Here is a 1110741-nt window from a genome sequence, read left to right on the forward strand (position 1 = left end):
TATTGATGGTTTTGCGTGGCTTAGATTTTATTAAAACAATTACTCAAATTAAAATAATAAATTACTGTTTCATTTATATTTAGTTAATATTATTTCAAGTATTTAAAAAAAAAATCTTAATCTTTCCTTAATAATAATGTTTGTGCTGCCATCTATGGAACAATGAACAAGTTAAAAAATATTGATCCAATCCTGCGACCTGCGGGGATTCCCCAATATTCGGTAATTTCTGTTTTGTTTTTATTGAGGTTATTGTTATTACACTTATTTTTTACTGCTACAAGATAAGGTTTTCTTGGAGTGCGACCGACTTAAATTTATTTTAAAATGAGTAAAAGGGGAAGTCATCATATGTTTGGGAGTATTTTTTGAAAAGTTCCAGTGGAAGTGGCGTTGTTAAATGCAAACTGTGTTTAAAAGAATATAAATCTTCCGCAAATACATCTAATTTAATGGACCACTTAAAAAGAAATCATTCGAGTGAAATTTTGAAGCATTCTGATGGTGACGGTGAGCAAGCAAAAAGACAAAAATTGAACAATATTTTGGTTCTAGAAAGAAGAAAGAAAATGTGCTATATTACGTAAGACAACAAATTCTTGTGTACAAGCATCCTAAAAACTAAAAAATTCCAAATTCACTTTAAATTTCAAATTTCAAACAAACATAACATCTAAAACACTTTACCATAAAATTTACACACATTACCAAAATTAATCATAACAAAACAGATTGAGAAAAAAAAAAGCATCTTTTTGATAAATTTCATTAAAAAATAAGTAAAGCTGTCAATAAAACAGAATTTAGAAGAAGTAAATTAAATTATTTAACGGGAAACAAAACTAAAACACTAAAATGATGTCAGAGCACAGGTTAAAAGGTATCATTAAAAAAATCGTCAAGGCTATAATATGCCCTGGATAATAAAAGTGATTTTAATTCCTTTTTGAATCTCTTAACTTCTAAAATTTGTCTGATACATAGAGGAACATGGTTGTAAATTTTTTTGCTAAGGTATATAAGTGAGTTCTTGGTGAGGGAGGATGTAGGGATTGGTAAGGGAAAATCGTTAACCTGGCGAGTCATATGACCAGTGTTAGAGGGAGGTTTAGGACATTTATGAATAAGAGTATCTGTTTCTAAGATAAAAAGAGTTAGGATTTTTTGAGATATAAAGAGAGGTTTACAAGAATCTCTTAACCCAGCGGAACATAGGTATCTAACTGCCTTTTTTTGAATTACAAAAATTATGTTTAATAATCCCATGTTGCTTAAACCCCAAAAAGGCAAGCCATAACGAAGGTGGGACTCAATCAGAGAAAAGTACACTGAACGTGCAACTACCCCTCCCAGCTCATGCCCCGCCATTCTTACTGCAGAGCATCCAGAGGATAATTTTGATGCAAGATTTAGGATATGATCTTCGAAGCGAAGGCGACCATCAATGGTAATACCAAGGAACTTACAGCTTTCTTTGTTTTGCAAGGGGGAGTTTTCACTAAACATAAGGCCCTGAACGTCACACTTAAATCCCATAATAAAGGTTTTTCCCACATTAAATACAAGCCTGTTTGCAGCACACCACTCCGATAAAATCTTAAGATCCTTAAAAACCTGGGCTCTAACATTATCAGAATCTCTATGATTCCATAAAATGGTGGTATCATCAGCAAACTGAACCACTTTGCCCTGCAGTTTTAATGAACCCAAATCATTTACAAAGAGCAAAAATAATAGTGGTCCTAACACTGAACCCTGAGGTACTCCAGTTTTAAGGGATCTGGAATCGGATAAACATCCAGATACTGTAACTCTTTGGGTACGATTAGATAGATAGGATTCCAGCCATTGCAATGCCACACCTCTAAAGCCATAATTATTGAGCTTAGACAGCAGTATTCCATGATCTACACATTAAAATGCCTTGGATAAATCGCAAAACACTGCCGCCGCGGACTCTCCAGAATTTAAGGACACATAGACACTCTCCAAAAAGCCGAAAACAGCGTCATGAATCCCTTTTCCCGTTTGAAATCCAAACTGATTTGCAGATAAAATGCAATTATGTTGCAAAAAAGATAAAATTCTGATTTTTGCAAGTTTTTCAACTATCTTGGAGAGGGTAGATAATATAGAAATTGGACGCAAATTACAAGGCTCACTCACATCTCCACCCTTATAAAGAGGGATAACCACTGCCTCCTTCAAACATGCTGGAAAGATGCCATTATGAAAGGAATTGTTTATGGCAGAAGCTAAGGCATTCAAGGCTGAGTCAGGCAAAAGGAGTAGTAATTTTGATGATATTCCATCAGCTCCAGCTGATTTATGGTTTTTTAAGCTTTTAATTGCATCTCTAACATCAGTAAGGCTAACAGGATAAAAGAAAAAAGAATTTTGAACTGACACTTGTTGAATATAATGCAAAGGATCAATATTAGTATTCACATCCCTGAGCAATAAATGAGGAATATTACAGTAATAATCATTTAAACTATTTGGTCTTACCAAATATTTCTTGTGAGAATGCCTGAAGTCATTTATAATTGACCAACATTCTCTCTGCCTATTTGAGGACATATTCAAGCGGTCACTATAATATTTAACCTTAGCTGCTTTTATCGTCTTTCTATATAGACTACGATATTTCTAATGATAAGCATAATGTTTGCATTAGTTGTAAACTTGCACAGCGTAGCCAAAAAACGGAGGTTTTTAGCTGAAGTTCTGAGGCCTGCTGTGACACATGGTTTTCTATTTTTCATTTTAAGCCTCTCTTTAGGAAAACACTGATTGATCTTGTCACATAGCACATGAAATAACAAAGTAAACGGGTCAGGAGCGATTTCAACTGCAATCCAATTAACCAAAGCTGCAGTAGAAGAAAAAGCATTAAAATTTGCTCTGCTGAAAATTCTTCCTATATAATGAGATGAAGGAAATACAGTGTTGCATGGAATCCTAGCGAGAATGGCTTCATGGTCAGAAATACCAGATGAGAGTACTCTACATGACACATCATTTAAATTTGTACACAAATAATCAATAGTAGTTGCAGATGAGGATGTTATACGTGTGGGTGAAAAAACATGCATCTTCAAGTCATAAGATTCCAATATACTTAAAAGGGATGTATGATATGATGGCAAGCTTACATCAGTGAAGTTAATATTAAAGTCACCAGCCAATATAACTATGGAGTGTAGAGACAATTGGGATAATAGAGAATCAAGTTTGTCCAGGAACATACCAATATCTCCTGTGGGTGGTCTATAAACACAAAGAACATATAAATTAAATCGCTTACAAAAACAAAGGGAGAATTCAAAAACCTTCTCCAACAGAAAGCTATCATACTTATTAATTTTACAGAAAAAAGCTTCAATTGTTTGTTTAACTAAAATAGCTGTTCCTCCATGTATGGAGTGTTGCCGACAAAAAATTGATATAGGAATATAATCAGATATTAAGAAACATTCGTTAGGATTTAACCAGTGCTCAGTTAGTAATACAATATCAGGAAAATCACATGAATCAAGTAAAAGATGAAGCTCGTCCATTTTATTTCTTAGAGACTGTATATTTAAAATAAAACTACTGAAACTTTTCGCATGCTTATTTTCAATGTTATTTATAGAATGTGAGTGAGCTTCATCTTCTGTGTATTTATCTATAAAAAAGAATCCCTATCACAGTCAGTATCTAGAAGTCCAGAGTTCCAAAGTTGCTGGCATGATTAGACTCTAAAATTCTATTTAGATTAATATTATTTGCGTGAAATATTCTATAGAGAGCCTTATTGCTATTATAAATTACATTATGGTTTGGATACATATAAGGGTTTGTCATCACTAAACTATTGCTGTGTAAATGTTTAATTTTTTTTTAAATATCGAATGATGAGCAAATACCATTTAACATTAAAATCAACATATCATTTTCTGTAAATTCCTTAACCATAGATGATGCAGTATAAATCAGTTCATTGTTTGTACTTCCTGGCTTCAGGAAACACGGGACTTTGTAGATAGCTTCAAACTTCAGACGCAATTTCTTCAGGAACAATCTACTACAGTTTCCACCCACAAAAAGAAGCCTAGGTCGATTATCAACGGGTGAATTTGGCCTACATGGCAACTGTGTTGGATAATTTATATTAACGAATTTAGATATGTTTTGCTGTTCCTTTAATGCACAAATATCGGAATAGCAAGTATCTTTTTTAACTTCCAACACCTTTATCGACTGGATCATATTCTTATTCATCTTAGTTAAATCATTAACTTCCATTTGTAATATATTTATTTGCGTCTTATAGGTTGCAGATTCATTTTCTAATGTTCTAAAATTTCTATTTAATTGTAACAGAAAAGAAAGAAAACTTTTATGAGTGTGACAGTGCGAGGTGTAAAAAATGAGAAATGAGCTATGTTTATAGCTATGGATAGCCAACCATTTTCCGTAGTTGAAGATAAAGGATTTAAACAGCTAATAAATGAATTAGATCCTAGATACAAAATTCCAAGTGCCAAAAAAGTATGTAAAACCCTCATGCCTAGTTTATATCAACAAGCACAGAAACTAAGAAGCATGCTTTCTGATGAAAAAGTAGAATATGTAGCTTTAACTACAGACTGTTGGTCTTCTATTAATGTCCAAGGGTTTTTAACTGTTACGTGCCATTTTGTGTCCGAATTTAAGCTCATATCTGCTGTTTTACAAACCGTTCTTTTAACTGAAAGTCACACAGCTCTTTATCTTAGTGAAAAAATTAAAACAATAATAGATGATTGGCAGCTTATGCTTAATAGAAAAGTGTCTGCGATCGTAACTGATAATGCCAGTACTAGGGTTAATGCTTGTGGTCTGCTAAAAATTCGTCATATGCCGTGTATAGCCCACACTAATTTATTAGTGCAAGATGCTATAAATTCTAACTCTAATGAGGAGTTAAAATTAATTATTAAAAATTGCAAAAGCATTGTAAATTATTTTAAAAACACCCCAAAAGCATATGAAAAAATGCGTTCTATCCAACAGGATCAAAATAAACCCATCCTTAAGGTGATTCAAGAAGTAGCCACTCGTTAGAATAGTTTATATCTAATGGTGCAAAGGCTGCTTCTTATTAACGATCAGATAACATTGGCTTTATAGTCTATCTCAAGCAAAACAGCACCCCAGCCACTCAAGCCTGATGAAATTGCAATCATGGGGGATATGGTCGCGGGACTATCCCCATTTTTGGAGGCTACCGAAAAATTTTCAGGGGATACATATTTTACAATTTCACTAGTAATACCGATAATCCATGAACTTCATAATGAGCTAAAATCAGTTAACTGCAAAACCGAATGTGGTGATAAATTGGTCAAAGATTTGCAAGCAGGGCTAATCAAAAGGTTACTCGCTTATGAAACTCTTACGCTAACAGGATTAGCAACACTTCTCGATCCTAGATTTAAAAGGGCAGCATTTAGACTCGATGATAATTATAAAAATGCTGTTCATAAATTAACCAATGAGTTGACCAACGTTTTAGTTCAAATGAAGAATGAAACTAAAATACAAGCAGAAACTGCCGGTACGTCTCAATCAGAGTGGACCTTGTCAAAAATGTAGACACGTCAAAGGAATTTAAAAAATCGAGATTATTGAGTTTTTTGGAATCCAGATTTAATCGAGAAGAAAGCTCTACACCAAGAACTGATGCTATAATAACCGTAAGACAATATTTGGAATGTCCTGTTATAACAATGAATAAAGATCCTCTAAGCTATTGGCACAGCATAAAGAAACCAGCAGTCTCACTCCGCTCGAAAATGTAAGCGAACTAATAGCATCCTTAGCCATGCCGCAGCCATGTTCTCCGGATGCCGAGCTCACTGTTTATCGAACTGTGTTCATAGGTGTATCGCCTAGTTCAGCGCCGTACTTAGTGACTATTTTGATAGCGTTTTTACAAAGCGTAGCGTTTTTTATAAAAACTTTTGTATTAAAAGAGGGGTATGTCAAAAATTATTAATGAAGCAAAATAATTGACTTTGCCAAAGTTTTTAATAGCTGCAAATTTGGCTGTATGGCTTAAATAACATAATTAAGCATCAGTTAAAGTTGCAGCAATGTTATATTTTTTTTTTTTGGATTTTTAAGGACATTATTTATATTTCTGCCATTTTAACAGTATTGCCATATTTAAAAGAGTTGCAAAATTGTATACTTTTACTTTAGTTGGTACTTAATAATATAACAAAAATTCGCAGATGTTAGAATTGTTTTGAATTTTTGCCAACTATTTGTCTTTATTTATTGGCCTAAGAGTTTCTATTTGTTTTGAAATATTACTTTATTTGTATAATTAGTTATCCTTAAACTACTATGTAGTCAGATGTTAATCTAAAAGCGTTACTATACAGGGTGTTAATTAAGTATGTACCATAAATTATTTAACAGGCTAATTTACCCCTAACATGATTAAATTTATTAGGTTCAGTGTAATCTCGTACGGGACCTGAAGAAATATTTGTGGCAAAAAAATTGGGGCACCTGAATTTTGTGCCATTTTTAATATCTTATTTGATTTACTCAAATACAAATACAACTTTTTCGTATCTCGCTTATTTTTCGAGAAAAAAAGTCCACTTAATTGCATATCCCTGGATCACACAAGGAATTTGGGGAAAAGTTTCATTTGGAATTTATTATTAACTAAGCAAGATACGAAAAAAATTTAAGAGACAGAAAAGTTTTATTTGTATAATCCACAGAACATAATAAAAATTGCACAAAAGTCAGTGGCATATATTTTAGTTGTTGTTAAATTTTAACACCCTGTATATTGAGAACGAAGAATTTCTGGACATATGTTTATATGAACCTTTTGTTTTAAAATTACTCAAAGAATGGTCTCTTAAAGTTATGGGTTCATACCTAATTAACTTCCTGCACGTATTCTTCTATATCGTCGTTGTTAGATGTAGAAATCCGATGTTTATTTTTGTTTAAATATTTTGTTAATGTATGAACTTTATTTATATTAAAAAATCAATATTTGTACTATGTAGGTATTTTTATTTTACAAGATAATAACATCTAAAAAAATGTTTAAGTCCGGCTCTAGCCAAGGCAAAAGCCGCGTGGACCGTAGCGAGTGTCAGCGGCATCCCTACTACAAGCAAAAATGCCTCGCCTGCGTTAGTACACATGCACCGAACTCGCTTATTCAAGCCAATGTATTTTTATTGAAGTGCGACTGCTGGTTTCTTTATGCTGTGCTATTGGCAAACAAATGAAGGGGCTTATGAAGGGTTGCCAACTTTAGTAAGAAAATATGGATGCATTCCAGCTACCTCGGTTCCATCGGAACGAGTTTTTTCTACGGCAGGGAAGATTTTATGTGAAAAAAGAAACCGTTTAAAACCTAAAAATTTAGACATGCTTATTTTTTTGCAACAAAATAAAAACCTGTTCTCGTTTTTTTTAAATAAAATAAGTTCTTGTTTGTTTCTTTTTTTAACTGATGTAATGCGACATTTATTTTCTGTTAAGAATTTTTCCTTATTTTATTTTGTATTTTGTTTCATTAGATACACTTAAAATAATAATTTAAGTTTTTTCTGGTTTCTGCATTTATTTTTTATTTATTTTGAACCATTAAGCTTATAAAATTATGATGTTATTTATAAAAACATAGAATACCATAGATTTACCGCATTTATCCAGTTTCGATAGTACTATCGATGGGAACTGTGTGAATATCGAAAAATATCGATAGCACTTACTATCGATAGTATCCGACCACTAATTACAGGCGTCGTGTTTGACAAGTTGTCAAAAGATTCAGCTGACTGCTGACTTTCACTGTAAGCTTTTTACTACGTAGCAACCGGTGTAGGAAGGCGCTTTTATAGGTTATCTCAATCGTTAAAATACCACAAAATAGAATAAAATTGTAAAGGATTTTCTCGATTCAGTGAACGTGAAATTTATTAAGCATTAAAAACATCGTTTTGATTTATTGATTACGGGCGTCATATGTTTAATACACTTTCGAAGAGATTAGAGCCATATTTTTGCGAGTAAGCCTCTTACTCGGTTGCCTTACAATGTCTAAGCGTTACGTCATCATATGGTTGCGCTCGAATGACGTCATGTCTAACAGCTGTCAGAGTCTAAATATTAGTAAATATTAGAGATGGTCAAAACTCTTATTTTAACAGTTGCAACTGTTCTTGTTATTTTTTCACAACAGTTTAAAATAACAGGTTTCTGTTATTATTGTTATTTTGACATTTACTTGTTATGTATACAATACTTTTTGAATATAATGCCCCATAATTTTGTTTTAATATCTCTTTTAGTTAAGAAAATTACATTTAGAACTTACAAAGTTTAAAAGTTCTAATTTTCAATAAAAAACCTCCATTTTAATAGCGTTATTTAGCAATAAAATCTAAAATCATTGTTTTCGCACATAACCTCTTCAATGGGTCCCACCGCGGTAATTCCCCGGCAAACGTCAAACTAGTCAAAACAAAACACGAATTGTGTATATGGGCTGTGAGATCTAAAGCTAAAAGCTAGTTAAATTTCGTAATAGTAAATTTTTTGAGTGTTAGTGTGAGTGTAGTAAATGATTTGTTTGAACCAATTATTAAAAACTTGTCCAATTTAAGAACAATTAGATATCTCACCTGTAATAAATGGAAAGGTAAGAGTATAAGAAAATTTATGTTTTCTAATAATTAACGTCTGTACCAGAGAAATTAAAAACAAATGTTTAAAAGACTTTTTAATTTCCCTGAATTCGACCATGGAATATAGAACATAGAAGGGCAATTTTTTTCCGCTATTTATTAACGATTCTGTGGCCTGTAGGAAAATGATTTGCAATGATTGCAAGAATTCTAGAAACTAGTTCATTTATTTTTGTAGACAAAATTCAAAATTAGGTTTTTGTCTTTCAGGTCAAGTGAGGCAAAAAACCTTTTAAAGGGGAAAAAATTAATCATCTGGAATTTTTTTACACCAAAGGATGAAATTGTTGCCAGATGTAACTATTGTCGTCAAGTGTTATCTTACAAATCATCTATAAGTAATTTGAGGCAACATCTTCAAAGAAAACATCCGTCAATAAAGTTAGTGGAAAATCGTTCTACAACAATTTCAAATAATTCTCCTTCATATTGATCCAGTAGTAATTTACAATCAACGGTATCTACCGCTTTTGCCTCGATTCCATCCACGTCATCAGCACCCGTTCATTCACCCACCGCATCAACTACTTCAACACGCCCTGATTCACCTGCCTCATCTATTTTATCTGTTGCATCATCAGTCATAAATGAAAAGCATACAAAAAAGTTTCGACAAGCTGTGCTTTCCGTCCCAAAAAAAAAAGGTTTTTCGCAAAAAAAAAGCATTGATGATATACTCCTAAAATTAATAATCAAGGACTTTCAACCTTTTTCGATAGTTGAAGATGCAGGTTTTAAAGAGTTTTGTAATGCCCTAAACCCATCGTATTGTCTTCCCGGTAGAAAAACTCTATCGAATACATTACTTCCAGCGAAGTTCGAAGAAGTGTTAATTAAGGCACAAGAAAAACTTAAAACAGCCCAGGCAGTAACAATTACCACCGATTGTTGGACGTCCTCTAATAATGATGGCTTTATAGCCGTAACATCACATTTTATTGTTTTTGAAGGTGGTAGACAATGGTACAGTGAAAACATCTTGTCGGACTTGCATTGTCTTATTTATTTATTGTAACACGACGTTTCGGTTGGTAAGTATCTCCAACCGTTATCAAGTGTAAACTGACAGCAAACTACTATTCTATAGGCTTATATACTAGATGTGTGCAGCGATGTGGAAGGGGGGGGAAGGGAGGGAAAGTCATCCGTGAAAAAGAGTTGGAGGGGGGGAAGGACACGCGTCTCTCTAGACCCTACACTGTCCTGAGAGTAGAGGCTTCCAGATGTTGGGTATATCGACGCTTGGCTGGCTGAATCAGAATCAGAGGATCTTCAGCCAGCCAAGCGTCGATATACCCAACATCTGGAAGCCTCTACTCTCAGGAGAGTGTAGGATCTAGAGAGACGCGTGTGCTTTCCCCCCCTCCAACTCTTTTTCACGGATGACTTTCCCTCCCTTCCCCCCCCTTCCACATCGCTGCACACATCTAGTATATAAGCCTATAGAATAGTAGTTTGCTGTCAGTTTACACTTGATAACGGTTGGAGATACTTACCAACCGAAACGTCGTGTTACAATAAATAAATAAGACAATGCAAGTCCGACAAGATGTTTTCATCACATTTTATTGATGCAAATTTTGAAGTAAAGTCAGTATTATTAGAGGTTGGGCCTTGTAGTGAGAGCCATACAAGCAAAAATCTCGCGACGGACCTCAAACGGATCGATAATGAATGGGAAATCGAAAGTAAAATTTTACTAGTCATATCGGATAACGCGGCCAGTATTAAAAAGGCAATAAGTGATGAATTGAAATGGAAACATTTAGGTTGTTTAGCACATACAATAAACTTAATTGTTCAGGATGCATTAAAACTTGTCGATCCGCTTGTTGCTAAAGTTTCTAATATTGTTTCACACTTCAAAAGAAGTGCAGTTGCGAAGTGTAAGTTGGATGCCTATCAAAAACAAAATGGCAAAACTCCGAAAAAGTTGATCTAATCTGTAGTGACTCGTTGGAATTCTGTATTTTATAAGCTTCAACGATTCCTGGAACTTAAAGAAGAAGTGAGAACTACATTAGCTGCTTGAGGAAAAGAAAACTGGCCAATGCTCACAAATCAGGAGTTCGAGTATATTGATGAACTCATTCAAATACTTTCTGTTAAGTACGTTTTTGGATCCGAGATATAATAATATTGGATTCAGTAGCGAGTCAATTGGAGACCAAGCAAAAAAGATCGCAACAAATGCAATTACTGCATTAATAGAGCAAAAAAATCAAGAAAAAAACATCACTTTGGAAGAAAAAAGGCAACAGGTTTCGGAAACACCACAACCGTTTTCAATTTAGAATTCATTTGACAAGAAAGCTGCAAATATAAATCCGAGTCATTCGTCACAAGCATCATGCCATTATTGAAATTGAAAGATATTTGGAGGAGCCATTATTAGAACGTACCGAAAATCCATTAAAGTGGTGGAAAAACAATAGTTATAACTACCCCTTCCTAAGTGAACTAATAAAATTAAAATTTGGTACAGTAGCCACATCTGTACCTTGTGAAAGAATGTTTTCTCAAAAGGGGCAAATTATAGGCGATCGCCGAAATAGAATATCAAGTACAAAGGTAAAAAAGATTATGTTCATTAATCAAAATGATGATAAGTGTAATCCTGACTGATTAATACGAATTTATACCGATTATTTTTATATTTTTAGTTCAAGTTTCTATATTTTTTGTTAGATATTATTTTTTCTTATATGTAAAATGTTTTTTGAGTTTATGTTTTTTATTTTGTGTAACCAATTGCTCCTAATTTTACAGGTTATTAAAGTTGGTTACAATTTTTTACAACTATGCTTTTTATTTCAATTTTAATAACTTTAAGTTCACCATCGGATTTAAAAATTATCGAGAAAATTATTAAAAAGTTTAGGGATTGAACCCGGGTCGGCTGCATGCGCAGAACGTAATTTCATTACGAACTGCATGTACTCCCATTCAGTTTTTGCTATGCTACAACAATGTTTACAAGGTTAAAACCGGTTGCATATCTCAACTTCTATAGTTATTTTATACCTGTTATTTTAGACGAGCGACAACAGTTGCGTAATGTTGTTGAGGAATAACAGTTAAAAAATAACAGATCATTAAATAACAACCCATCTCTAGTAAATATTAGCTATACCTTTCATTGGTATTGCATTCGCTTTGGAGACTGACCTAAACCATGAAAACACCCATTTGTCTAAGTTTTCAAAACGTTTTGAGTCCAAATCCGATCTCATACATTTTAAGGATCAGATCAAGAGGAAATACTATAAACAAAAAAGTTACTGGCAGTATTAGCGGTCTCGGGAGACCGCTACACACACTTAACACTTAAAGCGCCTTAGAGCCAAACTACACGAGCGGAATAATCGCGGCTTATTTCACGCGGCGGGACGTGGCAATTTGCACATCGTAATCAAAACCGTGCTATCAAACGAGCGCAACTAGACGAACGGAAAATCCGTCGCGTTGTGTTCATCTCCGTCGGCGATGAGCGTATAGAACGCTCTTGATTGCGTTCATATCGTCGCCGCCGCAACGCAACACGTTGTTCAGTACGAAGTAAACTAGACGAGGTGACGGTGCGTGCGACGGATTCGTTGAGAGTACAAGCGAAGACGTTTGACATGGAAATGTTTATTTGCGAAATTGAAAAACGGCCTGGAATTTACGATATGAAAAGCAAAGACTATAGCAATAGGGATGTTAAGGCGAAAATGTGGGAAGAAGTGGCCATGGTTATGTACGAAAACTGGAACGAGTTACCGGTTCAGGAAATAAATAATTTAGGTAGATACAAACTAGGTATAGTTTATTCTTTTTTTTTGCATAATTTATACATTACGGTAAAAACAGTAATTACACTTTGTCATACTGATACAAAAGTTCTCCCTCTCGACTTACAAAATAATCTTTAAATTTTTCTCTAATCGCAATCCCCACAAACGGTCCTCCTGTGCCAATGGCTGGAATGTTTTCCATCAAGCAACTCGATTCGTTATTTGAATCAACTCCATCTCTTCTTTGTACAAAATTGTGTAACACACAAGCAGCTTTTGTAACGTCAGTGGCAAAATCTTCAGAAACCAGTATGTTGGTATGAAAAACCGTCCACTTATTGGACGGAGTATACCAAAAGTGCATTCAACATATCGGCGAGCCCGAGTTAATCGATAATTAAAAACTCTCTTTTCAATTGACAGATTATTTCGTGCATAAGGTCTCATCACGTTTCCACCCAAACCAAATGCTTCATCAGCTACAAAAACATGAGGGGTTGAAATATTTGGGGCGTTTGGAAGCGGTCTGTTTCCTGGTAGTTCAAGATTCTGTTGTGCCAACCTTCGACCGAAAACAGAAGATTTTAAAATATTCTTATCTGCTTCTCTGCCGTAAGCTCCCACGTCAATTGCGGTAAAGCATTAATCTGTATTAAAACAATAGAGAAATATTTTTTGTAGTTAAAATATTGCGTCCCTGTATTCGGAGGGCAAACAAGTCTGATGTGCTTGCCGTCGATGGCTCCCACACAATTGGGAAAATTACTTTTTCTGTAAAATTCTTCGGCTATTTTCGTCCACAATTCAGTATTGGGCTGTGGCATTTCCAACGGCTGTAGTTTATTCCATATTGCCACACAAGTTTGCCGAACAATCAATCTGATTGCACTTTTCGAAACTTAGAATACATATTCCAAAGCTGCAAAATCTGCTCCCGTTGCAATATACCTAAAACAATAGAAACAAATTTAAAACAATTCTTGTTTTTATTAAGTAATGTAAAATATTATTTGCTAATAAGTACAGGGTGGCCCAACAAAAATGTGGCACCATTATTTGTAATTTTCCTAGAATATTTTGAAAAAAAAATTGGGCCACACTGCATAATAGATATAGATTTTAACAATAAATAAAACGGATTCTCTATTGTTATAGGAAAAGAGCTGCAAACTCGATGGAAATCGTTACGAGATCAATTTCGAAAAGAGGTAAGAGCGATGAAACTAAAGAAAAAGAAGAAATATGTTTATTTTGATAACCTCCTTTTTCTATTGCCTACATTAGATATAAAAGAAACTGCATCTAACTTCCGCGATGATACAAGTAGCAATAAAATAGTAACAACAGTGCAAAGGGATGATACTGAGCTGGCTATTCCAGATGAGACACCACCATTGCATTCATCTCCTGTTCAGACACCTACAGCCGCAACTATTGTGTGACAATTTTGCACTTCAAAGTAAGAACGACCAGAAAGATACGTTTGGCAACAAAGCATTTTTAATGTCACTTGTGCCATTCTTAGATGCGATGTCAGAAGACAATATGTTCGAGTGCAGGGTGTCTTTTATGGACACTATTCGATTATACCGGTCTCTGCGTCTCATCTCTATGTCTCTATGCGCTCTCTCTATGTCTCAAGACTCTACACCATTTGATTTGTATCCAAACTCACAAAACTATGAAAATGAATAAATAAAACATACTTACCTTAATGTAATTACAAGTCTTTCCATTGGACCAATTTGCAACCCGCATGTTGGTATTATTTTTCTGTAAGTCTTCGCGTAGAAGGCCATAAAGTTCATGAAAGCTTTTTATGGACATTCGATAATATGAGTAAAATTTTTCTGGATACGTTCTGTGCTGATGAAACGTTTGCTGGAAATATCCTGTTGATAATCTCTCTCTTAATATTGGATGGACCCACCAACGTCGCTTCTTTTTTCTTTTTTTTAAATATAAACTTGCACATTCAACAGCAGCGCAACCTAACACATTAGGGTCCATTTTTTAACTGTGAATGTACCTACCCGATGCCGCGACGGAGAAAACGCTTTCTGTTTGCTGCCAATTCCAACGGAAATCCCGCCGCGTGAAATACGCCGCGATTATTCCGCTCGTGTAGTTTGGCTCGCATACGGTGACGTCATGACTTGATCGCTCGAATGAGATGTCTTAAAGACGCTTATAGCGGCTTACTCGCTAAAATATGGCTCGCTGAGTTTGACATTTATGGCTTTTACTATGTACCAACCATCTGTGGGAGTTTCAGGATATCCAACTTGCTAAACAAAAAAAAACACACGAAGTCGTCTATAGTAAAAAACAACAAAATTTAAACCGATTCCAAGCGGTCTATCGGTAATTACCGTTCCTAAATGGTATTAACCAAACACGTCCAAGCGGTTAGTTATAACCGCTTGAGATACGTGACGTCACCAATTAGCCCTTTATACGTCATCAATTTGGAACAGTAATTACCCACGTCCGGAGCTGTTTTCTAAACGTCAAATGTCAAAGATATTGAAATAAGTGCGGGAAAAAATAAATACAAACAACAAATTATTTCCTTTTTAAAAATGACAAAATTTATTATGTCTAATAAGTGTTCTTTTTTGATATTTATGTTTAAGAACTAATTACATATAATATTACTGGCGTCTGGGGTATTATTTAAAAACAAACAAAATTATGATAGTGACAGCTGACAAATTACGAAGTTACTTCAACCAAACACGTCCAAGCGGACACGATTGGTTATGTTATAAAGGGACTGTTCAAGGTGAACCAAGGGGTTAACCGCGGTTAAAACCGATAGATCACTTGAAATCGGTTATAGTTCCTAAAGGATTTTCACCATTACGCGGAAGTTATTATTATTTCCTTTTATTCGAAACAAAAAAGTTTTTATTAAAAAAGCAAACTAAAAGTTTTTTTTGTTCGAACGTTATGTTTTGGATTTACTATGACAAGCATGTTTGACGGAAGTGGTCATCCTTCTTGAACAATTATAGGTTTCGCTACGTAGCAACGTCTATTGGAATCGTAGGTTGCTAATGGATATTTGAATCGTTAAAACACCACAAAATATATTTAAAATGTAAAGAATTTTCGTCTTGGAGTAAATATTACAGTTTTTATGAATGTTGTTTTGATATTTCGATTTCAGACGTCAGGTATTCGGTTAAGGGATGAGCTAACTTTGAGGTTTGTACAAGTTATTCAAATTGCTTAAAAAAAACACTCTTACATAAGTAGTCTGTAAAAATATCAAAATCTAATTAAAATGTGAATCTACCTCTGCGTGGACCGATTACCAAAACGAATAACGGAATGTGATAGATGTGGCTTCTGATATGTAGCAACTTCTGTAAGTTATTCAAGGTTGCTGCAGGTTATTTGAATAAACTGCCAGTAGATGACTAATAAAAATACTTTCATTTAAAAGGATTTATGAAAAACTTCATGCAAATTAAAATCAATAATTTATTAAAATAAATATATTATTTACAACCTTTTGTACATTAAACTTTTCTTAAAACAATAATGACAACTATTATTATACCGCAATAAACTGATATCATTAAAACAAATAGATATATACAAATCAATACTTACAAAAAATACTATAGTACAATATTTACAAAGTCAAAAAAAACCCAGGGTAATCATGAAATTGATAATTGACAAATACGAGTTAAAAATGGTATGGCTTTTCACAATTCAAATATCAACTAGACAATAATTTACTAATTAACAAAATCTAATTATATAAACTCTAAACCTTCATATTTAAGATCTGAAACAAATGAATCCTCCAAAAGTATTTCACCTTTAATAGTAAAGGCAGTAATGTAAGTGGCAGTTTTCCCTTCCAGTTCTTCAGTTTTTAAGGCCACTATAACATAGTCATCTGAAGTGGGTACAAATTTGAAACTCGAAAACCCTTTTGTATTCACATTCTTAAGCTAAAATATAAAATTTTCAAAAATTCACCTTCACTACAATATAAACAATTACCTCAACAACTTGAACATCATACATATTGCTATCGGCAGTCAGCAGTACATTACAGCCCCTTCTTTCATCTAAGGAATCACTATATTGCTCTTTACTACATCTTCTGGGTAAAAAGAACCATCTTCTGTGATAATCTGACCATGCACCACTCTCATGTATCATATATCCAGGCCAAAATATGCCCAAAGACTCCCTTAATCTGTTATATTCCTTTACCCAGTTTATATGAGATACCTAAGGGGAAAAATTATATATTTCTTTTAAAATAAAAACTATCCACTTACAGCTCCTTGAGGACTAACAGTTTTTATATATTGCGGATCATGACTTTGAAAATCACCCTTTTCATTTGTCCATTCCTTTCCCATCGACCCTACATAAAGCATCTCATTTTTAACTGTTGCCCATTCAGACTTAAAACCTTTTCCTGAACTAAAAACACAAGCAGTTGGGTGTCATTTTTAGGGAATCTTTCTCCACTTGAGACATAATTTAGGTTTTCCTCAGTATTTTTTAATTTCCAAGTTATTTTTTGCAATTTCTTTCAGTTAATTCATTACTACTACTTTTCTGGATTAGGCGTTGTTCTGTATTTATTTATTTTTTCTTTTAAAAAATAAACTCAAAATATAAATTATATACAGGGTGTCTGAAAAGTCAACGATAATACTGAAGGGGCTGATGGAGCAACTCATAAGCACCCAGAAAAACATAAAATGACCTTAGTAAAAAATCGATGGTTTTCGAGATATTGGCACTTTAGTGGAAGTCACCAAAATCCTACTCTTAACGAGATTTTCGATTGTCACGCCTTAAAAATAGATATTTTTTAGAATCTCTTTTTAGCTATGCAACACTGAATAGCCATTTTACTGATCAAAGACAAACATTAAACTAAACGGCCAAAAAATTTAATAAGAAATCTATTCTAAAATAAAGTATTACTTATTTTTATTTTTTAAACTTTGAATTTGACCGCTCATACTGGACCGAAAAATTGTACGGCAACCCGGCTAATACCTTAAAAAGTTTATTCATTTAATCTACTTTTTAAAATTGCCTAAATGTTTTTTTAACAGTTTACTATTATTGTGTTATAGTAAAAAATAACCCTAATGCACCTTATGATATCATTGTAAAAAAATTAAACAAATTTTTAAGTTATGTTTAAAATGTTTTTATTTAACTTAAAAAAATCAAGAGCGAGGTAATTCTTATCACCATAGCAATAAACAACAAACATTTTTGGAATTTACTTTGTTTACAGTATTCCGTGAACTAACTACTTTTTTGCTTGTATCCTAACGTTTCTGTTACCTTTTGCTTTGGATTTGTTTTTGAGTTCATTTTCCTGTGGACTGTGTTCTTTGAGCCGTTTGTTTTATTGGTTAATCATTTGTTATGCTCTTGCCGTATACCGCCCAAGAATATGCAAACATGCATCTCATTTATGGGGAATGCAGAGGAAATGCTCTAGCAACATCTAATCTTTATCAAGAAAGATATCCGAATTTGGCCCGATATCCTGACTATCGTGCATTTATTAATGTTCACCGCTCATATTCCGAAGGCAGAATGCCTCATGCTCCTGTTCGAGAGGGAAGACCTCGTATTGATTATGTCGATCAAGTTTTAGAAGAAATTGAAAATGATCCGACTACTTCGGCACGAGCAATCGAAAGAAGAACAGGGATACCGAAATCGGTAGTAAACGACATCACTAGGTGATTTCAATATCACCCTTATCATGTTCAACGAGTGCAAAGCCTACTGCCTCGAGACTACGAACCACGCCTACAATTTTGCCGCAGAATGTTGCAAAAAAATCAAGAGGATCCGAATTTTTTAAATAATATACTGTGGTCGGATGAGAGTACATTCAAAAAGGATGGCTTTATGAACATGCACAATTTGCACACTTTTGCATTGGAAAATCCCCACTCTATTCGAGAAGAAAGGTCACAGTACCGATTTAAAGTAAACTTGTGGACCGGTATCTCGAACGGACGTGTAATTAGCCCATTCAAATTACCAGAAAATTTTAACTGGCAGGCTTATTTAGATTTTTGTCGAAACATCTACCAATTCTTTTAGAAGATGTTCCTTTGGCCAGTCGCCGAATAATGTGCTTCCAAAATGATGGTTGCCCGTTACATTATGCCCATGAAGTTCGTCGGTATTTAAACCAAACATACCCAACAGATGGATCAGCCGACTTGGTCCAATTTTATGTATTTATTTTATCTCTAGGCGTAAACCCCCTCGATTTTTTTTACTGGGGTTGCATAAAAGAAAAGGTTTATGCAAGACCAATAAATAATATTGCTGAATTACGGGAGCGAATAAAAGATCTTAACTCTGCCAGGAATGCAAGATGGATCAATAGGTCATTTATTAAAAGATGCCTGCATTCGCGTTGATGGTAGACAGTTCGAACATATTATTTGATTTTTAAATTTTTTTTTAAGTTAAATAAAAATATTTTTTGAACATAACATAATTATAAATTTGTTTTATTTTTTTCATAAGGTAGATTAGGTTTATCTTTCACTCTATCACAATAAGAGTAAAGCTTTTTTTAAACATATTGGGTAATTTGAAAATTAAATTAAATGAGCAAACTTTTTAAGGTATTAGCCGGGTTGCCGTACAATTTTTCGGTCCAGTATGAGCGGTCAAATTCAAAGTTTAAAAAATAAAAATAAGTAATACTTTATTTTAGAATAGATTTCTTATTAAATTTTTTGGCCATTTAGTTTAATGTTTGTCTTTGATCAGTAAAATGGCTATCCAGTGTTGCATAGCTAAAAAGAGATTCTAAAAAATATCTATTTTTAAGGAGTGACAATCGAAAATCTGATCCAAGAGTAGGATTTTGGTGACTTCCACTAAAATACCAATATCTTGAAAACCATTGATTTTTTACTAAGGTCATTTTATGTTTTTCTGGGTGCTTATGAGTTGCTCCATCAGCCCCTTCAGTATTATCATTGACTTTCCGGACACCCTGTATATGTATATAAGGTTAAGACAAGCAATTTGATAATAAATAAACTTAAATAAAATACTTTTAACTTTGACACCACTTTAGTCTTTTTACTAACCTTCCATTTCCATCACCCAGCAATATCCATGGCACCATTTTTTCTTCTTGAACCAATTCGAACACAATTCCAGTCCTGTCATCAAAAGTCAACAGTTTTCCATCAAAAACAACCAACTCTGATAATTCCATCCCTCTGCCTTTTAAAGAGTAGCTGCTTTTCAATGTATTGGGCTCAGAATGGTCCCATGTTACCACTACATTGTGACTAGAAGGGTTGTAACTTAAATAGCCTGTTTTCAAGTATGAGTACCATGTGTCTTTTTCATTTTCACTTTTTGATTTGGTGTCTAAATCTGCTATGATACCTGGGTGGGGCAATAGGTATATTAGTTCTATATGATGAACCAGATTAGTACTTACCTATCCTAAAACTATACAAGGAACCACTTTTAATAGGCTTTGTTAAAGGGTATGTGTGATTGTAGGGAACAGTGGTGCTTACAGGTGAACTCTTTAAGGCACCACCACCGGCCTTTGGGTACATATACAAAATAATCAAAACCACTATACCAGTGAATCCTATAAGGGTAATAAATTGGGTTTGGCCTCTCATCGTTTTATTTACAATCCTAAATGCGGGCTGAGATCTTAAAGCTTTTCGCCACTCTCTGGAAGGAACCGTCTCCTCTTCGTCTAACAGGTTCACCCTTATGTTATCCATTAAACTTAATTGGCTTTTTTTTGTAAATTCAGGTGGTTGGCACTTATCGGAATTCGGTTCCCACGTTGTTTGACGATATCATATTTGCTTTTGGTGGCATTTTTGTAAAAAAAATTATACGTGGATATATTTGTGGAGGTCTCAAGGGTAACAAATTATAACCTCACTTTTTGTTTGGGTATCCGTCATTTGTCACCGCGTCAGCTGATTGTACTTTGACAAGAAAAATTAAACGATTCCAAGCGGTCTATCGGTAATTACCGTTCCTAAATGGTATTAACCAAACACGTCCAAGCGGTTATAGTTATAACCGCTTGAGATACGTGACGTCACCAATTAGCCCTTTATACGTCATCAATTTGGAACAGTAATTACCCACGTCCGGAGCGGTTTTCTAAACGTCAAATGTCAAAGATATTGAAATAAGTGCAGGAAAAAATAAAAACAGACAACAAATTATTTCCTTTTTTAAAAATGACACAAAATTTATTATGGCTAATAAGTTTTCTTTTTTGATTTATGTTTAAGAACTAATTACATATAATATTACTGGCGTCTGGGGTATTATTTAAAAACAAACAAAATTATGATAGTGACAGCTGACAAATTACGAAGTTACTTCAACCAAACACGTCCAAGCGGACACGATTGGTTATGTTATAAAGGGACTGTTCAAGGTGAATTAGGGCTGCCATTCCTCCCGATTTAGGCGGGAGTCTCCCGATTTCTTGTCAACCCTCCCGCCTTTTATTTTAAATTATAAGTCTCCCGCAACCTCCCGCTTTCATAAAATTTTACGCCATTTAAATCGATACGTTAAATATATCGATACGTCTCTCACATTCCTCCATTTCTAAAAGATCGCCCCCTTTCGTAGACAGTTGAAAATACTTATGACATTGATATTGACATTATAAAAACCGGTGATTCCCATAGATGATCGTAGCAGCAGCGAGCTCGGTATTAGTTCTCATTAGTTTTTCGTTCGCCAGAAGTGAGAAAGTTAAGTGAGTTTTTTGAATTTCTTTACGAGATAGACTTTGCAAAATATGACTTTAAGCTCAAGTAGTAGTGAATCGGAAATAGACTGGCTTGGCCTTGATCAAAATGAAGAGATAGAGGACGGGGTAGAAGATTACGGCAATATATCCGATACCGAATCGCTGCCGGGAACAAGTAAAACATCGCAACAAATACGGAAGCATAAGCATACGATCGAGGAAAGCAAAAACACACATCAAGGAGTAAAAAGGAAAAAGTGGGATGTCAAATTTAACAAAGTTTGGAAAGAAAAATATGATTGGATTTTTGAAGGTAATTTAAATACTGAGGCACAATGTCGAGCGTGTCGTTGTCAATTTTCCATTAAACACGGCGGGGAAAACGACATTGTTAAACACTTGAGGACAGAAAAACACACTCAAAATGTTAATGCAACATCAAAAACTAAATCAGTAAATCGGTATTTTTCATCTATGGCTGACAAGGATTCTATAGCATTGGCTGAATGTGGTTTTGTTTTTCATGCGATAAAACATGCTCAAAGCTACGCCTCGGCAGATTGTGCTGGAAAACTATTTCCCCTGATATTCAAAGATTCCAAAACAGCTGAGAAATATTCATGCGGAAGAACAAAGGCGACTAAAATAGTCACCAAAATTTTAGGTCCGGAAAGTAAAAATATTATTAAGAAGGATTTAGCGAATGACAATCCTTTTTCCCTTGCAACAGATGCCTCAAATAAGGGAAATATCAAGACATCACTGCTTACTGCGCTGATAATGCGTCGGTTAATTTTGGAAAAAAACAGAGTGTTATGACAGAGCTACACAAACATAATAAAAATATTTTACCCTTTGGCTGTGTATGCCATATTATTCACAATGCTGGCAAGTATGGACAAAATGTTATAAGGTACGATATTGAAACTATTGTAATCAAATGTTACAATGAATTTAGCAGCAGCTCAAAAAAAATTACAGAGCTTAAAGATTTGTATGTCTTTTGTGAACAAGAATGGTCAGAGCTATTACGTTCTGTTCCTACACGTTGGCTCTCATTAATTCCGGCAGTCGAACGTTTACTAAAACATTTTGTTCCCATCAAATCATATTTTTATCTCGAGAATCGTCACCTTTAATTCTAAGAATGTTTTTTGAAAACGAACTCGCTGAGGCTTATTTAGGTAAGTAGATGTTTTCGTTATCCTTTAATTATTTTACTTCAAACAAAAAACATTTTAGGGCTTATTTTAAACATAGGAACTGCCATGAATGCGGAAATTTCTAAATTGGAATCCGAAAGTGCCTTAGCAGTAGAATTGTTTGGAATCATGGATACTTTAAGACGGTCCTTGGTGATGAAAAGGGAACAGAAGTTTTATGGCTCAATAGCCCTTTCTCTAGTACGAAAATGTGATAATTTAGATATTCTAAATATTTTTAAGAAAGAAGCTGATTCGTTAATTGGGAGAATCGTAGAATATTTAGAAAAATAGTAGGTATATTATATGATCTCAGAAACAAGTTTCTTTTAAGTTATTTGATAATTTTAGGTATGACTTTACTGACAACAACAAATGTAAATACTTGAAAGCAATGGATTTGAGGACTAATCCAAGATTGGAGGATTTTATGAAAATTTTAGAAGAATTTAGTATTGACATAGATGTTGATTTATTGTTTGAAGAATTTGTGAACCTTTCATCTTTTTTAGAAAATCTCCCCGGAAAATTTTCAGATTTTAAAATTGACCAACAATGGGTTTATTATTTTAAAACAAATAAGTCTCTGAATTATTCTAAAATATGTTCTTGTGTTTTTTCTCTTCCCCACTCTAATGCCATGTGTGAAAGAATTTTTAGTTTAATGTTTATAGCGTGGAGAAAAGAAAGAAATTCTCTTTCTATAGAAACCTTAGAGTCAGAATTAATGATTAAGCATAACTTTACCGAAACTTGCCAAGAATTTGTAAAATTTTTAGAAAAAGATGGGAAAAACATTCTTGGTAAAGTAGGGACCAGCTTAAAATATTTTTAATTTAAGGATTTATTCGAGTTATTTTAAGGCGTAACTCTGGCATAATAATTGCCAAAAACGAGGCAAAATAATATATGTTTTTTTTTGTGTTAGGTATGTTTAATTTTTTTTGAAGTGTTTAATATATGTATCTTAATTATGTAATTAATAAGCTAGAGAATATATTTCTTAATGTTATGTTTAGTTTTTTTCAAGCGTTAAAATAAAATACATGTTGTTTTTGTAAACGAGGTCAAAGAATATATTTTTATTTTTTCTTTATGTTTAAAATTTTTAAAGTACACACATATGTTTATAATACCAGCTCTAAAACTAATTCATGGCCCCGAAAAAAAAATTGCCTGCGGCATGACTCGAAACTCGAACATGCCATGCTCCCGATTTCTACTTTTAAAAATATGGCAGCCCTATTCACATCAAAAAATGTAGGTTTCGTTTTATTTATAAACATATTTGGAGGAAATCTGGTAAGGAATACCCATAGTATCAATAAGTATATAGGTAAATCAGCAAACAGAAATACTTCTGGGAGATATAAACATAAATACTCTATCTGAAAATTCAGCTGATACAAATAACTACCTAGCTCTCTTGATGTCTTACGGATTCTACTCCCTTATAACTGGTCCTACACGGGTCACATTAACATCAAGGACCTGTATTGACCACATTTTCCTTAAAAAAAAATTTTTGGAAAACAAAAATAAACATCTTTCTTTTATTTTGGAAACTGACGTCACCGATCACTATCCTGTGTTGCTTAATTTTGCTAGAGACGAGGTTCGGGCAGGTAATGTTTCCAATAATATAAAAATTAAAACTATAAAAATATTAAACAATGAGAAGGCAAAAGATTTACTTATAAAACAAAATTGGGAAAACACTATCTTAAATATTAATGATGTCGAAATTGCAACCAAAATTTTTTATAATGTTGTCGAACATATTATACAAAGCTGTGAAGAGACAAAAATATTAAAACAAAAAATAATTAAAAAAATAAAACCTTGGATAACTGCTGCTATTATATGTTCAATAAAAAATAGGGACAAAATGAAAAGAAAATTAAATAAAAATTATAGTTTGGAAAAAGAACAACAATATAAAACATACAGAAACTCATTGGGTAAAATAATAAATAAATGTAAAAATGACTATTACAAAACAAAAATTGAGGAATCTAAGAATAATATGAGCAAAATGTATAAGGTTATAAATGAGGTTACAAATCAAATTACTACTAAAGGAAATGACATAATAAAAATAAAAAATAATAACAAAGAATTTTCAAATAACAAAGACATGGCAAATTTTGTAATCAGTATTTTATAAACGTAGGAGTAAATATGCAAAACCAAATAAAAAAACCAAAAAAAAAATTCAAAATTAATCATAACAGTGTATCTTCAATGTTTCTAAAACCAACTAATAGGAATGAAATAATTAAACATATTTTTTCGTTAAAAAACAATTCCGCGCCTGGGATAGATACTATTAGCTCAAAATTTATAAAAAAATTTCATATTTACCTTATTGAACCATTGGTTCATATTATCAACCTAATATTTAAAACAGGAACAGTACCTACTCAATTTAAAGTATCAATAATCACTCCAATATATAAATCAGGTGATAAATGTGAAATAGGTAACTATCGTCCTATAAGTGTGATCAATAATTTTTCCAAGCTCTTCGAGAAATGTTTGAAAGATAGACTTATTGACTATTTACAAAAAAATAACATATTAACACAAAATCAGTTTGGTTTCATTGGGGGGCTCAGCGCATCCGATGCTGTCTGCGAATTAACAAAGCGAGTGAATCAGGCTTTTGATGGTGATAGAAAGTGTTTGGCAGTGTTTCTGGACCTAGCAAGGGCCTTTGACACTGTACCGCATGAGCTTTTGCTAGATACTTTAAGATCTTATGGTATTAGAGGTCCAGTGTCAAGGGTCTTTGAAAGTTACTTGGGGGACAGAAAACAGTCTTTAAAAATAAATAATGAGATTAGTGAACCATCTTATATAAAAATTGGAATTCCACAAGGAACAGTTATTGGACCTATACTCTTTATAACTTATATTAACGCTCTTACCAATCTTAAAATTCATGACGGGTCACTGATATCATATGGAGATGACACGGTTGCGGTGTTTCACGGAATTTCTTGGGGAGACACAAAAAAAACTGCAGAACTTGGTCTAGCAACAGTCAAGAACTGGCTGGATTCTTTTAAATTAAGTCTCAATAGTCAAAAAACAAACTATATTGCATTTTCTATAACAGCTGCTAATCGCCCCAGATTTCAACAAATTAAACTTGAATTAATTGATATCAAGGAAGTTTCATTTACTAAATATCTGGGTATCATGGTGGATAAACATTTAAAATGGGACCAACACATTCTAAAATTAACACAAAACATCCGTAAACTTATTTATCGATTTCATATTTTGACAAAATATCTTAAATGAAAAACTACTAATTTTAATTTATAAATCCTTGGTTGAGTCCTTGTTAAGGTATGGGGTGATTGTCTGGGGAGGTCTATACAAGAATTGTTTGAACTTAATGTAGTACAAAACTTTATTTTAAAAGTTATATACAAAAAACAAAAAAGATTTCCTACACAACAATTATATTCTGAAGAAATTTTTAATATACGCTCAATTTACATATTGTCAACATGCATTTATACACATAAATCAGAAAAAATCAAGAATTATGTTAGTCATTCCTACACAACCCGAAATAATATAAACAGACACCTAAAAATACCAAACATAAAAAAAACTATAGGGCAACGATTTTTAGGATACTTGTCCCCGAAATTTTATAACATCTTACCAAACAGCTTAAAAAATATAAATAATATTAAAAACTTTAGTAAGGTCTGTAGAAAATTTATTTATTCAAATATAGATAAATTTAATTTTTTTAAATAGTTTTGGGAAGGGAAATTTTATTGGAGAATTTTTGTTTAGTTGTAGATTATGGTTAGTTATATTTTATATTATTACTAAAATTTTGTGATTTCTCAGGATACACAAACAGATGTTACAACATCTAGGTGTATGTTAAAAACAATGACTGTTAACTATTATTATTGAATATAATTAAGTTAAAAAAAAAAAAAAAAAAAATTGTTATAATATAACCAAAATGATTAATAAAAAAAAAAAAAAAAAAAAAAAAAAAAAAAAAAATCTATTAGCTTTATTTATATATGGGGATTCATTGAAGATTTTTTTTGCCTTTTGAAAAATGCCAAGTCCCTGCTGTGTTCCTGGATGTGAATCTAATTACAAAAGTAGTTTAAATGCAGGGGACGAACAACTTAAAATTAAATAGCTAAAAAACATACCTAGAGATAATTGGACTCCTACTGAATATTCTGTGGTTTGTGCCAAGCATTTTGACCCGATTGATATTATCCGTGAAGATGATTATCTTTTACCTGATGGCACTCACTAAGATTAGAGTTAAGGGAAGATTAGTTTGCTCAGCAGTGCCTTAAATTTCTTAAATTTACCTGCATATTTAACAAAAACGGTGCCTCTTCCTAGAAAAAGTCCAGACGAAAGAAATAGTAAACAACCAAAACATAATAAACCTGCCAATGAAGAAAATTTTTAAGATCTCATGAGTAACTATTCCCAAAAAATTCTAATATCTGACTAAGTAGGTGGTCTCAACTCGAAAATCTATTAACTAGGTATAAGCCTTTTGATTATTGTGAGCTTAATAAACCATAACATTTGTATTCGAGTAATACTTTTAATAGACCAAATAACTTTACTTATTTTAAAGCAAAAATGTTATTGCCCATTAACTATAGTAATGTCTTTTATATTATATATTATATCCCCTTGCACTTAGACTAGAGGTACCTACAGTATCTGTCTTCTAGCTTTGATGTGTCACCAAATTCTGACATAAATAAAACTGAGAAAGTTGTTAATTTATTAATTGATGAAATCTATATAACTAAAAGACTGGACTATAAGGGAAAAAGTCTAATAATGCATTTATATAATTATTAACAGCGCCTATACATATTTTGAAACAATAAATCAATCACATAAATAAAATATTCTCATTTGTAAATGAAGCAAAATCAAAATTGAACGTCCATCTCGGCAGAACCGCACTTTCAAAGAGTAAACAGATCCACCAAAACGGATATGAATCTTCCTCGTGGTGCGCCGTTTCCAACTGTTATTTCGCGGCTTGAGTAAAGTCGGCTGACTTAATCGCTCGAATGAGATGTCTTAAAGACGCTTAAAGCCTAACTAGCTTACTCGCTAAAATATGGCTTAGAAAAGGACAAGACCAAAGGTCAAATAGTAGGATAAACAGACACTCTAGACTCTCCACTCTAGACTTGAAAAAAACATGCTTCTATTTATGTGAAGCTAGGTCCCGATCGATATCCAGCGACCAGGATCGAGAATGCAACATATGTCGTTTGTTAGCAATTTGTTTATAGTCCGCGTTCGCTGTTGTTGATTCGATCTCCTAAAATTCCCTTCTGAATCTCCTAAAATTCCTAAAGGATTTGCATAATTTTTTGTCCAGATATTAACAATGAACAATTAAATCGACTGGTGGTTAAAATTTTTTTGTGAAAATTAATTAAGAAGTTAAATGTTAAAGAAATGAAAAAGGCTCTAACTCCCAAAGGATTTGGATAAAAAAAATTTCTGTAATAGATAACAAATATCTAAACCGATTTCAGATGGTTACAAACGTCCACAAATTACAGTTTTTTGGCAAATAATTATAGAATTGAATTATATTTGTGTTCTATGTCACAGAACACAAAATACATAAGCCATATTTTAGCGACTAAGCGTCTTTAAGTCATGTCATTCGAGCGATAAAGTCATGACGTCATGACGTCACCGTAAAAGGCGCTTGCAATGCAAACTTTTCTTAAACATCTTCCAATGTCCATGTCGTATGTCCTATTCTGTATGTCAAATGTAGATCAATCTGATCCCATCCACTACCCAAGTATCTACAGCAAGGGAAAAGTTATACTCTTTGTAATACTATGTAAAAACAGAATTTTGAAAACTTATTATCATGTTTCTTTTTTAGGAAATAAGTTAATTAAGAAGTGGCGAAATATAAAAGATAGCTATCTTAAAAGTTTAAAGAAAAAAATAATTAATTTTTTAAAAAAAATTTGGATAAGCAGCTGACAACACAAAAACATACATTTATGCTAGGTAGTTGTTTTTTCTTGGATCTAGTGGGGCCACAACTGAAACTCAGTCGAGCTTACCAGAGAGTCATCAGGAAGATGAAGTTCTTAATCAACCTGAAAATGAAACAGCTCAAACAGCAGAATTAGAGGGACCAGAACCAGCGCCGTAGCTACAATGGTTCCACGGGTTCGGTGGAACCAGGCCCGCCACTCTCAAGGGCCCGTAGCCAGCTAATAAACATAATAATAAATAAATAAACAAAGGATGTAAATTTAAACTAAAACTCAATAATATATTGTGAACTTATATAATCTAACAAACCACATAAAAAACATAAAAATTTTCTTTAGCATTTAGCACAGATTTAAATAATGCTAGCGTTATTTAAATCTGTGCCTTTAGCCTTTCCTATTCTTCTCTGTTTACTGTGCGATGATCTAACGACGGCGATAGACTTTCGACGGTCCCGATGCAGACCATACATATATATAATAATTATTATTATCCGACAACAGTGTACCCGTAAAAAAAAGAAATTAAAATCAATGGTTATGCCTATTATGAATGTTATGTGGTATAACAATCATAACATAATCGTTTATTTTAACTTTTTTTTTTAGGTGAAAATATTCCTGAACCTGAAATTGAACTTAGGCAAATACCGAAATTTCCGACCTAACTGAACGCTCAACTAATAAAGATGAACTCGAATCAGAGATACTTATCACTGATAAACCAGATATTAATGTAAGTAGGTGCATAGTCTGACAAATAGATCTGTAACACTAACGTCCCGTAGGTTTTACATAAAATATTTCTGTTTTTATTAAAATCGCATTTTATGATCAGATTGTAAAAAACCTATATTAAAATTAGATCACGAATAAATTATTATTTTTTTTTTGGTAATTTGTATTAAATTTTTTTATTCGCTCGCTGTTCCATATCCATTTGTTCCGTTCCACATCTCTTTATTCTAGAATAGTTTTAGCGTTAGAGCTAAAACTAGGAATAAAAAATAATATTTATAGGTAAATTTTTCTACGGACAAAGCTAATTTTGGCGAAGCTTTATCAACCCAAGAGAAAATATTTATTATTGATAACGAACCTTGTCGTCCACGAGGGCCATTTCCCAAAGATACAAACAATAGAAGTTTTTCTTCATTTTATTATTCAGAAATATGTAAATCTGGCATTAAAACAGAAAGATGGTGGCTATGTTATTCACTGAAACTTAATAAATGTTACTGTCAACCATGTTGGTTATTCTGTAACTTACAAAAACCCGATCAATTGATTTATGGTTTTAGTGACTGGAATCACTTAAACCGTATCATAAAGAGACACGAAGCCAATGATGAGCATAATAATTGTTGTGCTATTTTTGATAAATGAAAAAATAATAAAACAATAGACAAAGCCCAAGAAGATTTATTTCGTCAGGAGATTAATAAATGGAGGCAAATACTAGAGCGAATTATTGATTTAACTCTTACTTTAGCGACAACAAATATGCCAGTTGGAGGTACAAATGAAAACTTAAATTCAAGCAATCCAGGAGTGTTTTTGTCCATTATAAAGTTGCTTTCTAAGTATGATCAAGTTTTAAAAAATTTATTAGAGAATCATTCGAAAATGTCAACCACCTATTTAAGTCCGCAAATACAAAATGAAAAAATAAATATATTAGGAAAAGCTGTTAAAAATGAAATTAAAAAATCTCTAGAGTCGGTTCCTTTTTTTTCAATAATTATAGATACTACCCAGGATATATCTAAAATTGATCAGCTTAGTCTTATTTTTCGATATGTTTCTGTTGAATATGATCAAAATAAGAAGTTAGTAGATATTGTTATTAAAGAGTCATTTATGGGTTTTATTTCAATTGAAAATCAGACATCGGAAAATCTTACCAATGAAATTATAAATGCAATTAATGAAATTAGCAACTTAAAGAAATTGCGTGGTCAAGGTTACGATGGTGCCGCAAATATGAGCGGTATGTATAACGGGGTTCAATCTAGAATTTTAAAAGTGGCGAAAAATGCTCCTTTTGTACACTGTGCTGCGCATAATCTTAATTTGGTTTTGAACGATTCTGTAAATAATGTAGAAAAAATTAGAAATTTTTTTGATTTAGTGCAATGCTTGTATGTTTTTTTTGCCCACAGTATTAAAAGATGGGCGTTGCTTGAGTCATGTAAGAGCGAGTCGAATATAAAGCTTAAAAAAACTATCAGCAACCCGTTGGTCTTCACGAAATGATGCTATAAAAGCCTTAAGATTTAGGTATCTTGATGCTCTTAAGGCCTTGTCAAAAATTATTTTAACATCAAATAATAAAACTGAAATTGACGACTCTAAAGGATATAAAACTACATTGCAAAACTTTGAAACAGTATTTCTAATTATTTTGCAATCTAGAATTTTAAATAGCATAGACGCAGCATCAAAACTTTTACAAAAATGAGCAGCAAGATATACAAAAATCGAGTAAACTCCTAAAAAACGTTACAAATGACATATCTAATCTTTGAAATGAGTTTCTAAATGTAAAAGAAGAAGTTCAAGCCACGGTGAGTAAATGGGGTATAAGTCCAGAGTTTGGCCAAAAACGAATTTCTAAACGTAGACGTTTTTTTGATGAATCTGCAAATGACTTTGTTTTTCAAACTGCGGAAGATATCTTTAGAGTTGAAGTTTTTATAAAACGCTGGACATTATTATTAGTCAGTTTACAACAAATATCTACTAACTTCAATATTTTGGATACAGAAGTTCTATAAAATTCTAGTGACACAGTAATATACCAAATGGCTGAAAATATTCGTGAAATATATCAAGATGATATATCAGATATACTTTCTAATCAATTATTAGCATTTCGAACATGTTTTTCTGAAGAACTTAAAAATATTAGGTCAGTTAGTCTATATTAACTTTGTATTTGTATCCTTTTGTAAATGTTTTTTTATAATTATGTACATATGTTTTTAATATTTTTATATTTTTCCGTAACTACTGTTATTAGTATTTTTGTCTTAATATTAATTTCATAAAAGTTTAGTTAACATGTAATAGCCTTTTAATGTTTTCTTTCCTTAAGCCGTCGATTTAGGGAGAGACGAAGGTTAGTATCTCTTTAGGGGCCCGCGGATATAGTCTCGAACCCAGGCCCGTTATGTTGTTGCTACGGCGCTGACCAGAACGTCCAAAATATGACCAAGGGAAAGCAACGAAACGTAAATGAAACGTGGAGTCTGCATTAATAGACTTCATGACAAAGCCTACGCCTAGTCCAGCGTCGGAACATGATCCCGATAGATCGTTTCTCGAAAGTGTTTTTCCTTCAATTCGCGGCTTTGCTGAAGACAATAACTTCGCATTCCCCTCCCAGTCTACATCCACCAATTACTCGTGCAATAACAATTTATTTCAACCAGCCTCTCATTTTGGACAAACACCTGCCTCTTTTACAGTCTTACCTCCAATGTCTTCCCCTCGATTGAGATAACTTCAGCCAGTTTCTTTCTGTGCTTCACCAAATGTCAGTGAGTTCACCAGTTTAACGTCTCCAAGCGATTCCATATCCTCACGGCATGATCCCGATAAAACATGACAGTTTTGATTTATTTGAGTAAATAATTTGTAAAAAGTAAACCAATAAAACATGAAAATTGCTGTATCACTTATCTCAAAGTTACAGCTAGCATTTCCAATGGTGGAATAGAAAGTCTCATCCAGGTGTTTTGAGATTTAATTCTGTCTATAATTTTTCCTGAAAGCTCATCAAATGATTTAACACTCATTCTGAAGTAATGATAAAACTTATCAGGATTATCTCGTAAATCTATCGCGTTTGCAAATATATTGTTTATACACAAAGTAAGCGAAAATTACACGTTTTTTGCGATGATCCTCCATGATGTGTGTATTTGATTGATGTAGCGTTTGTTAGCAGTCTCCCGAAATCGCTAATAAACTCGATAGTCGATATGTCAGAAGGGAAGATACAAACCATAATAAACAATAAATTAATAACAAATTCTTGATATTTTTTTGAGTCGAAAAGCATTATAAAGTTTATTTGCGTTGAGATGCTCTGAGAATTAGAAATTTGGGATAATTATTAATTACTGCGATTTTTATTTTTCCTAAAAGTAGTTCTTACTAAAAGTTAATTAATTAAGGAGAGTAGGTAAATATCATATTTTGTGTAATTTCCATTTAAAAATCAGTAATTTATATCTCGTTCGGATCTAGATCCGACCTTGAAAATTTATGTGGTTGCTCAAAATATTTTGAAAACTAGACAAATGGGTGTTTTCATGGTTTGGTCCGTTTTCAAACAAATTTAATACCAATGAAAACCCAGCAACTGTGTAGACTCTGACGGCTGTTAGATATGACGTCATTCAACTGAAAAAATATTATGACGTAATGCTTAAGACATCCTACGGCAACCGAGTAGGCGCTTACTCGCTAAAATATCGCTACAGTCAACCGATCGTGACTCTGAACTTTGACAGTTCAGCCTAACCTCACTTTTTATCCCTGTTTTGTTTTTGCACATTGCCTTTACTATTACTTTTAATTTCTTTTGAATACTGATTAAAATACTTTGAAATGGCGAAAATGAGGAAGACACCTGCGCGAAATACCAACGACGAAGCCATCAATAAAAAAAACAAATTAGAAAAACGACAATCGACAGAAACACCTAACAATGACGAGACTCCGCAAAAAAAGCCTAAAAAAGCCCTTGCCGAGGGTGACGCGCGCAAAAAATTCTCAAAAACCGGCCTAAAAGGCGACTCAACGAACCCCAAGCTGGCCAAAGCCAAAAAACTGCCAGTGAAGGCTAAAACTCCCCAGACTGAGAAGGTAGAGGACTGGAACAAATTTAAAAAAGAAAAGAAGGAGCTGCGAATGAAAAGGATCAAAGCGAGGACTAAAGACAACTTTGACCGGATACAAGAGGCAAAAAAAATGGGTGAAAAGGTTCGTTTAAAAACTTTAAAGGAGGATGACAGAAATAAAGTGATAAATCAGCTCCATGGACTTTTAAAGGGCCACTATGCCAAGTTTGTTTTGGCACATGACACTGCCAGGATTGTACAGTGGTTATTGAAATATTCTAGCAAGATTCTAGTACATCAAATATCACTGGAACTGGTACCTGTAACTGTAAGCATGCTCCAATCAAAATATGGAATTTATTGTGTAAAAAGATTACTAAAATATGGAGAGGATGACATTAGGGTACAAGTTATAGACCAAATGAAAGGCCATGCAGTCAAACTGGCCACGCATTCAGTTAGTGCCCCAGTTCTTGAATTTGCTTATTCCACATATGCCACCCCATTACAAAAGCACCTACTAATCCAAGAATTTTATGGCGATCTCTATAAAAACTCTAAGGACCTAAAAGTGAAACATATTAAAGATGTTTATAAAGATAATGAAAACATGAAAATGGCCACATTGGGTGCTTGTAAAAGTAACATAAAAAAGGTTCTGAATAAGTCTCTATTGGATTCTGGTTTGGTACAAAGTGTGCTCAGTCAATATTTGCAGGAATGCTCTGAAAGTGACAGGGCTGAGTTGATCACTGAGCTGGCACCACATATTGTTGTTATAAGTAATAGTAAGGATGGGAGTAAGGCTGCCATGGAGTGTATATGGCATGGAACTAATAAGGAGAAGAAAGTAAGTATTTTAATTACTTTGAGCTATAAAACAATTGGACGTAGTAATGCATAACGCAACCAAGTGCCAGAATAATAATTGTGGGAAAACACAATTAAGTTTCGAATGCCCTTAAAAATCGACAAAATCTTTTTTTTTTTTTCTTTTTTTTATTCATCAAACAGGAAACCCCCATTACAAAAAAAAATAAATTATAAAATACAGTTATGTCAATAATTAATAATCCTTACTTAAACTATTAAGAGTTAAAGTACTTAACTAAAAAAAAAGACTCTAAAGTAAATAAACAAAAAAAAAAAAATATCTTTGTATTAACTAATAGATTAGGAACATAAATTCTCACTTGGTTTACCCATCAAACAACATATTAATTAAAAATATTAATTGAACAATACTAAGTATTCAAAATTTTCATTAAACTATCCTTAAAAGACCCATATAAATTGCCAAAAACATCTAGCCTCTCCTCCCGATCCAAAAAATCTAGAGATCTCAACAAAAAAGAGTTTTTACCATAATTGGTTCTATGGAACCCAATATGAAATAAATTATTTTGTCTAAGTGTTCTCTGAGGAATAGAAAATTTAACCTGGGAAAGTAAATCCGGACAGGATATAATACCATTCAACAACTTATAGATAAAACAGATGTCAAACATTGTTCTTCTTTTATCCAAAGACAAAACTTTAACATAATTCAATATTTGGGAATAATCATGATTAGCAATAAGATCCAAACTAAACATGTAGTTATAATATCTTAAAAATTTGTTCTGCACACTCTCCAGTAATGACTTATAGACATTATACTGGGGAGTCCAGATAATTGAGCCATACTCAAGCTGTGATTTTACCAATCCCACATATACAGATTTGACAGCCTGCAATGATAACCCCTCACAATTTCTAAGCGTAAAACCCAACATTCTATTAGCTTTTACTACTATTTGGTCTACATGATTGCAGAAGTTTAATTTCGTGTCAAACAGTATTTCTAAATCCTTAGCAACATCCTTTGATTGAAGTTTCTGGCCGTTAATTGTGTAAAATGATGGTATCCTACTTTTTTTCCTATGAAATGAAATTTGGAAGCATTTATTAATATTCAAATCCAACAAATTATTTTGGCACCACAGAGAAAGGCCATCAAGATCTTTCTGTAAGAGGCTGATATCAAGTTCATTCATAATAACCAAGAAAAGTTTGAAGTCATCAGCAAACATTAAAAATTCACAATACTCCAAGACATCCCTAAGGTCATTAACAAACAAACTAAATAGCAAAGGAGAGCAGTGTCTGCCTTGTGGCACTCCAGAACAAACTTTAATCACCCTAGATATAAAATTACCAAGTTTAATCACTTGCTTTCTATCACTAAGAAAGCTAAGCAACCATTTTAGCAATCTATCAGAAAACCCTACATTTCTCAATTTTTCAATTAATAACAAATGATTTACTTTGTCAAACGCCTTGGAGAAGTCTGTATATACAGCATCAATTTGATACCCCCTCTCCAAGGCATCTGACAACTTGTTGTGGTATATGAGTAAATTTGTAAGAGTGGACCGATCACCTCGAAAACCATGCTGTTCCTCAACAATAATTTCTCTACATTGCCAATTTAAATGGGCAAACATAAGGCTGTCAAAAACCTTGGGGATGGACGACACTATGGACACACTACGATAATTACTGACATCATCCCTCGACCCTGATTTAAAATAGGAGAAATATAACCTTCCTTCCATATGTCTGGAAATGTTCCAGAAATAAGAGACAAGTTAAAAAGTTTTCATAGTGGCTATGATAGTGCATATCGACAGTTTTTTAAAAGAATATTGGGGATTCCATCTGGACCAATCATTAACTTATTAGGCAAAGCCCCCAGCTTATCAAACACCTCAGCCAGACTTATGACAGGACAGTCAATATTAATCTGGCTAAAAGACTTTTCAGGTGGGGTTGTGTTTGCATTTGAATAGACTGCAGAAAAGTGAGTAGCGAATAAATCAACAATCTGCTGACCATCAGTTGCGACATTATTATCTAAAAACATTTCCCTTGGTACAATGTTAGATGCTCTTTTCCTATTAACGAACTTCCAAAAATTTTTCGGATTACTAGTCAAGTTCTCATTCATAGTAGCCAGATAATTTCTGTAGCACTCTTGACTTAACCTTTTACACTGAGCTCTCAGAACGGTAAATTCATGATAATCTCTTTCATCATGGGATAGTTGGTATTTTTTATGCTTACTTTTTTTGAGAAATACCAATCTTCTTAGTTCAGTAGAAAAATATGGAGGAAAGCTAGATGTCTTATATTTTTTTTGAGGCACAAAACATTGTATACCAAAATTTAAAATGTTATAGAACTCTGAAACCATAATGTTAATATAGCAATCATTAAAAATAGTATCCCAATTTATAAAAAAAAAATAATCATTTAAACCCTGATAGTTCCCATTTTTAAAAATCTAATACAGATCTAATTTTTGCAAGCTATATCCAAGCCACTATTTCAAATTATACCATGTAAGCTTTTAGCAAAAAATAATAAATTTTAGAAGTTATGATAAAAAATGTCACCTAGTCTGATTATGCTTTTTTACTTATTATTAGGTTTTTTATTTTACAAAATTGAACCACACACCAAACTTGTCGCATAGCGCGTTTCTGCAATGCCACATATTTTCTTTTTAGACTGTATATTTCGATTATTTTTCATTCGACTTAAAATTAAAAGTGACTATTTAAAACCCTTACAGATCTTTTAGAAAATCCTGTAAAAGCACTTTTTATTTTAAAGTAAAAAAAAATATTACAGTAAAACTAAACCACTTTATTTACTAACATAATAAGCTAAGCAAATTACAACTGCATAGGTATATCATACCTTGAAATACTTCAAATAAAACTAGAGTTTCTTTGTAACAACTAACGATTACGTAAACAATTCTATTACTGCCCCATTTCATAGTAGCACTAGATAGTTTGGTATCTACTTACCTCTAAATTTATTTCATATGCGCGATTTAGTATAATAGCAGTCCGCTTCAGTTTTTTTTAAAATTTGAATTAAATCTCTCAAAAAACGTCAGTTGATATTTCCTAGCTAAGTTCCGTAAATGCATCTGCGAGAAAAATGATCAAAATTTGACAAATATCACGTGATATATTACCTATTTTTCGGTACCACAACACGTGACCGAACTTAACTGCTATTTGCATTACTAAGCCAAGCTCCCAGTATCATGGCGTTTAATTGACCTATGCAATTTTGTGGCATTTAGACGTTTTATGCAAAATTCAACTAGTGTTATCAACCGTTTGGCGCTTAGTTTAATTTAAAATATATACTTAACTATAGATTTCTAACGCTCGAGATTTTTTTCGTAGATAAACATGGTATTTGGCTGTCAGATGACACAATAATACCAAAAAAACGAATTTGGCGCTTGGTCGCGTTATGCATAACTATGTCCAATTATGAATACCTTTGTTTTAAAGTAGGACCAGCAAATATTTGTTTATGCGCATCTGAAAATAAAATAAGGTACATACTCTAAAAATTGTTCTTTGTAAGTTCAGCATAAAAGTAAATATGTTTACATTTGCCTTAAAGTATTGGTTATATTTTCCCTAACATACTGAAATAACCACCACAAATTAATTACAAAAATATCTATTTGATAATTTTGTTCCCACCCCTGTGGTATCCTTCAATGCACACAGTTTAATTTAAAAAAAAAACATAATTCTCAAAGATAGTGATAGTTTATGTTTTAACAACACATAACAAAATCCACAGTATTACAGTAATTGAATAAAACTTTAGTCAAACAATGAATGGTGTTAAGGATCATAAGACTTGACAATAACATAACAAACACTTCCTAGTATTAATAAATTTATTGTGATAATGTGAATTTTGTGTTCAATTTGTCTTGTCAATTTGATTTGAATTTAAGCATCAAACTTTTAATTCAAACTAAACATGTTTTATTTTTTTAAATATATTATTTACATGAATCCTTTACTGTGCAAATCAAATTTATTAAATCTTAATTACACAATTATAAGTTATTATAATAGTAGAATTTGAATTTTGTAGTTATATTTCCCTAGATGCAAGTGTGAAGAAATATGTAGAAGAATACAATTGCCATTTTTTTGATTAATTTACTTTAAAGAGTTTTTCCTAAATAATTTTAAAAATATTACCAGTGGGGTAATAAAATATTTAACAAGATAAAGGCAACTACAATATTAGATTAGAAAGAGTTAAACTTATTGATTCTTAACAATAAAGTGCTTCCCCATTTTTTCATGAAGCAACAGTTATACAGAATAAAGTTCTTATATTTATATAAGTTTCATTATAAATTTCTTGAGCAAGGTATAAATATGGTTTTTAAGAATTATTTTTAGTATTTTATTCTGCATAATCTGAAGAGGACTTAAGGAGTTGTGAATACATTGTGCCCCAGAGTAATATTCCATATCTTATTATTGATTCTATTATTTGCTATATTGATATACTTCTGTCTAAATTATTTCTAATAGCTTAAACTTTGTAAACTAGGTTAACTAGGAAACTTAGTTTTTTGTCAAATGTGCAGTATTATATTTTAAATTACTATCAATGGTGATTCCCAAATACTTGAGCCTTCATGAATTCTGGTAGATTTTGAATATCTAAATATGATCCTATATAAATTTTATTTTTTTTACGTAGGTTATCATGAAATTCCTAAAAGAACATCTTATAGAGCTCTCAAAGCATGAGTTTGGCTACAGGACAATAATCACCCTCCTAGACTCAGTAGATGACACTGTACTGCTACATAAAATCATCATCTCAGAGCTCTTAACTAGCGCTAAGGATTTGGCAGTAAGTGAATGGGGAAGAAAGGTTTTATTGTGGTTAGTTGCCCCTGGAGAGTCAACAGTTTTCCATCCAAATCTTATAAAAGAGTTAGAAGCAGGCAGGGAAAAGTCAAACAGCAAGAAATCACCAGACATTAGAAGGCAAGAAATTTTGTCTTATTCAATTAACACCTTATTAAGTCTGGTTACGGAAGATGCTGGTTTTTGGCTCTCCACTGGATCTTTGGCTATCGAATTGGTAGCTATTCTGAAGGCTGGCTCTGGCAATAACTTGAAGGAAGCACTTGAAAAAGTAGTGGAAACCATAACAGACACTGAATGGAAAATCAAGGAAAATGCTGAACGTGATAGTGACATTTTGGGGATTGAACATCCAGCAATTCACATGACTTTAAAGAAATTGGCTCAGCATGATAAAGTTGCTTTAGAACAAGGAAAAGCCACTTTTGGGGCATGTTTGGTGGAAGCATTAACTGATAAAGTGGTTAGTTGCACCTATTTATGTTGTAATGTTTCTTTTCCTAAATTATGGTTAAATTGTAGGTTAAACACTGGATACAAATTAACAGGGGCTGCTTTGTGTTGGTCACAGTATTTGAAAATAATGATGAAAGCGTTCAGCAGATCCTTAAGGATAAACTGAAACCCCATTTAAAGCTGTTAAAAAGCCAAGGAACTTCAGGATCTAAGATATTGCTTAAGAAAATGTAGTCTTAAGTTCTAATAAAGGAATATTCGATTTTTTTTAATGTTTTTATTAAAGTAATGATAGTACTTACACTAAAAAATCCTTGTGCAACCAATTTTTTTCTCATTTGGAAGAAGTACATTATCCTTTGAGAAGGATGTTTAGTGCTTTGATCTGTATAAAGTGCAAATAGATGTAAATAACTTAACTGATTAAGCAGTGAAAAATTCCCATTGCTTAACTGTTTACTACATTATCACTTACTACACAAAAAACTATATAACCAATCTCTCCAAAATTTTCTACTATTGTTTTTATAATGTTATACAACAGTTCAGAATTTATCACAGACACAGGAGATATATGATTAACTTCTTCATGGGCTGGTTATCATAAATGCTACTGCAGATGTTGCTAAATTATTATTATTTATTGCTGTTCCTACTGTATTGCCAGCTTTGTAATTTAAATAAAGCTCAATGTCAATTTCATCAAAAAGCCACAGAACATATTTGTCTTTTTCTGTTGTCTCTTTCATCAATATGTGAATTAGTCAAAAATTGATTACAGATAGATTTGATAAAGTCAGGATGTGGTAAAATAATAAAAGCATGATTTCTTAAATATTTGTATAAATGAGGGCTAATATTAAATAAAATGGAGCATAAGACAATTGTTCTGAACCAAATTTTAGAGTATCCGTAAATTCAACTGAGCCTTTCAGATTAAAAAAATATCAGTAACAAATTTTCAATTTTTTTAGTTTTTCAGATTCACATTGATTTGAATCAGGATTGGAAAGGAATGTGTCATTCTTGGTGTCGCCACTAGAACTAGTTGTTGGAAACTCAGTGGCCAGATTATTATGTAAGCTCAAAGGGAATGACATCATTGTATCATTAATATTGTGTTTATGATGCTTTCTAGTTGTTTTACTAGTAATTGTTTTAAGTAGATTTTAAGGAGGTGTTGGCAAAATCCAATGTTATATGTACACTGAGATTAACATGATCAGAAAGATTTAGCAATTACTTCTGTAGTATACCCAATTTTTAGATTTGTCTAAATATCGTATATGGTGTTCTTTTTACTGGTATTTTTTTGTAATTGTTGGTTTAAAGCCAAATGATAGCATTAAATTATAGAAATCAATAAATATTGCGATTAGAGAAAAATCTCACATTAAAATCTAACACAACAATTTTAAACTGACAATAATTTAACTATAATTTACAAACTTAAAAACAATTGAGTTATATTATCAAATAATATATAATAATATAATAAATCTCCTAGAGAAGGAAGATTCTGAAAATGAATAGATTTGTCTTTTAAATAATATTAAGTATTATTACAAAATGTAACTTATTTTTGTTATATTAATTTTTTTAAATTTGTTTATTAACTTAAATTAAATAATATATTTTTTCACAAAAAGTTTAGTTTCTTATTTTTTTTCTATAAATAATATTGTTTGATTCATGAAATCAGTAGTATTATTTGAAAAACACAATCTAAACAATGTAAAGTAGTATGATCATTTGTGGAGCAGACTTTTCATATTTATGCATTTTGTCCTTTTTTTCAAATTTTCAACCAAAGATGTACACTTGCTAACTATATACACTTTGCTACAGTATTATGCCACAAAAGACGTTCCAAATGCACTTTGTCCCATGCAAATTAAATAATGAAAATACCTTGGACGTTCTATATGGTATATGCCTATTACCAGTAGACAAACTAACAGAAGTTTGTCCTTGCACCGTGGACTTATTGCCATTTGTTTGTCGTTACACTTGTTACGGTTAGAAGTGTTTATTTTGAGTATTTTCAGGTTCTTTGTTTTTTACGGAATAAATTTAAAATAATGGATTTCCCTGTGACAGGGGATCATATAGTTGGTGATACGGATCGTGGTAGTAGAAAAAGGAAAAAAAATCTTACGTCTAAAGAGCGTAAAAGTAATGTCAGGTAAGTCTTACCTTTCCGGTACGCGGCCATTCGTATTTGCCAGCGGATCGTGTTTTCGGGCAAATAGAAAAAGTTACAAGATCCTACAGTACAATAAAAACACCTACAAAATATCATGAGATATACACCAAGAAGGGAGACGTTAGACAACTTGGTAAGGACTGGGTTGTTTAAGATATAAAAACTGCGTTAACCTCTTTAAAGAAAATTGAAGGGATCAGTGCGGCCAAACGGATTATTATTAAGAGATCATAAAACAACAGCAATATTTTGCTTAAGACCGAGTTGTTCTACAGAAATGGCGATCCATCCAAGCAATTTCAAACGTTATTAAAACGCGGAAAAAAGCTTTCGACGTTACAGCTACCTGTTGTAATGCTTCAAAATGATCTTAAAACAAAAAAAACGCCAGAGCCTCTCAAAACTTTTGGTGGAACTATCAGGGGCAAATTGGATTAATGATCCTGAGTTAATATGGTTGCAACTTATTCTCTCTAATAACCATGAACAAAATGAGAATCAAGTGATTCAAGATGAAACTGAGGGTGATAATGGTAGCGAAGAAGGTGACATGCTATGTGATTGCAATAATGATGATGACAGGGACCTCTATGACATTTAAAAATATTTTGTATATCAAAAATAAAATACTGATCTTATAAACCTACTTACGTTTTTTCATATCCTTGCTATACTTATTCATGCCACTTTGTATAGACAAACAAAATGCAATTTGTCCAAGGTTGAGAAACTAAATGCAGTATGTCCTACAGTTTTTCAAAGTTTTTTAGGATATAATCAATACCAGATTGTCTGCATAAAAGTACATCATTTGCATAATTTTTGATCAATTTTTTGGGTATATCATATTTTCGATAAATTTCTTGCCAGACATGTAGCAGTTTTTGCTTATTTGCCAAAATTACAAAAAATGGACAAAATGCATCTAGAAAGTCTGCTCCTCATTTATTTAAATGAAAATTTCATATCTATGAAATTTTCATTTAAATAAATTTTCATATCTATGAAATGGGGTAGGTACAGTATATTTATCTAATATTTATTAAAGATATTTTAACTTTAAATGCCATATACACAAATATTGTTTAACAGTAAGAACTATAAATGTAACCAAATAACAAACATATTTTGTCACTTGTATTGGATGGCCACTGAAATAAACAAGTTTTTATATTTAACAATAAGATGGCATAATGCAAAACCTGAATTACTTTTTTTTTCAAAATATAGTAGTTCTGTAATCAGTGTAAATTCTTTTATTTTGGTCAGTGTGATTTTTTTTTCATTTTATCTTTTTAAGAGATACATTTAGTCCATTTGAAATCCATGGTTTTGCTTTTTTATTCTTTCTTTCATTCTAATTTCAGATCTTTTCCCAGCAAAATATATTTAATTGGAATTATAAATAAAATTACATATTTTCTCCTTAAACAAATATATATAAATATGTAACAAATACATATTCATCAAACTTACAACTATTTTACAGTAAATATCCCCAATTATTTCTTCCCTTTTATCTTATTCTTTTTTACTTTATTCTTCTTTTTGCCCTTGTTACCTTTTTTGATCTTGCGAGGGTGTAGCCACACTGGGAAGGCCCCATTTTTATCCCTGTAAGTTTTCGGATCAAACTTCTTTGTCACTTCATCTAACTCCATGGAACCATCGGCCTGAGCGGATTGAGATGCTTGAGCTTGTATTTCAGATGCTGTTTTCACGTTGGCGATCTCCTCGATGTCCTTCAGCGGCTCCTTGGAGTCCAGACTTTTATTCAAAGGGTCGTTTGCCAGAGTTTTCTTGAGACGATCCAGTTCCTTTTCGCCGTAACGTACCCGTTTGACCGCCCTGCATTTTCGTTTCCATTTGCTTCTAATACTTTTTGCCATGGTTCGATTTTCGTAGTTTCCTTCAGTTCAGTCGCCGAATTAAAGGAGGTTTTGTTTTAATGTTTAGGTGGATTATTGTTTACTTTTTGCTTGAAAAACGTGTTCACTCGACGTTAAATGCGACGTTTTGACAGCTGTCACTTGTCAGTCAATTCATTGTTGGATAAACATTTTTGGGGGCAAACCGAAAATAACTTTGTAACCGTTTTTGTTCTGGAACGGAGCAACATTAGGCTTTTCCATATAATTACTCATATTTCATATTTTTCACTTTTTTAAATGATATAAACAAATCAATCACTTAAGAAAATATATAACTCCGCCTAGCCAGCGTAGGGAGCTGCCCTTTCAACTGGCGAAAAATCTCGATGGATGTAGTAGTGCCAGGTGGCACCTGTGGTAGGACTGTTCTGCATCCATCGGAGGGATACAGTTGCGGCTGCCGGATCCTCCTGAAAGGAAAAGTCTTGATCACGTCAACTCGTAGGTGAGCCGATTGTCGGTGCGGCTTTTTTTCCAGTTCCTCATATACATTACCCTAACACAACACTAGCACTAGGTGCAAGACACGACAACACACGTCACCAACCCAAAAGAGTATGAATTTACAGGAAAGAGACATCGGCAAAAAAGAGCCAACAGACAAGACAGATGATCCTACCCCCAAATCCCCCGAAGGCAGGATAGACTTTTCATCCATCCAGGAGGAGCAGCTGCTAAGGTCACCAGCCGCCAGCAACAGAAGCTGAAATAAGCGAAAACTCTTTGACCAGGGCAGAACCAAAAGGTTTTGACCAGGCGGGAGCTAACGCTACTGAAGCCGAAAAGTTGCTGCGACTTAAGGAAAAAAAGAAGCAGGCAAGGAACCGCAACCGCACAAAGAGGCGGAAAGAGGAAAGACAGAGGAAGAAGGAGGAGCGAGAAGCCAACCAGGAGGGATCAACAGTTTCTCCAGGACCGCTTTCGCTTCTATAAATCCTCTTGTAGGAGGCAGCTCTAAGGGCATCACAAATGCCTTGAACAGCGCGCAACACCCGAGGAGTCGCCAGCTAGTAAAAGGGCGTGGACCAAGTAAGGAGGGCGCCCAACAAGTAAGGCGAGAGGCAGATAAGCTGAAGCCAATCATCCTGCCCACGGCACCCGCCGCTGCCAGGGAGGCCCAGGCCGTGACCTCAGGGAAGGTGACAGCCAGCACCGGCTCCTCTAGCAAAAAGAGGCAAATCAAAAAGGACACCCCACCCGACCGCCAGCATAAGAAGCCTAGACAACAGGACAGGTCCATCCCTCAAAAAAATGCGCAGACAGGCGCGTCTCCCCTTCTGAGGAGAGATACCCAGTCAGGGCATCCACGAGGGACAAATGACCAACCCAGTTCATGCTCCTATAGCGGGGCAGTCAACAGGGCAAACCAGGTCGTTTTTAGATCATACAGAGAAGGTGGAAGGGTGACCAAAGAGGAGGTGGACCGCCTAAGGCTTCATCTCATCTTTGAGATGAGGAGGACCAAGGCTGAGCTCCACTCCCGAAACTCCGGACTCACGGAGACGGGCTGGTTTCTGGTCACGGTGGAGGACGAACCCTCAAGAGACTGGCTTTTGAGCTCCTGTCAACCACTGACCGAGGTGGGTCACACCTTCACCGCTGTGAAGTCATCCGACGCCCCATGGCCAGTCGAGATGATAGTCTTCACTCTGAAGACACCGGAGCGGCCAGAAATCAGGGCCTTAAGCGTCCCCAGCTGGCAATACCTGAGGACGGAAGGAGAATCTGGAAGGTTTAACCTTCACTTTATGATGAGCAGGGAGGTTGCTGCTCAACTCGAGGAGGCCAGGTGGACACTCTTCTTCGAACTGGTCACTGTTCGAGCTTTTCGAGTGACCGTTCGGCGAGCGCCCACCAGGCCCAGCACCGCAACCGTAACCTCCAAGCCACCAAAAGGGAAGGCTTAGGCAGGTAAGAGGGCTACCCCTACACCCATGGATGTCCCCCATGGCGCAATTAAGGGTAAGTCAAATCAATTTACAACATAGTTGAGATGCAATTGCCGAATTGGCGAGCATCATGACTGGTAAGGCTGGAGAGACAAATAAGAGGACTAGGGGTCACCGGCTTCAAACTTATTGCCAGTGTTGCAGGAGACCAGAGGCCCAGAACGTGTCTCTTAGCATCCAGGGAGCGTTAACTAACACCTTTACCACAAGTAAGCTCCAAGGACGGAAGAACTAAAAAAGGTTAATAAAATACAGTAGGGATAGTGTTCTTCCATTAATCGCGGGGCGTGACGTAAATGCCCACAACATTGTATGGGGAAGTACGGATACCAACGCGAGGGATACGGCATTGTTAGAATATGTAGTCTGGGAAAACCTTAAGGTAACAAACGTAAATGCGGAACCGACTTTTGTCAATAGAGTTAGACAAGAGGTTATCGATATAACGCTGGTAACACGGTCATTTGCGAATAGAGTTGAAAACTGGAGGGTATCAGAGGACATAACGATGTCCGACCACAGAATGATCCGATTCAAAATCGGTTCAGATAAGGAGAAACAGCCCCTCAAGAGAAACCCGAGGGGTACCGACTGGACCAAATTTAAAGAGGGTCTTGTTCAGTCCATGGGTACTTTAGGTGAAACCATATCCTCCAAAAAGGAACTAGATACAGAGGTAGTACGGGTAAACAGTATACTCATCAGTTCTTACGAGGCCACATGTCCTTCCAGGAGAGTTGGCAAAAAGAGGTTGCCCTGGTGGAATGATACTTTGGACCGTCTGAAAAAAGACGTAAGAACGTCGCACCACCGCGCTCTCAAGGGGGGAACTCAAGAAAACTGGGATTTATACTTAACAACTAGAAAGAAATTCAAAAACGAAGTTCGATGATGTAAAAGAGACTGCTGGCGCAAGTTCTCGTAGAGATGAAGTCTCTCTCAGACACAGCTTGTCTTCTGAAGCTACTGGGCTCTGACAGGAAAATCGAGACAGGATGCCTGAAGCAAGGTGAACCTGGACATCAAACAAAGAAGACACCATCGAGCTTCTCCTTAAAACTCACTTTTCTGGGGAAGGAAACGCTGCACCTTGGGCCTAGGAACCAGATCCGGAGCTGGTCTGGAACCTCTCTAAAAATATAGTATCAAACGAAACCATAGCTTGGGCAGTGGGTGAGTTTAGTCCATATAAGGCTGCGGGACCTGATGGAATCATACCCATGATGTTGCAGGTAGGCCTCGAAATCACACTGCCTTAGTTAAAGAGAGTTTTTGATGGAGGGCGGCAAATGTGGTCTTTAACCCAAAACCGGCCAAGAAAGACTACCGTCAGCCAAAGTCCTTTAGGGCAATAAGCCTGACTTCATTTCTACTGAAGACTATAGAAAGGCTTATAGACAGGTATATAACAGAGGAAATTCTAATAGAATCGCCACTACATAGGAATCAGCATGCCTACATGAAAGGAAAGTCGCCGGTAACGGCACTTCACTCTGTAGTAAGCAAAGCTGAAAAAGCCATAGAGAACAAAGAAATAGCACTTGCTCTTTTCTTTGACGTAGAACGAGCATTTGATAAGGCAAAAACAGATACTATCTGCCAAGCCCTCCTGACCAGAGGCACTCCGCCTCATCTTGTCAGGTGGGTCAAAACGGGCTGGAAGGCCGGAAGATCAGTACTACACTGGGAGACTGTCGTGTCGAGACCAGGGTGAAAGGCGGCTGCCCGCAAGGTAGTTGCCTTTCGCCACACCTTTGGTGCCTGGTGATGGACAGTCTCCTCAGGAAGCTAGAACTTCTATGCACAGGCATACGCGGAGGACGGACTAGTGATGGTCACAGGTAAATTCGTGAACACAGTCTGTGAGCGGATGCAAGTCGCGTGCAGGATAGTGGAACAGTGATGTCGGGAGACAGGGCTGTCGGTCAACCCTGAAAAGACCGAGCTCATTCTCTTTACTAAGAGGCGGAATTTGACAGGCTTTAAACCTCCCATTAAGTATTAGACTCGCCTAACTTTGAGGCAGCAGGTCAAATACTTGGGAGTTATTTTAGACAGCAAGCTCACGTTTAAAACGCACGTAGAGCAGGCAATAAATATAGCAATTACGGTACGAACAATAGGTACAAGATGGGGTCTAAAACCCCAAATTCTGCGGTGGCTTTATACCGCAGTCATACGACCGAGGATCTCGTACGGATCCGTGGTATGGTGGCCAGCCGTACTGAATGTCACCAACGCCCAAAAGCTGACCAGACAGCAAAGACTGGTCTGCTTGGGAATTACTGGAGCTATGAGAACAACACCTGCGACACCACTAAATATTCTTCTGGGACCGGACCTCCCAGTCTGGATTGAGAGGGAGACCATGGCGGCGTATAAGAAAATAAAGGATAGCGGAGGGTGGCGCAATATTCACTTAGGACAAGGCCATCTGACGATTGCTCTCAGGATGTGTAAGAACATACTAATTCTGACATCCAGATGCACTACAGAAAGTGGCAAACTAAGGTTAAAGAAGGGGTTTCAAGTCGAAATCCCGACAAGGGAAGAATGGTCGGCGAACCAAATTAAAGAGCCACCAAGTGGTTTCCAAGAGCCAATGGATCATGGATAAAAAGCACCAATTCAGCCGGAGCCGGAGTGTACAAGATGGAAATAAACAAAGGGGAATCCTTCCCGCTAGGGAAACACACCACAGTTTTCCAAGCAGAGGTGTTTGCTATACTCGAAGTAGCAAACAAACGAGAGGCATTGGAAGGTAACGGGGGGATTTGCATCTACTCCGATAGTCAAGCTGCCCTCAAGAGGATTCAGAAACCCAGGGCCAGCTCGGCGCTAGTCCAGGAATGCAGAGACGCATTGGAAAAGCTTGCAGCACACAAGGAAGTGAGACTGAGGTGAGTCCCAGGACACCAAGGTGTTAAGGGCAATGAGCGGGCCGACGAACTGGCAAGACAAGGTTCCGTTAACCTCTTTGTAGGCCCTGAACCTTGTCTCAGTCTTAGCAAAAAACAAATCTCCCAGGCACTTAATAATTGGACCTGGGAAAAAAAACAAGGAAGAATTGGAGAAGGACAGAAGGATGTAGACAGGCCAAGGAAATGATACCAGACCATGACGGCTTTAAAGCAAGGCGGCTGCTAACAAAGACCCTACAAAGTATCAAAGACTTGGTGGGAATCCTGACCGGGCACAACAGTCTAAACAGGCATCTACACCTTCTTGGTATAAGAGAAAGCCCACTCTGTCCAAATTGCGGTGCAGGGGAGGAAACTTTATACCACATACTAGGTATCTGTGATAGGTGGAGTCGCCTGAGAAGGAAAATTTGGAGCAACGACACTCCAGCGGGAAAATCTTAAAGATCTGGAGTGGGACAACTTGCAAGGCTTTATTAAAAGGACGGGCCGACTCAGTGGAGACCGTGCATTGGGAGTGGAGGCGAAGGGGTGGGTGATTCTGGGGTTGGCGAAAAGGTACTGCTCAGGCCTACTTGCCGAGCTCTAGCTCCCCCACCCTTACTACTGCTAGTACTACTACTACCTGTCAAAGTTGTTAACCAAAAGAGTAACCGCGGTTCTTACCAATTCAACACTGAAAATCGGCTTTATAGCGGTTGAAAGCTGACAAATAAAAAAATTCGAAAACGGATTGTATAAACAAACAAAAACTACTATAATATTATATATATTTGTAAATATGTATAACATATACAAACATGTATTAGGCCTAATATTTTTTAAGAACTGTAAAACCACAAGTGGGCTTTGTTCAAACTCCATCCAAAGCCGATTTTCAGCGTTGAATTGGTAAGAACCGCGGTTACTTTTTTGGTTGACAACTTTGACAGATAAGCGTGACGTATTGTTCCCAGACCACTTAAAATTCTGATTTAGAAACAATCGCTGAAATAAATTGGTTATTAGGAATTAAAGTTTATGTTTTTGTTTTTTCTTTTCTGATTAAAAAATGAAGTCGAATTTTTTCATTTTCCAGAGCTTTAGTCACTCTTATTTCTCGAATAAAAATGTTTTTTATTGGATCTAAAATAAATTATGTATAATGGTCATGTAAATTTGCAAGGGTGAAGCCATAAACACCTAATTGCCGGAATTCATTTTAAATTTTCTCTCATTTAATTTAACTTTTTTTGTAGCGTATTATTACTTGTTCTCCTTGATAATTTAAAACTAATTGCTATTTATTTTTCTTAAGATATAAAGGGCGCACATCATATCGCAATTCTCAATCAATTTTTTACAATCTAAGTATAGCCTTCTTCTGGACTGTATAACCGAAAGTTTAACCCAGAACCGGGTCCGGAAAGTCCAAAACCGGGTAATAATTGGTACATACCAAACGCCAAACAGCTGATCCGTGACGTCACGTTTTCCCCTATTTTGGTTAAAACCACAGAACACAAATATAGGTTAAAACCAGAAGCGCATTGGTAAATACCGACCAAGAACCATTCTACGCTGAAAATCGACTCAAAAGAATAACAAAGTTTGCAGAACAACGTTCATGTACACAATAAAGCGCCACAGAATAAATATACATGTAAACAAATAGCCGCAAAATTAAAACATCCCATCTAAGCGTAAGCAATAGCCTTACCGTGACGTCATTTGACAGTAACCGTTGGTTCTTACTAGGCTAACGCTTGGACAGGCTAGTACTGTTAAGATTGATGTTATTAGAATCAGAGTCGGATCCAGAACTTCACTAAGGGAGGGGGACCTGGTAGTATAAATGCAATTAATGTTGATGAGAATTGTTTAAAATAAACAAAATCTCTCACCACTGAATTGAGATGTCGTTCCATATTGAAATTAATATCAGCATTTTCTCTTTTGGTTTTTAGTAATTTCAAAAGATCAGTGATAAGGTTTCCAGCGGAAACTAGATCCAAGTTTTGTCTTTGAATAAGATTGCTCAATACTATTGTTGTTGAGAATATATCCTTTATGCAATTTAAACCAGTTATAAATGAAGATGTTAGTAAACTATTTAATGAAATGTTATCCTTAGCCTGGCCTTAGGGCTAGAAATATTGTCATTCCAGTTCCTTATATTTTCTTTTTAGTACTTCTATGATAAATACAAAATTATTTTGGAAATATATAGAAATTTCATGCCATTCCACCCATGGAGTATCACAAAGTCTCCCCAATTTGTGAGATGAGTTATAATAGGACTTTTTAGGACATTTTTAGGTATATACCTGCATAAGTTTGTATAGTTGCCACCCCTTTATAATCTCTAGAAAAAATTAAATTTGCACCGATTTTTTATTATTTAATGCCCTCCTATTTTTATGCAAATCAGAGTGCATCAGTTCCAGCATAATATTATATAGTAAATGCAATTTTATTCAAGCATCAAACAGTTTTATTTCAACTCTTTTTTATTTTTTCAACAATTATTTTTCACATCTCAATGTCTCCATTTTTTCTCTCAGCTAACACAGATGTTGCAATTATAGCGTAAATTATATAATTAAATAAACATTAGACAAAACCAAATAAACTTTGAAATCAATTGTAACTTGCGCGTCATTCTCTATCCTAAAAATTGGGTTACCCGTATGTTTGGTGAATAAATAATCAATTTGATTGTTTATCCTTTCCAATTAAAATTCTACATGACTCCTTAGAACAATGAAAATCTTTCAATGTTCTAAGCATAACACTTCATGGAATATAAAATATTCTTTATTATTATAAACACCATATCTCCTCCTTCATATTTCTGAGGCACATAAATTGTCACCTTCAAATCAAACAAAATAAAATGATTCAAAACTCTATATATTATACAGTAAGCCCTAACTTATTTTATAAGAGATATACTATTAAAAATTTTTCGTCATCGTTTTCTGATTAAATAAATCAAGTGTGATCGCACTTAGAAACACCGGAATCGATTTCTGATTATTCAAATGTAGCTCGATCATCGGACCCAATTTGGCCACAAAATCGTTTTCTAGTAAATTCAAATCGCCCTCCTGATTAATCTCGAAACATAAAATGTCATCCTGATTCTCGGCGTACATATTTCTTAACTTGTAAATGCTCGAGTTGGACGGCCGGTCGATTTTGTATCCGAACAGCATGTAAACAACATTACGGAAATCCTGCATCGAAGACTTAAAGTAATCTTTTAACCTTTGGGTCTGTTTTTCGTTGTTTTTAATTTGCTCTTTTAAAGATTGCACTTCTTTGGGGCAAATTGATAAATCACCTGAAAGTTTCACTTATTACTTCAGCATTTCTAAAGCAAATGATCTGTTTTACTTACCAATTTTACTAGTTTCAATACCTTCTTCCATCTTTTTCAGTTTGTTCTTTAACTTAATGTTCTCCTCTTGCATTTGCTCCAGTTTCTGTTGCCTCTGGGCTAGACAATCTGCCAGAGGATTTGCCAAATTGTGAAATACTTTGCCTCCATGTAGTGTATCTTGACCTAAATGATTTCATATTGATTAAAATCTTGAAAAAAAATATATATTTATATAGAATATTTCGGACAAATTTCTTTATGCTTAGACCATTCAAAGAACACTGAGTAGACCAACATGAGCTCCAAAGTTATATATAGCAGTTTATGAGATCATTACCCAATTTTACTCAGTATAAAATTAAAAAGAGAATCTATATGTAGTAAAAATACAAGTGTAAAAAAAATCGACTATGACCAAGTACAACCAAGCTTTGGAGAATGAAACGTGGGAACAAATATTAAATTCCCATGATTCGATAAACGTGCTACTAATTTCGTAACATCAATTAAAATAATTTTCGAAAACGCCAGCAGCAACTCATATATTAAATGTAAAGATCGTAAATTAAAACCATGGATTACTCTCGGTATAATTAAATCTATTAGAACGAGAGACAAATTAAAAAAGAAAAGAGCTATACTTAAGACTAATGAAACTAATAAAACCTTTAAAGACTATCGTAATAACCTGTCAAGATTAATTAACATTACACATAATAATTATTTCTCTAACAAACTCGCGGAAAATAAACATAACATAAAACAGGTCTGGAAGGTGGTTAAAGAAGCAGCAAACGAGAGAACAAGATCGGTCTGCGAATATGCAGCTGTAATTGACAAAAGCTGCGGTGGTGAAATTGTAGGAGATGATAATATCGCAGATGCTTTTAATTCAGCACAATTGGAAAACTGATGGCGGGTAAAAGTTAATAAGCACTCTTAAGACTAATGCAGCATCCCGGGCTGACGAAATACCTGCGCTATTTTTTTTTAAAGTATCATAAACACCTTATTAAACCAATTCTACATCCTGTAAATTTAGTATTTGAGACTGGTGTTTTACCCTTAATTTTCAAACAGGCCAATGTAACCCCGTTGCATAAATCGGGAGATTAAAAAATTAATTAATTAGTAATTATAGACCCATAGCTTTAACCAATAATCTTTCAAAAATCATAGAGAAATGCATGAAACTTAGACTTTTTTTGAAAAAAATTCAATCTCAGAATTTCAATTTGGATTTAAACAAAATAAAAGTACAGAAGATGCGGTCAATTGTGTTACAGAACAGATAGGAAAGTGTTTCTACTGTGACAAGAGGCAATATTTGTCAATATTTTGGCAATATTTCTGGACCTTAGCAAAGCCTTCGAAACTGTGACACATTTATTTATTTATTTAATTACAAGGCTCTCCTACAGATAGACTAGGCAATCCAATAACAGGAAAGCACAAAGTATCTTATGAATTTAAATACAAGTAAGCGCTTTCCCAAACATTACATTTTCACCAAACCTAACAAATACACCAAGCAATATAAACCTAACTAACTTATTTAATAGTATCTCTTATAAACAATAAAAAAGCATATATACCTATGAATAATGATATATGAAAATTATTAAAACTACGGGCGCATCTGAACAATGGAGAGTTAGACAAATAGTTTGAAGAATATCTTGAGATGCTAAAGGTCGATCTATTGCGCAAAATATAAGGATTAACGTTGATATGTAAATTTTCCAGACAGAAAGTGCAGTCTATTAAATTATTAATAATTTTATAAATCAATATTAAATCAAAATTGTTTCTACGACTCTCTAAGGGCTTCATACCATAAAATTTTAGTAAGTAAAAAAATGTCTTTGTCTATTAAAGCGAAAATTTACTATATTTACAAACTTGCGTTGAACTCTTACAATTTGGTCAATATATTTGTGACACATCGGATTCCAAGCCACTGTCGCATATTCTATAGTAGGTTTAACGAATGCATTATATAATAATATTAATGATGATTGATTACTAAAACCCTTTGTAATTCGAGATATAAAACCTAGATTTTTAGAGCTTTCTGAACAATGTTTTCTATATGAACGTCGAAGAGCAGTCTGGAATCCAACGTCACACCTAAATCCTTAATAAACTCCACATACTTCAAGATAGTGCCCCCCAAAATAGACATCATATTTGTTTTATGTCTGAGATAGTTTTCTGCTAAAAAGTATAGAATGACATTTTTCTGGATAAATAAATAATTTATTCTGCTAAAAAAACTGGAAAATATTGGGATTCAAGGGATCCCTTACAACCTGTTTACATTAACCAAAGAACACAAAGCACCAAAATAAATGGATGTGTCAGTTTGCCTAGGTTGGTAGAATATGCTGTGCCACAGGGAACTATTCTTGGACCAGAATTGTTCTATATATATATATATATATATATATATATATATATATATATATATATATATATATATATATATATATATATATATATATATATATATATATATATATATATATATATATTAATGAGTTGTTACCTGATGTCGGCATGGTGTGTTTTGCAGATGATACCGCAATAATAATTAAGGAAGTCTTGGAAGGATGTAAGACTGTTGCGGAGTCTTCCATAAAAAAATCAAAGCTTGGCTTGGTTTAAATTATTTAACACTAAACTCAGAAAAGTCAATCATTTTATGCTTTTCTGTAGATTCAAGAACATCTACCACATTAAAAGAGATCACATTACAGGAAAACGACTGTGGCATAGCTTTCTTGCACCCAGCAAATAAAAAGGCAGACCAAGGTTAAATATTTAGGTGTTATTTTGGATGAAAATCTAAAGTGGTACCACCATGTTGAGTATATATTTCCACTCGAGTTCAGAAACTTATTTATAAATTTCGTCAATTAAGACAATTTATGCAAAAAAAGACCGTTACGACCATTTATAGAGCTCTGGTTGAATCAATGATAAACTATTGCATAACAGCACGGGGCGGAACAAGTAAGACCATCCTGAAACCTCTTATGATTACCCAAAAATATGTTGCTGAAGATAATGTTTAACAAACCAAAATTGTATTTCTCAGATTTTTTATTTAGAGCAGCTGGATTGTTGCAAGTAAATCAAATTTAATTGAATGCAGTGGTTAGGCATCTGTGTAAGAATCCACACTATTTGCATTTCATATTTCCCAGTGAGCATTTTGGAGTTGAATTTTAGTAACGCTTCCGTTATCGTGTCATTTTCGGGTGTCAAAATACACACAATGTTTCGAAACGTCAACCGACATGTGTATGCTATGTGTCGGAAATGGAGCACCATGACACCACACATTTGTGAAACAATTCAGGCATAATGTGTGTTAGCTGCGTCACTTTGGTGTCTTTTTAGATACACAATTCCTACACAAATACTAACACAATACCTCTTATGTGAATAATAATAATCCGGAATTATTTCTTCTCAGATAACACCTCAAAGCTGCCATGACAATAAATGTGTCTAAATTGAAACTTGTTTTTCTTTGTCTAATATATAGAATATGCGTACATGATCTCCTTTTCTATGAAACAGTTTAGACACAATAAAATGAATGATATATAACATATTGGTATATGATTACATTATTTTATGATGTAACAGGTAGCATAAATAAATAATTAATATTTTCAACTTAGGTCCAAGGTTTTATTGCGAAAGAAATTGTATCCTGCAGTTTTTTATCCCACTAAGATTATTAGTTTTAAAACAAATCTATTTACAATTGTGTTTCGTAATATTAATGAAAATCATTATTTTCTTCGTTCAAAAGCAAGTTTTTTTAAATAAATTTAATTAATACTAAATACTTTTTTTTCAATATGTCGCCTATACACCAGATTCCCTGTTTATTACCTTAGATGATGTCTGTTACAAATACTGCAGTTGTGTTAAATTGTTAACTAATATGTTACACGCATTTCCTACATGCTGTCATTCATAAAAGAAGCAGACACATTTTCAACGCAATTCCCACTATGTGTGCAAAGTGAAAACGCGCAACCATTTTCTGAACGCACTTCCGTAATACGTCCTACCTTGTGTCACTGCGTCACAATGCCGGCATTGTGTGAACAGCAGTTGTTCGGGTTATGTCACTTTGTTTCACTAGATTTTTCGCTTTATTTAAGTTTTTAACTTTTCGATAATAAGACGTAGTTGTCTTAAAATTTCTTATTCGTATCGAATTCATCATAAAACTTCACTTTAATTAGATGATATTATAAAAAGTTACTTATTTACATTTTCGGCCATTTTGTTTTACACTGCATTTTTATACACTTTTTGGTTCAATGTAACGTTAAAATTCCTACTATATTTTACACAAAACTGGTTTAAATATTTAATACATTTTTGATTTACATAATTCCCTAAATGCGTCACACATTTACTAGCAGTTTAAATGTACACACTTTTTTGCACTATTCCTACAATTAGTCACGCATTATTTCCCACTATTCCTGATTTGCGTTCAGCTTGCACACAGGCACAGGTAGGGCATTGTTTAAACAAATTTCCTGCTTGGCGTCACACAAAAAAATAATCAAGTCACAGTGTCACAATATGTTACGCAATTTCTATAATAGGTTTATAGTACACGATTCCTTGCTGGAGTCAAGTTATATACATACTAAGGTGCGTGTATTTTCACACAAATTAAGCGAATTGCGACGAAACAGCAACGTCACATGTGCCACAATTCCCTTTAAGGAATAAAATTAAACAATCACAACACTAAATAAGTTTTAAATAAGAATGTAACTACCCCAAAGACCACAAAAACTAAATGTCAAAAAACTTTAACATATACTAAATATCTATAATCAACTTTCTGCAGAACTCAGAAATAAACCCTATAACAAAATTAAACGTACAATCTACGACTAGATATTAGATGATAACGTAACTTGGTTAGTATGATACACATAGTACTGTTTATTCTTCTTCCTGTTTTTTTCCCTTTCTTTCTCCTAATTTCATTTAATTCTATTTTATTTTTTGAATCACTTTTGTTTATATATATTATTTTCTTAAAAATTGTTTTTATTTTAATTAATTAATTTGGATAGACTAAAATATTTTAAAAATACCATTGTGCATTAGGTAGCAGTTAAGTAGTTGTTATTTTGTAATGTTATGTATAAATGTATTATCTGCTGAATATATACAGGGTGTCCCATTAGTGCGATAACGGAGGATAGCTCCTTATACAGTGATACAAAAAAATTTTTTTATACAAAGTTACTGTTATACTGTCTAAGGTGCATAACATAAAAATATTTTTGGATATACAGGGTGATTCATAAATGTGATATGATACACAACTTTTTTAATTTAAATGGAACACCCTATATTTTATAGCATTTTTGGATTGCTTTAAAAATTCTGCATACCTTTTTTCAAGCATCGTCTATACCAAAACTTACCCGTTTGTGAGATATTTAATATTTTATCAAAAAATCGACGTTTGCACGTCTCCACAAAAACAAAAATAATTCACTCATTTGGGATCCTACAAGCCAAATCTTTTGTAGGTTGTTAGTGCATACTTACACTTACTTTGTGGTCCTATAAGAATTTGATAATATTCTATAGGGTGTTCGCAATACTCTATCCAAAACCAAAAAATGTAAACAACCATATCTTATTTTTTTCAAATGGAATGACCCATATTTTTTCATCTTAAAATGTTCACAATGTGATAAGCTTCCTTTTTTGTTAAGCATGTCCTATACCTATCTGTAATAGTTATCGAGTTTTTTAAACTTTTTCCTAATTTCGCCCTTAAAATCCACAATAGTCGCGCTTTAATTTAAAAGAAGTTTGCTTAGTTGGCCATGGAAATAAGAATTGCACAAAAATCAAGCAATTACTTTGACAGAAGATTTAGTGTTGTCAGTTTATCACTAAAGCGAAACATTTTTGCATTAAAAATGAATTTTTCGAAAGAGGATATGGTGAAAATGATTTACTGTTTCAACTGTTTGGATGCAATTGAGGTAACTTTACTGTTTATTGGCAAGTTTAAATGCTTCATAGTAACGCGTCAAAAGTAAAGCACCATTCAAATAATTTGTTCAAAAGAAGGATTTTAGCAAAAGTAAAGGGATAAAATAATTGTGTAAGGTGATTTTTATGTTTTTTGAACATTTCTGTGTAAGATTAATCATGCCGAGAGGAATTCCAATTTCAAAAGACTTGAAGCAAAGAGTTGTCAATGGATTCATGGAAGGTAACAAACAAGCCGATATTTCAAGACAGTTTGAGTTACCCCGGTATACTGTGTCCAAAATAATATCATCGTATAATGATAGGGGACATTTAGAGAAGTTGCCAAAATCGGGAAGGCCAAGGAAAACATCAGTAATGACTGACAGACGCATCAAAAGGATTTCCCAAAATGATCCTTGGAAGTCCGCACCTCGAATTATTGCCGAAATTCCAGAAATTACGGTTGGTATACGAACAGTACAAAGAAGGTTAGTAGACGCAAAGTTATTTAGTAGACGTCCAGCTAAAAAGCCGTTAGTTTCAATAAGAAATAGAGCAGCAAGATTGGCATTTGCACGCCGGCATTTAAACTGGACCGTCAATGACTGGAAAAAAGTTCTATTCAGTGATGAAACGCGCTATAAAATATTCAATTCTGATGGAATGAGGCGACCAATCAATACAAGGTTTAATCCTAAATACATAACACCTACCATTAAGCATGGTAAAGGTAGTGTATTTTTATGGGGTTGTTTTTGATGGAATGGGGTAGGCCCTATGCACTTTATTAATGATACGATGGACGATTTGTTTATAGGGATGTCATGCAGAATGTTATGCTTCCTTATGCAGAATGGGAAATGCCATTGCGTTTTATTTTTCAACAGAACAACGATGCAAAACATACTTCACAATTTGTTCAACAGTGGTTTCGGGAAAATAATGTTCGTGTTTTACAGTGGCCAGCACAATCCCCAGATCTTAACCCCATTGAGAATCTCTGGGAAGAAGTAGAACGTCGTATTCGTACCCAAATGTTTCCAAATAAACAATCCTTAATAAATAAAATTAGTGAAGTTTGGACAAGTCTTGTCGAGCCGAAAATGTCATTTAGAAGTTGAATGCTTCAATGCCGCGCCGTTGTCAGCAAGTAATTAATAATAATGGATATTCTATCAATTATAAATGTATTACTTTCAATTGTTTTTGTTGTTAAATGTGTTAAATATTTTTTGTTGAACTAAAGTAAAATAAAATACTGTTAAATACAATTTATTGCTCTACTTTTGTCGCCCCCATTCTTATCAATTTTTATAATCATTAATATTTACCGTTCTTAAAATGATTAAAAGTACACCAAAATGTACTGAAATATTACTTTCAGTGTAAGGATAGTGTGACATTAAGCTTAGCGAAAAATCACAACGCAATATTTTTTTTTATTCAAACATGAATAAAATTGAACTTTGTTGCTCTACTTTTGTCTGATAGTTTATATCAAACTATAATAATTTTCCATTATTATAGCTTGATTTTATAATAGATTTATGTTTAAATTAACAGTGGGAATTTCTTTAGAAATATTAAAATAGAATATTTAAAAATGCATTTTAAATATTCCTGGAAGAACGTCAAAATGGCCTAAACTGCTTTGTATGGACTAAAAAATTTAATTCAAATATTTAAAAAACCTTGCATAGACTGACTTCAGAATTTTTCTTTTTCCATTTTTATTTTAGCTTAAATATTTTTCATACCTTCAGACAACGCCTCGAGCTGAATTTCAAGCCTGTCTCGTTGCTCTCGCAGTTGCTCATTCTCCCCGCGCATCTTTGCAATTTCATCTTGCAATCTCGTGATTTGTTCTTGTCTTATAGGCACCACTTCTACAACCCATTATTTCCCAATAAAATTCACTCACATTAAATGAATAAACTTCGACAGATCTTACCGGCATGTAAATGGGGTTGAGCCTCTTGCAAATCATTTTCCAGTTTGGCCACCATATCCCTATAACCCTCGACGACTTTTTCCAAGTTTTCAATACGTTCTTTTTGACTGGACATAATATTGGATTCGGAGGTGGTGGTATTGGCCACCATGGTCAAATCCCGTTCGTACGAATCCAATTGGAGCCTGTAACTGTCTCTCTCGCGACTGAGCAGTAAAAGTTTCTTCTGCATACGGTGGATTAGGGTGGATTTTTGTTCGCCGTTAAGTTTTAACTCTTTAAGCAGTTTTTGCGACTTTTCTGCTTCGGTTTTGGCTACTTTTGCCTCCTAAAATGTAATAAAGCAATAACTCCACTATTTAAATAAAAAAATTAAAAAAAATTACATATTCAACAGTTTTCAAACGACTTTCGAAGCTGACTTTTTCGCTTGTTAAGGACAACTCTTGCTGCTGAAGTCTTTCAATAGCCGAACGCAATAACTGCGGAAGGGCGGCGTCTGATGACGTTGTCTCACAGAAACCTCTCGCGAGAGCTTTCCATTCGCTGAGGCTCATTTCCGATTGGTCACATTGGGCCTAAATAGGTGTAACAGTAAATATCTTTAGGAAAAAAAGATGTTTTATATAAATTACCTGTAGTTCAGCAACTTTCTTTTCCAACTCCTTATGTTTTCCAAGTCTGTTTCGTAGGTCATACACCTCCTCTTCAAGCACTATTTTGTTCTTTAAGTTGGCTTTTAGGCGTGCAAAGTCTTCTTTGAGCTGCTCATTTTCCTTCTCTAATTCAATGTAGTTGGCCAGTTTTTGGGTTTGGGACTAAACACCAAATATTATCTTCAGTGGCCAAACATACAGTATATAGAGGAAATCAAGGAAATTATAATTATTTCAGGTTTATTTTAAGCAATCTTGTAAATAGTTATCAAATAAGAAATAGCTGACATATATACAGTAGTGGCCATAATTATAGCAACAAGTACATTTTTCCTTCAAATTATATGATGTGGTAGATTAGAAAAAAAACTGGTATATATTATGATGTATTTTTTACAAAGCTTTTTATTTATGTTTATTTTTTTGTTACTTTATAAAAGAAATAAAAAATGGGAATTTTTTTTAGGAAACGGGTTGGACAAAATTATAGCAACACATTTTAGAAAAATCAATTTATTTATTCTCCAAAGTCAAAATAAGATTACAATACAATAATATTCTTCAGTATTTAGTATAGTACCCTTTAGCCCTTATAACAGCAATGCATCTTTTTGGCATGGATAAAATAAGTTTGTTTATAACATCATGATCGATTGACAACCAAGTATCCTGAAGAGCTTCGAAAAGTTCTCCAGCATTTTTGAAATTCCTGGTTCTACACCTGTTATCCACAATTTCCCAAAGATTTTCTATTGGATTTAAATCCGGAGATTGGGAGGGCCACTTCATAACATTAATTTTTTCATCATGGAGAAACTCTTTTATTAGCCTTGAAGAATGTTTTGGATCATTGTCATGTTGAAATTGATATAACAGAGGCATATTTTCTTCAGAATAGGGTAACATAACATTCTTTAATATATCCTTGTACATAAATCGATCCATAATCCCTTCTATTCTGTGAAGAGGTCCCATACCATACCCCGAAAAACAGCCCCACACTAAAACTGAACCACCACCATGCTTAACTGTAGGAGAAGTGTACCGAGGATTAAATCTTTTGCCTACAGGACGTCGAACGTATGCAGCACCATCACTTTTAAATAAATTGAATTTTGATTCATCGCTAAAAATAACTCTGCGCCACTGATCAATAGTCCAGCCCTGGTGTTCTCGAGCAAATTCAAGTCGGGCTTCACGTTCTTCTTGGAAAGAAGAGCCTTTTTTGCTGGTCTGCGTCCAAACAACTTATTTTCAAATAGACGCCGCCTTATGGATCGTTCACTAAGATCGGAACACCCACTGCCATCCAAAAGCCCTTTAATTTTTGAAGAGGACAAAAATGGGTTTTGCCTGGAAATCCGAACAATCATTTTGTCACTTTTTTTTGAAGTTTTCCGGGGACGTCCCGAATTTTTTTTGGGTACTACCAGCCCTGTGTTATTGTATCTTTTCACTATACGTGATACAACTGATCTGTGAAGAGCAAAATTTTTTGCAATGGATGACTGTTTGATGCCTGACTTATACTGATTAATTATAAGTTGCCTCACTTCAACAGACACGGTTTTACCACGACTCATACTGTTATTTAAATAAGTTAATAACTACCAAGAAATCACAATATGAATTGTTTCAATATTGCACTTCAACAGGTTGAAAGAGCACTAAATTTCAAATGTTGCTATAATTATGACCAGGTGAAATATTTGCAATTACAAATATTTATTGTCAGCAAAAAAACAGGTAGGCTTTTTTTTATTTGAATGAGAAATTTTGTTTAAATATTAAGAGGCCATCTAAACCAATGGCGTACTTTTACGATTAAAACATACATATAATAGTTATTATTAAATATTAGTAAAATTCAGATTTGTTGCTATAATTTTGGCCACTGCTGTATATATATATATCTAAAGATTATATATTTCCTGATTTTCTCAAAATAAATAATGAAAACATGCCTTTGCTTGCTGTTGAAACTCCAAATAATCTTCTTTAGCACTTTCCAATACTGCAAGTCGATTTTTGGCCTTCACCAAAGCTACTTCCTTCATTTCTAGGTCTTTGAGTAGCTCATTTTTTTGCTCAAGTTGCTTTGCTATCGAAAAATAAGGAAAAATTAATGCAATGTGTATTTTTGGTTGGTTTTGTATAAAATCTTAAGGAAATTATTTATGTTATATGGGAATAAATAAAATGAGTGATGACTCCCAGAAAGAGTTGTGGCCTGAAATGCCAGGACTTCCTTGACTAACTAGAAAAAATTTCAACAATCTGGATAAATCAAAGACGATAAACAGGCGTGACGGTGAAAACTAAGGCTAGATATTTATCATAATATACTTGCACATGAATATAAAGTCATCATTTTGACAGAGACCTGGCTAAATGATGGTATGGTCGATGTAGAGCTCTTTGATAAAAGATGTCATGTAATTAGGAGCGATCATGAAAAAACTCAAATATGACTAGTGTGAGATTTTGATATTAAAACCATACTAATAAAAGCCTAATATAAAAAGTCTGTTTTTTTATTTATAATATAGTATATTTTCTTTTGTATTAATCTGTATGGAAATTACTATAATAAAATAGAAGAGATATACCATTTCATGACTCAGATTGAAATTGTAATAAAAATCTATTGTTGCATAGTTTCATTAATTTATAGCAATTCAACAACATCAATGAAATGAAATCAGACTATCAGAATCAGACTTAATATATAAATGTAAATCAAGTACACAGAGCACAGGACCTGGTGAAAGAGGACAGTCATCATCCTTCTTTGTCATTTAATATTTTTCTTTCCATTTTGGGGAATTAAAATGTAAACAGAGAATTGGTAAGTTTTTTATTTATGATTATGCTAGCAGTGAATTTTTACTTGTTCACCAGGTAAGAACTTGCAAGAACTGGTCATAATATTGTGAGAAATTCGGACCTTAACTACTTGGCTATTGAAGTATTTAATAGAATATTATTTGATGAATGTATTGTTCTACCCAATTCCTAAAAAACCTATTCAGGCCAGGGATAGTGTCAATAAGGTTAAATACCCAAATTATTTAATCAAAAATCTTATAAATAAAATAAAACTAAAAAATAAACTCTATAAATTATTTAAAACATTAACAGCAAAAATACTTTTCAGCATATCAAGTTTTTAAATTTAAGAAATGTTAAAATGAAACATGTTATGTGTCAAAGAGAAACTGAACTTGAAATTAATAATAGAGCTAACAAGTGGAGTCACATGAAATCTAAACCAAAGATGAATGGTATTTCTTTAAATATCAGAAGCATTTGCTGATTTTTGTGCATCTGTTTATGAGCCTACGTCTAAAGGTAAGAGGATAGGAATGTCAGGATATTTTTTAGTTTGGTAAAATCACTGAGGAACAAGAGTAGAAATTAAGTAATTAAAACCAAAGAACGGTGGTGGTCAGGACAGTGTTCCTTGCTAAATGTATAATTGCTGTCAATTTTCGACATTTTACTTTGTAACAAAATAAAAACCCATATTATGTGAGGAGCAATATGGTTTTGTTAGTAATAAGTCAACAATCAATTAGGAAAAAATTACCAATTTATGTATGTTTGCAAATCAAATTTCGCAAGCAATTGATAATAAACAACAGTTATAAGCCTTTCCATAATTTTTACAGATTATGCCAAAGGTTTTAATAAGGATAATGGATCTTCTGTTGTAGCTGCAAATTTTTTTTTTTTTTTTGGATCCTCTAACCATGCAAAATTATTGTGACAACATGCAAGTAGTTAAAATTAGAGGCTGCATAGGAATTTCTACAAGCTCCTGTGTTCCACAGTAATTTGTATAGTAAGAAAGTAATTTGGGCCCTGTCTTGTTTATTTCATTAATGATTTACCTAATGTTTAAAAAGCCTGCTTTTAACAGATGATTCCAAGATCGTAAAAATCGTAAAAATCTGTCACTGAAAAAGATGATATATAAAATTGCAGCAAAATATTTCTCAATTTTTTTTTTAAACAAAAGAGGCACTAAATTTTGACAAATGCTGTGTATACATAAAGTACATTCTATTTTGTATGATTATAGTTTGAATGGTAAGATTCTTAAATGTAGTGACAGTGTTGAGGATTTTGGAATACATCTGCAAGTTTAATTTACACTTTACCCATATTATTAATATGGCATATAGCAAATTGAGATTTATTATGATGAGCTCACATTTTTTTAATCTGACACAATTAAAAACTCTGTATAACACTTTAGTAAGACTTCTATAATTTGATTACCTCAAGCAAATTGCCATATATAGTTTATATTGAGAAGGTCCAGAAAAAGTTTTTGCAGCATTTGTATTTGGAGAGAATATAAAAGCTATCCCTACATAACATCTTAAAAAGTTTCAAACACTTGTTCAAAGAAGATTAAAACAGGAGTTATTTATTTACTATATAATTAATAATATTAAATATAATGACTGTCATTTTAATTGAATGGATAAACACAAGAGATTTACTTGTAAGAAGTCAAAATAAATAAATAAAAAAATTCCCCTGGAAAAATACAAATTGCTCTTTACCGCCTGGAAGAAATGAAGTAAATTTTCAAACCCTCCTTTATATGTTGATTATATTCTGCTATCAAGGCATATTCCATCCTTAACCTAATAAAGATAAAACCAAATGTCTTGGTGACTTGGGTATTATTGATTCATAGTGCTTGGTTTGGCCTATAATGTTACATTATTTATAGAGTATGGGATTTTTCTTAATGAGAATGATATAATTTGACCCTTGTCAATATTCAAAACAAAAAAATTGGAAATAGCCTTAACTACCTGGGAGAATTAAATAAAAATCATTTAAAGCCTCAGAAAAATACTTCTGGTTTACATTTGTTAATATTTAAAGATAATCTCTTATTGTTGCACCAGGTAATTAGAGTATAAAGAACTTTTTGTAGTTTAAGATCAATAACATTAAGAAGAACTTGTGAGTTAAGTCTGACACACACATCTTGAATAAAAATATCAAATGAAAATGGGCCAAGCTATCCTTGTTGAGGTACTGCTGTTTTGGATAGGTATTCTCTTGATTCAAAGCTGATGGAAACAAACTGTAATCATTTTGATCAGCCTCAGAAAAATATTTGAAATGGCTTCAACAGCCTGCAAAAATAAAAACTAAACTGTTAAAACTAAAGATTACAGTTTCATTTAGCTGAAATCTACTACTAAAGAGAAAATTACATTTTTAGCTTCAAATAGCCCCTATGATCATAGAATTTTAGTTATGATTTATTCAACATAAGAAATACATGCTTAATACAGGATAGATGTAAACGAAATTAATCTATAGTACCAATACAATAAAGTACACCTAGGTGCAAGGAGGTGTACTTCATAAATAAATGAAAATTAATTAAAATTTCATGAATGATAAAAAATTTCCTGCAGAAATGTGTCCTATCCATTTTCCAGACTTTAGAATAACTGAAGTCAGTTAAATAAAAAAATATGGTTTATTTAATATTTAGAAGAGTCAATTAAGCAAAAACTACCAAAATTTTTCTGCAGAAATGAATGCTTTAGAATAACCTAAATCAGTTACATGAATAGATGTTTTTTTTAAATATAAATATGCTAAAAACACAGCGGAAAGGCATAATTTTTTTCATAAATCATTTGGTTGGATTTTATATAATATTTATTTCCACTCGAATCCAACCCAACTAAACCAAACCAAACTAACCCAACTGACCGAGAAACGTTTGTTTAGCTGAAATCAGTTATTAGCAAAAAAATTATGCAATTCTGCAAAGGGTTTTTAGCATATTTATATTTTAAAAAATATCTAAAAAATAAATCAAAAACATCTATTCATGTAACTGATTTCAGTTATTCTAAAGTTGGAAAATTGTAAATGATCGATGCATCTCTGCTGAAAAATTTTGGTACTTTTTGTTTAATGGACACTTACTAAAACTACCACCGGACCAAATACTAAATAAACCACATTTTATTATATAACTGATTTCAGTTATTCTAAAGTGGGAAAATAAAAAATGCATTTCAACAGAACATTTTTTGTAGATTTTGTTCAAGGGACACCTCCAAATACTAAATAAAGCAAAATTCCTTACATAACTGATTACAGCTAAACAAAAGTTGAGCCAAGAATACTTCTGGGAAAAATTAAAATTGGCTTTAACTATCTGCAAAAATAAACAGAAAAGGTATAGCTTAACAACTTACCTGAAAATTGCACTTAAAATTGTGGGATGGCTTAAAATTTGTGTTATTTTACAAGGAACAATATTCCAATTAGGGAAGAGCAAATTTACAAGTTGAACATTTTTTTTTTTTAAAAGAAAATTTACAAAAGATATATAAAAAAATTGTGTTGACATTTACATGTTTTAATTTCACCTGGAATTAGAAACCCAACCCAACTATAAAAGCATTGGAAAAAAATTTTTTAGAACTAGACCCTATTGCCTGAAAAAAACTGAAGTAAAATATCAAATGTATTGTAGTTTATAACCAGTGAAAAAAGGTAAACTTCTTGGTCAACTAACCCTCTTAAGTTATGTTAGCTATGAAACATTCAAGTATACATAATCCAAAACATCTACTAACCTAACACTTCGGCTAGTTTCTTTTGTGCGTCAGCATCTTCTTGTGCCGCCTGCAATATAGTCTCTAATTCCAAAATTCTTCTTTTAATTTTGGCAGACTCAACACTATCCTCTAACAATGAGGTGGCAGACTGATCTTTCAAGTTTTGGACCTCTCTTATAAGCTCAGAAGTCTTCTCCTCAGTTGTATGCTTCAAGCTGTGGTAGTCCCTCTTTACCTGTGATAACTCTAACTTAAGGCTCTGCTCCCTCTTTCTAATACTCTGAAGTTGTTCCTCAAGATCCTCTATGGATTTCCTGTCATGTTCATGCTGTTTTTTGAGTAAGTCAGTCTCACTATCAAACATAACTTGCATTTCTTTTCGGACGTTGTGCATATGCTGGATTCTGTTTTCCAGATTGAGAATGGTGTTTCTGGCTTCAATGAGTTCAAATCTAAGGCGTCGCACTTCCCTGGGTGAACCCACATAGCTAACGTCCAGGATATTTTCTCTTTTTATTCGTTTTAATGGGGTTTCTGCCTCGAAACTGCTTTCCGAGGTGTTCTCCTCACTTATTGCCCTTTTCAGAGGCGTTTTGTAGTCGTCGGTTTTCTGGTTAAAAGTGCCGGTTGTTTTTAAATTATTAACCATTTTTATTATCGTTTCGTTCACTTTAGGGGTTTGATTCATATTTATTTAGTAATTATTACGTTTCTTTTATTTACTTTTTTTTTATTCACAACAGTTTATTTTCCATTTTGCCGCATAACAAGGAACAAATTACAAAATTGAATGAAAGGAAAGCTTTTCACTTTGACACTTTTGACATGTCTGTCATTTGACATTTCTTCTTCGTCTGAGCTAAATAAATGTATGATAATGACATCTAGTTCTAGCAATGTAGCAACTAACTATAACACATTCACAGAGGGCCAATAAAATTAAAAAAAAAGGGAAAGTGATATTTGTTGTTAAATTACATATAAATTACGAAAACAGTTTACAAAACGGTTTTCTGCTGTTTTAGTACTAACTATAAGAAAATTTCTATACTATATGGGCCTCTTCTAATGTCTTTATAGAACATAAAACTGTCGGCCCTGCTTTAAAAAAGTGTTTTTTTTTTGTTTTTTTTTTATCCTAGAAGCTTTTGGGACCCGGGAGTGAATAGGGGTGCTGGGAGGGGTACATTAACTACAAAAGAGAGCGAAACAGCATCTGTACTACATACCTAAATACAAAAGATGAGATAAGATATTTATTGATGTTAATACTAAATAACAGAGTTTATATAAGTCAATATTAGAGCCTTAAGCGATAAATATTACCCATTAATTCGCAAGATCTATAAAACTATGATTTGGCATTCATTAATACTAAAAAAACTTTTAGACACAAGGTACTGCTCTAATTTTCTTCTAAACTAAATTAAAGGCAACATTATAATGTGAAGTGGCAATTTATTGTAGAACAGTGGCCCATAGTAAGAAGGTCCAGTTTTAATGCGATGTATTCTTTGCAGTGTGTATTTGATGATTGTTATTTCTCGTGAAATGCGTATGTATGTCTTCGAAACTTTCATAGATATTAACGTTTGTTTTAATATACAAGAGACAATGAAATATATATAGGTTAGGAACAGTCAATATGTTAAGCTTCGAGAAATGTACTCTACAGTCTGCCCTATAATTTAAATTAAAAATAATTTTTATTGCCTTTCTTTGAAGAGAGAAAATGCGACTTGCATCGGTTGCATGACCCCAGACAAGAATTCCATATGATGCAAAATAGGCTGACAAAGCACCATTAGTAGATACACTATGGACTTAGTTTGGAAGAACAAACACCAGAAGCCATCTTCGGACATAAGTAATCAAGATGTGCATCCCAGATAAGTTTCGAATCAATTTTAATGCCCAAAAAAAGTAACTGGTTTATTTGCCATATCTTGTAAATTTAAATTTCAAGTAGTCACAAACAATTTTTGATTTTTATTAGTTCATGCTTAATCGATTAGCATAAAACCAATCAGCAACCCTCAACTACAAAAAGCAGCTACAGGGTGTTTTTAAAGGTCAAAAACCCCTAAATGATCAAAATCTGAACTTTTTCAAAACATACAATGCAAACTCCACAACAAATGAAACTTTGTTTTCTTCTTATTCACTGATGTAGGGCGATGTTGCCATATTGACGTACAAATATACAAAATACTGAAAATTATTCTAAGGGTAATTCCAGGATATAGATGCCGCATCAGGAGAGAGGCCGCGGCACGATTAATTTATTATTGCACTTGTAGGGGGCAGCATCGCTTATTTTTCATGGCGCCGTTGGATAGTGTATATATCGGAAATGTTAACTTGTGTTTTTGTGGTATAATAGTGCTGTTTATACTTTTCCTTGGAGCTGAGTCTATACATGAAATGCTGAATTTTCGTGATAAAATTTTCGATAGCCTGCTAATCAATTATTATGCACTTTGTTTGATCAGTTTTTGTTTTGTCGGCAAGTTATAGGTTATGTTTCATATTTAAAAGAAAATTTTACTAAATGCCTTCTAATATTTTAAAAATATCAACTGCTGCGTCTTTCCTTTGAGAAAAGTAGAGAGGCCTTAAGAATTTCGTTAAAATTTATGAAAGAAATGAGACCGTAACCTAAAATGAGACAAAGTTTCAATCAACTTCACGAATCTAAACTTAAACTTGAATCTTATAAATCCTAATACCATGAAAATGATGATCTTCATTTAAATTTTTGCTTGTATTTACTTAACAAATTCAGTTAAAAACACTTTTATTTTCTTTCTATTTTTACTATTACGATTTTACTTTCCTTCCATGTACAGCGTGTTTCCATATTAATAGTGTAGTAGTATAGCGTTTAAGCGATGTAGGAATAAAGCCACAATCTCCCAATAACAATTATATTTTCAAATATCCCAAACAATAACTTTTGAATAAAATAATAATTCTTAATTTATGCAAATCTTATCGCTTCGAGTCGAACGAATATATCTATTCTCCTTTTGTTGTCTCGCCCTGCGAAATATATTAAAGAATGTTCCGATTGCCTGAGTCATTCTAAAAACATCCGATCAGGTGAGTCATGTTGTTGAATACATTACGTTTCAGTGGTGGGTTAGGAAGGGTAGTACGTCAATAGGTACAACCATCTATGAAAATCAAAATATAAATAATTTTTGAGAGTTTGTAATTAGCAAGTGTTTATATAGTAAAAATATATTATTCTATCGTAAGCAACACAGACAGACAATTAACAATAATTCGGTTTTGAGAAACAGTGAACCAAATACCTTTAAATAAAGATGGTGATACATTATTCACGTATTAAATAAGGAGGAAGATACATCGCATGTTCGATATACGCAAGCGTCGTTTGAATTGTCGAAACAGTGGGATGCCAAGGCAGTTGTGCATATAGGTCTCCTGATGGATTCGTCATGTTCCACCGGGGGTTACCAGAGCCCAACGGCCTTAGAGAAACCGATAAGGCTCTCTGGTCTGAAGGACTTAAGTCGCTCGGTACACTGAAAGTGTTACCCAAGTATTTGAACCTGGCGGGCGTGAGTGCTGGGCACTCCCCGACTACATGGTCAACGATTTCAGCCTCCTCAAAGCACCATCGGCATTCCGGGTTGTCCGCAATACTGATAGTATGGAGATGGCTTCTTAAGTGCCAGTAACCGGTTAAAAGATCCGTCACTAGCCGAATTTCGCGTCTTTTTAGGCGTAGTAGATTTTTGGTGAGACAGGCAGGCCCACCTATGCGCGCTTTGGCCTGTCTCATACCAGGGGACTCAGTTCATCTTCGGTGGGTCCACTTGTCCAGCAAAGCCAGCAATGACGCGACCGCAACGCATTTGGCGATACCAACTATGAGTTCCGGCCTCATCGGCAGGGATACCTGCGTGGCCAGGTATCCAGACGAGCTGGATCCTGCATCCAACCTGTACCAGTTTTTTCAGGACTTTTATGCACTCTAGTACAAGCTTGGAGCCTACCTTTGCGGCCGTGATAGCCTTAATGGCAGCTCTGCTGTCCGAGCATATTGATACGACTGTATTGCGGTTTCCGCAGCTTAGAATTTTGTGTCCGCATTTTAATACAGCGAATACTTCGGCCTGGAAGACAGTGGCGTGCTCCCCCAGCGAGTATGCCCTACTGGGCGGCTATTCTGTAATTTTGGAGGAAGTGACACTTCCTTCTGAGAGAAGGGATCTCACATCACGTTCCTCTCCCTAGGTATAAAAATTAGTATTCTGTAATAGCAGTGACCGTGTGGTGAACGATCATCACGATCATGTAATGCTTACAGTGTTGCCAGATTCTCGACCAATAGAATACACGCGCTCATACGTTCGACGCGCCGCTGACCTGACAAGGATTATGACATTTGACGTACCGGATGCCGGGTATTTATTATTTATTTTTTTGTACAACGGATTAAAAGACATTAATAATAATTGTCTGTTAGTGTTACCACTTTAATAAATTAGAAATTAGATAGAAGTAGTATGTCGTATTAAAATGGCAGAGTGTAATCGATCGACCCCCATGACCAATGACCAAAAAAAAATTCTAACTGAGTGGATGAAAAAACACCCCCAACTACAAAGTGGACTGTTTTCAAATAGCTTTACAAAGAAAGACGCCCAAAACTTGTGGGAAAACATCACTGTAACGCTAAATGCATTCCCTGGGGCATCCTGTAAAACTTGGAAGGGTAAATAAAAACAGTTTTGAATATACCTTTCATTTTTAGTCTTGGCAAGATTTAAAGAAAAACATAAAGGCAAAAAATCTATAAATAATCCATAATTAAAAGCAAAATCCATATTATGGTTATTATTATACACAATAATAATAATCGGAGTGATTTTTTTATAATCAGAACCAACAAACCAAACAAAACAACGCTATTTTTTTTTGGATTTTCATCACCTGTCTCGGAAGTTAGGTTAGGATAACCTTCTCCCTCACAATTTAGCAGTAGAAGTGTGATCACGCATTTTTCGCACGATGTGAGCGCTCCCCTGTTTACAGAATAAACTTTTAGTAATTTTCGAGTGAGCTCCGCCCACTTCTCGTATGAATGTTGTTTCACGCGTTTACAGAATAGCCGTCCTGGTATGTGGGATCCCACCACAAAGCCCTGATCCAGCTCTGTTATTCATTCTGGAGCCATCTGTGTACCAGATGGTCCCTCTATTTAGCAATGCAGGTCTGTTGGAATGCTGCCACTCCTTTCTGCCTGCAATGTGCCTCACGAATCCCTCGCAGTCCACAGTCACTGGAGCCATGCAGTCACTGCCCATCAGAAGGAGAGGACATTCCTGTATGGCCTATGGCCAAATTTTTGCGTGACCGGTCTCGCCAGCACGTAGTTCGCCGAAGACGTATAGCCTGTACGCAGTCCGCATTGCCTCGAATTGCACAACGAGGTTCAGAGGCGGAAGGCTCAGCAGAGTCTCAAGCGCTCTAGTTGGCGCCGTCCGCATAGAACCCGTTATGCTGAAACATGCAAGACGTTGGACTCTGTCCAGTTGAGCACGAATTTTCGCTTTCTCCGTACATGGCCACCAAACGATAGCCCCGTATGTGAGAAGAGGTCTCACAATGCGCGAGTAGATCCAGTGGAGGATCTTAGGAGACAGACCCCAGGTATTGCCGAAAGCCCGCCTGCAGGCCCATAGCGCGCAGGTGGCCTTCTTCATGTTAATTCTGGTGTCTGCACGATCTTGCCAGGAGACTTTGGAATCTAACTTGATTCCGAGAAATCAAACTGTCCTGGAGTAATGCAGCTGCACGCCACCTAGAGATATAACAGGGGGCGTGCCAAAGTTACGTCTCTTCGTGAATAGTAGGAGCTCTGCTTTTTTGGGGTTAATCCTGAGACCCTCCGAGAGGCACCATATGTCTACCTTACGCAGGGCTCTCATCATAGGGCCCTGCATTGAAACGGCGTCTTTCCCTGGGCAAAGGATTACCAGATCATCAGCGTAGGCCGGTGTGTATAGGCCAGCATTGTTTAAAAGATTTATTAGGCTGTCGACCACAAGGCACCACAAGGTAGGGGACAATACTCGTCCCTGCGGGCAGCCCCGAGCCGCCAACGTTTCGACAATCTCGTTGTTGAGCTGGGCAGATACATGACGTTTCGAGAGCATGGCCTCTATCCAGCTAACCAAACAGGGTTCTGAGCCGCGGCTCTCGAGTGCTTGGCAGATTAATGCGAAAGGGGTGTTGTCGAACGCCTCTTCAATGTCTAGAAACGCACCCAGACATGCCTTGCCACTACCTAGAGCACCTTCCACCTTCCTAACGAGGTGGTGTAGGGCCAGGTCCGTGGATTTGCCAGCCTGATAGGCGTATTGGTGCACATGCAGTGGTTTGTTGACCAGGATGCTTTCCTTAAGGTACCGATTAATCAGCCTCTCCAGCGCCTTCAGCATAAAGCTGGTAAAGCTGATAGGTCGGTACGGATTTGGGATCTGTAAAATCGCTTTTTCCGGGTTTCGGAATAAAGACAACTTTCACTTGACGCCATAACTTTGGGACGTAGCCCTGAGCAAGGGACGACCTGAATAGTCTGACTATGTGTGGGGTTAGTACTTCTAACCCGTTTTGCAAAAGGCATGGATATAATCCATCCATGCCCGGAGAGTTGAAGGAGGGATTGTCTTGATTGCCCATTTTACCCTCTCGTAAGTAATTATTCTTCTAGCAGTCTCGAACTCTAAGCGAATCGGAGTTCGAGAATAGCTAGGAGGATCGCGAGATGAGCGTCGTTTACAAATCGCCAAAAACTGGGCAATCCGCTATACACACGTCAAACGTCAGCGTCGTCAACTTCATTGCCGGTATTCAATATATTTTTTTTGGCAACACTAAAAATCTTGTGTGACCAACATCAAAAGGACACAACCACTATAAAAATGGCGACCCCCAGGCAGTGGTCATTTTTGGGTATCGTGGCCATATGCACTAGCAGTCCAGGTATATTTATTAAGTTCGTGTAGGTCCACCCACATTTTTTAACATTTATGGAAGAATAAATTTAAATAAGAGCTTTTTTCTTTTTTTTCTGAGCTAAATAACTTTGGGATAAACATACCTAGTAAATACAAGAGAAAAATTCTAGCGATGTCACAACCACAATACACTCAACGATGATCGTGGAAAATGTAACAAAAAAGGAAAAAAGTGCGCACTTTCTACTTTTCGAGCAATGGCAAAAACAAATCTGGTCCAAACAATGTAGCAACCACAATGTCCAAGAAAATAGGAAAGAAGAGGAAAATGACTGTTATAGTTCCTATAATAGCTTTCGTATTCTTCTGTGACAGCAATATTTGTGTTCTGTGTGTGACAGTGTCAGTTCCATTTTGTAAACAAACACTTAACATTTCTGTATTTCTTTACATAATATTAGTGAAACGTGAGAATATGAATAGAGCGAAAAGATCTGATTTTAAAGTGACTTTAGTGCGAAATCCGACCAAATCCCTTAGTAAAAGCCAACTGATGGATGCTCCTTCTAAAATTTCAAGCTCAAGCAAGATTAACATCTCAAGTTGTAGTAACTTGAACAAGGCTTCACATAATAGATCGGAATTTAGCATTCCCGATATGCAAAGCGCTTTAAAATTATCTAAAAAAATTGATGAGGTGGTCACAATTGGCAAAAAACAACCAAGCAATGTCCGAAGACTGCAACAACAAGCAGTTGAAGAAAGGGTAAGTTTTAAACTCTTGATATAACTTTTTATACAACTAACTTATTTTTGTAGGCACTCAAAAATCTGAATATACCCTACAATAAGCCTCTATTTAAAAATCTAATTTCTTTAGAAGTTGACCCAAAAGATTTTGAGATTGATTACAAGGCAAGAATCACCCCCAGGCCAAAAGTCAAACCTCACCGATGTATCAAAGTTGAGGATTCATCAGAAACTGGTACCCCATCTGGACCAAGCACCCCAAAAGTGTTCTTAGATGTACCAAAGGATGTTTTAGGTTATGTGGAGGAAAAAGAACTTTATGATCCAAATAGTAGATTATTTAAAATGTATAAAGTTTTAAAAATTGATGATGCAAATGCTGACACAGTTAGTTTTAATGGAAAAAGTGCTTCAAAATCGAATGTGTACTTGGATCTGCCGAAGGATATTTTAGGTTTTGTGGAGGAAAAAGAACTCTATGATCCATGTAGTAGGTCTTTTAAAACCTATAGAGTATTAAAAATTGACGAGGCATGTGGTTCTGAAAGAGTTACATTTGATGCCAAGAGTGCAGCAGACAGGAAGAGAGCCAAATGTGTTAGTGAGTCCAGTGTTGAGTTAGATACGAATAGATTTTATAGGAATTTAAATTGTTTACCTAGTGAATCTGAGTTTAGATTTGATACTGTGTCCACAAATTCTAGAGAATCACAAATATCACCACCTTTATACAGACAATATTTATGACCATTATAATATTGATTTAAATTAAGAATGAAAATCTGTAAATTATGATAATTGATGATACTTGACTGTTAAATTAAGATTTACATAATAAAATGAAATATCATTCCATCAAATAAGTGAATTGTAATTTATTGATCTGTTTTGTAATATATATGCTGTTTTGTAATATATTTGAATTTGACCTTTAATCTAAAGAATATTATAACAAGTTTCTAGGTTCAACTCTTGGAGTAATATATCACTTTATTGCTGGTTTTAAAGGCATGATCTTCAAACCCAACTGTATTACCCTTGGCTTTATCAATGGAAAAATGAGGTTCGATGCTCGTCTTATAAAACACTGTCTTTGGTGTACTAATTAGTTTCAAATGGCAACTTTCATTAGAAAGAGAACTTCCCCATTAATGCCTAGACTTGATTTGAATCTGTAATTGACCCCACTGTGTTTATAGAAGGACAGTGCCAGGATTTAGTCTTTCAATGTGTACCTTCTACTTCTTATTTTTTTCTTTAATTTTCAACCTCATTTTCATAAAATCAGGTTGAGTTTTTTGTTAAACAAAAATTGGGGTGAACTATATGAATTAGAGGTATTCTTTAAAACTGGGATTCTAATCGTCTGTCTCATTGAGGATTAGTTATCCAAACAGAGATTAGTGTGACTAAATACAGAGCTTTAATCTGATTTCTAAATTTTATAGGCCACAGGGGTGTGAGAGTCCATGAATCAGCAAAGTGTGAGCCTATTGTGTAGACAGTCTTAGATATCGATTTCCATCTGGCAACATGACAGTTTTCTTAGGTTTTGTAACAGCTTAACTATTACTGATGAATAAAGATTAATCATTATCATAGGTGATTTTAATTTAAAGTTTAACCTAGACCGGGGGCAGTCTCGTTGAGTTGTTGACCAAATATTCCCTAATACTCATATGTGGACAGTTTTGGTAATGTCTCTCCAATTCAAGGAGGATGATGCTCCACACATGAGCTATTGTTCTCTAACAGACTTGGGTTTACCTCACTTCTGTAGATCAGTATAGAGACAATCAGTTTGGATCATATATATAGTTCTGATGATGTCAATATCTCCTTGACATTCTTTGTCTTTTGACGTCTGCTTTGGTTCATTTAAGTTAAAATTCAAATCAGGTAACACAGCTAGAATATGAGGGCTATCAAAGTGATTTGACGATTCTTTTAGAGAAATGAGGGATACATTTTTGCTTTTTAAATAAGACAACGTTTTGTATATCAGTGTACTTTTTTTAATTAAAAGCAGCTAAGCGCTTTCGGTCTGTTAGACCAAATATAAAAGAATAACAAAATTACTTGTCAAAGAGTTAACAGACCTAACGATTAGACATAAAAACCAGACATAACAAGGAATGCAATATACATAACAAGGACTGATGTACAAACAATGGAAAACTGGCACACATATTTAACATCAACAATAATTTGTTTTCTTGGCCGTTGACAAAACTTCAATATTCCATTCAAAGGGTGAATTAAGTAGGAACTCTCTCATTTATTTAAGTATTGTGACAAAATATGTTCACGATACGATTGTGTGGTCTCAGGTTTGAATCCGACATGGTTGTTTGTATTTGTCTTTACGAAAAAATTAAAATAAACAAAACTAATCTGGGCGGCAGTTGATAAAAACAACTCGATTTGAACCATAAAACACTGTCTTCGGCGTCCTTAATTAGCTTTCTATGTCAGGTTTCATTATAGACAAGACTTCCTCATTAATGCCTAGACTTGATTTGAATCTGTAATTGATCCCACTATGTTCATAAAAGGAATTTGTCTTTCAATGTGTACCTTCGACTTTTTGTTTTTTTTCCTTAATTTTTAACCTGAGTTTGAAAAAATGAGGTTGAGTTTTTGATGAACAAAAAATTGAGTGAACCCTAACATGTTACGAATGAACCCAGGGATTTGTCCCAATTGTGTATAATTTTTTTTATGGTTCACTACATTTTTATGTTTGTACATGTAATGGTATGGACAATAGATTTTCACTTTTTACCATTCCGAGGATGGCCAAAATTTAGGCCAAAACTTCGGCAATATTAAGAACCTAAGTTTTATTTGACCCCACATCCAATTAACCAACTAGCAAGAAGCATTAAAAAAACTGGGTTTTTTGAGAAAAAAATTTGAAAGCAAAAAACAACAATTCATAATTGTTTTATGTTTATGTTGTGTGTTATTATTAGTTGCAGTGTTAGTTTTTAGCAATTTTACACATATGTATAAATAATTTTAAGTCATAACTTTTCTTGTATTTTCTTTGAGACATATGGGTTTGCACTTTATATTTTTTGACTTGTGTAAGAGTGCTTTGGTTATTGACACGAATAGTTTCATAAATGAGTAAATAGTGACATTTTGGGTGGTCAAAGGTGTTTAGCCTTTGTTGTCAACTCTACTGCCAGGTTGACGTCAACCGTTTTAATAATCCATAAGAATAGTATAATTTTAAAATCATAAATTTAAATAGATATATTTACAAATATAATAATATATTCTTGAACATAATAAATACCCCAAAAAAAATCACTTAGTAGATTATTTAACTCTATTTACCACATGTCAAACTATCGTTCTCCAAGGAGGCTTCAATTTATTTACTTCACTTTCATATCAACTTGGCTGTGGATCTAATGGGGCTTCAATTTCTCTCTTTACTAAAGTTTGGTATCCACTTGGCTCTGTATCTAATGGAGCGTCAATTTCTCTCTTTATTACACTTTGATATCGACTTGAATCTGGATTTAATGAGGCTTCAATTTCTCTCTTTATTACAGTTTGATATTGACTTTGCTCTGGTTCTAATGGCACTTCAATTTCTCTCTTAATCACAGTTTGATATCCACCTGGCTCTGGCTCTAATAGAACTTTAATTTCTCCCTTTACTACAGTGTGAGATCCACTTGGCTCTGGAGTAGAATTGACATAGGTTTCTGTGGAGTGTTTTCGTTTTATCCCAGACTGGTGCATTATGACATTATCCTTGCTTTCATCTGTTTTGTCTGTATTTATTTTAAAACTCACATTTTGCAAAGGTTCTGCGAAGCACAAAAAAATTCATTGAGCAAGTTTTTTTCTTTCATTGCATTTTATTTGCATATTGATACTTACTAGGTAGGTTTAAAGATGGTAAAGCTGATTTTAAAAGCACATCATTAGGACCGAAATTATCTAATTCAAAGTGGTCTGAACATACTCGAGAACTATTATATACTTTCTGAGGAGTTTTATTTAACAAGGCTTGATTGCCTGATAATTGTACCCATTTCTTAAATCTTGAAAATTCTCTTGATGGGTTTGGAAACCGATGTTTTTTTGTTCTCGCTAAGCCACAGTCCTTAATTGAACAGTAGAACCTAGTCATCTTATTCTGAAAAAAGCAGGAGACATTAGCAATATTTATACTTAGAAACAAGATTTAAACATTATTTATTAGATATTTGAACAAATATTTGATTTTTTATTAAATTCCTTAAAATTTTGTTTCCATGCATGTGAATTTTGAAAACATTTTAAGATTAAGTCTAAGCAGGTTCAGTTTTACATCAAATTAAAAGTGGAAAATTATTACTCACCTGTCTTGAAATTAAAGTAAAAAAAATGTTGATTCAATTTTAAAATTGTGTGATAGGGCTAATTTATCTTAATTTACAACTTATATTAAAATTAGCCTTAGCAATTTAAGTCAAAGTGGCTTTAATAATAATTAATAAATTGTTTAGTTACTTTAAACCATAAAATGCTTTTAATCAAAATGCACCTTATATCTACAAAGTTTAAAATGATATAAACGAATTGTAAGAAATTTTCAAAATATATTTCAGCAAGATTTTTGTATTTTTGAGTTTTTTTTTCAATCTGAAATTACTATTCAATAAATTTTTGATAATCATGCACACTATTTTTTCTGGCAACAAATTTTGGAATATTTGTTTGACACTGAAATATATATTTTTTTAATATAATATACACCTAAAGCGTTCGTTGACTAGTGCATAATGTGAGTAAAATTTAAAAAAAAATCTATGAAGATAGAGAGGCAGTCTGTATATTTGCAATAAAGCTGAATGAAATAATCAGTGGCAACTAAATTTCCTAAAGTAAAGGCACATGTCTCTATTGTACATGTCGGTGATTTGCTTAATTCCACAACAAGTTTATTATATTTTTATGACATTTTTTTAAATTAAAAAAAACATTAATAATGGTATAAATAATAGCAAAGGTTTTCAAAATTATCACTTAGCCATAGGTGCTTTTTATTTTTAATTTTATGATAATTGGAAGCAGTCTTTATATTGTTCTGAAGTAGAGTCTTAAAGAGGACTCAACAGCTGCTTGATAAAACCTCTTTAACATAATTTAAGAAACTACTTGTCTCAACTTCTATATTTTATAAATTAAACTTAGTTTTTTACAAAATTAATATGATTTTTTCATATCACACTTTGATTCAAGAATACTCCCAAATATTTTATGTTGTCTTTTCTTTTTATTTCTTGGGTGCAATGACAATTGAGTATTTTACTTTCAATCATGTGTATGTGTATGTAAGTTTGTCCCTACTCAGTAGGATTCTGTTGGTCATACGAAAAGTAATAAAATGAGTTTTCTTAGTATTTAGAGTTACAAAATTAGAGTCCAACCATTGCTTAATTTCAGTGATGTTAACAGTGATCTCCCTCTGAGACTCCCCAAAGGCACCAACTCAGGTTCAATCTTTTATTATTTTGTATATCTAATAGTGCCATGTTATATCAATAAGAAATATGATCAGACCCAACACAGTCCCTTGTGTTGTTATATCCAATTTTTACAACTTGCATTCAATCACCAAAGTAAGATTTAAACAAACTTGGCACTCTAATACCAATTTTCTCAAGTTTTTCAAGAAGTGTGTGGAATTCCACTGTGTAAAATGCCTTGAACAAGTCAAGAAAGACTGCTTATGGTTTATAACACTCATTAAAACTCTTATCCATATATTGAGTTACTTTGGCCAAAGCATCCCCTGTTCCAAGCTTCTCTCTAAATTCACATTAATGTTTTGAAATTAATTTATTACTTTTTAAGAAAGAACTTTATTCTTAGTTTTATACATTTATTGAAAAATTTTTTTTGAGTAGTTTTTATTGCTATCTTTTTTTTCACCAGATTTATGTATTGGAACAATAGTTGTCATCAATTATGAGAGACTTCAGCAAGGCAACAGCAGACCAAGATACACAGAATCTTAATTTGTACATAGTCCCTTTTTCTAAATGTTGGAACATTGATTTTTTTGGCTAACTTGCTTCCTATTTTACTAAAGTACTTATTGAAATCATCTTCAGTCTTCACTATTATATATAATTGACTTAATTTGCCCTTTTTGTTCACTGCAATTCGTTACTTATTTTTCTGTCTAAAATAACTTTTTTTGGATTTTTAGAGTTATCATGACCAAAGGCTCACCTATAGAATTGAATTTTTACATTATTAATTAAGCTTGACAATATAGTCTGTATTCCTAATATTCTTTAATTAGTGAAATGCCATTTGGATTTGATGCTTGTTTCTTTTTTAATTTATCTCAGTACTTATTCAAGGCTTTTAATAGTATAGTACTTGGTATATTATAATACATAATGGTTTAATTAAAATTAAAAATACAATATACATCTACAATCAAAACTACCTAATTATAATTAATCAGTACTAGCTTACCTGCACAAACTTCCAGCGAAACTCCTGTAGAGAATAGTGTATCTATATAAAAAATATATAAAATATATAAAATAGTGAATCTTCAAATCTCCTATTCACAAAATTCAAAATAAGTCCAATGAAAAATAATAAACCACACAAGAGCAAAATAATAAACAGAACTTGCCATAGCTTCAAAATAAACTGTAACTATATTGGCAACATTGCTAATATCAGCTGTTCTTCCGGTTCTTCATCAGCTCTTCAAGGTATATATTATAAGATCTATTTTTTTATTATATATTTTATTTGCAATATTTTCATTTCAAGTCGGATCCTTAGCGCCACTTTTGAAATCGACACTTAGAACACTGAAAGGCATTTCAATGTTCTAAGAATCAACATAAATAGTAGTAACAGTGTTGCTAGATCTACTATAATTATCGATTTCCTACCATAATTTTTGTTATGTTTTTATATATTATTTTTAATATTTGATGTCTCTTTATTATTTTTGCCCTAAAATTGTAACTTGTGGTGTTGTTTTTCTGTCTATTAGTGAATACACAAGTAGATCTGATGATACCTAGTACAGGCGAAACACGTGTAATTCTCTAACTTTATTTCTGAGACCTGTGACTTAGAGTTTAATTTATTACTATTTACGATAATAATAATGAATGTACGATGTAAGATAATAGCTATAAAAAAATGGCATTTTATACGATAATTTTATCATAATATGATTAATGCGAAACATTCTTAAATACCTAGAATTTTACTTCCTATAATTAGTCACTATAATTACTTAATAATTGTAAGTAGTTGCAGAAATAAAATTTTCAGGTTTTTTAACAGAACATAGCCTTTTGGTTTATGCTCATTTCATTTTCTAATTATAAGTCATTTTCACAATCCCAAGATTGCCCCCGGCATGTCACTGGAAAGGTCCAAAGTCACTCAGATTTCAAACAAAGTAATAGTTGCCTATGCTGGACTTCTGCGCCACCTTTCACCCAGTCAACACGTAGTTGTTCTTTGTCCTTTTCTTTCCTTCTATACCACCCCTAGCCGGTGGTTAGCTTATGCTATTCACGCCGCTATCCAGGTCGGATGATGCCGGATGCATCGTGGGAGAACCAGACTACTGTGCCCCGAAACTAAGAACCCCTAACCACATTACACAGTGGGAAGTGGGTGTAATAGATTGAAATAGAATCCCTCGCTCAGTATACATATAATATAGATGGTGAATTTGTTTTGAAGAGCCATAGCTGCTTAGATCATAGTATAACTTAGAGATAAGAGAGATCTCCCAAGGAATTAAAAAAAAAAACCCATATCACAGACGATATAAGAGAGGAAATTAGACATCGTAACCGTCTAAGAAAACTCGCTATGAGATCTGGCGATCCGTTCGTAAAACAACAGTACTATCGTGCAAATCGACGAGTGCAATCACTTCTTGAAGACTTTAACTTCGAGAGGTGGGAGCAAAAACTCGACGATATTGAAAAAAATATTCAATATACTACGAAGCTTTTCCGCCTCGCTAAGAATCTGGTTAAAGGGGGGAGGAAACCCGTCCCGTCCATTAACCACAATAACACCAAGACTGCCGACCCGCAACAAAAGGTTGAGGTCTTCGCAAATTCACTTGAAGGGCAATTTCCCTAGAAACCCCCAAAAAATCCTGCAATGGCTCTCAGCATGTCAAATGCTGTACAAACAGCCATTCAAGCTCCTACCACAGCCCCGGTACCCCAGGTATCCCAAGTCGAAATCAGTGGAATAATTAAAGCCACAAAAAATAAAAAAGCACCCGGCGCAGATCGTATCAACAATCCAGCCTTAAAACATCTTATTGACACTCAGGTTAATGATCTTACCAGAATCATCAATAGTATGTTTCAATTCTCTTATTTTCCCACCCAATGGAAATCCGCTGATGTCATTCTTCTCCCCAAAAAGGGAGAATCAGCAACAAACCCCTCAAGCTACAGGGCAATAAGTCTTCTCTCAACAATGGGAAAAAATTCCGAAAGAGCTATCCTCAACCAGCTCACCATGTTGTGCAACAGGTACGAAATAATACCTGATGGGCAATTTGGTTTTAGAACAAAGCACTCTACCACCCATCAAACGACCGGGCTTGCTTTCCACATTCTCTCAGAAGCAAATCGTGGATTGCAGACCGGGGCTGTTTCCCAGACATAAGCAAGGCCTTCGATAAGATGTGGCACAACGGTTTATTGCATGAACTAGCCGATGCCCATTTTCCCGACTGCCTTGTAAAACTTGTCCACTCCTTTTTGACCAACCGATCTTTTCGTGTTTGACGGTTTTGTTTTTACCTCCCACAAGTGTTCCCCAAGGTCCCCCCTATTCCCCCTCCTGTTTAACTTTTTTATGGGCGATCTACCCCCGTCCCCACACAATACTATACTCCATTACGCTGATGACACCGCAATACTTAACACCTCTCCCAACAAAGAGCATATTAAAATCAGGATCCAGAGACACCTAAACTCACTCCACTCCTGGATGAATCGCTGGAGACTGGAGGTCAACCCCAGGAAGACCCAGCTGGTGTTCTTTTCCAAGAGGAAAAAAGCACCTGCTGGCCATTTGAAATGGGGAACCACTAATCTCGGCTGGCCTGCCCAGGCCCGTTATCTAGGCATAATCTTCGACCGGAAGCTGACCTGGCAAAAACACGCCAAGGCCCAAGCTGGCAAGGCGGAAGATCAGCTATCGTCCCTCTACTCCCTCCTCCACCCCAGGAAAAAATTGTCATGAAAGACCACCATCCTGCGAGATCTCCAAACTCAACCCTGGGTAGATAACCTGACGAAGTTGATGGACAAGTACCTGACCACTGCTCTGGAGCACCGCCACCCCCTGATCCGGATCACTCATTCCACCCGAGCCCCTCCCAACGCTCCGTACCACCTACCCGGTGACACACTAAGACGAGACGAGATTGATCTCATGCTCCGACCAACCCTTCACCTCCATCCAGGTCAGCATAACCCCCCCACACCAGGTCCGCCAGTCCAGGATCCACGACATGCGGCAGCCATAGTATTAGTATTGTGTTTTTGTACATTTTATTAGTATTAGTTTTAGTCCGCCTAGCTTTTAAGACCTATTTTTATATAGAATAAGATACAATTAGTTAGGTAGATATAAAAATGTATATTTTAATCTAGTTTAATAAAAGTGGGTTTCAAAGTCTAACTTAGATCTTAATCTCCTGAGAGGGCCCTTCCTGAACTCATATGATGCACGAAGGAAGAAGAAGAAGAAGATGTGCTATGCTGAAGAAAAAATTGTTTCCTATTTGAAATCCCTAAAATTTAGTTTGATTGTTATCGATAAATCTACAGAAATTCGAGAACACACTTTTTATTGGCAACGCCAAAAACACTAACTCGCCTTGACTGTCATTTAATTGTTTCCAGGGTAAAAACTGACTAAACAATTAAAACTCAATGAAATGTCACGAAGTCTGAATATCACACGTCCTTCTTAAAGCCCGATGGAACATTTTCGAAATATTTAGTTTTTGCCGAAAGAGATCAATAATTTCAGGAGAATACTGACAGTCAAAGCAAGCCAGTATACAAATTCTAGAAAATTAAAACCAAACGTAAGTAGAACACTAAATAAACCAGATCAGATTTTAACTACAAAATATGGATAAAATAGACAAAAACTAGAAGAATAATTTACGTATTTACATTTTGATAAAAATATTATGCATCTGTATTCTGTGTCCGAACTTTTCATACCATAAAAATATGCAAAATTGAATTTTTTTTTTAAAATTTTCTACTCGAAGTGATAAACCGAAAAGTGCTCGTCAAGGTGCTACTCGCCAGAAGTTATATGAGGAAATTATAAAACTCTTACGAACGAATGAATTCAATTATCAACGCGATTAATGCTTTAAAAATGTGCCAGATACATTTAACCATTTTTTTTTTAAATTTGCAAAACGACAGGTAATATTTAAACAATTTCAGGACTTTCAAATTTAAGATATGCTTTATTCTTGTAAACATTTGTGGTTGTGGACAAAGCTGTATTGAGACTAGTAGGAACTATTAGAAACATTAAAAATTTATTATAATGATAATATTCTTCAATATCATAATAGGTTCTTACAACAAACAACTTCCTGGCTTTCCTTTTAATTAGCCTGAGAAATATGTCTTATTTTGCTAAGGAAACGATTCAAAATTTGACGACTATTATAAGCAACAGATGCATCCTACACCAGGGTCGATCTGGGACTGGGCAAACACACCCTATGTGTCTGACTTGTGGAGTAAAAAGACTCATCCTAACACAAACTGCCACCATATTTCTTATGTATTTTAGAGCTACATAAGATTCTTAAACCAGCACAAACTCGTTAGCTTTCAATACTACAAGTTGTTCAGCTTATTCTGATCCTTTTTTTTGCGGAAAATTATTTTTTGCTTTAAGTTATATAGAATATCCTCTTATAGCCAGCTAGGAAATATATATTGCTCTCAATAAACAAGAAATGAATTTATTTAAAATTTTTTTAGAATGGATATTTCTAAAATTTGTGGAGCTAACAAGTATTTTCAAAGCAAAAAGTAATTTCAGATTTATATAATAAGAGGTTATGTGTTACAAGGATTTGTTATCGACTTTTATGGAGCCAATTTACATAAATAGAACGGACATTGACAAAGTTGATATAACTGATAATACACACTTCGTTCCCATTACAAACATATTTGGGTCTTGCAGTCACAAAACGCTGTCGAAATTTTTTAATTACTGCTGGTACAGAAATTAGGAAACGATACAATTTTGATGATCCTATTAATACCAACCCTATAACTTTCCATCTTAAATATAAATAATATAAAAAAGGGTTATTTTTTATCATTATTGAAATCTTTACTACAAGCTTTTGTGACACAACCAATCTGCCAATCTGCTACAAAAAATTACTTTCCAGTAGAGAAAATATTACATTTTCGATGATTTACTAGAATTTAGAATAGAAATACAAACTGATGAAATAGAAATTGATGAGTTTTTTTTATAAACGTCGTCAGATAAAGGATTATAGTGGTGAACTTATATTCCCAGATTTGTGCAATTTTATTTTCAGTGTGTGTTGTGTGTGAAGTGCTAGTTGTAAAACGCAATTCTCAAAAGTCAATTTAATAAAAACTAAGTTAAAAACTCGAATTTTAATTGATACATTAGAAGGACACATGTTATCTTCCATTTAAACAAAAACTGTTACAATTTTAAACCGTGTGATAAAAACGCTAAGAAATATGACGTCAGCCAAACTCTACCAGAACCACACTGAACAGAATCTAAGAGAAAGCGAAAAAATGTGGAATTTCATGACGACATCATTTTTCAAAAATCTTCATATTATTTTTGTATATACTTCTATATTTTATTTAACTATTTATACATTTATAGTGTATCTTTTATTCATAAGATTTTTTCTTCTCGTTACATATTTAGGTTTGTTAAATAAAAAATACACATTGTTTTCGAAAATCTTTCTCTGCTTTATAACTGCAAATTCATGTTTTTTTAATTATGAATATTAAGCTTTCTCGATACATTAAATATCGATATCATACGATAATTTGAAACAGCGCATGCGATCATTTTCCTTATGACCTATAGCAATACTGAGTCGTAAATAAATACAGTGTAAATAAACACTACGTGCTTGATCTTTCCTATCCTTCCTTTCCTATCCTTCGGATTCCTTTCCTAGGCTCTTTCCTAGCCGTTGCTGTTGGTAGCATGTATATTTGTGTTCTGTGGTTGGGAGCTAAACCTATATATAACTCTATATATTTGTGTTCTGTGGTTGGTAGCTAAACCTATTCACTTCGGTAACCAGGCTGGATAAGACCGGATGCATTATGGGAGAGGCGTCAACTTGAATTTAAGAAATAAATTTTGTGAAATGTTTAACTCTAAAGGCGGGACTCCACCAAACTGGCCTAGGACGGTGGGTTGTGCCACCGGCAATATTTTGGTTGCGGGCAAAGGTCGGTAAATATCAAAGGGATTTAAGCCGGCCACGCAGGCAGCTCTGTCTGACCAGGGCGCGCACGTGTTTTTATTCAGTTTTGAATATTTTATCGAACGGTACGTTATTTACAAGTACATTTGTGTTTTGTCTAGGACTTTGAAATGGATACGGATACGGAAAATACTCAAGATGATACCCATATTATTTCCACCGAATGGAGTGACAAAAAAGTCCTATTATTGATAGAATTATTCCGAAATGAAAGCAATTTGTGGAACCCTAGAGAAAATACTTATAAAAATAAAAATAAAAGATCAGATTCATTACTAAACATTTCAAAAGTATTACGTGTTGAAAAAGCTGAGGTAGAAAGAAAAATAAAAAATATAACGAGCCACTTTTATCGAGAAAAAAGGAAGATGGAATCAAAAAAATCAGGTTCAGGAGCTGTTGAGAATTATAAAACCAAATGGTTTGCCTATCCGTATTTGGAGTTTTTGAAGGACAAGAATACACCACGTCTTACCAAAGAGACTGATGAAATTAATACACAGGTAAGTTTAACGAATCTTTTATTGATTTTTTAATGCGGAATACAAAAGATAATTATGCCAACATAAGTACAGGGTAGACCTATAAGAGGGGACCTCGACTTTATCTGATATTAGGATATTAAAAAAAAAGCTATGCGTATCTATCTTGCCAATCCACTTTACCCTCGTTAACGAAATATTCGCAAAATTCATCTCCTATTTTTTGTGGTATATTTGCAGATTTTCGGGGAGTTCTAGCAAGCGGCAACAATGATGTCATTGGTTAAACTGTCCATTCTCCACGATCCTGGTAGAATTGTCCCTGTTTCTGTATCTTCTATGTCGTATATGTGCCTGGTGGGTTATAACGAGATCGAGTCTCTGTGTTGCGTCTCATAAAATTATGTAAATACAAGTATGCCAATGTTACTTCAGTAGCAGTGGTTTCTTGAAGTAACATTGGTTTTCTAAATACTCTAAAAACTGAAGCCAAGACCCCATATACATTTTCTGACATTCTTCTTCCTCTACTTATTCTGTAATTACATATTCTTTCTTTGGAACCATCTGTATGTGTGCCAGGATATGGTTTAATTATATTTTGGGCCAATGGAAAAGCATCATCTGCAAGTATTACGTAAGGAACAGGTTGTACTCGTCCAGGTAGAGCGCGAGGATCAGGTAAATTTAGCTCGTTGCTTTCTAATTTTTGTTTAAAACTACAATTATTGAAACGGGGGAGTTTTCAGATATCCTACCTTGGCTTCCGACATTAGCATATATTATGTTATAATTGGCATCGACAATTGCTAACAAAACAATACTAAAAAAAGATTTGTAGTTAAAAAAATCTGTTCCGCTATGTATTGGTGACTGAAGTGCGACGTGCACGGATGGCAACCATCGCTCCTATGCAATTAGGAACATTCCATTTTATAAAAAATTGATCAGCAATTTTCTGCCAAGCTTCTTTTGTTGCTGGTACCTGCAAAAGAAAACTTATATTAATAATAAATAAAACATAATCAAGAACTAACTCAATTTAATTTGGGGTTTTAAAGTAAAAAAAAAATAATGATTTTTGTTCCAGAATCAATGTGAAGAAAGTTTGGATGAAGAGTCTTTAACTAGCAATATAAATCTGGTAAGAGATGGCACTCAAACTGAAGAACAAATTATTACTCAAGAAGAAATTTCGAATAATAATCCAAATCGAGAAGTAGAGCAAACATTAAAAAAGAAAACCAATATACCAAAAAAAAATGTACAAAGAGAAAGCAAGAAGAATCAGAGGATATGAATGAAGAAACTTTTAAAATGTTTAAAGATATATATGAAAGCCGACAGAACTTTGATGAGTATTCACTGCTAGGCAAAGAAGTCGAATTAAAAATTCGTAAGTTACCTACTCATTTTGCGCGATGTCTGGTTGTACATAAAATTCAAACTACACTTTATGAAGCAAGCTTTGGTATGTATAATAATCCACCAACCCCACAGTACCCAACCGCCCCCGTCTAACAGCAGCCATTAGGTTCTGGACAAGCAGTAACATGGATTCCACTAGGACCTTCTTCAAATCAGTCTGACTCGAGCTTCACGGCTCAGTACCCTACGGCCTTCACCTACCAGCAGCCATCAGGTTCTAGACAAACAGCAACATGGATTTCATCAGGGCCTTCTTCAACTCAATCTAACTGTAACTTAACGTCCTACGACCAGGGTTAGAAATCATCAGAACTGCCTGAAGATACATTATCCCATTTATTGCCACTCTAAGCATATACCTATATCTTAGAAATATTTAAGGTTTATTTTCTTTTTGATTTTTTGCATTTTGATGTTTTTAGTTAAATGATTTGTTTTATGTGTTAAATAAAATGAAATAATAGGTATTTTTTTTTATAAGCCTTTAATAAAAAAATTAAAAAAAATATACTTACTTTTATTTGTTCCTTGAGAGCTTCTTTTATTGGCACACCTCAGGTACAATAACTTTAATTAACTGCTTTGATATCTTAAAAGTGTAGCTTAGGCTAACATATGAATCGCCTGTGCCTAGGAATCGCAATGTTACTGCCAATCGATCCTCAACTGGTATAGCATTTCTGTAATTTGTGTAGCGATTTTTAATCCAATTAAGCAAATTAGTTCCTCAAAATGTGTTGCACTCATTTTAACAAAATTTTGAAAAGAGCTTCTGATAGTATGGCCAGGCACTAAACCACAATCATCACTTCTTAAACCACTTAAAAGTTTATTTTCAGTTTTTTGAAGATTCTTGTTTAAACTAGGCCGTACCCAAAACCTGTGCTTCCTCTTGTTTTTTTTTCTTGGTAATAATTTTTAGGGCCATATACCCTAACAAAAAAATTTCGTGGTCGTCAAACTCTCGGATGAAGAACAAGAACTCTCTACAAGCCGACACATCTGCCCAGTTTGGTGGAGTCGATTTTAAGTCCGCGGCAAAGCCGCAGAAAGCCGCGTCATTTTATGCCGGCGGCAAGGCCGTAAATGCCGCCGGGCTAGTCCATTTTGGTGGAGTCCCGCCTTAAAGGGATCAAACATTCCTGTGCGGCCGTCGCACAGACGCGAGTCCGTAATTGAGGAAGAAGTCATATTCGACTTAACAATCTGAACAGCCATGTGAATCGGAATAAGAAGATTATCAGACATGATAGTTGGTTTTGTTTGGTCACAATGATGACAGGAATACAATAAATGTTTTAGTCTAAACTACTATCTAGGATACAAGTTTCTATATTATTTATTATTCTTCTTAACGATCTCATAGCAAATCACATAATGTTTGGCTGAAGAGCCACATGTCACATGAAAGATATTTTGACATCTGACAGTTGGTTTTCTTTAGTTACAATGATGACAGGAACGCATAACGCATTGAAACTTTTAGTCTAGAGAATATTATGAACAGCTATCTAGGATTTAAGTTTCTAAATTTATGTGGCCTGTAAATGATGCCATAGCAAACATATAATATAATAATAAAAAACATATAATATTTGGTTGCTACATAGTAAGTGTCAATGCACATAATATCCAACTTTGACAGAACATCTGGCAAACGAAGTGAATGGGAAGAAGATGAATTTGACAAATGACAATTCACAATTGGTTTTATTTTTATTGTTTGAAAAATGCAGGCAAGGCATTGAATATTTATATATATTTATTTAAAACAAACATAATTATTATGTTAAAATTATTGCTAATAAACCGGGTAATTAACAAATATGGAAGACCAAAAAGAATATAAGTTTATTGGATACTTCCCAGAAGAGAACCAGGATAACCAGTGAGTTTTGCAATATTTATAATATAATTCTTACTATGTGGGGACCCTTCATTTGGATATTTATCTATATTATACATTTGTATTAGATTAGACGAGCAAGAACCACCAATAAGTTGGTTAGCATGCATAGATCATGCAGAGCTACAGAACATGAAACGAAGCATTCCAAACCAATCAGTTCAAGAGCTGCAACTAGGTGCACCTTTGAAAACTGCTGTTGATAATCCTGCAGAAATTTCCCAATATATTCATATTGGTCAGTAAAATACTTGGGCAACTTGTTTTTTTGTTATAATAGTTCATTTTTTATACTTTGTTTAATCTAATCAAACATCTTCCATTTCAGGCTCCTCAGGAGAAATATGAAGTTATTTTTTACAAAAGTAATTGCATGTTTTTTTTTTCTACTAAAGGAGTAAAATTTACAGTATTTTATTAACAGTAGTTTGTTGCTTAAATTCACTGTAAATTCTTATAAATAAATTAAAGAAGACAGAAGAATCAAGAAAGAAGATGAAGAAAAGAAGAAGATTCCACAGACAGTAATTTATTTTAAATATTTTTCCAAAATTTGATTTTACATTAAGTTTCAATAAAGTTTTAATTTAATTTAAGGTGTCCAATCCAAAAAGTTATTCAATAACAAGATAAGAGTTAATCAAGAGTTTCCTGAATATGTGGGATATTACAGACCATATTGTACATGCTTTATCCCTTCCCCTGAGAGTGTCAACACAGAACATGCTTCAAACAGAAGAATGAAAAAATATGAAGAGAATCATAGAACCAGACTTAAAAGGTGAGATCATTATTATATAAAAAAAAACAATACTGGTAACATCTTGAGAAAAGTAAAGCCAACATAGAGATAAGTATATTAGAGACCCATGTTACTCTATCTCACAGTGTTAATTTGTATAAGTGATATTGAGATATCATATTGACAAGTTTTCCACTGTGAGATAGACTTGCGCTATTTTTACATTATATTTATTTATTTGTTCATCTATTCGTATCAGTAAGTAAAGTACTCTTATACAAGTCAGGAAATATAACAGATAAATACATATAGCTAAAAAATAAAATACAAGGAGCTATTGTTACTGGTATAGTGTGAGAATATCAGCATAGATCATATAAATTTCCCAAGATTCCTCAGGTGGTTTTAACACCTGATGAATCATGTTAATTTAACTGTATCAACCAGATTTCCTTTTATTATTAGCATTATCTAAATAATAAAAAGAGAGCAGGTTCTGATGAAATTCCAAATAGCTTTTTAAAAAAAAAGTGCTGCCATTTGCTTTTCCGTCCATTTTTTCATATTTTCAATCTGTCTCTAACTTCTGAAACTTTTCCAGATCACTGGAAGTTATCTAATGTATGTCCTATTTTTAAATCTGAGAATAAAAGTTTTAGTGATTTTAGTAACCACTCCGCAGTTCCTAATAGCTGTTCAAACAGTGGGTAGAGCTGGTTCTATCATATTTCAGGAAATAATTAGAGATCAACAACATAGATTCATAGAGGCTATGCAGTGGACACGAACTTTTTGTTTTTAGTAACTATATTTTTAAATCTTTTGGATTTTTGATGACTTAATGAAACACTTGCAATATACACAGACTTAGTAAAATATAGTAAGTCATTTGATCATTTGAAGTACAACCATAATATTCTTATCTCTCATATTTCAGATCTTGGCATCATTGGGTAATATTGAGAAATGTGGCTTTATAAAGTTTAGTCATTTAAAAGTCTCCTCTCCTTGTGAATATGTTATTGATGGTATCCCCTTGAAGCAGCTTGCTTTTGACAGACTTTAACAATGTGTTAGCATTAAAAACAGTATATGTATATTCATACTTTTTGAATTCTACAATATATATAATCTGCTCAACTTATTTTATGATTCATATTGAAAGGCTTGAAAATGTTCAAGGAAGAGACAATGTCCTACTTGAGGCATAACCTTCTGACTTATCAAGCAGAGGGCAGTTCTTTGATGTTTGCTTTGGTTTGTAAATATTTTTGACTTTATTTATTTCCTATTTGCTAAAAAGTCTTAACAGAATAGCTTCTACAGTGAATAGATTTGCAAGAGATCTTGATTTTTTTGGTACTTCTTCAAATAAATTTAAGTCTTCTATGACAACTTTTTTTGCATAGTACCCTAGCTCCACTCTTAGATTAAGCTTAGCTGAGTATAGTTTAGTAGTATTACAGTTATTATTTAAAATTACTCCTAAGTATTAATATGTACTTGAAATGTTTTATATATATATATATATATATAGTTATATTATATATGTTGACAAATAAACTAAATAAAAAATCTCAGTTTTTTATTTAGCTTATTTGTCAATTTATTTATTTATTTATTTATTTACGGAAACCATTTACAAAAGTGTTACATAGCATACCCATACAAACATATATATTCAGATACAAAACTATCTATAAATCAATGAAAGGTGTAGATGAGTTAATTAATTAAAGCCCCTATGAAATAATATTCTTTAACTGCCCCTTAAAAGATGTAATCCTAGAGTCAAAAAAGCTTATCTGTCCTGACAGACCATTAGCACTTCGAGACATTCGTGTAATTGGCTCGTTAATACCATAATTGGTACGGTGGAATGGGACTGAAAATATTTCTGATTGTCTATTCAATCTGGAAGGCACCCTAAGTTTAAAAAGAGACAATAACTCAGGACAATCTATAGTAGCACTTAAAACCTTATCCATAAAACATAAGTTGTGTTCTTTGTGACTCTAATGTGGGTAAGTTCAGGTTATCCCTGACCCACTGATAGTAATACTCCTGTCTCCTGTAACCACATCTAAAAGCAGCCACCCTTAAAAATTTATTTTGAGTTTTTTCAATCTGCTCAATGTAGCAGTTATATGACGGGGACCACACAATTGAGCCATACTCCAAGATGGGCCTAACAAGAGAGCAATAAAGTAATTTAAAAGTAAACAAAGACAAATCAGTTGTAGACCGTTAGATAAAACCCAGCATTTTCATTGCCTTACCAGTCACCTGATTGATGTGACTTTTAAAAGACAACCTGGAGTCAATAAATATTCCTAAGTCAGAAACCTCTGTTTTGACACCAATTGCTACATTATTTATTTTATAAAGAAAAGCAATAGGGTTTCTTTGCTTAGAAAAAGTAATCTTATGGCACTTATTGATATTAAGGGACATTCTATTTAAGTGGCACCAATCAAAGAACAAATTAAGGACTTTTTGCAGGAGCACAGCATCAGAAAGGGATGTGATAGGCCTAAATAGCTTCACATCATCAGCAAACATTAGCACACGACAATTTTCAAGTTTCCAAACTAAATCAATCAAAAAGAGGCAAAACAAAACAGGGCCTGAGTGAGAGCCCTGTGGCACCCTAGATGGCACCAAAATTTCAGAGGAACATGTACCTCTAAGATTAACAATCTGGGTTCTACCTCTGATGAATCCCGAGATCCACTGAAGAAGAGGCCCCACAATACCCAAAGCCCTAAGCTTCTGCAAGAGTACCCCATGGTTAAGCCTTGGAAAAATCTGTATATATTGAGTCAACCTGAAGTCCCTTCTCCAAGCTGCGGTAGAGGTAGTTGAAGAAATATAAAATACAGCATTCTCTATAGTCCAGATTAGGAATCACTTTTATTGTATGGCAAATATTTTGAATATATGAACAGAGTAATCCCAATCAAGTAAACAATGCATTTGACGTCGCTTTCTCTCTTTCTTGAATTCAATATTTGCTCACACTGCTTATGGGACGTTATCAGTATTGAGCATATAGGCATAAATATGTGTTTATGTGTTTATTTTAAAAATTGTGTAAACAAAGGCCTTTTTTTGTACCTGAAAAGGTATATTAATGCTAAACAGACAACTTGTAAAGTAGTCTGGAAATATTTTCACAAGTGCTTGCGGAGGCACATGAATAAAAAAAAAAGTAACAAAATATTGTAGTGATTGCATATTAAAATAAATAACGTATTAAAAAAGTAACAGCGAAAGATTACCACTATAAAGAAATATTACATCAGTATTAGGATATAAGGGAGTATTATAATATACACTTCAAGTCATTTATTTTTATAGAAACATGGTCATATCTAATTAATTGAAAAATATGCCGACAACAAATATTTTGGACATGCTAATTTTTTGAGAACAAATCAAGACAGGGATTGACACATTTCTCCCATTTCAACATTAATAATGTGCCTAATTGCATATAAGTAATACCCTTTTAATATACTCCGGTAAAGTTCAAAACACAAACACGCTTCTGTTATGTGATATAAATTTTCTTTAGAAAAGATTCAACTAAAGTTTCTTAGTATTCATCCTTTACAGTTGATAATTTTTACCCTCCGCAGGGCATTCCATAAAAACCTAATTGTTCAAATACCGGCTGGAAAACTTCAATCTTATTATTCCAGGAATTTGAGTAACTAAATATCTATAAATATCTAAAAAACCTTATTTTTCTTATTTCAGGCAGTTGGGAAACCAAATATCTTTAGCTCAAGCCTGGAAAAACCTTAATTTTATTCAAATCGCAGGCTAGAAACACCTAATTTTATTTGTTCCAAGGTATTAAAAAATATAATTCCACTGAAAAAACACCAATTCTACAAATTCTGATCTGAAAATCCCTCATTTCAATTGTTCTAGACAGCTGAAGAATCAAATACTTTCAAGAACCTAGAAGAGCTTCAATTTTACCATCAATCAATTAATGTAATCAATTTAATGTCTATTAAAAATTTTAATACCTGATATTTTCAACGCTATGTCGTCTGTTTCTTGTATTTAAATTATGGCTATTTAAGTTCATTTTTTTTTATATCGCGAAGCAGTATTGTTGACTATCAAAAAATAAACGATCAGACGATCAATTCGGTATAATTTATTTTTACCATAGATGATTTAAAGTTCTTAAATGCGATTCACACACTTTTCCCCAAGTCTCACAAATGTAGCGTCTATTAGTTAGGTTACGGGTTGCGGCTTACGGTGTCATCAGACCTTAAATAAAGATTAACACATGCAGTTATGGTTAGACAAGAATCACAAAAAAATACCTGAGTTTAAGTACAATAATACACATTGTAGAATACTTATGACAACATACTACACGTAAACGTGAACTGGTTTATATGTAGTAATGTAATTAAACTACATCACATTACTTTACATCTTTATAAGGAATAAAAACAAATACAAACATGAAAAATGAAAAAGTTTTTAAAACTGAACATTCCTCCCTAACCTCGTCGCTAAACTGGAGTGAGAGAGGACATTAATTTGTTTGTTATATTTATTATGCGAATTAAATATGATCTTTAAAAAGTAAAATTTATTGGAGATGTTGACACAATTTAAAATTGGACGTCTGTTAGCTTTTGTAATCTCTAGATTTTCTAGAAGATCCAGTTTTTTACGTTTCGCAAATACCTGCAAAACAGTTACATCATCTGACACCGAAAAATTGTGACGAGTTGCCAAGAGATGATTAGCAAACGTTGATTTTGTTTCTACATCAATGTTCCTATAGTTGTTAAAAAAAGCTAAGATGTTCTTTCACTCTAGTGGAAATTCTTCTCCGTGTTTAACCAACATACACAGCTGAGCACTCACCACAATTCAAGGAGTATAACCCAGATTTATGGACCCGCTCCGTTTTTTCTTTTGTGTTTATGAGGTGTTTCCTCAAGGTGTTAACAGTTTTAAAAGCTATTGTATGATTAAGATTATTTTTAAAAAAATTAGCAAGTTGAAGAGACGCTGAACCGAAAAAAGTTAACGATATGAAAATATTGGATTTTATCGAATTTAAATGTAAAATGTGGTAGGAGAAATTATATTTGTTCATGAATTTAAAGAAAAGTTTGTTTATAGTGGAAAGCCGTTATTGACCGCAAGTTGTTTAATTACACTAAATTCTTTATAAAAAGATTCTTTAGATAGTGGAAGGGTGAATAACATATATAATAAGGAGCCAAAAAGAATAAAATTGTATATTATCAATTCTGGATGATTTCCTGTAAATATCAAATTTGACCTTATTATTAAATAACTTTAATAAAAGGTCCAAGAAAGGCAAACTCTTATTTTGATCTGTTTCCATGGCGAACAAAATTTTCTCTTGCAGACTGTTCGTAAAACCCAAGAAATTAGACAATTGGTCTTCATTGCCTCCCCAAACAACACAAATATCATTCACATACTTCCTATAAGCTATTGTGTTAGGCAAAATTGCTTTTCATGATATTTATTATCTAGGTTATTCATAAAAACTCTACTCAAAAAAGGAGAAAGGCATACCATGGCTAAGCCAACTTTCTGTTTATACATTTGACCATTAAATTTGAATATTTTTTTTGGTCTAAAACTGTTTTTAATAGGCAAATTAAGTCTGAAGAGATCAGCTTGGGTATACTAGAATTTGCTAGTAATAATATTAGTTCCCAAAACTCCATTCAACCATAAGGAAAGTCTGCAACAAGGGGAACCCACAAAGGATACCACCAGTCTGATTGGTTGTCCTTTATGAACCTTTGGAAGCCCATAGAGCAGAGGAGTCATAGGTACATGGGAGTCTCGTTTGAACGCCTAGAAGAGCCTCGTTTTGAACATTGAAAAATTTCAATGTCGACGATTTATTGAGACTTTTCATTTTGGTGAAAAGTGATATTGTAAGGTTTCTAGTCAAGCAATGAAAATTATCGGCATCAAGAAAATCCCCAACCTTCACAAACTCTGCGCGTTTCATAACCAGACAAGATCCTTTGTCTGCCTTAGTGACAACGAGATCATGTTGTTCGATTTTAGCTTTTAAATGTTGGCCATTATAATTGAAAGTTTTATCTTTGTCTAGTCTAGAGTTTAGTCTAGAAATAATAAATAATTTTTGCTCTAAGGATGCTGGTGCAGTGCCTTATGCTTTTATCTTAATGGTTTGTTTATGTTAACAGAGAAAGAGGGCATAGAGGTTTTAGATAGTTTTTAAGTTTTGTTTGGTAATTTTAATAAGTATACTCTATTTCCTTTTTGGTGAGAGCACAGTGCCTCATTATTTATGCAGAAGTAGCATAAATATAGGGTGAGTCTTCTATTTTTCTACATGTAACAAAATGATAAACCAGGCTGTTTTTACCAATTTTAAGTGGACAAGTCCTGCATGGTCTCAAATACAATAGGTCGTAAAATTCGGAACAATGGTTTCGAGTTCATTTTTATGACAAACGGGTTGCCAGTGTCGTCCCGACTATGGATATTGATTTTAATTTTTAAGTTAAATAATTATCTGTTATGAAAAATTTATAAATAGTGTTGGATTTTATCTATTATCTATTAGATAAAGATTTTTAGAAAAAGTATGGTTGGTAGGTATAACCTATCTTTATTAAATTAACAAGAAATATTTCTTAAAAGCGGAAAAGCCTCATTATAAAACTATGGCAAATAAAATGAAATATAAAAATTTGATTAATACCGCAATTGGATTGTTTTTTAAATGTTTAAAAAATTGTTGTAAAATTTCATTTTTTTTAATACCAACCAATAAAAAATGCAACTCTCCAAACATATCTTGTCATTGATAAGAAAGGTACATAAATATAAGGATCTTTTAATTTATTAACCATATTTACATATATTACAATAAAAATATTTACGAAATATACAAAAAAAAATCAATTTATAAATCACACATTTCATTACTCTCATCGCTTTTATCCGAATCAGACATTCTCACTGTTATAACTAAGGGTTCGACAGTTTCTTCTAGAAGATTATCGAGGGTCCACATCTTTTCTTCTTTTATAGCATGATTCACAGCATTGCTCCAGTTTTCTTGGGTAACGTTATCCACTGCTGCTTTCAGAAGTTCTCTCACATCTTTCAATTTAAAGGTTTTATTATTTCTAGCCACAAATCCTTTTACTTGAGCCCAAATTAACTCTATAGGATTTAATTCACAATGGTAAGGTGGCAAACGAAGTACAGTTATATTGTGTTGTTTTGCCATTTCGTCAACAACGTGTCTTTTATATTTTGATTTATTTTCTGTAACTATTGTCAGAAGCTCTGCTTTTACCGCGTCATCTCCAAAAGTTATTTCTTTTTCGGTAAGCCAATTCTTTATTTCCTCTTTTCGCCAGCAGGATGATGGTAATTTTTCTATTAATCTTGAATGGTAGCTGGCATTGTCCATAACAATTATTAATCTGTAATTCGTGTAAAATTTTCCATAATTTTTTTCTTCCCATTTGTGGTACATTTTCGTCTTCTTTTATAAGTGTCAAAATTTTGTCTTAAAATAAAATGAATGTACTGTCCTCCTGATGATATGCTTTGCTGTCTCATCAACTGCTATCGGCTTCCTACCGGCAGTTTTCTTTACACTCTTCTTAGACAAGTTCTCACGGTTTTCACTTTTTCTGTCACTAAGAAGTCTGTAAATTGTTGCTTTACTTATGCCTGTCATATTGGCACATGTAGAAACTAGATTTCTAACAGTAGAGGCATATGCCCAAGTGCATCATGTACGTTTAGTACTATAGTCCTTACTTTAAAATCTAAAACACCTTTACACACTACGAGGCTAAGCAACAACAAATTGCGCTACAACAAATGCGCTTATAGGATATATCTACATTATTGACGAAAAACAAAGAAAAACACAAAGTCACGGTCTCACAACATGTAATTAAACGGGCTACACGTGTTTCTCTCTAGTTAGAGCATCATCAGGCCTAAAATAAAAATAATACTTAAACAAAACTAAAAACTTACATAAAACAATAAAAAACCTTTAGAAGCCATCCACACACTTCACAGTACATAAATAAACAATAACTTGAAGGTTATAATTGTACAAAGCAAAAAATAAAAAAGTGGAACGCAACAACATAGACTCAACGAGAATCGAACCCGGTAAAACAAGGTTATAAGTATAAGTGTAAAACCTATCGGCTATACGGACCTAATGCTAAAACAACTTAACACGTTAGCCAATGTAAATTGAAGAAAGTGACTACAAGAAAAATATTAAACGATACTTAGCTAAATTAAATTGTTAAAAATTAAATTAGGTTCAAAAGTAAACACGTCATTCACACACACGAGAACAGGACTCTTTTTAGCTTTTGTAATTTCCATTTTCTCCAGAAGGTCAAGCTCCTTACCTTTAGGGCATTCATGAAGCATTTCAGCTCCCACCCCCGGAGAAAAATTATGAGTAGAGGCCAGCAAATGATTCGCAAACGCTGATTTGGTATCACTGACATTGGTATTTTTAAATTTTCCAAAAAACGCTACGTGTTCTTTAATGCGTGTAGAGATTTTTCTTCCAGACTGGCCAATGTATACTGCGTTGCAATCATCACATTTTAAAGAGTAAACTCCCGATTTAGAAAGGATGCCTGCCTTGTCCACTTTACTGACTAATTGGTTCTTTAAATTATTGACTGTCTTAAACGCGATTTTTACATTTAGGGTTTTAAAGAGTCTTACTAAATTTACGGAGATAGAACCAAAAAAGGTCAATGATCTGAAGGAACTTATTGAGTCGTTATTATGAACAATATTGTAGGTCAATTTATATTTATTTAAAAATTTGTATTAAATTTTGTCTATTAAATGAAGGGAAAATCCGTTGTTGAGAGCAATATGTTTTATAATATTCAATTATTTAGCGAAAGCTTCTTTTGACAAGGGGATATTAAACAATCTATAGAACAATGAATTAAAGGAGGGAAATTTATATGAGTAGGGAGAATTTGAAGAGTACCGAATTACATTATCGGTAGTAGTGGGCTTATCTACATTATATACCAACCATAAAATATAACTACCTGTTTGCATTTAATATTGCACAATTTAGGTACCTATAATACTTATACCTCCATAAGGGTTAAAAAGAACTTGTTCATTAGGTACTTAAGTAATTCAAAGAATTTATGGCTAAAATTGGCCTATTTCTTGCATTATTAAATAAACCCAACAAATGAAAACATTCAGGTCTTAATGTACTTGAAAAATGGGACGCCAATGGTTTACGACCGTTTTATGGCTATCGACCCTTTCGTGTGCTCCTACGGATTAAGAAATGGACTATAGTTTTAGTTCAGTTTTGATTGTCGTGAATAAATATTTAATCCGTTGAACGCCTGGTTTAATTTTCTAGTCTTAACAATATTTTTAGCTTCGACGGCCAAGGTTTCTCTAATTCCTAAATCAATTTTATGCGAAAAATTAAATTTTGAGTTGTGATTCAAAAGATTTTCTTCATTGGTTGAAAAAGGAGCGTCAGACAAATTCAAAAATCTTTTGTGAAAATTGAACTGTGAATCGCAACCCAAATTCCGTCGAGATTCAGGTACATAATCTCGTCTCAATTATTGTGCCAACTTAGTCGATTTAAGAATGGAAAGTTGCGTACTCAATCTGTTACCGTTAAAAAATAACGCAGATGTTAAAGCTAAATAAAGAAACTTAAGCTTAGAATTAACAGTCTCATGATGCCGTAAGGCGAAACGCGTAACTTAACTAATAGACGCTATTTGTAAGACTTTGATTTTAAGTTTATTTTCCTCTTTGTCAGATATTATTAAAGTCTCTTTGAGAAACAATAGATGAATTTTTTGAACATTTTATAATCTTTTTTTCAACTAATTTGTATATTTTTTAGGAGCAGCAGAAATGAATACAGTCCAGACACACGGCCAGATAGATCACCTGAACGCATTCGAACCAATAAAAGACGAAGGTCCTACACTCCAGAAGATACCCGTGCATCACGTCTCCCGAAGGTGTAAATATTAATGTTTTTTGTTCTTATTGTGTTTTATCAAAATGATTGTTTTAAAAAGAAACTATATATACTGTATTCTTGTATGCATGTTTATTATACTTATTTTAATTGTTTTACATTATAAAGTGAAATAAATGTATTTAATAGATTCATTACTTATTATTAGATCCCCAACCCCATAATCCTTTAACGAATCCGGTAATGCCGGCCGCGCCTTGTTTCGGTTTCGATTGCGAATCCAATTTCTCGGACAAATCGGGAAACTCCAATAAATTGTTGGCCAAATCGAAGAACAACGGTTTGGCGGGTACCGGTTCCATCGCGGGCGGTAACGGCACCAAATTCGGGTTTTTCGACATAATTTGCGGCTCCTCTCTGAACTCGTCCAGCCGTTCGATCAGCGGTTTTTTCGATTTATAAACTTTCTGCGGTAACGGAATTACTATTTGCTCCTCGTGTATTTCCAACACAAAGTTGGCTTTCGCGTTCACCACTTCCGTGGCGGCGTTTTCCTTAACGGTTGACAGAAGTGATGCTAGTTCTGTTAGATAATTGGAAATGTTAAGGGTTTTTACGGTTTTATCGGTGGTTTCGAACAAAATGGCGGCCTCGCGCCACCGTTTGGCTCCGGCATGGGTTTTTGCGATGTAGAAGGATCGTAACGTTTTATAGGCCGCGATGTAATTGTCAAAGTGCACTTGGGCCAAATTGTTGTTTTTGAGCAATTCGTTTTGGGAGAGTTCAATGGTTTGTTGGATGTTGATGTCCAGTAGCCTAAAATGTAACTCAAACTTATAATACTACAAAATAAATATAGGATTTTTATAGTCAATGTGTGCACAGTCAACATTATTTCTATAAATAAAAAGTACCATAATATAGATTTAAAGAGAAAATAAATGTTAATCCCAGGCGGTTCCAATATCCGTGCTTACAATCTCCAAACCCTTCCCTCAGAGTCAATATTAACAGAACTAGAGAAAGAGTTAAAACAGACAAAATAGGATATAGTCGGCATAAGTGAAGCACGACGTCGAGGAGAAGAGCAACTGACACTGAGTCTGGAAATATGCTTTATTTCAGAGAAGAAGACGAGTCGTCAGTTGGAGGTATTAGATTTCTGATACACAAAAGGCACATAGTAAGTAACGATCCACAGTGTCTGCCCCAGAGTATAAATTCTGAAACTAAATTCAAGATATACACTTAAAATCATACGCATCAACTGCTGACTGGCTATCCAGATGAGGAAATTGAACAATTTTATGAAGACATCAGAACAGCTATTCAGAATACAAAAACACAATATATGATGCTAATTGGCGACTTCAATGTCAAATTAGGATTCAGTGTAAAACTATCAATACCGGTTTATTTGACCATGAGGCGATAGTGGGGCTTATGAAAGTTGATAGTGGAACTAATGAGATTAAGTTTAGACACAATAGACTTTATACCAGGGCCAATTTTCACAAAATTTCCTTGCTTTGCAATAAATCAAAATGGAATGTTTTGGCCACTGTTTACCCTCATTAACCCTAGCTTTTATCATTTCTTAACTGGTTATAAATAATTTTAACATTAATTAATAATGTTAAAATTATTTAATTAATAATGTATTATTAATATAAAAAAAAAAGAAATAGAAAACCTTGGTATACTAAAGGTCTACGAGTATCTGCAAGAAATATGCGCTCTCTTCACTACATAAAGAATTACCATATGAACAATGTCTCATTTTTAAATTATTTTAATAGATACCGCAGGGTCTACAGAAACTTGATTAACATGGCAAAGTGGACCTACTATCGAAACAGAATAAATAATTCCTCCCATAGAGCAAGAGAATCTTGGAAAATTATAAATGACCTGAGGAGCAAAAATAATGTCTTTGTTCCTCCAAGCACCTTAGATTGAAATGTCCTCAATTCATTCTACTGAAATGTTCCTAGCATGCTTTCAGCAAATATCTAATAGAAAATAAACTCCAGGAGCTATCTAAACAATGTGGTAGTAGCTGAATCTTTCTTTTTTGTTCCAACGAATGTAGATGAGCTTAAAAGCTTATTAAAATAATATAATTAACAAAAGTTCATCAGGCTGGGACAGGCTTTCACTAAGGACATTCTTCGTGTTGCCTTCTGTTGCCTTGCAGGTTCTGGCTGAGGAATTTAACTTTTCATTTGGGTCTGGATTTTCCTGGCTTGCTTAAAGAGAGCAGTGACTATTCCTGTTTACAACACAACTATTCTACTAATATTAGATCCATAGCATTACTGCATACTTTGGCCAAGATTGTGGAATGGCTTGTTAAGATGAGGATGGTTTCGTTCTTAAATAGGCTTGGCCTTAAGATAATAGGCCCTAATTAAGTTTTCAACAATTTGCCTTTCATAAATCTATGAGTAAGGAAGATGCTATCCATAGTTTTCTAGAACACATTTATAACAATCTGACGTGCCAAAGGCATTTGACTGCTTGAGTCACAGAGTGCTGCTGCCGAAATTAGAGTTGTATGGTTTTAGGGAAACTGCCCTTAAATGGTTTCATTATTATCTATTCTCTGTCAGATCGCATTAAGATAGTTACGTTTAATGGCGACACCGCTAAGGAACTGAATATAAATATAGGTGTGCCGAAGGGCTTGGTACTCTGCTTTTCCTCATTTACGTCAAAAATCTTCCACAATTACAGATATCTGGCGAATTTACATTATTTACAGATGATACACTATCCTTTGGAATGACTCAGGCGTTGCTCAAAAGGGAGGCTAATATAAGAACAGATCTGTTGAAAATAAAAGACTGGTGGGACGCAAATTGTTTGATATTCAATGTTTCTAAATCCTTTATTTCCTAATATCCTAATATCCTTTATTTTAAATGTAAACCACTTATCTAAACAATGAACCCCTCACCATGCTACCCTTAAGTAAGTTTTTAGGTCTTTTAATAGACAAATCTCTTATATTTGAAAACCATATTGCAAATGTATGCCGAATGGTTTCGTCTGGATGTTATGCACTTCAAGTTATTGCCATCTATCTTAGCTTTTCCATTGCCAGATGTACATATTTTGCGACTATTGAGTCACATCTTCGATATGGAATCTGCTTTTGGGGTTCAACATGAACTAGAATTAGGTAATCAGTACAAAACTCGACAAAATTACCTGCTGAGGCTAACGATTCCTCACGCTATGTCTGTGAATTATATTTTGTTTTGCCTTTGTCTACAAAAAAACATGTTTGGAGTTTGAAACAGTACTAGGCAGAATCGGCTATGGGAAACTTCATATACGGCGAGAAAGATGACAAGCTTACCGCCTTTTTACATTAGGAAAATCTCTTTATGATGTATTTCTTCTTTAACAAACTTCAGCAAAAATGGTCCGAACAAAACAAAAAAAAATTAAATTGACTTCATATCATACGTTTTCGACAAGAAGTGATCATAGAATAATTCAAACGAATATAAATTTAGGAGAGAAAGAACAAAAATAATAATTCAGGATAAAAACAAAAGATGGAATCCATTAGACAACATAACATTGTTTGAGGAAAATATCAGCAGAAATTTACCTAAAGACGATAATATGGACGAAATACGCATAGATGAATTGAATCACATAATCGTTCATGCATTAAAAGAGGCAGAGAAGAATTGTTTTCTGCGGTTAAGAAGGAAATAGAATCAAATTAAAACAGTTTTATTACCATTTAGAAATACAAAAAATAACACTAGTAATATGCTTTTAAAGATTGCACAATAATTAACCATTATTTATCAAGAATAAATTTACTTTTCTGCGTGTACTGCGATTTTTAAAACCGAATCAGCGCATGTGTCGGAAATGGAGAGAGGAACAAAATTATACCATAAATGAGGAAAAATCTTAAACAGGGAAATTAAAAAGGAGATTTGAAAAGATATAAGGCAATACAATGCAAAAGAAATATCAACATTAATAGAACACTAGACCTTAAAAGTTTGATAGTGCTCAGAGAAAACATGTCTATTAAAACAAAAATCATCTACAAATTAAGAAATAAACAAATTACTGAAAATCAGGAATAATTAACACCATGTAATGCCAACTGAGGTTAAAAACCAGTCCAGGATATTTAAAAATGATAGTTACATCTTGTGAACAAAGCATACTAATAATTACAAACTTAAAATATACAGTCGTAGAGTTTCAAAATTCTGCTATAGATTATAGTAAAAAAAAACTAAAGACCAAAATAAAACATGTATCATAAACAAAGTAAAACTTAATAATATGCTAAAAATATGATAATAGTAGATGAAATAAAGGAACAACGATGAAACATACAAGTTAAAGAGTCAGGGCACCAAATTTCTTAAACTGAGTTCTCTCTTCTTTTACCATTATAGATAGAATTTTGGGTTAAGGCTGATGAGGATATTGGTAAATGTATGTTAAGAGCTGAGCGCGTATTATTCATATTAATTGTATGAATTACCGATGAGAACTTATGTATTAAATAAACAGTTTCGAGAAAGAAAATTGTTGGAAAAGTAAGAATTTGTTCTTTAATAAAATAAGGTTTGAAGGACTCCCTAAATTTAAGTCCACAAATATCTAAGCGCTCGCTTTTGCAAAACGAACAATGAGTCAAGCAAGTAAGTAGGAGTTTTGCCCCCAAAAAGAAATACCATATGTCAGCTGTGAGTCATTAAGTGCATAATAAACCTCTTTGGCTACTGTCATATTTAAATTACTCCCAACTGTTCTCAGCCTGTTTCCAACCTAGAGCATAGCTGTTCAATGTATTGGTGTATCAAACCTTAACCTATTGTCAATAACCAAATCTGAAAAATTTATTAAAACCAGTCACTGTAATATTCTGTATTCTGTAAATTAGCAAACCACTCCACAGAAAATTATCAGCAAAAGTTGTACAGTGGCCGTGCCTTAAGTCATTTACATATACAGGGAGTCTCCTTTTTCATAGGGACAGTATTGCTATCTCCTATACTATAAAAGATACGAGGGCGGTTAAATTAGAAAAAAGTTGCGGCATTTTATTCTGATTAAAAAAGTGTATTTAGATTTTTTATGCGACGTTTCGTTTTTTAGATATCATCATCAATTTTTTTTTTCAATACGGACCTGGATTTTTTATTTTATATTTAAAAAGAATTTTTATTTTCCTTTCCAACAATGTATAACTTAAATGTCTGTCTCGACGTTTCGGTATAAAAATAGCAGTTTTCAAGCTTTTTTCTTTAATACGGACCTGATTAGTATTTACAAAATTAAAATACCTTTTGAAAGCATATTTACCTATTTATCTTCAATATCAAACATAAAATTTTAAAACTACAGTGCCCTTTTTTTTGTGGGTAAGAAAAAGAAATTCGAAAATTTGGTATGGTTCTTTTAATTTACGAGTACTTGCTTTAGATTTAGAAGGGGAACAATAAATGTGTAAATAAAATAGAATTTTACACTTTTAATGAGAAATATTTTATTTACTTTACAAACAAATGACAAACGTGTATTAACCAAAAAAATAACAAAACAATACGATCTAACTAAAGAAACAACATTCTCTTTACATACATTAGGCAAGAAAAGTTGCTGTTTTTCTTGCTTACAAAGCAGTTTTTTAGTTCTGAGAAGAAATTAAGCAGTTTTTTACAAATAACATTTACACTATTTACAAAAAATTTTCGAAGTGACCCCCATTATGTTCAATGCATTTTACGGTCCTTAATTCTAAATTCTTTTGTTATTGATTCGGGCTTTAAATCTCTAAATGCAGCAGTGACCCGATGTGTTAACACCTCCATATTATTTATTCCACTGTTATTGACTTTATTTTTTAAAAATCCCCATAAGAAGTAATCCAGAGGATTAAGGCATGGGGAACGAGGAGGCCACCTTACAGGACCGTTTGTTCCTACCCAGCAATTAGGGAAATTTGTATCGAGAAAATCTCGGGCAACAGCGGAATTGTGAGCGGCACAGCCATCCTGCATAAACCACCGAATACTTCTTAATGTTTCCAATGGAATTTCATCCATACCTTCCGTCAATAGGTTTAACGTACCTTTCACCATTTAAATTTCCATCAATAATTTTGCGCATAGAAGTGCTTATTTTTTCGGTTAAACATGCCACTATTAGTGAATGTAGTTTCGTCGGTCCATAAAATGGTCGTAGAGAACATCGGGTCTGCATTTAACATCTCTTGATACCAACGGCAGAAAACAAGTCTGCATTCTGAATCACCTGGATGCAGTTTCTGAACCGGTTGGAACTTGATACCTATGTTTCTTTAAAATTTTTCCGACCACTGAAGGATGTATCCCACATTCAGAATCTATAATTCTTAATGAAGACTCCAGATAAAGATGAATTTGAGCTAAAACATTAACATCGTTGTGTGTATTCTTGGCACGGTATTTTCCGCGATTCACTGCATCATCAACCTTTCGATAACATCTTATAAAGACATCGTACATGTCCTTTTTTTCACTATCACTATACCGTACCATTTTACAACTTGTATTTATTTTGTTAATATTGAACTAGGAAATTGCTAAGGAAGCAACCAAAGCTTTTAAACTAATTTAAGAAACTAACTTACGGCAACACGTTAAAATATCAAAGTAATATTTTAATAATTTTGTTGTAATTAATAATAATAATAAATGTTGCCGTAGCTACGATATATTTTTGTTGTCATGGCCTACCTAAATAAGTCACAGCCGTAATAAATCTGACATTGTTATAAAGTTTGAACCATTCGGCAAGCACGGTTCCATTTTCATTAAAGGTGGCTCTCCAGGCAGCTTTGAAAATAGAAAATTCGTTATCGAATATTAATATCGAACAAATCACATATCGTAATTTTTTTCCTAACCACATAAAAAAATATCAGCCGCAATTGATGTTAGTGAATAATATTAGCAGCTAGCCCAACTCAACCCAAATCTGCCGTATTTTAATTTTGTAAATACTTATCAGGTCCGTATTAAAGAAAAAAGCTTAAAAACTGCTATTTTTATACCGAAACGTCGAGACAGACATTTAAGTTATACATTGTTGAAAAGGAAAATAAAAATTCTCTTTAAATATAAAATTAAAAATCCAGGTTCGTATTGAAAAAAAAAATTGATAATGATATCTAAAAAACGAAACGTCGCATAAAAAATCTAAATACACTTTTTTAATCAGAATAAAATGCCGCAACTTTTTTCTAATTTAACCGCCCTCGTATCTTTTATAGTATAGGAGATAGCAATACTGTCCCTATGAAAAAGGAGACACCCTGTATAAGAAATAAAAGTGGACCCAGTAACGAGCCCTGTGGCACACCTGCTGCAACGCTCAACTCCTCTGACTCAGAATGAGCAAAACGAACCCTCTGACGACATCTACCTAACAAAAATGAACTCAACCGTTTGAATATTGGGCTCCTGAAGCCATAAAATTGAAGTTTCCGCAGTAGTATTTTGTATGAGACGCAATCAAACGTTTTGCCAGATCACAAAACACCACTGCAGCCTGCTCACTATTGTTAAGGCTCTTAACAGCTCTTAGAGTCTCTCCAGCATATGAAAAGATCATCATCGGTATTTTTTGAAAATTGGAAACCAAACTGCCACCTATTTATTACATTATTAGATTGCAAAAAACTAACCATCCATTTCTTAAGTAGGTTTTCTGTAACTTTAGATAATGAAGGTATCAAAGATGTATGGGATTAGAGTTTGTTGATTTATTAATACCCCTAAGAGAATTCACTAGATATGAAAAACCCACTTACTTCTATAAGCCACAAGATTTGCATTGCAAGGGAAAATCAAACCACCTAAACTTCTATGTCGTATAAGGCTGACTGGGATAGCTTTCGGCAAGAATTATGTTTTCAAATCTTACCTCCCAATGTGCAGGAAGAACTTTAATCAATGTGTATTACCGGGGTAAGTTGACCTACGGCAAGGAAACATTAACCTTGACAACGAGAGCGGTGCAGAGGATCCGAGTGGGTCAAAGGGCGTTAGAACTTGCGATGTTGGGGGGTTTCTTGGAGAGACAGGATCCCAAACTGGGACATAAGATGAAGGTCAACAGTAGCTGATGCTGTTGAGAGAATAGCAACACTGAAATGGAATAGGGCAAGCCACGTTGCTAGAATAACGGATAAAAGATGGACGTGCTGGACACTGGAGTGGGGACTAAGAAATGAAGCATATCAAAACAGAGGCCACCTACTAACATGATGGACTGATGCGAATAAAAAGTGTTGAGCATCTATATTCAGTAGTAGACATGAGAATAACTTTTCTAAATAATTTTACCTCACACAATCCTGTGGTTTTCTAGTCTGCTGAACCAGCAATAAATTCCTTTGGGATGTGCGTTCAATTCTGATTGATAACAAATAAGCCAAAACTAAATTATCTTGTTTGTCGGTGCGCGCACTTTCCCTGGTTAAGGAAATAACGTCACGCAAATCAATAAATAAGTTCTCTAAAATCTTGATTTTTGCTTGATGGCTTTCGGCGTTCTTCAGTGATTCATCAAGACCTGCAAAGGTAAAAAACTAATTTTTGCCTCCATTTTTTAATGATTTGTAAAGCAAATTTTTGAGGCATGCAGATAGATGACTTTCATCATAGATTAAAATGATTGTCTAATATTGTACTTTTTAGTTAATAAATAGTTGTTAAAACAAATTGTTTCAATTTTTTAAATATTAAATGCAAAACTTTATATTACACTCTCATCGGGTATAAGGTAAGCATGGATTCCAAAGTAAAATCCATATACTGATTGGAAAAAATTGTAGAAAGAATAACTCAAATTATAAGAAATTCTTTTAATTTCACATAATTGTATTCACTTAGGTAGTTTTTTGTATTTAGAGTTGCTTTAGTATTTTTTTTCATTAAGAATTATTGTCTTTGAATTATATACAGTATCAGACAAAATTGGAGAGACTGTGCTATTTGTCAATTCCAACTTTCCGCACCGTAAAAATAATATTAATATTTGTTATAAAAGATTTTTTTTACCAACAGTTTATTTTCGTAGCTAAGGCATTTTTTTTCAATGTATTCTTATATTCTTATTTTATTATATATACGACAAAATGAAAGAGACTCGTTTTGTATTTAGCTTCACTGAGGTGCAGTTGGTCATATTGCATATAACAACTCTATTGGACAGGAGAATTAAAAGTTTAAGTCAAAATAATCCGCGGCTGTCTGCAAATCTTATTTTGGATCAGTTGGAGGTTTCAGACGTTAGACGTTAGTCTAGAACTGCTCAGCGGCTATTAGTAAAGGTGACCAGCTAGAAAACCCTATCTATAAAAAAAAAATGTGATCGCTAGAATGATGTTTGCAACATGTCACCGTCACTGGAGTGCTAAGGACTGGCAGTTTGTTTAGTGAAGAGTCTAAGTTTAATATTTTTGGAAGTGATGGAGCAAAGTTGGTGCATCATCCAGTAAATAAAAGACTTGACCCAAAATATTTTTCTGGTATCGATAAGCACGGAGGCCGCAATATAATGGTTTGGGGCTGTTTTCGGGTTATGGAACGGGTGCAATCTACAAACTTAAGGGCGCCATGGATCGATTAAGTATCGTACTATATTGGAAGATGCAATGTTGCCTTACGCCGAATGGGAGATGCCGCTCAGGTTTACGTTCCATCACGATAACGATCCCAAACATACTGTCAAACTAGTGAAGCAATGGCTTGTGCAAACTAAAATTCAAGTTTTAAAATGGTCACTACAATCTCCATACTTAAACCCAATTGGGAATCTTTGGGAGATAATTGAGAAACAAATACGCTCCATCGTATAAAGCAATCGTGCTCAATTATTTAAAGAGATTGAAAATGCCTGGAAATCAATAGATCCGACTGTAATTTCCAATCTCATTGGATCAATGATCAACCTAAATAGATGTCAAAAAGTTATTGAGAATAAAAGGTACTGGATAAAGTATCAGTTTAGTTTCATTAGTATACAATACAAATATACTTTAAGAATAAGTTTCAAATTTTGATGCAAAGAATTGGTTATATTTTAAAAATTTTTCTAATAAATCTTGGGAAACAATGTTTTTAAATTTATTTTAGCGGCAGTTTTAACTATTTATTGACATAAATCATTTAGCTCAATGATAAGCATTCAATACATTTTTGTATTGCATAGAAATCATAATTAGTCCAGTCTCTCTAGTTTTGTTTGATACTGTAACTATAGTTTAAACTCAAACCTCTCTATTCAAATTAATATTTTAAGAAATATTACCTTCAATACTCAGCAAAAATACTCTAACTTTCTCAATCTTAATAGATATCTTAACACCAAACCAGGTGACTTCATGTAATACAGCAGCAGTTTTCTCTTTAGTTTGAGACACTAAAGCATCAAAAGTGTCCAAAACCCCTTGGCTTCTCAATTCTAATAAATCAACTGCCTTATCATCTCCAATATTGTAAGCACAATAACGAAGACTTGGGGCAATTTCATCAACCCTTTGTTTATATGGTGGTTGTTCTTCCTCACTTAGGGCTGTTATAAGTTTTTCATAAATCAGTTGGGCTTTTTGCAAATTTTCGGCTGCTTTCTCCCACAGTTCTAGTTCGAATTGTAAAGACCCATGAATCCATGCCACATAAGCTTGCGCTTCCAACTGGGTCCTTGCATCACATCTATCCAACTGAAAGCAGATTATTATTAAGTAGTAGGTCTAGAGGAATCTAGTTGTAGGTCTTACTTTACACAATTCCCCCAGTTGCAAGGCATAAACGCAAGCTTTTCTAAGCTTTTGCACCAAATGAAACTTTTTTCTAGGTTCAGTGTTGGCTTCTTGTTTAAGTTGCATACCATAAGCCCAACATCTTTCTGCTAACATTAATGGCAAATGAAGTAATCTCTCGTCGGCCCTACAGTCAAAGTAACAAAGATGTAGTAGTAACAAGATTGACAAATCCTGATAAATAATAATTAAAATTATAGCAAAATGAAATTAGAACTTGCAAGAAAATTTCAAGAGTTTGGTACGATCACTAAGGAACAACTAAAAATAGCAATTAAAAGCAAAGAGTATATATAGCAATTAAAGTATTAATAGGAATAAAATTAGAAAATTTCTTTCTACAATGTGGCTCTTAATTGTCGCCCTCCCCTCCTCTTATCTTTTGAATGCATTTATATTAAAAAATTTGAAATTTGGTACACATTAGCAAGCTAAATACTACTTTTTGGTCTTTAGCTGTCTATCCTATAGTTAAAATCACATATGTTCTGTGGCTGCACTTAATATCTTACAATGCAATATTTACTAGTTTTAAGTTTCAAACACTTGTTCAAACAAGATCAAATTAGGCTGTGTTACTCATTTACTACATCATTAATAATATTTGATATAATGACTGGTATTTGATAGAATGGATAAATATAAGAGATCCAAATATCCCTAAGGTTAAGAATGCAGGAAATTTTTGAGACTTGTGCAGTAGTTCTCACTTTACTTTAATATTAAAAACATGTAATACTTTAACACTGCAACATGATTTGGATATTTTTGGCTCTCAACTGTCATCTGTTAAAAAACAATTATCTAACATTGGTTAGGGCTTATATAATTTATAGGTGTTATTTTTTAGATTTTAGTTAGTTGTTATACCTTACATTTAAGTATCTTCAGGTGTTTGATGTTGAATAAATAAATATTTTATATTCTAAAATTAAAGTTTACTACAGTATTGATAAAAGCAAATGCACACACTCATTTTCTCAGCTAATATAATTCTTAACTAAACTATGGTAAAAAGAAATTCTCTAGATATTTTCAGTTGAAAGTTTTTAATCTTATGAATTAAGTTAAAAACTGTGAATGTGAATAATGTTAATACCTTGAACTGCCAATATGGGCTTCAGTAACATCTCTCTTCTTAAAATGTCTTCGGTCTCCTTGTGGAATTTTTAGCACTTTCCGAAGTCTACTGATTCTTCTGGAACAATAGCCCCTGTACCTTTGATAGTCTCCGTGCCTCAGGCCATGCTGCTGCTGAGCGTCCTTAATCAATTTTAGTACTGAAATGATCAATAATCACAAAATAATAGAAACAGCTGTGGCTCATATAGAACATACTTTTCAGGGTGAAAGTTTTTGGAGATTCCACATCTTTTTGAATTGGTCCATCTCCCTCGCTCGATGGAGGATTAGTGGGGTTTTCTACGACCATTGTTAAGTTACAAAAGTTAAGAAAATGGAAATAATTTTAAATTTTTTAGGGAAATAATATTTTGACAGGTCAACGAGACGTGTCAAAAATATGTAATGTAAAATGTAAATAAATAAAAGTAGGGTTAAGATACTAGGGTCACACATATACTTCTAAACTTATATATTGTACGTATAGGAGTTATAAGTAAATGGGGTCACATGACAGGGTGAAGAATGCTTAAAATTTATGAATTTAAATAATTTCTGCACAAATAGAGAATAGTTTAATTGAAAAATTAAAATGGCAAAATTGTTATTTAAAAGTGTTTCCCTTCTACCGCTACTCCCCTTTTAAAAGTATTCAATTTTTTAAATCAGCTGATACGCCACTGACTGTCTATGTCGAATAACGTCAGATGACAACTTTGACGTTTAACGTTTAAGTATTTTCTCTTCTTTTGGCATCCAGCTGTTGGGGTAGTGCCGCTTATATTATCCCTTTCCATTTTTCAACTTAATAAAAAAAAACAAAATGGCATTTGGCGACCTTAAAACCGAAAAGGGTGTAAACGAATTAAACAAGTTCCTCGAAGACAAAAGTTATATTAGCGGGTGAGCACTTAAATAACCTATATATTTAAGGTTAGGTTGCCTAGCCCATGTGGCCCGTTTTAATTAAAACCCTTCATATTTTTCTAGATTCCAACCATCCCAGGCCGATGTAGATGCACTAAATCAGCTAGCCAAGGCCCCATCATCCAACCAACCACACGCCCTCCGTTGGTACAACCACATTAAGTCGTTCAGTGGCGATGATCTAAAGAAATTCGGTGCTTCGCCACTAAAGGCCGGCACCACCACAACAGCTCCCGCAGCCGATGACGATGATGACGTAGATCTCTTTGGTTCAGATGATGAAGAAGATGCAGAAGCAGCGAAAATCCGTGAAGAACGTCTCGCTGCTTATGCTGCCAAAAAATCCAAGAAACCTGAACTGATTGCCAAGTCCAGTGTTGTGTTGGACGTTAAACCTTGGGATGATGAGACTGACATGAAAGAAATGGAGAAGCTAGTGAGGTCAATTGAGATGGACGGTCTTGTTTGGGGAGCATCTAAACTGGTGCCAGTTGGATATGGAATAAATAAATTACAAATTATGTCAGTTGTCGAAGATGCCAAGGTTTCAATTGATGAGCTTACTGAAAAGATTCAGGACTTTGAAGATTTCGTTCAGAGTGTGGATGTGGCTGCTTTTAACAAAATTTAAGTGCCTGTTATTGATGAATTAAGTGAAACATTTTTTTTTGTGTTTAATTATATTGAGTGCAACTGAACAGAGATTTTTTTATTAATCCTGTATTGTAATGCTTAGTGCCACATAATTTTGATACAGAATAGACATACAGGGTGGCCCAGGAGATTGCATTTTGCTTAAAGAGCAAAGAAGTATTTCTTTTATTCTGGGCCTCCTGGTTATTTACTTTTGAGCTCAATAATGTTATGCTTTATTTGTCAACAACATAGTATTTAGAATGGCAAAGTAACATCATGCAAATTTTTGGCACACAATGAAATTTTTATTTTTCTTATTCAAATTCAAAAATCTCTACTGCCATGAACTTAAAAGTTGTTCACAAAGATGTAAAAAGAAAACTACATAAAAATAGAGAAAATATTCTAAAGTCCTATAACATTGTAAAGGTACAAAAGTCTTGAAATAAACATACAAAAACTAGTCAGTGATCAAAATAATTATAATACAAATATATAAAATGAATATCGTCGGCAAATTCACGAAGTGGCGAATATCAGTTTCTTATGTTTTCAAAAAATGGCGTCTAAAGTTTATGGGATTATTCAAATCATTGTATTTTTTACATTACTTCGAATATTAACCTCAAGTTTTAATTGGGGATTGTAGGGGTGGGATTATTTTGCATACCTAGGGGCAAAACGAGACTTTTACAATTGTAACACACAAAAAAACAACATTCGCCTTTTTGAAGTACAAACTTTATTGCCGTATTGACATTCGCCTTACAAAAAATATCATAACAGTATTCTTAAACATGCTAAAACTAAACAACAAAGTAGGTAATTATCGAAAAAAATACCACTCTTAAACAAAAAATAGGAAATATAAACCCTAAACAAAAATTACCAAAACATTATTTTAGTTGGGTATGTAAGAGAAATCTTAATGGGGCAGATTTTTAAAAAAATCCGTATATTCGACGCCACGTATGATAGGATTTTCGCCCTCACATAAGGATAAGGATTTATATTTTTTTTCGGGAATCTTCTGACGACCTTTATTTAGTCTAGCTATATGTAATTTAAATAAGTTGACATTTTGTGGCTATTTTTCAAAAGATATTTGGCTTAGTTCTGACTTGTTCACCATTGTTACAAAAATGTTGGTCCAGTTTATAACAACTTTCCCAAGTGAATCATCAGCTTGAGATCTAAGTATTCGCAAATCCTGAGACAATTTCTTAAAATCAAGAAAGTCATAAAAATTCATTTCGACCACAATGTACGGATGTTTACGCCTTGCTAATTTTATAATTGGTATAATTTGACTTGGTAAAAATAAATCTCCAGCTACTTTTATGGCTCTATTGATGGCACTGTGGGCCGAATCTCCCTCACTTTGGCCGTGGCAAGTTTCAAAAAAATAATGATGAACGCTTTTAATGTTTTTGCTACTTTTTAAAAAATACAAGCACGTTGCTGGTAAAACTGAGTTTTTGTTTTGTCCAAAACACCCATCTGAAAAAAAATCGACTGTTTCAGCTCCTTTATTGTCACAAACTTGTAAAAATCTGTAAATGCATGATGCTATTTCTGATGCACCTCTTTTACTTTGAGTTTCATCCCAGGTATAGCAATAACAGTCTTTTGACGCTAGATCATAAATTGTGAAGTTATAAAAACTTAGGCGTTGCTTGTAAAAGAGTGCACTCTCTTTAGAAATAGGAAGATGTATGACCTGCTGTAGATCAAAAACAGCACTGATATGTTTGTTGTTTTCAATTGCTTTCTGCTTACTATCTTGCTTCATTTCTCTTACTTTCTGCTTTTCACTTTGGTGTTTTTTAAAACTCTCCAATAAGCTCCTCTTTTTTACTTCGTCAGCAGTGTAGTATGTATTACAAATGGTACATTGGTCCTTTTTTGGTCTATGCACTGATAGATTGAGTTTATTGAATACTTTTCGATACGTGAAAATACTAGCAGGATCATCGTCTTTCTGAGCTTCTAAATACATTCCATGCATTTTTGAAACTGAAAGTAGAGGTGACAAATATTCTTGTGAAGAATCTGCGCGACAAAAATGAGATTCTACCATTGGAAACATGTTTATGTGATTTTCAATATCATTTTTAAGTTTACTGTCGCGTTCTTTCATTTTGCATGTTCTTCCACCTCTTCTTTCCTTCTCTATAACACCTGTATTCTTTTTCTTCATTATACAAGTCCTCATAAACTTTTCCGAAATACAAAATGTATGTAGAAATAAAACCTTACAAACCTGAATTTTCTCCCCAAAGAACGGCAAATACCAGTCGTTTCTGTGTCTTTTCCTAGAGTAAATTTTTTGGAACTTAGGAACACCAGTTTCAATTAAACTGCACAAATATTGCCTTTGAAACTCCGTAAATATTTCTTGTCGCTGATCATTCGTAAATAAGTGACATTTTCTTCCAAATCTCTTACAATAATCACTTTTACAGGCTTCTTTAAGCAATTTTGGAGGAGCGATATTCATTGTATTTGGAATTACAAATGGTAGCCCAGTTGTTTTTCTAAATTTGTTTTCTTTTAAATATTTTACTTTACTTCGTTTTCTCTGACGAGGTATTTCAATTGGACTGCCCTCAACTTTAAAATCTGCAGGATTCAGAACAGTCTCTTCGTTAACCTTGCTTTCTTGTCTGCTTTTGTGGTTTATGCAGTCTAAATTTTGGTCAAAATGAGGCCAACAAAGAAAAATATTACACCTATGGCAAGCCGCCCAAACTTCTTCCAGACATCCACAAACTTCGCAGTGTTGTTGAACATTGCCGTTAAAATCAGACTTTGAAAACTCAGCGAATTTAATCTTGCCTTTTTTTTGTTTTGTCGTACTTTATTTGTTTTACTTATTTTGTAAGGCAATTATTGCTGTCAACCACTTCGTGAATTTTACAATCAGTCTTCCCATAATAGTGCTGCATACAAAGGAAGTAACCACAACCGCAAAATTGTGTACCTTGTAAGGTGCACTGTTCAAATTCGCAATTTACGGAATCAAGAATAATGTCATCAGAGCAATCCATCTTTGTATCTTCTACTAGTACACCTGAAAAAAAATAAACAAAAAAGAGGGCGTGAAATAAAAGACTAAACAAGTACCTGTTTTTGGTTCCACAGTGCATATTATTATATCAGAAATTATATTAACTTTTTTTTTGTACGATACCTGAGGATCTTTAACAATTTGAGGGTCTTCCAAAGTTTTACCTAAAATTTCTTTTGACTTTGAAAAAGGAAGATTATTATCCAAAGCAAAATCTCCTAGAAAAGAAAAAGAAAACTGTATATACTTATTATGATAAAATATTAGGATAGTTTTAAAACTTACCTGCTAATATCTCGAGAACAGTACCATGTTCTTCGCTTTTTGGTATTAGGCAAATTTTGGAACCTTCGGATTCGTCATTTAGTTTGGAGATTTTCAAATCTTTAAACAAAAGTTCTTTTACGTTAGATAGTGGAAGATTGTCAGTATCATCCCAACTATTATCAGAAGAAACAGTTTCTTGAAAAGAATGAGAAACAGTATAATAATAGACAAATTATAGTAATATCTTAAACTCATCTGTTGATTCCTCCAAAACACTGCCATGCTCTTCAGTAGCGATAATTTTTCCATAATACCATTTTGCTTTATATTTCATTTTTTACTCTGCAACCGATATCAAGAACACTTTTTGTTTTATCCGCACACTTTAGTTCTTTAAAATCCACCACGTTCTTATCTCCATCATCCCACAACACTAATGCATCCATTTTTTTTTTTGAAAAAGGATGTTTACAGTAAGAAGACACAGAACACACCATAGAGTAATTAAAAGTATGTATAATTTAATATTCATTTCTCTATGGAACACACTAACCTTTTTTGAGGTTAAAACACTCGCCAATTTAGTTCGTAAACTGGCGAATGCCATATTCGCCCACAGCCGGTAACTTAAAAAGTGTTTTCAAAGAGGCGAATATGATATTAGCCTGTTTGAAAAAATGTTATTTGGTATTTTGTTACATACGCCTAAACTTAAATATCGATTAACTTATCAAGGGGACAGAATAAAGATTCGTCACTTTGAGAGATTGTTCGGTGTTCCCACTTCTATCGAATAACGATATAAGCCAAAAATCACTTTTTTTTATATTTGCCACTCTGTGAATTTGCCGACGATATGACTTAGTGTCTGGAGTGAAGTACTCAACATGTAAAAAGCTTCACTTAGCAAAAATGTCTTTTTCTTCTGAACTTTAGGGCACTTTTAGTATTTCTCAAATTAAGAGGGAAATGATTATAAAGCTTCTTGCCACTAATTTATAAAAGAGGCCCTTCTCAGTTCAAGTAGAAAGTGCCAGAGAAAGTATGTGCTTGTTTTTTGTAAAAAATACGTAAAAAAAAGTTGCTTTCAGTAAAAATATGAAGGGTAAGGTTAGGAAGAGATGCCTTAAAAAACGATCTCTGCAAGAAGTGTGAAATGAGGCACACACTCACATATTGCCTTCTTCTGTACTAATAACAACAGATTCTAGGAACAAACGCCCCAGGAGACAATTCCATACCTAAAACGGGATTCAACATAGTAAACATTCTGGACCACAACAAAGTCAAGGGAAGTAGCAATTACTTTAAAAGAATAACAGTTGGAGGACAATGTTTTTTGCAACCATGAGATATAGTCTTCAAATTTTAAAAGCTTATCAATCATCATACCCAAAAATTTGGTTGGGACAGCCAAACTGATATTGTATTGCCTCTAAAATTGAGTTTTAGAAATGTTAAAACCTGATTTGTTGGAATCACACCAAAACCTAACAAGAGTCAGATTCCTGTCAATACCAATTCTCATCCTTTCAGGATCAGTATCAGGCCATCAGTATAGTAGTATCATTAGCAAAAAGTGTAAATTTTCTAGAAACAGGAACCAGAGGCAGATCATGACGTATAACAAGAACAAAATGGGCCACCAAGCACAGAGCCTTGGGGCCACTAGCATCAACGGGCTGCCTACTACGACTTATTGTTACCAAAGAGCTCTCTCCATGTTCTGAAAGGTAGTATTGAAACCAGTTAAGTGCAACTCCCTTGAAACAATAGATCTTGAGTTTCTGTGCCAGAATTCTGTGACTCAACAATCAATCCATCCACAACAACAATCAAAAGCTTTGGATAAGTCACAGAAAACTATCGCTGCACATTCACCAGGCTTTAACTTTAAGTAGAGACTCTCCAAAAGGTTAAAAATAGTATTGTCGCCATTGTCTGTGCCACAAGTTTTAACCAGTCCCTTAATCAATTTGCCAAAAGTTGGAAGAAGAAATGTTCGCCTAAAATTTGATTGACTTTTGTAGTCACCCCCTTGTACAATGGAATAAGATTCTTTAAGGGAGGAAAAGATCCAGATGAAAAAAAAAACATTGATTACAATTGAAGGACCTGAATGTGAGTAAGATAAGGGCCTGGCATCGACATTAGATTGGGGTAAGTTCTCAGAGAGGCACACGGAAATACGTAGATAAAAAGTATCAAGGGACTCAGCTGTTAACGTCTTAGAAACATGATTACACCCTACATCACCTCACATGTTAACAATTTTGCAAGTCTCCTTAGACTTATTGCATGATTATTCAATTCTTATTGAGTAATATAAGTTTTTTGCCATTTTAATAGAGTCTCTAATGCAACGATTTAAGATTTTAACGCGAAATTGTCGCAGTTCTTTAGTGTACCAAGGTTGTCTTTTTTTATTAATTTTTTAGACAAAGTTCTTTAAATTTATGAAAGTTTTTCTTGGAAACAAACTTTCCCTATCTATTCATGTAGAATGCTTGGTGATCTGCAGAAAAAAATACAGAGGCAATCGCGATATACAAACAAAAAGTAATAAAATTTAAAATAAATATTCTAAACTTCTAACATAACTTATGTTATATTAAATTAATAATGATTAGCATTCAATACAAGGCCCGATGGCCATATAATGAGTAGGTCTGGCCTAAAAAACAACGCTTTTGCATTCTAAATATATCTAGAGCTTACTGCTGATCCCCAGAAACAGATACCGCAATGTATGCAGTCTGAAGTAAAATAGGCGCAAAGAGATACCTCAGAACACTCTATCCCTCCACAACACTGCAATATTTTAATTAATCTGCACAAACTAGTTAATCTGGAATAGAGATTTATAATTGGATTGACTGCCCACTGGACCACAAACGGCAATGATTCTGGAAAAATTATAGACCTTTAAATACTGGACCTTAAAGACAACTTACTATGTAGATACTAGGTCCTCATGCGCAGTTGAACGGCTCTGTGAGGGATCTGCCATATATTTCCTAGCTACTATTATTGTCTCGTCGAGAAAATTGACAAACCATATCAAAAGGGAAAAAGAGCACGGAGGCACACCTTTCCTTATAATTTAGGGTGAGAAAATGTTGGTGAGGCAGAGTGTGCCCTCCTGCATCCCCAATGCCATACCGTCTCAGAATGTCCAGCAGTAAAGAATGGTCAATCATGTATAATGCTTTAGATGAATAGAAATATAGCTTAGCTACCTTAGCTGTAGCCTTTTTGCCAAGATTTTCCATGGTCTGAGCCATGTCACGGCAAAGGCCATTACAATAGTTTCTACTAGGTAAATTATGAAGCAATTAAAAAATATCATCTATCTGTTTCTCTTGCCCTTGAACTACATGACAAAAGGGGTTGAAAATCAATAAAAATAAGGGAAAACGGGAACGTCCTGCGCATTAATGACGTTACTGTCGTCGCGATGCCTGCCATTTTTTTGTCCAAATAACCATATTTTTAGTTTACGTTTTTTCTCTACTCAAAATCCAAAGTTTTAGTTTTCCCGATATGCCTATAAACCCCCACACCATCGAATAAAAATGCTTTTAAGGTGCTAATGGCCAACCTCAGTTCGAGTCCAGTTTTGGAAGAAAACGTGGATAATACCGCGAACTGCTCCCAGAAACAAAATGAGGAACCCGAATGGGTTCTGGCAAGACAAGGGATAAATTTACTAATAAATAATAATCAGGCTGAGGCGGAGGCTTTATTTTTAAAATACCCAGACAGTTTGGTTATGTTTGCTGGATATACTTTTACTGTATTTATGGTAGGAGCAATTAAAATAAAGATTGTAAGGGAATAAAAAATAGAAAGATAATAAAGAATGGAACTTTCTAGGATGCCTTAATGAGCTTTGAAGATGATAAGCTCTCAAAAGCAATATTAAGATTAAAGGAAGTAGAAAAACGTTGCTCGATACAGGCTGGATGGATAAAGTCATTGTCGCAAAAAGTTTTTGGCACGCCAAGTACTGACACACAATCTTTAGCGGAACAATTGGAAACTCAAATTATATTAGCAGATTCCCAGGTAAAAAAAACACAAAAAAAAATATATAAAAATGAAATTAAGTTCTGATTAATTTCTAGGTCTGTATAGCCATTTTAACGTTCCTTCAACAAGATTTATCCGGCTACTTCAAAGGGGGATGGGTGTTACGAAAAGCCTGGAAAGTTTACCAAAGAACTTACAAAGAAATCCTGACCCTATACAAGGGACGAGTGGGAGAGTTACAGCTGCCCGATCCAATATTGAGTCCCTTGTCCCCACCTTCCCCTTGCACCCGTCATTCCTCGGATTCCGAAGATGAGGAGACGAGCCCCTGGGACGTCCCGGAGCAGCCGGTCAACGGGTACCTAACTAAACCTAAAATTTCCCACTCCCGTTCTTTAAACTTTTCTGGAAATAACCTTAAAGTTGCCGAGCCGAATAATAAAAAAAAATTGAAAAGGCCCATCAGTTTGGCTTTGAAAAAATCAAATTCGGGTTCGTTCGGTAAAAAGGGCGGGGAGGCGCTATCCGGATCGGCAAACTTAAGTTTTTCTTCCTTTTCCAATGCTATTTCCTTATCCAGTTTGACTACTTCGTTAAAAGATATTTTGCCTGGGCAAGCCTTATTCGGGTAAGCATTTTTCAATAAGTTCTTGTTCATTAGCAGACATTTTTGGGTATAATGTTTGAACTTTTTTTGGCTTACTTTCTTATTCTTAAAAAATAATTATAATATTGTAGCGTTTTAACCGTTCGTTACGGTGTTAATTAAAGTACCCTATATAGCACAATGGGTACGTACGTTTACACCGCGTGGATTTATTTAGGTCTAGTACTAAAATGAGGACCAAATTTAATTGGCGTTTTCTAGTTTACACCAACCAGGTCGAGTACCTTTTTAGGCTCTCATAAGGCCCAGGATTAAAATGATACATATGACGTATGACAGGTCAAGTAGGATATTTTTTATTTTCTTATCCTTAAAAAAGTTCTTTTGTAAACTATATCATAAATGATTTTAACCCAATTAAAGAGTCTTAAAAGTTATTTGTACTGTATACTGTTAAATGATCTTAGTCAATTTTTTTTATATCATTATGGTTGAAAGAAGCGCAATTTTACTAATTAATTTTAAGAAACAGAGATTCAGGTCCAACAGGAATGGTAATTTACCAAGAAACCCTAGACCTTTTAACAGGAGTAATATACAATTGATGTATAGCACAACTGCAGGAATTGTTTAAGAAATGTTTTGTTATATTTCATAATAACATATTATTACAGCTATATTGATTCATCAAATACTAAATTTTTAAATTAATGATCAAATACCAAATTTATAATAAAAAACATGATTTAGACTACATCCGAGACTACATCATCAGCCCTACATGCTAATATTTTTTTTCCACTCTTTAAATTTCATGATGCTAGTTTTAAATAAAGTTAATTATTACAAATAAAAAAAGGTGTATTTACTAACACTAAAAAGGCACAAAATAAATAATTAAAAAAAAATAGCGTTAAATAACTCAAACAAACATAACAACAATCTTAATTCTGCTAAATATCCATAATGGGTAATTATCTAAATCTAATGCACCAACTCTTTTTGGCTTGCTCTCCTGAGATTTTATAGTCATCTTAGCTGTTTTTAGAGCCCATAATAGAGTTTGGCAGAGCCGGCTAAACAGAGGAATAGCCATTTTTCATGAAAGCCTCGTTCTCTTTGTTTATTCTAGTAATAACTTCATCTGTACTCCTGCTCGGCTCATTTGTAAAATTTTGAATTATTTCATTGTAAACAATTTTTTTTTAATGTTGCGTACAAGGTTTTGAATCTTTTAAACCTTATTTTTATTTGCTCATATATATATAAGCTCCTTTTTCTACTAAAAAAAATATTTTAGAGAGCCCTAAAGATATTCACATGTTTGTGACGGCTGGAGTCCTTCAATTTGTTGATTTGCAGATCTGCTATGTTACTTCCAATATAACTTTGGTTCCTTTATCTGTCTAATTTACTCTTTTATCTAATTGGGATTGGGAACTACTATGCGTAATATCTTCCAGCTTATAATTCAAAACAAGAAAAATTATTATTAACCCATTAGCGCCCAGCGATCTATTTATAGATCACAACATCAAACAGGTGTTCAAAATGTGTCTGGTGAATTTTAAGCCGCGCCTACCACCAATATCGTTACTTTGATTGTAAATCGGTCCTATTTAGTGCCTTACTTCATTGTACGACCGAAAGTCTTTATTTTACTGGACCTTCGTTGGAGACATTTTTTTTCAAGTGCATCGACTATTATATTTTGAGATAGCTTTAAAAATTGTTAAGGTAAGTTAAATTATGTATTATATTTCTATTAGGAGGGGTTCAATAAATGTAGCTAAATGGTTATTGTTGCATGTTTCTATTTTTTTTACTTTTTATAACACTGATTTTTATGGTGATCTATAAATAGATCGCTGGGATAAACAGAGATTTTTTAAAAATTTAATTTCTAAAAAATACTTGTAACTTATATTAGATATAAAAAAATGTTTTTCTGTAAGATTTTTTTTTATTTCAGATATAAAAATGAGCAAACCTAATATATTTAAAAATCTAGAAGATGCAGTGCAGTACCTGTATTCAGAGCAAATAGATGCGGACATATAGCGTTGCCACCCAATGTTGATGAGCTAACCGATGAGGAAGTATTTAACGATGAAGAAACTGGAATCCCTATCTTAGAAGATATTGCTGGTTATGTAGAAATACAGACAAATGAAGATGACGAAAGCGAGGAAGAAGATAACTTACCATTGACACGTCTACTCCCTGAGAAAAAAAAGCAAAAATTGAAAAACCACAAAAACTTGAAACTAAATGAATCAAAACTGACCCTAAATATAGGCTGTTATGAATAACACTTGAGTTGAAACTCCAAGTATGTACTCATGAGCATGAGCATGAAGTGCTGGTTTGTTCTCCGTTTTATATGAATAAAAATAATTCGCTGAGAGGAGTATGTGCTCCGAATACATAAAGTAGATACTCGATATTTCCAAACAAGTCTGCACCTGAAAAAATACCAAATAAACAAGTGCCGCGTTTCGCATATTCGTGTATTAGTATAAATTCAAGTATCAGTGTGCAATGAGTGAAAGTGAAGAAGAAACTGAAGTCTGCGAATCCCAAATGGGATTTGTAAACATGCTACGTGATGTTCCCATACTTTTATCCAAGTCACAAACACCAGCTGTCCGAAAGTCAAAAAGCCAAGCAATAGAACTGATTAACAAACAGTGGAAGCTGAATTTCGGGTCACAAATAACGACAAGTCAAATGTGCAAAAAAATTAATAATATGAAATCTAGACTCAAGAAAAAGACTGACATAAACAGGACTGGAAATAAGAAAATTGTGCTGCAGGATTGGGAAAAGATTTTGTTGGAAATCATGGAAGGCAACACAAATCCAGTACTTGCAAAAGTTCCAGGTAAATTAATTAATATCTTCTTCATAAGTAACTTTATTTAAATTACCATATATATTAGTGAACCTATCTAAAGTTTGCTATTATTTATTATTTTATGAAAATTGAATGATTTATTAAGTTATGTTGTTTATAATAATTAATTACTTATTGTTTAACATTTGAAGTATTTTAGACAGACATTTTTGTAGCTTAGAAACAAAAAAAGTTACAATATTATTTACGAAACTTTATCACTTGTCCATTTTTTAATATAGAAACTGTATGAATATTTACTTAATTTTTCATTTTAGGAGCATTATCCGTGGGCATACAACAAACAGAGACGAAAATCGGCCATGAAGATACAATCCCTAGGCAATCAACTTCTGCTCCTGAAACGAGTGCAGCAAATGATGATGCTATTAGTACAGTACAACATGCACCTAAAAAAAAGAAACATAATAAAGGTAGTCCTCTCGAAGAATATGAAACAAACGTTACTAAACAACTCTCGAATAACAAACTACAAAGACTAGTTTTACTGAAACAACTGAGAGTTTTAGAAATGAAAGAGGAAAAACTCAAGAGACAGCTAAACAGAGATGTTGATGAACAATCTAATTCAAGCAATAATAATATCATTCAAGCTGACAATGGACAAGCATATTTCAAATTATAATGTGTCAATACTTTTTAGAATCACTTACGAAATAAAGAATTCTAACATGTGACAAAAACATTTTTCTAAAGTGTTAATAATAAAAATGATAAATAAGTTCTTTCCACGCTTTACTTACTTCAAGCGAGAGCAAGAATGACATCTGCTAACTCAGATCGCCTCCGTTGCCCGCTTCTTCTAATATTATTATTATCCAACTCCTCTTCTGCCGGATACGCAAGTGGGATATCTTCTAATGGGAGCTCCATAGGATCTAGCTCATCTTTTAAATATTTTGCTACATTGTGTAATATACAACAGCATATGACAAATTTTGGAACTTTTTCTATGGATACCCGCACTTTATATTGTAGCATCGGAAATCGTTGTTTTAGTTGACCAAAACATCTTTCAATTATTACACGTTCCTTTGTAAATAAATTATTATGAGCACGTTCTTGTGGTGTATTAGGATTTCTAAAAGGTACCATTAGCCACGGTGCTATACCATATCCTTCATCTCCTAAGAGTAGTGCTTGCGACCTATGAAAATCATTCCTCGCAATATTTGAAATTTTTGAATTGCTCGAAATCCGTGAATCGTGAACAGATCCTGGCCATGAAGCGTCTACACTTGTAAACCACTCATCTGAATTACATGTGGCTTGGACATTAATGCTGTGATATCCTTTGCGATTAATGTATTCGTCGCTATAAATAGGTGGCTTTTTTATTTTTATGTGGGTACAGTCTATCACGCCCAATGCACAAGGAAAAGAATAATTTGATTGCCACTTTTGTTTCGCCTCTATTATGTCGGCAGCAGTGTGAGGAAATTTTATCCACAGACCACATTTTTCTATTAGCTTCTCAGTAACTTCCGTCACTACTTTTGAGACAGAACTTTGATGAACACCAACATCTTCTCCTACCCCTGATTGGAAACCCGGATCACCAACGTATCTCAAAAATATTTTCATTTTATCAATGTTATTTATAGCACCACCTCTTCTTTCTCCAGATTCTGTACCCAAAAAGTGATTTGATATCCACTCTACATGTTCTCTAGTAAATCGATATAACACTTTAAAATCACGATCACAGGTACGCCTTCTAGGTTTGTAATATTTTGTAGAACGCAAATTAAGAATGAACTCAGCCATAGTTCTGCCGTAGACAAACTGAAGTCTGCTATATATCAGACTCCAAAATTGTGGAGTACATTCTCCTTCCGAGGAGCATCAACAAATTTTTATTCATAGGAAAACTGAGAATGAACTCACAGCAAATTATACATAAGAGTACCTACTCAAGTGGAGCATCTGCTCCCTATTTTTATTCATATGACATGGAGTATTTGCTCCAAATTCATGAGTAGATACTAAATGCTCATTTTTATTCATACGACCCATAATCTTCAAACAGCCGAACAGGATTTTTTATAAGCTGAGAATGATATGAAAGGTACATTAAAAGACTCCTCTGCGGTAAACATATTTGGACACTTTTTCGATGATGAAATTTACAGCATGATAAGGGAACAAACTACTAACTATGCTGTTACCCAAAAGAATCGACATGGATTTACAATATCAAAAGATAATATAAGGATTTTTATTGGTTTTTTGATATTTAGTGGCTATCATACTTTACCCTCTGAAAGAGATTACTGGTCCGATGAAGACGATTTGGGCCAATCAATCGTGAAAAATGCTATGAGTAGAAATGCCTACTTGGAAATAAAATCATGTATTCATTTTGTCGACAATACTAAAGCTAAAGACAACACAAATGATAAATATTTTAAAATACGACCATTATTTGAAAAAGTTAATAATAATTTTAAAAAATTCGGAATTTTTCAAGGAAATCTGTCAATTGATGACATGATTGTTAGGTATTATGGTCGGCACTCGTTAAAATAATTCATTAGAGCCAAGCCAATCCGTTTTGGCTATAAACTATGGGCAATGTGTGGCGAAGACGGATATTGATTTTCTTTTTCACTTTATGCTGGAAAAGAAGAAAATCAACAAAAAGAGCCTTTGGGTACCAGGGCAGTTGTAGAAATGCTATCAATTGCGGAAAATCCAAAAAGCTACTCCGTCTACTTTGATAATTTTTTTTGAAGTCATAGGCTATTTCACAAGCTAAAAGAATTTAAATTTAGAGCTACTGGCACGATAAGGGAAAATCGGACTGCCCAGTGCCCATTACAATCAACCAAGGAACTGGAAAAAATGCCTCGTGGATCATATGATTTTAGATTCGACATCAAAAATGAAATACTAATTGTTAAATGGAATGACAATAAGTGTGTTTCAATGGCCACTAATTTTGATCACGTAGAGCCAGTAGCCTCAGTTCCATGCTGGAATAGGAAGGAAAAAGCTCGCATGCCAGTTTCCCAACCTAGACTGATATACAACTACAATAAATATATGGGAGGAGTGGATCACCATGACTGGCTTTTGGAGAAGCATAGCATCGCCATCCGAGGCAAAAAGTGGTACTGGTGTTTATTCACAAGGATGATAGATATGGCAGTAATAAATTCGTTGCAGCTTTACCGAAGAATCAATGGGAAGAAATCAATAAATTTAAAAGATTTTAGGCGCGAGATTGCAGTAACCTACCTCAAGCTTGGTCATGGACAAAGTATTATGAAAGGTAGACCCCTGAGCTTACCATCAACCTCTAAATCACGCGTACCTGATGAAGTTGGACTTGATGAAAAGGGGCATTTTTTGGAAAAGAGAAGCCAATACACCTCTTGTAAGAGTCGCCCACTTACTTACTGCAAAAAATGTAACATTACGCTTTGCACCACTTGTTTTGTAAAATATCACCACAAAAATTAGATATTGTACAATTTTGCAGTAATAAAAAACATATTTTTTTATAAAAAAAATCAATTATTTGCCCAGCGATCTATCTATAGATCATCTTTACTCGATTTATGTATATTGAATGCATGTTATATATACAATCTTCACCAAAAGGAAAATATAAGACTTTTAAACTTTAGAGAAAAGATTATTATGCGCCTTATCAAAGGAAGTAATTTGCAAGTGATGGATAATGAGGCAGATATTAGAGGCAAATTTCACTTTTTGGAGCCAAATCCTCCAACTGAAAAAGAAAAAAACACAATGAGAAGATGTCGCCAGTGTACAGCCGTAAAAGTTTCGAGAAAAACAAGATATTTTTGTCCCGTCTGTCCTGCAAAAAACCAGGCCTTTGTGTGCATCCTTGCTTTAAAGATTGGCATGAGGGCAAATCTACTTAAACTTATATTTACATTTATTAAAATATCATGTGTGTTTTTAAATTTTGATTAAACCACCTGACCAAATTGTTACTGTCTTTTCTTTTGTAAAAAAATATATGTCCAGTTAACTGGACGGCGGGTTATATGGGGGAAACCTTTGCATAGAGCCCAATGTACAGTTTACTGGACAGCTACTAGTGAGCTTAGAAATAGTCAAAGTCAGTTTACGAGACAAAAAATATGTCAGAAACATTTAAAACAATATGTTATGTTAAATGGTTGAAGTTGGTTTCCTAGGGCGGTTTTCCGGAATTCGTCATGGCACTCAACGTATTAAGCCAAATAATATCTATAGCAGAAGGTATTAAACGGATATTTTAACGATAAAGATCATTGGACATAATAACGATATCTTTAATAAGAAATCTTAAAGATGATCTGTTCTATATAGTGCTCGATGCTCAAAAATAGTCTGATGATTTATTTATATACCTACACTACTAAACACTAGAAATATTGTATATATCGGTTTTAAAAGTCGCGCTGATTATACTCCCGGCGGTGCAGGCTCCTTATATACTCGGCAGACCATTGCTCCGGAAAATTCGCTAAACTTCCACGGGCCTCCAGAGATGTCGTGCGGTATGCCCGCTTGCGTCACCGCGATGATTCCAGAACGACTGATATTCGCGGCGTTGCCAATATAGTTACAATATTCTTAAAAGGATTTTGGGCAAAAAATAGCATTTCTTACGCAATGGTTTTGCGTAAGACCAACTCTTGCGCTTCAAAAATTCTCTGTTAAAGGCAATTTTATTCAATACGGTCCTAGAGCTACCAATATTGCAACAATATTCAAACCGCTTACACAAATTATTCATACAATAATTGTTAAGTTCTAGGTGAATAGTCAATTCGGTCAATATCATGGACTATACTTTTAGGTCATCTCAACAAATAGATAAAACAGCCATAATGAGACTTATGGAAGCGATTTCCTTCGGATACGGGCTTTTTCAGTTGGGCGTATCCTTGTTACCGCCATCGCTGGCAAAACTACTAAGTGTCCTGGGATTCGCAGCCAACAGACAAAATGGGATCTCTTGTCTTATGTACGCCAGATTGGGCATGGACATGAGAGCACCCTTAGCAAGGTAAAACTAGACAACTCTTTGACTTTTTCCCTTTGTAAAATTACATACAGTTTAGCACTTCTATGGTATCATACCATAGTTCGTCCGTTTTATGCTATAGACGGTACGAACGTGCAAGCGGGCGTAGAAGCCGCGAACATCCTGATTCAAGAATCGAAACAGGAATTTGGCGACTCTGCGCTATTTCTATTCTTTGCTGGCAGAGCTGCTAGGTTGAATGTAAGGATAATAATCGTGCTTATACGAACCAGTAAAGGGTAAAATCATTTCCCTGTTTTTTAGTCTGACGTTTGCTTGGCACTGTCTTCCTTCCAAAAGGCGCTTGAGAACGCCAGCCATCGCGAAATCAAAATGTTGTGCCTCCACGAAATCGGGTGGTGTCATCTGATCGAACTGGACTACCAGAACGCGAAGACTGGGTTTTTGTATTTGAAAAATTGCAGCAGATGGTCCCGATCGTTTTACTGTTATTTATCGGCCATTTGTTTAGGTAGGACACAATTGTGTAATTTTCATTTCACACAAGGTGTCTCATATAATAGTCATGGTCCAAATTATTTATAAAAATTGGTCTAAAGTTAATCTCTCGGTACCTTATCAGAGGTTTCTAGGAATTCTTTAGATAAACTTTTACTTAAACTAGACTAGTTGATGTCTCATTTCTGCTCTCACTTAATTACCACTCTCACTCTATCAGGTGACTAAGTGAGATGGCCGTATGGTGGATGTGATGGCTTTTGGTAAATATTTTTGCGTCCTCTTAGGTAGCATAAAAGACTATGCAAATTATCAAATATTTAACGAACTTCAAGAAAGTACCGCTACCACCAAAAGTAACCAACTAAACGAATTCCTGTCGCGCAGAATTCGTTTTTGTCCAAAGGACGGCGAGAGCGCCAAACAGTACTCCGTCATCTATTTCAAATTGCTGGTGTTCGAAATGCTTTATTTGTGGAACGCTTTGGCCAGCTGCAGTCTCAAGAAAATCGATTTAATCATTGAAGGTTTGTAAAATCAAAATTGAAAAATTAATAATAAATTCTAGATATTTTTTTTCTTTAGATTGTAGCCGGGTTGAGTTACAACCGAACGGGGAGCCCAGAAATGGATTGGCGTATTTAATTAAGGGCTCCGCATATGGAATACGTAGAAACAACAAAGTGGCCACGGAATGCTTTCGAAAATGCTTGGGGCAGAGAAGTGCCGAGGCAAAGAATGCTGAAGATGCTCATATATCTGCTTTTGCTCAGTATGAACTTGGTCATATTTTAATTCAGGATCCGCAGGTAGGATAGACCTTTTTTGTTTATAGTAAAGGTGAACATAATTTTAAATTTAAATGATTTTACAGCAGCAAAATCCCTATAAAAACGTGTTTATTTATATTTAGGATATGATTTAACATAACAGGGATTATTGTGCCATATATTATCCCCATAATTCGCTGGCATATTCTTTATAAAAATTATAAAATTTTAACAAACATGTTATAAAGTTGCATGTTGGGCGTCCAATTTGGGTCTATAGTCATTGAAAATGACATTAGGACAAGAGGACATTAATGTGCCTTTGAGGTCATTATACTCATTATCATATTCAGAAGGTCAATTTTGACAACTGTGCCTCACAGGAATTGCAAGTTTCGACTGGAGTTTCTTATCTTGGAACCACTACTCTTCCTGTTATATATTAATGACCACCGATAAACGGCAAGGTGGCAATATTTGCTTTTGATGACACCACTATTTTATGGCATGAGAGAAATTCGAAATATTAAGGATCTCGAAATAATTAAGGAGTGGTTTGTTTCAAATAATCTTTTAGTTCCTCAAAAACAAATGTGCTGAGTTTTAAGTGTCTCTATAGATAATGTTGTGTTGAACAATGAGCCTAAGGCAGGTCTGAGGTCTAAGGCACCATTCTAGCAAATTTTTGGGTCTATTAATTAATGATGGGCTTAAATTTCAAGATCATATTACCAAGATATGCAATAAAGTTTCTTCTGGTTGATATGCTTTTAGAGTAATTTATTATAGTTTAGACTTTGACATAGCTAAAAGTGTTTATGCTCTTGTGGAGACTCACCTAAGCAATGTCATATGTTCTTGGGGCTCAATATAGATTTGCTTCACCATTTGTACTTCAAAAAAGAGCAATTAGCTTTCTGTTTAAGGTTCTGTTTAATTCGCTTTCTGTATAGGATATCGTGTGCCGTCCACTATTTATAAAACATAAAATTGTAATACTTTGGTCCTTATTTTTTACTCACCTCTCATTTTTATCCTCAAGAATGCCGTTCTGAACTCCGTGATATTTGTGTTTTATTGGGATTAATTTAGTACCTAGCAAAGCTTTGCCAACAACTCTGTTTGTAATAATAAAGCTAGTTTTTGAATTTGAGTTTGAAATGGGAAATTAAATGTTGGGCGGACATAAATGTAGGAGGATTCTAATAAAAGACTAGGTTGTATAAACCACTGAATTTTTTCAAAATTAGGACCTGATTAGGATAACCTGAAAATAGTAATATTTGATATATAGAATTGGGCGAAGAGAAAAATAATCATTTTTGAACGCAACTGGATAAATGGTAAGGGATTGGGCATATTTCAACACAATTTGAAATAATTTAATGAATAATTCTTATAAATTGGCGAACGTATATGCCAGACATATTTTCAATCGGGTATAATATATTTTATAGGTATATATATTTTATAGGCATCGTTACTAATAGCAAAGTTTAAAGAATATAATATGTACTGTAAATTGGGGTGAATAGAAACTGCTGGGTGAATAGCAACAAAAACGGGAAACTTCTTTAAAAAAAAATCAACATCGGAATTAAACCTCCCAACGCTTCAAATTTGTTCTCAAACGGTCAACAGGTGTCGCCATAACTACTTTAACAGGCCAAAGATGTTTTATGTTGGCAGCCCTGATTGCAGTACCAACCACCCGTCGGAGTGAACACATGTGCTTTTTTCATCACTAGCAAAACTTTATTCACAGTGGTTAGCTAAAAACAGGTAAGACATTGAGTTTTTGGTTAAAGTTGCTGTAAGGTGTCTGGTTTACAGTGCCTATTTAAGAAATTGCTTGTCTTGCTTATTTTTTTGCTATGATGTAATATAATACATAACGTCACTTTTAAGTAATTTTGGGGTGAATGGAAACACGCTGTTTCTATTCACCCGCTGTTTCTATCCACCCCATAATTATTTTTTCTTTTGCAGGAAAATGCCTCGCATTTATAAACCAGACCCTCGAGGTAAAACATATAAGAAAATTAATGAAAAAACTCTAAAAATAGCCCTTGCTTCAATAGACAACGGGATGAGTTATAGAGTAGCTCACGAAACATACAACATTCATTATTCTGTGCTTTATCGGCACCACAAAAACCGAAATCTAAAGCGTCATGGAGGACAAACGGCCCTAACCAAACAAGAAGAAGATATTTTAGTCCATCAACTAATAGTTTGTTCCGATTGGGGGTATCCACTTGACCATTTGGACGTCAGGATGATGATAAAAAATTACCTAGACAGTAGAGGTAAAACAATAACGAAATTTAAAGATAATATCCCTGGCAGAGACTTTGTCTTTTCTTTTTTAAAACGTCACAAAAAGAATATGCCAAAACATCAAGTGCTCAAGAGCTGCTGTTTCTCCCAATACTATCAATGCTTATTTTGACAATTTAGCCACGGAATTGAAAAATGTACCGCCATCAAACATAATAAATTACGACGAAACAAATTTAACTGACGATCCGGGTAGAAAGAAAGTAATCTCGAAAAGGGGCTGTCGCTATCCAGAACGTATTTGCAATACGTCGAAGTCAGCCGTTTCTATTATGTACGCTGCTTCAGCTGATGGAAAATTGTTATACCCACCATACGTGGTTTACAAAGCTAAAAATTTGTATACATCTTGGACGGTTGGAGGACCAAAGGACGTCAGATTTAATAGAAGTCCAGCAGGCTGGTTTGATGCGATTTCCTTCTCAGATTGGTTAGAGAGAACTGTCATACCTGCAGTAAAAGATCTACCGGGAAAGAAGTACTTAATTGGCGACAATCTGAGTTCACATTTTTCTGCAAGTACGGTATCTCTTTGCGAAGAAAAAATATTTCATTTATCTTCCTCCCGGCTAACTCTACTCATCTGACCCAGCCTCTGGACGTGGCATTTTTACGGTCTCTTAAAACAGCTTGGCGGCAGATCCTTGAAAAATGAAAAATGGGGGCTGGTTCAAAGCATTGCACGGTTCCAAATAACAGATTCTCTTTCTTGCTAAATGAATTGTCAAAGGCTATTGAGCCTAATGCTGGAAAAAACATACAATCTGGGTTTAGAAAGTGTGGAATTTTTCCACTAGATAGGGATCAAGTCTTGGGACGCCTTCCGCAGCAAAATCTTGACGAGACAAATGATGAGGATCAGAACATTGAAGATGGACTTAATAACTCTTTGGTAAACCTTCTAAGAACAATGAAATATGGCGATGGTCAAAATGTGAAGACTCGACGTCGTAAAATTCAAGTTCCTGCTGGCAAAAGCGTTACAAGTGCAGATTTTAAAAGCACGTTGGATAAAGACGATCAAGAGGATTATGATTTGGAAACACGTATGGAAACCTTAGATGAAGATTCAGACCCGGAAATGAATTTGCCCCTTAGTAATTTCATGCCAATAATGGCAAAAGCTCAAGATTATTCTTCAAGTGAAGACTCTGAAATGGAAAAAGATCAAGATCATTTTTCAGATGCAGACTCAGAAATGGACACTTCACTACCAAGTTTCACCGATAAGTCCGAGAATAAGTTGGATACAAATAATTCATCAGCATCAGTCTGCTTTGACGGTAAATTGTTCCGATGTGTTTCTCCTATTTCGCTTGATTTAATAAATAAAGGAACTTGGCTTCTGGTGTGTTTTCCAACAAAATATCGAAATAGACAAAGAAATAAATCATTTATCGGACAAGTCATTAATATTACAGAAAATGACATTGAAGCCACTTTCTTAAGAAGTCGCTCCACCAAACACTCGTCAGGATATATTTATGGATTTCCAGAAGTTCCGGATGTTTCCACCTTTTATTTTAGCCAGGTTGTTGGAGAGGTTTGCCCAGTTCATGACGAGATAGAAGCATCTACGTCAAGAAGAGACATTTTAAAATTTAATTTGCATCAAAGTTGTTTAATTTAAATGATATGTTTAAACTTGTTACATTTCTATAGAAATAAATATTTTTTTTTGTAAAATTGGTGTTTTTGTCAGTTTTTTTGTGTATTTATATTTTTTTATCAATTTAAATTTTTTTTAATTGTTCCTATTCGCCCTCGTGTGGGTAGAATAGCAAATTTGACCAATTTAAATGGGTGTTTCTATTCACCCGATTTTACGGTGTATAATATATAATGGTATATATAATAGTATTGACCAGGTCATATTCTTCTTTTTTTCTCACAATTTCCCAAGTGGTTCCCCTGTATATAATGGTAGAGTCATCCGCGAAACATGTTATTTCACCAGATGATTGAAAATAGAATTAATGTATAGGTTAAACAATATGGGCCTAAGGACAGTTCCCTGCGGAATACCGACGTTGACTGGTACTTATAACACCACCAATATCCACACACACTGAAACCTATTTGTTAAGTAGTTTCCTAATAGTCTTAAAATACCTAGTTTTAGGCTTTTTTATTTCCGTTTAAAAAATAAATGCAAATAAATTTCCATTAAACTATCAGCCTCTTGGCTCTTAGATACTTTGAATGAAATAGTTATGACGAGTTAAGTCGTTGTCGTAGAGAAGTCACTTACACATGTGGCTTATCGTGTCTATCAATTGGAGGTCCAAGAGTTGCAGTTGACGCGGTCGAAGTTAAAAGTTACTCACGACTTATCGTTATTACCGATGAGTGTCTCTCTTTCTTCAGTTCTGATAATCTACCGAGAGTCCATGAATTCCCCTATACCTGAAACCCAATTTCGGTCAAACGAGTTCGGTCGTTGTGTGTTGATGCAATATGTTAAAGTACTTAGCAGTTAGTCCATTATTATTAGATAAGTTAGGTTGTTATTTGTTGTAAGGAGTAAGTGACGTCACGTGTTAAGAAAAAGTAAGTGTTAAGGTCTGACATTTTCTAGGATCGCTATATTATGCGTAGCAAATACGTATACAAATTCGTAGCAAATAACACATATAAAAAAGGGCATTGGGTCATTCTCCGAAAAACGATAAATTATTCTTTCGTTTAATTATTAAAATTAAAAAAGCTTGAACTTGATAATAATAATAACTCACCGAGATAAATATCTTATTTTTTTTTGGAAAACCTGTATACAATTAATTTCGTTCATATAAACGAAAAATATTTAATATTTAATTAAATATTTATAAAATATATATTTATATGAATAGCCAATTCGCAGAGAATTACCTATATAAGAATGAGTCCACGTAAACCCTCCTACGAAAAATGTTAAATTTCACTATGAAAACCAAAAACAGCATTATTTTTTTGGTTTCATCGTCAAATTTATCAGACAGAATAAAACTCATCGGTGTTACGCAATGGGATGTTTAGGACTTAAGGAAAACACTTTAGGCACGGTTTAAAGGTTTAGTAACTAAGACCACAGAACACAAATATAACATTAAAGGGTGTCGCCCACTAGAGCGGAGCGCGCCGGAGCGCATGGCAGCGCGGCGGAGCGCATTTTCTTGCCCATACGCACATAGAGCGCGCTTTCTTCAGTTTGTACAATGCTGTCCTCCGATGAGGAAGAGGTATTTATAATTTCTGCTTTGTGCGAAGAAGCAGAAAAAAAAACAAAAAAGGAAAAGAAAATATTGGATACATAATATATGTAAAAAACGTAAGACTGAGGGTGAATTCTATACTTTATTTCTTGATCTAATAGAAGACGAAATTAAATTTCATCAGTATTTCCGAATGACGCATGGACAATTCATGAAACTATTACGTTACCTAAAACCAGAAATAGAAAGACAAAATACGTCATTTCGTCAAGCTATAGGTCCAGAAGAAAGGTTAGCTGTATGCTTAAGGTAAATTACATTAAAAAATAGGTAATTTAAGTGGTTTAATAGAAAAAAAGTAAAATTTTAATTTAACAGATAATTAAGGCAAGTTAAAGGCAACCTTCTAAAATAACTTGTTAAGTGTTCAGGCAACTAGTGTGAATCATCTAAATTATGTAAATTGGTAAGATCCTCGGAAAATTGTGGGGCCTGTGTCTGTTGACATGATGATGATGGTTGAGTGTAGGAATAGGATTGATGGTTTATGTCTGGTGATGTTTGAGGTATTGCCAACAGCACAGAATCTTGAAAGTTATTTGAATGCTGACGAGATGTTCGTGATAAAGATGAGAGTAGATATGGTGGATATTCTATTTGATTGTATATGTTGTCTTTCAGATAAAGCTGCTAATTCAGCTTCATTGACAGCTTTAAAACTTTCGATTTTACTTCTATTTGGAGATGAGCCGGCAAATTTTCAGTTGCCTCCGACATACTAAGGAAAAAACTTCTTATTGAGTTATTATTTTCTACTTTTTTTTTTACTTATGTCTTTAGTTGATAGGAATTTTTGCAGCACATCTGCTACATTATTTGGGGGCATCTGACGGCATTTCTGTATTTTTTTCTTAGGGGCTGATGAGGTCGATCGAGTGGGCGGTGGTGAACTAATATTGGAGTAAGAATCCTCTTCACTTAAATTACCAGTTTCTTCCTCTGTTGTTTGTATGTTTGAGGTCTTTCAGTGATATGTGGAAGAAGGAAAGCCATCTGTTGTTCAAGCGTCCAGGGCCTAATTTTTTTTGCAGTATCCCCACTCTTTGTTTTACGAGCTTTAATGGCTTTGCGAAAATTGTCTCTTAGTTTTTTTCATTTATCTTTACATTTTGAAGCTGAAATATAAAAATTTTCTTTTCAGATTCTTGGCTACAGGAGATTCATTTAGATCAATTGCATTTTCGTATCGCTTAGGAGAAAGCACTGTTAGAGAAATTGTATATTCAACTTGTGACATAATTTGGACTAAAATACGCAATATTGTCATGCCAAACCCAACAAAGGAAACATGGAAAACGGTTGAAAAAGACTTTTACGAACTATGGAATTTCCCCAATTGCATCGGTGCCATCGACGGCAAACATGTTATTATTGAAGCACCTGCCAATAGTGGTTCGCTATATTTTAACTACAAAAAGATGTTTAGTGTCGTTCTACTGGCATTAGTAGATGCCAATTATCGTTTTATATGTGTAGATGTAGCTGCCTATGGAAAGAACAGTGATGGAGGAATATTTGCTTCTTCTAATATGGGAAAAGCACTGTTGCAGAACTCTTTTAATATACCTCCTGATAAAAGTCTTCCAGGAACCAATATTATTGTGCCTCACGTAATTGTAGGCGATGAAGCATTCCCTCTAAACAAGCATTTATTGCGACCGTTTCCTGGTTCACAAATTAAAGACAATATATCAAAAAAAACTTTTAATTATCGCTTGTGCCGAGCCAGAAGGTTATCTGAAAATGTTTTTGAAATTTTGACACAAGTATTTAGGATTTATCAACGGAGATTAAAAATGAGCTCCGAACATGTGGACAAAGTTATTTTAGCGACCTGTTGTTTACATAATTTTTTAAGGCCTTCTTTAATTTCATTGGAATCAGTTGACAATAACCTTAACAATGATAATCTTCAAAATTTACGACGAGTGGGAGGAAATGCAACGATGGAGCCCATATCTGCTAGAGATATATTTGCAAATTATTTTTTTTCCCCCGAGGGTACAGTTCCTTGGCAAAATGCAATGATAAACAGAGGAATAATGGATTAAGAACATACTGATAATAAAATGTGTATTTAGTTATAGTATAAGATCCGAAACTAAGATCGATCTTAATCAATATGTAGGATAGCCTTGACCTGATATCATTTGCCAACCCATCCTCGATTTATTTTTTCATAAAAAAACCTTTCATTATTTCTTCTAATGATGGGTTAAGACCGATCTTAAACTATATAGAGTGAATTTAAGTTTATGCTTTTTTTATCGTTCAAATATTATATTATTCAGTCTCAATCGGACGCCACTGGTAGAAAAAAAAATTATATCAAAATATTTATTTAATATTTAAAAGGAGTGTACTACATTTCACAGAAATATCAGTTGTAGGAAAATTATAATAAAAAAGAAAGAAAAAATCTTATAACTTATAATCTTAAAAAACACCCTGTAGAAATAAACATAAATTGTTACTAGGTGGAAGTCCAGTAGTTGATACTATGTACAATGAGTTTATGTTATAAATTATTGTGTGCTTTTACCTGGCCAATTCATTTGTTCTCCTATATGCTTCCAAATATTGTCTTTTATTTCAGTGTTAGAATAGTTTTTGTTTGACATATCAAACAACAATTCATATTTTGAAACTAAACCCACGAGCTTTTCTTCTTCGTCCGATATTTTGCGCTCGTGTTTCAAAAGACAATACTAAACTAATCTTGAAACATTTACTTGCAAAAAAATGCCTATTTGGGTCGCACATTAGCCAGCGCGCGGCGTAGCACCGCAATCGGCAGCGTACGGCAGCGGAAAAATATACACAATATAGAATTCCGGTCGCTTCGTTGCGCTGCCGATCGGTGCTCTTACTGTGAGTGAGCGGGCTCCCATTTAGAACAATGTATTATAAAAAGTACTTTCCGGCGCACTGCCATACGCTCCGGCGCGCTCCGCTCTAGTGGGCGACACCCTTAATGAACACAAATACTAAGACTGAACGGTATAAAAGACACATGAAACTGTAATGACGCGACAAAATATGTTACTCTAGACGTTGACAGCAAAAGACTACTTCAAAATTAATGTTGACAGTGTTGCCATATTTTCATACCAGACAGTTTTGAACATATAATTAACCGTTAACAGTGAATTATCGATAAGAGTTATATTAATATAACCATCGTAATATATTAATCGTCCAAACGCAGTCATTTCCTAAAAGAAAATTTTATTATGAAAATCAAAAAAAGTATACATTTAAGTAGAAATAAAATTACAAAATAAATAAAAATTAAAAAGTCAGAGTAAAAAAAATGTGTTATTATGTATCTAGCTAGACTATATACATGTGTTTCGACCCCATCAGATCTTAATCTTGTATTTTATCTACATGAAACATGGACTATTTTAGCGAATAATAAAACTCATTAAAAAAAACCTTTTAATATTTTTGTCACTAATGGAATAAAGATACAATTTTTGCTAATTTAAATGGCTCCATTCCCAGAGAATTACCTGTATAAGGGACAGTACAAACAAATCCAATAAACAATCGTCAACGTCGAGGATAATGAGTCTGAATCTGATCTAGATAATGATCTGGAAAACGATATTTTTCAAGATCCGTTTAGATGTGTTTGAGTAAGACACTCACCTAAATATAATTTGGAAAACTAACCCTTTCACAACTAATATTGTGGGACGCTTTCTGAAGTAAGCAATTTGGAGGCATTTCATACAATTTTCATCTTTATTTGTAGACAAAAGAAGAAGGAAAACTCTTATTGCAGCAGGTGAGCCAGTATGACCAGTACGACTTTGAGGGCAGGCTGAACGTGCGAATACACTCGATTTTGAGGCAATTAGATAATTAAATTTCAATACTCACCGTTATTTTTACAAAAGAATTGTTACCACATAGAGCAATAAGCGCCAATTTCCAACATATGGTGATGGTTTTATAATACGTAGTTTACCTTTTTTTTATAAGGTTCAGCAAATTAAATTATTCGTCTTATTTAAAAAAAAAAATGACCGTCCATTGAGTACCGCAAATTAAAGAAATATGTATCCTGGTTACTTTATATAAAATAATTATATTATTATTATAATAAAGATTTATAACATAATTTTCTGTTTAAAAAAATATAAATAATAAAGCACTTATGTAAATAAAATGAATGTAGTTTTATTTAAGTTTGAGCTGATCCATGGCACCGTGCACCCTAAACCTAAAAAAAACCTATACATTAAACTATACAGGGTCTCATATTTGCTATGTGTGACTATTGCTATTTCCAAAACTATAGGAGAAACGAGGGCGGCTGAATTAGAAAAATAGAAACATATCATCCATTTTTCTCGAAATATCTCAAAAGAAATATTACCAAAAAATGTAATTTTTTGGTAATATTTCTTTTCAGCTTGCAAAGTTTTTCAAGTCTTCAAATCTTACAATTGCTTTTAAGACTACAAACAGTTTAAAAAGTCAGCTAGTTAGTACAATAGATAAGGCAGATTTCTTTTCAAAATCAGGGGTATATTCATTAAGATGTAATAACTGTAATGCCATTTACATAGGGCAATCGGGGAGACAAATTTCCACCAGAATAAAGGAACATACAAGTTTGGTGGACAGGTACAGGGATACTGATATGATCGAAACTAAATCGGCGTTTGCAAATCATTTATTGGCCTCCTCACATGGTTTTTCTTTAACTCAGTGAACGGATATTTTGCATGAGTGCTCAAAAGGCAAAAAACTGCACTTGTTAGAAAACATGGAAATAACTAAAGCTAAGAAGAGCCCTGTCCTTTTGTGTGTGAACGATATGTTCACGTTTGAACCTCACCTCATTTATAACAACCTCTCTTAAAAAGTCTTTTCCTTTTCGATCTTAGATATTTGTAGTTTTTATTTATTAAGATTGTTTACTTATATTCACACTTATTAGTATAGTTCGGATTGTTCCCCATGTTTGATCATGTTACTTGGTGGCCTATGGGTTAGACGCGCGCCTGTGAATCTAAAGGTTGCTGGATCGTTCCCCACTGGTGACTTTTTACTTTTTTATTTTTTTAAGCATACATTTTTATCTATGGTGGGAATTGTTAACTTAACTTAGCTTTTCTTTTGTTGTTAGTTGTAATGTGATCTATGTAGGTCTAGGCAATGAGTTTTATAAGCGTTCTTTTTGTGAAAAATATCTTAATGTATTTTTTAGGCCTGATGATGCTCCGATAGAAGCGAAACACGTGTAGCTTTTAAAAAATTATATGGATTTGATGAGACCGTGACTTTGTGGTCTTATCTTTGTTTTGAATTAGAAAAAAATGCGAAATTTGATGCTTATGCTAAATCCTTTTACAACGATGCAAAATGTTTATTTGTTCGTGAATTAAATGGTTATTTATAAAAAACGCCAAATTTTATTTTAATTATTATTTCCAAAACTATTGATTTTAGAAACATACTTTAAATTACAAAGTCTTATAATTATTTGTGCTCTTCAAAACTTCACCTTTAATTTTTTTTTGACGTTTGGTATCCTGACAACGGCTAAGCTAACTTCTTTTTTTAAATACGGACCTGCATTTTTTATAACTCATTTTGAAAGCATTTTTTATTTCCTTTAAAATGATGTATTTCATTCATATGTTTCCAAACGTTTTAACGTATTAATAATCCTCCTAAGGAATTTTTCCTTAGTGCGGATCTGACTTTTTTAATTGCTAAAAACTTAAATACTTTTAAATATTTTTTCTTTTCCTCATGATTTACAATTTAAATAATTAAAAGCTTAAGCTTATTAAACTAGTGGTTGTTTGTGTTAAACCCGATGAACCCTAATCTAAATGTTAAAAAATGTAGTTTTAAATTATGATACTTATTGATATTATCCGTTCAATTTAGACAGCAGTTGAAATCTGCGTTAATGATGTAATAAGAAATTTTAAATGTTTTTAACATGACAGTGCATCTGCACATCGAGATCGGTGTGGTACAAGGTTTCTGAACAATTTTAAACCACAGCGTTGGATTGGTAATAACGGTCCTATAAATTGGCCCGCAAGATCGCCTGATAGAATACCCATGGATTTTTCCATATGGGGTTTTTATAAGGACCAGGTTTTTAACTACCTAATTTAAAAAAAAAAAAGAAGCGTGTAATAAAATTGCTCGGTAATACGCGAAAATGCTTACAAAATAATAGTGGTCATATCGAACATTTAGATTAATAACAATTTATTTGATAATTATATACATATTAATTATGTACATTAAATATATACATATTAAATATTAGCCTTTATTGATTTTAAATATTTTGAATTTATTTAAGTTCATTATTATATGGTTTATTAAAAATAAATTTATTATCAAATTAGTCAGATCATTGTTGTAATAAATTTTTGTTAAATACCTCCTTTTAATATTGATGTTTAACATTTAGTAACAATTATGTTATTCAGCATATTATTATTGAATAAATAAATTTATGACAGTTAACAAATTCTACACTCTTTAAATGTTATTTAAAAAACCAAGTCATAAGTGATTAATTTACAATTTAAAAAAAACCAGGCCCGCATGAAGAAAATTTGTGATGATGGTTATTAATCCGTCGAAACTTTGGAAAACGTATGAATGAGACACACCATTTTAAAGGGAATAAAAAACGCTTTTAAAATAAGTCATAAAAAATGCAGATCCGTATTTAAAAAAAACAAGTTGCTAGCCCTTGTCAAGAAACCAAATGTCATAAGAAAAATTAAAGATGAACTTTTGTAGAGCACAAAAAATTATAAAACTTTGTAATTAAGTTTTTAAAATCAATAGTTTTGGAAAAAAAAATTAAAATAAAATATGGCGTTTTTTATAAATCACTCTGTAATTCACGAAATAACAAACATTTTGCAACGTTGTAAAAGGATTTAGAATAAGCATCAAAATTGGCAATTTTTTTTCTAATATAACCGCCCTCGTATCTCCTATAATTTCGGAAATAACAATAGTCACACATGGCAAATAGGACACCCTATATAACTATAAAAATGGCAATATTTTACCTATAAACACAAGTGAAATCGCTATTTCCATGATTGGACGATACCCTAAGCTCAACAAAATCGAAGGAGTCGTGAGTGGGTTGCTGCAAATTAAAGGTTTGAACCAATGATCCGTCAATGTTATAGGTAAACTGGCCTAAAAGGGCCCCCCGATCTGTCAAGCTTTTGAGGCCCTAAAATACAATTGCTGTTTCTAAATTATTGTTAATATTATTCCACATACCCAAACGGTAAAATCTTTTGGGGCGGTAGTGGAGTCTCCGGATGGAGATATGTTTTTGGATATGTGCTCCATGCTGACCGCGTCGATTTTAATGGGGCCCAAGAGTTTCACGATGACGCCTCCATTTGAACCTTTAAATGCCCAACATTCGCCAGGTGAAGTGCCAGTCTGAAAAATATAAGATTCCCATATAGCATGCGATATCCACTGTATATATACCTATAAAGTTCAGAAAGTGCTAAAAATATTGTGTATGTTCTATGTATATACATCCATTATACATTGAGATGACCTTTATTTATATATGTTCCAGTCTACATATTATATGTATATAGCTTGTGAACATTCCCGTTGCCTGATAATATCTACAGGGTGTCCCAAAAATATACCGACAAACTTAAAGGGGTGTTAGGGGACTTCAAAACAAATATTTTGTGTCCAGTAAACATATGTTCCTAATTAAGCTCTACTACCAATAACTGTTTTTGGTAGTATTATTTTGCTTATTAACTGATTTGCTGTTTGCAGTGCTCGCTTGTATGAAAAGAGATATCCAAATCGTAGGCAACCTCATCATAAAACCTTTTCTTTTATCCATCGTCGTCTTGGACAGACTGGAACATTAAGACGTCGTGGTGGAACTGGTCGCCCAAGACCAGCTAGTACAGTTCTGATTCAAGAAAAAGTATTACACTATGTGAAATGGGTATCTACAAGTGTTCGTGCAATTGCACATCAGATAGGATCATCTATATGAATTCGGTACATTGAGTCCTCTAGGATTACCTTTATATCCTTTTCATTTACAACTCTTACAAGATTTAAATCCTGAAGATTATCCACACCGGTTGGCTTTTTGTTAATGGTTTTTGAATCTTAACGAGCCTGGTTTTGAAAGAATATTATTTTTAGATGACGCATCTTTTACACGTGATGGTTACTTCATTACCAGAAACAGCACGATGTGGCACCTAGAAAACACGAATAACAATTTTCTGTAAACATCTGGGTTGGTATTTTTGAAGAGAGCATAATTGTTTACTTGTTGCCTGAGCGTTTGAATGGAGATATTTACCTCCATTTTTTATAAAATACTTTGCCTCGATTATTGTGAAACATCCTTACAAACCTTATAAACAACATGTTTGGTCTCAACATGACGGGGCACCTCCACGTCACGGTGCAAACGTGCACCGATATTTAGATTTATTTAGAGCGATTTCTCCAACGTTGCCTGGCCTGCGCATTCTCCCGATCTAAGTCCCCTGGATTTTTGGGATTATCTGAAAAGTTTGGTCTACGAAACATCTGTTCCTAATGAGGAAGATCTGCTAGCAAGCATAATGGCCGGCTGTACTCATGTAGAAGCTATTCCCGGAATGTTCCAAAGAATTCACGACTCAATGGCCCAACGGTGCAATCTTTGGCATTTAAAGTAACTATTTAAACAATAATTCATTTATTAATGAACAAATTAATGACTAAACTGCACTGCAAGCAGTGATTCAGTTAATGAGCAATGGTACCAAAAAAAAATAGTTTCTTGCTCTAAAACCCAAATGGCTCATTTGCGGATATATGTTTACTGGACAAAAAATATTTATTTTGGTGTCCCCTATCACCTTTTTTTTGATAAGTTTATTTTTTCTTTTTTTGGCCTTGTGCTTGGCAGATGTCTTAAAGTTTGTCGGTATATTTTTGGGACACCCTGTATACCTTGGATGTATACATCGCACATATACAGCATATCCATGAGTACGATGTACATATAACCAGCTAGCAAGATGACGTTAAGTAACGTCATTTTAGGAACGCCACATTGGTCATTTCAGTGTATTTGTTCATATTCATCATACAGAATGACGTCTGTTTTGCGGTTTTTAAAATTAATGACTTTCTTTTACCGCAGGTAAATGTTTAGAAAGTATTTTTCATCACCTATCTATTAACTATCTGTTAATCTATTTCATTTGTTTTGTAAATCATAAAAAAACAAGTAAAATAAAAAGGAACAGACAATATCGAGAATTGAACCCGGGATCATCTGCACCATTATTTAATATTTTAAGGATTTAAATATCGATAGGCAGTGGCGAAGCGTGAACTTTTCTTTCGGGTAGACAAACAATAAAAATTGTTAATTAGAAAAAAATGTGTATTCAATATTATTCACTTTAATGAAATAGAGAATGAAAGCGCATGAAATATTAACTCATAGAGAAAAATATATAGTGATATAAAAAAGAAAAAAATAATTACTACTAGCATAAAAAGATAGATAGATAAAAATAAATACTACTTACAAAAAAAAAAACAACATAGGAATAATCATAACTTATAAATCCATAATATCCATTATTTTAAAATTAATTAAAGACAAATAAAAACACAACTAAAATACAATTGCCAATATCAAACAATCGTTCATAAATAACCCCTAAAATATCCACTAAAAAAATCTTTTCTATACACCCAAAAATAAAAATACTAATTATTAAAAAATACAAAATTGAAGATGTATTGCGGCCGACCAGATCAAGCGTGTCCATAAACAATAACCCTCAAGAGCATAATAAAACAGCTGGTCGACTTCGATAGACAAAAGCTCAAATGTCTTTCCCCGCGAGTAAATTTTGCATACGTAATAGGCTGAAGACTGATGCGGCTGGACCTCTGTCACCTGCTTCCTGCTTGATGCGTAAATGGTTCGATTAGATGCTTCAAAGTTCGGAAGACAAATATCAATGTGTCTTCCTGGGGCTCGTATACATTAATTGGGTGTCAGCCCTGCATTTTTATTTTAATTGGTGCGTCAGGCGGGGCGCGCCTTAAATATTATAGATAGATAGATATTATAGCCGTTTAGATACTATATAATAATAGTAAGGAGAGCGACTACATTCTGTGTTATTTTTTTTTAAATTTTAATTCAACAATTACATTAAATAATTACGTGATAAATTAATGACAAATAACTGTATAATTTTGGGTAGACAGTGTCTACCTTGTCTACTCGTACGCTTCGCCACTGTCGATAGGAATTAATTTTTTTTAATGGCTGTTTTACTTGCCTCTGCCATGTATTCATGGCCATGGTGTGCGACTATATTGTGTAAGAAAACTAACTTACATTTTATGGCTTCTTCCAGTAGCAGTCTATCTTCATAAGATCCGTTTTTTTAAAGCGAATCATCCTTTTAACGTTTTGTTATTTGGTTTAATTACTCTTTTGACAGTTCGGAATTTTAAGTTAAGAAATAAAATCGTTATTCGAAATAAATTTCTATGAGTACACCTTACGAACAATATTAAATTTTAAAAATCTATTATATAAGTGTATGTAAAAACTACATTGTTTATAAAAAATTTGATATTTACTTCTATTTTTAATGAAAACATCTTCTCAAAAGGTAATGTCCTCCCGAAATATATATCGTTTATCTACAAAAACGTTTTCTTTTAAATAGCATGTCACCTTGACCTGAAGCCCTGACCTTAAATAGTCTTTAAACGGCGTCCTATGTAAATATTTGACGTCTTCCAGAAGCCTTCTTCAATTCCGTTTAAGACGCCCTTAGCCTTTATTTACGAAGTGATTTTGGACGTCACTTTAAGGTCGTAAAGACGTCAAAATGACTAGTCATATGACGTCATTTTGTGCTATCTATACATATAATATAATAGATGTTTATGAGACATGACCCTTGATTATTTTAAATATCTAGTATATACACTGCACATACTAATTGTATATTCCATGTCATAGGAGTGTATTATCCTAGTGTGTCACAAATGTATATTTATTTGATATCCATACCTAACATAAACAGAGCATTAAAAATAGACATAGCATTTACATATAATATACATATGTCTGCTATGTGGGTTTTGGATCAGACATTTCGTTATCGCGGCCCTGTATAATTTATACAATACAGGGCCGCGATTTTATAAACAATATATTTATACATATCTATTTCTTTCGGGCAGGCAATTTTAAAAATGGGGTTAAAATGATTATTTTCGCGCGATCAAAAGGTCAGTGATATATTTCCATAATAAATTAATGAGGTCTCAGAGATCAAATTAAGCCAATTAAGGTTTTAAATAGTTTTTGAAATTTACTTGAATCATGGCCCTAGGTCCGTGCATGCCATCGCATAAGGAGAAACCCAGCAAAGAACTCTTGGGCGGTCCATAATTTTCAGTTCCCGGAGAAAGTTTTACAATGCGACCACCTGAAATGCAGAAATGTTTCAAAGAGTCTTGGAGCCTAAACAAACATTTAAAATACCCGCTGACTCCAGAGCAAAATCGGTCCTGCCAGTCTTATCAGTGTAAATTTTGTCAATTTCTTGTTCGATTATGTTTTGTATGGTCTGCCTATAATTTGCTAAATTTTTGCTTATTATCATCACAATATATGTATAGAGAACAAACAGGCATTCAGAAATTTGGCAAAGCAACAAAAATGCAACATTGCCAAATTCAAATTGCCATTCTCTATATAAGCTGTTGATGTACCTTGATTTTGCCTTAAGTCATGCAGCATGTTGCTAACCTCACTGAGCTTATGCAGGGTATCTAATCTAGCATCTGCAATATCTGCAATTCTACTCTACAATGAAATATCCTAATAGCCACAATACATTCTATGAATGTTCTGAAATATAATTTCGAACTTACGTCTGCCGCTTCAATATTGTGTTTTAAATCGCTTAACTGGATCCGAACGTTATTGATGTACCAACCGACAACGGCTATAAGTAAAATATAATTGAATACATTTTAATAAATTAGCACGTGACGCACCAACGACCAATACAATCCCACCATTTTTGAACCATTTACGTTTACCATTGTTACATGGTGGTCCATCACAGTCCATGGGCCTTTGGTACCTTACTAATTCCTTTTGAAGCTGATTTTCGTAAGTTTCTTTGTTTTCAAGTTCCGTTAAGGTATCTGATAAGCCTCTGAAGCAGTAAGAGCTGGCTATAGAAAATTGATCACTGTGACTTTCTGATTCTTCTAGAACCAACGAGCCATTTTGGGGATCGCCACCAGCTTCTGTGAAAGTTAATGGGGTGTGGTGCAAAGTTGATTGTCTTGCTAGAAAAATAGTTCGGGATGTGGTATTCACATCATCATTTATTGTGGAACTTACCTGATAATCTGGTGTAATAACCGTGATAAGGTGTATAATATTCACTTCCTAAAATTATAGTAAAAATTAATAAAAATTGCGCGGAAGGTAACAAAAACCGAAAATACCGGTTGTTGATTGATTACTGATTGATACTCTTCTGTGATGAACCATGCTGTCAAGATGACGTTGCTTTATATGGCAAAATCGGAAATGTGTTTGACAATTTTCTTAATTGTTTACCATTAGGTAGGTTTTACAGAGTGTCTTAAAAATATCAGTAAAAAGTTGTCACGTATCGAGCGCGAGAGATGTTCTCCTCGGCAATGCTGCATAATCAGGTATTAAGACAGTTTAATTTGGTGACCACTGGCGTAGTAATTTGGGATAGATGTTTTATGTACCTAGAAGCATTTTTTTATATTTAAATAAATTATTATATTTTTGCCAATGGCGTTTGTGAGCAATTTGCTACTAGTTTTTCTTGGGAACAAAATAATTTTAAAGAAAATTTTTATGAATCTCCTGGGATTATAAACAATAATTCATATGTGAAATAGAGATGGGGGCATGTAGAGATTGAGTAATTTACGACCTAACTTGGCGCATCTCTTAACAATGACAATATACCAAAGTTCATCGGGGCAACTTGGTTAAACTATTTTTAAGATAGTGGCTCTATCAACTTTGTTATTGTAGATGGAACACCCTAAATTCTATTACATTTTTGCAATCTCCTTTAGGATCTATTTACTTTTCGTGTCTAATGTCCTAGATTTAAGTCTCGTGGTTTTTGACATATTTAAGTTTTTATATCAAAACTGATGTTTGCAAACTGTATAATAATTATCAATTTTTCTTAGAAGGGTTCTCATTATATTTTGTTAAGGTTTCTTATCAATTTTAATAGATTTTATAGAAAACCTCGATAATTATTATAACAGATTAGCTAAGAATATAAGGGAAATTTAAGAAACTAACTTTTTTCAAATGGAAACTCTATTTTTATAATTTAATCGTATTGTAACGTTTTTGACGTTCGTTAAAGTGTGAATTAAAAAAATCTTTTGTTACACAACTAGACTATTTAAACACTATAACTATTGATTTTCATCGTATTTATTCACTACTATTTATGTCTGATCTAAAATATAACGATATATCACAAATATCACCAATATTCCGAACTGCACAGCACTAAAGTGACAACGGCCTCCCAGCGGCGACACGGCTTCTTATATACTCGGCTCACCATGATTCCGGAAGATTCGATGATCTTCGAGATCTTGCGGTGTACCATACTTGTGTAATTCCGGAATGACGGAGAACCAGCTGGGTTCTGGGCGTTTCCAATATTGTTACCACGGGTGTACTCAGGATTTCAGCTAGGGGTTTTTTTTACCCTGCTTTCTGACAGCAGAGTAAAAAATTTTGCCTTCGTTGAACAGATCAACTACTTCTATGTCCCTTAATTGATCATGTGATAAAGCCTTCTTCACACATAAATTATGCCAAAGGTTCAGTTCTTCGGTGATATCCAGGTTATAAAATTCTTGGAATGATTCTGCGTTCTTGTGTAAGTATAATGTATAATGCTGGTTTTGGTCTTGGTCATATACACAGGATGTAGCTTACTTAAAGCTAAGCTTGCCACTTAAAGCAAACACCGGAGTGTTTTCTTGGGAGAATCGAATATTCAATGATGAAATAAGTGAATCAATGTATGGTATTATCAGGGAACGCCGCCAATATTCGTTATCATTGTCTGATGGTGGATTACTTCTATGTGTTTGCTTGTGAGCAAGACGTGGAACCGAAATTTCTATGTTCAAATCCATTGCAACAGCTCGCGGTTTTGAAATTCATTACTCGCGGTCATTTCTGAGAATGTCCTTGATATTTTTGATGTGTTCCCCCACCGAGACCATGCCGATCGATTTAGCTTGCAGTGCGCTAACTACTGGTTCTAAAACTGCTGAATATTTGGATATTATATATATATATATATGCAGATTTTCTGGTGGCATAATTTTCCTCTACGGGTAACGTTTCGAGAGATTTCACAAGCTCTGAAATTTTCGAATTTATATTTTTCGGACCATCTCGTCTCACACAATCGTGATAGGTTTGAAGCGTAGTTTCGACGTCTAGTCTATTCTAATTTCTGGCACTGCGTTCGCATCATTCACAACAAGGTTCAGTTTGTGACTTGAACAATGAAAATATAAAGCACGAGGATATTTTTCCGTGCCATTGTAGAACAGCCATCGAATCCAAACCCTACTTAATCTTTGGTTGGGAGGTTATAGTTAACTAATCAAGAAATTGTCGATTGCTTCAATTTTAGTTAGCTTTAGTATGCTTACTGTTTTAGTTTAACGAACCCTACAAATTTTTTTTAGAATCTGGGTACCCTTTCTAGTTCACACAAAGAGGATACCTAGTACCTCTAGTATCGCTAAACACACGATCCGTTCTACTGAAGTAGAGCAAGCCTTTCCACTTTCATTCATCCCTGCTTGTTATGTCAAATTTGAACAGACCTCCTAACAATACAGTTTTCTTTGGCTTTGTATTGACAGGCAGAATTGGTAAGCAGAATTGGTATTTCCTCTTTACCTGTTTGGTGATGGATGTATGCCATACTACCCCGGGGATATTATCATCCTCGTATTCATCCTTATAGAGGATGGAAGCCCTTACCTCTGAATCCACAGTAGCAAAAAATCCAGCAGGATCATCCTTTGCAGTCTAGCCATTTTTTGTTTCTTGCCGTCCACCACCCCGGACCATTCGGTCATACATTACTCTAGAAGGATGTTTCCATAATATTACAAACAAATTCAGAAAACAACATGTATTATACACATAATATGAATTAAGGTTTCAGCCGGAAACTTTAGGAAACATTATTTTTTTTAAATAATATCGAAGAAAAAGGCGTTCACTAGAGGGTGTTTGAATCCAATATCTAAAGATTTTTCCTCCAATGACGTCAATGCAGGCCTCACAGCAACAACGTCACGTACCTAAATATTGATTATTTTGTAATATATTAAAAGAAGTTTTGCTTAAACGCACTTTAACTTGCGAAATTACGTTGGCAAACAATCGTCATACTGATAACAGCTTAATTCCTAATAGATAACATCGTATGGAAAATAGAAGTTGTTTTTGTTGACCCCAGACCTCTATTGCCAATACCCCCAGCAAACAAATAATCTGGGATTAATGTAAAATTTTTTTTTCTTATAACTATAGTTACTATGCGTATTCATAATGTTTCTTTCCATCCGATAAAATAATGCTTAGCTAACACATTAAAAATCGACTTTAAGAGCATGATAAGAGAATATTATGCAAATTTTAGCAAGGCACTCGATGACGTCATAATACATGCACAATAATATTTGTTCTCACTTTTTGGTTCAGTACAAATCGAGATCTTATACCCCGTTCTTTAACTCATAAAAACATATTTATATAAGTGAAATAAAATGGATTTTATATACCAGGTAAATTGTTCTTTATGGTGTAGTATACCTATAGTTAAGTTAAACTTTAATGAAAATTTAATTGAGTATGGAGCTTATTGCATAGGATTTTTGAAACAATTTAATTTTATGTCAGAGTAAATTTAATCACAACTTCAGTGCTGATTTAGTAAAAATACTGCGTCCGCCATGCCGCCCTAATTTTTCAAACTTGTGGTTATTTCTCTGTGTGTGTGTGAAAAAGCCTTGACTACATAATTTAAAGGGGTATTAAAAGCATTTCATGTCATTGCATTTATTTATTAAAGAATCGTAGGGAAATAATTATATAATCTAAATTACGTTCTATCTTTTGTTTAGTATTAAGGAGTAGTAGGCGTGAATCATTTTGTCATACTATTTATCCGCAAATGTTGCAAAATTTTACGAATTTAACTTGAATCGATGTTGCCAAGTTCAGAATTTAGTGAAAATATATCGTAGATCTTTTCATTACTAAGCACCTCTTTATTAATTCAAAGTCGGCGTTGGCAAGGATGACATTAAAGTTATTCACCCAAAAATTATTACTACCTAACCCCATCTCGTGATTCGTCAGCCTATAACTTTTTTTTCTTAGTGTGGCAGCAGTCGTCTGGAGTTTCTGGAATCTACGCTTTCTCTTCATAAATTTTGAACTCTATCGGTTTATCAGTTACCACTTTAATGAGTCGATAGTCGTTTATCATATTAACTATTTGCAATCTTTTATTAATAGCGTTGATTCATGCCAAAGGATCTGCAGGAATGTTGTTTCGAGTCGCTTTAGTTGAATTCAAAGTTCTCTCTAGCTTCTTGTCGCGTGAACGCATTTTTAATTACTTCTTCCTCAAATAAGATCAATGAATAATGACCTAGGAATCTTGTTGCCGACAAAGATTTCAAGACAAGTTTTTTATTCAGTCTGAGTTTGTTGAGTTGCCAAGCCATTCGTAGGGTGATAAGAAAGTTCCACAACGCTTGAACTGTATTAAAAAGGAAGCTGCTTCGGTACAAATTTCAAAAAAAATTGAATCCTCTCTTGGCTCGACCATTCAAACTTTATCCTAGAAATGATACTTTTACGTTGCATTGATTCTGAAAAAACAAAGATAAATTTATTCAAATGAATATAGGTAAAAACACTTCTAATATTACTTTTATTCAAAACATCCGGTGAAAAATTCACTTAGGTTCGAATTACCCCGCCCTTACAGAATCTGCCGCCCTGTGCATGCTCACCAGCACCTAATGTGAAGCCGCTACTGCACAACTTATTACGATATTTATCGAGAAAAAAAACTAGAATTGTATTTACTAGATTGTAATCAGAATTGGGAAATAAATTATGTCAGGTGAAAACATTATAAATCAGGAAGGATGATCCTTAAAAATAAATCGTGTCAATCTTAGGTATGTACTGTTAATCGTGCCTCAGCCTTGACATCCCTTTAATTATTTCTCTATTAAAATAGCCACAATGATAAACTTGTAATCGAAAGAATAAAAAAGTGCCTATATTTATTCCTTTAACATTGTAATTTGATAAAAGTAACCGCATGTTTTCTTGACTTTTGAGCTTTTAATGGTTTTGACCTTATTTATCGGACCCCCTGTGGCTGTTATCTCCATCAGCATTCAATAATATCGCGACCACGTGATAAACAGACAACATGAAGCGCGGAAAATTACCAAATATTTAATGAAATATTTTACTGTTTCTAGAACCAGTGTGATCAGATCAAATTGGGATACTTCTAAGTTTCAGACTTTGAATATTTTTCAAAGTATGATCGCAACTTACCTTTTCACCAAGATACGCCGCTGGTGCTCCTGTCATTCTCATTTTTTTTGACAGTTCTGACACTCGTTTCTTCTGAATTCGGGAAGCTAGCTACCCCTTATAAATGATCCTCGTAACCGAAGGGAGCCGAATCATTAGACAGTTTGCGAAGATGCATGTGTTTTGATGCTTAACATAGACGTAAACGTTATCTTAGCCGCTGTTTGACAGCTCTCCAAAAAGTGTTTTCCAAATAGGTGATACGTTTACCGCTAACCTAACGACAGCAAAAAGCTTTATTTCCAAGAAATTTGTTTTCTTTGTGATTATTAGTCCCTAAAATTTTCTAACCTCATTTTTATTTAATATTAAACCAATTATAGATATTTTATTAATATTTGGTTTACAATATTACATCTAATTATTTAATTAGGTAGCGTTATTTAAAAGTTGGAAAGTACCTAAAGTTACAATACGATTGAAGATTGTGCAGCTCTAGAATCAGGCAAAAATTATTGTGCATGCATGATGTTCTATTTTGCTGGATCAACATAGGGATTATTTTGCTAGGATGTCCATTAGAAGTATTTGGTCATCCTTATCATTAAATCTGAACCTACTTCTCTTGAATTTTGTCAAGACACTGGAATTTAGATTTGGGTTAGTCGTGGTTATTGTTATGCAAAATAAAAAAATAAACATATAAAAAAATAAAAAAATAAATTTCTTTTTAGTGTTTCAAACAAAATGAGACTAAATTGTCTAAAAATCTCATGCTTTTTAGCTTTTTTTGCTATAACAAAAATTTTTTTTTTAATTTTATATTTTTGTTTATGGTTTTCTTTCTTGCTATTAAAAATATAGCAAGAAACCCATAAACAAAAAATCATTAACTTTCATCGCAACTTTCTAAACACTTAGAATCCGGTAAATATAAAAAACCAGTCCAGGAAGCTGAAACTAGCAGTAGAAAGCAGCAAAATATTGCTGATATGTTTGCTTGGAGCAGGAAGGCGAAATAAGGAATTATACGTACAGCAGGTTTTTTGGCCGAACATAATCTACCCATACTTGATTGATGGAAACTTGAAATGGATGAACTTGATAGAACATTTTTTTATTGATTACCTAAATGCTGTGTATACCCCGGGGAGGGCCGGGGTAGAATAGCCCTCCGGTACGCTCTGCCTGTCGTAAAAGGCGACTAAAAGAGCAACCCCTTTGGTGGTAGATGTTGTCCACTTGCATCGCCCGGATCAATACTACCACATAAGACTTAGGCGGCGTGAAGAGGTTCCATGGAACTCATGTTTCGTCGCCATGTCGATGTGTCCGGTTTCCAAAGGGGAAAAGGAGAAGAAAAATAAATGCATGATGGCGCCCTCACAACCAAAACTTTCCGGAGGTAAACTCGCCTCCCATTCGGATCTCCGAGCAGAGGCTGGTCGGGGGAGTCCATCAGGCAGATCTAAAAGCCTAAAAATCAATTTCTGACACATCAGAGGCCTAAACACCAATATTAATGCATTACACCAACACCTGCAATCAAGTAAGCCTCACATTCTGGCATTGGCAGAAACAAAGGTGAAACCTTCAACTACAAATGTTCACCTCATTTATCCTGGATACGATCTACACACCCGATTTCGACTAAACTTTGGATTGGCAGTATTTGTCAAGAACGATTTGAGTTGCCAGCGGGAGGAAACGCTTGAACCTGCGGACTTCGACGTTATGTGGTTCAAAATAATAGCCAGTGGTGCCACGAAATTTATCTGCTGTATCTACAGACCACCAAGCGACATCCAATATACACGGCTCTTTTTGAACCTGGTTGATTGCATTAACCATCTGCAAATTGACTACCCAAGCTTAGAAATCATCGCCATGGGTGATTTTAACGTTCACAATATCAACTGACTGCGCTTCTACAACAAGAACGACGATGAAGGACGAGAAGCTGAGCTATTTGCCACCATATGTGGGCTTACGCAGCTTGTGGAGGAACCTACCAGAATTCCCGATCGAGACGGCGAGTTCGCGAGTCTCCTAGATTTGGTCTTAGCTTCAGACCCTGACTCGTACACTGTATCAGTACATGCCCCCCTAGGAACATCGGACCACAAATTGATAACAGTCTCTTGCCAGTTGGAGGTTGAATTGACGAAACAGTGGGCTACCAAGGCAGTTGTGCATATAGGTCTCCTGATGGACCCGTCATGCCCCACCGGGTGTTACCAGAGCCCAACGGCCTTAGAGAAACCGATAAGGCTCTCTGGTCTGAAGGACTTAAAGTCGCTCGGTACACTGAAGGTGTTACCCAAGTATTTGAACCCGGCGCGCGTGAGTGCTGGGCACTCCCCGACTACATGGTCAACGGTTTCATCCTCCTCACAGCACCATCGGCATTCCGGGTTGTCCGCAATACCGATAGTATGGAGATGGCTTCTTAAGTGCCAGTGACGGGTTAAAAGACCTGTCACTAGCCGAATTTCGCGTCTTTTTAGGCGTAGTAGATTTTTGGTGAGACAGGCAGAGGGCCCACCTATGTGCGCTTTGGCCTGTATCATACCAGGGGACTCAGTCCATCTTCGGTGGGTCCACTTGTCCAGCAGACCCTTCATTGACGCGACCGCAACGCATTTGGCGATATACTAACTATGGGTGCCGGCCCCATCGGCACATTCGCGGATCCCAGTCTCGCAAGAGAGTCCGCCTCCTCATTACCTGCATGGCCAGGTATCTAGACGAGCTGGACCCTGCATCCAACCTGTACCAGTTTTTTCAGGACTTTTATGCACTCTAGTACAAGCTTGGAGCTTACCTTTCTGGCCGTGATAGCCTTAATGGCAGCTCTGCTGTCCGAGCATATTGATACGACTGTATTGCGGTGTCCGCACCTTAGGATTTTCTGTCCGCATTTTAATACAGCGAATACTTCGGCCTGGAAGACAGTGGCGTGCTCCCCCAGCGAGTATGCTCTACTGGTATGTGGGATCCCACCAATAAGCCCTGATCCAGCTCTGTTATTCATTCTGGAGCCATCTGTGTACCAGATGGTCCCCCTATTTAGCAATGCAGGTCTGTTGGAATGCTGCCACTCCTCTCTGCCTGCAATGTGCGTCACGAATCCCTCGCAGTCCACAGTCACTGAAGCCATGCAGTCACTGCCCATCAGAAGGAGAGGACATTCCTGTATGGCCCGTGACCAAATTTTTGCGTGACTGGTCTCGCCAGCACGTAGTTCGCCGAGGACGTGTAGCCTGTACGCAGTCCTTATTGTCTCGAATTGCACAACGAGGTCCAGAGGCGGCAGTTGGAGGTTAAAACGCAGCATCCTCCGATGCCGCGGATGGTATGGCACTATAAATCAGCAGAGTGGAACCATCTTCGAGAATTTTATCGCTCATTCCCTTGGAAAGAGGTCTGCTTTAGAACCAATAACATCTCAGAATGTGCAAACCAAATTACAGAGACGATCTTGGCAGAAATGGAAGCTTATATCCCTTTTTCTACTAAATACGGATCAAACAACAAGCAATGATTCAACCTGAATTGCAAAAAGGCAGTAAACACTAAAAACGCAGCATATCGCAAATGGTGTCAACATACTTTTATCGAAAATCGGAGGAACTTTTTAGCCTCCAGAAATAGCTGCAAGCGAATTATTGATGAATGCAAAGAGAGTCACAACAACAGGATCAAAAACAAACTGCTAAACTGCCCAAATGGAACAAGATCTTTCTGATCGGTATCGAAAGCCGTTAGTCAAGGATTTGCTAAGTCGGCCTTGCCACCCCTAACAGCAGATGATGGTTCTATCGCGGTAACAGCAAGGGAAAAAACTTACTGGGTAAACTCTTCGCGTCCATTTCTACTCTGCACTCGCAAGGCAAAACACCGCCATATTTGCCAAGGGTGAATTCATCGATGGGAGAAACTTCGTTTCCCCAACGAATTATAAAAAAAATTCTTAAGCAGTTTATAGAAAAAAATAGGCTAGAAAGAGTTAAATAAAACTGCTTAAATTTTTAGATCGAAAGTATTCAGCAAATTTATACAAGATTTCCTCTTAAAGATTCTACAGGGTGTCCGGAAGCTAGATGCAATCCTTTAAGGGGGTGATAGCTGACTTAAAGTTATCACCCCCTTAAAGTTTTGTATCAATGTATTTATACAGGGTGTTCCGTTGATCATGTTACAAACTTCTAGGGTAAATAGAAAACGTCAAAAGAAAAACAAAAGTTCATATAAACATGGGTCCGGAAAAGCTTTTTCAGGGAGCTAGAGCTCTTTGAAAATAACCTTTAAAAACTAGTTTTTTTTAATAGCTCCGGCACTACTTTAGCTACCGCAACCAATTTTGGGAGGTAAATTATTGTTAGTACGTTTATTCTTTTCAACCTACTAAATAAAAAAAAAAATTACCAGGGGCTTCAGAATCAGGGGGGTATTTGGTAAATTTAGGCCCATTTCTTTAAGACTTTAATTTCTGCCCGTTTGGGCATTAGATTATGATGTTCCTATATGCTTTTTACATAAAAAAGGTGCTCTTAGTAAAAGTCGGTAAATGGTAAATATCACCGTTTTTGTAAAAATTGACGAAAAGCAAGTTATGAGATACAAAAATGAATTACCTATTATTATTACTAAACAATTAAAAAAAATCTGGCGTAAATAAAAAATAAATGTTTAAAAAAAATTAAGGTAGCCACTTTATTAAATTGGTACTCAAATTAATTAACTGTCACTTTAATTACCTTGAGGCATAAAATGTTTAAATGATTTTAAGTGTAATAAAAAACCAACAAATTAACAATTTTAGAAACGTAAACAAATTTTATTAAAGATTGGTATTACAAAAATAAACTTAAAATATTAATTGCTCAAAATGCCGGCCGCCACGATCGATGCATTTATTGTATCTACGCACCATATTAAGGTTGACGTGGTTAAAAAAATATCAGGCGTAGTTTGGATTAGTTCAGCAGCTGCGGAAATTCTGGCCACCAGGTCTTCTTCTGACTCGACTGGAGTTTCATATACGAGACTTTTCATATGCCCCCAAAGAAAAAAAATCTAAGGGTGTCAAATCTGGTGAGCGCGCTGGCCAGGTGACAGGGCCTCCGCGGCCAATCCAGCGCCTTCCAAAATTTTCATTTATAAACTCGCGGACAATAAGTGAAAAATGAGCTGGCGCTCCATCGTGTTGTAGCCATAAGTTCTGTCGTATATTTAGGGGCAGATCATCTAATAGTTCTGGCAGTACATTTCTTAAAAAATTTAAATAAATATTTCCTGTTAAACGAGAAGGCAACATAATTGGACCAATTAAGCGTTCTCCAACAATGCCGGCCCACATATTGACCAAAAACTTATGTTGATAGCTCCTAAAATGAATACCATAAGGGTTTTCCTCACTCCATACCATGATTATTCTTATAATTAAAAATGCCTTCTTTTGTAAATAAAGCCTCGACAGTAGATTGTAGATTGTAGATTGAAAAGGGAGTCGTTTCGGCTGATCCGCCGCTCAGCACTGCTACCTGTGAGATATTTTGTGCATAACTCTACTTGTCTTAGTTTGTCTCAAAAAGTCTTAGACTTCTGCCGTACAAAGCTATATTTTTGGGAGGTAGTTGTCTCACTTCTTGAGGTGTTGGTTGTACCCCTTCCAGGTACTTGAGCCTCTTGCAGAGTTGGGTCGGGCATTCACAGAGCAGGTGTTCTGCTGTTTCTGTGGCATTGCTGCAGAATCTACATTGGTCGTCCTCTATTATACCTATTGCCTTTAGGTGATATTTCACTGGGCAATGACCGGTTAGGAGTCCGACTGCTGTTCTGATGTCTGATCTGTTCATGTCTAGGAGCTGTTCAGCTCTTTTTCTAGAAGTGGTTATAAACTTTTTTGCCTGTCTTAGTCCTGGTGCTCTTCTCCAGTGCGACAACAATTGTTCTTTTTCCCATCTGTTTAGGTCTTCGGTGATGTGGGTCTTCATTAAACCACAGTATGGCTCTGGACCATAGTATGGTGTTTGAGTCCCTTTTTTTGCAAGCCGATCGGCTTCTTCGTCTATAGAGGGGTCTATACCCCGGTGGCCAGGTAGCCACATTAGTGTTACTTGATTCTTTGTTGTAAGGCGCTTTAGGGTTTGTTTGCACTCCCAGACTAGCTTTGAATCACATTTAAAAGCTTTCAGGGCCTTTAGAGCAGCTTGGCTGTCTGATAGTATAAATATGTGTTTTCTTTGGAGGCCTTGGTTGATGCACTCTTCTGCACATATGTCTATGGCCAGCACTTCAGCTTGAAATATGTTAGGGTATTTGCCCAGTGACTTTGAGATCTTAATGTTAGGGCCTGGCACGCCCAGTCCTGCTCCTTCTGTTAGTTTGGAACCGTCTGTGTACCATAGCGATGCATTGTCGGCTTTTGGTACTTCTTTTTTCTCCCATGATTGGCGATCATCTATGATCACTTCGAATGGAATTTCTAGATCCAGCATGGCCGTTATGTGGTCACGTGGTTTGCTGGCATTTTCCAGTTTAATTTCTTCGAGGATGCGCAGGTGACCACTTAAATCCCCAGGCTTGAATTAGCCGGTTTGGAAAAGCCTGTGAGCACTGTTAATTGCCTCTTTTTTCACGCTTATGTGAAGTGGAGGCATGTTTAGCAGTGTCTCTAAGGCTGTGTAAGGACAAGTAGACATTGCCCCGGTTATTCCTAGACATATCAGCCTTTGGACTTTGTTTAATTTGGTCTGTGCGGTTGTTTGTTTGATCTTCGGCCACCATACAAGCGAAGCATATGTGATGATGGGCTTAATGACTGTTTGGTAGATCCAGTATACCATTTTCGATTTTAGCCCCCATGTCTTGCCAACGAGTTTGCGGCATGTCCAGATTGCCACTATGGCTTTGGAAATGGTCTTGTCTAGATGATTGTTCCAAGTTAGTTTGTGGTCCAAGGTAACCCCCAGGTATTTCACCTCGTTAGAAAATGTTAGCTGAGTTCCGTTTAATATAGGTGCTCTGAGTTCTAGCTTCCTTCTTCTGCGGCACTAAAATTGTTTTTCTAGGATTTAAAGATAATCCTTCAGTTTCGCCCCAGTTTTGTATAGTATTTAGGGCACTTTGCATTCGATTCGATATTACGCCCTCGTGCTTGCCCCTAACTATTACTACCAGGTCATCTGCGTAGCCTAGAACTGTGAATCCGGATCTACTTAATATGTTAAGAATTTTGTTTACTACTAATGTCCACAGTAGAGGTGACAGAACCCCTCCTTAGGGACATCCTTTTACTGTGGTTACTGTTGCTGTCGCTCCATTTATTTCTGCTGTGATGGAGCGGTGCTTGAGCATTGATCCTGTCCACTTTACGATGGGGGCCTCCACCCTCCAGTCTTGCAAGGCTTTTGTTATGGACAGGTGTAAGGTATTGTCGAATGCTCCCTCTATGTCAATGAATGCAGTAAGAGCAATTTCTTTGCAGTCGTTTGACTTTTCTATGTCTCTTACGAGGCAGTGCAGTGCACTTATTGTAGATTTGCCTGCTTGGTAGGCAAATTGTCTAGGGTGGAGCGGTGTTCTAGAAAGAGTTACGCTTCTTATGTATTGGTCGATTGCTTTCTCCATTGTTTTTAGAAGAAAGGAGGTTAGACTAATCGGGCGATATGATTTTGCTTCGTTTTCAGGACGACGCCCCGTTTTTGGTATGAATATTACATTAGCCTCTCTCCAAGCTAGTGGTACGTGTCCTAAAATGAGGCTGGCTTTAAAGATTTTTTGTAGGTGTACTTTTAGTATCTCATAGCCTCTTTGTAGCAGAGCTGGGAAAATTCCATCTCTGCCTGGAGATTTGTAGGGCTTAAAGCTTTCGATTGCCCATTTGATTCTGTTAGTTGTGAGGATTTTGCTTGCCAGCCTTTTACTTCTCCCGTTTGGTTTTTGGAGCCCTTCGTTTTGGAGGTTTGACTGGTTCTGGTTATCTTCAATAATCTGCGATCCCGGGAAGTGAGTCTGAAGAAGTACCTCTAGGCTTTCTTCTTTATCGTTACAGTATTCACCGCTTGGCTTTTTTAGTAGACCGATTCCGTTCGAATGATTTTTTGAAAGGATTTTTTGCAGACGTTGTGCTGGAGCTAATTCATCTATTCCCTCGCAGAACTGCCTCCATGATTTCCTTTTTGATTTTCTAAGTTCTTTGTTGTACACGGTGAGGGCTGTTTTGTAGTGCACCCAATCTCCAGTAATTTTTGCTTTGTTAAACAGTTTCCTGACCTCTCGTTTCAAACGTCCGAGTTCTTCGTTCCACCAAGGCACGTCCCTTCGGATAGCCTTCTGTTTTACGGGACAGCTGTTCTCAAAGGAGTTACTGATTGCGTTGATTAGATTGTTAGATGAATCTTTTAGTTCTTCAATTGTGTTTAAATGGGTAGAAGTTTCATCTAAACTCAGACAGAGACCCTCTACATAGGAGTCCCAATTGGTAAGTTTTGGTATTCTCGTTTCTTCTGAGTGACATATTTTTGCCTCTTATAAACAAAATAGACTGATGGGCTGAAAAGGAGGGTTCGTTTGACACATGCCAATTAGTTATTGTGTGTGATGTGAATGAGTCAGAAAGAGTTATGTCTAAGACTTCTTTTCTGACTGCATTGATAAAAGTGGGTTTGCTACCTTTGTTGATAATGTCTATGTTGTTAGAATTCAAGTATTCAAAAAGATGCTCACCTCTCGGATTTATGTCGGTGCTGCCCCAACCAATGTTGTGATGTGCATTGGCATCGGCCCCGATTATGTAGTGTCTGTTCCTTTCTTTACACCATGAAATGAGACGTCGTACCATCTCGGGTGGGGCTTGATCTTCGTCCCTTGGAAAGTAGGCGGAGGCTATGAGAATATGCCTTGTACCACCCGCTGTTGTCACTTCTACGATTGCAGTTGCCAAGTCTTGGGTAATGAATTCTGGAACAGGTAAAAATTTTAAATTGTTGTCGAGCAGCAGAGCTGCTCTAGGTTGTTCATGTGTAGTGCAGTAAATTAGCTTGCATGATTTAATGTTGAGGCCCTTTATGCATCCTCTGTTGATCCAGGGTTCTTGTAATAGCCCTATATTTATATTCTGTCCAAAAACTCTCCTTCTTAGCTCACTCGTGGCGGCTTTGCAATGCTGGAGGTTGATTTGGATACATTTGACTTTAGAAGTGGTGTGGTGTGATTTTCTTCTTGGCTGTGGGTTAGCCATTGAAGAGTAATTGGGGACTTGGGGCTGGTCCGGGGGCACCTTTGCCACCCTCTGGTTCCGAGGGCTTTGTGCCTTGTTTGGAACTGCCAGCACGGTCGTTTGAGGAGCTTAGTTGCCCCTGAGATTTTGGGTTGTTCTGCGGCTTTATGGTGGTGTGACCAAACTTGTAGCTGATCACATAGCCCTCTTTTTTCAGTTTCTCCGCGGACGCACTGTCCACTGAGAGAGTAAGTGTCACCAGGTGACCCTCGGCATGGCGTCTTACGACTCGCCAGTTTTTGACGTTAAGGACTTCGTTTTGACCTTGCACCAGGTGTAGGATCTTCTCTGTTGAGTAGTCCTCGCTGCCGGGAAATCGAGCAATCATAATTTCGGAGTGAGGAATTTCTGATTCCTCTGCCATCCTGACAGATGCTCCTTCCCAGGGTGTTATGGTTGTGGCTATGGTCTGCAGCCACTGCTTGGTGGCTGTATTTTCGCAGACTAGCGCTAACCAACCGGGTCTGTTGTGGGCGCTGAGGAACTTCGGTCTAATGTTACTTTCCGAAGTCGCTTCGTCCACTATTTTGTCCGTGATGGCTTCTTTCGTGGCTGCGATCTGAGCCACTGTCATCAAAGCATCAGGGAAGTCTTTGGGCAATATTGCTACCCTTATGCCTCCAGCCATTTGACTGAAGGTTGGTTTGGGAGCTTTGGAAGGTATAGAAAGAAAAAAAAGAGCAAGTTAAGAAGGAAACGAGCAGCAGTGCTCCGCTGCTCGTTTCCTTCTTTTTGGAAGGCGGGGCACTTGTGCCTGTTTCCTTCCGTTTGGCTCGTTTTTTTTCATGAGTCTCTGGAGTGTGGGATTCCGAGCGGACTCTTTTTGGCCCCTTACTAGAGGGATCAGCCCTTTCTCGGATTGGTTCCAGTGCTTTCTTACGGGCTTCTTCAGCACTCAGCCCTTTGTTTATAAGGAACTTCATCCTCTTTCTAGCTGCACCGCTCAGCTTAGCCCTCTGTTCACCCTTTAGTTTTAGGGCGTTCAGGTCTTTACCGAGTTCGTCATCGGTAGATTGTAGAAGCTCTTCTTCGTCTTCTGTTGCTTCTGTGAGGCTTTTGGAGTCCTCGGTGTCCATATTTTCAGATGTTTTTGAGGGGTCATCCTCCCCTTTTTTATTTTTGTTTTGGTCCATAGTTGGTCCCACGAGTAGCAAGGGAAATAGACAATACTCCTGCGACAGAGCCCTGCATGCCCCGGGTCGGGCTATTTAAACCAAGGGTCGCCACGTCCTTGGAGTCCGCATAGTATCGATTAAGCTTTCCCTTAACCACGCATTCATTGGCCCATGCTGTTCCACCGTGAATTGGAGGGATTTTTTATTGTGGTTCACCTTCCACTTGGCCGGCCGATTAAGGCAAGCCCTCACACTCTAGGACTCTTCCTCCGCAACCACCGGTTCTAGGGCACGAGGTATACCAGGCAGGTTTCCGCGGAGAGAGTTCGCTCTGGCCCCACTCTCAAAGTAGGGCACAGATGCCCACATTGCGGGATGAGGTCAGGGCGAAGTCTCTCCTCCACGCTGTTTCCCCTGGCATGGAGGAGTGAAAGGACGTAGTTAGGTTACGGGAGTAAAAGGGTATTTTGTGGTTTGGTGGGAAAGGGGTAAAGGACAGCGGTCATCAGCTGGCTCGGATGCCCCGGGTGCGCTTGCCCGTGCATGGAAATTTGTTAAAATATTAAATTTCTGCACCCCTGAGGGAAGCCTCGACAGTAAAAAGGACATATTTTGGAAATTGAGGTTCTTCTGTACACCGGTCAAGAAACCATTGGCAAAAATTCACGCGGGGCATAAAATCATTGGGTCCTAATGATTGCACCTTTTGCAGGTGGTAGGGCCGAAGAAGCTGTTCATTAACAACGTTCCATACCCTAACATGATTTACATGCATCGCATCAGCTACTGCTCGAGTACTTACTGATGGGTTATCTTCAAATCGCTGAAGCACTTCTTCCTCAAAATCCGGGATTCGGATGTTCCTTTGCGCGCCATTATCAGACTTTTACTAACAGCACCTTTTTTATGTAAAAAGCATAGGAACATCATAATAGTTAAAGTCTTAAAGAAATGGGCCTAAATTTACTAAATACCCCCCTGATTATGAAGCCCCTGGTAAATATTTTTTTATTTAGTAAGTTCAAAAGAATAAACGTACTATAACAATAATAATTTAATACTTATAACAATAATTTACCTCCCAAAATTGGTTGCGGTAGCTAAAGTAGTGCCGGAGCTATTAAAAAAAACTAGTTTTTAAAGGTTATTTTCAAAGAGCTCTAGCTCCCTGAGGAAGCTTTTCCGGACCCATGTTTATATGAACTTTTGTTTTTCTTTTGACGTTTTCTATCTGCCCTAGAAGTTTGTAACATGATCAACGGAACACCCTGTATATATTGATACAAAACGATACGATACCTATAGTACGAATACGATTAAAACCATACAGACGAATTGCGACTGCCGATTCAACCGAACACTTATTTCACCACTAATATCTATTATTAACATACAAAAATTTCAACATGGATATTTTTGTATGTTAACAAATGCCGGGATCAGTTGTGACGGATAGCTCCCAATTTCCTGATTGCAAGTTTTAAGCCCTCCACTTGACAAATTTATAGGTTATGAAACTCCAGGTGTCAAATAATGTAAACAAACCCAAAATATTATAATCATTTTTTTTATCTCGAAATAAATACAGTATGTCAGTGCGTGAGGAAACTACCTACTTATACTTAACAAACCCTAAATGATTGACCATATCGAAGATGTAGAGTCAGGGGACCCAAATTCCAAATCTGGAGGTCACAAAGTGACCTCTCAGAAATATGACTATTTAGCAGATGTGAGTAAAATTGCGTTTTTTTTTTTTAAATTTTAATGAGTTCAACAGGTCGGTCTTGTCAACACATAACAATTATAAATACTGATAAGCTCTTTCTTTATCAACGGACACTAAAATTATTATAAAAGGTCAATTTTCTATCTGCAGAGCAGTTATTTGTGTTGTGACGGTTGGTGGCTTCATTTTCCACTGTAGTTTTTAACGAAAATTAACGTGCTTTCTACGTTATATTGCTTTTAAATAGTATTTTCCTATTTGAGCATTTAAAATTTATTTTTTTCTGGAGACCATCTTTATTTAAATGATTTCATATCTGCTAGCTGAAAGAATGATTATTGCCAACAAATTCCGTGTCAACCCCATTTACTACTCTGACTATTCTGATACGATCGTTTGTTAGGGTTCTTTAGAGCTCAAGCTTTAATATAAGTGTTCACTTTATCAAAACCTGAGATTTTTTGTCATGGATATTGTTAGCGGTGTAAGTATTGTGTTCTTCATTTTCTGCATGTTTCATAGTCACACTTTCAATGTATAAATATCACCAATAATTCTCTTATTCCAGTATCCCATTATTAAAGCTTTTTTGGCTGGTTCCTTCTCTGGAACTTGCTCAACTGTACTCTTCCAGCCTCTGGACTTGGTTAAGACCAGGTTGCAAAACACACCAACCAAAATTAGTGTAAAGTAAGTAAGACCCTATTATCAAAAGTTTTAATTAAACAACACGAATAAGTATTTTTAAGGGGATTTTAGTACTCTTGTTGTGATTCAAGAGTCATTATATTATATTTTATATTTTTTTCTAGTGGTCGCCATGGGGCTATCAGTATGCTTAGCATCTTTGCCAATATTGTTCAACAAGATCACATCAAGGGACTATGGAAGGGAATGGTGCCGGTATGTCCTCCCCTAATAATCCATTAAATTTTCATACATTTTATAATCCCATTATATTTTAGTCTCTTGCCAGATGTGTTCCAGGTGTAGGACTATATTTCTGCATCCTTGACTACACCAAATTCCACTATTTAAAAGGTAAAACACCAACTGCTTTGGAGTCTGTCACTATGGGCTTTTGTGCCAGATCTCTTAGTGGTGCCATACTTATTCCCATTACTGTGGTGAAAACCAGGTAAGACTTTTAAAGGTTTTGAAATTATTAATTTAATTATGTTTTATATTTTTTTTTAGGTTTGAAAGTGGTGTGTATGACTACAACAGTCTTGCATCAGCTTTAAAACAGATCTATCGCACAGAGGGTATTAGGGGCATGACATGTGGTCTGGTGCCCACTTTGTTTAGGGATGCACCATTCTCAGGACTTTATTTGATGTTTTACAATCAAACTAAACAGCTGGTTTCAAGAGGTGAGGAATTTAATTAACTAATAATATTTTAATTTCAAAACAAAAGTAAAAACTCAGTCATTAAAACATCAGTCAGCTAAACTCTCATTAATAGATTAGTGGTGAAGAGATATTCCATTTTTGAAGTTCCAACTTTTTCTGTTTCATGATCTCTTGCATGGTAAACTATTTGATATAGTATCTTTTATGTCTTATTTTTGCACTCTTTACAATCAGATTCTACTACTTGGCATATTTCCCAACAACAAATACCTAAAAACTATAAAAGCATTATACCGGATGGTGCGTCGCCGAGCGGAACATAGGAAAACCCATGTAAATGTTAACGGGGTCAATTATTGGCTTCCCTGAACATTTTATAGAAAAAGTGAAACCAGCACCAGCAAACAATTTGTTATAAGGCTTTGTCAAATCTGACGTACAGCCGAATAAAATAAATGTTTTTTTTTTCGTTTTATCACTCTCACAGCCATACATTCAAAGTAAGACACGTTAACATTACTTTTTTATCTAAACTTTTATTTAATATAACAATGAAGTTAAACCAATATCAATTACTTTGAATGTATGGTTGTGAGATTGATAAAACGAAAAAAAAAAAACATTTCTTGTATTCGGCTGTACGTCAGATTTGACAAAGCCTTATAACAAATTGTTTGCTGGTGGCTGGTGTCTGGTTTTACCTTAACCGAAAATTTGGTAAGTTTGCAATTACATTTAATTGAATAATTCAAGATTCGCTTATTAAAATTTTTTGCTTATAAAAACCCTTTGCACGAGGGTTTGCCAGATTGGTCTCTTCAAAAAGTTATCTTACACTTTTTCTGTAAAATGTACAGGGAAGCCAATAATTGACCCCCTTAAAATTTACATGGGATTTCCTATGTTCCGCTCGGCGACGCACCACCCGGTATAGCAAATTATTGCCATTTTTATTTAAATATCATATTGTAGCTTATTCCAACAAAGAAAAACTGAAAAAATAGATATTAGCAATGCTACATGCATGATATAAGATTGAGTCTTTAACAATTATCATCAGACAATATTAATGCCTATGTTTGTTTTTTTAGTTACTTAGATTTTTCCTTGACAATTCCAACATTTACTACTTTTACTTGCATTTCTTTGTCTGGAATGTTCTCTATTTTTGAAATAGCTTTCCATAAAACTCTTCCGAATACCTCTGAAACCTATTTTTTCTTTTTCTGTTATAAAAATGTGTATATTCATATCCTCAAAGTCCTTTTGAAGACCTATTAATGGACAATTGAACCTACAATTGATCTATTTGTAGTGTTATATGTATTCCATTCTTTTTTTAGAACCCCTGATAATGAATGTCTCTATCTTTGAAACATGTATATTTTAATAAAACTGTAAACCAATGAAAAATCTCTTTTCAGATCTCTTGAACTCCCCATACTCCTCACCGATTCACTTCAGTTGTGGGTTAACAGCCGGCATACTTGCCTCAATAGTCACCCAACCTGCTGATGTTTTAAAAACTAAAATGCAACTATACCCTAATAAATTTAACAACTTATGGTCCGTGATCGTTTACGTACAAGGTAATTACGGCATAAGGGGTTTCTTTAAAGGGATGGTGCCAAGGACGTTAAGACGTACTTTAATGGCTGCTATGGCATGGACTGTTTACGAGAAGATTTCAACGAAAATCGGATTAAAATAGCACTTTTGCGATAGGAGGTTTACCAGGCTTGGCATCCTGGTAGAACCTTTGGATTTAAATTGTTATTTGGGAGTACATCTAATGCATTACCTACCTGTAATATGGTAACTTGTATCTGGGATAAACTGCAAACGATATTGTATGGTGTAACATGCAGTATTGCGTTGTGATATTTATATTTTCCTATTTTTGTAATGCACAAGTGTGCATGCGTGATGTATAATAATAAATGTAATGTTTATTTTATTTTTGTTTTTTTTTTGGTAAATTATAACAAAAAAGGTATTTAAAAACAATATATTTTTAAAATTCTGAGGCACACATTAATTTTGTTTGATTTCTGCGGAACGGTTACTCGCAGATTTTTTTCCTTCTTTACCTACAAATAAGTAAAAGCAAGTTAGAGTAGTAGCGTTGAATAATCTTATATGAACCAATATTTGTCTGGTCATCAGGCAAGAATAAGAATATTCGAAAATAGTATTACATACTTCCTTAGAAAATACCGAGAAAAGAGGGTATAACTTTAATCCAAAGTTCCTAGGCAAGTTTGACATGATTTAAATAACATTTACAGTCATTGGAATTTTATTGAATCAGAAAGTTTGCGTTTAATAGGACTTGAATTGGCTTAAATTAACCCAAAATTCTTACCAGCTTCCTTATTATTTTTTGAAGAGCTATCTTGCGAGGGCGAACCTAAAAATATATTTATTCAATAAAATTAAACCCAGATTTAGCCATTCGTACTTTTAACCATTTCCCCTCTCGACGTTTTCTGGTCTATCTTATTTGTGGTGCTGATGCTTATATTGATCCCCATATTCGAACTTATCGCATTACCCACATCCGGTTTCGTTTCGCTTTTTATATCATTGAGACTTCCTCCTGTATGATATTCGCTTATGGTCATTGCCGGAGGTTCCACCCTTGGAGTGGGAGGTCTTTCAGCAGCGGCCTGTCTTAAGGCCACATCGTCGCGACCTTTATAAAGCTAAAAAAGGAGAGGGCATTACTGGACATATCGGGTTAAAAGTAGTACTTACATGTCCATCGGTCCCTTTAATAAGAACCTCATTGATAGGAGCGATTTCTGGACCCCATTGTTCCATAAAGTGGCCCACCCTCATCACCCTTTGTTGTGGGGTGGTTATGGTGTGGCTCCCGCCGCAGTATCTGTTGCACAGATGGTCCTTGTCTCTGGTCAACAAATCATTTTAACACTGTATGGGCTAAGAAAATATAGTCTTACTGTATTTTATTCTTTCCTACTTGCATAGCACTTTCAAATACGTTGAGATTCTTGCTGTTTGGCAACCTGAAAGCATTAAAAGAAATTTATGGGTAATTTTTTTGTTAAAGAAATTAATCAGTTTAAATTTTCAATAACACGAAAACGGCTCTATTTACAAGGAAACTTTTAAGGATTTTTTTAGAAAAGAACCTCGAGTTTCAAGTGAAACTTAGATCAATAAAATTAGTTAAAAAAAAAAGTTGGACGAAAATTGTTTGGAAAAGAAACTTATTAGCTTTCATATCAAACAAAAATTAATAGAATCGTTACATAAGTTCTAAATATGTTTAAATTTTTGTAAAGCCTTTTACAATGTCAAGATTTTTCCATTCCATGGAAATCAAAAATTTCAAGACGGTTGTATTTACAAGAAAACTTCTGAAGACTTGTTTGCCAAAGACACTAATTAGCTTCCATCTAAAACAAAAATAAATAAAATCTTTACATACACTTTTAAAATGTATAGATTTTTGTAAAGCTTTTGAGAGTATTTTGAGTTTTTTACTTTATTAATAAATTACTTAGAAACTCGGAAAGGGTTGATTTTAAAAGGAAATTTGTAAGAACGTTTTTGACAAGAAAACTCATCAGTTCCATATAAAACAAAATTCAATAAAATGTTTGATAGAATGAAGACTTTTTCAAACCCCTGCAAAACTATTCAATAACTCGAAAACGATTCAATTTACAAGGAGATTTGTAAGCGCCTTTTTGGTAAAGGAACTCATCAGCTTTCAGATAAAATAAAAATTAATGAAACCATTAAATCAAAGTGTTTTAGCATTCATTTTATAGGTATTTCTTACCCTTTGGCTTGTTTCCTAAGCAAATCAAGCTCATAAGCTAAATAGGGCGCGGGGCTTTTAGTTGCCGGTAAGGCATACGGTTTAGGATACAAAGTTATATCAGTTTGCTTCTTCATTACTACGTCCGCATCGCATGAGATGCAATTCACGTTCCTGCAAATATTCAGACTTAAAAATATTCTTACTTCAAACAAGAAGAATTACCTCAAGAGTTTGCTTTTGGTCCCAGCCGCCTCATGTTCCTGCTTCATAGCGGAAATCTTTTTCACCTTATCCTGAATGCCTTTTAATTTTGAATTAATGAAATCTTTTAACGGCGTCAGTTCCATTTTGTCCAGTTTATTGCCAATTTCCTTTTGGAGATCGGTCAGGGATTGCAGCCAGAGTTCTTCCTAAATAACACCCTCTCTGGTTTTTTATTATATGTTGTTAATGGAATTTTACCTGTCTCTTCAGTTTATCCAAGGCGCTCTCCAATGATTTAGTGATTTCATCATAAGCAGCGTCAAACTGCTCGTGAGAAACCTTCCGGTTGATTTGACAGGCGTCAGCTTTATCAGCCAGAGCATCTTCCAGATCCTCTTTGTCCGCTTTCACCGTTTTCAGTAGTTCAATTTGCTCTATCATCACCTAAACAGAAAATGGCGTGCATAACGGGCATTTATTTAAGTTTAGGGTTCCTACATCCAGGCTAGTTTGGCGTCCTTCTCTCTCTTGCAGAAGCTTATTGGCGGTCTCAGATAGTTCCTCCATGTCGCTTTGCAGCTGGATCAATTTGTTGTAGACCTCTTGGATGCTTTGGTTACTGACCGCTCCAGAACCATCTCCCGCAGGAAGGCTGTAATAAGAGTTGCTAATAGTATTGAAACATGATTTAAGAATATAGTACCCTGAATTGATGCGCTCCCATAAAGAAGCGATTTCTTGATCCAGATTGTGAAGTTTTTCTTGAACGTTACTGAACTGCTGGTTGTAAACAGTATCCAGAGTAGAAAGTTGCTCCTTGAGCTCGCTTATTCTCAAGTCCATCTAATATATTGTTTGCGATTAAATAGTATAGTAGATAGTGCATTAGTTTTTTTTACTTGTCCAAACTTGACATCAGGTGGCAAATTCTTGGACGCATCCTCCGACATCAAAGTGTCCTTAAGCAGCTCGATTTCCTTTAAAGCTTGCACCCCCGACTGATTTTGCATATTGTAGTCCTTCATATTGATGATTTCCCTCTGCAAGAGGGCAATTGCCTCTTGAGGGCTTAGCTGGGATAAATCGACCTCGTCAAAATTGAAATCGCCCTCCGCTCCCCCTTCGGTACTCGCTCCTGGGACATCCTGGCCTTCCATTTCTGAAGTGCGGGATTTTCTATTCGAAAAAGACTCGCTGTGGTTGCTGATCGCATACGATTGTCTTTCCGGTGCCACCGGGCGGTTTTCCATTTCCGTAAGTCTCCTATCAATTTCCCTTAATTCACTAATGATTCCTTGGATTTGGTTGGTGCCCCCCACCGTCTCGTCTAGGGACCTTCGTAGCTCTTGGGATTTTACTAATAGATCGCGCGATTGTTCCTTGAATGATAGTTTCTTCTCTGTATTAGAATTGTATGGTTTACTATAACTTATAGTGCCCAAAAAACTGTATATAACCTTTTGGGGGTAGTCCACTGTCAACTAAACTGTTTTGTCCTTTAGCAAGATCCTCAATCATGCTGGCCATTTTGTTAATGGCCACCTCAGAGGCGTCCTGTCGTTTCACCAGAGTCAGGATTTGGAACATGTCCAGGATGGGCGAGTTGCTTCCCTCTTTGCTACCCCTGAAGCCTCTTGCGTTAAAGGTATTTTTAACATAATCACTAAAAGACTTACCTGACTGCTTCAATTAGTCCAGTATTACCAGGCAGATCGGTAAGTTCCTGAACTTGTCTTTTTAGGTCTTTCATGTCCTTTTGGAGTTTGCCTAGTTGCTCTTTTGTCATGGCGATGGTGAACTTGGGACTTTCGCCTAGTGTTTCTTTGGAAGCCGGCTCTACCACCACTATGGTTTGCGAGTGCAGTGATCCAGAACTTCCTACGTTGTATTAAAGGTTGAAAGGGTTGATGCTATGCTTGAACTCAATAATTACCTTCCTCTTTTATGGAAGAAGTTTCTTCTTTTTTTACTACAGCAACTTCTTTTTCTTTTTCGTCTTTCTTGCCTTTTTCATCTAATGAAACTTAAACTTTTAAATAGTTTCCACATTTTATCTGATTAATTACCTAAACTGGACCTTTTGCTGCCTCTTCGTCTTTTCTTTCTTCCTTTCCCGTCTGGACCGATGGTGTACTCGGTTAAGGTGATTATGGGCCCAGGCTTGGCAGTGGAAATGTAGTTTTGAAGTCTCTCACTGTCGCTACCCCGAAATTCCACATTACACTCCCCCAGATCCAGTTGGTTTACGATCACGTGCAATAAGGAATGAAGGACAGTAAAATTGACTATTCCTACCTGGGATTCAATTTAAATAATAGGAAGTATCTGCTTAACAGTCCAATAGGTTTCGAAATTACATTTGTGGACTTACCTCGGGCGAATTTAATGCCAAATCCACCATTTGGGGAAGCGAAATGATCGTGGTACTTTTTTCACCCATTTTACCGGATTTCTTTGGATCGTTTCGAGATTTTCACTTCACTAACATTACAAAAAATATGTTTGATAGGGGTAAATATAATTTCTTTTTTATTGTCAGTTTGACTGCTGATGGTACCTGCTTTACCTGGTTCATACAGTGTGATGATAGATAAGACTAAAAGGTTAGATCAGAGGGAGGATAAATGGTCCTTATTTTTGGTATACGTAATTTTATGTAACATCATGAAGTTTAATTATTGAATTTATGCAATTTTTGTAAAAATGGGTAAGTCCCGTAAATAAATAAATAAATAAAGTCGCCAGTACTTTAGCAATAGGTAGGGATCAAGATCGTCTAGTAGAACATTTCAGTAACTTTTCTAAAGCATACGAAATATAAGTCAAAAATGCTTAAAAATACAACAAGGTTGAGGTCATTCATTAAATGTATTTAAAGATGTTTTTTTTCCAAAAGATTGAGGATGATTTTTCCAATGGAACCAATAAGAAGTGAAGGGAAGTCTTTGGAAGATAGGATTTTGAAAAAAAATCAATTATTTCAATTGCCTGGAAGAAAGTTTTTAATTTCTGAAAAAAATTAAGATAGTTTCTTGTAACTACTTGCAAGAAAGTAGAAACCGTCCTCAATCTCCCAAGAGAAGGAGATTATTTCTTCAATTTTCTGAAAACTATAAGAAATAAGGTTAAGCAATTGAAAGTCAGAAAAAGTTAATTCAACTGCCTGAACAAATAGTGTCATCAGTTTTCTAAAAAAGGAGATAATTTCTTGATTTGCCTAAAATCTATATGAAATAAGGTTAAAGTACTTGAAAGACAGGATTAATTATTTTAACAGCCTGGAAAAAAAGTAAAAAGACGTCTTCAATTCCCTAAAATGTATAAGAAATAAGAGTAACTACTCGGAAGGGAGAAAAATTTATTTTACCTGCTTACAAAAAGTGGAAACCGTCATTGTATTTTAATTGCCTGAAAGTGAAATTCATAAGAAATGAGATGTAACATTGGGAAGGCCGAAGAAATTATTTCAATTATGAAAAACGTCTTCGTTGCCTAAAAAATAAGAACATGTCATCAATTGCCTGAAATTTATATGAAATAAGGTTAAAGTTCTTGGAAGACAGGATAAATTATTTTAACTGCCGGGAAAAAAGTTGAAATTATCTTTAATATCCTGAAAAAGAAGATAATTTCTTCAACTGATAGCAACTAACTCAAATAAGAAATGTTAATAAGATCAGTTATTTCATCTGCAAGTAAAAAAGTTGAAAACGTCGCCAATTGCCTGAAAATATAAGAATATATTCAATTTTGAAAGAAATAAGGGTAACTACTTGAATCAATTATTTCAAATGCTTGAAAAAATGTGAAAAACATCTTTAATTGCTTGAAATAAAGGCAAATGTCTTTAGTTGAATGGCATTTATTAAAATGAGGTTAAGTACTTGGAAGTTTATAAGTTTATTGTTTACTATTAAATGGAATAAACAAAAAATCATAGGCAGGTTAAAAATTAAATTAAAAGTATGTTCTAACTAATGTAGTAGAATTCTAACAGTTAAAACTTAAAAAATCATTAAATAATAAATACAAGACATAAGTATAATAAAAAATAAAATCAAATGGGTTGGGTTGGGTTGGGTTGGGTTGGGTTGGGTTGGGTTGGGTTGGGTTGGGTTGGGTTGGGCCAAAGGTGTTTTGAAGCACCCTGAAGTTTGGTAACCTCCGATCTGGATAACCTTCCTGGTACAAGCGTCGTGCCAAAGCTCCATTACCGTTAGCGCGTCCATATGTGAAGACAATGTCAGCGTACTCTTGGTTGATAAATTCCATTTTACAATACTGTTTAATAAAACGGGCAGAAACTCGATTTAAAAAACAGTGGATGCAGTCAGTACGTAGTTGATAAACTTACAAAATTAGACGCGAGAGTGAAACTAAACAACAAGAGGCTAAAATCACACGTTTTTATTTATTAAGCGAGTACCTAACTTGTAACCCCCACCCCAAAGTACCTACTAGGTACCCCTTACCCTACAGTATCTACTATTAGGTACCTCTGCTTAATTTTGTTTTTATTACTTTTTATTTACCTGAACTGTCCCATAATAGAAAACCAATCCAGTAAGTTTTGTTTACATGACCTGCCGCACAAAAGAGGCCATAATTCTGAGAATTGGCCAGGCATCGGCATGAGTGATATCTTAAAATAAAGGGCAGAAGCTAGGCATATTTTTAGAGAGGTTTGAACGACGAAAGCATTTTCATAACAATTATTTAAACATAAAACAAAGCATTTTATTTTAACTCCATATTTATTTTTTACGTTTCAATAGCTCTATTTTTTCTAATAAGTTTACACAAAAGCTTGAAATTGATCGTATTTTTATTAATACACATTAGACAAAACATAATAAACTTTGAAGCTCCGATGCTTATTGTAACTTGCGCTCTATTACCGTTTAAGTGTGAAATTTTGGTATTTCTTGAGAAAAATGCCAAAATTGCCATAAAAAATTAAAAAAAAAATTTCGACCTACACATATTTAGCTTAAAATGTTTTAAATGAAGTCAGCTATCACCCCCTTAAAGGATTGCGTCTAGCTTCCGGACACCCTGTATAAATTATTTGAATTGTAGGTAAACCCTCTCTGGAACAGTGATGTTCTAGGCTGAGGCATGTTTAATGATTTTTTATGTCTTAAACTACGACTATGTACAACACCCCTAAAAGTAAGCTTTTCATATAAATAACTAGGTTCTTTTTTACCAATCAGTTTTCTATTAAATAATATAAAATTATAAACGTAATTATTTTCATTTCACATTTGAGCCTTCTGCTAGCATTAAGGCATTAAGTTAATGCCTTAATGCTAGCAGAAACATGATCACACTTTCTCAATTTATATATGAATCTACATCAAATCATGATTTATGACAAAAGCATTTGAGTAATCAAATAGAACTAAAATTGCTGCCTTTTTCGAATCTAATATTTTGACAATATTGTCGGTTATATTTAGAAGAGCCGTAGTTGTACTATGATTTTTCCGAAAGCCTAACTGATGTACTGGAAAGAACCTATTTGTTACAAAATGTTCTGTCATCTGAGCATGTATGTATTACTTTTTCTACTATGTATGTATTACTTTTTCTAAAATCTTACAAATAATGGGAAGCAAGCATACTGGTCTTGAAAAGTTTTAGGATCTGAAGATTTTGGCAAAGGAAAAACAAGAGAATCCCTCCAGTTACTTGGAAAATAACCCCTCTCAAGGCAGCAAGTTATGATATGTGTAACATGGAAAATAATTACATAAAGATAACTTTTCAGCATTTGCAGTATGATGTCATCAATGCCAGAAGCATTTCATTTCATATTTTTAACATAGTCATGTATTTGATATGGCAGTACTAGCTTAAAAGAGAAATTAATTTTATTATCTTTCCTATTGCTACTATAATAAATATTTTTATTACTACAATTGTTTGATTTCTGAAAAACACTTCATAACATATTAAAAAATGAACCTACCTAGAATAACATGACTTAAAAATATAATGTTAAAATAAATCCATAATATTCAAAAGTTCTATTATATTTGATTAATATAATTCATCAAATTTATCCAACTGACCGTGCTGAAATTGATAAAGTTCTACTGAAACAGTTTTGCCACGTTTAATTAAAAGTCCAATCTGATGTTAAGTATAGTCAGAATAAGATAATTGAAAAAAACAATTTTCGATCTTAAATTTATATTTTTTTTTATAGAAACCATTATGGTTTATAAACTAATAGTATATTTACTTATTTTTGAAATCAGTTAAGTCTTCTATAAATTTGGACTTCTTTGGATCCATTCTTATTTCTTTTACTTTATTTTTAAATGGGTAGGTATATTGAATATATGTTGGTAAGTAATAAAGGAAGTTCCGAATGAGCTTTGGGACTAATATATAGGTAACAGCATTGCCCCAAGTAAGATGTGAATTTCGTTAAGCAACCGGTTACATCTTTTAAGCCTGTATTATGTATGAATGGGAAATTTTGATTAGAGTATATCCCCTTCTTAATTGCCGTATGATAACAGACTGAAAAAATAATTCCCTAAGGTCCAATATATCCTCCTGGGACCTAGCGTCCATTTAAATAAACATGTCAGTTTTATGTTTACAGTTTCGTTAATTTATTATTTAAGCAGCTTAGACCTCGCATCCACTACGTTGGACCGTAGCCGATCGATAGTTCTAGCCTGGACACTTATCCCCGCTTCCATCGATACCTCACAACAGAAGCCGAAATCATGCGAGGCGACGACCGCATCGCGATGGCAAAAATTCCGCGCTGGGGCACATATTTTGCGTTGATTCGAAATAATATTTTACTGCAGTTATTATTGTAGTTTATAGTAAGATTACGCATTTAAAATTTTAAACTACCAAACTATTTTGATACTCGCTTTGAGTTTTAAAAAGAATAAAAATTCGGTATTTAAATTGGGTGGGTAAATTAACAATTTTATTTTTAACTTACATTTTACAATCTTAATTTTATTTAGAATAATGCCTACCTCTTGCTGCATTCCTATTTAAGCTCAGAAAAAATTAAAATGGATTTAAAATTTTTTTTTTTTGGTTTTTTTTGATTATCTTCGGAATCGTTCAAATTTTCGATTTTTTAAATAAGCAACAAAAATTTGCCGTAGGTACCTACCTATTTTTGTTTTCGGCATTAACATTTTTACGAAAAAGTAATACAGCAATGCAAAAACTTTCCCATAGCAACCAAGATAACCCACAAAAGTGTTAAGAATAGGTTTTTGAAAAATTGTTTTGTTTCAATAATCTTCAAAACCACATAAAATATAATATATATATTTTTTTATATGGCATATTCTTTTACAAGTAAATAATGTGCAACTTTGGGGTAAATTATCCATTTTTGTATTTCGAGGGTAGACGAATTTGAAACACCGTTTATGTATATTTCTCCAATAAAATAAATAATAAAAAATATTTAAAACATTTATCATATACCTAAAAATGCGTAATAATAAAAAAAATATAATATCTTGTAAAATGTAAAATATTAGGTCCCGCGGTATCTCCACTTAGTCGTTCCACTGTACAGCGTGCGCCACCAAATCTCGGCTTCAATTTTGACGCCACGAAACCAGTGTCACGGCTAGAACTTTCGATCGGCTACGGTTGGACACTTCGGTGCTACCGCCCAGTCCGATTCGGTCGACTTTAATTGTGCACATGTGCTGGGAATCAGTTGTTTGTTTTCTGTTGTGATGGCGGCTGCACGTGGTTCTCGTTATGATGGTATGTAGCCTATTTTTTAAAGTTTTGTAATGATTTTTGTTAAATTTTTTATTTGCAAATATTTAATAGACAAATTTAAATAACACTACAATAATAAAAAAATTAAATAAGTTTTGTATTACCCTAAGTTATTCGCGTCCATTTAAATGGACATTGGGTCTATCTCATGCACATTTTAAATTAACTCATAAAATTTATTTTAAGAATTTTTGGCAATCAAAGAGTGCTTCGGCCAGGGGAAGATGACGAAGAAATTGGAGCAAATACTAAAAAATCATTGGAAATGATGACTCTGACATTGAAATGTCTGATGATGAAGAAGAAATTCAAACTATGGATAATTTAATGGGGAGAGAAGAAGAAATAATTAATGAAGAACTAGTAAGCAACAGTGAGGAGAAAAAAGAAGAAGATAGAATTCCTCTTAGTGTCCTGAGAGAATACTTAAAAATGGTCAAGCAATCTGTGGATCCTTTAAAGCGAAAGTCTTGGAGAAGAGATGATACTTTTACACCTCCAAATTTTGAAGGCCCCTCTAGTGAATGCAGTGCAGAGCTCCGGTATGATTGGACTGCAAAATCGCATTTAGCCATGTACTTTGAAGATGAGTTATTCCAAAAAGTGTGTGATTGCACAAATGCAAGGTACGTTGAACTTAAAGGAGTATCTCTTAAATTGACTCTTAATGAGATTAAACATTTTTTTGGAATAGTTTGTTTGATGTCCTGTCTAAAATATCCCAAAATCAGAATGTACTGGGCAAAAACCACTAAAGTTTCAGCTATTGCAGATACAATGACTCGAGATAGATTTTTTGCTATAAGAAGTAACCTTAAAATCGTCATTGATAACAGCATCGCTGAAGAGGTACGCAGGTCTGACAAATTTTGAAAAGTACGTCCTATTCTAAAGGAGTATGGCAGGGGTGTTTGCAGCTACCTAGAGAGAAAGTGGTTGCTGTAGATGAACAGATGATCCCATTTACAGGGACTTGTAAAATGAAGCAGTTCGTTAGAGGAAAGCCAAATCCAGAGGGCTTGAAAATTTTGTTGTTGCTGCCCCTGATGGTCTTGTCGTAGATTTTGAATTATATCAAGGAAAAGATACTTTTCCAGATGATTCTGTGAAACGACTTGGTGTTGAACCTTCTGCTGTTGTTCGCCTTGGAAGGACATTATTTCCTGGAAGTGATGTATACTGCGATAGATATTTCACGACAATACCACTTCTCGAATATCTTCGTCAACAAGAGAAATATTGTACTGGAACCATTATGAAATCTCGTGTACCAGCGGCAGCAAATTTAACTTCGGAAAAAATGATGGGCAAGATAGATAAAGGCAGTTCGGAACAAATTGTAAGACAAGATGGCGAAATAGTAGTTGTACAATGGTATGATCTGAAATCTGTACTTTTGGCATCTACTGCTCTAGGAATTCAACCTAGCGATGAGTGTAAAAGATGGTCTAAGAAAGACTTTAAATATATTCAGGTTAAAAGACCTTACGTTGTTGCTAAATACAACGATTGTATGGGAGGAATAGACTTGATAGACCGAATGATTAGCTATTATAGAATTCGAGCCAGATCAAAAAAATTGACTGTAAGGGTCATTTTCTATTTCTTTGATCTAGCAATGGCTAACTCATGGTTTTTTATCGAAGAGATAAAAAAATATTTAAAATCCCTCCACGCAAAATACAACAATATTTAGATTTTAAAATCGAAATTGCCACTCAACTTTTGACAAATACACCCAACCCTCAGGAGTGAATCCCAAGAAAACATCCGAGGTGTAGGTACTAGAAGAAATCCTGAGGGAAATATCTTTGTAGATTCACCGTCATCGTCATTAGGCACCGAAAGAAAACGGAAACAACACTTTCCAGAAATTGCCACAGACTTAAAAAATTCGGTTAGATGTAAAAATGACTCTTGTGCCAAAAAAAAACAAGTTTTTTTGTAATACATGCAACACATTTTTGTGCTGCATTACTGGCAACAGAAACTGTTTCATGGAGTTCCATAGCGAATAAATTTAAGTTTACATTTATTTTCTGCGTTTTCATAGGTTTAGACTGAAATGTTATTGAAAAAAAAATTGTATATATTAGGAATTTTTGTTTAGGTTAAGACCCAATGTCCATTTTAATGGACGTCATGTATCTATCAAAGTAAGAAAAAAAAAAAGTTATTAGTAAACAATGTTTATTTATGTATTCTTTATTATATTTAAAAGCCTCACAACCCTAACTTAACTAAAACATGTCCGGGTCCCAGGAGGATATACTACTTTCTCGATAAAGAAGAATTGAAGGAAAATACCCGTTTTTATTAGAAATTATTTCAAAACAACCACTTCTGAATTGTTTCTAATGGTCTTAAATTAACCTTTAAAGCATCACCTTATACCAAAATCATATATATTAGGTGTCGGTTGTACCAGTGCCAAAACACGTAATTTCTACAGATGATTGGAAATTAAAATATTATTTTTATAGAGATTAAATGGGCCCCAAAACAGTCCCGTGGGAATACTCCAATATTTTCTTGGCTAGTAGAGCTGACAGTGCTACTAATATCCACCTGTTGGTATCTATCAGACAAATAACTTTAAAATAGTATCAGGATTATTTGTTCCTGCTGCAATCTTTAATTACCGAAAATCGTTAAGAAATGAGGTTAAGTAATTACAATTGGAAGGAAATAACGAACAACGCCTTAAATATTTAAAAAAGCCTCGAGTAATATAACGAAATTCGCTAGAATGACCGAGGAAAGGAAGGAATCAAAAGTAACGTTGTTTACCTGGGAGAGTCGCAAAATCCCTCAAATAATCCCTTTTATATTATTTAGAGGATCACAAAGAGGTCAGAAGGTAAAAGCCATTACATTATTAATTTGTATGGAGGAGGTAATCTTAAGGTTTCAAAATAACACTCTCACAAGCCATTTTTAAAACATATTTGATACACATAAACTTTACAATTTATGATACAGCAATTGCGGTTTGGAAACGATAATAAGTCCATATAAGTGCATCACAGTGGAATCAAAGTTACACACCTGTACCTGTCCATTCAAGAATTCAAACTATGACCTAATATTTACAAATCCAGATCTATGTATTATATAAATAAATAAAACAAAAATTGACTCTCTAGCGTACAAAAACCCTCCTCTTAAAAAAATTAAAAATATAAACTCTTTGTACTAAAATAAGTCTCTTAAGAACTAGTATAGGTATTTCAAAAAAACATTTCCTAGACACTGATATGATTTTTAATTAAGTTTTAATACTTTTCGCTATTTATATTCTAACATAACAGATCACAAGCTAGAGTTATTTGGTAAATATATGCGCGGCGATAACGTAAATGTGGCAACATCGCTATTGTTGTGAGCGGGGCGTGGCCAGCCTCCCACTATACGCACACACAATCCCGGGGTTGCCAAGTTTACCAACAAATCCCCAAACTACAATATTAAAGCTCTAAAGCAATACTTTGTGTTTGTTCGTTTACAATTCGGACGTATTATTTATTATATATTTTTTTGATTTTTGTTTAGAAATCCTTTTTTATTTGGATGGCTCTTGAAGCGTTATATTTTAATTAAACCTACACGATAATAGCCTAAAGTTTTAAATTCTTAGTTCATGGTCCTAACATTTTTGTTACTAGCATAATAAGAACAATAATAGTCATCACAGTCTTAATATCTCTAACTCTATACATATAAAGGTAATATCATTAGAGATGCACATTTATCTAAATAACATTATATATATATACAATATATAGTCTCTTTTTTAGTCATTTTTTAAAATTAGTTTTGTTCAGTAGTAGGCAACAAATAGATACTTTTCATTAGCTAATATAATCATAAGAGAACTAGCACCAATTCTTCAATTTGACTAAATGTTTAGGCTGTTTGATTTGAAACACTAAAGTTGTTTTTTCATAGCAATCAACAAACAAGAATTCCGATCTATTTTCTAGATCCAAACAGCCACAACAAACCACCTAAATACCCTCAAATTTAAATCCGATCGATTCTTTTTCCACCCTCGATCCGATCCAACTTACAGCTATGATCTAGGGCGGCCAATACCTCATGTTTCCTTCTCACGTACAATCTGCCCAACTTCCAAGGGTTCTGTAACAGTAACGGCTTAAAATCATCCCTGAGACACCGTTCCCTCGCCCCGATAATTGCCACCAAACAGAAGTTCTTCAGCATATCCCTGCTATAGATCGGACCCTTTTTCCCTTTTAAAATTACAGCCATATTCAGTTGGCGCACCACTACATTCACCACCTCCCTCGCGGTGGTTCTCGGCGTCACGTAGACTTTTAGACTGGTGCCGATCACCAAACCGGTATCGTAGGCTGCGTAGATTTGTAAAATGTCGTAGTTGTCTTTGGCATACGGTTCTGGGTCGTCGCTAGGTAAGTTGAAGATCTCTGGAAATACCACGGGGCAGTTGGGGGAGTCTTTGGCAGGAGAAGACCGCGGGTTCACCACGTCAAACTCGGTATTCGTTTGGATATTTGTTAGGCTTTTGGAGAGACTACCTGGAAATATAAAAAAAAATTTTGATTTTCATAAAGCTAATATTAAATTCTAAAACTACTGGACTATGACGCTTAACAACAATCACAGATATATAAAAAGGGGAGATAAAACTGTTTACATTTTCAAGCGATCCGAAACCATAATTTTTACTAAGCAACGATGCCATAGCTCCGCTGATTTACCGATTTCTACCAACATGCGAGTCTTGCACGACTATTTATTTTACATTTACAGAAAACAGTCCAACAACGCTGTACTCGGTTGTCCGAGAGTTGTAACTCCGCCCCAGCCGAAATATCATTTAGTCGTTGCGCTCACGAACTTAATAAATATACCTGGACTGCTAATGCATATGGCTCCCATACCCAAAAATGACCACTGCCTGGTGGTCGCCATTTTTATAGTGGTTGTGTCGTTGTGATGTTGGTCACTCTGAACATTTTCAGTGTTGCCAACAAAAAAATATATTAAGTAAGTAATGAAGTTGACGACGCTGAAGTTTGACGTTTGACCTGTCGCGAACTAAATTAATTTATTTTAGGACATTGTTTTTAAACCATCATGGGAATTCCAAAATCACGCACTAAAATTTCGACACGATCACTCGATATGACTGATTCTAAATAACATTGTCAATTGTGAGTATAGCGGACGTATTTCTAATAATCATTCTCAAAGTGGTATGCCTCCTTAAAAAGTAGCATGATAGAGCATCATTAATTAGTCTTTAGTACCTCAGGTTCTTTGTACTATTAACTAAGTAAAAATGTGTTTAATATCTTTTACGCTTAATAAAACTAGTATAATAATAATTATAATAATAAATATACGTATTATAATTTTTATTCGGTTCTAGCTTCTGAGTGTAAGCTACGATGGAGAAACCTGCGTGGCCGTTATGTTAGACAAAAGAAGAAATATGTGCCTTCAGGATCTGGATGTGTAAAATATGAGCAGTTTACTTAGCAGAATATATGAATTTTTTGGATCCTTTCATTACTTCTCGAAAAAGCAAAAGCAATTTACAGAGAACAGAGGATTCTGTAGATGTTGATTTTTCACATTCTGAGCTTCCGGATAATTCCCAACGATCCAGTATAGGTACAATAGAACGTGAAGACAGAACTGAAGATACGAGTATGGTGAGCCTAGATGAATCAAATGATGCTACACAGGTTGCCGATCAACTCGAAAATAATCTAGAAGAAGATCTTCAATTGCAGCAGCAAGATTTAACTAATATTGCTTCAAATGTTCCCACTGGCCGATTTCAAAGACAAAGCCAAAAAAAATTGTCAACTCATTTAAATCAGGTACAGCAGGAACCAATTGAATCTCAGCAAAAAAGCGTGAACCAGAATGGAAGTAGTAAGAATTTTTCATCGAAAAGATACAAAACAAGCACTACTCTCGAAGATGTCAATCGTTCGGCTCTTAATTATTTTGAATCAAGACGTGAGTCCAAAGGAACCCCTGTATTTCAAGAAGGTGTAACACAAGATCCTGAAGTTTCATTTTTATTAAGTATGGTTTCGGACATGCAAGCAATGAATCCAGAACAAAAGAGAAGATTCAAGATTGGTATAACCTCATTAGCTTCGGATATTTTAGAAGGGAAAAGTGTGATTGAAGTACCTTCTCCCTCGCCCCCAAGTCAGTGCTCAGAACAATCTCAAAATAGTAGTGTTGCTCCGTTTACAGTACTTCAACCAGCATCCCAACAAGATACTACACTACTTTGTTACAACCCTCAGCAGGAAGAACAAGCTGAATCTTTAAATTATTAACCTTTGCTAACTTTAAATTAAATAACCGCCTACTTCTGTTATTACTTGTAAGAAAATTATATTATGCTTTAAAATATTATAAAACATATTTATACTGACCTCAAAGGAATGAGCAGACGTTCTTCTGTAGACACACTTTGCCTCTAGTTCGTATCTTTTTTTTTTGAATAAAAGGACGGACTTTCTCAATTCTTCAAATCTTCCATGTGCATGCATTTTGTACACCATTTTGGTATGCAATCACAAGACGCACACATGTTGCGTTTCAGGTACGCTTCACCAACACTTCACTTTAAGCATATCGCTGCTTTGGTGGGCGCTCTCCCTAAACGACACGCTTGGGTATATGGTTTGCATCAGGCGATATAGCTTCCTCCTTATTTAATACATGGATAATGTATCAGCATCCTTATTTAAACGTATTTGGTTCACTGTTTCTCATAATCGAATTATTGTGAATTGTCTGTCTGTGTTGTTTATCATAGAATAATATATAGAGTTTATTTTTACTATATAAACCTTTGCTAGTTACAAACCCTCATAAAATCATCTAGATTTTGATTTTTATAGATGTTTGTACCTATTAAGTACAAAGTAAGTAGAAGTAGTAAAGTAAAAATCGAAAGAAAATAAGTGTTCTTAACTAAATTTGTTAAGTAAACACAAGCAAACATTTAAATGAAGATTTAAAATTGAATATTTGGGATATATTCAATCAACGGTATTAGGATCTATAAGATTCAAATTTATCAGAATAATAAAACAAATATTTTAAAGTGGTATCTATTCCAAGTTAATTGAAACTTTGTCTCATTTTAGGTGAGGATTACTTTCTTTCATAAATTTTAACGAAATTCTTAAAGAAGTAAAAGAAAAATACTCAGATCTAATAACGCAACTATCTTGTCGCATCTATTCTTGCATGTATTCTAAATGTAACTTTTTATTTTGTTTTTTTTTTTTTAAACATAACCTCCCAAGAACTTTAATTGTTTTATTTCCCTGCAATTGGCACACCTGAAATTTGTCAGAGTGACCAACATCGAAAGGATACAATCACGCAAAATGGCGGCCCCCTAGTAGTGGTCATTTACTTTTCATTGAATTGGCAGTCCAGAAATATTTATTAAGTTCGTGCTTGCAGTTGATGAATTTATTTTGTTATTAGCGTTTTTCATACTTTTTAGCGATATTTTGCTCATAAAACTTTTTTTAAAGACAATTTTTTATGGTTCGTCAATGTGTGGTGGGTAAGAAAATGGATTATTCTTATCCATACGTAATATTTCGGAGGTAACTAAAAACGATTCCTTGATCTTTTCAATTATGGCATGGGCCAGTGGCATATGTATATGTTACGGGTAAAGTTAGAATAACGGTTAAACTTAGGTTTACCCGGATAAACTGCACAGTACCCAAAAAACATGGGTAAAGTCCGAAATAATATTGAAATTACACATATTTCGGATTTTACCCGGGTAAACCGCGTTCTATCCGCTTTTGCGTGGGTAAAGTTGGATGTAGGAATTATTATTGCATCATATTTCACCACGTTTAGTTCAGTTCTAAAATGGCAACCGAAGAGAGTGGACGTGCGCGTTTACCACAGCGTTTTTATGAAGTTTTTAACGAGTGGGTGTCTACGAAAAGTGCAAATAGTTTTTATTTTAATAATGAACAGTACCAAGAAATGTTAGAATCAGTCAAGTTGGCAAAAAACTCTAAAAATAAGACTACGCTACAATATCAGCGGTTAAAGAGGTTTGACATATGTTCTGTTAGAGGCGTTGAAAAGCTTATTGCTCGTGTATCGTCAGGTGAATCTAGCATTAAATATTACGTTACAAACGACGAAATGTTTGACATTTTGCATGATGCACATTTAGCTATAGGACATGGCGGTAAGCACCGTATGGAAAGCGAATGTAAAAAAAGTACAAGAATATAACTCAAGATGTTATTAAGTTATATCTGCGCTTGTGTGAAGGGTGCCAAAAGAAACTGACATCTGCCAAAAAAGGACTTGTGGTTAAACCAATGGTTTTTTCGGAGATGAACAGTCGTTGTCAAGTGGATCTTGTGGATTGTCATGCAATCCCATCCGGATAGAGAATACAAATTTATTATGGTGTATCAGGACCACTTAACTAAGTTTGTTCAAATACGTCTATTAACGTCGAAAAGGGCTGAGGAAGTAGCTAAGAGCCTGGTAGACATAGTTTGTATTTTCGGCGCCCCATCTATACTACAATCGGACAACGGCCGCGAGTTCGCCAACCATGTCATTGAAGAGTTATGTACGATGTGGAGTGGCCTTAAAATAGTCCATGGGAAACTACGTCACAGTCAGTCACAAGGCAGCGTGGAAAGAGCAAATCAAGATATACAGAACATGCTTATGACGTGGATGGACGATGAAAACTGCACGCGATGGTCAGAAGGTCTAAGATTTGTTCAGTTAATGAAAAATAGGGCATACCATTATGGGATAAAACAAGCTCCTTATGCCGCCATGTTTGGGCATGATATTAAAGTCGGCCTATCCACATCAGCTTTTCCAAAAGAAGCTATTGAAAATCGACGAACCGAAGAAGAGCTCGAGAAAGTGGTAAGGGAATTTGGTTTAGGTGAACAGCCTTAACAAGAAATAAATATAAACCTACTGAAGGTGGCAATGTGGAAAATGGCAAAAATAATTATCGAGAAAACGCTAGTAATACAGAAACTTCAGAAAATCAGAGCAAGTGTGTAGAGTGTGACAATTTAAATACATCAGGGAATATAAGGTGTGAACTTTGCTTGTACCAAAGGAATATACAGTCAAACAGACTAGACGCAAAAAGAAATTTAGAAAATCAAGCAAAGAAGATGAAAGCTTTATCTAATTCAAAGTTTCCCCCATGTTCTGTTGGAGATACAGTGAGAGTAAAAATTCCAGACGTTGATCGAGGAAGGGGTGATTTTAGAAACATTCTCATGACAGTTATCGAGAAAACTGACGACGATTTGTATAAGCTAGCGAACAAGAGAGGAACTATCGAAGAAATGTTTTCCAGGAACCAATTTTCTGTGTGCAGTGAGAAGCTTATTGAGATGGAAAGTGTATAACTGGAAAAGGAAAATTTAAGACAACTTGCAAACGAACAGTCACTTTTAGGAGGTCAAGGTTATAAACAATGCAACTGTAAAACTAAATGCATGACCAATAAATGTAAATGTAAAGCTATTGGAAATCTTTGTAACTCGAAATGTCACAGCAGCTTGTCTTGTTTGAACAAATAGATTATATTATCTTTTACTTTGTTAGGATACAGTTTTAGTGTAACCTTTGATTTGTAAAATCTGTTTTTTTAATTAAATAAATTTCTCCAAATATTTATGGCGTTATTTTTTAACATTAACCACGCCAAAGCGGATAGAACGCGGTTTACCCGGGTAAAGCCCGAAACGTGTACAATTTTATTAATATTTTGGACTTTACCCATGTTTTCTGGGTATTGTGCAGTTTATCCGGGTAAACCTAAGTTTAACCGTTATTCTAACTTTACCCTAACATATACATTAAAAGTACAATTTTAATAATAATAATTTTTTATTTGAATTTGTATGTTATGCTTAATATAGGAGAAGATAATTAACGATATATTTTATTATACTTTGGAAATGATACCTAGTACTGTATATGACACATTTTGTAACCATATCTTTGAAGATAATATTTTATCAGAACACCTAATTTATATATGTAAATTAATTTTAAAATCATATTTTAATATTTGAATTAATTATGAAACTAAAAAACAATTAGACCTTATAACGAAAAATCGAAGTAGAAACCAAAACAAAACAATTTTAGTGTAATATATTACAATTAAAGTGTAAATACCAAAACAATTTTATTTAGAAATGAATGATCTTATGTACCTATGTATATTACATTACACTTACTATGTAAAAATAATGTAGTTTTAATTTAATTGCAATATGTAAAAAGCAGAGTTATTCTGCGTTATAACTCCAGTCTAAAAATACTGTTTGTAAATATTATGTTTTTGTGTTTATTATAACACAGCATATTTTGTAACTATCTAGGTATGGAGTATGTAAATATTATAAAATATAATAATATATGTAAATCTTGGGAATGTTTTATTTCACACAACATCTTTTGATACCAGAAAACTGAAAAACTCTACTATACTCTACTAACTATAAAAAGCTTTATTCCTAAATATTAATAAAATATAATTACAAATTTTAATTAATGAATATTTAAATAAAATGAGTAAAAATTAATATTTTTTAAAACTTTTATATTATGTATAGAAGTAACAAAGTAACCTTCTTTTAACAAAGCAGCCTTTCTAAATAATTTTTCAATTTTTTTAACTATTATTCAGTTTTATTTAAAGCCAAGGTCGATTAATAATCGACCAATCGAAATAATAGTCGAATACCACATGACAGCGCGATACGTTGTTGAACGATTGATTTTTCTTTTATCTTCGTCCTTCTTATGATAGATATTGTAGCCTTTCTCTCTCCGGTCTCTGATCGTAAACAAAGCGAATTTATGAATGAAATGTTATATCTCCCCTTTTTATATATCTATGACAACAAACAACTTACCATCGAGACCCTTAAGGGGCGGTACTCCGCGATCTACGGTGAGAAACATTACGTTGTGATCCGCGTTGCCGCACTCTAAAAAATTCTGCTTAACATTCGCCATACTTTTACTAGGAACCATTTTGGATTTGGACTTTTTCGGGGTGGATGACCCGAGGGGTAGGTGCGCCTGATCACTATCCGAACTTAAACTGTGCAAGCTGTCGGTAGTGTTGACGCTAACCATGGAACCTCCGTAACCTTGACGCACGTTCAACAAGGGACTGGTGGCTCCTGAACCGCTTGGAAAAGTGACGCATCTGGCTCTCACCTGGTTTCCGCTGCTATGCGGTACTTGAAATAAAACGTCTTCACTTCTGCTGGGAACCAGTTGAGACATGAAATCCGTGGCGCTGTTAAAGCTGTCGCTATTTTTTCTGGAATCGGTGTCACTGCATGCGGTTAAATAGTGAGAGGTGCTCCCGTTGATATTTAAATGTTGTTCGCTCTTGCTATATTCGTTCATTAGATTTGTGGGAGGGATCATGTTGCTTGCACCAGGTCCAGGCCAAGATCCTCTGCCCGGGCTGGTCTTGAGCACCTTCGGGGGCGGTATTTGTAGTAAGTCACGCTTGGGACTCGTGGCTACCCCCACCTCCTTTTCCAGGATGTACCGCATACAGACGTTACCGATGTTCTTATCTCTGGCAAAAGTGATCACGTCCGCTAACCATCTGACGCTCTTCCATATGGATTCCAGTTTGGTTTGGAGCTCTTGGAGTTTAGAGAGGCGCTCTTTGGCCACTTGTAGTTCGCTGTTTGAGAAGGCTTCTCTGTGCAAATGGTTGGCTGTAGCAGCATCTAGTTCTAGTAAGCAACTGAGCTTGGAGTATTTTTGGAGGATAGTGCTTTGGTAAGTGTTGAGGTGTATCATTTCAAATACCTGAAAAGTGATAAGATTCAGTTAGCCTCAATAGGTAACTGAGGCAGTTTCGGAAAGTTTTGGAAAAATTGGATTTGGCTTGGCTTACATTGAGTTGGGTTACGTTATCTTGTATTTGATTGGATTGAATTGTGTTGGGTTGGTTTAGCTTAAGGTTGGGTTGGAGATTGGTTTAAGAGACTAGAGAATTACCAGACCTAAATTTCTTACCTGTATAGGTAAACTAATTAAATCTCCTCTCTGCAAGAGAATCTCTCGTTGTCCAGGCACAGCGCAAGAAAACTCTGCTGACGGGCATATGACTATAAAGCTGACCTCGTTAGTCAGCTCAATCACCTCAGCGTCATAGAGTCGATGTATATTGGCGTCCTCGTTACTGATGTCCATGTAGTTAAACAGTCTTTTGGCAGCGCTAGTAACCAGCTCCAAAAAATTCCGCTGGAGCTCGGTGGCGTTGTCCAGGATGTCGGGAAGATGTTGCTGCTTCAGATATTCCCATTCTTCACTAAAAATTTCAATTAAAATAGATTTTCTTAATAATTAAATTGGATTTATATAGAAACAAAAGAAAAATCGAGAAAGAAAACAACAACCTAAAGGGCGAAATTGATGGGGGCCTATCTAAAAGTCAGCATTCGATATTTAATTCGGAATCGACGGGACGTTCATATCGCCCGTTTCTCCCGGGGGATCAGGTCTTTACGATGGTGTCGATCGTCTCTAAGGCATTTAACCCGGAAAGCGATAAGATTTGATTATATTGCAGTATTGCGTTAGGAATCGCTTTTTACTAGCAGGTAAGGCCCGGATATTGGAATGTCAACGTTCAAAGAAAATCCGGATATGATAATCGATATATATGGGGTAATGCATTAGAAAGTGTCTATAGCAGTTAAGAGTTAAATTTATTCATTATATTAGAAATGTCACTCCGACCAAATTGGTCCAAGTGTATCAAAATTTGTCCAGATTTCGAAAATTTAAAGAGCCATAAAGCACTAAAATACTACTTACGCAGAAACATGCGGATTATCCCTGACTTTACAATGCGGCAACATATTCGGAGTCTTTGACGATACCACCAGATGAATCATATCAACCGAACTTTGCATTTTCAAATAAGCCAGATACAGTCCCCGGCCCAACTTCAAACTGGAAACTTGATGATAGTTGATCTGATCCTGAATACTGCCCATTAACACGTCGGAAATATTCGAATCGTCACTCAACACCGCCTTTTTAAACACTTTATTCATTGGTAACCAGCGCGAGTTCAACACCGAAACACTCTTTGGAGATTTCACGTAGTTTATGGTACTTATGACCATCGTTCCTTGGGAGTCCCTTAAAGGTTTATGGTACAGTTGCCCCAAGTCCTGCAAACACAAACTGGATTGCATTTGGAGGGCCGCTAAAAGTAATTTGGTTCGAAAGTGGATCGTCGATGAGGTGTGTTCTTCCATCACTGATTTGAGGCATTTGGTGTCATCCCATGTACATGCGACCCTCATTAGCCAGTAGAGGTCGTTGTTGATGCACGATGGAAAAGATTCGTCGATTTCTATCACAGGTAGGAATTCTTCGTTGGTCACCAGGACTTTGTCTTCGTGGTAGAGAATACATGCCAAATGGATACCCCTGAAATAAGAAATTTGTAATAAATAATAATTTTGAAATAATTTTTTGTTATTATGAATTGTACCTTTTTAGATTTTTTTGAAATTTGCTTGCAGCAGTAAACAATTGCTTAATGGTGGTTTTCTTTCTTTGGGCCCTTCGTTGCGACGCTCCGGTGGACTCTAGCATTTCCGTTGAGGGTCGGAACTGGCGTACTTCCTCAATTAGTTGGTCTAAATTTTGGTTACTTTCGTTAAACCTACCGACGGAATCATTTAAAGTTAGACTCTGTAAAAATGAACCGTCGTTATATTATTACCTCGGATGCTTTTGTTCGATTTCTCTCCAGGTGGATGGTATGACTGAAGATGGTGTGGAGGCGCGAAACATGCCGTAGCCCTTTAAGTTACCACAACAGGCACGAAAATAGTACCTACGACCCTGGGTGAGTTCGATTTGGCAACGGAGGTTAGACATCTCTGTGAGCTCCTCTTGTCCAGAGATTATGGAAAAGTCTGGACGGGTTGACCATTGTACTGAAAAAAAAGATTTTTAAGGTTATTTTTTTTAACTTAACTCTTACTTAATATTTTACTTAAAACTTTTACATTTCCAGGGCTGATTTTGTAACCGGGCATTTTCGCTAAGAAACATATATACACAACGTTTATCGATTACAGATGAATTGTTTCCAAAAACTGTGGCTCATTAGAACATGTCACCAGATATTGTCAAAAGTTGATGTTTTTTTTTTCGATAAAATTATCCAGATAGGGTAATTTAGTAATTAAGAGATAATTCGGCTTTAATATTCTTGGTGGATTTTGTTTTCGCGAATTATTAAACTTGCGAGAATATGATAAGAATATTAAGTAATGTATATATCGAATCAATTCTATAATCAATAACCTTGAAAGATAAACTATTCAATTACAGATTTCCTTAAGATTTAAAAAATAATCATTTTAGGCTGAGATCGCCTAACTTTGGAAATTTTTCTGCCTCCATGCCATATTTGTGTTTTGTGAGTGCATCTTTGACAGTCTGTGAGGCATGTGTGTGATTCATGTTTCCTGAAATTTTAATTTTAAAGCAAAATGTTACTCATTGTACATAAATGTAAATTGTATAAAATTGTATAAAAATGTAAATAGGTGTAACTAGTGTATAATAGAAAGTTTTATGAACCATGTAGTGCATTTTCTCTCGACTTCAGCGCATCCTTGAAACATAGAGTCCACTTTTCTTACGAACCTACATACATATATTTGCCTCACAGAGAGAAGTAAAAAAATAACGAAATTAAAAATTAAAATTTAGCAGTTCTCTTGTTGATTTTAATAAAGGCTAATATTGTTTTTTGTCTAAATTGTATTCGATAGAGCATCTTTTCCTAAATCAAAATTCCCAAGCACAAATGTAAAAACTAATAAAATAAAATTAACAATTAGTACTGGTAACCATCCTCCTATTAAAAAGAACCATACAGGGTGTCCCAGCGAAAACAAAACAGAGGTATTTTTGGTATGAAAAAAAAATTTTTTTACAAAAATCTCGAACACGTCGATTTTATTTTCGAGGGGGACAACTTTTCCTTACCAAGGCACCCTCATACCAGTAACCCTCTTCGAGGGGGTGGGATCACCCCTAAAATCTTAAATAGAAAGAGGGGTCGTGTGATACCTTATTTTAAAGGTCTTTTAATTCTGAATATAACTGCCAAATTTGAAGTGGCTAAAATTTTTTATCCGGATATGACAGCTTGTCAAAATTGTAGAAACAGCGAAAATGAAAACGGTATTTTGAACTCTGTTTTGGATAATATTTTTAAAAGAATAAGGAAGTCCTAATTTCAAAGGGGTCACTTATTAATTAAGAGGCCACCCTAATACCTGGAACCCTTTACGAGGGGTTGAAAGCACCCCTTAAATCTTAAATAGAAAAATGGGTCGTGTCATTCCTTATTTTGAAGGCCTTTTTACTCTGAATTTAAATGGTGACTTCTAACTGACTGATGGATATCTTGTGGATATAAAAATAGCAAGAAATATCTTTACTGCCAGTAAAAGTGGAGAGATAAGAAATACCTACCCTTTTCCTTTTGTGTCTTTTAAATAAAACAAGTTTATTTAAATTACGTCAATTTATTAAATGTTCAAATTGTGCCCCGCCTACTTCTATGCAGGAATACAGGTTTTACTCAAAACAATGCCTGACGTTTTGTAGAACTTCAGCTGTGAATCATCTGACACTCATTTATAATTCTCTGGCGTAAGTCTTCTAGGGTGTCTGGTTGGGTAGCGTAAACTTTTGTTTTTAAATGCCCCCATAAAAAAAAGGTAATGGGGTTAAATCGGGTGACCTAGCTGGCCATTCCATAAAAGGTCCTCTCCTTCTAATCCAACGATCAGGAAATATCTCATCAAGATATTGCTTCACACCAGCAGCATAATGTGGAGGCGCTCCGTCTTGTTGGAAAACGACTTGATCATCATCAGAATGATTTCCGCCTTCCATTATTTCTACTATTCTTGGATATACGACATTTTCCAAGAGATCTCGGTACATTTCTCCATTCAAATTTCCGGGCAGAAAAAACGGACCAACAATGGAGCCGCCCAAGATTCCCGCCCAAACATTTAACTTCTCAGGGAACTGGGTATGAACTTCACGAAACTGGCCCGGATTTGCATTTGACCAGTAGCGGCAGTTATGACGATTTACGTTGCCATTAAGAAAAAAAGTACATTCATCTGAAAAGCAAATGTTGTAAATAAGATGCGGATTAACAGTTATCATATCACTAAGCGGTTCACAAAATTGCCCTCGTCTGTCAAAATCGTCCTCATTCAGTTCTTGCACCAGATGAATTTTGTAAGCATGGAATTTATTATGCTTAAGTATCCTATGAACACTACTTTTGCTTACTCCTGTACTCGTCGCCAATTTTCTGACACTTATTCCTGGCTCGGCATGAAGTTGACCTAGGACAGTTATTTGCATTGCTTCATTGACAACAACAGCATTTTGAACCTCACGCTTTTTATTTAAGACACTGCCAGATTCCCTAAATTTAGCAACTATTTCTAGAACGTATTTTCTGTTGACTCGTTTTTCTGGATGAAGGTCATTAAATTCTTGTACCGTTCTATTGGCACAATTGTTATGCCGAAAGAAAAACTCTATCATCTCAACCCTCTCTGCAGTAGAATTAACCATTGCTAACAGTGTTTCAACACGTAAAAGACTGGGTAATAATTTAAAACTATTTAAATAAATGCTGCTTTATGAAAAAAGTACCAATGATATTTAGCAAGCTAAATAAATTCTTCAGATACTTATGTTTGCATTTTATTTGATATTTTGTTCTTATTTATGATATGCTGATAAGGTGTAATAACAATAATATTAACAATACTAATAAATTTTTAATCATGTTTTAATGATCCAATAAAAAAAATTGTAAGAAAGGGTTTTAGGCATAAAGGTTTATTTAAAGCATTTTTCCAGAATTTTATTTGGCTTTCATATCCAGAAGAAATCCATCAGTCACTCAGAAGTCACCATTTAAATTTAAAGTGAAAACGCTTTAAACATAAGGTATAACACGATCCCTCTTTCTGTTTAAGATTTAAGGGGTGCTTTCAACCCCTCGTAAAGGATTCCAGGTATTAGGTGGCCTCCTAATTAATAAGTGACCCCTTCGAAAATAGGATTTCCTTGTTCTTTTAAAAATATTATCCAAAAAAGAGTCCATAATACCTTTTTTCATTTTCGCTGTTTCCGCAATTTTGACAAGCTGTTTTATCCAGAGAAAAAATTTTAGCCACTTCAAATTTGGCAGTTATATTCAAAATTAAAAGACCTTTAAAATAAGGTATCATACGACCCCTCTTTCCATTTAGGATTTTAGGGGTGATTCCACCCCCTCGAAGGGTTGCTGGTATGAGGGTGCCTTGGTAAGGAAAAGTTGTCCCCCTCAAAAATAAAATCGACGTGTCCGAGATTTTTGAAAAAAAATTTTTTTTTCATACCGAAAATAGCTCTGTTTCGTTTTCGCTGGGACACCCTGTATATAAATTATCTATATATGCAATAAATTATTAATAAGGAAATAGGTTCTATGCTTGAGTAAGGTGTAATTGAAGAATCACAGAATCCTTGGTGCTCGCCCACCTTATTTGTGAAAAACTCGAATGGAGAAATGCGTTTTTGTTTTGATGGTGTTTTTTTAAAAGACAATACTAAATATGACAATTTTCCTTTACATCTTTTTAATCGTATCTTAAATAATTTAAATTTTAGACCTAAGAAAAACATTTTGCCAAATTCCATTGGACGTTAATAAAAACGTACTCTTAATACATTTCTTTATATGAAAAAGATCGTTCTTTCTTCTCATAATGTTGTGTTTAATTTCATAATTCTCCACATAGGGTATCTTTCATCTTTAAATGCATTCCGAAGTGCGTTTCACGAGTTCATTCTCAGAAAAATCCCCTGTTTTTTGGGAATTTTCCATCTTTTCTTTCAGTTGTTTGAATCATATTTTTGTGCAGGCACTTTTCAGGTATTTTAAATAATTTTTAAGGTCAATCTTTATATGTACTCCAGGGAAATAATAGTTCACGTTTTCAGGTTTTTGGAGTAAAGTATTACAACCTGAGCTTAAGTAATTTTGTATTATCTTTGAAATATTGGTAAACCAATATTGGTCTCCATCTCTCATCATTTCTTTCAGGCGCCCAAAGTTGTTTTTGTTTCCGGTTCTTCAACAAATTTTTTACTATATTCCAAAAATTTGACGCAGTTTTTATTCTTTGCAAGGATTCTTAATAATTTTTTAGGGTTTTTAGATTCTATATTAAGCATTTGACATTTTTTCATTTCATTTTAGGTACTATTTTTCGTGTTTTATACGCATTTAATGTCACTTTTTAGGTGTTCCAAACTTGAAGGAGACAAAAATTATCCTTTTTGCTATATCTTCAGTCTCCTTGCTTTGGAAATATAATTTTTCAGACATTTAACGTATCTTTTATTATTATATTCCTAGCCTTTGGAGTCATTTTCCATGTCTTCTGGGATAGAATTTCTTTTAAATTTATTCTCAAACATTCAAGTAATATATTATATTTAGAACAATGAAAAACCAATATTCATCCTCATTTATCTCCGAGAAAACACCAAGACCTAATGAACATTCATACATACATTTTTATTCATAAATGTCTAAAAACCTATTTATTATTTTTCAGCTTGTTTGTATCCTCTATATTACCTCACGAACACCCGCTGTTGATAATATTGTATAAATATCAACTTTTTTATTTCATTTAAAAATCATTATTAAAAAACGATTACTACAAATATTGGCATAACCCTGACGACTATTTAACGAGGCCACGAGCGGTTTTTCTAAAGAGCCATAACGTCGGGCATTTAAATTGAAAAACTGCTTTATCTGTTTAATAAAGTCGGATTGAATTCGTGATGGACTTTGTGGGAAAAGGTGACTTTTCTTACCTAAGAACTTGGTTGCAATGGGCGAGTCATGGGTGGAAGGTTCGGCTAATCTTACAGTAACGAGATTTTTCGCGGTAATATCGACTGCTACGATAGATGGCACGTCTGGCGGTCTCGCCTGTGTGAACCCCAACACAAGCCTTTTTAATGTTTTCGCTTTTCTGCCCCATGCCACCGCTTGCTTTTCCGTATCTCCACCTGCACAACCTAAAACAGGAAAACTTATGAATTTCTAAAAAAATATATAAAATGTGTTTCGTTCAACTTTGACCATCATCTTTGAAGCCTCTAAAGTAGTTTCTTATATCTCTTGATGCCATGAAGTTATTTATAAGTGATAATAATAATGTAGGCATGCCATAATAATAAAAGTACATATAAATCTTCACGCGAATAAAGACATAAATGAAGTCATAAAAATTTTATAGCACTTTTAATGAACTTTACCTCTAATCTTTATAATTCACACCGTAGTTCACCTAAACTACTAAAAACCACTTTGAAAAGTGAACCATCAAACATAAGATCTTTCAAGAATATTCTTTAGTTGCGTGGGTATATAAGTACTTAAGCCCACACGTTTATTTCCAATGTTAAATATTTTACAAGGTGGCTTACTAATAAAATCAATTAATTTTTATTCACCCTTAATAGGTGCAATATTGTTACAATTCCCAAATGGATTTTATAGCAAAATTACCTGTCATAGAAGAAGTTGAAGAACCGGCGGTCAACATGCTAGAAAAGGAGGCTCTAGTGTTGAATCCTACGAGGGGCTCGTCCAACAGCCCCCCCAGCTCCTGTATCCGCATTTCAGCCTCGCAGAGAATTTGTCTCAGGTGCGATCCTAGTTTTTCCGGAGAAGGAACTAAAAAAAGAAAAAACATTCTAGTTGTGCTCTTAATTTATGTTTCCTTGAAGGTATTCAGTAAGACTACGAAACCGGTTGCAACTAATTAGAAATGTTTTATTTATGCTGATATCGGCGCGGCTATATGAGGATCAAGGCAAATATTGCGAAATATTTTCTTGGGTTTATATTTTTTTGCGCTATAAAAAGTCTTGCAAACAAAATTAAGTTATTCTCTACTTAAACTTGTTAGTTTTTGCGTTTTTTACTTATATGTTAGCGGGTATGTAAAGTTACGTAAAAAAAATATTCAAATGAGAATTTTCGACATAGTTTCGCATTTCAGACCTCAATAAAGATTATCGCATGTAGAAGGTGGAACTACATAAAAAAAGTAAAATTTCAAGATCATTCAGGTAAAAATTAAGGAATTGAGCATAGTAGAAGCTGAAAAAAATGTAAAAAATAATCGACAACATTTTTCATCCAAGACCTTAGAACCGTGAAAGAAAGTCCATCGTGTACAGAGGGAATAACTAAACAAAGAAAGGTTTAATTTGACGGTCATTTCGATAGTATTTGGTAAGTGAGCTGCAGTACATACTCGAAAAATGTCAGAAAAAAAACGAAATCTTGTACAGGGTTGTGTCCAAATTTGGACACTTTTAGGCTATCTCGGTTGTTATAGGACATGGGTTCTTGCGGTTTTCGCATTACTGTGCTACTTTTTCATGAAACGAAATATGCTATTGATAAAATTTTAGCAGCTGTCATATTTTTTATGTATATACAGAGTCATTTCGAAAATTTTGGATTTTGGGACTACTCTGGTATCTCCGTTATTATTTAACATGGAAAACATGGAAATTTGGAAAAAGTAAAAAATGGTTGTGATGATTTTTTTTCATAGAATACCATTATGTAATCTGTTTTATTGTAATAATTTAGGATTTTGAGATAAAAATTTTTTTCTTTAATAGAACGATCTGAATATATTTAAAAAAAGAAATATCCGCGAAATTTAACCGGAATTCCGAAAATTTTATTTTTCGAACAGGTCGATTGGCATTGTAACTTGTTGCGCGTTTTTTGTAATAAAAAATTTCCATACAGGGTACTTCGAGTAGAAACTATGGCGTCAACATTAATTTTTGTAAACGGAACATCCTGTATATCGTGACATTTTTTACAACATTAAAAAATTATTAATGTATGTAATATTTTTTGCAACTAATGTTCAATTTATTGTCCACTTACTTCAATGCATTTTTGAAGTCGGTAAATAACTCCGATTGCACATTTTCAATCGCTTGCGGATCAGTTAGTCTAATTTTTTGTCGAATTCTTTGGTCTAAAAAAAAACTTTGGACTGCAAATAGCTCCATAAGAAAAAATCTAATGGGGTTATATCCGGTGACCTTGGTGGCCACTCAATCAATTGGTCCTCTTTGTCCAATCAATCTGTTAGGAACAGTTGCATCAAGAAATTGTCGAACGGCAACGGGAAACTGAGGAGGTGCCCCGTTTTGTTGAAACCATATCTTGTGACTAGGTATATACAGCCAAGAAAAGAAAGTTCAAGTAGCGCTCTCGGTCCAATGTTTCTTCGAAAAAAAAGTGTCCAAGGATTCGATTTATAAGAAGGTTTACTTACTTTCTAAGAAATCAGATAAAAAATTAATGTTGGTGTTATAGTTTCTACTTGAGGTACCCTGACTTAAATTTTCATTGCAAAAGACGCATTGAATCAAATAGACAACAAATTAAACATTAGTTGCAATAAATCTAAAATACATTTTTATGTTTTACTTTCATGTTTCGTTAGTCTGTTATTATATATTTGACAAACCATCGACTTTAGGCATATGGCTACGTTTTACAATTGAATCAATGAGATGAAACGCAGTACAAGTCCAAGAGTAGTGGAGTAGTTGCTCCCACGTTTATAGTAATAAATTTGTAGTTTTGCACCTACAACAGCTTTCAATACAATTAAAAAAATTATTTATAATTACGGAACCTACTGCTAGGGCGCGCTGGCATGTTTATCATTCTAGTTTTATCGTCAGTGCTCCCAGAACAATAAGGAAACCTTCATTTTGCCCAAAAATCATTAGATATATTGACCAAACTTTTTTTTTTTGATGGAAATTTCATATGAATTTCGGAAATATTTTCCCAAATAACGTTACAAGTTTCATGTACAATACAACCAACAGCAATAAATGAAAATGAAATCCTAAATCAATATCCAAGGGTATTGAACGATGAACTGTTAGGTGCCTATAATAAAAGATTTTTATTTATTTTTCTGTTGATAAGCTAAAAAAAATGGCGAAGTCTACGAGACACTTTCGGGAAGGAACAAAAAAGTTAGCAACAAAAAATTTGGCCAAGAACCTGATTCCAAAAAAACCATATCTTCAGCTTTTGCTACTTCTTTGAAAAGAGAGCCTAAAAGTACCGTGTCAAATACTTGTGAGAGTTCTGATGGTGAAAGTGGTTCAAATACAAGTAGCAGTTATATGCTTTCCCCGTACCTCGGTCATAATTAGGAACCAAGTAATGAACAAATTACAAATAAAACTTTTAAATCTCCAATTATAAAAAAAATTAAAACACGTCAGGCAAATGAAATCGATACAAGACTGTTGACAGTTGAACAGATTGAAGAGGAGAATTTAAAGTGCTTCCAAGAGACTGCAAGTGATCATGATGTCCAATTTCTAATACTAATCTAATAAGCTTTGTATCGTTAATAAAGGATAACCCTAAACACCGTAAGTTAATGGTAAGTTCAAAACTACAACAAGTTCTTAGAGAAGAAGAAAATGTACTCTCTGTGGTAGTGCTTGATCAATCTAGTGACTCGATCTAGTTTAATATTGCTCTCGGTATGTCACAAAATAACTCAGCACAAGGCCAATCTAAAGAATATGTTTGTCCACAATTCTCTGTTTCCATATATCATGCAATTTAATCCAAATACCATAATATGATAAAATTCATCACTTTTCAAATAAATTTCACGCACCCACTCGGTTCATGAATAATGACGACGTCACCGCAGTCTCCGAATTAGAAGAGAATTATTTTGAAGGTATAGATTTATTACCCTACAAAGACAAAAAAAAAGCAATAGGGTTTAATGAACGTATAATGAAAAACGTATTAATTTTGTGCGAGCTTAATTCGTATAACTAGCAACGTAATTCTTATCCAATGTGCGACCGCCCTTAGATGTAGAGAAAACAATTATACTAATTTTATTATAGTATGCCCAATATAATTAGTTAAAACAAGTGTACTTCTTTTTGTCTGCTTTGTCGTCTTTTTAGTAGCAAAACGTTGCAATTTTCAAATCTCTGCTGCCCAAGTGAATATTCCTTTCTGGAGTACATTCAAAAATGTTTCAACATATTCAGTACTAATACGATACGTTGAAACATTTTGAAAGAATGTGCACCAAATTCACTTTACTGTTTATTGGACCCAAGATGGTCTGCTTGGACTGAGGCTGTCAAACCTTTTGTTAAACATCTACCTGGGACTAAAGAAATCTTACCGTAGAAACTAAGCGCAGTCTCAATTGCGTTATCTAATAAACAGGGTGTCCCCTTTCAAATACTCAAAAATGCTACAGTATATACAAGAACCATAAAAAAGTAATTTGAGATATGACATCGATGGTCGGAAGTGCCTCGTTTCCAAAATACAGGGTGTTGAACACATTTTGCGGTTCGACACACCGTTTTGGTGCAAAAAAATAAAATCCATACCAGAGTTCTTTATTTTATTAGTTTTTTTTTATTTCTCGAAAATATTACGCAGTTTTTCATAGTAATCTCCATAAAACAAATAATAATAACAAAGTGTGTATGGGAGTCACTTTTTTTTAGGAGATCAGATAGGAAGTCAATTTTTGCAGAGATCGAGATACCACACCCAATTGCAAATAATGTTGTTAGACAGAATATTAGAGATCCGAAAGAATTCTGGTTACAGCACGATAGCTGTCCAGCGCATTTCGCTGGTGCTGTAAAAGGGCTTTCTTAGATCAGAACTACAACAATAGGTGGATTGGTAGAGGTGGTCCAGTCCCTTGGCCATCAAGGTCACCTGATCTGACACCTCTAGACTTTTTTGTCTAAAACGTCATGGAACAGCTTATCTACGCAACACCTGTAACCAACAGAGAAGACCTAGTTGCTAGAATTGTGGTGGCTGAGGACTTTCTAAGAAACGATCCGGGGGTCTTTGCTCGCGTACATCTTGATGGGTCAACAGGTGCAGAAAATTTATGGAAATGCATGCAGAACACTTTAAGCATTTGGTTTGAATTGTTTTAATTATTTTTGATTGTTTAAATTGTTCTTTTTAAGTTGTTTTTTTTTATTGAAATTTTTTATTGTTTAGTTAGATTATTTATTTTTTATTGTAATTATATTAAAATTTTCATTGTGTCAAAAAAGTTTTGAAGGATCCTTTCAACTTTGAACAATTCAACAGTTTTTTTTAACAACAATTAATTTTACAAAGAAAAGAACGCCGAGGTAAAAAATATTGAAAACCTTATAGCCAATCTACAATTATTATCATCATCAGAATGTCGAACTGGTGCGGAAGGTTTGCCGGATACTTCCGCCAACATTGCAAGTCAAAAGAACAAATGTAATAATGGAGAACCTAAGACTGGTAAAAAATATGATTACCGAAGAAATTAATTTCAATAGATCAGTGCAAATAAAAATATAAACAAAATTTTTTAAATTTCTGTGGTTGTTTATTTCAAAAATGAAAATCTTAAAAGGAAGCGCTTAATTTTGCTAAGAAATATCCCGCTGATGTGGCGGACGAACTTTCAGCTATTAACATCTGTGGCATAACTACATAACTAGTTATATTTCAATAAAATTTACACAGTAATTGAGAAATATGATGCGGTAGAAAGCCGATAAACGGCAAATAATTTTTCATCTCAGGCTCAAAACACGTGAGAAATCACTATAAAATGTTGCCACATTTTATAGTGTTGTTATCATATGCAGAGGAGGACATAAGTACATAAGAAAAGTTATATTTCAAGATACTTTTGGCAATAATTGGTAAATTAAAAAAGATAAAACCTGCAAAAAATTGTAAAAAATCGACACATTTTTTACATAATTTCCTATTTAGGATCGAAAAATTATATTTTAAGATGATTTAGGCGGTAATGAAGAAATGAGACGCGGTAAAAACTAGCAAACATAGCAACAAAAAAAGATATTTAATTAACTTTTCTAATATAACTTTTCATCTCAGACTCAAAAAACGCGAATATAACTATCAAATATTGGTTAATCGGATGCAGAGGTTATAACTACATCAGAAAAGTTACATAACAAAAGGGTTTGGACAGACACGGAGAAATGAAATGTGAAAAATGTAAAAAACGATATTTATTTAATTAAATATAATTATCCATCTGATAACAAAAAAATTAGAGAAATCTGGTGTATTAATTGCAGAGGGCATCAGCAGTCCATCGCAAAATTACATTTCAAGATGATTAAGACCCCTCTGGGAGGGCCGAGGTAGAATAGCCCTCCGGTACGCTCTGCCTGTCGTAAAAGGCGACTAAAAGAGCAACCCCTTTGGTGGTAGATGTTGTCCACTTGCATCGCCCGGTTCAATACCACCACATAGGACTCAGGCGGCGTGAAGTGGTTCCATGGAACTCACGTTTCGCCGCTATGTCGATGTGTCCGGTTTCCAAAGGGGAAATGGAGAAGAAACGTAAATGCATGATGGCGCCCTCACGACCAAAACTTTCCGGAGGTAAACTCGCCTCCCATTCGGATCTCCGGGCGGAGGTTGGTCGGGAGGGTCCATCAGGCAGATCAAAAAGCCTAAAAATCAATTTCTGCAACATCAGAAGCCTAAACACCAATATTAATGCAGTACAATAACACCTGCAATCAAATAAGCCTCACATTCTGGCATTGGCAGAAACAAAGGTGAAACCTTCAACAACAAATGTTCACCTCATTTATCCTGGATACGACCTACACACCCGATTTCGACTAAACTTTGGATTGGCAGTATTTGTCAAGAACGATTTGAGTTGCCAGCGGGAGGAAACGCTTGAACCTGCGGACTTCGACGTCATGTGGTTCAAAATAATAGCCAGTGGTGCCACGAAATTTATCTGCTGTATCTACAGACCACCAAGCGACACCCAATATAGACGGCTCTTTTTGAACCTGGTTGATTGCATTAACCATCTGCAAAATTGACTACCCAAGCGCAGAAATCATCGTCATGGGTGAGTTTAACGTTCACAATATCAACTGGCTGCACTACTGCAACAAGAACGACGATGAAGGACGAGAAGCTGAGCTATTTGCCACCATATGCGGGCTTACGCAGCTTGTGGAGGAACCTACCAGAATCCCCGATCGAGACGGCGAGTTCGCCAGTCGCCTAGATCTGGTCTTGGCCTCAGACCCTGACTCGTACACAGTATCAGTACATGCCCCCCTAGGAACATCGCACCACAAATTGATAACAGTCTCTTGCCAGTTGGAGGTTAAAACGCAGGATCCTCCGATGGCGCGAAAGGTATGGCACTATAAATCAGCAGAGTGGAGCCATCTTCGGGAATTTTATCGCTCATTTCCTTGGAAAGAAGTCTGCTTTAGAACCAATAACATCTCAGAATGTGCAAACCAAATTACAGAGACGATCTTGGCAGGAATGGAAGCTTATATCCCTTTTTCTACTAAATGTGGATCAAACAACAAGCAATGGTTCAACCTGAATTGCAAAAAGGCAGTAAACACTAAAAACGCAGAATATCGCAAATGGCGTCAACATCCTTCCATCGAAAATCGGAGGAACTTTTTAGCCTCCAGAAATAGCTGCAAGCGAATTATTGATGAATGCAAAGAGAGTCACAACAACAGGATCAAAAACAAACTGCTAAACTGCCCAAATGGAACAAGATCTTTCTGGTCGGTATCGAAAGCCGTTAGTCAAGGATTTGCTAAGTCGGCCTTGCCACCCCTAACAGCAGATGATGGTTCTATCGCGGTAACAGCAAGGGAAAAAGCCAACCTACTGACTAAACTCTTCGCGTCCAATTCTACTCTGCACTCGCAAGGCAAAACACCGCCATATTTACCAAGGGTGAATTCATCGATGGGAGAAATTTCGTTTCCCCAACGAATTATAAATAAAATTCTTAAAAGCGTAGACACCAATAAAGCTACGGGACCCGATGGAATTCCAGCCCTAATACTAAAACGTTGTGCAGACGAATTGACTCCTCCCTTATGTAGACTGTCCACGGCATCGTATAAGCAGGGCCAATTTCCAACAAGCTGGAAAACTGCTCGAGTGCAAGCTGTACCCAAAAAGGGTAAGAAGATGCCCTCCAATTACCGCCCGATTGCACTAGTTCCAGTAATATCGAAGATTATGGAGAAAGCAGTCAACCAACAACTGTTAAGATATCTGGAATCATCTGGACTAATCAGCGATCATCAATACGGCTTCCGAAAGCTTAGATCCACCGGCGATCTTCTGGCCTACGTCACACACTTGTGGACGGAGGCCATGGAGAAGCACGGCGAGTTCCGCTCAGTCGCTCTTGACATTTCCAAGGCATTTGACAGAGTGTGGCATGAGGGACTACTAACCAAGCTCTCCTCAATCGGCATACAAAACTCATTATTGAATTGGATCAAAAGTTTTCTTGAACAACGAACAATCCAAGTAGCCGTCGATGGATACCTCTCCGACAAATTTAACGTTAACGCTGGAGTCCCTCAAGGATGCATTCTATCCCCCACCCTTTTCTTGGTATATATCAACGATTTGCTAGAAACCACTGTCAATCCAATCTACAGCTTTGCGGACGATAGCACACTTATTTCCACATTTAAGTCCGCCAAACCAACGACAACCGCAAGTTCTCAGAATCTTAGGCAGCAACAAGTAGCTTCAACCAACAACGATATTAGAGCAATCTTGGAGTGAGGCGATAACAATTTGGTTAATTTTAACGCTAAAAAAACGCAGGCTGCAGTATTTACGATGAAGACTAATTTTGGTGGCCCGGAGCTGGTTATGGCAGGGAAAACATTGCCAATGAAATCATCTTTACATCTTCTAGGAGCCGAGGTCACCAACAGTGTGTCTTGGCATGACCACGTTGCCGAGGTCGCCAGGGCGGCTTCCAAAAAACTCGGAGTGCTTTTCAAAATGAAAAAACTGTATACACCAGAACAGCTGCTGACTCTTTATAAGGCTCAAATACGCCTTTCTCTCGAGTATTGCTCGCATATCTGGAGCTCTGCACCCAAGCATAGTTTAAACCTGCTGGATTCTATACAGAAGAGCTATTCGTCTTATCGACAAACCAGAACTGACAAAGAGTCTGGTTGGTCTGGAGCACGGGAGAAAGGTGGCTGATCTCTGTTTATTCTACCGTTATTATCACGGTAAGTGCTCCTCTGAGCTGGCTGGCCTGATTCCACCCAGGGCTGTTCCGGCAAGAAGGATGCGTCTAGCAGTTGCGGCTCATCAACATCGAGTCCACCTGCCTACCCCAAGGACGTCGCTGTATCGGGACTCATTCATCTGGAGAACATATTTCACATATTTCCCAACGCATACAACCTACAGCGATTCAAGATAAATGTCCACAAATATCTTCGCGCAAGCACCACTCCAAGAGTGACATAGGACTTTCCTCTTGTGTTTGTGTTTACCATAAAAAAAAATAAAAAAAAGACAGTAATTGCGAACTGAGACGCGGTAGAAATTAAAAAAAAAACTCAGGCTTTTTCGACATAATTTCCCCTTTTAGATCTACAAAACATAAGCAAATCACTCTAAATTCATCCGAAAAATAGATTTCATGTCGATTTAGACGACTACACAAAAAATAATATTTTTGCTACCCATATTCATTAAACAAAATCTGTCTATTTTCAAAACACCAGCTCAATTTTGATATTAATGAATAAACTGGTTGCTTTAGGGAACGAAGGTAGCACTAAAAGTTTAAGTAATCTGGCAAGAGGCAGCGAGACATATAAAATACATGATAAGGCAGAAAGTAGAATATCTGCACATATTTCTGGGTAGGCGAATATTTATTTAAAGCCAGAAATTTAATTAATTTTAATCAAAATCAACAAAAATTAAACTGCTAGAAAGAATTTTTTTACCATATTTTTTTTTAAAAAAAAAAACAAAATCTCCGCTTGACTTTAATAAAAAAAATGCATCTCGACTTTACACGCGAAAAGCACCACAAACCATCCAAAAGAAATTTTGTTTTGAGAAGAAAAGTCCTTTAATTTATACAATAAAGAAGCGGAGACGTTAAACGACGAGAGGGTTTCGATTCGTTTTAATTAAAATGGTAATTGAAAAGCGGTTATTATGGGCCCCGTATAGCAGGGCTGGCTTAAATTGAAATTACTTTTCTGTCATAAGTTAGTCATAGAACTACCAAACAAATATAATTTACAGCGTTCTAACTTCTAGGAATTTTATCTGTGTAAATTAATTATGTAGTTTTATAGGAGGACATTATTATACTTACATTGGCTTCCTTCTTTGGCACCAAAGGATATTAACATTTTTGCCATCGATTTGTTGTTGCTAAGAACTGCTATATCCAGAGGTGAGAGCATATCTGAGTTTATACTGTAACAAATAAAAAAAAGATCATAATTTTTTTAAGCTTTTAAACATCAAAAAGGATTAATTTAGTGAGGCTTCTTGTGCTTCTGGACTAAACTTTCAAAGAGCTTTTTTGTTAGAACACAAAAGCCCCACTTATCCCTGGCATTTTGTCAAAATCGATGTTTAAAAGCGCTTAACGTTGCATATTTTTCCATTTTATGCCAAATAAGGCGCGGCTTCGCCCTAATTGAATTATTAATTCCTCAAACGTCCACGAGAAAAGGAGAAAATAATGAAATTACAGAATTATTACCAGTTTTCGTGATTTCGCTTCTTGTTAATTAACTTCCATTTCTTGTCGTTCCAAGGCGGAGGCGAGGAGAAACGACAATAATAGTGCTACTACCTTTTATTCACAATCGAGGTGAGAATTTAGCGAGTAGGTTCAATTTTTAATTTAATTTTTTTTAAAGGATGCCAATTATAAAGTTTCTTACTATTACCAGACTTTGTGATACTGTCGATGATTCTTGTATGAGGGTAAGTATTAAGCATATTTTCAATGAAACTGTTAATCTTAAAACACCTGTTTTTAATGATTATACCAACATTTCTAGATACACTTTTTTCAAAGTTTCAGGCAAGGGCATAGTTGTTCATAAACAGCACGACTCTCAATCTAGTCGATCTACAGTGACCAATTTGCATGTTTTTCAAGTCTGTTGAGTGCTTTTGAGAAGGGTGCGTCTTGATGCAGTTGATGCAATTTACACGGACTTCTCAAAGGCATTCCATAAGGTTAATCACACGTTGTTGACAAAGTTGTGAGCATATGAAGTTTTATCACCAGTAGAAAACAGAGTGTCAGAATTAATTATTTTATTTCTCACTAAATCATTGTCACTTCAGGGGTACCGTACCGTAAGTCTCTAATTTGGTACCTATTTTGTTTCTATTTTTTGTTAATGACACATTCCTGTTTTTACCCGATTATCCGGTCAGACTTTTATGTTACCGGCTATTTAATTTGCGGTCTTCTTCTTCCATTACTTTTTTATTTTACCATGGTCTTGATTCTTTCTGTTTAATAAGCTAAATTTTGATTGTGACATTTTGTAAAATTCAAAACTTATATGTTGTTTGTATATATCGTCCGCCAAACTCATCTGTTGATATATTCCTTTTAAAACTAGAATTAACTAAGCTCCTTACGAACTCGGTCGAATGTCATTCTTGCGGGTGATTTCAATTTTAATTATGTTAAAAAAAACCAAACAATAGCTAGGTCAGTTAAAATCCCCATGCCATTGGATAAAGATTCCGAACAGCAGTTTTCGGTGAATGTTTAGGCAGGAATTCTTGGTGACCATTTAATCGGACCGAATTTGTCCTCCTCGTCTGAATAGTGACACTTACAGACAATTCCTTGAAGAAAAATTGCCAGGTCTATTAGAAGAAGTATAACAAGCAACAAAAAATACAATGTGGTTTATGCACGTCCTTGCACCTGCTCATTTTAGTATTGACTCTCGAAACTATCTTAATAACACTTTTCCTCAGCAATGGATTGGTTGGGTGGGACTGGGGAAATGGGAAATCGCTTGTTTACGCTACGCCAGTTGTGGATGAAAATGATTTAAGAAACATAATTGTAGATTCTAATACCATAAGCAACATTCCAGGAATATTCCAACGTGTGCGATGTGCGACAATCGATGGGTAGCAGATTGCATGCGTGTATGCATGTCGTGGTTCTCATTTCGAGCATTTGATTTAATAAAAATTTGATGATATTTAAAACTCAAGTAAGTTTTTAATATTTTTGACAAAAATTAGGGGACGTACAAATAAGCCAAAGGATACCCTATAAAGTTATTAGCATACTATAAAATTTTTAACAATTCGATAGACGAGTTTTTTAGATATTAATGAAAAATCGGTTTAACAAAAAAAGTTTAATACCTAATAATATTTCGAAAACAAAGCGTCTCCGTACATATGTTTTTTATGAACTTTTTTATTTAGAAATTTACAAGAAATCCTCCCTCCAAATTAAAGTCATCATTTATGTTATACCCTGTATATTTGTATTTTTAAAATTTTTTCTAGCTTTCTCAAAAACATTCAATGGTATGATAATAAACCATATTTGACTTGATTTGATATCTTGTTTGAATTTTGAGGATGGTGTATCTTGTTCGGTGCTACATTCTGGTCGATCTGTCACAAAGCTGTTTCTTGACAAATTTCTCTGCATCAGAAAGCTGCTAAACTAGGAAGAAAATGCGGTTGCTTTTTTTTTAAAAATATTTCAGTTCCTTTGATCAGTATTTAGATATTAATTGGGAAACACTTTGCGATAATAAGCAACCATTATTAACATTTTATCATAAACTTATTGAAGTTTTTAATAATCATTTTCGTATTATAAATATAAAATCTAAAACTAAAAAGCCGTGTAAAACTATAAAACTGGCTAAGATTAAGTGTTATAGCAATAGGCTAGAGACACTAAATAACAAACAGAAAGAGACCTGGAAAATTGTAAAATCTCTCCGGAGAGTTAATAAATTACCTATTAATAAACATGCAACTAGGGAATCACGTTCGTCGAGTTGAGATGGACTATCAATTAAGGTCTTTGAAAATTTGCCAAGACTAGCACTCTAAGTTTTTGTTGATTATAATAATGCCTCCTTTCTTGGTGGGGAATTCCTGCACCTATGAAGGCAGGCTATGGCTATTCCTATTTTTGAGAATAAAGATTATATCTTGCAACCTACCGGCTGAGATCCTTACTGCCCTCACTTTCTAAAATTGTGTAAAAACTACTTAAAAAGAGAAGAGAAAGAAAACATATTCTAAACCAGTCACAATTTGGATTTCAACTGTATAAGAATACCGATGATGCCATTTTCCATATGATTGAAAAACTTTATCTGGGCCTTAATACCGGAGAAATCTGGTGTATCTCATGGGATTCTGTTTCTGAAACTTAAAGTATGTTTCTTTCGAAGTTATACTTTAAAGTGATTGACATCATACCTCTTAAAAAATGTCAAAGGGTTTGTTTTTGCAAGGATGAGTGTGGGGTGTTAAATGTCACACCCGGTGTGCCACAAGAATTTATCCTTGGTCCCGCCTTATTTTTAAATTACATTAATGATTTACCAGGGATTATCAACCATGGCCAGTGCATTTCATTTGCTAATAACACTACTCCTTTTTGACAGAGCAAGGATACCACTATTCTTTAGGAAATGGTTAATCAGGATTTGGAAAATGTTAAAAGATGATGCAAATGTAATTTATTATCACTAGTGTTTGAAACACAAACATTTCAAATTTTAATTTTAGATCATGTTGCACTTGGGCGCACACACTCTTTCTGTAATAGATTCAAATACATATATTTTGGGGAATGGCTATCGATGGTAGGTTGAAGTTCGATAGACTTCAATGAGGGTTCGTTAATGTGTTTGTTTTTGGGGCAACTGATCGGTTTCAATTTAGTGTTTTTACTGCAAAAGCATGCCATGAGATATTTCTGATTAGGGTAAGAGGATCTTGTCTGCCGTATTTTATCAGTTTACAAATATTAACACTTCCGTCGATTTTTATACTTAGGACTGTTTCTTTAATGCATAAAAAATATTCTTCATTTATTCAATAAATGTAAACTTCCACCCTTCCTCACCCCTTCTTTATTTACTATAAAATTGCCAATACTCACAACGTCTTAGGCAAAACTCTATCATGTAGCACAGTAAGAAGATATTTAATCACTTTCTACTGTTGCTTAGAAAAACCATATCTTATAAATTATTTAGGATAGGAGTTTTTCTTATTTGACTATTACATAAGTTCAATTTTATGCTAAAGCCTTTTTACTGGAAATGTGGAAGTATATTAAGAAATTTGTCAATTTGTTTTCTTTTACTGATCGATCCAATATTTTTATAATAACTTTGTTATAAGCAGTTTGTGTTTCTAAACAATCAAGCTTATTCTGACTATCATTCTACCACTATCATCATTCTCATCTATCTATTGTCTGTAATTCTCCCATTATGTCCTTCCTAATGCCACTTTAGTGCACATTTCTGTGTTGGAAATGGGGTATTGTAGTTTAATTTTTAGGATTTGTTTTTCCATGGTTTGCCGTGTTACTTCTTATGTATTTATAATATTCTTATTTAGCGGCCAGGTCTCTGTTCCATACGTGAGAACCGGTGGAACATATATAATGAAAACTGTAGCTTTTATTGTATTTGGCATGCCAGATTTAAGGAGTGAAAAATCTGCAGTCTCTATCTTTATCTTTTAACCTATTTATATATGTATATGATTCTATTTTCTCAAGTGGTTGGTTATTAATGGTTATATTATGGTGATTCTAATGTATAATTAATATATGTATAATAAATAATTGGTTATGTACCTAGTTATGTTCGTATTGATTTTTGGGCCTATTTGCTCTAATTTCTCTAGTTCTTTAATCATAGTCTACAGTACATCTTGGTCAGATGCTATCAATGTGATATAATCCACATCTAAGGTGACTTATCTAAGGGCCTTGTTCTTCCTCTTTAGATGTCAGAGCATGTCCATAGCTATTGTAAATAGTTTAGGGGATATCGAGTCTCCTTGTCTCACTTCATTCTTTGTTTTTATTTTATTTGTTTTTTCCTATGTTATCATTATTTGTGATATAGCTTTCTCATATATATGTTTGTATATCTATCATCTATTCTCGCATTGCTTAGAGCAGTGTAACTCAAACTTTTTTTTGTGATGGAACCCTTTTAAAAAACTAAATTTTTAACGGAACTCTAAACTAAAAGCAAAAGCAGTTATATGTGAATTGTTTATTAATAATCATACAAAAAAAGATAGATACAGTAAGTAGTGAGTTAGTAAGCAAATGATAACACTAAGTTCATTTAATGCGAGGCATGTAATTGTTTTTTATTCCTCGTCAACAATCATTGGGTAATGTCAGGCTTGATAGAAGAAAGTTGAACTCTCATGTCTGATTCGGCATCCAGTCTATTCCGGTATTTTGTTTTTGTATCTGTATATGCTGAAAATCCCGTTTCACACAAATACGTTGTTGGGAACGGCAAAAGAACATTCAAAGCTTCTGCCACAGAAGCTATGGATGGAAGTTATGGATATTCATCACGAACCCTGCACCAAAAATCATTTAGTGAAATTGTTTTGAACAATAATTCCATGCTTGTATCCGATGCCATTTCTAGAAATGATTCACAGATCTGATTTGACATATTTTTAGGCTTCTGCAATTTAGATCAAAAAGGGTTTTGAATCCATGAGTTTATTTTCAGTTTTGTATTCGGTTCTTCAGGAAAGTAAGATTCAAAAGTCCCTTGCAGATCATTGAGATATTGCACCAGTTCAACAAATATTTCATTTTGAAATATTTCTGTATTACTAAGACTATGGTTACTAAGGAACTCACTTAGCAATGAAAAGCTTTCGATTTCTCTCTTACCAAAACAAGTAATCCAAAAATCTTATTTTCTTTTAAAGGCAGTTATTTTGTTGTTAGCATTGAAAACTGTTGTCTGTTTTCCTTGTAGTGACGGGTTTAATTCGTTAAGTTTTCCAAACATGTCTGCTAAAAATGTTAGTCTAAATAACTAGCTTTTATCGGACAAACGGCCTCTTAAATTAAAAGGAACATCTGTAAGAAAAGCTTCTAATTCTGTTCTTAGTTCAAAAAGTCTTGTCAAAGTTTTACCCCGAGACAACCATCTCACTTCAGTATGGAGCAATAGTGTTTTATGATCGCTACCAAAATCTTCACATAATATTGAGAACACTCGGGATTGTAGTGGACGTGACTTGACAAAACTAATTATTTTTACTGACTCATCACGAACCAATTTTAGATTTGGTGGCATTTTCTTAACCGCGAGTGATTGTCTAGGCAGGATGCAGTGGCTGGAACTACAATTTGGCGCTTTTATTTTTATTCGTGATATTGCTCCTGCTGTTCTACCTGTCATTGCCTTGGCTCCATCGGTACAAATATCAATGCAATCATTCCAATCGAGTTGGTTTTCTTCAAAAAATATGTTAATCGTGTTAAAAATTTCTTCTCCGGTTGTGTTAGTAGGCAGCGATGAACACATAAGCAAGTCTTCTTCGAGTGAATGTTTATATGGATATCGCACAATTACTAGCAAGATGGCATCCATTTGCAAGACGAATTTCTTATTTTGAAGCCGTGAAACCAGTTCTTGTTTTATGTTTGCTGCGATATCCCCAGTTCGGCGCGTAACTGTATCGTTTGAAACCGGCACTGTAGAAAGATGCTTTACAGATTTTTCGTCGAGCATACATTTTGTTATGTCTACCACACATGGTTTTATTAGATTTTCAGCGATAGTGTGCGCTTCTCCTGCTTGAACAATGCGGTAACTAACCAAATACGATACCTCCGTGGCTTCTTAATAATTGTTCTTTTTTAGGTAGAAAAAATTCTTTACTTTTGTTTTTGAAGTCGGGATGTACAGTTTCTAAATGTCGGCGCATCTTAGCAGGTACCATCGAACTAATAGGAAGGAGTTTGCTGCACAACATACAAAGAGGTGAGTCGTTGGAATCAACAAATCCGAGATTAATGCATGATTCGTCATACTTTCGTTTTTTCACCTTTAGTGTGTCATTAGATGTTTTACTACCTGAACTTAAAACCATAAAACTAGAACTTGACGCCGTCATATCACCTATCAGAGATCTCTATTGAGTCGAAGGGTTTTTTATAATCTATCATTGTTACGCTTGTGTTATGTTGTGCTTATTTGCCCTTTCCATTAATGCTTCCATTACCTGTAGGAGGTCTATGGGACCATAACTAAAACCCGCTTGCTCTCTTGGTTGATACGTATTTAATTTATTGTTCAGTCTCTCATTTTTAAATGATCTTCAAAAGATTTTCCAGTCTATCATTTATGATAATTTTTTTATATACAAATAAATAATATACTAAAATTATTGTATATTTGCAAATAATATACAAATATACAATTATTTTTTTTCCTACACATTCAAAAGAAATTTGGTTAGTCAAATGCCTGGAACCAGAAAAAACATCTTTTCCGGCCTGTAATTTGTAACATTGGGATTTTTCAATGCAACTGAAAAGATTTTATTTCTCAACTGCCTGAAATGAGGTTTTTCAACATGAAATTCAATTGCCAATAAAATAAAGGAAATGAGCGATTTTCAGATCAAAATTTGGGATATATTATATTCTGTAACAGCTCGGAACAATGAGGTTTTTTTTGCCTTGGATTTAGTTAAAATTTTTAATTTTTCGGAGGTTTTTCAGTGCATAAAGGTATTTGATTACTGCCTTAAATAAGTAAAATTACATTTTTCCAGCTTTGAACTTATAAAATTAGGGTTTTTTCAAGCAGCTGATGATATTTGGTTACTTAACTGCATTGAGTAAGTAAAACTATGAGTTTTCAAGATTTTTTGTTTTTAAGATTTTGCATTTCTCGTATGTTTGTTTTATCCTGGAAGATGCATCCCAAATCTGGTGACTGTTTTTATGTATTAAAGAAATTGAAAATAGTTAGGACATTTTTTAAGATCTAGTTTATTTAAACTTAAGGTTCTTCTGGTATGTTATACAGACTGTAACTGTCAAGGTTCTCCTTAATATTACAAAGCCTGTGAACAATATATTTAACCCAGTATGTATAGTCCAATTCATAATAGACGGAGAGCTGGCTACGTAGGTTGGACTGGTCACTCGGTTAACTTGAAATTTTGTTATATACAGGCTCAGTTGTTACTGACAAAGTAAGGGCAGACCGTCAGAACTCGCCCTGGACGGAATAAGTGAAGGTAGGGGGGTTGAACATGTATTTTTTTATGACATTTTTTTGATTAGGTACAAAGCTGACAATAGGAGACGATATTAAAAAATAGGAAAAAAATTGTTAGAAGTCTACGCGGAAGATAAAGGGTCGTCAGAAGTCGGTAATGTTGCAATAATTTTCGTAATAATTTTGTCACTAGGTACACTTCTAACATTTTGCATACTTATTTTATAATTCAAATTGACATTACCTGCAAGTCGTCAAAAGTTCAGGTGGAAGAATAACGGAGATATTATTAATAATATGAGCGTCCGCGCTCCGCTCTCATCTTCATATTATCTCGTATTTTAATTTTTTTGTCATCAGGTTCACTTCTGACAATTTGAAAACATAATTTACAATGTTTGAACATACTATTGCTCAACTGTCAGAAGTAAATTCGGAAGACATGGCTAATTATTAATAAATTAATAATTCAAAAAATGAAAAAAAATTATTAATTTTATTTCATTAGAGATTTTAAATATTTATTGAATATTCATATTATTATATGATATTTGAATATACCGTTTTTTATAATAACATAACAATTGTTTTATTTATATGACTATTACAACATATATATCTAACACTAACCGCATACTTATACTAATGAATCGCGAATATTAATACTAATTAATCTATATTCTTGCAAAAAACTAATATTGATCGAAAATAAAATTAGTCTGATCTATATTCCTCCATATCGCCATCAAATTCAAAGTTATCATCGCTGATATATGTTGTTTTGTGATCGTCAGCTGAAAGTACAAATCAGTAATTTTATTGAATTTATAAATTAAAGACAAAAGTAAATTCAAAATTACCTTCCGACTGTTCACTGTCAGTGAGAATATCTTTGACTGATGGTGGCAATTATGGTCCTTCAAACCAATTGAACTCCATATAATTGAATCCATCCAAAGTCCATCCGCAATTTTCGGCTTCCAATTCATATAGATCAAACAAAGTCGCGTTTGTCCATTTGTTGGAAATAAAATGTGCCCTCTCCATATGTTGACGTGACGTAATTCAACGTAGCAAGGTGGGAAGCAAGAAGCATGGAAATTTTTCAATTATTTTTTTTTGAAAGGGCTCATTTATATTTTTTATCGTATAGTTTCGGTGAAATAATTCATATCGGAGTTGATTAACTTTCTCGCATGATTTAATACCGTACATGTTACAGACAAATGATTCAATGACGGAAAAAGTGTTCTCTTTATTGGCGCCTGTATTTCCTCAATTGGCGAATGCATTTTGATAGGCTATTGATTCAAAGAGCGTTTTATAAGGACGTTGTTTACCTTTTCTGTAGAATGCGGGATTATAATCGCATCCTGTCAAAGCGTGAAATCCCGGTAGTGCTCTGCATAAGTCTGATCCAGGGGATTCATGTAGCGCATTAATATCAATAACGTGACGCTTATCGGAAACACCACATTCGATCCATACTTTTTAATACTTTTCCATACTTTTACTAGATTTAATTTTATGAAAGTTACCTAATAAAATTACGAGAATATCTGTGTCGGAACATTTAATGACTATATTTGAATTTAAATCAAGTTTAAACGCATGATAGATAATTTTAGTGTCAGCTTCTTCTGTGGTGAGCAATAAAATTCGGTATTTCTGGTACAAATGACATTACCATCTGTGTTTACTTGATATGTATAACATTCTATATAATTGAGCACAACAGTTTTATTTTTTATAAAGGGAGCAACTTCTTAGCTTTCCCAGCGTACAATTAAAAATTCGACCAAACTTTACGTTACTTTACGTTTGTTGTTGGAGCTTGCAAAGTTGAAAATTTTGTTTTGTTTAATTGGTGCTTTAAATCTACAATCATCTTGTGAACATTCAGATATAAATGAATTTTGTAAAGTACGTCCATTTTCTTCTACATTTAATATAAAATCAGCTATGAAGTCCGATGCGCGACGACCTGTTTTGATATTAAATAAAAAATTTCCTTTCGTTTCGGAACAATTGAATGGATTGACATTCTGCTTAACTGCTGCGATGAATGAATTCATTCATTCATTTCTAAAGCGGCTGTTGTGTCTTAAATTCTTTTAATGCCTTTTTCATTATAAACGTGAGAAATAATCGTCCATCTTATACTATGACTTTTTGACCATCGCTGTCGAGCAGATATCAAATTTGTAAAATGTGTAATGACTGTCAATCTTCTCGCTCCATCAGCATTGACAGTTTGCTCTAATGTCAAATCTATAGGGAGTCGTGAGAAATTATGATCTGTCCTTTTTATTCCGAACATTCCTTTTTTGAACTCTTCAGCGAGTTGTGGATGAGTTTCTTCAACAGTTAATAATTTATCTAGATATGCTAACAACCATCGTGAATAACTATTCTGATTTAATTGAATTGTACGGTAAATCATGCGAGAAAGTTAATCAACTCCGATATGAATTATTTCACCAAAACTATACGATAAAAAATATAAATGAGCCCTTTCAAAAAAAACAATTGAAAAATTTCGATGCTTCTTGCTTCCCACCTTGCTATGTTGAATTACGTCACGTCAACATATGGAGAGGGCACATTTTATCTCCAACAAATGGACAAACGCGACTTTGTTTGATCCATATGAATTGGAAGCCGAAAATTGCGGATGGACTTTGGATGGATCCAATTATGAGTTCAATTAGCTTGAAGGACCACAATTGGCACCATCAGTCAAAGATATTCTCACTGACAGTGAACAGTCGGAAGGTAATTTTGAATTTACTTTTGTCAATTTATAAATTCAACTAAATTACTGATTTGTACTTTCAGCTGACGATCGCGAAACCACATATATCAGCGATGATAACTTTGAATTTGATGACGATATGGAGGAATATGGATCAGACTAATTTTATTTTCGATCAATATTAGTGTTTGCAAGAATATAGATTAATTAGTATTAATATTCGCGATTCATTAGTATAAGTATGCGGTTAGTGTTAGATATATATGCTGTAATAGTCGCATAAATAAAACAATTGTTATGTTATTATAAAAAACGGTATATTCAAATATCATATAATAATATGAATATTCAATAAATATTTAAAATCTCTAATGAAATAAAATTATTAATTTTTTTCATTTTTTGAATTATTAATTTATTAATAATTAGCAATGTCTTCCGAATTTACTTCTGACAGTTGAGCAATAGTATATTCAAACATTGTAAATTATGTTGTCAGAAGTGAACCTGATGCCAAAAAAATTAAAATACGAGATATTATGAAGGTGGGAGTGGAGCGCCGACACTCATATTATTAATAATATCTCCGTTATTCTTCCACCTGGACTTCTGACGATTTGCAGGTAATTTCAATTTGAATTTTATAATAAGTATGCAAAATGTCAGAATTGTACCTAGTGGCAAAATTATTGCAACATTACCGACTTCTGACGAGCCTTTATCTTCCGCGTAGACTTCTGACAATTTTTTTCCTATTTTCTAATATCGGCTCCTATACTAGTGCAAATTGTCAGCTTTGTACCTAATCAAAAAATTTTCATAAAAAAATTACACGTTCAACCCCCTACCCTTGCCGGCCCCTTGCTATGTCAGTAACAACCGAGCCTGTATATAACAAAATTTCACGTTTACCGAGTGACCCGTCGACCTACGTAGTCAGCTCTTAGACTATAAAATCCATCAATACTTGAGGATAGTTGAAAAAATATTAATAATTACATACATAGTATTAATTAATATCAGTTTTTAGTAAGTACCTACCTAATTAATAAGGTTTTGTGGTTTAATTTACTATATTTTGTAAAATGGGTTACCGTTAATAAATAAATAAATGAAAAACTAGAAAATGAGATACAGTACAAAGTTTTTCAACTATCTGGAATAAAAAAAAAGGTTTTACCGACCTGGAATATCATATAAAATTAATTTCTTCATTGCCTGAAATAAGTAAAATGAGTCATTTACAGTCTGAAATTTATTAAATTGGGTATTTGGTTCTTTAACTGTCTGATAAATCAGGTTTTTAGCCTAGAATTTGTGAAATTTGTTTTTTTTCGCACATTTACAGATATTTAGTTACTCATTTGCGTGGAATATTAAAAATGTAGGTTTTCTATCCTGGTATTAAAGAAACTACGTTTCTTCCAGGTAATTGATAATATTTAAAGACTGAACTGCCTTGAATAAATAAAATGAGTATTTACAGATTAGAATTTGTATTTGTGAAATTTGATTTTTTTGGTGGTTAAAAATATTTGGTTAATATGCGTTTTTCCAGTCTGGAATTTCTAAATCATTTACTGTTTCTCAGACATTTACGGATATGTAGCTACGCAACTACCTTGAATAAATAAAATGTTTTTCTTTTGCCTAAAATTTATAAAATCAGCTTTTTTCTAGGCACTTAAAGATATTTGGTTTTTCAACTTCCTGAAATAAATAAAATAAAATTTCTTCCGCCTGGAATTTTTAAAATTCGATATTTTATTGTTCTTGAAAAAAAAACTTTTTTTTCTTGATCTGGAATATATCAAATTAGATTTTCACAGGCTTTTAAAGGTATTTAACCACCTAACAGCCTGGAATAAGTGAAATATTTTGTTCCTCAACTGCCTGCTATGGGATGATAAGTGAAATGAAGGATTTCTTGCCTGCAATTTGTAAAATAAGGGTGTTTTGAAGCAGGTGACGATATTGTCTTACTCAATTTTCTGGAATTTGACTACAATTGAGGTTCTTGGAGATATATTTGGTTCTCAATTATACAGTGCTTTCATTTCGATCCACCCTTAATAACTTTCTTAAAAAAAAAAAAAAAAAAAAACACGTCAAATTAGATATACAGGGGGACGTTTAATTATGCATTTACTGAAGTTCTGTCAATCACCTCCTCACCTCCAGCTAACCTCACTTTAATCTATTCAACGGTACCAAAAAAAATGTTTCTTTAACGGCCTAAAATAAGTAAAGTGAGATTGGTTTGGAACTAATATTAAGTATTTTGTTGTTCTATAATAAAAAAAATCCGATTTTGGGGATCTAGAATATTTAAATAAGATTTTTTTAAGGCTACCTGGGGTATATAATGTGAAATTAGGGATTTCTAGCCTGTAATTTGTATAATTAGGGTTTTCCAGACAGCTGATATTTTATTTCTCAATTGCCTGAGATAAGTGAAATGAAGAATTTATTGTCTTCAATTTGTACAGTTAAGGTTTTTTGAAATACGTAATGATATTCTCTTTCTCAGTTATCTGAATTGGGCTAAAATTGAGACTGGCTCTTAAATATATTTAATTTCAATTATCTGGAATAGGATAGAGATTTCCAGCCTTCAAGTTCAATGGTAAAATTAAGGTTTCTTCAAATTACTGAATATACATATTTAATATCTTAACTATCTGGAAGAAGTAAAATGACGTTTTCCAGATTGGAATTTGTGTCGAAAAATAAAAAAAATGGCGGCCTGAAAACATTAGCTATACGGTTCCTATATTGTCTGAAAACAGAAAATACTAATCCTCAAATTTTCCTTTTTTTAGGGAAATTTTCCTTTATATGGCCCTCCAAACTTATATTTCCAGACCCTTATTAAAAAAGTTTTTAACTGATAGCGAGAAATCCGATAGTTTGATAGGATGCTATGCGGAGTTCAGCGATACTTCATGTATGCTTTTCATTATATTCGGATTTACGGTCTTTCGTCCCTTTTAACGAAGGTGTACATGAATAAAGTTTATTTCATTAATATTTCGATTTGTTAATTGAGTTTCTTCGCAAAAAAACCCTTAAAAAAGATTCACTCCTTTTTAATAATAATTTAATCAACCTACTCTCTTCGATTACGTCCATCAAACCTGACAGATAATAAACTCATCCCTATTGAGTATATTAATAATATCATCTCCCCCTTTGAACGCTTTCTTGTACCTGAATAACGAAGTCAAACAATAAATGTATTGTTCCCTAAATACTGAATAGCAACGTGGAATATGATTGGGAGTGACATAGCCATTATCTCGATGCTTCCTAAAGTTATTTTTTTCTAGATAAATGAACACCAGGAACAATCTCGTCGAAAGGGCAATGCAATTTTAGTCTAGACATCGATTTTCTAGTCAAGGTAATAAAAGATTTATTCCGGGAGTTTTCTTAAGAGGTATAGGAGCACATTTGTCTTTCTAGGAAAAGGAAAATATTTATTTATCGCGGGAGACCCCCTATGTACGTTCATAGGAATAAAAAGAATTTATTTGCGGCTGTTATTTATAGGTGTAAGAGTTTTCAGTATGTGTTTTCCTGTTTATTCTTTCAGAGACGAGGAGAGTTCTTTAATCATTTTAAAAGCCCTTTGGAGGACTGTGGAGTTTACCTCGAATTTAAACATTAATTTTTATCTAAGCAGAAGAAACGAGGAGAGAGAGGATGATTTTTTTACTAAAAATTTCTTAAACTCACCTATTGATATCAGCATCTGTGGACTCTAAAATCGTTTTTGCTTTCTCCAGATGTCCGCATTCCACGGCCGAAAATAATGCTGCAACAAAATATTGAAAAATTAATATTTTTAATCTTCTTAATTAGTTTCATATTTTATATAATAAATTGCTAACTTTATATCAATAATAATAGGAATTAGGTCGTGCATTTTAATTTATTTTACAAGTTCAATAGGATTACGTTACTGCCTTGAGCTCACATGTATCAGTAAAATTAATTTAATTAAACGCCTTAATGAAAGAACAAATCTGAATATTTGATTTAATGTAGCTATTAAATGCATTTAAACTAAACCCTTACTTCTCGCATCATATGGCAACAATGCTAACATGATCTGTGCCGATTGGATACAAGATTCAATGAGCATATTGAAGCGCGATATTGCCAAATGATTAGCGGATATTGCCTTGTGTTCCCAAAAAATTAAAAAGTTAAATAATGCCTATAAGAATTTAGTTCTACGAAGCTAACTGAACTTAAAACGTTTCGTAACACCGTAGTACAGCACGCCCTCTATTGAGAATATATCAAATTAGAAGAACGAATAAAATCTGATAATCAAATACACTAAATTCATCTTTTTAACATCTTCTCACGTAGGAAAAAATCCTTTAATGTGGCAACAGTGGAATATGTTAATAATAATAATTCGAGCACTGTTGCATGTACGCTTAAGAGTTCCAAATATATCTAATTGTACGGTATCTTTGAAGAAATTTGGAAAATAGGAAATTTGATGCAATTTTTAACGTCCTATATTTTAGATTCGCCATCTAGCAAACAACACATTCTGGCTGGTGGTATACAATGTAGCTTTACACAATTACTGCTTTTTTGAAGGAGAGCAAATAGATATATATTCGAAAAAATACGAAATTTCAAAAAATCGATTTTGTTTTTTTCCGAGTTTATTTTTTATCTGATTTTAAAATAATTTGCACTTTCGTATTGCGACTTTCTTCGTGCTACATGATGTTTACATTTTGAATACAACGTTTTGTCCTTTACCAACCATGATTAACTCTCTTTTTCCTTATGGATGCCATATTGGAATGTAACATTTTTAAAATCTCTGCAAAAATTCCTTTTTTAACGTTTACAAGTATAGTTCAGTTCAGAGATCTATTAGAATCTTTGATGTGCCGTGAGTAGTCCGTGTGCCGGTGTTGCTTGTATTGTCACATGACATGCATGTTTAAATCGCAAAATTTTATGTGAAAAGAGTCATAAAGTAATCTTCTAAGCGATATTTAATCATTCCATTGAATAATGAAATGTTTTAAGCATTTTTTTCAGAATTTATATATTTGATTCGTTAAATTTGACTACATGCGCCTACGTACTATTTTGTTAGACGTCTGACCTCAGTCACAGCCACTCAAGCGTGAAAAGTTGCACAGGTCCGGCCTTAAAATATATTTGTATTTAAAACTTTATTATTCGGGATTTTTGGATTTAGTTTTATTAAGTTAGAAATTGAAGATAGTTGATAGCAAGATAATATTTAATATAACTATAAGATTTAAGTACGTAAAATGAGTTTAACCAAAAATTTTAATTTAATAAGTTTAGTTTTTAGCGCCATCAGTGGAGTGTTTATAACAAGTGATGAGAGAATATTGACATTTATTTTTACTTGGTGGTGATTATTAATGGGGATTTTGGCTGCCATATTCAATGTCCTTTATTATTTTTTTTTTAAATTAATACATATTATGATATATTATTATAATAATATACTCATGAAAACCCCTATCTCTATATTTAGTACCAACTTCTTTTGATAAAAAGTAATTATGTAGTCAGAAAAGTGGAAGTATATTATTTAAAACTTTTACATTAAAAATCATCTAGCTGTCTATATCTTATGCGTGTAAAAGACACAAGTTTTACTTATAAAAAAAAACACACACTTTATATTCTAAATGTAATATTTATTAATTTGTTTGCCTCATATTTAGTTATTGTGCATATTAGGAGGGATTAGATAAAAATCAATAAAAATAAATGCTTATACTAAAAACTAAAAATCTTATACAAAACACTACATTTTAAGTATACTGGATCCTAAAACTACAGTGAGGATACTAAATACTTTTATAAATTTAACCACCCTTTTTGAATCTGGTCCAAAGAGTTAATACAATTTTCTTAATTCTGTTTTTTTGTCTTTGTTCTTTAGCAGTTTCTTCCATTAAGGAAGGAAACAGTTTCTCTGTTGTCGCTATGGATTCCAACTTTATCTCGCACATCAGCATATGGATACTAAAGCATTACATTATATATACTTTATTGTGTCGCTGAAGGACAAACAGGGGCAGTAAGCTGTAAAAAACAAAATTTTAAACTTGTTTAATTAATTAAAATATGGTTTTCTTGCTATGGCAAAAACGACTTTTTCCCAGAGAATGGAAATCATACATCAATCATAAATGTATTATACCATGTTTCGGCTACATAATATGTGGATCTTTCTTCCTCCCAAAATGCTTTAATTTTCTTCAAATATTCTATACACCACCGGATAATTCCATTACAGCAGCTCTTTTGTTAACCATCTTAAGCTTAAATCCAAGTTTTATCAGGTATCTTAGCAAGGTTGAGACTGTGAAATGTTTGTCGCTTGCCGATAAGGTGTCCTTAACCATCTCTATGGTCAGAACCTCATTGTTTTTGTATTTAGAATACACACCTTTCCTTAGCAATTTGGTAATATCCGTGTCAAGTCCCTTTGATTGTCCTGCATCTTTCCTTTTTATTCTGTCTTTAATCCCTTTTTTTACAGGCAAAGATAGGGAACCCCTGGTAAAAACGTTGTTTTTTGCAAAGCAGTACAATCAGTTGTGAACTGGGGATCATTCCTTAGATTGTTATTGACAATTAGATAAATTTGTTTGGCGTCTGTACTTAAACAATTACGTTTTAAAACTGCTTGATTTTCCCCTGCAGCTTCTACTTCCCTTGCTTCTTTTTGTTTTCTCAACACTAGGAAATGAACTATCAGAACTATGTAAGTCTAAATCACTGTCCAGATCACTATTATTGTTTCCATCACAAATGTTATTGCCTTTCTTGTGCACCCACGGTCTCCATAAGCCCACACAAACACTTTTCTCTTCATTTGCCAAATTTTCCTGCCTATTTTCCCAGGGTCGAAACATTTTAAGCTATTTAGGTATAATACCAAAACAAATCCACAAACACAAATAAAAAAAACACACTTCCTCACAGTAAAAACTGCAAAAAATTTAAACGAATACAGGCCAAATTCTAAATTCTCCACATTCATAAACGTGTAAAAAGCAAAACCGGCAAAACTCCTCAAATAATAATACCCTGACATGACCCTCCTCCCAACTTTTAAAGGCGACAGACCCATCCTTAAAGATCTCTTTAAAAACACGACGAGTAAGTAATACAATAACAGCCCAAAAATTTATTTAGGTACGGCCCCGTAATCTTCAAAATCAGTGGGATAGAGAGAGATACAAAATCACTTGCACAGCCTGAAGTATTAATCGCCAAAACGCAGGTGTTTTATCTTTGTTTAATAGACTGGCTAAAAAGAGGTGACAAGTCTGTGAATGCTGGAAGTGTTTCAAATATTTTGTAAGATGCTTGGATTTTAGTTCGCGGTCAATTTTTTTATATTATTTTCTTGTGATAATATTTTCTTTCGAAAAATGGACATTTTCGAAAGAAAAATAAAAAATACTATAAAACATGGGGTTTTACATATATTTAAAATGATTTCATAGATAAACAATATAAAATTTTGCCATTTAAACATGTATATCATGCGACAATAAATACGACATAGGCGCACGGACTAGTTACTGCGGCATCTGGGAGACATCAAAGATTCTAATAGATCTCTGAACTGGACTTTTTTTTCTCTTTTTCTAAAAACTCGATTTTTTGGAACATACTAAATTTGCCGCAGTATGAAAAAACTGAAGAAAACCTAATGAGGTATACATTAGCGATTTTTTTACTTATTGCGCTACATAAAAAAAATATTTTGTAGATAAATATAAACCCAGAGAAATCAACACGGCAAAAAATATTATCTCATAAAAGTGTTTGGGTACAACTTAAAAAAAGTGGATTTAAGCAATTTAAAATTCATTTAACTGAAAAACTGCATCCTGGTGGTGCTAAACGACGTGTGTTTTTTTGTATTTAACTGGCTAGCGCAAAAAATTACTAATTACCCCAATTTCTTAAGAATGTGATATGGAACGACAAACGAACATTTAGCAACTGTGGCATTTTTAATAGAAATAATAAACGCATTTGGAGCCAAAATAACCCCCGATCTGGGCACAAGTGCAATTTAGCTTAAATGTTTGAGTAAGTATTTATGAAAATTCGAAAAGAGTGTAACTGTGTGCACAAAGGAACAACAATTAAAGCACTTAATATAATTTAGCAAAAAATTATCTTAAAATATTAAGATAATTTTTTGTTGTTGTTAAATCAATTTTTTATTTATTTATTTGCCAACACGTGTGAAACCCGATATGAAATAAATTTGTTAATAAAGTTTTTCTGTTTTTTTTTTTAAGTAAATAAGTCTTATTGAAATATTTACAGGTGTTTCGAAAATAATAAAGATGTAACCCTGAAGTAATCTGTGTGCACTACTACGGTATTGCATTTCATATTTCTGTTTATCTTGTATTTATAATGGGTAACATTTATCAATAACAGTTTAAATATTGTCTTGTATGTTTATGCATGACCTATTGCGACAAATTTAGTTTTTTCCAAAAATTCAGGTTTTTAAAAATAAAAAATATTACTTATGATACATTATTAAAAAGGGAATTTTGCAAAGATTTTAAAAATGCAAAAACAAAATTTGGCGTTTATAAGAAAAAACAAAGTTGATGATAATTGGCAAAAAGAAAACGTCGTATTAAAAATTTAAAAGCACCATCATGTATCACGAAAAGTGTCAATGCAAAAATGCAAGTTATTTAAAAATCAGATAAGAAATAAGCTTTAAAAAAATAAAATCAGTTTTTCAAAATGTCATATTTTTTCGAATATCTTCGGAGCATTTCGGAATTTTTAATTTTTTTAAACGGTATATCAAAAATTCTCAACTTTGCCCTCATTAAATATTTGTATCTCCTATAGATGCCGAGATCCCCATGTTGAGGGTCGAATTTGAAACACTCTGTAAATTTGATGAAAATAGGGTCTGAAATTACCACCACAAATTGCCACGTCTTTACTACGACTCACTAATAAATAGTAAATATTCCAGATTTTAATTAAAGTACGATTTTCTAGTCTACTTGAAGAGATCAATCAGTTTAGCAACATTGATAATCTTTTGTTTGCCACCCTCTTTTCAATTATTAGGCACTACGGGCTGATATAAGTGAGCTGTTCAGAAAATGTGCAAATACATATGTCACACTTTTAGTGCTTTTTTTTAAGAAGAGCATAAGGTTATGGATTATGTTACACAATAATTCAATAACAAAAATTTACCCAAGCAAGTAGAGAGAGCAAGTAGTAACAATGTCACAACTTTACTGGGACTGACCAATCAACCAGTTTGGCAACATTGCTAATAGTTTGGTTGTCTGTCCCACCATAATATCAAAAAATGCTGACTGAATAGGTGCTCTATTAGAAGAGCATAAGGTCTACGTTACAACATTGTCAAATAAAAAAAAAGTCTCTTTGACAAAAATTATCTCTTATTTTTAAAATGTCCTTAAAAGAAGTGTATTACATGGGAGCTAGTAATACTGCCACTACAAGCCACATTATAGCCAGCGACAATATTCCAGATTTTAATTAATGTATGATTTTCTAATCTAATTGAAGAGGTCAATCAGTTTGGCAACATTGGCAATATGTTTCTGCCCCCATTCCACTCAGCTATTAAGAAATGCCTGCTAATAAATGCGCGCTCTTGCCAAATCGTGCAAATAAATCACACTTTTACTGCTTTTTTTTAAAAGAAGAATGGGTTACGGATTAGATAAGATAATTATTTAAGAAAAAAAAGTTTTTTGACAAGAATTATCGCTTTTTTCTCTGAAACATTAAAATATTTGTTTAAGTTATATAATTCCTCCAAACTCGCCCCACTGTCACGTTTTTTTCACGGCCGAATCAATGGTAAATATTTTAGATTTTAGTATGAGCTTAAAAAAGCTAATCAATAAATTTGGTAGTCTTGTTAGATTGGCGCGCTGTTGTCAAATTCTGCAAATATTCCACCCTTTTTCTGCATTTTAGGTTACGGATAACGTCAAAAGCTCAAAAATCCAATAATGCCCTTGACCGAATAATACCGTGACTGGCTATTCAATTTTATAGTACTCGTACGGTGGTGACAGATTCGATTTCCAGATTTTATTATACTTCATAATCTCAAGTTTTATTCCGACTGTCATTTACTATAAGAAAAATCGAGTCTTGTAGCTGAAGGGGCATGCAACCCTCCTTCAAGGTGACTTTTAGTTTTTGAATACGGGGACTATTTGGTTATGACTGATCTTTATATATTTTAGTGTTATTGAGTAAAATAACATAAATAGATAAGTCTTGCAATTTTTATCTGTGGAGAAGTCGGTCTTGCATGCAGTCTAATATGTCAACTGAACTCGTTCTAGTGACTCATTTGATTGTAAATACTTTATTGCATAGATAAATATATATATGTAAATAGCCGAAAATACAGGTCTTGTATTTAAATCTGTCGTCAAAGTGAATCTTGCAGGCATTCAAAGTGCTAGGCGCGAGCTCGTACACCTTACATATATTAAATGAATTAATTGTTGGCAAGACATTTTTTAATTAATAGATTCTAGTGTGTAAATTCACCACCAGCAATAATAAAATCAATCGCTTTTTAGACAATATTAATCCATTTTATGCCGAAGGAGACAAAAATTTTCTTTTTAATATTTTCACGAGCAAACAAAAGAATTTGCAAATTTTTTGCTAAACGTTGAACATCTTGGTGACGAGCAAGGTCAGCAATTTATTATTCGAAGTTCTTAAGACCCAAACTACTTTGAAGTTCCTATAAAAAAAATAAAATATTTACTTTTACTGATAAAAAAATAGAATAAAGGGTAACAACGTAAAAGTTATGGAGCTTCGGAAGCAACGTGATTAATTAGATCAATTACTAAGAAAAACACTCAACATTGATGAAGTATTGATATATACATTGACTAGCTGCCCAATTTGCAGGACATAAAAATCTGCTCTTATGAAGCTTCTGGAAATCCAAATACTTCCCGAACAACCAGATATACCAAATGTCATGATTTTCGATGGATTTTTCGATCTAAATAATAAACCTAAAAAATTTTTTATTTAAATAAAAGGTTCAACAAGACCTCCTTCTTTAAGTAATCAAAAGATTAGCGTATCGTAAAGGCTGTTTATTTCTTCCAAAAGAGTTTCAGGCAATATAGAATTGGCAAATTCAACAATTTTGTTTCTCAACTCTTGTAAATTCGTTGGCTTACTGTCACGATATTTATAAATAGTCTCGTTAAGATAACCCTACAAATAAAAGTCATTTGGTGACAAATCGGGGGATTTTGGAGGCCATTTAATATTGCCAATCCCACTAATGAGCAGGACAGACATCTTATTGAAAATAGACTGAACTCAGGTCTATATCAGGGAGGAGTTGAACCGCAGGAAGAACTGTGTGAAATGGCTCAATAATATAGTCGCCTAAAATAGCAGCTCAAACATTCAACTTTTGAGGGTACTGAGTACGGAACTGAAAACTTCTGTGCTCGTTTTATTGAGACCAGTAACAAACAATGAAAGGATTGTATTTACCATGCAATGGAAAAGAGGACACATCTAAAAACAAAATATTTTCTAAGAAATTTTCATTTTCATTTGCCTTTTCCACGATGGTTTACAAAATGCCTTTTTCGCCACTGGTGGTCTTTAGGAAATACCTCCTGAGTTTTAGAATATTTAAAATATTTTTTCCAAATACTCGTCACAGTTTTATGGTGCATACCCAGTTCCTCTCAAACACTTCTGCTCGATCGTGTTGAATCCAAAACCAAAGCACTACAAACGATTTCTTCCCACCGTTCCATTTCCTGAACCCTTCAATAAATGGTTCTTGAGCTTTGACCCGACAATTTCTACATTCTTGGAGGCAAAAGATGACTCAAAATTTGACATGACATTTGAAATAATTTTAGCACAAGAATCGTCTTTTTTGGAATTGCCTCCATAAAACCATTTAATCAAATGAACTGTTTCGAAAGTGGTATAAACAGCCATAGAATGCAGCATGATAAATATTGATATAATGCATCATGATACATATTAAATAAAAAAATAACGCTTTAAGACTCAATAGTGAAAGTAGGCACGGATAAGTGGTATTGCCATTTATAATGCCTATGTGTAGTCTTCTAATCGCCAACCTGTATAGCTTATAGGTGCGCATAGCACTTTGAATTGTTGCGAGACTGGCTTTGCCGATAGATGTACATGCAAAATCTACATTACTGACTATTTAAAGGTATAAACTATACATATGCAAAAAGATATTTACAATCGAAAGAGTTACCCGAGAACGATTTCAGTAAGCATGGCAGACTGCTTGCAAAAACAACAGATATGCATGCAAGACTTGCATTTGTTAAAATTTGAATGTTGAAGAGCATTTACAATCAAATAAAATTGTCCCAAAAAATCTGTTGCCAGCTGCTGTACTATAAATATTCTATATCTTAACTAAATTATGATATTCTAAAAAGCTTGACTGAATGACTAAATTTGGCAACCTTCCTAAAATGGGTGTACTGTTGTCAAATTGTACAGATCCATACTTCTTTTTCTGCTTTTTTTTTAAGATCATTTGGTACCAATTGTGTTATTAAAATACACATTTTATTGTCAAGTGCATTTTCTCATGAAAGCATCCATAGCTAAGAAACATGGTCATATATTCTCTAAAAGAAATTTTAAGGCATTCTCTCAGTTTTGCTCTAAAATAAATTGAGAAACACTGTGTTATAACAATCAATCTTTAATATCTTTTTTTCTTAAACTTAAACCTAATACTAAACAAACTTGAATTGCTAAGAGATGAAAAGCGTCTTCTAAATCTATCACAAAACAATAAAACATATCAAGATTAAATGTTACAAATGTAGACTGGAGTCTAATGATCCCAAACAGAAGGAAAAATGAAACATTGTTCACAACAAGAAATCTAAAATGCATGATCTAAGGTAAATGCCAATATACTAAATTAATTTTACTGCTCACTTGCCTGTCAGCTCGTTCAGAAGTCAGCTGATCCGCTATCATTTGTTAATGGTGTGTCTGGTGAGTCATTTGAATTAATTCTTATCACAGCTGAAGAAATCATGGAAATCTTAAGAGTAGTACAATGCCAAATGCTTAAGTGCAAGCACTTGCACTTAAGCATTTGGAACCTTCTGAATAGATATTAGTAATATCTGCCATTCGATTGGTACAAAATGCGCTTTAAGTTGATTGTGTAGGGTTTGATGAAAGCAAAAATTGGCGAGTCAATTCGAGCCTCTAGTATAGAAAGTAAGTTTGATGCTTCTTGCCAGAGGCGATCTCCTTAAAATTCATTTTTTTAGGATCATTAAATACAACGTGACTTTCAAAGGCCCGCTTGATGTGATTTTCATACCTCCGGTTATTTTAAGGCAAACCATTCTTTGAACATAGTCTAGTTTTCGACGAATTGTGACCTGATCCACTTTATGGGTTCAGACAATAGCGCCGGACGTTAGCATAGGTCTTATGGGAGCTGTGTAGATCCACAAAACCACCCTGGGAGAAAAGCTCCACTACTTTACTTCCGATAGCAAGCTATATTAAAGCAAGCGATATTAATTTTTATTTTTAAGCAAGAAGAGGATACTCCATCTAAGTTCAGACCTATATCTCTACATCCAGTATCAAAAATTATGGAAAAGCTGGTTAAAAATAGGATAAATGTACTCTTAGGAAAAAATCTCTCTTACATAAAGCTCATTTTGGTTTTAAGTATGCTAAGAATGCATGTGATACTGTTTTTCATCTGCTTCATCAGAGCCTCAATAATAGGGATGCAGCCGCAGTCTTTTGCGATATGGCAAAGGCCTTCGACTTTGTCTCACATAAAATATTGCTGCAAATAATAGAAATGTATGGCATTAGAGGCGGGATTTTGAAATGGGTTAAAGCCATTTTTGTCTGACCGATGTCAGATGTTTTTCAAGGGGTTCGTTCTGCTGATGTTAAATCAGAGAAGTTAAAAGTGTCACAGCAAGTATGCCGCAGGACTCTGTTCTTGGTCCGTTGCTATTTTTAATCTATGTAAATGACTTACTATCTGCAGTCAAGCATGAACAACGCCAATTGCCATTCAAACCATTTTTTGTATGTATTTTATGCATTTCATTGGGTTCACAAATCGTTGAAGTGCCCTAAGACATTTATGTCTTCTCAAATATTATGAATCTTGCAAACCTCACTTTATTATCCAGCAAAATTTGACTCTTTAATCTTTATTTATACTAGAGACTGTTTGCTTGATACATAAGAAATATTCTTTAGTTATTCAGTCGGAATCTTTTATAATATAAAGTTACCAATCCCCAGAGTAAACAAATATTTAACCACTTTCCACGGACTCTTCGTAAGACTGTTTCTTATAAGTTATTTAAGATAGAGGTAAGAAAGATGTTAGTGGTGAGTGTATATAGTAGAGGAATATTTCTTAGACCATTTTAAAGTTCATTTTTCTTTTTTGCCTATACATGTAATTATTGATATTTAAGGTTAAGGCATCAATTAATGTAAGCTGGGTATTATACTAATCTATTTTATATGTTATATTTTTATGTCTATGAGTCAATTATTTACTTCATAGTTAACGTGTTTAAATTTAATCTATTAATGGGTAGTATTATTTTTTATGACAGCTTTTCTAACAACACCTCTATATTTAAACAATGAAGTTTTATTTGTCTTTGCCTTTATGTTTCCTGAATATATATCTTAATATTTCTTCAAATGAAGAAAAAAATAATATTTGAATTTAGCTTTTTGCCTTAAAAGTCGCCATTATTTTGCTTGGCCAATCAATTGTAAATATTCCAGATTTTAACTAAAATGATTTTGTAAAGAGCTTTGCTGAATCAATAAATTTGGCAATCTTGCTGGTATAAGTGCGCTGTTATCAAATTGTGCAAACATTTCATACTTTTACAGTTCTTTTTTAAATAAAAAAAATATTCTAAATTTAACATGCCATAATGGACCTTTAGCACTTATTATTTCTAGTATATAATTTAATAACGCATGTATTCGAACCTTGAGAAAAGAAAAACTGAAAACCAATAGATTTTACCGATATATCCCGGGCACGTCCAGCACAGAAACAGATAAAAAAGGACCGCCGATGTAATTTTCTTAACTTTGTATCGTTCCATTATAGCCTTTTCTGTGGCACAACGAACCGAAGAGGAGAAATATAAAAAAAAGTATAACGGAATTATCGGGAAATCGTTACTCGTTATATAGCAACCGAATAAAACATTTCCAGATGCCCCCACCCTAATAGTTTTGTAGCTATTATCCAGACCCCTATAAGAAACTTTTTCATTTACTTACCAGAAAACTTATACTTTGAAATTAAGCGAAAAAAGTTTCTAATGAAGGAACTAGGATGGGCGGGCATGGAAAACTTTCTCAATATATTTCGTCGCTAGGTGTACGTAAGTCTGGCATAAGTTTCTATTGTTGAACGATTGTAAAGCATGAGAAACGCCTTCAGTTGGTTAATTTGCCGTTTTTTATGTTAGTATTTTATGAAAACTCGTATGATGAATTTTCAGCTTTAATTGCAAAATCAAATATAAATTAAATAAAATGTTTAATTATCGGAAATCCTCTTACATGTACTCGTCACGCATCCGCGTACACAAACAAACATAAAAATTATTATGGAAAAGCGAGCGAACACGTTTTAAACTGGGATTTAATGTGTTGTAACGATAATTGTAATAAAACTGACGATAGTACTGTTAAGTTTCAATAATATGTGCTCTTTGGATTAAAAAATCCTCAATATTCTAATGTCAATTAGTAGTTATCTGATTGACATCACAATATTAATAAAGTGACTTTGTTTCTGTGTTAAAATTTAAAAAAAATTGATGCAGATAAAGGATCGGAAAAGATACTGGTTGTATATTTTGCCTAATAAATAAAGTTTTCAAATTAATAAATAATGTCTGAATAACGCCCCAATAAAATAGTTTTATTTAATGTTATTCAGGCAATAATAAAGCAATGACTCATAGTAGGGATGAAGAAAAGTAAAAAAATCATCTGATACCTAAGGATCTTTATTTATCCTAATGTCTAATGATTCTACCAAATTATTTATGACAAATCGGCAGTTGCAGATGACTTGATGATATTAACGATGGTCATAAACTTGCATTATCATCCACAATACATATATCTATTTCTGGCTCAAAGACGATACTTAATTGAAACTTTTTTTGAGACAAAAGTACCAAAAGTGTAAGATTGCTGGTATTTTTAAGAAACGTGCATGAATTAGGATTTTATGGGTTCTTCAGGTAGTAATATTGAAGAAACAGCATTCTTACTATAATAATTCATCTCAGACTTAAGGACTATAAGAATTGTAATGAAATCATTGCATACAAATGCCCTTTGTATGCAAACTATAAATAGGTAAACTACGTAAGCAAATGTTGTTTTCAAGGTTCTTTACGTGATAAAAAATAAATTATATTTGATAGAGATTCATTAAATTAAACTACGTTCCTGTAAGTATTAAATATTTCATAAATTTTTTTAAAGAAATTGGCAAAATTAACAACAACTAAAAAAAGCAAAAAAATCATACAAAGGGCATTTGTATGCAATGAGGCAAATTACATAAGCAAATTTTGTTTTCAAGGTTCTTTACGTGATAAAAAAGAAATTATGTTCGATAGAGATTCATTTAATTAAACTACGTTCCTGTAAGTATTAAATATTTCATTAATTTTTTTAAAAGAAATTGGTAAAATTAACAACAACTAAAAAAAGCAAAAAAATTCTTGATAATACAGTTAAATCAGTGAAATTAGTTGCACGGCATATTCTGTAATATCAGGAAGATCTTTGATAGCCTATACCCTGATATTCTCCTTAAAAATTTATTACTCTTAAGAATTTGCGTTATGCTCCTAATTATTATATTTTGAAAATTAAATTTTTGAAGCTACCAAGAACGCCATTGCAACACTACATTGACTCTTGTAAGTCAGTAGGAGTTATCTTCCAAAAATACCCGAAGTTGTTACTTTTGGGGGATTATAACTTATTAGAAGTTACTTGGTATAATGTTAATCTTGGAAAATGCATGAACTGTCCAAATAACTGGCGAGTATGTTTCATTTCACATCTTGTTTCAAAAAGTGTGCCCGGCAAATGAAAGCGGTAAATATTATTTATCATGTGTAAATTAGGTTGATTTATTAGGAAGTTAAGTGTTGACCCTGTTATTCTGAAACTCTATGAAGTAATAAACGTTCTTCCTATAAATCCTAAAATGCTATTTAAAAATTCAAAATTTTGAAATGCTTCTGTTCTTGTTTGGAGGATTGATTGGGAAGGAAAAATATAACTTTTGTAGTTACGTTTCATTTCAATTTGCGCAACAACGTTTTTTAACTACAACGCGTCAGATAAACGAAACAGATGTATGCAGCGTTAATGTATCAAAAGAAGATAAAATGATAAATGTCAGTGGTTCTAAAACAATTACTTTCATAACAAACATGCCTGTCTCGTTTCGATTGACGGATGACATTATTTGTCACAAGATAATTTAAATTTCAAATTATGAAAAAGAAAAAGCCTTTTTGTGGATTTCTAAATCCTCAAGCCAAAAAAATGCTACTTAATGTTATTAATTACTTCGAGAACGAAAAAGAAAATAAAGGGTTGCCTAAGAATGTACAAGAAGAAGTAGCTAAAGCGCTTGGAATTAGTTTAAGAATCGTGCAAAAGGTTGTATATGAAAACAAGAATAATCTTATTCCCAAGAAGGAAAAAAAGTGTAAAAGGAAGAAGCCGAAGACTGAAGATTTAAGTGAATGTGTAAAAATGGAAGTAAGGGATAGGATTTATGAACTATATAGGCTAAAAACAAATGTAACGGTGCCATTTCTGAGGGATGTTTTAAAGCAACGCGGCACTTTGGAAATTGGACTTTCTGCTTTATCAAAATTAATTAAAAGCATAGGTTTTCGCTATAAAAAAGACTGCAATAGAAGATATTTGTGTGAACTACCAAATATTGTGAGCCAACGAATAGGATTTTTAAGACAATATAATACACAAGAAAAATGAAAAATCAAAGTTAAGGAAAGTGGTATTCTTAGATGAAACTTGGATATTTTCAAACGGGAATGGAATAAAATCTTGGCAAGATGAATCTGTGAAAAGCGTGAAAAGAAAAAAAGGATGTGGTCAGGGAAAAAGATTTATTATTTTACATGCCGTGTCTTCAACGGGATTCGTTCCAGGTGCAAGTTTAATTTTTTCTTCTAAGTCTAAAAGTATGGATTATCATGACAATATGAAATGCGAAATGTTTGAAAAATGGTTAAAGGAACAGTTAATACTGAACTTGCAAGAACCTTCCTTAATAGTATTAGACAATGCGTCGTATCATTCAAGAATTTTGAATAAACAACCAAATGGAAGTTGGAGAAAAAGCGAAATTTATGAATGGTTAGTAAAAGAAAATCAGAATCCCTTGCCATATATGCTAAAATCCGAACTTCTTTCAATTGCAAAATCGCTGAAAAGACCAAAAATATATGCTGTTGACGAAATGGTACGTGAATATGGCCATGAGGTTTCAAGATTGCCACCATACCATTGTCAGTTTAATGCCATTGAGCTTATATGGGCAGGGTCAAAAATCTTATTATGAGAAGCATGTGGGTGCTGGGCTTAGATCTTAGATCTGACCAGGTTGAAGCTGTTTGGAATGAGGCATTGAATCACATCACAAAGGAGTATTGGCGGAAATCAGTGGATCACACAGAAAACATTATTAGAACCTGGTGGAAGAGAGAAAAAGTACTCGATATCCAAATTGAACCATTGATCATTGCTTCATTTGAAGAAGATTCGGAAAATGACCAAGAGTTTTCCGACTCTATTAGTGATAATGACAGTTATAATTAGTTTCTTTTTTTAGTCAAATTTGTTACTTCATTTTTACACATTCACTTAAATCTTCAGTCTTCGGCTTCTTCCTTTTACACTTTGTTTCCTGCTTGGAAATAAGATTGTTCTTGTTTTCATATACAACCTTTTGCACCATTCTTAAACTAATTCTAAGCGATTTAGCTACTTCCTCTTGTACATTCTAAGCAATCCCTTATTTTCTTTTTCGTTATTAAAATAATTAGTTTTCTTTTTGCATTTCGTTTATTATTTAGGTATGATTAAAAAGTACAACATTTTTTTTTAGACAAAGCTATATAAATAAATTGGTGAATGCGCTGGGAGATAGATATGCCCGGCGCATTCTCCATTTTTTTAATAGTTAGTTTCAATCTTTTTTTGCCTTGTAATGGGTAAATAAATAAATATTCATAAGAAAACGACATTTTAAAGAATTGTCGTAGCTCCCCTCGTATTTATCTTTTTTAAAAAAGCTAAGTAAATAAATTGGTGAAGGCCCTGGGAGATAGAAATGCCCGCCGCATTCACCAGTTTTTTTTAAAGTTATTTTTAATCTTTGTTTTTGCCCTGTAATGTGTAAAAAAAATTGTCTTAAGAAAACGACATTTTAAAGAACTGTCGTAGCTTGCCTCGTATTTATCTTTTTAAACAAATTTAAATAGATGAATTGGTGAATGCGCTGGAAGATAGAAATGCCCGCCACATTCACCAGTTTTTTTTTTAGTTATTTTTTACCTTTGTTTGACTTTTAACCAATATAAAAGAAAAGATAACACAACTTTTTTAATTTTCTGTGCATCAACGTATAGATTGGGTCGAACGATAAATAATAAATCATAAAATAAAAATGTCATTTTAAAAGTGAGATTGTAACATGAACTTGCCTTTAAACAAAGAAAGTAGTTTTCTGGTCTCTGACTACACTGCATCACACACAATACAAATTAATTGTTTGTCATTATACCAAAATGTATAGTTTCCCAATAATTATTACAAAAAAACACAATCACACATAAGCAAAGAAGAAGACAAGATCAAATAATCGTTAAAAATTAGACGCTGTGCCCTGAAATCGACAAATTAGTATGTTATGCACATACATAGGGTCATGCTAAATCGTATACTAATTTCTCAAAAATTTAGGTAACAACCATTTTTAAATGAAATATGTACAATTTTAATGAAAGGCTAGGGAGGCATTTTTGCTCTCATAAAAAAATATAAAATGCTTAGATTTAGATATTATTGCGTAAAGAAAAATTGTTATTAAGAATTCCGTCTATTTCGGAAAATTTTTCAAAAAAGAAAAGTAAATATTATGTCTGGCAACTTAGCAGAATATCGGGGATTCTAGGCATATATACCGATGAGGCGTATACCCAATGGGCTTTATACTTATGGGCTTTTTCACGTCATGAAAGGACATAACCAACGTATATTTTACATGGCGAGTCTCAGATCCGTAGTATTCCGCAGACATTTTTACGGCGTTAAATACATCACGTCAATTAATAACTATGATCTAAGGTGTATACGGCTTTAATATGTCACATGACGGCGTTCAATGTATTGTTAAACTCTCGAAATAACATTTTGGCAGCCACTGATTTTTCAATTTGATTCATATTACGTGGTGACCTTTGAACCCGCACGATAAGAGCGAAGGCGACTATATTTATTAATTTCTTAGCTCGAGGAGTGAGTGTAAAAGAGAAATACTATAGTGTTATTCAAATTATTTATTCTAGTTTGATATAAGAAAACGAAACTAAACTAAGAAAACTATTAATATAGAAATAATTCTTAGAATTTTTGGAGATTTACTAATGCCAAGAGAAAATGTAGTTCGGTAACAAATCATATGCATCGTGATTATTTATCTGCAGATGACGCCTATATTATTATTGATCTGTTCGACCAACATGTTGCTGCTGTTTATGATACCACAAATTGTACTTTACTTGGAACTCCCAAACTCTGTAAACCTACCATTTCGCTTTAAGAGGTTTATATTTAATTGGATCCAGATAATTTGTCTAACAATTTTTTCAATCTTGCTCCTTTACTATTACCTACCACACCTTTCCATATCCTGCTCAATTTGTCCTTGATCTGTTGCATCTTTCCGGACTTATATCATCACTATTTTTAATTAAGGTCATAATGTTGTTAAAAACTATCGTGTTCAAACAATCAACTTCCGAAGCTCTTTGATAAGCTCATATACAATAAATTGAATTGGCAGTGTGGAAGGTTATTAGGATTTTTTAAGTTATTGAAAGGTAGATCCTCGGTTACTAATGTATTGTTGTATGAAATGGATTGCTGAAGGCTTTGGAGAGAAAAGCCTAATGAATTCTACATACACTGATCTGAATGAGTGAATCTACATACACTGATTTATTAGTAGGGGAGTTTGGGATACACCCAGCAGGCTTTGTTCCCTGATTGTTAGAGACTCGATAATAATGATTACTGGTTATTATTTCTATGCCTTGATATTCCGCCCTCAAATGACTACACCGTTATGCTTTATGATGCATATCTTGTGCATCAATTTTAAAAATCACAGTGTGAACTATTATTAGTTAAGATTTTTTAATAAAAACTTTTTGATTTAATTTCAGTCAACGGCAAAAGGCAGCCTATGGCAGGAGACTGAACCAACCAACTAAATAACAACGGACCCAAGTTTAAAACTTGAGGTACATCCAAGGGATCATTAAAGAATCAAACTGCGATCCATTAAGTACGAATAAAATTAATTAATTACCCTGCATAAAAAACTATAGTGCATTAATTATTCAATAAATTATAGTGTTCACTTCTATCAAAAGTTTTTTGAAAATCGGTATATATAACATCTGAGAAAACCATGCTAATAATTGCCGAACAAAAACAGATTCAATATAACTTATACCAATATTTTGAACAATTGCAGAAAACTGAGATTGGCTATTGGTGATATTTTGGCCATGTTCCATATATCTGGAATTTGATCTGTAGATAGGATTAAATTAAATGTGACTCAATAAAATGGCCAGGACACAAAAACAATCCTTAGGTAAAAAGCAGTATTCTATCGACCCCAGATTGTTGAGTCTTCTATCAGTTGAAAATTTAAACCTGGATATGCCTAAAAGGAGCAAGTTATCAGAAGTCAAGGATCGATCCTGGTAGACGTTACAAAAGACGCAATGCCTTGCGACTTCCTTACCACCTTATCATCGGGCAACCTCATTATATCAGGGACCCTAGAGCGTCCTCTTTTATTATTAATTAAGGCCCAGAAGCTGTATGGATCCGCAGAAATGTTTCTCTCAGTGTCTAAAACATATATAATTCATAATTAACTTATTTATAATCTAATCTTTTACAATGTGTCTCAGGGAATAAAATTTTATTGCGATATATTCCGATCAATTCAATTTAAACTTCCTTTTCCTTCTTATATATGTTATTAGTCAGCTTTCAAGAATAATAAGTGTTCGTTTGCGCTTCTGCTTAAATGGGTCACAGGCAATAGATATCGCATTAATGTGACATACAGAGCACTACATGCCTGTTTAATATTGGTTGATAAATACACAAAAGACTAGTCTGCCTCAAGAATCAAGTTGTAGTCTCTACAACTTGAAGATGAAAATTAGCTTCTCTGAAATTAAAGACAAGAGGTAAATCCTCTTTAAGTTCTATTATATATTATCAGCGGGCTGGCAAGAAATAGTAAGATCAATTTCAAGTGATCGATAATGAAAGTCTTTCATGACGAAAGGCATCTCGCTGCGCCAAACGGTGCAACTAAAATTTGATAGAACAGTTTGATAGAAGTCCAGTACTCTATTATAGTAATTAACTATTTATTATACTAAAAAAGAATAAATGGGGTAGCAAAGTTATTTACACTTTCGTGGTTTAACACTTTCCTGGAAGTAAATTTAGATAAAAATCAGACGCGTTTAAATCACCCCGCACGATTACGTTATGCACGGTAAGCTGATCAAAAAAAAATTTCAAAATTTTAGAACATGATTCATGCTGAAAAGATGAACTAATAGTAATTTTACAACAAATAATATCAATAAAAGGTGTAACACTATTACAAAACTCAATTAAATTAATTTTCTCTGACCTAAACCTGATAAACCTGCTAGAAACTCCTAAAAGTACATCACCGCCACGAGTAGCGTTAACAAAATCAAATTCGTCGGATCGATAGACATTTTAGTATTATATCAGGACATATTTCTGCAGTGGATACTTCTCTCTTTAGCCATGTCCTTGTGGTGCACACAATGTCAAAATTAAGAGCAGTGACGGCAAGAAGGAAGGATTCAGTTATAGTGTTTAGGCTACGAATGTCCTGATAAAAAAAGGTACTGTTGACTGGTGTTAATAAAGGTGCGCCTAGTTTTTTGCACTAACCTCAGAAGAGAACCACCAAAATGACTTATGTAGAGAATATTTAAGCTCGTATTTAACAGCATCCATCTCGCTAAGCTGCCTGAGGGTCATAACTGTATATATGTACATACATACTGAAAATACTGACTTGGTTGTCTTCTTTTTTGTGCTTAAAAAAAGTGTAACATCATCAAAATCACCCAAGGGTAACTTTAATAGCTTTACGTTCATTATGATTTGGTTTCCCAATCTTGCTATCAATTTGTGCGTTTTAAATCTGGGCAGCCTCAGTCCTATCGTCCTTCAATTCAAAATTGAAAATGAAAATGTTGTTGACATTGATACTCTTTTAAATTGGAGAGGATAACCTGAACTGCAACATTAATAAATGCTTTTATATTAAGTTTTTCATTAATAAAATTAAAATAGTTTGAATCAACGTATACTATGAAGAATATGAATTTGCTATATAAAAACAAAGATAATGATCTGCGCATTGTTTTCAATGAGAATTTCAACTTTAACAACCAAATTTTTCATGATGATAGAACTAACTTTTCAATTGATCTAGTGATATGAAGACTGTAGATTGTTTTCTTTTTAGGTCACAACTTGAATATGCTATAATTGCGTAGATGTTCCAATGCAACATTTTGATGGGCAAGTAATACCTAATCGATCAAACGTAAAATTAGTTCATGATAGGTGCTCCAGTTTAATCTGGTTTTTGTTATCAAACTGTTAAACTGTTAAATTTAATGCCTTGGACTTTTAAATCAAATTACATTTAATGTTCTTTAACGTCTAACGTTAAGGAACATTAAATGTAATTTGACGTTAACGTTAACGTTAAGGAACTTGATAAAAATAAAGCTACGGTGTTGGTTCTCTTAGATTTTTCTGAAGCCTTTGACATGGTAAATCACAGAATATTACTGGCTATATTAGAATATATGGGTTTTGCTGAGTCTGCGTTGGCACGCTGGCTGGTGTCTTCTTTCTTGTTTAATCGAAAACAAAGAGTAGTGCTTAATAACAATAAATCAAATGCACTGGATGTTACCTCTGGGGTGCCCCAAGGTAGCATTCTTGGACCTTTGTTTTATACTCTTTATACTTCACAAATTACTAAAAAAAATTTACACAGTACGCACCATTGCTATGCAGATGACACCCAGCTATTTTATTCATTTCATCACACTAATGTTGTCCAAGCTAATCAATATATAAATAAGGATTTAAATACCTTAAATATAGAAACTCAAAAATTACTTCTAAAGATTAACCCCACTAAATCAGCAGCTATTCTTTTTTGTAGTGACAGTCATCGAACTAATATTTTAAATAATTTAAATGTACACCTTAATAACAATATAATAAGTTTTAAAAACTCTGCAAATAATCTTGGACTAGTAATGGACTATAAACTTAGATTCAAAGAACATGTTACCCTTAAAGTAAAAAATGGATATTCTGCCTTAAAAACAATATATCGTCAAAGACATTTTTTAAGCTCAAGTATCAAAAAACTGCTCTCTGATGCTTTAGTACTATCACCGTTAAATTTTTGCGACACAATTTATGGACCATGTCTCGATAACTCCGACTCAGGTAGAATTCAAAAACTTCAAAACTCTTGCTTAAGACTTATATTTGGTATAAGAAGACGGCAACATATTTCTTATAAATTAAAAGAAGCAGGTTGGCTAAATATGCACAATAGACGAATATTACATATTTTATGTTTTTCTTACAAAATTCTTAAATCAAAAACTCCGCCTTACTTACTTGAAAAGCTTACCTATCGTACTGATGTGCATAATCTTTATATAAGACGTAAAAATATTTTAACAATTCTATAGCAAAGAACTCTTTGCCATAGCAAAGAACTCTTTAAGCGATCCTTTTCTTATGTCGTACCAAATTTGATTAATAAGTTCAAAGTAATTAATTTTACTGTCACTGAAAAAACTTTTAAATTAAAAACCAAGCTTCTTCTTTTAAATCAAACTTAATTTTTCTTGAATGCCTTTCTTTACTAAAATACTACGCACATGCTAACTAACTGAATGCAACATATAATAAAATATTCTATTAACATTTATTATTCAAAAATTAACTGTTTAAAAAAAAGGAAGAAAGGGGGAAGAAGGGAAAAGAGAAAAAAAAGAATTTTTTCATTCCGTTTCATCCATTTTTCCCCCTACTGCTTTTTCCCCTCATAAGTATATGCCTACCTATTTGTTTTTTTTTTAGTTTGTCTATAAGAATTGTTTTTTTCTCTTACTTCTTCTATTATAAGCCTTAACAGAACCCAGGAAGTTGTTTCCTTCTTTTCTGGAAGTCTGAATGCATGGCTTATTAGTTGCCTTACTTGTGTTAACTAAATTTTTTATATAACATATTAAAAACTATTGTTTTTAATATGCTCTCTTTGTTTAATATTCTAATATTCAATTCCATGTATATAATCATATTACCTTCTGTAATTATGCTTTTTCTTGTATTGGTGGCTAATAAACGTCTTATTATTATTATTATTATTATTATTATTATTATTATTATTATTATTATTATTATTATTATTATTATTATTATTATTATTATTATTATTATTATTATTATTATTATTATTACTATTATTATTATTATTATTATTATTAAATATCTTTTAACTTTTCCATGGAACAAATTTTGGATATACTAATGCCTTTGATCGAACATTTAGGTTTCTAGACAGTTATCATTTTTTTATATTTATATTTATTTATTTCATATTTCCACTTAAATAAATATGATGGATAACATAGACTTTTTTCGAATTGTGCACCTAGATAACCAAATTTCTGCATATGCTTCTAATTGTTTTTATAAGAAAATAATTTGAATTAAAATATATGTTAATTATTACAAAAAAAAAGAACCACAATAATAAAATATAGAAATAAATACACATCATCCTACCCTAGCCTAATTTATTTACACAAAAATCCAGCCTGGATAAAGAGTTTTTTTAAGTTTAATGTTATTTTCGAAAATGAAATATTTATATAATTTTTTAAATGTTTTTATAAACACTCTTAATGATGTTTGGAATTAATTAAAAATTGTTGGTGTAAGATAGTTAAGAAATCTCTGGTTCAAGTTTGTTTTAATTTTTGGAGTAACTAAGTGTTTGTTTTTGCAATTTCTGGAAATATAAGAATGCCTTACACAGTTGTTTATTTAGTTTTTTTTATAAAGGGTATGCTGCACTTTGAATTTAATCGTTGAACTATTTTAAGAACTTCATTAGGGGTACATAGTAAATTCTATAAATGTGAATTATTATATATATAGAATGTGAATTATTAATATCATAGTTCTGTTTTGTTATGGTAATTATTATTACTGTTATAGTTTAATATTATTATCCATTTTCAAATTTAAAGTTTTATTGTCTAACGGGAAATAAATCCTAATAATAAACCAATTATGTAAATATTGACAGATGATACATTCAATTCAGTAATGTAACAAATAACAACATCAAACTTCAAAGAGTCTCGTTAAGTGGAAGTCTGTGATTTTCACATCATTTATCAAGATTTTCTTGCAACTGCATATAGTCAGGCCGATTATTAATAAGATGAAAAACCTTCCTTATGAAAATGTCATTGATAAAAATCAAAAACAAAAATTGCGCAAGTTAGCTCCCCTGGTGGCACCACTTGAGGGAATTTAGGTAGATGATCTGAAGCAATTGAACCCCACAAATTGCGGAGATAAAAAATATATGGATAGGTAGGAGATGAAAAACTCTACTAGACATGTATAAAAGCCCATTTTATAAAGATCTACGAAAAGAGTTCAATGATCAAACCTATAAAAGGCCTTAGCAAAATCTGGGTAGGTACATCAAATTAACATTTGAAATTTATAGCATCATATACGTTGCGTAGATATGATGTTAATTTAGTGACTGCTAATCTACACTGAAAGAAACCAGGTTTATTAAGTAAAATAAGATGTAAATTAGTGATACAGGTTTCTATAAATGCATGTCTCAAAGGTCTTAAAAAACTGGACAAGTTGGAGATGGGGCGATAAGTCTCCACAATAATTCTTTCTCTTGACTTAAAGACAGGGCAAATTTTTTCTTATTTCCAGGCGTTGGTAAGGCGTTTGTGCCTATTCACTAATTGCATACACAGAGGTTCAATGAAAGCAGAAACATAATCACATAAGAGAAACGAGAAAAGAAACAGTATTAAACCCTGCAGTCTTCGTATTTTCAGTTTTTTTTTAAGGATGATAATATATCCTCATGACTTAATTTATAAATATGAATATTTTGAGAAGCCAGTTGTACGTGAATTATAATTGAGTGGAATCGGTAGATAGAGTGAAACTGACTAATACGCCTTCAAAAGCATTCACAAACCGCACGGGAGTAGATAAACAATTGTTCATTTTTTATCTTTTTTCCATATACTATGTATCCTGAACTTTTCCTTAAGCTGCTACGATTTGGTCTGTATATATGTAGCTGTGAAAGCGGTATTTATTTTTACGATCTCCGTAACAATGAACCGCTCTACAAAGACCTCATTTATACCATTCAATAACACCATAGAAGCTGGAAACTGCCCCATTAACATCATTAATACGTGAAGGAAATTCCGCTAACCCAATTTTTGGACCGCTATTGATATAAACGATTCTCATGTCTTCGTCTCCAGGTTCAAGTCGCTTCATTTGCTTTCTCACATTCCTATGTATTCCTATGCATACCACCTTATGGTCCTTATAGGTCTACACTTATTATCCATTTTTTTGCCAAACCTAAAAGCTTTAAAGTTCCCAGCTTCAAAAGGTTGATTTTGACAGATTTGAGATTGTTCTTTGCAGGTTACAAGCAGTTTAATAAGCAAATAATTTTTCCTGATTTCTCTTTCATTGTACTTATAACGAAACAGGTCTTCAATGTTACCAATAGCATAAGAGGTATTGATAGCAGTAGTGTTAAACTAAATGTGGAGAGTTCTTGTTCGAAATGAGCCATAAACTTTGTTCAAAGGGCATGAGTTCTCCAGGAGATCATTCTTATCTTCCACTTCACTACTAGATATGTTTAAACAATGTATATTTTAATTATCTTTATAGTAGTAGTTAATCTTTATGCTGTAATAGGGAGATCTGGTCAAATTAATGAATAAATATATTTTTTTATTACAAAGTTATATTTATTTTAAACATAAAGCCTAGCATCTTTAATGTAAAATTTAACTTAAGGCTGCCAATAAACAACAATTATTTTACCCGTTTTTTAGATACGCGTGCCTGAGACAACATCAAAGTTTATCCGATAAATAAGGCTTATAGCATGTCACAATAAAAATTTTCTTACTAAAATAGCTGTAAAACTTATGAGAAATCTTACCATGCAAGTGTATATTAATCCTAGCGAGTTTTTCGAGTTTTTGTTGTATAAGTTTCGCCTCCTTTTTACTCGGTTTTTGGCTGGGGGGAGGTGGGAGACCCCGCGACAGAGGAATACTCGCCACCTCCATCTCCAAATCGCCCGAAAACGACGGGAATTCTGCGGAAAAAAGAAAAAAAAACCTAAATAAAAAAAGCAAGCGAAACAAAAAAAAATAAATAAAATAACAAAATTGTGCATTGCAAAAAAAGTGCGACTAACCTCCATAATTCTCGTTCGTTCCGTAACTGAAAGACCGTCTAAAATTACTTAATAAGCGCGTCATTTAAACGTATGTACATAGGCAAAAATAAAACCAATAATAACAATTAAAATGTTTTTTCGGATCCATTAAGTTCAGCAAATAACCTAAAAGTGATTTCGTGTTCCACTTTTTCCTTCTCTTTCCCCCTTCTCCGATGGTGTGTGGATTTACAGAGTATTGAATATTAACAATTTTATTGACGTAGGTGGATTAAAATAAGCTCGTTTGTGGATAAATTTAAATTATTTAATTATAAAGTGACCTTAAATGATATAAAAAAAAGTATTTTTAAATGGCAATAGTGAAAATGGGATTTTCCGCTACAGCGGGTTTTTTTTTGGAGCCATTTATTTGTTTCTACTTTTTTATTTAAACAAAGGTCCATTTAAAAGGTAAACCTTTTTTACATACAAAACGTATATTTTAATAAAGTCAGTCCAATTCATTAGTTACAATTGTTATTAAAATAGGTATTGGCATTTGTGATAGAAAGAGTGCAAATAAATAAAGAATGCTTTGTAAGTTCCTAAAAGAGTTAAAAAAATACCTGTAAATGTTTAGAAGAAATATTTGTTTTGGCCAAGTTCTCAGATTCTCTCAGGAATTTTTTAAAAGAATTAATGAACGTGTGGAAAAAATATTTATTGCCCAATTTTTCAATTTTTTAAATTTTAAACATTTTCCAAAATTGCATGCAGAGAGGAACTAACATTGCCTATTACAAAAAAAATTGCAGTATTTATTTTTTTAGCACATTGTCTCTATGAACTTTAAATTGTATTTAATTTGATAAATAGAAGTAAGATAAAATAATAAAAAAAATTGAATTTTGAATGCTAGTTTTTTTATTAAAAAATTAAAAAAGCAAAGTAAAATAAATAGGATTTTTTCTGCAAGTTGGAATCTAAAAACTGGAAATAAATCGTAATAAGCACGTTATTACATTATTTATCCCAGAAAATGGTATTTTTTATAACTTAATTACAATTCATAAAAAGAATAAAATCAATCATTAAAAAATAATGCCTTTTTTAATAAATTTATTATATTATTTATTTATAATACTATTTTATTATATTATTTATTTTTTCTAACTAAATTGAAAGGCAATACAGACCTTTCTAATTTAATTGAAAGGCATAAACAATAATAAAATCAGATTTTTTTTTAAATCATTGTCTTTTTAAGCCTTAAATTGTATTGAATTTAATAAATAAAAATAAAATAAAATTCTTGGGTAGAATTATTAAATAGGATTTTTTTCTTGAATTATTGTAAGTTGGGGTCTAAGAACTGGAAATAAATTAAAATAAGTATAGAAAAGAGGACAAAAATGAAAAGAGCTTGCTTTACGTTCCTAAAAGGGTTAAAAAATACCTTAAGTCATTTAAGAAAAAATCTGAAATCATTTTAAAAAAGTTTATTTTGGAATATATTTTTAAAATTTAATTTTTTAGTAAAGACGTGGAAGTTTTTGCCAGGTCGATCTACTGCACAGGCGGTAAAAGCGATTGCGTCTGACAAAAGGGCTTGGAAGGGAGAAATCATGTTTTTGTCTGTCTCTATCAGTGTACGATATTTCAAAGGCATTTAAGTACATTCGTCATGATATTCTCATAAAAAAATAGGTTGCCTTGGTTTTTCTAAAAATGTTTTAGCCTTTTTTGGTCCTATCTCTTTAAAAGTTTTAGTTAAGAATGAATTATCAAATTCATCACCACAGTGGCATGGGGTGCCCCAGGGTTCCGTTTTGGATCCGCTTCTTTTTAAAAAGAATAAGCAATTTAGAAGTTAAAATGTGTGGTAACAAACAGTACATTTAGTTCAAGCAAATTATTTATTTTTTTAAGTAAAGAATGTGTACCGTTATTTGCGAGAAAAAAGAGTGTCTTCAATTTTTTGCAAAAATCTTTGCAGTCTTATAACTTTGTATGTGTATTTATTTCACTTATATTTTTTGCGAAACCTACCTAATAGGTACAAAAAAACACTGCAATACCTTACATTTTTAAGGCGTTTAAAAAGCAGGCGATTTATTATTGTTAAAACTGTCAGTTTGACGCGTGCAATTTTTCAATTTTAGTTAAAACAGTGAGTTAATAAAACGGTGTATACGCTAGCCGAAGGAATAGAAATAATTCTCCTTTATGGAGCTCAAGATCGGTGTGCTCGCAGAACCGCGAGAGAATTTAATGAAAGGTATCAAGATAAAAACGTGAGCCATAAATACGTATTAGAATTGAGACGAAAATTTGAAGAGACGGGATCGATTTGCAATAAGAAAAAATATGAAAATAGAGTTGTCGATGAAGCATGCCAAGTTGAAGTACTAGGACAATTTGCTATGGATCCAACTTGTCTATACCAAAGGCCGCGAAACTAACAAATATTTCCACTGGCTCCGTACAAAGTATAAAAAAAAAAAAGTTCTTTCCTTATAAAATTCATATTCTTCATGACCTCGGAAAAGATGATTTTGATAGGAGAATTCAAATTTGAGAAGTGATGTGCCAGCGAATTGACGACGATCCCCATTTATTGAAGAACATTTGCTTCAGTGACGAATCGACCTTTTTTTTAAATGGCCTGGTGAACAGACATAACTGTAGATACTGGGATAATGAAAATCCGCATGTTTTTCGGGAAGGCCATACCCAATATCCTCAAAAAATTAATGTTTGGGCAGGAATTTATGGGAATGAAATAATCAAGTCATTTTTTTTGGAAGAAAATTTGACTGGTGAAATTTATTTAAACCTTTTAGAAAATGCAATATACCCTTCCATGATCCAATCTATGGAAAATCAAGTAGATCAACATGGTGCTATATTATTGAATGAAAATAATATAAATTTTCAGCAGGATGAAGCTCCCGCGCACTACACTTTGGTAGTTCGAGAGTGGCTTGGTGAAAATTTTCGAGAAAAGTGGATTGGCAGACGTGGTGCAATCGAATGGCCTGCGCGGTCTCCGGACCTAACCCCACTAGACTTTTTTCTTTGGGGTTACTTAAAAAGCAAAGTTTATAAGACCCCACCTGAGAGTATTGAGAATTTAAAAAATAGAATATTTCAAGAATGCAGAGAAATTAGCGGGCAGACCCTTGCCAATGTTCGTAAGGAGTTTGAAAATAGGCTTTTTTATTTTCTTGCTAATAACGGCGCACATTTTGAACATTTAATAAAATAAATTTGTTAAAATAATTAAATTTGTTTTTCTACCCTACCGATTTACACTTTAATTGCTTCTTGGTCAATCAATTTTATTTTTTTTACAACCATTGATAGTATAATGAATGCCTTTTAAAATAATGTATCACACCATGGGGTAGCCATTTGACATACCAAAGTTTGGCGTAAATGAAATATTCATTATTTCTAGACATTTTCGCTAACTATTTGCTTTCACATTTACCGATTTCATTTTTTTTTGGTACCGTTGAATAGAGAATTTTACGCTCCTTACTATGATGTATTACACGATGGGGGTTCCTATTTGACATATTAAAGTGAGGTTAGCTAGAGGTGAGGAGGTGATTGACAGAACTTCAGTAAATGCATAATTAAACGTCCCCCTGTATATCTAATTTGACGTGTTTTTTTTTTATGTAGAAAGTTATTAAGGGTGGATCGTTTTGAAATGAAAGCAAAAAAAAAGCTGTATAAATAAACCTAAAGTTTGAATGCCAGTAAAAAATATTTGTATTTCCCAAATTCTCATATTTTCTCATGCTGAAATTTCTCATGAGTTTTCGGGTATTTTAAAGCATTTTCTTACAAAATCTTTGAGGGTGTGGAAAAATTTAAAAAAAAATGCTTATGGAAGAAATAAATAATTCTGTTTCCCAAATTCTAATTAAAAAAAAAATTAAGTCATAACATTATTAGTAACTAATATTGCTAGATTTTTTTTTTGTATTTTGTATCATTGTATGTTGGGATCTAAAATCTAGAAATAAATTGAAATAAGCAAGTTATTGCACAATTTATCCTGAAAAATGGCAATTTTAATAATTTGATTATAATTCATGAAAAGAATTAAACTAAAGCATTAAAAAATATACAATTTTTTATCTTAATTTAACTGAAAGTAATAACGAAGACAAGAAGACAATACCCTTACAATTATTGAGAAATATGCGGAAGATCCTTACTGCGCAGGATAAATATGGGACCATATATGAATGCCAGTAAAAAATATTTGTATTTCCCAAATTCTCATATTTTCTCATGCTGAAATTTCTCATGAGTTTTCGGGTATTTTAAAGCATTTTCTTACAAAATCTTTAAGGGTGTGGAAAAATTTAAAAAAAAATGCTTCTGGAAGAAATAAATAATTCTGTTTCCCAAATTCTAATTTAAAAAAAAATTAAGTCATAACATTATTAGTAACTAATATTGCTAGATTTTTTTTTTGTATTTTGTATCATTGTAAGTTGGGATCTAAAATCTAGAAATAAATTGAAATAAGCAAGTTATTGCACAATTTATCCCGAAAATGGCAATTTTAATAATTTGATTATAATTCATGAAAAGAATTAAACTAAAGCATTAAAAAATATACAATTTTTTATCTTAATTTAACTGAAAGTAATAACGAAGACAAGAAGACAATACCCTTACAATTATTGAGAAATATGCGGAAGATCCTTACTGCGCAGGATAAATATGGGACCGGAAAAAAAAAGATGAATAAAGAAAAATTAAAAAGTTAATAAATCTTTTTTTTAAATGATTATGTTTTTAAGTCTTAAATTGTATTAAATTTGATAAATAACAAAATATATTAATAATATATATATTATATATTATATATTTATATATAATATATATTTATAATAATAAAAATATATTACGAAATTAATTTCAACTCACACGTTCGATATTAGTTAACATAATAAATATTGCACAAAAGTTTTAATCTACACGTAGATATAAATATCTGTGTATCCAGTTATTATGCTTAAAGCTTAAAAAACAAAACTTTACGGAAGATAAATAAAATGAGCAAAATCCCAATTGGTTAACATAAAAGAAAGGAAAAAAATTATATCTGTGTACTACATAAGTAAATAACTAACAAAAACATAAATTATAGATTTTGAGAGCTGTTTATTAAGTTTATTTCTAGTTGTATAGGAGATATTAATATTTGCTATATTGTATTAGATATACTCAATGAAAATATAAAGTTCTTATATTTAGAATATAATCCTCCTAATATTTATTGGGTAATTCTAAGCTACATTTAATTATTTAGGAGCTTATATTATATTATTACATTATTTATCCTTCAAAAGATCTAAAATAAAACAAGATCATTAATTTTTTTTTAAATCGTTTTCCTTCTAAGGCTTAAATTGTTATAACATTTAAAAAATAAAGTGAAATCAGAACGTTAACTATTTATATTAAAAAATGGCAATTTTTATAATTTAGTTGCAAATCAGGCTAAAAATTAAAATTAAATAAATAAATAGTAAGAACAACTGACAAAGAATATTAAAGTAAAATAAAAAAAATATATTTTCTATCGAAAATCACTGTCTCTGAGCCTTTAATTTAGTAAATTTGATAATTAAAACTATACAAACCATATACTTTTTTTATTGTGATAATATTAATAACAAGTAGAAATAGTTTAAAATAAGCAAACTATTACACTATTTATGTTAAATAATAGTAATGTTTACAGGTTCATTGTATTAAACGAAAAAAATTAGAAGAAAGCAAAAAAGAGACGGTTTCTTATTAAATTTTTAACTAAAATTACCCAAAATTACATAAATAAAGTTATTTAACTGGAAAAGTTGAAGACAGTTAAAATAAGATAAAAAATATATTAATAATTTTTTTTTTATAAACAAACTATAAATAAAAACTCTTAAAAAAATATAATCATTTTTTGACAAGAATTTTAGAATCATTACAGGATTCACATTGGATAATTATTTTTCTTATGGAGAGATTGAAAAATAAAATTAAACAAATAAATTAATTAACCACATTTTCTTTGGGGTCTAAAATCTGAAAATAATTCGTAATAAGCACATTAATGAAGAAAATGCAAAAAAATAAAGCATTAAAAATTAAAGTGTTTTTTAATTAAATTATTAATTAAAATTATTAAAAATTATAAATAAGTAGTAAATTTACTAATATAGTTGAAGGTGCTAAAGAAGTTTGAAATAAAACAAAAGAAGTTTAATTTTTTTTTTTGAAAATGACTGTACTACTCTAAGCCTTAAATTAAAATAAATTTGATAAATAAAAATTGAATAAATTAATAAGAAATAAATATTTCGTGCAAAAGAATTTTTCCAAAAAGATAATTTAAGAATTACTTCATGTTCACATTAAATAGCTATTTTCCTTATTAAGAGTTTAAAAAATAGAATAAAATAAATAAATTATTAAAAATATTTTTTTTTAATTATTGTAATTTGGGGTCTGAAAACTAGAAATAATTTGAAACAAGCAAATTATTACACTATTTATACTGGAAACTGTAGTTTTTATAATTTCATTGTAATTAATAAATAATTTTTGGTTTTTTAGGTTTAGTTAGTATACCTCCAGGCCTTTAAATTATTTTCATTATGCCAACGTCTCGGTCTATATTAGACCTTCGGCAGTTCAAATACCTATATCGTTATTCCTATTACTCAACAGTCGTAATGAAAATAGTTAACACCCATTTAAAAAGGTTAAAAAAAAACATTAATTTTTTAAATTTAAACAATTATTTTAAACTTTATTAAAATTAACCATTTTAACTTTTTATAATAAACTTTTGCCTAACATTATAAAAAATTAAAATTAAATAAATAAGGACTATTGTTAAAAATTCTTGTCTCTCTAAATTTAAATTATATTTAATTTAATAGCCAAAAATAAAATCGACTCTTAAGGATATTTTTTTTAATTATTTTAAGCTGGGATATAATACCTGTAAATAATTTTAAAAAAAGCATACTGTTACACATTGTTTCATGAAGAAAATTAAAATAAATTCCCCAATTGAAATTGAAAAAATAAAAAAAAAATAAATAAGATAATAAATCCATATTTTTTGTTTAAAATTAAATTAATAAATGAATAGATTATTTACATATTATTATTTACCGTATATTATACCGTTTCCATTAAATTTGATTAAATTACAATAACATATAACAAATTAAATTCCAAATAAATAATAGAGTCTAAATAAAACAAAAACCTTCTCATTTAGGTGTCGACGTTTTGACGTTTATAAGGCTATCTTCAGGATATTAAATATTGCTTTTTATTATTACATTAAAACACGTGTAGACACATATTAATTACAATAATTAACTTAAAAACAAGAACAATATCCTAAAGCTTACATTCAATACAGAAAATTAATATAGAAAAAATTCAATAATAAATTCAATATATTCATTTCAATATAGAAAACACTTTTATAAAATTACTTCATTTGTTCAAATTTTATTAAGTTTTACAGATAGTATGGTATTGGGTCTATCAGGTGAATTTTAAAGACCCTTAATAACACAAAAACCCTTATTTTAGTGAAAATTCCAAATAATCAAAAACAACTAACCAAGTTATACAAAAAAATAGTATATAAACACTTTTCTAATTTACTGCAAGTTAATTCTCGCTTAAGCCCTCAAAAGGAGTAAAAACCAACCCTTTATTTCTCTAATATGCAGCTGAGCAGGTGCATTTCATTACGTTATAACAAAGTTTGCAGTCATGTAATTAAAGGAAAAGCTTAAATAAACAACCCCCTGTTTCTACATGGTGCAGTTGAAGGACTAACAATGTTATTTCGTGTTATTAAGGGATCTTTTCATTGTTCCCCTCAAAGATAAATACGTAAAAGTTTTCTTAGAAATTAGGATATAATTAAATTTTACCAGGGAGCCCCGGGATAATGTTTCTGGCTATATTGTTCATTGCCTGAGCTCCTTTATTGATCAATCCAACCACGGATTTAAATACGCTTGAAAACACCATTTTTTCGCGATGAAACCGACACTGGATCTAGTATGAGACTGTTTTCAGTATCAAATTATTGGAATGTTGGTATTCATGCATTTTTGTTTATAATTTATTGACGCAGTTGTTACTGTTGTTTAGAGATATTTTTAGATTTATTGTAATATTGTGTTTTTTTACTATTGTTTTGTTATTTTATATTTATTTATTTGGCTAAATACTGATTTAGGACTGCTCACCTTCTATTTATTAAGAATATTATTTGTTATAATAGAAATACTATGCATTTTGACCTCCTTATATAGAAGTAAAATGCAGCCTGAAGGTGACAATAAAAATTCTTGCAACGTCGATGTAAAACAAAAAAATACTTTTTTGCTCTTCACCTACAAAATTATGTCCCTTCTGTAAATGTTATTTCCATATGTCCAGTCCAAATGCCAGTAATATATGGCATTTTTTATTTCATTATTTTTGAAGTTCCTGGGAGAATTAACAATATCCTTATATGGGATGAAATAGAAAACTTACTCCAATATTTTTGCATTTTCTCAAATTGTAGTAAATGCCAAAAAAGGTGCTTCTCAGGCTACACGTTACGTTTCAGACAATTTTACGATTTTTTCCAGTGCTTCGAAGGTTCAAGTTCCTTTCCGAACATTTAAATAAAAGATATAAAAGCTGTCTTAAGCTGACCCAAAAGTTATCTAAAATGTATCAAACAATAGCCTGAAAAAAATCTTCTTTACTTTTGGCTTAGAAAACATGGAGGAGGAGTTCTAATTGGTATCAAAAAGAACCTAAATTTTGAAGTAATTCATACTAGGTAATACTAATTTGGAATGTTTATTTGGTAAAATTAAAGTTAAAAATGAGGTAATTTTTTTTTATTTGCCGCACTTTGATTATAGTGTAACAGGTTAAAGTAAAGTATTATTACATTTTTGTACGTTTAATAATCTAAAACAAAATAATAAAATGTTAAATTTTTTATCTAGGAAACTTCATTTGGTATTAGCAAATTTTATTGTTTACGTCAAAAGAGATGATTTTCTCATTTGACAATTTTTACATTTGTCTAATGAGAAATCTATTGACAAAATACAGGCTGGCTGTGTATATGTTGTACGCAATTGGCGTAAACGGTCACTGCCCGAAATTTATACCCACAACGCGATGTGGATTTTACGAATTATCCACATCGCGTTATGGATATATTTTATATACCCAAAACGCGTTGTGTGTTAATTTCAAATATCCACGACGCGAAATTACGATTATCATCGAAGACACGCGACGGTTTTCGTGTTATGGGTAATAATAAATATTCACAACCCGAAAATTCATAACCTTACTTATTTTGATCGGCAGCAGTTGTTTATTTGTTTGTCCTTTGTCAAAGTTTTAAGTAAAAATTCGATAAAAATGAATGAATCAATTGAAAATCTTAAAAAAGAATTCGAAGATGGTTTAATTAAACTTTATATGGAATCAAACATTAGGTCTACACACCTCTTAGAAAGTGATTATAAAAACATTATTAGTGAAGTTAAAGAAGCACATGAATTACGCAGATTGGGCAAACCACTTTTATCAAAACTTTATCGAAGGTTGAATCGATATGAATTGCTAAGTATTGGAGAGTGGGAAAAGTTGATAGCCAGAAGATTCACTAACGAAGAGGATATTAAACTTTGTGTTCATCGGGAACAATTATTCGATATTGTGCATGCAGCTCATATTAATACAGGACATAAAAGAGAAAAAGGTAGGTTAATTTAAAAGATTTTATTAGAAGCTTTTATTTAAGTTGCTGTGTTAGTGTGTTTGTCTGTGTGTGTCGGGGTATGGGTTAATTATTATATCAAAGTCTAAGCTGAAGTAAAACCACTTCCTCTTATCACAAGGTATTGCATTATTCTTTTAGTGGATTTAAATATAAGATAATTCTTAAAAATATTATATGAAAATACATCTTAAAAACGTGCCAGTATTTTTATTTTACATATTTTTTGATTGATTTCTTCACATTACTTACGAACCTACATATTTTTCGTCTTATGGGTATTCTTTATTACCCATAACACGAAAACTGTCGCGTGTCTTCGATGATAATCGTGATTTCGCGTCGTGGATTTTTGAAATTTACACACAACGCGTTTTGGGTATATAAAATATATCCGTAACGCGATGTGGAAAATTCGTAAAATCCACATCGCGTTGTGGGTATAAATTTCGGGCAGTGACCGTTTTCGCCAATTGCGTACAACATATATAATTATACCAGGGCTGATTTTAAGCTGCTCTATAACTTAATTAGCGACATTCATTGAGGTTTTTTTGGACGGTAAAAAAAATGCTTACTGCTGCTTGGATTTGTTTTATGCGAAAATATATTCATACATTAGTCTTTTTTTTTTTGGTTCTCGAGAGACCTAATAAATAAAATAAATATTAAAAAGCGCTACCATACTTTGGTACTCACGAGATGTGTCCGCGTGGACCAAATTGGTCACTACAAAAATTTAACAACCAGGGAAATGAAATCACAAACTAAACTTGAATATAAACAGTATAAAATAAATAAATAATACGTTTGTTTTAAAACTTACACAAGAAAATTCGAATCAATACTAAACTGAACAACTTTAATAAAATAAACGAATATAGCCTTGAGGCTCTTTCACAAGTGCTTGTGGAGGCATATAAATTAGAAATAAATAAGTGTAACATAAAATATAAATATAGGTTTACAAAACTTAAGTAAAATAAAGGCTACAAAACAGCTTAAAATTTAAAAAAAACAGCTTTAAATTTAAACAAAAAAGTAACATAAAATCCAAATATTGGCATGCAAAAAAAATCTAAAATTGTCTTAACCGGTAACAAAAAAAAGTCCAATCGGGTAATTTTAAAGTTTTTCCTTTACCAAATATCGGAAAAAAAATATATCGCATATGTTTATTTAAGGAATTTAAGTTTTATTAAATCATTAAAAACAAGAACACCTTGACTCAAAATCCATACTTGTACCTCCTTTTAAACTTCTTTATACTTTGGATTTCCTTTATATGATCAGGCATCATATTGTACAATCTTGGAGAATAATATAATACAGCCATCCTTGCCCATGTGTTTTCAACGCAACTTGGATATGCACCTCTGCTTTTTGTATTTAAATTATGTCTATTTAAGTTTATATTTATTTTATTCTCCTTAAAGTTTTTTAATACCTCGAAACAGTACAGTTGATGCACATCCAACAGCTGACTATCAAAAAATAAGCAGTTGGGTATAAATTATTTTTACCAAAGATGATTTTAATAATTATCCATTTATTTTTGAACCATCGTTAAAGTTCTTAAATGGAATTCACAAACTCCTTTGCATCCGATCAAACCATATGTTAAGTGACTTTCAACAAGTGCTTTATAGAGACTGTGTAATTGCTTAATAGTCAAAAAATCTTTAAAGTACCTAAATTTAGTTAAAGTCTTCTAACTCTAAAATAAAGAAAACATTGAAAAGATATACATGCAGATCCTTAAAGTTTTTGGCTAAAGACTATGCAACTTGATGGCAAGGGATACTTTGAAGCGTATTTTAATGCCGTTGAGAAATTCAAAAATTTTTGTCAAAACAACGATGTATCACATGACACATTTTTCTATTTTTTTAACATATTTTTAAGTAGGCTTTGCAAACAAAATAATGGTTTTACATTTTAAGATACCTAAATACCTGTCATGAGTCATTGATTTCACGTATTAGTTAAATATCTACTTGCAAATAATGGAACATACTAGGAACTATTTATACACAAAAAAAAATAATCTACCATAAGATAATCATTATTTTAATTAGCTACACAAAGAAAAATAAACGAAATTTAAAAATAACTGAGATAAGTAAATTAACATTTTTTAGTTTAATTTAAAGTAGATGTTCTCTAGAATTCTCGTTATATTCAAAACATAAATAAGATCTTCTTATGATAGAATTTAAAACAGCGCCCAGGTCAGGTGTAATGCTATTGAATTGAAAGTCCAGAAGTGTTAAGTCTGGGGATCGTTCTCGCTAAGGCACTGCACTGGAAGTTCCAATCCACTTTCCATCAGGAAATATCTGCGTAAGATATTCGCGAACCTGCCTTGAATTATGTGCAGGAGCACCATCTTCTTGAAACCAACAACTATTGAATTGTGCCAGAAGTAAGTTATCCAAGCAGTCTTCCAAATTATTTTCCAACAATAATTGAAGGTATTGTTTTCCAGTTAATGCGAGCATTTTGTTGCGCCCAGTAATGACTACTCCGGCGATTAAAGGTACCATTATTAATCACTAAACTTTCGTCAGACCATATTATTTTTGCAGGGAAATTTATATTATCTTCGCATGCGCGTGTGTACCATTCACAAAAATGCCGTCGTCGTTCTAGCTCGCCTGGTTTCAGTGGCTTTTTAAATGCAATATATTCTTTTTAAATATTGCCAACTCTAAGAAAATTGACTTACATGACTGGTTTTTATCTGAAAATTTATTTAAATACATTGCTGCTGTATTTACAGTATTCTTCTGACACAAAATGTAGCAGGTCAGCATGTCAAACTTTTCTCCATTACTATAATAGCCACCCGGCATATTCAAGAACAAAAAACAACTCAATAACTATTATTTTATCCGACCACAAACCTAGAATTACGCCATATGTAATAGGGTAAGAGGTATTTACGTCAAAATGTTAAAGCATTATTTGTTTGCAAAACCTACTTAAAAATATGATTAAAAAAATAGGAAAATCGTATTTCTTCTTGCATCTAGTAAAAAAAGTGTGACATGTGATAGATCGTTGAATTTGTAGTAAAAAATGTAATCTGTTACAGGGTATACTTTAATTTCCGTTTTTTCCCAATATATGGTCTGCTAGCCATAAAAATTTTTGAATTTTCTTAACGGCATTTAAATACCCTTCAAAGTATGCAACTTGTTTTTAATTTAACCTAAGCTGTAACTTTAATATATACTGAGATCCCTATGCTTAGGATTCCTATCTTGGACACCCTCTATACAGTGTGTCCCGAAATTACATCGCAATATTCTACCAGCCGCATCTTTGTCTAAAAATAACACAAAAAGTCCATATACAGTATGGTTCAAAAGTGCATCGTTTTTAAGTTACAGATGTTTTATGAATCATGTTAAAGATGGTTTTTTGTTAATATATCCGGAACGCCTAGTTGTAATCTTTTGAAATTTTCAACATTTACTAATGGTTTTATTAAAAACTGATATTGCAACCATTTTTGCCAAAATGTATACAGGGTCATGTAAAATAAGTGGTCGGTAAAGTTTAAATTGTTAAAACTTTTTTTCTACCTACTTTGTAATAACTAACAAAAATTCTGTAGGTATTAACTGCATTTCTGTCCAAATTTCCACGCACTCAGAAAATATATTAAAATGCTCAAAAACCAATAGGTAATTGCCTGAAAGGAAACTTTTTTGCAAAGTTGCAAAACATTTTTATTTTTTCCAGGCACTAACGGTGTTTTTTAAACCTTTCTTTTAGGTTTACATGCACTCAAAAAATACATAGAAACTTTTTTGTTACGTAGAAACTTTAGAAAATTAAAAAAAAAATTTGAAATATAATAATTTAAGAATTTTTAATTTTAAGTATTGGAGGAATTCTTTAAACTTTTGCAGACAAACAAAAAAATAATGGAAATTACCTGACAAAAGCGATGAAAAGGTACCCTAAAATTCCAGTTTTTGGCATTTTTCGAAATTATCGACAAGTTCCAGGCACGTCACTAACCATTAAAACTGTTTTTTTTATCCTTCCAGGCATTAAAGGAACTCTTTAAACTCAAAAAGTTAAAAAAAAATCAAAAAATTTAGAAAATGCCTTAAACTACGTAAGAAGTCTTAGATGACGATGATATTTCTTCAAATTTTTGACAAGCTCTAGGCAGCTTCTCATCGCTTTCTAGATAAAGTAATATATTTCCTATAATTTTTTTGAGTGCCTGGAAAAAATTAAGGACTTAATTTTTTTCCAGTTTGTAATAAAAAGTATATAAAAGTACCTGAAAACCAATGAGCGGATGCCTTAAAGGAAAATGTGGGTATTCGGGAGTTTTTTATACTTTCAGACACCAACATGTATTTTTTAAACATTTTCTCCGGAAATTAAAAAAAGCCTTAAACTGCCTAAGAGGTGGTGAGGAGGTACCTGAAAGCTCCAGCTTTTGGTATTTATTAAAATTTTCGACCAGTTCCAGGTACCTTCTCATTAATTTCTAGTGTGTATAAGATATTTCCTTTTTTTTCAGGGCCTGGAATAAATTAGTAACTCCATTTTTTATATTCCCCAAAAGACGTTTATCTTTGCTTGATTTGCTGAAGGCAGTTTTTCACTTCTGCACCGTTTTAAACTATATAAAATAATACAAATAAAAAAAAATTAGATTCGAATAGGCTGGCAGAAATAAACAATTGCTTAACGCATTAAAAAGTATCATGGAAAATTGTAATGAATTGGTACTTCTTATTTATTTAAAGCTAAAACACTTTACAGTGGATCTAGGCGATATTACGGGCTTGAATTATCATTTTATAGAAAGAGAGAAATATATTTCAATTACCCATTCATTATAATCGCATTGCTTGGACATATATACCATCTTAATCAATAATTTCATTTGATTATATTGGTTAGATGAGAAGAAAAACAAAACGATCCTAAAGCAAAATTACAAAAGAGGAAACCATAAAATGTTCCTGGCCATATACGAAAAATGGGATACGAAACCCGAGAAAATTACCTTGAAAAACCTCGAAATATCTAGTTTGCCCAATAAAAAGTAAATTACTGATAACAAATGAAATTATTTCAATAAAAAAAGAAAATCTAATTTCTATTTATTTTAGTTTTGATATTATATACAGGGTTATATATTTACCATAAAAAAATGTATTAACAATAACACTCGAAAAAACCGCCACTCCTTTATGCAGCAACCCTATTAGGGTCCGATAAACACTAGTTATCACCATATCGATTACCACGAATCACTTTAATAATTTAATAATAGTTTTTAAAGGCGATTTCTGTCCGCGACCAACGCGACTCTAATTTGTACTGGGCGCTATTTAATAGTTTATACCGAAGGCGACTTAATTCGCAATAACTATTAAAGCTTTTTAGTCTATACGGACAATTAAGGTGTATCTGTATTCAAATGAAAGTCTATGTTATGGCCCACACAGTCGTAGCGGTGGAAGGTCGATTCTCTTCTGATGTTGTTGGTAAATTTGGCTTTTTTTTGTCTTGCGTATTTAGAGTAGCTGAGAAAGGTTTTTCTATAATCAAAATATATTTCTAAATGATGGTAGCACACTAGATTTTACATGCTGTTGATCTCTTCTTTGCTTAAAAAGTTAGCATGAGAGGGAAGATCTTTATACGATAACATTTAAACCACTCTCTAACTAACTTAATAAAAAAGTTACAGCCAATTTTGTCTAAAAACAATTTTTTTTCCAATTGTCAAACACCATTTTGGAAAAGTTCTTAAAAGCTAAGAATTTCTCAAAAAACGTATAGGGACATCAAATAAACCTTTAACCTTTTAAGCTCGCTCACACCGTAACTTCTATTTTCCTTCGGGGAATTTTTTTAAAAACTCGTTAATAATATTGTATTATCTTATCGTAATTAAAATTTATGTTTTTCTTGGCCACATATTTTTTTAATTTAGCCCAAACTAAATCAATTGAGTTTAATTTAGGATTTAAATAATAATAACAATATACTGCTCATTTAAAACGATACAAGCAAAGCAATAAAAGAAAATAAGATAATGCACTTTTTACCAAACAAGAAAAAACATTTTATCGTAATCTTGATTCTAGGCACCTGACAATTACAGAAAACAGTCTATATCCTACTAAAGAAGTTATTCAGCAGTTTTGGAAAGAACAGCTTGAAATACCGGCACAATGCAATCAACGCGACAAGTGGATTAATGAAAAGAGAGAAAGTGTCGTTAATGTCCCTGAAATGAGATATAATCCCTTGACAACCAGCGAAGTCACAAATATTATAAAAAATGCACACAATTGGAAAGCACTGGGGCCTGATGGAATACACAATTTCTGGATAAAGAAGTTAGGGTGTACACACGACCGATTAACTAAGTTTTTTAATGACGTATTGATTAGTCCTCAATTAATGCCCTTCGTTTTTACACAGGAATCAACTTATCTTATATCTTATCTTATATCCCGTAAAATACCGTCCAATTACCTGCTTACCAACGATGTATAAAATTGTTACTTTGTGTATTGCCCAAAGGATCTACGAGCATTGCGAACACAAAAAATGCAGATGAGCAAAAGGGGTGTACAAAGAATGCTATGGGATGCAAACAGCAACTGATAATTGACTTTGCGATAGGTAGTCAAGTCTATATCAAGAAGAGAAATCTTTTTTTGGCTTATATAGACTATAAAAAAGCCTTTGACTCCGTGCCCCATAGATGGTTTTTTTAGAGACTAACAATCTACATATTACTCATTTTTTAGAGCACGCAATGTCAACATGGAGTACTATTATGCAAGTAAATGAAGCAACCTGCAGTATAATGACGCAACCCATCCGAATAAAATGAGGTATATTTCAAGGAGACCCGCTAAGTCCTCTTTGGTTTTGTCTGGCAATGAACCCTCTATCACGAAGATTAAACTTGACCAACTATGGATATTCTAACAGGATGGGTACTGGTAGCCACAAAACATCAACTGGACCAAATGCTTAGAATCGTTGATTAATTTTCGACATACATTAGCATGAATTTTGGGATGGATAAGTATCGGACTCTTAATATCCAAAAAGGTAAGGTTAAGCCAGGTAATTTTCAGATGGAGAATGAAAACTGGATGCAGTCAATGCAAGTAGGGGAGACTTATAAGTACTTAAACAAGCACAAAGAATCGACCATCGGACCATGAAAAAAGAACTTATAACAGAATTTTAAAAAAGAATGAGACGGGTGCAAAGTACTGGACTTAATAGCAAAAATCTTTCTAAGGCAATTAACACATTCGCCTGCTTAGTGCTGGGCTACTCATTTGGTGTAATTACATGGAGTAGAACGGATATTGCGAACTTACAAAGGAAAATGAGAACTCTCCTTACAAAGTACAAATACCATCATCCCAGAAGTGCGGTTAAGAGAGCCACGCTACTACGATGGTAGGGAGGAAAAGAATTTATCGATCTAGAAAAGCAACTGGACCAACAAATTAATAATTTAAGAAATTATTTTTTAGAAAGTTGGATTCATCTCTCCATGCAGCTATTTGCCAAATAGACGAGTTTACCCCACTTAAACTGAAAAATGAAGAAAATGTAATAAGCCATCAAACCACAAATGACAAAATACAGAACTGGAAACAGAAACCTCTACACGGAAGACATATTAATGAGCTCATGCAAGAACATGTTGACAAATGTCCGTCAAACTATTGGCTGACCTTAGGACAAATGTTTGCCGAAACAGAGGGTTTACTCTTAGCCATCCAAGATCAAGTTGTTCCAACGCGTAATTCTCTAAAGTTCATAGCAAAAGATCCAGCTATTGAAGATGACCGATGTAGATATGGATATCAAACATCTGAGACAATCCAGCACGTAACATAAGGTTGCCAAATATTTGCGCCCACAGAATACAAAGAGAGACACGATGCGGTAGCAAAAAATAAACATCAAAAACTCACCCTAAAACTGAAACTTCTGCAGAATGAAAAGCATCCTTTTTATACGTATGTTGTAGAAAGGATTCTGGAAAATGCAGATTTTAGGCTTGATTGGGATCGTACTATTTTAACTGATCAAACTGTGAGTAGTAACCGACCTGACTTAGTTTTAGTTGATAAGCAACATAAGATAACATCTCTTATTGAAATGGCTATTCCCAATAGTAACAATTTAGTTCAAAAACACGCAGAAAAAATTTCAAAGTACCGCGACCTAGAAGTACGGCTACAGAGGCAATGGCAAATGAATATTGTAAGAATGATACCAACTATATCGACTACGGGAGTCTGGAAAGAAGCATTGAAGAACTAGTTCTCAATCAACATATATACAGAGAATTACAGAAAGTGGTGCTATTAAATACAGCATGATACTTTTATTATTTTATAAAAATAATGCAATATTCAAAAATAGTAATAATACAGTGTATACAAAAAAAAAACTCTATGGATTTCTAAGGCAATTTCAACTTCCATTATTTACACAAAGAAAGGTCTATTGAAGCCTTGAATTTACAAGATATATAAGAAATACCGGTATATATGGGGACTGCTGATCAAAGGTTGGAACAAAAAAATGCTATAGAATATTTGATAATATTTTACAGAAATTAGCAATATAAAAGTATAAACAATAGATACTATTATTATACTTCTCAGAGACTAGAGATAAGGTTTTGTTTTTTTCATATAGTTTTTAAAACACCATACAGATCTAGTAAAATTTATTTTAAATTACTTTTATTTAAAATTTTATTTTTTTTAATTTCTCTTAAAGTTGCTTATAACTCATGCAATCAAATATAAATAGGACTTCTTAAAAAGATGTTTTTTTATGATTTGGTACTGTTAAAACGTTTCGTCGTCGAATATTTATATTACGAACATCTGTGCGAAATCCAATCTTACTATACAAGTAGAGCGGACTTATAAATTTTATTATTTTATAAAATAAACACAAAGAGTGCAAAAAGCGTCGTTTAACCATGCTGAGCGACGTCAATTCTTCGTCGTAATCCATATATAATTACGACTTATATTATTACGCAACATTTTTGCTTTTTTTCAATGTTTATATCAACATGTAAAAAAGGACCATAGACCAAATCCGCCAATCTATCAAATTAATCTTACTATCAAATTAAAATTTGATAGTATTAGAAATTCAAACAATAAGACTTTAGTCTTAGAGAGAAAGAAGAATTCTATTTCTTTTTAAAAATACATTGATTTGAAATTCCATTATTTTTCCTAATACTTTTAAGAGTACAGGCAAAATCGAAATGGATCAAAAATGGCGAAATTCAGTTTATCTACCTTGAGTAAAGGAAGCAAATTTGCAAGCTTTAAAGCTTTGGGAAAATATAATTTCCTCAAACAGCAGTTCACGATATGGGTCAAAATGGAATAATAAAAGGACACCAAAGTAAAATTAATGTTATGAAGGTAACCGTAATTCTTTGTGACCTTTTGCATTGAAAAAATCTAATTCATATCTTGTATACTTTGACTTATGGACTTAAATTTATGGTTTGAGTTTTTAGATAATCGTGTGGATAGAGGTAAAAAAATAACATTATTCCCGTTACTTAAAGGAAATAAAACGATATTTCAAAAATGTGACTATGCATAATTTTTAAAATTTATATACATATTCTTTGGATAATTTGACTGCATATACATATATTTCAGCGTTTCCTTAAAATATATTCAAAATATTGAGATGTTTTCTAACAGTTCTTTTTTAAAAGTTTTTTTATTTAACTTACAGGTACCTTGACTGATTTTTTAAAACTTTGAGGTAAATAAATCAGCTTTTTAAAAATTCAAAGCAATTTGTTGAAGTAAACTGATAGTATTTTAATTAGAAACAGTTTGACCAATTTTTATAGCTTTCAGAAATAATAAGTTCTTTGCAGCTATTTTTAATGTTTTCCAGCCAACTGGCCTATCTCAGGAAAAAGAATCAATTTTTTGAAACTTCCAGGTCATTTTATTAATTAGAAAAAAAATGTTTTTTATTTAAAGGGAGTTTGACCGATTCTTAGAGATTTCAAGTAAATTAGGACATATTCTTACAGGTAAATAGAGCTATTTTTTAAAGCTTCTAGGATTTTCAGTAGTTAAATAAATTCAGGTAAACTTTTTTTCAGGTTGGGACCATTTTTCGAGGGAAATTAAGCAACCTTTTAAACTTTAAGCAATTTTTATTGCTTTCAAATAAACATAATTATTTTGCAGATATCTGTAGCTGTTTTAAATATTTTCCAGACAACTGGCATATTTTTAGCTTTGAAGGAATTTTTAGTATTTTTCAGGTAACTAGTATGTTACGGGACAAAAGGAGCCATTTTTTGAAGCTTTTAAATAAATCAATGTGTTTTAAGTCATTTTTAAGCGCCTAGTTCGTAAGTCGCATATTATGGAAGGATGCAATAAAACACCACTCTTTACCGAGCGACGTTTCGCTACTATATTTATGAAATTACAAGTAGTGTTTTATTGCATCTTCATATAATCCACGATTTACAAACTAGTTGTCTAAATCAGAGAGAATAAATGAATCACACCATTTTTAAGCTTTGTTAATTTGTGAAAGCGTGTTTAATGTGTTTCAGGTATTTAAAATATTTCTTACAGGCAAATGGAGTAATTTTTAAGAGTTTTTAGATAATTTAACTAATTTAAAAAAATTCCAGACAGTTGACGTCATTTTTTATGTTTTCCAAGCAATTAAATAAATTTTTATTTAGAGGCAGTTTGACTTATTTTTATAGTTAAATCAAGTCATTTTTTGGCATTTGCAGCCATTTTTATTATCTCCCAGGCAGACCTTTCAGCAAATGTTAGCAAATTTAAGAAATCCAGGCAATTGATGCTTTTGTAAAAAATTTTCCAGGCAATTGAAATATTTTTTGTTTAGAGGCAATTTGATATATTTTTAAACCTTTGACGTAAATAAAGAGATGTTTACAAATTTCAGGCAATTGCAGGTAAATTTAGCCATTATTGGGCATTTGATCATTTTTAAAAGCTATTTTTCAGTAATAAAATAAACAAAAAAGTGAGGTTATTTTTTTCCTCTTTCTAGGCGTTTAAAGTATTTTTTATTTAGAAGTGGAATATTTCTTTCAGGCAAATAAAGCAATTTTTTATTTCTTATAGGCAATTTTAACATTTTTTCCAGGTAGTTAAGTTAATTTTTTATTTATTTTTTGATGCAGTTAAAGCCATTAATATTTTTTTCTTATAAAATTTTAAGTTTATCATACAATTGGAGTTATTTTTTATTTGACAATAGATTAGACAATTTTAATTTGTTTTTGTCAATATTTTAGTACATTCCTTGGCACTTAAAAACCTTTTAAAAACAACAATTTTAATATCAGCGAGCTCTTCTGTTTACTATCTGCCCGATAAAAATGAACAATTTTTGCACCTTTTTCAACCAAACACTTAACTTTTATATACCTCGTTAACTCATAACATAAAAAATTACCTCGGTTAATGTTTGGGCGTAATATTGGATTTCTCCTTGGGGAACAATTTATAGCAAACTCTTCTTGTTCAAACCTGGAGCTTCTAGTAATAAAATGAGGGTGTAAAGTAGCTTTGGTAATCAAGAAAAAAATTAATGATTCAAAATAACATTGTTATAAGAAGAGAAATTAGTTTAATGTGCTCAAGTACCTCAATTTAACCTCCCTATCATACGAAGAGTGTTACTTAAAGCTTATTTGTATTAATATAATAATTTCAGTTCCCAGCTTGTTAAGCCAATTGACCATTTCCGACTGAAACCCGCTCGTCTATCAGTTTAAAAGCCAAAGCAAATTTGTTAATTTCCTATCGATTATGCATCTAATTATATTACGATATTTTGTGGGCGTGTGTGTCGTAAATCCTTAACAAAAACAAACACCCACACCTGTAAAACGCGTCTAGTGTTATTATCCAATCGTCAGTTAATATTAACTAGACGATTAATTATTAGTTAGACTTTCTATAGCAGTTTGTAAAATAACTCTTAACAATTACGAAAATGTTCTCATCAAAATAACTTTTATTGTTTTTAATAATGTTTTGCAGGAAATCGTGGTATTAAGCGAAAGTACCTACTTCCAGCAGTGAAAGTACAATGAATGAAGATACTATATGAGAAATTATATGTAATATTATAGAATTACCCATTATTACTATAATGGGGTTTTGTACAATTCTTTAAATGTTCCTAGTCAGGTTGTTTGTTTTTGAATTTGAAAATATAGAGCTAATAATGAAATTTTAATTAACTTTTAATGTAAAAATGGCTAATGGATGCCATTTTGCAAAAAAAAAACTGAACATATAAATCCCATTTATTTCAAGTTGTAGCACTCGAAGAGGATGATGATTCAATTTAAAGTCATTCTATCTAAGAACAAATATTGCGCAGATCTTAAACGGCTTTCTTGTTTGCAGGAATCAAATTTTTGTTAAAAAAATTTAGAGCATAATTGAAATATACATTTCGGTAGAAAATAATATGATTATTTTTCGTACTGTTCGATTTCAGGTATGATAATATTAAAAAAAATATTTTCCCCTCTGTGACGCAAAATTTTATATGAAAAATAACATTTTAATATAATTTTCGTTTACAGAGAAAAAATAAGAAAAGTTGCAGTTTAACATAATTCAGATTGTAATTAGAAATATGTTAAAGTGTATTCAACATAATACCCTACTTCAAGCTTATATATTAGGCATGATCATAATGAAATTATGTTACTCCTCTGTAGGAAGAAAAACTTTAATACAGTAATAGTAATTTCTTTTTAACAAAATGCCTATGGCTTATTTCTGTCCTGGATATTTAATAATATTAAAGGTATTATGATCTCTCATATGACGCAATTTTAGTAGATAATTATCATCATGTTTCATATAATGTATCTAAACCTGTACATAATAAGAGCAAACTTCAATACAATGTACATAATTACGATTTTAGAAATGCCTAGCTCGTGCTGTCTGTAGTTATTTTGCAGCTCTGAATTGGGACTATTTAATAGGTGAAAATCACGTTGATTAAGCGTTTCGAAGTTTTTATGACTGTAGTTATTATACATATAACCTTTACATTCCTATCAAAACCTATAAAAATAGTCATTTCCAAGCTTCCAGAATTTTGGAGCGCTACCATCCACAAAAAATGTAATCTTTTATCTTATTTCGATTTTCCTTTCCTTAGGTTGGAAGGTGCTTTTCAAAATTATTATATGTAGTAACAATATTAACAAAATGGAATTAAACCTTAAAGAGCAACCACAGCTCTTTCGGAGGCATATGGCAAATATGAAGAGATCTTCTGATGAGGTCTCTGAAACTATGAAACTAAATGAAGATACTGCCTCAAATGGGCATACAGTTGCTGACTTTTTTGTTATGTTCATTGAATCTTTTTACTCTCGTCAAGATTTCGACACTATAAACAATTTCCGACACCTTGGATATTTGCAGTTTTTCAATGAGATTAACTAATGTGTTTCTGCCCTTTTTATCTCCGACCTAAAAATTCATTTGAGCCTATGTTCCTTCATACTTAATGAAGCATTGTTGTTGTACTTTATCTAAATCTATTTTTATTCTTTACAATTTATCTTTGAAAACAGGGGCTTTTCCCCTCATTTTGGAAAAATACATATATTTACCGTAGTTTTAAATCGGGCAATAGAGATAATGTACAAAACTAAAATATCAAAACTACTTGTCATAATCTATAGAATCCAACTTTCCAGTGATCAATATTTATACTGACTATTCAATCGAATCATTCTTTACTTTTGGGGAACTTAAAACATTTGGCGATTAGCGGAACTATAGAGTATAATAGCTCTAGATATTTCAACATCATTCGATAGCGTCGGGCATGAAAACCTCTTAAACCAACTCTATTCTTATGGTTTGCCAAGTCTAGTTGCTTTGTTTGCAAGCTTCCTCGAAAACAGTTTCATGCAGGTGGTCGTTGGTGGACACAACTCGCAGAGTTTTTAAATTAATTCTGGTGTCCCCGATAAAGGCTTAACTTGTCGCCCACGCTCTTCCTGTTATATATCAATGACCTCATCGACAAGACTTAAGGGCTGGGATTCTAAAATCACGATTCGACACGATTAATCGATATGACTGATTCTAAATAAAATTTTCAGTCGTGAGTGTCTTGCGGATTGCCTAGTTTTTAACGATTTGTCGACGACACGCTTGGGTATATCGTATACACCAGACGATATAGCTTTTTCTTTTTTAATACGTGCATAATGTGACAGCATCCTTTTTTAAACGTATTTGTTTCATTTATTGTTTACCAATAGTCATACTAGGTTTTCATTAGTATATCAAGAAGCTTTCTTAAACACAACAACTAATAGATTTAATTCGACCCTATTTTCCACAACCTTATGTTAATATTAGAGGCAGAGGAGGTAGAGTTACCATTGAATGGGCAGTTTTACTAAGTTAAGATTTTATGCCACAAATTGTTACCAAAGAAGCATTCGACAAGATTTTAAATTTGGAATTAGCGAAACTACTACAAGTCGTTGAATCCATAAAATTACTGAAATTATTGACAATCACCTTGCTGACCAATTCATTAATTTTTTAAATATAAGAGATGAGAGACAAATTAATAAATTAACATTAATTATAGAGAGATTCAATTTCTCTTGTGTTATAGGTCTGTCATGTTGCCATATTAAAACCAAAAGTGGATGAACATAACAAGTTTTTGTGATTTTCCATGAATTCAATTATTATTTTCCTATAGGTAGCGGCGATTTTAAACGAATTTTTTTTTTATTTTAAAGAAATAATATGGGCGTATATTTAAATAAAAACACACGGAGGCGAAAAAAATTAACAAAATAAATATAAATTCTTAGCGTTTACCAATAGAAAAGACAATTGACGTTTCCATCTGTCAAATATTAGGGAAAATAACAAATATATACCAAGAAACCTAAATCAAATTGAATAAAACGAGTTTAGCCGACGATTGAAATTTAGAATCACCTTTCTCGTTACGACTGAGTCGCGATCGAATTCGAAGTCGTGATCGAATCGAGATCGAGTCGTGATTTTAGAATCCCAGCCCTGATCCAACTTACAGCTTTGCCTATAACAGTACATTAGTGTCTTGCTTTAAGTCGTCCTCTCTGTCGACTTGAGCCTGTCGCGTGTCAATTTTGACTTAATTATTTTGGTTGTTAATTATTTTAATTCTTGATAACAGATATTAAGTATTGGGTCATTTAACATTATTTTACTGGTTTATATTTCTTAGAGTGTAGGTGTTGGTTACAGTTACAGTCAAAGTTAATTTACTTTGTATTCTATTTCATTTATCGCAGTCTTATATTCTGTTGTTTAGCAACAGTTTATCTCGAGTCATTGTGAATGCGGCTTTATTTTGACGTTTCTGTTTGTAAGACATGACAGGCATCCTTGACAGTGTTTGACATTGGTATTTCTTCGACCGCGTGGCAGGATTCTTTCTTCTTCTGGTTGCTGGTGGTTGAGTGCCTCTTGGTTACTCTAACCATTTTAGTGTTGTCAACAAAAAATAGATGAAAAGATGTTTGACGTGTGAGGATAGCGGGTTGCCTAGTTTTTCGCGATTTGTAAACAACGCTTGGGTATATCGTCTGCAACAGGCGATATAGCTCCTCCTTATTTAATACGTAAATAATATAACACTATCCTTATTTAAGCTGCCCTAGAGAACCTGATAGGACTAAGCCCGCTACACTTAGTGGTACGGGCTGAAGCTATATCGGGGGCGAAAAGACTGCTGTCAAATGGCGCAACAATCCTACCGAAAGATGGGCACAATGCCTTATTTAACAAGATACAGGACCTTGGGCGCCTGGCCCTAAGAACAGACAGAACCAAGGTCACATACCTAGACAAACCTTTTGTCATCAAAGAGAAAAGGGGACCACTGGACGCAGAAGCGGACAGGCTCAGGCAAAGAGGTTACTCAGTATGGCACACGGCAACCAAACGATCCAAGATCGGGGTAGCTGTGGGCATGGTGGAGGACGAAAAACAGGGCAGACAACTTATGCTAAACCTGGGCCTGGAAACAACAAATTTACAGGCAAGCATAATAGGAATACAAACCTGTGTCCAACTGATGAGAGAAGGGCTGCCAAGAGGCAAAACCTTCGCAATTTTCACAGGAGACCAGGCTGCAACACTTGCACTACAACAGTTCGAGACTAAGTCAAGGACTGTGCAAAGCTGCTGGGAGGATCTCAGGAACCTCGCCGAAGCGCAAAATAGGCCAGAGATAATCCTAGCAGAGAATATGGGCAACAATAAGGCTGCAAGAAGGGCTATCCAACTTGCAACCCAGGGAGCCAGCAACAGCCTGGTAGGCCCTGAACCAACATGTTGTGTCAACGATAAGACCTGGAAGAGGGAAATCGGCAACTGGCTAACAAACCAGAATAAATTCTACTGGGAACAGCTGCCAAAGATGGAACAATCCAAACAACTTATAGGCAGCCCACCCTTCAAGAAGGGTGAGAACATACTGGGCCTCTCCAGACAACAACTGCGAAGGGTCGCGGGGCTATTTACAGGCCATGCACCCAGCAGGAAACACCTGCATACGCTAGGGAAATCAGTTACCTCGCTATGTAGGGGATGCAATGAGGAGGACGAAACAACTCTTCACATACTGTGCTTCTGTGAAGCATTTAATCAAACCAGGGCAACATTCCTGGGGGAAGAGAAACCCTCACCAGAGGGTATAAGAAATCTACCACTGGGCACAATCCTGGACTTCCTTGAAGCTACAGAATTGAACCTGTGGGACTAAACATATGGGACACAATAGGACTGCTTCTTAGCAGACCGCAGTGTAGGGAGCCACAAGGCACCACCCAGCGGTGGAGTTTTAGTGGGTATAGGACGAAACAGACTCGACACTGAGTCCCACACTACTGGGGGCGGCGCCGCGTAACCAGTGTTCATTAAGAATTTCTCCACCGACCCCAAAAAAAAAAAAAAAAAAAAAAAAAAACCTTATTTAAACGTATTTGGTTCACTGTTTCTCAAAACCGAATTATTGTGAATTATCTGTCTGTGTTTATGATAGAATAATATATAGAGTTGTTTATTTTTACTATATAAACCCTCATAAAATCATCTACAGGGTGTCCCAAAATTAGTGGACGAAACGCGAACCCTGTATTCTTTGGTCAAAAATAACCTCACTTTTTCCTATAAACATATATCGGCAAACGCGCCCCAAGGGAGCTACGCCTCTTTTAAAGGGGGCACCTGAAGATGGTTTTTTCCACTTATTTTTGAAACAGGTAAATATAAAAATTTTAAATTTTGGTATTCTCCCAATTTTGATATGCTGAATTTAGTTGTCATTTCTTAATTTTCATTATTTAGTCAGGTGCGTATCATTTAGAGGGTGAGCCTAAAAAAATACCTAAAAAAAATGTGTGCAAAGTTTTTGTTTTTTTTTTCTTTAAATTTTAAAAAATTGAAGCTTTTTACGTAAAAAAGTACCTCTTGGTCAATAACTCTACGAGTTACCATTTTCGAGAAAAACGCATTTAAAAATAACGCTGCATAGTATTATTTTCACTACCAATTTTTATGAAAACTTAGTAGCAGGCTTTGGAAAAAATTGACACACTGCATAATAACATTAACATTTGTTGTAATTGATTAGTTATCATTTTGCATTCAAATTCTTAATATCTTTTTAACTATGGAAGACTTTTCGACCCGTGAAAAAGTAGATATTCATTTTATGTATGGGTTTTGCAATGCCGCTGCACGAGAGTATCGGCGGAGGTTTCCTGCAAGAAGGCTTCCACATTGGAAAGTTTTTGTTAGAATTCATAGAAATTTACTTGAATATGGATCCTTCGAACGTGCTCGAGAGCAAGGAAGACCAATTGCAAATTATGGTTATAGGGAAGTACTGAATTTAATTGAAGAAAACCCTCAAATATTATTGAGAACCTTAGAAGAGATTACCAATATCCCAAAGTCAAATGTAAGTAAAATTAAATATGATAAATAAATAAGTAAGTACCTAATTTGTTATCCAAAAAATTAAATTTAAAGTACTTATAACTGAAAATTGAGATTGGTATAAATAGTGTTGTTATTAATTATTATCGTCGGATCGCATTAAATTCATTTCAAAATACTCTAAATACTATTATTATTATTATTTACTTTATTTACTTGGATAAGTCTTATCACACATCAAACACCCAAAACAAATCGTTTTGACGACTAACTGGAATGTTTAGTGGCTTACTAAGGTTTAGGCTTATTTCCTATGCAATTTAAAATATTTAAAAATAATTTCAGATTGGAAGAATGACTCAGATTGAGAAGATGTTAGGATACCATCCTTTCCATTATAAAAGGGTTCAGGAGTTAAAAGAAGAAGATTTTCCAGCTCGAGTAGACTTTTGTCATTGGATTTTAAATCACCCAAATCTTCGTCAAAAAATTTTGTGGTCAGATGAGGCAACTTTTTCTAGGAGTAAGGGCTTTAACAGCCGTAATACTTATTTTTGGAGCATCGAGAATCCGATAGTAGTTCGACGAAGTAACTTTCAGCATAGATTTTCCTTTAACGTATGGGGGGGTTTGATAGGAGATAAATTGATAGGCCCAATTATTTTGCCACACAGGTTAACTGGTCGTCATTATTTAAATTTTCTTCAAAACAATCTCAGAGATTTACTGGACGATGTTCCCATAGAAACTCGGCTGGAAATGATTTTTCAGCACGATGGGGCACCAGCTCACTACAGCCGACAGGTGAGAAACTGGCTGGACAAAAATTTTACAGGCAGATGGATAGGCCGAGGTGGTCCAATAAACTGGCCTGCACGATCGCCCGACCTTAATCCTCTGGATTATTATCTTTGGGGTAATATGTGCAATATTATTTATGCCACCGAAATTGATACTCCAGAAGAGCTTCAGAGGCGAGTTCTCGCAGCTGCAGGCCAAATAAGAGAAAACCGATTTGAAATTCTTAGATAGAAAGCTTTAAATTTTTAAAATCATCAAAACATCAAAAGGACACAATCACGGAAAATGGCGAGCCCCTAGTAGTGGTCATTTACTTTCCATTGAATTAGTAGTAGAAGTATATGTATCAAGTTCGTGAGGCCTGTCGGAATTTGTTAGGCAACTAAACCAGAGGTAAGTGTCCTTGTCAGCCTTTTTTTTGGAACCACGTGCAGTTTCTTTATTGTCATTGTCGTCCCTCATAGAAGGTGTCATGAGCTCCTTGCGAAAGTTCCACTATAGCCACTGCTGCGAAACACTGGTGCAGACTACTAGAAAAAACTTTGTAACCAACAGGTAAAGACAATTTGTTCTTTTCTATTTACTTTTTTCACTTAATTAATATGGCACATGGTCACATTTTTATTCATATCTTTTCATATTCTATACTGGGGTTCGCACCAATAATTTTAATGTAAATTATTTAAAACAAGAAGTTATATTATATGTATTGTAACTATCACTATCGGGCTTATAGAACATGGCAACGCACACTTGCCGATCGTCAAAAAAAGATCACTATTAAAGTTCTTAAAATCACGATAAGTCACCACCTTGGATGGATGCTTCTGCAGCCTGTAGACAAACGTGGTGTATGATAGCCATATGATCCGATATTAGGTCAGCTAAAAGTATTTCAGAAGAAGTTACATGATCAAAGTTATTTGTGTAGATCACGTCTATAATTTTTTTTCCGTGTTAGCAGTGTTTCTTGTGGGTTTGTTGATAGTTTGTTTAGAGTCATAAGATATAAAACAGTCATAGAAAATATTTATTACATTGTGGTCAATATGGCTATCCCCAAGAAAAACTACTGGACAATATAGGGTAATTATTATAGACAATATTATTCTTCCTAGAGCTATACACACAAGACCTACTCGACAGGCAGATGCGACTCATGAACATCGAGTGCACTTGCAGACACCTAAAGTGTCTTTATATCAGGATTCTTTTTTATGGAAAAGTGCAGATCTGTTGAATCAACTCTCAAAGCACGTCTTTTTCGAATAATACAACTTGCAGAACTTAAGAAATATATCCATAGGCACCTTCATAGTATTGGTGCTACTCATAAGACTCGTCTACCATAAGATTTGCTTTTTTGTGTTAGTGTATTTCGTACAAAAAAAAAAACTAGGATAGTCATACACTATAATAGATTTGCCAATGATGTTGCAATTATGCTCATAATATAAAATTTGATTAGCTCTTAACCTTAATATGAGTCTATCAGCGCAACAGTGGCCTAACCCACAAAATTGACATTTTGCGTTTTATGCTCATTTATGTTCCATATAGCGCGATCTTTAAGGCAACAGTGGGCCAAGCCACCTTTCTCTCTTTGATAATAGATGGCAGCACTATAGTTACTTGTTGCATTTCCTGATTAGTCGTATAACTGAGTGCAATACTGGCCTAACCCTGTAGTCTGTGGGTTAGGCCACTGTCGCATTATTATTCTGTTGTAAACAAAAAAATCTCGTGCATCAGCGTAAAAGTGAAAATAGACTGTTTTCTTTATAGTATAAAGTTAAAAAGAAGTAACTTGATGTGATTATGGCATGTTCTTCTTCTGTTATTGTCGGTAAGTATTTTGTATACATTTTACGTTATATTATTTGTTACGATTTAACCGAATATATTTTTGAGGTTAGGCTTTAACAATTTTCAAATTAAGCAATCCAACAACCTGTCAAAGTCAAAATTCAATGTGACTGCGATGGTCAAACAGTGTGTTGTTTACATGTTTAATTGCAATTATTTTTGAATATTGAGAATTGCAATTTTTACTGATTATTTTGGCAGATTTTTATCATACTAAGGGTACAAATTGTTAAATTATTTAAAAATACCTGCGATATAAGAAAATGTGTTGGATTTTGTCAATAAATGCGGATCGATTTCAATGTTTGACCATCACCGTCATATTGAATAGCTGAAAAAGTCACGTGGTTTGGATTGCCCAATTAAGTTCTTGCAAAATGGTTTTTTGAAACAATAAAAATTCATAATAATTTCAACAGAGGAGTCGTTTTTTTAAAATTATTCTCTGTAGTTTCTGAAAATTAGAAAACAAAAAACAAATATTATTTATTTTTTGTTTTTAGGTTCAGAAAATAGTGATGAAGATCTATTTCAAGATTCTGGGTCGGAGTATGTACCATCTGAAACGGGCAATGAAATATTTGAACAACGAAATGAATCTACAGGGTCCGATAGTGAAGCCGAAAAACAAAGTAGAGGTAAAAAACGCATAAGAAATGAAAGTAAATGGAAACGTAATATTGCAAAGAAAAAACGAAATGCCGGTCAAGAATACGTTAATAGGTCCAAAAGAGTTGTGCCAGCTAAATTTTTTCTAGAAGTACAAGACTGTTGTGAAAGTCACTGTTGGGAAAAAATTAATACACAGCGCCAACAAGCTATTTTTACGTTATTTTATAGCATTGAAACATTTGATCTACAATCTGCTTGTTCAATCTGCAATTGTTTTTTAAAAAAGTCCTTCAAGTTTCTGATGGCAGAATCAGTCGGGTGTTGGCTAATAAGAAAGAAGGTTTAGCTGCACCAGTAGATGGAAGGGGTAAGGGAACATCTATAAACAAAACTCCAGATGTAATGGTTCAGAGCGTAATACAATTTATTGAAAAATTCCCTGCGTCTCATTACACTCGACGCAAAAACCCATACAGAAAGTATTTAGCCCCAGATTTAAGTCTTGGAAAGATGTATGAACTTTATAAACAAGAAAAAGAGCTCGAAAACGTGACTCCTGTCTCGATGTTCATATTCAGAGAAATTTTTTTGAAAAAATTTAACCTTTGTTTCCACGCCCCGAAAAAAGATTCTAGCAAGAAGTGTGACTTATTTGAAAACAAAATAAAGTTTTCAACGGATGATGCAGAAAAACAACAAATTCAATTGGAACGAGAGTTGCATCATCGGAAAGCAACTTCTGCTAGAGATGGTACGAAGGGAGATGGGGATTTTGCAAAAACAAATCCTGAAGAAGTAACTGCCATAGCTTTCGACCTCATGAAAACTTTACCAACACCCATCATATCTACTGGGATTTGTTATTATAAAACACAACTTTGGACGTACTGCCTCGGTATCCATAATTTAGGAACGAATGAAGTGTTTATGTACACATGGGACGAATCTGTTGCTTCCAGAGGTCCTCAAGAAGTGGGTTCATGCATTTTCCATTTTGTTAAAAACTATGTCAGCATTGAAAAACTAATCATGTATTCAGATCAATGCGGTGGGCAAAACAGAAATTTTAAGATGGCAGCTTTATGCAGCTACATTGTGTCCTCAGAACAACACGGTTAATGAAATTAATCATAAATTTTTAGTAAGTGGGCACTCCTTTCTACCTTGTGACCAGGATTTCTGGTTGGTGGAAAAACAAAAAAAAATCTTTAGAGACATTTTTATTCCAAATGATTGGAGGAAAGTTGTTGAATCATCTAGAAAAAGATTACCCTTTAAAGTAATAGAAATGTCTGGCAGTGAGTTCTATCTGCAGCAAAGTTGGAACTAAATCTAACTAATCGAAAAATATCAGCAACTAAATCGAAAGTAGAGTGGCTTAAGATTCAGTGGCTACTTTATAAAAAATCAGAGCCATTTTGTATATTTTACAAGTACTCCAATAATGAAGATGTAGTATTCCAATCATTTAGTGTTGAAAAAAGAAGATCAATACAAACTTTGGAGAGTATTGAACTTAGTTACTTGTATCCTAAAGGGCGCAACATAGACGTTAAAGTGAAGAAAGACCTTTTGGAGTTAATTCCTTTTATACCGCCGGTTCATCACGATTTTTACAAAAATTTAAAAACATCACAAAATACTTCGGAAGAGATTTTTTCCGAAGGAGAGGAGGAAGAAGAAACAGAAGACGTCTAAGTCTAGCAATATTTTGACATTTTGCTTGTTTGTATTTTTAGTTTAATGTTTACTATAATTTTATGACTTTCTAATAAAATATTCTAATTATTTTTAGTATATATAGTGTTTTAGTAATAATATACTATGCAACATTGGCCTAACCCACATTTAAAAAAAAAAAACTAAAATCAATTACTTATAGGCTCATTAAATAAAAAATATTAAACATAGATTAAAAATTGTAAAAAGTTTTTCTAATTTACATAACTACCAAAAAAAAATTATAATTTAACGCTAGAATTATAATGTTAATTTTCTCAAAGCATTCTTTTGGGCTTAGGCCACTGTTGCGCTGATAGACTCATATAGGATCAAGAAATAAAAGTCAAGATCTAATTATTCGCACATAGATTCTAGCAAAACAATGCAAAGAAACATCTTTTAGAATTCAATATTGCCAAAAGACTAAATATGAGATAATGAATATTTTAAAAAGGAATTAATTTAGAGATTATTATACTTTCATTATTGACGCGAACGTTATAACGAGAACTTTCTCCATGTATATACTCTAAAAAAGTTCCATGGTAACAGTCTCCTTCATTCAGAATAAAATTTCCATTTTTATTATAAAATTGAATAAAAGGATATTTTTTACAACCAGGAATCTAATTTACCCAAAAAGGCATCACAAAAGAGATACAACTGATTTGAAACGTTGATATATACATACATTTCCCAACGGACGAGAATATTCATAAATATGATTTTCCAGTTGGTCCAAATAATTTTTTTTTACCGCGTGTACGTGTGGGCATATTCTCGCCCTTGGCCCTTTCCATCCATAGAAAAATATGACATGCCACTCATAATTTTCTGACTGAAAAGATTTACGAGCGGACCAGGCTATCAAAAAAAATTGCATTTTTCACCACTACATGCAGCTAGACTTTCTTCCTAATATAATAATGTTTTATGTATATAACTATTATGTAAGAAGGAAATATTGAAATAAATGAAACCCCGGAGGAAATTTATAAGTGCGATAAAGGTTTAAGACCACAATAAAAAAGACATTAAATGTACTCCTTTGTCGAAGCCCAAGTAAAAAGTTCTTTCAGAAGTTTTTGTTTGGTTTTTTAGCGACAAACTTCCTGAAATGGTTATCTTGATGTTAGCACACTTTCCCGAAGGGTTTTCCTAATTTTTTTTAGTTAAATGATGAAAATATTCCAGTTAATTCCAGTAAAGGTGTTTAGTAATAGTATTTTTTTTTCTCATTTCATTTTCTCAAAGCAAATTACGGGAAAACAGTCCATAATTTACAAGTATAAAAAAAGGTGTAAAAGGGTTGGCCTCGACTGCCCGACTATGAGAATTTATGTCTGATTTTGTGCCGCTGCACGGGAAAATTAAGGAGATAAATTAAGCGCGAAAGAGCTTTTAGGATGTAAATTTCTAGTGGAGCATCCAAATTTACCGAATACGTTTCGAGACGGTGGAATATGGTGCGGGGCTAAGTTACGTGCTTTAATTGAGGATTCTGCATTTTATAAATCTTATAAACAATAATATAGAAATCAGCTAGAAATTAGGTTTTTCTAGCATACAAAATAAGCTAAATCGAATTACTTATATAATTTAACAAATAAAATAATTTTATTAACAATGATATAAATCAACAATCACCCCGTAAAGTTCAACGTTCCCTGATAGAGTAATTTCCCAATCTGGTGAATAAATCACAAATTAGTAACGCAAGATCTGCTCCATTTAGCGCCGATGGCTTTTATGTTATTTACGAACAATGATGGGTGAGGTAATGCGGTCACCGATGCATTAGCTTAACATTACGCATTAAAAAATTGAAACATCGCTATATAATTATGGCGTTTTTTTTTCAAAGTTTAAAAATATTTAGCTTTCACTCTTTTTGTCGGTGCGAATTACGTTTCGACGCTTTATGGGTCGCACCTTTTTCAGATGGGCGTGTTTGCGGTCATTTATATTACGATTTAATCAGTTAACCAGGGTTAAAAGTTTAATAGTTAAACTTTATTTAGTTATAGGGAGAAACTTCTTCTTATCAGATAAATGTGGGGTCGTTTTTTAATCCTTACACACAAAGATCCTAATATTAGCTTTTAGAATTACCAACCCGACCCTTAAAGTCAGAAAGTTACAGGAATACTTATAATTTCATTGAATTACTCAATTAGCTTTATGTAGTATTATCCCTTTTATTAAATATACAATTCCTGTGTTATATAAAAGAAATCCCCTTAAGAAAAGAATTACAAAAAAAGAAGAAGGACGAGAATAAAATCTAACAAGCGAGAATTATTCCTGTTTTCGGAATCCAAATACTTAAGTTAAATTCGCGAAGGAGTAGTCGGAAATACAAACAAAAATTGAGGCAAAATTGGGTTTTTGTAGGTATCTTTGCTACTTTGATATAAAAGGAACAATATAGTGAGCCGCAGAATAAGTGTTAGAATTACATTACATGTATTGTTTTCTGCGTAACCAGTATATCTTAAGTGTCGAAAAGAAATATGAACTCAAATTTTGTTATAAATGTTAAAATTAAAAAAAGACCTACTTTTTTAAAACATACCTAATTTAAACCAACGTTTTGGGTAGTTATATCTACTAACGTTATCAAGGAAATTAAAGTAAATTTAAATTTAATTAAAAATATAAACCAAATATACTTCTTGAAAATCTTCTGCTATATATTATAATACCTTCAAAACTTCTTCCTAAATCGACAATACGTTAAATACTTTTTGATATAATTTTACGGTTTAATAATAATTTGACAAACTGTTTTGAAAGATTACAAAAAAATTCAAAGGTTACTTCTTTAAAATTAACGGGGTGCGATATTAATGTAAATTAATGATAGAAAATATATGAATATCAAATATTTTAAATTATTAATTAATTTTGAGAATACCCTGTTCTACCTTTTTTTAGCAAAGGAATCCATGTATTATTAAAATCAACGGAGCAAGTAGCTAACCATTTATCTTCATATAACATTATAAATGCACTTTCCTTTAGTTTACCTAATTTTGAAATTGGTTCCTTTGCTAAAATTAAGTTAATTCGTATTTGAAAAATAAAATACGGTAGAATCCCAAAAAAACTGTAAGAGACCCGAATGAAAAAAATTGACGTTAAAAGACAACTTAGAAATAAGTTTGGTTGGCAATCGCAATTTAATTCATCGTCTGTAGTAAATAGAAGAATGTAAATAAAATTTAATTTTAAATATGGCAAATTCCCAAAAAGTTGTAAAAAAACAGTTTTTTTTTAATTTTTCGACATAAAAAGCACAACCTAGTTTCATTGATGATCGTAATTAAATTATATGTATCCTTTGTAATTATTAAATCATACAAGAGAAAATAAATTTTAAAAGATCTCGTAGATTTTGAAGAACTTTTTTTTTTTAACGTATATAGGATATTTCCAAATTAAAAGCTGTCAAAGTGTGGAAAAGTTCATGACAAATGGTGTCTTTTATTTTTAAAATGATTTTCGATAGCAAGTAAAGATTTATTTAAGTGTAACGGTAAAACTTATTTTTGCCACCATTGCAACAATTTTCTTTACGGTTTTTATGGTTTATATTTTCTCCGTTCATATTTTCCCAATTTTAAAACACATCGCAGGTTTCTTGATGATTTTTTAATGTACTTTAAAAACTTCATGGCCAGATGTACAAATCCAATACATAAAAAATTCTAAATGAACTTTTTTAATTGATATAAAAACAATCTCAAACTCAACTTAGTGGAATTTTATCAGGAAAATAAAGCTTCAAGACCACACAAACAATATTTAAAAAATAAAATGCAGTAGAATCCCTAAAAATTTTAAAAAAGCATATCTTCTTTTTAAATGTTTTCGACATAAAAACCATCTCAGACCTACGTTAGATTAACGATCGTAATTAAATTTTATTCGTCGTTTGTAGTAAATAGAATTATGTAAGAAGAATAAAATTTTAAGTCCACACAAGTGGTATTTCGAAAATAAAATGGCAGTAAAATTTTAAACAATTGTAAAAAAAACTTTTTTATATAAAAAGCGATTTCATCTTGATATAAAAGCAAAGGCCTAGTATTTTCATTAACGATCATAATTAAATTATGTTTGTTATCTCTAATAAAGTAAAATTCTACAGAAATACTCTGTTTAGAAAATAAAATATGGTACAATCTTAAAAAATTATAAAAAAGTTGTATTTTTTTTCTTGACATAAAAAGTCATACCCAAGTTTTGTTGACGATTGAAATTTAGTTATATTTATCATCTGTATTGAATGAAATTACGTCAGTAAAATTATCGCCTAAAAAGAATAGAATTATGTAAGAGAAAATTAATTTTAAGGCTACACAAACTATATTATAAAATAAAGTGCGGTGAAATCCTAAAAACTGTAAAAGAATCAACTTTTTTACGACTTGTTTACGGCATTGCACATAGGGCTTACCCGGTTCCAAGTACTATCAAATATTATTAGTGAAAATAAGCGAAATAAGCTTTTTATAATGTATTTTGAACTGTAAGAAAATTAAAAGTATGAACATAAGACAAAAGGAAGATAAAGTCTAGGTCTTCCAATGAACTCGTACTCCATCAAGGGTTAACAAGAGGCCATTAGCCTTAGAAAAACCGATGACGCCCTCTGGTTTAACAGACTTAATGTCGCTGGGTAAACCGTAGGTTATACCCAGATATCGATCCCCGATAATGTGGTCTGCACTTCCATTCTACTCCCAACGCATTTCGGGTTGTCCGAAATTTTTCAAAGTTTCTATCAGACTCTTTATTAATGCAACTGCTACACTTTTGGCTATACCTGTGACAGGTTCGCTAGCCACAGTCCGCTTCTTTGTTTCCAGTAGCCGGGCATCGAATCGAATCGAATAGTCCACAAGTATTCCAACTGTACTACTCCAAAAGACACAGTAGCTGTTGTGCTAAAGTTGCGTCTCCTAATGAATAGTTGCAGCACCAATTTTTTTGGCTTGGCCTTAGGTCCTCCGAATGACACCTTTTGTTTACTATATGCTATAAGAGCTGCCATCATTGGGTCCTGGATAGTAGCGGCGTCCTTTCCCGGTATAATCAAGTCGTCTACCTATGCCTGCGTGTATAGTCCAGCCCTATTTAACCCATATTTTACCAGGGCATGAAAAAAGAACAATTTTTCGAATAGCAATATTTATTATGTATTAAAATAGGTAAGAAAAGAAGATTATGACACAAAAAAAGTTACATTCAAAAACTTTCAAAAAAGGGCATGTTGCGTTTTCGCATCATTGGCTAAATATATGAGCAAAAAAAACGTAATTTTACTTTTTATGGTAACGCTCAAAATAATCGGTATGGAGGGGCACGTTGCATTTTTTACATAAAAATACCGTTTGACTACTACATAGTTTGCATCTACGCCTGGAGTGAAGCAATTTAGTGATAATATGACCGATATTATCATATCATTGCTCAAGAACTGCCCTAGGGGTAGTAATAGATGTACGAATGGAAGATTCAGTTTTTATCAGGCGAAGAGCAATGTACGATTTAAAGTCTAGTTGACTAATATTTTTGTCGCTGACAATGTTATAAACCTTCCAACAATTGACTAAAGTGCTATCTATAGTGTTAACGAACAAAGGCGACCACCACTTTTTTCCAGATATCCCTATTCTATATTTGGCTGTCTCGTTATCGTGGAGATCTACTCCCCCCATGAATTTGTTGTACATCTTGATAACATTAGGTTGCTGAATAGGATTTTCTTTTTTTGCTTTACGGTCATACCTTTTAGCTCTGTATAATGGTTCGTCATTGTAATGGTTACTTATTACTGTGACCACTGAATTATCGTTTCATCTAACTAATGAGACCCCACTGATAGTGTCATGTGCCGAAATGTAGAAGCCGCGTTTTTGTTTAGAAACACTTTTGGTCCCTTCTAAAGGAGAGCGGAGGGTTCTGTTTTCCCTTATAGTTCCGCTCACAACATAACCTTTATTGGTAAGATATGAAAATAATTGAAAAGAAAAATAATTATCAAAAAATATCTGATGCTTCATTGGGTCATTCACTATAGACAATAAATCAACAACAACTTGCCCACCCATATCTAATACAGATTTTAGTTTATTTGGATTTGCTCCTGCGTATGGAATGAACTGATATAAATAACCATCTGACGAATAAATACACCATAATTTAAAACCAAATCTAATGTGTTTACCCCTAATAAACATTTTGCAGGAGTGCCTGCCAAAGTAAGAAACCATTTGTTCATCAATGGATACACAGTGTGAAAATACACCAAACTGCAACATTTTCTGATTTATGAGATCAAAAAATGGCCTAAGCTTACAAAACTTGTCATTTTTATCTAATTGTGCGTTATCTGACAAATGGCGGTTTTTTTTTATATTGTAAAATTTATTTCGACTCATTTATACATTTTTTCACAATGTCTATCCCCTTGTCTTCATCAGTTGACCAATATAGTTGTGTTTGTGGTAGTTTATGATAATCTGTAAATATAAGCAGTCCTATAAACTTTAGTAATTCATATTTATCCAACTCAAAATCATGTCGATTATTGTCTTTTGCATATTTTTCCGAAAATGTTACAATAAGATTTAATACTTGGTCATCAAAGAACAAAAAGAAAATGTCTAAAGGTGACTTTCCGTGGAGTAAATCTACCAATTTCTCAAGCGCAGGGCCTTCATTCGAAATAGGCTGGGACATCATAGGAATTGAACCCTTTTTCCATTTTGGTTCCCTACCTTGAAATTGGCTGGTGTTAGACCTTTCGATTTTCCGTTTCTTTTCTGCCAAACTCTCATCAGATGAATCCCAGTCAAATTCATTGTCTTGTCTTATCTGTAATTCAAATGTGGCCGCTATGTCCACATCATTTTGGCTGTTTTTTTCGTTTACAGCAATTATATCGTCATCTATATTTTCTTCGTCAGTCAAGCTATCTGGTTCTGGAGGAATATAAACAGCATCAATTTCAACTAAAATAATTTTCGTCTACATAACAGGCCTAACAAAAATACTTAGTAGATCTTACCACCAACATCTCCGGAATGTTCTGCTTCCAATTCATCTACTACTTCATGTAAAGCACTCTCCAGCTCTTTTTGCGTATTTTCGAAAAACATGCCTAAATTTCTAGGCATGTTTTTCGAAAATACACATACACTTAGCACCGATTAAAATTCAATATTACTAAAAACTTTCTTACACACAAAAACACACACAAGCCTAAACCGCAATATCTCTAGCTGATACCGTTGGCAACTCAAGCGCTATTTCGACCAAAATACAGATAACGTATTTTCCCAGTGATGCGTTTTCGCAACATTTACAATTTGGAGTCAAGAATTTTGGAATTTGTAACATTTTTTTGTTGTCAGTAAAAAAAGGATAATACACACATGTGTTAGCAATACGATTCAGTTACACAAATCTCGCCTGTATTATGCTTACCAATAATAAACAATAATATTCGAAAGTATGTTTAGACATTAAAATTTTGCTTGAATTGGAATAAAAATTTAAAATACAAAACACTGGTTTATTTATTGAGTGTTTTAAAAATCTTTTTAATTCAACCTTAGTAAATACTATAGTAACGTTAGATATTTCATTTTTTATTTTGTTTATATTATAAAAAAAAAATAATATGACTGTTTCGTTTTCGCATCATTAGTAAAAAATGGGTTAAATAATTGAAAGCCAGGTCCGTGGATTTGCCCGCCTGGCAGGCGTATGCACATGTGCAACAATATGCATGCATGTTGCACATGCATGCATATTGTTGCATGTCTTTTAACTAAAGCGCTTTCCTTTGGGCATCGATCAATCAGCCTCTTCATCGTCTTCAGCAGAAAACTGGTAAGGTTGATTGTTCGGTACGATTTAGGATCTGCGTAGTAGCTTTTTTTCTTGTTTGACTTAATTTCTAACCGAAATTTTATTTAAAAAAAATAGCTTATTTAATGATAGAGGCCAAAAGAGAAAAAAACAAAATAAAAATGTAAATGTGCATATTGTTTGTGTAAAAATCTAACAAATTAGAACAATCTAGAAAATTCGCCAAATTCCAATTATTTTGACGATATAACGGTAACAAATTACGTAAGTTTGGCATGAGCTAAACATCTTTATAAGTTTTTTATAGAACTATTTTCCCACACAAACTTCAAATTTCTTAACTGAATATCATACATAAAAGAAAAACTCATTTTCTATAGGTTTATTTCAAAAAACTTTTCTAAAACGTAGATGCTATTTGCCTTAAGGTTATGTAATATAGACATTTCCTAATATATATTTAAATTTGAAGATTTCACCGGTATATAAATATAAATATTTCTCCTTGAAAATTGATAATATCTTGCAAATATATTTATTTTAGTAAGCAGCTGCGGCTGATTCCTTATCATAGCAAAATCCCGACTGCCGCATATATATCGACGCAACTATATTCCTGACAAGAAAGTGGGTGTGGAAAGGAAACTGGCATATTCTGTATGTAAAATTAGTTTCCCATATATATGATAACTTGCATTAAGTTAAAGTCCGACATTTTCTATTCAGTTTAAAATTCAGAGGACTGTCAGGAATAACCCACTTTTCACCTTATATGCAGTTTTATTCATGTTTTGTCGAGTTTCCTGAGCGTATTCTGTGGTTTGCATGCAAATGTCGCTGGGCTTTTGGATACGTGCCACTGATAACAATTACAAAGTATAATATAAACTCTAATACTGTTATTAAACACAATATGTTATTAGTAACTTGTTTTCATTAAGCAATTACATTTAATTGAGACAAAATAAAACTGGTCATACACGCATGTCCTTTAATTAGGCAGTTTGTTGACACAGCTAATTACGATAATAACTAATTAAGATTCGATTCACGTTTGTTTATGTCACGATCCATATATTCAAATGCTGATGTTAATGATTTTGCCTGGCTACTGCATTTTCATGGCATATGTAATCCGCTTGGAGTCCCTGTTTCCATTATATACATGATCCATATCCGTTTATCAAATTTGTTTTTGAATTATTTATATGTTCATTCAGTAAATTTTATTACTGCTATTTCTTTATTGTTTTTGCAAGAGGTTTTTTTTCCGTATTTTATTACCGTTTAAGCAATTGGTTTTTAAATATTTCATTTGAACTTTAATTTGTTTTTAGAACAATTTTAAAAATAAATTCTCGGCTTGTAGGGGTAAAGGGTGTTAATCTTTGATATTATTAAAAATTTGTACTAAAATGCCTTGTGTATGGTCAGAGGCAACGCATCGCAACGTAATTCTTCCAATTTTCATATTTCTTATATTTAAAAGAGAAAAGTTGAAAATTCTTTCTAATGCATAGCCTCTAGCCACACATAACGTGTTTCTAGTAGCATACGTTAAAAGACAAATATGCCCAGCCAATGAGAATCGAAAACCGGACCAAAAACCGATTGATCCCTTCGTGTACGTCCGTAAAATTTTGCGCGCGAATCACATATTACTTTTGTTTTGTTTTCCCTAACCTAGGTGCAGATTTTATTTGTTTTGCTTCCTGAATGATTTAATTATCGATAATTATTATTATATCGATTTTGCGACTATTTTGAACAATCATAGTGTTTGGTGTTGATTCCCTTATCTATAATATTCGGTTCTACGCTAATTTTGAGTTAAAAACAAACATTTTAGTGTTTGACTTTCTAATAAATTTTCCAGTGATTTTTTTACTGTATAATTTCTTTTTTAGCTGCTGCAGTACCTGTTTACGATAATTATGGCTCTAAAGTAAGATATAATTTTTTTAGTTCTAATCTGAATTATGTATTTTCTAGTCAACATGTATGCAACCTGCAAGGTCTGTGAGAAGGAATTTTCAAGCATATCGATGAGAAACAGACATCTTAAGAAGTTTCACCAAGAATTTGTTGGCCAGAAATACAAGAAACACATTACATGTCTAATGTATACCAACAGTACCCAGGTAATTTCTTATATTAATAGTTTAAACAAACATTTGCTTGGTATTCACAAAGAATGATTAAACAATCATTTTTACATTTTAGGAATTTTGAATAAAACACCTCTTGGAGGGCACAAAGTTGATTCTGATTGTCAGATCCGAAAATAAATTTAAGAATGGAGAAAAACATATATTATACAATTATAACAGGAGCGACATTAAAAGTAGTATAAACTCTTAGTCATCAGACATAATTGTATATTTTGTTGTTTACGTTTACGATTCAATATCTCATGTAAAAAGAGATGACACAATAGAAAGGCCAAACTGGTAACAAGAGGTAATGTGGCATATTTGATAAGGAAATATAATGTTGACAAGAAAAGAGACCATTATGATATGGTAGCCACTGCTTTAGGAATTAATGGGAAAGGAAAAAATGGCCAAGGGAAAAATTATGCTTGTTTTCAAATGAATTGGTATGTGTATGTGTATAAAGATTACAATTAATACTCATAATAAATTAGAGAGTTTTGGGTGTTTTAATAATAATGTAAATAATGAAAGTGCTCATGTATATGGGGGTTGATCCATCAATGAAAGACATATCTGATTTTCTGACCAATTTAATAATTTTACTTTAGTTTTTCATAATTAAAAAATTACTACATAAAAATAATTGCATGAAAAATTATTTTCATGTAGGTTGTCTTTTTAAAAATTGCATTTACAAATTGACAGTTGTGACAGTTTTTAAAGTGATTTTTTTGCAATAAATATAGCAATTAGTCAAACTAATCAGCTTGTACCAACATCGATTGAACTCCTTGTTCATTAAGCTTTAATTTTTAGGGGATTCTTATCTGGGACTGAATGATACCAATTTTGCTACATACATTGAATTATGGAGAAGAAATCAAAAGATTGTAAATATCAATTTAAAGAGCCTAGATGTTTGGTTTCTGTCTATATAGGTGTACCTATATTTTAACTTGAGACTATTTTAGCTTATTGGTATTTTACTTATTTTCTATTTAAATTTTCAAATGTACTTAAATTTGGATTGCTATATAAGTATAATACTTTTAGAGCGCCGAAAACCTAACTGAATTGCTTCAACTCTGTGAATATATTTATTTATGAAAATGTATAAAGAAAAGTATTTTTTTTCTTTCATGGTACTACAAAAAAAATCTGTTGAATGGAAGGTTTGTGACCAGCAGAGATGACAATGAGTCACAAACAAAAGCAAAAGTAGTGCTAGTCTACAGACCAAGCATGATGGATTTAGTTTCTTCTCTACCATTTTAGTTTTAAGTTGTTTTTATTATTTAATATAATACATTTTGACCAATCTTAATATAATATAGAGTCCACAGTATAGTTTATTTTAAAAACTATTAATATAAAACATGTTATTATAAAATTTAAAGTATATTTGCTAAAATTTAAAACATTTCAGTAAGCTAGTCGGCATTAAGATATTTGATAAATATGATGGGAATTTTTTCACAATGATTTAAATAACTTTCAAATTGTCTTTGAAAACTACTCAGCAAGTAAGCTGCCTTAAAATATTTACAGAATATTTACTTCTTATGGCGACTATGATGATGCTATGGGGTTTTATCAAAACAATGCCTAAACAGTTATACAAAAATTAAAATAAACACACATATTTTTTAGGATTATTTGTAATATATATTTTGATTTTAATTGTTGTTAAATAAAAGTTTATATGTTATTCATATGGTTTTTTATAGAAAATGTTTATAGAAATCTTTATCATATATCCACTTGATATTCTCTGATCCACATATTTTAATTTCCTAAGTAATTTATAATTGGCTATTTAAATAAACTTTAAACTTTCATTGACAATTATTATTATATTATGAAATTATATCTATCATAGGAATATGACATGTAAGAGGTTTTTTCATACTAAATTTTAATATAATACCATAAAAACATCTTTAAAACAAGCTAAAATACCAAACAAAAAATACAAACTTTGAAGTATTATCATTACTAATAATGTCATAATTTTTGGATTGTTTAATGTGTTTTGTATATACCGTACTCACTCATGCACTTGTACTTATTTACTAAGTAATGCAGCAGCTCTACCGTACTCCGTTCTCTATTACCCACGTTTAAACTTCAACTAAAGAAAAAGAACCCTAGAAGTACTTAGTGTCCTGAGGATGACTGGTTTTTGTTTTTTTTTTAATTTCTGACCCCATCCAACAACTATCTCCAGTAATAATGGATATTGCTTTCATACCTCTATCGATATCATATAATAAAATGATTTCATTATTATAGCAATAGAGATATGAAATGAAATAAGGTACTACATAGATATCTATAAAAATCAAATTTGGCAACTATTAATAAATTACCTAATTTCATATTCTTAAAAATCTTGATTACTAATTTATAACAGCTATAAATATTTTTTTATTGAGCGTTTTTTATATTCATATGGCATTTCTTTTTCCATCTAAAATATAAATGCTTAACAAAACAAATATCTATATAGGCAAGAGATTTTGGGGAATTTTTTTAAAACTCCTTGTGCGTGGTCAGGTGTGTTCAGTACAATTTGCTAATAATGCTTAGCACCTGGTCACGACTAAAGTTTTTTTATACACAATTTTTAAAACAACCCCTTGGCTATTAAGGGGTAATATTTTGGGCCATTCAAACATATTCACCAAAACGACTTATTCCATCTATTATCATCATTTTTAAATTGTAAAGAAAGTGGAGGAACTCTTAGTAATGCATAGCCTAGGCCGCATATAACATGTTTTTAGTATAATTTTAAAAGCGAGTCATCAGCTACCAAGGATTAAAGAATCTGTGAAAGAATTGATAGATCTTTGGAAGATTTAAAATATGTACTCAAACACCTTGTGCGTAGTGAGAGGCTACGTACAAACACATCATTCTTCTATTATCATAAAATGTTAACTTAAATGGAGATTTAAAGTTATTCCAAATCAATTTTTCCTATATTTTTATTATGCAGCCTGTCCCGTAAATATTGGCAAATAATTTAACATCAGCTTACTTAAAAAAAAAAGGTTAAGTTAAATTCTATTAGTTCAAAAGTCAAAGAAAACCAAATTATGTCATAGAGGACACCACCAGCAATATTTTAATACTTTTTAAACTCCGTAACTTTTTTAGTTTTCCTTAAAAAAGTTACACTTCAAAAATCTCTAGCTACAATTCACCCTTTTCGAAATATTTGCATTTAAAGTTTTCAATGGGTTTACAAAAAGTAAAACTCACACATTTAGTAACGTTAAAGAATATTAATTTTAAGATTTGCTATTTGAAAAAAAACCAGTGTCCAAATTTTAAAACTATTAAAAACGAAGAATAAATGATAAATTTATGGCCAAAATTCAAAAAAAAATACATTAACTTTATCACCTCGTATCTTAGTTGTATTTGACTTTCAGACTAGAAAAATGTAACTTAAGCTCTTTTTTTTTTAAAGGAGTCTGCTGCTAAATTATTTACAAATATTTGTGGGACACCCTGTATATTTATAGAAATAGAGAAATATAGGCTTAAATTTCCTAATAATGAAAACAGAGACTTTCCTAAAAATATTTTACTGAACTTGCATCTTAAACTGACTCAATGAGGGTTCTGTTTGTTCCTCTTTGTAATAGGCTATACGATTTTTGCTATATCATCATTTTGAAATTTAAATGGAGACAGTTAAGGAGCGCTTAGTGATGCATAGCCTGTGCTTACCACTCCAGCTCTGCACCAACCTGAATGCCCAGAAATTTACACACTTTGCTTGCTCCAATAATATTATTGACATGTTATTTTGTTCTCATTTAAGTGAAGCTCATTCGCTGTACACCAGAGCTTGGCCCTCTGCCTCAACCTCTCAGAATCTGCAATAGAAACTGCGAAAGCTGAGATAGTGGAGTCATCAGCAAAAACTGTAATCTAAAAAAGTGTGATCTAAAAAGTAAATTAAAATGATATGTCGCTAGTTTTTTTGATATGACGCAATCGAAGGCTTTGCTGAGACCAAAGAATGAAGAGGAACAAACAGAATTCGCACTAAGTGAGTTTAAGATGTAAGGTGTGAGCTCAGTAATTCACTGTGTTCATACACTTACAAAAGCCGAATTGACCGTCATTAAAATAATGGCAACATTTTCTTCGATTAAGGTGAAAAGTTATATTAATTAATAAGTTTTAGGCAAATCTCTGTTTAAAGGGTTGTTTGAGCAAATAATTTTGACAGATCGTTGGACAATTTAAGTGCATCCGTAAAGTAGCGGATAAATTCAATAAAAATGAAATGGACCGTTTCTGAGAAAAATACCCGGACCCGTCGATTTTAATATTTGGTTTAGGGTTTTTCCACGTGGAAATTAAATATACTGGGTGACTCAAAAAAAAGATATGACTTTATCAATTTTTTTTTGGTGAAACCACTTTTTTTTAATGCAGAATTAGAAAGAACGCATTTTTTTACAAATGATAGCAATTAGCAACATAAGCAATTTTGAACGAAAAATCTTGATGAAATATAAAATTAAAGAAATACTTATCTAAATGAAATGTTCGAATTGAGCACCAACCTGACAATAACCAAGGCGATTTAAACATTCTTTTTGAACGTTGTCAATGACATCTGGAGTAATATTTCTAATTTCCTGGCATATTTGTTTTTTTAAAACTTCTAAACTCGCTGATTTAGTGACATACATTTTACTTTTTAAGAATCCCCATAAAAAGTAATCGAGGGGAATTAAATCTGGCGATCTGAGTGGCCATTCAATGAACCCTCGTCTATCTAGCCAACGATTTGGAAAAACTTCATCTAGATAATTGCGAACAGGTAAAGCATAGTGTGACGATGCTTGACTTTTTGAGGGTGGTGTGTATGACATTCTGTGAACCAATGAGGGTTTTCGGTCGCCCAGTATTGACAATTCTGTCTGTTTACATTGCCGTTTAGAGCAAACGTTGCTTCGTCAGAAAATATTATCCCTTTTACAAAATTATTGTTATCATTACATAATTGCTGCATTTGCTCACAAAATTAATTTCGACGATCAAAATCATCTTCCGCTTTTCAGCTTCATCGTCTTCAGCTCTTGAAGTAAGAATATTTTTTATAAGGGTGGAACTTTGCTTTTTTCAATACTTTATGCACAGTAGATCGCGATAAATTAACATTAGAAGTCGTGCCTGTGATTGTGATTTTGGGATTATTTTGGACCGTTAACAGAACGTTAAGCTGATCTTCAGTTATTGAACCCCGACCAGCTTTTTAAGTATCCCGAACATGGCCGAATTCACGAAACTTTGCTTCAACTCTGCGGATCATGCTTTGGCTAATAGGCGACCGATCGGGATGAATTGCATTAAAGTATCCGACATATCTCGCATCATAATGAGTACGCGACATGTCTCCGGAACCAATCACAAGATTTAGATTCTTTCACGTTTGGTTAATTTGCTTATATTTCATATACTAACAGTAGGTAATAAAGTGTAGTTACTATAATAAAACTATAATAATTCTTTAATTTTACATTTTATCATCATTTTTCATTAAAAATTGCTTATGTAACCACTATTCATTTGTACCATATCCTTTGTAAAAAAATGCGTTTGCTCTGATTCTGCAATAAAAAATGGTTGTTTCAATTTAAAAAACATATTGATGACGTCATATCTTTTTTTATATCACCCTGTATATTTATTTTCCACGTAGAAAAACCCTAACCTCAATATTAAAATCGATGGGTTCGGGCATTTTCTTCAGAAACAGTTCATTTCATTTTTATTGAATTTATCCGCTACTTTATGGATGCACTGTATGGACTAAAACGTATTGTGCGTCGCCAGTACGCCATTTTTTTCTAGTATTTTTTTTTAATATTTAAAATAGAGACAATTGAGGAACCCTCAGTGATTCGTAGCCCCTGGCCACGCCTAAGGTGCTTTTTAGTACAATTTAAAAAATAAATGTTCGACTACTAAGGAGTAAAGAATGGTGATATAGCTTTAGATAATTTAAAATATGTGCCAACATATCTTACGAACTACTAACGAACTACCGAACTCTTATACCAGACCTCCTATTTTTATTATTATCATCTTTTTTTTTTTAAATTTAAATGAAGACAGTTGAGAAATCCTTTAGTGATTCATACGTAGCCTCTTGCCCCGCATAATGTTCTTCTACTCAAGTAAGATGAGTATAAATATATAACATCCTAACCTATAAATAATTAATTCCGTGACCCAGAGTCTGTACACTCCGCATATAAAAGTAATATTCTTCACAGAAAAACTTTCTTAAAACTGTGAACCATGCAGCAGTCGTTGAGACAATCGGTTCTTATACGGAATTTAAATACCTTAAGCCCATAAGTTAAAAATAAATCAAACGGAGACAAATCGGTCAAGCGGGCGGTCTTAAAAATAAACAGTTATAATAAATACAGGTACCTACTTTTATCGTCATCCTCGGACAAGGACAGATTCCTTTGAAGGTTCTTCCGTTTGGCAGAGATCGACAACCGAAGAGCTCCTCGTTGAAAACCGTTATTCCGATAGTCAAAATTAAAATCACTAAACTTGCCGTGTTGTGGACACTTTTCACTATGGTTACGTCTCAAGGGCTTTTTCTCGTAAGGGATTTGTAACAGTTGGGCCGCTTTTGGGGCCACAACTTCTGGCGGAGTGGAAATTTTTATCAGATGTCCGTCCAAAAGGTCTCGTTGGCATTTCGAAAATTTTTCAGCTCGTTTGAATGCTCTTATGCTAGGCTTATCTGCTACTGGAGTCTTTAAAATGGTCTCCACAGGAGCATTTATACTACAATAGTCTTCTATATAAAAGTCCTTTAGACTAGACATGGAGTTGGTTTTCTGTATTAAACCTTTAGAATTGTTGTTGAGTAATTTAGCACTGATAAACCTCAGTGAGGCCCTAACACTTTTCGATCTTTTAAGGTTCTCGGATTTGCGCCTCTGAGTAACAATGTCCGCCATAATAGTTTTTCTCACACTCTTTACTTTTCCCATTTACGTTATTTTTAGTAATAAACTATAAAACAATACCGCACTTTATCGAAAGTTCATGTGTGTATTATTCATTAACCGCTACTACTCGGTTTATCATCCTCAGATAACGCCTATATAGTGCAAACAGTGAATTTAATTATGTAGTTTTGTTTGGTTTGGTACGGCTGGATAAATTTTTTGTTATGGTTGCCTTGAAAAAATCTGGAGTGCGGCTGGTGTAATTTAGGGACACGCCAAGGCTTTGATAAATAATTTTAATTAAGTTTATTAGGTCAATTGCAATTTTTTTAAATTATATTATATAGAGTGTATCATAGTTTTTGTGATATGGTGGTTAAGGTTATTGCTACTATATACTCTTATCCGTCATTTGTTGCATAAAAAATATTAAAAAAATTCTGATTTTTTCAAAGGTTTTTTCATTGTACAGGGTCTTTCCACATATATTGACCCCCCCTCCTACAGGGGTAATGCGAAAAGTAAAAAAAACATTTAATACAAAACTTTTGGGGTTTTACTTTAAATTTTTGAATCCGATGTCAACATTTTTTTTTTCGTTTAGAAACGTCAAATTTTGACAGATGATCAGTTTTTTCTTATGGAACACCTCGTACATGACTTCATAGTTGAAAAGAGCCGAATTTTCTGATTTCAAATATATATAGTTTAACTATGTTTTATTAAACCGTTTCGGAAATATCGGGCTCCAAACTTTAAAAAAATTATATATTGAAGATCTTGGTAGGCGCTGCATTGTTATTGTTTGACATTTATTAAAAAACGAAGCATTCAGATGACATTGTCATTTCTTGTTTGTTGACCCATAAATGTTAAAAAATGCCGCACAGTGATGAAGAAAAATGTGACATCGTCCGTATATTTTATAAAAATAATAATAACGCAAATGCCGCCAGAGAGGAATATCGTCGAACCTTTCCTTTACGTGCCATTCCGGCAAAAAATACGTTTAAAAATATAGAACGAGCATTTTGCATCAGGAAAACTCTACGAAGAAAACGTCAAACAGTTCTTGTCGATCCAGAAGAAGAATTACATATTTTGCTATATTTCGAAGGTAGGTAAGTTTTTACTAATTTTTGAATACATTTAGATCTACGCTATCATGTTCGGGCCTTTGTCTCCCTCAAATTGCCCATCAAAAATGTTGAATTTCTTTTTAGAACACCCAGATCATTCCATAGAAGATGCCAGAATTTACTTTGATCGATCGGCCAAAAAAATTTATTCAACTTTAAAAAAGTATAAATATTTTGCTTGTCGAATATTACCTGTTCAAACTTTAAGTGTAGAGCAAAGAAATAAACGGGTGGAATTTTGTCAAGAGATGCTAGTGCTAAAAGAAGAAGATAATAACTTTTTTAAAAAAATGTTGTGGACCGACGAGTGCACCTTTACAACCGCGGGCATTTACAATCAAAAAAATGTTCGCTTTTGGTCAAGAACAAACCCCCGAATAACAAGGGAAATTAAGTTTCAAGGGCGGCAATCTCTACATGTATCCTATCATAGGACCTATTTTTTATAACGGCAACTTGACGGGAGAGAGATACCTAGAGATGCTTACTTATCAAATTGAAGCTACACTTGAAGATCTACCCATAAGGCAATACGAGCAAAGAGTTTGGCATCAAGATGGTGCCCCACCGCATAATGTGTTACCTGTTTTAAGATTTTTAAATGAAAGATATAACCTGTGGATTGGACGAACTGGGCCAATTTGTTGGCCACCAAACAGTCCAGACCTGACACCTCTTGATTCATTTCTGTGGGGTTACCTGCAAAATAAAGTTTACGAAAAGAGAACTGAAAATGTTGAGGAGCTCCGCAGAAAAAATTATTATAGTTTAAAATTATTAAAATTATTATTAAAAATTATTATAAAAAATTATTTAAATTATTATTATCGCGATAGATGATATCAATCAAAATCATAGACAATTTATAAGGAATACAATACACAAAATTGAGCAGGATTATATAAACTGTATTGATAATGGTGGTGGTCATATAGAGCAATTATAGTTATAATTATGTCTAAATTAAAGTTTAACAATTGTTAAAGTAATGTATCCTTGTCAACAAAAAGATGCTAAGTATCACCTTAGTAATAATAAATCTTCTGTTTTTATTGTTTCTACTCAATTCATTTATCTTAAAAAAAACGCCAAACAATAACAATGCAGCGCTTACCAAGATCTTCAATATATTATTTTTTTAAAGTTTGGAGCCCGATATTTCCGAAACGGTTTAATAAAACATAGTTAAACTATAAATATTTGAAATCAGAAAATTCGGCTCTTTTTAACTATGAAGTCATATACAGGATGTTCCATAAGAAAAAACTGATCATCTGTCAAAATTTGACGTTTCTAAACGAAAAAAAAATTTTGACATCGGATTCAAAAATTTAAAGTAAAACCCCAAAAGTTTTCTAATAAATTTTTTTTTAACTTTTCGCCTTACTCCTGTAGGGGGGGGTCAATATATGGGGAAAGACCCTGTACTTATTCAGCCAAATTTTAACTTTTCCGTATGCAAATGAGATTTTTTGTTTAAATGTTGATATATTTCAGAGAGTTAAATCATCATTTTTTTCAAATGGAATTTTTGATTTTTTAATTGTTTTTTTTTAATATACTTAATTATTTTGCATTAATTTTTCCACTTTTTGCAAAATTCCAGGGATTTGAAATAATTATCGAAGTTTTTTTTTTTAAATATTGTATATGACAGAAAGTATAACCATTTTTATCAAAAATTTAATTTCTTCTTTTTTTCAAAATTTGTATATTTCTAACATTCCAGGGATTTGAAATCGCTTTCAAAGAGTAAATGTTTTAATATATGCCAGAGAGTTTAACCATTTTTTTTTAAATTAAATTTTTGGTTTATAACTATTTTTTTTTCAAAATTTAGAATATTTTCTGGTCCATTGTGTTAAAGCTTAAATCCATGCATTTGAAATAATTTTCTAAAGATTTTTTTAAAAGTTATGTGGCAGAAAGTTTAACAATTTTTTTCGAAAATTAAACTTTTATTTACAAAACTAAAACTTTTACAATTTTATTTATACTTTTAATTTTATTAAACTTTTAAATTTTATAATGTTTTTTTTCAGGCTGTTTTAATTTTTGCCCAATTCTAGGCATTTAAAATGTGTTTAAAATCGTTTTTCCAGAACGTTTTATCAAAGAGCGCGAATACATAAGATAACTATCAAAAATCCTTGAAAAAACATCAATTTATTGTATTGTTTTATTATTCAGGTTTATTTAATTGCTTACAATTCTAAGAATCTAAAACTTTAGTATGCTGCGGAAAGAAGATAAAAAATTTATTTAATTAAAAAAAAATAAAAAACAAAAATTTAATTTATGAGGAAATGGTTAAACTCTGTGACACTAGTCATCGTTTTTGATAAAATTCTTTGAACACACAAAGAGTTTTACCAAAATTTGTCTCTCAAAAATCTCATAGACAGTTAACGATTTTTTCAAAATGAAATCTTTGTTTTTTTAACTAGTTTTTTTTCAAAATTCAAAATGATTTTGTTCTTAAACTATTAAAGTTTTAGTTTTTTTAGAATAACAGGAACTTAAAAAGTTGTTTTCAAACAGTTGCGTGAAAGGTTTCTTGAAAAAGTTATTTTATATTTCCAGGCAGTTTTTGCAGAAGCTGCAGAATTTTATCAAAAACGATGACTAGTGTCACAGAGTTTAACCATTTCCTCATAAATTAAATTTTTGTTTTTTATTTTTTTTTAATTAAATAAATTTTTTATCTTCTTTCCGCAGCATACTAAAGTTTTAGATTCTTAGAATTGTAAGCAATTAAATAAACCTGAATAATAAAACAATACAATAAATTGATGTTTTTTCAAGGATTTTTGATAGTTATCTTATGTATTCGCGCTCTTTGATAAAACGTTCTGGAAAAACGATTTTACGTTTCCAAAAAGTTTTATCAGAGACGGCGTTTTATGCCAAAAAGTTTGCATTTTTGTTTATTAATTAAGGTCATTTTGGTTATTTTATAATAAAGTTATCGTTTTTTTTCAAAATAAAAAATAGTTTTCAATTTTCTAATCCTACGCACTTAGAGTAAATAAATTATATACCAGAAAGTTCAACCAAATTTCATAAAAATTACTTTTTTGTATTTAAATTAAATGATTTTAACTCCAGGCTCTTAAAATCATTTTAAGATAGTTGCTTCATGAACCGAAATAACTTGAAAAATATCTAGGCAATTAATGTTTTTTTCCAAACTTTTTGAAAAACTTACCTGATTTCTTTCAGATAGTTGAAAACATTTTCAAAGAGCTTTATTAAAATCGTCGATGAGTGGCAAAAATTTTGACAATTTTTTTTAATATTGAATTATTGTTAATAACTATCTTTATTTTTAAATAAAAAAAAACTTTTTTTTCAGATTGTTTTTTTTAGGAAGTTTGGTTTTGTTTTTTTGTTTTTCTGTTAAGAAAAGATTTTATTTAGTGCTTGTGTGTGCTATGTGTTTTTATTTAAGATTAAGCAAAAAATATTACCGTCCTATATCTGTGATAAATGAGATCACATATAAATGAGAACACAATATTTTACAAATATTTATAGTTATCAAACTAGAAATCGAAATGATTTTATCTTAACAGATAGATGCTATTCTATCCAAATGATGAATTCTATACTTTATAAAGGGTTAAGCGAATTTAATAAGTTACCAAATAGTATTAAGGAATATTATAATATGAGAGACTTCAAAAGGTTTTTAAGAGGATATATATAGCTTAAGTATTTATGTATGTGGTTTAACGTTGCATTTTAGTCTTTCGCTGTTTGTTTTTATTCTTTTTTATTCTCTTTTACTCATTTCACTTATTTTTATTTTTTATATTTATTAGTTTTATTAAAATATTGTAAGCATGTTTTTATAAAATTGTATTTGTATGTAGCAATTTGCTAAATAAATAAATATTATTATTTTTTCCAAAATTCTAGCCACTTGAAATGGTTTTCAAATTAGGTACTTCATAAAACTGAATATCTTTAAAAAAACTGCCAATAATTGCATGCCTGGTTTTTGGAAAAAGCTATATTGGTTTTCTAGGCATTTCAAGTCGTTTTCAAAGAGTTTTTTTTTATTTTTTAACTAAAATATTTTTCTTTCTTCTTTTTTGTAGATTGCTAAAGTTTTCATTTATTCAGAATACGAGGCACGTAAAATTGTTTTCAAATAGCTTCTTCAAAAGCCTGAATAAATTTTTTTTAAATTGAAGGAATTGAGGTTGTTTCCAGGTTGTTTTAAAAAAAGTAGTTTTATTTTTGCAAGCAGCTGAAATCGTTTTCAGGGTTTTATTTTAAAATATATTGTCTTAGAAAGTTTTAATTTTCTTTCAAAAATTAGGTTTTAATTTTTTTATTTTATTAGAATAATTGTTTATTCTATAAACACTTTAAAAAAATTTAATATTTCTAGAATTCCAGATATACTTGATATCTTTTTCAAAGAGTTTTTTCACATTTAATTTTTTTTAATAGCCTTTTTTTAAAGTGATGCACTTTTCCAGGTTTTCTGAATCAGTTATTTCGTTTTCAGGTATTTTTTTAAAAGACAGTTTTTTGGTAGAATTTTTTTTTATTAATTTTTTTGCCAACATTTAGAAGGATTCTTTTGGTTCAGGCTTTTCCAAATAGTTTTGTAATAAAGCTGAATAAAATATTATAAGAAAATTGATGTTATTTTATTATTCCAGAAAATTAAAATTGTTTTCAGAGTCTTTTTTTTTATAAGCTTGAGAGATACTTTGGTAGTTTAACATTTCAAACATGGATATTTTCAACTTTTTTAGTCAGTTAATTGGATGATGACTTTTAATTTTGATCATTTTGTTACAAAATTATAAATTTTGTGTTAATATTGAATGTAATAATTGAATTCTTTTATCACACTCTCGGTATCGTTTTCAAAAAGAATTCCTTAGACATAAAAAATATTTATGTATTCTTAGGTGAGTAAAGGTTTCTACTTAATTTCTGGCTTTTTTTTAAATTCAGGCAACTAATATTTTTGCTGTAAAAAAGTATTTGGCTAATTCTGAAATAATTTAACTTTTCCAAATTTTAAAACAATCATTTAAATCCTAAAATAACCTTTTCAAAAATATAAATGATAAATTTAAACATACTTAAATATTATAATTTTTGCTTTTACAACACGTCTCTTAATATAAAAGAGCCTTTATTAAAACCTTGCAATTTCAAGAAATTTTTATGGATTTAGAAGTTCTGCTCAGGGGCATTTAAATGTGAATTTATGATTCTTTTCTAAGCTTTATTAGCCATATAATAAAATTTTTACAATTTTGGTCCTTCGAACCGGATTTATAGCAGAAAATGGCAATTAAGTTAAAAGTCTAGTAATAGCAATAATCAATAACGATTATCTTGTTAAGTATCGCATTAAAAAAAAGATATTAAACTGGTTATACATTTTGGTCCTCAGTCAGAAATTTGCACTAAATATTTTACTAAATTTGGTCCTTTGGACCGGCTATACGATAGCTTATTCAATGTTTGTAATTATTATTTACCATGCACCAACCACAAAATCACACGAAACCGATCCGAACCAAACAAAAATACACTTGACATTTTGGTCCTTCGAACCGCACACAATATATATTCGCACAAACAAAAGTCCGTTTCTAGGTTAGAAATTCAAAACTTTTAACGAACTATTTACCGAATGAGGATTTCTTCGGCATCGCATCAAGTTTAATAATAAGCACCATGGTATGTCGGCGGCGGGCACAGCTGTCCGTCTATGGCCCCTACTACAGAGGTGGTAGCGTAAAAATTCTTTTATTTCGCCGCTAACAGGGTCGGAGCGGTAGAAATGTTTTGGTTTAGGAGTGGGATATGTACGATGTTGTGTCGTGGTTACTGGCGTGAATTATTTAATTTTTTTTTTTGGTTGGTTATTGCATGATGAGTAACGTAAAGCGATAAGTCGTTTCCGCCTCATTATCAAATTTATAGCTTTAAATGGGAGAAAAAGTGTAAACAGGGTGTCACTGAAATGGTGTAAAAAAATTCGGGGGGTGATAGTACTCCTAAAAATTTTAAAAAAAGTTCCTATAACTATAGGGTGGAAAATGCATATTAAGGGAGTTAGGGGCACTGAAAGGGTAAATTTAAAAAACGGTTTTTTGAAATTGTAGGCTTAAAAAACGAGATAAAATTTCGAAAAAAAATCCTCTGCCATAAATTTTAACCCAAAATTAAATGGTGATACTGAAAAATAATTTGGAAAATCGGAAAGGGTAGTTTTTGCAAGGGTAGGGGGTTAATTCGTGAATAACTTTTTTTAGGTTATTTTCTTCGCAACGTGGGTTCATTTTTTAAAAACTACATACTTTTTCCTACAAAAAAGGTACTCTTGTTGCACATCGCCCAGAATGATGGTTTTCGAGAAAATTGAAGGCAAAAAGTTTGCTCTGATGGGCTGCTAACTGGTTAAACAACATAAACTTATGAAAGTTATGGGGTTTCAAAAGTAAACAAGTAGTTATTAAATAATTAATTGAAAAATCTAAATTTCATGATTTTTAAAACATCGTATTGCTTTAAAAAAACGAAATAAACCAATTACCAAAATTCCTTATTAAATGCATACTTATTTGATTCATTAGCCTAGTTTACACCGCGAGTACCAAATATTCAATACGCGGACCCAATCCCCTATTCTCAAACTCAACGTGCGCGAGTTGACAAGTTTACACGTAAATTATTCCAAATTGTGACTTAATAGGTTTGAGAATATGTAGAGGTTTAAGTCCGCGTACTGAATATTTGGGGCCACTTGAAAACTTTGGTTTACTCAGTGCCGATTAATACTGAAGAGCAACTACGTCAACGCATTATCGACTGTTCCAATCAAATTCGTACAACCCCAGGGATATTCCACAGGGTACGCAGATCATGGAGAAGAAGAGCAGATGTCTGCATTGAAATGAATGGTGGTCACTTTGAACATTTACTATGAATGAATTAAGAAATGCATTATTTTAATAAGGAATTTTGGTAATTGGTTTATTTCGTTTTTTAAAGCAATAAGATGTTTTAAAAATCATAAAATTTAGATTTTTCAATTAATTATTTAATAAATACGTGTTTACTTTTGAAACCCCATAACTTTCATAGGTTTATGTTGTTTAACCAGTTAGCAACCCATCAGAGCAAACTTTTTGCCTTCAATTTTCTCGAAAACCATCGTTCTGGGCGATGTGCAACAAGAGTACCTTTTTTGTAGGAAAAAGTATGTAGTTTTTAAAAAATGAACCCACGTTGCGAAAAAAATAACCTAAAAAAAGTTATTCACGAATTAACCCCCTACCCTTGCAAAAACTACCCTTTCCGATTTTCCAAATTATTTTTCAGTATCACCATTTGATTTTGGGTCAAAATTTATGGCAGAGGATTTTTTATCGAAATTTTATCTCGTTTTTTAAGCCTACAATTTCAAAAAACCGTTTTTTAAATTTACCCTTTCAGTGCCCCTAACTCCCTTAATATGCATTTTCCGCCCTATAGTTATAGGAACTTTTTTTAAAATTTTTAGGAGTACTATCACCCCCCGAATTTTTTTACACCATTTCAATGACACCCTGTATAGTAGTTGACATTATATATATTTAGCCGTCTTGATAAAGTTGCCAGTAAGACATCAATTTTTACACCGTATATTTCTGTCAACGATTTATTAATTCGATGCTTCAGCAATTAAAGACTAATTAAAACTATAAAATTTTAAAAAATTACATGAATCATATTTGTTATTCAAAATAAAAAAAAAATTTATATACAAAAAAATATTTTTGACTAAATGATTCAATTTTTCACAAGGATATTCGGCATAAAGTTTAGGTAAAAGTCGGCAATTATTAACAAAGTCTGTTATGGTTATTTTTTGCAAAGATTATCCTTTGTCTGAGAGTCAATAGAATAAATTGAATTATTCAAAATTAATATTGTTATTTTATCTAATAAAATCACGAATAAAAAATCTTCTATCTAAATCAACAATTCATTCTGGCTAAGTAAAGATAACACACATATAATTTAAAAGATGGATAGGAAGAAATGAAGGCTCTAGTTGATTTTAGGTATTTACGATTTTTAACATTTTTGAATATGAAATAGTAAGCTAATCTTCTTTGAACTATTTTAAGCAAAAATAATTGAAGGATGAACAATATTTTTAATTAAAAAAAAAATACAAGACACTGTCTACCTACGTTCGATATTAACTCTTAGTTAGGAAGAAAGGCATTTTTATGACTAAATGGTGATGAGAGTGCACTACGAACTGGGCGGCCTGGGTTCGGATTTCAGCTATGTCAGTTTAGTTCTTTAGTTTACTGCGATTAAGCATTTTGTAGTTTTGGAAAAATTGATTAATTTTAATTAAATCACCCTTCAAAAGTGGCTAAAAAGAGGAAATTGTTTATATAATATTCAAAAAACTATTTTTGGGAAATAGAAGCTCACTTTATTTATTTATTTTCCCATAATTTCCATTAACAGGAAACAAACGAAACAAATAATCATTATTGATTTTTCCAAAATAAACCTGTCACTTTCATTTTTAACAGGTTATGTTGAACCGTTTTATTTTTCTACTCCTATTTTCACTAACGCTCCATTGATATTTCATTAATTTCAATAATTATATTAATAATTTCAGTCAACTTCTTTTATTCATATTTCTTTAAATTCACACTGTCAATGACACATTACTACTGTAACGCATCACTCTCTTGGTTTAATTATTCATGCTTTCTGTTGACGGTCCGTCACTCTTCTAATTGGTCTTAATTAATGTTTTCTCTGATTGGCTGACATTGACAGCTCAAGCGAGAGGTAGGGTCGTTACTGATTTAGTCGGTACTGCATCCATTTTTCGAGGACTTGTTCCCGTGTCGCAGGTAGAAGCGCACGTAAAAGGCCAGTTTTTTATTTCCGAAGTTTGTGAAGCAGGAAGTGGCCAATATGGTTTATAATTTATAGTCCTTAAACTTGTTCCTTTATGGAACCGTTTATTTCATAATTCTGGTGCAGGATGCCCAAGATTTTAATGGATAAATAATGAAACTTAGCAAGGTGAGTGTGTCACATTTTGAACGCCATTCATTTTTATCGACAGTGAATACAATGGCAACCGTTGTTTTAAGGTTTTACTTTTCCGTTTTCCTCTTTATTTTTCTTCAATTGTTGATGACTGCAAGCTTTTGATTTCCCCGAGAAATTGCTGAAAGTGGTGGAACTGGAGTCAGAGCTAGAGTTAGTATTAGAGATCCCCAGTCCGGATAGCTGAGCTACAAATGGCATACCTTCACAGCCTCGATTTTGAAGGCTAGCCATTCATTTCTTGGAGGAATATACAGGCCAGTTTATTTCATTTATTTAAATATTACTAACCATAGAATTGTCTCACTTATTTAAATTTTTATTAATCTATCTTTAATTTAAATTTATTGTTGACTGTTTTTTGTTTTAAATGTGGAGAACCCAAGTAAAAGATTGTAAAAAATGTAAATTAAACACATCTTTTAAAAACCTAAATTTTAAACCTAACTATTTTAACAAATTGAGCTGGGAACATTGGCTTGCTAAGGTTTCTGATTTCATGAAAACTACTATTATAAAAAATAAAGTTTGCCCTCAAAAACAAATTTCACCACTATTAATCAATAAACCTTTAGATACTAGACCATATATACTTGTAAAGTTGTTTGATGTGCCCATTACAGTTTTGCTTGATTCTGGAGCTACCTCTTCAGTTTTAGGCTCTAAGGGTTTAGGTATTTTAAATAAATTGAGACTAGAAATTAACAAGACAGAGCTTAAAACTGTTTGTACTGCTGATGGTAAAAGGCAGGTGGTAAAAGGAACTGTTGATTTACCTGTCTATATTAATAATCATTGCGACATTGTGAATGTTTCAGTTGTACCTTCTCTGTCCCAAGCATTTATTTTTGGTTGTGATTTTGCCCAACAGTTTGGAATTTTAGTAGACTTTCATGATAGCTCTTGGCATATTAGAAGTGATTTTTGTGGTCAAGACATCAGCTTGATGTCTTGGAGAATTTCCCTTTGGATTTTACAGGTGGTTGTCCTGATTTGTTTTCATTGGAAGAGCTTTCTGAGGTACAGCGAACTGTTGTTGATCAAGTTGTCTCATCTTTTCATGAAATTAGTAGCCATTATAAGCTCGGCCGAACTAATCTCATTACCTGTATGATTGACACAGGTGATTCACCTTCATTTAAGAGAAGATCATATGTTATGTCCCCATATATGTCCAAGATTTTAAATGCAGAGCTGGATGAAATGTTAAAACTGGGTGTTGTGGAACCTTCTAAAAGTTCTTGGTAGGAGGAAATGAGGTTTTGTTTTGATGATAGTCCTCTTAATGAAATTACAAAATCTGATAGTTATCGACTGCCCAATATAGATAGAATTTTAACCTCGCTTCGAAATGCCAAATATATTACATCAATAGATCTCAGGAAAGCATTCCTCTTGATGAGTCCTCTAAGGAAAAAACAGCGTTTGCGGTGATTGGTAGGGGTCTTTTCCAGTTTGTTACTATGCCCTTTGGACTTAAGAATGCTGCTCAAACTCAACAGCATCTTGTGGATGCTATTTTTGGTCCTCAATATGAACCAGGTGGAGGAAACAAAAATGGGAGTATTTTTACATATCTTGATGATATTCTTGCCATTAGCAGTGATTTTGAGTCTCATATTAATCTTTTATGTGAAATTAAGCAAAAATTGCAAGAGGCTGGACTTACAGTCTTACTCCAATAAAGTGCATTAAAAACACATATAAATAGTTTATTAACGGTAATATAACTTGTATTGAAAGCATACACTGGTGTTAATAAATATTTATCATGTAAATATGTTTTGAGGACGTCACTGGTAGTTCCTTGTGTCGGTAGCATCAATAATGAGATCGATTGGCGTTACCATTTTTCTTTAAAACAGATTATCTAGATTCATTTAACGTTGAATATCGACTTCATTAAAGAGTATCTTATCATAGTTTATTTAAAAAATATTGATATTTTGTTGATGAGGAAGAGTAGTATTGTTTTGTGTCTGTCAAATTAGGTAACAAATTTTTATTATATCGTAAAGTGTTTTTTTTGCATTTTCTACATAAGCATTAGGCATCAATGCATCAGAGATGTTGCAAGCAAACCGCCCATAGTTCCAGGGTATGCTACTTCTAGCCTTTTAACGTTCCAAGAAGGTACTGTAACAAAAATTATCGATGTTTTGATCTTTTAAGAGCTTTCCCATTGAATTAAGTAATGTGTAATGATGAATGATTGATTTTTCATATTTTTTGACTTGGATTATTGTAATGATTTCTGGGTTCATTTTCGCTAGATTGGGTATGAGTAGACTTTAATTTAGACATGATTATTCCGACTGATGACAGCTTCTGTCTGTACATTGGTATTGATTGACGTTGATGGATGATGAACTTTCTTTCTGGTGTGGGAAAGCGAAATGCGAAAAGCGAAAACATTAAAAAACTGTCAGGTTAAAATATCGGTTAAAATCTGGGATTAAATTTTATCTTCCCCTAATGAAGTGGCTTTTACTAGTATGCTATGTCTAATTTATATAGAATTTTTTTCTTTAGTATTTGATCGACCAAGTTTTGAGGTATTATGAGAGCATAATATTTTTGGAAAATTCCCTTTGAGAGATTTAATCTTCGTGTAGGTAAATTTGATGTTCGACTTCATTACGCTTCAATTCTCAGGTAATTAAAAATCCTGTTAATTAAGGAATTTTTTTTACTTTTGAATTTTCTTATGTTATGTTGAATCACATTCAATCATCTCCTACGATGCCTCTTTTCCTTGCAAATTCGTCATGAGGATTGTTAAATCGAACATGAGATAGCCCATCCTAAAGTAAGGCGAGAGTTGGTAAAGTATGTAAATATTGTTTAATTATTAATTCAGAATTCTTTCCTGGCAATCCATACACAAGTTAAGTAGCCAAGAAAAGAACAAAAATCTCAATCGTTGAATAATTAAAATAATCTCATAATATAATTCATAAAGAGTAAGACTTTGTTTAGATTCATAAGATGTAATTACTTTTATTTTAAATTAAAAATAAAGTGTCGTACATTCATTTCTTTTTAAAGTAAATGAATAAAGTAATTTGTAAGCTTTCCGCAATTGCGATAAGGAATTAAAAGTTATTACTTATAATTTCAATCAATATTACCTTAATATAGAATACTATATAATAATAATAGAGAAATCCTTCCTAAAGTTCTTTTAATTTTAGTTCTGTTAAGGATGCTTGTTAATCATTAGAGAACCCGATCCTGACATAGCTTTGTTGCATATTATTCATTTACCTTAGTGGGAAGCTAATTCTTAAGGGATTCATTGAAATAGTCAAAAGCAATGTTAAAAGTTCTAATAGTAGTTATAGAGATTTTTTCTAGATTTTATAAAATCCACTTAAATAAAGTAATTTCTTTTAATTAAAAACTACCTCGTCGTAGTTTCCTGTTATCTCTGAAAATAATTAGCACTAAAACATCCCCCCGAGCTCGACTCTAAAATAATAGAAAACTCGAAGTAAACTATGGAAGTTTGAAGTGAAACTATAACTGGCTCTGCTTTGTTGCTTATAGTTAGTTGTTAAATGATGTCCAAGAGTCCTACTTTAACATTTAATTTTTCTATCAGATTTTACTAGCAATTTCTGTACTAAAAATAAAGGTAATCTTAATCAAACAACTCTGTATAAATATTCACATATACAGTTTTTTTTGCCTTGTGTACTCTCTTTTTTGCAAACTCCCCGACGAGAACTTTCATCAATTATGGAAATTCGAACGTTACCGTAATTTATTATACAAAGTTAATTCCGCTCTCGTAGAGTTTGCTTCTTCCCCTCTCGTTGTCTATTTGCAAAACGTTCGGTTCTTTGAATAAAAGTCAAACGGTCAGCGGTAAGGTTTACCTTATTAAGTAACATTTCTTATTCCTCCATTTGTTCTATAAATTAACCGGATAATAAGATTATCAGACTCAGTATGTGTCTCCAAACATAACAGTGTATCCGGAATTTATTCCAAGGGTTTATAGCTCACAGATCCGAGAACAGAGCTTCGGAGTGAATTTACATAATTGATTAAGGAGGGGGGAGCACAGTAGGGAATTGGATCATGCTGTCTGGTTATTCTCGTTAATATTCGGGGACAATGCTTAAATAAGTGTTTTTTTTTTGGAGACACAAATGTTCTAAGAGCAGATTCTTTAAGTTTAAAAAATATACTGCAAGTATTTACACAAGAAGTAAGGCCACTGAAAACAGTTAAATGTAATGTTGTTTGAATGTAATTTAACAAAGTAGACAAGAAAAATATAATTTCGAGATGTTTCAAAGAGTAAAAAAAAGTACAATGCTCATAAAATATAGGTATAATAATAATAATAATAATATTGATAGTAGTAAAAATAAGAATGTAATATAAACATATTCGGAACAAATGCTTCTCTCTCCTCTCATTCATAACAAAATCAATGAAAAACTAAAATGTGACTATCAGTTTGTTATCCCCTTTGCTCTTCTGTTTGGCCCTAGACGCTTTAAGCTTTCTACTAAGCGTCAAAAACACATAATAGACCTGCAATAACAAGAAACAGAAAATACACGTTCTGTACAGGCAACACCTGCACATCTCGCAACAATGGCTACGTATTTCATCGCTAGAGGGCGTAACTAAAAATTGATTAATAAAAATATTTTTTTTTCTTGAAAACATATATTAACCTATACTTTTGATAGCACTGCTAGAAAAGCTAAAAAATTTTCTATCATTTTGATTTAAGGCCCATTATCCTACGAACGATAGTATGGGTGAAAGAAGTTCTTGAAAGTACAGGGTGCGGCATAATAAGGGATGGCAACGATATATCGATGTTTTGAAAACATCGATACATCGATATTTAGAGTCGACGATGTATCGATATATCGTTCAAAAACTTAACCATCGATGGCATACTAATTTTTGCCGATTCATAACTATTATACATATATGTATATTATATACCTACTTTATTTGAAATTCCTATTAACTTAAATAAAACTCTCTAATAGAATATAGGGTAGGGGTTTATTTGTATATGATATACAGTTCCAAAATAAAATAAATGAACTTATGCAACCCTTAATTTCATAAGGAATTCAACGTAATCTGGGTTGCCTAATCAATAGACGTATTTTGAGCTAAAATCATATTCTTTTAGGGGGTTTACCGAATTACCGTGTATTGTTTTTCGGACAATTTGTTGTCGTCTCTCAATTGTATAATATTACTGTTGTGGTTGATCGATTAGGATTCGCTGTTTTAGTGGCAATTCTTTGTGTTTGTTTACTTGACTTTTGCATTTCTTTGGGTTTATAATAAATAAAACTAAATTTTTTAATTCATCATGCCTAAATTAAAGAGTGATGTGTGGAAATACTTCACGAAAGTCGGAGGATCTGAAAACACAGCCCAGTGTAAATTTTGTGACAAAAAGTTAAAGACTAGTGGCAACACTTCCAATCTAAAGGGACATTTAAAAATTCACCAAAAACTATTATTAGGCAGTGATGAGGATAATACAAATGAGAATAACAAGGTAGGATTTATGTCTATCAGTATTTTATAAAAGGTATAAAAAAATAAATAACATTTTAGAATGAAACACCACCAAGAAAAATTCCACATATAGAAAAATACTTTCAGAAACGAAGCCAACAACAAGAAAAAGAAATTAGTGTTGCTGAAGACATAGAATTAGTATTTTTATTTATGGTTATGTAATTATTACCTCTTATAAATTAAATTATTTTAGCATTCAGAAGATGAAGGAAGTAAAACAAGTGCCACTTATTCATTTTTTTCTGATTCTACCAGTGTTGGCAGTTTTTCTGGGGCGGGGACTACTACTGACAGACAATATCAAGGAACTCATGAAGTATCCAGGTAACCGAATATTTCAAGAGCTTTTGAAAATATTGGAAGTTTTGCAGGTAAACTGTCGATTAGAAAAAAACAACAATTTTTATTCACAAACAGCATTTTTTTTTAGAAGGTTGAAGGAAACATACCCGAATAACAGAAGCGCTAATTTATTATACAGGGTGTCAATTTGAAAACTTCCCACCCCTATTATCTCGAAACGGGTTAGGTTTTTATAAAATCGCTAGGACACGTCGATTTTATTATCGAGGGGGAACTTTTTTTATACAGAAATCACTTCGCCTCTTTCAACCCCCTACCCCCCAGAACCTCCCTCTCAAAAATCTTAAATGGCAATAGGGGTTGAGTGATACCTCATTTCAAAGAACTTTTTATTCTCTACATTTTGGCACCTTATTTTTTAAATTTGAGTGCCGCGTTGCCAAGTTAGGGTTATTTAAACATTGTTAAATTACTTATTATTAAACATTATTCCTGTAAGTGTTTTAAATACGTTGAAGCTATGATTTCTATTGGAACGTGTTTGACCATAAAGCGAACCGGTGCATTTCTCACTGAAAGTGTTTATCAATCCGACAAATTCTTTTGGTCATGAAAGATAAACATTTAATTTTTTTTCTTTTTTGTTTATTTTCGTTTGCAATGGAATTCGTCTCAATACAGTTCGATGATATGATCCGAAATTTAAAATAGTATTTAGTGAACTTTCCTACCAGTCAATGTCACTAGGTATTTAAATCAGTTAAAATTTATTTCGATAATTTGTGTGTTATTGTTAGTTACTATGGTATACACGCTTAGGCAAAGAATTGAAATGATTTTTATTTATGGCGAGCAAGGAAGATGCGCAAGAAGAACGGCAGAAGTTTTTAATAATAGAAATCCTAATTGTAATGTAAGTCACAGATACATTTTGGATGTAGTAGCTAAATTTAATGAAACGGGCTCAGTTGGAAACAAAAAAAGGGCAAGTCGGCGTGTTTTAAACGAAGATGCTCAAGTAGAAATCTTGGGAACATTCGTTGCAGAACCCACCAATTCTCTCCGTACAGTAGCACGTCTAACTGGAATGTCACATGAAACTGTACGACGAGCATTACAGTTACATAAATATCATCCGTACAAGATGCAAATTTTACAGGAACTTCATGAGGACGATTTTGATAGGAGAATAGAGTTTTGCGAAATTATGTCCAACTTAATAAACACTCGTGCAATTGTGGTAAGCAACATTTGCTTCAGTGATGAATGTACCTTTTTCCTAAACGGCCATGTCAATAGACAGAATTGTCGATACTGGAGTGAGGACAATCCCGACATTTTCAGAGAGGGTGCTACACAGCGGCCACAAAAAATTAATGTTTGGGCCGGTATTCTTGGAAATGCTGTTATAGGACCGTTGTTTATTGAAGAAAACTTAACTGGAGAGCTCTACTTACACCTACTTGAAGATGTAATTGATCCTTTGATAACAACTGAACTGGAAAATCAAGTTGGTAACATTTTGCAAGAAAACGAACTACACTTTCAGCAAGATGGAGCTACGCCGCATTATTTTCGGCCAGTGCGGGAGTGGTTGAATAACAGATTCCCTAACCAATGGATTGGTAGAAGGGGACCGATAGAATGGCCTGCTAGGTCACCAGACTTAACGCCGTTAGATTTTTATGGGGGCACATAAAATCGGTTGTTTACAAAACTCAGCCTAATGATATCGAAGATTTAAAAAGAAGAATTACAGAGGCAAGTAGGGCTATTCCAGAAGAGGTATTTCAGAATGTTCGGGAAGAATTTGAGAATAGACTTTATTTTTGTTTGGAGAACAATGGAGAACACTTAGAACACCTCTTAAAGTAGATGTGTTAATAAAATAAATTTTAGGCGTGCTTTTGTAAAGGCCATAATTGTAACGGCTATGCAAATGTTTAGTAAAAATAATATTAACCTAAATAACATGTTTCAATGCAAATCATAGCTTTAACGTAATTAAAACACTTACAGGAATAATGTTTAATAATAAGTAATTTAACAATGTTTAAATAACCCTAACTTGGCAACGCAGCACTCAAATTTAAAAAATAAGGTGCCAAAATGTAGAGAATAAAAAGTTCTTTCAAATGAGGTATCACTCAACCCCTATTGCCATTTAAGATTTTTGAGAGGGAGGTTCTGGGGGGTAGGGGGTTGAAAGAGGCGAAGTGATTTCTGCATAAAAATTGTTCCCCCTCGATAATAAAATCGACGTGTCCTAGCAAATTTATAAAAACCTAACCCGTTTCGAGATAATAGGGGTGGGAAGTTTTTAAATTGACACCCTGTATATGCAAAGATAATATGCTGTTTAGTCTTGTTGAAGGTACAGGTTTTAAAAAATTTATTAAAGAATTGGCTCCTTTATATAAAACGCCATGCAGAAATACCATAAAATCAAGGATAATAAAAAAGTATGAGGCAATTTCTACTGTTTATAAGGAAAAGTTGGCGAAAATTGATAATTTAGTTTTAACTACGGATATTTGGACCGAAACGATGCAGATGAAAAGTTTTCTGGGCATAACTGTTAATTTTTTGGAAGGCACAAATATGACGTCTAGTTCATTGGATGTCATTGAGCTATCGGAATCCCATACCGCTGATTATATTAGTGACATATTAAATAAGGTTTTACAAGACTGGAATATAAAAAATGACTCGATCACAGCTATAGTCACTGACAATGATGCCAAAATGTTGAAGGCAATTGGAAATCTTTTTGGCATGAACAGGCACTTAAGTTGTTTTACTCACACATTGAATTTGACTGTAGAAAATGCATTGCAACGCTCGGGACTTGATGGTTTATTATTAAAGGTGCGAAATATTGTAAAATTTGTTAAAGCAAGTACAAACGCATCGGATAGCCTTAGAAAAGAGCAGTTAAGACAAGGTATTACAGAAGGCAAAATTAGAAAAGTTATTTTAGATGTTTCGACCAGATGGTACTCTAAATTTTACATGTGTGAAAGATTTCTAGCGCTATTACCACTCCTTTGTAATATTTTATTGGAAAGACCCAATTTTCCACCTATGTTGTCAGCAAATTAGGTAGAACTCCTAAAAGAAGCAGTTCAACTTCTTCAGATAATGGAAAGGTTGACAGTAGAAGCCTCAGGGGAAAAATATACAACAGTAGGCATGGTTAATCCTATGAATCTAACTCTTCCTTTAACCATTTCGTTAAAGGGAGAATTAGAAAAAGAAATCGAGAAGCGTTTTGGGAATCGAGAATACTCAAATTTACTAGGCCTTGGAGCATTTTTAGATCCAAGATTTAAAAACGTCCATTTTAATAACCCATTGGCAACTTCAAAAATTCTACAAAAAGTAAGTAAAATGGTTCACGAGTTCGAAAATCAGACTGCATCAATGGCTGCAAATAATGAAATCCAAATAACATCCACCTTTGAAAACTCAGAGAAGTGTAATAAAGTTGATATTTGAAGTTTTCATAAGACTCTTACGCAAAAAGAACAAGTTAATAGGATAAGAGATTTAAAGAGTGGTAGCAGCAGTAATTCAAATTTTAGTCCAGAAGTTCGTTTATATATTTCTGCACCACTTGCCAGTTTAAAAGACAACCCCTTAGAAATATGGGAGGAAATTAAAGCAGCATATCCAAACTTATATAAAGTAGCTAGAAAATATCTAGGAGTTGTATGTACTTCTGTACCCTCTGAACGGTTATTTTCTTTAGATGGGGATACAGTTTCCCAAGAAAGAAACCGACTTTCTGGAAAACTTTTGTCAAAATTACTTTATTTGAATACTCTACCAGATGAGTACTGGTAACCCTTAAGTTTTTAAAATTATTTTTCATGTTTGTTGTGTATTGTATTTGTTATAAAGTTTTTTACTCGGTTTTTTGTTTATCTTTTCCAAAACATATATGTAAATATATCTTAGATATTATTAGTTAAAAGTTGTTTTTTTGTACATCATACAGTATGTATAATATATTTTTTCGCTAACAATGCTTTTTTTCTCCTTATTTTAGTTCCATTTAAACATTTTCGATGTTTGTAACGATCGATGTTTTGGAATATGGATGTTAGCCACTCGATATATCGAGACATCGATATTTATAAAACCGATGTATCGATATTTCGATGTATCGGTTTTTTTAATCAATGTTGCCATATCTACATAATTGTCTCCCTGTTTTTAAGGCTTAATAAAAGAAATGTTATTTGAAGTACAAAGATTTTATTTTTTTATTTTAAAAGTACAACTAAAACATTTTTGTCCTATGTGGTTTTGAAGAGAATATCTGGCAAGTGCCGTCCACCATTATCGAAGCACTGGTGCAAGCGACTTCTGAAGTTTCGCATAACTCCTGCAAGCATTTCTTGGGGTATTATGCGAATTTCCAGGCGGATTGCATCCTTTAGTTGTCTAATAGTCGTTGGACGATGTTTGAAGACTTCACCTTTTAGGTACTTGCATTGAAGCTCGAGATGTGTGAGCTGTTGCCCCATCTTGCTGAAATCATGCATCTTTCACATTGAGTCCTGCAAAGGCTGGGGCGAAAAAATTGTGAATCATCGCTATATAGCGTTCCATATTAACATCGTGATTTTCTTCTTCAAAGAAGTAAGGGCCGATTATGCCCATTTTAGACACGGCGCACCAAACTGTCACTTTCTCACTATGTAGAGGCTTCTCGTGTATCTCTCTCGGATTATCAGCGGCCCAATACCGAAAGTTTTGCTTCGTTACCCAGCCAGACAAGTAAAAATGTGCCTCGTCACTAAAAAAAACTGCGCCCTGAGGTAAATTTTGAAGCATAATTTCACATGCAGCACGTCGATTGTTCCAATCACGTTCTGATAATTCCTGCACCAGAACCATCTTATATGGATGAAAACGAAGATCACGAGGTCAACAACGAGGTCGAAAAATGACTTTATCCGAATTTTCAAAGTGCTGTCATTCAGTTAGTTCTGCTCGAATCTCGTTATAACCCGGCATTTTCGTAATGTAGGTGGTCTAAAGAAGACGCTGGTATAGTAAGTTCGATTTCTAAAAATTTTGGTGAAAAAAATCGATACGTGGGGTATACCCGAAAAACCAAAAAACCCAAATTTTGGAGGTCGATATCTCGGCTTCTACCAGTCCGATCTGGAAAATTCCAACGGTTTTGTCTTAGTTTCGTCTTTCTTAATCCAGCGAGACCATCCCCAAGGTCGTAGCTCTGATAGTAGCTAAAGTATCGCATTTTTGGAGCCCATTTTTGGCCTCAAAAATGAGGTCGAAAAATGACTTTTTCCGAATTTTCAAAGTGCTGTCATTCAGTTAGTTCTGCTCGAATCTCGTTATAACCCGGTATTTTCGTAATGTAGGTGGTCTACAGAAGACGCTGGTATAGTTAGATCGATTTCGAAAAAAAAAAAAAATTGTGAAAAAAATCGACACGGGGGGTATACCCGAAAAACGAAAAAAAAACAAATTTTGGAGGTCGATATCTCGGCTTCTACCAGACCGATCTGGAAAATTCCAACGGTTTTGTCGTAGTTTCATCTTTCTGAACCCAACGAGACCATCCCCAAGGTCGTAGCTCTAATAGTAGCTGAAATATCGCATTTTTGGAGCCCATTTTTGGCCTCAAAAACGAGGTCGAAAAATGAGTTTTTCCAAATTTTCAAAGTGCTGTCATTCAGTTAGTTCTGTTCGAATCTCGTTATAACCCGGTATTTTCGTAATGTAGGTGGTCTAAAGAAGACGCTGGTATAGTAAGTTCGATTTCTAAAAAAAAAAATTTGTGAAAAAAATCGATACGGGGGGGTATACCCGAAAAACGAAAAAAAAACAAATTTTGGAGGTCGATATCTCGGCTTCTACCAGTCCGATCTGGAAAATTCCAACGGTTTTGTCTTAGTTTCGTCTTTCTGAATCCAAGGAGACCATCCCCAAAGTCGTAGCTCTGATAGTAGCTGAAATATCGCATTTTTGGAGCCCATTTTTGTCCTCAAAAACGAGGTCGAAAAATGACTTTTTCCGAATTTTCAAAGTGCTGTCATTCAGTTAGTTCTGCTCGAATCTCGTTATAACCCGGCATTTTCGTAATGTAGGTGGTCTAAAGAAGACGCTGGTATAGTAAATTCGATTTCTAAAAATTTTGGTGAAAAAAATCGATACGTGGGGGTATACCCGAAAAACTAAAAAACCCAAACTTTGTAGGACGATATCTCAGCTTCTACTAGTCCGATCTGGAAAAGTCCAACGGTTTTGTCTTAGTTTCGTCTTTCTGAATCCAAAGAGACCATCCCCAAGGTCGTAGCTCTGATAGTAGCTGAGATATCGCATTTTTCGAGCCCATTTTTGGCCTCAAAAACGAGGTCGAAAAATGACTTTTTCCGAATTTTCAAGGTGCTGTTATTCAGTTAGTTCTGCTCGAATCTCGTTATAACCCGGTATTTTCGTAATGTAGGTGGTCTAAAGAAGACGCTGGTTTAGTTAGTTCGAGTTCGAAAAAAAAAAATTGTGAAAAAAGTCGATACGGGGGTATACCCGAAAAACGAAAAAAACCAAACGTTGGAGGTCGATATCTCGGCTTCTACCAGTCCGATCTATTCTATAAATTTCTATAAATTCCAACGTTTTTGTCTTAGTTTCGTCTTTCTGAATCCAGCGAGACCATCCCCAAGGTCGTAGCTCTGATAGTAGCTGAGATATCGCATTTTTGGAGCCCATTTTTGGCCTCAAAAACGAGGTCGAAAAATGAATTTTTCCGAATTTTCAAAGTGCTGCCATTCAGTTAGTTCTGCTCGAATCTCGTTATAACCTGGTATTTTCGTAATGTAAGTGGTCTAAAGAAGACGCTGGTATAGTTAGTTCGATTTCGAAAAAAAAAAATTGTGAAAAAAATCGATACGTGTGGGTATACCCGAAAAACTAAAAAACCCAAACTTTGGAGGTCGATATCTCGGCTTCTACCAGTCCGATCTGGAAAATTCCAACGGTTTTGTCTTAGTTTCGTCTTTCTGAATCCAAGGAGACCATCCCCAAAGTCGTAGCTCTGATAGTAGCTGAAATATCGCATTTTTGGAGCCCATTTTTGGCCTCAAAAACAAGGTCGAAAAATGACTTTTTCCGAATTTTCAAAGTGCTGTCATTCAGTTAGTTCTGCTCGAATCTCGTTATAACCTGGTATTTTCGTAATGTAAGTGGTCTAAAGAAGACGCTGGTATAGTTAGTTCGATTTCGAAAAAAAAAAATTGTGAAAAAAATCGATACGTGTGGGTATACCCGAAAAACTAAAAAACCCAAACTTTGGAGGTCGATATCTCGGCTTCTACCAGTCCGATCTGGAAAATTCCAACGGTTTTGTCTTAGTTTCGTCTTTCTGAATCCAAGGAGACCATCCCCAAGGTCGTAGCTCTGATAGTAGCTGAAATATCGCATTTTTGAAGCCCATTTTTGGCCTCAAAAACGAGGTCGAAAAATGACTTTTTCCGAATTTTCAAAGTGCTGTCATTCAGTTAGTTCTGCTCGAATCTCGTTATAACCCGGTATTTTCGTAATGTAGGTGGTCTAAAGAAGACGCTGGTTTAGTTAGTTCGAGTTCGAAAAAAAAACTTTGTGAAAAAAATCGACACGGGGGGGGGGTATATCCGAAAAACGAAAAAAACCAAATTTTGGAGGTCGATATCTCGGCTTCTACCAGTCCGATCTCGAAAATTCCAACGGTTTTGTCTTAGTTTTGTCTTTCTAAATCTAACGGGACCATCCCCAAAATCGTAGCTCTGATAGTAGATGAAAAATCGCATTTTTGAAGCCCATTTTTGGCCTCAAAAACGAGGTCGAAAAATGACTTTTTCCGAATTTTCAAAGTGCTGTCATTCAGTTAGTTCTGCTCGAATCTCGTTATAACCCGGTATTTTTGTAATGTAGGTGGTCTAAAGAAGACGCTGGTTTAGTTAGTTCAAGTTCGAAAAAAAAAAATTGTGAAAAAAATCGATACGGGGGGTATACCCGAAAAAACGAAAAAAACCAAACTTTGGAGGTCGATATCTTGGCTTCTACCAGTCCGATCTGGAAAATTGCAACGGTTTTGTCTTAGTTTCGTCTTTCTGAACCCAACGAGACCATCCCCAAGGTCGTAGCTCTGATAGTAGCTGAGATATCGCATTTTTGGAGCCCATTTTTGGCCTCAAAAACGAGGTCGAAAAATGAATTTTTCCGAATTTTCAAAGTGCTGCCATTCAGTTAGTTCTGCTCGAATCTCGTTATAACCTGGTATTTTCGTAATGTAAGTGGTCTAAAGAAGACGCTGGTATAGTTAGTTCGATTTCGAAAAAAAAAAAATTGTGAAAAAAATCGATACGTGTGGGTATACCCGAAAAACTAAAAAACCCAAACTTTGGAGGTCGATATCTCGGCTTCTACCAGTCCGATCTGGAAAATTCCAACGGTTTTGTCTTAGTTTCGTCTTTCTGAATCCAAGGAGACCATCCCCAAAGTCGTAGCTCTGATAGTAGCTGAAATATCGCATTTTTGGAGCCCATTTTTGGCCTCAAAAACAAGGTCGAAAAATGACTTTTTCCGAATTTTCAAAGTGCTGTCATTCAGTTAGTTCTGCTCGAATCTCGTTATAAGCTGGTATTTTCGTAATGTAAGTGGTCTAAAGAAGACGCTGGTATAGTTAGTTCGATTTCGAAAAAAAAAAAATTGTGAAAAAAATCGATACGTGTGGGTATACCCGAAAAACTAAAAAACCCAAACTTTGGAGGTCGATATCTCGGCTTCTACCAGTCCGATCTGGAAAATTCCAACGGTTTTGTCTTAGTTTCATCTGTCTGAACCCAACGAGACCATCCCCAAGGTCGTAGCTCTGATAGTAGCTGAAATATCGCATTTTTGAAGCCCATTTTTGGCCTCAAAAACGAGGTCGAAAAATGACTTTTTCCGAATTTTCAAAGTGCTGTCATTCAGTTAGTTCTGCTCGAATCTCGTTATAACCCGGTATTTTTGTAATGTAGGTGGTCTAAAGAAGACGCTGGTTTAGTTAGTTCGAGTTCGAAAAAAAAACTTTGTGAAAAAAATCGACACGGGGGGGGGGGTATATCCGAAAAACGAAAAAAACCAAACTTTGGAGGTCGATATCTCGGCTTCTACCAGTCCGATCTCGAAAATTCCAACGGTTTTGTCTTAGTTTTGTCTTTCTAAATCTAACGGGACCATCCCCAAGGTCGTAGCTCTGATAGTAGCTGAGATATCGCATTTTTGGAGCCCATTTTTGGCCTCAAAAACGAGGTCGAAAAATGACTTTTTCCGAATTTTCAAAGTGCTGTCATTAAGTTAGTTCTGCTCGAATCTCGTTATAACCCGGTATTTTCGTAATGTAGGTGGTCTAAAGAAGACGCTGGTTTAGTTAGTTCGAGTTCGAAAAAAAAAAAATTTGTGAAAAAAATCGATACGGGGGGGTATACCCGAAAAGTGAAAAAAAAACAAACTTTGTAGGTCGATATCTTGGCTTCTACCAGTCCGATCTGGAAAATTGCAACGGTTTTGTCTTAGTTTCGTCTTTCTGAATCCAAAGAGAACATCCCCAAGGTCGTAGCTCTGATAGTAGCTGAGATATCGCATTTTTTGAGCCCATTTTTGGCCTCAAAAACGAGGTCGAAAAATGACTTTTTCCGAATTTTCAAAGTGCTGTCATTCAGTTAGTTCTGCTCGAATCTCGTTATAACCCGGTATTTTCGAAATGTAGGTGGTCTAAAGAAGATGCTGGTATAGTTAGTTCGATTTCGAAAAAAAAAAATTGTGAAAAAAATCGATACGGGGGGGTATACCCGAAAAACGAAAAAACCCAAACTTTGTAGGTCGATATCTTGGCTTCTACCAGTCCGATCTGGAAAATTGCAACGGTTTTGTCTTAGTTTCGTCTTTCTGAACCCAACGAGACCATCCCCAAGGTCGTAGCTCTGATAGTAGCTGAAATACCGCATTTTTGGAGCCCATTTTTGTGCCTCAAAAACGAGGTCGAAAAATGACTTTTTCCGAATTTTCAAAGTGCTGTCATTCAGTTAGTTCTGCTCGAATCTCGTTATAACCCGGTATTTTCGTAATGTAGGTGGTCTAAATAAGACGCTGGTTTAGTTAGTTCGAGTTCGAAAAAAAAAATGTTGTAAAAAAAATCGATACGGGGGGGTATACCCGAAAAGTGAAAAAAAAACAAACTTTGGAGGTCGATATCTCGGCTTCTACCAGTCCGATCTCGAAAATTCCAACGGTTTTGTCTTAGTTTTGTCTTAGTTTCGTCTTTCTAAATCCAACGGGACCATCCCCAGAATCGTAGCTCTGATAGTAGCTGAAAAATCGCATTTTTGAAGCCCATTTTTGGCCTCAAAAACGAGGTCGAAAAATGACTTTTTCCGAATTTTCAAAGTGCTGTCATTCAGTTAGTTCTGCTCGAATCTCGTTATAACCCGGTATTTTTGTAATGTAGGTGGTCTAAAGAAGATGCTGGTATAGCTAGTTCGATTTCGAAAAAAAAAATTTTGTGAAAAAAAATCGATACGGGGGGTTATACCCGAAAAACTAAAAAACCCAAACTTTAGAGGTCGATATCTCGGCTTCTACCAGTCCAATCTGGAAAATTCCAACGGTTTTGTCTTAGTTTCGTCTTTCTGAATCCAACGAGAACATCCCCAAGGTCTTAGCTCTGATAGTAGCTGAAATATCGCATTTTTGGAGCCCATTTTTGGCCTCAAAAACAAGGTCGAAAAATGAGTTTTTCCAAATTTTCAAAGTGCTGTCATTCAGTTAGTTCTGCTCGAATCTCGTTATATCCCGGTATTTTCGTAATGTAGGTGGTCTAAAGAAGATGCTGGTATAGCTAGTTCGATTTCGAAAAAAAAAAAATTTGTGAAAAAAAATCGATACGGGGGGGTATACCCGAAAAACTAAAAAACCCAAACTTTAGAGGTCGATATCTCGGCTTCTACCAGTCCAATCTGGAAAATTCCAACGGTTTTGTCTTAGTTTCGTCTTTCTGAATCCAACGAGACCATCCCCAAGGTCTTAGCTCTGATAGTAGCTGAAGTATAGCATTTTTGGAGCCCATTTTTGGCCTCAAAAACAAGGTCGAAAAATGAGTTTTTCCAAATTTTCAAAGTGCTGTCATTCAGTTAGTTCTGCTCGAATCTCGTTATAACCCAGTATTTTCGTAATGTAGGTGGTCTAAAGAAGACGCTGGTTTAGTTAGTTCGAGTTCGAAAAAAAAAAAATTGTGAAAAAAAATCGATACGGGGGGGTATACCCGAAAAAACGAAAAAAACCAAACGTTGGAGGTCGATATCTCGGCTTCTACCAGTCCGATCTGGAAAATTCCAACGGTTTTGTCTTAGTTTCGTCTTTCTGAATCCAAAGAGAACATCCCCAATGTCGTAGCTCTGATAGTAGCTGAGATATCGCATTTTTGGAGCCCATTTTTGGCCTCAAAAACGAGGTCGAAAAATGATTTTTTCCGAATTTTCAAAGTGCTATCATTCAGTTAGTTCTGCTCGAATCTCGTTATAACCCGGTATTTTTGTAATGTAGGTGATCTAAAGAAGACGCTGGTATAGTAAGTTCGATTTCTAAAAAAAAATTTTTGTGAAAAAAATCGATACGGGGGGTATACCCGAAAAACGAAAAAAAACAAACTTTGGAGGTCGATATCTTGGCTTCTACCAGTCCGATCTGGAAAATTGCAACGGTTTTGTCTTAGTTTCGTCTTTCTAAATCCAACGAGACCATCCCCAAGGTCTTAGCTCTGATAGTAGCTGAAATATCGCATTTTTGGAGCCCATTTCTGGCCTCAAAAACGACGTCGAAAAATGACTTTTTCCGAATTTTCAAAGTGCTGTCATTCGGTTAGTTCTGCTCGAATCTCGTTATAACCTGGTATTTTCGTAATGTAGGTGGTCTAAAGAAAACGCTGGTATAGTTATTTCGATTTCGAAAAAAAAAAAATTTTGAAAAAAATCGATACGGGGGGGTATACCCGAAAAGCGGAAAAAACCAAACTTTGGAGGCCGATATCTCGGCTTCTACCAGTCCGATCTGAAAATTCCAACGGTTTTGTCTTAGTTTCGTCTTTCTGAATTCAACGGGACCATCCCCAAAGTCGTAGCTCTGATAGTAGCTGAAGTATAGCATTTTTGGAGCCCATTTTTGGCCTCAAAAACGAGGTCAAAAGATTACTTTTTCCGAATTTTCCAAGTGTTGTCATTCAGTTAGTTCTGCTCGAATCTCGTTATAACCCGGTATTTTCGTAATGTAGGTGGTCTAAAGAAGACGCTGGTTTAGTTAGCTCGAGTTCGAAAAAAAAAAACTTTATGAAAAAAATCGACACGGGGGATATACCCGAAAAACGAAAAAAAACAAATTTTGGAGGTCGATATCTCGGCTTCTACCAGTCCGATCTGGAAAAGTCCAACGGTTTTGTCTTAGTTTCGTCTTTCTGAATCCAACGAGACCATCCTCAAGGTCTTAGCTCTGATAGTAGCTGAAATATGGCATTATTGGAGCCCATTTTTGGCCTCAAAAACGAGGTCGAAAAATGACTTTTTCCGAATTTTCAAAGTGCTGTCATTCGGTTAGTTCTGCTCGAATCTCGTTATAACCCGGTATTTTTGTAATGTAGGTGGTCTAAAGAAGATGCTGGTAAAGTTAGTTCGAATTCGAAAAAAAAAAAATTTTGTGAAAAAAATCGATACGGAGGGGTATACCCGAAAAACGAAAAAACCCAAACTTTGGAGGTCGATATCTCGGCTTCTACCGGTCAGATCTGGAAAATTCTAACGGTTTTGTCTTAGTTTCGTCTTTCTGAATCCAACGAGACGATCCCTTAGGTCGTAGCTCTGATAGTAGCTGATATATCGCATTTTTGGAGCCCTTTTTTTTTCTCAAAAACGAGGTCGAAAAATGACTTTTTCCGAATTTTCACAGTGCTGTCATTCAGTTAGTTCTGCTCGAATCTCGCTATAACCGGTATTTTCGTAATGTAGGTGGTCTAAAGAAGACGCTGGTATAGTTAATTCGATTTCGAAAAAAAAAATTTTTTGGTGAAAAAAATTGATACGGGGGGGTATACCTGAAAGACGAAAAAACCCAAACTTTATTTACCCTTTTTTAACCCAAATTTTTTTTTTTCGAACTCGAACTAACTAAACCAGCGTATTCTTTAGACCACCTACATTACGAAAATGCCGGGTTATAACGAGATTTGAGCAGAACTAACTGAATGACAGCACTTTGAAAATTCGGAAAAAGTCATTTTTCGACCTCGTTTTTGCGGCCAAAAATGGGCTTTAAAAATGCGATATCTCAGCTACTATCTATCTAGTTATTTTTAACGTCCTTCTTTGGTTCTGTACAAAAAAATTTTTTCAATAGGGTAAGTAAACTAGTACTCAGATGAGTTGGAATGCTTAGTAATCGAAATGAATATTTTCTTAGACTTTTAAGAAATTATGTGCTATAGACTTCTAACATAGAACTTTTCTAAATTTCTCGAATCATATCATATTAAATTATATTGCTATACCAATGATTTATTGTAAGAATAATTAAAATAATTCTATGGTCTTGTTCTTTCTAGTGTAGGTTAAGCTCATTTAACTTCGATTTCGAAGGGGTGCTACCGGGTGTCTTAGAAAAGTGGTTCGCCCCTATAATTTTTTTAATTTTTAAGTTAAAAAAATGAAATTTGGTACGTGGGTGTAGCACCCAAATTGGAGCTGATTGACGTATTCAGTTGTTTTCTATCACTTCTGGTTTAACCGGAAATGATCCTAACTTTCTTATTTTAAATAGGATCCCCCATCTTTTTTAAATATTAAATATTAATTTCGGAAAAATAACTTTCATTAAATGAACTCTTACAAGAAATTGAGGACATCGACAACGTTGCGGATATCCCCGATGAAATAATTCTTTTTCCGCCTGAAAACGCCAATGACTATAACACGGACGAAGATTCCGGGGACGAAAATGACGTCGTTTTGAATAATTTACCAGGATCGCAGTTGCGCGGAACTGTAGTAATTCTTATGGGTGAAAATGAAGAAGATGGTGGGGAAATGGCGATGTGATAGCAGAAGCAGATATAGAAGCTGAGGAAGGTCAAATAGCAAATGTGGTAGAAGGTGAGTGGGATGACGAGGATGACTTGCATTTATCTAGACTTGTTCAGAGAAAAATTTAAAAAAATTAAAATTTTTCACTATTTGCTTGGCAAAGATTTGAAAGAAACTTTGCCAGCCTGGAGTCCTTTTTCTCACACACAGAACAACAACCGTTCTCCTGCAAGTCTTTTTAAATCTTTTTTTGATCAAAATCTTATTGAAGAAATTGTTCAGTGTACAAAAACAGTTGACGACATATATTGCTTTATTGGAGTTTTACTTGTAAGTGGGTATTTCAGCGTGTCTAGGAAAAAAATATACTGGCAATATTCCGTAGATACAAATAACACACTCATTTCTTCTTCGATTGCGAGAGATCGTTTCCAGTATTTGATGAGCAATTTTCATTGCGTTGACAACAATAATTTAGACAAAGATGACCGATTTGCGAAAATAAGACCACTTTTTCATGAACTAAATAAAAAAATGTTAGAATTTGCTCCGATAGAAAAAAACCATTCCGTGGATGAAGCTATGATGCCTTATTTTGGGCGCCATGGCTGCAAACAGTTCAAGGGAAAACCCATACGATGGGGTTATAAATTCTCAGTAGGAACTACTCGTTTGGGATACGTAATGTATTTTGAACCTTATCAAGGGTCCACTACCATTTTATCTGAAAAATATAAAGACTTAGGACTCGGCGCATCGGTAGTCGTACAGTATGCAGACATCTTAGAATCGACAGGATTTAGAAATTTTTACATCTTTTTTGACAACTTCTTTACATCATTGTCACTAATAAAAGAACTAACATTTAGAAAATTAAGAGCTACTGGAACCATCCGAGATAACAGGATGCCAAAGTGCCCATTGACTGATGTAAAGGCTTTCAAAAAAAAATCCAGGGGTGATTACTAGTATGCATTGGTGGACAACGAATTAGTTATTTGTCGATGGAACGATCATAATGTTATAACCATTGCTTCAAACGCTTCTTGCATACTGCCAACAAATAAAGTAAAGAGGTTCTCATAAAAAGAAAAACAATACGTCTACATTGATCAACCTAAGCCAATAAAAGGTTACAACGAACATATGGGGGGTGTCGATCGCAGCGATCAAAATATTGGGCAATACCGCATATCAATAAGAGGGAAAAAATGGTATTTTCCATTGGTTAGTCAGTGTATTGATATGGCCACTCAGAATGCATGGTATTTGCACAGATTTGATGGGGGCAAACTCGATCAATTAGCATTCAGAGGAGCCGTAGCCGTTGAACTATTAGAAACACACAAGGTCTTGAATAGACGTGGGGCCTCAAGAAGATCAGGGAGTTACAAAGAACATTCTCGATATGATCGAATTGATCATATGGTGGTCTACCAAACCAACCAAAGAAAGTGTGGAGTTTGCCGCAAGAAGGCTAATTTTCAATGTGAAAAATGCGATATTGGACTGCACCCCAAGGACTGTTTCCGTCAATTTCACACTATGTAATTTCTAAAATTACTTTATTTGTAATAATATTGTTTAGGTCAATAAATTTTTTTTCAACGTTGTTTTACTCTTTTAGACATATTCTATAACATATTCTTTCACCCCCTTTATTTAAAAAACTGTTATTTGATTTTTTTTTAAACATTTTGCCCCAGCTATTTGCACCATTGTAAACTCACATAATGGGTTTTACCGTGATTTTTCAGAAAAAAATAATTCAGGGTTATATGGGTTAACTCAATTTTTTTAAATGGAACTAGAGTGGCTCATTATCATAGTTAAAAAGTGTATTTTTTTACAAAAGAGGAAGTTGTGAAAGCTGCGAAAAACAAAGGACAGTCAATTATATTTTTCTAGGACTACTTGATGTAAAATAACGATTTAAATTATTCATGGCACTCTAAATTGGAATATAAAAAACTAAATAATTTAAAGGTTAGGTCTATCATTGTTCTTAGAAATAAAAATATGTCAAAAAAATTGAGGGATCCTATTTAAAAGAAGAAAGTTAGGGTCATTTTCGGTTAAATCGGAAGTGACAGAAAATATCTGAATACGACAGCCAATCCCAATTTGGGTGCTACATCCACGTACCAAATTTCATTTTTTTTAAATAAAAATTAAAAAAGTTATAGAGGCGAACCACTTTTCTAAGATACAATACACCAGATTGGGTTTAATGCCAATTAGTAAATAAATAAATAGAGTGATGTTTATTTTATGCAATCATGCAAAAATTTTCAGATGAACCAATGCCATAAAGAGTAATTGTAAAAGAAATATTAAAAGATACATAACATTGCAATTCTAAATTATTAAAACCACTAAAAGTTATTTCAAACATTATTGTCTTGGATGCTCAGACAGCCCAATATAATATCAAAAACAAAATTGCACGAAGTAAACCTGACATTTTACAATTTCCGGGAAACGATATGCTCGTATACCCTTTAAAAACTAGGTTAAGGGTCGAATTCACATTACAGCACTTATAGGTATAAAAACCCTTATTATAAACTTCATAAAATAGTATGGAATATTTAAAGATACTTACAGTAATAGGAAAATAGTTTCTTAATTTCCTGGACAAATGACTCACCTGAAACAAAATTAATTAAAAGGATATTTTTATAAAGTTACTTATATCAATTAACCCCCCGAGCCAATAGGCTCTAGGGAAAAAAGCAACCTCAAGTTTAACCAATAAAAAAAGCAAAGCAAACTCCCGCTGATTTATTGCCGAATGTTTTTTTTTATCCCGGGGCTTCTGTCATGTATAAATTTAACTTTTATGTGGATTGTTCGCTATAGTTTCATGCCTTTTACGGTTACTTGCCATATGGATTAACACTAGGCATATAGAATTAGTGTTAAAAACGTGTTTTTTTTTGCAGTTAATGCTATATTGATTTAAACAATAAATTTCCTTTTAAATGAATCAAAAATTAAAAGCAATAATGCATAAGTAAAACTGAAGAAAATTCTTTTTTTACGGCTACTGCGAACACTCTCAGTGTATCTCTCCCAAGGTAGTCACATTTAAAACCCTTACCAACTCATTTTTATTATTTATTTTCTGATAGTGTTTCTTTATATTTCCCTCGGTAACGTATGGAAAACTCATAATAAAAATACGGCCAAAGTTCTTTTAATATTTTGTACTATTTGTCACCTAGTTTTATATTAAAATAATTGTACTAAAAACGCCTTATAAGTAACCAGAAACCTTGCATCAGTTAGAAATATCTAAAGTATTTTAATTTAATTGGGAAAATTGTAATAATTATTTTAATTGCGATAGATATACACTGCAGTGATATTTTACAAATGGAGGAACCTGGCTGCTAAAACTTTATCAAACATGATTATTAAAGAATCTGAAACTTTAGTTAAGACAAATATAAATCGAAAGCTTAAGCTTACATGGCTGACAAATGGCTCACTAAACTCAGTGCAAATTAGAGACAAACTAAAAAAATCATTAAAGATTAATTCAAGGCCTGAAAAAATAAGTGAATTCAAGAATTACAGAAACAAATAAAAAAACTCATCGAAATAAATCAACACAATTAAAAGACAACTTCTGAAAAGAAAAAGTCATACAGAATTGTAGAATTATAAAAAAAAATCTATACTTTAGTCAATGATGCTAGAAACGAAAAAAAAATTAAAATCTGAAAGATTTAAAATAACCATCCAAAATAATAAGATTCTTACTAATCAAACAGAAATTGCTAATCTCTATAATGATTATTTTATAAGTGTAGGTCAAGAAATGGCAATTAAAATAAAACCTGTGATAAAATGTCTATATTAACCAACTATTCTATGTTTCTAAAAACAGTCAGTGAGAATGAAATAATTAGATCATCCTTAAAAAACAAGTGGTCTTCTGGTAAGAATGACATCAGTACCAGGATTATTAAAGCTCTGCCTCCATTTATACTAAAACCTTTATTTCATATCATTAACATTATTTTTAAAAGTGAAATTGTAACCCCAGTCAGTTTAAAAGCTCCATAGTAGGACAAAATATACATGTCAGGCTCGAAATCCCTGATAGGAAATTATAGACCAATAAGCTTACTAAATAATATTTGGAATATATACGAAAAATCTTCGGAAAAGGTACGAGTTGTAAGTTACATAGAAAAAAAAGTCTATTTACAAACAATATGGATTTACTTCGACTGAGAACGGAGGATGCTCTGTAGGAAGTCACCGGAAATTGATTCCGGAAAAAAGTGTCTTGAGGTTTTCTTTGATATATCCAAAGCATTTGTCACTGTCTGCCATAGTAAGTTATTGAAAATCTTAGAGAACTATGGTATTATTTAAGTACTAAACTTGTTTAAAAATTAAGTAATAAAGTACTTAGTCGAGCAAGGTTAGTGAATATGGCGGTACCGCAGGGTACGGTCCTGGGGCCAATTCTCTTCAAGGTATATATGAAACTTTTTCTTCAGCTTGGAAATGGAGGGTAAATATTGTTATTTGATCTGATGGCATACCATTAGTCTTATTAAAAATTGAGTGTATTTCCCAACCAAACCCCTACATTATTTGTTTTGTCTTTCATTTGATTCAGGATGTTTTCCAGACACTGGAAAAACAAGTTCCTTGACTCCAACATATAAGAGTGGGGATAGAAATGATATTGCCAACTAGACGCATGTAAGCATTCAATCTGAAATACCCAAATTTATTGACAGCATTTTTGCAGGAGAGCACTCATGGCGTAGTCGGAATATAATTATACACCAGCAATACGGTTTTTCTGAAAGTACATCTTCCGTAACGAATTTGCTTGCTTATGCATCAGCGGTACTTGTTGGACGCTCTTGAGAATCATAGTTAGATGGATAGTTAAACTGACTTCTCGAAGGCATTTGACAGAGTGAGCCATAAATATCTCATTCCTTAGAACATTGAAAGCCTGGAATTAGCATTGCCGTGGAATGGCCAGTTTGTTTGCTTGCAATATCTCTGATGCCATGATGCCCAATGCTTAAAAAAAAGCAAGTTTTTATTAGTCTATATTTATGATGACGGTTGTCCCTTGATATGATAATGTTATGACAATATCGGTATTTACTTGTGAAAAGATCGGCCTAAATCGCCTTTTTTCCATGGTGCGGCACAAACGGCCCAAGTTTTTACTATCGTAACAGTTCACAAAAATACTGAAATGACTCAACCTTTTTTACCTAAAAAACAGAGAATTTCACAAATGCTGAAAGCCGTTTGTCAAGATGACATTTCGCAAGATGACATCAGCTTTTGTCTGCGGTGTTGCCATTTCAAATTTTTTAGAAGCGGTTTAAGGAATAAGAATGTTAATAATTTTTTTTGTAGAATTTTTTTTGAAGAATGTTAATAATTTTTTTTCTTAAAGTTGTTATTTTTGCGATTTAGATTTACTATTTTTTACTTTTTATTTTTAATCTAAAGTCTAACATCAATAAGTTAAATTAACATTATTATGTGTGTTGATATATAGCTGAAAATTTCCTCTTTTGAAAATGCCTATAAACTTGACAACAGAAAATCGACGCATATGATTGTAAACAAAACACCCTCCTAATTCTAGCCTTTCAATGTTCTCATTCAGAAGTTGCGTGCGGTGGGTGTATGCGATAGCCTTTTGAAGTAGTTTTTATCGAATCGTATTCAATCCTCATTGCACAAGCTGATAAAATCCGCAATTGATGCGTAACTTTTACAAGCTGATGTTAATAATGTTTTTTTGTGGTCAGTAAATAATAGTTTGAAGCTTAATATTAAAAAATACTGAAGCATTTCTTTTGGTCACTCTTTCGGATTAGCTGTATCTCATTACACAATAAATAGCTTAGTTCTCAAACTCTGCTACTACTGTTAGAGACATGGGTATGTTACTGGACAGCAAATTGACATTTGTCACTCAATATGATGAGATATGATGACATGTGCTTAATCTTGGCTTTGTTGTGCGTAGCTCTGATAAATTGTCTGTCTTTTGCTTTGAGATGCTCTATTATTTAATTGTTTGTTCTGGGCTTGAATATGCCTCGCCTGAATGGTCACCTTTGTATTTTAATTATGTGGAAGCAAGCCTTTTCAAAAACATTTCTTCGTTCTCCAACCATCAGGGATGACATTAAAATTTACCATAATTTTCACATTAATTATAAAGTAATAAAAGATATATTTAACATCAGAGTCGTTCAGATTTAGTCACATTTTAGAAAATATTAAATAGAATTTTTTATTGCTGATATTTTGAAAAATATACCATTCAATGTTAATATCAATAATAGATGTCAAAATTCTAATCGTTTGCATTTCCATCATATTAATTACACCAAAATCACGAGCATTTACCGAGCTTAATCTTGACCCCTTCGTGGACTCTTTTAATTCATTTAAATTAAGACCTAAAAAACTAAAGTGCTGAACTTGTCTATACGGTTATGTTTTACATTTTTCTATTTTTTGCTTTGTTATTTTTGCTATTGTTTTGTTCATTCTCATATTATTGATTAGTGCTATATTTTTTGCCTCTTATTGATTTTGTTATTGTTATGTTTTTTTTTATATTCTTGTAAATTTGTTGTGCCGTTGAAATAAATAATTAAATTTGTGCAAAATCAAATACTGCTGTGATTGCTTTTTGATGTCTTTACACTTTTGGTTTATGGTTAGCTTTATAAGTAAATACGAGTATCTCAATGTGTGCAAAATTTAATGACTTAGTGTCTGACTATAGGATGAAAGAATCTTTATTTTAATTTTAATTGTTTTTATTATTTTTTATTGGATGGGCTTTGATGTTGATGCTTGTTGAGGTGTTATACAAGTATAAATAAAAAACATAGATGCATACTTGTTTCTGTGTTATTTCAATATTATATATTTATTCCGATTTTTGTATGTGACGTTATATTATGTAGATAATAGTAGTAGAGTATAGGTACAAACAGGTATTTATACACCTAGGTGCTTTTAAAATTAAGATTAATGTACATTATTTATAGGTTTAATGGAAAATTTATAAATAAATTAATAAATAAAAAAAAAAGATATCAGTTTCCCGGGCCCTGTAACACAACCACTACAAGTTATACAACTGCAAAAATATTTTCTACACTTTTCTAATTCTTCACTTTCTACTTCACTAATTTTTCCGTAACAGAACAATCTTGTAATTACCTGTGCGGCTCTAGTAATTACGGAAGATTTTTTACATATGTAGACGTATTCTGTAACTTAATTTCAGCACTTGTATATTTGTGTTAAAGTATTTCCCACAATTGTAAATAATGTTCTACCCATTTATAGCAGTGGGTAAACTCGGTAAACGCAGTGATTTAATATCAACTTTCTCACTGTGAACATTAGTTTTCGTTCTCGGTATGTGGTCAAGTGACTCGGAAAGTGACAATGAAGGTGCCCCCCACAGGGAATACCGATTCAACATAACAGACTTTAATTTTCTTAGCGATGGCGAGTTCAAGGAAAGGTTCCGTCTTAGCACACAGCAATGTCAAAGTCTTGTTCGGGATATTGGAGCCGCGCTAAATAATAACACAACTCGGTGGTATGGATTGACTCCACAGCAGAAGATATTAATTGCTCTACATGGGCTAGGAAATGGAGGTCAGTATCAAGGCTTTTGCGATATGCATGGAGTTTCAAAAATGACTGTGTGCCGATGCGTACATGACACTGTTAATGCGGTAAATGATATAAAATTTGACGAAATCGTGTCATGGCCACATAATACATTGGATATTATTCAAAGATTTCATGGCATCACCGGTTTTCCCGAAGTAGGTGGTGCTGAAAAGGTACGAGTTGTAAGTTACATAGAAAAAAAAGTCTATTTACAAACAATATGGATTTACTTCGACTGAGAACGGAGGATGCTCTGTAGGAAGTCACCGGAAATTGATTCCGGAAAAAAGTGTCTTGAGGTTTTCTTTGATATATCCAAAGCATTTGTCACTGTCTGCCATAGTAAGTTATTGAAAATCTTAGAGAACTATGGTATTATTTAAGTACTAAACTTGTTTAAAAATTAAGTAATAAAGTACTTAGTCGAGCAAGGCTAGTGAATATGGCGGTATCGCAGGGTACGGTCCTGGGGCCAATTCTCTTCAAGGTATATATGAAACTTTTTCTTCAGCTTGGAAATGGAGGGTAATATTGTTATTTGACCTGATGGCATACCATTATTCTTATTAAAAATTGATTGTGTTTCCTAACCAAACCCCTACATTATTTGTTTTGCCTTTCATTTGATTCAGGATGTTTTCCGGAGACTGGAAAAACAAGTTCCTTGACTCCAACATATAAGAGTGGGGATAGAAATGATATTGCCAACTAGAGGCATGTAAGCATTCAATCTGAAATACCCAAATTTATTGACAGCATTTTTGCAGGAGAGCACTCATGGCGTAGTCGGAATATAATTATACACCAGCAATACGGTTTTTCTGAAAGTACATCTTCCGTAACTAATTTGCTTGCTTATGCATCAGCGGTACTTGTTGGACGCTCTTGAGAATCATAGTTAGATGGATAGTTAAACTGACTTCTCGAAGGCATTTGACAGAGTGAGCCATAAATATCTCATTCCTTAGAACATTGAAAGGCTGGAATTAGCATTGCCGTAGAATGGCCAGTTTGTTTGCTTGCAATATCTCTGATGCCATGATGCCCAATGCTTAAAAAAAAGCAAGTTTTTATTAGTCTATATTTATGACGACGGTTGTCCCTTGATATGATTATGTTATGACAATATCGGTATTTACTTGTGAAAAGATCGGCCTAAGTTTTTACTATAGTAACAGTTCACAAAAATACTGAAATGACTCAACCTTTTTTACCTAAAAAACAGAGAATTTCACAAATGCTGAAAGCCGTTTGTCAAGATGACATTTCGCAAGATGACATCAGCTTTTGTCTGCGGTGTTGCCATTTCAAATTTTTTAGAAGCGGTTTAAGGAATAAGAATGTTAATAATTTTTTTTGTAGAATTTTTTTTAAAGAATGTTAATAATTTTTTTTCTTAAAGTTGTTATTTTTGCGATTTAGATTTACTATTTTTTACTTTTTATTTTTAATCTATTTACAAGCTGATGTTAATAATGTTTTTTTGTGGTCAGTAAATAATAGTTTGAAGCTTAATATTAAAAAATACTGAAGCATTTCTTTTGGTCGCTCTTTCGGATTAGCTGTATCTCATTACACAATAAATAGCTTAGTTCTCAAACTCTGCTACTACTGTTAGAGACATGGGCATGTTACTGGACAGCAAATTGACATTTGTCACTCAATATGATGAGATATGATGCTATGTGCTTAATCTTGGCTTTGTTGTGCGTAGCTCTGATAAATTGTCTGTCTTTTGCTTTGAGATGCTCTATTATTTAATTGTTTGTTCTGGGCTTGAATATGCCTCGCCTGAATGGTCACCTTTGTATTTTAATTATGTGGAAGCAATCCTTTTCAAAAACATTTCTTCGTTCTCCAACCATCAGGGATGACATTAAAATTTACCATAATTTTCACATTAATTATAAAGTAATAAAATATATATTTAACATCAGAGTCGTTCAGATTTAGTCACATTTTAGAAAATATTAAATAGAATTTTTTATTGCTGATATTTTGAAAAATATACCATTCAATGTTAATATCAATAATAGATGTCAAAATTCTAATCGTTTGCATTTCCATCATATTAATTACACCAAAATCACGAGCATTTACCGAGCTTAATGGGACCACCCCTTCGTGGACTCTTTTAATTCATTTAAATTATGACTTAAAAAACTAAAGTGCTGAACTTGTCTATACGGTTATGTTTTACATTTTTCTATTTTTTGCTTTGTAATTTTTGCTATTGTTTTGTTCATTCACATATTATTGATTAGTGCTATATTTTTTGCCTCTTATTGTTTTTGTTATTGTTATGTATTTTTTTATATTCTTGTAAATTTGCTGTGCCGTTGAAATAAATAATTAAATTTGTGCAAAATCAAATACTGCTGTGATTGCTTTTTGATGTCTTTGCACTTTTGATTTATGGTTAGCTTTGTGAGTAAATACGAGTATCTCAATGTGTGCAAAATTTAATGACTTAGTGTCTGACTATAGGATAAAAGAATCTTAATTTTAATTTTCATTGTTTTTATTGGATGGGCTTGGATGTTGATGCTTAGGTGTTATACAAGTATAAAGAAAAAACATAGTTGCATACTTGTTTCTGTGTTATTTCAATATTATATATTTATTCCGATTTTTGTATGTGACGTTATATTATGTAGATAGATAGAGGTAGAGTATAGGCATACCCAGGTATTTATATACCTAGGTGCCTTTAAAATTAAGATTAATGTACATTATTTATAGGTTTTTTTGGAAATTAATAAATAAATTATTAAACAAAAAAAATATATCAGGTTCCTGGTCTCATCCCATACACCACCAAAATTTGCAAAAATTCCATTTTAGACGATTTTTTTTTGAGCCCAATATTAACCTCTAAAAATGCAATATCTCGGTTAATAAGAAACCTACGATCCTGCGGATGGTCTCGTTGGATTCAGAAGGACGAAACTAACTATTGGAATTTTGGTGATAGATCATATGGAAACCGAGATATCGACCTTGAAAGTTTAGGATTTTTAATTTTTTGGGTACTTCCGGGCATCTTTTTTCCCTCATTTTTTTTAACGCAATTTTTTTTTTACGATATTGAACTACCAGCGACTATTTTTCGGGTACTTCCGAGCAGGCATTTTCTTTCGCCGAAATACCAGCGTTTTGCTTTCATCTCATACATTACCAAAACACCGGCTTATAACGAGATGTGAGCAGATTTGAGAGAATAAGAGCAATTTAAAAATCTGCAGAAATTGTTTTGAAAAAAAAGTTTTGACATTTTGAGGCACGGCCTCTAATCATGGCATTAGTATAAATTAAGTGCATTGAAAATTGATATTTCCGCTTCCATAGGCTCTATCGCTATAATTCCAACGATTTTTTTTAACTTCATACTTTTGGATCCTCAGACCCTGCCATTTTTATTGAAATATAGGGATAGGGATAGTTGTTGGAATTGCGTGATGCTGCTACACTTCTATTACGCAAAAGTTATTTTTAGTACACATTTTCAAATAGTACAAAATTGTATTCATATTCTCATATTTTATAGTATTATTTGTCACCTAGTTTAACTTTATAATTATATCAAAAATGGATCCATAAGCCATTTTGTGGCCCAAGGCTTCACATCACTGAAAATTGATGAAAGTGTTTTAATACAACAAATATTTAATTACTACAAAATTTTATTAATATTTTATACTATTTGTCTCAATTAACCTCGTTACTGGAGCCAGCAGGCCCTAGGGAGGAAAGCAAAGCAACCCTAGCTTGACCAATAAAAAAAAATAAAAACAAACTCCCGCTGATTTATTACCAAATGTTTTTTCATCCCGCGGCTTTTGTCATGTATAAATTTCAGTTTTATGTGGATTTTCCACTATAGTTTCATTGTGTTTTATGATTATTTGCCATATGGGAAAACACTGGGAGCATATTGATTTTTTTGTTAAATGAGCATGTTTTTGTGCAGCTCATTTTATATTGATATAATTTAAGATTAAAAAAAATATTAAATAAGTTTTCGAAAAACCTTTTTTTTTTGAAGCAAATGCCAACACTCTCGGTATATCTCTCCCAAGATAGTCACATTTAAAACCCTTTTCAACCCATTTTCATTATTTATCTTCTGAGGGTATTTTTTGAGAATTTCCTGGGTGAGGCCTGACGTAAAAGAAACTCATAGCATAAATATAGCCAAACTTCTATTGGTCACCATGTTTTACATTAAAATTATATTAAAAATTTGCCTCTCAAAGGGTTTTTTTGAAGGTTGTTAATTTAAATGCAAAATTTATGATAAGTTGATTATTGGAATTACGTGATGATCTGAGTCCATGCACAAGACGTTTTTAGCACAACTCTCTCAACTTTCTACTGAAATCTTGTAGTATTTGTCACTTCCTTTGTTACAAGAAGGAGGAAACATTACTATATATATTATAGGAGCTTCATAAAGCCTCTTAATTTGAATTCCAAATTGAAAATAAATTTATTTATCGTTAAAACAGCAAACATAATTAATCGTTTACAATAGATAAGCGATTATGATAAATAGAACCATGCTTCAATTTCGAAACCGTTAATACAGGTGCAAACCTGTGTGGCAAGGCCCTTTTAAAAAAACGAATAATAAATAAAAAACAAAGAATAGTAATTAACCTGACCAATATAGATACTTTTTTTAATACAAATTTGTAATAATACAGTTTTTGTTTTTCAGTGAAAGAAATTCTAGAGGGATTTTAGGTTTGATAGACGCGCAAGGAATGCAAAGGAAAAACATGGCATGTAAACAAATGCTACTTGTAAAGAACAAACTTTAGATAGAGGCGAGTGGATACCAAAGCCCTGAAAATATATACCGCCATTTTCGTGTGTTTTTATACATTAATTGTATTTACATTTAATTAAATTAAATGAAATTAATTCACATTAATTTCAAATTAAATGAATCGTTCCATTGTTGTTTTTCAAGAAGATATTTTTAAATACTCCTATTTATAATTGTTTAACATCCTCAGGTAATTAATTCTAAAATTGAGAGTCTACAAAAACAAAAGATTTTTTTTAAATTTGCGTTTCTATGCTGTAGCACTCTAAATAAGTTTATAAATCTAGAGTTATACCAATCAACATGATTTCTAAAATTATTTATTAAATATAAAGGCTCTCCAGTTTTTAAAATATTACAAATAAAGGTGTCCATATGGCATTTTCTTCGTTTTTTTTTCATATTTAACATAGAATTGTTATTTAAATATGAAGTAATATGATTCCTAAATGATATTTTGAATGTAAAACGCATACAGCAGTTTTAAAGTTTTTGTTTAGAGAAAGCAGTCGCTTTGAAAACATCAGAGTAATCGAGCAAAGAACGAACTAGCGAATTACATAAATAATGTTTAGTTTATTAGACCATATAGCTTTTTTAAGCAATGTTAAGCTTATTTTTAATAGGAGTTTGAAATGTAATATTACTGCCAAAATAGACGCCCTAATTTTTGACCTTATTGACTACTGATAGCTGAACCTGTGCATGAATCTGTGCATGAAAATTAGAGGAAACCTCAAAAGCAGTTTTGCCACGACCTAATACTGGGTTAAATAAGATTTTGAAGCATTTAATTTAAAGTTGTGTTCTTGTGAAAAATTGTCCTTTTCCTTATATAATCTAATAGGGGATATCTCCCCAATATCCTTTTTAAATCCTTAAGATTTTGACGAAAGATACAATTAGAAATCATCCGCATATTGCTGTGATGTTGAGTGTTTTATACAAGATATCATGTCACCAACAAATAAAGAAAAAAGCAATGGACCCAAAATGGAACGTTGTGGGTTACCTGTAGATACAGTGTGGTAAATAGAATTTTCAGTGCAAGATTTTTTATTAAGAGCTACGCAATGAGCAATTTTTTCTTTATTAATTAATTCTTTATTTTTTCTGATTTCATTAAAAAGGTTAACCAAAATGGTAGAAGTATGAAAGTTATTTCTAAAACTTGCCTGGCATTCAGGAATTAACACGTTAACTACCGTGTGTACCATATATGGACACAGTCAATTTTTATTCAGCGCCATGTGTACCACCAGTGGACACAGAACTTCTTACCTTCCAAGCCATGTATACATGGGGCGGCCACATTAAGCGTTGACTGAAATGTATGTATGGATTGGTCTGGCGTAGGAAATAGTTTGTTTGAGAATGGCTCGGGAATATTTTTGTTTTTCGAAATAATATGACACAAAATATTGACGTTTTTAAATGATTAAGGTTTATTTTTTCAATGGGCAGTAATTTAACATGTAAAATTGTTATTTATAATTATAAAATAAACAAACTAATTTTAAAAACAAAATACTTCAAAATGAAAAGATTATTTTATATTTTTAAAAACATGTTTCTGGAAAAAACACTCCATACAAATAAAAATATTTTCGTCACAACCTAGACATACGTAGGAAACTCTTTTGGTATTTTTTACAGCATAATTACGCCCCTGTTCTTGTGAGTTTTTTTCGTAGCAATATCTGCACCTGCCACTTTTTAGCTTTTTCTCGTTATCTGTCTTTTCGGAAACTTTGTGCTCTTTTGAGGGATTCATTGGGATTGGCGGTACTGCCGTTTCCAAAAGAGGCATGGCAAGATTTTCTTTGAAAGTCGTTATTGAAATTTTTTTCTCGTTAATTTTATTGTACAGATTTAAGGCATTTACGACTGAGGTACCTGTGATAAATTCAAAGGCCAATTTTGTGTACCATTTAATTGACTTTCTAAGAGAATTTGAATAAGCTGACATTTGGTCTGACATATCAACAAATAATTTGGCCTTATTATAGTCGATTATTGCAGAAGGTTTGAGCCTAGGACCCTCTCTATGGTGTACTTCCTTTAGTTCATCTGTATGTTTTGTGGATAAGAAGAGCACGTCCCTCTTGTCATGCCACCTCATAACAACAACTTTATTTTTATTTTGTTTTGCAACAATTTCCCCTTTTTTTAATTTTGCATCAACTACAGACTTTGGTAGGTTTCTTCTGTTTTTACGAATCGTTCCAACTAGATGAGTTGATCTATTTTGCAAGTTTTCCGCAAGAGGAATAGAGGTGTACCAATTGTCTGCAAAAAGGGTCCGGCCACTATCAAGCAATGGTTACAACATTTCCATAACAATAGATTCCGCAACCGATTGTCCATTTATTTTCTTTTTACCACAATATACTTTCAGGCTGTAAGTAAATCCTCCATCTAGACATACTTTATAAACTTTAATGCCGAACTTATGTTGTTTTCCTTTTATATACTATCGAAAGGATAATTTACCTCGGAAAGGTATCATGGTTTCATCGATGCAAAGAGACTCTTCTGGAATAATGCAGAAAGAAGCATTCTTGTTCAGCATATCAACAAGGCATTGAATTTTATGAAGCCGGTCATTAGGAGGACAATCTTCATTATTTGCCAAATGAAACATACGAAAAAGCAGCTCAAATCTATTCCGCGGCAAATATTTTGATATTTCGTTTTTATATAATGGATGTTTGCGCCAATAATCTTTTAGTGATGGTTTTTTATCCAATCCCATCCAAATTAAAATAGCAATAAATGTTCGTATTTCGTTATAATTAGTATCCACCCATGCATTTAGGCGAGAATATTGGCTAATATTTTCATTCGTTATGGCAAGAATAATTTGCTGTTCCGCGTATCTATTTGTTTCGACAACGATCTTATTAATAACATCGTCGGATACAAGTAATTCAAAAAAATGAAGTTCATCCTTACCGCGCATTTGGGTCTGCAAGGTTAGTGAAATTCCAATATTCATTGGTATATAGAGTGAATGTCGAAAAATTTCCTGAAGCTGGTCTCCACTCCATTCTTTCATCATTGCCTGAAGAATCTATGTCTATATCTAACTGAGCAGATGTTGAAGGCTCTGAAGTATCTAAAAAAATTGAGGGGTAGTGTATAAGAAGTATCATTACTAGGAAGAAAAAAAATATGAATTTTAGACGTTAAATTTGATATACATAAGTATTCCACTTAGTTTCGTACGCGAGTTATTATATTGAAACTTTTTACAACACTGTTTTTTTCTAATAACATTTTAGAAAATAAACTATGTATAAAAAATGGAATTGCCAAACCTCCTACGTACCTAACTGACATACATACTTAATTTTTTTCTTTTTAGGGCGGTCTTCTTCAGAACTGCTTGAAGATATCTCGCCGGCCAAATATGTCGGATCCAAATCAGAATCTGAGATATTTGAAAACTCGTCACTCATGTCGAGGTCTCTATAAATCTCTATTTCTTCTGCTGCAGCCTCCACTGCTTGTTGTATCTCAGTATCAGAAATAATTCTTTTGCCGCCATTGCTCCTCCAAATTATAGCCCACAAAACAACATGTTTTTACACCGATTCTTATAGAAAGAATGACTGAAGAAGGCAACAAACATAAAATGCACGTGGTATTTGCGCTTCTAGTGAAAACCGTACAACTGCTGCCATATCTCCAGGCGAATCAACATTGACCTTGTACGTGTCCAGATAAGGTACACATGGCACACGACATCAAAAAATAAAACCTGTACAATCAGGCGCCATGTGTACCATATTTGGACACAGCTTTTTTAAACAAAAAAAAGCAAAAATTACATAAATTTTTACACATGCGTTCGTTATGATGCACACAGACACTGTTTTTAATAAAAAAGTTACGTGGCCCGTAGGACCCGGTAATTTTTTTTTCTAATTGGGACTGGCGTGTTAAAGAATGTAATTTAATTAATGCCCAAATTTGTTGGTAAATAGACTTACAACATGAAAGGGCTAGAATTTTTTATTTGCTTCCAACATCTCTGATGTAATAATACAAAATGCTTATGTAGAAATGGCAAAAAAAAACGCTTTATAATATCATAAAAAATTGTCTCTTATTTTGACAGGCGAAAAATAATACTACTAGAAAATATAAACCATTTTTTTCCATAAAATATTATAATAAGAAACTCTATGAAGAAGTGAACATTCAAAGTTAAATGAATGTAGATAATGTCGCTATCACGAACTTATAAATATACCTGGACTGCCAATTCAATGAAAAGTAAATGACCACTACTAGGGGGCCGCCATTTTGCGTGATTGTGTCCTTTCGATGTTGGTCACCCTGACAAATTTTAATTATGCCAACTGTAGGGAAACAAAACAATTAAAGTTTTTGAGAGGTTATGTTTACAAAAATACAAAATAGAAAGTTACATATAGGTAAGAATTTAAGATTGTTGCGTTAGATCTGTGATTTTTCTGGTACTTCTTTAAGAATTTCGTTAAAATTTATGAAAGAAAGCAATCCTTACCTAAAATGAGACAAAGTGTCAATCGACTTGGAATAGATGCGTGCACTTTAAAATATTTGTTTTATCATTCTGATAATCTTAAATCTTATAAATCCTAATGCCGTGAAAATCATGATATTCATTTAAATTTTTGCTTATATTTACTTAACAAATTCAGTTAAAAACACTTATTTTCTTTCTATTTTTACCATTACGAGTTTTACTTTCCTTCCATGTACAGCGTTTCCACATTAATAGGTACAAACATATATAAGAATCAAAATATAGATAATTTTATGAGGGTTTGTAATAAAATTATAAAGGGTTTATATAGAAAAAATATATTATTCTGTCAACAACTCAATATATTATTCTATTATTAACAACACAGACGGACAATTCACAATAATTCGGTTTTGAGAAACTGAACCAAATACCTTTAAATAAAGATGGTGATACATTATTCACGTATTAAATAAGGAGAAAGATACATCGCCTGTTCCTGACGATATACCCAAGCGTCGTTTACAAATCGTCACAAACTAGGCAATCCGCTATACTCACACGTCAAATGTCAATTTCATTACCGTTATTTAATATATTTTTTGTTGGCAAGACTAAAAATTTTCAGAGTGCCAACATCAAAAGGACACAACCACTATAAAAATGGCGGCCACCATGCAGTGGTTATTTTTGGGTATAGTGGCCATATGCATTAGCAGTCCAGGTATATTTTTAAGTTCGTGGTCGCTATATAGGCAACAGAGAAATAGGCAACAATATCGCAACGCCGCTGGATCGCATTGTTGATTCCACTGACACAAGTTATCTTTACCAGTGACGTTGTCACAAAACATTTACATGATGAATATTTATTATTAATAGATTATGCTTTAAATTATAAACAATATTACCGTTTATGAACTCTTTATGCGTTTTTTTTAAGGTACTTCATTAGAGTAAAGGTACTTATCTAATAAAAAGCATTTTTCTGGAAATTAAATATTTTATAAATGAAGGGTACAGGGAAAAACCAGATATGTTATTTCTTTTCACATTAGAGTAATTTGAATTTTAATGTTCAAAACCAATTATTTTTATTTCCAAACGAATATAAACATGTAGTTTACATAAAACAGAAGTTAACATTATTATAAAGTATAATGGTTTTTTGGTTTAGAAAAACTAAATACGGCTTTATTGCAAAAAATCTGCATCACTCAGGGTTTTGCAGGAACAAAAGCAGCAATGTCACCTGAAAACGACAAAAAACAGCTGCTTTTATATTTGAAATAAAAAAGAAGATTTAATTTTTTGAAATTTTTAATATTTATTTATCAACATATTATTATAAAGAAAGTTAGAGATGAGCCATGTTTTGAAAAAATGTCACTGCTTTTGGACTGCAAAACCTCATGAGGCTAATTAGGTCGTTAAACTTAGCCTTTGGAATTGGTAATGAACCTGTAAAAAAATTACAAAAATTAATACATCTCATTTTTATTTAAAACTTTCTTATAACTTACCATCGTATACCGGAACGGGCAGCAAAAATTCTCCGCATCTTAAAGCTGAATTTCGGTTAAAGCTTTTTCCTATTAATCTAGACAAAACTGGTCCATTGTATGTTGAACGGTAATAGATAAGGCGGCTATGATCAGATGATGCCACTATTTCCTTCAAAATCTGGATTTTAAATGGGCATTTTTGTCAATATATTGTGTCTAAAAATGATTTACAATCCAGTATCATATTTTGTGACACACTCACTACAACAAACGGCGATGGTTTGGACCGGGAATGCCTAATGACTTCTTCGAACACTTCCGGGGTCTCAAAGGAGCTCTTTAAATCCCACAATCCTACATTTTTGTCACATTCCAAAAAGGAGTGTCCTCTTATAGGAAATGTAACTTTTATTTCATTCAGATTATGAATTTTGTTGTTTACTACAAAATGAATAAATCGAAAAATGGTAAAGTTTTTATTTTGTCCTCCGGCAGAGTCACAGAAGATTTGCAGTTCTTCAACATCGTCGTCTAAATAATTATTGATAAAATGGAGAAGAAAAGATCCAACTTCGTTTGATCCTTTTTTAGCCTATCCTTCATAATGGGTATAAAAAATAGATTGACCGAAGAGAGGACATGTACATTAAAGGCGCACATAGACAATTGGCGTTTATAATACACGTCGTTAGTGGCAATTTTAGGAATTGAAATATTTTTTGCAAAATCAATACAGATGGCTTCATTTTTGTTGCTTTTTTTTGCAGCTTTTTTGGCTTGCCTTTTCCTTAAATAAAATGCCTCAGCCTTTCTTTTATGCAACTCGTTCATAACGGTTAATTCTCTAATTTCATCAGTATCAGCCAAACTTTAAAGCTTAATTTAAAATTCATCACACGTTGAGCATGTGTCACTTCTAGGGTATCCAAAAGCAATATTGAATTCTTTATTAAAGATTGTTTTGTACGTTTCATACGAGACTTTAGCACTTAGATGCTTTTACTTAAAGAGGTTAAACATCTTTTTGATTGTAAGTTCTTCTGGTAAATAGGTCTTTTTTGTATCTAGACTATAGTGGCTCTGACGACCCTTAAAACTTTTGATGTGGTCACATATCAAACCTTTTGTTAAGTCGTCCAGCTTCCTATGAGTTGCACTATGCTTTCCACGTCTGTCCTTAGGAGCTGCACCACTTCGTTTGAGGCTTTCCTTTATATAATTTATTTTATTTTTTGTAATCCCATGAATGGATCAAAAAGCTTTGGCACACACCGGAATATCACCATCGCGAACTCGAACTCGATACGCATAACTTGCATCATGGAAACTGTCAGTATTCTCGTTTTGACGAGGTCTTCTATGCTGGACAGGTAAGACTGTAATTAAACCAGCTAAATAATAATTTTGCTCATCGTGAGAGCTCAGAGCATTAAAATGTCTCAAATTTCTGCTCTTTGCGCCTCATTAAGTACCTCAAAGCACTTTAATCTTGAGCAATTACAAGGCTGTCCAGCTTCGTGAGTGAATAACTTCAACATTTTAGAGACCTCTGACATCCGACCGGTTCTCTTTCTATTTTTTGAAGGCATAATTTTGTTCTCAACGGATCCCTCCGAATCACTATTAGCCATAATGGTTTATTATTAATCACACAGACAAACAAGAAGTCACACTTTTGCGGTTACAATAATACTGGCACGTTTTTTAAAAATGAATATTGCATCAGCCGGTTTGTTTACATGACATCGCTGGTTTTTTCCCTGGAAGTTTGGACTAAGCTGGTTTTTATTCGGTACGCTATATTTTAGATACTAATTTACGCAAGACTACGTTGGTTGTTTCCCGGTTTTAGTACTCTAAAATAAGCGTCTTCATTCGAAGAATTCAGTGGGGCGCCTCTACCGAGATTTTCAATAAAAAGTGACATATCTGGTTTTTTCCCTGTACCCTTCAAATATAATCGATTTCTTAATAAGTTTTTATTATTCTACGTTTATGACGACAGTTATCCCTTGATATGCTGTTATTATAATATCGGTATTTACTTGTAAAAAGATCGGCCTAAATCGCCTTTTCCCATGGTACGGCACAAACGACACAAGTTTTTACTATCGTAACAGTTCACAAAAACACTTAAATGTGACCTTTTTCCTTCCCTTTTCCTCAAAAAACACAGAACTTCACAAATGCTGAATGTAAACACAAAGCCGTTTCAAGATGACATCATCTTATGTCTGCGGTGTTGCCATCTCAAATTTTTAGAAGCGGTTTTAGGAATAAGAATGTTATAATAATTTTTTTTTGCTTTGAAGTTGTTATTTTTGCGCTTAGAATAACATATATCTATTTCTATTTTTTATTTTTAATCCAAAATCTAACATCAAAAAGTTAAATTAACATTATTATAATATGTGTTAATATACAGGGTGTTCCTTAAAGACATGCTAATATTTAAAGGGACCCATTTTAAGAAAAAAAGTTTCTATGAACATATGTCTTAAACGTCTTAACTGTTAAGATACAGGGTGTTTAAGTTTCAAAAAAAAATCAGTTTTTTAATAATAACTTAAACAATATTGTAGACATTTTTATGAAATTTGGTACATATATTCTATGCATCAAGGCGCATTTTTGGATGTGCAAAAAATATTTTCTTTTCCAGTGGCGTCCCTACAGGTCTTCTATTAAATATTTTTAGTGAAAAAATACTACGCTACTACTTTTTCTTAAAATAAAAAACATTTTTAACATCTACAATAATTTTTTAGCAAATCTGATTATTTGGTTTTTTTTTGGCTCCGACGCATGTTTTTCGCTTAAAAAATAAAAACAATTTTACTGCAAGTTGTTGTTTACTAATTCTAGCCTTTCAATGTTCTAAGTGAATAGATTTTTCCCACGATTTTTTTAACGGTAATATACTTATAGGTCTGAGGTCTTTAACGTGCTTTAGATTACTGATCTTTGTTAAGGTTTTATAATTTCATCCCTCTTTACTAATAAAAATTAAAAATATTGCTGCTAAAAATCATAACAATTTTAAGAGAGAATTTGAGAATGTATTTTACAATTTTAAAAGAACTGACCTACGAATACTATATGAGGATTTTTTCAACATAAATTGGGATATATCTTAGATCATGTCTTAGGCATAATACAGCAGTGTCGCAATTTTATGAAAAAGTATATAACATTCTTGATAATAATGTTCCCAAAACTGCATGAAGAAAACGCACCTATCCTGCTTGGTTTACGCCGAAAATTATCGCAGATTTAAAGTATATTCATTATTCACTGGAAGCGCTATAAGCGATATAGTGTTAAGCAACATCTAAACAGCTTCAAAGAATTGCGTACTCAAGTAAAAAATAACATTAAAATTTCATACACAAATTACTGTACTCAATTAGATAATAATTTAACCACTAACTCTAATAATTTTTGGAATTTAATTAAAGGTTCACGACACAATAACATGCTACTACAAAATATGACTGATACTAATGGAAATCTTTTATCTAAACCTCAAGATATAGCTGATTTATTTCAAAGCTAATATACAATACCTACACATACACTCAATAGAAAAAATAACAACAACAGTTACACTGACATAATCAATATAGCAATGTTTACGGAGGAGGAGGTGTTGCATGCTCTAAAAACAATCAAACCTCAAGCTATAATGGGACCTAATAAAATTCCAGCGTCAATTGTTTCTGATTGTGCACACGTACTTGCCAAGCCCCTAACAGTCCTCTTTAATTTATCCTTCAAATCAGAAAAGTTTCCAGATTCATGGAAGGCTTCTACAATTATTCCTGTTCATAACAAAAATTATAAGAATAAAATTGAAAACTACCGCCCAATAACTACTATCAATAATTTTTCTAAATGTTTTGAAAGAGTTCTTCATTCTAGCCTCTATCCCCGCATGAAAAATATAATTGACTTTCAATTCATGAAAGGCAGGTCAACTACTACGAATTTAGTTACTATCACCGAATTCATTTTCGACGCAATTAATTCAAGTTCGCAGGTAGACGTCATTTACACCGATTTCTTTAAGGCTTTTGACAGAGTTGACCATAGCATTCTCATAAATAACTTTGATCAGTATTACGGGTTTTCCCCACGGTTAAACAATTTTTTTATTTCATATTTAATTAAACGCATACAGCATGTTGAGTGCTATGGTCATAGCTCGATCAAAATAATTTCCACATCTGGTGAGCTTAATTTTGGGATCGCTATCATTTAATTCATTCATACGCAATATCTCTAAACCCCTTAAAGTTTATTATTTGCTGATGATAATAAAATATATTTTAAAATCAACAATATATCTGATTGTATTTTACTTCAAAATGATCTTAGCTCATTAAACAGTTGGTGCAAAAATAATAACCTACCACTTAATGTTGCCAAGTGGACAGTGATGTCTTATAGTTTAAAGAACAATCCTATCCATTACAAATATTTAATAGACAATACTGCTATTCCTAGATCAGTAGTTTTTAAAGACTTGGGGGTTACATTCAATACCAGTCTATCTTTTGTTACACATATTATACAGTGTGGTGACTTTAACTGAAATAAATTCAGTTTTTAAAATTTATCTCGCAAAATTCCTAAGACCCGTCGATTTTTGTTTATTTTTTTTCACATTTCAAGATAGTTTTTGTATTTTTTCACCTACAGGGGGGGCCCAAATTAACCCCAACTTTTTTTTCAAATGGAAAGCCACTTTTTTTAAACTCTCATTGAAAAGAGCCCTTTTTCTTGATTAAATTGCCCTATTAACTTTTGTGATAATCTAAAGGAGAAATACGAAAAAAAAACCATTAAATTATTAAAAGTTGCGTTTAATGTATAAGATGCTCAAAATGAGCACCATTTACTTGTTGGCAAAGCCCAAGACGATAATAAAATTCGTTTCAGACATTTTCTAACACTTCTGGAGATATTTGTCGGATTTTTTGCCTAATACGTTCTTTGAGTTCGTCTACGTTTCCTGGTTTGCTCATATAAATTTGACTTTTCAAATGTCCCCACAGAAAAAAATCAAGTGGCGTGAGATCGGGAGAACGTGCCGGCCACTCGATTGCACCCCTTCTACCAATCCATCTGTTTGGAAAATTGTCATCTAAATACTGGCGTACATTACGGGCATAATGTGGGGGAGCACCATCTTGTTGCATCCAGATTCTTTCATCATACAAATCTGGATCGAACTGACTCGGATATAAGGCACGTAAGACTGGAACTAGTTCATGTTCAAAAAAGTATCATTGACCAGTTAAAGTATCATTGAAGAATATGGGCCCTATAACTTGCCTGCCAATTATGCCAGCCCAAACATTAGTTTTCTGGGGATATTGTGTATTAGTTTCCCTTACCCAGTGTGGGTTCTCGTCAGACCAGTAGCGACAGTTCTGCTTATTAACATGGCCATTTAGGATGAATGTAGCCTCATCAGAAAAAAGGATCCACTCCGAAGATATGCGATTTTCGTCAATGGCGTTCATCATTAATTCAGAGAACTGAACTCTGCGATCTGGATAGTCTTCCAATAACTCTTGAACGGGTTGCATTTTATAAGGTCGTTTGTTTGCACTTTTTAAAATTTTTAGCACAGATTTATGATGAATAGTTTTCGCGAGCTACTCTTCTAGCTGCAGTTACCGGATTTTCTTCCATCGCTAACAATACATTAAAATTTAATTGGGTGTTTTCATCGATTTCAAAAGACCTGTGTCTTGAAACATCCCTCACGTGCCCAACTTCTCGAAATCTGCTTTCGATTTTACTAACCGTACCTTTGGTTAAAGAGGCAAATCTGGATATTTCTGCCTGAATAAGTGGACAACTTCTAGCTAAGTATGACTTTTGTCCCCATAACCAATCATCATTAAGATTTCAATCTTGTGGGATTCGGATAAATAAGGCATTTTTTCAATATAAGTTAACTTATTTCTTCTTCTTCTTCCTCAAATACAATGGACTCGCGTCGTATTTCGACGGCTGCCCAATATTGTTGTTTATGGACCTACAGTTTAACGTGGGTTCCGAACCACAATGTTTTGTTTTTATAAGACGTCACACACAACCATGCTCATGCCGGGATTCGAACCCGAGACCACACGATTGCATCGTGAACTCTTTGCCCATGGTGCTACCGGGGTCGGCAAGTTAACTTATTTAACAACTGGTTGAAATTCACTTTAATAGTGACACTACAACAATGCCAGGAAATGTCTCGATACCAATAAAATAAACAAACACGCCAAAAATTTACCAACACAAAATATTTCGAGACTTTTAATAATTTAATGGTTTTTATTTTTTTTTCGTATTTCTCCTTTAGATAATCACAAAAGTAAATAAGGCAATTTAATCAGGAAAAGGGGCTCTTTTCAATGAGAGTTTAAAAAAAGTGGCTTTCCATTTGAAAAAAAAAAGTTTGGGTTAATTTGGACTCCCCCTGTAGGTGAAAAAATACAAAAACTATCTTGAAATGTGAAAAAAAAATAAACAAAAATCGACGGGTCTCAGGAATTGTGCGAGATAAAATTTGATTAGTTTTAACTGAATTTATTCCAGTTAAAGTCACCACACTGTATAGTAAGTATAGTAAGTAGTAATACTAGATAAAGTAAGACGTAGTTATAAAGTATTGGGTTTTGTTATTCGTAATACTCAGCATCTTAACAATATATCTACTTTAAGAACGTTGTATTTTTCACTAGTTAGAATCTTTCTAGAATATGCAAGTTTGGTCGCCTTTTAATCAGTATCATATTCAAGATATCGAAAATGTACAACGTAAATTTTTTAAATATCTGTGGTTTAAGTGCGCCAGAGTGTATCCAGACATCTGTTTTCCACACAAAGTCTTACTCAACAGATTTTCCATACAATCGCTTAATGACAGACGCAAATCAACTGATCTGCAGTATTTGTAGATCAGCAGTATTTTTGGGAATTTTAAACTTTCAGATCCCCAGAGCTTCTACATGAAATCCTACTAGTTTTTATTTAACCGAGGCCAATACCAACACTAATATTGTACTAATACTCTAAATTGTCTCCCTTACGCAGGGCTGGAAATTTGTATAATTCTGTACAGTGTAATCAGTGTGACATGTTTAGCTACAGCATTAAAAATATAAAAAATGTAAATTTTATAGTTTAAGTAAAATTTTTTTTTATATTTTTAGTTTTTTCTGTTTGAGTGGTGTAAATAAAATAAAATAAAAATAAAATAATTTTTTTTTCCAAATATTGCAAAAATCGTCTTTAAGAATTGCATTAGAGTGAATAATTTTTAAAAGTTAACTGATCCATTAGAGTAAATTTAAATTCAGATTTGATTTTATCATGGTTATGTGATTTATAACATTGTATTTTCTCATTAGATGATGTAAATCAGAAAACGTATCAGGAAGATCAGATTCCTTGTTACGCCCGAGATTTTGAGCCAATAAATTAAAATAAGTAATTTTTCCCTAGAATTGGCATGTTTTGTGTAATTTCTTATTTGTCTGTAATATTGCAAGGCTGCTTAAGTTTCTTGTTTTGAATATTTTATTATTGGCTTTCTCCCTTTCCTTCATGAACAATTTGATGTTTCTGGTAATCCACAGCGTATAAGGTTTATCCCGTATATTTCTAATTAAAAGAGGTATATACTTGTTTGTTAAAGACGTTGTATTTTTATTGCAAATTTCAACTTTCCTATCTATATCAGGTGTGTAAAATATTTTATCAATTTAATTGACTTGCTCCAAATGAAACTGATTTAAATCTACATTTTCGTAATTTCTATATTGAATACCTTTAATGCTAATAATTTCTTAATTAATGCTAGTTAATTTTTCCTGTATTTTGCCTAAAAAAGCAATATTTAAATCTCCCACAAATATAATCTGGTCATACAAAGGAATAGTTAAACCAAATATTTTCTCCAGCCAATCAATTAAATGATCAATATTAGAAGATGGTGGATGATAAAGAGTGATGAACAAAATGAATAAATGTAAAAATTGTGACAATAATTAGAACTGCGTGGTGCTACGTGGTCTTTGTCCACACACGAGCTTTTTTAGTAGACATTTTTAAATAGTAAAAAATTCTATTAATATATTATAATGTTTATATCAATTAATCACTTTTCCGAAGTCCATAGGCCCTAGAAAATATAGCAACCCAACCTTAACTATTAAAAAAAACAAAACACTCTTTACTGGTATGTAATTTCAGTTTTATGTCAATTCTCCGATATATTTTCAATGATTTTTACGATTATTTGCCATATGGAAAAAATTTAAAATTTATATATTGATTTGGTGTTAAAATGTGTTTCCTTGCAGCTAATTCTATATCGATTTAAACCATAGTATTCCGCTTTATATAAATCAGAGATTAAAAGACATAGTAAATAAGTTTCCGAAAACCTTTTTTTTATGTGGCAACACTTCCAGTATATCTCTCCCAAGGCAGTCAGATTTAAAACCTTCATCAACCCATTTTCATTATTTAGTTTCCGAGGGTATTTCTTCAGATTTCCCTCGGTGAGGCCTGACGTATGGGAAACCCATAACAAAAATACGGCCAAAACGGGATAAATAAACATCCTTGTAACATTCTGGATGGGCGTTCCCCGGGCCCCGATAACATAAGAAAATGTGAAAACCGTCTCGTTATTTTATTTTATTATTTTTTCATCGCTCGTAAATTACTTCTTTATGGGGAGCTTTCCGCTATTATGGGATACAAAAGGGAAGGGTGCATTATTTTATGAAGTTATCTTGCAATATTATTGGCATAGAGTAATTGATTTACCTTTTGGTTTTTTGATCATCCATTTTCCACTTAAAAACCTCTTAAATTGGCTAAAACTAAACGGACGTCCTAAAAGTAAATCAAAGTAAATTTTACACATTTCTTACGCTCACTTTTACACGCACATTAAACGAGAATATTTCTGTTTTGATGTTGTCCTATATCAGTCTGGGCCTTGCCTTGCATTTTACGATAAAATGCTTGCATAGGCGTATTTTATAATTAATTTATCTGCCAGCGAAGATAATATAAAATGGCAGCTTTTTTGTAATTATAAAGTCGATATATCCTCATTTTAAAAATGTAGGAAAACTGACGTTTTCCATAGGAGCGTAATTATGAAAACTGTGTAGAAAAAACATAATATCCATGATTCAGACTTTGTGTCAAGGTTTTAAAATTACAAATCTATATAAAAATCACATTTTTAACCTACATAATGTTAAAGTACAAAAGTTTGTAAAACTACTATACTAAATCCCGTAATGGTAATCCGTGTAGCCCAAAATTGAATCACGTTTCTTTGGCGACCCTAGTTCATCGAATTATCCTCCCTAACTCGCTCCCCTTTATAGGGCAATAAGAGGAAGTTTCTCACATATATTAACTAATTACCAGGAAAGGGAGCTTAAGGGCTCATACTGTTCAAATAATAATTATAGTTTGAGAATCGATAATACCAAGTTAGGTCCTAAGGTAAAGTAAACGTTCATGGATATTCATGTCAAATTAATGAATTAATTACTTTTAACGTACCTATTGGCCCCGACTGTCATTTAGGTCAGTGTGCGACCGCTATTTTATTAATAGTCCCTTAAGTAAATAGAAATTAATTTTCCTGGGAAAATTAAGCCTCCGTGAAAATTAGATTGTTTCGGGCGAGCGGTTATTACTTCGCAGAAGGTTAAAAATGTAATGATTTAGTTTAATTTGACGGCTTAAACTACCGAGGGACCTTTTAGGCACGTTATTAAGACTTTTGATAATGAATGTGGAAATCCATTTTTTCTTAAGTTAATAGTCTATTAGGTTAAACTGTATTTCAAATAGGTAGAGAGTAATAAATATAAATTGAGGGTTTTGTATTCACCCATGGGCGAAGGTAAACTTAGTACATAGTTAATGAATAATGCCAGGAAAAAAGGTAGGGTTCGAAGGCTATAAGAAGGGTACAGGTAGCTGCAATTTTTAAATGTAAACTTGGCGGATGTAAATAAATGAATAGGGGTGATAATAAAAGCACAGAGTATAATTATTACTTCAAATTTGCTGGTAAAATTGTTAGTAAGTTGCTAAAGACTACCCTTACTCCTACACTGTCAGACAATGAAAAACTTACTTTTTTAAATGTGCATGATTGTTTAAGACACGACTACACTAGTTTTGCTGTAGATGAAGTACAGGATTGTGTGCCCGAATGAATGTAATAGGAAAATCTATGGGCGATTTTGAATCTACCATTTAGAGCCTCCAAAGCATATTATAGGAAGACCAGCCAGAGTACTTGATAAATACACTAAACGCGCAGTTAGAAAAAAAGAAATATCTATTCTGGAATTTCTAATTTAATCTTATTGAATTAATTTGGAATCAAGTGGAAGATTGAATACCACTTTTAAAATGAAAGGCCTGAAAATACCATTTGACCAAATCATTCAGGAAGTAATTCCAGAAAACTGGATCTGGACAACCTGATCGATTAGGCGATTGACCCTTAAACTATTATTTCACGGGGTGATAACAGCTCTGTAGTATTTAGCTGGTCAACTGTATTAACTGGTCTATTGTAATAGTAATGACAAATGACATTAACATATCAAAAAAATAGGGTTAGGTGATGAACAGATTTGGTACAATGCGGCATGCTTGGGAATCGAGTTTCTTTGTTTTGAAATAATCCAACAGTTTTTATTTTTAAACATTTATTCCACATAACAAACAACCTCCAATTAACAAACGTTAAATAATCAACAACAAAACACCACATTTTGGCGACGAGTAAGTGTTTTTGAACCTGCAAACATGGAAAACACGTTGGGTGCCGTGGAATGTTTTAATGTTTATGAAGCAAATGTTGGAGTGCGATGGCAAAAATGGATCAAGAGGTTTGATAACTTTCTGGTTGCATCAGGCATTAGCAGTGATGACCGGAAAGAGGCGATTCTACTTCATTGTGTAGGAGAAGAGGTATTCGACATTCACATCCTTACCTGATCCTCCACCCCAAACTGACCCTACCACTAACACCCTAGTTGTGATTCCCAAATATGATATGGCAAAACTTAAATTAAATACTCATTTTTCACCTCAAATCAATGCTGAGTTTGAAATGTATAATTTTCGTCAGTCAAAACAAAACAGTGACGAAACAATTGATGAATATTATGCTAGGCTTTTAAAGTTAAGTTCAAATTGTGGTTTTCTCGATAAAGATAGAGAAATAAAATCTCAAATTATACAGGGTACAATTTTGTCAAAGTTAAGAAGATATGCTCTTAGAGACAACCCCTCACTTAAACAAATTTTAACACAGGCTAAGGTTTATGAAATGACAGAAAAACAAGTTCATGAAATGAAAAACAATGAAATTAATGTGAATAGGTTAAGTTTAGGTACTAAAAGGAGCAGCAATCCAAACAAGAGCAGGCCATTTAACACAAGTCTTAAACCAAACGATACACAAAAATACAAACAGCAGGATCAACAGACCTGTCGAAACTGTGCCCTGTGGTAATGACTGGCACATCAATGGTAGGCAAACTTGTCCCGCTTTTAATGAAAACTGTAATTTTTGCAACAAAAAAGGACATTTTGCTAAAGTTTGTATGGCTAAACGAGACAACAGGCATAGAAATCAATCTGAACAAATACAAGGATCAAGTAAGCAGAGGTATAAGTCGCAGCATCAGCAGCAGTATGGAAAACAATCCAGTAAGGATGCCAAGGTTAATTGCACGAGGCATGAAGAAAACAATGACTCTGACTATTCTTTCAATATTGCTATAAGAAGCAGTACTCTCCTCAAATCACTTTAAATATAAATGGGCAAAAATTAGTATTTATTATAGATACAGGAACATCTGTTAATTTGATTTCTGAACAAACATACTACAAATATTTTAAGGATCCGCTAATTGCTGATGATAGCAAGATTTACCCTTATGGTCACTCAACAAATCTTGAAATAATTGGAAGATTACCAGTAGTCTTAAAACATAAAAATAAAAGCATTGAATCAGATTTAATTGTGGTAAAAGGAAATACCGAATCTTTATTATGTTATCAGGCATCTAAAGATTTAAACATTGTGTCATTCACCAATTTTATTAACAACAAGATTGACAAGGATTTTGTAGAAAAATATTATCCTGAACTAGTTGGAGGTATAGAAAAATTGGCTGACACCACCATAAAACTGCATATCAACCCAAACATACCACCCATTGCCAACAAACATAGGAGAATACCATTCCATATTAGAGAAAAAGTTGAATCGGAACTGTCAAGACTGGAAAAGCAAGACATAATAGAAAAAGCACCAGGACCAACACCTTAGATATCACCAATTGTAATTGTGCCAAAGCAAAGCAATCCAGATGAAATAAGAATATGTGTGGACATGAGGAATGCTAACAAAGCCATAATCAGGGAACGACATGTTACACCAACAATTGATGAGGTTATAACACAACTTAATGGATCAACAATGTTTAGTCAAATTGACCTAAAAGAAGGGTATCATTAATTAACATTGTCTGAAGAGTCAAGATACATAACAACATTCTCAACACATATTGGATTGTTTGGGTATAAAAGGTTGAGTTTTGAAATTAATTTAGCAGCAGAAATTTTCCAAGACACCATCAGTAAAGTTTTACAGAACATTCAGGGAGTTATCAACATCAGTGATGCCATTTTAATCTTTGGCAAGAACAAACACGAACATGATACCATTTTGAGAAAAGTTCTTCAAACACTAAAAGATAACAATCTTACAATTAACAAAAATAAATGCATCTATAGCACAAATAAAATAAAATTTTATGGCTTTGTCTTTTCTTCCGAAGGAATTCATCCAGATCCTAACAAGGTCAGCAGCATTTTAAACCTTAAAAGTCCTGAGAGCTCAGGTGAAGTCAGATCCTTTCTTGGTATGATCGGATATGTTGGCAAGTTTATGCCTAAACTGTCAGAAAAAGCAGAACCACTGCGACAATTCACTCTGAAAGATGTAGTTTTTCATTGGACAGAGGACCATGAGAAAATTTTTAATATGCTGAAGCAAGAATTAAGTAGTACTAAAAATCTTGCTTATTTTGATATAAAGAAAACAACACATCTTTATGTTGATGGAAGCCCTACTGGAATTGGATCAATACTAGCTCAAGAAGATGTCAAAGGCAATATTCAAATTGTTGCGTATGCAAGCACCAAGAAGATACAGTCAGTTTGAAAAGGAAGCATTTGCTTTCACTTGGTCTATACAACATTTTCATAATTATCTTTATGGTTCCACATTTATATTGCATTGTGACAATTTACCCATTGTAAAAATATTAGAAAACACAAGAACATGATGTTGCTGTAGATGAAAACGTAATTCGCGCATTCGATGAGGATCCCACCACTAGTACAAAGAAAGTAGCTGCAGATCTGAATATTTCTACATGGAAAGCATGGTCTGTTGTCAAGGCAGAAGGAAGGCATCTTTTCCATTACACCCCAGTGCAAGGTAATTTCATACTATATCAACAACTTAATTCCGCACTTTTTACTGGCATCGTGATACTCTATTCTAGGTCTTCTACAAGCCGACTATGAGCGACGGGTACAATTTTGCCGCTTTTTGCTTCAGGCAGGCGTTGAAAATGGACACTTTTTAAAAAGCATATTATGGACAGATGACTCAACATTTACACGTGCGGGGATATTTAACCAACATAATTTACATTATTAGGAAAACAAAAACGTAAATCCGCATTTGACCAGAGCCAAGTCTTTCCAAATAAGATTCAGTGTTAATGTTTGGGCAGGTGTGATTGGGAGACACCTCATCGGTCCACACTACTTGCCGAGAAACCTCAACAAGGACAATTACTTTCCTTTTTTTACAAAATGATCTCCCACAATTATTGGTTGATATACCCATATTTAATGAAGACCAGTCTTCCAGAATGTCGGGTGTCCTGCACACTATCGGGTCGCCGTTAGAGAATTTCTGGACAATACTTTTCCCAATTCGTGGATCGGAAGAGCAGGTCTCATCGCATGGCCTCCACGGTCCCCTGATTTAACCCCTCTCGATTTTTACGTATGGGGACGTGCGAAAGAACTCGTGTACGAGGTGGAAATTGAAAATCTAGACCACTTAATTCAAAGAATCAATGCCGCTTTTCTAACCGTCAGAGAAGAGATGCGACTTCGCCTTACGACAGTAGAAATGCGACGGCGATGTAGGGCATATATAAGAGCCAGGGGAGCGCAGTTTCAACAAAATTTGTAATTTTGAAATAAATACATAAAATTAAAAAAATATTTTTTTTTACTTTATTGTCCTTTAAAGTCATGAATTGTGGCAAGTTAGTCGGCTTTGTGTTACACATCGTATATCATTTAAAAGAGTATTAACTGGAGATGTTTTTAAAACTACCTAAACATCTTGATAGATTTTAGTTTTTTTTTTTGCGTCAAGTTAAAGTTACCTTTCATAACTTTTTTTGCTACTTGTATTAACTTTTTGAGCTCAAAACGAATTATTTCGGTATTATTTGTACTTGATATTGATTTTTTTAGATTCAGGATACATTATAGACTAAATACAAATGTAAAAAAAAAAAACGTGAAAAATATGCTGAAAAAATTTTAAGATGTCGAAAGGCCTAATTTTTTATAACTAACACAAAATCAATGATATAAAAAAACCCGAGACTTTTAGAACACAAGTTTATTAAGAAAATATCTTCTATCTGAGCCTATCTATATGCCCACCAAGTTTCGCTAACCCTCCGCCAAACACCCTGTATATGTATCTTTAAATAGATGACATTGTGAGTCATTGGTTCTTTCTAACCGCAACTATGCAAATATAATTTATGGACCATATATCGATGTGCAGTCAAAAATTCGCTTGCAAAGAAATCGAAACCATGTATGTGTCTGATTTTTAATATTAACATGAGGGCTCACGTCTCGCATTTTTTGATTGATCTCAATTGGTTAAATAGGGTGGATTGACTAAGGCTGCACATAGTCAAGTCTTGCATAACCTTTTAGAAACAAGGCGTCCGGTGTACCATCGTAAACAGCTTACTTTCAGATCTGTAATACACAGCCAGGATACTCGACACAATGACCAAATGAATATACCACGATATCACACGGGTGTTCTATTTCAAACGGTCATTCTCTTACAGTGGACTAAGTCTATTTAATACTCTAAATAAATTTTGCCACTTCTCGATTTTTGTCCTTTAAATACAAGCTGAAAAAAATTAATGTTAACCAAAAGTTGAACATATAGCTTTGCACCTAATATGTTTTTTTTGTTGCTTTGTTTTTTTTCTGAGTACCTACTTTCTTCTTATTTTTTAAATTTTCCTTTACTTTACTACTAAGTTAGTTAGTATTTTTTCTTTTCTTAAATTGGTAATTTTTGTCACTTTTTATTAGCTATTAATTTGAATTTTTATTTATTGTGAATAAATAAATAAATAAATAGGACTTTATTTTTGACTCAGCGAATTTCAGCAATGCTGCTTTTAACCGAGTACATAAATGATCAGTATACATAATAGATAATGTTTGGAATACAAAAATATAAAAGATTACCACTGTATCTAAATTCAGTATCTTAATAATTATAAAGAAAAACAGAAAAAAAATATATAGGTGAATCCAAAATAATGAAATCATAAAAAATTAGATTATGAATTTAACGAACTAAACCATAAATTATAACAAATAACAATAACCCATGCATACAAAACAGTAATGGGCAAGAAGTTCAATGTAATATCTTGTTCCGTAATTTCAATAAGTATAGCACCGAAAATATTCCGTCAGCGAAATACTCTTTCGGACCGGGATTGGGTTCCAGGAAATTCTCCTCTGACCTCGATCGCCAACATAGCCCCCTCTCATTAACTTTAAGTTTGTAATCGTTTACTAGCGTTTGATGCGTTGGTGGGTGCGTATCGTTGAGCGTTGTAGTTGTATAATTTTTACGTTAGTCTAATAAGAGTAGTATGCTACTTCAATTATAAAAGTAATAATAGAAAGTATTAATTTATAAATGAGTGTGAAGTTTAATAAATAATAAATACAAGTGACATTTGGGCTTTTATTTGGGCCTTTAATGAAATACAATGTAAATGCGAGAAATAGCAAATAGAACCAGTGCAAGTTTAATTAAATCTAGCACATTTTTTGGTGACCCCGACGTGATAATATCACAAATAGAAGTGTGGCGCTGTGAGTAGTAATAAAGAAGAAAATACATCAGTACCAGCAAGGGCTTTTGAATAGAAAGGATTGCCGTTTGATGGTTTTGTCTGAGACCCGAGAAAATAGATTCCAGGGTGATTTTCAAGTTTTGGTAACAGTCTCGATCCAGTGTACGGGTACCATTTGTTCATCGAGTTGGGAAGCAGTTGATGTCATGGTGCAATAGATCGGCCGTAATAATTGAATTGGAGGCGTCACTGCGGAGTGTTTATAATAATAAGCAATTAAGAAGTAAGGCAGGTCAGCAGCGGCCGGGTGAGTTTTTTAATTAAATATATAATTTAATAGAGCAGCGGTGGTAATTTTTGTTAGCGTTGACTGTTGTTGATTTTAGTAATAATGTTTTAAATGGTATTTTCTTCGCCTCATTATTTAATAATTATTAAATAAATTATGTAATTTTGATACACACAAATAATAATTGAATAAACAATAATCACAATATATCAATAATTAAAAATAAAATAAATAATTTAAATAAAAAGTAAATAAGTAATAATGGCTTCTAATAAAGAAAGAAAGGAAATAATTAAAAAATTAAAAAGTGATAGAAAACAAATTTGTGCACAATTAGATAGGTTCAGTGAATTCATTTTGGGTTGCGATGGTCTCACAAATAAAATTATTATTAATGAACGATACACTAAATGTGAATGTTTATGGGATCAATTTAACGCAGTTCAAATAGAAATTGAATATTATGAGGAATCGGAAAGCGAAGCGAGACTTACTTTCGAAAACACATTTTTTGAAACAATATGCATGTTTAAGGATATGTTAAAGGAAACTTTACCAACATTAAATTTGGCTGGTAGTAGTATGTCAAATCAAAATCTAGTAAAACTGCCACCTTTAGATTTACCTACTTTTAGTGGCAATTACGATTGTTGGGTAGGATTTTTTGACACTTTTATGGCATTAATTCACTCAAATAGTTCCATCACTGATGTGCAGAAATTTTATTATTTAAAGTCGTGCCTAAAAGGTGATGCTGCACAGGCAATTCATTCAATTGAAGTCAATGACTTAAATTATGAGGTAGCGTTTAAACTTTTGAGGGAAAGATATGAAAATAAAAAATGTATAGTACAAAGTCATGTGAAGAGCCTTTATGAATTGCCTATGATAGGCAAAAATGTTTTAATTGATTTACGTAATATGGTAGATACAATTAAAAAAAATTTAAGGGCTCTAAAAAATCTTAAGGAGTCTGTCGATTCATGGGACACATTACTCTTATACATGTTTAGTAACAAATTGGATATAATTTCCAGACGGGAATGGGAATCAAAAATTGTTAAAAAAGATATCATAACTTGTAATGAGTTTCTGGATTTCTTAACAGAAAGAGTTCAGATTTTAGAAAATGTAAATTCACACAAAGTAAATACAAATCAGTCCCAAGGATCTGCAACAGGTAAACCTAGTTTTAATTTCAAAAACAATTTTAATTCTCAAAGAACCTCGCAAAGTTTTTTCTCTGCTAATAAAGGCATTAATGCACAAGAATTAAAGTGTGTATATTGCAAGGTTAATAATAATAAACATCCTCTATATCAATGCCCCAAGTTTTTAAGTTTAAATGAACAAGAGCGAATAATTGAAGTAAAAAAATTGCATTTGTGTCTTAATTGTTTTAAGCAAAATCATGTAAGTACAAGATGTACATTAGGAGGGTGTCGAAAATGTGGCAAGCCTCATAATAGCTTACTGCACATTGATTTTTCTAGGAGTGTACAAAATAATCCGAGTAATAATTCTAGAAGTAGTAATGATTCATCAAGTAATAATAATTTAAGTAATACAAACGGTAACTCAAATAATAATAATGCATCAAATCATTTAACTAATAATAATGCCTCATCAAGTTTTGAAATGACTGAAAATAGTGTTAGTTCATATAGTTCAATAAATACCTTATCAAGTGCATGTATAAATAAAAATAATTGTGAAGTTTTGCTCTCAACAGCGAGGGTTTTAGTAACAGATTTTCAAGGTAATATGCACGAGGTAAGGGCACTATTGGACTCCGGTTCTCAATCTAATTTTATAACAACGGATTTGGCGGCATTTTTAAATTTAAATATAAAGGAGCTAAGTGTGTCGGTCATAGGTATAAATAGTTCTGTGACTAATGTTAATAAACATGTCAATATTAATGTAAAATCAAAATTAAATTCTTTTCAAATAGATTTGAATTGTGTTGTGTTAGACAAAATAACTAATGCTCTGCCAACATTATCAGTTGACAAGGAGAAACTTAAAATTCCCTCCAACATAGTTTTGGCAGACTCATTTTTCAATATACCATCAAAAATAGATATTTTAATTGGGGCTGAAGTTTTCTATGAACTATTGAGTTATGGGCAAATTAAAATTGAAGAAAATTTGCCAATATTACAAAAAACTTGTTTTGGATGGATCGTTTCTGGAAGATTACCCTGCAGTAATAATAATGATAATGATGAGCAGGGTCAACATCAAACATTTTGTAACTTATCAGTAACTGAGAATCTTAGCCAACAAATAGAAAGGTTCTGGAAACTTGAAGAGGTTCAGCCAACAATGATTTTAAAAAAGGAGGAATTGGAGTGTGAAGAATTATTTATGACAACAACAAAGCATAATAAAGATGGAAGATTTATTGTGCAACTACCCACCAAAGGAAATATCAATAATATTGGCTCCTCTCTAAAAATGGCAGAAAAAAGATTTTTAAAGTTGGAGAGAAAACTAAATGCAAATCAGGCATTGAAAAATGAATATTCACATTTTCTACAGGAATATGAAGAGCTGGGACATATGTCTAGACTCAAGGAAAATGAAATAGTAAATAATGTGGAATGTGTATATTACATGCCTCACCATGCGGTGGTAAAAGAAGACAGCACAACAACAAAATTGCGCGTAGTGTTTGATGCCAGTGCAAAAACAGACAAAGGTATCAGTTTAAATGAAGTATTAAAGGCAGGGCCTACCATTCAAGATGATTTGTATTCTATTTTAATAAGATTTAGAAAGCACAACATTGTTTTAGGAGCTGACGCAGAGAAAATGTATAGACAAGTTTGGATCGATCCTGCACAAAGAAATCTACAACGAATAGTATGGAGAAGTAGTCCAAATGAAGACATCAAACATTTTCGTTTAAATACGCTTACCTATGGAACCACTCCTGCATCTTATTTGGCAATAAGATGTTTGCATGAAGCAGCAAAGGAGCAAGAAAAAAATTATCCCAAAGCATGTTATGAAATAATAAATAATTTTTACGTGGATGATTATCTAAGCGGAGGATCTACAGTAGAAGAAGTAATTAAATTAAAAAGTGAAACATCAGAAATTTTGAAAAAACGTGGCTTTAAACTTAGGAAATGGGTGTCAAACAAAAGGGAAATTTTTGAAGATGAAGAGGTTAATAATCTACAGCAGTATATAGTCGATAAAGAAGTTACTAAAACATTAGGACTTATATGGAATATTAAACAAGACACTCTACAATATGTGGTATCCCTAGATTGTCCTATAAAGGTCACAAAGAGAAACATTCTGTCAATATTATCCAGAGTTTTTGACCCTCTCGGATTAGTAGGTCCTATTATTATCCTAGGAAAATTAATAATGCAAGAAATATGGAAGGGCAATTTTGATTGGGACGAAGACCTTCCTAAAAAGATTTATGAGCATTGGCAAAAAATTTATCAAGATTTACCCTATTTAAATAATTTAGTAATATCCAGGCATGCAATAAATTGGCATTCTATAAAAAATGAGATACATGGCTTTTGTGACTCTTCCGAGAAGGCATATGGTGCTTGTTTAATTTTGAGATCTGTGTCTTCAAATAATGAAGTGAATACTCATATTCTTTGTGCCAAATCTAGAGTAGCGCCTCTGAAAACTATAACCTTGCCAAGGCTCGAGTTATGTGGAGCGTTGCTACTTTCTCGTTTAATAACAAAAACGGTACATGCTTTAAAAATGGAAATAGATGACATTAGATGCTGGTCAGATTCGACAATTGTTCTGGCATGGTTATCTGCAGATCCATCTAAATGGAATACTTTTGTTAGCCACCGAGTCGCTGAAATTCAAAATAATAAATTAATAAGCACTTGGAATCATGTTTCCAGTGAAGAAAATCCCGCTGATCTTATTTCTAGGGGATGCAGTGTACATAATTTAATAAATTCCAAGTTATGGTGGCAAGGGCCTAAATGGTTAAGGCAAGATTTTTCATATTGGCCGACTGTTTTTGGCAAGGAGAATTTTGTGCAAGGCTTACCGGATATGAAAAATTCAAATACATATATATTACACTCAGTTACAGAAAGGTTTGAATTATTAAATAAGTTTTCAAGTTTTTTCAGACTTAAACGAGTAACCGCTTTATGTCTAAGATTTTATAATAATTTAAAATTAAAGCCAGAAAATAGACTGATTGGGAATTTAACTTCATATGAATTAGATAAGGCATTAATAATACTCTGTAAATTATCTCAGTCATATGAATTTCCAGATGAAATAAAGGCTTTGCAAAATAATAAACCTATTTCTCGATCAAGTAAATTAATTACGTTAAATCCCTTTTTGGATAAAAATTCTGTTTTGCGTGTTGGTGGCCGCATTAGCAAGGCTGCAATTTCTTATGATAAAAAATTTCCTATAATATTGGAAAATTGTAATTTCAGTAAGCTTATAATTAATTATGAACATAAGAAGAATTTGCATATGGGTGCACAAAATTTACTTGCAAATCTAAGGCATAATTTTTGGATTTTAGGAGGTATTACTATCATCAAAAGGGTACTTCGCAATTGTATAGTATGTTTTAAGGTAAATCCATACAATATGACTACTTTAATGGGTGAATTGCCTGAGGAGAGAATATCGCCTACTAGAGCGTTTTATAATTGTGGAGTGGACTATGCTGGTCCTTTTAATATTAAAACATCAACTTTACGAAATAGCAAAGTTTTAAAGGCATATTTGTGTATCTTCGTTTGCTTCGTAACTCGGGCTGTTCATTTAGAGGTTGTTTCCGACCTATCAAGCAATTCTTTTTTAAATGCGCTAAAGAGGTTTATTAGCCGTCGTGGTAAATGTAAGAGTATCTATTCTGACTGTGGCACAAATTTTGTGGGCGCAAATCACGAAATGTTAGGATTTTTAAATCAAATTAAAAGTAGTGAATTCAATAATAAAATAATTAATAATTTATTGCAAGATGGTATTAATTGGAAATTTATACCTCCTAGATCCCCGCATTTTGGTGGTTTGTGGGAGGCGAGCGTAAAACAAGCAAAATATCATTTAAAACGAATTGTGGGTAATGCTGCGTTAACTTTCGAAGAGCTAACAACAGTTTTTACGCAAATTGAAGCTTGTCTTAATTCCCGGCCGCTTAGTGCATTGTCAAATGATCCAAATGACCTATTACCATTGACCCCAGGACATTTTTTAGTAGGGGATTCTTTGGTGGCTCTTCCTGAGCCGGATGTGCGTACTGTAAATGTAAATAGACTAAATAGGTACCAGTACATGAAGCAAATTGTACAAAATTTTTGGAATAGGTGGCAGAGAGAGTGTCTTAGTGAGTTAATAAGGCGTTCTAAGTGGCGACATTCTAGTGGTCCGTCGATTAAAATAGGAGACCTTGTGTTAATGAAAGAAGAAAATTTGCCTCCATTAAAATGGTCTCTCGGGCGCGTATTGAAGTTGTATCCTGGTAGTGATAACGTCACACGTGTTGTATTAGTTAAAACTAATCATGGTGAATTTAAACGTGCCATTGCAAAATTGTGTGTTTTGCCTTTGTAATATAATTGTAATAAAGAATAATTTAGTTATAATTATGTATTAGTAAGTAGATTTAAGTTTAATTAGCAGTTTTAAATTGAAATTACTTTGTTAATTTTCTGTTGTTGAAAGGTGGTACTTTCAAGGGGGGCGGTATGTTCCGTAATTTCAATAAGTATAGCACCGAAAATATTCCGTCAGCGAAATACTCTTTCGGACCGGGATTGGGTTCCAGGAAATTCTCCTCTGACCTCGATCGCCAACATAGCCCCCTCTCATTAACTTTAAGTTTGTAATCGTTTACTAGCGTTTGATGCGTTGGTGGGTGCGTATCGTTGAGCGTTGTAGTTGTATAATTTTTACGTTAGTCTAATAAGAGTAGTATGCTACTTCAATTATAAAAGTAATAATAGAAAGTATTAATTTATAAATGAGTGTGAAGTTTAATAAATAATAAATACAAGTGACATTTGGGCTTTTATTTGGGCCTTTAATGAAATACAATGTAAATGCGAGAAATAGCAAATAGAACCAGTGCAAGTTTAATTAAATCTAGCACATATCTAATTAAAAGACACAAGAAATAAGCAATAAGATGGAAAAAAAAATCATGTAAAAAAAAGCATTATTATTATTCTAATAAAGTCTGTCTGTATTTTTTTTTAAAAGCTTGTCTTTGCAAACCTATCAAGCTGGATAATATTTTATTTAAAAGTTTGCTGGCCTGGTAGCTAAAACAACCTCTGAAAAGGCTTGTTTGGTATTTTGGTATTTCCAGTCGATTTCTGTACCGTGTATTTAAGTTGTGTACAGAAGTTCTATATGATAGTTTGTCTATTAAATACTGAGGTGTTTGTGTTGTTATGAGATTATTTAGAAAGAAAGCAAAATGCAACTTTTGTCGTTTTTCGATATTAAGCCACTGTAGTTCTTTTATTTTGTGACTTATGTGATCCCTGATTCTTAAATTGAAAATTAATCGTGCACAAGAATTCTGTATCTTTTGCAATTTAAACTTTGTCCCACAATCAATGAAAGGTCCGTAAACATAGTTGCCATAATTGGTATGAGAGAGCACCAGTGATTCACAAAATATTTTTTTAAGTGCAAAATTGATAAAATGTTTGCTTTTATAAAGATTTCTCAGCGCATAGTACGCTTTCTGGCATATTTTAGTAACATGCGATTTAAATCGCAAATTGCTATCTAGAATGATGCCCCAGTTTATCGGTACTCCCTCGCCCATCATTTTTACGTTTACGTTGGACAATATATAATCCCTCTTGTTACCAAAAAACAGCACCACTGACTTCTTTAGATTCAATTTTAGACCATTTTTATTTGAATAAGCATGAATTTGATCTAAGCATTGGCTAATTTGTCTTTCAGCTTCAAAACAGCCTTCCTTCTCAAAAGAAAACTGAATCTGACTATCATCAGCAAATTGCTTTAATTTACACTTCTTGGTTATACACCGATGCATGTCCATCGTATATATTACAAAAAGCAGCGGGCCCAATATTGAACCTTTTAAGAGGTGTGCCACCTCTTAAAACAGGCAGCACACTCGAAAACTTCTAGTTAATAATCACTCGCTGAGATCTTTGTGTTAAATAACCTCTTAAAAGTTTTATGGTTTGGTCGTTAAATCCATAATACTGTAACTTGACACACATAAGTTCTGGATCCCGCGTGTCAAAGGCCTTGCTGTAGTCAAGTAATACCAGGGCACATTGTTCTCCTTTATCTATCGACTGGATAATTTCATTCAAAACGTCCAGCAAAGCTGTACCTGTACTAAAACCTCTTCTAAAACCTGACTGATATTTATAGAAAAGATTATTTTTTTGCAAAAAATCGAAAATTTGATGGTATGTTATCTTTTCAAAAATTTTAGAAACTACGCACAATAAACTAATTGGCCTTAAGTCTGAGTGACTCTTAGGATCACTATTTTTTGCCAAGGGTAAGACTGTAGCTGTTTTCCATTGTTGGGGAAAAGTGCTAGTTTCCATCATTTGATTAAAAATATGCGTTAGAAACGGAATAATAACTGGACAGCATAGTTTAAGCATTTGAAGCGTAATCTGGTCCGACCCTGATGCATTTGACGTAAGCGAAGAAATAGCACGCCCGACTTCGTAATCATTAACCAAACGTAAACCAAAAGTGTCTTGAACGGTCGAATTGATTTGGTAAAATTTTATTGTATCTGAACTTTTGTTTTATTTGTTATGCTATTCAGAAAAACAAAATTACTAATAACTAATAATTTAAATTTGAGTTAATTTTGTTTTGTATATGTAGGTTGGTAATGATTTGGAATGTGATTACTACATGCTCAATTGAGCAACAAATCAGCTATGCTGCTTTTTTTCGAAGTTAAAATAAAAACGTTTATTATTATTATTATTATTATTATTACTATTATTGTTATCATTATTTTTGGAAATCTACAACATTTAATTTTATAATTATAGCCTACATCATAATGTTAATTTTCTTATCAAACTTACTACAGATTAAAAAGATCATTTTATTACGATCGTCAATGATAAAATGTAGAATATTGCATTAAAGAATCGTTTCTGTTTTTTTAAGAATATTGTATCGTTAAAAAATTCTTTTGTAAAAAACACGATTTTCAAAATTACAATGCGTGCAAGCATTTTTAACGTGTATGTTTAAGCATTAAATACTAATATTATAAAAGGAGTGAAAGATTGGTTCCACTTAAAAGCTGCCAAAGAAAACAAGAGTTGATGATCTTATTGAAGATGGCCCATATAAAAAAGTTTTTAGGAACCCTTTATCAAAAATGATCTTGCAGGTAAGAGATAATTTAAAGATTGCAAAAACCTTGTTTCCTCTTCAGATTAATTTAACTTACAATTTTTGACAATTCCAACAACAATTCCAAAATTATATTGTTTACAAAAAGATACATAAACCTGGCAATAAAACAAAAGTTTTCATTAAAAAAAAAGAAAGTTTTTTTCCATTAAAGGAGCTCCAACTTACAACTTTACCAGTGTCTCAAATCGTTTTTATACCAGGATTTTTGGAATATCTTATTGAAATTTTGTTTATTAAAAGTAAAGTTCCGATAATATTTGAAAAATAATGAATTTAACATACCACATATCAAAACAATTCATATTGTGAACAACTTGAAGGTATAGCAGTTTGGTTAGGATATTTTGATGTGTTTGCCGTATTCGACAAAAGTAAATGCAAATTTGATAATTTTGTAAAACAACCAAATAATTGCTTTTCATTCTATAAATACACCTTCAAAAAGAAACCAATAGCCAACTGTCATCATTAGATACTCTTGTCGTCAAAAATAATAATAGGTTTGATTTTTATGGAAAAGAAACAAATACTTTTAGATCTATAACTTAAAGTATTAATTTAAATACAAAAATTGTGATAATTACTGATATTGCCTAATAGTACGAGGCACTAGACGTTCTTATTTTTAGTACAAATTTTTAAATAGTAAGTAAAAATGCTTTATGCTATTCAAAGGCCTGGCATCACTAAGGGCTTTTTAAAGTGTGATAATTAAAATGTAAAAATTACAAAAATTTGTTAATTTTTGGAATCGCATGATGTTGCATGGCCTTTGGCCACGCACAAGTTGTTTTTAATACAAATTCAATTTTTTAATGAAAACATTTTTTATATTACAGAATTTTAGTAATCTTTAGTACTATCTGTTTGTAAAAACGTACCTAGATCCAATATAACCGATAAAAATATTCTTGTTCCGATAATACCGATATTGCAGTCTATAAAAAATAGAAAAACTTTAATTTATACAGTTGTGGTTATTCCAAACTATCATTATTTATATATTATTCCAAACTATGATGATACCAGTATAGAGTCTTGTACATATAAATATAAAATCTCTCCAAAACCCATAGGGAAGCTTTTGAAGGCAATTTCCTTATAAAAATAGCTTATCTATTCCGAGCCTTACTTACCGTATTTTTTCTTCAGCTTGACCCCTGTATATCACAGTAAAACCGGCAAAAGCTCCCACACAACACATCAACCGAAATATTTATTTAAAAAAAGCGCCACTAAGCCATAACCTCACTATAGGCACCTGCCTTTTCAACACTTGTCCCTTGAGACACCTGCCCTAAAAACCCTTAGTCCTAGGGCATTATATAAAACTTTACACAATTCGGAAATTTTAATAAAAAAAAATAACAAAAAACTATATTATTTAAAACACAAACAAAACAAAAGGCAACCGTCAAAGCAACGTTAAACTAAAGTAGCCAAGGTAACAGTCCTCGAAGAACCTGATAGGAACCGAGAGTGGATATGCACAGGTACTGTTGTCTTTGTCTCGAGTACTCACGGGTGGTACTGCCATCCTTCTTACGTACCACGGTACCCGGCTAAAGTTCAAGCTTAACGGAACCAAGGTTTGTGTTACTTGGGCCGAATTATGTGGGGTCCGGCTGTGTCACTTTGCACGTGCTCCATTGAGGGTTTTTGTCATGTAATTTTGCGGTACCAATAATTTAATTTCTTTTATTTTTTTTTGGATTATCTTCGAGAAAACTTTTAAAGTTACATTAAATTAAAATGGGGTTGAAATAGTTGTATCTCTCTTACATTAGATGATAGGTTCTTGCGGTTTTCATGGATCAACTTTTTCGTTAAAATATTAGACTTAAACAAACACCTAGCTGGTACCTTTATTTGTTTCAGAGACATGGTCAAAATTTAATCATATAAGTTAGATTAAAAGTTCAAATTACTATAATTATAGAGACATTTTATGAATTTAGAGGCGTAGTAAAGAAAAAAGGATAAACGAACTCTCGGAGGTATGACCCAAAGTTGGCCTTTTTTAAATGGATTTATCATTTATTTATTTATTTTTTTTATCATAATTTTTTTAAATAATTTTTAAGAAGGCCCTATTTTTGGGTAGTAATGTCAAAGAGAAAGTCTTATTTAAATATAAGGCCATTTCATTTAAAGTTTGATAATTAGTTAAAGTTTAATATAGGATTGAGCGAGAAATAATACAAAATATTATTACAATTTGAAAATTTCAAGGCCTATTGGGTATGCCCAGCCAACAATTCTAGTAATTATCATAATTGTTACATTTAAATTAACACACTTCAGAAAGCCTTTAGTGACGCGAGAGGTATGAAGGCGAGATGATGATTTAAAAACAAGAATCCAATCAAAAATGAAGTAAGCTAGGGAGACACCATCTCATCAAAACTTTTTACCTTTTCCTTGGAGGATGTCTTGTTGTCATCTTGTTGTCTTCCTGTCTGTCAAAAAACTTCACTGACAAGAACATGGATTAATATTGATAGAGTGCGTCTAAACCATTTATGATTGCCGACGATATTGTGGTCATTGCCAAGACAGGCGAAAACCTTAAAGACATGTTTCGGAAACTTCATTGAACATCGCTACAAATTGGACTTGAAATGAACTTAAACAAAATAAAGCTCGTGAGTACAAAATACATCTAGGTAACTGTTACCAAATCGTAGAAGTTGTCTCAGAATCTATTTACTTAGGCCACAAAATTCAGCTTGGCAAAGAAAATCAATCTTCTGAAATCATCTCACAAAAATAATAGCTTTCTCCTAGGCAGCTTGAGACAAACTATAATTTATCCTTAATTCTTATGAACTTTAAACCTATAAATATCTGAAGAAAAATGTTTCACGTCTGTGTGATGGCAATAACCCGCAAATTTGCCACTAGACTGCAAACTACCCAACGAGCAATGAAAAGGATTATGATAGGAACCACTGTAAGGGATAATGTTTGGTCCTTCTACTAGGAAAATCGTAGACCCTGACCCCTAAAGTGACTCATATACTAAGGATTGTGGCACAACTGAAATGGAGATGGGCTGGTCATCTAGTAAGGTAGGATGACCAAAGATGGAAAGATAGGATATTTATTTGGCACCCAAGAGAGACCAAACAGAGCATCGGTAGATCCAGAGAAGATGGCGAGACGATATCCAAAATATTGCAGGAAGGCATTAATCCGAACTGCTAGGTATAAAAGAGTGTAGAAAGATTTGATAGAGGCCTACATCTAGGAGTGGATAAACATAAACTACTATGATTTAACACTTAAATTAACACATTTTATAAAGCCGTTAGTGATGCCCATAAGTGGTTTAATACAATTTTAATATAAATTAAAAATATAAATAGAATTTTGTACTAATTAAAGATTTGTTTTAACCCTTATGTGACTGGGTAAAAAAAACACCTTCTAAGGACGGCGTGGGTACCCGGGTACCTACTATGTATTTTATATAGAGCCGTGGCTTTTTCTGTGAATTTCTACCCTTAATTATACATGCACATCTGTGTGGGTTTTTCCCTATCTCTGGCGCCTCGGACTGTTTATGTTTTTGCATAAGATCAGTTCATATTCGTCAGTAACGCGTTGTACCTACTTAAGTAGAGTTTGAATTACGTTAAATCTAAAGTATTTTTTATACGTTAAAATGTCGGATAGTGAGGGCCGGTCCTAGTCGAAGCGATAGTGCAAGAGGAAGATGGCGGAAGACAAGGTAAAACAAATATATTTATTATTTTTACATAATAGGTAAAATGTCAAAGTTAATACAGAGTACAAAAGGAGGTAAATTAAATAATAATAGGAATATTATAATAGGTTGACCTATTCGGAATTAGAAGAAGCCTTAGAACACCTAAGTGATGACGAAGAAGAGCCATTTATTGCTTCTGATGAAGAGGAGTATATTACACAACTGTCAGATGGAGAGGGCGAGGATTCTGATGTTGAAAACGATCCTGTTGTAGAGCTAGGAGATTCGGAGTCTGATGATGATGATGACGTTCATCCAGATTTAGCTTCACAATTCCATTGGACTAGTAAAGATGGCACTCAGTAAAATGACTCACCTACACCACAACGACAAACGGTAGGTCGAAATATTTTGCGTGAAAAAAGTGGTGCACCAGCCTTAAGTCGTTTATATACGCCCAAAGACATTTTCAAAACTATTGTATCCCCAGAAATGTGTACCCTGATTCTAAAATATAGCAATAAAAAAGGGAATAGAGTTACGGAGGAATATAACCAAAGGTTATTGGCAATAACTAAGCCGCCGAAAACATTTTCTCCAAAAGTATCTATTCCATTTACTGATGTAGAACTAGATGCATTTTTCGGAATTCTAATTACTGCTGGTTTACATAGGTTCCATAAAGAACATATTTCTGAAATATGGAAGATGGATTCGCTCCCTTTGTTTCGCGCAGCTATCCCTGTTGATCACTTCAAAATGTTTCTAAGATTTATTCGGTTTGATGACCGGAATACGCATATAGAACGTGCAAAGACAGATAAAGCAGCTCTAATTCGAGATATCTGAATTATGCTGAATTCAAATTTGGCAAAAAATTATCGGCCAACAGAGTGTATTACAGTAGATAAATAATTATTTCCATATAGAGGACACACTAAGTTTACCCAGTACATTCCCTCGAAACCAGAGAAATATGAAATAAAGGTTTTTTTGGGCTTGTGATGCGATAAATTCCTATCCTCTAAAGGGTTAGCTATATATCGGAAAACCACCAGGTGGTGAACGTCAGGCAAATACTGGTGAGAGAACAGTATTGGACTTAGTTGCACATTATAAGGGATCAGGAAGAAATATCACAACAGACAATTTTTTACAAGTTTGCAACTTACTCGTACTTTAAATTGATGGAATATGACTTTAGTAGGAACAGTTAGAAAAAATAAAACATTTTTGCCTTCCAATATGCAAGCACAAAAAGATAGAGCCATAAATTCAACCATTTTTGCATTCAACAAAGATGCTACATTGTGCTCTTATGCCAAAAAAAATCATGCAGTGATTTTTTTATCAACTATGCACACAACAGGCGAAGTAGATAATACTTCTATTGCAAAGCCTGAAATTAACAGATATTATAACAAAACTAAAGGCGGTGTTGACCCTATGGACCAAATGCTATGTGAATATACTGTCAAACGTAGAACAAATCGCTGGCCATTAGCATTTTTTTTCCAACATAATTGACGTTGCTAGTTTAGCTTCTTATTGTATATACAAGGAACCTAATCCTTTTTCCAAAGCTACTGATCAACGTCGGCGATTTTTAAAAGATCTTGGTAATAAGCTGGGTTTGTCAAGTATCCAAATAAGATCCTGAATTCCAAAAGTTGATGGTAATCATTTTACTCGTCAGGCTATAGAAATGGTACTTCACCGACGAATAGATAATCCGGTTAGAGAACACGCAGTTTGTGAACGAGATGCATTTGGGCGTGTAAAGGTGGTTGGTAGTTGCCAAATATGCCGAGAGCGAACCCATAAACAGAGAAAAACTCGTAAAGCCTGTAAATCGTGCTCCAAACCAGTTTGTAATGAGCATTCAGTGGCTCAAACTATTTGTCAAAACTGTAATTCATAAGTAATGTTATTTAGTGTTTTTAAGTGTTTGTTTGCTATGTTGCGTTAATTTGTACCTCTGTAATTTTCTATGACTTCTTATTACTGTATATATAATAAAACATATGAATTTAACTCTTAAAAATTTTATTAGTGTTATAAACATATTATAGGTACCCGGGTAACCATCCAGCCAACTATGGGTGAAAATTTTTTACACCTTATGTACTTTGAAAAGAAATAAAAAATAATTTCAAATTTTAACAATAACTTAAAAAAACCAAATTAAGAAATGTCACAAAAGTACAAGCTTCATCGAAGGTGAGTTAAAAAGATATTCATATCTGAAAACTGAAAAGGTACCCGAGTACCTTTCCAGTCACATAAGGGTTAAAAATACCTGTGCGTAACCAGAGATCTCGAGTCACTACGTCCTTCAATTATTACAACTTTTTCTTTCAGTACAATTTTCAGAAAAATTCCTTAAGTTGATATATTAAAAATGATAAAATGTATACTACAAACGCTTTGTACGTTGCCGCAAGTCTTGTACCATCATACAATTCTTTATGTTTTTCATGCACCCCAGTTATTTTTAAACTCTTATGTAGGGCTATACTGAATACGATTTATCGATAAAAAATATATTCGCAAAATAATAAATCCTTGGATTCTCAAAAAACAAGAAAATCAGGCATAAAAAATAGCTCTTCTATATAATAAAAGAGCGTATCATGAAAAATAATGGCCGAATAAATTTTAAAGGGAGTTCGATCGAGCTTGAAGCTCCATATGCTCTAACGAATTCAATCAGTTTGGTGAAAACTGTATTTCAAATGCTTCATTATGAAACAAGAAGTTATATGTAATAAAAAATAAACTTTTTCCTTTTAAATAAAATTAGATCGTACTTTGTCCACCCATGCAATGTTAAATGAGCGCAATAAATTATGATAAAGCAGATTTTAATCACATGCGCTTCAGTTTTTTTGCAGTATAGTCCAGGAAAAGTGAGTTTTATTAGATATTTTTGGAAACATTGTTATTTTTTATAACTTAAAATATCATAAAGTGTATTTATAAAATATAAAAATACAAATTCACATAATCACGCAAAAATTACCTACATAAATAAAATACAATAATAAATACCAAAAAAACATTTTACTCGTCACTTCAGTTTTGTTTTAGTTTAGTTAGTGTTATTGTCTTAAACTAATTACGACTATCCGAATCAACAGCAGTATAAGAAGCCAACAGGTTAAAATATACAGAAAATTTATAAATGGAAGAATTCTTAAATTCTTATAAAGATTGTGGAGAAACCAGATAAAATGCTTTTGGATGGCAAGCGTTTATTCGGTTTAAAACAAAAGGACTATCTATGAATCTCAAGACAATATATTTTGTTTTTAGTATTTTAAAAAGAGTACACAAAAATATTTGAATTTTTTTTACGCATTTATTAAGAACTTTTAATAGAGACAGTCTACCAAAAATTTCTAATAAATGATCATTATCACAGCCTCTATAGAGATATACCAAATTTGCTGAAATACATGCACTTCAAAGACTTTTTTTAAACGCCTTTCTACAGTCACTGCCATCCAGATACTGTACCGAAGAGACCCATATTCCAAGATAGGCAAAACTACTTATTACAGAACCTACTCGAATAAATTTTGCTGCAAATAGTTTTAGCCTCATTGATGTTATTTTACCAAACCAATCATCAATCATAAAAAAATCAGGTTCAGTAAGTATTTCGCCAGACATTTCAGACCACAATATGGTATATACTGTTTTGGATTTTGCCAAGGGACGTGATACTGTTAAATACATCCAGTATAGAAATTATAATAATATAAATCGCGATCAGTTTAACTTAGACGCAGAACAGCTACCATGGGATAATATATATTATACACAAGATACAGATAAAAAGATTGACATATTTAATAGCAATATATTATTTTTAATAAATAAACATGCTCCGCTATTATCCAAAAAGGTAAAAGAAAAACCGTTTACGCCGTGGATTACAAATAATATTAAATTTCTTATGAAAGAAAGAGATAAGGCTCATCGTAGATATTTGAAACAAAAAACTGAAGCACACCTCCAGTACTATAGGCAATTAAGGAATTTCACTAAGCATGCTGTTGCGAGGGAAAAAATCACCTATTTCAACACAATGTCACAAAAGCATGGAAGAGAATTTTGGAAGGCTGCAAGAAAATTAAACATTGGCTGTAAGAGGAATTCTGGCTTACCAGAAAAGTTTTTAAATACAACTGCTCTTAGGAACTATTTTTCAGGTTTAAATACTACAGCTGATACAACTTCAAATGAAAAACTTAATTTTTATAAAGCTAATAGGTATTTTAACACAAGGTCTTACCTAAATTTTACACAATTGGATGAGCCAAAATTAATTAAAATCATTAAAACAATACACTGTAATGCAATAGGTGAAGACTCCATAGGCTTAAAAGATCTAGAAATGTGCCTACCATATCTTACAAAACCATTATTAAATATTTTAAATAACTGCTTGTTACAAAATTTTTATCCTACAATTTGGAAAAAAGCTATTTTGAAACTTCTTGCAAAGGTAGCTGATCCAAAAGGGTTTAAAGACCTCAGACCCATTAGTATACTGCCTCTGGTTTCTAAAATTTTAGAAAGGTTTGTGCACCAACAAATATGCAGCTTTATTGATTTTTACAATATCATCCCGGACTGCCAATCGGGTTTTAGAAAGAACTTTAGCACTACCACGAGTCTAGTATACCTTCTTAATAACTGTAGGATAAATGAGGAAAAAAAGGAAATAACATGTCTTGGATTATTGGATTTTAGTAGAGCTTTCGATACTTTAAACCACGAAATGTTTTTAGCAAAGCTTTATTATTTTGGTTTTTCGAATAACGCGATTGATTTCTTTAAGTCATATCTTAATAATAGAGCGAATTGCGTAGTAATCAACAAGGCTTCTACAACTGAAAAATCAAATTATCCTGTATCGACCGGTGTTCCCCAGGGTTCTATTTTGGGGCCGTTGCTTTTTTCATTGTATGTTGCACATATGAAATCCTGCATAAAGTACTCAATGTTACAACAATATGCTGACGATTCCCAGCTGTATACTTCATTTTCACAACTCTACCCATAATAGAAAAACAATTTAATAAGGATTTAGAAAATATAGATAACTTCCTGCGACCATAATTTGAAATTAAATTCGTCTAAATCATGTATAATTTTTCTGGGTGGTGGAAAGAACGCCCTTAATGCAGCAACAACTTTAAATGCAAAAATTCGTAATGAGCAGCTACCAGTAGTACGAGAGGTCAAAAACTTAGGAGTATACATTGATAGCGGTATTTAATTTCAAACACATATAAAGAATAAGCTCAAAATTGCATACATGCGCTTAAGAAAACTTTACGACTTAAAAAATCATTTACCTCCTAAAACTAAATTTTTTTTATATTATTTAACACACTTGTTTCATCCTTATTTGATTATTGTGATGTGGTATATTCGGATTCATTGACTGAAGACTCCGCTTACTCAATACAAAAACTTCAGAATTGTTGTATGCGTTTTTCCTACAAAATTCCATTTAGAAGTCACATCCTTATTTAAACAATAACTTAATTCTAAATATGAAAAATCGTAGAAAATATCACATGTATTCCTTCGTGTATAAAGTTATAAAAATTAGGGAGCCATTATATTCAGCTAACAATTTTACAAATTTTCTTCATGAGCATAACACTAGATTTATAAATTTATTTAGAATACCACAACATAGAATAGCAAATTTTCAAAAATCTTTTATTTTTGTCGCCTCTCAACTTTGGAATAGACTTCCGGCTAATTGGAAAAGTTTTCCGTTTACTGCATATAAAAAATATATTCGTAATAAACTGCTTGATTCTCAAAAAAACAATACTTAATCTACAATAAAAATTAAAAGAGCTGAGCCGCTCGATCTTCTATTGCTGTCTACTTATTATTGTTATAAATATTAATTAATTTACCTTTCCTGCATATCCAGAACCCCCGCCTGCTTCGCCTTACTTAAATACTTAAATATGATACTCAACACGTGCATGTCTCGATTAATTAAGAAAATCTTTTTTTTTACTTTTTACTTTTAAGGTTTTTGAAGGGCTATGCCACACAGGTTCTATCTTATGATGAACCTGTGTAAACGGTTCTCTATAATCGAGGCATGGTCCTATTTATCATGTATTTGGTAGGTTGTACAACATATGTATATTATTATGCTACAATTTTGTATATGATTATTTATTTACCTTCATGATAAATAAATTTGTTTTGAATTTGAATTTGAATTTGAAAACTAAACTTTCAATGAACTTACCTCCACACTTAACTCCTTGGTGGTTTAAGTAATTAAATGTATTTAGAAAATTAAATAGTGGGGTCAAAACATATTCCCAGATCCTTCTGCTGTAGTTCTCTAGGTTGTTCACCATTTAAGGTAATAAATAATAAATAAAAATTATGAAATTACCATTTAGGATGAATGGCACTTACTGGCATTTAATCTGAAGCTATTTAATTTGCACTACCTCGCGACATCACAAAATCATTATCTGATTAAATCATAAGAAAACATTTGAAAACGTCTTCAAATAATAATCCCTTTGCATTTTTAATAATGCAAACCAAACAATTGGTAGCAGCCAAAAATAAGAGTGGTCCAAGATTGGAACCCTGCGGAACATCAGAAGTACTTTTAAAGGCACATGACTTAGAACCTTTAATTTCGATATTTTGGAACCTACAACTGAGATATCACTAAGATATAACATTTATCTGAAAAAGATTTTAAAATTGTACAGTGTCTCACTTCAACAAATGCTTTCTCCATATCTATATAGATTACATCAACGTGAGATATTTCATTGATAGCTTAATGGACATATTGACAGAATGAGGTAAGATGATTTGTAAAAGTTAATTCTTTTGGCAAGAAGTAATGCGACCAGATATTTCAATAAACAGGAGGTCACATATAATCTTTTTTCAAAGACTTTAGAAATAAAGACCATAATAGGAATTGGGCGATAGTTCTTTGAATAATATTAAAAATATATCCTAATGGCTTCAACAAACGATCACGACAACCCTTCAATACATTAGCTCGAATGTCATCTGGAACAATAGCCTTGTTTCCTTTAATTATGTTAAGCTCCTTAAAATTCATCCTCAGAAATTAGCCGATCATAAAAAATAATTACATAGGTTTAAATGGCAGGCAAGGTAAGTCCTTATCATTAATATACGTTGAAAAAGTTCGCGAAACCATCTGCAATTTCTTGAAAACGTAGATACATTTTGCCCTCAAATATCATTTTCTCTATGTGATTTGTTAATTTCCAGATATTTAAGACCCAGATTGCACGTCTCTTAGATAATTGATGTCGGCAGCCTTGATCTTAGTTTTAACAAGTATTGTGGAACGGTATCTTGATCTCCAGTCGAAGGGTCTATTTTTTTTTATTTAAAATAAATTTTATACTTAAGATTAATAAGTTTAAAAGTCTTCTAAGGGACCCCCAAAGAGTGTTTCAAGTTTCAACATGTTTGTCATAACGACACATGATTATGACCTGACAGATCGTAAGTTGACAGGTCGCAGTTACTGTTAAACATGGGACATTACACGGTAGAAGAACGCGTCCTAATTGTCAAAAATTATATTATACAGTGAGAGCCAAAAGTCCGGAATAAAATCATTTAAAATTCAGGGGTATGTTCAAAAAAAAAAACGCTCGTACACGTCGATTTTTATTTTTAACTGCGGGTTTTCTTACTATTATTTTATGTATACAGGATGGTCCAAAAATAAGTTACGACCATCAACTTCAATTTTTGAAATGGAAAATCCAATGGTTATAAAATCCAAACGGTTAGACATAGACAAATGCGGTTTGCACTTTCAATCGAAGCTCTTTTAAAACCATCTGTTGACACTAGCTAGTAAGTGTCAACAGGTACTGAGAAATTTACGGTTGAATTGAATGAAAAAAACATTCAAAATATTAATGTATTTAATCAAAAGTATTGTATAAACGTTGAACAAAAAGAAACTATTCTAATCTAGACCGTATTAAATGTTCAAATTGAGCCCCATTAACTTCTTGACAGTAAGCGAGTCTTGATTCGAATTCTCTCAGAACGTTGCGTATCATTTCTTGAGGTATTCGTTGAATCTCATTTCTTATATTATTTCTCAATTCTTCTAAATTGTTGGGTTTATTTACATACACTCTATGTTTTAAATAACCCCACAAAAAGAAGTCCAAAGGAGTCAAGTCGGGAGACCTAGCAGGCCACTCCAATTGACCCTTTCGCCCAATTCATCGACCCGGAAATACCTCACTTAAATATTGGCGCACGGCTCTGCTGAAGTGTGGCGGTGCGCCATCTTGCTGGAACCAAATTGAAGCTTCTGGAATATTGGGATTATTTGCATTTGGAAACATCAAACATAAAGCGGGAATCAGTTCGTTCCTTAAGAATTCCAAATAACGTTGACCTGTTAAGGTACCTTCGAAGAAAAATGGACCTATGACTCTGTCATTGATAATGCCGGCCCAAACATTCACAGATTGAGGATATTGGGTATGAGCTTCAATCACCCAATTTGGATTGGAGGAAGACCAGTAACGGCAGTTCTGTCTGTTCACTGTACCATTGAGGCAGAAGGTCGACTCGTCACAAAAAATTATTCTACGAGTAAAAAGACGATCGTTATGGCAGACATTCATTATAGTTTCGCAAAACTCTAATCGACGATCTGTATCATCTTCGTTAAGTTCGTGGATTAATTTTAATTTATAGGGATGATATTTTGCCTTTTTCAAAATCCTTCTTAAAGATGTTTTTCCAACATCGTTATCTAGTGCTGCCTGTCTAGTCGGTGTATGAGGATTTTCTTCAATGGACAAAACAAGATTTAACTTCTTCTCCTCGGAAATTGAGGGACGACCCGATCTGGGTCGATCTCTGACGTGACCTAATTCCCTAAATTTTCTTTCTAGTTTGCTAACGGTAGACTGAGATATTGTCTTATCAGGACACTTGGTATTAAACATTTCACAAACCTGGTGTTGGGTCCTAATGCGATCACCACATCCTATCATAATTAGTATTTCTATTCTCTCAGTTTCACTTAACTTATTCATCTTTTCAGGCAATATTAAATTTTACAATAAACAAGGATAAGACTGCTTGATACCTGTCACTTCAAAAAATGATGACAACATCATTGCAACAATGGATGAAAAAACACAAAAAACAAGGTTACCTTTAGAAGCCGGCCCCGGCAGCGCGGTGGGTATATATCTGCCTAGCAATCGTGTGGCCCTGGGTTCGAGTCCCAGACTTGGCATGGTTGTTTGTGATGTCCGATTTAGTTTAAGTACTAAAAAATTATTATATTGAGGTTTTTCGTGACTAAATGTGCACAAGGTCAATAAATTAAACAAAAAAAAAAAAAGGTTACCTTAGTAAGGGTGTTACATTTGCAATTAATAATTGCAAATATAACTTATGTTACTAGTATGTTCAGAAATTCAACCGTAAATTTCTCAGTACCTGTTGACACTAACTAGCTAGTGTCAACAGATGGTTTTAAAAAAGCTTCGATAAAAAGTGCAAATCGCATTTATCTATGTCTAACCGTTTGGATTTTATAACATGTCAAAAGTGCAAATATGCCGATCTTCTACTGTCAATAACTCAAAAACAAATGAAGATAGGTATAGCATATTGTAAATGAAATATGTCTAGAATTTTCTGTTCTTTAAGAATACAGAATAAAAAATAGGTATTTCCATTTCAAAAATTGAAGTTGATGGTCGTAACTTATTTTAGACCACCCTGTATACATAAAATTATAGTAAGAAAATCCGCAGTTAAAAATAAAAATCGACGTGCCCGACTGCATACCTCTGAATTTTAAATCAATTTATTCCGGACTTTTGGCTCTCACTGTATAATATACGATACGAGTTCGTAGAGGTCGATGAATGAGGATGAATGAGATGAATGAGGATGAATGAGATGAATGAGATGAATGAGATGAATGAGATGAATGAGATGAATGAGATGAATGAGATGAATGAGATGAATGAGATGAATGAGATGAATGAGATGAATGAGATGAATGAGATGAATGAGATGAATGAGATGAATGAGATGAGATGAATGAGGATGTATAAACATGAACAGCGATAACTATGAACAGCGAAGAGAATTTACTAATTGGATCCTTGAGCTACCTGCTCATTTTGCAAGCAAAATCTTTTTCAGTAATGAGCCTTATTTTCACCTCGATAGCTTCATTAATAGGCAAAAATGTCACATTCGACGCTTAGAAAATCATCAGAAAGCAATGCATCAACAATCTATCCACAATGTATCCCAATGTATCCACAATCACACCATACAGTGTGCACTGTGGTCTGGAGAAAAAAATTAAGCCGTTGTTCCTAGAAAACGAGGAAGGTACGGTGCTAACAGAAATGATGTTGTCGTGCTATGAAACTATGAAACAGTTTCTTGTGCCTCATTTGGAAGCTATTGATCTTGACATTTGGTTTCACCAGAACGGTGCAACAAGACATGCCGCCCGTGAAACATTGACGATCTTGCACGATCTTGACGAGTTGGCCCCTGGTCGTGTCATTTCCCGATAAGATGACGATAATTGGCCTCCACGCTCATGCCAATAAGCCTGCAACCATCGAATCATTAAAGCCGAAATTATATGCTGTGTCAATAAAATATTACCACTTGCATACAATAACGTTATTGAACATTTCATCAAGTACGCATATACCAGTGAAACCGTGGCGGCCATTTACAAGATACTCTGTTTCATACATAATTCCCAAAAGTATATTTTCTAAATTAATACCATGTTTTATTAAACACAAAAATTTTGAGCTGTTAGTAAAACACCTATATAGAATTCATTTTCAATTCGCCTACGATGATCATTTGTATCGTCAACAGATGGAGTAAACAATCTGTTTTAAATGATCGTTGGTGTTTTCATTAAAAAGAATAGCTAATGTGGAGTATTGCTGCCTTGTCGTCAGTGGAACATTTTGAAGTAATGTGGGTAAGTTTGTTTCTAAGATACGTTTGTATGCTTCGCCATCAGTACCTGAGGTAAAAAACGAACCGGGTTAAGAAAAAACTTTGCTGATGTCTCGCTTGAATAATCGTAGGAGGATTTTCAATATACCACTCATGTATCCTGGGATAGTTAATTATGCCATTTTCAGAATCGCGTAAAAGATAAAAGTTCTGATTTTCTAGCGACAAGTTTAAGTTCAACTCAAAAAACTTATTCTATAATTGTATATGTACATGAATATCCATCTAGAACTTAGGAAAATAAATAACAAAACAGTAATTACTAATAACATTATATTTGACATTAAGCAAGATGGCCGACTTAAGGCTCTTATCAGTAGCAACAACACTAAAACTATTCAAATCAAGCTACAAGTAAACCTTAAAGAGAAAGCAGACACGCACGTTAAGTCATGGAGTTAAATGAAATGCAAAACAAACACAAGTTTAATATAATAACAATTCAGTACAAAGCTTGTTTCAATTTGACAGCAAGTCTGTTAATTATATCACAAAACAGATCAATATCATTATTTTTTTTTCACAGAATTTGCCAAATTACACATTCTAGAAATTAAGATCAATTCTTCTCAAAAATGTTCGTTGGACGGGTTGTACCCTGTCCTTACAGACAGCATTAAATGCGTATTCTAAAACTGATCTGACTAAGACACAGTTCGGCTTTAGGGTTAGGAAAACGAAACCTGATAATCGGAATAGACAAATCCTTAAAATGGAACTTCTTAAAATGGCACATCGAGGCCTTATCCAAAAAATTAAGCTTTGCATGTTTTGCACTTGCACCGGTTTCCCCCGTAAAATTTGGCAACATCTAGATCAATATATTACGCCCTTTTTGAGTCGCATCTCCGAAAAGACCGTACATTCTGGGGTAAATCTTTTTTTTTTACATTCTGCGATTTGAGCGCATTTTTAAACTAGAAAAGAGAGCTGTTCATTACTCACTGAAACTAAGTTGTAGAACTCCCTGTCAAGCATTCTTGAAAAAATATAAAATATAAGCTTTTCTTCTTTATCCATATTTGAATCCATTTGCTTAATTCGCAAACATGTATCAGCAATCTCACAACTACCCACTTAGGAATGGGGAGCATGATCTTTATTTTCCAACCCCACGGTCAGAATTACTTAAACGATTTATACTATATAATGTAAACAAATTCGTATTTATATTTTAAGTTTTCTGTATTGTAATTTTTTGTTTATTTTTTGTATGTTTTTTATTAATTTATTAGCTTTGTCTACAAAATGTGTAAAATTGTTTGACAATAAAGCAGATTATTATTACTAAATTATTATTATCGCTTTACCCTGAGGAACACCTGATGAAATCACAACTTCTAAAGAGATGAAGTCACCAAACTACTCTAACACATCACCATAAATTCCCAACGCCAAAAGTTTCCTAACAAGCAAGTAAAGGTCAACTTTGTCAAATGCTTTGGAGAAATCTCATAAAAAAGCCCTCTTCTGGATAAGGCAATTGCAAAATGGTATACTTGGAGTGTAATCTATAGTGAACAATAAATAGTGATAAAACTGATATCCCTTTAAAATTTGTATGTAATTTGTTTCTTGTGTTAAAGCAATTTGTCTAGTACAAATACCAGGTTCTTTTTCAATACTCTGAAGCACATACTCTACCAAACCATCATCATCTACGATTGATCATCCAATACACACGTCTTTGAAATTCAAATATCCTGTTTCACGCCATCAAGAATGAATTTTCTAAAATAGTTTTTTCCGGGCAGACATTAAAATTTCAAACTTTTTGAAAAAATCAACAGTTTTTCAATTTTTTGAGATCTTATAGTTAAGTATGATTAATGATAATAAAATGTTTATTTTTGTCGTCTGTAATTATTTATTATACATTTTCAGATGATTTATGTCGTAACTGAGAAATGCGCTAGAAACTCAAAAAACGCCAAAATATCAACATGTTTACCATTTCTAGACAAGATAACCAATATCAATCTTAATAAGACAAGGTTTTTCGTCTGTACGACTATATAATACGGTAGACATTACCAAGAGATGGAAACAGTCAGTTTGGATCGGTCTAGGAACTAGAGAGACGTCGTTTACTGTTCCAGTACATGAACAGCCAAATATATCATGATGTTAGTCATAGTCTGTTTGTCCCTCTGTTTAATCGATTTCGAAAAGGCTTTTAAAAAAGTACGCCATGATTGAATGATGTTCGCATAATTGCCAATTTATACTGGCACCAGACAGACGAGGTGAAATTAGAATACTAACTATCGGATGAAATGATCGTCAACCAAGTATGCCATTATCCTTTATTTTCAACTTCTTTTCAGAGGAAATATTCAATGAGACTCTTATTAATGCTACTCAAAGAATTAATAATAACGGAGTCAACGTAAATAATATCAGATACGCGAATAATCAACTTATTGTCACTGATAACCAAGAAGATTCACAATATCCAATGAATAAGATAACCGACACTTATACATAGTTTGACATAAGACTCAATACCACCAAAACAAAATAATTATTAGCAAAGAACCTAACATGCCTTGTCACGATGAAAAGAATTTTAACCACTAATGACTTGAGGCTGAAATTGTAAATGAAGATAGTACGCTATTATGTTTTTCCAATTCCTCTGTACCGCATCGAAGCATGGACACTCACTGACATAATGCTTAAACATCTTCAATCATTTGTGAGGTGGGTGTACCGGGTAATTACTAAAAATCAGTTGAGTAGACAGAATTAGTAACACATAGTCCCAAATGGCATGTCCAAATAGTTAGAAGAATATTTTGGGTATAGCATAAAACACCCGGAGAAATATGAGATCTTGCATCTTATTATAAGGAAAGAAAGCCTAGTGTAACCACCTTTTATTAGATTTCTGTTTTTTAAAAAATTGACTGATGTTGAAAGATGTTGAGTGAACAACAACAACCCAGTATCGAAAATGGCACTACCTAAAAAGCTGATCCTTTAGCATGGCGTACGTGACCAATGACAAAGAACAGACATATAGGAAAATCACTTTAGTCAGAGAGAGGGAGAGAAAAATAACCTGATTCCAGTAAATTACTTAAAAATTTAAAGCAAAGGATAGTTAGCGTCATCTAGGAGTTCTTATTTTTTTACAAGGTCATTAACCCATTTTGCACTAGATGTCGTGATCAGTATTATTTCCATATAATATTAAATTATTATATTATAAAAACAACAAAAAAAAACGCTACACTAGGCAAGGATTTTCCAAGAATAAGGAGAACAACGTATTTAAAAAAAATAATGAAGAAAGATATCTATTAGAAATCTACAGTCTTTTCGGAGCAGCTATAAATAAAACAATAGTTATCAACATAAGAGCCAACATGATGACCAACGATCGTTGAACTAGAAGAAAAAGAAAGTACGACTACGTAAGAAAAATCCCATTTTGGACAATTAACGGTGTAATAAAATAAAAAATCAATTTTTTTCACCTGATAACCCTTCTCACCTTTAAGAATCATTAACGATTTAATAAATTTGCGTTTTTCATCTATAGTAAGCCAACTACCTAAAAAAAATAACTTATACCTATAAAAAATCAGCAATAGAAACCTTTTTGTGAACCCTTATTACAGGATGGATATCAAAAACTAAAATTTGCCTGGACTATAATAAGACATCAATCTAATGCATATAATTAAATGAAATTAGCATTTTGTTATTGCCTGTAATTTGCTTACCGCACTGATGTAAACCGGGAGTGCAACCTTTAATCAACTTATAATAAACGTACTTGTTTTTGAATAATGTTAACATGGAAATTTCTTGATAAAAACTGAGAGAGAAAATTTACAAGGAAATCGCTTTTTATTGGAATATTTTACAATAAATAGGAGACAAAAGTCGGGAACGATAGATAAAGGATTTCTTTGAATCCCATTTTAAATTGGGGGGGATTTGCTGAAATTGAAAATGTCGAATTTGCTTGAAACTGTATAAGAAATCTTTTTTAGTTATGTTGCTCTCATTATTATAACTCAATGCACAGTGAGTTTCCTGGCGAAAATGTTATGATATTTATTTGAGTCATTTTTAAGATACTGCTTTTAGCCCTTTACATAATAACATATCATACATATTTTTTCTTTTTATTTAAAACTTACCATTTGTGGCTCTTTGACCCTTGACTCTTCGTCCAACACTGGGCGAAACTAATGCCAAAGCCTTATCAGGCCGTAATGACGAACGTTTTTCGGTAATCGCCGGGATCGGCAGTGATTCAGATGGCGAAATGGGCATTTCCGACCACACGGCTTCCACCATTGAGTCTATACTCGATGAACGTGGAAGTCTATTGTTCAAAGGGTCTCGCCTGAAAAAATAATTTAATAAATGCTACTTAATCCAATCATTGAGACGTTTTAAAGGACACTCTACGGAAACTACTCGAGCGCCATTAATAATTCAGTAACGACTTTTCAGTGAACTGTCGAGGGGAGAACTTTATCTCTTTTTCGGCTTTTAGTAAAACAATTTATTATAGAGCATGAAATCCTGGAAAGTAATGTGTGTGAGTACCTTGAAAAGAAGGTTTACTATATATATAGGATCGAGCTGACTCTGATTGACCTGTTTCTTTAACTGTAAAAACCGAAATATGTTCGGAATAATATATTTTTCAGGGTACGTCAATAAAGCTTACGGTAAATATAGCGCCTAAACTAGACCAGGTAAAGCAGAAAGTTCTAATGCAAAGTTTCCAAACTAAAAATATTTCTAGACATACAGAGTGGGCCATAAAAAAGTTGTCATATAATATGTATTTCTTTATATATAGAACGCTCTATATATTATTTTACGAAATGATTAGACATTACGAGATCTTTATATTTAAATGACATTTATAAAAAATGCATGCGGCGTTGCCAGGTAATTAATTTTTTTTAACTATGGATTTAATGTAGACCTATGACATTTGTACCACAATTGGTCAACTTAATACCTACTTAAAACTGGTTGTGATGTTTTGTCATTTTTATATTACAATATCCGAATGTACCAAAATGAAATACGCAACCTCTTTAGATGTTTCAATATAACACCCGGTATATTTTAATATTGTTAAATATACCCGTGAAATGCCTTTATTTTTTGTTAAATATATTCTCTTCCATATCTTAACCATTTATTTCTTAAAATATCTAAGTTTTTATATAAGGAAAGCATAAAATTCGATAATCTTATATTTTGGCTATAGAACTTTTTGCTCCACCTGGTATAGTTTAGGCACCCTTTTAGGAATACGCCTTGTTGACGGAAACTGTATAATTATTATAATTTTCACCTTCAGTAATTTTTTGGTTTGTGGATTCTGTTTTTTTTTTTTATTAGTTATATGTTATATGTATAGACATAATGCGGTTATCAAAAAATATAAAATGGATATATGAAAAAGAGATATTAAATGGGCTCCTAGATCTCTAGATGGCCTCAGAATATGGGAAAATAAAAAACTTTTACGTCGTTGATCCATTTTTAACAAAAAAGTAACATTTCTATGGGTTAAGGCTCATACTGGTATATTAAAGGTAATGAGCTGGTAGATTTGTTAGCCAAAAATAGTATTGCCGTCGGCAACAACATACCTGATCTTTCTTGTCTCACTGATAACGCAATAATTAGGAAAAATACAAAGGTTAAGTGGAATAATATTTGGAAAAATATTTGCAAAGAATCTTCAAGAAGTTATTGCAAATTAGTTCTAAAAATACCTTCTGCATACTGGCATATTGAACTAAACGTGGCAAGGCGTTCTAAAACAACTATAATTCGTATGAAATTAGGACATGCTTGCTATTCAGCACACCTTAATAAAATTGAAGTATTACATATATAATACTGTGCACAAATTGTTGTGAAAATATTACAGGTGACCTAAATCACATATTTTTTGAATATAAAAAATATACTCAAGAATTTATGCGTGGAATGTACAGTGGCTCGTCCATTTAATATTTTGGATTTATTGGCACTAGAAAATGCAAAACTATTTAATTCTCTAATTACCTTCCTTAGAAATGTAGGACTTAGTATTTAGTTTCGATTTTTAATTAGATTAATAATGCTAGTTCCAAGTCTCATTCCCTTATGTTTTCCGTGGTCAATATCACTTCTGGTGTATTAAGTCGCCCTGATAGACCCCAGTGGTGTGAAGTGTGTCTCACTGTCTTACATATTTTAGGATAAGATAATGTAGCTAAGAACCGTACTATAAATTCGATATTAAAAATAAAATAACATTAAAAAAAACCATAATTTGCATTACAAGAATATTTTTATATCAATTGTCAAAGTAGTGTAGAAATATGCGATACGTAATAATGGCAAATCAAATAAAATATAAAAATTGTAACTGGCTGCATGGTTAAATGCCACATGCCACAAAAAAATCTCTATATCTGACTTCAAATAACTTTTATTAATGGTGTTACAAGAAGAATAATTACAACAAATTTAAAGGAGTTGCGATAGAAAATTATTAAATGTGCTAATTCTACTCTGGAAAACTTTTATTAAAATGAACTTTTGTTAATTCCATTACCAAAAATGGCTTTTATAATAAGTTAACTTATAGTTTAGCCAAAAAGGTCTGTTTAAGTCTTTTATTTAAGGAATTAATATTTGTTTAATTTATTTTAAGGGGTTTAGTTTAATTTTTGTAATTTTTTGTACTTTTATTGGAGTAGCTATATATTTTATTTAGAATAACGCTTTAGTTTTCAATAGAGAGCATAATAAACATTTTCAGATTATAGTTCTATGTGGTATGTATACTGATATAAGTAAAGTCTGTATCCATAAAAGTATTTTAGAAATACCTAAGCTTTTACGTAATAGTTTGCAAAGTTTTAATGCAAGAAATAGAGTTAGCCTTCGTTACGGTGGATGCTTAATCGTATTGAAAAACACGAAATATTCTATTTTTAGATAAATATATTACCGACGCAAGAGGCGAATAGCAGAATATTTGAAATGCATATGTATGCATTGCTATACAGGGTGTTTCAGAACTATGGGATCAAACTTCTGGGGGTTGTTCAGTGCAACAGAAGAATCCATTTGAGTATAGGAACCTATGTCCAGAAATGCGTCACTATGCCACTATGGCCCTAAGACGCGTTAAAATTTATAAAAAACATTAATTACCTAAATAGGTTCTGCTGCATTTATTTTTACCTTTTGAACATGATACCATAACAACAATTGTTTAAAATCAACGCTTATCAATGTCAATTCTCAATGTCATGTTTAAAAATTTTATAGCTTACAATTTTTAAACATTTAAAATTTTTATAGCTTACAATTTTTAAACATTTATTGCTAATGGAAAACTTTACCAATCAAGAATTGGCGGATATGCATTTGGCATACGGAGCAACAAAGTGCAACGTACGAGTAGCATCGCGGTTGTATCATGAACGTTATCCCGAACGACAGCATCCTGGATACAAAAAGTTTATTGCGGTTCATCGGCGGCTCGCTGAGACAGGCATGCTTAAGACTAAGATGCATGATACTGGTATTGCTCGAACCGTAAGAACGGTCGAATTTGGAGAAGAGGTGCTTCGGCGAGTTGCCGATGAACCATAAAATAGCACACGTGACGTCGCTAAGAATATAAATACGAGAAACGCTTCTGTCTGGCGGGTATACTACACGAGCAATAACTCCATCCTTACCACTTCCAGTGTCTAATCTCATATTAGACATAAAATCGGGATAACTGTACAAATTAGTTCAATAATATTTTTTACCATAATTATTATTTGAACTTGAAAAATAGATCCATCTATATCATACCAAAACCGAACGAGGCCAGGTACGCAGTCCGCAGCAGTCAGCAGTTTTTATCTATGGCATTATAATCATTGTTACTAATTATGTCACATATTGTATATAGTTAAGTTTGGATAAATAGGAGAAAATTACGTTATTAAAGACAGTACTAAACTGACCGCAGTAGTATTCATCTAAATATCCTTAAGGGCTAAAACCCCCTATGAGTTAATCGACTAGAAGTCACATACAAGGGCTTCACAACAGTTAAAGAGTTTGTCAAGAAATTTTCCGGCATTTTTCTCTTCATCCAGAAAGTTCAAGGTATGACTATAGCCGATTATCATCCTAGAGTTCAATTTTGTCGATGGCTTCTGGATCACATCATTGCACAACCAAATTTGTTACAATATGTTTTGTGGACCGATGAAGCATCTTTCACAAGAGACGGTATTTTTAATAGTAAGAATAGCCATGTTTGGGACGAAGAAAATCCTTATGCAATTTTTCCAAGAAAACATCAGAATCGTTGGTCTGTCAACGTATGGGCAGGCTTTGTTGATGATTATTTAATTGGGCCATACCTTCTACCGGAACGGTTAACAGAACCTATTTATCTGCATTTCTTGGAGGAAGTTCTCCCAGAACTCCTTGAAAATGTTCCACTAAACGTTAGACAGCAAATGTGGTTTCAGCATGATGGAGCGCCGGCTCACTTTGCTGTACAAGTACGCGAGTATTTGGCTCAGCGGTTTGGGCACCGTTGGATTGCCAGAGGTGGAGCAGTTTCTTGGCCTCCTAAGTCACCCGATTTAACGTCGCTCGATTTTTTCTTGTGGGGACAAGTAAAGTCTTTAGTCTACGAAACTCCGGTAGAATCAGAGCTAGACTTAATTGGACGAATAACAGCAGAATTTGAAATCATTTAAAACGATGATCAAATTTTTAGTGTAGTCCGCGGAAATCATATACGGCGTTTAAATCGGTGTATTGAGGTTGGAGGAAGACATTTTGAACAATTGTTGTGATGGTATCATATACAAAAGGTAAAAATAAATGCATCAGACCCTATTTAGGTTAATATTTTTTCTAAATTTGAACGCGTCTTAGGGCCGTAGTGGCGTAGTGACACATTTCCGGACATGGGTTCCTATACTCAAATGAATTCTACTGTTGCACTGAACAACCCCTAGAAGTTTGATCCTATAGTTCTGAAACACCCTGTATATCGGCTGCTCCTTTAAGCACCTCTCTATGCATTTTAATAGATTCCCCAAACTGTATATAATATTTTAAATCTTTACTTGACCAACCCACTTTCTTCCTGTTACAAATTAATAAAAGGGTACATGTGCCACTGCAATCCGCTAAAATATTAAATTTTATACAAAAGCCAAAACTAAAACCAAATTAAAAACTAAATAACGGCTCCTCTTATAATGCTTTTTCAGTCGAATTTCTCATCATTTTAATTAACATCCTTTCCTAATAATTGATAAATTACGGAGATATCTTGGAAAAATGCGTTTAAGCAAGCAACTTCATTTTTTGAGTATCAGATTGAAAGTACGCACGCAACCGGATAAAACCGGGTTAATTAATTTGCGGGTAAAAAAGTTATTTAATTTTTTGCCACATTTAGGCATTTTGCTTTCGATTTTAATGGGAAAACTTCGAATGCAGATCCAACCTGATATAAATAAAAATTCTCAGTTTTCTCTATCTGGATGTCAACTTCAGACAAAAGCAAACAAAACGAGGCCGTTTTATACGTTGCAGTTGGGACATATTGAGTTTTCTGAAAAAGGCATTTTTTCTGCCTGGAAGATGTTCTTTTTTTGTATACATGCTACATAAACAACCAGTATTACTGGCGAACGAGCTCGCGCTTTTTGTTTGTTTTCGTGATGGTGTATGGCATTTCAGCACTTATTTTTCTTTAAATAATAATAATAATAAAAATACGTTTATTAGTTACCAAAATAATACATGACGAATTATATTTATTATACGTAACAGGCCATTAATTCAGATTTCCAGGACCATTCAATAAAATAGTGCCTGAATTCTGTTGAAGCTTAGGTATCACCTAGCAAATACTACAGATTACATACATTTAATAATAAATTACATCACATAATCAATATTAAGTCGTAAAGAAGATCTTGATGCAAAAGAAGAAACATCAATACCAGAAGGATAGATAAAGGATCTCTCCTACACTTAGGTATACCCTATAAAGAGACTCAAATGATTCATTCAGGTTGGTGTTAAAGATTATTCAACAAATAAAAAAACACATATCGAATCAGACATCAGAGCTGTATTTGACTTTGAAAATGTCGCTTAATTCTAAGCTTAAAAGTTTGTTCGGAGGATTTGCCAGTTTGCTGGCTAATCTTAAATTTTTTTATATAATGAGCAATCGAATATGAAACATACCTCTTAAATAATTCTTTATTGTGTGACGGGATAGTTAGAAGATCCTTCCGTCTAATTTTAAGTTTATGCACATCCGTACGAAATTCGACTTTTTTAAATAAATATGAAGGTGCTTTAAATTTAAGAATTTTATAAAAAAACAGAGTGTCTGGTCGGCAGTAGATACTTAACCAGTTTGCTTCAGTTAACTTATGAGATAATACTACATATCCTCCTTACACCATAAATAAGCCTTAGACAAAAGTTTTAAAGCTTCTGAATTCCGGCCGCATCAGAATAATCAAGACAGGGGCCAGAGACGGTGTCACAAAAGTTTAATGGTGATAAAACCAACGAATCACAGCAATTTTTTAATTTAAGGGCTTAAAGAGTGCCTAAGAGAAAATATAGACTTTAGAGCAGAATATCCATTTCTTAATTTAAAAGTGACATGTTTTTAAATCTTAGTTTATTATCGATAATAAGCCCTACATTTTTAGCAGATGTTTTAAACGATATAGCATTATTGTTTAAACACAAATTTACATTTTCCAATATATATGCTCGGTGATTATCACTACAGAAAAGAATGGCATTTGATAAGGTAGGGTTAATTTTTAAGAGTAGCTTTTGGACCTCAAGGTACAATATATTTAAATCGTTATTAATACATTGATTAGCATTAACTACCTCAGAACTTTTGAACGTAAAGCTGCGTGTTATCTGCATAGCAATGATGTTTGCAGTGTGTTAGATTATTAGTGATTTGTGATGTATAAAGGGTATATAATAACGGGCCCAAAACGCTACGACCAATGCTAAAGCTGAATTACCAAATCCGATATATTCCAATATACCCAATAATATCATATAGTTTATCATGTCAAAAACCTTTATAAAGTCTATGAGTACCATAACTGTAGCCTGATTATTGTCAAGGCCCTTAAATATATCGTCAGTTACTTGTGACAGAGAAGTGGCACAACTATAACCTCTAGGGAATTCAGATTGATTCTCGGGTAATATATTGTTTTGGTTTAAATATTCCAATATTTGGCTTTCCATATTATTCTTTAGTACCTTTGAGAATATTGGAAGAATGGATATAGAACGAATTTGATTAAATTCCGTTGATTTTTTTTTAGCGATTGAGAAAAGCTAGTTTTTACCTCTGGACGTGTTAATAAATTATAAAACGGGGTTCTTGTAGGGTACGACCAAAAATTTGAGAAAAAACAATCCGGAAGATTAACGACTTAACGTGTTCAAGCAGGATTAATTCAAGAGTTAAATTTGGCCAAAGTTTCTTTATTGATTTGATCTGGATTTATTACTTTAAAATGAATTTTTCTTTGATTATTTTACACAGCGATTAGGGTCATGTTTTCAATAAATTGCTGGTAACTAGGGAACCCTGGCAACATAGCTTAATATTAGATTTTGTTGTTAAAAGCGCTTATTAAAGCTAATTATTTTCATTAAACGAAACAGTTTCCCTGCATCATGACCATACCTGAAGGCAACATTTTCTCATTAAACATTAATAATCTTGCTAAAAAAGCCATATTCCTTCTGCATCTGTAACTATTATGGTATGTTCCATATGAAATAAAGATTAGTTTGCCGGGAGAAGTGCTTAAAAGAAATGTATTCTTTTTATAATATTTTTCCTTCCAGGAAAATCCAAAATCTTTACCCGGTTCCAACATAAAAAAACTTCGAATTTCTATTAAGTCCTTGACAGAGATTTTCTATCTTGTCAAATCATCTACAAAAAACCCATCTCTTTGTTTTCACATATTAATAAAAGGGTAGATATGCCCTCGTAAATCAATAAATTTTATACAAAACCAGATTACACAATAAATTAAAATCCAAATAACCACTCCTCTAATAATACTTCTTCATTTATATTTCCTATTTTTAATTATTATTTTTAATTTTTTAGGTGATTGGTTAGGACAATATGTAAAAACAAACGCGTTTAAACAAGCAAATTCATTTTTAGGGGGCTTCAGATTAAGAGTTGACAGTCATTTAATCAATTTGCCAAATGAAAATTGTCAGTTTTCTGATTTTTTTTTCTGAAAACCAGAACGACTTATGCAGTGCGGTTGGGACATATTGAGTTACCTGAAAAAGTAATTTCTCTTGCTTGGCAGAAAAAATTCTTTTTTTTGTGTACATGCTTTAGACGCAACCGGTTTTATAGCCTTTATTACCCACGAGTTTTTATAAAAATCTCCTTCTCCTTTTAGCTAGGAAAATGGCAACTTGACGCCAAATTACACTCAAGTTTTACTTGAAATGGCGAACGAGCTCGAGATTTCTTTTTTATTTTCGTGGTGTTGTATGGTTTTTGAATGAGAGCACTTGTTTTTTTTCAAACAGCGGTTGAGAAAACCTGGTTTTAACCTCTGGATGGAGTAATAAATTATTAAACGAGGAAAAAGAGGCGATCGGTTAATTGCCTGTGACCAAAAAGTATTCCGGGTTTATGTGGGGCACGACCGAAAATTTCCGGCAAAACTATTCGGGAAGATTGACGACCTCACTGGTTCAAGCGGGACTCATTCAAAAGTAAATTTTGGTCAATGTTTCTTTAATGATGTGATGTCGATTTTATTACTTTGTAGTGAATATCTGGAATTGATTAGTTTACACAGCGATTAGGGTCAGAAATTATCAATAAATAGCCCGCAATAAGGAACCATATCGCAGCATGGATTAATATTGGATTTGTCTATTAAAAAAGGCTATACAAGCTCATTATTTTTATTCAGCAAAGCAGGTTATCTTTATTATAATGAAACAATTAGGCAAAAGATTCTCTTAAAACACCGAAAATGTTAAAAGAGCTACAAACCGCAAATTTTCTTCTGCGGCTGTAACTATGATAGGACTATGATTTTTCTTAATAGACTCGGATGAAATAATATCTCCTGATATTTTCTTTCGAGCTCTTTTTATAGCTTTAGTTACGATGGGTATGGGGGCAACTTCATCCAAAGGTTTCCCGGGAGTAATTGTTTTAACAGCTAATAATTTGTCAAGAGTGGTTTGTTGATTTTGTACCCCTGAGGTACTTGGTTGGGAAGATTCAGGCCTTGCTTGCACTGTTTCATTTGGTATGGCTAAGGGATTGTAAGAGAGAATCACTGTTGATTTAAACGCAGAAATTGCGTTTTGCACCGTGGATGACCTTCCCAAGCGTCACCCAATAGCTTTTCAAATTGCAACCTATTTAGAGGTCTGCTTGGGTTATTTCTCAACATATTTCTACATGCCTCATAAGAATTCCCTTTCAGCGACTTAAAAAAAGCTCGACCCAAAGGTTGTAAATAATGAGTCGTATGCGCGGGTAAGCAAAATAAAATTATGTCGTTTTCTTCGGCCAAGCCTGATAAATCTAGGTTGGTGATATGAGAAGTATGACCGTCTTGTATCAATAATACTTTCCTATGAGGTTTTCTTGGTATAAATTAATTTTTTAATCAATCGATAAATATAAAAGTACCTAGAAGTTAATTAGGCTTTTAATAATTTACGTATATTTTAAGTATAATTTACCTTAATTTTTATTAAATCTGTTTGAAATTCCCATTCTGTTGGCCAAATTATATGCCATAATCCTTACTTCGATTCTTGTGGGTGCAAAACCAGACTTTTGTAGTTTTTTTATATGATCTACTAATTTTTTGAACCCAATGAAGCATCAGGTCCCAGGCGGTTGCTTTTTTCTAGGTTATTTGATTTTAACCGTCTTTTAAAGGATGTTTTAGGTAGTTCATATGCTTTAACGGCCTCATTTACGCTCATTTCCTCGATTCTATATGCATTTACTGCATCGTTTACATTAAGAGCTCCAATTTCCTCGTTCAGGAACTTTTGTTTTATATATGTACTTATTAGTTAAAATAGTTACACACCTTTCCACACCCCGCCAAATCCTACAAGTTTCACAAGGTTTACCCCTTTCACCAGTCCTGTCCTCTTAACATGTACATGTCCGACTTATCCACACCATAGTCGACACAGATCTACACAAAAAAGTTGGCTGAGCTTATGCATTCAACGCTACCTCGACCAGATAATTTCCTTTCCTTTAGTTATCCTCGAACAACGCCTTACCTGGGCACAATACGGTAAACAACAAGAAGCGAAGATAAGCGAGCACTTCGCCAACTCATCTATCACTGAATCCTGACTTATGCCTGCTCTTCCCGGATATATAGAAATAATAGATACTTTGGACAAGTTACGGCTGTTAAAAACAGTAGATCCTTTTATTACGGGAACACATTTGTTCATCAAAAATATCACTCTGTACAGGGAAATAGAGACAGAAATACTGACAAACCTTCCTAAAGAGAATAACAGACGACAATTCACTTAAAACAAACCCACACACGATAGGAACGAGTCACTAAAAGCCAAAAAAATGGCTCAACATGGCGAGGCCAGTCATAAAAAAGACTTGTTTTAGCAGATACAGCTCAAAGAAAGAGGAGGAACTGTGCTTTTAACCCAAAGAGGCAAAGCCAAAACTGAATTTGGAGGTATCACATTTCAAAGGCTAAATTAATTTTTAGTGGTTCACTAGGCAATAATGAAGAAGTTGACAGGACTAACCAAGAAGGTGAGGGAAAAACTAAAAAGCGCGATAACTCTTCTTCTTCTCTTCTTAGTCATATCTTCATTCCTGAAGAGTTGTGACGTCATGTCTAGGAACACTGATGGGTCGATTATCTCCACTGTTGTCGGTCTTCTGCTACTCTTATATTTGTCTGCAACGCTTGCCCTGTAATTTCTTTAATTTGGTCTATCCACCGTGATGGGGATCTTCCCCTTGATCTTTTACCTGCTAGTTTGCCCTGCACGATAAGTTTTTCTAGATTTTCTTGGTCTCTACTGGTGATGTGTCCGAAGTAACCCAGAATGCGGCGTCGGCAGCTGGAGGACAATCGATTGGTGATTCCTAATTCGTTTAATATCGACACATTGGTTCGGTGTGCAGTCCAGGGTATGCGAAGCATCCTCCGCCAGCACCACATTTCAAAACATATTTTTTTTTTTAAATTTTCAAAACCTGGTAAACACTAGGGTGTTTACCAGGGCTCTTTTCGTGTTTCTGGTTATGGATCTGTCTTTCCATATCTTGGATAAGTTTGACATTGCTGTCGTCGCTAATGCTATCCGCCTTCTTATTTCTGTTTCACACCCTCCCTTGCTGTTTATTAGGGACCCTAAGTAGATGAATTCATCTACTACTTCAATTCTATTTTTCAGATTTCTTAACTGTATGGTGTTACTCCTGTCAATGACCATTAACTTGGTCTTGTCTAGATTTATTTCGAGGCCTAGAGCTCGGCTATCATTAGCGACCTGATCAATAAGTGTAACCATCTCATCTTCATCTCTTGTTATTAGGGTAGTGTCGTCCGCGTATCTGAGATTACATATCTTTCTACCATTGATTGACACACCTCCTTCAAAATTTTCCAGGGCTTGTCTCATTATGAATTCACCGTAGGCATTGAAAAATCTCGGTGATAGGATACATCCTTGACGGACGCCTCTATGTACTTTGAAAATGTTTGATTTTTTATTGACGAGACCAACTATGGCATTGTTATTTTCATATAAGTTGGTTATTAGAGATATGAAATGCGGAGGGACTCCCATTTCTTTCAATACGTTCCAGAGACTACTCCATCAAACACAGTCGAAAGCCTTTTTGTAATCTATAAAGCACAAGAGCATGGGGGTATTGAACTCCCCGGCTTTCTCGATTAATTGGCGGATGTTGAATATTTGGTCCCTAGTCCCTCTTCCCTTAACGAAGCCTGCTTGTTCTGGAGGGATTTGACTCTCTAAGTAGTTTTGCAATCGTCTATCTATTATTTCAAGCAGGATTTTGCTGGCATGTGTGATTAGAGATATCGTTCGATAATTTTCGCATTTTTTGGTGGATCCCTTTTTGTGAATAGGTATAAATGCAGACGTTCTTTAGGCCAGTCTTTAGGCCAATGACCACTTTGCTAGATCTTATTACATATATCATGTAGGATTTTGGTTCCCGGGTCTCCTAGTACTTTTATGAGCTCAGCACGAACTCCGTCTGTTCCTGAGGATTTGTTTAGCTTTAGGTTTTTTATAGCTTCTTTAATTTCAGATATAAGAATATTGGGCTCCATTTCAAATCGTGTGTTTTCTTTCTGTTGTTCGATCGCTATTTTGGTTTCTTCGGTGTATAATTCCTCACAATATTGTCTCCATCGTTCGATCACTTTTTTATCTTCCCATACTATCTTTCCGTCCTTGTCTTTAATTGTGAAAGTCTTTGGTTTGAATTTGCGTGTTATTGCAATCTGCATTGTCTCTGTATCTTTTTATTTAACCTCTTGTACAGGTCGCAGTCTTTTCTCGTTAGGGTGCCCTTCCTTTTCATTTCTTTTCGTTTGTTAATTGTTTCTATGGTCGCTTGTGTGATCCAGGGTTTGTTTGGCCGATTTATGGGGTTATGTGTTAGTTGAAGGTGATCTGCTGTCGTCTTAATAACATTTCTCAATGCTTCCCATTCTTGGTCTGGGTCTTGTTTATTCATTATGTCATGTTTTTCGGCCTCCAATTTGTTTTGTATTTCTTCTTGAAATTGCCATTTGGCTGTTTCCATCATGTTGATCCTGTTGCGTTGGTGGTAGATTCTTTTTAGATGGAGCCTGCACTTCATTAGTAATAAATTATGATCTGAACCACAGACAGCTCTAGGGTACGTCTTGCAGTTAACGACGGAGGATTTCCAGCGAGATCTGACCATATGATTTCTGTATCTATCTCCTGGTGATGTCCATGTGTATATGCATCTTTTATGATGTGCAAATAATGTGTTTGCGATAGTAAGATTTTGTTCTTGGCAGAATTAAAGAATTCGTTCACCTCGTTCGTTTCTTGTCCCTAAGCCGAACGAACCAATTATTCCTTTGAGTTGTTCATCTATATCTTTTGTTTTGCCAATTTTAGCATTCATGTTTACAGTAACAACGAGAATCTCATTATTAGGAAGTTCATTTATGGTAGCATTCAGCTGCTCATAAAACGCCTCAATAGCTTCGTTCGGGCTACGACGCGACGACTCTAAGATAACTCTAATAAAAATATTATCATATTTGCAGATAAACAAAGCGTCTGAAACAGTAGTGAACGAGAAATGAATCGGGTGGGTTGGTACACAACACAGTTGGTAACAATAGTATCGGTACATAGTAAGATCTGGAGAGCAATTCAAAGGTTCTAAGCTTATGCATACTCAGCTTCATATCACAAACTGTAAAAAAAATTCCAAATCTTTAGAAACTTATAAATTTAGATTTTTCCTATCCTTACGCATAACTGTCTATCACCGTACCTCCCCTATAGCACAACCAAAGCAAACCCGTTTTATCATTTAGCAATTAATTGAAGTTGGCATCGAACTAATACTTTACTACCTTGTGGCCTTCAGAGATATCAAAATTGTAATGTCTAGATAGTGCCAGATAAGTGTGATGTCATCGGCCATTAGAGCAGGACTTTCATTAATTAACATAAAGGAGAAATTGAATCGGTCTCAGAACTGAGCGTTAGAGTATTCCCAATATTAAAATTATATAACAAATTCGTACCTCGAACATTTGAAACCAGTAAACACTCTCATACAACTGTCTCCCAGATAAACAGAAAACCATATATGAAATAAGGATTTGTTTCCCAGGTAAAGCGGTAAAGCAATAAAAAGGTTCCTTCCTAATAGGCTTTTTCCTGTCGTTAAAATCTAAAATGGCTTTAATGTGTTTCAAATGCGGCTTTACCCAAATAAAAAAATTTAAATTTATATTAAATGCTTTACAAAAATTTTCCACTTCGCCAAATTATATTAAATAAATTGAAGAAAAATTGAACATGACTAGAATGATAGAAAAATTATCATTTTAAATCGCCCCTTAACCAACCCAATTCCTGCTATCCACATGTTAATAAAAGGATTCATATGCCACTGAAATCTCTTAAAATATTATTTTTTTACAAAACCAAACTATACAATAAGTTAAACCCCAGATAATGCCTTTTTTCATAATATGTCTTCAGTCGTATTTCTTATGTTTAATTAACATTTTTTCCCAGATGATAAATTAGGGAGATATATAAGAAAACTCGTTTAAGCAAACAAATTCATTTTAAGAGGGTGTCTGATTAAAAGTTTGCATGCTACCCGATAAAATCGGATTAATTAATCCACGGCTAAGAAAACTGTTAATTTGCCACATTTAAACATTACTCTCTGCATCTTAATGAAAAAACTTCGAGTGCACATGCAACCAGAAACAAATAAAAATTCTTGGTTTTACCTATCTGGATGTCAAGAGGTAATCTCTCTTGCTTGTAAGTGTTTAAGCAATATTAATACTTTTGGTATGAAAATATGGCAACACTGTCAACGTTGATTTTATAACTAGTCTTTTGCTGTCAACGTTCAGAGTAACATATCGCTCCGTTGGTAGAAGAGTGACACAAGTCAAAATTCATCATATTCCAGATAATTACTGAAAATCAACCTAAAACAGCAACAGAATTATGTGGAAAAGCGACATTACTGTAAGTTTCACCAGTCGCCGCTAGGAGGAGCAAGTGTCGTTTGTTTATTTTACTAGTGAACCTTTTGCTTTTATTATAGAAAAGTGACAGTCGTGATTTAGATCCCGTGAGAGAACGTTGTGTTTGTGAAAATTTTATAGAAAAACATCTGACTTGGTTTTATGTCGGTTTACATAGAAGGTAAGTTAATGTTATGTCTGTTTTAAAACGCCACTTTTGGAATTGTGTCGTTTTTCTATATAAATTCATAGCTTTTATGTGTTAATCTGACCTGAAGGTCATAATTCTAAATGTGCCATTTTTCTTTATATTTGGGAAACAAAAGTTTCGTTTTATGTCTACGCCCTTACCTCGAATTTAGAAATGTGACACTTTTTCTTAAATTATTATTGTAGTGACCTAGACAATGGCATTTTTAAGGTTTATACTTATTGTTATAAAATAATAATAATAATAATGTCCCAAAGAATAAGACTGTTAATAAAATTATCCCAAAAACGTAATGGGTATGACAATAATTCCTCGCAATGCTGGGAGGTTATGGGAAACAAAATTAATGGAACTGGTACTGCTACTACACAATACTGTGAGGGTAATATTATACAAACTGATCCCACCAATGATACTCATATTACAGTACCCAATGCTGATGGTGTTCCAAATACTATAAAGATACTCGATAATGACGGTAATGTTTTTGCAAAGCCTCTCGATGGCACGTTTGTAGATTGTTCTGTTAAAACGAGTAAGTAAATCAATTTATTTAATAGTAAGACATTCTTGTAACAGTTTTCTACAATAACTAAATAATTATCGACTTACTTAAATTACCATTCTTACTACGTTTTATTTTCTTGTTTTAGATGACATCTTACCTATAGTACAAATCGTAAACAAAATTAATGAAACGAGCAGTACCACACAATACTGTGATGATAATATGCAAATTCATCGCACCAATAATACTCGTATTATAGAACCCGATTCTGTCAATGTCAATAATGACATAACTCTTTTAGCAAAGCCTCTCGATGGCTCGTATGTAGATTGTTCTATTGATGCGAGTAATTAAATTAAATGATTTGATTCTGAAAAATTAATTTACATTGTTATTATTAATATTTATAATTTTGTTTCTTTTTTCAGATGTTGTCTCCAATTTCTCTAATTTTCCAGAGCCTATTAAAAACAAATTTAATTCATCAATTCATTCACGTGACAATAATAATATGGATTTGAATAATGTACCTGAGGCTATTTTACAAAATTTTGATAATGAAGAATATGAAGATCCATTCCATAATTCCGACGACAGCGATACAGATCCCGATTATATAGATTCTGGCAGTGAAAGTTCTAAACAGTCCGAAACTGAAGTAGGTGAAACTTAGAAATAGAGACCGAGAAGCAAGAGGACGGTGAAACCGCAATAAGAACTAAAAAGCGTAAACGCGATAAGTAGACGTGGAAGAAAAATGCTCCGAAAATAGCTAGAAATTTTGGCAATCAGTATGTTTCATCTTCAAGGTCCAAAAAAATTGTAGCCGCCCGAGAAATGAAACCTCCGTGTGGAAATACCTGCAAATTGAAATGCAATACAAGGATCGCTGCTGAAGTTCGAAAACAAATTTTTCAAAATTATTGGGCCCTCGGAAATTCACAAAGACAACGAGACTATTTATCATCATGTATGACCCCTATCAAACCAAAGTATCAATACCATAGGCATGAATCCAAACATCGTGATAATACTGCGTTTCATTTTAATATCGACGGGATCATATTTGCGTGTGCAAAACATTTTTTAGATCCACCTTAGACATAACGGACCGACCCATAAAAACAGTAATAAGTAAGCGAGATGAAGTTGGTGGAATGATTTCAACTGATCTCCGAGGAAAACACGGCAAACATCAGAAACTGGATGCTAGTATCAAAGAAGGAGTTCGAAGGCATATTAACTCCATTCCAAGAATTGAAAGCCATTATACAAGAGCACGTTCTTCCCGTGAATATATTGAAGGTGGAAAGTCCTTACGAGATCTACACAGGGACTATGTTAAAGACTGCACAGAAAAAAATGTACCCTATGCAAAGTATTTAATATACCACCAAGTATTCACTCGTGAATTTAATATCTCATTCTTCACACCTAAAAAAGATTAGTGTGGGGTTTGTGCCACTTATAACAATTCAGGAGAAGAAGAAAAACAAAATCTTAAAGATGAGTATGAAATGCATATTTCTGAAAAAGAGATCTCTCGTTTAGAGAAACAGTCTGATAACAAAAAATTAGAAAACTCATGTGGTAGTGTGTTTTGATTTACAGGCAGTAATGCCATGCGTCAAGGGAGATTCGTTCTCTTTTTATTATCTATCAAAACTGAACGTCCTTAATTTTACGGTGTACGAAATAAATCAAAATCAACAAGGTGACCAGTGCTACTGCTTTGTATGGGACGAAACCCAGGGACAAAGAGGAGCCAATGAAATTGGTTCTTGTCTTCTGAATTACATTGAAGAAAGGGCAAAATTAAATACTAAAGAAAAATTTGATTTCGTATTGCATTCTGACAACTGCGTGGGACAACAAAAAATCGTTATATTTTAAGCATGTACATTTATGCTTTGTTAAAATACCCAAATGTAAATTCAATAACACATAAGTTTCTGATTGTAGGTCACACGCAGAACGAGGGAGATAATGCACATTCCCTCATTGAATGCCAAGTTAAACGGTCTTTAAAATCAGGCCCTATTTTCCTACCAGCTGAATATGTTGTTGTCATCAAAAGCGCAAAAAAACTGAAAACCCTTTTCTGGTAAGAGAAATGTCCTATACGATTTTTTTTTAACTTAAAGCGACTAAATGAAAAAGTTGGAAATATAGAAAGTTTTAGAAAAAGCAATGATAAGCTGGACTGCATGAAAGTAATTAAAATTAAGAGGGAAGCTCATATTCACAGTTTTATGTCTTTTATACCTTTCAATGTTAGTTATTAAATTATTAAACCGCACGTAATAAAGTGTTTTCTCTAAGCCCTAAATATCACACTGCGTAACAGGTTATGGGCCCAGTGAGTGTTCAAAATTGAATTTAAAGTCAACATCTTTACGACAAAAAAGGAAAAACTAAGAGCAAGCCACTAGAGATATAGGTACGGGGACAGTGGTATCGTTATTGTTAAATATCGATACGAGTAGGAACGAGCAGTTGAGTTTAATAGTAATACAGTGATTTCGAAGTAGTGACGGGCTAAAAGACAAAAAAATACGATAAAACGATGGAGGCAACAGTAGCAGTGCCAGTTGCTAAATTGATAGGTGATAACTGGATCAGTTGGAATGTCCAGACTCACATTGCATTGAAGTCCAAAGGACTCATTAGGGTTATCTCAAGGGAATCACAAAGGCCAGCAAGTTTAACTAGAAAGAATGGGACAAGAAAGATGCAAAGGCTCAAGAGGTAATAGTTTCAAGGTTGACACACAAAATACTGAATCATGTTTTACCCCGTTCCACATCATCTGAAATGTGGGAAAAACCAAAGTCCATATATGAACACCAATCTCAGGTGAGTGTCCATTTATTGCACCAAGAATGTTTTAGTCTGGAGTAGAAAAATTGTGGAGTGACTGACTTTTATATATCTCAGTTAGGACATTAGAAATCAATTGAAACATTTAGGTAAAGAGTTGAGAAAGGAAATGATTATTACAAAGGTTCTAATGTTTTTGCCAGATAAGCATTTTATATCAGCATGGAAATGCACAAGCAATTGATAAAGGAAGACCCACTCAATCAAGAACCTCATGCAGATGCTATTTTCGCCAAGTTTAAGAGACAAAACTCGGGTCTAGGAGGTATTAAGTGCTTTTTTTGCAAAAAGGTGGCCATATTAAAGAAAATTGTCTTCTTTACAAGTCTCGAGATGATACCAAAAAGGTAGAGCCAAATGTCATTATTGTAATAAACAGGGGCATTTTATAAGATTTCTGGTTTAAAAAGAGGAATGAAAAAGGAAAGAGAGGTTCTGAAAATTTGCAAGATGGTGCAATGTCAAATGCTTTTATGAGTATTCTTGACATTATAAATACACCAGCGACTTTATTATTATTAGAAGATGCCAAATTAGACTCTTCAGATTGGTGCTTGGATAGCGGGGCGAGTGACCACATGTGTTCAGTTCAGTTCCAATTTATGGAAGCAACAAATGGAACTAGGAGAGTAAAAATGGAAAAGGGCTCATGCTTGGAGGTTAAAGGTGTTTGTAAAATTAAATTACAGGCATAGTATGGAACAGAGTGGATAAATACCGAACTGAGCTGAAATACTGAAAGTGTTGTATGTTGCTGAAAGTAGGAAAAGTTTTGGACAAGGTCCTAAGGATGAAATCAGACAAATGTGAAATTGTAGACATGGATGGATTAGTAAGAGCTATTGCGAGAAGGCAGGGTAAGCTTTTTAAAATAATGTTTAAAATTACTGATGTGGGATATTCAAATGTCGTGGATAATGTTTTAGATTGGCATAATAAGATGGCTCATGTTAAACAACATAATTTACCTTTTGTTAACAGTAATACAAGAGCTTGTCGAACTATTGAAGTAATGTCGAACTATTGAAGTAAAAATAAGGAGAAAATTTTTAGGTCTGAAAATGGACTGCAGTTTGTAAATAGCGACATTAAGGCAATTTTAGACAAACAGATTATTAAGCATGAGAGTACATGTGTTTATTCTCCTCAACATATGGGTGGATAGAACGTGAGAATCACAGTATTCTGGAGGCAACCAGTACATTATTACATTCTACAGGTTTACTGACCCAAGTTGTTATGGACTGAAGCAATTAATACTGTGGTCTTTGTATTAAATAGAGTGACAAAAAGTCATGTTAGCGCCAAAACACCCTCAGAGTTGTGACATGGAATATTTTTCTTGTCAGTTAAATGAACCATTTATCAACCACGAGGACAACCAATCAGCTATAAAATTAACAAATAATCCTGAAAATAGGCGAATAAAACACTTAGACATTAAATCCTTTTTTATTAAAAAGAAGAAAGAGATTGGTTTCATTAAAGTCTGTCTTTAAAAACTGAAGATCAGGTGGCTGATACGCTGGCTAAAGTAGTTACAACTGCAAAATTATTAAAAATCAGGAGGCAGGTTAATTTAATTTAAAGCATGTATCATTTTAGGGTATAATATATTCGTTGTTTACAAAAGAGTGTCTATTTTTAAGTTAAAATATCAGTCTTATAGCCTTTAATTATCCACTAGTATCCACAAAATTTTATTCTTTTCCTATCTCCCACTTAGAGACAGTAAATTTCATGTTAAAAATTATTCAAGTTTCCCCTGAAAAGGCGCACGGGCTTGAGATTTCTTTTTAATTTTCATGATGCTGGATTGTATTAGAATAGAAGTACTTGTTTTTCTATAAACGGCGGTTGGGAAAATCTAGTTTTCACATCTGGTCATGTAAATATAATGTCCGAAAAGTAATTCGTCATTAGGGGTATGACCGGAAATTTCTGGACAAACCAGTTGAGAAGATTGACGACCTACCAGGTTTCGGCTGGATTCATTTAGGCGTTAAGTTTGGTCAATGTTTCTTTAATGATGTGATGTCGATTTTATTAATTTGGAGTGAATATCTAAATTGATTAGTTTACACAGCGATTAGGGTCAAAACTCTCAGTCTTAATACTGGATTTTTCTTTCACAAAAAAATCCAGAAAAACGCGTCAAATTAGATATACAGGGGGACGTTTAATTATGCATTTACTGAAGTTCTGTCAATCACCTCCTCACCTCCAGCTAAGGCGCAGCAGCTTTTTAAAAAGCAGGCGATTTATTATTGGTAAAACTGTCAGTTTGACGCATGCAATTTTTCAATTTTAGTTAAAACAGTGAGTTAATAAAATGGTGTATACGCTAGCCGAAAGAATAGAAATAATTTTCCTTTATGGAGCTCAAGATCGGTGTGCTTGCAGAACCGCGAGAGCATTTAATGAAAGGTATCAAGTTAAAAAACGTGAGCCATAAATACGTATTAGAATTGATACGAAAATTTGAAGAGACGGCATCGATTTGCAATAAGTAAAAATATGAAAATAGAGTTGTCGATGAAGCATGCCAAGTTGAAGTACTAGGACAATTTACTATGGATCCAACTTTGTCTATACCAAAGGCCGCAAAACTAACAAATATTTCCACTGGTTCCGTACATAAATTTAAAAAAAAAAAAAAGTTCTTTCCTTATAAAATTCATATTCTTCATGAACTCCGAGAAGATGATTTTGATAGGAGAATTCAATTTTGTGAAGTGATATGCCAGCGAATTGACGACGATCCCCATTTATTGAAGAACATTTGCTTCAGTGACAAATCGACCTTTTTTTTTAATGGCCTGGTGAACAGACATAACTGTAGATACTGGGATAATGAAAATCCGCATGTTTTTCGGGAAGGCCATACCCAATATCCCCAAAAAATCAATGTTTGGGCAGGAATTTATGGGAATGAAATAATCGGGCCATTTTTTTGGAAGAAAATTTGACTGGCGAAATTTATTTAAACCTTTAAGGAAATGCAATATACCCTTCCATCATTCAATGTATGGAAAATCAAGTAGATCAACATGGTGCTATATTATTGAATGAAAATAATATACATTTTCAGCAGCATGGAGCTCCCACACACTTTGGTAGTTCGAGAGTGGCTTGATGAAAATTTTCGAGAAAAGTGGATTGGCAGACGTGGTGCAATCAAATGGCCTGCGCGGTCTCCGGACCTAACCCCACTAGACTTTTTTCTTTGGGGCTACTTAAAAAGCAAAGTTTATAAAACCCCACCTGAGAGTATTGAGATTTAAAAAACTAGAATATTTTAAGAATGCAGAGAAATTAGCGGGCAGACCCTTGCCAATATTCGTAAGGAGTTTGAAAATAGGCTTTTTTATCACACCATGGGGTAGCCATTTGACATACCAAAGTTTGGCGTAAATAAAATATTCATTATTTCAAGACATTTTCGCTAACTATTTGCTTACACATTTACCGATTTAATTTTTTTTAGTACCGTTGAATAGAGAATTTTACGCTCCTTACTATGATGTATCACACGACGGGGGTTCCCATTTGACATATTTAAGTGAGGTTAGCTGGAGGTGAGGAGGTGATTGACAGAACTTAGATGCAGACAGTAAATTAGACAGTAAATGCATAATTAAACGTTATTAAGGGTGGATCGTTTTGAAATTAAAGCACTGTATATATATAAAATAAAAATGTGTTTCCTGAGTAAAGCGTTAGGACAAAATACAATCTCTTCATGATGCCTTTTCCCGCTTTAAACATGGATGGCTTTAATATATTTAAACTGCAGCTTTGCCTGGAAATAGAAAATTTCGAATTCTATTAAGTGTTAAAAGAAATCCATTTTGCTAAATCATTTTAAATAAATTATTGATAAAGTGATCGTAAGTATGTAGGTAAATTAACATTTTAAGTCTTCACTGAACCGACCCATCCTCCTTTCCATATATTAATAAAAAGGTATATATGCCACTGCAACCTCCTAAAATAAAATTTTGTACAAAACAAGATTTCACAATAAATTAAAACTCAAATAACGGCTTCTCTTATGCCTCTTGAGTCGCATTTTTCATTTTTAATTAACATTTTTTCTTAGGTGATAAATTAGGCAGATATCTCAAAAAATGTGTTAATAAAGTAATTTAATTTTTAAGGGCGTTTAATCCCACGCAAGCCGATAAAATCAGATTAATTAAATCGTGGGTGAAAAGTTAATAATTTGCCGCATTTAAGCATTTTTATTTCCATTTTAATAGAAAAAACTTCGAGTGCAATTGCAACTCGATACAAATAAAAATTCTCAGTTTTCTCTATTAGGATGTCAACTCCGGGTAGAAGCAAACAAAACCAGAAGGCTTTATGCAGTACGGTTGGGACATATTAAGTTTCCTGAAAAAGTCATTTCTCTTGCCTCGAAGTTCTTTTTTTGTGTAAATGCTTTATACGCAACCGGTTTTATAGCCTTTAATTATCCACTAGTTTTCACAAAAATCTCCGTCTTTTTTAACTAGGAAAATAGCAACTTGATGTAAATCGCACTCAAGTTTGAAATGGCGAACGGACTCGAGATTTCTTTTTTGTTTTCGAGGTGCTGCATGGTTTTTGAATAAGAGCACTTGTTTTTCTTTAAACAGCTGTTGAGAAAATGTAGTTTTGGTCCTCTGAATGGATTAATAAATTATTAAACGGGGAAAAAGAAGCGTTCGGTTAATTGCCTGTGACCAAAAAGTATTTCGTGTTTATGTGAGGCACGATCGAAAATTTCCGGTAAAACTATCCGACAGATTGGTGACCTGGCTGTTTCAAGCGATATTCATTTAAAGGTTAAGTTCGGTCAATGTTTCTTTAATGATATGATGTCGATTTTATTACTTTAGAGTGAGTATCTAGATTGATTACTTTACAAAGCGATTAGAGTTAGATATCATCAATCAAGAGCCCGTAATAGTAGACCATATAGCAGCACGGATTAATATTGAATTTTTCTGTTAAACATGCCTATGAAAGCTCATTATTTTTATTAAGCTAATCAGGTTACCTTCATTATGTAGTAAAATGTCTTTAAAAAACATTAAAAATATTGCTAAAATAGTCACAAACTCCAAGTCATGTCGCAATGAAATAAAAATTTATTTCTCAGGTAAAGCAATAAAAAGAAATATAATCTCTTTCTAATACTCTTTTAAGTGTCATTAAAAACTGGAATGGCTTTAATGTGTCCTTTTTTAGTGTATCTGCTTCATATACAACCAGTTTAACAGCCTTTAATTATCCACCACCCATAAAAGTTTTCTTCTTTGTTAACTAGCAAAATAGTAACTTTATGCTAAATTTCACTTAAGTTTTACTCGAAAAGGCACACGGGCTCGAGATATTTTTTTAATTTCTGTGGTGCTCTGTTGTATTGGAATAAGAAGCATTCGGTTAATTGCCGAAAAGTATTACGTGTTTATGTGGGGCTCGACCGGAAATTTCCGGAAAACCCATCTGGAAAGATTGACGACCTGTCGTGTTTAAGCGAAACCCATTCAAAGGTTAAGTTTCGTGGATGTTTCTTAAATGATTTGTTGTCGATTTTATTACTTTGGAGTGAATTTCTGAGAAGAAACGTAGTGGAAGTTAATGTTATTTAATTAGCCTACACAGCGATTGGGGTCATAAATTCGCCATCAGTGTACGGTAACTAGGGGACCTTATAGCACAATATTAGATTTTGTCATTAAAATTGCTTATAAAACCTAATTATTTTTATTGAGCTATTCAAGTTACCTTCAACATGAACAAACCATATAAGGCCTTATAAAACATTAATAATTTAGCTGAAAAGCCGCAAAACGCTAGTTTTCTTGTGCATCTGCAATTATGATGCAATGTTAAATATGAAATAATGATTAGTTTTCTCGGAGAAGCGTTAAAAAGTAATTTAATCCCTTCTGAATGCTTTTTCCTGCCGTTAAAAACCGAAATGGCTTTAAGGTGCTTGAGCTGCGGCTTTACCCGGTCCCAAATAGAAAAGTTCGAATTTCTATTAAGTGCTTAACAGAGATTTCCCATTTCGCCAAATCATCTTGAATAAATTAGGGAAAAATTGAGGAAACCCGATTATCTATCCATAAAACCCCTTTTGAAACCATAATAGCTATATCCAAAGTTTCAATTCTCTGCTTTGTCCAATGAAGCGACTTTTAATCAAACTTCGGATAGGAAAACTTTCCAGAGGGGCATACTTAGTAGTTAGAACTTCTTAGTGGAACTAGGCGTTAAATGAACAAATTTAGGGTCAGCCTAATTAAATGCTATCAACTTACCTTTCCCAGCTAAGTCGCCTAATGACGTTCGAATCGTCAATGACGATTTGAGTTTTCGAACTGCCGGGGGTAAGTAATTTGCTGATTTTAGAAAATGCGCCCGTAGACGTGCCGGGCTGGGGCGAAGCGGGTTGCATGCGATACGCCCTCGCTGCAACCACATGCGGTGATGGCACCCTGAAAATTTCGGAAAGTGATTGAGTGAAATATGCTTCATGCCGCAAAATAAATTTACCTGAGCATGAGCCCGCCATCATCACTACGCTCCGGTCCATAATAACCACTCCCACATAACCTACTAATAGCGGACTTGCGACGGGTCTCGAGACTAGCGGGATCCTCACGGCTAAACGATACTCGAGCCAATGATAACCTGCCGGATTTTTGACAGTTTGGAACTTGTAAACTGTTTGCATCTGAAAAAAGAAATTATGAACACTATAAATAAACATAAGTGGTTTAATAAGTGACTTACCATTCACTTTTCCTCCATAGTTTCCCAATTGGGCTTGTAAAATGTTTACGCCAGGAACGACGATGGCTGGTAAGGTTCTGGATCGGAGTAAGGGTGGGGGTAGTTTTCGACTGGCGCCGCCTTCAAGGCCGACGCAAGATGCCCTTTGGTCCGGTCTGGCTGCTGCCAGTTGAACACTGAAAATTTTAACCACATTAACCAGAAGGTCCTAGTTTTAAGCGGAACAAGGTGCATTAATGATGTATATTGTCTCTTATTTCAGAGCCACCTATACACTTGTATCTCAAATGGATTTAAAAGAAACTTATTGGGTCACTTAATCATTTAAAAACGTGTATCTAACTCTCTAAGATACATATAATATGGATATATATTTATACTAATTATTTTAATACCTGTATTAAATGTTAATTTATTTTATTTATTCTTATACATCTACTGCTAAATAGGAAAGTATAGGCTATATTTTGAAAATTTTAAGCATTATCAAATGCTTCTCGCCTTGGAGTCCAAGCAAGGCCCTGTTTTAATTTTAGACAATGATATGCGAGTCATCTTTAATTTAATAAATAATAATCGTATAATTTTATTTTATAATATTTTATAGAGACTTAAAAGATATTAATCGAAGATATAGATTTTTCTGCCTCTTTAAATGATATGTTAAGGTTAGCCATTGCTAATTTGATTTTTTTTGTAGCTTAAACTTCTCACAGTTTTTACTAATTGAAGAATGAGGATTCGATTTGCAGTGCGTACAATATGTATTCCAATTTGAATAAACTAATAGTAAACCTATCATTAGCTCTACTTAAAAGATTTATAAAGGATATTAATTTAAAAACTTTACTAAAATTATCAAACTTACGCGTCAGAATTTAACAGAAAACCGTCTCCCTAAAGAAATCAAAACGTACGACCATGCCGAAAAAAAAACTGGTAAAGCAAAATCTTGCAAATTCTTGGGCTATTAGAATAATAAAATTTGATAATGTCAAAGTTAATTTAATTTTGTGACAGCCGCGTCAACAAAATCGTTCTTTTAAAATGGTCGCATTATCCCTTCAACAAAAAGAGATAATATACACTCGTCTGATAGATGGAGTTCCTATAAGAAGGATCGCAGAAGATTTGGGCATGAGTAAAAATACCGTTTCCTTGGGTAAGGTAAAAATTGTAGAATATGGAGCTATTGTAAGAAATTCAGATTCTAATCGACCAACAATTTCAAATGACATTTAATATAAAGAGTAACTTGGCTTTCTAAGAAACAATCCGTTTAAAGCAGCAATAAAGGCGATAGAAAACCCACATTTTCCTGGTTCTGCTAATACAGCTGATAGTAGGATAATAAATTCGGAAATTAAAAGTTCCTGTGCAACAAATAAAGTATTTTTGATTGAAGCAAATAAACAGAGAAGATTAGAATTTGCTCATCAATATGCACTCCACAACAACATATGGGAAACAGTAATATTTTCGGATGAAAAAACCTTTCAACAGTGCAATAATGGCGTCTAAAATGCGCGTTTACAGGCCTTCTAATACCAGATATGACAAAAGATATACACATAAGACTAATCAAAGTGAACGTTTTAGTATAAACGTTTGGGCCTGGATTAGTTTTAGCGGACCAGGCGTGTGTCAAATAGTGCAGGGAAGGCTTAATGCCTTAGGATATTGTAATATCATGAACAATGTTATGATGCCATCGGTTGGTGTAGTCTATGGGCAAGATTTTATCTTCCAACATGATAATGGCTTTTCATAAGCCAAAATCTCGTTGTTAGTTAAAGGAAAATATACCGGGTGGTGCGTCGCCGAGCGGAACATAGGAAATCCGATATAAATTTTAAGAGGGTCAATTATTAGCTTCCCTGTATATTTTACAGAAAAAATTTTAGATAACTTTTTGAAGAGACCAATCTGGCAAACCCTCGTGCAAAGTTTCAAAAAATTTTAATAAGCAAATCTTAAATTATTCAATTAAATATAATTGCAAAATTAACAAATTTTCAGTTCAGGTAAAACCAGACACCAGCCACCGGCAAACAATTTGTTATAAGGCTTTATCAAATCTGACGTACAGCCGAATACAAGAAATGTTTTTTTTTCGTTTTATTAATCTCACAACCATACATTCAAAGTAAGACACGTTAACATTACTTTTTTATTTAAACTTTTATTTAATATAGCGATGAAGTTAAACCAATAACAATTATTATTATCGATGATTAAAGAAATAATTTTATAAACACTATCCTAACCGATCATAAAATTCATTTCTGTTTTACGTTACTAAGTTGATATTGGAAAAGTTTATTACATTCTAATGAAATAGCATTTTGTAACTGGTTTTGATTCTCAATTTTTACACTTTTATAAATGACACTTTTTAAATGACCCCACAAAAAGAAGTCATTCGGTAAAAGATCAGGTGACCTGGCTGGCCAAAGTATCCGGTACCGTGGACATTTCCAAGCACTCTCTAACCATACGGGCATTATGGGCCATGCAACCATCCATTTGGTACCAGATCATTTCGTCGGTCATCTCACGAAGTGGCGTATCTAACAAAATTTTCAGAAAATAGTTACGCCGGCAAAACAAGTTGCTTTGGTACTCACTTTGATCTCACGAAGCGGCGTATCTGTAACTGTTATACCAATGGTGCAAATGTATATTGCATTTTCGGCGTATCTTACAAAATACCCGTACGATATTAGAAGGATTTAATTTTAGAAAATGCTTTGAAGAAATATCTCATATTAGTCTTGATTAATTTTTGCTTCCGCATTTTTAGCATCTTCTGGCAGAAAAGAGTAATACAACTGAGCATCGTCGGCATAAAAATGGTAAAGGCAGTTTTTCACTTAACGTTCACTTAACGTTCTTGCCACGTTCACTGGTTCTAATACTTAAGATTCTAAGGTCTTTTGACAATGACTTAAAATCTTTATAGTCTCTGAACAGCATTGGAATAACCCTGTAAGGTCTTTTTGTTCGTGCCAGACTAATTATTGGGTATAGTTGAGAAGGCAAAAATATATTACTAGCTTTGGAAATAGCTCTGTTGATAGCACTGTGGGCTGAATCTCCTTCGCTCTGCCCATGATTTGTTTCAAAAAAACGTAAAGAGATTTCCTCTATTGTGGGAAATTTGCTTATGGAAGGAATCAGCATAGAAGCGACGATGGAATTCTTGTTTTGGCCGTAACATCCATCTGGGTACAAATAAAAATTCCGAATACCTTTCTTACTATAATATTCCAGAACTTGTGATACGCAGGATACTATTTCAGAAGAACCACGCTTACTGACTGCTTCGTTCCACACGAAACAAAAGCACTCTTTCGTTGCTATGTTATAAAATGTAAAATTGTATGTAGCCAAACGACTTTTATAAAAAATGGCGCTTTCATTGGAAATTGGCACATAAATCACCTATTGTAAGTCAAAAACACCACACACACTGGACTTATCTTCTATGGCTTTTTTTTTTACACTGGGGTTTCAGTAAACGAACCCTTGTTTTTTCGGCAATATGAATATCATAGCGAGTTTTTAGTTTCTCTTTAACGGTTTCTTTGCCTTCCCTATAGGATACGCAAAGAGAACATAAATGTTTTTTTGGTGAGTGAAAAGACAAATTTTTAGTCTTCTATAGGTGTGAAAACTTGGTTTTTCCATCCTTCCAATTTTCTTTAATTCATCTAGATAGATACCATGCATTCTCCTTAGATTCAAATCTGGATGCAAGTACATCTTGGTCGTGCTAGCACGACAATAATGAGATTCCATCTTGAGAAATCTATCGATGTGATCACTCATTTCCTTTCTTATAAGTTCCTCTCGTTGTTTGTCGCCTTTTTTTCTATGTCTTCCTCCCCTTTTATCTGTTTCCAAGATTCCAGCTTCTTTTACCTTACTTAAAGCAGTTCTGGCTGTACGTTCTGAAATCGATAAGGTATTCAAAAATAATTTTTTACAAACTATCAAGCGTTTTCCAGATAATGCTGTTAAACCGTAAACTATACTTTGTTGTCTTCTTGACTCCTTATTAGTAGTTTTTCTTTTGGTTGTTCTGTTGTCCATGTGTCGTATAAGATACTCCCTTTGCCGCGTCAAAACACCAAGTTCATAATAATATTTAAAAATTATTTTTCTATCTTCTTCAGTTATCATGATGCATTGCTTGCCAAACTTCTTACACTTTTCTGAATCACAACGTTCTTTGATTAATCAGGACGAAACAGGTTTTTTCGTAAAAGGACTAATGTATTCTTTGCCCAAATCTCTAATTTTTCTGGCAAGTTTTTGTTTATTAATCCTTGGTTGTTTTGCTGAAACATTTCCTTCTTTCTTTGTACCCTCAACTAAAAATGATTCGGGACGTGCTTGTTCTTGACTCTTTGTGGGCGGAGTAACTTCGACAAGTTGCTTTGGGTTTTTATTTATTTTTTTATGATTTTCAGAACAAGTATCTGGGTCTTTAATAAAATGTTTCCAACAAAGTAAAATAAGGCATCGGTGACAGGAGCTCCAGACTTCCCCTTTACATTTAGCAACCTCGCACACTCCCCACGGCGGGTCAGCATCTGAGTCATAACATGGCGACGGACTACGCGATTGCGCAGAATGAGACGTATCGCCTTGCGGAACATTGGTTTCTTTTTCAGGAGTTATTACTTGCAACTTCTTTTTAACTAATGTAAAAAGTGGATTTACATAATCATTCTTGCTCCATATCGGTTTCAACTTATTAAGCGGAATGTTGTCCTCGGGGTCGCTAATACTTTCCTCCATGGTTTCAACAACCAGGACACGTCTCCAATACCACTTCTTATTAAACAACATTTTAACTCGATTTCCCACTCTAATAGTCTTAGATTTATATGCACGTAGTTCACTAACATCCACCACGTTTTTGGTACCATCAACCCCGAGCACAAGGGCATCCATGTCTACCCGCAGTGTGGTAATCTGAAACAGAGTGATTTATTTAGATTATTTCCATTGCAAATAAGCTCTACTTACAACTCGTTAAAAGCATACATTACTTACCAGTTATACTTTGTATCACACTATTTACACACACTTAGTCAAACGTTTAGAAATACTCTTTAAAAAAATTGATCTAATAATGGGTTAATACGGACAATATAAAACCCGAAAACTCAGATATCACTGCGACTGCATACACTCGACTGGAAGAATAAATATTACAGTGTGCACAGACCGTGTACCGTCTCCGAACGAGATCCAACAGGTACTACATTTTCAAAAATTCTTTCAAGAATTTTTGAAAATGTAGCCAGAATACTAATGGTTCTAAACTGATTAAAATCTGTTGGATTATTTACCTTTGGTAATGGCATCACAAAGGCCTCTTTCCAACATTTGGGAAAATAGCTGCTTTCAATGCATTTATTAATTATATGCAATATAAAAGGTATTATAAAAGGGCAGCACATATGAATTAATGTTATATTAAGATTGTCGATACCAAATGCTTTGGATTTAATGCTAAATAAAATAGAACATATATCATTATAACTCACTGTGCGAAATAAAAATAAATTTGAAACGGGCAAGGAATTATTTTTATAAAAATTAATTATTTCCTGACTATTATCGCTGCTAGGTACCTTACTGCTGTCAACAAAATAATTGTTAAAATTATCGGTATTCTTAAAAGCTCCAGGAATCTGTTTTTGCTTACAAGGTAATATTTTTCTTAATTCACTCCATTTTTCCACATATGTACAGTTCCTAAATATATTTCTATAAAAAGCTTTTTTTTCTGCTCTAACGGCTGTGGTGGTATAGTTCCTAAGTTGCTTGTAATACTTCCACTTTACAGGCAATGTACTCGTTTTAAAATCTTTTAGCGCTTTATCTCTTAGTTTTTGAAAAAAATTTATATTGTCTGTCAACCAAGGAGAGTTTTTTTGTCGCACTGTAAATGTTTTAACAGGAGCATGGGTATCAAACAATTTTATTAGGTTGGTATTTAAAAATTTTACTTTGTCGTCAATAGATTGATAATCATATATAAGATGAAATGGAATGGCCTCTAGATCGGCCTGGAAGTTATCTAAGTTTATATTTTTTAGGGGTCTATAGGTCACGACTTTAGGAAGCACTTCCGGCACCTTACCACTAAATTCAAAGAAAATGCCAAAGTGATCGGAAAACGTAGAGTAAATAATGCCAGTTTTCAAAACATTTAGCTGATTAGTAAAAATAAGGTCGATAATAGAGCTGGTGCCATTAAAAATACGAGTCGGCTCAGCTATAACCTGCTTTAGATTAAAAGTCTCACACAAAGATATTAATTGGCGTGCATGGCTGTCATAAGCTTTTGAAACATCAACATTAAAGTCCCCGAGGCAGGTTATATGGTTAAAACTAGAAAACATATCAATTAGTGTTTCCTCTAATGTTAAGAAAAAACTTTGAATATTAGAATTTGGAGGTCTATAAATTATTTCAAAAATATACGGTTCACCATCAATATTAATTTTTAACCAAAGGCTTTCTAAAAATTCATACATTTCAGACATAAGAATTTCATGAGTTAATCTGCTCTGAACAAAGGCAACAATACCGCCACCTCTATAATTTTGTCGATCATTTCTTATTAGTTGGTAATTAGGGATGCGTACAGCATCACTATTAATATCGCGAGTCAGCCATGATACTGTAATTGCAATAAGGTTAAAATACCCTGAACAGTATTTCGCAGAAAAATCATCAAAATGAGCCAACAGCGACCTACAGTTTATATGTGAAACCTTTACCAAGGACATAAATTAATGTATATATTAGAACCCGAGTAAATAAGTAAAAACAAAAATAAAAGAAAAAAAAACTTAAATAGTGCGTTTGAAGAGATGTTATGGAAAAAAAACTATATGTAACAAAGATTATAAAAAAAAAGGGTTAAAAGAAAAAAAAAGGTAACGAAGAAGTTTAGGAAGTTAGCTTGTCGCAAATTTATCCAAGAACAAGAGTTTTGAGCAACCAAATAATTACGAAAGTACCTGTCATTTTATTCACATGTATTAGTCCTTTTCACGCCTATTTTTTAGCCCCACTAAATCACGTTCAGAACTCACACGATGAACGGAACCATCACTTGCTTTGACATAAATGTAGCCATTTGACACCCACGCACATTTGTTAGGAAAAAGGTTCGTTGCTTGATTTAATAAAGTCAGCCGTGTCTTAGTCAGATCTTCTTTAATGAAAACACCAGTGTTTTTAAGCATTTTTCTATTTTTAAGTACCGCCGATCGAACATCATCACTTGAAAACCGCACAAGCACTGCTGGCGGTTTACGGCCAGGAATTCTTTGCGAAATTCTGTAGCATTTCTTTAATTCGGTGGTATTGATATGTAAATTAAGATTATTATTTAGCAGGGATAATACATTTTCTCGGATGTTTTCGTGTTGTTCAGCTTTTGAACTAAAAATCCCAATATTGTTGCTCCGCATGATTTGTTCTTGATTCTCTATCTGGGACCGGAGTTGATTGTTTTCGTCCTGTAGCTGACGTAATCCAGTTTTTAGGGTTGATATTTCTTTGTTTTGGGATTCGAGCTGTTTTTCGAACTTTTCTCTTATTAATGCTGCTACTTTTTCTGCAACATCCGATAGAAATTTATCGTGAAAAACAAATTGTTGACAAACCCATATTTTGGCGGGAAGCGATGTTGGCTAAAAAACCAAGAAAACTGGCACAAAACAGAACACACACTACACAAAAACAGGTCAGTCGTCAAAAGAGGTTACTCTTTACCCCTAATATCACTTATGTTTAAAAAAAAAACCTTTAAAACCACTAATTAGGAGGATTTTTAAAGAGCGACAAACACCACGTCTTGTCTGTTCAAGCGCCATCTTGTTCTCTCTTTCTTCGGCTCTATTTTTGATATTCTGAGTTGAACATTTACAATTATTTATTACAGTACCTTTGGACTCAAACTTATTGACAATACGTTTAATAGTTGAAATAGACGGAATGGGCTTGTAGGGGAAATAAACTGAAAACATTTCAGATACTGCTCTAAAACTGTTTCCCGCATAATGCCACTTAATTATGGCTATTTTTTCGTCGATTGAATAATTCATACTTGTTTTCAAATATCGACTTTCACTGATTTATTGACACTTTTCCTCACGTCAGTGACAATATTCATTTTACTGGTACCCGTTTGGTTTTACCTGAACCGAAAATTTGCTAACTTTGCAATTACATTTAATTGAATAATTCAAGATTCGCTTATTAAAATTTTAAGAAACTTTGCACAAGGGTTTGCTAGATTGGTCTCTTCAAAAAGTTATCTTACATTTTTTCTATAAAATGTATAGGGAAGCCAATAATTGACCCCCTTAAAATTTACATGGGTTTTCCTATGTTCCGCTCGGCGACGCACCACATAGCCCTGGGTGCAAAAGCAATTATAAAGATACCGAGAAAGTTACCATTTTTCGTTTTCCCAATGAACCGGATAAAAAGAAAAGATGGTTAGAATGCATTGAAAGAGACGACGTAGTGATAAAAGAATCATCAAGGATCTGCATAAAACATTTTTCTCAACGTTTCCAATAAAATAAATAATAATAAATATTTAAAACATTTATCATATACCTAAAAATACGTAATAATAAAAAAATATAAAATATTATCTTGTAAAGTGTAAAATATTAGGTCCCGCGGTATCTCCACTTAGTCGTTCCACTGTACGGCGTGCGCCACCAAATCTCGGCTTCAATTTTGACGCTACGAAACCAGTGTCACGGCTAGAACTATCGATCGGCTACGCGCACCACCACTATGTACCCATTATACAGAGGTAAAAAAAGATATAAAAACCGTTCCGAAATTATAACTGAGAATTTTTGTTGAAATTTGAATACATATTGTATGCATTGTAAACCCAACTCTCATTCTCAAATTAGTAAGAAGCAGTTCACATCTGTTCAGGTATTTCTAACTTATCGAATGTTATTCTAACTTGTTGCTTAGGTATTTTAACTGTATTGCCATCTTAATTTTTTTTATAAATAATAGCTTTTTTGCAATGATTTAACAAGAACAACTGATTTTATTGCTTTTAATAGCACTTCATTAAAATAATAAGTGTTCATTCCCCTTATAAGATCTTTTTCTGTGGTAGGTAAATTGGAAAGTATGCAACAAGACCTATTGCTTTGAATATAGGATTAGCTATAATTTTATTAGCTTCTACGGCAGAATGATAAACAACTTGTATTTTATCTGACGGTAAAATCGATTTTATTAATTCTTTCTAAAATAATTTTTTCCATCGAGTTTTTGGGTCTATTTACATTTTAGCGAACTTTTCTAATTCGTCTTGCGGAACTAAGTCACCTATATCCATACTATCTATCTCATTATGTCTAATGTTTACAGTTTTAATATTAGATATTGCTTTTAATTTATTTGTATTTAAATTAATTATAAAACTAAATATTTATACATTATATGAAATTTCAATGTGCTTTGTTATATCTCCGCGGTCAACATTGTGTTGAAGATGGCTCAATATGTTATTATGACTTGGACACCTAAGGGTTGTCGTAAGAGGAGAATAAAAGCCATAGTTAATGAAATCCGAAACTTCGGAAAATTAGCTCTTCCTTGATATGTATTAAAGCGAATTTCTTGCAAAACAGTTGGATAATATAACCAATTATTCAATATTTTAAACAAAATTAATACATTAAAAATCTGTTGACTGGTTTTAAGAGCAGTAATATTGAACTCTTGACTGACTGAATTATATTCTATCTTATAGTTGTTGTTACTGTATATGTCAATACTTGCTTTCAATTTAGCACAAGAAATTTGGAGATCATACCATTGGTGCTGTTCCGTACGCATACTATAGAAACGGTGTTCGGTAAATCAAACCTTAGCCACCGCACCACACTGCACATGAAAAAGAGAGAGAGGGAAAGCGAGCGTCATCTGCGAGAGGGGATTGTGCGGGTGTAAGCGGACTTATTACATTATGAAGAACAAGAACGTGAACGAACATAATTATGTATCGAGTTCTAAACCTTTTCTTTAACTTGTAAAAGTAATTAGTTTAAATAAAAAAAATATGTATAAAAATTGAACGTGTTTCATAGCTGGATGAGTGGTCCTTCGAGAAAACAACCCAATAATATTCATGGTCACTTCGAGCCCGATGAGAATGAAGCGGTTTGTGGTTATGGCAGCCATTGTATCATCGACGTTTAAAATCAGGTTAGATCGTTTCAATTATCAATTTTCCTTGTAGAATCAAATCCTATCTTCCTGTTGTCCCATTAAGCATGCTTTATCTGGTATTATTAATTGTACTGAAATAATAATATTCGAACGTAGCGTTAGATTGTTGAGATTTATTTGAGCGTGACGTCATTAACCTATAGTCCGGTTGAATCGCTGAATTTATTGATTTTCTATTCTTATATTTTTAAGTTTTACAGGGTGGATCGTGCCATTTTATCTTATCTTTAGTTAAATAGAACGTGATTAACGTAAAAAATTTATAATTTTTAATAAATTAAAATGTCTAACAAGAAAAAATCAAAAGAAGCTAGTGATTGCTCGAACGAAATAAAAATAAGAGAAAATTTACATGCGCGAGAAGTTATTTCCGATAGATTAGATAGGTTCATAGATTTTCTGGAAACAGAACAAAATAAAGATTTTTCAAATGTAGATAAGTTCCAGATAGAATGTAGATTAAAAAGTGTCGAGGAAGACCAATCAGAATTTGATCAAATTCAAAGAAGATTAGAGTTTTTAGATGTTTCTCAGAAAGAGTTTAGGTTGGAAACAGAATCTTGTTTTTATAAATGTATTTCAAACGCAAGAAAGTTAATTTCTCAGATTCAAGAAAATACATCTCCTAGCAATACAAAAAATACCCCGAACGTGAGAAATTAAAGTATTCGCGTTGATAGTAGACCAGATATCTTAGACATTAATAAGTTGTTAGTATTGAAATCTTGTTTGAAAGACGACGCAGCAAAATTAGTAGAATCGCTTGAACTTATTGATTCCAACTATTCTATAGCTAGCTAGGGAAATTTTAAATAAAAGATATGACCATCGTAGGGCAATAATAAATAACCATATTAACACTCAATTCTTCAATCTTATTATTCAATCTTCCGCAAGTATCTCAAGAATCGCCTACACAAGTCTTTGGATTGAACACGGTAACCTACGGGACGTCAAGTGCACCGTTTCAAGCAACGAGGTGCTTGGAAGAGTTGGCTTTGCAAAGTCAAAACAAGTTTCCTAAAACATCAAAATTATACAAAATTGTATGTATCTGGATGATTTGCTGACAAGTTTAGATACGAAAGAGGAATGCATACAGCTTTTTCATGAAATAAGTACCATTTTTGCAAGTGCGAACTTTCATTTACGTAAATGGTCGTCCAATGACAAGAATATCCTTAATTACATTTTACAAAACAGTGATAGTAGCGATGATAAACTAGTTCTATTTAATGATAAAAAAGAACTTAAAACTTTAGGAATTATGTGGGACTCAGATAACGATTTATTAAAATATTCAATAAAACTTGATTTTAAAGACAATATAATTACAAAAAGGTCAATTCTCTCAGTCATCAGTCAGATTTTTGATCCATTAGGATTAATTGGCCCTGCTATGATTAAAGCAAATTTAATAATACAGCAACTTTGGATATTAAAATTAGACTGGGACAGAGAGATACCTAGTGAATTAAAAACCATTTGGTTAGACTTTATTTCTCAAATTGACTATTTGAATAAAATAAAAATAGGACGACATATTTTATTACCCAAAGTACAGAAAATAGAACTTTACGGCTTTTGTGATAGCTCAGAGAAAGCTTATGGGGCATGTATTTATATGGGATCACTGTTAAATAAAACAAAAACAATAAAACTACTTACAGCTAAATCGCGTGTGGCACCGCTGAAAAAACAATCGCTACCTCGATTAGAGCTGTTAGCCGCTCACTTATTAGCTGAATTAGTTCACAAAGTAAAAAATACTCTTCATGTCAACATTTCGCGATCAATTTATTTTACAGATTCAACAATTGTTTTGTCTTGGTTAAGAATCGAACCTTGCAACTTAAAAACCTTTGTAGCGAATAGGGTTTCAAAAATAACTGAAATCTCTAAAATCAGCGAGTGGCAGCATGTAAATAGTAATGATAATACAGCAGATATAATTTCGAGAGGTTTAAGCCCAAAAGAATTATTCGAAAATCAAGTATGGTTTAACGGACCAGTAATTTCTTAGAAGAGAAAAATTCAAAAACAGTTACGAATTGGAAGTAGTAGATGACTTGCCTGAATTACAAACAGTTTCTTTGTCAACTTTAAAAAATGAACATAATCAAGATTTTTTTTTTTTTTAAAGTTTTGTACATTCTCAAGTTGTTAAGAATCATTTTGTACATATTTAGGTTTAAGAATCAATCTTTAAAGCTTTCTCATTATAAATCCCAATGTTTGACTGTTGATGAATTGAATAACACAGAAAAAATATTAATTAAACTTATTCAAAACTCAAGCTTCAAACAGGAAATCCAACATTTAAAAATCAATGGACATCTAAAGAAAGATAGCAAAATTCTCAATTTAAACCCCTTTTTAGATGAAGAAAAAATATTACGAGTAGGTGGTAGATTATCAAAATCGGACCTTGATTTCAATCATAAGCACCCTATAAACATACATTTACAGAACTATTAATTATAGAGATAATTATATAGATCAGCATTTAAAAAATTTACATGCAGGAAACCAAAATTTACTTTCTATCATTAGATTGAAGTTTTGGCCTATAAATGGTAAAAATTGCGTTAAAAAAGTTTTAAGGTCTTGTATTAGGTGCTATAAAGCAAAGCCTACCCCATGTAAATTTCTAATGGGTGAATTACCATCCGCAAGAATAAAACCTAGTACACCCTTTTTAAATTGTGGCATCGATTATGCGGGTCCTATCCTTAAGGAAAGAACTTTACGCAGAAGTAAATTAGTAAAAACTTATATTTGTATTTTTGTTTGTTTTGCGACTCGCGCAATACACATTGAGCTTGTAACAGACTTAACTACGAACAGCTTTTTGAATGCTTTTAGAAGATTTTGTTCACGCCGTGGCAAACCTCACGACATTTACTCAGATAATGGACTAAATTTCGTAGGAGCGAACAACTACTTTATTGAATTGTATAAGTTATTAAACGATTCGACACAACAAAAATATTTCTAAAATTTTGGCTGAAGATCGGATAATATGGCACTTTATTCTAGCGCGTTCGGCTCACATGGGAGGTCTATGGGAAGTCGCTGTCAAATCCACGAAATACCATCTCAAACGAGTTATAGGTGACGCATCTTTGCACTTTAATGAAATGTACACTTTGTTAGTTCAGATAGAGGCATGCTTAAATTCTCGTCCACTTATGCCTTTATCCAATGACCCTCAAGATTTTTTGCCCTTAACCCCTTCCCATTTTCTTATTGATGAAACGATTACTGAGCCACCTGAACAAGACATGAAGAATGTAAAAATGTCCTTATTAACAAGATATCAGAGACTGCAGCAATTGTATCAGCAGTTCTGGGAACGTTGGTCGCAAGATTAGTTCCATTCTCTTCAAGTACGACAAAAGTGGAAGACTCGTGCCAACATCAACCTGGAACTTGGATCTTTAATCCTTCTCGTGGAGGAGAACTTACCACCGCTGAAGTGGACTTTGGGAAGAGTAACTGAAATGCATCGAGGAACAGATAATATTGTGCGTGTTGTGTCAGTGAGATTGCCAAATGGTACTATAACAATACGTGCAAAAACAAAAATCTGTGTTTTACCTCTTGGTAACAACGACTAGACTAAAATAGATCTAATTACACCCAATCATTAAGTGTTTTAAATGATTGGACATTTAGTTTCATTGAAACTTTTTTAATTTTTTGTTGAAAATCTATGCTTTTCAAGGCGGGCGGCATGTTCCGTACGCATACTATAGAAACGGTGTTCGGTAAATCAAACCTTAGCCACCGCACCACACTGCACATGAAAGAGAGAGAGAGGGGAAGCGAGCGTCATCTGCGAGAGGGGATTGTGCGGGTGTAAGCGGACTTATTATTACATCATGAAGAACAAGAACGTGAACGAACATAATTATGTATCGAGTTCTAAACCTTTTCTTTAACTTGTAAAAGTAATTAGTTTAAATAAAAAAATATGTAAAAAAATTGAACGTGTTTCATAGCTGGATGAGTGGTCCTTCGAGAAAATAACCCAATAATATTCAGGTGCATACTCAAGCAAATAGCGAACACGAAATTCAGAAAGTAATTTAAAGCAGTAGGGTGACAGATTTACATTATTTCTCTTTTACTACGCACTTATTTATTAACGATGTTTTCAATGTTGTTTCAAATGATAGTTTATTATCGAACAGAACACCTAAATTTCTTATAGTTTTTTCGACTGATGTACGTGGAATATTATAGATAATATATTCCCTTAGCGAATGCGCTGTCTGGATTATGTCGATTATGTCGTGGATTATGTCAATTAATCCACGTATGCCAAGAATAACACTATTCAGCTCAACAAAATGTCATAATCAAACGTATCAAATGCCTTCTATACTCACTAACAAGTTTTATATCGAGAAAGGAATAATTTCGTCAACGTAATGAGATAGTCATATATGAAGAATGAAACGATAGCATTTGCAAGAATTCTTATAGCCAAGTCATAAAAAAAATTATTAATATGTTTGGTGTCTCCGCAGCTAGGCATCGACAAAATGAGATTATCGATGTCTGGTTGTGGGAACTCATGCCAAGCAACTCGAACTTCGTGAATTGACTGTGCCAGAGTCTGTGGCAGATGTGCAAAGTGATTAGTCTCCTCTCTATAATATCCCACGCATGTTTAATGAGATTTAAATCTGGTGAACGGGGTGGTCATGTGCGTGTCTTGCTGAAAAATTATCGCTCTCCAGATAGACGCAGTAAAATGGTTTGTAGGACATAATGCGTCGTAGTCATATTGCCTCGAACAAAGAAAAGTGGTGATCCCAAACCCTTACTCCAAGAGTCCCCGTGTACATGCTTTTCAACAGCATATCCAATGTCAGACCGTTCCTAATGGTGCCGTCTTATTCTTCTAAAGCTATCGTGCATACCAAGACAGAATCGCGAGTCGTCGCTAAAGATGACATTCTGCCTTTCAATGTTGCCGATCTCTTCTTCAGTTTAAACGTTGACGACAGTGGTCTGTAGAGAGTATAAGAGTATAAGAAATTAGTAAAGCATTAACCGTGGACGGTATGAAAGTCCAGAAGCTCGCGACGATAGAGTAGCATAACTATTATTTCGAGATCCGAAACGTAGTAGCAAAACGGTCTGGTAGGGCTAGTTGTCAGCCTGTATTTTGATGCTCTGTGGTACACCTCGGTTAACCAGTAGGCCTCATGCTTATTCCTTTAGCTTTGTTCTATCACACACGCATTGTCATTATTGCCGTACAATTAACACAGCTGCTAATTTTGTAATAGGACAAACTTTTACATTCTTAAGATAATTTTAGCAGAATTTAAAGGAAACCTGGGCTACAAGTCAAGTACTATGAAGTCAATGTTTGCCATCTAGAATATGGCTTAATAATATACCAAGTTTTGATTGAAGACATTTTAGTTCTTAACGTTACTTTAAGAAAAGTATTTTTTTGATTTAATAATTAAACCGAATTTTGTAAAAAGTCTATTAGCCAGTTACTAAAGTCGAAGTTTATCATCTGGTGTAAGACTAAATATCTCAAGAAGACTTTTAAATTTTTAACATTATTTTAAGAAAATTTAATTTGAAATTTTTCTAAATACCATCATTAGATTAATAATTTACCAAATTTTAATTTAATCAACAGAAATTTTCGTTCAATCAAAGATGAATTTAAGCTTCATCGTTTTTATAAATATTTAAATATCCTTGGAATTTAATTAAATTTAATTTATTCATAATCATATCTAAGATTAATCTTACTAAAATTTTAATTTAACAGAATCGCGTCAATTAAGTTTGTTCAGCCCATAAACAAACACTATAAACGGGCGGAATACTGCATCATAAGATAAGATTAAAATATCACCATAAGATCATTTTTCAACGTGATTCAATCTTGCTAAATTTGTGAGTAGCGGTATAGAAAATTGTATAAAAATATGTGATTTTATGTTAATTTCTATTGATTTACTGGTAAGAATTTATTATAATGATTTATAATATTTATTTACTAAAACATATAGCATTAGTTAAGCACGAACTCTAATTGAAAGTGGGTATTTATAGCGATTTATCATTTTAATGGCGATAATCTTAGACGTGACGCAAAGTTTACATTAAATTCGTTTATATTATTGTAAGGTATTGTAATTATTTAATTTTTTTAGGTTAACTATGACCCTAAAAGAATTTTGCTTGGCCCTTCAAACATGCGCAGAAAAGTTGGATGAAGAGATCAGATACAACATCAATGAATTCAATAATAAAATGTTTGGAAAAGAAATGACCGAAACCAAACTGGCCCTGGAAAGGGCCAAGGATTACCATTATAAAGAAATCGTGGATGCCTTAACTGAAATTGTAAAAAATGTAAACGTTATATTATTCCATCAAGAGAAAGTGGAATGGCTCAGCAATGAGCAAAACTTCTCAGAACATGATTTAAAGAGGTTTTCTTATGTAAAAAGGCAAGTTTATGCATTCTCAAAGCAACAACCCCAACCAACAATGACAAGATCTGTTGAAAACTTATCAGCGACTCAGAAAGTTAGTAAGCAGAAGCGTAGAACTGTATCAGAAATTTCTGTTGGGACCTTGGAGGCTTGGGAGAAGTATTTAGACCAGAAAGAGCAAAAAGAGGTTGAGGTACAAGAGAAACTCCAAGAGGTAAAAAAGAGTGTTCCTAAGAGGACCTTATCTAATGCGAGAGCAAGAAAAAAATTTGTTTCATCCACTTTAGGTGGTTTTTTGGATAACGACTGGAAACGAAAAACTTTGGATTCAATTGAGGAGCTAAATATTGATGAGAAAAATTTAGCAAATTGCTTATCAGAAGAATCGTCAGATTTTAATGAATCTTGCGATAGCTTAAATATAAGTTGTGACATGTATGAGTGTGAGCCAAAGATCAATCAAGTAATTGGAGAAAGATTTGCTGATAGAAAGTTAGAAAATATCAATCAATATGATGAGGAGGCAGAAGAAACTTTAATTAGTGAGGAGTTCTTCAATGACGACTTAAAAGAGGCAGTATCAAATGAGAGGATAAAACCAAGAATCGTGGATGTAATTGTAAGTATTTTTTCAAATTTAGTATATATTTTATATTATTTAATGATTTTTTTCTTGCAGTACAAGAAGAATATTCTACCATCCTAAACATAGATACGCGTCTTGACTCATCTGTTTTGTATGTTTTGTAAATAATTTTTTTTTATTAAACGTACCATTAAGTGTAGGTCTGATTTTTTATCCACATCATTATCACACAAAACTCAATAAAAAAAAAGAAAAAGAAGAAGATGGTAATGACGATAACTCAAATTGTAAAAAAATAAAAACATCATTTCATCAGGCAAAAGTGGAACGATCAAAACTTCCCAGAACATGACCTAAGAAGGTTTCTTACACAGGCATCTTTATCAATTCTCAAAGCAACAACCACAGCCAGCAATGACAAGATTAATTGAAAGCTTATCAGCGACTCAGTAAGAAGAAGTGTAGAACTGTATCAGAAATGTCTGAAAGAGCAAACAGAGGTTAAGTACAAAAGAAACACCAAGATGTAAAAAAAAGTGTTTTTAAGACGACCTTATGCACAACTAGAGCAAAAAAGAAGTTTCTTTTATATTTAGATGAGAAAAATGATTAACTCTGAATTCGATGGAGGAACTAAATATTGATCAGAGGAGTTCATTAAATTGCTTATCAGAGGAATCATTAGATAAGCCTTGAAAATGAATAAAATGAGTTTGATGATGTGAACTGACTTCAGAAGGAGCTTTTTTCATTCTAGAATAATATTAACTATCTGCTTTTATATTTTTATAAAAACAACTTGTATACAGTAATCAGAATTATAATTTAAAAAAACAATATTTACAATCCTACTGATTATCGTTTATATTTAGACTAATTTATTAATACAGCTTGTGACTTAATGCTGTCATCTATGGCATCTAATTTAACAGTTACTTTACTAATTATCTCCTCAGTATTACCATTTTGAAATACTTGATCTTTTAATTTTGCAATCTCTAAAATGCCACTTGAAACATCTTTTTCCTTTACAATCCCATCTTCTTTTTTACCGTTAGCACACTCAGCATTTTCTAAATCAACAGCTTGCTTACAATCTTCTAATTCCTTGTGTTCTATTGTCTTGGCGTCACCACTGCTAACATCTTTTTCTTCTAAAGTAGTAACTTGTCCCAAGGACTGTCTCTTTGGTTTGGGAGGCGTAATTTTTGAAACTGGATATGTCTCACGTGCCGAATAAAAATGTCCATTAAGGCCATTGGCACTATTATTCCTCAAAATCACCTCGGAGTTTCGAATGTTCGCTTGATAAGAGTTATTGGATGGCGGGTTCAGGATGTCTTTTAAAAAGAAGTCACGTCTAAAGCGGATTTTTTCTTTGGGGGATAAATGGTGAGGAGTTGGCGGCTCTGCTATTTCAAGAACGTCGTTTTCTATTTCAATTGTAATATTTGCTTTATCAGGGTTTTCTACAGAAGATGTGACTTCCAGAGGAGCGTTCAAATTACTGGTTTCTTTTGGTTTTGGTTCAACAGCTTCAATGTGATTTGATTCGGTGTTTTGAATTTCTTCTTTTTCTGTTTGAAGGCCCAGGATGGTTTCCAGTTCAGGTTCTTCAATTAGGGGTGATGGAACTGATGGCGTTCGGCTTCGTTTTCTTCTTATTTCATTCACGTTTACTTTGTTTGCTGGTGATTTTTTGTATTGTTGACTATTTTCTAAAATGAGTCATGTTTAGTAAGTATTTGCAATTCATGAGCAAACTTACCTTTTACTTTTCTTTTTCCATTTTTTGATACACAAGCACCCATTTCTTTTTCTAAAATGAATAGACCATTACTTATGGTCACTAAAGAGCTTTAAAAAATTTTACCTTAGTTTAATGCAATTTTATACACAATTATTGTTATAAAATCTCAATATAATTTCACATAACATCGAGTTTCTTACGTCAAATTGTGTCAGTAGAAATTTTATTTAGCAAATTTGTTATCTCTTAAGTACGACGTTTAAGATAAGCTAACTAGGAACGGGATAAGATTAGTATACAGAGTGTGTTTGTCTGATAGGTTAAAATATGAAAAGGATACAGTAAAATGTAGATAGAATAACAGTTTACTATGAATGAACTACCAAGGAGGAAGAAGAAAAAGATAAAGCAGAAAAAAATGATAATGATATTTTAAATTAAACACATAATCCTAGCTACAAATAAACTATTATAATTGTTATGATGATCAAGCAATATTATTAGATTTAATTTTACAATCCAAAAGTTTCAAACAGTCTTGCACGAACACTATGGTTTCCCGTCTGTTTTCCTTAATAATATCGATACCCCTTGACTCGATATTATCCAAACTGATGGTTTTACGTATTAGACATTCCTCTAATCTTTTAAAATCACGTTCGATAACCTCCTTTTCTGACGTGATGATTTCTTCCTAAAAATAAACATTCAGCCATATCCAGATTATGAGATAACCCTCGGGTCTTACCCTGATTTTTTCCACTTCTGCCTTAATAGCTGTAATCCTGTTCAAAGCGTTTTTCTCAAATTTTTCTGAATTTTCTTCGTCCGCAATAGTGGGGCACTGCATGAGTCCTATGGATTCTTTGGGATCAATGTGTCGGGATAAGTCGTCCTCTGAATCGGTGGGCGTTTCATCATCTAAGGTGCCTAATATGTATTCGGCACCATCTTGGCCTGACGAAAACGTGGATTTGTGTGCCATTTTGACATGTTTTCATAAGAATTTGACTTTGATGAATTTTTCTTTGATTGTTCAGAAATCGAAAATTTTGTGTCATGATCCTATATAAACTACATCACTTTTAGCATAAGGTGAAATGCCTGAAAAGTCATTTGCCTGGAAAAAGTAATTTATGCCCTGCAATTACTTGGAATCAAGAGAATTTTATATCTTATAAAAAAGAACTCTATTGGTCAATACACAGTATTAAAGCCTCCCAAATATTAAAACCACTTTAGTGTTAAATAAATAAGATTAAATAAATAATGGTGCTCTAAGACTGACTTTGAAGTGGAGTAGGGGTGGATTGATAGAGATATTAGTCAACCTTACCAAACATAATATGTCGATATTTTAGAACGAACTATAATTAAAAGAAAAACTAAAACACAAAAATATTGATATAAATTCTTTAGAACATTACTGCCTAGCATGTTAGGATGTGGTTAGGATAATACAGCCACCACAACTCAAAGTTGGTCTTCACTTCATACAAAAAAAAATAATCAAAGTTCATTTATCTTATAATACAGAGTTAATTGAATGTATAGGTCAAGTATCTAATTTAATAAAAAAATTGCCTTAGTCGATCCCTCAGTAACTTAATACTATTGTCTAGATCTGAGTTAAATAAATCAACAAATCAACACATTTATAAACAGCTAAACTACTTTAACATAATTATTAAACATATAGATTTTAGGTCATAAAATAGATCGGCCACCTTAAAAAACTTAAATTTTATCACATGATATAAAAAAAATTAAAACACATAAGTACCTAAAAAAATCCTGATAAAACATAAGCACAGAACACAAATATATAAAGAAATGTTGCAATAATTCGAACTAATGTTGACATGTATAAGCCATAACTATTGACAACCTCTCTAACCAATCAGATTTGAAAGAAGGTGTGGTCAAATTCGGCACCAAATTTGAATATAGCGCGGGAAATTCGAATTCTAAGACGGACCCAAGTTAAGAAAACTACTAAATGTCGCAACCTGCGGGTACTCCACTCGGTTAAAGCAGATTGTCATCAATACCTGTTCCTTCACATTTCCTTTTCATATTTCTTATGTTACAAAAAATTTAAAAAGTATTTGCATTAAAAGAAACAAATTTCCCATACACAAATCTATTTTAACCAAGAGAACACCGACTGACTGTGCAACTCAATGTAGTTTCCTAAATTGGACAAATATGTATAGAAGAGACCTGCAAATTTAACTTTTGAAACCAAAAGGATAACGACGGTTTTTTACGTCGTACCAATAAACAACTTTTTCTACGTCAAAAAATGTCCCATATTGTTAATATTGATACACATGTGTCATATACAAAAAATAATATTTCGTCAAAAAAAATGTCTATTTAAATTACAGGTATACAAATAAAACACAACTGCATGATTTTATGTACACAAAAATATATTATTTAATCATTTGAAAACTCAAAATTCAAGATTTTAAGTATTCCAATACAATATATAATTAACATTGTTAATTTATAATACAATACAAATTGTAATATAATAATAAAAATAGATACAAACATTTTCTGTTGGAAATTTTAGAAAAAAATTCAACGAGATCTTACAAGCAATATATACGCTAAAAATCAATACTAATATAAAAATCCAATAGATAGGATGTGAACACCAATTAATAAATTGCTGCATTGGTTCAGGTCAAAAAATTGAAGATGTAAAATCTGGCAAGTTGTACATGAAATACTAAAAGACAGAACAGTAAAAGACACTATACTAAATGACAGAAAATATAAGGATACTTAACAACATGATATAGAGTTGGTTGATTTTTAGTGTAATCAAAAGTTAACTCTTTTATAGCGCCTATATTAGTACTACCTTGAGTTGCACAGACCTTCATCCGAATTGAGTGCAAGTCTTTAATGCGGTTAATTATAAGATTTTTTACAACCTTCGTTTAAACTGTATGTTGTATAATAAAGGAGGACACTGTATACGTTTTTTAAAGACCTTGAATCATACATGCAATCATAAATAGAGTATGATATTATGTTTGCTTGGAGTTTTTACTCCGAGAACCTAAGTCTTTAAACCCTGAAATTCTTTGACTGGATTTTTCATACCAATTGAGCCTTAATTTCTGCAAATTTTCCTTGACGCACTAGGCGATGCCTTATCAAAATATAAATCAAAAAAAAGTCAACGTCAAAAGTGTCACCAATATTACTGCTGTCAAATTTTCCTAATGTCAAGTTACTCTAAGATGGCCGCCGTTCGAAATTCCGTTTTGGCGAATCAAGTTTTATGGGCCTGATTAAAAGGATGTTTTGAGTGGTTTTAGTGCGTTTTTTAATTAATATTAAAACTAAAAACTCCATTTTTGTTGACGAGACAAATGATAAAGAAGTCTGAAGTGAGCCACATATAGGTATTCGGAAAAAGGAAATCCAAATCGTCCATCTCACAGGCGAGTTAGATGTCAATGGTGTCATCCTTCTAGGTTATAATATTATAAAAGACGGCATATTTGTGAAGTATCTATTGAGTATTGGATACCAAAATATTAATGTCTAATTAAGTATATTATTACAATCTAGCAAATTTATTGCTTATTGAACTGAATTTTCGAAACAGTGGGCTGCCAAGGCAGTTGTGCATATAGGTCTCCTGATGGACCCGTCATGCCCCACCGGGGTTTACCAGACCCCAACGGCCTTAGAGAAACCGATAAAGCTCTCTGCCTTAGAGAAACCGATAAGGCTCTCTGGTCTAAAGGACTTAAAGTCACTCGGTACACTGAAAGTGTTACCCAAGTATTTGAACCTGGCGCGCGTGAGTGCTGGGCACTCCCCGACTACTTGGTCAACGGTTTCATCCTCCTCACAGCACCATCGGCATTCCAGGTTATCCGCAATACCGATAGTATGAAGATGGCTTCTTAAGTGCCAGTGACCGGTTAAAAGACCTGTCACTAGCCGAATTTCGCGTCTTTTTAGGGGTAGTAGATTTTTGGTGAGACAGGCAGAGGTGGTCTAGGTGGGCCCTATGTGCGCTTTGGCCTGTCTCATACCAGGGGACTCAGTCCATCTTCGGTGGGTCCACTTGTCCAGCAGACCCTTCATTGATGCGACCGCAACGTATTTGGCGATACCAACTATGGGTTCCGGCCCCATCGGCACATTCGCGGATCCCAGTCTGGCAAGAGAGTCCGCTTCCTCATTACCTGCATGGCCTGCGTGGCCAGGTATCCAGCCGAGCTGGACCCTACAGCCAACCTGTACCAGTTTTTTCAGGACTTTTATGCACTCTAGTACAAGCTTGGAGCTTACCTTTGCGGCCGTGATAGATAGCCTTAATGGCAGCTCTCTGTCCGAGAATATTGATATGACTGTATTGCGGTGTCCGCAGCTTAGGATTTTCTGTCCGCATTTTAATACAGCGAATAATTCGGCCTGGAAGACAGTGGCGTGGTCCCCCAGCGAGTATGCCCTACTGGTATGTGGGATCCCACCACAAAGCCCTAATCCAGCTTTGTTATTCATTCTGGAGCCATCTGTGTACCGGATAGTCCCCCTATTTAGCAATGCAGGTCTGTTGGAATGCTGCCACTCCTCTCTGCCTGCAATGTGCGTCACGAATCCCTCGCAGTCCACAGTCACTGGAGCCATGCAGTCACTGCCCATCAGAAGGAGATTCCTGTATGGCCCGTGATCAAATTTTTGCGTGACCGGTCTCGCCAGCACGTAGTTCGCCGAGGACGTATAGCCTGTACGCAGTCCTCATTGCCTCGAATTGCACAACGAGGTCCAGAGGCGGAAGGCTCAGCAGAGTCTCAAGCGCTCTAGTTGGCGCCGTCCGCATAGAACCCATTTTATTGCTTATTAGAACCCGAAATGCTGCAAAAATCATGTGTGCAAAAATGAAGGTAGTGTCTGGTCGGAAACAAGAACGCAGCATATGTCCTTTGCCAGTAACCTATTTATAGTCCGCGCCCAATGTTAATTAAGCAATATAATGCTCGTCTCTCCTGAAATTCCAAAAAAGTTATAATAATTTGATAACTAAATCGGCTTATAGCGGGTATAAACACCGACACACTAAGGTTTTTTGTAAAAAATAATGAAAAGGTTAACTTCTAAAGGATTTGAATTAAACTTTTTCTGTAATATATAATAAATATCTAAACGGATTTGAAATGGTTGCAAACCTCTACATGCGAAAGTTTTTTGATTTAAACTTATTGAGTTAGATGTTGTGCACGTTGCACGTGTCTTGAACACGTATAGGTGTAAGTGATGACACCTCTAGCTCTTCTGGATTAAATAATGATTTTTTTGTTGAACCTCAGAATCGCCAAAGCTGTGTTAACAATGTTATTATTTACAATTTGCCTCAGCAAAATAAGGACCTGGACAATATAAATACTCTCTTGAATTCTTTTAATATCTCCAATGTAGAAGTGAAAAGCACGGTCCGAATGGGAAAATCTAATAAAAACGGCCGCAGAGCTCTTAAAGTCAGTTTTTAAAAGCAAGAGGAAGCACAGCTTGTTATTCGTTTCAGAACCAAATTAAAAGGTAGAAGTATCTACATAGGTCTAGATCTGACCAAGATCCAGGCAGAAGCGGAGCCCACATTAAGAGCTGAATTCAGACAAAGATTGTTGAATGGAGAAAGAGACTTACAGATTACATATTTTTAAGGGGTTCCGAAAATTATTCGAAAACACTAAGTAGGCCAAATTCTGCTAAAAGTTTTTTGGTATACTACCAGAACACTCAAAGCTTAAGAGCTAAGTTGGATATGCCCTGTGTTTAAGAGAAGAGGAGGAAATTTAATTGCTATAGACAAATCTATACCTAGTAAACGTTTTCAAGTTCCTGATAATATTCAACACATTTTTGTCTCAGTTGGATCTGTTAATTTGAATATTAGCATAGGAGCTATACAGTGACCGCCTCAAGTTCCGCATGAATTCGATAAAAATTGATTAAGGATAATGGATAAAAGACATGATTTTTTGAGAAAACGCTCGGACCCGTCGATTTTTATTTTAGGTTGCCATTGTTTCACATAAATTTTTGTATACAGAGTGGAAAAAAAAAATGACGTCATCGGTCATTTTTTTTAATGTAATGCTATATTTTATATTGCACGTATGTTATAAACACTGCCAATTGTTTCTATTTCCATGGTTGCACTTGTAAAGAATCTCCAATTTCGAATGTCACTGTCAGTTCGAAAATTAATAGTTTTTATCAGAATAAATTATGGCTAATTTAACGGAAACCCAACGAATTGAAATTTTGCTGATGCTAGGGTACGGGGATCGGGTGCGCAATCAAAAAGAAGTAAGTGAACTGTTTAATGCCAAATACCCAAACCATCCTATTTCTCAGTCAACAGTTAGTAGAATAGAGCACAAATTCATAACTTCAGGTCATGTTAGGGATTTGTCAAGATCAGGTCGGCCAAAAATTTCTGAAGAAACAAAATTAAACGTTCTGCTCTCCGTTGAAGAAAATCCAAACAATGCAACTTCACAAATTTCAGTTGATAATAATATAGCCGGAACGACAGTAAGACGCATCTTAAAAGCAAATGAATACTACCCTTATAAAATTAGACTAATACACGAATTAAATAAGGAAGATCCTGATCGAAGAAACTAATTTTGCGAGCAAATGATGAACATTTACAATAATAACCGTCAGTTTGTGTTACAAGTTTTATTTTCGGATAAAGCCACTTTTTGTTTAAACGGTGTCGTAAATCGGCAAAAGTGTCGGTACTGGTCAGTGTTAAATCCACACTGGGCGACTGAGACTTATACACAGCTCCGTAAATCTATTAATGTTTGGGCTGGTCTCGTGGAAAATAAAGTAATAGGGCCATACTTTTTCAAAGAAAACTTAACAGGACAACGCTATTTGAATTTTCTTCAAGAAGATCTTATCCCTGCTTTGGCTGCCCTATACCCAGACGAACAAGACCCTGCTGTCCCAACAGATAATTTGTGGTTTCAGCAAGACGGCGCACCGCAACATTTCTTTCGAGATGTCCGTAATTACTTGGGTACAGTGTTCCCAGGAAGATGGATGGAACGAAGACGGCCAATAGACGTACTTACTTCCTTTCTTGTTGGTTAAATGAAAATATGTCTTAAACAGTTGAGTTTTGAGATAAAGCGTGTTAAACGAAACTTGCTTAGAATTTCGCCTATATTTTATAAATGCAATAAAAAATATAGCATTCCATTAAAAAAATGACCAATGACGTCATATCTTTTTTTTTTGTTCCACCCTGTATACAAAAATTTATGTAAAATAATGCGCAACTTAAAATAAAAATCGACGGGTCCGAGCGTTTTCTCAAAAAATCATGTCTCTAATTTTTACCGAATTTATGCGAAACTTTAGCCTGTCACTGTATATATCACACCCAATTCGTCAGCGTAATCTTACATGGCTCTATCTGAAATATTGGACTCACTCACTTTTCGTATGTCGAATCTACTCCGCATATTATGGTTGCCTTCAATTTGCCTCATGGTATATGGGAAAAAAGCAGCTTTAGTTCCACTGTAGAGCACGACCTGAGGAAGCGTTGAGCGCACATCGTTAAATACATGTAATTTCCATAATTTATTTTAACTTAACTTATACCTAACCTCACACAAAAGCCTTCTCATTTTGGTGTTAACACAATACCCCTCAACATGCAGACTATTTTTTGCTTCCTCCAGTTGTTCACCCAACGCTATGTATTAAGTTAAATAAAAAAAGTTGCCCCGTGACGGAGTATGGGGGTCTTAATGGTTTCTAAGGGTATTTTAGGTCTGTCAATATTCAAGAGATTGCAAAGTTTTTGCATCAATTTGACTAGGATTTTTTACTTTTGAATAAGCCTCTCAAAGCAATGCTAAATATTTTTTTAAGAAATTATTTTTATTGCAATTGATATATTTATACCTCTAAAAAAATACACTCGGCTAGAAAATTCCCAGTGTGATTTTGAATTAAACTTAAAAATCGTATCATCGAAAAGAAAAAAAATGCACAAAAAATATAAACAAAGACGATCACGTACCGCGACTATCGGGAGTTTTCTAGGTTGAGACAGCTATGCAAATGGAAAAATAGCTTTTTTCCAAATACACTAAGATATTTAGAAAAGAGAAGTTATTAACATAGTTAGTAACGCGTTAAGCATATTAACAAAAGTCCTGAACCAGATAGTGTGCCTACTTTATTCCTAACAAAATATAGCTTTAATCTCTCCAGACCCATATACCATCCCATCTTCAACCTCTGCCTTCGACCTGGAGTGTTTCCAGACTACTGGAGAAAGAGTTGCCTAAAACGTATTCATAAGTTAGACGACAAAACCAGTGCTATGATCTATCATCTCCTTCGTATACTCGGTGCAGTTCCCAAGTATTTGAAAGTTTAGTATGTGACAGTATCACCCCCCCCCCCCCCTTCTTGAACCTCTACTAACTGATCGGCAGTTTGGATTTAGACCACGCAAATCTATGCAGCTGAACCTTCGTACTCAGGTGGACTTTTTGTTGGATGCCTTGAAGAAGAGATATCATATGGATACAATATACATAGGTTTCTTCAAGGCGTTCGACAAGGTACCGTACAATATTTTGTTGCATAAACAAAAAATGGTTGGTATTAATGAAGCTTTATTGTCCTGGTCCAAGAGCTACTTATCCGATTATAGACTCATTGTTAAAATTGGTAATTTTATTTCTAAAACTATTCAGGTTCCATTTGGAGTGCCTCAAGGCTCTCATTTCAGGCATTTAAGGCTCTTTTTCTCGTTCTAGAAATACTATTAATTTCGACTACAAAATCGGTTGCTGTGACCTTGAAGGAACTTCTATTTTTAAAGATTTGGGTGTCACTTTCAATACAAGCTTACAGTTTTCGCATCCCTTATAGATAGTGTTATCAATAAAACTTTCCGGATGCCTAGTTTTGTTGGGAGATGTACTTAAGACTTCACAAGTATTGACGCTTTGAAAATAGTATATTGTGCTTTGGTCCGTCCTAATCTGGAGTATCCTCCTGTGTGTGGGCTTCTTTCTATGGGATACATATTGATGCTTTTGAACTAGGTGAACACACATTTTGAAAACACATTGCATATAAATTAAGAACAACTAGAGCCACTGATAGCTTTCATTACCAAATCCACATCATGATATTGACCTTTTTGACACAAAACCTGAAAATTCAAAACAAAAATTCCTGGATCAAGTTTTAGGAAGCATAGGTTAGATATTATTACTTAATGATTTTCTGTATTTCGGTATATTACATATTTCATTTATTACTGTTGTAAATTAAAAAATTTAACAGAATTGTAATTGGGCTTTGCCCATTTATAAATAAATAAATATCTGGAATTTTAAATAAAATTATAGCTAGATGCCTGAGAATAAATCAATGATTTTACTACCTGAAATAAAATAACATGTCATTTAGCTGTTGGAAAAAATGATTCATGTCTCGTTTATAAATAGTCATTTAATAGATCAATTGCCTTGAAAAAAATAAAAATCAGCTACTTAAAAGTAAAGAAATTGTATGGCTAACTGCTTGAACTAAAAAAAGTAAATTGTTGAAAAAATTCAATGATTAAACAATAATATTAATAAGTTAACAAAAAAGTCAAAAAAATTGAGGGATTGGCTGTTTAACTTATAATCATTCGCTTAACTATATAATTTGATTGACACAAGACTATGATTCTTTATTGGAAAAACGGGTTTTCAAAATAAAAATAATTTATCTAAATATCTTATTTACCTCTCGAGATCTGTATTATGAAGCAAAAAGTTCTTAGAATATTAAAGCAATCAAGAAATTATTGAAAAGAAAATACTGATGACTAAACTACTCGAAATTAAAAGAGATTTCTCGAAGAAATAACGTAAACTGAACAATATTTTTTTCAAAAAAAGCAGTTTTTCAACCGCTTAAAATCATAAGATTTAATCAACTATGAAAGAATAAAATTAATATTACATTATTAGTTAAACTAGGGAAAATAAAAAATTACGATCACTGCCTCATCTGTCTGACATAATACAAAATAAACACATAAATGTATAAATCTTGAAACCTAATCATAACCTAACTAATTGAAATTAAAAAAAACATTGATATCTCATAATTTTAGATCTGAATTACTTAACTTTAAAAAAAGTAGTCGAAGCAAATAAAAATTAAATTAAATGTTTTCACCTAAAATTATAAAAACATCTGAATCTATTGCTCAAATGACTGAAATATCCCTGGAGGAAATCATTGAAAAAATATAAAATTAATGCGTCAACTGCTTCAAATTGAAAAAATTAATGGCTCAACCGCTTGGAATAAGACAAAATAAAAACTACGTAAATAATAACTATTTGGAATTTCAAGAAATTTTATATTTTTGATGGTCTGAGAAAAATAAAAATCACAATTTTAACTGCCTAGAATAATAGAAAATCTAATAACTAAAAAAAAATTACTCAAGTGTCTGAAAATCAGTGGCTGAACTGCTTGATAAAGAATCGTGAAAAAACAATTATGTCTAAAGAAAAATAGACGAAATATATATATGAAAAAAAAAATTTTATGTGCCTAAAATTAAAGAAACTCTAGGGCTCAACTGCCGGAAGTAATATTAATGAAATGTCTGAATTGCATTGAATTACATAATGGCTATGGCACTAATGCATGATAGCTATACCCAAAACAATAGACTGTTGATTTAAGATGATCTGGTACTTCTTAATATCATATAATTAACAATAAAAAAAAGGAAATTTTTGGTCTGAAAAAAAAATCACATAGACGCTTAAAAAATTAGCAGCTGAACTATCTGGTAGAAAATAATATTCGGAATTACTACCCGAAATTAAAAAAAAAAACTTAAATACCTGAAAAAATCATTCATGATTTAATTAATTTAAATTCCTACCTACTAAGTGGCTGAAATTGTAGAAAAAAATCAGTACCTAAAATGTCCGGTAAAAAAAAGAATACATTGAATTACTACCTGAAATAAAAACAGAAATACTTAAATGTCTAAAAAGAAATCAATGATGATTTAACTACTTGGAATTATTGCCTCAAAATAAAATTGAAAATCCATCCTGTAACTGACTAAAATTTAAGAAAAATCGAAAAAATTAAAAAACGACATAATAGGTTGACAAAATCACTAACTGAACTGTCCGATAAAAAAAAAAACAGGGTGTCCCTTTATAAACTGACACATTTTAACTGCTTATAAGTCGAGAACGAAAAATGACAACAATGTGCGGTTTTCACAGAACTTCATTAATATTTTTAAAGTTTTTTTTTTGATAGTGTTGCCAAGTTTCAAAATTTACCTAAAATAGAAGGAAAAAAATTGATGATTTTCAAAGGCTGATTTCTCAAAAATTTCAAATGTAACACCCTGTACTTTTTAATTTCACATGAAAGCCTGTTAAATCCCCTTTCCAAAAATTTATAAATTGTCTTAAAGTCATTATTTTTTTTTACAGATCCAATTTTAGTAAATGTCACCTTTTTAAAAATTTTCCTAGAATACATATTCGGTGATTGATGAACATTTTCTAGTAGTTGCCTATGTATCGCTTTAGCATGATTATAATTAAATAATTTGCACTATTGCCATGTCTATAAAAAGTATTTAATCTATGTATTAAATTACAACTATTAACAACTATTTTAACAACAAACAATTGAAGAAATTAATTTTAACTTATAACTAATAAATTAGCTGCTGAATATGACCCCCATTTTGCTCGGAACACAAATGTGGACGGAGAAATAAGTTGCCGAAGGCGTTTTGTAGCATTCGCGGTGTAATTTGGTTGAAAGCGTTTACTATGTTGTTGCGCAGTTCATCCAAATTTCTTGGGGTTGGATTGTAGGTCTTTTACATATCCCCATATACAAAAACCTGGAATGGTTAGATCGGGAGAATAAGGTGCCTACTCAATTGGACCTACTCGCCCTATCCATCTGTTTCCAAAAGTAATATCTAAGGAATCCCTTGCGACCCTGGAGAAGTGTGGTGGTGCACCGTCTTGCTGGAAGTAGACCGTGTCTAAAATTCCATCCTGCTGAAGTTGAGGATAAAAAAATGTTTCCAACATATCGGTGTAATTGTTTCCATTCACTGTTGCTTCTTGAAAAAAAAAATGGCCCATAAATTTTAGATTTTGATACTGCACAACAAACGTTCAGCTTAGGAGAATCTCTTTCAAATTCGTTATACACTCGAGGATTTTCATCTCCCCAAATTCGGCAGTTATGCTTATTTACTCGACCACTGATGTGAAATGTTGCCTCATCAGACATTATTAAATTGGTATCCGGCTCATTTCTAAAAAGATCTAGTAGTGTTTCGCACATTAAATATCTTTTTTCAAGGGCGCGATTTTCTATTTTTTGCAAAGTTTCAATTTTGTAGGGTTTAAACTTAATTATTTTTAGAATTTTATGTACTTTACTTTTTGACATATTTGTCGTTTGAGCTATCTTCCTAATAGATATTTGGTCATTGTTTAAGGACAACACTTTTTTTACCAGCAAAATATTATCCAACAGATTATCTTGTGCATTTAGGTTTGTTCTAATTTTTCTTTTAACTGTTCCCTCCTGCGAAAATTGGCGTACCCAATGAAGTATAGAATTGCGTGAAGGTGAGCCCTTTAAAAAATCAGCCTAAATCTTCTTCTCGTCTGCGTAACTGATTTGCATTCACTAAATAATAACACGCAACGTGCCTTTTCCCGGGTGGTAAACATATTTAAACCTTTCAAAATCTTTAAAAAATGCAAAAATACATATAGAAATCAAATTATTGGGACTGCCCAACGAATGACGTTAAAAAGATTTGACAGTAGTTGAAGCCCACAAAACAAATTGTGCAACTCACAGCCTCCTTGACAAGCTACAATTGTTATTGTTGTCACTTAATACCGAGAATGTTATTTAATAGGTATTTATTGTAGGAAAATTTTTAAAAAGATGTCATTTACTAAAATTGGCTCTGCAAAAAAAATTATGAATTTAAGACAATTTATACATTTTCGGAAAAAGGATTTAACAGGCTTTCATGTGAAATTTAAAAGTACAGGGTGTTATATTTAAAATTTTTAACAAATCGGCCTTTGAAAATCATAATTTTTTTTCCTTCTGTTTCAGGTAAATTTTGAAACTTTGCAACATTGTCAAAAAAAACTTAAAAAACGTAAAAACATTACTTAAAACACGTTAAAATGTGTCAGGTTATAGATGGAAACCCTGTACATTGAATTACTGCCTAAAATTAAAACAGAAATACTTAAATGCCTACAAAGAAATCAATCATGATTCTTGGAATTATTGCCTGAAAATAAAATTGAAAATCCATTCTGTAACTGACTAAAATTTAAGAAAACTCGAAAAATTTTAAAAACACATAATAGCTTGACCAAATCACTAGCTGAACTGCCCAATAAAAAAATTATACATTGAATTACTACCTGAAATAAAAACAGAAACACTTATGCCTGAAACATCAATCATGATTTAACTACTTGGAATTATTGCCTCAAAATAAAATTGAAAATCCATTCTGTAACTCACTAAAATTTAAGAAAACTCGAAAAAATTAAAAAACCACATAACTACTTTAAAAAAGTAACTGCTGATTTGCCTGATAAGAAAATCAGAATTTGAATTACTATTTGAAACGAAAACAGAAACACTAAAATCCTTTTAAAAATCTGACTGAAAAAAAATTATTAATGATTTAATGACCCCTGAAAAAAAAGTTAAAATCCATTCTTTAACTGACTGAAATTAAAGAAAACCTAGAACAATGGAAGACATTAGATAATAGCTTAAAAAAATTCAATTATTTTTGCAATTTGAGAAACTTAAGGTATTTATTTTCTTTGATCAATGTTCTTTTACCTTTAAGTTGTGGTCATGTTTTTTTTCAATGCAATTTCTTTTTTTTTAATTTCGCGTCGGTGAGTGACAAATGATAATGATAAAGCATTTATTTAGCATAAAAGTTACATGTAATAATAAAAATTATAATAAATTATTAGGTACAATAAAGTAGTTAGATTTACAAATAACTAGAAGAAAGAGATAAACGTATGCTAAAAAAAGCATGACCTCAATAAAACTACATAAAAAAACTTAATAAAAATTTAAAAAATAGAAACTAGTCAAAAGTAAAACCTAACTTAATAAAATATAGAAATATAAAAATAAAAGATGTATAAATAAATTTACGCCCTTAATATTTTTGCCAGCTGTTATGTATATGTCTTTATTTTTTCTTATTTCAGACAGTTGATTTTCATTTTTTAGGCAGTCATTTAAATATCGTTTAATTACAAGTAGTTACTTATTTTGTTATATTCAAAGTCTATTGTAACCTCAAATCAAACTTGAAAAGAATACAAAAGATAGTACTAGGCCTTCAATCCTGATAATATTATTTTATATTTCTCAACGCAATCTACTAAGACTGTACGATTTTCTTTCTAAAAACAGGTTTTTACCACAAATTACCACTTGCGGCTTGATAGAATCAACAATAAAAAAAATCCCAGATAACAATCGAATAGAATAGACATTTCTCATTTAAATTTCATCATCAAAAACAAAAAAAAAACAACGAGTAGTCCGCGACCGACATACGAGCCCGAAGAAATTGATGCCGTTCATTTAACGGATGAATGGGAGAATTTCCCACAAATTTCTCTCGTGATGTCGGTGGCGGCACACCTGCCCGCCTCTATTCATGCCAAATAATTAAACCTCGTTGTTGCCTTTATCATCGGTTATCATGCTGTTATCAGTGATCTGCCATATTTGTGTTTTGGTTGGAAATGATACATTTTTAGGTGCGACCCAGTTAAGTAATTAATTGTTAATTAGTAGCCGTGTATGCCATTAATTCAGCGACGCGGAAATTTGCAGTTTTTATCCAGGGAAATTGGGAACGACGTCCGGGAATTTGCGGGAGTTTTATGCCAGGTAAACATTAATTGTTACTTTTTAAAAAAATATTTTTTAAATCATTTGTTTATTACTCCGTGATAACGTGTGTGGAGTGCCTGAGTCATGTTTAATGATTTCATCTTCTCGTTACAACGATTTTTTTAATTGATCTATTAATTAAGAGTCAACTATATTCTTTAATAAAATAATTTTTTAATCGCCATTTTTTAGAGCCAGCTGTTTCGCTTGAGCCAGTTTGCCTGTACAGCTATCCGTTTTTTTTTAAATACGAGATTAATTAAGTACAAGATCATTTTCACATAAGTTTTTTATTATGCCAGGACTTAATTTGATTTAAAGAGCTTGGACATTTGAGTGGTGCGTATCTTTCTTTCACTTCAAGTAGTTGACCCTTAGCTTTTTCTTAATTTCACTCAGTTAAGACATTGATTTTAATTTTTTTCAGGTAATCCATGGATTCAATATTTTTTAGCTTTTAGTTATTAAATGATGAACGTTTTTTTATCAAACAGTTAAGCCCTTGAGTCTTTAGGCATTTAGGTGGTTTTTTGTTATTTTTTGATCTTAGCCACATAACCTTTTTTTTAACTTCAGGCAGTTAAAGAATTATTTTATTTTTATTCGAGACAATTGAATCTAAGATTTTTTTCAATTGTAGATAAGCAGAGCAGGCAATTTTATTTCTTAGAGGCAATGTAACGATAAAGTTTCTCTTAATCTAAGTAGTTAAGCAAAAAAGATACCAGTTAAATCAGTTTATTATCGCAGGCTATTATACAGTGCTTCTATTTTAAAACGAACGAGTCTTAATAACTTAATGTATATCTTAATTAACTACCGTAAAACGGGGTTAAATTGATCATTTCGTTTGTAAATTGGCTTGTAACTCTTTTGATAACTGCGTATCGATATTAAAATTAATCATAAATGATTGTGTATGGATGCCGTAAAAGGATTTTGCAATCGTATCTGCTCTCAACTTAAAGTAAAAAAATGCCAAAATAAGGTGTGATCAGTTTCATACCAAAAGGGGAGGTGACTTTGATCAGTGCCATATAATTGTATTCTTCTTGCAATGCCTTAAAATGCATTATGAACAATTTAAGCCCCGCTTAAGTTCATCAATCCGTTTAAAAGTTACAGATAATTCTAGGTTTTGGGGTGAAATTGATCACTTAGTGGGAAATTGATCAGTCATAAAATTCCACTCACTGCTTATTTTTTTAGCTAAAATAAAAAAAAACATTGCAGTTTTTTAATACTTTATTACTTATAAAAAACTTATAAAAGACATTCAAAAAGTAAAGAAACAAATCTTCATTTAATAGATAGAAGCAGTAATGCGTATAGTAAGGATTTACATCTCCTTAATATCTACTGCTTTTTTAAATTGATAAATGATTTGACCTTTGACGCATTCAGCGGCAGGTTCTGGCAAAAGAGCAATTATATCTGCCAACTCTATGGAAAACTCGTCGCCTTCTTGTGGTTTAAAAACAGTTTTTCTTCCATCGACAGATTTTAGTCCCAGAACTTCGAATTCGTTTTCATTGAAATTTTGAACTGTAGCTATGTAACGATAGCTAACACTTTTTCGCATGCCCCCCAACACTTTAACCAATAAAAATGTCCCAATTTTGATCTCACTTTGACTCACTTCCAAATATTTAATTTCTTCGTTTTCCTGCAACTGGATAAATAGATCGTCGGCGGTCATGTCATCGTCGGAATTATCATTTGTTATAGGCTCTTCAACGTCGCTGTCTGAACTGTTGGAATCATTTTGGGCTGTGTCACTTTTCCCTGGCTGAACATCAAGTTTTATTCTCTTCTTATTTCGGCTTGTTGGAGCATTTGAAAATCTCTATTGTTGTAAGTAATTTACCAACACGTTCTGCGCTTGGTCTTGATTAAAATCATCTCTAGGCAGCTTGTCTAATACTCGGTTTGGATTTAAAGGGACTATGCCACTTGCTTCAAAAGAAGAAATAAGATTTCGTTTAATCGCATGAGGTATTTTATCTTTGGATAGTTTACTATCTATTGTCACCAAGGTTTTTTGCAACAAATGTGGGAAATCCTTTTTCTCAATTGATGAATGTGTCGGATATGTATTTTTCCATTCTAGCAAGACTTCTCTCCAAGCCATTTTAAATGGCCTGAAAAACCCTACGTCCAACGGCTGACATAAATGTGTCGCGTTCTTTGGCAGGCATACAAATCCAATGTTATGTTCTTCACAGAGTCTAATAACTTCTTCTGTGAAATGTGAGGCTAAGATATCGCCTATTAAAATTTTTCGCCCTTGCTGTCTTTTGGCATGTAGAAGAAACGCAGACTTAAAGCAGTCATTAAAAGTTTCGGCGTCCATCTATCCATGTGACGTTCGGTTGTATCGTGATCCAGCTGCACAGCATCTATCTATGCAACAGGGTTCTAATTTTGGTCCTTGTTCAGTCCACTGCGCCCACATTTTTTCTGTTCGATAAATTACCTATGGTGCCAAAAGAACTCCTGCTGCAGAACCACACAACATCACTGAGGTTGCAGATTTAGTAAAATTGCACACTCGTTCAGGGTATTTTACTCCACGGGAATATATTAGTTTTTTGTGCCCAGGGTCGTCAAGCAAATAAGTTTCATCATAATTATATACGTTGCACGACGGAATACCATTTAAAGTTGTTTTTAAGGTTTTCAAAATATTCAGTTAATGTTTGCCTGGGAACATCAGCACGAGCCCTTTTAATATTAGCTGCAAGCCTTTGAACCCAATCGGTACCGGGTAAATTGTCCTTAAATTTTGCCACAGAACGACCTTGGGTATCTAGCAGGTTTTTTGCTATATGCCTTAAATCTGTTAAAGTAAGAGGAAACCCCCATTCACCACAAATAGCAACACATTTAAGAATTGATTGCTCTTCATTGGAGCTAAAAACGGTTTGCCCGCCGTTACTTTTAACATTACGCCCATGGTATCTATTATTTAAGGTCCCGTAAGAAAACTTGAACCATTTTGCAGCTTTGCGTAAACTCCACCCTTCATTTATGACCTTTTCTAACGCTTTTTCTATGGACTCTTGACCTTGGACTATGTCTTTATACCTTCGTGCCCCAACTTTTCTCTTACAAACTCTCGGCATTATGTCAATATTCTAATACCAAAAATATTATTATTACTATTAGTTCTATACCCTTAAAATTATATAAGCTTTACAATCTGCTGATCAATTTCACCCCATTCAGTTGATCAATTTGACCCCATCCAATAAATCTTAAAATTTGACGAAATCCGGCAGCGCCGCAAACTTCATTTTGAGGTTACAAAAATACAAGATATTCAGGATACTAAATATATCACGCACATATCCACAATTTGCATGTATTTTTAAATAGCAGTCAAATTTTGGAAGGTTATATTTTTGTCTAAATATTACTTACATGTTTGAGAGCCGCAAACTCCAAAAAAAAACGTTTAACTCACAAAAAACATGCACATGGATCACTAGCTACACCATTTCTGAATACGGGCGACACTTAATAATATGCGCGGGAAATTTAAATGTAAAAATATTTAAATGTAAATGTTTGATATGGTGATCAAAGTCGCCCCGCGAAATCAAATTCACTTCATTTCACGGTAACGTTAATTAAGATATACAAGTTCAAATTTAAAGTTCAAGTTCAAACAACGTTCTGTCAATCACCCCCTTACCTTCAGCTAACTTCATTTTGATATGTCCAATGAGAACCTCTATCCTGTCATACATCATTGGAAGCAGCATTAAGATATCTATTCAACAGAGCCAAAAAAAATTAAATCCATTGACATACCAGCCAATAGTGACCAAAAATGCCTGGGTATAATGGATAATTTATCGACCTCAAATTTTTGTATTTCAAATACATTCTTTTAAAAGGCATACAATCTAACTAAAAAAAACATCCCACTTCGCCAAAAAAATTGATGCAAGTTGAAGAGATTTATCAGTAAAAATGTATTACCATAAACAGTTCATTGAGTCCAAATATTTTTATTAAAATATGCATCTATTATTTGCAGGGATGTGGATTACAAACACTGTACATGAAATGAAATATTGTCAACAAAAACATGCATTATCATTAGGTACAATAGTCTCTTGAAGAGTAGGGTTCCAGCTTAACTAACAAATCCTTAATTGCAGCCTTCCAACTGATTTATACATGCATAATTTGTGAAGATTTTTCTATTAGTGAAAGTTTATGAAGGGGATACTTAAAGTTTAATGTCCTTGTGTTATAATTATGCTCCGTTTTTGACTAAAAAAGATGTTTGTTTTTAAAAAGAAACATTAAACATTCAAATATATACAGGGTGTTCCGTTGATCATGTTACAAACTTCTAGGGCAGATAGAAAACGTCAAAAGAAAAACAAAAGTTCATATAAACATGGATCCGGAAAAGCTGCTACCTCCTCGCGGAGCTAGAGCTCTTTGAAAATAACCTTTAAAAACTAGTTTTTTTTTTAATAGCTCCGGAACTACTTTAGCTACCGCAACCAATTTTTGGAGGTAAATAATTGTTAGTACGTTTATTCTTTTGAACCTACTAAATAAAAAAATTATTTACCAGGGGCATCAGAATCAGGAGGGTATTTGGTAAATTTAGGCCCATTTTTTTAAGACTTTAATTTCTGCCCGTTTGGGCATTAGATTATGATGTTCCTATGCCTTTTACATAAAAAAGGTGCTCTTAGTAAAAGTCGGTAAATGGTAAATATCACCGTTTTTGTGGAAATTGACAAAAAGCAAGTTATGAGATACAAAAATGAATTACCTATTATTATTAGTAAACAATTTAAAAAAAATCTGGCGTAAATAAAAAATAAATGTTTAAAAAAAGTTAAGGTAGCCACTTTATTAAATTGGTACTCAAATTAATTAACTGTCACTTTAATTACCTTGAGGCATAAAATGTTTAAATGATTTTAAGTGTAATAAAAAACCAACAAATTTTAGAAACGTAAACAAATTTTATTAAAGATTGGTATCACAAAAATAAACTTAAAATATTAATTGCTCAAAATGCCGGCCGCCACGATCGATACATTTATTGTACCTACGCACCATATTATATATTATTATTATATATAAGGTTTGGATTACTTCAGCAGCTGCGGAAATTCTGGCCACCAGGGGTCGTATTTTTGAAACCATTCGACTTTGATTCCCATACGAAATTAGAGGATTTCGCACGAAAAATCAATATTCGTATTTTTGACCGCTTCGTATGCGAACTTTTTCGCATACGGTGTGTCGAATGGGTATATACCATTCGAATTTCAAAGTTCGTGTGCGATTCTGCCACTCGTCTTGTTTTGATTTTAAACTAGCTTTGTTTTTTTTTAATTTGTGAGTTGGTTAAGTATTTTCGTAGTGTTTTTTTGTTGTTTATTGAAAAAAAAATAACAATAATCAAATGGCAAGATTAAACAATCTTGTGCAAAGAAACGTCGTCGATGCACTGGAAGAGACTAAAACTCTGGCAGATAGAAGGAATAAGATGTACTCTTTATTTCTTGACTGATTTGAAATGTATGCAGATGCTCAATTTAATAAATTATATAGATTAAGCAAGCCTATTACGATAGAATGATTAAGCTTATTACGATGATGTGCTCTTTATGTGCTCCAGAGACTGTGTAATCTGTCCGCTAGTTTCATCCACAAGGCTTGTGCAGTTTTAGCCGAAAAATTTTGGGTGAATTTGCCCGACTTTAATTCCGGGTGTCCTTCCATAAATGAAATTAGTTCTTTCTTTCGCTCGCTCGACACAAAACCGCAATATTTTTTATTTTTTTAATTCATTAAAAAAAAGTCAATTCGCAAAAACCCAAGAAACGCCATGAAAAAACTCAAAATTCCCTGATGTTTTTAAACTTAAATTTTAGGTTGGGTTAAAAAATCTTTATCGTCTTCATCCCGGTTGACACGGCATCCAATAGCACTCGACTTTGCTACGTTGCCACTACATTTCATGTTCGCATGCGAATGAAATTTCGAATGCTGTTCAAAAATGCACTTTTTAATTCGTGTGCGAATTTTGCCGCTCGACTTTGTGCGCATTCGAAGATTCTCGCATGGTTTCGAAAATACGGCCCCAGGTCTTCTTCTGACTCGACTGGAGTTTCATATACAAGACTTTTCATATACCCCCAAAGAAAAAAATATAAGGGTGTCAAATCTGGTGAGCGCGCTGGCAGGTGACAGGGCCTCCGGGGCCAATCCAGCGCCTTCCAAAATTTTCATTTATAAACTCGCGGACAATAAGTGAAAAATAAGCTGGCGCTCCATCGTATTGTAGCCATAAGTTCTGTCGTATATTTAGGGGCAGATCATCTAATAGTTCTGGCAGTACATTTCTTAAACAAATTAAATAAATATTTCCCGTTAAACGAGGAGGCAACATAATTGGACCAAGTAAGCATTCTCCAACAATGCCGGCCCACATATTGACCGAAAACTTATGTTGATAGCTCCTAAAATGAATACCATAAGGGTTTTCCTCACTCCACACATGATTATTCTTAGAATTAAAAATGCCTTCTTTTGTAAATAAAGCCTCGTCAGTAAAAAGGACATATTTTGGAAATTGAGGTTCTTCTGTACACCGGTCAAGAAACCACTGGCAAAAATTCACGCGGGGCATAAAATCATTGGGTCTTAATGATTGTACCTTTTGCAGGTGGTAGGGCCGAAGAAGCTGTTCATTAACAACGTTCTATACCCTAACATGATTTACATGCATCGCATCTCGAGTACTTACTGATCGGTTATCTTCAAATCGCTGAAGCACTTCTTCCTCAAAATCCGGGATTCGGATGTTCCTTTGTGCGCCATTATCTTGGCGTTTTATTTTAACGGAGCCAGTCTCCCTGAGCCGTTGATTGACCCTTTCAAAAAGTGTGTAAGCTGGGATTCGCCTTTCGGGAAACCGCTCTTCATATAGTCGAGAAGCCCCTCTACCTCTAAATTACATCGAACTTCCCCATAAATTAAAAGGATATCGGCGTATTCAGCAAAAGTGTAATCTTCCATTAATTAACCGTAATTAAAAGGGAATTAATATCATGTAAAAAATACTGACAGTGACAAATTTAAAAAATATTGATAGTGGCAATGAATTAGCATTATTATTATTATTAAAATAATTAATTCAGGTGCTGTATCTTAGTTTGGTTTTAGTTAATTTCCACAAAAACGGTGATATTTACCGACTTTTACTAAGAGCACCTTTTTTATGTAAAAAGCATAGGAACATCATAATCTAATGCCCAAACGGGCAGAAATTAAAGTCTTAAAGAAATGGGCCTAAATTTACCAAATATCCCCCTGCATCTGAAGCCCCTGGTAAATATTTTTTTTATTTAGTAGGTTCAAAAGAATAAACGTACTAACAATAATTTACCTCCCAAAATTGGTTGCGGTAGCTAAAATAGTTCCGGAGCTAAAAAAAAAAACTAGTTTTTAAAGGTTATTTTCAAAGAGCTCTAGCTCCCTGAGGAAGCTTTTTCGGACCCATGTTTATATGAACTTTTGTTTTTGTTTTGACGTTTTCTATCTGCCCTAGAAGTTTGTAACATGATCAACGGAACACCCTGTATAAGGCATATACGGTTATAATACCCACATCTCCAAAGACTCACCTACAACTTTGAAAAAAACCCATTTTTTTTATAATTCTTATCTGTCTTTTTTGGACAACAAAAATATTTTGTAACATGCCATCTTTTCCCCAAAAAATTATACTATAGTTAACAATAGATTCAAAGTTAGCGAAGTACAGAATTCTTAAGGATTTTTCATTCATGTTTTCATTTTCAACTATTCTAATACCATAACAAATAGAATTTAACTTTTTTATTAGCTGGTTTATATGGCATTACCAGTTAAGGTGTTCATTGATATATAAACCTAACATCTTGGCATTTTCGTTTATATTTAAATCATTATTGCCAAATTCTATTTGCAAAGGCTTTTGTATATTACATTGTTTTTTTCGAAACATTATAATACTTGTTATTCTTTGTTTAAAATTAACCTATTTGTATTAAACCTATTAAACCAGTATATGATCATGGCAAAGAATTCTTCTGTTTTATTTAATAATTCTTTTAATGATTTACCAGTAATAATAATACTAGTGTCATCAGCATATTTACCAATCTTCTGGCTAGGTGAATTTATTAGAAGATCAAGATCATTAATAAATATTATGAAAAATACCAGACCGAGTATGCTGCCTTGTACAATTCCATAATCATTAAATATTCAGTATAACCTGTTTTCCCATCCTTTGATATTTTTACTATTTGTTTTCTGTTATTAATGAAGAACCAAAACCAATCTATTACACTACCCCTTATGCCATATTTCTCCAATTTCCTTATTAATAGGTCCCTATTTAATCGTACGCTTTGGTTAGATCTAAAACCTTTTCAAGAGCAACTTCATCAATCTCCAAATGTTTTACAATATTTTTAATGAATGCAAATATAGCAGTTTGTGTCGATTTTCCTTTTAAGAAACCATGTTGATTTTCACTAAACAGGTTATTGGAAGTAAAGAAATTAATCAGTCTTGTGCTCATAGCGGCTTCGAAAATATTTGAAAAACACGGTAATAGGCTTATGGCCTGTAATTATTAAAATTATTAGAATCCCCTTTTTAAAGCACGGATTTATTTGGGCAATTATAAATTTTTCGAAAATATTCCATATTTAAAAGAGTTGTTAATGACATAGCATAGGGCATTATTGATTTCAGGAGTTGCTATTTTAATAATACTTGTAGGGATTTCATCTATCTGGATTGGCAGGCGTGGTGCAATTGAATGGCCCGCACGGTCATCAGACTTAGCACCACTAGATTTTTTTCTTTTTAATTGTCGCATTCGCCTATAGCTCATGTGACAAATTTCTTATTCATAAAAAAGGACTATTTTACACATATGTTACATAGATAACTATTTTCTAGGCAGTTAAATAATAATACTATTTTATTATTTAAAGCAAATAAGGAAAGTCTACAATTCAACTTACTGGAATAAGAAAAAATAAATACTTTAACTGCCTAAAATGACAAAAACAATTTAATTTATTGTTGCCTGAAATATTAAAATTGTATATAACCTAAAGAAAATAACAATGGCGCAACTGCTTGATAAAACTTGATAAACCCTAATGAAACATTTTGTTTAACTCTAAATAGTTTATACATACGTGAAAGAATGAAATATGACTATCAACACCATTATCATTTTTTTTATTCCAAATAGGCATTCCTGTTTTTATTTTATCTTATTTTAGGCAGTTAAGGTATTGATTTTCGTTTATTTCAGGCAGTCAATCAAATATCATTTAGTTCTAAGAAGTTGAGACAAGAATATTCTTTTCCCAAGAAACTAAATGATTATACAATACGAGTATTATTATTTCAGGAAGTTGAAGAATAAATCTAGTTATTTTTTTCATTTGGATAGTTAAAGAATTGATGTTTTTTTTATTCCAGGCAGTTGATTATTAGATTTAAAAAAAATTTAGACAATTAATTTTTTTCCAGGCACTTATGTTTTTATTTTGCTTTATTTCACAGCTAATTAATTCAATTATTCATTTATTTTAATTTTAGGTAATTTAAGTTACATACTAAAAACTTTAAAAGATTTTTACCATAGGACTATTAATTACAGGTAGATCAGGCAATTAATTTTTTTCCATATTTTATTACAATTTCTTTTAAAAGAAGTTCAAGTGGTAGAGACATGATAATATTTTTGTTCAAGGCGTCTCCGTTGTATATATTTTTTTAATTTTATGTAGTTAAGTCATGAATAGATTTAAATAGTAATGAAATAAACTCTAAGTCACAGGCCTCAAATTTATTAAATTAAAGTTAGAGGATTACACGTGTTTCGCCCATACTAGGCACCATCAGATCCACTTGTGTATTCACTGAGAAAAAGAACGAAAAAAGAAGCAGAGAACGACACTACATAATACAAGTCAAGGGTAGAAATTAAGTTAAAATTGGTAAAATCGGGCGGAGTCTAGTAGAGTTTATTTCATTACTATTTAATGTAAGCCGGTCTCTTTGAGAAAAGGACTATTTCTTGGAATATGAATAAGTTTTATCAATCAGTCGAGTCATTGATATTTTTTTAGGCAGTCAATCAATCAAATATCTTTTATTTCCAGGTAGTTGAGCAGAAAGATTGAAAATTATAAGAAAAAAAAGTCAAAAGACAAAAAGACAAAATAAAAATACGAATGCACGCAAAAAATTGGGTGCAGGCTGATAACAAAATTTTGTTTAATTCTAAGTAGTTGATACCTGAAATAATAAAAAATGGCACCATCATAATTTTTTTTATTCCAAGTATTTTTTAAAGAAATAATGTAGAATTAAGTTAAGTTAAAAACATGTGTCTTGTTCGAGGCAATTGAGTTGAAGCATTTTTTTTGTTCAGTCAGTTGATCAAATATCTTCTAACTCGGAGTAGTTGAGATATTACTGATTTTTTTAAAGTAGTTAATTAGTTATAGAGTTATATGATTCCAGGCAGTTGAACTATAGATTTTGTTAAATTTTAAAAAGTTTAAGCAATAATTTTTTTTAGGCAGTTTTCAACAAATTCTAGTTAGGTTATTTATTTTCTTTGATCGAATTTATTTTAAATGTGTGTAATTGAAACATGAAATGATGAGACATAACAATGCATCAATTCCGTTATGAATTTTTTGTATATATATGAATATCATAAATATTTTAAAACAATCAGTTTGGACATTGTTTCTATAGGTATATTTATTGTTTCTATAGTATATTTATATGTCGTTTTTAGTTATTTTCTTCAATTTTAGAGTTGTTCCTCTTTTCTTTTTAATGTAATTCAATTTTTTTTTGCAAAAAGTTTGAAGATGGGTTGGGTCTACTATATAACACAAACAATTTTTTTTACTTTAACAAAAAAATATATTTTTTTGGGGTTTTTTAGAGTTTTATTTCGAAATAATACGCTTTTTTTAGAAAATAGAACTGTGTTGGTTAATAATAATGGGTTATTATCGTGTTTTTTTTTACAATATTATTATTATTTCTTAAGAAGTTTATTTACTTACAAATATTTTAATTAAACAACGAGAAATGGAAATAAACTTTTATTGATCTTCATAACTTTAATACTACCTTAAAAAACAATTTTTTAGTTTTACAGCTTACATTCTTAAGCTTAATTAGGAAATAAAATGCTTTAACTTTAATATAGGTTTAGACTTAACTAGGAAAACAATTACCTAAATTAACTATTAAACAAACAAAATAAGACCAAGTTATTATTCTAAAAATTCCAAGCTAAAATTAAAACAAAGAGTTATAAAAGACTGAATAATATTTTGGAATATATCCGTTTTCTAACAGGAATTTAAGGTCCTTTGTTTATTTTCATTTAAAGGAAGTTTAGAAGAATATGCTTTGACTAATGTAGGCACTTTTAGGACATCACAGTCTGTTTCTATCCTTCTAGAGGATTTTCGGGTATTAACAAGTTTAGTTTCTCTTACAATCACTTGCTCAAAGTCCACATCAGAAAAAGATGTTTTGTAAAAATATTTAAATGGATGTGCCTTTTCGACTTTAACTACACGAAGACTATTTATAAAAACCTGTTCTTTCTTAGAATTAACTGTGAAATTACTTCCAAAATCAGTCATTAGTTGCTTTACATTGTAAAAGTCATCATGTGTAAGCTCCTTGACGTGGTATGGAGTTCCTTTTTTTTGGCCATTCTGATCATAGTAACAAATTGATCAGATACAAAGATCGGACCTGATTTTAAAGAGCGTGTAACCTAAAGTAAATCAAAGTTTTGTATAAACATAATTAAACGTAAAACAAGGCAGCCTAGAGTTTACCTGCTTTTCAATGGTCGAGTTGACTGAATCTCCAGGATTTTGAGTATGGCCGACCACAAGATATTTATGGGTAATGCTTTTTATTTCGAAGTTCATTACGGCATACATAAAAACTACAATCAAAAATCTAAAATGAAAAAAAATATATTCAAATAAAAATTCACATGTTCACAATATTTATAAATTGTTTACCTATTTTTTTGTTGAGCTCCGCAGTTATCACTGTACAATACTATTTCCAATTCTTCTGAGTCACATCTTATAGATTTTTCTTGTAGGTATGACAGCATACACGATCCTACTTCTGTCGCCCCTTTTCCTCCCTCACCTTCATGCCAGACATAACAATTTGTTGCATCATTGGACATCTCAGCTATTGTAAAGTTTATGGTATTTAATTTTGACTTATAGTAAAAAACCGAAACTTGTCCCTTGAGAATTTAAAGTAATGCTTGCATATCAAAGCAAGCTATGGAATAAATGTCATTTATTTTTGCCTTATCTATATCCAATTCATTTCGACTAAGAGCTTTTTTATTTTGATGTTCTTCATACTCTTTGTTTATTTTTTCCTTTTCTTTTTCATTTGCATTTTGATATACGTAACATAAATTACATTGGTCTTTTCGCGATACAAAAAATGAGATATTAAATTCCCTGTTAAATATATCGGAGTACATGTGATGAGGTGTACATGATGTACAGTTTGCAAAAGACTTGTTTTCATTTTTACATAATCTCTGTGCAAATCTGCAATTGATTTACCTCCGTCGATAAATTCTTTGCTGGTTTGCGCTCTGAGGTAGTGGCTTTCAACACGTGGTATTGAGTTAATATGCATTCTAACACCTTCTTTTGTCAACCTTAGAATGATTACGGTGTTTGCCTCTAGCATCAGGTTCTACAGTTCCATAGGATGTTCTTTTTTTTTGAGCAGTATCAATCATTCTATCGTTAATATCCAAAGTCCACTTAAAAAATTTCTTGCAAACTCTCATTTTGCTTTTGTCAATGGTAAAATAATACGCGTAATTAAAACTTCTTTTAACAGTCTCTTTTCTATATTTTGGTTGAATTTTATCCGAATGGCGAATAATAAACTCTCGTTTTCCATTTATATCGTTTATACTATAAAATTCATTAAATAATATCAGTCGCTGATCTGCTGTTATTTTTTTGCTGCATTCATATTTGCATGTTTCCCCACACTGAGACTTAACAGTTTTTGCAGAAATAAGTTTTTTTTGTTTGCCTGTTGAAACATATTCTTTTAAAGCATTTCTTAACCGTTTTGTTTTTTTTTGTATCCATTCGCTTTCATTTTGAAATCTCTTTCGCGTCAGTACCTTTTCTTTAACTTCATTTCCTGTAATTTGTACTTCCTCAACTACAGCACTAGAAGAAGATAACGGAGAAAAAGTTGAGGACTCGGATGAGGATGATAAGCTAGAACTATCACTGCTATCAGCTTCATAGTTGCGATCTTTTACGCTGTCATCGTCATCAACAGATAAATCTAATTCTGTGTGCTCTTCAAAGTTCATTGAATTTTGATGGTTACTTTTAAAGTCTATCGTATTAACCGAGGTGTTAATCGCATTGTAAGCATATTCACAGAAAATATTATTTTCATTGACCCAGTCACCATAAGATAGATTATTCAGCACATGTTAATTCAGCAAATGTTAAGATCGAATTCAATTTCATTTTCTTTATTACTGTAGGTCTCAATGTTAAATGGTTCAATTGATATTAGTGATTCCAAGGCTTGACTATCGCTTTTCGAATTATTACAAAAATCGCTAGTATTTTTTACCAATAAGTCACTCTCTAAATTGACATTTTCAAGTTGTGAATAGTTTTTACCCACTGAATTTTGAACAAAAATATTAGGATCAAAATCATTATCTACTTCATCATTATTATCTGTCTGATTATTTATTGGTTTCAATACAGCGCTAAGCATTTTTTTAGTTCTATTGCTAATGCTTAGACTGTTGCTAGAATCCATTTTAAAAGTACCTGAAACAATAAAGATTAAACATTTATTTTAATTATTAATTAAAACAAAAAAAGGAAAAAACAATTTTTTTTAACCACATTATCTAGAAAAGGTCATAAAAAAATGTCTTTGATTTAACAGTAAATAAGTTAAATTAAAAAAGTATAATTATAAATTTCATAGATTAAGTGTAAACACAATAAAAATATGCAAATAGATTTCCTTCAAGCTTTATAAAAAATGTAAAATTACGCATAAAATAGTTTTTTTTTAAATCTTTTCTTTTGTAGGCCAAAGTCAAGTTTTATTATTTATTATCTGTTATAAGAAGCCTTTAATAAAAAAAAATTATCAAATTTTAATGTATCAAAAATATAAAATAAAAATTATACATACCAATTAAACTTTCTTCCTGTCAAAACTGTCGTCTTTCAAAAAAATGCACTATACTGCTAATAATCTGTGAGTACTATTATAATTTTTTCCGTACAAAACTGGAATATTTCAAATGATTCATTTTTGGACTAACAATTTTAATACATACATAGCCCAAATTTCCGTTCAAAAGTGTAATATCTCGAAATAATACTCTTTTTAACGGAAAAGGAGTGATAATTTTATGGGTTATTTGAAAATAATGCGCTTTTGTATTAAAATCGCTTGCAAATTCAGTGAATCTTTTGAGATAATACACTTTTATTCGGAAACAACATACCCGCCACGTGTTAATTAAAAAATGATACTGTCTTACACGGAAATTCTGACGGTATGGCCTCGGGCTATTTTATGTCTTTCGCGCCCCTGGTGACCGAATTTTAAAATATCAATGTTGCGGTTTTGCTGGATAATAGAACAGGTATTTTTCTTCTTATTTCCGTAAAAAAACGAAATTTGAAAAATTTTGAAATAATACAATTTTGTTTGGGATGTGCGATATCTCAATTTTATGTTTATTTTCTTTAGTTTATTTTTTTAACTCTATGTAGTTAAGACATGAAATGAATGACATGTTGACAATATTTTTTAGGCACCACAGATATATTTTTTTAAATCCCAAGTAAGCTATGAATAAATTGTGTTAATAATTAATTAGAGTTAAGCCATATATTGTCTTTAATTTTAAATAGTTAAGGCAGTCATTTTAATTTTTAAGCATCAAATAATTAAGCCTTTACTACTTAGTTTTAGGACTGCAGAAGACCATTAAAGTCTTTTCATATTCTCTTTTTTGGTGTCACCACTATACACCAAATTTTAAAACTCGGCACCGAAATCAAATAAAAACCGTGCAGTATTACCACTTACGGTCAATTTATATTTCATTCCTATACTTCATGCACCAACAGCAACAATAACAAAGAAGAAAGTCCTTAATCGAAAAGTTTCTTATACTGGAGAAATACGCAACCAATTTCATCAAAATTCGACGTAACATAAACTTTCAAGTCGAGTTATTCAAATAGTAAAGAAAACAAACTGTAACTTTAAAGTTCAATGGTAATTTTTTATTTTCAGGATCAAAATGGGAACAGTCGGTTCTAAATCGCCCCTAGAAAGACGAAACACGGTGGCGAGAAGGTCACAAAGACGCACCCTGCACAATTTAAAGCCGAAAGTGGAAACCTTACATAAGAATATTAAAAAATTCAAAGGAACGAGCGAGGATGTCAATTATGTGGCCCTACAGAACGAAATTGAATATTTCAAAAACGACTTGGTAAGGCGCGCCAAAGATCTACAACCCCAAGTGAGAAACTTATATGAGAACGTTTATAAAAGAACATGCGAAGCTGAAGAAGCTTTAAAGAACAAATTGGCCGAAAACAAAGAGAAACAAGAGAAAAAAGATTCCAAACAAAAGGACGATGGTGCCACTAGTATCGTAAGCAATTCTGAAGTACTTTCAGACGTTAATAATGAGATTGACACTGTTGTGGATGTACATACTGAAGGAAACCAAGAAGCACAAGAAGAAGAACCACCAGCAGAAAATAATCATTTTAAGAAAGTTGTTGAGCTGAATATTATTAAATTCGCATCAGAAGAAGGTAAGTGAAACATTGCAGTTAAACTACTCAAAACGAAATAAAGACCACTTTTGTAATTAATTCTTTTGCATACTTACTTTTATTCCTAAAAACTATCAAAACAATAACATAACAACAAAGCAATAACTTCAACAAAAAAATTACAATTAGTAATTTAAAAAAAAATCTACTAAGAAAAACAACAAAAATATATTTCTTGATAATAATTAAAACAAAAAAAGTTATAAATTATTCTAAAAAAAATATTACTAATAATGTAAATACTAGTAGCGTCCTCGAGCTCATATGACCTCTACACACCGACGCGACGGGGCATAAATTCAATTAAATTTTGCCCTTCTGATACTATGCCACTCTTCCTGAACTATGTTTTCAAGTTGGTCCAAATTTTGATAGGGGAAACTGGCGATTCCTTATTCTTCTTTTAAGGTGATCTTAAAGATGTTCAATAGAATTAAGGTTGGGAGAATATGCTGGCCACTCCAAAATTTTTACCATCCAATACCACCCTCAATATTTTGGTCTTGAAGGAACTCGGTTATTAGCCTGGCAATGTAGGGTCTTGCACTGTCTGGCTGTAAAATGAAATCTGGACTTTCTTCGTGGGCAAAAGGCAATATGTAAGGTTGTATAATGTCGTCTAAATATTGGCAAGCGTTTACATGGCCCCCACGCAACACATGTAAATTAGTTCGTCCGGTTAAAGAAATACCGCTCCATAATAGAGCCACCTCCAAAATGAACGGTTACCCTTACATTTTGATCCAGATATCATTCACCTCTTTGTCTCCAAGCTTTCACACGTGCATCATTGTGGCTTAGTCTAAAATCTTTTTTTTTTTTTTTTTTTTTTTTTTTTTTATTCATTAAACGGGAAACCCCCATTACAAAAAAAAATAAATTATAAAATACAGTTATGTCAATAATTAATAATCCTTACTTAAACTATTAAGAGTTAAAGTACTTAACTAAAAAAAAGACTCCAAAGTAAATAAACAAAAAAAAATATCTTTGTATTAACTAATAGATTAGGAACATAAATTCTCACTTGGTTTACCCATCAAACAATATATTAATTAAAAATATTAATTGAACAATACTAAGTATTCAAAATTTTCATTAAACTACCCTTAAAAGACCCATATGAATTGCTAAAAACATCTAGCCTCTCCTCCCCATTCAAAAAATCTAGAGATCTCTCCAAAAAAGAGTTTTTACCATAATTGGTTCTATGGAACCCAATATGAAATAAATTATTTTGTCTAAGTGTTCTCTGAGGAATAGAAAATTTAACCTGGGAAAGTAAATCCGGACAGGATGTAATACCATTCAACAACTTACAGATAAAACAGATGTCAAACATTGTTCTTCTTTTATCCAAAGACAAAACTTTAACATAATTCAATATTTGGGAATAATCATGATTAGCAATAAGATCTAAATTAAACATGTAGTTATAATATCTTGAAAATTTGTTTTGCACAGTCTCCAGTAATGACTTATAGACATTATACTGGGGAGTTCAGATAATTGAGCCATACTCAAGCTGTGATCGTACCAATCCCACATATACAGATTTGACAGCCTGCAATGATAACCCCTCACAATTTCTAAGCGTAAAACCAAACATTCTATTAGCTTTTACTACTATTTGGTCTATATGATTGCAGAAGTTTAATTTCGTTTCAAGCAGTATTCCTTAATCCTTAGCAACATCCTTTAATTGAAGTTTCTGGCCGTTAATTGTGTAAAATGATGGTATCCTACTTTTTTTCCTATGAAATGAAATTTGGAAGCATTTATTAATATTCAAATGCAACAAATTATTTCGGCACCACAGAGAAAGGCTATTAAGATCTTTCTGTAAGAGGCTGATATCAAGTTCATTCATAATAACCAAGAAAAGTTTGAGGTCATCAGCAAACTTTAAAAATTCACAATACTCCAAGACATCCCTAAGGTCATTAACAAACAAACTAAATAGTAAAGGAGAGAAGTGTCCGCCTTGTGGCACTCCAGAACAAACCTCAATCACCTTAGATATAAAATTACCAAGTTTAATCACTTGCTTTCTATCACTAAGAAAGCTAAGCAACCATTCTAGCAATCTATCAGAAAAACCTATATTTCTCAATTTTTCAATTAATAACAAATGATTTACCTTGTCAAACGCCTTGGAGAAGTCTGTATATACAGCATCAATTTGATACCCCCTCTCCAAGGCATCTGACAACTTGTTGTGGTATATGAGTAAATTTGTAAGAGTGGACCGACCACCTCTAAAACCATGCTGTTCCTCAACAATAATTTCTCTGCATTGCCAATTTAAATGGGCAAACATAAGGCTGTCAAAAATTTTGGGGATGGATGACACTATGGACACACTACGATAATTTCTGACATCATCCCTCGACCCTGATTTAAAAATAGGAGAAATATAACCTTCTTTCCATATGTCTGGAAATGTTCCAGACATAAGAGACAAGTTAAAAAGTTTACATAGTGGCTGTGATAGTGCATATCGACAGTTTTTTAAAAGAATATTGGGGATTCCATCTGGACCAATCATTAACTTATTAGGCAAAGCCCCCAGCTTATCAAACACCTCAGCCAGACTTATGACAGGACAGTCAATATTAATTTGGCTAAAAGACTTTTCAGGTGGGGTTGTGTTTGCATTTGAATAGACTGCAGAAAAGTGAGTAGCGAATAAATCAACAATCTGCTGACCATCAGTTGCAACACTATTATCTAAAAACATTTCCCTTGGTACAATGTTAGATGCTCTTTTCTTATTAACGAACTTCCAAAAATTTTTCGGATTACTAGTCAAGTTCTCATTCAAAGTAGCAAGATAATTTCTGTAGCACTCTTGACATAACCTTTTACACTGAGCTCTCAGAACGGTAAATTCATAATAATCTCTTTCATCATGGGATAGTTGGTATTTTTTATGCTTACTTTTTTTGAGAAATACCAATCTTCTTAATTCGGTAGAAAAATATGGAGGAAAGCTAGATGTCTTATTTTTTTTTGAGGCACAAAACATTATATACCAAAATTTAAAATGTTATAGAACTCTGACACCATAATGTTAATATCTCTATTATTAAAAATAGTATCCCAATTTATAGAAAAAAGATAATCATTTAAACCTTGATAGTTCCCATTTTTAAAATCAAAATAAAATTCCTCAACTCTAAGTGAATCCAACATTACATTGTTGTCTACTCTAAAATTACAGGTATAAGAAATATGATGAATTGAGTCACAAAAAAGTGGATTTGAAGATTTAAAACATTTCATGGCGCTATCGTTGGTAAACAGAAGATCCAGGAACACCTCCCTGCTATTTGGCATATCAATCATTTGGTACATATTAAAAAAACCATATATTTGTGCTAGAAACACGGCTGGTGAATTTGTTGGACAGTCCACTTGGACCCCATTATGAGCATTTGACCAATGTACCCCTGGCAAATTGAAGTCACCAATCATGTAAAATTTAGTGCTAGGACACATAGAACAGATTTCTTCAATTGTGATGCAGTGATCACTATAGATATCATCAGAGGACCCTGGGGGAATATATACACCGCCAACTATAAAACTTGATCCTGAACATTTACATAACAAAAACAGCTGTTCAAAGTGAGATTCTGTCTTTTTAATGATTGAAGCTTGTATGTGATTTTTTACCAGTATTAGCACTTCACCACCTCTACTCTTTGATGTAATCTGCACATTTCTATCAGCACGAAATATACTGTAATTACAGCAACTAAGTTCTTCCGAAAAAATGTCCTCATTCAACCAACTCTCCATAATAACAATAATATCATAACTTGAACAATCCAACATTAAGTTCAACTCAGCAATTTTGGTACGAAGCCCTCCCACATTCTGGTAATACATTTGTAATGGGGTATTGGCTAGTTTTTTCTCGTGTTACGTGTGTTATCTCTCAGGCTGTCTTTCCTTACAACCTTGGGACATCCATTAATGTACCTAATAATGTAAATATTATTTTTTTCGGCATTCCTCTCTTGCAGCTCAGTTTTTACCTTCCTAAACTGGTCTCTTTGCATCATCGTCTGATCTAGATTAATGCTGTACTTAGTCCCCGACAATTTTTTCTTAACTAAATTTTTTCTTAATACCTCTTTAACAAAAGCCTGTTCAGTACAGGCCACTTTTAATGGCCTGACAGACTCATGCTGTCTTTTTAGTGCCAATTCTAAGAACTTTTTCAACTTTATGCTTTCTTGTCATCTTCGATTCTATCAGTTAAATCGGTTCGATTAGACTCATTTGCACCATAAATTAATAAATTTCTAGATCTAGTTGATCTTTCCTGTATCTCGTTGAATAACTGCTCGGTAACCAACTCAGCAGATTCATGCTTACACTCTGATTTTGTACTGATTCCAGCTCCCTTTTTATAACTTCAATTTCTTTCTTTAGCTCTCCCACTTGCCTTAAAAGGGCTGGGGCGCTTTTAAATGCTTCTCTGCATGGTTTACAGAAATACATCATAGTTCGTTTCTGAATGACAACAGCCCTTAGCTCTGATGCATTTAACCCAGTGCACCCTTCCGTGCTGTGCATAACTATGTGGCAGCTGTCACAAACCACTATTTTAGATCCGTCTGGTATGGATTTATTGCAAGTGTTGCATAAATTGACCACGTTTTCGCCTTCCTAACCACAGTTTCACAAAACTCCAAAAATACTTATAGATCCTATACACTAGTACTTGTGCTGAAGCAGGATACAAAATACTACTGATTACATACTTTTTTAGTTAAAGTTTGATTAAAAAACTCCCAAAAATAATGGGGCAAAATTTTTGTAAACACAAGGTTCAGACATAACCTCTAACTCCCTTAATCGTCTTATAAATCCTTTTTTATGAGAACACCAATGGTTTTTTGCCAATCCCATGATAGTTTGTAGCATATGATTGCTTCCTTATATAGACCCGCGCGTTCTAAAATCATCCTTGCTTCCATGTTTTTCTTGTTGTAAGATAGTTCACTAGCATAAAGTTTTGATATTAACTGGAAATGTTTGTTTGTGATATGCAATCTATCATAAGCTGGCCGGGCTGTTGTGCTTCCTGATGTAATCTTCTATGACTTTAGCTGGAACAAGATTTTTCACAAGGTATTTGGTGGTTGTTTCTGGATTATCACCCTTCATAGACATTTTGGTTCTCAACAATATCTCATATTATTTGCTCTCATTTGTTAAACTACTAATTTCATCTTTATATTGAAAAGGGTCCTCGGCACACTGGCTATATATGAATTCTAAGAAACTGACATCAAATAAACTGGCCGCAACTCCAATGACTTCCTTCTGGTCTTTTTGTAGTAGTATTATTTTCAGCCCGGTTTCATATGTCTTGTAATATAATGGTCCTAACCTATAAATTTGACTCAAAGTGGACAGGGCTCCCTTTAAACTAAAATGTTTTATCTGCATTTTGATGTTGCCAGGCATAAACTTTACAAGATTTGTCATTACTCACTGCATTATTACACTTTTAAAGACCAATTCTTTGGCTAAACGAGCACTACTTTCTGTATATCATAAAGCACTTTGGGAGACTTGTCTGGTTTCCAAAAATGGTAAGTACTCTCTAAGCAATTATATTTTTTAAATTCTGACACAATAGTGTTTAGATTTAAGCATCTATTAGCAGCTCCAATGAAATCTTTGTTCTTAACATGTTCAAGGAACCAATATTTGGGTAAATCAATAAGCAAATTCCAGTCAAGTTTCCTGAAAATTGCCTCTTGGCATAAGCAGTACTACAAACTGCTTTTCATTTATGCCAACAATCTTTACTCCAGGCTCTACATTCCTTGAGAAACATGTCTCCAGGGTAAAACAATTAAAATTTTTTACTGCATATGTTAATTGTACGCAATACAATTTGTAATCATTGCTTTTTGTTTTTACCAGAAGTAAATAATTTTCAGTCATATATATAGAATTTATATTGAGCAAAGTAATGGTATCATTAATCAAAAGTTCTTCTTTATTACTTAAATAAAATTTATATTTAATGCCATTAACCATCTCTTTAAATGTTGATATAGAATTCTTTTCAATTATCTCATCTAGCTGGCCAATATCATCATTTGAATTATCAAAAGGAATATCACTGACTAGATCCACATACCTCATGTGAACTATACTACCATCAGATAATACAAAACCATATACGTGCATTAAAGGAAAATACAATATTTGATTAACTGTTTTTGAAAAATTGATGACAACACTGGATTTCGGTGATGGCACAAGTTCTTCATGAAAATTTGTTAAATTTACTTTCCGTCCATTTATTACTGCCGCTAACTGATTGAAAGCACCATATACATCAAACAAATATTTATATGACGAAAAATTATTTGTAGTCAGTACATATAATTCATATTCATTCTCAGTGTCTTTTCCCCAATCGAATTTTAGCAAAACATCATCTTTTAAGGAATTAATTTAATTGCTGTTTGAGGTACCACAAATCATTTGCATAATAATAAATATTTATTTGAGAATGTGACTTTGTTGCACTGTGAAGGGCTAAAAGGGCTTTATCTGGGTGGTATTTTAGTTTTTTGATGTCACCCTCTATATCTGGGGCATCAGACTCAAACCTAATAAGACAATTCTTTTCTGAAATGACTAGGTTAGAAACATCTCCATTTAAGCTGCAAGTAGCAATGGAATTTCCCATGGGTTTAAATGCGACTGGAGCTAAAAGATTTAGATGGTGGTCAGAGCAGTACAAGGCGTTACACTCATTATTAAACACCTTCAGTAGCCTTCGGTTATCATACCAATAATTGACAAGAAACATCTCTCCGTTTTGCGCCATGACATTACAGGCATTTCATAGGCCTGTGGGATTTCAGTGACAGTCTTTTCAACTTTTTTAATGCCCTTGAATGGGTACTGTAGGCCCCTCATCCGACATGGGAAGTAGATGGCACAGGTGAGTCCAGTAAACTACTATGGCTTAAATGGAACTTATACTTATTTTCACGATGAGAAAAAGTACATGAATATGAGTAAATCTTTCCATTCTCGGTAATGAGAATTAAATGGGTCCCAAGTGGATCGAATGATTTTGGACTTTAAGTCAGTTTTATGCACTGAAAAAAAGCTGTAGCGAAAATCATATGCAATCAAGAAAAAATCGGTTGTAATCTGCAGCACGTTTTGGAACTTTGCGTAGCTAAGGTGAATAAGTGAATAATGTTCTCGTGAATCGGGACTTCTGGGGACAACTCTAATGTATCTAACTGCATACATGGAAGTCGTAGTATTTCAATTTGATTGGATATAGAAACACACACACTGAATCATTGAGATAGCAGGACTCTGCCGGGTTCTCCCCCATAGGGATTCATGGCTGACCGAGGTGGAAGACATTAACAGCAGGCTCTCCATGACGTAATTTATGTTTAGGCGCTTAAATGGTTAACTAAGTCATTTGTTTAACATTGAATTCGGTTAATTTTTTACAAAAAAAAACCGAGAAATGTTGAGAAATTGAGAGATTACGATATTCACGAGATGTTGTTGCCCTTTCTCTTTGCGGATAAGGTCTTCTTGTCACTGGGCCAAAATCTTAATCTTAATATTAATGAATGACTTATTTGAAGCCTTCGAGCAATACTTCTAATGGAAAAACCTTCTTGATGTGAAACAACTGCCCGCATTACTTCCACTTGATTTAAATATCTTCTTTAAATAAGTCTTTCCAATACATCAACATTCATTTTAAATAAAAAAAAGTTGCAAATAAAAACAAAGTGAAACTGTTTCGCTCGAGGCAAATGTCAAATTACCAACGAATACATTTCTTAAAGATTGTGTTTTTTCAAACAAAAGGAATTTATCTGCTAAATGTATTTAAAAAAAAGAATGTTTACATATGAAATAGTTGTCTGTCTATTTTATAAATAATAGCAAACATTTACCAAGCTTATTTAAAAATTAATAAAACTACGAGTGTTTTTAATTGGGGTCCTTTTATCGTTTTCACTAGTTTATAATTAAAATAAATATATTTTTTTAATTTCTTCCAGATGTATCCAAATCCCCCAAAGAAGTCCGAGTCATATCACCGATGGAAAAACGCAAGTCCATCCTTAAAGTAGGAGTCCCAGTGATGCCAAACGTTATAATGAATGAGCTGGCAGCTCAAACAAATCGAATTGCTCACCAACAAATAGCACCTCAGCAAAAAACCCTTCAAGACGTCCTGGATCGAATCAATGTCATTGTCGAATGTCTGCGTCAAATCGAACTCGAAATTAACGAGTTTATCGGCAAAAAAGGCGGCAAACAATATAATAAAATCAAAGATGGTTTGAATAAATATCTCGCGGAAGTAACTGGATTAAGTCCCGTAGATGATTACGTTATTGATCAGATAAACGTTTGTAAAAATTACATTTCTAGCTGTTTAAGCTTTTTGGAGGAACGTGCCACTGGTGACGTGAGGCCCGAGAGTTTCACGAGTGACGACGAGGTGTTTCATAACAATCACGAGCCAGCGATGGTGAGGGTGGAGGAAAACTTTCGCATGCAAAGGCTACTGAAAAATACGGCCGTGTAGTTCGGCTTCCATTAAAAATTGCATTTTTTTAAATTCTTTGCCAGTTTTCATAATACCTTTCAAAAAATGTAAATATACGTTTGCAGTAAGATCCAAGTATACTTTTATATGAATATTTGTTAATAATATTTAGCGTTTATTTTCTATACATTTTCCATAAACTTTTGATCGCACCCGATACATAAACTTGATAACAAGCAATAATTACTATCATTGGAAGCCCGGTTTAGCAGTATAAACTGTAAGAATGCTGCATACTAATTGCCGACGATTGTTCGATGATTAAAGGAATTAAATGGCGTTTAAAGGCATCATCAAGGAAAGTAGCATTTTTATTTTTATACTATAATCCTTGTTAGAACACCAAATTATTAAGGTTAAAATTATTCTATTATAAGGTCTGAATAATACAATACCGAATTATAATGAATTTGGTCGATATCGTTCTGTCACTAATAAATCTTTAAGTAGTCAAAAGTATCGAAATTATTGAATACATTTCTGTTATATATAAAACATAAATCCTGTTAAATATAAAACGCAAAGTTAGGTCACGCATACCGAAATATCATGATATATAGAATGATGTTTTTTTTTAATTTAATATTTATGGAGCTTGAATATAGATAATTAAATAAAATAGTAGTCCCTAATAAAAAAAAAGTAATAAAATATAGGAAGTTGAAGGAAAAAGTCTAAAAATCAATAGTTTAGTTTTCATAATGGCTAAACCAATATTTTGAAAATGTAAGGTCTTTTGAAGTGGTTTTTGACTTTATTGGGCTTGTAAAAATTACACTGATTATTCCAACTGCCTTGAACCAGAAATTAATTAATTTAGGGACATTATGAAATAATTCAGCAGACAGAAAAAATATTAAAATTTAAAAATTATGTCAACTACCTTGAAAAATAAATAATGAAACAGAAAGTAAATATCAAAAAAACCAAAATTATTCTATATAATTTTGGACAAGGATGGAGCGTAGAAAGTTAACGAATATTTCAAAATAGTGATCTGATCTAAAAATCATAATGAAAAGATATTAAATTAACTCCATCCCTAACTTTCCTCTAAGGTTAATTCAAAGTTTTTTTAGTATGTTTAGTTTTTTTTTTGTTTATTATTTATTTATCTTTATTTTTTAATAGGTTAGAGGCTAAATGCAGGAAAATCAAAATCAACAATGGTAAAATATAACACATAAAATATTAAAAATTACCAAACTAAAATATAGCCTCAAATATTCAACAGACCCAGAATTGAAATTCAATTATAAAATGTAATACAAAGTAAAATAAGATTCTGAGTAATATTTAAAAAAAAGATACATACAATACAAAAAAAGTCAACCCATCCTACAACTGCCTAACTACTCACTGAAACCATTCTCAAGATCACCTGTGAAAGTAGATGCCTTAGATAACTTTGAAAGATATCTCAAGTGAAAGCAAAATTGTTGAGAAAAATAAGATCTTGATATTTAATGTTAGTTCTGGTACGATCAAGAGGAAAAGTAACATTTGTTCTGGAGGAAGGGCAAATCACCTGAAAAGAAATGTGACCAAGAAGAGTTGGAGAATATATGTGACCATTGAGCTATTTCCACAAGAATCCTACAGAGTGAGATTCTCTCCTCAAAAGAAAAACCTTCTGAATTGAACATTTCAAAAAATAATATATTTCAAAAAGCGCCTTTAATACTATGATACCAAATCAGAGACTCACATTCGAGTTTGGATTGAACCAAAGAAAAAGAGAGCATAATCATCGAAATTAAATTGCTAAAAAGCCTACAGTTCCGAATAATAAACCTCAATTGGCAGCAGCCACTATATAATCAGTATGAGGGACGAATATCGTCTATCGGCCCATCGTCAAAAATAATTTCTAGGCTCTTAGACAATTTCGTCCTGCATAAAGTGAAACTGGCAATGTAAATATATTATTGGAATTTTGATTATGATAAGACATAACACAGCATTTATAACTTTGTAGAAACATTAAGATTTAGATGATCGCAAGGTCAAAGGAGAGAAATCGAGACAAGGTACAAAGATTGGTTATACATGGTCTATTGGTAAAGAAACCATGTTGATATATAGATAGTTTCGATTGAACTTAAGGAAATATGAAATTGTACATAATATTCTTAAAGATTTTGGGAAAGTTACGAATGAACATGGGACGATAATCTTTATAATGTTCGATGGGAATGGGACGATAATGTTCTGTAATCTTTCTTAGGTAGTGTCTGAGAAGTACTTTGGTACTTTTCCATCTTTAGCTATGAAACTGGGAATTCCATCTGGGCGAGCGGTCATTCTGTTTTTTAATGTTTTACCTGAGCTGCATATTTATCAGCAGAAATTGACGGACAAACTTCAATATAATCCGAGGAATAAGAGTAAAAATAGGTTTTATCTGCTCGGTTAGAATCTTTATATGCAGTCTGAAACAAATATAGAAATGCTGAGACAATATTAGCGCTACTCTCAAAATTCCTTCCAAAAAATTAGGTTTTTGGAAAACCACACTGGAACCGCTTAGGTCGCTGATGCTTCAAAGGAGTTGCAATGCAGCAAACCTGTTATTAAGGATTTTATAAAATTCACTAGAACATGCATCAACATTATTACAACATAAAACCATGGACTAGTCAGCATCGAGTATTAGATTATACATCAGTAGAAAGTTAGCCTTCGTTAAAGTTAAATTGCGGCAGATTATTTTTCTGTATTGTGCTATTTGCAATATCTTTTCAGGTAGAGCAGCTTGCGTAGAAACTATCAAGGCAGGATGATGCAAGTCCTCATTCAAAAGAACCCCATTCTTACTGACTTCAATGTTATGTTTTCGTAAAGGCCAAATCAAGAAACCTGCCATTTATGTTCGGAACACGGTTGTACTGTCTGAGTCCAAGAATTTTTGAGAAGTTATTTAATAGTTGATTTTTATTATTTAAAACTTGATTCATTTGAAACGTGATGACATTTAAGTCTAAGCAATAAAGGGCCTACCATGCTCATACTTAATAAATTTGTTTTGCCACTGGATCGCCGCCGTTCCAACTTGACATTCCCAAGATCACTCCTTTAAGCAGGACTCAAAACGACTTCCACGTAGATTCTTCCACGTAAAACCGAGTTTCTCCCGACTTCTTAAGATATTTAGAACTTCAAAAGGACTGGATAACACTATCTTAATGCACTTACGCCCGTTACTATCAGATCTACCCAGCTTGATTACTTCGGTAACTTGCATTTGCTTACCAGTAACTTCCCTTAATAGGTTGGAAACTTTAGTAGCTTAAAACTCGTTGGATAATAATTTAATGGTAAATAACTTTCTGATTTTCAAGCATCTCTTGCATAATATAGTCGTCTTTAGATTCTGGTGCAACTCAACTCCTAGGGTTGTCATACGATTTTTGCTTGTTTTACATGTCAATACACTAAGTAGTTAACACTTGTAACTTCTCTCTTCAATAACATTTCTTAACTCGTAAGCTTACATTAGATTCCAAAAAAAGATACCTTTCCTTTAAGAGATTCAATGTCTAAAGAAATCATGCTTTCTTCTCTCCATAATTTTTTGCTGTATGTTTTTTTTTTCCAGCGTCTTCTCTGTCCTCCACATAAGTTCCTTGACGACTTTCGTTTTGATTTTTTAAAGTTAAAGCCTTTGGCACTATAGTAAGACCTTTAGAATCTTTAAAGAAATTCAACCAGAGTATATGTGAGGTATTGGTGAGAAGAACTAGACTCTGGAGAATGGTTTGCCAACAATGTCGCTAGGGTGGCAAGTCGCTAATTAAAAAAATTATATTCTATAAAATACAATATTCATTTACTCATAAAACAAGCATAAAAATATCACAGGATTAATAACAAACTTTCATTATAGGTACCCCTAGAACTATCATCAACTATGAACTTACAAACCGAGCCAAATTTTTAGAAAATGTCCTTATCTTTGGCCCTTTTTTCAGAGTCACATAGTTGAACCAATTTACTCAGTGGGCCACCCTGAAACGGCCAAACTGAAACTTTTTTTTCAATTTGAAATTTGTTTAAATGGGGACATATGACTTCAATATCATTCTATCTCATCCATCACCTAAACCCGAAGGTGCGACAAGGATAAAGCGAGCGCCGCACACATTTGCGATTGTCGTAATACCTGTAAAAAATTCTGAAACAGTAGTCTACCTACCATATAAGGAGCTCTCGCTTCTAGGAGGCAGATTCAAGTTTAAATATTGGCGCTCCTTTTAACTCGACATAAATGGTAGGAAAGAAATAGAGTGTAAATAGGGGTTGATAGTAGTTTTAAGATATGTATTTTTTAATATTTTTTTGTATCTTGATTCACATCTAAAGGAAGATTGAAAACGCTACAACATTGATTAAGAGGATGAAGATAGAAGATAAATGAAGGTTATTAAAAAATCTATTCCCATCAAAGAAGTGCAATTTCAATATGTCAAAAATATAATTTTAAGGAAATTCTTATTACCTTTTAGGAGATTTTATACTCAAGAAACATGGAAAATCATAATAAATTGATACTAAAAAAATCAACATTGCTGAAACATTATAGCAATATTTCATGGGGTATGTTACTGTAATATTGCATTAATGTATGTCCTGTGTTGAAGTAATACTCACGTAATATTACTTATATCTTTCATTTATATTGCTGCTATATTTTATATTTTATTATATTATATTATTGAATTTGCAATATTGATAAAATATAACAAAATTAATATTCCATTCTTATTAATAATATTATTGATGAAAGGTAATGAATAAGTTAAAGGATATATTATATATTGGGATAAAGTAATTTAGTATAAGAGAGTAAAACATACAGGAATTTGTGTTTGATATATATATATATGTTACATATACATATGTGTTATGTATGATATACATATATGTTACCTGTATGTTTTACTCTCTTATAATAAATTACTTTATCCAAATATATAATATATCCTTTAACTTATACAGATCGTGTTATCGTGAGCTACGTATTACCCAAAATAATGGGAACACCGCTTGGTTGCGGCTTGCAGGCGGCAAAATTTTTCGTTTTTATTTTTTGAACCAGGAGTCAGCAGACCTCACTTTGCTGTGTTACTGCACGTTGCATTTATAATTTTTGAGCGTTATTTTCGTGTTTTTTTGACTATGGCTGTTTATACCCCTTCCGAAAGAGTTCAACTAATTAAATGGTTTTATGGAGGCAATTCGGCAGTACAATGTAGAGATTTGTTTTCAGTGACATTTGAGAATAGACCGTTTCCTTGTGCAAAAACGGTTTTAAATGTGGTTACAAATATTGAGACATCTTTTTGTCTTCAAAATTGTAAAAAAATGCCACACAAAACGTCAAGAACCACCTGTTGAAGTGGTCCAGGATATAGAACGGCGGGAAGAAATGGTTTGCAGTAGCCTAGAACTTGATTCGACACGGTCCACTAGAAGTGTTGAAAAGGAACTGGGAATGAGCAATAGAACTGTTGCTCGTATCTGGAAAAAATATGGGTACAAATGTTTCAAGTATTCAAAAACTCAGGAAATATTTCCTGAAGACCAGTGGCGAAGAATGGAATTTTGTGAAACCATGATGGAAAAGGCAAATGAAAACGAATATTTTTAAAAAAAAAATATTTTGTTTTCTAATGAATCTTCTTTTCCATTACATGGAAAATACAATCCTTTCATTGTTCGTTATTGGTCTCAGGAAAACGAGCACAGAAGTTTTCAGTTTCGTACCCAGTATCCTCAGAAATTGAATGTTTGGGTAGGTATTTTGGGCGACAATGTTTTAGGGCCATTTTTTATTGATGGCACTTTAAACGACCAAAAGTACCTTGAGTTGCTGCAAAACCAAGTTCTTCCTGCCATTCAAATCCTACCTGATGTAGACCTGGGATCGGTTTATTTTTAGCAAGATGGCTATCCTGCTCATAACGCGGCTAGGGTAAAAGAATTTTTAACAAATACTTTTTCTAACTGCCTTATTAGTGGGACTGGCTATATTAAATGGCCTCCTAGATCTCCAGATTTGTCTCCGAATGATTTTTATCTGTGGGGTTACCTTAAGCAGACCATTTACAAGCATGAATTTAGTAGGCCGACAAATTTAGAGGAGTTGCGAAATAAAATTGTCGAATGTGCCAATTCCAAGATTATAATTCTATGCGGGTTTTACACATTGTCATGTCTGTAAAACCCGCATTAGAATAATTATTTTAAAAATGCCTGGATTTTCGCGTAATATTTTGGGACATTTTGTCGCCAAACGATGCAGCTCCCACGAAAGTCAGATGTTTGCTAATCCCGTCCTCGGGCCGGCTGGGGCGGTGCTCTGTCGCAGGCACTCGTACACGCGCGACGTTGCAAAATTTCGCTTCTATGAGGTTTCCTATAAGTAACGACCGAAAACACGATCTGTATATATAGATATATATATTTACACACCTGGATAATAATAAATAATTGTACTATCTATATATTCGATTATTAGTATTATATTTCATTAAAACCCATTTAATAAACATTTGTTTGCAAAATTTAGCAGATACCTGTGAAGTTAATCAGCTATTTAATCAATCATTAAATATCTTACATAATCAATATGGCTGCAATATTACACATCGAATTTCAGTGATATATATCGCATTTGTGATGGTTATTAAATATTGCAAAAGTATTGCAGGTGCAACATAGGTGCAAATAAAGTTAGCAGTATATACTCATTATTGCAGATGAAACATTAAAATATAAATTGAAACGAAATATCGCTAGAATTTTATATAAAGAATATTACAATTACTACATAGATATGTGCATTATTAACTTTGTAATGTATGTGCAATATTGCATTTGCTATGTTATTTGTGCAATATTGTAGCAATAAACATGTAATATTATATTTGTTATATTTTAAATGCAATGTTGCTATAATGTTGTAACAATATTGCAGAAGTAATATGTCAAAAGAATTATTGCTGGAATATTTCTGCAATATACTGAACGTTGCTGCAATTTAACGTGCCGACAAGGTAGAACTAGACCCAAAAAGGTGACAAGGATGTAATAATTGGAAAAAAACATTAATTTAAATATAACAAATTAAATATAATTTATTACATAATATAACATTAATTTATTATTTATCATTAAAAATGTATCAATCGATTTTACAAGCCCAAAGGACTAATAAAAACTTTCATATTGCCTCCAAAAAACAGTCATCAAAAACCATTTAAATAGGAATTAATACACCGGCCCAAATTCTCAGAAAAAGCCGCTACCATTGACCCTTTTGGCAGGGTCACATAGTTGAACCAACTCATTCAGCGGGTTTTTCTCATACTCCCGAACCCAAACCTTTTTCTCGACTCTTATGCACCGCTAAAATTATTGTGATAGTACCCGGTACAGTCGACACGGGTTCCATCGTACCAGCTCGACTTTTCGTTTTACAACCAAACCAAAGCAGAAACACACGAGACATTCTACAATGTGAACGCTTCGCCTCGCATTTTTGATAAACGCGATTTATCAAAAAAAAAATTAAAAATCGTGTTTTAATTATGTAAACTGCGGTCTCTTTTAAATGACACCGTTTAACTATAATAACGTTATAGTTGGGGATACAAAATTCCCGTTTTTATCATCGTCATCAAGGAAAAATATAGGTATCTTTCGTTATCAGTTTTAAGGTGTAATCACACAATACCCTGATTAAATTTTTATTAAACATGGTGTGTGGTTATGGTGTGCTACGGAGGAAAATAAATTTGTTAGCTGATGAAAAACTGAAAATTCGGTAAGTAGACTTTTTTTGTTTATTTAGGTTTTTGTGTATGTCAATTACAATTAGTATGTCGAAAGGTTAAAGAGGGGTTTTATCAGGTCACGGAATATAAATAAAAGATAACAAGAAGATGAATACCTATATTACTAAATTTTTATAGTAAGAAAATTATTTCAATATAATCAATATAACACCTACTTACATATAATTAAAAAAACTGTTTAATTTTATAAATAATGTTGACATAAATACGATAAAAGCGATTACTTTAAAGTGGATTGAAAACTGACACCTGATAAAAAATTATACCGTATACAAGCCATGGAAACTTTGATTTGATTTTTTTTTTAAATTCTAAGTTACCTTTAATTAATATACTTGTATCATAAGCATAAACCCAAAAATTCTCGTATTAACTTAAGTGAATAAAATGAAAAAGCTAGAATGCTAGAATAAATTAAACTTAAATCTAATGCCTAAGTAAAACTTAATATCCAAATAAAGCTTTAAATTAAATTTGCTGAAATGTGTTTTAGGAAAGTCCTGGAATATTAGTCTTTATATGTAAATGGGATTTAGATATACGTACATACATGACATATAATAATTTAAAAGGTTTTTTATATTAGTTTTTAAATAATTTTTTATACATTCGTTATTTCTGTGTGAAAAAATCGAACATAAACATTAAATTTTTGATTTTTATAAACCTATTTTAAGTTTTTTACGAAATTACATAATTTTATAAGTATTTTTATTAAACCTATTAATTTATTTTAGGATGAATTTTTAATTTTTTGTGCATGCAATTAAACCAGACTGATCTTATAAATATCAGCTTAGACACACTCAGTACCATAATATACAATACACAATAAGGTCATAAAATCCACAATAGGTACTCCCGGACAAATCGGCTGCCAACATCATAGCATTATATGATGTTCCCTAGTTATTTTATTTTTAACTTGCCTTTTATATTTTATTTGTTTTTATTTTTGAAAGCTGTCCGTATCTTTAAATTTTCATAAAGTGTTTCTTTCTCATTAAGGTAAGTTTTAATATAATTTTTTCGCCAAGAGGCAGAGGGTAATTTTTCTCGTTGTCTTGAATAATAGCTAGACGATGATAGAATTTTGAGGATGTTCCTATTTTCCCTCCCGTACTCCTTAATTATTGTTTTATTTATCAGAAAATCCTTTTTTTTTTAAGTAAAACCAATTCATAAAACATATACAGTAGAACCTCGATTATTCGTCAACTTCTGTTATTCGTCACCCCCACCTTGTTGTTGAAAATAAATTCATTGATTGGTTTAGAACGTGTTTTCTCCCTGAAGTTAAAAAATACTTACATGAAAATAATCTTCTCGAAGAAGCTATGCTTTTAATGGATAACGCCAACTCATCCTATTGAAGAGTTAAAGTGCGAAGATGGTAAAATAACTTGTCACTTTTTGCCTGCAAATACGACATCCTTGATTCAGCCTATGGACCAAGGGGTTATTGAAAGTTTCAAGAGGAGATATCGAAAGGAAACAAGGACTTATTTCCGGACAGATACGGACTTAAAACAATATTGAAAAATATTTTCCATAAAAGATGCCATTTACAGTGTGTCCAAGATAAAGATGTCTATCATGGGGATCTCTAATACGCCGTTTAGAAAGTTTTAAAATTTTAAGTAGTTCCGGAGATATTCGAGAAAAACCGAAATTTGCCGATTTTGTTTTTATTTTTTTCTGGCGTTATTTAAAGAGATATGGAAAAACAAAAGACATTTTTTCTCATGGCCAGTTTTTAAGCTCTAAAAAATAACATTGCGAGACTTTTTGTACGACGTTTCGTTTCGAAGAAACCATCATCAACTTAATTTTTTATATGGCGCGTAAAAAAAGTACATCCTTTACAAAATAGCATATTTTATTACGATTATAACAATGTATGACACAATATGTTCCTACAATATTTAAATGTTAAATTGGATTTTTATTAAATTCAGATGGTTTTGATGTAGTAGGCGGTGAAATGATGACGCTGAGTATGGTGTAGTAGACTGCTATTACTCATATTTTGAAATACTAAATGAAAATCACGTTATTGACAATTTAAAAACTTTATTCATATACCGTCACGTAGCTAGGCCACGTGATTATTTTAAAGAATTAAACACATTATTAAATTAAAAAACTACACACTAGAAACCCAAAAATACTAATTTAAATCATAGTAATAAATGTTCAAACAAATTACCATTATTCTCCAAACACAGATAACATCTTTTAACAGTTTAAAACCCTTCTTAACATATCAGGTATAATGCTCTCAAATGCTTTAAAAACTATTCTCCTCAGCTGATCCTCAGATTCAAAAACACGACTGTAAATATAATTTTTGCAATAGCCCCAGAAAAAAAGTCGAGCGGAGTTACGTCTGGGGAACGAGGAGGCCACGGAACTGTTAAATGTGTTCCTATCCATTCTTCCGGAAATCTGTTCGATAGATACTCTCGCGAATTGGGCATTGTGTGCGGGTACACCATCCTGCTGAAACCAACAGTTTCTAACCTTGTCAAGCGGTAAGTTGTCCACGGATCCTTCCAAATCGCATTCCAATAAGTTGCGATACCGCTCCGAGGTAAGGGAATTGTTGTAAAAAAAGAGGCCTACTAAATCTGTTTCAAAAATGCCAACCCACATATTGAAACCGAAACATTCGGTGTAGTGGGGGATTATCTCTTGACCAATAATGGGTGTTCTTCCGGTTAAAAATTCTATTATTTGTAACCATGCACTCGTCGGACCAGATCATCCTGTAGGGAAATGTTTCATCCTCCTGACACTTCTTGGTGTACCATTCACAAAATGTTATGCGCCTTTCTTCGTCACCAGGTCTGAGGCCTTAACAGATTCTGAATTTAAACGGGTGGTATTTATGTTTTTTCAAAATGAAATGGGCAGTAGATTTTTGTATTCCAGTGGTATTTTCAATTTTTCTAACAAATATTTTCGGATTTTCAGTTACAGCTAATACCACATTATTTTCTTCATTGCAGGGCTTATTTCTTGACAATACTGGCTTCTTAAACGCACCATACTGCTTAAGATTGAAAACGAATCGTCCGAAAATGTTTGTACTAGGTTGCTTCCTATCTGGATAGTTATTTAAATACGACCATATTCAATGGCGTTGCTGTAGCATAGAATATAACATTTCAACATATCAAACTTTTTCTCAGGTAAAAAAGCGTCTTCCATTTTGTAACAAAAAAACTAGCAACAAGACGCAAAAACAGAGTTCAAAAACACAATGTCAACTAAATTTATCAAATAATTAAAACTATTTACTTCACTTAAGATAAAAAGAATCAAAATAATGGTTATAATAAAAACTACTTTGACATTTCATTTTTATTTAATTTTGACATTTTCTCAACGTCATTTTTTCACATCAAAACTATCCGAATTTAATAAAAAAATTATTTTTTACAATTTAAATATTGTAAAAACATATTGTGTCATACATCGTTGTAATCGTAAAAAAATATGTTATTTTATACAGGGTGTACTTGTTTTACGCGCCATATAAAAAAATTTAGTTGATGATAGTTTCTTCGAAACGAAACGTCGTACAAGAAATCTCTCAAAGTTATTTTTTAGAGCTTAAAAAGTGGCCTCCAGAAAGTGTCTTTTGTTTTTTCATATCTCTTTAAATAACGCCAGAAAAAAATAAAAACGAAATCGGCAAATTTCAGTTTTTCTCAAATATCAAAATTTTAAACTTTCTAAACGGTGTATTGTTAGGCTCTAAAATGCGCAACTTTTCTCTAATTTATTCAACCTCGTATCTCCTATAGCTGCCGAGATCTACATGATCAGACATCCTTATCTTGGACACACTGTATATTGTCACTGAAGCTTGGAACAGTATACCCGCAGAAACCTTGAATAAAAGTTGGAATAAATTTTTGTCTACCAAAAATACAGGTCTCGATCAGAAAGAAAGTCATATTGTCACTGAAGCTTGGAACAGTATACCTGCAGAAACCTTGAATAAAAGTTGGAATAAATTTTTGTCTACCAAAAATACAGGTCTCGATCAGAAAGAAAGTCACCTAACATTTCATCCATAAAGTAAACATTTTCAAATCTTCCTGGATTCGAAGACATCTCAGAAAATTACATTTCTAATTGGTTAGATATTGACAAACAGGATGTAGGATATGATATTTTACTAGACGACGAATTCATTAACCATGTTTTAAAACCTTTAGAATCCGGATGATGGAGTCATGTGGAAGCTGAGGATATGGTAACAAAAATTATATAATGGTATGAAAATCAAGAAGAAGCAGAACTAGTTCAACTAGTATTATTGAGGAAAATACGTCACCGTGCAAGAAAGAAACGCTTCCAAATGATAAAGCAAAAAAAAATCACCGATTTTTTTAAAACACCATAATGTTTATGACTTAATATTATTTTTATATAGGTTTGTTTATTCCTTTTTTTGTTCGCAAGTTGTTTTTAGTTTGTTTAAATAAATTTATATTTTTTTCTATTTTCCGTCTTTTTCTCATATCCGTCGGAACCTGGTCCCGACCCCTGACGGATAATCGAGGTTTACCTGTATATTATTTCTCATATTTTTTTCTTTCTTATTTTTGCTATATTTTTATTTTCTTTTCTAACTGAAAAAATGTTTACTTTTTTTATAACAAAGTAATGATTCATTTTCAAAAAGTATTATTATTACCTGAAGAGATTATAAATTTAATAAAATGATAATTGATATTATAAAACTAATAAAAATTAATTTTCTTTGATTAATATTTATAGAATTTTGTGTTGTTTATAAGTTTTTTATGATTTAATTTTCCTTATTAAAATTTACCAAATAACGTTAATATAATTTCTCTTTCAAAAATCTAATAAGCTTTAGAATGAAAAAGAAAAATTCGTTTTTTATCGGTTTAGTTTTTCTTTTATACTAAATTTATCCAATTAAAAAAAATAATTTTTGGCATTTTTCACTTTTGTTTTAAATAAGGAAATAAGATTTTTTTGTCCTCATAGTTGTTGCTACTCACATATATTCTACTTCTACGAAATATTTAATTATTATTTCTACAATATACATACATAAATTAGCTATAGTCATGAACATTATTATTTCAATGATATCTTTACAAATGATTTCAAACTTTGATAATTTTTTTAATAAACAATTATTTTTTTTCTAACCTTCTAACCTCAATATTATAAACGAGCTTAAAATATTTTAAATTTCTTCAATATTTTTTGCTAATAATATTTATTTATTAAAATTACTTAAAACTTGGTTGGTTTTTGTAAATTTTTTATTAAATATCCAATTAAAAGTTTTATTAATTTTATTCTTTATCTTTTTCTTTTACTCAAATTTTTTCAAATCGTTTATTTTCAATTTAAATTAAGTCACAGCTGAAAAATTATAATAATATTAAAATAAATAAAGAAATTAAATTAATTTTTTTAACAAAAAAATACGGGTTTTTTAGTTAAAAATGCTTCAATTTAATTTGTTTTCTTTAAATTATTTATTTATTACTTATTATCAATTACTTAGTTTACTTTATTTATTACTTAATAATTATTAGATTTTTTATCTAAAGTAAAATTTAATTTAATACGTTTTCTTAGGGTGACACTTCTATTTTACTTCCCTTTTAGTTACCTTTTTACTAGAGTATCTTATTGATACTTTGACGAATTTCTCTTTGGAATCGGTTTTCTCTTTTACGCCAAATTTATCCAATTAAAAAAACTTGCCTTTTTTAAAATTCTATTTACCTTTTTATTACTTGTTCACTAAAATATTTTAATGATTCAGTTACAAATAATGTAAAACTTTGACTTCATGATCAGTAGTAAATAATCAATAGTTTTATTTATGTTAATAAATAAACGTGTTTGCACAGGTCAAGTATAAAATAAAAATATGAAAAAAAAGACAATTTAGACAATATCATAATCATAATTATGAAAAATCTTAAAACTTATTTAACAGATTTTTTATTAGTATCATATTTTTTAAATGACTCTTTGGTAGCTCCCTCACAGCAATAGGAAGAGCATTAAAAAATGTTGACCATCCTGTGACCTTTTGAGATGGCAGTAGTCTGGTAACAGGTTTCTTCTTTGCCTGGTATCATAATGATGCGGATCCTCATGAAACCAGTCATGCCCTTTTCAGATGCATCAGGTTCTCTAAAACATATGTACATGCTTGGCACAGTTAATATCACAAATTCATTCAGACAGACTTCCCTGTAGCCCAGTCCCACCTTCACTGCCATTTAAGTTCAGAATGCCCCCATGCAAGAATATAATATAAGAAAGGCTACAGTGAAGCATGCCAAAGTAAGCTGCTCTTAGTGTGCTCACAGATGCACAATTTTCCAAGTTTTACAGCACATTTATATAAATTGCTCCTCAGTTTACACACCAATGCATCAATGTGCACATCCCAAAGCAATCTAGAATTAACTACCACAAGCTTAACACCTGACGAAAAACTTTTAGTGACTATGTCATTATCTCTCACATAAAACACAACCTTATTTTCTCGACATTTAACTGCAAAACAGTAGTCAGCCCGCTCCTGTAACCTCGACAAAACCTGTGACCACAGGAGACGAGATGGTTGTGTCATCAGCAAAAAGTATGAACTTTGCTGTTGGATCTACAGTTGGTAAATAATTAATATACAGTAGTGGCCAAAAGTAGATAGACAAAGTATTATTTTCATATAATTGTTTAAAGATTTACCCACAGGTTCCTTAGATTTTAAATTATTGTTATTTGTAAGGCGGTCTATAAAAAGATACCAATAAATTTCAGTTAAATATTTTGCTTGCTATCAGATAAAGCAATAATATAAATATAGCTGGTCAAAAGTAGATAGACAAAAACAATTTTGGAATTTTTTTGTCTAGATATTTATAAAATAAAATTAGTATAGTATTGCTTCTCTTTAACTCAAGGTGCAACATGCCACCGGGAATTAGATTCTCTCTTGATTTAAGACAACGCATTATTAATGCATATCGCGCGGGTGATCGTCAAATTGATATTGCTTGTAGATTTAATGTTAAAAGAAAAGCTGTTTGGGCAATTATCAAAAGATATGAAAGGACAGGATCATTAGAGCCAAAAAATAAATCTGGTCGGCCAAAAAAAAGGAGATTAGAGCTGTACGCAAATTAAAACAAATTAGCCAGAACAACCCTTTCATGACTTCTCGTCAAATTCAGATAGAATTACAGGCTCTAGGTATTTGTAATGTGTCCTCAAGGACTGTAAGACGAAGGTGGGTCGAAGAGAATCTATTTGCACGTAGGCCAGCAAAAAAACCATTGCTTTCAAAAAAGAATCGCTTAGCCCGATTTGAATTTGCCCGTCAGCATATACACTGGACAAAGCATGAATGGAAACGTGTTTGCTGGAGCGACGAATCGAAGTTTAATTTGTTTAATTCCGATGGAATTCAATATGTTAGACGTCCTTCTGGCCAGCGTTTGAATCCCAAGTACACAAAACCCACAGTTAAGCATGGAGGTGGATCAGTGATGGGTTGGGGTTGCTTCTCAGGTTATAGAATGGGCCAGTTACATCGCATAGAGGGTCAGGTTGATGTGGTGTATACTGATTTCAGTAAGGCTTTCGATCAGATAAATCATAGCATTCTGCTGAAAAAATTGAACAAGCAATTCAACTTCTCAGAAAGGCTAATTTCGTTGCTTTCGTCATACCTTATTGACCGTCTACAGTTTGTCGAGGTGGAAGGTTGCAGATCTAATACCTTTGTTTCAACTTCTGGAGTCCCACAGGGATCCAATCTTGGCCCACTTCTTTTTATCTTTTATATTAATGATCTTACAGAATTGATTTCCTACCTTAGACTAGCTTATACTGATGATCTCAAAATATTCTGGTGCATCAATAGTATCTTGGACTGCTTTTTCTTACAGAGTAACTTGGACCTAATTAGGGGGTGGTGCAGTCGAACCAAGGATCCTGTTTTGTTTTTTTACAATATAGACAATCAAATCCTCTGTAGAAGTACTTCTATTAAAGATCTAGGGGTTGTATTCGACGATAGGCTCACATTTGTGCCACATATTGAACAGACAGTGACCTCCTCGTTGAAACTTCTGGGTTTTGTCATTCGAAATAGCCGACTCTTTAACAACTTAAACTCAATAAAACTATTGTACTTTTCCTTTGTTAGATCAAGACTGGAATGCGGTTCCTTGGTGTGGTGTCCTTTCTATGAATGCCATGTTGGCTACATCGAAAGTGTTCAGAGAAGGGTTTTAAAGTTTCCGTTGTTTCGTGAGGATGGAATATATCCTGTTAGGGGACATGATCATGATCTGATCTTAGGTAGATTTAATCTGCAATCTCTGGCCATGAGGGGAACAATTCATTTTGTAACATTCTTATGGAAGTTGGTCAATAATCAAATAAATTCTCCTCCTCTCTTGAACGATATTCTATTTCATGTACCACGATTTGCCTCTAGAGCAAATATCATTTTTGCTTTAGATCGCGCCAGAACTAACATTAGGTTTCAGGATCCCGTATATCAAATGTGCAGAATTTTTAATTCAGTATCATCAACCTGTGACATATTTGTATGCTCCATAAAGGATCTAGTTTTGTCTCTGACAAACCAACAGTTACCATAATTCCTTTTCTCTTCCTTTTTTCCCTTGTCCCATGAATCCCTTTCTTTGTTCATTCTAATGTTAATTTACATCTCCTTTAATTTTGATATATACATGATGTTACTATAGTAATTTAAGTTTTCCTTATTTTTCTTTCTTTTTGTTATTTAATTTATAGTAATTTAATACTTGTTTACACTTTCAAAACATTAATTGTAGATTTTCCTGTAACTGGGCTTTGCCTGTTGGAAATAAACTGCTAAATAAATAAATAAATAAATAAATAATAGACAGGTTTATGTACAGGGATATTCTCAAAGATGTTATGTTGCCCTATGTCGAAGACAATTTACCATTGAGATTCCAATTCCATCTTAATCCCATCGAAAATTGTAGATCGTGATATTAGGGATACAAATTATTCAAATAAAGGTGAATTATTCGAACGGTTGCAACAGAAATAGAAAAATATTGGTTTTAAACTCATAGACAATCTTATTGAATCAATGCCACGTAGATGTCAGACTGTAATAGACATTAATGGGTATTTTACAAAATACTAATATTGTAGATGGTTTAGTTTGTAATTAAAAAAAATACTTCGAAAAAAAAAAAGAGTATTGGTTATTTTTTAAATTTGTCTATCTACTTTTGTCCAGCGTATATTTAGTTATTTCTTATTATTTACCAAATTAGGTGATTGTTTATAAGGAAAGTTTTATTATTTTTATACCTATTTATGTTGCCCATAATATACTTAAATATCTTTATTATAGAATTTTTATTTCCTTTGATTTTTTTAAAAAACCATTTATCTATCTACTTTGAACTGCTAACTACTACTGAACCTTGTGCACCTCTATGTGGTCACACTTTCTGCCGATGTCACTTCATCAATCCTAACTGCTTGCGTTCTTTTTGACAGATATGATGTCATACCCAGAGATGCCCCATATATAGTGGGTATACCAATGAAAGACTTGCATCAGTGAAAGAGTATATTTTGTATATGAGGATATAAATAAAATAAATAAATAAATAAATATGCCTTTTATTTTTAAAATTACATAAACATGGCTGAGAAAAAAAAACATTATTAAAAAGCTGAAAAAAAAACATTATTAAAAAAAAAGTAGCATAAACCACTGGCGCAGTCTAGCTTCAAAGAGCTACTCTACTGAACCAGAAGCTATACTTTACCATCAGTAAATAAATTAGGTAGTTAAAAAAAAAATTATCTTAGGCAAATTAATTAGTAAATTACAATAAATTATTAATTAAATATTACAATTAGAAGAAACTAGAAGAAACTTGCATAACAAACATTAAATTTGCCAGAAAAATTGCACAAATAACAAAAGCCACTAAAAAAAATCTCCATTGGTTTGCAAATTAAATAGATGTTCCTTGAATTTTATTTCAAAAGATTGAATTGATAAATTAATTAGGTTTGTTGGTACTTTATTAAAAATATTTGCTACATTATAAGAATATGACCTCTGAAACATGGCACTATGATGAAGTGGAACCGTAATTCTTTTAGAAAACGTTATATTTAAACCATGAACAGTGTCCCGAAAAATTAGTCTTTCTTTAAGGGGAGACAGGGGAAGATGTGTCATTAATTATTTTCAATAAAAACACTGCAAAATGTAATATCCTGCGCATATCCATTTTAAGCCATCTAATATCTCTATATAAATAAGATACATGGTCAAATTTTCGGAGTCCATAAACAAATCGAACGCAAGCATTTTGGACCCTTTGAATTCTTACCCGACTTTCCAAATCTAGACAAAACCCATAAACTACGTCAGCATAATTAAAATGAGACAGTACAAGGGATTCACATAATTGTTTTCTTAACTTTACATTTAACATATGGCGGTTATTATACAATGTTTTCAGGGACATAAAAGTTCTTTGAAAAATTTTTATAAGGTGTTCCTTAAATCTTAATTGTTCATCCAAAATAACCCCCAAGTTTTTACCGTTGTTTACAAATTCCAATCTTGTATTATCGAGATTAATATTTATATTAGATTTTAAAAACTCTCTTTGATTTTTGTTACCAAATATCATAAGCTGGGACTTATTAGGATTTAATTTTAAATTGTGATTTTTTGAGTTTAAGCCTAGTGCTTGCAGGTCTTCATTTATGAGTGATTCGGCCTCTTTATAGTCGCTGTAATCAAAACAATAATAAATTTGCGTATCATCAGCAAATGCCTGAAGCTTACAATATTTAAGCGATTTTAAAACATCTGAGGTATACATTATAAAAAGCAAAGGACCCAAAATAGAACCCTGCGGTACTCCACAACTAATACTTACTTGTTCAGACTTTCTGTTATCGGAAAAAATCGTTTGATATCTATTAGACAAATAGGATTTTAAAAGCAAATAGGAGTTATTATTAAAACCGTAATACTTAAGCTTAGCGCACAACAAATTATGGTTAATGGTGTCAAACGCCTTAGAATAATCCAACAGCACTAAAACGGTATGCATGTTTTTATCACAAGCTCTAAATAAGTCATCAGTTACATTACAAAGTGCTACCGAAGTGTTAAAATGTTTCCTAAACCCACATTGTGAATTTGGTATTATTTCATTAGATAAGCAATAGTTATATATCTGATTATAAAGAATTCTTTCAAAAATTTTCGAAACGGCAGGCAAAATACTTATAATGCGAATGTCATTAAGAGTTGTAGGAGTAGACATTTTAGGCAAAGGTTTTCCCATTGAAGTTTTCCATTGATCAGGAAAGTAACTTATCTCTATGCAACAATTTATAATGTGGGTTAAGTACAAGTCAACAAAGGGGCTACAATACTTAAGCATTAATGAAGAAATTTCATCGGTACCTATCGCAATTGTTTTTATATTATTTAAAATTTTGTTAACCTCATCCAGACTCGTTAAATGGAAACTAAACATATTCGCATCTCTATAAAAGTTATTATTATAATAAGACGTTTTTTCCTCACAGCCTGGATTGACTTGCGCAGTTAAGTCAAAAAAATTACTTATCTCATTGGGATCAGAGAGAAACGACGGAATTAGCCCATCCTTATTCTTACAAATATTAAAACTTTTTAGTGCATTCCACAGCTGACTCGGTTCTCTTTTATTTAAAAAAAGTGAATCGATATACTTCCTCTTCTCTTTCTGAACCCGAGACAAAGTAAAATTTCTTAAACCTTTGTAAGTATTCCAATCTTCCAATAGTTTTGACTGTTTGAATATACGCAAGGCATCGTCCCTTTGTCTCATAAAGATTTTTAGGTTTTCTGTGAGCCATGGTGCTTTAGGCTTAGTAATGCGAGATTCTCGGACAGGCGCATGCATATCATGCCAGACACACTTAAGCGTGGCATTGCTTAGGTCAAAGAACGAAAAAAAAACTATTTTTGTATTTTATTATTTATCCCATAAATTTTGCCTTAAAAAACAGTTAAATTAGTAGAAGAAATAATAATATCAAAAGATTTTAAAAAAATTTAACCAAATCGAGAATTTTTACAAAGAGCTTCATAAATCGAGATTCTTAATTTAACACAAAATGTTTTAAATCAACTTTTATATTTGCAAATTTTTTGTCATTAGTTTTGAAAAAGACAATTAGAAATCAATATTTTAATATAATAATGTTCTGTTAGAAAATAATAAAAAAATTATATGTATATAGAGTTATAGTTAAAAACTAAAATCAATAAAGGGTTAATTTAACATGATTTTTTAACGGAAAATTAAGTTTTTTTAATTAAAAATGCTTGGGTTTTTAAATTTATTTAAATAATTAAAATTTTCATTTGAAACTAGATTAAAATATAGTTTATTTTGTATTATATTTTTTTTATTCCCGTCAACTTCTTATTACTATTTTACTTAAATTATTTAATAATACATTTACAAATTATTAGAACCTTGCCTTATATATTTTTTAATATTTAATTTAAAAATAATTTTTTTTAACAAAAAATATCGATTTTTTAAATTTTAAATCTTAAATTATCTCTACAAAAATTGTAAAATATCAAAAATAATAATTAAACATTATTTATTTAACGAAATTTACTAGATTTACTTGTTCAAACCAAATTTCAAATTTATTTCATATTTATTCTTTTTACTGTAACATTTCTTTCTTACTTTTTTCAACTTTTTTGCTAGAATATTTAAAAAAAAAACCATTTACAACCTTGATATTATACGTTTAAATATATATCACTTATCACTTAAGTTGTGAAAATTGTATATTCACTTCAAAGATTGTAATTACTCAAAGCTTCAATCACTTTAGGTTTTTGTTGATATATATTTGGACTTAAGGAACTGTTTATTCAATAAAATAATTTCATATCATTTATATCATAAGAATATTAAATAGGAATAAATTATAATTAAAAGGTTTTTAGATTAGGAGTGGGTTGAAAACAGCTTTCATTGGACCGTTTGGATTATGACAAAGAATAATATATGAGACACGGAAAGGGCATTATATAAGACATTTGCAAAAAAAAACAAATTAGTAGTATTAATTCTACAAATTGCTAGAGAGAAGACGATATATGTATATGGAAATCGGCAGCCGGTACACCTAGTAACTAAACACCATTGTCCGTAATTAAATTGATTATATGTGTCTTAACAAGAGGTTCAGAAGCTGCTATAATTCAGTTCAAACTTATCCTGGGGCGCACAATGAATTAGAACATAATATATCACTAGTAGGTGTTATAAGAGTGAAACTAAGGAAAGTTAAGAAGAAATTGATTCCTTAATATTATATATATATTGCCTCATGATCTAAAGTATAAGCACTCACTCGCTTTCTTCAAAAAAGCTGCCAAACTCCATTTTAATAGTAGGTTATAGTTTAGTATTTTACGAAAATCATGTTTTTTTTCTTTTTTTTCAGTTTTTGGTTAACTATATTACTTGATTAAATGTATGATATGATTATGTCTGTGTAGGATCGTTTTGTTTTATAAGCTTAATTATAATTACTAATTTATAGTTTGAACTTATATATATATATTATTTTGAAGTGCTATTTTTAAGTGTGCGGTTAGATAGAGTAGCCATAGGCTAGATCTCGCCGCATTTATAATTGTTATTGTAATTTTTTATTTTGTAATATAAAGGCATATTTATTTATTTATTTACACTATCGGACAAAAGTAGAGAAACTTTTTAAATTTGCGTTTTATTTGAATACTTCAAAACTAATGCAGTTCTACACATAATGAAAATCAACAATAATTGTTAAGACTTAATTTGTATAAAGTAAAATAAATTGTAGAAGAAAATCCTAAGATTTAATTTAATTAAACAAAATATTTATGAGACAAAAGTAGAGAAACTAAATTTTATTCCAAAAGTACAAGTTATTTCTTATTTCTATCTTAGAAAAATTAATAGTAAGTAGAGTATCCCTTATTGGCAATCACCTCGCGGCATCGATTTGGCATGGATTCCAACAGTTTCATAATGGTTTCCTCTCCAATAGAATTCCAGGAATCTTGTAAAACTTTTATAAGATCATTTTTATTACTGATCTGATGTTGCCTTACACGCCGGTCTAGTTCCTCCCAGAGGTTTTCAATCGGGTTAAGATCGGGACTTTGCGCAGGAAAGTCCATAACCCTAATATTTTCCGATAAAAACCAATCTTTGACAACCTTTGATTTATGTTTGGGGTCGTTATCTTGTAGGAATATCCAAGTCAAAGGTAAATTATCCTCAGCAAAGGGTAGCATTACATTTTGTAGGATGTCTAAATACACAAATCGATCCATGATATCCTCAATGATGTGTAATGGTCCTGTACCGAACCCAGAGAAGCAACCCCATACCATGCAGGAGCCACCACCATGCTTTACCGTAGGCTGTGTATATCTTGGATCGAATCTTTTGCCTTGTGGTCGATGTACCCATGAGATTCCATCGGACCCAAACAAATTGAACTTACTTTCATCAGTAAAAAGAACTTTTTTCCAGTCGTTGGTTGTCCAATGCAAATATTTTTGTGCAAAGTTGAGTCGGGCCTTCTGATTCTTCTTGCTAATAAACGGCTTTTTAGCGGCTCTTCTACTAAATAATCCTCCTTCCCTCAGTCGTCTTTGTATGGTCTTAGAACTAACATTAACACCAGGTAATTCACTTAAAATTTTATTTGCTGATTTGTGAGGATCAGACTGGGCAATTCTTTTTATCATCATTTCCATGTGTTTGGTTGTTTTTCTTGGGCGGCCACTTTTTTTAATGCTTTTTGTTGAATTTTGTGTTTTAAAATTAGAAATTGTCTTGCTAACAACGGACTTATGCAAATTAAGCGTTTTACTAATGTCCACTTGTCTTATACCACTCTTGTGTGCATCAACTATTTTTCTACGAAGGTCTTCAGACAAATATCTTCCGCGAGGCATGTTGATTAAAAAAACTATGCAAAACTATCAACAGAACTCACGTAAAGCGAACTAAATACTAAATTTGGACGATTGATATTTAGGTTTTTCTACTTATGTCCATCCGAAAATATTTGAATTCTTTTATTGTAAATAAACAACTGATAAGAGGCATGTAAAATGCGGTAAAAAAACGCAGTTGTTGAGAACTACAATATTTGTAGTAAATATTTAATTTAAATACCTGGTTTCCGTAAATCAAAGAATTTTTAGAAGTTTCTCTACTTTTGTCCGATAGTGTATATATAAAGGTTTTACAACAACCTTAAATAAAACAAAAAAGTGCAGAGTACGTTAACGCATTAACAAATTTACCAAAATAATAGAATCAATAAAGAAAGAATTTTTAAAAGCAGAGAAGGAAACCAAAAAGAAATCTTGTTGGACCAGTGACATTTTAAAATTAATAAAACAAAAAGGAACACATAAGAACAAAAGGAATAGAAAAAATTAAGCAAAAAAATAGCCAAAGAAAAAGATTTAGCCGAGAAAAAATAGCAATAAAACAAGAGAAAAACAAAAAAGCAGTATTGGGACCCGATAATATAGAGGTTGAATTTCTAAAGCATGTTGAATGATGAAGGTATAATATGTTTACAGGCATCTTGAAACAAAATCTATATAGTGCGTCTCTTTATTGTTTCCCCCCCTCTTATCTTTTGAGTTCGTTTACATACAAATTTGAAATTTGGCACACATTATAAGCAACCTTATAAAGTACACAAACCAAAAAGTACTACTTTTTGGTCCCTAGCTCATTTTGCAAAAATTCAAAAAGGCGGCAGACTGTGTTGAAAAATGCCGTGGAACTACTGATCTTTAAGATTATTGAAGGCGTGTGAAGACTGGCTCACTTCTAATGCGCGCGCTACCTGCCTAGTGAATCCTAGGAATATTAGGATTTTCTTCAATGGCTAATAACACATTAATTTTGGTGTCTTCATTAAGCGCAGATCGACGAGAACTAGTTATTGTTCTTACGTGACCATTTTCATGAAACTGTTCTTGCTTTTAGTACATTGAGATATGTAAATCAGGATACTTCTGTCTGAATAAATGCAAAACTTCATTTTGGGTTCTTGATCTATCTCCATACCCAATCATCATTAAGATTTCAATCTTTTGCTGTTCACTTAAATAGCCCATTTCGTAAAAAAATTAAAAGAAACTTAAATCTGATTATCCGACAGTAAATGTCTTTACGTCAAAATTTATAAAATGTAAAAATTATAAAAATGTCATATTTTTATAGGACATTCATAAAATACATTACAAAAAAAACTGTTTACTGAAACGCATATTTTTTGAATTTAAAACGTTTTTAAAATAAAAAATCAAAACTTAAAAACAGGTGAATAAAGGTATGGCATGTGATACATCAAAATGTTTGGCATTTTGTGTAGAATTTAAAAATATAATAACATAAAAAGTGTCCCATTTAAAATAAGAAATGTTGGTAATAGCCTCGCCTACATGGCACACCCTGTATAAAAAAAAATTGTTGTGAAAAACGCGCAACTTACAATCTCAATTATCATGTCCGAGCGTTTTTCCGAACACGCTTCCATTTATTTATTATCAAATTTATTCCAAGTTACAGACTCGCACTGTATGAGGATATCATGCAAATCACACACTCAAAGATCTTGCTTAGGTCAAAGAACGAAAAAAAGCAATTTTTTTATTTTATTATTTATGTCATAAATTTTGCCTTAAAAAACGGTTAAATTAGTAAAAAGATTAATGATATTAAAGGATTTAAAAAAAATTTTACCAAATCGACAATTTTTACAAAAAGCTTCATAAATCAAGATTCATAATTTAACTCAAAATGTTTCAAATCAACTTTTATATTTGCAAATTTTTTGGCCTTATTTTTGAAAAACACAATTAAAAATCAATATTTTAAAAATATTCTGTTAGAATATAATTTAAAAAAATTATATGGAGTTAAAGTTAAAAACTAAAATCAATAAAGTAATTCAACATAATTTTTTAACGGAAAATTAAGTTTTTTTTTTAAATTAAAAATGCTTACATTTTTTAAGTTATTTAAATTATTAGAATTTTCATTTAAAACTAAATTAAAATTAATTTTAAATTAATTTAGTTTATTTATTGTTATATTTCTTTTTAAATTCCCTTAAACTTCTTATTACTATTTTGCTAAAATTATTTAATAATACATTTAAAAATTATTAGAACCTTGACTTTATATATATTTTTTAATATTCAATTTTAAAATACATTTTTTTTACTAAAAATGTGTTAAATTCTCTCTAGAAGAATTGTAAAATATTTAAAATAATAATTGAACATTATTTATTTAACGAAATTTACTAGATTTACTTGTTTAAACCAAATTTCGAATTTATTTCATATTTATTCTTTTTACTGTAACATTTCTTTCTTACTTTTTTTAAAATTTTTTTGCTATATTTTTTCTTTTTTTTTTTCACATTTCAAGATAGTTTTTGTATTTTTTCACCTACAGGGGGGGGTCCAAATTAACCCCAACTTTTTTTTTTCAAATGGAAAGCCACTTTTTTTAAACTCTCATTGAAAAGAGCCCTTTTTCTTGATTAAATTGCCCAATTTACTTTTGTGATTATCTAAAGGAGAAATACGAAAAAAAAATAAATAAAAACCATTAAATTATTAAAAGTTGCGTTTAAAGTATAAGACCCCTTTTATCTTTTGAGTTCGTTTATAAAAAATTTGACACACATTATAAGCAATCTTAGTACTACTTTTTGGTCCCTAGCTCATTTTGCGAAACTTCAAAAAGGCGGCGGACTATGTTGGACAATGCAGTAGAACCACTGATCTTTAAGATTATTGAAGGCGTGTCATGAATTTCAGTTGGAAATAGTTTTTCAACTAATCGGTGAATTGGTCGTCGAGGGCCTACCGAGTGACCAGCCAGGTTGCCCGATCTTACACCTCTGGACTTTCTTAGCTTAAAGTCTACGTCACCCAGCCAGCATCCATCTTCGATTTACGTCAAAGAATTATTGATGCATGTCGCAATATTGATGTTGCCACTTTTCAAAATGTTCGTGAAGAGTTCTCCAATAGAGAACAAGTTTTGTAGTAAAATAGTTACATTTTTGTTTTACCTACAGTTTAAGTATTTTAAATGGCAATAAAAATGCCAAGATAAGATTTTGAAAAGTTGTGATTTTGCTATGGGTAGAAATAATGACTTAATATTCTAGCATCATAAAGCATTCAGTAGGAGCCTTCAAACGATGTATGCATGACCTCCCTTTCTATTTAATTTTATTTTTCAAAAGTTTGCAAAATGAGCTAGGGGCCAAAAATTACTATTTAGGTTGCTAATGAGCGTGTGCCAAATTTCAATTTTTTTATATAAACGCATTCGAAAGATAAAACAGGGAGGGACAATTAAGAGCCGCACTGTACAATCCCCGAAATATGACTGAAAGCAGAATGTATAGCGTTGTACGAAAAACCTGAAGCAAAGAAGTATAAGAAATATAGGACCATCAATCAGTTTGATGATTTATATGCTAAAATTGTTTTTTCTTACGAATTTACAACAAATGCGAAGAACAGACTAGACAACTAGAGAGACAGTTTTTGGAGTACAAGTCCTAATATAGAGACGTCAACTGTGATATATGCGCATATCTTATCGAATATGTAAACGCATTTGATCGCGTTCAACATCACAAAATGATTAATCTCCTGGAAGAGGTCGGCTGAACGGTAAAGATATAAGAATAATTTTAAATCTCTACTGGATTCAGACAGCATGCTTAAGACTTAATGGAATTCGAACAGAACAGGTGAAACCACAACGTGGGGTCAGAAGTTGATACTCAACTTATATTCCGAAAATAAATTCAACTAAGCCCTTAACGGAGTAGACGAGGGTATCCTTTGGAATCAAGTCAGACTGAATAATATTCGATACGCTAATGACATGGTGACAATGCCAATAATGACAGTATATTTGAAGCGCTGTAAAGGTTAATGGATCATATCGCGCAGTGCAGTCAACAATATGGTCTTAATATTAACGAAACAAAAGAAATTGTAGGTGTTCAATAACATTCCTATTTTAGACAATTATAAATGAACTATATGACAGTGCACAAAATGTCGTATAGGAAAAGCAAGGACGGTATTTCACAAAATGACTGCCATCTTTAAAAGTTACAACATATCTTTTGAAACGAAAGTAAGACACTTAAGATGCTATGTCTGGTCTGTTTTATTGTATGATATGTGACTGTATAGAAGAATGCTTAGAATAGCATTCACAGCTCACATTATATTCATAGAAGTGCCAAGAAGAATGAAAAAAGATCTAGAAATCATGTACACCAATTAAAAAGAAAAACTAGAATACCTGGAGCATGTTATCAAAAATAAAGAGCGATTATTGCTTTTTTGTGATCCAAAAATCTTGTATGCTTCCTGCTAAGTATAAATAAGACTCAGGTTTTAGATTTTATTAATGCCAATCTTTTGGCCTACATTAGGCCATCCTCAAAGTGATAAGAAGTAAAAATCTTTTGTCCATAAGCATTATACTTTACAATCTATATACAAAACGTAGTGAACCTCAAAAAAGCTTATAATATACAATAATCTTTTTGCCTCCTCTTCAGTTCTTATTAGACTGAAGCAAAAAGACCATTGTATATTATAGTATATGAGCTTATGGACAAAAGGTTTTTACTTATTATCGCACTGAACATTACCTAATATAGGCCGAAACGTTGGCAGTATTGAAATCTAAAGTCTTAGCTTTATTTGACACCAAATCCAACTCACTTAGCAAGAAGCATAAAAAACGACACTACTCTGCAAAACATAATACAAGGAAAGGTTGTGGGTAAAAGAGGACTCGGAAGAAGAATAACATTATGATTTTAGAACTTACGAACTTGATTTGGAAAGAGCTCAGTACAACTATTTTAAGCTGTTACAAAAAAAGTTACAATTGCCAACAAGTTTTCTAAAATCCAAAACGGATTTTGAAGAAGAATAACCATTCAATTTTCTCTATTTTCATCGAAATAAAATTAATTTAAAATTAACAATATTAAACTTAAAAATTTAAATTAAAAATTACAATTTATGTAAACTTTCGAATTCGTTCAATATTAAAGTTTTTTTGCTTATTCATTCAAATTCATTCGTTAAAATAAAAATACATTGTGAACCCAAGCCGTTTTAACAATATTTAAAAAAAAATAAAATCCTACATTTAGATAATTTTTAAATTTTTATTATATTTAACCACTAATTGATCAGGAAATTACTATACTGAATAATTACTTAATTTATTCAATATATTATTCAAATATCCCGGAACGTAAACCTTCTCAGAACATGCCATTATTATATTGTCTATTTATATTTTCATGGGAGGATATCCCGGAAATGTCTATTGTTCTATAATTAAATAATAAATACTATCCAGAATCATTAAATAATTATATTGAACAATGTCAATTTTTTGGGTATTTTTCTTATTTAGTCATGATATTTTTTTTGTATACCAACTTTTATATACAATTTTTAAAAATCAATATTTGCCATGAAACAATCATATATCTTGTATTATTAAATTTTGTCTGCTTATAAAAGCATGCATAAAACGTCCAAATGCATTATTAACAAAAAAACATTAATTTTTTCAAAAAACCCCTTTTTATCTACGCTCGACAAGACATAACACGTGCAACTAGACAGATAGTAGAAATAATAAAATTGTATTCGTTATTTTTATCAGCGTCGTAAACCATAACAATTATTGTTTATTGTTCTATGAATTTATTGTCAACATAACAGACTACCATCCAAAGGTGCATCCATTGTTGTTAATATAAAATCGTGGCGCAATCGAGATCTTTTTTAAATTGTTTATTTGGGCAATAATAACTTTGTTTTTTTCAAACAATCAAGTAGTTGGCCTTGATAATTACAATTCAATTGCAAAAAAATGTTTAAAAAAAAACATTCCGTGCGATATAAATCCCGTTTTTAGCACTGAAAGTAATTTAAAAAAAACGCGATATTTCAGTCCATTTAACACCTAGATGAAATAAAAATTTACTTAGGGCATATTGGATGTTTTGCTTCGATTTGCTCATAAAAACCGTTTCGATATCGATGCGGAACCAATCTAGAAAATTGTTTTTTATTTGACCCAGTTTTTACTTTGCAACGAGCTTGGAAATGGATTTGATTAAAACTAAAAAAAACTTCAAATGTTAAATAAATCATAAAATGTTTAATTAAATTATCTCTTTCTCTTCTTATTTCAGATCATGGGCAACCCCTACTCTAGACCCGAAGACCGTCTGCGTCACATTTCCAGAGAAGTAAACTCTCTGAGGTCCTCACTACGCACCTCTAGTCAAAACCTCACCAGGGACAAAAAAGAAATCATCCTCAGTAATTTGGCGCATCATAGCAGCGAAGTCAGCTCTATGCATGGCAAAATTAAGAGAAAACAACTGGAGAGCACTCTCAAGAACATATCTGACACTATGGAGCAGGTATTCAAGATCGAACCATCTTTGGACGGTGGGGCAGTGGAAAGCGATTCATTTGTCAATGTGCCGTTGGGCCGCAGGGCCAACTCCTTGGGATCACTTAGGAGCTCTGGAAAGAAAAATCTTCAAAAGCAAGTTTCTGCCGAAGCTTATAGAGGCAGCGTACCAACTTTAAGGAACATTGAAGCGAAGTATCAGGAACTAAAAACCCAAATTGCTACTGCGATTGATAATAAGGATTCCAAGCTGCTTAAGGTGCATCAGCAGACCATCAAAGTACTTGCAGGCGATCTGGAAATGATCCGTATAGAAAAAGATACACCTCTGGAAAAGCGTAAGGAGAGCATCGATAAAAAAATCGTCATCATGTATCAGAAAGTCAACAGAGCCTTAAATGAATTTAAAAAGAACGAATTGAAAGGGAATCAAAATAAGCAGCAAAGAAAACTGGAAGCAATGAGAGAGTTGGCTGATATTGAAATGCTTTTAGCTGAAAATGAGTCCCTCCTAGATAAGCTGGTTAAGGAGAAGAATTCTTCTGATTTTGCCACCATCAGGAACAACATCATTCACACCAATCAGCGCCTAGCAAAGGTGGATATCGTTGATAACGAGGTGCAAGAAAAAGTGGTTTTATTGTCACAAAAGATCACCGAAACCGTAAAATCTTTAGACAAAATCATGGCTAAAAAGGAGTTTGAGTTCAAAATAAGTAAATCAATTGAATCATTTGAAAGAATTTTAAGAAACTTTGATCCGAAAACCAACGGTAAAGAATCAATACAAAGCCTGCAAGGTATCAGAAATTCAATGGAGCACTTGGAAGAAATAAACGATTCATCAAAAGCAAGAAAGCGTCAACTCTTACAATCAATTGACCAACAAATCACCACCCTAACGCGTTCATTAGACCAAGCATCTGATAAGGAAATCATAGACCAAATTGTGGAAGACAACGTCATTTTGAGAAAAAAAGCCAAGAGCGGTGACACTGAACACACAGTAATCGACCAGTTCATCAACTACTGGAATAACATAAAAAACAACTTTGACGTAAACTCATACTCTAACCTTTCCCTTTTGAGGATTGACAGTGTCCTCGAAGAGATGCAACAATCCATTTATGATATCCGAGTCGGTATCGCCAGCAAATGCGATTTGGAGGTGCCATACAGTTTATCCAAAAGGCACTCCCAATCAGTGCCAAGACTGAACACCCGAAAAAGTCTGGAGCAGGTGGACAATAAAATCATCAAAACTAAAGCTAAGATTTACAACATGTCAACACCAAACTTGCAACACGTGGAAAATCAACAACCAAACAGTAGATTTTCTAAGATAGAAGAAATCAAGCTGCAAGTCAATTACATAAAGGAAAAAATCAACGGGAGCCCCAACAAATCAATCCTAAGAACCAAATTAGAACAGTATCGAATCGACCTTGAGCAGTTCGTTAAGGACACCAATAAAACCGTAGCAACTAACGCAATCTTAGTTTCAAACCAAATCGTCGAGATGCTACACGAACTGGTCCTGCTTGAGTTCAAAGAACGAATCGAAACACTTTTCAAAAGAGTTCAGCACTTTAACGGTAGCAGATATGATAAAGAATACGCGGATATCAAAAATGACTTGGCCAACATCCAAATGAGTTTGGAAAATTTTAACATTCCTGAACAGTTTGAAGGTTTACAAGTAGAAAAGGGTGAGTTACTCGAAGACATCAATAGTAACCTGGAGCACCTTGATGAGCGCAGCAATAATTACCGCAGATATGAGTGTGAAAACGTTAAGCAAATCAAAGAACAGTTGCAGCAACTTAATGAAAAAGTCAAACGGTTTTCTGGTACCTATAAAAGTGTTTTATATAATAGCATTGAACGCGAGCTAAACAGACTGTTGACAGACGTGCTGGAACAAGTTGAGGATAAAACATGGTCAGATGAAATTACCAAAGAGACTGAAAGACTACTGAAAATTCTGGAGCAACGTTCCTCTTTAGCTCAAAGTTTTAAATCAAATGACACCAAATTAGGTGAGCAAGCAGGCATGTCCAAAATAAAAAATGATCTCTTTAATATCAAGAGAGAAATCGATCGAACAGCTGAAAACGATGTCAAGACTTTTATAGGTCTTCAAAGCCGCTTGGACCTTGTCAATCTGGAACTAAGCCGAATTGCTTCCAAATCAAATGAAAATCTCGAGAAAGAAAAGGAAATTGTAGCTAATGAAACACAAACCCTAAAGAATGTGGTTGATGCTAAAGTGGCTCTTAGTCAACAGCCAATGGTTCAATGGCCACAAAGAGCCTTGCAAGGCGAGGGTTATCCGAGGAGCGATGTACTGGAAAAGATTGAAGAAGTTGAGAGAGCGTTTGCTACCCTAAAGGAAGAAATTCATCACTCCAGTATGGAGCAAGATATTCATAAATACTACAAGCTAACCCAAGATATTAAAACCCTCGAGGAAAAGCTTACTTCTTATAAGTTCATTCGAGGAACTGACTTGTGTATACGCCAAATGAATCTTCTCACTGAGATGCAATATTACATAACTGCCCTGGAAAAGGAGGCTCTGGATATCGATTATTTGGTCAACATGGAAAGGAAGCTAGATTCTATCAGGCATTTATTCGATAGCAAGGGTCAGCAAGACTTAAAAACAATGGCAAAGGAGTTGCAGGGTATCCAGAAGAAGCTAGAGGAACATAATTTTAAGACTTCAAATGAGAACTTAAGAACTAGGAAAAGCAGTGTGCAACAAAAGACCGAAGGGCTAGTGCAGAAATTGAAAACAATGCAAGTCGCTGGTAAAGATTATAAAATGGATGATATTGAGAAGCAAGTAGGGAGTTTGGCAACGAAAGTGACATCATTCGTAGGCTCACGTAAAGATAAACGGTATTATGAGTTGAATGAGGCTGTTATGAATTTAATTGTGCATTTGGAGAAGTCAAATTACGATCAACTAGAGCTGCAACAGAGGAAAGCAAAGTTGTTAAAGGACCTTCATGCCTTGGGACAAATATTGGATGACCGTGCCACTCAAACACAGTCAATCGTTCATATAGAGCAGGAGATCGATAAGGTGTCTACAATGATTGATCGTTTTAAAGGCAATCAAGAAGATCTTGATGAAGTTAGAACAAAAATGGAAGATATCAAGAAGAAAATTCAAGCATTAAGATTTGCACCTGATTTCGTCTCTAGGAAAAATGCTTGCGTAGAAAAGCTTAGCGCTTTATTTAATAAATCAATGCTTTTGACTCCTAAACCTTTAAAATCTAAGGCTTCTCTTGAATATGGAGCTTCTGACTTTACTTTAGATGATCAACTTGAAAAGATTAAAAGAGATGTGGACCAAGTAGAAACTCTATTGCAAGGACGCGAATCCAGCGGTTATGAAGAATTACAAAAACATGATGAAGCGTTAGTTATGTACACAAAAAAAATTAATGAGTTAGGAATTACGAAGGACTCGCCTAAATATGCAAAAGTGCTGAAGCTCTATGATAAAATTGAAAATCTTACTGATGCAATTGATGACAAAATCCAAGATTTCGATAAGCTGGCTGGTATCAGTGCCGACGTTGATCAAATATCACAAAAAATGGACACTCCACTAAACTACGATCAGATCAACAAGCTAGATGAGAGGTTGATCCACTTGCAAGTCTCTTTGGGAAAAATGGTTAACCCAGAACTTAAGGCGCAAATAGATGCATGTATGTTGAGGATAATCCTGTGTTTGCAAAAAATCGCCGATTTTAGGGCGTCTGTTCATGGTACTTCCGTTTAAAATTTTTTGAATTTTGTATACCTAAGTATTATTTTGTTTAGCCAGTATAATATGTTTTTAAAATTTTAATTTTTTTTTCGTGATTGTGTTTACTTATTGTTTTTTTTTTAATAAAAAGTTTAGAAAAATCGTTGTGTTGTTTTATGTCATTTTTTTTAAAATATAACACTTAAGTAGGGCTGGATTTTCTGGAAAGTATACAGTTGGTTTTAGAATTGGATGAGAATCTTGATTTTGGTTTTTGTTTTTTAAGTTGAAGCGTTAATTACTATATTTAATATACAGGTTGTTAAAGATGGATGCAAATAAATTTAAAAAAATTATAAATTTAGGATTATGATCACCCTGCATATCCGAATTATTTCAGATGATGTAAAAAAGAAACTCTATGATATTGTTTAGATCTTCACGATCAACAGAGCAAAGTAACGTTTTTAAAGGATCTTTAAGTTTTGGGACAAATATTGGATGACCGAGCTTTTCAAACACAAGCAATCGTTAACATACAGCAAAAAATCGATGTGTCTTTAATAATTAATCGTTTTAAAGGTAATGAAAGGGATCTTGATGAAGTCTAGATCAAAATTGAAGATATTTATATAAAAATATACGCATTAAGATTTTTTCCTCATTTTGTTTATAGAAAAAATGGTTGCAGAATTGAAAAGCTCTAACTTTGTTTATTAAATCATTGATTTTGACTCCTAAACCTTTAAAATCTAAGCCTACTGTGGAATATGGGGCTTCTAACTTTACTTCAGGTGATCAATCAGAACAGATTAAAGAAAGTTTGGACCAAGTAGAAACTCAAACAAGAAAAGAAACAAAGTACAAATTGCAGCAGGTGAAGCCAGTCATTGAAGAATTACTAAAATATTAAGAAGCGTTAATTACGTACACAAAAACGATTGATGAGCTTGTAATTCGGAAGACGTTGCCCCAATATGCAAAAGTTCTGAAGTCCTATGAAATAGAAATTGAAAATCATACTGATGCATTTAATAACAAAATCCAAGATTTCGATAAGCTGGCTGGTATCAGTAAGGACGTTGATCAAATATCTCAAAAAATGGACACTCCATTAAACTACGACCAAATCAACAAATTAAACGAGGTCGATTCACTTGCAAATCTCTTTGGGAAAAATAAACAGTCCAGAACTGAATGCGCAAATAGACGGGTGTATTTATCATTTTAGGGCGTATATCTATAGTACTGCCGTTTAAAATTGTTTCAATTTTGTATACCGAAATATTATTTTATTTAGCCAGTATATAATGTTTTTAAAATTGTAATTTTTCTTTTGCGATCGTGTATTTTTTTTAATAAATAGTTTCAAAATAATTGTATTGTTTTCTCGAAATTTGCTTGAAATATGAGTCACGGTTTGGCTGGCTGTTCTCGAAAGTCTTACAATTGGATCAGAATCTAAAAGTTGAGGGAGTTGATCTCCATTCAATAAACAGGGTGTCAAAGTTAGGTGCAAAAAAAATCACATTTAAAATATTTTAGATCACCCTGTATAACAGCATTATCTCCAGATCAGTTGGACAAAGGACGTATAGGACATTGTTTAGATCTTAAATATTTTTTTTAAGTTATAAAATAGTTAAACTGATATTTGTAATGATTGAACTTATCACAAACCACTTACAGGAATATTTTTAAAATATGAATCATATCGTATACGTCACAGTAAACAAACTAATCTAATCTGTCAATAAAACGCCTTTATTATTAAACCTAGTTTAAAACGTTAAAGTTGAACTTATTTTGGTTATAAATTATTGATTTTGTGCTTTTGTTATTTGGCAACGAGTTTTAGGTGAGTAATAAACTTTCTATACAAATAAATAATAACCAGTTTTATATATTCATAGTATATAAGAGGTTAACCTTAAAATGGCTTAGAAAACCACCAAGTTCATTTGTTTTATTAAGGTTATCATTAACCATAAGCGCACTGACGAAACTCAAATATTTTGCAAATATGGAATAATTTAATAAGACTAAAATAAATATCAAGACCACTTGTTTGTCATCAAATACATCATCAGAAATTTCTCTATTATGTTGTTATTTACGTGTTAAGTTTACTGGTTTTGCATGACAAAATTGCCTCTAATCCGGAATGATTTTGAGCTACAAGAAATGTTCATTTATGAAACTAGTAAGGAAGAAATACTCTTATTTTAATATTAAAACTTTTCACTCTTTTATGAAAATGTTATCAGGAGTAGAAAAAAACATGCCACAGAAATTAGCCTGAATGAAAACTGCTCTAAGTACCCTAAATTCCTAATGCAGAATTACAATTTTACTTCTTAATTAATCCTCAGGAGCTATAATAATGTAAAACAAAATCTGCAAGTGGTTCTTACGTTATCCAAATTTCGCCAATAAAAAACCTAGTATGTCAGATTAGACAAGTTTTGGGAAACCAACAAAAACGATTTTTTTCACAAAAAATTGCACAACCTTTTTATTATTTAAGTTACAACGCTGAAATTTACAACACAAAGTAAGAAGTTCTAACGCTAAACAAATATATACATAAAAATTCAATATTTTGAAAAACTTGCGAAAAAAACTGTTAAAAGAACATAATAAAATGACAATTTTTAAAAATGTAAAATTTGTATACAAATTAAAAATCAAGTAAGTAATAATTTTAATATAAAAACAAGTGTAAAACAAGTTACCAATTTAAAGATTCGGGATAGGCAAAATTATTTTTATATACAGTAGTGAAAAAATATAGAGGAACATTTAATAAGTTGCTAAAATAAAATATTAGATGATGACTTTTAGCATAACATTTCTGTAGATAAAAACATATGGTACTTATAAATGGTTTGCCAATAAAAACTGTTAATTCTTATCTCGTTTTACCAAGGGACACAAAAAAGAATACTTCAGAGTGGAAAAAAGTAAAGCAACATTTTTGAAATATTTCTTAAATCATGCAAAATATTTTACTTAGTGTTAGTTTAAACCGATAAGTTGACGGTATTTGGCTGTTTAAGATGCCTCGCGGTAAACATTTATCTGTCGATATTAAAAATAGAATAATTGTTGATTTATACAAAAGTGGTCAAAAGCAGATTGCTATTGCAAGACATTTAGGTTACATAGATCTATCGTGTCTCGAATAATTAAGCAGGTTCATATAAATAGCGATTTATCTATTACGAAAAAGTCAGGGAGGACGTAGAAAAACCACTCCATATACCGATAAACCAATTATCAAAATTGCTAAAAATGAGCCTTTTCTGGGATACAATAAGATAAAGCACCGCATATCCGAAGAGCTTGGAGTAAACGTGACTTCGAGGACGGTGAGAAATAGACTATTAGAGGCCAAGTTATTTGCCAGAAGACCTGCCAAAAAACCGCTGCTGTCAAAAAAAAATAGACGTTCCCGTTTAAGTTTTGCCAAAACGCATCTACATTATACAGAGCATGATTGGAAAAAGGTAAACTAGAGCGATGAATCCAAGTTTTGTTTGTTCAAAAGTGATGGAATTGTGTATGTTAGACACCCTGTCAATGAAAGACTCAACCCCAAGTATACCTGACCAACAGTGAAACACGGTGGTGGAGGAGTAATGGTTTGGGGATGCTTTTCGGGCTATGGTATGGGCCCCTCTATAAAATAGAAGGTATAATGGACCGGTTTCAATATAAGGACATATTAAAGAGACAAATGATTCCATATGCTGATGATACTATGCCTTTAAGGCATTTATTTCAACAGGACAAAGATCCCAAGCATTCTTCTCGGTTCGTAAAAGCTTGGTTCAGAAAGGAAAACATTAATGTAATGGAATGGCCTTCACAATCCCCTGATCTCAATCCAATTGAGAATCTGTGGGACATTTTAGATGCCAAAATCAGAGGAAAATATTATAAAAATCAACAAGAATTGTTTGAAGCATTGAAGGAAGCATGGGTTAATATGGATCCAGGGATTATTTCTAAGCTAATAAGATCTATGCCAAAACGTTGTGAAGATGTAATTAAGAATAACGGATACTTTACAAAATATTAACTTATGTTTTTTTTTTATTTATTAGAAATAAAATAAAAACGAATATTAACAAATTTTGCTTTACCTTTTTCCACCTAAAAAATAATTTTTTAATACAAAAATACTAAGGACAAGGAAATATGTTTTTTTTTCTTAATATTAAATTGCTTGTGTAATAATAAATTACTAGAATTAATTTTACTTCTGGTTTAAATTCACTGCTTACAAAAATAAAGTGTTTTCAAATGTTGCTCTACTTTTTTTCCACTACTGTAATTTAGGTATCTTGGGAATACATTATTATGAAAAATCAGGTAGAAGATTCATAAATTATTTATGAATCTTCATCCACAGCATAAAAAAGTGAGTACCGTCTTTTCTTAAATTTGCAAAGGTTTCGTTGAAGCATATTAACCTGCTCACAAAAAACGTATTTTTTATTGTCATCTTTGGGATGATGAGAATCTTTTGCATATAAGTCAACGCTATTTTCCCATTTATTATTTACGTCATGCTCATATAACTTACGAGCCGCAGTGTATCTTTCTTTATGTTTTTTATATTTTTGGAAAACTTCACATGTTTCGGAGCTGTCATCGTTAGTTTATTTATTTTCTGTTGGTTTTTCTGAATCTATACTTATACTGAATCTATGTGTTCTGTTTTAAAACTACAACTAGGACATTCATCCTGTGATGGTTTTGAAAAACCAATGTTTTCTTTTTGAAACACCTTTCGGTATGTTTCGTAGGAAATTTTACGATTGGTTTTTTGATAATAATCCCAAAGTTGATAAATGCTTAAATCCGAGGGAAGGTATCTTTTTAGAGGTGCGTGAGATAAATTGTAATGCGATACTGCTGGTTGAAAAGAATCAATGTGGGAATTAAATTAAATCAATCAAATTAAAGAATAATTTTCCTACATATTTCTTTCATTACTTTTGCCCGTTTCTGTTTCCGTTTATCAGTTATATCTTGAAAATGTAAATCAATATTTTTTAGATATTCTGTTATTATAAAGTCTGTTTTGTGCCCTAATGTATGTAAAAACATTGTCTTACATACCTGATTAGACAAAAAATCCATATTTGATTCTATGCCTAGTTCATTATCCCCTGAAACAGGCTACATTTAACTGCACATCCTTGGTGCAACTGCGCTTCTTTTCTGTAAAACTTTACATTTTCTTTTTTTAGGTAATTTCCCAAAAATAGGCGTCTTTCTCCAAAGTCAGGCTTATTAAAATATTCAAATATTGTAATTCGCTTTAGAGATTCTTTCCGAGCACTTTTTTCTACATGTAGAGTTACATGAATAGTATTTGCTTTTCAGCCTTTTTAATGGTTTTTTTATGCGACTTTGGTTTAGATTCGACAATGCTCCTTACGTTTGATCCATCAATTGGTTTCACTTTAGTAGTAATTAAGTCTTCCCTGTCGTTGGTGTTTTCTTCATCGAGAATTTCTTCTCCGTTTTTAATATCTTTTGGTGCGTCAATTTTTATTGTGAAAGGTGCAGACTGAACTTGTGTAATATTAAAGAAAAAATGAAAATAGGGTTGGTGTAATTTAGCACTAAAAAACTTACCCGGCGTAATTTCATTGATAATGTGATAACATCAAGTTTATCGAATTTCTCAAAAAAGGTCTCTACACATTTTGTATTAATTGTATAACCACGACAACTCCCATATTCCCACTGATCTAATTTGGGATATAACTTTCCCTCATTGTAACTTTGGCGTAACTCACCAATTAACACATCATTTTTGTCGATTAACTTATCAAGCTTAAAAAAGTTCGGAATTTTATTCTCTTTTTCGTCATCAGCTGGTACATAGTCAGAATTATAGATGTAAAATTACTGGTAATTTAAAAATCGGTAATGTTACCGGTAATATCACGGTAATATTGGTAATTTATTAAAAAAAACAGCTTTTTAACTAATACTAGTTTTTTTAACTCAAAACTGTAAAAACATTAAACACAAAAAAAACGAGTCAGAATGAACTACGTAATAGAGTGGATAATGGTAAATCATCCTCATCATCCCCAACCTCTTCTTCTATAATTTCGAAACCGAGATCTTCTTTTTCAATTTCTTCCTCAGAATCCTCAGTAGCTTTTTCTCTTCTTGAATGATCTTCGTTTAGTAAATTATAATTATGGGCAATATAGGTTAGTTTTCCGGCTATTTCAACGGTAAGCCTGTTTCTTCTTTGCCGATGAATAAATCCATAAGTACTAAACGTTCTTTCGGTTGCGGCTGTTGACGATGGTAAATTTAAAATGTCTACTGCCAATCTACTTATTTTAGAACTGGAGCAAATTCCTGCCCACCAAACATGCCCAGACATAGATTTTTCGCTGGAAATAACGAATTCCTTAGCAAAAAGATTACCACCTCTAATTTTGTACTGTGCAAGTGCTTCCATAATAAGACCTATTTCTGAAGAATATTTTGGATGACGCCTTGCAGTTTCATAGATGAACTCCGTCGCAACTAAATTTTCAGCTTCAGTTAAATTGTTGCCACGTTGATTCCAACATAGTAACGGATAAATTTGATACTTTGTCACGTAATATAGATCTTATTTCAAAAAAGCAGATAAACATTTTTGAGATTGTTGGCCCGTTAGCTTCAAAAAACGTTATTCACTTAGAGATTGGGTGGAACAAGTCATAAGTTGCTTCTATTTGTAACCAAAATTCATTTTGAAGAAAAAGTCTTTAGACTGTATTTGTTGAAAGAACATCAGAAATATCTGGGTTATCATCAACTGCTAAACTTTTTAATGAATGTTTAGTGTCCAAAAAGCCTTTTAAACAAGAAACAAAGGATCCCCATCTTGTTTTCACCGGCAATTTTAAAGAGATGTATCGCCCCGTTTTGTTTAACTGGATTTTTTCAAACCTTGCATGTAAAATCTGCGAATTTTTCAACTCTGATACAATTGAAATTATGTTCTTTTTAAAATTGGCAAAATAGTCTAATTTCAAGAAGTCTTCAACCAGAAAATTTAGACCATGACAAATACAACCATAATTAGTTATGTAATTGTACTTGCTGCTAACTATTTCACGAGCCTTTTTTATGTTAGCTCCGTTGTCAGTGACAATAGCCAAAAAATTTGAAGCTCTCAATTTTTCCAATACTTTTTCAATTTCTGAGGCCAAAAATGTTGCTAAATGTCTGTTATCTTCGGTATGGATTGATTTATAGAATACTAATAACAAAATTGGATATAGAGTAATTTCTACAATTTGACCAACCATCCATTTGTAAGCTTAAGATAGGTGCTTCACTAATTTGTGAAGAAACTGCAGCTTGTACTCTAGTGTACTCGGATTCGAGTAGTGGATTTGACAACTGGTAACGAGAAGGCGGTTTATATGCGCATCTCATTGTTTTGAATACATCTAACCATACTTTTTTTGTTATCATATCTAATGGGGCTCTTGAGACATAAATAGCCCTTGCCAGTATTTCATCAATCTTGTTGTTTTCTTGAGAGGGCATGTTATCAATATACGAAGAAATTGTACCCTGTGATGCTTTAGATGTACTTGAAAAAGAAGAACTAGCTGAGGAAGGTACAGGCCAAACTAATGAAGCTATTTCTGAGTCTAAAGTCTCAAATGCGTGTCCCTGCTTAATTACCAAAATTACCTCGGTAATATTACTCTTTACATCACTAGTCAGGATCCAGGTCAGAGTCATCTTTGGGTGTAGGTGGAGTCAAAGGCAGTTTCCTAAAAATAGTTGACGTAAAGAATTGAGACAGTGGGATTAGTTCTAATTGAATCAAATTTATTAGTATTTAATAAATTTGTAGCATTCGTATCGTATGCTGATTGAATAAGTTTAAATTTTCTTACCTTTTACATCTTCTTTGCACTTTTTGAACCATCATATATACATTTGATACTAAACTAGATATACCGTTAGGTTCGCGTTCCATGCTGATTTTTAAAAATAAAATGTCGCAAAAATACGTGTACATCCACACGCTGCAGTTATAGCCAGATGAGAACTAAAATAATGGTCTTTAAACCTTAAACGCTCCACACATTTCGGTCCAATTTTAACCATGTGACTAAATATAATGGCCTGATTGGCCTTTCATTTATTTGTAAGTCGATATACTATATTTTATTTTGGTAAATTAGTATTAAAAAAATAGTATGTTGCTTATTTTGCCATCTTAATAAAAATTTGCTAGTAAGTCGCTATACTATGTTTTTTATTGTAAGCGAGAATGATTCATTAATAGTTCATCGAAATAATGGTCTCTTCTTTGGTAAAATTAACATACTAGATTTGTGCTTAGTAAATTTAAAATATTTGCATTATGTTGCCAGATATTTTAAAGTAGTAAGTCTTGTTACTTTCTTAATAATCAACCTTTTTCAATTTTAAAAATATTGATGGATACGTCATCTTGTAAATGAGTTGAATGGTGAAAAAACTTAGTTTACTAGTAAATCGACTTACTAGGTTTTTATATTGTACGGGAAAAATGTGCCTGGATAACGTTTTAATATGGCATTCCACGCTCCTTTGGTAATTCTTGGGCCTCTAGCACTAAAAGTTTTTGAGGTACATTAAAAATTTTTTCATGTAACTGTTGGGCAAGCAATACTTGTTTTTTAACAGAAATTTTTTTAGGACTATTTTTAAAGAAAACTGAAAAAACTGTCAAAGAAACCAACCCACAAAACCCAGTCAAACATCCCTAATTTCCCTTAATGAAAAAATTCCATGAAAAAAAACTCAAATAAATATGCTTTATTGGTTTCAGCATGGGTGTTAACCCGTCCAAACCAGACAACAGAGACTCACACTCCTCCACCAACTCTGCATATTTATCTTACGTGGCGATATTCAGTAAACTGGAACAGAAAGAGAGCATTTTCCCGGCAATCCAAGAAGAAATCGAGTATGCCAGCGCGATACATGACAGGAAACAACTTAAGTCGCTCGCTTGTGAACTGGCCGCGCATATCCTGGACTTAAACCAATTAAAACACGTTAAACTAGATAAAGATGACCAGACAAGGCGGCTGGTTGCAACTGAGAAGTATGAAATGGCCTTGGGAAAGCTAAAATCCATATTGTCTATACCTGAAGTAACTGACACAATAAGTGATGATAAGGAGACTGATTCATCAGTTGCACCTAAAAACCTTGAAGATGAAGAGTTATGTTGTCTCACGGCGCAGTATGATAAGCTATGGAATCAAATAGTAAACACCCAAGTGAGCTTGGATGATTACTGCCAAATAGACAGAGACTTGTTTTGCTTACAAGTGCGCTTAAGAGACTTTCAAATCACACCAGAGAGTTCGTTATTTGATATTAACAACGAAGTTAGCAAACTGAGAACAGTAGTGAATAAGCGAATTGATAATTTAGAATTATTCGATCATTTTTCTCAACAAATTAAGACACTAGAGCTCCGCGTTGCCATAGAAGATGGAAACAAACAAGAGCTGAGTCATTTGGATGAAGCAACTCGGAGCTTAGAAAATGACATAGAAGATACCAATTGGGAAGATGGTCTGATTGAGAGAAAAACTGAACTGTTATGTTCTTTAAATAAGGTTAAACAAAACATCAAGGCTTCAGATATAAAGAAAGATATAAAAGTTGATAAGTACTGTGAAGCTGATACATTTGAAGAAATATATGGTAATATAGATATTATTAGAAAATGTACCCCCGACATATCGATAAATCATGAAGCGGATAATTTACCGCCTCCTCTTCCAAGAAGAAAAATGAAAACAGCGCCAGCTGGTTCCAACGAAAGAGGCACAATTTATATAAACAACGATATCCTCCAAGTGTCTGATCATATACCAAGTATTTTAAAAGTGAAGTCCAGACCACCACAACCATTACCAAGAAGAAGTGAGGAGAAGGTAATCAACAATTTACCGAAATACTGGATGAGACTGGATGAATTAGTGCAGCAAGAATTCGCGACTGAAGAGGATAAACTTGAGATATTGCAAATCAGGAAGCACGCCGAGGAGGCCAGAATGATGTTCGAAAGACGATTGGCTGAACTTGCCGATAAATTTCAAGAAAGTATTGATATTTGAGTGAAGTGTGATACAATTATATATTAAATATAATTATTTATTATTAAATGTGTGTTTTTTAACAATTTCTAGTGTGTTTTATTTTGACTACATAGGAAAGTAGATGCGCCAAATGTACAATAAGTTATGAGTTAATAAATGACGTTTACATTTATCTCACTAGATCAGCTAGGAGATTTCTTGAAGGCTTCTCTTTTTTTGACTTTAGAGCCTTTGATTGATCGATCCGTTCGATTAGTCAAACATCTTTCAGGCAATTAAGTTTTTATCTATTAATAATGATACAGGCATGGTAGACAGATAAATTAGGAAAAAGAAGAAGAAGATGTTAGCAATATTTACATTTTGATTTCCTTTAAATAATGATAATTTTAAATAAAAGTTGAAGAAAGGGGAATATCTTATTTTAAGTAGGTATACTTAATTAAGTACCTATTTTTGGGATATTATGACACTTTTCAAATAAATATTATTTTAGAAATATTTACTTACTTAATAGTCCAAAAATCTCATCCATTATTCTCTAAGAGACCAACATACAAAATTAACGAAAAACAAGGAAAAAGACAAAGTCACGGTCTCACAACATGTAATAAAACGAGGTACACGTGTTTGTTAGTCCATGATGCAACAAACACCCGAAAAGCCACATTTAAATATCTGGTGATAGTGGCTGAGTTTGAAGATGAGATGATCATCGGGATAGACATAATGGAGACGACTTCCAGTAGTGACGAAGATAGACGATAAGAAAGTTGTTTTGCGTCGTCAGAGGGATTACAGTATTCGGATTCTACTTTCGGAGGAAAGTTTTATACCAGAGCGAAGCGAGATCATTCTGGAGTCGTCAATAGCAAGGCCACGGACGGTGAAATAGTCATGTTCAAGACTGTAATACATGACGAGGCTATTAGTCGAGGCATAGCAGTCGGAAGAAAGACCCTTGTACATCCTGAAAGGAGTCATCCCGTGGGAGTAATGAACTGTATTATTAAAGAGGGCACGGAGTTAGCACACTATTTTCCAGTTTTAGCATTACTTCGACAAATTGCGTAGTGAATACCAATCGGAACGCTATTCCGAAAGAATTACCGGAATTACGGAATTTCGAAGGAAGTCTGGCGCCCAGTTAAGGTCAGACCAAAGAAGGAGGCTGAGGTATTTGGTTCATAGATATCGACGTTTTTGATACTGGTAAGAAAGAAAGGACCAACATAGTCCAGCACAAAATCGATCATGAGATTATTGAGAGTATAGTTAACGAAGGCGTCATAGAACCATCCAAAAGTGCATGGTCTTCATCAGTGATACTGGTAAAGAAGAAAAACTACTCGACCATATTCTGCGTAGATTACCGGCAGATTAATAATGTGACTAAAAAGGACATCTTCTTCTATCTTCTTTCCCTAATTGATGACACTTTTGATATCCTGGTTGGATCGAAGATCTTTTCCTCGTTAGATCTGAGTGAAGTAAATACTGGCAGGTTGAGTTGATTGGGATTCATTTAAATTCAATACAATTCCCTGATCGGGAAAAGCCGGCTTTCATGGTGGGGGCTGAATTATGGCTGTGTAATGCTCCTGCCACTTGAACTGCTGCTGGAAACAATTTTGAAAGAACTGTCCTGGAGGACTCGCTGGTTTACCTAAATGACATTATTATGATTTTCTGGATTAAAGTTGATTGATAAGGCAAAAGTCCAGACTATCAATGATTCGGCAGCTCCCAAAGATAAGCATAAGCTACGCAGTTTCTACTTTCAGGGACTATCCACTTACTACCGATGTTGTGTAGAGGCATTTGCCAGAAATATGTCAGAAACCGTGTGACTTTATAAAAGAAGCTTTGATAAACGCACATGTCCTGAGCTGGTCCTTATCTAAAGGAAAATTTTTTCTGACATTGACGCTAGCAATATGGGTATACGATCCGTATTATCCGTGAAATCCCAGATCTGGGATAGCCAAGAAAAAAGTTTTCATTGGCTATTTTAGTAAGAAGCTGTGCAAGCCAGAGTGTAAATATTGCTTTACTCGCCGAGGATTACTGGCTGCTGTCAAAGCCATGAAGCACTCCTAAAAGTATCTATGGGAGAAGGTTCCTACTACAAACTGACCATGCACCTTTATAATGGCTTCTTTAGTCTGAAAACTAGAAGTCAAATGGTAAGATAAATAGAGAGGCTACAGAAGTTTGACACTAAACACCGAACTGGGAGAATCTATAGAAATACAGAACTTCTAACAAGAAGATCCTGCCTAGAGGACTGCAAACATTGTCATCGAGCAGAAGAAAAAGATACTCAGTTGCTAAGAACCACCATTGTTGATTAAACTTAGCAAAATGGAGATCTTATAAGATCAAGAAAGAAAGAAAAAGATCTCGATATCCAGATTAAGCTGAGCAAGAAACCAACTTGGGAAGAAGTTGCCAAACATTCTCCCAATGTCAAGTCATGAGCACAATAAAACTTCCTAATTTTGAAAGATGGACTTTGGAGGCGAAAAAGCATTGACCATGATGTCAAAGAAGAAAAAAGGCAAATTGTCGTGCCTAAATATCGGATTTCGGAGTTGCTAGAGTAAATCCGGCTTACCACGAGAAACATTTTACTAGACAATAGCAAGCCAGATGTAAGGGACTGTTGCAGGAAATGCGATGTATGTGCAGCAACTAATGGGCCACAAAGAAAGCAGAAAGCTTTGATGTGTGAGTACAATGTGGAAAACCCCTTCAAAAAGATTACTAATAATGTTGATAGTCCGTTTCCCGATTCAGAATCAGGGAATAAATACCTCGTGGTCGTGATGGACTTACTCATCAAATGAATTAAGGCATACCTTCTACCAAACCTCTGGCAATTTATGAAAGCAGAGAAGAGTCTTCGGCTTGAATAGTAATGAGAATAGAATTCCACCTTCTAAGATATGTACTTTGGTTGCCTGCCAGGAAACAATGTTGCAAGAGCGGCTTTCGTCAGTAAGCTGCGTAGAAGAATTGATTTTGATCAAGTGCGTATTTCAATTCAAGATGACAGCGATCTAATGAAAAACGCACATGATGTCAATGCCAAAAACCGTTCAACAACGGTGACTTGGTTTGGCTTTATGACCCTACGAGGCAGAAGGGTTTGTCACCGAAACTTTTAACATTCTGGGATGGGCGATACAAAGTGCTGGATGCCATGAACAATGCTCTTTATAGAATATGAAGACGCCGAGAAATAAAGCTCGAGTCACCACGTTAACCGACTGACTGTTTTGTAACCTCGAAAACGCTGAGCTGCGGCACATCCAATCAGAGTCAGATTTGACACTCGATAAATTCATGCTAATACTCCCTAACGTCGTTCTCTGGAAAAAAGAGTTGATTGCTATTTCTACAAGAGGTCTAGTTGAAAGAAAGGAACCTTCTTCTGATATTGATATTCACCATCCTTCGAATCATTTTGGGATGAAAGGAGATTAGGGAGGAGGCAGTGTAATGATATTGGAAACACCCAGTTGTTCTTTATCATTCTACAACAACACAAGCCGGCACACTGCATAACATTTTTAGAGATGCATGAAAGGTTAGTGAATTTTCCGCCGAGCCGCGTCGCCGCGGGCAGTTGATAGTTGAAGTTCAGCTCGGAATATTGGCGCCGTATTTAAATCGGACATAAATAGGAGTTAATAAATACTCGTACTAAAAAAAAATAATAAAAAATCAATTGATTATTTTTGTGTATCGACTATTTTAAGTCATACATGGCGAACGGCGTCAAAAAGCTACAATACTTTTAATGGTGGCGAAGACTTGTTTTAGTCGAAACCTGTTTATTATTTCTGGGGGTAACGAAAACTTAATATACTAGAGGGAAGGATTTCCAGAGCCAAAAGATGATTTACAAAGAGATGAAGCCTTACTCCAGGAGTTCTGATATATACAGTAAGTATTTAAGCAGTATCTAGATCTAGATATTGAGCATTAGCCTATTAATAATAGACTTCAATATTAGAACAAAACTTAATTAAAACAAAATCTTTACCAATAAAAGATTTCTAAAATGAACATTTTATTGTCTCATCGATTACCATACAGGTGACAATTATTATTAAAAGCAAAAAACACGAATATTCTCAGAACCAGTTTAACAATTTCCCATTCTGTGGGTACCATTAGTAATCGCGCCACCACGTCGATAAAAATACACTCGCGCTTATCTCTTATCTTAATTTGTCAACGATAAGCATTAACATTATCATCACAAATACAGTCAGTGCATTTTTTTCACGTGAACCACAATGGACTTTTACAAAAAAATGGTGAAGCCCAAAGACCCTAATGGTGTTTTAAGTGAAAAAGAGTATAAATGTGCCAGTTTGCAGGCAATTATCAACGAAGCAATTAAAGAAAACAATAAGAGACATTTAAGAGATTTAGTTGAAGAGGTGAACGAGCACTTGGCGGATCTGAGAGCCATAAAAAACGACGTTAAAAACCAAGATAAGTGCAATAAAATAATAAAGCAACTGGAAGATTGTTTGATAAAAATTGCAAATCAAAATGACGTGTTTCACGATGTTATGGCAACTATTCAAGCGCAACTGCAAGAATTGCAAAATTTAACCAATCGAGCTATAAGGGATGAGAGCCTAGATGAACTTAAGAGGCTAGCAGAACGTATGGAAGGGAATATAGCCATTGTAAAAGAAATCCCAGAAGTAAAAGGAGCTATCAGCGGTGATAATAGAAACGAAAAAGTTTTAGAAGTTGTTAATCAATATACGAGTTTGCTGAATAAGGCTTTGGAGCATATTAATAGACAAAGCAAGGTCATTAGTGCTCCAATACCTGTTGAGGATATACTAAATAAGTCTGAGGGTAAGTAGTTTTGGATTATACAAATTATTAGATTTTTTTGTTCAGTGGAGTTGCTCTCTATTTATTTTAAGAAATATTTCTTTAAAAATGACGTTAAATATTTTAAATCTCTTAAAGTAGCTATTTTTCAGTTACCAAACTTCAAACTGAGTAATATGCTTGGATTGAGATTATCCTGGAAATATCTCAATAGTATAAAAATCTTTATAATAAACAAATAAGCAATAAAATACACTGCTCTATATTCAGCAACATTTTTACAAAAACATGTAGAATGTTTCTTTGACAGATCTTTGACAAGTGTGGTTTTTTTATAATCTTAGAGAATACTTACAAAATAACTCCAAACCTTACCTCCCAAGTTAATCAAAAATATGTTCTCGGCACTCCATGCATGCGATAAATGGTCTGCTTAGATTTTTTTATTCTATACAGGTGCAAATTTATTGACCAAATATAATACATTTTTTGATAGAACATCCATTATAACATCCACACTATTTCTATCATATAAATCATTCAAATTCAAAGATAAAATCATTTAATATACTTGGAATGCGAAGATCCTCGTAACGTCCCACTGCAAGCTTCAAAAATCGAATTTATCAAAAACTACCAGTGATACCACAATAAAATAAATTGGTCATTCATTCATTAAAAAACATTTTTTGTTTAAACCGTTGCAGAGTTATCAGATATCATTATACCGAGTAACTCACTTAAATTAAAATAGTCCTTGAATACTAATGATATGCGCACTAAAACAAGTTACTCTATATTCATCAAGTTTAATTTTCTTTAAAAAGGTGAGACTTGGCTTAGGGGTGATAGATCTTATAGTTTTTCAATTCCAAATTATAAGTTACTTGTAAAAAATAGGGGAGGTAAAAGAGGGAACGTTGGTATAAGGTTGCGGCAGTCTCTTTAAAGCTCTTTAAGATTTGAGGATTTTCATTTCCCTCTCGACCTGGTGTGTTTATTCATTCAACTACGTTTGGGAAAGGAAGTTTTGCTTGTCGGCATCCAGGGGGAGAGTAACATTATGTTTATTCTTTTTGATGACATATTATCCCTTGCATGTTCACAATATATTAATATTATACTATTTCTCGGCGATTCCAATATAGGTTATTTTTCAGATTGCTTTTCTGCATATGAATTTGTCCAGGTAATAAATGAAGTTACTCGTATAACACAAACTTTAATTAATGTAATTTATTTTTAAAAGGCCACAAATATCGTACGTTCTGATACTCTAAATGCTCGTTTAATTTTTGATCACCAGGCAATACTTTGTGACATCAGAATTAAGGTAGAAAAGAAGCCAACAATGTATAGGTTTTACCTTAATAAATTTTGTCAAAAACAAATAAGTTTTTTTTATAAAATCGATTTTTTTGCTGAGCTAGGAAAGATAAATTGGGATATCATTTACTATATTCAGGATTTCCAAGGATCACAGAACGCTTTAAACTCTTTATCAAAGAAAAAATAAAGCATTATTGAGATTTAAAAAGTCTAATTTAACCGATTGGCAATTCTACACGCAACTACTATGTAATTTAATGGTAAGGATGATTAGGCAAGAAAAAAATATATATTTGAACACCAAAATAGCAGCAATAGTAAAAAAATATTAAAAATAATAAATAACCTTAGCCTCAAAAATTGTTCTAACCCTTCTATACTTATAAACCTTCAAAATCCTGACAGAATTAATGAATATTTTCGCCAAGAAACAATTGAATATGTTGTTAATAGCAAATTTAATCCTAATCACCAATTTTCATTTCTTTTAGCCATGGTAAAATAAATTTTAAAAATAGTTTTAGACCTTAAACCAAATGCCATTGGTAAGCTCCAAAATTGTATTCAACATCTTGCTCCTGACTTAACTCATATTATAAACTGCTGTTTGGAAAGGGATTATTTTCTTGATATTTAGACGATTTCTCTTATAATGTCTTTAGCTAAAATCAGTAGTCCAATACAATACTGTGACCTTAGACCAATATCAATAATTCCAGTACAAATTCAATCACAATTTTATAATTTTTTTTATGGAAAATAACATAATTTCGGATCAGTCTGGCTTCCGAAAGTAGAGTATAGTCAAAGGTAAAATGAAAATCCTTCAGTCTCCCTTCACTTATTTATTAAACATTTAGTTAGATTAAAATTCCCTATATGTTTCGGACACAGTGGTATCCATCATCAGGGGGTAAAAGGTTTGAAATTGGTAACAGGCACACGCCCCAGGGTTTAATTACATATCAAAAACCCTCTATTTATTACTAGTTTTAACCCTCTATTTATTCCCTCTATTACTAAGAAGGTACTCAAGAAATCACTGAGGCATTGGATAGGGTTACACTACCGCACTCGAATTGCTTGACTTAGGGTAGTAGAATAAACGAAGATTTGTCAAACGTTGCAACATTTTCGTCGAGCAATAAATTAAATCCTAGTAAGTTTTCTATAATGTGTTTCTCTTAAAAAAAAAAAAATTATCTTGATAAATACAATTATAAACAATACTAAAAAAACTTATTTTGTGTTCAAACCACTTTACGCTAATAGAAGTGTTATTAACTTTAAAGTAAGAATGAAATTATGCGAGTGTTTGGTAGTTCCCATTATGAACTATTGCAACATTGTCTATATTCTATGTTTTTATAAAAACACTTTGTATCGTTTACAGAAGCTTCAAAACTAGTGCTCTAGATTTATTTTTAACTAATATGATACTCTCAGAAAAAAATTGTACTCATCGTTGGCTGTTTTGGAGCATCGATTGCTTGGCAGCTCCACCCCTGATTACGTTCGTCAAAAATTTAATTATTAAAGAGATGTGCACGACGTTGATGGATGAGCTTCATCTTTTGCTGGACACATATAATTTTCCTGATATTGTACTTTTGACTGAGTACTGGTTGAGGCCTAGTGAATGTTTTTTAATATCTGATTATGTTCCTATATCAAATTTTTGTCGTCAACAATCTATACATGGAGGCTAGGCAAACAATTAAAAGGATTTTTGTAATATTGATAAGTATGATAATCTTTTGTTAGAGAATGTTTTTGAATTCTCTCTTTCTATTTGTAAGCGTTTTAATTTATATATTCTTTGTGGTTATAGGCCACCTACAGGAGATATTGCTATGTTTCTGCACAAACTTGATTCTCTTTTATCCCAGTTGTCCCTACACTCTAAGTTTATATTGGCTGGTGACTTTAATATCAACTACACTGATGAAACCTTGCCACGTACTTCTCTTTTAGGTATTTTAAATTCTTACGACTTGAAAATGCGCGTTCTTTTTCCCACACGAATAACTTCTTCATCTGCAACTACAATTGACTATTTCTGTACAAATTTTGATGACGTTTTATGCACAGTACTCCCATCTGGTATTTCCGACCATGAAGCTATTCTTGCTAAAATGCCATATAATACTGTATTATCTTCATCTCATTATATGGGAAGAATTTTCAGCAGGAGAAATTTCAATGCTTTTTCTGCTGCTACAGCTTCGGTAAATTGGAATGCACTTGAAACGGCTTCTGACCCACTTACTTTATTTTTTCAAGTTCTGTGTGATAAGATCAATCAGAGCTTTCCTAAAATGAGGCTTAAAACTAAGAAACGAAAACCATGGGTTACAAGAGGCCTTAGAATTTCAGCTAAAAACCTCCGTTTTTTGACTAAATTGTGCAAATATACCACAAATGAAAATATCGTTGTATATCATCAGAAATACCGTAGTCTGTACAGAAAGACAATTAAAGCAGCAAAATCTAATTATTATAGAGATCGCTTAAATATGTCATCAAATAGGCAAAGAGAGTGTTGGTCGATTATTAATGATTTTAGACATTGCCATAGAAAACTATCTGAACCGGTTTTAAGACCTGACATTTTAAACGACTATTATTGTGATATACCTAATATCTTGCTCAAGGGCATTCGTAGTAACATTGATCCCTTACACTATCTTCAACAAGTGTCGGTTGAGCATTCATTTTTCTTTCATCCTGTCGATCTTACCGAAGTAAAAAATGAAATCAAACGCCTAAAAAACCATAAATCATCTGGAGCTGATGGGATATCTTCGAGGTTGTTACTCTTTTTGCCTGATTCAGCCTTAAATTCTTTAGTTTCTGCCATAAGCAAATCTTTACATATTGGCATTTTTCCTTCATGTTTAAAAGAAGCAGTGGTTATCCCTCTTCATAAGGGTGGAGATTTGGATCAGCCTTGTAACATCCGTCCCATTTCTATTTTGTCTACCCTCTCTAAGATAGTTGAAAAACTTGCAAAAAGCAGAATTTTGTCCTTTTTACATCATAATGGCATTTTGTCTGCAAATCAGTTTGGATTTTAAGCCGGTAAAGGGACTCATGATGCTGTTTTTAGCATTTTGGAGAGCGTCTATGTGTCCTTGAATTCTGTAGAGTCATCGGCGGCATTGTTTTGTGATCTATCCAAAGCATTTGACTGTGTGGATCATGGAATACTGTTATCTAAGCTCGATAAATATGGTTTTAGGGGTGTAGCGTTGCGATGGCTTGAGTCCTATCTATCAAATCGTACTCAGAAGGTTACAGTGTCTGGGCGTTTGTCTGATTCTAGATCCCTAAAATGCGGCGTTCCTCAGGGTTCAGTGTTGGGACCACTGTTATTTTTACTGGATGACTTGAGTTCATTGAAACTGCAGGGCAAGGTGGTTCAGTTTGCTGATGATACCACCATACTATGGAGCCATAAAAATTCTGATTATATTAAGACTTGTATCCTTAAAGACCTTCAGATTTTATCAGGGTGGTGTGCTTCCAACACGCTCGTGTTTAATATAAGAAAGACGTCTATGTTTCTGTTTTTGAAGGTGGTAGACAATGGTACAGTGAAAACAGTGTAAACTGTTTACACTTGATAACGGTTGGAGATACTTACCAACCGAAACGTCGTGTTACAATAAATAAATAAGACAATGCAAGTCCGACAAGATGTTTTCACGTCTATGTTTAATATAAGAAAGACGTCTATTATGGGGTTTAAGTGCGATGTTCAGGGCCTGATTTTTGACGAAAATTTCCTCTTGCAGAATAAAGAGTGCTGCAAGTTCCTAGGAATTACTATTGATGATCGCCTTCGGTTTGAAGATCATATTTTACATTTAGCTGGGGAATTATCTTCTGGATGTTTTGCAGTAAGAATGGCAAAACAAGAGCTGGGAGGGGTGGTTGCACGTTCAGTGTACTTTTCACTTATTGAATCTCATATTCGGTATGGCTTGCCTTTTTGGGGTTTAACCAATAAGGGGCTACTTAACATTGTCTTTGTTATTCAAAAAAAAGCAGTTAGATACCTGTGTTCTGCTAAGTTAAGAGATTCTTGCAAACCCCTCTTTATTTCTGAAAAAATCCTAACTCTTTTTTCACTCTTTATCTTAGAAACAGCTGCTCTTATTCATAAAATTCTCAAACTACCCTCTGACACTGGCCATTTGACCCGTCGTGTAAATAATGTTCCCCTACCTATTCCTACGTCTTCTCTTACCAAAAATTCATTAATTTACATAAGTAAAAAAATTTACAATCATGTTCCTCTATGTGTTAGACATATATCGGATGTTAAGAAATTTAAAAGAGAATTAAAGACGCTTTTATTGGCTAAGGCATATTATAACCTGGATGACTTTTTTAGTGATAGGTTTTAACCTTGGACATGTTGGAAAGTTTTTTTTTCCTTTTTTCTTCTCTAGTTTTGTCAACAAGTTTACCTTTATTTAGTAATTGATTGTTTTATTTAGTTTAATTCAAGTATGTTCAAAAAGTTTTGTCTTCTTGTGTTTAATTTTGTTCATTATTTTGTCAATTTTTGAAATTGTATTTTTGTTTTGCTTTTTAGCTTGTAGGATGCTTGTACACAAGATTATTCTTACGTAATATAGCACATCTTCTTTCTTTCTTTCTTTTCTTGATCTAAAATATATGTATAAATAAATTACGTCTCCTCGTTATCTTTTGACCTTATAGTATAATATTCACAAATATTTTCTTTTTAATGCTGTTTCAGTATACCAGGTAGTAGGTAATTTTTTAATTTTTTCATAAGTAATTTTATTTTTTTAGTGGGTATATACTGCCGAACTTGCTTAAGCGCGTGTGCATTCCTGACTTTAAAATAAAATTAAAATTGCACTTTCTTACGTTACAGAAAGTCTCCTTATAAAGGGAAAAATTTATATAATTTGTTTGGTTTGTGATGCTTGTTTTTCAATTCAAAACCAATTTCATGGTTCTTACAGTTTTCATATTATCTATTTTTTTTCATAATTGCTATGTATATAATTTGGTATATTTTTGTTCTTGTAATTATAGGTTAAGTTGGTTAGCCCTAGACTAGACTTCGCTAGAATATTTTTGTATAATAAAGATATTATTTACTTATTTCTTTAAGCATTGAATTTCTGGAAAATTAATAATGATGCCCCAATAAAGCAAATTGCCTTATATTTAGCACGTTTCTTAGAAAATGCGTAGAATGTATAAATCTTTTACTAGAACCATTTCTAAGATATCTAAACGGGTAATACACTGGGATAAGAAGGCCCTGGAAATGTCTTAGTGCCTTAAACATCGAATTTCTTAAAATTTTCTAATAGTATTACAAATGAAATAAATTGCAACATAAACACAACAAATTGAAGCACTTTCTCTAAAAAAAAGCGTTGTATATTTAAATGATTTTTTTTAACTATTTCCGAATTATCAGATTTCAAAGTTAGTACATCACTTAAAATGAAATAGACCTATCTCACTCGCATTAAAAACCGATTTTCTCAAAAACTACCAATAATAATATAATAAAAAAAAATTGCTCCATATTTAGCAAAATGTTCTCTAAAAAATTTAGCACATTTATTTTCATTTAAACCATTTTCGAGTTATCAGGACTCATAGCTAGTAAGACACTTAAATTAAAATAGTGCTGAAACGATCCTACTGTAACTAAAAGTCGATTTTCTCAAAAAACAGTGATATCACAATAAAATAAATTGCACTTTATTGAGCAACATTTTCTCTAAAAAAGGTAATTCGTTAAAATTTTCAGAATTCTAGTTTGAGCACTTTTAAATCTGACATTCATCATAGCTATAGCAAGACGTTTAAGATACTCCTGGAAAAGTTTTACTGGCATTTAAGGTCAATTTTCTCAAAAACCACTAGCGACAGCAACAATGAAACAAGTTGCTGTATATTTAACAACATATCCTTAAGAAAAAGAATAGATGTTTAAAATCTTTTGTTTGAACCAATTTTCAAGTTATTAAATGTCAAACCGAGTAATTCACTTTAATTGAAATGGTGGTTAAAAAGTTTTTTTTCCTCTAAAAGCATATTGATTATGAGGAAAAGAACATTTAATCCAGTTTTCGTATTTATTTTTCAGTACAAAGCCCGTTCAAACAAAATAAAGTGGCCCTAAACGAAGTCGAAGAAAAATTAAAACTGATGCGTCAAAAACGACTGGATCGACTGAGCACTTTTGTGGACCAACAGTCGAAACTTTCCGGGGAGCGGATCAAAGAAAACGCGACGGACCACGGGGCGAAAATAACCGAAAAAATTGGCAACGAAAGGCTGGAATCGGTGGAAATGAGCGAACCGGAACGTGGTTCGTTTAAAGTTGAAAAAGTCCGGGAAACCGGAGCGACAAGCAATTTTGGTAAAGGCGGTAGGTAAAAATAAAACGCGCGGAACATTACCTAGTTTTCAGTTCGGCACGAACTTTTAGCGCATCCAGAAAAAGTTCAGAAGGAAAAAACTTTCGGGAAAAACTCAAGTTCGGACGTGAAACCCGGATTTGTGAGCGGATTAAGAAATAGTTTCGGAAAGGGACCGGTGTCTGGATCAACGGCAAAGTCTGGAAATTCAGGTAGTTGTAATCAAATTACTTCGAATAAATAATAAGGCGACAATTTTCAGTTAGGCCACGGGAACCTGCTCCACCACCTCCGCTAAATAATTACAAAACAACACCAGAAAAACCCATGAGGCAAATTTTAGAAGAAACTCAAGGAAACACACCAAATATCAGGGAAATATCCAGAAACAGTGTGGTTACCAAAAGCTTTGCTGAGAGGCAGATCGAACATGCCAAAAATCAAAGTAAGATGTTCTTATTATTGATTCTTTCGATTATTTCCATTTATCTTAGATGCTTCTAAGTTGACTCCACCAAGGACCCCAACCAACATCAAAAAGAAATTTTTCAACAGCATCAATTGTGTGCTGGGAAGCAGCAGCAAGTCCATAGAAGATTTACCAGATGAATTCAAAAGTCCATTTGAAAGAGAACTGAAAAATGTACATTTAAAAAGCGCCAGCCGTTTGGAACATAAAGAGAAAGACAACTTGTTAGTGGAAGATGCAGGTGCCAAAGTTAGAAGATCAAGTTCCGATAGAAGCCAAGAAAAAAGTGAGCAAACCATAAAAGTATGTACTGAAGAATAAAAAATGACAGAAGAGCTTAATAGTAAAAATCTTTTAGACATTAACTCGAGATGAGATACCTCCATTACTACCCTTAAGAAAAAATAAGATACCCTTAGAGAGACCAGTAATACCAATTGAAAAAAGCACTTCTCAATGTAAGCTTCGTTGATAAGTCTCTCTTAAGATATAAATGATTTCTTTTAGGTCATCTAGTAAGCAAACCAAGAGCCAACAAAGGAGAAGTCAGCGCAGAAGAAGCCATAAGAAAGAAAGTCTGGAGAACCTCCTTGGATTTCGATACGGTGATGATCAGAAGAGCAGAACCTATAGAAGAGTGTACCATAACAATTAAAAGAGATAGCAATAACACCATTGAACCCACCACTGAACGATGCTCATTCACCTCTTTTAAGTCTACTACAGATAACTCAATTGAAAACCCTTTGTATGAATTAATTGATAATTTAAATCCTGCTCCAGCAATTAGAAGGAAAGACTCATTACATTTAGATAATCTGCTCTTGTCTGCGAAAACTTCAAGTTCCAGTAATGTCCTCGACTTGGTTCATGATGAAAACCACAGAAAACTTCGCAGATCATCGTCCATATTACGAAAAGATTCGCAGTCATCGGTCATTCCAAACAAATTCTTGATAACTGAACCCATTATATCCAAGCTGGAGCAAGCAATTTTATATTTTAGAGGGTTAAAGAGAGATGATGACTATTTTTGGCTAGATAAGCTTCTATCGAAATACTACGTAAAGGTCGACGAAATCGAAACGAAAACCGCTTTTGATCAGATTGAAAAGAACAATTTGTTAGAGAGACTTAGAAAGGCTAATAAAAATTTGGAAGTGAAGGTGAATCATAACGAGGATATGCTGAAAAAGGTGTTTCAGGAGCAAGTTGAGATACTGGGGAAAAAGTATATGATAAAATAAGGTGGGTAGCAGTAAAAAATTGTTTATATTCTGATTGTCGCTATTTGAAGTTATGTTAAATTTCTTTATAAGATTTGATTTTTTTTTGACATGTTTTCTTTGCTGTCGCAGGAACTATGAACCTAAAGTTATTTCAGATCATTAAAGTCATGTTTCAGTTTCCATAGTTAAAACCATGTTTTAGGTTTTAAATATAATACTGTCTTGAGATTATAAATAAATGCAATGAAGCTATTGCATTGAAGCTACTTTAAATTTTTTCGTTGATTGAAGAATTTTTAGAAATTTAGACTCTTAAAGCTATTATTACCAGTTTTATTCCAGGAATTTATGTACAGCTAGTTGCAGTATATTTTTTAAATTGTCTTCTAAGCTAATGAGGCACTTGCCGTGTTTTTGGATGTTTAAAATTATTTTTTATATATTCCAGAGAAATTATTACAAATTTATTTTCAAAGCACCTGCAGCTTCTTGAAACTTTTTTCCTGGTACTTAGAGTATTTTTTTTCGGTTCTTTTCTAGACTCTAAAGACATTTCAATTTTATTCCAGGAATTTGAAGTTTCTTAGTAGATTTCTTAGATTGTCTTCTGGACCAATAGGATTTTAAGTATGTTTTATATATTTTAGACATTTTCAGTCATTATACATTTATTTAAGCATTTGAAGCAATTTTCCAATTTTCCTTTATCAACTGTTGGAACACTTATCTTATTAAAAGCTTAAAGAAATTTTTTACATATTCCGGATTTTCGATGTCATTTGAACTTTTATTCCGGGTGTTTAAAGCAATTTTTATTTTTTTCTGGACTATTGAGACATTTTTCTTGTGTCCGTAGAATTTTAAAGCTGTTCTTAACATCCAGTCCAGAAATTTCAGAAAATTATATTTTAGACTTTTCGAATAAGTTTCAAATTTTATTTCAGATAGTTCACACAGATTTTTTATATTTTCGAGCTATTTTAAATCATCACTCTCTCTTCCCGTTTTCTTTGGACTGTAGCACCCAGGAGCAAAAAAATAGCCAAAGCACCTCCTAAAAAATGCACGATGAAGTACGTGATTTTTTTTCAAATTTTCTTACCGAATCTCCCTTTTATATAACAATTTACAGTGGGGAAAAACCTTGAAAAACTTAATGAGTTTTTTTCAATTTTATGGCAGGTGTGTTATACATATAACGACGTGTATACGCGATAAATCGAAAAAGTACCTATTTTAAAATTACTCCCTCTTTCTCTCTCGCTCTGTTTCTCTCGAGTTTATTTTAAAATTATTAATAGCGCGAAACGTCAATCCTTGATGTATGTTTACTTACGTTCAAAAACAATGTACCTATACAGTACAATTACCGCACGTTAATAGGATGTGATTTTTTTCCGTTTTTACCAGTTTTTATGTGAAAATTCAACTGTGTTATAAATTATTTAAGGTAAAATTTAATGTATAGTGTTTTTTTTTTGGTTAAATAAAGTTAGTTTTCACTTTGTTTAAGTTGGTTAACCATGTGTTCATGCCTGGCAACTGAAGGCGACCTTTATCATTTTTTAGTTTGTCTAGACCGTCGTGGCCAATTTTTATTTTTCAAGATTGTTGGCATATACATTTTTTTTAGCTAGTTAAAACAATTTTTAAGCGTTTTAGGTCATAAAAGCCAACTTTTAATTTTTTCTAGAAAAATGTTTAGCCTCTAGGGTATGTTTTAAATAATTTTCCAGGCAGTTCAAAAATTATAAGCAATAATTTTCAGACAACTTACTTTCTTAATTTTTTCTGAGAGCGTATTTTTATTTACTAGATAGTTAAGCTTATATTAAAATTTGTCTAAAGAGTTTACATATTTTTTAGCTTTTTTAGGCAGGTAATACCAATTTTAATTTTTTGAGCAATTTTAATTTTTTAAACTGTTTAATTATTCCAAGATTTTTAGTCCATAAAAGAAAATATTTAGATTTTTTTCTAGGAATTTTTAATAACCTTTAGGATATTTTTTTCTTTTCCCAGGCAGTTGAGGTAATTTCAAGAAGTAGTTTTGATTGATTTCACCCAATAAAAGATTTTTTTTGGCCACTTAAAAACTTATTTTCATTTCTTAGGCTATTAAAGCCATTTTTATAATTTTTCAGAGGGTCTACGTCATTTCTAGTTTGTCCAGGCAGTCGTTCCCAATATTAGTTTTTCCAGTTTGCTGCCACATTATTTTTTTTTCAGTCAGTTTCAAATAATTTTTAAGGTCATGAAAACCTAAATCTTATCTCTGATTTCTTCTAGGAATATCTTTAGCCTTAGGGTAATCAAATCACGACACAGTTTTACCACTAACCAAAATTCTTTATTTTACTCTCGACACGTGGCGAGAGTAAAATGTAGAGTTTTGGTTAGTGGTAAAACTGTCTCGTAGTTCAAGTGTGGCACCAAAGGTTCCAACCATAGGACCCTAGGCTCTTAAACTCATTTTTATTTTTTAGACCAAAGTATTTTCTATAATTTTCTTAGAACATTGAAAGACTAGAATTAGTAAACAAAAATTTTGTTTGAGTTTAACATGTGTGCAGGGGCACGAGGGGTGTTTTGTTTGCAAACATATTCATCGATTCTCTGTTGTCAAGTTTACATGCATTTTCAAATGAGGATATTTTCAGCTATATATCAACACATATAATAATGTTAATTTAACTTATTGATGTTAGATTTTAGATTAAAAATAAAACGTAGAAATAGATATATGTTATTCTAAGCGCAAAAATAACATCTTTAAAGCAACAAAAATTAACATTCTTATTTCTAAAACTGCTTCTAAAAAATTTGAAATGGCAACACGGCAGGTAAAAGTTGATGTCATCTTGCAAAATGTCATCTTGACAAACGGCTTTGTGTTTACATTCGACATTTGTGAAGTTTTGTGTTTTTTCTTTAGTTTTTGGTTAAGACGCATTTGAGTGTTTTTGTGAACTGTTACGATAGTAAAAACTTGTGCTGTTTGTGCAACACCATAAGAAAAAGGCGATTTAAGCCGATCTTTTCACAAGTAAATACTAATATTGTCTCAACATCATATCAAGGGCCAACCATCGTCATAAACGTAGAATAATAAAATTTTATTAAGAAATCTATAATAATTATAAAATATTTAATTTTCATAAAAATGTATAAATAATATAATTTTTTATTGGATAAGTACCTTTACTTTAATAAAGTACGTTAAAAAAACGCATAAAGAGTTCATAAATGGTAATTGTTTAAGATGTAAAGCACAATCTATTAATAATAAATATTTATCATGTAAATATTTTTTGACGACGTCACTGGTAAAGATTACTTGTGTCGGTGGAATCAACAATGCGATCGAGCGGCGTTGCGATGTTGTTGCCTTTTTCTCTAATATAGTGACTTTGTCTACATTGATTAAACTTTCAATGTTGACTTCTTTATAGAGTATCTTATCATATTTTATGAACAAAAAATTCTTCATATTTTATTAAAGAGGAATAGTATTGTCTTGCGTCTGTCAAAATAAGTGACAAATTTTTATGATATTCTAAAGTATGTTTTTTGCTATTTCTACATAGACATTTGACATCATTGCATCAGAGATGTTGCAAGCAAACAAACTGCCCATAGCCCTTACAGTACCGAGATAAAGAAAAATTCTAACCTGCATTTAACTGGGTTCTTCATTTCTTCATTCTTTGGCCAATGTTCAAAACCATCAAAGCGTTTGTCTGCACAGGGCAAACTGGAAGGCATTCTTCTCTTTATTTCATTTCCTTCAACTAGTCTCTAGTCCCTCTATATTTTCTTGGCATTCTGTTTCCTACAATACACGCTTCTTAGTACCGGCAATCAGATATTCCCCCAAATTAAGTCTAAATTCCAAAAGATCCATAATATATTTGCTTCGAAGGTTTTGACTATAACAATCCCTTCGATACTCCATCCAGCTGTTTACTATTGCTAAGTCGAACAAATGTAGGATGGCTTTAAGAGTCAATTTCCGGGTTCGAAAGAAAGATCGATAGTATTCCATCATTTGGTCGCAAACATCTACACCACCCATGTTTTCGTTGTATGATTTAACAACAGCTGGGCATGCTATGCCTGAACGTTTTTTTCTGTTTTATTCCATCGTTGCACCTCAGTTTCCCGCTGTCTTCCAAAAGCTGTGGATATCATTAAAACAGATTCATTATCCTTCCACTCTGTAATGCAAAGTTTATTATCGGTTCTAACAACTTCTTCTGACTCTCCCCTAATCATTAAACTGTCTTTTTTAAAATCAAACTCTTTTACTCTGTTGGACATAATTGTAGCAGTTGCATCTATATTCAAACTCGTCAATTTGTTCATCAAAGCAATAGTTGAAAAGTATCTGTCAAAATACAGGTAACTATTTTAAGGTAATGTTTCTACTAGACGCAATATTATTGAGGGTCCCAAGCCTAAATCCCTATCTTTTAGTGGGGTAGTATTGCCCTGGTAGATTTCAAAATCCAATACCAATCCGTCGGATGTCGTAAGAATGAAATTCTTCACTCCCACTGGTCTTGGTTTATTTTTAACAAATTGTCGAACCGGACATCTTCCCAAAAAAGGAATCATTTGTTCGTCAATAGAAAAAGCTGTCTTTTCTTTTCTTTCAATGGCTTTACATCTATTGCAAACCAAATCAATTACTGGCTGTATTCTCCACAATCTATTTTTTTTTGTTCCTCTTCTGATACGCTAAGATTGTCAACGACATGTAAATTTACCCGTATCATGTAAAACCTTTGTCGGGTCATGACCTCATCAATTAATGGGAACTTATATTTTCCATTCCAATACATATGTATCCTTGGAAGATGAATACATCCCATCAAAGCATTCATTCCGAAAAATTTCTTTATTTCTTGAGAGGTGAAGTTGTTTTCTTTTGCATTTTATTGCAAGAAATACTCGGAAGTGAAATTTGCGGCTGACTCAAAAAAATCATCATCCAAATATTTAGCAAAATATTCGTTTGGAGTTTTTACGATGGATAAAGTACAGTCCTCTTTTACAGGAAAATCCTTGCTTCTAAGGTTTCCATGCTTCCACTGGAGAGTCTGGAAATGTATGAGGGGTAAATCATCTTCTGAATCTAAAGAGCTATCAGCTTCATTTGGTGCTACAATTGGGATCTTTTCGTGAATTTCAAACTGATCTTCTTCATCCTCGGACTCTAAATCCGACCCAACTTTATCTAGAAGTTGGAACAATGCCTCCTCGTCATCCCTTAGATGGTCCAAATCAATAATTTCCTTACTTCTTCCTGTAACAAAGAATTAATTGTATCCAACTTAATTAAAACCAAACCACGTTAACTCTCGTGGCTCACAATTGTGATATACATAACAAAATCATTCTTGAAATCAAGAATTTTAAAGATATTTTCAATCTCTAAAAACAATACCCTTAATTGAAGTTTATTATACCTATTTAATATTAAGCACTTCTTTTTTCCCCTAAATTCTATAAATAAATAATAACTTACCTGCACGAGCCATTTTTGAAAATAATCTGAAACTTTTCAGGTTATGACAAGAATGCACTCCCGGCAAAATAAATGATTTGCGCGTACCCACCTATAAAATGCACTATTCACAATCATGTCGCACGGTTCTCTAACCAGATTAAACATTTTTTGATCCTTATAACACTAGTAAATAAGGAAGTCACAATTGTGACATCGGGTAGCGTAAGGGTTAATTCAACGGCAATGCTAGTAGCTTTTCAATGTTGTAAGATAATTTTTCATTTTTTTCCTGCCAGTCAAAAGCATTCATTTCCAGATTGTTTACTTAATTAAGCTTGTCCAGGCAGTCACTGGAAATTTTAATTTTTTGCCAATTTTTTTAGTCACTTAAAGCCGTACGTTTATTTTGCAGGCAAACGATAAGTCTCTTGAGTTTTTAGAGTAGTTGTAGTTGATTGAGTAGTTGTTCTGTTTTATTATTTTCTTATACAGTGCTTTTCTTTAATGTCCCCTCCCCCCCCCACTTTATTTTTTGAACGTATCAATTGATTCAAATTTGATCAATTGATCAAAATATTGAAACTAGAGGTAATGTAATTGATGAATGAATACTATGATTTAAAGTAAAATTGACAGATGAAAATTTCAAGATGGCTGCTGGGCGCCATCTTGGAAAAAAAATTTAATGGAAAGGGTAGTCTTGTGGCACATCATTTTGAAGCTCCTGACGAGTACTTTATGACCCTATAATATAAATTCAATATCTTTACCTACTACAAAATGGTGGTACATTTAATAATTACCTGAATACATTTAACTTGATATATCGAATAAATACATTCAATTCAATTGAGAAGATGCTAGAAATTGGTTGCCTTGAACTTCTTGACACAAAAACTGTCAGTCCGAAATTTCACACCACACATTTTCAAATACACTAATATCGATATTTTTACAAATATTCGTTATTGTCTGTCGTAAATACAATACTGAAGCAGGTTCAGTTTCGTACGCCTTTTGCTTCAAATAACTTCATAAAAAAAAGTTTAGTGATATCAAATCTGGCGAGGGAGCTGGCCATTCCACGGGTCCTCGATGCTCAATCCACGAAGTTTCAATATTTTGAATTAATCCATTCAAAAAATAAAGAGGGAGGGGGGGGACATTAAAGAACAGGACTGTATATTAAGTTCTTTATCTGGAGCAGTTGACTAAGGGAACTGAAACTGAAATTTGGAAGAGTTTCTTCGTCTGAAAGGTTTGAATTGAGCCAGCCAAGAAAATCAATATTGTTCTTAGACCAGTTGACTTAGCAACTTAAAATTTTAAAGAGAGATTCTCTCTCTATTCAATCCTCCAGCGATGTAAAAAAATATTTTCAAGTAGTTCCAGATAGTTTACGTCACTTTATAGCTTTTCCAGGCAGTCATTGCCAATTTTAATTTTTTGAGAGCAGTATTTGTTTTTTCCAGGTGGTTACCATATCCATTTTTTTCAGTACTTCAAGTAATTTTCAAGATTTTTTAGGCTAAAAAGGCCAATTTTTAGTTTTTTTTAGGAACATTTTTAATTTTTAAATAATTTTTTAATAGTTAAGGTCATTTTAAGGAGTATTTCTAATTATTCTCAGCCAACAAGATATTTTCCTCTATAGTACAAGTTAAAAAGGCATTTTTATGTTCAAGGAATTTTCAGATAATTTACGTAAATTTTTAGCTTATCAGGGCAGTCATTCCCAATGTCAATAATCAATATTCAAGTTGTTGCCACATCCACAAGAAGTGATAAAAATTAATTTTTACATTGGCAACTAACTTTTTCTTCATTAAGGATAAATGTTTACGCTTTTAATCATTTTCCAGTACTATTTTTAATTGCTTTTAGCCAATTTTCTATTTCTTATTCATCAGTTAATAGCGTATTTTCATTTTCAGAGAGTTTACATAATTTTTCAGGTCACTCGGGTAATTGCTACCATTTTGATACCTATTTAACCGTCAAGTTAAAAGTATTTTTAGACGTTTTCAATGTTTTCCTAGGAATATTTTTTAACACTTATTGACAATATTAAGGTTTATTTTTAAAGACAGACTCAATTTATCCAGCGAGTTCGTGTTAAATTTTTTTTCCAGAAAATTGAAGTAATTTTAATGTTTTCAAAGGAAATTAAAGCCATTTCAAGTAATTTCTCCATTTCCATTTAATTTTCCAGTAAATACTCCGCCTTTACATTGATTTTGTTAATAACCCTTACAGGATAAATCTAAAATAGCAAACCTCAAGAATTTCTCAACTTCTTACTGTAATTATTTCCCAGTTATCCTATTCTAAAAGTCTCTCAAGCCTATTTCCCTGATATATTGTTGGTATTAAGTTCACTGAGTAGACTTTCCGTAAGCACCCTAACCCCGTGAATTATAAATTAGACCATTGCGACGTAAATCACATCCCAAAGGGTTAATCCTTTTTCAAAGCATTCTGGGTGTAGATACATGCGGCTGAATGTATGAATCCTCTTTATTCTGAATTTTTAGAAGAAAAATTTGCATTATTTATATAATAAAACGTGTATTTTCTAAGAAATGTCTTTAGAACCTGTTCAAACCATTTTCACATTTTTCCAAGAACATAAGGTTATTTTAATTTTTAAGTCGGTCTATGCAGTCTGCTTTTTTTATAGTTTTCCAGAAGATTTAACTTACTTTTTTAATTATTTCGGGCAGCTAAAGGCGTTTTAGATTTTCCAGGGTGACTTTCATTTATTTTTCTAACAAGAAGTTTTTTCTAAATTTTTATATAATAATATGTTTAATTAGTCAGACAGTTAAAGTTATTTTCACTTTTTGCAGATATGTAGAATTAGTTCAAATCAAGTGCGAGAGTTAAAATAAATTTAGCCAAGCTAACTTTTCCATCACACAGCACATTTTTATCTGTATCAACTGATCTGAAGTTTATTATTATTGATTATGTGTTGATATTAATCATTGAAATACATATACACTTATTTACATTCAGTTCCAGACTATTGCTATTACACCTAAGAAGTAGCTCAGCATTAACATATGACTCAATGGGTTTATACAATTTAAATTCATCAGCAAAAGCAAAATGCTTTGAATGAAGAATTGCATCACTCAAATCTCTTACGAACAAGTTGGCAAGAAACAATACATGGCTAATATGAGAATTATAAGGCACACCTGATGATACATACTTCAATACCATTAGAAATATAATTATTTATCCTAATCAACTGTGTGCAATTCATTAAAAAATCTATGATAAAACTTGAACGAAGTCTCACCAAGGGCCATTGCTCCAAACTTCCTAACCAGATAGTCATAACCAACCCTAACAATGGCCTTTGAGAAGTATGTATATATACTATCAACCTATAATACAGATCTCTTAAAAGCACCGATCATATCATACTGGTAAGTCAGCAAATTAGTCATCGTAAATCTACTCTGATAAAAACCGTGTTGATAATCACAAACATAGTAAGCAACCGCTTATCATACAGGAATTATAGGGTAGTTTGCAGTTGGTTTTTGAGGAAATCAGATTGACCTTTTCAATTCGAGTCAAAATCAACATAAATTTCAGATTTAAAGCACTTTACTCCAAAAAAATTCGGCTTATTTTGAACTAGAAAATTTAAAAAAATATTTGTAAGTCCTTATTCGTTTTATAATTATAATATAATTTTATATTGAAATATAAAACTACTAAAACACACATTATTATTCATGCTTGGATTTAGTGACAAAAGACCGGTTGTAAAAAGTGCAAAACAACTGTTGTTGCTTCATTTTTGTGCCTAAATATTTAAAATAAAGTAAAACTGCACTATATTGTTTTTTTGAACAAGCTGTTGAAATTTAAAAGTTGAATATATTACACGAAAACATTAATTTTTCATAGAAAGGTAGAATTCTTTGTACCGTAGTTTAAAAGATTGCAGTTTGGTTGTCTTAGATCTAAGCTTGGAAATAAATTGTTATAAGTTGCATGATGCTAGACTTATAGCGGAAATTATCACCGGGATAATGATAACCGCTTCAAAGGCCACTATTATTTATTATTTAATTTTTTTGCTTTTTTTCTGTTGCAGATTATGGTGACCAGGATGAGCGACCTCTAGGAAATAAGCCGCCTTATGTGATTTGCCCAGTAGCTCAATATATGCTCTGTTATGTCAATCTTTTGTCCGTGAGTATCATAATGTTCAAATAGAGTTTGAACTCTATGGCACTGGGCACATATACCTGTAATCTTCGTTGTTCCTTTTTCAATTTGTAACTAATAGCAATATCTTCATATATTAGTCCTGCTTTTGAGTTATACCTCCTTTTGGTGCCAATATTGCACATGCAGCCATAAGGTGTTCTATTTTTTCAGAAGATTTATAGCAAATTCGGCAAGTGGCTGTATTCAGCCTTTCAATATATTTTTAGTAATTTCTCTTAGCAATCACCCCATCCTGTATAGCAATTATAAACCTATCGGTTTCTACGTAGACATAATCCTTGCTTAGCCATTCTGTTAAGTCTAATTTTTGCAAGCTTATTTCTGAAGCTGAGACAGTCTGTATTTTGGCAGTAAATTGTTCGTCAGGTTGTTAAATATTTTCTGTTGCTGAATAATTATTCAGTAGCGTAATAATAATAATAATATTAACAAATTATCTTATTGGTTACACAATAGCAACAACCATCGGAAAAACCAGTTATTAATTAAATGCCTAAAACGAAAATTAAAAAACTTAAGAAGTAGCAAGTTAAATACTAATAAAAATTACAGATATGAAACAAAAGATACAGTAAGTATTTATCTAAAACAATATTTGACAAAATCATACAGAGACTTAATACAATTTTAACTTTTGAAGTACCAACATTTTTCAGTCTTATGCCTAAAATATTCTTTAAAAGATTAGAAATGGAATTTAAATAGAAATATTTTAATTTTTTGTTGCTCCTTTGTAGCACTCTGGTGCATTATAAATCTTGATATTTACCCATTAACTGTGGACTTTCTGCATAAAAAGTTGGACTGTACCTAAAGCCGGTGCCACACGATGCGTCCAACCATTGGACCTAACGTTGGATCCAACGTTCGATACAATTTTTTGCACTTAAAGCATTTGGCAAATGTGTCTGCTACACGATAGGTAACGTCCTTTACAAGATTGGAACCAACATTGTATTAAAGCTTGGTGTATCGCCGTCAGTGCAGTGCTGTTTTATTTCACTTCTTTACATTAAAATTTTTAATATGGATAACGAAGACGTAACAACTGCAGTCGTTGCTGCTTTCACGGTAGTTTTATGTTGTGCAAAATTATTGCAACAGAAAAAACAAAAAAGGCGTACTAGGAGGTGGTGGATGTTTGCCCTGTAAGGTTTTTTATTTAAATTGATTACTCTTTAAATTAAAAGGAATGGAATTAACAGGATATTTTAAATTGACTTTTATATTATTAAATTTATTAATAATTATTACTATAAAAATTAAAACAGGCGTCTCCCTGGCTACAATTTTGCGGAATATACCCATTAAGCCTTTTCCTTTTTTAAATTAGTTACTACACCTAGCCTAATTACGCCATATTTAATCCGAGGATGTAATTTTTAAATCCTGTCAGAACCATTTGGTTCTAACTTAAACCGTTTGGATTTTACAGCCAAAGTACCGAGATGGCAAGTTTTAACTTGTCAATATCTTCAAAAGTATCAAAGAAAAAAAATGGGGTAATATATCAAATATCTCAGAATTTAATAGGGATTATAAATCGTAAAAAATATATAGGGTGTCCCATTTAAAATAAGAAATTTGCTATTAGCTCCGCCTACATGGCATACCCTGTATATTTTTTTTTATTGGAAAAAATGCGCAACATACAATCTCAATTGACGTGTCCGAAGTTTTTTTTTCGAACACACCCCTGAATTTTAAATGAATTTAGACATTACTTTTGGGATGCACTGTATAACATACTAAGTACTCAAAATTATTGTTTTTCTTACCTACTTTTTTATTTTTCATATTATTTAAATATATATAGTTATATATACTAAAAATCTATATGTATTATATATAATATAAACTCTAATTGTTCATTTTAAAAGCAAAAAGAAAAATTCAAATAAATACTAGTTTACTGCAATTATTATAAACCTACACTACTTACCTTTTTATTTTTTTCGCTCAAATAAAACAATCAAACAAATAATAATACTTCTTGAAAACTGCACAACATTGACCTGGTGCGAAAATCAGTAGATAACTAAACATCTCGTGTGGCCATATGGCAAGTCGTGTGCCGAACGTTGGAAGCAGCCTTTGAAACGGGACAAATTTACCGACTTCGGCCCGAACGTTGCGTATGACCAACGTTGAACACATGTTTGTCACCAGCGCACGGCTACACGATGCGATAAATCGCTGTGCGTCCAACGTTGGAAGGTATTCGACACATCGTGTGGCGCCGGCTTTAGCACAGCTAAGATATTGATTTCTTGTGTTAATGAGCCTAGCTTTTACTGACATATTTATGTTGTATAGTGTTACCTTATCTTGAACAAACATCAATATATTAAACATGCACAGAGAAAAAATTGTCATTAGCTGGGTTTTATTGTCAGGAACTCCCATTCTTTGGGAATATCACTGAACTCCTGTATTACCTATGTTCGTTCAATTTTGAAATATTCTTCCCAAGTCTGGTCGCCATACTATCCAGAACAATATTCAAGGGCTTGAAAAAATATACACTGAAAATGTTTACAATGCTTACATTTTTTTGGTTTAAATGCGAAAGTGTGTATCCGGAAATCGGCTTATATGATCGTTTGCTTGAAAGATTTTAGGTAAAATCTTTAGAGGAAAGAAGGGATTGGGCAGATCTACAATTCTTATATACCTTAATTAATGGCTTAATTGAGTGGCCAGATAGATCTATTATCACGTAATGCACGTATACTTTATAAACCCTGGGAAGTGTGTAAAGTGAGTACTTTACGCACAGTAGTAGGAGAAAGTACATTTTTTTCACATTTCCAGGAATTTTCAGATATTATTTTCAAGTTTTGATTTTCCATGAAATGTTTTAATTTATTTCCCCATCAGATCCGATTGCTAAAGTAATTTTCTAATTTTTACCAGATTCCTAAAGTCATCTATTAGTTTTTTCAGATAGGCAAAGTCCTTTTCAAGAGTAACTTTAACAGTTTACATTTTTCCAACAAAATTGTTAATTTTCTTTAAGTTTTTCCTTGGTAGCCATTTTACATTTTTTTTTAGATATTTTAATTAGATTAGGTTTATTCAGGAAGAAAATTGTTTATTTAAATTTTTTTTTCAATTATTTTAAGTAATAAAAGCCGATTTCATCAAAAACATGTTTGAATCGGCTTGACATATATTTTCAGTTTTTCTTGGAAAATTCTTAAATATTTCCTAGTCGAATCAGTTACAGCTTTTGCATTTTTTCAAGCCGTTAAAGCCATTTATAGTTTTTTTCTTAGTTAGTTTTTCCAGAAAAAATTCTTTTAACAAGTTTTTCAAACTTTTACGTTTTTCTAAGAAGTTGAAGCTTTCTTTACAGTTTTTAATAAGCATTAACTTACGTTTTCATTGTTTTTTATGTAATTGAGGTAATTTTTCGTTCAGCTTTTCTAAGCGGTAGAATCCTTTTTCAAAAATATTTTGTTTTTTTTATTAGTTAGAAAAATTTTCATACAAGACTTGAAGCCAATTTCAATTTTTTTTTTACATCACTTTCAATGCCATCTTGTTTTTAATGGTATAAATCTTTTTTAAAGCATTTTTTTTCAAGTAATTGAAGCAATTTTCAAGTTTTTTTTTACCTCGTTCTTTAGTATATTTAAAGTAAACTTTAATAGCTTTAATTTTTTTCAAGGAAAGTGTTTATTTTCTTCATGTTTTTCCAGAAAAATCTTTAATTATATAAAACTCTATCAGCCACTTTCAATTTTTTTCCTAGGAATTTTAATTATTTCCCAATCAGATCAGTTATAGATAGGGCCTTTTAAAGCCATTTCTGGTTATTCCTTTAGAATTTTAGCTAATTCTTCCAGATTACAAAGATAAAATATTATTTTCAGCCAGTTTCCTAAATTTTTTCAGTAAATGATTTTTTAGTTCCTAAACGCCGTTAAAACCAACTTCAATTTTAAGTTTAAATTAACCACTTTTATTTTTTCTCAACATTTTTAACTGATCATTTTTATTGATGATTAATTTTTATTATATAATTATTGCCTGATTAATTTTTACGTTTTCCAATAATATAGTAGCAATTTTCATTTGGAGTTCGTACAACTGAATTTATTTTTTCAATTGATCCGGACAGTAAAATTCTTTTTAAATTGTATCCAGGCAGAAGCTAAATATTAAAAAAAAATTGAATTATCAAAATTCAAGAAAACTAATCTAAAAAATGTGGAAAATTTATATTTTTTTGCCGAAATAATCACCTATTAATTATTAGTTCATAACAATACGAAAATACCCGATCATTTATTACAAAGTAACAAATTCTTTCGCAATTATCTTTATCGTCCCTAGATACGATCTTATTAGTTCATTAAAATGATATTTTTGGATGGATTAGATATTGTCAGGGAAGGTTAAACGTCGAATTGGTATATTGGGTGAAAATTCAGTTCATATTAGTTTATCATTGTAGTTTAGTTGCCATAAGAATGTTATCTGTGTGTCATTTATAATTTTCGTGGTAAATATATAAATTTAGGAAAAAATATTGAAAAAGGTTTTCTTCTTTAACTTCAATAATTAAATCTTTACTGGTTTACTGCATGTACATAAATCGTTCTAATATTTTAACGTGAAAAATTACTCTATTTTTCTCAGTTATTTCCCCACTGTACTGAATCCTGGATAATTTAATTTTCCCTGCCTGGCTGGCATTATTCAAATTCCCGAATTCCAGCGGAAAACGAATATTATCTGATCGAATCGGGCATACGTTGGCACGATTTACGTTTCAACGGGCATTATTGCTTATGCGGAGAAAGGCACGGCTTTCAAATCGGGTAACAATTTTAAAAACTGCGTCAAACAGTAGGTTAAAATCATGGGCAGTAAAAATCGGAATCAATTCCTAAATTTTAATGATATTATCTCTAAGCAAAAATTTTGGCTTATGCCTCATTAGCAAGCATTTATAGGATTTTATTTTCTGGAGTTGGTTCTTGTCAATATTTACTGTTTTATTAAATTAAAATAATTTTTTTGATTCTTATTCTTATTGTTCCTTCTTTTTGCAATATTTTACTTTTGGCACTCTAAAAGCATTTTGCAGAAAGAGCTGCAAAAAAAGTCTAGTAATCTTTCCGCTCTTTTAGAAAGCCAATTTTTGGTATTTCTAGGAAAAATGTTAATTCTTTATAGAGAGTCAAAGATGTGTTGGAGCAAAGAAAGTGTTACTTCAGGAGCAAAGAAAGTGTTACTTTTTCAAGGAAATTCTTTGATTTCTTTATGGTCAGTTTAAGAGGTGCCTAATATTTTTAGGTAATTTTCAACTCGTTCAGGCAATTGTCTATAAAATCTCAATTCTCTCCTTGCCTTTTTCTTAAAATCCTCTTCTTCTCCTCTAAATGAAAAGCTGTAAGTAATGGCCCCAAAAAATATTATTTTTGTCGAAATTTGTCTGTTTATTTAGTTTTTGTTTGTAACTTTCTTTTGCCAATTGAGGTCGTATTTACGCAAACCAGGCATTCAAAGCAATTTTGTAGAGTTTATTTAACTTTTCAATCCGTCTAAACATTTCATAGAAATTTTTCGGCACAGTTTCTATTATTGTTCATATCCTGTTCTTTTTTGGTAATTTTTGATTTTCAAGTTTTTATTCTAGGCAAGGTTTAACTTTGTATAGCCAGTTAAAGAGATGGTCAATATTTCCAGGTAGTTAAACTGATTTTTATTTTCTTCCAGAGGGTTCAAATAACTTTTCAGCTTGTTAAACCAATTCAATCAAATTTTCAAGTACGTTTTTAATCATTTTATTTTTTTGCTTTATTTTCTGGTTCGTTCTTTATTTACTTTTCTTCCTATTATTTCTCTTTACAATGTTCGTCTTTTGGCGTTCTAGAAACATTTTACAAAAAGGGTTTAATAAAGGGTTTTTTAGCTTTTCTAGACAGCTGAAACCAGTTTTCTTAAGGAAATTTTTAATCCCTTATAGTTAATTAAAAATGGGTTTTAAGGCAGTTTATTCAAATGATTAAAAAAAAATGTATGCTTTTCAGGAAGTTTAAACCTATTTTATATATTTCTAGGAAAATTGATAATTTCTTATACTCAGTCAAATATGTATTTATTTCTTCCAGGCATCTTTGTTAGAGATTTCACATAATTTTATAGCTCTAATAGGCATTTAAATCAAATTTTCAGGAACATTTCCATCATTTAATTTTTTTTGATAATATTGCAGCTTTTCTAGGTACGTAGGTATTCCAGGCAGCTGAATTCAATTTTAAGTTTTTAACAGAAAAATATTTAATTTTTTATAAGGCCATTTTGTATCCTTTTTTCTAGTCTACTAAAGCTATTTGTTTTTTTCTGGTTCAATTTCTACTATAGTTTTATGCTTCTTCTTCTTCTTCTTCTCCTGACTCTTCTTCTACCTCTCTAGCAGTTTTTCCTCGCTTACATTTTTTCCGGAATATATTTAAATTCTTATAATCAGTGACAGACGTGCAGGGTATAAATAATTGTTCAGCTCATAAAAAAAATTGAATCTAGTTTCAAATGTTCAGAAACGTTTCTAATTATTATCTTTTTTTGTCCTATGTTCTCGTACTGTTCTTGCCAATTTGTCATCTTTTTTTTCTTCTTTTTCTCCTCCATTAAAGAAGCTGTAAAAATCATATCTTATCAATTTATATACTTCTTTGTTCTTCTCTTCTGACTTCAAACTTCTGACGTGAAAACTAAACCTTTTACGTATATGAGGTTATTTTGTATCCTTTTTTAGTCTATTAAACCCACATTTAAGTATTCCAGGCGGTAGAAGCTATTTTTCTGAAAAAGTTTTAGCTTGCTTAGGCATCAAAGTTCAAATTTTTCAGGCTTATTTTTAATCAATTACTTCTTGTCTGCGTCTTGGGTCTTAGCATTAATTAGGCGTGATATTAAATATAGAATTAGAAAAGTAGTATGTGTTGAAAGTTTTGTCTGGTTACTGTCTTTTGAAATGTCTGTGTCTCGTGATAAGTATTTCTGTTCTGCTTTATATCATCTACCTAACAAAGATGATGCTAAATTTTTGTAGTTTTTTGATCAATACCTAGATGAAGTTAGTGACTTTAATGGAACAAATGTAATTATTTTAATCTGCTTAAAAATACTTTCTACGGCAACAAAATTAAGGACATAATATTTAGAAATGGATTTTCACAGATAGTCAAAACTCCAACTAGAACCGTTTCTGCTAGCCAAACTTTAATTGATTTTATAATTACCAATGACAAGCATTTATCTCATAGTGTACATATAACACCCAAAATTAGTGACCATTCTATTTTATGAATTCTCCCAAATGAAAAAAAAGATCAATATATAGAACTTGCATCATATCAAAGATCATTTAAGAACTATAATTCTGTAAAATTACAAGAAGAACTTCTTCCATTCGAATGGAATAACAGTATCTCTGATGAATATAGATTGGCTGATTCTTTTGTGAATGACATAAAGAGTATTTTAGATAAAATGTGTCCGAGGACTAAATGTTTACAAATATTAAAATATAGGGATAAAAAATGGTTAACCGAGGAGATAAGAGAACTTATGCGTAAAAGAGATAATTTATATAAGAGGGCGATAATTGATAAAAGTGAAAATACTTGGAATCAATATAAGGCTAAAAGAAATTTTACAGTTAACAAAATCAGAATAGAGAAGGAAAATTATTTTTTTTCATGTATAGATTCTAATAAAAAGAACCCGAAGGAACTATGGAAGAATTTGAAAACACTGTTGCCGAGTTAAAGTAGCACACTACCGGAGCAAATTAATTTTAATTTAGAATTACTCCAAGATGAAGAAGTTATATCCCACAGATTTAATAAAAATTTTGTAGAGAGTGTCGAGAATATTATAAATAATATACCACAAAGCGGAAACAGATTAGATAATGTTGTATGGCCCCCCGTGTTTAACATTTTTTCTAAAGTCAAACCTGTCTCTATGTTAAAAATGAAAAATACTCTAAAAAACTTAAAAAATTTTGGTGGTGGTGCATCTGGTATATCAAAACATGTCCTCTGTGATGTCTCTCTTGTGGTTGGTAATAGATTGTTAGATATTATTAATACTTCTTCGTCTAACGGTGTTTTCCCAGATGATTGGAAACTGTCTACTATTATTCCTGTTCCCAAAGTACAAAACACAAATTTGCATAATGAATTAAGATCCATTAACACGGTACCTGTCTATGAAAAGCTCCTTGAAAATTGTGTTAAGGAATAACTTGTTGAGTTTTGTGATTAAGGCAAAATAATTGTTCCTGGACAGTCGGGATTTCGTGAGCATCATTCATGTGAATCTGTTGGCGTTAATATTTGTAATGATTTTCTCAAAGCTATCGACTGTGATAATCTTGTTTTAGCGGTATTTTTAGATCTTAAGAGAGCCTTCGAAACGATAGATAGACAAATTTTAATTAACAAACTACAGCAATTAGGAATTAGGGATAATGCTTTGAGTTGGTTTAAGTCGTATGTGTCGAACAGAGTCCAACGTGTAATGTTTAAAAATAGTATATCTCAGTGTGTTTCTGTTAATTATGGTGTGCCTCAAGGAACTGTATTAGGTCCATTGTTATTTCTACTGTATATAATATTAATGATATGGTAAAAGTGTTTGAAAAGTGTAGGGTGGTATTATTTGCAGATGATACAATGGTGTATATTATAGGCAAAAACTTACAGCAAATGCAAATCGACCTAAATAATGAATTGAATAGTTTATTTATCTGGCTTTGCAATAACAAATTGTGTTTAAATACAGCTAAATCGAAGTTTTGCATATTTGGCAAAAAGTCACGACTTTATCAAATAGACGTGGATAGTGTGCATCACTGTAAATGGGGACAGCATTCTTTATGAGAGTGAAATTAAATATTTGGGTCTTATTCTAGATGCCAATTTAAACTTTTGTGCACATGCAGACCACGTCATGCTTCCAAAAAAGTTGGATTTATCACCAGAGTGGGAAGAAACCTCTCCATGAGCACAAAGTTGCTTTTGTTTAATAGCATTGCACTTCTGCATTTGCAGTATTGCTCCACGTTGTTGTTTGGTCTGCCACAATATAAAATACACTAGTTGGAAGTAATACAGAATAGAGCTATGAGACTGATTTTAAAATGTGATCGATATACACCAATTAAATGTATGTTAAGTGTCCTAAATATGATGTCTGTGACTGAACGTATAAAGTTTAATATCTTTTTGTTTATATTTAAATTGAAACATCGTTTGTTACCCAGCTATATCTGTGAAAAGTTAAAATCGTTTGAGGATGTACACACATACAATTCTAGACATCGTCAAGATTTCGCCATAGTGGATAAGTGGTGTAACACTGTTCAGTTACTTAATTCGATTTTATTTAGAGGCTCATTTTTTTTAATTGTCTGTGATAATGTAAACCAGTTTAGGAGGCTATTGGGAAAACATCTTTTAAATAGGGATAGCTAAGAGTATTTCTATTTTTTTTTTATTTTTGTGTTGTACATTATATTCTTTTTATGATTTTAGTTATAAGTTTTATTATACCATTTGTGTTGTCCTAGATTAGGTTTTATTTATACCAATAATTGTTGTGTACGTTTTCTTTTATTACGCTGATCACCACTCTATTATACCTAATGTAGCCCTGTATGTAATGAACTTTTATTGGTTTATTGTTATTATTGTAGTTTATTTTCTTTATAGACTTAAGTACTGCTTTATATTATAATTATAATTATTGTAATGTATGTAGCTATATTATGTTAAATAAACTTATTTATTGTTTGTCTTCTTTTTCTTCTGCTTCTTCTTTTTCTTCTCGCTCTTTTTTCGCCTCTCTAGCAGTTTTTTATTTCTTACATTTTCCAGGAAAATATTTAACTTCTTGTGATCAGTGCCAGACATGCTTAATATTTCTATCAATTCTTGACTTGACAAACTTCTTGTTTATCTTTTTTATGGTTCTATTCTGGTTTTTTGTCATCTACTTTTCCTCCCTCTTCTTTTGTCTTTCTACTAATTTCTCATGTTTTACATTTTCCAGAAAAACATTTGATTTCTTAAAACAGTTTACATATTTACAGTTTACATATTTACACTTGAAAGTTTTACAGAGAAATTTAAATAATTTTTCAGTTCGTTCAAGGCCAGTTTGTCTTATTTTCTGCTTCTTGTTTCTCTTTTATTAATAATAAACCTCTTATTTTCTGATTCTATTATTGTTTTTATCTCTTGCTTCTTCTTTTTCTCCTTATAAAACATCAGCCCTTAACCAATTTGCCTATAAAAATTTTTGTTTTTATAAATGATTTTTTTCTTTATCTTCTTCTCCCTCTTCTCCTTCCGTCTCGCTAGCAGTTTCTCATTTTTAACATTTTCTAGGAAAATATTTGATTTCTTATGATCAGTAACAGGTTTGCTTAATATTTCAAGACAGTTAATGCATATTTTCTAGAAAATTTTTTTATAATTTCGCCCTCTTCTGTTTCATCTTATTGTTTGGAAAATTCTTTGTTCTTCCAGGTATTTTTATCCAACTTGATATTCTTCAGGAAAATTTTTAATTCTTCTGATATCCTCTTTTTTTTGTCTCCATTTTTTTTTCTCTAGTCTGTGAAAGATTAATCAAAGAAGAAAAAGTCAAGCAAAAAAAAGTTTTTTCACTCGACACTTTTTAGTACCTTAGCGAAATAATCTCTTTATAATTTCTTAAATATCTGAAATAAATTATTTGTTTTTTTCAGTTCCTAAGCTATGGGTAACAACTGTACAACCAGCAACGTGTGCTTCTGCAAGCGATTCTACAAAACCGACCCAAACATCATTGAAATCATCGTGAAAGACACCAAAGATATCACGTTAAAAACCGTGCAATTAAACTCAAAAAAAATCCGAAAAATTCGCTTTATATTACCAATAATTAAAGTTACTGATGAATTTAATCGGGAGCATTTAGTTTATCATCCTCAGGAGGAATTAAATGTGAAAGAAGAGGACAATGCTAGTACTATGACTAAGACTATCGTAATTTCTTCAGATAGTGTGCCGCAGGTAAATGGTAGTAAAAAAGTTTCGTATGAATTTGAAGAAATCGATTTGACTAGTTAACATATACTACTTAAAGTAATTAAATTAAAATTCCTTGAATATACTATCTAAAAGGGGTATTAAAATTCCTTAATTACTTTTAAGCCCTTTATACCTGAACCGTATAAAATTCAGGTAATATTAAAATGAAATACAATAATAATTTCAAGAATAATATCAGTTAATTAAGTTCAGTGTAACGAGATGGTCATAATGGCTCCCTCGAAAATTCCTCGACCCGTAGTAGAATCAAAAAACAATTTTTATCCAGCAAAGCCTCACAAACAAATATCCAAAGGTCGGGAAACATTGTTCTGCTAAAAAGCGATATTAGAAAATAAAGTCTGAGACGAGGTACAACTTTTGTAAATAAATATACTGAAGTAATTGGGAAAAAAAGAGATAAGACTTTTGTAAAAGTAAGAAGTCAAGAATTTGTTTATAAAATAACTGACTTTCATAAAGTGGTTTATGGTAGCGGTTGTAAGAAGTACAAATCTGAGTGTGAAAAATTCATTTTGAAAATTATGAAACGTGTTGCTGATGTTGCTAATGCGGAATCCTTGGAATTGCTTGCCTTGTCTGTCTTTGGTCTGTTCAGTTTTTTATTTGTAATTTTGTTACATGTACCTTAAGTAGTTTTGTACTTAAATGTATCATCTAGTCTTAGTTAAGATACAATATATTGTTTTAGTCATAGTATTTTGTATATAAAAATGTAAAATAAAAAATTTATATCGATTATATATGGGTTTTAAAATAAAAGTATAATATGGTATTTTTAATAAACTATGTACGCATTCAAAGGAACTAGTTCCAGTAATTAATATAAAATACTTAACAACTTACATACTTACAACCTGAAAAAAAAAAGAAAAGAATCTATTTTTTTTTTATTTATTTGTTTATTTTATGGCATTAACGGTTTAAATTACCGCCATTACAAAAAGTAGCTATTTATTTTTTTGTTTTCATCGGTTTATATCTGATGGATGGAGGGTGCGTGATGGAAAAATCTTTTTGTCGCTTTAATAGCGTCATTTACTAACTACCTCATAAGTCTAATGGATTGTGAATCCTATAGGTTGTTCTATGGAAAGGAATATTAAAAATACTGTGGCATAGTGAAATTTAATGGAGAACATTAAAGTTAATCTGCCTCAAAAAATCCGGACTAATGAATTCATTTATGACTCGGTAAATAAAGACAGCTTCTGACACATTACGCTTACTGACATATTATGTATATGACCACTTATTTTGACCCCTTAACTACGTCCCGATAAGGAGCTTTTAATTCATTTAACAAATCTGGTATGTAAACCTGTGGCAAACAACTTACCCAAAGGTATTGCAGATTGTATTTCTATGGTATATAATTTGATGCTATTATTACATCGAAAATTAATTCATTTATCATCTAGTTGCAACTTTATAGTAAAATAAATGAGGCGGTTAAAATGTAAAGAGTACTATAATGATATGTGGATTAATAATAAATAAATAGCTAAATAACTCAAAAAGTTAAAATTACATCCAAAACTTTACTAATACCTAAATAATTTTCAATTTATATAACCTCAAAAGAGTTTTTAATAATAATAATGACTTTATTAAAAACTTACACTGCAGGCGAAGTTGAAGAGCTAAACCTCCTACCTTAATCGTAGAGTGATTGACAACGTATTTCCCATAAGTGGTCCGTACAGTTTAACAAATATGTAGATAAATATAATGATACAATAAATATGCAATGTTATTAGCTAATACATTATTCAAAATAATATTGCGTAATTCCTTTTTAAATTGTAGTAAAGGCAATACTTTAAGTTGATCAGCAATTCTATTATACAGGGTCACAAACTTAATAAATATACCTGAACTGTCAATCCATTGTAAAGTAAATAACCACTACCAGGTGACCGCCATTTTGCGTGATTGTGTCCTTTCTATGTTGGTCACTCTGACAAATTTCAGTGGTGCAAATGGTGGTAAAAAACAAAACAAAGTTTTTGGGAGGTTATGTTTACAATAACCAAACAGAAAGTTATATTTACTTAAGTATTTAAGATAATTGCGTAGTAACTTGCATTTTACGGATCCTAATAGCATGGAAATGAAGGTCTTTAATTGTTTGGTTGTGTTCACTTCACTCAAAATCATTTGGTTTTTGTTATACTCATTTCAACAGTTCTAATCTCTGACATATATGTTTTAATTTAGAACATGGTTTAAAAACAATGTCAATGAAAATGATCAGATGGTGAATGAAAGGCATAAAACGATGGGTCTAAAAAGTATGTATTTTATGGTTTAGATAACACAAATGAGCAAACCAATATATTGCAATATAAAATACATTTTATTCAGTGGAAATTACTAATTTATAGGAGAGAGCATAATAAAAGCTGTAGAGATAAATATTTAAAAAAATTACTTAACACGTTGATGGACGTTACTGCCATAGAAGTTTTCTAAAATTCACGCCATGGGACACCTACTGCTATAGCAGTAAAATAAATCGCGTATGAAAATTCACTTCTGCCATAGCAGTAGGAATTTGAATATATATTTACTGTAGTTCAACTAATACTGTCCCACCGCAACTCTTTTAAATTTGGGGCACTGTCCTACTAGTAGGAGAAACTAGTTTGCATAGGCAAGCTGTTTGTTATTTAAGTGGGAAGTAATTTTGGCGCTCTTACTGCTATAGCAGTAACCGTCTCATTGTTTACTACCCAATTGTATCTTAACTGTCCCAGAAGTAGCACGTGTTTTTGTTTTTGTGATCTGCGTAATTAGTAATAAATCTGCCTTTCATAAATTCATGTTATCATAATATAAAACTGATACAATACATTCAATATATTAAGAAGAGTTATTGATTATTGTAATAGGCCGATAATTTTCAATGAGGTTTTTATCATTATTTTTATGAACTGGAAATATCTTAGATGACGTCTAAAGGATCGTAAAACATTCTTGTTTTAGCACCAGTTTAGAGAGAATTAGCACCGATTTGACCCAAACACAATCACAATCGTAACAGAAAAACTGGTATTTTGTCAACTATTGATTTCGGCTTAATGGTTTTTAAGTGGTACATCATTTTCGGAAAAATTATGAGTTATGAATGTTAATTTTGAGTTTCAATAATATTATTTTGCGGTAATCAAACAGTAGTGCATAAAATGTTAGTTAATTCTCCTTTTTGGTCAAACATAGTTTATGATCACCAGCTATTTCCTGAATTATATCGAATTCTGCAGTAGTTTCCATGAATTATGAGGTTTTAATATTATTTTGGCCCCAATTTTTTCACAGTATTGCCTATATGACAAATCAATATCTCTTTTAATTTTAGAATGCAATTTTTTAAAATTTGGTTAAATTTTGAAACTAAATAAAACGTTTCCATTTTTTTCTTACATTATGTTTTTCTATTAATTCTTTTACTGTTTTAACTTTTTGGTATGGAAAATCATGGCAAAAAGGTTCGTCTCCACTTTACAGTACATTAACATAAAATACTTAAATAAAATCAAAATTTCTTGAATTTAATCCTGAAAAAAATTAAAAATTGCTTATTTATTTATTTAATATACGGAGTAACCTCATTAACAGTTGGAATTACCTTCATTACAAAAATAGGTATTTATTTATATACGGGTTTTTTGAGAAAAAATTCAGCTGCTTTGATTTCTGGAAAAGTAATAGAACCGCATTTTATGAAACTTTGTAAAAACCTGCTCCGAAAGGGCACTTTTTAAGATCCTGCAGAAGTGATTTTTTGAATGTTCGAAATTTAGAGCGGTACCATCCGATACTTAAATGGCTGTGTGGTATAAACGAATTCATTTACGACAATGCGATTTAAAATCTACCTTTTCTATACATCTAGCTTTAGAAATATACTTCTGAGATAAGGGCATTAAATTTAAGCACATTGAAGTCTGCCTCAAAAGATGTGGATAATAGATAAATCATTTTATGACTCTGTAAATAAAGACAGCTCCTGACATATCACGATAGGACTTTTTACTAGCAAAGTAATCATGATTTTGAATGGTAGTAAGAGAGTATCTATAATATCTCAGAAGTATATATTGGACTCTCTTCAAAGATATTTAAAATTCCTGGTAACAAAACCAGGAATTTGAAACAAAACCAGAAAAAGAGGAATAGAAGTTTAGATGCTAACAGTGTTTATAAGGTTTAAAATGAGAAATTTTAATTGATACTCAAATCCCGAATAGAAGAGTCCTTGTCATTTTTTAAGTAAAAAAATTCATATAAACATATGTCCGGAAACGCTTCGTTTTCGAGATACAGAGTGTTAAACTTTTTTTTTAAATCGATTTTTTATTAATATCTCATAAACGCATTTACCGAATTTGTTGAAATCTTTACATTTTGTTAGTCACTTTATAAGGTACCTTTTGGAATTCTCACATCTGGTCTAGAAATTTCAGGGACGTGCCCACGGGCTAAGTCGGATGATTTTTTTTTATAAAAAATATCGCCCGGTACATTTTTTGTAAATATGATATTTTTTTTTAATAAAGCACCTAAAAATGAAACTTTTTTGTCTCTTAATTGTCTTGCTTTGTTTAGAAATAAATTTTAAAAACCATATTTTAGCACGTCTCGGGCGTCCATAAAAAAAAACCTAAAATGCTTCAAAATTAATTTTATTGGGAATACTACATATTTATGCAGGTATGTATAAAAATTTCTCTGATAAGAACATTCCTATGTCTTACATTAACATTTACCAGGTACTGGGTACTGTTAGTTGAATGTGTTTTACTGTGCAGATAACTATGAATAACGCCGACTTAGCTCAAATGCATTTCATTTATGGCCTTGTAGATGGAAATGGTGCAGAAGCCCGTCGAATTTATCATGAACGCTTTCCCGATAGACCAATTCCAGCAGAAAGAACTTTCATAAGACTCCATGCCCGTCTGTGTGAGACTGGATCTGTCAATGCTCATGCTGAGCGCGTTGGTAGACCGAGGGTAATAATGACGCCACAACTAGAGGAAGCAATTCTGCAAGCAGTGGAAGACGATCCGTCAACTAGCACGCGAAGATTATCGTTATAATTTAACATCAGCCACGAAAGTGTTTGGAGGGTTTTGCACACAAATTTACTTTATCAATTCCACATTCAGCTGGTGCAAGCACTGTTGCCAACAGATTTTACTGCACGATTAGAGTTTTGCCAGTGGTTTCTTAAAAAAACTGCCCAGAATCCAAATTTTACGGCTAAAATTCTGTTCACAGATGAGGCCTGTTTTTCAGGGAAGCCATCAGAAACTTCCACAATAACCATCTTTGGGACTTTGAAAATCCCCATGCCATTGGAGAAGGTGGATTTCAACAGCAGTTTTCCGTGAATGTTTGGGCCGGAATTATCGGTGATCATCTTATCGGACCGCACTTTCTCCCTCCTAGGCTGAATGGTGATACTTACAGACAATTTTTAGAAGAAATATTGCCAGATTTATTAGAAGACGTACCACTAGCAACAAGAAATACCATGTGGTTTATGCACGACGGTGCACCTGCTCATTTTAGTTTTGTCGCTCGAAACTATCTAAATGATACTTTTGCTCAGCAATGGATAGGTCGGAAGGAGACCTCAGCTATGGCCAAGCACGATCTCCAGACCTGAATCCTCTGGACTATTTCTTTTGGAGATATCTGAAATCGCTTGTTTATGCGACGCCAGTTGTAGATAAAAACGATTTGAAAAACCGGATTGTAAAGTCTTCTAATGTCATACGCAACACACCAGAAATTTTCGAACGTGTGCGCCAGTCGATGGGAAGAAGATTTAAAATTTAAAAAATTTATTTAAGGTTTTTTCTTATACTCTATTTCAGAAGTGTGTAGAGCAATAAAACCTCATTAGGTATGCAAAAGTGGTACCTGGTGATCCACCAATATTTTATGCCACTACCTTAGTTGGGTATTAGTTTCAATGTAAAATTCTTTCTTTTCGTTGATTGCAGGTAGTGCCACCCGGTTTTGGGTCAATTTATGAGTTTTGCCCATTGTTACCCACTGATAAACATTGAAAACGGTTCGCCAAAGGCGTGCAACTGGGACTTGTTTTTTACCTTATAATTAATGTACTTAAATGCTATTTTATTTTAGAAAGTTACTTTTGTTTAAATGGAATAATATATTTTTTCACAAATTTATTGAACATAATATGTAGAGTAAAACAGTTGAAAATGTCACTTTTGGATCTGGCACTTTTTGAACAGTGTATAACAATTTTAAATTATAATAGATTGTAGTCTTCTTCGTCATCTGACGAACTGTCATCACCTCTTGACATTATAATTAAAGGATCGACTGTCTGATCGATGAGGTTGTCAAGATCCCACATTTTGTCCTCTTGCTTAATTACATGCTGGACTGCTTTTCGCCAATTCTCTGGTGTCGCTTCCGTAATGGCTTGATCAAACAGTAGCTTAACATCTTTCATTTTAAAAGTCGTGTTTTGTCTTGCTACAAATCCTTTTACCTGCGCCCATATCAGTTCTATAGGATTTAGTTCGCAATGATATGGCGGTAAGCGCAGTACAGTTATATTATATTTTTCGGCTATATCTTCCACGGCGTATTTCATGAAACGAGTTTTGTGTAAGTTTGCTATTGCCAGCAGTTCTTTTTTTATCAAATTTGCTTCAAACGCAATACCTTTTGCAGTCAGCCAATCGATAATTTCTTGCTTTCTCCAACTTGAAGTTGGCGTCTTCTCTATTCGCCGTGAATGATAGCTTGCGTTATCCATAACCACCACCGAATTAGCCGGAAGAAATTTTATCATTTCACCAAAATAGTCCTCGAAAACGTCTGAGTTCATGTCTTCATGGTAATCTCCTGTGCGAGTCGACTCAAAGGTTAGCAGACCTTCTTTTAAAAATCCCTCTTCGCTTCCAATATGTGTGATTATAAGTCTTTTTCCTTTTCCCGAAGGTACTTTAATACCCGTAGACAGGCCTTCTATGAAAGCTTGGCGAGCACTGGTTATATTTTTGTCTTGCCACATTTTTTAGACTATATAACCTTCGTTAATCCACGTCTCATCAAGATAAAAAACTTTCTTTTGCTCCCTGCGGTACTGCTTGATACTTCTCAAGTATTGTCGTCTCCAACAAACAATTTCGTCGCTCTCCAGTAAAAGTGCTTTGCGGTTATGCTTTTCCCAGGCAAAATCCATATTTTTTAAAGTTTTCCATAAAAGTTTTCTACTTATCAACGGAATACTGTCATCTCGGCCAAGCTCCATTAAAATTTTGTCTAGGGTGGGTATTTCCTTTTTAAAATAAAAAGAGTGAACTTTTCTTCGAATTATACATTTAGCATTTTCATCAAGGACTTTTGTAGGTCGTCCTGGCTTTTGCTTGGGAGATTCCACTTGACCTGCTACTTTTCTTTCCCGCAACAATTTGAAAATGGTAGACTTTCCAATTCCACTCATTCGAGAACATTTTTCAACAATTTCTTGCACAGTAAAACTAGGGTAATCGTGTTTTATGCAATCATGTACATTTAAAATAATAACTTTTTCACTCAGCGATAGTGGAGAATTTTTAGTACATCTTTTCGTTGGACTGAAGACCTCCATTTTTTAAATATTGGGATAATAATATTGTGATTACACTACAGCGTAGCAGTGACTACTAACGTTTAAAATATGATTTAAAAGTATTTATAGTCTGTATATATTACCTGACCCCATTTTTGCATGTTACAAAGCGTTAAAAGATAGGTACCTATACAAAAGGATTAAAAGTATTTATTTAGTATTTAATCTCTTTCAAAATAAAGGCATTTAATCCGTGAAAATTAAATTCATAAATATTATAAGTACCTGCGCCTATGAACTACCACGAAATGTAGCCAAACAGAACGGAATTCCCCAGTTTATTGCTCTATACACTTCTGAAATAGAGTATAGTTGTTGAATAATAAACATGCTGGTAATTTGTCAGTTAATTTTAAAGCATTTTATTTTTTTTATGGAGGCCCGAGACGTGCTGAGATATGATTTTTGATTATTTATTTCTAAACGAAACAAAAAATTATATGTTATACGCAAAAAATTTAAGAGACAAAAAAGCTTAAGTTTTAGATGCTTTATTTAAAAGAAATATTATACTTACAAAAAATATACCGGGCGATATTTTTTTACAAGAAAATCATTCGACTTAGCCCGTGGGCACGCCCCTGACATTTCTAGGCCAGATGTGAGAATTCCAAAAGGTACCTTATAAAGTGACTAACAAAATGTAAAGATTTCAACAAATTCGGTAATTGCGTTTATGAGATATTAATAAAAAATCGATTTAAAAAAAAAAGTTTAACACCCTGTATCTCGAAAACGAAGCTTTTCCGGACATATGTTTATATGAACTTTTTTACTTAAAATATGACAAAAAATCACTCCTTAAGATTAAAGTCATCACTTATGTTACAGCCTGTATAAAGCTCTATATATAGAATGTCCAAAATGTTGGGAAAAAGTAGAACGTGGATTTAAAAAGACACCCAATTACATTAATAAAATTAAAATTCTTTAAAAAGACTGCCTGGAAGAATTTTAAATTTTTTAAATTACGTTTAAGGCTGAATATTAATGTCACATCACAAGGGTTTTACCCCGATTAGGTCAAACACTTTATTAGCAAAAATAAGCTTTAGGTTACAAATGCATCTGAGTTTTGCAATGTATTGCACATTTAAATTTTAATGTTTTTAAAGAATTATATTCTTTTAAATATCTAGGAATGCTATTAAATAGTTTAAAGCTTAAGCTAAACACATCATCACTATGTAAATTTATATTTGTAACGTAAAAATTACTATCACTGCTTACATACATTGAACTTCATTGCTCAAATTAGAGGGTAACATATTAATTTTTAACTTGAAAATAAAAAAGAGCTTCTTTACATTCAATAACTAACAGATGTTTTCGTGTAGAGTAGTATAGCTCTCATACAACGCCTTTGCATTCTCTACAGTGTTTTATGTTAGAAAAAAAAGGACAATTATTAGTGATTTGTAGATTGTAAGTCTTGTAAATAATGATATTTTATTATTTAATGTGAACAGAAAACAAGTTTTCGCTATTTTTGATTTTACATATTCACAATACAAAGACAAATTTCACTCAAGATCTAACATACTTTTCAATACTTGAAAGAGTTCGTGCTCGATTACCGTTTGATTTATGACAATTTTTGTTTTTAATTATTTATCAAGGATTATGTTTTGTAAAAAATGTCATATTTTTTTTAAATTTGCATTTAGTTTTAAACCATTTTCTATCTGCTAATGTATTTAAGTTTTGAAGATCTCTATTAAGACATTTAGTCATTTAAAAAAATGTATACAAACCACAAATAAAATATAACAAGTATTGTCTGCAAAGATTCTAATTTTAAAAATATTTAACATGAAGAATTATATCATTTTAAAATATTAAAAAAAACAAAATAGAGCCTTATCCCCGAGGAACTCTTTGCTCAAGTTCTATGTAAATAGACATCGCATTTTTAAATTTTACTTTTTGAAATATTTCTTTCATTAAATGCTTAAAATATTTGAAAACATTTTTAATATTAAAAGACCAATATTTAAGGGCTTAAAGGCGTAACTAAAATCAAGAAAAACTCCAATACATTTTTTTTCTAAAAATTGCAAAGCCATTTCACATTAATGTATTTATCCATATTTTAACCCTTATATGTGTTTTATCAAGATAACTGAGTAATTGATCCATTACCACTAATTCTAAAGTCTTTTCATTAAAAATTCCTCGAATTTGCTACCTGAAAGAGGCAATAAGATTCCTAAAATACTTTTAAGTCCTTTATAATACTTGAATAATTTTTATTATATGCAACCTTAAAGGGGTTTTTACCTAAATTAAACAAGACATTTTCCATATGCAATATGATTTCATGAAAGTGTTTAGTTAAGTTAGTTCAGTGTTACGCGTCGAGTTCAGTGCGTACGAGTCGATCAGAATGGCTCTCTCGAGAATTCCTCGACCCATAAAGTCAGCAAGACCGTTTTTATTTCGCAAAAAACTTGCCACCAAGGCTACACAAACAGCTGATGAAAGTCCCAAGAACCAAAGGTCGGAAAAAATCGTCCTCGTAAAAAGAGATATTACCAAAAGAACATTGAGACGTGGTGAGACTTTTATAAAACATTGTGCTGAAGTGATTGGGATAAGAAGAGATAAAACTTTTGTAAAAGTAAGAAACCAGGAATCAGTTCATAAAATAACTGATTTTCATAAAGCAGTGTATAGTGGCAGTGATAAGAATTACACAATGAGATGTGGAAAATTCATTTGGAGAATTATGAAACGTGTTGCTGACGTTGCCAATGATGAATCCTTGGAAATGCTTGCGTTGTCCGCCTTTGGTTTGTTCAGTTTTTTATTTGTAATTTTGTTACATGTAGCTTAAGTAATATTGTACTTAAATACATTATCTAGTCTAAGTTAAGTTACCATATTTTTTAGCTGTAGTATTTTCTACATGAGAGCGTAAAATAGAAAATTCCTTGAATTTATTACCTGAAAGAAATAATAAAACTTCCAAATTACGTCTTAGTGCTTATAATCCCTGAAAAATAATTAATTTATGCAACTTCAAAAGGGTTTTTAGCGAAATTAAACGGGACATTTTTAAGAACCTTTTAAGTTAATTAAGTTCAGTCTTACAAGTCAGTCATAATGGCTTCCTCAAAAATGCCTTGACCCGTAGAGTTAAAAAAAAAACTAGTTTTGTACCGCAAAATACCTTGCCACTAAGGCCACACAAATAACTTATAAAAGTTTTAAGATCCAAAGGTCGGGGAAAGTTGTTCTTCTAAAAATTGATATTACAAAATAAAGAACCTTGAGTTGCGGTAAAACTTTTGAAAAAATAAGAAGCTAGGAATCAGTTTATAAAAAAACTAATTTTCTGTATAATGGCAGTTGTAAGAATTATAAGGCTGAGAGTGGAAAATGTTATTATTTGTAATTTTATTAAATGTACATTACAAAATTTTGTAAATCTAGTCTTAGTTAAGTAACGATATTTTTTTAGTAATAGTATTTTATATGTAAAAAGCTAAAATAAAAAAGATTATATCGAGTTATATGGGTTTTTAATAAATACATTTATATGTATTATATTTATATTTATATTTTATTAAAAATGCTATATTATTATAGCGTTTTTAATAAAATATGTACGATTTTAAAGGAGTTAGTTGGAGTAATTATCATAAAATACCTAAATTAAATAAAAATTTCTTGGACCGTACTATCTGGAAAAAAAAGAAATTAAAAAAAAAAATTGCTTATTTATTAAATATGCGGCGTAACCCCAATAATAGTGTAATTTATTGTTATTACAAAAAGCTATAGTCTATTTCAAATAGGTAGAGAGTAATAAAACCTTATTAAGTATAGAGCGTGACCCTTATTGCGTTTTAAAATTAATTCTTTTTACGCAGTGTAGTTAGTACCTCCCGGTTTTAGGTCGGTTTAGGAGCTTTTTTTATTGTTATTTAAAAATGGCGTACATAGCATGATATAAATTAAGGTAAATATTATAACGTGATTGAGAGTCTGAAAAACGTATAAATAATAAGACACATTATCTTTTTAATCATAAAAAATTGTTCTGTTCTCCACCTGATTTAAATAAACAATAATAAAATAACATGTAATAAATTAAAAAAAATATATAATTATTAAATATAAATAATACATAATTAAATTATAATCTTCGTCATCTGATAAAGAGTTGTCATCACCGCGTGAAATAATAATTAAAGGGTTAACCGCCTGACAAGGTTGTCCAAATCCCACATTTTCTCCACCTTTTTATGATATGCTCGAGTTCTTTTTACATGTTTTCTAGAGTCACTTGCTTAATGGCGTGGTCAAATAATATTTTAAAGTCTTACATTTTAAAAGTAATATTCCATTTTGCAACAAATTCGTTTACTTGCCCCTAAATTAATTCAATAAGACTTAATTTGCAATGATATAATTTTATATTTTTCCATCTAAACCAAATCAGCTGGAATTTTTTTATCATTTCTCTAAAATAATTGTCGAAAACGTCTGCGTTTATATCCTCCTGATAATCTTCCATCCGGCAAGACTCAAAACTTAGCAAACCTTATTTTACTAAACCGTCTTCACTTCCAATATGTGTAATCATAAGTCTTTCATTTTTCCTGATGGCCGTTGACAGACTTTTCATTTGTGCTTGACGGGCACTGGCTATCTTTTTATGTTGTTATATTTTTTAAATTATATATCTTTAGTTAGGCTTTATCAAGATAAAAACAATTTAGGGTTGCCTTCCTAGAAATTTTATCGATTTAGTATTAGGTCAGGCCTATTGTTACTTACTCGTTGATCTGTAAGTACAGTGCGATCCCAATACAATTTATGTTGTTCATTTTCAGGAACTGGTTCCAGTTTATAGTTCTAGTATGTTACCTTGGGTGTTGATAAAGGATTTAGTTTTTCTGCGAGCCCTTGATGCAGTATCTTTGCAACTAAAACATGCCGTTCTTTATATTTCGTTGGTGCAAAAGTTTGACATCCACCAGTGACATGCTGAATAGACTCCGTTGTCTCACAACCATACCTACATCTGTCACTTTGTACCGTCGTGTCACCTACGACAAACTTTAAATAATTTTTTGTTGGTATTATTTGATTTTGGATAACCACAAGAAACCTTTCAGTTTCGGGGAAAAGCTCTCCCAAAGTCAACCAGTAGTTCGACGCCGCTATGTTGACATACTCTTGTTGAACCTCGTAAACATGCCTTCCATGTAGGGGTTTTCCCATCCAAACTTGCATTTTTTCTTGTTCGGTGCTATGGCGTATGCGTATCTCAAGCTTCTGGAGTTTAAGTGGTGTTGAGTCGTCCGCTTCACATACGGCACGATGAATGTTTCAACCTTTCTTAAGGGTATTATTCACCCACAAATTCCTGTTTCCTGGATAACTTTTTTATTTTACAATATTTTTTAATGCGGTTTTCACTAATAAAATGTACAAAGAGTTGATAGGTGCTAGTTTTTTTTTAATTTCTCAAGTTTTTATTTTTTATTTAAAAACAAAAAAGATAAATAAAAAAAGGCTTCCATACGTCTCTAGATACATCGATTTTAGTAACATTATATCGAGAAACCATTTTAAAAAAATTAATAATAAACCTTTGAGAAATACAAAATTCAGGTATTTTTTTACAATTTCTTGAACCGCCGATAAGTTTAGTATCATTTGGCAACAACGCAAGGCCGGGCTAGCATGAATCAAATCAAGAAACGAAGACGACGACGACGACGATGAGCGCGACGCTTGTTTGGCCCGATCTGCGCAAACGACGGTATCGGCTACTGGGGTCGTATTTTCGAAACCATGCGAGAATCTTCGTATGCGAACAAAGTCGAGCGGCAAAATTCGCACACGAATTAAAAAGTGCATTTTTGAACAGCATTCGAAATTTCATTCGCATGCGAACATGAAATGTAGTGGCAACGTAGCATTGTAGGCCATGTCAACTGGGATGAAGACGATAAACATTTTTTTAACCTAACCTAAAATTTAAGTTTAAAAACATCAGGGAATTTTGAGGTTTTTTTATGGCGTTTCTTGGGATTTTGCGAATTGATTTTTTTTTTAAATGAATTCAAAAAATAAACAAAATATTGCGGTTTTGTGTCGAGTGAGAAAAAGAAAGTATTAATTTCATTTATGGAAGAGCACCCGGAATTAAAGTCGGGCAAATTCACCCACAATTTTTCGGCTAAAACTGCACAAACCTTGTGGATAAAAGTAGCGGACAGATTACACAGTCTCCGGAGCACATAAAAAATATATCAATTCTATCATAATAGGCTTGCTTAATCTATATAATTTATTAAATTGAGCATCAGAATACATTTCAAATGGGTCAAGAAATGGAGAGTACACCCTATTCCTTCTATCTGCCAGAGTTTTAGTCTCTTCCAGTGCATCGACGTCGTTTCTTTGCACAAGATTGTTTAATCTTGCCATTTGATTATTGTTATTTTTTTTTCAATAAACAACAAAAAAACACTACGAAAATACTTAACCAACTCACAAAAAAAAACAAAGCTCGTTTAAAATCAAAACAAGACAAGTGGCAGAATCGCACACGAACTTTGAAATTCGAATGGTATATACCCATTCGAGACACCGCATGCGAAAAAGTTCGCATACGAAGCGGTCGAAAATACGAATATCGATTTTTCTTGCGAAATCCTCTAATTTCGTATGCGAATCAAAGTCGAATGGTTTCAAAAATACGGCCCCTGGTCAACAGAAATTCAATATTATATTGCGGCATTAACTTTACAGTGTTACTGTTTTGTCAAGAGTTTGCAGACGGTAACTCAGAATTATTGGAGGCTTGGGATTGTTCAATAGTTCATTTATGATTGGCTATTAAAGAATCTAAACCTGATTATAACTATTAAATAAGAGGGCCACTTAGTTTTTTTTTAATTTAAGAAAACTAAGAAAAAGACTTGGTATATAGGTTCCAATTAGCAATTAAATGACCCTGGATAAGGTAGATTTAAAAAGGAAAAAAAATCTTAACAATACAACCAAAATATATTTACATGGAAGATGTACATATATATACACACCTCATGCTCTAATCTGATAAATGTTAATAATTTGCTATGAATTAAAATATGAATAATGTTGATATAAAATAAGTTTGACAAAAGTAACATTTAAATTATGATTTCGCTAGTAGGTAGATTTCAGCACCTGAAAATTTAATTGCAATTATTAAAGTTTTTAGTATATATTGTAAAAGGTATATTAATAAAAATTGAAATAAGTGAGACAAATCTATGGTTAGAAATATTTAAATAAATGGAATAAACTGGCCTGTATATTCCTCCAAGAAATGAACGGCTAGCCTTCAAAACCGAGAATGTGGATGTATGCCATTTGTAGCTCAGCTATCCGTACTGGGAATCTCTAATACTAGCTCTAACTCTAGCTCCAGCTCCACCGCTTTCAGCAATTTTTCGGGGAAGTCAAAAGCCTGCAGCCATTAACAATTGAAGAAGAATAAAGAGGAAAACGGAAAAATAAAACCTTGCTAGGTTTCATTATCTATCCATCAAAATCTTGTGCACCAGAATTATGAAATAAACGGTTCCCTAAAGAAACAAGATTAAGGACCATAAATTATAAACCATATTGCCCACTTCCTGCTTCACAAACTTCGGAAATTAAAAAAAAAACTGGCCATTTACGTGGGCTCCTACCTGCAACATGGGAACAAGTCGTCAAAAAATGGACGCAGTACCGACTCAATCAATAACGACCCCACCTGTCGCCAGAGCTGTCAATATCACCCAATCAGAGAAAATATTAATTATGGCCAATCAAAAGCGGCGAATCGTCAACAGAAAGTATGGATAATTAAACCAGGAGAGTGATGCGTTACAGTAGTAATGTGTCAATGACAGTGTGAATTTAAAGAAATATGAATAAAAGAAGTTGACTGAAATTATTAATGTAATTATTGAAATTAAGAAATGTCAATGGAGCGTTAGTGAACATAAGGAATAGAAAAATAAAACGCTATGATGTAAAATTGAAATGTTGAATTTTGAATTTTTATATTAAGAGTAATTGATCGGAAGTTCACTTAGCAATGTTTTATTGCGAAGGTGTTTCAATTTTGTGCGCGTTGTTCTTTATACTATTGAGTTTTCTACATTTATTTTTCAAAAATGGGAAAAAGAAGAGACGGAAAGTCAAAAGTTTATTATTTTAAACAAAAAAGTAAGAAGTCAAAAAAGGGTTGGGTTAGGCCTAGAATAGCTGCAAATATGGAGTTAGAATGCCATATTGCTTTTACTATTTATATATAAATAAAAATATATGACAGATTTTGAAAATAAAAAATTATAAAAGATTAAAGAGATTAAGATTTTTTATTTTAAATGTCTACTGCCTGAAATCATAGATCCTAGGCATAAAATAGGTATGGAAATTCGAAACCCATCTAGAACTTAAGCTATAAATGAAAATTTTTGCATTACATTTGTTTGGTTTTTCTATTTTGATTAGAATATACCATTTCATATATTATAATTTTCATTTTTGTATACTTACTTACATAACTGTTTAATATTGTCTTATATTTTATACAGCTTGTTCAAAAACATGTGCTTACGTCATTATAAGTAGGTAAGTCCATAAACACAAAACAAAAATAAGTAATCTAATGTAACGAATTCAAAATTATTATTATTATCTACGTGGTGTGGTGAATAATATGAGTGATTTTGCATCCCCTCATTCCAAAAAAACATGTGTCCCTGAGACATGTTATTTTGTTTATTTTCTCTCTACACATCAATTTTCAAATTATAGCATGTTGAATTTGAAAGTGAGACACACATTTTTCAAAAATTAATTGAACTTTGGGGTTTAATATACTTCGTTTTGTTCTTTTATTAGATTTTTATTATTGCGTTACTACGCTTAGCACACACACTGTTTAATTAACTTTTATTAATTCTAATTTTGGATAAATGTTGTGTTGTCTGTGTTTTTTTTTCATATAGTTGATTTTTGTTATAATCAATTTATTTTATGATTTATTATCTTTATTGTGTAATTTTTATTTAGATTTTTATTAGGCTGTACATTATAAATTAATTTGTTATATTAATGTAGTATTTTTGGTAATTAAAGTACATTACTATTTTTTTTTGTATTTTGATTGCTAACTGTGTTAGGCATATTTAAAAGTGAGACAAAATTATAAAAAAAAATATATTTCATTCCTTCACTCCCTAAATGTGTGATACTCTCCTATATAAAAGCATTTTTTATAAATAAATTAAATTCGTCAATTTAAATAGTGAGTATATTGATATTTGATAATAGTGAGTATATTGATGATTGATATTTGATATTGATATTGAGTATATGTGATATTTTGATTGAACTAATACAAAAACGTTATTTTTTTACTGAATCAAACGTCGAGAAATACCAAAATACGCGTGCGACTTGTATGTAAGTAAGCGCAAAAAAGTCCAACCACTTGCAAACTAAAAAATGCACGAATCGATTCCTCCCGACGAATCTCGGGTGTCATTAACCCGTCTGCTATGAGACGAACAGCCTTCTGCTTCCTTTACCGATGCGTTGTTGCCAAATGCTCACCTTCCCGATAAAGCGTTAGTTAAATCCATTTCAGGCAAAGTCACGAGCTGATGATTACTCAGAAAAAGGATCGCAAGTTACTAAATTACCGAGCACTGTGCGGATTATGCTTATTGGCTTTCGTTAGAATTGTTTTAGGGGCCTTTTCGGTGCCCTTAAGTGACCTGAAATGTAGAGTTATCTCCTATGAATTTTCGGGTGCTGCGAGCAGTTGCCAGTAGTACTGCCTTTTGCATGTGCTTATATAGATGTTCGACAGTTCCTAGTTGTTTAAGGTATTCCAGTAGACTCTTTGGTATTTTATTGCCTTCCGATTTGAATTTCTAGATCTCTGTATTTGGCGATTTTCTCAGTGTGTTTTTCTTGCAGATTATTGTTGTTCGGTATGGCTAAGTCAATTAGAGTTGTTTTTCTGGAAATTTTATCTATTAAAATAGGATCTGGTCTATTATGCCTTACATGTTAATCGGTAAGTACACTTCGGTCCCAATATAACTTATATCGGTCATTTTCCACTACGGTTCTGAAGTATATTTATAATACGGAACCTTCTCTGTTGTAATAAGTTCCAACTTCATTGCCAGCTCTTGATGTAAAATTTTCCCAGCTGAGTCGTGCCGTTCTTTGTATCCTGTCGCTGCAAAGGCCTGACATCCTCCTGTTATGTGTTGGATTGTCTCTGATGTTTGGTCTCCATACCGGTATTTGTCGTTTTGTACGGACGGATCTCTAACGATGTGCTTGAGATAATTTCTTGTTGGTATAAACTGATCTTGCATGGCGAGTAGAAAGCCCTCGGTTTCTGGAAACATCTTGCCTGATACCAACCAATAGTTCGACGAAGCAGTGTCGACATGATTTTGGCTGATCTCATTAGGATGCCGCCCATGAATGGGCTTCTCCATCCAGGTGCGGAGTTTTTCCTGGTCCGTATGATGGTAGCTGCGCGCTTCCTCGCTCTTAAGTTGTAGAGGAGTAGAATCGTCTATTTGATTTATTGCGCGATGCAGCGTGGAATTTTCTCCTTGCCTGTAAAAATAGGATCTTAAGTTAGTGATTTGTTTTTCAAGTTGTTTATCCAGATCTATTAATCCTCTTCCTCCAAGGTGGCGGGGAAGCATTGTTCTTTTAGTGGCACTTCGAGGGTGGTGGTTGTGCGTTTTAGTAAGTTGGGTCCTCACTTTTCTTTGAAGCCTTTCTATGTCTGTCCTACTCCAATTATTTACCCCAAAAGAATAACTAAGAGCTGAACATGCGTAGGAGTTAAGTGCCTTAAACATATTTTTGCTGTTGAGATTGGTTCTCAAAACTTGTCTTACCCTTTTCACAAACTCGTTAGTCAGTTCGCATTTCATTGTTTGTTGTTCAATCGTTTGTGATTGTTTCATCCCCAAATATTTGTAAATTTCGTGTTCGCCCATGGCCTCGATGGTCTAGAAATTCTGCATCTGATATTCTCCTGGCTGAATTTATTCTCGGATTATATTGAGAGTATAGCATTTATCTAGTCCAAATTGCATGCCGATGTCGTTGAAGAATTCTTCTACTATATGCAGCATTTGGTTTAGCTGGTTCCTAGTTGCAGCCATTATTTTTAAATCATCCATATACAGTAAGTGATTTAACTTTGCAATCTCGGTGTTATTATCTCGGATGCTAAACCCATAGTTGGTAGAGTTAAGACGGTTCGAAAGAGGGTTCATAGCAAGGCAGAACCATAATGGGCTCAGCGAGTCCCTGTACTTCGAGTTGGATCGTTGTTCTCCAACTTGTCATAGCGCTCTCTAGAAAAGACAAAGTATTACCATCAACTTTATACACTTTTAAAATGTTTATAAGCCATTCGTGTGGTACTGAGTCGAAGGCTTCCTTATAGTCGACGTAGGCAGTAAAAATATTTCTTTTGTTGTGATAAGCCTGGTTGTTGATGACAGAGTCGATAATAAGTTGTTCTTTACAGCCCATAGAACCTTTAGCGAATTCTTTTTGTTGTGCGGCTATGATGTTGTTTTCCTCACAGTGTTGATAAATGCGCTGTGTTAAACATGAAGTGATAATTTTATACAAAGTAGGTAGGCACGTTACCGGTCGGTACTTAGACGGATCTTGTGTATTGTTCTGGTCTTTGGGCAGTAGATAGATTACTCCTTGCGTTAGGAACGCTGGCATTTCCTGTGGGTTAAGAATAACGTGGTTAATTAATTCTGAGAGTTTAGGATGCATAGTCCGTAGTTTCTTTAGCCAAAAGTTATGAACTCCATCTGAGCCAGGTGATTTTCAATTATGCAGTTTTTGGATAATCTGATTGACTTCCTCGATAGTGAATGGTCGATGTTCCATCTGGCTATATTTATTACTGTTTTGTTTCTCTTTAGTAACCCAGCTTGCGTTGATATTGCATGTTATTTGAGTTGCAAGTTGTTTGGGCCAAAAATCTTGAATTTGTTCTTTCGTGGGGTATTGCTTATCTGGGTGATCTGATTTTGATTTATTATTATTATTATTATTATTATTATTATTTCTAGTAGAACTGATTTGCCATTATGCTTTTCCCACGCAAATAACAGATCTTTTAAAGTGATCCATAAAAATTTTTTACTCATCAAACCAAATCGTCTCGGCCAAGCTCCTATATAATTTTATCCAAAGTTGGTAATTCTTTTTTGAATTAAAAAGAATGAATTTTCTGCACTTTTATTGTCTTCATGAAGGACTATGGCTGGTCTAGCTGTACTATGCTTTGGAAGTTCTTTTTGTCGTCCCTTTCTTTCCCGCAGTCATGTATAAATGGTAGATTTTCGAGTCATTCGGGAATATTTCTGTACAACTTTATTTACAGTAAAACTAAGGAAGTCGTGTTTTAAACAGTCACGCACATTTATAACAATAAGTTTTTCATTGATTGACAATGCAGGAGTACGAGTAGTAGATCTATTATTAGAAATTCATTTCGTTGGAGTAAACGTCTCATCTATTTTTTATATTTTTATACACTGTGTCATCAATTTGACATCACTGGGATTTTTAGGACATTATAAAAGTCATCAAGAGAAAATGCTAGAAATTATTTTTTAACACGAAACATGACCACTCTACGACTTTATCAAAAATTCGATAGTTCAATTCTAATTTTCTCCGGAAAATGTCAGCTTAAGGTATATACTTTTTTTTACGTATATGAAAAAACGGTACCTTGAGCTGACATTTTCCGGTAAAAATTAGAAATAAATTATTGAATTTTTAATGACGCCTTCTAATGATCAACTTTCGAATATAAAAATAATTTCCAGCATTTTTTCTTGGCCACTTTTATATTGTCAAAAATTCAATGCTGTCAGATTGGCAGTTCCCAAGAACTAGCGGCGATCCATGCTTAGTGGAACACCCTGTATAATATATATTCATGCTATATATAACATTATGAAATAACAGCAAATTACTTCTATGCTCAACACTTTTGAAGTAATGTTTATACTCTATGTTTATACCAACCCTATTTATTTATTTACATCCGCCAGATAATCTGGTAAACCTACATTTTTTTCTCATTTTATTCATTAACTAACTATTACATTTACCTACGCACATGTATGACCGCTAAACTCTCAAAAATTAATATTTTGTTACTTTCTACTAATTTGAAATACAGTATAGGTAAGTATTTTTAGGTTTTCACCATTTTATATGCGAGGTAGTAGGGTGCGTAATAAAATTTTTTTTTCGCTTTAATAGGTTTATCTAATAGGTTCTGAATACTATAGATTGTTCTGTGAAAAGGAATATTGAAAGTATTAAAGAATCGATAAATCCATTTATGACTATGATAAATAAAGACAGCTCTTGATATATACCGCAAAAGCTTACGTGTCGGTAAGGATAGCTATTGTTCAATAACAAAATATTTATGATTTTTAAATCTATTTAAAAATGTATGTTAAATGAAAGTATCCACATGATTCTGTAAATAGGGTAACCATACAACTGAACAGTATTCTTAAAACTTCCTAACCAGACTACAACTATATACAAACCTCGATAAAAAGTTTAAAACCTCATCTGTATTTATCAATCTTGCTAAAGCTGATTTTATTCTGAAAAATTTTTAATGCTGGTATACGAGGAACCGCATACAACCTGATAAAAACTTTAGCAGAAAAAGGACAGCATGTTAAAACTAATGATTCCTTAAGTGGAGAAGTGGAAATTATCTGTGGGGTACCTTAAAATGCCGTTTGGAGGTTCAATGGTGGCGTTTGCAGATGACACAGTAGTTACGCATGAATCGGACTCTTGGGACACTTTATATTTTCTTTTATTTTTTGTAGTTTAACATGGACTTATTTACGGTTAGTTATGATAAAAACAAAATACATGCCATTATCAGGCGCCTACCGGCCAATACTCGTTGACAAGTATATCTATCCACTATTACTTTTAAATAACTAGGAATTAATTTGGATTGTCGCCTAAAGTGGGAAAGCCACATCGACTATCTAGTACAGAGACTTAGGGGGTTAATATTTAATTTTAAGCAACCTAAAAATGTCTTAAATATTCCACAACTAAAAACTATTTACTGTGGACTTGTAGAATCATTAATTAATTATGGAATTATTGATTGAGGTGGTTGTACTAAAATAACGATGCAAATAGTTGAAATTATATCTAAGGCATTTATATCTGAATAATTTCCAATATATAAAACGTCAAAAGAGTTTTCACCTAAATAAAAGGACACATTTTCCAGAAACTTTTAAGTTAATTCAGTCGAGTCGGTCCTTTGATATGATCTAAAGCTCATCGACCCATAAAGTAAAAAAAAAAACGTTTTTATTCCGCCTAAATCTTGCCACTAAGGCCACACAAACAGTTTATAAAAGTCTTAAGATCAAAAGGTCGAAAAAAGCCGTTCTCCTAAAAAGTGATATTACAAAAAAAATCTTTTTATAAAGTGTTTGATCTGCTTAGCTTTTTCTTTCTAATTTCGTTATATGTAGCTTACGCAATTTTGTACTTTATATCATTTGATCTTACTTGAGTTGTGATATTTTTTAAGTCATAGAATTTTGCGTGAAAAAGTAAAAAAAAATAAAAAATAATTTAATTATATGATTTTTATGAAATTCGTAAAATTTGGGAATTTTTTATTTAAAGTTATAGTTTTGTAAAAATTTGAAGAAATTAGTTTCATAAAATACATTAAATAAACACAAATACCTTGAATTTTACTACCTGAAAGAAGTAATAAATTTTTTAATTACTTCTTCTTAAATTCTGCCCTTTATCCCTGAATAATAATCAATTTATGCAACCTTAATAGCATTTTTACTTAAATTAAACGAATTTTCAATGGCGATTTCAAGAAAGTGTTTAGTTGATTTAGTTCAGTCTTTGGGTCAGTCAGAATCTGGTTCTCAAAAATTCCGCGACTTAAAAACTCCAAAAAACCATTTTTATTCAGTGAATTGTCAAAGACCAATGATCCAAAGACGCAGAGTATCTTCGATGTTCATTCTAGGCATCAGTAACTGTTATAGGCATATCAAAAATTTTTAAAAAAATAATTATGTAAATAAATTAAATATTACAGATAAAAAAAGTCTAGAGATAAAGAGAAGAAGAAATAAAATAATTTTTTTTATCCCTGTGAGATTGTTTTTTAAATTTAATGAGAAAGAACTACAATTTCGGTAAGTGTTTTTGAAATCTTTCCTTTCCCCTCCTCCTCCTCTTCTTCAAACTGTATGACACGCATACTGTCATTTTATCTCAACTTTTTTTTTTTTTAAGAAATGTTTATAAAAAAATAATTTCTATTTATTGTAGAGCCCTGAAGATAAATTAAATATAATTCAAAACGTTGGCTGGGATTAAATAGTTTTCTTTAACCTTTGGCCAATACACCCAAAATACCACTTTTAATCTATAAATAGATCAATTAAATAGCTATGTATAATTTACAAGCGATGATGCGAACTCCAGTGGGACAGACATGTATTATCACAGTTGACTATATACATATCGTCGGAATGCTGCAAAAACCAGATAAGTCACCTTTTATAGATTTTGAGTTATGAGCATTTTAATATTAAAACGAATTTTAAAAATCCATTTTTTTTTTATTAATAATATTTTTTTTTAAAAAGCATTAAACAAGTTATTATTAAAGCTTTATTATTAATAACATAGTAAAAATAAAACAAAATGTGATATTTTTTTGATAAAGAATAAATTAAACTTGTATTTATCTTGTTTTGGCTGTCAAGTTTTTTTCAGTTATCATAAGACTCGCCATCGGTTAATTCACCTTCTGGGTCACTATCTTCTACTGCAGGTTCTGGGACTACATCTTTTGCATCTTTTGAGGTAACTAGTGCTTTATAATAATTATGAAATTCTTCTGGAATGACCCCACTTTCACAAAGTTTTAGTAAATCTGCTTTTTTACTGGTTGTAATAGCTCTGGGCTTTTTAAAAACTTAAATTTTTCTAAATTTAATGGCTTTACTTTACCTAAAACATTAATTTCTTTGTATTCCGATGTATGGTCGTATCTGTATTGAAGAATCCAGGGTTTACACTTCAGGTATTTAAAACACTTCACTTTTAACCAGTTTACTTTCTCACCAAGCGTATTTTTAATTTTGTTTTTCATTACCGATTTCAAAAATTTTTCAATGTCCAAAAAAAAACCATATTTTAATTCGATTACATTATAGGGCTTTTTGTTTGACCTTGATGTTCTAGCCATACGAAAGATTGTCATCCAGTCATGAAGAGTATAAACCGGAACATGCTTTTTGGCTTTCTCAATTGAGCTATGCATACTGTCAACCTCCATGTAACTATGGCCTTTCTAAAAACTTTTGTTCTATGATTTGTAGATTGGGGTTTATTTGAACTAGATAGAGCAAGAGAGCACTGATGTTTTGGTTGCGATTTTGACCGCTACAGGTATCTGAGAAAAGAGATATTTCAGTTACTGCTTTAGGAAGCTTTTCAATATATTTGTATAAACAGGTGCCGATCTCCAAACTGCCACTTTTTCCATTAACCTCAGTCCAAACATAGCAAAACGCATTATTTGGTGGTGCCATTTCGTATATTGTCAGATTGTATGTGCACAGTTTCCTGCTGTAATCCATAGGACTTACATCACTGCTAGGAATCTGAAGAACACCTTGTAAATCAAACGTACAACATACAAACGTATTGTCATGTAATGCTCTTTCTTTATCTTTAATTTTAGCAGCGTTGCAATCTTCTTTTCTTAACACGTGGGTCTGATGTATATTTTCCAGTTCTTCTTTCTTTTTATCTTTGCCACTTTTATACTGCATACAAATTTGGCACTGATCTTTTTTTGGCTTATAGAACGAGTAGTTATAATTTTTGCAAAATATCCTTCTATAAGTTATAAGTGAAATAGGTACTAAATCATCCTTTTCACAAAATTGTTTATAAAGAAAATGTATCTTTGCTATGGTTAATTTGGAATCCAGATACTGCCGTTTAGTAGACTTTCGCGTGTAATGAGATTCCATTACAGGAAAAGATTCAATATGAGCCTTAACTTTTTCGTAATCTTCAGATTTAGTTTTATTATGAGGTTCCTTTTTTCCCCGTTTATCATTATCGCTAAATAATTTTCCCTCTCCTTGGTTCCTAAAGGCATGCTCTACAACCTCCTTGCTAATACAAAGTGTTTTAATGAAAAAGCTTTTGCATACTCTTACAGTTGTGTCATTGTGGTAAAAAAAAGGAACTTTTCGAGTCTTCCCGTGGTTTTTTCATGCTTGTGCGTTTTGCTCTTCGTCTTTCAGGTACTTTACTTGTAACATTGTTTCAAACAAAATCTTTTCTTCTGTTAAAATCGCAGCTCCAATAGTTCTTACAAATTATCAATCTTTTTTCTAAAGAAATCTTCTCTGTACACTTAAAACGACATTTTGAGCAATCAATATTTTGTAGGGCTTTAGCTTCGACTTTCTGACGCTTAGCGAGATTCTTTTTCCATTGAGAAGGACCTGATTTGTTCCAACGGGTTCTTTTCTTTAGAAAATTGGTAGTTAACGGAGCATGGTTATCCGTAACATCTAAAAAGTAGAAATTTCTATTTAATTTAAAATTTTAAAAAAGTATTAACTTACCCTCTTCATCGTAGGTTTCTAACGAAGAACTATCAGGGACGTAATCTTGATCGGAATCATCTAAAACATTTCTTAATTCATAAATAGTGCGTTCTTGATCCGAATTTAGCTCGGAGGATATTATTGTCTCATCTAAATCTTCACCTTTAGTCGAGGGACCAGCTACATTCTAATTTTCGAATTCTTTTCTAATATCTAAATCTACACATTCAGTTTTTGAGCCATAATTCATAATTGTTGCTTCAGGCAATAGCAGATCCAAAGGCCTACATACAAAAGGCTCTTGAACTTCCGCCATTAAAAAACCACCGTCTAAAATGCCATACGCAACTATTATAGCTATAGTTAAACGCACATAAAATATTAATAACAGCCTACCTGTGTTCTCATTAAAATTTGCAATTTTATCTGGGCTTGCCTCTAAACATTTATTCTCTAAATACGGGTTAACCTCCACAACCGTAAAATTAAAAGACTCAGAAGCCCTACTAGCAACATAATTTTCTTGATAAACTACTAAAAAATGAAAATATAAATTAACGTCTTTGCAAACCAACTTATAACATTTAGGAAAATACCTTTACATTTTTCTTTTCCAAGAATCATTTTTACCATTGCTGCTCCTCGCGACATAATTATTTGCAAATTTTTCACTGTTTTAAGTCATAAAAACACACAAATTAAATAAAATATTGCGAGAGTTAACACCACGTTATAACAGATTTTTAAGGTTATGTCTGAAGAACTGTGCAGCCAAAACAAGATAAATACCACAATTTAGAGTTTAGTGCATACACATTCAACTAAAAAAGCATTCACGCTACAGCAAAAACAAGATATGTACCATATATCTAAATAAACTAACAATTATTTTTTATTTTGATAAATAACAGTACAGCCAAAACAAAATAAGTGGCACTTGACTGGTTTTTAGTGAAAAATCATATGTCTTTTACTAAAGTTAAACAGCCAAAAAGAGATAAGTACCACATATCTTATTTGTGCAGTTAAATGAACAAAAAAATGTGATATGCAGTTGGGTTCATAGATAGGTGTACATATCTTTTTTTTGCTGGTTACATTTTAATCAAAATGGAGTTATGTTGTTATTGCATATGCGAAACGACCCTTAATTGCCGTTAGAACCTTATCTTCTTTTGGCAGTACACGTAGAAGCAATTTTAAAATCTTAAAATGCACTTATCTTAAAAAAATTTTAAAATTGAGTTATCTTGTTTTTGCAGTAACCCGACGATATGTAAGAATTTGATTAAATAGTTTTCACATCTTTGAGTATATATTTATTCCCTTTAGAAAATACATAATTAATTCGTTGTATTTGTAGGTTCAAATAGAGTTCTCCAATATTCTACAATAGTAGAGAGGTAAATTGCATTCACATAGGTTTCCTTCCTGTACTGAATATTACTGACTAATTTTTGTATGGTATATTCGTAGTGTAATTATTACCACTTAATTCTCTACTCAAATTTTGTGATATTAGATATTTTATCTACCTCAAAAAATCTTAAATTACGAAACAATAATTTGAGTATCACACCAAAGGTTCCAACCATAGAACTCTCAAAAAATCTGTTTTTAATCCTATACATCTTGGAGATCCAAGTTAAGCTGAATTAGATTTTTAATAATATTAAAGGAAATGTTATATATATCTTTTACATGAAAATGTGTGTATGTATAGGGATTGCATTTAATTATTCAATCAGCTTTTTCGTTTCTCCTTAAAAACTCACATGAAGTAATATTTTATTACGCGAATGCGTAATGCGTCTCCCAACTAGAGTTTAAGTATTGTGCACTCATGGAGTCTGTGGCTATTAACCTCTATTTTTAATTTTAGATTCATCAGTGTAAACTATTTAGTAAGATTTAAATATGATTGTGCTGCTTTATTTTACTCATGGTATTTTTTTGCACATAAAAATGTAGAACATGGCATTTTCCATAAGTAAAAATTGTATGCAAATTCAAATAAATTTATTCCAATAATAAGCCTAAAACATTGAAATTAATTTCAAATTCCTTGAATATACTACCTGAGAGAGACAATAAAATGTTACTTTTATATCCTTTAAATTTAAATGTTTTTTAATGTATTCAACCTTAAACAGATTTTACCTATATAAAACGAGACATTTCCAGAAACTCTTCATTTAATTCAGTTCAGTCTCATGGCTTCTTCGAAAATTCCTCGATCCTTTAAGGCAAAAAAGCCGTTTTTATCCAACGAAAATCCCATTATACAAACAACTTATCAAAAGCCAAGGATTCAAAGATCAGACGGACCTTTCTAAAAAGTGATTTAAAAGAAATAACCTGAAACGCTGTGAAACTCTTGTAAAACATAATGCTAAAGTGACCAGGATAAAAAGATATAAAACATTTGTAAAAGTAAATATAGGAAGCCAGGAATCTGCTTATAAAATAACTGATTCTTATAAAGCAATTTAATGTTGACAATCCTAAGAATTACAAAGCTAAGTGTGGGCAATTAATTTGGAAAATAGCGAAACTTTTTATCAATGATTTTTTTACATGTTGTTTGATTAAACTAATTTTAATATGACATCTAGTCTTATTTAAGATATTCTTTAGTCAAAGTATTTAGTACATTAAAATGTAAAATAAAAATTTTGTATCGAAATTTATTGGTTCAATTTCTCATGACCAAATGAGTTTCTTCCAGGGATTTAAAAAAGACTAATTAGTTTACCAGAGCGTTAAGTTTCATTAAAAAAATATACAATTAAGAACAAAAATGAAAAAACGTGTATTTCCTAAGAAAAAAATTACAGAGGCAAAAAAGATTACATCTCGATTGTAATAAAATTGTTTCATAGTAAACGTATATTGCATCCTTGAAATGACTACCAGGAAAATGATAATTCTGAAGAAATATAGAAAATACGTATGGACAGGAGTAGGCAATAGAGGGGGAGGGAGAAAAGTATTAATATTAGAACCATATAAAATCAGAGCATAATAGATATACGTTTTTTTTTAATTGGTAAATTTATTAGTAGGTTCTGGTTCAGTTTTATATTGAGTATTAAGTAACTGAGTTAATAAGACCAGTTGATGTAGTACTATACTGCTCTATAATTTGAATTCACAATCATAGTAATTCTTCAATTATATAATTTTTATTACAAAATTTCATTATATCGCTATAAATATCTTTTTTTAAATGTTTAGATAAAACACATGCAAAATACTTATGAGTTTTAAACTTTGGATTCTGTAGCAAAAGATATTTCGTGGGAAGGTTTAATAATAAGTTTTTTCCAAATTTTAGGAAGGTGTTTACATTTGAAATGAAGGATATTTGAAATTTGAAAGATATATGCAAAGAAGCCACAAGCAGTTTAAGACTTTATGGAAGAAATATGTATTTACGATGTCGATGAAACAGTACTTTTGTTCGAAACCTTTATCTAGAATTTTAACAATTTCTAGACAACCGGATGTCCTATATTTAATAAAAAATGTAAATCATCACATGTTAGTTTCAATCATAAACATTTTCAATGCACAAATGAGGGCAAGAAGATTAAACTGTTCAGGGATAAAAGAGTTTGCTACTTTGTATAAGTTGGTGGACATGCAAAAGAAGCTTATGAGTGTAATCATGGGTCAAAGCGACTGTTCACGTGAATAATATTTAAATCAATAAGGTATAATAATGATCATGTAAACCTACCTTGCAGAGACACCTTTTCTACCCCGCTTCATGAGCGCAAGAGCTATCTGCTGCAGACCTAAAGCCTCTTTGAGTTGTTGAGCCTTATTGAGTTTTTTTAAAACTCAATAATATTGAAAGAAGTTTTTTGTTTTATATTTTAAATATCTTTTGTGTATCATATCCTTTAATTTAATTTTATATTATCTGTGGTCCAAAGCAACAATGGATAATTATAATTTTTTTTAAGCCGAAGTAGCGCAAGTTTATCAATTAAGTACATATGGTTAAATAATATATGTCGAGTTAATTATTAATACTATACCATAATTATATTTACTAATATTACTAATACTAATGGATAGATGCTGTTCATACTCAGGGCAATAAACATTATCATAATTGCTAAATTTAATATACACACCTAGATTTATTTGTATTAATTTTGATTTATAAAATTGCATGAATTTTTAAATCAAAAACAACACATTTGTGATGAGTTTCTTTTAAAAAATTTACCATAATATTCCGGATTACGATAGATTCAAAATGTAACAATTTCTCCAACATCCACCCGACTTTACAGCCGATCTAACCAGCGCCTGTAAAAGCATAGAGTTTTAACCCTCCGTTGGTAAGGTTGGTAATTGTCACAAGATTGGTAAGCTGGGGTATAGCATACCCCAGTAAAAAACAAACATGTTTCGAATATAAACTAAACATTTTTGAAATATTATCAATAAATAATGTTTTTGTATTGGTCTGAAAGTAAATAAAAATAAAATACATGACAAATAACCAACCAAAAAAAATTAAATGTTTATTTTCAAAAGACCTACATTTTTACAAAAATTTCGAACAAGACGCAACCAGGTATTAAAAATATATTATTATTTTGAAAATATTTACTTAAAAATTAATTTTTGATTAAGTATAAACTACAAATAACTAAAGAAAAATATAAACTAATACATTGCTTTATGTTTTATGTACTATCTATAGAGCTACAGTTGTCGCATGTTTGCGCTGCATGACTCAGGCAAACAAATTTATTATAGGCCCTACAAGTGTAAAAAGATTTGCGATCTTTATTTCTTAGACATATATAACACCTTCTGGAAAATCTTTGCCTTTTTGTGTCTTCTCCAATTGTTGTTGGGACAATTTACCCCTGTATATCGGAAATCTTACGTCGCACTGCTAAACTTATTCGCGGATTTTGCAGTCTACTCATTTGGAACGGTTTTACTAAACTCAAAGATAAATCTTTTAGAAAAAAGCGCCGTTTTAGATTTTCATTCGTATTGCAATTAAAAATTACAAAGGCATTTATAGCACTTTAGTAGCACATTTATAGGAGTTTAGTAAGGAAAAGAATGAAGTTAGCGGCCACCTGCGGCTATATCTTGATACACTATAAGTGGCAGACAATTTATCTACCGTATCTACTCCTCCTTTTGTCATGTTGTAAAACATTATGATTTCTGGTTTATTTTAGTCCCTAGAATCGGGATCAATTGTGTTGTCATGATGGAGAGTTGATAAAAGGAGAACATTTCTATTTTTTTTTAGAATATAAGAGACCAATGTTACGTCTGATTAAAATGCAAATTTGGAACTTGGCCATATTTAGCTGGCTTGTTTGGTATGTACTGCCGAAATCCCCACCTACCGCGGAAAGACTCAAGTTTTTCGTCTATTGTTAAATATTCCGAAGATACATAAGCTGCTTGAGAGTTTTCCACAAACCAATCAAATATTGCCCGAATTGGAGCTAGTTTATCAATTTTAAGTCTTTCCTCCCGAAAATCTTTATTGTCGAACCTCAGGCAGCTTAGTAGGAACCTAAAACGCTTTAGGGGCATCGTTGCTCTAAACATGTCTATACCGGATCCATCGCTAGCCCAAAGCTCATCTAAATTTAATCTACTAGCCCTAAAACGACCACACATATATAGTAGTCCAATAAGGGCTTTCATTTCTAAAGCTGTTGTCTGTTGTACGATCGATTTGTCATTATAGTTTTCAGATTTTATTTGAATTAACCGATTAATACATTCAACTATAGAGTCAATAATAAGTTCGTCTATAAAAATATTCCAACAATCAAAAGGGGTTTTGGCCTCTTTAGCAACACCTTTTGGTCCCGGAAGATGGATAATAATATTTTCCTGACGTGTACGCACAGCATTATTTCCTGGATTAGCTACCCATTTAGTTTTTTTGTCAACTCCCCATAAATACCTTGACTTTACTTCAGGCGAAAACTCCTCGACAATGTCATCTTCTGATATTTCTTGCTCAGAATCAGACTCCTCAGAACGCTGGCTAACGTGGTCGTCAAACTCGCCCACAGAGCCGGATTCAATGGGCTCCTCATCAAGTATTTCGGGTACCTCTGATGAATTATCCGAAATTTCCCAAAGCCTCAACAGCTTTTCTTGCTCTTTTTTATATGACCATCGAGCAGACATAATATCTACAAATGAAATTCAAGGTAAACAAAAAATATCAATAGAGTAATAATAATAATTATTATTATAGGTTTATAACATATTAATATACGTAATTATTATTATGTTATTATATAATAATAATAATAATTTATATATAATATGTCGTACTTACCTCTAAAAGAATCAAAGAATTGAAGAAAAAAAAATTACGAGAATGTCAAGCTGGGGTATGATATATCCCAAATCACTTTACTTGCGTCGATCAAAGCTCACACGCGACCCCACCTTACTAACAGATGGTTAAAACATTATATATAGCACAAAATAGTATCCTAGCACAAATAGCACATATTTTTACATCGGCCATATATTATTATACAGGTTGGGGAATTGATCATTACCCATTACCCAGAGAGTTGCTTGAAGGAAAATATGGAATCACGCACGAGTGCATTACGTGAGCACGTTTAGGCTCGATTCACACTATGATTCCGATCACGGTTCGCTCTCGGTCCAGTCTCGGTCCGGTAAAATATTATCTAATGAAAAACAATAATTCCGTTCTCACTATCCGTACCACTCATATTTCGGTACAGTCACCGTCCAGCACCGATCCAGTTTGACGAATATTTTGCTGGAGCGTGAGTGAACTTGTCGCGACTTGTATCGATAGTGTGGATGGATTTGCGTTCTCGGTTCAGTCTTTCAAAGTGTTCAACCTGTGAAGATAGTCCGCAGTTTTGCAATGGCTGAGAAATTTTGGACATTTGAAAAAGGTAAGTAATTGTATACAATATTTATTTTTATGATTTTTAAAATTTTATTCGAATGCAGAATATCTAAAAAATATTTAGAATATAAAATTATACAGAATATAAAATAAAAAAAATTAATATAATTAATTTTAGTTGAATGAGGAATTTGTTAATTCTTATTTTTCAGATGAAATGCTTATTGAACTAGTGAAAAGTAAGCCAGGAATGTATGACTTGCAGTCACATTACTACAGTGACAATAATTCTAAAAAAAGGCGTGGGACGAAATTGAGAAAACACTAGAATTAACTGATAAGTCAAACAATAATCATTAATAATATAAAAAAAAATAGAAAATGTCTTGTCTACCACATAATACGCTCTGCTTGCCATGGCACTGCACCTATCAGAGAATTGAAATATATTTTTTTAAATTTCTCTAGTTTCAAATGCTTCAGTCTGTGCATTTCCGCCTTGTCTTCTCAAGTTTTGTACACAATTAGTGTTAGTACAGGTTGAAACATTTTCATTATTTATAGCTCTGGTGTTCCTAATAATAATATGCAAAATACAAGTAATCAAGACAATCAAAGTTGCATTTTCAGGGTTGGCTATCAATCTTCTCTGGTAGATACGAAACGTTTGCGATAAAATACCAAAGGCACAGTCAACTAATCTTCTTCTTCGACATAGACGATAATTAAAAATTCTCTTTCCGTTGTCTTCTACATTTTTCAAACCTGGATAAGGCCGCATTAAATATTGTTTCAAGGGAAATGCTTCATCTCCCAAAATAACATACGGAGCTAATATTTCTATCCCTGGTAGTGGAGAGTCTTCGGGAATATTCATCGTCCCATTTTCTAATCCTTTTCCGAATGCAGAATTCGCGAATATTCCTCCGTCACTATTTTTACCATAGGATCCAATATCTACGGCTATAAATTTACAATTAGCGTCCACCAAAGCCAACAATACAATCGAAAATGTTTTTTATAGTTAAAATATAGAGATCTACTGTTGGCTGGAGCTTGTATAATGACATGCTTGCACATCTAATGCTCCTAAGCAATTTGGAAAATTACACATTGTCCACATTTCATGCGCAATTTATTGCCATTTTTCCCGAGAAGGAGCTGGAATATATTCTGCCAATAAGCTTTCATTGATTGCTGCACAGACTTCAAGTACGATAGTTTGTACAGTTGAATGGCCCAGACTGTAGCTGAAAGCAATTGTTTTATAAGAATCTCCAGTAGCCAAAAATCTGAAAACCAATGAAAAAAATTAACGTTAGATCATAATTCAATTAGTATTAATTAGTAATGACAGCCATAAAACTAATTAATTGGTAAGAAATCTGCACTAAGTTTTATTATTGTATTTCTTATCTGCTTCCCTTTTTAATTACAGGTGCCAAAAATCGTTGGGAGTCTTTGAGATCTCAATACCGCAAATATTTGACGAAATTAAAAACTAAAAGTGGCCAAGCAGTACGGAAAATTTCCAAATGGCGGCATTGTAATCATATGCAATTCCTCAATGACTTTGTCAATATTGATAGGCCACGAACGTCATCAATTATTGACAAAGACAGTGAGAGAATTGTTGAAGTAGAGAAAGAGGATTCACCAGGTGTGCAAACTAGCTTGGTTAGATGCGTTGAAAATGAGAATGCTGAACCAACGAAAAATATTAGTAACACATTTACTAAGGCCACTCCGACAGCTTCAAAAGTGAAAAATAGACCAGGCCATACACAACAAGAAAATGCATCGTCCACTTTAATGAAGTACATTTTAGAAAAAAAGATCAAGAACGGGCCCCATACATCCAATAGATAATTTCTTTTCTTTAATGGCTTCTACTGTGAAAAACTTTACACCAATTGATCAGCATATGGTGAACACGAAAATATTCACTATGGTTAGCCAACTCGAGGAAAAATACTTAACCTTAAGAGATACTCCGACCTCACAATTCTTGCCACCACCACCAACCTATCATGGTCAACGACCATCTCCTGTTCCATCACCTGCTATCGTCATCATCTTCATCGAATTACTACGCCACAAACGTCGCTTCTCCACCTGATTTTTCAACACCATTCTCTCAATATTTATACATACATCAACAGGCAACTACTCCACTCGGATCTACATCGTCTACTACTCCACTCACATCCACACTCGCTGATTCCATGCCATACCCGCCACGTTATCTCACACCATCGCCGCAATACCAACAAGTTGAAAATCAATCGCCACAAAATTTATATCAGTCACAATCCTCACATAACAATAATAATAATAATAATAATAGTTAACATATTTCTTCGCAGATTATTATATTTACTTCATTTATTAGTATTATGTTAATATTTGTTTGATTTTATTAGATACTTTTATAATAAAAATGATCACATTCCTTAAACATACGAGTAATTTTTCACGTGGAGAAATAGCTTCACGAAAAGTTGTATTTTTCTTCAAAATTTTATCTTGTATTTTTCGTAGGATCATTTGAAATGTTCCAGAATCCATTCGGCAGTACTGGAAAATTTTTTCTTCATCTTCTATTAAATGACGATACAAAGTGTGGTATTTACCTTCGGTTTTTCTATTTATTAAACTTGGATGAATCCACATTCTTCGTCTCGAAATTTTCTTTTTTCTTAATTTTTTATTTAGATTTTCCTCATCAAGCAGGATAGCCATACTAGCTAGATCTTCAAATTCAAAATTGAATGCCATTTTTTTGGTGAAAAATTCGAAATCTATATACGTCTTCATGCAACGAACGATGAATCTAGACTGGACCATAACCAATGCTAGAACGAAAATGTAGATGGCCACTGATTTTACCGGACCGAAACTGGACGGAGAGCGAACCGTGATCGGAATCATAGTGTGAATCGAGCCTTACTCGCCTGTTACGCCGTTATTTTTCAGAACGACGCCGACCTTACTAAGTATGACTTCGACGATAGAAAGAATACCGAAAAAGCTTCTATTTCTCGAAATATAGATGGCGGTAAAAAAGTGAAACTATCGTCTTGAGATTCAAGTAACTATCAGCATTTGATATGCTCTTGATATAAAATGCGGGCATTTTTATTAGCTTTTTAGCTTCTAGAATTTTGCAGACGTTTTTTTTTACTTCTACCAGAGTTAGATTCTTAGTACCCCAACTTAAAAAAAATATTAACAAAATCGATTTGCACTTATAATCATAATCTGCACAAAATTATTTTAGGTGTTTTGTTCAATCGTTTCTATTCTTTTATTTAGGTGTGCTGAAAATTGCTAAAAATCGTAAAAACATTGAATGGAATATAGATGTGAGCATTTCATAGAATTTCGGCGTCAAGCAGGAAAAAGAAACGACAAAAGAACCTCTATTTGGATTTTCTAGTGGGTATTCAAGTGATGTGCTGACGAACTTTTATTGAAAGATTTATAGTTTTCGACCTTTTAGCTTTAGATGTCTTTGTTTATGTTTAGTCTGTAATATGATATAGGGACTTTTAAGTTTAAGGCATGGTAGATTAAGAAAAATCAGATGGAGACGGTACGTCGTATTGTACGCATTAGCAAGTTGGCTTGTATAACCTTCTTTTTAAAATAGATCGTTGGTGAAGCAGTTTATTTTTTTATTTTTATTTATTGCTCCTTCTTACATCAGAAGTGGGATAGAATTTGCGTATTAATCCGCAAGTATAAAGAGGCCGCGAAAAATACTTGAAATTTTATTATATTAAACCATAATTACGAGAATGGAGCAATTAACGGAAGTGTCGGCGGCTACACTTAAAGAACTAAGAGATGTGTCGTGTCGTAATTCGAGTCCTGTGACCGCTATCGAAATTCCGAAATTTTGTCCAAGTGATAGCGATGGAGCTAGCAAGTGGTGTGAACAAATCGAAAAGCTTGGTGATACATTTAAGTGGTCGTCCCTTGAACAATTAACGAGAGCAGCTTCTGGACTTCAGGGAGAAGCGAGACAGTGGTATAACAAGTGGCAGCCAATTGAAAAATCATGGGAAAGTTTTAGGGAGGAGATTTGTAGTTTCTATCCTCCAAAGAGGAATCTAAACGAAAAGTTTCGTAAGGCCAGCCTGTATACCAGCCGAAGCGCCACCTCATATTGTGAGTATGCCAGAACAAAAATTTCTTTAATTCAAGCCCTTAATTTTGATTTAACAAAAAAAACAATTGTTGGAACTGATTATAGGCGACTTAGATGATATTCACGTTAAGACTGCTGCTTTTAATAGTAGACTAGATTCAATTTCAAGCTTATTGACTTTACTTGCATCATATGAAGTTGCTCAACCTACAACCAGTAATTTTAACAATCGATTGAAACGGCGTTTTCCGAACACTGACAGTATGACGAGTGGACCCAGTGTAAAATTGTGTTACTTTTGTCTTAAGCCTGGTCATTTACAAAGGCAGTGTCCGGAAAATGCAAAATCAAATTTTATACAGAAAGAAGCTGATAGCTCGTTTATCTCTAAAATAAAATGTAATTTTTGCAATAAACTTGGCCATACCGCTGATAAATGTTTTCAAAAACTTAAACAAGAAAAGCAGAAAGGTTTTAATATCAATAATTTTTGTATTGAGCTAGATGACAAATTTTGTACAAAATTTAAAATTCAAGATTTTGAAGTAAATTGTCTAATTGATACCGGGGCTGAGTGTAGTTTACTTTCTAAAAAGATTGCTGGTAAATTAAGTTGCCACATAGAGACAAATTTTACTTTATTAAAGGGAATTGGAGGTAGCTTTGTTTCATCTCTAGCAAAAACTACAATAAATATTGAAAATAATGGGACTGCCTTTAAAATAACATTTTGTATAATTGATGACACCGACATATCTTTTGACGCTATTTTAGGTAGGGATCTTTTAAATTATAAGGGCGTAAAAATTTGCACCGATTCTAGCGGTACCAGAATTTATTTGGAAAGTCCTACCTGTAAAGCCGATTCGATTTCAATAAATTCATTTGCAAATTTTTCTGACAATATTTTGTCGCCTTTGCAAGGTAATTATTTAGAAGACCTAAAGAAAATGCTTACAAAATTTGCAGTAAATATTACAACCGGGAACTCTGTTTCTGCAGTAAAAACTGCCGAATTTGAAATCAAGCTTTCTGAGAACAAAATAATCTGTTATCGTCCTTATCGTATGCCTCTTTCTGAAAGGGAGATACTTAAGACTATAATAGACGATTTATTAAAAAATAAAATTATTCGTAAAAGCAATTCCCCTTATGCCAGCCCTGTTATTTTAGTCCATAAAAAGGATGGTAGTTCCCGATTGTGCTGTGATTATCGAGCTCTCAATAAAATTACAATAAAAGATAAGTGGCCCTTACCCAGAATCGATGAACAACTTGACAGGCTAGGTCAAAATAAGTATTTTACTACACTTGATATGGCTTCTGGGTTCCACCAAATTCCGGTGGCCAAGGGCTCTATCGAGAAAACCGCGTTTATTACCCCAGATGGCCACTATGAGTACCTGAGGGTCCCTTTTGGCCTTTCGAATGCACCCGCTGTGTTTCAGCGAGCCATTTGTAATGCTTTAGGAAAATTGCGGGATAAAGACTGCTTAATTTATTTAGATGATATTTTAATTACTTCTCTTACGATCGAGGAAGGATTAATAAAGCTAGAGCGAGTTTTAACAGCCTTAGCAACTGCTGGTTTCTCTTTAAACATAAAAAAATGTCGTTTTCTTGAAACATCTATTGATTATTTAGGTCAAGAAATATCGGCTAGTGGTGTCCGACCAGGGCAGCATAAGGTCAATGCACTTTTAAATGCCCCTGACCCTAAGAATGTAAAGCAAGTAAGGCAATTTATGGGCCTAGCTGGATATTTTAGGAAATACATCCCAGAATTTGCATCTCGTACAGCCTGTATTACAAATTTGACAAAAAATAATGTAAAATTTAATTGGGGGGTAGAACAGGAAGTAGCAAAAAGCTATGTTTGTGCCTTTCTTAGTCAGAGACCTCTCTTAGCAGTTTTTAATACGGAGTTGGAAACAGAGCTACACACAGATGCTAGTTCAATAGGTTATGGAGCAATTTTATTTCAACGTCATGGGAAAGAGCTAAAAGTTGTTTCATATTTTTCTAAGCGTGCTTCCAAGGATGAGTCAAATTACCACTCGTACGAGCTCGAAACGCTTGCTGTGTTTTATTCCGTTAAACACTTTAGAATTTACCTGACAGGGATTCCTTTTAAAATAGTGACGAATTGTAATTCCTTAAAACTAACACAAAGTAAGAAAGATCTTCTTCCGCGCATCGCGCGATGGTGGTGTTTTTTTCAAACATTTGATTTTCAAATAGAATATAGGAAGGGTAGGCATATTCCTCATGTCGACTATCTTAGCAGAAATCCAATATCACCGAAAGTCCATAATGTTATAACAATTTCCACAGATAATTGGCTTAAAATAAATCAAAGTAAGGACCCAGAGACCCAAGAAATTATAGAAAAGTTAAGGCAAGGACAACTAACTACCGAATACTTTTGCCAAAACGACATTTTGTTTCGAAAAATTAATCCAGGGCAAAATCCCCCCATCTATAGAGCTTTTGTTCCAAAAGGAAGCCGCCTTGGTTTGTTACGATTATTCCATGACGAGCAATGTCATATTGGAATTGACAAAACTTTTGCGAAAGTCAATCATTATTTTTGGTTTCCTGGGATGGCAAAATTTGTAAGAAAATATTGCAATCACTGCTTAAAATGTATCGCAAGTAAACAATATTCTGGCCCAAAACAAGGGCAGTTGCATCCCATTAATAAACTCCCTGTTCTTTTTCACGCCGTGCATGCCGATTGTGTTGGGCCATTCCCAGAATCAATTGAAGGGTATAAGTACCTTTTACTCCTAATTGACGCTTTTACAAAATACATTTTTCTTGTCCCGCTTAAGTCCCTCTCTAGAGCGGAAATGTGCTGCCAGTTAAAGATCTATTTAAATATTTTTGGAAATACTAGCAGATTTATTTCTGATCGGGGCACAAATTTTACAGATCGGTCGGTAAAAGGGTTATTATCAGACTTAAAAATAAATCAACATCTTATTGCTAAAAGTGCCCCTCGCGGTAATGGTCAGGTTGAGAGGTATGTTTCAACCGTTTTAAATCTAATACGAACTGAAATTGAAAATAAGGCAGAATGGCCAAACGTTATTGCAAAACTGCAGCATACTTTAAATTCAACTAAACAAAAAAGTACTGGGTTTTCTCCATTTTATTTATTGACGGGTGAAAACGGCGACGATAAAAACATAAAGGCTATAACAGAACATTTTACCGTAAGGGCTGAAAATAACTCCGCATTGGAGAGAGACAGAAAACTGGCATACGAACATATGAAGCAACAGGCTGAGTACTCAAAGAAGTTATTTGATAAAAAACGAAAATGCGCTAAAGAAATAAAGGTTGGCGATTTTGTTTACCATCCTTCTGGTAACTCTCACCTGGCTAAATTGGATGCAAAATATGATGGTCCATTTGAAGTAACGGCAGTTCTTCCAAACGAACGATTTGAATTAAAAAACTTAGCAACGAATAAGAAAAGAGTTGTGGCGATCGACATGATTCGTACTTGGCCCGGTGAATTCTCGGAAGATACGACTGCTGTTAACTGTTAATCGTAAGTTTAGTCAGATGTTCTGTGTGAGCATTTATTTATTTGTACTAGAGTAACAACAAATGTTTTTTATTTTATTGCTGTGTGCTAAATTTTATTTTTGCTGTGTGCCAATATTTTTATTGCTGTGTGCTAAAATTTTATTGCTGTGTGCTAAATTTTATTTTTGCTGTGTGACAATATTTTTATTGCTGTGTGCAAATATATTTTTTTTTAATTTGCTGTGGACTAAAATTGTATTTTGCTGAGTGCAATTATTTTTTTTTTTTAATTTATTGCTGTGTGCTAAAATTTTATTTTTGCTGTGTGCTAAAATTTTATTTTGCTGAAGTGCAATTATTTTTTTATTTATTGCTGTGTGCTAAATTTTATTTTTGCTGTGTGCAAATATTTTTTTTATTGCTGTGTGCCAAATTTTTATTTTTGCTGTGTGCAAATATCTTTTCTTACTGCTGTGTGCCAAATTTTTATTTTTGCTGAGTGCAATTATTTTTTTATTTATTGCTGTGTGCTAAATTTTATTTTTGCTGTGTGCAAATATTTTTTTTATTGCTGTGTGCCAAATTTTTATTTTTGCTGTGTGCAAATATCTTTTCTTATTGCTGTGTGCTAAAAATTTTATTTTGGTATGTCAAATCGCTATATTATGCTAAAATAGTTTGGTAATTCTATTGCTATGCGCCAAACATTGTTTTTCCTTGTGCTTGTTATAACATTAGCTGTGCGGAAATCTTTTCTTTTACAGATGTTGAAGTCTAATCTTCAAGGCGAGGTTTGCAGGTCTCTCATTCTGGCAATGTTGCTAGAAATGAGGGAAAACTCGAGAGCGAATTTTCTGTCAGTCTGGCCGTGTGAGCATTTCATAGAATTTCGGCGTCAAGCAGGAAAAAGAAACGACAAAAGAACCTCTATTTGGATTTTCTAGTGGGTATTCAAGTGATGTGCTGACGAACTTTTATTGAAAGATTTATAGTTTTCGACCTTTTAGCTTTAGATGTCTTTGTTTATGTTTAGTCTGTAATATGATATAGGGACTTTTAAGTTTAAGGCATGGTAGATTAAGAAAAATCAGATGGAGACGGTACGTCGTATTGTACGCATTAGCAAGTTGGCTTGTATAACCTTCTTTTTAAAATAGATCGTTGGTGAAGCAGTTTATTTTTTTATTTTTATTTATTGCTCCTTCTTACATAGACATTGGCAACATTGCATTTGCATAAGTAGATATTACAATAAACCTTTTTTGTGAAAATAAAGTGCAGGTGCACATGTAAACCTCAAAAGTGAGAACTGGATTTTGAGATGACGACGCTGCTGCGTTAAATCTGTGAACAGAAAAAGATAGATTTTAATGTTTTGTTAGCTCAATATAATTATGTAATATTTGGGTTCAGATTCTTTGTTTAGACTATAATTTATTTAGTCGCCGCGCCAGCCGCATGATATAAATTTAATATTTTATTACAGGCGGCATATTAAGTTTTATAAACAGTCTTAGCTTTATAAACAGAGTTATTAGATTTAATTTCTTAAAACCGCTTATTCAATTTCCTTACTAAAGCCGACAAATAGTACAAAGATCCTCCTATAATCAAAAATGCAACGTTTCATTATGTAAGCATTTTACACAGCAACATTCTCCACTCCATCCATATTTTTATATACATTCACACTTTTAACTTTAGGCCAACAGGTCATTTAAACAGTATATAACACAAGATTCGGTTAGAATCAAAATTTTACTTTGTAAAATTTTTATTTGTATATTTTATACAACAATAACAGAATTGTACGGTTAGTGCAGTGCTTTATTTCATTCTTCTAATTACACTTATTTACCGAAAAATTGGTGTTTTATTGAAGAGAAAAATCACAACCCAGAATACCGTGTGTGGAAAAGCCCATACACAAAACATGGTCCTTCGAGCCCGATTGGCAGATTGGTGGAAAGCAGATAGGTATACATACCTATATTAGGCAGAAGTCACAGGTACATCATACCAAGCAGTCGACAAGGTAAATTTTTTATATATCGCAACACACATCAATTTGAACGCAAGGAAACAAGCAGCATCCGAATCCAGAAAATTCGTCCTTTTTACCAAGCGAAAAAAGGATATTTTTTTGATTTTGGTTTCAAGCATTTCGATCTTCTCTGGGGACCAATTGGCAGGCATTGAGACACGCTTTCGACGACGCAGTGAATCTCCGGGTTTTTAGCCGCTCCAGAGGCAGACTAATTTAACGACATTAGGTACTTCACTTCGCTACAGGACTACTTGACGATTCTTCGGCCCACTTTCCGAGTTTAAGTCGTTAATCATTTTTATTTTTTATTTACATTACCTTATTTAACTTTAGGATATATAGGTCAAGAGCGAGAAAAGGTTCATCGACGTCATATATCATAAAAGTTCGAGTAGCACATTATTTTTGAGTAGTACGTGTTGTTGGATAGTGTTACAATCTTTAGTTTATTTAGACTTTAATTATTTTTTTTTACACAGAAGCATAATTAATTGGTTTTATTTTTGCATTCAAACAATTTTATTGATTTATTTATTATTTTTTTCTTTTAATTAACGTTGAATTAATTTATTTTTAACAAAATGCCTGAAACACAATCATCCTCATCAGAGGACTTAAACGTTAAAATTAGAGTTTTCTCTTTAGCACGAAATAGAATTTTTGATCCTCTTTCAAGATTTACAAATTTTGTAAATACATTTTCTGATCCAAATCAAATTGGCCAATTACAGGTCAGGTTAGAACGGCTACAATCATTATGGCCTGAATTTGTATCAGTTCAGGGTGATCTGGAATTATTTGATTCTAAGGATCACTCACAATTTAGGATTGACTTTGAGGATGAATTCTTTGAATCTTCAGGTTTGGCTAAAACTATCATTGATAAACATCTCAGAGATATTCATCAAGCACATCAGGAATCCCAGATCGCAGAGTCGATTCCGCAAAATTTCCAAAACGCATCATTGCAATACCATTCAAACCTACCCAAAATTAAACTACCAGAATTTTATGGCTCCTATGAGCTTTGGCTACAATTTTCAGATACTTATAAATCTTTGATACACAATAGTGCATCACTAAGCAATATTGAAAAATTCTGGTACCTTAAATCATGTTTGAAAGGCGATGCTGCCAAACTTCTTCTCTCGTTGGAGGTTATTGAGTCTAATTATTATGTTGCTTGGGATATTTTATGCAAGAGGTATGAAAACAAACGGGTCATAATTCAAGCCCATATGAAATCACTTTTTGAAATTCAGCCAATTAATAAAGAATCTCATATTTTACTCAGAGGTCTTCTTGATAATGCAAATCAACATCTTAGAGCTCTTAAGTCATTAGGCTTACCTGTTGATCAATGGGACTGTTTTATCATATTTCATATAAAATCTAAATTAGACCCTTCTACTAGACGTGAGTGGGAAGATATTTCTTTAAAAATTAATACAGACACGCCTACTACGGATGATTTATTTTCATTTTTAAATAAGCGTTGTCAAATACTAGAAAATATTGCATCTTCCTCAACCTCACATAAATCCGAATTCAAGCCTCAAAACCGCAGTTCAAATCATTCCATAGCTTCCTCTTCCTCAACTTGTTTAAACTGTAAAAAAGATCACTTTATTTTTTCATGTGGTGATTTTTTAAAACTCAGCATCCAAGATAGGTTAGGCAGAATTCGTGCACTTAAAGCTTGCACAAATTGTCTGAAACCAGGTCACTCTGGTAAGGAGTGCCGCAGTACTGCAACATGTAAAAAATGTTCTTTGAAACATAATACTTTGTTGCATTTTCCAAAACCATTTATAGGACATAAACAAAATCCTAATAATATTCAAGGCGTTTCAGAGTCCAATATGCCTCGAGAGTCCGCTATTGAATCACAAAACCATGATTCCCAAGTTTTTATCTGTCATTAATACATCTTTATCATCCAAAACTCAATCTCAATGCATCTTACTTCCTACAGCTTGTATTTTAATTCAAGATAAATACGGCAATGATCACTTTTGTCGAGCTTTGCTTGACAGTGGCTCTCAATTAAATTTTATTACAAGGAGCTTATTTCATAAACTTAAGCTACCAAGCTCAAATATAAGTCATTCAGTGGAAGGCTTTGGCAATAATGTGACAAATATACATAAAAGTGTGAAAATAAATTTCAAATCATCAATCAATTCATTTTCATTAGAAAATGTTGAATGTCTAGTCACAGACAAAATCACAAAGAATTTACCCGATGTATGTCAAACATTCAAATTCCTAAAAACATTGTTCTTGCCGATGAAAATTTTAATCAAAATGGACCTATTGACTTATTGATAGGTGCTTCAATTTTTTGGAATTTATTGAGTGTTGGGCAAATCAAATTACAGAATTCCAGCGCTATTGTGCAAAAAACAAAATTAGGGTGGATTGTTTCAGGGCCCATATTACTTAATTTTCTGGAAAATTTTTCTTCCGTGTGCAATTTATTTACATCTAACACATCTGATTTGCAAAATCAATTAGAAGCTTTTTGGAAAATTAAAGAGTGTCAGCCAAGACATTTTTTGTCTAAGGAAGAGCAAGAATGTGAAACCTATTTTGTTGAAACTACCTATAGAAATAATTTGGGAAAATTTGTCGTTAGTTTACCTTTTAAACAAAATCTCGCAAATTTTGGGGATTCATATGACATTGCCCTAAAAAGATTTTATAACATTGAGAAAAAACCTAGTAATAATCCTGATCTCAAATTACAATATCATGCATTCATGAAGGAATATCTTGAACTTAACCACATGACCAAGGTTTCTCATCAATCAACTCATATAAACACAGGGTTTTATCTTCCACACCATGCTGTTCTCAAGGAATCGAGCACTACTACTAAGCTTCGAGTGGTATTTGATAGATCAGCGAAATCAACTAGTGGTTTAGCTCTTAACGACACCTTGAAAGTGGGTGCTAAGATTCAGGATGATTTAATTGATATTATAATTCGTTTTCGAACCTACAGGTATGGGTTCACAGCGGACATAGAAAAAATGTACCGATCAATTTTAGTTCAGGAAAATCATCGATGCTTTCAAAAAATAATTTGGCGTTTTGATCCTTCTCATGAGTTAGCTGAATATCAGCTAAATACAGTTACTTATGGCACAGCTAGTGCAGCTCATTTAGCTATTCGTTGTCTAAGACAGCTAGCTATCGAGAATCAAGCTCAATTTCCCGTAGCATCTGACAAAATTTTAAAATCATTTTACGTCGATGATTGGCTCTGTGGTTCGAACACAATTCAAGAAGGAAAAGTTCTCATCAAGGAAGTTGACGAAATTTTAAAATCTGCAGGTTTCAATCTTAGAAAATGGTTTGCCTGTGATAATACCCTTCTTAATAACTTTTCAAATTCCCCATTAGAAGCAAAGATTCTTACAGAAAATGACACAACAAAAACATTAGGAATTACGTGGAATGCCAAAGATGATGTTTTTCAGCATACGATCTGTCTTCCTAATATTAATCCAGTAACTAAAAGATCCATTTTGGCAAGTACCTCACAAATTTTCGATCCTATGGGTCTTGTTGGTCCTTGCATTGTAAGGGCTAAAATTATTATTCAGTCTTTATGGCAATTAGGCCTTAATTGGGATGAAAGTGTTCCAATGGATCTACATCAAACCTGGATCAGCTTTTGTGAGCAAATTTGTTTAATAAATCAGATTAAAATTCCTAGGCAAATCTTTTGTCTAAATTATAATTCAGTGGAATTTCACGGTTTTAGTGATGCTTCGCAAAAGGCTTACGGAGCTTGTTGCTACCTTAAATCATGCAATAATTCTGGGGATGTAGTAGTGCGACTTATTTGTGCTAAATCTAGAATTGCGCCATTAAAAACTTTGTCCTTACCACGCTTAGAATTATGTGGTGCTTTGCTACTCATAAGGCTATCTTCAAAGGTATTAAATGCTATTCAACATGTCAAAATAAATCATTCTTATTTTTGGACTGATTCTAGTATAGTTTTATCATGGTTAGCTTTAGAACCCAGTCAATTAAATACTTTTGTCGCTAACAGAATATCAGAAATACAACAGTCCAGTACTCTTTCCCAATGGCGTCATGTATCAACCCAACAAAATCCTGCTGATATGATATCCAGAGGATTAGACCCAAATACATTAAAAAATTGCAAACTTTGGTGGTTTGGTCCTGAATTCTTACAACATGAAGAACAAACATGGCCCTATTTACATTCTAATATTTCATCGAATGTTCCAGAGGTGAAACAAAATACTCAAACCGTCTTAACCACATTTGAAAGTAACATCACTTTTATTAATAATTTTTCATCTTATACAAGGCTTCAAAGGGTCATTTCTTTTTGTTTAAGATTTATTTATAATTCAAAAACCAAATCAAAGGGTTTACGTTACTATAGTCTTCTATCTAAGCAAGAACTAATAAATGCTACTATTACCTTATGTAAATTAATTCAAAATCATTATTTTGCTTATGAACTCAAATGTCTTAAAGCATCTTTACCTTTAAAAGGGAAAAGTAAAATTTTACGCTTAAATCCTTTTATCGATTCTAATGGCTTGTTGAGAGTTGGAGGTCGATTGAAATTTTCAAATTTAGATTTTAATGGTAAACATCCTATCTTAATTCCTAGTGACTGTCATTTCACAACTTTAATTATACGATATGAACATCTGAGGCATTTACATGCTGGTGCTCAAACAACATTGTCAGCTATAAGATCAAATTTTTGGCTTATTAATGGTCGTCATGTCGTTCAAAAAATTCTTCGTCAATGCATTATTTGCTTTCGTGCAAATCCAATACCTGCATGCAATCAAATGGGCGAATTACCTAAAGATCGGGTTATCCCTCAAAGACCTTTTATTTCTACTGGCATTGATTTTGCTGGTCCTTTCCTTGTAAAAGATGGTAAAACCAAAAACAGAATTACGGTCAAATGTTACCTTTGTATTTTTGTATGTTTTGCAACAAAGGCCACACACTTCGAACTGTCAGCTGATTTATCATCAGAGTCATTCCTCAATTGCTTAAAAAGATTTATTTCTCGAAGAGGCATTTGTTTTAATATTTATACAGACAATGGTACTAACTTTGTTGGTGCTGAGCGTGAATTAAAAGACACTATTAAAAAATTAATACAAGGATCAAATTTTAAAGAATTTCTAGAAATCAATCAAATAACTTGGCATTTTTCACCACCATATGGTCCTAATTTTGGAGGGCTATGGGAGGCATGTGTCAAGTCAGCTAAATTTCATTTAAAGAGAATTGTAGGAAACGCACACTTAACTTATGAATCGCTTTTAACTGTCTTTATTCAAATTGAAGCCATATTAAATTCAAGACCATTGGTACTTCTTTCTAGTGATCCCAATGATCTAGCGGCTTTAACACCTGGGCATTTCTTAATCGGGCAAAAATTAACAGCATTACCTCAAACGGATATAATAAATATACCAGATAATAGACTATCGATCTATCAGCGTATTCAACAACAAGTACAACATTTTTGGCGTCGATGGTCTCTTAGTTACCTAAATACTTTGCAGGAAAGGTCCAAATGGGGCACTCAATTTCCTAGTATTAAAGTAGGGACACTAGTATTAATAAAGGACGATAACACAGCTCTATTATTTTGGAAGCTAGGTCGTGTAGTAGAGTGTTTTCCCGGTAAAGATAATATAGTGCGTGTAGTGAACATTCGTACAAACAACGGTATTTTGAAACGAGCTATTACTAAGATTTGTGCTTTACCCATAGACCATAAGTCGTGGTAGTTTTTTTTTTTTTTATAATAAGTTCTTATACTTAATTTTAAGATTAATATTTTAGCATTAACTCTTTTTATTTTTAGTTTATAAGATTTTTACCGCATTCAAAATATTGAATTGCAATTTGTTAATTATAATATTCGTAATGTACATTATTTCAATTCACTTTTTACACATTTTTTTTTTAACATTATTATTTGTTAGTTGGTTTTTTGTACTAAGGTTGTTTTATCACTATTTTATTTGATTTTTAATTTTTTTTTTGGAAAGTTAACCCTTTCAAAGGGGGCGGTATGTTTAGACTATAATTTATTTAGTCGCCGCGCCAGCCGCATGATATAAATTTAATATTTTATTACAGGCGGCATATTAAGTTTTATAAACAGTCTTAGCTTTATAAACAGAGTTATTAGATTTAATTTCTTAAAACCGCTTATTCAATTTCCTTACTAAAGCCGACAAATAGTACAAAGATCCTCCTATAATCAAAAATGCAACGTTTCATTATGTAAGCATTTTACACAGCAACATTCTCCACTCCATCCATATTTTTATATACATTCACACTTTTAACTTTAGGCCAACAGGTCATTTAAACAGTATATAACACAAGATTCGGTTAGAATCAAAATTTTACTTTGTAAAATTTTTATTTGTATATTTTATACAACAATAACAGAATTGTACGGTTAGTGCAGTGCTTTATTTCATTCTTCTAATTACACTTATTTACCGAAAAATTGGTGTTTTATTGAAGAGAAAAATCACAACCCAGAATACCGTGTGTGGAAAAGCCCATACACAAAACATTCTTAATCCATGAATTCCATGAAAATCTCAATAATAAACGATTCTGTTTGAAATTGAAAATATGCGAAAATTATTTTACTCATGATTCATTCATGCTCAATTCAAGAAGGGGCGTTAAACCAGATGTCATATCTTGAGTTAACGTCCCAGGCTTAATACAAGCTCCTTAATTATTACTTTAACTTTATCACAATCACAATAAAAAAATAGTATACTTAATTAGGTAACGTGTCTCTCAGACTGGCATTACTGTTATGTGCCCAAAGTATAGTATGTACATACATGGACAATCTGGCAAAATAAGTAAAGATTTTTTTAAATTTATTTAGAAGAATAATAGTTCAAAAAAATTAGATAGTTGTTTCTATTTCTAGACATCGGAGACCAAAATAAATTACTCCGTGAAACACAATACACAATAAAACTATCTTGTTTCGGAATAGACTTTTTGACAGCCTCAATGTCAAAACTCAGCAGTTTCAATGCATGACCAATTTCGGTGAGATTTTTTACAAATCTTGAAATCTACGAAATTTTTAAAGACAAATGGAAAAATAATAACACCAGTAAATTTTACATTTAACATTAGGTTATAATATATAATTTATATCTATTGCCTTTTTTATTGCTAATTTGTTGATAGTTATTTGCTTTGTAATAGTTACTTAGGAGAACCTGAATTGAGTACATTTAATAATTTGAACTCTTTTGGAAGGAAAATAAGCAGTCATAATAAGTTGATAAAAATAATGGCATGGCACCTTAAAATTCAACAGTGCAACGTGCAGGTACACAGCAGACAGCAAAATAAGGCACGCGGAGTGCGGACATTATTATTGTTATTCTGAAAAAAATAAAAACAGATCAGACGACCTTAGGCGCAATTCACACAGAACGGGCGTATGGCGGTGGCATGGGACTGGCATGGAGCTGGAATGGAGCGGACGTGGCACGCACAATTCACGTAGAAAGGGATTCAATGTGATTATTGTCATTTATTTGTTACGTACATGACTGTGTGGTAAAGTTACAATGCTTTCGGATGACGAAGATGATCAAGATATGTTAAACCTTGTAAATTTAGCTAACATTCAAAGGCAAAGGAGTTACTGAATACATCCCTTGTGGTTAGATATAGAAAAAACTGGTGGTTCGTTTAATGTTATGTGGGAGCTCAATTTGTACCCTGAATATTTTCGAAGTTTCTATCGAATGTCTGTTCAATGATTTTATAAAATACTAGTAAGGGTTTAATAAGGGTTAATATTGAGAAGAAACCTACAAATTGAAAAGAACTTGTTAGTTTAAAGGTTGTTAATAACGCTGAGGTAAGTTAAAGAAAATATATTTAAGTGAATTTATTTCTATTTAATCTAAAACAAAAAAATAACGATAATGTTACCCTAATATTAATTATTGAATTGTATAAATTTACTTAAATGAAATTCATCCGTGTTCCTATGCGGTACTGAATTTAGATTTCTATTTACCGAATCTTCAATCCAAGATTGAGAACTATCCATTGGGATAGTAGAGGCTTCAGGAATGGTTGAAGATTTGCTTGGCTAAATTCAAAATTCCAATTTTGAAATGCCGTTTCTGAACAGAATTCATGACCTTAAAAATGCCAGGTCTGAGTCAGGAGGATCGATTGTGGCATTCATTTTCGTGCTGTTTTGGATCTCCAACAATTGTTGCTTTTTTTCAAAGTCCTGGTAAGCTTGCTGGTTGAGCTCATTAATAGCGGTTGAGGCTGCTAACTTCTTTTTTTTCTAAAATCATCTTCTTTCTGTAGTAGTGTTTTAGGTGCTCTCATTGCTATCAGTTGATCATCGATAGACGTACTGGAAGATGGTACCGGTGACCGAGAGGAACGACTGGATAGAATGTTATAAGGTGAGAGTACATCAGCATTGGAGTTGTCTTTAGACTTATTAGATTGTGACCCCGTTTCAGCTGCATGGTGGCTCGATGATGCGTCGGCAGACTCTTGATCCTAGTTGCCTTTGCTTTTACAAGACTTCAAGAAAGGATCCAAAAAGGAGAGAATTGGGGCCAAATAATATTCTTTGACTCGTTCCTGATTTTGTTTTTAATTTGGCTTTATATTTTGATTAGCTTCCTCGTATGTTTTTCGAGTGTTTTTCTAGCAATTTAATCTTTATACTTGGTTACTGAAACAAAAGTATAATTTCTAATGTAAATACGAGTTTAAACATCTTTTGTTAATATAAACACGTACATACTTACCATTTTCACTGAATTTATTTGATATTTTTTCCCATGCTTGATCTTGTGCACTTCTATTGCAGTAATCCGACCTTTTATAGTCGTATAGAACTGCATACTGTTGCACGTCTTCACAGAACTCGTATTAAATAAATAATCATCCCGCATTTTACTAAATAGACAAAAAGAAGCAATATTAAGCGCTGTTTGGTATATGGCTTTTACCACTAGTGTAGGCCACTCGTGGCGTCGAAGTGACGTGGCGGTGGCGTGATTTATCACGCCTGTGCCACGCCATTTCTATCTGTATTGCCCCATAAGCGAACATGCAAGTGGCACATGCGTCTACCACGCCAGTCCCACGCCACCCCCATACGCTCGTTCTGTGTGAATTGCGCCTTAGGCGGTCGCTTGTCGACGAGAGGAATCGGTGTTGCCATTTATTTAGATAATGCGAAATCTTCAATTCCCCAACCTGTATACATAATATAACACACACAAAGACAGCGCTATTAAAAATTATTATTAAAAAAAATTAGTATTATAATATGCAATGAAGTTTGATTTTCCCTGATAATAAGAAAATTTATAATTGTTAGGAATTTAAGTTTTTTCCTATAAAGTGGCGCATCATTGCCAATTATTTAATTAAACCTATATAATATTAACTTTTTTTATTCACTCCAGTTTTTAGCTAATTTTAGGTTATAATATATATTCTGAAAAAGTGCTCGTCCCGGCCAAATTACAGTCATTTTATATTGTCAGACATGCGATAGTTCGTTTTAGTTCTCAAATTAACTTAAATAACGGCCTCTGCGTTGAATATCAAACATTTATATTGTACCGATCGAAAAATATCTGATTATCAGATTAGCCATAATAGAATATTAATCAGCAGCCCTTTCAGAAGCTAATTAATTTTTAAAGCTTAAAAAGCTCTTGAAGGTAATCGGTTTAAGAGTTTTCTTCATTAATAATAAATACACTCGGCTTAACTTTTAAGTTTGGAATTTGGAAGCATAAAGGAAATTACATAATATATATATATAATAACTTTCAAAACAATAATAACAAAAATTAAATTAAGCCAAAAGTTTATAATAAGAACACCCACACGAGGCGCGTGAATTCCAAAAATATCAGATTTTTTTGGTCGAAAATTGTATTGTTGCCAAAGTTTTTGCGATCTGAATTACTTTCGTCTGCCATAATTAGGAGCACAGTCCCATAATTTGGGTTTATTTTGGTCAAAACATGTTGTGTTTTTCATATCAGGAGAATTGGGAAAAATCATCCTTTTGTCCTTTAAGTATCGTTAAATCAGATTTAATTGCCACTCGTAAAAATTTGTTTTGTTTAATTACTGATAAAGATAATCACGTTTTCACCTCTGCGATTTATCTGATGAAGTGATTACCGTCAATAACTAATAATTATAATAGTAAGCAGTTTTATTTACAATTACGCAAAATCAATAACATAGTTAAATTGCAAACTGCAGGTTAATTTACGTAAATTTTTAATTTGTTAAAAAAGGGAAATTACATAACTAATTAATAAGAAATAACAAGTTAATTCAGGAAAACAATTAGTTTAGGAAACCAATATTAATTTAAAAAGCATTAATTAATCACTATGGCAAGTTATTTTTTTTTCTAATAAAACGCAAATATACAATTTAATTAATTTAAAAAAAACCCGCTTAGGTTTTACAAAAATACAAAAAAGAAAACTCAAGTTACAGATAAAAAATTCTATTCTCTTTATTAAAATAAATCAAGTAATTAATTTAAAAAAAATATTTAGTTTTTTGATTAGACCCTAAAAAAGGCCAGTTATTTAATTTACTTAAAAGGCAAGCTAACCTTACATTAGTAGCTTAGTAGTTTAATTATAAGTATAATTAAAATTTGTTAATTATTAAATTAGGATATAAAGAGTTAGCTTGGATTAATTAATTAAGTAAATATCAAGTTTGTTCAGGCTCTAATAGAAGGACAAACCTAATTAAGTTTTAGTTAATAATAGAAAATTAAATAAAAATAAAATAAAACTAACTTATTAGTGGAGATAAAAGTTAACTTATTATTCAGTTATTCCTTTTAAGCAGAAAAATTCAGCTTTATTTATTAAAATAAATCAATAATTCAATTACGATTATTCATTTAAAAAATATACAAATATACAATAAATATACAGTTTTCTTAGGTCATGAGACCTGAGACGTCAGCAAGAATTTAATAATTAATCAGTTAAGACATAAAAACTTAACATAGTTTAATTAGGAGACTAAGAAAAAATCCGTTTTTTAATTAATAGTCAATTAATTACTTTTAAAAAAGTTTGTTTAGGCTGTAATAAGAGATCAACATTAAAAAATATATCCTTTTTAATTTACTTTTAATTAAGAAAATGACATACCAGCCAATTACTTAATTAAAAACTGAAGAAATAAAACGTGAATAAATAATTTAATTAATGTAAAAAACATCAGTTTATTTATGTTTTAAAATTAAAAATTACGCTGAATTATAAAAATGAGAACTCAAGTTAGTAATGAAAAATATTATTTTCTTTATTAAGATAAATCAATTAATTAATTTTAAAAAAATATTTGGCGTTTCACTAAAAAGTTAAAATAGTTCAATCAGATATTTAAGTTATTTAAAAAAATTAAGGTAGGTTTAAGTTAAAATTGCTTATATAAGTTTAGCTAGAATTTGTTAAATAATTATTTAAGAAATAAAAATCTAATTTGGATTAATTAAGGAAAATTAATTTTAAATTCCCATGGAAGGTTTACATTAATTTAAAGAAAAATAATTAAACTTTTTCATAAAAACAAAATTTTCTTGTTATTAACATAATAAAATTTAGGATCACATTAAAAGTTTTATTATCAAACTTTAAAAGAGTTAAATATTTTAACGGCATGTATTCAGCTTAGTAATATAAGAACCAAATTTCACAACCGATTAGAATATTGTTTGGCGGTAAATGGAGAATTGTTTGACCAATTGATAAAGAAAAATTAACGTATTACTTTAAAAAAATATTTTGTATTTATGTTTAATACTTTCTTGTTTTTCTTTGTTAATAAAAAGTTACTAAAAAGTAATAAAATTCGATATGCGCCTTATCTTACTCATACCTTTAAAAAAGTCTAATACAGTTTTTCGTTGTAAAATATACAGGGAAGCCAATATTTAAAAGTATCATAATTTATATGGGATGTGTCCTATGGTCAACTTGGAAATGCACCACCTGGCATACATGGTGTGTTAAAAAAGTATCGGACCTCCTTAATAATTCGTAAATGCGCCCTTTTATCAAAAAATCTTCCAAAAAAAAATTATAGAAAACGTTGTTTAGAACCGTATATTTTGTTATGCATTTTTCAATTCTGCGCCAAAATTTTAACATAACTTCATGTAATATATGCTATACCTTTTTATAGCATATAGGACTTAGGCGGCGTGAAGTGGCTCCATGGAACTCACGTTTCGCCGCCATGTCGATGTGTCCGGTTTCCAAAGGGGAAATTGAGAAGAAAAGTAAATTCATGATGGCGCCCTCACGACCAAAACTTTCCGGAGATAAACTCGCCTCCCATTCGGATCTCCGGGCGGAGGCTGGTCGGGGGGGTCCATCAGGCGGATCAAAAAGCCTAAAAATCAAGTTCTGCAACATCAGAGGCCTAAACACCAATATTAATGCAGTACACCAACACCTGGAAACAAATAAGCCTCACATTCTGGCATTGGCAGAAACAAAGGTGAAACCTTTAACAACAAATGTTCACCTCATTTATCCTGGATACGATCTACACACCCGATTTTGACTAAACTTTGGATTGGCAGTATTTGTCAAGAACGATTTGAGTTGCCAGCGGGAGGAAACGCTTGAACCTGCGGACTTTGACGTCATGTGGTTCAAAATAATAGCCAGTGGTGCCACGAAATTTATCTGCTGTATCTACAGACCACCAAGCGACACCCAATATAGACGGCTCTTTTTGAACCTGGTTGATTGCATTAACCATCTGCAAATTGACTACCCAAGCGCAGAAATCATCCTCATGGGTGATTTTAACGTTCACAATATCAACTGGCTGCGCTTCTGCAACAAAATCGACGATGAAGGACGAGAAGCTGAGCTATTTGCTACCATATGCGGGCTTACGCAGCTTGTGGAGGAACCTACCAGAATCCCCGATCGAGACGACGAGTCCGCGAGTCTCCTAGATCTGGTCTTGGCTTCAGACCCTGACTCGTACACTGTATCAGTACATGCCCCCCTAGGGACATCGGACCACAAATTGATTACAGTCTCTTGCCAGTTGGAGGTTAAAACGCAGGATTCTCCGATGCCGCGGAAGGTATGGCACTATAAATCAGCAGAGTGGAACCATCTTCGAGAATTTTATCGCTCATTCTCTTGGAAAGAAGTCTGCTTTAGAACCAATAACATCTCAGAATGTGCAAACCAAATTACAGAGACGATCTTGGCAGGAATGGAAGCTTATATCCCCTTTCCTACTAAATGCGGATCAAACCACAAGCAATGGTTCAACCCGAATTGCAAAAAGGCAGTAAACACTAAAAACGCAGCATATCGCATATAGCGTCAACATCCTTCCATCAAAAATCGGAGGAACTTTTTAGCCTTCAGAAATAGCTGCAAGCAAATTATTGATGAATGCAAAGAGAGTCACAACAACAGGATCAAAAACAAACTGCTAAACTGCCCAAATGGAACAAGATCTTTCTGGTCGGTATCGAAAGCCATTAGTCAAAGATTTGCTAAGTCGGCCTTGCCACCCCTAACAGCAGATGATGGTTCTATCGCGGTAACAGCAAGGGAAAAAGCCAACTTACTGGGTAAACTCTTCGCGTCTAATTCTACTCTGCACTCGCAAGGCAAAACACCGCCATATTTGCCAAGGGTGAATTCATCCATGGGAGAAATTTCGTTTCCCCAACGAATTATAAATAAAATTCTTAAAAGCGTTGACACCAAAAAAGCTTAAACTTTATCTATGTGCTTCAGCACAGTTTTCTGAGGTTAAAGCTTGAGAAAGTAAATTAAAAATTTTGAATTTTAAAATTTGTCTAAAAAATTCCTAAGAGCTATTCTTAAACATAACTTATTATATTCCTATAAATAATACTTTTAAGTAGCAATAGCAGAAAAGCCTATATAATTTTAAGAACTTATAGGTATGTACATACATACATTAATTATTTATTTAGAACCGCAGAGACCCCGGGCCCCATCCTACACATTTCAATTTTATTTAAAACTTAAATGTATATGACCCAATATGTTTTCCTGTTAAATAAAAGTTCAGAATTAAGTAAGTCAGCTAGCAGTTTACAATTTTATTTTTGAAAGTAGATGGATTCCTTATCGAGTTTTTTATATTATTAGAAACTTTAACAGGCATGTACGAAAAACTCCCTCCAAATAGCGCTGTTCTAAACTTACACATTGAAAGTTGCTGTGATGTAAGAATTCTTATATCATGGATCTCATTTCTATATTTGAACTTATCATAAATAACTAGGAGTACCTATTAGCTTATGTGTGAATGTTACGAGATACAATTCCCATAGTTTCGGAGTCGATAACCCACGGAATAATTTCAGTTTCTTGGGACTCATACTTTCTGATTTCAAACACGCCTCGACCACATATACGCTGCACCCTTTGACTTCGCATTTTCGTTTTTAAATCAAATCAGAGTCCATACAAAATACTTGCATAATTAAAAATCTGAAAATTATTTAATTAAAATACATCTTCACAAAAATGTATGCTTTTTTAAGTCTGAATGAAATGAGTACAACTATAGGTCAGAAAAACTAGGGTTTAGTTGTTTAATTATAACCTTACCACAAAATGGGTTAGTTTGTAAAAAGTTTCCACAATTTTTGGGACAAGTACAGATACCAAAGAATCCAAATTGAGGTTATAGAGTAGTTTAAAATCCAAGAATCTTTTGCATAAATATTTTTAATTTTTTTTAAATCATATTTTTTGGGCCTTTAAGCTTATATATTTAATGTCAATATTATAAAGGCTTCTATAGAATTGGTGGAATATACCTACATCTGTTTTTTGTAATTTTTTTACCATCTTATTATTATTAATTTACTTATAATTCTAATAGCAAAATTTAAAATATTAAGATTTCAGATTAGGCCTAAATGAATATGAGTATAATGTATTTAAAAAATGAAATACTAAGACAAAAATTTAAAAATAAATTGAATTATCTATAAATTTTTAATAGAGATACCAGAAATATTTATAGCAAATTATTCAGATCACCTCAGGAAAACTCATTTTCATATTTACAGGATATTTCTGCAATATTCTGGAAATATTTCACTATTCAAAAATATTATTTATTTAAATGAAGACAATGTAATACAAAAATAAGACTCTGCTTTATGAAACTAAGTCACTTTAAGTAACCTTCTAAGTACAAGTAATTAAAATCAATTTACTAATTATTATAATTCTGAGATAATTAATTAATTCAGGTTAAGTAGAATTTGTCAGAATGATCTCTTTAATAGGTGATTCTTCTAATTTCCTTCACTTTATTTCTTTAAGATCATGGATCTTTGTTAAAAGACATAATTTTTTTTAGTTTTATAAGCACCAGCATTCCTTAGTTTTTCAACAAAAAAAATATAATGAATAATTGAAATTTAAAAAAAGATGGAATATTTTATTATTTAATTGAATTTTCAAACTTGGTCTTTAAACCCTCTAAGTAAAGAAATTAGATTACTAATTAAGCATTTTTTCAAAAAGTACAAAAAGTTATTAAAAAAGTTAATAAAAACCTAATAAAAATCAATTTAGAAAATCCTATATCACACGCTCTTAAAAAATAAACTTTTTCACGTACTTAGAAGAAATATGAACTTTAATCTTTAATAATTGATACCTTCTGTTATATTTAATTTAATCTGAATACAGTAATTTACTTGAGGTATAATAGATATTTTTATATATACCCAGAATCTGAGGTTCTATGGATCTCTGAGTTCGTTTTTCTCTGAAATATCTTTTCTGACTTAATTTTAAATATTAAAATTGAAAAGAATGAAAAACATATTTATTTAATAAAAATACCTAATTTATACCAACGTTTCGATAGTTAAATCTACTACCGTTTTTAAGGTAAATTAAATTAAATTAAATTGAATTAAAAATATACAAAAATATACTTATCTTTTTTAACCTTTTAATTGGTTGTCTTGGCAATAACCATAAAATAAGTTGGGCTGCTTCCTCAATTTTAGGAAAGGAACCATTTTTAAAATTACGTTAACTAAAGGAAAGTGCATTTATAATGTTAAATAAAGATGAATGCATAGCTACTTGTTCGATTGATTTTATTAATAAATCGATTCCTTCGCTATACAGAGAGGGAGAATAGGACATTTTTAAAATTAACTAATTACTTTGGAATATATTTTATTCATATATTTTGTATCATTAAATAACATCAGGATCACACCTCTTTATTTAAAAAAAAAAAAGTATATTAATTTGGAAAAAATATCTATGAAACTAAGTTGTTTTAAATAACCCTCTAAATACTCTGAATAATTAATGACAAATAACTTATTCAGCTGAAGTAATTAATTAGTTCATTAAGGTTATTTACAAAAAAGGTTTTTTTTCAATATATTTAGAATATTACCGAAATTAACATGGAATCTTTCTTTTTCTATGCAAAAATTTTTATAGTGCTTAAGCAGGTGACATAAAGTAAAGTTTACAACAATAATCTCCTGAATTAATATATTATATCTGATAAAACTGTGATAATCCTTTCTAATTTCGTTTAAGTCATTGTTTCTTTGGGCTCTCCTCTGAAAAGTAATCTGGATTAAATGCTTTAAGGCAAGGCAGCTAAATATTTGTATTCATTCAACATTTTCTTGATATGATTTAATGATTTAAAAATATTCTGAAAATATACCAGTAAGTGATTAAACAAAAAAAAAAAATTTAAAACTAATTTTCTATTAAATTTTTATCAACCTGGGTGCCAAAAAAGGCTTTTCGATTTTATGAATATCAATGGAATATTCTCGGCATATTTTATATTCCTTATCCCAACACTCCCTAACCACATTATACAAATTTATAAAAAAAAATCTCAATATGAGCAACACGCATCTGGATAATTTCGCTGATAGCAAGGCTTTGTCATTTGCATTTCCATATGGAAAATGTCACGGTGCAAAATAAGGACTTTTTTTGCATAAAAAGCCCACGTATATATGTAAAAGGGAATAACTGGAAGTGACATAAATTTCCGAAAATTACGAGTCAGCTATGGGATAGTAGTCATAAAATCGTTGTACCAATGTTTGCTTAATGAAATGGATTTTTGTGTTGCATTTCATTGGCAAAACTGACATTTTTTTTAAGGTAGTCGATAGATACTTGTCCCTGAAAATTCATTTTTTGTTAACAATAAATCATGGAAAATTTATCACAATAAATATTTTCAATAATTAAATTATAATTTAATTACGGTGGCACACAAAGAGTATATTTTTAGTCGCTCAGTGGTTTGAAAACAATTAAAATAAATAAATATTTAAATGATTGTGTAATGAAATCGCATACGGTTTCGGTCATTTTCATTAATCACCTTTAGGTCACCAATTTCCCGTTCGATTACATTAAGGGCTTTTAATTCCGATACGTGCACAATAAATGATTGATCTGGTCATTAATAACTTCTCTAACAGCAATTATCGGATAAGCCACTTCTAATGTAAATAAATTAATCACCACCATTACAACATTTTTGTTTTAGAATCGATAAAATGACCATCTGGCACCAAAAGCGCGGATTTGAATGGTCATTTGTTATTTCATTGTAGGGACCTTTTTTTGACAAGAAATATATACGAAAATCATTTATTTCATTTATTTAATACTCGTAGAATATATATAAGAATGGGTTTTAAAAAGGTTTTATTATAACAAAATGTGTACAGCTTCAATTTTTGGGCTTTTGTACCCGTAATAGGCTAAGGGAATTTATCATAAATTAAAGCACATTTAGAATTCTGTCATTTCAACATTTCTTGAAACCATGAAAAATGACAGCAAATTAGAATTAAAAAAAATTAGAATTTACTTTTGTCAAAAATTAATTTTTTTTCTAGCTGTTTGAAGGCGCCTTTAAACCTTTAAAGTCAATATAACTAGGCATTCAAAATAGAAATTAAAAATTGAAAATTTAATTTTTTTTTAAAATGACTTCAACTGTCTAAAAATGATTGAAAATGCCTTCAGTTGACTGGAAAAAACCCAAAATTATTTTCATTCTAAATTACATACTTTTTCAGGTACTTGAAGTCACCTTCAGGCTTTTAAAGTAAATTTTTCCAGGCAGTCAAATTTAAGTACCTTTAAGCCCACACAAGCTTAAAAATTGTCTTTAACTGCCTAAAAATTATCGAAAATAGAAGCCATTTAAAATTACTTTTTTAAAATGATGTACTTTCTTCAGGTTCAAAGTCAATGACCTAAAGTCAACTTTATGCATTTAATGTTAATTTTTATAAAGTAGTTTAAGTACAATCAAACCTGTACAGACTTAAAAATGACCCTAATTACCTGAAAAGTATCGAAAATGGCTAGCTATCCTGCCTGGAAGAAATACAAAATTAATTTATTTTCTTTCAGAACTTCTTCTATACACTTAAAGCCACCTTTAGGCATTTGAAGTAAATTTGGTGGTTTAGTTTAAGTACACTGTTAAGCATCAAGAAACTACAAAATGCCTATAAAAGCCTAAAAAAAAGTTTCTTCAATTGGAAGAAATTCAAAAGTTATTTTGTTAAATAAATATATTATTTTTGTAGGCACCTGAAGTTAAATAGCCTTTAACTTATAAACTTAAAAATAACCTTAATTGTCTGAAAATATTAAAAAAAGGTAAATTAAAATTCTTATTAGAAAATCAAAAATTCTTTAAATAAAGTACTTCTTCCAAACACTTAAAGCCACCTTTAAGCCTTGAAATTAAATTTATCCAGATAGTTAAATAAGCTTAAGTCCATTCAAATATGCACAAAATTAAAAATGACTTTAATTGCCTAAAAATTTTAAAAAATGGCTTCAACTGCCTCAAAGAAATTTAAAATTACGTTGTTTAAATTAAATAATTTTTCGAGGTATTTAAAATGACCTTTAATGCCTTAAACTACATTTTTTGAGATGGTTAAATTTGTTTAAGTACTCTGCTAGGCTTCAACAAACTAAAGGGTGTTTTTTTAGAGGCGGAGAACTTTCATTTGGCAACACTGTTTTTTATGACAGCCGACCTGACAGTTCTGGGTTATTTTTAGATTAGTTTGGTTTGGCAATTCATCATGAACAGACTCACTCAAAACTCAAATTGTTCAAATTTATTTTGAAAGACATGGTTCTATTCGAGAAACACATCGGGCATTACGTGAGTTTTATGGTGCTCATAATCGTCCTTCAGAGAGATTAATTCGAGAAACTGTTGATCGTTTTCGCAATACTTTTACTCTAGTCGACAATACGCATCCCGTAAGACGCCGTACAGTGCGCACGCAATAAGCGATAGCTGCTGTGTAGCATAGTGTTGATAATGATCCAAATGTTTCGTCGTTCTCAACAAGTGAACTTATGTCCATCCACTTTGTGGAAAATTTTGCGCAAAGATCTGGGATTGCGTGCATATAAAATTCAACTTTTCCAGGAGTTGAAACCCCAGGATCATCTTTTGCGCCGTACATTAGCTGAATGGGCGGAAGGAAAGATTGCTGTTGATCCACGATTTCATATGAAAATTTTGTTCAGTGATGAAGCACACTTTTGGTTAAATGGCTATGTAAACAAACAGAATTGCCGAATTTGGGGGGATGAGAATCCACGAGCTATTGGCGAAAAACCGTTACATTCAGAAAAACTAACCGTTTAGTGCGCCTTATGGGCCAGTGGAATCATTGGTCCTTATGTCTTCAGAAATGCTGATGGTCAGAACGTTACAGTAAACGGTGAGCGATACAGAAACATGATAACCAACTTTTTTGTGCCTCAATTGGAAGCCGTTGCAGAAATGTGATTTCAGCAGGACGGTGCCACGTGCCATACAGCGCAGCGCGCCAAACAATTAATTTACTGCAAGAGACATTCGAGCAACGAATAATTCCAAGGAATTGACCTGTAAACTGGCCAGCTCGTTCGTGCGACTTGACGCCATTAGATTATTTTCTTTGGGGCTATGTTAAGTAGCATGTCTACGCTGATAAACCCGAAACACTTGAGCACTTGGAAGCCAACATAGAACGACGCGTGATTGCCGAAATACAGCCTGCAGTACTCGAAAGAGTGTGTGAAAATTGGACCTCCAGATTACGCCACGTACGCGCCAGCCGTGGGGATCACATGCCCGAAATCATTTTTAAATATTAATGCAAAAAAAAATTCTTTAATATAAAAGCAAATTCATTCATATCAATAAAATATTTTGTGTTTAATTTCAATTTAAAGTTCTCCGACTCTAAAAAAATACCTTTTACAAAATGCCTATAAATGCCTAAAAATTATTTAAAGTTACTTCAGCTGCATGGAAGATATTCAAAAGTTACTTTGTTAAAAAAAATTATTACTTTTGTAGGCATCTGAAGTACCTTTAAGCCTTTCAAGTACATTTTTTCAGGCAGTTTAAATATCCTTAAACTTGTAAAAACGTAAAAATGACCTCAATTGAAAATGATTTTTTTTAACACTTAAAGCCACCTTTGAGTCTTTAAATTAATTTTTTTTTTAGATAGTTAAAGTAGCCTAAGTACATACATTCATTCATGCACAGACTTAAATTACAAAAATTGTATGTATTGTATGTATAAAAATTGTATCAAAATTACTTATGTTCCTCAAAAGGGATCGAAAATAGCTTCAACTGCCAGTAACCCATTTAAAATTTCTTTTCTAAATTCATAAACTTTTCTTTCAGGCTCTTGAAATTATCTTTAATCAAGTCAATGGCTCTAGTCAATAGTTAAAGTACTCTCAATCCTGTATAAAGTCAATCACAAAAATGAATTCAATTTTTTTAAAGATAATCGAATATCGCTTCATATGGCTGGAAGTTGACAGTCAAATATTCCATACAGTTTAAGTAGCTTAAATACTCTCAATCAAGTACACATTTAAAAATAATTTAAAATTTCGAAAAATTATTGAAAGTATAGTTAATTATGCACAAGCTTAGAAATGACTTTAATTTTCTACAAAAAGTTATATAATTTTTCCAGACACTTAAAGTTATCTTAATTAAGACTTTAATGTAAATTTGTTTAGGCAGTTGAATACCTAGCTTAAGTATGATAAAAACTATAAATAGTATAAGCAGCTTTATCTGCCTGAAAGAATTACAAAATTACTTTCTTTAATTTAAGTATGTACTTCTTTTAAATATTCAAAGCCACCTTTAATCCTTTAAAGCAACATTTTTATTTTGTCGAGCACCTGAAGTTACCTTTAAGCCTTTGAAGTTTTCTTTAAATTTTTCCAGACAGTTAAAGAAGCTTAAATAGCCTTAAAAAATAATCGAAAATGGCTTCAACCGAATTGAGAAAATGCAAAATTATTTTATTTAAATTAAATTAAAACAAACTTATAAATGACATCTTTTGTCTGAAAATTGCCTGAAAGAAATCCAAAGTTATTGTTTTTTAATTTATATATATTTGCCAGGCACTTCAAGTCACCTTTAAGCTTTTAAAGTTTATTTTTCCAAGCAGTCAAATTAGTTTAAATACTTTCAAACTTGTACAAACTAAATCAAAAATGAACTCAACTGCCTGAAAATTAACGAAAATTGCGTCAACTACCTGAAAAAAACACAAAATGACTTTTTTTAAATTATATACTTTTTCCAGGACTTTTAAATTACTTTTTGTACCAGCGAAAAATTTATGGGAATATTTCATAAATTAAAGCATATTTGGGGTGATGCCATTTTAGCATATATATTTCCTTTGCCTTCATGTTTTTCGTGAAAAAAATAATAATTTTTGAAATTGCTTCTCTACTGGCATTTCTGCTAATACAGCAACACTTTTTAATATTTAAAAAATCATCGTTGGAGGTCAAAAAATTTAAAAATACTAATGGCATAAATACTTATTTGAAGAATATTTTAAGCTGAAATATTCCCAGTGAACAATAGCAATGTCCCGGATATTATATAAGATTGCTAAGATATCCTGGAAATATAACTTTTTAATCATTTTGTTACAAAATGTTAATTTTTTATAGAGCAACTCACCAAATATCAATAATACAAATAAACTGAAGAAAAAACAAAAATCAAAAAAAATCAACCGTGACAAGTATTTGCGTTCCGAGTCATGCAACGTCACATTGAAACCCTAAAACATTAAACTTAATACGACGTGAATTCACGTCGAAATCCAGTCTGGCAGTCAGCTAAATCCATAAAATCTCCGCTCCGGAAAATAGGAGTGGATAGACGATATTATGCATTTGCATGTCTGAGTCAAGACGTGTTTTATGCAATAAAAAATTTGACTTTTATCGGCAGTTGCGTTGGTTGGACAACAAAGTGCTACTATTTATGGGAGGGCTAAAAAGTTTAAATGTTTCAAGTGTAAAGAATTCAATTAGATATCGTGGAAAAATATCCACTTCAGTTTCTTTGAAGAAGCAGAATTAAATAATAAGAAAATTTTCCAGTTAATAAGCCAATGGCTAATCAATAAGAAAATGTTCTTTTACTTAAAGCGAATTAGCTCATACAAGTTCAATTTTTAAGGAAATTTCAGTTTTAATACCTGAATACTTGATTAAAAAGGCAGTTGAAGTTACAATGTAGGCCTTGAAAAGCCAATTTTTGTCTCTTTCAGACAGTGACAAATTACTCAAGAATTGATTTTAATTAATTTCGAAATTGAATTTAACAGACTAAAAGAAATGTGCTCTTACCCAAATTTAATACTTTTTGTAGGAAGTTAAAACCATCTTTACATCATTAAAGTTAAGTTTCCCAAGCAGTTGAAGTCATGTTTGGATCAACAAACTAAAAAATAACTTAATTTGCCTAAAAATGGTCGAAAATGGCTTCATGCGTGGAAGAAATTCAATTTTACTTTGATAAAGTTCAATAATTTTTCCAGGCATTTAAAGTCATCTTTAAGCCTCTAAAGTACATTTTTCCAGTTAGTTAAATTTGTCTAAATACTCTAAAAACATTTACAAACTTAAAAAATAACTCATTTAAAATTACCTTTAAGGAAATAAAGTCAATAAACAAACCTAAAAGTGACTTCAAATGCTGAAAGTTATCGAAGGTTACTTTAACTTCCTGGAAGAAATTTAAAGATATTTTTATTAATTTTTAACTCGTACAACCTGGAAAGTTTCAACTTTTAATCCTTAACTAGTTCATTAATAAGAAAGTTGAGGTCACCTTTAAAACTAATTTTTCTTTCATCACTATTGACAAAATGACTTCCAATTCTTGGAAGAAATTTAAAATAATTCTATTAATACAATTAAAAAAACGCATTTTTTAGGTAAATGAAGTCCTGTAGGCCTTGAAATGTAAATTTTTGTCTTTTCCAGGTAGTAGTGGTAGTTTGTAAGTACTTTTTAGTACCTGGAAACACTTAAAAATAATTCAAAAAGACAACACTCCTTTTGCATTAATCTGTCAAGCACTCGAGAGCCGCGGCTCAGAACCCTGTTTGGTTAGCAGGATAAAGGCCATGCTCTCGAAACGTCATGTATCTGCCCAGCTCAACAACGAGATTGTTGAAACGTTGGCGGGTAGGCACTGCACGCAGGGAGAAGTATTGCCCCCTACCTTGTGGTGCCTTGTAGTCGACAACCTGTTAAATCTTTTAAACAATGCTGGCCGATACGTGTGTATCGGCCAGCATTGTTTGCCTGTGTAGGCCTACGCTGATGATCTGGTAATCCTTTGCCCAGGGAAGGACGCCGTCTCAATGCGGGGCCCTATGATGAGAGCCGTGCGTATGGTGGACATATGATGCCTCTCGGGGGGTCTCAGGATTAACCCCAAAAAAGCAGAGCTCCTACTATTCACGAGGAGACGTAACTTTGGCACGCCCCCTGTTATATCTCTAGGTGGCGTGCAGCTGCATTACTTCAGGACAGTTCGATTTCTGGAAATCAAGTTGGATCAAAAAAACTCTCCTGGCACGAGCATGCAGACACCAGAATAAAGAAGGCCACCTGCTCGCTATGGGTCTGCAGGCGGGCTTTCGGCAATACCTGGGGTCTGTCTCCTAAGATCCTCCACTAGATCTACTCGCGCATTGTGAGACCTCTTCTCACATACGGGGCTATCGTTTGGTGGCCATGTACGGAGAAAGCGAAAATTCGTGCTCAACTGGACAGAGTCTAACTTCTTGCATGTCTCAGCATAACGGGTTCCATGCGGACGGCGCCAACTAGAGCGCTTGAGACTCTGCTGAGCCTTCCGCTTCTGGACCTCCTTGTGCAATTCGAGGTAATGAGGACTGCGTACAGGCTATACGTCCTCGGCGAACTACGTGCCATTTACGTTGTTGTTGTTCACGGGCCATACAGGAATGTCCTCTCCTTCTGATGGGCAGTGACTTCATGGCTCCAGTGACTGTGGACTGTGAGAGATTCGTGACGCACATTGCAGGCAGAGAGGAGTGGCAGCATTCCAACAGACCTGCATTGCTAAATAGGGGGACCATCTGGTGCACAGATGGCTCCAGAATGAATAACAGAGCTGGATCAGGGCTTATTGGTGGGCTCCCACATACCAGTAGGGCATACTCGCTGGGGGAGCACGCCACTGTCTTCCAGGCCGAAGTATTCGCTGTATTAAAATGCGGACAGAAAATCCTAAGCTGCGGACACCGCAATACAGTCGTATCAATATGCTGGGACAGCAGAGCTGCCATTAAGGCAATCACGGCCGCAAAGGTAAGCTCCAAGCTTGTGCTAGAGTGCATAAAAGTCCTGAAAAAACTGGCCACGCAGGCCATGCAGGTAATGAGGAAGCGGACTCTCTTGCCAGACTGGGATCCGCGAATGTGCCGATGGGGCCGGAACCCATAGTTGGTATTGCCAAATGCGTTGCGGTCGCGTCAATCAAGGGCCTGCTGGACAAGTGGACCCACCGAAGATGGACTGAGTCCCCTGGTATGAGACAGGCCAAAGCGCACTAGGTGGGCGCTCTGCCTGTCTCACCAAAAATCTACTACGCCTAAAAAGACGTAAAATTTGGCTAGTGACAGGTCTTTTAACCGGTCACTGGCACTTAAGAAGCCATCTCCATACTATCGGTATTGCGGACAACCCGGAATGCCGATGGTGCTGTGACGAGGATGAAACCGTTGACCATATAGTCGGGGAGTGCCCAGCACTCACGTGCGCCAAGTTCAAATACTTGGGTAACACTTTCAGTGTACCGAGCGACTTTAAGTCCTTCAGACCAGAGAACCTTATCGGTTTCTCTAAGGCGTTAAGCTCTGGTAACCCCCGGTGGGGCATGAAATTAACCGAAATTAAATAAATTTTCAAACGTGACTTTAAGCCAATAAGGTCAATGGTTTGAGCCAGTTAAAACGATCAAAATTGGCTATAACCGTCTAAAAGAAATACTAATTTTTAACTATTTTTTTCTGATAATTAAAGTCAGCTTTAAAGTTTTTTAAACGTATAACTCAGTTTTTTTTAATAGAAACCTTTCTAGGCCTTTAAAGTTATCTTTAAGCTCTTAGAGTCAATTTCTCCAAGTAGTTAAAGAAGCTTAAGTAGACTCAAACTGTATAAATTTAAAAATTACTTCAATTACCTAAAACTTATCATAAATAGCTTTAATTTCCTAGAAAAAAATTCAAAATACTGTCTTAACTTTAGATATTTTTTCTGGGTTTTTAAATTCACTTTTAAGTTTTGACAGTTAATTTTTTCAGATAGTTAGAAAGTATTTAAGTATTTTCAAGCTTGTACACACTTAAATATATCGAAAATGGCTTTAACTGCTTGTAGGAAATACAAAATTACCTACTTTAATACAATATTTACCAGATACTTAAACTCTTCTTTAAAGTTAATTTTTCTAGGTAATCAAATAGCTAAATAATAATTGTAACTAAATATTAATTGTAAAATAACTCTAATTGTCTAAAAATTATTGAAAATAATGTCAACCGCCTAAAGGAAACTGAAAATTAGTTTGTATTTAACAACTTTTTCCATGTACTCTCAAGTCTGAACACATTTAAAATTGGCTGATGATTGATGATTGTCTGAAAATAATTGAAAATAGCTTGGAAAATATTTAAAATAATTTTCTTAACATTAGACACTTTTTCCAGGTAGTTCAAATTACATTTAAGCCTTTAAAGTAAATTTTCTCAGGCATTTAAATTACTTTAGGTACTCTGAACATGCTTTTAAATAACTTAAAAATTATCAAAAACAGCTTGAACTGCCTGAAAAAAAAATGTCTTCTTAAATTAAAATATTCTTTCCAGACTCTTAAGGTCACCTTTTCATCTTTAAAGTAATTTTTTTAGACAGTTAAAATAATTTAAGTCCTCTTAAGCTTGTACAAATTTGAATGACATTAATTGTCTAAAAATAAGCGAAAATGACCTCAATTGCCCGAAAATTATTGAAAATGACTTTTACTTCCTGGAATAAACTCAAAATTGAATACTTGTTCAGATAATATTACAATGGCCAATTTTTCCTCTTTAACATGTCATAATTTATAAACTTGTCCAGGTAATATAGCACCTTTTTTTAGCAGTTTCTCTTTCGACCAATACAACTTAGCTTCCATTTCAAACTATCCGCGCTTGAATAACTCATTAAAATTAATATTTGGGCAAAATTACAATCTCTTATAATTTTTCTCTCTTATTTCAGATCTTAATCCTTTTAACCTCCAAAGCTTCCACAGAAAAAAAAATGGACCAAACGAAAATCCTGCACCGTCTGGAATCCTACGAGAGCCAGATCGCCCGCTCTCCAGACACGAAATCGGACGTGTCTTATCACATGATGAAACAATCGTTGCACAACATGTGGAGCAGCGTGTACTCGTCGGAAAGTAGCGAGTCCCGAACGCAAAACATCAAAAAAATCCAGGAATGTCTCGGGAATCTGGAGCGAAAAGTTACGGAAAATGAACAGAAAAAATATCAGCAATATTACGGGAAACCGAGGCACGGCTTTAGTCATGGGGAGAAATGTTGTTGAGATATTTAATTATGTACTTAGATATGCTTATTCTGTGATAATTTTATTGTTTATTTCGGTATAATAGAAACTGGTTTTTGCTGGCAGAAACCATGGCTCAGGCTGGATCTGGATTATACTACAATTTGTTATTAAGGTTTATAAAAGGCAATCATTTAAAAGAGTTGAAAAAAGATGCTTAATCTGTATTAATATGTTTAGTTTGCGTTTATTATTTTCCTTACGTGTGTAACGTTAATTTAAAGCAAGTATTATGAAATAAACGTTATTTTTTAATCTAGTTTTGCATTTTATTAACAATTGTTTAAACAATAAAATTTAAATTATATGGCTTTTCAAGCCACGATATAATTTTGCAATCGTTTGTTTTAAGATAAGATTTGTGATGGTGCACGTAGAAAAATTTATTTTAGATTGCATTTATTTTTGTACTTTTTAGGCAGTTGATCAAATATTGAAGAATTGTTGATTCTTCTGATACGTGCAAAAACGCTTAGTAATTTGCTTAATAAAATACTAAATTAGGAATTTAGAAAAAAAAAACAGGAAAACATTACTTTTTATTTTTTTTTATATTTGTTGTCTAAAGGTTTCAGTATTTATCAATTATGAGTATTTTGAATATTTAGAAGAAATTTTTGGTAAAATTGTATGTTTCTCAAAATCGTAAAATACATATACTGTATATGGGTTGCGTTATAGTATAATGAAACTTAATTCTAAGACCTTATAATACCAAGTTAAATTAAATTAATCGACAAAAAATTAATATTAGGTACAAAGTTATTGATTAACCAAAACTAAAAAGAGATTCAATGAAGCAAAAAAAATAGGATAAAATATCACAAAACACACTAAAATACATATATACACACTTAACTATCATGTATGTATAAAATGATGGCAGAGCCTATGGCTTACAGTTGTGTTATTTGAAGATTGCCCGGCTTATTAAAGGGCCAGAAAATAGTCATTATATGAATATAGCATATTTTAAGCAACTAAAATTGATTTAATATTTTTTATTAAATTAATATTGATTTAATTCTCAATTTTCTCATTTTTATTTTGAAAATGATCCATCTGAAGCTGCTAACCCCTTACCTTATTATCTACAAAATGTAAAGTAAGTTGAACCTTCACATTTCAGTTGGCAATAGCAGAGTAAGCGAAGTCAGCTTTATTGTCGATCAAATCAGAAGCCGTTGGTACATATGGCATTGGCGAATCCATGCTGTTTCTATATTCCCCCTTTTTTGGTGCATCTCATTAACTATTATATCGAAGCGTCAACTTTCTCAGATTCGTGGTAATCTCCATAATTTCTGTCTAAACTTGTTTTACGAAATGACCTGTCTGAACTTTAAACAGTCCATTTAGTGAAGAAGCTGATTGGTTTTGAGACCGATCAGCATTCTGCATCTTGGTCTTGAGACTAATCAGCACATACTATTTCAAAGATACTAAAGAGAGTTTTGGAGAGTCAGATCAGAGCACACGTGAATAAGTTTGTTGTTTTATCTTCTGGGGTCCAGGGAGAATTTCAACTATTCAATTGTTCAGCTCCCGCAAAAGTTATAAAGATATCTTATGTTCTGTTGGCAATGAGATCGCTACGAGTTGACAATTTTGGCCCTCCTCGATTATGCCAAGGTCTTTGATAAATCATCATCTATTATTGAAAGTTCTGAAATTTTAAGATTGTGGATGGCCACTGAGTATCTAATCAAAGAATACTTGAGAGCCCGCACTCAGTCAATGTAAGCTTCATGAGATGGAATCTCTCTTGAGTCTATTTCATGATCTGTATATATTCTTGGTTCAATTTTCTTTATTCTGTATGCATACGTCTTAGTTACGAAAAAATCTTAAATACCCATCACCATATCGCTATACCGATGATACTGAAATTCTTCCCATTTCTTCTTGTCCCCCTGACAATATCTTGAAACCTATAGTGATAAGATGCCAAACGACTCCAACTTACTCGCAAATGCTTCAAATGACCACTGCTTAACTTTAAACCCAAGTAAATGAAAGCTTCGTCTTTTTAGTAGGATGCGGTCCAGGGACACCTTCGAGATATTTATTCGGGTTAATGTAAATGGTCAAGTGATTAAATGTAGTAATGTTGCTAAAAATATTGGATGATCCTTTATGGTAATTTGAGGTTTAATGATCAGGCATATTGATCAATGTATAAAAAAAGCCTTTATCAACCTGAAGCCACTTTACGGTTAGAGACATTGCATTACAGTGAGGTTGACATTCGGACACAAATTTGGCCCAATTTCACCAGTGATGCGAGTTATGTTGGCCTTTAGGGCGGCAATCGTTTGTGGTTTTTCTGCTTATACTCGCGACTTGACATAGCCCGACAAGTAGAATCCAATAGAGTTAAATCGCAGGACCTAGGTGGCCAGTTGATTCCGACACTGTATTATCGCGATATAACGGAACCTGCGCATCTTAAAAAATGTATTGTTCCAGGTTCAGTATGACACGTAGCGCCATCCTGTTGAAACCACATGTTTTGCAGATTCATCTTATCCAATCTTGGTCAAAAGAAAATAGTTATCATGCCCTGATATTGATCACCGTTTACTGTACATACGACTTCTTCTGCGTTTTCAAAAAAATAAGGACCGATTATTCCGCCGAACCAAGACGCGCACCAAACAGTAACTTTTATAGAGTGCAATGGAACCTGATGAATGTTCCGTAGGTTTTTATCGCCCTATATTCAACAATCTTGCTTGTTAACAAAACCACTTAACCAGAAATGGGACTTATGGGATAAAAAATATGATATTTTGCCCAAATGCAGGATCCGCGTTCTGCGTAGAACCCAGTCAGCAAATATGCGGCATTGGCTATGGTCGTTAAGTTTCAATTCTTGAGTGAATTGCACTTTGTACAGGTGAAAACCCAAATCAAGATGAAAAATTCGGCATCTCAGTAAGTCCAAATTCTTGCGTACGACGCGAAATGGATTGTGTTGGGTTCTGACGAACACTACCGAAATGCCGCAATATTTTCTAGTGATCTTAGATTCCGAGTTTGGTCTACCACCGATCCGGTTGTTTCGAATTTCTTTATTAGGTCACGAATTGTTGACTCTGCCGAACGATCGTGAATATTATAAATTCTACCACAGATTGGGCGGTATGAGTATTAGACAGTATAATATTTATCTGCGAAGATTTATTGTGTTCTTAAATCTGTGATTAAACGCAGTGCATGGAACGTTTGGCGAAATGAACACTTTTTTTGATAATAAGTTTTAACTTCAACAACAACTTCTACGCGTTGTCCAATAGTGTAGTGTGCCATAGTAAAATGGTTCTACTGACAGAGTACTTTGCAGAAATTTAACTTGCCTTGATCATGCACTGTTGTCAAACATCGAGCGTTAAAAGTGGAAAACCCTCTATTTTATCTCCTTTACTAAGAAAAATTAGCAGTTATATTAATGTCTATTAGCCCAAGTGAGGGTATCTAATATATTATAATACAGGAAATATTATATTTTATTACAAGGATATTGAAATTTGATATACAGTGCATCCATAAATTAGCGGATAAATTTATTAAAAATAAAATGGACCGTTTCTAAAAAAATGCCCGAACCCGTCGATTTTAATATTGGGTTTAGGGTTTTTTACATCATAATTAAATATATAGGGTAACTCAAAAAAAGATATGACGTCATCAATATGTTTTTTAAATGGAAACCACCATTTTTTAATGCAGAATCAAAAAAAGCATTTTTTTACAAAGGATATAGTACAAATTAATAGTGTTTACATAAGAAATTTTGATAAAATAGAAAATTAAAGAAATACCGATCTAAATTAAATGTTCAAATTGAGCATCGCTAACAATCTAACAATAACCAGGGCGATTTAAAAATTCTTTTTAAACGTTGTCAGTGTCATCTGGAGTAATATTTATAATTTCGTGGCGTATTTGTTCTTTTAAATCTTCTAAACTCGCGGGTTGTGTGATATACACTTTAAAGTAATGGAGAGGAGTTAAATCTGTCAATCTGGGTGGCCATTCAATGAACCCTCGTCTACCTATCCAACGATTTGGAAAAACTTCACCTAGATAATTGCGAACGGGTGTGGCGGGGCTCCATCATGCTGGAAAAAAAGATCACGTTAATGCATGTCGGGTTCTTCCAAATCCGGATACAAAATTATCAGTGGGGATAAGATCATTTTGAAGAAAGTTGGAATACCTCTAACCAGTGAAAATTTCATCAAAAGAGTGAGATCCTAAAACTCTTCCTTCTACTATACCGCACCACACATTGACTTTTTGATGGTATTGTGTATGACATTCTGTAAACCAATGAGGGTTTACGGTCGCCCAGTATCGACGACTCTGCCAGTTCACATGGCCATTTACAGTAAACGTTGCTTCATCAGAAATTATTATCCGTTTTACAAAATTATTATTATCATTACATTATTACTGCATTTGCTCACAAAACTCATTTGGGCGATTAAAAGCATCTTCCGATAGTTCTTCAAGTAAGAATATTTAATAAGGGTGGAACTTTGCTTTTTTCAATACTTTATGCACAGTAGAACGCGATAGATTGACATTAGAAGCCGTGCCTGTGATTGTGGCTTTGGGATAATTTTGGACCTTTAAGCTTATCTTCTTCAGTTATTAAACCCCGACCTCGGCCTTTTTTTTTTTTTAAATAGGGTGTTCAATGTTATGGGTACAGAGACGTAACTTTGAACGAAGCTTTAAAATCACTTTAATGTTCAATTTATTGCGCCGTAATTGTTTCATTGAACAAAAAAAAGCATATATTATGTGTTAATATTTTGTGTATCTACATAAAAAAAACTTGCAATGAAATTAAACACTCATAAAATTATTAATAGATATTTATTGAAATAAACAAATAAATGAATTGTTTAACAAAACGCAAATGAACAAATAAAAGGTGCATAGGTTAGATATTACCTAAAGATACAAAAGATTAGGTATTATTCAAACATAAACATAACATTAATTTTTTTTGTTAACAAAAAATAACAAATACCCGTAAATACCACTCACGCCAACTAAATCATAATTATTCATATATTACCTAAAAAAATAATATAAATAGGTATTACCTAGGTTAGATACTAATTAAAAGGAAACCAATTTTCTTTTTTCGGCAGAGGGCAGGTTGAGATCAGAAGTGAAAGGACCTGTGAGAAAAATTATAGTAGTAATAAAATTATATCTAAAAAGGTGATAAAAAAAATAGTAATACCTATTAAATATTTCCTAAATCTTCATTGAAAGTAAAATGCCCCCTAAACTCTGTAGGATTTCTTAATGTGCATTTTATTTGGCTACAATCAATAGAAGATATGTCTCCCACTTGAGGGAAAATAAAAGTTAAGGGTTTTTGCCCCTATCGTCGAAGACAACTCACTTTAAAGCCGCTTTCATCCTTGGAAATGATTTTTGAGACGAACACTTTTTTTGCCTCCTTTTTTGCTCCTTCGTTATATATAAATTCGGCCAATACAAAATTGTAGGCAGGAAAATCAGAAACTGTTTGAAAAGAAGGGCTGTAGGCTGAAGTCTCTAATGGAGCGCAAACCTTCGATGTCTGCCCAGGGGACTTCGGTGAAACAGAAGCTAAAGAAGCACTTTCTTCAGAGCTGCTTAAGCACAAGGTTTCTTGTTCCTTTTGGACAATGGTAAGAAGATCTTCTTCTTCCGTCTTCTTCTTCTCATCATAATTAAATATCCTGTTTGGAGGTAAAGGCTCACCGTTTTCAAAAACTATTTCTTTTAAATTGGAAAAGTATTGCGTCATTTTCTCAGGTGTTATGCTTGCCTTAGATTTTTTCAAATTTTGACAAATTCTTAAAGTGAGATCATTTTTGTGTCTTCTAATAAATCTGAGACACCACTTCTTACTGGGCAACCTATTTTCAGGCAGTTGAGGAGCATCTATTCCGTGCTTAAGGTTTAGTTGCTGTACCAAGTGAGACAAATCTGTATAATCAAATGGAAAACCCCATTCACTTACAAGTAGGACGTATTACACAATAGCATTTTCCAATTCTACCGGAAGGACAAATGGTTTTCCAATTTTTGCAGTTTGACGGTTGTTTAAGTTATTGGACAATGTGCCCTTTGGAAAACCGTATTGTTTACTCGCCTGACAAAGGCTAATTCTTTTATTTTTTATCATATTCAGCACTTTTTCAAAATTTTCTTTATCTTCGGCATTATTATAGCGCAGGTATTTACGTTTCAGATTTTCCGCCAACATTAATGTAGTCTAAAAAAAAAAAACTTTAAAAACATAAAGTTATGGGCAGTTTTTGAAATTTAGAGGTTAGGTTATAAAATGTAACTTTAAAAATATTATACTCCAAAACTCAAGTTTACCCATATACTTACGGTTTTATAAGACCCTAGAGCTCCCAACAAATACAAAAAAAAAGTCTTTACAACAACTGTGTGGTCAGATGCAAGTTAAAGTTTTCGCACTACAAATTAACCGGCATTTTTAGACAAAGAGTTTAATGTTTTTAGGATGAATAATATAAATCGAAACGTCCAATGCGCTGAAGGAATGTATTCGTGTAGGATTGGTCTAACGTATCGAACAGTGTTTGTCGATATTATAAATTGTCTAGGCGTGATGTTAGAGATAATATGTTTTTATGGCTTTTTGTTCAAAGTTATATGACCCGTTCAAAGTAATAGGGTTTTACGGTATCCCAAACATGCTCGAATTCATGAAACTTTGCTTCAACTATGCTTTGGCTAATAGGCGACCAATCAGGATGAGTTAATTGAATAATTGAACCACCTCCTTTTGAGTACGCGACATATCTCCGAAATCAATCATGCACAAAATTTCGATTCTTTCACATCGGTTAATTTTCTCATATTTCATGCAATAACAGTAGATAATATTGGTAGCATATCCTCTGTAAAAAAATGCGTTCTTTCTGATTTTGCATTAAAAAATAGTGGTTTCCATTTAAAAAATATATTGATGAAGTCATATCTTTTTTTTAAGTCACCTTGTATATTAATATTAAAATCGACGGGTTCGGGAATTTTTTTTAGAAACATTCCATTTCAATTTTCTTGAATTTATCCGCTTCTTTACGGATGCACTGTATAAGTGAGCACACTTAGAATTTAATGATAATCTATAGACTTAAACCAGACAAATCAAATTTTTGTTGCTACTATATAAGATGTATTTTTAAAATATTTATTTTAAAATACCGTAGTTTCCGTAATTTATGTTGTAGTTCTATGCAGTTGTGTTACTTTGGAATCCTATTTTGGTGAGGCTTTTGGGAATTAGGCTAGTCGTAAATAGGATTAAAGGCACAACTTGACAAAATTGTCAACATGTCAGATCTGTTTGATTTCCATTGTTAGGTCTGCCTATTTAGTAATCTTCTCTTGGTACTTACCTTGGCTTCACAGTTGTTTTCCTTGTCCACTACCATAATATTATCGTTACGGTTATTCGTCACCTCTCTATCGGTGATATTACTTTGAAACTGACATTTATTTAACATATGTTACAGGTTAATCTAAAAAATTCATGCCTATTTGCCTTAACTAGAGTATTTCTTAAAATTAAGGAAATGGCTACTTTATGCAAAGTGCAGGTGGCCTTTGCGTGGAGTGTGGTGGGTTTTCTCAGGCTCCCACGGGATGTATGCTCTGCAGCAGCATTTGGAACTGCTGCTGCAATAGAGGCGAAGAACGCTTGTAGCATGGCGTTTGGTTCTGTACCTAGCGGAGGGGGGACGGCAGCTGCGGCTGGTTGCGGTGGTGTGGGTGGTGCGGCAAGGCGGCTGTTGTCCTGGGTGCCTCAGGTAAACGGGCGATCCCGTCTGGCAGTTTTTGCCTTCAGGATCTGCTTGGGATTTCTAGGGCATCCCAGGTAGTTGGCTGTATGTGGGCCTCCACAGTTAACGCATGTGGCCGGCTGGTCGCGTGGCTTTGTGCACTCGGCGGTGGCGTGGAGTTGGCCACACTTCACGCACTTGTGGGCCGCCGTGCACCTGGCCTGGGCGTGTCCATGAAGCTGGCATCTGTGGCACTGTATTCTCTTGGACTTGTTTCTTTGGGCTTCTACCCTTATCTTCACGCCGCGCAGCTCCGTAAGTGAGAAATCGACTTTTCTTCTCTCGGGAGCTGCACCAGGATCAGTGGTGTGGGCTACCTGTTTCTGTTGAAGTACCGTGCCGCTGAGTGAGGGTGAAAGCCTAGCTTCCTCAGGTCCTCCAAGATGCTATCGGCCGACCAGGGCTCGAAGGGACCTCGGAGAACGATGTATAGCCTTCTCTCCTCTGGCAGGGAGAAGGAGTGGAACGGCACTTTTGAGGATTCCAGATAGTCCTGGGTAACTCTGTTGTCTGTGATGGTCTGAGGGTGGATTTTTATTCCGTCGCGGATGTTAACAACATGGCCATGTTGTACTCCTTTTGACTTTAGGACGGCGGCGACTTCCTCGAATTTTGTCTTCTCCCTTATGATGATCGGAGGGATCTTGGTCCTGCGGTTTGGTGGAGCTGGCTCGGGTTTGGGCTCAGGAGGAGTGTTCCTGAACCCGGCCCTAGAGCTGGAGGTGGTAGCAGCGGGAGCTTGGTCGGGTAGCGCGATGGATGGCGTCTTCCTCGGGACCGTCTCCGGATCCGAGGTCTTCCTCCTGGTGACGACAGGTTGGAACCCGTCGTCTTCGTCCTGGAGACCTGCTAGAATCGCAGTGCAGGGGATAGGCTCCGGTGCTGGGAGTTCGGCCATCTCGATGGACTCCACAGGTGTTTCCAGGGCGGCAGGGGGGCTTCGACTGCGGGACTGGCCTGTACCGCAGCGGAGGCGGACGGCAAGGCGGACTTGAGAGCCTTTATCCGGCTGTTGAGTGCCTTGGTCGTCTTGTGGAAGATCTGGTGGAGGGCGTTCATCTCCTGCTCGTGTTTTCTCTTCACGCTTCTCATCAGGACTTCGTAGAAGTATGTTAACTCCTCCTGGTTTGACGGGGTGGTCTGTAGAACGGCCAAATCCGCTTTCAGTTCAGCCTCGTCTTGTGGTGTTTCCTCTTCCTCGTCCGTGTTACAGAACTCCGAGAAATCCTCGTCGTCCTCCAACAGGAAGGAAGAATTTTCGTCTAGTTTGTGAGCCATGGTGGCCTCTATCGTCGGGTGGAGGACAGCGGGGTCGGTCGGACTGGTGCACTCGGTACAGTGGAACTCGTTCAGAGAACACTTCGACGTTAAGTGCAGGTGATCTGCACTCAACGGAGGACGAACTCTGTATGTCTATCGGTGATAGTGGACCAGCTGCAGAATAATCTAATATTGTCATTTTCTAGTATCTTCCATGGCTAATCTTTGTAGTACGATGTGTGGGCATTAATGAATCCGTGTTTGTTGGCTAATTTGTGAATGTAATTACAGACCTGATTGTGTCGTCGCAGATAATCCGCATTACCAAACACATTGCCGGAGAATTTTACGTGCTAGATACTCTCACAGGCTTGATTACACTTTTAACAACGTTTCTACAATTTTCTACTTTGTACATTTGTCGGTTGGATCTCTAAAAATAAATTTCTTATAGTTATGGACATCAGTTACCTGATCTTGGATTGCCATCACAAATCCTTCGATCCCTGGGAGGAGATTTTTATTTAAAAGCCACGTATTTAATACATCTTGGTCAATACTGTGGTTGGTGAAGATTATTATGATGTCTGCCATGAAGTTCCATTCGCGCACATTTTTCTTCTTTCTCATTGTCAGGATACTATTTTTAAGTTTGTTTTATTTTTGGTGCCGTGAGATTGAGCGGTGAGTAATTCTTGTCGGCGTTGGCAATTATCTTATGTAGGCTAGATGTTTCCGCTTTGGTGTGGAAAAAATTTAGTTTTCTTAATAAGCTTGTTCTAATTGTAGAAAACATTTATAATGAATGATTTTGTTTCTCGGAAGGATTTTTCTCTTTGGATAGCTCCTAATTCCGTGTCAGTCCACTGGAGTATACTGTTGAATATTTGTGAACTCTCAAATAAGTATAAATGTGTAATAAGTGATGGACTGCTAAAGTCTGAATAGTTTTAAAATAGGTTTAAAGTTTTCTAATAAATATCAGTATTTTATAGAAGTATACGAACTAAACACATAAGAGAGCGGCATAAGTTCTCTACTCAGCACCATCGTTTCTGCATATGAATAATCTATTAATCTCGAAGGATGGTACCCACATAATACTGTCAACTTAATTCATTTAACTGAGTCGACTCAACATGTGCCTGCATATAAAGAAGAATTACGTTTAAATTTACCTCTTTTCTTTTAAATTAAATACCACAAAACATACGAGGAGGCTAATTTATTGGTCAAATAGTCGAAATGACTGCACCAGCTCAAGCTTAAATCAATATTGATATTAAAAAATTTTGATGAGTACATTTATAAAACGCTCATGATTAGCTCAAACTAGGTATATAGATAGCATTGATTTTTTTAATGGAAAGTTTTTAGTGAGTTGATACTGCACTGACAATTTCGAGAATGGTACATTTGTTTTAGATAATCCCTTAAATTATTGCAAAATAATAAGAAAACTAAAGGTGAAAATACTTTGCCTTGCCAAACTCCGTATATAATATTTTGGATTATTGACCTGAATTTGTGAATAAGAATCGTTCTTGATTTAAATGTAATTTGGAGAAATTTGCGCCTGCCAGAAACATAGGATATAAGCTAATTTAAAACAGGTTTAGCATGCCAAAGTATTGAAGTTTTGGTCCTAGAGGCCTGTTGATGAAAATAAAGGTCTTGGATAAATCATAATTTATTCCAATAAGTAGTGTTATATCAGGCTGTTAATGAATATGATTCAAGCTATCAAAGCGTGCAGTCATATCATTTGTCATCGGTCTTAATAGAAACATTACAATTATCAAAAATTAGGGTAAAAAGTTACAGTAAATCATATTATAATAATATTACAACTATCCTCCTACATAACTTAATAAAATAAATACACAAGAAACACAATAGACTCCACACAGCTAATTTATAACAGGCACAAGTTTAGAGTTTCTGCGATATGTGGTTGTAAGACTCATTTAGTAAATAAAAGGGATTTTTACACAATAATGGTTTAAGTCTATATTTAAATACGTTATCACTTGACATACTCTAAAACTATCAGGTAAAGCAATATACATCTTGATGCAGTTAAAGTAGGGACATCTTTTCAACATTGCAGTTCGGTGAGGGAATTCTAAGATTATTGAATTGCGTTGACATTATTACATTATAGGGATCTGAATTTTTTTGAAAGAACGTAAAATGGTCCCTTCTTGCTATCATGGAAATATTCAAAATGTACAAGCACTGTCAATATCCTAAGTGAAAGTCTGATCTACAAGATTCAGTATTTGTCAGTCCTAACATGCATCTTATTACCCTTTGTGGAACTAATATGACTTAATATGTACCAACATATTAATCTGCACTGAATAGTTGATTGTACAATATTTATTAATTATAGTACAATAATAAAGACTCCAAACGCAACTGGGTTCTCAAATATCTTATTACGTAAAAAGCTCTGTGAATTTTCCCGTTTAACGCTTCAATTTCCCCTGTCCAGGAAAATTCCCGATCAATTAACACTCCCAGAAACTTAGTCTCTTAAGCCCTCTAAGGATGCATAAAGTGACGTATCACGATGTTTGTATAAGACAATATTTGCTTTCAAGATATTAAGTTTCAGTCTATTTTGGCGATACTATCTTAACATTTTGGTTAAGGCAGAGCTGGTTCTCTTGGCCAGTATGGAATCATCTTCGAAAATAAAAATAAGAACAAGACGTGTCATCAGCAAACTGAAAAACTGAATTAGAGGTTATAATTTCACTTAACTCATTAACAAACACTAGGAATAAAACAGACTCGGGTATAGATCCCTGGGGAACACCTAAGGAAATATGGAATACTCGCGAAAAAGTAACTCCCCGAGTGTTTCCGTTTTTATTGAGAACACATATGGCCTGCCCCACGAACCAAATAAACATACCTGGGCTGCCAATTCAATGAAAAGTAAATGACCACTACTAGGGGGCCGCCATTTTGCGTGATTGGGTCCTTTCGATGTTAGTCACTCTGACAAATTTCAGTCGTGCCAATAATTGTAGGGAAACAAAATAATTAAAGTTTTTGGGAGGTTATGTTTACAAATAGAAAGTTATATTTAGTTAAGAATCTAAGATAGTAGGGTAAGATCCGTGATTTTCTTCAAGAATTTCGTTAAAATTTATGAAAGAAAGTAATTCTCACCTAAAATGAGACAAGTTTCAATTAACTTCGGATAGATGCATGCACTTTAAAATATTTGTTTTATTATTCTGATAATCTTAAACCTCTAAGTCTAAACTTAAACTTGAATTTTATTAATCCTAATACCGTGAAAAGGATGATCTTCATTTAAATTTTTGCTTGTACGAGTATTTACTTATCAAATTCAGTTAAAAACACTTTTATTTTCTTTCTATTTTTAGTATTATGCATTTTACTTTTCTTCTATGTAAAGTGTTTCCACATTAATAGGTACAACCATCTATAAAAATCAAAATACAGATGATTTTATAAGGGTTTGTATTTAGCAAGGTTTTATATAGTTAAAATAAAAAACTCTATATTATACTATCATAAACAACACAGACAGACAATTCACAATAATTCGGTTTTGAGAAACAGTTAACCAAGTACATTTAACTAAGGATGGTGATACATGATCCACGTGTTAAATAAGGAGGAAGCTACATCGCCTGTTGCAGACGATAAACCTAAACGTCGTTTACAAATCGCCAAAAACTAGGCAATCCGCTATACTCACACGTCAAACGTCAGTGTCGTCAGCTTCATTACCGTGATTCAATATATTTTTTGTTGGCAACACTAAAAATGTTCAGAGTGACCAACATCAAAAGGACTTAATCACTATAAAAATGGCGACCACCAGGCAGTGATTTTTTTTGGGTATAGTGGATACATATAATTTATATTAGCAGTCCAGGTATATTTATTTGTGACTGCCTTCTATTATTGAAATAAGGCCTGATCAAGGCTCTCAATCCATATTTCCCAATTGTCGTTAAAAGTAGGTTATGATCTAGCAGGTCAAAAATTTAAGAATTAAGAGTTTAGGAACCCATGATGACAGTCTGAAAGTAAATTATATTTTAAAAGGTTTCAAAAGTGATTTCGAGTATTTTCGAGAAACCAGACAGTTTTTTTTCTTATGTCAGTACACTAATAACCTGTAGGTATATATGCCAACATCGTGAAGAATATAAAAAGAGCTGCAGAAAAAGTATTCGGACTAAAAACTGCAGAGCGTAGTGAGAAACTAGTGGAACGATGAGATTGAACAATTGGTATAACAAAAGAAAAAACAATATCAAAAATGGTGATTTAAGATCTAAAAAAAATTGCAAAAAAAGTGCTCATAATTCTGAAAATTCATCAAGAACTTTTTCCGACAAGCCCGACTCAAAAAATAGGAAAAGTCAATAGTATGCCAACAAGCAAATAGCCCGATAACTATTAAAGGCTGTTGACTGAAAATAGAGAAGGATATTTGTTGAACACACTTACAATCTGATAGTAGAGTGTGATACAATAATGGTCAATATTGACCAACTCAAAAATGCAGTACGAAATTTGAAAAACAGTTGAGCTGCAGGTCCAGGGGAAATTTTTACGGAACTTATCAAATGTGTAAATAACTGATTTGCTGTATCAACCAATATCTAAATGGGGATCCTATCCTTGCAGAGTAGAAAGAGGCATATATATTGTTCATCCATTAGAAAGGGAATAAACTGGAATGTCCAAGCTAGAGAGGTATATCTGTTGTAATCAGTCGTGAGTCGTCTGTAGCGAAGAATTATCCGAAATCTCATTGAACAGGAACATCTGAACAAAGAATAACAGTCAGGATTTCGAGCTGGAAGAACGTATACCGGGTGGTCAACTAAGAATGGACGTCGGCGATATCTCAGGCCCTAATAGTCGTAGCGCCTTGAAAAAAAAATGTTGTAATAAAAGTGGCAAAAAAAAAATTTTGGAAATTATTTTGAAGTTCATTCGCTAGAGGTCAACCGCTAGAGGGCGTCACAGTTTTGGGAAAACTGTGCATAGGAAAGTTGAGTTATTGGCTATGGAAACAAAAGTGGCAGGTAACCATGGAAGCAAAATATGTAAATATTTCAGTTAAATGTCATTTTAGCGTCTCTTGCGATTGTTAAAGCGTTTTTAAGTCTCGCTAATAACATCCAATAGTTTTCTTGTTAGTTCGCCGTATTGTAAACTTTGTTTTTCCAGTTTTCCGTGTTGTTCCAGTTTTTCCTGTTTTGTTCAAGTTTTTTGTTCCTTAACTTTTTATCTCTGTTTTTCGTATTGCTTTGTTTAACAATGCTTTACACAAACGAAGAGGCGTTTGACATAATAGGTACTTATTTTGAATGTATGAGAAATGCCATAGTTGCTGCAAGGGTGTATGCGCATCAGTATCCTGATAGACGCCATCCTACTGCAAAAGTTTTTTTTCGGATCATACATCGTTTGCGAACGACTGGAAACGTTCGGCTGCCTGTGTTTCGGAGACAACGCAGGGGACGCACCGAAGACAACATAATAAATGTTTTAGCCTACGTCGAGTTTAATCCTCACTTAAGTACTAGAACAATAGCGCACGACCTGGGAGTAAATCGAACTACTGCTCAGAATATTCTTAAGGAGTACAGGTAAGCGATCTTTTCGATATTAATCTTCACTATACGCGATGAGACTTAATTTTCCTAAGGAGAGTTCATTTTTTGATGATGATGCTTTAAATGTAAAATTAATTAATTTTTACACGGAAAGCACCAGATTGGTCTATTCTGTTGAATTATCATCTTGTCATCAGTCATCATCTTGTTCCAGGTTTCATCCATATCATTTAGTCCTGCATCAAGAATTAATTGCACAAGATTTTGACCGAAGGCTAGACCATTGTCACTGGCTTTTGGGTATGATTGCAGAGGATTTTTGGAATTGCTCAGGTGCTTTCAAACATATTGTGGACAGATGAGGCTACATTTCACAGCAATAGAGGTGTAAATCTGCACAATATTCATTACTGGTCACCAACGAATCCGCACTGGATGCGAGAAGTCCAGCATCGAGGCCGTTGGTCTTTAAATTGTTGGGCAGGAATATTAGGAGGTCGAATTATCGGCCCATTTTTTTTAACAACGCACTAAATAGTGCTAGTTATTTGCAGTTTTTAAGGGAGGAATTGCCAATTTTATTAGAGGATGTGCCACTTGAAATTCGCCAACGAATGATGTTCCAGCACGATGGCTGTCCAGCACATTTCGCCCGAAATGTTCGGGTGGTTTTTAGATGCTACCTGCCCTGGTAGATGGATAGGACGGGGCGGTACCTTTCCATGGCCGGCTAGATCACCAGACCTAACGTGCCTGGAATTTTATTTATGGGGTCGAGTTAAAGAAATTGTTTTTGCAACAAGACCTACGACGCGACAAAATATGATTGGCCGGATTAGGGATTGCATGTAGACTCTCTCATTTGCTGAGGTAGAGACTGCAGTTTTGTCTACCGAACAAAAGATGTTTCAGTGCATAGAAAATGATGGAATGCATTTTGAACATTTGGGGCGGCACTAAATAAATTATGTGTATTACATGTTATTTATTGTACCACCTAAGATTTCTTAAAATTTTATGTAGAATTTAAATATCAAATAACATATTATAGAGTGTTTTAAAAGATAAATAATAAAGTGTCTTAAAATAAGCAAGTTTTCATCTACATCCGGTATCATCAAAATTGTTACAAGTGTCAAATTATTTTATTGTTGTATCTTTAATTAACTTTTCTATGGTATGGTATGGTGCCAAATTTTCAAAACTTTCCTATAGAACAACTATAAACTGTATGCACAGTTTTCCCAAAATAGGCCAATTTGGTCAACTTTATTTAGTTAACATCCTGTATAAATAAACGTATAACGATCAATCCTGTATGTCGGATTTTCTAAAAGAGTACTATGAGTTTGTTTGTTTAAAAAAATACTTATATAAAAGGAGTTTATTCAGTTTGTCTAAGCAAATAGGAGTTTATGGCCATTTTTGTCATTTTTATTTTCGAATGGACACTTTTTTTTATAACTTTTGTTTAAGAAATGATATCGAAGTGCCGTTTTCACCAGTTTCTTTGGTTTTCTTCCTCGCTTTTAATGACGTAAAAATATATATATATAGTTGCATTTGAGTTTTTTGAAATAATCCGTCAGAAAGGGTTAGTCACAAGTCAACGCCCTCTAGCGGATTTTAGGAAAAATTAGTTTGAATTTTTCTTTTGGTTGAAAAAATAAGGCAACAATACTTAAAAAAAAAATATGTTTAAAAAAAATCGGTCCAGTCATAGCTGATTTTCAGCTGTTTTCTTTATTCAAGCTAAAAACCCCCTTCACTTTATTCGACAACTGACAGAAATTTTTGTAGAAACTTTTCTGTGAGGAAATCTTCCTAGAATAATAATATAATATTTTGAGGTGTACGTTATTGGAGGTTTTTTGGCAAAAATGCAATTTTAAGATTTAAAGAAGCTGCGGCGCCCTCTAGTGGTTGACCAATGAACTTCAAAATAATTTCCAGCAATTTTTTTTGGCCACTTTTATTACAAAATTTTTTTCAAGACATTCTTAGTTGGCCACCCGGTACAAATAACATAGTCTGCTTAAAACAAATTATAAAAAAAAGGTCAACCAAGATACCGATCTTGTAAAATCTTCAGAAAGTCTATGATACAGTACCTGTCAAAAAGTTGTTGAAAGTTTTACAGAAAACCAATCTTAGTCAATCCAATATAAAAGCTCTCAAAACCCTGTAGGATGGAATATCGTCAAGACTAAAAATAGGTAATAACTTGTCAGAAAAGTTCTCGATAGATTAAAGTTTACGCTAAGGCTACTGCGCATCATATACATTGTGTAACATCTATGTAGCGCGAACTCTGTACCAAGAGAAAGTGTATTACATACACTTTCACAGGATGAGCATCGACATCGGAGTCACTTTTGTTTATCGACAATGGCTGACGACTAAGTTATCATAGCGAATAATAAAGACTTCTTACAATATATAGAATAGAGACATGGAGAATAACGGAAAAAAATTGAAGAAAACTTTAAGCGACTGAAATGGATGTTTTTATGAGATCACTGGGTATATCAAGAAGAGATAGAACCTGTAGTGACGACGTACGACAATGAGTGAGAATAGATGGTTCAATAATGACAGACTTAAAGCTGAAACAGCTAATATGATATGGACATGTCCAAAGAATGGAAGAAATAAGATACGATACCAAGTAAATGTACGGTAACACCAAATCGAAGAAAACTATGGAAATCGAAGAAAACTGGGACAGAATGCATAAAGAAAGCCATGATTACCAGAGACGTAAGAGAGGAACAGTGGAACAACACAAGGGAGTGGAAGTCAGGCATCGGACAACGACAAAGGCGTTTTGAAACCCATATAATATAGCGTTAGAAGAGTATACATACATTTTTCGAGTATATCGAAAAAACAGATGGTAATTTCGTTAAAGAAGGTAATTTCTCTATTTGAATTTGTATTTATTTCCAGCTAATTATTTTGATTTTAAAGTCGCATCAATATTGAAACTTCAGGATTCTCTTATACCATATTAGGGTACCATATTAGTGCAGACCATTGTTCTGGAATTTCTCTAACCTTTCACATATCTTCCAAGATGTCTCAAGGCTTGGGTCTAGGGCTAGGCGATGATCGAGGCGATGATCCGTCGGAGAAGAGCCGGTAAATACGTGACTCTTAAGATCGTTACAGTATTTTTGGCAAAAATGCTGAATTTATTTAGAAAAATGCATATTTGAGAATTTTGAAAAATACGAAAAATTGAAATTTTATTAAAGAAAATACATTTCTTAAAAACAGAACATTAGTTGGAAAAAATGATCAATTTTGACAAAAACCGTGTATTTTTTTTTGAATAAGTTGCTTATCGCGCAGGTATAAGAAAACAAGTAAATTATAATAAAAAAAAAATTTGGCCAGTCTTTTAAAAAATTGCAAAAAGATAAAGATATTGCGTGGATCCAAACACAACAAGAAAAAAATAAAATAAAGTTAAATTTAAGGGACTAAAAATAATATGATATTTTTAAATTGTGACGTTTTGGTGCCTTAATCGTATTATCTTCAGACTATAAAATATATACATAAACAAAAAACTAGTTGCACACAATATTAAAATATCTGTTCTTCCTTGTTACTCATTTGTACAGTTTATCCTTAAAGTAATAAATTATTTATTTACAAATTTAGATTTAATCGATTATTCATTGCGGCACTTAAGTTAACTGATTTTATCAATATAAAAGGGTGTTTGTACTTCAAACGTGCATACAACTCATCTAAATTATTATTAAATTATATACTACACAAAAAAATACAAATGTAGAACATAATTTATTATCACAAAATTGTGAGTTATAAAACTAGTATTAGAAACAGCTTATTCCCCACAATGAAATATATATTTAACTTTATTTTGCTTGCCCATTTTATATGAAACCTAGACCGTGACTCGTATAAATGCTTAAAAAAACATTCTCCCATTAGCATGAAACCCATAGCATAAACTTCTTTTTACTTTTATTATAAAAAACCCTTTTAGCAAGGGCATGCTAGACTGTATTCCGCTTTAAAAAAAACACAATTTTCTCTGTGTTATTGTGTAACTTTCGAACAGAGAGTTTATACTTAAAGTATAATTCAGTGCGGAATACAGAAGATAGATTCATCAAATGAACTTTATTTGATTTATTTTCATCGGTACTTTTCCAATTGTCATAATAAAACACATTACAAGCCCCTATTTAAGCGAAAATAGCAAAGGGCCGAACCGTTTATTACGATCGTATGCCACGCTCCATCAACGCGAAAATGATGAAAACACCACTAACAAGCATTTATGTAAATTTTTCCCATTTGTATTCATGCGAAACGTCGAACTGTGCCTGTCCTGCTATTTTACAGTATTGCGGATCATGCATGGGCCATAATTGACCCGATTTTCATAATTGGTGCATATTGATAAACGTTTTTATTAGTATAATATCGTATGCCAAAAAACTTCTTAGAGCTGAATCAACTTTAAGCTAAAATACGTTTTGAGTATCATTTGTACCTCAAAATCTCGAATTCCCATTTGCCAACAGCTGAACTTCTTTCTGCAGTCAAATATTATGTAAATTTGGGATGTTCGTTCGTAAACTCAAACATGACAATTTTCGGGACTTTCAAGGAGTTTCGGCGTATTCATTATTCTATTTAAACGTGATATAAATGTACTGCGGTGAAATAGGCAGAAGAAGCGAACAAAGTATTTCAGTACAGTTTTTTTAATCACACTATGACATACTATTGGGCAACACACTGTATAATGATAAATATTTAAATATTGTGTAAAACTTTATTTATTAATTTTTTATTTTTTAAGGGAATTTTAAGGTTCCAAAATCTTATTTTGATGCATCGGTTTTGAAAATATAGTTAGTTGAAAAGGTTCTTTTTTTACTTTTAAAGATTTTAGACTCCAAATTATTTAGAAAAAAAGGAAAACGGTTTTCAATTATTTATCATTACTTTTTAAGAGCTTACTGCTGACTTGTTTTTATTTTAGTTTTAAGAAATTCTAATTTTTGGCATTTAAGCATCACAATGTCCAGAACTATCAGTTATGTCAGTTTAGGTGCTTTATTATTCCATTTAAATATTATAAAAATGTAATATTTAATCAGTGGTACTGTGGCACTTAGGGTATTTTTAGGGTATTTAAGAGGAATTTTATGGTAATATGCCAAATACGTTTAAGTTCTTCAAGTGTATTCGACCAAAGTATTCAATATAGTTTTTGGTGAAATCTTGACAATTACGAGCTGTTCGTATAACACAGGTTGGTATGAACATCCGCTACATTTGCTTGCAACTTATAATCAACATTATAGTAAGTTTCGTCTACTTAAATTAACTTTTTTGTAAAAAGTTAGGGTTCGTCGGAACTTAAGAATAGAACTAAAATACTATTAGTTCAGTGTGACGTTTCGCCGGTTTAATTCCAGCTTCTTCTTCCTGAAATAAAGACATGGATTTACATAACAAAATAGAGAGAAGTCCCTATTCTTAAAATAGGCAAGAACCACAGCCGGTGTTCAAATATGACAATAAAAAAAAATAACCTTGAGAGAGACCAACAAAACAGCTTTAATTAAATTACGAGACAATTTTACCACTGATCAAAACTCTTTATTTTACTCTCCTCTTCTCACCTCATCTTCTTCCGAAGATGCTGAAAAGTGTCTCGTAATTTGAGTGTTACACCAAAGGTTCCAACAATAGCACTAAAAGAGCTTTGCCTGTGTGAAGTTACACGAAACACTTTCAGAAGATTATTGCCAAAATTCAAGAATAGGAGAGTACTTCATCGATTCCCGCACACGAAATGTGTGTCTATTCCTGACAGACAGAACAGCTTACCCATCTTCCTAGCAGGCGGAATAAAAGTCGTCGCAGTAAAAGTTCACCTATTGCAACTTTTTTTCAGCAATTTTAGCTATAGCTGTAGATTTTGTTTTTCTCTTTTACTAGGATTCTCCAAGCTCAGTTTTGTATAGCACCTCTGAATATCGCTGTTTTGCATCTTTTTCGCGATTCTCTTTTTTTACTTGTATTTATCAGAGAAAACGCAATTATATCTTAGGGACTAACTAAACGAAAACTAGTGTAAGTGGGTAATGTTCCTGGCTGTTGTTCGATCTCTGGTATTGTTTTTCTTACTCTTTTTTCATCATAATTGCTGGTTTCGGGTCCTAACCTGCTATATACCAAAAAATTAAATGTCACTTATTTAATTTTTTGGAATATACCACAAGCTCTTTAGTGCCTAATAAGCCCATTCATCCGTGTATTTAATGTTTGTACGATTTCAGAATAAACTGACTTTTAATGATAACATTTATTATAGTAAACTGGCAAACAAGTTTAAAGGTATAGCTTTGCAAATCTGTATTGATAAATTTTACACTGTCATTTATAATGTAATAAAAAAAATACCAACATATTAAAAAAAAAGAATTTTCCTACATTTTCTGGTCCTAATACGAAAAGAATAATAAAAAAAGCAAAATTCATAAAAATGGCGTATATACAAAAAACCACATGATTATAGTTTTTTTTTAAATAACTACGAAGACAATAAAAGAAATAGAATTTTATATTAGAAATTACATTCTAAGAATAGAATGAGATATACGTACCAATGTTAAAATTTTGGAATTTTTGCTTTAATTAAAAAGCAATGTGTAAGTTCAATATCTAATTAAGTGAGTTAGTTAAAATTTTATCAAAAAACGAGACAGCTAACGTGGGTTAAGATATAACTAATTAATCTGTTTAAAAATCTGTTAAGAAAAAAGAATTTGCCTGTTCAAATAATAATATCGATCTTGATAGTCTCACTCTATCAAATTATATGTATTATTAAATGTAAAAAAAAAGTTTAGTAGCCCCACACACATATTTATAATCTTTCATTGAAAAAAGGGGAATTCCCATCACAAAGGAAAAACTGCGATAATTGTCCCAATATCCAAGCAGGTGTAACAAGAAAGACATTACTGAAATATTACTTAAAAAGTTAATTTTGCTTATAATTAATTTTTTAATCTTTTAGAAAATATTTCTGGTCTAGATCATGGCTTTTGCAAGGGAAGATCTATTGATACTAACCTTTTTATTGTCACTAAGTATCTTCATAAGTATATGGATAACCGGTCTCAGGTCGAAGCCATCTACACTAATATTATTAAAGCAATTGACAAGATTAGTCATAATATCCTCCTGGATTGACTTGCAGAAATCGGAGTGGGTGGCATCTTATATTAAAAAAAGATACATCATACGTCTCACTTTAAGGATTTTGCTGTGAGTATTTTATTCCATCATCTGAGGTTCCACAGGGCTCCCTTTATAAGAATCCCTGTTTTTTATTATATTGTACCGATATTGCTAACACCGAGAAACTAGCTGATCCTCCGTTATTTCCGAATGACAAGTAGCACACCGCATGACGTGTAGAGGCCGAATATATAAAAGGCTGCATCGCCGATAGTAAGTTCAGTAGCATACGTTAAAATACAAATATGCCCAGCCAATCAGAGAAATTGAGAGTGGAGCAGCACTGCTGATCCTTTCGTGAAAGTTCATACGTCAAATTTCGTTGCCGATTAGCTAAGGAAATTGAAAATCAACGGATTGGTTTTGTTTAACTTAACCTATATTGCAGATTTTATTTGCTTTGCTTGCTTCCTAATAATTGATTTAATTATCAACAATTATATCAACTTTGCGACTATTTGAGTGAAAATTCATAGTGTATAGTGTTGAGTGTTTTCTCCATTATCTATACAATCCATATATGTGCTGGTTTTGGGCTCAAAAACAAACAATTTTGAGTTTCATTACCTTTCAATAAACTTGCCAGTGTTTCTTAGTGCATAATTTCCTTCCACTTAAACCAATATTTGCACTTATCTATTGCTGTCTGTTAGACAATTATGGCATCACTAAGGTAAGATACATATAATTTTTTTAGTTCTAATTTGAATAATTATTTATTTTGCAGTCAACAAAATGCAATCTGTGAAGTTTGTGATAAGGAATTTTCAAGCACATCTACCAGAAACAGGCATTGGAAACAGTTTCACCCTGAATTTGTTGGGAAGGAACAAATAAAACACATTATATGTCCAATGTGTACTAATGATATCCAGACATTTTCATATTTTAACTCTTTAAACAAACATTTGCTTGATATTTACCATATAACTGTCAAAGAATCAATTTTAAATTTTAGGAATTTTGAAGAATTCACATCTTGGAGGGCACAAGATAATAGGGAAGTAGATTATGCTTGTCAGATCCGAAACAAGTTTAAGAATAGGGAAGAACACATATTTTTTTCAATTGCAACAGGAGCGATATGAGAGGTTGTACAAAGTCTTAGTTATCATTATCAAACATACATAAGTATGTTTTGTTGTGTTAACTTTTCGGATTTAATAGCGCATGCAAAGTGAGAAGTCTGGGGAAAGCTTTCGCATTCCAAGAACATGTCCCTCAAGGATTTTAGTAAAAGTTTTAACAAGCGGTAATAATCTTTCATTATTTTTTATATAGGTAGTTACATTCATTCATAATTTTAATACCTATAGGATCAGTTGCTGTAAAATTTGTGAAAACTCATGTAGGATATGCAGATGAGTTAAGAACAAAACGGTTGTCCAAGGCTGAAGAAAATATTGTAGTTGGGCAATTGACTGCAGGAGTGACAAACAAAAGGATAATTCAAAATGCTAGGAAAATTCAGAACAACACAATACAAAGACTAAACCTACTAACAAGAGGAGACCTTGCATATTTGATAAGGAAGTATAATATTGACAAACTGTAACATCTGTAAAATATGTTTTCATAAATACAGATGTGAGTGTCCAGAAAATCTGTCAAAACAGTACTTTGTAAGCATATACTTGCTGTAGCCATTTTTGAGCAGGGGAGCGAGTTTGTTGTAGGTTCCCCAACTGTGAGTGAAGAGGAAGAGGATAATGTTTTGTTTGTTGATCAACCCACAACTAGCCAAATCAATTATCAGGAGGATGCAAGAAATTTGTAGCTATGGTAGAAGTTTAGATAAAAATGCATTTTCCAGATTTATGGCTGTAATCAACAAATTTAAAAATAAAGAGGTGGAGGAAGAAAATTCTCAGGGCATTGAAAAGAAAAGAAAAATTGAAAAACAAATGTACTATCCAAATAAAAAATAAGCTAGATTTCTTTGTGTATTTAATGGCTAGATAATATTTAAATTGTAGCTATTTTTTTGTTTGTATAGCTGTGAAATTAACAAAAATAGAATGTGGTATTTTATATGGTATTTTGTGTTGTAGAATCAGTATAATATAACTAAGTATATTTTTTGTAAGGTTTTGGTGCAGGTTTCAAATTGTAAATACAAATTTTATGTAAGAGATCATATACATAACTAGGTATAGTTTTTGTAAGGCTTAATTTGGTGTAGGTTTCAAATTGTAAAAACAAATTTTAAGACGTCATAGGTGTTGGTTTCTGTATAACTATTTTTATATCTTTTATTTTAAGACTAAAATGTTAGCTTATTTTGTATGTTAATATTCAACTAATCATTTTCTATTACATTTTCTTTGCTATGTTTGTAATATTTTTTAGGGTGCAGAAAAACTAATTGGATTAACTTGAAATTGACATGGAACGAGGGGGAAGGTCCTCTGTGAGTATATATTTATTAATTAAAATGTATACAGAGCAGTAATTTTTTTTCATGTTACTACAAAAAAAACTATTGAATGGTTTAGGCTGTGTATACATGACCAGCAGAGATGACAAAGAAGCTAAAGAAGTGCCAGTCTTCATACTATATACCAGATTAATACATTTAGCCTCTTTGCATTTAATTTTGAGGTTGTTGATATTAAAAATACCATAAATTATTATATTTAAATAACAAATAAATTTATAGATTTTTATTATTTGAAATAAACAAAGTTAAAATATAATTTCTACGTTTTTTTTTTGTTTTCTATTCTTATACTTTGACTTTTTAGTCATATTTACCCTTTATCCAGCTTTTTTTTCCAACCATATATATACTTTATATCAACCACTAAAGTATAATGTATAGAATATGTATAGTGGTAGTGGGTAATTTAAAATAATTAAAATAATATTATACTTTCAAATAACTATTGACAATTATTATATTACTAAGGTGCATATTAGAATTATGACATAAAGATATGTAAAAATACGAACTTTAAAATGTTCACTGTATATTGTTAAAAAATTTAATTGCCATTTATTTTTATTTTCTAACTTTTTTATTTATCCGCTCATCCACCTATTAACCAATTAATTTATCAGCTTTACACACCAATTCAATTTCGTATCACCCCATTTTTAATATTTAACTAACAATAATAATTAAATAATTCATACATTGCGCTTACACGTACCGCTAAACCAAATGATTAACAAATTTCGTCAATAAAAGAGATAATTTGCTATAAAAACCAAATTTGGCAAGTATTTATAAAATATTTTTAACATAATAATTGATCACACGCTGTAAATATTAAAAAAAAAATCAATAATCCATTTACTAATAATAGCTAAAATATCTTCTTATTAAATGTTTTTAATGCATATTGCACTTTTCTTCATCTAAAATATATACGCATCATAAAAACCTAATTAAATATAAATATGAATAGAAAAACTCTACATACATTGAAAATTTCCTATTTTGAATTTGGCGGTTCGCATACCACGCCCTCGCGGATGCCGAAGCGCTCTCATTGGCTGGGCATATTTGTATTTTAACGTATGCTAAGTTCAGTGAAGTAAACTCTAGAATATTGGCGCGAAATTTAAATAGTTGTAAATAAATACAGTAAAAATAGGTTTCTCTAGTAGTCATGAATGATTGTGTTAGTGTATAAATAAATTACCTAACTATTTTCGATTGATTTAATTGATACTAAAGACCGAGAAAAATGCTAAAATATACAAAATTAATATAAAATCTTATTTAACGATTGTGATCTAAAAATCTACTATATGATATTTAGCATCGCCGATTGCCTTAAAATTGATCTACGAGGCTACTGTTATTAAAATAACCTTTTTTTTTAATACAAGTTTTTAAAGAATAACCTTCTCAAAAAATAAAAATCAAATTAAATTTCAATATAAAATTAATGATATTTGCTTACCTAAAGTGCCGTACGTATGCGACTTAGGAATTACATTAGCCTCTAAATTGATGTTTGACTTTCATATTGATCTAATAGTCATAGAATACTCTAAATGGTTGAGTTATATTTTTCGTAAATGGAAAAAGTTTTCTAGTTCTCGAGCTATTAAGTTTTTATTTAATAAATTTATTCTTGGTAAGTTGAACTTTGGTAGTATTATATGGAATCTTATGAAATTTTACATTGATCGATTGGCGAGCATCCAAAACAAATTAACAAGATTTTTTTCTTTTTTAAATTTAACATTTCGTAAGTCAATATCAGATCAAGCGAATAATTTTTTATCTAAGAAAACAAATTGTGGTCAGTTCTCCATTATACAAGAATAACAAAAAGTTTGCACTGACGCAAACAATTTGCACTGCTGTTCATTAGACGTTATTAAGAAGGTTCCGAAAGGCCATGCACTGAAGGAAATCCTTCACCCAGTCAACACGTGGTAGTTCTTTGTCCTTTCCAATTCCTCGTATCCTTTCCCTAGACCCTTTCCTACCCCCGGCCGTTGGTGGCTGAACCTATTCATTCACGCCGGTAGCCAGGCCGGATGATGCCGGATGCATTGTGGGGAAAGCGACAACGTGAATTGAGAAATTTACTTTTGTGAAAGTGATCGATTTATTTTCTGTATAAAGTTTAGATTTGGGGAATAGGGTACATACCCGACGGTTTTCCCGAATCACTTGATTAAGCTGGCAAATTGCCCGAAAGAAGCAGGAGCCATTACAAGAAGACAAGACAAGAAATACCACTTGTCGTATATGTACACGTGCAATTGCACGCGGAGTGTAAACCCGCCCTATTCAGTTGTGCCAATTGTAGGGAAACAAAACAATTAAAGTTTTTGATAGGTTATTTTTACAAATACAAAATAGAAAGTTACATTTAGTTAAGAATTTAAGATGCGTTAGATCTGTGAGTTTTCTTGTCTCCTACTTTAAGAATTTCGTTAAAATTTATAAAAGAAAGTAATCCTCACCTAAAATGAAACAAAGTTTCAATTAACTTGGGATGCACTTTAAAATATTTGTTTTATTATTCTGATAATCTTGAATCTTATAAATCTAAACGTAAACCTGAATCTTATAAATTCTAATACCATGAAAATGATGATCTTCATTTAAATTTTTGCTTGTATATACTTAACAAATTCAGTTAAAAACACTTTTATTTTCTTTCTATTTTTACTATTACAAGTCTTACTTTCCTTCCATGTACAATGTTTCCACATTAATGGTACAACATCATATCAATAGGTACAACCATCTATAAAAATCAAAATATAGATGATTTTACGAGAACTTGTAATTAGCAAGGGTTTATTAGTAAGAATATTTTATTCTATCATAACCAACATTCTACCCTATAACCTAACCCAGAGATAATCTGTAAATATTTTCTCGGCTTGACACAACAAATATAAATAAGAGGTCCTATGAAAGACTGACATAAGTTAACTGGGAATCGAAGTTGATTTTATAGAAGAAGTGCTTCCCTGACCAAGATTTCTAATAAGAAAAAGCTGTTTTGGTTTTTTTTAACAGGTTAACAAGATGTCTCCTGGATTGTGCGTTTTTATGTAGAGTGAAATTTATGCTTTCAGATCTTGAACTATTTGAGGACAAGCGATTTGTCAAAAACTATTGACAAAGTTTTTGTTACCAGTCCATGTCGCCAAGGTATTGGATTTCTGAAGAATGTAAGAAACAAAGATATGTAAAATGTTGTGTCATCAGCAAATAAGATAGTTTTGATACTCATACTGACAAATGCCCTTGAGATACACCATATTCTAAGGATTGTTTTTCAAAGATAAATTAAATTATACTTTTATAATTAAATTTAATTATTATAATAAATTAAAGTATACTTTGATGGTTTGGGCTGGGGTTTCGGCAGGTTTTCAAACTAAGCTCGTTCACATTGAAGTTTTTAATATCAAACGAAAATCGAAATAAAATTCTGAAAACTCTTGTTCATCTACGCGCTACAAAATTTGGTAAAAGTATTTCAAGTATTGCCTTATTATTGAAAAAGTTATTATTGAAAAAGTTGCTGAAGTGTATGCAAGAGCAATGGTTACAAATTGAGCAAAACGACAGTGGCAATTTAATTCGGAGCATGACAAACGGATGTTGAGCTGTTATTAACAGCACGTCAAATACCTTAATAATAAGGAGTTTTTCTTCTATTTACTTTAAATTATACTTGATATTCTATTTCTTTATTTATTTATTAAGTATCAACAGTCCGATGACCAATTACAGACACCAATATATATGAAGAAAAATATGTACATTTAAATGCAACAAAAAACAAAAACAAATGGTTATGGAACCATTTGTTATTGTTTGTATGCCTCATTTACCATTTTAACTATTTGGTTCATAAAAGCTTGATTGCAATCAACCCCAAGACCCAAATCCCTTTCATGTGTACGTTTCTGAAGAGAAGAACCATTAATATTGTAACAATATTCTACAATATCATGATTTAGAGTTATAGACACAGTTGAACATTTTTCTTTATTGAAGAGGAGGGCATTTTTAATACACCAGTCTACAACACTATCAAAGTTTCTCTGCAGACATGAGCAGTCCTCCACAGACTCAATTCCCATGTATAACTTAAAATCATCCTCAAAGAGTAAAGCTTCAGAGTTATCCCTTGCAGTGCACAGGTTATTAAAGGTTATTAAAGGACTTTAACAAATTGTCGCCTATTTGATAAATATAATTGAAATAAAAAAATTAAGTTAATAGTGACGTTGTTTTCATAGAGAGACTCTATAATATTGCTCTGCTTTATTGACTGCCTTCTCCATATCAGTATAAATAACATCTACTTGTTTCATTTAGAGCATCGTGAACAAACTGACAAAACTTTATAAGATTGGTCAATGTTGACTTCCAGCACCGTTGCAGCAATGTTGACACAGCACCAACATGGATTTATATCTAAATCCATGTTGGTGCTGTGCTCAGATACGTTGAACTTGACTTCATCATACAGTCTATTGAATAAGATCAATTCAGAAACTTTTAAGATGGCATTAAGAATCGTATCTTGACGATAATTTCTTGCATCAATCTTGGCAGCTTTTTTGAATAATGCTATTACTATGCCTTAACGCCAAACTTTTGGATATATTGAAGATTGTAGACTAAGTTTAAAAAAATGAATAAGAGGTTTTACCAATATATCATTGCAGCTCTTAATAACATAATCAGGGAGTCCTATAGATTTATTTCCCTTAAGTTTTTTAATAGCATCTGAGATTTCCTTTTCATCAAAGAATTTATTGCAAAAATAATTTTTAAGTGGAGACTTCATCTGGTTAATGGACAAATCAGAAACATAAGTAAAATACTTCGCAAAATAAAAAATACTTTAATTTTTTTGTATTTTTGATAAATTAATATTTTTTATCGCAGTATTTAGTAAAAATGATCTTTTCTTGAAAAAAAACTTCTAGGCATTTTTCTTAGAACATGAAAGGCTAAAATTAGCATTGCCGTGGAACTATGGGCAGTTTGTTTGCTTGCAACATCTCTGATGCAATGATGCCAAATGTTTATGTAGAAATGGCAAAAAAACATACTTTATAATATCATAAAAATTTTTTATAATAATAATCTTTTTTTATTTAGCATAATCTGCTACATAAAAATAAAATACATAGGCATTTAATATAATATTAAATAATAAACTAAAATTAAAAACCAAAACAAATCCAAAAATTAAGGATAATATTACAATAATAGTGCTGGTATAAGGTACGAATATTGTTGGCAAATAAATATGTTTAAGATTATATATTCACATATGAGTGGGAATATAAAAAAAAGGTAAGAAAAACAAACGTATACAATGTAAAAATAAAATCATACAAATAAAATCTTAAGCTAAACGTAAATAAATAATAAATAAAACTTAAAATGACGTGTAAATAATTTAAACCTATAAAATAAAACGTGTAATAATATAACACAGAATATAAAATTCATAACACAGAATAAAGATAAAAAAGACATATACTAAATCTCTAGAACAAATTTTCTCAAGAGCCTTTTAAACACGTTAAAACTATCACAGGATTTAAGACTAGCCAGTAACCTATTGAATTTTATTAAGCCCCTATATAATATTGACTTGAGCAACTGAGTTCTCTGTTCGGTTGCGAGTATGATAATTGTGAACATCGCTAAAAATTGTCAATTTATCACAGATATAGTCTGGTAGCAGACGATGTTTTAATTTAAAAATAAATACATAAACATTAAACATAATTCTTTGGTTCACAGACAACATACCTAGGACGTTTAACATAGACACAACTTGTGTATAACGATTACATTTAAGGATCAGTCTCATAGCTCTATTTTGTATTATTTCAAACTGGTTTATTATATATTGGGGTAAATTACATTTTAATGTCGAATAGAATTGCAGATGGGGAAGGGCAAAAGCATTATAAAGCATTAGTTTTGTGTGCATTAATAGATTTTTTCCTATGCGTGCTATAAATCCAACTTTCTTTGAAAACTTTCCTCCTGATGTAATTAGCATGCGCATAAAACTTTAGGCTTGCGTCCAAAATAGTCCCTAAGTATTTTAACCATGTCATTAATATATAGTGTAAACAATAATGGACCTAATGTGCCTTGCGGTACACCAAACATAACATCAAGAACACCAGACAGACAACTAACATACTTAACACGTTGGACTCTGTTAAATAGATAAGATTTAAACCAGTTTAAGACTGTACCCTTAATTCCTAATATTTCTAATTTTTGAATTAAAATATTCCTATCAATAGTTTCAAAAGCTCTTTAAAAATCTAAAAATACGGCTAAAACATAGTTATCACTGTCAATGGCTCTGAGAAAATTATCACAAATATCGACAACCACAGATTCACAAGAGTGATTCTGACGGAAACCTGATTAATTGGAAACGATTATTGACTTTTGGTTGCAAAAAACAAGAAGTTGCTCTTTTACACAAACCTCAAGGAGGTTTTCATAGACAGGTACGGTGTTAATGGGTCTGAATTCATTGTGATTAACGGTATTTTGTACTTTTGTAACAGGAATAACAGTAGACAGTTGTCAGGATTCTGGAAACATACCGTTGCTTAAAGAAGTGTTTATAATATTTAAGAGACAGTCACCTACAGCATAAGATACATCAAACAGCACAGCCTTGGATATACCACCTCCTCCCACGTTTTTCAGGTTTTTTAGAATTTCTTTCATTCTTTTCATTGAAATTTTTTTAAACTCGGAAAAGATCTTATTAGTGCTGGGGCGGACCACTTTTTTGCGATCGACGCAAAATTACTTGTCGATATCGCAAAATTATTATGAGGTTTGGTTTAAATAATGCACTGCTTTAAGTTAATAGTTTATTATTGAATGAGTGGACTGTATGAGGTTATAATATTCTAAGGATTATAATTAAAATTAACCCGTTCGGCAGTACAAAATTAAAGACAAGCTCAACAACTAAACTTAAACTAGACTACAAATTATATAAAATACATATTGCTTATGCCAGAGAAAAACAAACCACCGAGAAGGGACAAAGCGGGGACCGATTTTTCTTACGCATGTGCGAGCTTATTTGGTATACCTGTCTTATTGCCGGTCCCCTGCCAGCCGTCGGTTAGTCCGGTAATATCAGAGAAAAACAAACCACGTGTGGTGGTTTTTTTGGTGGTTCAGGTGGTTTGTTTTTCTCTGGTTATAAGGCCGACCATATTCCCACAGAAAATGACTTTCGGTATGTTTGTGGCTATATTATGAAAAGAGCACTTGAAGTTCATATTAACTGTGATACCTGCACCAATTTCGGCAAAATGTGTGATGAAATTGATATAAATAGATTATTTCTTCATTTTAAGGCTTATAATTCCAGTATATGTAATTTTGGTGGCTTACAATCTCCGCCAGAAGGGTTTATTTCATAATATATATTTAAATTAAAGGAAATATTCAATTGTAATTTTGAGAAAATGTGCATAAACTAGGGAATAACTAACAATTTATTTAACATAATGAAAACTATTAATTATGAATACCCTTGTGCACATTTTCCAAAAACCTTTATCTTAAAATTTTTTATGGTTGAAAATAGGTTGAAAATATTGAAAATATTTTACACCATTAAATATAATAAAAGGGTCTTAAAAACAAATAAAGATAAAAATGTTTGAAAACTAAAAATTTTGCGGAATGTATAAATGTACCTAGGTTTAATTTAATTATTGCCAATGTATTTTTGTGTTTCATTATACAATGAGCCAATATTATTTCCTCAAAAAATGAAAGTTTTTTTAGAAGATTTTTTGTTTTTTCATTATTTATCCTAAATGGTAATTTTTATAGTTGGCACTATACCGGGTGACACAGGAAAAAGGGAACACGCAATAACTTTTTTATTTTTCAAAATAAACAAATGAAATTTGGTATATTAATAGAATGGTTATAAAGGCATATTTTGACGTATTCAATTGTTTTTTTATCACTTCCGGTTGAACCGGAAATGACAAAAACTTTCTTATTTTAAATGGGACACCCAGTATATTTTTTCATACATTTGTTTATCTTGAAAAATAAAAAAGTTGTTGCGTGTTCCCTTTTTCCTGTGTCACCCGGTATAGTTTAGGTAACTTCACTATACCAACAGTAAAATAATGTAATAGTTTTCATTTCAAATTCCCAATAAAATTTTTAATCTATTAATTGTCGTATTTCTCTCCGTGTACGGAACTATTAAATTGCCAAAACGATTTTTCTCCGTTACTTTATATGTAGCGCTAGTCATTTAAGCCCGCTCAAGGGCACCAAAATTGGACCCCAGAAAATCAACGGTAAATGCGGGTTTTGTCGCTTCTCGGTGGTTTGTTTTTCTCTGCTTATGCACCACAACAAAACAAAAGCGACTTCGGTAAATCCCCGTCGTAACCGTTTTTAGCCCCACCAGCGAGCACATAGGCGAGATTCGTCCGATGATTGGCCGGTTGACACGAGAAATAGATCATCCACAGCGTATGACCATATATGGTTATATAAAAACTCTGAATTGTCGAGCGGGTGAGTTTGTTCCATTTACAGCTAACAATTAGGTTCAGGGGCCCTGGCCGTGGTAAAATGAGTTATCATATTTGGAGACTGTGGAATATTTTAAATGATACTGTCGATACTACTATCTACAAAATATTTATTAAATTTTTGTACAAAAACCACTTCTTGATTTACCAGTTCTCCTTCAAAGTTTATTTGATTGGGCACTGTTTGCCTTTTATCAGGTAGTAAAGTCTTAAGATTTTTCCATTATTCCTTAGGGTTTAAAATTTTTCCTTCTCTACTCCAATTTTATTAACAATAATATTTCTTTTTGCCTTATACTCATCCCAGGCACCCTCACTCTTATAAAGAACAGCCCTTTTGTATAAAATATCCCTTTCATGCATAAGGTTTTTAATGTCAGACGTTATCTATTTTTTATCCACATATTTTTGATTTTGGTTAATCTTGACTTTAGGGCACATTTGGTCTAAGATCGTCTCAATACTCCCAATCATAGAGTCAGCCAGTAAATTTACATCAGAGCTTTCCTTGTTCCAGTCAATAGCAAGCAGCTTTTCCTGTAAACGATTAGAATTATAATTTTTAAAAGATCTTTGATAAATCACGGTATCAACAGGTGGTTTTTCTTCCTGATTAAATAAAATAGATATAATTGAGTGGTCAGATGTACCTTATGTGCCAATTGCTTATCATTTGTAATAATAAAATCAATTAGAGTTTGGCTTGTATGAACTATTCTGGTGGGCTCTTTCACTATTTGTGTGAATCCTTTTGAATATATAAGATTTTATTTTCATTTTATTGCCATAAAAGGTGTGTTTAAGCAGATCAAAATTAAAATCGCCAACAATAATGTTAGTACCATTAAAACTGCTTTCTTCATTCAAATATTCTTCGAGGAAGTTAAACAAATTGGCGTCATATTTGGTGGATGATACAACACTGAACACAAATACTTCACACTACACACAGACAATTCCAAGGACAATAACCAGACACAACAATTAACAAAAAGGACACTTTTCATTTTATATCTAATATCAGATCTTATCAAAGCCATAACTCCCCCTGTTCTACTGTTATTACTGGTACACTGTTCCAACTTGTATCCATCTATGTCCAGCTTGCATGGTTCGACATCAGGTGTTATATGAGTCTCACTCACAACAACATCTTTAGGCCTCCAATCGTTTACAAAATTTACATTACATTCTTTAATATCATGGTTTCCACAACACTTAGCACATACTTTGTTCTCTTTACAATCCTTAGGTAAATAACCATACCGACAACATCTAAAGCACCTCCGAATTCCATACTCGTTGAAGACTATACAGCGGTCACAGCCGATATTCATTCCTTCTTTTTCAATAAAAACACCATACGCAGTAGCATCAACTTCCAGAGAAAAAAATAAAAAAGTCCAAGTCTCATCTTTTTATGTGTCAATCAGGTTACATGTTTCTCTAATAAAGCATCATCAGACCTTATAGCTAGATGACCTGCTAAGTACTGACAAATGAAATTTAAATCGGAGATAACCCACATATTTTATAATAAAAAACAATAACATGGCACAAAAAAAACAATAACCAATAAACAAATAAATAATAGACAATAATATAATCAATGCCATGTTATTGTTTTTTTTTCACGAACAGTTCACAAAAACACTGAAATGCCTCAACTTTTTTCTTTTTCGAGCAAAACTAAAGGAAAAAAAAAACACCGAACTTCACAAATGCCGAATGTGAACACAAAGCCGTTTGTCAAGATGACATTAGCTTTTGCCTGCGGTGTTAGGAATAAGAAGCGGTTTTAGGAATAAGAATGTTAATAATTTTTTTTCTCTTTCAAAACACCCGCCTTGCCCCTGTGCACATGTTGAACTCAAACAAAGTTGTTGTTTACTAATTCTAGCCTTTTAACGTTCTAAGGCATTTTTTATTGTAAACATTTTAAATAAGGGGCCATCACTGAAGTATTTCATAATACAACTTATAATTTTTTTTTGTATTTTTAAGGTATTTCAGAGAAGAATTTTATTACTAGATTAACTCTTTTTTGTGAAAAAGTTAGTACTTCTTATTTTACTCTACTTAAAAAATATTTTATTGTACAAACTTTAGACATTGGCAAGCCCCGTTGCTTCCTTTACCTTTGTTCTCTTGTCAATATTAGTTCTACAAATCACACTACTACAACGCTAATTATTCCAGAATGCAGAGTGCCTTTGTGGTTATGGATTGCATTCAATTGGATGTGGGCAGTTCGTATTTACTAACTGTTGGGCTTAATCGGCACTGAAATTTGCTGTTAAAATTAGTTTAATTTTCGGTAATAATGTTACTATAAATCTAATTTAATCTTAGCAGTTATAGCAAGAACTAGGGATAGTAAAAATCAAGTTTTTAAGTTCAATTATCTGTCAATAGGAAAAATAGAAGGAAACAAATACAGTGAGCCCAATAAATTAACATATTCGATTTTTTAAAGGTGTAATTTTTTAAACCCTTAAAAATATTTATTTAAAAGCCTTATTAATCTAATTAACACCTTGTAAAGTAATACTTACGCCTTTTCCTTCTCTTTTCTCTGCAATTTCTTCCTTTTAAAAGCCTTTTTTACTCGAAGTATCAAAAAGGCTGCTCGATCAATGGTCAGGCCACTAGTGGAATGTTTTCGATCGTCCATTTTTCCTTTAAAAAAACATATTGATTATATATCTAAACAGAACAAACATTCCCATCAAAAACAGATAACTAGGTGGGCAAATAGAGAAATCTATATTTAAAATAAGGTAACTGACTGGAGCGATCAAGAACAGAATACTGTCTGACCGACAACCCTTTAATAGGTTCGCCAAACGAGTCAGTGACATTTTAAGGGCCATTAGGGACTGTTAGAGAGGTTACTTTAGTTTGTTCAAATAGACTGAAATCAATTTTCCCTTTTTTTAACGCACAACCTTTCTACGTTTATTTAGAACATTTCTTTATTTTTATTTAGAAATTCTATACATAAAGAAGTGTAAAGCACTCCCTTGATAAACGTCAGCCCTGTTATAATAGGACTTTTTGACCTTGTAGAGACATTCTTGGCTTAATTTTCCTTATTTCCTGCAGAGAGTAATTCAATTACTTTCAGAATTAAATTAACACTGCTTCTACTGCTGAGTAAAATCTTCTGCAGGAATTTCGCAGAGAAATAATCATTTTGTCCGGCAGTTTTGTCATTTTAATGTTCCTTTATTACTTGGTTAGAAAAGCACTCATTGATGTTGTCTTGAAGGATTTTGTGTTTCTTTCCAGGAAAAAATGGGAATAACTTAGGGCCGGGGGTGCCCTTTTGCCGAATGCCACCGTAATAAATTGACGGCATCTTGAAATAGGTTGGGAAACTCGTCCCGGGGAGTTAATTTCCACTGTTATTAAGGGCCTGCCGGGGCCCAATATGTGTATTTTCTTTTTATTTTGTTATTATTATGGAAGGTTCCCGGAGCCCGTATACCGTGTATATCCCGCAGGGTAACTTATGTGAATTATGACAAGAATAAAAAAGCGTAATGAGTGTATAAGTTTAAAATATAATAGTATAAGTTATGATATGGTTATAAGTCCAAAGAATATCAGCAAAATAAGGTGTGTGTTAAATATAGCGGAAATCATAATGTCAAGGAATATAATGTTGAAGTGATTAAATGTGGAAATTGTATATACAGTGTGGCCTAAATTGGGTGTACATGTATGGATATCTTGGAAACTATAAGAGATAGAAAATTGGTTAATAGGGAAAGTTGTAGGGCATTTAGTTACCAATTAAGTGCCGCTTTCAGAACGATTTTATCGACCACGATTCCATCCTCAACTTCTTTTTTTCTTATGGCGGCCATTTTGTTTTTTGCTAAATTAAAAAGATCTTATTTTTCCCTTTAAAATGATGTATAACACTTTATGAAAATATTTCATTCTTATGTCAAAAAGTTACAAAGTTCATTTTTCGCGGAGTTGGCCACGAATGCGGAGGCCATGACTACAGAGGCAATTTCTCGTATAAACAATTATTATTGTTCAATGACTTAGCGTCATTTACTGACAATTCTGCAAAATATTATTTATTTAATTTCACTTTTGATCTTGTTTAGTAGTTCCTATCTTGTTCATTTCATGTTCTTGTTCTTGTTAGTCTTAAATAGTTTTTTCGTATCTAGTTCTTTTCGTTTGTTTTTAGTGAGTTTTGTTTAAAATTGTAACTTCCAAAAATCGCCATGCGACATACCAGTGAAGAAAAATTTGACATATTGGAATGTTATATTACATGTAATAGGAATGCGAATCTTGCAATTGCCAGATATTTGGAACTGTATCCTGAGAGACAACTGCCAGGTCCAAGATTATTCGCTATTTTTTTTTTTTTTTATAGTAAACACAAGCATTAGAGGATGTCACTCTTGGAGTGGTGCTTGTGCGAAGATATTTGTGGGCATTTATCTTAAATCACTGTAGGTTTTATGCGTAGGTTATATGTGAGATGGAAGCCCGTTCCACAAAGAAGATGTTCTCCAGATAAATGAGTCCCGATACAGCGACGTCCTTGGGGTAGGCAGGTGGACTCGATGTTGATGAGCCGCAACTGCTAGACGCGTCCTTCTTGTCGGAACAGCCCTGGGTGGAATCAGGCCTGCCAGCTCAGAGGAGCACTTACCGTGATAATAACGGTAGAATAAACAGAGATCAGCCACCTTTCTCCTGTGCTTCAGACTATCCAGACTCTTTGTCAGCTCTGGTTTATCGATAAGACGAATAGCTCTCTTCTGTATAGAATCCAGCAGGTTTAAACTATGCTTAGGTGCAGAGCTCCAGACATGCGAGCAATACTAGAAGATGTAAAGATGATTTCATTGGCAATGTTTTCCCTGCCATAACCAGCTCCGGGTCACCAATGTTAGTCTTCATCGTAAATACTGCAGCCTGCGTTTTTTTAGCGTTAAAATTGACCAGATTGTTACCGCCCCACTCCAAGATTGCTCTAATATCGTTGTTGGTTGAAGCTACTTGTTGCTGCCTAAGGTTCTGAGAACTTGCGGCTGTCGTTGGTTTGGCGGACTTATGTGGAAATAAGTGTGCTGTCGTCCGCAAAGCTGTAGATTGGATTGACAGTGGTTCCTAGCAAATCGTTGATATATATCAAGAAAAGGGTGGGGGATAGAATGCACCCTTGAGGGACTCCAGCGTTAATGTTAAATTTGTCGGAGAGGTATCCATCGACGGCTACTTGGATTGTTCGTTGTTCAAGAAAACTTTTGATCCAATTCAATAATGAGTTTTGTATGCCGATTGAGGAGAGCTTGGTTAGTAGTCCCTCATACCACACTCTGTCAAATGCCGTGGAAATGTCAAGAGCGACTGAGCGGGACTCGCCGTGCTTCTCCATGGCCTCCGTCCACAAGTGTGTGACGTAAGCCAGAAGATCGCCGGTGGATCTAAGTTTTCGGAAGCCGTATTGATGATCGCTGATTAGTCCAGATGATTTCAGATATCTTAACAGTTGTTGGTTTACTGCTTTCTCTATAATCTTCGATATTACTGGAACTAGTGCAATCAAGCGGTAATTGGAGGGCATCGTCTTTCTACCCTTTTTGGGTACAGCTTGCACTCGAGCAGTTTTCCAGCTTGTTGGAAATTGGCCATGCTTATACGATACCGTGAACAGTCTACATAAGGGAGGAGTCAATTCGTCTGCACAACGTTTTAGTATTAGGGCTGGAATTCCATCGGGTCCAGAAGCTTTGTTGGTGTCTACGCTTTTAAGAATTTTATTTATAATTCGTTGGGGAAACGAAATTTCTCCTATCGATGAATTCACCCTTGGCAAATATGGCGGTGTTTTGCCTTGCAAGTGCAGAGTAGAATTGGACGCGAAGAGTTTACCCAGTAAGTTGGCTTTTTCCCTTGTTGTTACCGCGATAGAACCATCATCTGCTGTTAGGGGTGGCAAGGCCGACTTAGCAAATCCTTGATACCGGCTTTCGATACCGACCAGAAAGATCTTGTTCCATTTGGGCAGCTTAGCAGTTTGTTTTTGATCCTGTTGTTGTGACTCTCTTTGCATTCATCAATAATTCGCTTGCAGCTATTTCTGGAGGCTAAAAAGTTCCTCCGATTTTCGATGGAAGGATGTTGACGCCATTTGCGATATGCTGCGTTTTTAGTGTTTACTGCCTTTTTGCAATTCAGGTTGAACCATTGCTTGTTGTTTCATCCGCATTTTAGTAGAAAAAGAGGTATAAGCTTCCATTCCTGCCAAGATCGCCTCTGTAATGTTTGCACATTCTGAGATGTTATTGGTTCTAAAGCAGACTTCTTTCCAAGGGAATGAGCGATAAAATTCCCGAAGATGGTTCCACTCTGCTGATCAATTTGTGGTTCGATGTTCCTAGGGGGGCATGTACTGATACAGTGTACGAGTCAGGGTCTGACGCCAAGACAAGATCTAGGAGACTCGCGAACTCGCCGTCTCGATCGGGGATTCTGGTAGGTTCCTCTACAAGCTGCGTAAGCCCGCATATGGTGGCAAATAGCTCAGCTTCTCGTCCTTCATCGTCGTTCTTGTTGCAGAAGCGCAGCCAGTTGATATTGTGAACGTTAAAATCACCCATGACGATGAGTTCTGCGCTTGGGTAGTCAATTTGCAGATGGTTTATGCAATCAACCAGATTCAAAAAGAGCCGTCTATATTGGGTGTCGCTTGGTGGTCTGTAGATACAGCAGATAAATTTCGTGGCACCACTGGCTATTATTTTGAACCACATGACGTCGAAGTCCGCAGGTTCAAGCGTTTCCTCCCGCTGGCAACTCAAATCGTTCTTGACAAATACTGCCAATCCAAAGTTGAATCCAAAGTCGAAATCGGGTGTGTAGATCGTATCCAGGATAAATGAGGTGAACATATGTTGTTGAAGGTTTCACCTTTGTTTCTGCCAATGCCAGAATGTGAGGCTAATTTGATTGCAGGTGTTGGTGTACTGCATTAATATTGGTGTTTAGGCCTCTGATGTTGCAGAAATTGATTTTTAGGCTTTTTGGTACGTTTGATGGATCCCCCCGACCAGCCTCCGCCCGGAGATCCGAATGGGAGGCGAATGGGCTATGCTTGTCATGAACCTTAGAATGTTGGATCATGGAAGTTTTGAAATACCAACGCCAGAAAATTATTAAAGGAACAGTGAAGCTCGCGATGAAAACATTTTAGACCATTTTATTGCGAACCAGAAAACATCGACTCGAAAAGCTGCAACTCATATGAATATAACAAGGACTACAATTCAAAGAGTCCTTAAAAAATATATCGTCCATAAAAGCCTACTATTGTTCAAGGTTTAAGGGATACAGACTACTCAAGACGATTAGAATTTTCAAACTGGTTTGTAAGGCAATGTCAAGAAACACCTAATTTCAGCAGGAAAATTGTTTGGACTGACGAGACGTTTTTTAGCAACTGCGGAGTATTCAACAGGCATAATCGTCATTTTTGGGCTACTGAGAATCCTCATGAAGTGGCTAAACGTAGGCTACAAATAAGATTTGGATTTAATATATGGTGTGGTATGTATGGTAAGTTAATTACCCACTCCACAAAATTATTTTCAAGTAAAATGCTATAATTGTTTTTAGACAATCGCCTTATTGGACCCTTTATTTATCACCAAATACTGACAGGTCAAAGATATTTAAATCTTTTGAAAGAGCAGATATTACCTGCCGTGAGAGCTATAATACCTGAAGAACAAATATGGAGTGATGTGTGGTTTCAACAGGACGGGTGTCCCGGCATAATACTCGGGACGTTCAAAACTTGTTAACGCAAGCATTTAACAACAAACTTATCGCGAACCGGGGTGCTGTTAATTGGCCAGCTAGGTGTCCAGATATACACCCCTAGATTTACATCTTTAGGGATATATTAAAAATAAAGTTTACGAGTTTGAACCTCCTACAACTCCGGAAAAACAAGAGGACAGGGTTCGGAATGTCTTAAATAATATAAATAAAAACACCCTGCGCAAGGTAACTAGAAGTGTCTTAAAGAAATGTAAAAAATGTTTTAACAAAAATGGCCGTCATTTTGAATAGTTTAATTTAATATTATTGTTACAAGTAGTTAATTGTTTTATTTAGATATGATGTAAAAGTATAAGTTAGTAAGTTAATAATAATTGTGTGTACGACAAAATGCCAATTAAAGTCATGGCCAACTCAGCGAAAAATAACCTATTTAATTTTTTGATTTAAACATAAAATATTTTCATAAAGTGTTATATATTATTTTAAAGGGACAAAAAAGATCTTTTTAATTTAGCAAAAAAACTAAATGGCCGCCATAAGAAAAAAAGAAGTTGAGGATGGAATCTCAGAACCGAAACGTCGAAAACAAAAACTGAATTCAGGTATGCGTTGTCCTTAAAAAGTTGTCCAAATAATGTTTTTACAGATTTTAAAAATACGTTGAAATAAAAAAAATACAGCCTTTTTTCAAAAAAGCAACTTTTTGATTTTTTCCATATATTTCAAAATCGGAAAAAGATAAAATCGTTCTGAAAGCGGCACGTAATTGGTAACTAAATCCCCTACAACTTTCCTTATTTAACCAATTTTCTATCTCTTATAGTTTCCAACATATCCATACATGTACACCCAATTTGGGCCACACTGTAAAGGCCTCATCCGATCACAAAACTTCGTTGGCAAAATTGTGAAAATGTCGAAATTTGTCAGCACACCAATTACAAAATATTATCAGTCTTTCGGCAGCATTATTCTATGTTACCGCCAAACCGTCCATTCGAAGTTTGCCGAAGAGTGAACGATATGGAACCGACGACACAGATGGAAACGTCGTCGATCACTTAAGAGAAGTAGCAAACAGTTATCTGTCCTCCCGATAGAGGACAGGGTTTTTCCAATGCACGTGCTAATTTTTGTTGTGTAAAAGAAAACATTTATACCATGGAATTTCCTGACACTGTGCAATATAAAGAAGTATCGAATAATGTGTATAAATTGAAGATTTATTCAAAGGAAGCTGTTGAGGTAAGTTTTAAGATGATTGCTGTAATATACGCCTACAGGACCGGTTAACGCTGATGCATTGTCATCCGTTGGTCAAGTTAGTCGGTGGATTTCCAGTGAGAAAAAAAATGTCTGGTTCCTCAGCCTTTTGTAATCGGGCAATACAATAAATATATGGGTGAAGTGGACCGAATGGATCAAAATATACACAACTATAGAATTGGGGTTCGTTCCAAGAAATGGTGGTAGAGTCTTTTCGCATTTTGCTTGGACTCGTGCATGCATAACGCCTGTCAATATTACAGACTTCAACCAAATGGCGAAAAAGTGGATTTTTTAAAGTTTCGAAGAGAAGTGGTGCAGGTATATTTAAGAAAATATGGAAGGCCTATTTCAACTGGAGGACGCCCTAAAACATCAAAGCCGTTAGAGGCTCGGAACCATAATCAAATTAGGTACGATGGTTTGAATCATTGGATTATTCCAGCCACAAAACAGAATATAGGTGCGCCCTATGTCACAAAAACTCGACTAAGATGTGTGAGATATGTAACCTCAATTTACATGAGGCTTGTTTTAAAGACTATCATGTGTCCGCTTAATAATTATTTTATGATTTTTTAAATTAAACTTGACTTTTGTTCATAAAAATTAAAGTTGGTTTTAATGCACCCATGTGTTCCCAGTGTTCCAAAAATGGAACATCAATTTAAAAAATAAAAAAAAAATATTTAGAAACAAAAAAACACATTTTCACAGAAAAATATAATAAGTTAATTTGATTTTTTTCTAAAAATATAATTTTAAAAGTTTTGCAAAACTCGGGCATAACAGGTAATTTTAATTTATTTAAACTTGGGAAAAAACGGGTTAATACATTCATACGGGGGGATAAAACTAAAATTAATTGTATAGATTATGGCTAATGATCTCAGAAGTGTGCGCGTATCGGATAATTAAAATATCATGCAGGATTTGGTAGGTAATTTTATGGGAAACCTATCGGTAGGTCACGATCTTTCGGACTTATTACGATATATAGTGCACCTGCCAATAGCATACCAGCTTTTTTAGATAACTTGGCGGATCTTTTTAGGATAACTTTAAATTTTGATTATGTAATTATAACAGGCGACTTCAATATTGATTTTTTAAAACAAAATACATATTTAAATAGATTAAAACTTATTTTGGAGTATTTTAATATTTCACAGCGTATTACAGAACCAAGAAGAATTAACATGAATACTGGTTGATGGTACCCTTACTGATTATATAATATGCAGTAATGATTTGGTAATGATCGTTTTGAAAAATTTCAAAACGATCTACCTACTAACATATCAAATCCAATAGATATTGGGAATTTCTTTAATACTGTTTCCACCCTACCTGATATTGCAAGTAAAAAATGTATTGTATCAAAATAACACCATAAATAATATAAAACTTAATTTCCAGCCTTTGAACCAAGACAATATAATTAAAATAATCTCGATTATTAAATCAAATGCAACGGGAATCGATTGTATTTCTATAAAAGATATAAAATTGATTTTTGCCTTTTTGCTTTGCAAGCCCTTTATTGCATATTATTCACGGATCTATTCTTCAACAAAAGTCTCCAAATGTGTGGAAAAGGCAATCATTAAACCCATTCCAAAAAATTCAAATCCAAAAGAGCATAAAGATCTCAGACCAATTAGTATTCTACCGACATTATCTAAAATTCTGGAAAAATATATTTTTAATCAAATTTCAAATTTTGCTGATATTCATAAAATTATCCCCGATTGTCAATCCGGTTTCAGGAAAAACTTTAGCACGTCTACAAGTTTGGTGGGTATTTTAAATGATATTAGGGTAAATGAGGAGGATGGCCAGCCTACATGTATGGCCTTATTGGACTTAAGTAGGGCTTTTGACACCACTAACCATGATATGTTATTGGCGAAATTAAAATATATTGGTATTTCAGGGAGCAGTGTTAATTTTTTTAAGGATTATTTGCGTAATAGAGAAAGTTGTGTTATGGTGGTTCGGCAGTCTGAAAAGCATTACTCAGAATTTACACCTTTTAACCAGGGAGTTCCTCAAGGCCTCAAGGCTCTATAGTATCGCCGTTACTTTTCTCTATTTACGTGGCTGATATGGACAAAGTAATAAAACTTATTTTTTGTTTATATTCCAATTCACATTTATAATATAAATCAATTCTATCAAAATTTTAATAATGATTTAACTAGTCTACATAAATATGCAGAAAATCTTAATCTGAAACTTAATACCACTAAATCTAAAATTCTTATTATGTGCTCCAACTTTAATATAAGGTAAAGGCTCGAACACAACTTATCCTTAAATCCTATATCTATTGATAATACTTCAATTCCTGTTATTTTTAAGGCAAAAAAAGACTCGTCTTCAGATGTAAAAAGCAGATACTAGTTAGAAAAAGCAGGACGCTCATTCATAAATTCAAAAACGTCTTTACGAACTCGAGGCTTTGACTTTAATCTCAGAATAAGATTCATATAATGTTACGTATAGTCCGTACTGTTGTATGGTGTGGAAGGCTGGACATTGACGATAAGCCCAGTGAAGAGTCTAAGATCTATCGAAGACTACGCGAAATAGAAATAGAAAGTTAACGCGAATTATGTCTTACGCAACAAAAAATACCATTTGCTTCAACTATCAAACATTGGACAGTAATAGAATGACGTGAGAATTAATTCACAGCAGCAGATAGGAAAAAATGGTTAGAAATGATCGCGAACATCCATTAAAATATAGCAGTGGAAGAAGAACAATAAAGAGGAAAAAATCTAATATATTATAGCAAATTACGAGGATCATCCCTTTGTATACCCAATTTACCCATTCTAGTTCCCTTCTATCCTAATTACAGGCCAGATCCGTCATTTCCACGTAGAAATCATTATTAAGTTTCTGGAATCCGCATTGAATGCCGTATCCATTGTATTTGCATTTTCGCATACAATAACAGGGATTCCTATGAAACTGAGATATGTGTTATAATAAATCAATAATAATGCACCCTGAAACCTAACATGTGATGGCCTCATTACTCGACAATAAACGTCATGTAAACCAAATCTGGCTAATTTGAATGCTGCTTCAGGATAAACAGAATAACACTAAACAATAATAAGAGATTTTTATGGGAGAATTGGCGTGAATCCAGAAATAACAAAGCGACTTTAAACGTACAAACCCTAAATCTCACATTTGCCAGGGATAAAAAAAAATATCGAGCATCCATGGGAGAATGCGAAACGTGGAATTTCACCTTAAACGGTTTGGGAAGACGTTTTTGTTGAGTACGGGAAAAAATCCATGAATATATTCATATGATTTTTTATTTTTTGAATAATGGGGAGTAGGGGATATGTAGATTTTATGGAAGGTCTTTTCAGTTCTTTTTTCATTGCTTAGCTTATGATTTTATATTATTTTTTTGGTTTGAATAACAAGATATATTACTGACTTTTTTAGTCTTTTACCTTACTTTTTTAACTTAATTTTGATACCTCTTGAAGAATAAACAAAAATCTCATTCATGCTCACTTATGGAATAATTTAAATGCATACAACACTCTCTTCGAATTTCACGAGGTCTTTTGCTTTGAAAGTGTCAGTTTCATTCACGCTAATTTTCCTAGTAATAATTAGAGAGTTAAATAGATACAGGGTATATTAATCTTTTAAATCAACTCAACACAACCTCCGCTTTATTTACAAGTAATACCATACCCCCAACAGATTATATTAGAACATCGCAGCAACAGAATACCTCGGAAGACGAAGCAGTATTTGAATTAATAGACGTTTTCGGAGAAAGTAACGTGAAAGCAGAACCTGTTGAAGACAAAGCAAAAAAAGAGACCCAGGAGACTAGAGTAACGGCAACAACCAGATATCTGAATACAACATCTCAAACTTTAGCTTCTGCAAGAACCACAGTAGCTTCAGGAACTAATAATCTGCAATTGGCTGTAAAGGTGACAAGGAAATAAAATTTTAATTTACCATTTTACTTATATTTTTTTATAATTTGTACCTTTATGTTTATGTTTTTTACTTCTCTTCTATTTTATATATTTTTCCAACCACATATTTTTAACAATATTTAGCTTTAGCGACTTGAACGTTTCTGTGTGTTTTTAATTTTTACTTCTTTCTTTTACTTTCTTACTTATACATCTTTTTTTTGTATCCATTTTATATATTTTACTCAGTTTTTTTTAGTTATTTAAATTGAAATAAGTAGGCTGTTATATTTTTCAATTTAAATATATTTTTTGTTTTGAAAAGGGCTATATAATTCCAAGCTTTGATATTAGGTCTACATTATATCCATGTTCAGGAATCTTTTGCTTGGAGGATTTTAATATTTACCTTTTTAATGTTGATAACCCACACATTTCTTTGAAAATTACAACATGTTCCGAGTCATAGATGAGCCAACTCGAGTGTATGGTACTGTTTGTAGCAAGTAATTGACCTATAGTTAAAAAAGCAGGAGTGATATTGGCTAATAACATTTCAACATCATTTAATTTCTTACAATATTAATTTAGCCGAAGTACAAAAGTACAGATGTTTTAAAAATTTTAACGTGATTTTATAAGACTTAACTCCGTGGAATGATATTTTATATGTATTTAAATTAACTAGTTTGAAAAACTTTAATAACCTGTCAAATCCTAATGACATTAATGACTTTTATTTCAAAATATTTTCAGGATAAATCATATTGTGTTGAAAGGGTAAATTACTATGAACAAGATATATTTAACGAAATGTTGACCTTTTCCTTTCAGCTTATAACGGTAGATTAAATAGGAAAGATTCTAAACAACATCTACAGGGAGTTCTTCCTTCGTTTTCCGAGTAAAGTTTTTCTTAAAAATTGACGATTTATTTATTGCTCTGAAACCGGTCGAAATATCCAAATTGGAGGGTTTTAAGAGGTAGTTATCGCGCATTTTTTGGCATACAATTAAGAATTTTATGTTCACCATGAGTAATGATATCAATTTTTTTAAGAAAAAAATAGTAGGGGAGGATGGGGGAATAAGATACAAATGGGGGAATAAGAAACATGAAACAGCCGCCCTGATCGCGGTTTTAAAGATATGTTTCTGTAATTTTTTTTTGGTATGTATCTTACTTTAGGGTATATTTGGAAGGGGGCCAATTCACTGTTCTCAGTTGTACATACAAAATTCGTATTTGTTTCTTATTACCCAATGTAATGTTTTCTTATTTCCCCATTTGGGGTAATAAGAAACGGTTAGGTTACATCCCATATATAGTTGAATCGGGGTATTAAGATACATTATTACAGTGTATCTTTTTAAGCAGATTTTTTAATTTTTGTTTTTTTTGTTTTACTTTTTTGTCCGCCCCCAACAAAATTAAAGAAAACAAAAGTGATGCTTAAAGTTCCAAAGCAAATTTATTTAACATTATAAAAAATAAAGATTTTTACTAAGTATCATTTATACTAGGGTAATAATATATCTTAAATACTGGTGTCTTGCACCTTGATTGATTTGTTGCTAGTACGTCACCTGCAAAATGGTGACGAGTACTGTGGGTTGTCTCATTGTTGATGGCGTGGTTTTGCAGGATGTTAAATGAGACACAACGTGATCGTTAATGCTAATTTTATTAATTTCACCTAGCGTATTTATAGTAAATACAAAAGTCAATTCATCACTTTTAATTTACAATGGGTGACTTGGTTTTAGTAATAAATGTAGGTCAGGCGTAATAATGCAATAATGCTGACTGGAAGGTTCATTGATATTAATTTAGGTATTTTATATACTATGCGAAACAATATGTACAATATAAGATTTTAATAAAATTAAAACTAATGATGGTTAGACAATATATTTGAACGAAAAACAAACATATCTAAACGCGAAATAACGTAATAAATGATATAAAATCATTCTTAAACGAACATATTTTCTTTTTTCATTGCAGAATAGCATTTTTTAATTTGAACATAATCTGCCCTTTTAATAGTAAAGAGTCCAATGCCCAATAAATTGATAGGACCATAAAAGATATATTGTTTTTTTACAACTTGTTTGTCCTCGTGTGCTGGCCAATCAAACTGTTCAAGATTTTCTTTTCAAAATTTGACCATACAAGTGTCATCTGTGATGGAAACAATCCGACCTAAATACCAGTTGATGTCATAATAGACACCAAAGTATTTTTCTTCTTCCAGATTCACTTGTGCTGTGTCACCATGTTTTAAGCTTAACACGTAGGGTTTCTAGGGGCTGGTCATCCATATCGCTCCAGTCATCCGAAGCATCATCCGATTCCAATAGTTTTGGGTCGAGATCTTGCTCATCTTCGGAAGTTGAGGAGTCCTCGATGGTTTTTCTTTTCTTGGATATGGTCTTTTTTGAATTTTCTTTTGTATACTTTCCCCGTGTCTTTTCATCTTTTTTTGTTTTTTTGGATTTAAAAAGGTTTTTTAGGCGTTGAGCGAGCTACCACATCTGAAGTCAGAATTTCTCCAACACCTTGCGATACTTTCTTTCTCTTTCCTGGTGTAGTTGTGTTTTTCGCAACTTCAGAAAGAGTTTCGGAAAGCTTTTTTGTAATGAATAACTCAAAACTGGAGTTGCTTGTTTTTTTTTTGTTTCTTTAGCTCGAGAAGACCTCTCCTTCAGTCGCTCAGCTTCCTGGGCTTCAAAGGCAGTAAGTCTATGACTAGGGCCAGGAATATCTTCTGGATTATATAGAGATGGCGAAACTGACGCAACAGGACTTGGAGCGAGTTGAGGCTAGTCCTCGGTTGGATTGGTATATTCAGCAATATTTCTAGCTTCCTTGAACCTTTCAAATTTTATAGGATCATAGTCTCTGAAAACTCAAAATTTACAGAAAAAAAATTCCCGCTGATTGAAAACCGGACCTAAGGTTCCGGAATTTGAAGGACTCTTCCCGCAAAGTACCAATAAGCTCAGCAAATTGTGCTTTTGTCAACAATTTTCCAGGGTACTTTCTGTTATGTTCAATAAGAAGTTGATTACAATCTGTTTTCATAGTTTTGAACACTGTTAGTGGCTGAATGAAATGACTTACATTTGGTGGAAATTTGACCAGTACGACATTATTTTCTTGTGCAAGTTTCACTAGACTGTAGCTAATATGAAATATCACTCCATCAAAAAATAAGACAACCTTCTTGCGTCTTTGCTCTTTGGAAGGAATGGATGGTAAAAATAATTCTTTAAACCATTTGTTAAATAAATTCCCATCCATCCAACCATGTTCTTGAACAGCATATCGCGTACCAGGGTATTCATATTCTGGAATCTATGTGGACCACATCTGTTTCCCAGTGAAAATGGATTTGGAATTATGAAAGGCGCAAGTTTTGTCCCATCAGCTGCTCCGCAGGCTAAAACTGTTGTATTTGTTTTCCCAGTTCCCGCAATATTTCTCGAGATTCTTTTGACTCCCTTTTCTGCCACGATCTTCATATCCTTTGGATCGTGTGAAAAGGAGGTTTCATCATAGTTGAACAAGAGGCCACCATCTTCAGAGTCAATGCCTCATTGAAAATTTTTGAAATGTCATCTGATGACAAAGGGATCCGTTCCTCTGACCCTTTGTGAGCTGAGAGCTTCACCTTTTCTTATGGCTAGCTGAGGATGGCGCGCCAAGAATCCACGAAACCAATCCTCACCAGGACCTTTTCCATCTTTCCATCTGGTTTCTATTTTCTCTTCCTTAATAAACTGTGACACAAGTGTTAATGTCTCTTTTTTCGTTAGTCCTTCACCATGTAGCGCGCACACTCTTAGGTACTGAGCAAGGTCCTGTTCATCTTTATACCTAAGTTCAGGCTTTCGCCCACCACCCACTTTCACATCACTTTTTTGTATTGTTTGGAAAGCGTCCCAAATGGCACTTCGTATTGTTCTGCCGCGGCACGTAGTGTTAAAGCTCTGCGAACTGCAGACATTGCTTCTGTCATACGATCAGGGTCATAGGTTACCCTTATTCCCTTTTTTTTTGTAATTTCTGGGCATTTTTACTTAACTGGATTTACCTGCAACAACAAGAAGGACTAATAATAATAGTTTCTTATTACCCCACAATAGGGTTTCTTATTGCCCCATTAAATAAAACAATTGGGGTAATAAGAAACAATTCCATTATGGTGTACGCGTTTGTTGCAGGGAGATCTGAGAAGAAAGAAAATAAAGGCCTTTCACTCGTCTACAAGCTACGGTATCGAAACTAATGTTAAAAAATTTCTTAGGGCAAATTTAAAAAAATATATTTGAAACGCACCACTTTGAGGTGATAAAGTTTTAGGCAGAGTTAGCAAGTCTTTCAAAAAAATTGATAAAATATACAGCAATGCGAAATCGACTTTATATACTATTCCCCCATCCTTATTTCCCCATTGCCCCTACGCCACTGAGATATTTCAAATTAAAAATAATTTTTCAATTCCTCGTTCAATTTGTGACAAAAAACCTCTCTCACCTTTTTTTCCTATGTGGCGCCGTTTTTAAGCAAAAAAAAATCTTGACGCGTTCTTTCATTTCTTTAATATATTATCAAGAACTATCTAATACAACAACATTAAACCAGAACAATAATGGAAAATAACAATACTAAAATTTTAAATAGGCGCAAAGCCTATATAAATATCTCAATGGCGTACATTTTTTCTTTAAAAAAATTGAGCTTATTACCCGTATGCGCGCCAATGGTAAACATAAAATTCTTAATTGCATGTCAAAAAATGCGCGATAACAACCTCTTAAAACCCTTCAAATTTCATTTGCATATCTCGACCGGTTTCAGCGCAATCAATGAAAAGCACCTCGTATCTCGGAAAACGAAGCATTTGCGGACATTCGTTTATATAGCAAACTGTCATTATTTTTTTAAGCAAAATCAGCCCTGAAGTTAAATAAATTGAATAAATAAATAAATAAATAAATAATACTTTTTATTTCGTTAAGTGTTCACAGTAATCATGTATAAATAAAACAATGGACATGTATACTTTAAGTTATAAGCGCCTTAAAGGTGCAAAATCAATAAAAATATGAACCTAAAAAAAAATTGAATCTAAAAATAAGAAAGCAAATTAGTAAGTACCAAAATATATTTATCACGAGACGCTCTGGTATTGTTTTGCAAGCGACTAATTCTTGTATCTTTTCTTAAATTGAATCATCTCAAGGTTCAAGAGTTCATTGGGATCCGATTATAAAAGAAAACAGCATTGTATAAAAAGCTACGTTTAAATAATGTATTTTGGTGAAGGAGCCTAGTTAGCTGTGTAAGTGGTTTTGTGGTAAAATTATGCATTGCATTACGAAAAATTTACGTTTGTTGAACCAATTAGGGTAATCTAGGATTCTTCACTATTTTAAAAAGAAAAATACAAGTAAAGTATTCTACGAACCTCAATTTTAAGCCAATCAATGCTGTTGTAACAAAAAGGCATGTGATTATATTATTATTTTCTTAAACTAATGAATACACGCATTCTGAATCTCTTGCTGTACATTTACTACTTGAACAAAACCCATGCAGACAATTACAGTAATTAGTCGACTCAATATCAGGCTCTCAAAAGTTTCATTTAAGGAATTGATTTAAAATAAATAAATTAATATACAACAATCTTAAGATTTTAAATGAATTCTGGATTAATTATTTAATGTGATATCTAATTATAAGCTGACAAAATTTATATTGAAAATAGTGTTATTGGTCTTGCTTAAGTTTTTAAAAATCATGAGACTAGTCTTGAATGATTTTAAAAGTAAATTAAGTACTCTTGAAACATCACTAATGTTTTTAAGATTTTGATTAATGTGCACCTCCACCTCATTAACAACTTCATATTCAAAACAAGAATACAATTGCATGTCATTCGCAAATGCTTGATTATCTTATAAAATTTAGGAGACTTCAAAATGTCAGACGTATAAATTAAAAATATCAGGGTACCCAACACAGATCCCTGCGGACCACTAAATAATATTTGGACTTGATCGGAATATATTCCATTTAAACATATAGTTTGGAATCTGTTATTAAGATAAAATTAAATCAGGTACTGTGGAGATGGTATTTTGCCTGCATTATCCAAAATTTCTTAAAAATCTTGTATGGCTAAATGTATAAATTTGTTGTAAAAAATATTATATTACCTTGCCCGCAATAGAGCTTTAGAAAAAAGTTCGGTACTTCTATGGTTTTAACTAATAATCTGGATGATATAATATGTGCAGTGGTCAGTGTATAAACAATTAATCAGTACATTAGTTCTTCTAGACTTTTATAAAGCCTTTGATGCTGTTAATCATAGATAATTACTGACAAAGTTAAAGTATTACGGCTTTTCACCATCTTCAAGACAACTTGTTTAATATTATTTCAGCAATAGATTTCAACCAAATTGAAATATGAAAATTTTGCTGTAGTTCCGCAGGGTTTTGAGACCTCTGATATTTTAAAAGCCCTTAGAGTTGCAAAATACACGCATTTGCAGACGACACACAGTTATATTCTTGTTTTAATTTTGAAAGTTATAAGGACGTAAGATTTAATTCTTAATCTTTCGAAAACCATCTTTCGAATTATGATTTTAAAACATAAGCAGGATAAAATTGTATTAAATATATCAGCAATATTAATATAAATATTAGAAAACTTGAATTTGTTAAGTCTGAAAAAGAATGCTTAGTTTTAAGTGATTTTAACTATATGGTCTTTTTTTAGAGAGTCGAACTAAAGGAAAAATCTAAAGATTACAAAATTCGTGTTTTGGTAAGAGAAAATTAGACAGTATATCTCCCTTATATCTACGAGTAAATTGGTTGAAAATCGAGGACTGTAGAATACTTAATTTATGTACTTTTCTCAGAAAAATTATAAACAATCGGGAATCGAAACTGTCTTCAAACTGCTCTATTTTAAGGCCAGTTCTTAGTCCAACGCTGCGTATTTTTATAAAGATTCCCTCTAAACCTTGAATCAAAAAAATTTAAAAGAAAACTTAAGATAGTCGGTTAAAAATATAAATCTTAGTAATTAATGTTTTCTTTAATATTAAATCAAATTTCAAATTTAAATTTTTTTATTTTTTTGGTGTTCGTTTAATTCTTTACCTAATACATATTTAATGTGTGTTTTTCTTTATTTCTAAGACAATAATAAGTTCGTTATAGCGATAGAGAGAGAATTTTTTTCCTATTGTATTTTTTAGCTTATTTTTGATTATATTATATTTACTTATTTTTATTCTTGATTGTTTACTAAAATATATTTACACTTATAACACATAAGGATAAACTTACAAGCTCTTTAACTGAGTTGAGTAGAGTAGCTAACTAAAAGCTAGACTGCGCCAAGTTTAGGGCTCACGTAATTGTATTTTTTTAACATCATTTTTTGTCAAACAAATTATCAAATAAAAGCCATTTATTATTATAATTATTAATATATTTATTTTCAAAAGATTTCTCAAAATACTCTCGAATTTGGGGCATTTTATACTTCTGATACATTAAGAGATGAATGGCACATTAAAGCATGTTTGATGATTTTTTCGTCAGCAAACGTGTAAATTTTATTTAAGACTTGGTCGATATTCAAATTGTTCAAAAAGTCGCAATATCGGATATATCCAAAGTATATTTTATGCTGGCAGGTACACTATAAATTTGATAGCAGGGAACTAAGAACTAACTGTAAAAATTACTCCAAAGCTGATTTTCATATTTTTAAAATGTTCTAAGGCATAAAGCCATAAATAAATTTACGTTTTAAATACATCAGGACGAGTTTATTTTATTCACACCCTGTATATTTAGGCCGAATTACATGCGCAATTTTAAAAACATGATTTTGTTTTATGCCTATGTCAGATCCCTTTACGTACCTGCTTCCCTCGCCTATACACAGGATCTTTAACAAGAAAAAAACTTTTTTCAGTTCCTCAAATGGATTTTTTTTAAATCTCAATTTTCACATCAGTCACTTAGAAAACTAACATATTTTAAACACCCTGTAGTATCCGAATCCGACGAATTCGATTGAAGACGATCCCGCAAAAAATTTAAGGGAAGAAAACAAAATGAAAATTTATTCGCGCAAATCACGCGTCGGGACGGATCGCGTATTTCCGTCGTATGTCGGACGCGAAGGGCCGCATCCGACGGATCCTGCACGGCAAATGGCGTATCCAGAGCGATAAGGGATGTAAAGGAACCGATAGGCAACCCCCGACACGGCATCGATCCGGTTTTATCCAGATGTGGTGGGCGTGCCGGGTTGACCTACAGGGCCCTATTAGAGGACGTTTTGGAAGGTTAAGGTAGGTCACAAAAGGCTCTCATCCACCATTTTGTGAGGCTTTCAGCTGTCATTCTTACGTTAAAAAGTGTTTAATTTGTTATAAAAGCAACGCTTAAGTTTTATAAGATGGTCACAAGATGGTATCCATAAACTATCATATTGCTACTATCATCAAAAAAATGGTCTGTCCAATAAGCTGCGTCCTCACTGTCGATTCACAGTGTTGATCGACAAAGGACAAAACTTCATTTGTCCATACCAGACTTGAAAGAAATGCTTGTCAATCAGGCGATATCAACATGTCTGACGAAGATGACATTATTGCTTGTGCCGCACATATTAATATCGCGGCTAAAAAAAAATTGCACGAAAAAGAAGATTTTGGGTTTGGCCAAGACTTCAAAGTAAAATTAGATACAAGGCCAGTGATTTGAAATAAGCATGGTTAATTTCTAAATCAAATTTTAACAATTATAAAAAATAAATATCACATCAGTAGTAAAACTAAGCTGCAACTAAAATTAAACTAAATATTTAAATCACATGAAAATATTGTTTTTGGTGAGATTAAGAATAATAGTTTTGTTACTGAGCCTAAAAAAACACTGCTGCTGTGGTTGTTGTGCATCGGGATAATTGTAATTTCCCAATTTTGCTTCAAACAGAAGAGTGCTTATTTTGTGTTGAACAACATCTTGGGCATAATTAGTGGACAAATTTAGCAATGTTCTTGTTTAAGAAAAAAAAACCCTAAATCTCGGTCTCAAAATATTTTTTATATGTCCCGAAGGTTACATGCATGAACTTAATAAATATATAAATTATACTAACCTGGACTGCCAATTCAATGAAAAGTGAGGTGCCGCCATTTTGCGTGATTGTGTCCTTTCGATGTTCGTCACTCTAACAAATTTTAGTTGTGCCAATTGTAGGGACACAATTTAATTAAAGTTTTTGAGAGGTTATGTTTACAAATAGAAAGTTATATTTAGTTAAGAATCTAAGATAGTTATAGCCAATTTCTTAATCCGTAGGAGCACACGAAAGGGTCGATAGCCATAAAACGGTCGTAAACCATTGGCGTCCCACTTTTCAAGTACATTAAGACCTGAATGTTTTCATTTGTTGGGTTTATTTAATAGTGCAAGAAATAGGCCAATATTAGCCATAAATTCTTTGAATTACTTAAGTACCTAATGAACAAGTTCTTTTTAACCCTTATAAGTAGATATTGTCTAGGTAGGTAAATATGGAGGTATAAGTATTATAGGTACCTAAATTGTGCAATCTTAAATGCAAACAGTTATATTTTATGGTATGTAATGTAGATATATCCTAAAAACTGAATTTATTTTTCAGTATTGTTGCGCATTTGTTGTAACAATGTCAAAATTTAGCCCCGTAGTATGTAAAGGTGTTTTAGATTTTAAAGCAAGGACTATAGTACTAAACGTACATGATGCACTTGTGCATCAAATGCCTCTAAGTACTGTTAGACATCTAGTTTCTACATGTGCCAATATGACAGGCTTAAGTAAAGCAACAATTTACAGACTTCTTAGTGACAGAAAAAGTAAAAAACCGTGAGAACTTGCCTAAGAAGAGTGTAAAGAAAACTGCCGGTAGGAAGCCGATAGCAGTTGATGAGACAGCAAAGCATATCATCAGAAGGAAAGTACATTCATTTTATTTTAAGAATGAAATCCCAACTATCAACAAAATTTTGACACTTATAAAAGAAGACGAAAATGTACCAGAAATGGGAAGAAAAAAATTATGGAAAATTTTACCCGAATTACAGTTTTCTTGGCAAAAGCAAAATAGAAAATCTATTTTAATAGATAAAGAAGAAATAGTCTGTTGGAGAAAAAAGTATTTAAGACAAATTAAGGAGTATCGAAAGGAATATAGAGTACTGTATTTTCTTTTTGGTGAGAGTACAGTGCCTCATTATTTATGCAGAAGTAGCATAAATATAGGGTAAGTCTTCCATTTTTCTACATGTAACTAAATGATAAACCAGGCTGTTTTTACTAATTTTAAGTGGACAAGTCCTGTATGGTCTCAAATACAATAGGTCGTAAAATTCGGAACAATTATTTTGATAAAGATTTTTAGAAAAAGTATGGTTGGTAGGTATAAACTATATTTATTAAATTAACAAGAAACATTTCTTAAAAGCGGAAAAGCCTCATTATAAAACTATGGCAAATAAAATGAAATATAAAAATTTGATTAATACCACAATTTGATTGTTTTTTAAATGTTTAAAAAATTGTTGTAAAATTTCATTTTTTTAATACCAACCAATAAAAAATGCAACTCTCCAAACATATCTTGTCATTTATAAGAAAAGGTACATAAATATAAGGATCTTTTAATTTATTAACCATATTTACATATATTACAATAAAAATATTTACGAAATATACAAAAAAAAAATCAATTTATAAATCACACATTTCATTACTCTCATCGCTTTCATCCGAATCAGACATTCTCACTCTTATAACTAAGGCTTCGACAGTTTCTTCTAGAAGATTATCGAGGGTCCACATCTTTTCTTCTTCTTTTATAGCATGATTTACAGCATTGCTCCAGTTTTCTTGGGTAACGTTATCCACTGCTGCTTTCAGAAGTTCTCTCACATCTTTCAATTTAAAGGTTTTATTATTTGTAGCCACAAATCCTTTTACTTGAGCCCAAATTAACTCTATAGGATTTAATTCACAATGGTAAGGTGGCAAACGAAGTACAGTTATATTGTGTTGTTTTGCCATTTCGTCAACAACGTGTCTTTTATATTTTGATTTATTTTCTGTAACTATTGTCAGAAGCTCTGCTTTTACCGCGTCATCTCCAAAAGGTATTTCTTTTTCCGTAAGCCAGTTTTTTATTTCCCCTTTTCGCCAGCAGGATGATGGTAATTTTTCTATTAATCTTGAATGGTAGCTAGCATTGTCCATAAGAATAATTGGATTTTCGGGAATTGACTTGATAATTTCGGAAAAATAATCTTCAAAAACATTAGCGTTTCTTTCTTCGTGGTAATCCTTAGTTGACTTCGATTCGAATTCGAAGAGACCGCCATTTAAAAATCCTTTATAGCTCTCAATATGTGTAATTATTAATCTGTGGCCCTTAACAGAAGGAGACTTCAAGCCAGTTGATAAACCTTCTAAAAAAGCCTGACGGGAGCTTCCAACATTTTTATCCTGCCAGCATTTGCTCACGGTGTGTCCTTCGTTAAGCCAGGTTTCATCCAAATAATAAATGTTTCTTCCTTCCTTTCGATACTCCTTAATTTGCCTTAAATACTTTCTTCTCCAACAGACTATTTCTTCTTTATCTATTAAAATAGATTTTCTATTTTGCTTTCGCCACGAAAAATGTAATTCATGTAAAATTTTTCATAATTTTTTTCTTCCCATTTCTGGAACATTTTCGTCTTCTTTTATAAGTGTCAAAATTTTGTCGATAGTTGGGATTTCATTCTTAAAATAAAATGAATGTACTGTCCTCCTGATGATATGCTTTACTGTCTCATCAACTGCTATCGGCTTCCTACCGGCAGTTTTCTTTACATTCTTCTTAGGCAAGTTCTCACGGTTTTCACTTTTTCTGTCACTAAGAAGTCTGTAAATTGTTGCTTTACTTATGCCTGTCATATTGACACATGTAGAAACTAGATTTCTAACAGTACTTAGAGACATTTGATGCACAAGTGCATCATGTACTTTTAGTACTATAGTCCTTGCTTTAAAATCTAAAACACCTTTACACACTACGGGGCTAAACTTTGACATTCTTACAACAAATGCGCAACAATACTGAAAAATAAATTAAGTTTTTAGGATATATCTACATTATATACCATAAAATATAACTACCTGTTTGCATTTAAGATTGCACAATTTAGGTACCTATACTACTTATACCTCCATATTTACCTACCTAGACAATATCTACGTATAAGGGTTAAAAAGAACTAGTTCATTATCAATCTATCAATCAATTCATCAATCTATCTATCAATTTATGGCTAAAATTGGCCTATTTCTTGCACTATTAAATAAACCCAACAAATTAAAACATTCAGGTCTTAATGTACTTGAAAAGTGGGACGCCAATGGTTTACGACCGTTTTATGGCTATCGACCCTTACGTGTGCTCCTACGGATTAAGAAATGGACTATAGTTAAGGAATTGCGATCTAACTTAAAAATCTGATATTCAGAATTAGCTAATTCATTGTCTGAGTAATGTTGATTTAGCCAAGTCTCAATCAAATTAATGACATCATAATCACATTGCAATATTGCACCACGAAGTTGATCAAGTTTAGTACCAATGCCACCCAGATTCTGAAAATAAATAGATATAGAGGTTAATGTGGTCGGTTTTTTGGTAGTGGCTTTTTGGAAACTGAATGGAGAACTATTTATGAATTCAATAATTAAATTAGTCTCTCCTTCTTGTTCTCTGCCACGTAGCTCAGATAGAACAGCTTTAAACTGTTCTTGCGGAAGCTTTGTTTTATCATTGCCCATTCTTATGTTACCATCAAGTCTATTTCGCCTTTTCATTACATTCTTTACCAAATTTGAGTGTTTAGTTACCACTTTAATTGGCCTGTACCTTCCTTCGGAAGCCTGCCCTACTCGTAAAGCCTTTAAAACATCATCCTGTGCGATGCCAACATTTTTTAAGATGGGGACGAGTACAACATTGTCATTGTCAATTCTTTCTTGCATACTGCTACTTCCAGACTCAGAAACACTATAAACCATTAGATTGTTCGCCCGCTCTGCACGATGTTAGCAGGAGCACCTAAGTTCTGTTGAGATGTCTGCTGTTTTTTTAATGTTTCCACTTCATCCTTTAGGGATTTAATCTACTTCTCCAGTTAAATAAATTTGTTTGTCAGCAGGAAGTTTTTTTAATGAGAGCACAGAACATCACATCACAAAAGAACAGAATAATGCGTTTCTGCAACAATGGCTCTCTGCTCACTTTCACAAAGACCGGAACATTTTTCATCCAAATGAAAAAATACACGGCAGCTATCACATCTAGGGGCTTTCTATATGTGATCATCATTGGTTGGCTTTAAACACTTGTTGCTAACTTTACTTAGAAAAACTCCAATAAAAACAAAATACTTGTGTAAAATCAATATGCTACACACACAGTAACGACTTAGCTCTTTAACTTAAGCAAAATAAGTTTTAGTTTTTCCTATATGCTATAATATTAAAAAAAAAAACTGAAATTGTTATTATAAAGAGAGAAATTTAAAACTTAAGAGTTCAAGGTTACGAATTTTTGCTATTTTGTGAGACTTCTAACTCTCATTTTATCGTCATAAGTTGGTTACTTGTTAAGTCATATTATCTAATTCACAATGGCATCTATTAGTCTTTTTGTGATTGACCTTGCACATCAAAAACCACGCCCATTTTGTTACTGAAAAACAAGATGGCATTCACAATTGATAGTTGCACAATTTTATCCCAAGTAATGTTAATCTTTATTATAAATATAAAAGACGCAAACTTTTTTGAAAAATTGTTTACGAAAAGATTTAAAGGCGCCCATCCTCCATATTAAAAAACTGTCATACATTTGTTTTACATCAAATAGATGGTAAGTTTTGTTAAACATTATAGGCCCAAATTTCTCATCTCAATTTGGCGCAACCGTCATTTTAATAAATATAATAACTAAACGACTGACTCAAATCTCCTTTAAGTGAAAAAACGCACTCCTTTCCGGGCAAAAATTTCCATATTTTAACATGTAAATGGGATTTTTAAGTTCTCATTTAATCCCGCAAGAACTCTTAAAGTTTGATTTAAATTAAAGTGTTTTTTTTTTATTAAATAAAAACGAAACTTTATTCAAAAATTATTTAAGACAGCATCAAATCCGAACATTTATCGTTACATATATAAATAATAGGAAAAACTTAAAAAGCTAACACTAATGTTGGTGCTGAGTGATGGGCTGTACTTGAGCCTCATCCATGGTTCTCAAGTAAATCTTGGTCTCGTAGAAGCACGAGTTAGGAACTTCTGTTACAAACATCTTTCCAAACTTGATTGGTTTATCAAATGGATAGAATATTGGCATATCGTCTACGTAGGCACCACCTTGTCCAGGCGCTGGATAGTAGTACTCCAAATGCTCCTTGTGTCCGGAGTATTCTTTGAACGGATAAACGATGAAGTAGAACTGATAAGGAGTACCGCTGTGGCTTCCCATTGGCAACATTAGCCTAATGCATAAAATCCAAAATTTAGGTCGGATCAAACATTTAATATATGGACCTACCTGTCAGGGAAATATAAGTAGTTTTCTTCACCATTAATATGGAATTCACCTTGACCCTTGTAGGCTGTCATAACCTTTTTGTACAATTCTGAGTAAGTGGTCCTGTCATGGGCAAAGAACTCACTTTCCTGGGAGCTACGCTTAATGACGTTTTGTCCAGATTTCAAGTGCCATTTAAAGGCATCAATTGGCACAAAGTTGAGTCTGTTTTCGCTGATGTTGATATATCTACCAAACTCATCATATTTAGGCCCTAAGAAGACCTTCACCATAGCTTGGGTGTCTTGATTAGAGTTCACGTAGATTTTATAGGTGAAAGGTTTGTGGTTCAACCGTTTTTGAACTGCCCATATCTACAAAGAACGTCTATAAGCCCAATTTAATTTCTAAAGAATCCACTTACCTTGAACTCATCATTTTTCAACTCATCATCATTGTCATAAACCACATTGCTGATGTCACTGTAGAATTCATCAAAATATGTAATCAGCCTGTCCATCTCTACTTTGTCAATGCTAACACCTGGGAACACCAATTGATCTTTATGGTATGGGGTCATGTATCTGTGTTGGAAGTGTACATAGAATAACAGCATCTATAAAAAAAGTAATCATTTTAATTACTTTATAATTAAAAGCAAACTAAAATATTACCTTTTTAATCAATTGATAGAATGCAGGATCTCTCATGGCCGTTGCAGGGTGTTGCAGTGCAGAGGGTGCTACATTTTTCCATGTAAGAGGAGTGTAAGAGTAGCCCAAAAGGTGAGTGGCGTAAGTGGTATAATTCGAGAAGAATGTAGGATTAGGTGAGTCCGGGTTGCACTGAAGAAGATTACCAAATTTGTTTACGTATTCCCTGTGTTTCTCTGGCTCGTACATGGATACTGGCTTGTGTTCCTCCTAAATAAACAAAATGATTTCTTTGTTTTAGCTACTCTTCAAATGATCACTTACCAAATCATAAATGTAGTTTCCATCAATAGCATCCATCAGCCGTCTTTCGAAGGTCTCAATAAATTTGTGACTGTACGCGTATTTTGAGTTGGTCCTCTCGCCGTAAGTGTAGAAATAATCGTGTAAATTGGCAAACTTAGGCCTCTCAGGGAAAGGTAATCCGTTGGGGTACTGAAGGGATGGATAGTAAGGGGTCTCGAAGGCAACGTCCCAGTCAAAGTTGGGAATTTGACCTTCTCCATGAGACAAACGTTCTAAGTAATATCTGGCCAACAGAGATTGAAGCACGTCCAAGAATAAATTGCCTCTGTTATCGTTTTTAATGTGGTACTCCTCTCCGTCCATCCAGAAGGGGTAGTAGATGTAGAAGTGATGGAAGAAAGCATTTAGTCCAACGTCCTCTGTATAATAAGACAGAGCTTGCTCCCAGTGGAGGTTCAAGTAGTGTCCAGAGTAGTTGGCTATAATGTGATGGTCGTGAGAAGCTTCGGAGGTTTTCTATAAAATCACATTTCAAAACATTGTTGGACACATAATAAACTATCGGCTTACATGGGCCATTTTATGCTTGTAAGCTTCGTGGATTACGTCAGTGTTGTAGAAGAACCATGGGTAGACTTCATAGATGGGGGGTAAAATAATTCCGTGGGTGTCGTCTCTGTGTACAATTGCTACACATACAGAATACAACCACATGCCCTCGTTCACGAACTTCTTCATGACAACGGCGGTGTGATAGAAAGTATCGAAATCTTTCGCTTCTTCAAAGAGTTTGAATAAGGCAATTGCCTGTTCTAAATGCTCGTCATACATAATGGAGAATGGGTGACCTTTTGGCACCATATAGTCGTAATGGAAGAACTGAATCATGGTGTCAACCACTTGGGGTTTCTATGATCAAAAATATTTTTTCTTAAAATAGAATATATTTACCAAAGGTTTCCATTTACCTCAAAAGAACCTTTATGCACTTGAAGCCATTGAATGGGATCAGTTACATCATGAGTCAATTTCACATGCTCCTCAATGACACTGTGTTGATGGATGTGTTTGAACAGGCTCAGAACCTTTTGTTGCTTCTCCAGGAAGGCATGGTCGACTACAGTTTACAAAAATCTTTTTTTTTGGGATATCGCAAATTTTTTATCTCTTACCTGTTTTGTAATGCTTTCCATCACCAACGGGGCTACTCAAAACCACCCCCAAACCCAAACAAACGAGCGCTATGGTCAACTTCATGTTGGTGCCGACCCAACAAAACTGATGTCTTCACTTCGTTTAACAACCCCTTTTTATACCGAAGAACATCCTAATAACAGGTTGGTATCAGGGTTTAGATTACGTTAATTAGTTATTTTGTTTTTATCGTAAAAGAATAATACGATTAATTTGTTGTGGCCGGTATAGGAAAAAAACGATTTTGATGACCTCCAGGTTAACAAACACTGTTAAGCCGCTGATAATGGTATTGAAAATATTTTTTGTTAGAATAAGGTGTTGTTGAAATTTTGAATTTTTCTTATGAAGCTCCTACAGCATAAAAACATTTTTTACGGGCGATTGGCACTTTAGATAAATCATGCGTCATACATCATAAGCCGACTGGTTTTACTTTTCACGTATTGTCGATCAAAAAGTTTGTTTTTTCTGGTCAAAAGTGAGAAAAAATAGGCTACAATATATTATCTCTTTCATCTGTACAAACAGTTGTCCTTAAACTGTTTTTGTTTCATAAATAGTGCGAAGCAGAAGCCATGAAGTAATTGAATTCATGGTGCAGTGCTTCTGATGGTAAAATCCTTAAGCACCTGCAAATTATATCTAATTAATTATTTATACAACTAAACAGTGGGAACACTTCTAGTTGTCATGGCCGTAAGAGAAAAGTTTTCCAAACTTGTGAAGAGTTACTGAGTTATTCTCCTTAGAATTCGAAATGCCCCTGCAGTAGAAAATCAAAACTACTAAATAAACCTAGCATTCATCCTAAAAAAAGACAGGGTGAAAAATGATCGAAGAAAAAAGGAACAAAAATAAAATCAACCCATCAAACTTAAATATAGATATTAAAAATATGATGATTACTGCAAATGGTAACATGGTTATCAAATGTCCATCAAGGCAAGAAGTGGAAGAATTTAAAAAAGCAACAGAAGGTGCATTGGACAAAAAATCTAAAAATCTTACAAGCAAAATGCTGAAGTTAAGAATCAAAATTTCAGAATACCAGGGAAACAAATCTTCAGAGTATTAGAAAGCAGAACCAGTATAGCTCTAATACTGACGAAGTATAAATAACATATATGAAGCAAAAACAGACAGAATTAATAATTTATGCAGAACGTTCAGGAGATTTGTTCCAGTAATGTATAGAATATGGAGAATATTCTATAAAATTATTAGGAGTAGTTGTCCCATCTATAAACATATCAGATGTTTTAATTGCTAAGAACTTCATACGTTGAGTAGAAATATGCCAAACACAAATATGAAAAAAGTGCAATAATTACATTTAATCAAATGATAGATTTTAAACAAATTATATCCTGTACAACTCACTGATTATATGATTTGTAAATATAATTTAGAAATACTCAAAAATAAAATAGAAAAGGTATATGTAGTTAATGTTTAAACTACTTGAAGATGTAGTATTGGCTCATATGAGCACTTATTTGGTGCATCGAGACACACTGAAAAGAAAACGACAAAATAAATTTGGTGAGGAGCTGAATACACTTAATTGAGATTTCTTAACGTAGACTTCCCTCCTCCTCCTAATTATTTAAGTCACTTAACAAAGTAAATTACTAACTCACTTTAAAAAATGTATTATTACTCCAATCTATAAGAGTATGAGTTACCGCCTTATAATATTATTAAGATTTTTTTTTATTTGTGTAGAAAGTCGAAAAAGACTGGTACATTTTTTTAAGAATAACCATGTTCGTTCAGAAAATGAGTTTGACTTTACAGAAGGCCTGAGTACCATAGACTTTGGACCGTATACCAAATGTTAGATCTTTTGAAAAAATATATTCATGGCAGAAATCAAAATTTTAAGTTAAATGTAAATTATTACCATAAATAATTTAAGTAGGGCTTTCCCAGGCTACAGTTTTAGGACCCATACTTTTCATCACATTCATAAAATAATTGCTGAACCTGAATGCCGGTGGTACAATTATGTCTTATGCCGACGATACAGTCTTTATTTTTAGTTACAACTACATAAATACACCCCAGAAAAAGCTGTCAAGGGACTTAATATTGTAACATAGTTGGATTGGGTTAGGTTAAATCCGTCAAAAAAAGTTATTTTAAGACGTTTTAGATTTTGATAGAATTGAAGGGTACAGGTTCAAAAGGGGGAATGTCAAAAATCGTTGATTTTCAGAAAATCAATTTTTAATTTTAAAACCCAATAACTTATTATTTTATTACTTTGTTTTGAATGTATTAATGGATTTAGTTTATTATGTCTATTTGGGATTAGAATTGAGAAAATTTTAATGAAATTCCATTAAAAAAAAAATTAGAGCAAAAAAGAAGAAGAAAGTACAGATTGTAACGAACAAGAAGAGGGAATGTCACATATTTTCACTGTAGTTTTGTGGTAGGATCATCAGTTTTTTATACACAAGCAATTCTAAAGCAAAACAGCAAAGGTTAATTCGAATTTCTCATTTAATTGGGAAAGATACAGAAAAAATTCAAACACTTTTTATTGCGCTTCTTACACACGAAGCTTTTGGAAAGGAAGCCTTGTCTTTGACATTTCTGGTATGTTTTAATGTAGAGAAATATTTTCTAGCGGCTGGATTGCGACAGAGTTTCATTTAGCAGTGCAGGTCATTGTACTTGGCTAGTGTTATAGGTAGTAGTCCTGCAAATAGATAAAACATCCTTAACATTGGAAAATAATATTATGTTTATAATTAGGCACCTTTGGATAATTGGCCTGGTAATTCGAACAAATTGTTTGGTAAATTATTGATAAATTTTTTCTTCGGTTAAATCAAAACAGCCGATTCCCACGTACCATTCCATGTTTATAGATGGTAGACAAGCCTGAGATGATCTTTACCGACTTTTAGTTCACGTATGGGCTGGATCTTCATTGGACACTTATTTTTGTAAAGTGTAGAAAAATGTGTAGTCCAGCATTTAAAAAAATCGAAAGTGATTTCCCTAACATCAAAAGGATTTGGTTTAACTCGTGCAGCTCTGAAAACTTCAGCCCATTCATTTGGAAGTTCCACACGCGACTTTTGCTGAACTAGTCCAATATCCTTGTCGCATTCCATAAATGAATGTCCTCAAATGGGAAAACTGATCTTGATTTCATCAAACCTTTTTTGCACATGCACTGTAATGGAGGTAACAGATAACTGTGTAATTCTTATTCTGTTCCCCACATGAGTCGCAAAATATATCCACGACTCAAACACTACTAGGTAGAAAGTTGTAAACAAAATGATGCAACATCGAACTAACATCGTCAGAGCCTTTTCGACCGTTTGTTTCAGGATAAGTATAGAAAATACTTTGACTAGTCGACAAAACATGAATATTAAAAGAGAATACAGATAACTGTCTCTTATAATAAACATCATTTATGCTGATGTTAGGCACTGGCAGATTTTTAGCAAAATCCATGCATATTGCTTCTTTGTTCTCATTTACCCGACTAGATAATTATGCAGCCTTTTTTTTTGAATAAAACACTTCAGCTTTATGCTTGTGAAAAAGATTTTCCTGTTGGAGGGTAGTGATTTTGTCATCTAGTTGTTTTTTTTTCTATGGCATTTCTGACACATTCTTCATTTTGGCTTCTAGGGACCTAATATTTGCCAAGTATTCGTTACAGATACTGCAGGTATCCGACCTTGGGTAACCAAATGAAATGTTGAAGTCTCGTGAGGAAATAGATCTATATGTTTCATATGACACACAATATTTTTGATCTGTAACGGTATTTTTGTACATATTGTACATTTTTCTGATATTTAAATCTTCGGGCAGGTAGGTTTTTGAAGAATCCTTTAGGCTGTAATGGCTTTGTCGTCCTTTGAACGAACTAATATGATTGACTACTAGATCTTTAGTTTTCTGTTTCAACTTGAGACGCCTATTTAAGTGTTTTCCTCGTTTATCAATTGGGGTGCTACCAATCATTTTTAAAGATTTCTGGAGAATTTGAAGCTTTTTTTGGTTATACCATGTTAGGAAAGGAAAGCCTTAAAACAAACTGGTACTTCTGTTGTCTCACCATCTAAAGAGATTCTGACACGATAAGCAAATGAACTCTCATGTAATCTTGCGACCTCTTCTGCGTTACGTGGACGTCGCCTTTGTACAGGACAGACACTAATAAGTCCACACAAATAGATGTTTTGCTCATCCACGGATTTTAATAAATTAAATTCACTTATTATCTTTTGTCTTGCACTAAGTGGAACTTTATCAAAACACTTGAGACGTTTACATTGGCAGTCGCTTCCTGTCACGTGGCTTTGTGGGTTAAGTTTTTTAGAAACATCGGTTAGTCTTCCGTAACTTTTTCTCTTTTTTCCCTGAACTGGCATAACAACAAAGTCTTCACTGTCACTGACACTTGGATTCATTTTATACTGTTTATTAGCACTACAATATTAAAATACGACTTGTCACTTATATTTTCACAAGTTTGACGAACAATAAATAAACACCAGAACCGGTAAACACAATCAGAAAATAAAAGTAACTGCAGTCAAGAGAGCCCTCTGACAGTTCCTGAATAACGTGCATTTGTGGCGTTCCCCCTTCTTAGCATGTGACGCGCGGACTCTCCTCCTTTTTAGCCAGTACAGCTTAATTTAAATTGTCGATATCTGGCGACTCTTGCCTTTTTTCGCCTGTATAATGTTACTAGGTAATACTTCTGTCTATTAAAAGTTGAACGGACTGAATAGCTCAAAATTAGCAAAAAGTGACATTCCCCCTTTTTAGCCTGTACCCTTCAATTATATTTGATGAAGGGGGTAAGAGTATCCAAAAGTAAATATTTGGTACTAATCATAGATCAACATTTGAAATTGACAGATACTGCGTCATATCTAATAAACAGAATACGTTGCTTAATATCAAAATTTTATTTCTCGAGAGAATTTCTGTGAACTTCTGCACTTTATAAAATACTTTATAAATCCCTGGTGGAGTCTTTACTCAGAGAATTGATTACCTATTTAGGAAGGCTCGTACAAACCTGAAACGTTTACCAACTTTGTAGAAAATGTATTCTAAAATATTGTTTTAGAGAAACAGGATATGCTCAATAAAATTATTATCTAATACAGAAAAACGGAATTTCTCTATCTACACTTTCACGGGAAAAAAATCGTGAACGATCATTATTTCATCAGAGCAAATATAAAGCAATATTTAGTAATACCTAACACCAAGAAAATCATGCACTTGAAATTTGAAGATTATTTCGTTTTAAACTTTAACAATGAAATACCCAATGATAGTAGAACGATGAACAGAATAAAAGTGATTAACAAAAAAAGCAGAATCTTTATTACAAATAATGTTCGGTTTTCAGGACTTATTTATTGTAGAATTGCAAATAGAGTTAAGCAAATACATGATTTTGATGATGCATACAAATGTCTCGGTATATTTAGGCGTCATTAAAATAATATGTATATTCACAGACTTGTATCCTTTTGTTTGTGGTTAATATATTTATTATTTATTATTATTCTTTCTCTCGTTGATCAAATTTATTAGCATTTATTTAATTCTCCAAGAAAGATGATAAGAACAGTCATAATACTGGGGTAAATTTAAGAATAATATGGACTTAAAGAACATGGAGTATGGAGTACTTTCATCCCAACTCCTGGACAGGAGGGTGCTCAAATATCTAATTTTCTCTCCAAATAATCAAGATTTTACTGAAATACGGTAGTTTACATTACATGAGATGGAAACATAAGTTTCTTTGAACAGAACTATACATATAACAAAGAATACATATTATATTATGTTCATTATCTATGTTATGTACATATGTATATGTATTGAAGAGAGTATTACACATATACAGTGCTTTTCTTTAAAGTCCCCCTCCCCCATTTATTTTTTGAACGGGTCAAAAAAAATTTTTGAAACTTGGCATAAGTAAATTGGTCTATAGATACTATTTTTCACTGTAAACTAGGTAGTTGTAAATTCCAAGATGGCGGCTGGGCGACATCTTGAGAAAAAATTTTAAATAGAAAGGGGGGTCGTGTGGTACCTCATTTTAAAGGTCTCAATGACCTGTCTAAAAGTAACAGCCAAAAAAATACACTGTTGCGATTTTATTAACGTTTTTAATAGAATACAATGAAATACTAATTTACAATTAGCAAATAAACAATTTATCAAAAGAAAAACAATATTTAATTTAAAAGATGCTGGAAATGATTTCCTTGTACCTCTTGACACATAAATAACCTATCTGAAAATTCACGTCGAACATTTTCAAATACATCTGCCTCAATATTTTGACAAATGTTAGTGATTCTTTGTCGTAGCTCAAAAATTGAGGCAGGTTCTGTTTCGTATACCTTTTGCTTTAGGTATCCCCACAAAAAAAAGTCTAGCGGCGTTAAATCTGGTGACCGAGCTGGCCATTCAATAGGACCCCCGACGACCTATCCAACGACCAAAATAATTATCATTTAAATAATTTCTCACATTCCTGGCAAAATGCGGAGGAGCACCATCTTGTTGAAATGTAATTTCCATGTCAAATTCATGTACATTAGCCTCAACAATTTCTGTTATGAGAGGATCGATAGCATTTTCCAGCATATTTAAGTACAATTCACCTGTTAAATTTTCCTCTAAACACAGCGGCCCTACGATATGATTCCCTAATATTCCTGCCCATACATTGATTTTTTGCGGATACTGAGATCGGGTTTCACGAAAAATGTGTGGATTGGTATCACTGCAATATCGACAATTTTGTCTGTGGACATTACCATTTACATTCGTCGCTAAAACAAATGTTGCGCACCTACGTAGGTTGCCTTTCTACTCTCTCTGCCATAATTTCACAGAATTGCACTCTTCGGTCAGGATCATCTTCAGTCAGTTGATGGACCATTTGGATCTTGTATGGGTGAAACTTATTTTTTTTTTAAACTCTCCATGCCGTCGAAGTTGAAACTTCACAGATATCAGCAACAGTTGGAGTAGAATGTTGGGGATTTTCTATTATTTCGCCAATTATTTGGACTTGCTTTTCTTCTGAAATAGATATATGGCCTGGGCGTTTTTTATCCTGGACAGTACCAATAGTTGTAAATTTATTTACAAGTTCCCTTAAATATTTACGGCAAATAGGACGATCAGGAAAACGTTCGTTGAAAACCCTTTCAGTCTCATGAAAATTACGCGTTCCTCCATAAATAAAAATTGCTTCTACTTTTTCCTCCAATGGACGAGAATTAACCATTTTGAAAAAAACAATAAATTCAAACTGCCAAACACACTAAACAATATCTAACAATGACCGATACAAGAGTAATTTACCGGTTAAGGAAAAATATCTTAAAATTTTTTTTCGAGTTTTTTTAATAGCTATTTGGTTTTTGGAATGTCTAAATAATGTTCAATAACCTTTAACGTGAAATGTAACATACGAGGGCGGTTCAGTAAGTCTTTAGAAACCAAAAAGTTAATCTTTAAATCCAAAATTCAAAAATTATAAATTATTTGTATATTATTATTAAAAACGTTAATAAAATCGCAACAGTGTATTTTTTTGGCTGTTACTTTTAGACAGGTCAAAACGGAGTCCACCGAGTCCATGTAATAAATATTAAAAGTACTCAATAAAACCTTTTAAATGAGGTAACACAAGATTTCTATTTAATGCATTTATTCAAGATGGCGCTTATGTGTTATTTTGACATTTAGAACTGTCGTTTTTATGTCAAAATAAAATAGTGACGCATTTATTTTCGTACACTGATTTTTACCTATTCAAAAATCATAAAAATGTAAAACGTTAAAATAAAAAAAAATACTTTTTTATTAGGCCGCCATTTTGAAACGAGTTAAGATATGGGTCTAATATTTCAGGGTTATAAAGTACTCATTGAGACCTTTAAAATGAGGTACCACACGACCCCCCTTTCTATTTAAAATTTTTTCTCAAGATGTCGCCCAGCCGCCATCTTGGAATTTACAACTACCTAGTTTACAGTGAAAAATAGTATCTATAGACCAATTTACTTATGCCAAGTTTCAAAAATTTTTTTTGACCCGTTCAAAAAATAAATGGAGGGGGGGACTTCAAAGAAAAGCATGGTATATGAACATAATAAATATAAAATAATGGAGAAATATTCCTTATATAGTTATGTATTTCATATTTACATACATGAAGGTGCTACATCAACAAATATACATATGTATGTAAGTTTAATATGTAATTATTTTTTGAAAAAGTCTGTGATTTTCTTCTGTTTTTTAACCTTCAGTGAATTTCTGAATGCGATATCCCTCCATTTTCTACCATCACCAAAACGTCTAATGCTGTTGACTCATGTTGCTGCTCAATGTATTTTACTGCAAGTTCCATTACATTTTCGGCTTCTTCATGAGAAATCGTTTTTTCCTCTTCAATGTCACTACTCTCATCATATTCCTCTGGTTCTTTGGTTGCTAAATCTATGATTTCTTCATCATTCAAAAATTCATTTTTAAGGTGATCGTCACAACTTATCATCCAATTTTCCACATCTTCTGGTTGCAATGCTTCGTTACCCGTTAACTTTTGAAGGTCTTGTAGAGTGGATTTGTTTTCTTCTTCTTCTTCTTCAGTCCCTGCAATATTCGAGATCGCAACTAGATTCTCAACGTCTGGCCAAAGTTTTCTCCAAGATTTAATAAACGTTGAAGAGGGCATTTCTTGAAATGCTGTAGCTAACATATAGATAACGCCCTTGATATTGATCTTTTTGATAACTTCTAAAAGACCTTTGTCTTTACTCTCAGAGTGTTGCACAATTTACGCATGTATCGTCTTTTTAAGCTTTCGATCACTCCTTGGTCCATTGGTTGCACTAAGCTTGTCACATTAGGAGGAAGATAAACTAATTTTATGTCATCTACATCGCAGTTATGAGGATGGGTTGGAGCATTATCCAACACTAGAACTGCTTTGATAGGCAAGTTAACACTTTTTAAATGTTTTTTAACTCTTGGAACAACTCTAATATAAACCACTCTTTAAACAGGTCTGAATTCATTCACGCTGATTTTTGTGACTTATAATAGACCGGAAGGGACGATGGATTCAAGTTTTTGAATGCCCGTGGTTTAGCAGACTTGCCAATAACGAAAAGAGGAATTTTATGAGTTCCCGCTGCATTCGAACAAACGGCCACTGTAATACGTTCTTTGTTCTTTTTAAATCCAGAGGCAGACTGTTCATGACTGCCGAGAAAAGTTTTTTCTGGTAACATTTAAATGTTTAGCCCGGTCTCGTCCATACTATAGACTTGTTCTGGAGATAATTCCTCTGTTTTAACCATTTCACCAAACTTAGTCTTGAATTCTGTCGCACCTGAAGCATCAGCAGACAGTTTTTCTCCACTTACATGTGCGAAATGAATTCCGTGTTGCTTTTTCCATCGATTAAGCCAACTTACCACAAATTCGCCTCCATTATTAATCTTCTGGTGGATAGCCAGAGCTTTTTCTTTCAAAATTAGGCCGCCAATCGGTGTAGGTACCTCTTCGACGTTCCTGAAGAAACCAGATCCACAAAGCTTCATCGACGACCTCGCTAATCGGTTTTTTCCTCGTACAACGGCTGCCCAGATTCTTATCAGATTCCATTTTCGAACAAAACTCCTAAATCGAATGCCCATCTCTTCGCCAGTCATTTACAGTGCTTTTTCCAACATTAAATTCTGCACAGATTTTCGCCATAGATTCACTATTATCAATCCGCTTTAACACTTTTAAACGTGTATCCATCGAAACTACAATTCTTTTGCGCTATGCACTCATTGTTAAGGAAATAGTTATGTTTTGTACGTACCCACAACAAGAACAAACCAAACTGATCAAAACGACAAAATAATCCCATCCAACATCGTTTATAGTTCAGTTCACAGGGATCTCCCCGTATTAATGGGGAAATCCCAGCCGAATCGACTCGCCGGTGAATTTCTTGGAAAATATTGCGTTGCGTTCGGCTGTTGTAAACAGGTCGGTTAATCCATCGACCGGTTAATGCCAAGCCGGTTAAGAGGAATTATACTGTAGAACCTAACCGTTCAAGGGTCAGTCACCTTAGCAGCTGTTCTGTCATCTGTCAAACTGGCGTTGACAATTGACAAGACAGTCATGCAGCAATTGAGGTTAGGGGATACAAACAACATTAACCTTCTGTTTATAGTTTACAAAGCAATCTTTATATTTAAAAGCTCCTTTTTTAAGATAAAATCCATTAAAGATGGTGAGAAAGTACGTTAAAATACTCAACATCTTTATAAAACCCTCAAATGTGTGCACTAAATCCATATTTTAGCTATACTCCAGAGCGTAGATCACGCCGCTCCAGATCGAGAAGCAAAGAACGTTCGTCTAAAACCAGTAGCAGGAAGAGGAGTAGGTCGCGAGACAGGGATAGACGTCGAAGCAGATCCAGAGATAAATCAGCGAGGGATAGAAGTAGATCCAGAGACCGATCAACAAGGTACAGAAGCAGATCCAGAGATCGGTCGAGACGTGATAGAAGTGGCTCCAGAGATCGCGACAGAGATAGGGAAAGGGACAGAAGGGATAGAGATAGACGGTAATTGTTCTGTTACCAATTAACAAGTCTACTTTTACTGAGATCTTACGTTAGGGGTGACAGTAAGGACAGAAAAAAGTCCAGGAAAAGATCTAGGTCAAGAGACAAGTCAAAGTCACCAGAGAAAAAAGATGTTTCTGCACTATCTTTTGATCCAGAAAACTTGGATAAGGAGGAGGAGCAAAAGAAACTGGAGCTGGAAATGCAAAGGAGGAGGGAGAGGATTGAACGGTGGAGGGCTGAGAGGAAAAAGAAGGAACAAGATGCAGTGAAGAAGGAGGCCAAATCAGGGAGTTTGGCACAGAATACCACTGTTCCCCAGGTACTATAATCTGATAAAAATTCTATTATAGGCACTTTTTTAATGAAATTTTAGGGTTCAATAAAAAAATGGTCCTTGGAAGATGAATCAGAAGATGAGGATAAAATGGATGACTCACATGAGTTAAAAAAGGAGAATAGTGATGAGGAGAAAGGTGAAAACACTGCAGCTGATAAAGGACCTAAAGAAGAAACCCAGCCAGAAAAAGAAGAAAAATCTGAAGAAATGGTGGAGGATGAAATTGATCCTTTGGATGCTTTTATGCAGGAGGTGCAAGATGAAGTTAGGAAAATTAACAAGATAACTGTGAAAAAAGGTGACAAAAATGATCTGCATAAAAAAGGTTCAATGGTTATTGTCACTGGAGTCGCTAAGAAGAAAAGTGATTCAAATAAAGGTGAACTGATTGAACAGAATCAGGATGGCTTAGAGTAAGATATATTGTTTAATGAATGAAGAATTTGGTGTATACTGTATATTTTTGTTAGGTATTCATCTGAAGAAGAAGCAGAAGATCTTAAAGATACCGCTTTAAGTATAGCAAACAAACAAAGAAAAGATTTGGCCAAAATTGACCATAATAATATTACTTATCTAACTTTTAGGAAATGTTTTTATGTTGAGGTGCCAGAAATTGCCAAAATGACAAATGAAGAAGTAGAAGCTTATAAGGAAGAACTTGAAGGAATTAGAGTAAAGGGTATGTTTTTGTCAACTTTTCTTATATATTCTTTATTGCTATAGGAACTGTATTAAAAGTTACATGTACCTTAGACAGTCATATTAAAAAAATTACATGTAGGAATTCAAATTCAAAATTTTATTTACAACACTTATTCTATATCTAAATATTTACATGAATATAATATCTAATCTAGTAAAATTAATAAAAAAATTAGTAATATCATAAGCTGATTTTCAGTGTAGAATTATTCATCAACTTTGATGGGTAAGTATGAGGTATTGTTGCTCCACCACTTAATAATGATGATCTAAAAAACAGTCACTGAAATGAATTGATTATAAGCAATTAACGAGTTGAGGTTGTTCTGGTTTTTTGATTTTATAGTTTAATTAAAAAGTGCTCAATTTTTGAATCCTTTAGAGCTTGGGCCAGTCTTTTTTACTGAATAAACTGTTGTGCTTTTATTGGATTGAAAGTAAATAATATTTTAATTTACATGAAAGAAGCGATAAACAAGAGATAAGAAAAATTAGAAAGAGATAACAATAAGAAATTAAACTCTCCTTTAATAAGTAATGTATCTTTATTAATACTTTGTCATGCAATAATAATTAAATAGAATTTAATATATTATATGTTTACATAATCTAAAATTTCTAATTAAGCAATAGGCTTGCTCTTTCCATTTCCTCAACCTCAACTCCCACTTCTTCCACTTAATAATTCAAAGTATTTTATTTTCTCAATTTATTAGTCACCCAGCATAATCCCCAATAAATTTTTTTCAATTTAAACATTCTTATAAATTTCACCACCTTCTTCTGGACTTCTAATAATTTAATTATCTAGTAATCTATATAACTGAAAGAGTAACCCAAGTCTGAAGTTGAGCAATAATTCTAGACACCAGTCCGCTGAGTCGTGACACATTTTCCCCTAGTTTGGTTAAAATCACAATGCAGAAATATATTAGTAAATACCCACTAAAAATCATTCTTCCCTGGAAATCAGTTATAGCATTTTACACAGAGCCAGATATGACATAGATAATACTAAAGCCATTAAAATCTAAAATAAAATCTAAACTAAAAGAGAAAACAGGCACAAATCTTAAATCACAGAGTTAAAGTCAATGAAAAACAAACACCTAGTATAACAACAATTCAGTACAAAAATTTATCAATTGAGTCATAAAACAGATCAATATCATTATTTTTACTGCAGCAATTGCCACATTACACTTTCTAACTGCAGCAGTTCAGTGTCTACAATTAATTTACAATATATGAAAACCAATAGCAAGTAGATGTTGGATGCTCCCATATTCATGATTTAATATTTTAAGTTACAATGTCTATGTATCGCCTTCTGTCGTCCAAAGAAGTTTAAAAGTGACTCAATTTCAGAACAATCTATAGCATCATAAGAAATCTTTAGCTCAAAAAAGAAAAAGGATAAATATAAAAGATTGCAGTTGAAATCGAAGTAAAAATAGTTACATTATTATTAATTCAGAAAAAACACAGACCTGTTCAAATCTATCTGACAGAAATTCTTATCTCATAGTAACCAGCATCAATTTTTTTGCAACTCAATATTTTTGCTGATATCTTTAAGAGTACATGTTGATTTTTCTATGAATGCCCTTACAGCAGGATAAAAAACCTTTTTTTAATTTACTGATTGTTTTCCTACTTCTTTGCAAACATTTTTAACTTGACTAAACATCAGGTATGTTTCCAGATCAGTCAAAAAAATGAAAAACATTTCTCCATTATTTAAAGTTGGGTGTGTCAATAAACTTGAAAACTATAGTTAAAAACAAACTATAGTGGGAACAATTTGAATTTATTTTCTCAATCCATTTCGTCTGTTAACTGGAATGCAATTCGGGCTGCTCGACAACCATTTTCTTCCTTTTATTATACATTACGTGATAAAATAAATATCTGCTTTCGGCTGGTTAGACTTAAATCCAAGAGACGAAAACCATGGATCACCGCGGGACTAAAAACATCTGCCCAAAATTTGCGATGCTTAGCAAGACTTCGCAAATCTATCGACAATCAATTCATCAGGTCTTATTTTCAGGATTATCGGAAAATTTATAGGCATCTGATAAAAGTCAGAAAGGAACTGTATTGCAATGAACGCTTAGACTCGTCCGGTAACAGACAGAAGGAAAGTTGGTTAATCATTAACGAATGTAGGCAGTCTTCTCGTCGGCGGTTGGTTGAATCGGACTTGGGGCCAATGATTTCAATGACTATTTTTCTAATATTGCTGAGAAGTTACTGGAAGCAGTTCCCAGTGACGGCGATCCATTGCAGTATCTTAATCGGAATGCTATTAACCAATCATTCTTTTTCCACCCTGTAGATTCCACCGAGGTCCATGAAACAATTCAGTGCTTGAAGAATCATAGGTCTTCGGGTTCCGATGGTATCTCTTCACGTTTGCTGTCACTTCTGCCTGCGAGCGCTTTAGGTGCTTTGGTTTGGGCAATCAGTCATTTCTTCAGGGCGAGTTCCCATCCTGTTTAAAGAAGCTATGATTATCCCTCTTCATAAGGGTGGTAGCTTGGACCGACCCTCTAACTTCCGTCCCATATCAATTTTGTCTACCCTTTCCAAGGTTCTTGAGCGGCTTGCAAAAAAGAGAATTGTTTCTTTTTTGACCAAATACAATGTGCTGTCCCCTAATCAGTATGGATTTCAGTCATCTAAGGGCACGCAGGATGCCACTTTCAGATTCTTGGCGAGTGAGTATCTATCTATGAACTCCAAGGAGGTTGCAGCAGCGGTGTTCTGTGATCTGTCCAAGGCTTTCGATTGTGTGGATCATGGAATACTGCTGTCAAAGCTTGATTTTTACGGATTTAGGGGAGTGGCTTTGGGGTGGTTGAAGTCATACCTGTCTGCCGCACCCAGAGGGTGTTTGCATCTGGATTTTCGTCAGGGATAGCACATCTTAAATGTGGTGTACCTCAAGGGTCAGTGTTGGGTCCTATTTTATTTTTATTATACGTTAATGACTTAAGCTCTCTATCACTGCATGGACTAGTGGTTCAGTTTGCCGATGATACTACAATTCTGTGGCATAACAAAGATCAAAAAGTAGTCAGATCTCTCATAGTAGAGGACCTTCACAAAATTAAAGAGTGCTGCAATCAGCTTGTATTCAATGTTGATAAGACTTTTGTTCTGGGCTTTAAGTGTAATGTAGAGGGTTTTTTGTTTGATGAGCAGAGCCCACTACATGGTAGGGATTATTGTTGATTTCTTGGCCTCTTCATTGATGAGAGTTTAAGGTTTGACAACCACGTTTTGGGCCTCGATGCTAAACTTTCTTCTGGTTGTTTTGCAGTCAGGGTTGCCAGGCATGAGTTGGGGGGGTTGTTTGCTCGTTCAGTTTATTTCGCCTTAATAGACTCTCATATCCGTTATGGGTTGCCATTTTGGGGTTTGTGCTCCAAGGGACTCCTTAACATAATTTTTACTATTCAGAAAAAAGCATAAAGGTATCTGTGTGGTGTTGGTCTGAGAGTCTCTTGTAAACCTCTTTTTGTAGCTGAAATAATTTTAACGGTTTTGTCACTCTTTATATTGGAAACTGCAACACTCATACATAAGTCCACCATCCATAATACTCGTCAAGTGGGCAACTTATCTCTTCCAATCCCCACCTCCTCACTTACTAGAAACTCTCTTATATTTATTAGTCGTAAAATATTTAATCATGTTCCTTTTTCGATTAGGACTGTTACAGACCTTAAAAAGTTTAGGAGAGCACTAAAGAAATTAATCTTACCAAAAGCTTACTACAGCATTGAAGAGTATTTTAACGACTCATTTTAATATTTAAAATTAATTATATATCTGTTGATCAGATTTATTTTATTATTTTTTTTTTATTATTATTCTTGTTTTATGTTGGTTCTCGCCTTTTCTTTTCTTCTTTTTTGGTTTTTTCTTTTTTTATATAAAATATGCTTCTATGTACAATCAAAATCGATTCTGTATTCTGTTTTTGTCCTGTATCCTGTATAACCAAATAAATACTTGTATTATAAATTCTAGGATTAGGAAGCTTTTAGCACAAGTTTGTAAACTTAGCAAATAAAGTATATTTTGACTTTGACTGTAGGCCAATTTATATTTTGACCAACTATTCCAGTGCCTTTAAGGTCTACATGTACTGTTCATTTTTTTAAGTAAAAAATTTAATATCTCATGAGCAGCATGAATTTTTTTTCCAAAAGTGACAAACTTAAGTTGCTTCTTGCAAAAAGCATATCACATTGAATTGAAAAAGAACTTTTGTTATATGGGTGCAGAGAAGATGTACTTACTCAGATTTCAGGAAAACCTTGTCAAATTCTTTGTATCTTATCGAAGTAGCCTTATTTAATTTGTATGATATGATGGTTTCTGGTTAAATGAAGGTTCAACATCCACTAATAACCTGAAAAAAAAAAGATGTGCATATACAAAGGTGGAAAGTACCGCTAAGCGTATTTTAATAACCACTTGTGAAGGACCTATATATTTTAAAACTAACTTTTCACTTAATGAACTAAACAAACATAAAGAAAAGAATAGAACAAATATACCAGATTTCACTCATACTCACGAATATTTTTCTTACTGTTATATACAAATGGGCCCAAATTCTGTTCTATAGTGAAGTATTGACAGTCTATTTTTAAAGCGAATATTCACGCTATGCATGATACACACAGCTTTTAGAATAAGATTATGGAAAGCAGACTGGGTCATAAAAATTTAGTAATTCATGTAAAATAAAACTTAAACTCATAAACCTTCTTTGAGGCATATTGAGACTTGTTACACTTGCTATATTGTTCTCTTTTTGACAGATCTTTAATAAATCTCAGGCAATAGTTCTGAATTTTTTGAATTTTTTATTTATTGTATTCTGTTAAAAAAGTTCCAAATACAAGATTTAAATATCCATGTTCGCTAAGCACTAAACCTTCAGAAAGGTATTTCTTTGGTTTAGATAGTAAATTTTTAACTTTTTAAATTCATGCAGTAATTTTTTATTTATAATATGCTCTTTGAGGAATATGATTTACATGTGTATCAAAGGACAACCTGTTATCCATGCAAAGAGTCAGATTTTTACTTTGCTCTACCCACTCTAATTCATTTTTATCTCATTTGGTGTTGTATTATCCAATTCGTTATCGCAATTTGTAAATAAAATTACATTGATTTTACTTAGATTTATAGAACGTGGATTCTTATTAGAAGACCGACCAATGATGATAAATAAATTTGTAAATATATCTTATATCTTGCATGCGTTTGATATTAACAGTTGGCTATCTGCTGAATAAAGTTAGCTGTAAACAATAGTAGACCCAATACCTTGTAGCACCCCTCTGATCAAAGTCCTATACTTAGAAGCAGCTCGTTCGCCATCAGTGGTCAATCATTGGTTTAATCATTGATTTTAAAAAGAGCTGTTGTACAATTATAATTAGGCCGGAAACCAGATTGAAATTTTGGAATGATATTCCTACTTAAAGATAGTATATACAGCATTTGAAGCAACTTGCATTTGAGCAACTTCACAGCAGTTTAGATAAGGTTGATCAAATACTAATTAGTCTTTTCATAGTTGTTATAAGAGCTTTTTTTTCAAATTTTTCACCTGAATGTCTTTGGTTTGCTGACAATATTAAGTTAGTTGGAATTAAATATAGTCTTATTGACTGTTTTCAATTGCATTGATAAGCTAACCAGCTGCTGTACTAAAAACAAACTATTTTTGAAGATAAGAAAATGTAAGATCCTAATGATTTCAAATCTCTCTAGAAAACATTCCTTCAACTAAACTCTTGAGAACACTTATGCAGCTATCAAAGACTTGGGGGTTTCCATTGATAAAAAATTAATATTTAATAAACACAATGATGAAGATTTTAATTCTACTTTCAAAACCCTTGGCTTTGATTTGGATCAACTAAGGACTTCAAAAATTTAAACCTATAATATATAGAAAATTACTCCTTATAATTGAGGCATATAGGATCAAAACCCGCTAAATCCAATTTTAGTCAAAAATATGTTATATACATGATTATATTCGTCATAAAAATATCTATCCATATGAACAGAAATTCAGTAACAAAATGCATCTAATCCACTATAAAATATAGTTTAAAAACTCGGTTCAGTTTCAAATTGCCTTAAATCCAACTTGGTTTATTTTCAAATCCAAATTAGCCAATCAGATACTCAGCTAGGTGGTCATGTGGTCAAAATAGTATTCCGTTGATATTATTATTTTGAATTGCTGTCAGAAACGTCTCGTTTGCGGTTGACATCAGTATGTTTTTAAAGTTGTTAAAGTTTTTATTTAATTTAAAAAGTAAAGTATAATAAAAGTAATGTGCGATAACACGAACGAAATCGTCGTAGTAAATCAAAATAAGGCTAGAAAGAGGCAGCGAGCTCCAGAAAATTGGAAAAGGAATGTGGAAAAGACCAGAAGGTAATGAGTTTTGTTTTCATTTTTAAAGTTAAGAAAAACTAAGGATGGTGTGTTCTTCTTTTAGATATTCTGCTGTAACTCTACCAAAATACCCAAAATGTAAACATTGTGCTAAAAGTTATAGATGCAGTACTTTGACAATGTTAGATATTAAAAAGATTCATAATGCTTTTTACGAGAACCAAACTAAGGTGGGTCAAGACAACTTTATCATAAAGTTCTCCCAGATAGAGGTACCACGTCGCCATCGAAATAACAAGGGAACATCCAGTCGACAATTTGCGTGCAAGTATTTCATCCCAAAGAATCAAAATAATAATTTGGTACCAGTTTGCCGTGAAAGTTTTTTAGGTGTACTTTGCCTTCGCCCAGATAGAGTAAAAGGTGTTTTGCATCGACATTTCACAAGTCGTAATATGGCAAAAGAAAGGCCAGGTGGAAATAGAAAAGAAAGATTATTTCAGCCTAGAAGACATGCAATAATTAGCTTTATAAAAAATTTAAGGCTATTGAGTCTCACTACTGCCGCAGCAAAACAGCATGCAGAGTTTATTTACCCAGCAGCCTAAATATTCGGCGTTTGTGGAAATTATACAAAAGCGAGGCTTCTCTGAAGCTTCAGGTAAAAGAAAGTTATTTCCGATCAATTTTTAATACCCATTTTAACATAGGGTTTGGATCTCCACGTACTGATGTATGTTCAAAATGTTTGGAGCTTGGAGAAAAGCTAAAAGAGGAAAAAGATGCGAGTGAGAAAAACGATAATGATTGAACTTCGAATTCACAAACTGAGAGCAAAAGCTTTTTTTGCAAAATTGAGAGAAAAAAAAGAAGGGTTGCTAATAATAAGTTTTGATTGTCAAAAGAATTTAACTCTGCCCAAAATTCCAGATCAGAGTGTATACTACAGCAGACAACTGTATATGTATACTTCACAACAGTCACAGGAGACTCTCATTCTTCACTTATTCCAGAAAATGTTCGGATGTTTGCATGGACTGAGGATAAACATCGCAAAGGAGCAAATGAAATTGCATCTGCTGTTTTTTATACTTTAAACCATAGTAATTTTGATGGTATTGGAAAAGTTCGTCTTGTCGCTGATGGATGCGGAGGACAAAATAAGAACAGCATCATGTTGGCAATGTGTTTTAAATGGTTGAGTACTGCACCTATAAAAGAACTAGAGCTTGTCTTTCCTTGTTGTTAGACACTCGTATATTCCTCCGGACCGGGTATTTGGTGATATTGAGAAATCCATTAGAAATATTGAACAGATAGTAGAACCTATAAAAGACCTGGATATATTTAGACAACATGGAACAGTTGTTGAACTGGGTAAAGATGTTCCAGTTATGGACTGGAAATCTGCTTCACAGGAAGTTTTAAATCCCCCATCTAAGTGGCATTTTAAATTCAATATGTCCAAAAGGTTCATATTAAAAAGAGGGAGGAATAATACCGTGACCATAAGGGGAGAACAAAGTTATATGTCTGACCTTAATCAGAGCAAATCTGTCTGTAAAAAAGGAAAATCTCTAGATTCCTTAAATCCCTTGCCAATAGAAACTGGAGTACCACCAAAAATTAATAAACTACAGGATGTGTCATCGCTATTAATTAAACATTATGGAGCCCAGTGGAAAGATTTTGGTAGTCTAGATTATTATAAGCTAGTGTTAGAAAAATATCTAGGAGGGACTTATCCGCAAGAAAATTATGAAATCGATGTGGACGACCAAAACGATCTCTGTGAACCAGTAGAGATAGTTCCGGATTTAGTAGTTTAGATTTTTTACTTGAAGTGTGTCTTTTTGTGATCTGAAGATACTTTAAAAACATATCTTTAAATAGTCCTATATTTCTTTTTGTTACATCTGTTACATTTTCTTTGGTTTAATTTTCTATTATAACTTTGTTTCGTGACAAACTACACTAAGTCCGTTTTATTTACGATCAAAATCCACAAAATCCAATAGTTGGTTTCAAAATCCACTAAATCCATTTTTTATTTCCATTTTCTCAATTTCGGGTAAAATTCAGGATATTTTCTTTTACTTAAATAGAGTCTAATAGTATCGAAGAATCTATAAACAAAAGTTTAACCCTAAAGTTGATTTTAAAGTTAGTTAAATAGTTTTTGGATTTTTCTGAAAATTTAAGTAAAGTGGATTTAGCGGGTTTTGATCTTATATGCCTCAATTGTCGTATTAAGTCCAAATTGTCGTATTTAGCTTTTTATCTCTTAAAGAATTTACCAATCAAATCTTAATTAGCCAGATTTCACTAAACCAAGTTTAGCACCTATTTTTATTAATGTCAATAGTTTAATAGTCGTATGGTTCGAACCTTTGGTGTGACACTCAAATCACAAAACACTCGATTCATATCGAAAATAAAATAAAAACTTTTGGTTAGTGGTAAAACTGTTTTGTGATTTCAATGTCAATATTTGCTCAACTTTTATTGATAGATTGCCTATTTAAAAATTAAAGGTTTCTCCTAAATAGTTTCTCACTTTGAATCTTGTATTGTCTCGAAGGTGATTAAATAATTTTCTAAAATTAATGTAGTAAGGAGTAAAATATATGTATGTTTTCGATTTGAGCTATTCTTGCTAATACTTTAAAAGCATAGCAACTCAAAGCTAACTTATCGCACAGAGAGTTCATGGGGTTCAAATTTGAATTTATTATTATCTTTAAACAACTGTTAATTAGTTTTGTGCCTTGCATACCACCAAATTTAGGTTAGCAAGGACGCGAATCTTCTCAGGCAATTAATAAACCAGGATCTAGCTAATGTTAAGGGATGTTGTGACAGCAACTGTTTGTCTTTTAATGCGACAAATATCTTAAAATTTAAATGCGATCTGAATTATTTTTCTTTATGCGTTGCAAAGGCGGTTGGTGTGACAAGATTTAACAAATTTTTGGACTTGGGTTGTGCCTTTGGGAAAATATACCTATTGGGCAGTGTGAATAAGAATTCAGTAAAAACTAAAACTTACATTTTCCTAGCAAATGCTTAGTTTGCAATGAATAAAAGTAAGTTGTAACTTTTACTAATTAATACAATTAACAAAAGCTAAAGTTGTTAGCATTGTCTAAGAATGGTGGGAATAAAGGTAAGCAATTAATAAGAATATTAAGGAAAAGCTTACATTTTTGCAAGCTTGTTAGACCCTGGCTTAAAAATTTAGTATTCTTAAACAGTTTGGTAGAAATGGCTGCATTTATGAATATAAGATCTGTAAAATTTTATCCCGAAAGAAAAGAAAGTCGTGCCGAAAAATACCACGGTCTGTATAGATTTAGTGAAGAAAATGTTGAGTGGATAGCTAACCATTTTTTTGGAGCCAAAAGTGGAGATTAGAGGTGGTGCATTGAGTCCAAAAAAAAAGCAAATATTTTTGTAATTTCTAAGTGATCCTGGATTTCAAATAAGGATCAGAAAGAAGGAGTTCATAGAACAACAATATGTAAAATGATATCTCACGTTTTACCAAAAATAGTTGAAAAGGCAGGAATTTGGATGAAATTTCCTACAAAAAACTCGACTGAGCAGGCAATCAACCAATGGGTACAGTTGTATAAATTTCCCTGTGCTTTTGGTGCAATTGATTGTACTCATGTACCAATAATAGCGCCATCGCTACATGGTGACAAGTAAAGTCCAGTTCAGAGATCTATTAGAATCTTTGATGTGTCGCAGATGCCGCACTAAATAGTCCGTGCGCCTATGTCGTATTTATTCTCGCATGATATACATGTCTAAATGGCAAAATTTTATATAATTTATCTATGAAATAATTTTAAATATACGTAAAACCACATGTTTTATAATATTTTTTATTTTTCTTTCGAAAATGTCAATTTTTAGAAAGAAAATAATATCACAAGAAAATAATATCAAAACATTGACCACGGACTAAAATCCAAGCATCTTACAAAACCTTTTAAACACTCCCAGCACTCACAAACTTCTCAACTCAGTTTAGCCAGTCTATTAAACAAAGATAAAACACCTGCGTTCTGGCGATTCCTACTTTAGGCTGTGCAAGTGATTGTGTATCTCTCTATCCCACTGATTTTGAGGATTACGGGGCCGTACCCAGATACATTTTTGGGCTGTTTTTCTATTACTCTCGTCGTGTTTTTAAAGAGATCTTTAAGGATTTAATAGTTGATGTATGTTTATTTTATTTGTGTTATTAAACTATTTGTAAAATTTTTTTGTATCTCGTGTAATTGGGTGTCCTATCTGTTTGAAATATATTACAAATTATTTTTATTTATTATTAATTTACTTGCTTGAAATAATTCAAATTTAATTCGGCTGGATTGTTTCACAAAAAATAAATATATAAATTGCCTAAAATCTAGAGTTCAAAAAAAATAAAATATAAAAATAACTCAATCTACTAAATTAAAAAAAAACTTTTAGAAAATAATCAAATTTTCTATACTACAATATGTTAATTCATTAAATTTAAAATAGACCCATGATGATTTTACTGCCCAAAATTGACAAAAACATGCGTGGAATCCACTCAATCGCCTGTTATTGAAAATAAAATATTATGGAAATACTATACACTGCCAAAACAAACAAACAAAATTTTACAATTGGCAAATAATGAAAGATATATTTACTTCTAAGTTTTGCTATGTGTTGCTTTAAGATTTTAAAAAAAATTCTCAAATTATAGCCATAGTATTTGGTTTTTAAATTTAAAAGATAGCTATTTTTATTTCAAGTTAGAATCTTCAATAAATTAAATTGTTTATTTTTTAAAATTATCACTCTCACTATTTATATCACAAATGTAGGGTTAAAAGTTCATTATGTCAAAAAGTCTTAGTTATTAAAGCTGTGTTATTAAAATTAGACTAACAAATAACAATTATAACATAAAAACGTACATTTTCTATTTTATTTGTGGTTTTACCCTACTGTTTCAAATTTAACAAAATGTAACAGTAAAATCACAAAGTAAGAAAATCATTTAACCTGCCAACAATCGATAAATAAAATATTAATCATATTTCAAAATTTGATGGTATGGATTGTTCATTGTAAAATTAGTACTATGTTTTTAATAATGTTGTGTTTGTCATTTAATAATATTTTCTCTTACGCTAAACGTGTTGATTCGCATGTGCCATAAGGGTCAATCCTAGATCTTTTACTTCTCCTAATATACACTGTTGATTTACTAAATGTGAGGAATTCTGAATATGCTGATGACACCTAAGCTATAACCATAACTACACTTAATAAGTCAATACTTTAATTAAAAGAACATAATTTAATTATCAATTCTTACCCAGGATTTGTTTTGGTATTATACCTAAATCTCAATACCCACAAAAAGGAAATTTATATAATTTGAAGACAAACCAAAACATTTTACCCTTTTGTGTCAAAAAGTAAATGTTTAATGCCTTAATCCAGAGAATAAATAGGCCTAAGTACTTTGAATTACCTATTCTCACATCACTTATTATAAACACCCGACTGATTACTGAAATACTAAACCTATTAAATGAAAATTTTTGGTTAAAATAATTTGATTTACTTAAATCTTATCTTATTTAAATATTTTCTATTAATTATCCTGAATTTCTAACTTTATAAAACCAAATCCAAAAATCCCGAATAATAAAATTTTAGAAACAAATAAATTTTAAGGCCGGACCTGTGCAACTTTTCACGCTTCAGTGACTGCGACTGAGGTCAGACATCTAACAAAATAGTACGTGGGTATCTGTAGTCAAATCTTACAAATCAAATGTATAAATTAAAAAAAAAAATTTGAACTATTTATTTATTTGATGGAACGAATAAATATCGCTTAGGATATTACTGCATGACTCTTTCCACATAAAATTTTGCGATTTAAACAAACATGCCATGTGACAATACAAGAAACACCGGCACACGGACTATTCGCGGCATATCAAAGATTCTAATAGATCTCTGAACTGGACTTTATATCAATAGGAAAGGATGGTGTATAAATGTGCAAGCAACTTGTGACGCAAAAGAAATTTTTACATCCGTAGATGCTCAATGGCCTGGCTTGGTGCGCGACAGTCGTATTTTAAGTAGACCAAACATTTTTGGTATGATGAGAAGACGTCAACAGAACTATGGACTTATTTTAGGCGGTAAAGGGTACGGCGTAACACCATTGGATGATTTATCAAATAAAAACTTTAAGTAAATACTTAAAATATCTAGCTTTCGCTAGTAAGTAAAAGTAAAAGGTTATTCACTTCAATTTCAGCAAATGCTATTAGTAAAAGCTAAAGCTTATACTTCATACTAAAAGCAAAAGCTAAGTTTTTATTCACACTGCCCATTAAACCCACTTATGTGTTGCAAAAGCATGCTATAAGATATCTGTGGGAACTTAAGCCTAGAGCCTTTTACCCACCTTGTTTCATCCATCAGACAATTTTAATTATGAGATCAATTTTTATTCTGGAGCAGGCAGTCGTTTTATGGACTGAAATATATTCCTGTTATCTACTCAGTCAATGCGAATAATACAACCTCGGGTTTTAATGCTAATTTGTCAATTTCTAGATTCTCTCTGAGACAAAGTTCAATTTTTTATAATGATAAAAAAACATTTCTCTGGCGCTATCCTTCGGCAAAACTGTATTATACAAATTATTGAGAACGGAGGTGAACAAAATCATTAAAGAATATTACAGTTTTGAGTAGTACTTATTGAACAATTTTTAATCCGTTTTTATTTTGTACGTTAAGTTTAGTTTATTTATTATATATTTTATGTTTAAGAAAATTATCTTTAACAATTGCTAAACATTGTGTAGATATATTATTTAGATATGTAATTATTTTCCTATAACTGTTGTCTTATAAAAAAAATAAGCTTTATTTGATTTGAATAGGTAAAGGATGTCCAAAACCGATTAAAACCTGGGCTCAATGTGGTGTATCGACAAAAGAAATGAACGTATTAAAGAAAATGGGTTTCGATAAACCGACCCCTATTCAAGCGCAAGCCATTCCTGCCATAATGTCTGGAAGAGATTTGATAGGAATTGCTAAAACTGGCAGTGGTAAAACTCTGGCCTTTTTATTGCCAATGTTTAGACATATCTTAGACCAACCTCCGCTAGAAGAGACAGATGGTCCTATTGCCATTATAATGACTCCTACCAGGGAATTATGCATGCAAATCGGAAAAGATATTCGGAAATTTACGAAAAGTCTTGGGTTGTATTCAGTTTGTGTCTACGGTGGCACCGGGATATCGGAACAAATTGCCGAACTTAAAAGAGGTAACTAATACCACACCTAGTGTTCGTACTTTTAGTACAATATTTATTCATGAAATATATATGCCTTTGTAGGTGCGGAAATCATAGTGTGTACCCCAGGCCGTATGATTGATATGTTGGCAGCCAATAGTGGTAAAGTAACAAATCTAAGGAGGGTCACTTATATTGTATTAGATGAAGCTGATCGAATGTTTGACATGGGATTTGAGCCACAGGTAATTTTGCAAATGCTTATCAGATCATTAATTCTTTATCCCATTTATTAAAACTAGGTAATGAGGATAATAGACAACGTGCGTCCTGATAGGCAAACGGTTATGTTTAGTGCAACCTTTCCTCGGCAAATGGAAGCTTTGGCTAGGCGAATTCTATACAAGCCCATTGAAGTTCAAGTTGGTGGCAGATCGGTGGTTGCCCCAGAGGTTAGTGATCATTTTTGCGTGGTTTTAAAAAAATAATAAAATTTTTTTCTGTTTCTAGGTAGAACAGCATGTGGTGGTTATAGAAGAGGAACAAAAATTCTTAAAACTCTTAGAATTATTAGGAATTTACCAAGAGCAAGGCAGCATTATTGTCTTTGTTGACAAACAAGAAAACGCCGATATTTTATTGAAAGAATTAATGAAAGCCTCGTATAATTGTATGAGTTTGCACGGTGGAATCGATCAGTTCGATCGGTAAATAATTTCGACATTTATTAAGTGTATTTTTACGTAAAAAATTAACAATTTCCTAGGGATTCCACCATTGTAGACTTCAAATCGGGCAAAATCAAACTGATGGTGGCCACATCGGTAGCTGCAAGAGGTTTGGACGTGAAACAACTGATTTTGGTTGTGAATTATGACTGTCCCAACCATTACGAAGACTACGTGCATCGGTAAGTCACTTTTCATACAGTGTAGTCGTCTTATTTATTTTATTTATTTATTTATGCAATCTACATACACAAGGTCCATTAAATGATTACAATTGGTCCTTAATGACTAATAAGCGTAGTAAGTAAGCACTACATATTACAAAAAAATAGATTCTTTGCCTCCCAGATAACACATTAGGTAACTTTAAAAAAAAAAAAAAAAACAAAAAAAAAAAAAACTTAAAAATATTTTACATTAGATATATTATCTTTAAATTTGTGTCAAATGTTTCGTAAAATATGTTAATATGAAATAGTAGGTTGGCGGCACTGGACATTCGAAAAATTGGCGACTTTTTACCTGAATTGGTATTTGTTTTTTTATATAAAAAGTTCCTAAATCTCTATTGTTATGAATATTTCCCGTTAACAGCAGTTTTTTGAGAAGAAGTGAACAATCTATATTATTATGAAGGATTTTATGTGTAAACAACAAGCAGGCCACCGTTCTTCTGGAAGTAAGTTTTGTTAAATTAAATTCTGTCAAAGGTATTCAAGATATATCCATCAGATACACACCATGTTTTTTATAGTGCAAATACCGCAAAAACCTTTTTTGAACTTTTTTCAACATTTGTTCGTAAACCGAATAGAATGGACACCAAACAATCGAGGCATATTTCAATATGCTGCGAACATAGACATTATAGAGAGTAGTAATGGTCTTTAAATTAGTAAAGTTACAGGCATTACGAATTATAAATCCTAAAATCTTAAATGCCTTATTAACAACTGTGTTAATATGAGCATCGAAATGCAACTTATTGTCTAGTACAGTCAATCTGTAATTTTTTTTTTAAAAACTATCCAAGTCGCTAATTTTTTGAGGGTCGATTCTATTTCCGAAGAAAAGCTTAAGTCCTCGGAATTGAGAGTCTCACCCCCCCCCCCCCCCCCCTTTTTTTTGGGAAACTCAAAAAGTTTTTCAAATCGATTTTCCAGCTAAACAGCGAGTCATACAGAAAAACTTATTGAACATAAAATGTAGAGCTTTTTGTGCTCTACAATTCATCTCATGGGCCCGAAGCTGTAGAACCAAAATTCGAAAAGTTAGAGGACAATTAGTAAGAGAAACAATTTTTTTTTACCATCGCAAGGATTGCAAAAATGTAGAGGACAAAAATACCTACAAAATGCATGTCTTATCGATCGATCCACTCACTCTTTTCTCGAGAATGTTGATTACACAACCGGATAGAGAGAAATTGGAAATGTATCTCCAGTACGAACTCGCTCCATACCCTATGTCGCTTTTCGACAAAGTTGGAATGCTGAAAGGTGTCAAATCGTCTATGTACCTTTGTTTCGAACCATTGGAAAAACAACTGATACAGGAGAAAACAAATTCATTCTATGCTATTGATGGGGGATTTCTTCTGCATAAGGTTAAGTGGGATACAAACCAAACCGTGGCAGCTATCTGCGAGAAGTACGTGAGGTACGTTATGAAGAAATACCCCCAGCACAGAACTTCAATCGTCTTTGATGGATATCCGCAGGGTAGTGAAGACTTCAGCCTGAAATCATACGAAAGACAACGTCGTTCTACTAAGCACATCGCAGCCAAAATTGATTTTCATGAGAGCACTAAGATATCAGTGTCACAAGAAACTTTTATGTCAAACAACCGAAACAAGGACCGGTTTATTCTCATGTTATTGGATAAACTAAATGAATTAGGGTTCGAATCAATGTAGGCTTTAGAGGATGCGGACTGTTCGATTGTTCAAAGCGCTCTTGATCATTCTGCTACGCATGAGTGCGCAATTATCGTTGGCGAGGACATTGACTTGCTGGTTTTGCTCACTGCTAACGCTACAGTCGACCAACAAACTTTTTTGTTGAAGCCTAGTAAAGGAAAAGTCCCGGAGCGGTTGTATGGACCCAGCAGTTTCAAGTACAACGCGGGTAGGCCACACGTGCTTTTAGCTCATGCATTCAGTGGATGCGATACTACGTCAGCTCCATTCACGATCGGAAAAGCGAAACTCGTGAATTTACTTGAGAGTAATGATGAAGTGCGAGAACATGCAGAAATTTTTAAGAAACGAAAAGTTCATCCGAAAGACTTAGAAAATGCAGGACAAATAATTTTTGTGGGTCTGTATCTTGGGAATACTCAAAAAGATAAGCTGTCAGAGTTACGCTACAAGAAATTTGTGCAGGCAAAAACTAAGAGCAAGGTAAATCTATGTGCGCTACCACCATCCGTCGAAGCGGCAAACCTCCACAGTCGTAGAGCCTACTTGCAGGTGCAGTCGTGGTTGGGCCACACTATGGATCCACTGGAATGGGGGTGGGAGAAGACAAATCAAGGACTGAAACCGGCAGCGAATTCGAAAGATCCAGCGCCAGAATCGATACTGAAAGCAATTTCTTGTGGATGCAAGATGAATGACTGCGGGGCAGCCTGCGGATGTCGCAAAGCAGGTCTTATATGCTCTGTTGCTTGTAAGTACTGTGCAGGAGAAAACTGCAGCAACGTTGCCCCAATATATTTGGAAGAGAATGACGTTGATGATTTACCTTCACAAGTTTTCAAATTGCCAAAATACCCAAGCCCCTCAGAGAACCGAAATGCAACCGAAATGCAATGGACGAAGAAGGAACATCAATGTCGGATACATCTTCCAACTGCTCTTTAGAATTAGATGAAGTTGAAGAACCACCAAAAAAGAAATCAAAAAGAAGAGGAAGACCGAAAAAAATTGAAACAAATTTTGTATGCTTTCGAACTATTTATTGTATAATAAATTTTTCGTAAACTACCTTGTCCCACTGGTAAAATTTAAAAATTCAATGCGTGGACGAAATGTCGTGTCGAGTGGTCGCAGGCGACCATAAACGATGTTTCAAGATAAATATTTACATTCAGGTAAGTGTTCAAATAAATATATAGTAATATGTTAATGATGGAATAGCAGTAAAAAAGTGGGGAATGGAATTTTGCAAAAGTAATGCTATCAACATGTACTATGCAATTATTCAGTAATCAATTATCATTACATGCATTACGCAACCATAATTATTGAGGCACGTCCCTTTCACAAGTGCAACGCCCACAACTGCAACGCCCTCTGCTTTTGTTGTAATTGGTGCTCCGTAAACCATGTACCAATTTCTCTTATCCCTTTCTACTAAATCACTTCAATTATTCATTTTGTGCAAGTTAAAGAACATTTAATCTATGCAAATTTCATTTTCGTGGACTTACAGCGCCATCTGCATGGCTTTTTTCAATTTGTCAAGAAGGGTAACAGAAATTTTGTTCAGGTTCTACTTTAATTTCATGATGCGCAAAAGTTAGGCGACGAAAAACAGCTTTCGCCAAACATCTGAGGCAGGCTACATACACGAAAGTAAACATTTCGGTATTAAATGCATTATATCTCAAAAACGGTAAATCGAAAAAAAAAGTAAGACATGCATTTTGTAGGTATTTTTGTCCTCTACATTTTTGCAATCCTTGCGATGGTAAAAAAAATGGTTTCTCAGTGAAAAAATGAAAAAAGTAATTTTTGGTGACTTTGGCGCCCTCTAACTTTTCGAATTTTGGTTCTACAGCTTTGGGCCCATGAGATGAATTGTAGAGCACAAAAAGCTCTACATTTTATGTTCAATAAGTTTTTCTGCATGACTCCCTGTTTAGCCGCAAAATCGATTTGAAAAACTTTTTGAGTTTCCCAAAAAAGGGGGGGGGGGTTGACTCTCAATTCCGAGGACTTAAGCTTTTCTTCGGGAATACAATCGACCCTCAAAAAATTAGCGACTTGAAGAGTTTTTAAAAGTTCTGGCCTTTTTTAATTACAGATTGACTGTACTAGTCGAAAACTACTCCCAAGTCTTTTAATTCTGTTTTACATTTTAAGACATTGGTACCCATTTTATAATTGTAATTAATTGGCACTTTTTTTCTAGTAAAATTTACTGTAATACACTTTTCAACATTAAAAGATAATTTGTTTTGTTTTGCTAAAAGTATTACTCTATATGTCAGGTCATGCTGAATGAGTTCGCAGTCCTTAATACTATTAATTGCTCTATAAAATTTAAAATAATCGGTAAATATTTCACCATCACAATATTTTAAGCTCAATGGTAGATCATTGATAGAGAAGACATAAGAAAAGCAATGGCCCCATGTTAGACCCCTGAGGCATTCCTGACAAAGCGACAAAACTTCGAGATGTACACCCTCTATATACTACATACTGTATCCTTGATTGCAAGAATGAGGCAAGCAACTGCAGAAGATCGTGCTATAAGCCAAACCAATCTAGCTATCCTAACAAAATGTCGTGGTTGACTCTATCGAACGCTTTAGAAATCGGTATATATAACATCTACCTGTCCGTTGGAGTCAACCACGCCATTCAGCTTCTGCAAAAATGTGGTTAAAACCGTGCTGTTTTTCAGTGATAACACCGATTATATGATTATAAATTTTGCTATATAATATTGATTCAAAAATTTTGCTTGCACAACAAATTAATGCTACAGGTCTATAATTTGAAATATCAGCCTTGTCACCACTTTTGAATATAGGAGCTATTTTTGAGGTTTTCCATAAATCTGGATACATTTTTTTTTCCAATATTAGGTTAAATATTATTAATAATAAGGGCTCAATTAGAAAATCAATACATGCTTTAAAGATATAGGGTGGTATCTTATCTGGCCCGACCGATTTTTTAGGTTTTAATTTTTTTACGGCGACCCTAATATCTTCCACAATAATACCCTTTACAAATAAAGTCGCATTTGTCACAGGAACCGCCGGAGCAAAATCCAGGGTGAAGCCAGAATGATCTGATTGAACAATACTAGAAAAATGCGAGGCAAAAGCGTCAGCGATATTTCTGCTTTCGATGATTTCCTGGTCTGTGTATAACATTGGTGTATTGGATGAACAAGTACCTGACTTTGTTGAACTTGTGTACCTCCAGAAGTTACTAGGGTCGCTAGCTATTTTTGTTTCTACCTCCTTTATGTATTTTTTATATGCAGTTTTAATGTCACTTTTTGCTTTATTTCTGATATAAATGAAATTTGCTCTATCTGCAAGACTATTAGATTTTTTCTATTTTTTTCTCAATCTTTCCTTTCTTTTTAAATTTAAAATTATTTCTTTAGTAAACCACGGTAGGTAATCCTTTTTATATTTACGTGCCATTGGTACACATTTATCCAAAATATCATATATTTTTTGTAAAATATATTTGTTACTTGGTTTACATCAGAACTGCTTTTTAGATCATCCCAGTTAACATTTTCAAACGATTTGTAAAGTTTTAAAAAGTCTGCCTTTTCATAGTTATATTGGCTATTAAAAGTTTTTTTTGTTAGAAGTATTGCTAAATTCAAGTTTGCAAAACAAAGTGGGATGATCCGGATATGCCCTTATAAAAGGAGAGTCGTTTCTATTTAAAGTTAAAGAAAAATTGCTCAAAACAAGTCAAGAACCCTATTTCTGTCGTTGTTACTATTATTTCACGATATGGGTAACAGTTGGGATGATATTTCGTCTCTTTTATATTATAGTCCCGAAGATGGTAGTAAACATGTAGAGAAACGTCGGCACAATTCAAGTGTAGTCGAAATAAAAAAAGGTTGTCCTAAAATAACACAATATTCTGTTTTAGGCTTGAAAGTAATAATTTAATTTTTTAATCTTACACTGTGATCGTACATATGGCTGTGAACCGGATAATATTATTTTAGATAGCGAAGATCACATAATTTATACCCTAAGGATTGTCTTATGCCAGAAAAAAGCAGTTCATTTATTAACACAATAAATCCAATAATCACTCTAAAGCTATCTTCCTCTTTTGAACTTATGACTTATTATTGCAAGCTTTATATTGCATTGATTCCCGCACTCAGGACTCCGGTTTGTCCGGCGTGTACATGACGCTTGGATGAAGTTATTAGTATTATATTTAAATTCTCTTAAGTCGCTGTATACTTTTGTAGGTGTGGTCGTACAGGTAGGGCAGGCAACAAAGGATTCGCCTACACCTTTATAACCCCAGAACAAGCTCGATACGCGGGCGATATAATCAGAGCACACGAGTTGGCAAATGTGCCAGTTCCGGACTCCCTAAAAGCCCTATGGGACGAGTATAAAACGAAACAGGAATCGGAAGGGAAAAAGGTGCATACGGGAGGCGGCTTTAGCGGGAAGGGGTTCAAGTTTGACGAAACGGAGGCGGCGGCCATGAACGAACGGAAAAAGTTCCAAAAGGCTGCGCTGGGGCTGCAGGATAGTGACGATGAGGACCTGGAACAGGATATCGACCAGCAGATCGAGAGTATGTTTGCTACCAAGAGGATTGTTAAGGAAATTAAGGCGCCCTTAGGTAAGGTTTTTTTACTATGATGGCTTTATAGTACTAAATCTAATATCCTCTTCAGACCCAGGCGACAAAAGTATGTGCAATTTTTATTTGGTTCACTTGGAGTTAACTAGGGCATCATTTTAAGCTAATAATGATCCCAATCGTACTTGCCCCACCATAGGGATCGCTAAAATAATTTGGACACAAATGTGTATCTTGGGTCCATATATCCTTTTAACCAATGTACACATTTGTGTACAAAATATTTTTCAACAGTAGCTAGTTAAAATTTAGTATCTAACTAAAGTTAAAATAAAAAAAAAACATTTTTTAATTTTAAAAGTGCATTTATTTAATATGAAAAAAACATAACATATATCGCTAAATAACGTTACAGCGGAATCTTGTTTTAATTTTGAAACGCAATAAAACAATGACGGTCATTAACAACGCATTAAAAATATTACACGAAATGCACTTGACTCGCGTACGTCTCGCACAGTCGAGATTTCTGCACCTCTGAGCCTCTTTAATATCCATGGCTTTTGGTAGATGCCGGGCTTTTGATTTTTCCGCTTCAGGAGGAGGTAGAGGCACCCTTCCAGGCCGACTCGGTAATTTTTTTCGCATTATAGGTTCAAAAGACTCATCTTCAGATTCGGCAGTTGATATTCCTTTAATTAGTGCTTCTGCTAAGCGCATTTTAAATCCGATTAAATCTAGAATGTCGATCTTTTTGACTTTTAATATTTTACAGTCACTCCTATACTGATTCCATGAGTTCACTACTGCACAATCCATGAAGTGTTCAAACAGTCTTATTGGCCATTTTTTAGTTTTATAGTAACACCTATAAGCTGCAATAAATTCATTGTAGCGCCTTACTACATCTGGTTGGGGAACATTTAAATACTGTTGATCAAGCCTCGAATATCTTTGACATTGATGTATTGGGTTAATGCTGTGTCCTGAAGAGGCCATTGTTATTGCCTTATTGTCCATCCACCTAGAGCTACCTTTTTTTAATCTCTTACTTTTGATTTTATCGTCCCTCTGCCTAACTTTTTCAGTTCATAGTCAGTGAGAAAACCAACTTTTGGACATCTGTTGGACATTGTAGTTTCTGTACCAGAAATTCCCTTTTTCTTTAGTTTATTTAATAAAGTAACGCTTGTAAAGTAGCGGTCAAAATACATGTTTGTTCCAGGTGAACAAGTTTCACTTAAACGCAATACGGTTCTACTCCTTGCACCTAAATTTTCCTTCTCGACGTTTTCTGGAAAATTAGTTGTTTTTTTCTGGAAAATTTAAAAATTAATAATAGTTTATAAAAAATAAGCCGTTTTTTGAAGCTAAAACATACTTTTTTAGGCCAGTGGAGCTGGGTTTTCGAGGAATGTACTGTCGAATAACTACTTTACACGAAAATGGTATCATTTGTTCATCAATACTCACATTCTCCTCCCTCGTTAGCCGCAAAACCGCATTATGAAAAGATATTATTGGACGCACTTTCCATGGTATATCACGTTTTTGTTCTTCATCTGAAACTTCCAAGTTATTAACAGCATGAAGATAATTTCTTATTTTAAAAAATCTATTCCTGCCCATTGTATCAGCGATCAGTGGAATTTTTAATGAATTTGACCAGTACATGTGTATTGGAGGGTAACCCAAAACTCCCATTAATAATGTAATTCCGACGTAGGCACGTATTTCGGCCTCGCTTGCGTTAAGCAAAGTATTACAAGTTTGCTGAAAATGAATATTTGTATTTTCGGTTAAATTTAAAAAAAAAGCTTCATCGAAGTACTGATGGAAATAATTGATTGGATAATAGTTTTTTCTTTCCTGAACATCAGGTAAATGAGAAATGAATTGCGCAAGATCAGTCTCTAAGTTGCAGCCCTCTTCTACATCATGACATTTTTGGGCCGGTACTTAAGTTTTTTGCCTCTTACGCGATTGATTTAAGTTACCAACAGATCTCTTTGTTGGGGATAGTTTCTTTTTTTTAGTAGCTAGTATTAAGTTGTTACCGAAGGAGCTGCTGACATCACTTTCATTGTCTTCCTGACAGGACGAATTAAATTTGGTAAAACTCTACTAAGCGGAATTGAATTTTCTTCTTCTGAACTTGTTGCATTGTCATGGGCATCCAAATTAATTGTTGGGATCACTGGTGATTTTCTGATAGATGATTCCCCATTTCTCGAAAAGTCAGTGCTACAGTCACAATCGTAATGGGCATTAGTATCTGTTTCGTTCTCTCTTTGATTTTGCATATAAAAGTTCACCCGGTATAACACACGCGTTTCTGGGTAAATTGTTAATATTTAAACTCGACCTATCTTACATTTCCTTACTCTCTTACTCCAATGTTCCTTCCATAAAGCCTTCCTCTTTTATATTACTTTACCTTATGGACCCCTCGGGGCGAGAGGAGTAAGCTATTTGACCGAGGTCATACGCCAAAAACTTAAAATACGGAACAGGTGTGCGATACCGGAAAGCAGTAGTACTACGGCAATTATTGAATCGGTACCTAAATCTCATGCGAGATAATACCGAAGTGCATCACGTCTTTGTCGATTTAATGAAAGCTGATTGAGGTGTTCCTTATATCAACATCCTTTACTTCATTTATTACTAGGGTAAGTCGAGTCCTTTTTTCCTTTCACGTTAAATTGTGTCTCTTCTTATTTTGTTTCTATTTTATTTCGCTCATTACATAGTCACTAAGGGTGTGTGTCGATTATCCAAAATCTCCGCTAATTCTTCGTCGCTGTAGTAAACGTTCCGACCTAAAAAAAAACTTCTTTTTTTTAGACCCAATGGCCACATTTGTGATAGGGACTTTTGGTACATTAGACCCAACGTACACAAATATGTAGAAACAAATTTGTCGTAGCGTGATTTACAAACAAAAATTAATTTATAATTTTTAAGGAATTTGTCCTATATTTTAGTCTCCCTAGATACTAATTTACTAGATTTCCACCCTACATAATTTGTTTTTAAGCAAAATTTGGTACTTACGGCCTTTTCATAATCAGCTGTGCTGGTAGACGCCAAGACACTTTCACTTTCGCACAGGTTGCCTGCCAGAGAACAAGTGACACTGGCAGGTAGTGATGGTATAAAAGACCTGCACCTGCTCTTTTGGACCTAGTTCGCCATTTCGGAGCGGTGCACCTGATCCCAAAACCTATAATACCCAGGTGTAGGTGCACTACGGATTTGTTAGTGTAACGTCAGATCTTAAACCGGTTCGAAACGAATCCGGCGTGCACCTACCGGCCAGATCCCAACTCTCAACAGGAGCTAAAGCTAGGATTTAGTCGGACTCGGACCGAGCATATTACGTTAGAGAATTTTATAATGATGGCGGTTTGGACTTGACAATATGTGAAAATTAAATTTAAATACTTTAGTTTTTGTAAATAATGAAAGGAGTTAAATTACGAAAAATAGAATAATATCTACTATCTACTCTAGAACAGTTGTAGTAACAAAATAGATAAAAAATTACTGATTAATTAAAATAAAAGATTACAGTGCAGTTTCCGCCAACTAACCGCAGATTGTCGAACAGAACAGCGAAACAGCCAAACATACAATTTCAATGGTTTGATCCTCTCGGGATATCAATACCAAAGCCAAGCAGAAATATATAAGTTATTAAATTCTTAAAAGGGGTATTTGATTTGAACTATTTGCTATTTGCTTTCATAAATTCATACATATTACATTACATATACCTACCTAACAGGATGATAACTATAACACTAAAAGGGTGGAACAGTAAATAGGAGAGGGTCATAAAAATAAAAAGCATAGTTCGAATCTTGGTTCAGCCCGGTGCACCTGCACCTAATCCCAAAAAGGAACTGATCTTACCACCCCTACTGACAGGGCGTAAACAGACGGTTACTAATAGGGACTTATCGATTGAAATTTAATTTGCGTAAACGATTAAGTCAAAAAGTTGAGTTAAATATTTTGTACACGAATATGTTCGACTAGTTAGGCTCTATAACTCGTTTTTTTTTTAGGTTTTCCCACTGCTAATCTTGCAGCTTCTGCTAATAATCCAGCCGCCTCTGCAGTGGATAAACTGGAGTTAGCTAAGAAATTAGCTTCCAAGATAACATTAACCAAGAGTACCTCCTTCGATACCAAGTTCGCTACTCAACAGGCAGCAGAATCTATACTTAAAGGTAAGTTAACATGAATTGAATCCCGTTGTGTTGCAAATTAACCTATTACTTCGTTTCGAAAATAATACAGAGAACGGTTAGGATAATAAACCGGCGGCAAAGCTCTCAAAAGTCGTCGTTTTAGGACTAAACCCAATATTACGGTATAACTTATTGAGACTATAACCGTTTGATATATTGGGTCATTTTACATATTAAAATTGTTATGGCGACGTTGGCAATTGGTCGGAGCGTTCTTGACAGCGAAAAAACTAAAAAAACAGCATAAATTCAAAAAATTGATTTTTTAACATTAAATTGTCAAATCTTGCAAACTACTTGACGTATGCGATTTTTAAAAAAATTATTATAGCATACTTAAGCGCTAATATCTAGCCAAAATGATTTCCAAGTATTTTTGTTTTTGATAATAAAAAATAATAATAATTAATATAGATTGTATTTTTGGTATTGAATTTTTCAACAAGGGAGAAACTTTTTTATTTAAAGGAATTTTGACACACAATCTGCGAAGGAAATGTACATAACATTACAAGGAAGTTTAAAAAAAATGCCTTTTAGGTGCAACCGATTACCAGATGTCGATCCGACAAGTGCGACCATCATTGTTTTGTCTAGCAGGGCGGCGGGCGCGACCCGTGCGACGCGGAGCCGGGCATATTTTAGAGTGTTTGATGCATGTCTATTTAGTTTAGTTAAACCCTTTTGATACTTGCAACACTTCTAAAGATTTGGTTTATATTGCTACTGGTAAAATAACTTCAGAAGCCGTTAAATAACCGCTTTCAAATTTTTAAGACCACACTTTAAATAATAACAAACAATTTATACAAGATAGACTCAGCAATAATAGGAAGACTAGTTTCTGGAAAACCGTACCTCGAAGTCAAATAAAGTTGACAATATTGGATACCAAGAAAGTGACAAAAAATTACAAATCCCGAGTTTACGTTTCGCAGAATAATAAGTGCTGCCCAATTTCACGAATTAAACTTTGACGAAATTCTAAGCTACGAGTTAACGCCCATTCCTCTATCAATTTTTAATGAAGATGGCTCAATGCGAAAAACTGTAAAAAGCGAACTAGCAACTATTCTAGAATCAAGGGCTGAGATTTATATTCTTTCTGAGAAACCAGAAGATATTGAGTCTTATTTTATCGACGGAATGCTATTATTACAAGAACTAAATGAAAAATTTTTTTAAACTTTTGAAGATCTTGGAGATGTCATATAAAAAAAACTGCTACATATTTTTAGAGAAAACTGGAACACCAAAAAAATATCCTTAATACTTGACAGATATAATATTGAAGATTCCGTTAAAAGTGCTGAACGACAAAGAAAAGGTCAACATAAAATAGGAAGTTATTTTATAATTGGTTCTCGAAAGGTACCACATTACAGAGACTTCTTAAAATCAAATGTAAATAAAATGACGCTAATAAGATTTGTGACCCAATATTTAATTGACTCGTCAGATAAACTGCCTGCTGATAGAATTGTTATGATAGCTGGAGGACTTCAAAATGGGAATCTTAGTATAAAGGTAAAACATTTTATTCTATGTTATTATATTGGCAATAAAATTAATAATATGATTTTTATATATTAGATCGAAAATAGTAAAGTTATAGAAGAAAATATTTTGTCTTGTAATCATGAAGAAGCTGACACACGCCTGATATTTCATATAATTAATGAAAAATTTACAGAAAAAAAAATTATTGTAAAGTCGGATGATACTGACGTGAAGGTGTTGTTACTCTACTTTTATTGGAATAAAGACAAAATGAATTCATTGGAATAATTATGGAAAAGGGACACGCCACATCTTCGACAAACAAAAAATTATTTATTCCAATTCACTTTATAGCGAATCATTTTGGAAAAGCAGTATGTGATGAATTACTAGCTTTATGCACTCACAGGCTGCGATAATACTAATTCTTTTTTTTAAATTGGAAAAAAATCTGCATGGCAAATATATTCTCGATATCACGAAATTCTGGATTTGCGATATTTTGGAAAAAATACTATAGATGAAAGTGTAAACATTGCGAGAATTTTTTTTTGTATCTTTACCGCAATGAAAAATGTATAGATTTAAATTAGGCTTAGGTTGACAAAGGAAACTGCAAAATCAGACAAAGAAATTCCTCCCACTGAAGCATCATTTTATTTGCATGTTAAAAGGTAGATATATGTACCTACTTTTAATTAGTTTTTTAACATGATGAGTTGGTATCTTAAAAGATGTTTTATTTTTATTCTTTTTATGTTCCAGGTGTTTTTATCAAGTATATTCCTGGGTCAAAAGTGAAATCGGTTTGGTCGAAAAGTTAGATCCACGAAGTTATGGATGTATGAAAATGATATTTTAGTGCCCCAGTATTCTACTAATGATCCAATACCCCAAGGACTACGGAAAAATTATTAGTCTTTTTTGTAATGAAAAAAACTGCAATAGCAATTAGTGTGCGTGCAAAAATGAGGGCGTGCATTGCTCTCTTGAATGCAAATGCAAGATGGAATGCAAAAATGTAACAGAAATCATAGATATACAAGATGATATAGAAGACAATATAATTTAATAAAATGTTTTATGTTGTTTATAACTACACTATTATGCTACTTTTGGAATATTTTTTTTGGTACCTACTAAATAGAAAGCGCAATATTTTATTATTTAGTTTCACTTAGCAAGGTGTATCCCAAAAATGTCTTTTTGTTTTATTTGCTTTAAAGTAACTTTTTTAACATTTAAAATTGGAATTAAAAAAAAATTAAAATTAGCAATAAATACACTATTTATTTTTGAAGCAGCAGTAAATGCTGCATAGGCGACGACTGCGCGGTAATTGAATTTTGCGCTCCAAGTTTGAACGTTCCTTTCTCGTAAAGTATTATAAATAGAGAACTCTAGTTTTTTTTTAAACTTTTTTGCAGTTTTTTGTGCAACTCCCTCGCAGACCTTATATTGATAATGTTTCAAATAAAAAAGTTTCTCGATTGTTAAAAAATTTGGTTCAAATTTTTCAAACATTTACAACTTAATACTTTTTCAGAAAAAAAAATAAACAACTTTTGTAAGTATTTTATGATAGTTGGCAGCGCTTATGTATGCCCTTTAATATAAAAAAAAATTAGAAGGATATATCAAGTACTTTCGGCGATATTATAGATTTAATATTAAAAAGTAGGTTTTCTAAAACCCCATATTTTTGAAGTGTTTCTACTATAACTATGGTCTCGACCAACTGCGAACGTCGGCATATTAACATTTTTTATGTAAAAAGACATACTTAATCGACTAGTATTAGTGACAATTGGTTATACTTCAATATTGGGTTAGTGCATGCAAAAGTCGGCTTGCCGCTGGCCTATAAGTAAAGGTTTTCATTTTAAATTAGAATTTCGTGATTAGACTGCATTACGTTTTGTTACCTTACCGAAAAAAAAAAGATTAATCCCTAATTTAATTGTCTTTATTATTAGGTAGTAGTTCTGCCCTTCCCATAACCGCCAGAACGGTAGCGGAACAACTGGCTGCCAAACTAAACAACAAATTAAATTACCAACCGAAAGATGACGAAGATAAGATGGACGAGGATAGCGAGCAAACGTTTAGAAAATACGAGGAAGAATTGGAAATTAACGATTTTCCACAACAGGCCAGATGGAGGGTCACTTCAAAGGTAAATCACCGTTTAATGCGAAAATTATTTTTACGCGTCCTTATCAAAAATGTTGTTGCGGTTTCAAAATCGCACTCTTTGATTATTTCAATTTTTTATTAACGTTTATCGGTAAAATAATTAGTTTGTTGTTTATTGGAACGTTTTGTTGGATTTTTGTCTTAATTAGGAATAGAGGTCACATGAAGTGTATTTCTTATATTAATTAGCAGTTCAGGTTCAAAAAAATACGATTGATCGATGAATGGTGTTTAAACTTGTTTACCTCTTATAAGCTAATTTTTAATACGAGATTTTAAGTATGGCATCATTCTTGTTTTATGAATATGTTGATAACTTTTTAAAGCTATCTAATCAGAAAACAATAACACAGTCTAGGGACGTGAAAGTTTGTATTGAAGTTATCGACCAGTATCACAGAATATTTTGGTATCAGGACACTGTCAGAAAGGTTATTTAAACTAATAAGAGACTTATTAAAATCAGCACCAGGTGCTAAAATTTTCCCAGGAATGTGTTCTATCTTTAAAAAATTGCAGATTATTGCTTCAATTATTGATTGGCTAAAATTTTACTTTATTAATTTTGTTTTGTTTCTATAATAATAAAAAATTACCATTATTTACATGATTCAAAAAGTACTGCCAGGAAAGTTTATGCAATTGAGTGACGAGGTCTAAGTTAAAGTTTCTAGAGTAGAGATATAATATAATTAAGGCAAAATAAATAAATCATACTATATTTAAATTAAAAATATATGAGGAGTTTGGGTGCAAAACCGCATATATACACTCAACAAAAAGCATAAGTAAAATCAACCAAAAAGAGCATATGAAAATGCGTCAAACTACCTTCATAGTTATATTAACCAAATTTTAATGGTTAAATTGATTTTAACATGATCTTAGCGAATTAACTAAATAATAGTCGTTTAACAAAATTTTTGTTGCAGCAACAATTTAGAAGGTGTATTAACATCTCTTTTCGTACTTTAACAATTTTTTTGTTATATTACTATTATTTTATTTGTATAAACAAAATATTTGTCCGATATCAATATGTTCATTTAGGCAACAAAAAAAACGAGGTATACTTACGATTATGTTCGTTCTCTACCAATTTTTTTTAGTTGAATGACTATTTAGTTTTGTTTGCCGTACTTTTTTTTAGTTGTTATACAATTAGGTGGTATAGCGATATTTTTTTTAAATATTTATTTAATTTTTTTGGTTTGGCTTTATTAATAGCATTTGTATAATTTTTCTTTATTAATGCTTTACTGTAGGATTTCAAATACCTGTTTACAGGTCAGTCTTTTCATCGGCCGTGAAAATGTATAATGTATACACTGAAACACCCTAGTTAAACTTCAATTTTGACTTTCATTTAAGTTTAACAAAAAAATCAAAACGAAAGGGTTTAATCCTTTAATATGAAGAAATTGGTTCTCATAACATTTGTTTTATTTTTTTTATTGAACATGCATGACCATTAACGAGTAATAATTTTTAGCGACAATTTTAGTCAGATATTAATTATTTTGGTTGGGTTTAATAAAACACAAGATTTTTATCCAAAATTTATTTATCCAAAATGTCTTAAAATTAATCCATAAATAACTTATAATTATTTGGTGAACTTTAAAAGTATTTTTAAAATTAAAATATACTTAAAGGCAATTTAAAAAAATAATAAATTTAATTATTTTTTTGCTTTTACACCTTTGATGATTATACCAGTTTTGTTTTATATCTGTTACATTATTTTTATAACCAATTATCAATTATAAGCTTTTAATATTTTGGTCTTATATACAGGGTTACTGGTAATTCGATACGTTCCTTTGGAGATGTGATAGGGGAGGGGGTAAGAAGTAAATTGAACCCTAATATGTATTATGCAAAAGTTGATAGTTTTCGACATATTTAATTTTTTCTGTTTTTCTTCAAAATGTAGACCTTAGTGGTTTAAAAGGCAGTTTCCAAAAAATCCGCTGTATATTTTTTTAACTTTTTAGTCAAAATACATGCTCAACACAATAGTGTTACGTTCGTAATGGCAAAAGTCCCGCAAATAGTTGTAACCATAGGTAAATTCTCGATGCAAAGTGTAATTTTTTTTTCTTAAATAAAATACTACACTTTCTAGTGGATATTTTTTGAAAAAAAATTATGCTACATTCTTCAAAATTTCCTTAAAACCTCCTTATTACCTAAGCTAGCTCACAGGATACAAATGCTTAAAAGTTAGGTGACATGGTTTTGTATTTTTATTATAAATTGTAAAGTAACGCATTTATCAGTATTTACCTTCACAAATCTTGTTCAATATGAGAGCCTCTATTGCGAATACAGGCTCGGCAGCGCCTTTTCATTTCAGTCTTTGTTGTTCTAGTTGTTATGGTATTCCTGATCTGCTGGGCAGCGTTGGTTATTCTTTGGATAAGATCTTCCCGGGTAATTATTGGGGTTGCATAAACCAGTGCTTTCATTTGACCCCATATGCTATAATCAAGCGGGGTTGAGTCAGGGCTTCGTGCTGGCCAAGCTATTGGACCTGACCTACCAATCCAACGATTCGGGAAACGTTCATCCAGGAACTGCCGAACTGACCGCCGAAAATGAGCTGGACAGCCGTCATGTTGAAATATCATTCATCCTCTAACGGCGAGAGGAATATCGTCAAAAAGATCTTGTAGGTCATGTCGTAAAAAATTTTCATAAATATCCCCGTTTAAATGGTCTGGGAAAAAAATGTGGTCCTATTACATCCCGGCCAATAAGTCCCATCCACACATTTACAGAAAACTTTCTTTGAAAACTGGTTTCTCTTGTTAAACGGGGATTTACTTCGGCCCAAAAATGAAGGTTATGAAAATTTGTAATGCCCTAAACTTTGACTCGTCCGTCCACAAAATGTCGGTTAAAAAAGTTCTATTGTCTGCATCAGAATTTATAATAAATCTGCAGAATTCTACCCTTCTTATCGGGTCCCCTTCTTCCAATCCTTGGACAGGCGTATAATGGTAAGGATGGCTTCCCATTTGCCGAATCGTGGACCAAACTTTCCATTGCGATGATCCTGTTTGCTGCGCTACGGCATTAGTGGATGTGGTTGGATCGTCTTCAAAATGTCTTAATATTTCCTCCTCATCTTCTGCTCGATATACGCGAGGAGCGCCAGCGTCATCTCTTCTTGGTTTTACGGATCCAGTTTCAGCGATAGCTCGGTAGGTCGAAGCGAAAACACGGACATTTGGAATGCGGCGGTTCGGAAAGCAACGTTGGTATTCTCGGCGAGACTCCGCGGCATTACCATTGCAAAACCCATAAACAAACATAATATCTGCATATTCAGCGTTAGTAAACGTGGCCATAGCGCAGAAACCAATAGAATACCTTCTTTGAAAACACAAGAAAAATAAACTCGAAACTCGTAATTTAACTACTTTCCACAACAATTATTGCTGTCAGACTATCTACACATCAAATTTTTAACAATAAAATTAAAAAAACAAATTGTTGCTATAGTACTTAAATACCATAGAAGTAAATACCACTTGGCATTTTTCAAGTGCGTTCTTACTATTAATAATAAAAATACAAAAATCTGTTAAAATTTTTGGTAGCATTTATAGCCTATGAGTTAGCATAGATAATAAGAAAGTTTTACGTAAATTTTAAAGAATGTAGCATAATTTTTTTTCAAAAAATATCAACTAGAAAGTGTAGTATTTTATTTAAGAAAAAAAAATTACACTTTGCATCGAAAATTTACCTATGGTTACAACTATTTGCGGGACTTTTGCCATTACAAACGTAACACTATTGTGTTTGAACGTAACACTATGTATTTTGCCTAAAAAGTTAAAAAAATATACAGCGGATTTTCTGGAAACTGCCTTTTAAACCACTAAGGTCTACATTTTGAAGAAAAACAGAAAAAATTAAATATGTCGAAAACTATCAACTTTTGCATAATACATATTAGGGTTCAATTTACTTCTTACCCCCTCCCCTATCACATCTCCAAAGGAATGTATCGAATTACCAGTAACCCTGTATTCAAAACCATTTGGTGATTTATATACGTGACTAGGAGCGTAGTGAAATTCATGAAGCTGTGTTGAAAATATAAAAAAATTGTTGGTTTTATTTAATACTTTATAAGATTGAAAGTGATTGTCGATTTTACTAATTTTATGCCCAACACAAATGAGATAACAATTTTTCAAATTTTCTTTAATTTCCACAGCTATATGAACAATCTCATACAATTTTAATGACTTTGAAAGTTAAAAAAATTTACTTTATACAGCGTATTTTTATATTTTATTTCCCTAAGAAAAATCAACGATTCTGAGCTTACAATTGCACCGTTAAATAAATCCAAATTTTTTATTCTTTCATAATAGGGCATTTCTCTTAAAGTAGATTTAGTGATATGCTTAGATTTATACTCTAATTCTGGCTCATCACTTAAGCTGATTTTATTTAATAATCTATCGCAAAATTTAAATGTTAAATATTCATTAATTCATAGCAAGAAACTATAACAATATACGAATACAAAAGTGGAAAATGTATTAACCTAGTTACTGGAAAATTAACAAAACACTTGTTTGTTGGGCAGCAAATGTAATGATTTTAATATAGGTATTTTTTTTGTGTGGAGGTTAATGTGGATCCATAAGTATTGCACAAGGAATAAGTGGATATACTTTAAAAGTGGAATTGGTAATAATGGAAAAATTACTTACATTTTAAGATTTCGAATAAATTTTCAAACCCCAACTTTGCAGAAGGCGTTTTAATGTTAAAGTTTCCTCGATTTCTGGTTCAAACTCAGCTTGGTAAGTCAGCCCAGAATAGTTTAAACCAATTTCAAGAGGATTAGACAGGCTGGATAAATTGAGACCACCTTCGTCTTCGTTGTCTTTAGTTGAATTGAGTAGAGAATTTACAAACTGATTTGTATATCTTATACTGAAAAATCATCATCCATCTTTACTACACCAATTGTTTACTCACTCTTATAAAATATAAAAAATAACTCACAAAACGCTGAGTGTATAATACAAAATGAAGGAAATTATTTCCTATTCCTATTATTTGGCGCGCAATTTTATCAACGTGCAACGCGAGCCGTATTGTGGAAAAGAATGGAACGGGCCCGCAAGCAAAGAATATGTATCGTGTGCTACTTATATTTCCAGGAATACCGAAAACGTTGTAAATTTACCTGGAATAAGTGGTAAAATCAATCAATGAATATAGTTATTTGAAACAGCATTGTGGATGATCCAAAGTAGTAGGTTGATTTGACAAAAAAAATTGTTGATTTACTAAATACTAGTTGCTTTACAAATAAAGTGGGTACAATTTACCACGTCGGAATAGGTAAAATTAAAATTGAACATTTTTTAGTTTCAATTAACAAAAAAGCATGGTTATGTAACCCAACTATTGTTAAATTATACTATTTCTTAAGTAAAATTTATTAGACAGTTGGCAAATTCTTATTGTTAAAATAACTATTCCTAATAAGTAAAATTAAAATTAAATATTATTGCAAACAATAATTTGGTTTATCCAAATAAATTAGTGGGCTGATTTAACAAAAAATAGTGTTAATTTTCTATATATTAGTAGTTTAACAAAGAATGTGGGTTAAATATATTATAAAATAATAGTTAAAAATAAATTAAACATTTTTTTGTTTGAATTAACAAAATTTTACTACACGGTGGGAAAACAAATAAATAATAGTTAAAATAACTTTTTTAATAACGAAAAGGTTGTTAGGCAACAAAACTTAAGTTAAAATTATCTAAATTATTAGATAAATTAATTTTGTATAGTAACATTTTTTTTATGATTACATTAACTATTACCCTTTAGTTAAAATAAACAATATAGTAGTTTTTTTTACAAAAAAAAAACAGTTTTGTTACTCAACAATATTTTTTGTTTGAATGAACCTATCAAATTTTTCTGAGTGTACATTTTTCACCGAAAATCGTTTTTTGACGGTTTTTGGTTCTTTGTTATCGTTTCTATAGGTTCATATATTTGTTTGGAAGCAAAACCCAATAAATCCCAGTTAAAACGTTAAGTAAACTTCGACATTTCGAGCAAAACCGGATATATCCAAATTTTGATAACAAAATCGAATATATTCAAATAAACAAGTTGTGTGTATTCTATTGCACTTTTCATTATTTATTCTAGTAGTTGTTGTTTGGACGTTGAGTTGTGATTCCATGCGCTTTTAACTCCTGTAAGACCAGTCAAATAGAAGTGTTCTTTTAGAGTTTGAAGCTGAATTTTGTGTATCATGAATGAGAAAATAAGTATAAAGGAAGGAAGTGATGGAAGTAGAAAAAGAAAATGTCGCGAAAGCAAAAGAGAAGTGCGTAAAAATCAGAAGTAAGGTTAGATGCTTGCTTCTTAAAAGCCTATGAATTAACTAGATTTTTTATGTAATTTGGTGGCGAGAGGGGCTACTCAAATTGACTCTGCTTTGTTCAGTCATCTTTAAAACTTAAATTATGAAGGAATGCACATTCTCAGACTATTCTGCGATGGATGTGTGGGGCAGAATAAGAATTGGCATATTATTCATATGCTAATATACTGGCTTAAAAACAAATCCCCAGATAATTTAAAAGAGGTGATAGAAGTAAATGAATAACTTTTCCAGTCCGAGGGCATAGCTTTCTTCCTGCGGACCGATCATTTGGTAGAGTGGAGAAAATCTTAAAAAGACATTCAGTCATTACAACAAAAGAAAAATACGTTGAAATATATTCGGAAGTAGGTTTGGTAAAAACACTGGGCCTTGACTGGCAAATGTATAATGTTAAAGAACTGGAAAAGGCATATAAAAAAATAAAGAGAATTTCAGAATGCAAAAGAATTCACTTAAAAAAAAAATTGAAAATGAACATAAGAAAACCACTGGTAAAATTAAGATGTCTCAATTTTATCGGTTAACATCATTGGGTGACACAGCTTGGGAATCACTTCTTAAGAAGGGAAAATCAGAAGACCACATACAGTTAAGCACGCTACCACTGGGTAATTCCATACCAGAAAAAAAGAAAAAAAAGTTTGAATCATTTTGATAAAGGAGCATTTTGGGGATGATGGGCAAAACAGGGAAGATTCTTTGTGGTACAAAAACCTATTAGAGAGTAACCATACCGGAGCCAATGTAGATACTTGCATGCCTGCACGAAGAAAATGCAATACATATTTAATTTTCCTTTTATTACTTTTGTCAAATACTACTTGATCCAGTTTCTTTAAAGAGAAATAAATAAATATATATTTTTGCTTACTATGTCTCATTTGTGTGCAAAAACGGACATACAGGGTGTTTCTTAACTACGGTACGAAACTGTACAGGGTGAATCTTTAGGTCGTTTTATGAAAAAAAGTTCCTATGAACGTATGTCGGAAGTTGCTTTGTTTCTGAGATACAGGGCGATGAAGGTTCAAAAAAATGACGGTATTTTAAAAATACTATAACTATCCTTAAATCGATTTGGTTGAAATTTGGTGCAGTTATAAGACGCTTATTTAGCTGTAACTAGATTGAAGTTATTAGGTCTAGTGGCGTGTCAGTGGGCACCACATGCTTATTGTTGAGAAAAAAACAAGGCCAATAATGAATTGTTTTGCAGCTTTTTATTTATTTTTGTATTTAAGCAACTAAAAATACAACTTTTTCGTATCTTATCTTATTATCTTCATATCTGGCTTTGTTTTCGAGAAAAAAAAATTAAAGTATCTTTAACTCATTCTAAAAATTATCCATGGACGACAACATGAAATAAAAACCAATTAATTCGATAAACAATTTCGACCTTACAGTACATAAGCAAAATGTCCACCCTCCAATGCACGACTTTTTGGTCTCTTGTGTCTTGTTTACTATGATAATAAACATTCAACTTCTACGATTTTTATTATCAGATTTTTGAAATACAACAAAATAACAAATACATTGCTTCTTATGACAAATAATTGGCAAGTTTATTCAAGTACTTCCTTTGTACCTACCTGCTTTGGAGACCAGCTGACAGTGATAGAATTGCTATAAGTAAAATTCAGCTGTCAATTATCAGTGATTCATTACTCCATCATGAATAATTTTACTAACCATGAAATGACCGACATGCACTTTATTTATGGATTAGCAAATAGAAATGCGGAAGAAGCACGAAGAATTTACCAGGACAGATATCCTAACAGAATAATTCTATGTGCAAAAACATTTAGAAATCTACATGCAAGATTATGTGAAACTGGGAGTTTTAATAAAAATATGGGTGGTGGAAGACCAGAAACTGTAACAACGCCTGAACTGGAAGAAGCTATACTTAATGCGATAGAAGAAGATTCTTCCAATAGTATCAGGAAGATTGCACTGCAGCTTGAAGTCAGTTCAAAAACCGTTTGGAAAGTTCTAAAAAGAAACCTCTTGCATTCATATCACATACAGCGTGTACAAGCTCTACTGCCTCGGGATTTTCATCCAAGATTAATGTTTTGCAGGTGGTTGATTCATACGATGGCACACAATAATAATTTCCTACCAAATATTTTATTTACGGACGAGGCAAATTTTTCAAGAGATGCTATTATGAACTTCCACAATGATCATTTTTGGGCCGACGAAAATCCCCACGTTATTAGAGAAACTCATTTTCAACTGCAGTTTTCGCTGAACGTTTGGTTAGGAATTACTGGTGATTACCTAATTGGCCCATTTTTTGTACCGGCAAGATTAACAGGTGAATCCTACATGGATTTCTTGCAACACCATTTACCCACTTTATTAGAAGTACCCCTACCAGTAAGAGTCAACATGTGGTTTATACACGACGGGGCTCCAGCTCATTTCAGTGTTCTTGCTCGTCAGCATCTCGACGTCATCTACCCTAATTGCTGGATTGAACGTGCAGGACCTCAAAATTGGCCGGCTCGCAGTCCTGCTATGAATCCCCTGGATTACTATTTATGGGGCCATCTGAAGGCTCTTGTTTATAAAACTCCTGTTCTAGATGTGAATGACTTGAGGAATCGGATAATTGTCAATTGCAATATCATAAGGGATACTCCAGGTATTTTTGAGCGTGTCAGACACTCAATAATAAATCGTTCGCAGTCGTGTATTTTATCAGAAGGTGGGCATTTTGCTCATTTACTTTAAGGTCGAAATTGTTTATCGAATTAATTGGTTTTTATTTCATGTTGTCGTCCATAGATAATTTTTAGAATGAGTTAAAGATACTTTAAATTTTTTTTTGGAAACAAAGCCAGATATGAAGATAATATAAGATATGAAAAAGTTGTATTTTTAGTTGCTTAAATACAAAAATAAATAAAAAGCTGCAAAACAATTATTGGCCTTGTTTTTTTCTCAACAATAAGCATGTGGTGCCCACTGACACGCCACTGGACCTAATAATTTCAATCTAGTTACAGCTAAATAAGCGTCTTATAACTTCAAATAACTGCACCAAATTTCAACTAAATCGGTTTAAGGATAGTTATAGTATTTTTAAAATACCGTTATTTTTTTGAACCTTCATCGCCCTGTATCTCAAAGCAACTCCCGACATACGTTCATAGGAACTTTTTTTCATAAAACGACCTAACGCTTCACCCTGTATAGTTTCGTACCGTAGTTAGGAAATACCCTGTATACAAACTTCTATTGCTAATAATGACGAATTGTTAATTTTTTTTTTGTTTCTTTTTATGTTAATAAATTGATCAACCCCGCTTAATTAAAATTATTTTCTTAAAATATTACTATTTTTAAATATAAATAGACAGGGTGTTTTTCGTGTTTCCTGAAAATTTTCTGAAAGTGGATATATCCGGTTAAACTCCTCATATTATCAATCAATCAATCAAATCAAAAGGATTTAAAAGGATTTTCCAGATATGTAGAAAAAAGCAAATATTAAACCTCTAAGAAAAAATAATGACCCCAAGGAGAAAAAAGACCTCAGACCAATAAGCATTTTATCAAATGGCTCGATATCAGTTTATTTCGAAATCAATGTTCTTTAGGAAAAGTTTTAGCATAAGTTCAAGGCTTGTTAAAATATCTGAATAAACGATTTAAGTAAAGTGGTAACAGCGGTTATAAACACGACTTACTTTCTTTCCAAACTATATTATTTTGGTTTTTCTTCTAGTTCTGCAAAATTATTTCAAAGTTATTATCATAACAGGTAATTGTTAAAAATGAAATTCATAGTTTAAAATTTAAAGAGGGGAGTTTCACAAGGGTCAATATTGTCACCACTACTTTTTTCAGTTTATGGTGCAGATATGAAAGTGTGTATAATAATCTCAAATTTTGCAATATGCTGACGGCTCACAGCTTAGATCAAAAAAAAAATATGAACAATCAGAATTAAAATTTATCTTATATTTAGAGAATATTTCTTGCTTGGGAAGACAACATAATGGTATTTAGTATGTCCATGTATCAATAACTATTTAACAAAATAGCACTTGAAAGCTGTCATTTAATTTAATTACTTATTACAGGAAGCTCTGGCTCAAATATCAGAATATTCTGAAGCCGGTATCACCGTGAGAGGTACATTCGTACCCCCAGGGAAAGCACCACCAGACGGCGAGAGGAAATTATACCTCGCCATCGAAAGCACATCCGATATGGCCGTATCTAAAGCCAAGTCGGAAATCACCCGGTTAATTAAGGAGGAATTGTTGAAATTACAGACTGCCGGACATCATATGATTAATAAAAATAGATATAAGGTCGTTTAAGCCATGTATATTATCTAATTTCGGTAAATATAACCAGAGGTTTTTATACAAAAAAAAAAGTTGTTTTGATAATATTAGTAACATTCATTTAATTCCGATTTCAAAAAACAAAATGCAATAAATAACAAAACCGAAAATAAGTTTTTATCAGGGGTCAGTAATTCTGGCCGCTATAAGACGGATGAAATGTTCGGCACAGCGGCCACTCTGTCGGTTTTACGGTAGAGAGATGAAAGTGGTGTCGGTGATTTTCTCGTTGTTGGGGTTGTGCGCCCTCGTTTGGGCTGAGGACGATGACACCCAAAAGCATCATTATAAAGTTGGTAAGTAATGAAAAAACATCTTTTTATTTTTAAGTAAGTTAAAAAAAATCTCACTATTTAAGCTGATAAAGAGCTTTTGGAAAAACAACGAAAAATCCTTTCGCTGTACAAACACATAAACCAACCTAGTCACGATCCAGAACACGAACAATATGTGAACACTTTTTCCATGGAAGCACATCGAGAGCAATTTGTTGTAAGTACAAAATACGGTTTAATGTTGGTTATAACTGCAACTGATTAAAAAATTAACAGAACAATCTGATTAAAAAATTAACAGAATTCAAGATGAGATTGATGTGATAATTTCGAAAACTTTTTCCAAACATGTATAGGTCAAAAACCGTTTTTAAATTTTTTATTTTTTCCAATAAATTAATAAATATATAAAATATAATAAAACCCAAATTTCACACTCAGTCAGTAATCCGGCGTTAGTTAGAATTCATATCTAAGTTTCAAACTTAAGTCTATTTCATGTAGGTAAGAAAACTTTATTAACCCCTTCAGACCCGATTTTTTTTCACTAACAACAATTTTGGTTTTGCTACAAAAATGTAAAAACTGACAAGAATTTCACATTTTTATTTTTTGCTTTAAATATATTTAGTGTACGTGTGGTCCAACATACCAAGTTAAAAGTAAAAAACTTAAAAAATAACTTATATGCATACAAATAAAATTGTTTATTTTCTAGAGTTTATATGAAATTTTGTAAAACAATTTCTTCCTTTCATAAGGTATAAATGCACTTTACATTTTTCACAATACGCCTGTGTTCTTCCTTTGCATCTAGTTGCTTCTTTAGATTCATCAAACAGTGGAAGATTATGAACGTTGTGAAATTGAATTTCTGTTAGAGGTCGTTTTTCACGTCGTGCATGTGGTACAGGCGATTAAGATTACGAAGACGGTCTCCCTATTTCACTGACACTAATTGGTTTGCAATAATAAATCAAGCTTTCGGCAACATGCATTCTAAAAGTTAAAAGATCATAAACGTCTTTCTTGGGAATTTCAGTCAGCTCACAATCCTTCTTATATTCAATCCAACTTGCTGCTAATAAAAGTCCACCATATGCATTATTACTCTCAAAGTCCATTTTCGAGACCTTATGAAAATTCTATAAAGACTTATTAGCTGGTCTAGAAGATCTACACCACCCAAAGATTCGCCATGTGTATGTGAACAAGTAACATATGTTTAATATGATATCTTGATACGAACATGTTTGTTTCGGCGGTTTATTTTGCCACTGCTACTGACAGTAATACATTTTGCCTAAATATAAATGGTTGGAGCTTATTAATGCGAGCATTGTCTTCCTTCTGGTTTCATTTTTTTTTGGGATAGCTGGGGTAGATATTGTTCTAAAACAGTCTGATATATTATCGTATGCCAGTACTAATATAGCTTTTGAATGGTGAATCTTTTATTTAAACAATGTGTTTAAAGATCTTGCCGATATGGCCATTTGTTGGCCCAAAAATGGGCCCCCAATATTGTACTCTATATTGTAATACCCAATGATTGTACTGTTTTATAATGTCTGGTCTTTTTACTTCAATATACTTGGACGTCTGTTTATCCCATATTTTAACAATGTTTTCCTCACCCTTTCCTACAAAGTTGGAGGCTAAAAACACAAACTTATTGTCCAGCCATTTGACTAGAACTATGCCATCGTCGGTTACTATCCCCTCAGAATTTCCTCGTCCTTTTTTTCCCATTTCTTTACCAAACCTATTTACCCGAATAGTGCCACCTGCGAAAAATGTTTTTCCTTTAATGCTTTTAATAATAAGTACGAAGAAAAATAATTGTCATAAAACAATTTATGACCTTCATCTGGTGAAATCCTCTCAGCAAGTTGAAGGACAACTGCTGCACCTTGACCATATGTCTTTTGGTTTTCTTCCTTTATACCCGAGTTCTTACCTTGATAAAAAACAAAATCAAAGGGCTGTCCACTTTTGCCACAAAGAACAAATACCTTTATACCCCAGGTACAAGGCTTTCCTTTTATATACTGCTTGAATCCTAATTTTTCAGTAAATAGAATTATTTGCTCATCAATACAGAGCTCTTTTTCCAGTTTTAATTCCAAACACCTTTTTCTTACTGCTTCAATTATAGGGCGCACCAGTTTATCAGTGCAGTCGTTATGTTTATCCAAGTTGCAATTGGTTTCAACAAGGCGCAAATTGGTCTCTACTTATATTCTCCAAAAAACTCCAATTCCTAAAACTCTCTCCCAGAAAATTTGAATATCTCTGAAAATTTGTGTAAATTTCCAATAATTATATTAAGACCAAACAGAGTTTGAATTTCCGATGCGCTAGCATTTCTAAAAGTGCAATTTATTTTTTTGCGTAAATATTTGTGTAAAAAGCCAAGTTTTCAAAGTCCAATTTAGAATCCAATTTAGAAATGTAGCGTTCAAGTATTCAATAGGAAAAAATGGCAATAAAAGTGATTCTGGTTCTACCAGGTCCTCCACTATAGGATTTATATTCTGATGGTCCATATTTTCTTGTGGACTATAAATTGTTTGCTTCCAAACAACTGTCTTTTTTTTATTCTTTGGAACTATAGCTAATGGTATGTTCCCATCTTTACTACTTTCATTGTCATCGCTCTTTTGTATTGCTTCATTCTCCAACGTTTCTGCTTGTCTTGAGTTAACCACATTCGCGCCTGGGCCTAAATAGGTTTGGGAAAAACAAGGAGCCTCTACCATTTCGTCATCCTTATCCTCTGGCCAAGTTTCATCCCCAGCTTTAACATAGGTAGAAATCTATCTTCCAAGTCGGAGAGATCACTATTTTCAATCATGTCTGTCAAGTTCTTGGATCATGTTCAAGTTGAATCGTTTCTTTTTATCCATTTTTTGACCATTCCTGTAAAAAAAACATATTTTCTTTAAAAAAAAGGTATTTATAGGTTTTTAAGTACAAAAATAACTAGAACCAAATGTACAAATGAGTGTACGTATGAATACAGTAACCGATACCATTTCTACATATGATTGAACAAGCTAGTTTTAGACCACATAAATACAAAAAAAAAGCCAATATATCAAGTTTTAAGAAAAATAAATCATTTTTAGTACATTTCTAAAAAGAATAAACCTAAACCTAACTCAAAGTAAAACACAAAAAAAACACCAAAAATATTAAAAATAAAAAGACAAAAATAACTACCTAAAGTTGCCAGAAATGGGTTAAAATGCGTGAAAAAAAAAATATCTGTAGGAATAAAAAGGAAAATCAAAAACTGCCGAAAACAAAATAAATAAAATGGCTCAAAATACTCGATAAAAATAAAATGAGATTTTAGGGATTGAAAATTGGTAAAAAAAGGATGAAAAACTATCTGAAAGTGGATATGCTCCTAGAGGAGTAGCAGACGCAGTACTAGCAAACGAAGTCGTGCTAGATTCTAGTAACGAAAGAAACTTGAAAACCTAGAAATACGAAATGCTGCTAAAAAAAAGATTGACTAAAATCAAAGTGAATGCAAAGCTAGATTTGATAAGCAACGATGCTTAGGTCAAAAGTTTACGGTAGGAAGCCAAGTACTAGTTCGAACTTTTCCTACGAGCAACTAAGGCGAAAGTAAGAAACTGTTGCCTAAGTTTAGTGGCGCATACGAAATCACGATCGTTATGTTGTCGAGGACATTAAGCTCTTCTTGATCGCAAAGAAAGTATAGAGGAATCGTACCTCTAGACGAGTTAAAGGCCTTTCAAGTAAATGTAAGCTCAGAATCCGACGTGGAATCTGAAGAAGTTGAAAAGTAGCAATCCAACGTGCTGGATTGTAGAGAAAATAGCTTAGTACTCAATTCGAAATTACTCAAAATACCTGTAAAAAAATAAACTATTTTATCAGTTCAGCAGAAGTAGCTGAAAGTACTGGACTGATATAAAATGTGATCCTAAGGACTAAAATTCGGTCGGAAAAAAATTGTAGGAATAAAAATTCTAAAATTGCCAATTTTCCCTAGGAAACAAAAAAATATCTCAACTGCCTGGAAGGAAACCAAACCATTTGCATATTTCTGGGAAATAAGGCCAAATAAAGTACTGGACCAAGATAAAATATGATCTTAGGGAGTAAATGTGATGAGTGTAGAGAAATATATATGATTGCAGAACATTGTGCAGTGAATGGTACAGAGTATAAGAAATAGAAGAAAAAAACGTATTTCCTGGTTAAATAACCTGAGAAAATGGTACAACTGTAGTTCCGTTGTGTTGTTTAGAGCTGCAATATCAAAAGTGAGAATAGCTATGACGATAGCCAATCTTCTAAGAGAAGAAGGTCTTAAAGGCCTTTGGCCAAAAAAAAAATGTTTGAAAGTGGCTAGAAATCACTCAAAATCCCCGGAAAAAAATTTTGTCGGGTCTTAAAAGTGCGCTAGATGTCTGAAAAATAACCGGGTACGTACTGGGTGACCCAATAAGATATGTTTTTCGGCCATATCTCGGGAACGTTCGTCGTATGACTTAGGTAAAAAAAAATATTGGGTGTATCGGTTATGAAGAATTGGTGGAAAATATTTTCAAGTTCTAAAAATGACCACCAGTGGGCATAAATACCATTTTAAAATTGCATTTACTTTAAATTTTGTATAATAACAATTTTTTTCAGTTTTTTTATTTTTGATTCAGTTGCTTTTATCATTTTTGTAAAAAAAAAAATCGGTGATTTCAAAAATAAAGATGGTGGTGGCCATTCAATTGTTTTCGCAATAAGCTTCTTTGACTTCTTTACGATTTGACGGATTTTAATAAATTTGGTAACCTTGAAAAAAGCATTTATTATGCAATAATAATCGGCCAAAATATAAGTAATTTAGTTGGATCCTTCTCCGCCAGGGGGCTAGTTTTGACACCATGACCCAAAATCCTAAAAAAAATCAAATGAAATGATCTGACCTTTTCTCTATGAAAAAGTAGCTAAATAACATCTAAGGAAGACAGTAAAAACTGTTTTTCAAAATATCGTTCTTAACCTCAAATATTGGGAAAATTAGATTATTGTATCTTTGTAGGTCAAGGAGCGCTCGGTGAAATACCTCAAACTAATAAAAATTGAGCTAGTCCCGTGAATTTGGTGTTTTAACCCAGTCTACTATTTTCTTTGCTTCTGATATTCTCTGGCACCCCCAATGTGGGGCTCCTGTCCAATAAAAGGACTAGCGCTTTTTTTTTATTAGCTTCTTTAATTCCACTTAGGTAGTACCAGCTTCCATGCTGCTCTAGAATTAACTAGTAACTCAAGTGCTTTCATGCATTTGGTTGTCATTGTAGGTTTTACTAATATTTTTTCTTGCACATTTACTCTTGTCTGGTTTTTCTCCAAAAATTTTTATTTTTAAAAATTAGTTTCATTCCATTCTTCTCTGCATCAAAGGATCAAAGTTATCTATAGGAACCATGTGATTTGACCTCACTTTAACTGTTTGAGTTGACTGTTGTTATATCCCATTCTGTCAGACCGGCAGATCGAGTAGGGCCTCCATGGATACAGCATCCATGGGGTGTAGTTTTCATGACCTTTGTTATTCCTAAACAGGCTAGTCTTTGTATGATATCCAGCTTCTGCCTTTCTTTAGTTTCCAGTTTCTTTGGCCATCATGCAAGAGCTTCATACCTAATGGATGGTCGAATTAGGTCGTATTAAATTATTCCCAACAGACGAATTTAGCTGCCTTACAGTGTTCTCTAATTTCTGATATTTAAACCTTCCTTCTTGGTTCATTTTATCATAACTTTGAAGGCCGATTGTATAGTCGATCTCTTACTATTTTATTAAATTTGCCTTGGGTTATTAAAATCAAATTTTCTGCTGTGTTCATACTTAGTCAATTGTAAAAATATTTAGCACTTACCCTCTCTAGATTAGGAACTTAATTACTCCAGTGTTAAAATAATTTTATTGAATGTATATATATACTAATATTTTTAGAACTATGAGGACTTAAAAATGCGAGAATACTACACGATGAAGGCTAATCTATTACCAAAAGGACACATATTCTCTATAAGCTACCCGGAACACTTAGAGCAAGCGATTGCTGCTTTCGATGCATTGTACGCGGCCAAAGATTTCGACACATTTTATCAACTAGCCTGCAAATTCAGGCATGATTTAAATGAAGGAATATTCCTCTACGCTTTTTCAGTGGCAGTAATCCACAGAGCAGACTGTTACGGCATAGTAATACCGCCAATTTACGAAGTTTACCCACATTACTTCTTCGACAGTGAAACGATTCAAGAGGCGTATAAATATAAGCAAATGTGGCATGGGCATTCTCAGGGAGTAACGGCTCAAGATAGCAAGTATCCAGGATTTACGGTTTTATCCAACTATTCTGGACATTATTTGAATTTGCACCCTGAACAGTCGCTTTCTTACTATCTGGAGGATGTTGGTATAAACTCATTTTATCATACGTATTATTTGTATTATCCATTCTGGATGGATGGAAAAATGTGTGGATTGGAACACGATAAAAGGGGTGAACTGTATTACTTTATTCACCAGCAGTTATTTGCGAGGTAAGATTTAATATACCAATCATTCTATGTCTAGCATAAGAAGTAAATAGTTTTTCTAGTCCTATTTAGGTATAAGCCTCAGTTTACCTAAAGCATATTCCACATACTTACAAAAACGTAGATAACTATCAATATTACCAAAACTTTCTATGTCCGGAAATGCGTCACTACGCCCCTAAGACGCGTTAAAATGTATAAAAAAACATTAATTACCTAAATAGGATCTACTGCATTTATTTTTATCTATTGTACATGATACCATAACAACAATTGTTTAAAATCAACGCTTATCAATGTCAATTCTCAATGTCATGTTTAAAAATTTTATAGCTTACAATTTTTAAACATTTAATGCTAATGGAAAACTTAACCAATCAAGAATTGGTGGATATGCATTTGGCATACGGAGCAACAAACTTACCAATGCACGAGCAGCATCGCGGTTGTATCATGAACGTTATCCCGAACGACAGCATCCTGGATACAAAAAGTTTATTGCGGTCCATCGTCGGCTCGCTGAGAAAGGCATGTTTAAGACCAAGATGCAAGATACTGGTGTTGCTCGAAGCGTAAGAACGGTCGAATTTGAAGAAGAGGTGCTTCGGCAAATTGCCGATGAACCATTAAATAGCACACGTGACGTCGCTAAGAATATGAATACGAGTAACGCTTCTGTCTGGCGGGTATTACACGAGCAACAACTCCATCCTTACCACTTCCAAAAAGTTCAAGGCATGACTGCAGCCGATTATTATCCTAGAGTTCAATTTTGTCGATGGCTTCTGGATCACATCATTGCACAACCAAATTTTTTACGATATGTTTTGTGGACCGATGAAGCCTCTTTCACAAGAGATGGTATTTTTAATAGTAGGAATAGCCATGTTTGGGACGAAGAAAATCCTTATGCAATTTTTCCAAGAAAACATCAGAATCGTTAGTCTGTCAACGTATGGGCAGGCATTGTTCATGATTATTTAATTGGGCCATACCTTCTACCGGAACGGTTAACAGGACCTATTTATCTGCGTTTCTTGGAGGAAGTTCTCCCAGAACTCCTTGAAAATGTTCCACTAAACGTTAGACAGCAAATGTGGTTTCAGCATGATGGAGCGCCGGCTCACTTTGCTGTACAAGTACGCGAGTATTTGCTCAGCGGTTTGGGCACCATTGGATTGCCAGAGGTGGAGTAGTTTCTTGGCCTCCTAGGTCACCCGATTTAACGTCGCTCGATTTTTTCTTTTGGGGACATGTAAAGTCTTTAGTCTTCGAAACTCCAGTAGAATCAGAGCTAGACTTAATTGAACGAATAACAGCAGCATTTGAAATCATTCAAAACGAGGATCAAATTTTTAGTGTAGTCCGCCGAAATCATGTGCGGCGTTTAAATCGGTGTATTGAGGTTGGAGGAAGACATTTTGAACAATTCTTGTGATGGTATCATATACAAAAGGTAAAAATAAATGCATCAGATCCTATTTAGGTAATTAATATTTTTTCTAAATTTAAACGCGTCTTAGGGCCATAGTGGCGTAGTGACACATTTCCGGACATGAGTTCCTATAATCAAATGGATTCTACTGTTGCACTGAACAACCCCTAGAAGTTTGATCCCATAGTTCTGAAACACCCTGTATATGCTGTGATTACTAAGTTGCAGTGTTATCAGCGAAATTGGGTATACAATATTCATAGATTCGTGATATAATCCGCATACACCCCAGCCAAAATTCTCTCTTGGCTGCCGAAATACCCATGCAATAACATATAACAGAAATTCATAGGCAAATCAATCTCTACATGCAATTAGGGTCGTAAGACTACACCGCGACCGTAGGCATCACGAGTTGACGTCACTAACCTAGAAAAGAACTAGTGCAAGTATTATCATGTTATTATTTAAAAGTTTCCAGGTGTTAAGGTCATCTTGTTTTGCTCCTTCTAGAAAACGGAACCCATTTTTTAGATATTTGAAGCATTTCCAAAGAACACCTTTAAAGGGTATACTTACTTACCTTACTAAATGGTTAAGCCTCTCAACCCAATACTTGATAGCAGACCTCACTATCAACATTTATTTGTCATTTGGATCCAGCCCACCTCCGCCTTGCTTGAAAGTCTGGAAGGGCCCAAGCCCTGGAATTTAAACTTCGAAGCTCCTGCCTGTTACTGTAGGCTCTTTATATTTCAGATTAAATTAATCGTTTTTGGGGTCTATAATTAAGCTCAGTTAGTGTAGATTGACAAAATTTGTATGTATGTGTATGTAATGTAGAAGACAGTTTTGTTTGGTCTAAAATGTTCACAAATATTACCATAAAAGAATTTCATAATTTCATTTAAATGTTCTAACTGCTCACAAGGGAACATCAAGAGGACTTCATCTACAGTTAGTAAAGGGGTGTAGGAGAAACACTGTCGTTCTTTTTAAATTGCATAAACATAAACTTGTGGTCGATACCGTAAGACCTTCGTTGGCCGGGGATGTATATTAAAACTATTAAGTATCCCTTGGAATATTCCTATACTAATATCTGTATTTTCTGCACCTACTCTGCTTTTACAAAATCCCATGACTAGATTTTGTTGTCTTTGTACCAAATACGAAAAAAAAATCCATTTCAGATTCCTCGTATTCTATATAAAATTTCAATTTTTGTTTTTAATATATTTTCATTTCATCTATTAGAGCTCATGCGTTACCTATGGTTTGGGTAAACTGATTAACCGGATGAATCGTAGAAGTGTCCAGCTGTATTAAGTTATAGTACAACATATGTGAACTATAGAATTACTATTTACTGTTAAAATTGCTATTTACATTTTCAAGATGTATACAAATTTCCTAGGTACCACCTTGAACGGCTTTCAAACGGTTGGGGGCAAATCGATACTGTGGACTTCACAGAACCCGTAGAAACCCCTTACTATCCATCGTTAATTTACCCCAACGGTTTGTCATTCCCTGAACGACCGAAATTCGCAAAATTGTCAGACTACTTCTTCCATTATGGGCAACAGGTCCGATCGAGATTTGCCTACAGTCTCACTTTCTATAACGACATATCCAGAAGGGTCGCGGATGCCATCGATAGAGGAGTAGCTTATAACGTAAAAACCTTTAGATTATCTGCTAAAGCCATTATGCTAATCGGGTTTTATTCTAGAAACATGGCGAAAGGGTAGAGCTTTACAACGAGAAGTTTGGATATGATATAGTGGGGAACCTTTTACAGTCTAATCCAGATTCTCCTGATAATAACTTCTATGGACCTTGGTTAGGTATTATCATTTATAAACAAAATATTTTTTGATTGACTTAGTTATTGCTGTTTTTATTGATTAGGTTATGGTCGTCACCTCTTGGGCTACGGATTTTTGCCTACCGACGCCTATAAGGTAGTGCCATCGGCTCTGGAACATTTAGAAACAAGCCTGAGGGATCCTGGATTTTATCAATTGTACAAACATCTAATGAACTTTTATCTCAGATACCAGTCACGCCTGAAGCCTTATACAGTTAAAGAACTTCACTTTCCAGGAGTTCAAATCAGCAAGATCGAAATGGACCGTTTGGTCACATATTTCGATGACTTTTACTCAGATTTAAGCCAAGCCGTTATTTACTCAGAAGACGAGTTAAAAGAGGAAAATAATCAGTTCTTTGTACGTGCCAAGCAGTATAGACTGAACCACAAGCCGTTTACTTATAAGATTCATGTGAAGTCTGATAAAGACGTTAAGGGTGTTGTTAAAGTTTTTATAGGCCCTAAATATGATGAATATGGAAGGCATATTAATATCAGTAGAAACAGGTAAGATTGTAGTTCATTATTATAGAAAATATGCTAGCTAAGGTTAAAATTTAATCAATTTTTAAAAGGTATATTAATCACAATAATAATTAATACAATTTAACAAGTATGCCTTTGAGTTTCTTGATTGAGGCATCTACCAGTATTTGAGGCGTAAAAGTGCAAAAATTATCTCAAAAACTGTTGATTGAAGCATTTGCCAAGACTAGATATAGAGGGATAGAAGTTAGTTTATTGATTGGGCCACTTTTCAGTTTTTGAAATGTACTTAAGACATGAAGGTGGTGAAAATAGGTGAAATAGAGAAATGGAAATTTTTCTCAAAAACTATTGATTTTTCGTTTTTTTTTATTAATCCGTAAAGGGAACTTTATGCATTACATCGATTGGAGCATATGATAGATTTTCAATCACATCTTTATCGATAATAGCTTAGAAATTATGATATTTTTTGAAAAAAACTTCAAACATAAAAATGGTTAGAAAGTGAATGTTGATTTCCGTCAAAAACTGTTCATTTATCAGATTTTTTTATTCTTACGTAAACATTACTTTATTGATTCGGGCACATGCCATTTTTTGAATCACGTCTCTACCTCGAACACTAAAGAAATAATTGAATTTTTTGAAAATCACTTAAGACATAAAATTATGTAAAAAAGACAAATGGATTTTTCTCAAAAACTATTAATTTTTCAGATTTTCTGACGCATAAATGTTAATTTATTTATTGACGCATGTGCCATTTTTTAAATCATGTGTCTATCTCTAGAAACATTATCAGAGTTTTTGAAAATTGCAATCACTTTATTCATAAAAATGGTTAAAAAGTGATGTGATGTAGATTTTGTCCCAAAAACTATTGATTTCTCAGATTTTTTTATTGATGCATAAAAGTTACTTAATGGGTTACAGCACATGCCAATCTTTGAATAACGTCTTTATCGACATTAATCTCTAACAGTCAAGAAATGATCATATTTTTTTAAAGACACTTGGACATAAAAATGACAGAAAGATCATTCTCTCAAAACCTTCTGATTTTTTAGATTTTTTGATATTATAATACCTAAATAATGTGTTAAAATTTTTCTGAAGAAAAACTGTGTTTTTAGGGCAAATTTCTTTGAACTAGACAAGTTCATTTACGACTTGAAAACAGGCGACAACGTTATTAAAAGAAGCTCCTATCAGAGTATCCTTTTCGCGCCGGATCGTACCAGTTATCATGATTTATATAAGAAGGTTATGGGTGCTTTAGATGGTAAAATGGAGTTTACTATTGATGGACGTGAGAACTATTTTAACTTCCCCGACAGGTAAAAACATACAAAGGTTTATAACGTAAGCCACATTCAAACATTTTCAGATACATGCTTCCAATAGGATCCTATGGGGGTCACCCTTTCCAATTCTACTTCATAATTTACCCTTACAAACCCTACACAGGAAACAAACCTCAAGAATGGACTTACCACTACCCTCGGCCCGGTATGGGCGGTCCATACCGCGATGACGCTCCCCTATTGTTCCCATTTGATCGTCCAATCAAATATGAGCCTCTTTTTGAAACAATGATCCCCAATTCCAAGTTCTATGACGTAAAAATTTATCACGAAAAGGACATTAATGCCATTCACGTCGATTAAGACTAATATGTCTTCATATAACTTAGTAATATAAACATAGTAATAATATTTATTAAGTGTTTTATTTACAAAAAAATTAACTTTGTTGACAAGCTCTCACTGCGATAAGCTGTAACAGAATATATACAGGGGCGAACACCTCCGAATAGTCCCAGAGGCTCTGCCCCAAAAGTTTTCTGCACAATAAAAACTTAAACACACAAATCAGAGTTAAGAATGTCGCTGACCATAAAATTTTCTTAGCACAGAACTTAAATTGCGCGTCCATTAACAGTCTTATGTAAACTATCGTACAAAAATATGCATTTAATGCGTCTCCTATAAAAAGGGGTGTAAATATTAACCACCAGTTGTTAAGTTGAATGTCTATTTCTGGATCCAGTTTAAAAGCGAGCATCAACGTAAAAGCTAGCAGGGCAAGTAAATGAATCCAGATTTCAAATACCGAGAGCCCCAGCCATTTCACCATTTCAGTGGTGGTGAAAAACATTGTGTTGGTTTATGTGGAAGTGCTTGGTTGGAGATCTAGAGGGTCAGTTCTGAATATTCGGATTCTCAATGCAGAATTGAACCTTTTCTGTAGTTCATAGTCTTCCTCATCAATAGTTGGCTCCAAGTCATCTGAAAACAAAATTAAAAATAAAATAATTAGTCAAATCAAAATATGCCTTACTGTATAAAGGCATTAACCTGCTCTTACTTTAAAATTAATTAATAAAAATATCGCATCACCATAAAAAAATATTATACCAAAAAAAAATCGTTCAAATTACAAGGCTTATCATACATCTGTTTGCACAATGTGTTAGAATTTTCTGCCAATGGTTTTTATAAATGTGATAAAATGATGCATAACTAAAACGTATTTTGTTGTTACAAATTCAATATAGATAACTAATTGTGATGCATGTAAATATTAGAATTCTGATTAGTTTTTAATTGTTTATGGAATCTTTAGAGTTAAAAGTACCTTATATAGATGCGATCGGTATAATGTAAATGTAACACGGGAATGTTATGTGAGTAATCAGTTATTACTTTATGAAAACTTGAAACTTATTAAAATTATTCTAGCAAAAAATAATATATAACAGATATTTTAACGAACTATAAGAGGTTTTTGATAGCAAACAAAGATTTGACATATATATTGACCTTTAAGCAACTGATGAAGAAACCTAAAAACATTATTTGACTATGACATATAGTCATGGTTGTGCATGTATGATTAATAAGGTTACTAGGTATTTGGGAAACTCGAAATCTTGTCTGAATCATCTTTTTATTAAGTGTAAAGAAAATCTTTTCCAAAAATTAAAAGAGTCAATCTTAGAGCATAACCTGACTCATCATTATTTAAATTTTTCTTAGTATTTCATTCATCTTCTATGGGCAGTGACATACCAAGGCAGCATAATTCTTTTCAAGTAATTAATTGAAGAGTGGAAATTAGAAAGGGCCTAAGTGCCTTTTTTCCGAAATTCAGATAGTTTTATGTGCGCAAGCATTTTCCTTAGAAAGGTCCTAAGGCCTATATATTTATTACCTTAGTTATGTCTAGACATTTGCACGTGTACGTTGTGTGTGATAATTTCTTGATTTGAAATACATTATAATGGAAGAAACCCAAAGAAAAAGGAGATGTAAAGGCAGTGGTTCATTTAGAAAGTGAACAGAGTCGTTTAAAAACAAGTGGAAGAAAGTCATACAAAACTTGTAAAAAGAAGATAGTACCTGAAAAAAACTATCCAGAACAGCAGGTATGGAATACAAACTTATTAGCTATTTCCGCGGAGATTATTCCGAACCGGTTCTCAACGCTAAGGCAGGAATTACACTAAGAAAATGGCATGTGTGTTGATGTTGGTTTGTGAATGTATTTGTAGGGTAGGCCTTAGTGTTCAGAACCGGTTCGGGATGATCTCCGCGAAAATAGCTACTGCTTTCTTTTCCGGTTATAACGTTGTTTATTTTTTTGTAGATTACATGCAAATGTAAGTTCAGCTGCAACGGTGTTACCCACGAAAGAAGACGTTTTCTTTTTGAAAAATACCATGCACAAAATATGAAAACACCAAGCACTTTTCTAATGGGGCTTATAAGTGTTTGTGATGTTCAAAGAAGGCGACATGGTTCGTTTGAGGATGAGCAAAATAGCAGACGTCAAGCAACAATATATTACTCCCTTCCTAATGGCCAAGGAAAATTTGAACGGGTATGTAAGAAAACATTTCAGAATATATTCGGTGTTAACGATAAAAAAGTACGGGTCCTCATTGAAAAGAAGAAAATAGGTGAGACCTGTTATAATGATAAACGTATCAGACATGCTGCTCCAAAATTTTCTGAAGCTGATCGTAAATATACTCATCCGCCGCAAAAATCCGGTAAAAAATCATGTAAACATGATACTAAGGGAAGTTGGTAATTATTCAAGGGCCAAATCCGAAAAAGAATACCTTAGTCCTGACTTAAATATCCACAGACTGTTTAAAGCTTTTACGCAATTACACCCAGATTCGCCAGTCACATACGAATTTTATAGATCTGTTTTCATCAAGGATTTTTCCAACCTAAGTTTCCACAGACCACGAGTTGATACGTGTAGCACATGTGACAAACTAGAGTGTCAAATTAAAGCCAACATTAAGTCAAGTCAATCTGCAAAAGATCAGCTGGAAATCCATCATCGAAAGGCCGAAAGGGCAAGAGAAATATTAAAGCAAGATACGATTGAGTCTCAAGATCCCGAAAGCACAAAGTGTTGTTTATCTCCATGGATCTACAGCAGGTCATGTTTGTTCATCATTGACACACAGCGACATGTTCTACCTTTCACAACTGTCCTGCTACAACTTAGGAGTTCATATTGGGGATACAAATGAGGCCTACATGTGTATGTGGCATGAGGGAGTAGTTTCTCGTGGAGCCAATGAAATTGCATCATGTCTTTATTACATTGTTAACCGTGGATTGACCCTTAAGGAGCATTTGGTAATATGGTGTGATAATTGCGGGGGCCAAAATAAGAATAGAATTTTATTGTTTACATTGATCTTTTTGGTGGCTAATGGTGTTTTCCACACTATTGAACAGAAATTTCTCGTAAGTGGCCATAATTTCATGCCCTGCGATAGAGATTTTGCTGTAGTAGAAAAACGGAAGAAAGTATCTAAAGCATTTGTACCCTCAAACCTCCAAGCAATAGTAAAATCAGCAAGGTACGCTCCACCTTTTAATGTTGTTGACATGACTCCACGCGGCTTTTGGGATCTAAAACAAGCGGCGGATGAGTATATTAACACTACCAAGTTAAATATCAGTAAAGCTACAGTAATAACGATCGAAGCTACGACTCTACACTTATTAAGATAAAAACTTCATTTTCTGATTTTGAAGAAACGATGCAAGTTAATGTTTTAAAGAAAGGGAAAACTTTAGCTGGACTCAGACAGGCTAATATAATGAAGCTTCCATCAGAAAGCAAGGTGTCGGAAAATAAAAAGGTATCTCTTCGAAGCATGATTCCTTATCTTCAAAATCCAGAACACCAACGTTTTTATAAACAGCTACTTCAGATTGAAGACAATGGTTTAGAACAAAAAAAGAAGTAAAATATATTTTATGAATATTTCTATACTCAAAATCAGTTATGGCACTTAGGCCTTTTCCTAATTTTACTTGTTTAAACATTTTTATTTTGTAGTAAGAAGTTTAGTTTGCAAATTTTTGTTAAGAAGTAGGTCTTCCGTTTCAGTTTAAATGCGTAATACTTAATAAAGCTTTACTTAAAAAAAGTTCTCTGACTTTTATTTAGTTTTTCTCTATTATCTCAAAACCTTTTTTTTGGCACTTAAGCCCTTTCTAATTTCCACTCTTCAATTATGAAAATCTTTAATGTTAATTTTATGTTTGCTGATCGGGTGAAAAGCAGGATTTTAAGTTCCACAATAACTAAGTCATTTACATGCAAGAAACAAAGGGTAAATCCCTGGATTACTGCGGGTTTCCTAGTTTCAATCAGGAAAAGAAAGAGACTTAAAAAAGAATTAGTATTAAACAGATACAAAGACTATACATATTGTAAATCATTAACACAAAATAATGCTAATTATTGTAGTATTTTAAGTCCCAATAAGTTTGAGATATTAGATAGGAAGACAATGGCTAAGGTTTTTAATAACGATTTTGTTAATGTATGTAATGCACTTGCACAAAATATCAACAAAAACAATTTAAAAGAAAATAGAAAGAATTACAAGACATTTTTTCTTACCAAGCCCAATTGCATACTTAGAGCTGGGCAAACAAAAAAAGATAGAAAGTCTAAAGTGGAAAAGGGGAGGAAGCTACATCTGCACAAATACAATAAAAAAACTATAGACCAATTGAAGCTTTTCTTGATATACTTAAAAATGCAATCTAATTGTTCATAACACCTTAAGCAAATTTATTGAAAAATGGACAGGTAATTGAAATACCTCGAAATATATAACCTACTGCATAAAAATCAATATGTTTTCAGGGGAACTACAATAGTAAGGGTGCACTTTGCATAGCAATGGGGATACTTCTGAAGGAACTGGATAAACTGGACCTCAAAAAGGCTTTTAAATATAAGCTTTATTCAAAGGGTGACTAAAATTGTTTCTGTCATCCTCCACTAAATTTATTTAAAAATCATCTATCCTACATGTTTCGGTCATATAAGATGTCCATCTTTAGGGATCTATAAAGAACCGCGGAAACTTATAAGCTAAGGATAAAAAGTGTTGAAATAAAAGATATTAAAATGAATTATAAATTTTAGTTACCCTTTGACTTATTAACTCCACCGCAAGTATCGACTACTTCTTCTATAAGCTTTATTGTCAATATAAATATAGAAGCTGTAGTAAAATCTGTATTGTTGTGAAGAATTCATAATGAGTTATGTATTTTGTTGGTTTTGTTTAGTTTCACAAAAAAATTAACTTTGTTGACAAGCTCTCACTGCGGATAAGCTGTAACAGAATATATACAGAGGCGAACACCTCCAAATAGTCCCAGAGGCTCTGCAGATAACTTGACAATTATTATCAAAGAGGTAAACTTGCATATTGCTAAAAAAACAGTAATATTAAATAAATACATAAAACAAAATTTGTAGCCTTTATCTTTTCTTCTAGATCTTCACCTGATTTCAAATAATCTAGCTACATAACAGAGATTGTACATTGAAAGTACACTATAATTTGTACAGCACAAATAGAATGAAAAACATATTTAAAATACTTGGGCATGTTCTCATAAATGAACATTTTCTTCAGAAGGAGCATGGATGGTATGTGACAGCTAAAATAAGAAACTTAAAAATCATTTTTAAGTTCCATGAATTGAGAAAAATGTTGTCGTTTGTGCCTTTAAAAATAGTGTATTTTGCCTGGGTGGAAACAGTTTTGAGTTATGAGATTATAATTTGTCAGTGCCCTATCACTTGTATGATTGTATTAAAATGAATATTATGTAAAAGATATTTTTTTCTTTTGTTGTATGCTTGTTATTTATAATTTATTATTATAGTTACAGTTTATTTACAATTTCTGAGGTTTTTTTAGTTTACTAGATATAGATAAGTATATCTCTGTAGAATTAAGAACTGGGTATAGTATTTAGACAGCATTGTAAATGTTATAGATTACTAAAGCAGATATAGCAACATTAGAGAGAACATATGAGGAAAAATCTTGCCTTAGTTTAAATTATATAAAAATAATATGTATTTAAAAGGAATATGAAATAAATATTACCTCTGTAATATAAAATTAGAAAATATGTGGTACGAAAAATTCTAAGAAGAATCTTCAAAATATTCAGCCAGTTTATAGAAGACTGTTTTAATTTTTTTTTTTACTTATTCACTGAATTTTTTGAATACAAGTATAAGACCATTAAACAAAATTTACTGTTATAAATCATCAAAACCTCTGTTATTAGTGCCTAACAACTGGGGTCTGAGCTATGTGCTTAAAGGGAACAAGTTCACAAGACGAGGCATCTTTTAATTTCTAAATTACTCAAAAAGAACTAAGCAACATACCAATCAATGTAGTGGAAAATGTATTTGTTTCAAACTGATAAGCCACAAATTTTTCAGCCACCTGAAGGGCCAAAAGAATCCCTTTTTGAATGGCAGCACCAAGACAGTAAACTATAATTTCCTTCTCATTATTGTTTACCAATTTAGTGCATCTCTCCAGGAGGGCCTAAAAGAAGAAATTGTTTGACCCAGTGTTCCTTGGCTATGTATTCTAGGCTCACCTTTAAGCTGGTTTTGGTACTAACATAAATCACATTGGGGCCAGTTTCAGGTTTAGGGGGCTGCCTCTTGCGAAAAACATGGTTCGGTCTTTTGGGCCTGTCTTGCTTTTTGGGACGATGACAATTATTGTGTTGGGCTTTGTTACTATCTGCCATTACATTATTTAACGCTTATTTGATTAGTTTATATTTATAAATTATAAGTAAGAAAATATTAAATATCTAAGAAATAAGTTAAACATTTAAATTGAGGTTAGGAATAAATTGACATTGACAGTTGATGTCTTGTCTATGTTGACAGCTAAGGTGGTTAAAGGTGGTTCTGTATGGTGACGGAGGAAGTAATTAAGAGTCAAAACGAATAAGCCTCAGCACTTCTTAATGATGTTCGTACTGAATTATGCAAAAATTTTCCTTAATAGTTAATACCATACGCAAAGAGCGGTTGAAGTCTTAGTAACAATCAAGGCTGATGTGATATCACCCTTAATTCTTAGCGTAATTGTTAAATGTAAGTTTGTATTTGAGACAGCTAAAAAAATGGCGGGTAATTCAAATATACAACCGTCAGACACAATCACAATCCAAAATTAAATTTATTTATTCATGCCAAAAATACAAACTCTTACACAAGTCAAAATACTGAAAAAAAAGTATCACAATTAAAATTACAATAATAAAACCCATGCAGTAGCTATATAATACGATAAGATAATCCACAATTAAAGGATTAAGCATTAAGTAAAACTAACAAATACAAAGCAGCTTTAACAGAAATACAATATAAACATGAAAAACACAATACTCCTAAAAAGCCACAGTGGAGTGAAGAAATTCCTCAAATGAGTAAAAAGGTTTGTTAATTAAGAAATCTTTAACTTTATTTTTGAATATACAAAGTGAACTTACCACACCGACTTTTTGCGAATCCGTAAAGAGATTAAAATAAAATAACCAAATAATGCTTGAAACCTGTAAAAGTAGTCGATTTTAGGCGGATAACCACAATTTATTGGTAATTACCGCGGTAATCCTTGGGTTTTTACACGCCAAACAACTACATTGACGTCACAACTTGTTTTAGTGTAAATGTTTTGGTTTAACCAGTGTTTATTGATTATACATAGTAACTAATAAACAAAAATAACTTTATTTTGTGTACTGCATTCTCATTTCTTACATAATATATATTTATAAATAATCATATTTCCTAATCTCTTGAAATTATTTTTTGTGTTTGTAGTTCTTATAATTTCTAATTTCGTTTATTTGGACATTATTTAGGATCTATGTTTTGTTGTTTTGGAAGTATTTTTTGTTACATTAATTTGATTATCCATGATGAACAACTCTATTTGTAATGCTGATATTGCTAATCCAAGAATAAGACTTATGTGCTTACTACCTGTCAATTTTTTTAAATGAAAGTTTCGTGCTGGTTTTAAAATATTTACGGCAGTCACTTTATTCCGAAATGCAAGAAATAATTCTTACTTTGAAGGAGAAATATATCCCTTCTAATAAAGTGCCTTCAATAGAACTTTGGCTAATGGAGTACAACGTATATAAATTCAGACTTTATTTTTATTATTGTGTTAAGGATGTTTTGTCATTTTAAATAACCATTTAACCAAAAATGAAAAACTACTAGACAGTTAGGTATTTACCGCTAATGTTGGTGACAACTTTGACAGTAGATTGATGACATCAATTTTTAAAAAGCAATAGCACCTAAACGTTTTGGTAAATACCAATCGGAAATTGGTTCTAAAAACCAAAACGCTTTGGTTATTCGCCTAAAATCGGTTAGTGACAGTCTTGACTCGTATGTAAAAACATCGTCAGTAAATCTAAGCTGTCAATGTATTAAAGCATGTTTTACACTTTAGTGACAACAAACTAGCGGATAATTTAAATATTTAAAAGTCGAACGCAATCTCACAATACAAAATGAAATATTTCTTTTCTTAAGTGATTGTTTATTCTATAGAGATGTTAGGAGAATTTAGGTAATAATTGGTTCGGGCGACATAAAATAGGTAAGAATTTCTTGTTCGGTAGGCTGACCACGAACTTAAAAATATACCTAGGCAATAGGCCAACATTTCAAGAATCCTTGCACTGATTAAAATAGATTAGAAGGTAAGCGATAATAGTGTCTCCCCATGAAGGTACCTTGACTCTTAGCTCCAAGGACTAAGCGTTCTGGCAGTCAGCCAGCCCCACACCATACAGCATCCCTTTAACATTTCTGCAGGCGAATCTACAGCATGGAAGAGCGTCCACTGCTGTTCTGTGTAAAAGGCTCGCTGAGCTCCATATCGACGTCGTCTTATTACAGGAGCCCTGGACTTACTAGGGCTCTGTTAAAGGCCTGGGTTTAATTGGCGGCACACTACATAAACATGTACCGTGTGAGAATCCCCGCGCAATCATCCTTACTAGGAATGTGCGGTGCTTTCTCCTCTCAGGTCTCTGTACAAGCTCTGTAGCCGTCAAACTGTCAATGGACACGGGAAAGGATCTGGTAGCCTGCTCTGCCTACTTTCCCATCGAAATTGAATCACCCCCCCGGCCCTCACTGCGGTGGTCAAATACTGGGAAGACTTGGGTCTCCAGCTTCTCATGGGCTGCGATTCGAATTCACATCACGGCCTTTGGGGATGCGGAGATGAGAACCCAAGGGGCCGCTCCCTGGTTGACTTCCCGTGCTCAAATGGCCTAGAACTACTCAACCGAGGCAGTGTCCCAACTTTCTACTGCAATAGGGGTCAATCAATTATTGACCTTACTATCTGTTCACCTAGTACTGTGAACCTTTTCAGCTCATGGAGAGTATCCCTTGAGGTCACAATGTCGGACCACAGGCACATTCTTTTTGAATTAAAGAAGCAGGCTCGGTGCGATACCCCAGCCTACAGAAATCCAAGGTGCACTGACTGGGACCACTTTCGAGAGGAACTAGTCGGTGGTCTTGCGGACATGCCGGTAAGGTACACACTTCCGACACAGAGATCGGGAATGTCAACCTGACTCGTGCGATAGTCGCGGAATTCGAGGGCAGCTGTCCCCTCAGACGGAGACCCGCCAATGCCAAGAATGCCTGATGGAACAGTAACACGGAAAAGTACCGTGACACTACGCGTCGGCTCCTTCGGAGGGCTGAGCGCACTAAGCTTGTCACTGAGTGGGATGCTTTCAACGCAGCTCAAAGGCAATACAAAGACACTCAGGGACTCCAAAAGACAGTGCTGGAGGCGGTTCTGCGATGACGTGGAAAACACACCCTCCGCAGCACGACTGTGCAAAGTACTGTCCAAGGAACCTGGAACTAAATTGGGGTCGCTGTCACTTCCAGATAGCGGCTTTACTACCAATGAGCGGGAGTCACTGGAGATCATGCTGCGCACTAACTTCCCAGACTCCAACTCATCTCGTGATCCTCCTAGCTGTTCTCGGGCTCCGATTCGTTTAGAGTTCGAGACTGCTAGAAGAATAATTACCTACGAGAGGGTGAAATGGGCAATCAAGACATTCCCCCCTTTCAAATCTCCGGGCATGGATGGATTATATCCATGCCTTTTGCAAAACGGGTTAGAACTACTAACCCCACACATAGTCAGACTATTCAGGACGTCCCTTGCTCAGGGCTACGTCCCAAAGTTATGGCCTCAAGTGAAAGTCGTCTTCATTCCGAAACCCGGAAAAAGCGATTTTACAGATCCCAAATCGTACCGACCTATCAGCCTTACCAGCTTTATGCTGAAGGTAATGGAGAGGCTGATTGATCGGTACCTTAAGGAAAGCATCCTGGTCAACAAACGAACAAACCACTGCATGTGCACCAATACGCCTATCAGGCGGGCAAATCCACCGACCTGGCCCTACACCACCTCGTGAGGAAGGTGGAGGGTGCTCTGGGTAGTGGCAAGGCCTGTCTGGGTGCGTTTCTAGACATTGAAGGGGCGTTTGACAACACCCCTTTCGCATTAATCTGCCAAGCACTCGAGAGCCGCGGCTCAGAACCCTAGGGGCTGCTCGCAGGGAGGAGTATTGTCCCCTACCTTGTGGTCGACAGCCTGATAAATCTTTTAAACAATGCTGGCCTATACACACAGGCCTACGCTGATGATCTGGTAATCCTTTGCCCAGGGAGAGACGCCGTCTCAATGCGGGGCCCTATGATGAGAGCCCTGCGTATGGTGGACATATGGTGCCTCTCGGGGAGTCTCAGGATTAACCCCAAAAAAGCAGAGCTCCTACTATTCACGAGGAGGCGTAACTTTGGCACGCCCCCTGTTATATCTCTAGGTGGCGTGCAGCTGCATTACTCCAGGACAGTTCGATTTCTGGGAATCAAGTTAGATCCCAAACTCTCCTGGCACGACCATGCAGACACCAGAATGAAGAAGGCCACCTGCGCGCTATGGGCCTGCAGGCGGGCTTTCGGCAATACCTGGGGTCTGTCTCCTAAGATCCTCCACTGGATCTACTCGCACATTGTGAGACCTCATACATACCTATCATACGAGACCTACATACGGTATCGTTTGGTGGCCATGTACGGAGAAAGCGAAAATTTGTGCTCAACTGGACAGAGTCCAACGTCTTGCATGTCTCAGCATAACGGGTTCCATGCGGGCGGCGCCAACTAGAGCGTTTGAGACTCTGCTGAGCCTTCCGCCTCTGGATCTCGTTGTGCAATTCGAGGCAATGACTGCGTACAGGCTATACGTCCTCGGCGAACTACGTGCTGGCGAGACCGGTCACGCAAAAATTTGGTCACGGGCCATACAGGAATGTCCTCTCCTTCTGATGGGCAGTGACTGCATGGCTCCAGTGACTGTGGACTGCGAGGGATTCGTGACGCACATTGCAGGCAGAGAGGAGTGGCAGCATTTCGACAGACCTGCATTGCTAAATAGGGGGACCATTTGTTACACAGATGGTTCCAGAATGAATAACAGAACTGGATCAGGGCTTTGTGGGGGAATCCCACATACCAGTAGAGCATACTCGCTGGGGGAGCACGCCACTGTCTTCCAGGCCGAAGTATTCGCTGTATTAAAATGCGGACAGAAAATCCTAAGCTGCGGACACCGCAATACAGTCGTATCAATATGCTCGGACAGCAGAGCTGCCATTAAGGCTATCACGGCCGCAAAGGTAAGCTCCAAGCTTGTACTAGAGGGCATAAAAGTCCTGAAAAAACTGGTACAGGTTGGCTGCAGGGTCCAGCTCGTCTGGATACCTGGCCACGCAGACCATGCAGGTAAAGAGGAAGCGGACTCTCTTGCCAGACTGGGATCCGCGAATGTGCCGATGGGGTCGGAACCCATAGTTGGTATCGCCAAATGCGTTGCGGTCGCGTCAATGAAGGGTCTGCTGGACAAGTGGACCCACCGAAGATGGACTGAGTCCCCTGGTATGAGACAGGCCAAAGTGCACATAGGTGGGCCCTCTGCCTGTCTCACCAAAAATCTACTACGCCTAAAAAGACGCGAAATTCGGCTAGTGACAGGTCTTTTAACCGGTCACTGGCACTTAAGAAGCCATCTCCATACTATCGGTATTGCGGACAACCCGGAATGCCGATGGTGCTGTGAGGATGAAACCGTTGACCATGTAGTCGGGGAGTGCTCAGCACTCACGCGCGCCTGGTTCAAATACTGCCTTGACAGCCCACTGTTCGACAATTCAATTCAAAGGTACCTTTAGTAAGTGTAAGCTGTCAATATATATAAGTACGTTTGACACTTCATTACAACAAAATAGCGGGGAATATAAATATCCTTGCGAGAAAAGCAAACTTATTAAAAATTGAAAAAAAAGTAAACGCATATTAAAATCTATCATCATTTATTAAAATATAAATAATATATCACACAAAAGAAGGAGCTATAGGCATAACAAACTCGTATTTGCTAAAATAAAAAATGAGTTAACATATGTAAACGTCAATGTATTGAGTGAAATAAAACGTGTATTTATCAGATCCCGGCTTAAGTACAATCAAAGTTAATATAAACACATTACTTTTAAGCATTTACCAGTTTGTCACGACCTAAATTTAGGAAAAAGTTCAAGGCAAACGATTTATTTTTTCAGTCAAAACAGATCCAAAGCCTCAATAAACACACGTTTTTCGTTGGGATAACAAAATGATCACCGTACTGAACATACCGTCTATCTTAAAAAAGCTACAGCACATGTCCAACTTAACATGGCTTGACCATTTGATAGATATTGAGCTAACACTTATTTTAGTGAAAATTATTTAATAAAAAAATAACTTCCTCAAATAAAGTAACTTAAATATACCATCTTTCATGGATCAGTACGATGGGGAACTGCCGGAAACCTAATACTAAATGCATTGGAAGAAAATAATTTAATTTAAGAATGGTTTAGTTACTAACGTTTAAAACCTAAAAGTCCTGCAGAACATAACGGGTAAAATATATTTTGTACAACCACCAGACTTCTTAAGAACACCAAAATGTAGGTAAATCACGACTTTCTTTACAATACTTTATGTTAGGCAATGATGAAAACACTTTTGCACTTGACACCGATATTGATATAGTGGGGATCAATAAGTAGCAATAAAAATTTAATATGTCGCTCACTTCAAGCATAAATATAGTTTTTAAGATGCCTCGAGAGATCCAATGTAAAAACTGGTTAAAAATTTAACCCTTTCTAGATAGATTTTTTATATAATAAACTTTCATAATCCTATTAGGGCATATATATCTCACCACTAGTTTTCTAGTGACTATTGGGATGCAGAGTATTGTTAATATGCCCATATACTGTCTTATTAGTCTATTATGCGTCGTCGTTAAAATTATTGGTTTATTGTGTTCAGGTTGTGTAGTATGCAATTTTACTAACCTCACTTCAATGTGCACGCGGTAAAGTACCCAGTCGCCATAATATATCGAATCTCCAGATTACATGTCAATGATAATTTAAAAAAAAATTATTTTACAATTTTAAATTAATGTCGGAATTTTACTTTTACTTACTTGAGGAAAAAATAGAGAAATTTGTACGGATCTATTTGTACAATATTTCAAGTTTATGCTAATTTAAAGGCTAAAAAGAAATAGTGAATAGGTTATATCACCACAATATTTTTTAATTAGGTTTGTACTTTATACGTTTATATGTTTCAATTGTAAATCGTTCAAAAATGAAATTACAAACCTTTTAGCGACATTTTGTAAATGGCGCCAAAGCTATGACATTACGAGGGTGATTCGATGAGTACTTAGCATAGAAAAGAAAAATGAAAATTTGGGAGAAATGACAATTTATTTCTCTACAGAGTCTCCTTTTAACTCAAAACACATCATGAACATCCAGCGATGCTCCAACTTCTTTAATCCGTCTGAAAAATACGTTTTCTGGAGGTTTACAAAGTAAGCCTCCATGGCGGCAATAAGCTCCTAAGTCGATTCGACTTTCTGCCCGGCGAGTGATTTTTTGAAGTTTGGAAACAAGAAGTCGCACGGGGTCAAATCTGGCGAATACGGTAGATGAAGTTCGTAACCCAATTTAACCGTGGCGATGGCGGAGGTGTGAGCCGGCGCGTTGTGGAAGAGTATATTCTTCACCAAATGGGGCCGTTTATTATGTAATTCGGCAATAATGCGGCATATATATCACACCTTGTGAATCCCAAAAAACGGCCATCACTCTTTCCGGCCGATGGGACCGTCTTCGCCTTCTTCGGAGCATGTTTGCCGGGTAAAGTCCACTGTTTCGACTGTTCTTTGGTCTCTGGTGTGTACCAGTGGATCCATGTTTCGTCGACCGTCATGAAACGATGCAGAAACTCCTTCAGAATGCGCTTAAACAACGTCAAACACTGCACTGAAGTGGTCTCACGGTTGCGCTTGTGGTCCAGGATGAGCAAAAGCGGCACCCATCGCGCTGACCGCTTTCTCATTCCCAAAATTTCATGTAGGACATGACCTATGCGGTCTTTCGAGATGCCTTCTGTCTCAGCTATCTCGCACACCTTCAATCGGCGGTCTGCCAATACAAGATCGTAGATTTTCGTCAGTGGAAGTCGTTTTAGGGGCACCCGGGCGTGACTCATCAAAAACCGAGATTGAAACTCGTTAAACCAATTTTTGACGGTTGCCATCGAAGCAGAAGAGTCACCGTACACAGCATCCAAGCGCTCTTTGATTTCGCTGCGCGATTTCCCTTCCAAAAACAAGAATCGAATCGCCGGCCGATATTGCTCTTTTCCCATTTTTCTAAAATCGGCGGACACACGTTTTCAACATAACAAAACTACGAGTTTGATTTAGCTAAAATTTTGAAAAGGTAAGCATTTAAAAAAAATTAAAATAAGTGGAGGTGCCGTTTCCAATTTTTCTTTTAAATGGGAATGATGGTCAATTGATACCTTATTTAATTTGCTTTACCCTACTAATTAGTAAAAATGTACAAAATCTATCAATTTTTTTTTGAAAATTATGCCTTGAAATAGCTTACAGCATATTTTTTATTTTGTTTGCTAATGCTACTGCATCATCATTTCAAAGGAAACCTTGTTCTAGTAAAGTCCAGTGCAACGATATATTAGAATGTTCACCCGTCAAAACACCAGCATTTTACATGTCAAACAATGTAAATAGAAGGTGGATGACATTGTTTGGCAGGTGGAATGCTGGTGTTTTGACGGGTGACCATTCTAATATATCGTTGCACTGGACTTTACCTGTGCTTCTAATTTAAATGCTGTTCTTGATTTTCGAATAAAGAATCAAAAAGTTATCAAAATCACTTCCAAAACAAAACCGCAGATTTACTCTTAATCAAATCCGTCACAGCCAGTATTTAATATATATTCGATAACTAGTTTTGGCCAGCAGAAAAGGGAATTTTCTGAAAAATATTATACGTTATATCCATGGTTAGAGTATAGTATTAAAGGAGATGCAGTATACTGGTACACCTGTTCTTTCAGAATAGAAAGACCTAGACTTTTTGTGAATTACCGATTTACGAACAAATTTTACAACTGACTTATTTAAGAAAGCTAGGCGAAAAATTAAAAACGCACTGGGAAAACCATTTAAGTTATTCGAAAAGGAACAGCAAGCATTTAAAAAAAATAAAGAAGATTTTAAAATTATATCAGATGTTATTGAAACATTATCAAGACAAGGAATATATCACAGGTTATAAGGAAACCGATGACTCAACAAACAAAGAAATCTGTGAATTAATTTTAATCAATTAATATCAATATGCAGTAATGTTGACTTTAGGTCATGCTGAAAATGATATTTTTTCAGAAAATGATGATATTTGAAGCTACTTCATATTCATATACTACCACATATTCATTGCCTGAAAACAGACCTTGTGTTATACTTATTGACTTGAATCAAAGTTTTTCTGTTGTGGATGTTTTTTATACATTATTTCCAAAAAGTACTTTGAGTTATATTGTTCCATCAACTAAACAATAGCGTTATTAATTGAAATCCCATTTATTATAGCGTACAATAACCTTCCTTCTATTTCCACGTTTGGTCATGAAGCAATAAAAATATTAATTACCAAATTATATTTTACTAATCCAAAAAAACCAACCGACGCTTGCAATATTTATTTAATTGAAGACCTAGTTTAATCGCTGAAGGGTACATTTTAAAAAAGGTAGATATGAAACCACTATAAACACTCAGTCGACTGACGATTGCATGCAAAATTCAAAAGTAGGTCCAGCCACAAAAAATATTTAAATCTGACAGGAATAAAAATTTGGAAAAAATGTGATGCTCAAAGATGCTATATGTATGACTCGATTGTTTATTGTAAAAAGTTTCCACTGAAGGGACATTGGGAGAAAAAGCAGTAAAAAAGAAACGTCTTTTTTTACAAAAAGTTAATTTAATGAATACGATTTCTTGCTGTAGGGACTACTCGCAAAAACGTGCCAAAATATGCGAAGAAGACACTGAACAGGCATTCGTTATGAGTAACTAAAATTTTTTATCAATAAAATCACCTAAGTAGTTCGTACAAGCAAAGATGGCAGTAAAGTAAATATCAGCTGCCCCGAATTTATGAACTCTTGTAACATCAATATTATGGGCGGAGTAGATCTATCAGATCAGTTGACTGGCTTAATGATAGACATAGATATCTTATGGCACCCAGTATATTTTTTCTGTGACTTCCAATGTTACATTTATTCTGTAATACTTTTCTCTTTTCTTCTACTGTTATAAAGCACTTTAAGTTAAAATATAAAGTCGTCTTTTTGGGAACCTTATAACATTGTGAAATATAGAACCTAGATCTAGATCTAAAAAATTAGATTCGAAAGGGTTAAAACTGCTTATATACAAAAATGTTTGCAAAGATTTATCTTCGAAACATCTTGTCCAAGATAAATCTGGAATAACCGAGAAACTCTTTACTGATCCCCACGACTTAAATCTAGCACACGAACCTCTTTTCACTTTTACCGTCAATCTTTAATAAATAAATCCTCACATTCTTTATCCTTGGTGATGTTCTGATTCGCTTGATCATTTTCGTATTCGACGAAATCGTCGAACAAACTGGGCCAGGCCTCGTTATCATCGTAGCAACTCAGATCGTTGCCCACGTGTTCCGAAAAGTTCAAAAACATGTTCCACGTGTCCTTCGGGATACCCCGTATTAGCGGGTGATCCTCCAGGAATTTTAACCAACGATTAAGGATCGGCGGTTCTCTGATTGTGAACACGAGTCTCCATAAGACCACAGCCATGTTGGTGGGCAATATACGTTGCCCGGATTGGACGTCCAGTCCGAATTTAAACGCGAACCTGGAAATGATTTATATGTACTGATATAGTTTCAAATGTTTCTAACTTAGGATATTTGAAAACTCGATTATGTTATGTAATTGATAGAAATAAAATTCCCCTATACTTGATTGATTGATCTATTGTCCATATAATCAAATGCTTTATGGAAAGAAATTATTTTCCCCTATTTTGGACTCTCTTACCTAATTTTAAGGAATGTAAACATTTTTCAGATTTAAGAATAATAAGCATCCTACCAGTGTTATCTAAGATATTTAAAAAATACTAGGCAATCAAATGCTTAAATATTGTGATTTAAATAAAATAATCTCAGTCTGTCAGTGTGAGTTTCGTAAGGGCTGTTGTACAGCACCTGCCTCAGCGAAGGTAACAAATTAAATTTTTTGAAGCCTATGATAAAGAATTTGCTACGCTACTTATTTTGCTCAATTACTCAAAAGCATTCGACACGATTAACCATCAGTTACTGGTTTCCTCACTTAGTTTTATAGCTTTGATTGACCTGCTCTGGAATTATTTACATCTTACCTAACTCAAAGAACGAAAAGCGGCATATAAAGTTAATTGTTCCGAAGGGTTCGAATTTGAGTTTCCTGTACTTTTTATTATTGATACATCACATTTAGTAAGCTCTTCAAAACACTGCAAAATTGTTGTATATTATGCTGATGATACACAGTTATATTTTTCATTTGACCCTAATCACTTTATTGAAGGCGGTAATGAACTTGCACAAATTTGCCTTTTATTATCAGATAATTTGAGAAGATAATTTGAATCTAAGCACCACTAAATCTAACGTGATATTATTTGCAAATAAGACTAAGCTTAATTTTTTGAAAAACTATTGTATTGTACAATACAATTTTTATAATGTACAATATTTGCATTTATATTGTTCCACTTGAATATGTAGACGTGGCTCACAATTTGAGACTAATATTGGATTCATATCTAAAAGTTGAATGTCACGTTGCTGAAGTTAAGAAACAACTATTTTATATAGTTTAAACTTGTTGTAATTGCCAATATCTTAATATTGTCTGAGTCTTTGATCTATCAAGATTTTAACTATTGTGACTTCTTTTATGATTTTCCTTGGTTATTTCCTTTGGTCTTTTATGGTCTCTGGCAGACTGCATTGGGGTGCCCTTAGAACATTGAAAAGCCTTTCAATGTTCTAAGGGGGTGCCTTTCTGCATCAGATTATCAACTTTTCTGCGGAAAATATTTTTATTACACGGTCAACACCCAGTGTTAATATTAGGCATAAATAGTTATACAATTTTTTACCTAGATTTAGAAGTTCACTTTTTGAAACATGTTTTGCTTTTACATAATATGTATGTCTTTTGAACCAGCTGCCAGTAGCATTTAGAAGTTTTAATATTTTAAAGTTTAAGTGGAAACATTTCTAAACAAGTTAAAAACATTTCTTCTCCTGGATCAGACAAACTAATGAATATCATAATTTATCAGTTGTACACTGTAATTGACTATCGGGAAAATCACTTAAAAAAAATAAATTTAAAAGCTGAATACGTGTTTTTATTTTATTTGACTTTCATATACTACCAAAATGGTCTCTGTGTATTATTCTAATTGTGTTTTGTTAAAGGGAACCAATTTTTTCATGTAATGTGAGTAAAATAGCAAAATTTAACAAGAGAGTCAGATAGTCAAAATATTGGACCTTAAATTAAAATAGCACCAATAAAATTTTATGTTATAGTGGAGCACACATAACTTTAACTGCTAAGTTTATAGTATTAAAATCCTACATAATATTCTGTGAGAATACAGTAGCCATTATTTAACATAAACAGGTTGCTAGATTGTCTAAATAGTTTAAAAAATCAGGGCTGGTATTACTCTCCTGTAGATAGATAAGAGATAAATTATTTTATTTTCAAACAGGTAGCTACAGCATATTGCAACTACTTCAAAACACGTCCAGAAGAAAATAAATTTGTATGCAAATGACTATAATTAGCTTACATTGATAGGAATAAATTATGAAATTTGAGTAATTACACAACCTATCTACCTTAGGCTGGTGTAAAAATCTTCCAAGCTATGGAGTTCTAGCTCACATAAGACTTTAAACAAGCTCTTTTTAAATTCTTCAAAATTGGTAATTCTCCCAGATTTTCCGGCAAATGTTTGCTCAATTTAATACATGAGTAAAGGTAATTTTTTTCCAGTTAGTCCAAGATGATGCAAAGCAATATTGTATAAGACATTTACACCCTGAATACTAAGATGATGGCTTAACAGAAATCTGTCAAACATTTGACTATTTTGTTTTATAAATGAAATTTTTTCATAAATTGATGCAAGTTTGCATTTTTGCAATTTTGCAATGAATGCAAATTTGAAGGCAAGCAAAGTAAGAAGGTTCTTTGATCTAAAAATGCCTCTGCAGCTACACAGGTATAATTTGTGTTATTATCTCGAGACCTATTTTTTGAGTGATATATAAGCGATCTGTTTTTGACTGTGGAACATAGTACTCTACTAAGTAAACAGTAAAAAAATAGCGTCTTTTGCAGATAATACTGCTATTTTAGCTCAATACCAGATACAGGCTGGTGCTGTGATGAGGTAATGAGGCATTGGCAAGAGTTAAATAAACACTGCCTCGATTTTAATCTTCTAATTTTTAAACCTGAAAAAACTAAATTTGTTAACTTGGTATATAAAATGCATACATCTGACTGTCAAAAAAGTAAGAGAAAATTAAAAATCATATTGATTTATCCCTAGTCATTTTAGGAGCATATGCCAGAATCTATGTATTTTAAGAATTTAACTACTTATTATATAATGTTTTTTTTTTAATTTTTAAACTTTATCTTCCTAGTATAATTTATTATTTAAATACACACACAAACTTTGTCTATAGTGCTCCAGAATGTTATATAATTTCATAGATTTTTATTTGTATATATTGGGAAATAATTTGTTTTTAATTTGATTTGAAAACATTAGTTTTAAAACGTTCTCAGTTAAAATATGTCAGAAGAATAGGGCAGTTTTGTAATTCCATGAGTCATATCACTTTTACTGCTATTTGTATTGAAAAAAATACAATTACTTTTTTAAAAAGTTCACCTATTATGCTAGTGAACCAGTTTTTTGAAGATTTTAAATTTTTAAATGATAATCCCATGAAATAAAATCTTCAATACACTCTGAGTTAAAAATAGCATTCTTTTCATCTGCATACTTTGCAATTTTACAGTTTAAAGTATTATTATTCAAGGGCATGTCAATGAGGAAAATTACAAACAGCAAATGGCCTACGATGCTGCCTTGATGAATACCTAATTTGAAAATTTGCTTATTTGAGAGAACTTCTTTTGTATTATTTTTAATTTTAAACATTTTTGTCCTGCTTTTTCATTAGAAAGATTTGAGTAAGAAATCTGCCTTGCAACTTTGAAAAGAATGTTATCTATTCTAGAGATAAAACTGATTTAGGGAACCCAATCTAACATGCCGAGTTATATTGTCGTGTGTCTTTTATAGGTTCGCCAGACTGTTTACAAAATAAAAATATACCTTAATGTAAAAATGTTGTCTTTCAAAAAAAATCCTAAATAAACATCTAATAGTCTTCTTTTATAAAACAAGTATATGAATTACTTAGTTGTCTAGTAAGCAATTTGCCAGAGAAATATTCCATCAATAATGTCATTCATGAAGAGATTAGTGTAATAACGGATTTACTAAGAATACTATCTATTCTCGCTTTGAAATAATGAATAGGGCTATAGGGAATAACTGTTCTAAAATTTTCTAGCTATATTCTATCGAAATCAGGTATAAATCTTACCAATGAGTTGACAATGTCTTGGGTTAGCTTAAATATGTGAACTGATAGAAGGGAATATTATGTGTGTTTTGATTACAAGATTTTAAATAATTCTATTAAGAGCCCTAAGTTTCTGGCTACTTGTAAAATTCATGCTTGCCACACTCATAATCAAGTCCTCTTGCATGTGTCTGACTTCAGAACATCTTATTTACTTCATTGCCCAGTCAATATAATCTCATCCACTATTAACACGTATCATTCAGAGTTTGATCGTTTTAATTATATTTACTGAATTTTTTTGTACTTCATTTTTTATTTCACTGAATAAATTTAAATTAGCAGTTAAGAAAATTGGAATTTCCTAGATTTAAACGAATTATTTATGTAACTTCTAGACCTAAGCTTTATTACTCTGTAAAATGTATTTTATGTTAATAAAATAAAGAAATAAAATAAATTGGACACATGATATCCAGAACTAAATACCAAACCAATTCTGCCATCCAAAGCATAAAAGTGCATAAAGAATTATTCATGTCACTATTCTTTCCATTTTACAAAAACAAGTATTGTTTGTTAATAATATTGAATATTGATGCAAAGTTTATTATGCATGAAAATCAATACAAAATAAAATAGTAAAACCTGATTTTTTTGGATTTAACTTAAATGCAGTTAATTGAAAGAACTCGTCCATTATCTCAAAGAGACCTATGTAACTAGAGAAAAAATATATAAAAACTCCAAGTACATGTACTTAGCAGGTCATCTAGCTATAAGGTCTGATGATGCTTTATTAGCGAAATATGTAACCTGATTGACACAAAAAGATATTTTGAGACTGAGACTTGGAGTTTTTATATATTTTTTTCATTAAATGCACTTAGCCATTTTATGCTTTATACAGCAAAATGGTTTAGAAATAAAAAAGAAATATGAAGTTTTGGCCACTGAACTGTTTGCATAAATTGTTTACATTGTCAAATTTTAACTTAGAATCAATATGTAATCAAGAAATGTATCTTTAAATTCAATAAAATGTTTATTTCTTTTAGGTGGTAATTTAACTTTAATTTTAACTTTTATGGGAAGTAACTTCCCATTAGTTTAATTATTTATTTTAGACAGGAAAAGCTTTAAAAAGTTTTGTGAAAAGCATTATAAGCTGTATAAAATTTAACAAAATGTTTCTAAATAATTGCAATAATTACTTTTTTAATAGTGAAGCCTATAATATGCTATATTATGAAAGATATACAGTGGTGGCCAACTAATTAGAAACGATTTAAAAAAAATACTTTATTCAATGTTTCAGTTCTTTAAAATAAATTAAAACCAACTTGTTGTAAAATTTTGATTGTTCATCACAACAGCAATATATAATTTATTTATAGACATTCCACTAAGAAATTTGTAAGGAATGCAGAATATAAACAAAATTTATAGATAACACATTTGGCACATCTACTTAGAAACGACGAAAATAAACGCGCGTATAGTTCATTTCAAACCTTTGTACTGGTAACAATTTGTGTTTTTTGTATCTACAAGCCTTGTCTTTGTGTCTTCCACAGTTTAAAATGGGTAGAAAAAAAAAATGTGATCCGTCAATGCGTAAAATAATTTTTACGCTAAGGGAAAGGGGTTGGACTTATAGTAAAATAGCTGACCACCTAAAATGTTCAAAAAAAATGGTTTTCTATGCACTCAAACACATAAAAGAACATAAAACGTACGAAAATATTCCACGCAAGATAAGATCTAAAAAAACCAGCCAACAAACTGATGAAACTATTGTTCGAAAGGCTAAAATGAATCCATTTTTAACCTCCAACCAGATTAAAGAAGAACTTTCTCCAGCTATCGCGATATCATCACGAACTATAAGACGACGACTTAATGAGGCCAACCTATTTGGACGAGTATCCCGCAAGAAACCACTGCTAAAGAAGAAAAATCGCCAGGCTAGATTAAAATTCGCTAAGGACCATATTAATTGGACCATAAAAGAGTGGAAAAAAGTATTATGGTCTGATGAGACAAAAATAAATTGCATTGGTAGCGATGGTAGAATATTTGTGAGAAGACCAAGGGGTGCGGAAAATAATCCCAAGTATACAACCAGCACAGTCAAACATGGAGGTGGAAATATAAAATTATGGGGATGTTTTTCGTGGTGTGGTGTTGGTCCATTAGTGAAAATTGACGGTATTCTTGACCAAGAAAAATATAAAGATATTATGGAGAACCACATGTTACCGTTTGCTGATGAAACTTTGCCGGTGTCTTGGGTTTTGCAATAAGACAATGATCCCAAGCACACGGCTAAGTCTGTAAAAAAATGGTTTGACGATAACCATGTTGATGTACTTGATTGGCCCTCATGTAGTCCGGATCTCAATCCCATTGAGAATCTTTGGAGAGACCTGAAAAAACTTTTAGAACATAAAAATATTAAAAACCTTAAAGATCTGGCGGAAGAAGCAGAGCAGGCGTGGAAATCGATACTACTAGCGAGATGTCAACATCTGGTGGAGTCAATGCCCAGGAGATGTAGAGCTGTCATTGAAAATAAGGGATTTGCTACAAAATATTGATTTATTTAGGGCTTAGAGTTCTTTTTTTTTTTTTAAATTGATAATTCTTTGGTTTCTAATTAGTTGTGCAATTCAATATTTGTATAAAAAATTAACTTTTTTTTAAAAGTATATATGTGAAGACAAATCCACTAAATTTATGGTAATATTAAAGGTAAATGTTAGTTACGACAATGGGCGAGAAATTTAAGAATAAACAATTTTATTTACAAAAGATTTATGATTTTTATTAATTTATTCACACTGTTTCTAATTAGTTGGCCACCACTGTAATATCTCTCTATAAATCTTGTGTAGCAATATTATAATTACAATTATTATAATTAAAACGTACAATTTACTCCTGAAAATAAAATGAATACATACATATCATGTGTTAAGAGAACATGCAATGTGTTGACAACACAAGAAGTCAACAAAAAGATATGTCAAACTATACATCAATTGGAACAGGATCCTGAAACAGAGCACACATAAATAATATAACTAATACTTAATTATTTATGCAGAAATGGATAAGGTCAAATGTTGCCATTCAGATACTCTTAAGTAAGAAATATTTTTTTTAATTTTTCTTTTTAAATGGTTTCAGATCAAGAATATTTCTTATGAAGAGAAGATGGTTATATATTTTTTCGGCTGAAATAAATCAATGAATGCCTTTTAGGGGAAGTAGTTGTTATAAGGATGGGAAACTCATTCAACTGTTGGATAGCATGTGGGATTTTCTATGGAGATCTATCACACTAGTGCAATAATGCCAATGTTTTCAAGATAAATAATGAATAGTGTCAGGATATTTTCTAAAATAAACAGAGGGCTACATGAAGCCAAACTTCTGAAAGGCAAACCATATCTGATATGTGATTCTATCAAGGCAAAGAAGACCAAATCTGCACTATTCTTCCCAAGGTCATGTTTCAAAGCAGCTGGTTGACATCTAGGATGCTAGATTCGGAATATGATCTTTAAATTTTAGTTGATCATCAATGGTAATATTCAAGAACCTGCAACTCTCTTATGCTGTAGTCATGCTCATCAAACATAAGATTCCTCATGTTAGATAATTTTAATCTGTGCTGGAATCTCTATGATGCCAAGAATATGACTCATACTAAAAAATATGAAACAATTTAAAAAAGATAGTTGTCTAATTTTGTTTAGTGTAAGACTTCTAGATTAAGAGTAGTAAAAAAATGTCATCAAATAAATTTAAAAAAATAATCATCTTACCTGTAAAGATCCTTAAATAGCTCGTCATTTTCCTCTATGTCTTGAACTAATTCAGGCAGTCTAGTTTGTATGGCTTTAACTGAATCACACTTGATAGATTTCAGTCCAGTTACAAACTCTATCCGAGTAAATCGGCACATCTGTTCAGCATTTAGTTTCCATGCAAGCACTAATATTTTAAAATCATCTGGAGGTACACTGAGATCTTTACAGAATTGGTCTATACCTTCTGCTGCTATTATATCCTCATACTCATCTTTATAATGATCAAATAATGTGTTGAGCTAGAATAATATAAAAAGTTTCTTATATATCATTTAGACAGAGATAAAAGATTCTTTACTATATACAGGGTGTTCCGTTGATCATGTTACAAACTTCTAGGGCAGATAGAAAACGTCAAAAGAAAAAAAAAAGTTCATATAAACATGGGTCCGGAAAAGCTTCTTCAGGGAGCTAGAGCTCTTTGAAAATAACCTTTAAAAACTAGTTTTTTCTTAAAAGCTCCGGAGCTACTTTAGCTACCGCAACCAATTTTCGGAGGTAAATTATTGTTAGTACGTTTATTCTTTTGAACCTACTAAATAAAAAAAAAATTTACCAGGGGCTTCAGAATCAGGGGGGTATTTGGTAAATTTAGGCCCATTTCTTTAAGACTTTAATTTCTGCCTGTTTGGGCATTAGATTATGATGTTCCTATGCTTTTTACATAAAAAAGGTGCTCTTGGTAAAAGTCGGTAAATATCACCGTTTTTGTGGAAATTGACTAAAACCAAACTAAGATACAGCACCCGAATTAATTATTTTAATAATAATAAAAATGCTAATTCATTGCCACTGTCAGTATTTTTTACATGATATTAATTCCCTTTTTATTACGGTTAAGTAATGGAAGATTACACTTTTGCTGAATACGCCGATATGCTTTTAATTTATGGCGAAGTTCGATGTAATGGTAGAGCTGCTTCTTGACTATATGAAGAGCGGTTTCCCGAAAGGCGAATCCCAGCTCACACACTTTTTGAAAGGGTCAATCAACGGCTCAGGGAGACTGGCTCCGTTAAAATAAAACGCCAAGATAATGGCGCGCAAAGGAACATCCGAATCCCGGATTTTGAGGAAGAAGTGCTTCAGCGATTTGAAGATAACCCATCAGTAAGTACTCGAGCAGTAGCTAATGTGATGCATGTAAATCATGTTAGGGTATGGAACATTGTTAATGAACAGCTTCTTCGGCCCTACCACCTGCAAAAGGTGCAATCATTAGGACCCAATGATTTTATGCCCCGCGTGAATTTTTGCCAGTGGTTTCTTGACCGGTGTACAGAAGAACCTCAATTTCCAAAATATGTCCTTTTTACTGACGAGGCTTTATTTACAAAAGAAGGCATTTTTAATTCTAAGAATAATCATGTTTGGAGTGAGGAAAACCCTTATGGTATTCATTTTAGGAGCTATCAACATAAGTTTTCGGTCAATATGTGGGCCGGTATCGTTAAGAACGCTTAATTGCTTAATTATGTTGCCTCCTCGTTTAACAGGAAATATTTATTTAGATTTTTTAAGAAATGTACTGCCAGAACTATTAGATGATCTGCCCCTAAATATACGACAGAACTTATGGCTACAACACGATGGAGCGCCAGCTCATTTTTCAATTATTGTCCGCGAGTTGAAATGAAAATTTTGGAATGCGCTGGGTTGGCCGCGGAGGCCCTGTCACCTGGCTAGCGCGCTCACCAGATTTGACAACCTTAGATTTTTTTCTTTGGGGGCATATGAAAAGTCTCGTATATGAAACTCCAGTCGAGTCAGAAGAAGACCTGGTGGCCAGAATTTCCGCCGCTGCTGAAGTAATCCAAACCACGCCTGATATTTTTAACCACATCAACCTTAATATGGTGCGTAGATACAATAAATGTATCGATCGTGGCGGCCGGCATTTTGAGCAATTAATATCTTAAGTTTATTTTCGTAATACCAATCTTTAATAATATTTGTTTACGTTTCTAAAATTGTTAATTTGTTTTATTTACGCCAGATTTTTTTTTTATTGTTTATTAATAATAATAGATAATTCATTTTTGTATCTCATAACTTGCTTTTTGTCAATTTTCACAAAAACAGTGATATTTACCATTTACCGACTTTTACGAGCAGAGTTAAGAGCACCTTTTTTATGTAAAAAGCATAGGAACATCATAATCTAATGCCCAAGTGGGCAGAAATTAAAGTCTAAATTTACCAAATACCCCCCTGATTCTGAAGCCCCTGGTAAATATATTTTTATTTAGTAGGTTCAAAAGAATAAACGTACTAACAATAGTTTACCTCCCAAAATTGGTTGCGGTAGCTAAAGTAGTTCCGGAGCTATTAAAAAAAAACTAGTTTTTAAAGGTTATTTTCAAAGAGCTCTAGCTCCCTGAGAAAGCTTTTCCGGACCCATGTTTATATGAACTTTTGTTTTTCTTTTGATGTTTTCTATCTGCCCTAGAAGTTTGTAACATGATCAACGGAACACCCTGTATATTATTTGAAAAATCACCTTGGTGTCAGATGGTTTGCTATCTCCAATACCCATTGCAGGTGCAGACCTAGTGGTGGCTCTTCTACTTGGGGGATAAAACCGACTTATAGCTGAAGCAGATTGGCTTTCCGTTGGTGTACCTAAATGATTTCCTACAAAATCCATAACACTTAGCTTAACTGGGATAAAAATCTGAACTAGACTTACCATTACTCAAAAGTGTTTCCAATGGTGAAGTCGAAGCAGGAACATGGCTGGGAGCAGGATACAATCGAGCCTCAGGCATTTCTAAAATAAAGAAGTTTAGTTTATTTCAAACTTGAGAAAAAACTGTTTGTTAGTCACACCTTCCTTGTTAGAATTTTGTACAACAGAATCTGGGGCCGTCTGTTGTGGCTCCTTGCAGCAGTTCCAGCAATTTCCCATTGGAGGGCCCCAAACCTATCCTTTCAGGCTCCCTTAACGTTTTTTGCATTTCCCTAAGGATATGTTGTGTCAACAACAAGTTTTGACAAGTTTGTATAGATAAGATACCTATATTGAGGGACAATTGCAGTTCCTTAAAATTCTGATTCCTTACCTTAACTAGGTGACTACGAAATGTTATCAAACATTAAAAGGTTAACATAATATGTCCTAAAACTGTACTATTTATAAGTGTTTTTCTTGGAAGGGGCCCTTTTTTGCTTAACGGCAGGCAAATCGCCATTTTCTAGCAATATAGGTAAAAATATTGCAAATTCATTGTATTATTAATTATTAGATAGATTAACAATAAGATATTGTCATAAAAAATACGCGGTTTTTGCTATGAAATTATTATTTTTTTACAAAAACGTTTTAGAAAAAAAGAAAAACACTTCCTGGTTGGCAAGCTGTCACTGTCAACTGAACGTCATTTTGACATTTTTCTTATGATGGGTTGGTGGGCGCTTTTTACAATTCACCGGTGGATACACCGGGTTTGACCGGTAGTAGCAGACGAGTTTCAGAATTAACCCGGTATAAAAACCCAACGTTTCAAAATTAACCGGTGAAATCAGCTGGTTGCGACCGACGAGGTATCGGATTAACCGGGATTTTAAGATCGAATCTCGGTAAATTAGATTCTTCCTAAGATTCCTAACCTAGTTTTGTATTTTTTAAGGCTTAGTTTTTGTAAATTTTTTATTGCCCAATTTCTATTTTTATTTTTTGCGGATATTTTAAGTTTATTTTGATGGTCGAGTGAGAATAGTAGAAAAATAACATAAAGCTTTGGACTTGAACTTGCTAGTTTAATGGCTCTACTACGAGGCAATCTGCCAGCACGATTTGGAGATTCGGGAAAACCGTGGGGTTTCGTATGTATGTATGTCTGGTATGTACATATGTATGTATGTATACAGGGTGTCCAAGATAAGGATGCTAAGCATGGGGATCTCGGTACCTGTTGGAGATACAGCTTCGGTTAAATTAGGAAAAAGTTGTGCACTTTGAAGCGTATTTACATGCCGTTGAGAAACTTCAAAAATTTCCATGGCCTGCTGAGATTTTGGAAAACACGGAAATTTGCCAATATCGTACCGAGATCCCCATGCTTAGGATTCTTATCTTGGACACCCTGTATATGTCGGGTATGTATCGGGTATGTATGTATGTCGGGTATGTATGTTTATACCCTGTTCCCCGATCGAAAATGATCATTTTTCACAATCATAAGAAAGGAAAGAACGACCACGTGTTGACTAGGTGAAGAATGACGCGAAGTGGAACATAGTGTTTTAATACAATTTTGTTTGTTTATAGGCGCCCACTATAAAAGCCACAAACTGATTGCAACAGAAACTGAGATACTTACAATAGAACTGGGTCGTTTTAGTCTGATTTTTAGTTTCTTAAACATCAAAACAGTAGCAACCTTTCAATCTTTTCATGGAAAATGCTACCATAGTTGGTTTGGTTTGCTTTAAAAAATTTAAAAATATAAACTTGAACCGATTCTAAGCGATCTATCGGTTTTAACCGCGGTTAAGCCTTTGGTAGACCTTCAACAGTCCCTTTAAAACAACCTGTTTAGTTTTTTTATAAATGACTTGATTGAGTCACTCACTTGTCATAGGCTGGCTTTTGCCGATGATTTGAAGCTATATTTAAATGTATATGGCTTGGAGGATTGTCTTTTTCTTCAGAACTGTTTAAATACATTGGAGGTATGGTGCGCTGTTAACAGGTTAGGCTTGAATGCGGCTAAGTGTAGTGTGGTCAGTTACTCTAGATCAAAAACACCCTTAAATTTTAATTACTTTATTAATGATACTATTTTGAGTAGATTAGAGCAAATTACTGATCTTGGTATAACCTTTGACTCTGAATTTATATTCGTTCCACACTTCAATAACATAGTCAAGTCAGCCCTGAGAAGGCTTGGGTTCATAATTAGAAGTTCTCAGAGTTTTACTTTGGAGTCTACATTAAAACTGCTTTTCTGTTGCTTTGTGAGATCAAAACTGGAGTTTGGCTGCGTTATATGGAACCCGCTCTATCAGAATCATGTTGGTCTCCTTGAATCTGTTCAGCGTAGATTTGCTAAGTTTTTGGCCTTCAGGCAGGATGGCATATATCCGGTAAGAGGGTTTGATCATCGGCAACTATTGGAACGCTTCAATCTACATCCATTACAACTCAGAAGAATGATCTTCTCTGTAAAATTACCTGAGTTACTGAATGGATTCATTGATAGTCCTGTACTTCTTTCCGGTGTACGTTTCATGGTGCCTAGGCTTAATGCTAGACATCCCCTAACATTCTTTCTGCCAAGGCCTCATACTAACATCCTGTTGAAATCGCCACTATATACAATATGCTCTATATTTAATCGGATCTGTCACATGAGCGATATAAATTTCTCTCCGGTTCATGTGATTGTCGATATCTTGGTGGATCATTACTCTTGGGATTAAGACCCATGTGTTTAAGTTATAGTTAGTAGGTATATTGCAGTTAATTTAATTTAATTTAATTTTGTTGAATATGTGATTATCTTGTTAAACTTTTATAATTGGGTTTTTATAACATATTAATAGTTATTTCTTCTAATTCTTTGGATAACTTTTGAGAATGTGACTTTACTTTACTCTTTTTCTTTTCTTTTCATTCTTTTAGGTTTGTTTGTGTCTGTTTTTTTTTTAACTATATTTTTCATTGTTTTGCAACTGTTTCCTGTTATTGGGCAAGTGGCCTGTTGGAAATAAAGGCTTATTATTATAACCAATCGTGTCCGATTGGTCGTGTTTGGTTGTGCTGTCGCTGTCATCATTTTGTTTGTTTTTAAATAACACCCCAGACGCCAATAATGTTATAGTTCTTAAACATAAATAACAAAAAAGAAAACTTATTAGCCATAATAAAATTTGTGTCATCTTTAAAAAGGAAATAATTTCTTGTTTGTTTTTATTTTTTCCCGCACTTATTTCAATATTTTTGATATTTGACGTTTAGAAAACAGCTCCGACGTGGGTAATTACTGTTCCAAATTGATGACGTATAAAGGGCTAATTAGTGACGTCACGTACCTCAACACGGTTATAACTATAACCGCTTGAACATGTTTGGTTAATACCATTTAGGAACGGTAATTACCGATAAACCGCTTGGAATCGGTTATAAACAGAAATCGATATTATTAATGCCACCAACTATCAAACAAACTCTAAAAAAATCAACCGAAGCGTTTCCGAATGTTTAAGGCCAGGCGCAAAATGAGACGCAGCTTGGTCAGGTGAGGCAGCGTGAGTCACGGCGAGATTTTGTAAACCTAATAAAGAATAGTTGTTGGGCATATTTTTTCGTAGCGTGTCGTGCCGCAGTTTTAGCTGAACGTGATCATGCAGAACGCAGTGTCATTGCCGCAGTTTTGTACATTATTCACGGTGAGTGGTTTAAAAATATGGAAGAAAAACTAACCGTGCGAAATCGACAAGTTTTATACGATGCAAGTCATGTAGACTACATGAGGACAAAACTAAAAACTGAAAAGTGGGAAGAAATCGCTAAAGAGTCGATATGAAAACTGGTAAGTTTATTTATTTATTATAAATTGTATATCTTAGTACTTCCCTTTAGCAACACTTCTTTGCCAAGGTACCATTCCCGCAGAGTTGAAATAATTGGTAAAAGTCTGTCAAATCCTAAAAGCTTTCTGTACACTTGGAGTATTGGTTGATCGTAAAGGGCGTAGCTGATTTTGCGGCATATCTTCTTTTCCGTCATCTTCGCTTTGAGGTACTGAATAATTCCTTAAATAATTGTGCAATACACAAGCTGCCTTGACAACATTAATTAAACTTTCTACCTTAATCTCAAAAGGAGTTCGAAAAACTAGAAAACGCGAGGCAAGTATACCGAAAGCGCATTCAACCGTTTGGCGCAACGCTTCGTTTAGGATAAGCTCTCATCAAATTCTCAGACAATGGGAATGCCTCATCTCCTACAAACACATATGGTATTGGGTTCACAAGTGGAGGCAGTACAGAAGGTGCTGGAAGACGTAAAGTATGATTCCGAATTTTCTTTGCCAAAACGCTTGTACTGAAAACGTTTCCATCGCTAAATCTTCCTTGCGATCCTACATCAATAGTGATGAATTTATAACTTGGGTCGACGACAGCCAATAGTACAATGGAGAACGTACGTTTATAATTGATATAAGAGGATCCTCTTTTTCCAGGTTTTTTAATCATCACATGCTTACCGTCAATGGCATCAATGCAATGTGGGAATTGCCATTTTCTTTCAAAATCAACTTCAACTGATTTCCAGTCCTCTTCCGATGGTTACGGCAAATATTTCGGTTGCATCATTTTCCATATTGCTTCAGATACTTCTCGCACAATATTAGAGACCGTTCGATCACCCATCCTGTAGCTGTACTTTTGTAACTGTTTCCTGTGGCCAAGTATCTGCAACAAAGAAAATTCATTGATGACAGTTAGAATTTGTGGAAACTTTTCCCACAACAACACAAAAAATTATAAATTATTTTATTTAAAATTTTTTTTAATCATTTAAAAATTTTACAAAGTTTTGTAAAATTATTTGTTATTTATATTGACGAATTTTTTAGATAGTTATATTAATAGAACTCTAAAGTTAAGCCATTGTTGTAGGAACTGAAGCAAAGGCGTTGTGGGAGAAACTAAGAAATTCATTGAGGGATGCGATTAGGAGGCAACAGAAATATTTGAAAAGTGGAGCACCGGCGGAAGTTATCAAGGAGTGGAAGTTTCAGAAACAGATGGGATTCCTACAGCCTTACATGGCTAATAAATCGAGAGAAGGAAACCTCCGAGAAGACGGTGAAAATCAAAACCTAATCCAAGATTTGGAACAAGATATAATATCTGCAGATGTAGGCCATAAAAATATAGAAGTAAACACTCAACAGCAAGACGAAAGCATAGAGGATGAAATCCAACCACAGACACTTCCAGAAAAGTTACCTTCGACATCAGCTACAACTCCGATATCAAATGCAATCCCGAAATTAGCTAAAAAATTTAAGAAAAATAATGTTGCCGCTATGATGAAATACAGTATGGAAAAACGTGAGGAAAGATCTAAAGCAAAAATGGAAGAGAGACATAATATGTTCGAAGAATTAAAATCTGCACAAAATGATCCCCTGTTTTACTTTTTTGTGTCAATCTACCAATCTACCAAAAGAATGCCACCCTCATATCAGCACATTGTTAAAAACCGTGTGTTTAACGCAGTTTCAGACGTAGAGGCCAAGTTATTGGACATTCCTATGTGTGTTGTCCCTCAGCAGCCCAGTCCTGTCCACCAGCAGCCCAGTTCTATCCAGCAGCTGCCCTACCATCAGGCCCTATACCCTGCTGTAGGGATGGGAACACCCGGTTCTTTTTGATGACCCGTTTATCTTCAGGTCATTCACTGAAATGACCCGTTCGCCAAGATTCGTTCATTTGAATGATAAGGTCGTTCAAATTTCAATAAAATTGTAGGGTCTAAACACTATAAAAACAGGCAAGCATAACTCACATCACAAGTCAACAGCTCATCGGTCATCGGTCACCTGCGACCTGCGACCTGTTCGTAGTTTGCCGCGATTTTGCTTCCGGCAGTTCCGGAACTTTGGCCCGATTCGGCCGCGACTGTCTCTCTCTGACAATAATCGATCGTTGAACGGGCCGCGGCCGGGGTCTAGTTTAGTTTAAGGTCGTTTAAACCAGAGAAAAACAAACCACCAAAACAAAAACAAAACAAAACCACCAAACGTGGTTTGTTTTTCTCTGGTTTAAACGATACGATAGGGTCACAGAGCGTGATCAAACGGGTCGCGGGTCGTTGCAAAGATTCGGTCATTATGACCGAATCATTGACGAACGACACATCCCTACCCTGTTGCCGCAACCGCTCAATCCTGCAACAGCAGTTCAACACCAACCAATTTCTATTCGGATAATTCCCTCTTAAGCCCCGCTGATATCCATGGGGAACAAGACAACTACTATACAAAGCAGCCAGTTCAGCAAATCTGATTAATTATATTAATACTTTCACAGACACATAATTTTGTTAATAAATTTGGCTAATGTAAATTAATAAAATGACTTACCTTAGAAATACAGCTAGTTTCTCTTCAGTTCCAATGGGCCTTGAAGCATTGCATCCTTCTGCGTCAATTTCTTCCTTGATGATCTCGTGGACTTCTTTGAATTGATCATGGTTTAACCGAAAATAATTATTGAACTTTTTGTCACTAAATTCTGTAGTTAAACAAAATTCTCCATGAGCTCTTCTTCTTTTCATATACAAGCTTACCCCTGACTTTTTATTTGCCACCTGGGAGATAAACGTTATCATTTCGCACTCGAACTCGTCTTGCGAATCAGATTCAGAACTAAATTGTTGCTCAATAATAAGTGCAGCAGCAATTTCCATTGCTGTTCGTAAGGGCTACGATCCAACTGCGAAGTGAAAGCTGCTATCGTATTTGCGCGGTATGCCGTCTAGCAGTTTTCTCCCGCATGAAACGCGCCGTGACTCGCGCTGCCTCACCTCACCAAGCTGCGTCTCATTTTGCGCCTGGCCTAAGTAATCGAATGGCAACCTGAGACTACCGAAAATCTTTTGATTAACCGGTTGATTCAACCGCTGAATTAATGGTGAATTCTGAAAGGTGTCCTGTGCTTCAAACAGTGACAGCTGATAGATGACATTGATATGTTTACGTGCTGTAAAATGTTTTTCTTGTAATTTTTTTTAAACCAATAAACTTAAACACAGAATTAGAAATAACTGCTTTTTCTTTGTTATTTATAAAAATAATGTTCTTCATGATCTCTTCCTAATAAATTAGTGATAATCTCAAGCCATAAACATGAGTGGAAATTTTGAACACAGGACTAGGAGATCCAGGTAATAAGAATTTGATCTGCTGTTTAAGGCTTATTTATTATTACCTATTTTTCTGTATTATATTACTATGTATTCATTTATTATTATTTATTTTGTTATCACACCATATCTACTTATTATTAAAAGTTGCCTAAACAGCTAATAACAATCCAAAACTTAAAACAAAAACCCAAACTAATTATAATCAAGACAAAAATTTAAAATTACATAAACCATAAAAGTTGTAACAGTAGTCAAGTTATTTAAACAAGTTGAACGTAGATGAGTATCATAAAATGTTCTTTAAATCTGTTTTAAAGCTTGTAAGCTTAAAGTCAAAAAAATTTATTTGATCAACTAAAGTATTACTCCTAAAAACCAAATGTGAACTAGGCTCATTGATGCCATAGTTAGTCAGATGGAATGGAAAAAATAATTCCCTCCTTCTATTTCCAGAGGGTATCTTGAACTTAACCAGGGCCTGTTACTGGCCATTGGGCCATAGTAATGTTGTCAATGATAACATTGGCAACAAACATAGCAAGCAAGAAACATACAGTTATGGCCAAAAAAATAAGAGTGCATATCAAACTGAATTAGTTTTACTATATGTTGAAATTTCCAAATAAAACACTACAAATTTTCTTTTAGCATTTAATCTTTTACAAGGAAGTTTTTTTCATAATTTTTTAAAAATATTGTGGACAAAAAAAATAAGAGTATTTGTTTATTGTAACTATTTGGTCCTTGTTTATTCAGATAAAAGATTTGATGTGATATTTTCCATGAATACATCAGTTTCAACATCGTTGCATCACATTGGTAAATAAGGCTCAATATGCATCTAATATAGCAATTGAGTCAAAATAAATCCTATATAAATGTGCTTAAAAAATCACCTTGAGTAATCTCCAAAGAGTTTTAAGAATACAAAATAAAATGGAAAATGTGCCTGAAAATCAAGGCCATCCAAGAAAAACCACATAGAAGACTGATAAGCTTGAACTAGGCTCATTGATGCCATAGTTAGTCAGATGGAATGGAAAAAATAATTCCCTCCTTCTATTTCCAGAGGGTATCTTGAACTTAACCAGGGCCTGTTACTGGCCATTGGGCCATAGTAATGTTGTCAATGATAACATTGGCAACAAACATAGCAAGCAAGAAACATACAGTTATGGCCAAAAAAATAAGAGTGCATATCAAACTGAATTAGTTTTACTATATGTTGAAATTTCCAAATAAAACACTACAAATTTTCTTTTAGCATTTAATCTTTTACAAGGAAGTTTTTTTCATAATTTTTTAAAAATATTGCGGACAAAAAAAATAAGAGTATTTGTTTATTGTAACTATTTGGTCCTTGTTTATTCAGATAAAAGATTTGATGTGATATTTTCCATGAATACATCAGTTTCAACATCGTTGCATCACATTGGTAAATAAGGCTCAATATGCATCTAATATAGCAATTGAGTCAAAATAAATCCTATATAAATGTGCTTAAAAAATCACCTTGAGTAATCTCCAAAGAGTTTTAAGAATACAAAATAAAATGGAAAATGTGCCTGAAAATCAAGGCCATCCAAGAAAAACCACATAGAAGACTGATAAGCTTGAACTAGGCTCATTGATGCCATAGTTAGTCAGATGGAATGGAAAAAATAATTCCCTCCTTCTATTTCCAGAGGGTATCTTGAACTTAACCAGGGCCTGTTACTGGCCATTGGGCCATAGTAATGTTGTCAATGATAACATTGGCAACAAACATAGCAAGCAAGAAACATACAGTTATGGCCAAAAAAATAAGAGTGCATATCAAACTGAATTAGTTTTACTATATGTTGAAATTTCCAAATAAAACACTACAAATTTTCTTTTAGCATTTAATCTTTTACAAGGAAGTTTTTTTCATAATTTTTTAAAAATATTGTGGACAAAAAAAATAAGAGTATTTGTTTATTGTAACTATTTGGTCCTTGTTTATTCAGATAAAAGATTTGATGTGATATTTTCCATGAATACATCAGTTTCAACATCGTTGCATCACATTGGTAAATAAGGCTCAATATGCATCTAATATAGCAATTGAGTCAAAATAAATCCTATATAAATGTGCTTAAAAAATCACCTTGAGTAATCTCCAAAGAGTTTTAAGAATACAAAATAAAATGGAAAATGTGCCTGAAAATCAAGGCCATCCAAGAAAAACCACATAGAAGACTGATAAGCTTATTGTACAGGAAATCAGTAAACAACCTTTTTCCACATCTACCTCTATAACGCGAAACTTAAGCCTAACTATTAGCACTAGGACAATAAAAAGACATTTGCAAAACCAAAAATTATATGGTCGAGTGGCCAGAAAAGTCCCATTTCTAAGCTTCTAAGCCAAAAAGGCTATAAAACAGAGACTGGCACTTATTAAGAATATTTTTTAATGAAACTTTTCAAAGAAATTGGTGCAACAGTCTTTTTAGTGATGAGACGAAGATCAACTTATTCGGATCAGATGAAAGAATATTCATTAGGAGGAAGAGTGAACAATATAATCCTAGGAACACAATAAGCACAGTTAAGCATGGATGTGGAAATATCAAACTGTGGGGCTGTTTTTCCTATGATGCAGTGGGTCCCATATTTTGGATTAAAGAGACCATGACAAAAGAAATTTTTTGGATATCTTGGATAGTCATGCTACCATATGCCAAAGAAAATATGTCTAAAAGGTGGGTGTATCAACAAGATAAGGACCTTGAATGTACAGCATGGATTGTTAAACAATGATTTACACAAAATAGGGTTTCGGTTCTGGAATGGCCATCACAATCGCCTGACCTTAACTCTATTGAAAACCTTTGGAAGGAGCTGAAAAACCAAGTAGCTTGTAAAAAAACAACAAATAAGCAAGATGTATGGAATGAAGTTTAGGTAAGTTGGTATTCATCCCAGTTGAAACATGCCAAAAGTTGATTGATTCGATGCCACGAAGATGCGCAGCCGTCCTCAAGAATAAAGCTTATTCTACCAAGTATTGACTTGCTTATCTAATGCTGTCGTTTGTTTTGTGGTACATTGTAATTATAATTTTTTATGGCCATTTTAGAAAAATACTCTTATTTTTTGTCTACCATAAAACATGTAAAAAATAAAACATTTGTTTATAATTACAAATTAAACTAGCAAAGAATAATGTGTATTTATTTTTTTATCACTGATGGCATATGTTATATAGGGTCTACCAATAAGAATGATATAAGTTTAAATTGCTAAAAAATAAAAACGAATTGGTTAATTTCTATGATTGATGTTTCATGTTGTAGTTTATTATGTAACATTATGTTTTAAACAAAATATCATTAAGATGTCCACCTCGGCGGCAGCCGTTTAGACGATGAACCCAATTTTCAATCACTTTTTCTAAAAAGTTGGGCTGAATTTCGCGAATAACCCTAGTTATGTTAACTTTCAACTCATTGATGGTTTGAGGATTGTTAGAATACACCTTCGACTTCACATATCCCCAAAGAAAAAAGTCCAGGGGAGTAAGATCACAGGACCTTGGTGGCCAGTTGATATTGCCATGTCGCGAAATTATTCGATCTTCAAAACGCTCTCTTAATAAATTAATTGTGGCTCGGGCGGTGTGTGATGTTGCTCCATCCTGTTGAAACCAATTCTGTTCGAAGTCTCCACCATCAATTGCAGGCCAAAGAAAGTTTGTTATCATGTCCCGGTAGCGCTCTCCGTTGACTGTCACAGTACGCCCCCCTGCATCCTCAAAACAGTATGGACCGATAATTCCACCGACATGCCAACCACACCACACAGTCACTTTTATAATGGGTGTAATGGCACCTATACTAATTTCTGGGGATTGTTCTGACACCAAAAGCGTATTGACAACGCCACTAAAACAAAAATGGGCTTCATCTGAAAAGATGATTTGTTTCCCAAAATCGGCATTTTGTTCCAACTGCAACAGAGCCCAGTCGGTAAACGTTCTTCGCAAACCATGGTAAGCAGGCTTCAATTCTTGAGTTAGAACCATCTTATATGGATGTAGGCCTAAGTCTTTCTTCAAAATGCGCCATAGAGACATTGGTGAAATGCCTAATCGCTGAGAACGGCGCAAAACAGACACATTGTTATTCGCGTCAATACTTTCTCTTGCAGCGGCGATATTTTCAGCGGTCCTTGCACTTTTTTGTCGCGTTGGTGGCTTATTATCCTGAAGAGTGTACTCCCGTTCAAACTTATTAATTATGCGCCTTATTGCAAGCTCAGAAGGCCGTCCACGATGGCCAAAATCTTCTCTAAGAGCACGATAACAGGCTCTAACCGATTGCGCATTTTCGTAATACTTACCTTTTCACGATAGCTATACGTTGCTCTTGACTTAAACGATTCATGATGAAATGTCAAAGTATACTTAACACAACTGACGCTTGATCCGCGTTTTGACACATACCATTTTGCGTACATGGCCCACTAAACATCACTTCTATTAGTAGACCCTATACAAATATGAAATCATTATTGTTTTTTTCTCTATGTAGCATAATATATTATTAGGAATATTCAAATAAAACCAGGCACTCTTATTTTTTTGGCCACCACTGTATGTCAATCATTGTTTTCCTTACTTCCAAAGAATGTAAATTCAAACTTGATCTAACCTACTCGTATTCATATTCCTCTCTCTAATAACCGGACCTGAAAGCCACAAAAATTTGATCGGCATTCTTTCCTCTTTCTTTTTGATGGACTTAACAGTGTTATTATGAATCAATCAATAGCTTATTCATGTCAGTTACATAAAATCTGTTGTCAAGTAATATGGACAAATAGGTCACAACAGTAAACTATAATAAAGATTATAATTTAAAATATAAAATACACAGGAACTACTACATATCAAGACTAATGATACAAGAAAACAAATCCAGGACTATCACAACAAATTAAAATTTGAATTAAAATATTCTTGATGGGAGTAGAAACCTTTTTATATGAGTTTTAAATAGAGACATTGGCAACTCTCTCATTTTAACAGGTAATGCATTAAAATATCTAATCACCAAATATCCTGGGCCTTTGCAGGCGACGATAAGCAGGAACCAAATCATCTCTAGCAGGAGTTTTATAGTTGTGCACATCCCAATTAGTTGAAAACACGTGCAAGTTTTCCCTTACATACACCAGACATGCAAACAAATAAAGACAAGGCATAGTTAAAATCTTTAGATTAATAAAGGCGCTTTTGCAGTCCTCTCTATAACCAAAACCAGATATCACCCTCACAGCCTTCCTCTGCAACCCAAAAACTCGCCCAGCCAAATGCCCCCATGCAAGGATTGCATAGCTAATGTGAGAATGAAAAACTGCAAAGTAGTTTGTTCACATTGGTGGAGACGCACTGAGAAATATGCCGAAGAAGATAAAGGTCCTTGGCAAGTTTTTTTGCAAGGGCATCAACATGCTCACACCATTGTAGCTTGGAATCCAAGGTCACACCCAGGAAAGACACTGCCGAGACACCCGGTGACTCCTGCATGTCTCGAAGGGAGAAAATTACCATCTGTGTCTTCTCTGCATTCAACAATAGCCTGTTAGAGCAGAACCGCTTTTCTGCCTTCTTCTGTGCCAACTTGGTAGCCTCCAATGCCTCACCCAATGCATCAGCAGCAAGAGAAAGAGTGGTGTCTTCAGTAAAGAGAATATATTTGGCTATAATGGAGGTCATTGATATATATTAAAAATAATATAGGCCCAAGAATTGACCCTTGGGGTACACCTATGTTAATCTCACTCATTGCTGAGGACATCCCTGTCACTCTCACCACTTGATGTCTGTGTTCTAGGTATGAGCAAATCATGTTCACACTTGTGGTGTCAAAATTTTAATATTTAAGCTTTCAAAGGAGGATAACACAGTCAAAGGCTTTGGTCAAATCGAAAAATAAAACAGAGTCATGCAGCATATTGTGGAAAGCATCCAAAATGGCAGATACAAGATCTACTATTCCATGAACTGTGTTTCTCTTTTTCTCCAGAAACTTTGGAACTACAGGGAAAAGAGATATTGGCCTGTAGTTTTCAGGTTGACCCGGATCCCCTTTTTTAAGATTGGAGTCACACTTGCAACCTTTAGAATATCTAGAAACACACCCGTTTTTAAACATAGATTGATTAATTTTGTCAGAGGAATAAGTATTTCATTTTTGACTGATAGTCATATGTTAAGGCCATATATGTCACAATTGTGTTTGTTACTTAGCTGATAGAAAATTTCCCTTATATGATTAAAACTTACTTTCTTAAAGAACATGAAGAGTCCCCTTTTTGTTATCGGTCTGCATAGCTTACGAGACTCAACATAATCATCTTTGTATCACACTATCAACCACACAGTTTAACACTTGACCTATATGATCTGATATATCCAAGTCTACAAAATTTACAGAGCTCACAGTCACACTGAGGCTTACAAATAGATTATCCAAACATGCTTCCATTCTTGTGGTCTGGAAAATGGCCTGTCTCAAGCCTAAACTTTCTGCAGTATCTCCAAATGCAAATTGTTATGTTCAAGAAAATAGGATAACCTTATAAATGTAAATATTGAAAAATTGGCTGAAGATCTTTGGACAAATCCCAATGCATTCATCGCCTTTGAAATAGTTAGGTATATGTGCCTAGAAAAAAAAATAAAATCTTATCAGGACATCAAGATCAGACATCTCAATTTTAACATTAAATAGAGTATTATCCACCGAGTACACAAAGTTGATAGGATTTCTTTGTCTTGAAAATTTGATTCTATAACAACCAATATTTAAAGTTTTTTTTTTTCAACACTCGACTCAAAAAATACATTAAGGTCTTTTTGGAGGCCAAGAGCATCAGTGAGGGACCTAACCTCCCTAAAAAGCTTCACATCAATGCCCATAGAAATGTCATTGATAAAAATCCAAAACAAAATTGGAGCAATAATGTTCCTCTAGTGGGCCCCACTTGAGGAAATATAGGTGGATGATGTGAACACATTGAACTCCACAAATTGCAGCCTATCTAATAAGTAAAAGATGAAAAACTACTAGATGTTCATCAAAAGCACACTTTATAAAGTATTTTGGAAAGAATTTTTAACTATATAGCTTAACCAGTCTTGTTTTTAGGTCACCCTCTGATGATTACAGCAAAAGAAGCCTCTTAACAAAAGTAGATAAATCTGAATTAACCAAGATTCGAGTGGCTATCAAAAGGGCCAACATGATTGGGCCCTGCTCTAATACTAATACCTTAGACAGAACTATAGATGACCCATTAAAAATATGCGCTCTGGTACATGTCAGAAAAGGTTTGCCCCCACGAATGCCAATTTTCAGCAAAGGTATCAAAGTGAACCAGGATTTTTGTGAGGACAGACAAGTGTTTACATCTAGAAAGTCCAGAAGCAGATCTAGATCTAGAAGTTATCGACGTAGAAGTAGAAGCAGATCGAGGGGAAGAAGTAGCAGTAGAAGGAGGAGGAGCAGGAGTAAATATAGGTCAAGAGACAGGTCTAGAAGCTATGAATATAAACGAAAGAAGTATAGGTCACTAAGTAGGTCTAGGTCAAGATCTCCCAGCAAGCATAAAAAAAACTGCATTATGTATAGATCACCAGAGAGAAGTAGAAGCAAATCAGACAGAAAAAGGTCAATAACTCCATTAAGACCTGGAGAGTACAGACCAGGACATCCTGATTTAGCTTTAAGAAGTAAAATAAGAAGGTCTAGGTCTAGAAGCAGGAGTCCAAGGTAATTATATTTATTTAATTTCTTTGTTAGTTATTTTAAAAATTCATTTTTACTGTCTATAGGAGGGATAATATGCCATCAACATCAAGAAGAAGTAGAGATAGGGAACCTCAGGGTAAGACAAATAGATGTTTTTAAATTGTTCCGTTATAATGTTTTTGTTTGCAGATAAGGCTTACCGAAGCAATTCGCCATATGGAGAGAGGTACTACAAGGGAATTCACAGGTAAAAATTTATTCTGAATGGTAAAATTATACTGGAATTTCTTCCATAATAAATAAATAGGGACATTTTCAAAAACATGCTCAGATACGTCTATTGGTATTTTTACTTACTTATTTTTGCAATAAAAAAAATTGAACAGGGTGTGTCATGTAACAGTGGTCAATATCAAATTTTTTATGTGAAATGAGCCTGTATATTAGGGTGGGTCACTTTATATAGGGAAAAAATAAAAATCGTTTTATTAATTTCTAATAGCTGTATTATGTTGCATTGCATAAAAACAAGTTACAAAAGAAAAAAAAAGTTAATTTAACTTTTATCTTTAGCCCGCGCATGAATTTTGAAATTTTGATAAAAAAGACAAAATAGTTTCAGGGCATGACGATAGTGAATCCAGAATTTTAATTATAATAAGTTTTATAAACATTAGGAATTTAATGGTAGAAACATATCGTTAATGCTAAATATAAAAAACACACAAAATTACAACTAAAGTCTTGTTAATAACATGCCATTATGCATGAAAATCTTGCTTACTTTCAAATTTGGGCATTGTTTTCCTAGATGAGAGTTTAGCATGAATCAGGCCTTCCCTTGACTTATTGTCACACAGAGACATTGATGCTTCTGTCACTAATTTGACCGTCCGCTCTACCGCTTGTGTGTGACATGGTAGTCTAATGAAAATTAAATCTTCGTCACCATTTGATGCAACAATTTTTTTTAAGTCATCATTTGAGAAGCTTTGGAGGATTGGAGGATCACAGTTGTTATTTTCTTGCCAGTCTATTACATCAATATAAGACGAAGCATTAAAATTTACTGCCGGTACTTCAAATATACGTAGTTGCCTTCTTAGTGCCAATGAATCTCGTGCCTTTAATATTCTTCTGGCAGCTAATTCCCTAATATTCTTTTGCTCATCTGTTAACATAGCTAAGAGTAAATTCTCTGGATGGAAAAAAAAAGCATTTCGTTGAATGACTGGATCTATTACGTCTCTTAGCTCTTTTGATAGGTATCGAGAATTTTGTATCAATTTCCATAAATTGCGGGACCCATCTTTACAAGAAGGATGTGTTTTTATCTGAAACCATACAGGGGCATATACTTTGACGATAAATTGCGCTAGGTGACATAAATTTTCAGTCGGATGTATTGTAGCAGCATAAAGTCTCAATATTCTATTGGCTGTAGTCAACCAGCGAGCATGGGAAATTTTCCCTGGCGATTTATGGGCTAAGACGGTGGGGCAGTTTCCAGTGATTACGGCTGTGGTTATCGCGTACAAATACTTCTGGTCCATGCTTAAATCTTCTGTTTTAATTACTGGTAGCTGACTTGGTATTATTTCGTACTCAATAACGGGTTTTATTTCACATTTTTCCAACAGGACCATTATACGAATGTGGACCAGTTGTTTTACCATCTAGCTTGTTAAACAAATGCCTCAGAGGCAACTCATTTAAGTGGAGCATGCAAATTATCCATTGTAGTAGTCGCTGAAGCTTCTTCTCAAACAGTCTAATTACACCTGCGTTCTTTTCAGTATTAGTTGCTGTCCCATCGCAACCAATTCGTCAGAACAAATACGTTTTGATTGTAGAAGTGCACTAATAGACCTTTCAATACTTCAAGTCCAGCAGTAAGGCAGTACCATGTAATGGTGTAGTATAACCTACATACAAAGAACCGGGTTCTTTCAGGACAGAAATGTGTTCTTCAACTACCACCTTTCTGTATTTTTTGCCTGCTTTTGCCATGACTTTTAAAGTTTTGTCCTTGCGCCCATCAAAGTACAACGCGGGAAGCTGCAAATTGGTTTGTTCTTGCAAAAGCGTATCCCGTAATTTTTGTCTTTCCCTTCTTAATTTAGATTTATCTATTACCTCTACATCAGAAGATATGTCATGTAATACCGCCGAAGCAATTGCAGCCGCCGCTCTATCAGAAACACCATAACGGTCAGCGGTTTTTGATAGCGGCGGAAAACGTTTACGTTTCACAGATTCCTTTTTGGAGGTTTGTTAAGTGGATGGCAAATCTTCTACGTTGTGTTTTACGGGCGATACATAACGTTCCTCAAAATCCGTAAAAGCAGAAGAAGACACTTCTTTTTGTGGTTGATCACAACTAGGAATGAGTTTATTAAAAGGCTTTAAACTCTTACGTTTTCTCTCCAATTTTTTTTTCAGTTCTAAAGTGCGCACAAGATCTACTCCACCGATAAGCATTTTTCTTTCGCCCCTCTGGTTAAGCAAAAATGCGTGTTCTTCTTTGGGTACCTTCGACTCACGCGAGCATTTACAGAGATGAAGAACTGTCAACCTTTTTAGAGATTTAATGTGATTTTTGCACTTTCCGTGGTACGTTTTTAAAATCTGAATAGTTCGTGTGTGTGAGACCATAGGAATAGATGATTTTTGCCAAATATCTTCAATTTTTTGAGCCACTATGTCTGCGATTTGAGAAAAAGACGGTTCTTTGTTACTTCCTTGTTGAATTTTAAGTTGTATTCTCGTCCATTCGTAAAACTTCATTACATCTTGGAAAGTTGGTAACACATTTTCTTTTAGTTCACCAATAGTTCCAAATATGGGACACTTGTACTTTATTCTTTTACTTTCCATACTATTTGGTAAGAAATTAGCGCGAAGTAAAGCTCTGATAAACAAAACAGATAACCACGACCGTACGCGTTCAGAGATTAATTCACACTAAATGTAGCATTATAGTGACCGCGGCGCGATTGGCTGCAGTGACTAAACAGCATGCATGGCGTATTAAAAATAGATTCAAGGTCATGAAAGGTCTGTAAAAGAATAAAATAAACTAACTGTAAAGCAAACGTCTTAAATTAGAATATAGGAAGACTTGCAGTGTCTTGCAAGGTATTACCTTATTTTACAAATTTGACGATAATGCGGCGGCCTTGCGCGGGCTCTTAGAGTTTAAATATTTCAATGATATTTTAAATGGTTGCTCTTAAAATGATAATACAACATAATTTTGCTATTAGGAAATAAACAAAAAAAAAATTTTTTTTCGACCCACCCTACTGTATATATACTCAATTTTCGGATTATTGAGAATATTCTAGACATATTTCATCGACAATGTCCTATTATATAGTTTTCAACTGTTTCAGATATATTAAGTGTTTTCCGATTTATTGCAAAAAATTACATTAAAAACAAAGAAAATTATTTAGTTATGTAATGAGCTTGGAAACGACAATTCGATTATTTTTTAGTAAAAAAGAGCAGGCTCCAACTTAAATTTAGCAATTTATTTCAGTTCTCTAGCATTTATAGTTACTTCACAATTAATTTTCAAAGTTCGAACAAATACGCCATGTTTAATTTTTTCCTTATACCAGCGCGGCCGGGATGATACGTCACAGGCGCCCAAGTCGACGCGACGACCGACGCTAGCATGTCGACCGCGCACGCTGCTTTGTCAAAATAACGCCTGGGCACTAGACTTTGGCTGGCTGGCTAGCGAGCGCTCTATAATACACCGTCGCGTCGCGTCGGCGTCTATGACGTAGCGCGTAATTGGGACGGAATCTCGGGAGGTATAAAAAACCCCAGACTAACAGCCTTATAACTTTGCAAATACTTACCCTAACAACTTGAAATAAACGTCCTTGTTCCTATAAACTTATGTTGTATTTATTTTTGGGAAAATATATATATTTTTTTTAAATTTTCCAAGCCCATTGTGCACCATTAACACTGTCAGTATATTTGATTAAATTTTTATTAAGAATTAAAGACACATAGCAACACTTTATTCATTGAAACTAAAATGATTATTTACTTACCCCTTTCTAAATTGCGCTCACGTACAGAACAGAACTTATGCATACAATATTTTAATGGCATTCCTAAGGTGGTCCAACAAAAGAGTAATAATGTTATTAAGCAAACTCAAAAAAACTAAATGTATATTTTCATAATGCGGGTGGTTTGCCAACTAAAATAGCTGATCTGCGAAATGCTGTCAACAGTTGCATATATAATGTTGTAATTTTGGTGGGGTCCTGTCTTAATGAAGATTTTCTGGACTCGGAGTTAGGTTCACTGACTTCAATATTTTCCGTCAGGATCGAAGTTACACAAATACGGGGAGGCAAAGGGGTGGTGGCACTTTAAAGCCAGTTTATAACAGACCAGTGATTCAACCCTGGAACACATCTTTGTACTTGTATCATGCAGTGACAAGAATATCATTTTTGGTGTCTACATCCCTCCTGCTTTTCCTTTATCAATTTATGAGGAATTTGCCTCTACATCCATGGATCTTGTGAGTTCTAGTTCATACTATACTCTATTTCAGAAGTGTGTAGAGCAATAAAACCTCATTAGGTATGCAAAAGTGGTACCTGGTGATCCAACAATATTTTATGCCACTACCCTAGTTGGGTATTAGTTTCAATGTAAAATTCTTTCTTTTCGTTGATTGCAGGTAGTGCCACCCGGTTTTGGGTCAATTTATGAGTTTTGCCCATTGTTACCCACTGATAAACATTGAAAACGGTTCGCCAAAGGCGTGCAACTGGGACTTGTTTTTTACCTTATAATTAATGTACTTAAATGCTATTTTATTTTAGAAAGTTACTTTTGTTTAAATGGAATAATATATTTTTTTCACAAATTTATTGAACATAATATGTAGAGTAAAACAGTTGAAAATGTCACTTTTGGATCTGGCACTTTTTGAACGCCAAGCTCCATTAAAATTTTGTCTAGGGTGGGTATTTCCTTTTTAAAATAAAAAGAGTGAACTTTTCTTCGAATTATACATTTAGCATTTTCATCAAGGACTTTTGTAGATCGTCCTGGCTTTTGCTTGGGAGATTCCACTTGACCTGCTACTTTTCTTTCCCGCAACAATTTGAAAATGGTGGACTTTCCAATTCCACTCATTCGAGAACATTTTTCAACAACTTCTTGCACAGTAAAACTAGGGTAATCGTGTTTTATGCAATCATGTACATTTAAAATAATAACTTTTTTACTCAGCGATAGTGGAGAATTTTTAGTACATCTTTTCGTTGGACTGAATACCTCCATTTTTTAAATATTGGGATAATAATATTGTGATTACACTACAGCGTAGCAGTGACTACTAACGTTTAAAATATGATTTAAAAGTATTTATTTAGTATTTAATCTCTTTCAAAATAAAGGCATTTAATCTGTGAAAATTAAATTCATAAATATTATAAGTACCTGCGCCTATGAACTACCACGAAATGTAGCCAAACAGAACGGAATTCCCCAGTTTATTGCTCTATACACTTCTGAAATAGAGTATAGTTGTGATATTCTATTTTGTGGTGATTTTAATCTGCCACATGCAGTATGGAGGAACTCTGTGAATGGACTGCATGTTGAGACGCCTGAGTCTATAACCTCTGCAAATGTGCTATGTACTTGTTGTAACTATCTTAATCTTAAGCAGGTGAATGGCTTGCCAAATTTGTTTAGTACATTTCTTGATCTGTTTTTCTCAAGTTTGTGATGTCTTCGCTTTTTAGGCTGTGTTTGGGTTTTCCTTGCCGATTTTCCCATGTACCTGTTATACAAGTAATAAAATGTATTTTAGTCAATTATTTAATTTTTTCGCTTTTATTTTATTTTTTAATTAGTTCAAATTAAAAAATACTGTATTTAGTGTGTTATGCGGATAAGTTTTTTAAGAGCTTATATAGTCCTAAAGTTGTCAAATTAATAACTTTATGATATTTTATAAAGTATACACTATGTATGGTGACCTTTTTATGTATTTTTTCCAGATTACATCCTAATATGCAACAGGGAATAGATTACGGATTTTATAATGTAAGTATAATTTATTCACAGGTTGAGTCAAAATTAGCCATTAGATGCTAACTTACATTTTAAGTTTAAAATGTCATTTTATCTGGGGGCTTAAGAACTTAAATAGCCCTATGTTTGGTTTGTTTTAATTTTAGCTTATTAGAAATTGGTAGAATTCAGTCTTTTTCAAAGTCAATTTTATTTTAAATGGTGTTTCCTATCGGCTTAAACATAGAATACCTGTGATTTTCTGGCTGTTTGTGGCATCTGTGTTGTGCAAAAAAAATTGAAAACAAAACGATTAATAAATAGAGTTAATAAACCCTTAAACCGCCTGGTATGGGACTATAGATACTTTTAAGACCCTCCTGTCGGTCTATAGTAAATATAGATAATTTCCAAGAATCTTACATTCCAGGGCTTTGGTCCCATGCCCATGCATCCCCAATTCCGGGGACGTATTCCGATGATGCACCCCCATATGCTCCCGCGGATGTTTCCTCCTAATGTCTTCATGCCCAGAATGTCTCCTCGGATACCCTACAGACCCCGCTGGCCTAATTACAATAGCGAACAGGAGGCAAAGTCTAATCCAGAGTTAAATGTTGATTATAATAAAGAGCCGATTATTACTGAACCCGCCGAGTCTGAAGGTGAAACGAAAAAGAACGAGACACTCGTTTCGGCGGTTTCTTCGAGCAAATCGGAGGAGGATGATGGACAAAATAACTAGGCTTTTGCAGTGGCAGTGTAAATATTGTGATATTTTTATTCTTATATTTTGTGTTTTGGATTATAAGTCTTCATTTTATTTTATTTGTAAGAGCTGTTTTTATTGTAAGTATATGCGTAAGTATATTAATTGCGTTTTTTTTCTTATAAAATTTGATTCAAGTAGGGACTTTGAGAGAGTTGGAAGGATCATGTTTCTAATAAGAAAGTCAACAAATGTAGAAAACTACTAAATCAGATTTATTTATTTATATACAGTGCATGAATTTAACCTAAAATAATTTAAAAATACACTATTACTTACAGGAAATACAAACAAAAAACGACTAGATAGTTGAAATTTTAAGACTAATGACTAGAAACGCCCATTTGGTAAGACAACAGCACAATATGGTTTTTCAATCGGTGCAAACAAGCTGTTATGCTCCCAAATACATAATATATCACTTTAAAATGCTTATTTACTTAATTTTCATATAAAAGAATAGAGCTTAAAAATAATGACTAGTTTTCCCATAGTACTAATGAAGATTATGTTCAGTCTCTGTTCCGGAGCAGTTTTTCAGAAAGAGCTTTTACCATAGGATGGTCTGGAGGTAGCCCCTGGGAAGAAAGAAATCTAAAAAAATATTACACAATTAAAAATAAAAATAAAAACGTGATATAAAAGTATAAACTATTATGTCATATATATAGGAGTATGTAGATATGAGACGCCCAATTCCAAAACTCGTTCGCATGCAAATTTTACACCAGAAGCAAAAAAAAATCAGTCTACCTTTAACAACAAAATTTGTGTTCAATAAAGTACTATAGATTTTGTTATCTCGGTAACAAATTATTTGTTTCTAAATAATAAATTCATCTGTGAAAAAATAGTTATATGTAAAAATAATACGGAATTAATACGTTTTGTTGCTGTAAAACAGATTTGTACAGACTGACGTGACTTTTGTAACTTTCTCCTCTCTTATCGGAAATGCCATTGTCTAAGAGGATTTATTATTGATTCGATAGCATATTTTCAGTGCAAAGAGCTATTGAAATTAAAAACAGCTGCGAACTTATACAACAAATACATAAGCATACCCATTCTTGTTATATGTTTATTTTGACCGGGACACCCATCGGAAAATAGTTTGATGTTTTATTAGCGAAGTATAGCTATCATGGAGAGCTTATGATATATTATATTATTGACGAGATTTCATTGGATCCCTCGCCACACACATGTTCTGGTCATGTATATGAAGCGATACTATCCTTGGATTATTTGTCAACTTCCTTCACATATTGTAAAATTGAAAAGGTAAAGTTTAGCTCTATGATCACTTTTCAGCAGTAATTAAACTTTTTATTCTGATACACTCTCAGCATATCAGTAGCAAGACTCGTAAAGCTTTGTTAAATATTCCCAAAAATAGTAATACTTTAGCGTCAAGTTTTTATTACGTTATGTTTTCCACTTTTCCACTGGACATAACAATTATCCTAGTGTGGTCATTATGTGATTTTAATGTTTGTGCAGACCCTGTTTACTGTTTAGTCACTTTCTCGTGCATCTTAATATGCCCTTTTTATTTATTGTTAGTAATTTTAACCTTTGACCTTGCCAAAAGCACTGTGGCTTTTTATGTGTTGGGATGAAAACCCTCATTGTATATCCCTGATGATGGGCATCTTATGTCTGAAACATGTAGGATAGATGGTTTTCCAATAAATTTAGTGGAGGATGACCGAAACTATTTTAGTTACCCTTTAAAACTAATCAGTTTTTTACAAGAATATTAACTTATTCTTGTAACTTATTCTCGGAAGAAAAAAGTTTGGATTCGTTGGCTCGTATATTATTGGATGAAAACAGTTTTCGTACCAATAAAATGAAATGCACTTAAGCAGTCGTGAAAACGTATTTACATTGGATCAAATAAGTTTTGCATCCGTCACTAATTTTTCTGCCATATTTTCTTTGGAATTTAGAAATCTTTAGCCAAATAATTATGACATCTTCTGACGGTTAATTCAAAGACGATAACGGCATAAATATGTCGTTTTTTGTAAAAAGTGGATTTAAGCTGTTTTGTAACTAGGCGCCTCATGTCTATAACTTGTTAGAGATGGGTTGGGCAGTTTATTTTAAATTTTGTAAAATTTTTATAGGGTTTTGTAACTAAACAATAAGTTTTTTAACAAAATTATAATATTTAATTTGTAAAGGCCTGCTGTACGGGATGGGCCATATTTGACTTCAGCAGCTAGAGCAATATTAAAAATTCCTTGGAACTGCCTGGACGAATTTTAAAAAATTACCTCAACTGCTTATAAAAACCAGTAATTAATCTAAACAACCAGAACAAAATTCATTCGACTAGATATAACCATATACAGGGTGTCAATTTGAAAACTTCCCACCCCTATTATTTCGAGATGGGTTAGGTTTTTATTAAATCGTTTGGACACGTCGATTTTTTGATCGAGGGGATTAATTTTTATATAGAAATCATTTTGCCTCTTTCACCCTTAACCCCATAGAACCTCTCTCTCGAAAATCTTAAATGCGGTAATATGGTTTGAATGACACCTCATTTGAAAGAAATTTTCATTCTCTACATTTTGGCGCCTTATTTTTTAAATTTGAGTGCTACATTGCCAAGTTAGGGTTATTTAAACGTTGTAAATTACTTATTATTATACATTATTCCTGTAAGTGTTTTAATTACGCTAAGATTATTTATCCAATCATGTTTTTTTAGGTTAATATTATTTTTATTAAAATCTTGCATAGTCGTTACAATTATGAGTAAGTACCACTTCTGAAAGAGTTGTTAGGCTTAGAGTTTTGTAATCAACCATTTTTATAGGCTCTTCTAAAAAAATCTGATGACCTATTTTAGGCCATTCTATCGGTGCCCTTTTACTAATCCATTGGTTAGGAAATCAGTTAATCAACCACTCTCGCACTGGCTGTAAATAATGCAGTGCAGCTCCATCTTGCTGAAAGTGTAGTTCGTTTTCTTGCAAAATGTTACCATTAACTTGATTTTCCGGTTCAGTGTTATTAAAGAATTAATTACATTTTCAAGTAGAGCTCTCTAAGTTTTCTTCAATAAACAACGGTCTTATAACAGCTTTTCCGACAATACAGGCTCAAACATTAATTTCTTGTGGCCACTGTGTACCGTGAGCACCCTCTCTAAAAATGTGGGGATTCTCGTCATTACAGTATTGACAATTCGCCACTTAGGAAAAAAGTACATTCATCACTGAAGCAAATGTTGGTTATCAAAATTTCACAAGTGTTTATTAACTTGGACACGGTTTCGCAAAACTCTATTCTTTTATCAAAATCGTTCTCATGAAGTTAAAATGTGCATCTTGTACGGATGATATTTATGTAACTTTAATGCTTTTCGCACAGTTTCATGTAATAACTGGTGGGCTCTGCAACGAATGTTTCCAAAATCTCTACTTGAGCATCTTCGTTTAAAATACGCCGATTTGCCTTTTTTTGTTTCCGACTGAACCCGTTTCAGTGAATTTTGTATATAATATAAAAAAAATTCTGCCGTTCTTCTTGCGCATCTTCTTCTTCTTTGCTCGCCATAAACAAAAATCATTTCAATTCTTGTTTTCTAAGCGGGTATATCATAGTTACTAACACACAAATTATCGCAATAATTTTTAACTGATTTAAATACCTAGTGACTGGTTGGAAAGTTCACTAAATAATATTTTAAATTTCGGATCACATCATCAAACTGTACTAAGATGAATTCCATTACAAACAAAAATAAACAAAAACAAGAAAAGATGTAAATGTTTATCTGTCATGATCAGAAGATTGAATTTATTGGATTGAGAAACCTAGTGATGAATGCATCTGTTCTATTTATGGTCATATTAAAAAACAGTAAGTCAATAGGTTAGTAAAATGATGTATTTATTTATTAAAACAATTTACTAACCTAAAAAAACATGTTTCAATATAAATCTTAGCTTTACCGCAATTAAAAGGCTTACAGGAATAATGTCTAACAAAAAGTAATTTACAATATTTAATTAAGCCTAACTTGGCAAAGCAGCACTTAAATTTAAAAAATAGTATGTCAAAATGTAGAGAATAAAAAGTTCTACATAAAAATGTATGCTCCTTAATAAGAAAATTGACGTGTCCTAGTGATTGTATAAAAATCTAACCCGATTCGAGATAATAGGGGTGGGAAGTTTTCAAATTGACACACTGCATAGTATTTAAAACAATTTTAACTGCCTATAATATCCCGGACAAAAAAAATGCCCGTAGGACTTATTAAATAAATTCAACACCCAGGAACCAATTGAATTTTGATCTAACTGGAATTTGTAACTTGTATTGGTGAACCTACTAATTGTTTTAGCAAATATGACAAACATAGTCATGTCATGCTATTTCCACATAGTTTTATGAAAAAAATAAATATATTGACCTTAAAGCCTCCACCGCACATGCCGCATAACCCTCAGCTTCCGCGTCGTGGTGTTGATCGTCTTCCTCCATTTCCATTTCGGCTTGCAGTTCACAAATCTTTTGCAAACACAATTTTAGCATATCATTCACTTGATCTTGGTCTTTTTCCTACAAATATTAAAAATCTCATATATTAATTGTAAGGGATTTTATTGTTCTTTTATAGAACACTCTGCGGATAATTAATAAATAAAACACGAACAATTTCCAGTTTATATAAAAAAATAAACAATTAATCACCAGTACCTTAATAATTACATAGTATTACATAGATATACTGGTATCTAGTTATATGATAATGATGTTAATTTAATGAGAAAAAAAAACCTGATGAATGGCAAACAAGTTTGCGACATATTCGACCAAAGTACATATGAGGCCCCACAACTTTAATTCCCTTGATGCTTAATAAAATTATACGTTGTCGCAGTACATTGCTGTTAGTGAATATTTTATTAGTTCGAAAGAAAATTAGGAAAATTCCAATAAATTAAAAAAGGGACATGCAATAATAGTTCCTGAGGAAACATGGGCAAATGTATAGAGTATCTTCCACTTACAACTGTGGCCTTGGTTGGGATTACCACTGCTATCACGTAAGTTTTTTATTGTTCCTTTTCTTGATCTAAAATCGTTTTTCCGATTAAATTTTATAAAAATAAGAATTAAATGAAACCAAAAATCTGCATTTTTTAAATAAAGCAATTTATCTTTAAAGCAAGATTGAATTTTTCTCCAGTCGCGTGGTTGGCAACGCTCCAATAAACGTCACTCATCGTATGTCATTAGATTTTAAGAGTATGTTGTGCTTATGGCGAAAATCTTTTAATTACTAGTATTAATGTAATTAAGTACAAATTTGAATAAATTTAAACATCGAGGTTTTTAAATTGATGCAAAAAGCCTATAAAATGGAAAGTTGCAAAAACGTTAGTTGTCATTGAAATTTAGAATTAGAGGCCTAGAGAAAGTAAAGTAAGAGAGACGTCAAAAGACAGAATCTTTAATTCGGACACCATAAATACTTTTTTACACTTGACAGTTAGTAGTTCCAATGGCTAGAAAGGGTGAGGCCACCTACATTGAGCTGATATTGACAGTCATTTGTCACCCATTTCCTCTAATTTTAATCATTACTTAGCATTTTCTAGTATTGAGTTTAAAAAAATTTAAACTGTAATATAATCAGTCTAATATTACATTTTAGTTGTTAATAACTTAATTAGTCAAAATGTAGTAGTATGTCTTCCGTGAAAAACTGGAGAAAATCTTCAAGAAAAATATACAGATAAGTACATCTTAAATTTTTGTGTATAAATTTATATTCAATTTAGATTTTTAGGTTAAATTACCTGTAATTATTGTGAAAAACAAAGAAACCTAATTTCAAGAGGCATATGTGTAAGCTGTTATTGTTTTTATTTGTATTTTACAATATTAACTAAATATTTGTTCTGATATGTAAAATCATTGCCAAATACAAATATATTAGACAATATGGCAAAACCAGGAATAATAATTAATAAAATTTGCTGCTTAAAAATTCCCGCCTTAATATCTCTAAAAGAACCCTCTTTTAATACAATTAATGAGTCTATATTTAAGCCTCAAAAGAAAACAAACCATTAAAACAAATTTTAAATGGACATGATTATTCTCAAATATTTAATTCACCCACATTCAATTAAGGTTAAATGCCATTGAAGGTTGCATGGATTCAACTATGATGTCATTTTGCAAAATTTATTTAGAAATTTAAAAGCAAAAAGACCAACATGGATAACAAAAGATAAACTTTGCTTTAGCAGTTTGGCACACTATAAAAGAGGACCAATATCATACAAATTTGTAAAAACAGATTAAGCTTCACCCAGCAAAAGCACACTTCAGAAACTCCCTTAAGTGTATACCTTTTAACACTGTTTTAGATAATGAACTTTTTAAAAAACTCGCTTTAGGAGTCCATAAGATTGACAAAATAGATAGGTCACATGGGCCCCTAGGTACGAAAAATAAGTGTGCAAATCATGCTTTAGTCTTTGTGTTAAATGGTCTTCATTGAACATTGCTTATAAAGTAATTCTAAAAAAATGAAAAAACTTTAATCACCAAGGAACTATTTATTAGCTGCGATGCTTTTAAAAATCTCTGTAAAACCAAATTTATATCAGGTCCTTACTTTTTCATTAACAATCATGAGGTTTTTACCTTATTTAATGTAACTCATTTATTAAAGTCAACCAGAAATGCTCGTTTAAAATATTACATTAAATATGGAATTAAATGTAATCATTGATATATTATGTAATATTTTCCTTTTTCATGTAGGTGTGGCCCTTGAAGGAGAAAACACAATTTTAAACACTAACCATTCCGCCTGTTTTTTTGATAACTCCTACAATTCAATTTCAATTAGTTTATTTTTTTTAAGTATATTTTTTATGTATAGAATATAGATATAATGTTATTTTTCACTTTGATATGTCAAATGGGACCCTCATCGTCTGACACCTCATTGTAAGCAGCATTTAAATGTCTATATAGTGCCAAATAAATTAAATCGGTTGACGCACCAGCGAATAATGACCAAAAATGTCTCGGAATAATGGATATTTTATCAACCTTAAACTTCTGTATTTCAAATGGTGAATACATACATATACAAAAATACATACAAATACATAAATAGCAAACAATTTTCCAGCTTACTTCGCCAAAAAAAAAATATGCAAGTTGAAGCGATTTACCAGTAAAAATGTATGGTAATAAACAGTTCACCGAGTCCAAATAGTCCATAAAATGATAAAATCCTCCTTTAAAATAATATATATCTTTGGAAAACCAAGTGGATGAAAATGGTGTGTTGGGACACTATAGCAAAATAATTTGTATTTATAACAAAATGGAGTTTCCTCGCCCCACGCTTTGATAGTTCGAGAGTGGCTTAATAAACAGTTTCCAGGGATGTTGATTGGTAGGCGTGTCATATTCAGGCCATTCGAAGGGACGGTCGCAAGACTTAACATCACTAGATTTTTTCCTTTAAAAAGCAAAGTTCATAAAACTCCACCGGAAAATATTAATGATTTAAAGGATCGAATTACTGGCGAAGTCGCGAATGTAGAGATATTAACAGACAAGCACTTGCCAATGTTCAAGAAGAATTTCAAAACAGACTATTATTGTCTTTGAGCACTTAATGAAATAAATTCTGTGAACTGATTAAATTGTTTATTTTTTAAACATCTTTTTACACGCTTACTGGTTATAAGTCTATAAACCTACATTTTTTATACAGCGTTGGGGGTAGAATGTATGCTGTTTACAATTATGTGGGTTTCCATTTGACATATCAAAGTGAAATGAGCTGGAGGTGAGTAAGAACTTTGTCAAATATGAAATTAAACGTAGCCCCGTATATCTAGATTAGACTAGTGATTTGTTTTGAAATAAAAGCACTGTAAAATATATTATATAAAAAAAAACATTCCTTGTTAATATTTTAATGAATTTGTCTACATTTTAACATTTTTGAAACAAACCTTAACAGACTTTATTAACCATATATTTAAATAAATCGAAAAGTTTTGTCGATTTTTTCTCACAATCATATAAGTTAATTTTATAAGCTGAAAGTTTGACTTTTGTTTTCTTTTTTGGAAGGATTATACATATATTATTATCCCTATGAGCAGCAACATAAAATGAATATGTTTTCAAAAGGCGAAATGTCGAATTATAAACCGCAAGAAATATGAAAATGTAGCATAAATAAAGATGAAAATTGTATTTCTTTTTAACGTTCTAGGAAAGATTTGAAAACTCTAATATGCACTTATTGTCTCTGAATATTCTTTTCCTTAGCTTCTATCTGTATGTATAAAAGTGAATGTGTTCATTTGGGGACTTGGGAACTTTTCACTCGCGGCAAGGATTGACGTAAATATTTGCATGGAAATTTGCTTTAACCCCAGGGAAACTTTAGGCGTAATTTTAATCAAATTGTCAGCCTCTTTTATTCTTTCCAAGGCTGACTGTATAATCAAGTACCACGTGAGTGGAGCCTCGCGTTTAGTCTACACTCACTAATAATTTACGACACACACACACAAATTATTGTTTATAATTTGTGTGTGTGTTCAGTTAGTCTAGTCTGATGATGGCAAGAACACTTGTCGAAATGCATCAGTCATTAAATTAGAGGATTAGCATTTTATTTGTGGAGAAAAGACTTCGCCTACTAACTTTTCAATATTCAAAGATATATTGGTCATGGATGTGTAGTATCTGCACGCCTTAAATTTAAATCTCCCGCTTATACTGAATTTAAATATCTGAGGTTGTTCTTGCCATGACTACCTGCCATATCGATTATTTATATTTATTTCTCAAATAGTTCCAAAGGGAGCGCTGGAATCGCGTCGTAAACGTGATGTCATCTGCTATCTATTCCTATCTTACTTTTCTATGCTTAGAGGTTATTCAGGTTAGGTTATGTCTTTTATTTATTTTTAATATTGTGTTGTGTGTTGCCTACTATAGTCGCCTTCGCTCTTATCGTGGGGGTTCAAAGGTCACCACGTAATATGAATCAAATTGAAAAATCAGTGGCTGCCAAAATGTTATTTCCTTGAGAGTTTGACAATACATTGAACGCCGTCATGTGACATATTAAAGCCGCGTATACACCTTAGATCATAATTATTAACTGACGTGATGCCTTTAACCAACACCCACTCAAAGACAGACATTTGTAGAGGTGTTATTGCTTTAACGCCGTAAAGATGTCTGCGGAATACTACGTATCCGAGATTCGACATGTAAAACATACCTTGGTTATTTCCTTTCATGACGTGAAAAAGCCCGTTGGGTATACGCCTCATCAGTATATGCCTAGAATCCCCGATATCTCAGGGCGATTAGGGCCCGATATTTCAGGGCACAGCGTCTAATTTTTAACGATTATTTGATCTTGTCTTCTTCTTTGTTTATGTGTGATTGTGTTTTTTTGTAATATTTATTGGGAAACTATACATTTTGGTATAATGACAAACAATTAATTTGTATTGTGTGTGATGCAGTACAGTCAGAGACCAGAAAACTACTTTCTTTGTTTAAAGGCAAGTTCATGTTACAATCTCACTTTTAAAATGACATTTTAATTTTATGATTTATTATTTGTCGTTCGACCCAATCTATACGTTGATGCACAGAAAATTAAAAAAGTTTTATATCAGTTAAAAGTCAAAAAAAGATAAAAAATAACTAAAAAAAAGCTGGTGAATGCGGCGGGCATTTCTATCTCCCAGGGCATTCACCAATTTATTTACTTAGCTTTTTTTAAAAAGATAAATACGAGGGGAGCTACGACAGTTCTTTAAAATGTCGTTTTCTTATGAATATTTATTTATTTACACATTACAAGGCAAAAAAAGATTGAAACTAACTATTAAAAAAATGGAGAATGCGCCGGGCATATCTATCTCCAAATTTATTTACTTAGCTTTGTTAAAAAAAAATTTTTTTGTACTTTTTAATCATACCTAAATAATAAACGAAATGCAAAAAGAAAACTAATTATTTTAATAACGAAAAAGAAAATAAGAGATTGCTTAGAATGTACAAGAAGAAGTAGCTAAAGCGCTTGGAATTAGTTTAAGAATGGTGCAAAAGGTTGTATATGAAAACAAGAACAATCTAATTTTCAAGCAGGAAACAAAGTGTAAAAGGAAGAAGCCGAAGACTGAAGATTTAAGTGAATGTGTAAAAATGAAGTAACAAATTTGACTAAAAAAAGAAACTAATTATAACTATCATTATCACTAACAGAGTCAGAAAACTCTTCGTCATTTTCTGAATCTTCTTCAAATGGAGCAATGATCAATGGTTCAACTTGGATATCGAGTACTTTTTGTCTCTTCCACCAGGTTCTAATAATGTTTTCCGCCAATACTCATTTGTGATGCGATTCAATGCCTCATTCCAAACAGCTTCAACCTGGTCAGATCTAAGCCCGGCACCCACATGCTTCTCATAATAAGATTTTGGCCCTGCCCATATAAGCTCAATGGCATTAAACTGACAATGGTATGGTGGCAATCTTAAAACTTCATGGCCATATTCACGTACTATTTCGTCAACAGCATATATTTTTGGTCTTTTCAGCGATTTTGCAAGTGAAAGAAGTTCGGATTTTAGTATATATGGCAAGGGATTCTGATTTTCTTTTACTAACCATTCATAAATTTCGCTGTTTCTTCAACTTCCATTTGGTTGTTTATTCAAAATTCTTGAATGATACGACGCATTGTCTAATACTATTAAGGAAGGTTCTTGCAAGTTCGGTATTAACTGTTCCTTTAACCATTTTTCAAACATTTCGCAATTCATATTGTCATGATAATCCATACTTTTAGACTTAGAAGAAAAAATTAAACTTACACCTGGAACGAATCCCGTTGAAGATCCGGCATGTAAAATAATAAATCGTTTTCCCTGACCACATCCCTTTTTTTATTTTCGCGCTTTTCACAGATTCATCTTGCCAAGATTTTATTCCACTCCCGTTTGAAAATATCCAAGTTTCATCTAAGAATACCACTTTCCTTAACTTTGATCCCTATTCGTTGGCTCACAATATTTTGTAGTTCACACAAATATCTTCTATTGCAGTCTTTTTTATAGCGAAAACCTATGCTTTTAATTAATTTTGATAAAGCAGAAAGTCCAATTTTCAAAGTGCCGCGTTGCTTTAAAACATCCCTCAGAAATAGCAGCGTTATATTTGTTTTTAGCCTATATAGTTCATAAATCCTATCCCTTACTTCCATTTTTACACATTCACTTAAATCTTCAGTCTTCGGCTTCTTTCTTTTACACTTTTTTTCCTTCTTGGGAATAAGATTGTTCTTGTTTTCATATACAACCTTTTGCACCAGACTAATTATCTTAATTATCTTTATAATTTTCTTAAACTAATTCCAAGCGCTTTAGCTACTTCTTCTTGTACATTCTTAGGCAACCCTTTATTTTCTTTTTCGTTCTCGAAGTAATTTATAACATTAAGTACCATTTTTTTGGCTTGAGGATTTAGAAATCCACAAAAAGGCTTTTTCTTTTCCATAATTTAAAATTTAAATTATCTTGTGACAAATAATGTCATCCGTCAATCGAAACGACAGGCATGTTTGTTATGAAAGTAATTGTTTTTGAACCACTGACATTTATCATTTTATCTTCTTTTGATACATTACCGCTGCATATATCTGTTTCGTTTATCTGACGCGTTGTAGTTAAAAAACGTTGTTGCGCAAATTGAAATGAAACGTAACTACAAAAGTTTGTCGTTGATAATCCGATACACACGCACGATAAGAGCGATTTTGACTATATACTTTTGTATAATTTAACTATTTTTAGATTTATTTAAATAAGATTAAGTGAAAAATAACATTACGAAATGTTGAATTAAGTTCGTCTTTTACAGTACAAGGCGCAATGGGAACCTTTTCATTAAAGTGCCATAAAAATACTTCACCCTTTAATTATTTTATTATTAGCCCCTCAGTTATTCTTTCATTTATTTTAGTTTTTATTTGTCCTATGGATACTATCAGCATGTCACCTATCTCCTCCCATACATTAGTGATACAGGCACTTTTCCACCTGAAAGCTGTATTTTTGGCCAAAGTCTAAATATTGTGTCTATTTTATGTAAGTAATTGTCAAAAACGTTATTTAAATTGTAAAATATGATATTTTTAGTGGCGTTTTCTATCTACATAAAGTACCTACAAGTGAGGGAAATTTATACAAAACACCATATAGATGAAAAGTGCCATTTGAATAAAGTGGCATTGATAGTCGGTGAGCTAGCCACCAGTGGACTAATGGTGGTGGCCAATTTTCAGGAAACAAATGCTTTCCTGGTGCATTGGATTGGGGCAATATTTTGCTTTTTTGGTGGCAGCATTTATTTATGTATACAGGTTTAAATTTGTTTATTTCTTTGATTTACATTTGTACATATTTTTTATTATTTTAGAGCCTTATATATATTAAAATTTCCCCTGTTATTGGGCAAAGAAAACTAACCTTGGTTAGAATTGTACTGTCAATAGTTTCACTAGTGGCATTTCTGGTTTTTCAAATTACTGCATTTTTGGCATATGGACAATTTACTGGTAAAGACAATGTGATTCCTTAGTGTTTTTATGTAATTTAATTATGATTGTTTTTTAAGGAAATGATATAACAAAATGGCATGAAGAAGATGGAGGATTTAAACTGCATCAAATAAGTACGATATCAGAGTGGATAGTGGCCTTTTGTATTATGACTTATATTTCACTATTTAAAGAAGAATTTCAAAATATTGTTGTACAGCCTTTGAGTATTGAATTTAAAGAGAATTAAATATTTTTTTAGACCGTTTTATACCATATAAATGATTTTTGACATCTTAAAAAATACACATTTTCGGTGATCGATCAATTTACGACCTAATAGATTTTTTTTTGGTATGTTGAGGAAGCTTACCTTAAATCCATTAAATTAAAAAAAAAAATTTTTTTGGATGAGCCATTTTTTAACAAAAAAAACGATAATTTATGTTGTATATGAACCACGATATTAAAAATATACCATAGTATTATCGCGGACTAATCACTTTTATAATGATCTAAAATATTTATGTCATTCCTATACTAAATACATAAAATATATGGGATGGGTTGGGTTGGGTTGGCTCAAAAATGCAGATATCCTAATAAGCCACGTTTTATGAAACCCACTGACGGGCTCACAGAGAACTTTGACGAATTTCTCAGAAACGCTGAAGGGAAAAGTACTGCCAAACTCATCCTGTCGAAACCTACGAGCCAATGACAACTACAAATTACCCTATTGGTGGAGTGATTGAGGCATTAATTAGGGACACTAAAGCGAAAAGAAGACTTTATCTAAGAGAGACCGGGGATAACGGACGTAGAGAAACTCTTTATGCAACCTACAAAGAAGCCAAAAACAGTAAACAAAGCAATAAAGAAGGCAAAAAAAGAAAAGTGGAAACAAATGATCGGGTCACTACAAGAAGATATCTACGGCCAAGCGTATCAAATAATAAGAAAGCAACAGGACCTAGAATCACACTAACCTTAAACAAAAAAAAAAGAAATTTTTAAGGAACTTTTTATCAAAGTCACAGACCCTCAAGATGTAAATTCCCCCGGCCAAACGTTGGGAAACTGCATGGTACTAGCTATCACGGAGGAGGAAATGAAAACAGCCATCTCTTGCATCAAACTAGGAAAAGCACCAGGTCCGGATAATATGAAGCCAGAGCACGTAAAATCACTCTTAACACAACACAGCAGTTTTTTCATGGACCTATACAACGAATGTTTAATCGAAAAATATTTTCCGGACCAATGGAAGACCTCCAAGCTAATCCTACTGGAGAAACCAGCAAAAACCATAGAATCAGAGAAAAAATACAGGCCTATTTGTCTACTAGACACACTCGGTAAAACCTTCGAAAGCAATATAAACGCCAGAATAAAGACCGCAATTGGCAATACGACAGGATTTAACCCCAATCAGTATGGTTTTACGAAAGGCCACTCAACGTGTGATGCAATACAGGAAATTATCGACACTATTAAAAAAAACAAAAATAAAGTCACTAGCCTAATCTGCGTTGACGTTAAGAATGCCTTTAAGACGGCCAACTGGACTCTTATCTTAAACAAACTCAAAAGGCGCAAAATAGCGGATTATTTGATAGCGATAATAAAATCTTACTTAGAAAATAGAACAGTCCTTATAGATAAAAAAAAACAAAAACTTTGTTAGAGGAGGAGTACCACAAGGCTCGGTGTTTGGCCCGACCCTCTGGAATATTTTATACGACGACGTAATGGAGGTGTGTAATTGTGAGAATATAAAGCTCATTTGCAATGCTGATGATCTGGTAGTCATAATTATTGGCGATACTATCGAAGAAAATATCCAGATGGAAAACATGGCCTTACACAATATTTTACAATGGATGGTGGTAAATAAGCTTGAAGTGGCTCCAGAAAAAACAACTGCTGTAGTTTTTGGATGGAGCTACAAAAATAGAAGAAATATTAGGTACCTCTTTGGCGAACATGAAGTGAAACCAAGCAAAACAACAAAATATCTGGGAGTAGTAATTGACTACAATACGAATTTCTCAGCACAAGTAGATTATGTAGTTCAAAAATCTAACAAAGTAACCAAGGCCCTCCAAGCTATTCTCCCAAATATAGGTGGACCTTCAAGCTCCAAGAAGAAGGTACTAGCGATTGCAATGCAACCTACGATATTATACGCGGCACCAACATGGACAACAGCCCTTGATTCGAAGAGAAACAGGAATAAACTTGGCTCGTGTCAGAGAAAAGCCGCAATCAGATCATGCTGCAGATATCACACAATAACTACAGCCTTAATTGTTATAAGCGGTCTGATACCCATAGACCTATTAATACAGGAGAGGGCCAGGATACAGGAACAACAAAAACAGAATTGGGACAGAAATATACACGAGCGCAATTAAAGAGGACGAACGAAACACGACTATCAACATTTGGCAAAGAAGGTGGGAGTTCCACCTCTTTGCCTTTCATACCTCACACCTTTCCATACGAGGAAACGGGAGTTTTAGTCCGTCGGCTAGCTGGACTCGGACATAACTGTAGCCGCACAACATCGTTACAACGGGCCACAGCACAAGGGTTGGGTTGGGTTTGGTTAAATTGGATTGGATTGGTTTGGTTGGGTTTTGTTGCACACTCTTAAATTTTACATATCAAATGAGGGACGCTTACAAATAAAAAAAACTTTTTAATTAAAAAAAAGAGTATATCCCTTTGTGTGCTAGTGTGCCTGCGGTGAGGACACTTACAAATTAATTTTTACTGACGGTCCTGGTGTGCTTACAGCGAAGATATCATTGATGACGTATGCGGAAGCGTGTCGCTCCTCTAAATTTAAGCGCCAATAAGAGTCGAGTATTATTTGGGCAGTTTGCATATTAATGTTCGCACGTGGTATTGTTGTGGTAACAAGTTTCCCTGTTTTTTGGTTGTTAGAGCAGTTTTTGGGACCATGGGTGCCGGGTGGTAAGATTTGCTTTTATATTAGAAATAAAATATCTAGCATGATATTTATGTTGTCGCTAGAATGCAATTTTGAGAAAAAGGTATTAGTTTTATAGAAAATATATGGTGTGCTCAGGGCGGTGACACAAGTCTCTTAGGCAAATAATTTTCTAAAAATTTCTAGAGTAATTTTTAACGGTTTTTTTATAGGATTTTATTTTTATTTACAGATGGCAGCGGCATCGCCAGCAATTGATTTGTTTGACATAGAAAATATGCCTATTATATTTGGGAATGATACTTTGTCCCAAGACGCTGATGCTGACTTAGCCGAATGGAGCAGTGAGGATGAGCTACCTTTGTCACTAATACGAGCGCAGGAAATTCGCAGAAAAACTATATGGACTAACTCCAACTCACACTGTGGTCGAAATTTTAAAGAATTTGTAGAAGAAATAGGACCAAACATTCCCACCGATATAGAAACCCCTGCCGACATGTTTTTGCATATATTCCCTGAGCATCTGTTAGACCACATAGCTTCTCAAACTAACTTATATGCCTTGCAAAGGAACGGAGGTAATAGTCATGCATTTACGCCTACTAATGTAAAGGAAATAAAGGGTTTTATTGCAATAAATTTAATAATGGGCATAAAAAAGCTACCCAGCTACAAGGATTACTGGTCCTCACGATTGGAAATGAGAGATCCATTCATAAGTTCAATAATGTCAAGAGACAGGTTTTTATGGATGTTGAGCCAACCTGCACCTAAACGACAACTCTGTACAGCCTGGCCGTGATCACCAAAACTTCGATAAGCTTTACATATTAGGGCCTTTGTTAGATGTATTATCTGATACATTTAAAAATGCTTTGAAACCAAGTCAACATCAAGCTATTGATGAGTCGATGATCCGATTCAAAGGACGAAGCTCCCTAAAACAGTATATGCCAAAGAAACCAGTAAAACGTGCCTATAAAGTTTGGATTCGTTCCGAAAATTCAGGATACGTATGTCAATTTCAGATTTACACTGGTAAAATAGGTCAAATGACCGAAAAGTCTCTTGGTGGTAGAGTTGTTAGAGAGCTTACGAGAGACTTCAAAAAGAGCTTCAAGAGAGCTTCGATCGAGCTGCAAAAACAACTGCAAACTGAGTTGATTTACGCTTGCGGTACCGTCAGAAAAAATCGAAAGAATCTACCAACAGATCTACTAGATGACAAGCAGTTAACAAGGGCTGAATTCGATTGGAGAGTTAGCACTGATGGGTTGACCATTTTTTAACTTATTATCTGGATCCATGCAAAAATCAATGGGTTTCCCGCAAAAAAAAAGATGGTTCCGCCGAAGATGTTACTTGTCCTGAACTAGTAAAGAAATATAATACGCATATGGGATACGTGGATAAGACGGACATGCTAAAAACTCTTTATGAGGTTGACCGAAAGTCAAAAAAGTGGTGGCATAGAATTTTTTTCTATTTCATAGATTTATCCTTAGTAAATGCTTAGTAATATTGTATCAAAAAAGAACGGTTTCCAATGCGCAACTTTCGCTAAAACTTTTTCGACTTTCAGTGGGCCTAGGACTTGTGGGAGCTGAACAAGGTTTACCGAAAAGGGGTCGGCCATCAGCAACGGTGAATCATTTCAAACGTACTGTACCATATGAAATTCGGTACGACTCTTGTTCCCACATGCCTCTATATGGCAAGCCTGGAAGATGTGCTTTTTGTAGTACCAAGGCGGAACCTCACAAATCAAGATGGCATTGTACAAGGCCATTGTACAAGGCATGCTGTTGATATTACATTGATAAATAAATAAACATAGTTAATTATTGTTATTTTTTTAGGTGTGATGTTGCCCTGTGCCTTTCAGATAAGAAAAACTGTTTCCGTCAATACCATACCAAATAAATTTTTTATAATTAATGTATTTTTCTAGCAATAAAAAATTAGTTTTTGCCAATTTTTTTTTGTTTATCTGCCTAGTGTCCTTACAGTGAGCACACCTCATTGTAACTAACTCATATGCAAAAAAAAAGATTTAATATTAAAAACATATTAAATAATCTGAGCAAAACAAAAATTTTCACCAAAAGTAAAAAAAAAAATAAATCCGGCCTCAAAGGGATAAACAGTTAGTGCATATTAGTAACACAAACATTGAACAATAGAAAATTCATTTACAACTTGTAAGTTTTCCAAGAAATTTCAAGTAAAAACCGGAATTTATTTTTCCGTCAACTTTGCTAATAACTGTCGACTTTTACCTAAACTTTATGGACTTTTGTCAAGTATGACAACACTGCCGTATATCCTCGTGCAAAATTGACATATTGGACAGTTTTCGCATAGAAATATTTTGAAAATGACGTCATTTAGGAAGTTTTTTTTGATTTTTTAGTAGATTTTTTTTTAAATCGTTCTATAGACCGTACCCTTTTTACTAAACAATTTTTTTTTTAAATCGTTGGGTTTTAAATTGCTCAGGCATTCACATTTTCTTACTTTAAGTGAAAAGTTTTTTCTTACCCTTCGATGGTGCCTAATAATCCGTCTTCCTGTAGTCTTACGATTGTTCTGAAAGTCCTTTTGGGCCTTCATGATAAATTAACACAAAACTATTTACCGAAAATCTCTTTTTTATCAACAAATATACACTGGTAAGCACGTACGATGCACCCACCCCAAAATTTCGAGTTCATTTGGTCTGTTCTTGGGACATGTGCCTTTTTTGATTCATGTACACACATGGCGTTCGGGAGTACATATACTACAAACCGATGATGTTGAACGCTTACGCAAATATTTTTTTTAATTACTTTTATTTGATTTTTTTTATTATTTACTATTAAAGCGTAGCAAACTTTTAATTTCATTCTGCATAATCAAATTAAAGGCAAATTAATTAAGTAGTAGCACGAGTTGCAGAGTCAAGCAGCACCTCACGGACGAACTATATATCCGTAAAAGTTCAATGTGCGTGTGCGGGTCAGTAGTAAAGGCGAGCGGCATGGGAAATTCACGGGTTTAACACGAGGTCCTTAACAGTGGCCAGTTTGCCGCTCTATAATAGTGGAGCGGCAGCTGTCGGAAGACAGCTGCTGAGAGTTGATGGCCGCGGTATAAATGGGGAGCCGTTGCGGAAAATATTTTTTTTTTACTTAACGGCTTAACTAATCAAACTAAAAATACAAAACCTGTTAAAAAAAAATCATTTTTTTATGGCTTAAAATAAATTTTGGATTAATTTTATGGTCGAATTTATAAACAGTTTTTTTTAAATCATTTTTTTACCAGAAAAATTAGTGCTAGTATTATCCCGAGTTTTTTCGGGTAACAATAAAAAATGTAAATGAGGTGTCATATAAGTACAAATTTGGCAGTAAATTGTAACATAGTTAATTTAGGATAAATAAAAAACAAAACTCATACTTTTAGAATTTGTATTTTATTACTTTTACAAACAAAAGCAATCACAAAAATACAAAAAGATGCCGACTCACTAAAAGTAATTTTTGAAATAAAATAAACATGTAATTCATTCATTGGCACACCTTATTAGGATTTGCGTACAATGTTAACTAAAAAATTGGGAAAAATTAGCTACAAAAATAATAAAATACAATTTTTCTAAAAGTCTGTCTTAGTATGATATAGTTTGAATCATGGTACCACATATAAGCCAACTTCACAATCTGCACACCAATATCTTGATTCTTTTCGTATTTTTTTTGCCATTTGCGTCTTTTTTACGGCTGCATACTTGACACACTCGTGTTGGATTTTCCTTTTTCTCTGTAGCAGGTATATAATCAGGAAAATGACGTTCTGTGATTCTTAGGGGATTGGGCAGTGCTGATGGACCCTTACAATGAGTTTCAACTGAACAGTAATTTTCCAACATTTTAGATATAAGATCCATTCTAAATTGGCGATGCGTTTTGAGTCCACCTTTTTTTTTATACAACACGAAACTATTCCATAAAGCATGTTCGAGGAGGTGAAAAAATATTTTTTTGTAATATTTTTACCACGTTTTCGAGTAATTGGATAGTCCGCTAAATGCTAGTCATCTATTGCTACAGGTTTTTGAACTTTTCCTTGCTTTTTCTTGGTGGCCATTGCGCAATTGTGAATTGTAGATAAAACAGCTACTTCCCTTTTATCCTTCCATGACTAGCACTTTTTCCCTTTGAAATGCTATAGCTTCATTTTTTTCTTCAGTTTTTTTTTCATGTCTGTGATCATGATGTTTTTCATGATTGTGGTAGATCCTTCCTATTACACCTAAGTGTTCCATAAGTATCTGTTTTTGACGCTTTCAAGATGTCGGCTAATTCAGGTGAAGTATAAAAATTATCTGTAGTAAAGCAATGTCCTTCATGAGTCCCAAATGTAACCACTAGAAGATTCGCACAACATGTAATTTTTTAGTCCAAATCTGGCCTGTTTGTTTGGAATATACTGAATCCATCCTAATCTGCCTTTATACAATAATAAGCTCTCGTCTATGGTAACGTCCCTTTCTAATGAATATACTGTCTTATATTTTTCATTTAGGTAGGTAAAAATATCTCAAATTTTTCATTCAATTTAGGACACGGATGTGTATTAGCATCATAGTTTTCGTTATTAAAAAAATGCAAAATGTTTTTTATTTGACAAAAATGTTTATATGGCATTACCTTAGCAAACATGGGAGTGGCTATTATAGACTTCTTGTACCAGTAGAGCGATAAATCCGGTTTTTTTATGAGAGACTGCATCATATTTATTGTGAAAAACACTCTTATTTCATCACAAGTTGTTAGTTTCCATTCTCTGATTCTTAGACGCCAAAAAATTCTCCGAGTCTGACTGGCATACCGGTTTGTTTCCAAAACAATTCTGCTAACAAGCTCATTATCACAAAACAAGTTGAAAAATTCCAGTGGATTTTCATTTTCAATAAGTTCAAAGACGATTGGCCAGTAAATTGAAATCTTGGAGGGCATGTTGCAGGACTATTTATACTTTGAACAGTCCACTGGTGAGTATTTATTAGAGACTGCGTATCACTTATATCTGACTCTTCATCAGAAGACGAACTACTAACTTTTTCTTCCTCACTTGACCCCGACTCGTCCAAACTATATTTTTCTCCATGAACCCACCCATTTTTCCCCTGAACGGCTATTTCTATACGATTCCAAACATACTAAACAAAAACAGTCTTCATTGTCACTGCTACTATCGTCCTGACTATTCTGTTGACGAGTTTTTTTGGACACTGGTGTTTTTGATGTATTTTTTGGATCACCAATTTTTTTTTTTCACTTCCTTCTTTTTTTTTGCTTCATATTCTTGTTGAATAGCATCTTTTTCTGATGTGTCCGTATAAATGGTGGATTGTCTACTTTTGCGTTTCCCTGTAGTTTTCCGAGGAAGAGCTTTTGGTAACGGCCTTATTAGCTCAGGTGAAAATACATCCAAAGAGAGGTTAGTGGCTAACTGGACACTTGTAGATGCAACTGGAAGCGGGGTGCTTGGTGGCTTTAACGAAACAGTTCCGCTCGTTAACGCTCTTGGAGAGTTAGAATTTACTAATTTTGGAAAAGAATCAGTGCTGCTTAAATCTTTATTCTCTCTTGAACCTACTGCCTGGACTTCTTGGGGGATATTTAACTGCAAATTTTCGGGAGCAGGTCTGTCAGTTACATATGATGGAGCAAAATCTAAAGCCGTAAAAATATCTCGATTAAACGGCCATATACCAGTGCAGTGGAATCCAGCAACAATATTAGATTGTGTTAAAACCATAGAGAGACTCTGTTTAACGACGCTGGGGATGTCATAAATTGTCATCGTTTTGTCTGAGTTGTTTCTCATCCAAGAATCGCAAGTTGAATTTACAGATTTTTTAAATGGACCATAAATCGATCGATCCAAAGGTTGTCGTTTATGTGAATAGTGTGGGGGAAATGAGAGGACAACAATGCCGTCTTCTTTGCAAAAGTCCAAGCATGGTATGCTTACATGAGATTGATGGTTATCTATTAAAAGCAAAACTTTATTTTCAATTGAACTGTTGGTATGTTTTTGAAAGTATCTTAAGTATAGCAAGAATTCATCTTCGTGCATCCATCCACTAGCATTTCCTGCTCCAATGCACCCAGGTGGACCGTCACGAACGAAATGATCCTGATATCCTAATCTTGGAAAGATAAAGATTGGTGGGATGCTATTTTCAATTGCATTTACCGCTATTGTCACTGCAACCAAAGTGCCATGTTCTCCTGATGTAAGTGCCCCTACCTGTTTGCGTCCTTTTTCTGCTACGATTTTAGCAGGTTTTTGTACCGTCGTAACACCGGTTTCGTCTATATTATAAATGTCCTTCGCTTGGAATTTATATCTGTCTATTACCGTGGCAAGATTGTCAAAGAAAAGTTGTACATTTATTGGGTTAAACTGGTCGCTCTTGAAAGGCTTGAAGCCTGGGGACAATGGATTGATAGTTCAGGATTACGTTTCTTAAAGCCGGAAAACCAATCTTCTCCTGCCAATGATTTTTTAGTCCATGTATTCGGTAAATTCAATGAATATTTTATGGCTATTTGGTACGCCAGTTTACGTATTTCTTTTGGCGATAGACCGTAAAATATCTGAGATGCCTTTGTTATGTATTTAACAATGGGTTTTTCCTGCTCAACGTTAAATACTCCTCGTAGAAAAAAAACGCACCTATATCCCATTGTTATAGTTTCACTGGACCCTTGTTCAATAGATTCTTTCTTTTTCATAATAAATCTGCCTAATGTAACATGATTCAGTTCCAACAAATCTGCCGCAGACCTTACGGATGCTCCATTTTCAGTATATACGCATTTTCGTAAACCAAGTTGGATTTGGTACCTCTATTTGTTTTCCTGATCCTTTCACGTGGCATTCTATAACAAAATAATAGCCCTCAGAAAGTTTGTTACAATCAGTTCATCAAATTACGCAAAAATAATACCAAAAGCCTTCTATGTATAAATTATGTTTCAACCGTCCCCGTAAAATTATTTACATCTTGTTTCAATTGTTCCCTTCAGGTTTTTTTTGGCAAAATAATTTTTTTTTTAAACTCTTTAACTAAAACTAACAAGTTTAGGCTGCTAAATCTAAGCAAAAACATAAAAAAATTGATTAAAAATAAAAAAGTGGTGTACTTGTTTCAACCATCCCCTGTTTCAATTGTCCCCGGTCTCCTCTAATGGTTTAAAGTCTGTACTTCGTGCAGGACAAGGTTGTCGGCTTCCATATCATAGGCAATAAATAACAATAACTAACAGAACTAACAATACGAACATAAATTCTGACAGTGACAATGATATTTATAGCAATTCATCTTGTCAGGCAGAGCCGACTTCAAATATTTCAACCTGAAGTAGGAAAATAAAATGTTGTCTTGAGCGCATTGAAAACTTTAAATATAGATATTTCGAAGAGTGAATCGTAGCGAAATTTTTAAGGTGTACCTTTTTTTAGCAAAACTGTTTGCACAATGCAAATTTTAAATAAATAATTAAATTATGCCAAACCTAAAATAGTTACGAGTTAAAAAAAATTCGGCATATAAAAAAATTGTCCAAATTTTGTTAAAAACGAAGAATAACTGCTAAATTTATGGCCAAGATTCACAAAAATTACATTTATTAAGGTTATCACCGTGTATCTTGCTGTTTCTAACTCTTGGACTAGGAAAATTGGACTTAACCTCATGTCTCATCAACAATAAATCTGCTGTTCAATTATTTACTATTATTTATAGAATACTCTGTATTTAAAGGTTTTTATTATTAAAGTTTTAATCGATTAATTTATGTTTATATATGTTTTTTTCAAAGAGACATGAGGTAAGGATATGATCTGTACCACGCTACGCTAAACGGGCGTATTAAAAAATGAACGAAAACTAGTTGCAGAAAGTAGCCACATCTGCGCTGTTGTTCAGAAGTGTACCTCACTGTTCTGAACTGCATAGCAGACATTCAAGTAACTCTATCATACATGACAAAACAAGAAAAAACAAAATTATTTACATGAAATAATTTATTTTGTAGTTTTTGATTCGTTCCAACGGTCACATTCGTTCTTCTAAAAAATTTCAAAATTAAAATTGTTTGATAAATATATGTACTAGATATGAAATATTGATAAGAAAAGGATTCGTATAAAAATATTATACATTACTTTAAATAATTAATTTCGTTCCCCACCCTCGGAAACTAATTTGGCATTCTTTAGTTGTTGTTTTAATTTTTTTGACGTGGGTTATGGCGCCAATTGAAAGTACTTGTGAAATGTGTTCATTGAAATTCTAACCTTTTTGCAATGATCTACGGATCCAACGAGTGGCAAGCCTAATAAGCATATGAAATATTTAAGTTACAGGTATACAAAAAAAAATCGGAATAGACGAATGAAGTTTATAGCATAAATTGGACTTTTTTAATTATTTCCAGTTCCTTTGCAAGTCGTAACTTTATTGTACCTCACCAAGTATTAAAAAACATCATGCAGTGAAGTTACAGACATCTTGGTGGTAATATACTCGTCATTTTACATTCGTATCTATATAAGGGTTAGAAAAGTAGTTGTAGCTCTATTTTTGTAGACTAGTAATGTGGACAGGATTTGTTGGTTTATTTTATTTCAAAAATTTAAATAAGATAAATATTTAGCAATAAAGTGTAATAAAAATAAATGGAAATACAATATATTTTCAAAAATTCATTTGCACGTATAAAATAAAATAAAGTTTATTTTTCAAAACTATATCATATATATGATAGATTTTCTGGATGTCGGGTTAACTGAAATATATTGTTTTTGCTTGAACCACCAGTCGAAATACACCCTTTAGGTAAAGATATGCTGGAAAGCAATTCTTTTATTTGACTGACGTTGTTTATATAAACAATATGGTTGGGAAACCCAAATTTTTCTTGCTGGCCTAAGTTTGGACTTTAATTTAATGTAGAGCAATCGATTTTTGTATCTCTAAAGTACGCAGATTCGTTGAAATTATTTAATTTTTTATATTAATAATTAAGTCATTTCACTGAAGGACAAATACGGTTGATTCTTTTTATTAAAATTTAAATATTTTTGTTAAAATTTACAAAAAAAGATTTTTGGCATTGAAGTCTGTATTAAATAGCATATTAAATTATATTCTATACATGTTTACCCAATTTAGAAAACTGTAGCAATTTCAACATTCGGCCGGTGTTCTGCTCGGCTCAAATAGATTTGTATATTTTTTTTGGATTTGACTTGGAAGTTTTTTTTCAAGTCTGATTGATTAAACAGGTTACCACTATCAGTACACACTTTCAGTAGAGGGCCAACATTTCTTACCGTTAACAAGGCAACTCGCATTTATTTATATTTTTTGTTTTGTGGTTATGGCACTCTCTATCACTAGTGCTACTTTATTTTAATATAGGCTTTCAATCAGACTCAAGATACTTAGATAATTGAAAATTTTATAAATATCCCATCGTCTTAAGTCCGCAACAAACACACCTGTATACCAGCGACTGTATATACCTTGCAGATGGTGGATATATAGATGCAAGGTGGGGAAATCCCTTAGGTTTTTATCGGCGGGTGTAATAAACTCGTGCCGGCTGTCCCTCGGCGCTTTAAGGGCTCTCTGAGCCCCATCAACCCTCTGGTTTTGAACGTTAATAAAACGTATATAAATAATTTCCAGCCCAAAAAATCACAATCGTCGTAGGTGTCACATGATGATCTTTCCTTATTGAAAATTTAAATTTTTATAGAATTGATCGGGTCTGTGTTGGTATTTGCATGAAAAACATTGTTTTTGCTACAGGTTATTGATTTGATATTGATCCTAATATTAATTCTGCTCTAGAACATGTAATACTAATGTTTTTATTGGCGTCCTAATATTAATTTAAATAATTCGTAAAGTGACTTCGATGGCATTATTTCTTCAATATATCCGAAAGTCGATGAAGTGATCTGTCTGGGGGATTTCAACGTAAATCTTTTTAAGTTAAAGATTCCGTTGACAAAACTTTTTGAAAATTATAACCTCGATCTCATAATCAATAAGTCAATACGAATTTCTGCAACATCTGTTAGATTCTACTTTGATTGATGCAATTTTTCTAAGTACCATAGTTTTTGTGGCTGAATTTTATGAGAGATCAGTCATGAGAGTCTTCATGACATCTCTAATGAAATCTCTGATCGTAGGGCAGTTCATTATGTTTTAAACTTTTTTCAACAAAACAAACATAGTAGAATATCGCTCTTTAAAAGCTTTTATTTCAAATATTTTTTTACAAGATTTACATAAATTGCCTTGGAACAATATTTTGTATCAAGACCATATTGATGATAAAATAAATGTTTTTAATAATTATTTTCTACATTCATTTAATACATATGCTGCTATTAAGAGATCACAAATAACTAAGCCCTAAGCTCCATGGCTAACAAAATTTAAAAATATTTATTAAGCTAAGAGACCCTGCTCTTCAAAGATTTAAAAAATTTCAAAAATAATGGTTGGCTTATAGACAAACAATTAATTAAACATTTAATAGTTAAAAATCTAAGAGGCGAAAAAAAAGATATTTATTTTTTTTACGTTCTCTATCTATCCTAGCAGTTTGTAACATGATCAATGGAACACCTATAGTAAACTGCTCTATTGAGAAGTATTTTGCAGACTCATGGAAAGTATTATCAAAAGTAACTAACCCTGCTAATTTCGATGATGTTAGTAGATATAGTAATTAGTATTCGAACGGCGCTAAAATTGAGGAACGGTCAAGAATCCACAACAGGGTATACTAAAAAAAATAAACAAAATATATGCGAGCCGTCCTGGTATACTGGCTGTCTGGTCACGGAATCACCAGGCTCCGGACCGTTCAACCAAAGTATATAGATTTCAACTTCTGTTAGACTGTGGTTCAACGATCAATTTTTTGGCAGAGAGAGATAAAAAAAATTATACGCCGATGAGAGCGCAATATCGTGTAACAGACGAGGAAAAAGACTGCGGAGTCGAGCTCGAGGTTTGATTGTTGGACGGGCCGTGGTTTTACATGTGCGGGCGGCTGTGGATGATATTTTATTTCTAATTTCTATTATTTTATATTTAAATATCTGTTTAGCACGTACTTAAAAGTGTGCTGCCTTATTGTCGTTTCTTTATCGCTTTATTTTGTAGTTTTTGGTAGTTCTTTTTATAAGCTGTTTTTTGTTCTGTCACAGATTTACAGAATACAGATGCAAAACTGATCGAAAATAATCGCGTGCGAGCGCCAGACTTCAGACACGCCTCCTGGGTGATGGATGTCCATCAATAAATACGTTTTTTTTGTCGTTAATTTTCGTAAATTATACGACCAAGATGGCATTGTGGAGACCCTCTGATGTGTCAGATAACGAAGCTGAACATAACGAATTTTTAAATAAAGACCTACATGTTCAATCACAGCGGCTAATATTAAATATTTTTAATTGCTTGAAAAGTGAAATGCCTGAAGCCTCACAAAATCAAATTTTAACAAGAATTTGTGAGCTTACTAAGCTGGCTCGTACCACCGTTTACAGTGTGATAAAAGCCATGAAATGTCATTGATCATTCTGTAAAACGAAAAAAATGTGATAAAAAACTTTGATTGAAAAATTGATGATAGCGACAAAAATGTTATTCGTCGATCTATTTATCAATTTTATAGTGAAAACAAAGTTCCATCATTAGAAGACATTCAAAGAAAGCTACTAATGGATTATCCCGACTACAAATATAAAAGTCTTGCTACATTACGTTGTGTATTAGTAGAATGTCAAAGTCAAACTCAAAAATAGCTTTATTGTTACGTAACATCATCTGTTGTTAACAAAGCATTATATAAGACCCTAAAAATAGTTGACAACATAATCTTTTACAAAAATATAAAAATTTTAACAATTCTTACATACATAGAATATAGAACACACCCAAAGAAAAAGTAGTAAGAAGTCACATTACGCTGCGCAAAACTCTTCACTGTCAAAAAATTGTATTTAAAAACTCGTCTAGAGAATAAAATGCTTTAGCAAGCAAAAGTTTCTTTCTATTTTTCCTAAAACGTTTTCACAATTTATTAGCCTTATATAAAGGGGTACGTGGTTAAAAAGCCTTCTGCCCCCGTACACAAAAGAGGACTTAATCTGCTCACTTTTTGGGATAGGCAGAGGTAAAGAGAAGGTTGTTCGGAGATTGTAACCCGAGGAGGGGGGGCCAAGCTGATGGCGATATTTTTTGTGGATAAGACAAACAGTCTCTAAATGTGGATTTAAATATAAAAAGTTAGATAAAAGGATGGTTATTATGGAATTCAATTCGAGGAGATTGACAATTTGAGAGACACTGGAATACAATTTGAGAGACATGGCGACAGGAATATTTTGAAAAGATAAAGGAATACAGTCAATTAAACAGGAACATAGTTTACCTAGATGAAACTTGGTATGATACTCATGATGTCGATAAGTATGGTTGGGTGGACGACACTAAAAAGTGCTCACTAAGTGGACCAAGTTCTCGCGGTAAACGTGTTATAATTTCACACGCAGGTGGTGATAACGGCTTCATCCCCAATGCGTTGTTGTTGTCGGCCAAAAATATAAAGGATTCGTCGGCTGATTACCATGAGGACATGGCAGCCAATCTATTTCAAAAATGGTTTGCTGAGCAATTGATTCCCAATTTACCTGAAAACTAGGTGATTGTGATGGACAACGCGTCGTACCATTCGCGTTTACATAAAAAAATCCTAAATAATTCCACAAAAAAGGATGAAATTCTTAAATTTATGGAAAGCAAAAATATGAGCATTTCACAAAAAACCACAAAGAAAATTTTATCAGAATCCATAAAAAATTAACATTTTAAAAAAGAATACGTTATCGTATATTACTGTATTACGTCTACCGCCGTACTACTATATTTTTAATCCCATAGAGATAATTCGGGCTACTTTAAAGGACCGAATTAGAAAATATAATCAATCTCCAACTAACGATACTTTCGTATTAGAAACTATAAGGGCAGTTGTAGAAGAAATTAATAAAACAGACATATGGAGGAATTGTCTTCGGAGTGTTATTGAAAAAGAGAATGAGTATGGTATTTTACCTCAGGTTAACCCCATTATTATAAATCCAAGTTCGGACTCCAGTTCCGAAGATTCAAACAGTGATTTTTGAGTTTTTTTATAAACATTTTAATTACTAAGTATAATGAATAATAATAAATATAATAAGTTTATAAATCCTCGTATAAATCATTTGAATTACATTATCCATACATCGCTTACTTTTACTGAATATAACTAGTTTTTTTCTATGCAGGGTACCTATTCAAATTTAAGTTCAATATGTTATAACAAAACTACTAAAAAAAGTATATAAAATATTAGGTAAATAATAAAACATGCGTAACATTACAGGCAATAACTATCCTAAAATAGACTGATTTATGGCCATATCCACCGTTGTCTTTAAGCTCCGCTTTAGGCTTAAGCCACTGATTTTACATGTAAAATCGAAGGCTTAAGCCTAAAGCGGAGCTTAAATACCATTAAAATTTTAATAAATATAACCAATTAATGGATTTTTAAAATATTTTAAGAAATAATAGCTCTCTATTATTTGTACGCCTATGCTTTATAAAGAAAATGCCGCTTATTCATTGTGATTTGGTTTTTTTGCTGTTCGAATTCATTTTAAATAGACTATACCTACTTTGATTTTTGCAACACTTTTTTTTAATCAAAGGCATATTTTTTTCATTTCTAATAAAATTAGTGCTGAAACTAGTATGGTTGAAAAAATCAAGTACAGAATTAGCTTCAGTCTAAATTTGGCACTATTATTAATATTGCTATAATTTTGTTATTTTTAGATTAAGGCTATTAATGTAAATAAGTACTTTTTTATGAAGAAAAATGTTTTCTTTTGATTTATGCAAAAGTATACAGCAGTAATAGTAAAAGTATTCTCGATAATGCCGTTCATTTTTTTTTTGTCGCCACCAGTTTAATCAGCAAAAAATTCCCACAAGTTTGCTAATAATGCTGTATCTTAAATATAAGCACAGTTACCAATTGTGGTTGTGCCGATTTAATCGGAGGCACTCTCTGTACATTTTTCATTGAACACTGAGTCTAGCTTACGATCTTGTTTACAAATTCTTTTTGAGTAACGGAATGGGGAGCTTTAATAGTTCAGTAAAGTAGCTATTTAAGCTAGACTGCGCCATTGGGAACCCTATACTTCTATTTTAGATTTAGTTTTTCATTTGTATTGAATTATCTTTTGAATAAAGAATCTCTCTTTTATTATTATTATTATCATTATTATATTACTATTATTATAATTATTATTATTATTGTTATTATTATTATTATAGATTTCATACTTACCCCTGCGATGGGGAGGATCGTTCACATCGTTCACTTATCTCAGATATCAGAGGAATGAAGCTCAGTTGGAGTCCTTTTCATATTATCGGAGTCCGGTTTTTACCTTTATTTACAAATAATACACAAACTAAAATCTCATATGTTTCTTAAACTAGTGGACGTTATCTGCAATTTTAATTAACTTTCTGACGATTCGAGATGTGGTTATAGATGCTTTCCTTAAGGTTGAGCAGTTTTATGTTTTCGATCAGGCTCTTTGGTATTACTTCCCTTCTTGACACAATAATTAGAACTGTCCGCACTTTTGTTATTTCCCATTGCCTTCGTATCTGGTGCTCTAGATCCCTGTACTTAATAATCTTTTCATTATGTTTGGCTCTTAGGTTGTCATTATTAGGAATAGCAACATCAATAAGGGTTGTCTTTCTAGACATATTATCGATTAATATTAGGTCAGGCCTATTGTTACTTACTCGTGGGTCTGTAAGTACAGTGCCATCCCAATACAATTCATGTTGCTCATTTTCAAGAACTGGTTCTTGAAAATGTCCATATACTCTTGTTGAACTTCATGACCATGTGTGATTTTCCCATCCAATATTGCATCCATTTTAGTCCATCTTATAGTACCAAAAGAGTAAGTTAGTGAACTGACTCCATATGTATTAATAGCTTTAAATAAGCTTCTGCTATTAAGACTTGTTTTAAGGAGTCGTCGCATTCTTGTAGTGAACTTAGTAGTCAGCTCATTCTTTATAGTTCTACGTTCTATTCCTTGCACCTGCTTTATTTCTAGATTTTAAAGGATATTTCTTTGTCCATAGCATTAATTATCTGACCGTTTTCTATCTGAAAGTCTCCTGGTTATAGTTTACCCTTAATAATAATCACAGTTTGGCACTTATCCGATGACCCGAGAATTTTTCCACTATTTTAAGCATCTGTTCTAGTTGATTTTGTGTTGCCGCAAGAATTTTTAAATCATTGATATTCTATATTATTCTTTTTTAGGCCAAATTTACCTAGTTGAATTAAGTTAGCTAGAGAGTGGGTTTGTGGCAAGGCAGAACCAAAGTAGACTTAAGGAATCTCTCTGGAATATACCCCTACGAATAGGAATCATATTATTCGATTTCAATGCAGTTATCGTTAGGCACCTCGAGTTTTATTGATGTTAGCCAAGATGCCACAATGAACTTTAAAAGGGAAATTATCTGGTTATCTATTTTGTACAATTTAAGTACATTGATAAGCCATTTATGTGGAACTGCATTAAAATCTTTTCGGCAGTCAATGTATGCTGCGAACAGGTTTCTCTTGTTGTTAAATGCATGATTGCAAACTACGAAGTAGATAATTACCTACTCTTTACATCCCATAGCATCTCTGGTACATCCTGTCTGTTGAGCCGCTATGATGCTATTCTGGTCACAATGTCTGAAAATACGTTCTGTAACGCAAGATGTAATTAGTTCATAGAGTGTGGATAACCATATTATTATTGGCCGAGTCCTTGGACAAAAGGTAAATGGTACCTTTTGTTAAAAAATTGGGCATTCAGAGATTTCGAAAGTCCGTCGTTTAGAAGGTCAGTCAGTTATGTGGACGCGTTCACCACAATTTTTTAATCCAGTAATTTTGGACGTGACCTGGGTGAGGTGCTTTCCAGCTATGTAGCTTTTTTATGATGTTAGTCACTTCGTCAACTGAAAATGGTAAAAATGCAATTTAATAATATGTTTGATACTTTGCTCGTTCTTCATCCAGCTATTCGGTATCAAGGTTGCATTCAGGAGGTTTCCTCAATTTCCTCGATGTTTTCTTTAGTGGAATAAATACTAGTAGAAGTGTTTGTTAGAGCAGTATCGTTAAGCTTTCAAAAAAATTGCGTTTCTGAGTATTCAAAAGTAAATTATCTGTTTTTTTTTATTATTGGATTTCTACCTTTTTAAGCGACCTGAAAAAATTACACACTTAAACTTCTGTTTAAGGGTGTCTAGATATTGTTCCGGGGTATAGTTTTCCGGGTCCAGCCGTGTATGTTGTTGGGCCTGACACATTATTTCCTCTACTTTGAACTTTTTTGGTTCTGATACCTCTAATGTATTCCTTTAGCCATCCAATGTCTTCTAATAATATCTTCAATATTTTTTAGAAGTCTCCTTTAAGCCGTGCTTAAAGGAGACTTCTTCTGCCTACTGAATCGGCATCGACCGTTTCAGCACGGTCGGTACAATCGGCCGGATTTGCTTCACATGTATTTAAATGAGGCCGCGCGCACTGAATCTCTTTGGTACGTATCGTACTACGTTCGGTCGGTTCGGTTTTCTCCAGTGACGATCTCCTATTGTGGGGAGGACAACTTTTGCCGATTGCACCGAAAGCCTGCGACTATTTTAGCATTTTTTCGCACAGAGTGAGGAACTGTTTCAAAGAATTTTAAAAACCGCTAATTTGATAAATATGTTAAACGAAATTTTAATCGAAGCTGTTCGCAGTTTTAGAATATTGTATGATAAACAAAACACATATTAACATGATAATTTAAGGAAAGAAAAGTCTTTGGAGGAGGTATCCAAATTAACTGGATGTTCTGGTAAGTGTCATTTATTATATCTTAAATAGGTGTTTTCGTTATTTACTGTTTATTAAGTTGGCATCATCAGATTTTAAAACTCAGTTTTAATTATCTGAGGATGCCCACTTGGTCGGCGAAATATGTGAGTGTGAAAGTTCTCGTTTTGGTGTTAAGTGGTGTACAACTCTTGCTTTGAATATAATTTATGTTTTTACAAAAATACACAAAAAATGCAGCTTATTATATAGTTTTAAATGCACGTTGTAATGTTATGTTATAATTTATTTTATTTGACTCTATACAGGGTGTCTCACAACGAATGCCGGCTATCTATTTCGCTTTTCTCGCTTTCGCAGCACAGGCTACTGCAATCATAACATCCTCTTCAGAATCTGAGGTACTGCTGATTTTTTTTTAAAAACGCTTAAACGGGAGCTTAATCACAATACTTCTATATGCTCGAATAGTCGAACCACTTTACCACGTGCCGAGCCGACCGAGCCGATCCGATTCAGTGGGCGCCCTCCTTTACAGCATAATTGTGTGCTGGGCTGCAGCAGCAGCAAGTCCATAGAAGAATTACCAAACGAAATCAAAAGTCCATTTGAAAGAGTGACATTTGATTGAGAGTGTTGATTTCCAATTCAAAAAAGCGCTTCTCAAAGTAAGCTTTGTTGATAAGTCTCTCTTAAGATATAAATGATTACTTTTAAGTCATCTAGTAAGCAAACCAAGAGCCAACAAAGGAGATGTCAGCGCAGGAAAAGCCATCAGAAAAAAAGTCTGGAGAACCTCCTTGGATTTCGATACGGTAATGATCAGAAAAGCAGAACCTATAAAAGAGTGTACAATAATAATTAAAAAGTATAGCAACAACACCATTGAACCCTCCACTGAACGATGCTTATTCACCTCTTTTAAGTCTACTACAGATACCTCAATTGAAAACCCTTTGTATGAATCAATACATAATTTAAATCCTGCTCCAGCAATTAGGAGGAAAGACTCTTACATTTTAAAAATCTTACACAAAATTACATTTAGATAATATGCTCTTGTATGCGAAAACTTCAAGTTCCAGTAATGTCCTCAACTTTGTCCATGAAGAAAACCACAGAAAGCTCCGCAGAGTATCGTCCATATTACGAAAAGATTCGCAGTCATCGGTCATTCCAAACAAATTCTTGACAACTGAACCCATTATATCCAAGTTGGAGCAAGCGATTTTATATTTTAGAGCGTTAAAAAGAGATGATGACTATTTTTAGCTAGATAAGCTTCTATCGAAATACTACGTAAAGGTCGACGAAATCGAAACGAAAACCGCTTTTGATGAGATTGAAAAGAAACGACGATATGCTGAAAAATGTGTTTCAGCAGAAAGTTGAGATTCTAGGGAAAAGTATATGGTGAAATAAGGTGGGCAGCAGTAAGAAACTGTTTATATTCTGATTGTTACTATTTAAGGTTATGTTAAGTTTCTTTATAAGATTTGAACTTTTTTTTAACATGTTTTCTTTGGTGTATGACCTTAAAGTTATTTCAGATCATTAAAGTCATGTTTCAGTTGCCATAGTTGAAACCATGTTTTAGGTTTTAAATATAATATTGTTTTGAGATTATATATAAATGCAATGAAGCTATTGCATTGAAGCTATTTTAAATTTTTTCGTTGAAGAATTTTTTTTTGTAGACCCTTAAAGCTGTTATTATCACTTTCCGTGTTTTTGGATGTTTAAAATTATTTTGTATATATTCCAGACAAATCAGTATAAATTTATTTTCAAAGCACTTGCAGCCATTTCAATTTTTTTCCTGGTATTTAAAGTATTTTTTTTTGGATTCGTTTCAAAACATTTTCAATTTTATCCCAGGAATTTGAAGTTCGATTGATGGCGGTGTCGGTCTTTCATTACGTGTAATACTTTGTTGGTTATTTATTATTTTTAATACCAAGTTTTCAATAACAGCGGTAGCCGCACAGTAGATTATTAGATGAAGCTGCTCAAGTGTCGTAACTGTAAGAATATAATTATTATTATTATTAAGAAGAAAAGCCAATTTGCGGGAAGTGTTAACTCTAGGAGGAGCTGGTCTTGTTGAGGGGTTTGTGCCTTAATACTCTGCCATTGCTGTTCTAAACTCTGTTCTAAGTTTAACATGCACTTCATCATTTTGTTCATTACTCTGGTCTTCATATATTATCACTTCTGGTAATGGTGCCTGGTCTGGTAATAGTGTCGGGTCTAAGTTTTGTTCCGCTTCTAGTCTCTCGTGGTCAGCATTGTCATGCAATTGTTTAAAGCCCGTTGATTATTTATTTCTGCTGCAATTTCCCTTTTAATATAGTTAATTCGGATTTCTGGGATCAAGTTGTTTCTAAAAATGACGCGGTATTGGTCAGCGATTCTCTGCTCAGTCACGTTCATATTTGGATATTTTCTGCAGAATTCAACGTGTAGCGAATCATCCGTTGCTATCCATTTTAAGCACAAACTCGGTAACCTGCTTGAGTAATGACTGGCTGAGTTTCACAGGTCCCCCACGGGGTGTATTTTATTATTTTTAATATAAATATTATTTGTGTAATGGCGGATGGTCGCCATCTTGAAAAAGATTGGGTAGGGATGGTAATAAATGTAACAAAAAGTGCTCTTTCAAACACTAATATAATATTTTATTTTCCACGATGATATATAATATGTTTTAACAGAATATAGTTACTCAAATCTTACAATAATAAACTACCTAATATAGTCTATTCTCAATGCACCTAAATTACGTTTTTTTTACTGTAATTTAATACAGTTGCAATATTTTTTTGAAGAACGAAACAAAAAAAATCTACAACTAATATTAAATTAAGACACATACCCTATATATTTGTAAATTGACAGTTTAAAAAGGAGATATGTGGTAACATTGCTTAATTCCCTTATATACAAGGTGTTAGAGCTTGACCACCCTGCATATAACGCTGCTGTATATAAACAAATATTTCTAAAATATCGAAGCTTGTAAAGCCCCAATACTTCCAGCCTTTTAGAAATATTGTTTGGACCGAAAGATAAGTCAAAAAGCAAGAAAACTGAAAAGACATAAACAAGTGCTTCCGCCGCTTCTCTTTTATCACAACCCGAACAGTTTTACAGCCCGCTTAAACGCACGAAAAACAGCTCGTCTTTAAATAATTTAAAGTTAATGAAAAAAAAAGAATAAAACTATATATATATATAAATATAACCTATAGCTATGGTAAGTCTTATTGGCTACTGCTATCGCCGCCGCCATTTTGTTCAGTCAGCAACAGCATCAGCTGATTTATGTCTAAGTTGTCACTGAGTTGTTCTAAGTTGTTCGAGTCGTAGAATTCGGGCGAGACCAAGATGTCTGATGATTTTTTACCCCTAAAAAGAAATTTTGGTTTATTAGTTTTTTTAACCGAAAATTGTTTCTTGAACGGCATTGAAGATGGCGGCCGGGCACCATTTTGTTAAGGAAAACTGTCGGTTTTATGACAAACCTGTAAATACTATAAACACTTAGATCTATGGTAGGACAAAACATACAAATTTATTTTTGGACAATATTGGTATACAGAATATACTTAGAGTATCCGTAATCTATTCGTAATGTGCAGGTTTTTAAGTTGCTGTTTTTTAAGAATGTAAAATTTCGAAAGTGTTGATTAGGTCTAATGATGCTTTTAGTTTAAGGTTTGTAAAAAACTTGTAGGTTTTTAAAATAAGTAAGTCTCTAAGAAAAAAATGGACCACTAGTTTTAATATTTGTACATCTTTTGTCTTAATAACCCTTAAAAGAGAAGAGAAGTTTTATTTTAAGACATATCATGCATTTTACTGTCGAAATATTTATTATGACGTGGCATTTTCTTATTTTAGAATTTTTACTACAAATAATACACTCTTACTTAGTGACAGTAAAATTGTCATATAATTTCTTTACACGAAAAACTGATAAATGCTGACACAATCCTACTTATGTGAGTACCTTTTTTATTTAAAATCGAACTGCCTTTTAGATTTTCTAGTCGTTTTAGCCATAACTGATTGGGCAAAAAAGATATGTTACCTAAGTAACAGGGTGTAACTAACGTCCTATATAAATAATGCTAAATTCATCACAAAATTCGTAGTTTTCATGTCAAAACACATAAAGTCGCCAATTTTCAAGACGATACTGCTTAAAATTACATAATTATTAAAAAAATTTCAAATTAAAATTACAACTTTAAATACCCTGTATCTCGTTAAGCTTGCAACATTTGTATAAGACATGTTAAGCTCAATCGCCATATTTTGGTGTGTAGTAAGTATCTCCACTTCAGAGATTGCCCATTCTTAATGAATCACCCTGTATATGTTGCCAATACTCCTGCAAAATTTCAATATTCTACTAACCATACAGCCAAAGTTATCACGTTTTTTCTTCTACCAAAGCCTCGAAATATCACCATTAATGCTTTGGAAAGCTTTGGAAAATATTCTTCGTACTTGATTTTTCCCAAAAAATATACAGACACATCTCACCTAGGGAACCCCTAACCCTGAAAAAATTCAACCCACTTGCTTACCCCTTTCTGGAGATTTTGTGAACTCACTTTTTTCATATATTTGTTATTTGGCAACTTATAGCTTTATAGTAAAAATGAGTAGAGCTTTGATGGTAAAATACATCTATATACCTGGTGACACAGACAAAAGGGAACACTTAATAACTTTTTTGCTTTTTAAGATTGATATTTGGTATAGCAAAAGAATAGTTATAAGAGCATCTTTTGACATATTCTATTGTTTTCCATCACTTCCGGTTTAATAGGAAGTGACACTAACTTTCTTATTTTAAATGGGACACTTGGTATATTTTTATGTATTTCGATAAAAATAATATTCTAAAAACAATAATACTGTATTTTCTTACTTTTTGTTTTATACTCTTAGAAAAAATCACTTTTTTAAATTATAAAATAGGGTGCCATGAATGCGTTGAAAGTTTTAATTTTTAAGCAAGTAATCACGGAAAAATAGTTTTCGTTACATTTTACGACTTTAATCTGTTCAATGCCTATTTAAAACGTCTAAACCATTAAGTTAATGCCAAAACTTAATTTTTTTAAATAACAGATTATTGGCAACAACCACCTTTAAAATGCGGGTTGTTTTTCCCAATAATTTGATATAATTATCTTTTAAATGGGTTGATAAACAAGCCCATAAGAAGAAAAAATTAAGTCACATAAATAAACGCATTTAATTAGTAAAAATAGTATAGAAGGCTTTGATTGCTTGAATAGGCTGCGTTTTGACAGCATACGTTAAAAGACGAATTTGCCTAGGCAATGAGAATTGAAGATGGGACCAAAAACCAAAAATTTCGCGCGCGATTGGCATTGGCAATATTGGCATAATAATTTTGTTTTGTTTTCCCTAACCTAGATTGTAGATTTTATTTTATTTGCTTTGATTCCTGAATGATTTAATTATCTCCGGCAATTATTATTTATATCGATTCTGCCACTGACTCCGTTGTCTATAATATTCGGTTCTACGCTAATTATGGCAACACTAAGGTAAGATATAATTTTAAGAAGTTTCACTCAGAATTTGTTGGCCAGGAATACAAGAAACACATTACATGTCCAATGTGTACCAACAGTACCCAGGCATTTTCTTATCTTGATAGTTTAACCAAACATTTGCTTGATATTCACAATAGAAAGATTAAACAATCATTTTTAAATTTTAGGAATTTTGAGGAATATAGAGAACAAAGTAATAGGGAAGTCGATTATGCTTGTCAGACCCAAAATAAATTTAAGAATGGAGAAGAACATATATTTTACAATTGTAATAGGAGCGACACCAGAGGTTGTATAACCTCTTAGTTATCAGACATAATTGTATATTTTGTTGTTTACTTTTAGGATTTAATAGCTCATGTAAAACGAGAAACATTAAGTCTGGGGAAAGCAGACGCATCAAGGAACATGCCCCTCAAGAATTTTAGTTAAGGTTTTAAAGAATAGTAATAACATTGCATTAATTTTATATTCTTAGACTAATTCATAATTTTAATACTTTGTAGGATCAGTTGTGATCAGCAGTGCTAGTGTACAGACCAAGCTTGATGGATTTAGTTTCTTCTCTACCATTTTAGTTTTAAGTTGTTAATATAATATAATATAATATAATACTTTTAGAAAATTTTTAATTTCAAAGTCATTTCAAAACTCATCACAATGATTTTTCAAATTGTCTTTGAAAACTACTCAGCAAGTAAGCTGCCTTAAAATATTTATGGAATATTTACTTCTTATGGCCACTATGATGATGCATCTCACCCATGGGATTTTATCAAAACAATGCCTAAACAGTTATATAAAAATCAAAATAAATACACATATTTTTTATGATTATATGTTTTATATATTTTGATTTTAATTGTTGTTAAATAAAAGTTTACATGGTGTTTTTTCTTAAAAATTCATATAATTTTAGTTGTTTATCGCCTGGCAATCTTTATCATCTACCCGCCCGATATTCTCTGATCCACATATTTTAATCTCCTAAGTAATGTATAATTGGCTATTTAAATAAACTTCATTGACAATTATTAAATTATGAAAATTTTAAATTATCGATACCTATCATAGGAATATGACATGTAAGAAGTAATTTCACACTAAATTTTAATATAATACCATAAAAAACATCTATAAAACAAGCTAAAATAAAAATACCAAAAAAAACTTTAAAGTGTTTTCTTTAATAATAATGCCAATATTTTTGGATGGTTTAATATTTTATATATAACGTACTCACTCATGCACTTGTTTTTGTTTTTTTTTTTAATTTCTGACCCCATGCATATGACCCCAAAAAAACAACTGCCTATTTTTTATTTCTTAAAAATCTTGATCACGCTGTAAATACATATAAAAAAAATCATTAATTTACTAATCTATAACAGCTACAAATATTTCTTTATTGAGCGTCTTTTATATGCACATCGCATTTCTTTTTCCATCTAAAATATAAATGCCTAACAAAGTCCTATATTAGCAAATATATCGGGCAAAGATACCACATCTCGCTGTTCAACTACATGCATTGAAAAATTCGTATTTTGAATTTTGGCGGTACGCAAGCCACGCCTCTGTAGTGCCGGAATGCTCTCATTGGCTGGGCATATTCGTCTTTTAACGTTTTGACGCGGTCTTCAATTATTTTTCAATTGACATAATACATGACATCTTGTCAAGTGCAATTATTACTTATTATTTAAATAAATTTGCTAATATTCGAAATGTTTACCAATGAAGAAAAAGTTGATATGCACGCTATATTCCCGGGCAGCGTATTTACATAGTATACTACAGCACAGAGCACCAGAGAACTCGACGACTCTGCACTACAGTATAATATGTAGTTGATAAATGCCTTATTTATCATTACATATTATACTACGCTACAGAGCATTAGAAAGAAAAATATTTTTATGTGATTTGTTTGGTGCTGTAAAATTAGTAGTAACACATTTAATTATTGTGTAATTATTTATGTTGTTATTATTATTAAATTTTGTGTTTTTTTGCTGACGATTTCTATATACAGGATAAAGGATGTTTAAATAGTTAATGAATATGAAGCGACTGTATAATTTAAAAACACATAATGGTGTGAAGGTGTCTGGTATTTTCAAAATTTTAATAGTGACTTGTGGGCTTTTAAAGGTACGTAAATACAACTTTTAAATACGTATGCGTAAAACGTAATTTATTTATAGTCCATACCTGAATTTGGTTTAATTTTAAAATATCGGTTTCGCTTCAGAATGTACAGATTTATATTTTTTTTCATTAATCTGCTTGTATGGATAATACAGTGGGGTAAACTTTTCTGAAATAGCGAAAAAATGCCCTTAAGTTGGTAAAAATGTTCAACGTAGCCACACATTGAACCACAAAATAGTAATAGCGCAAAAGTTGATTGATATTATTCTGCAATTCATATGAATTAAAAACTAAATTAAAAACTCCTTCAGTGGTTAAGCTTGACTACGTTAAGTATTCTTCTGAAGTTTGCTTTAAATTTCTTTGCAATTTCAGAAAAGTTTGCAAACTTTTTAGAATTAGAGATGTACCAAGTAAGGATACGACTATAAGAGATTATTTTATTAGATTAATTTTAATAGAAAAATAAAACAGGTTTTTAGGTATTAAACAAATATTTATTGAAAATAAATACAGGTACTTGACGTAAAATAAAAATAAAATATCTCAGTCTACCAAACTTTATATTAGTATCTTAATCTTAATATCTAATTAGTTGTATTAGTATCTAAATTAGTAATTTTACTATAGTTAGTTATCCTAAAAGAAACTTTTTAATGAGATTTGGCGTTTTGGTGATTGCAGTCCACAGCTTGGTTAAGTGACCTTGAAACCTTACGATTTTTTCATTTTATATGATTTTTTGATTTCATGATTTCTGTTTCATTAACACACAAAAATATGCTTCTAATTCTAGCGCAAAGTCTTGAGGTTTTACTTTCTTATTTTAAGCAAAAGTAATTAATTAATTATTGTTGTTCATTTAAATTTAAATTTTAAATCTAAACTAAATAGGTAGCACCTTATTAAAATCTTACAATTTATATGTACTTATTTAGATACATAGTTTGTATTCATTCGTGTTTTTAATTTTATACATAAAATAAAAAAAAACTAACTTTGAAACAAAGCACTATCGAAATTCCAAAACCCAAAATACAACCCACCTTCACAACATTGTTTTTAAATAGCATTGTACTCATTAAATATTTTAACATCTCATCTTGTATATTAAAATCACCAACAAAAATGAAACAAGGACCAATAATAATAATAACATAAATAATTACACATTTATTCACTCTGTTACTACCAATTTTACAGCACCAAACAAATCACATAAAAGCATTTTTTCTTTCTAATGCTCTGTAGCGTAGTGTAGTATGTAGTGATAAATAAGCGCATTTCTCAACTACATATTATACTGCGGTGCAGAGCCGCCAAGTTCTATGGTGCTCTGTACTGTAGTATAGTATGTAAATACACTCCCGGGCATACACACTTTCTTTAGACAAGAAGGTGGTCGTTTCGTCGTACAATTATTTTAACATGTTATGTTATGTGCTATTTCGAAAAATTAAGTAAATGCCAAAATTAGTGGTTTGGACAATTTAAATACACGTGTAAAAGATTTAAGTCATAAAATGCAATGAAAACTATTTTTCCGTAATTACTTGATTAAAAATTAAAACTTTCAACGCATTTATGGCACTCTATTTTAAAATAAAAAAAAAGATTTTTTTCTATGAGTATAAAACAAAAGGTAGTAGCACATATAGTATAATTGTTTTTAGAATATTATTTTATATCGAAATACGTAATAATATACCAAGTATCCCATTTAAAATAAGAAAGTTAGTATCACTTTCTGTTAAACCGGAAATGGTGGAAAATAATATATCAAAAGATGCTCTTATAACTATTCTATCGATATAACAAATTTCATTTGTTTATCTTGAAAAGTAAAAAAGTTAAATTAAGTGTTCCCTTTTTTCTGTGTCACCGGGTATATTGCCAATGTTCCTACACATTCTTAATATTCTACTAGCCATATAGCCAAAGTCTGCATCATGCTTTTTCGAGCGCTTAGAAGAAATATTTGTCGTACTCAGATTTCACTTAAAAAGCACAAGAACATACATTAACTTATAATTTGAAAAATGCTCGAAATATCACTACTGCACCCGTTTAAGGTCTTGAAAAAATATTTTCCGTACTCACATTTTACCTAAAAACTATAGGGATATTTATTACATTGGACTGTTTAACGATAAATTCAACCCATTTGCTAAGCCCGTTCATGAGATTTAGTGAACCACCCAATTTTTTATATTATGCATCATTATGTACTTTCGAGCGTTTGGAACAAGTATTTTCCATACTCAGATATTTTCCCGAAAAAGTATTAAACCCCTTTCATCCTGAAACAACTCAATCTGTTTTCTCACTCTGTTTTTGCGATTTTTAAAACTTTTAAGACTAAATAAAAATATGCCAGAATTACTGGTTAACGTGCAAAGATATTTAGATGTGGTGTAAATATTCCTGCAAAATATTAATATTCTACCAACGATCTAAATTTAATAATTTTTTCCCCAAAAAGTGCGTATAATTAATTAGTTTTTTTAAAAATATTTCTTACCTGACTCCAACGAATTTTCCACGGAATTCATAAGGGTATTTCTTGCCTCTCATTCCGAAAAAGCCCTGCGGTTGCTTCTTGCCACGCATCCCCACAAATCCGGACGAGGGCGCCCTTTTATCCTCGAAGTAGCCCAGGGAATTCTCAAAGTCTTTTTTACCTATAAGGCAAAAAGTTATTGTTATTCCAAGCGGTTTTTGATAAAAGCTAAACGAGACGAAGGCGTTTTATTTAAGAAAAATTAAAATTTTACCTCTCATTCCAAAAAAGCCCATCGGTGCCCGTTTTTCAGGCAATAAGGGTTCGATCATAAACTTCTTGCCTCTCATACCGAAAAATCCCATTTGCGCTCGTTTCGATGGGTCATCTAGAAATATAACATTTTCACTAATTCGAAGTTACTTTCGAAAAAAATATATTTTTCCCATCTAAAGCAATAAACTGTCTTTTACGAATCGATTCTCGAGGCGCATTAAAACCTTTCAAAAACACGCCGTTTAATTAAGTTACACTTAGAAAGTGGAAATGTAAATAAAGTGAGTTTCTTATTAATCCAAAGAGTTAGTTCGAGTCTCCAGTCCACAATTAGGAAACGGGAGCAATCAGAATAAATAGAAAATTAGTTACTGAAGAAATTTACTTTAACCATCTTATCAAATAAAATAGTGTTTTCTTTGCCAATTGCACTTTGTCGGAAACATGAAAAGTCGTTGAAACTTTAAAAATTATTGGTAATACGGCAACGTTGCAAGGTTTGAGGTCATATTGACGATTCCGCCGCTGGGTTCGTCTTTAACAAATGACATAAAAATTATAAAACGGTAGTTTTTCAGTTCAAAGGGTGCCAAAAATAACATTTTTAGTGTTAAGTGTTAACAAAAAATATAATTAAATAACGAATATGAAGTTGACGACGCTGACGTTTGACATGTGACTTGTCTCGAACTAAATTAATTTTTTTCATTGACATTGTTTTTAAACCATAATTGCGATTCTAAAATCACGACTCGATATGTCGTAATAGTAAAAATAAAAAGAAAATAAAAGTATTTTTAACTGCATTTGTTAAGTAAATATAAGCAAAAATTTAAATGAAGGTCATCATTTTCATAGTATTAGGATTTCTAAGAATCAAGATTATCAGAATAATAAAACAAATATTTTAAAGTGCATGCATCTATCCCAAGTTAATTCAAACCTTATCTCATTTTAAGTGAGGATTACTTTCTTAAATTTAACGAAATTCTTAAAGAACTACAAGAAAAATCACAGATCTTACGCAACTATCTTAAATTCTTAACTAAATGTAACTTTTTATTTTGTATTTGTAAACATAAGCTCTCAAAAACTTTAATTGTTTTTTATAGGTATTAAAGGTCTTATTTCACCAGAAATTCCTTTTTTATTATGACGACCGGTTTCGCGATTACAAGCTTATCGCATCATCAGGTCGAGGACTAAAAGTAAAAGACAAAATGTACATAGATACTACGCTTATCAAAAATTGGTAAAATACTGAATAAAAACAAATTTTAAAGCGTACTTACATTGTTAAAAACGAGATTTATCAAAACATAAGCACATATAGAACGGTACAGTTAAAATTAAATCAGTAAATCTTGTCATAAAATAACAAATAATACACTTAGGTTTAAAACAATGAATAATACAGAACCCTATTTTAGCTTAATTTAGTCGTTTGCGTTTATATTAATATTTTTATTCTTTTATTCTCTTCTGTCTTAATCTGATTTCATTGTAATAAAATCCGTGTGTTATTTAGAAATCGTTTTAATTATTTTTGAGTTTTACATTATTGTTGAGTATTATATTCGAACATCCCCTTGTAACTAAAGTTTTTTTTTCAATAAGTCAAATAGACCCCCTCTATTACTTAAGTATTCTAACCCTATTCAGAGGCTTAGTCAATATGTCAGCTATCATGTTTTCAGTTTGACAATACCTGAAAGTAACAACGTTATTATCATATAATTCCTTGACAAAATGGTACCTTGTATCAATGTGTTTCGTCCGATTGCTAAATTTTTGATTTGCTAAAAGTTTTAAACAGCTTTGATTATCTTCATATATAACAACTTTTGGCTCTAAATTTACAAATATCTTTATTACTCCTTTCAACCAAATTGCTTCCTGACATCCTTCAGCCAATGCTATGTACTCTGCTTCGGTTGATGATAGAGATACGCAATTCTGTTTTCTGCATCCCCAATTAATAGGTGAACCACGTAGTATAAATATATACCCGCTATTTGATTTTCTATCTTTTTTGTCTTCTGCCCAGTCAGCGTCTGCGTAGCCATATAATGTACTATCTGTTCCATGTTGTCCTAGAACAAGCTTTTTATATTTACTTTTCTTTAAATATCTTAATACTCTTTTTGCTTCATTCCAGTCTACTTCTTTTGGATTTTTATTTTGTTGGCTTAATATGGTGACACTGGCCAATATATCCCGTCTTGTATTTACTGCAACATATAATAAACCACCAATTAGTTGTTGGTATATTTCACTGTTCTTCATAGGCTTTTCTCTGCTAAGCTTATAATATCAAACATCCAACGGTATATGAGATTCTTTGGCATCTTTCATCATAAACTTACCCAGCAATTTGTCTATATAACTGGCCTGATTTAAACTAAATATTCCTTGCTCGTTTGTTTCAATCTGCATGCCTACATAATTTTTCAGCATTCCTAAACTCGTTATTTCAAAATTACATTTAAGTTTTTCTTCAAACGTATCAATTACTCGAGTATCTTTTGCTGCTATTAAAATATCATCCCCGTATATTATTACGTAAACCCTTTCATTATTTATTTTATTGATGTATGAACATGAAACAATATTGCTCTTACAAAATTTTTCTTTTGTCAAAACTTCATCAAGTTTCTGGTTTCCCAGCAAGGTTTCCCTGCAAGTCCTAGCAGATTGTTTTAGACCATATAAACTTTTATTTAACTTGCAAACAAAGTTTGTATCTTCTTCTTTAATTTCCTTCTTTAAATCTCTTTAGGTTTTGTTTTTCTCTGTTAGTTTTCCATTTAAAAACGCTGTTTTTGCGTCTAATTGATACTTCATCGTAATCTACGCCAAATTTTTGGCTAAAACCCATTGCTACCAGTCGTGCCTTGTACTTCTTCGAGTTCTGATCCTCACCGGTTTTTAACTTGAATACCCATTTACATGACACTATATTCTTTCCCTTCGGTGCTTGTATTAAAATCCCAAGTTTTATTATTTTTTAAGAACGTGATCTCTTCTTCCAGAGCTTGCTTCCACTTTTCACTATCACTGCTTTTAAGCGCTTCTTTAAAGGTTTTAGGTTCTCCTTCTTGGAGTTCTGTTAACTTTGCTATGTAGCCCTCAGGTGGAACACCTTTATTTACTCTGCTGGATTTACGGTCACCTAAATTCTCTTTATCCGTATCTTCATCTAATTGATAGCTTGAATCACTGTCATGGGATTGTTCTGGACTTAAACTGTCATACGTATCAGATATCTGCGTAGAATTTTCTATATCCTCTGTGTTTTCAAAATCTGCTACCTCTTTTTCTTCTACTGTGTCTGTGTTCTCCTGTTCCATCATAAACTCGATGGATACTTCTTCACTTTTCTCTTTCTTTTTCTCGACACATATTTTCCTATCAGAAAGCACTACACTACGGCTAATTGTAATACGCCCTGTATCTACGTTTAACAACCTATATGCTTTAGATTCCTGAGAATAATCTACAAATATTAATAACTCAGCTTTTTGATCAAATTTATTTTTACATCTTTCCTTTGGGATGTGACTTTACACTTTAGATCCAAATGTTTGCAAAGTCGACACATCTGGTTTTACTTTATGCTATAACTCAAACGGTGTTTTTCCTTTTGACTTCGTAGGTAGGCGATTTCGCAAATAGTTGGCTGTCACTATTGCTTCCCCCCAGTATTTCTTTGGTAAATCCGCATCGATTAGCATGCATCCTAGCCAGCTCGACTAGCGACCTATTTTTTCTCTCTGCAACCCCATTTTGTTCTGGAGAGTACCCCGCTGTATATTGAACCTTTACCCTTTAAAAATTCCCTTAAATTATTATTAACGTACTCGCCACCCCTGTCTGACCTAATTACTTTCGGAACCCTGCCTAACTGATTACTCGTAAATTCTATAAAATCTACTATAATTTTACATTTTCATTTTTATGATTTAATAAATATATAGTTGTATACCTTGAAAAATCATTAATTAGTGTTAAAATGTATCGTTTACCCCTGGAGTAACAGTCTTCGTGGGACCGTAAGTAAACATCTGTATGTATTAAGTCAAGAATATTAAACGTATTGCTTTGAGAAAATTTCGGGAACTCTTACGAATAATTTTACCTTTTACACAGCAGTCACAAGTTTCCCTAATCCTACAATCCTTAATATTAATCTCGATTGCCATTTTACTTTCCATTAAGTGTTTAACTGCATCCATGTCCCTGTGTCCAAACAGTATGCTGATAATCACTGGAATGCTCAAAAACACTCAGTGCATGGTCCACAGTCGAAAGCTTGTATAAGTCGGGTGATAGCATCGCACTCGCAATCACTTTTCCGCGTAAAGCGATTTTGCACTCATCTTTATCGAACTGCACATCATATTCCGCACTTGTTAGCTTTTTCACAGATAGTAAATTTGAATCTAATCGCGGCACATACAAAACTTTACCGATTTTTAAATTTTCACTCCCGCACCAGTCGGATACTTAATGAGTCCTGTTCCTATACCCTGAACCTCGGAGTGCTGCCCTTTCTCCGCTAACCTCACAACGCCCTTTCTGCTACCGTCAAATTGGGTATAAAATCCTTTGTAGTTAACCATGTGGCTCGAAGCTCCCGAGTCCACATACCTCGAAGCAGAATTCCTTTTTTCGTCATTTAAGCTATAATTAACCATAAAGCATGTATCATCATTATTACTTTCAGTGACCTTATTGGCCTTTTCCTTTTTAAACGCTTTGTACTTAAAACAATCTCGTTGAAAATGGCCTTTCCTGTTACAAAAATAACACTGCTTTACTTCTGTGCTTGCAGTACCATCATTTCTGTTACCCTTATACACTGATTTCATAACTGACTCATCCTGGTTTCCTCCTGAAGCTCCCTGACGCCTCCTGTACTCATCGATTAATTTATTCTTTACGAATTCCAGTGTAAACTCATTCAACGACTTACTTTCCCGTGCTGTAATTAAAAAATTGTACGAGTCTGGAAGACTTCCCAGCAAAATTCCTGCTGCGAACCTGTTCTTAATTTCTTCCCCTAAGACGGCCAATTTATTCAACAACTCTACGAATAAACTAATATGTGCTTCCATATCACCATTCTCCTCGAGCGACAACCTAAAAATTCGTTTTAGTAGGAAAACCATACTAGATAAACTTGATTTCTGGTGATATTCCTTTAGTGCTTCCCACGCATCACATGCATATTCTTTATTTCTGATATGCACTAATTGATTAACGTCGACAAGTAAGGCTATAGTTGACAAAGCCTTATCATTTTGTTTTTTCCAGGTAGTGTCTCGACTTTCTTCTGTTGGTAATACACTCGAAACTACTCCCCATAAGTCAGCATTGATAAGCAACATTTAAGAAATTAAGATGTTATTTCAACCTTATAAACTTACAGACTAAATACGAACAAAAAACCACATAATCCATATAGTGTTATACAATAAAAGAAGTGCTTATGCTGCGGTATCTCGATAAAAGTCCCCGAACCCATAAATTTGTTCTTAATGGTTATATTTTGAGATCCCGATGCCGCCATGAAGACTGTATATTTAAGCTAGATAAAAATAATTATTTTTTATTAATTGGATTCGAAAAATAACATCTCAAAAGGACCGTTACAACATAATAGACAAAACAATCTAAAAACTATGATAAACGCCATTCAAAATAATCCAACCAACGGAGTCTTCTATATCTAGTTTTCATAATTAAAAAAGAACGTTACCAAAGTTTACAGAATAGAATAGTATCCTATTCTGTAAACTTTGACGTTACATAAAAATCTATATATTATATCATATAACCGAATGGGTGCTAGATAGCGGTACCCACAGTAACTTTAAAATATTTTTTTAAACAGTTAAACAGATGTCTCCACCAGTTTACATTAAGAAAACAGAGGGGTTTTTTATTAAAATAAATTAACCGGAAAGGGAGGGAAGAGTTATTCAAATAAAATATTAATTAAATTAGTTTCAGGAATGTTAATTTGAATATTAAGAGATTTGTTTTTGTGATTTAGTTTGAATGGCGGTTATCATGGTTTTTAGATCGTTTTGTCCATTGTGTTGTAACGGTGCTTTTTAGATGTTATTGTTTTAAACCTAAGTGTAATATTTGTTATCTTATGATAAGATTTACTCGTTTAATTTTAACTGTACCGTTCTATATGTGCTTCTGTTTTGACAAATCTCGTTTTTAAAAATGTAAGTACGCTTTAAAATTTGTTTTTATTCAGTACTTTACCAATTTTTGATACGCGTAGTATCTATGTAAATTTTGTCTTTTACTTTTAGTTCTCGACCTGGTGATGGGACAAGATTGTAATCGCGAAACCGGTCGTCATAATAAAAAAAGGAATTTCTGGCGAAATAAGACCTTTATTGTCTACTGTATTTGCTTGCAAATACCTATAAATTACATCTCAGAACATGGACACCATTCTCCAAACTATTTAATTGTTTTGTTTACCTATAATTGACACAACTGAAACTTGTCAGAGTGACCAACATCGAAAATACACAATGGTGGTCATTTACTTTTCATTAAATTGGCAGTCCAGGTAAGTCCAGTTCAAAGATCTATTAGAATCTTTGATGTGCCGCCAATAGTCCGTGTGCCGGTTTTGCTTGTATTGTCACATGGCATGCATATTTAAATCGCAAAATTTAATGTGTAAAGAGTCATAAAGTAATATTCCAAGCGATATTTAATTAATCCATCAAATAAATAAATGATTTGCCACCAGTGGGGTGTTTATAATAAGTGATGAGAGAGAGTAGGTGTACAAATTACTTAGGCTCATTTATTCTGTGGATTAAATTCCTAAAAATTGACATTTTCGAAAGAAAAATAAAAAATAGTGTAAAACATAGAGTTTTACGTATATTTAAAATGATTTCATAGATAAGCTATATAAAATTTTGCCTTTTAAACATGTATTAGGGATGCCGCGAGACACGAGACACGAGATGTCTCGTCTCGTCTCGTCTCGTCTCGAAGCCATTTTATCTCGTCTCGAAAGTATTTTGTCTCGAATTTCGAGACGAGACGAGACGAGATAAAAATGTTCGAGACAAGGCGAGACGAGACGAGACGAGACGTCTCGATATATGTAAAATGCTTCTAGTAATAATTGGTAAAATTGTCATTAAAATCACGGAATAGGTTTTAATTATTTTTTTTATTTCCCCATTATTATACTAATGGGCTTACGATTTGTGTAACAAATGTTGGTGGTGTGTAGATTGGAAAAAATATCCTTAGAATTTAGGGGTATGTTTATTTAAATCTCTTGGACCAGTCACGTCTGTTTTTATTTTAGCTGCGCATTTTTTTTTCAACCTAACGTTTTTATACAAGGTGTGTCATAAAACGGTGGGCTTTCTTATTTTAAACAAACACCATATTTTATTATATTTTTTGAATTTACCAAAAATTTAAGAATATTACCTGCATTCACCGGACGGAACAGTTGCGTCACTGTTACAAAACTATATCGAAACTCTCCGAAAAATGGTAAAGTCCAGTGCAACGATATATTAGAATGGTCACCCGTCAAAACACCAGCATTCCACCTGCCAAACAATGTCATCCAGCTTCTATTTACATTGTTTGAGAAGTAAAATGCTGGTGTTTTGACGGGTGACTATTCTAATATATCGTTGCACTGGACTTTAACTGCATTCATAACGTATCGATTTGTCCCTAGAGTTTTGGTTTTGCCACATTTTGCAATTTGCTTTATAATTATTATTTAAAGAGGCTCCTATTTAATAATATATTCACATACATGATATGTTTTTTAATAACTATCTTTCGTCTCGAACAAACAAAATCGAATGATACTTTGTCATCTGTTAAAAAAGTCTATGAAAAATGTCGACGTCTACAGGTAATATGTTCAATACGATTATTGGCATTTTTGTCCTAAAGTAAGTATTCCTATATAACCTTCTAAGCCATGCTTCAAAGACTGTGTATACCCTTTATAATAAATTACTTACTTAATTATGGAATAAAGTAAATATAATAAATTATAAATTTTAGAATAAAAAAATATAGAGCGAAACAAATACACAAATTTATGTTTAATATTTTAATAGGTACATTATAGTTATTATATTGCACTCTTCATAAAGAAATAATATAAATTCTGAAACTTAAATATTAAAAATACGAGAACAAATTAAGTTTACGTTAAATAAATATATTTTATAAACAGCAACAACAAATAAATACATTTAAAAAACAATATAATATGACAAGTAAGATGTAAGTATAAACTTGAATGGAGTGCTCATATAAATATTTTATTATTAAATCTTAAAAAAATCTTTCCCAACATGCCTACCTACCCAATTAATTTAAAAATCGAATATGATTTTTTTGAACTTTCATACTTAAGTACCTATAATATGTTTATTGTTTATAGGGGTCTATTAAATTTTTAAGTTTTATCCTGGACTTTTACATAGGTATCAGAACTTTTCGAGACAAAACGAGACGAGACGAGACGAGACGAGACAAGGTCTTGTCTCGACGAGACATAAGCTTGTCTCGTCTCGTCTCGAAAAATATTTGTCTCGAACTTTCGAGACGAGACGAGACAATTCTTAATCTCGTCTCGTCTCGTCTCGTGGCAACCCTAACATGTATATCATGCGACACTAAATACGACATAGGCGCACAGACTATTTAGTGCGGCATCTGCGACACATCAAAGATTCTAATAGATCTCTGAACTGGACTTTATTTATTAAGTTCGTGTGTTTACTATATTATCTGCCTCTGCGACGTGGCCGGCGATTTTTCTGTGATTTCTTCTAAACATGTTCTAAAATCGAGAATACAATTATATCTAGAATATAAATGAAACTTCAATATGAAAAGTTATTAAAACTATATAAGATAACGTCACAACAGCAACATTGCGTTACTGTTTTACGGCATGTTTATTATTCCGCTTCCGTTTCTGAATTACAATTGATTAATGCGACGTTGCCAGCGTTATATACTACACAAAGAAGAACTAAAAAAGCACATACACGTAGACATAAAACCTCATTAAATTGCAACATTTGTCATTACGGTATCGTTAATTATTACATACATTAGTACACATATATTTAACTTCATTCTACAACGGCATTGGATCTTCGGCAACATATTGTATGTTGGTAAGTCGGATTTAATATTTCGAGTTTTTTAAATTTTTTTTCATTGGCATTACTGTACTGTCGCTGAGACTTACAGCTAATCGCTCATCATCTCATTCTTGTTATCGTTAAGTGGATGTTCTTTTTGTAATTTAATGTTGAGCAGTGGTCGGTTAAAATATCACAGAACGGATGGACTTTCACGTCACCTTTTACCCAGTCAGCACGAGGTTGTTCTTTGTCCTTTTATCTCCCTCTAAACCAAGTCTCAGACCTCTGCCCAATCCTAGCCGGTGTTTAGCTTGCCCCCTTCAAATTGGTATCCAGGCTGGATGATGCCGGATTTATCGTGGATAAGGCAGATTACTGTGCGTCAAAACTGTAGGTATGAAGATATTGAACATGGCGGGGCGGAATACTCTGCCATCCAAGATCGACTTATTCTGATTGGCTAATTTTTGATGTACAGGGTGTCCTATTTTGGGTACTTTTGCGAGATATCTCCGTTATTTTTAGAGTTGCGGTTTTCGCGACACTGTGCTACTTTTGCGTAAAACTAAAGATGCCGTTAACAAAATGTTCATAGTCCTTTTAGTTTTTAACATACAGGGCATTTTTGAAAATTTTGCATTTTGGGACTCCCATCGTCTCTCCATTATCTTTAATCTTTTTTATCTTTTTCCGTAGAATCCAGTGGTGTACATATATATTTTTTTTGATTAACAGTTCTTAAGTTATAACCCAAACTTATGTTTTTTTTAAACGGAACACGCTGTATATTTATAATTCAATATCATAATTCAAATTTATAATTTAATGGGAGGCCATGGCTATTTATAACAAGAAACAAAAAAATTACAATTAAATAAATAAATGTCAACTATCTTCGGGTTTTGATTGACATTTCTCTGTTTTTGATTGAGTTTTTGCTCCAAACCCATTTATTTTCATTATTTGTGAATTTTGCCAAAAAATGGCAGCATTTGAAAATTACGAAAAATATGAAATGCTTGTATGTTTTATACAAAGCAATAACAATGCTGAAGAAGTTTCGGAACTATATTTCCATAGGTAAGTTAGAAGCCGTTATATGACTACCTACCAATTTCTAATGTTGTAATTTTATGCTTGGTAGATATCCAGAGAGAAGGCAACCGTTTTTTGGTATATTTACTTGTTTAAAGAACAATTTACTTGAGCACAAATCTTTTGTTTAACCGCGTCCTAAAGCATACAATAAACAAAATAGGGAAGTAAAAGAAATAGATGTTTTAGGTTATATAGAAGCGACACCCTCGAGCTCATGCAGAAAAATCGAAAAAGAAAGTGGAGTGCCAAAAACTGACGCACAACTAGATGGTACCTAGAGATACTTGAGGAAGTTATTCGAGAACTTCTAGAAAATATTCCTCTAGCCCAATATAACACTGTCTACCTACAAAAAAAAATGGTGCCCCAAGTCATACTCTGTGCTATTAAGGGCATTTCTTGAAAATAACTTTGCTCAAACATCGATAGGTACCAACGGACCTGTTAGATGGCCTCCATTGTCCCCCGATGTCTCGATTTGGGTTTTTTTATGGGGGTATATACAAGATTAAGTGTATAAAAGACAATGCAATAATCTAATAGAACTTCAAGACGCAATTCATTTAGCATTGCAAAATCTGAGAAGGAGACAAATTATTATTTTGAATGCTATTCAAAGGGTTACAAAGATGTGCCAATTTTGCATAAGGTGGTGGTCATTTTGAACATCTCTTATAAAAATGTTGTTTTGTTATATGGTTGTTTTCTTATAGTGTTTATTAAATTTATATACTTGTTTTTCATGTTCTTTTATTACAAAAAAAAAAATGATGCAATTCGTCGTTATTAATTTGTAACTTTTTATTTGTCTATTATTGTTATTCATAGCCTACTGTTAATTAAATTATGCAATACTGTTATATATTTTTGAAAAGGTAAGAAAAAGGCCAATATTATGAATTATAAATATACAGGGTGTTCCGTTTAAAAAACATAAGTTTGGGTTATAACTCAAAAACTGTTAATCAAAAAAAATATATATGTACACAACTGGATTCTACGGAAAAAGATCTATAAGAATGAGTTTTTACTTTTGCAGAAACTTTAAAAATAACGGAGAAACGAGGAAAGTCCCAAAATGCAAAAATTTCTAAAATACCCTGTATCTTAAAAAATAAAAGGGCTATGAAAATTTTGTTAACAGCGTCTTTAGTTTTACGAAAAAGTAGCACAGTGTCGCGAAAACCGCAACTCTCTATCTCTAAAAATAACGGAGATATCTCGCAAAAGTACCCAAAATGGAACACCCTGTACATCATATATGACAATAATGACATTTTAACTATCGTATATGACGACTATACTATCTTTTTTTAACGTTGAGGTTGATTTTGAACGTATTTTATTAATTTCCAAGGTATTATTATTATTATTATTATTATTATTATTATTATTATTATTATTATTATTATTATTATTATTATTATTATTATTTTATTAGTTAAAAGTCAAGAATTTACATCCTGTATAGCTCTATGAATTAAGTAGGCATTACAATATATATTATACTAAATGTTCAAATGTCAGCTTCCAAATTTAAACGCTAAACATGTCCAATTTGTCCAGACGATTCTTAAAACAGTTTACAGAAGACATCTACGACATCTACGGATAACGAATTCCAAACATCGATCATTCTATTTGATAAAAATATTTGACGCGTTTTTGTTTTATAAATCTGTTTTTTTAATTTGAAAGTGTTACCGCGAAGTCTAATATCCTGATTTCTTTCAAATAGTTCATTTATATCACAGCCCAAATATTTATAAAGACTTCTGATTGTAAAAATTAAATCATCACGAAGTTTTCGTTTTTCAAAAGTTAGCAAATTTGCGTTTGAAAGTCTCTCGCTGTAAGTCGCTGCAATAATTCAAGTAAATTTTTGTCGCGCACCAAGTCCGGGCACCAGACGCGACGGGACCCGCATAAACAATAATAGGCTGGACAAACGTAGTATACAACTTCATAAAATTGTGAAATGGAATTTTAACAAAAGTTTTTTGTAGCAAATACAAGTTGAAATTTTGCCAACGGGTTCCTTTTTTAATGTAGGCACCGGATAAGAACGGATTTTTCGAAATTCCACCGATAAGGGGTAAAAAATGGGAAAATTGTTACCCGTGACCTCGAGAACTAAGAGGGCGCGGTTTCGGAGTTTGAACGTAGACTGCCCGCACCAACGAGTCGCAGGCATCAACTTAAGAAAAAAAATTAACTGCAACAATGTTTTTTTATAATGTAGGCCCCGGATACGAACGAACTTTTTGAAATTCCACCGATAAGGATGTTTCCGCGGACAAAGTCGCGGGTACCAGGCTTGTAATTACATATAATTACACATTCAGTCCTATTTTGGACATATCTATCTCACTGTTCTCAATTTTTACAATTCAAATCTAATTCTTAGACCTCCATATTCTACCGATCAAAATTTCGGGAATTTATATTGCCTTGTGTTTATCTAGATTAAGACAATTGTCCAAATATCCTTTACGCATATTAGTAATTGCTCAGACAGTCGCAAAAATTATAGATTTTTTAAATTTTCGTCGAATCTATCCTGCCCAACACTTTTTGGTTCCAAGTTTAAGAATCCTGATAATCCTATGAGCCTTACATGGGACGCTGTACCATGGTCACCATAAAATTCAAATGCAAAGTGAGTATAATTACTCAAAGACCCCTAATGCAAAAAAAGTCCTATTGCAACCCAGTCCCGAAGTGTGTCTCAAGATGTATTCATTGATGTTGCTCAAATTGAGAGAGACATCTGAGTTCAGTTAATAAATAAGCTTATAATAAATAATCTTCAAAAATCATGGATGCAAATCTTCAAGTCATTCACCACTTCATGTTCCACAGGTATTGGAGATTTTATCTATTTTAGGAAATATGTACATTTTCTGTTTTTGTTATAAGAATTGATATTTTGTTTTCTATAATATGTGGTTACTCGTATATGTATTTTGTTATGATTGTATAGATTACCACCCTCGAAATTTAGAGCTCCGACAAAAAATTGAGCTGGTTAAAACGAGTGCTAGGCCAGCTGCTTGCCGGAGAGGGATCGTGCAATTTCTTAATCGTAAAAACAAAAATTTTAAGAAGTATTTAAATAATTACAGGACTGAAATAGAATAAGGGCGCTAGTGTCCAATTTCCAAAATAATCCTTAACACTCTGAAGTTAAGTATCTGGTTACCAGACACTTTATATTAATTTTTATGCTATGAACTCTTCAGAAAGAACTTAGAAGTAATTTTTTTTTCTTGATAATTAAGGAATCTTGGTACATAGATCAAATGCCAATAGACACATCTGTAAGTATTAACTCTTTTCTCTTAAGTTAATCAAATTGTTTTGATCAACACTAGAAAACTGTAAATCTTAAGCAGTAGCAGAACGTAATAATATTAACCATCAGTATGATAAATAAATACAAATTAATAAACGCCTGCTATCAACACCTTAAACCCCTATGTGATCACATAAGGTTTTTGGTTCACAAAATAAGTAATAAAAATCAGATATAAAAAAACCGCTATACAAATATAGCCGCACATTAAGCTCAGAGAATATCTAATTTAATTAAATTTTCCTTCTTCAATAATAAGGTTAAATATGTGTTTACATGTTTCTTATAATGTTTTTTAAGACTTATAGAAATAAAAAGGAGGTAATTTTTTTTTAATGTTCAGAAATCATTAAAATTAAAATTATAAAAATTAATAAAACAAAAATATGCTTTAGACCTGCAACATTTCCAGAATCAAACATAAAAAATCTTTATTAATACCATACTTACAGTTTATAGTGTTTAATTTAGAATGTACGACAACCATTCCGTCGGTAATAGTTACTGACGGAAATATTACCATATAGAAGAGCAATTTTACCAATTTCAAATTTTCAAAGCCAAATTGGTAAGTTGTGTACATTTTACTTTTAACATATTTACTTATTGCCTCTTTTATTGATAATTTGTTGATAGAACCAATACTAATGAATTCCTGGTTGCCATTTTAATGCGTTTATACATTTACTACAATTTTTTGCAACACCCTTTATAAATTCTACTTTGTAAACTTTGCTACTCCTAATTAAAATAAACTTGTAAGTTTATACCCTATGAATTTTTTATATTCAATTTAATTAAATTTAAATTCAATTCAATTCAAAACGTTTATTTGCCAATATCAAAAATTACAAAACAGTTGTACTTATGATGCAAGTGAAGTTAGCAAATAGGAATGCATCTCGATTATAAAAAAACGTTTCTCAAAAGTACCTCTGCAAGAGGCACTTTTAAGTGATACATCCTCAAGAAAAAGCAACAAAAAAGGAAACAAAATAACAAAAAAACTAAAAAAAAAAACCTTACGTAAGAATATTTCTTCGATACTTTTTGATAGTGAGAGCTTGAAAAAAGTTTTAAAAAATACAATTTATTCATATTTATGTACACAGGGCAGGGGTAGGCAGCGACTGAATCAGGGAAGCGCAGGAGAGGAAACACATCCAATATATATGAATATAAATAATAATATAATACAGGTATATCTTATTAAATGCGAAACGAAAATGTAAGTGAAGACTTGACCCAGTACAGCTATATGAATATGACACAACCTGAATGAAAAGAGACTGGAAAATGTCCTATTGACATTCATTTCAATACATATTTAATTATTAGGCATCATACTGTGACTGCATAAGCATATTTCTTATATACTTCTTATACTTATAAAAAGAATAATCCTTAACACAATGAGGCAAATTGTTCCACAAATGAACTGCAACATAACTAAATGATTTTTGAAAAGCTGCTGTTGTATGCTGAGGAACACTAAATATATTAAACCGTCTGGTATCATGGTTGTGTTCATTCACATTGAAAAGTTTTCTTAGATATGGTGGGTTTCCCGACTTTAAAATTCTGTGTATGAAAGAGTACATGTGATATTTGCGTCTATTTGACATCGAAAGAATAAAATGATTATTAAGATATGGGGTAATATGACTTCTGTAGCAAATATTCAGGGAAAAACGCATACAGGAATTTTGCACTTTTTGAATAGAAGATGTGACTGCCGAAGTAATTGCATCATTGTAGATTACATCACCATAATCAAACAATGATAATATTAAAGAGTTGCACAAAAAATACTTGGTTTCACTCGGTAAGTGACGCTAGATTATTTAAATATTTTAAGCGCATATAAGCAGTGGCAATTTTTTTTTATGTGGGCTGAAAAAGACAAAGTATTATCAAAAATAATACCCAAATTCTTTGATTCATTAACAACCGGTACTACTGTATTGTCTATTTTAACCACAAAGTCTTGAGAAATATGTTCTATGTTATTTCTATTGGATCTTAGAAATAAGAGATACGATTTTGAAGGGTTTAGTTTCAAATTATGAGCCTTAGCATATACATATATGTAAATTATTTAAGTCGGAATTAAATTGTGTTGGTGAGTGTCGTAAGGAGTTTAATCAGAACGATGTATAAATCTGAGAATCATCTGCGTATTGTTGTAGTTTTGAATAAGATATAATATTTTTCATATCAGCAACGTATAATGAGAATAATAAGGGTCCTAATAGAGATCTCTGAGGTATCCCAGTGGTAACAGGAATAAATTCAGATTTTGAGTATAAGGGATGAGAATCAATATTATTGTTGAATTAATTTTCTTAAACCTAATATATTAACACATTTTGTGAATCTTTTATCTTTTTTTCTGCTGATGTAATTTTGACTTATTGGTTCTTTTGTTGGTAGTTATTTCATTTATAATATTTACTAAAAAACATTACTGCTGAATTGAGTAGAAGGTAATTCCTTGTTGATTTTATTAAAATTTTATTGACCTTTATACATTTACTATAACCTTTCTGTACTTAACAAACTTTATACAAGGAAGGTCCTAATTTATTTATTGTGAACTTATGAATAACTTATGAATTTCTAGCAATTTTTCCGAAACCGAGAACTATATATGTAGGAGTAGGAAATGTATGGGTCCTTCAGAAATTATAGTATGTATATAAATTGAAAAACTGATAAATGGAAAACTTTGTGTAACCTAACACCTTTTCTGATTGTGTACTATAGTTTTCGAAAAAAACACCCATTTCCTATTAATTTTAAGCGCATCGTATAGTAAAGCAAAATCTAAATATGGTGCCCTAATCAAGTTTTACATTTCCCGCTAGTATAACATCACAAATTTATGTTTGTTTCTGGTTAGTACTACTCCTCGCCATTCAAAGGGCGCGACATTCAATCGACGGTTCTATTGGCCATTATAGGAGTTAAGGCGCTGTAGTCAGGTCATAAACGTGATGTTAACTGGTGTATGTGTGATTAAGCCCACTTCTTATTTTTACTTTCTTTATTTACTTATTTTACTTTCTCTATGCCCGAGTCCCTTTACTTGACACTTTCATCTAATCATATCTACTGAATATTTTATACGAAAATTAGTTGCTCACTCATTTTCATAGTTTATTGGTAAAAGTGACAAGGAGCTTAGCCACAACCGGTTTAGCTATTCAATGAATCCAGTGGACTTACACCCTTGTTTCTCGACTTGTCAGCAGCGCGTATTTAATTTTTTTTCGCCAAAATTAAAAAAAATAACGTTAATTTTTTAGCTGTAAAATACTTACTAAATTCAATTTCGTTGTCGTCCATTGAATTGTCCTTTTTGCCTCTCATGCCGACGAAACCCATCGGGGCCCTCTTGAACATTTCTTCGGGATAGTTGATCCACGGGTAGTTCCACGGTTTTTTGCCTCTCATCCCGAAAAAGCCCGAGGGAGCACGTTTTTCCATCACGTAATTTATGGGCAGATTGACGACGGGTTCTTGGGGCGAAACCTCCTATAATAACCATACGACAAATATCAAGCACATCCAGAAAATATACTTGAAAAATCAGTTTTACTTGTAGCTCTTAATAATTAAATTAGTGTACTTACCTGCTGTAAGGAGTTTTCCTCCAAAGAAACATTATACGTCTCATCAGAAATAGACTTTTTTCCTCTCACTCCGGTGAAACCAGCGGGAGCACGTTTCCGATGCTCTTCTTCAGCTGCGCAGCAAGTTACCAATAGTAAGAGGTAAGCGGTAAGCCGGCAGGGGTAACGCATCCTGTTCTTTTACGTAGAATCTGCAATATTAACAAAAAAAAAACGTAAATAATGTCATTCTTTTTAAAGAATAATAGGGCTGACATGTATTATCCTAAGCGACGAAATGAGGAGACATTGTAATCTTTAAAAACTACTCTTTTTAAGCAGCTTTCTCCAGTCAAGTCCCATCAGACGAAAATATAGGGCAAAAATCCATTTCCCTTAGGGCTGCGCTGGCATCGTGCCCGACTCGCAACAGGTCTTTCTCTATTTAAACGATATTTCCTTTTATAGAGAGACTTTAAAATGACTTGTTAGTGTGTTTCTTCAACGGTAATTTTTCATTTTTTCTTTAATCCTATTTACTAATTATAAAAATTGATGGTCTCGTGATATATTGATGTTTTTATGAGGATCTCTAAAGCTATTCATAAAATGTTTCCTTAAAATATTGACATTTTTAGGTTATTTTTAAGAAAGGAATTTGTTTTCTAGAAGGACGGGCATATTATAATGCTTGTCTGGGTAATAATTTATATGAATTTTATAGATCTTAAAGGGGTCGGGACAAGAAATTTGGATCATTTGGTAATCTAAATAAATATTTGAATAATATTTCGGCTATTTTTTTCATTTAGAAACCGTGGAAAATCGAAATAAAATGATACTGATCGTTTAATTGGCAAAATTACCTTAGAAAAATATACTTAAAATGTTTCCAATTAAGTAAGTGAGTTACTTATAATAAGAGAAAAAATTGATATTTTGGTTATTTTCCCAGAATAGCTCTTAATCTTTAATAGGAGAAAATGCAATCGTCAAAAATCGCAATGAAATTATGCTTATCTGTAGTGAGCATAATTACATTAGAAAATTGATATTTGCATTCAGCTTACAAAATAATTGAAGAAATTCAATTCGTAGACGTTCTCACAAAATTTTGCATCGCAAAGCCCACAATCATGAAAAATCATTAAAAAATTATGCTCACCGTCTGGGCTAGACACAATAAAAAGGAAAAGCAGAATCTTTTACTCAATAATTGTAAAATAAAATTCGGTAAAAAATTAAAAGAAGCGGTAAAAAAATGGCATAATTCTTCATTTCAAAGCCAGCAATCATGGAAAATCATAATACAATTATGATTAAGATCTATAATAGTGGGCATAATGACGTAAAAAAGTTACATTTCCAAATGATGCACACAATAATTGGATAATTAAATGCAATGGAAAGTTTTCATCCGGTTTATAATTAAGTGTTTAAAAACAAAAAATTATTTCTATATTACTTATACCTAACATTTATTAAAGAATGACCGAGGAGAAAAGTCACTCGAATCGCTTTGAAAAAATAGAAAGTTACCTAAAAGAATTGCCTGGAATTGGCTGCTATTGAGAGCTACTGAGAGACTTAAATTAGGAAAATTTAACAGTAGCTTACACCATTGAAAGGTAAGAATTAGTAAACAACTTTGTTTGACTTTAACATGGTACAGGACAAAGGGGGGTGTTTTGTTTACAAACACATTCATCGATTCTCTGTTGTCAAGTTTACACGCATTTTCAAAAGATGAGATTTTTTTTTAAGCTATACAGGGTGACAATTTCAAGAGTAGCCATGGCTTATAATTTTTAAACCGTAAAAGATATAAAAAAATGCTTAAAACCGTTTCTATAGTACAAAGGGGGAACCAAAATGATGAATTTTTTAGGGATATACTATCATCCCCCTAACCCCCAGAGCCACCCCCTTAAAAATTTTAAATTGGAAGGGTAGTCGAGTGATACCTTGTTTGAAAGGTCTATTAATTCCCTATATTATGCGACCCTACTTATAATAATCAATGCATTTATTTTAGAGTTATGCCAATTTTAATATTTTATTAAAGGTTATTTAAGTGTTTTTTAATTTCTTATAAAATTAACATATTTTGAAAATGTCATAAAATATTTAACATTTGAACATTAGTACAAATGGTTAAGAACTAGGAAAACACTCTGCAATATTGCGTTTATTCTATTTTTAAAACAATAAAAATCTGCATTGAACTTTAATTATTTTATTAAATGCTCAAAGTGGCTTCCATTATTTTGCAAGCAAAAGTACAATCTGTTTTCAAACTCTTGACGAACATTTCTAAAAACTTCAGTTGTTAATAATCGGCACTCTTGTGTAATTCTTTGTTTTAGCTCCTCAATGGTGGCAGGCTGCGTTTTGAAAACGACCGATTTTAGGTGACCCCAAAGAAAAAAATCGAGAGGGGTGAGATCTGGCGATCTTGGCGGCCACTCAATAGGTCCTCTTCTACCAATCCATTGGTCTGGATAATGATTATCTAGCCACTCTCTAACAGGCAATACATAATGTGGTGGGGTCCCATCTTGTTGAAAATCCAATAAATTTTCATCAAGAACAAGATCTCCATTTTCATCCCTTTGGTTTTCCAATTCTGTTATTACTAAAGGCTCAACAGTTGTTTCTAACATTTCAGCATAAATTTCTCCATTTAGATTATCATCAATAAACAATGGCCCAATTATATTATTCCCTAGAATTCCGGCTCACACATTTATTTTTTGGGGATATTGGGTGTGCCCTTCCCTAAAAATATGGGGATTCTCATCACTCCAGTAACGGCAGTTTTGCTTATTAACGTTACCGTTTAAATAAAACGTGCACTCGTCACTGAAACAAATGTTTTTTATAAAACGTGGCTCATTTATTATTTTTTGGGTCATTAATTCACAAAATTCGATCCGCCTGTCTGGATCGTCATCACCAAATTCTTGAACAATCTGTAGCTTGTAAGGATGGAATTTATTAATTTTTAATATCTTTCGTACTGATTCACGAGACACTCTTGTGGCAGCTGCTGCTTGACGAGTCGACATACCAGGATCCATAGCAAAATGCCCAAGAACCTCAATCTGAGTTGCTTCATCCAGTATTCTTGGCTGATTTTTCTTTATATCACCTACAAACCCAGTTTCTTCAAATTTTCTTACCAACTTCTGGATGTAATAATGCTCAACCTGCTTATCTGGGTGCCTCTCATTAAATATTGTGGCACTTCTACGAAAACAGCGATTTTGAGAACCATAAATAAATATCATTTCAACTCTTTCGGCGATCGTATAAACCATTGTAAAAATAAAACTAGAGCAGTGAGAGAACTTTAAATCACAAAAAGAACCACGATATTACTAACCAAACCAAAAATTGAACATTTTAAGGCAAAATTTAAATAAACAAAAAACAACAAATATTTCAAGAATGGCAGGCATCGAAAATTTTCCTTTTTTTTTACATCGCCAAATACCATTCCGACAATTCAATAATTTCAGTATAAGTGTACTATTTATTGGAGTTTTGTTTTGGCTTTTAACAATTCATTTTAGTATCAGAATAAATATTTTTATTCTGATAGTAAAATGAATTCACTAACATTTAAAAGGACATACATATCTCGGAAATGGTTGCATTGATTTTAATGAGTAAGACGGCAAAATATAGGGAATTAATACACCTTTCAAACAAGGTATCACTCGACTAACCTTCCAATTTAAAATTTTTAAGGCGGTGGCTCTGGGGGTTAGGGGGATGATAGTATATCCCTAAAAAAATCATCATTTTGGTTCCCCCTTGTTACTATAGAAACGGTTTTAAGCATTTTTTTATATCTTTTACGGTTTAAAAATTATAAGCCATGGCTACTCTTGAAATTGTCACCCTGTATATCAACACATGTTAATTTAACTTATTGATGTTAGATTTTGGATTAAAAATAAAAAGTAGAAATAGAAGTTCTTTTTTTTTCTTTTGTTTTTGGTTAAAAAAGAAAAAAGGTTGAGTTGTTTGAGTGTTTTTGTGAACTCTTACAATAATTAAAATTTGTGCCGTTTGTGCCGCAGCATATGGGTAAAGGGCGATTTAAGACGATCTTTTCACGAGGAAATACTAATATTGTTATAACATAATATCAACCGTCGTCATAAACGTAGAATAATAAAAACTTATTAAGAAATCTATAGTAATTATAAAAGTTTTAATTCCCATAAAATTGCTTTTCATTAGATAAGTACCTTTACTTTAAGTACGTTAAAAAAACGCATAAATAGTTCATAAACGCTAATATTGTTTATAATTTAAAGCATAATCTAATAATAATAAATACTTATCATGTATATATTTCTTGACGACGCATAGTGTTTTGTACAATGGACAAAATTTACAGTAGAGATTTTTTAAAAGTTTTATATTGTTAAGTTTAGGGAAATACCTATAAAGGACCATAAAAGAATTTTTAATTTTTTTTTATTTATATATTCCACATGAAAAAAAATACGAAAAAAAGAAAAATATTTTTGTTTATATTAAGGCTTTTAAAAAGACCCTGTAGGAAAATTAAGGTGGATAATTCTGTTTACATACTGTTCCTTGTAACTTTGATGTATTCTAAACATTTCGATTTTTGATTCATTCCATTATCTCATTTCTGCTGCGAGCTGCAAATTTGTTATTAAAACGCTGATTTGAAGCTTATTTTTAGATAATTAATGTCAAGTTTTCGGTTAAAAATTATCGACGTTGGCTAAGGACGCAATTAATGTGACATAAAGTTTGACAGTGTCACTATTATAATTTGTTGTGTGTCAATATGGTATTAACTCCAGCAGACGTAGGTAGAATTGTTGCGTTAATAGAGGATGGCCGTAGCAAAAGTTATGTCGCCCGTACTCTGAGATTTTCGCGGTCTACAGTTCGAGATGCCTGGAATAGGTATTTACAGACGGGCATTTTTACTAGACGACAAGGCTCTGGCAGAAGGAGAATGACCACTGCAGCTGATGATTACTTTGTCACTATTAGTTGTTTAAGAGATCGAATATCTACTGCTGTGTGTCTAAAAAATGACTTGCGAATACTTCATGGAGTAAGTGTAAGTGAAAGAACGATACGTAAAAGATTAGCAAAAGCTGGACAAAATGAGTTAAAATGGTGGTTAAAAAATATTGATAAATTTGAAAAGACATTTAAACCGGCAAATTTCTACAAGGAAATTTTTTCTGATGCCTCAGATTCTGGTTGGGGTGCTTATAATAATGAACACGCAATCCATGGCTTCTGGCAAGAATCAGAAATAAAAGAACATATAAATTATTTGGAAATTAAAGCGGCCTTTAATGGTAAAAAAACTCCCTCATGAAAAAGATTTCTCATGAATTCTGGGAGTGGTGTGAAAATAAAAATATTTGGGTTTTTGCCTCCTACATAAATTCAAAAGATAACATAATTGCCGATCATCAATCTCGAATAACTAACATAGACACAGAATTTTCTCTTAATGACAAAGTATTTAAAAAAGTATGCAGTACATTTGGTAAAGTAGAGATTGATTTATTTGCAAATTGCAGTTACTATAAATGTCCAAAATATGTTTCTTGGAAGCAAGATCCAGATAGTTTTATAGTGGACGCATTTACCTTATATTGGGGAAACTTATACTTCTATGCATTTCCACCTTTCGCACTGATTCCAAAGGTTATAAATAAAATTATTTTTGATAATGCTTTAGGTCCCTTTATGGGAAAGTCAACCTCGGTACCCGTTATTTCAAAAAATGTTAATAGAAAAACCTTTATATTTTAAACCAAATAAGAATCTACTGTTATCCCCTTTTAGAGAACCTCATCCCCTTTAGCCCAAACTTACACTGGTGGTAGGCAAATTGTCTGGAACGCCTTTCTTCAAAGAAGCACGCCAATAACAGCCATATAAACCATTATTCATTCAATAAGTTCAAATACTTTAAATCAACACTACATTTACAAAATGGTGGAAATTTTGTAATGATAACAACATTCCCTTATATAATCCACCAAAAAACTCAGTTTTTGAATTTTTAAGTTTAGAAACTAAAACAATTTGTAGCTATAATACACTAAATTCTCATATTTCAGCATTATCTCTTATAATACAAATTTCAGAAAATGAGAAAATATTAATAATCACTTGGAAAAATGGTACCCATTAGAAAGTCTCAATATAGCAAAGTTAACTCAAAAGCTCGTCACACTCTTGGTCCGAACTACAGCCCATAGAGTACAAACCTGGGCTAAAATTTCTCTTAATGATATAACGATTCAGGATGATAGGATAGAAATTAAAATTAAGGAAATACTTAAAACTTTAGGGCCGAGAGAAGCACAGCCTAAGATAATCTTACCTTTCTTTACTGACAAACCAGTCTTATGTACAGCACAGACTCTTGTTTATTATATGAAAATTACAGAGAAATTTTGCAAATCAACACAAAACAAAAACTTAATATTGACTTGCAAGAAACCAGTCCATCCCGCGTGTACACAAACCATCGCTCGGTGGATTAAGAATACCCTAAAAGAGGTTGGTATAGATACTAATAAATTTACCTGTCATAGTACAAGACATGCAAGTACTTCAGCCGCTTTAAGAGCTAGTGTTGATATCGAAACAATCAGGAAAACTGCGGGATGGACTGCAAATTCACAAGTTTTTAACGTTTTTTATAACAAGCCTATAATTAAACCAAAATTCTACACAAATTTTTATGGAAAGTATACTTAAAAGTAATAAATAATATTTTAAGATTACTTACTAAAACTTATACTTAATAAAGCTGTCTATTATTTTGAATTGCTAAATGCAAATTATTATACTAGTTTTAAAACATGTTTGTTAGGGTACTAATGTATTAATGTTTTTACTAACCTTAGGTGTTATAATTTTATATCTTTTGTTTTAAATATTTAATACTAATAGACATTTAGTCAAACATAATATGACTCTAATTTCTCCCCAGCAAGTTTAAACCTAACAACAAAGACATAGCTACCTGCTGAAAATGGATTTCCAGATTAATATCTCTAAACATCTACCTGGTGATCAATTATTTTGTAGAACAGGGATGCGAAACATATTTAATGGGTCAAACGACTTTTCTTAAAGAAGTTCGATCCAAATTATGTGAGCATCCCTGTTCTACAAAATAATCCCCTCCCTCCTCACGAAATTCTTCCCCCTTAATTTTTAAATCTGGCAATCTTTTTGTGTACTCCTTAATGGATATAATGACTAACGGAAGACCGGGCGCGAGGAAAGGTGGTTTTGTTTATTTTTTTTAGGATTATGATGAGTCTGAAATGTGTGGTACGCTGGACGCTTAATGGGATACTACCTGGTGATCAATTATTTTGTAGAACAGGGATGCTCACATAATTTGGATCGAACTTCCTAAAGGTAAGTCGTTTGATCCATTAATTATGGTAGCTATACTCTATTTCAGAAGTGTGTAGAGCAATAAAACCTCATTAGGTATGCAAAAGTGGTACCTGGTGATCCACCAATATTTTATGCCACTACCTTAGTTGGGTATTAGTTTCAATGAAAAATTCTTTCTTTTCGTTGATTGCAGGTAGTGCCACCCGGTTTTGAGTCAATTTATGAGTTTTGCCCATTGTTACCCACTGATAAACATTGAAAACGGTTCGCCAAAGGCGTGCAACTTGGACTTGTTTTTTACCTTATAATTAATGTACTTAAATGCTATTTTATTTTAGAAAGTTACTTTTGTTTAAATGGAATAATATATTTTTTTCACAAATGTATTGAACATAATATGTAGAGTAAAACAGTTGAAAATGTCACTTTTGGATCTGGCACTTGTTGAACAGTGTATAACAATTTTAAATTATAATAGATTGTAGTCTTCTTCGTCATCTGACGAACTGTCATCACCTCTTGACATTATAATTAAAGGATCGACTGTCTGATCGATGAGGTTGTCAAGATCCCACATTTTGTCCTCTTGCTTAATTACATGCTGGACTGCTTTTCGCCAATTCTCTGGTGTCGCTTCCGTAATGGCTTGATCAAACAGTAGCTTAACATCTTTCATTTTAAAAGTCGTGTTTCGTCTTGCTACAAATCCTTTTACCTGCGCCCATATCAGTTCTATAGGATTTAGTTCGCAATGATATGGCGGTAAGCGCAGTACAGTTATATTTTATTTTTCGGCTATATCTTCCACAGCGTATTTCATGAAACGAGTTTTGTGTAAGTTTGCTATTGCCAGCAGTTCTTTTTTTATCAAATTTGCTTCAAACGCAATACCTTTTGCAGTCAGCCAATCGATAATTTCTTGCTTTCTCCAACTTGAAGTTGGCGTCTTCTCTATTCGCCGTGAATGATAGCTTGCGTTATCCATAACCACCACCGAATTAGCCGGAAGAAATTTTATCATTTCACCAAAATAGTCCTCGAAAACGTCTGAGTTCATGTCTTCATGGTAATCTCCTGCGCGAGTCGACTCAAAGGTTAGCAGACCTTCTTTTAAAAATCCCTCTTCGCTTCCAATATGTGTGATTATAAGTCTTTTTCCTTTTCCCGAAGGTACTTTAATACCCGTAGACAGGCCTTCTATGAAAGCTTGGCGAGCACTGGTTATATTTTTGTCTTGCCACATTTTTTGGACTATATAACCTTCGTTAATCCACGTCTCATCAAGATAAAAAACTTTCTTTTGCTCCCTGCGGTACTGCTTGATACTTCTCAAGTATTGTCGTCTCCAACAAACAATTTCGTCGCTCTCCAGTAAAAGTGCTTTGCGGTTATGCTTTTCCCAGGCAAAATCCATATTTTTTAAAGTTTTCCATAAAAGTTTTCTACTTATCAACGGAATACTGTCATCTCGGCCAAGCTCCATTAAAATTTTGTCTAGGGTGGGTATTTCCTTTTTAAAATAAAAAGAGTGAACTTTTCTTCGAATTATACATTTAGCATTTTCATCAAGGACTTTTGTAGGTCGTCCTGGCTTTTGCTTGGGAGATTCCACTTGACCTGCTACTTTTCTTTCCCGCAACAATTTGAAAATGGTGGACTTTCCAATTCCACTCATTCGAGAACATTTTTCAATAATTTCTTGCACAGTAAAACTAGGGTAATCGTGTTTTATGCAATCATGTACATTTAAAATAATAACTTTTTCACTCAGCGATAGTGGAGAATTTTTAGTACATCTTTTCGTTGGACTAAATACCTCCATTTTTTAAATATTGGGATAATAATATTGTGATTACACTACAGCGTAGCAGTGACTACTAACGTTTAAAATATGATTTAAAAGTATTTATAGTCTGTATATATTACCTGACCCCATTTTTGCATGTTACAAAGCGTTAAAAGATAGGTACCTATACAAAAGTATTAAAAGTATTTATTTAGTATTTAATCTCTTTTACTAATTTATCTAACTCTTACTAATTTATTCTCTTTCAACATGAACTACCACGAAATGTAGCCAAACAGAACGGAATTCCCCAGTTTATTGCTCTATACACTTCTGAAATAGAGTATAGCAAAAAAGAGTTGGCCAGCTTTTCACCCAACTTAATGAAAACAATAAAAATTATTATGTTTTGAAGAATGTATGCCTTACATATATAAAAAAAGCCACCCTTTAAGCAACCTCTTTTTTTTTTGAAATAGCAAGACTAATATATTTATTGAATTAAAAGGCATTTATTGAATTGAAAGGCAGGCACGTATGTAGTAAGTATACACATTAAGGTAATAAAGATTTGGTAAAATATTATTATTGCATGTAACTAAATTTAATACCGGGTGAATTAAGACATAAACATATACAGGGTTACTCACGACATACGACACGGAATATTAAGGCTAAACTAGAGGGAAAAAAAATTGGGAATACAAAAGGCTGTTGTTCCAGAACAATATTTTAAAATTAGTTTCTTGATATACATGGTGTTTCAAAATGCAGAAACATATTAAAGTTATGTTTCTCTTAATAGAACACCCTGTAAATTATTTGATTTTTAGATTCTACCCAAAAATTAAAGAAGTTTGACGTATCATACATCATATTTTGTTAAACTCTTTTTAAAACAAAAATAGTTCAAAATCGAAACGAATCGTAAGAGGCTGTAGCTATTTAACTTAGAAAAAAACGGTTTTCAGTTTCCTATCTTATCTTTTCAAGACCTTTACTATGGTGTACATTTAATAATTTTATTTGCCAAAATAACTGTCAAAAATTGTTGATACCTGAATTTAATAAAATGTAGGTCGATAAAAAGGTGTTACAAAGTTAAAACAGCAAAGTGAAAACCGTTTTTTTTGTAAATTAAATAGATTTAAAACAATATAGCCTCAAAGCCTTAAAATAAAAAAGGCGATTTTCAACTGTTTTTGTTTTCGTTTGAATTTAAAAACTTAAAACAAGTTAAAGGACAAGAAAATAGGAACATTTTTAAATGCACAAAAAAACAAATGCAACTCGAGATTTTGGAAATAAAATGGGATTAATTGGCGATAAGCCAAAACCTGGGTATGGACAAATGATGGTAATACTGCCAGAATATTTTTTAAGAATTTTGAATTTTCTTCGCAAATTACAGGTATTAATTCAAATCTAAGCACTTTTCATTAATTTTAAGGGTTCTTTCATCAGGTTCGAAAATCAAGATAATTGTCAAACAACAAACAACAACAACAAATTTTAAATCATTATTGAATAATTCCCGAAAATTATATATAGACTTGTATCTGTGGTACTACTATATGCCAAATACTATCCACAGCATTTTGTGTCAGGGCTCCGACATTATTGGATCTTTTGAATTACCTGTCGGTCAGCTGGCAGAAGATGCTCTGGAAGCAAGGCATAAAGAATTTAGATACACTCGACTGCACCATACTAGAAAAACCTTAAGAACTCAGAGTAACACAAGTTTAATAAAAATGTTGTTAATAACTTCTGACCCAAAATTAGCTGACCTCAGGAATAATTCAAGATCCAATGAAGTCACATCATTGTGACACGGAACTGCATACATTGTTAGTATTATAGTATTTTTACTGTTATAAATATTATATATTATTTGCAAATATAAAAAAGCACAATTAAGATATTTATACTTTGGATTTCACCCAGACTTCACTAGTAAAGTTTACTTGTGTCGGTAGAATTAACAATGCGATCGGGCGGCGTTGCGATGTTGTTGCCTTTTTCTCTAATATACGTGATATACATCCATTTAACTTTAAATGTTGACTTCTTTATAGAGTATCTTATCATATTTTATGAAAACACAAATGCTTCATATTTTATTAAAGAGGAATAGTATTGTTTTGCGCTTCTCAAAATAAGTGACAAATTTTTATGATATTATAAAGTGTGTTTTTTTTTGCCATTTTTACATCAGCATTTGGCATCATTGCATCAGAGACGTTGCAAGCAAACAAACTGCCCATAGTTCCACGGCAATGCTAATTCTAGCCTTTCAATGTTCTAAGGTCGTCGACAAAGGGATGTCTCGATATCGGACACCCCATTTAAAATAAAATTATTTTTAGCAAGAAGTCGGACAATTTTTAATACACATAAATTAATACGTGAAATACATTTATTTTTGCCATATTTTGATAATAGTAATGTATTATTAAGGTAGGGCTTCTTGCTTATTACTAAAACTTTAACATTAAGTTGGCTTTAAAGAACATATTGGTGTACTTAAAATTATATATCAATCTGGCCAAGTAATTTTAATTTATTTATAATAAACTGGAATTTTAGGATAAGGCCTAAACAAAAGTTATTATACCTGCCAAAAAGCATTATGTAATCATTCTGGCCAAAATCCTTGGTTAAAAATATTTTCATTCACATGCTTTGGACCACAAATGATTTATTCAGTTGGATTTTAAAATTGAAGCGGTTATTGTATAAAGGGAAGTATATAATATAAGTCCACATTTGGACGAAATTAAAGTAACATATAGATATTATAGAATTAATGTCAACGGATCACCTAGTCTAAAAAAGAAACTTCTCCTACTCGCGATAGGATAGGATATCATAGGATGAAATTTTGATTGACTGTATAAAGGGAACTTCTACTAATTCTCGTGGCGCTAGCATCGCTATGGATGGTGGAGGGGTTTCCGTCGATCTCGCATTCTCTCATCCATTTTTGGGTTTGATGTTTATTGATTTAGTTGACGGCACATGTGCGTGAGTGTTTGCTCTGTTAACAGTTGCCATTTTGTAAATATAAACAAAAAATATTTTGTTTAACTTTATTTATTAGTACAATGTCTGATACCTCTGGGAGAAGTAGTGAGTTACAACCGAAACGAAAAAAGGGGGTACGAAACTGTGAAAAATACAAAAATAATATACGAATAAAATCCCGATTACTTGGTAAAAGTTATGTTAGTCAAAAAGGCGTTACAAAACCAGCTCGACAGACAGGACCAGATTGCAGGTACGTAGCTACGCTTTACTTGGCACTACATACATATACTATACATATTTATATATATATATACATATTTTTTATTAATTTGATAAATAGCAAGCATTTTTGTTTGTTAACGTTTTCGTAATGTATTTTTTAAATTTATTTTTAAGTTATTTATATAGGTAATATAAAAGTAAAAATACATACCTTTTTACATAGATTTCAATGACGCAAATATTTAACGTAATATTTCTATATTTTAATAATTATAGATTTGTAATTTTTGTGTTTCTTTTTTAGCTGCAAGTTCAAATGCACAGAGACATTTTCTGAAGAGAAAAAGGAATTAATTTTTGAATCTCTTTATTCTGGAAAACCAAAGAATGAACAAGACACTTTTTTAATGGGTCTCATTAATACTAAAGAAGTCAAGAGACGTAGATCAAGGAATCAAGAGCCTAAGCAAGAACGCCGAAACAATTTTGTGTTCCATGTACTACATGGAAAAGAACGTATCTAGGTATGCAAAAAAGCATTTCTTAGTTTGTATGCTTTGTCAGTAAAAGCAGTTTTTCGTTTAACTTTACTTCTATTATATGGCGATAGGCCAACTGATAGACGAGGTCAACACATTAAACGTAGCAATGCTTTACCCGACGCCGCCATTTTGAAAATAGACGAGCATATAAGGAAATTTCCAAAAAAAGAGACCTATTATGGTAGTAAACCCCTTAACTACCTTGATGCTTCTTTGACCGCAAAGAAGATGTACGAAATGTTTTGCTCGGAAAATACAGATTTGAAAAAAACTGTTAAACATGAGTATTATCTAAAGCATTTTAACGAAAATTTTAGATATAAGTTTGGAAGACCGCAGGTAGATGTATGCCAAAAATGCGAGGAATTAGAAGTGATATTGAAGTCAAAAACACTAAACGATACTGCAAAAAGAGTAGCAGCTGGGGAATTAGTTGTCCATAAAAGAAGGGCTGCTAAGTTTTACAATAAAATTAAATTTGTTAAAGATCTATGCAATAACAACGAGCATGTAGGAGCTATCGTTTTTGATTATATGCAAAATTTGCCATTACCTTTTATGCCCGTCAATAATGTCTTTTAACTACGAAAAGTGTGGCAATATGTTTTTGGGATTCATGATTTAAAAACTAATGCTGCAACATTTTACACATATCATGAAGGCACTGCCAATCGTGGACCAAACGAGGTAGCTTCATTCCTGAATGATTATATTAAACAAATTCGAGATAAAATCACGGAATGGCACGTGTTTAGTGATGCTGCTGGGGGTCAAAATCGAAACCATACTCTTATTCGATTTTTCCTGACCATGAATGGAAGATTTACAGTCATTCATCAATATTTCCCTGTTCGGGGGCATTCATTTCTTCCATGTGATAGAGATTTTGGACTTGTTAAAAGAGCTATTAGGCGCCATGACCAGATTTATACACCAATGCAATATGTATCAATAATAGCAAATGCGAAAACATTGATACCGCGCTTCAATGTAAAAGTGGTGGGGACAGATGAAGTGCTAGACTTTAAAGGATGGTGGCCAGCTTATTTAAAAAAAACCGCAAAAAAAATATAAACATTTAACTTATGCCAGCGAAAATCCTGGTTTCGTAGTAGCACGGGAATTTATAGACGGCCTTGCCTCAAAAAAATTTAATTTGTCAAAGAATGTTGCAGCTCCTCCGTGTCCGAATGAAAGGGCTTATGAAGAAAAAGTACCTATCAAGGATAAGAAACTGGAGGATCTCATGAAAGCTTTAATGTACATTCCTGAGGAAGAACAAGAATTTTTTGAGCAGTTTAAGGAATGGCCTACAACCAATAGAGAATATGACCCTGCTTAGTTTTTTATTGTGTTTAAGATGTAGGTTAGGTTTTATTATCTATTTAACCTATCTCCCTGTTATTAATAAAAAATTATGAATAAAACAGTAGCATTCTTTTATGATCTTTATGGGTTTATTTTATAAAGGAAACAAGTCCAAGTGTTAAAAAACACCCTGCAGACCTTAATATTTTTCTGAATACATTTGGCTTTATCGCATAATATTCTGCTAATTCATACCTACAATTCATCTGTAGATCATAAATTGATAGCTTTTCAACTTTACAAACCAAATGGTTTTTTTAATTTTTCTCAAAAGTTGTTATTACGGACTTGTTCCCTTTATACAATAACCGCTTCAATTGATATCTAAACCTCTACTCAACTAATGAAAAAGAAGAATTAGTAATTTTTGACCACTTCCGATGAATCCATCGGTGATAGTTCTAGTACCGTTATCTGCCGTTATCTAATGAAGACTATACTGCGCTATCAACTTTAGTACTGAAAGATAAAGATCAATCTGAGACTGTATCTCTCATTTGAAGGGACAGTTGTTTGTTTAGGTTTATAACACTTTGAATATGGTTTTCATTTTGTTCGGCTAGCAAGTTGGGGAAATATTAGCGATAGAAACTTTAAAAAAATTGACATTATAGACATTTTTTAGTATAGTTCTTCATTTTAAAACTAGCAGTGGTAGAAAATTAAAATAAACAATTATCATTTATAATGGGAATAACTAGGTCAAAAAACTTACATTTATTTACAGGTGACTTACAAAATAATTGGAGAGCTGAATGCTATCACCTAGTCTAGTTCATAATCATTCTGATGGCTTAAAACAAGTAGGAATTTTGTTTAAACGTAAAATTTTGTTCGTATTAAGTGTTTTTTTGAAAAATAGCATGATTTCTATATTACTTATACTAAAAACTTAATATAGGATAATTGCCCGTTAGTATTAAAGACTTACTTATTTCAGCTATATTATATTAAAAATAAATTGTTTAATGACATTAAAAAAATGTAAAAAAGTATCTGAGTTGCTCTAAAGAATTATCCGAGAATTAAGAATGAAGTTTATTAATAATGAAGAATCCGTATGTAGTTAGTATGACTTCGTCAGAAAGATGACATTTCCAAATGATTTACAAAATAATTAGAAAAGAAATTAAAAAAAAATGCAAAGCATTAACTTTTTGTTTATTTGATAGAATAACTCTTCATCTCAAAGCTAGCAATCGTGTGAAATCAATATAACATTATCATTTAGAGGCACAAAGTAACACCTATGTAATAATTAATAGATCAAACAAACTTACCTGTGAAGTTCGATCTAAATTATTCTCTGCATCCACTTCAAAGACATGTTACTATGTAGATGTTGAAAGGTTTTTATTTTTGAGTAAAACAAATTACATGTTGTAACCTAGTAATTAACTATTATTATTATTTTTATTATATTTTTTGTTGAATAATATTATCTTAAACCTTCGAAACTGTAACATTTCATACTTAAAGTTATAACTTTAGATAAAATATAATTAATGTATAAATGTACAGACAAGAAAGGCCTTTATATTATTTGAAAGAAAGTCTAACAACAAACATTTTTAATATCATGGGTAAACAGCTTATATTAAGTTTTGAGTATAGTATTTTGGTTTCAAAATTAAATTTAGATTGCGCATATTGCGATGAGGAAATAGAGGCATGTCTGGTGGAGTCAAAGTATCCATCTATTAATCGTGTCTTTAGACGCGTGTTTATGTGGTTGTTTAAATGCCAAAAATAAAAAATCTAAATTGTCATTTCGAATGTTCTTTGTTATATCAATTTATTTCAAAACAAGAGAGGCTACACATAATTTAGAGTTGTCACTAAAAAAGGGGATTCTCAATCCTCTTTTAAATAATCTTTTTAAATAAACTTAAATAACTTATTAATCAATCTCCTTAAATAAACGTCTGTGTATTATGACTATTTGATGTTTTTATTAGATCTGGAATAAATATTTGAGTAGCTGATTTAGATTTAATATTACTGAAGATTTTAATTAAAGAAGTTGTTTGTATTCTATGTACTGTAGCCAGCAGAACGTACGTCGAGTAGATAATTTAAAAGAAATGTTTTTTTTTAATTTTAATTATTTCGGCGGGCTTTATTTGTCCTTTTGCTTTTTCCTAAATTATATCTAATATCACTTTATTTGTAATCCAAGTAAAACCTAAAAATTTACATATTTAAGTAGGATTTACATTGTTAATGATAAAGGTCAAAGATTTTAAATTGAAAACTACAAATTTTACATTCTTTAGACATGCCTGGAATGAACGTGTCATTATTCAAAAACCATCCAAATAATTAACACATATGAGGCTCTTATTTCTATAAAATATTGTAGAACTGATTTTAAAATTTTTGTGAAAACATATGACGCAGATGCTAAACCGAAGCAAAGACATGTAAATTTATACAGGCGAACATGTTCTGGAATTTTGAATTGGTATAGAATACTAAGCATTTTTGAAGTCGATGGTTGCCACAAACCAGTCATTCTAAATTAATCTTTATACAGTTCTGATATCTTTCGATTTCCCCCTGCCTGTTGTAAATCATCCAAGTTGCCCTTTAAAATCTTTGCCGATGATATTCTCTTGAGGGTTGTGTATGGCCCCGGGCAGTCTGTTTCGCCTCCCTGGTAGAGCGAATGGGGGGATAAGAATTTAAAACCGGTTTTTTGAGTCTGCTTATGTTACCAGTGGTACCAGGTGACGTTGCTACGTTTCGTCTGATAGCGTCGCGCCCCCACTTCTGTGTTTTCGAGGATTATGTTAGGTGAACCTCTTTATGTAAAGGCTTTTAAATATTTACTCATAGATTCTATGGATCTGGCTGTTTTGATTTTGTCAGCCAAATTTTCTCCAAATAAAAATTCCTTTGTACTCTCTGCCTGCTCCAAGACGATCTTTATGCCATAATTGACCGATGACTGAATACACTGTTTTTTTTTATTTCCTAGTAGTTTCGTGAAAAGTATTTGCGAACACTTGGGCCGAATCTCATAGAGGGTTAGCTATTTTACTATTGCTATTTTGATTCGGGCATTAATGGGCCCTCCAAGATTCTGTACTAAGGATAATAGAGCTCATGCAATCTGTCCTTGGAGATTTAACAGGCTCATATCTTTATTTTTATGTGCTATAGACTAGTACACTGCTATATAATATTGGCAACCTTAGGATTTCTATCCGGAGGGGTAAATTGCACATTAGAGAGTTCTTGGTATTTGGAGTTTATTTTGATACATTGTTCGTTTGTCAGGCCTTTTCGGATTATAAATTGCCACCGTGAAGCAATTTCCGAAAAATAAGGGCCGAAGGATTTAGAACGAAATCGAGATCGCTGCTATTGATCTTTACCGTTTTTTAATAATAAATAAAGCTTTATTAACTTACATGCAAGGTGTTAATAAATCCAATTGTTCCAAATTAATATCACTTGAACTGAGGTCTGAGGATCTCTTTCTTTTTCCCATCCGAATAACATAAATTACACAAAAAGCGATATAGTCCATAATTATCACGACCTAACCCGGAACGGTGGCGATGATCGAAATTTTTACCGATAAAGAAAACCACAGATGTAAATAGCTCCGTGCGAAGCCTGGGAAGAAAACGTCTTAACGAGTTAAGGTACCTATTCACATACAGTTTTTCTATAGTCCAGAACTGCCGATTTGCAAATCGACATTATACTGTTAACGCTTTCTTCATCAAGAAGACTTAAATTTAATTCTTGATTGCCATTATTTCATTTATTTTCATTGTAAAAATTATTTAGCTTGTGATCTATTATTGTTAATTTGGTTAATACATTGAAAAAAATAATTATTTAGGGCTTCTGGATTACTAAAATTACAAGGCAAATCGGTATTCTTTGATTTAGTTAGATGTAGTTTATTAGCATTTTTCCAAAAATCACGATTTTTTTTGTAGAAAGTGTGTTAAAATATGATATTTTTTCCCGCTGAATAGCATGTTTTGTATAGTTTCGCAATTGCCTATAATAGTTTAAATTTAACTCAGTTTTATTTTTTTTATATTTTTGCAGTGCTTTATCTCGGAGCCTCATAAGCAATTTAATATTGTCAGTTATCCAGAGCGTAAATGGTTTATTTTTAATAGTTTTAGTCTTAATTGGCGTATATTTGTCAACTAAACAAAATATATTTTTGTTAAAAGCCACAAGTTTATCGGTAACGGAACTTAGGTAATAGATACTATCCCAATTAAGTCTTAAAGCGTCATGCTTAAATAAATCCGTATTAATAACACTATAACTTCTACATTTCATTTTAAAATGTCCCTCTTTACTTTTAGGAAACTCAAGACAATAGAATACTAAGTTGTGATTACTAATGGTTTGTGGCAAAGACAACGAACCAACCTTATTAATTGGGAAATGTTTATTAATAATAATGACATCAAGTAGGGTACTTGTATTGTTAGATATATTCCATCTTGTAGGCTCGGTTATTACTTGATTTAAATCAAATGTATTTAAGAGTGCTAAAAATCTGTCAAAAAGTCTGCACCTCTTTAGTAAATTAATATTAATATCCTCCATAAAAACCACACGATCAAATAAAGGAACAATATTTGTAAATAGATCTTCAAGGGAATCAAGAAAACTGTTAATACCTGATGAAGGCGGGCGATATATCATGGTAAACAAAATATTTTTGCTAGAAATTTGAGTTTTTATGTTTAAGAATTCGAAGTTTTGTGGCGGGTTGTGAATATGATAAGCTTCAAAATTAACATATTTTTTAGAATAAAAACCGACCCCACAGCCACGCCCTAATCGATCTTACCTGACGAAATTATAACTCTCAATTTGATGTGCCAAGTTATCAGTATAAGCCGTCAACCAGGTCTTAGTTAATCCCAAAATGTCAAAATTATTATCAGTTATATAATTTACAAATTCATCAAATCCAGTATTAAGGGACCGAATATTGAAATGACCACATAAAAAATTATTGGATTTTAATAATTGGTGCGTATTAAGACCAAACTGGCCATTTCTGCCATCATCATCCATTATAAAAAACAAAATTGTTCCTATTACCCTCAGTCAGCACCCCACACCAATGTTTTTCGTGCCTACGGTTTACAACCTGTTCTTCAAGTTCTTGCTTTATTGTCTGACTAGCTAGTCACTAAAAACTGGTTGCTTTTCTGATTTTTGGGAAATGAGGTTTATTGTTTCCATCCAAAATTGTGGTATTACGAGAGACAATCAGACAATCCCAAAGCTTTATTATCATTCCTCATTGCAAGCAAAACTTATCAACTGAACTGAACTTACTTTTGTAAATGGAGATACTAAAGGATGTGTTGAAGAGAAGCGAGCAGCTTAATTGCATACACACCGATTTCTCTAAAGCATTTGACAGGGTGAACTATTAAATCATGCTCAATAAGCTTATTACATTTTTTTTCTAGTAGAGATTCTAGTCGATAACACATTTTAAAGCTAATTTTCTTACTCTGATGGAAAAATTTGCAATTCGCAAATAGCACCTCAAACTTCGATTGCGGTCCCCGGTAAACTTAACTCCGTTCGCCCGACTTGGCATTTTCAACTTTAAAAGCCAACGTGTGTTAACTTCGTGAAGTTTCACTCGATAGACCATTTAATTTTAGATATGTGTGCCGGTAGCTAATCTGTGGAATTGAATTTTAATCTAAAAAAAAAATTGCTCGAGAAGTTTGAAATGAAATTTTAACACGCCACCGATATTAAAAGTGGAAGAAATTGCGACGGTTATCTCTCGTTTCGTCTTAAGGAAACGCTTATATCGGCATTTTTCCCATATTTAAATTTTATTTTCTTTATTTATTTTTTGTTGTGCATTTTGTAATGCCTTGTGGCTTAAAAGGCAGGGTCAAATATAATCAGATTTTAATTAGCGGAAATATAATTACGATTCTAAAGAGCATACGAGTAAGCTGTCATTAATGGTTACTAACTCACTGAATTACGACAAAATCACAATCAAAGGCTAATTGGAAATATGATATGTTATTAGATTGGTGCATTTGTTCTGAAATAAATGTGTGACAAATTAACTCGAAATAATCAATTTTTGAGTTAAACTCGTACACACACATAAACTGCAATTAGTAAAATGTCCAGTTTCTGTTGTAATTTTTCATTAGTGAGGATAATTTGCCGGTATAGAAGGCATCATGGGTTAATATGTTTGAAGCATGAGGTTTAATTACAATTTTAATAAATTTCTGGTAAAAAAAGATTTAATTTCAATTGTTGTTTAGAAGTTTGTTGAAATTTCACTTTCTTAATCCGTGTGTAAATGAATTAATATTGCCCCTTATACATATATTAAATATTTTTGTCTATTTTTTTATATAATTTTTTAAAATTATAGAGTTTTTATTTTTTCAATAATTCCCCAACTATTTAAAATTAAAAAAGTTGAAGTAATATTTTGAAGTGATTAAATAAAACAGTTGAATATGTCAATCAATCCGTATTTATGTCAAATAATGAAAGGCATACAAAAATTGTAGGCTAAAAACGCTTACCTTTTGTGTCAGTGGTATTAAAAGATTTAATAAAAAAAAACTTCTCTTTATCTGAAAATTTATTCAAAGTTCTTGGCGATAAAAGATGATCCCAATACCCTAATAGCCTATTTATCTGTAAAAAAATATTTTAATGACCTGAAAAAAATAAAACGAAACAGAATAAAAAAAAACCACAAAATAATGCCTTAAAATAATAAAAAAATAATAATCTGAAACCCGGTAAAGAATTTAAATTTTTAAAAGAAATGGTGTTTTTTATATCAGTGGTAGCAACAATTTGATAAGTACCTGTAAGGAATACGAATTTAGCCCAGGTCTTTGAAAGGCATAAAAATTCCCTTAAAGAAATGGCAAATTATTTCAATTATCTAGATATACCCAAAAAACGCCCCAACTATTTGAGAGAAATTAAAAAGAAAAAAATAGATAATAGCATGAAAAAAATAAAATTGTCCTGAAAAATTTAAATTAGCTAAAAAATTTGTTACAAGTGCCTGGAAAAATTTGATAAAATAGCATAGAAAATACAAAAAAAAATAAAATGAAAAGAGGTGAAAACCTCCTTTTGAATATCTAAGAGAAATTTAAAAAATACCAAAAGGATCTGAAATACTGTAAACATTTTTGCTATTGAGAAAAAAAAACTCGGTTTTTGCATCAGTGGTACCAAATAGGTAATAAACAAATTACTTTAACTACCTACGAGTCTTCAAACCTTATCACATTTGCTTGGAAGCTATAAAATGTAGAAATAGGAAATTACTACAATTACCTGGATAGAAAGAAATTACTATAAATACCAAAAAATTGCACCAACTATCCGGAAGAAATTTAAAAGAAATTATTCAAACTGCCTGGAAAAAGTAAAAATAATTTCAATTGTCGGGAAGAAAATTAGATTTCCTTTTAACCCGGTGTTTTCGTGATCTACTTGATGAGAACAATCCGCTGGTGAAGTTAGTTCGAATTCGAAAAAAAAAAATTCTGAAAAACGATAGGGGGGGGGTAGGCATACCCGAAAAATGAAAAAAAACTCAAACTTTGAAGGGCGATATCTCGTGTGTACAAGAAATGGCATAAAAATTAAAAAGGGCTTCGATTTAAATATCTAACATTATTTAAATGCCTCTGTGTAATAAAAATTAAGCCGAAGTGCTTAAAATTACCCTAATTATCTCCGATTGATTGGAAGTACAAAAAAAATTCTACTTGCCTAGAAAAAAAAAGAAATTAAAATAAGAGTAAAAAGTTTGATACGTGTGATAAAAAGTCTAAAAATATAAAAATTACCTAAAAAAAAGTTAAAGAAAAACTGCCCCAGGTTTAAAGATAAGCCTAATGCTCTTAAAGCAGGAAATTATCCCAATTGCTTGAAAATTGAAAAAAAATGCCTCAACTGCCTGAAAGAAAAACTCTTAAGGTTGTTTTAGGAATTTTAAGTGACTCAATTTTTTGGGAGAAAATTTAGATAATTTTTAAGCTTATTCCAAGAATTTCAAGAATCAATTTTTTTAGAAGGTTATATAGGACTTTTAAGGTTATTCCAGGCATTCCAAGACACAGTTTTTTGGAAGATATCTAAATAGAAGAAGTAAAAACGGATTCCAATTGCAAAAAAAAAATCCAGATATAAAAATAGACCAATGCCCGGCAAACTCAACAAAGGTGAAAACCACGTATCAAATATCTAAGAAAAAATAAAAAAATACTAGAATGACCTAAAATAATTAAAAAAAAATAGTTAAAAAAATTAATTCTATAGAATAAATATATTCTGGAAGAAGTGGGTTTTCTTTTAGTTCAGTAGTTTCAAAAAATTAATAAAAAAAATTTTTATTTACTTAATGCAATAGTGAATACGAGTAGTATGGAAGGCACAAAACAAATCAGAAAGTTATAAATACTCTTATTGTCTAGAAACAGAAAAAAATTGCTCCAACTTCCTGGGCAACTCAATTTGATTCCAGTGGCCAGAAGGAAATAAAAAAAACTGAAACTATTCTGAAAAGATTTAAAAAAGAGCCAAAAAAAGCCAATGGCCTGATATATAAAAAAAATAAAAAACGCCTGAGATATCCTAAAGAAATAATAAATGGAAAGTGGTTTAAGCTTGATTTAAATGCTTGGCAAAAATAAGAAAAGCAGTGTTGAAAAACACGACTTAAATTGTCTGGATGAAATAATTTCAATTAACGATGTCTGATATCGCATTTACACATTCGCATTCGTGTTTCGCCTCGCAACTCACCGATATTCGCCACCAGATTCGCACATTAGATCCCCAACGCGAAATGACCGTTTCCATATTCGCTGCGGAGTGCGAAAATTTTGTGACTTAAAAGGAGTTACAGCATGTGCCCTGCATCTGGCAAGTATCGATAGATATCTTCATATTATTCGTGAAAAACTCAAAAAAAAAGACGTCGTCGTGGACGATGGTGGATGATAGCCGTTCATTGCAACAGATCTATGTAAGTGTAAATAATTTTGTTAATCTATTTAGAAATTTATTAACTGAAAATAATAGTGCAGTTTGTTTTCATTTATTCAGTTACAGCCAAAGTATTAACTACCAATTTTTTTTTTTCAGACAAAGTATGGAAAATATGTTTCTAGAAATGATGTGTGAAGATTCTGGAGAACTCTCAAACTTTTGCAGAATGTCGCCAACTGATTTTAATTATATATTGAGTAAAATTAAATCAATGATTGAAAAAAAAGAAACTAAATGGAGAATATATACCTGCCAAAGTCCGCCTAGCTATAGCTTTATGATTTTTAGCTACAGGCGATAGCTACAGAAGTCTTCATTTTTTGTTCAAGATTTTCGATAATATCCAAAATTGTCACAGGTATGTCAAGCAATAAACATCGCTTTCAAGGATGAAATTAAGGTAAACAATAATTACATATAACATAATAACCTTGACATTTTATTTAATATTAAGTCCAGTATAAAAATATGTGTAATAGTTTTTTGCTATTTTAATTTTCATCTAGTTCAGCACATATCCAGGCTGCCTTCAGAATTCCTTCATTAAAAATTGGTCTTGTATTCTGTGGAAAAGACACATTTAGGTTTTCTGTGGCTTCATGCGTTGAAGTCTCAACGGATATTGGGAATTGCTGTGATCCAGCCTGCAAGTGTGTAGCGTAAGATGGTCGGCTGGAGATATTAACTTGTAGTGGTGAACGTGATAACAAAACGTTATAGGAAGCGCTGGTAGATAGTTCATTCAGGAAAATATATAGTAGATATAATGCTACTGCGAGGTGGTTTTTGCAAAAGCAATCCATCTATCTCATGCATCAGAAGATATTTTTCCTTGGTGGAATAATTTCTTAGTTTTTTCGCCAGTAGTTGGCCATACAAATCGCAATCGTCTAATTCTTTTTTCCCCTCATTTTTTTGGAGCACGTTTTTGATTGCCGTAAATGTTTGCTTCATGTCATTTCTTGCGTCATCAATTTGGGACACTAGCCGGCGTCGTTTTGCACATTGCGTAGCAGGCACAGGAAATTTCTTTGGTATGAATCTGTATTAAGTTGGCTATCTTCATCCGCTTGTCTTGACTCATCACTTTCATTATCAGTAATTCTAGGCTCCTCTGTTTCATTCTGCTGTTCCTCCTCAGGCTGACGTTGTTTCGCCTGAAATGATGAAATTAATTATTTCTGGACAGCGGAATGTATTTAATGTAATGATATTAATGTAATCAGCTCAATTAAATGTAATGTTAATAGGGATTTTTATTGTATTCTAGATGCCACAGACACCAGAAGAATGGATAGCAATAGAAGAAGGATTCAGAGAAAACTTTCCACATTGTATTGGCGCAATCGACGGTAAACACATCGTCCTACCCAATCCAATTAGTAATGGTTCCCAATACTATAATTACAAGAATACATTCAGCATTATTCCATTAGCTTTAGTTGATAGCAATTATAATTTTATATATGCCGATATCGGTGCTCCAGGACGAATTAGTGACGGAAGAGTATTTCAAAATAGAAAAAAATTATGAGAGAAGATTTAAATTTACCGCCGGACTGTCCACTTCCTGGAAAAACAAGAAATGTTCCTTATGCATTTCTTGGTGATGGAGCATTTGCCTCAAGTACGTTTGTAATGAAGCCCTATTCAGGGAATGACGACAGTGATTCATGACAATGAACCTTTAAATATCGACTATCAAGTTAACGTGTCATTGTGAAAAATGTTTTCGGTGTATTGACATCAGTATTCAGGATCTTTAAAAAACCTACAACCAAAATAGGCTACCCTAATTACAATGTCGTGCGTCATGACATCCGCAAATATCTACACGCCTCCAGGAAGCTTTGACACGATAACCAATGGCGAAATAGTTCAGGAAGGATCTTGGAGGCAAAATGCTTCAGGGAGGTCTGCTGTAAGACCTTTGATAACTAGAGCTAGACGTTCAAGGATAAGTGCCTTACAGATAAGAGAAGAATTCGCTGACTACTTTTATAATAATAGGTCCTAGGTTCTCAAATTATGTATATGTACAAGGATATAGGTAGTTAAGTTGCAAATAGAAATATAAAACTACCGTGAACAACAATCTTGTTTTATTATTATTTTTATTACTAATATAATAAAACAAATTACTTACATCATCAGCGTTCAAGGTACTTGTAGTCTGCCCACAGTCATACACAGGCGCCAAAAATTCCGCCATTTTTTGGTAAGCAAACTATATTGGTTGATATATTTCGTCTTGTCCAGCACCCGATTTAATAGAAGCATCTTTCTTACGGCGGTGACTGCGAAACGTAGCCATTAACGAATTTTTTTTTGCCTTCAACTCATTAATAGATACATGCAAACTGGACGATATTCGAGTCCATGCATCCTACACTTTTTTCTTGTTTTTATGCAATGGATGCTTCGGATTACAAATAGCTGGTTCACCATGGTACAGTTCCACAAACTTAAACACTTCAGCATTACTCCACTCCATTTTTACTAACTGCTACTAACTAAAAACAATAAAATGTGTTGATAATAAACGCAGTCTTTGCGAATTGTGTAAACACAAGTTCGCCTCGTAGATACGATTCCTTTGATTCGTGTCTAAAAAACCGCTTTTAACGCGATCGCTACGAACGACAAGGCAATTAACGAGGCGAATAATGAGTGAACCGACTACACATTTGCCTCGCCGCTCGCCTTGCGATTCGACTCGTCGTTCGTACGAATGTGTAAATGCGCTATAAGAAAACCGACTGGCGCTAAAACCTCGTCCTACGGCCTAAAGAAATTAAAAAAAAATTACTAAGAAAAAAGTAGCCAAAAATGCTCTGCCTAAAAGTGCTAGCATAGTCCACCTTAATGCCTGAAAGAAATTAAAACTGACTTAAACTACCTTAAAAAAATAGGAATAAATAAGGCATAGACTCAGATATATAACGAGAGAAATTTGTCTTGCTATCGTCATATACTTTATGAATAATTTCCTTTCCTTATTAGGGTGTATATTAACATGGTAATCCTTATGCCTCTAAGCACCATGAAAATACAAAAGAAATTTCCAGTTAAAACGAAACCAAAAGAAGGAATTTAAATAATATATCTTATACGAAAAACAACAGCGGCTGTATATAAGTACCAGACAAATGTGGGTTGAAACATACAGAAATTTACATCTAAACGAGGTATATAATTTACAAAAAGAAAAACGAATCGGCCGTAATCCGAGGCTGAATATTTACATTAGGAACTCATGTTTCTCCAGTATTTTTTCCCTAAATTGGACGTCTTAAAAACGCCTGAATAAAATATATGGCATGATTTGACTTTTTTGGGAAACTAAAGAGGTTATTTTTTTATATTTTTATGCGTCTTATTTGAATATGTTGCCGGATTAGTAACGCTGTTTGTATGTTTACTTACCTTAAATTTACCCTAGATTCTTTGTTTAAGCTTATTAGTTTATTTGTAATAAAATATGTACATTAATACATCTTTCTAACATATTTAATGAAATATTTCGTGCTTCAATAAATTAATTAACATAGCTAATTGCGGGGCTTGGGGCAACAAGGTATATAAGTCAAGACAATTTGTAAAAAAGAATCATTTTATTTGAAATGAGTATAGCAGACAGAAATAACTATCCAACTGTGTGATCCACTAGTGAGCTTATATGACTATCTGAATCTAAATATATCTTACGGTAAGTAGATAAAATTGTGGTTAAAAAAGTTTTATGAATTTTTTGGCTGTCCAATAACCAATCTGTATAGAAACAGAAAAATGTAAGTTAGGAGAAGCTAGCAGCTACATACATATTGGAGAGACACTTGTTGCCGACTGAAAAAATTCAAATTTTGGATTGGCCTTCACCCGATTTGAACCCTATAGAAAATTTTTCGCCGCACTTGGAAAAATTAGAAAAATATCAAAAACCCAGAAGATCTGTAGCTAGTTTTGCACAAAAAATTGAATAAATAGTGGATTTTTTATTTATATTTTAAAAACGTACTTTTGCTCGCCATGGTCCGTATTTTTCAACACTATTGATAATCAGAGTAGCGTTTCTTAATACAACTAAAGAGCTTCTAAAAATTATTTTGTACGAGAGTAAGGAACTATTCTTTTTGAATGTATTTTATTAATGATAGAAAATGTAGTTATCTATACATATGTATATGTGTATATGTATGTATTTTGGCATAAAAAAAGACACACGTCACCTTTAAAACCCAAAATTCTTAAAATTATTTTTTCTTTAAAAATACTGATTGTGGCTTATGTACCTTGTTGGTTCGAGGGCTTCAATTATTAAATTAAATTTTGGTGAACTTGCTGGTCTTATTTAATTTAATCTTTATTTATTTTATGTTATAATAAAAATTAAATAAACATACAGATCTTAAATATCGCGAATTTTTTATATTTAAGTTAAAGGAAAAAAAATCAATATTTTTTAAAATATTTTTCGTTTTAAGTAAATTCATTTACATTGCACTGTGGTAAACGAATTAGAAAAAACATTTATAGATTATGGAATAAATAAAATTAGCAATTATTAACTATATTAAACGAAATTACTAAATGTGTTGAATTGCTTAAGTTAGTAGACAACAAAATATTAAGAGGATACAAAGGCTTTTCAGCCAAATAAACAACATAGGAAAATTTCCAACCTGATAGCTAGCTGTTTCTTTTAAGTACAAATCTAAGAAATAGCAACGCAACAAGATATAATTATCACAGATTTTCAGCCTGAGGAGTCACACTCGAAAAGTGTTTGTGAAGGTACTAAAGAATTTCTACAAAATGCAAAAGCGCTGTTAGATCCTCGCGATTTGGAGTTAGAAGAGGTCTCGAAAAGGCAGAGGTACTGGTCGGAATCCAAGTGCTGCTGCAGAACTGTGATGATCAGAGAAAATATACAGGGTGTCAAATGGCAAAAGTGCTACAGTATATACAGAAGCCTTAAAAAAGTAGTTTGAAATACATTGATGGTTGGAAGATCCTCGTTTCCCAAATACAGGGTGTTTGAAATTTTTAGCCAATTTTTCATAGTAATCTCCATAAAATAAATAATAATAATAATCATAATAATAACAAAATGTGTACATGTTTTTGTTAAGTTTAGTGTGGGTGCATACCTAGTGTCGTATTTTTACGGTATAACAGTTGTGACTTTTATTAGGAGATCGGATCGAAAGTCACTTTTTGCAGAACATCGAGATACCATTCCCAATGGCAAATAATGTTGCCAAGGCGATTACATGAACAAGAGAAAAATGAATGACGGTAATGAAACAAAATTAAGAAATGTATTAACTAATTAATTATTAATTAGTTGTCTCTAACTGTTTTAAAAGAAAACTGGTAAAAACCTTAGATTGGCTGAACTTGCAGATCATCTTCTGTATAAAGAAGTGCAAGGAAATGCTTTCTTGGCACAGCGATTGTACAGGCAGCGTTTTCCAGATCGTGAATTTCTCGAACGCAAAACGTTCATTAAAATTAATCAAAGGTTACAGGAGACTGGTTTAATAATGGTAAGTTTTATTAGAACTCATAAATGATCACCGGTAAAACTCTGTTTTTTTCCTTATCACGTTTTTGTATAATTAATGTTTTAAAATTCGATGGTTTTTCTTTACAGATTGATCGAATAGTTGAAAGGCGGTACCCGGTAAGAGATGCTATAGAGGATGAAATTATGGCACGTATGTAAATTAAGCCCAATAATAGCAGTCGTAACTTAGCTTCAGCAGTTGGTTGTGCCTAAAACAACGTGCACCAAGTATAAGAAAGCCATAATCTTCATCCATTTAAACTGCAAAAGTTGCAGCATCTTATTCCCGGAGATGCTCCTCGTCGTCTTGAGTTCTGCAAATGGTTTCTCAAATGACTTTATTCTAATATCATTAGATGTAATATCTTTATTTACCAACATACCAACTGATTTAATTAAAAATATAGTCCAAAATAAATGGCACGTTATCAGAGACCACTGTAACATCCCTTTAGAAGAATTTTTAAGTCTTTTAGAGTTTGTATTTGAAAATAGTTATTTCACTTTCAATAATATATATTACAAACAAATTTATGATCTTGGAATGGGTAACTGTCTATCACCTATATGTTCTGATCTAGTTATGTCAGAATTACAGAAATATTGCATGGGGAAAATAAAATTTAGGTAACCATTTTTAAAAGATTCGTTGACGACATTGCCACGTGTATTTCAAAAAAGCTTCCACCCTAAATTACAGTTTACTATAGAGTGTGAAACAAATAGCAAACTTGTATTTCTAGACATTCTATTAATCAGAACAGAAGATAATACAATCATCACAGATTGGTATCACAAACCCACTTTCTCTGAGAGATTTCTTAACTACCAATCAAATCACTCATTTAAACAAAAATTTAATATAATTAGCAACCTAAAATCCCGCGCAATAGCCTTATCTCATTCCAGTTTTCATTAAAAAAATGTTAACAAAATCAAAGATATTTTACTTAAAAACAATTTTCCTCATAAACTATTAAACAAAATCCCTAACAACAACCCTACACCTATTAAAGTCAAAGAAAACCAAAACCATAAATTTGCAAAAATTTCTTATGTCAAAGGTTTGTCTGAAAGGCTAACAGGAGTTGTTTCTGATGATGAAGTCAAAATAGCATTCAAAAATGAAAATACCATTAACAAATACTTCTCAAAATTCAAAGATAAAACACCAAATGAGTTACAAAGTGGCGTGGTTTATAAAATACCCTGTTCTGATTGTCAAGGTCTGTATGTGGGTCAAACGGGCAGGTACTTAAAAACCAGAATTAGCGAACACAAAAGAAGCGTAAAACCAACGAACTACGCAGCATCTGGGAAGACTGCTCTAGCAGAATACTCCTTCAATCAACAACACCAATTTGATTCTAACAGCACTCGGATCATTGGCAGAGAATCAAATTATAAAAAAAGAATTTTACTAAAAATGGTTAATATAAAAAAGTACAAAGAAAGTATTAACAAAAAACAAGACACCGATGATCTGAGTGCAAGTTACTATAATTTAATTAATTTATTACCAAAAAAATAAAACTAATACACAAAAATTTTATTTTTGTCAAAGAGTGTATGTCCCAATTTAGATCTTACAGTGTATTAAAAAATGAAGTTTCTGGTTTTAAACGTATAGGTACATACATCTTCCTTATCTACTAATCCTTAACTTATCAACATAACATTGAATCATAAAAATTAAATATATAAACGCTCGGAAGAATAAAAACATTTGTTTCTTGGCTTATTGTTGATTCTAGTTTGCCCACAATAACACCTACAATTTAACCCATGTTAAAAATAATTCTACGCTCCTTTTATAAATGTGTTTTAATTATAACTAAAGAAACCTAGACTTAGGTAAGAGATGTAATGTATAAAAAATTAATTTTATATTGTTTTTTTTTATAAATTTTTTTTTAACGGATTGTACCTGAATGTAATTTTAACTGTGTCGTGGTTTTTGTTTTTTGTTGTTTTAATTTTTGTCACATAAAGAACATTTATTTTAATAGTGTTTTTTATGTACTTGAAATAATTGAAGTCATTTGAAATTTAATTCATTTCAGTGTCCTGAGGATGACTTAATATAAGTCGAAACGTCGACATTTAGGTAAACAGGATTCTATTTTATTTCTGACCCCACCCAATAACCCTCCGCAATATTCAACATTATAATAATCGTTGGATCACAATTGAGGCCACCTAGATCCCCAGATCTAAACAGTCTCGACTTTTTCCTGTAGGGACATCCTAAGACCCTGGTTAACAGCACTTCAGTACATACCGAAGAAAAGTTTGAGAAACCGCATAGTAGCTTATTGTGACACTATCAGAAACACCTCAGTAATTTTTCAAAGGCTACAAAACTAAATTTGGGGAAGAGCTGAAGCATGAAAAATGACAGTATGTATGCACATACGTATTTTAAAATAAATATATAATTTTTTCTTAATAATGAATTAACTATGCATATTAATATTTCTATTTTTTTCCGCAATAATCGTATGTTGGACGAAAAAAAAATCAAGAAATAAAATTTGCCCTAAATTGAATTGAGATTATAAAACCAGTTTTTATTTTACGGAAAAGCAGTGGCGTACATAAGATTTTTCAAAAATATTTAGTCTACGTTCCTGTACCGACGCCACTGGTTAAACTTTTTAAAAACCTCCTACATCAAAAAATTGCTGTTGATACTTTGAGGGTGTTTGCTAAATTTTATAAACATATCTAGGAAGTTATTAAAGTTATGATAAAGAAACGACGAAGAGGTTTAGGACATAGCTTTATTGATTTTTTTTTTCTTAAAATCACTTAAGAATTAACACGCTTAGGGATCCGCATCTTATTCTGTAACACACTGTGTAATTTTTTAATTTTTTTGCTCCTTTAGGCAGAAGTAGCAATCTTTACTTTAATTTGAAAAACTTCTTAAATGACTTTAATTTCCTGGAAAAAATTTAAAATAAAACATTTTTTTAAGACATTATTTTATTATTACATTTTTCTAAGACCTTAAATTTAATTTTTTTGAAGCCAGTTGAAAAAGAAATAAGCAAAGCATAATAATGATTTAAAAAAGTCTAGTTTAATAATTACATATTTAGTTTTTTTTTTAATTTATAGAAAAAAATCGCAATGTTTCAATATTTTTAGTGCTACAATTAAAAGCCTAAAACCTCGCATGCTATAATAAAACCACCCACAAATTTCCTCATACATCGTATAAATCTCAAGACTCTTCAGTAACATTCGTCTTACGTAAAGCGGCTTGAGAACTCAACAAATGCCCGAAATAACCCAGTATAATTGCGAAAAATACGCTCACAAGAATTCTGCGTTAGGTGATGAAAAACTTTTCATTTTCCTTATTAAAACTTGCAAACTCCCAACTAATATCCCCTGGTAGTACATAAATGTAATTATCTTACACCAAAACTACTTCCAAGCCATGCATTCCGAATTACCGGACCCTCCTTTGAAGGTGTTAAATTACTTTGGGAATAAATTTGCATAATTTTAAATGGCACGATATGCATTTTATTATTTGAAAAATGACATAATGTCTGTTCAAATATAATCGCTAATGAGCAAACAATTACGGCTTATCTGTAGCTGGCAGGTAATCTCAATATAAAATTTGGTATATTGTAAACAGACGGTGCATTAACTCTATCTTTGTTAAACATCTGCCTTTTTGGATATGTTTAAGCTTTTCTATTCAGGTAGTATATTTAAAAAATCATTTATTTCTAAGTAGATTTTATTAATTTTAGCATTATAATGACCCACAATGTACGTACCTTTAAAAAATTAATTAAAAAAGTTTAAAAGCCCTGGCAGGAACAGAGACTGTTAATAGGTAATAAATGTTATTGTTTTCTTAAGCAGAGACTCAAAGTTTTCGATTAATTTAAAAGTTTTTATTACTTTTTAATTTAGGCCAACATCTTAAGAAAGGTTAGGGGTTGGTTATTGAGGTTAGGAAGTTGAATATTTTTTTTTAAACGTTTAATTTTATAGCTCATTAGCCAAATCCTTTCAGTGTAAAAAGCAGGTTAACGCAATTTCTCATAAATACCGAGCACCAAAAGGCTTTCGTTAATCTTAAGTAAATAATCAGATTAAAGGAGGAAGATCAATTTTTTACTTCAATCCCCTAAGTAAATACAAGGAAGGGATGGATTAACTTTAAAATTAATTATATAGCCTCAGCAATACCTTACTATTACAACCTTTCTTAGGAATTACATTGTAAGATTGTTGTTGTATTTATTAGGGAGTTTGGAATCCAACTTTTAACTGTGTACTGGTCACCGAGTGGAGATCTTAAAAACTTTCCGAAAATACTTGTTTTGCTTCGGGTACATCAAATTCCAATAAAAAATAATTGTTACAGATGATTCAAATGTCAATCTTTAAATTAATTCTAGGAGAGTGGTTGCCCTCTTTAAATTGTTTTTATTATTAACCTTGTCAAAAACTATAAATTTTAATTTTCGCCAAGATACATGACTTCAATAATTTTGCTTCTGGGTTACGGGTGGATTTTAGGAATTTTTCACCCTTTTTCTTACTTGTAAGTAAATAATCTCATTGAAGGCTGAAAATTTATATTTTACTTTAAACCCACCGAGAGGGAGGGGAGAATGGGGGTAATTCTCCCGAGCCCAAAGTTTTTAGAGGGGCCCGGAATTCTGAGGTGCTGATTTTTTCTTTTTTTCATATGACATACCCAAGCAACACATGATGGTTTAATAAACTTTTATTTTTGGTCTATTGTATACTATCTAAAGATGTTTATAAAATACGTTTAATCAAATGACATTTTTTTCTAAAATAAATTTTATTTTTCAAATCCATCTTCAATTTTGAACTAATTGATATTCTTGAGTTTCTTTTTCATTTGTATATCTTACTTGAAATAATTATTGTGTTTCATACAAGTTAATGTATTTCCTACTATCTTCTAGGTTTCTTTGTGTATGATATTCCATTACTATCTATGTAAATCCCTTGTAGTTTTAAATGCCGAAATTTTCTCCCTTGAGTAAACAGATTCGTATGTAATATACGTATATTTTACAGTTTAATAAATATACCTTGACCAGGTACGGTTAATAATTATACTAGTTGTTTTACTTAGATTTTTTTATCACCTATAATTTTTTAAAAAGCATTTTTTGCAAATAAACTGTTTTTCATTAACCTCTCCCCCTCACTTCACACAACTTACCAGTAAGAAATTGTTTTCAAAAATCATTATTTTCCAAAATAATACATATGAATAACAGCTGTTTTTGTCATTAATATCTAATCCAATAACTCAGTTTTTAATTAAATTTGATATAATTATATATATTATGTTTATTAATAAATATTTAATACAAAAATAGTATTATTAAATTAGGTTCTATAGACGCTAAACGGTGATTTTTCAAAAGAATTTCTTACTGGGCAAATGTCTGGGAGGAGGTGGGAGGGTAAGGGTTGTGTTGATAAAAAACAATGTTTTTGCAGAAAATATATACTCAATATTTAATTTAATAACACTGTTTATTTAAATTTGTTATTATTTTATATATAAATATTTAGTTTAAAAACAGCGTTATTAGATAAGACAATATGGACGAAAAACAGTGATTTTTCAGAAAAATTTAAACAAATATTTGAGGTGTAGTAATCGAGTTTAAGAACTGGATATGTAAATCTCGTGTCGATTTTTTTACATGTTGTAATAGTTTAAGATATATTTTAATTCTACAGTTTAATAAATAGACCTTGACCATTTAAATGTACCATAATCAAAAATTTACTAAAAAATCATTAAATAGATTTATATTTAATGATAATAATATATGATGTGTTGCTTGGAAATAAAAGACAAATTGTTTTGTTTCTTACAGGCACTCCTGGACTAAGAATTCCATTATCTTGACTTTTTGTGAATGGATTTTAGTCATTTTTTCAAGAAAGACTTTGGACTAGTTTAGTTTTTTTTTTTACATTTTTAATATACAGTGTGTCCCACTTAAGGGTTAGCCACCCCTCTAAAATGTTTGTTTTTTGACCAATTTTCAAAAACTTTTTTTTGTTGGGTAGATGGTCAAAAATGGCACTTATGAGCCAAGTTCGACATTTAGAGAAAGCAGGTGTATTCAAGTTTGAAGTGCGAAAAATCGCAAGTATGTATTAGCGATATTTACTTTGAAAAATGGTACTGGATTATTGTTCAGGACCACTTAAAACATAAGTGTACCAAATTTGGTTATGATAGTATACAGGGTGTTGAAATAAATTGGAGTCAAATTTTTAAAAGACGCAATAACATTCTTAATCAAATACGAATATTTTTTAAATTTTTGGATAATTGGCATGCGTCTTGAGAACACAAAGGTTGGAAATATCCTTCAATAAACAACAATCGATCATATTATCATACTATTTTGGGCTCAATTTGTTTTTTTATGAGTTTGTTTGTTAAATTCCAAAGATATGATTGTGTCTGGTTAAAAGTTATTTTGTGGGAATTTTACCCAAGTATGCTATGAAAGAAAATGTTCCTGACAGTTTGTCAAAATTTTCATGCATTTAGTTCATTTTGACTGCTTGTTGAACAATTATGGGTGATTATAATTTAAACGAAAGAGTTGAACTAGTGCGGCTAGTTGGCGATGTAGTTAGAACATTTCGTGAAGCTGCGGCGGAATTTAACAGAAGACATCCTGGTAAAAACATCCACCATTCAACAATAGCCAGAATAAACTATGGGTTCGATCAGTCTGGTTCAGTAGGCGGAGTACGTCCTCATTTATATCGTAATCGAGCAAATAATAATAACCAAATAATTATTGAATACTTTAATGCTAATCCGCAATCTAGCATTAGAGTTGCTAGTGCCAACTTAAATATTTCCCAAAATTGCATATGGTAAAGAAAAATAACCAGAAGCCTTTCAAGCCTATATTCCTTTACACTTTGGAACACGGGGATGAAGAACGCAGGATGGAATATTGTTTGTGGTTACAAAGCGAGTATTTAGCTAACCTTACATTTTTGAAAAATATTTTATACATCGATGAGGCAACATTTACTACAAACGGCATCTCAAAATATTAGAATGTGGAGTAACGTAAATCCCCATTGGGTGATACAATGTAAAAGGCAGTATTCGCAGAAAATTAACGTATGGTGCGGTATCTTGAACGAACGTATAATCGGGCCGTTTTTCTTTAATGAAAATCTAAATGGACTTAATTTTCTTCGATTCCTGGAAGGTGATTTTAGTGACGTAATCGATGATTTGCCGTTAGCTGAAACAAGAAACTTACACATACAATTTGATGGTGCGCCTATCCACAATGCAGTGGTAGTGCGGAATTAGCTAAATCAGAATTATCCGAATCGATGGATAGGACGAAACAGTCCATTAATCCAGTGGCTAGCACGTTCCCCCGACCTTTTTCCCTTACATTTTTTTCTTTGAGGAACCCTTAAAAACAAAGTGTACAAATCAAGATCGCAAACTCTACATGATCTTTGTGAGCGCATTAGACAAGAGTGTAATGAAATAAGCAGGGTACAGTTAAGAAGGGTGGTAGTAAACAACAGAAGACGCATAGAAAAATATATAAGAATTAATGGAGGACATATTGAAGGAACTAATATTTAGTTTTGTGGCATTATTTTTTAAATTTGAGTGTTAGCAAAGATAAAATACTAGTAGTATTATTATTATCTTTGGTGTTAGGTAATTCCTTAAGGTAATTATTTTCAGTTTTTGCTGCTTAGCCTACATTACATTATTAAGTAACTAGTGAAGTGTGAATTGCAACCTAACAATGAAATAAAACTAAAAGATTTATAAATGAAGTTGTATTATTGTGAATCCCAAAATAGTATGATAATATGATACATAATACCCTGTATACTATCATAACCAAATTTGGTATACTTATGTTTTAAGTGGTCCTGAACAATAATCCAGTACCATTTTTCAAAAATAAATATCGCTAATACTACTTCTCGACTTCAAACTTGAATACAGTAGGTCATGACCTGCTTTCTCTAAATGTCGAACTTGGCTTATAAGTGCCATTTTTGGCCATCTATCCAACAAAAAAAAGTTTTTGAAAATTGGTCAAGAAACAAAAATTTTAGAGAGGTGGCTAACCCTTAAGTGGGACACACTGTACAGGCTGTCAAAATGTTTCTATAGATTTATTTAAAGGAGGTTATCTACCTATTAAAATTTAAAACGTTCAGTCAAAATTATATTAAAATTTATACTATGAAACAAATATATTGTATAACATAAGACAAGAACTTCTCTGATGATAGGCATGGTCATATTGAAAAACAGGGATTTTGCAGAATTTATTACTGGTAAGTTGTTTGGGGTGGGTAAGGGTATTGATGAAAAACATTTTTATTGCAAAAAATAATTGCCTTAAGAGAAAAAAAATAATTTATTAAATAATTTAGTCTCAGGTTATAGAAAATTAACTATAATTTATATTATTCTTTATCACTTATACACAACATGGAAAGCTTTGTATAGTTTTTATCAAGTCAATATTTTTGAATGGTATTTTTTTTAATTTCCTTAGTAAATTACAAGAGTTTACAAAAGTTTTTTCTCTAAGGCAATTATTTTTTACAAAAAACCCGTTTTTCATTAACCCTACCCTTACCCCCACTCCTTAAGAGTAAAAAATTGTTTTCAAAAATCATTGTTTTCCAAAATAATACGCATGAATAGCAGCTAATTTCGTGGTTAATATCTAATTTAACAATACAATTTGCTTATTTAAATTTGATATAATTAAATATGTGTATAATAATAAATATTTAATACAAAACAGAGCTATTAGATTAGATTTTATAGAAAAAAAAACAGTGATTTTTTAAAAGAAGTTCTTACTAGGTAAATGTTTGGGGAGGGTGGGGTAGGGGTTGTTTTGATGAAATACAATGTTTTTACAGAAATATATATTCAATATTTAATTTAATAACAGTGATTAGATTGGATAATATGGACAAAAAACAGTGATTTTTCAGAAGAATTGAATCAAATATTTGAGGTGTAGTAATGGAGTTTAAAAACTAGCTATAAGTAAATCCCGTGTCAATTTTCTTTAAATGTCGAAATTTTTCCCCTTTTGTAAACAGAATAGTATATGATATATGTATATTCTACAGTTTAATAAACATATATTTAACGATAATAAAATATGATGTGTTGTCTTTGAAGTTTGTATAAGAGCCCGTAAATTTTTAGACCCGGGCCCGGTTTTTCCCTCGGCGGCCCTGCCCGTAAAATTTAAAATTTAAAACTAATTTTATAGTCTTAGCAATATTAATTATTTAGGCGTTTCTCAGGCATTACATTGTAAAATTACAGATTTGGTTGTGGGGAAGTTTTGGACCGAACTTTTACTTTGTGTAGGTCTCCGAATGAAGGTTTTTAAAGGTCTTCGGAGATTGGATTTTGGATACAAGAAATTCAAATCAAAAAATTTATTGCTGGTGATTTTAAAGTCAAGTTTTCAGTCAATTCCAGGAGAGTGGTTAATCTTTGCAATTTGCAATCAGGGCTGCTATTTATATTTCTGGCTTTGGTAATATTGAATATTGCCTGGTGCCACCTGACGTTTTCATTGAAACCTCGATATTTTTGAATATAAACTTTTTCAGAATATGTTGTCATTTGAGTGCGATTTTTGTTGTTTACAGTAACTTGAACAGTTAATCTTGTGTGAAATAAAAGTGAAAAAATGGAAGAAGGCGAAAAATGGAATTAACTCACATTTTTGGAAAAATTTGTGGACATTTTTGAGAAATTATTTTTCATAACTTTCGACTTGGATTATCAAGACAAGAATGTATCAATGAACATAATTCTTTATACAGCGAGAAGAAAACCATCGTATAGCATTGTAAAAACTGGTATAACGAATTTACTTGTAGCTGACGTTTGCTCCAGGACGGATTTCGTGAAGGTCGTCTAAATCGTTTGTTATGTCAGAAAATATCGATGCTGTGCATAAACTGATAAAACAAGACCGTGAGATTGAAGCATCTTTGGGAATATATATCCATCAATAAGAGACAGGATGAACATTTGTCCGTAAAAAATATTGTTCACTGTGGATTTTGCGTGACGTGAAAATCACTTAAAAGAACGCTCGAAAACGATTAATTATGCAAGAAAGTGTTAAAAAAATGCGTTTAGGGTAAATGAAATAGTTGTGTATAAGATCTACACAGGTGACGAATATGAGCCTGAAACAAAATCACAGTCGATTATATGGATCTTCTAAAACCAGCCAAATCCAACAAAAGTTATTCATGGAAGAAGCACATTGAAGCAAATGATAGCTACTCTCTATTTGAAATCTTTCTAAATGCCATATTATTTAAAATGCACAACTTTTCTCTAATTTAACCATCTTCGTATCATTTTTTGTTTTTCACGATCCCCACAATAGACATCCTTAACTTGGACATACTCATTACTGTATATGATCGGTTTTTTTTGGTCCTCTTGGTTGAACGTGAAACTTGGGCCACAGTTTAGGCGGGACTATTTGCCCAGAGAGAAGGTTTGGGATATTTTTGGAGAGTATTCGGGTTGCTGCGAATAGCCGTTTCAATAAAGTTAAGGTTCATCTCTGGTGGTTACAGCAGAATGATTGTCAAATGGTTCAGTGACCTCTGATGATCGGAAGATGTTTTAAACTTTACTTATCAAAGAAGATGGCCAGAAAAGATAACAAGCTAGTAATGCCATACAGTGAATCCCAAAAGTTATGTCTAAATTCATTTAAAATTCAGAGGTGTGTTCGAAAAAAAATGCTCGGACCCGTTGATTTTTATTTCAGCTTGCGCATTTTTGTACGTGAAGTTTGTTGGACCCAGACTATCCTGACGAAGATTTAATTTTCCAGCAAGATGGCGCTCCTCTATGTTTACGCACTATGCTGCCACTGTGCGTAAATTTTTGGATGAAACCTTTCCCAATCGGTGGATAGGAAGGAGAGGACCCATCGAACGGCCTGCTAGGTCACCTGACCTAATACCAATAGACTTTTTTTTTGTCGGGATACCTTAAGTCGAAGGTATTTGTTCATAGGTCAAATAATCTAGACGACTTGAAAGAGAGAATTCGCAGAGAAGTGTGCGCTATAACTCCGGAAATGATTGAAATTGTGCAACAAGACTTTATTGATCGCCTTGGATATTGTCAAGCCGTGAATGGCAAATGTTTTGAACATTTAACTTAATTTTTGTTCTTTTTTTATTTGTTACATGAATCGTCTTTTTTTCGATAACTGTTGACTTTAGGTATAGGACATGATGCATGAAACATACGTAGAATTCCACGCGAAATTCAAAAATGAATTAAAAAAAAGGTGCTTTCATTTCAAAAAAATAAGTTGATGGTCGTAATTTATTTTTGAGCAACCAAGGTCCGAGCGTTTTTTTTCGAACACACCCCTGAATTTTAAATGAATTTAGACATACTTTTGGAATGCACTGTATAGAGCGGACTTCATAAATCTCGTCAGCGACTCAACTGACCGGTTTTTTCTTGGTGTCGCTGAGGAGATGACCTCTGCTCTTCCAACAATATCTGGATGTTACTTAGGCTGAAACAACAAAACCGAGGAGTTCAATGAATCTACTACTTTTGCTGCAAGAAAAGAAAGAGAAAAAAACGTTTATTTGTCAAAAATAAACCAGATTACAATATTCGACATAATATTATTTAATAAAAGAGGAAAATATCTCGTTTATAAGAAAACCGTTCACAAACCAGTAACACCTTGGCATGGCGTTACATGTGCATCCTTGAAATGACTACTTGGGAAATATATACAATACAATAAGTCAGATAAAAAGGAAAATACAAATATATAAGGGTAGATATTGAGATAGAATAAATATAGATTAAAAGAGTTTGGTTTTAAAAGACAAACACATGTATATTAAAATTGAAAATAAAAAAAAGAATAATATAATAATAAAATAGGTTTTACACTTGTAAGATAAAAACAGCAGACGGAATAAAATTAAGACGACCAGTGTGACTTCTTTTCTTATTAGAAGGCAGACATTCCCCTCTCCTCCTCGGGAGGATAATAAAAATCCATAAAAATTAACCCGATAAAAATATAACTTTATTTGCTTTAAATATAACCGGCGTAAACTCTCCATTAAACAATTTCTGCGAACGCCTAAAATAGCAAGAAAACGTCCCAAACAATTTTTTCTTTTGTGAACCTAGGAGCAAAGTCTATATATTTTAAATATTGAGATATGTAGACTATGGTCCAATCAATCTTTGTTATTTCTTTGTCGCGTAATATTTAGTCCTATATTTTGTATTTTCACATCTTTAGTTATACCATTAAATTTGTTTATGTATCAGCCCAGAGCTTTATTTTTTTTTATATTTGTATAGTCACAATCCTTCATTCTTTTCTGACATTTTTGCAGAATTTTCATTTTCTAATAATTACTGGTACCACTGAAATTTGTCCACGTTCTTTCAATTCTCATCATAACAATTTTTCAAAAAAGATTTGATGTCCTTCAATTTCTTTGGTTTTACTGGTCTTTTCCTTTTCCATGTTTTAAAAGTTATTTGTCCATAAGCTTTTCCAGATATTATTAAATTATTTTCTGGATTAATATCATTTCGATAATGATATGGTTCCAATCGTGTAGTAATTAAAGTATTTTTTTCTAAATACATTCTTTTGGTTTCATGAATGCTTCGCGTTTGCTTGTTTCACTCTTTTCTCACTTCCTATATTTGCCTCAATCACTATTACTTTATTTTCCATTTTGTCTCAAAGTAATTATTTAGTTTTATACCTTCTTAGCACCAAAACAAACACGTGTTGCATTTACAAAATGATCCACCGTTACTAACACAACACATCGTTTTGAAATAAATACGAAATAATAGCTTATATTATTTATATATGTAAAATACTGTATTTTGTTTTAAAGAAATAAATAATGCGTTTTGTAACAACAGTACCGAACGCCATCTATAAGTCGAAACTTCCTTGCAAACTGCGTTTTGAGTTGGAACTCCATATATATGACACAAATCTCAAAGGTGTACGGAATTATTATTGTCTGATGCTGTATAGCAGACTACCAGCTGCAACCAAAAGCCTGCAGTAGTCTTCTTTCTAATTAAAAGTAAACAAAAAAATCTTCATTTCACCAACATTCTTTGGTGATAATGCCTCCTTCTCGCTGCTATAGCGTATTGATTCCCTCTTTTCCTTTGTTTTGATAAATCTTAGAAATATTTTAGGTAAAATGTAATAATTGTATGGTTTTTCTGACGTCAGTAAAAATGCTATATGTATTTTATGACTGTAAAATTAATTTTAAATTTTGAACCTCATTCTTATATAGTTGTATGAAAACAGCAACCAGTCAGCTACTTCATAGTGTTCCTTTCAGGATCTGTGTCTGCAAGGACCTTGTTGGCAGCCTATCAAAGACTCTGTACCACTATTGTACATAATATTCTTACAATACATTATTGTACATATTGTATAGGAGAATATTCAAGTAGTACTTTAGCTCTAATTTTGATTCTTTGATAATCTATCATACTAATTTATTTGTAGTGTGTAGTAGAATAAATTAAAAGAATGTATTTATTACTTAACCTTCAATAGGACTAATTTGCTATTTATTATATGTGTACCATTTACATTGACTCGTGTAATTTGCATTTAGAGTTTGATTTGAATTTATTTGATTAAAATGGCAACGCAATCTTAAGAGAAACTATTCCTTATTAATTCTTTAATGTGGCACTTACTATTACTAAAAACACCGTAAACCGAAACGTAATTTATTGATATTTTTCCTCAGGCCCTCGACTCGACTCGAACCGATCACCTCCCATAAACCTAACAAATTTCCTGACAATTTCCCCACGCGCCCGCAATACATTCCACTATTTTAGTTTTCTACTTTATGGCGTAAACTTATTAAGAGTAACCGACAAATTAACGTGATAATTCTTCAGAAGAAACTTTACTTTCTGTTGACGCCTTGAGTTAGTCCCTTTAAGGGAGTCCTTTAATGCATAAGCATAATACGTATGATAAGGGCATCCCGTGGGGATTAATCAAAATTTACAGCTACTCAAGACTTACCGTCTGGTTTAATATTTAAGTGAGGATGGCTGTAAGTAAAATTGTGCCAAATGGGTCTAAGGGCAGGTTTTCTTATTACACAGGGTGTCGTCCCAAATTGTAGTATCCAAAATCGAACAAAAATGCTTTGTTTTTGTAATAGTGTAAAGGTTTTAAGAAAAAACCTATTTCATAGTCATAACTATTTAATTACTTGAGATATTTTTATAAAATTTGGTACACGCCTTTGAAGTAACACAGGCCATTATTTGAAATAAAGGATTTTTTATTTTTCTTTTATTAGTAACCGTACGAGGTCTTTAATCAATTATTCTTAAGAAAAAAAGGGAAGCCACTGCTTTTTCCAAAAAAAAAATATTTCTTAAATTCTCAGTCAGCTTGGAATAAATTTGATTATTTGTCTTTCTTTCGTACGATGTAAGGTTTTCGAGTTAAAAAATTAAAACCATCTCCTGCAGGTTCTATGTCACTTTATATGGAAAATAAACAGTTTTCTCCATAAGATCCGCACTACTGTTACAGTTTATATTCTTCAGATACATAAAATGAAATAAAAAAATTAAATAAGCCCAAAACCTTAAAGAAACCATAACTCGATTACAGAATTATTCAATGATGATGAAACTGAAGTTATTAATCGTAATATTATTTTTTTAAATTGTTTTGATTTCACTAATGTCAAAAGTCATATCCTAGCTAATAAAAACCCCGCTCTGCTATTTTAGTTAGTGGATACTAAATACCATACTGCACTAGTGCAGATTGTCCAGTTTTGTGTTCCCGAGAAAAGGCCAATTTCATTGACCTTTTTCTCTGTGTATGTTTTTAGTCTATGGCTACAAAATGTTCTAATCTTCACTCATCTACTCCAACAATTTCCACAACATTTGGACTGACGTCTACTGTTAAACTCCATCAAAGTCAACCGTCTCGAACATGCAGCCCTCTTGGAGCCATATCTAACCAGTAAACCAAATTTCTATGTACGATTATACTAAATGCTAACCTCAAAAATATGTTTTGTTGTCCTTACTTTTAGATTTCACTAGCACTCTGTTGTTTTGAATATTTTTCTAATAATTAAGTTTATTTTAGTTACTTTATTATAATAAACTGTACAGATATCTTTGTAAACTAGAAAAATAGGCCTATTTCGAAAGTACCCCCGTGAAGTTTGAGGCCCAAATAAGCGTACATTAGATTTTACCATTTATATAGATACTATATTTAAGAGGGCAACATAACTTGGTATTTAAAATAATAACTTTGATTAACTGTCCTTTATACATACATTCACATCAACACCTTAAATTCATCTCAGGAAGCTTTTCTCTTATTTGTTTTAAATAACTAAACTTTCTAAGTTAGACATGGGACTTTTAGTGTAATCCTACAAGTTTGAAGGTGCTCTCACATTAGAGCCTATAATTTAATAGTAGGTGTCGTCGTCAGACTTTTGATTTAGTGGACTGTATTAGATTTTTGAGATTCGTTTTTTTTTTCAATAAATGCGAACGCACATTAGTGATGCATAATAGCTTACCTTGCTTCGTTGAAGTCGGGCTTGGTAGCGCTACCAGTTCATCGTTCCTTCCATATCAGGCAGTCACACTTTAGGTAAAGTTTAATTTAAGTCGTTATTATAAGTTTAATTTATTTCGTTAAATAGTTACTGCAGGAAAATCACCGGCGGCAACATGTATAAGGCTGTTTGCGGTTAGCTGTTTTACAAAACCTACTTGTAAGTGTGTGTAGGTACTACTGCGCGTACTTCCTTCCAATTTTTTGGCAATGCATTTGGCCTGCATTGCGCAGGGTCAGTAAGGTTACAAGCCCGCAAAACAATGTGCGTATTTTAGCGGAAAAATTAAATTTAAACATCCGAAAAATAATTAAAAAAAATAATAATATTCAATATTAATTAATCTTGAATTGATATCCCACAGTAGGTAATTTAATAATTAAAGTAAGGGTTAATATTAATTTAATTCTTTTAAATAAATTATTAATTAGATCATAATACTTGTACATATTATTAGTTTGGATCAATATAATTTGTATATATAAATTTTACTGTCTCTTCTTCTTTATGAGTTTTTTTTTCAGATTTATAGGTTTGGAAATTTTAGTTTTGTTTTTGAAATTTGTTTGGATTTTATATAGTGCCTTTAATAATTTCCTGTCTATTGATCATTGGGATCTTCATATCCATCCGCGATTAAAGAAGTGGCGCTTATATTTTATTAAACTCTAGTTGAATAGACGCCACGCTACCAAGGTGGTTAGCGCTAGTCGGCTCCTCTTTAAGCAGATTCCCGAAGCAGTCACCTCTATTAAGTCTCCCTCCTAATCCTCACTTTCCATGTCTCTTCTTCTTTTTCTTGGTTTCCTTGTACCCATTTCCTAGTCCTTAATTTCTATACTTTTAGCTCTATTCTAATTTCTAAAATTTCTATTCTTTCCAGGTTTTCTTCCTTCCTTCTGATATTACCCATCTAATTTGTTTGGTTTATCCCTATTATCGATGAGATTATCCTTAATATATTATTTTTAATTATTTTTTTATAACACTACCTAAATTAAAGCAAAATATTATTAAAGATAATATGAATTATATCTATGATCTTAAGACAGAAACTCATAATTCATTGTTAAAAACGATTGATTCATTGATGAATCCACATCCATTGGAAGAGTGCACCAAAGCAATAACTGTTAAATATCTGAATGATTATTAGTGTAATTTCACTGAAGCCAGTTGAATTGTGAATTTTAGAAATATATCTTGAATATGTTAGAGTTTTCAGCTCTATTTACCTAAAACCTCAATCATTTATAAAAACCAATAAAATTAAAAGGTAACTACTCTTAGGAACAAAATTTGCAATCTTACGTAAAAATCATGATGAATCACAGGAATTTTTAATAAAAATTCCCAAAGCTGAAAGAAAGTTAAGGAAAATTCAATGAAGTGGCCTTGTCTTCTGAATTTTATATCCATGATTAAGCTGTAAAGTTCAAACAGATTTTGAGTTACTGACATACAAACCAGTTCACATGATGACGTATAAGTTCACATGAGGTATAAGAGACTAAAGAACGTGACAATGGCAATAATTCATCTTGGTTGTATGTCTTGGACTAGGTCTAAAGAACTTGGGCGCGGCAATTTTAACTAGAGCTGATATTATTGAAAATGGATGAGATCCTGAAAGGCAATCAAAGAAACTTAGGTTTGGCTTTCGAAAAATAAGTCAAAAAACTTAGAAAGAAGTCACCTTAGTTTTGTTAGAAGTTGTAAATATATTTGCGCAGCTTGTTGCCTAAACGCAATATGTAGTCTTTAATTAAGCTCGCTGACTATTTTAGACCCCTGTCAAAATATGACAATGGTACGCTTGCAGCGGACTATTATTCTTCGGCTTTGTAAAATACAGAGCGTTGATCTGCCTATTTCGCTGCAGCCTTGACACCATAGAGAAATGAATATTTAACCGTCTGTGACAAATGTCAATTATTTTAGTTCGGTTAGACCGCAACCGTACGCTGCAATCGAGTTTAGGGTAAAGATGGCGCCTACTTGTCACTATGGGATTGAACCCTCTCATACTTTTAATTACTCTATGCTTGGCACAAAACTCCAATGACTACCGGTATCTAAGTAAGTAAATCTTTTAAAAAGTGATCAGAGATGGAACCATTTTTGTGCTCAATAAATTACTCAAAGATGAAAGAATTTCTTTTATACACCCGGCTGTCTATCGCATGACCAGGATCCTTACAGAGACAACCAAAGAGACGCGCAATTGTGCGCTAATAAAATATCCGATTATTTTCCATCTTTGTCTCTCTTCGTGAAAGGTGAACGTAGATGGCGCAGATAGCGTTTGCCGCCATAATTCAAACCTCGGCTATTAACTTAATTAGGCTATTAAGCATTTAATGATTTATTTTAATTAAAATCAGCCGTTATGTCTCAGAAGTCAGAACATCATAATTATGTTCTGAGACAGAACGGCTGATTTTAATTAAAACAAACAAAAAGTTATTGATATGTTTTTAATTGCTCAGAACGATGGCAGACTTTAATTAAAACAATGCAATTTAATAACATTTAAATTGGGGAACTAAATAAACTAAATATAATTCTGAAACGTTTTGTATTGTATTTTCAGTATATGGTATAACTATAATATGTACATGCATTTTATTAATTATTTTCATAATTTATAATTTAAGACGGTAACAGTAACATGCATATACATAAATGCAATTCAAATTCAGAAAGATTTTAATTATCACGGTCCTATAATAACTTAATAAACTAACAGATATCATTTTGAAAATTTGTACATTTAATCTATGGACAATTTCGTTAGACACCTATTTCAGCGTTTTTCAAATTCGTACAAAAATTTGAGAAAAAAAATATTTCCCGAAAATATTGAGTTTTTTTTTCTATTTATTCGACACAAAGTTCATAAATAAAAAAATTGACCAGATATCATTTTGAAAATTTGTACACATATTTCATGGACAATTTTGTTGGACATCTATTTCAGCGTTTTTGCAAATTCGTACGAAAATTTGAGAAAAAAGAAATATTTCGAAAATATTCAGTTTTTTTTCTATTTATTCGACACAAAGTTCATAACTCAAAAAATTGACCAGATATCATTTTGAAAATTTGTACACATATTTCATGGACAATTTTGTTGGACATCTATTTCAGCGTTTTTGCAAATTCGTACGAAAATTTGAGAAAAAAGAAATATTTCGAAAATATTCAGTTTTTTTTCTATTTATTCGACACAAAGTTCATAACTCAAAAAATTGACCAGATGTCATTTTGAAAATTTGTACACATATTCCAGGAACAATTTCATTGGACACCTATTTCAGCGTTTTTCCAAATTCGTACGAATAGATAAAATTGATTTGATGAAGTGGTAAAACTGTTTTTCTACTAATTGGTAAAGAATAGATAAGTCTGTTCTATTCTATTATAATGAATATATTGTTAAATTTATATGTGTATGAAATATATACAGGGTGTCCCAAAAGTATAGACACACCCAAAAATCTTGGGAAATATGGGCGCTAGAAAAAATCTTTAAATACAAAAGTTTTGGGGAATCAATAGGTGCATCTGATGGTGACCTTAAAATTGACCTTGAGCTTGACCTTCAAGGTTATTTGAAGATCAAAGCGATTTTTTTAAATGGGAACCCCTATTTTTGACACCGGATTCTGAAAGAGCGGAAAATTCTACGTCCGGGTATGTGTTGAGGTATGAGGTTGAAGTAATTCCGAGAGGTCAAATAGAAGTCAAATAATGACTTCTTAAAAATCTCGCGAGTTCAATGGTAAAAAAAAACAAATAAAGGTCATACCCTAGGTAAGTCTTAACGAGGAACCCAACGGTGACCCTGGATTTGACGTTGAACCTCATTTTAAAGGTCATTTGAAGGTCGACCTCATTTCTTCAAATGGAAATCCTTATTATTTGATCTCTTGGGATTACTTCAACCTCATACCTCAAAACATACCCGGACGTAAAATTTTCCGCTCTTTTAGAATCCAGTGTCAAAAATAGGGATTCCCATTTTAAAAAATCGCTTTGACCTTCAAATAACCTTGAAGGTCAAGCTCAAGGTCAAGTTTAAGGTCACCATCAGATGCACCGATTGATTCCCCAAAACTTTTGTATTTAAAGATTTTTTCTAGCGCCCATATTTCCCAAGATTTTTGGGTGTGTCCATACTTTTGGGACACCCCGTATACACATGTTTCATTATTTATGATGCAGCATTTTTTTAATCAATAAAAGTTAATTAAGAGAATAAAATAGAAAGATTACAGCTAAATTAAAAATAGCAGCAAATAGTCAGCACAGATAGTCCGAACAAATGTTATTCTTGTAATTATATAAAATTATATTATTAAAATTAAATTCATTTGACTATTTATCTTAGTTTTTAAATTTTTTTTTAAATGTTTTTTTTGCAAATCTCTTAATTTTTCCTTTTGAACCACCATGGAATACCTATTTTAACTACAGCCTTACAAACAATTACCTTAATGAACATATTTCTGTCCCTAACACAAGTCAAAACACTAAAATCTGTATCCTACAAAAAACTACAACTAGTAACTACTGTTATCAAGTTCATCTAAATCCGGTGGGTAATAAAATACGTTAAATATAAGCACTCATGCAAAATCTCAACTAATGATGTGAAACAAAACAAAATTAATCAGCAGCAACAACTATTCAGCCATATTGAAATTCACGTGTTCATGTTGAGCAAGGATTGCACTGTTGCCGTACTTAATTATAATTTTAGAAATACTAGAGAATTGGACACAAGCTATCCCGTATTTTTGCATTCATTTAGACGGAGATGGAAGAATGCTTTCTCTTGAGTGTTCTGATAATTAAATACATATAGCATTGCGAAAGATTAGTATTGTGACGTCACCTTAGCTAGCCTTCCATAAGGGAAGAGAGAGACAACGAAATACAGTATATGTTGTACAGATTAAAGATACAGATTAAATAGATTAAAGATATACAGATTAAAGAGAGCAACAACAATAGGATGAAAATTTATATCTGGTTGCACGTTTTACGTCCATAAGTTAGGAATAAAGGTGTTAGCTTATTTTATCTTTCTCTTAGAGAAATAAAGAATTTGCTTTCAGAATATCTAAATTCCTCGAAAGAAATAGTACTCTGTGCTGATATTCGTGGCCATGGATACTACTACGCAATTTTGGAAACCCGGAGTCGATTGTCGAAAAATGACAGAGGATTAATGAATTCATTCTGACCATTGGAGATACTGACAGAAATCAGAAGATCACATAAGAATCCTGATGGATTTCTAGAACTGCACTCAGAATTATCAGAGGCTAGAGAACTTGTAAATGCTAATGAGCATTTTCTCGTACTTATCTAAATTAAATAAAGAAAGGCTTTGTAAAACATCCCAACATCTCGAAGAAAATTCTAAGAAGCAATCTAGGAAACTTACAAGGTGCTCTCAAAATAGAACTGATTAATGAATCTATCATCAATCATGTCTATTGGAGGCACTGGCATAAATCACAAGTTTTACGTAAGGAAATTTCTGGTCCCTCACGAAGAATTATTAGAGCCCTAAGAACTTGGAAATGATAATGAGTTATCTTTGTTTAACGTTAAACTAGGTAGAAAAGTTAAATTTTCTGATAGAACATATTATATGGTTTTTATTTATTTACTCGAAAACCTTGCATCGTACGAGCAAAAGGCAAAGAATCAAACTTGCTCGAAACTGAAGGAGGATTCTCGAGAATAATTTTTGTTTTAGAAAAGGCAGTGGCGTACCATTTTTTCTTCCAAAATATTTGACTAACAATTTCGGACACTACTGATAAAAATTTAAAAAAATATTTGAAATAAAAAAATATATTTTATTACTCCAAAGTAGTGTATTAAATTTCATTAAAAAAAACATTCCATGTAATAAAGAAATTAGGACTAAAACACGTTTTATTTCTTAAATTTTCAAAAACGAAGCGTTTTTCGCTATATTTTTATAAAGAAACGAGAAACGCTTTAATCTCAATACAGAATGCACTATTACAGTTTGGACACTGCAATTCTGGGCACCCTGTATAATGGAAATATTCCCTTAGAAAAAAAATCGGCCTTCCTTACCCAATATATGAACCTAAGGAATTTTATTGTGACCACCCTTGTATATTCTCTATATACAATAATAACAATAGCTGTATCAGTATATATTCATCCTAAGCAGTTCATTATCCATTCTATTATGACAGGAAATGATCGACTATCATGATTTCTAATTTCGAATTTTGATGGGGAGGCATATGAATGAGTAATTGGCCAGTGATAACCATTGTACGTTCAATTTCCCGATCATTATTTATATAATATGATATATAGGCCACTTATGTTTGTCATCTATGTTGTTTAATTATTGTTTATATAACTGTTTAAAACTTACCTTTTACATTTTACTTGAGAAATTAGAATTTTCATGTTTGTTACGTACGTTGTTTGAATAATGTTTTGTTATTTATTCAAGCATTACAAGCGCTCTCATATTTTCAGTCATATAAAATGTTATTAAATAAGGCGAGAAACCGCAATTCCCAACAACAAATATCCAGAACCGACTTCCCATCTTCCTAACAAATATTAGACGAAAATGGAAATTTTTCCTAACGAACGTCAAATATTTCCTTGGCAAATTTAGCCTTTAGCAATTGTTAAATTGAATTTTACAAGCGCAGTTTTATGCATTTAATTAAACCGTCATGTTTTATCTTTTCAACGAAATTAAAAAAAAAACTAATAATTTAATAAACAAACTAAACGTGATTTTTAATCCATTAATGTCCGGTTTGTGTTTGTTCAATTTCCGGCCTTCAGTGACTTTTTCCAATGTAAATTGAAACATTTAGACAAGGGATAATATCCGTATTTATGTACAGCCAATATTAAATCTGCGATTTTTATTTGGTTTCATATTTAAAATGTCACGTTTAAATAAGAACTAGTGTGGGTATAGATTTAATTAATTGTCAAACATTTGATCTTGATAATTTTTTTTTAACCATAAATTTTATTTTTAGTATAATTAGCTAATTATAAAAAGTTACATAATAAAAAGTTATAAAGTGGCACCAAGATCAAATAACATTTGTGCTGTAAAAGTAAACAAATAATAAAATAGGAAAAAACTTTTAGTCAATTGTGATTCTCCTTAATAAATTTGGCTTTGTTATTAATTCATAACATTCGTGAGTTAAAGAACATGTTAATGGTTCAGATCTCGATTAAACTTTGGAATTATTAGAAATTTGATAATATTTATTACTGGGTTTATAATTGTGATTTATTATTCTTTGATTTCAATTATTTTAAATGTTTAAATAAATGTTTGAATACGCAGAATATTAATTAAGTCTCTCAGTTGGCGACTTTTGTCATTTATGCATCTGTATTGATAAAGAACAATTCCAGTTTTTAAATCAATAAGCAATATAGGACCTTCAGAAGGATTTCGCTATCATTAATATCGTTACATAGTATTAAAAGATTATTGTTATATTAATTTAATATTGATTAAAAATTATATTTACAACTTTCAACTATTTATCGCAATTGAGGAACGCTTTCAAATTACTTAATATATAGTTACTTAGAAATTGAAAGAAGTCGTCCATTTTCTCAGAGAGACCTAGATTCAATAATCTAAAGGGAACTACACAAAGTCTCGGTCTCAAAAGTATTTATTAATTCTAACAGTAGGTTACACGTGTTTCGCTCATATTAAGAGCATCATCAGACCTTAAAAATTGACTACAAACAGTACATGCTTTACGGTCACATTATATACACTAAGCATGTACTGTTTGTGGTCGATTTTTAAGGTCTGATGATGCTCTTAATATGAGCGAAACACGTGTAACTTACTGTTAGAATTAATAAATACATTTGAGACTTGTGTAGTTCCCTTTGGATTATATAGTTACTTTACAGCGAAATTAATGACATTTATGGCACTTTATAGGAAATTTGAACTACTATACCTTACGAATCCTATTAAAGTCTTATTCTTTATGAGACTATTTTAACTATAATTGAGATTTTATTTCTTCCTCAACTTAATTTAAGAACGGATTATCAGAAAAAAATTATGAATGAATTAATAACTAAACATTAATTACATACTTTGCCAAAAAAGTCGCTTTGCCTCAGGATCCTTACCCGGTGGGCTAAGAATTAACAGTCCTCAGTAATAACTTGCAAGGAAAATAAAATGCCAAGGAACCAATTGACCATAATTCAGCACAATAAAAAAATGTAAGAGCCAAATGACATATATTTAATGGTCCTATATATAATTTAAATTAAATACACTTACTGAATTAACAGGATGTTTACTTACATAACGAAAGTGAAGATCACTGGAAGGTGATGAAGTCGAACATCAAATTTCCGTTTACGAAAATAGTATGCTCTCATAATACCTCGAAACCCAAAATTTTAAGTGACAATTTACAATAATTGAGTTCAGTAAATATGAAAATCAATCACTCACCATACACATCATTAATTCAATGGGATAGCTCATAAGAAAAATTAAGACACTCATAATATCTGCTCTCCTACAATAATTAAATTAAAAGTATTTTAAGTCAACGGTATGACGTCACTCGTGAGCTGGAATCTCTGGAAATTTGTTTGTCAATAGAATATCATCTCGCCTGATCATAGTCGAAGTAACACAGGTATGAAGGTTGAATATGGCGGGGCGGAATAATCTGCCACCCAAGACGGTCCACTGATTCTGATTGGCTAATTTTTGACGTACATCATATATGACAATAATGACGTTATGATATTTTAAATGTCGCATTTGACGACTCTTACTGTCTTTTTTTATGTTCTCTTTGGGTGGAAAATAAGACAAGCCTTATGATTTTCTTCTAATTTAAAGTTTTTAACTAATTTTATAGCTTTGTGTAGATTTTTTCTGATTTTCCGGTGTTATGGACTACTAAATTATTTTACAAGCTTGCAAACATTCAATCATTATTCAACTATATAGAGCAGAGGTAAATTTTTCAATGATGATATACCTAAGTATTTTCTAATAAGATTGAGGTGCATTTTGGATGTATCATCATTTTCCAAGGTATAATTACAGATTCAATCCTATTTTGGACCTATCTATGTCACAGTTCTCAATTTTTACAATTCAATTTTAATTCTTAGATGCTCCGACGATCAATTGGGAATTTATATTTCCTTTACTTCATCTAGGTTAAAATATTCATGCAAATATCCTTGATGCACTAGTTTGTATATTAGTAATTGCCCAGATAGCCACAGAAATCAGAGACTTTTTAAATTTCTGTCGAATCCATCTATACAAAAATCTTGAAGGGAGATTTGCTATGTAAATCCTGGTAAAAATATCACCAATTATCAAATTTACTCCAATAATAGAGAATAAATATTTACAGGCCCCTAATGCAAAAAGTCCTATTTGCAACCCAGTCCCAAAGGGTCTCGAGATTATTCAGTTAATAAAGAAACTCAAAGTTCATTTCAAGAAAAAAAACCTTAAACTGAACGTAGAAAAACTGCTGGTTTGGTTAAATCATGGTTCTAAATCTTACAAGTTCTAATTGACCACATATCTCTAAAATTGCTGTATAATGGAAAGTTTCAGTTCATCGAGTAAAACCTTAATGATTTCTCGTTCTAGTTGTTGATGGTCTAGTAAGGATAAAGCTCCTCTTCGTTTTTAAATGTAGTCCCAGACTGTACAAGTACTTAAGAATTTTATCCAATTACCTTCACCTTTGACTCTTCAATCCGTACTTTTCAATATTCCGTTTGAATGTGGGACATATAACGCCTATTCTTGCATATGTTAAGTTACAAGCGGAGTCTATGACTGACCTAAACCGCAGCAAATGTCATGTTTCATCAAACATAAGATTTGATGAAATTTCTTTATTTTCTGGGTTTTCTTATGAAAAATCTAAGCAAAGAATTTCTGAAGAACTTGACGGGATTGTTTTACAATTTTTTTACAAAAAATACTGTGGCTTGAAAAAACTTTTATCTTGTATAACAGATTTACAATCCATTGGTATAAAAATATGCACAACCATCTATGATCAGGGAACTACATTTATTAAAAAAAAACTGTGTGTTAATAAAAAATTAACTTAACTTTAACTGTGAATTAAGTAAAAAATATGTGTTAATTTTTTTTAATTACATGATGCTAAAATCCAAAGTATAATCTTTTTAGAGTCGTATTTTTAATTTAGGTGTGTTTGTTACATGTTTCTTATAATGTTTTTAATACTTATGGAAATGAAAAAAAAGTTAAGTAATTTTTTCTGAAAAAAACATGCTATATACTTGCTGCAATTCCACTACAATTTCATATTCATACATAAAATGTCTTGATAATACCATGCTTATAGTTTAGTATTTAATTTGAATGAATGTATTGTCGCTATTTTTATGTGTTCCAAAGCCCTTTATTAAATTTGTTTCAATTCGTCTCAAAATAAAATAGTTAAAAGACAAAGTAGTTTTTTATTTATTAAAAATTTGCTTCCACATCTATGATGCTAATTTATAATTATTGTTAAATATCTATGTCTAAATATTCTTAAAGTCCAGACTTAAATGTCCTAAATGGGCAATTTCTTGAGAACTAAATTAGAACCAAATAATATTTTCTTTGATGTGTAAATTCTTGAAGAAAGTGGTAAGGGATGATTAAGATAAAATTCAAAATTAACAGTTTTAATAAAATGTGGGTATTTTTAAACTGATAAACGTATTCTAAATTATATTAAAACTAAAAATTCTATTTAAATATATGTCTTGTCATTTTTCAGTTCACGCATCAACTTCTGTAATTCTGCAACTTCAAATTTAAATATTGCGCAATAGATCAGGCTTAAATTTCCCGGCAATAGAGCTGTCAATGGAATTTCTGTCTGACCCTTACGCAACACGCACCTCTCTGAAGTTTGTGACTTCATAGTAACGGGAAATTTAAAACTTGATTATGGCACAAAATTTGAATTTTGTTCTAGTACTCCGGGCGCGTTAAATTAGTGGGAAATATGTGGTTCTTTCAGAAACTATAGTACGCAAATAGAAATAGTGTTAAATTGCGACTTTTTTTGTCTCCATAGTAAACAAAGTCCTCCATTTATCACTTCTTCTATTCGCGTACTATAATTTCTAAAAGATACGACTCTTCCTAATAGTTTCACGAGTGACGTCACAACGTTGACTTAAAATATTTTCTATTTAATTATTGTAGCTTAACAAATATTAGGGGTGTTTTGATTTTCTTTTACTTTTGGATTCATTTGACTGGTCAGAGCTTTTATCTGCACATTGGTATGGATCAACGTGACGGATGTCACTTTATCGATTTTTATTCTGATGTGCAAAAGCGAAGTGGAAGCATTAAAAAAAGTCAGGTTATCGGTTAAAATTCTTGATTAAATTTTACGATCCGCTAATGTAGTGGGATTTATTTAATCGCCAACGTTTCTAGGTATTATGGGAACATACTATTTACAGAGAGATCCCTACAGGAGATTTAATTTTCGTAAATAGAAATTTGATGTGCGACTTTCTTAGGTTTTACTCAACATTAGGTTTCAGACATCTTCGCTTTTGACATGTAATTAAAAATCCTCTTAATTCAGGGTAGGTGGTTTATTTAAATTGTCTAAAGGGGTATTATAGATGGGTCATTATTCTTTTACACTTTTTTTTGTTATGCTGAATCAAGGTCAATCGTTTCCTTCGCCTCTTCTTTTCCGTGCAAGTTCTTCCTGAGTCTGTTAAAATTAATAATTAAACTCAGACAATACAGAAAAACCACTACATGAAAGGCATGTTAATGAGGTTCAACGAGGGAAAGTCGACATAGCGGCGTCGAACTTAAAAGAAATTGTTTTTTTTAAACTTAAGGTTCCATTTGCTAATGGTCATACTGATTACAAATTAATCATGTCAGTTCTTTCATCGGATCCACTTGGGTTAGGCGTAAAAATTCCAGTAGTTTATTCCTTTTTCTTTATTTATTAACGGTATCCACCAATTTTACAAAAATAAAATAATACAAAAGATACTAATATTAATACAACTTTAGCTAGATAATAGTAAGACATAAATTAATGTTAGAAATGATTTTAAAGAAACATGTTAAAGTCACGAGTCACTAACGAATTTGAGAGACTCTAAAAGAATTTGAGAACTCCTAAAACTGTTAAAAGAAACGTGAATGTCAAGACTATATCTATCGAAAGAACGTTGCATTCTAGTTATAGGATTATGCTGTCCGTAAGAACTACTATCAGAATTCACATAGAAGAGTTTTTATAGTCTAGTCAATTTTTGCGCCCGAAAATTCAGCCTATTTAAAAGACAATCACAATCAGTCATGTCAGATATTAATTTAAAAATAAAACACAAGTTGCATGTTATTTAAATTATATGAATTCTAATTCATATAATTCAAAGAATCGGGAGCCTAACACAGCTTTGTTATTTAATTCACTTATTTTATCGGCTAACGGTAATTTATTAAGAGAATTGAGAGTAAGAACCATCTACTAGGCTGTAAATGGCCATACACACGGTCAAGCATGCCTTCGCGCTTACCTGAAGAAGCAAGTCTGCGAGTCTAAACTGTTACTGTATTTGCGTACACACGTTCATATTAAGTCTGACAGGCATCACTTCATTTTGAATGAACCTAAATACAAAATGTCACTCAATAATAAAGATTTATATCTAATTAGTACCGCTATTATGTGTACGATTAATAAAAAACGTCTGAAGAAAAAAAGATGTGATAAAAGAAAGTGGGTGAAGACATGGTTACATAAAAGAAGTCAATATACGCATGTCAATTTGTTGAAAGAGTTATAGGTAGAACCTGATGACTACCGAAATTATATGCGAATGCTCGAAGAAATGTACATGCAACTATTACATTTGGTATCACCATACATTCAGAAAGAAGATACTGTGATGCGATAATCTATAAGTCCGCATGAAAGGTTATCATCCACTTTGAGATGGTTAGCAACAGGCCGCAGTTTACAAGATTTAAAGTATAGTGCTGTAATATCTCCGCAGGCTTTAGGAAAAATTATTCCAGAAACTTGTAAAGCACTATGCACCGTACTTTGGAAATAATTTGCAAAAGTAAGTTTAATTGCATTCTATTATGTATTTCTTGTTTAAACTCTTTCTATTAATTGCAGTTTCCAACAACAGAAAATGGTGTGGAAAATGGGAAAAAATAGCTAAGGGATTTGAACAAAAATGAAATTTCCCCAATTGTCTGGGTGCTGCCGATGGCAAGCATATTAGCATTGTTTGACCACCAAATAGCGGCTCCTATTATTACAACTATAAAGGGTTCTTTAGCATTGTTTTAATGGCAATTGTTAATGCTAATTACAAGTATATATTAGTTGATATTGGCACAAATGGTCGTGTTTCCGATGGTGGCGTCTTAGAAAATAGCGATTTTTTTCACAAACTTATTGGTAACTCTTTAAAAATACCAGGTTTAAAGGAAGTTGGTCCTAAAAAAGTAAAATTACCATCTGTATTTGTTTGGCGATAAAGCCTTTGAATTCCGAGAAATTTTTTGAAACCCTATAATGTCAAAGAACTTAATTACTTGAAAAAAACTTTTAACTATCGTCTTTCTCGAGCTAGAAATGTAGTAGAAATTACTTTTGGTATTCTGGCTGCTCGTTTTCTAAAAATCTCTAAAAACCATAGAGTTAATAAAGAAGGTAAAGTACCTTGGCAACATAATTGCATAAAGAAATTAAATTAATAATAATAATTAATATTATAGAATTATTTATATTTGAAATGTATTTTTGTAAATTTAGCAAACAACTTAAATGTACATAGATCTTCTGAATTGCAAATTAAATAAGTTATGTAATTGTACAAGTATTTTTTTATAGTCCTAAAAACAAATTCTTAATTAAAAAGAAAACATCACACCCAAAATAAACAGAGAAGCAAAAAGTTATGAAGTACAAAATAAAACAATAGTAAATACAAAATAATAGATTATTCAATAACTAAGTGTAGTTTTTTCATTTTCAAACTCACAAAACGTCCTATAGTTTCAACAATGCCACTGTTTTCTTTTATTTAATTTTAAAACGCATTATTTGTTCAAATAATTATTGTGTTTTTAGGTAAGAAGAAAAATATTGCGCAACAGATCTGGACGTTTGTCCGAAATCACTTTCGTCAACCTGTTGGTTACTAATTTCACTGGAGGTGGGATGGGCTACTTGCGCCTGTAATGCTGATGGTACGGTAGATGCAACATTCTGTGAATAATTAATGTTACATGATGGAATATGAATGTAAGCATTTCTATCTAATGTGCCCATTTGTGCTTCAAACTAAGCATCATTAATTAGCAAGTTGCACAAGAGAGTCTGTGTCAATGGTTGTTTTCAGTTTTTTTGTGACCTGTTCGTTTGCTTGAAGATGAGGTAGATGGAGTTGGTGGTCATTCTGGACTTTGCATGTTGCTAATGCTTTCGATACTACTTAGTTCAACATTTGTCGATTCATCTTCTTGACTCCCATCTTAAAAAAAAATACAATTTTAAGGAAATTGAAATGAATAATGAATTTGAAAGTTTAATATTGGAATCTAATATTGCAAATTGCAATTATTTAATAATTTAAACTCTATCGAATAAGGGAAATAAATATTGAAAATATACTTTTATTTTTATACATAATAATTAGAAAATTACCTACCTCAGAAAGATCTTCCAAAAAAGCTGGGTTACTGGTACCTATCCTGGATCTAGGTATTTCGTGGTCTTTTAGAAACATCAGTAAATTATAATACCACAGTTGGGGTCGATAAATATCCTCCGTTTTAGCTCCCGATTTACTAGAATTTATCGTTTTTTTGTACTCTTTTCGAAAGCAACTTCTTAATGAATTTATTTTTTTTAACATCGTCTGCCACTGCATCTGGATTATGTTCTTTTAATTTTTCCAATGATATTTTATATGCCGTATCCTTTTTGTTTTTGTCCATGTATTCTTTGGCTTTCACTTTCCACAAACATGAATTTTCACAGTATAATTCAATAAATTCCGTTAAAATTACTTTTCTTCGTGTCGTAGCCATTATTTATAAAGCAATTAAATAAAACACGCTATTAACAATAGACTAAAAATAAAGACGCGGCGCGAGCACCTGTACACACGTTAGAACTTCCTGGCGTTCATTATTTTTTATTATTTAATTATTTTTATTAAATTTACAACACCAATTTAGATTATTGAATATGCTTAAAAGATCTGGGGTTTGTCGGAGGGGCTCATGCCCGGCTGATTTACACGGAGTCCTTGTCCTTCAATACTGATATTATTACTAGTATATTAATAGAATTAATAGAATACTAGTATATTATTGATTTATAAAAACTAGCAACTCAATCATTTACTCCACCAAGTCAAGGTATTATGTATTTAATAAGGAAGGTTATGTGATATTAAAATCATCATAATATCTTTCTCAGCTTTATTTGGCTCTGTAACATTTTGGGCACATCGATCATGTATGTCTTTATCAAATCAAGAAACACGGCTTTTATTGGGATCTGAATAGAATTTTAAAATTTACAATATTTTAAAATTCCCAAATTTGTCCTCTTTAAACTTAAAATTCTAATAACTTCCACACAACTTATCGTCAAAGGTCGGATATAATTTAATATAATTTAATCCCGATAATAATAGAAAATATAGGAAATGTGCAAGCCTGAGCCTCCGAACCGATCCTAAATAATAATTATGGATAAATTAGGGTTGCTTCCTGGCAAAATAGGATCGCCGCCATAATAGTCTGAACGTGTATTAATAATGATGAGCGAACCGTAGCTGTAAACAAGCGGCTTTTCCAGTTCATGTGCCCGCGAACCCACGGGTATCGTATTTTTCGATTTCCCACTCTTGCTTTTAAACGTGAGGATTTTTAGGATGTAAGCCGTGTAAGGTAACCACGCCATAAAAGTGGCTGAATATGATAATAACGTTTACTTTAAGCATCAAAATATACACAAAATCCATCAAAAAGCACTCGTCCCTTTTCGGATATTTTATAAGTCTTTTCTTTTCTTTTAGTTTCATGGTAATCTGAGTAGGCTAATAGGTAGAAATAAACACGTGTCAGTAAAGACTTTTCTTATTTTTTCTCTTTAAGAAAAGCTAATATTTAGTAGTGAATGGCAAAGTACAGTAAAAATGCATTCGTTTCATCAAATATTTACCGGAATGATCTGAAACCATAAAAAGTTCTAATAGATAATATTTCAGTTACAAATATAGCCTTAAAAGTTAGCTAAGCAATCTGATATGTCCCCAATAAGGGAAAGTTTCCGTAAACTTTTTTTTTTGTTTTTATGACTTGAAGCATAATATCTTTGGTGCCATTTAAAGTCAAGGACTTTCAGTTGTAATTGCTGCGGAACAAGATACTTTCAAAGCCAGCAGGCTCCTTATAATTTAGCCAGAAACTTACCGCACAGTTTGCTGCTTAAATCATTTTTATTTACCCGTTGCCGGAAGTCATAACTGTGGAAAATAAAATGAAAAAGTAGGGAAAGTTTGGCGTTTAACTGTGTCATGTGGGTTTAGTTTTAAGGAATACATATTTATGTAAATTAGGCATAGTCTTTAATTTTGTGGACTGTCGCATTGATTTCAGAAGGGCGAAAAATTGAAAAACTATAATGAAAAATTCCATAGTTTTTCAAAGCTTGGAATTTTAAATTTCTTTAGTAGGTCTGGAATTCTTGAACCAAACTTAATAATATGACACTCCACCCTAAAGAATACCTCAACCCTATAAACTTTTTTACACTAGCGCCAACATCATAACCCATAGATCACGAAAATACTGGGTTAGAATGAAGCTTGAGTGGAACTTTTGGAGTTTTGACGAGTTATAAATTTGGCTTTTTTTAACTCCAAAAATGCCAGATCTCGGATACTATAAAAGCTTCTAACTTTTAAATGGGTTCATTAGATTCTGAAGAACAAGAATATGCAAAAACTTAAATAAAATAAAGTTGACCACAAAATAACTCACAGTTTTCCCGCAATCATCTTTCCAAGTCAATGTCTTAGATATCCCAATTTTTTCAAACAATTTTTTTTTGTAATTAAATTACTACGTTAACGGTCAGATCTCACACCATAGATCACAAAAATACAGAGTTATAATGAAATCTATGTAAAATTATAGCTATTGAATTTGTAGAATAAATTGAATTTATCTTTTTTGGCCACTTTTTTAATCCTAAAACTGGCCTCCAAATATACCAGGATAGATACCATATCTTGGAAAATTAAGGATTACGACTTTGTGGGTCGTACCATTGGGTTCATAATGACAAAATTATGCAAGAACCGTCATAATTATGAAGAAAAACTAATAGTTTTCATGTATGATATTTTGTATATTTGCAGAAAAAGGGAATTAGAAAGTAAGAATAAAAAAAGGAAATTCGTTTTTTTCTATTTTAAGTAGAATAAGTTTTACAGGATTTTAAACTTATAAAAACAGCAGTTTTCAAAACCGCGTATCTTAGAAAATAATCGAATAAAAGTATGACATGTGCTACATCAAAATGTTTATAATCTTGTGTGGATTTCAAAAATGTAATGACATATAGGGTGTTTCATTTAAAATAAGAAAGTTGATGTTGACCTACATGAGACACCCTGTAAACAAAATTCTTGTTGAAAATATTGGGCAAGCAAAAATATTAATCAACGTATGCGAGCATTTTTTCGTACACGCCAATTTGTTCCATATTTTTGCCGTTCTATGTATTAATATGACTATATTATATAGATTGAAATATAATTCATAAAATGAAATTATAGCGTCTCTTCTTATTCAAATGATATTAAAGTATGATATATTTTCTTTCCTTTAATTTATTACCCACTTATTTATTATCCTATCAAAATATTTGCCTCAATTGACTTATTCTAAGTGATGTTTGTTACATTAAAAAAGAGAAAAGAGGTGACTATTATTAACCTACTTCACCTCTTAACATCCTCAGGGTCTTTTGTGGATCGGAAGAGGTGATCAAGTTAGCATAGCAATAAAACAAGTGCGTTGTCATTAAAAGGTAAATCACAATTGTACTCTCGTTTATACAATCTTTACCAATTACTTACTGATGAATTTAAAGATAAAGTGAATCATTTTATGCAGGATTCAAGTTGTAAGTTATAACAATAATTATTACCCACATCATATTTATGCGAGGTTTACATAGACTTTAAACTATAGAAAATACAAAAATATAGTATTTATTTTATTGTAGTAACTTGAATTAATGTTATTTTGTGTTGTTAACTTTAAGGTGGTTATAGTTTGTACTTTATTGAAAAAAAATACTGTAATTTATTTTTCGTAATATTGTTGGAAAATAGTAGTAAGAAGAGGGAAGGGAAATAGTAGTAGACTAAAAGTCTAGGAATTGATGGCATAAAAAGAAGACCTTATTGAGTATCCAGACAACTATATATTTTATGACTATTATAGTGGTATTTGTCAATAGTTTACTAACTCGTTGATGTTGGGTGGCCATAAAGTGCTCAGCTTACGTTGAGGGATAAGGTGGAGCCCCCCAAATTTGTTGAGTTAATGCCTATTGAAAACACATTTTATTAAGGAAAAGGCCATAGAAATGGATTTGTAAAATACCCTTTTAGATTACCAATGACCACATTACCGGAAACCAAGTGAGGATTCTAGAAAATTTGGAAACTTACCGGTGAGGAAGGTTATGTAAACCCAACATTCAATCTAACCTATTCTTCTACAAAAATCCGGTATTGTATTCGGACATCGCGAGCCAGATCTTTAGGCACTCAGCCTTATAACGGATGAGAGAAGGTGGATGTTTTTTAATTCGATATTTCGTGATTTTCCCCCCGGAACCATCACCCATGAAACGTCTCAACCAGACGTAAAGATCGAGTGACAGTGACAAGTGACAGTCATTTCATTTAGTTGCATTAGATCTGATATTTTTCTAGTATTTTTTTTGAGAATTTCGTTCCTTTTAATTCGCAAAATGTGACAAAATTTCAATTAACTTGGGATAGATACATGCACTTTAAAATATTTGTTTTATTATTCTGCTGAACTTGAATTTTATAAATCCTAATACCATGAAATTATGATCTTCATTTAAATTTTTGCTTGTACTTACTTAACAAATTTAGTTAAAAACACTTTTTTTAATGTACAGTGTTTTGTTCTTTTTCCCTTGATTTCAAAAATACCAAATCTCGAAAAACAATCTTATAAATAAGTTCATTCCATCATTACGGACGAAAATGAGCAAAGATTTGAGAACTAAAGATTTGAGAACAGAACTGAGAAGAAAAATGTTAAAGATTTTTAATTTTTCATGCAATTTTGTCCTAATTATTTTTTAATAAACTAACTACATTATCATCAAGAGTTCTTCCTATAAATCAATCAATCAATCAATCAATTTATTAATGCCAATATACAAAATAGTATTCACACAAGTCAAGAATTAAAAAGTTAAAGTTAAAAGTTAAAAAATAGGGTGACTGTTTATAAAAATTGATAATAAAATGTTTCCTAAAACACTACATAAAACTCATTATCATAGTCCCAAATCTAAATCCACATAGTCGGTAGGAAGTTTATTATATAACTTAACAGCTAGAAATCCGGGACCACTCTGACACCTTGTTAAACGTTGGTAAATTGGAACTAGCCTATTTATGTTTCTGGTACCATAGTTGTGTATATCACCATGTACTTTATACCGATCCTTATTCCTGTGTACCCATAAAAGATTTTCCAATATATATACGGAAGGTATATATATGTAGGGTAAGTATTCCCTTCATAGAGAAAACAGATCTACAATCCTCCCTGCAACCCAGCCTACCCAAAATTCTGATTGCGCTTCTCTGTAGTGAAAACAACATTTTTGTTTGTGGGGCATGACCCCACGTAGGAATAGCATATGTGACTAAGGGATGGAACGTGCCAAAATAGGCTGTTCTTAAGCCAGATTCAGATAAACATCGAGCAAGGCGACGAAGGGTATATATAGATGTTTTTAGCCTTCCGGCAACAATAATAATTTTCAATTTCGTGTTTGTGACCCAATATCTTCAATATTGCGGAGGGCTGTTGGGTGGGGTCAGAAATAAAACAGAAACCTGTTTACCTAAATGTCGACGTTTCGACTTATATTAAGTCATCCTCAGGACACTGAAATGGATTCAAGTAATTACAGAGATAAAACAAAGTAATTTCAAGAACATAAAAAACACTATTAAAATAAATGTTCTTTAAGTTACAAAAATTAAAACAACAAAAAACAAAAATCACGACGCAGTTAAAATTACATTCAGGTACAATCCGTTAAAAAATTTTTTTATAAAAAAACAGTATAAAATTAATTTTATTTATTTATTTTTTATATACATTACACCTCTTACCTAAGTCTATTGGTTATAACTTAAGAAACCTAGACTCTCCAGAAATGGAACAAGCATTAGCTGAATATTTACTCAAATGTTCATCTATGTTCTATGTATTAACTCCAAAAAAACTAGACAACTAGCATTTCAGTTTGCGTCTCGAAATAAGCTTTTAATCCCGGATTCTTGGGCAACACAAGCAATGGCTGGCGAGGAGTGGTTTGCCGGTTTTTTGAGGAGAAATCCAGAACTCTCAATTCGAAAACCGGAAGCAACATCTCTTGCTCGTATGACGGCGTTTAACAAAACAGTTGTTGGGGAATTCTTTGGCAAGCTCAAAACTGTTTACAGCCGGCATAACATAAACAGGGGTTACTACAGTACCGCCTGTTGAAAAAATTGTAGGAAAAAAAGGAGAAAAGCAAATAGGGTAAGTAACATCTAGAGAACGCGGTGAGCTAGTAACCCAAGTTGGAATAATTTGTGCAAATGGAAATGCATTACCACCTGTATGGATTTTTCCCAGAATACGTTTTGACGAGCACCGCATGATGTCTGGAGCTATGCAAGGATCTATGGGTCTTGTGAATAAATCTGGCTGGATGACAACAGATAATTTTATTAAAGTTCTATTTTCTTTATTAAAGTTCTGTTTTCTATTTCAGTTTTTCCAACGAAATATCAGATGTAGTAAAAATAACCCCGTGTTACTGATATTGGATAACCATGAATCCCATTTAAGTGATGATGGCATAACATTTTGCAAAGAAAATGGTATTGAAGTTTTGACCTTACCTCCGCATACATCAAATAAATTACAACCTCTCGACCGATCTGTTTTTGGACCTTTCAAGAGATATTTTTCCGAAGCTGCCAATTCTTGGATGATGACTCATCCAAATGAAACTCTTTCTATTTACTCACTTGCGGAGCTATGCTCAAAGGCCTGGGATCGTGCTGCTACACCAGAAAATAGTATAATATAAAGTCTGGCTTTCGTAAAAGTGGAATTTTTCCTTTTGATCGGGATATATTTCAAGAACACGAGTTTTTGTGTTCGTCAGTTTCAGATCGACCTGCTCCAGATGTCATTACCAATCAATCTGGTGGAAGCTGTATTTTCGCCGAAACAGAAAACCTAGATGAAAACCTAATTCCAGCCACTGACGGAAATCGCGCTGCCGATGAAACCTCAATTCCTAGCACTAGCGTTACTGGGACTGCTAAAAGTCCTTTAAATATATCTAACTTTATTACACCAGACAAAATAAGTCCTTGGCCAAAGGCGGAACCCCGAAAACCTATGAGAAAAGGAAGAAAACGAGGAAAATGTATGATAGTTACTGACACTCCAGAAAAAGAAGAATTATTGGTAAGAAAGAAGCCTCCTCCAAAAAAGGTTAAGGAGATTAAGAGAAAAGTTCTAGTAGAAAGTGACTCTAGTGATGAAGAGATAAATGAAGAACTAACACAAGATTCCTCCTCAGAGTGGGAGGAAGAAGAAGAGACAGTTCAGGATACCTACGATGTAGAAAAAGGCGGTTTCATTGTTGTCAAAGTTCCGGGAAAAACACCATTTTCTGGAAGAAATTATGTTGCTCGGGTAGAACGAAAACTTTTCGACGGATTTCAGGTTCAATTTTTTTAAAAGTATGATTCCATCAAATCGCTTCAAAATTACAGAAGAAGAATCTTCTTTTGTAATATTCGGAGAAGTAATAGCTATGCTTCCAAAAGGTATTGAAGACAGGCGTCCTCATTTCAAAGATTCGATTTATTTCAACGCAGATTTGACCGAATTTAAGTTAACTTAAATAAAAGTTGAAAATTTGTTGCTTCCTAAATAAATATTTACTCTAAGACTTTTTGTCTTTATTAGTAAATGAATGTCCAAAATATCCCCATATCATGTCCATTATTACCCCAGAGCAGGGGATAGATTGGACAAATGACCAAAAATTTTTGATCCTGGTTTAAAAATATTTTTAAATTTATTTGGATAATGCTATGTAGTAATATATTATGACAAAAGTTTGTTTATTACATTACTAAAACCTTATGGATAGAGATTTCTTCGAAAAAAAGTTAGAGATCATTTAATCAAATTTGTCCCATGTATGCTCGGTCTCCCCTATTACCTTGGCTGATCCGAGCACACTTGGAAAAGTGTTCTCCCTGAAGCATCTCTTTATTAGTTTTGTTACTGGAGCTGTGATAATGTTTTTAACAGACTTAATTAATTTGACATTTAGCCCATAGATGTCTTGACTAGTCTTATTTTTTAAGCCACCAATAATCTCTCTTACTTTTATGAATGATACAGGAGAGAAGAAAAAAAGAAGAGAAGAGAAAACATTCTCCGGCATACCCAGAACAGAGAGACTTTGGATTGGGTCACCCTGCGACAGTGGAATGTCTCTAACAGTATCATAGGCATTACGTGAAAAGAAATTATTGAAATCGTCAGCCGTTAAAGTACCTTTATGAGATTTTTTCATTTTTGACGTACCTACACTACCATACGGCCTTAGTTGGATTAGAAGCTGATGAGATGAATTTATCAAGTCCTTAAACTCCCCCTCAAAATTTCTGTTTTTGTACTGTCGAGACACTCAGCAACTGTAGATGATCCCGCATGGCCTTTAGGTTATTGTCAAACCAAGTTATTGTATTTCTCTGATCGGTCCTCACCCTATATGTTTTCAGGGGAAAAGATTGAGTATATGCTTTTTTTAGAGAAGATAGAAATATTTTGAGATAGTTATTGACAGCTATACTCTCCTTTGTCACAAAATTCCAGTTATATGAGGAAACCAGTTCAAAGAAAGGCAACATACCTCCTTGGGTCACAGGCCTACATACCTTATGGTGGTGCAGAGTCCCACCAATAATACTCTCAACGATCACTTCGAGCTCCTGTCCAAGATGATCTGACACCCCAATATCGAACATACTGGATTTAAAGGAATCGGTACTGAAATTTATAAAAATATTATCCAGACAAGCCTCAGCCCTTGTATGGTCTGTTATAGTTTGTTTAAAACCATAGCTCCCCATGATGTCAGAAAGGTCAAGAAAATTCTGCAGTATTGAAGTGGACATTAAAATCTCCCACAAATTTTTTTTTTATGTATACCAATTTTATTTATATTTAGGAATTGTTAGAAATTTCCTGATGGAGACCTATATATTGCTAAAACATATACATTTAAGTCATTTAAAAATGCTGCACAACATTCAAAACATTTTTCTACACAAAACATTTTTACATCATAATCTGTTACTTTAAAACAATTCTTAATATATATACCTACTTCCCCACCATTAAAAGATGCTCTCAAATATATACTAGCTTGTTTGTAACCACCAAGCTGTAGAACTTCTGCTTCTTCCTGTTTAAGCCAATGTTCCGAGAGACAAACAATATGAAATGACTTGTCTTCTAAGAACGCCTCGAGCATTTGGGCTTTATTTCTTACAGATCGGGTGTTTATATGCATGATTTTTATTGTTTTTGAGGGTGTACTCTTGCCTTTGGGTTTTGGCGCTGAAGGTTCTGAAAAAGGTTTAGAATAATTCCCTGTGGCCACACAGACGCAGACATGTAATCCTTTTTCTTTTCTAATGGGACTATCAATTTAAAAGAACTGTATCCTTTTTCTTTGGTAGTTTTCATCTTTTAACAGAAACATTGGTCTCTCAAATTTTGACTTTCCAAAAAGTTCAAAATATTTTCCTTCTTTGTACTTGGATCTAGGCCAGAAACAAATAGAGTGGTTGTTTTCTGAGTCGCCTTTAGCATAGAATCTGCTTCATTTGATCCTCTAATGGGTTCGGGACGTGAGGTTGCATGGACCACTGTCTTGTTGTTTAACCTTTTTGGTTTTCTCCTAATTTTTGTCCATTCGGTGTCTTTTTTGTTGTCAACGTTAGCTCTATTTTGTAAAAACTTTATTTTCATCGGTGGCGGTGCCGCCATCTAGGTTTGATTCTGCGGACCGTTGGCTTCCTGAACTTGTCTTTCCGAAAATCATGAACACATCCGGTTATTATCAAATCTGAGTAGAACTTTAGGGACTACAGCATTTGGAAAAATCCCAAATTGCCTTTTCCTGATAAATGAAGCTAAGATTGAAAAAAGCCTTCTTAATATAAGTAGCTTTTACAGAGTTATGAATCGGTTGTATTATAATCGTGCAGTGTTCCTTTATTTGCTACATTTAATTAAAATTGATATTTATGATTAAGATGTATAGTTTGTACAAATTGTGATTATTAAAAATGTAAGTATTTGATCTGATTTTGAATTCTTTTAATCTCAAAAAGACCAGGCCTCAGGAACTATACCAGCTACAAGAAATTATGTAAATGGATTCAAAAGAACATTTGTAAAATCATGAAGAAAACTTTAATAGTTTTCCCCCAATCTTTTCGCAAAATTTGAGCATTAACCATAAAAAGTAAAATAATTAAAATTCACTGTAATACAGCTAGATTTCGCCATTAAGAAGATTATTTTGCTTTTTTGTATATATTATTGCTACGTATTACAGTAATTTCTTAATAAATACCTTCTTTATTTATTTATTTATATAGAAAAATATCTGCATATACAGTAATTTAAATTAATATTCTGATCATATTCTTTGCCAATTCCTCCTTTTATGCAGCTCGAAACCCCCCTAAGGAATTTCATCCCACTTTCTCCAACCTAAGTACGACGACAACAGATTTTTAACTAAAAAGACATTAATCCTATTCACTTACTATTCGGAGCTTCTTCTCTAATCTCTCGAACCTCTACATTGAATTTACGTTAAAGGAAAAAGAAGAGAAAACAATCCAGACAAGACAAGAATGGAGTTGTATACGTTTCAAATCCTGCAAGGTATTTATATTAATATAAATGAGAGGCAAAAGCCCATGGAAATATATATATATATATATATATATATATATATATATATATACATATTCCCGTTTGTTTTCTTGGGTGATTTATCGCATTAGCATTTCTATGCCCTCTATGGGTAGTCTTTATATGCTTTATGTAAGTGCGGTTTGATTAAGGCTAGATTTATGAATAAAAGCCGCATATTTATTTTATGGTCTTGCGACTGTAATGTAAATGATTTTATTGAGCTTTTATAAAAGGCAGTTAAGTTTTATTTAAGAAAAATGCTTTTGGCATTATTTTGTTTGTCTTCAGGAAATTCAAACTTTTCTCTTTTTCCTCAATATTAAAAAAAGAATTTTGCTCTGTAAAACTGTTTTTTTACTCTATGAAACTAAACCCAAACATTAAAACCATCCTAAAATTACCCCTCGTTATTTGATGCACGATTAAAGTTTATTTTTACAGGGGCCCAAAGTTTTGGTATCCTTTAAGCAATTTTTCATCGTCTGTACAGTTATTTGAGAAAACTTTTATGAAGAAATTACTTTGGCTCGTGTACAATTTTAACCCATTCAGAAAATTTCATTTTGTTTAGTTGGCCGCAATCGTGCGAATTTTAGCAAAATATTTCACCCCTCGCATCACGGCTGTGATTATTCAGCAAAACTCCGGATCGAAATGAGGTTATTGTACAAACAGACCGTGGGGAGATCTGACACAAATAAATGAGTAAAAGATAAAAATATGCATATGTAACCCTTTATAAACCCAAAATGCACATTCTTATATAAAAAACAAATTAATTGGTGTGATATTTTTTCTGTTTTTTTTTTTATAAACCATTCCATTATTTTAACGTAATATATGTACGAATACTTCCCAAAAGTGGGCTTTCCTTACCTATAAATAACCGCGCATCTTTTTCCAGACAAGAATCTGGGAGAACACTTAAAACTGACGGAAGCGACAACCGGAAGCCAACTGTAGTTTTACGGGATTTACCTTTTTGTTTTTGCAGAAAAAAGTCTTTATTTATGTTCTTCGGAGGGAAAAGAATTTTTTTTTGGTTTGCGTAAGACATCGTCAGTCTCTTTTGTTATTTAAGCGAAGAACATTTTCGCAACTCTACATTTATTTATTTATTACAATACTCCACAAACACCACAAAATTTGTTAATTACATGTAAAGTCCTAAGTTACAAATTAATTAAGCCTTAAATTTAAAACAGAAGATAATATAACTTAAAAAATAAAAATTATATTAAGAATAGAATATAAAACTTAAAAATAATTAACAGAGATAAAAAAAAATAAGAACAATCATAAAAGGGGTCTTAACCTGGTATAGTATTCCCAACTCAAATATAATAGTTAAATGGAAAATCACAGTAAAGCTTTCAAATCTTTTAAAGAAGTACTCAAAATGTTTATCTTAGTTTGAGTAAACACTTCATTTACAACAGTCATCATTCGCTTGAATGGGGATAAGTTGCTATTTGGATCAACCTTAAAGAATTTTTAATCATTTGGAAGCCTAAGATTCATTTTTGTTACATTTAGTCGAATATAACTGACCAAGTTACAGTCTTTATAGTTAAAGTTATTTAATATATTGTATAAAAATATATCAACTTGTATGCTATCTAAAAGAGTTTTAAATGAAAAACTGTCCGGCATACTTTTATAAGACACTCTGTATGGATAAGAGTTATTATTCAAAACATAAAGCTAGCGCAGAAACCTTTTTTGGACTTTCTCTACTTGATCTATGTGCACAGATTCTAAGGGCATCTATATTTGAGAGGCATATTCAAGGTGAGGTCTAACTCTTGCATTATAATTATAATCTTACTATTGAAGCGATTTTGAAATGCTTAATATTGCGGATAAGAAAACCCAATGCTTTTTTTACAATGATAGAGAAATGACTATTAAACTTTAAGTTAGACTGAAATAGAACATCCAGGTTGCTCGACTGATATCATAATTTCCAATACGATACTGATTCAAGACTGGATTTATTTTTCTAGTAAAAGAGGTAACAGAACACTTTCTCATTTAAAGCCATTCCACTATTACTACCATGCTACACAATTATCTAAATTCTGTTGCAATATATTAGAGTCTTCCTGGGTCTTGACAACCCTGAAGAGTTTGAAATCATCCGCAAAGAGAAGCCCAGCAGATCCAGGGAGGCACTCAGGTAAGAAGTCAATAAGTCTAAGAAATAGCAGAGCCCAAGCCACTTCCCTGTGGTAGAGCCCAAGCTACTTCCCTTTCAAGCAGTAGTTCATGATCAACCTTATCAAATGCTTTCTCACAGTCTGTATAAACTACGTCCAATTGATATTCATTGAAAATAGCCTCGGCAGCAAATTCTGAAATTATTGAAAGATTAGTAATAGTAAATTTACCCCTTAGGAAACCTGCAATTTTGAATTTTGTTGATCAAACTTATTGGGCTATAATTTTTAGTTTCATTTTTATTTCCACTGCTAAATACAAGAGTTATATCTGCCATTTTCAATGCTTCTGAAAATTGTTTATGTTTAGCAGCTAAATTAAATATATGCTTTATTGGTACAGCTATAAATTCTACTAGGCCCTTGTATATGTAGGCCAGAATGTTATCTGGTTCTGTTGATTTTTTAGGTTTTAAGTTTTTTACACTTTCAATGACTTAATTTTCAGTAGTTAATGTGAACTTAAATATGATACCACTAAAATTGAGACTATCCTGTGCATTGTCCTTATTGGTTTTTCAAGGAATTTGAAATATTGACTGAAAATGCTGTGAAAAAGCATTTGCTGTCTTCCAGGTATGTTAAAGTACGATTCATTTTTCACTTCTCTTGGTATTCCACTATTCTTGGATTTTGAATATATAAACTGCCAAAATGAATTTGGGTCAGAATTTAAATTTTGTTCAATATTTTGTTGATAGATTTCACCAAAATATTGACTTCGCACCACAACAAGTTTAGATGGTTTTTTTGCTATTGCTTTATGATATTTATTTTTTTGCTTTATAGTAGAGTACCAAGTGGGGTATTTTTTACTACCACTATTTTTAACATGTTACTTGGGAATAGCCCTATCACAGAAAGCATAGATCTGGTCATAAAAACAATTCAAACCCTCACCAGCTGATGCAAAAGGAAGAAATCCCCCTTCGCAAAGTCATATACACACCCTTTAGATATGCCTCACTCATATTTTATTTTTAATGGCAGGTCTAACACTAAGGCTGGATGATATGGATCCTCTATTACTAATTGGTCCACAGGTCTGGTAATCTGGTAATCTAAATAAATAATTTTTTTTTCTCATTATCACAGGTATTGTAAAAAGGCAGGTTAAAATCCCCCAAAATTAATACATTAGTACAATTACTATCTAGAAAACATTCAAAATGAGTAAATTATTAATTGTAACTTTCCAAACTAGAGTTTGGTTGAAAGTGCATAACAGAAATAAGAACATACACATTTTAAACCTTAACTAAAATTTCATAAAAATTCTATATAAAATTTCATATAGAATTTTTTTATTAAATGCTAGCAAAACTCCACTCCCCCTGATAGCTGAAGTAGTTCTGTCTTTTCTTACCATAGCATACCTCTCGTCAAATAGCTCGGCATAGTAAATACTTTCACACACCCAGGTCTCAGTCAAGGCGATTATGTTGTAGTCTTCACTCAGTAGACTAGTATAGAATAGCTTAGTTTTGGTTCTGAGACCACGTGCATTTTGATAATATACTTTGATTTTGTTCTGACTTACATTTTGCTTGGGACAGGCACTATTTACTGAGGGTTCTTCTGGAGTGAGGGCACCCTCCTTTTCCAGAAAATTATCACATTTGGCCATGTATCCCTCTTTCATGCATCTTTCAGGTTTTATTGCCATTTAAGAGGGTTTAAGCCAGTTTGTGCATAACTTAAATAGATTAGATTAATCTGTATCTATTTATTCTTTTTTCGGTTATAATTGGATTTTTTTATATCAGCAGTCTTTACATAAGTAATGTATAATAGCTCTATTCACAATGTCTCGTAGGAAACAACACAAGGCTCTTCTTTTTTTCATATTTTACGACTATTTATAATATGTTAACTTATTCGAGGTATTTTATTAAATTTAAAAAAATCACTAGACTTATAGATTAAAGAGTCGATGGCAGCCTAAATGTGTTTTTGAATGGCATTATCTAAAAAATCTAGTATTTTTCGACTTTTCAGATTTGCTATAGGAATTTAAAATAAATAATCAAATAAAGTTTATTTGGTTGGTAAGGTTCAGTAGCTCAAAAAATATCTACCAGAAACTCCAAGTTTAACCCATACACACATACAAAATTTAAATGACTAAATCTTATAGGCCAACAGATGACATTTAAATGTTTGGTTGATATTTAGGTAATTTTTAAAGATAATAATGATCTTAACTGTAGACGAATCACCAAAGAAATTATGGGTCATTTTTGAGTCGCACCTTCTTTGATATTTCAAAGAGAAGACTTTCTATTGACAGTTCGTCAAATATCTAAGATATCTTCGATGGTTAATTAGGTTTAGAGATTTTTAAAATAATCTGTTTATTAAATAATTTCTATATTAATTTTAGCTTCAGTAGATCAACCACCAAAACTTTAAATATCAACCAGTAAAGGTCTACTGGCGTGAAGTAAAATTCAAATCGGTATATCTCGATAACTGTTAGGTAATCAGTATACATTTTAACGTAGCTTGGCGAATATTTAGGCAATGCTTAAATATGATTTCAATAATCTTGACTGCAGATGCACTGCCAAGGAAATTATGGACAATTTTTAAGTGGTAGCTTTTTTGGAGGAGATAATTTGTCAAACATGTAAGATATCTCCAGTAGTATTTGGTTTAGAGCTTTTGTTGATCTTAACAATAAATAAAAAGTATTGTTGTTGTATCTGAATTTAGCTTGAGTAGAACAAAGGTTATCAACTAAAAATATTAAAAATCAACTAGTGAGAGTCTACTGACATAAAGTAAGATTCAAATAGATATATATCTCATTAACGATAATCCCCATGAATAAATAACGCGGATTTTACACACGTCTAGCATACACTTTTTTTACTACGTAGACCGTATGCTACGTAGAAAAACTGATGTATCTAAGTATAAAAAAAAATTAAAAATACCAAACTACTTTACGCACTAGTGCGTAATATAAACCCTAGGAAGTGTGTAAAGTGAATATTTTACGCAGGGCAGTTGAAAATAAATTTTATGTATTGATTTAAGCTTCATTAGGTCAAACTTTATTAACCATAATGTTTAAGTATACTTAGGCAACGTTTAATTTGGATTTCTTGACTACAGACCCTATATCTTCAGTGGAATTTGTTTATTTTATCAATCATTTAAAGTAGATTAACATCCATTAAATAAGCTTTACTTGATGATTCTAGCTCAAGCTAGAATCATCAAGTATGAGATCATAGATCAAACTTCTTTTAACCACAAACCAGTGAGGGTTTGTCTCATAATATCGTATGGGTATATATAATTATAATAACAATAAATGTCTTTTATTATTCAAATTTATTACAAACTTCATACAAAAAGAAAACACAATACCTGAACCTGGCGCAGTCTAGCTTTATATAGCTACTCCACTGAAGCAGGGTGTATTCGAATTATTATGTAAAACAAAATTCCCAAATATAATGTAACATAAAAAAAAGTTTTCTTCTTCTATAAAAAACAGCAAATTTGATACATATTAAACAGTAAAAGAATTGCTTTGGATATTTATAAAAATAATTTTATATTTCCTTCTAAATTTATCTGCATGAAGGTCAACCAATTCTGCAGGTATTTTATTGTAGCACTGAACAGCTTTGTAAGAAAATGATCGCTGAAACATAGTACTCCTATGGACCGGCATGGTTAACTTATTTGTAGCTTTAACACCGTATATATTTGCTCTAAACAACAACCTATTCCTTATGGTCGCAGGTGCCTTTGGGCCGCTTATGATTTTTATCAAAAAATGAAGGATTCTACGATTGTTCATTTTAAGCCAGTTAATTATTTTAAAATATTGCGAAATATTTTCATACTTACTTTAGCCATAAACCAATCTGATTAAGGCATTTTGAATTTTTTGTGTGCGCATTTTGCAATCATTATTTAAGCAAAAAACATAAACATAATCAGAGTAGTTGAAATTAGAAAGCACCATGGCCTCACATAAGCTGCGTTTAAGATTTAGGTTAAGAATATCTCTATTACTATATAAGAGTTTTAAAGCTGCAAACGATTTTTAAACAATTTTTTTAACATGCTCCCTGAATCTCAACTTACTGTCCATTACAATGCCCAAATTTTTGGCAGTTTCAATAATCGAAAGCTTAGAGCCCTCCACATGAATATTTACTATACTTTTAATATTTGTAGTTTTATTGCAGGTTTGCAGTTGTATATATCTGCGTATCACCCTACACACGTTAAGGACTAAGAATGTCTGCTGTATATACAAGGAAAACCAGAGGTCCCAGGACCTCTAGGATAAAATGTGAGCCTGATTAGAATATTAAAAATTATTTTTTTTTTTTATGGTAAACACAAGCACAAGAGGAAAGTCCTATGTCACTCTTGGAGTGGTGCTTGCGCGAAAATATTGGTGGGCATTTATCTTGAATCGCTGTAGGTTGTATGCGTCGGGAAATATGTGAGGTGGAAGCCCGTTCCACAAAGAAGATGTTCTCCAGATGAATGAGTCCCGATACAGCGACGTCCTTGGGGTAGGCAGGTGGACTCGATGTTGATGAGCCGCAACTGCTAGATGCGTCCTTCTTGCCGGAACAGCCCTGGGTGAAATCAGGCCTGCCAGCTCAGAGGAGCACTTACCGTGATAATAACGGTAGAATAAACAGAGATCAGCCCGCTTTCTCCTGTGCTCCAGACTATCTAGACTCTTTGTCAGTTCTGGTTTGTCGATAAGACGAATAGCTCTCTTCTGTATAGAATCCAGCAGGTTTAAACTATGCTTGGGTGCAGAGCTCCAGACATGCGAGCAATACTCGAGGGAAGGGCGTATTTGAGCCTTATAAAGACTCAGCAGCTGTTCTGGTGTATACAGTTTTTTCGTTTTAAAAAGCACTCCGAGTTTTTTGGAAGCCGCCCTGGCGACCTCGGCAACGTGGTCATACCAGGATACACTGTTGGTGACCTCGACTCCTAGAAGATGTAAAGATGATTTCATTGGCAATGTTTTCCCTGCCATAACCAGCTCCGGGCCACCAAAGTTAGTCTTCATCGTAAATACTGCAGCCTGCGTTTTTTTAGCATTAAAATTGACCAGATTGTTACCGCCCCACTCCAAGATTGCTCTAATATCATTGTTGATTGAAGCTACTTGTTGCTGCCTAAGATTCTGAGAACTTGCGGCTGTCGTTGGTTTGGCGGACTTAAATGTGGAAATAAGTGTGCTATCGTCCGCAAAGCTGTAGATTGGATTGACAGTGGTTCCTAGCAAATCGTTGATATATACCAAGAAAAGGTTGGGGGATAGAATGCATCCTTGAGGGACTCCAGCGTTAATGTTAAATTTGTCGGAGAGGTATCCATCGACGGCTACTTGGATTGTTCGTTGTTCAAGAAAAGTTTTGATCCAATTCAATAATGAGTTTTGTATGCCGTTTGAGGAGAGCTTGGTTAGTAGTCCCTCATGCCACACTCTGTCAAATGCCTTGGAAATGTCAAGAGCGAGTGAGCGGGACTCGCCGTGCTTCTCCATGGCCTCCGTCCACAAGTGTGTGACGTAGGCCAGAAGATCGCCGGTGGATCTAAGCTTTCGGAAGCCGTATTGCTGATCGCTGATTAGTCCAGATGACTCCAGATATCTTAACAGTTGTTGGTTGACTGCTTTCTCCATAATCTTCGATATTACTGGAACTAGTGCAATCGGGCGGTAATTGGAGGGCATCGTCTTCTTACCCTTTTTGGGTACAGCTTGCACTCGAGCAGTTTTCCAGCTTGTTGGAAATTGGCCCTGCTTATACGATGCCGTGAACAGTCTACATAAGGGAGGAGTCAATTCGTCTGCACAACGTTTTAGTATTAGGGCTGGAATTCCATCGGGTCGAGTAGCTTTGTTGGCGTCTACGCTTTTAGGAATTTTATTTATAATTCGTTGGGGAAACGAAATTTCTCCCATCGATGAATTCACCCTTGGCAAATATGGCGGTGTTTTGCCTTGCGAGTGCAGAGTAGAATTGGACGCGAAGAGTTTACCCAGTAAGTTGGCTTAGTCCCTTGCTGTTATCGCGATAGAACCATCACCTGCTGTTAGGGGTGACAAGGCCGACTTAGCAAATCCTTGACTAACGGCTTTCGATACCGACCAGAAAGATCTTGTTCCATTTGGGGAGTTTAGCAGTTTGTTTTTGATCCTGTTGTTGTGACTCTCTTTGCATTTATCAATAATTCGCTTGCAGCTATTTCTGGAGGCTAAAAGTTCCTCCAATTTTCGATGGAAGGATGTTGACGCCATTTGCAATATGCTGCGTTTTTAGTGTTTACTGCCTTTTTGCAATTTAGGTTGAACCATTGCTTGTTTGTATAATATTTTCGATAAAATTGAAGTAGCCATAAGTTTTGCAAAACTAAACGTATTTCATAATGCAATTGTCAACATAAAAGATTTCCTAATTGAACTACAACTAATAAAAAAGAATCTAGGTCCTGAAAAACTACCCTTTGAACCCTCAGTAGAAACTATTTTGTTAATAGAAAATACTTTAAATATTAGAAGTTATGTTAAAGAATCAGAAATCATCTTTATTATAGAAATACCTCTGGTAGAGAAATACAATTATAATTTGTATCATTTATTTCCACTACCTACAAAAAATAATAATAATCATTTTCAAATAATTGTTCCCAATTTTGAATATTTATTGCTAAATGAAAAACATTTTGGATATCCTAACCAACCCTGTAAAATAATTGCAGAAAATGAATATTTATGTAATCATATTCATTCTGAATCATTCTATGAAAATATACCCTGTGACGTACAATTACTTAAATATAATTCTAATAGTTCAAATTGTAAACCAATATCTATAGATATAGAAGATACACAAATTCAAAATATTAATGATAATACGTGGATTATTATAACAATTACCGATATTGTAGGAATAGAATCTTGCGAAAACTCGCAAAATAATATAATATTTAATGGTACTTATCTTTAATAGAACTAAGTTCACCATGTATGTTAAAATTAAATGATATAAATTATTAAGGCCTATAAAAATACTAAACATACTTTTAAGAAAATACCATTACCTAATGTATCATTTAACTTTACAAGAAATACTGTATATAAAAAAGTAAAACTGCTCAATCTTAATAATATTAATTTTAATAAATTTGATCAATTCATCAGTTTAAATTTTGGTCATGGAAACTTTAATAAAAAACTTTAATAAAGTTTACATTCTTTTCTAAGGGTGGAGGAGTTACATCCCTAAAATAGCTGATGTTTACATTAAATAGGTACCACTCCTTTACTACTAGATAAGGCAAGGTTATAAATATAAGATAGATGCATTTAGTAGTACTTCATTGTTTAGCTCAACCTATTTTCTGTATTTTGTTAAAACCCGATTTTGATTTTCTTTAATTTTGTTTCACGAACGAATCCTCCCTAAATAAATTTGTTACTCATACGAGGTATTTTAAGTAAAAGTTTGTTTTTTAAAACTCTGTTACCCTCGGCCCATACGTAACTCGCACACCTCCCCGAAATTTCGTTCCGATATTTTATAAAAACCACTACTATGTACTCCGCATTTCCTTGGTTCCACCGGAACCGCTGACGAACTTTTCGTTCCATATCGCCGTAATATTTCGGACCGACCTGGTCAGAGAAACCAGTCGTTTACACAACTGATTTAGGTGCTTCTTTTTTTCTCTTCTAATTGTAGCCAGAGTATGATTTCTCAGAAATTTATAATTCTCCCAAACTTGCATATCCCTTGTTGCCTTGAATTTCCTATGACTAATTTTTACAGCATTTGGAGAAAATATTTTTGTAGTTATAATTTCTATTGAATTTTTTAACTTTACGCGCACCTTTAAGTGACAACTCCGCTTTAAAAATACATTTTGAATGGTGTAGAAAATATGTATAAACAAGTGATGATAAGAAGTAAAGGTAAGGATGTCATTCTTTGAAATAAAAATTTAAAAAGCCGCCTCCACAAGTGAAATCTCGCCTTGCAAAGAGATTTTTCTCGCAATTTTGTAAAAGCAATTTGCAAGTGTTTACGTAGATAAAAATACCAATTTCATATGGAACTGCGTTAATATGCCCTTTGTTAAATCGGCTATTTACAAAATTACTTTTCCAGTAAGACCCGTTCTTTAAGCAATTAAATTACTTAATTGGTTAAATGAGTAATTTGGAAATAATATATCAAAAACAGTCACACAATGATTGGCAAAGTCTTAATTAAAATTACGTTCATTACGAGAAACGTCCGTTGCATGATCCTTTCAATAATTCATTTTCAATTACGTAGTCATTAACTAGGTGTTACCACCTGTAATTAAAGAAGTATAAAGGCGTCTATTAATTAGTTTTTTTTTTCAAGAAAATTCACGTGACAATGTATTCGTAAAAAAATAAATATACCCCACTACACTTATGGAAATGGGAAATAAAAACAATCCGAGGGAGAACTTTAATCTGGAAGAGCGTATTTCTGCCTTCGGATCCGCGATTTATGCATGTCTCTGTTACGTGGGTAATCCTCTTAATATGGGGGATTCGATGCAGGAAGAATACAAAAAATAAACAACATTTTTGTGATGGGATTTTGTAATATTTGGTTACCGTATCCAATTCAGCTATTCACATGAGTGGATAATCAGGAGGTTATTGGGTACAAAACAAGTTTGGTTGCCCGATAAAACCAAATAAAAGAAACCCGTGCTTGTATATAGATGCTTATATATTTGAGTTTCTACTGCATTTTAAACAAATTTCATCTTTAAATTATTGTTTTTTTACTAGAGATAAAATGTATCATTTAATTACGATTTACGATAATTACTTATGAACGTTGACTTAAATCGTAAATATACAATTAATATTTATAGATTTTATTAAAAATTCTAAACTTTTAATTGGCTTTCCCTTAAAGTGGCTTCCTTCTTAAAATTAAATTGTATTAATTTTAAGCAGGGCATACGATCTAAAAAGCCGAAAAGCATAATTTTTTTCATATATAGGGTCTACCAATAAGAGTGATATAAGTTTAAATTGCTAAAAAATAAAAACGAATTGGTTAATTTCTATGATTGATGTTTCATGTTGTAGTTTATTATGTAAAATTATGTTTTAAACAAAATATCATTAAGATGTCCACCTCGGCTACGGCGGCAGACGTTTAGACGATGAACCCAATTTTCAATCACTTTTTCTAACAAGTTGGGCTGAATTTCGCGAATAACCCTAGTTATGTTAACTTTCAAGTGATTGATGGTTTGAGGATTGTTAGAATACACCTTCGACTTCACATATCCCCAAAGAAAAAAGTCCAGGGGAATAAGATCACAGAACCTTGGTGGCCAGTTGATATTGCCATGTCGCGAAATTATTCGATCTTCAAAACGCTCTCTTAATAAATTAATTGTGGCTCGGGCGGTGTGTGATGTTGCTCCGTCCTGTTGAAACCAATTCTGTTCGAAGTCTCCACCATCAATTGCAGGCCAAAGAAAGTTTGTTATCATGTCGCGGTAGCGCTCTCCGTCGACTGTCACAGTACGCCCCCCTGCATCCTCAAAAAAGTATGGAACGATAATTCCACCGACATGCAAACCACACCACACAGTCATTTTTAACGGGTGTAATGTACCTGCACCTGTACTAATTTCTGGGGATTATTCTGACACCAGAAGCGGCAATTTTGCGTATTGACAACGCCACTAAGATAAAAATGGGCTTCATCTGAAAAGATGATTTGTTTCTAAAAGTCGGCATTTTGTTCCAACTGCAATAGGGCCCAGTCGCTAAACGTTCTTCGCAAACCATGGTCAGCAGGCTTCAATTCTTGAGTTAGAACCATCTTATATGGATGTAGGCCTAAGTCTTTCTTCAAAATGCGCACAGAGACATTGGTGAAATGCCTAATTGCTGAGAACGGCGCAAAACAGACACATTGTTATTCGCGTCAACACTTTCTCTTGCAGCGGCGATATTTTCAGCGGTCCTTGCACTTTTTTGTCGCGTTGGTGGCTTATTATCCAGAAGAGTGTACTCCCGTTCAAACTTATTAATTGTGCGCCTTATTGCAAGCTTAGAAGGCCGTCCACGATGGCCAAAATCTTCTCTAAGAGCACGATAACAGGCTCTAACCGATTGCGCATTTTCGTAATACCTTTTCACGATAGCTATACGCTGATCTTAAATTAAACGATTCATGATGAAATGTCAAAGCATACTTAACACAACTGACGCTTGATCCGCGTTTTGACACATACCATTTTGCGTACATGGCCCACTAAACTTCTATCACTTCTATTGGTAGACCCATTATATTATCTTAATGTCTTAACTTCCATTTAACACTAAAACTTAATAAAGGATCAAACCCAAAAACTTTAAATTTACCATATACGCTAAACAAACTTGTTTTTTTTTTTACTGCAATTTTTTTCTTTCTTACTGAACCTGTGCGTAATTTATTAATTTTTTAACCCAATTGAACCAAATGGCTTTAACCACTTGAAAAATTAAAAAAAAACTATATTTATTTCTATTTATTTGTTTATCTTACAGGCAGCAAGAAGAAAAACAAAAGCCAAAACGGTTTACCCTATTAAAAAGTTTTTTTCTTACTCGTCCAGGTAATGGAGTATAAAAATGCGAACATTATCTTGCATGAAAAAGTGACAAATCTTCTTCATATATTTTGTGTTTTATTTTTCACCTATATCGAAATTTATCTTTCAATATTCTCATTATTTAAAATATTTAAATTATAGTATGACTTTAACTATATAAATATAATTAATTTAATTAGTTAGTTTTCGTATCCAATTTAATTATGCACACCAGCAAGCTTGGGTGAACAATAAGGTAGATACATAGGTTGTTTCATTAATATTGCGAAAAAATTTAGGGGGAGTTCCCTTGCTTAAAAATAATAAAATAAGTCTTTATTAATTTATGTCCGCACATACTTAATTTCTAAGATACAGGGTGTTAAAGTTTTATTTTAATTTTTGTGTTTTCTTAATAATTTTGGTAGTTATGCAAATATTTGAACGAAAATGGGCATCTGGGGATTTTTTGATATGGTAAATTCAAATTTAATCTTACGAAGGTTCGCACTTGTAGAGGGCGCTACATACGCGACCTTTTATACCTTAAAAGTGTCATAGCTATTTTATGGTTGCTTAAATTAATCTTTTTAATAAAAAAAGTAGATTTATTTATTATTTTTACGGAAAAAAGGTATCTTGGTCGAAGTCGCTACAAGCCACTGTTTTCGAGATATTTAGACTCATAAATAATGAATGCATTACATTTTAAAAGTCACAATAATTGTTTTTTTAAATTGTGTGAAATTCCTTTCAAAAATTTAAATAATAATTGTAAAAGGAATGTTGTATATAGGAAATTCCTAAAGGCAAGAGAAATACTAAAAAAATAGGTATGAAAAGGCCTGTAACGTACATACATTTAGTATCTATTTATCCATTATATCGAACGGCTTTAATAAATTAATTTTTTTTTTGCAATGGTTTACACAAATAGCGAGATGTGCGATATGCATTTTGTTTATGGATTGGCCAACGGCAATTCATTAGCAGCCAGGCGTTTTTATAAGGCGAAATGAGCCGCTCAGGAGCAGAGTGGCCCAAGTGCAAAAAAGGAGTTTTGAGATAATTGACATTAAACTTTTTTATAAAAAGTCAAACGGAAATGTGTATCGTAAAAGATTAATTTATTATAAGTTTACAACTTTAATAATAATAATATGGCACATAACATTATATTGAAACGAAATAATTTCAAAAAACATTGTTTTTCTGTAAAAAAAACCAGTTGGGCCACTCTGCCCTTTAAAATTATTAAAAAAAAAAACAAATTATAGCACTTGAGCCTCAACGTCTTGTTTTTGTGTCGCAATATCTTCATCAACAGCATTCTCACTGGTTGTCAAATTATTATAAAATTCATGGGCGATTGGGAGTATATAGCACAGAAGTCCTTGAAGGTCTTTATACTTCAATTTTTCGATAGGTCGGCCTCTGGGATACAAAACATCTAACTGGAAGGCATTCTGTCTCATCTGTTGAAGCTCTGTGCGTTTTTTAGTGACACTCACATTGTAGAAAAGAGCGGCCTCATTATTAGAATATTTGAAATAAATATTAAAAGGTTCCTCGGATTTAAATTTTAGCCACTGAATTTTTAGCCATTCGACTTTAACATTTTCTTCTTCTTTTTTTCGATTGGTTAAAAGTTTTACCAAATTCACTATACTTCTAAAGTCACCACTTGTTATCTTTACTATTTTAAATGTATTGGTCTTTTTGGCACTTAAAATTACTTTAATCCAATCATCTGGCAAAAAAATGTATTGGAAGTAGCGTTTTTGCTTTTCAATCAGGCCAAAATCTTGGTCACATGGCAAGTAGGAATGGCCGGACACAAGAAATTTATGATCGATAACTTTTGGACTGAAGTTATCAGAATAAGTCATGTACGCACAAATTGCAGCCATTTTTATGTTTCTATTCTGGCCTCCGCACTGGTCGCTGTACATAATTAAATTGGGAGTTTGTACATAATTTTTGACATAATGCATGATACATGAGCCTATTTCTTGAGGTCCACGTGATGCAATTCCCTCATGCCAGAGGTACATGTGTGCCTGGTTTGTAGTTAGGTTATGGATACCTAAACAATATGTCCATAACTGCCTCTTGTAGTAGGCTACCCCTGTAGAAATATTAGGCGTAGGTAATGTCTTCATAAGATCAAATGCAATGGTCGTTGTGGAATTTGGATCTTCTCGCATTCCATTTCGAGCTGCTTCTGCCTTGCATAAATGAAGTTCTTTTTCCATTTCCACTTTTCTTTTATCTTCGTCAGTTAAACTATTTATTTTTACCTTCATAGAATCACATTTTTTGCACGTGTCAGTTGCAGGATATCGGAAATAAAGATTAAACTCTTCGTTAAAAATTTTTAAAAACACAAATTTTGACACTTTCTGTTCACACTCATCACTTTGTAAAATACAAGTTGTATTATTTGCTTATATTTAAATCTGGTGAACGATATTCCCCGTTTGGATTTTTAACCCTGGTGTAGTGCGATTTATACTTGGCAAATTTGTTGACAAAAGGTTTAACATTATCAATATCCACCTGATTAGTTTTGTTTCTGGGGGGATGCTTACCTCTTCTATCTATAGGCGGTGTAGTATGCTCGCCACCCCTCGTTTTATTAATTAGAGCTCTGGTCAAGCGACCATCCGAAACCCTCAAAGCATTTTTTAAAAAAAGTTTACAGACAATAACTTCATCTCCAGTTTCTTTGGGCAGTTTATAAATACGTGTCTTACTACTTTTGTTTGGATCTTGAGAATGCGTGAAACGACCCTTATTAGATACTGTTACTTGGCCATTGATATTCTCGAAGATGATGATATTAAAATTCTCGAAGATGCATTTTCTCTCTTGGATACTTAGTAACAAGTGGCATTGTCTGGAACAATTGCATTCTCCGTTAAAAAAAGTTTTTTCTGCAACTTCGTTTCCCCTGTAGTTAAAGTAAGATTTTCCGGAGTTTCTTGCAACTTTACTTTTTTGCCTTTTCCAACCTTCATGTTTTGTCTTTCTTTTTCTACCTTTTTTTTCCTCCACGATGTTGACATTAGGTGCAATGTTCTGAATCGACTCTCCAGAATCACTTTCGGACTCGTCATCCGTTGGCGGGTGAAAATCCGAACCAGAGTCTATATCAAATTCACTGGGTTCGGCTATGCTAGAAATATCTGACATTCTCCCCTGACACAAAGGAAAATTATCTTATAATGGTTACGATAAGTCGAAGCCAAGTTACTCCCTAATTTATTTTTATTTTCAGGTTATGTTTTTTTAAAATATTATTTTAGCTTTTTACATGCATGCCATACGTAAACTTAATATTTATAACTTACCTGTGCTAGCACATCAACAGATTTGCAAAAATTTTTATAATACAATATTTATTTCCCGTTTATACTCGACAAAATAGAAAAACACTGACAACGAAACCGACAACTTTTAAAAAGTCAAACTGGCCCAACTGCTAGACCAACTGTCACTGTGGTCTAAGTGACAGTTGGTCTAGCAGTTGGGCCAGTTTGACTTTTCTGCTACATGTTATGTAAATCCAGTGTGCCGGCCCAAGTGTACTAAGAGCGCCATCTAGTGAATATTAGAGAAAGGTCAATTGGGCCACTTTTAATTTGTAAATAATAATACGGTATCTACGAATACGGGCCTATCTGAAATATGTAATTTTTTCACTAGGGCCACTATGCTCCTGAGCGACTCAAATATCCTAATCGTGTTATCCCGCATCATACGATATTTGCCCGTCTCCATCAATGCCTTTGTGACACTGGAAGTTTTCAACAACAAACTACTGGTAACATGAGACCACGCACAGCAGCAACTCCACGAGTAGAAGAAAATATGCTTCATGGAATTGAGGAAAATCCTGCAACAAGCACTAGAAAGATTGCTTTAAACTTAAATGTAAGTATTTCTATGGTTTTCAGAATTTTAAAAAATAACTTTTTATACCCTTATCATATCCAGCGGGTACAAACACTATTACCGATTGATTTTCCGTTAAGGTTAAATTTTTGCCGTTGCATGCAACACAAATTTGGCGAAAACCCCCAGTTTGTAAGACACATATTCTTCATGGATAAAGGAAATTTTTCCAGAGAAGCCATAATGAACTTTCACAATAATCACCTATGGGCGGATGAGAATCCACATGCAATTTTAGAAGGCCGTCGTCAACATCAATTTTTTCTTAACGTATGGGTTGGAATTGTTGCAGACCATTTGATAGGCATATTCTTTTTGCCATTGGAGAAGTTCATCGTCATTTCCTCAAACACGAATAGCCCATACTTTTGGAGAATGTTCCATTGCAGTTAAGATTGCAAATGTACTTTATGCACGAGGGAGCTCCACCTCATTTCAGTTTAGTTGCACGTGAATATTTGCAAACAGTGTATCCGAATCGTTAGATAGGTCGAGGAGGAACTGAACGTTGGCCTCCCCGATCTCCAGACCCTAATTCCTTGGACTTTTTCCTTTATGGTTAAACATTTGGTTTATACAACCCAGTAGATACTATGGAAGAATTACCAAATCGCATTATCGCATCATGTTAAAAAATTAAACACATACCCGGAACATTTAAACGAGTTCGCCAATCGATGCGTCGTAGAATAAAGGCCTGTATTTCGGTTAGGGGTTCACATTTTGAACAACTGTTATAACTTATGTTCCACCAAGTGGCTGGTTCAAAAGTAGATATTTGTCATAAGAACTATGCGTAATTTTTTTTTCACTAAAAAAATATTTTGTTACAAAAAAATATAAAATTAAACTTAATAAAATATTTACAGTTATTTTCAAGTTTCAGTATTGAAAAGTAAATAAAAAACTCCAGAATCCATATTTAAAGCTGATGATATCTCGAATGCAAAACATTGTAATGCATTCATTATTTTAATTCCAAATCTCGAAAACGCTGTCTCGTAGTGACTTTGATCAAGATATAATTTTTACGTGAAAATGATCGATAAATTAATTTTTTTGTAAAAAAAAATATTTAAACAACCATAAGAATATTATCACGCTTTAAATTATAAAAAACCATATACGTAGCGCCCTTTACCAGTGAGAATCCTCGTAACATTACCAAACAACACCAAACATATTACGACAACACCAAACAGGTAACAACTACTTTAGTTGCCTAACGATACCGAAAATCACGTATTCTCTCTAGCATGTCCATATTTTATCCATAACATACCTATCTTACTTTATTTTTCAGTTTTTAAGGCCGGCATTTCGGGTCAATTCTTATATTTTTTCTAGGTAGTTAAGCGAATTTCGATATCTTTTTGGGAATCAAAACTTAATTTTGATTTATTTCCTTCCAGTTAAGCTCGTTCTATGCTTTTATTAACTCATATTTAGAACTGCTAAATTTTTTATTTTTTTTCCAGGAAATTGTGATCATTCTAAACTTGGTTGCAGACATTTTTCAAGGCATTCAAGCTTATTATACCTAAATTTTCAGGAATTTTCACAGACTTGATATTTTTTAAAAATCAAATAATTTCAGCAAGCAGTTGGGATAATTTTATATTTAAAAGGTGTTTTTGCCTTAAAAAAATAAACCGGTAACTATATAAAAGTTCCAAATAAATGAAAAAATAACCCTAAAACTATAGAAATTGTAATGAAATAAAGCCAAAATTAACCTTAACTATCTGACAGCAAAATAGAAATAATATTTTTTATTATTTTAATTAATTTTTTTAAGCAATTAAGACAATATTAATCCCTTTTTAAAAATTGAATAAAACCAAGTGTAAATTGACTTCAACTGCTTAGAAAAAAAAATGGCTTTATCTTCTTTAAAAACATAAAAATATTAATAATGTAAGAAAACCATTTCAGTCAGGAAACCAAGTGGAACTGACCTCTTAGTCGAACCAAGAACTGAGTGAGCTTAGGCAGACAATAAGGAAACTCTCCACTCGAGCAAAGAGAACTGGGGAGTGGAATCATTAGTCAAAGCTTTCATTTTTCTTTGACAGTATTTAAAGAAAATTCCAGAAATCTCCACTGCGCTATGTAAGTAGGCTAAGACTTCAAAAGATCAAACGATCTAGGAATATAACATTGAAAAGACAAGAGAATAAATAATTTAAATGTGTATTATATTTTATTTTTTAGTAGAATGCCTTAAAAAACAAAATGCATATATAATAATAATAATAATAATAATAATAATAATAATAATAATAAACGACTTTTTATTAAACTCGGCGAAGGGCAGCCAAAGCTGTTTGCTTCACCGAGCATACAGAAATCAGCAATACATAATATTATAAATTACATGGTATAAACAGTCCTAATTAGTTACAATAATTATGATAATGAGAAATTTACAAAATTCAATCCAAATATATTTAAAAGTATACAACCCTGGTATAGAACTATATTTACTCAGCATAAACCCTTTTACGTTTTTCTTAAAACTTGAAAAACTACAATTTTGAAGTTTACTATGCAACAAATTGTTATATAATTTTAAAGCAAGAAACGAAAAGCTACGTTGAAACATAGCTGTGCGATACTATGGTATATTTAAAAGGGTATTTTGACGTGTGATACGATCATGAGTGGAGAATCTAAAAGTTAAACGATCTCTAAGATACTCAGGCGCTCCACTAGAGATTATTCTATGAAGAAAGCATGCGACATGTACTGTCTCTCGATCCTGCATATTTAACCACTTCAGTGCAGGTAACTTGTGTCTGACGTGATCACGGGCCCTTAAATTGTAAATAAAACGTATACATGAATTCTGCAAGCGTTGTAATCTTTTTTTTTTGATGTTACATCCAGGGCTGGGCTATACACAAAATCACAATAAGCAGTATAAGAGAGAACCAATGTTTCGCATAAAACCTTTCTCAATGGCAGTTCGAGTATATCTTTACTTTTGTACAGATTCCGCATGACATATACGACCTTTGAAGCACCCTTGCCAATTGGCTGCGAAATCGTAACTTAGAATCAATTATGATGCCGAGATTCTTACATTCTCTCACGATCGGGATTGGAGTTTGGGATACATGAATAGCCAAATTATTCGTTGCCCACTTATGATCAGGATCAATGTATATTACGACTGACTTCGACGGATTTAGTCGCAACCCAATATTTTTAGAATATTCAGCTTCTGACTCTAAACACTTATTCAATCGAAGAACAGATTCGTCCGCATTTGCCTTAGAAAAACTGGTATATATTTGGGTATCATCCGCGTATCGTTGAATTATACAATTATTGACAATAGAATCCACGTTACACGTATAAATAACAAACAGCAAGGGTCCCAAAATCGATCCCTGTGGCACGCCTTTAGTCAAAGGCCTCAAAGATGATTTCCCATCCTCAAAACGCACTGACTGAGTTCTACCTAATAGGTAGCTCTCAAAAAATCGAATGGACGAAAGAGAAAATCCCAAAGAACTCAACTTAGCGCACAGAAGCTTGTGATCTATCGTGTCAAAAGCCTTGCTGTAATCAAGCAGAACCAGTGCTGTAGTATTACCCTTATCAGCTGCTTAATATATGTCATCTAGGACGCGCAATAAAATAGATGTTGTACTATAGCCTTTACGAAAGCCTGATTAATTAGGACTAAGTGCTTTAGATAAGTAGTCACTTGGGCGTAAATTAGTTTTTCCAGGATCTTAGAGCACACACATAACAAACTTATAGGTCGTAGGTCAGAAAACGTTACTAGTTTATTATTTTTGGGAAAGGAAGAACCACAGATCAGGGAATTGGCTACACAGAAGGCATTCATTAAAAAGATGTGTGAGAAAAGGAACTATAATCATTTGGATCGTTATACTATCCGACCCACAGGCATTTGATTTAATAGTAAAAATTGCATTTAATACATCAATTTCTAAACACGGTGTAAACTGAAAACTGCTTGTTGGATGAATCTGTTTATATTTATTTATACAAACGTCAGAGATATCTATCGCTAAAGCATCAACTGATTCTATAAAAAAATTGTCTATATCTTCGGGATTCCTTAAATGATTTGGTATTGTTATATTGTGTTTTTGTTTCCCATAAATATTAAGATCATCTAGAGCTTTCCATATATCTTTACTACTATTATTTCGCGCTACAAATTGTAAATAGGTTTTTTTCTCTTTTCGAACAGCATTTGTAAAATAGTTCCTGATCTCTTTATAAGCTTGCCAATCCTCTAGTTTTTTTGTTTGCTTATATTTAGATAGTGTTTTATTTCGCACCCTTTTCATAATTTTTAATACATCCGTAAACCATGGTACCTTTGGTTTTGTCACACGTATCTTTTGAATAGGTGCGTGGCAATTAAATAACGCCAATATTTTGTCGGTATTTAATTGTCATAAACTGTGCTTTTTCATTTATACAAGCAAGATCAAAAATCTTTCCCCAGCCAGTGTTTATCAAGTCAGAGTTAAATGCCTCAAATTCAAAATATTTAAAACTCCTAAATACAACAAATTTAGGCTTCCTGCTAGGTATTCTACACAAGAGTTCACACGATATAAGCTGGTGGTCTGTTAACTCATGCATATCATGATGTTTGATGTCACCGTGAATCATATTAACATTAGACAGAATAAAATAATCCAGCAAAGTACAATTAGTTTTAGAGAGTCGCGTTGGCTCTTTTACGACTTGCGAGAGAGAAAAGGAATTAAAAAAGATATCAAGAGTACTAGTTGAACTATTACAAGCCAAAAAATCGACGTTCAAGTCACCCATACACACTAACTCATCACACAGAGGAATAACTGCAGCAATAGTCCGTTCAAATGCCATGATACCATCTAATAAGATAGTTTTAGGCGAACGGTAAAAATTACCAATAGCAACATTTATCCATTCCACTCTATATAGCTTATAGGGAAAGGATATATATTTTAAAATTAATTTTGAACAAAATAAATGAAGATTTCTACATCATATTTATGGATTTTGATATTTCAGGATAACTTGGCATGAAGTCATATCTCGTCTTCATAATTTATTTTTCTCCAAGACTGATATCTGTTGTCAAACCAAAAACTTCCAATTGCCTTTTAATATTTAGGAATTCTATGAATGGGAAATTTTTTGATACTACTTTAAGGCTTAACTTTTCAATGTAAATATAATTGTTTAGAAGCTCAGTCTATTAAACACATTTTGTAAATGTTTTTAAATAATATATAATATGCTATACTTAAACGTATAAATTATATGAAAGAATAATCGTATATTATCAACATGTAATAAACTTCTTGCTAAACGTGAATAACATAAACATAATATGAAATACCTCAACGTATATTACGTGGACATTTTATCCGATATTTATTGTTGAATTTCAATAAAAAATATGAACACCTAATATAAATGAAATAAACGTTTATTTAACTATCGTGTGTTTCTAGAACCAATATGCTGTGTCAACGATGAAACCAGGAAAAGGGATATTAGACACTGGTTGGAACTTAAGGATAAAAACTACTGGGAAAAACTATTAAAGCTGGACCTCTCCAAACAACTTTCGGGCAGTTTGTCTTTCGGGAAGGGTAAGAGTAAACTGGACCACATCAGACAACAACTGCAAAAGATCGCAGTAGCAACGGGCCATTCATTCCGCAGGAAACGCCTACATACACTCGGGAAAATGGTTACAACTTTATGTAGAGGTTGTGGGGAACAGCAAGAATCCACTCACATTCTATGCTTTTGCACAGCAACAGAACAGAACAAGTAGGAGTAAGTCTATAAGGAACAATCAACCTAAAATTAGAGATTAAATATCCGATTACCTTAATAACTTAGAAATAAAGTACAGTTAAAAAGTTTATCATAAAAGCTGTAACTATGCAAAACTTTAAATAACTCTAACTACTCGAAAAAAAACTAGTTAAATTTGCTAATATCATTATAATTTTTTTTTTAAATTTTCCTAATTTTCAAGCAGCCAAGCAAGTTGCCGTGTCGTGACCAATAAACAGAAGAAAGATCCAAGGGGTAAATTTGGGTTTTATAAAAATGTATCTTTCTGTTACCAAATCTTCTTAATCGTTAACAATTTTCTCCTCAATGATTAATATTTAGTTGCCGTATCTAATTAAATTATGCACACGAGTTTAGCATTGGGTGAACTGCTAAAACTGCCTAAAAAACAAATGTATAAAAGAGGTTTTCATTAGCTGCTTCGCTCTAGCGAAGCCAATAAACTCAAATACGTGCAATATTAATGTTTTATTAATAATTAAGTCTTAAATTTATAAAAATGTGTAATAAATTATATAGTGCCTTGCATATCAGGAATCCTTAGAGCCAAACTAATTAAGATACTTATTAATTACGCTGACCTATATTGCAATAAATACGTAACTGGTATCAGGAAAAGAAAAATAAAAAAATTTATTGAAAAAGGCAGTTAGTAATGAAAAAATGCCAATTTTGGATCAAACAGTTTAATTTTGCTTGTTTGCTTTCTCTTTGTCACTTTGCTCGACAGGCTTTTAATTTCTATTTTATTTGATGCCGAGGAGGGCTTTAAAATCTTTATAATAAACACAACCAAAATCAAAATTAAATTAAATTTTCTCCTGAAGGTAGTCATAAATGTGGTGTCAAAAAACAAAAGATTTTAATGTATATGTATAATCATTCTATTACTAATACGTGTTGAATATCTAACCTATTACCCACCTCTCAAGCCTCGACTCATTTACATATCTTAATTGGATACAACAATCTATAATATATAACATTAAATATTATATAATTATTATATTATTATAATATAATTATAACATTAAATATTATATAATTATAACATTAAATATTACATTTGTTAAGTAGAAAAATTGGAAAACTAATGACTTTAAAATTCGTACTCAAAAAATTGTTTGCGTATAGCCTAATTGTATACTACATACAACTACACTTAATATTAAAATTTTAGTGTATAATAATTATTATAGTTTGAATAGCTTCAATTGCCTGCTAGAGGACTAGGACTACTTAAAGAACTATGTAAGGCATTTCAGTTGAACTCACTCAACTCATCTTCAACTTCCTCTAAGATGATTAAAGGTACTTTCCGAAGGACTAAAAGTACAATTTCATGAATTCCAACTATCCTATATTCATAAAAAAAGACTTTTAAACAATTTAGGATTGAAAAATTCAAAAAATAGGAGTCCTTGATTTATTTACCTTATCTTTAACTGCCTTGACAACAAAAAAGCTATTTCAGGCATTCTAATAGGACTCACTCAGCTCAACTTCAATTTCCTGTAAGAGTACTTATTAACTCCATCCAGTACTTAGAGACACAACTCCAGGATCTTTAACTGTCTCATATTTATTGAGTAATATTTAAAAAAACTAGTAACGTTAAATTCAAATAACAAAAGTTCACTTACTCTGCTTATCTGCAATTACCCTGAAATAAAAATTTAATTAGAAGACTATTCCGAGTATTTCCTAAAGTCCAACAACTCCAGAAATTCCAGCTGCCACAGATTCATAGAATAAAACTTCCAACTGATCTAGGATAATCACTTTTAAAAAGCTAGGTTTTTATCTCATTTAATCACCTTTAATAATTGCATCAAAGAGCATTAGGTGTAATTAAAAAACAAGTATAGTGATTCCAACAGAATTCATTAGGATCAGCTTTAATTTCGTGTAATAGAATTAGGTGTGCTTAGAGACGAACTTCAGGAACTTTGAGTGTACTTAGATTGAGAAGACTATTCCAGGCCTTTCAACAGGACTCACTCAGCTCAGCTTCTACTGGAAGGGGATTGAGACTACTTGCATTGAGTAGTTACTCAATGCATGTTATACAGTTGCATAACAGTTATAATTAATCTTTGTACTATGGAATTTAAGTTAATTCGAGTTTTTTTACACTTATAATAACTTTATTATTATAACAAAACAAAAATGTCTTAAATTAAAATTTTCTAAAATCTCCTTCCTGTACAGTAGATTAACCACATCTCCGAACTAACGTTATTACTCTAGGGAAAACAAGCGGATGCTACAGGAATTTTCATAGGCAACCTAATTATGTCTGAAATGAAATATGAAATATTTTATGCACCGTAAGTCTCTCCACCATTATCTCTATAAAAATCAATATTCCTACCACGTACCGACGAAATCAAAGTGAGTTTAACGAATGTAAGGAAGAAAGGACAACCAGTTGATGACGACCCGAAAAACGTCTCCAAATGAAACGATTTAATTACTAAGCCAGTTAAGTGCTTTTGTTTATTACTAAGCCCCTTAACGTTTGAACAATAATCAACGGAATTATATGGAGTCGTTCATTAAGTTTGAGGGACGACAAATAAGTGCAACGTGATGCAGAATCTGGAGAAGTTCGGGATTAGTTGGGTACACACACACACGTTTCTGGAATGCCTTAGGGAGCTCGTTTCTTGTTCTGTTTACTTGGTTAATTGAAAAATATCGGGTTCTTTTGATTAAAAGGGAGTACGAGAGTATCTTAATGGTCTTTTTGTAGCATTTGATGTAGGGTTTTATTGGAGTTAAACATGTCTGGAAATTATATTAATAATAAATGTTGATAAAATTTCCAGTAGTAACACTGGAGACATAACATTTGATTGCTAGGGTTAATTAGAAAAGTAAATAGAGCAAAAATTTATAAATTTAAAATTTTGCTTTAGCAGAAAAAGCGTTTTAGATTAACCCTTAAACGAAATTTAAGTAGCAGTTATTTTAAAGGGCTGTTGAAGAAAAAAATAACAAATTTTTAATCCTTTACCCCCTCCTTTACCTGAACTAGCCGAAAATGCAATTTTCTATTTTAATATTTTTTCATAACGAATGAATGGGTTGATAAAAAAACCGAAAAAAATATCGACAAAATATTTGTATAAATTAATATTTTCCAAAAAATGTTTAAATACTGATATAAATATTTTTACAAAAAATGTCTTAATAATACTCGGATGGATTTTTAGTTGTGAAAAACCATATTTTGTTTTCCACAACTTTGGGACTTGAGGTCCCCCATATAAATAAATCACACATAGACATGTCCGGGGACCGAGGAGGCGATAAAATGTCCCGAATCTTGAAATTAAATGGTTCTCAAACAAAGGACGAAGAACAGCTATGGATGTCCTGGCGGTGTGTGCCGTGGATCCATTTTGCTGAAATCATAAACGGACAGTCATATTTACGTAACGTTCAGACGTTACTGAAACGGTAACCTCATTTTCTTCAAAAAAATTGAAATGTCAAGGGACCGAATGTAATCTGACGCATACCCCTCCCTTCTCTAATGGCCAATCACTACCTGTCCCAAAAACGTTCGCTCTTTGTGCCGCACCCTGTATATATAATGATCATAATGATGATGATGATGATAATAATAATGTGGAAAACGGGCGACACTCTACTTACACCTAGAGTGACAAACAAGGCATTGGTATACCCTATTGTAATAAAGATGGAGCGAAGATTAAAAAGTTATAAAGACCTCGAAACCACTGCTTTGAAACGACCCCTGGAAGTGATGGTGGATGAATCGGTGTTTACCCTGAGAGAAAAAGGCGACCACACGCGTATCATTCTTAACTTTTGCTATATATTTATGTATGATACCCCTAATAAGCTGATACTACTATGAGCTAACCAGCACTCACACAAAACTGACATAGCATATAAATAACTTTATTAAACAACCAGAAAAGACATCAAGATTTATCACTGAAGAGAGAATCTATTTATTTCCCAAGGGCCAACGAATCAAAGAAGCATTCAAGTACTGGCCGATTACGTGCTTGTAAATGGTCTATAAAATCATCACTTCCTATATCACAACACTCCTCAATGCGCATGTAAAAGAACAAAAGATAATGACTAAAGAGTAAAAAAGAGCAGCTCATCACAGACTCGATTGATTTGGCGGTAAAGAGGAAAACCATGAAATTATCATGCTACTATGTCAATTACTAAAAAGTCTACGACTCTATCTTTCACCCTTCGTTAATCGAGGTATTGGAGATATAGTCCATCCAATCCCTATACAGTACCTACGTCATCTGATGATGACCTGAAGAACAGAACACATCCAATTCAACATGAGGTCAGTCGATCACGCAAGTATTTAAGAGAACCTCTTGAAGGAATATATATCCAGGGTGAAAAGAATCTGCAAGACTGAACTCAATAGTAAACAGCTTTTTAAAGCAATAATCACTTTGGCCATACCGGTATTAACATGCCATGGGGAAAACAAGAACAACTCAGACTAAATATAGAAAGCACCACCCTAAGGCAAATACGCTAAGGATGAAAATACCAAGAGAGGAAGAAGAAAGAGGCCTTACTAATATTAAAACTGACAGAATGGACGCAACGAGTACAAAGTTAAACTGTTAAAATGGGACTTCCACCAAAGAAAACCAATTTAAGCCTTACATAGAAGTGCTTGCCTAGCTGATCGCGCATAAACGTTCTTAAACCTGGCCAATGATACTCAACAAGCAAACGAGTTGATAATCAGAGAAACAGCAGGAATGGCGAAGCATAACCCTCTAGACATCCTTATGTTATTAACCAACCACATGTCGACAAGATATCATCGAACGCATGGTTGAGGAATGGGAAACTCTTTCCAGAATGCGAGGGCTTTATGATAGCTATTCAAAACTAGGTGGTAAATACTAGAACCTACTTGAAACACATCGTGAAAGATCCCCAGATACGAGTTGAAACCATCACACTACAGTAGCATGCAGCCTACTATATCAAAATGACTATCTACACTGTCATAATCAAGTAGCTGCTGTAATACATCAAAAATTATGCTTCAGGTTAGAGCTATGTCAACAAGCACCTAGAACCTCCTTCTATACTACTAAGTATGATTCACCAGCTGTTACCAAAACGCCGCAGTATATTATCTAATACGACCCATCAATTATAGCTGATCGGAATCTTCCCTACAAATAAACCGGACATCATAGTTCCAGGAAAAAGGAAGAATGAAACGGTCAGTATAGACGTAGCAATATCAAACACCCATAACCTGCTGAACACCACTTGCAGAGAAAAAGGGGAAATACATCGATCTGACAGATAATATTAAGAAATAAAACAATAATAATAATAATATCTCTTTATTTGTTCTACGATGAATGAAAGTTAAGCATTCTCATTTTTTTTAGATCACTCAAGGGGTTTTAGTCTTTTAAACCATCAAATATTGCTATCAATTTTAAATTTTATTTCAAATTGTACTGTTGAATTGCTTAAATATTTTTTTGGTAACCATAGGTAGCAAGTTGCTTTTAAGAAAAAAATTATCAAACATTAAAAAACTAAAGCTCATTAATATAAGGGAATCACAAAGATGAAAAGAAAGTTGTGATAAAGATTATGGTAGTTTTTTCAATCAAACTGAGTCTAAACTTATGCAAAAGGTGCAAAATTCCTGCTTACTTCTAATTTTGGTATACAAAGAGGAAATCGCATTTCTTCTAAAATTAAGGACGCAGGGTGGCTATAGAAGAACAGAACGAATATTCTTTTTGCTTATATGTGTCATAAAATTATTAAATTTAGATCTCCCAGTTACCTTCATACAAAAATCATTTTTCATTTATAAGTGTTGCACACGAACGACAACTGCGAAATAGAAGCTCGCTCACTGTTCCTCGCTATGGAAAAGAATTTTTTAAAAGATCCTTTGCATACAACGTTGCTTATGTATTAAACTTAAAAAAAATGAAGTTTTTGTCTAAATCAAAAGAATTTAGACAAAAACTTTAAAAAACACTTACATTTCATTTACGCTTTCATTCGCCTCAAGCCTTTAACGCTTTTTCCACATTAATTATGATTGAAAAAAAAAAAATTGGAATGAAACATTAAGTATAATAAAAAATTTGCAGCTCGCAGCAAACATCAGATAATGGAATGAATCAAAAATCGAAATGTTTAGAATACATCAAAGATTACAAGGAACAGTATGTAAACAGAATTATCCACCTCAATTTTCCTACAGGGTCTTTTGAAATTACGAGAAAAAACAACAGTTTGTTTTACTCCTGTATAATATAGCCTAATCGAAAAATGCTAATTTACAAAATGATTATAAAAAATCACAACAAATGTATCTAAAAACTGATGGCTAAATCGTGAGAATCTGATAAAAAATAAAAAAATTATTAAACATCAAACTTGGCCAATATTTTAGGGTGGCGGAATTTTGTGCCGGCGAGTGTATAAGAGAAAATTAAAGTTTGGTTGCAGCAGGCCTTAAATTTTTATGTATATTTGATTTATAGTATATAATTTTATCCGGAGATGCAGATGTGTTTGTTATGTGTTAGTTATATTTTGTGGATGTCTAGAATTCTTTTCCAATCATTTGTCATTTGAAAATTCAAACTTCAAATATATAAGAGGTATGGTAGACGCACTAATACATTTTGCAGCGACTTGTACCAATTTCTTGCAATAGCTCAGATTTATGGCTGATACTCTCCCTTTCCGCCATCTTTTTTTCCGTCTCTAAAGTTTTTTTTTCTCTTTGATAATTATGTGCTTTCTTACTTTGTTATTGTTGAACTTAAAAAAAAAAATAAATGATAAAATATATTTAACATAAAATTGGGTTCTTTTCTAATAGGGATGAAAGTAAATGTTCGCTTGTTATAATTTTATTAATGTCGTACTTGACAAACCTTTAATTATTGCTAAAAATAAATTAGATAATAATAATAATTTAGCAGCACGCACAACATTAAATGCTTAATAGTACAATTTTAAAACTTTTATTATGAGTTGTTTCTATGGGTTTTCCTCATTCACCAATTTTAAGGATTATGTTATAGAAAATTTTAAATGTGAAATTTTTAATACAAAAATATCGTGCCGATATATTGATGATATTTTTTCAATATAATAGATAATATAACGAAATAGACCTTTGCAATGTTTTAAATTGGATTAACTCCAAAGAGTCTAATATAAAATTTACTTTGGAAAAGAGGGCTGATAGTTCGTTTCTTTTCTTGAGATTTTAATAAACAAAGATGCACAACAATTGAAACAACATTTTGAAACTAGAATTTACCGTAAGCAACCTTTTATCATAATATAGACATCTTAATTCTAATTATAATCATATAATAAAGCTAAAAAGAGGACTGTTAAAAAGTCTATACGATCATGCAAACATTATGCGTAATAATGAAAATTGGACAACTGAAATTTTTTATTTCAAGTGTCAAAACAATTATCTAAAAAAAATCTTGGAAAATTGGCTGATATCGTAAAAAATTAAGTCCGTAATTTTTTGTCACAAATCTTATTTTGCCATTTATTCCTGGCTTTTCTAATAAAATTTAAAAAAATTGGTAAAAAATTTAATGTAAGAACTAGTTTTAAGTCGCAGATAACTTACTTAAAAAATTAAATAAAAACGTAATATATAAAATCCTTCGATTTCAACAAAAGAACCAATTTCAACATTAATCAAATTGAAGGAAACTGCATTTATAATGTTAAATGGAGATAAATCCATAGCTACTTCTTCAGTCGATTTTAATAATAAATACATGCATTCCTTGGCCAAAGAAAGAAGAGGCAATATTCTTATAACGTGTATATAAGCCCTTCATAAAACCGTATTGTTTATTAGAGGAAATATTATGTTTCTCAAGGAAAAAGTGGAGTAGGTTTTTTATTAGTCTTAACTATTTCTCAAAAATCTGATATAAGACTAATAGGTCTGTAGTTTGTCATTTTACTTTTAACCCCTGCTTTAAATAATGGCTTTCGAAGATAACTTTTAAACCCAGATGAAATATTTCCGGTCTGTAATATTTTAGTTATTTTACAGGGTGTTCATTTGAAAACTTCCCACCACGGATTTATCCAAAACCACTGTATAAAAAAAAAAAAACGCCGAAATACGTCAAAGGGTTTGTCAAAGAGGACAATTTTCTAATCTAAAATTACTTCACCTCCTTTCACCCTCTGCCCCCCAGGGTCATTCCCTCAAAAATTTTAAATGGCAAGGGATATCGAGTAATAGCTCGTTTAAAAGGTCTTTCGAAGTCTTTTATTTTGACGTTTGATTTTTTAAATCGGTCGATTCGTTTTCGAGAATTAGAAAAATCTTTGTTTATCTTAATTTGTTCAGATAGAAAACAAAAACATGAAAATATCAGTTTTTATTTCAATAAAGAAATAAGTTCAAAATGTTGCCCGTTTTTAACTAAACAATGATATAGGCGATGTTCAAATTCCTGACTGACATTTTCAAAAACATGTTGTGGGATATCATGGCAGCTATCGATGATGCGTTGACGAAGTTCATCCAAACTTTCAGGTTGGGGAGTAACCACAATATTTCAAATTTCAAATGACCCCATAGAAAAAAGTCTAACGACGTTATATCAGGAGATCTAGCAGGCCATTCTATAGGCCCCCTTCGCCCTACCCATTTATCTGGAAACTCGTAAATTTAAGATATTTAAATATTAATTTTATAAGCTTGAGTCTTTCATTTATATCTTCTATAAAACATCAATATTCATAAATATTAATTTTCAGAAAAAATTATAACATCAGCATTAAAGACTAAATTATTGATGTAAATTAGAATTTCATCCTAGTCGTTGTGTATACTTCATAAGCATATATAAACAATATTTAGAAAGGCCCTATCAACTGTAAATATAATACTAAAAACTAACTTTATTTTAAAATTAGCATAACAAAACGTGTAACGCATGTACATTTCTCGACTACTCCTGAAGAAGACCCGACATAAGGCCGAAATTTCCGAGAATTTTTGTAGCTAAACATCCTGCATTTTTAGAGTTTAAAACAAATAGCATAAATAAACATCAATAAGCCTCTTGTAACCCTTTTCACTTAAATAAAAGAGAATCGATTAAAATTTTACTTTGGTCAGCATTTCCTTTGCTATCGGGTGAATCCTCTTAAAATTATATAAATACGTAAAGTTGTTCCTCGTCGACATACAGGCCAAAGCATTTTAAGAAATAAATAAAAAACACTAAAACCTCATATTAAAACTACCTGACATAGAACAAGTGCTACTAAAACTTCATATAAAAAAGAAAATTTAGTCATTCGCTAATATAATAAAAAAGTGAATTTAGCAGATATTTGTATTCATAACCATGAGCGTCTGATATTTGAATTTTATCGGTTTTAGGGGGAAAATGGGAGGCACAATTTTACGGATAAGGATTAAGTTTTGTTTTCCAATTTGGCTTTTATCGGGTCTCGGCTTATTTTCTACGGGAAAATACCCCTAGTAAATATTATTTAGTGTTGAGAATTATTGGAAGCCTTTTCCCAAACCACGCTTCTGTCCTTCCCCTCTTCAAGTTTCTGTCTTAATTTGATCAAAGATTGTTTAAAGATTAGCGTCTTAAATCAATCTGTAATCAGTTGCTTTATATTTAAAATTAACTAAATTCAAGAAAAAGAGAAGTATACTTTGTCCTATTTGGGATGAGATTGCAGTGTATCTCTGTGATTTTTTAAAGATATATAACTACTTTTTGAAAAATAGAACAAAAATTAAAATGTTCACTTTTGGAGATATAAGACTGAAATAAACTTGCTACAAAAAGACGTAAACGACTTAACTAACTTAAAATAAGAAGATGTTAGACGTAAAGGTGTTGGAAGTTGAAAAAGATACCTGTTATTCTGACATTTGTGCATTGAAGGAACAGTTATAGATATCTAAATCTGTTGTTATTAATTCTCCAACACAGCTACCAACTAGGCCAAATACACCTGACGATAGTCGACCTCGGCTTCTCTTTGTTGGTGGAATTTGTAGCAGAGTATTCCTAAAACATTTACTTTTTAAGTTTGAAGCTTACTACAAGGTCCAGTGTTTCCTGAAGCCGGGCAGTTCAAGCAGTGAAGTGATTAGGACAGCATTAAATTTAGTTAAGGACTTTACGAAAGAAGATTTTTTAATAGTAATGTTAAATGGAATTTGTTCTTCATCTGATGTTTTAAAAAATTTAGTTCAAAATCATGTTGATACAAACACTTTAGTGATGACAAGCCCTTATACTTATTTAAACCATAATGTTATCTATAATAGTAATAAGGCACTTGATCGTTTTTTGCATGCAAATAATATTAATCTGTATGGGATTTTAGAGCCTAATTACGCCAGTAACTTTGGTTCAGACTTGGCATCATTATTACATGCACATATTTTCAAATATTTTAAAATTAATATTTTATTGAATAAATTGTCTTTAAATCATCAAATTAATGAGTCTGAACTGATTACTGATCGTGAATTGAATTCCTCTTTTTTATAGACATGTCATGACATATGTATAAGTCGTTGAATCTCATTCATGTTCATATTCTACTAGTAAGATTGAAATTAGCTCTTCGAAAAGCTTAAGCATCTTTATTCTTAATATACAATCCCTAAGAAACAAGATGGATGAGCTTCATCTTTTGCTGGACACATGTAATTTTCCTGATATTGTACTTCTGACTGAGTACTGGTTGAGGCCTAGTGAATGTTTTTTAATATCTGATTATGTTCCTATATCAAATTTTTGTCGTCAACAATCTATACATGGAAGAACCATGATCTTGACTAGGCAAACAATTTCAACGATTTTTTGTAATAATGATAAGTATGATAATCTTCTGTTAGAGAATGATTTTAAATTCTCTCTTTCTTTTTGTAAGCGTTTTAATTTATATATTCTTTGTGTTTATAGGCCACCTACAGGAGATATTGCTATGTTTCTGGACAAACTTCATTCTCTTTTATCCCAGTTGTCCCTACACTCTAAGGTTATATTCGCTGGTGACTTTAATATTAACTACACTGATAAAACCTTGCCACGTACTTCTCTTTTAAGTATTTTAAATTCTTACGACTTGAAAATGAATGTTCTTTCTCCCACACGAATAACTTCTTCATCTACAACTACAATTGATTATTTCTGTATAAATTTTGATGACGTTTTATGCACAGTACTCCCATATGGTATTTCCGACCATGAAGCTATTCTTGCTAAAATGCCATATAATACTGTATTATCTTCATCTCATTATATGGGAAGAATTTTCAGCAGGAGAAATTACAATGCTTTTTCTGCTGCTACAGCTTCAGTACATTGGAATGCACTTGAAACGGCTTCTGACCCACTTACTTCATTTTTTCAAGTTCTGTAAGATAAGATCAATCAGTGCTTTCCTAAAATGAGGCTTAAAACTAACAAACGAAAACCAATTTTTGACTAAATTGTGCAAATATACCACAAATGAAAATATCCTTGTATATCATCAGAAATACCGTAGTCTGTACAAAAAGACAATTAAAGCAGCAAAATCTAATTATTATAGGGATCGCTTAAATATGTCATCAAATAGGCAAAGAGAGTGTTGGTCGATTATTAATGATTTTAGACATTGCCATAGAAAAGTATCTGAACCGGAGTTAAGACCTGACATATTTGCAACGACTATTATTGTGATATACCTAATATCTTGCTCAAGGACATTCGTAGTAACATTGATCCCTTACACTATCTTCAACAAGTATCGGTTGAGCATTCATTTTTCTTTCATCCTGTCGATCTTACCGAAGTAAAAAATGAAATCAAACGCCTAAAAAACCATAAATCATCTGGAGCTGTTGGGATATCTTCGAGATTGTTACTCTTTTTGCCTGATTCAGCCTTAAATGCTTTAGTTTCTGCCATAAACAATTCTTTACATATTGGCATTTTTCCTTTATGTTTAAAAGAGGCAGTGGTTATCCCTCTTCATAAGGGTGGAGATTTGGATCAGCCTTGTAATTTCCGTCCCATTTCTATTTTGTCTACCCTCTCTAAGTTAGTTGAAAAACTTGCAAAAAGCAGAATTTTGTCCTTTTTACATCATAATGGCATTTTGTCTGCAAATCAGTTTGGATTTCAAGCCGGTAAAGGGACTCATGATGCTGTTTTTAGCTTTTTGGAGAGCGTCTATGTGTCCTTGAATTCTAGAGAGTCATCGGCGGCAGTATTTTGTGATCTATCCAAAGCATTTGACTGTGTGGATCATGGAATACTGTTATCTAAGCTCGATAAATATGGTTTTAGGGGCATAGCGTTGCGATGGCTTGAGTCCTATCTATCAAATCGTACTCAGAAGGTTACAGTGTCTGGGCGTTTGTCTGCTTCTAGATCCCTAAAATGCGGCGTTCCCCAGGGTTCAGTGTTGGGACCACTGTTATTTTTACTGTATGTGGATGACTTGAGTTCATTGAAACTGCAGGGCAAGGTGGTTCAGTTTGCTGATGATACCACCATACTATGGAGCCATAAAAATTCTGATTATATTAAGACTTGTATTCTTGAAGACGTTCAGATTTTATCAGGGTGGTGTGCTTCCAACAGGCTCGTGTTTAATGTAAGAAAGACGTCTATTATGGGTTTAAGTACGATGTTCAGGATCTGATGTTTGACGAAAATTCCCTCTTGCAGAATAAAGAATGCTGCAAATTCCTAGGAATTATCATTGATGGTCGCCTTCGGTTTGAAGATCATATTTTACATTTAGCTGGGAAATTATCTTCTGGATGTTTTGCAGTAAGAATGGCAAAACAAGAGCTGGGAAGGGTGGTTGCACGTTTAGTGTACTTTTCACTTATTGAATCTCATATTCGGTATGGCTTGCCTTTCTGGGGTTTAACCAATAAGGGGCTACTTAACATTGTCTTTGTTATTCAAAAAAAGCAGTTAGATACCTGTGTTCTGCTCGTCTCGTTTTTGCTAAACTCTTTTTTCACCCTTTATCTTAGAAACAGCTGCTCTTATTCACAAAATTTCCAAACTACCCTCTAACACTGGCCATTTGACTCGTCGTGTAAATGATGTTCCCCTACCTATTCCTACGTCTTCCCTTACCAAAAACTCATTAATTTACATAAGTAAAAAAATTTACAATTATGTTCCTCTATGTGTTAGACATATATCGGATGTTAAGAAATTTAAAAGAGAATTAAAGACGCTTTTATTGCCTAAGGCATATTATAATCTGGATTGACTTTTTTCTTCTCTAGTTTTGTCAACAAGTTTACCTTTATTTAGTAATTGATTGTTTTATTCAGTTATCTTTAATTCAAGTATGTTTTCTCTTCTTGTATTTAATTTTGTTCATTGTTTTGTCAATTTTTCAAATTGTATTTTTGTTTCGTTTTTTTTAGCTTGCAGGATGCTTGTACACAAGATTAGTCTTACGTAATATAGCACATTTTCTTTCTTTCTTTCTTTCTTATTATTTTTTAGGCCCTGTATAAGGTAAAAAATTAATACTGCTCATAATAGATATTTTTACTAAGAAGTCAGTAGCGTATTTAAATTTTTTAGAGCACTGTTTTTAAGATTGGGCACAAAGTTGGTATTTTTCAAATAGAAGTAAAAAGACTCTGTATATTTTAACTTCAAATTTTTGCAATTTTTTATCTAAATATATTTACAACTTAATCTTTAATAAATTTTAGCTCCAAAAATCAGAAAAATCCATATTATTGTTTGTTTTTTTAAAAGGAGGCTATGAATTTTTTCATACATGAATAAAAGTTGAATATACATAAAAAAATATTTTGTTTATTGCTATCATGAAAACTAAATCACAAACAGAGTTAAAACAAATCAATAATGATGGCTGACGGTAAAAACGTGGAATTTCTAAAATTCGAAAAGTATGATATTATAAAATGATTAAACCTTTCTAATGAAAAGGTCAGAGAAGCGCTGCAATTATATTTAAACAAGTAAAGGAATCGGTTTTTTATTTTGCTACAAAATTAAAGCAATAAAAAAGATCTTACTAAGTTGCTAGAAAAAAGTCAGCCATGTCGTGGTACGATATTCTGGTTAAAATCTAATCTTTTAAATTATGGCTGCTATTCAATACCTAGCCGAATTGAAAGAAATGAAGCTGGCAAAATTACATTTTTAGCACGTGAAAAAAAATTCTGTAGAAAAATAGAGGAAAACGTAGGAGTTATAAAAACAAAAGTGCAAAAAAATTTAAAAAATAAAACTAAAATTTAAACCTTAATGGTATTATTGTTCAAGAACTACTTCCTAACTATCCATTAAAACAATTGGAATTTTTTAATTGGTTTCTAATCATAAGTAATGAAGATTCAGATTTTGCAAAAAAGGTCTGACGCATCTCATATAAGCAGCAGCGGAATATTCTATAGCCAAATTTGGTTTTAGTATTTCGTATTTTGTAATGGTATTTACAATTTTAGATGAACAATATCGGATGGCCTCTGAATTTATTGGACTTAAGTATTTTAGACTCCTTTATATGGTCATACCTAAAAAGTAAAATTTATGCGGATTAGCATAATAATATAGATGAACTCCGAGCGTCAACCGAAGGTAAGATATACTAAGGAAAATTATAAAGATATGCCTTAAGGCTTATTGAAAATGTATGTGATTTATGTATTAGATAAAACGGGCGACAGTTTGAACAATTTGAGTCTTGTAATTACAGTTTTTGATGTTAAAGTGTACCGATATATTCTTTAAGATGACTAGATTTTTGAAGCTCAAATTTATTAAAGATTAAGTTGTGATTAGTGACGGTATTTAAAAAAAAAAAGCCATAATGTGTCGTTGTATATGTTCAAGGTGTTCTATTTAAAAAATACGAAGTTTGTGTCCAATCTTAATAAAAGTGCTCTAAAAGAATTTTTCAAATACACCACTGACTTTTATGTAAAAATCTGTAATAAGCAGTTTTCATTTCTTCTCTATCTTATACAGGGCCTGAGAAATAACAATATCTCCAAAAGTGAATATTTTCATTTTCGCCCTGTATTTCGGGAACAAAAGTACTTGGAATATTTCTGTTTGTGGCTTTAAAAAATCACAAAAAGTGAAGTAGGGTCGAGATAACCGCAAAACTGTAACTTAAAAAGTTACAGAGATATCTTGCAATCTCATCCAAAATGGAAGAATTTATTCGGTATTCTTAAACTTAGTATAAAAGTGATGAAATAAGCCTATGAGAATATATATTTGATTTTTTTTTTGGTAAAACGTAAACCGATTCCACCTCCATTTATATAACACCTTTCTAGACAGTAAATAATTTTCTCCTAGGGCTGGTTATCTGTATCGTTTCTTTCGTATAGGATATTAGTCTACCTACGAGAAGCGGAATTCAAAATGAAAGATCGGGAAGAAAACAGAATTGCTCTAAGGAGAATATAAAGGACTTACTTATAGGAGTAAATAAGGAAAAAGACAGCTAAGATTGCCTAATGGAAACAATATACAATACTCATGATGAATAGGGATGAACAGTAAACTTAAATGGTATCTAAATATATAATTTTCATACTCTTTCAAAGGATTTCACAAGGAAAAAGATGGTAAAATATTTATAAAGATCAGTTTACTATATCCATGATAAATGAGAATAAAAAATAACTTTAAATAGAATAGTAAGGCATTATGATATCACTATACTCTTTCAAAAGATTGAACAAGGAAAGATATGTTTTAACGCATATACTTTCTTCAGTATCGCCCGGTTGGTGGTCTTTAAATAAAGGTCATTACTATGCTCATCAGAATCAGTATACTAAGTCCAAGATAAGGGAAGATCTTAATATGGAAGATAAAATTTATAATCCAAAATGGAACAAAAACGACAAGAACAAATGACGAGTAGCTGAAAGTACAATATAAATACAACATTTTTACACTCTAATTAAGGGGTGGACAAGAAAATAAATATTCTGATATTTACTCATATTTACATTTGGTTGGCTGATTTCAAGGCTAATAGTGTATATAAAATGTAAAAATAATACACTGGCCCAAAAAATTAACCAGGCAACGAAAATTTGGTTCAAATTAAATCCTTAATAACTTTTTCAGTATTGCATCGATTTTGATAATTGTTTGTCGAGTTCTAAGTCGTTTTATTATAAAAATTTTTTCATATCGAAGCTACAAATATTTTCCACTGATTTATTGTTATACAAGGGTTAATTAAAAGTTGAATTTTACTTTAAGCTTTTAAACACTTTGTTGAAAAAATTTACAACCGAATAATCATTCTTTTTAGTGCATTTTCAAGCCCCATCTTTTATTAACAGCTTTTTTAAAGCGTTTTTTATGTTATTCTCAGAAGTGTGTTTCGAAGCTCTTGCGTAAGCGAAACGTCTAAAAACGATAAGCCTAGAACACAGGCTGTTGCTCTACGAGATGATGGTGGTCCGATTAGGTATATTGTTGAAAGGCTTGGCCGTCCATGCAGTACAGCATCCGATGCGATACAAAGGTTCAGACAAACTGGTTCTTATTCAAGTAGACCTGGACAGAGAATACGAAGGGCCACAAACGCAGTTAAGGAACAATTTTTTCATCTTCGAGAGCGAACAGCCTCGGTTCATGATACCTTGGTTTCACCTGATACCATATTAGGGTGGTTAGCGGATCAGAAACATCTCATGCTACAGGTCCTCTATTAGATCTGGGTCATCGGAGGTTACGCCATGAGTTTGCCCGAACTTATGCAGATTGGGACATGGACGAATGGCGAAATGTTCTTTATACAGACGAGTCTTGTTTTACGAGATATTCACCTGACGGACGTCAAAGAGTATGGAGAAGGCCTGAGAAAGATACCCTTAATGTTAAATCTCTTTTAGAATGCAATTTGATGGCGGAAGGGTGATATTTCATTAAAAGCCCATATAAACCTTGTTACACTTCAAAAGTGTATTATAGCCGATACATTAGGGAGTGCTTAGAAGAACATATGGTGCCTCATAAGCCATTTATAGGAGACTTTTTCTGTTGATGCAGGATAATGCTCACATAGCACAAATAATAAGGCAGTTTTTAATTGACATTTGACGTTCGTGTATTGGGCTGGCCCCAAGAAGTCCAGACCTCAACCCTAGTGAGCATTTGTATAATTTATTGGGACGAAGAACGAGTTTCAAACCTTGGCTGCGTTAGAAGAAGCACTGAAAACGAGTGGCAATAAATACTTCAAGATTCGATTGCTTCTCTAATTCAATTTATGCGCGACAAAATGCGAGTTGTTATTTAAGCTCGTGGGGGAAATACTCGATTTTAAAAAATTAATAAAATTCAATGCCGCTGTTTTCCAATTGTGCTACTACTAAAGCATTGTTGCATTATTTCCTTTAAACTAGTGCTTTTTCTTTAAGAATACTGATATCGGAATGAATCAAAAAACAAACTGTCAAGAAAAGATGGGGCTTGAAAATGCAGTAGAAAGAATCATTCCATCGTGTTTTTGTCCACAGGTTTAAAATTTCAGAATAAAATTCTACTTTGTAATAACCCCTGTATAACAACAAATCAGTGGAAAATATTTGAAGGTACAATAATAAAAAAATTATGACAATAACACGACCTAAAACTCGGCAAAATCGATGCAATACCGAAAAAGTTATTGAGAATTTACTTTAAACCGAATTTTTGTTGTCCGGTTAATATAGGAAGAAGGCAAAATAACCTTAAATGGACTAAAAACGTAATATTTCTATGCTTTTTCAAAAGGTTAGATAAGGCAATATATATTTTAACACATAAACTTTCTTCAGTGCCAAATCAGGATATTGGTGTCTAAAAGACGTTAAAATGTTCATCAGAAGCAATTTATACTAATCAAGATAGAGAAGGATACATATGATTTAACTATAGTCTATCTAAGTTTTTTAAAATTAGTATTGTAGCCATATTGAAAAAATTCGCAAATACTAACCGTACGACCGTTGATTGAATAATAGGTTTTCTATTATTTCCTATTATTCAACCAACGGTACGACGTTTCTTGAGACACGTAGAAGGTTAGCAAATTTCAGTTCGGTTCGGTTGAAGTTCAGTTTGGAATATTTGCGCGTTATTCAAATCATACATAAATAGTAAAAATTAACGAATGGTAAAAGTTCTACAGTATATAATGCCTAACTTAAAGGCAGAATGAAAGTAACTTTAAATGAAACAGAAACAACATATTTCTACACAACTTCCTGGTCTCTAAAAGACATTAAAATGTTCATCAAAAGCAGTAGATTTGCACCATTTAAAACAGAGGGAGATAGAAAGTGGAAGACTATAGTTAAATTTTTTTTAAGCCTTTCTAAGGGCAGAACAAGGGCAAAGATATTTTAACACATACCTTTAGTATGCAAATCGTGAGCCTGAAGGTCTTTAAATGAAATGAAAAACTTCACCAAAAGTAATATAGTACATATAAATAAGTAATAACAAAAAAAAACTTTGATCTTTATCATTTGGCAATATTTCGGAATAGATTGCCGCACTTTTATTTCTCTTGAATTGATATTGCAGCACCCTGATATTTGAAGACTTTGTATATTATTTCATTTTTTCATATAAAATTAGCATATTATTTATATAACTCTTGTCAAATGCATTATCTAGAATTCGTCAAGCTCTCTAAGGGGATCTCGGCACTATTGTTTAAAATAAACGAGCCATCGCATATTTGCGCGTCCCGGTTAATAATCATTTCCCGTGGAGCGGCGACAGAACACAAAGTTCCCAAGTAATCCAGATAATCCAAATAATTTAAGAATCCCGGATTACCTTGTCATAGAGAAAGAGTGTGCCCGCGCGTTTCAAATGCAAAATTACCGAGGTCATACGTTTCGTTTCCCTGCGGCACTTTGAAGTCCTTTTGGGGAGTGTCGTTCGAATATTTATGAGAGAAGTTTATGAAAAATCAAGTTTAAACTTGATTTTGAACTTTTTGTTCAGTTTCCCCAATAAGCCCTGATACAATTGCTTAAACATAAATTCTTCGTCCTATTCATTTTAGTTATGCACATTAAAAAAAAATCCCTTTTTTTCCTGATACAGTATTTTCAAAATTCTCTTGTAACGTGTTTCTTAATATAAAACATGGCATATATAAGTTTATTATGTTTACTAGCAATAAGCACCGTTGAAATCATTACAGGTATGAGTGGAAGAGCTTTTGAAATTTTTAAGGCGCAGCTCTGGACGAAGTTTATTAAAAAATATTGAAACAGACTTTTTCATTTTTTATCAAAGATACCACAATAGTCATTAAGTTAATATGAAAAATCCACTTAAGTTATCGATTTCTTTTAATCAAAAAGTAAACTAAAGTCTAATGAGAATATTTTTGACATTTATGTATTTTAGGAATGTTTGTACTTACTGTTATTGAAAGTGGTAGACGTAAAAGTAGTAAAGTCTAATTTTCGAATTTCCCTTGTGTTTATTTTAAATTTAGCACAACGTTTCGGTTGTCAAGTATCTCCAACTGTTATCAAGTTTACAGACTATGACATATGTATAGATTCACATACTATTATATGCATTAGACTCGCAATAGACATTGCAATCTCGTGATAGAAAGTGTCTCGGATATTGAAAGAAATAACATTGGCCTATGCACTTAGGCAAAACCAAGGTTCCGTGGTTTTGTGTAATGTAAGTTGCTTCCAGAAATCTTCTTTTCTTCCAAAGTTGCCCTTGGTACAAAATATTTGCTTCTTTTCGATAACAAAACTTGTCTTATTCGGGTCCACTTTTTATGTTCTTTATTCTTGATTTCCAGTGGCTTTGTCTCGCTCATGTGTAACCATAATGTCCAATAGGCAGTATGGCTTACTTTTTAATGCCCAACATCGTTGTCTTTGAAAAGTTCCGTCAATGAAAGGTCTCGCTAAGAATCCTATAGGTTCCTTCAGGTGCTGTCTCTTTCCTTATTGTCTCTGTTGCTTTCTTAGTTTTCTTGGATACACTCTGCTCTATATATTTGGTAATGTTTTCTTATTTCCTGTTGATCAATATTTTTGTTGCGGCTTTCCTCCTATGTTTTTATAATTTCCACATTTGTTGAACTAAGAAGATTAAAGTTGTAGGGTTGGTATCGTCTTTGGTATGTTGGCTTGCGATAGACCGATGTACATACTTAGATTGTTTATTGTTCTTCACAAGAACATTGAAGAAGGGTAGCGCTAACTCAGCTTTCAACTCTATTGTAAACTTGATTTGCTCGCTGTTTGCTTTGCAAGAAGGTTTATATCGCTTTTGTTGCATATAATGAATGTATCATCATGACATATCGATGCCGCCTCGAACCACTTTTGTATATATTGGTTACCACTGGTGATAACGATAAATCCATTGGTTTGTTCTCTATCCTGGGCATAAAACCAATGTTTGAACCGAAAGTAGGAGTTACGAAGATAAACCTCCAAAGGGTCCATTACTCACTCTACTGGAAGATCAGTACGTTGTTGTTGTCAAGTGTTGCGTCCTGTCTGAGTCTGACTCTAACAATATCAAGGTATTCTCTAATGGCCATATTTGTAAAATGAACATCAAAGCCTTCTAGCTTGATTTTTTTAAAAATTTGTGCTGCCTCGCTAAGTGTCCCTATTTAGATCTCTGAGTGCAGTCTGCTTCTGTCTGGAAATATTCGTTTTCAGTATTGGTTGGTACAGAGTACTTTTTATCTCTACACGATTCTACACGAGGTAAGCTTATAGACATAGAACTTCAGGGTCAATTACTTTAATGCAATTGCGAAATTAAGCCCTTTGCTTTTTTTTAGTTTTTCATTTGGCGAGATAGGTTTTGTCTTGCTTGCGCTTGTAGTTTCTAGCTTTTGAAATACTGGCTAGTGTTTGAGTTTTAGTCTTCCCTTCTCCTTTTGACAAGCATAGTTAACCTTGGCCAAGCTTGGCTAAAAGTCTTCATATAGAGTTCATTGATATCTTGATACCATTGTTTACAACCTTTTTTATAGCTGCGCTTTCCTCTAACAATAGTATCCAAGTTATGATCGCAGCAGTTCGGAATGCACACTGAACTAGTTCCTATTATTGTGGATAACGATAAAATCGTTGACAAAAACAAGTTGAAATGATAACATCGTTATCCCTGGCCTCTCACAAAAAGTTGATCTGCTCTTTCTCCTTGGTCAATTTGATTCTTGATTTTTCTATACCTCTGACAGTCAAAGTTCAAAAATTATATTTCCTTATTTGTTTTAAAGATCCAGGTTCGATATCCAAAATTTTTAATTTGTTTTTCCAAATTTATAAGACATTTTTGAGTAGCTAAATATTGTTTTGGTAAATTCATTTCCTTTAAGTTAATTCAAACACAATATATAAGGCATAGGAAGGTTAAATATGTTTATATTGCGTTTTTAATAAGGATTCCCTTAAGAAGTCCTAAAATAATCAATTAAAAATAAATTATCACTCGAATCCGTTTAAGTTATGCATTGCTTTAAGTTAATTTTAATTTGAAAATGTGTCTACATATTTACGTTTAAAATATATGAAATAAATTAATATAAATTAGGTACAAAAGTAGCAAAATAATTTAAAAAAATTTGAAAGAGTACGAGTTATTAAAATTAAAAAAATATATAGTACCGATTTTTTGCTGCTATATATGTTAACAAGAGAAAAATAAAGAAAATAAAAATAAAAAATAAATAATATAACTCTATATGCTAATACAGGCAAATGAATGATGAATATATTTTTTATAACTTATTTGATAAGACAACTGTTATTTCCTGGATCCACTAGGGAACCAACAAGAATTTAAAGTGAAAGAAAAGCACAACAATACTTCCGAAATCAGGAATTATTTGTTTAAAAGAAGAATATTGAAAATCCATCTTTCTTAAAGAACTCAAATATTGAATTTTACCTTTTTACTAGAAAACGTCCTTTCCATTTATCCTTATTGAAAATATTCAAATGTATTGTAGAGAAAGAAAATCTGTGAAATTAAAAATATTTTTTATAATTTAGAAGAGGCTAACTTAGGAATGTCAGGATTTTTTTTTCAAATTTGACTCGAAGAATTCTTGATAGCTCTAAACGATATCAACTATGCAGTTAAAATATTTTAAAATAAATTATATTACCTATGTCCTAACAAGAGCATTTAAAAAACGCGCGTGTCCCTCTTGGTACTTACAGCAAATTTTTACGAGTATAAAAACTTATCCACTGGAGTTAATATACCGTTTGATGATGGAGTGGATTAAATTACATTTAGAGAGTTCACGATCACAAACAAAAAATATTAATTATTAACTTTCACTATTGCACACGTTTAGAAAATAATATAAATACAAATCCTTTAACAATTTCTGAAAACTAAATTAAAGCTTTCAACATAATAATTTGCCACTACAAGATTTTACCAACACTAATGGAATATTTTTATCCACCCCACAAAGCGTCGCAGATCCATTTGAAAAGCTTTTTCAAGGCTCACATACTGTAAATATTCATCCACATGGGAATACAAATAAAATTATTGCATATATAGACAGTAGTAATTTTAGCATTTGGTGACATGGAAGTATTATGTGTATTAAAAACAATCAAGCGAAAAGCTGTAGTAGGTCTAGACAAAATTCAAGCTTTTCTGCTTTCCGATTATGCTTAGGTACATATTTGGCAAGCTCTTAGATATCATTTTTAATTTATTCTTTAAATCTAAAAAAAATTTCTAATTTAATTTTTTTTAATGCTTTGAACGTACTATTTATTCTATATTATATCCTCGAATTAAGAATGTGATTGATATTCGACAACATATGTTTATGAAGGATAGATCAACTACCACAAATCTAGTTTGGCATTTTTTTGCCATGATCTTGGTATTCTTATCAGTAATTTTGACCTATATTGTGGCTATTTAACAAGATTAAATAACATTTTTTTTAACTCTTATTTAACTGATGCTTGATTATATGTTTTTTATTTTAATTTTGGGACCTCTCTTTTTTAATATATTATTGAGCAGGATTGTAAAATATTTATTATTTGCCGGCGATAACAAAATATATGTCCAAGTTATCTCTGGCCGTATTGCCAAATTTTCAATTGTTGCCCTTAGTCGATTGACTAGATTTACTTGAGCTGTTAAACTTTCACGTTCCTCGAACTTCTGCAAAAAATTAAAGTGTAAATTTAAGCCCGTAAAAAAAAACAAATCATTTACATTTAAGTTATGCATGCTTTTTTCAAAATTATCTTCGGTTTCCTATAAAGATAGAGACAAAGCTTAATTACCATAAATAATTAAAAAATTAATCAAGAGATCACATTTATTTTAATAATAGTGTTAACTTCTTTAAGTTTACTTTCTTAAGCATCAATCAATTAAAAATTAAATGCATTTATAAATTGTATAAAGACCAGTTTTGAATATAACCTAAATAAATACAAAAAAAGCATTTTTATTAAATAAATACCTTTAACCAATTTTCTTTTAACAACAGCACTATTCTTTAACAAATCTTGCATCTATTTTACCAAAATAAAATATTTTAGTTTACTTAAGATCGTTATATTTTTTTAGGTCATTAGATAGCATGATAGGCCTTCGACCTACAGTCAATTGGGTTATTTATTCCTATAATAGTTCTACTATAAAATATATACACATTAAATAGAGCGCTGATATTGTAGCTGTAAATTTAATTTGAAAACATGAAGCTAGAATTACATTTTATTTGATTATTAAAGAGTTTATATATTAACTTATAATGTTGAAGAAACAAAAATTTTTCTAGGTTAATAATTCCTAAACCAATATAGAATGTCCATATATGTGTAGTTCTATGGTAGTTAAACTTTATTTTAGGTACCTTATTTTGTAATTCTTAAACATTATTTAATTTTATTTTACCACATATACCCCATATAAGTAAAATAAATCTTATATGTGATAAGAAAAGGCATTAAAAATATTTATTTCTGTTTCATGTGTTAGATAACTTCTATTTTTATACATGCATGGTAAAAGGCAATTATTTTTTTTGTATAATTAGGCCCTCCTCACATGAGGAGACTGAAAAGAAACCGTAGTAGCTTAGATACTTAGAGACTGGGCGACTACAATACTCAAGTTGTTTGTTCCCCTCACACAGGAATCAGGATCAATACAATAGTCGCTACGTTGGTTGTTTATTTCTGGCTTTGCCTTTAAAGTGAAAATGTCAAGTTCTAGTAGCGAAGAAGAAGCAATTGTCCTCTATTATTATCATAGGCGATACAGAAAGAAATGTAGAAGAAAATTCTGGATCCATCCGTACATTGAGAGAAATGTTAACTGCAAATTGTTTGTTGCTGCGAAAGAATTGCAAGAAACTGACTTAAAATTCCGTGCATGTTACAGAATGAAGAAGGAGACGTACTTGGAACTTACAAGAATAATCACTCCTTTCATCACTTACAAGGACACCAACAAGAGGGAATGCGTGAGTCCTGAAGAGAGGCTATTGATTACTTTAAGGTAAATGTCAAGTGCACATTGCTTCTTAATATTCTTTATTAAGTTTTTTTTATGGAAAATGTGAAAATAGGTACACAGTAGAAATTATAATAGAATACAAGATATAATAATAATTTATCCAGTTCATTGTCCTAAAGCTTCTTGAGCAACGTTATAATAATCGTTTTTGGCAACATCCGTTTCGTTTGGCATTTCGTTTTGGGGTGATAAACTGTCAGAAACTTGATTATTGGTAGCAGTAGATATTGATGAATGTGGTGAAATCATACGCGAGTAGGTTGGGGTTTGTTGATAGGTTTGTACACTCAGAGGTACATATGGAGCTGGACTGATGATATCATCAATAAGTTGCAAAACTCTACGCCTGAATGCCTTCATTTGAGCGTTCGTCATGGGTTCAATCTCAGGCAGGAGACTGAGTAAAAATGTTCTTTTCCCATCTTCTGGTTTTTTGTCGCATTCATTTGAGGTATCGCGTCTTTTAGTTTTAGCTTCTAGATAGTTCTCGAACGCCTTACCTCCGTCTGGAATTGTCTGTTTCTGAGCTTTTCGGGTTGTTATACGTAGGTGAGACCTAGTAGAATCACTTGGTACTTCCTGAGAATGTTCAGTTTCTGTACTTTGTGATGAACTTTCGGATAACTGGCTGGAAGGGGTGGGTGTTGCTGGTGACAGCAGCTCTTCGGTTTGTGATTGATTTTGTACTAAAGAGTCCGAATTTTCTTCTTCAGCCGGTAAGCCATCTGCAGACGAATCTTGTTCCGGATCTAGTGTATACAGTTGGCTGGGGTTTGGCGGTAAATTTCCAGCTGGTGTACATAACGTTTTGTTGAAAGGAAATGTAAACTGCATGACTTCTGCCAACTAATATGGCTTTTTACTTTTGGTGCCTGAACCACTGGGAGAGGGTTTCATATGCCGGACATAAACAGAGCGAAAATTCTTCCATTTCTCCTTGCACTCACGCACTGCAAAAAAATCCTTATGTAGAAATAAAGAATGTAGAAATGATAGATAATTAAATAATAATTATTATTAAGATCTTCACATTACAATATACGGGGTATTAATTTAAGTATGTACAGGGTGTTTCCTATAAAATTATATCCCCCCTTATTTTGGTCAATTTTGACGTACCCTGTAGGTGAAAAACCGTTATTTGCATCGTACGTGAAACTACTTAAGTAATTTGGAGAGCTTTGAAAGATTCTCATATGGCTATACCAACTGTACAGAAATGGAAGACCATAGCTCAACGTTTCTATTCACTGTGGAATTTACCGAACTGTCTAGGTGCGATAGATGGGAAGCACATCCGGATTGAAAAACTACCTGGCACAGGATCAACTAATTTCAATTATAAAAGTTATCACTCTATAGTCCTATTGGCATGCAGTGATGCAGATGGGTTTTTCACTGTCATCGAAACCGGGTACGCTGACAGAAATAGTGATGGTGGAATATTTCGTTCATCAGCTATAAAACACTGGATTACAAATGAAAGACTCGTCGATAAGTCCTTTGCATTCTTCATAATTTTGTTCGTTTATATACTCAACCGCAATCTGACTCCGAAATGACCGATGGCACTACTGCAATAATACCCCAAGCCCTCGTATTACATCCACGGGCTACTGCTAATGAGATCAGGAATTATTTAGCAAACCACTTTTTCACTCCTCGAGCTTCGCTACCATGGCAATGGAAATATTGCACATAAAAGTACTTTACCATGTATAAAATATTTATCAGAATATAAACTAAACTGCAGGCACACTTTTCATTTATGTATTTTATTTAATTTAAGATATTGCGAGCTTACTTGTGAGATCTACTACTTTGCCGACTTCACTCCAAGCTTTGTCAGTGATATCTCTTCTTGAGTACCCTTTTATTTTATTACTTTTACCCTTTAATTATAGAGTACAGGGCGTTTTTCCACTTCTTGTACGAATTTTATATTACTAATTTGCTCCATTTTTAACCGCTGCGCTTAAGATACTGTCGATACTGAAGTAGCACGGCGACAAGCATGTTGGGTCGCGAATACTCATCATCTTGTGCACTGAGTAATTCCGGGCTAGCTGGTCACTCTTGCCGGTTTATTGACTCGATTGTTGGAACTAGGCGCCTATCTTTTTTTTTCTCTTGGTCGCATCGGAGTGCTTTGGCTGTTGAGGCTCGGAGCATGGGATTGACTACCGGGACGTGGAAAGGTGGGTTATATTTATAGGTTTCGGTATTTCTGTGATTGGTCATTTGGCGGCGTGGATGACACGCCCCCAAAAGCGAGAGATTGATCCGTTGACCTTGGATCTATTTCAGAGTGAACATTAAGTTTAATTTATTTTTTAAAAAGACTTTATTTTTGTTAGTTTAATAAACCTATTGATGAATGTTTTGTATGTGGAAGAGAGTAGGATTTTACGTTGTTTTATTGAGTTTTGTTAAGAAAAGACGCCTCTCCATGGGCGGTTTTCCCTCCATTTAAGTAAAAATTTTTTCAGGTCGTTATTCTCGAGGGCCCCGACACGATCTTTGAATTTTGTGTGTTTTCTTTTCATAAACTCCTCTATGGTCTCAATATGGCAATCGTCTCTGATATCTATGTTTCGTACATATCTGGGCGAGTTTGTAATTAATCTTAGTGTTTTATTCTGAAAACGTTCTAATTTTATTAAATTTGTTTTGGTTATATTTGTTAACACGCATGAGCCATAAAGGAGTTTAGGTCTGATGATTTGTTTATATAGTAGAAGCTTATTTTCAATAGACATTTTATTTTTTGGGCCCAAGAATGAATACAAGCCCTGTATAAGGTCATTGCACTGATTGAGCTGCCTTTTAATGTGATAATTAAAATTATTTTTATCATCAAAAAAGACTCCTAGGTATCGTACCTCGCTCTTCCAGGGGATTTCAGTGCCGAGCATCATCAGGTTTGGAATGTCGCGGTCTACTTTTTTGGTAATTAATATTGCCTCCGTCTTGTCTTCATTGATCTTTATCTTCCATTTTAGTGCCCATGCACAGAGTTTTTCTAAGTGGCTTTGTAGATATGCTTTTAACTGATCCAGGTATCTGCAGCTGGCGAAGACGCATGTGTCGTCTGCGAATAACGCCAGTTGAGAATAATGATCATTTTTTGGTATATCCGTCTGGTAGATGTTAAAAAGAGTTGGTGAAACTGGCGATCCCTGAGGTACTCCCGCTTTTATTTCCCTAAAAGGTAGGATTTTGTTTTCGATCCTTGCTGTGAAGGATCTACCTCTTAGGAAACTTTGTATTAGTTTTACCATACTAGCGGACATACCAAATTTTGACATTTTAAATATCAGTCCGCCATACCACACTCGGTCGAAAGCTTTCTCGATTCGAGCGTGATCATGGCGGTTGAATTCCTTGAGTTAAAAGAATCTGTTAAGTTTTGTTGAATTCTCGCCAGCTGCATCTCTGTAGAGAGACCCTTCACAAAGCCGTGTTGTTCTTTGGGGATTATTTTAAGTTCTTCGATTTCCTCTCTCAACCTGTTGAGTACCGCTTTTTCAAATATTTTACCTATTGTTGGTAACAGGCTGATGGGTCTGTAGCTCTCTGGTTTTGCAAAATTTTTCCCCTGTTTCGGTATCAATACCACTATTGCCCTTTTCCATGCTTTAGGAAAGTAGCACAGGTTTAGACATTGGTTGTAAATTGTCAATAGATCCATTAATATGTTGTTCGGTAGCATTTTTAGCATTTTGTTATTTATGTCATCATAACCTGGTGCTTTTCTATTTAATTGTAATGCTATGAGGTCTCTTATTTCATGCAGTTTGATTTTTTTAGGGGCTCTAATGTTTTGTGGTGGTATTTCTTCTATTGTTTTGTTTAAGTTTTTTATTGCGGATATTTGGATTACGTTTGTTTCCTAGTCGCCGCGATTCGAGTAGCTCTGTGTGAGTGGCGCCATTGAAATACGCAAGCGAAGTTGTCTAGTCGCCCAGTCTCTAAGTATCTAAGCTACTACGGTTTCTTTTCAGTCTCCCCATGTGGAAAGGAGTGGAGGAGGGCCTTATGCTATTATAATTCTTAAAGATCTTAAAGAATTGTTTAAAAAATTAATGAACTCAATCAATTGAAATCAACGTTATTACTTAGCTGGAGTCCAAGCTATTATAAGTTTTTATTTTTTGCTAAAGTAGATTCAGAGATACTGCGATTCACGCTTATAAAACAAAAAAGAAAATTATTACATTTAAATTATGCACACTTTTCTGGATTTATTATAGCGAATATCTTCCTTTCTGAGTAACTTAAATTAATACAAGAAACACTTTTATAAAATGCCCTTAAAGAGTTTTATTTAGACGAGGTAACACACGCTGAACAAAAACCGTTTTAATATATTCTGAATTACACCCCCTTATACTATTATATATTCGCTTATTATTGATTAACCTTATTAACATAAATATAAAATTTTAATCAAGATTATGCCATACAAGGGTTTACTCTTGAGGGCATTTCGTATAAAAAGCATGTGCATATGTTATAAGATATGAGACTTTGGGACTTTGTTATAGTTTTTAAATGTTTTATTAATTAGTTAATAAGAATGATACTTTATTATAAAAAATTATGGTTTTTACTGAATCACAGTTACTAATTAGTGCGTAACTTAGATCTATATGAGGGTCATATATTACTGTAACAACTAAAACAACATGATCCAAAAGTATCAATATAATTAACAAACAAGCCTCACTTTAAATACTCTTCTTTTGTTTTTTAAGTTCCCATCAAACCCATAAGTGGCGACATTCGGCGATTAAAATTTCAACGAAATCCGGTCTTTTTGCCATTTCGTCATGCTTCGTAACGCGTCAAAAGGACACAAAATGTAGGAAATTTCTTTGGAGTTTTGCATCGCTCTCTGGTAAAAAGAACGGGACTTTTTCGTAGCGTAAATTGCGTTTCTGCGATGTTAAAACAGATTTTATAAAACTAATAAAATAGCTTTCAGTTTTATACATTAAAACAGCAATAACTGCTAGGAAATATTTGGAGATTCTTCCTGAAGATCAAATTTTTAAAAAAACTTTAATTAAAATTCACCAAAGAATATGGCACAAAAATCTATTTATAACTTTCAACTATTATTACGATTTTGTTTTAATATACGGTTGTTGCTTTTGCTAATGACTGTGATGTTTTTGCAATAAAATTTTGATAGAAACTCGTTGTTTTTTTTTAGTTTTTGATTTCTTAATAATGCCTAACAAATTAATTCTATTTATTAAAATAAAAAAAAAATTTAATACATATTTTTTTCAAAAAAAAATTAATATTTTTTCAATGCATTTTATCTAAAACCATATTTAAAGAACTAGCCAAGGATAATTTTATAAAATTATGCCTAATTTAAATGAAGAGCCAGGGGGAATAAGGATGAAAGTCCATGAAACATAAAATCGAAATATCGATAAAATTAAGTTTGAAACCATTCTATATTTAGCGTAAAAACTATTCAATGAATAAATATGTACTATTGGGTAGTTCAACGGCGTTACTACCCGAAAAAAAAATTGCAAGGCTCTAGAACAATAAAAAACAAAAAATTCTAGCAGAGATCGCAAAAAACTGAGAAAGAAAGATGAGGGTCCAGTGACTTTCATCGATATTTCCTCTTATTATCAAGAACTTATACGGTTTTTCAATAAAAGCTCAATTTTACAAAATGAATCTTTATTGTTTGGTGACAAAATGGAGACTACGAAATAAAATAGAAATTCTCAATTGTGTGGCAGGCTGCAAATGTACTTCTGTGCCGATTCTCCACAAAATCTTGCAAGCTTAGTTAGATCTTTGAACTTGGCACCTGATAAAGGGAGTAGACCTGAAACAAGACAAACTGGATAAGGTAAAATCTCCTCGGAAAATGCATACAAATTTATAGCTTCATAAGAAATTCCAGGTAATTCAAACTCCCCCATATTGTTTGGCACAAATGGTTTTCCGACGATATCAGCTGACTGCCACTCCCCGTTGAATGTTGTCCGGAAATACACAAGCCTTGGATTTTCCTTTGAAAATTTTATTTCCCTAATAACTCTAGTTGGAAAGGGACATTTTTTTTGTAAAATGTATTTAGAAGCACTTCCCATTGCCGGAAAAAGTGTTGTTGAACATTTTCAGTTTTAAAGGGCGATGGTTTATTCCGACTTGACTCGAAACCCTCTATCCAGTCTTGCGGTATTTCTGCTCTATGCTTTTGATTCACTGCGGCGAAGTCCTTGTCGCACTCCATATATGAATGGCCTCGAATCGGAAATGTCATTTGAATAAAGTCCAAACGTTCCTGTCTGGAAATGTATAACATAATGCAAGTATCTAAACATAGTCCAGTTTTTATTTTGTCCTGGGCATGAGTAACAGAAAATGTTTAGTTTCCTCGTTTGCTGATTTAGATGATTGTACAGCATATGATGCAATAACGAGCAAACATCCGAGCTTCCCTTTTTGCCTATTACTTCTGGATACGTATAGAAAATAGCTTAATTATCCGATAAAATGTGAATAATAAATGTGTAAATTGACAATTGACGGCAATAATACACGTCATTTGTGGAAATGTTTGAAATTGGCAAGTTCAAACATGGCATAATCGATGCATATTGATTCCATTTCCGTCTTTCTACTCTGATTCTTCGCAGCTGTTTTCCTTTTGTAAAAGGTATCTGCTTTCCTCAAATGAATATCTTTATCCAATTGCAGTTTCTTCAAATCTCTGAGAATTTCAGCAGTACTTTTTTCCGTCTTTGAGAGTTTTGATTGAAGATTTTGTATTTTGACGTTTATCTCGTCAGAAAGAACAGGTATCTGAATGAGGGTACCCAAAACTAATGTTGAAGTTCTTGTTAAAAATTTCTCGATAGCTGTCGTAAGATAATTTCATATCATGATGTTTTTGTTTAAACAGTTTATGCATTTTTGCAACATTTAGGTCCTCCGATAGATACGTTTTCTTGGACTTACTTAAGCTGTAAGGGCTGCTACGGGATTTGAAAGACGAGATGTGCTGCTTTACACACGCAATTGTTTCCTTGGACAGAGCATGCTTTCTATTTCTGTGCTTACCTCTGTTGTCAACTGGAGAAACACCTATCATTTTTAATGACCTTTGAATTGTTTGGACACGCCGCCCACTTATTCCGTGAATTGACAGGAACGCTTTGAAGCATATCTGAACGTCAGAAGTAACACCGTCTTGCCCCAAGACTCTAACTCTATATTTGTATGATGACTGATTAAACTTAGTGACTTCATTTTGCGGTTTACGGGGTCGTCGTCGCTGAATGAGAACTACGGAAATTAGTCCAGCAAGATACGAGTTCTGCTCATTGTATGATGATAAAGAATTATTGAATTCATGCAAAATTATGCGACGCGTTTCTTCGTTTACAACAGAAAAACATTTCAAATTCTTACACTTACAATAACTGCCAGTCTCATTAGATTTCAAGCGAAGTTTCTTTGTAGCATCACAAATACGTCCATCTTTCCTTCATTTTTTCGTCAGAGCGCTAGGCAAACTATTCTCCATAACCTCAAAAATGCACATATTTACAATATTTATCAGTTATCACTCACCACAACAACACAGTCGCACTGATTTAAAAGTGATATTTTTATAATATTATGAAGTAATATTTTTAAAGGCGCCATTTAATCCATATGGGACTCTCAGCGTTTTTTTCGCTGACGCATGGACTTCAGCAGCGTTCTTTCCTAGTACATCTAATTTTATTTCGATTATAACTTTGGACTGTCATCTTTGTTTCTTCTTATACGGTAACCCGACAAAATAGAGGCTATAAGCATCGTTTTGCATTAAATACTTTATTTTTCTTTAAATGTGGACTTTCATCGTTCTTCCCCCTGACTCTTCAAATGTAAACAATTAGTTAGTATAAGTTTTCAAATTTGTTTCGAAATACCTCTGAAATAGTATCTAAAAAATCTGGTATTAAGGTTTGTTGCCTATAATCCATAAGTTTTCACTTTCCAGCTTCCAGATTGTTTGAATACTTAATATAAGAAACTAATTATATTGAATTCCTTGATTTTAATAACACAGACATTTCTGGAAGATTTGTAACATTAATTAGAAAAAATCAATTTTTGTTATTTGTTTGTAAAAAAATCAGTCCAGGATTAAAAAAACTTTATTGCTAACTTTTATATGTTACTTTAAGCCCTCATTATATGCCTAGTAAATTTAGAAACTAATGATCGTCTTGGGAAGTGACTTTTCTTAAAAAAAAAACTTTCATTGCATAAAGCTTTTGAACTTTAATTCTTGTTTGTTTCCCATTGATTCAAAAAAGCAACGATCGTATTTAGAAGTAAGCTCCTTTTGACTTTTACTCAGGCCTTTTTTGAATCTCATCACCCATTTGCCTTTCCAGATAACTTTGTATTCTCAGTTTTCTATTTAATAAATTTTAATTTACTTCTTTTTTAAAATGCCTTAATTTAATAAAGAGAGGATGTTTCAGAATCATCGTATGTTTTCTAATTGATTTAGAAAATCGATCATTGTCTGTGAAGTAAGCCGCTTTAGCTTTTTACTAAGCTCTCCTTTAAAATTCACCACCCATTTGCTTTTCCACACTATTTTGTATTACCAGTATCTGAAGAAACTCCCTGGATTCTTCTAATTTCCTTTATTTATTTCGCTTCATTCTGGTTTTTGCTTTTTTTTTTATAAAATAGTAAATACCTTTTCTAGATTTTTCTTTTATTTTAAGTTTTGAATTTTACACTTTGTTTATTCTTTGTAATTCCCTGTTGCTCCAGAAAAGCAATGATCCTTTTGGAAAGTAAACTCTCTTTGAATTTTTACTCAGACTTCTTTGAAATACGTTATCCACTTACCTTCAGATAATTTTGTATTCCGAGTTCCTATAAAAACCACGTAGATTCCTTGCTTCAACCATTTAAAAAATGTTAGTTTCTTTTTTCTTCATTCAGGTCTTTGCGCTTGTTAGTGGAGTAATAATTATTTTTGTAGAGAGAAAAACCTACATTTTATGAAGCTTTTAGAATCTTCGTATAATCCTTATTCATCCAGCTAAGTGGTATTTCTTTTGGGAAGTCGTTTTTACCCTCTTACGAAGATCTATTTTAAACTTTAGCAACCATTTACTTTTCGAAACAATTTTGTATTCTCACTTTTCTGGAAATACTGCCTGGATTCCCTTAATTTGCTTCATTTACTCAGTAAATTATAATTTGTTTTTCTTCATTCGGGGATTTGCTTTTTATGGAAACAATAGTAGCTTTTGTAGTTTTTAACTTTATAGAGCTTTTAGAACCCTAATTGGGTTAGAAAATCAATCGTTCTCTTTGGAATTCTACTCAGAACTAGTTTGGACTCGTCGAACCTCATAATCCATTCCCAGTTTTCTGGAAAAACTACTTGGATTCATCTGATGACCAATATCCAAAATACCTTGAATAATCTTTAAATTTCTTTACAGTCATATTGACGTCGACATCTGGAAAATCAACTATAATTTTCGTATAAGAAAAGTTTACCATATCCATTTAAGTAATGCACGAAATCCATAATTTTTAAACCTTTTAAATAGACTTTCATACCTAAAAGAAGGATCGTTTTGCGTCCATAATGAAAAGGCTAAAACGCTACTTAGATGCGCCTAAACTTTTTAAACCTTTAACTCGATCCTTCCAAGTCTAAATTGTTAAGAAGTTTCTTCGTGAAAAAATTATAATTAATTAATTGCTACAGCAGGGATTAATAAATTATATATGAGCGAAATTTGGGAACGATTAAGAAGTTTAGTGTAGGCCGTAAATTAATTATTAAACTTTTACACTCATATGGTTTTACACTAAACCCTCGATAATTTTGTTTATAGTTGAAATGACGGTCAAAAGGGCAGAAACAAACAGTGTAAAATACTTCGAGCGTGATTTTATTATATATTGAAAAATCAAAAATTAAAAAATGTATGAAGTTAATTGAATAGAACGGCAAAACAAAATATTCGAGAGTTCCAATAATATTTTTATTTATAGGCTTTTACACGTATTTTTTTTATAAATCTCTTCTTTGTAACGTCATTATTTCGAATAAAATTAGCTAATTGCCTCGGCCAGGCTGGGAAAAACGGAGGAATTTTTATGTTAAGCACCTACTCGAGTTTGCACATTAAAATCTTTATTGAGACAATAAGATTTAAGGCATTTTAAGATTAAAATCAAAACTTTTCTTGGCGATAATTGCTTAGTGATCATTTTTAAACGAGTGCCAATTAAACTGTTATTGCCTTCAGTTTACGCGAATCGATAAGCAACAGCCTTATTTGATGAAGAAAAACGAATTAATAGTCAAGGCTTTTAATTTGTAAAATGGTAAAGTAAGAGAATATTTGTTTATCAATCGAGTAAAGTATTATACAAAATCTTCAGAAATTATACGTCTGGGTTGCTATTTTCGGTGAATTGGACCAACGTTACCTTAATGAAAATCCGATATTTCAGTTTCACGCGTTACCTATATCGTAGTTTCTGAAACGTTTCTTGCTAGATAAATTAGTAGAGTAGATAGAGCAGATATCTATTCTATCTAATATTAAAGTAGATATTAGTCACCTTAGTAGCAACTACCAATTAAATTAATTTGGATTTTTTATATTCAACTAGACTAATAATAATGACATAAAATGTTAATGAAAAAACAACTTGTATAACTTTATAATTTAGTTATAGATACTTTATTTTTAAAAACAGAATAAAGTTAATTATTATGGTTTTTTTTAAACCTTTCTTTCATTTAGTAGAAATTTTATTAAAAAATATTTATTTCTTTTTTCTTTGTTAGCTTAAGTCATATTTGTAAAGCTAGAACAATATAAAAACCATTAACAAGCAGTTTTTTAAAATATTTATTGACTGCTGTCCATTTTTGGAAAAATTAAATTAAAGAAAAATAATTATAATTTCAAATAAATTCAAGCTACGAATTAGACTTAAACTTTGATTTTTACTAGTAGGTATTGCTAATTCTCGGGGAAGTTTATATTAAAATTTTGTGTTTTTTCGCCGATCTAAAGTGAGATGCATTTATAAAATAGCAATTCTTTTGAGGGTTAAAATGTGCATATATTTAGAATGAAATATTTTGAGAAGCAGGTTAATCTAGCTAATTATTATTTACATCAGAATTAGGGTGATTTAGATCAAAAAAGAGCTGTAAGCTTACATTTTCTTGTATTAAATTGTTTATTTTTTAATGCAAGTGATGAATTAAAGCGCTCGGGGGAACAAGGTACATGAGCCACATTTTTTACAAAAATGAGATCTGGTTATAAAGGGTGTTTTTTTTAGAGGCGGAGAACTTTAAATTGAAATTAAACACAAAATATTTTATTGATATGAACGAATTTGCTTTTATATTAAAGAATTTTTTTGGCATTAATATTTAAAAATGTTTAAAACACAGCTGGCGCGTACGTGGCGAAATCTATAGGTCCAATTTTCACACACTCTTTCCAGTACTGCAGGCTGTATTTCGGCAATCACGCGTCGTATGTTGGCTTCCAAGTGCTCAAGTGTTTCGGGTTTATCAGCGTAGACATGCTACTTAACATAGCCCCAAAGAAAATAATCTAATGGCGTCAAGTCGCACGAACGAGCTGGCCAGTTTACAGGTCCATTCCTTGAAATTATTCGTTGCTCAAATGTCTCTTGCAGTAAATTAATTGTTTGGCGCGCTGTATGGCACGTGGCACCGTCCTGCTGAAACCACATTTCTGCAACGCCTGCAACGGCTTCTAATTGAGGCACAAAAAAGTTGGTTATTATGTTTCTGTATCGCTCACCGTTTACTGTAACGTTCTGACCATCAGCATTTCTGAAGACATAAGGACCAATGATTCCACCGGCCCATAAAGCGCACCAAACGGTTAGTTTTTCTGGATATAACGGTTTTTCGCCAATAGCTCGTGGATTCTCATCCCCCCAAATTCGGCAATTCTGCTTGTTTACATAGCCATTTAACCAAAAGTGTGCTTCATCACTGAACAAAATTTTCATATGAAATCATGGATCAACAGCAATCTTTCCTTCCGTCCATTCAGCTAATGTACGGCGCAAAAGATGATCCTGGGGTTTCAACTCCTGGAAAAGTTGAATTTTATATGCTCGCAATCCAAGATCTTTGCGCAAAATTTTCCATAAAGTGGATGGACATAAGTTCACTTGTTGAGAACGATGACGAATTGACACATTTGGATCATTATCAACACTATGCTGCACAGCAGCTATCGCTTGTTGCGTGCGCACTGTACGGCGTCTTACAGGATGCGTATTGTCGACTAGAGTAAAAGTATTGCGATCAACAGTTTCTCGAATTAATCTCTCTGAAGGACGATTATGAGCACCATAAAACTCGTAACGTAATGCCCGATATGTTTCTCGAATAGAACCATGTCTTTCTAGATAAATTTGAACAATTTGGAAACGTTGCTCTGGCGTGAGTCTGTTCATGATGAATTGCCAAACCAAACTAATCTAAAAATAACCCAGAACTGTCAGGTCGGCTGTCATAAAAAACAGTGTTGCCAAATGAAAGTGATTTCGATTCAGATGATAGTGTAAGGAACCGAAATTATAATCCCGATGATAGCAGCTCCGATTGTTTCACGGACGACGGTAAGTAAACAATATTGTGGCTTATGACCGTCTTGCTCTTTTTTGTTGTGGCATGTGCCTTTTTACTACGATACTGTAATGAATTTAGTTTTTCTGGATTTAGCCGAATCTAGTAATTTATTTCTGTCAGAAAATAATAAAGTAACTATAAAATTTTAGAACACTTTAACCCTTATTTAGCTAGGCCTATTTCTTAAAAAATGTATTACCCATTTTATGTGGCTTATGACTTTTTTGAGTCGAAAAATATTATTTAGTATTTGTTATGTTAAATTCTTTTCCCATTTTAATGTTTAAAAAGGTATGTATATTAATGAACGCATGGCAAAAAAACTTTTCTGAAAAAAAAATTTTTTTACAGTCCCATTCCCAAAATAATGAAGCGGATGTATCAAGAGGCGTCCTAGAAACACCCGATAAAGCTACTGCGTCACGATGGCGAAAACAAAATATTCAAAGAAGAAAGAAGGAAAAAGCCAAAACCAAGCGTAACCTGGGACACTGCTATGAGAGCAGTAGAGGAAAGAAAGTTGACGATAGAATGATTGGTCCTCCCTGTAAATGTCAGAAGAAGTGCAGAGAAAAGATGGTTGGAAAGGAAAACCAAATTTTTAACGATTTTTGGAATTTAGGTTCTTATAAAGGACAAAACACGTATTTATTTGGATGTATTAAAGCTGTGCCGAAAAAACGCTCATATAGAAAATAAACAAAAGGCAAGAATCCTCCAGAAAAATTAATTATCAATATTTTATAAAATTCAATGGCTTGGATCTACAACTCTGTAAGGAAGATTTATTTTTTTTATCAGTGCATGGATTACAAAACTCCTCTACACTAGTTAATGTTTGTTTTAGATTTTCTATGTATTCAATCATTTGGTTTGCATTGAGTGCTGCTCTACTTCTTTTTATGTTCGAGGCTATTCTTGCGGTAATCCTTGCGTATGGCGAGTTAAAAATGATTTGACCCAATCGATACCTGGAGTATTATCCCTAAAACGAGTTTTTTTTTTCCTTTGCGATTTAAATAGCTCTTGATTATTTGTCGCAATTTCATTCCAGTTACAGGAAAACCAGAATCACTAAGGTTATGAATGCATTGTAGGAAACATCTTTCCTCTTCATAAGAGAATATTGATGGGTATACAGGTTTTCTAGCGTGTGTTCCTTTTAATTTGTAAGAAATAGTTCTCCTTGGAATGTTAAAGGATTCAGCGGCAACTCTTGTGCTCATGCCATCTTGTATTGCTGACAAACATGTCTTTAAATCTTCTTCTGAGTAGTCTGCATATCTGCGAGATCCCAGTTTCCTTTTATAACGTCTGGGCATTTTCTGAAAACCATTTACCTATTTAACTTTCACTCTTGCGAATGAAAATAGTTTGGACGTGACAAGTAGGGTAGATACTTTGCACCACTTGAGTGGTGACATGTAAACAATGTCACGACGTGATAAGTGCACATGTAAACAATGTTTGTTTTTATTGCTATTCTTGTTTAAACCCGTTATTTTAACAACTACAAATCGCAATCGGTTATAGTATAAGCCTTTAGACGTGTACTTACCAATTTTTGTACTCTGGGACTTTCTGCACAGTATGATTTTGCAAAGCCAGAAAATCATAGAATTTCTAGGTTAATATTCGGACGGTTGCTGATAAACAACTGGCAACCAGGAGGATATTCGCGCGCGTGTTGGTGACGTATTGCGATGTTGCCTATGTGTGCTAGAGGTAGTAGAAATATCTGAACAAAATTGTGAGGAGGATTACAGAAAATATAATTTTACATGTTCGGTGCAAAGTTTCCCTACTCAGTGCAAAGTAACCCCGTTTTACGGTACTCTACTATAAATAAAAAAAAAATTATATATTTTAAAAAATTTATCATTTTGTTAAATGTTGTAAAAGTATGATTTTTTTTTAATTGTTCTTTTAACAAAAACTTGGACAGTCAGACCTTTAAAAATGTGCATAGAAATGTATTAATTAAAATTGAGAGAAGAAAAAGATGAATTTTTATAATGTAACTACTTACCTACTGTAACTCTAAAAAAATTAGATAATAAGGTCTTTAATTTAAATTTAAATTGGAAAAAAAAATTCCAAATCAAAAAAATAAAATGATACTCACTTAGTTACAATGTCATGTTTCTAGCAAATAGGTATGCAGCTCAATTTTAATAGAACTGATACATATTCCCACATCAGTTACCACAAGTTATATAATATTACTCCAGGATATACAATGTAATTAAGTTTATCTACTACCTTTCACAAAACAGAAATATCACCAATGCATACAATACAAATTTTATTTCTATTATAATTAATTTGGTGACAAACATTTTTAAATTGAAAGAACTCGTCCATTATCTCAAAGAGACCTACGTAACTAGAAAAAAAATAAAAACTCTAACTTTTTTCTCTAAACATTTCAAATATCAATACACTTATAATCCTATGGTTGAAACTTTTGGTATGACACTCAAAATTACGCTAAACAAAACTCTTTATTTTACTCTTGACACGTGTTTCGCTAACGAGTTAGCATCTTCGGGAAAAAGTAAAAACTGTTTAAATCTTCTCCTGAAGAAGCTATAGCATTGCTAGCGAAATACGTGTCGAGAGTAAAATAAAGAGTGTTGGTTAGTGAGACGAAAGCTAATTTCGATGAATAATTATCACTAGAGCAAAATGGTTTTTAATTAATATTTATAATATTTTTTTGCGGTTAATTTTTTTTGTTGGATAAATAACAGGATAGTAGGATGCCACTCCAAGATACTTTTAGGATCTTTTTTCAAAAACCTTTTTTCTTTTAAGTCTTCTTTTCATTACTATTATAGCTTGGTAAAGTAATGGAATAGTAATATCATCGGCATATTCGATGACTCACATACAAGATAAACAGCTTATTATTATAGACCCTATGGTATACCTGTACCAACTGAGATCCTTTTCATATTTAAGCTTTGCCAGGCAAGTATGAGTCAATAAGTCTTAAAACATTACCTCAGAGATCATAGTGTACCGGCTTTATAAGCAGGACAACATGGTGTGATACATAGTCAAAGGCTTTAAGAAATCATAGAAAATTGTAGAGATGTTCTCACACTAGTTCTAAGTTCAAGCTGTAAAGAAGCCAAAAGGTTATGTGTTTCATAAGTAAGTTCGAGATTCTACTAGTTCATACCTGTTCTTTTTTTTTTAATAATCTTCTTTAACACTGTAACTTAAAACAAATTATTTGACTCATTAATTATTAATTGAAAAATAAAAAATAAGAATCTTAAAAATGTATGTTGAAATTTGGCATGCCCACTTTTAATATATTAAATATGATGATAAACCTGCTGAAAAAAAATTAGGCGTAGGCAGTATGATTATTAATAGAAGCTTAATTACCTGTATACTCAATCAATATAGGGGACAAGTAAGAAGAAATTAAACTTCTTCAAAGTCCAACATGAATAAAAAAAACTTGACTGAAATCGTTTTATGACAGAAATAACATTGAACGAGAGAAATAACTTTTTTTAAATTTTAAAAAAGAGTTGGTGTGTTTTGAACTTGCGTCTTTTCTAAACGCGACTTAATTAGAAGAAAAGGTATTTTTAGAAAAAAAAATCATTATTGGCATTTCAAGTACCATATGACAAAAATTTTCAGAGAGTTAAAAACATGCTAATTTACTCTTTAAAAACTCATTAATTTTCATATCAAAAATCGTAAACGTTTCATAAAGAAAAATGATTTAAGCACGGTTTTATTTGGAACATCACAAATCGAGAATCTCTGAAAAGTGAAGTAGTTTATATTATTTTTTTTAAATTAAATATTAATTAAATCCATTTTTTGTCCACTTCAAATACATTTTATAAAAAAATCCCAGAAAATAGCATTATTCATCTCTCTATCGAGGAAGGACATGCAAGTTTTTTTAATGCTATTAAACTATTGTATGCTTGTGTACGATATAAAAAAAATGTGCATTAAACTATCTAATACATAAGTATTTTTCGTAATGTACTTGTGTATTTTATCTGAAATTATTGTGACACTTTTATATGTTAATTGGGTAATAAGACAGTTTTAATTGAAAAGGACCAATTTTGGAGTAGATTAAGACCATAATTAATAAGCACCATATATCACGTCCACATACACTTTTATTATTGTCGTCACATTGTTTGACTCTATTGCCACCTGTAAACATAAATTAAAACAGAAAGCAATAAAGTTTAGGTAAACGTAATAAGCGACTTCTGGGAGCTACGATAATCGATCAGTCACACTTTAAAAGGGAGAACCGCATGTTATATATGATGTGTATTATATTTGTGGAAAAAAGTCGCCAACATCAAGTAAATTGGTGCAATTTCGATCCGTAGTGACGGCAAGTGTTATTATTTTTTCTTTTGCCTATTATAACAATGGCGTCACAATATCGAAATTCGATTTGTTTTTGTTTGCTGGAACTGGATTTTTCGCGAAAAATAAAAAATTTTCTTTATATAAATGACCAAATGTGCATCCTGTCATTTAAAATTATGCATCCAAATATTTTATAATCGTTTAGAAAATTAACTCTAAAATTAGCTTAAGCTCACACAGCTGTTGACATATAAAAGAAATAAAAAGAGTTTCATATAACTGAGTAAAAAGTGTTGCAGCTCAGCGATTTCCTAAACTAAACAAACTTTTCATCCCTAAAAATAAGCAGAAGGGATTACTCAAAAAAACGTGTACAAGCTTAAAACAGGTTTTGAATGGCTTTCAAAGTAAGCTACACAGTTCATATATCGAATTGTACAAGGATTTGATTTTTTATAGATGAAATATCGTTCGATAAACCTTAAATTTAAGGTCTGCAGACCTACTGACATTTTTTTTCCTTAGCACGTCCTCTCCTCACAAATGTTGGCGATTCATATAAGTATTGAACAATCGCATTGAAAGTTTCCCCAGACCATCTGCTAATAAATTTCAACTAAGAGTTTTAACGTCTTCCAACAAAACTTTCCTTCAATTATTAGCCTCAGAAATTCGGATTTTTTGCCTCTCATGATATGTAACTCTTTTGATTTTTTTATTCTTCCTAATCTTTTTACTTGTAGCTTGGTGAATCCATGAGGTACGAAGCATATAAATACATTACTACGTGTATACATACACTACGCGAATTCTGAGCTCTTAGTACATATCAAGACTAGTGATAAACTGCTTCGTTCTACTTAATATTTTCCCGCTTCGAGTCTCACAGTTGATTGTCAAGATATTTAAAGGATAATATCTGTTCTATATTTCTTCCATTTATGGAAAGTATTTCGATGATATGTACCTTGGAATATTTATCTGTGATCTGAATCGTTCAATGTGTTGTGTAGTCTGGTTCCTGAATTGTTGCAAGTCTGCTGTTGCAAGTTCTTGAATTGCTTGTTACTGCCATTGACTTTAATACCTCCTATATCTTCCTCTAGTGCCTCTCTGAAAATGTCTTCCGAGTAAATGTTAAAAGCGGACACAAAATGCAGATCTGCTATACTCCCTTCCTTATTGACACGGAATTTAAAGTCCCTCTGTTTACTTTTACATACGTACTTTTGTTCCAGTAGAGCTGTGTTAGAGTTTAACGCCTCTCTCGTTAATCTTGGTTGCTGACGAGATCTCTAGAATCTTTTTTTCTGATACCTGACCAATCAAATGCTATACAATAGTCTGTGAGACAAGCGTATATATATATGTTTATGTCCTTACATCTCAGTGTTAGAACGTTCTAAACTTCCTCCATACGGTCCTTATTCTGCGCGACCCTTTTTTTTAATTTGGATCCAGTCCTTTTTGTTTTGTTTTCTTTAAATCCAATGTCCTATTCCCGAACTTTCTGTTCACTGAGTATGATATTCTCTATTTCATCCGATGTATCTGTGGCGGCAATTTCTCTAAGTCTCTCTCAACTTTTAGGCCTACTCTCATATAAAATTTCATGTCGTCAAGCTTATCCAAACCTATTTGTTTATTTAAGGTGTTGTATTTCATTAATATTTAAATATATTTTAATCCAGTCTCTATCTTAAACTGGTGTTTTATAAGATAAGGCTGATAATAACGAGATCCGCATTTAAAAATATTTTATATTTTTTTTACAAACTTTGTTCAATAAATCCATTCACGAGATTTTTATAAATAATAAAGACAAAATGTGCATCGTGTCACTTAAAATTATGCATGCAAATTAGCCTCTAAATAATGTTGTTGATGGATACATTCTATTTTAAAAAATTATTGTTTTAACACAAAATAATTTTGAGAAATAAAGAGCGACCATAAAAAAAGTTTACAAGCAGGACTTCAAGCTGTTATACCAGAAAACAAAGATACTTTTATATTTTTCTTTTGATAATTTTCATTTATTAATTTTTTAAAAGTGAAACAGTATCAAGATACTGTTTCACTTTTAACAGTTCCTTCGTACAAACCCGAAAGTGCGAAAGGCATCATCTCGTGTTTGATCTCTGACTAATAGTACAGTATCATCTGTAATTTCTTATATTTTTTCTAGGTTGTCAAAGTCATTTTCTAGTTTATTTTCGGTATTTTAAGTATTTCGGTAAGGCTCTCAGACTGTTTGGAGCTCTTTAATATTATTCCAGGTTTTTCTTATCATGTCTTCCAAATACCTGAAAGTTTCTTCCTGTTTGAAGGATCCAATTTTAAATGTCTCTCTGAATTATTAGGATATACTTCTTGTGTTCTTGGGACTTTGTTTAATTTATACAAGGACATTAAAATCATTTTTTTATTTATTCCAGGCATTTCAAGTCATTTATGTATTTATTTCAGGCAATTAAAGTCATTTTGTAGTTTATTGTATGTGTCGGTTTACTTAATACATTACTGAAATTATCTTTTTAGTTTATTTCAAGCCCTTAAAGTTATTTTTTAGGCCTTAGAAGTTATCTTGTATGTTATTCCAGACCTTTCTTTTTAAGCTATTTTGTAATGTATGTTAGGCTACTGAAGATATCGAATTTATTCTAAATATTTAAAAATATTTTTGAATTTACTCCAAGCATTTGAAGTCATTTCTTGTAGTTTATTTTAGGTCATTAAATTCATTTTTAAATGTATTTCAGACATTTAGAGTCATTTTGTACTTTATTCCAGGTCATCGCAGTCATTATTAATTTTTATTAAGGCTTTTGGAGTTATTTTACATCTTATTCGAGGCTATTGAACTAATTTTGTAGTGTATGGTAAGCTATTGAAGTTTTTGAATTTATTCTCGGTATTTGGTATCATTTTTTAGCTTATGTTGGCCCACTGTAGTCTTTATTGAATTTTTTCCAGGCGTTTGAAGTGATTTTGTATTTTATTCCAGACCATTAATGTCATAATTAAATTTATTGCAGGCATTAGGGGTCATTTTGTAGTTTATTTTAGACCTTTGGACTATTTTTTAGTTTATTATGAAGATTAAAATCAATATTAAATTTATTCTAGACATTTCAAATTCTTTTCAATTGATTCCAAGCATTTGAAGGAATTTTAAGATTATTACAATAGGATCTGGCCTAGCGCAATTCCCTGCAGAGCATTAATAACTTATTTATTTAAATCTCGACTAATACTGCTTTAGCTCCACTGTTCCTTAGGCTAAACAAACTTTTTATCCCTAAAAATAGGCCCTAAGGATTACTTTAAGACAAATTGTAAGAACCTCAAATGATTTTTGTGTAGCTCTTAAAAGAAAGTCTTACCCCATAATTTATTAAACTGGCTCTAACGCAGGCTGTTTTAAACTTAGAAGAGTCATGCACATACCAGATTTTTTTATTAAAAACCGTCTAACTGAAGGTTTAATTTTCATAAGTGTCTAAGATAGTTTTAAAATATCCTGAAAAGTGACACAGCTCAACTAATATATCAGGAAGCAACGATACTCGTCTGCACATAAATATACCTACATGAAAATATCAATTTGACCATATTAAAATATTATTTTAGAATATACTCTGAATGGCACAAAAAAATAAAAGTTACTTCGGGCATAGACCTACAGGCTCAACAAACGAGAATTCCGTTTCCCCGAGGTGCCTGACGAGGACGAAACGTAAATATAGACAATGACGAAGACTCCTTGCTCTGGAAAAACTGCCCTTTGTAGCATTTTTAAATATTAATAAAATATGCTCTATTTCTCTTGTTTGCTATTGCTTTATAATTCTCTTAAGGAGTTAAAGTTGAGCTAAGATTTTTTCGTATTTAAACCGAGAAATTTAATTAAATTTATCCTTTGGCCGAAAAGGAACCCGAATCGACGCAACAATCAAAGCGGAATCATTAATTTTCGCCCTTTACTCGGCAGTGTCAAAATTTTACTTGCCGCAGAAAACCTGTTCGTTGATCGCCTATTTCGGGTTAAAATTTGCTTCATTTGTATAATAGCGGTGTTATATAATGCCGTTTTATTGACAAACGGGAAATTAATTATGGTGTTTATTTAGTTCCGCCGTTATGATGGAAATCAGTGTTTCTTTTTGATTGCGTCAAAAGTCTGCAGAAGTTATTAAAGGAACTGATGCCAGAGGTGCTTAATTAACCTGAAAATAGTTTGTTAATTTTTTTTAAATGTAATCTTATACTTTATTTTTTAATAAGGGGATGCAAGATTTAAGAAAAATAAATAAAAAAATATAAACAAAACTCATGTTATAATTTTTATCTTAATTAAATTTAGCTTTTTATAATAAAAGCAAGAAACAAGATAAATGTAACAAAAAATTAGATGTAAAAAGACACAATATATGCACAGCTCAATTTCATACTACCCGTGTTTTGTTCTAATAGACTACTTAGAAAAAAAACGCGTGTGTAATTTTTTGCTTTTAAAATTGTGAAAGTTTATTTATATGTTTTTTTTTGCGAACCTAAGTTTTTTCTATAAAAAAAAGTATTGTTTCAAAAAAATAAGCAGATGAAACTTTAAAAATTAGATTTCTTAAAAATATAGACATATCTGGAAATAAAATATACATGATAGCAAAAATATGGACAGGCACTAATAATAAACCTGATAATATGTAATACCGATCTACATTTGGTAAATAACCTTGTATATACAGGAGGCTTCACAACATCAGTAGAAACCTCCTTTTTAAATAGAATTGAATATTTTTATCTGCATTTTCCGATTTTACGCAAAATTTTTACACAACTTCATGTAACATAAAATATGCTTTACCTTACTCCACTAGCTTATAAGATAGGATAAGTTATAAAGTGCTTTATCAATAAAAATATAAATCAACTTATTCAATATTATTATATAATCTCTCCCTGTTATTTATTAAACTTATCTTTAAATAATTTCAAATAATTTTTTTTTCCAATAATAGCTAAATTTTAGCCAAAAACCGCAATATATTACTCTTCTTAGGCCTCTTGAAAAAATGGATACAAAGGTCACACGTTATGCCATTATGATTTATGCCAATTTTTTCTTTCACGTGATCTGATCATCATTTATTTATAATATAAATGATTTTTGTTTTTCGAAAAATTATGTTGTTTAACCCATTAGTGCGTAGAGTTCCTAAAAGGGACGCCACTGGTTTCAAGCACATGCGCACTTCTAATGTTTTTATAACTTCTTGCATTTGTCTAGACGTTCGCTATTTGTTGTAAAATCAGTTCATGTGCAGAAATCGGATATAGCGATCTTGATTTTGTATTTTTATGTGACCATGGTTCCGGGACTCTACTCGAAATGGAGGGTAAGTTTTAATTTTTTATATCGATAGGTTTGGAAACCAGGGTAAAGAAATTCAGTAAATATGTTGTGTTTGAGGTTAGAATCATGTGTTATGGTTTTTTTAGACATAAATATTTGTTCTGTCCCTTATAAGGGACTCTATGCAAAATAGACAATCCTCAGTATAATTCGTAATTCGTATTTTGCAGATTATCTCTGCGTGAATTGCAGACATTATTTGAAGAAAATGACGGTGAAGTTCAACAAAATCTTGATGTTTACATTGGAATTCGTGATGACCTAGGCGAAGACACAGAAGAAGACAGCGACAGCTCTGATGATGAGCATATCGGAGATGTAAATCGCTTATGCCATGGAATACTTCAGCAGAATTGTGAAGTAAGAGCCAGAAAACAAAATGATTTTGACGAAGAAGATCTAGTTCCTCTAGCCCAACTATTTCCAAAGACTAAGGGTTTATCTCGTCAAACCTATGAAGCCCCACCTAATGAACAAGATGATTTTGATGAAGAAGCTCTAATACCTTTAGCAAATCTGCTTTCTAAACCTGGATCAAGTATAAGTCAAGGCAATTTTTCAACCCCTAAACGTAAAAAGCTATACGAAGGGAACGCAAATCCCCCCATTTTTTCTATGAATACAAACTGTGTGCCACGAGAGCCATCTCAAGAAGCAAAAGAAGCCCAAAATCCGTTAGATTTTTTAAAACTGTTTTTCGATGAAGATCTCACATCGAAAATTGTTGAGGAAATCAATAAATACGGCTAACAAAAAAACTAAGGAGCTAAATTTCACAAAAGAAGAGTTATATGTACTACTTGGAGGATTGCTTCTTTTAGGTTATGCAAAATATCCGAACAAGAGATTCAACAGAAGATATACCAAACATTTAAAAAAATAGCATGCGACTAAATAGATTTGAAGTGTTACTTCGCCACATCCATTTCAACGATAATGCTAATATTGATCGCAGTGACCGGCCTTACAAAATTCGCCCTCTACTGAACTCACTAAATGAGAATTTTAAAAAACACGAAGGTTTGGATGAATATCTTTCAATTGATGAAAGCATGATACCCTACTATGGCAAACACTATGCCAAACAGTACATCAAGGGCAAGCCGATAAGATTCGGCTTCAAAAACTGGGCTCTATGCAGTAGTAATGGGTACATGATTTCTTTTGAGATTTACACTGGCAAATCAGATGCAGAAAAAGTTTTTGGTCTTGGTGGAGGCGTGGTTATGTCCTTACTACATAAATCGGAAGTGCCTTCTAACCAGGGATATAAATTTTTTTTTGATAATTATTTTACAAGTCTGACTTTACTGAACCATCTCTCGGAAAATAAAATTTGTGCAACGGCAATAGTAAGAGAGATTCGAACGGAAAAGTGTCCATTTCCTGAAAGTACTTCATGGAAATCAAAACCAAGGGGAAGCCACAGGTTTGTTTCTTGTGATAAAATTACTTTTGTACAATAGAAGGACAACAAGGTTGTGACATTGGGTACCAACTTCGAAAGTAATGACATTGCTACCACATCTAGATGGCGTAAGGAAACTAAAACTAAAAAACAAATTCCACAACCAAAAATTATAGCTGGATACAATAAACACATGGGAGGAGTTGATAAAATGTATAGGACAAGAATGCGACAGCGAAAATGGTATTGGCCAATAGTTTCATATTTATTAGATGCAAGCATCTCAAATGGCTGGGTACTTATGAAAAAGCTAAGTTTTTTACAGTCCTATGGTAAAAAACCAAGTAGAGGAAAAACTACGCTTCCAGTTCATAAAGACTCTAGATTTGATAATATAGGACATTTAATTCGGTACAATGATTCTGATCGAAGGTGCCAAGTATGCAAGAAGAAAAGTAACTTTATATGTGTAAGATGTGACTGTGGACTTTATCCAAAAAATTGTTTCGAAAATTACCATATAAACTAAATAATATTAATTTTATGTATTTTATGCATGGAGTCCCTTTTGAGGGACGGATCATAACACATTAATAAAAACTAATATTTGATTTTTGTATTTTTTTTATATCTTATTTAAGTCATTTAACTAATTCATAAAGAAAAAATACATGAAAAACGATTTTTATAAGTTCATGCACTAATGGGTTAAGAAATTACTTTATCAGTGCATTAATCAAAATCTGAATATTTAATTAAATACTTCAAAAAAATACCTTAAAAAGTACTCATTTTATGAGTAACTTAAGTACGATACGATATATACGATAATCATTCCTTTTTAAATTCAAATTAAAATTATTTGTTTTTTATCTGTATTAGCTTTATAATTTTAAATAAAAAATAATGAGATGAAAGCCATGGTTTTAAATTATTGCTTTAATGTAATTAAGATAATCTTATTTTGACGTAAAACGTATTTTATATGTAACTATTTCAAAAACTATGCAAAATGAATTTAACTAATGTAAATTTAAAAAAAGTATATATTTACCTTAAAATACGTTCAAACAAAATTTCTTTTTAAATAACTCGAAAAAATACTAATTCTATACATAATTTAAATGGATCATTATTACTTTATACTAATGCATATTTAAATTTGAATATAAAAAATACATGAAAGCAACAGCTTCAAATGATTGCTTCAATATAATTAAAATAATATTATTTTTCCTTAAAATGATTTTATTTGCTAATTTAAAAATTGGACAAAATCAGTTTAAGCATTACTGAATTTAAAAAAAAAATTATCTAATAAAAGTCATTATTTATTAAAAAAGGTGTCTTAATTTAAAATAAATATTTCTCAAAAAGCTTCTCATATTCAATTTTACTTTTGAAAATATAAACTTCTACCTCCTCATATTATTTGTTAAACTTACCTTTAAATAATTTGAAGCATTTAATAAAATATATTATTATTTAATTAAATCCTTAAAAAATATTTGAAATTAAAAAAATATACATATATTAAAAAATACCCATTCTATGCAAGACTATAATAAACATTTCTTATTATTACTTGATATATGAAAATTAAAAATGATGCTTCAAATTGTTGTTTCACTGTAATTGAAATAATCTCGTTTTTTTTTATAAATTATAATATATTGGTAGTTATTTAAGAAACTAGATAAAATGGGTTTAATTATAATAAATTAAAGAAGTATGTTTATTAACTTACCTTCAAGTTTTTTTACCAAAATGAGAGAAACTGCAGAGAAAGATCTAATTTCTTTCTGGTTAAAAAAAACTAAATGCTGATAAAAAAAGCCACACATTGAGGTTTATCTCAAATGTTCCTTCTTTCACGAATTTCTTGCATCGTATTAAGAGAAATTTATAATATATATTGTTTTTAAATTTTTTCTGAAAAAAAAGTTATACATTTTAAGTAATCACATTATCATTTCAATTAAAAATATTTATTATTTAATTAAATGATTTAATTAATATATTTTGAACTAAAAAAATACATGAAGAAGTACCCATTCTATGTATAACTTAAATGGATACGATAATCATTTCTTTTCATATTTAAAACAAATCTATTTATATCTATTTTATTTCAAATTATTGCTTTAAAATAATTGAGATTATATTATTTTGCCATAAAACGTATTTTATATATAATTGCTTCTGTCATGGAATTCCTGCATATAATTAAGATATAACATAGTAAATAATTCGAAAAAATACTAATTCTCTGCATAGTTTATTTGAAACGATTATTATTATATAATACTAATGCATATCTAAATTTAAATATAAAAAAATACATGTAAACAACAGTTTAAATGATTGCTTCAATATAATTAAAATAATCTTATTTTTTCATAAAATTTTATTTTATTTGAGAAAATCAGTTTAAGCATGAAAAATTTAAATAAAATCTCTGTTCAAGTCATTATTTATTAAAAGATTTATTTAATCAAAATTAAGTTTTCTTAAGAAATTCCTTCACAATCAATCTTAGTTTCGAAAATATAATTTGAAATAATTTATCGGTCTTTCTATTATTTATTAAAAATTGAAATTTACTTCAAATAATTTTAAATAAGCTAAATTCCTGCTAAAAATCGAAATATCTTAGTTTTCTTGTTAGGTCTTTTATAAAAAAAAATAAATAAAAAGATCAAAAGTGATTTATATTTATTTAGCCAAATTTTTCTTTTACCACGGATTAATAGATATGATCAGCATTTATTTACAAAATAAATAATTGTTTTTATAATATAAATAGGAGATTTTCACAATTGTAGTACTAGAAACTGTGCCAGTTTTATCTATGATTGATGAAAATTTGTACGTACAATACTAGGCAAATGTTGAGCTCTATTCTTTGGAGAGGATTAATTGAACTTAATAGGTTACCAGTTAATATCAAGAACTATGATACTTTGAACTGGTTTAAAATACTATTGGAAAAATTTGTTTTATCGCATCTGTGATAGCCTTTGATAACCTAGAACTGTGATTTTATTTTTATTCTTAAGCCTTGATTTTCATCATATTTTATTGTTTATTTTTATATTTGCAATCTTATACTTTAATTATATTGAATTCTAATTTTACAATTAATTTAAATTTAAATTTCACTTTTACAATTATAACATATCCTCTATTTTAATCTGTTTTGAATTACATTTATTAAGTTTTATTTTTAAAATTTTAATTTTCTCTTTTTTTTTAATAAATTTTATTCAAATTTTGAATTTTGTAATTATTTTCTATTTTATTTTTAACTTACTGTTAGTGACTTTAAACAAGTTAAATAAATACCTTAACCATTTTTTCCTATTCTTATTTATATGTAATTTAGAACTATTTATGCCTGTTTTATTTTTAAGAAAAAATTACATTAAAGCAATGGCATCAAATTTCTGTTTTAGTAAAATTAAAATAATCTTATTTTTCAAAAAAATATATTACTTGTAGTGATTTTAAAAACAAGACAAAATTAGTTCAATTATAATAAATTAAAAAATGATTAAGATAAAGTACCTTCAAGAATTTTTAAGTAAAATTTATTTCCCAAGTAAAAAAAAGCCGGCAAAAAATCTAATTTTTTGTCTGTTTTGTTGCTTAGTCTTTAAAAAAAATTGATAGAACAAATCACACATCGTTATTCATTCCAATTTGCTCTTCTGCCACGGATTTTCTGCATAGGTTTAAGAGATCTATAGTATAAATTATTTTTTGATTTTATGTTTTTCAAGTAATAACTTTATTACTGCATTTATTATTTAAATAAATATTAGAAAATTAGAACCCAACCCAAAAACTAGTATTACTCACTAGCAACTCTATGTATAATTTAAATAGATTCGATTATCTTCACTTTATACTAATGCATTTTTAAATATTAAAAAATACATAAAAGCAACAGTTTCAAATCATTGCTTCAATATAATTGAAACAATCTGATTTTTTTCCTAAAATTATTTTATTTGTAGTTAGTTTTAAAATTGGACAAAATAACTTTAGGTATAATACATATTAAAAATATATATATTTAATTGATGAAAATTATTATTTAATAAAAAGGTCTATTTAGTCAAAATAAATGTTAATCAAGCAACTACTCACAATCAATTTTACCTTTGAAAATAAAAATGTATGCCTCTCCCTATTATTTATTAAACATTTAAATTTATCCTTCAATATTTTCGAATAAACTTTCTTTTCAAATAAGCTTTAAATGCTTAAAAAAATATGTTCAACTAAAAAAACACATGAAGAAATACCAATTTTATGCATAACTTAAACAGATACGATAGTCATTTTTTTATTACTATTTAATTTAAAAAAAAATCACTTAAAAGCAACGATTTCAAATTGTTATTTTAATGTAATTAAAATAATCCTATTTTGTTATAAAACGTATTTTATTTGTAGTTACCTCAAAAACTAGAAAAGTTTAATTTTATTAAAATTAAAAAAATCTTTACTAACTTACCCGTTAATGTCTTCAAATAAACTTTCTTTGCAAATACGCCAAACTGCAGCCCAAAACCCTCAAAAAAATCTCACTTTTCTTGAGTCTTTGACAAAAAAAATCAAGTTTTCGATAAAAAAAAACCACGCTGGGATTTTTACCAAATAGCTGTTTTGCCACGGAGCTCTCCCAAAACAAAACCCTTTACGTCTTCCTTAGGTGTATTTCACAGGTGTTGCGGCGCTTCACTAACATACCGCCAAACTTTTCGCGGCTTTAAAGTTGTCGGTTACGGCCAATGGGACGGTAGACGCGCCGCTCCCGGCCAATCAGGAATTTGTTCAGGAATATCGTGTAGGCGAACGCTCCTGTCGCTTGTTGGTTCGGAATTCGGATCGCGTTGAGGTGTAGGATGGACTCTTTATTTTCTTGTTGTTTTTTTCGAAAAAGTCAGAAAGCGGGTATTATTTATTCCTCAAAAACTTAAGTGTTCCCTGTGGTGTTCCCTAAGTGTTCCCTTTTTTTGTAGCCCTTAACCGTGAATTACGTTCTTTCCTGGAAATCTGACAAAGTTTTGTTCCTTTTTTTTCGCAGGCAGGAAGATGAGGAAGATGTTTTTGTGCCCAGTTTATTTTGAAATCACAAAACTGTTTTACCACTAACCAAAACTCCTCATTTTATTCTCGACACGTGGCTTATATAATTTCAAGTTGTCTATTTCTGCAAAGTGGCCAGTATTTAAAACCTGTTGAGTCAAACTTGACTTTTCAACTCTTTCATATTTTATGTATGCTCCTTGTTTTTAAATATGACATTAACTGATTTTGTTTGTCCGTTGTCGGGATAAACAATTGAGTTCTATAGTTGGAACCTTTAAATCAACTCAAAATTTATTGCAAACAATAATTTTTTTTACAGATCAAGCAAAGAACACGTGTACAGGGTGTCCCATTTTGGGTACTTTTGCGGGATATCTCCGTTATTTTTAGAGATAGAGAGTTGCGGTTTTCGCGACACTGTGCTACTTTTTCGCAAAACTGAAGATGCTGTTAACAAAATTTTCAAAGCACTTTTATTTTTTAAGATACGGGGCATTTTTGAAATTTTTGCATTTTGGAACCACCGTCGTATCTCCGTTATCTTTAAAGTTTTTGTAAAAGTAAAAATTAATTCTTATAGATTTTTTTCCGCAGAATCCATCGGTGTAGATATATTTTTTTGATCAATAGTTTCTGAGTTATAACCCAAACTTATGTTTTTTTTAATGGAACACCCTGTATATTTATAGTTCATAATATTGGTATTTTTTTACCTTTTTAAAAATATATAACAGTATGGACTTATTTTCAAAAATACGCAAAAAAATTTCAATTGTCCAAATTTAAAGGATCAAATTCATAATTTAATGGCAGGCCATGGCTATTTATAACAAGAAACAAAAAAATGAAAATAAATTGTTTTTTATTAAATTAACATGTTTCTTTAAATTAATTGGTAACATTGATTTAGGTCTTTCTGTTATCAAGCTTAAGTTGAATTAATATTAGTATCTTTTGTATTATTTTATTTTTGTAAAATTGGTGGATAGCGTTAATAAATAAATAAATAATTTTATGGAGGTATATACAAGATCAAGTGTATAAAAGACAATTCAATAATCTCATAGAGCTTCAAGAAGCAATTCATTTAGCACTTTAAAACCTGAGAAGGGGACAAATTATTATTTTGAATGCTATTCAAAGGGTTACAAAAATGTGCCAATTTTGTATCAGAGAAGATGGTGGTCATTTTGAACATCACTTGTAAAAATGTTGTTTTGTTATATGGTTGTTTTCTTATAGTGTTTATTAAATTTATATATTTGTTTTTTATGTTCCTTTATTACAAAAACAATAAGAATGATGCAATTCCCCATTCGTCGTTATTGATTTGTAAATTTGTATGTGTCTATTATTGTTATTCATGACCTACTAATAAATTATGCATTTAATTTAGAAAATTCTTAGTTATTTGGGTATTTTTGAAAATAAGTCCATAGTGTTATATATTTTTGAAAAGGTAAAAAAAAGAACAATTTTATGAACTATAAGTATATAGAGTGTTCTATTTAAAAAAATATAAGTTTGGGTTATAACTCAAAAACTATTAATCAAAAAGAAAAAATATCTATGTGATAGTGTGACAAAATATCTATGTGATGAAAGAAAAAATATCTAACTAGATTCTATGGAAAAAATCTAGAGGAATGAATTTTTACTTTCACAGAAACTGTAAAAATAACGGAGATCGACGCAGGTTCCAAAATGCAAAAATTTCAAAAATGTCCTGTATCTTAAAAAATAAAAGGGCTATGAAAATTTTGTTACCAGCATCTTTAGTTTTACAAAAAAGTAGCACAGTATCGCGAAAACCGCCACTCTCTATCTCTAAAAATAAGGGAGATATCCCGCAAAAGTACCCAAAATGGGACACCCTGTACATAAAAATATAATCTGTGCTTGTACAAAACATTAAAGTACTCAACTTAATAAAAAGACACAAATACTTATGTGGCTATAATATAACACAAGCCGACATTTTAAATGCAAGATCAGATTTTAAGTTAAAACCCGTCTATTATGATCTCAATTGCCTTAAACAAACTTTTGAATATTGTGCATGTGAGTTTAAACTCGAAAATATAAATTGCATTTTTCTATACCTCTCCAGATTACAGCAAAGAAAATATATAAATATTTAAAAAATATTTAGAGGTGCTACTCTCGGCATCTATTAAAAAGGCAACATATCTTTTTTTGGGTGCTGATTTTAATTTAAACGTTTTAAATCTCAATAATTTTGAACCTAATAAATCTAGCTTTGAGAATTTAATGCCTGCATATAATTTAAAAACCATGGAATTTTCTCCCTACTAGGACCATATCCAAATACACGAATACTTGATTTAATTTTAACCAACGATTTACTGGTTTGTCAAAATATTAAGCACTGTCAGCTGCCTTTGGTCCAAGAAGACCCCCATCATAAATCTATGGAATTTGATATTTGCGTTTTACCTGCGGATAAACTTAATTGCAAGACAACAAACATTAATGTCCATAACTTTAAAAAAGGTGATTACGGTGGTCTAAATTTGCATTTTGATAATTTTGATTGGGAAGACACATTTAAAGATCATAACATAAATTATATTATATTATTTATAATTAAAGTACCAATCATATGAGATTTGACTGCTGGTTAATATTAGAGAGTACTTGCATTATGGGAGGTGGTACTACAACCCGTAGCGGAAGCGCTAATCGCCTGGAAGAAGATCAAATCGAAAAACTGATTTCCAAGGTTTATGCTAGTTTTTTGAAGAAAATTGAAGAAAAATTTGTTACTAAAAATGGATCCTTGGAGATTAAGTTAAACAGGCTCTGTGATGCGATTAAGAAGATGGAAGATTCGGTAACAAACAACAGTAAAGAAATCGATAACGTCAAAACTCGTTTGGATGATCTGGAGCAAGCTTCAAAACGAAATTCCCTAAGAATTTGCGGCTCTAGAGAGTTGGCGAATGAAGACCTGGGTGTCGATTTATCAAAATTCTTTCAAGAAAATTTAGGCGTCTCATGTAGCATTGATGATTTCAATTATGTCTTTCGTCTTCCTTAAGGCAACGATGATCACCCTTCCCCAATTATAGCCGGTTTTATTAGCAATATTAAAAGGAACTAGATTTTTATGCAGAAGAAAAAGCTGAAAAATCATCCCGTAACTACTTGGCTTTTCAAACTTAAAGAATGTATATAATCTATTTTTTTCGCAAATTTTTTTTTTTATTTTTATTTTTTTTTTTGTTTACAAGATATACATATTATATGGATTGTTTGGTTTTATAAAGAATACTATATTATTACATATATAGCATATTGGTTATTTTACTGTATCGTAGTTGGCGGAGAAAACTTTAATGCTTCTAAATGTATATATGTCTGAAGCATGCAACATAAAAATAATTATTATTTTTCTCACTTTAATGTACGTTCACTTTGTTCACAGTTTGACAGCTTTAACGAGTTTGTGGAGGCCGAGGAATATGATATAATTGGACTATCCGAAACTTGGTTAAATTATTCGATTAAAAATGGTGGTATTAACCTTTCTAATTACAATATTATTCGTATAGATAGAAATGGACGGTGGTGGTGTCTTTTTTTATATACGTAGTTCTTTAAAATTTGAAGTTTTAGACGCCCCACCACAAATTAGTGCTTTAGAGCAAATATGGTTCATTTTACCGACCACCATCTATTAATCTTGGTTCTTGTTTGGACGATTTGGAAAATTCTATAATTAGTTTTTTAACTCATTCTGATAATGTAGTTTTTGGGGGAGATTTGAATGTAGATATGTTGGATACTAGCAGCCCTGGGTATATTTGTGTTACCAGTCTTTTAAATAAATCTAATTTAACCAAAGTGGTTCAGTCTCCAACTCGAATTTCAAGCATTGGAGCCAAGTTAATTGATGTTCTTGTTACTTCGGCTCCTGGCTTAATCACGGATGTGCAGGTTATTAATATAAATGACATATCCGATCATTGTTTAGTATAAAGTAAATTAAAACTTGAAAAAACCCGTACACCAAAGTCTTTACGTACTTACAGGGACTATTCAAATTTTCTTTTCGTAGATTTTCTTAATGACATTTTAAAAATTAACTGGCAAAATATATTTAACTTTACTGATATTGATGAAATGGTAACTTTTTTCCAAAAAAACGTAATTGATGTATTTGATATTCATGTGCCCTTTAAAACCTCCAAGTTCACTAAAAGTAAAGCTCCAGGGATTACTGACAATATACGATTTATGATGAAACTTAGACAAAAAGCCCTCACGAAGTATAAAAAACTAAAAACTGATGCTGCGCTTAATGAATACAAACAAATTAGGAATTTTGTAACGGGTGCAGTACGTAGCGAAAAGAAAGCCTACTTGAATGAACAATTTAAATCAAACCCTACTTGTTTTTGGAAAACATTGAATTCTCTTAACATAACATCTAAAGTTTCTCCTTCCACAATTATTAGCGATTCTCGAAGCTAAGTATACCAATAAAGTACACCCTAATGTTAAGAAACTATTTCAATTTAAAGAAATTTCTGAAAAGCAAGTTGAAAAAATAATTTGTAGTATAAAATCTACTGCAACTGGTTCTGATGGCATGGGCATTAAAATAATTTCACTTTTAGTTCCTTATTTAATACCCTATATAACTTTTATAATTAATAAAGCACTAGTATTATCAAAATTTCCATCTGAATGGAAGAATGCTGATTTACTGCCCATCCCAAAAAATAATACCCCTACGGAATTTTCTCATTATCGACCTATAGGTATATTGCCAACCCTTTCTAAAATATTGGAAAAGGCCATGTATATGCAATTAAATGATTTTTTTAGACTTAATTCCATAATTCCTATTACTCAGTCAGGGTGTCGATCGCAGCATGGTACCACGACAGCACTATTGCATGTATCTGATGATATTTTTAGTGCTTTGGATAATAGAGAGGTTACTGCATTAGTGCTGCTGGACTATAGCAAAGCGCTTGATACTCTGGATCACTCTCTTCTTCTTACCAAACTAAAATATTTTGGATTACGCGAGTCGGCGCTGAGTCTACTTTGTGATAACTTAAGTAATAGAAAGCAAAGAGTGCGCTTAAATTCCACATTTTCAGAATATTTAAATATTAATCAGGGAGTTCCTCAAGGCAGCATTTTGGGGCCACTACTATATTCGATTTATACTTGTGATTTTTCTGAATTCCTGCATAACTGCAAGTCTCACCAATATGCAGATGACGTCCAACTCTACTCAGCTTTTCCGATAAATGAACTGAATACTGGCTTAGCACGCATTAATACCGATTTAAATCAAATTGTACAGGTGTCTAATTTTCAGGGGCTGGCTCTCAACGGTACTAAATCTAAACTATTACTTTTTGGAATGCCTAAATCTTATCATTTAAATTTAAATGTTATTATCGATGAAAATATTATACAACCATCTGACTGCGAAAGAAACCTAGGAATTCTTCTTGATAATCAGCTTAATTTTGTAAAACATATTTCCAGTATTTTACAAAAAGCCTATTATAAATTGAAAATTCTATACATGCATAAAGATATTTTATCTTCTGATGTTAAACTCAAATTAAGTGATTTGTTGGTTCGCTCTTTAATTAGCTATGGTAGTGTACTCTTCTGGCCAGCTCTTGCTCAAAAGGACAAGTTAAGCCTACAAAAGCTATAAAATGCTTGCCTAAAGTTTTGCTACGATAAAAGAAAATTTGATCACGTCACCCCGTTATTTCTTGCCTCTGGCTGGTTGAATTTGGATGAACGTTATAAAATCAATATGGCTGTTCTTGTTTATAAGGTACTCCATAATAAACTTCCCCAATATCTATATGACAAATTATCCAGTCATAACAGCATACATGGCCGTGAAATGCGGCACTCTGCAAACCTTTTGATACCAAATCATAGAACTTCCAAATTCCTAGGGTCTTTCAGTTATAGTGCGGTTAAGGTATATAATTCATTGCCAAATAACCTTAAGGCTAAAACCTCGGCTGTCTTATTTCGAAAAGCTGTCAAATCTTACTTTTCTAACACTGCGAACTAATAACTAAAATATAAAAATTATATTTCATTTAATTTTAAGTTATATCACTAATTACTTACTTATTACTTTTTTCTTTTTTTTTTCTTTCTTTTATAAACTAGATATAATTATAATTATTTTAATAATTAATTACGTCATGTGTTGTAAGCAAAATTCTATTTTAGGCTTCTTATAATTTTAGGCTTCTCTTCTTATTTTTTTTTCTGTATGTTCCTCATAATGTTTAAAACTTATTCAATTTATTTAATATTTACATTGTTATGCTTTTGTATGTTAAGTTAGCAGTGCGGTTAGATAGAGTAGCCCCAGGCTAGATCTCGCCGCCTTTTTGGTTAATAACTTTTGTAACTATTTTCGTAATATAAAGGCATTTATTATTATCATTATTATAATTATTATTATTATTAATTCATGTATAAGTAAATTCTATAAAATTGTAAACTATGCAATAAATAATTTTGTACCTTTAAAAGAAATTAATAAACATTTTCCACTTTATTTTAGTAAAAAAAATATTGATAAAATTTTGCAAAAGAATCGAGCTCATAAAAAACGGAAAAGATCAAACTCTGAAATTCATTATGGCGTAGTCAGTTACGTCGACAAAGTAAAACAATGATACATTTGGATTAGGTTAGTTATGTAAAATCTGTTGATAATGATTTTTTAAAGAATAAAAATAAATTTTGGCAATTGATCTCTGTTAACAATAAAAGTAGTGGGATATCCAATTCCATATACCTTGATTAGAATGCTGCTCAGGGACCTCAGGTCAGCCAACTATTCTCATATTTTTTAGGGGAGCTTTTTAACCCTATGTACCGTCAGTAAATCATAATAATTCACCCATATTTGATGCAATTATTTCTAATGCATTCCTTTTAGATTTAGAGGAAGTATGGAGAGCTCTGTCTGACTTGGACGAGAATAAGGGTGGCGGGCCTGATGGTATACCGTCTTTTTTTGTAAAAAAATGTTCACATTCGCTATATAAACCATTGTCTATTATTTATAACTTATCTCTTAAGCAATGTGTGTTCCCTTGCAACTGGAAGATGGCTAATGTAGTGTCAATTTATAAAAGTGGTAAAAGTATAAAAATGGTTTATAATAAATTGATACATTTTCTAAAACTTCTAATTATCGATGAGCAGCACGGTTTTTTTACCAAACGATCAATTATTTCCAACTCAGTTGCTTACTCGGAATATATACTCTGTTCAATGGATTGTCAGACGCAGGTAGACTCTGTGTACACCGACTTCAGCAAAGCATTTGACAAAATTGATCATAACACTTTATTACAGAAACTTGCTGGAGTGGGAGTTCATGGAGATCTTCTTCGGTGGTTAGCGTCGTACATTTTTAATTGATCCCAGTATATCACTGAACATGGCCACCAGTCCTCCACGTATCCAGTTACCTTAGGCGTGCCTCAAGATTCCCACTTGGGGCCCTTTACTATTTATAATCTATTAAAATGATCTTATAAAATGTTTTACTTTCTCCAAAATATTATTTTATGCAGACGATATTAAGATTTTTGCTTTCATCAATAATCTCGGTGATTGCTTTGTCTTAAAAAATGATTTGGACAGATTTTTTGAGTATTGTTAGAAAAATAAACTTTAACTTAATTATGATAAATGCGCACTTATTAGATTCACACGTAATACTAACTTATTTCAATTCGACTATAATTTTAATGGAATTCTACTTAAGAGGACTGATAAAGGGAGGGATCTGGGTGTCATATATGATTAAAAGCTAGCTTTCGCAGAACATATTAATTACTTAAGCATCAAGTGTAATCGAATGCTGGGATTAATTGTAAGAAATAGTAACCTCTAAAAGCTATCTAAAAGCATTCTATTTTGCCTATATTTATGGTCGTTTGGGTTTTGCCTCCGTCGTCTGGGCTCCGCAATATGGGGTGCATGCTAACAGATTAGAAACAATACAAAAAAATTCTTAAGATTTTTGGACTATAAAAATACTGGTATATTTAACTTACATGCTAATTTAATAGAACTTGAGTTAAATATCAATTATATTCTCTTGAAACACGGCGCTCTCACACAGATATGTTCTTTCTCTATAAAATATTTAACTATCAGATTAACCCGAGTTATCTAATATTTCAAATACCTTTCCATATACCTCAGCGAAATTTTCGAAATTCTTATTTGTTTCCAGTCTGTTTATATAGAACCAATGTAGCGAGGAATTCGCCGGTAAGTCATATGCTTTCCTTATATAATTCCCAACTTTTTTCTGCAGATTTATTTTGCCGCTCTCTTTCTATGTTTAAGAAGAGAATCAGAGATCCTTGTTCTAGTTAACCAGAACACAAAATTAGAAACTTAACACTTTATTGTATTTCTGCTCTTGTAATATTTTTTAATTTTGTATTAGTTAAGTACACCTGAAACACGTTGTTATTTGTGGGTGTTCCTTTGGGTTTCGGCCTGTTAACATTCTATTTATTTTTGATAAATAAATAAATAAATATCAGGTACAACACTCGATTACATTATTTACACTAACAATGATGAGATACTGTTATTTATGGAGGAATGTGAATTTTCTAATCACAAGGCGGTATTGGTGGACGTAGCAACTGAGATCTGCAGAAGTACAGTGATAAGGCGAATGTATAGCGAGTCTAACAAAAGTAAATTTCGAAACTCTTTAATGGCCGAAAACTGGGCAAACATATTTTCAGAACCCAGCATAGATTCAAAATTCCAAAATTTCCTGACCACTTTCACAGGATGATAGGATGATAAGTCACTACAAGCTCTCAAATCAAAACTAGATGTCACCGGCAGAAAGCATAGTATCAATGAGGGTCGCAAATTGTTAGTGTATTTAACCTGCTGTTTTGATTCACTCTTTTTCGTTAATTAAAACGAATACATAATATGACAACACTTTATTAATCTTTGTACTTGCACGGTAAACTTTAGTTTAAAATTGAATGGCCAAACCAACATGGCTACCATTTCAAGCCAAAAACGAGACACATCTTCTTAAAGTAACAAAAAATGTGTGTCAAGCAGATGTATGTAGGAACATGGTGCTGTCGCCACTATGTAAAAGGATAAACCTCAAGCGCTGTTGCCGTGGTGACATTTAGATACTTAAACTTAAAACAATTGGTAATGTCTCATCCCAAGTTAATTTTTGAGACAATAATTTCTAAAGAAGCATTTTTGCCAAAATAATGCAAGGTCCAAGTAAGCCCAACGGATCAAAGATCTTTGCCGTATCTGACAGTATTGATCTTTTTGTTATTTTATTCGAAGTTGAAAATGCAATACTAAATTTTAACTTGTCATAAGACCTAACATTTTATGGCTTTCTCTCCAAAATGTATTGATTCCACACTAGAGGAATTTTTACTAAGTGATTGCATTACACAATAATCATTAGAGATCCACTTACACAAATTCATATGCCCTGACTTTAAGATTAAATCAATTTCTTTACTCAAAGCCACCGCATCCTGATCATTTTTCGCCCCAGTAAGCAGATCATCAACATAGAAATCATGGAGAATTGCTTTTGATGCCAATGGAAATTGATTAGAATATTGCAACCCGAGTTCTTTTAAGCACCTTATAGCCAAGTAAGGTGCCGATTTTGTTCCGTATGTTACTGTATTCAAAGTGTATTCCTTAATATCCTGACTGGGTTCCGATCTCCATAGAATTTTTTGAAGTGACCTATCTGATGAATCTACTAGAACCATCCTGTACATTTTTGTGATGTTAGCATAAACTACAACGTTATGGTTTCGAAATCTCAGAAGAATTCCCAAAAGATCATCCTGTAAATTAGGTCCCTTATATTGAATGTCATTGAGTGACAACCCTGAAGTTGTTGTAGCAGACTCGTTAAACACCACCCTTAACTTCGTTGTTACACTATGATCACTCAATACACTATGATGTGGTAAGTAATAAGATATCTCATCACCAGAATCCCCAGCCAATAACATATAGCTAATTTTTTCATACTCATCCAGAAATGAAACATACAAACTTTTTAGCTTTGCATCTTTACATAAACGTCTCTCCAATGCCAAAAATCTATTTAAAGTATATTGCTTTGAATCACCAAGTCTCGAAACGTTATCACATAAAGGAATTTTCACAACAAACCTCCCTTTACAATCTTGAAAAGTTGAATTGATAAATAACACACTCACTATCTTCTTTTGATAATACTTTATTTTCAATAGTTAATTTCTCTATTTCCACAAACCTTTTCAAGCTGATCTTGAATTTGTTTATCAGAGTTAGTTAAAGTCAAATAACATTTTATTGTACCAAGGAAATTGTTTTGAATATTTATTGAACCAGTTGCAACCCAACCCAAACGAGTCTTTTGAATCATTACTTTATGGCTTTCCAAGGATAATTACCCAATACAAAGAAGTGTATAAAAGATTTCAGCCCCAAGTAACATTTCAATCTTTCCAGGAGTTGTAAATGAAGGATCAGCCAATTTAATATGTGATGGGATATTTAAAGAAGGATAGTGTATGTTTTGATTAGGAATAAAAGAGCTTATTTCAGGGACCACTAAACAATCTGCTTGTATTTTAAACTGGTAATGTAGAGAATTTATTTCCAAAGTACACTTTTTATCAATCGTTGATGTTGTTTGATTTATTCCCATAATAGAAATTGTAATATCTTGGGTTGCTAAACCCAATGTTTTGCAAACATTTGAAGTGATTAAGTTAGATTGTGACCCACTGTCCAGTAAAACACGCAATACCTGAGTCTTATTATTATTGTCTACAACTTGGACCAAAGCTGTCAACAACAATACTTCAGAGAAAGATCCAGACTTAGTTGAGCAGTCCATATTAGCAAAACCAGAATTAACGTGTGAAACATTTGAGTTCTGGATGTTGTCTGTTTTATCTAATGTATTATTAGGATTTTGAGTAACAGGAGCAGAATTGTTACAATTTTCATAATGCAGCAAAGTGTGATGTTTATTTCTACATTTTCTACAACCACTTACTTCACAATCTCTGCTCATATAACTGCCTTTTCTCAGACAATTCAAGCATAAACCCAACTGCTTAGCTTTTTGAAATCTGTCTTTCACTGTTAATTAAATGAAGTCAGAACAATTTGAAATATAATAACCATTACCCTCACAGAAAATACAATGAGAAGTTTGTCCAAAGTAAGATTTAGCAAAATGATCTGTCTTTTGTCTAATTCCAAATTTATTTCCCAATTTTTCTTCCACTTTAGGTTTGAGTTTATTTTTATCAAAAGAAGCTAACATTTCAATTTGATTCTTTAAAAATAATTTAAATTCATTCAGAGTGGCAAGTCGATCACGATGCTTCCTCTCTTCCCACACTTTTTGGGTTGTGGAATCCAATTTCCCACAGACCAAATATATAATAATAGGATCCCAACTCTGAGTATTTATCCCCAATTTATTTAATGAATATAAATGTTTATTAATCCCATCCAAAATATTTCGCAAGTCTTTATGTGACTCTTTAGACATATTTTCCAAATTAACCAACAATTTTAAATGATCATTTACTAAAATATTTGTATTATCATACCTATCACAAAGCATGTCCCAAATAACTTGATAATTTGAGGCCGTTAGATCCATCAAATGAATCACCTCTTTTGCTTCGCCTTTTAAAGAACCTTTCAAAAAATATATTTTTTTTTCAAATCCCCAATAGAATTATTTGAATGAATTAATGAAATAAAGGTATCCCTAATTTCCAACCAATCTTGTGTCTTTCTATTAAACTTTGGAATGGGTATAGCAGGGAGCTGAGGACTTGATACAATAACTGGAGTTGGTTGTGGAGATTGAACTTCTTGTGGTTCATCACCCAAACCAACCTTATCGTTTTGTTTTAAAATTTCATAAAATTTATGAACATGTAAAATATTTTTATATAAAGCAATTGTCTTAAAATACAGTATCCCAAATGCGAGGTTCTCTGCTTCCTGAACTTGTAATGAATCAACACTTACTTCTTCCTCAATAGAAACTTGTAGTTCTTGAAATTTTGTATTTAATGGCATTTGATTTTGTAGCCTACTATCAACTTCCATCAGAATCTCCAAATCTATTAACTGTGGGGGTGCAGGTGCATTTTGTATAACATTTTTAATAAAGTTATTCGCGGTAGTAAGCTTACTTTTGATGCCACCACGACGTCTTATTAATGAAGTTAATTGTGCCTGTGCCATTTTTCTCACCTATACTAGTTATATATTATAAACCAATACTTAATTTAATTCATATAAAGAAACATCAATTATTACCTTACCAAATGTTAACCAATATAACTTAATATCAATATTACTAGATAATAACAATAAATCAATAGTAAATAATTTCCAAATCACATAAATAAATACCTCTTAACCAGAAAATCTTCTTATAACTTAACCAATTTTCAAGATGTCAGTCCAAATCTCCAAATTCCATTATCCTATTTACTGTGAGAGTGTCCAACCAAATGTTTCCAAAACATTTGGTTGGACAAAAAGGTTTCCAACCAAATTTGAATCCAATATTCCACCAAACAAATTTTACTGCATGGTTTTATCCAGTCCAATTATTCCAAATCCCAACCAATTTCCATAGAGTTCTTTGGCTACCAAGTGCCCCAAGTTTTCACCACTGCATGAAAATATTTCTGTTTCAATACCTTGAATATTCTCGAATTTTTTAATGTATATTTTCCAATCCAAAAAGCAAGTACGCCGCTTTTACTACCAATTTATTATTGTATTTATCCTAAGGATCCCAAATATACTGTACGCATTTCCGATAGGTCATCTCTAACACCAAGCAAATAGTTAACAGGTAGATATCCCAATAACACCTACCCCTCTAGGACGCAGGTCGCCCCATCACACTGTTTATCCGGCTCGAAGGACCACTTTGTTGGGGTATTTAATCCGCTGTTTTGGTTTACTCTTTTTCGTTAATTAAAACCTATCCATAATATGACAACACTTTATTAATCTTTGTACTTGCACGGTAAACTTTAATTTAAAATTGAATGGCCAAACCAACATGGCTACCATTTCAAGTCAAAAACGAGACACATCTTCTTAAAGTAACAAAAAACATGTGTCAAGCAGATGTATGTGGGTACGTGGTACTGCCGCCACTATGTAAAAGGGTAAACCTCAAGCGCTGTTGCCGTGGTGACATTTAGATACTTAAACTTAACACAAATATAATCCTAGGTTAATAATTAGGAATGTACGACTTGAAGGTTTGGATACCCCTAAAGAAATTATTAATAATATTTTGATGCTAAATGATATTACCGAGTTTAATTCTTCTGACATAAAGTTTGTGACCAAGTTGAGACAACACAATGTTAACAGTATTATCTTGGAGATTTCTCCTGGACTACATAAAATTTTGCTGCAAAAGGGTTTTGTTTTTGTAGTTTGGAGAAAATCACTTATAAGTGATTATATTCAAATTATCAAATGTCTTAAGTGCTGTGCTTTTGGTCATATGGAAGAAGACTGTGAAGAAAAAAACATAACTTGTCCCAAATGTTGTAGTAATCATAAACTAATAGAACGTAAATCAGAAGTAGCAAAATGTGTTAACTGTCATAAACAAAATATGTCAAGTAAACAAAAAAAGCTTTCTATTGATCATTTATCTACTGATAGGGAGTGTCCGATCACTGCCAGGTTACAGATTTTACAGGAGAAATAGAGAGAATAGAGCTGGAGGTGGTATAGACGTTTACGTCAGAGCAAATCTAACATGCGAAATCATAAAAACTAATGTAAGTAATGTAAATTTTGAATTTTTGCTTCTGGATATTAAGGCTGGTATTTATAAAATAGTCTTAATAGTAATATACCGTCCTCCAAATACAAAAGTCTCAGATATCTTGAGTTTTCTGGACGAAGTCGTTCCTCATGTGTTGGTAAGTTCTGATTATTCGAACCATTCATTCTGTTTCGAACCATTTTGTAATCTTTGTAAGTGATAGTTTGACTTCTAAGTTGTAGGTAAGCTTTTCTTTTCTCCGCGGCAAGTATTTCGATCTCTTTGGTAAACCATGGTTTTGTGTTTTGGTTTCCATTTTTGTTTATTTAGTTGACCTAGTGCTTCTTTTGCAGCTGCTGTTATAATATTGCTAAGTTTAATCTAGGCAGTCTCAACATCATCTTCGCTCTGTATTTTATTTTCATAAGCTATCTGCTTTAGTCTTTGCTGGTATAAGTACTTTGCGGTAGCATCGCTGATGGCCTCTATATTAAGTTTTTTAACTATTATAGGGTTATCTTTTGGTTTTCTTTGTGCACATGATCTTAATTTAGCTAATACTAATATGTAGTATATTCCTGTATTGGCTGAGCTTGGTACCCTTAAATCCAATATTTTCGAAGTGTGAATATTCCGGTTTGTAATGATGTAATCTATGATTGATTTTTGCCCCCTGGTGTTTTGATAGGTGTATTTATGTTGTTGCTTATGTGGATAGGATGTATTATTGATCCGCAGCTTATTATTTGCACAAAATTTGACTATTTATTCTCTGCTATTATTTAGAACTTCTTCGTTAAAGCGGTTATTGATGCCATCGAGAATTTCGTAACCCACTCTTGCATTGAGATTCCCCAAAATTATAACTACTTCTGATTAAGGTATTATCATGTCCAGAGTGTTTTCGAAGTCATCGTAGAATGAATCTCTCTCTTCCTGTAGTTTTGTTATATCAGGGGCGGATAAACTTAAAACGTTTTAGTCGCTTATACGGTTCTAGTTGTCTTGGTAAACTTCATCGTAGTTAGCAATAGTCAGTCGTTAACATAACAGATGTCTAATATGTTCTTCTGTTACTCCTCGTGCACATGCAGACCTACTTCTGAGCCTGATAATCTTTTGATCTTCCACTGTAGATCAACATATATTATGCTATTTTTACTTTTTTCCTTTTGCCTATCTTTTTTCATCTCAGACAATGCACATAAGTATATCTATTTTATGGTTCTTTAACTGTATTATTATTTCATGTGGCTATTTGTAATTTCTCTCGTTTCCAAAATCGCTTTTTTCCTAATCTTGCCGGGTCGTCATAACTTTTATCCATCCTATCCAAGGCTACTCCCTTTGTTCTATAAGCAGTTTTGGTTTTTTACCCAAAGCAGGTTGCTAACCTTAACTCAGAACCCTCTTCCTTTACCCAAGCTTAGGATCGGCAACATAGCTGCTGAACTACTAGCAGGTATGCAGGCCGGATTCTGATAATCTTGTCGTAGGTGTGTTCTTAGATTTTAAGAGAGCCTTTCGTTATCTATGGTTTATAAGTATATTCTAATTAAGAAATTGGAACAGACATTATGATATGTTAGATTAGACATATGGTTCTCAACTGGTTTAAGTCTGATTTAAGTAACAGAGTTTAACGAGTTGCGTTTAAGAGTTGTGTGTCTAAATGGGTAAATGTTAACTATGGTGTACCTCAGGGTACAGTTTTAGGTCCCTTACTATTTTTGATCAGGGTACGGCACTGGAATGTGACACATTTTAACAGGCCACTGCATGACATATGAAAGGATGGGAGAGTTCTGTTTATGACTGATGTGTTTGTTATTGAATGCAGATTGTGCATCAAATCTCCCCAAGATCCACCTGACAAACTGGCATTTTGCAGAAAAGTTGAAAAGCATTGAAAGATTGTTGGGTGAAAGAGCAGATGTGATGAATAATTTAATAATGACAGATAAAGCTTATTTTTATTTATCGCTTATCATTTTTGTGATCAACAAAACTTTTGATTCAGTTGCATGAAAAAAAAATTTTAAGAGAGAAATTGAACTGTAGCCGTTACCTCGGAGCAATATTTCCAAATGTTTTTTATTCATTTCTTACTGTCAAATTACGTAGATTTAGAATTGAAGGTCATGAAATATAGTTTCAATAGAATGGGGCAACTAGTCATACCTCTAGAATAGTTATGCAGTTTTTAAAGAATAAGTTTCCTGGAAAATTAATTTCTCGAAATGCAGACCTTGTCTAGCCAGCACGTTCTTGTAACTTAAAGGCTCCAGATTGTTTCTTATGGGAATACTTAAGTAACAGAGTCTAAAGTGTATCTAAAAAAGACCCGCATACTGGATGAGCTAAAGAACAACAAAAACAATAACTGAGAGAGATAAGAATTGATGGAAGGCTTTGAGGCACAGTTATGATCCACGTTTGAGAAAATAATGAAAAATGTATAGAGTTTGATCGGGCGCATTTAATATTTGTAATTTTTAAAAAACAATAAAAAACTGCATTAAATATGTATTATTTTTTAGATTTTTACTTCTTTTTACGACAAAATGTCTAATCACTTACTTTTTTTGCTTGTTTTTTGCTACAGTGTAGCAAAAAACATCACATTCCACTGCCGTACCCTGTATAATAATAATATGGTAGGGGAAAATCTACTTCCATCTTATGCCTGCTATAATGCTTAAATTAAAATATTGAGCTATGCAACTTATTTTAAAATGTACCGTCAAACGGGGTGAATTGGGACCAGGGGGTCAATCGGGACAGTTTGACATTTTTTTACAAACACGTGATTTTCATGCATGCAGCAAATGTTTTTAGGATGGGTAATATGAAAAACCTGCAGCTGTTTGACATTCACGCGTGGCCGTTAGTTTTTTTGGAAGATTCAAGTGCGTACAGGTGTCCACATATTAGAGCGAAATTTAACGTTTTTTCAATCTGCTGCTAACTTTGTTTGGAAAAGGTATTTATTGGGAGATTTGAGCATTGGGTTGTTAATATAGTATACCTGAGTATTTTCTAGATGTTGAGTGGACTTTTGTTAAATTATTTTGCCTAGTTTTTTTATTATTAATTTTTAAACATAAAAACTCGCTTTCAGGGGTGAATCGGGATAATGGTCCGGAAATACAAAAAAATGCCTGGGACTAAGGTCTATCAGAATTATAGTCAAGAACAACTGAAAAAGGCTTTGAGGCAGTTCAAAAGAGGTCATATAACTCTTCGAGACGCAAAGGAGCATTATAACATCCCAAAATCGACATTACAGCGTCATGCGAAGGAGAAGCCAAAGAAACAAGGTGGTCAAACAATTTTGACAGAAGCTGAGGAATCCAGGCTGGTCCATTTAGTAGTACTGGCGGGAGAGTGGGCATACCCAATGGAGAAAACTACTATTCGATACATTGTAAAAGGATATCTTGATAGAAAAGGGGTAAGAGTGGCGAAATTTAAAAATAATATGCCCGGTGTTGATTGGGCAAATTTATTTTGTGTCCGACATAAAGAGCTTCTGTCTGAGAGACTATGCGAGAATATCAAACGGTCTCGTGCAGCCGTGACTCGGGAAACAGTAAATAAATACTTCGATAATCTCCAAACCAACTTGCAAAACGTTGAACCTGAGTCCGTCATTAATTATGATGAAACATGCTTTGTGGATGATCCCGGCCGGAAAAAAGTCATCGTAAAAAGAAAAACAAGGCATCCAGAACGGATCATTGATTCAACAGAACAATCGACATCAGTGATGTTTGCAGTAAGTGGTGATGGCCATCTATTACCCCCATTTGTTGTTTATAAAAGCGAGCATCTATACGATACCTGGTTGACAAATGGGCCACCAGGTGCGCGGTATGGACGAAATAAAAGTGGTTGGTTCGACCAGCCATTGTTTGAAGACTGGTTCATTTCCATAGCTCTACCTTTCTTGAAGAAGCGTCCGGCACCAAGGGTTGTCATTGGCGATTTGTGTAGTCATTTGTCGCATAGGTTGATTGAATTATGCGAAGAAAATAATATTCGGTTTTCTTTTTTGCCGCCAAATTCAACCCATTTAACACAGCCACTTGACGTGTCCGTTTTTGGCCCGATAAAAAAGGCTTGGAGGTCAACTCTAGAAGGTTGGAAAAAACAATACAAGGGTTCTTTGCCGAAGGAGTATTTTCCAAGCCTACTAAGGCAAGCTATAAGCAAACTAGAAGCAACTCTAACACAAAATATTTAAAGCGGTTTTTGTGGCACGGGAATCATTCCCATCGATAGAAATCAAGTTTTGAAAAGGTTGCCACCAGAAAGAAACCTCGAAAAAGATGATCCTAATGACTGGACGGAATCTGTGGTAGAAGTGCTTAACGAAAGCAGGAATGCATGCAAGCCTACTGTAGTTACAGTCGAGCCAGGCAAAAGCATTTCTACCACAGATTTTTTAGAAGCGCAACCGAAACCGTCACAAGCAAGACAACAGTGCCTCAAGACTCTCAAGAGGACGACGTTTTTGAACTTGAGTCAGATAAAGCAGAATCTGAAGCAATGGAACTGGACGAGTGCTTTGATGTACAGCATCCAATGGAAAATAGCATTGCCACTGACGATTTTGTCGAGGTTAAGTTTAAGACAAATAAAGTGGAGAAATATTTTATCGGGCAAATTAAGAGACTCTTTGGTAAAAGTTTTGAAGTTAAATTTCTTAGATCAAACCGAAAAATAAAAAATTGTTTTATTTTTCCAACAGTGGAAGATATTTGCATGATTACGCCGGAACAAATTAATAAAAAACTACCTAAACCAACCGAATTGCGACGAGGAGGATACAAATTTCCTTTACAATTGAAGTTAAAATCTTATGTCATATAATATCATTATATTATTTCTGAAATTTTTTTTAATGTGGTTTTTTTAAGTTTGTAACTGAAAACTGTAAAATAAAGATTGTTTTTGTATTTTACTGTAGTATTTTTTTTTGTTTTTATACTTAAAAATATATGAAAAATATAATTTTTTTTAAATTTTTGGTCCCGATTCACCTCATACGCAGGGCGACATGCATTTTACATGGCCTAAAACGGCGCATCCCGATTCGCCCCAAAACGGGGTCAATCGGGACACCCTATATTTATTTATTTTTTTTTATAATCCATGGAAATTAAAAAATAATTGAATATTTCTGCTGTTGTATGGACTACGGTCACTTTCTGCTAAATTTTAACTTTGTTCGGTAGTTGTATAAAAAAAAATATAACATAAGTATCTAATAGTCGTTCCGATTCACACCGTTTGATGGTAATCGTTATACGCCAGTTGTGTCAATGTTTAGGGTCCTAGGTATGTTTTCTGTCTGTCAAAAGATTAGGTTTAGGGTCTATTTGCTACCTGATTACGTCTGTAGTACCCTGAGGGTTTTTAGAGATGTGCCTAGATGTTTTTTTTTGTATGGTAAACACAAGCACAAGAGGAAAGTCCTATGTCACTCTTGGCGTGGTGCTTGCGCAAAGATATTTGTGGGCATTTATCTTGAATCGCTGTAGGTTGTATGCGTCGGGAAATATGTGAGGTCGAAGCCCGTTCCACAAAGAAGATGTTCTCCAGATGAATGAGTCCCGATACAGCGACGTCCTTGGGGTAGGCAGGTGGACTCGATGTTGATGAGCCGCAACTGCTAGACGCGTCCTTCTTGCCGGAACAGCCCTGGGTGGAATCAGGCCTGCCAGCTCAGAGGAGCACTTACCGTGATAATAACGGTAGAATAAACAGAGATCAGCCACCTTTCTCCTGTGCTCCAGACTATCCAGACTCTTTGTCAGTTCTGGTTTGTCGATAAGACGAATAGCTCTCTTCTGTATAGAATCCAGCAGGTTTAAACTATGCTTGGGTGCAGAGCTCCAGACATGCGAGCAATACTCGAGGGAAGGGCGTATTTGAGCCTTATAAAGAGCCAGCAGTTGTTCTGGTGTATACAGTTTTTTCGTTTTGAAAAGCACTCTGAGTTTTTTGGAAGCCGCCCTGGCGACCTCGGCAACGTGGTCATGCCAGGACACACTGTTGGTGACCTCGACTCCTAGAAGATGTAAAGATGATTTCATTGGCAATGTTTTCCCTGCCATAACCAGCTCCGGGCCACCAAGGTTAGTCTTCATCGTAAATACTGCAGCCTGCGTTTTTTTAGCGTTAAAATTGACCAAATTGTTATCGCCCCACTCCAAGATTGCTCTAATGTCGTTGTTGGTTGAAGCTACTTGTTGCTGCCTAAGATTCTGAGAACTTTTAAATGTGAAAATAAGTGTGCTATCGTCCGCAAAGCTGTAGATTGGGTTGACAGTGGTTCCTAGCAAATCGTTGATATATACCAAGAAAAGGGTGGGGGATAGAATGCATCCTTGAGGGACTCCAGCGTTAATGTTAAATTTGTCGGAGAGGTATCCATCGACGGCTACTTAGATTGTTCGTTATTCAAGAAAACTTTTGATCCAATTCAATAATGAGTTTTGTATGCCGAATAAGGAGAGCTTGGTTAGTAGTCCCTCATGCCACACTCTGTCAAATGCCTTGGAAATGTCAAGAGCGACTGAGCGGGACTCGCCGTGCTTCTCCATGGCCTCCGTCCACAAGTGTGTGACGTAGGCCAGAAGATCGTCGGTGGATCTAAGCTTTCGGAAGCCGTATTGATGATCGCTGATTAGTCCAGATGATTCCAGATATCTTAACAGTTATTGGTTGACTGCTTTCTCCATAATCTTCGATATTACTGGAACTAGTGCAATCGGGCGGTAATTGGAGGGCATCGTCTTCTTACCCTTTTTGGGTACAGCTTGCACTCGAGTTTTCCAGCTTGTTGGAAATTGGCCCTGCTTATACGATGCCGTGAACAGTCTACATAAGGGAGGAGTTAATTCGTCTGCACAACGTTTTAGTATTAGAGCTGGAATTCCATCGGGTCCAGAAGCTTTGTTGGTGTCTACGCTTTTAAGAATTTTATTTATAATTCGTTGGGGAAACGAAATTTCTCCCATCGATGAATTTACCCTTGGCAAATATGGCGGTGTTTTGCCTTGCGAGTGCAGAGTAGAATTGGACGCGAAGAGTTTACCCAGTAAGTTGGCTTTTTCCGTTGCTGTTACCGCGTTAGAATCATCATCTGCTGTTAGGGGTGGTAAGGCCGACTTAGCAAATCCTTGACTAACGGCTTTCGATACCGACCAGAAAGATCTTGTTCCATTTGGGCAGTTTAGCAGTTTGTTTTTGATCCTGTTGTTGTGACTCTCTTTGCATTTATCAATAATTCGGTTGCAGCTATTTCTGGAGGTTAAAAAGTTCCTCCGATTCTCGATGGAAGGATGTTTACGCCATTTGCGATATGCTGCGTTTTTAGTGTTAACTGCCTTTTTGCAATTCAGGTTGAACCATTGCTTGTTGTTTGATCCGCATTTAGTAGAAAAATGGATATAAGCTTCCATTCCTGCCAAGATCGTCTCTGTAATTTGGTTTGCACATTCTGAGATGTTATTGGTTCTAAAGCAGACTTCTTTCCAAAGGAATGAGCGATAAAATTCCCTGTAGTATTAGAAATCGCAATGATTTCTAGGAGGCACTATATCTTCTTGACAGATAGATATAGTGCCTCCCGAATGCTCAATTCAATTCTTAGAGATTCTAATTATAAGAGTTTAACAATCTTCCAACTAATATCAAAAACTATGTTATAAGTTAAATTAGGTTAAAAGGCTCTCAGGAGAGCTTATTTTTAATAGAGAATAGTTAAGTTTATCTTTTAAATTAACTTTTTAATATAATTTAATCTTTTTACCATAGTTTTAGTATTATTTTATTTTATGAGTTTACTTTTAAGATTCCCTCAAGATTCAACGGGGGATATATAACTATAAAAAATTAAGCATCTCATTTTGTATTTCAATCTATTTTCTTGCCCTAATTACCATTATAAATCAATCTAATTCAACGCAAAGTAACATTATTACCAGTTGTAATAAAATAAACCTATCTCCTTTTCAGCAATTGACAGAATGGTTGGCCCCATTTGACACCCTATTAACTATCGTTGTAACGCAATTATTTGATTATAATAAAATAATATGGATTGCGGAAAATTGTGTGGAATTACTGTCGCATGTCGGGCCCCAAATTTCATTTCTAATCGAATTTATTTGTTTCAGTCGAGTAGGATTCGCGGAAAAAAATCATTTTCGTTGTATATATTTTACATATCAGAAAAAAAGGTAAATTGGGTTAAAAAGGAAAATAAATAAATTTTTTGAAAGTTATATTTTATTATTAAAATATTAGCTTTTTACCATATGAAACATTTGAGCAGCAGAAGAAAATTAATCATTATATAAATATATAATATTTAGCACCTATAAATAATAAAATAAATATTAAATTAAAGCTTAATAAGTCTTACTATATACAAAATGTATACTACCAATTTCATTTATATCACATAAGTAATACAGGTTAAGAGTGGTGGGATCTTACACTCGCAATGTACAGTCATGTTTCGGGGCATTTCCACGATTTTTTCAAATTTTTGCCCCGCTCTGATCAGTCTTTGGCCAAAAAGGCACATTTTTTCTAAAAAAAAAACATAATTTTTATAATAGATAAATTTTCCACGAAACTTGTATAGGATAACGTCACCGCCGCATAAAAATAATTACTATTAAAAATATTAATTATCAAAGTGTGATTTATCATCAATAAAGAATACTTGCTATTATGTAAGTATTACAAAAATAACTTTTTTACATTGATGACTGAATTGAAGAATGAGTATTTATGTACTTTTTTCAATAATATTTGTGTGGCTTCTGCTAGGACTTACCAGAAGTTGGGCGGCCTGTTACTTTTTCGTTTCCTTCGCCTGAAATAAATCCCAAAAATTAATTAATAATTTTACTGTTATGAGAAAACATTTTAAAATAAAATTATATTTTCTATTTTATTATATGATTTCAAGAAAATTGTCGATATACAGTGCATCCCAAGAGTTATGTCTAAATTCATTTAAAATTCAAGGGTGTGTTCGAAAAAAAAACGGTCGGACCCGTCGATTTTTATTTCAAGTTGCGCATTTTTGTACGTGAAGTTTGTATATACAGGGTTGCTCAAAAATAAATTACGACCATCAACTTAATTTTTTCAAATGAAAGCACCTTTTTTTATTTCATTTTTGAATTTCGCGTGGAATTCTAAGTATGTTTCATGCATCATGTTCTATACCTAAAGTCAACAGTTATCGAAAAAAACATGACCAAACATTATTATTGAAGTTCATCTTACGAGTCACCTTATCTCTGAGAATTTTTATACAGAGCAAAATTCCATTCATTCGTGTTTTTTATTATTGGCTGGTGACCGGGTATTTTTATAGAAACTGTATGACAGTTGTAAGCCAAACAGATATTGTCAAGTGTGAAGTGTACGAGCAAAGTTGCGGTTTTCACAATGGTAAAGTTAACGGAACGAGAAAAAATCGAAATTCTGTGCTTGGTTGGGTTTGGTGATAGAACACGTACTCAAAGAGAAGCTGCTCAATTATTCAATGAAATCCATCCTGATCGTCCGATATGTCAAGAGGTGGTGAGTAGAATAGAGGCTAAATTTAGAGAATTCGGTCATAGAGATCTGCCGAAATCTGGTCGTCCTGCTCGAAATGAAAATGAACAACTTGACGTTTTGCTTTTTTTGGAAGAAAATCCATGCACTCCTCTGTCGCAGATTGGGGCAAATTTACACATGGCGAAATCTATAGTTCACCGAATAGTTAAAAAGCACAAATATCACCCCTACAAAGTTATTCCTGTGCAAGAGTTATTTAATGACGATTTCGATAGGCGAAATGAGTTTTGTGAACGCTTACAAAACATGTGCAATCTAAATAATAATTTAGTAATAAATATTATTTTTTCCGATGAAACCACGTTCTGTTTGAATGATAGTGTGAACAGACAAAATTTTCGATCTTGGGCAACAGAAAATCCACATTGGATGATGGAGGTAAACACCCAGTACCCTCAAAAACTAAACATGTGCTATGGAATAGTGCGCGGAAGAGTAATAGATCCCTTTTTCTTTGAACAGACTTTAACGGGACAAGTATATCTCGATTTTCTCCAATTTGAATTAGTTTCAGCATTACTAGCTTTATTTACAAATCTATTGGACCCAGACTATCCTGACGAAGAACTAATTTGCCAGCAAGATGGCGCTCCTCCGCATTATGCTGCCACTGTGCGTACATTTTCCAATCGGTGGATAGGAAGGAGAGGACCCATCGAATGGCCTACTAACACCAATGGACTTTTTTTTGTGGGGATACCTCAAGTCGAAGGTATTTGTTAATAGGCCAAATAATCTAGACGACTTGAAAGAGAGAATTCGCAGAGAAGTGCGCGCCATAACTCCGGAAATGATTGAAAATGTGTAACGAGACTTTATTGATCGCCTTGGATATTGTCAAGTCGTGAATGGCAACCATTTTGAACATTTAACTTAATTTTTGTTCTTTTTTTATTTGTTACATGAATTGTCTTTTTTTCGAACTGTTGCCTTTAGGTATAGGACATGATGCATGAAACATACGTAGAGTTCCACGCGAAATTCAAAGATGAAATAAAAAAAGGTGCTTTCATTTGAAAAAATGAAGTTGATGGTCGTAATTTATTTTTGAGCAACCCTGTATATACAAACTTCACGCACAAAAATGCGCAACTTGAAATAAAAATCGACGGGTCCGAGCGTTTTTTTTCGAACACACTCCTGAATTTTAAATGAATTTAGACATAACTTTTGGGATGCACTATATAAAAGTTTCAATAAATTTAAAAAAAACATATTTATAATAAATTAAAAAAATATATCGCAGATACTTGAAGGAAAAATATAAGTATTAAAAAAATCGAAATTATCAACATTTGTCAGTTAATTAAAATTTTTTGCAAATTTATTCCTGAAATAAATAAATATTTTTTTTAATTTTTATATTCTTTTATAAAATTATCTAGTATCTGAAATTCATGATTTTTAACATTAAAAATTGTGCTTTCCTTGACCCAAAAACTAAAATTTTGGGAAATAGTAATTAAAAAAAAATATCGGTTTCCTTTGCCTGAAATATATTCAGTAAACTAATAAATAATTTTAGTATTAACAAAAAAAATCTATTAAATATTATTCTTTTTTTTTTAATATATACGTTATGTGCTTTTAAAAGTTTGAAAATGATAAGGAATAAGAAAATTATTTATAATGATTTCAAAAATCTATTACAAATACTCCCAGAAAAACTGAACAATAATAAAAAAGATCGAATTGTAATAATTATACACATAAGTTTGGTAAATCGTTTTTATAATTTGATTTATTGAAATAATTATTTATTTCAAAAATAATGAAAGACTTTAAATACTTTAAATGACTTTAAATGCCTTAAAGACGTCTTAAAACATGTTTTTAATATTGACTTTTTTTTAATGTTTAAATGCCTTTCTTTGATTTATGATTGATTTTTTTTCTTGAAAAACAATTTATACATTTTTTTCAAAAAAACTATTAAAAAAATATATTATTTCAAAAAAAATAGTCACATAATTATTAAATTTGTCAAAAGATTAATTAAATGAGTAATTTTTCAAATATCAATTTGTAAAAATTGTAATTTTTATTCCATAATTTATTGCAAAAAATGTTTTAAATATATGTTTCTGAATTTTGTAATTTTTTTGACTAAGTGCTTTTTACAATTATTTTCTTTGAGAGAAAGACCGAATTTTGAAAAAAATTTCATGGGTTGCCAAGTTCCTTAATATTAGGAAAAAATATTTATAAAATAAAAATAATAATATATTTTTTTTAACTTTTTATACATTATTTAAGTATATATTTTTTCTGTTGAAAAACCAGATTTTTCTTACAAACATATTTGTAAAAAACAAATATAATTAAGGAAAAAAATTGTTAAATTAGATTTTTTTTCTTATAATATATAATTTAGAAAAACTGCTTTAATATGCTACTTTTTAATTTTATATAACTCATTTATTTACAAAAATTTTAAAAAACTGTTTGATTTATTAATGATTTTGAAAGTACTTTGTTATACCTAGACTAAGCATGAGATTAACACATGTTATGTTCAATGTTGAATCTTTATAATGAAGATTTGATAAATAAAATAAATATATGAAAATTATTACTAGTTAGACCTAAGTTTGTAAGCTTGCTTTATTTTTTTTTTTGTTTTTTTGATGTAGGTAAAAAAAACTACTTTGATTTATATATTTTCGTTTCGATCTCTACGAATTATAATTACATTAATATACATTAATAATCATAATTGTACAACTATGATAAGTAGGATTTATAAGATTTTATGGTGTAGCGTTTTAATTTTTTTTTAAGCATCTACTTTCGCGAATGTTGAATGATGAATTTGGACAATAGGTGAGGCAATCATATTATAAGCAGTTAATCAATTAGGCAAAAATGAATAAAATTAAAATTTATCAATGAATGATTTATTAAATGAGTTTTGTCATTTTTTTCAACATGAAGAATAAAATATGAAGTTTTCATTCGCATTCCAAGAAGAGTTTAATAATAATTTTAAAGTTAAAGCGGTAATGTTAAGAATTTAAATTTTTAAATAATTTATTCCTTTTCAATATTTATAAAGGCTATATTTTTTTGAATCTCTACATTAAAAAAAAAACAAGATTTAAAAGTCATACTTTTCTTCTATTGTTTTTTACAGTTTTCTCGATTTTAAAATCAACAATTTTTCAATACTTCAGAATCAAAAGGTCTTTAAAACTTCGAAAATTTTTTCTTGGATTGTTGAGATCTTAATAATTAGGGTATAAAAAACATATTTTTTTTTTTAACGGTTTCCTTGACTAAAAGTTGGCTGCTAACATATTCATGAAATTTTAACTTTCTTCTACTGATGATGGGGCAAAATTAATAATGAAAAAATAAATTTTTTTAAAGATTTATTTTCTTAATTAAAAAAACGTACATTTAAAGGAATTTCAACGAGATTTTGAAAACTAATAAATTTAAGGAAATTATTTAGTGTTTTCAAAAGTTTATTAATTAGTTTTGAATTTAGTCAAAAATTAAAGTCTTTTTTTCATTATATAAATCAAAAAATATATAATAAATGAATGAAAACTATAAAAATTATTAAAGGAAAACTTTGTTAAGTTAGATTCTTTTTTCAAAATTTTTCTGTTACAGTATATGATTTTTAAAAAAATCGAAATATTTGCTATAATATAAAAAATCCTAATTATTGATAATTAACTGAGGTTTTCAGGTAATTTTTGCAATAGGATTTTTTTAAGCTGCATTTAATTGAAACTTAAAAAATCAATAATTCCTTGAAAATATTTGTGAGTTTCTACAAAATTTAGGAATAAAATTATTGGGTTTAGTTGGATAAATGGTCAATTAAAATCCAAGCTTTTTAAATTTTTTCCTTTAATTGCCAACGTTTCGGCCTATATTAGGCCTTCTTCAGGGCACTACAAAATTTAAAAAAACCTAGTAAAAATACCTATAGACAAGCTAAAACGGTATGTTATACAGTGGTCAAAAATAGTTATCAACAATTAAAATACATTAAAAACAAATTTAATAAGTATATTAAAACTAAAATATTACACTAGTCAATGACTATTTTAATTATTTAAATACATAAAATTAAAAAATTAAAAATTAAATGAGAATATTTAAATATACTTACAACAGAAACATCAAAGCTCTTCGTTTAGTTGACAGAACCGTTGATTGAATATTAGAATGAAACCTATTATTCGATCAATGGTAGAACATAGCAGTTATATAGATTGTATTATACAATTAAAGTAATCTTTGAATAGTGTAAGATTTTAGTTTTAATATACTTATTTAATTTGTTTTTAATGTATTTTTATTGTTGATAATTATTTTTTTGACCACTAAATAACATACCGTTTTAACTTATCTATATACAGTGTGGTGACTTTAACTGGAATAAATTCAGTTAAAACTAATCAAATTATATCTCGCAAAATTCCTGAGACCCGTCGATTTTTGTTTATTTTTTTTCACATTTCAAGATAGTTTTTGTATTTTTTCACCTACTGGGGAAAAAATAGGGGGTCCAAATTAACCCAAAGTTTTTTTTTTCAAATGGAAAGCCACTTTTTTTAAACTCTCATTGAAAAGAGCCCTTTTTCCTGATTAAATTGCCCTATTTATTTTTGTGATTATCTAAAGGAGAAATACGAAAAAAAAACATTAAATTATTAAAAGTCTCGAAATATTTTGTGTTGGTAAATTTTTGGCGTGTTTGTTTATTTTATTGGTATCGAGACATTTCCTGACATTGTTGTAGTGTCACTGTTAAAGTGAATTTCAACCAGTTGTTAAATAAGTTAACTTATATTGAAAAAATGTCTTATTTATCCGAATCCCACAAGATTGAAATCTTAATGATGATTGGTTATGGGGACAGAAGTCGTACTCAGCTAGAGGTTGTCCACTTATTCAGGCAGAAATATCCAGATTTGCCACCTATTAACCAAGGTACGGATAGTAAAATCGAAAGCAGATTTCGAGAAGTTGGGCACGTGAGGGATGTTTCAAGACAAAGGTCTTCTAAAATCGATGAAAAGATTAAATCTATTGTTAGCGATGGAAGAAAATCCGGTAACTGCAGCCAGAAGAGTAGCTCGCGAAAACTCTATTCATCATAAATCTGTGCTAAAAATTTTAAGAAGTGCAAACAAACGACCTTATAAAATGCAACCCGTTCAAGAGTTATTAGAAAACGATCCAGATCGCAGAGTTCAGTTCTGTGAATTAATGATGAACGCCATTGACGAAAATCGCATATCTTCGGAGTGGATCCTTTTTTCTGATGAGGCTACATTCATCCTAAATGGCCATGTTAATAAGCAGAACTGTCGCTACTAGTCAGAACCCACACTGGGTAAGGGAAACTAATACACAATATCCCCAAAAAACTAATGTTTGGGCTGGCATAATTGGCAGGCAAGTTATAGGGCCCATATTCTTCAATGATACTTTAACTGGAGAAAGATATCTAGAATTTCTTAAACATGAACTAGTTCCAGCCTCACGTGCCTTATATCCGAGTCAATTCGATCCAGATTTGTATGATGAAAGAATCTGGAGGCAAGATGGTGCTCCCCCACATTATGCCCGTAATGTACAATTTTTCAAACAGATGGATTGGTAGAAGGGGTGCAATCGAGTATCTGGCACGTTCTCCCGATCTCACCCCACTTGATTTTTTTCTGTGGGAACATTTGAAAAGTCAAATTTATATGAGCAAACCAGGAAACGTAGACGAACTTAAAGAACGTATTAGGCAAGAAATCTGACAAATATCTTCAGAAGTGTTAGAAAATGTCAGAAACGAATTTTATTATCGTCTTGGGCTTTGCCAACAAGTAAATGATACTCATTTTGAGTATCTTATACATTAAACGCAACTTTTAATAATTTAATGTTTTTTTTCGTATTTCTCCTTTAGATAATCACAAATGTAAATAGGGCAATTTAATCACGCAAAAGGGCTCTTTTCAATGAGAGTTTAAAAAAAGTGGCTTTCCATTTGAAAAAAAATTGTTGGGGTTAATTTGGACCCCCCTGTAGGTGAAAAAATACAAAAACTATCTTGAAATGTGAAAAAAAATAAACAAAAATCGACGGGTCTCAGGAATTTTGCGAGATAAATTTTGATTAGTTTTAACTGAATTTATTCCAGTTAAAGTCACCACACTGTATATGTGTTTTTACTGTTTTTTTACATTTTGTAGTGCTCTGAAGAAGGCCTAATATAGGCCGAAACGTTGGCAATTAAAGGTAAAAATTTGAAAAGCTTGGATTTTATTTGAACATTTATCCAACTAAACCCTTAAAAATTAAAGAAAAAATTGACCCTGAATAGAGATTAAAAAATACTAGAAATTCTGAAACTATTGATTTTTTGTTAAATTTTTTATTTTGAGAAAATATTATTAACTTTTGATCTAAAATTTTGTTTTTAAAAATCATCTGGATTTACTTGTTTAATGCTTTTTATCAGTTAATTTTAGTTCCAATAATCAGTCAACGTTTGACTAGACATTTCAAGTACTATTGATAAAAGCAATGAGAGCAAGAAGAAAGTGACGTTTTATTCTATAAATTTGAAATTATTTCAAAAATGTCCACAACCTACGAGAATTAATTTCAGGGCGTGAATAATCCCGCGTTAAATAAAAAAGAAATATCCCGATTCCAAAAAAAAAATCAATATTAATAAAAAGAAATCTTACTACAAATCCAATTTGTCGGACAACAAAGCGGGTCACTCTCCCTATATTTCCTTTTATAATACAACGGGGCGCACCTCTCCTGCAACTTTTCTTGGTGTTTCACTTGAGCCCCGCAGGAGCGCCTTCTGCAGAACGGTTTCTCCAATTTCCCTTAAAAAATCCAAAAAAGATCATTTTATGAACCAATAAACTTTTTAATGTTAAATACCTCTAAAACCTGCCTGACACACGCACCTCCAACACGAGTTCTTTGGCAAAAAATTCTCACCTTCTTTATAAACTTTCCCGTCGTACACACACGTTGTAGAATTTTCATATGGGGCTAAAAATTAATTAATAATGATATTAAAACTTTAAGTCTTATTAACTTACGACACATTTCTCTGATATAGCAACAGTCGTCTAAGGAATATTTCCTGTAGCAACCTGTAGGCGGCTCAGCGACAGACCATTCCGGGCAATCCACTGTGGCACATTTAAATGACGTCCTAAGATAAAAAAGTTTCCTAATGTAATTTCCGCACTCAAATGGGAAATAATTTAGAAAAAAAAAGTTTTTCTGGGTCCCGTTGACCTCTTTTCCATATCTTTTATTGGGGCAGATTGAGCTAAATATGTTTTTGGAACTTACTTGTCTCCGTTTTTCTGACACGAACAGCCAAGATCGCACAAATTGGCGGTTAATTTCGAATCGACCATTTCGTTGATTTTATACGCTTTTCCCTTCAAAAAACAATTGCTAGTGGATTTTTTTAAGCCCAAACAATCGTACTTCGAGGGGCAAGAGTTTTGGTGTGAAAACGCCCTTTCGTAATGGGGTTTGCAGCCCATATCTTCGTATATAAGAGTTCCGGATAGATCGCAATTTTGAGATTCTGTATAAAAAATTGTTATTTTGTTTTTAAAGGAAAATTGTTTTTTTTTATAGACTTACTGACCTGCATTTTGAAATAACAGGGTCAACGTCCACACAAATAGACAATTTCGGACCGTTATATGTAAATCTCGGGCAATCTTCATTGCACTTGAACGACCGTAACACTGACACTGAAGACTGTTAGATGATCGCTCGAATGCTGGAAACGATCTTTCATATATCTGGTTTTAATATTTTGTCTCGGCGAAGATCGCTTGGGTGGAGTGAGAAGCCATGTATGTTGGTTATGAGGTCAAATTATATTTATTTAAAATCCTTCTATATCATACTGTTATGAAAATATCCATAAAAGTTATGTGTTGATTACTTAGAACATTAAAAGGCTAGAATTAGTAAACAACAAGGGTGTGTTTTGTTTACAAACATATTCATCGATTCTCTGTTGTCAAGTTTACAGGCATTTTTAAAAGAAGAAATTTTCAGCTATATATTAACACATATAATAATGTTAATTTAACTTATTGATCTTAGATTTTGGATTAAAAATAAAAAGTACAAATAGATATACATATTATGTTATTCTAAACGCAAAAATAACATCTTTAAATCAAAAAAAGGAAAAAAGGGAAAAGCTTGAGTCATTTCAGTGTAACTGTTACGATAATAAAAACTTGTGCCATTTGTGCCGCAAGGCACAATTTACTCTGATCTTTTCACAAGTAAATACCGATATTGTCATAACATCATATCAAGGGACAACCGTTATCATAAACGTAGAATAATAAAAACTTAAATAAATTAATAAATTAAATTTAAGTATAATAATTATAAAATATTTCATTTCCAAAAAAAGGAATTTTATTAGATAAGTACCTTTATTCTAATGAAGTACGTTAAAAACGCATAAAGAGTTTATAAAAGGTAATATTGTTTATAATTTAAAGTATAATCTATTATTATTAAATATTTATCATTTAAATATTTTTTTACGACGTCACTGGTAAAGATTACTTGTGTCGGTGGAATTAACAATGCGATCGACCAGCGTTGCCATGTTGCCTTTTTCTCTAATATAGGGACGTTATCTACATACATTTAACTTTGAATGTTGACTTTTTTATAGGGTATCTTATCATATTTTATGAAAAAAAAATCTTTTTTATATAATATAAAAGATGTTTTTTTTGCCAGTTCCACATAAGCATTTGGCATTTGTCATTGCATCAGAGATATTGCAAGCAAATAAACGACCACAGCAATGGTAATTCTAGCCTTTCAATGTTCTAAGATTAATAAGTTAAGTTTATTGAGGGTTCTGTTTACGTTTAGTTTATTACTTTCATCTATAGCGGCTAGTTTTTAAAAAGTTAATCTTAAGCGTTCCAATTAAGTTTATTTAAGTTATTTTATTGTAATTCCTGGTAGTTTAAATTTTCTAGAATTTGCATACTGGCTTGCTTTGACTGTCAATATTCTATTTAAATAATTGATGTCCATCGAAAAAAATAACGTAAAAAATTCTAAGCATTTCCAACTTGTTCCAAGTTGTTTCAAAACATTTTAGTTAGTTTTTACCTTAGAAACAATCAAACGACAGTCAACACGAGTCAGATGAATGTTTTGACGCTGTAATAAAAAAATGTGAGTATGAGAGAAAAATGAGTGTAATCCTGACATAGAACCGTATTACTGAAAAATTATGTTTCTGACTTACATTACGAATGGTGTGAGAAATAAAGAATATTTGGAAGCTCGATTTAGTAAATGCCTTGACGCTCGCTGCCGTGTGTATTATTTAGGATACACTGCTGCCTAACTGATCACGACAAACTGCGTGTATCCCAAATGAAATACTGAATATTTTTGCGTCTGTCCTTCCTTTAAAACTGACATTTATTTATATAAAAATATATATACAGGTTGATCCTAAGATTTATGTCTACTGAGCTAAATGGATGTTTGCTGAAGAACTAAGGTAATGGCATGAAAACAAAAATAGGTGGCCTTTGTAACGGAAATGTGCGGAAGATTAGTTGGCCTCCATCGGTTTAATGCTCTGCAGCAGCATTTGGAATTGCTGCTACATCGAAGCAAAGAATGCTTGGTCTGTACCGGGCAGAGGTGGGGCGGCAGCTGCTGCTGGATGCTGGGGTGTAGTGGGAGCCCAAGGCGGCTGTTGTCCTGGGTGCCCCAGGTGAATGGGCGACCCCGTCTGGCCGCTTTGGCCTTTAGGATTTGTTTGGGGTTTCTGGGGCATCCCAGGTAGTTCGCTGTGTGCGGTCCTCTGCAATTTGCGCATGTTGCAGGCTGGTCTCTCGGTTTTGTACAGTCAGCGGTTTATATTATTTCTTATTTTATTTTATTTTATTTCTTTTATGGTTATTTCTCTGGGCTTTCACCCTGATTTTGATGCCCCTCAGCTCCGTGACTGAGAAGATAGATTTCTCCTCTCGCGGGAGCTGGAAGAGTACTAGCGGCGTGGGCTGTCTGTGCCTATTGTAGTACCGGGCTGCGGTGTGTGGGTGGAATCCCAGCTCCTTTAGGTCCTCCAGGATGCTCTCAGCTGGCCAGTGTTCGAGCGGTCCTCGGAGGACGATGTATATTCTCCTGTCCTCTGGCAAGGAAAAGGAGTAGAATGGCACTTGTTGTTCATCTAGGTGGTTCTGAGTTTTTCTGTAGTCCTCGATCGACTGTGAGTGAGTTGACGACTCGGCCTTGGTTTACCCCTATGGCTTTGAGGGCAGCAGATATCTCCTCGTTTCTCTGCTTCTCTCAGATGACAATTGGTGGGATCTTAGTCTTCGTTGGTGGGGGAGCGGGCTTCGTTTTGGGCTCAGGTGAAGTGTTCCTGAACCCAGCTCTGGAAGTGAAGGGAGCCTAGGTAGGTTGTTTCGTGGGCAGGGCCTGGGACATGGTGGGAATTTTCCTTGGGACCGTCTCCAGGTCCGTGGTCTTCCTCCTCTTCCTCCTGCTGACGACAGGTTGGAACCCATCGTCTTCATCATGTTCGCCTGCTGGAGTCACAGGGCAGGAGCTAGGCTTCTGTGCTGAAAGTTCGGCCATCTCGATGGACTCAGCAGAGGCGCAGGGAGGGGCTTTAGTATTGGCAGACAGCAGGGCGGACTCAAGATCAGGTTCTTAAGTGCCCTGGTCGTCTGGTGAAAGACTCGGCGGAGATCGTTCATTTCCTTCACATGCCTCCTCTTGGCACTCCGCATTAGGATAGCGTAGTAGTAAGTTAGCTCTTCTTGGCTCGCAGGATGGATAGGTTCGCTTTTGATTCGGCCTCATCTTAGGGTGTTTCCTTTTCCTCGTCCGTGTTACAGAGCTCCGAGAAGTTTTTGTCGTCCTCCAACAGCAAGGAGGAGTTTTCGTCGAGTTTGTGAGCCATGGTTGACTCGATCGTCGGGCAGAAGGACGCTGGGTCGGTCGCACTAGTACACTCGGTACAGCGAAACTGGTTCAGAGAACACTTCGACGTTAAGTGCAGGTGATCTGCACTCAACGGAGGACGAACTCTGTATGCGTCTGTCCGCCGCCGGTGTATTGCTTTAAATACACCACCGAAACTCTAGGCTAATGCATGGGGTCGTGGTGCTATAAGGAATATTTGAAAATTTTGACCTGCGAAGGTTTTATAGGGCATAATGTATAAATAAAAAACTTATATATAACCTTGAAGTAAGTATATATTTGTACTAAGAAATTTCAAACCGAAAAATAAGAACGAAAACTTTAAACAAATTAAAAACTAATGGGAACTATTAAAACATTCTTTGCAAAAAAAAGGGATTGCTTTAACGCTGATTGCAGACGGTTTTTCTTTGTGCTGCCATTCTTTTTTTACCATCTACCACCTTTTCATGCTACTCAAATCTTTTATAGCATTCACTGCATCGACCTCTTTTGCTTTGGCCATGTTGCATCAGGTGATGAATTTTTCTTTTAGTATCTACATTAGTTTCATTGGTAGTGAGAAGAAATTGTATAACACGCTCCCTGAGTTGCGTTACTGTCACTTGGCATTTAATGCATTTTCGCAATATAATTTCGATCATTACTTTTCTATATTATTTTTTTCACCTACGAAGGGAACTGTTATAGGATGATAGTTCGTCACTTATATCAACTGATGATTTTCCGTCATCGTAATCAATAACACATGCAGATTATACAGTTTCTCTTCCAGTATTTGACGTAATAGTCTGAGTATCTGTGCTAATGTGAGTGGTTGTCAACATCATATCATCTCTTTTATCCTTCCATTTTAATATGGTGATGTAATTATTAGATTCTTTTGCGATAATTTCGCATTCATGCAATTAAGCAGATTTGATTTCTTTAGGAATGTATTTTCTATTTTGACGGAAAGTGCCTACAACGTGTGACAACAAAGAGTAGTTCATGGGCCAAAGGTACCATTGTATAAAAGTTGTCAATATATAGAGTTCTACTAGTTTGTAGGAGATCTTCAAATCAATTTCATTATTACGTTCTGAGAAGCCAAAACATCAGTGACTTCAGATTTAGCATTGCCAACATAAACCGATAGGTTTCAGGTGTAACCGTTAGTTGCACACAATTTGCAAATTTTTACACCGTAAAGATGCCTTTTGGAGGGAATATATTGGCGAAAACTCAGCCTCCCTCTCCACGGAATCATAGTTTCATCTATACATATATTTTTCGCTAGTATGTATGTGCTTCGAAAGCTATTTATAAACATCTAAAGAATATTCTCCAGTTTACTTAGACGATTGTTTGGCTGGGACTCACTTCAAGCACGTTTCTCGCCATAATTTTTTTTGGAAGTGAAAACCCATATTACTCGCTTCGACGCCAATAATCAGAGAATTTGGGCGCTTTTACCAGACCCATCCATCTTAGCAAATCGATGAACTTGACCATTTCTTCCCGATCTGTCGGTATTTAGTCGTGTAAACGTGAATTGGGACCAGCATCACTTCTCTCTAAAAACTGCGTCGCATAGATATTTGTCTCATAAGCCATTGTATCCAAAACTTTAGAAGTAAGGAATAATTTGAAGTAGCCGATTAGGTTCTGCCAATGCCAAAATATCACTAACTATTGGATCCATTCCACTTAACCCAGTAAACTGAAATATTGTTTGATTTCCAATAGGATCAATCCATACAATATTGTCAAACATATATTATTTCCTGACTAGGGTGATGAAAGTCGGCCTATATTTGGTTGACCCAATGCAGATATTCTTTGAGTCGAAGTCCCAACTGACTGCAGTGATTCATTACGACAGTAATGAAAGGAGGTATAGAAAACTAATAACAAGTAGTTTCATTATTTCGCCTCTTATTATAATTTCGATCTTGTAGGCGTTTTGAAGTTGAAGCCTCATCTGATTGCATGGAATCATTGCTGGCACTATCCGACTCTTCCTCATAATTTGGATCAGTGTCTGAATCATCCAAATCTTCGTTACTTATGTCCGTATGAGGGTATTCCCATGTTTCATGCATCTTTTCAATTTCACTAGTCATATAGAATCTTTTTCTCATTTTATTTTTAGTCTTTATAATCACTTTAATTTTTTATAGAGCACAAGCACTTGTAATCAGCTGTTCTGAAAATATAATTTTGATTTAGTTTCTACTTTTGCACTAACTATTAAAAGAGCACAAGCTATCATTTACGATATACCAAAAAAAACTGAAAATCTAAAAAACTGGAAATTTATGAATTGTTCAGTAAAACTGTATATGGGACATGCTTTCAATATGTATCGTCTGACTAAAATGTATTTTTGCCCCCTCTAGGGCCTCTACCAGATTTAAAAATCTTAGCTTGGTAGCGAACTTGTTGGCAAGAAGTCCGACCAAGATGGAGACCGAGGGATTAATATTAGCTTTTATTAAAGAAGGCTGCCGAGCAGAGAGTAAAAAAAGAGGAGCGAGATCATAAACAGAATAAAAACAAGAGAAGTGAGAATTTGATCAAAGATAAAAACAAGACAGACAATAAGAAGAACAAGATTTACAACTTTCAGAACATCTTGAGATGCAGCTGAAGTTGTACGTAGTTGAAGAAGAATTTAGAGTACATAAAAGAACGAAAACTAGAAATAAAGCTTAACTGTGCCTCTGTTTATGCCGGTCTTTGTACTATACTAACTTTCACAATACAGGTTTGCAACACTGGACCTGAAGGATGGATACTGATAGGTAAAAATGCATTAGTTAGATAAAAAGAAATGTTTTTCCTTAACGAAAAAAGGACTTTATAGTCAGGAGGTTTACAGTCATGCTCGTTACACTCTGAAATGCTATAGCATCCGTTGAAAGCGTTATAAAAACTGTGTTAGGTGGAATAATTTGAAAATTATGCTTAGTTTATCTGAATGACATCATTATACTAGAAAAAAAAATATTTGAAAATCATTTAGAGAATATCCAAGAGGTTAAGATTCGAGAAGCCAACCTTAAACTAAGTCCAAAAAAATTTGGTTTATTTTAAAATGAAATTCCATATCTTGGCCATCTAATATTAGAAAATGGTATCAAGGTTCATTTAGATACGGTAGGAAGAAAAATTGACACACTAATAAAAATTGAAAAAGACCCACTGACAAATACCACATAAGAATCTTTCTTTAAAAAATGAACCTTGCAAAACTTCTACATAAGCTCATCGAGGACAAAATGCTATTTAGCTGATCAGCGGTTCAAAGGTTAAAAAGAACACTATGCAGATCTTCAATTTCAATGCCTTTATTAAAAATATGAAGATCGCGAGCAATCGATAGCTTATTCCAGTTAAACGATATCAAAGCCAGAAATAAACTATTGTGTGCCCAGACGAGGACTATTGGTAGCAGTAAAAGCTATTGAACATTTCTATAAATATTTGTATAGTCAATATTCTAAGAACTGATTATGCTTCTTTGAAATGGCTTTTTCAGTTCAAAAACTTGACAATAGAACATAGAAGAGGCATCAAAATGCTGATAATTTATTTAGACGACCTTATATATGAAAAAGGAAACATATCAACATTGTCTTAAAAAGGAATTGAAACAGCCAGAAATATTTGCATCTCATCGTATTGGCACTAACAGTCTAAAAGCAGCTAGTATAATCTAGGATTCGTATGATCACCCAGTATTGAACCTTAGTCAAATAATAATTATAATAAGAAATAATAAGAAATAATGCAATATCTTGATGGTGCACCCTCTGAACAGATTGCCACGTAGACGTAGCAGTATCTTTTTCTCCTAGCATTGCTGGAAATCGATATCTTTTGCTTACTATGGATTACTTTCATACAACATTAAAAGAACAAAAACTGCAATCAGTAAACAGTAACTTTGTTTGAGTTTAACATGTTCCAAGATTGTCTAGGATTTTGGAGTAATTTTTTATATTTTTTCAGGAACAGAAATATTTTTTCAATTTATTTCAGGGATAAAAGTTAATTTTTTTTCTTGTGTATTTTCCAGAAGTTTTCAAGCAATGTTAATGACATTTACGGCTTTGGGTAGTCTATAAGGCATTGGAACTAATTTTTTTATTTTAGTCCAGGCTTCTATATTTCAGGTAAATTTTTTTTTGTCGAGCATTTAACGTCATAATAATGTCATCTTCCGTTTATTTTTTAGGAGTTTAGAGTAGATCTTTTAAAAATATAATTTTTTTAACTTTATTTCAGGATTTCTTTCTATCATATTATTCCTTAAAGTAACTCCTTTCATGTTATTTTACAATTTTGTGAACTGCTCAGGTGTTTTAGAGATATGAAATTATTTTTCCTAGTGTTTCAGGAATTGCAATCTCTTTATTTTCTTTAATATTTTCCAAACATTTTAATTTAATTATTAGTTATAATTGATATGACTTAATTATTTCTATGTTATTTTATGCTTTCACGGTCTTATTTTCTAGGGATGTGCAGCAATTTTTGATGTCTGCCAGAAATTCTAAATTTTATATGTTTTCCTTCCTTAAAAATAACTTTCTGGGTTTCAAGGCTTTGTAGTAATTTTAGGTTTTTTCCACAGTTTCTAGTACTATATTAAATATCATTAAAGCCCAATGAACTTGTGTAAAAATGGATTAAATCGCATCTAATTTTTCTGCTAATTTTTGAGTTTTTATTGCATTATATTTTTTAATAATCTTATGAATGATTAGCATTATTTCGTTATGAATTATGTCATGCAATATTATGAAATTTTGTAATTATATATTTAATCACGATTGCACCATATTGTTTAATTACGAATAATAACCTGAAAATTCCCTATATAGCTTAAACAACCGATAATAGACAAATATTATCCTTTGGCTTCGTGTAAATGAACCACAAATTGCGAATCAGTGTACGCATTATTTACACTTTTAATCAACACGGCGTTTTATCTATGAAGTGCAAATATGGCAAATTTTTTCCATAATTTAAGCCCTTACCATAAAACCCAACTGTTTGCTGAAAAACTCGCCAACATAAACACGAATAGGGACATTTTATCGTAAGGACTAAAGCTTTTATTTTCCAGAATTGAACACTTTGTTGAGACTATTTTTTCATTTGACCTTTTCCACTTTCCTTTACAGGGTTTGGTAATAATAGTTTTTGAAATTGAAGTGTTCAGGTACACGTTATATTACTATTTAAATTATTTAAAAAAAGTTTTTTAAATTGTTATAGGAAATTTAAAATAATTAGTAGTATAGCAAATACTTTGCCTTATATTAATATAAGAAATAGTTTTATTATTCTTCTTGGTATTCTTCAGGCACAACCTCATTAACAAAATCTAAAAAGTTTCCCACTTTGGTGAATACTGTTGTCTTCTTATTGGGTTTTAAGGATCTTCCAAAGGAGACCAGACCGACTAGTTTACCATCTACTGTTAGAGGGCCACCACTATCACCCTAAAAAAAAAATAAAAGTTAAGCAATATTTTAGGTTTTAACATGGTTTTTCAATACATTGACTTGATGCAATTTTTATTTCAATTACTTTATTAAAACCATTAAAGATGATCTGAAGAAAGAAAATATAGATCGAGACAGAATACAAAATTAACTTATAAAGTTAAGACTTAAAACGAAACGGGACGAATGAGACAAAAATTAATAAGAAAATGATGTACAACTTAGAGATCTGGAGATGAAACAGAGGCAAATAATCACTAACTTTGTTGAAGGAGAGTTGGAATAAGGACAAAAAAAATTAACAGAACTAGAGATGAAACTAAAGCGTGGCTCTATCATCCGGATCCAAGAAGCATGGAGTACCTACTTGAATTAGTTCGAGGCCGCTGCTAGGAGAAATCGCTGGGATAACGAAAAAAAAGCAATTATTTTAAAGGTATACATGAGAGGAGAAGCTATAGAAACACTAATAATGGTGTCATCAGAAGATAACATTATTAGTGTTTCTATAGCTTAATTTCGACGTACTGGTGCGTACCTTAGAGACGAGATAAGGTGAAGCCTAGCTACAACAAGTCCAATGAAATCTAGAAGTCTCTAAGTTAGCCCGAGGAAAGCCTAACAGCTTACAAAACCTTTTTAAAGAATATTTTGCCAATTTGACCATGAATCAGAGTAGTAAATTGCGACGTCTTATTGAAGAAAATCAAAAATGTTGTTTCTTGCACAATAATGACTATCGAAGTATTGATGTGGTGCAGCACTAAATTAACACTGGAGACAATGCTTAGATAAAACAAGCATCTCGAAAGATTTTAATAGTTAAGCAAGGTGAAGTTTCCTCGATGCTTCAAGAATACAAGGAGTGATAAATGCATCCCAGAGTTTTTGGATATTTCCAATTGTGCTAGTAAAGAAAAAGAACGGATCTGTCAGATTTTGTGTAGACTATTGCCAGTTAAAGTGAAAAAATTTTTGGGCCTTGGTTATTTTATTACAGAAGATTTGTAGGAAATTTTGCAAACCTTGAAAAACCTCTACATACAGTCATGATGAAGAAAATCATATTTAGTTGATCAGCAGACACTGAAGAAGCGCCCAGATATGAAGACAGAAAGGGCACTGTGGACATCTCCAATTTTAACTTATTCTATTCACATGAAATTAAAGCATCGCACGAGATGATGCTCAACTGATAGATTATTTCAGTAAAATGTTATTAAAATTAAAAAGAAACAATTGTGTGATCACACGAGAGCTATTGATAGTAGCTATTGAAGATTTCGATAAATATTTGTATGGTCATGGATTTATTGTTAGGATTCACCATACTTCTCTGAAATGGCTTTTCAGTCTAAAAACACCAATGAACAAATGGCGGCGTGGCTTTAACGATCTTAATATCACCAAAACGCCGATGCTTTATCCAGAAGATCTTGACACTGACAGTCCTGAAGAGTGTGACATAACTAGTATAAACGAGGATTAGTATGATGATCTAGTATTTAGCCTTATTTATGAACTAATAAAGTCTAGGAATTTCAAAGCCAATAGAAAACGTTGATTATACAAGATGGATTGTTAAAAAGGGTCTGAAAGAGCGTAGATGAAAAAGAGAAGACATATCTGACAGTCCGTCCTCGAAAAAGAATTTCAGAAGTTTTGGAAGCTGTCTATGACGGATAATTGTTTGCAGTTAGTTTGGCAAAGGTGAGAGAAAGATTTTGCTGTCTGAAGAGTCATGAAGATACTGGTGCCGACAGTGTAACCAATATTTATTTAGCAAGGGTAAATTAATAAAACCGGCTCAATCCCTCTGCACCCTCAGTCTGATGGACTGATTGGAAAATTTAATCGCACCTTTAAAATCCATTTGAAAATTTTGACAAAATCTAAGCAAACCACCTGAGATACTTATATAACCATTTTTATTGATGGGAGGAACAATAAATTTGCCATTTAAAAAAAAGCTTCAGTCCTTTGAGGCTGATATAAAAACATCCTTAGAGCACCTAAAAAGTGAAATTGCGATCCTGCAAACAAAAATTTAGTGTAACAGTCAGCGAATTGACGAGGTACAAAAAATACATAATTATAAAAAACTTGATGATAAGAAGAATACTGGAAACCAATGTACATGACCTTCAAGACGAAATTGTTAACTTTTTTAAAACAAACTTGGACATTACTGTATCTAAAAAGGAAATTAGTTCTTGTTATCGTTTCGGAAATAGTGCATCGGTCAGTAGAAACACTAAAAATCGGTCTTCTAAAGTGGCTCCTGTTGTTGTAGAATTCGTGTCTTAGTTGAAACGCGATGAGGTGTTCTTTGCTAAAAAAAGATTACGTGGAACCAAGTTTATTATCTGTGAACAATTGCTGAGTGCTCAGTATGGTTTATACCTCAAAACTTGTAAAAAATTTAAAAATCAGTCATGGACTCACAAAGGTAATGTTTTTATCTTTTTTAATAACAAGAGAGTTAACGTTCCCACCGAAGAAGATTTACAAAAACTTGGACAGGTCTAGTGCGGAGACAGACAGTGCGGCATTAAATATTTATTAGTCTAATTAAAAAATATCATAAATAACTATAACTGTTCATATAACTATAGATATTTAAGGAAAGTTATGAATGTTTTATTAATTAATTAGCATGAATAGTTCAAAGTATGGCTAAGCTAAATGCATTTTTGCCTGGCTGAAGTTTTGACATAATCGGAGTATCTGAGATAAAAGAGTCCACAGATATACTCAAAGCATTTATATTGAACAAATATGGATTAAATTAAAAATTAACAATCAAACTTATCTTTTTGGTTGCATTTATAGGCCGCCCTCGTATAAAACGGTGGATTTTGTATCTCTGTTTGACAATGTGCTAACCTCGCTTACCCCAAGATGCGATTATATCTATTGTACAAAAAATTTTAATTTGGACTATAGTGATCTATTTGCTAAAGATGTTAATGAGTTTAACTTGTTGTTGGATAATGTTGGTATTATGCAAGTAATCTTGAATCCAACGCGAATTTCACAAACCTCAAGTTCTGTTATAGACTTAATGTTAATTGCTAGGAATATACATGTTATAAATAGTGGTACGTTGCCAGGTCCAAAAGTCTCTGATCATGAATTAATATTTTGTGGCTTATCAATACCCCATTATAAAAATCAAATTAAGTTTATTGAATACATAGCAGATAGAGATATTAAAAGCATCGATATTGTCCAGTTTCCGTATGATTTACAGTCTCTACCGTGGCGAAATATTTACGATATTCAAGGCATTGACGATAAAGTAAGCTTTTTTACAAATAACATCGGGGCGCTAAAGGACTTACATAGTCCCTTAAAAAAAGTTTGTATAACAAAAAAATATCAACCATGGCTTGGTAATGTGAAAGATCTAATGTTACTACGTGACAAAGCTCTTTAAAGATATAAAAGAAGTAAAACTGGGGCTAATAGGGAATATTATACAAGGTTGCGTAATTTGACAACTCTAACTCTGAAACAAGAAGAAAAATCATTTCTAAATAATCAACTATCAAAATCGAAAAATTATTGGTGGGACTTACGAAAATATTGTCATAGAATTAAACAAAATAACACTGAAATACCTGATATCTTAAAAAATCCTAATAAAATGAATAATTTTTTATGTCTGTTATTTCACAAAACCAACTCAATAATAAAGATGTTATGAATTTTCACAAGCGTAATTTTAAGGAAAACTTACATTTTTTTTGAAATTTACCCCAGTCTTAGAAATAAAAATTCTTAAATTAATTTAAAAGATTAAGTCCAAAGTGATAGGAGCCGATGAGTTGGATATGAGGATTATTTATTTGTGTTGTCCTTTTCTTTTAGCTTATATAGCACATTTCATTAATGATTGCTTAATAAATTCAACTTTTCCAAGTCAATGGAAATGTGCTATAATAACACCCCTGCCCAAATGTAGTGACCCAAAAGATTATGAAGATCTAAGACTTTTAGAGTGTTAGACAAAATTATTCACCACCAAATGACCAAACATGTTCAACATAATAAAATACTACCGTATGTGAAGTCTGGATTTCGAAAAGGCCATAGCTGTTCTGCGGCTTTGACTCATATAACAGATTATATTTTGAGGGCTATCGACATGGGAAAAATTACAATTTTAAAACTTTTAGATTACATTAGAGCCTTCGGTACTATAGATCATAATTTATTATTGGCAATTTTATCTTATGTAGGATTTAAAAGAGATGCGATTCAATTTTTTAAACATTATTTAACAGGAAGAAGTTAGCGTGTTAGGATTGATGGAATGTTTTCTAGCTCACAGCATATTCTCTGCGGGGTCCCTCAGGGATCAGTTACAAGTCCATTATTATACGCCATTTATACATCAAATATTAATAAAAACATGTAAACTTCACTACTACGCGGATGATACGCAATAGTACAGTCGTGCTGTCATTAGAATTGGTCGAATGGATGCAAAAATTAGATAGAGAATTAAATTTTGACAATAACTTGTATGAGTTGAGAGAGTTCAAAAATGCTAACACAAATTCCAAGAGTGCTTTTTTTAGGGGATGGTCTTGGATTGGCGCTACCATTTTGCACTTACAACTTTGACTCCATGAGATAAATTGTTCAGAAAAATCAGAGCTATCTTTTCTTCCATAGAGCCAAATTCATCCGAGTTGATTTAGAGGGTGTAAAAAGGGGGTGAAGTTTTGAAAGATTGGTTTTAAATTAATAACTTTCTTGGAAAAAATCCCACGAATTTTGTTCAAATGGCAAAGTAATAGCTCTCAAAAAGACACGTACACTGATATATATTGATTATGAAAAAAATTTTTGACACCCTCAAAAAAATTATCAAAAAATCTAAAATATTTTCATTTTGAAATAACTCGAAAACTATACATCAATGAAAAAAGTGTTGGATGTACAGAAGGTGGAGAAAAATTTTACCTTCAATTTAATAGTAAAAGCAACTCTCAACTCCGTATGTAAACCACCCTTATGGGGGGTTAGAATTTTGATAATCTTTTTTGGAGAAACTATTGACTATACAATGTTGCTTATACGCAACAAATTAAAGCAAAAATCTAAGCTATCATTTCTTCCACAGCAAAGAGGTGATAAATTGCATTTTAAGAGCTGTAAAATTAAGGGGTGCATATTAGAAACTAGTTTTTTGGAGTTATCTCCTTGGGTAAGAATTTTTTATAAGAATAATAATACCTATGAACATTACCCTTAGTTTAAAGGTGTGCAGATAGCCAAGTATTACATTATACTGCCTTGAATAAATACATTGTTCCCCAGCTATCAAATAATTTAAACCTTCTTTTACTTTACACTTTACCCCCATCAGGGGGATGCGTATGTGTTGAAAGAGGGTCGATAATATAATCCTTGGATGCGTTCTTTTTAGCTTAACACCTTTGTGACGTTATTTACAAGACCATCGAAAACAGATACAACCTTATGTTCACCCTTTAAAATACATGATCAAGCAAAAAGTAGCCAAAAGTATAAGTAACAATCGTAGAGTATGAAAGTAATGAGTTTCCAAGTTTCTCGTCATTTGAAAATAAAATATAATGAATATTGTGTAAAAGTTGAAGAGCGATGATATGTCAGGGGTTGTTCTCACCCCGAAATATTTTGATAGTCGAGTCGTTCATCAAGAACATTTAGAATGTTCTCGCGTAATGCCTGATTTAAAAATTATTTGAGAAACAGACAGTTTCGTATATTTCACCCCTCTTATTGAGGGTGTAAGAATTGACACAAAGGGATGATTTCATAATCAATCAAATCAGCTCTTTGCGTTCTACAACTTTCCTATTTAAGACAAAGTTGAAAAATTCTTACCCGAAGAGATAACTCGAAAAAACTGGTTTCTAATATGCGTCCCTTAATTTTACAGCCCTTAAAATGCAATTTATTGTGTTGGTTAATCTTTGCTGTGGAAGAAATGATAGCTTAGACTTATTGCTTCAATTTGTTGCGTAGAAGCAACATCGTACAGTCGATAGTTTCTTTAAAAAAGGTTTTCAGAATTTTCACCCTCTATAAGGGTGGTTTACGTACGGAGTTGAGGGTTGGTTTTACTATCAAATTGAAGGTAAAATTTTTCTCCACCTTCTGTACATCCAACACTTTTTTCTTTGATGTATAATTTTCGAGTTATTTCAAAATGAAAATTTTTTGGATTTTTTGAAATTTTTTTTGGGGGTGTCAAAAATGTTTTCCATAGTCGATATATATATCAATGTACGCGTCTTTTTAAGAGCTATTACTTTGCCATTTAAATAAAATTCGTGGGATTTTTTCCAAGAAAGTTATTAATTTAAAACCAATTTTTCAAAACTTCACCTCTTTTTTACACACTCTAAATCAACTCGGATGAATTTGGCTCTGTGGAAGAAAAGATAGCTCTGATTTTTCTGAACAATGTATCTCCTGGAGTCAAACTTGTAAGTGCAAAGGGGTAGCCCCAATCCAAGACCATCCCCAATCATCCCCTAAAAAAACCCACGGTATTTTTGTTAGCATTTTTGGTTTTTGCACTCTCTCCACCCATACAACTTACTGTCAGAATTTTATCCTCTATCTAATTTTTGCATCCATTCTCATACAGCACGACTGTACTACAACTATTTTACTCGTTTTTTAAAGAGCAAGCTAGTGAGTCGCTTCAATGTATTAATACAGAATTAGAAAACTTAAGATCTATTTCCCTACAGCATTCTCTTTATCTAAATCCAAGCAAGTGTTGTTTGTTAATATTTGGTTCTAAAAATGATGTGCAAATTATTAAAAATCAAATTAATATTAGGGTAGGTGACGTGTCTTTAACAAATAAAGGAAAATATAAAAAATGTTGGTCTTACTTTTGACAGTGAAATGCGATTCAACCAGCACGTATCTCATTGTATCCAAAAAGCTTTTTTTATTATACAGCAATCGACACATTCTATCGCAAAGATTAAAAACAATTCTATGTAATGCTCTCGTTCTATCTATGTTTGACTATGGAGATGTCGTTTATGGAAACTGCCTAACACCTATTCCAAAAAATCGTATACAAGGGGTGCAAAATTCCTGTTTGCGATATATCTATATAATTATATCTTTATAATAAAATTATTTATAGATCGCATGTACATATTATAAATATTAGATTTAAAGGTTTGATAACACCTCCTCAACATCGAACATCTATTTATGTACGGAGTTTTTCCTATAATATTTCAAAGCTTTACCGCTCTATTCCCGATTGTTTCAAGATTTTGGAACTACGAATCTTTAAACATAAAACCTTTAATTATTATTTCCAGCAGGAGAGTTTTATATTTTCAATTATTATTATTATTTTTTTTTCTGTTTTAGCTCGCTGATAGCGGTGTTGTCAATTTCATCGGCCTGAAGGCAATATGAATTTTGCCTTCAGGCCGATTGTAGATTTAGGAACTTTGGAACAATGTTACATGTATTCAGTATAACATATTTCTGTATAGTGACAATCGTCCAGAAAGAAAGACCCAATGCGTTAAGGTTTTTTACGACGGTTTTTTACGACAGTGTTAAAGGGAAAATTCCAGTGTATGAAATAACTAGAGGGAGTATATATACATTATCTTGCCTCCATTGTTGTTTTATCGGGTGAGCTAGATCTGCGTATTTAGCAAGTTTAGTGTGTGTCGTTTCTAGGACATTATTGGTATTTGGCACTGCTATGTCAATTAGAAAGGTTTTCTTTTGGGCTTTGTTTATTAAGATTATATCTGATCTGTTTGAAGTCAGCGTTCTATCGGTCAAAACAGTTCTGTCCCAGTAGAGGCGAAAGTCGTCATTTTCAAGTACAGTTTCTGGTTTGTACTGGTAATAGGGGCAAGTTTCGCCAATTAGATGATAAAGTTTTGCCACACGGTAATGTCGGTGCAGATATTCGGCAGCTGATAGAGATGTGCATCCTGATGTTATATGTTGAATTGTCTCCGGTACGCGCAGGCATTTTCTACGACGATCGTGGATTACTTTCTCGTCTTTAGTAATGTACTTAAGGTAATTTCTTGTAGCAATTACTTGGTCTTGTATAACCATCATAAAGCCTTCAGTTTCAGGAAATAGATCTCCACGAGTCAACCAGTAGTTCGACGTTTCATAATCGACATGTTCTGCATTAAGTTCGTGAGGATGCTTTCCGTGTATTGCCTTCTGCTTTCATGTGTTATTATTATTATTATTATTATTATTATTATTATTATTATTATTATTATTATTATTATTATTATTATTATTATTATTATTATTATTATTATTATTATTATTATTATTATTATTATTATTATTATTATATCGTTCTTATATCAATGAGTCTACTGAAAAAAGATGTCTCCGTTGACGAACTTCGCTTATCTTGGGATATTACATACTGGAAGACCCGACAATAGTGAAACCCTTGAGGAATACGTTGATTATCTATAAAAGCGTTTGCAAATGACCCATGAAGTAGTAGCACGGGATAAACATCACTCACTTAGAAAATAACAAAATTAAATTACGTTATGACATAAAAGCGAATTCTACCGGTGTTAATCCTGATTATATAATCCACGGAGAACGTAGAGCAAGTCATCAAAGCTATAGAAGAATTGGGAACGTCGATTTTATGAATCGATTTGCAGCAGAGTTATGACAATGTAAATACGTTAATTATTCTGATACTTTTTGTACTGTTTTGCTATTATTTTGTAGTTTATGTTGCTTAGTTAAGTTTATTTAGGGTTCTATTTGTTTTTAGTTTCTTATTGTCATCTACAGAGCCTAATTTTTAGTAACTCATCTTGTTTAAGGGCCCTATTTAGACCCTAATTGAGATTATTTAGGTTATTTTGTCATAAATATGGGTAGTTTAGATTTTCTATGAGTTGCATACTTGCTTGCTTTGACTGTCAGTATTTTCTTGAAACTATTGTTGTTTATCGGCAAAAAAAATTATTCAAGAATTTTAAGTCTGCTTTAAGTATATTAGCCAATGCTCTCTAGTCTTTTGTCATATTTTTCTTTATGAGACATTAATACTTCAAGGCTTAATATTAATAGCTCTTGAAGAAAATTAAATTATCTTTGACATGATTTAAAAGATGAGATAGAAACACCAATTTTATTAAATGCTTACTTGCATCTTCTATTATAATTAGCAGCCCTTTAAAGACTATAAAATATTATATTTGCTTTAAGTAGTAAGACGTAAAGTTACTAAAAGTCGGTACACTTTTGTCAAATTTTTATTTATTTAATACTTCCAGATATATTATTAAGAGCTCCTCAAAGGCAACTACATTGACTTAAAGGTAACTAAAAACAACGAAGTTTTATTACGTTTTAAAAGCTAAAAAATCTAAATTCCTAAAAACCACCCCATAAATTAATTAAATCATAAATCAATAAGTCTGCCTTCTTGCTCAAACCGTTTCAAGTTAGTACGTTAAGCTAGTCGGCAAACAAAAGCTTTTTGTACAAAAAAAAGCTTTCGCTTCGCAATGTTAATATTAAACAAATCTAATACTTCGGATTTAGGGAAACTGTTTAGTTAATAAACGAGCCATAGCAGATTAACAAATGTTTAAAATGAAATTTATACGTACATAATAAGTCGACTTATGGTGCGGCCTGATGCACACCATATCCCTTGTAATCGTAGGGTGGAACACACCCGGAAAATATCTTTGGCAATTATGGTGGTCATCCAGTTCCACCTTTACTGCCCTAGAAATATTTTGTTAAATTTTATGATTGATTAATAGTGTTAAAGTTACCGAAGGTCCCTGGACTGGAATCCAGTTTCAGTACGTCCCCATCCAGAAACTGAAGCTTTAGTACCACCTGGATGATCGTCAGTTGATATTGGGATGCTTTTGGCTTTTTCTGAGAATTTTATCGGTTCTTCTAGGAGGAGGATGGAGATGTCACTTTCAAGGCCCTTATAGAATGTAATGAGAATAAAAATAATTAACTAGTTATTTATATTTGATGCATTTTTTAAGGAAAATGCAAACCCCTTTAAGTTCTATAATTTGGCAAATTTAATAATTTACTTAAGGTATAAGAGATTTTGTATAGGGGAGAGTTTTATATTAAATAGAATTTATTATTCCATCTGACTTTTCCGAGGAGTTTGTAGGTTAGAATGGATTCGGTTTTTTATGGATAAATTCAAAACGACTTATGTTATGTTTTCCAAGTACATTAATACTGTTTGAAAGCTAGACTCATACTTCACAATAATGTGATGAAATTGTTTTATATATACACAGATAAATATTTTTTAAGAAATTCAATAGAGTTACAAAATCGCTCGTTTTGAAAAAGACTTGTAGGTTAAAACAGTAAACAAAGTTCATTCAACTTTAATAAAGTAAAAACTTATTATTTAGTGTTTATTATTTTTTTTATGTTTTATAATAAAAAAATGTCATATATGTTATTGGATTAATTCAGTATAAAAATTAGTTTTTTGACGTATCATCTTTATCTGCACTATGCTTGCAAGTAAAAAATCACCGTGTCAATCAATGCATTTCAAATAAACAGATCGTTGATATTTACACAATTTATTTGAACTCGTACTATGTTAATTCAATTTTGGTGCAGTTTGGTTTTTTCAGGAGATTTGTTTACGCTTTCTTAAAATTGTAGTTTACCAAGCAACTTGATTAGTTTAGAACTGTTTGCTTAAGACTAGCCAAGTCTTTTTACATTAATAACTTAATTTTTTTATGATTTTTTGTTTTGCGATGGTGCTATGCAATAAAAAGTCAGTTAGATTTTTTAATATTTTTACATAAATACATTTATTTATTTAAATATTTATTTTATAATCAATAATAATATTTTTTTAAGAAACGCAATTTTCTTATATATTGGAGTATGACACGAAACAATCTACATTCTTTTAATTCACAGCTTAGATACGCCAAGATCGTTGGTGATAGCTTCAGCAGAACAGCTGATGTTCCAACTTACAAACTTTTAGTGTTCCAACCTTTAGGCTTCCAACTCGTAAATACAATAAAAAAATAACATTTATATCGAAATATTATATCAATTCATTATATAGGGTTAAAAAAGAAAAACGAATATTTTTAGCTAAAAATCATTGACTGATCTATAAATAACTAACAATAACTACGCGTTTTAATCTTTTGAGACATAAACAGATATTAGTAATAGCAAATTTCAGGTTTTTAATGGCAGTGGTCATGACACGACAAAACAATACGAAAACAGTAAAAAATAAATAGATAACATAAAAAAAATAAAAAATATCACTTTACCAACCTGCAAACCTATAGAAGAGATGATTGAGAAGCTAAGGCAATTTGCGTTTCACAACAGATCGCATTATTAACATAAGTGATTGACGATATTGCGTGTTGGAGATATAAGATGCTTTAATAGCGTATATACATATAATTACAAAAATGGGTTCATTGCTAGTAGTACTAGGCAATGTAATGGGTCTTTTATGGGTCGCCCACTTTTAGACTTAGGGTAAACCACCCAGTTATTGGTACCTTAAGGACTTCTCAGATTTTACATATCCATTAGTTTTCACAAAATTAATATTATAGTCAGCTTGTTCTTTGGTTCTTTGATGATTCTACTTTGTTCTCAAATGAAAAAACAAAAAGATTTTTTTTTTAATTATAATAGCAAAATAATAAAAAGTAAAAAAAAGTTTAGAGCTTAATTGTTGGCACGCTTTCCCAGTCATTGGCACTCGAAATTATTCCAGTTATTGGCACCCCCCAGTAGTTGTCTCACCAGTTATTGGCACATTGTCCACTACGCACCTTAAATATTAATGACTAAAAATTTTATGATATTATTAATATAATATCGGTTTGTTAAAAAAACAACAATAATTGATCTTGATTATAATATGTAATAGCACTAAAAGCAATATCAAAATAATATTGTTTATAAATAAAACGAGCTAATAGTCAAAGGTTTACAAAACGAATAGTTAAACTTAAAGTAGGATTAATAAATATAATGTTTTATAAAAAATTTACAAAAAGCAGCCTAAGACTTAGACATGCAAGAGGCACAAAGAAATTTTTTTTATATAGACTTTTTTTTCCAAACACATGATATGTTCTCGTAAAATTTTTACAACTAAGTCCTGGTTTCGACCTGTTTATATTTTTCACGCAAACATAGCAAACTTTATTTTGTAGTAAGTTCTCCATTGATGAAGTGGATGCCGTCAAAGGTGTGCAGAGGAAAAGATGCTTTTTTGGCGGAGAACTGAACATTTTTGGCTTTGATGATCATCCTTCCTTGCAGTTAGAGGCTTGCCTTTGTTTTCCTTTTCTGTCTTTTTTGCAGCCTGTCGCTTGAGTCTCTCTTCTTTTCTTTGATTCTTCTGCTCTTCCTCTTCCCTCTGAAGCTGTTCTTTTTCCTCAACTATCTTTTTGAAACCCGACGACGAAATAACATAAGGCATATTTAGGATATTATAATTTTCCCCTTCTAAAAAAAATAGACATATTTGCTATTTCCTCTTCTGTATAATTTGTTTCAAAATCGTCTTCTGCCATTTGCCTAAAGGAGGTTGTTGATGTCATTCCCACCTGTCCCAGTTCCATAAATTTTCTATCACCTATTAGCCTTTTGAACAAAGTCAAACTTATTTGTTTTTCTGATTGGCCTTCACTAATATTTGCTTCTGGTTCTCCTACACTATCAATAATATGGGTATTTTTTCCTAGGCACTTGGTATAGTATATTGCATTGGAGTCCCAAGGAAATAATCCACATACTTTAAAGCCGTTTGATATAGTTGTTGCATCAAGTTTTTCCACTGCCGTGTACAAAATAAGAGCAAAATCTTCCTTTCGTAGTTTCATGAATGGATGTTTTCTTCTCGAGTGCAAAACCCCATAACGTTAAAGATTTTTTAAGGGTCTGAAACTGGCAACATCGGCGGGTTGAAGAATTCGAGTGGAGTTGGGATATAAAGAGCATAAAGTACTTACTTGGTATGTGACATGTGTTTTGTGTTCATCAACAAATACTATTACTGGAAACACAACTCCATATTTGATAAGGCTGGGATGCAAGACAAATTCAAGGTAATATAAAAAAGTTTCGGATTTCATCCAGCTATTATCAGTTAACGCATATGTCCATCCTTCTGGAACACTGTCCTTCACCGATTGTAGAAGTCTCTTGTTTGGGAAGATGATCATCGGCGGTGTTATTTATTATACCCGATGCTGAGAAGGTGAACATCACAGTGAGATTCTGTTTCGCATCTCCCATATCAACTTCGTAAACGTTCGTGCAGCCTTTTAGAGCAACGACTTGTCCAAGTTTTGGCACATAATAAAAGAGTGTTTCAACGCCATTAAAAATTTTGCTGGGATCCTTCACGATGTCAAATAGGTCCTTCTTTTTTAAATAAAATTCGATATCTGTGAACCACTTTTTAATATCGCTTTCCGCTACATTTGCTGAAGTTAAAGTAACCGCCTCTGCATTTCGATTTGCTAATTCAGGATGCCGCTTTAAAAAATGGTTGAACCATTTATCGCCTGGTAAATTATTTTTGAATGGTGTTCTTCTATCAGTTTGATGAACTTTTCTGGTCACTCGACCATATAATTTTTGGTCTTGCAAACGTCTTCTTATCGTCCTAGTGCTAATACTTAGGCTTACGTTTCATTTTATAGAGGTAGATGTGGAAAAAGGTTGTTTACTGACTTCGCATACAATAAGCTTATCAGTCTTCCGTGTGGTTTTTCTTGGACGGCCTTGATTTTCAGGAATATATTGTGTTTTTAAAACTCAGCTTACACAGATTACACAAGGTCATCTTTTAAGCACATTTGCAATAAATGCATAGGATTTATTTTGACTCCTGAATTGGAAAATTAGACGCATTTCTTTGGCGCTACAATGCTTTGCGCGACCCATATTTACCAACGCGATGGAACGATCTTGATGAAACTGACTTGTAATTATGGAAAATATGACAAACAAATCTTTCATCTGAATAAACAGAAACCAAATAGTTACAATAAAAAAATACTTTTATTTTTTGTTAAAATGCGTAGTATTTTATTTGCAAAGTCTAACATACCTATAGCGAAGCTACTTCAATTTGATTTGAAATTTGATATGCACTCTTATATTTTTGGCCACAACTGTATGTTTGTGGTTGTTATTTGTTGAACAGTCCTTTGAAGATGCTTTATCACATTCATCATATTAAGTTATTCTTGTTGATATTAAATAAATAGAGCAAATTCGGCAAGGCGTATTTGGTAAACAGCGTTGTGAGAACTACCCCTTTGTCATTGGTAGCTGAACCTATTCATGTCAGTAGCCGATTTATTTAATTTTGCTTCATGGAATAGAGTCTGAGAATATTGGCTAATATTAGCATTGTTATATAACTATAACAATGAAGGCAAAATCCTTACATATATGTAGAAATGACAATAAAACCCTATAACATCAAAAAAATTTATCAATAATTTTGGCAGGCAGAAAACAATACTGCTATTCCCCTTCAATAAAATATCAAGCGTTTCTTTATTTAAAATATGATAAGGTACTCTATAAAGAAATCAATATACAAAGTTAAATAAATGTATAGATACCATATATCGCAATACTGCTCGATCGCATTGCTGATATCACGCACATAAGGAATCTTTACCAGTAACGTCGTCAAATATAGTAAAGGATAATAAGTAAATTATGGCTTTAAATATGAACAATATTACCATTTATGAATGCTTCTTTTTTAACATAAATCATTAGAGTAAACGTACCTCTATTTAATAAAATGTATTTTTATGTAAATTAAATATTTTATAAAGATTATAGATTTCATAGTATTTCATGTTTTAAGGAACAAATTTTTAACATGACAATTTACTGAAAAAAAAAATAGTTTTGTTAATAAAACCTTAGGCAAAACTCGAGTTTTTTATTCTTTACATCCTATTAATAGATTTAGGTTTATTTATATGATTTTTAGAACATTAAAAGACTAAAAGTAGCAAACCGTGGAACTACGGCCAGTTTGTTTGCTTGCAACATCTCTGATGCATTGACGTCAAATGCTTAAGTAGAAATTGCAAAAAAAAAACACTTTAAAATATTGTCATTTATTTTGATAAATACAAAACAATACAAAACTACTATTTCCCCTCAATAAAATATCAGACATTTTTTTAAATAAATAATTGTAAGATACTCTTTAATAAAGTCGATATTCAACGTTAAATGAATGTAGATTAAGATAATGTAATTTGAAGAAAAAGTGAATGACATGGCAACGCTGCTCGATCCCATTGTTTATGCCACCGGTAGAAGGCCAGTAACGTCGTCAAAAAATATTTACCGGATAAATATTTATTAATAATAGAGTATGTTTTATTTTAATTTATTTCGCTATATTAATTCTTTTCGCTAAAGGTCTACAAGTTTCACCTATGTCAAATTTACTACAAGGAATTTTGTATATAATTTTTTAAGTTAGATGGAATATCCAGAAAAAGAGAAAGATAGATAGATAGATAAAACTTTAGCTCCGAGGCTACATCTAAAAATAAAATAATCATCCCTAATCTAATCATTCTTAAATAGTAAATTATTATATTTAAAAATGATTGAACTGAGATTGAATTAAATATAACAAAAGGTATCGTGAAAGATTTAAGTTTATGATTCATTTAAATGCGTCATAAGTAATGCGTTTTTTTTCTTGTTAATACTTGAGAATATGAAATATTTTCAGAGAGATCAACAGACCGAAAATGTCAATGCATCACCAAAAGGCCAACCTATTTATCGACATCGAGGGTGCGTTTGACAAAACAATCTTCGATAAAATTAGAATCCTTCTACTGGAGGCTCAAGTTAACCTTACCTCGTTAATCTTTGCATTTAACAAACCCTACACAATCGACATAAGGAATATTAGTATTAATCGAATGCCGGGTATTACTTATGTCTATTCGAACGGTACAAAACTAAAACAGATTCAGGCTGTGGCGTATAATCCAAAGACCTTCAATTTAACACAATCTAAGTATTAGATACTATGCCAAGTGCTTTTCGAAGCCAAATATAAATGACATAACCCTGGACGCAGAACAACTAATCAGTAGCAAGGTTACTGGTGAAGCGATGATTATTCACACAGACTGCAGATAGGCAGTTCTTGCTGTTAAGACCACGCCTCATGTCAGAACTAGTGCAACAATGCCATCGTACCCTCGTAGAGACTTCTTCCAAAAACAGGGTGAGATGGATCAAGGGGCACAACCACAATAAGGGACAAGAGGATCGCCACTCTTTAACTAACAGGACCGGCGGCCTTCGTGATCTAATAATTTCAAACTCAATTCGTGAATTAATAAACTCACACTCTCATTCGCTTTTAAAAAAGCGGTGGAATGGTACTCAAGGCTGCAACTTATCTAAGGAGCTTCTACGCTACCAGAAAAACTGAAGGAAATCTACTAATTGTATCTGACTAAATGAAAACTCCGTCTTATGACAGGCATGCTTACTGGTCACTGGCGAAATAAATGGCCGACTTTTCAAAATGAATCTAAGCAAAAAGTCCAAGCAATGGAACATTGCGATTGCTCTGCTCTCTTGCCAATACGCAGCATAATTCTCAGAGTATCTAACCCAGAGGTCTCCTATTCCTTTAACAGAGGCGCACAGTGGACCTACAAGAGTCTAAGTGCAGTAGTGTTCGCATCATCGACATAGAGAAAATATTGAAATTGACACAACCAAAGGAAATAACATAGTAACTTAATTTCTCATAAATAAAATATTAAATTTTCTACGAGCTTAAAATTTAAATCCTTTAAGTTTAGTATAATTCAGCTTTCGGAAGAAGTTGTATAAAATGTCAATTAAATATAATTATATTACATAAAAGCTATTTGAAAGTTGTCAATTTAATATTAAAAGTTAGAAGTAAATTTTAGTTACAAAGATTTAGAAACTCACGAAAAATGTAATTTTGAACAGTTTTTCTTATACCAAGTTTATACAACATAAACGTGAAAATAAATATAGGCAAAAAACCACAAACACATAAAAAGGAAATTTCTTGGAATTTCTTTGGAAATTTTTTTGGTGAGGTGGAGTCAGGATATACATTAAATCTAATATAAATTTTACTGTATTAAAAAGCGAATGCCGGCATATTATTGAACATATTTGGCTGAGAGTGGAGATAGATAACCACTCTATTATCATTAGAAATATTTGCAGACTAGCTAGCACTAACTCTCAGATGTTTTAAAATTGTTGCGGCGATATATTGACCAATTTTTATGCAAACATGACTAAATTTCTTGTTCCGGTGTAACTTTAATATAAATATGTCAGATAAAAATGCTTTTCAAAACCAGCAAGAATTTCCACCTTAAGAACTACATTAATGGATTTGATTTGTTGTGATTCTGAAGGTCTGGGAGATGTTGGAATTTTTTGGTTTACGTTAAGCCAAATGTGTCTACAGCTAAACTGCAAAATATTGAATATTCTTTTGTTATTTAGGTTAGGCTTTGGTTATTCTTTTGATACAGGGTGCTTTCCGGACTGTCTTAAAATCGGAACTATTAAACCCTTATATAAAAATTACGATAAAACATAAATATCAAATTACAGACCTGTCTCACTTTTGTCAACATTTTTAAAAGTTTTTGAACGATTAATTAAAAAAAGAATGACAACTTTCTTAACTAAATTTAATGTATTATCAGCCTTGAAATTTGGTTTTGAAATTTGGTTTTGGAGGGAAGATCTACGCAGGATGCAATTAAACTTTTAACATCACAAATATCTGATGCACTAGATAATAGTGAAGCTTGTTGCCACGAACAGGCGTTCGTGGATCTTTCTAAGGCATTTGATACTGTCTGTCATGAGATACTCTTAAAAAAACTATACAGCTGTGGACTCCGAGTCAAAGTTTTCGATTTGCTTAAAAGCTACCTTACAAATAGAACGCAGCGTGTTGACTTTAATGGAACCATAAGCAGTGAAAGAGATGTTAGGTATGGAGTACCCCAGGGAACCTGTGTTGGGTCCTTTACTTTTTACGGTTTATGTAAACGACATGCTTAAGCTTAAACTAAATGGAACGCTGGTTAGTTTAGCAGATGATACCATTTTACTCTGTAGATCAAAGTCTTGGCAAATTATAACAACCCAAATTAAAAAAGACTTTGTGGAATAAAAAACTGGTTTCAACAAAGTAAATTAAGTTTAAATATACAAAAAACTAACTACATGTCTTTTGCAACTTACAGAAGTTCCCTTCAGAGGCTTGGCAACATTAAGATTGGGGATTGTGAAATACCCGAAGCAACATCTTTACATATCTCGGTATTAAAATTGACAATTTGTTGAAATGGGACCTGCATGTCGATGAAATGTTTCAGAAGTTAAGGGAACTTCTCTCAAAATTTATGTACCTTCGAGACTTTTTGACCACCGAACATCTAAAAATTGTATATATGTCTCTTATACAAAGTCATTTAGTTTATGGTATGTTGGGATGGGGAAGCGTTTCTGAAACACATATACAAAATTAAAATCAATTTAAAAATGGTTTTTAAAAATCATTTTTGGCAGAGACAGAATATATCCCACTGATTTCACCTCTTTTCTGAAAGTAAGATATTAAATTTGCGTCAACTCTATTATTTAGAAATCCTTAAATATATAAATAAAAACAAGAAGAAGCGAGTTAAATATCAACCAAAATTCATCTATTAGACAAAACAACTTGGCATATCCAATCACGACTCGTAAAACTCATGGACAGAGAAACTGAAAATATTTTGCTCCGAGATTGTATAACATGCTACCAAATGATATAAGGATGGTTGAAGGTTTCAAATCTTTTAAATGCATTTCAAATTTTTGAAGGGTAGAGAAGTTTTTAATGATTTAATAAATCTTAAATACATTCAATAAATGCTGTTTGTTTCAGGGTGTTTTGAAATATCAACTTACAGGTTTATATTGTTCTGAGTGTACCCTGAAACGAACTTTCTAACCCGGTTATAGTCTGTTTACCCAATAAGGACATAATTACCTAAATTTGACATTTACTCGATTATGTAACCATAAATCACGCACAAGTGCTTAAAGTGTGCTTCAGTGATATTTCTAAACGTTTATATTTTATTTATTTATTGTATTGGTTAATAAGTATATTATGTATATTGTTTAATAAACCTTATTATTATTATTATTATTATTTGCTACATTTGCAGTTAACTCCATTTCAAGCCAATCTAGCAAAAGCTTCTTGGGACTCAATTTACTCGATAATATTGACCGCAAAGTGCCTCTATTACGACAATATTAAATGTTTATAATTAACATGCCCCATTGAAAATAAAAAATAAGCAGAAGGAACCATATAGTCCGTGAATAACAATCGACTAATGAAAAAAACGTTTGGAAAAAACCGAATTAACGACAAATTCAATTAGATCTGGAAAAAGGCATATTTAATATAAAAAATGCCGAAATAGTAGTCTCGAAGAAAAATGGAGTAAACTGAGAAAATTGAATATTCTTAAAAATAAAACTTAAGCTATTTAAAAAACTTGAATAAATGAACAACGTATTTTTATGAAACTAATCAAAAGTAATCTAATCGAGAATTAAATTTTTACGGGAATATTAGACTACATATTTTATTGAGATTGATGAATTATTAATTTATAATATGAATCACTTTATTAGGTCAAGTCTCTTTTTTCTGCTAATTTATATTTCCCTATATGACTTATATCTTAAATTGTTGCATACATAAGTCATATTTTCCAAAGGACTGTAAACTAGCCAATGATTTTCCTTTAGCTAAAATAAATAATCCTACTAAATTTAATCAAATAAGAGCAATGTGAATCTTACCAACGCTTTCAAGTCTTAAAAAAAGTATTGGAATAATAAATCCAATTTTTTTACTGTAAAGCAATGCCTGACATACTAGACGATGTTGTCACTTCTCAGGGTTCTGGTAATGCTAGTCTCTTGGTCTTATTAGATTATTACAAAGCTTTCGACATACATAATTGCAGTATCATGGTCGCTATTTTGAAGTATATTGAGTTTAGTGAGTCCATCTGAGTAAAATATCTTAATTTTCATTAGACAGGAAACAACGTGTCTGTTTTGAAGGCAATAAATCGAATATCCTGGTTGCAAAAAACAAGAGTTTTAGTCATAAATTTTACACGGCATCCTCAGATCTATTTAAAACATCTAAAACAGCTACTAACACAACCGGGACAGAAAATTGAGACTTACAAACACACATATATAAGTAATCAAACATCCATAATGACTTGGTTATTATATTAGAATCGTCAGAAAGGCACTTCTAGGCTAGAAATCATTTGCAAGAAGTTATAAAACTTAAATTTGATAATAATTTATTCCCATTTAAGGAATCAGTTAAGAATATAGATCTTAGTGGATTTCAAGTTAAAATGTAAGGAACATATTACTTATTATTTTAAGAAAGCGTATTAAATGCTTAAGCTAATTTATTCAAGTAAACATTATTTGACACTGGAAGCTAAGGCAATGTTTTGCGACGCATTAGTGTTATATTTTAATTTTACTGATCATTTATTTATATACCACATTTTAGGATAGCCTGGACATAAAACGATTCCCAAAAACAGAAAATATTTGTCTGCGCCTTATTTTTGGCATAAGGCCTAGGCAAACAAATGTTCACAAATTACCAGAATTCAAATGGCTTAATATGTCTGACCGATGTATATGTCGCAGCCTTCTACTGTAATCGGTCATTACATGAAAAGTCTGGCCTTTTCATGAAACGCTGCCAAACACTGAAACAAATAACTGTTACGCCGAAAGACAATAAATTTTAGACGCACATACTAACCTCAAAATGACGACGGCCGACAGTGTTATTGTGGCACAACAAACGCAATTCTACAAGAAATTAGAAGAGTTTTATTCCCAGAAACCTCTACGAAAGCCTCACACAAAGCACAAAATTGAAACAGTTATACAGGAAATTGTAGCAGCTAAGCAGAAACCGTAAGTACTTATCTCATTCTTATAGATTGTTTAGGTTAGGTTTATATCCGGGATTTCCCGGGTTTCTCGTGGACTCGTGATTTGTACAGTGTACACTGTGAATTAATTCATGCTATTACAAAAACATATCCCCACTGTTAGTAGGTACTACCTGCTAACCTATCATTTTGAAATTTTATACACTTGTGTAATTTGGATAGTAATATTTAGATATACAGGGTGTCCTAATATTCCGTATACATCGAACTAACACGTATTTTTGAAATTGAAATAAGTCGATTGGAGACAATTTACCTCTATACAAAAGTGCTTCATTTGTCTGTTAGAGCTTAGTTTTCGAGATACAGGGTGTTAACATTTTTATAAAAAAATCGTTTTTTGTTGATAAGTCAAAAATAATTTCTCCGATTTTGATGAAACTTGTTACAGTTGATAGCAGTAATAAGGGGCTACTTTCTATGCAATTAGATTTTGTTTTATATAATAAAAATATTAAACTGTATTTTTATTGTTAAACTTTGATGCCTTCTAACGGACAAAGGAAGCACTTTTGTATAGAGGTAAATTGTGTCCAATCGACTTATTTTAATTGCAAAAATACGTGGCAGTTTTATGTCCACGGACTATTGGGGCAACCTGTATAATGTTAGGTATACAGGATGGCCCAATAGTGTGGCAAAGTTAGCTTTTTAGAAAAAATGTTTCCTAGAAAAGTTTTATGGGAAGCATTGTACTTTCGCAGGAAATTATTCTTAGCTACACAGGGGGTTCTTTAATAGCGAGGCACAAGAAAATTTTAATTATTTGAAATTTATTTCTTTATTTTTTTCTAAAATAGGTTTCTGTTTTAGAGAAAGAAAAGAAAGGCGTGAATACTTTTTGTTGCAGACATATGATGTTATGACCATTTCTGACCAATATCATTTAATAAAGAAACATAAAAGCGAGGATGAAATCCAGTTTGTAGTGGTGTACGAAGATTTATTTGAGAAATTATGTGATTATCATATCAACAAAACAAGGTACGGTGGTTGCGTTAAAATGGAAGTAGCTCTCAAAAATAAATTGAGTATCCCACGTCCGGCCATAGAATGTTTTGTTCAATGCTGCAAAAGCTGCAATGAAAAGAAACATGGCAGGCAAAAAATTGTAGTACGTCCCATTGTAAGCAAAGATTTTAATGAAAGAGGGCAGCTGGACCTGATAGATTTCCAATCACTTCCCGACAAGCAATTCAAATGGATAATGAATTATCAAGATCAAGCCACAAAATTCGTATTCTTACGACCAATGAAAACCAAACATGCCGAGGAAGTTGCTTCCAACTTATTAAGTATTTTTCTGTTAATAGGAGCCCCGAAAATTCTCCAGAGCGACAACGGTCGAGTTTCTAAACAAGGGTATACTTGAATTGAAAGAGTTATGACCTGAATGCAGTATAGTACACGTCAAGGCAGCATTGAACGCTCAAACCAAGACGTTGAAAACATGATTCGAGCTTGAATGTCTGACACGAATAGCAAAAGATGGTCGGTAGGGCTTCAGCTTGTGCAATGGCAAAAGAATATCTCATTTCACAGAACAATAGGGCGGTCTCCGTATAAAGCACTTTTAGGCTGTGAACCTAAGAGTTGGTCTATCTTCTAGTAACATCCCCTTAGCGCTTGCAAAAACATTAACTTCCGAAGAAGAGCTTATGAAAATTGTAAATAACGAAGAAGATTCAGTTGTCGAAATATCGGATGCACATGAAAGTTTCGCTGATAAAGATACCGACATTGCCAATATTGTGTCGGAGGAAAAAAGGTCTGAAGAAGCAATTTGCGAAAATTGTTTACTTGTTGTTAATATTACTGAAGTTTGTCGACAAGGATCTTCAATACTGTGCAATTTATGTTCCGCTAGCAAAAACATCTGTGAGGAGCGCGACGAAGCTAGAAATAAAACTGAAGAAGCAGCCAAAAAATTGTGAGCAATTCGGTAAAAAAAATGCCGACTTTCAATGTAGGTGATTGTGTGTTGTTAAATATTCCTAAAGTCGACAGAGGTCTAGGAGATTCCAGGAATATGATTTGTTTAATAATAGATCAGAAAAATGGTGTAAATTAGGTTGCAGGTAAACACGGTATTATAAAGGGATGGTTTAGTGCTGAAAGTCTCACTGTTGCGGGTTCAGCATTTCTTAATAAAGAGGAAATCCCCTTGGAAAAATCACTGAGCTTAAGAGAGGCTGTGTCATTAGAATCAGGTGGTCAAGGCTTTCTCAAATGTTCGTGTAAACCCAGCAAGCAACAGTGTACTAAAAATAAGTGTATATTATCTGTAAAAAAAATAGCGTACTTTGTAACAGTCGGTGCCATAATAGCTTGCCTAAGTAACTTGTTTATCATTTGTTTACTTTGATTAATATATGCGAGTTTTACTTTCTTTTATATTTTTGCTCTCGAACTGTAGCTAGCCTCTATTGATTTATTTTTGTAATTAAATTTATTTTGAGGTTAGTATGTGTGTTATTTCGTTGATGTTGATTCAGCAAGTGCAAAGTAGATTCGAAGCGTTACATGAAACGTCCAATACAGTCGGACACCTAACGTAATTTTGCTCGTTTTCATCAAGCAGCCGAAGCACGCTGACGTTACACGTAACGTCTAAAATTTATAGTCTTTCGGGGTAACAGTTATCTGTTTCAGTGTTTGGCAGCGTTTCATGAAAATGCCAGACTTTTCATGTAATGACCGATTACAGTAGAAGGCTGCGACATATATATACCTTCAGTCAATTGTATATAAATTATTCAAAGAGAGACTTTTTTCCATAAATATCTTGATTCAAGCAAGATTACTTCTCGTTAAAATATCGTAGTTGGTTATACATACTTACGGCATTACTATTTTTATTTAATCTTAATAATAAATTTATATTTTTACGAAGCAAGCTGTTGTTGATGTTTATTTTATTACTATTTTTATTATTGATATTTGATCTTTGTGAATTAAATAACAAAAGTCTTATACTATTATTTGAAAGATTAGAAAACTCGCTTACTTACATGATAACTAAAATCAGGATGTTTAATAACTTTGGCTATATGATGTAAATTTCCCTCATAATCATCGACGTGATTAGCACCAACTAGAACAGCCAAGTTTTTCCTTGGCACCAGATTTCTCGTATGAGTACAATGAGCAGCTAAAATAAATATATATTTTTTAAAATAATTTAACTTTTGTTTTTAAAAACTAAATTTACCTGTAAAAACTACCTTAGGTTTCACGATTACACCGCCACAAATGATCTTATTGGCTTTCGTGTTTAGTAGGGCCACTTGATAGGGATGATCGGTGATATCCACCACTTTTCCGTGTAAAATTTCGGCGTTTTTTCGAGGCAGGGCTTAAATTAGGCCAGAAAGTGACTAATTATTTGAGACAAAAATCGTTGGGACTTACCATTTCCGATTTTAATAGTACAAATAAAGAGCAACGTTAGAATACAACACATTTTACTTATAATATGGCAACGGAAAATACGCATTTCGCGCCGTTTTATAGATTCACGCCTGAGGGAGTAAATGTTACTTTTTTTGCTTAAAAATAATCGTAAAACTTAGGAGTGATTTGAATCGTTGCGATATTTATTGGTTTTTGGGGTTTTGGGCGTTTTATTAAGAGGATATACCGAGAGCGAATAGTCTGCTTCAATTCATTTAAAATTCTTGAATTTCATTTTTTGAAAGCATTCTTGGTACTTTTTTAATAAAATCGTAAAAAAATTACCAATTTGATATAAGAAGTGTATAATTATCGCCATGTTGATGATCTTTAACAAAAAAAATCAGCTTTCACATTGAAGAAAAAGTTAAAAAAAAATTAAATTGAGCGATAAATTGTATTATTTTCTATTTAGTTTTTCTGTTTATTTTCTGTTAAATTAATACTTTTCACATCAGAGGCAAAATAAGTTAGGTTTATGTTTCTTTCTTTGTGTTTCGTCCTGATATATCGACTGAAAAATGTATATGCGCCGTACTATATAAATTGTATTAAAATCTTAATTTGAGTTTATTTTTGTCAGTTTGAAATTGCAAAGGCAAGAGATCGAAAGAAAAATTTACGATGTACGATGTTACTAACAAAACTGTCTAATTCACAAAAGTAATGAATAAAATTGAAATTAATAAAAACAGGAATGTTAACAAATTTACTGAAAGTTTATTCTTATTAACGAAAACATTTTTTGAAAAAAAATATAAATCTAATAAATCAAAGAAAATAATATATTAATACAAAAGTTACATAAAATATATTAAGCCTTAAAATTAAATCCAGAAAAGCAAATAATGTTAATATTTTTACAATTTAATTATAAGTGTTCGATTCTAAAAAATAAAAATCTGTTGACAAAAATATTTCATTTATGAAAATGTAAATAATAATTTGTTAAGAAATTCTTGATAATAAATCAAAATGATGAATAAAACTGATTTGAAAAAGTTTTATGAGCAAAAGAGTTTTCAAAGAATAAATTCCCTTAAAAAAAGTAAGCACAATGTAGTAAAGCAAAATTGAATTTGTAAATCTAAAAGAAAAAATTACACTCAAATTCGATTATTATTAAGTAAGTTTTTTTTTTATTATGTCTATGTCTACTATCATAAAAAACATATATTATCTCAAAAGTTACATAAAGAAGGTTTATTCTTAACGAATAAATCCAAGAAGGCATAAATCTTATTTTTTCCAAAATTTATTAATAAATGTTTAATTCTAAAAACCAAATTTCATTAAAAAAAAGAATTTTTGGTTACTATACCTATGATTTTCAATCATTTAGTAGAAAGGATATATATATTATTTATCATTATTTAAATAAATAAATTCATAAATCCTGGATCTTCAGCATCATTCAGTTCTACACTGCTGGGGGACTATCCACTAGTGGACATAAGCCTCCCTTATTTCTGCCGATCCCTTTTTATCTTTTGAAATTTAGATTTTAAGAGCAAGATGAGTATACTTGATCCTCATGGCTACTTTCTTATCACCAATCAAAATTTCTTTATTATGAACTAAGTTTGTCATATATTTTATTTTTGAAATATTCATTTTCCGACCTACCTGAGAGCATATCTTTTGTATTTCTTGTATTACAGCTTTAATCAATTTAGATATCTTTATTTATTCAATTTCAATCATCCACATTGAGGCCCTTGCTTTCCCAATTAAGTTTTCTAAAAGCATACTTAAAGACTGCTAGAAAGAATTTGGGCGACATAGTGCCTCGCTGACTAACACCTCTGGCAATTTGAGTACATTAAGTTTTTCATGAAGTTTTACCATCATTTTAGCATTTTTCCAGATATTGTAAATTAGCTTTGAGTATCTGTAATTAACCCGACATTCCTGCGATACACTGAGAATAGCATTCAGCTCTACCAGACCACCAAGATTTTTTAAAAGTCTATAAAAGTAAAGACTAGTGGTCTATTGTATTTGATACTTTTTTCAACACTATTTTCATGCTTTGCAGATAATCAGTATTTCAGCCTGCTTTAGAGGTTGATAAAAATCCAGTTTTTTTTCTAGTCTCATTATTAGTTTTGTGAATGGGTTATAGAGGTGGTTGAGAAGGCTTATTGATCTGTAGTTTTTAAGTTCCCCTATATCATTTTTCTGATGGAGTCGAATTACAAAAGTATTGTGCCTAAATCGTAAATGCACAGTTAAATCGCATATTGATATTTTCTAAACGCAAACTACCAATTTTTATTGTATCTGCAACCATATTATCTTCTCCAAAAGCTTAATTATACTTTGTTCTCCTTGACGTAAGCTTTGTTTGATCTATTATGATTCATGGTAATTCTTTCAAATCTTAAAAGGCGATTGTACCCTTTTTGGCTGTTACTCTATCCAATTCTGTTCTAGACTTTAATATATTATCTTCGTTTTGGCTTATGTGCAGCATCTAATTAACGTCTTCTGCTATTTTTCGGAGTTTGTCTCTCTATTTGTTCTTATAAGATCATATTTAGTGTTTAGTTTGATTAAATGTTTTTCTCAATTCCAATTTTTGTTTTCAAATCTTCATACTTTTATTATCTTTAATCGTTGTTGGATGTAATTTAATTGAATGCTCTTATTGCCCTTTTGGTGCGTTATTAATAGCTATTCCTTTACTCCTGAAGTCTCTTCTTTCTTTTGCATCATTTGCCTCAATTGTTCTTCGTTTAGTGTTTGGTGCCTGGATCTTACTATTACTAAAATTATCAATACATATTTAATTCTAAAATAGCTAAAATAAAAATGTATGATAAAATTCTAATATAAAAAAATTATAAGGAATACTTTGAAGCAAAAAAGATATTAATTAATAAATTGAAATTACACTCCTATATGTCCGAGACATGGTATTTTTGTTTAAAGTACCTGGTATATCCTCTTAAAGCAGTGAAAGCAGTACACAATAAGACTAAATAATCTTAGATAACTTAGTTCTAAAAAAATGTATTATTCAAGAATTTGGTTGCTACATATTTAAAATGTGACCAAGTTCAACAATAAGAATAATACACCATAAAAGCGATAATATAAATAAAATCTGTGGGTGCATCCTAATCCAATTGACTTAGGGGTTGTATGGGTATAGGAACTGATAACAAAATCGGTTTTATTTTCGTATAAAGGACCCAATAACCGATAAAAAGGGATATAAAGGAACAATCCGGGATTCGTTAAATGTTCTCTTCTTTGAGGAAAAAACGGTCGTTTTTCATTATTAATTTCCACTAAAAACGACAAATCTTTAAAGATATTTATAAAGAAATTTGCGAGTTTTTGCTTTTAAAAAACATCCTTTCATCATTTGTCTCTTCTAATTATTGTCGCGGTCATTATAAAATAATGTACCAACGTCAAACATATTATCATATGTTATGTCAGGAGGGAAACATAACGTTGTAATATGCCAGCTTTTTTTAATGTACAGCAGCAAGTAATTATGTTTTTCATTATCATGTGTGAAAAATACGCTTTTCATGTTAAGCGAAAAAAGACATTGCTTTACTTTTAATTTATATTATAGAATATTATCATTAATTTTTTATTTCATCTCAGATATCAAACTAAGATGGGAATATTAAATTTATATAGTATATTCTATAACAAGTGCGAAATAAGCAAAATTCTACACGAGGAGAGAGGTTTGTTGCCTAGTAATTATCTATTTCGCACATGGTATAGACTATACTTTTTCTACGACTATCAAATAAAACAACAGGGTGTCCCTTTAAGTGTATAAAATTCAAAGATAAAAGGTCAGTAAAATTAGGGTAAAATAGCGTAATTTAATACTTTTTAAAATATTTTGTAAAAATTTGAAACTTACGAGTATTTTCGAAGATATTCGAATAAATCAAAAAAACTTTTAAATTATTTTCTGTCATGTAAAGTCGTAGAACAAAGTAAAAATAAACTTTTTCATAGCCACTTTTTTCGCCCTTCATGATGGTAATTTAAAATTGATGATACGACGTTTTGTCTTTTAGAGTTCATCATCAACTTTTTTTCTTAGGGCCACTATAGTCAATTACATCAGATCAAAATACTTCTATTTTTACCTTTTCAAAAAAAGTTTCACTATTATATATTATTATTAAAAAGAGTTTGTAAAAGCAAATAGAAACTTAAAATCCAAAAAAAAATTAAAAATGTAAATTAAATTTATATTACTCGATAAAAAAAACTAATTTTTTTTTATATGAAATGTTTATTTCTCATTCTTGAACAATCAAAAACTATCAAAAAACAACACAGATTACAAATAATATATTTGCTTTTATTTTTCATGGTTTTTGTTATATATATTTATTGTAATTCCAGTACAATTTTGAATTGTAATATTTTTAGGGGAATCCGAATTTTGCTTAAATTTGGGTTTTTTGTATGCTGGTTCCTCATTTTCATTAATTTGGGACATTATTTAACTTGAAACATTTAGGCGGTTTGGTAGTGAGTTATCTATATACTCTTCAGCAATTTCTGTAGATTTCCACCCTTCGTGTCTTTTTAATGTTTCTATATTCGCTCCAGAATCCACAAGCATTGTTGCAGATGTTCTTCGAAAACAAAGACTCCTGTATAATCCAGGGTTGGGTAAGTTCAAAAATTGTGCCATTTGTTAAGGCATATTTCCTAGTTTGTTGTTTATTCCAATCACTTGCTTGGAGCAGCGTCTATTTTGAAAGTTAATGAAGATACTATTTGTCGCAATATCTGGGGGCCGTAGAGATAAATATTTTTTAAATAAGGTATAAAACTTTCCAGTGATTGTAAAGTTTCTAAGCACTTTAGTTCTTATATTAGGAACATTTATTATTATAGCGGACCCCAAGTTGTCAATATCCTGAACTTTTATTAAGTACAGCTCCTGTCTTCGACAAGCTCCCATAATTCCTAATATTACATACAGCAACCTAAAAAATTAGTACATTATACATAGGTGTTTCAGAACTATGGGATCACTTCTGGATGTTGTTCAGTGCAACAGAAGAATCCATTTGAGTATAGAAACCCATGTCCGGAAATAAGTCACTATGCCACTACGGCCCTAAGACGCGTTAAAATTTATAAAAAACATTAATTACCTCAATAGGATCTGCTGCATTTATTTTTACCTTTTGTACATGATACCATAACAACAATTGTTTAAAATCAACGCTTATAATTCTCAATGTCATGTTTAAAAATTTTATAGCTTACAATTTTTAAACATTTATTGATAATGGAAAACTTTACTAATCAAGAATTGGCGGATATGCGTTTAGCATGCGGAGCAACAAACTGCAATGCACGAGCAGCATCGCGGTTGTATCATGAACGTTATCCCGAGCGACAGCATCCTGGATACAAAAAGTTTATTGCGGTTCATCGGCGGCTCGCTGAGACAGGCATGTTTAAGACCAAGATGCATGATACTGGTGTTGCTCGAACCGTAAAAACGGTCGAATTTGAAGAAGAGGTGCTTCAGCGAGTTGCCGATGAACCATCAAATAGCACACGTGACGTCGCTAAGAATATAAATACGAGTAACGCTTCTGTCTGGCGGGTACTACACGAGCAACAACTCCATCCTTACCACTTCCAGAAAGTTCAAGGTATGACTGCAGCCGATTATCATCCTAGAGTTCAATTTTGTCGATGGCTTCTGGATCACATCATTGCACAACCAAATTTTTTACGATATATTTTGTGGACCGATGAAGCCTCTTCCACAAGAGACGGTATTTTTAATAGTAGGAATAGCCATGTTTGGGAAGAAGAAAATCCTTATGCAATTTTTTCAAGAAAACATCAGAATCGTTGGTCTGTCAACGTATGGGCACTTGGGCAGGCATTGTTGATGATTATTTAATTGGACCATGCCTTCTACCGGAACGGTTAACACTTAACAGGACCTATTTATCTGCGTTTCTTGGAGGAAGTTCTCTCAGAACTCCTTGAAAATGTTCCACTAAACGTTAGACAGCAAATGTGGTTTCAGCAGGATGGAGCGACGGCTCACTTTGCTGTACAAATACGCGAGTATTTGGCTCAGCGGTTTGGGCACCGTTGGATTGCCAGAGGTGGGGCAGTTTCTTGGCCTCCTAGGTCACCCGATTTAACGTCTCTCGATTTTTTCTTGTCGGGACAGGTAAAGTCTTTAGTCTACGAAACTCCAGTAGAATCAGAGCTAGACTTAATTGGACGAATAACAGCAGCATTTGAAATCATTCAAAACGAGGATCAAATTTTTAGCGTAGTCCGCCGAAATCATGTGCGGCGTTTAAATCGGTGTATTGAGGTTGGAGGAAGACATTTTTAACAGTTGTTGTGATGGTATCAAAAGGTGAAAATAAATGCATCAGATCCTATTTAGGTAATTAATATTTTTTCTAAATTTAAACGCGTCTTAGCGCCGTAGTGGCGTAGTGACACATTTCTGGACATGGGTTCCTATACTCAAATGGATTCTACTGTTGCACTGAACAACCCCTAGAAGTCTGATCCCATAGTTCTGAAACACCCTGTATATATGTTTATGGTATTTTAAAGATCTAGGATATGCGGGTAAAAATATGTCTAAATATGTTTTTCTTCGATAAATATCAGATTGTTTTTTTCAAAAATGCTCGTAGCCTGGCATATTCTGATATATCTGTATTCTGTTTAATGTTAATTGTTGTTCTAATCATTGAATACACTTTCCATAGTGTTCAAGCTTTGTTAGACTTAGCTCACTAAAATAGGCAAGAATCACATTTTCGGAGAACGAATTAGCTCTTTTTAATTTTTGCCATTGCATGAAAGTGTCATATTGTTTAAGGTATAAGTCTTTCGATTTTTCAGGCAACAAATTGCCAGCAGTCGCCTTCGCTACAATTTCCGGGAGAGTAGTAGTGAAATCAAAATCGCTACTGCTTTCGAAAAGAAATAAAGCTATAGGAATAACTAATGAAATATTTAAATTTACACTCACTTTTTTTTTAATGTACTGGCCAATATTTTTCTAGAAGTATTTTTCTTAGCATCGGAATGTTTCGATGTCAAAATGCATAAAAATATTACACAAATACAAAGTTGAAGATAGGTTAGGATGTCAACGTTTCTAGGTTGGGTTTAGAAGCACACGGAATTACGGTTCCGTTGTAGCTTTAATTGGTGGAATGTATATATCTTACTATAAAGTTCCGTGATCGCGGACTCGTGTAGATTTGTTTTTAGTCAATTCGAAGTATGACATGGCTTAAAATGACATAACGGTGTTACGGGAAAAATTAATATGGGCTATGTTTTTAAATCTAGTCATCTTAATTCAAGATTTGAAGTATGACTTTTAGGTGGCGCCACAAGTATTCATTTCGTAACAAGTGCGAAAATGAACTTTCCCGCACTTGTTGCGAAATGAAGCCATTTTTTTTACCAAAAACTATATCGAAATGTACCTATTTCGTAATAGTCGTAGAAAAATAGTATTTCTTCACTTTTTTCTATATCACCCTTTTACTACGACTGACTATTGTTATCAGGGATCAAAAATATAGGAGTTTTTCAAAAAGAATATGAATCCACTTAAGCTACAGTCCAATCTTAAAATTGGAAACGATTCGTTAATCGTTTGGCACAAAATAATCTGTGTTGAATAAGGAACAACCATATATACATGCAGTAGCATAAGACGGAGTATGGAATGTTCTAGTTTTTGGAATATATACAAGCTAGAAGAATGATTTTATAAAAGCTATTTGATGACGCCTAAAATGTGACCATTATATCAATTAACTTGGATTAGATGAAATGTTCTCCAGAATTAAGATTGTTCAAAAACAGAAATATATTAATAAAAGATGGATAACCCACAAAATTATAAATTATAATAAATTATATAGTGATCAAATTTATAAATAGGATGATTTATACAAAAGAGCAATCGTAGAAAAATGTTTTATTATTATTCTAGCTTTAAACCTAGCTGTATTTTCTTTTATCTTTATTTTACTATATATCATTTTTAAAGTTAAAAATGACTTTTGAGTCAATCAATCAAATCAACATATTCGCGAAATCTCAGCTCAGTGTTAAAAAACTAAATTATTGGCACAATCCTCCTTAGGAAGAGTAATATTATCCAGTACAATATGGATATTAATTTTAATATTAAGGAAAAAGTCCATTCTGAAATGGAGTCAATATAACAATAACAATAACAAACAGGTTTGTTATTGTTTAAAATTTGTGTATGTGTTAAGCAACTCAAGTCTGATGATGGCAAGAACACTTGTCGAAATGCATCACTTTTGAAATTAGAGGATTAACATTTTATTTGTAGAGAAAAGACCTACTAACTTTTTAAAATTAATTTTAATAAAATCCTTTTAAGGGCTAAAAATCATGATATTTGATTTAATGACAATAAGTTTAATATTGTGTTTTGAGACTAATTGTTCAAGTAAATTTATATCTTGATTAATTAATAAAGATGCATTTAAGTAAACACGATAATCAAAATGAAAATAAATTTGAGTGTCATCTGCAAAAGCTTATGGTTTTTAGTTCTTTAAAGTCTTAAGTAAATCAGAAGTATAAATGATAAAAATATATTAATTAAATTGTTTAAAAATTATACTAAAAAAATTAACTTATAATATATAGTAAATAATTATTTTACTATGTATAAAGAGTGCTTCCTAACTGAAGTGAAAAAAATTCAAAGCTTGTGTAAGAGCTAAACATAAGTATGGAAAAGATACAGGATATAATTTTTTTTAAACGTATTATTATTACTATTTTAAATATCCCTTATCCGATTTTGATGAAACTTGTCAATATTTTTACTTTGTTCCATTTTGTTTATTTGCTAAATATCCATTTTTATATATTTTTTTTTAATTATTAAAAAACTTTTTTATGCCTCGAGTGGTTTTTGTATAAAAAAAATAATAGAACAACGTAAATAATGGAACAACGAACAACAGGGGAATTATTTATTAACTATCGGCAGGAGAATGGTAGCATGAAACGAAAATAAATTCTGAAACTTGTTAAATTTTGCGAAACTAGATGAGCTGCTAATAAAAAACACAGTACACAATGATGCTTCTATAGAGTGAAGGTATTAAATTGAAGCTTATCTGAATCCTACGCGTCTATTGGAGATTATCAGGTATTAGTCGACGCAGCATTCAAGGGATTTTAAAACCTCACAACTTTCAGTTACAAAACACGTCTCGTATAAGAGCATTCCCTTGAGCTTTGATCGCCGATTACAATTGTGCGAAATAACAAGTCATAACTGACAATAATCCTGATATTAATCCCAAAATTTACTCCACACTCCTAAAATCCAAATTTTACAATAGGCAGGAGCTCGATGTTCTACTGCCCTATCCCTTTTATGACTATAGTGATTCGCATCAATTAAATTAAATATTGCTTCTTCTAATTCCGGTGTTCTAATATCGCGTTGGCGACTACAATCACGCTTTTTTAGTAGAAAAGTACCACTTTATGGCTGAGGGTACATTTCAGCATACATTCTAGATGCTTGCAATGAATTGCCGTTAGAAAGAACATAAACAAAATTCTTATCGGTCATTTCTGCATTTGAATAATTTGCTATTTTGATGAAATATATCAAAATTGCACAAAAAAGTTTCTATTTTAAAGGAGGCTGACAATGAACCAACAATCTCAGCACACATTTAACAGGTTAATACAGATTAATAGGTTAATATATTATTTGAAAGGTTAAGTAAAAAACAAAAAAGGTTAAAAGGTTAAGTAAACAGTGGTGAACCATATTTTTCATCAAAAATATTTACTTTAAACCTTGCACAAACGTCACTGATACAAGTTTAAAAAATTTGGAGCCTCAGAGAATGCCCTTTTGATGCATAGAAAATGCATACCAAATAATAATATATAAAACATCTACAGGGGTTTCACAGGTATTATAAAAAAACATATATTTTTCATCAATCTTTACCACCCGGTGTCTCCAAAGTTAGGACTCTTAGGACATATGTTCATATAAAGTTTTTTTCTTTAAATTTACCTAAGAATCAGCCCCTGAATTTTTTCGCATCTATTTATTAACACCCTGTATAATAAAGATTTTATGCTAAGTCTTTAATGTTTTATGTTCATGTCTGTTATGTATTATACTTATCGCATAAATTCTTTATTTTTTTCTTTTTATTTCTTTTCCAACACCAATATAAGTTATTGGTTTTAAACCCTTCTATGTGTCTAGTCCTTGCTATTTTTTTATGTACAATTCACCAAATTATGTTGTAGCCTTGTAGCATTTATGTAAATAAATACTTGACGGAGCAAGTTGAAACCAAGAAGTGGCTTGTCTTGGTCTTGTCTCACCGTGAAAAATTGTACACGTCTGCATGTCGTTCTTTTAAGTGTAAATTACTACTATAGTAAAAAAATACGTTGTAAAAACAGCACAGTTTTACAACAGTTGCAATACAGGTGCAATACGTCGAAGTTTGGTTGAAAATAAACGTCGTTGCAAAACCAACTAAATTTTGCACTGAAAACAACGTTGCAACTAGTGAAAATAAGAGTAACCTCAACTTAGGTGACTGCAATTTGTTACTTGGGTAGCGTCCTCTCGCTTGGCAATGGAAACTGTTGTAACTAACTTGACAGTTTGACGTGCCTAATTGGACCAATCAAAATGGTGAAAGGCGTGGCCAAATTAAAGCGGGAAATCAAATTTTTATTTAATCTGACAATCTTACCATTTAATCGTAATATCTAAAGCAAACGCCTACTCAAAAAGCTTACTCATAGAGAAAAGGGCCTTTTTGATTAGGTGTTAGGATCAGATATTGATCTGAACAAAAATAAAACTTTTTAGCTTTATTTTTCATATATAAAATAGAGTTAATTTACTGCAATAATCTACGACTGTACACTGTCAACAATAGTGTACGATATATCACCAATTGGACAAATGGAAATAAAACAATGTTTTTCTTTAATATATTTATTATTTAATTTTGCTGAAAAAAAATTACTTTAAATGATATACATAATATAAAATAATTTATTATAACAGACATTATATAAATTAGAATTAATCTAAAAATGTTTAAAAGTATTTTTTAGCACTGAACTGCCCTAATTTTAAACAGATTAGAAAAGGTTGTCATTTGTCAACATTTTTGTGCTTTTTTCTCATTATATATTCTTACAGGTATTCTTATTAGGTTAATAATATTCTCATTCTATTAACACATAGATTCAATAGAGGAGGAAATTATCCTTATTTCATATGTACTTCTCATATGTATCTGTTTCCTAAAGAAAAATTAAACAGATTTTAAAATTATAATTTAAATATTAATTTTTAAAATTAATTAAAAATTCTATAGCAGGGTAGTATCAAAAGAAACAATATACCCATCTACAAAACAAAATAAACTCTTTGAACTTTTTAGTATAAACATAAATCACTTACATAGTATATATTTGTTGGTCTCTTATAACACCAACAACATATCTTGGAACTATAATATTAATAAAAACTTAATTCAAGGACAGATGTTTAGATAAAATAAAAAGAAGCTCTTAAAAAAACACAAGTTGTAACAAAAACATTGATTCTGATCCATTCTGGATGCTCAGGTCTCTTAGTCTCTATACCTATGTCTCGTCTCAGTGAACACAGGAAGTGGTATGATATGAGCATGAAATAAAATAAAGAAAATAGGCAGTGCAAACCTTATAAATCAATTTACTAAATGATTCATGTAAAAAAAAGGCAAAAAGGCAAAAATGTTTAAACAGATATGTATTCTAGTTTAAAGCCAGCAGTATCAGCATTATTAAAATTTGTGGAGAGAACTGATCAGAAGAAATTCTATAGCTCAAAGTCTTAATAACAATTACATTGCATATCGCTCTTCGTGTTTTTCTTGTAATGGGAACTGAAGGAAATTAAAAAAAATCTTTTATTACTATGTTTCTCAGAACCATTTAAAATATACATACTCTTACATCAAGGAAATTTTCAGGAAAATTTTAATAGAAAATGAGAGGCCAGACATTTTGTAATATGTATTTATAATAATCAAGTTAAAAATGAAATGTGAACCTTTTTCATTGAAAGCAACTGAATGTGATTTTATTAAAGACTGAAGATTGACAATACAAAAACATAATAGTAATAAATAAAATCAGATTTTCCTACCAGAAACCTGGAATTGCTTGCTGCAAATTAATTAAAACATAACCCCCAATATTGAAAGGGAACTTTAAAAAAAAAGTCATAAATTTAAAATAACATCCTTAAAACAAATAGCAAGCTCAACCCACGCTTCCAGCATTCATTGAAATGAAAAACAAACTCAAATGGTATGACAATAACAAATGATGTTCTATCAATCAATGTCAACAACTGTCTGTCAGCTCCCTGTCAATTTTTCCAAGCAAGATGGCCGACATACGATTCCGATTTTCACCATACAAGCTTCATATATGTGTTTGTCACTAAGGGACAACCCACGCCAATATTGCCAAGCCGACTAAAAGCAGAGCGTTCGTTTTCACATCTGTCTATTGTCTTAAACACTGTCAACAGTGTCAACTCCCTCATGTTGCCAATTACTTATTTGACAGTGGTCTAATTGATACCGAATTCGTTGACTTTCTATCAAAGTAAAGAAACATTTAAATATTTTTTTTGTTTACCCTACTGAAATTAAAATATTGAAAATAAAACTTAAAAGTATTAAAAAATACATATATTTGCAAAACAAACCTTTCCTGGCATATAGTTTTGTGTGGTAACAAAAATTTTAATGTTTTTTTTTTATTCTTGTATAATCCATAGAAGCTAAGACATTTTCTAGGTAATTATATGTACATTTATGTACGTCAGCGAGACTAATGTACGTACGAACTAGGTTTTGGATACCTTTAGTACGTACTAAATACGGTATTTTTATAACAATGGACGTATAGACATAAATATGACATAAAAATTACGTGCTCAGAAGGTACGTTGCTGTTTGGGATAAATCTAGATAAATAAAAATAGACAACATTAAAATATAAAGACTTAAGTCAAACAAAAAAAAAACTAATTACCATATCTGGCACAATACTTGAATATATGACCTTATTCATCCCTTTTAATTCTAAATATTAAGTTATTTCTACTTATGAAATTTTCCATTAAATCGAAAATATGATAAAAACTTAAAATATCTATAAATACAGGCCTATACAAAACTACTAAAAAACTTTATTAGTTCTGTATTTTTAAGTTAAACAAAATCAACTAAAATATACTCTAGTAAAATCAGAGAAAAACAAACCACCAAACCACAAAAAGGTGGTTTGTTTTTCTCTGGTAAAATGCTTAATATCCATATACATAATTATTTTTGTTTAAGAAATTGTTTACAATTAAATTAAAATTATTTGACCTCGTCATCATTAAATTATTTAAAAATGCACCACCTAAATAAAATATAATAAGGGCCTGAAAACATGAAACTGAAACTAACGCTAAAACGCCAAGTTAAAAACTAAGTAGTTAAGTAATCCGTAGAGGACACCACGTTGCGGCAATTAAAAATTGGGAGGGGTTAGAAATCATCGTTTTATGCGAATGTATTTTTTTGTACCAACATACCGAAAAAGGTTTGCTGGATGCCTAAAACTACTTTAAAATATGATTTAAGGTCTTTAAAAATTATATTTTAAATTGCCTTGAAGCGTTAATTGAATATTTGAGTAATTATTATGTAGGTACCCAAATATTTAATCAACCCTTGAAGTAAAGCAATATTTAATTAAAAAATGTATATATTTTTTAATCTTTACTACACTTCTCATATAATTTTAGGTATGTATCAATCATTTATTTACCTAAAATATCAAAAAGTGCAACGGTGTCCAAATAAAACGATTAGTTTTATCAAAACCTTTAAAAAGCAATTTTTGTGGGCCTAGGAAGTGGAGCCTTAACAACTCTTTCGAAATTTCTTTTACAGTATTTTTAAAAACATTTCTATTTCAATCTTAATTGATGATTTAATTTTTGTAATGCGTAAGATTCAAAAAATGAGTAAAATAAAATCATGGTTAATTTTTTTTTTAAATCTTATGTTATACGATTTTAGAAATATTGAACTTTCTGGTAAAACTAACCCTAAAACAAATGATCGCACAAATACTCTTTCACATCCAACGATAAATCAGTGACATTCCTCTAATGGCAAAAAGCCTTAATAAACGTACGAGTATCCACACATATCAACAAAATTGTAATTAAGACCACCAGCTATTAGTCATCATTTTCCAGGTTTTTCCTGTTTTAATCATCCAGACATAATCTCATATGGGGCTTTGAAAACTGGGATTTGAACCGCCGTAGTTGTATTTTAATCTTAATATAAATATACGTTGTAAGGGGATAACGAGAAGTTAACAATTTTTAGGTAAAATTTGCTATTTTTAGAGGGATATTTAAACTTTTAGGTGTTAATCAAAAAACTCAACGGCTCCGTACTTTTTATTTAGTTAAATAATAACATTTATCTTAAAAACCATCCATGTAGTATCTGGTACGGTTATAAAAATGAATACCTGGGACATATCAGAAATGACTATAAAAGGCTGGGAACTATGGAAAATATTGAAAAAATTTCCTTGAAAAATATTTAAAAAACTATTTTAATTCTCTGGAAAACCTGGTATATTATTTTAAATATCTGGATAAAATTTAAAAAATGCATTAATATAACTAAAAGTATTGTAAATTCCTTGAAAAATTAAAAAAGATGAGATATATATTTAAATGCCTAAAAAGTTTGTAAGAAACCCTTATCAAATCTCTGAGAAACAAACAAATGCCTGTTAAACGTATAAAAAATAATTATATCCGTGAAAAATACCTGGTCAAACGGGAAAAAATTATTTTAAATATCAGAGAAACATAAAAAATATCTGAACGACAAATAAAAAGTATCATGCCCTGCTTTCACTCCAAAGATTTCCCCAAGCGCACTTAACAACTTTTATTGCATATGATTATGCATGTAATATCTTACTTGTCAGCTGTCAACGTTCCAATCTCCTTTCTGTTTTTTCCTAATGATCTCACAGAATTAAAAGGAGTCAATGAAAAACAAATCACTGAGATGGGGATGGCATTTCTGCAAACATTATTTTCAATATCTCTGATTATGTTGTCACATTGTCTTGTGTAAATTTGACCTTAGATAAATCAGGCAATGGAGTATTTTGGAACTAGGAAAAGTTACTATCCTCAGGTCTTTCAAACTCTAGCGACAACAATATCGATATTTAAGGCCACTTATAATACCTATAAATGTACTTTGTAGTCAGAAGATTTTACTTGCATGGCAGGGATCGTCCCAGTTAAGAATGACATATGTCATGTTGGATGAAAAGTAGCCATGATACGCTCTTATCATTATGGGCACGGTCATAAATCTGGTGAGATTTCTGATGAGATAGATAATTTTGGATATTTTGCCTGACAATTGCTCTACATGAGTTTTCCATGTAAGGCAAAGGTACAAAAAGATGCTAAGAAATTTGACCTGTGAGTCACATTTTAGTGAGTCCTTCATGTCTAAGGCTAAAGTTTCTATTTTGAATCCTGGAAACATTGAGACTGAGTTTCTTAGCCAAGAACTTGTCTGTTATTCCATTTGATGTTCTCTCCAATACAGAAGTATTTGAGGGTTCTGGTAAAAGCAAAAAACCAGTGGTGGAAAAGGAACACATTTCCCCAATATCTTAAAACAGCTAAGGTTCTTCTAACCACCATGTCAAAAATCATAGAGAAACTGGTAAAAACTCGTATGCTGTCTTTAATCAAATATTAGTCACATTAATCACATTCTTAGTAAGTGTCAGTTCAGTTCCCGCGAGAAAACATATCTTAAAAATGCCTGGAAAACGCATAAAAAAAGAAAATACAAGAAAATAGAAAATACAAGAAATGCCCGGAGAACTTAAAAACATAAAAAAAAATTTTGAATATCTAAATTTAGATATGTAAGAAACTAATTTTTATTGTTTGAAAAAGATTAAAAGTTTTAGGACAACGTAAAATGGAGTTTAAATAATATAAACTCCATAAAAGACACTTAAGAAAATAGAAAAAAAATTATTTTAAAAATCTGAGAAACAAAAAAAATATTTAGAACACACGTCAAAAATAAATTACCAATAGTAGCAACGTAAATATTGAAAATACATGTGAGAAGAACAAGGATAAATTTCAGAGATCTATTAGAATTGATGTGTCGCAGATGCCGCACTAACTAGTCCGTGCGCCTATGTCATATTTATTGTCGCATAATATACATGTTTAAATGGCAAAATTTTATATTGTTTATCTATGAAATCATTTTAAATATAAGTAAAACCCCATGTTTTATACTTTTTTTTATTTTTCTTTCGAAAATATGAATTTTTAGAAAGAAAATAATATCACAAGAAAATAATATCAAAAAATTGACCACGGACTAAAATCCAAGCATGTTACAAAATATTTTAAACACTTCCAGCACTCACAGACTTGTCACCTCTTTTTAGCCAGTCTATTAAACAAAGATGAAACACCTGCGTTCTGGCGATTCCTACTTTAGGCTGTGCAAGTGATTGTGTATCTCTCTCTATTCCACTGATTTTGAGAATTACGGGGCCGTACGCAAATAAATTTTTGGGCTGTTTTTGTATTACTTTCGACGTGTTTTTAAAGAGATCTTTAAGGATGGGTCTATCGCCTTTAAAATAGTTGTTGGATGGATCTATTACCTTTAATAGTTGGGAGGGGGTTATGTGAGGTTATTATTTGATGTGTTTTGCCAGTTATGCTTTTTACACGTTTATGAAAGTAAATAATTTAGAATTTGGCCTGTATTCGTCTAAATTTTTTGCAGTTTTTACTATGAGGAAGTGTGTTTTTTTTATTTGTATTTGTGGATTTATTTTGGTTTTATACCTAAAGACCTTAAAATGTTTCGACCATGGGAAAATAGGCAGGAAAATTTGGCAAATGAAGAGGAAACTGTTTGTTCGGGCTTATGGAGACCATGGGTGTACAAGAAAGACAATAACATTTGTGATGAAAACAATAAACAGCGTTTTTAACAGGGGTTTCCTATAGTACAATATGCCTGTAAAAAAAATGATTAAAGGCAGAATAAAAAGAAAAGATGCAGGTCAATCAAAGGGATTTGACTTGGATTATGCCAAATTGCTAAGGAAAGGTGTGTATTCTAAATACAAAAACAATGAGGTTCTGACCATAAAGACACCTTCCACCGAAGAGTGGTTAAATTTTTAAAAGTTTTCAGTATCCTCACTATAGTTTTAGAATCTAATATACTTAAAATGTAGTGTTTTGTATAAGATTTTTAGTTTTTAGTAATGGGTCTACCAATAGAAGTGATAGAACTTTAGTGGGCCATGTACGCAAAATGGTATGTGTCAAAACGTGGATCAAGCGTCAGTTGTGTAAGTTATACTTTGACATTTCATCATGAATCGTTTAAGTCAAGAGCAATGTATAGCTATCGTGAAAAGGTATTACGAAAATGCGCAATCGGTTAGAGCCTGTTATCGTGCTCTTAGAGAAGATTTTGGCCATCATGGATGGCCTTCTGAGCTTGCAATAAGGCGCACAATTAATAAGTTTGAACGGGAGTACACTCTTCTGGATAATAAGCCACCAACGCGATAAAAAGTGCAAGGACCGCTAAAAATATCGCTGCTGCAAGAGAAAGTGTTGACGCGAATAACAATGTGTCTGTTTTGCGCCGTTCTCAGCAATTAGGCATTTCACCAATATCTCTGTGGCGCATTTTAAAGAAAGACTTAGGACTACATCCATATAAGATGGCTAACTCAAGAATTAAAGCCTCCTGACCATGGTTTGCGAAAAACGTTTACCGACTGGGCCCTGTTGCAGTTGGAACAAAATGCCGATTTTGGGAAACAAATCATCTTTTCAGATGAAGCCCATTTTTGTCTTAGTGGCGTTGTCAATACGCAAAATTGCCGCTTCTGGTGTCAGAACAATCCCCAGAAATTAGTACAGGTGCCATTACACCCGTTAAAAGTGACTGTGTGGTGTGGTTTGCATGTCGGTGGAATTATCGGTCCATACTTTTTTGAGGATGCAGGGGGGCGTACTGTGACAGTCAACGGAGAGCGCTACCGCGACATGATAACAAACTTTCATTGGCCTGCAATTGATGGTGGAGACTTCGAACAGAATTGGTTTCAACAGGACGGAGCAACATCACATACCGTCCGAGCCACAATAAATTTATTAAGAGAGCGTTTTGAAGATCGAATAATTTCGCGACATGGCAATATCAACTGGCCACCAAGGTCCTGTAATCTTACTCCCCTGAACTTTTTTCTTTGGAGATATGTGAAGTCGAAGGTGTATTCTAACAATCCTCAAACCATCAATGAGTTGAAAGTTAACATAACTAGGGTTATTCGCGAAATTCAGCCAACTTGTTAGAAAAAGTGATTGAAAATTGGGTTCATCGTCTAAACGTGTGCCGCCGTAGCCGAGGTGGACATCTTAATGATATTTTCTTTAAAACATAATGTTACATAATAAACTACAACATGAAACATCAATCATAGAAATTAACCAATTCGTTTTTATTTTTTAGCAATTTAAACTTATATCATTCTTATTGGTAGACCCTATATAAGCATTTATTTTTATTAATTTTTTATTTCTCACAATATGCATAATAACTTAATACGAGGCAAACAAATGAATAAATATTACATTCAGGATGTAAAGTGTGTTTTTTTTATAAATAAAACTTGTGTCTTTTAAACGCATAAAATAAAGACAGTTAGATGATTTTAAATGTAAAAGTTCATTTTAAAAAATATACTTCCACTTTTCTGACTACATAATTACTTTTTATCAAAAGAAGTTGGTACTATATAGAGATGGATGGTTTTTATGAGTATATTATCATAATAATATATCATAATATGTATTAATTAAAAAAAAACAATAATAAAGGACATTGAATATGGCAGCCAAAATCCCCATTAATAATCACCACCAAGAAAAAATAAATCTCAATACCCAAAAAAAGGAAATATATAAAATTTGAAGACAAACCAAAACCATTTTATACTTTTGTGTCAAAAAGTAAATATTTAATGCCTTAATTTACAGAATAAATGGGCCTAAGTAATTCGTACCACCCATTCTCTCATCACTTGTTAATAAACACCCCACTGATGGCGCTAAAAACTAAACTTATTAAATTAAAATATTTGGTTAAACGCATTTTTTGTACTTAAATCTTATTTTTAAATTAAATATTATCTTGCTATCAACTATCCCGAATTTCTAACTCAATAAAACTAAACCCAAAAATCCCAAATATTAAAGTTTTAAATACAAATAAATTTTAAGGCCGGACCTGTGCAACTTTTCACGCTTGAGTGGCTGTGACTCAGGTCAGGCGTCTAACAAAATAGTACGTGGGCGCAAGTAGTCAAATCTTACGAGTCAAAAGTATAAATTCTTAAAAAAATGCTTAAAACATTTATTTATTTAATGAAATGATTAAATATCGCTTAGAATATTACTTTATGACTCTTTCAACATAAAATTTTGCGATTTAAATATGCATGTCATGTGACAATACAAGCAACACTGGCACACGGACTATTCGCGGCACATCAAAGATTCTAATAGATCTCTGAACTGAACTATAACCGTTCAAATATCAATGTCATCTCTGATGATGTTTGTGACAAGAATGATGACTCACTGGCTGAGTCCAAGAAACAAGAGCGAGAGAAGCAGAATTATGACTGTCAAAGTAAAAATACTGGAAATTGTAAAAACAACTACAAAGTAGAAAATACCGAAAATGGAAACCATAAAGAATTATCCACTGTTCCCGGCGATATCGATACAATTATAATGAAAAGCTAATTTTTAAACGATTAATCAATATGCACATTGCAAATAAACAATAATAAAGTCTTGTAAAAAAGTTCAAATTCAAGAGCCTCATCATACTACTGATGAATTTAATATTGTTTTGTGAATATTGTGCTAAGTCTAATGACAAGTTATCTAACTAATTTTACCTTTGAACCCATTCCACTACTCAATAATCTAATATTGAGGCTTTTTAGCTAAATGAATTTTATTTTATCAAGATATATCAAATTTTTAACCAAATAAGAAATAAAAATAGTAAAGATTACTTTGCCCCCTCTGTAAAAGTAATAAAAATGACCAAAGAATGATTATTGTTGTCTCTTACCAAACAAATAAATAGATATTTTACAAAATTCACTTTTCCATACATTTAGAAAAAGGCTCTAGTTATTCTAAAATTTAAAAAGGGAAATAAAAACAACGTCGTCAGTTACCCACCATTATCACTATTACCAATTATCCAAGATTTTGGGGAAGTGTATTGCTCAACGAATAGTGGAATCTCTGGAACATAAATTATTTACTACAATCGACAGCTTGGATTTAGGGCAGGTTTACATAGCTTCAGATTTATATAGCTTCAGGAATATTGGATAATGTCCAATATTTCTTGTGACTTTGATAGGAAAAATATGTTGACACAATATTGCGTGACCTAACCAAGGCTTTCGATTGTGTTTTACATGACCTGGTAATTTACAAATTTAAATGGTATAAGTTTAGGCAAAAGTCAATTATTAAAAGTCAATTTATTAAAATATTACAGTTCTATATGTATCATTCCTATTTGGATTCCTTCACAGGTAGTTGCAGTTGATGGGGTATTGTCACCTGCAAGAAATGTAGCCTACGGAGTACCTGAAGGGTCTATCTTGGGCCTACTGCTCCTTATATCATGTCTGTCTTATGTCATGTTCGCTGATGAGTTACTTATTTTTATTGGGTCATACGTCACTTATAGCAAAAATCAATTTAGAAATTACTGTCTTACAAAAAATTGAAAAGAAGAAGAACATAGACTTATTTACGTATTTAAAAGAAATATGAGGTTAAATCTTTAATAATACCGTTTGATATACTTAATTTAATTTAAGTTCAATAAGTTTTAAATACAATAATTTACTTAAGGAATAATAGATTTTTATATACCTAGGAGCTGAGGTTTAATCTATTAATCTCTGAGCTCGTTTCTTCTTTTTAATATCCTACCTAACTTTGTTATGAATATTAAAATTAAAAAACGATAAAAACAACAAAAAGACCTACTTTTAAAAAAATACCTAATTTGAACCAAAAAAAATAAAAAAAACAAATTTTTGCTGATGATACTTCAGTATATTTAAGTGGGTGGACATTTGAGGAGACTGTGAGCAGAGCATGACAGGTACAGTTAGAGGCCGAGCTGTGGTATCAATGAAATAATCTCACTCTTAAACAAACCAAGACTAACAATATAATCTTTTCATTAAAAAAAATGAAAATCTCCTTTTCCAGTTACAAGGATACCAAATTTCTTGGTGTTTACTTTGATTCTGAGATGGGACGGCGCCCACAAAGATCAGATTTTGTTACCACGAGAGTATCTAAAGGAATCTTAGCACCGCAAAATCTTGCCACCAGAGTATCCATAAATATTCTCAAAACGACATTTTTTGAATTACGTTATTCCATCGTGTCTTAGAGCAGATTATAAAGATAGTTTTGTCAGTTTGAAAATTTTTGCACTTCCTTCTTTATATATTTCATCAAAACTTACTACATCTACATCAAAGTCAAAATAAACATGTCACATATGAAGACGTTCATAAGCCACGTGACCCCACGTGGCAGTGCAGTCTCTGTACCACACCACAGACAAAAAGTGACAAAAAGGGCTAGATTATCTAGCTGTTTAATTTTACAACAAACTGTCACAAGAAATCAGAGGTCTTAATCTAAAAAATATTAATTCCAAATTGTATAACCTGCTAATAAGTAAAGCATATTATATCCTGGATGAGCTCTTGGAGAATACTCATCTGAGTTAAATACCTATTTTCTGCTATTAAGTTTTATCTTGATTTTAACCTATAATAATCTGTATTCTCTGATTCATTACAGGTATTTATTAATAAATCAATTTTATATAAGTAGTGCCAGTTTTCAGTTAAATATTGTATAATGTTTATTTTAAAAAATTATTTTTTTTACCTTGATATATATAAGCGTTGAAAATTGCGAGTTGAAAATAAAAGAAAACAAATTCAAATCTCTGGAAAATATGAGAAATTCCGAAGAAACGCGTGAAATATAATTTTATATCCTTGACAAATATGCAAGAACATCATATTAAATCTGTGAAAAATATATAAAATTCTTGGAAAATGGATGAAAAATAATTTAAAATCCGTAAAAAATACCTAGTAAAATAGAAAAAGAAGTATTTAAAAAAAAATCAATATTTCTGAAAAATCTAAAAGATACATGAAAAACGTATAAAAAATTATTTGAAATTTTTAACATAAAAAATAACATTTATTGCTTGAAAACATGGGATATTATAGAAACTAATTTTTTAAAAAATATGTGAAGCAAACAAACTACGAATAGATTACCCTTAGATAACCCATTTTTAACCATAACGCCCTTTATCTCTATAAATAACCCTTCAAATCATAGATAACACCCAATTACGGTTATAAAAGGAGTCACGACACCGTTAACTATGGATAAGTGAAATAAATGACCATTTTCCCTTATTGGAGCAACCCTTTTCAAACATTTCCAATCAAAATAAATGATCATATTTTATCAATAATAATATAAAATTGCCAATAAAAATATAATATTGGCCTCGGAAGTTCATTATTTACCCATACATAATATAAGGTACATGTATTTACATACATTGGGGAACAATGCCATGGATGGACACTTCCCGTCTCAAATAATTAAAACTTAATGGTCACCCTGTATACTATTATAAGTGGAATAAATATGCCCATTATTTAATTTATATAAATACCAATTAATCATAAATGAAACCGGTATGCACGTATATGCGTATATAAATATTTATTGTGTTATTTTATTGAGTAAAATGTGTATTTTTTGCCCTTCTGTTCAGAATGAAAATATCCAACATTGAAATTCGTTTATAGACCATCATTATACGTTTTTCGGTAAATGCAAATTATCCGGCAAGCCTAATTTATTTTAATTAATTAGAATATTTATAAATTTATTTTAATTGTAAGGCAGGTATAGGGGCTTCGAAAACAATTTTGATTAAGTTATTTATGTTTTTGTGAATCCATTCATATTTTTTAATTATTAATACGCTTTTGGGATTTTACATTAAAGATAAAATTATTTATTAAATATTTATTGATTGTATAAAATGCAGTCTGAATCACAATCATAATACCAAGAGAAGCTTGAGGTAAAAAACGTTTAATATGCACAAACTAATAATAACTATGCAACTATTTAACCAGTATGCCTATTCACTAATCAAGCCATTACTAAAAATTTGACCATTGTCCCCCAAAGTGAAGCTATACATATATATATATATATATATATATATATATATATATATATATATATATATATATATATATATATATATATATATATATATATATATATTTTATAGATATGATTCATGTATCAAAAAAATTAAATATCAAGCAAAAATGGTTAATTATTAATTGAGCCTCAGAAGAAAATACAGCAATAAAATGATAAATATCTATAAGCAATCGCAATATATAATAAATATTTCGGATGTAAAAGCACAAAATAATATACCACCAAGAATACACTATATAAAAAATTACAGGAAACATCAAACCCTGTTATGCTAGAAGTAGAGTTTTTTATGGGAATACAGATACAAAAATGTTAATAATTTTTAAAATGAGGTCATGTCTTTTGTTAATTAAATCGACTCTAGTGAACAATATAATTATGACAAAATAAAACTAGGAAATGGTGATACAATAGAATTATTTAAAGTAGGTACATATATTTTTTACTAAAATAAAGGCTTTTAAAATCCTCAACTGTGGCCTAAAGGTATTTTAATAAATGATTTTTTATAAAAACAGAGAAAAAACTAGTTACTCATATTTTTTATGCAAGTTTAAATTTAATTAAAAATTATGATAGTGTATTGTTTGCACTCTTTTGTCATAAACTGTTTACTTTGTTTAACAGGAACTTGTGTCACTATATTTGATGAATATGAAATTTTAATCAATACATACAATTTAATCCAAAGCTACTCCAGAAGCTTGAGATGCTCAATCAGGTATGTCAGATACAATATAGAGTAGGGAAGAATGTTCCACAATCAGACAAAGCATGTAATTTTAAAATTCCCGCCGCGAGTTTGACGTTTTTCGTTCAGATAGTGCGGTTATACACGCCGATGTGGTAAACAAAGTTTGAACGCTGTTCTCTTGGTTTTGTGCATTTTTTAATAAAAAATCGTTTTTCAATGTAAGTTTTTTCTATCGTTGATATGATATTATATGCTTTAATTTTTCTTCTGAAACTAGTATTAGAAAAACAACCTTTACATCAGATTTTGGGCTATTTTGTCGACATTTTATAAGCAAGTTTACTTTTATAGGTTATGTATGAAGGTCACAGTTAAATTTACTTTTGTATTGTCGGTTGTGTTCCACCTTCAGACAGCATGTTTTTCTTCAGACAACGCTTGTTTGGAGTGTTGTTGAAAAAGTAATTGTTTTTGTAAAAACTTAATTTATATTTCAGGAAAATTGGCTTGAGAACGTCAGCGAAAAAGCGATAAAGGGCAATTTGATGAACAATCCATGAGAGCTGCTGTTAGAGCAGTCACCGAAGAGAAGATATCTTTAAGACAAGCAGCTGAAAGATACAATTTAAAATTTCAAACGGTTTATGAATATGTAAAAAGGCAAAAACAGAATCCCACCAAAGAGATTAAAATGGCTTCAAATTATGCTTATAGAAAAGTTTTTTCTGAAAATCAAGAAAAAGCCGAAGCCGATTACGTATTAACTTGCTCAAAAATGTGTTACGGACAAACGGTCATTAATATCAGAAAACTGGCTTATGAAATAGCAACTATTAATAATTGTAAAATTCCGGAAAATTGGCAAATAAACAAGAAAGCTGGATGCCAATCGTTCCTTGGATTTATGTCCATACATGCAGAATTAAGTCTTCGCCAGCCGGAAGGATGTAGCCTCTCCAGAGCGACATCATTCAACAAATACAATGTTGGACTTTTTTTCAAAAATTTGGATAAAGTGTTTCAGAACCATGGAAATGTTTACAGCGGTACAAGAATTTATAATTTAGATGAAACTGCCACCACAATCGTCTAAAAACCGAAAAAGATTGTTGCTCAGAGAGGTATCAAGCAGGTCTCTTCCTGCACTAGCGCCGAACGAGGTTTACTGGTCACCACTTGTTGTATTATATTAGCATCCGGGAATACAATGATCCTCGAATGACTTATGGAGCACCGCATGGTACTTTGAGATTAGTTTCCGATTCTGGATGGATGACTGGTGAATTGTTTCCAAGCGTTGTAAGGGACTTCATTAAACATACGTCCAGCACAAAAGAAAACCCTTCTCTCCTAATTTTTGACAATCACGAGAGTCATCTAACGATAGAAGGAATAAATCTAGCCAAGATAAATGGAGTGATCATTTTGACCTTACCGCCACATGCTTCCAACAAGCTGCAACCATTAGATGTCTCGGTGTTTTTTTCGTTTAAATCATTCTACAATACTGCCTTACAAACATGGCTTTTAGAGCACCCTGGGATACCTGTTTCTATTTTTGATATCGCTGGCTGTGTTGCTTTTGCATTTGAAAAATCGATGACTCCCGCTACTATGAAATCCGGATTTCGAAAAACTGGGATTTATCCCTTCGATAAATTCATATATACAGATGACGACTTTGCAATTAGCAGCGTAACTGATAGGAATGTGAATCAAAACAATGAAGAAGCTCAACGACTTATGGATCCAAATCAACCATCAACATCAAAATGCATTGAAGAAAATATAATGTCAGACTCCTTAGTTTCAGTATCAGTTAGTTTAAACACAACACCTACACAAAATCACAAAGAAACTTTCGTAAGTCCACAACAATTTAAAGGATACCCAAAAGCTGAAGAACGAAAAAATCAGAGAAAGAAGAGAGAAAAAGCTAAAATATTATCGCCACGGACACTCCAGAAAAGACCGCCCTAGAAACTAAACAAATGAAGCGAGAAAGAAAAAAAAGTGTTAAGAAGAATCAGGTCGTGAAAAGAAAAGTAATCGATGAAGACTCAACAGACGAAGAAAATGAAGACGCGGCGATGCTTGTAACCGAAAGTTCCGATGATGATATTGATTTTGTAGGAGAAATCGTTTGATAAAATTTATGGACAAGAAGAAAAAAATGTATTACATAGCTGAAGTGTTCTGTAAAAAGGATAAGGAATGCGAGGTCAAATTTTTGAGAAAGTCCGTTAAGTATAATAACAGCTTCATTTACCCCGAAATAGAAGACGTCTCATTGGTATGTTTGGAAAACATTAAGATAGTGTTACCAAAACCAGAACATGTGGGAACAACAAAGCGGCAACAATCTTATTTAGAGTAAATTTTTTAGCTTTAGAAGTTTGTTAAAACATTATTACCTTATGTCTTATTGTGGAACATGCAGTGTCTGGATGTGCAACATGTGTGTTCCACTAACAGACAACTGTCCTTCCTTTGTTAAACAAACTTTTTTTAAATTAGTTTTTGGTTTATGATGTTTGTTCTACCATAAAAGCTTATGTTTAGCCTTAATTTATTTTAGTGATAATCATATTTTGGTTGGTTCAATAAGCAAGGTCAATACTTAGAAAAATCTATTTTGTGTCTGATTGTGAAACACTCTCCCCTACTAACAGTTTTCACTAAAAATTAAAACATGGCTTTTAGTACTTCTGTTAAAATTAAAAGCACCTGCTATATAATTGCACGTTTTATGGTTCACCAAGCTGTTCAATATCTAATTTGTTTAAGAATATTAAACCTAAATTTAAAAAACTTTGCCCCAAAAACGTCCAGTAATCATACTTTTAACATCGATCTTATAGTAGATTTTGTATGTACTAGGCGAACTAAGAGTTTGTTTGACTTTCTGGGTTTAGATCAACTAGTTTGCTTGTTCAAAATTGGATATTATGTGAGAATAGTATATATAATATTGCACATTTATTTACCATGTCATTCAGCCCCGTGAAACTTGATTCGCCAAAACGGAATTTCAGACGGCGGCCATCTTAGGGTGACTTGACATTAGTGATGTTAATGACACTTTTGACGTTGCCTTATTTTATTTTTGGAAAGGCTCGTTGGTTAAGAAAAATTTGCAGAAATTAATGGCTTTCTATTTGCTGTAATTTCTAAAATTATATATAATTATAGTTTCAAGTTTTATTTTTTGTGGAATTAGAGTATCAAAAGTCATAGAATTTGGAATGGGTTAAGTTTTCTAGACATAAAGTTTCTTGGTGAAGACAACATGCGCTAAATGAAAAAACATGAAATTTAAGAAGTCTTTGTTTTCAAAATGTATTAATTTGCCCTCAATTATTCCTTAGTTCACCATCAATACTATCAGGGTTTGTTCTAATATTTTAAGAAATTCTATTAATAAATATTCTTATTGTTCTTTCTCAGAGAATAGAAAAGGCATTCTTACAAATGCTGGTCTTTTAAAGCTTAACTCCTGAGCAGGAAATTGTTGTTATACATTGAAAAGAAATGTATAATGTCCATAAATTCGCCATAAGCAAATTGAAGTTACTTCTAAAAAATGAAAGAGCATATATTGCTTCTTTAAAGTTTCTTTATTGTGATGGAGAGTTTCAGTTTACAGAAAAAAACTTAATAAAGAATTCTTTAACTCTCAATTGATAAATGCAAATTGTCCACCTTCTGGTTGCAGGTGGTCAGCGAAAGAAGTATCTGCCTTCTTAATTCTTAAACGCAGTCCATAGCTTTACAAGTATTTAAGGCAATTTTTCCAATTACCATCTCTAAATGTCGTCTATGAGTGAACTTAATTATTGTTGTGCTCTGATGTTTGATTAAATATTTCTATATTTAGCTAGAGAGCTATTTATCTCTAAATAGCTCGATATGTTCGACTAAAAAAGTTTCATAAAAAAATCCAGTCAAAAAATTTCAGGGTTTAAAGACTTTTCTGAGTAAAACCTTCAACCAAGCATATCATGCTCTTGTATTCACTATTCAAGGTCTTTAAAACACTTATAAAATGCCAGTGCCCTAGTAATAATTAGACTTCCACTCAATTGTTAAGTAGGTAATTGTTAAGATAAAGGTTTGTGCAACTATTTGTGATCAAGGTTGTAGTAATACAACTACTATAATAGAGTTAACTATTAAGTACACTGAAAACAAGCCAACTCTATATCAATTTGTCGTTAATGGGCAATGTATTACTATAAAACATAATGTTGTTAAACAACTAGCTTACAACACTAAATATTCCATTTACATATGTATTGTCTGTTTTACTGTTTCATCTTTTATTATTTTATATACAACTTGCCAGCTTTTATATCTTCAATTTTTTGACCCGAACCAATGCAGACCATGCCAGCAATTTAATAATTGGCGGAAATTGCCTCTCTATAGGATTTTTATTTTAATTATTGTTAATTTTTAGAGTATATATTTCTTTTATGTAGACTATATGTCAGTTAGATAAATCCTATACTTTTTATATAAATTTATTTTTATAGTGATTGTTGAGATATATTGAAATATATTTTGTTTTTCTGCATTAGTGTAACAATTATATTTTTTGTTATTTGCTGTTACTATATGTTTATTGAGAGAATTTTAGGTTTTATTTTATATATTATTATTTTATTTTATATTATTATAAAAGATTTCACGTAGTACTTTTTCTATGTTTAACTCAAGAAGAAAAAATTTAAATAAACAATTGCAGTTATCATCATATTGCTGTAGGATATTATAGCTACAAATTTAAATAGAATTTTGGGTTTTTCAGACTCCTTGTTCTATTAAGTTTAGAGAAATTTACTATTTTCAAACTTTTTTGTTATTAAACTTATTTACTTATTGCAGTTTTTGGTATACAAACAGAACATGTACAAAAATATTATTATATTACAATTTGTATAGTATTATAAATTAACAATGTTAATTATATATTATCTTAGAATACATGAAATATTGTATTTTTATTTTCCCGATGATTAAATAATCCATTTTTGTGTACATAAGATTATACAGTTGTTTTATTTTATCCTTGTAATTTAAATAGACATTATTTCTTAAGGAATATTATTTTTTGCATATGACATGCATATTGTTTCAAGTTAATGAATGTATAACAAAGTACAACATATAGTATGCTCTATTTTATTTTTGAATTAAAAATAATATGCTGCCTTCTTATTTAACATAAGAAGTTACATATGTATGAAATACCAAACACGATTAGGCAGCAAAATTAATTTTTTACATTACAAATATAGATGGCGTTTGATGTTTTTTAGTGTAGGCTTTAAACCATTTAAGAGCATCCTAGGTAGTAAAAAAAGTGAATAGTTCTTTAAAAACTTTATTGTGTCAATGTGCAATGTATGGTAAAACTCTATGATCTTTAGCGTTATGTGTAACCCAATTGTAAAGCTTTATTAAATTAATTCTAAATTTTGCTTTTAAAAAAATATTATATTTTATTTTTTTCTCTTATAAAGTTTCGAAATTTCTTTAGAATTTAGTTCTCCGCCTTATAAAATCAATTACTAACAAAATTTTCTTTTTAGTTTTAAACACCCTGTATAGAATAAAAATGTGTAAATATATAATGCGATACTGAATTAATTTTTATCAAAGCTGAAATAATATCAAAAAAACTTTAGACATGAAATGCTTACATATTATAATATTTGCTTTTACATAAATGCCTAATTAATGGTACAAGCAAGTGAACAAAAAATAAACACTTTATTAAATGAATTTTGCCAAACATCCAATTTTAACAAGTAATATTCAACATATCTGACCATCCAACCAACATCTCTTCGACTCAGGCCTCGTATTATACTTCCGTTATTCTCTTGAGAGTCTTCATCTCTCTCTTTCTCTCGCGAGATTTTTACACCTAAATTATTATTGCGATTTTAATAGGTAACCATACGTTTGAATCAAGGTCAGCCAATGTCAATAATCTTCTGCTGGGATGACCCCATGTGTCTGTTTGTTTTGGTCATTTAAAGATTCGCCTGTTAAAATCTGATGTGAGTTATTAGTCATTGGCATAAGAAAAGGTTTTATGTGGGGGAGGTGGTCGCATCCAATATTCAGGGCTTAATATAGTTATTAGAAAACTGTCAATTTTTAACAATACGTTTTCGTTGATTTTTTTTTGCAATGGATTTTATAGAAAAAAAATTATTTACCAAACCAGTTGTAATAAATATTTAATAGTTTAGTGATGAACCCTCTATAGAAATTTTTTTTAATTCTGATTTTTCTTAATACTTTTGCTTCCTAGAAAAAATAATTTATACCCAACCTAACTCTATAGTAATTGCACCCTGTATATTTTGCGATTTTCTGTTTCATACCCTGACATCTCTATTTACATTTTAAGAACCCAATTTATTTCATTAAAGAGAGCTGTAATACGATTTTGTCCTTATCACCAAATAATGCAGATATTGGATGTTCAATATCATCACCATTTGGTCAAGTAAATCAATTTTAACTGAGAAAATGGTGAATGCACTGGGTCGCTTCAAAGCTTTTTAATGGTTTTTTATTCTATTTTTTTAGGTTGATGATCGTTGACAAAAACTTTCTGTAGTCAACAATTTTGGACCAATTACTTTTAATAATCTTTTAATTTTTAAGGATTTTTTAATCAGTTGCCTATATATAAAACTTTCCTAAATCCTGACAATTTTTCCATTCATTTAGATCACATTTAATAGTCAATATGATGATAATTCCATCATTTGCCATGGATAAGAATAATTTTCTTCAATAATAACGTTTTCTCTTTTGAATTTATGAAAAAAAAGTATAAAAATCATAACATTTTAGAATTTTTCTTTAATCATCTTTATGATGATTATTAAAACAACAGATAGGATTTTAGTGAATTTTTCAATGCTTTGTGGGTCGACGACAAGAAACGCTACATTGGTATTAGGTGTGGGATGTGAATTGTACGTGAAACTACTGGAAAATAAATAATAATGAACTAAAATAAATTGGACTTAAATATGTGAATATACCAAGGCTGGTCGATTTAAAAGTTGCTGAACTAAAAGGGGAACTGTAGAAAAAAGACTGCAATACGACGGAAAATAAAGCGGACTTGTGGAAGCGCGACTCGTAAAGCATTACTTGAGGTAGACGATGACCTGGACAACTTTGTTTTTGCTAGTGCAAGGGATATAGGTCAAATGTTACAAGGTCTAGAAGCTAAATTGCAAGAAAATTCCGCCAAACTGGAAGCTAAATTGCTATAAGATTCTGCAAAACTAGAAGAAAAAAGAAAAGGTGACTTGCCTTACGTTAGCCAATTGAAAAATAGGTAGCAAAGGTCAGGGGAGTCAAATGTCCAGGAAGGGATCATGAAATGTTTGGCAGTTCAAGTATTCCTAGATGGTAGGGAAATCGTTTAAGGGCCACAGGAAAAATCTAGAAGAAGTGTTCCTGATGCTACGAGGTTCTCAATTTAAGTTGAGCCTAAAGAAATGTCATATGTTTCAAAGAGGTGTGGAGTATTTGGGACACGTCATTTCCAGTCAAGGAGTTGCTGTTGACAAGGCAAAGGTCCGAATTGTGAATAATTGGCCAGTTCTTGGGATTGTTTTTACTCCCGACGCTATGTGGATAGATTTGCCAACATCGCAAAACCTTTGACCAGGCTGATAGAAAAAGATCGAAAATTCCAATGGTCCCAAGAGTATTGGATACTTTTGATAACCTAAAAGAGGCTTTGATAAATGCATCTGTCCTAAGTTATGCCTTACCTGATCAAATCAATCTCCAACATAGTCGAGATGCAACTGCCGTATTGGCGAGCATCATGACTGGTAAGGCTGGAGAAATTGTATTAATACAAGAAGCTTACTTTTTTAGGGAACAAATAAGAGGACTAGGGGCCACCGGCTTCAAACTTATAGCCGGTGTTGAAGGAGGCCAGAGGCCCAGAACGTGTCTCTTAGCATCCAGGGAGCTCCAACTAACACCTTTACCACAAGTAAGCTCCAAGGATACTACGCCAGCTGTGCTGGAGTACACGGTAAGTGACACAAAATATAAGTTAATAATATGCAGTTTATATCTTCCTTATGATAATGGACAACTTCCCCCGACGGAAGAACTAAAAAGGTTAATAAAATACAATAGGGATAGTGGTTTTCCATTAATCGCGGGGTGTAACGCAAACGCGCACAACATTGTATGGGGAAGTACGGATACGCGAAGGGAACGGCATTATTAGAATATGTAGTATCGGAAAACCTTGAGATAACAAACGTAAATGCGGAACCGACTTTTGTCAATAGAGTTAGACAAGAGGTTATCGACATAACGCTGGTAACACTGTCATTTGCGGAAAGGGTTGAAAACTGGAGGGTCTCACAGGACATAACAATGTCCGGCCATAGAATGATCCGATTCGAAATCGGTTTGGATAAGGAGGAACAGCCCCTCATGAGAAACCCGAGGGCTACCGACTGGACCAAATTTAAAGAGGGTCTTGTTCAGTCCATGGGTACTCTGGGTTGAGCCATATCCTCCAAAGAGGAACTAGATACAAAATTAGTACGGCTACACCGTTGTCCTCCCAGGATAGTTAGCAACAAGAGATTGTCCTGGTGGAATGACATTTTGGACCGTCTCAAAAAAGACGTAAGACGGTCACACCATCGCGCTCTTAAGGGGGGAACTCAAGAGAACTGGGATTTATACTTAACAGCTAGAAGGAAATTCAAAAACGAAGTCCGACGATGCAAAAGAGACTGCTGGCACATGTTCTGTGGAGAGATGGAATCTCTCTCAGACACAGCCCGTCTTCTGAAGCTACAGGGCTCTGACAGGAAAACCGAGATAGGATGTCTGAAGAAAGGTGAACTATGGACCTGAAACAAACAAGAGACCATTGAGCTTCTCCTTAAAACTCACTTTCCTGGAGAAGGAAACGCTGCACCTTGGGGCGAGGAACCAGATCCGGAGCCGGACTGGAACCTCGCCAACGAACATAGTAACAAACAAAGTCATAGCTTGCGCAGTGGTTGAGTTTAGTCCATATAAGGCTGCGGGACCTGACGGAATCATACCCATGATGTTGTAAGTAGGCCTGGAAACCACACTGCCTTACTTAAAGGGAGTTTTTGAGGCCAGCATTGCAATGGGGTATGTTCCACTAACATGGAGGGCGGCAAATGTGGTCTTTATCCCAAAACCGGGCAAGAAAGACTACCGTCAAATAAAGTCCATCAATCAAAACCTTAGGGCAATAAGCCTGACTTCATTTCTACTAAAGACTATAGAAAGGCCTATAGACAGGTATATAACAAAGGAGATTCTAATAGAATCGCCACTACATAGGAATCAGCATGCCTACATGAAAGGGAGTCGACGGAAACGGCACATCACGCTGTAGTGAGCAAAGCTGAAAAAGCCATAGAGAACAAGGAAATAGCACTTGCTCTTTTCTTTGACGTGAAAGGAGCATTTGATAAGGCAAAAACAGACACTCCATCTGCCAAGCCTTCCTGACCAGGGGCACTCCGGCTCATCTTGTCAGGTGGGTCAAAAGGGCGCTGGAAGACCGGATGATCAGTGCTACACTGGGAGACTGTCGTATCGAGGCCAGGGTGAAAGTTGCCTCTCGCCACGCCTTTGGTGCCTGGTGATGGACAGTCTCCTCAAGAAGCTAGAATTTGAAGGATTCTATGCACAGGCATACGCGGTCGACGGACTAGTGATGGTCACGGGTAAATTCGTGACACAGTCTGTAAGCGAATGCAAATCGCGTGCAGGATAGTGGAACAGTGGTGTCGGGAGACAGGGCTGTCGGCCAACCCCGAAAAGACCGAGCTCATTTTGTTTACTAAGAGGCGGAATTTGACAGGCCTCCCATTATGTATCAGACTTGCCTAACTTTGAGGCAGCAGGTCAAATACTTGGGAGTCATTTTAGACATCAAGCTCACGTTTAAAACTCACATAGAGCAGGCAGTAAATAAGGCAACGGCCCTAATATGGCAATTACGGCGAACAATAGGTATAAGATGGGGTCTTAACCCTACTCAACCCAACCCCACGTTCTCCAGTGGCTTTATACCGCATTCATATGACCGAGGATCTCGTACGGATCCGTGGTATGGTGGCCAGCCGTATTGAAGGTCACCAACACCCAAAAGCTGACCAGATCGCAAAGACTGGTCTGCTTGGGAAATAATAGAGCTATGAGAACAACACCTGCGGCACCACTAAATAAATATTCTTCTTGGGCTACCGGACCTCCCAGTCTGGATTGAGAGGGAGGCCATAGCGGCATATAAGAGGATGAGAGATAGCGGAGGGTGGCGCAATGTTCACTTAGGACAAGGCCATATGACGATTGCTCTCAGGATGTGTAAAAACATACCAATTCTGACATCCAGATGCACTACAGAAAGTGACAAACTAAGGTTAAAGAAGTGATTTCAAGTCGAAATCCCGACAAGGGAAGAATGGTTGGCGAACCAAATTAAAGAGCCAAGTGGTTTCCAGGCCTGGTATACAGATGGATCATGGATGAAAAGCACCAATTCGCCCGGAGCTGGAGTGTACAGGATGGAAACGAACACAGGGGAATCCTTCCCGCTAGGGAAACACACCACAGTTTTTCAAGCGGAGGTGTTTGCTATACTCGAAGTAGCGAACAAACGAGAGGCATTGGAAGTTAACGGGGGGATTTGCATCTACTCCGATAGTCAAGCTGCCCTCAAGGCGATTCAGAATTTTAGGGCCACCTCAGCGCTAGTCCAGGATTGCAGAGACGCATTGGAAAGGCTTGCAGCACACAAGGAAGTGAGACTGAGGTGGGTCCCAGGACACCAAGGTGTTGAGGGCACTGAGCGGGCCGACGAACTGGCAAGACAAGGTTCCGTTAACCTGAGGTTGGCAAAAAGGGACTGCTCAAGCCTACTTGCCGAGCTCTAGCTTCAACCACCCTTACTACTACTACTACTATGCCTTACCTGAAGGAAAATTTGTACTAAACACCGCCGCTAGTAATGTGGGTATAGGAGCCGCGCAAGAATATTATGTCCACTGTGTCCAGTGGACAGTAAGCATTGTCAAAGGGCATACGAAAAAGACGATTATACGTTAAGAACAACCATCGTCGATGATACTTGGCGAAATGGAGATCTTATAAAAGACCAAGAGCAAAATCGATATCCAGATAGTACTAGCCCGTATAAAGAAAGGCAAGAAGTCAACTTGGGAAGAATTTGCCAATTATTCTCCAAACGTCGAGTCACATTGGGCACACTGAAAATCCCTAACTTTGTAATAATGGATTCTTGCTGTGAAAAATAATTGACCACGAGGCTCACGACTGCAAAGAGGAAAGAAGACAAATCGTTATGCCGAAATGTGCCGATTTCGAAATTGCTGGAGGAAATCCACATCGGTGTCTCAGGAGAACATCTTGGAGTAGCAAAGACCCCCCGAACAGTAAAGAAAAGATTTTACTGGCTCAATAGCAAGGTACTCGTAAGGGACTGGTGTAGGAAATGCCTTGTATGTGCGACAAATAACGAACCGCAGAGAAAACTGAAGGTATTAATGCATCGTTGTACTGATGCGTCGTTGTGGGAAATTCCTTTGAAAGGATTTCGTCTTCCGAATCAGAAGCAGGGAATAACGAACCGATATTACCGGAAAGCACTACCTCAATGAAGGGCGTGGAAAAATAGATGTCATTCACAGTCAGGTGCGCATTTTCATTCAAGATGTAAGACGTCGAATGAAGGACTCGTATGATATTAAATTCCAACACCAGACTCAGACAGCACAGATCCTCGATAAGATATCAAGTATTGGTCCAACGAAGTCGAAATGTTCATGGATCAATAATGGACATCTTATGGTTAATATTTATGAGCAATCAAGCATTGGCGTTCCAAAAGGGGACCTACAACAACGGTACAAAAAGAAAAATTCTCAAACTCGCATGCGGACTCGATAGCTGGGTTTGGAGGATAATCACACCTAACTCAAATTCAGAAAGTAGTTTTGTTGCCATAAACAGAGATATTGACAAAGCCTTATTTAATCTGAGTTAGTAAAACTTAGAAGTAGTAGATATCAGAAAGAAAATAAAGTTACAATAATTTTTTTTTTCAAATCACACATACATATTTGGTAATCAGGACAAAACATCATTAAAAAACTCATTAAGAGTATAATATGTCTTAGTAACTAATAATCTTTTTAAATGCTTTTTAAATCTAATATAAGAGTTAAATTTTCTTATTCGAAGGGGAAGGTGATTGAACATTTTCTTACCCATGTAAATAAAATAATTTTTTACTTCCTCTAAATGTGGAATGGGCAACCGAAGGTTGTATTTAAGACGAGTTCCAAACGAACTGCCTCCTACAATTTTCTGCTCATGCTTTTTGAAGTACATAGTTATTTCAAACATAAGCAATAAAGGATCAAGAGTCTATTTTGCACAAAAGATGCCGACAAGATTTACGATACCTCACTCTACAAAGGGCTCTAATTGCTCTTTTTTACAGAACAAATACTATATTAAAGAATGGGCAGATGATCTCCACAAATAAATCCCATAAGAAAAATGTCACTCCACAAAGGCATGATAATAAATAATAAAAAATGGTACAAAATACTAATGATCCTAATGCTATTATCTAAATCATATTAATAGTTTTATTTATTAGTAATTATTGATTATTTACCATACCTACAAAGTTTGAGCATGTAAAATTTGAATATTATTTTGAATATATTTTTTTCTTTTTTAATAATAGATCTTATAGCGAAAGCCATACGTCAGAAAAAGATGGATACAATATATTAATCTTTACAATCTTTATTTTTTCCTTCTTATTTTTTCTCAATTTCTTCTTCCTCTATCTCTTTTTCACTT

General features: G+C 32.8%; 32 protein-coding genes and 3 long non-coding RNA genes across 55 annotated transcripts; 17 read left to right on the forward strand and 18 right to left on the reverse strand.

Moving 5' to 3' along the window:
- Window positions 1-16007: 16007 nt before the first annotated feature.
- On the reverse strand, window positions 16008-20505 carry LOC126738349 (apyrase). The gene is made up of 5 exons (XM_050443635.1): window positions 20022-20505; window positions 19660-19966; window positions 16840-16987; window positions 16556-16789; window positions 16008-16503 (listed from the first exon to the last, which is right to left on the reverse strand). Exons 1-5 carry the CDS (start codon window positions 20320-20322, stop codon window positions 16303-16305), a joined length of 1191 nt encoding a protein of 396 aa, XP_050299592.1. The 5' UTR covers window positions 20323-20505; the 3' UTR covers window positions 16008-16302.
- Window positions 20506-33100: 12595 nt separating this feature from the next.
- Window positions 33101-39916, forward strand: LOC126738299 (protein penguin). The gene is made up of 3 exons (XM_050443576.1): window positions 33101-34284; window positions 39021-39656; window positions 39716-39916. The coding sequence occupies exons 1-3, from the start codon at window positions 33202-33204 to the stop codon at window positions 39881-39883; spliced, it is 1887 nt and encodes a 628-aa protein (XP_050299533.1). The 5' UTR covers window positions 33101-33201; the 3' UTR covers window positions 39884-39916.
- Window positions 39917-43273: 3357 nt separating this feature from the next.
- LOC126738582 (protein LLP) lies at window positions 43274-43878 on the reverse strand. The gene has a single exon (XM_050443983.1). The coding sequence runs from the start codon at window positions 43742-43744 to the stop codon at window positions 43358-43360; it is 387 nt and encodes a 128-aa protein (XP_050299940.1). The 5' UTR covers window positions 43745-43878; the 3' UTR covers window positions 43274-43357.
- A 7654-nt stretch (window positions 43879-51532) lies between these two features.
- On the reverse strand, window positions 51533-68094 carry LOC126738291 (mitotic spindle assembly checkpoint protein MAD1). The gene is made up of 8 exons (XM_050443548.1): window positions 67305-68094; window positions 62637-62773; window positions 60652-60834; window positions 60403-60594; window positions 60017-60344; window positions 59823-59951; window positions 52039-52203; window positions 51533-51981 (listed from the first exon to the last, which is right to left on the reverse strand). Exons 1-8 carry the CDS (start codon window positions 67972-67974, stop codon window positions 51593-51595), a joined length of 2193 nt encoding a protein of 730 aa, XP_050299505.1. The 5' UTR covers window positions 67975-68094; the 3' UTR covers window positions 51533-51592.
- Window positions 68095-74662: 6568 nt separating this feature from the next.
- Window positions 74663-75946, forward strand: LOC126738388 (uncharacterized). The gene is made up of 2 exons (XM_050443700.1): window positions 74663-75047; window positions 75101-75946. Exons 1-2 carry the CDS (start codon window positions 74757-74759, stop codon window positions 75776-75778), a joined length of 969 nt encoding a protein of 322 aa, XP_050299657.1. The 5' UTR covers window positions 74663-74756; the 3' UTR covers window positions 75779-75946.
- A 12173-nt stretch (window positions 75947-88119) lies between these two features.
- LOC126738598 (uncharacterized) lies at window positions 88120-90903 on the reverse strand. Of its 2 annotated transcripts, XR_007661393.1 has the most exons (3): window positions 90395-90903; window positions 90037-90201; window positions 88120-89078 (listed from the first exon to the last, which is right to left on the reverse strand). It is a non-coding gene; the product is annotated as an uncharacterized LOC126738598 (long non-coding RNA). The 2 variants fall into 2 exon arrangements; XR_007661392.1 differs by having other exon boundaries at window positions 90037-90903.
- Window positions 90904-91214: 311 nt separating this feature from the next.
- On the forward strand, window positions 91215-102401 carry LOC126738545 (uncharacterized). Of its 3 annotated transcripts, none has more exons than XR_007661379.1 (5): window positions 91215-91409; window positions 91496-91665; window positions 91756-91951; window positions 92008-92208; window positions 102131-102401. XR_007661379.1 is itself a non-coding variant. In XM_050443924.1 (4 exons), exons 1-4 carry the CDS (start codon window positions 91348-91350, stop codon window positions 102255-102257), a joined length of 543 nt encoding a protein of 180 aa, XP_050299881.1. In that variant the 5' UTR covers window positions 91219-91347; the 3' UTR covers window positions 102258-102401. The 3 variants fall into 3 exon arrangements, 1 of the variants encoding a protein (XP_050299881.1); XR_007661376.1 differs by having other exon boundaries at window positions 91216-91409; window positions 92025-92208; XM_050443924.1 differs by lacking the exon at window positions 91756-91951 and having other exon boundaries at window positions 91219-91409; window positions 92025-92208.
- LOC126738334 (signal recognition particle subunit SRP68) lies at window positions 102324-114604 on the reverse strand. Its single transcript, XM_050443610.1, has 6 exons — window positions 114408-114604; window positions 114169-114349; window positions 113028-113196; window positions 112559-112970; window positions 110590-110818; window positions 102324-103027 (listed from the first exon to the last, which is right to left on the reverse strand). Exons 1-6 carry the CDS (start codon window positions 114499-114501, stop codon window positions 102406-102408), a joined length of 1707 nt encoding a protein of 568 aa, XP_050299567.1. The 5' UTR covers window positions 114502-114604; the 3' UTR covers window positions 102324-102405.
- Window positions 114605-114922: 318 nt separating this feature from the next.
- LOC126738538 (elongation factor 1-beta'-like) lies at window positions 114923-115816 on the forward strand. The gene is made up of 2 exons (XM_050443912.1): window positions 114923-115094; window positions 115182-115816. Exons 1-2 carry the CDS (start codon window positions 115015-115017, stop codon window positions 115747-115749), a joined length of 648 nt encoding a protein of 215 aa, XP_050299869.1. The 5' UTR covers window positions 114923-115014; the 3' UTR covers window positions 115750-115816.
- Window positions 115817-122537: 6721 nt separating this feature from the next.
- LOC126738309 (tetratricopeptide repeat protein 39C-like) lies at window positions 122538-142694 on the forward strand. Of its 2 annotated transcripts, none has more exons than XM_050443580.1 (9): window positions 122538-122896; window positions 122968-123159; window positions 123219-123481; window positions 131467-131676; window positions 131727-131895; window positions 131959-132166; window positions 132441-132680; window positions 132739-132962; window positions 142278-142694. In XM_050443580.1, exons 1-9 carry the CDS (start codon window positions 122684-122686, stop codon window positions 142389-142391), a joined length of 1833 nt encoding a protein of 610 aa, XP_050299537.1. In that variant the 5' UTR covers window positions 122538-122683; the 3' UTR covers window positions 142392-142694. The 2 variants fall into 2 exon arrangements, with proteins under 2 accessions (XP_050299537.1, XP_050299544.1); XM_050443587.1 differs by having other exon boundaries at window positions 122764-122896; window positions 122953-123159.
- Window positions 126859-130952, reverse strand: LOC126738376 (putative nuclease HARBI1). The gene is made up of 2 exons (XM_050443682.1): window positions 127391-130952; window positions 126859-127036 (listed from the first exon to the last, which is right to left on the reverse strand). The coding sequence occupies exon 1, from the start codon at window positions 128412-128414 to the stop codon at window positions 127392-127394; it is 1023 nt and encodes a 340-aa protein (XP_050299639.1). The 5' UTR covers window positions 128415-130952; the 3' UTR covers window positions 126859-127036; window position 127391.
- Window positions 142594-151185, reverse strand: LOC126738354 (SUN domain-containing protein 3-like). Its single transcript, XM_050443649.1, has 10 exons — window positions 151085-151185; window positions 150978-151025; window positions 150623-150922; window positions 150497-150570; window positions 150335-150428; window positions 150105-150203; window positions 149936-150048; window positions 145811-145978; window positions 145588-145760; window positions 142594-142748 (listed from the first exon to the last, which is right to left on the reverse strand). Exons 1-10 carry the CDS (start codon window positions 151128-151130, stop codon window positions 142706-142708), a joined length of 1158 nt encoding a protein of 385 aa, XP_050299606.1. The 5' UTR covers window positions 151131-151185; the 3' UTR covers window positions 142594-142705.
- Window positions 151186-154327: 3142 nt separating this feature from the next.
- On the forward strand, window positions 154328-171693 carry LOC126738396 (mitochondrial glycine transporter-like). Of its 3 annotated transcripts, none has more exons than XM_050443730.1 (6): window positions 154328-154471; window positions 168950-169071; window positions 169194-169284; window positions 169347-169519; window positions 169579-169754; window positions 171161-171693. In XM_050443730.1, exons 1-6 carry the CDS (start codon window positions 154454-154456, stop codon window positions 171445-171447), a joined length of 867 nt encoding a protein of 288 aa, XP_050299687.1. In that variant the 5' UTR covers window positions 154328-154453; the 3' UTR covers window positions 171448-171693. The 3 variants fall into 3 exon arrangements, with proteins under 3 accessions (XP_050299687.1, XP_050299671.1, XP_050299679.1); XM_050443714.1 differs by lacking the exon at window positions 154328-154471 and adding an exon at window positions 167970-168384; XM_050443722.1 differs by lacking the exon at window positions 154328-154471 and adding an exon at window positions 168508-168865.
- Window positions 171694-171730: 37 nt separating this feature from the next.
- Window positions 171731-176289, reverse strand: LOC126738269 (uncharacterized). Its single transcript, XM_050443516.1, has 16 exons — window positions 176105-176289; window positions 175800-176028; window positions 175667-175747; window positions 175410-175611; window positions 175191-175357; window positions 174633-175132; window positions 174437-174576; window positions 174232-174385; window positions 173992-174177; window positions 173752-173939; window positions 173548-173700; window positions 172700-172765; window positions 172494-172647; window positions 172198-172441; window positions 172102-172146; window positions 171731-171826 (listed from the first exon to the last, which is right to left on the reverse strand). The coding sequence occupies exons 1-16, from the start codon at window positions 176171-176173 to the stop codon at window positions 171771-171773; spliced, it is 2634 nt and encodes an 877-aa protein (XP_050299473.1). The 5' UTR covers window positions 176174-176289; the 3' UTR covers window positions 171731-171770.
- Window positions 176290-184453: 8164 nt separating this feature from the next.
- LOC126738206 (ankyrin repeat and fibronectin type-III domain-containing protein 1) lies at window positions 184454-679744 on the reverse strand. Of its 9 annotated transcripts, XM_050443423.1 has the most exons (17): window positions 679591-679744; window positions 661121-661244; window positions 418691-418866; window positions 418451-418631; window positions 418216-418392; window positions 393576-393784; window positions 250590-250748; window positions 225452-225530; window positions 211011-211114; window positions 201263-201430; window positions 200563-200769; window positions 195356-195572; window positions 195122-195295; window positions 194434-195057; window positions 193630-193924; window positions 192498-193419; window positions 184454-186080 (listed from the first exon to the last, which is right to left on the reverse strand). In XM_050443423.1, the coding sequence occupies exons 2-17, from the start codon at window positions 661237-661239 to the stop codon at window positions 185545-185547; spliced, it is 4347 nt and encodes a 1448-aa protein (XP_050299380.1). In that variant the 5' UTR covers window positions 661240-661244; window positions 679591-679744; the 3' UTR covers window positions 184454-185544. The 9 variants fall into 9 exon arrangements, with proteins under 9 accessions (XP_050299380.1, XP_050299390.1, XP_050299418.1 ...); XM_050443433.1 differs by lacking the exon at window positions 250590-250748 and having other exon boundaries at window positions 679591-679743; XM_050443461.1 differs by lacking the exons at window positions 393576-393784; window positions 418216-418392; window positions 418451-418631; ... (1 more) ...; window positions 661121-661244; window positions 679591-679744 and adding exons at window positions 300264-300947; window positions 307507-307697.
- On the forward strand, window positions 434816-436262 carry LOC126738413 (uncharacterized). The gene is made up of 3 exons (XM_050443743.1): window positions 434816-434998; window positions 435193-436096; window positions 436157-436262. Exons 2-3 carry the CDS (start codon window positions 435200-435202, stop codon window positions 436181-436183), a joined length of 924 nt encoding a protein of 307 aa, XP_050299700.1. The 5' UTR covers window positions 434816-434998; window positions 435193-435199; the 3' UTR covers window positions 436184-436262.
- LOC126738433 (uncharacterized) lies at window positions 436835-438051 on the reverse strand. 2 transcript variants are annotated; one of them, XM_050443782.1, is made up of 3 exons: window positions 437937-438051; window positions 437832-437882; window positions 436835-437781 (listed from the first exon to the last, which is right to left on the reverse strand). In XM_050443782.1, the coding sequence occupies exons 2-3, from the start codon at window positions 437872-437874 to the stop codon at window positions 436937-436939; spliced, it is 888 nt and encodes a 295-aa protein (XP_050299739.1). In that variant the 5' UTR covers window positions 437875-437882; window positions 437937-438051; the 3' UTR covers window positions 436835-436936. The 2 variants fall into 2 exon arrangements, with proteins under 2 accessions (XP_050299739.1, XP_050299729.1); XM_050443772.1 differs by having other exon boundaries at window positions 437832-438038.
- Window positions 438265-438822, reverse strand: LOC126738558 (uncharacterized). Its single transcript, XM_050443943.1, has 2 exons — window positions 438562-438822; window positions 438265-438507 (listed from the first exon to the last, which is right to left on the reverse strand). The coding sequence occupies exons 1-2, from the start codon at window positions 438796-438798 to the stop codon at window positions 438301-438303; spliced, it is 444 nt and encodes a 147-aa protein (XP_050299900.1). The 5' UTR covers window positions 438799-438822; the 3' UTR covers window positions 438265-438300.
- On the forward strand, window positions 452586-477588 carry LOC126738368 (uncharacterized). Its single transcript, XM_050443672.1, has 3 exons — window positions 452586-452870; window positions 468327-468859; window positions 476965-477588. The coding sequence occupies exons 2-3, from the start codon at window positions 468334-468336 to the stop codon at window positions 477495-477497; spliced, it is 1059 nt and encodes a 352-aa protein (XP_050299629.1). The 5' UTR covers window positions 452586-452870; window positions 468327-468333; the 3' UTR covers window positions 477498-477588.
- On the forward strand, window positions 485007-510983 carry LOC126738251 (uncharacterized). The gene is made up of 2 exons (XM_050443494.1): window positions 485007-485346; window positions 506825-510983. The coding sequence occupies exon 2, from the start codon at window positions 506828-506830 to the stop codon at window positions 510851-510853; it is 4026 nt and encodes a 1341-aa protein (XP_050299451.1). The 5' UTR covers window positions 485007-485346; window positions 506825-506827; the 3' UTR covers window positions 510854-510983.
- LOC126738344 (uncharacterized) lies at window positions 512532-521040 on the forward strand. The gene is made up of 2 exons (XM_050443620.1): window positions 512532-512678; window positions 519687-521040. Exon 2 carries the CDS (start codon window positions 519688-519690, stop codon window positions 520990-520992), a length of 1305 nt encoding a protein of 434 aa, XP_050299577.1. The 5' UTR covers window positions 512532-512678; window position 519687; the 3' UTR covers window positions 520993-521040.
- Window positions 525158-556917, forward strand: LOC126738277 (uncharacterized). 3 transcript variants are annotated; one of them, XR_007661276.1, is made up of 9 exons: window positions 525158-525861; window positions 533318-533602; window positions 533645-533803; window positions 533854-534036; window positions 534086-534363; window positions 534419-534518; window positions 534568-535308; window positions 544919-545016; window positions 555833-556917. XR_007661276.1 is itself a non-coding variant. In XM_050443532.1 (8 exons), exons 1-7 carry the CDS (start codon window positions 525282-525284, stop codon window positions 535305-535307), a joined length of 2325 nt encoding a protein of 774 aa, XP_050299489.1. In that variant the 5' UTR covers window positions 525158-525281; the 3' UTR covers window position 535308; window positions 555833-556917. The 3 variants fall into 3 exon arrangements, 1 of the variants encoding a protein (XP_050299489.1); XR_007661278.1 differs by having other exon boundaries at window positions 525161-525861; window positions 533663-533803; XM_050443532.1 differs by lacking the exon at window positions 544919-545016.
- A 6129-nt stretch (window positions 679745-685873) lies between the features above and the next one.
- Window positions 685874-688616, reverse strand: LOC126738296 (larval serum protein 1 beta chain-like). Its single transcript, XM_050443562.1, has 8 exons — window positions 688450-688616; window positions 688246-688394; window positions 687848-688186; window positions 687296-687793; window positions 686993-687241; window positions 686743-686934; window positions 686340-686692; window positions 685874-686283 (listed from the first exon to the last, which is right to left on the reverse strand). The coding sequence occupies exons 1-8, from the start codon at window positions 688532-688534 to the stop codon at window positions 685989-685991; spliced, it is 2160 nt and encodes a 719-aa protein (XP_050299519.1). The 5' UTR covers window positions 688535-688616; the 3' UTR covers window positions 685874-685988.
- Window positions 688617-698675: 10059 nt separating this feature from the next.
- On the forward strand, window positions 698676-740507 carry LOC126738261 (probable ATP-dependent RNA helicase DDX46). Its single transcript, XM_050443505.1, has 15 exons — window positions 698676-698815; window positions 698880-699146; window positions 699201-699468; window positions 699523-699899; window positions 699957-700168; window positions 713602-713994; window positions 714067-714209; window positions 714267-714416; window positions 714475-714671; window positions 714731-714874; window positions 720890-721275; window positions 725310-725474; window positions 728972-729171; window positions 739746-740311; window positions 740374-740507. The coding sequence occupies exons 1-14, from the start codon at window positions 698805-698807 to the stop codon at window positions 739986-739988; spliced, it is 3156 nt and encodes a 1051-aa protein (XP_050299462.1). The 5' UTR covers window positions 698676-698804; the 3' UTR covers window positions 739989-740311; window positions 740374-740507.
- Window positions 740508-752390: 11883 nt separating this feature from the next.
- On the reverse strand, window positions 752391-758911 carry LOC126738564 (transmembrane protein 203-like). 3 transcript variants are annotated; one of them, XM_050443957.1, is made up of 3 exons: window positions 758648-758911; window positions 758427-758592; window positions 752713-752968 (listed from the first exon to the last, which is right to left on the reverse strand). In XM_050443957.1, the coding sequence occupies exons 1-3, from the start codon at window positions 758801-758803 to the stop codon at window positions 752847-752849; spliced, it is 444 nt and encodes a 147-aa protein (XP_050299914.1). In that variant the 5' UTR covers window positions 758804-758911; the 3' UTR covers window positions 752713-752846. The 3 variants fall into 3 exon arrangements, with proteins under 3 accessions (XP_050299921.1, XP_050299930.1, XP_050299914.1); XM_050443964.1 differs by lacking the exon at window positions 758648-758911 and having other exon boundaries at window positions 752391-752968; window positions 758427-758574; XM_050443973.1 differs by lacking the exons at window positions 758427-758592; window positions 758648-758911 and adding an exon at window positions 753048-753177 and having other exon boundaries at window positions 752391-752968.
- A 5578-nt stretch (window positions 758912-764489) lies between these two features.
- On the reverse strand, window positions 764490-780567 carry LOC126738419 (DCN1-like protein 3). 2 transcript variants are annotated; one of them, XM_050443755.1, is made up of 6 exons: window positions 780255-780567; window positions 780022-780153; window positions 779882-779962; window positions 779693-779826; window positions 777148-777431; window positions 764490-769494 (listed from the first exon to the last, which is right to left on the reverse strand). In XM_050443755.1, the coding sequence occupies exons 2-6, from the start codon at window positions 780098-780100 to the stop codon at window positions 769152-769154; spliced, it is 921 nt and encodes a 306-aa protein (XP_050299712.1). In that variant the 5' UTR covers window positions 780101-780153; window positions 780255-780567; the 3' UTR covers window positions 764490-769151. The 2 variants fall into 2 exon arrangements, with proteins under 2 accessions (XP_050299712.1, XP_050299721.1); XM_050443764.1 differs by having other exon boundaries at window positions 780209-780567.
- Window positions 780568-783427: 2860 nt separating this feature from the next.
- Window positions 783428-786743, forward strand: LOC126738472 (uncharacterized). Its single transcript, XM_050443838.1, has 2 exons — window positions 783428-783728; window positions 784822-786743. The coding sequence occupies exons 1-2, from the start codon at window positions 783719-783721 to the stop codon at window positions 785580-785582; spliced, it is 771 nt and encodes a 256-aa protein (XP_050299795.1). The 5' UTR covers window positions 783428-783718; the 3' UTR covers window positions 785583-786743.
- Window positions 786744-786913: 170 nt separating this feature from the next.
- LOC126738360 (serine/arginine-rich splicing factor 4-like) lies at window positions 786914-801796 on the forward strand. The gene is made up of 6 exons (XM_050443662.1): window positions 786914-787096; window positions 794257-794880; window positions 794943-794995; window positions 795049-795106; window positions 800910-800955; window positions 801353-801796. The coding sequence occupies exons 1-6, from the start codon at window positions 787059-787061 to the stop codon at window positions 801665-801667; spliced, it is 1134 nt and encodes a 377-aa protein (XP_050299619.1). The 5' UTR covers window positions 786914-787058; the 3' UTR covers window positions 801668-801796.
- An 89-nt stretch (window positions 801797-801885) lies between these two features.
- On the reverse strand, window positions 801886-820011 carry LOC126738591 (uncharacterized). The gene is made up of 3 exons (XM_050443994.1): window positions 819842-820011; window positions 806133-806281; window positions 801886-802285 (listed from the first exon to the last, which is right to left on the reverse strand). Exons 1-3 carry the CDS (start codon window positions 819911-819913, stop codon window positions 802204-802206), a joined length of 303 nt encoding a protein of 100 aa, XP_050299951.1. The 5' UTR covers window positions 819914-820011; the 3' UTR covers window positions 801886-802203.
- Window positions 806569-814609, forward strand: LOC126738481 (DNA damage-regulated autophagy modulator protein 2-like). Its single transcript, XM_050443849.1, has 5 exons — window positions 806569-806769; window positions 813762-813886; window positions 813938-814161; window positions 814218-814356; window positions 814416-814609. The coding sequence occupies exons 1-5, from the start codon at window positions 806702-806704 to the stop codon at window positions 814586-814588; spliced, it is 729 nt and encodes a 242-aa protein (XP_050299806.1). The 5' UTR covers window positions 806569-806701; the 3' UTR covers window positions 814589-814609.
- A 17015-nt stretch (window positions 820012-837026) lies between the features above and the next one.
- Window positions 837027-1008399, reverse strand: LOC126738456 (tachykinins). Its single transcript, XM_050443816.1, has 6 exons — window positions 1008184-1008399; window positions 862179-862369; window positions 861867-862080; window positions 844904-845017; window positions 844651-844810; window positions 837027-837783 (listed from the first exon to the last, which is right to left on the reverse strand). Exons 2-6 carry the CDS (start codon window positions 862347-862349, stop codon window positions 837639-837641), a joined length of 804 nt encoding a protein of 267 aa, XP_050299773.1. The 5' UTR covers window positions 862350-862369; window positions 1008184-1008399; the 3' UTR covers window positions 837027-837638.
- LOC126738605 (uncharacterized) lies at window positions 837669-840943 on the forward strand. The gene is made up of 3 exons (XR_007661394.1): window positions 837669-840264; window positions 840321-840421; window positions 840482-840943. It is a non-coding gene; the product is annotated as an uncharacterized LOC126738605 (long non-coding RNA).
- Window positions 855056-855927, forward strand: LOC126738615 (uncharacterized). Its single transcript, XR_007661397.1, has 2 exons — window positions 855056-855170; window positions 855235-855927. It is a non-coding gene; the product is annotated as an uncharacterized LOC126738615 (long non-coding RNA).
- Window positions 1008400-1030944: 22545 nt separating the features above from the next.
- On the reverse strand, window positions 1030945-1040113 carry LOC126737271 (kielin/chordin-like protein). Its single transcript, XM_050442099.1, has 7 exons — window positions 1039964-1040113; window positions 1039657-1039900; window positions 1039398-1039513; window positions 1039234-1039347; window positions 1039026-1039175; window positions 1031519-1031557; window positions 1030945-1031268 (listed from the first exon to the last, which is right to left on the reverse strand). Exons 1-7 carry the CDS (start codon window positions 1040043-1040045, stop codon window positions 1031129-1031131), a joined length of 885 nt encoding a protein of 294 aa, XP_050298056.1. The 5' UTR covers window positions 1040046-1040113; the 3' UTR covers window positions 1030945-1031128.
- Window positions 1040114-1048518: 8405 nt separating this feature from the next.
- On the reverse strand, window positions 1048519-1073527 carry LOC126738763 (trypsin-like). Its single transcript, XM_050444202.1, has 6 exons — window positions 1073426-1073527; window positions 1073226-1073369; window positions 1073026-1073165; window positions 1058654-1058817; window positions 1058483-1058603; window positions 1048519-1048814 (listed from the first exon to the last, which is right to left on the reverse strand). The coding sequence occupies exons 1-6, from the start codon at window positions 1073508-1073510 to the stop codon at window positions 1048653-1048655; spliced, it is 816 nt and encodes a 271-aa protein (XP_050300159.1). The 5' UTR covers window positions 1073511-1073527; the 3' UTR covers window positions 1048519-1048652.
- Window positions 1073528-1110741: the final 37214 nt, after the last annotated feature.

The sequence above is a fragment of the Anthonomus grandis genome, chromosome 1 (genome assembly GCF_022605725.1).
Source record: "Anthonomus grandis grandis chromosome 1, icAntGran1.3, whole genome shotgun sequence".
Taxonomy (NCBI): Eukaryota; Metazoa; Arthropoda; class Insecta; order Coleoptera; family Curculionidae; genus Anthonomus; species Anthonomus grandis.

Coding starts and splice junctions, on each gene's coding strand:
- LOC126738349 (XM_050443635.1), bottom strand. CDS start 20,322: ATGGATAACATAAGGGTGAACCTGTTAGACGAAGAGGAGACGGTTCCT. Junction 16,988..19,659: donor CTGGGTGATGGAAATGGAAG/GTTAGTAAAAAG, acceptor TTGTGTTTTTAG/TTCAGGAAAAGGTTTTAAGT. Junction 16,504..16,555: donor ATGATGTTCAAGTTGTTGAG/GTAATTGTTTAT, acceptor TTTATATTTTAG/CTTAAGAATGTGAATACAAA.
- LOC126738299 (XM_050443576.1), top strand. CDS start 33,202: ATGGCGAAAATGAGGAAGACACCTGCGCGAAATACCAACGACGAAGCC. Junction 34,285..39,020: donor GAACTAATAAGGAGAAGAAA/GTAAGTATTTTA, acceptor TTTTTTACGTAG/GTTATCATGAAATTCCTAAA. Junction 39,657..39,715: donor AAGCATTAACTGATAAAGTG/GTTAGTTGCACC, acceptor GTTAAATTGTAG/GTTAAACACTGGATACAAAT.
- LOC126738582 (XM_050443983.1), bottom strand. CDS start 43,744: ATGGCAAAAAGTATTAGAAGCAAATGGAAACGAAAATGCAGGGCGGTC.
- LOC126738291 (XM_050443548.1), bottom strand. CDS start 67,974: ATGAATCAAACCCCTAAAGTGAACGAAACGATAATAAAAATGGTTAAT. Junction 60,595..60,651: donor AGAAAGTTGCTGAACTACAG/GTAATTTATATA, acceptor ACACCTATTTAG/GCCCAATGTGACCAATCGGA. Junction 52,204..59,822: donor GCTCGAGGCGTTGTCTGAAG/GTATGAAAAATA, acceptor GAAATCATTTAG/GTCAAGATACACTACATGGA.
- LOC126738388 (XM_050443700.1), top strand. CDS start 74,757: ATGAATAGAGCGAAAAGATCTGATTTTAAAGTGACTTTAGTGCGAAAT. Junction 75,048..75,100: donor AACAAGCAGTTGAAGAAAGG/GTAAGTTTTAAA, acceptor TTATTTTTGTAG/GCACTCAAAAATCTGAATAT.
- LOC126738545 (XM_050443924.1), top strand. CDS start 91,348: ATGGAAGACCAAAAAGAATATAAGTTTATTGGATACTTCCCAGAAGAG. Junction 91,410..91,495: donor GAAGAGAACCAGGATAACCA/GTGAGTTTTGCA, acceptor CATTTGTATTAG/ATTAGACGAGCAAGAACCAC. Junction 91,666..92,024: donor TTCCCAATATATTCATATTG/GTCAGTAAAATA, acceptor ATTTAATTTAAG/GTGTCCAATCCAAAAAGTTA.
- LOC126738334 (XM_050443610.1), bottom strand. CDS start 114,501: ATGGTCGTAGAAAACCCCACTAATCCTCCATCGAGCGAGGGAGATGGA. Junction 114,350..114,407: donor AAAAACTTTCACCCTGAAAA/GTATGTTCTATA, acceptor TGATCATTTCAG/TACTAAAATTGATTAAGGAC. Junction 113,197..114,168: donor GCCCATATTGGCAGTTCAAG/GTATTAACATTA, acceptor CTTTGACTGTAG/GGCCGACGAGAGATTACTTC.
- LOC126738538 (XM_050443912.1), top strand. CDS start 115,015: ATGGCATTTGGCGACCTTAAAACCGAAAAGGGTGTAAACGAATTAAAC. Junction 115,095..115,181: donor GACAAAAGTTATATTAGCGG/GTGAGCACTTAA, acceptor ATATTTTTCTAG/ATTCCAACCATCCCAGGCCG.
- LOC126738309 (XM_050443580.1), top strand. CDS start 122,684: ATGGCCAACCTCAGTTCGAGTCCAGTTTTGGAAGAAAACGTGGATAAT. Junction 123,160..123,218: donor TTATATTAGCAGATTCCCAG/GTAAAAAAAACA, acceptor ATTAATTTCTAG/GTCTGTATAGCCATTTTAAC. Junction 123,482..131,466: donor CCGGAGCAGCCGGTCAACGG/GTACCTAACTAA, acceptor CTATACTTTTAG/GTCATCTCAACAAATAGATA.
- LOC126738376 (XM_050443682.1), bottom strand. CDS start 128,414: ATGGCTGAGTTCATTCTTAATTTGCGTTCTACAAAATATTACAAACCT.
- LOC126738354 (XM_050443649.1), bottom strand. CDS start 151,130: ATGGTTCATCACAGAAGAGTATCAATCAGTAATCAATCAACAACCG. Junction 145,979..149,935: donor GACCTAGGGCCATGATTCAA/GTAAATTTCAAA, acceptor TATATTTTTCAG/ACTGGCACTTCACCTGGCGA. Junction 145,761..145,810: donor CAAAAGATTTTACCGTTTGG/GTATGTGGAATA, acceptor ATTGTATTTTAG/GGCCTCAAAAGCTTGACAGA.
- LOC126738396 (XM_050443714.1), top strand. CDS start 168,289: ATGATTGACCATATCGAAGATGTAGAGTCAGGGGACCCAAATTCCAAA. Junction 169,072..169,193: donor CCAACCAAAATTAGTGTAAA/GTAAGTAAGACC, acceptor ATTTTTTTCTAG/TGGTCGCCATGGGGCTATCA. Junction 169,285..169,346: donor TATGGAAGGGAATGGTGCCG/GTATGTCCTCCC, acceptor ATTATATTTTAG/TCTCTTGCCAGATGTGTTCC.
- LOC126738269 (XM_050443516.1), bottom strand. CDS start 176,173: ATGGGTGAAAAAAGTACCACGATCATTTCGCTTCCCCAAATGGTGGAT. Junction 175,612..175,666: donor TTCTTCCATAAAAGAGGAAG/GTAATTATTGAG, acceptor AATACAACGTAG/GAAGTTCTGGATCACTGCAC. Junction 175,358..175,409: donor GGACTAATTGAAGCAGTCAG/GTAAGTCTTTTA, acceptor AAGAGGCTTCAG/GGGTAGCAAAGAGGGAAGCA.
- LOC126738413 (XM_050443743.1), top strand. CDS start 435,200: ATGACCCTAAAAGAATTTTGCTTGGCCCTTCAAACATGCGCAGAAAAG. Junction 436,097..436,156: donor CAAGAATCGTGGATGTAATT/GTAAGTATTTTT, acceptor TTTTTCTTGCAG/TACAAGAAGAATATTCTACC.
- LOC126738433 (XM_050443782.1), bottom strand. CDS start 437,874: ATGGGTGCTTGTGTATCAAAAAATGGAAAAAGAAAAGTAAAAG. Junction 437,782..437,831: donor TGGAAAAAGAAAAGTAAAAG/GTAAGTTTGCTC, acceptor GACTCATTTTAG/AAAATAGTCAACAATACAAA.
- LOC126738558 (XM_050443943.1), bottom strand. CDS start 438,798: ATGGCACACAAATCCACGTTTTCGTCAGGCCAAGATGGTGCCGAATAC. Junction 438,508..438,561: donor CAGAAGTGGAAAAAATCAGG/GTAAGACCCGAG, acceptor GTTTATTTTTAG/GAAGAAATCATCACGTCAGA.
- LOC126738368 (XM_050443672.1), top strand. CDS start 468,334: ATGGGAACAGTCGGTTCTAAATCGCCCCTAGAAAGACGAAACACGGTG. Junction 468,860..476,964: donor TAAATTCGCATCAGAAGAAG/GTAAGTGAAACA, acceptor AATTTCTTCCAG/ATGTATCCAAATCCCCCAAA.
- LOC126738251 (XM_050443494.1), top strand. CDS start 506,828: ATGGGCAACCCCTACTCTAGACCCGAAGACCGTCTGCGTCACATTTCC.
- LOC126738344 (XM_050443620.1), top strand. CDS start 519,688: ATGGGTGTTAACCCGTCCAAACCAGACAACAGAGACTCACACTCCTCC.
- LOC126738277 (XM_050443532.1), top strand. CDS start 525,282: ATGGACTTTTACAAAAAAATGGTGAAGCCCAAAGACCCTAATGGTGTT. Junction 533,804..533,853: donor GGCAAAGTCTGGAAATTCAG/GTAGTTGTAATC, acceptor GACAATTTTCAG/TTAGGCCACGGGAACCTGCT. Junction 534,364..534,418: donor AAAGTGAGCAAACCATAAAA/GTATGTACTGAA, acceptor AAAATCTTTTAG/ACATTAACTCGAGATGAGAT.
- LOC126738206 (XM_050443423.1), bottom strand. CDS start 661,239: ATGGACGATCGAAAACATTCCACTAGTGGCCTGACCATTGATCGAGCA. Junction 418,393..418,450: donor GATGGCGGGCTCATGCTCAG/GTAAATTTATTT, acceptor CGAAATTTTCAG/GGTGCCATCACCGCATGTGG. Junction 250,749..393,575: donor GGGTCAAAGAGCCACAAATG/GTAAGTTTTAAA, acceptor TTTTTTCCGCAG/AATTCCCGTCGTTTTCGGGC.
- LOC126738296 (XM_050443562.1), bottom strand. CDS start 688,534: ATGAAGTTGACCATAGCGCTCGTTTGTTTGGGTTTGGGGGTGGTTTTG. Junction 686,935..686,992: donor TCTATCAATTGATTAAAAAG/GTAATATTTTAG, acceptor CTTTTTTTATAG/ATGCTGTTATTCTATGTACA. Junction 686,284..686,339: donor TACTTATATTTCCCTGACAG/GTAGGTCCATAT, acceptor TTTATGCATTAG/GCTAATGTTGCCAATGGGAA.
- LOC126738261 (XM_050443505.1), top strand. Junction 713,995..714,066: donor AATTGCCGAACTTAAAAGAG/GTAACTAATACC, acceptor ATGCCTTTGTAG/GTGCGGAAATCATAGTGTGT. Junction 714,210..714,266: donor ACATGGGATTTGAGCCACAG/GTAATTTTGCAA, acceptor TATTAAAACTAG/GTAATGAGGATAATAGACAA.
- LOC126738564 (XM_050443957.1), bottom strand. CDS start 758,803: ATGGCAGATAGTAACAAAGCCCAACACAATAATTGTCATCGTCCCAAA. Junction 758,593..758,647: donor GTACCAAAACCAGCTTAAAG/GTGAGCCTAGAA, acceptor TTCTTCTTTTAG/GCCCTCCTGGAGAGATGCAC. Junction 752,969..758,426: donor ATTTTCCACTACATTGATTG/GTATGTTGCTTA, acceptor TTTTGTTTTCAG/ATGACTTGGAGCCAACTATT.
- LOC126738419 (XM_050443755.1), bottom strand. CDS start 780,100: ATGGGAAATTGCTGGAACTGCTGCAAGGAGCCACAACAGACGGCCCCA. Junction 779,827..779,881: donor GGAAACACTTTTGAGTAATG/GTAAGTCTAGTT, acceptor TGGATTTTGTAG/GAAATCATTTAGGTACACCA. Junction 769,495..777,147: donor CTATTTAAGGATCTTTACAG/GTAAGATGATTA, acceptor AATCATTTCCAG/GTTCGCGTTTAAATTCGGAC.
- LOC126738360 (XM_050443662.1), top strand. CDS start 787,059: ATGAGTGGAAATTTTGAACACAGGACTAGGAGATCCAG. Junction 787,097..794,256: donor CACAGGACTAGGAGATCCAG/GTAATAAGAATT, acceptor TCTTGTTTTTAG/GTCACCCTCTGATGATTACA. Junction 800,956..801,352: donor TAGATTACGGATTTTATAAT/GTAAGTATAATT, acceptor CTTACATTCCAG/GGCTTTGGTCCCATGCCCAT.
- LOC126738481 (XM_050443849.1), top strand. CDS start 806,702: ATGGGCAAATGTATAGAGTATCTTCCACTTACAACTGTGGCCTTGGTT. Junction 806,770..813,761: donor GGGATTACCACTGCTATCAC/GTAAGTTTTTTA, acceptor CATTTATTTTAG/TTTTTATTTGTCCTATGGAT. Junction 814,162..814,217: donor GCATTTATTTATGTATACAG/GTTTAAATTTGT, acceptor TTATTATTTTAG/AGCCTTATATATATTAAAAT.
- LOC126738591 (XM_050443994.1), bottom strand. CDS start 819,913: ATGAAGGCCCAAAAGGACTTTCAGAACAATCGTAAGACTACAGGAAGA. Junction 806,282..819,841: donor TTATTAGGCACCATCGAAGG/GTAAGAAAAAAC, acceptor TAATATTTGTAG/GAAAAAGACCAAGATCAAGT. Junction 802,286..806,132: donor TGTGCGGTGGAGGCTTTAAG/GTCAATATATTT, acceptor ATATTTTTTTAG/ATTTCTTTCTTCCCAGGGGC.
- LOC126738456 (XM_050443816.1), bottom strand. CDS start 862,349: ATGCGTTACCCCTGCCGGCTTACCGCTTACCTCTTACTATTGGTAACT. Junction 862,081..862,178: donor AGGAAAACTCCTTACAGCAG/GTAAGTACACTA, acceptor TGGTTATTATAG/GAGGTTTCGCCCCAAGAACC. Junction 845,018..861,866: donor CGACAACGAAATTGAATTTA/GTAAGTATTTTA, acceptor TTATATTTCTAG/ATGACCCATCGAAACGAGCG.
- LOC126737271 (XM_050442099.1), bottom strand. CDS start 1,040,045: ATGAAGATTGCCCGAGATTTACATATAACGGTCCGAAATTGTCTATTT. Junction 1,039,901..1,039,963: donor CCTGTTATTTCAAAATGCAG/GTCAGTAAGTCT, acceptor TTTTTTATACAG/AATCTCAAAATTGCGATCTA. Junction 1,031,269..1,031,518: donor AACAGGCCGCCCAACTTCTG/GTAAGTCCTAGC, acceptor TTTTTTTTTTAG/AAAAAATGTGCCTTTTTGGC.
- LOC126738763 (XM_050444202.1), bottom strand. CDS start 1,073,510: ATGCGTATTTTCCGTTGCCATATTATAAGTAAAATGTGTTGTATTCTA. Junction 1,073,166..1,073,225: donor ACCTAAGGTAGTTTTTACAG/GTAAATTTAGTT, acceptor TATTTATTTTAG/CTGCTCATTGTACTCATACG. Junction 1,058,818..1,073,025: donor ATCCTGATTTTAGTTATCAT/GTAAGTAAGCGA, acceptor ACATTCTATAAG/GGCCTTGAAAGTGACATCTC.